The 1,080,926-nt window shown below is 34.2% G+C and overlaps 42 protein-coding genes, 3 long non-coding RNA genes, 1 other non-coding gene and 1 pseudogene across 94 annotated transcripts; 22 read left to right on the plus strand and 25 right to left on the minus strand.

Annotated features, from left to right (window-relative positions):
* Positions 1-14,653: 14,653 nt before the first annotated feature.
* Positions 14,654-128,968, plus strand: LOC106665690 (homeotic protein spalt-major). Of its 6 annotated transcripts, none has more exons than XM_014392316.2 (8): positions 14,654-14,867; positions 116,523-118,109; positions 119,049-119,402; positions 119,776-119,909; positions 120,452-120,932; positions 126,618-126,763; positions 126,900-127,064; positions 127,394-128,968. In XM_014392316.2, exons 1-8 carry the CDS (start codon positions 14,792-14,794, stop codon positions 127,625-127,627), a joined length of 3,177 nt encoding a protein of 1,058 aa, XP_014247802.1. In that variant the 5' UTR covers positions 14,654-14,791; the 3' UTR covers positions 127,628-128,968. The 6 variants fall into 6 exon arrangements, with proteins under 6 accessions (XP_014247802.1, XP_014247803.1, XP_014247798.1 ...); XM_014392317.2 differs by having other exon boundaries at positions 116,523-117,488; XM_014392312.2 differs by having other exon boundaries at positions 116,523-119,402.
* On the minus strand, positions 55,175-57,216 carry LOC106665692. Of its 2 annotated transcripts, none has more exons than XM_014392319.1 (5): positions 56,930-57,216; positions 56,728-56,803; positions 56,435-56,655; positions 56,140-56,378; positions 55,175-55,320 (listed from the first exon to the last, which is right to left on the minus strand). In XM_014392319.1, the coding sequence occupies exons 1-4, from the start codon at positions 57,088-57,090 to the stop codon at positions 56,147-56,149; spliced, it is 690 nt and encodes a 229-aa protein (XP_014247805.1). In that variant the 5' UTR covers positions 57,091-57,216; the 3' UTR covers positions 55,175-55,320; positions 56,140-56,146. The 2 variants fall into 2 exon arrangements, with proteins under 2 accessions (XP_014247805.1, XP_014247804.1); XM_014392318.1 differs by having other exon boundaries at positions 55,175-55,325.
* Positions 128,969-132,103: 3,135 nt separating the features above from the next.
* LOC106665743 (cell division cycle protein 23 homolog) lies at positions 132,104-141,262 on the minus strand. The gene is made up of 9 exons (XM_014392425.1): positions 140,942-141,262; positions 135,130-135,264; positions 134,716-135,061; positions 134,482-134,659; positions 134,219-134,398; positions 132,996-133,160; positions 132,688-132,934; positions 132,430-132,628; positions 132,104-132,367 (listed from the first exon to the last, which is right to left on the minus strand). Exons 1-9 carry the CDS (start codon positions 141,040-141,042, stop codon positions 132,284-132,286), a joined length of 1,635 nt encoding a protein of 544 aa, XP_014247911.1. The 5' UTR covers positions 141,043-141,262; the 3' UTR covers positions 132,104-132,283.
* LOC106665744 (cleavage and polyadenylation specificity factor subunit 4) lies at positions 141,251-145,943 on the plus strand. The gene is made up of 6 exons (XM_014392426.2): positions 141,251-141,580; positions 144,245-144,448; positions 145,041-145,230; positions 145,285-145,423; positions 145,482-145,577; positions 145,644-145,943. Exons 1-6 carry the CDS (start codon positions 141,478-141,480, stop codon positions 145,731-145,733), a joined length of 822 nt encoding a protein of 273 aa, XP_014247912.1. The 5' UTR covers positions 141,251-141,477; the 3' UTR covers positions 145,734-145,943.
* A 3,650-nt stretch (positions 145,944-149,593) lies between these two features.
* On the minus strand, positions 149,594-152,505 carry LOC106665782 (chromatin complexes subunit BAP18). The gene is made up of 4 exons (XM_014392487.2): positions 152,462-152,505; positions 152,308-152,399; positions 150,031-150,132; positions 149,594-149,914 (listed from the first exon to the last, which is right to left on the minus strand). Exons 1-4 carry the CDS (start codon positions 152,477-152,479, stop codon positions 149,695-149,697), a joined length of 432 nt encoding a protein of 143 aa, XP_014247973.1. The 5' UTR covers positions 152,480-152,505; the 3' UTR covers positions 149,594-149,694.
* Positions 152,506-154,519: 2,014 nt separating this feature from the next.
* LOC106665588 (putative phosphatidate phosphatase) lies at positions 154,520-155,612 on the plus strand. The gene has a single exon (XM_014392085.2). The coding sequence runs from the start codon at positions 154,609-154,611 to the stop codon at positions 155,488-155,490; it is 882 nt and encodes a 293-aa protein (XP_014247571.2). The 5' UTR covers positions 154,520-154,608; the 3' UTR covers positions 155,491-155,612.
* On the plus strand, positions 155,560-156,554 carry LOC106665737 (phospholipid phosphatase 1-like). The gene has a single exon (XM_014392408.1). The coding sequence runs from the start codon at positions 155,614-155,616 to the stop codon at positions 156,511-156,513; it is 900 nt and encodes a 299-aa protein (XP_014247894.1). The 5' UTR covers positions 155,560-155,613; the 3' UTR covers positions 156,514-156,554.
* Positions 156,555-159,345: 2,791 nt separating this feature from the next.
* LOC106665738 lies at positions 159,346-159,765 on the plus strand. The gene is made up of 2 exons (XR_001340340.1): positions 159,346-159,437; positions 159,668-159,765. It is a non-coding gene; the product is annotated as an uncharacterized LOC106665738 (long non-coding RNA).
* Positions 159,766-161,307: 1,542 nt separating this feature from the next.
* Positions 161,308-164,553, minus strand: LOC106665776. Of its 2 annotated transcripts, none has more exons than XM_014392480.2 (3): positions 164,464-164,553; positions 161,790-162,153; positions 161,308-161,723 (listed from the first exon to the last, which is right to left on the minus strand). In XM_014392480.2, the coding sequence occupies exons 1-3, from the start codon at positions 164,466-164,468 to the stop codon at positions 161,517-161,519; spliced, it is 576 nt and encodes a 191-aa protein (XP_014247966.1). In that variant the 5' UTR covers positions 164,469-164,553; the 3' UTR covers positions 161,308-161,516. The 2 variants fall into 2 exon arrangements, with proteins under 2 accessions (XP_014247966.1, XP_014247964.1); XM_014392478.2 differs by lacking the exon at positions 164,464-164,553 and adding an exon at positions 163,857-164,007.
* Positions 164,497-167,152, plus strand: LOC106665777 (enhancer of yellow 2 transcription factor). Its single transcript, XM_014392481.1, has 4 exons — positions 164,497-164,577; positions 166,562-166,637; positions 166,715-166,851; positions 166,911-167,152. The coding sequence occupies exons 2-4, from the start codon at positions 166,567-166,569 to the stop codon at positions 167,003-167,005; spliced, it is 303 nt and encodes a 100-aa protein (XP_014247967.1). The 5' UTR covers positions 164,497-164,577; positions 166,562-166,566; the 3' UTR covers positions 167,006-167,152.
* Positions 167,153-169,016: 1,864 nt separating this feature from the next.
* Positions 169,017-370,562, minus strand: LOC106665659 (venom dipeptidyl peptidase 4). Of its 4 annotated transcripts, none has more exons than XM_014392247.2 (16): positions 370,475-370,562; positions 177,140-177,359; positions 174,272-174,366; positions 174,112-174,186; positions 173,993-174,045; positions 173,713-173,918; positions 173,472-173,641; positions 173,298-173,404; positions 172,957-173,080; positions 172,670-172,896; positions 172,388-172,613; positions 170,376-170,563; positions 170,117-170,311; positions 169,896-170,056; positions 169,620-169,831; positions 169,017-169,556 (listed from the first exon to the last, which is right to left on the minus strand). In XM_014392247.2, the coding sequence occupies exons 1-16, from the start codon at positions 370,514-370,516 to the stop codon at positions 169,449-169,451; spliced, it is 2,409 nt and encodes an 802-aa protein (XP_014247733.1). In that variant the 5' UTR covers positions 370,517-370,562; the 3' UTR covers positions 169,017-169,448. The 4 variants fall into 4 exon arrangements, with proteins under 4 accessions (XP_014247733.1, XP_014247731.1, XP_014247732.1 ...); XM_014392245.2 differs by lacking the exon at positions 370,475-370,562 and adding an exon at positions 319,166-319,346 and having other exon boundaries at positions 174,278-174,366; XM_014392246.2 differs by lacking the exon at positions 370,475-370,562 and adding an exon at positions 319,232-319,345.
* Positions 370,563-375,370: 4,808 nt separating this feature from the next.
* On the minus strand, positions 375,371-459,102 carry LOC106665630 (piezo-type mechanosensitive ion channel component). 17 transcript variants are annotated; one of them, XM_024227190.1, is made up of 56 exons: positions 458,913-459,102; positions 458,745-458,814; positions 407,497-407,592; positions 407,297-407,419; positions 406,986-407,234; positions 406,666-406,912; positions 406,419-406,575; positions 405,458-405,574; positions 405,092-405,151; positions 404,199-404,240; positions 403,737-403,857; positions 403,484-403,561; positions 400,467-400,564; positions 400,139-400,405; positions 399,956-400,079; positions 399,093-399,289; positions 398,878-399,026; positions 398,666-398,809; positions 398,443-398,537; positions 398,273-398,379; positions 398,012-398,191; positions 397,757-397,847; positions 397,500-397,690; positions 397,222-397,423; positions 396,381-396,476; positions 396,144-396,309; positions 395,878-396,063; positions 395,632-395,810; positions 395,407-395,566; positions 395,188-395,351; positions 393,500-393,559; positions 390,336-390,472; positions 389,168-389,266; positions 388,928-388,972; positions 388,397-388,446; positions 388,262-388,330; positions 387,595-387,783; positions 384,878-384,897; positions 384,639-384,793; positions 384,499-384,575; positions 383,664-383,738; positions 380,799-381,072; positions 380,574-380,737; positions 380,315-380,515; positions 380,156-380,242; positions 379,924-380,080; positions 379,536-379,750; positions 379,324-379,482; positions 379,129-379,255; positions 378,823-379,070; positions 378,572-378,753; positions 378,247-378,495; positions 377,958-378,180; positions 375,937-376,057; positions 375,703-375,867; positions 375,371-375,463 (listed from the first exon to the last, which is right to left on the minus strand). In XM_024227190.1, the coding sequence occupies exons 2-55, from the start codon at positions 458,806-458,808 to the stop codon at positions 375,703-375,705; spliced, it is 7,698 nt and encodes a 2,565-aa protein (XP_024082958.1). In that variant the 5' UTR covers positions 458,809-458,814; positions 458,913-459,102; the 3' UTR covers positions 375,371-375,463. The 17 variants fall into 17 exon arrangements, with proteins under 17 accessions (XP_024082958.1, XP_024082957.1, XP_024082956.1 ...); XM_024227189.1 differs by lacking the exons at positions 375,371-375,463; positions 375,703-375,867; positions 375,937-376,057 and adding exons at positions 376,657-377,510; positions 377,588-377,708 and having other exon boundaries at positions 379,933-380,080; positions 458,913-459,100; XM_024227188.1 differs by lacking the exons at positions 375,371-375,463; positions 375,703-375,867; positions 375,937-376,057 and adding exons at positions 376,657-377,510; positions 377,588-377,708 and having other exon boundaries at positions 458,913-459,100.
* Positions 410,821-414,088, plus strand: LOC106665632 (proteasome subunit beta type-2-like). Its single transcript, XM_014392185.2, has 4 exons — positions 410,821-411,077; positions 411,137-411,330; positions 413,591-413,753; positions 413,822-414,088. The coding sequence occupies exons 1-4, from the start codon at positions 410,987-410,989 to the stop codon at positions 413,992-413,994; spliced, it is 621 nt and encodes a 206-aa protein (XP_014247671.1). The 5' UTR covers positions 410,821-410,986; the 3' UTR covers positions 413,995-414,088.
* Positions 459,103-459,138: 36 nt separating the features above from the next.
* On the plus strand, positions 459,139-465,437 carry LOC106665631. The gene is made up of 16 exons (XM_014392184.2): positions 459,139-459,266; positions 460,190-460,455; positions 460,509-460,850; positions 460,908-461,766; positions 461,823-461,998; positions 462,325-462,546; positions 462,624-462,877; positions 462,932-463,195; positions 463,265-463,407; positions 463,472-463,713; positions 463,777-464,010; positions 464,079-464,297; positions 464,360-464,590; positions 464,658-464,935; positions 464,996-465,107; positions 465,173-465,437. Exons 1-16 carry the CDS (start codon positions 459,236-459,238, stop codon positions 465,317-465,319), a joined length of 4,020 nt encoding a protein of 1,339 aa, XP_014247670.1. The 5' UTR covers positions 459,139-459,235; the 3' UTR covers positions 465,320-465,437.
* Positions 465,438-467,883: 2,446 nt separating this feature from the next.
* On the plus strand, positions 467,884-669,508 carry LOC106665741 (pleckstrin homology domain-containing family G member 3). 2 transcript variants are annotated; one of them, XM_014392418.2, is made up of 13 exons: positions 467,884-468,080; positions 640,772-640,960; positions 646,670-646,792; positions 652,282-652,451; positions 663,873-663,973; positions 664,040-664,156; positions 666,317-666,629; positions 666,698-666,853; positions 666,919-667,014; positions 667,088-667,217; positions 667,281-667,447; positions 667,516-667,590; positions 667,650-669,508. In XM_014392418.2, the coding sequence occupies exons 1-13, from the start codon at positions 468,014-468,016 to the stop codon at positions 669,243-669,245; spliced, it is 3,300 nt and encodes a 1,099-aa protein (XP_014247904.1). In that variant the 5' UTR covers positions 467,884-468,013; the 3' UTR covers positions 669,246-669,508. The 2 variants fall into 2 exon arrangements, with proteins under 2 accessions (XP_014247904.1, XP_014247905.1); XM_014392419.2 differs by lacking the exon at positions 467,884-468,080 and adding an exon at positions 583,711-583,863.
* Positions 669,509-673,130: 3,622 nt separating this feature from the next.
* On the minus strand, positions 673,131-673,636 carry LOC106665598 (small integral membrane protein 4). The gene has a single exon (XM_024227205.1). It carries the CDS (start codon positions 673,610-673,612, stop codon positions 673,376-673,378), a length of 237 nt encoding a protein of 78 aa, XP_024082973.1. The 5' UTR covers positions 673,613-673,636; the 3' UTR covers positions 673,131-673,375.
* On the minus strand, positions 673,131-673,684 carry LOC106665599 (uncharacterized protein C12orf73 homolog). The gene has a single exon (XM_014392097.2). The coding sequence runs from the start codon at positions 673,371-673,373 to the stop codon at positions 673,191-673,193; it is 183 nt and encodes a 60-aa protein (XP_014247583.1). The 5' UTR covers positions 673,374-673,684; the 3' UTR covers positions 673,131-673,190.
* A 655-nt stretch (positions 673,685-674,339) lies between these two features.
* Positions 674,340-678,244, plus strand: LOC106665759 (calcium and integrin-binding protein 1-like). 2 transcript variants are annotated; one of them, XM_014392453.2, is made up of 5 exons: positions 674,340-674,517; positions 674,580-674,614; positions 677,469-677,716; positions 677,778-677,976; positions 678,097-678,244. In XM_014392453.2, exons 1-5 carry the CDS (start codon positions 674,467-674,469, stop codon positions 678,116-678,118), a joined length of 555 nt encoding a protein of 184 aa, XP_014247939.1. In that variant the 5' UTR covers positions 674,340-674,466; the 3' UTR covers positions 678,119-678,244. The 2 variants fall into 2 exon arrangements, with proteins under 2 accessions (XP_014247939.1, XP_014247940.1); XM_014392454.2 differs by lacking the exon at positions 674,580-674,614.
* LOC106665760 (oligosaccharyltransferase complex subunit ostc-A) lies at positions 678,138-680,478 on the minus strand. The gene is made up of 4 exons (XM_024227186.1): positions 680,205-680,478; positions 680,071-680,144; positions 678,388-678,605; positions 678,138-678,310 (listed from the first exon to the last, which is right to left on the minus strand). The coding sequence occupies exons 1-4, from the start codon at positions 680,341-680,343 to the stop codon at positions 678,292-678,294; spliced, it is 450 nt and encodes a 149-aa protein (XP_024082954.1). The 5' UTR covers positions 680,344-680,478; the 3' UTR covers positions 678,138-678,291.
* A 3,176-nt stretch (positions 680,479-683,654) lies between these two features.
* LOC106665696 (protein Mo25) lies at positions 683,655-692,579 on the plus strand. Of its 3 annotated transcripts, none has more exons than XM_014392325.2 (10): positions 683,655-683,913; positions 683,988-684,181; positions 688,524-688,643; positions 688,702-688,869; positions 688,949-689,067; positions 689,138-689,306; positions 689,377-689,541; positions 689,605-689,709; positions 691,197-691,382; positions 691,460-692,579. In XM_014392325.2, exons 3-9 carry the CDS (start codon positions 688,542-688,544, stop codon positions 691,377-691,379), a joined length of 1,011 nt encoding a protein of 336 aa, XP_014247811.1. In that variant the 5' UTR covers positions 683,655-683,913; positions 683,988-684,181; positions 688,524-688,541; the 3' UTR covers positions 691,380-691,382; positions 691,460-692,579. The 3 variants fall into 3 exon arrangements, with proteins under 3 accessions (XP_014247811.1, XP_014247812.1, XP_024082953.1); XM_014392326.2 differs by having other exon boundaries at positions 683,675-683,917; XM_024227185.1 differs by having other exon boundaries at positions 683,681-684,181.
* A 2,952-nt stretch (positions 692,580-695,531) lies between these two features.
* Positions 695,532-699,367, minus strand: LOC106665697 (DNA-directed RNA polymerase II subunit RPB3). Its single transcript, XM_014392327.1, has 5 exons — positions 699,137-699,367; positions 696,343-696,514; positions 696,101-696,281; positions 695,821-696,027; positions 695,532-695,762 (listed from the first exon to the last, which is right to left on the minus strand). The coding sequence occupies exons 1-5, from the start codon at positions 699,220-699,222 to the stop codon at positions 695,578-695,580; spliced, it is 831 nt and encodes a 276-aa protein (XP_014247813.1). The 5' UTR covers positions 699,223-699,367; the 3' UTR covers positions 695,532-695,577.
* A 2,129-nt stretch (positions 699,368-701,496) lies between these two features.
* On the minus strand, positions 701,497-735,171 carry LOC106665675 (zinc finger protein Xfin-like). 5 transcript variants are annotated; one of them, XM_014392284.2, is made up of 10 exons: positions 734,972-735,171; positions 715,462-715,538; positions 710,739-711,744; positions 706,700-707,845; positions 706,184-706,632; positions 705,992-706,076; positions 705,868-705,928; positions 705,651-705,792; positions 704,410-704,458; positions 701,497-704,338 (listed from the first exon to the last, which is right to left on the minus strand). In XM_014392284.2, the coding sequence occupies exons 2-10, from the start codon at positions 715,467-715,469 to the stop codon at positions 701,849-701,851; spliced, it is 5,436 nt and encodes a 1,811-aa protein (XP_014247770.1). In that variant the 5' UTR covers positions 715,470-715,538; positions 734,972-735,171; the 3' UTR covers positions 701,497-701,848. The 5 variants fall into 5 exon arrangements, with proteins under 5 accessions (XP_014247770.1, XP_014247771.1, XP_014247774.1 ...); XM_014392285.2 differs by lacking the exon at positions 734,972-735,171 and adding an exon at positions 719,574-719,808; XM_014392288.2 differs by lacking the exon at positions 715,462-715,538.
* A 24,566-nt stretch (positions 735,172-759,737) lies between these two features.
* Positions 759,738-759,809, minus strand: Trnah-gug. Its single transcript has one exon. It is a non-coding gene; the product is annotated as a tRNA-His (tRNA).
* A 25,673-nt stretch (positions 759,810-785,482) lies between these two features.
* Positions 785,483-788,575, minus strand: LOC106665748 (protein catecholamines up). The gene is made up of 4 exons (XM_014392439.2): positions 787,635-788,575; positions 786,685-786,884; positions 785,918-785,993; positions 785,483-785,851 (listed from the first exon to the last, which is right to left on the minus strand). The coding sequence occupies exons 1-4, from the start codon at positions 788,365-788,367 to the stop codon at positions 785,676-785,678; spliced, it is 1,185 nt and encodes a 394-aa protein (XP_014247925.1). The 5' UTR covers positions 788,368-788,575; the 3' UTR covers positions 785,483-785,675.
* A 2,218-nt stretch (positions 788,576-790,793) lies between these two features.
* On the plus strand, positions 790,794-796,759 carry LOC106665733 (tetratricopeptide repeat protein 19 homolog, mitochondrial). The gene is made up of 5 exons (XM_014392399.2): positions 790,794-791,258; positions 794,480-794,638; positions 794,691-794,794; positions 794,851-795,036; positions 795,114-796,759. The coding sequence occupies exons 1-5, from the start codon at positions 790,959-790,961 to the stop codon at positions 795,427-795,429; spliced, it is 1,065 nt and encodes a 354-aa protein (XP_014247885.1). The 5' UTR covers positions 790,794-790,958; the 3' UTR covers positions 795,430-796,759.
* A 4,543-nt stretch (positions 796,760-801,302) lies between these two features.
* Positions 801,303-813,888, minus strand: LOC106665734 (myosin-VIIa-like). 4 transcript variants are annotated; one of them, XM_014392403.2, is made up of 38 exons: positions 813,640-813,885; positions 812,371-812,484; positions 812,002-812,148; positions 811,755-811,939; positions 811,564-811,682; positions 811,234-811,490; positions 810,987-811,152; positions 810,735-810,865; positions 810,490-810,674; positions 810,219-810,429; positions 810,030-810,165; positions 809,725-809,963; positions 809,491-809,646; positions 808,772-808,962; positions 808,544-808,718; positions 808,079-808,162; positions 807,908-808,006; positions 807,680-807,850; positions 807,440-807,610; positions 807,160-807,383; positions 806,861-807,101; positions 806,624-806,797; positions 806,205-806,432; positions 805,978-806,145; positions 805,805-805,922; positions 805,618-805,741; positions 805,356-805,525; positions 805,113-805,309; positions 804,917-805,017; positions 804,629-804,851; positions 804,334-804,471; positions 804,064-804,243; positions 803,827-803,995; positions 803,600-803,731; positions 801,985-802,084; positions 801,796-801,893; positions 801,571-801,737; positions 801,303-801,513 (listed from the first exon to the last, which is right to left on the minus strand). In XM_014392403.2, exons 1-38 carry the CDS (start codon positions 813,667-813,669, stop codon positions 801,331-801,333), a joined length of 6,102 nt encoding a protein of 2,033 aa, XP_014247889.1. In that variant the 5' UTR covers positions 813,670-813,885; the 3' UTR covers positions 801,303-801,330. The 4 variants fall into 4 exon arrangements, with proteins under 4 accessions (XP_014247889.1, XP_014247887.1, XP_014247886.1 ...); XM_014392401.2 differs by having other exon boundaries at positions 803,803-803,995; positions 805,113-805,288; positions 813,640-813,884; XM_014392400.2 differs by having other exon boundaries at positions 803,803-803,995; positions 813,640-813,884.
* Positions 813,889-816,055: 2,167 nt separating this feature from the next.
* Positions 816,056-818,635, minus strand: LOC106665708 (serine/arginine-rich splicing factor 11-like). Of its 2 annotated transcripts, XM_014392346.2 has the most exons (6): positions 818,079-818,635; positions 817,189-817,296; positions 816,850-816,926; positions 816,529-816,789; positions 816,288-816,472; positions 816,056-816,213 (listed from the first exon to the last, which is right to left on the minus strand). In XM_014392346.2, exons 1-6 carry the CDS (start codon positions 818,141-818,143, stop codon positions 816,112-816,114), a joined length of 798 nt encoding a protein of 265 aa, XP_014247832.1. In that variant the 5' UTR covers positions 818,144-818,635; the 3' UTR covers positions 816,056-816,111. The 2 variants fall into 2 exon arrangements, with proteins under 2 accessions (XP_014247832.1, XP_014247831.1); XM_014392345.2 differs by having other exon boundaries at positions 816,529-816,926.
* Positions 818,636-818,740: 105 nt separating this feature from the next.
* On the plus strand, positions 818,741-826,077 carry LOC106665707 (importin subunit alpha-3). Its single transcript, XM_014392344.2, has 10 exons — positions 818,741-819,064; positions 819,283-819,382; positions 823,165-823,363; positions 823,430-823,590; positions 823,823-824,049; positions 824,120-824,380; positions 824,449-824,553; positions 825,363-825,597; positions 825,659-825,747; positions 825,813-826,077. Exons 1-10 carry the CDS (start codon positions 818,999-819,001, stop codon positions 825,906-825,908), a joined length of 1,539 nt encoding a protein of 512 aa, XP_014247830.1. The 5' UTR covers positions 818,741-818,998; the 3' UTR covers positions 825,909-826,077.
* Positions 826,078-828,476: 2,399 nt separating this feature from the next.
* Positions 828,477-833,202, minus strand: LOC106665693 (cell division control protein 6 homolog). Its single transcript, XM_014392321.2, has 10 exons — positions 832,465-833,202; positions 832,306-832,398; positions 832,018-832,116; positions 829,949-830,148; positions 829,693-829,859; positions 829,369-829,615; positions 829,170-829,305; positions 828,917-829,101; positions 828,712-828,852; positions 828,477-828,652 (listed from the first exon to the last, which is right to left on the minus strand). The coding sequence occupies exons 1-10, from the start codon at positions 832,610-832,612 to the stop codon at positions 828,560-828,562; spliced, it is 1,509 nt and encodes a 502-aa protein (XP_014247807.1). The 5' UTR covers positions 832,613-833,202; the 3' UTR covers positions 828,477-828,559.
* Positions 833,203-837,163: 3,961 nt separating this feature from the next.
* On the plus strand, positions 837,164-840,928 carry LOC106665694 (protein msta-like). 4 transcript variants are annotated; one of them, XM_014392322.2, is made up of 7 exons: positions 837,164-837,416; positions 837,501-837,796; positions 837,996-838,364; positions 838,419-838,674; positions 839,521-839,616; positions 839,675-839,745; positions 839,826-840,928. In XM_014392322.2, the coding sequence occupies exons 1-7, from the start codon at positions 837,260-837,262 to the stop codon at positions 839,895-839,897; spliced, it is 1,317 nt and encodes a 438-aa protein (XP_014247808.1). In that variant the 5' UTR covers positions 837,164-837,259; the 3' UTR covers positions 839,898-840,928. The 4 variants fall into 4 exon arrangements, 2 of the variants coding, with proteins under 2 accessions (XP_014247808.1, XP_024082974.1); XR_002910347.1 differs by lacking the exons at positions 839,675-839,745; positions 839,826-840,928 and adding an exon at positions 839,259-839,337 and having other exon boundaries at positions 839,521-839,610; XR_002910346.1 differs by lacking the exons at positions 839,675-839,745; positions 839,826-840,928 and adding an exon at positions 839,259-839,455 and having other exon boundaries at positions 839,521-839,540.
* A 1,089-nt stretch (positions 840,929-842,017) lies between these two features.
* On the plus strand, positions 842,018-842,865 carry LOC112126124 (Sjoegren syndrome nuclear autoantigen 1 homolog). Its single transcript, XM_024227207.1, has 3 exons — positions 842,018-842,353; positions 842,441-842,640; positions 842,699-842,865. Exons 1-3 carry the CDS (start codon positions 842,302-842,304, stop codon positions 842,771-842,773), a joined length of 327 nt encoding a protein of 108 aa, XP_024082975.1. The 5' UTR covers positions 842,018-842,301; the 3' UTR covers positions 842,774-842,865.
* A 1,749-nt stretch (positions 842,866-844,614) lies between these two features.
* Positions 844,615-846,035, minus strand: LOC106665695 (beta-1,3-galactosyltransferase brn). The gene has a single exon (XM_014392324.2). The coding sequence runs from the start codon at positions 845,822-845,824 to the stop codon at positions 844,694-844,696; it is 1,131 nt and encodes a 376-aa protein (XP_014247810.1). The 5' UTR covers positions 845,825-846,035; the 3' UTR covers positions 844,615-844,693.
* A 3,133-nt stretch (positions 846,036-849,168) lies between these two features.
* Positions 849,169-904,473, plus strand: LOC106665686 (retinoic acid receptor RXR-like). Of its 2 annotated transcripts, none has more exons than XM_014392303.2 (8): positions 849,169-849,551; positions 899,919-900,048; positions 901,520-901,666; positions 901,871-902,036; positions 902,123-902,266; positions 902,772-902,895; positions 902,970-903,194; positions 903,256-904,473. In XM_014392303.2, exons 1-8 carry the CDS (start codon positions 849,533-849,535, stop codon positions 903,504-903,506), a joined length of 1,206 nt encoding a protein of 401 aa, XP_014247789.1. In that variant the 5' UTR covers positions 849,169-849,532; the 3' UTR covers positions 903,507-904,473. The 2 variants fall into 2 exon arrangements, with proteins under 2 accessions (XP_014247789.1, XP_014247787.1); XM_014392301.2 differs by lacking the exon at positions 849,169-849,551 and adding an exon at positions 855,039-855,151.
* LOC106665687 lies at positions 876,944-877,557 on the minus strand. The gene is made up of 2 exons (XR_001340333.1): positions 877,205-877,557; positions 876,944-877,116 (listed from the first exon to the last, which is right to left on the minus strand). It is a non-coding gene; the product is annotated as an uncharacterized LOC106665687 (long non-coding RNA).
* A 1,672-nt stretch (positions 904,474-906,145) lies between the features above and the next one.
* Positions 906,146-909,441, minus strand: LOC106665735 (pyridine nucleotide-disulfide oxidoreductase domain-containing protein 1). The gene is made up of 5 exons (XM_014392406.2): positions 909,244-909,441; positions 909,019-909,149; positions 908,862-908,959; positions 907,890-908,020; positions 906,146-907,805 (listed from the first exon to the last, which is right to left on the minus strand). The coding sequence occupies exon 5, from the start codon at positions 907,670-907,672 to the stop codon at positions 906,293-906,295; it is 1,380 nt and encodes a 459-aa protein (XP_014247892.1). The 5' UTR covers positions 907,673-907,805; positions 907,890-908,020; positions 908,862-908,959; positions 909,019-909,149; positions 909,244-909,441; the 3' UTR covers positions 906,146-906,292.
* On the minus strand, positions 907,682-909,330 carry LOC106665589 (28S ribosomal protein S18b, mitochondrial). Its single transcript, XM_014392086.1, has 5 exons — positions 909,244-909,330; positions 909,019-909,160; positions 908,862-908,959; positions 907,890-908,020; positions 907,682-907,805 (listed from the first exon to the last, which is right to left on the minus strand). Exons 1-5 carry the CDS (start codon positions 909,328-909,330, stop codon positions 907,682-907,684), a joined length of 582 nt encoding a protein of 193 aa, XP_014247572.1.
* Positions 909,442-910,249: 808 nt separating the features above from the next.
* Positions 910,250-911,772, minus strand: LOC106665603. Its single transcript, XM_014392106.2, has 4 exons — positions 911,632-911,772; positions 911,496-911,575; positions 910,569-910,688; positions 910,250-910,484 (listed from the first exon to the last, which is right to left on the minus strand). Exons 1-4 carry the CDS (start codon positions 911,726-911,728, stop codon positions 910,266-910,268), a joined length of 516 nt encoding a protein of 171 aa, XP_014247592.1. The 5' UTR covers positions 911,729-911,772; the 3' UTR covers positions 910,250-910,265.
* A 2,296-nt stretch (positions 911,773-914,068) lies between these two features.
* On the plus strand, positions 914,069-919,596 carry LOC106665753 (mRNA cap guanine-N7 methyltransferase). The gene is made up of 8 exons (XM_014392445.2): positions 914,069-914,300; positions 914,373-914,505; positions 917,297-917,535; positions 917,622-917,803; positions 917,872-918,042; positions 918,098-918,209; positions 918,267-918,399; positions 919,237-919,596. The coding sequence occupies exons 1-8, from the start codon at positions 914,211-914,213 to the stop codon at positions 919,305-919,307; spliced, it is 1,131 nt and encodes a 376-aa protein (XP_014247931.1). The 5' UTR covers positions 914,069-914,210; the 3' UTR covers positions 919,308-919,596.
* Positions 919,597-920,414: 818 nt separating this feature from the next.
* On the minus strand, positions 920,415-924,046 carry LOC106665752 (60 kDa heat shock protein, mitochondrial-like). Its single transcript, XM_014392444.2, has 13 exons — positions 923,882-924,046; positions 923,438-923,593; positions 923,207-923,383; positions 923,068-923,143; positions 922,864-923,012; positions 922,547-922,670; positions 922,317-922,485; positions 922,124-922,215; positions 921,548-921,660; positions 921,184-921,339; positions 920,903-921,059; positions 920,753-920,841; positions 920,415-920,686 (listed from the first exon to the last, which is right to left on the minus strand). Exons 1-13 carry the CDS (start codon positions 923,924-923,926, stop codon positions 920,468-920,470), a joined length of 1,722 nt encoding a protein of 573 aa, XP_014247930.1. The 5' UTR covers positions 923,927-924,046; the 3' UTR covers positions 920,415-920,467.
* Positions 924,047-926,501: 2,455 nt separating this feature from the next.
* LOC106665763 (inactive peptidyl-prolyl cis-trans isomerase FKBP6-like) lies at positions 926,502-931,759 on the minus strand. 3 transcript variants are annotated; one of them, XM_014392460.2, is made up of 8 exons: positions 931,350-931,759; positions 928,099-928,315; positions 927,773-928,037; positions 927,481-927,664; positions 927,212-927,427; positions 927,031-927,142; positions 926,827-926,952; positions 926,502-926,759 (listed from the first exon to the last, which is right to left on the minus strand). In XM_014392460.2, exons 1-8 carry the CDS (start codon positions 931,421-931,423, stop codon positions 926,556-926,558), a joined length of 1,398 nt encoding a protein of 465 aa, XP_014247946.1. In that variant the 5' UTR covers positions 931,424-931,759; the 3' UTR covers positions 926,502-926,555. The 3 variants fall into 3 exon arrangements, with proteins under 3 accessions (XP_014247946.1, XP_014247949.1, XP_014247948.1); XM_014392463.2 differs by lacking the exon at positions 931,350-931,759 and adding an exon at positions 930,917-931,040; XM_014392462.2 differs by lacking the exon at positions 931,350-931,759 and adding an exon at positions 928,386-928,852.
* A 1,820-nt stretch (positions 931,760-933,579) lies between these two features.
* LOC106665601 lies at positions 933,580-935,590 on the minus strand. Of its 2 annotated transcripts, none has more exons than XM_014392103.2 (2): positions 935,038-935,590; positions 933,580-933,798 (listed from the first exon to the last, which is right to left on the minus strand). In XM_014392103.2, exons 1-2 carry the CDS (start codon positions 935,440-935,442, stop codon positions 933,685-933,687), a joined length of 519 nt encoding a protein of 172 aa, XP_014247589.1. In that variant the 5' UTR covers positions 935,443-935,590; the 3' UTR covers positions 933,580-933,684. The 2 variants fall into 2 exon arrangements, with proteins under 2 accessions (XP_014247589.1, XP_014247587.1); XM_014392101.2 differs by having other exon boundaries at positions 933,585-933,798; positions 934,975-935,585.
* A 1,431-nt stretch (positions 935,591-937,021) lies between these two features.
* Positions 937,022-937,811, plus strand: LOC106665597 (39S ribosomal protein L40, mitochondrial). The gene has a single exon (XM_014392095.2). It carries the CDS (start codon positions 937,162-937,164, stop codon positions 937,753-937,755), a length of 594 nt encoding a protein of 197 aa, XP_014247581.1. The 5' UTR covers positions 937,022-937,161; the 3' UTR covers positions 937,756-937,811.
* A 5,443-nt stretch (positions 937,812-943,254) lies between these two features.
* On the minus strand, positions 943,255-1,029,727 carry LOC106665688 (junctophilin-1). 4 transcript variants are annotated; one of them, XM_014392305.2, is made up of 10 exons: positions 1,029,389-1,029,727; positions 983,445-983,656; positions 954,909-955,219; positions 951,125-951,295; positions 950,711-951,045; positions 950,531-950,649; positions 949,851-950,344; positions 948,859-949,257; positions 944,977-945,177; positions 943,255-943,977 (listed from the first exon to the last, which is right to left on the minus strand). In XM_014392305.2, exons 1-10 carry the CDS (start codon positions 1,029,601-1,029,603, stop codon positions 943,891-943,893), a joined length of 2,544 nt encoding a protein of 847 aa, XP_014247791.1. In that variant the 5' UTR covers positions 1,029,604-1,029,727; the 3' UTR covers positions 943,255-943,890. The 4 variants fall into 4 exon arrangements, with proteins under 4 accessions (XP_014247791.1, XP_014247793.1, XP_024082952.1 ...); XM_014392307.2 differs by lacking the exon at positions 1,029,389-1,029,727 and adding an exon at positions 1,013,489-1,013,676; XM_024227184.1 differs by lacking the exons at positions 983,445-983,656; positions 1,029,389-1,029,727 and adding an exon at positions 955,350-955,434.
* An 11,531-nt stretch (positions 1,029,728-1,041,258) lies between these two features.
* On the plus strand, positions 1,041,259-1,046,756 carry LOC106665775 (cytochrome b5-like). The gene is made up of 4 exons (XM_024227203.1): positions 1,041,259-1,041,342; positions 1,044,014-1,044,180; positions 1,045,949-1,046,023; positions 1,046,100-1,046,756. Exons 2-4 carry the CDS (start codon positions 1,044,016-1,044,018, stop codon positions 1,046,289-1,046,291), a joined length of 432 nt encoding a protein of 143 aa, XP_024082971.1. The 5' UTR covers positions 1,041,259-1,041,342; positions 1,044,014-1,044,015; the 3' UTR covers positions 1,046,292-1,046,756.
* Positions 1,046,757-1,056,476: 9,720 nt separating this feature from the next.
* On the plus strand, positions 1,056,477-1,058,019 carry LOC106665590 (annotated as a pseudogene).
* Positions 1,058,020-1,068,293: 10,274 nt separating this feature from the next.
* LOC106665606 lies at positions 1,068,294-1,070,408 on the plus strand. The gene is made up of 3 exons (XR_001340318.2): positions 1,068,294-1,068,466; positions 1,069,651-1,069,731; positions 1,070,313-1,070,408. It is a non-coding gene; the product is annotated as an uncharacterized LOC106665606 (long non-coding RNA).
* A 946-nt stretch (positions 1,070,409-1,071,354) lies between these two features.
* Positions 1,071,355-1,072,797, plus strand: LOC106665774 (26S proteasome regulatory subunit 6A-B-like). The gene has a single exon (XM_014392477.1). The coding sequence runs from the start codon at positions 1,071,475-1,071,477 to the stop codon at positions 1,072,759-1,072,761; it is 1,287 nt and encodes a 428-aa protein (XP_014247963.1). The 5' UTR covers positions 1,071,355-1,071,474; the 3' UTR covers positions 1,072,762-1,072,797.
* Positions 1,072,798-1,080,926: the final 8,129 nt, after the last annotated feature.

Raw genomic sequence — 1,080,926 nt, forward strand, 5'->3', positions numbered from 1 at the left:
TAACACCATATGTAACTCTTTTGTTTTGTAACAACCAATAAACTCGCAATTTTGAATAACTATGAGTTTTTTCATTGATATTGTAGAGAAGAACCTAACTAAACCTAACCCAAACCTTGACTAAAATAATGTACCTATATTGTGCAGAAAGCTAATATCTATATATGCTACGGTACACCCTACCTAGGTAGGTAGGGTGTATCGTGTATGTACGACAACCCTGCATCACACACACTTGCAGCCTCTCAGAGTCGATCGTAAGTAGTCTAAAAATATTGAGGTAGATCGCCAGCAGTTCAAGTTTGAGCACCCCTGCTTTAAAGTATTGTTCTAACACAATTAATGGAGGATTGTCTTAGAGATAATTAAAAATATTAAGAGTGGCCATTTTTTTTCTCTCTCAGTATAAGGCGCTTGAATTAAGAGTCTTATAAAAATAATACATTTTATATTAATTGAATTCGTCTGTTGGATAGTTTAAAATGGCTTTTCCGCTCAACTTTATTAAGCTGGCAGATAAATTAATGTATTCTGTAAATCAAAAAGGACAGATATTTCAAGCTGTTTAAATTGATAATTAGGCGGTTCGAATTAATCCAATAAACAAATCAACCCGGATGGTTAAATCCATTATAGAGTATGCTTTGCCGTTAAAACAGTCTAAAGCCCGCTTTCCTTCTCTCACTCTCTCTCTTTCGCCCGGTGATCCCTCTCTTGCACTCTCTCTCGATCTCTCGGGGTAATTAATAGCAAGTTGTCAACCGACATGACTTGTAGCCCGGGTCATATATTATATAGTCCAATGACAAAACATACCTCCGTCCCGGCCCATTAATAAAGGGTGTAATTTAGCTCAATTCACTTTGATGATGAACAATACAACAGCCGGGAGAATGAGTGAGCCCTGGGGAAAAGAAACCGCAGTTTAATATGCAGGCCCGAGAAGGAGAGATATATTGATGCACTAAGTAAATGGTAATTTACCCTTTCAGTATTTAACTCTTCAACTGACAAGATGAGCTTTATCACATTTATTTTCCCTCTTTGGGACGCCTCGGCCAAAAATGCTGTTTATTAAAAAGAACATGCTTTGTTACAAATAATTTATTACCCCGCATACAACACTCCATTCCTTATGAAACTTTACTTAACTAAACTTCAAATACCAACCGGGATTTAAACTTAAATATCTATAATAAAATCCTGAAACTTGGCAGGCTTGAATCTCCTTGTTACACATAACTATTTTACTTTATAAGTTAAAATAAACGTTGTTGTATAATAAAAAATATCAAATCTAATAATATTATTGTACTCAGCAGACTAATTCAAGGATTATCCAGCGTGAAATATTTCAACAGAAATATACACTAGAAAAAAAGTACTATATCAAAAGGGTGAGAAAAATACACAGATAAATTATGAAATATGAGTGTGAGACAAAAGAATAAAAAGAAAAAGGAAGATATGGACAGTGAGATAGAATGGGGTGTACCAAGAGAGAGTGAGAGAAAGACAAAGAGAGAAATATAATGAGAAAGATAGAAAGACAGGCATAACCAAAAGACGAAATAAAAAGACCAGCAGGCATAAAGAGATTTTGTATCAACTAATTAAAACTGGTTTTCTTTTTCAAAATAAGTCTCGATTATATGTGATATATCTGTGTGAAAGTAGAGTAGCCATAATTGAGTGAGTGATAATGAGAAAGAAAGGCAAGAGGGAGAGAGAGAGAAGGATAAAAAGAGACAATTGATGAGAGGCAGAGAAAAAATAAAAAAGTAGATAGTAGGGAGAGAGAAAGAAAGAGAATATTAAAGAGACAGAGAGAGAAAATTAATAAGAGAGAGACAGTCAGAATGTAAAAGAAGATTGGCATAAAAAGACAAGCATCGAATTGAGAGAAAGAGTGATGAAAAAGAGTGAGAGAAAAATTGAAAGTGACATACGCTCTAAATATCGAGAGAGAACACGGAAATATAGTGGGGTATGAAAATCAGCATGGGCATAAAGAGGTAAAGATGTAAGGAGTGTGTCTAGAAAAAATAGAACATACAAAAGTGAAAAATATATAAAGTGGGAGAAATTTATTGACAAGAGAGAGGCAAGGAAAGAGAAGAATAGGGAAAGACAGAAAAAATAGAAAAGTAGGCTGAGATGAAATTACAGAGAATCAGAAAGCCAGGAATGCGTACATAGTTGAGATAGAGAGAGATAGAGAGAGAGAGAGAGAGAGAGAGAGAGAGAGAGAGAGAGAGAGAGAGAGAGTGAAAGAGAAAGTGAGAAATGTGAGAGAAAGGGAAATAATGAGTAGGAAAGTGAGAAGAAGAGTAAAATAAAAAGGGAGAGCGAGCATTTAAAGAGAGACAAAGATAGAAAGAAAAAGTGAGACAGAGAGAGTGAGAAAAGGGAAGAGAAAGCTGGAGGGAGAAAAGGAAAACTTTAAAGAAACTGGCAAATTTAAGATAGGTGAGAGAAAAGGAAAGATGCAGAGAAACTGGCAAATTTAAGATAGGTGAGAGAAAAGAAAATAATGATTAGGAAAGTGAGAAGGGGAAAACAAAAAGGTATAGTGAGCATTTAAACAAAAAGAGAGATATATATATAACTCTCTCTCTCTCTCCCTGGAGATGACTTCCAATTTAATTAGGCCGACTTCATTTTCATCGCAATAAATAAGACGTCAGTTATGCCAATAGTATAAACTCCAGGACTATTTTCTTTTAATAGGTTTTTTGCTATTAGAAGACGGCTATGTTAAGGGTTTGTTATACAAAATCAGGAAACATGGTCCATCAGTCACCCATAGCACTTGATTTTTTGATACCACGCATCAAGCGCATATGTGGGCGAACAATGCCAAAGATCACCTGTTTTCCAATTTTTCTCTCCTTCTCCTTTTCTCTTTATCTCTCGCGATTATTCTACATTTGCCATCGGTTGTAAATTACGGCCGCAGAAAATTCCTCGTTGTATTTTACCGTTGATTTGTGAACTCATTTACAATTAATCTTAGAAAGCTATCGTGGGCGAGAGACGGCCCCGTTAAACACACTCATAACAAACTGTTAATCAATATCGTATCGATGGGATCATTATTGATATTGCAGTATGTTTAGCTGGTCACAATTCACTCGATCACGGTCTAAATTTAAACTAAAACAAATCTAAGATTATACTATCCAATAAATAGTTATGTTATACTACATTTTTAAAAGCAAGCTTGATGTAAAAATGAAAAATTAGTTTATTATTTGTGAATCATAGTTCAAAGTTATATTTATGTGTCTTCAAACATCTCCGAAAGTACATAACCTATCTACTTGAGGTGGGAACTTTTTTATATTAAAAGAATTTGGAGGGTTTCATTTTTAAAGTAAACAATCATTACTACTGTGACATTAAAAAATATATAGACGATTTATTTTAGCTCTTGGGGGCAACTATGGGTGTTATATGTAGATGTAGATGTTATATGCAGTGTCCGAAGAGTGTAATTTGGGGGCGTATCTCCCTTCTGAACCGACAGCACAGGTCGAGAAATTTGATTACTAGTCAGTTTCCATGATTGAATTTCTCATATGGTTGTACATCCCGAATCATGTTTTCAAGTATGGCGCCGCAGCTTTTTAGTGGATGCGTTTGTGTCTCTTCTGCTTCCTTGCAGAATCTGCAAGTACCATATTGAAAGAGTACCATTCTTCCTAAATGCCCGTTAAGCCCGCATTGTCCTGTTAGGATTCGAAGTTTTTCCTGCTTCCTTTGATGTATTCTGTTCATTCCGAAACTCGTGAGAAGGTGCTTGGATCGTCTGTACAATGAGTGAATTTCACTGTATTCTCATCCTGTCTTTTTGTCTAGGATACTCAATTATGGTGTCAATCCATGTATGTATCACAAAAGGGTGAGGACCTATCAACAGTGTACCAGCTCCTTTCCATGCAAGGCCTTCAACTTTTCCGTTTCCTCCACTCCTACAAGTCCTGGGACCTAAAATAACTTAATTTGCACACAATTTATTTAATTTCGTTTTGCAATTCAGCATCACCTTTGAAGTAATATTTGAGTTTAATAATGTGCTGTCTATCTGACTTGATAGCTATGTTCTTGTTTTTGTACCCGTGGTTTAGGTTGGAACTAGTGCATCTCTCTATTTGGTGGAATTCAGCCTGGTAAATAGAAGTGTACTTTCCCATCGTTTCTGAATGTTTGGTTCGCCCGTACTTTCTTGCCTCCTGGATTCAACAGAACGAGCAGATGGTGCCGTTCTCGACGGGGGTTACCATTTAAAATTGTTTCTGTAACCCTTTCTTTTTCGATAAAAGTGTGTGTTGCATTGAAATAAAGATACCCTGAATGTAAATTATTCGATTCACTAGTTTTCGTGGTCCGCTTGACCAATTAATATCTTTCAATTAATTAAGGTTTTTAGTTGAGATAAAAAAGTCAATGCCACGAGCGGGATTCGAATCGACCCCGGTGGTAGAGTAGCGGCGTTTCTAGCCGAAGGTCGTGGGTTCGAATCCCGCTCGTGACATTGACTTTTTTATCTCAACTAAAAACCTTAATTAATTGTAACATAATAATAATATTGAATAATTAATATAAATGAAGATTATCAAAAAAATCATATTTAATTATTTTTTGAGTTGTAAAATGTCCCGGGACACGTTCATGTTAACTCCCTGTATAATATATGTTTTTATAAACAATTCATGATTATATTGGTCATTTTGACCTTGATGTGATACATAATTGTATTTTATTCCCTCCGACCGTTTGTAGATTTGATTTATTAATACATCTACTAAACAAATCTATGTTTTGAGTAGAGTTAGTCAATTTGCACTACATGTTTTATTTGTTAAAAATGAAGTTTTTAACGAAATGACGACATTGTTTGCCCCAATTTTCAAATTGGGATTACGCTTGCTTTGATGTATGTAACAGCGCATTTGGGCCCATTACACACTAGCTGAAAACAATATTAAACAACCGAGGTCCCCTAAAGTTCTATTAAACCGTATTTGAATTTGTTAGTCAAATCGGTTCGCCCCGAAATACGTTTGGGGATTCATCTATTGATTTATTCCACGCATGGTTAATAATGATCTGCATAATGAATTGGTGTAAATTCTAAAGGGCTGTGAGTAGATCCCGTCGTAATAAACGCATTGAAAATCGTCAAAATGGGGGGTGGTTGAGATAGTTTCTGGGCATCTGTTTTGCCTCGTTGGCGGTGGGTCACCTGCTATCCGAAACGTTCCGTTCGAACATAAATATCCAAGCGTCACCCGCACACCGTTTCCTGCCTGTGTTTATAAACAAGAATCGGATTAAAGTAAGGAACCTTTTTTTTATTTATGGTAACCCAGACCCATAATTGGTCAATAAAGCATAGAATTAGTTGAAACTCGACTTGGACGATTCTTGTTAAACTATTAGGTTTATTTGACGCAGCATTGTATTAGGAAATAATAAATCGATCCTTATCTTGGATTAGTAGCAAAGCTATCAAATATAGATTTTTATAACGTAAAGAATCATCTCTATCTTTGATATTAGATTAAATTGACAAACAATATATATTATTGGTGTTTTAAACATGTCTAAAATAAATAAAAAATAGTATATATATCAAGAGGCTTATTTCCTTTTTTTGAGTAAGAGTTAAGATAGATTAACATTAATGTTTCTTTTATTGTAAATTTTGATACGATAGAAAAAACTTTTAACTAAGCAGTTCAAGCTTTAAAAACAATCCCAGGACTGCTAAATCTATCAACTTTTAAAAGTGAAGTTTCTGATAGAAAATATTCAAATCGTGAGGTAATAACTATATTATAAGTTTCCGGACAGAACCTTATAACCACTAAGATGTTGCACAACTTACCTAGAAAAGCACTGTCTACTTTAATTACCTTGAAATACCATCTACCTAACTGAACGAAAGAACTAACCTAATTTGGTGGGTCTGTGAGGTTACGCTGGATGTACTGTGAGGTACAGTTCATTAAAATTGTAGCTAATAAATACATACATTCCAGATGAGAAAATCCAGTGTTGAAAGCTATTAAATGCGAAGGAAATTATTTTAATTAAGTTAATACTGCAAATAATGATTATTTGGAGATCGTGAGATGCGGTCTGGTGTGACATAGGTTTAGAAAAACATTTTCTTTATCGTGCCAACGTTTCGATCTTTATTGAGAAGAAGATGATCTCAATAAAGATTGAAACGTTGGCACGATAAAGAAATTGTTTTTCTAAACCTTCGTCACACCAGACCGCATCTCACGATCTCCAAATAATCATTAACTAACGGTCACTAAACACCACACATTGCAAATAATTTTTACAATTTAATTTTTGATTGGTACAGATAATATAAATTTTATTTTACGCTTCACTCACGTTTTGAGTTAGCATGAAAACAAAATAAACCGGTGGACAATATTTACAAGTCGTTTTCGAGTCCGATAGCGTTTTATGCCAATCGGGTCTAACCGTTTACGTGTTGCGCGTTCTGTTCAAATTGGGAAAACAATAACTCAATTATAGGAAATAATTGCATTGGGCAATTAAACATTACAGGCTTGAATGGTACTGACCGTAACAATGGGTCTGGATAACAATGCCGGCTAACGGTTTAACCTTGGGCTACAACCAAATGGATCGCATTACGAACAATTAATAGAAAAACATCCTATATTTTGAACAATCCAGGGTGTTTTCTAATTGTGAAAATATAGCTGGAGTCCGTTCGGTGCAATTTTCCTTCTCGTTTACTATGGATGGATACGAGATGGATTAAAAATTTTTGCGCATAAAAATATTAAATAGCCTACATATCTACAAAACATTAACTAGCTTTTGAAATAAAATTTTGGCAGAAGAATTTAGAAAAAATTAGCAAGTGACAGTTTCTGTTTGTTCTTTGGATCCTTCGTACCGATTTTTGGAAGGAACAGGGCCATTTTATTATACTGGGTGGCCCCAAATTATGGGTCAAAAATCCAAGATATAGGAAAGGAAATTGAACGCTGAGTAAAAAAGGTCCTATAAACCTGGATCCGGAAAGCTTTCAGTACAGAGCTAGGGTTTAAAAAACACGTTTTCTGACCTTATTTGTGAAATAGTAAATAAACCCGAAACAACATTCACAGTGCATTTATTTTAGCGTCGAATGAGGCTAAAACAAGCTTGATTGGTTGGGAATTGTAATTTTCGTGATATTTCAAACTTTGGGGCACAAAAAATTCACCATTTCTAACATTTTTATCGATAAATTCAAAAGATGCACCCTTAATAAAAAATGTTCCTTTTCGGTGGTGGAATTTTCCGTCAAATTAGCGAAAGTGAGCGTAGATAGGACTTCACGTAAAAGGTGCAAAGACAGGTGGCTGGAGCTTTTAGCTGAGAGCTATTAGCTCCAAAGGCAGGAGGGTACATTGAACCATGATTAACAATTAATCTTATTATTAACAAACTTCGTAATGACTTTTTTAAAAGAATAAAATGGAATATTCATTACAGTTTCAAAAATTGGTAAGTAACCCATCAGATTTATCGTACATTAAATTCACTCAATTACGCAACCTCAAGAAAACGGTGATTGTCGATTTGTGTAAAAAGAAATAAATTTGCCAAAATTAGTGTTTCATCGATTGGGTTGGGGTTGGTCTAATTTGACGGAGAATTCCATCACCGACAAGTTTTGTTTCGGAACATTTTTTAGAAAATGTGCATCTTTTGAATTTATCGATAAAAATATCAGAAACAGTCAATTTTTTGCGCACCTCCAGTACATAGAATGATAGATGTATCGTCTTGGTTCCATTTTGTGTTTATTGAGAGTGAATGTATTTCTTAGCGTGAACGTATAGTAGGAAAGGGCCTGTGGTAGAATATTGACCCTTAATTAGGTTATGCAAATCATGATAAATCAGTAATTAAGTGCAGTATTAAAATGTGATAAAATTGTTGTTCATTTGTCCAAAGCAAGCCTAAACCGAATTTGAAAATTGGAGCTAGGAATTTCAGTCAATTTAAAAAAAAATTAATGCATTAAAGTAAACTTATCAAAGTAAATTTATCAAACTTATTAAGTTAGGTGGGTATAGTCTGGTTTGGAGGGTAACGAAAGGGCGGACGAGGCGGGTAAGCCGGGCATCCCCAACCTTCAGACTTAACAACTGCGATCCTGCCCTCTGACGCTAAGAAAGCAATAAAAAACATAATTAATAAAACGAAAGTGGAAAGAGACGTACAAAGGTGGACCCACAAAGTACCTAATGCGGTCGGTGGGCTGGATCAACAAAAGCACTGACCATAGGTGACCTTCGGAGGATCTGATCGTAGAACGGGGATCATCCTCGCCCGAATAATGATAGGGCATGCGAGGTTCACTTACATTTGGGTCAAACCCCCGCATGTGTCCGGCGTGCAGAGAAAGGTTGATCCATGCGTCCCCATTAATTGAAAAGTGCCATACCTCGACTCCATATAGACAGCGCGCAGGAAAGCCACCTGATATGAGAATTGTGCATGACTACGGCAGGGAGTCCTTTTATCCCCAGTACGGATATTTGAAGGAATCAGAGTTGTTTATTGTGTACAGTACTGAGCCACATTTCGTGTTTACTAAAAAGTGAATGTATGTATTAGCGTGAGTGCATAGTGTGAGAGGGGAAATGATGGAATATTGAGTGCCTTACAATTAGGCTATATAAATCAGTGATCAATTGCTATATTAACTTACGAAAAATTTCAGTCAATTTCTTAAAAATTAGGGCTAAACTTTGAAAATTTATCAAATCTGATCATTAATCTCAACTTACAGTTACTTATTTTTGCCACTATAACAAGCACTGTTTATTTTAAATCCCCAACTATTTTTAGTTGAAGAATAACCTCCAAAAATTTTTAATTTTCTGCATAAATTTAGATTTCAACTGAACCATTAAACATAGTGAAAGTTTTTGGCGCGATAAAATTGTTTTTACGTTTTGAGAAAGCAAAGAAATAATATTGAACCGCTACCGGTTTTAAATAAAACATACATTAGTATGAACACCCGATATTTATAAATTTCCTCTTAATCGGTTTTATTAATGATACTTTCACTGCAAATAATAACAGTGGTTACATATTCGTACTTTCACTAACAAATCATTTATAGAAAATTTCGGTGAAAGATCTAATTAAGTCTATTAAATTCCCTTGCCTCTACAACTCGACAAAAGATACAAATAGCACATAACTCATACGGAAGAGCCCTACAGTTTGAATATTTTCTTCTGAGAACATACGAACTAATTTAGAGACAGATATGGAATTCTGTGTTTTGAGCTGCAGCGACTCTAGACTGAACCTGCACCAATTGAGCTTGTCACGCTGAGAGGGGCTGTTTATCAATTATTTACCCTGGGTTCGGAAGGACTCGCTGTGCCTTCATCCCCGCGTTGGCCGAAATTCCCACGCTGGTTCAACAGTTATTAGAAATTTGACATTTTCACAGCTCTAAATACCGTTAAACAATTAGTTAATTAGTTAAGCACAAGGTACCGCTTATTAAAGTAATTTAACTATTAAATTTATAATCTGTCCTGCGGCTATAGATTAAAAATGATAATGATAAAAGATGCATTTATTTTAAGAAGTCTTAAGAAAACAGTACTTGTTGATGTACGAGAACGAGAATTTATGAATATTTCCTTCTGTAAGTGATTTATTTATTTCAATAAGTAATATATTACATGTCGGCTTCCTGCTGATTGTTGGCACGAAAGTAAGGCCATAAATTAATACTGTGAGATGAACACGCGTAAAATTTTTTAATAGCAAATAGCTCTTGTTTATGTGAAGAATAACCTACATTATTATTATGTTGGTTTTTAAATTAATTTTTATGATATGTACTTATTTATCCGTAATAAACGATAAGAAATAAACTTAAATTGCTGTTTATTCAATCACCGTAAATGTTCAGCGACACAAAGCCCGACGGACTGTGTTGAAACGATGTTTTGTATTAGTACAGTCATGGTCAATTATCTATGTTACTGAAGGTGATCTGTGTTATTAATCAAAATCCGTGATATACGATGTATTTTCCTTAAACAATCATAGATATAAAATAGTCCTCGTTGGGGTAAAAAAAAATCTTTTACTTGATTTTTCCTCCTTTAAATTAAATTATTTTACTTATTTTGTGAGGACCACTTTCTGGTGAACGAATGCCATTAAACAAAATATCTCATTTTAAAAGTAATTTCTTGTTAATGTGTAAATCAAATAAAGCAGAGTGCGGGATCAGCCCAAAACACGAAGTAATAGGGAAAGAAAAAACTTAATATACATTGCCAAGAGAGTTAAATTAATAATATTTTAAGGACTATTTCCATGTAGTATATCAAATCCCATACTATCACCACTCCATTACTAATAATCCCAATCACCGAATATACAGAAATAATAATACGTTGGGAACTATGTGAGCTCTAATTCTCGGGCTGGTCCGACCAATATGCTGTATCGCATACACCTGCTTGGTAAAACCTTTTTTCCCTACATCAACTACCACGAGCCCTAATGTGACAATTTATTATGTAATATTTTACATGTGGGCAAGTGGTATTGATTGAAAACGGTTGTTTGTATGTATGCGTTTTAATAATTATGCCTTGGTCAACCTCTCTGGCTCGATTTTGGTAGTTCCCTGAGTCATCCAAACCAAACCAGTACCAAGTCCGACCGACATAACTGACACGATGTTATTGCATCTTGTTTATTCAATCATATCAACATTTCATATCCTACATCACACGTCAACTACAATGTCTTATAAAAAAATGTAAGAAAATTCCTTATATATAATGTATTTTCCTTAAACATTCGTAAATATAAAATAGTCCTTTTTCCTTAGAATCTTCCTTAAACATTTGTGGATATTTATGTTCTATTAGTGGGTTATTTTCATCATGTGTAATATTCATTTATTTCAATAAGTTATCATTTATATATCGGCCGATATTCCTGGTAATGATTTTATCTTGACTGTCTCAGTCTTCTGTTTTGTAGGTAACTGAAGTCAAAAAGTAATATATAATTTAAAAAAAAAGGGAGCGGAGCACAGGAAAAGAAGGTAAAGAAAAGTCTACACTATTAATACATTTCCTTCCAGATTTAAATTAACTTTTACGATATTATTCCTTTATCGGAAAACAAAAAATATTGAAAGAAAATAACAATTTCTTTTTATTCATTCAATATCAATGTTCAGTGGCTCAAATCCCACTCAACATGGTTGAAACCATATTACTCTATCTTGTTTATACAATCATAAACAATAACGTGTGGTGATTGGTGACCGTTAGTCGATGATTATTCAGAAATCGTGAGATGCGGTGTGCCAAAGTGTTTGTTTTCTGTGTGAGTAGAAATACTTTGATTGAATATAAAAAATATATTTTGCATTGTATAAATTCACTTTTTTCCACATCCTACATGTTTTTGTTAAAATTAAACAATGTTTGTAAATCCCAGTCCCTGAAGATGATCTGAATAAGGATCGAAACGTTGGCACGACAAAGAAACTGTTTTTCTGAAACATACATCACACCAGACAGCATCTCACGATTTCCGAATAATCATAAACAATAACTGACAAACGTCATTCAAATTTATTATGAATTGTCTTATAAAAACATTAAATAAACGTTGTGCATGAATTTTTTTTTTTAAATTTAGATAGGAAATAATTGTAGTTGGTGTAAAAGAAAGATAATTCTATTGATGTGTTTTCTCGGAATGACACTACTTACTTTTTATATTTAAGTAGTTATAAAAACAGATCTCCTTACAAATATTTTCCTTTTTTAGTAATTTAAGTATTTAGCTCGTTAAACCAGCGATCTATATAAAACCAATATAATTTTTACTTAAAACTAATATTATCCTACTTTAATCTTACTTAAAAGTAATTTAAAAAAAATTCAATTAGGTAGGAAGTATTTATTTTCTTTAGTATGTAAACGTAAACAATATTCTACTGAAAAATCACTTGTTCTACTTATTTACTTAATACTAGGTTTATAACACCGCGTTGCCCAGGGGGATAATAAAAAGTGTTATTTAACACGTTATTTTGAGTATACATATTGCGATTGCTAGATAGGAGCATATATATAAAATAAATGACACAATGATTGATATCAATGATTGTGTTTAATCATTATATTAGATCTTTGCATATGTAATATTATTTTTGTTTTGGATTTCATTGTACTAAATTATAATTACTAAATTCATTACATTTAGTGGACTATTGACTTCTTACTTACTTCTTTTAATTAATTAATCTTTTTATGTAAGGTTTTGGTTGAAATGAAAGGTTAGTGCCACGAGCGGGATTCGAACCCACGATCTTCGGCTAGATACGCCTCTGCTCTACCACTTGAGCTATCGTGACAGCCCGAATCCGAATCCCGCTCGTGGCACTAACTTTTCATTTCAACCAAAACATTACATAAAAAGATTAATTAATTATAATTACTTAAATTCACTAATGTCGTAGTCCGATTGACCACTCGAACTCACGAAAATTGGACGAAATTGAAAAATGGCAAAAAGGAGTGAAAATTCAAAAGGTGCGGTTGAGATGGGAAGTTAGTGTCCGAGTGGATCGAGGCCACGATAGCTCAAGTGGTAGAGCAGCGGCGTATCTAGCCGAAGATCGTGGGTTCGATTCCCGCTCGTGTCATTGACTTTTTTATCTCAACTAAAAACCTTAATTAATTGTAATTATAATTACTGTTGTATTAAGCGTTAAATTCATTGCTATGCTCTTAGATATACACTGACAGGCAAAAAATTCCACTCACTTGTAATATAACTTGATCTGTATATATTTTTATAATTAATCGAAGTTTCACGTTTTTTAACGTTTAATAATTGAATCTTTGCCTGCAATCCCGCATTTCCTACTCTTGCCTTAATTACATCTCAAAGACGCCTCTACATACTATCTAACCATAGACGATGGAGTCTGCGAAGTCTGGAGGGCAGGATGGCCAGGTTAAGACCCTGATGTTACGCTGTTGAGTACGTTTGTACTATGCGAGCGACACGTGGACGGGCATTATCGTGCATTAGAATAGGATGTCGCAGATTTCATCGAGGATAGGCAACGTATGATGTTCCAAAATTTCATCCACATAGCGAATGCAGTCAAAGACGCTCCACGAGCAACAGCCAACTCTGTGCGACTCTCCATTCCAATTCCCGCCCAAATCATCACAGAGCTACGTTGAAAAGGTTGGCTCTGGGAAAAATTTCAGGCTTCGTACCTTCCATTTCGCCTTCTCCACACTCTTTCACGCCCATCTGGAGATCGCAGAGCAAATCTTCACTCATCTTTAAAACGTAAGCAGACCAATCGTCCAAAGACCAATGGCCGTGTTCTCGAGCAAATGCGAGCCGTGCAACTCTGTGTGTTCTGGTCAATTATGGTCCTCTTACGGGGCGAAAAGCCATCAGACCATACTGATTTAATCTTCTTCGAGCAGTGCGTTTAGAAATTTGGACACCTCGAACTTCCTGGAGCTGATGAATCGCTTGAACAAGTTAGGTGCCGGTTTCGCAAAATTCTCTACCAAAAAGCGGTCATCCTTGGTTCTGTAACCCTTGGTCGCCCAGAACCGGGCCTTCTATGGTAAGACTCAGTATAGTGAAAACGTCTACCGGCTCACAGAGTTTCGTATAGAACTCCGATGGCAATCGCCGCATACCTGTTGGAACATCCATCATCAATAAGTGCCACACCACGCGCAACATCCTCACCACCGTGGCATTTTTAAGTTTAAAAACTGAAAGTAAGAAAACAAAGATGAAAACTAAACTGTTTATTGCTTCAAAATTCAAATGAGACTGAATAAACATTTCAAATTCTCTAAACAGTATACATTGAAAAATCTTTTATCCTTACTTTGGATTAAGGATTAAGTGTGTTTACCTCCAATAGATATTCTCAATTTAAAACATAGCATAAATAAATATTTATTGACAAAAACAATGGGCCAAATTTTTCTTTTATCGAGAAAATGAAAAAAAAATCAATTGGGTGGAACTTTTTCCCTGTCAGTGTATATTGTTTTTGTTGATTCTATTTGGCATATGTAGAAACAACAAATCCCCCATCCTGAAGCATGGAACGTACAATTGTCCATGAGAAAACTATGGATTCTCCTAATTTAATCCACATTATAACAATGATTGATCTTGTGATTTGTTTGGCATTACTGCAAAAGCCAGTTTAATTGGATAGACACTTAAGGGTGTTTAGGATCAAATGTAGTTAAATGGTTAATATGTAATATTTTACATGTGGGCAATTTGTGTTGACAGCAAACTGTGTCGGCAGATTTGTGTTTTAATTATTGTTTGCAAATAGTGAAAAAGCGAGACGAGACGAGCCACGCAACCCCCAACCACCGGCTGTTCGTCATCCGAGGGGCGACCGTCGAGTGGCGACGAAGCGGTCCTGATCCCCGAAGGAAAAGTGGCGGGGCAGGCGCAGTGTGGCCTAGCGCCCGCCCAGCCGACGAGAGATGCCGTAGCGGGCCGAAGGAGGGCGAAGCGTCGGCCGGCCCCTCAGTCTAACGGCCGGCGAGTCATCACTCGTTCTTAGGACTCGGTCTGGTGTGCTTGGGCCAACGTCAGGACACTTTTTTGTGGGGGGAAACACTTGAGAGTGCGCGTGTGTACCCGATGTGCTTGACTCTCTAGAATTATGTCGCGGAGGAAGCAAGCTCGACCCATCAAGGTTCTGGAAGAAGGAGGCCTTCCGATACCCACCCTTCCTAATGGTGAGTCGGAAATTTGATTCAATTTAGTAGGGGACGACTTAAGTTTTTACGGACTTGATTTCGAAAAAACGCGTCAATCGGTATCAAAATGTAATCTTGCAAATAAAACCACCCTTAAATAACATTGAACAACCGGCATACAAAATGTCTCGGAGACTTAGTAAAGTTCAGCGAAAAAGTTTTAAAAAAACCTATCATTTATCGTTTAGTATATTGCATTAAAAAAATCGAAACGCGCAATATTAAAAAAAACTTCAAAGGAACTAACCGACAATTGCACTAAAATTTCAAGTATCTTCAACTTTTCAAACAAAACACTGGCCAATAACAAAAAACATGTTTCCACCTGTACGAAACGTGATAACTTTTTCAACAAACAGGTTTTTTTTCCGAAAAACAATATATTCGCGGTGGAAGTGTTTATCGGAGCCCGGTTTCAATACCCGATTCGTCCGTCCGGCCTCGCTTCGTTTTACGGCGTTCGCGCGGCCGTGTCAATAAGTAAATAAACCTATTAATTTTTTTGTTGGTCATTATCACGAATCGGAAAACCCTTAAATGTCGAATCCTAGGACAATCTTGCGTGAAATGGTTCTTACTTCGTATTTTTTTTTTATTTATTTATTTATTTATTTTTGTTCAATTTGACGATATTTTTGTCAACCCGGATTATAAATTAAATAAAGGAGATAGATTAAATAAAAAAATTCCAAATAGATTTAGTCGAGAGGCACTGAGAAATACTATTTTTAAATAAAAATTAAATATTTGAAAATAATAATACAAATATTTTTGTCAAAGCTCGGTCGATTGTATCTAAAAATCCCCAGTCAAATGTTAAAATATTTCTTTCACGTTTTTTTTCTGTTTAGTTAATCAAGGTTTGCATATATTTTAACAAGTACAGTTTTTTAAATCTTGGATGAAAAATTTCAAAGTTTAGCGGGATATTCGACACAAGAGACCAAAGTAATTTAAACCAAACGCGAATATGTAAATAAATAATAATAAATGGGACTTGATGACATCTTGACTATGTCAAATATTGAAAATACTTTTTTTTTACAACCGTAACTACTCAAACAACCTAATCACCTTTTCATTAATTCTATAATTTGAACTATTTTTATTAAAACCTATTCTAAATTTTAAACAGTGAAAGGGTAAATGAAACTTAAACGGTTTGATCAACATTTTTTTTTCTATCAGATCGAGAAGGATTTAGCCTGTTATTTCCCTTTATCAACAATATTCAAAAACAATTTCGATATTTTCAAAAGATATTAAATATCTTTTCATTGTTGCCGAAGATATGACAAGACGTCTTCCACGAATCGTAAAAATTCTCATTTCACAATAATAGTATAAAATTCAATCTAAAGTAAACCACGCTATTATTTATAGTAAATATACCCTTGGCCGCTTATCTGCAAGTAATCGGATGAAGTACGATATTATTAAACAATAACTTAATAGTCTTGGTAAACAAAGTCCAATTGCTGGTTGCTTATCGGAGATTTAAAGCCAACATAATTTATGCAGAATGTTTTTTTATTTGTCTCTTAATCCAGTGTTAATGTCGATCTTTGAAACGTTCGTTATGAAAAATGAACACGTTTGGGCAAACAGACAAATTTATGGGAATTTCGAGGTGTCGTTTTAGGTCAAATTGAAATCGAAACCGTTCAAATACCATTAGTAGGCATGTGTCGCGGAACAGTTAGGTAAACAGGACATTGAAAATGAATCGATATTCCATTTGATGGGGGCGTCCTGTTTCGCGTTGTCGTAGACACGACATCTGAAGAATAAAATTACATTAGAAAAATAATTTTAAAAAATAAAAAACGAGATATCTGCAAGAAAAGCCAAACATCGGTTCGGATTAGTATGTGCGATATTGTTGCCTTTTAAGTTTCAGCGGATAAAAACGCAGACACTCGGAAATTTATTCCAACGGACCAATTTATAACCAAATTTTGTACGGTTTCTCAGTGAGATGGCCGGGATGCGTCGATGGAAAAATTGCAAAACATGGAGGAAGAATTTTGATTTTAAAAAGGATTCTTAATTGGGATATTAATCAAATAAATAATAAAAACTTGGCACATCAAACGACTAGGCTATATGTACACATTACTAAACCGTTGCAATCATATTTCTATACATTACATTATAAAATTTATCCATTGGAAAATAATTCTTTTGCGAACAATATATATATTTCTTTCTACTTTTTTTTTTTAAATGGAAATAATACAGATTTCGAAAGAAAGAGTTGTGACTTACAATCATATTTATAATATACTTTCCATGCCATACGCTGAATAAGCTAGATTCCTTCTATAAAATAAAACCGGTCATTAAATAATTAATGCAATTTAGAGACGCTTTTCTTGAAGATATGCAGTACAGTTTTATTATCAGACTTTATTCGGAATCAAATCAAGTTTGATAATGCAGAACGAGCAGGAAGGATAAGAGCGCTTTTTGTGTATCTGATTGAGCAATTTTGACATGGACGCTTTCCGTTTCTTGTACAGTTTTATAAGAAAAATGTCTTCATTTTCATGTCAGAAAGCGGTACTACGCGGACGCGTGGGAATCAATTTTCTCAGGGTGTCTGGATCCAGTTCGACCAGAATGTTCACTAGGACCATTTCCATATACATGTCGTATCGTGAGCTTATCGTGATTTTCGTCCGGGCCTTTGGTTTTTCTGGCGAGAGCGAAGCTCAATACGGTTTTTGGTTAATTTGAACAACCGTTCGATTTGTTACATTTTCTGGAAAAAAATTATATATATCAGGTTATATCAGCCGACTTGAATTAACTCTCACTTTCAGATTTTTATGACTAAGATAAACATCAAAATTAATAATTTGTGTTCAAAGTGTGCGATCTTGAAAAATATATATTTTTTTTATTTATTGACAATATAAATGAGACATTTTCATTATTTATGGCTTTTTTACGAGTTATTTGAGATCGAACGGTCAAAATTAAAAGATCAAACTTATCTTTTGCGCCATATATGATAGTTAATAATATTTATACTTTTGACTAGTTTTAACATATTATTAGGAGACGGAAAGAAACAATTTTAATATATTAGTTTACTTTAAGAAGTAATTTGTCGTTTTTATTAGTCAAAACTCCAAACAGAGGTTTCCACAAATTTCCATTATTGCAATAATCTCGTTGTGATGATTAAAAAAATTAATTATTCTCAAAAGTAGAACGTTTTTTAAAACCCGCCGACCATCGTTGAACCGAGAAATTCTCATACAATTTCATTAAGTTCAAATTTTAATCAAAAATATAAATAAATTATAATAGAAATAAGTAATTAAAAGTTAGAGTTCAACTGTTAAACGACGCAGTCTTTTGTCTCATATTTTATTGTTGAGAGATAAAAAAAAATTAACCGAATCTATCTCAATTAATAAATCTATTATCTCATTTTTCTCCTTCTCAATTTATAATTCGATTGATTTTTTATCGCTTTATCGGCTGGCAGTTTCCCTATCTCATTGTTTCATAAGTAAGTTCGAGTAAATACTTAAAATTAGTTTTACATTTGTTTCTTTAACCGTGAACCGTACAAAAGCGTGAAATCCAATGGAGATAAATCTGAATTATTATTTCATCGCCTTGCCGTCTCAGAAAACGAGATTTTTCGCCCTTATCCTTACAAGGACGGAGAGTTTTTGGAAGATGCGGATTTACGGTCGCGAAGGCACGGACCACATCAGGTTTCCATCGGCCGAAAGGAAGGACATGTCGCCCAATCGAAACATCTCCGGAGATTTAGTAGTAGACGTGTACGATTGTAAAGTCGAAAAATCCTGAACCAACTCGCTTTTTTTTGTCTATTTTTAATCAGTTCGACTTAGTTTCACTTAATATTTATTGAAGAAAAATTAACGGAATGACCGAATGACTCATCGCTGCAATCAAATTATAAAATAATTATCGATAATATTTTCAAAGATTTGTAATCTTCGGCCGAGATAAAAAGAAATTTTTAAAATTATTTCCATTATACTTTGGAACTGATTCAATGCTAATTCACATTACTAAGATAGTGAGATATTTGAATTATTATTTAAAAAATGTTCACTTGACAAAACAGTCCTAACAGTAAATCATTTATTTCAATACTTAAAATAAACTTAAATGGAAAAATTTAAAAACAGCCACTAGGAATAGTTAACCTTTCTCGTTTCTAAGAATATTAGTTTCAATAATTTACTCCTTAACTTCGTATAAAATTATAACTATATATGTATAAAACATAACTTCAACATACTTTATAACTGTTTCGAGAGGGTTCTCTCATTTCTAAGACAGTTACATGTCTAAATTATTATACAATTTTTTTTTTCTTGCAAAATGGCTCTAACTGTTTTAATAATCATCAAGTAAATATTTTATTTCAAAACGTATGAAATAAATTTTGAGTTTCTTATTGCAACAAATTTTTACTTTCAATACTTAACTTAACTGAGATTATAATTAATACGTATAAAACTTAACTTTCTAATGAATCAGGCGCTTTGAATTGAACAGAGTTATGATTTAGAACAAACTCGTTGAATTTATCTCTTAAACAATTATGCGTGTTTTTTTTTTTTTTTTTTTTTTTTGTCAAATTAACATTTTATTGTTGCATTTTTGTGCACTTCATTCGGTTTTGTAAAGAAAATCACACGATTCTGATGTGAACGGTCATTTAACGCGTTTTTATTGTTTTTAGAAAGTGCCACGCGTCGTTTGAACCGTTTATCATTTCTTTTTAAACAAAACAATTTTAGAAATTTATCACACTCTTTATCAGGACAAAGCGGACAATTTTTTTTTCTTTTAATCTAGAAAAAAGGACAAATTTTCTTGAGGTATCGTCCGGATCTTGTCCAAGGGCGCAAACCAATTTTATTTCACGGCGGAAATTTCCGACCAAAATCGACGAAAGCTTTCATCCAAGTATTATTTTATTTGCCGTTTTTAAATTGACAATATTCAGTGTCCTTGCCTTTCGCAACGATAGCGTCCTTGGGTTGATTTAGTGCCAAAGACAATGTCGTGTTCATTACGACTCGGCGCAACATCTAACGCGTTTCTGCGCTAACTGGACTAAATTCACAATTAGTTCATTAGTAGATGTGGACAAACGGACGTGTTTTTCTCATATCGGACATCTCCGACTTACATTTTTTGGAAAAACGATTTTTTCTCGGATTTGCAAATATGAAACAGACAAAAGAATATTTACACTTCAACACAAACTTGATAAAAATTTCTGCTTCTTTCTGCTGGAAAAGCTCATTTTTGTTACAGTTTGTAAATGCTTCATTCAAATGTCAATAGTGTATTTCATTAGAAACTTTATTGAAGCGAATTGATCTTTCTGCTGGAAAAATTTGGTCCCATGCAAAGGGTTTTGTTAAATTTTGCAAGTGATTTGTTCATTATTTTCACCAGGGAACTAGAATTTGGTATTCTATTTATCAGATTACAATTTTTTTTAAACAATGCTCTTATTAGCTTTTACTTTAAGATAAACAATCCAGTATATTTTCTTAAGGGATTCTTGTTACTGAAATATTTAGATACTGTTGAACTTTCTGGTTGAAAATGTTGGTCGAATAGAAATATTTTTTTGAATTTTAAATGCTCATGTGTCACCAGTGATTTTTGTCAGAATTATTTTCCCATTCATTTTTCCAATAATCAACTTTCAAAATTAAAAAATTAATTATTAACGGTAAAATATATAGCAAAAGGCGCTGAAGATTTTGTGAAATTTTAGTTAGAAGTCCAACACAATAACCTATAATTTTTTTACCGAAAATCTAAGAAAATAACGGTATTTTAATAAAAATAAATAAATACCGGTTTGATTTTGTTCATTTAGCAAATGCTTATTTTTTATGTTTATATGTTTTTTTATGTTAATGGTTAATTGGAAAGCGGACCATAGACATCTTTCATCCTGGCGTCCTTGCAGGTCGATTATAATGTTATGGCATGCATAAATCCCACGTTCTCAGTCAAAAACTACGTTCGACAATAAATCACAGATATCTTCAAAATCATAAATATCCAAAGTGATCAATACAATTTGGTTTTTAAAACACAACTCCAGTATCTTCACTATCACGTACTCAATGGAGTCCATTAATCTTTTCGAGAAAGTTAGAATTTATGTTTTATCCAAGGGCAGATTTCTTTAAGAAAATGAACAATGTTATAGAGGATACTCAGAACAATTTACAACTTACGGAGATTTATGTGTGTAAAACGTCCATAAAGAGGTTACTTATGGGTTTTATATCGATGCATATTCATAGGAAGGCAATAATTCGAGATATGATATTTTATCTTACGGTGAAAAAACCTTTTAAAAAAATAATATCTGGTTTAGGCTCATCGAGCGTGGCTATTGCAGGTGGTTAATAGCGCATAAAATTATTCACGATTGGTCACGACGCGTACACCAACGGTTGTGGCTTCAAAATAGGAAAAATTTCCTTATTCTTTATTTCCTAATGATTTTCTTTGTTTTGTTGTAGAAAAAAAGGAGATGAGTCGTCAGATCGAATCCGACGAATCGAAACAAACCATTCCACTATGCTTCCTTTCTTTTTACCCCCTTCTTCAAGCTCTTTGTTTCTGTCAAGCGAATTTCTACTAAAACTGTTGAAAAAGCTGTCTAAATAAACTAAATGGTCGCTATGGTTTGAAAAGCAGCCCATGCGGATCGACCTCAGACCGAAGATAATTCTGATTTCTGTTACTTTTTGTCAATCGATACCACACAGGAAATTCGCATCGCTTTCGACTCCGTTCACAATTAAAAGCCTTGATTGCAATATTTGTTACCAAAGCCGGATCAGATTGTATTTATAACAAAAGAATAAAACAGTAGTTGATTCGAGAATTGTTTCAATCGTCATAATTACTGCAAATTAAAATCCCTTTAAAAATAACAAATGTATGTTTCTGGTGTTGTGGACTAATGACTGTTAGTTATAAGATAAACACGCATTTTTGGTTAAATAATAAAATCTGTCCTTACATTACAATCAGAAACGAACCAACAAACAATTGTCCAATGTCTCACTATATAACAAAATTTCTTCCAACAGCTCGAAGTATCGCAAATCGAAGACAATGGAGTACTGTTCGTTTTGACTATTTCATTGATGTAAGACATAGGATTGATCATAATTGACTATTGGTTGAGTTTACTACGTGATTGAAGTAATCGATGCCATCTGGATCTGAAACAGATCGGATGTTGCGTTACCCGTGAAAATCCATTATTGACCGGGCAGCTTTTTTAAATAAACGACTATTTTCTCCTTCTTTTATTGCGGTCGGGTCCAGGACAACCCGTTCAATGGCCGATTACGGTGTCCGTGCGATATCTGTTCCTCGGCTGAAACGATCTGTAACGACTCGGGGTGGTCCAGACCAGGACTAAACGACCAGGACAGAGCAGAGGAAGGGAATTTGCATGCCCCTTACCGCAAGAGGTGGAATGCTCCGTTGATTTACCGAGGCCCCGTGGGTTAACTAAATATCCCCGGATGACAACGGTTTTTCGAAAATTAAGGGAACGAGGGGTCTAAAAGTGAGCTCATAAACTCCGGCTAAGGCGTTGGGTGATGGATAGGGGTCCAAAATCCGTCCAAAAATAACACGGGCGGAATAAACGGACCTCGCTTTTGGGTAAAAGGTGTTCCACTAAACGCTTTACTATTCATGTGCGCCTGTTGTTAAGCACCAATCACCACCAACAAACAAAAACGACATATTTCTTAAAGTAACTATTACTAAAAAGGAGAAAAATTAAAAACGTTTAGAACTTCTCGACATGCAAACGCCTTATCATCATTTTGATAAACGCGTTACAAGTATGACTCTATCGAAACAAGCTCTAGTCTTTACAAAATTAAAAATTTTCAAAAAACTACACTTTTTTTCGACGTTTCTCTATATTTTTTCCAGTAAATCTCAGTTTATTCATTTCGCCGGGAAAACAACCGAAACCGCAATAAATAATCGAATCTGACATGAAGAGACTTTACTGAACGAAATATCGCTTTAAAAATATCAGCCCTCTAGAGCTGTATGTTATTTCTAAAAAAAATCTCCCTGCAGACCACATGAAGAAATCACAAGAAAATAAATATTAATGGATTAGTTCTCCTTATTTATTGTAATTATTAGAAAGGTAGCGGTCTTGCATGTGTTATTAAAAACATCGATTGTCCCTGGAACGTACAAATTAAATGCCTGCTGGCTGTTGATATAATTTTAATTCAAGGTTTCTTGACATTGGACGACATTCGAAAATAGAGGAATTGGCGTTCAATAAAAAAAAATTTAATTATTACAAATTAATTTTTCCCTGTTTTGAAACATCGAATTATTTCGACTGCTCCAAAATTGATTAAATATAATGAATACCTTTGTCATTAAATCTGCACATTTAAATACATTTTGATCTAGTTGTCCTTTTTTACAAAAAAAATACAAATACAAATGAATAAATATTAGATGATAATCATCTTTAAAATCGGTACTTCATTGATGCATATATCTAACTTTGCACTTAATCTGCCTTTAAACTGAATTGTATTAATTAAAGTAACCATTCTCTAAGACGGCATTATTTTATTTTTACGTGCATTTGTTGTTGATATGACTGAAGAACCATTACACTAGGTAGGAACTATTGCGCTTCTCCACATATGGTGGTAACACAGAGACTTTTTATTAGCCTCTTTAACCTTGATAATGCTACTCGGTTATGTTTACACGATTCGTCCTTGCCCGTAGCAACATTCTTCTTAAAATTGATGGTAGTTGGTCTGTGAGTCTGTGAAAACATTTTGAACGCGCAATGGGTCCGCCTGAATTCGTGGGTTTTTGATGTTACTCAATCGAGTCTCGTCTTTGGGCCATGATCATCAAAACCCCGAAAACGGACTTTACCTACCTCCTGGCAAAATGGTTATTTTTTGCCAATCTAATTTTCATATGCCTATAGAGTCCGAAGTTTGCAGTAGACGCGTTGCAATGGCACATCTGAAATCTGAACTTGGGTGTTGTTCCATTAGTATGAGTTTATGACACTTTAATGTGATCAATACGGCAATGGTTGTCGGAATAGCAATTTTGAAGAAGTGTCCCAGGCCAGAAAAAATTTATCCTCTGCTGTTATTTCCAGTGCACTCCTATACTGTACATCTTACCACGGGTAAGAACAGTTCTTTGAGCGATCTTCATATTTTCCATACCAAATATTTTAATCTCAGCAGGAAGCTGGCAAATTAACCTTCAATTTTGTCCCGTGAATACCCTCTCCAGTACTCTGGTTGGTTTTTGACCCCCCCCCCGTATACCAAGTTGAATCACCATATGCTGCTCTCTTTGGTGCTCTAATTGGTATTTCATTGTAAAGTTCAACGTACAGCTCATTGCTATGTTCAATAGTCCGTTCTTTTTAAGTTTTTAGTTGATTGGCGTTATTAGATTATGCCATGGTATATGATTGTGACGGTATGCGAGTTGTGGCCATGTCCAATAGTGGTCCGAGTCGGATTTGCCACGTTTTAATGTTGAATAAGGTTAGACACATCGTCCGCGAAACCCGACGGGTAGTTGGTCGTTAAGCACAATTATATGCTTGGAATTTTTTTACATTACTGATAGTGCGTCCTTTTGAAGTTCTCCTCTAAATTCTAGTTGCTTGGCGTCATCAAGTATGTAAGATGTATTGATATTTCCTTGTGAAGTTAGACCAAAGAGTTATGTCATGACCGATAGTGGAAACATTTTGAAGTCCCTCTTTAAGTTCTAGTCAGTTTACCTCAACTCTAGTTCTTTTTACGTACACATTGTAATTTATATCCGTTTAATTTAAAATTAGAGGAAAATACATTTTTGTTATGTTGTTGTATCTTGGGGATTAAAACTGAAAATGGCCCATTGGCTATACACGGCAGTAACAAGACCCAAAATGGGCGAGCACACAACCTATGGATCATTAATCTGGTGGACCAAAGCTCAACAAAAAGTAGCTACCCAATCGCTAGGCAGCATACAAAGATTAACAAACCTATATATCACAGAGGCAATGAGAACAACCCCTACAAGTGTACTAGAAATTCTGCTAAACCTACCTCCTCTGGGAACATTTCAAGGAGAGCCTAAGAAAAGCTTTTAGGCTTTTGTGTAGGAACTAAACAATTCGGGCACACAACTACAATTAATAAAATCAGACACCCATTCATAGAAATGCAGACTGACTATATGAACCCGGAAAATTTTTTACAACATCCCATAAAGTCTCAACAGACTATAAAAGAGAGAAAGAACTCAGGAGAGCATCAGATAAAATGATATGATGACTCAAAAATAAACGCTGGAACCGGATCCGGTATTTTTTGTACGAGCATTCAAACTCATTGAGGAAATACACTTCGGTCTATCAAGCAGAAATACATGCAATCAATGTTTGTGCCATAGAAAATCTTAAAAGAGGTTACATTGGCAAAAAATCCTCATAAGATTGGATAGCGAAGCAGCTATTAAAGCATTAGGGTGAAATAAAGTCACATCAGAAAAAGACAATGAATGCATCAAAATATCCCAAACCTGGGGACATCACAGCAATGTGATGATATGCTGGGGTGCAAAGGAATTTTGGGTAAGGAAAAAGCAGACACACTGGCCGAAGGAGGATCTAAAACACCATACATAGGCCCCGAACCTTGGGATAATAAAAACACATACAGAAACAATAGGAGAAGTGGATAAACTCTAGCAGCACTAGACGCAGTAAACATGTGTTAAAACAACCCTCTCAAGATTGACAGAATCACTGCTGCAGTTGGAGAGGCCTAGACTCAGTAGAGTGAGAGGACTACTAACCAGTCACTGGCATCTGAGAAAACGTCTATACAATATGGGCATATACGACGATGATCCCGTCTGCAAATTTGTAATGAGAAGAAGGAAACAGCCACTCATATCATCTTCGAATGCGAAGCAACTGCTCAATGGGGATTAAACCTAGCCACAGAAAAAACCTAGGGAATAGATTACAATTAATTAAGGTTTTTAGTTGAGATTGAAAAATGGCAAAAAGGAGGCAAAACTCATAAGGTGGGGTTGAGATAGGAAGTTGATGTCCCAGTGGATCGAGGTCACGATAGCTCAAGTGGTAGAGCAGCGGCGTATCCAGCCGAAGATCGTGGGTTCGAATCCCGCTCGTGCCATTAACTTTTTTTCATCTCAACTAAAAACCTTAATTAATTGTAATGTATTAATTGGTCAAGCGGACCACGAAATTAGTGAATGGAATAGAATTGTAACAGCAACAGTCAGTGACCTAACACTTCCGAGAAGAAGGATTCTAGGGAACTAGTAAGGTACAATAAGCCAGAAGGCTGCACAAATCCGTCTTCCTAATATCCTCTTCACCATCGCCATCACATTTTTTTTATTTTCTGGGAAAAAAGTTTTATCGTCTTATATGCCATCTTATCTTATGTAAACAATAATTGGTCTAGTAAAATATCAGATTCTTTAAATATTTCAAAGAGAATTGAGAAGCAGTATCACTCAAAATACTGAGATCATCAGACGACTGGTATGTAACTGTTTGCTCCTCTTTTGTCCGCTCCATTTGAGTTTTTCAACTGATCAACCGCAAGAAAATCGTATTAAAAAGAGAAAAAAAGGTGTTACTACATAAACGGTACGCATTAGGGTGGGTTAATTGCAAGGTGGGTTAAGCATTGCCCGGATTGTCATATTAAGGCCGGGGAGCGGAAACAGATTGTTCAGTTATGACAGCCCCATGTGGCCGGCCACTTAAGCTAGGGGAAATCGTTGAGCCACGTGCCTCATAATTCACTCCGATGACTCTTTGTTGCCCTGATAGGCCTCTGGAGTCGGCCGGGGTCGATTTTTCACCTTTATGTCTTCATTCTATGGACTTTGAGCTGGATTGAAATAGAGGGCACATATGCCTCGATGTTATTTAATTTCAAGTCGCTCCGGATTTCACCGGGTCGATAAGGGATTTACGGATAATCTTTAATACCAAGAACCCGGCGCCAAGAGAAACTTGGTTTAGTTTGATGTAAATCCTGTTTTCTCGAAAATGAATTAGTTCAGGCCTTGAATTAAAAACTACTTATCTTATTTTTTGAAACCTAGCAATATTTTGTTGTTTTATGTTTGCACAGAGTGAATTACAAATACAGTGAATCAAAATACAACTGCATTCAATTATACTAATATATTGAGTATTACAATTTCGATGCATCGCTGATCATTCTCAATTATGAAATTATTACATTTTACTATGTTCGGAAAATTTAAGGACGGATAATTTTCAGAACTTCGTACTGGCATGTGCGAATCAAAAATCAAAATTCATTCGTGCGAGAAGTCGAAATATAGAATCTTCCAAAGATAATAAAAATAAATGGGAATTAAAACATAAAAAGTTTAATTATTGAAAATTTTCAGGTTTGACCCTGTTTCAATGTCTTTTTACGTCAATTATTTTAAATCAATTTGTTAAATGTTAATTATTGTAGTAAATATTCGAGTTTTAAGCTGAAATTGAAGCTGTTCCATATTTTGTTGGTTGGAGTTTCAATTTGTTTATTGGCATTCATTTGTGACATAGATTCGAGATTCCTTTTTGGGTGTATTATGCTAAAATTATGATTGATAATAGCGTTGCAGGTGAAACAGGAATCGTTTTCTAGATTTAACACTACAGGTACCGGAAGGTCCCGTTTTTCATATTCATAACGGAAATGCCACCCGGAAGCGGGGTGGCATTATTAATGACTATAAATGAACATTACGTCCAAGGGTAATGAATAACCTAGGAGGATTTCTATACATATTCCACTATTGTCGGGCGTGGCGAATCCGCTATTTTTCTCTTACTCGTAAATCATTAGTTTCACTGTGGCCCGGTACGGTTTTTTTTGTTCTGCATTTCTGCCGAGGCCTTGGACTTAAAAAAGCCGCTGAGTGATTTGTGGTGCACAGTTGAAAAGTGTCCGTCCAAGAGGACACCCATGGAGGAACCGTTTACATAAAGCAAATAATCGAGGAGGCTAAACAAACCAGAAAAAGTGTCAATTATCCTTTAAAAATTTATGTTTTTAGAGGTTATTACACTTGTTAATATTGCAACAGTTTTAGTGTTAGAACATGGAAATTTTTTACTTGTCAAAAAGTTTCAAAACAAAGACAGCATGGAACATGAGCCTGCTTGTTTCCGATCGCATCCTGGTCTACCTAGTTCTTTTAAAGACATCACATAATAAGAGAAGCACTACTAAAAAATACTGTTTGGTCTTCTGCTCATACTAGTCAGCATGTCCTTGATGGTTTGGTCCGTCCCGCTTGTTTCGGCTTTTCACATTATTCAATGGTTCGTCTGTTATTTTCTTAAAAAATGGATAGACAAATAACGTAAATTTGTAAAACACTGTATTTTTTATTGTAAAACAGAGTAAAAGTTTTGTCCCTGGTTATCCTGGTCTCTCTAAAACATCCCTATATTTGGAAAATATTGTATTTCGGTAGAATCAGTAAAGCACTTTCTTTATTTTTAACCAGTACTCTGGTTTTGTTTGAAACACGATTGTCCCTGGTTATCCTGGTGGTTACCCTTGACCCTGGTTCTGTTAGACCAATTTCGTCATTTTCCCACCTATATTAATTTTGATTTTTACGTAAATGGACACTACATAAAAACAGAAGCACTACTAGAAATGTAGTTTGGTCTTCCGTCCAATTGTGTACAAATCATCGATGGTTTAGTCGGTTTGTTCCGTCATCTCGCTATTCTCAGGGATTGTTTGTATCTTATTTTGCCATTAAACACCTGTATAATAAAAACAGTAGTGTCCTTTGGTTGACTTATAACGTAAAAGCCTTTTTTTAATAGTTCGATTTTTTTTTAACTCGATCGTCCATGTTATCCTGGCATATCTAGTATAGCTGGTAAAATCAGACATTTGTTGGACGTTTCCGATAATCTTGATTCGACTATATAAAAATAAAATAGAAAGATAACTACTAGAAATTGTAGGTTTGTTTCTCTGATCATCCGGGTCTTCTTGGCCGAGATCGTTTGATTTGGGTATTTCGCCTTCTTCAGCGGTTGTTCTGAGTGCGGTTTCGACATTAAAAGCCTCTATACTTAGAAAACAATGTGCTTTGGTTGACAAATAACGTAAATCAGTAAAGCACCCTCTTTTTATATATTATGTTTATATCAGTGTCACTGTAGTATCGCTGGTACAGACAGACGAGTTTCGTTCGGCATTTCCTCATTTACATTATTTGGACTTACAATTAATTAAGGTTTTCAGTTGAGATAAAAAAAGTCAGTGGCACGAGCGGGATTCGAACCCACGATCTTCGGCTAGATACGCCGCTGCTCTACCACTTGAGCTATTGTGACCTCGATCCACTCGGGCACCAACTTTATCTGAACTAAAAACCTTAATTAATTGTAATGTATTAATTGCTCAAGCGGACCACGAAATTAGTAAATTTAATGATTAAAAATGAAGTATACTTCACTAAAAGCTCTCCGTGGCCATTTCATTTGTCGTAGGGAATCCAACCCGATTACACGACATTTGAAAAATGACAAAAAGGAGGGAAAATTCAAAAGGTGGGGTTGAGATGGGAAGTTGGTGTCCGAGTGGATCGAGGTCACGATAGCTCAAGTGGTAGAGCAGCGGCGTATCTAGCCGAAGATCGTGGTTCGAATCCCGCTCGTGCCACTGACTTTTCTATATCACGAAATTAGTGAATTTAATTATTTGGACTTTTCCATCTTGGTTTGTTTAATCCTTTAACGAGCACTATATAAACAGAGAAAGAGAATTACCAGAAAATAATATCCTTTTGTCGGTAAGTATAAATTAGCAAAGCATCAGAATATTGCTTGAAACTAGAACCCCAGGTGATATTGGTCTGCCATGCCTCGCAAGGAATTTTGGCTCACTTTTTGGTTAGTCTGCGTTGTTCTATCAATAAATTTGATTTATCACCTTGTACATCTCAATGAATTTGAAAAATTTGGCGAAATGTCAAGGGACAAAATGTCGTGCAGACCCGGATCGAAAACGACCAAATCTCCGCATTCTTTTAATGTTATACATTTCGAATTTTACAGTTCCAATCCATGGCTAATAGAAAAGATGGGCTGAGTAGATTGAATACGCTCCCTGGTTTTTTTTTTTGGTTGTTGTATCTTGTTATTGAAAAGTATGACATTGTAACTTGTGTGTCCAAATAGCTCGGGCTTGAATGAAACCAGTAAAGCATAAATCAAAGGGTTTCGCTCTATTGAGGCCGTCCCTTGAGAAAAAGCGCTCATCCCCCTTTTGAAGGAAGGTGGTTTTTGTCGGCGGGATGAAAAGGAGGGTGGTTAAGACGGCGGTTCACCCGTGAACGCCGAGGGTGGCGAAAGGAATTATAAATCTATTTAGGGCATAACTTCCATGCTCACACCTCCGTGAAGTTTTTTTATTAGCCGGAGTACCCTCGTTACCTTTAAGATCCCAGCGGCTCTTTTGGGAAAAAGTGGGCGATGAAGGGGAAAAATTATTAATCGTTTTTGGAAAAGTTTTTTTTTTGTAATGGATCCCCGGCGGCGTTTGGAGTTCGTCCAACATGGAAAATCTTTTCCGGGTCGAAAAGAGATTCTTAAAGCATCTCCGTTGTTTGTGTGCTTTTTGTTAGTGGGTTGAAAGTAGCTAATGTCCCGTGCCGTCAATCTCCCCTTCGATAAGCAGGTCAGCAGTGTGTTTTTTGGAGATTGACATATTTGCAAACACGTCATATTGAAGTGTGTTTACACCGACTCAAAAGAAAGTTCCACCTCGGGACCTTCTATGATGAAATGATCTAAAAGCTTCCCCCCCCCCTTTAGAATTCTAAAGTCTAAAAGTAAGAAATCATTTAATTGGACCGATTTCAAGATTTATGATCAGTATTTTTTACATTATCCGATCAAAAAAACTTTATGAATAAATTTGTATACTTTTTCGCCATATCATTTTGATCTAATTCAGATAAATGCTAATGGAGTTACGGCCTAAGAAAAAAAACGGGTCTCAGAATTCCAATTAAGTCCGACTTTTTTGGACGTTTTGGCTTACATTTTTCTCAATATTTAATATGTTTGAGTTCATTCCAGAACGCTTTGTAGAATAAATGATAGACTACAAATATAGACCTTAGAACCGGTTATGATGGACAAGAATGAAGTTATAAACAATTTTAACGCTCGGATACTAAAGAGAGTTTCGGTCTGTCCGACGCGTTTCGTTTTCTCGCCATCTTCAGTGGTCGTTACACTGAGGTTATAATTTTTATCTGAAATATTAAGCATCATTTTAGAACCATGTAAATCAGACTCACTGACAAAAATTTACAGGCGAACTGCAGAAGATAATAAAATATCCGACAATATCAATATCTAGCACATCGAATAACAGATAACGTTGGTGGGACCGCACAGTTTGCTGCATCTGATCTTCTCATCCACCAAATAATGTCACCGCATACTTTCTGCTCTGGGCAATGGAAAAAATTAAATTTTTGTGTTTTGGGATTGAGGTGTAAAAGGGATGACTTTTGGATGTCTCTGTTCATATAGGTCCGTTCGGACAAAGGGTCATCACCCCGCCAACTTCATCATAAACCTCACGCAATTTCTAAAACCGATGTAGCGTTACTAATTACCTATGAAAATAGTAAACACAATTACAGAACAAATGCTAAAGAAATTTTATATTAGGCTGTGTGATTTCATATTATCCTCGTTGCCTCTGAATTTTTCAGTAAGGCGAATTTCGGCGTTTCGCCATATTCAGTTGTTACGCCTGTCAGGGACGATCAACTTGCTGACAAACGTGCAACAACTCGCTGTCCGCGCACAAACGCAATGAAAACAAATTTTGGCCGATGGAATAACCCTAGGCTCGAGTTGCATGACTTTTTGATAAGCCGTTCGTCTTGCCGTCGTGTACCTTTGCATAAAAGAACATAAATTAAATAAACATAGACACATATTACTCGTTTTGTAAACTGAGTTCAAGTTTTAATTTTATTACGCGATTTCCCTAGATATAGTGTATTTACGTTTTGCAATATTTTTTCAAAACGTATTAGCTCAGTTTTTAATTTCTTCTTCTAAAGTTCATTTCACGGTTTTGCTATGCATCTGGTGTTAAATACAACATAAACCAAAAGTAAATTTTTCTAACAGTTTGAGAAAAAGCAAATTGCTAAGTAAACTCGTTCTTACAAAAATTTAAATAAATTCTTTTGCTATTTATAAAGACATATTTGTCTATGGAGGTCAGACCGTTGTTTTTCTATATTTACAGTACACACTGACGATAATGAAGAAAGTTTTATTATTGCCTGACTACCTCCTAATGAAAATACTGGTCAAGGAGTAATTGCGAAAAAGTTTTTTTTTAAGTTAATGACTTTTGAAAACTATGCTCAAAAACATGCGTGGAATTGAAAATTTTCCAGGCATCGATGTACACAAATTCTGTTAATAACTTGTTTGAAATTTTTGAAGAAATTTGTAGAAAAAAAATTTAAACAATAATTAGAGATTTTTTTTTTACCAACAGGCGTGAATCCTATGATGGTGGTAATAACTCTACTTACAGAAGGAAAAAATTTAGATCTGTATATAAAGAGTGGTCAAATAAATTTGGATCCTTTTGGTACGGCAGGGGCAGTGGATAACCTACATTTAGCCTTAATAGAGAATGAGACTGACCATTTATCGTTTTTGAAAATGTGTTGGTAAAAGTAAAAAAGGTCAAATCACGATCAACACAAATCTTGTACTTGTCGAGTTATTTTGAACTGAGGAATTAAAGAAGAGTTAGGCCGTACCTTTCCAATTTAAGTTAAAGATAGGACGTGAAAGCAAGACCAATTAATTAATCACGTAAATCCGAAGCTCGTTCACTTCGTATGACGCAAATACCATAAAAGCCGTTAATCTTTGTAGAATGTAATGACTGAATTGTCAATTAAACTTTCATGCTTTTCGGCCTACTGGAGAGTACCTGTAAATCCGGCTGTACGGTTCTGGATAAACGGCATAGTTGGCATCATTGCCTCGGAGAAAGTCGTTCTCTTCCCTCTAGTCGAACCTAGTTTTTCGTCAAAAGACAATACCAAAAAATTTTTGAGATTACCAATTTTTTTTTTTTCATTTTAGACTTACCCGTCAGTTTTTCCGACAACAGTCCGATAAGGCATATTCAATATCAAAATGAAACTGACATGTAATATTCAAATTAACACAAGTAAAGCAAAAAGAATTTAAGGAAAATTAAATATAATTTTTTTTCCTTAGCTAACCTTTTATTTTGTCTAAAACTCTTAAAATCATTTACAATTCAATTTATGAAAAGAACATAAATTTAACATTCATTGTTAGCAAAAAGTTGAAGGTTTAGTCTAACTCTTTTCCTGCTGATAATGGCTTCAACATTTATCCAACATTGAATTCTACTTGTTTTTATTCATTGGTCATAATTCAGTCGAAAGGATTGTAGGACTATTTTAAAGTAGCGAACGAGTAAAAACACTTAAAATTGTCAATTAAATGTTGGATTCTGCAATTTGTTCGTTTTACTTTATTTATGTACGAACAATTTGAAAAAATTTCCTTTCGGTTTGCTCTAGATTCGCATAGATACTTGTATCGTGATTTGTTCTGGAAACGACCTGTGTTTAACGTTTCACACGGATCAAAAAGCGATTTTTCTCCTCTTCAAGTGAATATAAAAATAGACTAATTACACAATAAACCGTTGACACGCAGGCAAGTCATCCTTGGCAGAGACAAGCGTTTCCGCTGCTTTTCAGTGATAACTCAGCATTAAGTCGTCAGAATTAAAATTGCACTTATATTAAAACCCTCACCAACTCAATCTCTCTCTTTTTCCCTCGAGGCTAGAGACTAGTTTTCTTTCTGACTAAGTTATTAATACAGACAGTTAAAGAATCGCTAGTCTTAAGTGAAAAATTTAGATTGTACTGATCCTAAAAAGACAAAAAAAGCATCCGGTAAACCACACAACTTTTGCCGTTTCGATCTTCATCTTATTTAACGACAATTGCATTATAAGGAAATGAAATAGAGATTATAGAAAAGAATGTAATAATACGTCCCATTAGTTGTCCGAGCCTGGAAGGTGCATTCTCGGCCGGTTTAGACGGCAACGGGCAGTATTCTTAATTGCTGAGGCTGCCTCACACGGCGGACTTGAAAAAAAGCTAGAATTCTCCCCATATCAAGCAGGAGTGTAAACATGTCCTAGAGTCAGGAGGACCTTCTTTGGAACATGTGTCGTTCAATTTCTTTTAAACGGATGAAATGTGTTTTTTTTTTCTTAACTATTAATATCACTCATATCTGCTAATATGCTTTATTTCAACTTTTCCACAATACAATTAATTAAGGTTTTTAGTTGAGATGAAAAAAAGTTAATGGCACGAGAGGGATTCGAACCCACGACCTTCGGGTAGATACGCCGCTGCTCTACCACCTGAGCTATAGTGACCTCGATCCACTCGGACATCAACTCCCCATCTCAACCCCACCTTATGAGTTTTCCCTCCTTTTGCCATTTTTCAAATGTCGTGTAATCGGTTTGGATTCTCGACGACAATTGAAATGGCGACGGAGAGCTTTAGTGAAGTGTAATTCATGGGGGTTGAGATGGGGAGTTGATGTCCGAGTGGATCGAGGTCACGATAGCTCAGGTGGTAGAGCAGCGGCGTATCTACCCGAAGGTCGTGGGTTCGAATCCCTCTCGTTCCATTAACTTTTTTTCATCTCAACTAAAAACCTTAATTAATTGTAATGATTTAATTGGTCAAGCGGACCACGAAATTAGTGAATTTCCACAATAATTCATTTTAACATTCGCACACTACAATTTATTCTCACTACTTTAGTGTAGTCGATATTCCTCGGGGTAATTGTGGATAAGCCCACCGTTCGCGGTAATAAATTATATTCACACACCACAATTTATTCACACTACCTTGAGTACTCTACATCCTTTGGAGTAATGTAGCCCTTCCATTCGCGCTAATAAATGACCTTCACAAACTACAATTCATCCTCTACCAGAGTACTTGATATTCCTCTGGGTAAATGGGGAAAAGCCACTCCATTCGCGCTAATAAATTACATTCACACACTACATTTCACTTTCAATATCTCAGAGTACTCGTAATATTGATAAATGACAATTGCATATATTACTGGATTAAATCTATAATATAATACAGAATAAATTCAAAATTTTTAGAATTTGGAAAAATCAGTATTTTTAGCAACGTGGTATTTTTAACCAACAACACATTACAATCATATTTACACGTAAAGACCCACTTATTTTTGCCACCTCGCGGTCCTGGGTTCAAATCCCGCTTGCCCTTGGAATTTTCTTCCCTGACTGGTAGTTGTACTAAAAGTCACCCTGAGGATGATACTCATAAATACTTGAATTACTTTTTCCTTAAACATTTTCATCCGTTGGTGTCCTCTCCTACTGCTATGAAGTGTTGTTATTCTTCAAAAATAAAATAACAAGAGACTTTAACTTAGATAAGTATCATATCGCTTATGATAATTAAAGCAATTTAATCTTCGGAAAGGAATAAAATCACATTTAAACTGGATCGTAAATGTAATCTATATAAATGCGTTGTGATGTGGGTGGGGGAGTTAACTAATCCTGTAGGGATAAGACTAACCGGGATTTCTAAATGTTATTTAGGGAGGGCGCCAACCTCTATATAGGGTTTGAATTGTATAAACGCAATAGGGTTTAGTAATTATCAAATATTCAATGGAAAAGGAGGGGGAGCTTTCCTGGTCTATAATGAATATTGTAAAGCCCAAGAGGGCCGAAAAGCCTCCGGCAATTAATTCAGTGCCATTTTAGTGCCTGTAGAGCGTACGCGGGACATTCATAATAAATGATTCCGCCATTTTGGTCCCCACCGGCTTAGAGTACCTGAAACCCCTTTATATGATAATCTGGTTAGAGAGGAGGGTGACGCGCCCTCCTCGTCACCCTCAAAGGGTTGAGAGCGGTTATGACACAATCGATCCTCCAACGCTCACAAGGGCTGTAATTAAGGATGTATCTGTATTTGCTCCGGCCGCGTCGGCGGCAATTTAGGAGGAAGGGCTTTTCCAAATAGACAATAGGCGATTATAAAGATGCGTCGGCTCATCCGCCTCTTGTTAGTGTGTCTTGAATGGGATCCCGTTTTTGTCCAGGGCCTCCTCAAGTGGTGTTTGTCCGGCAAGACTTACCGTGGCAGATCGATCAGTAACAAGAACTACCTTGTGCGTGAGAAAGAAAACTTCAGAAATTTTTGATATTAATTATTATGGTTTGAAAGAAAATATTGTACCAGAAAATTATTTAGTGATTGATTTTATATTTATTACTTAGTTTTGCTCTTAATAACGTTTATTACCTGCTTTGGGCGAGCGGAGGACACCGTTCCACCCCATACCATATCTGACTTTTTTTTAAAAGCATGGCACATGAATCAAAGTGTTCTCCACGTCCACATACGCACCTGGTAACCTGATTTTCACAAACCAAACCGGCACTCAACAGTGAACAGAACAGCCCCCATTGTTGAGGTGTCCAATCTGATTTGCGAATAGTCACAGTTGTACTCTATGCCTCTCTGGTAGTAGAGAACCCGATGCCATCTAGCCATCTAGAAGCTAGGATATTCTCGCGAAGCATTCTGATGACTGTAGAGCTCACTTTTACATTACGTACCGTTTGGATTTGACCATCAACCCGTCGTACATTGCGGTCGACCACTACCTTTTCCTTGATCGAGACTTCCGGTGGCCCTAAATCGCTGTAGACCCCTAAATCGTGGTTGATAGAGCGCTGCACAGCAGAACTTTGAGCTATGTCTGCTACGTCCATCGTTGGCCAAAGGCACCAGCCATGTTTTTAAAGAAAAACACAAATTTATTGTTTCATCAAAGAAAACAATTTAAAAAACCAATTAACTTACTCGACAAGTTGCCTCTGGTAAGGATGAAATTGAACTGATTTTCTTTATTTTTAATTTAAAGGGATTAAAACAAGTTATTAAGGTTTTGTTTATGTTTTAAGTCAATTATTATTTTTTTTTTTTTACGAGGGTTCGCAACAGCAGAGATCATATAAACCCTCAGGGTGCCGGTGTTTATGAAAAAAAGCCCTTTTGTATGTCGGGTTCGAATGCAGGGCCGCCGGATTCGAACACAGGACCTTTACCTTACAGTGATGAGCGCCGTGTCAACTCCTAAACCACTGCGGCCACCGATTATTTATCTTTATACTTAGTTATTATGAAAAATAAACAAATAAATAAAAGTGTCCGGTTTTTGTCTTTGGGTGTAGCGGCAATTTATGAGAAACGGCTTATTTATTTTCAAGAATATTATTTGCATTATGGATGTAATAAATAAAACATAATTTACCAGGAAGTGGTTGGTTTTGTAAACAACCGTGTTTTCAATGAATTTCCATTACTAGTGGTCACATCAGGGACGTTTAATCATAAAACATAAGAAATTTGTTCATATACTAAACGGGAATGAAAAACGTTAAAAAAAATAGGGCACGTCTTTGGAAATAACAGTTTGCACATTTTTGTTACTCTAATGTTGATATTTTGCCAAGAAAAATGGTTGATAAGATGGCTCACTTGTTCGGCGTAGTTTCTTTTAAAAAAGTCAATATTTTAAAAATTTCAGCATGTCCCGTTTACTTGTTAAAGTTGCAAACGATCGTCTTTGTAATTAAATCAGGTTCATTCAAAGGACGTATGATTAATTCAACAATCGGCGGTGGATTAGAGAATTTATGTTTATCGTCTTAGTTATGGTTTCCTGCCGGTGGACACCTTCAGCCGGGGCCTAGACGTGATGAGCATCGACAAGAAGAAACTGTAGGTTAACGGTAACTGATGAACGCAAAGAACTAGAAAACTAACGTCATATCAACAGTGCACGTTAATTAGACGTTGCTGAACATAAATCAATAGAACTTTTTTTTGTAATTAGCACCAATTTGTGCAAATATGTATTTTCTTTTTCTCAAGGGGGTAAAAAACCCGATGCGTGAGGTGTTTGTAGATGTTTTTTGTTCGTTTTACCCGTGTTTCTTCCAATGAGACTTAAATGTTTCACGAGGTGAAACCCATCATTATTTCATTTCGACTTTCCCTTATTTGAAATTACAAGTGCCGACGTTGGAGCGTAGTTCGGAATGGAGACCGAAATAAATAATTAAGCCCGTGGAAAAGAAATGTTAAGACCCCGGTCGGTGATCGCGTGGAAGCCGGTTTATTTAACCAGAATCGTTCCTCCTCAAGGACAAGAGGTTCAGAGGTTCACGATGCGAAATCGTCTTTTGGCCTTTTGCTCCATCTAATTTTATGGTATTGAACCGATCAATCTGTGCACTATCAGGTACATCCTTTTAACAGCCGTAAACGTCAAATCCCGACTTTATGTCGATACAGTTCGAATACGAATTTGATAACGTACTAAAATGCGCACTACCAAGCCATGAAAATAGTTTAAACATTGTATTCGGTCTCAGCCATTTGCATAAACCAGAAAAATTGTAACATTACGTTTCTTTGTTTTGTCTTGTTAAACTGTAACATTATTTATCTATTTCGTCATTATTTATATATGTCACGAAGGTGATTAGATTTCGAACTCCCAGGTCACAAATCTTCGATAAGGAATAACGAACAGATTTTTAATTTGACGTAGATGATTGAATAATCATATACGAACATTTCAGGTGATCCATAAGGAAAAGTGTACAAACTGATAGTGCCAATTTTTACCATCGTCTCAGTTTTATAGAATTCTAAGTTTAAGTATTTAAATTCAAATCTAATAGATCGGCAGAGAAGCTCTCACGTATCAAGAACACTGTCAATAATTACATTTGGGCCAAAGCCGTATATGTCAGGCATGTGTCCCACCTAGCTGAAGGGTGCAATTCCTCGGCTCCACATAGAGAGCGTGTAGGAATGCCAATCCGTACGAGAATCGTACTTGATCAGGACAGCGAGTATGAGGTGTGGCGATTTTTGGAAGCAACAGGATTGTTTTATACAAAATACTGATAGTTTTGTGTCTCTAACGTGTGATGAGAGTGAATGTACTTATTAGCGTGAATGTGAGAAGGTAGATGGCGATTATTGATTATCATCGACCTTTAATTAGGTTAGTTATGCAATAGTGGTAAAGGGTGATGAAGGAATATCAAGGACTGCCAACACCCGGGGTGGATGATTCTCAAGGCTTGTAGGTTATTTATTGTAAATTACAAAAGCCGGAATTGTCGGTGGACTGCGAGAAGTGATAGGCTCAACTCTGTACATGTATCTTGAATTATTATTTTGTTTAATGTGCATTTTTTCTAAAATGATCATAAAAAGAAAGGAAAGGAATGCGAACATGATAAACTACTTCCGCCCCCTTCCCACAACCGAGATCACGTTTTTTCACATTTGAAGCATGGTTTCTCCTCCCAAAGAAGTATCAATACATCATTAGAAAGCTTGTTAAAGGAAGAAATTTTTGTGTGATTCGACAGTCTCTAAGATTATTTGTTAAAGAGAGGACAATTTTTGAATTACTCTGAAAATTCCGGATTTTTGATCAATGTTACATTTCCTTTCTTATAAATGGCATTTAAGAGTGTCGCAAAGAAATGAAAATGGTGTTGTCTTATAGGAAATTTATCGCACTTTCCGAAAGAGGAGTCAAAACTGCAAATAAATTAGGGAAAAGTTAGGTTATTATAACTCCGTACTGAACAGGACATTCACTCTTGAGGCATTGTACTCCAAAAAATTTGTCGCACTGATCACCCTGTATACTTACAAGCGTGTGCAGATTTGACCTTATATAAATTAGTAATCAGAAATCAATACATTGAAGTAAGAAAAAAGTTAGAACAGATCGATTAATAAAAAAAAGAAAAATGTACAAAGAAAAACTTTTGGAATGTTTTTCATTTTACAATATTTGCCATTTTACAATCTCCTTGCTTTAAGTATTTCAATCCAAATCCAATGGAATGTTATGGACAGATCAAAGAACAACAGGAGCATAATGTAAGGTTTTTTAATTGGACGTAGTATTGAATAATGAAGTTGGAACAGATAAGGTAGAAAAAGAACTACTATTGGAACTAGAATTAATTTTCACAATTGTCTTCTTTTCTATAGAAATGCTGGTTTAATTATTTTAATAAATCAAACTAGACAAGGCATCAAGGATAAGACGTAATGTAAGGATTTTTAATTTCATGTAGGATTGAATCAATTATTTCGAACTGTTCGGATGCTAAAAAAGAAAAGTGTACAAAGAAAAACTGTTGGAAATATTGTTTCATTTTCACGATTTTCACGATATTATAGCCTTCTTGGATTAATTATTTTAATTGGTTTTTCCATGCCTCTTCTTTTATCGGATAATCTTTGCGTCCTACATGCAATCCTACATTAGGGTCCTCTTTTTTTTTAATCATAAGTACTTACACTTTTAGAAATTCATTTACAATACCTCAGAGTACTCGATATTACTCGGGGTAATATTAATAAATGACAATTGTGCATGTTGTAATTTTATTTGAAAAACCAGAATATTTAACAAAATTTTATATTTAATCAACAACACTACAATCATATTTACACGTAAAGACTCACTTATTTTGCCACGTGGCGGTCCACGGGTTCGAATCCCGCATGCCCTTGATGTTTTCTTTGTCAACGACACCAGACGGTTAGTTGCACTAAAGACCCCCCTGGGATGATTATTTATGAATACTTGTCCCTAAACATTTTCATCCTTTGGTGTCCTACGCTACTTTCGTGCGTTACCTCTGCGTCTTCGTGTCTTACAATCATCCTAGTCCAGGGTTTTCTTTTGTTTTGATCATAAGTAGTAACACTTTTATAGTTATTCAGCACAAAGTTCACAACAGTCAATGGCACTGTACATTTTCGGTTTTTTAAGTTTTCTTTTACCTCTGGAAATAATTGGAATTGTAAAAAGCACTTCCTTAAAAGTATAACAACTGTGCTCTAGTCCCATTTCGCAGTAATTAAGATAATATAAAATTATTTGGAGATTCTTTACAAAAAACGCCACTATTCTGAGGAGTTGGGGATGGATGTAAGTGGGGATTTAGATCAGGTATGAGGCCACGAAGGAAAAATAAAAAATAAAAACAATTGCTTTCTCCATCGAGCTTTCGGCCGACTACGCCGCCTTCCTCCAGGTTTTTTATGCAAAATTTACAAAATTGTTAACTCAGGCATGTATCCTCAAAGAATTCGTATTCGGTGGACTCATCTCCGGTCTAAACCCCCACAAATAAATTAGTGAAGGCTGATCATCCTCGCCATCGTTTATGGTTAATATCCTTTTTTTTTTTAAATTAAAAAGTTTGAAACGTACTGATTGGAAATTTATTTAAATCATGAAGCAGTCTAAATAAATGCTGTTAAATGTAAAATACCTTCGGTTTTTAACTCTTTCGATGTGGTTTTTCGGTACTGTTTTTAACTTTTCACTTCGGCATTAGAAGTAATGACCTGTTTCACTTTAGCCGATTTTTTATACCGTGTTAATAGGCGTAATAGAACCGAGCCGAACCTTTTTAAAATCTCTGATTGACGTGTCCCCAAAGACGTAATTATTACCGTCCCCGTGTTGACGTAACGTCCCCGTTGAGCAATACTTCACCGATTTTCAAATATTTTCTATTTTCTGTCGTCTATCGCAAGGGCACAAACTCCCACAGTTTCTCCCGTCTATTATTAAATGAATTGCCCCGTTAAGTTAGTTAATGGATAAAAGTCATTAGCACATCATAAGTTACCACTTTCCCACGGACCTCGTCGTCCGTTGCCGAACGGTTGCAAGTTTAATTATTACTTCCGTTATGAATCTATAATTAGGGATACGATAGTGTTTATTTGTACATTTGCCATATTTGGTTTTTATATTCGGCTCGATTAATGGCAAGTCGTTATAAGTCTATTCGGTCTTAATCGATTTCTTCGACTTAAAGCATTATTACCTAACCCAACTTGGAATCCTTGGGTCCACCTCCTTCAAACTTAATTGTGCAAAAAGTAATTTTAATAACCAGTAATTACTCTTATACACAATATGACTGAAAGCGTTGGTCTTTATAACAACCGGTCATCAGATATTATATACTTTGCAAATTTATTCAAAACCCAGTTTATAATTATGAATCAATTTTTTATGTAATAAATTATTAACCAATAAAAATAAAAATTGAATATTCATATAAAATGACCTATATTCTTGAAAAAGTGTAGATCTTTGACCATGTTCATTAAGTGCTGAAGAAGGGTTGAATCATCGAGACACAACTTGGGAAGATACATAGCTTTTATTCTGTCAAAACCACCCCTTTTCCGGTCAAATTTACTTTTTTTTTTATTCAAATTAATCTTATTAATTTCAAACTGCAAATTTACTCTTATTGATTTCAAATTAGCGTATTTTTTAAATTATAAAAAAATTTAAGAGAATTCCTGTATATTTAAGAATATTTTTAATTATTAGGTCTCTTAGGAGGACATATGGAAATTAATTATATTAAAATCAAAAAGTTTGAGAAATGTGAAAATTTTTGGTTTTTAAGAGTCCAATTATTATTATATTTAAAACTATCACAAAGTAAATTTGTTTTTAGTTAATTTTAAATAATTTTTAATACTTTTAATTGTAATTATTTTTCATATGGTCTTCCAAGAGCCCAATTATTTTATATTTAATTATTTTTTTCAAATTCAATTTTACTTGACGTGATTATATTTTATGCCGGTTTATTTCTACGGTTATTTCTAGGTTTATTTCTTGTCTTAAAGAAAGGGTTAATTTGACATTAGAAAATATTATTCGCAAATTAAAAAGGGTTATTATGAAGTTTAAAAGGGTTAATCTGAAATTATAAAAGGTTCATTTAAAGTTAAAAACAGTTAAATTGAAAATTAAAGGGTAATTTGCTACAAAAACGGCTAATTTGAAATAGAAATTTTGACGGAAAAATTAATTAATTTATCGGAAAAAAGGCATAAACCTAAGTAATTGTTTGTAAATGCCCAAAAAAAGTTAATTTGCCACAACAAAGGGGTGATTTGAAATTAAAGAGTTAGTTTGAAGTTAAAAAGGGCCAATTTGAAATTAAAAAATTAACTTGACGGGGAAAATGTTAATTCGAAAAAAAAAACAATAAACCTAAGTAATTTTATGTAAATGTTGATAAAAGAGCTATTGTTCTACTTATTTAAGCACAAAAAAAATATTTTGCTATTATAACATTTTTTTTTGTAACTTGGCAATGTCTTTGTTTTTGTGCATTAATAAATATATATGTAAATAGCACTGCTAGTGTTTATCTGTCAAAGCTTTACGTTTACTCAAAATATGTTTTACTATTTTCAGATTTGATCAAGTTATTTAAAAATTATAGCTAAAATTGGTAAAACTTTAACAAAATAATTTATGGTTCGCAGACGTTTTATTTTTCTAGTTTTGTCCAAGCAAAGTTGACCTTATTGACTTATACTCACAGGACGACGGTTTAAAATAAACATTCTCTTTTTCATCCGAAAGGACCCACAATTTCTGTTATCAGAAGCCTATAGGAGAGAATTTTTCACGCGTCGCTATTTTCACTTCGCAGACACAAACATTGGACTTATTTATGGCTTCACGCTTTCCAAATTGAAAATGTCATAAGTTCTGAACCGTACGTTGAACCAAAGGCGTACCTGAAATCCGTTTACCTGGTCATAAACGCATTTATTATTTTCCACACAAAATAAACGCACTATTCCAAATATTTTGACGTTTTTACGATTCTCCAACTCATCATCGCTTTTTATTTTTTTGCAGGTAAGACGACAAGTCGATTGTAAATCGCTCGGACCTTCTTGTGAGTAAGTAGAAGACCGTTTTCTCCCTTAATACTCCTCCAGACGGTAATTTGCCTTTTTGAAATGAGAAATCAGCTTTCCTATCCCGTCGGGCAACAGTCTCCGAGAGCGAAATATCCATCCGTGGGTCATTATGATTTCTTTATTCATAATGGCCATAGACGCCCCGAGGGTGGCAAAAGAACAAACAGGTCGTACATTAGACAAAGTGATATATAAGAGGACATCAGTCTCTAAAGGCGAACATTACTCCGTGATGACGGAGCCTCCGGGGTCTCCTCGGTTTGAAAGGGGTCACGATAGCCTTTAATTACACAGGGCATTAGGACGAGCGGGGAAGAAGGAGTGAGAGAACGTGGAAAAAACGAGAAAGATAAGGGGAGTGTGTTTATATATAACAATAGAACTGTTGAGTTGAAGCCAACGGCTGAGTTCTTAGTGTCGTATAGTCTCAGATCTCAATAGGGGATTAAATAGAGAATCGAACCACGGTTCTAAGATTAGACAAAATACCTTCTGCTAATAAATATCCCCCTCTGCTTAAACGACTCACCTTTATTATAGAATGACGGTCACTCTTTTCCTTTTTATATATAACCGTACAATATTCGGAAAAAATCAATTTTAATAAAAAGCTTTTTGAAACTATTTATCAAATGGTTAAATCAGACAAAAAAATAACCCTTTTAACATATTTTTCTTCTAGAACGTTCACTTTTTCTCTCGGAAAAAAAGTACCGCTGTACTCTAGTAACTAAATAATGCCATCAGTATTTTCAAATGCGTACCTTTATTTGCTTTCAGGGGTCCGCGGAGGCCCAGGGCGTTCACTGTATTTTCAAATCCCAAGGATCGATTCCAGGCACAGCCCATAGTATTTTAATTTAAAAAGGGGGGAAAATGGTTAGACGCCTCGTCTGAGACATCCAACGAGTAATTGACGTTAAGCCCCACTATATGACAGAAATTCCTTTACTTGTTTTACCCTTATTTGTTTTCATAGCAATTTCCAACACTATTTTACTGCAGTCTAGGTTTATTTGATACAACTCCTAGATTTGCAGACCTGTCTCGGAATAAATAGGGAAAGATAGGGAAATTTGAAATAACGTTAGTGTGAATGGTAACGCTAAATTGATTGAAGTTCGCCTGCGCAGATTTAACGGAACGCTAACTGAAATACTACTCTATATTTGGTATAGAATAACGTGCTTGATAACGGGTGACGGTTAATTCAACAAAGTAGAGATATTTTCCCATTTAATAAAATTACGTTAGTTTTTTTCCCAAGGGTTCGCAACAGCAAAGGTTATATAAAAACCGCCGGTGTTTTTGAAAAAAGTATGTCGGGTTCGAATGCAGTGCCGCTGGATTAACTACTTTACGGTGATGAGCGCCGTGTCAACGCCTAAACCGTTGCGCCCACCGACGCCCCTTTACGTACTTTATTCTTAACATTTTACATTTTTTACAAGTTTTCATGAATCCCGACTCCTAAAAAGTATGTATATTTGGTGTTCCAACATTAATATGTTTACATACAAGCAGGAATGACAGCCAGAAATACAGCAACCTCATACGCCTTTCTTTTCAACGAAGCAGATGTGTGTAAAAAACACTTTCGGCTGAACCGCCTAAATACAATTTAAAAGCTGAAATTTTAAGAGGCAGATATGGAATTTGGTTATAGTGAGTATATAAATGTTAAATGACTGCTTCGTAATGCATATTTCAGTTTTCTTAAATCAGGTCAGGAGAAAACTTTTTTCTTAAAGTTTTTCATCCTCAATTTTATTTAAACTGAAATTGTCCCGAATCGTCCGGTAATTAATTTTTACTTTGTACGTTATAGATTCTTCAACGGGTCCTCAGCATTTGTCAAACTATCGTCAGTAATTCAAGAGAAAATCCATAACAAACTTGAACGTTGCCTTCGTACGGTTATGCACTATGAACTGAACAACTACAAACTATCTAAGAAACTTAGCGTTAGTGGCCAAGTCCGTTATGCAAAAAGTCTTCAAATAGCGACAACATTATTTGAACTTCGTTAAATTTAACGGTGACCTTGAAATAGCGGAACGTTTTGCAAAATCTCTCTAATAAATATTTCCTTGCAGTTTCGTATATTTCAGGGGAGTTATTATTTTTATCTTACATGTAGTTGAGGATAGGTGTTTTATTGGAGTAAAGCAGTCTTGACAGTAGACGGCCTTAAGCCCTCCTGTTCAATCGTTCTCATCTGGCCACTTGGTCAATTTTTATGGAAATTCCAAAAGCCATAAATCTAGGAAGAATCAATGACGTCCACTGATTTCTGTAAATTATTACTCAATCCCAATATTTAATTATCTTTTTTTTGTTCGTTTTGTTTTGATACTTTGCCAAAATTAGTGAAAACTACTTATGCAATCGTTCCTGCGGGGATGTATTGATATTTTTCCCACTGAAACCAAACTTATAAGAAGGTACATGTAATTTTGGTTATTTTCAAATCTATTTGACGATTATTTTTTTCAAATTTGGTTTCTTGATTAAACGTTTTGTAGACCTGTTTTTCCCTTAATGAAGTTACCAAGAAGGCCGTTCCATATTTAAGAATGCGGATTTCAAGTTTCTTATGATTCTTAAATCAATAAGATTTTTATCAATGAGAAAAATTTTTGTAATTGGATTTTATCGAATATGTTTTAAATAGAAATTAAGTAGAAAGTCAGTTAGGAAATAAAATTAATTGACCATGAGGTGAATATGTTGATTTCATTTAATGAACTGAAAACTTGTTATGAATAAAAGTTCAACGCTTCCCACCGAAGAGGTTGAACGCCCACATTTTTCAATAATTTATTGCCTCGCAGTGTAGAAAACTTAAAATATCAACTTGGTGCAAGACAGAGAGAAAATTTGAAGGCCGTTAAAAAATTACCACTACGAAGGTCAGCTCTACGAGTCATTATCTTGTCATAACTGGAATGGATCGACAATTTCCTCATTTTGTTGCTTAGATGCAATAGCCAAAGGATTTACTTCCGCCCGGATTGCAGACGGCGAGTAGACCGGGGTTGAGGCGTTTTCAATGAAGATCCTGATTTGTATTTCACACGGACCGTTTGAGACAAACCGTATACATAATTAGATGTATATTTAGTTAAGATAAAGACAGCCGATGCCAACTTATTGTTTTCGGTTCTATTTCAGCCGGTTGTGGACTTTTGCCACTGAATCCCCGATTAATAAGACGAACAATATTTGGAAGGGGACCAAGGCATCTTGTCTACACGATGTCATCTCGAACGGAATAAGGGAGAATGCCCTTTTTAAATTCTTTAATGTATTTAGTCCTCCCGGATCCCCTTCAGAAGTCCCCTCTGTTCCGGCTGACAATGGGAATTTTTTTTAAAGGGAGGGGTTTCTTACGGTTGGAGCGAGTATAAGTAAACAGCTTTTGATGAAACCGCCCCCTCACCATGCCGGCATCCTCGTGACAATAAGACCGCAATAGTTTTTCGAAAGCAGTACGACAATGGACGTCTTTTCAAGTCGTCTCCGCTAGGCGAAACACTCTCGAGGAAATTGAAAATCAAGAACGAACGTTTTGTGCAAGTGGATTTGCCGCATTCGAAATCGACTACAAAGAAGAGGAAAAGAGCGCAGGATCGCAGCCGGCAAATCTGCTGAAGATGGAGGACGAACGTAAGATCGGGTAAACAACGCATACAGCCATTCTCAGCATTAATGATCAGCCAACAACATTCAATTTCCAACTAAAATCGATAATAAAATTTAAAATTAGGCACATACAAAATTTATAGGTTGACAGTCACCTGCCTATCCTCGATGATTGTTGGGGATCAGACACATTTCGGCATTGGCCATCTTCGGTGTGACGGTAATTTCTTTTTGATCTTTGGCAAAATCCAAACACTTAAGATGGCGAAATGCCGAAAAGCGTCTAACTGAGAAAAATCAGCTAGAATAGGCAGACCATGATGATAGGTAACATCACCTCCCGAACACAGGAACAAATCTCACAACATAAAAAATTCATTCAGGTACTACTTATAAAATGAAATATAGCCGTCAGCAAGTGGTCTACAACGTAGTGTCTTGGCACCTTGATTACTTATTTTCTTAATAATTCACTTTTAGTTTTTATTATTACGTTTGATAATAATAAAAAAGTGGCGACCGCGGTGGCCTAGTGGTTAAGGTATCCGACTAGGAATTAATCCACGCTAGTGGTTCGAAATTGCCAATGGCATAAAAATATGTTGTAAAGTAGATTGACCTCTCGTCCCCGGCACCCAATGTAGGTAAGCCCTCCTGTATGAAAAGAATAAAAAATGTGTAAAAATTCCTGATTATGGCCCAAAATCAGCCGAAATTTTGCCAAAATCAAGGATTGTTTTGTTCAAAACTCATCCACACCCTCAAACCAGGCCTAACAAATGACTTTTTTTTCAATAATAATGTTATTTAAAAAAAAACAGTAGGTTTTTTCCTCCTTTTCTCCTGGTCACTGATGACCATTGCCAAATAGAGAGCAGTATTTATTCGGCAGAACTGTACTCAATCTCAAACGCACTTGCTGTACGGAATCGTTAAAGAAAATCAAATCTTGATGATATCGGACACACTAAGGTTACTGATAAAGTTGCAAGCCCGCAAATATCATGCTTCGAATATCTATTTAATCTATGATATTAGATCCAAAATACATGAGTGATATAAAAAAAGATATGAAATTTGTATTGGTGCCGACACACGCTCGAATAAAAGAAAGTGAAAAAGTGGACACTGGCGAAAAAAGCAATAACTATGGGGTCCAACGCGCTGTTTAAGTCTCTGTGTGCTGCGGGCAAGAAATGCTGAAGCATGGAATCAACGATGTAAGGAATCCGAAAAAGTAGTATTTTACAAGCAACTGCAACCGCATCTGCAGACAATTGAGTGGTGTGAAATGGAATTAACAAGCAACAAGCTTTGACCCAACTATAAATCGACTCCGATCCAAACATGCCATCTGCAACAACTATTTAAATAAAATAAACGCTGTCAACCCTCCAGCCTGCCAATTTTGCGGCGAAGCGGAAACTATGTAACAGGCGATAATGGAATTTCCAAAAAAAAACAGAAGAAGGCTCTTTTCAAAGAGATAGAAAAAATTATACATATCCATTTTAATTAAAAAACAATTGTAGCATCCAAAACATAAGCATACAAGGCGTTCCAAAAATAAAAAAGGAGGTTTAAAGTAATTTTCAATAATAGAATATCATAGGTTAATGTTTAGAAACAAATGGCAAAAGAAATGGGTCAAATAAGATTCTTAGACGTTATTAAAAATTATTTTTATGTATTCAATATGCATTCAAAACTCATGTATAGTATCAGAAAAAAGGTGAGTTTTCCTGTTGGGGTCTGCTGGGTGATGACTACACGTGTGAAAAGTTCGAAGATTCATTCTTTGGAGCTCGTTCCATCAACGCTTCAGTCCGAAATACATCTTCCAGTTTGGTCTCCCATTCAACGGAAATAATGGATAACACGAGTTGTTATTCGACTCGAGAGCCCCGTTAACGGCTTAAGGGCACGTAAAAGTTGTAATTAACGAGAAAAGTAAACATAGGCGTGGGATATGGTAGAAGGCGGGTCGGCCAGGTGGAAAACTGGAGTTGGAAATAGAAAGCCCTCCCCTGTCAATCTTCCATTCTAGCTGACGTTCTTTCTCAGTACACGGAACATTTGGTAATTAACCGATCGTCCAAAATCACATCTGAAATAACGATTTAGGCCGGATCAAACGCCAATTAAGCAACTACTCGGGGTTCACCTGGGAATAAAACTCCCTCCTGTCCGTCAGATTCCCTTAATCGCCGAGAGAAGTATAGCCTTATTGTTCTGTTAAATGGCAACAAACTTGTTTATTTATAACTTTATACAAGTCAAAATAACAAAAGTGTTCTTTGTTTATGAACGTCAGAGAATATTGCTCACGGTGGACATGATCAGCCATTAGAAATCTGTTGTGCTGGAAGAAATACTAACAAATCTGTAACTATTTAATATTTAGAAAAACCAATTATTTAAAAAAAATATTTATACAGTTTTTTTTTAAATTTACATTAGAGCTAGAGTTAAAGTAGTACTCCAACCAACCTAGGACGAGTTTTGATATAATTATTCAAGGTTGCCCGTGTAATTAAATTATTAATTAAATTATCCGCCTTTTATTAAAATTGCCTGTTTTATGTTTTACAATTTACCAGTCTAATTTTGGTACTTAAACATCACATAGTCATCATGTTTATTGATTATTGTCTCAATTCTTGTTTGCCTTACCTCTGCTTCTCAGCATTGTCAGTTTAATTGTAACATAGCCTGGTTTTTATCAACAGAATTTGTGAATTATAATAACTTTATGATATGGACAGCTTATTTTAAAGAAATTTTAATATATTCGAAATGTGTTTTACCCAAAACAACCCTGTTTTTAACGATAATTTGAGTCAATTTATCCAATTGATTATTGAGCCACGCCTCGTGGGATGGAATAAAACTAAAGATATGATCAGTTTCTGTAATAATCAAATGTAAAATGAACTTAACGAAAATGTGAAGTGTGCAAGCTTGGCGTAGGTAAAAATTATTTATTATTCGGAATCGTGAGATGCGGTCTGGTGTGACGCAGGTTTTAGAAAAACAATTTCTTTATCGTGCCAACGTTTCGATCTTTATTGAGATCACCTTCAGGCGTCAAAGTGTTTGTTTTCTGCGTAATTGTACCATTCTTGTCTGTCGTGTTGAGAGTGACACTTAGGCCCCTGAAGATGATCTCAATAAAGATCGAAACGTTGGCACGATAAAGAAAATGTTTTTCTGAAACCTACGTCACACCAGACCGCATCTCACTTATTCCGAATAATCATCTACTAACGGTCACTAATCACCAGACATTATTTATTATAATTAATTAAGGTTTTTTGGGGTGAGATAAAAAAGTCAATGGCACGAGCGGGATTCGAACCCACGATCTTCGGCTAGATACGCCGCTGCTCTACCACTTGAGCTATGGTGACCTCGATCCACTCGGACATCAACTTCCATCTCAACCGCGGAGTTGGTCAAACTGACCACGAAATTAGTGAATTTAATTATTTATTATTATAAATTATTCGATGGTTAGTAAATGTAAGGGGAGAATTACTAATCCTGAGTTTTAAACCGTACAGAGTTTCAGAACGGATAGATTGTTCTTTCTGTAATGTGAACATTAGAAAGACTTTTATCTTCATTTTCCTGAATTACAGGCATACGAATACATTCAAGCAGAATTTACTATTTCAAACACCATTTATAGTTCATGTTTCTTCATAATCACCGGGTTTCATGGCCTAAATGTAATTATTGGATCTTCTTAATAGTATGTTTATTACGAAATATAAAAAATCATTTCTCCAAATCATATCACTTAGGGTTCGAAGCTGCCTCATGATACTGGCACTTTGTAGACGCAGTATGACTATATCATTATTTATTGAAGAGGAAGATAACTTATTCTTTTAGTACATTAGGATATCTGACTTCCAATCAGAAGGACTTTAAAAGAAAGAATAATTTTAATAATCACAGTTACAATAACAACTGCTTTTACTATTTCAATTTTAATAAGAACTATAAAGAATTATAAACCGAAATATCACCATTCGAATGTACGATTTGCTACATCCTTTCCGAATACATATGGTTATTCTTCCGAAGCAGTGTGCTGTCAAGACAGGGCTTTATAAAATTGCTGGATCCAATCGGGGTGCACTGGTGAAGTACACCAGAGCAGCTTGCATTTTTGGAAAACAGAGAGGCAAAATCTGGTTCATGAATTTAATTTTTAAGAAAAACAAAGAAGGGATATATTTTTACATTGTATCACCACTGTAGACCATATTTCATATAAAGTATATATAATGAATTCATGAATGAGCCAACTTGCGTCAAACGGAAGGTTCATGTCGTATCGTTTATTTATGTATTTATTTTAATTTATTCTAAAATGTAATGTAATATTCAATTAACTTTATCTTTATTATTATAATAATATCAAATTAATTTAATATTCGTCTTGATATAACAAAGCTCGGTAACAACTGAATTATTGGCAATATAGGTCATTGTTTATGTGATTATTACTGATGATCAATTCACTGTTTGCTTGTCCTAATGAGTAAACTATAGGCTGTAGGTCTGTTGTACAGCTAAATTGGTTAGTTCGATTAGATTTACTGTATGAAAATTAAAAATTTTCGTGAAAATTGGTTGTTTGGAATTTTCACAGCGATTCTATTAGGGACGTAAAAACTAGGATTGTGAGGTTTTTGTGATCATTGAACAAAATTAAGAGAAAAAGTGGCTTTTCCTTTAGCCCTTGTTCAATATTGTGTAATAATGAGTCATTAATATTATAAAAAACATTAATCGTATAATAATGAAATTATGTGGATGGATCGAAATCATTTATCACTTCGTTCAGTCTACCAACAATTCCAGCTTTTGTACTTTGTTATAAATTACAGACAGGCTGTTAATTACTCAGCCCGGATGTTGGCAGTCCTGGGTCAAACCTGGAACTTATCCCTCCCGCCACAGTGGTTGGGCTGCGGGGTTGCTACCATCAGATAGATTCAGCACTCAATTGGCGGTGGAGTACTCGATATTCTTCCACCACCCTTAACGCCAATTATAAAACGAACCTAATTTAGAGGCAATGGGGCATTCAATATTCCGCCATCGGCCCTCTCACACTACACATTCATCCTTATAAATACATTCTTTCAACACAATGGACACAAAACTATCGTATATGCGAATCTGCATTGGGGACCCAGATATCGACTGAAGCAATCGGGTAGCATTCCTGCGAGCTCTCTTTATAGAGCCAAGGAATTGTACCCCTCAATCATCGAGCAAACTTTCTCTACATGCCCGATACACACGCGGTATTTTGGACAAAAGGGTCTATGTGACAACCTCGCATGGTATATCCTTAATTGTGAGGATGACCATTCTTCTACGAGAAAAACAGGTCTTAATTCTAAATTTGCGTATTTATGACATATATAGCTTATCCTCTTATTCACTAATGACAAGAGAATGACAAGAAGTCGGCATTACGAACAATAACATCAAATTTCAAATTAATTTCGATAAAATTGCGTAAATTTTTTTTTCAGTACAAATCTCGAAAATAAATTATATAGAAAACTAACAAAATTAATCATTTTATTGATGATTCCTACATTTCTTAAGTCATGTCGGTTCTTTTAACCTATGTAAGTACGATGAATATGTTTCTAAACGATTAATAATATTAAATTTTTATTTGGATTATAACTGATATATTACTGGGATATTTGGATAAACGGAAGGCTGGTAGAAAAAAGCATTTAACTACTTTCGAAGCGTGGAAGTTGTCCAAGTAGTCTGCAGGGGCCGATGGACAAAACCGTTTGGAAATATCAAAAGGAACACACACACAAAAAAAAAAAAAAATCAAACGTTCTTCTCCCAATATTTATTTCTAGTCTACGATCGGACCAAAGTACCTTTGAGAGTTCCCAGAAGTATTTAGTATTTAATAATACCACCCTGTGAAGAAAGAGAGAGAGAGAGAAAAATATATCCGGACGGGATATCCAGACTGGCAAATATGCCAGGCGGAGGCTAGGTTTTAGTTTCATACAGTAAAAATAACAAACGTCTGAATTCCGTTCTGCGTTTCGACTCATTAGAAAGTCGGGAGTGGGTTGAACACGGTTGTCTTGTTTATTTATATTAGATTTGGGGTGGTCGGGGACGAGTTAGTGCGTATGGCGTTTGGCCAGAAATATGATGGATGCAAGACGACTAATTAGGGCTCATCAGTGAAATGATGGAACGGCACCGCCCTCACTTCATTTCAATGAGGTTATTTAGAAGCATTTGAAAATGATATATTTACTAAAGAGAAAAAAATGTATTGTCGGAACAAATAATTATTTCTTTGTTCAACGGGAAGAATAACGATCGATTCCATGTGCCAGGATATTAATTTTTTATGGATTACTCACAGTCGGGGAAGGTTTTTTTCTGTTAATGGGTAAACATAATTTTTTTTCCTCTGAAAAAAGGGAAAATAAATAGTAAATGAGACATGTTCCAAAGGGGGGAAGCATCTGGTTTGTTGACTCGGTGTCTCAGCATATGTCGTTTTTATGTGGATGAGGGTCAGATAGGGTATATCTGCGGATGGCAAGCTATCGGATGGGATGGGAGGACTCGAGCTATGAAAAATGTCGCAAGGGTCCTGGAGCTGATCTCAATTTGTCCTGATGGGCGATCGCGGATCTCCCAAGGGGACGTCCGAGAGGAAAGGATCGAAACGACCTCCCGGATTTACATCCATCGTCAAATCACTGTTTTACGATATGGTAGGGGCGTGGAGCTTTATTCAAAAAAGGTCCTTCGAGGATTTGAATAAGAAAGGGCTACGTAAGGTTTTACCGCCTCCTCTGCAATCCAACTTTTACACGTTCTAATTTGCTTTTTGCCGTCTTGACGCGGATCTGAAGGAATCTGAAAAAACTCGAAAGTTTTAATTGGCCGGAAAAGGCGATTAGTAATTCAGCAGTTCCGTCCTCGGGGCGGCATCCGTCAAGAATATTTACTGAGATTTCTTGAATTATGGAGCCATTTACCGATATACATCCAGCCGCCCAGTGAGGGTGTTAAAAATAAAGAAAAAACAGATGTTTTACTCACAGTTTTTCTAATTCGTAAACAAATTTGTCAATTTACTCCAGCGACTAAAAAAACACTGCTGGGCTAGCGTTGATGAATGGAAAAATCCAAATAGACGAGTGGGTGAAGCCACTGTGTATAAATCCTATAAATCAACCTCATCCATTCATATCCGTAGTTATTTCTGGTCGGAGGACAACAAACATTTGGAACCCACAATATCTTCATCATTTTTTATAATTCCAAAAAAAACACATTTTCATAACAACGGGCAAAAATTATAGAATGATATTAATATTGTGTCATGCAAAAAAAAACTTCGCATAAATATTGTTTAAACCTAAATAGATAAATTTATGTAAATAAAAACTGCATAGTTAAAATCACTTATTTATTGTGTTAATTGTACATGGATTGAAAAAGTGCACACGAACGTTCATCTCGGACTGACGGATGAATTAAGAGGTTCTAACGTTTTGTTCTATCAAATTTTCTCGAAACCGATTCTGCCACTGTCTTCAACCTGTCCTACAAAACATGTATAAATTAAAAACCAAAATAGATTTTATTTATATTCATCACAAAGCTGACAGAGAGAAAAATGATTATAAATACCAGCGTGGGAGGGTACATTAATATATATTTGAAAAGAAAACAATCTGAGGACGTCGTGCTAGTATTTAAATAAGAGAAACGGCCAAGGGGAAAAATGCACGAAGGCAATTTGTCTTCGGTTTATTGTGAACTGAAGGGTTAATAGAAAGCGTTCAGGTCGAAAAAGGCTTCAGTAGCAGACTTAGAGTGTAAAGTGTCAAAGTGGAGAAATAGAGCGTAAAAGATTTTTGTATATTTGTATGCCTGCTTCTACCTCTAGGCCAAATTAACCTCTAACTTTCAGTGTTTTCTGGAAATAAACTAAATGTTTAATTGCAATCATCTTTTGTGCGGGAGGCGGTCAAGTTTACGAACAGTGTGCCACACTAGGGTTGGAACCCCTGACCTGTTCGTATTAAGGGAATCACTTTTCTCGATTCCCCGAGGGCGAGGGCTGAAAATGCGAGGGAGGTCAATGGATCAAGAAAAGATTTACCGACGTATCTAAAAATGAAGATAATTCGGTGTCAGTCATAACCCTGCCCTCTAACAGTCCCAGCGGGGTCATTTCGGGCACTCCGAGGGCTTTACGATATAGGGTATTATCGTCCGGTTCCATCCCTATGACGGATCGCTGATGTAAGGAAAAAGAAGACATATTACTTTGAAAATATGTGCGAACGTCATGGAAACGGACTGCGGTGTTAAAAAATAAATCGTATGTTATTAAAACTATGTAATGACCGACCATTTTGCTAGCACGGCTCCATAGAGTAAGTTCCGGCCATCTGGGGGCAACACGGGTTTGATATCTGCTCCAATTTGTAGCAGCAGCCGTTGTTCCCGACGAAGAACGTCTCCGGTGCATAACAGACCATTCTTCCACCATCGGGTCCGCCTACGCCGGGGGATCCGTCAGGTTTGACAAGCGGACCATTCCATCCGGGACCGGCGGTAACCTTGCCTTCTCTTACATTCGGACACATCCTGAAACAAGCGTTGATTAGCACCGATGCTTTAGATCGGTACGTGATGAACTTTACTCTAATGGATTCGGTTCGACCCATTGTTTCTGCTCTTTGGTGAACGGAGGACATGAAGGCCACGGTTCGGTCAAGCACCAGTCCTTTCCTCGACATTCACTCATTTTGCAGTCATCTTGAAGGCCGTTCTTCTTCAGGCAAGCGCATGACATCGTCATCTGCCCACCGATAAGTTCTCTGCTCTTCTGTCTGTGCAAATCCCAAGGTTTGCCGTTCCTTTGCTGAAAGAGAGACCATGAGGATATAAACGTGGAAGTTTTTTGTTTTTTTTTAATAGATAGGTTAAATTATACCTGGAACACTCCGAATTTGTAAGGCCCATTTGTATCCTTTGTTGATGCTGACGTGTCCCATTCGTTGCATTTTGGCCTGAAAAAATTTAACAGATGAGCGAAGACAAAACCTTACATTTCTAAAGTGAAATTAACGTTAATGATTAACATGGAAAAATATTGCACCAAAGTGAAAAATGAAATTTTAGTTTTAATTCCTTACATGCACTCCAAGTTTTGGAGAAGGTTTTTCATCTCGCAGATGATCCTTCTCCTTTGTTGGCTGACATTGTGACATCCTACTTCGTTGTGATGGGACGGGAGGACACCGCTAAAGTAGTTAAGATCGCCGAAGCAGTCCTCGTTCAACTTTTTCTTTCCCATGTTAGTGTCTTGCTTGAGTTCTTGTGGGTTCTAGTGTTTTGTGAGTCTCTTGCAGCTTGTCTCGTGCTTGTGTCTTGTCTCGTGAAATGTTTAATGTCACATGATGCAATTATTTGTCAGGTGGTGCACAAACATATTTTTAATCTATAAATTCAGCGGTTAATTATTTTAAAAGGTTTCTCCGAAGGATTTGTAGTTTGTTTATTCTGACACTAATGACCTGTAAATCAAGTTAGCCCCCTGAAGAAGGGCAACCGTTTCTTCCTATCAATTTCATTTTGACACGTGAAAATTATTCATATTTTCTTTTTCCCATGGGATCGGACTAAATATAATTTCGGGAACTAATTGTTTAATTGGGCATCACACTTCAACGAGACAAGCCTCTATTATATTTTTGAGACGAAATTTCCCCCTCCCCGCCGTGGTATTTTCGAAGAAATAACAGCAATTAAAGGTCGCCTCAGATATACCCGTTTTTTCCTCTAAAGTATATATATTATAAAGGTTTAATAGTCGTTGTAGTCAAATTACAGGGTTTGTACCTTTGTGGGCGATTGTCGGTTTGTGACGTGGGTAAAGCACCCCTTCGTATACACACGGAATAATCGTTCTTGTGTTACCGTTAGCGGGAATAAAAGAGGTAACGAGGGAGAAGATCGCGGATTCCATGGGAACGTGCTCGAGCCTATTGCACATTACTCTCCTTCACGTTCACCCACGAATTTCAACGGCGACAACACCTCGCTTCCTAATTTAAGAAATAAAAAATCCTACAAACTTTATCCATTTTCAGTAATGGACAAACCGAACAGAACGTAACATCCAGTCACAAGTGGACGTTATATCGTCACGAGAACCAACGCTTTTTTTAAATTTTTCTATAGATATACGTCATCATTCTTGGACCAATTTCTGCAAGATAGTTTTTAACGTATCTAGTGCAGTGTTTGGTCATAAATTACATACTTATATTCAGTACTGACATCCTATATTATTATTTTAAATAGCTCTACCTTTTTAACAAAACTAATTAACTAAATAATCTCTTTACGGGAATAGCCAGGTACCCTTAAAATCCAAGATAATGCGGATCTCCCGTCATTAACTTCGCCCTCCCTTCAGGTCAATCGTGTGTCCATTTCCTCGCCGTTGGAGTTATGGTCCAATTCCAGGTCGTTACTCGGATGTTGTTGGTCGGGTCGCCTATGGCCTCTCTCAATCCATATGGCCGCAAGCTATCCCCAGCTATGAACGGAGAGTTATTATGAACAAGGTAGGGATAGGGATAAAAGAGTAGGCCTTGTGCTACAGCACCTCGACCTGAATAAATCTATTGTGCTCCCACGTTATTTATAACTCACTGGACAGCTTCAGGTTAGTAACCAGCCTCCACAACTTTCCCAGCGGCTCCTTGGTGTACGATCTTGCTTGTGGTTTTTCTAGTCCTAGTTGCAAAAACCTGCACCTACATATAACTTCACAGAAACATCAAATGTGTCCTGCCTTCTTCTACTCTTCCTGGCAGGGTCTGCACAGTGTTTCTTCTGTCTGTACTCCTACCCGGTGCATGTGCTTTTTTAAGTAGCAGTGCACTGGCAGGACTCCAACCAGAATCCTGGTTCGGTTGCGGTTGCCTTCCAGTATTCCTTTTGTAAGTTTTGCGGATGGTCTTGGGGTTCATCCCGAAACCCCAGCTCCCGTATCCTTGTCGGTTTTGTAGCCGTCAGATGAACAGGGTAAGGCGCATCTTTGGGAGGAGTTGTATAGCCCCCGCGGCGACAGCTTCCTACCTGAAATGAGCCTTCTGGTATGCCGCCATGAAGGTCTTTTACAATACTCTCTGCACTTCCACTTTCCCGTCCGCCACGCGACTCATAGGCCACTGTCTCCGCGGCCACAACATCTGGCCTGAGCCTGGTTCCGTCGGGTAGGGTTATAGGGGTTTCGGCCTTGTGTTACACCGACCCGCGGAATTCGATGAGGACTTGGAGGTATTCATCATGCCTCCTTATAATTTTATTTCGATTTTCCGGGCAAGTAGTGAGTACATAAGAGAACGATTCCATGCAATCACCACATTTCCTACACTCTGCTGGCACGCTATCGTCCGCTTTGCTCATGGCCTTCCTAGAGAATTCGTCAGCTCCAATTCGCAAGCTCGCTTCAGACAGTTGTTTGCTCACCATATCGCCGCTAAAGATCTTTACTCCAAGGCCGGTAAAGTAAGTAAAGTAAAGCCCCTCATAGAAGAAGGATTAACGTACAACTACCCGTTGGGTGTCACGGACAAGGGGTCGCACCACTTTACAATACTTTCTCCAAATTATTCACAATTAAAAAGCCATGGGCTCTGCAAGGGATTCGACCCCAGGACCCTAGCGAGGAAAATACGAGTCGGATGCTCTAATTACTCGACCACCGCAGTACCCATACCCTGCCTAATCCTTTGTAACGACAAAAGAGATAACTGGTGATCTGTCGATCAAACTTAGGGCAAATTTGTATAAAGGAATTATCATTTATAATGCGATTTTTTAAATATTCTATTGGTTTAGTTAAATATTTTCAACATATTTATGTTTCAATAAAGGATCGTGTCTATGTCTGAGGGATGCCAGTATAAATTGTTCAATACCTTCTCAAGTTGATTCGGTTTTTTTAATTTTAAAGATAATACGGGTATTTTTCTTTTCAATCTTATTCCCCCAAACATTAATATACTATAATTTATCAAGTTTGTAGGGCGATAAGCAAATTTTCCTAGGGTTATAAGACGGTAAGCCCGGTATCATGGGCACTTAACCCCCCCCTCAAAGGTCAGGAATGCACCGTGTGAACTTAATTGACCTTTTGCGTTCACTTCGATTTCTCGTCTTAACCGAAAGCCCCCCCCCTCATTCTTCCCCCTTTTGAATATATTCTCATCACCGCCAATAACGCCGAGAAGGATTAACAGGACCGGTCCTTAACAAAATGGTCGACGCCGCCTGATTCGCACGCCCTTGGCATGAATAATACGACATCGGGAGAATATAAAAAAAAATCTCAAATGAAATAAATTCCGTTCTGTTATCGGGGTGGCTTAATCTGAGAGATTGCTTTGAATATTCATGCAACATTTGAGAGGGTCAAATCGCTCGGAAAAGCCCGTCTATCAGGGTGCAAGGGGCGGATTCTTCTCTTCAGATTCAATAACTATACAACTGCCTAGTAAGTCGTTAAATGAAAACAAAAGTTTTCTGATTTTCGTTCTTCTTAAAAATACATCAATAACTATTGTTGGATTGAGAGGGAGAGGGAGAGAGAGAGAGAGAAAGAGAGAGAAAGAGAGAGAGAGAGGAGAGAGAGTGAGAGAGACCGAGACAGACAGACAGACAAATGGACAGAGATTTTGATAAGACTTGAAAACGAAAAATATGGTTGTTACTCGAATAGGGTAAAGTAGTATTTATTTTTGAAAGACGAACAAAACATAATCCGTCCTTCAAATTTTATCAAAATCACAATCTCTTCTCTCTCTCTCCCTCTCTCTCTCTCCCTCTCTCCCTCCCTCCCTCACTCCAACAAAATCACACACATATAATATCCTGGTTGAACAGAAGTCAATACTCCGGACTTAATTTTCAGATTAATTCAACCTTTCAGTTCTTTATTCCACAATGTCAGCCGTATATCGTAAAATTGTAATCATACTTTAAATTTAATTACACTGATGAAAAGATCGGTGAAAAACTCTGTTGTTCATTTGTTTTCTTTTTTATTGTAACCTTAAGCAAACACAAAATCACTTAGAAGATAAATTTATACAAGTTTCCAAAGATCTAAAGCTTACGTAAAATTTTCTTGGATCTGTAAATACCGACCTTTTCCGTCCTGAAAAGTTGCCCCTACTAATGAACTGTATACATATGTAATTATAAAACTAAATAATAAAAACAGTAAAAGTTTGATTTTTTTGTAACAAACGGTTTATAAAGTGAACAAATAGACTACTATAAAAATGAACAAGAGGAAACAAAAATCTTCAAAATAATAAAATAATAAAAACGATTTCAGTGCTTACATTCTTCAAGAAGGTGAATATTTCGAACATTTAATTAACTTTGTGAAACGTTTTGTTGTTTCTTATGTTAGGGTATTCTTTCTTTCCATTGGTGTTTTAAGATTTACAATAGGATTAACGTATTTGAGAGACTTCATTTGATAAAGTAGTGAAAGGTTGAATTAATCAAAAAAGTAAAATATCTCGAACATAATTGAGAATCAGACTAGAAATGGAGAGATAAAAAAGTCAGTGCCACGAGTGTCCTAGTGGATCGAAGTCACGATAGATCAAGTAGTAGAGCAGCGGTGTATCAAGCCGAAGATCGTGGGTTCGAATCCCGCTTGACACTGACTATTTTATCTCAACTAAAAACTTTAATTAATTGATATTTATCTATTAGTTGTAATATTTTGAATGCATTGAGATTTGTCCTGTACTCATTGGAAAACATCGATAAAAGCCATTTTCCATTTAACACACATAATTAAAATTTTATTCTCATTACTTTCTTGCTAAAAAACTGCAGTTCAGTTCGAACGAAAATGTACGCCGTGAAATGAAATGGCAGAGGCGTTCGAAAAGTTGTGTAACTCACGTTTAATTAACCCTGAGGAAATGTGTGTGGTCTAGGGGTTGACACGGCCCTTTTAAGCACGTTTACACACCAACCCCTTCCTCTACCGGTATGGATTTTAATAAGCAAAATTTCATCCGTCAGTTTCTAATTTAAATTCCGTCTCGTCTTCGAAATTTATTTTAATATTATTTAGGCTTATTTTTAATAAAAGTCCCCCGAGGGCGGAGTGACAGAGTGAGACAGAAAACGTCCAAAGGGGCGAAGGGGGTGATGCACTTATTAATAAGGGGGTTGGGAGAGCCGTTTGCCCCCGTCTGTTGATGCTCATAATTTGCCGGGCCATTAGCCTCCGCTCACCCTGCCGACACCCCTTTCCTGTTATTAGGATATGGATGTTATGTTTTCCGACCCCTCTTCAAGACCCTGGTTTCATGCACTGTTTTACGAAGTCGCTTAAGTGCCACTGAGGGGAAAAAGAGAGAATTTCTCAAGTTTCACAGTAATGCGATATCACTCTTCAAAGTCTTGCGCCTGTTAAAACAATAGAGAATTCGCGGATAACTTATTTTTACCTTGTTGACGAGAATCGCACGACGTTTCCTACGTTTAATGAAATTTATCGATCGATACAAATTTACAGTTTTACAATTTAACACAATATATTTTAATTATGGCGCTATTAAACTTCTAGCCATATTGGGAAATATTACCAATATTAAATTTAATAACTGCGGTCGAACTTTGGAAATCCTTTACAAATAAAACTTTGTAAAATTATGCCGTACTTCTGCTTATTGATTAATCTCATTGTGACGTTTATCATGAAATCCCTTTCACCATGGATTCTAAGGGATTTCCGCATCAGATCCAAATTATACGAATATATTCGCTCTTGGAAAATGATGAAACGATGGGGTTTTCTCGTGTTTAGATTTTCCCAAACAGATTGTACTAAACATGTTGTGATTTGAAATGGTGTTAAGATGTTATTTTGTAAACAAAATGCTTTTCGACATCATTAAGATCCCAGAAGAGATAAGATGGACAGTGGGTAGAATTTGGTGAGAATTTTCCAACTTAAGCGATTTGAGGTGGGGCTTATTGGATAGGCATCTCCGATTGTTGGGAGCAACTTCAAAGTCCCAAAGTGCGTACTTTGTTGTAGGTGTGTTGTGAAATGTTTGTTTTTGAACAGTTTCAAATCAATCCAATATTATTACACAACAAATCAACAAAATTAAACAAATAAATACTGATTGTGTTTTTTTATGTTACTTAATGTTGGAAAAAATATCACTAGAATAAAAAATCATTGTATATTTGTCGTCAGGTAAAATAAATTAGAAAAGTATCTGTACGATATTTAGACATTTTCTGAGAATGGTCTGTGTCAAAATATTGTAAAGAGACCCGATTGCCAAAATATCCCAGAATATGGAGATGCAATGCCTCTGATAGACAAATCCAGCGAGAATAGGCGGACCAAGTTGATTGAAGTCGATAAAGCTGCAGTTTCAACATCTGACCTCATCATAAAGTTCAACAAAAAATCTTGTAAGTCCCTCGCCAGCCCCAGCGGGTTAATTTATCCAAAATCCATTCACATTTCGCACGGAAAACCTTCGGTGGTCGGAGAAAGTAGGCGGATCTGGGAATTAGAGTGAGACAGAGGGTTAAACTAGGACAAACGGATTTTTCCATTTGAACTTGCTAGACGATAAACCCCAAAAACTAGAATAAAACGAATTTAATCTAAATTATAGAAAAAAAGAAGAGAAACTTCACAATTTAAAAAATTCCCGGCTCAAAATTTAACACCTCGTGTTGGTTTTTGAAGAACTCTATCAGTGCTTTCTAAGTAAGATGGTGTAGCATGTGGGATTTATGAAAATCTATAGTCCACTAATTGACTAATGACGCGATCGATCAATAAAACGCTAAAAGTTTACTGTTTTTTATTCGTTTTATATTTACCGTTGATCAGATCGTTACTGATCATGTCTGACCCGCATCTCTCAACCTTTGGTGATTAACATTATAAATAGGGGCAATATTTTGAATATTTTCACTCTTCTTTTGTACTTTCTTATCTATTGGTATTATGTTTGGTCGTTTCGGATCGTTTTGGCCGTCTCATGCATTTCTTGTAAAGTGTTTTTGCTTTAATTGTGAAATATAACCTCTCTCCACAGACTTATAGAATGAATTGGATTGTCAACAAATCGTTGTATCACCCCGCAGACATCAGAGTTTTTTCTTTCCAATAACAAATTACACGCTTTTTCCTTCGAGAGAAAAACCTACAATTTTTCAACTTATGAGGTCGATCTATGTTTATTACAGTAGCACGTATTACAAATTGTATTATAATTTCAATATTTCACAATCAAACAAAAATACAAAGAATAAAGGTAAAAACTGTTGACCAAATTGAAACTATCAGGACGGAAAAGTAAAATTTAATTATACTCATTTTTCGCCGTATGTTTTTTTATATTTTTTTAAAAATTTATGTAATATCTACATTTCAAGTTATGATGTATATGCAGGTTGCTAAAACATGAAATTGAAACAAGATGAGATAAAACAATAAAAGAAAAAGGACAAAGGCGAAAAAATAAATTAATGTCATGAATCCAGTTTAGATTAAGTATATTTGTTTTATTTTGCCAGGACATGATATTTAATAATATTTGCTCTATACTATGAAAGATGAGCGTCATTTTTCATAACTAATAAGTTAAGGGTGTGATTAATCAGTTTTGGCTCCGTTCCTTCAGAAAGGGTAGGTGAATGGAGCGAGACAAATCATATTTGTTTGATGGAACGTTTTTGGAAGGCTGCCCAGTCCTCCTAATAATGTATCAACACAACATTTATGTTTCTACTAATCACCCTCTTTTAACCCTCTTATGTTTTTTTGTCTGTTGCAGGTAAGTTTCAAAAGAGGGCGAGCGCAACAAAAGGGGAAGAGAGCAATTTTCTTCGCATATCGGTGCCTTCCGACAAAAGGTCTGCCCTAATCTTAATCCTCCCATTTGCCTTAAACGGTCAAAACACAAACACTCCGAAAAATGCATTCTCGGAAAAATCTCCGGGCTGGAATAAGCTCTGCTAAGCCGTCTGGAGGAGACGGAATTTCTCAGGGGCAAGGCGTTAAAAATTGCGATTAATTTTTATATTTTCTTTTTAAACCGGCAAATTTCACCCATGGCGGAAAGTCGTGTCGAAAGGAGATTTATGTTGACAGGAACGCCCATGACATGTCGACCGAGAAAAAAACCATGCTGTGTTGATTAGAGGACTGATTGAGGGCTGGAGGGTTGATCATAAGGGTGGGCCCGTCCTCTGAATTAAAACACGGGCAAAAATACAATTGAAAAAAATGTTATGCCGGTTTTAATTTAGCCTTATCCGTTCTCCATAAAACAGACATGAAGAGCAAAAGGGACATCATTTACGGCTGTATTTCACCTTACAGGGTCTTTCATACCCACACAGTCACCTATAACATCATGACACATCTCGCTTATCCTTAAACAACATAATCATTTTTTTAATGATATTTAAAATGGTAAAACATCCTTTACAACACCTCATATTGATTCACACTGCCCAGGCGACGAATTTGTAGTGTTAAAGTTTACAACCTTTTTTTACTATGACGTTTACAGAATAGGTCCGTTGAAATGTTTTTGGTTCGAAAATTCAATTGTTTAAAAAGCATAAAAGATTTTTCCTTTCCCTGTAAAATTTTTTTGCGTACCTGCTTTCGGCCAGGGCCTTTCAAAGCAATTCTCAAAGAACTTGTCCCACGGTGAAAATAATTTTAAGAAAATTTAAAATAACTATGCAATCTCTGTTTGTTACTTTTTAAAGACAACAGTGGCGTTAATGACCGTGATGTTCAGGAAAAATAGCCTGGGCAGCTTTAAGCAGCATGAAGTGCCGGTTATGAGAAGCAGTTTTAACTGTACTTACCGCGAGTTTCGCACTGACGTATAAAATTCTAAAAATGATGATTCATTAGCAAGTTACCAAGTTACATAATTATCCTTTTATTACAATAATTTATATTAAAATTTGTGATTTTTTATCGCCACCAAGAACTCGTTGAATATGGAGGGATTAATTTATTAATTAGTTAGGGCCTTTAATTAATCAAAAGACGGATGCCTAACATAAAAAACAGAATAGATGAACAGATTGAACGTGCTGTGGTTGATTATGCCATTGAATACCCTGCACACGGACAACACCGCAGCAGTAATGAACTGAGAAATTTTTTATTGTAATATCAAATTTGCAGAAATTCTATAAAACTAAAACTTTGAATCAATTTAAGCAGTCCTAATATACTAACATATAATTCGCATATACACCTGGTGTTCTTTTACTTGTAGCATATACTTTTTTCCATTTCATCCTTGACCTAGAACAAGCGAGACGCGGTGGACCAGAGATGAATTTCAGTATTTTTTTATCATCGATATTTTTTAATTAATGGCTTTATGTCTTGCATATTAGCCAGAGAGGATTTTTATACAGGCTTTTTTTTTTCTTTTTTTTTGGGGGGGGGAGAGCATCAGATAATTTCAGGGGCGACGAGGGAATCGAACCCACGACCTCTCTACGAGCCAAGAGTCTGACAAATTTCAGTATTTATTTCCTTCATAACGTTTTGATATTTTACTTGTCATGATATGTTGATTGATTATTGATTGAGTTCATATCAACGATGAAACTACGAAAGCTATATTTTTTCATAATTACGTTATTACGTATTGATTGATTATTGAGGTCAGTGCAATACATCGACCCAAAAACAGCTCTTTCTTATATTGTGTAACTTTACCTATTCGAGACCAAGCGAGAGTAGGCGGACCATTTTCATAATTTCTCCATTTTCAACTGGAAGTTTTCACCGCATTGAATTGTATATCGCTTCCGGATGAAAAAGGCCGGGTCTTGTAGCACCGAGTCACGGAATCACCGTGTACCATTGTTACCGTATGGGACAAGGAACAAATTGCCACCGTGGTTCACTCTCCAACCCCGTCCTCATCTCATTTCAAACACCGATCTATATCCCGGTTTCACACGTCCCCGTACTCCTAAATCCAATTAAACTCTGCCGGGAGGCCAATTAAAAACAAGAGAAATGCCCAACGCTCTGCTATTGTTCCATTATCCCCCTTTCCACCAAGGATTACCCACTATTTAATACATTAGTTATTTCCGTTGGAATCCATGGAATTCATTCCGTCCTTACTACAATCCTTAAAGTTTCCAGCTTTTTATCTATAAACGGAATTAAGACATTTCGTTTCTTTATAACCTCAATAGCCCTCCTGAAAGTTAAATTAATTTGCTTATTTATGCTGTTTTTTTTAATATAGATCCGCGTATTTAAGGGAAGACCCGCTTAGAGAAATGTAACTAATACCGAAGCCCTAAACAATCATTTGGCTTCACTCAATATCAGATGCAGCTCATTTCTCGCTTCCTCATCACCCGAATCATCAAAAAAATGAAATTAAAGTTAGAGCTAATTAAATTAGGTGGAATATTGTTTATATTTTGCCAGGAGGATTTTATTTACCGTCATAGATTGGAAAATATTAAATCGAATTTAATAACTAATTATTCATGGTTATTGTTGACAAACCTGTTTTATTTGCAATTGCATGTCATTGCAAAATCATCAAATTGTCCGTTTTCCTTTTTATCTCTTGATTTAAAAGCTTCTTTTGAGTTTGGATCAAGTCCTCTTAAAACTTGACGAAACAAGTCTACGTGTTCAGATTATCCCCAACAAATTTCACTAAACCTCTTTATGAATAGAGATGACATTGGGCTATTTTTTATACATAATCTCGTGAACATAGTCAAGATTATCCAAGGGATAAAAGGAGCAGCGTGAAAAGTTTGGCAGGAATTTTCCAACTTAGGTAAGCCATATTTGGGCGAGGCTTAATTAAAACTTTGGATTGAAGTTTCCAATATTTTACATGCTTCGATCACTTGAAACCACTTGAAAGTCTTTTAATCTGGGTTGAATATTGGTTTTTAATTGCGAGTTTAAAATCGATTTATGGTGGGACAAGCAACAAGATCGACAAAATGAGAATCATAGACCACTTATGTTTATATTACTCTACTTCTTCTGGACCTGATGAATATTGATGATCCAAATACCACTAGAATAAGAAAATAATTTACTTTCGTTCATAAATAACATAAATTTGAAACGCTACAATGCTGATTTGTGAGATAGCACCGTCACAAAAGAAGAAACAGAGACAACTGATCTTGTTTTTTATGTTTCTCTACTTCTCCATCAATAGCTGATTACCATCCAAATATAGGATAGAATAAACAAATTATGTCCTTTGGTCGACAAGTAGGTATAAAATGCTACGTTTCTGAATTTTGAGGAAACAAGATCGACAAAATGAGATCAGTGGCCACTGATCTCTTTTGTTATTTTTCTTTTCTGTTACTCTGCTTCTTCAGGCCTTTTCGGCTGATGGTCGTCCAAATATAAGCTAGTATAAGAAAATTACGTCCTTTAGTTGACAAGTTCTATATATTGAAAATGTTACGATTCTGAATGGTGGGATTACTAGATGAAGAAAATGAGAAAAATGAGAAAGAGACCACTGATCTTTTTTATGTCACTATACTTATTCAGGACCTGACAGCCGATGATGACCCAAATACAGTTAGAATAAGGAAAGAAAGTTCTTTTTTCGACAAATAACGTTTATTTCAAATGTTCCGACTTTAAATGTGTACCAACAAGATCGATAAATTGAGGAGCAGTGATTACTGATGTCGTGTTTTTTTTTGTTACTCTACTTCTTGAAGACCTGATGATCCAAATAGCGTTCAAATAAGAAAAGGATGTTTTTTTGTCAATAAATAACATGAAGTTAATAAAGCCTTTATTTTATTTGCTGCTTGATCGTTCCTAGGCATTCGATCTTTCAGTTTTCGTTGGTTTTGTCTATGAAATTTCGCCACAATCATTGGTTGGTCTGTATCGCTTTATCAATAAATTTCACTAGAATTAAAAAGTAATATTTGTCGATAACGAACGTAATAAACTTTCCTCGAGTTTGAAAGAGGTTTTACAGCACAGCAATGACAACAGCAAGAAAGTAATCGAATATCGGAAGAAAATAATGCTTCTCCACACGTGGTTTCGTTTTCCCTTCCTGAAGTGAGTGTATTTATTGGCGCGAAAGTGAGTGTGTATGGGTGGGTTGTGCAGGAATATCGAGTACTCCACAGACCCACCGATTTACGTTAGTGTTAGGCTCTAATATCTTTTAGAGTGAATGGGCGGAGGCACTGTTGTAATATTAAATGCGCCAGTGGTATTCACTATTTTGTACTTACAGAATTTTGTAAATACAGAATGATTGGTTACTGTTTGAGTGAATGTATTTATTAGTGCGATAGTAGTTTATGCATGGGTGGGTCTATTGGTGGAATATCAAGTACCCCATAAACCCACCAACCTAGGTTAATATTTTGGATTAATTGTATATAATGTATGGATGTATTTATTAGCGTGAACGAGGGCGGGTCTTCAGAGGAATATCGAGTACTCTGAAACCCGCATATAGGCTAGGCTAGGATTGAATGTTAGTGAATGAAATAGTTTCAGAGCCTTTTCACCACGTGTGGGAGGGCTAAAAATGTAGAAATAACGTCCCACAACACAACCAGAAAGATCGCCAGACTTCCTATAGAAAAGCTAACTTCAAAAAAAATAAATAAATAAATAAATTTTTAAAACGTGAGGTGGAAGAAACGTGAGGTGCCGGCAATAGCCCAGGCCGGTGGGGGGAAAAAACTAACTAACGTAAATTAATAGTTTTTTTTATAATTACCGCACCGCTCCTGGCCATCCTGGTTCTCGTTGGTTTTGTTTGTGGCGTTTCGTCAATTTCTAGATTTGCCCACTAATTAATAATAAATTTTTTTTGCTAGTAACAAAATTAACAGAAAATAGTGAAATCTCCCTCATTTAGAAAGAATATTGCACATTTGTTTATAGTCTGTGCGTTCCTGGTCGTCTTAGTCTGTCCATTCTGCTAATTTTACCTGTGCCATTTCGCCTCGTTCAATGATTGATCAATGTTGTTTTGCCTACGAATAAATTTCGTTGGTCATCTCTTATCCCTCAAGAAATTAACATATTTAATACAGTGATCATAGCGGTTCAAATTGAAATCTAAATATTGAACAATTTCTGTTCCTGTTGTGATCACTTTCATAGAACGTTTGTGTCAACCCCACCCCTCGTGGAATATCGTAATTAAACCCTTTGTGTATTAATTACATTGTTAATAACTTAGAGGTGGGTGAATGTTGAATTAGGCAATATGGCGGCGACGGCTCATTCTCCATTGAATGAACATGTTTCCTACTCAACGTTAAAACTTTATCTACCCACGAGCTTTCAAATTACGTCTTAATTACAAAGCGGAAGTAGATAAAAATCCTGGGCATTACAAGAAAATGGAAATACCCTTTTGAATAATTAATTCGTATAGTGAAGGATATATAAATTGTTCCTGTTTTCCTTCGAATTAAATTCCTTTTAGGTGTTAATAAGAAGGTATAATTAAAATACAATTATAAAATGCTTTGTCAACATATGTTATCGGGGAAGAATCTCGCATTTGAATTTTTTTCTCATGGCAATCTGCTGGCGCATCTCTCTGAAAGCCTGTTTTTTGTATGCAGTTCGATGATTTACATTTGAATGTATTTTCTTATTCAGATGTCTTTTTTAAATAATAAACCCTGGGATTAACTATAAACTCGATTAATTTCACTAATTTTTAGATAATAATCCGAGTTATTTGTCGTACGATCCGCCGGATAGTTGGGAATGGGAATATTTGCGGTCTTTCATCGCCGGTCCACCCGCTCAACAATTTATATCAGTCTTTCTCATTTCAGTTGACGTGATCCGTATTGGGCACGCCATAGTTTATTGCTGGAAGATTAACATTTCGTAGGCCCTGTGGAATAAACTGGTCCCATAGATTGTTAAGTAGACCGCCATGCCCGGGACAGGGGGACTACCCGCATAACCCAACTTGATTTATCAATATGACGACACCCTCGGAACTCGTGTCATCCATTGCGCTCCATCCCATGGTTCAATTCGACGTATCATAAAAGAAAAAACTGTTTTTGACATTCGATACTTTTAAAGCAATTAATCCCAAGCAAAAGACACACAATTTAAAAAAAATCGAACATATTTACAAGCACAGCATTTTAAATAAAATCATCAGGATGAAGTTTATTAGTTTATGATTAGCCGAACCAAGCTCAGGCGTTTATCCAGCTTGTTGAATGGACCCATGTTTGATATACTTCACGGTCTGAAGCCGAATATCCGCGATCAGATATAATCAGCGAGACTAAACGGACACGTTACCGTTACCGGACATCTGCCAGCGCAATTCCAGATAAGAAAACATAAGCCCCCGAGAATACTGATTTCGAGACAGTGCTCAGTCAATCCGTTTCTATTTTTATTTCAACCGATCGCGACCATGCTGTATTTGGCAGTCGTTTGGTCAATGAAACAGGTTTTTTGGGCCCACATTTAATGGGTCAGGCACACGTTTCCTCCTGAATTTTGTTTTATCAAAGATACTACTTTGCACATTGGAAGTTTTTATTCAAAATTTCTTGAACAGTTTCAAACTATATTGAATCTCGTTAACAAGAGAAGCGGGCAAAAAGAAAACTTAACATGGTGTTACATTTTTTTTAGTTAAGTTGTTGTACATACGATTATGTACAAAATAATTATTATACTCTGTACATATTAAGACATAAATTAAAACAATAAACCATTAATTCCAAATTGCAAACTGTAACAAGCATTTTAGCTATTGTTTGTGTATTGCGTTTGTGTACTAAGCTAATTAGTAAACTTTTAATTTGGCCGATTTTCTTGAAAGCTTGTAAGTGTGAGAAAAGGTTGATGAGATAGACGGCCACTGATTTTCTATGGCGAACCCCCAGCAAAAACGGCGTTTAGTGGTTTAACATGGGCGTTTCGTATAACAGGCTTGAACAGTCTGTGAGTTTTTGTGCCCGTCACGGGAACTTGGCTTCTTTATAGTGCCGCCGGCTCACACGCACAACACTGTAAACACTATAAAGAAAAATATATAAACAAGATGAATTTCAAGCGTGTTCAGTCCGGATCGGATTTCCGGCCTGGGCAATGTATATAATGGAAACGGGATTTCGATGAACACGATTCCAATGAGGTTTGGTCAAAAATTCAATTAACTGGGTTTAATTTCATTCTTCGTTGATAAAGCATACAAAAATGGGTCTGTCCATATGGATAAAACACATATACCATCGAGGATTACTTTTAACAAATTACTTCTTCTATGTGTGAATATATCTGAGACTAACAAAAAATTTCTAAAATGAATAAACCCATGTGTTAGGGGGGCGTAGGTGGCCGCAATGGTTTAGGCGTTGACTCGGCGCTCAACACTGTAAGGTAAAGGTCCCGGGTTCGAATCCAGCGCCCCTGCATTCTTACCCGACATACTTACAAATGGGCTTTTTTTTCAAAAACACCCGCACCCTGAGGGTTTATATGACCTCAGCTGTTGCGAACCCCCGTTAAAAAAAAATAAAATAAACCCATGTGGCTAAAATATTTGAAAAATTATAAAATTAGATTATTTCTGCCATTATTATATACAAATAATATAAGAAAATAACATGGCATTATTTTCTTTAAGTCTAATTATTGACATTGCTGTTCTGGTAAAATCTTCAGTTCACTTAATTCCAGTGATTAATAATGAGGTTTGTTTTGTTAAATGGTCGATAAATATTAAAAATCAATAAAAATTAAATCTTAGAAGAAACTCATCTATTTATTTTTGGCTTGATTTTATTGTACCATTGACGTAAAAAAACTGTCAGTACTGATCATCGCTACTTGCTGATTACTTCTAAACTGCTTCAGTTCATTGGATTCTTCATAAAAACATCATACCTGGGATTAATTATGCTTTCTAAAATGGCTAAGTCCATATGCTAAAAAAATGTAAAAACATATAAAACTAGATCATATCTGCCATGATTATGAACAAAAATGAATATGGTATTATTTTCTTTAAGTCAAATTTTCAATGTTGACCATCTATTCTTGTTGTTTACTGCTAAAATGTTAATTTAATTCTGCATAAACATACTCTACATGGGATTGTCTAGGCTATCTAAAATTGTTGGGTCTATGTGGCTAAAATGTTAAAAATCTATAAAACTAAATCATATCTGCCATGATTATGTCATCTTTTCTCGCTATTTACTGATAAAAAGCATTAGCTCATTTAAGTTCACACAAACGAACTGGAAATTAATTTTTTTCTTAAAGTATGATATCCAAAAAATAGAAAAAAATGTAGTATTAAAAATACTTTTTTTAATATATAATACCTTTTAATTTTTGTTGAATTATGATATCTTGTACTTTTTATTAAACGTTTTCCCTTTATAATCCCCTCGGGCACTAACTTCCCATCTCAACCCCACCTTTTTGAGTTTTCCCTCCTTTTTTGCCATTTTTCAAATGTCGTGTAATCGGATTGGATTCTCAACGACAAATGAAATGGCCACAGAGAGCATTAGTTGAAAAATGGCAAAAAGGAGGGAAAACTCAAAAAGGTGGGGTTGAGATAGGAAGTTGATGTCCGAGTGGATCGAGGTCACGATAGCTCAAGTGGTAGAGCAGCGGCGTATGAAGCCGAAGATCGTGGGTTCGAATCCCGCTCGTGCACTTGACTTTTTTATCTCAACTAAAAACCTTAATTAATTGTAATAATTTTAACATTTGACCAAGGGAGGTCGGTGGCCGCAACGTTTTAGGCGTTGACACGGCGGTCATCACTGTAAGGTAAAGGTCCCGGGTTCGAATGCAGGGCCGCTGGACATACTTGCAAATGGGCTTGTTTTCAAAAACACCGGCACCCCGAGGGTTGATATAACCTCTGCTGTTGCGAATCCTCGTAAAAAAAAATAAAATAAAATAATAAAAAAAACATTTGACCAATGTTTTAGTGAAAATTTTGAAATTTTGTAAACATGGTTGAGAAACATCCAATCTTTGAAATAGGTCTTCCAGCTTTTCATAGGTCCATGCACATGTTTTCCTCGGTTTCGACATAACTCCACTCGACGAATCGAACAACCGACAACCCTTATTGGGATGTTTCGGCCCCGAACCGCAAAAATCCACCTCTATAAACTTCTCATCCCCCGAAAAAGCCTTGCCCCCCGTAGGTTTATCAAATATTTACCAACCAGCGAGGAGAGACGGGGGGTAAAAATCAGACTATTCTGAAGGGAAAACTTCTATACCGGGTAAAAAAAACCTGCCGCTTCGGTGAAAAGCCTTTCAATTACCACCATCGGATGAATAAAAAAATCCGCGTATAGGTTCAACGATAGGAGATAAATTATGTCCTATATCAGATCCAATATCAGATTGAATGTATGAAAATGTTTCAACCCGCATTCACTTCACCAAAGCTGCAAGAGAGAGAAATTCAGGACAGTATTGAAACCGTATATTCAACGATAACTTTGTATTTCATCCTAAAACGTGTTGATGTTTTAGAAGGGCTCGATCTGATTATAAAGTGTTACCGATTTAAAACTTGAAAAAATGTCCCCAGTCATTCCCCCCGGGGATTTTAACGGGCACCAGGGTTAATGGATCCCTTGATTTAGTGGTCGTTGCCGTTCTTTTTATCCCTTTTCCACGTTCAACACTCCTTTCGACGGTTGAAGAGCCGGATACACAAAATAACTATAACAAAAAAACTTCCCTGTCAACGTCGCTAGACAATTAGAGTAAAAACACTTGTTTTGTTTTTTTTAAATCGAGCTTCTCCATTCTAAATACAGAACCAAGCAATGGTTTAGACAACCTTTCGCGCACAGTTTGAATTATATTAAAAGTTCACAATTTTGTTTGTTAAAAAAAAATTGAACTACAAAATAAATGTCTATGAATTATTAACTGATAATTGAAGTGTCCCCAAAAAAGGCGCCCAATTAAGGGACCATCTCGCCCTGTTATTTATTGAGGCGCCAATGTCAGTCAGGTATCCCAAGTCGACGTTTCAGGAAGCCCCCGTCCAGAGTTACGAGGAGGATTTGGGAAAACAGTGGGAAAATCGCTTATCTCTTTCGATTTTGTGCCAGCAGGTGGATATTTTTTACGGTTTCTGCCCACAAACAAACACTGGCTTAAATTAAAATAAATAAGCTCCCGACGACCTTTCTTACAAAAGCGTTACTATTGCTATTACTACATTCTTCTTTTCCTCTTTGAAAGTAGGTTGAAATTTTTCCAAATAATCGACGTTTCTTACATCCTGTCTCATTTCCAAGTACGTGGCTTATTTCTGGAATATACGTTCATTTTATATTATGCTTTTCCCTAAGTACTAAATGATAATAATTTAATTGAATGTAATTGTTATATGTAAAGAATGTTTGTAAATCCCAGGCCCTGAAGATGATCTCAATAAAGATCGAAACGTTGGCAAGATAAAGAAAATGTTTTTCTGAAACCTACATCACACCAGACCGCATCTCACGATTTCTAAATAAATATGATTAACGGTCACTAATCACCACACATAATAATTTTATTTTTTGGTTTATATTAGAAAACATATTCACATGATTTTTTAAATAAAAAAGTAAATACATTACTTACTTTCATTTATTTGGCGTTTCGGGAATTTACTCCCGTCATCACGTTCTATATGTTTTATAAAAATACATAAGTATAACATTCATTACCATATTTTATTTTAATAGATATTACCATCTCGCATCCGTAATTTACGTTTATTTATATAAATTTTTGTATTATTGTAGTAATATTTGAAAAAAAGGAAAAATTTACTTGCCACAAGCCGCATAGACAAAGATGGAAAATGGAATGGTAACTTATTGTTTTTAAATGCGCAGTTTTGTTAAATTTTTCTATTTTTTATCATGTATTTTTTCATAGTAATTTTAATTTACTGTAGATTTTTATTATTTTTATTTTACATTAAGGAAGTTTTATCAAAGTGTTAATATTATTTTAAGAATACTCCAAAATTCAAAATATTTTATTTTTTTATTCATGTGTTTGTTGATTTAATTTTTAAATAATTTTAGTTATTTTTATATATTCTTTATGGAATTTAGTTGCTGTTATTTTAAAATAGTACAATAGGACATCCAGTATCCAAAACATGTGGGTTTTTAAATTGTGTTGATGTTTTGAGCAATTTATATGTTGAGAAGGGGGTGTGTTATTTGTTTTATGTTTTATGTCAGCGCTATCGAGCCTGTTAACATTAGTTTTTGTTTGATCGATATACATTTTATCACACTCATCACAATTAATTGAGTAAATTAGTTTTTTCATTTATATTTCTATTATTTTTTATTGGGGGTATAATCTATTTATTAAATTTTAAGGTTTTAAACCAAATTTTATGTAATCAACACCATATGTTTTAAAAGTTTGACTATTTTTTCTGATACGCTGTTAACATAAGTAAGTGAAGAGATTTTTTTAAATATTATTTTCATTTTGAGTTATTAATATTTTTTGAGATTTTTTAATTTTATTTATATTTTGAATGTTTGTATACCATAATTCTTTTATAATATTATTAGAGTATTTTAAGAAAAATTATTTTTAAGGATTTCGAATAATCTGTGTGAGAAAGACTAAGAATTTATTTGTTTGAAACAAAATAGATTATTTGAGAGTGTTAAATTATTTTATTGAATAACAATAACAACACCGTTAGTCATACAATATGAAAGTAATTAAGAAAACGAATAATAAAAAATTGAAGTATTTCTAAACCACGTACTTGGAAAAATGCACAGAATACCGTAAAGTCAAATATTTAAATATTTCTTTAACGACCTTCAAAAAAGGTGTAAAAAAAATATTAAAATATATAATTATTCATATCAAATCTTATTATCAAGATACTTTCATGCGAAAAAGTTGGCAAAAAATGTTTTACTAATTCCTTAACTGTGCGCGGAAACTAAAAATAATAATTTTACAACTAGATAAACTGTCGGGGCGTGAGATTTTACAAATCCTATTAATAACCCTTGTCAGTTTGATGTAGGTCCAACGGTTTAGAAAAAATCAGCGAATCTGAATATATTAATAGATTTTAATTTTGCGTTGGACTAACTGCAAGTTGATGAACTTCTGTCAGCAATTCCCACCTGAACAACTAATTTTTTTTCAGTTGCGTAATGCAGGGTGATAAAGATGTTGTTTGATAATATTATGCCATCTTCAATGCTTAGGAATCACTGAGCAAAGATCAAAAACCATCCAAACGTTGAATATGGCGAAATGCGGAAACGCGTCTCAACCAACAAAAATCAGCGAGGATAGGCAGACCAAGATGATAGTTTATATATCAAATTATATTAACGAGGAGGTTTGAAAAAAATCTTTATTTAATATGGTTTGGCCATTTTTGGTGTAAAACTGTCGTAGTAGAAACATTAGGATTATTAGCATCTTTAGTACGATCTTGAAGATGAACGTCAGCTGCCATGCGCTCATGAGAACTTTCCAAACAAAGCGGAAACAGAATGATTTACACTATCTTAACAATATCTCCAGGGGTGCCTATTCTTCTTGTGAGCAATTCGGTCGAACTTGAATAAAAAGGGCATAAATATAAATCAAGATATTGTAATTTGTCTAAAAGCATAGCATTGTTCCTTTAGCATTTTAATGGAGGGCAAGGAGAAACTCAAGAGTCGGCCAATTAAAAATGTATACCGGAAAGAGTAGTTTATGACGGGGGTGTCGTCACGGTCAATTATAAAAACTAACTCCGGCCTATTAATAGAAACATCATCAGATAGACAGGCGTTACAAGGTGTTATGAAAAACAAATTATAACACCACGCGATGACTCCTCACGCGATGGATACATGTGTTCCGAGGCGTTAAGTAGACTCCGAAATGAATTAATACAAACAGAACATAAATTAGTGAAATCCCCTTCCAAGATCGCCGGTTGGTATCACTGGGCGTCTTCCGGTCAGCCACGGGTAACGCATGACTTCCTGTCTGTTCCTATTGTTAGCTTATCTTTTATAAATCCGTGGTTATTAATGTCCAATGAGTTCACGGAGGGTTGCGACTTGACTACCCCTTTGAATTAATACCATAAAATTAACATACGGCTATCTCTACGCTGACCTCACCCTCGGTTTTCACATGCGAGATACATTTATGTAGTATCCTAATTAATCACTCATCTGCAAGTATAATGTGAATACAAATTGCCCCGTTTTCTGTGAACTTTTAACTACGCTCTTTCTTCCGGACGAGGGCCCCTGAGGTGTTATAAAATCGCCTTGTTTGCAAACGCGTGTTATTGTTGGAAGAGGTCCTTTTCAAGAAAGCGTGTCCGATCCTTCGGGATGATTTGTGAGGCAGGTGCACCGGTACTAAATCTACCCGGTGCTTTTGGGACTTCAGGTGGTGCGTTTTGGGGCATCTTTTCGTACGACCGACCGTAGGAGGGTCATTTGCATGGGGCACGTGAAAGGGATTGATTAATGAAACGAAAGTACTTAACTAAAGTTGATCATTTTACACATCACTCCCCCCCCCAAAAAAAATACACATTTTTAGACATTCTAACAACAGTTTAAATCAAAATCCATCCTCTATTGTGAAATGATAATATATTGAAATCTACGAGGTAAAAAACACAGTATTCATCATTTCTGTCCATCCTGGTATGGCTAACGCTGTGCAGAACACAATAAAAAGAGAAGCACTACTTGGATATTGAATATTTTATCCATAACTTTCAAAAAATAACAGCAATAATAGTAAAGTTACATTATTTGTTATAAGCCAGTAATGTAAATTAAAATAACTACAGAATCAGTATCATACGGCACGGAAAATTCCCTCTGCCGGAGGTGAAGGAAAACATAAATAAAACAACAAAAGAACATGAAAATAAAAAGCATGAAAGAGGGAGAAAAAATTAAATAACATGTATGCAATATTTTAAAACGTGCCTTGGCTCCATACAGAGAACGTGTAGGCATGCAGCCTGATTGAAGAATGATTCTCGGACACGGTAGCGAGTTTCAGAGTCCCCTGTTCCGCTTTTTAAGGGAATTGGGAATTTTTTATTGTATATAGCCGTCAAAATATGTGTTTTGATGAGTGAATGTATTAATTAGAGTGAATGGGAAGGAGCTCATGGTGAAACAGCATCCCAATCGCTCCTCGACCTGTACATGAGTTTGGTCAATGGTGCAATATTTATAAAACTTAGTTTAGTTAACTTAGATTAGTGTTGATGGAGGAATATCGAGTACTCCATCTACTAAATAGAATGAATGAAATGTATATAGGTGTGAATGTATTTATTTGGGTGAATCCGTATTAAATGTGTGTTGTTATATTTCGAATTCGCTCGGGGCTCAAATGACCATGTCGGATGCCCCTTAAAAAATGTTTTTGAAAAAACCATAAAAATGGGTCCTTCAGAGCATAACTCTAATTAATTCATCTCCAAACAGGGAATAGCGGCCTGTTGTGTACGAATTTCTTTTAAAATTGAGCATTCTGCTCAAAAATGGAACATGATTTCTCTGACCTTAGAGCACAGGACAGAAGACCCCTCCACCCAGGGGGTGTAATTTACCCAAAATAGCTCACACTTCATATTACTACTCAAATAAAAAAGTAAAATTTACGGACATGGAAACTGTAATTTGAGCCAAAATCCATCATGTCGAGTCATTTCTAGTAGTTGAAAGTTATTATACGAAACCCGTGAGGTGAGAAAATTTGTAGATTATCGTTTCCCATTATCCTGGTCCGACTAATAATTTAATCACTAAAATAAAAGAGAAGCACTACTAAAAATAGTAGTTTGGTCTTTTGGTAGTATGCACTTCCACTAGTTTGGACTATCAGACTCGTTACAGCACTTCTCAATACTCAGTGATTGATCATTATCAAGTCACTCACCTTTTTCATACATTTGTGCTATTAGCAAATATGACACATGGTGAAATATCGAATAAGGATATCCAAGGATGATCGAATAAGGGCAAACTACATTTTTAAATACGTACATTTTAAATTTTCCACGTCGAGTCCAACAAGTTATGTACTTTGTCTGCCCGGTATTATTGGATTTAATTGGAATAATTTAAAGATAATTACCGCGGGGGGGGGGCATCCATGGCCGCAACGGTTTAAAATCTACCCTTAGGCGTTGATACGGCGCTCATCACTGTAAGGTAAAGGTCCCGGGTTCGAATCCAGCGGCCCTGCATTCGAACCCGACATAATTAGAAATGGGCTTTTTTTCAAAAACACCGGCACCCCGAGGGTTGATATAACCTCTGCTGTTGCGAACCTTCGTAAAAAAAAGTACAAAGTTTTCAAAATGACCATGCACAGCATATACGTCAACTTCTTTGCTGTTTCTGTGCGTCATGACTGTTTTTGTAATCACATTCTTCACTTTTACAAATATTATTGACAGAATTACATACAGAACAACCACTGAAGATGGCCAAATACAGAAACGCGATTAACAGATCAAACCTGCGAGGTTATGAAGACCAAGATGATTTGAAAAGACCAAACGGCAATTTCAATTACTGTTTATTTTATGTAATATTTTTTAAATTTAAATATCCTTCCTGTATATTTTTTCATCTTAAATACATCATCTCACAGCATCTTTAAGTGTAACCCACATCGCCTACTTGTGTATTTTAAGCTTTTAAGTTATCCACAATCGACCAATGAAATCAACTTTCTGCAAAATCAAAATGTAGACAATCATTTATCAGTTTGATTGCGTTGACATTTTATATTCGACTTCTGCTAAGTCAGGGTGTTTCTTGAGCCCATTGTTGTCGGAAAGATTGCGCGAAATTGCCACGGAAAGATGTAAAAATGACAGGGGCCGTTATTTCTTACCCCCGCCGGGTCTTTACAAATTTCCCCAGCCCCAGTTTTCCAATTCCAGACCTCGAGTTTATTAATAAAACAGCCGAGGAGATGCTTTCAGAGTAATGACAAGGAAAGGTGGAATGGAGGCCGGCCTGTGTGAATGGGTAGAGCCCTCATAATTCTCTAATAAACTGCCGACTCCACTCCGTTCGGATAGCCCTATCTACCTTTAGTGCCCTCTCCCTCGCCCTAATCAGCCTCCTATTATGAATTTATGAAATGATAAGGCAGCCTTTTGATTTCTTATCTATCCTCCTTCTTCTCACGGTAATGGTGAATCTTATCAAAGGACTGAAAAGCAGGCTTCAATCCAATCAGAAGTTTTGCATTATCGAAATTAATTCAACCCTTCATAAACGTGAACATTTTTCCTTGTATGTACTAAAAATTAATACTTAAAATGTTTTCTTAAGACAGTAGTTTAGTATAAAAAGCAATAAAGGGAACAACACGCAAATAGAAAAAATAATAACTAAAGAGGGTGTGAACTGACAGACTGGGCATGTGTTTTCTGTAAAACGAACATGGACACAAAAAATAATATTGAAAAATTTATAGTAGGATTTGTTGGGATGTCTGGTCTTTCTCATAAACTAATGATGCGACCCTATTGTATACATAAACAGTATGTTGTATAATGCAAGCCCTCGTCTCGTCGTATACAGAATGTCTTTTTTATAATCAGAGGAGAAATTAAGTTCCGAGGAAGACGCCAGTCAAATCGTATATACACAAAAACTACTCTCCCCCGCCAAATGAACCCTTTCACGGATTTGTTTTAAATTTTATTAAACGGCCAATTTACCCCAGCGGGTTATGAAATGCGGAGGGCGTTAATTAAAAACAGAGGCCGCCAATCAGCCGAATAATTACAGGGTATGATCTACCGGTTTTATAGAGGCCCCGGATGATTTTCCGCCCTGAAATCTGGGGCTTACTCTGGATCCATTATGCAGCCCGTCCTGTCGGGTAAAGTGCATTTCGGTCAATAATGCAGTCGAATGCACCAGAGAGCGTTTAGCCAGATAGCCCTCCATTAAATCTCCATCTGACCAGTCCGACCCTCCCATCGAAAATTATTGAAGTTGAAAATACAGGGATCACACAGGCCAGTCAAATTTTCGATCATAAAAAAAATAACTTTCATTTCCAAATCAGTGAAACTATGGCCAGAGAAATTTTCAAAAAATATACAATCTATAATTATAAAATATATAATTCGATATTCAGCACGTTGGGTATGATTTTAAACATTTTGTTTTATTTTATCTGAATAAAAGGTCAACGATCATCAAGATGGTGGTCAACTTTTATGTAGCCCTCGACCACCATCTTCATGAGCTTTGACCATTTATTAAGTTAAAATAAAACAAAATTATTGAAGTTGAAAATACAGAGTTCCCACAGGCTAGTCAAATTTTAATGATATTTTCGATCATAAAATAAAAATAACTTCCATTTCAAAATCAGTGAGACTATGGTCACAGAAAATTTTTAAAAAATTATACATTCTGTAATTATATATAATTTGATTTTCAGCACTTTGGGTATGATTTGAAACATTTTTTTAAATTTTATCTCAATAAAAGGTCAAAGATCGTCAAGATGATCGTCAAGGGCTACATGGAAACCTTAATATTTTATCTGTCTTTTTTTACACCTATGTTACAATTCAATATTTCGTTGGTTGTATTTATTTATCGTTTTCGTTATCACTAATAATTTATTTTATGCTTTATAATTTCATATGTATTCCATGTTTATGTCCTTATCGACACTGCTATTATTAATAATTGCTACCTAATAATCCAGTATACACAAAATAATACCCAAGTTGATGCTTGAAAAGAGCCGGTTCTGGATCAATTTTGACTTAACTGTTTTAAGCATATTTGAACTTCGTAAATGATTACTGAGATTACTTCGATTTATATCAAAATATCTACATTTAACCATATTTTTTGTATTGTTCATAATTTAGTTGTAATTTATGTATCCATTCGTCCCTTCAGAATACCTCAAAAGGTGAAATCTTGGAGATTTTTTGTTTTTATAACCGGTAAATTCGTTTATTTCTCCTCTTTTGCAAAATAGTTTTGGCACATAGATGTTATATCAATGACGTCTAATTATCAATTTTGAAGCAAAAATAAGTAAAGAAAGAACTAAATTTTTACTTTTTAGGAGCATCGCTGTATGTGTGAAATGGAACTACTCATTCTTTTCTTAGGGCCGTCGTCGGGTTTCAAGCAATAATTGCAAATAGTAATGATTCGAACACTAAAAATTTTACCTGGCTTTTCGGCCAACCAGATAGTTCGTGATTTGGACTTTCCTAAAACCTTCTGGCTCCGTTCGAGCCTCAACGTCGGTCTCTGGAACATGATAGGAGATTCCTACCGAAGATTTCCTTTCCTCCAGGACACGCTCAGAAAGATAAATAAATAAAAATTTTAAAAAAAGAAACGTGAGTTAAACGCTATAACCGAATCACAAATAGTTCAGAAACTTAATTAATCGAAAATAGAAATAAATTAATGATGAGTCTAGATAGCCGAGTGTTAGACTTTGGAAAAGGTAGAATAGGCCTCAGAACAGAAATTTTATTTGATAGACAATAACAAGCTTTAACATCATCATTTGTTCAGCTTCCATGTCCTAAGTCGATGCACGCTGGAGCGGACCATCATCGCTTACGTTTAACCTCTGACAAGCTTTTTTGAACCAATTTTTGGGCTGTGTGCTCACCTAGTTGAACACAGTGCAAATTTTACGTGCTGCCTCGGCCATCCTAGCACTTAAAAGCTAAAATTCATACAATAAGCACGCTCGACTTTTGGGTTTTGAAGCCGTGGAAAAGAAAATATCTTATAACTTACAGTGAACTGTTTAAGAAATTTTTTCTTTATCAACTGATACATTATCCTCCTAGTATTACGCATGTAAACTTCTAATCTTCCTATACAAATGCAATATAATGTTGATAATGTAATGAAAACCGGCATGAACTTTTTTCTTGTTGCCTGGTATTATATCAGAGAGTATGTAACTTGTAATCCTTCTATTTTCATGGTTAAAAAAAAAAACAGTCCACTAGTAATTAAAACTGAAATTCCTCCCCCCACTAAATTACATACGTAGCTTGTACGTTATAAAAACAATAGCTGAATTGTTGATAATTACAGCATTACATCAGCCTATGATTTTACAGGCCTTACATACCTGTGGAAACCACATAAAAACAATATTTACAAAGGGGTTTCTGTCTAGCAACACTTCCAGCTAGTGAATTTACATGTTTTTGTATGTTTACATCACATATTGGGAAAAGATTAATCCAAAATCCGAGCTTTCATGACCAAATTATTGGTTTTCTTTACTTTCCTGTGCACATTGCTCTCCAAAATATAATTACTTATTTGGCAGCAGATTGGGTAACAGCTTCGCATTGCTTAAAAAGTTTAATAGTTTGCATGAGCAGTGTGCAATTCCGAAATTCCGAAATGATTGTATGTAGTGTCACTAGCTTAAGAAACTTGTTCTGCAGAACATCCAACTTGGTCATATTAGTCATGTATTGTTAAGTTGTGTGTAATGAAAACAAAGCAGTTTATGTCTATAAACAACAGAGAGGTAGCAGATAAAGGACAGTTTGTTAACATTATGCAAACTCAAGTGGTGCAAACTTGTCGGAGAATCTGTGATTAGTTAATGTTTTAAGGTTTAAATTTTCAAGTTTTGGAAAGATAAAGTTAAAGGATTTTTTTAATCATTTAAACACTCTGTTCTTTGCTTTGACTACCTTAATACTATCTCGGATGGCACTAAAAAAACCACTAGGGCCGTCATTAACCGCCCTCTTTTAGTTCAACGACAATAGTCTTTTGTTATTTATGTGCTTATTGTCTCCGAGCGGTCTAATTACACACAAGGTTTAGAGTAAATGACGGTTTTTTGTTTTCTTTATTCCCGTATATGCTTCTCTCGAGACCGTTCTGAAGATGTATATTGATATAACATAAATACCACTACCCAAATATACTACGAGAGTCGAAATGGAGTAATCCAAACATTCACCAAAAGTTTATTTTCGATTCTTCCTCGACATGTACGCTGAACAGGAGCGTTTGAGGATAAATGAATAAATCATTTCGAGACGTTGACCACGTGCGTTTTGACGATGTATGATCTAATAATAGAGAGGATCGCCCTTATTATGGGTTTATTGGCCGACGGACGGTGTTTGCGGCCGAAGGGTGACCGGGTCTTTTCTAATTGGCGGCCCGGGTCGTGGAGGAGGAGCAGAAGGAGGCAAGGTCGACCGGTCCATTGCAGACACGTCTATCGGCAGTTTTACATAAACATCGCCATCATTTATGCCGGAGTACGGACGGAAAGACGTGGGCGCGTTTCGGATTCTTCGCCGGCCCGTGAACCTGAATGGCCGGCCACTCGATTCCGGTAGGAGACAAAAAATAATGGGAGCTCCGGCACATAGAACTAGATTTATAATAGTGCGTTATTAAAATGGGTTGTCTCCCTATGCAACCCTCGCCATTGGCCTCTTCGAGGGTCGGATGACAAAGGGACATTGTTGGCACAGGTGAGGCACGCCCTTTTTCATCCCAACCCTTACATACTCGACTATGCTGAACTCAGTTTAAAAAATACATAATCAAATTAATTCATACAAGCATTTATTGTGCCCCGTTAAATCTATTGTTTTGAATTAACAATAAATTTTACTCTGAAACTTTGTGCTGAGATCTGCAAGGTTATAAACCTGCAAATCGGTCGAGTTTCTAGTCACACTAACTTCTAAAGTCGAAATAAAGAAGTAAAATTATTATGTAATTAAACCGTTTAAAGTTCTAAAGAGTTATTCAATATCTAACACCCCACAATTTCAATCATGAGTATTAAGGAGAGACCAAGAGTAAATCAGTAGAAATAGTGGAGAACAGTGTATACAATTGGATAAAGCAAAGATTAATCACTGGATAATCCTTTTACTGCAAAATGAGAGAGGCGACCTGTTTAAAAAGTATTCAACGTACAAAAGAGAAGTAAAAGAGGCAAAACCAGCGAGAATAGGCGGACCTGGAAACTAGGACCAAACTAAAGATCTCTTATTTATCATTCTTCTAGCATTCCCGAAGAAGGGCTTGTGTCACAGGCCTAAATACTGATTTACAAAATCTCAAGGCTGGCATTGATGATTTTTTAGTTTTAATCTTCTCCGGATAAACCGTTCCGAAAGCTTTGGATATGTCCAGAAAATGAGCGATTATTATAAAAACCATCACCAAGATCACAGATAGTGGTAACAAGAGATAGAAATATAAAGCCAAAAAGATAAACATAGAAATCTTCTTTAATAGACGGACGCTTAAAAGTTGGAAATGGTCCGGGTATGGACAGGAAAACGGCCTAACCTCTAAGCTTTAAAGGCTTACGAGATCACCTCAAAACGTGTATGAAAATGTGAAAATACCTTAAAAATTAAAATTTTGAATAGCCTAAAACTAAACTGGGTCCATATCAGGAGGCAATTACAGGCTACAAAGTAGCAGATATACGTGCTAAAGAGCCTCGGAATAGCTCACAGACCAAAATCCATAATGTGGCATAAGCTGTGCCACGTTAAAAAAGAACTGGAAACTTGGATCACAAAAGCACAACAAATACTGGGGGCGTAAATCAGGCCAGGAAAAAGAATACTTGCAAAAATAACTCAGTGGGAAAAAATCGAAATCAATCCTGACAGAAAGGAAATAAAAATTCGAACTGGTTCAACTTGATTCGTACCCCACTCTCGATGTAAAAGGGTTGTAAAGCTAATTGAAACATTATTTACTTACAATTAATCAAGGTTTTTAGTTGAGATAAAAAAGTCAATGGCACGAGCGGGATTCGAACCCACGATCTTCGGCCTACGCCGCTGCTCTGCCACTTGAGCTATCGTGACCTCGATCCACTCGGACACCAACTTCCCATCTCAACCGCACCTTTTGAATTTTCCCTCCTTTTTGCCATTTTTCATTTTCGAATCCAGCTCGTGCCATTGACTTTTTTATCTCAACTAAAAACCTTAATTAATTGTAATATATTAATTGGTTAAGCGGACCACGAAATTAGTGAATTTAATTATTTACTTATATTGCCTTATTTACCGAACATTTATTATTTGTAGAATGGTTGAAATTATTGTATTCGTTTTTATTCAGTTGTTTTCTCTTTTCATATATTTTGAAGAATAATAAAAAGTACTTTTTCTTAATCATTTTAGGGCTTAAAAGATAAAGGACCCATCCATTCTTGCCTTATATATGTAGCCAAGTTTAGATTCTCGTTTGTAAGATAATCCTAGAGTAATTGATAATATTTTGTTTAAAACGCATTGGCTTTAAAAGTGGAAAATAAATTATAATCCAAGAACACTCTGAATCATGGTATGGTCTTGAAGAATAAACCAAATTCAGTTGTTACTGCCAAGCTTTCGACCTATTTTAAGGTCTTCATCATGGCTTATATTAATTTCACATTATGAAAAACATATTATTAACAACATATAACAACAACATAAAATCATAACAATCAATGTAACTATTGTCAACTTACAAAACTATTCACTACTTTCGTGGTCCGCTTGACCAATTAATACATTACAATTAATTAAGGTTTTTAGTTGAGATGAAAAAAAGCTAATGGCACGAGCGGGATTCGAACCCGAAAACTTTTCATCTCAACTAAAAACCTTAATTAATTACAAAACAATCTTAAATATGTCTACAGATTGAAATATTTATGTTTTTTATACGAAATCTCAAATTTCCTTGAGCTTGAAGACCGACTTCAGTCCTAACAGTTCCAAGGGCTTTAACAGTATCTCCACCTTATCATCAATCGTACAAATATGTTTTTCATAATGTGAAATAATATAGGCCAAATAATATAGGCCCTGATGATAGCATCAAAATTTGTAGAAGCCTGGCAGTAACAACTGAATTTGCTTTATTCTTCAAGGCCATACCTCGATCCGTAGCGCTAGTGAGTGAAAAAAGTGATCGATTCTTCTAATACTGAAAACATAAATTATGACAGGTAAAATTGTCAGCGATAGGGGGAAACTCGACGGACAAGCAAAACCAGCGTGAATAGGCGGACCTTGATGATCTGATACGAGGTTCATCACCCCATAGACATCTACAAAAACAAAATAACCAATGGTTGATGATGGTTACAAATTTATTAAACTTTTTTTTAAGTGTTGATGTTAAATATTTAAGTGCTGCCATAATTAAGCATGTAAATTATTTAAGCATAAATTGTCCAACTAAAGGAATAAAAATTATGTAATTACCTTACATCACAAACCTATAGAATCGACAATTCATAATTAAATTGTAATTTCGTGTGTCTCGAAGTTAACTGTAGCATGAAAAATACTTGTCAAGTGCGATCGTTATAACAAGTCGGTGAAAACTTTATGATGTTGGAACTGTTACAAGAGGGGAGACAAATCAGGGCAATAGGTTTGATAAGGAAACAATCGAATCGATATTCATTGATGGGATCAACAAACCAGCGAGGGGAGTCGCACTTTCACATTCTTCAAGAAATTCCCGAGTTACTGTTCAGCCATGTATGAAAACTGGGCTGGATTTAGACAAAAACAATTGTATTTAAATTAACACAGTTCGGAAAATCAATTAACGGTTTCGAAATGGAACCAGTGAAATAATGGAGTCTGTTAATCTTTCAGGACAACTTAATAAAATATAAATTGGGCGTCTGCCTGGATTTCAGATAATTATGTTATACGAGGTGCCGTGGGTGTAAATCTGCCAGTTATGAGGGCGTAAAATAAGGATGGTCCGGGACTCGAAAATAAATACAAACAAAGTGATAGTTGCCACTTGGAACCTCCTCTTATAAAGAGGTCTATTTATATTGTCAGTTAATAATAAAAAGTGAGCCAACTCTAAATGACGGCCACATTTCAGGCGGTCAGTTAGTGGAACTGGACAGCCCCCGTTGCTTAGACGTTCTCGACGAGGAAAATATATGTTATAAAAAAATTGTCGAATAACAAAATGAGCGTTGTTGATAAAGGGGCGGCGGGGTGATAGATCTGAGACCAGGTGCTTTCCAGATCGCAGATAGACAACAGAGACAATTTGTCAAGAACAGACAACACCGGTGTCTTTGTCACTTTTTAACCACAGAGCCACCTTCTTTTAAACGGCTCTTTTAAAAAAAATCCAAAGTTTTCTTATAACATTTCGAGATAAACATGAAAGGATGACAGGACGCCTTGGCCAAAATGGAATCAGGGGCGTTTACGTCTCGTGGGAACATTCTGCATCAATCACATCCTGAGGATTGACCGCGATAGATCCCGGACGTCTTGGCGTTTTTCCAAAATATTTCCATCAAAAACCGGGCTCGACGGATCCCCCTCAGAGACCATTAAGGAATGTTTCGACTTTGCATTTTAACTGCCCAAGTATTTTAATACTTATTAGTCGGAGAGAGACGAAAACGTTCTCTTAAACTTCCAAGAGGTTCATTTTCCATAAGAAAAAGCGTATCTCGATTGAATTCAACGGCAAATGGTCGACTTAACGGCAGTGAAACCTTTGATCTTGAAGAACTGAGAATGTTTTCTTTTTATCACTCGCAATAAAATTTAACTGTCGCACAATACTACAAAGTCCCACCTTTCTTCCAATACGTACTTTCCTGATATTTTAGCGAATATTAAAACCTTTAAAATGTTCCGCAAAATAGTAATATTTCAAGTTATGAAAAAATATTTCATAATCGACAAGGATGATTTGAAAACCGTCAACATCAACTACTCATTATTTATTAATACAACTAAATTAAACATTAATTTTTTTTTCGTAAGTTCTTTAAATATGCCTAAAACTACGGTATAAAAGTAATCCGCACAATCAATTACTGGCTTGTTATAGAAATGCTGTTTTTTTCTTTTTTTGTGGGATTCCAGATCTTATCGGGTGTCTGGAAGAAGTTGCTGAAAGCTGTTGGCATGACAACTAGTCATCATTTTCAACTTGCATCCAACTGTCAGAATTGATCGTAATTTCTATTATTTTCCTGGTTTTAATTTTTAGCAAACCCCTTTTCTGTGTTCGCCGGTATTCGCACCATTTGGTGCGGTCTACCCACCCATCAACCATCCTGCAACGCATTAAGGTTTAGATCTCAGCGCTGTTAGGGATAGCGTCAGGTCAAAAAAGTTAATTTGTCTTATGAAAGTGAACTTCATAAAACATAAGAAATTGAACATCAAAAAGCCTAAAACTCTCCTGTGCATAGATTGAAAAAGTTAATACTATAATGTATCATTCGCTGTACTAAATAAATTATTAAAAATCATAAAAATTTATGCTCACTTGGCTTGATGGGCGGTACTGTTGAACTAAAATCAAATTATTTCAAATACCACCATTTTTGTATGAGCGAAGAAAAAAATAAAATAAAATTTACTCACATTACAAATTGAAAAAGAATAATTGAACAGTTATTCAGATATCGTGAGATGCGGTCGGGTGTGATGTAGGTTTCAGAAAAACATTTTCTTTATCGTGCCAACGTTTCGATCTTTTATTGAGCCCTGAAGATGATCTCAATAAAAGATCGAAACGTTGGCACGATAAAGAAAATGTTTTTCTGAAACCTACATCACACCCGACCGCATCTCACGATATCTGAATAACTATCGATTAACGGTCACTAATCTCTACACAAAAATAATTGAACATTTAAGAGATGAAATTTAAACTTGATTTGGAATTCTTTTTTTTTTTTTTGGTAGTGTGAATAATAATTCAAACAAAAAGATAACAAAATGTTAACTTTTAACAGTTTTAAGAGAGAATTTTTTTTAAATACCACCTGGGAGCTGTCAATAAGGAGTAGAATGTAACTTTGATCTAAATTTAAATTTAACTTATATCCTGGGATAGTTTATTAGTTTTTTTTACCTGCCTGATATTTTAAAGTTTTAGTTATTTTTCCTCCTTTGTCCCAAATCAATTAAAATAATAAATTAAACAAGAAAAAATACACAATTTTATTCACGGGAATGATTATTTATTGTGAATGTTTTCCCGGCTAATTTATTTACACAAGTCTCCGAGCATAAATCTAAAAGGGGCACAAATCTTTCATCCTGGAGCGGGACAAATTTTGTAAAAAAAAAATTTTCCTCCCGCTCGCGTCGGCAATTTATTTTAGGAAATACAAATAGTGGTGGAGGTTGAAGTGTTCATTATAGATATCCCTTAAGTCGATATCGTTGGAAAGCTGGAAGGATTAGAAAAGCCGGGACCCGCCGGATTTAGCGGCGAAGCTAAGTCCGATCCGGGGGCGGGGGCCGGACTTAGATGTTAAAGCGAAGGTGTCGGCCCCAGGTCAGGTACGCCCCTCTACTACCCGACTCGGCCTGATATTTATATGGCTATGGGAATAATAAAACTGAGTTTTGTTTTTTCTTAGTCTTTTTTCCCCCTTGTCCTTCTATATTTATTGTGTCCAGTCCCAAAATGGCCGTTGAGACTGGTATTGGATTTACAAGCGTTCGGCAGGCCGAGGACCGCCATGCCAGTTGATCCGGGCTTTAAGGTTTGAACGTTCTAAACAAAATGTCCAAATTATTCACGGTTTCCACCCCTGAATGCTGTCCGAGTTGTAAAACACACAATCAGAAAAAGATTTAAAACGCAATAAACTTTCTATTTCACCTTAACCAACAACAAATCTTAAAAACACCACTCACAAGAAGTACATGACATAAAAATACAGCCAAGGTGGTGTTTCTTAGTTTGTTACAATGGAGATAACTTGAATCCAAAAGGGATTCAGAATCCCCCCCAAAAAATATATTTCAAATTGTCATTACTATTTACTCTTAATATAAATATTACCGATAATTGGAGTGTAAGATTGTACTGCGTTTTCAGTTCACAAACAAGGCCGTGAACACCCGAGATCGGAAAGAATGAAAGACGAAAACGAGAAATCATATCGTACACACCGAATCAATAATACATTACTTTAACCCCTTTTGTATCTACTAGAGTATAGTTTTATTGAAAAATTTGAATTTCACCAACGTTAGTACCTGTTATTTTGTCACTCTTTTTTTTAAGATAACCAAAAAAGGCCATAATTCGCATAATAACCCAAGGGTAAACACTGAAGCCACTGCATCGGAATATGCAAGGTGATAAACCAGTGGCTATCGGGTTTGGAGAGGTTGTGGTCTATGTATTATTTTAAACAAACCTTTTGTACGTTCTAAAGGTATATTTGTTACAGTTTAATTAAAGCAATATACCAGAATCCTTCACGTATGACGAAAAGGCGAAATGCGTCCTACAGATCAAAACAACGAAGATATACTACAACTATATAAGAGATGTACTACCAAACTACAATTTCCAGCATTGTTTCTCTGATATGACTTAGCGGCCTTGAAAGAGCTAGGCAGGAATGATCGGAAATGACTAAACGTCAAATTCTAATAGTGCTTGTTTTTTATTGTCGTAATGACCTTCAGAGGTATGGGCAGACCGAATTGATAGGAAATGAACAAACTACAATTTCTAGTAGTGTTTCTCATTGACGTAGTGACCTTGAAAGGGCTACGTTGAACGAAATGATTGAAAACGACCAAACTACTATGTCCAGTAATGCTTGGTTTTTTGAAGTAGTGGCCATCAAAGGCATAGGGCAGACCAAAATGATCGGAAACGTCCATCGACGATTTCTAATAATGCTTCTCTTTTTTTATATATTGGCCTTCAAAGGTATAGGCAGACCCAATCCATAGGAAATGACAAAATTACAATATCTAGGAATGCTTTTCTTTTTTACCTAGTGGCCATCAAAGGTATAGGCAGACCGGATTGATCGAAAAAACTAAACCACAATTTCTAGTAAGGCATCTCCTTTTTGACCTAGTGGCTTTCTAAGAGCTAAGGATTGGTAACGACCTAACTACAATTTCTAGTAGTGCTTCTCTTTTTGGAAGTAGTGGCCATCAACGGGCTAGGCACAAGGCAGGCCGAAATACTCGGACACGAACGTTTGAGGAAACAAAAGTGATACGAATTACAGTACCGTGGCTGAATCGTCCATTAAGGGCCATATTACAAGCGCATTTAAAGGTGGACATTAAGGCGATGTCCAGCGGGCCGAGCGTTGGAAAAGGTCTCAAATACAAGCCTCTCTATTAGGGCAGTGGCCCACACGGGTACAATGGGACCGGGGGTCGCGTGTCCGTGTAATGGTCTGTCACAAAGGGCAGATGTCCGCCCACGCATTGTGTCTTCCCGACCTGCCGAGCTCCATCTGCCCGTTTATTGTCTTATTCCGGTCGAGATCCTCTTAAATCTGCGGCCGTAGGGCGAATCGATCACCTGGGTGTCATACACCGTCCGGCCGACTGTTACAATCGAGGTCGATTACTCCGAACTGACCACTTTCCCCTTCCAGGCGGTGATAGTAGGACTAACTGGCTGCGATAAAATATCCCCACACCTCGTAACATCGCTGGTCACGTTCGGTTCCATTAACAATCTCACTCGGCCGAATAGTTACGGCTACAAGCAAGTACCGATCTGAAACAATTAACTGTACGTAAATCTCCTTAGTGATTAACGCATAGAGCAGAAACGGGTTTCAAGAAAAAAACAGTGATCAAACCTCAACGGTTTATTTATGTTAATGAAGTTTATAATTAAAGTTTTACCCTACAAGATTTTACATCCCGTCTGTTCGTATAATTTACACCAGCAGTTCAATTACAATTCATTTTTCAGTACAATCTTTCACAAAAAATAGAGTAAAATTATTTAGTATGACCAGCCATGTGTAACCATGAATTTTATTGTTTAGAAGCAAACTTTAATTTGATACTTGTTATATTAGTCATAAGCATTTTCTAATTCACAACTATGGTACATTTCAGACATGCCACAACACATATATAATTTCACAAGCTATTCTAGTCCAAAAATCTCATCTCATTTAAAACTCCATTTTCCTTTAGTTGCTGATTCCATTGTCTGCTGATGTCGCGAAAAGTATATGCCGTGGTTGTCTAAATTAAAAAGGACAAGCCCTTTAATAATCTAGTACTTGAGACGTTAGGTAATTCACGAGCACTTTGGATCAAGAAGAAAGCAAATGTAGTTGCTCATGCCAAGCTTTCTTCTTCAGGACCATACCTAGATCCAGAGTGTTCGTGACGGGTTTTTGAATTATTCAAACGCGTTTCATTGCGCAATCTTCTCTCCTTAGCGTGGATTTTTGTCCGTGAACTGTCCTGTGAGATATATACAATAGACCTGATCCTACTGTCTTTGAGGTAACCTGCTAATATCAGTACTGGTCTATTACGATTGTTCACCCATTTCGACACAAAACAACGGAAAGCCATGGATGGATTCTGTAGGCAACAATGAAAAATTATTGAGTCATGGAATTGCAATAATAATCACCAATGCCAGTGACTAAACCTAGAGCATGGAAAGGATATCAGACGAGCATCATGGGGAAAAAAGCACTGCAACAATTTAAAAGCCGTTCTCCGGATAAAACCAATCATTCTGAAAGCTTTGGATATGCTCAAAAATTAGCAAACATTATCCAAATGAACATAAATATCACAGATAGTGGTAACAAAAGATAGAAACATAAAGCCAAAAAGATAATCCTGGAATTCTTCTTTAATAGACGGACGGCTCAGAAGTTGAAAATGGTACGGGTATGGATAGAAAATTTAACCTCTAAGCTTTAAAGGCTTACGAGATCACCTCAAAATTTGACTGGAAATGTCAAAATACCCTTAAAAACTGAGATTTTTAAACACCCTAAAACTAAACTGGGTCGCATACCATGAGGCAATTACAGACTAAAAAGCAACAGATATACTTGCTGAAAAAGGAGCCTCGGAATAGCTCATAGGCTCAAATCCACAATGTGGCATAAGCTAGAGCCACGCTAAAAGAGAAGTGGAAACTTGGTTCACAAAAGCACAAAAAATACTGGGGGCGAAAACCAGGCCAGCAAAGAATACTTGCAACAATAACTCAGTGGGAAAAATTAGAAATCAATCCTGACTGAGGGGAAATAAAAATTCTAACTGGTTAACAGGCCTTGGTCCAGTCAAGTATCAGTTTAAAAAATAGGCTTATCGTCAGATGACCAATGACGATTATGCCTAGAAGAGGAATAGACAACAGAGCATAATCCTATGCAACTATCGTGCAATAGCTAGAAAAAATGTACCTGAGAAAACCGCTCTTGATCTATACATTCAGACGATTCCTTTACTTCATTAAAGAAATGAAAATTTTCGAGGAAATCCATTAAAAGAAATTGGCACAATTGACAGTTTAAGTGCTAAAGGGACACATCGAGTTTGATCGATAAAAGCTAATTTTATTGCACTTATCATCATTGATAAAACTTTGATAAAACAGTTGATCACCAATCGTAAAATTTACACAAATCATTCTGCAGAACAAGGCAATCATCAGTAGAGTAACAAGTAAAACTCAACAATGACATGTCAAGCTGACATTTTAACGCCGTCCACAAAAGTCAAAACCGAGGAAGACAAGAATCAAGGAGATCGTTAAAATACAGTAAAAACAGTTAATTATTCTTTTTATCTAAGGACTTGGTTGAGATAAAAAATTTAATGACACGATCGGGATTTGAACCCAAGACCTTCGGCTGACCAGTGGATCGATAGCTCAAGTGGTTCGAGCAGCGGCGTATTTTGCAGAAGGTCGTGGGTTCGAATCCCGATCGTGTTACTAAAATTTTTATCTCAACCAAGACCATAAAAAGAATAATTAATTTAAATAATTAATATGGCCGATTAGACCACTAAACATAAATGGGACCTTTAGGAACCCCTGAAAAAAATGAATAATAATCTCGTGTGGTCGGACAGAATCTAATGTTTTCATGGTCATTTATGTTTGTTGTTTATGTATTAAAATAAAGACCTACGTGGGGAAGAATGTTTTGCTAGGCCAATTTTTGACAAAACCGGTTTAGCGAAAATCAAGACGTTTAAACATAGTTTATGTTATTTGGTCAGTTTTAGAACGAATAACGCAAAAACTAAAATATATCAGGAAAATTATATCATATCGAGCCGGTTTAAGTCTGAATTATTTTTAACTGGTGTATTAGTGAACTCGGGCCGACAATCTTGGCGTTTCTGAGGTGCCTTTCGGTATTTTCTCTTCTAATTATACATTTCCAAAAAAGAAAAAGGGAGGAGGAAAAAAAACCACTCCAGTTTTACCGGTAAGTCCGGAGCGTGACTGTTTAAAGTGTTTCCGTAACTAATTGCCACCTGTCCTGCCCACTTATAACTTTCTGACAGAGACGTCGGACCGGTCGGGGGTCTTCCTCTTTGACTCGAGACGACGCGGATGTATCGGCACGGGTAGATATCCCGATACATTTTGATGCGGTGAAAAGGGGGATTAGCGAGAAGGGGGAGGCTGGATCCGAGAGAAGGGGCCTATGCTTGGTGGGGAGAGGAGTTATGGATTATGAGCCAGTGGGGAAACGGCGTTATGAAAGATGATGAAGAAGGCGTGGCGGTCCGCCCTCCAATCCGCGCTCGGCCTCAGTCACGCCTTCTTCATAAAGCATAACCGGCCGACCGCCTCTTCATCCCTTCTCCACTTCATATTTTCATAACGGGGAGTGGCTCCTCCTCCCTCGAATATCATAACTCGGTCGCCCCTCCTCTCAACCCCTCGTCAACTGCGCCCGTTCGTCATAGCATTCAACACAATCATCAATGAAACAAAAAACATGCACTCCTACTCACCAAACGGACGTGTATTAGATGAATATTTATTGCAATTAATAATACTAAAAATGACAATGCAAAAAAATAACAGACAAATATGCAAATAAATTGAGTTTTTACTAAATCAAAAAAAAAGTAATAAACAGCTGAATCCTACATAGATGATCATGACTAATAATAATTCCGTTTCACATAAAGGCACGAATATATTGAACCTATAAAAGTTTTTTTTTTTTTTTGACGAGGAAAGTAATGTTTTATACATTTATTTTTTATCTTCTTTTTTAAAATAAAAAAATTATTTATTTTAAAATTTTTAAATCATTATTTTTTGTTAAATTTTCCTTTTTTATAGTACATTTATTCAATTATTCCATTATTGCAATTAATTAAGGTTTTCAGTTGAGATGAAAATTGTCAAGCTGACCACGAAATTAGTGAATATTCCATTATTCTCACGTGTCACATTAGCTTTCCTCTCTCTCGCACTCTTTCTCTTCTCTAACTCTCCAACTCCCATTTCTCTCCCTTCTCTCGCTCTCTCTCACTCTCCTACTCTCTCTCTCATTTCTCTCTCACTCTCTTATCCCACCCTCTCTCACTCCCTCTTTCTCTCTCTCTCCCTCTCCCTCTCGCCCGCCATCACTCTTCGCTCTCTCTTCTTCTGCCATCTCTCTCTCCATCTCCCAACTCTGTCCTCTCTCTCTCGCTCTCTTCCTCTCTGTCTCTCCTTTTTCCTCTCTTCTCTTGCCCTCACGCATGCACACGAACGTTCACCGCTTGGATCATCACAACCCTTGATACTTAAATGTTAGCCTGAATTTTCGTAAAATTTGTACCATTTAGGTTTTTTGTTAAGAAAAATCAAACCAATCACAACTGAGAGTGATGTTGTCCTCATATCATCACTGCGCGCCCTTAGTCAGAATTTCTAGCTAAACTGTTTTATAGAAGAGGTACAATTTCAAAAAACAAAAATTAAGCATTAAAAAGCCTAAAGCTTTCCAGTGCATGGATGAAAAAATCGTCATGTATCACTTGTACTTACTCAGAATTGACTCGAATCTCTACCTACGCTTGGTATTCTTCATAAAATATTAATAATGAAAAATCATCAATATTAGATTAACCACAAAGTCCAGTTGGCGAGACGATCAGCAATTTCGAATTGAAGTAAAATTATGCTCCAAAACTACGCATTTAAAACACAATGCTTATGGAATGATTTTTTTTAAATACCACCTAGGAAATGTCAATAGTGAGTAAGATATCAATCAATTTTTTGAAAGAGAAATAAAATTTCAACAAATTGATTAAATCTGTACGTTTAGTTTCGATTTATTTAAAATACTAAAAAAATTAACTAATAAAACAAATAAACTGCTAAAATAAAACAAAAATGATTCTGGCATAAGTAAACAGAACGGAGGCAAACTGATTTACCATGTCATTCTGTTTGTTGATTGCATTTGTCGGGCAGAAATTTCCGTTGTTTTAATCTTTCTATAAATGAATTCAAAACCGTTACATTTTTTCCTCCATTATTAAAAAATAAATAAATCAAAAATATTGAAAAGGGACGTCATTCTTCAAATGGGAAATCGATAAAATTGCAATCCCGTCTGACTCCCACGTTTTTATTGAAAAATAAATAAATAAAACGGAAATAAAAATTTGTGTTTTAAATTTCAAGCCACTAAAAATTCCTGTGTCCGAACTGACTGGAAATAGAAACCATACGTGTATCGGGAAGAAGCATCTGTCCGAGTCCATTAAGCTAATACCTGGGACTCGATATCGCCACAGATGTTCGACTTCTGTAACATTATGCCTAGATAAAAACCTTTTTTCTATCTCTCTCGAGAATTCAACAAACAACGACTATAAAATTCACTGTGATCCTAAATTTGACTTCATTACCGATTGGCCGCAATTTTCAAGCCAAATGAAAACATCAGTGGTAGCTTACATGAAGTAACAACCGCTCTACAGAAGAAAGAAACAGAAGAAAAGAAACGCTGGCTACTCTTTAAGAAATAGGATATGACCCTATCACTGTAAAATATTAAATAAATTGCGGAAAAAGGGGTTAGTTATACTTATTTAATGCTGCAATCAGACTGAAATATGTTCCCAGCATTATGTCGTCATTATGTTAGAAAAACCGGGGAAACAGACGAACGGGGTCAAATCAGAACAACAGAGATTCTCTGAGCTATTCGAAAAGCTATTATTAAAAAGAATCAGCCCGTTGTAGAAAAAATAAAATCATCCCTGACTATCAATTTAGATTCCAAAGAAGATATTCAACAATAGACCAATTCAGAAAACAAGTTTATTCTGCTAACTTTTTTTATTCTCACAAGCTTTTGACAAGTTCTGGCATGAAGGACTCATCAGTAAGCGAAAGTGATGCTACGAAAGTAGTTTGTTGATATTATCAGTTCCTACCTGCTTGACAGACATTTTAGAGTCAAGCAAGAAGACCAACATTCAGAATTAAAATAAATAAATTTAGGAGTGTCACAAGGTAGTCTACTATGCACACTGCTTTACTTGTTAAACCAATGAATTTCCGGAAATAGTAGCAAAAATTGCAACGTTTGCAGATGACACAGCGGTGATGGACCGGCCGACAATCATTCATCCAAAATCCTTTAAAGCTTGTAACGAAATAAATAAACGGACAAAAAAGTTGCTCATGCTCAATCAGCATACATGTAAATTTTTACAAACAAAAAATTGGGCCATATTCCGCCCCTCGCCTTCGATGGAGCTATTATACCATACAGCGAGACAGCTAAATATCTGGGAATGGACTATAGATGCCGAGCTGAGTTGTACAACTGTACTCTTGTATTGATAGTACGCAGTTCCAAGCTTACTACACGAAATAAAATTTTATTATACAAACAAGTCCTAATGCCTGTTTGAACATATGGTATTCAACTATGGGGTTATACCACACAAATCAGTATCAAAATTATGCATGGTCAATACATCTTGGTACGTAAGGAATGAGGACTTACTAAAAACCTTAAAATTGAAGCGGAAATACGAAAAGTGCCAAACACCAGGACGAGAATGTTTAAGCGACCAAACTCCTACACAACCAAAACATCTTTCGAAGGTTGGAAAAGAACAAACCCATATGAACTAGTGTAGTTAATAATTTTTTGAACAGTGAAATGTAAATCTTATTGTTTTTTTAAAAAGATTTTCCAATATAAATTGTTAAAAATAAAAAGAAAACTCGTGTTCTATTGGGTGAACTGCATATAGAAACATGGGCATTGTATATCATTTTTTTAATTTTTTTATTGCAGCTAATGGTCTCTTAGGGTCCTCCAAAAATCGGAAATTGGGGACTTAAAAATTCGCTGTCGTACTCGAGAAGGGTGTTGTTATTGATTTTCCAAAAAGTACAGTAGTAATGTTGTGATAGTGTTGTTTTCTGGCTATTTTAGATGGTACAAAAAAAAGATTTTTTGTGTAATAATTGGTCATTAAACCGAAGTCTAACTCAGTACTAAAATTGCTCATAATAATTGAACTAAATAGGTGTTCAATAATTCGATTGTGGAACGGTGTTAACAATTTATCAGGGGTTTAATGATCACTTGGGTTTAACTCAAAGCTGAGCAAATCCCTTTCCATTATTAATTCACGACCTAGTTCCTGTGACAGGGCCCGTCCTTGTAGACGGGTGGTAACGAGTCTGGCATAACCATAGTTTATTCATTCCTGAGCCCGGTGTCCAGTCAGAAGCACGATAAATCTACGGTCATCCTCCTCGATTCTTAATTAACCACGCCGGAGGCAAAGGCGAAAAACAAAAGAGTGACAAAAACAACCTTTATCCCATCCCAGGGGCATGAGTATGGATAAAATCTCCTTTCGGGTCTGAGCAACAATTAACATTAATTAACGACCGTCATACACGGCGCTTGCATCGAAACCTTTCCTCGCAGGTTGTAAAGAATTTCCAGGAATTCTTCCTGTTAATGTTCACCTTTGTCCTATTTACTATTTTAAACCCGGCTGTAAATCAGAATCGGACACTGTTACAATTTCACCTGAAAGGGGTTCAGCCTCGGGGAAAAGACAGGCCTTGCAAGACATAAATCCACGTCACCGGTTTGACATCATCAGAAGGACCACCGTCACTAATGCGCCCCGTGCACCCTTTTTTCTTCTTTTCCGAGGGAATTTTTCCAGGGTTCCACCCTTTTGTCTCCTCGTGTGAGAGCGCCCAAGGGCGATAACGGTCCTAATAACTTGTGATTTTCTACAAATAGCCTGGAAGTGGGTAAAACTGGATAACATTTTTTAAAAAGTGTAAAAAAGTAAAGGCAGTATAATCTAAAAGTCGTTGAAATTTGAACTTCCTTGATTTTTGTACTCCCAGGTACGAGATAAGCTGAAAAGATTGCAAACTCCAAAAAATAAACTTTATAAATATTGATACGCAGGAATACACGTTGGGTAATAAACCGGAGCTAGGAAGAACATTGATATTTACAACGGGCGAGAAGGCGGTTCGTGAGTAACCTAAAGGGGTGGGAAAAGGGACAAAAGTAAATCTATGTTATTGTGAGATGTGAACATATTAAAAGTTGGCTCCCAATAACAGGAGACCTCTTTCTCTCTCTTGTTTATAGTCTTTGCCTTCTTCAGACACCCCTTTGTTTTTCTTATTAGATATCTCTGCCCTCTCCGACCCTAATATATTCCGCTAGTATTGCACCCTCAGGGGTTTATAAATAGGGGTGTCTTGAGGGTAAATTTCAACATTAGCTCGTATATAAAAGGTCGGGAAAATATTAAAACCTACTGGAACAAATTTAGGGGAGAAAATCGATCCATGTACGCCTGGCATAAAATAAGACTTGGGCATAAAAGTCATTAGTGTATAATCTTATTCTAAGCTTAATGAGAGCTTTTTCGACTTTAGGGGAGGTCATTTAGATTTCACGTTATTTTTAGTTTTCTGGCCCTTTCAAGCTGAAGATCATTGATGCAAAATGACTGCAAAACAGCCATTCAGGCTTATGCGTTATTACAGCAAACATAAATTAGTAGATCCAGAAGTAAAATATTAATACAAATAATGTTTAAAATAAAAAAAAGTTGTTGGGTGGTTTTAAACCTAAACCATAAAATATTTAAAACTGAGCTTACACTGAGGAATGGATCTTATTTTATATGTATATATGTCTTATGTGGGTGTATAGTTTATAAGATAATATTCTGTTCAAAACTTACAGAATTACAGAACAGTAAAGATAAATTAATACAAATGGAAATCGGATTTCAAGATTTTTTCATAATTATTTATTTAAGATGATTTTTTGTTTGGTTCCATTAATTTAATAACTGCAGTGGGCAAACCTGGAGACACTTGAAGTGATTTCAAGTAGAATCATGGTGTTTTTTTCTCTGTTATATTGGATTTTATTATCAAATTGCAAGGTAACAGGCAATGTCAGTGGTCGTTTCGCAAACGTTGAATAAAATCAAGATCTACTTACTCAGATAATTGAAAAGATCGTCACTAGCTGATGCTAACCGAACAGAAACAAAGTCTGGACAAGCACAATTTACAGTAGTCTTTGATAAAACTTACACAAAAAACTGTTAACTAAGTAAGCCACAATTCAGAAAGGCGCAAGCTTTAGGTATTGAAGGAGGTAACGGAAACAAACTGTTATCCAACGATATTGCAATTCTCTTTCCCGGAAGGGGAAGATCTTTAAGTACTCTTTAATCACAACGCGGCATCACTTCAACGCAATAAGTCCTTATGAAAAATATATTTTAAAAAGTTAACGCAGAGCGGTAGTTTAGAAAGTTTATGACGAGTAAAAGAAAGCTTTTTATGTAAAACGACAGATTTGTATTTCCTGAAAATATAGTGGATTAAACTGTATTTAAATCTCTTGAGATAAGTTACTAAAAGTTCAATGATCAACTGACTAGATAAAACAGACTTTTGATACAGTTTATTATTAATAAATGTTAAATTGTGAGCTTTTGAAAGTTAATTTTAAGCAATAGTTCTTTATAGCATTTTCTACCCAACTTTTTTTTAAATCAAATGAAACGTAAAATCTATTCATAATAATTATGTAGAGGTAAATCGAGAAAAATTAATTGAAGAGAATACGGGCTATATATTGTATTAAAAGAAATAAAGGAAAAGTTGAGAACACAAACTATGTTGGATTGGTGCAAAATTAATGCCAATGTAGGCGAGATGTAGGGTGAATATGGAGGTTGTGGTAAGGTTTCATATCCTAAGTCCTTAAGTTTCCGCAGGGTTGGCACTGCGACATTTGGCCTGATGTTATCGTGAAGAAGAATCGGCCCCTTTCGGTAGTAATGCAGTCATTTTCTTGACGATATTTCTCTGCTGTGATACCACCGTAATTCAGGAAATGATAGTGAACAACCCGAGCAGTACACCACCAGTCACCATAACCTTTTTTGGGTGCAGATTTGGTTTCGAGAAGTGCGGCGCTTCATCCTTGACCAACCATTGACCTGTAGGCCTCCTGTTATTGTACAGTCCATTCTCGTTTTACATCGATCAGTTTAGATGGTACTCACAACATTATTTCAATTTAAGAGTAGCATTTAAGTGTGTTATGTTTATATTGTTTAAAACTGATTTTTATAAATCCCGGCCCAAGAAAAATTATAAAAGAATGGACGGAACTGTCATGACGACTTGACATTAATTTACGTTGACTTCTTTGTCCGGAGACAATCCGGCGTCCTCGTCGCATAAACAGCTCAAGGGTCTTTTGTGCACTTCCACACCCGACACAATACTCGTTAAATCGATAATAATTAGTTTAATCGCCTGGCTCGGGGATAAATCGAATTTGAAAAAAAAGACTACCGTCCCCGGATAAAGCGGGGTCTATTAATTGCGGACTTGCCCGGTGGGGCAGGAGCATACTTTTATTTGCATTCTCCATTCCGGCCAAACCACGTCGTTGCCCGATTTACTGCATCCACCTTCACATATAATTAGTATTTACTCCTCACACCGACCCGGAGGATTCCAGCTCCGGTTGTGGGAACACGAAATATACCAGCCGTGCACAAAGTAATCTTGAATTCCTAACTTGAAATCTGCTTCGAGGGAAAAGCTATTTGTGCTATTTGAACAAATACTCTCAGTTTCCAGGCGATATTTTATGCGGCGACAGGCCGCATCTGGTTTTGCCATTGCATTCAATAACTCAAAATAAAAATAAAAAGCCAAAATAATAGACGACTCCCTGGGGTCAATTTTCCGGAGGTCATTTATGCAAAAACTTTGTGAAGGAGAAAACCAACCACCCTACATATGAGCAGAAACTGTACACAAATTCAGCCTAAATTCCGATCGAATTTCAAACTCTTGTTCTCCACAAATTCAAACACGTAGTTTAGTTGGTTGAACCAACAATTTCAACCTGTAATACCTACGACTACAGCCATGTACGATCCAAAAATCTTTATAATTAATTACTCCCAGTATTAAGTAGTTCAAATAATAACAATTTAAAAAGTAATCTTATTATTTCACAATAATTAGTTTTATTAAGTTTGGCTTATTCTTATAAGGTGTGACTAGTCCAATGTTGAACCCCAAGTAGCTAGTGTTCGAATCATTGAGACATGTTAACTGATATCAGACTACCATGGTGTTATCAATCTCAAAAAACTATTTTGGACTGTTTAGGTTTTTTTTTAGTTTGTTAGTTTCCGTACATTCTGATCGTTGCTGCATTGCAATCCTTTTTTAAAAAAAGATAGTTCCTACTCACAGTAAGTACTACACTCTTACTGTGAGTAGGACTTTTTTTTTTTTTAAGGATTGAACACCGCACTCACTCCATCATTCACCATTTCTATTGCTACATTGCTTCTCGCCAACTTCAGTGAGGGGATTCTATGACGCATTTTGACACTTTAGAATACCCATTTAATGGTTTTTATGTTTTCAATGATCTCTTTTTTTTTAATTGGGTCAATGTTTTAGGTACAAAGATAGGATTGACAAAATAAAACAGACCAACCACTAAACATCATATAGGTCGATCAAATCAATGTCAGTCAGAGTTGTGCGATCATTTATTATTTAAGTACATATTTAAGAACAGTAAAAAAATTATTACCCTGAGGTCAGACGGATAATAATAATTGGAAGTTTGCAAGATGATGAGTCATTTGTTCTTCTATCTTACTCTATTTTTCTATCTCTGTGTTTTCCTTTTTGTATGTTTGTTAAGACATTTGTAATATTTCATAAATAGAGCCTGCAACCTGTATGGCGAGAATGAGAAACGTTAAGACAAAACAGCGAGGATAGGCGGACCAGTGTGATCGAAAATAGCAAAATTACAGGTCCATAACCTCGAAGACCTCAAGGATAATTCTCACAATATAATATCTGCTGGTGATCACAGATCCTGTCGGTTGTAGAAGTAGCTGTTCAATATTCACCCTGCGCTCCCTCTACGTGTTTAAAAAAAATAATGAATAAAATTCCAAACGGTCACTAATTCAAAAGTTATTTACATTCACTTCTTAGAGTAGGCGTATAATTTTTCTTTTAGCGTTCGTCTTTGTCTCTTTTCGAACTTTCGCATCGAATTAATCACCGACAGTCAATCCGGGCATGATACATGAAGGGTATCAAAATAAAAAGATAGAAGGAATCACGACAGACTTCTCAGAGAAGATCGTGGATTAATTAGGTGGGAACGGATCATGTGATATGATAGCACGCTATGCTGACTAGAGTTTAGACGTACATTAACTAACTCAACGCTTCAGATAAGCACATCTGGATTAACAATTTTCGTCTGTCAATTTTAAAGGAGTTTTCTTGAGTTTTCATCTATTTTCCCCTCTGTTTATCGGCTTCGGTGACCGGTGAGTGAAATTGACAAAACCTTTTAGTGAGGTCGGATGATACATTATGAATCGATACCAATAGCAATACCGGATGGAATTGAACACGCGAGACTTTATTACAAGCACACGCCCAATATCTATAATTCTGATCGGTAGTCAGCTTATTTCCTTGAATACGGAAAAAAAAGTTCTAAGTAAAAGCGCATTCGGAAGCGGGGACAGGGAAAAAAGCCGTGTTCCCAGATGTGACAGAAAAAGGTAGAAGCTATTTGTCGAGGGGGACCCCGTCCCATCTGCCAGCTCATGTCCGATGGAGCGTAAGGTACACATGCACCCCCCAAACCAGTGCCATGTACACCAGGACGACACAATGGATGTACACAATTGCCAACCGTTGTTAAGCCTAGTACAATTTTCACCCTTTAGATCCACCAATGCACTGACAAAAAGATATACTCGAGGCTACTCCTTTATCTTCCCATTCTTTGATTTTTTTTAATTCCATGGATGAATTGTATGTTAGAAAGTGTCTCTATCTGTATTTAATGTATATTTAAATGAGTTGCTGAATATAAAACAGTATGCGTTGTACGTACGCGCAGTGTTGTGATGAAAATGTCCCTTCAGTAAAACACGATGAAAACAGTATAGTTCAATACCGTCAACCGGTCTTTCTACTGAATTACCCAGGGAGTTAACCTCTCCTTAATGGATCGAATTTGAACAGGAAATATATATCTATCCTTTATCTTTTCCAGATCAAAACGTGTCTTCCCCTGAAATGACAAAAGGATTTGGAACAAAACGCTAATTGGACGATATTTATAGTCTTAAACGGAGATGTACATAAATCGAGGGTGGGACATCCCCTAATGATGTATATTGGACCGGTTTGGGCGAAGTATTCAAATCTTACGGAGACAAAAAAAAAAGAATCAAATAAAATAAAAGAGACAGAGAGCGTGGAAAGAAAAAAAATATATATAGAAAATAAAAAGAGGCCCCGATGGATTGAAAAAGCAGCCAGATGTATTCCTTCTTTTTCGTCTGAGATCAATTAAATTTTATTGACTGTTGACGACTTGTAGATCCGAAGAGGAATTTAAAAACCATTTTTATTGGGACGTTAATCTCGACAAAAGTGGTTTTTCAACTCGTAAAAAAATAAATGGTCTTAATAATTCTTTATTCTTCATTTACAAACCGTTTCAGGGTAGACGCAAATGGAGCGGAAGTAGTTGACCAAGAAACAATGTATTTTACTATGTACCGAATATTTCTTTACTTTCTAGTCAAAAAACCTGTAATTAATAATATTAGTAAATACATACTTTTATAATTACACTGAGATTTTTAATATTAGGCAACATCACCACCCTTATACAAGTTTTCTTTCTTGCCTAAAAATCTGACAAATATTAATAATAATACAATAATCATAAAAGACAACATTATCACATATTTACACAAGCAAACCTTTTCTAGTTTCGAGCAAAGAAACTGTAAAGATTTATGGCATAATAACGTATAAAATACTCTTATAATCAGAGGCTATGACAAAATACAGCTCGGAAACAATCCATAAATCACAAAAAAACTCAAATCTCACCGACGTACCATCCCATTCATACCAGAATAAAAAGAAACTGTCAAAAGTTTCAAAATTTCATACAGGCTTTACAAATAAATAAATAATTGATTAGGTTTCGTGGTCCGATTGACCAAATAAATTCTTATTATCTCAACCAATACCTTACTTAAAGATTAATTAAATAAATAATGTTCAAGATTTTTTTGCCGTAATTTTTAATTATTTATTATACTGCTAGCTTCGTTTATCGTGCATGATAGACAAGAATGTACTCTAAATAAAACTAAATTTAAAAATAACGAAAATACGCTCAACAAAGTGGTTTTTCAACACTTCAAAAGTAATAAATGGCCTTAATAATGCTTTATCCTCCATTTCAAACCGTTCCAGGGTGGAGGTAAATGGAGCGGAATTAGTTTACCAAGTTCAAATAATAAGTGCTGAAAGATATGAAAGATATTTACACATCTAGGATCTATTTTAATTGTCAATTCACAAAAAAAAAAAAATAATAATAATAAATAAGGGCGCAAGGTGGCGACAATCCGAACGCCTTTTACAGTGTCCATTTTAGTTGGCCAGGCTGAATTTCTCTTGAACCAATGACGCTATTAAAAAACGTGTTTAATATTTTTGTAGTTTAGATTTTTTCTTTTACCTTTTTTTTGGAGAAAAGTTATACAAGGTAGCTCATTCTAGTTCAAATTCAAAATTTCAAATACGACCCTATACATCTTGACACAACATTTTAAAGGATTTTTTATGGGAAAAACAATGATGCAATTGGATTTTAAATTGGTCAAAAAATGACAAAGTTATACCAAAAAGATACCGGCAGCGTAATTTCGACGAGGAGATGAATATTTTTTGTATGTTCGCGAAAATCCGAATTCCTCTCCGAAATGTCGAAAGCGTTTCAGGTTTTTCAAAAATAAAATTTGAGATGTCCTCCAGACATACAATTTTAAGCCGTATCGCTCTCATCTTGTCCAGGGACTTTGGGACTCTGATTATGACAGGCACAAATGCCGATTTGGGAGTCTGAAGAAAACTTCTTCCATGCATCCTATGGGCTGATAAATCCAACTTCATCCAAGTTTGTTCTTTTTCAAGCTTTTTGCTATAACTTTGTCTTTTTTTATGTCAGGATTTTTATGATATGTCAGGATCGATAGGGTGACTTTTGCCATTTTGAAGTTGAACTGGGCCATTTTTCTCAAAAAAAAAACTAGACTAAAAAATATTAAACACGTATTTTTTTTATAGTGTCATTGGTTCAAGAAAGAGACTAATGGCATACTAAATTTTTCGTACTTAAAAATTTTCGAACGTGAGTAGAGGAAAATTCGAGAATTTCGTACTCTTGTCATCATCAGGTGGTTCACAGCATCAGCGTTTGGTGTGGACCACGGAATTAAATTAATTGGGCCTTATTTCTATGAAAATTATTTAAATGGTGCTCAGTTCCTTAATTTTTTGAGGGAGGTTTTATCTGCACTAGTAGATGATGGTCCTCTGGAACAACTACAAAAAATAATTCCCCAGCTTGATGGATACCCCGCGCACAATTCTTTGCAGGTGGTAGGACTTGCGGGATAGGTGGATAGTTTTCTTGGCCTGATCTGTTTTCCTCCTCGGTCGCCCGATTTAATTCCACTTGTCTTTTTTCTGTGATGCCATTTAAAAAAACAGTGCCTACGCAAATCATAACCCAGCAACCTCAGTTGAAGAACTGCGACAAAGGAAAATCCATCTCCCCTGACTCTATCAGAGTGGTTAAAAAGAGCAAATCTTTGCATCTCTATGCAAGGCAGGCAGTTCGAACATGAAATGTGATTAATAAATGGTAAATCAAATGACTGTTTTGTTCTTTTTCAAGCTTTTTGCCATAACTTTGTCATTCTTTGACCAATTTAAATGATTGCATCATTATTTCATCGTAAAAAATCCTTTCAAATAACATGTCAGGATGGATAGGGTGACTTTTGACATTTTGATGTTGAACTGGGCCATTTTTCTCAACAACAAAAATTAGACTAAAAAATATTAAACACGTCTTTTTTTATACTGTCATTGGGTCAAGAAAAATTCAGCCGGTTCATCTAAAAAGGACACCTTGTAGACCAAAACAGCGAGGATAGGCCATACCACATTACAGGTCATCACCCCGCAGACCACCGAGAGGAAATCTCATAAAAAAATAAATGGACTGAACAATTCTTTATCTTTTCATGCTAACCGACCTAGGGTGGAGGAAAACGGAGAGGAATTAGTTTGCCAAATTAAAAGAAGTACTGAGGTACTGAAAGGTACCTAATTACGCATCGGACAAAACAGCAAGGATCGGCTGGAATACAGGTTCGTCACATCGCGAACCCAAAAAGAAATCTCCCAACAATACAAAATAAATGGACTTAATTCTTTACCCTTCATTTCTGCCCGATCTAGTGAGTAAATAAAATGGAAATAGAATAGTTTACAGTTTTATTGTAATAGAATGTCATCATCACCCATGTACGCCTTTTTTATTTTCTAGCTTAGAATCTTTAGATATTAATAGTATAATATTTAAAAATATATGTAAATACGAGTATAATTAGAGTTGGATACCAACCCAGAAAACAGAGGGTAAGCCACTAAAACTGCGGTTTTCACCGAGATTATTTGAATAAAAAGAAAAGTTAAGAAAAAACAGTCATTATTTATGTACATAGGCAGAGGTTTTCTCATAAATATTATCGATGATTTTTCCTTGGTCATTCGTATGGTAAGTTATGGTATGGTAAAAAATGATACTAGGAAGCGGGGTTTCCTTGGTCATTCACTTCTATATTTCTTATTTTGAATTTAGGTCAACTGTATTTATCCGACTGGAAGCTTTATCGTGAAGGGACGAGTAATATTTTATTCTAGATTAAACCCCTGGTTAATGTTGGTGGGTTTGATGTACCTGTTTCCCGGGTTGGCCACACGCTAACTTCATATAACTGATAAAACTTAGATAGCCCTCTAGTCTCTCCGTCCTAGATCGCCGCGATAGATTACCTGGCATTTCCCTCTGTGTGTACACGGCCCGTATCCATAGTGACGGCCACAATTAATATACCGATAATTAAGCCTCGGTTAATTGTATTTGGCCGGCGGTCCTCACTTCCACAACATGGCGGAGATGGTATCTACGGCCAACAGAAAACGCTTTATGTGTATTGTGATGACGGCGGGAGGGTGGAAAACGATTAACCAGATAAAACCGCTCGGTTTTTTTTTTCGGTGATAAAGTTTATAATGACACAACACTGATCATGTTACATATAATTGATTACAAAGTCAAATTATGTCATGTATTGATCAACAAAGTCATGAAATTGTTCCTTAATCGAAAATATGGTTTAAATATGCCGGAAAAAATTAGAACTTAAATTTTCGAACAATTACTTTCTTGTACATTTGTTTGTTAACCACGTAAAGTTACTTCAGATCATTTTAACGTTTTAGACTCTTGGGTTTGTATATTATTAGAATTAGTCAAACACTGATGATCAGTTACATTTTAGTTTCGGAAACGGCTCGCTTCTTTTTAACGTTGATGCAGTTTATTTATGCTTGTTTGTTAAAAAGTCATAATGATACAAAGTCAAAACTTATATAGTTTATGACTTAAACTTTCTATTATTGGTCAAAAGTTGTCATCGTCTGAAACGAAATCGTGGAAAACTTGAAGTCGAGGATTCTTCTTAATCGATCCTTTCTTATGAACTTGCAAAGTGACTTTACGTATTTTATGATCTAAAGATGCTATTTATTATTGATCGAAATCAATAGAAACGACTTCGTGGAAAGTGAATTTAGAGAATTCTTCAACATCGAAACTTTTTTTATGTATTTTTTTTAACTTCGCTGATAAGATAAAACAGCAGAGAGAAATTGCAATTTGTCTTTGTATTGTACTTTCTCATGAACTTTTACTAAGGCTAGTTATTTTTTATGGCTTACAAGCTACTTCCAACTTTACGGTAAATTTGGTGTCGTAACCAGGAACAATGATTGAATTTATGAATTATCGATTGCCAGCTTAATTTAGAATATATTAACAAATAAATTGTTTTTAATGGCTCATAAAGCTTAGGAAGTTCTTGATGATGTTTGATCCTGTTACTGTGCAAAGTCATTTTATGTCCTGAAGTTGCTATTATTGGCCGAAAGTTAATGTCTTATCTTTCGAAATGACCCAACTGCGCCGAACGTTCTCATGAACTTGCAAAGTCACTTTATGTATTTTATGCTGCTCCTATTATTTGTCGAAATCCTTCGTAACGTGGAATGTTGATTTAGAAAATTCTTCATCAATGAACCCATTTCATGAATTTTTTTATTTATTTTTTGTATAAGCTGTAGAAAAGATAGCGTGGAAAGAATGCGATTTTTAGATTACGTACTTTCTCGTCAACTTCTTATTTGCCAAGGCTGGGTATTTTTGTTGGTGTTCAAACTACTTCCAATTTTAGGATGTGATATCATAACCAGGATCAATACTGACTTTTGGAACTTTAATTATCTATCACCAGCAAAATTTTGGATATAATATAACCTAATGGGCTATTTTAACATATATAAAGCGTATAAAGTTCTTCGATCCTGTTATATTATTATTATTTTTTTTTTTTTTTTACGAGGGTTCGCAACAGCAGAGGTCATATAAACCCTCGGGGTGCCGGTGTTTTTGAAAAAAGCCCATTTGTAAGTATGTCGGGTTCGAATGCAGGGCCGCAGGATTCGAACCCGGGACCTTTACCTTACAGTGATGAGCGCCGTGTCAAAGACTAAACCTTGCGGCCACCGACGCCCCCCTCGATCCTGTTATAATTGGTTGCCAAATCATTTTATGTGTTTTACGACCTAAATCTACTATCATCGATCGAAAGTTGATTTCACATCTTTTGAAAACGCTCAATGGAAATTGGATTTCGGAGATTCTTTATCATCTTTTGTGTATTTTTCTAATCTACAAATGGAATAAGTAAAAATAGCCGGGGAAACTGAAATTCTAATGAACTTTATTTACAAAGACTGAGGATTTTTGACAGTTTTCAAACTACTTCCAACTTCAGGATATATTTGGTGGGGAATCATGGTCAATAATGAATGTTGGAATTAATCAATTATCGATTTTGATATATAAAAAAATCGATTGTTTTTAAGGACATATAAAAGTTATAAAGGTCTTGGAACCTGTTATAATTGACTGAAAAGTCACTTTATGGCCTAAAGCTGCTATTAACGGGTTGAAAGTTAATTTCTCATCTTTCGAAACGCCACAATGAAAAGTGGGTTTCGAAAAATTTTCATTATCGAACCTTTGTTTATGTATTAAAAAAAATAGACAGTGAGAAAATGCAATTTTTTGTCTAGAATTTGCCCTCTAACTAAATTGTTTTTCTTCCAAAGCTCGTTAGTTATATTATTTGGCCATTTATTTATGTTTGATGTGGCGAGGTTGTGTTGGTTAAAAACCAAATTAATTTAACCTGCTGTTACGGTGGAAAATTAATTTTTCATCGTCCGAAATAATTTTCGTGTATTTCTACTATCCTTCATCATTTTTGTCCAGTATTTTTATAACTATTACCAAGTCTTTTATGACACCTTTTCAATTGGAGCCCGGGCCAATAATGAGCGATGTGATTCGTTAAAACAGTGACAAAATTTTTTAGAAGGATGATTGTTGTTTTATAAATTAATTAATGTAAATATCATTCAAGAGTGTTTTCCCTTTTTTAAATCTGCCAAATACGGCAAAAAGCTTCCAATTAATATAACGCTTGTTGGGTAGGTCTTTGATTTTGAGGTAGTCGTGTATTTTATAGTTGAAATTCTAAAAGCATCAGTGGTTTTTTTCGTGCACTGTAATTTCTCATTGGTAAATAAATCGTCGATTCAGTTAAATAATATGTAAATGACTATTTTTTAATGAGGGGTGTTTAGTGACCGTTAGTTAATGATTTAATCAATTCACTTATTATTAGGCTGTTAGTTGTTAATTTCAATTAAATGGACGTTAGTCGATCCCTCTGTTTATCCTGGAAGATACTGACAGAAAAAAAGGTGGTCTGTAGTGTAGATGTATTTAATTTGTAGTTGGTTCTGTTTTGTGGCTTCGCCCCGGAGGCAATCAGGGTTGGAAGCCCGCAACCCTTTTCCATTCGGCAAACAATGAAAGGCTTCAATTCCTTCCGAAAACGTCTGAAACAATCGGGTCAAATTGAAACAAACCGGCCCGGATATTATTTCTGTCGGTGCGGGGGGGACACGTTCCCGAGGTAACATAAGGAAAAATAATAACGGCCCTTTTTCACATCCGGCTGATTTACCCCGATAGGAATTTTTAAAAACAGCTGAAGACCCGGGGCACACGCCTCCACTAAATCCCCCTTTTTCTCCGGCTCCCAATACGTCAAGGTACTTCCTCAGCTTGTTCCGCATTTGGGGAAACCTCACCCCCGCCGGCCTCCGTCCCGGGGAGCGGCCACCCTTTTCTATTAGACTCCCTTATAAAAACAAGCCCTTGTCGGAAACGCTGGATTTATTGCTGACTCCTAGCAGATTCATATTTCTTCCCTTTTGAGATTATCTTCTCCCAACGGCTTGGAATTAAAACAAATCGCTACTTTTAATACTTCTAACATTGAGAAAGGAAAAAAAATGTTTACACGAAAGAAAAATGTTATAATTGATTCCTAGGGGCTTTCTAATTAACTAAAATTAGTGGCCATTTTTTTCGGTAGCTAAAATAAATTTTACAATCCAAAAGACTGTTTTCGCTGTTGTGTTTTTTTTACGAGGGTTCGCAACAGCAGAGGTCATATAAACCCTCAGGGTGCCGCTGGATTCGAACCCGGGACCTTTACCTTACAGTGATGAGCGCCGTGTCAACGCCTAAACCGGCGGCCACCGACGCCCCCTGTTTTCGCAGTTACTATACAGAATAACATTGGGCGAATTTCAGGAAATTCGAATTCAAAGGACACAACTTCAAATTTTATATGTAAACCCCTAGGGATTTTACATCAGGAAAGGAATTAGGAGGCTGATAGGTATTCTGACGGGCCGCTGCTCACTGAGAAGACACCTCTCCGTAATGGGCATTCTACCAGATCCTTTTCGTCGTTTTTGGTGAAATAAAAAAGGAGGAAACGGCAAGGCACTACCTCGCAGAGTGTGATAGGTATGCTAGGTCTAGATTTGAAATCTTTGAAGGAAAGGATCAATGATCACCAAATCAAATTGGTCGAAAATTACGAGATTAAATGGTCCCAAATCTTGGAGCCGACCAAGTCCCGGACCTTTTAGGGATGGGGTACGAGTCTACCCAGGCATTTAACTCCTCGGGTCTTGGTCGCCCACCCTGCATAATATATATGGATTTTACATCGCTATAACACGTTTTTCACCTCGACAAAAAAAAATTTAATCATCTATCATTTTCTTGTTTTTTGTATTGCAAACTTTAGCAATTGGGATAAACAATAATGCTATTTTTTTAAATACATACATACATTCATATTCAACCAATAACTTTGGCAAATTGGCCAAATCTGTTCAAAATATATTTAATTATTAATCAAATCTGTTGATGGCTTATCGTATTACAATAAAATTACAATTATACAATATTATACAGGGATTACAATAAATACATCAAATCAAATAGGCTACAAGTTCGAATCAGTTTAATAACGATACAGCCATTTTTGGACGAACTTAGGTAATGTAAACACTTTGAGGGGTACATGTTGAATTTTTATATGAAAACTATTTTAACCACTTCCACTGTGTATTATATATTTATGGACAAAAAAGCTGGTAACCCCAAACTAAAACCCGGCTTTTGAAAATTATAATCCATTAGAAAGAGGATGAAAGGGGATGAAAGCACTGTCCAATTGTATTAAAAATTTAAAAAAGTATTTCTTTGGTTTGTGTTTGTGTCTCTCCACTGTGTATTACATCTGCACAAACACAAACCAAAGAATTATTCCTTGACTCCACACTATCGTAAATCGGGGAAAAAATTTAAAAAATATTTTGCAGAATTTGAAAATTCCTCATAGTTGCAGAGAATGGCCGTTCTGGTTAACTCACCCTGTATATATTATTATTAGGTATACAAATTTTTAAAAATTAAAATTATTTATGTCAGTTTGAACCAACTTTGTCATATTACTAAGTTTGTTTCTTTTAAAACATTATAAGCACAAGGAAAATACAACATACATAAGGTATCACAGCAACCCACATCTTTTACCAATTAAGCCAAGATTTTTTCAATAAAAAACTATTTTAACCACTTCCCTTCCTTTATGGGCAAAAAAGCTAGTCACCCCAATCTAAAACTTTGTTTTTGGGGAAAAAATCGTACATTTTAAAAATGAATGAATTTTTTTTTGTGGTTCATTCCATGGGTGAAAAGGGTGTTCGCCACGCGTTCACCCCCCCCCCCCGAGCCTAACTAATAAGGAGGGTTGAAGATTTTCCACCAAACCGGGTGTTTTATTAAGGCCCATTTGTCTACCTCACCCTTATAAATATGTCAGGTCTCGTGAGGGGTTTTTGCCTCTTGTTCAACCCAGAAGTCGTGGCCCCCTGTCTTCGGCCATTAACTAATGCGACACATTTCATTCTATTCCTGGTCCTCCCATTTTATCCCTATTCCTACCGTCGCATTATAAATAGTTTCCGCAGATGTAATAGACTGTAAACAAAAACAAGGGTTGGTTTCAATATTTCAGGATTATGCTCTGCCTCCTTTGGGACCGGGTCAGAGGATGAAGAAACTAATTATAAATTTCAACGAGAAGTCAACCCTGAGAAATTGTGAAGCGATCGAGCGACCCTTTGTCCGCTGGTCACCCTTTCGTAATTTAAAATTTACACCCCGACTGTCACTGATTTAAGATTAAATCAAGCATAGAAATAAACGCGGCACCACGGACCAACGCTTTCTACGATCGTTAGATATCCTGATAAATCGACCTTTGTCCAAAACGGTCACGGACAAACGATTTAACCCAGGGAAAAAGTACATTTTCAAGGATATTCAACGGCCATTGTATCCGACTAAATATAACGATTCACTCTTTGTTCTCATCTGCCTGTTATTTCTCGCTTCAAATGAAGCTCTTTTGTTTTTACGAAAACAGCGCGGATAAAGCGGCATTATTAAAATGTAATTGTTTTTGTCTGTCATAGTTCACGAGTACGTTGTATGAGTAATGATGACTCTTTTGTATGTTTTAGGAGAGAGCTGCTCGGGGTCTGACGACGAAGCTGGTAGTGCACAAGTCGTATGTCCACATTGCCAGACGGAGTTTCAAAATTACGGGGAATTGGCCGAGCACGGTAAAGAATGTGCGGGGAAATCTTGTCCCACACCCACCTCGATAGCCTCCGAAGACGAATACGACGGGGAAAAACAACAAGAAGAAGCGAGACGTCAGCGACAGGACGCGGAAAATAATAACAGTGTCGAGGAAGACGAGGGTGAAGTCGGTTTCCCCCTCGGCCATGTCACACTGGAGGCCCTTCAAAATACCAAAGTGGCCGTGGCGCAATTTGCCGCTACGGCGATGGCGAATAACGCCGACAACCCGGCCGCTCTTCAGGAATTGGCCGTCTTGCAGTCCACACTGTATACGTTGCAACACCAACAAATGATGCAACTAAATCTCATACAACAACTTCAGCAACAATTGCAGATAACACGGCCGAAAGAGGGCAGTCCTTCCTCCCCTCCTCCTCAGAGTGGTCCAAGTAGAACTCCTACTCCCGTGCGTCAAGACGTTCCACCAACTCCGCCTACGTCCCAATCGCTTCCTCCCAGTCAATCGACGCCGGCTCCTCCCAAGGCGGAATCGTCGCCTCCGATGCCTCCAGTTTCCTTGCCTCCTTGCTCGATATCGTCCTCGTTCGCCTCTTCCATAATTACAAACCTCGACCCTCCACCATCTCCCAGTGAGCCGAATACTCTGGAAATGCTGCAAAAACGGGCTCAAGAGGTATTAGACAACGCTAGCCAAGGTCTATTGGCCAGTAACCTTGCTGACGAGCTAGCATTCAGGAAAAACGGTGGGAAAGGAAGCCTTTCACCGTACGACTCCAAGACGGGAGGCAGGAACGAGCCGTTCTTCAAACATAGATGCCGTTATTGCGGTAAAGTGTTTGGTAGCGACTCAGCCTTGCAGATCCACATCAGGTCTCACACAGGTGAGCGACCCTTCAAATGCAATGTTTGTGGCAGCCGATTCACTACCAAGGGCAACCTTAAAGTGCACTTTCAACGCCACTCGGCCAAATTTCCTCATATAAAAATGAATCCTAACCCAGTTCCCGAACATTTAGACAAATACCACCCTCCCCTCCTGGCTCAGATGGGGGCTCACCAGAGCCTCCCTCCGGGGCCGCATCCCCCCTACTCCGGAGGACCTCAATTCCCTGCAGGCCTTCCTCTCTATCGACCACCTCCACCTCACGATCTCGTCTTACCTCCCCAACCCAGACCGCCTCACGATACCTTGAACAAAACCATCCTCCCTCTTCCGGTCTTCGGCCCCCAAGAGATGCCGGAAAACCTCAGCAAAGCCTCCCCCGATCGTTATAAAGAGGAAGCCAGAACGGATGAGACGGAAGATGAGAGATTGAGCCCAAAGCAGGAACCCAAACAGGAAACGGCGGAAAGCGAAAGATATCCATCCCCTCCGCCGTACGATGACTGCAGCCTCGACAGCAAATATACCTCAGAAGACGTTCCTGGAGAAAGAGATAGTCCCGGATTGGAAAAGAACGAAGACAGTCAGCAGGACCAACCGGAAAACTTGTCTAATAAAAGTACGTCTGACATTGGTCACTTTTCTTTTACACCCGATCCTCGATTGCCTCCTCCTGTCCACTTCCCAGAAATAGTCTCCCCCACTAGTAGCACTTCTTCCGGTAGCATTCACAGGGGTTTTCTATCCCAAGAACCCGATCCTATTAAAGACCCGGCCATTTATTCCAGTCTTCTGCCCAGGCCTGGTAGTACGGATAACTCGTGGGAAAGCCTCATCGAAATAACAAAGACATCCGAAACCCACAAGTTGCAACAACTAGTCGACAATATAGAAAATAAAATGACTGATCCAAATCAATGTGTTATCTGTCACAGGGTACTCTCCTGTAAGAGTGCCCTACAAATGCACTATCGGACTCACACGGGTGAGAGACCTTTCAAGTGCAGAATCTGTGGACGTTCTTTCACTACCAAAGGTAACTTGAAGACCCACATGGGCGTGCACAGGGTTAAACCTCCGATGAGAATGCTACACCAATGTCCTGTATGTCACAAGAAGTTTACTAACAGCCTTGTACTTCAACAACACATAAGGCTTCACACGGGTGAGCCCACGGATTTGACACCCGAGCAAATCCAGGCGGCAGAAATCAGAGATTTCATCCCTCAGATACCTTCTTCCGAACAACATTTCAGACCTTTTCAATTCCCCCAACACCTAACTATCCCAAGGGACCCGCCCTCTCTTCCAGGCCTAGATGTCCCGCCGAGGTCACCATCACCACAGTATAACCCTCAGGAGGAGGACAAACCCGACTACCTTGAGGAGAGCCGTGCGAGTAGCGTCAGTCCTATTTCAGACGCGGCTTTCTCCACTTCCATTACCGCCCTCGAGAACCAAGTTCGAACTATCACTACCATTGCATCCCATTATACCCCATCCAAATTTGCAACTGATTCTGTTGAAGATTTATCTAGTAACAAAGACAATATTACAGTGAACGGAGAAAAGTCACCTGGATCAAGAGGACTAGACAGCCCTAGTGGATCTGAAGGACCACTAACCCCATCACCACTGCATCCCAGTAATTCCGCCTTACACTTACACAGACATCCGACAAGCCCTTCACCGGCGTCGGAATCGTCTTCTCTGGGAGCCTTGGATCTCACACCCAGATCGGGCGGACCGCCTCCAGGATTATTTACCGGATTCGGTATAATGCCTCCTGGATCGATGGCATCGTCCTCGCCACTAATTACATCTGCGTTGTCCTCTCTGACATCTTCTGTGCTGACGACGACGGCGTTCAACCCACTAGGATTGGCGGTTGGTCCACCAGGTAAACTACCAGGTAATAAACGCCCTTGTTCCGCAATCTTCTTATTCTCTCAGTCTAAGAAGTCTTTGCCGAATGCTCGCGTTTAACCTGCAAATAAGTATGATTCGAGTATCGGCGCCAGTTTTTATTTGAAATTACATTTTTGACGCGTGACTATTAAAGATTTAAAGCAAAATTCTCTTGTATTCGTTGATCTCATCTTTGACCGATTTTTTTCAAGTAAATTTTTCGATCTTTTTCACTCTTTGACGTACGTGGTTTTCTCTTAACTAGCATTCCTCCTCCACTTGGTCGATAATACGGCAGATTAAACAATATAGAATGTTTTACACATTTTTTTCAATTCAATTCGCGGTGCGTCTCACCTTTTTCTTCTTTCTCTTAGGTCGGGGCAATACGACATGCAACCTGTGCTTCAAGACGTTTGCGTGCAATTCCGCCCTCGAGATCCACTACAGGAGTCATACAAAGGAAAGACCTTTCAAGTGCAGCATTTGCGACAGAGGATTTTCAACAAAGGTGAGTCAACTTTTTTTCTATAAGCTTTGTCCGGAATTAGCCGTGTGGCGTTTTGGACGTGTCCCAAGCTATGACCGAGTCAGTACAACGGCCTACAATTATTTTTCACGGCTGTCTCTTGTGTTATTTTTAATCCGGGCCTTTTGTCTTACTCCTCGTCTTAATTGTCAGTCTTCTCATCTCCGATTAAAAACCTAGGAAATGACCCGTGATTATATGTGTCACTTCTTGGGGTATTTTTTAAATTTTAATTCCTTCTAACGGACGATGTCAGAAAACGATAATTTTTCGTAAGCAGAAAGTTTATCAACGTTCTTAAAATGCATTTCACTTTTAGTAAGCAATTTTTTCAATCGAAGGCCTTGTCCAATACGCCTAAAACGCGCTGAATCAGGCATGAATCGCTAATTGTATAATTTCCTGTAAGTTTGCTTTTATTTTGTGGGTTATCCAGTTGCACGTTACCTCTGATCACTTTTTCAAACTAAATTCTTTTATCATAAATATTCAAATTGCTAATTCAAAACGGTCATTTGAAATAGGGGAACATGAAACAGCACATGCTGACCCACAAAATACGAGACATGCCAGCGCACCTGTTTGAACAGAAAAACGGCGGAAGCGGCTCGTCTGGGCCTGTTACCAGCGTGAGCGGTATGTCTCAGCAGCCGAGAGAGCCGCTGCAGTCTCAGCAATCTCAGAATCAGTCGCAGCAAACCCAACCGCCACAACCGCCGCAGCAGCAGCAATTATCGGCTCAGCCGCAACAGCAACAAACACCTCCTCAGCAGCAGCCGCTTCAACCGTCTACACCCGTTATACCCCAGCCGCTCAATCACCAGCAGCCGCAGCAGTCTCAGCAACAGCAACACCAAATGGCCAATCCTCATCTTCACCACCACGACGAAAGGCCGAGCGGGGAACTCAGTCCAATCCCGCATCATCACAAACCGGAATTGGGTGTCAAAAGGTCTCCTCCACAAGGAGACACGCCTTCCATGCCACTACCGAAGAGACAGCCAAGTAAGTGCAGACATGTTTTATTTCAATTTTAGAATGCTCAGCTCTGCACTTTTTATTTTGGACTATTTTTAATTATAAATCATATCATCTGGCGAACTTTTGGATTCTGGATTACTAACACTGGAAACTAGAACTTTTTCATTCAAAGTTCTCTTCCAGCACATTGAATACCTAGAAGTTTTTTTGTTAAAATCCCTTCTTTTATTTACAACTTCAGAATGTCGACAATTTCATTGCTGTTTAGAAACTTTCATCATCATGAAATAGATTTAAACTAAAAAAATTTAAAAAAGTTGCGGTGAACAATTTTAAATAAGCTGTGTGCGGTGATTAGTGACCGTTAATCGATATTTATTTAGAAATCGTGAGATGCGGTCTGGTGTGATGTAGGTTTCTGTATAACCTATATAACATTTTCAAACAGCTTATTTAAATATTTATTTAGAAATCATGAGATGCGGTCTGGTGTGACTTAGGTTTTAATAAAACATTTTCTTTATCGTGCCAACGTTTCGATCTTTATTGAGATCATCTTCAGGGCCTGGGATTTACAAACATTCTTTACATATAACAATTACATTTTGGATGCGGAAAAGTGACTTTATACAATGTATACACTTTCCCGCATCCAAAATGTAATTGTTATATGTAAACAATGTTTGTAAATCCCAGGCCCTGAAGATGATCTCAATAAAGATCGAAACGTTGGCACGATAAAGAAAATGTTTTCTGAAACCTACATCACACCAGACTACATCACACCAAACCGCATCTCACGATTTCTAAATAAATATTTAAATAAGCTGTTTGAAAATATTACATAGGTTATACAGATTATTACAGAAAAATGTAATAACTTTATAAAAATTATAATAATAAAATATAAGTAAGACTATTAAACCTAAATTACAAAAATAATCTAACTAATTAAATTAATTTAAATTAATAGTACTGGCACTACAGAGAAAACAATTTCTAAAAGTGGCGGGTTGGACTATTACCAAAAATTAAATAATAGGTATTTTAAAAAATTATAATGGACTGTACAGATTTGTTGTCAGTTACAATACACAAATTAGAAAACCGTGTTGAATAATGAGATTTATTATTAAGTTTAAAAATAAAGCAGACTCTGCCAGGCGTTGCTTGTATAACTGTTAGAAGTTTATAACTTACAAAGGGAAAATATGGACGCGTAACATTACCGATTTTAATGAAACTTTTTTCATGGCACTAAGTGGAAAAATATTAGACACGGGTCCGAGAGTTCTTGCCAATAGGCCCTAATACCAAAGAAAAAATATTTTAAGTATGTCTGCCTGCCTTTGGTGCGCATGTATTTCAAGATTATTATATATTTCAATTAATTAATGTTTATGTAAAGTTGAGATAAAGATAAATTAATTGAATGTCAATTTGGTCAATTGGACCACGAAATCTAACGAATTATTATATATATCGTTCGTTTTTTTGGTTTTTTTAAATCTACATTGTTTCTTGCTAAAAAGTATTTTAACCGTCTTTGCGACGTCGCTCAGTTACTCGGACGTCAAAAATGTATTTGGCCGCTAGCCATACCTTTTTGGACCTTAGATATTGAAGTACATAATTTGTCACCGAACGAGGTTGCAAATTAGGTTAAAAGATTTTTTCTAGCAAGAAACACAGTTGATATTAGTGTTTTGCACTCTAAAAACCCCCTAAAAAACGAATTTTTGTTAATATCAAAAAAAAATTCTTCAAAATTTTTGCCTTCCAATTTTCTTTTCGAAAAACACAAAAATCGTGTTAAATCTTATTGAGACGATTCCACCGATCTACGGGAAACTTTCCAGCGGTTTGATGGTGATGATGAATGCTAGGAAGTGGGATTTTTGTTCCCTAAGCAATGCAGCCTTCTGGCTTGTACTTTCCTAGTTCCTTACTTCAGTGCAATCGACTCGATCATTCTCCTAAAAAGTACTAGGAAGTTGCTGCAATTTCATTCCCCGGGTTTTATTTGTATCCCGAGTTATGTTTCCATTGAGCATATTCAAAGTTGATATGGGTGGCTATTTCTTCCTCCTCGTTGCATAACATACAAATGGGTCATCATTGAACATACCCAATGTTGTGTAGGTATTTACTCAGATGCCACTGTCCAGTATACAGGGTGAATTGCTACTCGTGCTACAAACTTCACCAGTAGATTCTTGACCCTAAAATGAACAAAAAAGTTCATATTGACCATGGTCCGATTCTCAACCATTTCAGAGTAATTTCGCTTTTTATCGATTTTGAAAGATATCACGTCCTGGCGTCGGAAAATCGTGATATCTTTTAATCTAAACATTTCTCTTAAAATCTATAAGCACCGTTGAAATCCCCGTTAATTTTTCAATAAGAAGATGAAGGTGGCAAAACGTTTGGGTCTTTCTTCCTTGACCTTCTAGCTGTTTGTAAACTTCTTAAGCATTACATACTAAATGGGCATTAAATTAAATTAAAAAATTTCAATGGAATTATGATTTTGATTCTCTCTAAAAATTAACGGGGATTTCAACGGTGCTTATAGATTTTAAGAGAAATGTTTAGATTAAAAGATATCACGATTTTCCGACGCCAGGACGTGATATCTTTCAAAATCGATAAAAAGCGAAATTACTCTGAAATGGTTGAGAATCGGACCATGGTCAATATGAACTTTTTTGTTCATTTTAGGGTCAAGAATCTACTGGTGAAGTTTGTAGCACGAGTAGCAAGTCACTCTCAAACATTAGCAATCCTTGAACCACCATTTTTTCTCTTTTTGTCATCAACATCTTGGTCTCACAACCACTAAATAAGAAAATGACGAGTGCGTTGGAAGCGTTATTAAATCAGGTAGTTTTCCTCAAATTTGCTGCCTTCTGAGACTAAAATTAGAAACTCTGGATTACTTTATACACTTTCCGATTTACACAATTTTCCACTCTTTTTGTAGTTCTGGCTGAAATAAAACACAAAAAATTAGCCCAAACATTTTGCCACCGTCATCTTCTTATTGAAAAATTAACGGGAATTTCAACGGTGCTATTAGATTTTCAGAGAAATGTTTAGATTAAAAGATATCACGATTTTCCGACGCCAGGACGTGATATCTTTCAAAATCGATAAAAAGCGAAATTACTCTGAAATGGTTGAGAATCGGACCATGGACAATATGAACTTTTTTGTTCATTTTAGGGTGAAGAATCTACTGGAGAAGTTTGTAGCACGAGTAGCAATTCACCCTGTATAACCTTATTCCTCTGAGATTAGCCCTTTCTAACTGTAGTAGTGAGTTTGCCATTCTTTTACTGTGTCTAGCACCTTATCCACTTCTCCTTTTGTCTGTTTGGGATTCATTCTGTGATGGAGGATTCTGTATTTGTTTTTGTTATCCCAGGAATAGGTTCAGGGTCTATACTCTTGGAGATCCTCCTCTGGCCAGTGTGTCTACCTTTTCGTTACCCAAAATTCTCTATATATCATCTTGTTTCCCCAGGTTTTAGCAATTTTGGCATCATTCACTGTCAAATTTTGATGTGGTTTTTTTACAATGCTAATACTTTAATAGCTGAAACATTTTTTACTGGGGTTTAGAACCTCATACACGAAATGTCACAGACGTCGGAGAAATAAAATAAAACATTTAAGCAGGGTATTTTTTAATTTCACCTTTATTTTATCATTTATAATGACAAAATCTAAACATTGTTGGCATAGTCTGAAAGAAGAAAGAACCCGCTTTCAAACCGTTGTAAAAAGTTCGATTTGGATGAAATTCAGAGCTGTTATGGATTTTTAAACGAACATCAAACATCTTCAGGAAAAATAATTGCCCCGGAAAATCCAACCTAAAAATCACTATTTTTGGTTTGTGATAAAAATGGTGTTTAAGGGCTTTACACGGTGTTTAAAAACGTCGAATTGGTTTTCTCAAAACTTCCTTTATTTTACTAAAATTCTTTTCTTTACTGAAAGCTGATTTTAGTTTATGTAACTTTTCAAATATCTAATCTCATTCAATACGATCCTGTATATTATTTTCTAATCTTAGATTTTTTTAAATTGAATGATACATAATAATCATAAAATAAATGAACAACAAAGGCAAGAAAAATATTTTCATAAATTACTTAATTTTTTCTTTCTCTCTATCACTCTCTCTCTCTCTCTCTCTCTCTCTCTCTCTCTCTCTCTCTCTCTCTCTCTCTTTCTCTTTCTCTTTCTCTTTCTCTCTCTCCTCCTAGGCCTCTTACCAGAAAGTTATTATTGTATTTTCACTCTAATTCACTGAAACCACAGTTTATTTAAGCGTTTATAAGCTTCTAATGGCACAAATGGTTTTCCATTAAATAATTTTGTACCGGGAAGGACAGAATCTGGAGTAAATGATGGATTGGGTGGACAATTTTTGCCACATCAACAATAAACTATATTTATAATATTTACATTTCATATTTTTTATACAGAATTGGCTATTTGGTCCTTAGATCCTCTTTCTATCACACGAACATAATCTTTAGCCTAATCTTATATCAACCTTGTGAACAGTCGCAAATTTTAGTTTCCATGATAGTAAATTAAATGTGTTTTTTTTATGAAGAATCAATTTTCACTTGTTTTCTATGGTATTTACTGGTATTTGGGCTGTTGGGAAGACCAGACCAAAAATTATTTCACAAGTTTGTTAGCGCTAAATGTCAAAAAAGAAAAATCCTTCAATATTTTTTTATCCACTCAATAGTTCAATATTTGACTAATTAAGGAATATCTTTATTACAGTTATATTTTCTATTTGGCTTAAATAATCAACGATCATCATACAGGACATGGAGTCATACTTTAAATTTAAAGCTATGTATGTATGTAACGTCCCAAATATTTAAAAAAAAATTTAATCCCGAAATGATGTTTTAGTAAGAAGAAAAGTGTATTCAGTAGAAAATTAACAGATTTTAACTTTTTTTTAAACTCTCCTCTATAAAATAGAAAGGAGTGATTTTTAAGAAACAGTCCATATGAAAAAAGTGCAGAGAAAGCAGTAAACATTGAAGAAAAAGAGTAAAAATAAATGGTAATTTTTGTAGGATAATTGATTTTATTAAATATATATTTGTAATAGTATAACATTGGTCTTGTCACCCTTCATAATATTTTTTTTTTAATTTAATTAATATTGCAGTTATAATACCTCTATGCAAATAGAGTGACTGACCAAATGGAAATACATCTTACAATATATATGTGTATTATGTTAATTTTATACGTAACCGCTTTTTTTTTGTTGCTTATCCCGCTTGGCTTACTTACTTCAAAGTTGTCTGAGTTAATTAATTAATTACTAAAGTATTATATTTAATATACAAAGGGCTTTTGATTGCATATTAATAATAATTATGTTGTGCCTTTAATTATAGTCTGTTGAAGTTTGTTTGATTCTCATTAAAAAAGTTTTTAAAAATAATTAAATGGGACGAAATTTAATTTGTGGGGAAAAGATACAAAAGTTCAAATCAAGCCATATGACGATTGATGGAAATGGAATTTTAAATAGAATAAAAAATAAGTTGTTTTGAACGTTCCATTTTCACATTTATCAATGGCAATGCCCCATTGCCCGTTTGGAGAGAGAATGCTGCCTATCTAACAAGCACGACTTTGGGGTTGTGTGGTTTCCAGGCTTGCCCAAGCACTTGTGCCATGTTTGCAATAAGAACTTCTCCTCATCGTCTGCTCTCCAGATCCATATGCGGACCCATACTGGAGACAAGCCGTTCCGATGTTCCATCTGCCTCAAGGCTTTCACTACCAAGGGAAACCTCAAGGTAAGATCATCCTTTATTACTTAGTATTCACAAAACCATTGCTTATTTGCACAAGGGTGACAAGACTTTTAAATTTTCACTATTTTCAATGTTCAAGAAGGCTTATTTTATTGCATTTTTTTTTATTGTATTTCAGGTGCACATGGGTACACATATGTGGAGCAACGGAGCGTCACGGCGAGGGAGGAGAATGTCATTAGAAATCCCTCCTCTTCCAAAGGACTCGGAGTTCCTCCAGAGAAGGCCAGATTTCTTCTACCCATACCTCCCGGCGCCATTCCTTAATGGCATCCACCAAAAAGTTAGTATTTGCTTGAAATTGTAGTCGTCAGCTTTAAAAATGTTGCATTAAAAAATTAGCGATAAGGGTAATTTGAAAAAAAAAAAAGAAGAAAAACACGCAATTTCAACTTCACATCAGGAAGAATGCTTAAATTTTGGACTAATATTTCAATTATTTTTCTTTTCTTTCAAATGACTATTTTTATTAATATTAAAGGCTAATATCAATTTGTAGTCTATGTCAATTTCTTTTTAAATCCTGGTCTGATTGTCATTAATATGATACTTATTTTCACCTGGCAGGTTTGGAATTGAGTAGGACTAATTTCAAATTTTTACTGTTTTTAGCTTTCGGAAATGCCGATGGCTGGAAGTGGAGGTGGCCATAACGGGATGATGTCCTACTGCGGTTTCCCTGGGGAGCTTAAGGCTGAGCCGAGATCACCGGAGAAAACGTCGCACCAAGGTGCAACACCTCCTTCACTCTGGGATCTACATTTGAAGCAAGACAGCCACCACACTGAAGAAACCTCTCCACCTCCTAGTATGCCGCCTCCAAGAGGAGAAGGGCTCGCAGCATGATATCTGCCCTATGCCCCCAAGCCATAGGCCCCCTCCTGACATATCACATCCAAATTCTTATTTAGGGGTATCCTATAGTGACTTAGAAAGTGTAGTAGCTTCTACTATACGGATATTGGGCGTGCTTGTGTGTTGTGCCGTGCGAGTTCATAATACATATCTTGTCCAAACGTCATGTGATTACTTAATAGTTTTATCGATTGCACGAGAAGTTTGAGACTCAGAGAAACAGAAAAAAAAGACAGAGGTGTGAGTGTGCGGCTGCAATGTTCCTATTTTGAAACTAGTCTTAAAGTTGATCATGAAAGTTTGGAGATAAACAAGGAGCTGGACTGATGATAAAATTAAATAAAATAGGTATTTAAAAGAAGATGTATATTATTATAAAGTAAATGTCATTTATTATAATTATACAATTATTTAATATCAAGGTGACCTCTGTATTTTATCTCTTCTTGGACTGTTTTGACGGTTGACTGGGGCATTGCGTTTAATATTAGCGGTTATTTATATATAACGGTAATGTATTGTTGATTTTATTTATTGAAATTCTGCTGAGATATTGCAGATAATAAGGGCATGTTATGTTTAATTTACAATGGGGCTAGTAAAGTGATAACAAGTTCCATATTTATTCACCTGTGATAAAAGGCGTAAACAGAAAAACGATTATTTTGTATTGTTTAACGTACAGAAAAATCAGTTATCGAGACCAAGGAATTAATTTCTAAAAGTGAAATGACATGAAAGTTTTTAAAGTGTATTTGTTGTCAGTAGAGTTCATAAAAGTTCTTTGTTGTGTTTGCCCAAATGTTTCCAAATATTGTACATTTTGTAAATTAATGTGTATAATATGAAGACAAATGATTTTTGATTTAATATTAGTGATGTCCTCAACTATTATGTAGTAAAAACAATTTCTTTTGTAGAATACGATTATATCAATGATAAGATGATGTATATTACATGAAAAGCAAACATTGTATTATTAGTGTATAGTGAAAAACTGAAATAATTATGTTTACTATAATTATTACATGTAGTAATTACAAATGTAAGTCGCACATATATGCCTGCCTAAATTAGTAATGGTATCCTTTTTAATTTGGTATTCATTCATTCGTTTAATATTATTTTAAATAATGTAGGTACATACTATTTTATATGTGTGACAATTGTATGTCTAATACTCCATAATTATATCGATGTAATATTTATCCTACATGACAAACACCACATGTAAGAACTGTATCACCATCGTTACCTGATGTCTTTTTATTTCCACAAATTATATTAAATTTTCTAAATTATTTTGTATATAATGTATATGTACTAGGTAGTTAATTGTTGTGATTTTTTTATTCAATAGAGAGATATTATATACACAAATTTTAATTCATTTTTTTAATTATTATTTTTTTTAAGCATTTAGTCTAATGGAAGGTTAACAAGTTTCTCAGAAGTATAGACAATTCGATAATATCTTGATCTCGTCCACTTTTATTTTCCATTCGCAAAATACTCATCCAACAATGGTGGTTCTTTTTTTGATTTATAATCGATATAAAAAGAAAGTGAGTTTGTCAGTAAATTGTACAAAACCAACCCTATTTTAATTCTTTTCAGTATGAAGAAAATATCTACTTATTTCACCACTAATTGTTAGTGTTTTTCCAGGATCGAAGTCACTGAAGTGCTGTTGTTATGTAACTCTAGTTAAGTTATTGCTATGACATTTTTTTTTCTTAAATTTTATTGTTGCAAAAAATTCCATATTTAGCTTTCTTTAACATTTTGCAAACACTGCCTGAGTGCAATATCATCAACAAAAAAAGAATTAAAAAATCTAGTTCTGACTAAGAACTAATCTTAGAATATATTTCCATAAAAATAAACAATAAAAAAACAAAAAACATTGAAATGTCTATTTTTCAAGGAAAGCCCTCCCATTTATTACTGATGACAGTTGAAAAGTTTAAGAAATAAAAATAAACACTGATGAACAAAATTAAACATGCCACCCTTAAATTTTAATCTATTTAGTATGTAGGTTTATTCATATTTTGCATACCAAAAATAGGTTCAGTTGAAAAATAACATTTAAAAAGAAATTTTTTTTTTTTTTTTTTTTTTGCGTTATGAACTATGCATATTAGCCATGTGACAAATTCGTATATGTGTGTTCAAATTTGGGGGGTTATTGGGAAAAAAGGGCCAGGGGCAACGATGGGAATCGAACCCACGACCGCGGCGTGAGAGTCTCTCATGCTAACCACTCGGCTACCGCGGTCCCCAAGAAAATGTTATTACCTAATTTTAAAATAAATAAATAATAAAATATTGAGTTTTAAAAAAAATCAACAACAAATAAAAATGTAAAAAATCCTTTTTGTCCCCTTTAATACTGAGTATTTCCACCTCTGGAATTAATCACTTGCATTAAACGCATTTGCATTCCTTCGAAAAAGTTCCAAAAAAATCTTGAGGAATTCTTCCCCATTCGTCAAGAAGTCATTTCCAACACGTTGCTTAAGTTGGTCCCAAATATGTATGATTGAGTTCAAATCTGAACATTGAGCTGGCCACACTAAGCACTCAATTCCAACCTTATTCAGGTAGTCATCCACAATACATGTCCTATAGGTCCTGACATTATCCTGCATTAGCGAAAATCTCTCGCCGATGTGGGGGGCAAATGATATTATATGTTCTTTGACTACGCCTTGTTAGTACTCAGTAGTTAAGGATCTTCCTGGCAAAATAACTGATTCGGTGCAGAATTCCAAGGAAATGCCACCCTATTACATCCATGATCCACCATGGAATACCACCTGAGGAACCATACAGCATGGGGTGCACCTTCCTTCTGAGCTCCTACATATGAACCCACATCTGAAGATTTGAAGCCAACTTTCACCTCATCTATAAAGAGAACTTTTCCCATATCTGCCAACATCTAATTCACAAGTTCTTGTGTTAATTGAAGCCTGGATGTTTTCTGAACTGTGGTAAGAAGAGGTCTAGGAGCTGGGTGCGAGGCCCTGAGTTTATTTTCATTGTCTTCTTACAGACCTGGAGTAAATCTAAATATTTAGGACTTGTCTTATCAGATTCTTCATTGTTCTTCTGTCGTCTCTATCATATACCTAAAGTGCAAAAGAACCCTTCCTATTGTAGAGTGATTTACACTGTCACCTGGCGACTTCACCCTGACATTGTTATACTCAATATCAAATGCCTAACCGGAGCCATTAAAAAAAGGTTAAAATAATATATGAAATCAATAAAGGAAAAAGATTAACTGAAAGAGATCTTTAGGTGTAGAAGAATGGAAGAGCGTAATACCACATTTTGTGTAAATGAGATTAATCAGTTCCAAAGTAAATAAAGGAAGTAAACAAAGCATGTTTTTATTTTGACCAGGTTGACTTCTAATTACCTGTAACTAATGTAGAAAGACAAAGGATTTAATTTTAAACTAAATAAATTGAGTGGTGCTTTAATTTTGTCCATCAGTGATTAAAATGGCAGAAATAAATCATGAGAGATTGGACTCCTTCATTAAATAAAAACAAATTGCAATTAATTACAGTTTTTTTTAAAAGGTTATTTGAAACCTCGGGGTGCAAGTGTTTTTGAAAAAAAAAAAAAAAAATTGTAGATCAGGCTTGAATGTAGGACCACTGGACTGACCTTACAGTGATGAGCGCCCAAACCGTTGTGGCCACCTACGCCCTGATTCCCTTTGGGGTACGCAGTCGCTGAGTGGTCAGCAACATGGTTTTTTAAAAATGTAAGACAAAATACAAAACTTGTCAATATGACTAAAAGTGCATACCATTAAAAATATTATATAAATCAGCTATACATTAATCTATATAATAAGGATTTACTGATTACTGATTTATATAAGCTCAAATCTGCACATGCATGCACAAAAATGAATGAACTAATAAATAAATGACCTCACCCAAATGTCAGTGTTTTTCTAGCACTCCTGCATTATTTTTTGATGAAGGAAAAAGAAGAGTGGCAAGGTGTTCAGAATCGAGAACAAGAGTGTAAGCCCTAGTTCTCCAGGCATATTTGGAGGCTTAGCTCAGTCCTCTTCCATGCCTCTCACCATGTCCCTTTTTTTTTTTTTTTTTTTTTTTAAACCTGTTTAAAAAAAACATTACAGCATCTTGTTGTTATAGGATGATCGCTCTTCTTCAGATCCTCCGAGAGCCATCTATCAACTGTGCTGTTCATTCAAGCTTCTCTTCTGATGCTTACTATCTATATATACTGCAGTATCGTCAGCAGTTTTCTCAATTTAAATAATTCACAAGCAAACTTACCTTACTGAATTTGAATAAAAGATATTTTTTTCTTCAAGAAAATTTGTGTTGCTGGCGTAGATAGACTAGACCTAGATAAAGCTGAAATAATTTAAAAAAGGAAGAGGCAATATTATATTACATTAAAACAACTATCAATAATTTTAGTATATAATAAAAAAATATCACTTGTTTTTACATCCTGGCTTAACTCAAAATACTTTTGACAATACATGTTTTGAATATTTGAGTGTCAGTCATATCACTTTTGATCAAATTAAAACTATATTTAGTTCCTCATTAACTGAAAATTATTCCAGACAGGTTTCACTGAGTGTTACGTTATTTGCATTTCCTTTTCTTCGTCTTGTCCAGTCTTTTGGGATATCGTCTTAAGCAGGTTTTGTCCTTCTTCCTTTGTCTTAAAAAGAGTAACAAATTAAATAAGATATAAGTTTTAGTATATAATTTGAAAATGTTTACCTCTTCAAAGTTAAGACACTTCTGGGCAAAGCTGTAAGCGAGGTCGAGCTGGTTCTTGTTGAGATGATAATTCGCCAAGTATTTGTACGCCTGACTTAATTCGGTTTTGTTGTCAGCGGTTAAAACTTGATCGTTTTCATTAACAAACTCCGTAAACGCCGAGCAGGCCTGGTCAGAATCACCCAATTTATCGTAAAGTCTGTAAAAATATTACATTTTTATTTTATCCAAAAGGCTTAAAATTGAATTAAAACTGACTTGGCTAGTTTAAGTATAGCAGATCCGTCGATGTCACCGACATTCCGCGCTTTGTAAAAACACTTCAAAGCTTCTTGAATTTTTTCAAGCCTCTCGTAAGTTTCACCTAGGGCAATTAACATTCTGGCATCGTTTGGCCTTAACAGCTGTGCCTGCTTGTAATAATAGAGGCTGTAGTATGGCATTTTCAATATTTCGTATGTCTGTCCAAGACCATACCATGCCCTATAATCCCTCCTATTAACCTCTAAATACCATTTTAATAAAAATTTGGATTAATTGGGTTAACGATTATATTAATAGATTACCTATGGCCTGACGGTAACTTTGAATCGCTGCGTTGGTATTTTTCATTTCCATATACTCATGGCCCATTAACGTCCATGCAGATAAATACTGAGGATTTAATTTCAAGGCCCTTTGGAAGTATACCACAGCCTTCTGATGCTCCATTCTTAACGAATAATAATTTCCTGTAAAAAAATTCTTGTTGTTGATATTGAACAAAAAAATAAAAATAATAATTTAAAAACCCTTAAAGACACTATGAACAGTTTATATGAAAGTAAATTAGCAATTAGTCGCAGGCAATGAGATGAACAATAAAAACTTGTCAGGGTAACCTACAATTTCTGCATTGGATCATCAATGTCATTAAGTGGTTAAGCCACAGCTCTTGAGGTGTTGCAACTTTCAATGTGCACAATTTTAAAGCTGGATTTCCACTGCGTGAAAAAAATTATTCCCAAACTAAACGCGAGAATTACTTGTGAAACGCTGTCTCAAACAGCTCTATAAGACAAAAGAAAGTGAGCCATCAGCTGCATGAGACAAACATGCCATTTATAACTACACAAACTGGTGCATCAGCATTTACTACCATGGCGATACTTTATATTAAAAAGAAAATCAAACAAAGAAAATACTGTGGATCGATTATTTCATCGGAGAACTCCATTAGTTTTCATTTTCGCTTCAAGAGTACCAACAGTTTGTCCTATTTTGATGCTAATTTCCTTCTGCTCTTCCTAACTTTTATTCTTGTTCTGATGAGTGATGAGTGCTGAGATCTTTAGCATCCCACAAAAATCAGCAGCTGTGATACATTCAGATAAGCCCTGGTTCATTCTCATACTTGAGAAAAGTGCGTTTATACAGAGCGAAACAAACACTACAAAATAATTGGATGACACAAAAAAACCAACAGCCGGCACTCACTTGGGCTGACCCCGAAACATACTTGCGCCAAAAGTTTCGCAGTCCCGTCTAAGTCGACAAAATGCGAGACGAGTTTCCTCAGTGAGTTTCGTGCCGTGGAACTACCTTTACAGCCTTTAGAAAACAATATCACTGATCAGCTAAGTAACACTGCCCTTTCGTTGTTATTTTGGGTAGTTTATTTGTTTTTATTTTGTTGTATTGTTTTTATGTTAATGGACACCACCCTCCATGAAAAATATTGCTTTAAGCTGTGGTCGACACACCCTACTGAGAAACCCAGTTTATAAGAAATAATAATAACAGAACAAACCAATAACGCAGCATGTCTCCACTCGGTACTTATCAATCTCAGAAGCCTCTTGCGCCAAATATGCAAGTTCTACTTTCATTTCACGTACATATAACAGATTTGAAAGAACATCCATATTGTCCAACCTATACGGATCCAGCTTCCTGAGCCTTTTAAATGTGTCTATTGCCTCGGCTACATCTAAACAAAAAATTATAAAAATAAATTCGTTAATTAAAAACAAAAAGTATTAAAAGTATCTAATAAATACTGTTATTACCAACCTCTCTTATTGTGGTAAGCGATAGCGATCTGTGCTAGAAGATATGTGCTTTCAGAAAATCCCGATTTCTGCATTTCATAATAAATTTCAAGCGCTTCATCATTCATCTGCTGCTCGAGAAACGTATGAGCCAAGAAAAAATGTTTTATCCAATGCGTAGGTAAAACTAAAGATCTCAACTAAAAAAAAAAAAAAAATTTATCCTTTCATTCGTTTGGATGTTATTTAAACATACTTTGGTCCTGTCGGTAGTAAGCATGGCCAATTCCATCCAAGCACCCCAATGGAGAGGCTCCAAGTTGACAGCCTCGGCCAAAACGGTTCTTGCATCGTCGAGCAAGTCTAACCTCTTGAGAACAACGCCGTACAAGTACATACAGTAACTGTCGAGTTTATGCTTGACGTACAAAGCCCTAAGTTCTGTACAAAGATGTTGGAGCTCTGATGAAAGTTTCGGCTCGGGGCCGCAAAACAGCTCAGTCAGGTTGTCGATTTTTTTCCTTTCCAACGATAAATACTTGGAATTGATGTGTAAAAATTTAATACAAGGCGAGTTACAATTTGACGAATAGAATGCGCACCTAGAAAAATGATTTTCTGACTTTAAATTTAAATTTAATTTTTTTTCTGTAATAAATTCTCTAATTACCTATCGTACTCTTTTAAATCGAAATAACTCTTAGCAAGAATATAGTTGTCATATTCCTCAGGTATGACAACTGGCTCTTTTGGTATATAGATGTCACTTTTAACGTTTTTTAAACAGTGGCAAATCTCAGCCAACCTGGAAACATACTTTTTACATACATATTCTTTATGGATAATTAAAAAATAAATAAATAAAATAAAATTATAAAATTTTATTTGAGCCAGGTACATGAAGAATGTCACAGTTTGATCCAGGTATTGCCTGAGGAAATGGTTTTTCACAGGACATCTAAACTTTTAAACTGTTTTCAGTCACTTAGGATGAAAAAAAAGTCCAGAATATATTCACTGAATAAATGATGCCTAAATGTATGTTTGTTATTTATGACAACCAAAAGCCCACTTTAGCAATGAAAGCTCCACTGTGAACGTTTTCAAGATCAATATCAATTAAATTCTAAAAACTTATTCACTTGTTTAAATGAAAAAAAAACAAAAAAATCATAAGAGATAGACAATCACCACAAACAATATCCATTGTTAAATCTTGTCTAAAAGTTTCAGAAGAACGCCGAAATTATTGTTGTAACTATTTATTTATCAGATCTTCATTTAAGTCCTTTTTCGTGAAAGACAGTTTTATTTAAAATTTATTACACCAAATACAGGAGGTGTTCTGAACTTTATTCATTACTGATCATTTCGACACACTATCAGCATTTTGCCATCTTATGTGAGTCTAAATTCTGAACATGGTGAAATGCCGAAACATGTCTGACAGAGCAACCCAGTGGGATAGGCGGACTAAAATTATCTGTAACGATCAAATTTCAGATTCATCTTGCTGAAGACAACACAAAGAAATCTCACAATGAATTATTCTTCTCAAAACGTAAACCATTATTTTCCATTTCATTTAGTGGCCAGAAAGGACCACAATCAGATAGCATGAAGTCAGGGTTTTAAGCCTGGTGAATCAAGATTCCTTTTTTTGGCTGAACTATTAGGTACTAGGTTGATAGTAAACTAGCAAAGGCTCAAAGTGCATAACGCATTTTTTTCTTCTTTCTTGCCACTGGCATCTCTCCCAAATTGACCGTTTGGGGTATCTTACCAAAACCAGAGTAGATGGCCTAAGAAAGGTGTGCGTGTGTGCCATCCACTCCTTTACTGGATCTTATGATCATTTAAAATCCCCGAAAGCCAATATGGTCTAAAGCTTTCCCCTAAACCAAGATAGAGACCCACCCAAGTACCAAGGACCAATCGCTTGTACAATTCCTTACTATGGTATAATTTTTTTTTACTGGATATATGTATTTTATGATGCAAAAATGATTTATAATAAAAAATGAGAATTCAATGAGAAAGAAAGAAATTCACAACTAACTTGTGGACATTCCGTAATTTCCACCAACCCTAACCATCACAACATCCCACTTGGTTGAACATTCCAGACATCAAGCTTTCTAAGATTCTATACCAACATGGTATAATTTGAAACTAACTGAAACAGATAATTAGCTACACGTAGTGTATGAATCCTGGCTCACATTCTTGACTGATAATTATTAACCAAACCATTAGGTACTAGATCGATACCCTTGTGAGCTATTGTAGAAAAGTTTCAAAGTAAACTCTTTTTTTTTCTTTTCTTTTTTTTAACTACCCACAACAGACTATCTCCTAAACTGGCCCTCCAAGGCACCTGATTAAAACCATTAGGTCCCATGGGAAAGGTGTGCAATAGGTGTCTATTCTGGATTATGGGGTCATCCCAGAGGGGCCGACCCCCCCCCACACCAAATCCGAGGACCACCATTTTTTATTGCCTCTTACTAAGAAAACAGGTGTACATCTTGAAGCAAGAATTGGTTTATAATTAAAAGGGTGTTCCAAGAGAGATCCACAACTAAGTTTTGAATATTCATAATATTAATATATTCTCCATAGTTTCCAAATCACCAAAATACTGACAAGCGTGAAATACAAAAGGATAGTTCTCTACAAATAAGAACTACAGATTGTTTGAATGTAGTTGATTTATTGATAAACATAAAGATTTGCTGATTGACTATTCATATACTCTGGATTCATAGTGCCTTCACAGTGTCATCACTATTGCATCTCGGCATATCTCTTGACTCTCTAAGATGCCAAACCAGCATAACAGATAATTCACTACTCGTAGAATAATAATCTTAGCACTAATTTTTGAATGATACATCATTAATCACTGAAGTGCAATCAATTTAGACTGGGTCTCCCAACTTGAATGTCTGAACCAAGATGCTAATGGATTAGCTGTGTGCTTGCCCTTTAGAGGCACATTTTTCAGTTGCTGCCTTCTCACTTAATTTTTTTTTCTCCTAACAATGTCACATAGGTCCCGCAAATAATGATTTCTCTCTTTGGACCATTTTATATCCACTAAAGTAAGCAGAGTGAGGGAAGATTTTTCTCGCACCATCTTCCTATAATATTTACAGCGCTTTACTTTTGATTTGATGCAAATCTTCAAATTTCTTTTTTATGATTGTTACCATCTAAGAAACCTATGGTAAGGCATCCTAACTCAATGAGTTATTTAATTAGATCAACTACTATCTACCAAAGAAGCGGCAATAGTATCCCTCCTTGAGGGCATCCTTATGTAGGTGCTTTTGTTTAGTCCAATGACCAAGTTTTGCGCTTATTTATTGTACACCATGCATATAGGGAGAAGTTCGTGTGCCATCAAATGACCCTTGGTGATTCCACAATGTAAGAGTGGTCAAAATCACCTCACTTCAATTTACCCTACAAGACGTTGTCCAAGCACGCATGATGGCTTTTACTTCGCGGAGCTTTGTTTCCCTCGAACATCAGACCTGATGCATTCCCACTTATGCCATACTACTGATTTTAAATGGGAAATCATATCTATGGGTGTTTTCTGATTTGTAACCCTTAGATGCCTTTCAAATTCATTTCCTATTATGCTGCAGTGCCCAGAAACCAACAAAAAAAGAAATTTTATGCTCTGTTGAAGAAGAAGTTTTAACGCCAAACAGATATCCTGTTTGATGAAAAAAGGGTCTTCCAAGGCTCGGATGGTAGACAAGGAGTCAGAACATATGACCAAACTGTCACTTGTGGACATATGATGTTCAGAGCTTTGTCAATTGTGAGCAGCCAACTGCTAAAGTTGATGCAGATAGGGTTGAGGGATGCCCTTGAAAAAAAAGGGGCTTCTATACTGATGATAGGACCCGAGCCCTTTTGTGGCATAGGAATATACACAATAAGCACCTCAGACAAACAGAGAACAATGGAACTCATTCATGGGGTGTAAACAATTCAAGAACCTCCTAACAAACTTTGGAAGGAAAGATGTAACAGAATGTACTAAAGGAAGCAGAAAACAACTCTGAATCTTAACAAGACACTGCAAACTAAATCTGAATAACATTGGTATAACACAACCCAACACGAGCAGTCTGAAAAGAACCAGAAAAGACACTTACACACCTACTAACAAATGTGGAGCCACATTTGCCTGCACGAGGAGGTGGTTTGGGATGTACAACATTATTGTCAAAGAAATTCAACTGAAACCGAGCCTATTAATCAGATCCTTGATGAACTAGGAGTTATCTGTGCTTGAGCCCTTCTGTTGTATAGGGGTTCACACTATCAATGAATACCTGAGACAAAAAAAATAAATAAATAAAAAAAAACAATACAAAAATGAGGAAACAGTGGAATTCACTCATTGGACATAAAAGTCCAAGAACCCAGCATGGTCCATATAACCAGATTGGGAAGAACTACATGGCAAAAGGAATACAAAGCTACAACAAAGGTAAAAGTAAAGCATATGTGTCAATCCGACCATCAGTAGATGCCAAGCCGTGGTTCTCGACTTTTAATGTACCAAGAAGGCTACAAACAACAACAGACTACAATTATGCTACAATAAGTTACCCCTCACTTATACAAACAGGTATGTGACAAACCCCAGCATATGAATGCAAAGGAGAGACATGGGCAGTTGCTGATCATATTCTACTGTCTTGTCATTGCACTTCGGAGGGATGAGAGGAATTCATAAAAACCCTAGTGAATAATGGCATCCCCCTGTATTGCTGGGCAGGGTGTAACAAAAAAAATTGTCAAAGCCATTGGTATATTTATGAGAAGAAACAAAATAGAATTTTAATAAAACCAAAATAATAACAAGCAATGAATACTTAATAAAAGTGAAATAAAATACAAAAAAAAGATAAAGAAACTTTACCTAAATGGGCAAAACAAAAAAAAACTAACAAATTTTGGAAGGAAAGAAACAACAGAATGCAACAAAAGAAGCTGGCAAAAACTTTGAATCCTAACAGGATTCTAAAGCCTAGTACGCACTGAGCTTCTTTGAATCGATTCATGTTGCAGGGCAGAGTCGGGGCTGCGTAGATTCATTGTTGTGACGCAGCCCCGACTCTGCTGGATTCACTATGTACAAAGCAAAAAAGAGCAAGGGAAATTCCTGAAAGAGCTAGTTCCTCCGTCATTTTCGCAGGCATTGATGAATGCTAACTAAATCTTGGTCTGGTCAAGGTTCTTTTTCGTGGAGCAGAGTCAGGGCTGCGTAGATTCATTGTTGCAACTACTAGATCTTTCAGGAATTTCCCTTGCTCTTTTTTGCATTGTACCTAGTGAATCCAATCGGAAGTGCATTAAAAAATGCCCAAATAGATGGTGAGTTCGACAAATATTTCACGGTGGGAATCAGCACGGGAAAAATCTTTTGGACACATTGAGATTAAATGATGGCGCAGGGTTCAGAAATTTTTTGAGGATGTCCCCGACCGATTTCGAAACCATTTTAATGAAAGTTGGCGGTCAAATTTCCAAGAAAGATACCAACTTTCGGGAATCTATCTCTCCGGCCACAGATTAGCTGCCACTCGTGTGTGGGGAGACTCGTATACAAGCTTCATATACACCTTCAGGATTTCAAAACAATCAATATCAGATTTCGTTCCAGAAGTGTGCGAAACCATCATTCATCGTTTGAGAGAATATATCAAGGAAAGTAAAGAATTGCAAGCACTTGTTCCGATTCATGTCCACACTGGCAAATGTTGCGCAACATTGAGTCAAAGAATCCCACATAGGATGGGATTCAAAAGAGTCCGAAAATAGGCTAGCCGCAACACACCAGACTCATCGCAACAATGAGTCGGGGCAGCCCGGATTCAGGCTAGATGCAGCCAAGACTCTCTGGAGATTCAAAGAGTCCACAAAGAATCCCAGTGCGAACTAGGCTCTGCAGGCTGAAGAAGATTGGTATAACACAACCCAACATGTGCAGAGTCTGAAAAGAAGTAAAAAAGACACCAACACACCTACTAACATATTGTGGAGCCACATTTGCCTGCACGAGGAAGGTAGTTTGGGATGTACATTATTGTAGAAGAAATTCAACTGAAACCGGGCCTATTAATCAAGTTCCTTGATGAAGTACCTGTGTGTTTTAAGCACAGAACGGCTCATACAATAGCTCTTAAAGGGCGCAGTATAATACTGACCCCGACCAATACATCTATCTAGGGTTGAAGGAAAAGTTGAAACTTTCTGTAGCAAATTTATCAAATTTGTCACCCCGTGAGAAAATTTCAAAGAAATAAAAGTAAGGATCAGAACCACAACAATTTAATCTGTGACGTATCTGTCAGATTTGTATATAACTATGTATAATATTTGCTCAATGTATATTTGGTTTGTACAGATGGCAAAAAATTAAAATAAATTTTTAAAAAATTATTGAACACTACCATTTGGCGCTGTGGTGCAACCCCCTGACAGTGCAGTCGTACAGAGCACGTTGAACGTTGAATTTGACCTCTTTGAGGTCTATCTTCAGAGGTGTTTCCATCTGGTTTCAGTTGACTTCAAAAAGCAAAACCGGCGTCGTAAACTTCAAAACGAGCAACTGCAACCTACAAATAGGTAGCAGAAGAACGATGGATGGAATCGATACCGAAATACAATCAAATGTCACTTTATTAAGTTGAAACTCGTTTGAATCAATAGTGATTCATAAAGTTTATATTGCTTATTTTTTGTTTTTGTTTTATTTTAACAAAGAGGAAAATTTTACTCCGGCCTTCTTCAAGGAAAATCAACAGGGTCGGAATACGCCATGCCCTTCACAGTCATCCGACTACATTTGTTTATCGGAGGCACTACTTAGGTTTCTGAATCCATCGCAGTGCTGTTTGTTTTTTTTCCTCCCTCGGCGAAATGTTGACGAAGTGAAAATCATCGGGTGTTCGAGTGTTTTCGACGTACTTTTTATACAAAACCGGATATGGAGTTTATTGTCGCCAACGTCGAAAACATAAAATTCGACATAGAAATCGCTCTGGAAGAGCAGCATGGCGCTTTACCGCTTCCCTTCCCAGGGATGGACAGTAAGTTTACAAAAGTTATGTTATTAAATATCTTAATTTTCACTTTATACATAAAAGACGAGTGTTGTTTCGCTTTAAACCCAAATACTCTCTAATAATTAAGCCTCATTAATGCGATTGTCATTGGAAACATGAAAATGGCACCCTAAGAAGCTTTCAAATTATTACAATAATCAGCAAGAATAATTTAGAAAAGATAATGTATCAGGGGTAGCCACTCGTAACTCAAATGACGAACTGGTGATAGGAATTTTTCTATCTAAAAAAATCTGGAATTTGTCGGATATGGTGTTGAGCTGTCATTCGATAACATGTTTTACCAATGTTCTTTCACAAGCTATGCCTTTTTATGCAAAGTTAACAACCCTAAACCAGCTTGACAGGTCAACCGTTGAAGTTCATGAAATGATCAAAGATGATAAAAATCTGTTTCTTTGCCTTTAGTGAAAGTTCTGTCTGTTTGTCTGATAAATCATCTCTTGGTGATAGTGAAGTGTCTATTTGGCATTGAAACTTCTCCTTCAACAGAACATAAAAGTTTTTTTTGTGTGGGTTTCTAGGTACTCAGGCATTATAGGAAATGAATTAGCTGAAAGCCTTCAAAGGAAGGTGTTAAAAATGGGTTACAAATCAGAGAAACACCCAAAGAAATGACTTGTTTCACCATCTTTTACAGTTGATCTGCCACATTCTTTGTGAATGAACAAAAATTGCCAACAAGCCCGATTAAGTTAGAATTTAGATTGATCAGAGTTGACAAATTAAACATACTTAAATACTAGTAAGCCTAAACACGTTAGACAAACCTTCCTTTAAAATTGGTAAAATGATTGGAGGTGATGAAGTAACATGTTTCTCCATATAAAGGTCAGTGCTATTTCTATGCAGGGTCTTTTTTCTAATGATAAATTTTCTACTGGCGATTTTGAAATGTCAGAATTTGTCTGACAGACCACCTCTGAAGTGACATCCAACTTTGTGTTGAGCTGTATAGTTCAGTGACCATTTCGCCATGTTCAATGGTCTGTCTTTCATGAGCTATGCCTTTTTATACCAAGTTAACAACCCCAACCAAGTTCTTATGTTCAACTATAAATCAACTATGATCAAGCAATCCGTAGTTCTTAATTATACATATATAATTACAGAATTAACCTTTTGTCTTCCACAGCTTGTAAGCATTACATATAGAAACTATGGACAGTATAAAAATATTATGGAATGTCCAAAATGTTGTGTGGCCCTCTTGGGACTCCCTTTTAATTATAAACCAATTCTTGCACCAAGATGTACCCCTGTTTTCTTAGTAAGAGGTAGTAAAAAATGGTGGGCCTTGGATTTTGTGAGGGGGGTTGGTCAGCCCCTTTGGGATGACCCCACTATCCCGGCTATAAAGGCTGGCACCTATTGTACACCTTTCCCATGAGACCTAATGGTTTTAATCAGTTGCCTTGGAGGGCCAGTTTAGGAGATAGTCTGTTGAGTGCAGTTTTAAAAAAAGTGTTCACTTTGAGAATTTTCTGCAATAGCTCACAATGGTATCGACCTAGTACCATAGTTTGGTTAACGAAGTATCAGTCAAGAATGTGAGCCAGGATTCATATGCTACATGTAGCAAATTATCTGTTTCAATTAGTTTCAAATTATATGATGCTAGTATAGAACTTTAGAAAGCTTGATGTCTGGAATGTTCAGCCAAGTGGTATACAGTGATGGTTAGGGATGGTGGAAATTATGGAATATCCTCAAGTTAGTTGTGAATTTCTTTGATCTCATTTTTTATTATAAATAATTTTTACATGAAGGAATACACATATTACCTCCCAGGAAAGTATATATATATATATCATAGTAAGGAATTTGTACAAGCGATCGATCCATGGTGCTTGGTTGGTCTCTATCATTGGTTTAGGGGAAAAGCTTTAGACCATATTGGCTCTTGGGGATTTTAAATGACCCTAAGATCCAGTAAAGGTGTGGATGGCTGGCACTACACGCACACATTTCTTAGGCCACCTATTCTGGTTTTGGTAAGATACCCCAGATGGTCAATTTGGTTTACTATCAACCTAGTACCTAATGGTTCAACAAAAAATGTAAGTTATGAAAGTCTTGACACACCAAGCTTAAAACCCTGACATCATACTCTCTGATCGTGGTCCTTTCTGTCCATTAAATGAGATGAGAAATTACTTTTTTTTCTCCTCTCCCCTACTGAGTTGGTCTGCCAAGTATAGTTCGACATTTCGTTATGTTCAGTGTTGTTCATCTGAGTTTGAATTCATGTTGATGATTGCAAAATTCCAAAATTCGTTTTGATAATCTATCCCAGCTATAGGCAGGCCAAGATAATTGGTAAAGATCAAATTACTTTCCTTTTTTTTCAGTTTAAACAATTAACCCTTGGTACTTGAGTGGCAGTGGTCTTACAACTTCACAGTACTATTTTTTCAAATATAATAAAACAGTCCAAGGTCTATGCTGGGAATGAGCCAAGACCATACAGAACACTATTCATATGTCCTAACAACTCGGCCACCGCCAATGAATAACACTACCTCTGTACATCTTTTTAAAAATAAAATTTGAACTAAATATTTGATATAATCCGAATATCCATGATTTCATCTTTAATTTCACTGTGTTGTTTTGTTTTTATTTAAGAGTCAATTGTCGCTGTATGCGAATTTTATGCTAAAGGAAGCTGCGCCAAGGGTTCAGCCTGCCCCTTACGGCATGTCAGGGGCGATCGTACTATCGTGTGCAAGCATTGGCTCAGGGGTCTTTGCAAAAAAGGAGACCACTGTGAATTTCTTCATGAATACGACATGACAAAAATGCCTGAGTGCTATTTCTATTCCAGGTTTAGTAAGTATCAGTAGATTTGTAAGTATTACGTAGTACACACAAATATCAATTTGAAAGGAAACAATTAATGTATTATAACAGCAGTTCCAAACTTTTTCTTTTCCACGGCGCCCCAAGTTTAAAACAATGGTCCATCTAACTTAGTAATTAATTCATTTCCAATTCAGAAAAGCATTGATATATGTAACCTCTTAATTTGTCTGCAATTTTATTTAATAAAAAATCAAAACTCCTATTTTTTTTTTTTTTTTTTTTTTTTTTTTTTTGAGGGGGGAATAATCTAAAATATATAAATGCAGTCTTGTTAACATCCATATTGAGATTGGATGGTCCACGAGGTCTTTTAGGGGTTTGTAATGGGGGTATTGTTTTTAGGTTTTTAATAAATATAAAAATAAAATTAATATTTTTTATACAAAATTTTTGCGGTCTCCTTGTAGCACAGTTTGGGAAAAACTGTATTACAAGTTTAAAAAATATCAGAAGAGAAAATTTATCGTTGAACATACTTTCATCTTGTAAACTCAATTTGTGTTGGTTAAGTTCATTTTGTAAATATCCAAAATATTAAATATTTCTTCCCGGATTTAAGATGCTTGTCATAACAAAGAATGTCCATTCCTTCACATCGATCCCGAAAGTAAAATGAAAGACTGCCCCTGGTATGACCGAGGCTTTTGCAGGCATGGTCCCAACTGCAGACATCGACACGTCAGACGTGTGCTCTGCATGAACTACCTCGCCGGACTTTGCGTCCAAGGCCCAGAGTGCAAATTCATGCAGTAAGTTTTCATCAGTAATCTTTTAATAAGTTGATTTAATTAGTTTGTTTTTAGTCCTAGGTTTGAACTGCCGGCTGCAGACGCGACGGCCAGAGATCCCAAAAAGCTGGTGATAGTGTGCCACTTTTGTGGCGACACGGGTCACAAGGCTTTATTCTGTCACAAGATCCCTCAAGAAATAAGAGACAGCGAGGTAATTCTATTAAATTTCAATGATTAAAAAAAAATGATCTTGTGTGTTTATTATTCAGATGGGTGCAAATAATATAGGAGATGATAAAGATAACAGATCTAGCCCTCTTGTCAAAGGTGGACTTAAACCTCTGGAGGAAGTCACGTGTTATAAAGTAAGTATTTTCGTATATAAATATATTTTTTAATATACAATTTATTGATTAATTATTCTTTTTCAGTGTGGTTGCAAAGGTCATTATGCGAACAAATGTCCAAAGGGTCACTTAGCATTCCTGACGCTGAGTCAGGCTCAAAAGAAAGTTATGTAAGACAAACAGAAAACATTGTGATGTTTATGTTTAATGTATCACTCAACGCTGATACAAAAGAAAAAGCGTAAATACGGACATCCAACATGGATTTTTAAGCCAATTTGTCTATGTAAATAATTTAAAAACCAAGGATCGACATTTGTTCCTCAAGAGATACTTTTTCCTTTATTTAAGAAATTTTGTGCGAATGATATTTTTAATTATATTATTATTATTTAAAAAATAATGTATATAAAGAAAAGCGAAACACACAAAAGAAGAAAACGGAAGCCTTTTCAGAAGGCAAGAAAGTTTAAAATATTGAAAAATCCCTTTTTCCAAGCGAAATCCCTATTTGTCCCTTCTTTTATTTTGTATAAGTTTCAGTTTAAATTATTATTATTATTACTATTAATTTTTTTCTTTTTAAACGAAGGTATTTTAACTATGAGGTTATATGAACATGAACCCTCAGGGTGCCAATGGTTTGTAAAAAAGCCTATGTCTGGTTCGAATGGACGGAGACCACCGAAGCCCCCTTTTCACACTCAGTCCTTCTTTTGAGAAGTAGGTTAAACAAGGAGTTGGCCTCTTTACGACACTGCAACCGGTATTAGTCTATTGTGCATTTCCGTTGTGGTGCAGAGCTCTTTATTAAACTTTAGGGCTATTTACCAGATCCCAAATTTTGCTTAAGGGCTCATATATTTATCCTTCAGGCCCGTGCTATACCTTCCCCAGGAGAAGGAATGTCTGCGTAAGACTGCACCAACAGAAGACATATTCCACTGTTTCTTATTCATCCTGGCTATATCTACACAGGCTTGTTTGCACCACTACAAGTCTTTACATAAATTTTTGTAGTATTCAGTTAGTATTTCTAACAAATCTTAGATTTAGTAGTTCTGCCACTAGTTTATGCAATAGTCCTCTGATGAACATTTTTGCATTTCTCTGTCTTGAGCTATATTTCTATTAATTGGAGGACTTCTTTTTAATCTATTATGTATTGGATTAATGTTTTTGGCGGGTTGGTATACCACGAAAGGATTCAGGATCAATAGGTGTCAACTAACTTTCCTTGACCAATATCAGACTCTTCATTGCCCCTGTGCCCTGGTAGTTTTTGTTTTCTCCTCTACCTGCCCCCCTAATGTAATCCCAAATGACAAACTTTACTACCAATGTGGTAAGTGCCCTCAGTACCACCAGGCTGGCCGAGTAGATGGCTATTCTTCTGTTAACTATACCTAACCTTTTAATTTCCTTGGGATAACCTCAAAACACTGCTGATGTCAGGAGGCTGTGCTGTATATGGCAAAATTTACGAATATTTATGTACATTAACGTTTCGACATGATCCATCATCCTTCTGTCCCACTACTAGCCTGCGATAAATAAATAATCGCTGACAACCGCTATCAACTTTTGAATCTCTGACTAATAGGCATTGCCTAAGGAAAAAAAAAGAAAATCCTTGGCACAGTGTTCAATAGCCACAGTCTACGCTTGGAAACAGTGGCATATTGCCCAAGATTTTGTCCTTTGTTTGATGTTGGATAGGAAATAGGGATTTTGTGTTCTTCAAGCAATGCAGACTAGTCTTATTTTCCTAATTACTGAATTCAGTGCAATTGACTCAATCCTTCTTTTAAGTTTTAGGTCATAGTGCGTTGTTGCTGCCAATTCTTTTCTTGGATTGTCTTTGTATCCCAGGTTACGTATGGTTAGGGATCCAACCGTCCCTAATCAGGTTACCTCTGCATTGAGAGGTTGCTTTGCATTTGAAGTTAATGCCTGTGGCAGTTTCCTTCTCATTGCATAACCTACGAATGAGGTCATCATTGAACATACTCATATTGGGTAGGTGTTTAATCAGATGGCAGTGGACTGATATATAGGCCTATAACCCCTGAGTTTTACCCTGTCTGATTATAGCAATGTGTTAACAGTTTTGGTGATAGTTTATAAGATATAAAACTTTATTATTTTTCACAAATAATGATTTAGTGTGTAACTCAAAAGTGAAATGCGTATTGTGATGAAAACGGTTGATGGACCTACAGTTGGCTCCTGGTACACTCATCCTTGATGGTTTGGTATGTCAGACACATTTCAGAATTGTGAATTTCTCGATGAACCTGTGGTTTGGTGATGCTTGTTCAATTGGGTATAACTATATTAATTAAATGCTAGGAACCTTGGTGCCTCACGCTGATTATTTACCTGACCAACTGAGAAAATGCACCTAACAGGCTAAGTGGAGTTAGGTAGACCAAAATCACCATAAAACAGCCAACCTGTATATCTCAGAGGTTATACGATAAGCCGTCCTTTTCATAAAAACTGAAATTTTATTTATACATATACATTAAATGCAAAAGTTCATTGGAATTTCAGTCTACCAACTCTTTCCTCCAGCTGGTTAGATACAATTATATTTGAGGGCGTTCATACTCCTGTGCACATAACTTTCGTCCAAACTATAGTTACTCATTTGGCAGCATATTATCACTGGTACTAACCTTATGTTGCGTTAGGTTATGATTTATTCCAACATGTTTGTCACATTGTGCGGTTCTAATGTTTGAGGCAAGTCTGTCGTACATGAGCATCGGTCTGACTACCACCTACAGCAAAAAATTTATTGGCCGGTGGACTGGCAAACAGTGCAGTGTCAAAAAGTATGCGAATAGCATCTTTTCCCTTAATCACCTATATCCTTAACATGAGAAATAAAATATTATTTTTATATACAGTTTTATATTTACTTTTTATATAATATACAGTTTTTGATGTATTATCCCAAGATATTTGACCAAGGGGGACCGCGGTAGCCGAGTGGTTAGCATGAGAGACTCACGCCGCGGTCGTGGGTTCAATTCCCACCGTCGCCTCTGGTCCTTTTTTCCCGATAACCCCCAATTTGAACAACATATATAAGTATTCGTCATGGCTAATATGCAAAGATCATAAGGCCAAAAAAAAATATATATATATTTGACCAATTCAGACCATGGCACAGTTTCACCTTCAATTTAGATTTTATTGGAATGTTCCATGCTTGAACACTATTGCTTATGTTTTATTATGATTAATTTTAATTTTCCAAATTGCAGAAACTGCCTTTGCAGCAAAGTGTGTTGTCTAATTTGTTTAATATTGTATCTCCTCCAAGAGGAATAGCAGAGAGCTGTTTATTGTGTGAATTATTTAGAATACACAAGGAACAGGATGGGTCCAAGTATAGAGCCTTGAGGAACACCGGAAATGTCTCATTAGGGAAAGGATACTCAAAATTACCTGGATAAGAGATAGGAGTGATTTTTTAACATGTAGGCAGAAATGTTATATTCTTCACCCTGCTGACTATGCCAAACATGTCAAAGTTCTTTCAGACATCTTATCAAAACAATGTTAGTACATTTTCTTATATTAAAGGCGTCATTCTTAAATCTTTTTTTTTTTATAAGTTATATCAGTACATGTAGAGGAAATTGCTCCACGACATACAAAATGGGCATACTTGAAGCCTGACATCATTAAAGACAGTAAAGATAGATATACAGGACGATCATAAACAATCAAACTACATCATAATTCTAGGACAAAAAAAACAGTTTAAACAATTGTTATACTTTATTATATTTAAACCCCAATCAAAGTTAGGATATGCTAACTTATATAATTTATATGGGCTTAATATATTGTTTTATAAACCCAAAGAACACCTTTAAATAAATATTCTATAAAATTCTATAAGAAAGTTGCTCATTAAATTTCAGCTATTTATTTTATAATATACACTGAAAGAATAGAAACAATAATGGTAAAAAAAAAATAGTTTTTATAAGTTTAGATATGTTTATTATTACAAAAATTAAGTTAAAATACAATTAAAGTTTACACAAAAGTTCACGCACAAAAAAACGTTCGTATTTACATTTTTCACTCTTTGACAAAATTACAAGAAAATTTTTCATGTGTTGACCTCTTCGTGAGACGAAAACTCTAATTTTACGTGTTCGTGCATTCCCTCGACGTCCACTTCTGTCTCTTGGGCGTTGAGCATGTTGAGCGTAACTTCAGCCGACTTGCCTAGCATCCCCTGCTGCGGCTGCGAGGTGACCAACTGCCTGCTCACGGGTATACCAGCATCTTCGAAAGCCTTCTTTTTCAACGTCGACCTTATCTGGGACCTGAAACGGGCGACATCGGCAATTTAAAAAAAAAACAACTGATTTTCCTTCTCGTTGACATATTGACACACCTTCTAAATATTAAGACAACGGGTGAAAAAAAAGTATCAACTTACACTGTCCTCCTTTTGATGGTTTCGCTCACAAGATTTAGGTCTTCGTTAAATTTGATTATTGCCGATTGCAGCATATCAATATCTTCCTCAGTCCATTTACCCCTAATTTAAAAACAGACAAAATAATTATACGCCGTTTAGAGTAATGTAAATTTTGAAATTGTAAAGATGTTAGTCATCACAAATTTTTAGTTAAAAAAAGCTAATCGCACAATTTACAAGCCAGAAGTCCCCATGAACAACTGTCACCCTAAGCCTAGTTTTTGAATGTTTGTCCTTTGTATTTTATTAAACGGCTTGTCATCTAAATGAGAAAAGACGAGGGCAAAGTTAGAATAAAATGTATTTTTTTTTTTTTTTTTTTTTTTTTTTAATGGCTATCAACCCTAATGGTTAATTAAGCCTGTTACAACTTTGAGTGAAAAGTGGGAGGTTTACAAGCACAGGCATGAGGCTGGCGGCCCGACCGACGCCAACAGAGGGGACCCAGGGCTTTCCTAATTGTTTTGTGTACTTTTAATATATTTTAAGACGTTACAGAGCCCTTTGTCTGGGATGTGGATGAAAACCATTTACAGTGTTGCCTACAGAAAAGTCCACATCCCTTGGGGAACCGAGGCATTTTGCCTTGGATCTCCCATCTCCCTGCCAGGTGAGCGCCGCCGAACCCCTGGCAACAAGCCCTCGACCAGCGGACGACTCCCATCCCCTCAAGTTAATGGAATTTAATTGGTGAATTTAAAATGTTTTTTTTTTTTTGTTAGGAATTTAAATGAAAAAGACAGTGAAGCTATGTTATGTGTTTTTCAAGAACTGTATTACTTTTGAAGTGGAGTCAGCATTGTCTTCAAGGACAATTAAAATGTCTATAGATATACCAAGTTTGGTCCTTTTACTGAAAATAAGCTACATTCGCAGATAGTGTTTGATTGTTAATCTTACTTTGCATTTTTGGCACTCGGGGGGGCCTATTACAGATTAAATTCCACGGGTCAGTCTTGTGTGGCTAATACGAAGTCTAGTAAGGGCTGTTTCTTCTTTTCAGCTCGTATAGAGCTTTTCCAGGATTTCACATCTTTTTTTTTTATCTACGATAATTTATTGCTTATGCCTGTCCAGTAATTTTTCCAGAGACCAAATTTGTATTTTTATATGGTTTTTATAATCTTGTGGCATAGTTTCGTTAAATTGTACTATCTTTTATAGCTTTTTTGGCCAATTGTTTGTCGCAATGACCTGGGATCCACATGAAGGTGACTTGGATATTTTTTGGATGTATGCATCTTGGGGAGTGTAATACATTTTCAATGATGGGATTTAGGGAAAAGAGATTTTGAATTGAGGTTAAAGAGGATAATGAGTCGGAACAGATTATGATATGATTACTTTTAGGGTTATAGAGCTGTAGGGATTTTTCAATTTCTAGAAGTTCAGCTGTGAAGTTAAACTGAATTTGTGTTCACTATATTTGCTTGAAATGGCAGCACCTACTCCCTTGTTTTTTTGCACCAACAGTGTAAATGAAGTGGGCATTTGGAAAACCTTGCTGGAAAGGTTACTGCATAATTAGCAGTAATATCCTTTTTTTTTATACTAGAGCTTTCTAAATTTTAATTACGTGAATACAAAAAAAAAAAGACTCAGAACCTTAAGGTCCCCAGATTCTAAGTTTGTTAATATTACACCTAAAGTAATTGTTAATTCCAACCTCTCTTGGTTCGCACATTGGAAGGTAGAATTAGAAAAATATGGTATTCGATGCATTTTCAACTTAGAGAATATAAATAAGCGAATGGAACTCTTATTTCAAAACACTCTTTGCCCATATTTACCAAATACATTATAATGAGTCCCTACGCTGTGTTCTCTAAACTAAAGATATTCTTTACAGCTTTGTCAGAGGCATGGTTTGACTTTAGGAAATCAAACATAGACGGTCTAAATTTATCTGATCTTTGATGCCTGTTCAAGATAAGATATCAAGTGTTATGCTAAATGTGGTTGTCTAGCAGCAGGGCAATGAAAAGTGCTCTTTATGAAATTCGCCCAGTCGGGAAAATGTATTACATTTTATGATGGAATGCAATATCTTTTCGGCAAACAAACTAAAAACAACTCCGGCAGTTGGAATAAAATCCATGCAGTAGAACCCTTAGTAATATTTTGTCCTAACGTGTAACTTATTTGAAAAAAAATGAAGTATTCTAATCTACAAAACAGACTTCTAAACAAACATACAAGGTGTGTCAATATAACAGACCAAAAACGATTTCGTACCCTGACGGTGAGTCTGCGCTTGGATGTAGTTGCAGCGTCAGCTCTGCCAGCTTGTTGAAAGCCGCTCCTGCTGCTGTAAAAATTTCTCCGACCTGTCAAACAACTTTGATTATCGACGTTTACAGGGGTAAAAGTGATTTTGGGCGAAACTTACCTTGCTCGCTGAATTCATTCTAGCAAGTTGGAATGTTTCTGGTTTAGGTGTGTCGGTTTACAAACGTACAAATAAATCTGCGTCGAGGCACGCAAACAAAAGTACAACTAAAGGAATAAAATAATTAAGAAACATCAAGTCAATAAACCAAACGCGACAGAAGCCCGGCAACGGGGGGTCAATAAACAATAACAGTCCACTTGAATTGACCTTGGGTCCTTCAGCTTTCGGACAACCCTTGCTTTGTTAACCTTCCAACTGTAATTAATTATTTAAAAAATAATTAATTATAATAATAATTATTTTTTTTGTTTTAAAGAAAGCTTGTACTTGAATTAATGAGAGGTTCAAGGTTGTTTACGTCACGAACAGCTTTTGGTGAAGTGCTTTGTTGAACGATTCTACAAATTAATCCAGACTTAATCTATTCGAAAATAATCTTTATCAATAAAAAAACGCTTTTGAAAAGTTTTATTTACCTTCAGATTCGTGCAAATCTGTCCAATCATGGCATATAGCAACATTTAGCACCCTCCGTTATTCATTTATTTAACACACCATTTTTTTCATATGTACCAAATGTAGAAAAGTAACAGTTTACAAAGTAAATTGAAAATTGACAATAAAATAATATAAATAGAAAATGTACATCGAAAAGTACATTAATAAAATTTTGTCTTTTACAAATTTTTGCATTTCAATTTAAACTTGCAACATTTTAATATTTAACTTTTACATTTAATGTTAAATAAAAAATTTAAAAAAAAATTGAACAACAAACTTTTAAGTAAAATTGAAAGGTTTAAATTAAATTAATTAATTATTCATGTTATGTAAGGTCTTGGTTGGGATGAAAAATATAGCCTCTAGAGCGAGATAGTCGAAATTAAATTGAAAACAGAGATATAAAAACCAGAAAAAGTCGAATATAAATTTTCAAAGTTTAAATTAAAACCGTAAAAGTCGAATAATAAATGAAAAAGCCAAAATTAAAATGGAAAAAGTCGAATAGTAAATTTAAAATTTCGAAAATTTAAATTTAAAATAAAAAAATTAAATTTAAAATTTCGTAAATTTAAAAGTCGAAATGAAAATGATTGATGAATGAATAATAAGAGGAAAAAGTTGAATATTAAATTTAAAAGTTTAAATTACAATGGTAAAAGTTGAATAATTAATGGAGAAGTTGAAATTAAAATGAAAATGATTGATGATAAATGAATACTAAGTAAAAAAAAGTTGAATAATTAATGGAGAAGTTGAAATTAAAATGAAAATGATTGATGATAAATGAATACTAAGTAAAAAAAAGTTGAATAATTAATGGAGAAGTTGAAATTAAACTGGTAAAAGTTGAACATTCAACGGAAAAGTCAAAATGAAAATAATTGACGATGAATGAAGTCAAATAATTGACGAGTAAGTGAAAAAAGTCGACTATTATATTAAAAAGTTTAAATTAAACTGGTAAAAGCTGAATAATTAATGGAAAAGTAAAAATGAAAATTATTGATGATGAATGGAAAAGTCGAATAGTAAATTTAAAAGTTGAATAATTAATGGAAAATATAAATGAAAATGGTTNCACCTTATGAGTTTGAGATGGGGAGTTGAAGTCCGAGTGGATCGAGGTCACGATAGCTCAGGTGGTAGAGCAGCGGCGTATCTAGTCAAAGGTCGTGGGTTCGAATCCCTCTCGTGCCATTAACTTTTTTTCATCTCAACTAAAAACCTTAATTAATTGTCATGTATTAATTGGTCAAGCGGACCACGAAAGTAGTGGAATACCAGTAAATAATTGTAACCTCTGAAGGTGATATTTTAAATTCTCCTTTTCTTATAATTATATAATTATGCATATTCTTGGGATAGTAATCACTCCGAACTCTGGCTGACGGTTTTAATACCATGCCATAATAATACTGTTTTTTATTTTTAACTCTAAATTTTTTCATTTTGTAAATAAAGTGTATCTATCTATCTACAAATTTTACTCATTTCTACAAAAAAATTTAAAATTGGGTTAAAAAGAGAAAATAAGGTTTTGGTGATATATAATGTGTAATTAATTATTTTTAAAAACAGTGTTCAAACATGTATAATTACCATATGCTTATGTGTGTTTTTTGTTTTTATCACATACATAGATGTATCTTCTTAACATTTTAAGTATAATAGTGATGTTTCTAGCAAAAAGTGTGAAAAAACACATTAGTTTAATTGTTAAAGTGCTCCTCGACATTTTCTCCTTGAGCGCAGTAATGGGCACATGTTGGATGTTTTTCAAAGTATTCCCAATATTCGAAACGGTCGTTTTCTGTGCGGATTCTACTTTGACGTATTCATACAAAGAAGCAATTGTAAGTGAATACGTGCTGGTAAAAGGTTTCATTTTTGCTCCACTGCTGATTTTCCCCGTTATCGAGTCCCTGATACTCCTTACAAGACAAGTGACTTTCAAAGACGCGAAGCGTAGACTTTTTTTTAACATATACAACAACATTATTGTGTTCCTGTTCGGTGGTGTCAGCGTGTTGTCGATCTGCCTTCTTCTGAAACCGTGCGTCGGAAGTTTGAGGCCTCACTTCTTCGAGGTCTGCCAGCCGAAAAACGGGTGCGATGGCGACTCGTCCAAAAAAAGGGCCTACTTCGAACAGAGCGATTGCTCAGGTAAAGATCTCATAAAAATGAAAAACGCCATGACGTCTTTTCCCTCGGTGCATTCCACAATATCAACATACGTAGCGGTCTATTTATGTTATTATGTTGAGACAAAGATGAAAAATAAAGAAGCGGGCATTCTGAAACGGGTCTTACAATGCCTATTCGCCATAGCAGCTATAGTCATCATTTTCATGCCACTGCATACGAACAGGAACCACTGGAGTGACATTTTGGCCGGGAACATAATCGGGACGATCTTTGCTTTTGTCATGGATAAAACACGTCATAATTTGGAGAGACGATGGCCTATAAAGTTGTTGTTATTCCACGACCCGTTAGAGGAACTATCTGTTTTTAAAGATTAATATCTGAAACAAATGTTTCTTTTGTTTGCCCTCGAATAACAGATGTCAGCGACAATAGAAAATCACATTTGAATTTATCGTGTTTGTAATGAGACAAAATACGAACTCGAACTGAAAACAGTTATGGACGACGATACAGAACAGTTTCCATCCGCTTCTAGGCTTTGTGATTGTTTCAAAAATTGTATCATCGGTTTATTAAAAAAATGCGGGCTGGTTAACTATGATATAAAACGACTTGTTCTTCTGAAAGTTATACTTCAAATTTTTCTCGAAGCTGTCTCGGTGGTTCTAGCTTTTCTCTTGAGCACCTTTATTTACGGTATGTTCGACCCGGTAGAACGTGAAATCGTTTGTGACGATTTTTCGATTAAGTATCCTATCGTAGGGAAAAAAGGAAGATACGACTACCTCCAGATGTGCTTCCTCTTTATAATGCTGCCCGCAGTTATAATTTCGATTATAGATCTGATCCATTATGGCTCAAGCGGTTCTTTCTACGGCCCCCAAACGTGCCTGACCAAGATGTACAACACGGAAATTATTTTTCTTTTTGGTATGTTCGCGGCTCAAGCGCTGATCTGCATCGTGCAGATATGCAGCGGGAGGATGAGGCCGGATTTTTTGGAAGTCTGCAAACCTGATATGGGGAAACATTGCACCTCGGCAAATTCATCTTTTTTCTCTTTCCAACCTGTATGCCTGGGAAGAAAAGAAGACGTAAAACTGGCGAGGTTGTCCTTCCCTTCGGAACATTCCGTCATGTCCATACAATCCATGTGTTTTCTGTGTCTGTATATGGAACAAAAAATAACTTACAGGGAGACCATCTTATTTAAACGGCTTGTACAACTTCTGCTCATGGAATTAGCCGTTTGGGCGAGTTTCTCTGAAGTGCGCTTCTACAGAAACCACAAGAGCGATGTGTACGTCGGAATGACCATTGGAGGGATATTCGGATGGTTAATGGATTACTTTAATAGAAAAACTTCACCGGTAACAGTCTATATTGATGATTTATAAGAAAAATACAAACACAATAAAATTGATGCTTTGAAAAATCACATTTCTTTTTTATCACAGCTGTTAATAATTTTTTTTTTTTAATAAAAAGGCACAAACGCCGGGTTATTATCCGCCTAAAAATAATAATAAACTGAAGCTCAGAAGCAGCCTATACCTTGGGAAGCAGAAAAACGAAGGTTTTCACAATAGCCCAAGGATCCAAGAGCACACAACACAAACCGATGGGCGGAGTACCTACCACCAGCCGACGGGCACCAAGACCGCTTCCTACCAACACCTCACAACCTCCGGACTACTGATTCCAGTCCCTACCTTTCCTATTCTATTTTATGTTCTAGATATCAAATTTGTAGCTCTTAGAAACTCCAAAACTTATCTATCCCAGGATGGTTCGTCACCAACTCCGATCTGGTTCGAAATATTATAGTATCTTCTGGCATTCTCATATTGTCTGCAATTCGTCAATTGGTGTTTTACGCTCACCTCTACCACAACAAGTACCACAACTAGGAAGGTCCCCCTGGCATGAAGAACGAATGTGTGAGCCTAGCAATGATAGCCTCGTCATGTTTCGATCCCCTGATGGTTGAGAAGGTTGCACACTTTCTTTAACTTCCCTGAGTTTGATACTCGAGGTCCTGTCGTTCATCCTGCCACAGTTGCCAGGATTTTAGTTTAAAGCAGGCCATCACGTCTGAATTTAGTGTTTTTACTCCTCTACTATTAGATATTGACTGTATTGCTAGAAGATCAGCCATTTCATTTCCTGATATTCCGTAGTGTCCAGGAACCCCCATAAAAATGTCTTTAAATCCACGATTTTGGAATAGATGTCGTTCATTGGAAGGTGGGAGAAAAAGTGTTTAAATGCCACTTATACTGACAACGAATCAGTACGAATGGTGAGCATATTGTAAAGTGGGGTCATGATGATGGATAGATACTACGAAGTAGGGTTATTGTGTTCCTCAAGCACTGCATCCTTCTGGCTTATTGTACTTTTTCTAGTCCCGTAATAAGTATTAGTCATTGAGTGTTGTTGCTGAAAATTATTTTCTGTATCCAGGTTGTCTCCATTGAGCCGTTGCTTCGCATTCGAAGGTGATATGGGAGGCAGTTTCTTTCTCCTCATTGCAAAACTTACAAATGGGATCATCATTCATAATCAATATTATGTAGATGTTTTCCCGGATGCCAGTGACCGGTATATAGTCCTATCTGAGCTTTGCCCTCCCTAACTAACTCTCAGTGACTAAGCAATCAGCGAGTTTGTCAGTTTTGGTAAGGGTTCTCTTACCATAAGCTCACTGTGAGATGGCCCCTCGATATTTTATCCACTTCTCCTTTTGCCGTTTTGGATCCGTTCTGTGATGGAGGATTCTGTGTTTTGTAAAGCGGGACTAAAATATTTATGCAGTGTGTTATTGCTACTACGTCGGTAGTAAAGCTGCTACATAATAATGCTAGGGTAAACTTGTAATTTCGGTTATTGCACGGGAGTGCTTCACCTACATCATTTTTGGACTTATTCGTAAATATATGACTGTCCGGTTTGCGTTATTTGGTAAAGTCTAAACTCAAATCAGGGTTTGGAAGCAACCAGGGTGGTATAATCTACATTACACTGAGGTTTGTGTTGCATCAAGTAGGTACATTAATAATAATAACGATTTAGTTAGATTATATCATCAACAAATCGGTATGTTTTTCATATGCTTTTATTAATTACAAAAATCAAAAAGAACAATGAATACCTGCCAGTGAAAAGCTTACGTGAACTATTTGACAATAAGTCCATATAAAACGTGTAGCATGTGTCGAAGGGAGCGAAAAAATGATATTTCCCTAAACAAAATGAGCTGATACCCCAGACGATACCGTTGCAGACGAGTGGACTACCTGAAAACGCCAAGCAGTCGTTCTTCGTCTTGGAACACCTCAAGTGGCTTTTCGTCGGTTCGGTCAGGTACCTGCACAAGAGGTCGTTGTTGTTCGCATCATTGCAGATCCCGGCGGCGCAAGAGTACCTCGGCAAGAGCGAGGTCTTGATCGGATACACTTCGTTCCCGTTCGTTGTGAAGATACGGCAAGAAACACTTTCGTCGATCAAACCGATAAATGACTTTTCCCTTTTGCGGTAACGCATGGGAGGAGGTGTCATAGCCCATTTTTTACTTTTGAGCATGAGAGGCTTCATCAGTTTATAAGCTCCTAGGTCGTTCACGTACACCCCGTATTGAAGCATGGTGCACTTCTCGAATGGAAACATGTCTTCAACGATGCTCTTCTGGGATTCGTGTTCTTCCATGTTTACCGACACCACAAAGATGTACTGGTTGTACGTGATGAACTTTCGATTGTCAAAATATCCGACACAGTAGCACGATGTCAAGATATATTTCTCATTGACGATACTGCCTCCGCAGTGCAAGGAACCGTTCTTCTTAAAGGTGACGTGGGCCAAGTATGCATAATCCACACTACACAGATAAGCTCTAAATGTTATCAACCATAGAAATATTACAGATTTCATGCTTAACTAAGAAACGTTCAAGCCGATGATTGTATTTATTTTATTTCTTTCTAATCGAACTTTTGCTAAAACGTAGGAAATCTCCAATTGAAAGAACACAAGAAATACCATCTGTATTTATTAAACAATCAAACCAGCATTAAAAGGTACACAGATGTAAGGCTGGTTTCTTTGCTCGAGGATCCCTTAAAAAATATTTTTTTAGTATTTAGTATTTTTTAATCAAACTAAACCATCATTCATCAAACCCGCTAGAGTTTCAAATCCGATCATTTTTATATTTAAACGTGCAAAACCATTCATCCGGCAAATCCACTTCCTCCCAAAAATGACGATCACTTGCATTACGTGCTGTTTGCTTGTACGTAAAAAGAAAGAATCCAAAGAAGTAAGTGGAGCATACAGTGACACGTTACTAGAAGCGGTCTTGGTCCACTCCTGTCCCTTGTTTTTGCTTGAGATAAACTTTAAACACACATTTAGTTTAGAAGCTTTCAGTTATAAAAATATAATCTAAAACCATACCAACCTCCGGTTTATAATTCTTTCCAGAACCATAGAGAGACCGCTGTTAGTGACATTGGTGATAACTATGAGTTGACATTTCATTTTTTCCAGGTTTTAACATGGGAATGATTTCAGCTTCTCCAGGATTGTGGAATTCTTGTTCTAGAAATATTCTATTATATAAATGAAGTAAATGAATTTTGACAACTTTTGGTAATTTTTTTTATCATATATGAATCTAATCAAGCCCTGGAGAGGAGCCTTTAGCAGTAGATAGTGTATTCAAGTTCTTTAATTTTAATGGGTTATTTAAGTCGTTTTCGTCATCATCCTGACAATTTATTTCCCGATAGTTCCTACTCACAGTAAGTTGTTTTGCAACGTCCGGATTTCGAGCCTTTTAGCTCATCATCAGGTAAAAGGACTTCTACAACCACGTCTCTCGACATGAATTGCCAAAGTGAACCCGCTGATACCTCCGCCAACGCGACGTTCCAATTAGCAGCTGATTTTTTTAATGGCGCTCAATTTGATCGTGAATTTAGGCACTAAAGGCTAGATTTTTTTTAATAATTAAATGTTCTGATTCTTATAGTGCACTTCAAACAATTCAGAAACCGTACTCCCAAAATCCATTAGTTCAGAACATTTGGCATAACTTAAAACAAATATCTCTGAACGGCTCTTATGTTTCCTTCATTTGGAGTTCTGTTTCAAGTCATGTCGGGATTAAGGGAAATTAGCTAGCTGACAACGCAGCAAAAGCTGCACAGAATAATCCCATCATCTCAGTTTTAATAAATCCTGAAGATAGAAAGTCTGCTTTCAAACTTAAATTAATTGAAAATTGGGAAAATCAGTGGAAACAAACCACTTCTAGCAAATTACGAAACATAAAAGAGACAGTTAAACCTTGGGAAACATCCTTCCAAACTTTCAGGCATGATGAGGTACTATGTCGATTACGTATAGGGCACTCAAATATGACCCTCAGGCACCTCATGGAAAAATCTATACCACCAACATGCCTTTGTGGTGATCAATTAGACGTATTACACATAGTGATAGGGAGAGTGATAAGAGAGGCGGCTACAAGGCCTTCTGCACCTCGACCTGAATTGTGCTCCCTTGTCATTTATAGCTCACTGGCCAGCTTCAGATTATTAATCAGCCTCCAAAGCTTGCCCAGCGGCTCCTTAATGTAGAATCTTGCTTGTGGTTTTTCTTGTCCTAGTAGCAAGAACCTGCACCTACATAGACCTTCACAGAAACATAGATGTGTTTTGCAGTCTCCTCCTCTTCCTGGCAGTATCTGCACAGTGTTCTTCTGTCTGTACTCCCATCAGATGCATGTGCTTTCTTAAGTGGCAGTGCTCTGGCAGGACTCCAACCAGAATCCTGGTTCGGTTGCGGTTGCCTTCCAGTAATTCTTTTGTAAGTTTTGCGGATGGTCCTTCTATGAATCTCTTCGCGTGCGTCATACCTGTGGTATTGTTCCACCAGGTTTTGGACTCATTAAGGAGTCATTTTAAGATGTATCCTCTTTTGCGGCAGCATGCTAAGCCACAGAGGGTTTTTGGCCAACATGTCAACATTTTCGTTGCCTTACGCCCCGAGTGTCCAGGGACCCATGTCGTATTTCACATAATTGCGCGCCCTCCCTTTTCTGAGGTGGGTTCATTACCCCAAAATCCCTTGGACTACAAAAGAAATGTTAAGGGAATGTACAGGAAAAAATGATCAAGTCTTCGAAAGTCTAAAAATGAAAAATCTCTTTTTTCATAAATTTCCATAATTTCCAATAAACCACTGGTAGTGCAAAGGCGATGATAACCTTTGATATTTTTAGCCTTTAAAAAAGTTATAAAAATAGAATCTACTATTGAATTGTTAATAGTATTTTTAAAAAAGTTTTAATATTTGTAAAATTGAGACTACATCGGTTTGTATTGAAATAAAATCAAACAGCCTCGACTGTATCTATTTCTAGTGAGGATGCTCCTGACTGTTTAAGAGGTAGGTAAACCCCACCAAAAATTTGAAACTCAAAATTGGTGATATTGGCCGTGTCGAGGAAGCCGACTTTGGTCGGATCCTGTTTCTTCCCTCTGTAGAAAGGCAAGAAATTCGAGAATGGTAGAAAGGTGTAGCCAAATTCCTTGTTGGCCTAGACAGAAATTCGTCTTATTTTAGAAATTTCCTTATGTTTTAGATTTAACAAAATTTTTCATACCTCAAATATCTGCTCATAGGAGACGTGTGGCTCCCTGTTGAGACCGCGGTGCCTTAGGCACACTTTGTAGAAGAAGTTCTGCCCCTGGGCCCTGTGCTTGACGGCCAATGCTGTGAAGTTCGACAAGTCCAACTGGACGTCGGTCCTGAAGCCGGCAAAGCCCGCGCCGTTCGGCTGCGGGTTCAACAGTGTGAAAAATATCGCCCTTTGGAACTGAAGGGTCTTTTGGATCTGGAATGCCGCTTTGGACTTGCCTACTTCCCTCACCGTATCTGAAAGTTCGCTCCACCCAGACAGGGAAGGGATCGTCGTAAAGTCAAAAAGCACCTTTTTCTCTTGTCTTTCAGCTATACAGTTTTCCTCGCTGAAATAACAAACGATACATGTAAGTTCATGGCATACTTACCATATTACACATCAACAACATAGACGACATACTAACAGACCTGAACTTGCACAAAACTTAAGACAACAGTCCTTGATTTAAGTATTGCACGAAGAAGTATATCAACAGCAACGGACATTCGAAGCCCTAAAATATCAGCCAAATTCGGACATACTAAAAATAGTACCACAAGACAATGAGCACGAACTGCTGCACAATAGAAAGCATGGCACTCAAAAATGGCTACAGCATATAATTAAAAAACTAGTAAGCAACGGCTGATACAAAACCAAAACGACTGCTCAAAAATAGTGATTAGTGAGGGTTCTAAGTAGGTGTTCCCTAAACACTGCATACTTGTGACTTACTGTACTTTATCTAGTTTATTCAATTCAATTGACTCTAATCTTACTTTAAGAAGGAGGTCATTCACTGTATTACTACGGCTAGTTTTCCGTAACCTTTTGGTATTGTAAATTATCTACAGTTGCTTCACTGTCAAAGATATGTGTGTCAGTTCTTACTTCTCACTGCATAACCTACAAATGAGGTCATCCTTGAATATAGTGATGAAGTTTGGTTGTGTGGTGCCAGTCACTCCGCCTGCCAGTTTTGCCCTATCACACTGCAGCATTGTGCATGCCAGTTTTGGTGAGGATTTACGATGTTTATTGAGAGGTAGACGAATCTAAGTTTTTATCTTGATACCCAATTGTAGGTTCTGAGCCTATATATTGTCTTACTATTCATTCTCTGGCCAATTCGTCTGCTTGTTCATTACTCAGATTTCCTTTATACCCTGGCATCTAAGAAATTGTTATTGTGGTGACCACCTTTAGTTACCACGGTACCCGTTAGATTTCACTACCGGTTCTGGAATAGTCTTGCCCTCCACTTTGCAGCGAATCAGAGCAGAGCCAGTACGTATATAAGCATGGCCACTGCGGCACTGCCCCACTGGCTTCAGACTTGTCTACCCGAAGAGCTCTCACCAACAACCCTCAGACGAGTTCTCGCATATTACTAATAAAGCACCTACGACGATGGCAAGGGTACTCTCAGAGTTACCCTCGAACTCGCCTAACATAGCCGACTTGGCTATAGGCATACCAACTGCTGCACCAGAGTCAGCCTACTTCAACCGATGTAGAGTCAGCCGACTCACGGTCCCGGGCTCAGCCAATTTACGTTTGGCAGGAGAAATCTGTTTGGTAATGTCCTTGGGTTTTTTCGATATAAGAACAGTGAACGGCCTTTCATGACAGAAGGCGTAGGAATGATCATAACTGTCGTTCCGCTCGCATAATGAGAATAATTGTTGAGTTAACTTTGCGATTGAAGTTATCGATGCCACCTGGATCTGAAATAGATCGGACAGTCTTTGGCAATATGAGAACTGAGTCAGTCTTCAAGAAAATTTTAGATCCCTGTAAAAAAAGTTAAATATGTCAATCTGTAGACCTATTTAAGATTGTTTAAGATGATCAGGGCAAAGATACCTTAAAATAAGTCAAAAGCTTGGCGGTAACAACGGAATTTCATTTTTTCTTCAAGACCATACCTCGTTCCAGAGAGGAAGTAAGTTCCCAGTAACAATAATTTTATCTATCTTACCAGTTCACAAATGAACAAAAAGCAAATTTTAATTTTTTTTGTAGAAATAAATTGACGCTACAACTTACCAGAACACCCATGAGGTGCCGATTTGAAGTAAAAAGAATATAAATAACATGCTGAACCATCTGAAAGCCAAACTTGTTTTGAACATTGTCACTTATCACTAGTTCTTAATCTTGTGTATTTTGACTAGAACTATCAGACATGAGCTAACAAGACTTGATAATTCTAAGTCAATGGATAAATGCAAAAAAAGAAGAAAAATATGAGGATGATAGAAGACTATTCTGCACCATTTTATTCTTTAATATTTTTCAATAGAGGATTTTACAAAATAATTATTGTTAGAGATTTGTATTCAAGAATGAGATATAAAAATTCGGTCTATAATAGATATTTTGTTATTAATCATTATGATCATAGTTAATTGTCCATTTTCTATATTAAAACCTTGTCAATCATAATTTTTCCCATATCTTTTCTTTTTTTTTCTATTTGTTTCTAATATGTATGTTTACTCGACAATCTAAACAGATTCAGTTTGTAATTCTACAAAATATAATTGATATTATTTTTATTTTCATATATTTAAGAACAATTTGCTTAGGTTTTCACCTCGGTTCAACATTATTTTTTGACAGATTTTTCATTTATTTTGATTTTTGAACGTACCTCATTTCTTGAATTCTTATCAGTTTTGGATAACAGTCACTATAACCTCTCACATGAATTCTTCCTATTTGTCAACAAACAAGTGAACTGTCTGTTAATTGACTACACCAAAAGGTAATTTTAATAAACAAATAGTTAAATTAACAATGGACAATTTCTCTGCCCACCGTAAATTACAATAAATAGAAATAGGCTTAAATATATCAAATATAATTTTTTATTTTAAACAAGAAAACGATTTTTATGTAGAAACTGTATACTTTGAAAGTTGATGAATCATTCACATAAACTATATTTTACTATAAATCAACCCTGATTTTAAGACAAAAAACAAAATTTTCTCTTTAGATTAAATCAGTAAAAAATAGTGTTTTTTAGTATAAGGCATAAGCTCTCATTGTTGAAAATCTATGTACATTAATGGACAAAATAAACACACCACCCTTAGATTTTAATGTATTTTAGATTTATTCATATTTTGCATTTCAGAAATAAGTTTGGTTATAAAAATAAGATATTTAAATAGACAACGTTTGCCTAATTCTAAAATAAACAATTATTTGTATGGTGGTTAGTGACCGTTAATCGATAATTATTCAGAAATATGCGGTCTGGTGTGACGTAGGTTTCAGAAAAACATTTTCTTTATTGTTCCAACATTTCGATCTTTATTGAGATCATCTTCAGGACCTGGGATTTACAAACATTGTTTAAATTTAACAATTACATGTCGGATGTGTAAAAAAAAAATTTATACAATGCAAAAAATATATTTTTTATTTTCAATCAAAGTATTTCTACTCACTCAAAGTGATTGTCTTCTGTGTAATTGTGCCATTCTTGAGTGTGTTGTTCTTGAGTGGCCAGTGTTGAGAGTGCCAGTGAGATATTGCTGTTTTATGTTTATATATGTTGGATTTTGAAGGGGTGCGAAGGAAGTCGGTATAGAAACGTTGGCACGTTAAAGAAAATGCTTCTCTGAAACCTACATCACACCAGACTTCTGAATAATTAAACCCTTTAGTATCGAGTATTTCCATCTCTGAATGAACCATGCCCATTAAACGCCTTTGCATTTCTTGGATAAGATTTCTGATAAAATCCTGAGGAATTCTTTCACATTCATGAAGAAGCCATTTCCAACTCTTCTTAGGTGTTTAGGACCTGTCATACTTGTCGGTTGCTTAAGTTGGTCCCAAATGTGTTCGATTTGGTTCAAAACTGGACGTTGTGCTGGCATGAGACCAATATGTCTATAAAGCGTGACATTATCCTGCAAGAATCTTTGACTGTGCCTTGTTAGTACGTACCTATGTGAAATTAAGGATCTTCGTGGCAAAACAACTGATTCAGTGCAGGATCCAAGGAAATGCCACCCCAGAACATCATTCACCATGGAATGTCACCTGAGGAACCATACAGCATGGGGTGCACCTACCTTCTGAGCACCTACATATGAAATTACCCCATCTGAAAATTTCTTTAAAACTCTCACCTCATCTAAGAGAACTTGTCCCATATGTTCCAGCATCCAATTCACATGAATTGTAACTTGGACATTTTCTTAGCTGCAGTAAAAGAGGTCCATGAGCCGGGTACCGGGCCCTCAAGTTATTCTCATTGAGTTTCCTCTTACAGACTTTGAGGAAATTTAAACATTTAGGACTTGCCTTATCAGATTCTTTATCTCATTTCCCATAATGCTGCTGTTTCGTAGAACCTGATGAAGGATGAATCTATCATCTCTATCATCTGTAGACCTAAATTTACCCTGTTCTGGTCTTCCCGTGTGAAGCCCAGTTTCAAGCACTGAAGAACCTTTATTGTCAATCTACAAAGTCTCCTGGCAACATCATGCTGACTTTATCTGCCGTCTAATAATATTATGACCCTGACCCCCCTGGGCTTTTGATTAAACAATTATTTTTAGTTTGTAGACCAGATGATAAAGCTACAGGTCCATCAGCTCACAATCCTCTAAATATATTTCACAAATCATTTCTTGGTTAATAGAAAATTAACTTTGAAAATTGATTGAAAATTTCCTGCCTGAGTTCTTTTGATTGCAAATACGAAATTAACACAAAAAATTTTGCAGCCAACATGTCAGGATTGACGTTTGAACCAGGATCTGAGCAGCTCGTTGTACTTAAAGCTACAGGAGAGTATGACAGGTACTTACAAACTTACAATATTTGTCATTTCCACATTTAAGAACAAAAACAGTAGTCTAATTCTAATTTTATTAAAGGTTTAAGGACTTGCTACGGTCAAGGCTTTATGAATGCGGTTGGGTTGACGAAATCTACATGCTGTGTCGTCAGGCAACACGAAATTCACACAAGAATATTAATGAACTATATGAAGAAGTTGGAAAAGAAGGCAGAGGTATTTCAAGCCAGCACTTTTTTTTAAATAATTAATTTTACATGGGTTGATATTTTAAGGTCTAGTTCCTGCGTCTGTCAAATTGGAGCTTTTACACAGAGTAAAACAGACTATTTTGGAAAAATCTGGCTATTTCGACGAAGACCCAGAGTAATAATTTTTAACGCCTGATGAAATTATTGTAATTTATTTGTATTTTACTTTATAAAAAGGTCTGTTTATTTGATTTATGTATTACTTTCTTTAAATTTGAGATATCAGTTTAAATCAACTAATCAATAAAATGAGGTTTTATTTTTGATCACCTAAATAAAATAGAATAACCCTTTTAATGATTTATTATAGTATACACTTCATAGACTCTACGCCTGCATTTATTGCCTTACTGTTTGGTCCTTCCCTGAGGGAGTGGATCTTTTCCTTGTTTAGATAAATAAATGAATAATAAACAAAAGAATATTAAAAAAAGAAACAATTCATATATTGAGATATTAACAAAATTAGAAATTAAGGTCGTCAGTTTGGAATTAACAATTTGACAATTTTGTAAAGGAAATTGACTGATTATTATTATTATCTTCTTTTAAATTGAAAAACAGAAACAATTATTACATTGACTAAATATTACTATTATTATTTTTTTTAAATTGAAGAACGGAAACAATTCTTATGTTGAAATATTAACAAAACTTGAAATTAAGGTCGTCAGTTTGGAATTAACAATTTCAGAATTTTGTAAAGGAAACTGATTGATTATTATTATTACTTTTTTATATTAAAATACAGAAACATTCTTACTTGACTAAATATTATTACTATTTTTTTTTTAAATAACGGAAACAATTCTTATATTGATTTATTATTATTATTATTAATAATAATAAAATTAAATAAACAAACTACAAGACAGACTTTTTGTTGATTAAACAAATGAAAAATTTGACTCTTTGTTGTAAACTAAATGATAAAGAAATCCTTTTCTGTGAAAAACAAATTAAAATGAAAAAAACTTGCGTGATGATTCTCGCTCGATGAAAATGGTCTGCTTTTTCACAAAAAAAAAAAAATTCAAACATGTCTCCTCTAGTCCAGCGCAAACCCAACAGGCCTCTTCCAGTGGAAGTCTCCTTCCTCCTCCCTTTAGTGGCGTGTGGAAGGGCTTTGACTGGCCCTTATAAATTTCACTGTGATACATTGCAGTGCCAGCTAAGCTACAAGCAACCTGGCACATCCTTGGGAAAAATTCTTGGTGGTTCCTCTCGACTTTTGTTCGAAAGATATGTTTAATTGTAGAATCTCGGAAAAAACATCTGTCTGCATACCTGGACATGTTGGGCTGCAGGGCCATCCAACGAATCAGTCCTTCCAATCCAAAATTCTCAGAATCATAGTCAACGCTTTTACGTGTCCAATACCAAACCTCAAAATACCCTTTATAAATAAATTAATCACCACCAAATTTTCCAAGTGACACGATAAAATTTTCACTCACCCCAATCCATTAGCCCCATTAGTATCCATCCCATCCCTATAATCCTGTAAGACGATTAAAGCTAGCCTCGGGACCTCCCCGCCAAGATTAGCCCTTGAATAATGTTGTGAAAACGATAAAGGTTGTTAACTCCCCACAAGACATTTACTGTGTCAATGTATTGTAAATATGTATGATAAAAATTACACAGTATATTTTTTTATCCAGATGGAAATAAATATTTTGTTTTTAAAGAAAGTTACAGTTATTCTATTTATTTATTAAGCTATTTTTGTTGATATATAATCATGAGGTCTCATTTAAAAACTTGTGTAATTAATACTAATTTTTAAAAATTAGAGGAGAAAGCTTTTTATATTTTTTAAGCTGTAACTTTGGATCGGATCATATTAACTAATTCTTGAGTTGATCCCCAGCTGTATCATAATATATTACAGGGGTAAATCAGATTTAGAATTGGAGATATACCAAATATTGATTAATCTCATCAATAAATTAATTTAGCACTTTGTCAATTATTGATCAATTTGCATAACAATATGCATAATCTCATGTCGCTCGATGAATAGTTAATCTTCAGTTTAATAGTGGTAGTCCTAGTAATTAAATATAAAATATTGCCTGAAAATTTTAAGAATGTTTTGTTTGTTTCAAGGTAAAAAAGTGAAAAGGAAAAAACAATAATGTATTCTTTATTTCTGCCAAATTTACCAGTCTGGGGCACCCCTTGTTTTAAAAGGTGGCGCAAATAAAATTGTGGAGATTTTCTGTTATTTACAAAATATTTAATTACAATTAAAAACAAACAATACTTAAAAATTTAACAATTTTTATACAAAATTTATAAAATAATGTACAACGTTTTATCACACAAAAATAATTGAAAGTAACTATTTACAATGCTTGATATTTTGAAAGAAAACTCGACTCCACACGATTTATACAGAAGTGGTGTGCTTGAATGAACTAGATCATTTAAATTGTTTATAATACAAACGATAAGTCTCCCATTTTCTCAGATCACATCAAAAGCTAAATATACACGTAAACATTTTCTTTTCTTGTAATTATTTTGTCTTTGTAATTTTTCATACATCGTTGGTTTCTATAGAAAGTTGTTATTCAGTTTGAAGCACTGGTTCAAGAAATGTTCCATCGAGTGGTAAAGATGGGGCCTGACATCGCTAAGGCTGTGAGTTTCATCGGGATAACTCTGTGTAAAAAAATTAAATTAAGATCTAAGTTATTTTACTTTAAATCAAAGAATGTAATTTACCTGTTGTTCAAATAATATGTCCTTCAATTCCAACGTTTTGGCAAGCATCATTGAGTGCTGGTAGTGGACGTTATCATCCAAAGTTCCATGTATGAGCATGAATTTCTTCTTTCTGAAGTTGTCCACTTTGTTGAAGAGAGACGCCTTCTCATAACCTCTAAGATTGTCATCAGCAGAGGGCAGACCCATGAATCTTTCAGTGTACATAGTATCTAGAGGAAAAAAAACAGTTATAATTGTCAATTAAATAAATTAAAAGCAATTTAAATATAATACCGTAAAGGAACCAATCGGTAACTGGTGCAACTGATATGCCACATTTGAATACATCTCTACTATCTTGGACTAGAGCCATGGCAGCCACATAGCCACCGTAACTCCATCCCCAAATTGCTGTCCTTGCTGGATCGATATATGGAAGCTTCTCAGTCAAGTATCTAACAAAAATTTTCATTTTCAATTATGGTTAATTGATAATATTTTTGTAACTAACATACCTTGTAATGTTGATTTGGTCCTGAACTTCATATGTACCGAGCTGCCTGTAGTTGGCAAATGTGACTTTGTCTCCTTTTAACCCTGAACCTCGACCATCAATTCTTGCATAGATTATTGACTTATTGACTGTAATGTATGTGTCCCAGTCGACACTGAACCTTTTAAACACGGCATTTGAATCCGGCCCACCGTAACTAAGGAGAAATAAATATATTAAATAAACGGTAACTTGATGTATAATTATTACAATCTGCTTACACATGGACAAGTAACGGGTATTTAATGGCGCCAGACAGATCAGCGAATGGAGGAATGGACAACTGAATCTGCGCTTTCATCCCTGGCGCAACTTCGTATTCCATGTATTTCTTTTCAGGGGTGAGGACCTTGCTGAGCTTTTTCTTTAGCCTTTCATTTGAATTCCATGTCATTACATGCTCTCCAGTCTATAAAAACAAAAAACAATAATCATCCTAAAATAAACTCTTATTAATAGTTACAATTAATTAAGGTTTTTAGTTGGGATAAAAAAGTCAATGGCACGAGCGGGATTCGAACCCACGATCTTCGGTTAGATACGCCGCTGCTCTACCATTTGAGCTATTGTGACCTCGATCCACTCGGATACCAACTTCCCATCTCAACTGCACCTTTTGAATTTTCCCTCCTTTTTGCCATTTTTCAAATGTCGTGTAATCAGATTGGATTCTCGATGACAAATGAAATGGCCACGGAGAGCTTTAGTGAATTATACTTCATTTTAAATCATTAAATTCACTATTGTCGTGGTCCACTTGACCAATTAATATATAAATTAATAAGGTTTTTAGTTGAGATAAAAAGGTTCAAAAGGTGGAGTTGAGATGGGAAGTTGGTGTCCGAGGGGATCGAGGTCACGATAGCTCAAGTGGTAGAGCAGCGGCGTATCAAGCCGAAGAGCGTGGGTTCGAATCCCGCTCGTGCCATTGACTTTTTTATCTGAACTAAAAACCTTAATTAATTGTAATATATTAATTGGTCAAGCGGACCACGAAATTAGTGAATTTACTTATTAATAGTGTAGGTCAATCCCAAGCATAACTTAGGAATAGTTGTAAATTGGGTTACAGGTATATCCCTGGTTGGGGAACTGGTATAAAAAGGGATGATTTGAAATGCACCGTCAGTCAGTCAATGGTTCACAGGGTCAGTCAAAGGCAGTGGCTGAGATATGGCGTCGACTGTCCAGCACCAAGATGATTCAAATAGAGTCAATTGTCTTGGAAGCAGTTGATAGGAGGACAGACTCGATCATCCAGAGCCAGGAGGACTCAGCTGGAGTTAGGGACTCATTTAAATTACACTCAACTGCAGCCACAGTCGATCCAAGGACTCAGTCAATTCAAGGGACCAGTCAACACGAGAACTCTTTGAATAAGTTACAATTAATTACGGCTTTTAGTTGAGATGAAAAAAAGTCCATGGCACGAGCGGGATTCGAACCCACGATCTTCGGCTAGATACACCGCTGCTCTACCACTTGAGCTATCGTGATATCGATCCACTCGGACACTAACTTCCCATCTCAACCCCACCTATTGAATTTTCCCTCCTTTTTGCAATTTTTCAAATGTTGTGTAATTGGATTGGATTCTCAACGACAAATGAAATGGCCACGAAGAGCATTAGTTGAAAAATGGCAAAAAGGAGGGAAAACTCATAAGGTGGGGTTGAGATAGGAAGTTGATGTCCGAGTGGATCGAGGTCACGATAGCTCAATTGGTAGAGCAGCGGCGTATCTAGCCGAAGATCATGGGTTCGAATCCCGCTCGTGCCATTGACTTTTTTTTCATCTCAACTAAAAACCTTAATTAATTGTAATGTATTAATTGGTCAAGAGCACCATGAAATTAGTGAATTCTTTGAATAAGAAGGGTCAATAGAAGCCACGGCCAAGTGGAGGAGTCAGTCAAGCAGCCACACTCAGTCGAGGATAACCAGGAAGGATCTAGTCATTGCAACAGGTCAAATAGAGTTGACAATCCAGGAAGATGAAGGAAGAAGATCCTGGAAAATGAGGATAAGTCCTCTTGTAAATAATCTCATCCCCAGTCAGACTGGTGTTACTATATTAAGATGCTCCAATAAATTTTCTCTTTGGTTTTATTTTTTTAAATTTTTTCAACCTTACCTTCCTTCCATTCAAAAAAATGGTTAATGTTCTCCTATCACTTAGCGATAAGCACTTAGAGCATTGGCGCCTGTTTAAAATAGAAAAACTGATTTTTTACCTTTTTATATATGTTTATCTCTGGCACAACAGGTCCAGCACAAGAGAGGACGTAATAAGAAGCCCTTTTGCTAAATGTCGCTCCAGAGTACAGACATTGTCCCATGTCGGTTTGATCGTGGGCACAGGAAATGCATTCAAGTTTGTGCGGGGCATTTTCAGTTGTAGCTGGTACTCTGAAAACTCTTAACTCTCCAGGATGGCCGTTTGCATTGGACATGAAATAACTACATAAAAAAAATCATTATTTCTCGTAATAATTATTATGAAATAAACTTCTTACATGTGTGCCTTATCGAACGCAGCGATCTCGGTGACGACAAATTTGCCAGAAGTAAGAGCGATTGGAAGCGGATTCGGGTCATTGAGGTCTACAAGGGCAAGGTGCCTGTATTTACCCGAATCGTTGCCTTGATCGAAGGAAACTATCATTGCCATTTGAGTGAAATTAGGAGAAAATTTAGGCTCGTCTATGATCACCCAACCGTGCTTCTCTTGCAGCCCCATCAGCTAAAATACACATTTTAATTAACTTGTTGTTAAGATATTTATTACACTGACTTAAAATACCTGTCTTAATTGTGCAGTGGTTGTAGAATACTGAAAAATTTCAGCTTCATTCTGTATCCGGTTCATCCATATATAGATAAGGTTTGAAGGCCCTGCCCAATTAACTTTATAAAGCACTGCTTCTCTATATAAAAAAAATATAAAAACAAAGTTTTAATGTTTAAAAATGGCAATATAAAACTATTAAAAATGCTGCTTTTCATTTGAATATACATTTCTTTAATTAATGTAATTGATTATGAAGTATGCCTTATATACAACTCATAAAATTTAATTACACTTTTGTCTTAAGTAATAAAGTGACATTTCAATAAAAGTTTGTTTCACCCTTTACCACTTACTTTAAAGTTGCGCGTGCGGGCAAGTCATATTCTTTTATCGTTTTATGAACCTGTAAATGAGCTAGGTCAGTCAAACTAAGGGCTGTCGTGGGATTCGGTCTTCCAGTCTGAAAAAATAAAATAGTTCGAGCAAACATTTAAAAAATAAATTTGAAAAATTATCAAAAAGAGTACCTTTGGGTAGCGAATATTGATAGCTTGCATGTACTGGTAGCGTAAATCTCCAGGAAGGCCGTAGTAAGGGATATTCATAACGGGCGTACGGCTGTCGTTAAATGTAGCATAGGCTAGGTAATTTCCATCAGGAGAGAACCACAAGGCCTTATTTGAATTAAATATTTCCTCTGAAAACATTTTTTGATTTAATAGCAATAGCAAATATTTACATTATATTTGATTAAAGTTGAATAATTACCTTCATACACCCAATCTGGAACACCATTGTAAATACTTCCGGGGCGTCCTGTTCTGGTTATTCTGAATTCTTGCTGCTGTTTTGCAGATGGCTTGTAGTAAATATCATTCATGTAAACGTAGACAAAAGCGTTGCCAATCGGAGCCCAAGTCACAAGCTGAACTGGAATCTCATCTCCAGTCATGTCAGTCAAAGGCCATTTTTTCCTACAAAATATATAATTAAATAAATAAAAAATAAAAGAATACAAATAAATAAATAAAATATTGTGACAACTTACATTGTATCGAGTTCGACAAAGTTGTAAAATGCCAGATAGGTGTAGCGATACATCTGCAAGGAAAAAAAAGATAAGTTTACAAAAAGGTCAAATGTTATTTAAAAAGAAAAACTTCATACCTTTTGGTAGTTGTATCCGAGAAGAAGGTAATTACGATCAGCAGATAATTCATAGCTAAATGAAGTTGATACAACCTGCAAACAAATACAGAAAAATAAGTCTTAAAAAAAAGCAACTCTTTTTTTTAAAAAAAGAATAAAGTTTTAAAAGAGTCATTACACCAACATCTCTCCCGAGGAGCACTCTCGACTTGTTCGACATCGCATTGTAGATCATGATATCTCCGTTCATCGACTTATACAGCACTTCATAATCTGAAAATGAATATGAAGTTTTTAATATGTCATAATTTATGCCTGCTTAAAATTCAAAAAGAACAGGCACATTTCTGTTCGGATTGAATTTATTTTAGTAAATATACAGAATGGCCAATAATTTGGAATAGTACGCATAAAATCAATAGTTTCACCAACTTCTAAAAAAATTAAGCCAATTTGAAACTTTTACATTAAAAAAAATTATATATATTAGAATTAAATTCACTAATTTTGTGGTCCGCTTGACCAATTAATATATTACAATTAATTAAGGTTTTTTGGTGGAGATAAAATGGCAAAAAGGAGGGAAAATTCAAAAGGTGGGGTTGAGATGGGAAGTTAGTGTCAGAGTGGATCGAGGTCACGATAGCTCAAGTGGTAGAGCAGCGGCGTATCTAGCCGAAGATCGTGGGTTTGATTCCCGCTCGTGCCATTGACTTTTTTATCTTAACCAAAAAACCTTAATTAATTGTAATATATTTAGAATTGTAAAATGCATGAAAATATTATGATATAAACAGTCACTTATACTGTAGAATAGGGACAGTTGGGGAAAAAAAAGAAGAAAAAGAAAAAATAAATTAATTAAACAATGCAAAATTTTATATACTATTGGAAAAAAATAATTCTTAACATCACAGAAGAAAACTATATAATGAACAAAGAAAGAAAAACTCTATCAGCTAATGAATAGCATACTAACCAAATTCAAAGCAGATATGAGCACAGATATGGAAAGCCAGTTCGAAAAATTTGTAAATAGACTGGAGAATAACATTAAAAAAAAATATGGCAGTGCATAAGAAAAAGCAATGCATTAGAAAGTTTGAATAAAAGGAAAAATATTATAATTTTCAGTGTGGAAGAAATATGCAATGAAAGATATTTGGACACTAAACAATTTGTCATAAAACTGCTGCGAGAGAAGCTTAAAGTGAACTTGATAGAAGAAGAATTAGAGACGTCTCGGACAGGCTAAAGAGGGACAAATAAGGCCAATAATGATCGGATTAACGACATACAGGAAAAAGATAATCATACTAAAAAATAAAAAGAACCTAAAACGTAGCGAAATCACCATTGCAGAGGATATGGAATTGAGCAAGAGAGAGAGAGAGAGAGAGAGAGAATTAGGGAGCAAATGCCAGAAATGAAGAAGGCCAGAGAGGAGGGAAAAATGGATTTTTTCATCTCAGATCGGCTAGTAATAAAAGAAAACCCGAAAAGGAAAAGAGAAATAACGAACTCACCAACCCCAATGAAGCAAAATGTAACAAAGAAAAAATATATGAAATTAGTAGGCCAAAAAAGTGAGAATCAAAATTCAATTAAGGCCTGTCTAAGTGAACAAACAGTAGATAAACTCACTTAGCAACGAATGGACAACATAGCTAAGGAAAGACCCGGAATTGAAAATGGAACAACACGCAAATAATTAAAAATTGTAAGGATAGAATAGTTTCCCAGAACGACTGGCCACTGAGGGAAACTGAGACCACATTCTCCCACTCCCAAACTCAAATTCAAGAACAAAAACAATTTAAAAATTGGAACATGAAATGTAAGATCGTTAAGAAATGAAGATAAACTGATAGAGCTAGAAAATGCAATGAATGACATAGATATCCTGGGAATATACGAGGTACGACTAGGAGAAGTAAAAATTTTAAAACTCAAATCAGGTTACACATTTGCATATTCAGGTAAACAATTTGGTACCCGTGAAGTTGGATTTCTAATGGGAAAAGGGAGAGGCCTAAATAGGGTCGGTTTATAAATGACTATGACATGGAAGAAGAAGATGAAGAAGAAGAAGAGGTAGAAGAGGAAGAAAGAGAAGGCAAAAAGAAGAAGAAGAAAAAATAAAAGAAAATCAATAATTTTTTTCTCTTTCAATTATGTACATATTATAAACCAATAAAAAAGACTAATTTATTTATTTTTACTGTAGGAACAGAAACATAAGAACCAGTAGGAAAAAAATATAAAATGCACAAGTTTAGAATGGTAAAATGCATGAAAACAGCATAGAAACAGTCACTTGTACTGTAGTATAGGGACATTTGAAAAAGTTAAAAAAATTAAGCCAATACAAAACTTTATACACATTTAAAAAAAAATAATAATTTACTCTTTTTACTGTTTACTCTACAATTTCATCACTTGTGCTGTACACAGACATACACACACAAACATAGCACACAGTAGGAAAAAATGTTAATATGTACATAATTTAGAATTGTAAAATGCATGAAAACATCATAGAAAGAGTGACTTGTACTGCAGAATAGGGGCATTTGAAACGGATTACAGTAGCGTAAAATAGAACGAAAAATAAAATTTTTATTATCTACGATTGGCGTTAATTAAATTACTTTGTTAGCTTTGACCATTTGACCGAGCGTAATTTAGCTTTTTCTGAAACCTACATCACACCAGACCGCATCTCACGATTTCCGAATAATCATCGACTAACGGTCACATATTCAATTACATTTTAATAATCCAATAATAATAATAATAAAAATTAATTAATTAAAGACCTAAGCATTATATAAAACCTAAGCATTATATAAAATTAATTGTATAAGATTTACGATATTTACAAGAAATCGAGTACCGGTATTAAAATGATAATAATAATTTTATTTATTATTATTTTATGAGAGTTTTATTTGTTTATTTTTTCTTGAAAGATCTCAGTTGGTACTGTCTGTCTTTATTTATCCGTGTAAAAGGAGGAAAAGATTGGCGTAGACATGTCTATTACCTGAAACCCACGTTCCGTTGAATTTGCCCGGAACGTATTCCCCCTCGACGAAGGACTTAAAGGATATTCCCTTCTTTGTCATTTTAAGAGGTTCCTGAGCCCTTAGAGGCGTTGACGTAGGCTTGAGGAAATAAAGTACTGCGGCGATGACGGAGAATACGAGGACGACTATGAGGACGAGTAGGGTCGTCCTCTTTTTCGACCCTTTCGACAGCAACTCCTGAAACCAAACAAAAAAAGATTTTTAAAATACTGTTATATTTGAAATGCTTACATTACAGATACATTTGAATTTGATTGTGACACGGGAATTTTGTTGATATGCCGTTAGGAGGGTGTTATTTCAAAGTTAACCGCCTTTTGTTAAACTGTGCATTGTGCATGTTGATGTACCTGTTTACCAACGCGTAACTTTTGTTCTTTCGAAGTCCTTTTCATTCCACTTACAATTAGCCACCTTTTAAAATCGGTATTTCACAGCTTGACGTCTGCCTGTCTTTTGTTTCATATACCATATATAGAAATATGTATTCCTTTTGTGTAAAGGGTTTCGAACAAAGAACGCTCGCCGGGTAAGTCTAATGTAAATAATTGACTCCCATCTTGCGGCGAAACGAATAATAAACGCAATGTGTACATCGTAACGCTTTGTGTTAATACTTATGGAAGAGTGAAGTAGGTTGTTAAAAAGTTCGGTAGCCTTTTTTTTTACTGTGTCCTTTATCCGCTAAACCTACGTATACAAACATAAAAACCAGAAAGAATAAATTTCCGCTTCAATTATTTATCCTATCTCACACCATATCTTTTAATCAAATCTTGCCAAGCTCTTGAATTATTTAAATTAAACCAAAATTAGGATTTAGTAGTGTATGTGGTCGCTCGCTACCTTTCTTCACCTCTCACTCTATATTTCGTCTTTCTAAAGATCTCATTGTCATCCTTATGCTTATTTCGTCAAGTAGTTTCACTACCTCTCACTTTTTCTCTAATATGATTCTATTTCTGTCCTACTCCCATCGTCTCCCAATCGTGTCTCTCATTCGCTTTTTTTTGTTTGTGTGAGTTTTTCGCTCTCTTCCCCCTCTCTCTTTCTCTCTCTTTCACTTTTTCACTTTTCCCTCTCTATCTCTATCTTTTTCTTACAGTTTTTCTATCTCTCCTTTTCTCCTTCTCTTTTACGGTCTGTTGCTCTCTCTCTCTTTTTCTCTCTTCTCTCTCTCTCTCTCTTATTCTTACACTTTTTATCTCTCTCTTTTTCTTGCTCTATCCATCTGTCTATCTCATTATCTCTCTCTATTTTTCTTTATTCTCAATCCTACTTTTTCACTATCTCTCTATCTATATTTCCATCTATCTACCTATCTATGTATTTACCTATCTTTTTTATCATTCCTTATATTCATTTCTATTTCTCTCAGTTTGTTTGCATGTTGTTTTCTCCTTTTCACTCTTTGCCTTTGTATCCCCATCTTGTGTCTCCCACAGTCTCTTTTTTTCGCTTTTTTTGTTGTTTGTGTGAGTCTCTCTCTTTCTCTCTTCTCTCTCTCTCTCCCCTCATTGTATGTATGTCTGTCATTCTCTCTCTTATTCTTACACTTTTTTATCTCTCTTTTTCTCTTGCTCTTTGACGGTCTGTCGCGCTCTCTCTATCCATCTATCTATCTCATTACCTCTCTCTATTTTTCTTTTTTTCTCAATCCTACTTTTTCACTATCACTCTATTTATATTTCTATCTATTTACCTATCTGTGTATTTACCTATCTCTTTTATCATTCCTTATATTCATTTCTATTTCTCTCAGTTTGTTTGCATGTTGTTTTCTCCTTTTCACTCTTTGCCTTTGTATCCCCATCTTGTGTCTCACACAATCCCTTTCTTCTTTTTGTTTGTGTGAGTCTCTTTCTCACTCTATATATCTGACTGAACGTCTGGTTTGCTGTCTGTCTTTCTCTTTTTTCTATCTTTCCTTCTCTCTCTCTCTCTCTCTCTCTCTCTCTCTCTCTCTCTGTTTTTATACTATTTTTATCGTTTTATCTCTTTGTTTTTCTCCTTTTGTCTTTTTGTCTTTCTCCCTGGCTGTCTGTCCCTCTCTCTCGGGCCGTTTGTCATTCACTCACTCACTCTTTCTTTGTTTACCTATTTTTGTTTTTCTTTCAATCTTTTTTTCTATATCTATCTTTATTTTTACTTTTTCTCCCTCCCTCTTTCTCTCTCTCTCCCGTCAATCTCTTTCTTCCTCTCTCTCCTTCTGTCTCTGAGATGAAATTAAGAAAGCCTCCAATACGGAAGAAATGAAAAAACTAACTTTATGTAAAACTACTAACAAAGAATGATTAATAATTGAATTTATTATATCTGTCAAGTATTCAAACTATTATAGTGCAATGTATGTTATTTTGCACAAATTTGTAAGTCCTTTTTAGAATTTGTTCCTTAATAGATTTATTACAGTTTTAATAAAGTGGTGAAAATTTCATTTTATACGTACGTAATCTAGTAAATTTTGTAATTATATAATTTTCTTTATTTATTGATTTGTTACAGTTAAATTAATGTAAATTTTTCTTTGGTTATTATTATTGTTTCACATTCAGATTAAATTTTCTATTTTTATTGTTTTGTTTTTTATTATTGTATATACATATGATCACCTTGAAGCGCATGTTTGTAAGTTCAAATTGTAAAATGTTTGTTAGTCAAATTGACCTAACTCTGCGAGATTTGTAAAAATAAATCATTTATCAAATCAAATCTCACACAGACATTTCATCCTTCCACTTCTTTTTCACTCCCTCGTTTTCATTTTTTTAAATATCCATACTTTTATTTTATTTTTTATCAGAACCGGATTAAACCCAAACCCAACGAAACATGATTCTAATTTGCGTTTTTAATGTCTTTTTCGTTGGCGACCAATAGAATTTCTGCAAAAAGAGAAAACTCACTTATCGAGGACGAAGCTTGGGTCACGTCTGACCAAGAACAACACTCTGACGGGAGATGATCAGTTTTGTCCAATCGCTGTCCAACGCTTCCAAATTGTTTTATAGCACCGTCTTTCTTTGCGGATTCTTCTGCCATTTCTTGGGCAGAAGAGGCTGAACTGTTTTGCAATTTGATTTTCAACGTGTACGTTGTATTGAATCGTCGGTCATTTTTCGACAGCCTTTCATCTTTGTAAACAAGAAAATGACCAAGGTTGCGCAACTCTTATTTGCTCCATTGGGTCGAAATAAATATTGTGCGTGAGGTAAAAAACTTAGAACCATTTGCGGTCTACCATAGGGATTCAAATTAATCTTGTCACACTAAATTAACCCGGTTTTTTTAACCCCTACTCGGCGAATTGGATGGAAGCTTAAAGCTTTAAATTAGGACTTAAGCCGGGCTTTTCGTACCAGAAAGGGCCTTCAGGGCTGGGAAGTGGCACTGAAAGTCGAACTCATTCTAGCCTTAAAAACAATTTTATTTTCTTAAGATTAAATATAACAATAAAATAGGAATTTTATACAAAGTTATTGTTTTCGACGCTTCCAGTAATGATTATTTGGAGATCGTGAGGTGCGATCTGGAGTGACGTAGGTTTTAGAAAAAATTTTCTTTATCGTGCCAACGTTCCGATCTTTATTGAGATCATCTTCAGAGCCTGGGTTATAAACATTGTTTAAATTTTACAGTTTAAATTTTTTCTAAAACCAGACCGCATCTCACGATCTCCAAATCATCATGACTGGAAGCGTCGAAAACAATAACTTTAATAAGCTAATGGCCACTAAACACCACACACGCTTCTAGTAATGTTGCTCGACTGAAGAACATAAGAAAAGACGAATAATCGTTAATTCGATTATCCTTTAGGTATGTCGGATGATGTGACAGGCATCTACCTAAGATGGCGTCAGTGATACCTGTCTGTCATAAAACGAGAAATACCAGCTCCGGAAATGTACACGGCTCAAAATTCTCCAGATGAAAGAAGCGATTCGAAATTATTAACTCCCGTACTTCGGGCTTTAATAAATCACATGGTGTCTTTCAGTCGCCTTGAATTGATTGAATAGACGATTGTTGAAGACGTTAGGGGCTGGCTGTAATCAGAAAGGCATTGTCTCTCTCATGACAGACAGCCCCTGTAATCAAACCTATCACCTCTCATCCGTCCTCAAAGGGTCTTTATTGCCGCGAAACACTCTAATGCGTCTCTTAATAATTACTCCCGCATTCCAGCCGAAAAAGGCCGGCAATTATTGACCATTATGGGATTTCTCTTCCGTCTCCATTTATCAACATTGTCGAAATTTTATTACGATTTTAGGCGATTTCTGAGATTTAAGGTTTGGAAGGCTTTGACCGCTTGAACCGTTAAGTGTCGAACATTTTAGAGCATCTCTCCAACCGGAATATGCGACAATTCACCTCTGGGTTAAAAAAGTATTATTACTATATAACATTCAATAAAAATCATGAATACATAGAGAAATTTTAACGATCAGTTTCAGTTCTTCACGGCGATAATGGTTTTTCAACACTCCGTCATTAATAAATCGCAACAAAACGATAATTTCTTACGCCGGATTCGGACTTAAAACACGTATCGACTGATAAGTACGTGATATTCACCATCTCGCCAATCATGCAGCGAAAATTGGCTCACATTACACAAACCAACGGGAAAGAGTAAAAAATTATATGTTTTACAAGTTTCCGACTATTTCGGAAATGCTAAGTTCCTGCACTCATTATCCTGGAGCTTATCGCTCTCTCTGGCTGTCAATCTCTCTCTCTCTCTCTCTCTCTCTCTCTCTCTCTCTCTCTTTAACTTTATCTATTTTTATCTCAATACTACTATTTCACACACACTCTATATCTATCTATCTACCTTTTTTAAATCAATTTTTATATTGTTTTTCTATCTTTCTCAGTTTGTTTTCGTGGTTCTATCTCTTTCTTTCTCTTCGCTTTGTATCCCCATCTTGTCTCTCCCACAATCTCTTTTTTCGCTTTTTTTTGTTTGCGTGAGTCTTTCTCTCTCTCTCTCTCTCTCTCTCTCTCTCTCTCTCTCTCTTTATCTATCTGTCTATCTATCTATCTATCTTTATAACTATCTATCTACCTGAGTGTCTATTTTTCTGTCTGTCTTTCCCTTTTCTCTAATACGTTTTTCTATCTCTCGTTTCTATCTTACTTTCTTCCCCTCCTTTTCTCTTTCCCCCTGGTTCTCCCTCTTTCTCTCCCCTTCTCTCTATCTCTCTCTCTCTCGCTCTCTCTCTCTATCTATCTATCTTCATAAATATCTATCTACCTGAGTGTCTATTTTTCTGTCTGACTTTCCCTTTTCTCTAATACCTTTTCCTATATTTCTGTTTCTCTCTTTCCTTCTTTCTCTCCCTTTCACTTTCTCCTTGGCTCTCTCTCTTTCTCTCCCCTTCTCTCTCTCTCTCTCTCTCTCTCTCTCTCTCTCTCTCTCTCTCTCTCTCTATCTATCTATCTTTATAACTATATATCTATCTGACTGAGTGTCTATTTTCTGTCTGTCTTTCCCTTTTCTCTAATACCTTTTCCTATCTTTCTGTTTCTCTCTTTCCTTCTTTCTCTCCTTTTCTCTTTCTCCCTGGCTTACTCTCTCTCTCTCTCTCTTTTATACGTTTTCTATTTTTCTTTATCTCTCTTTCTGCTGTATATCATCTCTCTCGCTGTTTGTCACTCTCTCTTTTTTCTTACTTAATTTTCTCTTTCTCTCTTCTATGTATCTTATTCATTTCACTCACTCAATTTTTTTTCTCTCTCTCTCTCTATCTATCTATCTGCCTATCTATCTATCTATCTTTATAACTATCTATCTACCTGAGTGTCTATTTTTCTGTCTGTCTTTCCATTTTCTTTAATACGTTTTTCTTTCTCTCTGTTCCTCTCTTTCCTTCTTTCCCTCCTTTTCTCTTTCTCCCTGGTTCTCCCTCTATCTCTCCCCTTCTCTCTACCTCTCTCTCTCTATCTATTTATCTATCTATCTATCTTTATAACTATCTATCTACCTGACTGGCTATTTTTCTGTCTGTCTTTACCTTATCTCTAATACCTTTTCCTATATTTCTGTTTCTCTCTTTCCTTCTTTCTCTTCATTTCACTTTCTCCCTGGCTCTCTCTCTCTCTCTCTCTCTTTTATATGTTTTCTATTTTTCTTTATCTCTCTTTCTGCTGAATATCATCTCTCTCGCTGTTTGTCACTCTCTCTCTTTTCTTACTTAATTTTCTCTTTCTCTCTTCTATGTATCTTATTCATATCACTCACTCAATATTTCTCTCTCTCTCTCTCTCAACTTTCATCTTTCCATTGCTTATTTATTTCACTCTTTCACTCCCATGATTTTAGAGTGTCAATATTATCGTCAAAAAACTTAAAACTTGAGTTCTTACACCATCTGCAGAAGATGCAAACTGACAATACGGCCAAAAATTAAAGCTATTAAACTCATAAAACGCCGAATCAACCTCGCGTTATGAAACGTATCAGGGGGCATTGCATTGCCCTAAAAGTTGCTTGGATTGACCCTCTATAACATTAAGATTAACAGAGCTAAAAGTCAATACTGTCTGACTTATAGCCGAGCTTATTCAACTGTATACCAGTCAAACATGGAGTTACAAACTTTCCTGGCAGAACATTGACCCGTTGAACATGATCGGCACTTGATCACTCACCGAGTCCGTCTACTTTCTCGTCGGATTAGATGCCACTCAAATGCATTTCGGATTACTCCAACCTCAGTGAGGAACTCACAGCCAACTTTAATATTTATTATGCTTGAATTTCACCTAATGTTCATTAGTTTTGTTTGTTATATACCCATAGTTATATATTAAAATAATGATTAGGGGTGAGGAAAATTGGAAAGAAAACACAGTTCCAGCTTTCAAAGAAGGCTTCCCCTTCATCACGACTTCAATTAATCATTTAAATAAATATGAATATATGCTGAGTGTTTTTAAAAATTTTTTGATTGGCTTCATATTTGTTCTTTTTGAAGGCTGATCAATAATTGTATCCGCAGTTTAACTGTTACGCCTTTTTTTGACCCAATTCTATTTTTTTTTGTTATTATTGTATAAGAAAGAAAAAACAAACAAATATTATGCCTTTTTTGTTTTTAATCAAATTGCCGGTGGGTAGTCAACCCGATAGAGCAGCCAAATTGAAGTCTTGTCCATTTATTTGAAAAAACGAGGTCGGGCGTTGTCATGGAGAAAAGCATTTTCTTCTTCATCATTAATGAAGTCCCTTTCTGTTTTTGACCGTATGGAAAAACAAATGCGATTGAAAACATGAATTCCAATGTTTATTGCTACGGGTTGTCAAATCTGCGTGTATCACTCCAGGGACGCAAAGTGGATCGTATCAGAATTCAAAAATAGAAATATCATGGTTTTCTGACGAGAAGAAATAACAAAAGGCAGTATATATTTGGAATTCGCGTGTCCGATATGGGCAGATGGGATTTCGCGTTGTAAATATTCAATATTGGGACAACAGCTGTCATCCGTGGAAATATTATTGCCGACTGGCGGAAAACTGTGCCCCCGTCAAAAAATCCGATTCCGGCAGGGAATATCAATTGAGCCGGGGATCATGAATCCGAAATGAGCCGGGGGCTGGACCGACAATGAAGGAGGTGATGTCCTCTAACGGTGTCGGTCCTCGTGAGTGACAAGAGTCGCAGTGGGACTCCTTTAACCCGGGGTTTAACAATCGAGTCGACATCCTTCTTCCATTGTTGCGTGTGCGATGTACGGCTTAGATTGCCATTCGTCTCGCGGTTCGGACATCGCCGATTTGCCGAGGGGACGGTTATTTTTCTCTTTCCAGGTCCGTACAGCTACAACGATTTTCCCCTTCATTTATTACGACTCCGTTGGGAGATAGCAGGAGGCAGGAGGAACTTTTGACAGGTATGTCTGTACTTTATCTAAAGTAAATGTTTGATGTTGAAATGAGGGAGGTCTGTGGATATGATGTTTACCTTCTCGGCAAGCTGCAACCGTTCCTAACTAATGATTCCAGGAGAAACCGAACTAGTTCAAACAGCGATGGAAACAATATTAATCTAAATTAACAAGTTAATTCCTCGGATTTTGTTTTGACAGGGTTTTAATGTTTGTAATTATCCTCTCGTGCAGAGAATTATCCCTTATCCAATAAATTATCATTTATTATATTAAATGGACTGATGAATAAATATAATTTATAGGCACAACCCAGTATATATGTAATATATTTATATTATACGATATGAAATGTCTGAAATGGTAAATTATTCCCTTTAAATTATAATACAATGTTCGTTCAGTACACATGCGTCATCATCATTTTGCCACGGACGGGCTGTTATCTATTACAATTACGGTCAGACATTTAAACACACGTTTTGGTAAAATTTATTATTTATTTCACTTCTTTTGCTATAAAATTTATAAAAATAAATACAATAAATAACAAGTGTACCTAAGTGAGACAAGAAAAATCTTACACCCAGACTTCAGTAAGAACGCTTAACGGCAGGATTCCCTTAGCAAAATAATTTATTTAAAAATGAACTTATATTTATACTTGTTAATACTTTTCTAGAACAGCATAAGCCAGACCTCCAAATCGCAGAAGAAGGATCAACCTAACCCGGCTTAGAATTGGCCGTATGCGGATGACACACTTACTTTTGAGCAAAGCCCGCATAGGCGTCCGGCATGCATCGAAAGTTGCTAAATGTGACCGAATTGAAGGGTGTCATTGGCTCTATATATGGAGAGAGTAGGAATGCCGCCCAATATAAGAATTGTACTAGAGCACGGCAGGGAATCTTTTGGTCCCCTGTTCCGATTTTTGGAGGAAATAGGGTTGTTTTATTATATGTAGTATTAACAGTATTGAGTAACTAATGTGTGCTGAAAGTGAATATATTTATTGGCTTGAATATCTAGTGCAAGAGGGCTGATGGCGGAATCAGGTTAGTTACGTAAAACGTGTAAAGGATGATGGAGGAATATCTAGCACTCCATCACCCTAATTGAGCGAAATATGTAAATATGAATGTAGAATCGAGGAACTGCAGTCATTGGGTGCTGAATTGATCTAGCTGTTGACGGCACCCGGAGCCCAACCTCGGTGGCTGGTCGAATAAGATCCAGGTCTTACCCTGGACTGCCAACACCCAGAGAGACCTGCGAGGTAACTTACAAAAGCAGGAATTGCCGTTGGGCTTCCAGAAGTGGTATGTTCCACTCTATACATGAACAGATTTGGGCTTATATTAATCCACATTCAAATCCACAAGCGTGAATATGCTCCAAGTGAACCTATTGTTTGAGGAGTTTAACCAACAGTCTTTCGTAGTCAAACAGATTTTTTTAAAAGCTAAATGTATTTATAGCCAAGGTTCGAATCCCGCTCGTGACACTAGTTTGTCTTCTCAACCGTCTTTGCACAAAATTAGAAATAGTAATTAATAATAAACAGATAACCAATTCAATAATAAATGTATTTACTCCGATTTTATTGAAATGCACAAATCCTAAAGCAAAATTATAAGAATGGTGGTAAAATTTGGTAGAAAACCCTAGGTCAATGGTTAAGGATGGTTATGGATGATTCGATGAACATTTTAAATATAAGACAATTAATTAAGGTTTTTAGTTGAGATGAAAAAATAGCTAATGGCACGAGAGGGATTCGAACCCATTTGAATTGAATGAAATTGAAAAATGGCAAAAGGAGGGAAAACTCAAAAGGTGGGGTTGAGATGGGGAGTTGATGTCCGAGTGGATCGAGGTCACGATAGCTCAGGTGGTAGAGCAGCGGCGTATCTAGCAGAAGGTCGTGGGTTCGAATCCCTCTCGTGCCATTAGCTTTTTTTCATCTCAACTAAAAACCTTAATTAATTGTCTTGTATTAATTGGTCAAACGGACCACGAAAATAGTGAATTAATTTTAAATATATCCGACAAATTTTTAATTGGCCTAATTTATTTGGTTTCTAATAAAACGTGAAAACATTAAAAACATTCAGGAGTTGAAAATCTAGGCAATATATAAAGTATATTAAAAAGAAAACTCAATTATTTAAAACAGAATTTAAAAATACACAAAGTAGTGTTTTGTTAGTACAAAATAAAAGTTTAACAAAACTTCCAGTAGTTGAAAATTTAGGCAACGTTAATGAAGGCGAGTTAATGAAAAATTCACTAATTTCGAGGTCCGCTTGACCAATTAATATATTACAATTAATTAAGGTTTTTAGTTGGGATAAAAACTCAAAAGGTGGGGTTGAGATAGGAAGTGGATGTCCGAGTGGATCGAGGTCACGATAGTTCAATTGGTAGAGCAGCGGCGTATCTAGCCGAAGATCATGGGTTCGAATCCCGCTCGTGCCATTGACTTTTTTATCCCAACTGAAAACCTTAATTAATGAAAAATGTTGACGAATTTACACCCATCATCAGCATCTGTTGTAACATGTCCTTTTCTAATTTTTGATTCATGATTATCCAGGTTATTCCCTTTATCAAAAAATTATAAAGGACATCTTACAACAGATGCTGATGATGAGTGTAAATTCCCGAACATCCAACAAATTAAATATAAAAATAAAACCAAAAATTTATAAAAAAAACCCACATAGAATAGATGAAAAAAAACAACATAGGTTTAAAGAAAGACAAGTCTGGATGCTATACGGTTAAGGCGTTAAATTACTCCTCGGCACTACATGAAAATAACCCACATTACACAAGATAAATCCTAGTTTCTCACAGTTTTCGCTGATTTTCTATCTTCCCAAGAAAATCAATATAAATGATCATTCTCAATCTCCAATTCGCTTTCAGATTCTTCAAGTTCCACAGCATTGATAACCCAGAAGACAAATGAACGTTATTTAATGTAAGAAGTATGATAAATATTGACTGACGTATTAATAAAATATGCAGATTCGATTGGAAAAATATGTCCCATTTTGCGTTACAGTCAGTAAATCGGATATCCGCCATATCGAAGGACGAGGTTGATAAAACGGCGTAATTTGCTGAAATCGGTCATTGGCTGAAACATAACAAGCTGGTACTGGCATAAATTGATTATTTTCTTTCTGTTTTCGCTGATTTTCTATTTTCCCAAGAAAATCAATATAAATATAATAGACCGCTCACAATCTCAGATTCGTTTTCGGATTCTTCAAGTCCAACAGCAGAGATAGCCCAGAAGTCAAATGAAAGACATTTAATGCAAGAATTATGATAAATATTGACCGATCTATAAATAAAATATGCAGATTCGAAGGGAAAAAAATGTTCGCTTTTATGTACGGTTAGTAAATCGGATAACCGACTTATTAAAAAAAAGGTTGATGAAACGGCATAATTTGCTGAATTTCGTCATTAGCCGAAACATAATAAGTATTGGCATAAATTTATTTTCTTTAAAATTTTCAGAAGTGGTTTAGGTTCAAATGGAAAGATTTTCGTTGTATAAATGAAGTTGCAGCGGCGAACGCGTCTTGCTCTGTCATTTCGTCCTAGTCGTTTCGACAAATATTAGCCATTCATTGTTTACCCAATGCCGTCCTTCGTCAAATCCTGGATATTTACCTCGCCGTGTACACAGACCAACCGGAGTCACAATTAAAAGAAAATAACAGGCCGGGGGAAATAAGCGAATCCCTTGCCGGCCGTGGTTTACTTGACAGCGGCGACCGGTGTCCGTTCGATTAATTGCGTCCGCATTCAAGTTTAGGTTTCCTCACAATGTGCCGATTACAATGGAGACAGGATTGATTCTGCCCAGGCAATTATCTTGTGTAATTGTCCTCCTCACAGTCCTACGAACTGCGCTAATCGGATCCGTTTCATGCCGTGTTGCCTTTGAATAGGCCAATCTAGTCATGCACAGTTTGGCTTTAAAAACATAAGAAGGGGTTTGGCTTAATTAACAGACTGACGAGCTTAAGAACTGTTTTACACTATCATAATCTTCGATTTTACGTTTAAAAACAGAATATATGTTTTTTTCTTCATTTATTTGTATCGACAACTGTACATACATAGTATACAACCAGCAGATTGGATAATTTATGTTTGTGACATTACGGGCGTAATAGAGAAAGCTACCCATTGGCAGCCGCTCTGGATTAATAAAATGATATCATTTAAGAGGTCTCTCATCCATATTCTTTTCAGACGTTTACGTGGTAATTGTGGGTTGCGGAGTAATCGTATTGTGTGTTAGTGAGATTTTGTAATTTACTATGAAAACGTCTGTAATATGTTCTGATGGGTGAAAAAACTGTTGGCATGTGAAGTGTGCCATTGTTCACATAAAAACGGGCAGAAACAATAATTAGTCTTAAAATTTTGGATTGAAAGCTTTGTAATCTTTGAATATTGGAATATTTGGCCGATCCATAAGCTTGGCACCCGTTCATCAAAATAGGTTTGAGTACGTGTATGTCGAAAGTTTTGGTTTCAATGGTGATTTTGATTGTCGGTTGAGTAGGTAATAAAGCATTTAATATCGTTTGTTGAGTACCTTTTTTTAAATCATGGATTCTAAGTTAGTCTTCTATCAAATGTAAGTCCTAAATAGTTAATTTTGTCGGATTGAGGAACAGGTTCATTGTATAAGTATATGCTAGGACAAGTCTCACGATGTAAAGGTGATATATTGTGACTTTGAGGGGTTTAACTTTATTTTTCAAAGATTACTCCATTTTTCAATTAATGATATGTGGTTTTGTAACATAAGTGAAGCTTGTGTAGAAGAGATGACTTGTTAATATGAGGATGTCATGTACGTATGTGGGGCGGTGAGTGTATTCCCATTTGTGGGCATATCAGAAGTAAAAATTGTGTACAACAGCGGAGCGAGTATTGACCCTTGTCGCACACCTGCAAGAACTTCTTCCATCTCAGAAGTCTTCGTACCACGGTTTACCGCGAAAAATCTCTCCTTAAGGTATAATCAGATAATAGGTCTGGGTTAAAAACAATTTTAATTTGTATATTAATCCCTCATGCCATGTTCTGTCGAAGGCCTGAGAAACATCTAGAAACACTCCAGTCAGAACATGTAAATAAAAATCCAATCATGAAAAACAAAAGGGAGTCAGTGGCCATAACGACACGGCGCTCATTGTTGCAAGGTAAAGGTCCCGGGTTCGAATCCGGCAACCCTGCATTCGAACCCGACATTCATAAAAATAAACTCGACACGACACGCAAGAATGGCACAATTACACAGAAGACAAACACTTTGAGCCCTGAAGATGATCTCAATAAAGATCGAAACGTTGGCACGATAAAGAAAATGTTTTTCTGAAACCTACATCACACCAGACCGCATCTCACGATTTCTAAATAAACATAAAAATAAATTTTTAAACATCGGCACCCCGAGGGTTGCTATAACCTCGTAGGAGAAAACCCTCGTGAAAATATTTTTATAAAATTGATGACATTCCAAACATAATCGAGACAAAAAGATAGCCTTTACTACCATTGGGTAAGCACTGGTTATATGTTACATTTTATTTTTTCCATTGATTAAAAAAAAAAAATTACTTTTTCTGTTACATTTTAAATGTGTCATTATCTGCCAGTAAAGTTCTACTCCTTGGAAATAATAGTAATTATTACTCACTATAGCTCAAGTGGTAGAGCAGCGGCGTATTTAGCAGAAGGTTGTCGGTTCGAATCCCGCTCGTGACACTGACTTTTTTATCTCAACCTTACATAAAAATTAATTAATGGAAAAATGTTATTTGGTCAATCGGACCACGAAAGCTAATGGATGTAACTATTGATTTTAAGGTGGGACGAAAAATAACACATCCTCAGAATGCTTTTATTTAAATTTAGATGTAATAAAAGGAATGACGAAGTAGTTCTAATACCTAGTATGCTCCAGCCTAGTTGGCTTTCGATTCGGAAGGTTTTGAGAAAATTTCTTTCTACCCATTCTTCTTAGATCGTGCGTTTCATCTTTTCTCTGCTCAGGAACTGGCTGGAACCCTTATAAACAACCCTGACAAGAAGTCCCTTTACACTTTGAATTATATTAGGATCTGGAAAGTTAGGTGGCGATTTCAAAACTTGATTTTTTCTTTTTGAAAAAACAAAACAAAAACGGATTTTTACAATTTCCAGGACAGAAACATTTTCCTGTTGGAAAATAAGTGATTTACTTGATATTTACTCTACTCTGAGATCCTTGTTAATTGATTTTCCATTAATTCCAGATATTGCGTACTGTTAATTCTATCAGAAACAAAAACAATTTCTGGTCTCTTATTATAACCGATTCCACCCATACCATCAGCCTTGTTCCACCCACTTGTCTTTTCGAAAATATCATTCCTTCTTTCAATTGTTCGTGAAAATAATACATCCAACCATCAGGGTAATTAATTTTTTACATCTGAAAATAAGATTTTACTCAATTCCTCCTTCCAGTAGAATCACAGGCGAACTGTTTATAGCGTTCCTTATGAACTTTATTTAGCGGCGGTATACGTTTTATTTTCCTCCTCGATATGCGTGGCACAATTTATAACCCCTCTATAAGTTTTTATACGTTGGTTGACACTTCAGCTCTTGATGCGATTTGCCATGCTGTCAAACAGGAATTTGAAGCGATCCTCAAAATTGCTCGTTTTCCCCTGCTGGTTAAGGCAGATGGCCGACGTAGTATTTTCTTCTTTCTTGATTATTTAAAAAAGAAGAATGTCTTTCCTACTCTTAAGTTTCTTGATATTTCAGAAATCGATATGGAACGATTATTCTTTTTTTTTTCTACGATGGTTCGCAACAGCAGAGGTCATATAAACCCTCAGTACTAAACCCTTTACTAGTATAATATTTATTTGTGTTATAATTTCCGCGTTTGGCACGTTCAAATTGAGCGCCATTAAAAAAATGAGCTGCTAATTGGAACGTCGCGTTGGCGGAGGTATCAGCGGGTTCACTTTGGCAATTCATGTCGAGAGACGTGGTTGTAGAAGTCCTTCAACCTGATGATGAGTTAAAAGGCTCGAAATCCGGATCATTTCAAAACAACTTACTGTGAGTAGGAACTATCTTTTTAAAAAGGATTAAACCCTCAGGGTGTCGGTATTTTTGGGAAAAAGCCCCTTTGTAAGCGGGTCGGGTTCGATTGCAGGGCCGCTGGATTCGAACCCCGGACCTTTACCTTACAGTGATGAGCACCGTGCCAACGCCAAAATCGTGGCGGCCACCGATCCCCCCCCATTTTTATTATTATATTATTCAGCTTATTATTCAGAGAGCGTCAAACAACTGGCTCAGACCATTACAAACGTTTACATCGATAGTAGCAACATGTTGAGTTTTATAACTTGTTACATAAATGAATTTAGGTATTATTTTTGTTTACAAACAACAGATATGCTATCTTTTGTCCACCCTGAAAGTCAATAGATACCATTATTTCTAGGAATAAAATTTTATCTCTTCATGTCGAGAGACGTGGTTGTGGAAGTCCTTCAACCTGATGATGAGCTAAAGGGCTCGAAATCCGGATCGTGCAAAACAACTTAATGTGAGTAGGAACTATCTTTTTAAAAAGGTTTGAACACCACACCCACTCCATCATTTATCATTTCTAAAATTTTACTGGCAATTAAGTAACAAGATTCAATTAAAATTTTGCTGAAAAAGTCATTTATGCTTTTTAAAAAAAACTTAACGAAAACACACAATTGTAATGTATCGACAAAATACAAGGGTAGGCTATTTTTTTGTTCCACACCTTAGATCATGTGATTAAACACCACATATCTCTTCAACCAATTAATATATTTAAACAAACGGTCATATAAACTGAATAAAAGTGACAAGATGCCGAGGAAAACGTTGACTCGTCAGACACTTTATAAAAGCGACGATGGAGAGGACCATTAAAGAAAAGAAAAGTGTGCCTTCTTATTAATTCACCAAAAATGAAGGTAGATTTGCATTTGAAAACATGTATCTTCAATTTCAAGTTAAGATTCACGTTCAAATGACAAAACATTAGCTTTAAAAAATTATGCGAGATATTTTAAGCAACGCATTCATCATAGTCATTCAGTTGTTCAATCTTCTCTTGTACAATTACCAAGTATTAAATACAGAAACTAGACTAATTTTGTTTTAAATGCTATGTAGCATTTTATACAAAATAACAAACTATTTACAAAAAATGAGAGCATTAATAAAAAGAAAATGTCCAAAAAATACATTAGCGCAATAAAATTCTGCTCGATCATATCTCTTCACCTACCGACAAAATTGACGTGTGTTCCACCCAGAACTTCAACTAATTTTGTTTTAAATGTTATGTAGCATTTTATCCGAAGCAAAAAGGAAAAAAATATTTACACAATTGAGAGCAATAATGAAAAGAAAATTTCGAAAAAACAAAACAGCTCAAAACATTTTCTGCTCGAGCATATCTTTTCATCTTCCGACAGATTTGACAAGTGTTCAACCCAGAAACTGAACTAATTTTGTTTTAAATACTATGGAGCATTTTTATACGAAATAATAAATCGTTTACAAAAATTGAGACTATCAACAAAAAGAAAATGTAAAAAAAAAATATTAGCGCAAAAAATTTTGCTCGATCATATCTTTTCATCTACCGACAGATTTGACAAGTGTTCAACCCAGAAATTCAACTAATTTTGTTTTAAGTGCTATGTAACATTTTGTAAAAAAAATCACAATTCAAAGCAGTAATGAAAAATGAAATGTCCATAAAAGATTAGGGCAAAAATTTTTTTACCGAACACATCTTTTCATCTTCCGACACAATCGACACCTGTTCAATCCAGAATATCAATAATTTTGCTTTAAATACTATTCACTATTTTTCGTGGTCCGCTTGACCAATTTTATCTCAACTTAAAACTTAATTAATTTAAGTACTATTACTACTAAGTACTATAGTATTAAAAATCGACCAATTTTCAGACTGTTGTATTTATGTATTAGTATTTATGTAAAGAATTGATAAATACAATTAAGTAAAAATAATTATTCCGAAATCGTGAGATGCGGTCTGGAGTGATGTTGGTTTCAAAAAAACATTTTCTTTATCGTGCCAACGTTTCGATCTTTATTGCATTGGGCACTCTCAACACGACACGCAAAAATGGCACAATTACACAGAAGACAAACACTTTGAGCCCTGAAGATGATCTCAATAAAGATCGAAACGTTGGCACGATAAAGAAAATTTTTTCTGAAACCTACATCACACCAGACCGCATCTCACGATTTCTGAATAATTATCGATTAACGGTCACTAATCACCTCACAAAGTAAAAATATTTTATTTTGGTTGTCGGATGCCTTGTCATATCACCAATATTTGCAATTTTTTTTATAAGAGGAAATTTCGTTGGCTTTTTCATGACGACCATGTATGTCGTGGACATTTTAAAACGTCCTTAGAAATGCTGGTATGCCCGATTAGGGGTAGGTACGCTACCTCGATTTACTTTCTCTTTAGAACGTATTTTTCAATTAAACTTTAAATTACAGACAAAATTTCGACTCATAACATTGGTCTGTAAGGTTGTATTCTGCGTTTTTTTTGCACCTAGTGGTTATTAATGTTAGGTTTAGAATAGATTTTTTTGAAGAAAATTAATGTACTTAGTGTTAATATTTTTGCTCGTAGTTTACAGGAAAACCTTTAATTAAATTACTGCAATTCATCATATTCACCTCGATTTCTAGTTAGAGCATTCTGTACGAGTGAATAATTGCTTTTCTAATTGGTGGACGTGATTGAAGAGAAGATGTTATTTTTCATCCGTACGCGGGGTCCGGCCGTTCCGACCGACGAGGATGGTGCTATTAGGGCCGGGTGATTAATGTTGGCTCACCTCAAGAAAACTTACCTTCTCACCTCCGTCCCATATCTCATGCTTACATTCCAACAGGTCCTTGAGGCACTTTTGAACCCGGGCCATGCCCGTCCGATGATTGCTTTTATTACCTCGAGTAAAGGGGCTGCTCGACTCGACTCGAGTCGTGAACGAGCGAGACGAGACGATCGTACCCTAAAGCGTTATCCTGATTGTTTCGGACTAATAAAAACTGTGGGATAAACGCCGTCTGAACCAGAAAGAGGTCAGTATTTTATGGGATTTCAAAGGTCAGCTTTTTTATTTATTTTTCTCAACACCTTTGAGAATTTCACACTTTCAGATTGTTTAAATGACGGAAGGATCTAACACCGTCTAAAGGATTTAATTGCATAATAAACCAAGGAATATAGTCAAATAAAGGTGCATTTAGTCCTTGCTGGGATATTTTTCTATGTTGTACTTATTTTATTCTTATTGTTCTGTATTATTATATTGTTTAGCAAAAGTTATCATGTATTTTGGTAAAAGTGAAAAAATATTGCTTTTGTAAGAAAATGTCGGCGGCCGTAAGGGTTAACGAGTTGATACGGCGATTCTTTATTATAAGCATCCCGGGTTCGAATCTTAGCGGCCCCGAACTCGAACCCAACGTACAAATGGGCTTCTTTCAAAAACGCTGGCACTCCGGGAGTTCAAAGTAGTAGAATCGAATTTGGAAACAAGTCTTCCCTTACCAAGGATTCATAAGCGAGTTTCATGGAGTAAATATTTTAGACCGGTAATGCGGGTTTTCGCGTCTATTTCGCGTATGGAGGATGGAATATTTTACGCACAAAATTTTTTGATTGTACAAATCCTATTTTTTTCAGTATACCACGACGCTAGAACAAGGAATTCTAAAAAAGATTAATAAAAAATTACAGATTTTTTTTATTTATTTAAAATTCTAAAATCAATTAACGTTAATTGTATGATGTTAGGGATAGTAAATCCGTTTATAGAACATAAAAAATTGGAGTAGCATAAAAAGGAGACGTAAAATAAATTTAAAACATAAACGTACTACAGAGAGTAGATTTAGTCTTAAAGCAGAATACCAACCAGCTGGATGGCGGTATGTCAAAATAGACAGACAAAACCAGCGGTCCGGGATTGATGACTGATGATGATTTTGCTTATAATCGCTCATTCTGACATAATTGTTTTAAATATTTGAAATTCGTATGATTTGGATACGATCGAAGGCCATGAAAAATACAACAATATATTTGCAGGGCAGGATGATTCAGATATCAAGAAATCTTACAATATATATCAATCCGAAATTCCTTGGAATCAATAATTTAAGTCGGAAACAAAAACGTAGCTTGAAGATAAATTCACTAATTTCGTGGTCCGCTTGAGCAATTAATATATTACAATTAATTAAGGTTGTTAGTTGAGATAAAAAAGTCAGTGTCCCAAGCGGGATTCGAACTCACGACCTTCGGCTAAATACGCCGCTGCTCTACCAATTGAGCTATCGTGATCTCGATCCACTCGGACATCAACTTCCCATCTCAACCCCACCTTTTGAGTTTTCCCTCCTTTTTGCCATTTTTCAAATGTCGTGTAATCTGATTGTATTCTCGGCGACAAATGAAGTGGCCACGGAGAGCCTTAGTGATGTATACTTCATTTAAATTCACTAATTTCGTGGTCCGCTTGACCAATTAATATATTACAATTAATTAAGGTTTTTAGTTGAGATAAAAAGGAGTCCGAGGGATCGAGGTCACGATAGCTCAAGTGGTAGAGCAGCGGCGTATCTAGCCGAAGATCGTGGGTTCGAATCCCGCTCATGCCAGTGACTTTTTTATCTCAACTAAAAACCTTAATTATTTGTAGATAAAGTTTACGCGAAACGAACGGACCCATCGAAGCACGAGGAATAAAGAGTGGTCGAGAAAAACTCGGCCTCTCGAAAGTGAGTCGTTAATGAGGTTCATGAGATATATATTACCAAACAATTTACCTTGCCAGTTTAAATATTGCGACTTAAGTTCATCTGGATAGAGAATTCTATATTAAAGGCACTGATTCCACAAATATTAAGATTGGAGGAACATAACTTGGAAGATCAATAGTTATGATTATGCGATGATGATGGAACTCCCCAGGCATTGCAGCTTTCTGGCTGAAGTACCTTTCTACTTCCCTAGATCAGTGCAATCGACTAAATCCTTAGTGTTAGGTCATTGACTATTACTTTTCATTCCGTAGGTTTTTCCGGTATGGTAGGTTAAACCTCCATGAGCTGTTGCTTCGCATTCGAAGATGATATGGGATTGCTTACTCTACACGTGGGATCATCGTTATATATGTCCATGTTTTGTAGATGTTTTCTCAGATGCCAGTGATCGGTTAATAGCCCTATCACTCCACTGAATCTACCCCTCCCCAACTGCAACATTGCCAGTTTTGGTGAAGGTCGTTTTAACATAAGTTTACTGTATGTAGCGCCGCTATTGTTTATCCAATTCTATTGTTTTTCTTGGATCCATTTTGCGATGGAGTAGTCTGTATTTGTTTTTGTTATCCCAAGTATAGGTTCGGGGCATATGTCTTGCAGATCCTCCTCTGTCCAGTGTGTCTGCTTTTTCGTTAACCAAAATTCCTATATATCCTGGAACCTATATCGTCAGGTTGTTGGGTTTCCCTAGGTCGATGTGATTTTTTTTACATGCTAATACTTTAATAGCTACTTGGCATCAGATCTTATGAGGATTTATTGCCAGTGTAACCTCTTTTAAGATTTTTAGGGCACAAAGTTGATGACATGTATTTCTGCTTTAAAGACCGAAGTGTTCTTCTTTAATGAGTTTGAAAGCTTTTATGTAAGACTTGAATGAAAAACACACGATCAGATTCCTTCGTTTGTTTTGGTGCTATCTTGTATACCATATCATACTGAATAGGTAGACCAAACACGTTGGGAAAGCAAAGCTCGACTTTTCCATGATAAGAAGAAACTTCTTTCTTTTTCTAGGGCAAGATCTGCCACACGCTGAGACGACCTAGACCATTCTGCAGGAAGACGCACAGCACACCAAAACAGAATACAAGGTGAGAAGATATAATAGAAGACTGTGTGAGGAAGGAATTCCTTACATATTAAACGAAGGTATTAAAGGCTGAATAAGAGGAAGCAAGGAATTCTAGAATCCAAACAGGTTTTTGTTTGAAGAGACACTGCAGATTCATTGCACGTAAGTGGATGTGTAGATCATAGACAAAGAAGCAGAAGAGGCTCAAGTACAGTGTACAGGTACAGCACTATGCCCAAGAGAAAGTTGTCGGATCAAAACAAATTATGCATATTAAGTAACGACTTACGAAATACTGAAAGCACAAAATATAGGGCTTTATAAGTTCTTAAAGGGATGAGAATAGCTTTTTTCTTCTTTGTTCATTCTATTATTGTAGTCACTTAGTTTAAAAGTGAAGACTTTAGTATAATTATAAAAAGAAACGTGATGTACGTTTCAAATTAAGCCGAGAAGTCAGCGCTAAAACGTTTGGCTAATTTATACTATTACACGTCGACTTATGGCTTTTATATTGAATTCGATAGTGCTTCAAATGGACAAAAGAATGGGCATGTTCAAAAGTCTAAAGGTGGAGAAATCACACGTCATAATTCGTAAGCAGCTTACCAATTGAGGTGTCTATTCGCAACAGGGATTGACATGAGAGGTGTTGAAATAGGAGTGATACCATACCGAAGTCAATTATACCACAGGTTTTGATGCCCGTTTCGCGAGCTTCCCACAAAACTTCCCATCCCTGAACCGTGGGACTTCAATGAGGAAGTGGAAGCGGAAAGGAGACATCGGTACAGTTCACGATTGGAACCGTTATAAAATATTCAAATGAATTCAAAAGAGAAAGAGAAGATGGCAAGTGAGAGTGCCGGCTCAAGGTTGTACTAGGACACCCCCTACTTCACCGGTCCGGCCGTACAAAACCTGATCACGGCTTATTCACTATTTATCTTCTTTCCCTCTCGCTCCTATCCTTCTCTCGCTTAGTAATGGCACACGATCAAGGGAATCGTGGCTTCTCTAACGGTCGAATGCCTTTACGTTCCGGGTAAAATGGTGGGAGCCATGTTGGAATCCTCATAGATCGGCTGACCTTTGACCGAGATCGAACTCGGATATGAGGTAAAAGCCTTAATTCCTTTTTTTATGGATTTTTTCATTCTTCCTTAATCCTCTCATAGAAAACATATTTTATGAATACAATCATGCACAAGTGGATTTGTCTCGATGATAAAAAAAACAATGTCTCCAACATCGAATGAGATCTTAAGACTAAACCTGTAGCGAAAATCTCTACGTAATGTCATTATGTTGCATGAAGACCGATAATGCTGCAAATTTTGTCGTGCCGTCAGCTTTGCCCTTTGACATAGTGAATAAAATACATTTGATCTATCACCATCTCTGCTAAACCTGTGTGTTATTTTTTGTCAACCGAGTCTTCTTTTTACGCTCATAAAACAATATATATTTGATAACAAAAAGCTACATATGAACGTAATACTAAATTATTGGACATCGAGAAATGTTTAAAAGGCCCGACTGACCAAAACAGCGAGGATGGGCGTACGAGGATGATACGAGACGTCCAAGCTACAGGTTCATCACGTTGTAGAACTTAACTAAACCTCACGATTTAGAAATTTTCATGATCACTTTTCTTGAAGGCTGGATCTATTCTGTACGATACCCCACAATAGAGCCAATTTGGGATGGCCGCCAAACTTGACCTTTGATATCGTGAATATCCAACATTTTATCACCTCAATTACCACCAGTATTTTTGAAATTGAAGTCCTATTTATATTGGTACATAAAACGATTTATAATATTTGATAATAAGAGATAAATATCAGCTAAAGTCAAATACTGGAGATAGCAAAATGTCTAAGCGTGTCCGACATATCAAAACGGCGAGGATAGGCTTTTTTCCCATCCACCGCCCCGCCGTACCTGAGGGAGACCCCATACCGGCGGACCTCGGCCACTAGACTGACTTATTTTCTTGTATGGGAGAAAATGGAAGCATAACGCCTTCCTTATGCCTAAGGGGCACGAGGAAGGTTAGGGGTATATATATTTTTCCTCTCTGTATTACTTAAATTGACCTAATCTAATAGGTCTTCCCCTTGCTGGTTACTCCTTTTCGCACAGTAATATCATACAATCATTACATAAAATTACAAAATTAAAATTATAAAAACTATATAAAATTACAAAACAATATAAATATACTAATTTAAGCAATAAAGAACAATCACAGTTTTAGGTACCATATAACAATGTTATTTTTAAAGAAGTAACTAGCCCGGAATTATCTGTACTAAGGTTATACACTTGTTATACACTTAAATATATCACAGTTTAATCACAGGTGGTTTAGAAAGTTTTTTTTCAGGTACTTGGTTTACTACCCGCTAGGATGCTCTGTGTAAGCTGTTTGAACACATGATACGTTTGCTCGTTTTTCACAACTTCCTTCAATTCTGGAGACCATATATTCTGGAAACTGTTTCGCAGGTCCTGACGAAGTTGTACAAAGCTTGGGCAGAAGAATAGCTTGTGTCGTACGTCTTCACGAACATTGCTTAACTGACAGTTTGGGGTATTAGTTCTCTTGAATTTGTGCAGATAAAGTGTAAAGTTTCCATGCCCTGTAAGCATTTGTGTGGACCAATGCGAGGATAGGCTTACCAGGATGATCCGAGACGTCTTAGCTACATGTTCATCACGTCACAAACTTTGACTGTGTTTAGTCTTAATGCTCTGTACGATACCCCACAATGGAGCCAATTTGGCATTGGTGCCATACTTGTTTTTAGATTTCGTGAATATCCAATATTTTAACAACTTCCATTGTCGAAAAGTAGATTATTTTTGAAAGTGATTTATATTCGTAAATAAAACGATTTATAATATTTTATAATAGGCGGAAGGTCGAGGGTTCGAATCCCGCTCGTGACCCTAACTTTTTCATTTCAACCAATACCTTTCAAAAATAAATTAATTAATTGAAAGAATTTATTTGGTCAATCGGACCAGCAAATATAATGGATTTATAATAAGATCTAAAAATCCCTAAAACAGATTTACTGGAGATGGCAAAATATCTAATCTTGTCGGACATACCAAAACGGCGATAGCCTTACCAGAATGATCCGATACCTCCATGCTACAGGGTCATCACGTCACAAATCTCAACTTTGTGGCTTAATTTTTCATGATCACTTTACAGGATGGTTGTATCTAGTCTCAATATTTCGTACGATGCTCTGCAATGTAGCAAGTCTGCCCGTGTCGTCAACCTTGTCATTGTGTATGTCGTACATCTAATTGATTCCTAAGATTTCCAGCAAACGTGTAACACAATGAAAACAGCTTTTCAAACCCACAGAGATGATAAGTGCATCATCAATCATTGATTCTGACCCATTACCTTACGTTTTTGTTTTATCTTGACGGTCAGTTCGGAATTGACGGTGTTGTTTTTACAAATAAGTTGTTACTTGCTTGTGAATTGCCCAATTTCGTGGGCGTAACAATTGCATGCGTTGATGTGTAATAAAAGCCTTAATTCCTTTCTTTTTCTGAATATATCCTTTACCTTACTTACTCCTCTTATAGAAAATAGATTTTAGGAAAACAATCCTCGAAGAGGATTTGTCTGGATGAATTGAAAATTCGGTCCGACTTTTGAAAGACAGCTTCCAACTTCGAATCAGATCGAAAGTCCTTTAGCTGAAATCTCTTGAGCCACAGTAATGAAGTTGAGAAAGTTTTTCTTAGGACTGATCTAACAATTTTGATTGAGTGTCGATATCAAAAACAACCCTAGTTTTATAAACCGTCAAAAATTGATTTCACAAACTTTTTTGTCAAAAGAATGAACGTTTAATTATAAAACTTATATTTTACACTCGATCAGTTGTTAACAGTAACAGCTTTAATTAACTAACAAAATAAACTTTTGCAGTGGTGTTTATTGCTAGGATGAGTTTGACTTTATGCTATTTTTCACTGTTTTATTTTGTTTCATGGTCAACCAAGACGCTCTTCCGTATATAGTATTGATGATATTAGTCTTGAATGCTTGTAATAGCTTGTTTGCGTTTTGGCCAAAACTCTTCTTCCGATCCTTTTGCGACCACGTTGGCTATATGATTGTCTCTTGAGGCCTGATGGGTTCATATCTGTAGATCATTTGGTCTGTCAGACGGTGCAGCTTTTCGCCATGTTCAGTGGTGTGTTTATAGCAACAGACATGGCCAGACTTGACGATCAGAAACGAATAAATAGGCACAACACCCCTCTGACCGCAAGAGATTGAGAGGTTCAGTGCTGGGTCTTAAACAAAACAGCTAAAAATGATAGGAAACGGTCAAACAGATTGATGATGATGATGATGATGATGATGATGATTGATGAGATTTTGATTATTTAAAGCAATAGGAATAGCTGTACTGAACATTGACCGAGTCATTTGTTTGATAACCGAATGCCAAGGTCTAACCTTTTCCTTTATTTAGTTCATGTAAATTATTCTTAGGGGACACCAGTCATAGATTAAATTTATTTTTCTTCTTCTAACTAGGTGCAATTTTTCCTGTCAATTTTTCTCTTCATTGTATGAGTAGATATTTCACATTTCTCCAAATGGAGCATCAATGACCAAAATAATTAATATTGCTGTATTATGAGTGTTTACTAGTTCTGTACTTTTCCCATCTTCACAGTACCTCAGAAATATTCCTTCAAGATACTGAACAGCCGTCTTCATACAATTAAAATTCCTGAATTCGTTTACTTGATTCACACAGGAAAAATATATTTTAAAACACATGGAAAAACATAGGCTATTCTTATTCAAAGATTCAGAGTTATGTTATGACTGGGGAAGAAGTTTTCAAGTGGAGGAAGGCAGCACGTGCTCATTCAACGCGTACTTTCTTATCGATTCTTTCAAGTTGTACATTGACTTGAATACCATTGCAAGTATCTTTACTTAATATCATACGGTTGGTTTTTTGATAAAATCATCATAAGCCTGAATCACAAACTTCCGTATCTAGCTTCATAAATAATGGCCGATCTTCGTTGGTTTATGCAAGGATTAAGGTATTACCAGTATATAACTTTTCCACTTCTGTGTCATGACTTGATTCTTTAAATAATTCTCCAAATTAAACGTGTAATACGAAAGATTTTGGTATGTTAGTTGGGTTGAACAAGATTTTCTGTTTTTGATTTGCCTTCAAGCGTCAAGAAAATGATCTATTTTTAAAAGGATCATCGGAACGGGATGAAAAATTGATTCTGTTTAACTATATAGCACTCCATAGACGAATGAACTCCCATTAACTTTTAAGGGCGTACTTCAAAAGATCACGTTACACTTTTAGTGCGATTTGACTACGAAACATCATGCGAGGGAAACGGCCTATTTGGTATGTTAAGTATGTTCTTTAATTGTGTGTATTTACATAGAGGTTTTGCTTTTTAATAGTCTATTTTTACACGGTGTGACTCCTGGTATGTAAACCAAATAAAAAATCTTTTTGATAAACAGGTAGCTCGGTTATCTCCGATCTCCTGGTCCGCCTAATATCGCTTCTTTTGTCTGTCAGGCGCGTTTCTTCATTTCATAACGTCATTGATCAATCGGTGTGTTCTGTACCTATTTTTCTAAAGTCTACCCTGGCAAACAAACTCTAAATACAAATGTAAAATCCAACGCTGTTCAGGTATAATTCGTGTACATTGTACGACGTGTATTCAACAATTGAAGGAATTTTCAGTCGTGATTTGTCTTCCTTTACATCTAATCTTTTGAGATCCTGTGATACAACAAAGAACATTCTAATAGCGCACACTGACACTGGATGGGAGGGGATATGCAAACAACGATATTGCACGGCTTTCTGCAGAAATTTATTAGGCTTGAGCTTTACAGGCAAACAAGTCTGCTTTGTACTGGATCGAAATAGCGTTTAGGGAATTTTACTATTGTTTCAAGTAGTATATAATTCAGATCAACTTTTTTTATAATTTAAAGTACATTATAACTTCTTTTTTTTTAATTTATTTATTACCTATACATGATAGTATTCTATGCAAAAATGTACACATGATTAATATATGGCACAGCACAACACTAGCACTAATGCCAGCACACCGTAAATCAGCACATTAGAAACCCTCTCCGCCGACTGAAGAGGCAATGGCCGCAAGGTCCCCTAGAAAGTGATGTTGATGCTAGCGAAAGTGATAATGACACAAGTATCAATTAAACAGACAATATTTTAGTAACATTGGACTAATGCCAATCCTATCATCTAACTCGAATCCTGTCCAGGCTACCTTCAACATCCAGGAACACCTTGCGCAGCACCGGTAGAACACATGCTTTGAGGAACCAGCCATTGCTGGCACTCAGTGTGTATCATTAGGGTTCAAGCAGGTTGAGGCGACGTGGTAGGTTGTCAGGATAGGAATGAGCGGATAGTGCTCGAGCAGTATGGTTAGGATGGTTCGAAAGATTGGTGTGGAAGGTTCGGAATCTGGACCGGATTAGTTCGTTGTCAGAAGGAATGTTGAGGTCTTTGTGAGGTTAGTGACATAATAAGGTGCTTTGACAATTTGTCTAAGGACTTTCGATTGGAAGGACTGGATGCGCTGGATATTGAAAGGCGTTGCAGTGTCCCACAGTTCCACTCCGTATGTCCATATTGGTCTTAGTAAAGTTTTGTGCAGTGTTAGTTTTTTCTTAATTGTCAAAGTCGATTTCGGTCTTAAAAGTCTTCGTAGTGGTCCAAGTTTCGTATTAAATTGCTGTTTTTTATGTCTTGTGTCGGGATTCCACGTCGAGATATAGTCCCAGGTATTGACTTGAGTGGAAACTGGTATCTCTTTGTTGTTGATTTACAATAAAGAGCATGACTGCTTTTTCAGCGTAAAAGTACACTGAGTGCATTTTTGTTCGTTCAGTTTTGTCCTCCATTTTGTACACCAGTCTTCGATAAGCTCAAGGTGTTCCTGGATGTTGGAGGTAGCTTGGACAGGATTCGAGTTAGAGGATAGGATTGGTATTACTCCAATGTTACTAAAATATTGTCTGTTTAATTGATATTTGTGTCATTATCACTTTCGCTATCATCACCATCACTTCCTAGGGGATCTCGCGGCCATTGTCTCTTCAGTCGGCGGGGAGGGTTTCTTATGTGCTGATTTACTATAGTTGTGAGGTTTTTATGAAATTTATGGTAACAAGAACGTATTTCATCTTGAATGAAAGGGATATGTAAGTCTGTATGGGTAGTTAGGTTGGATACATAAAATGGAGCATCTAGCATTAAGGACTGGACAGCTGGAATGCGGTGGATGTTGGAATGTTTGGCTGAACCCCACACTTCCAGTCCGTAAGTCCATACCGGGTTAACTATGGTGTTGTAAAGCAGCCTTTTATTTTTGAGAGGTAAATTAGAACGTTCGTCAAGAAGTCGTGCAAGAGCTCAATATCGTGCCATAACCTTCTGACGTTTCAGTCGTGTCTGAGTATTCCACGTCAGGCGTTTGCCCATGTACAGTCCGAGGTACCGCACCTTGTCCGCAGATCAATCCGGATTATATTTGCGAATATGACTATTGTAGGTAGTTGGTTAAATCATGGTGCAAAAAAAGAAGACTTTTAACAAATCACTGAAGGGCCAATGCTCAAGGCTAATAAAAAGTTTAAAAAAAGTTATTGGACCTCCAATTAAGGAGGCAGGGGATAAACCCCAGATATTACTGGAATATTGGACTGGAAAATTTTAGCAACAAACATTAATTCTAATTATGGCCTAGCTGAATTCCCACCATCGTCTGACAAATTCACCAAGTTTTGATTTCATTTGCTAACCCCCTAAAAAGAAATCTAAATTGGGTAGTAAAAAAGGTAGTCTAAGAATTAGCAATTGTGGTTAAAATATGTTGAAAGTAAGTTGTAAGGCACAGATTTTATATAAAAGTTTAAAAAAGTTTACAATTATTTTTCACTAAGTTAGCAACACCTTTAAATATATACAAATATTATCAGCCGGCTTTATGGAATCTTACAAATATATGCTGTCATAGGAAGGAAAAGGGCGACATTTCACCAGAAAGGAAATTGAACGACCCCTTACATATTTATTTTTTGTCGGTTTGGATTAAACCCTTAACTCCTACTTTGTAATGGATCGCACGATTTAATATTTCTACTCTATTAAATGTTCGGTAAGATTAGAATCTATTAATGGAGTGTAAATGTTAATTATGAATTGGAAGGAAGAAGGTCGCCAAGTGTAAAAGCCAATGAAACTCTAATTAAATTGATGTCCGGTACCGTTTCACAAAGAAAATACAATTTGCCACGGACGGAACCTAATCCATTAAGCTGTCTTTCCGGAAACCCTTTTTAAAAAAAATAAAAATAAAATAAAAAATAAAGTTTCCAAGGAGAAAACTAATTTTATCCCATCCCGTTAAAACAACTTCGCGACGAGTTTTCGGCTTAAACGCGAATGCTTTTGAAGTTTTGCGAATGAGTGATGGCGATGGCGAAGGGATGCCGGGTTCGAACCGACCTTTTTGAGATGACAATAAGAGATTACGTCGAGACTTGTTCTACCAAGTCTGCAACTCTCGTTTTAATCACTGCTAGTATTTTACGGTTGGAAAACTTTTCTAATATCTAAGCAAGCTTTTATCGTTATAGTACAGCCCTATTGACAGAGCTGATGATACGTTGAGCAGTTAAAAATGTAATCGGGCAAATTGTTAACAGAAAAACATTAAAAACCAAAAATCCCTTTACATTCAAAAAGTTCGTTAATTGACAACGTAAGAACTGCTAAAACATAATGGAATAATTCGTTTTCTATTATAAAACAACAATGCGAGGCAAAAAATGGCCAATCTTAATATTTTTAATTATCTCTGAGATAATCCTTCATTGAGCCTAAATGACCCTTAGTGGTTGAAGGCAAAAAATCCTCCCTTGCTTATCTTACAACAATATTTGGCCCGTTTTAAATAAAGGATTAGAGGTAAATTAAACAGATAAAATCTCCCACTTGTGTGTATTTATAATTGGATTTTGTAAATAAATCTTTGAATAGTCAATCTTCAATTCTTTGTTGGTTTTTCTGTGTAGCTTCTTTCTATCGTTCCGGTGGTTTGATTTTTTAAGTTGTACAATTTTTAAGTTTCTTATTTGTTTGACGTTGGTTTTAAGTGATAGAGAACCGGTTGAATCATAGCATTGCTGGTAGATGGAAGAAGTCAAGCGAATGTGGCCAGAGTGCTTAACAGTCCCAGAACAACTGTCCGGCGGGTCTTCCATCGCTACCAAGATACTAGAGGTTATTCAAGTGAGAATGGATCAGGTCGCCATCTCAGAGAGACGATATTGTTTCGAATGTACTCCCTAATCGACATTCTACCCTGCTGAGATCAAGCGACGTCTTGAAAAAGGTAGAAATATTAATGTCAGTTTACGCACTGTAAGGCGAAGACTCTCAGAAGCTGGATTACGTGCGAGAAGGCCGGCCAGAACTGTCCAGAAAGGCGCAGAACAGCTGAGTTAAGTTTCGTCAATTGGTCTTGTTTTGGGACGAGTCAACGTTTTGTTTGAGGTCGTACTCCACGGCCTGTCGAAATTTGGGTGAATCTGGAAGGCCTCAAGTAAAACCTATTCTTTGCAATTAATTAAGGTTTTTAGTTGAGATGAAAAAAAGTTAATGGCACGAGCGGGATTCGAACCCACGATCTTCGGCCCGATACGCCTCTGCTCTACCACTTGAGCTATCGTAACCTCGATCCACACGGACATCATCTTTCTATCTCAACCCCACCTTATGAGTTTTCCCTCCTTTTTGCCATTTTTCAAATGGTTTGGATTCTCGACGACAATCGAATCCCGCTCGTGCCATTAACTTTTTTCATCTCAACTAAAAACTTTAATTAATTGTAATGATTTAATTTTAGGGGGCCGCGGTAGCCGAGTGGTTAAGGCGCCAGACTCTCGGCTATTAGATCCCGCGGTCGTGGGTTCGATCCCCACCGTCGCCTCTGGACTTTTTCTGACGCCTAAGGGGACCGGTGGCCGCAATTGAAAGAAATTGACACGGCACTCATCAATGGAAGGGGCGGGATCGGATCTCAGCGACCCTGAATTTGGTCCCAACCCCCTTCAAAAATGAGTTTCTTCGATGGAAGAACACCGGTACAACGGGGGCTCAAGTTCACATTTGTGTTGCGAGCCCTCCCCCAAAATATGGAGCCGGGGATAAAGTACAATAAGTACAATAATATACAATAAAATATTCATAGTTTCATCTACCTTTTGAACTATTTTGCCATCTAACTTGCCAATCGCACAACATTTTCGATTTAGGGAAAACATTGGCTTCTATAAGTGTCCCGTTTCTGAGCCATTCGTTATTTTGTACTGCTAAATTATCAAGTCATCTCTAACTTGACTGACGCTGCTCCGACTGCTACCTGGAGAGCCGGAGTTGACATTGTTTTATATCCTTTAGCTGTCCGGAGCAATGCTATTCTTTACCGTTGTTCTATTTAGGCTAGAAAACCATGAAGCAGCTCCAACACAACGCTATAGGGAGATAGACACTTTTGTAAATTACTGACATTGCATTAGGTCCTATACCTCATTTGGCTTTACTGATTCTACTTAACCTTGCATACGTACACCTAGTTGATTCTCTCACCTTAATTGCATGATGTGTTGTGCTCAGTTTTTCACCCAACTCCGGGTATTTTACCTTTTCGCATTCTTTCGATTCGAAATATTAGGGTTGTGTTTAATTGGCGTTTCACGATCAATGGCATTTGTCACCGGCTATTTTTAAGTTGATGACACCACTCGGGGGATAAGTTAGAAACCTCTTTCGCCGTTTCTATCAATCTTTTCCTTGGATCCTGAATAATTATGATGTCATCGACAAAACTCGCCATCTATCTTTTCTTTTCTTATAATAGATACAAGAAGACATTCCATCATCTTCCATGATTGGATTGTGTGTAATTTTTGTTAATCGATTCCTTTCTAATCGTTTATAAAACGATGCCTATTGTAATATTTCCCAATTGAACAAAACATTTCTCACTAAACGACATTCAAACCAGCTAGGCTAGTAAGGGATCCACCATATGATGGATGCAAGACGTTTTATCACTTCTGTTGTTAACCTGTCCATTATTTTTGTTCATCGAGTTACATTTACTCATTTATAAAATGCTGCATGTAATGTTTAACGATTGAACCAATATAATACAAAACCACACGTAAACCAGCAAGGATAGGCCAATCAGGATGGTCGGAGGTATAGGAATGCTATAAGCCCATCACTTCGCAGACATCAACGAAAATATACACAACTTAATTTCCATAGATCAGATCAGACATGATGGTACCAATATAGATGATAAGTCAAATTTTGTCATCAAGCTTGTCCTTCGGTATGGTAGGTAGAAGACTTTTCACCTTATGTTGTTTGCCAGTATGTTTTTGTCAATTGGGAACTATTTTTACGTTCTTAAAAACATACTTGTAATCTCCTCGTTTCACTTGTTTGTTCTATTGGATAGAATTAGGCGATTTATTGAATTTCTCTAACCAATCGATTTGTCTGTTTCTGGCTGTATATTTCGAGGCTCGGCTGCTTATTTCTTACGTTTTTTACCTTCGACTTGCATGTTATTTTAATCAATCGAGTCCTAATTTTACGTTTATAAAATGATATTTGTAACAGTTTATAATAAAAGCTAAATACCACATTAAAACGCATTACTGGACATGGCGAACGGTCGAAACTCCTCCGACAGACCAAAACCGCTAGGGTAGGCTGACCACAATCATCAGAAACGACCAAACTACAGATGAAAAGTATATATATGATTTTATTTCCTTATATAGCTTATACGTCAATATGGATAAGTTTTGCCATGATATCAACCGTGTTGTTTGTTGGAGGATATCGGATGGTTTATCGACCTTTCTTTTTTAAGTAAATTAGCATTCAACCCAGAATTTGTCGAAATGCTGATTCGTATGAAATAGAACAAAACCTGCAAAGATGATCGGAAACGGTCAAACGGTGTGGGTTGATCACAACCCCTCAAGGATAAACTCGCAAATTAAACTGAAACTAGTTTATCAACTTGAAGTTAGCAAACAACTAGAGACCTAATTAATGCCTAGATTGTCTATTTCCAGGTAGAAAATGACGTATACCACATTGAAAACAGGATATTTACGTCTAATTCCCAGACAGGATAAGAATAGCTCCTCGATTTTGACCAGACCTTACGAATTTTTGTTTGGTCTCGATGGACAGTTGGGAATTGACGGGGTGTTTTTACAAATAAGTAGATATTTGCCCGTGAATTGCTAAGAATTTAATATTAAAAAACAAAACAATCACGCTCTTTTCGTGGGCGTGTCGATTGCATCCGATGAGGGACCAAAAACTCCTGGAACCTGTAATCCACGGTGCACGAAGGTCTCCGGGCGGTGTCACGTTCGCAGCCGGCCGTTCCGCGCCCCGACGGTCCAAGGGGGCTCTTTACCGGAGGACGGGGTCCTGGAGAACACGTTTCAAAAAACAAGTACGAAACCCCGAGCCCAGGGAAGGTCCCACGCCTTTATCTGGCAACGGCCACGTTGCACGCTCTCACGCAATCGCGGCATAAACGTTTTTCATTATTTCAGGCAATTCGAAATGAAGCTTTCGGCCTTGCAATTTGAAAAAAGTCTGACAAACTTTTTGGTAAAATGGCGTGGGTACGTTCTAGAATGTTAAAAATAGCATTTGGGAAAGCAGGTTCAGCACACAAAATAATTTGTACAAATCTTTAAAGAGAGAGAAAGAGAGAGATGTGAAGGAGAGAGATAGTGAAAGAGAGAGTGAAAGAAAGAGTTAAAGAGAGTGAGAGAGAGAGAGAAAAGAAAAATTGAGAAAGAGGGGGACAGAGCGAGGTAGAGAGAGAAGAGTCAGTCAGACAAACATAGATAGATAGAGTAAAAGAGAGCGAGAAAGAAAGAGAGAGGGAGTTAGAGAGAGTGATAGAGAGAGGGAGGGAGAGAGTGAAAGAGATATAGAGAAAGAGAGCCAGCAGAGTCAGACAGAAAAATCATAGATATAGATAATAGAGAGCGAGAAAGATGGAGAGAAGAGAGAGAGAGAGAGAGAGAGAGAGAGAGAGAGAGAGAGAGAGAGAGAGAGAGAAAATTGAATTGAATTTTTGAACGCTTTATTTATAATACTCGCAGATTTAGGTCACATTGACCTTTCTTGCAATCAACGAGTTCGGTTTTACAAAAATAAATAAATAAATACAAAATAAACCAACCATATGCTTATATCAAATTTACTAAATTTAACATGTAGTGTGTAATACACATTATATCTGACCTAACTTAATTGTGTTGTAAACAATGTAAAATTTCGACTTCAATAACTACAATTAAGAAACAAAATAAAATTGTGAATGGACATAAAATGTTGAAGTAGATACACAAAAGAAAAAATTTAAACAAGTGAAAAATACATAATAATAAAAAATAACACATAATAAACTAAGATTTTTGTAAATATAATATAAAATTGGTATGTAGATATAATAGAAAACTTGTATGAATGGAGACATTGAGAAAGAAATAAAGAAAGAAGAAAGAAAGAGAGAGATAGAGAGTGAGAGAGAGAGAGACAGAGGAGAGAGATTGAGTGAGAGAGAGAGAGAGACGGCTTGTCCAGATTTATAAAAGTGGGGCTTACAATTTGTACAAATAAATAAATACTCGGCTAATAGATAAGTTTAAAAAATTCAATAATTGAAACGAGTACCAAATTTATATATTCATATCAGAATTAGCCAATTTTGTACTAATTTTAATGCAAAATTGATAATATTGATTAAATTTAATTTATTAAGTTGTATGAAGAGAAAATTTATAGTGTCGTCTGCATAACTAAAAATCTGACACTTTATATTAAAATTTATTGTACGAAAATATAAGTCAAATCTGTATAGATATTTAATTAAAAAATTACTGTTAGCCATCTTGTTGTAATAGTTTTGACCTTCTTTTATTTATGTAATTAATATATAGCGCACTTCACAAAATATTATCTTTACCATAATTACGCATTTGCACATGAGCACACATTTAATCATTTTGGTCAAAAAACTTGTGTTTTTATAGTGGATGGCAATTGACAAAGTCACAAAACCGACACTGTACAAGTGTTCGGAGGACACAGACCTATTTGTTCATAACAAGAACCGGTCGTTTGTTAGGATCTTGAAGATGACTTCTTTTTTTAAGTCCGACAGACAAAGTATAAGTGGAAAAGCTAATTTGTCAAACGCCATCGGCAAAAGGTGGAATGGGGTAGATTTGGGGATTTTTATTTGTGATTCGTTCAGGACGAGAGAAAAAAAAAACCTGGCTGAACATATTTGTTCGGAATCTTCTTAAAAAAGGCGAATCCGTGGGGCTTAGGGAAAGGGATTAAATGGGGACTCGACGGGCCGGTTTCCGTAAATCCCCTCGTAGAAACGGATCCGTGTGCCTTCGCACTGGAAATGCACATATTCCCACCCCTGGCATTGTATAATCGGCTTTTGGTAGCCCGGGACTGCCTAATTGCTCCAAGTAGAGGGCCTCCGGGATGCGTGGGGAATGCGGGATAAGAAGGTCACGCGAGGTCACGTAGAGTGTAGAGTTCCCCCTTTTCTGAACTCAGCAGACTTAACACGTACGAGGCGCGGAGATGTCTCACTTGTAAACAAACTACTTTCACCAACTAACGAATCTGCCCTCCTGGGAATTGCTTTTCACTTCACAGAGAAAAAAAAGGAAAAAGGAACTACAACTAGACCTAACGATCTACAAAAGAGTAAAACAGCCGCTACTAATAAATACAGATTTCATTTTTCAATCTGACTTATTACTTAATACTAAAATCAGCTTATCATCCTGAAATGCAAAAATGTTAAAATTTGTTTAATAACTATTCACGCAGTGTCCTACTTATAAATTCACTACTATTGGGCTGGTACAAAAATAATGCTTGTTTTGAAAAGGCTGTAAAAACTATTTTTAATTTTTATAAAATAAAGAAAATTTATTCAAAATATTTTCCATCACAATCTATACTCTTTGGCAACGTGTAATAACAGCTTTTGGGGGCGTCGGTGGCCGTAACGGTTCAGGCGTTGACACGGCGCTCATCACTGTAAGGTAAAGGTCCCGGGTTCGAATCCAGCGGTATACGTACAAATGGGCTCTTTTTCAAAAACACCGGCACCCTCTGCTGTTGCGAACCCTCGTAAAAAAATAATAACAACAGCAACAGCTTTTATTCCGCCGACATAAAAATCTTTATTTCGTCTCGCAATAAAGTCTTGGAAGAAGTTTTCGGCTTCACCGCTTTCTCTAAAAATGTTATCTCTCAAGAAGTGATGAAAATGTTTAAAAAAGTGGAAGTATGTAGACGAGAGGGACGAGAGTTTCTGCAGGGTTGGCATTGCAACGTGCGGGTAGGCGTGAAGAAAAATCTCTTACGGTGTACCAATGATGGACAAAGACGTTGCAGTTTACCGTGCATTTAGTCAATTTCTTGACAATATTCCTCTGCTGTGATAGTTTCACCATAATTCAGAAATTTATAATGAAAAACCCCAACAGTACACCACCTAACCTTTTTTGGGTGAAGATTTGGTTACGGTAAGTGTTTCGGTACCTTGTCCAACCACACCTCCTGTTATCGTACTAAGTCCATTTCTCGTCGAATGTGATAATTAGATCGAGAAAAGAATCAGTTTGGGGCGCAACAGCAGAGAAGTGCAAATTTCAAAGCGTCGATTTCTTTGGGCTTCGGTTAGTTCGTGCGGTACCCACTTGTCGACCTTTACCAATTTGTTCCAGATGGCAAACAACGGTTGAGTGGTGAACACTAAGCTCTTCCGCAATTTCCCGTGTTGTCTTACGTGAATTTTCTTCTGTAAACTTTTGATTTGCTCGTCGTCCACAACGGAAGGCCTACCGCGACCTTCCATGTCTTCGAGATCGAAATCTCCAAGACGAAATCTCTGAAACCATCGCTGTACCATGCTAATGATTGTCTCCCCCCCAGCTATATTGATGTTAGTGCGGTTTGCCCGTACTTCGCCCAATCCGTACAAATAAATTTGACGAAAATCTAGTCTGGTCGTATTTAATTGCGCTTATAAAATTCAATATAAACTAAACTCTATTAGGTTTCGTGGTCCGATTCATCAAATAAATTATTTTCAATTAATTAAGCTTTTGGTTGAGATAAAATAAAATGTTTTGTATAAAAGATAACAGTTAAAAGTAATTATTATACTCCATAAATTAGATTTGAAGATTTAGAGTTGTTTACATGACAAGCACCTGCGAAATTAAAACAAATTTTCAAAACCTGCATTAATTTTGCACCAACCCAATAGAATTACAACTTGGGTTAAAACCGAGCATAGCGGAAGACATTTATGAATAATTTATGATACCTTTTCTCCCTAAGTTTAAAATTTAAGCCTCATGGATTATTGTAAATCTTATGGATAAATTGTTTGGTAAACTAGTCTTAATAACGTTTTAAAGTAATTATTTACCTTAACTGCTCCAAATTTAACTTTACGTTATAAATGAAATAACTAGGAAGAAATAGATTAGTAGGCTCACCGAACGTGATAAAAGTATATTTCGTGGGCAAATCTAACGTGGACTGACGTGTTTATCTATTTATAAGTAATTTTCAATTAATTAAGGTTTTTGAGATAAAAAAGTCAGTGTCTCAAGCGGGATTCGAACCCACGACCTTCGGCTAAATACGCCGCTGCTCTACCACTTGAGATATCGTGACCTCCATCCACTCGGACACTGACTTCCCATCTCAACCCCACCTTTTGAATTTTCCCCCCATTTTGCTATTTTTCAAATGTCGTGTAATTTATTTGATTCTCGGCGACAAATGAACTCATCTATCTCAACCAAAAAAATTAATTAATTGAAAAGAATTTATTTGGTCAAGCGGACCACGAAACCTAATAAAATTTATAAGTAATGGTAAAGTTTTCCGAGCTTAAGTTTAACTTCCTCGCTTGTACCGGCGAGATAAGCCGTTGAGGGAGGCTGCTCGCCCTGATCCTCATACCGTCAGCTTTAAATTAATCCAGAAGACAAAAGGGCAACAATTAGATCAAAAGCTCAATATAAGTCGTGATCTGGCGGCGGGTTGTGAACGCCACCGAGTCGTGAGGCACGAACCGGCGGGACAAAAAGCTCGCAGGCGAAGCAGGCCCAGGAATTTATGTCCTTTCCTCCTCTCAGGCGGAAGAAAACGTCGACTCGAGGAAAGCACTCGAAATAGGCTGAAGTTTTCCCCCCTCCGGGTCATTAAGCCAATTTAGTGACGGATCGAAGCCTTTTTGAAGCGGTCCTCATCACGTTCGAGCCATAAACGCGTTCACCGTCCCCTCCAGGACTATCCTACGGCTTGATTCCCTTGGCAGACAACGAAGCCTTTTTTTAAATATTTAATTAGTACGCAACCAAAGAGCATAAATTTAACCTTGGGAGATTATAAATAACTGCAGTCACATGAAAGGGCGTCTTCATTGAGAACGGTTTGACCCAGTTTGTCGAGTCAGCCGACGTCACTTGTTGCCTGATTTAATCGTTCAATTTGGAACGCTTGTGAATTAAAATCGAACACAAGGCAAACCGGTTTCTACACGTTTGTTTTATTTTGTTATAAAACCTCGGCTAAAATTTATTTAGAAGTTTTATTAAAAAATATCAAGATTACTTGATAAGGATTCTAGCAAAAAAAGAGAGAGCTCAAGAGCTTAGAAGAAAACAACCTCTTCTACATTTCAAATGAGAGATTTAGCTTAAAATTTAATTAGAAAAAGTTCAATTAAATTAAACGAATCTCTGCAGTAGACTTTTCATAAACTTTCAATTATTTTTCTTCTGGTTTGGATTTAGATTTATACGAGATCAAATCAGCCCATGCAGTACGTATACACATTGATCCTATCAATGACTAGGTCATTGATCCTACAAATAACTCTCTCATTTCAGCTTTCGTAAGTTACCTCGCAGTCATCAAGAATCACCCACCTCGGAGGCGCAGTCCGGGATCAGACCCCGGTCTTATCCGTCCAGCCAACGATGTTGCGCTCGGCGTGCTGTCGACAGCTAGGTCAATTGAGCACTCAATAGTAGTTCCTAGTCTTACTCATTCTTAAATAGATTCTCTTCTATTTACATACCATTCACTCAATTAAGGTGGTGGAATATTCGATATTCCTCTCTCACCCCCTACACCAATTGTACAACTAAACTAATTGAGAGAAATGATAAAAGGTGGAGTGAGTGCGTTCAATTTTTCTTAAAAAGATTGAAGATATTTACAGTTAAAACTTTTACAATGAGTGGCGACAGACGTAGTTCTAAATCCTTCAACCTGATGATGAACTTGAAATCCGGATCTTTGAAAACAACTAACTGTGAGTAGGAACCTAATTGAAGGTGATGAGTATTCGAAGTCCGCCATGACCCTCTCACACTAAACATTCTCGCTAATAAATACGTTGTCTCAACACATGCTAGGGACGCGAAAACTATCATTCATTACTATGTACAATAAAACATTGTTTCCTCCAAGAATCGGAATAGGAGACCCAGATAATCGCTGCCATGCTCAAGCACAATTTTACGCGCTCTCAATATGTTGCCAAGTAATTGCTTGCTTGCCTTCAATTATGTGGGCCATATCGAGCAACTTATGGTAATTTGTGGTGATTCTGATCGGGGTTGAGGCCATGAAGAAAAAAGTAGAAAGAAAAAAGAACTACTTCTATTATCGAGCTTTCGGCCGTTTATGACATTTTCCTCAGGCTACAGTACACAAAAAGCTGTACAATTCCGTTGAAAAATTATTTATAACCGTAAAATCTTACTTTGATTTTAACTCGGCCATGTGACCTCGAGGAATTCGGAACGTGCCCTACCAGTCACTGTGAGAGGTAACAAAAATGGTACTCATATTACAGTGATACCCAGCAGCCGGCTTCCTTACGACCTACGCCGCGTGGTCTATTGTGCATCTTCATTTTTTTATCTAGAGCATCTCTTTAAGCCTAAGGCTTTTTAACAACTTCAATGCTTTTTTAAAGGGCTCCCGCGTGTATCCTTCATGCACTGGCATTTCTTCTCCCAGGATTAGGAATCTCAGTCTACATAAGCCTTCGCAAAGAGAACATGTCCCACTGTTTCTTCTTCTTATTGGCAATTTCTGCTCAGGCTTGTCTCTGCCTCTCCGAGTCTACACATACGCCTCCGGGGTCTGCAGGGTCCAGACAGCAGCGCAACTATTATTCTAGTCCTAGCACGTATTTAGTAGTTCTACCGTTAATGCTCAACAGTAATTATTCAATATTAACCGCATCAAACAATAGCCAATGAGCTACAATCAAACGAGATGAATAAAATACTAAAAACAAAAGAACAAAATATTTCTTGTGGTATGGTATATTACTAAAGGACTTTTATTCAGACGCCATTTTAAAAAGAAAGCATATAAGAAGAGTAGGAGAAAATTATACTAAGCTTTAATAAGTGTCAATTTCTTTTAAATAGCACACTCTGTTTTTAAATACATTTACATATTTAACATATATACATTTTATTTGCAAATTGTGCTAAATACTTTCATACTAGTGTATCGTGTATAAGAGGCTGATCTATGAGCTTTTTCTCCATTTTAGATTGACAATTCTAACGTAATTGATTCTTTCTTTTTATAAATTTTTATCATCAACCAAGTTAGAAACTAAATGTTAATAGTTTAAAGGTTCATTTAAAAATATAGAACATTATATACACGAGTTCAAACTCTTTTTTTGAGTGGTCAGCTCGTTCTCAAGACCTAATTCGATTTCAATGTTTGCGGTCGAATCAAATCGATAGTTAATAGAAACGGTTTCAGGAATGATGATGGGGTGAAAGCGAGTTGAGGTGAAGTGAAAACGTTTAATAAAGTACTGGAGTCGGCTGTTTGTTCATCGTTCACACGAGTAAAGCATATAAAGAAAAAAAACCCGTATCCGATTGATCATAAGACCAATATTGACATTTTTCCTACAAAACCTTTTGTTCATGTCTCAGTCAACATTCAGTGTGTGAATCTAAGGGTGCGATGAAAACCAGACACAAAAGAGATATAAATTATTTTTGGACTGATAGAGTTCAGTCTCTTGTAAAAATGTGAAAGCCTTTTAAAAGATCTGAACGGGCAAAAAAAAAGTTAAAATGAGATATAGATAATTACAGGAGATAGCAACGTGGAAACGGAATCCACGCGCTCTCCCGATTCCCTTTTCTCACACATTTTTCAATGCCCCAACCCTTTTGATCTCGCAGCCGAACACTTAACAATAAATTCCTCGGTCCAACACTACAACAAAAGAAGTAAAAAAGGAGGTTTAAACAAGACGAGAAAAACGCCGTTAAAAGCCTTTTGTCCCTCGGCGACATTAATTAACTTTGGAACACATTTCGAAAGTTATAAACCGGCCGTGATGAGATTTCCACCTTCAAACTACAAAAAGAGAATTATTAAGCTAAAAATAATTACCTGAGTAATAAACTTTAGCGCTTCAATTTTAAACCTTAGAAATCCGTCTAAACAAATTTAACCGGGATTGCTTTAATAACAACGGTAACTGTCTTGCACTTAATGATACTTTTGTTGCCAAGATTAAAACAACCATACAACAACAATACATAATAAAATGCCGCTTTACTGCGCACATCAATTCGCTTCTTGAGTTACACAGACATATGTTTATGATTTTTTGACCCATTCGAAAGCTTTAGCAAGATAGAACTACACATTAACTAAGCTAATTATAAGCTTTTTACAATTTTTAAATCTTAGGCTTTTTCCATTCGAACATAATTGTAAAAGAAGTAATCGTAATTTGTTATAACAATTTTTATGGTGAGAGTTTTTCCCTTGTCTGTGGGTTGAAGAACCTTTGGCCGTTTCAGATTACTTTCGTTTGCATGTCCTCGCTGTTATGGTTGGTTTCGGTTTCTCGTCATCATTAGTGTTGGCCCTATAAGACCAAGCAGAGAGAGGCAGAGTACAGAAAACGACCGAACTGTAAGGTCGTGCTGCACTTAGATTAGGCGTTAGTATCATTATATGGCTGATTGCAAATAATTTTAATTTTATTAACAATATTTTAATATAGTTTATTTCCACAGTTTCTTACTTTATATTTTTATTTATTAATTTTATCTAGAGTTTTAACGCAATGGAGTAATGCCTGAATTTGACTGGTAATTTAAGACGGCATAAACCGGAAAGAAGTCTAAACTTTTGAAAATTAGTTCTTCAATCGATTTCTGATTTTTTTAAACAAATCGGTAGAATTCGGACGATACACACCAACCAAAAAATAAAATAACATAATACAAGAATTGTTGTGAAATTTTCAGAGTTCTTCTTGTTGCCTGTGGAGTGTTGGACCCTCAGTTTGGTAGTTTCAACTCATATTGGTTAGTCTATCCTCACTGCCATGGCCGCGTTTTGGCTTCTCGCAATTTTCACTGACGAGTACAGTGAGTAGTAAGACCAAAATGATCAGAAACGATCCTACTTGGAAGGTTCTACTAAATTTATGTTAGGTGTCAGTACCATCTCATTATATGACTCAGCGTAAAGCGTAGTAGCCTATGGTTTAGTTACCATCATTTCTTTCTTTATATGTATTTTTATTTCTTAATAAATCAAGAGTATTAAAGTAAGGAGCATTGCCTTGAATCCTAGATGATGATTTGTAGAATAGGGATGGTAAACAGCAACCAAAGCCGTGTATCGCTGCGTCATAATTATTATAGATAAAGCACTAAAGGTCATCTCGTCTCACACTTCTTGGTATAGCAGCAATTTATGCTGCAGAACACCTGACTGTTTGTGTAGTTCGGTCGTTTTAAATCATTTTGCTAAGACTCTCTGGCTCGTCTGTCAGGCCCGTTTCGGAATCTCTTCATCTTCAGTGTCGAGTCTGTGAGAATAAACGTGTCACAGCAATGACCGCAAGAATAATCAGGTGCTGATTTCTAAAGGATTTAGTGATCAATTGGTAGAATAAGGATAGCAACGAAAGCCTTGTATCGCTGCGGTGTTATTGTCGATAAATTTCTAAAAGTCGTCTCTAACAGAACGCCTGTAGTCCATCATCCTCGCTAGTTTGGTTTTTCTACTGAGAATTAACTTTTTGTAAATTTAGTACCTACCAATTAGGATCTTCGGTACGTTGAACCATTAGTTCGTTCGATTTCGACCATTTGGACCGAACATGATCATCCGAAACAAAGCATGTGAAGCTGATGAAATCCCGAAACGCGTCTGACAGACCAAACCAACGATGGCAGACCGACAAAAATGTTCGTACGACCAAACGGATGGAGATGTAGCTGATCGTTCATAGTTTGCATGAAAGTTAATATTTCCAGTTCTAACCGACATAGCGATGTATCGTTTTGTAAAATAAACCAGTTTCGAGACGTGTTTAGAACGTGCGCTCTTGAGAATTTTCGCGATTATCGCTTATTCCCAACGAGACCGGACTGTAAAAAGGTTAAACGGGTTAGAGCGGCTAAACGGGCCATTAATCCGTCCGGATTAATTGGTTTACCTTGTACAGAATAACGTTCGCTTGTACCACTCGCACAAACGCGCTGCGTGAAAATGGCTGGGGAAATTAATTAAGAACGAGGATTTCACCCCGCTGAGGAAAAAGGAGGATCTGACACATCAGTAATGATCCATTAAGCTATAACTGAGAGTGTAAAGATCACGCTGCAATCTCACATCGCAGTTTACAAAGGTTTGCATTAAAATAAACTAATGGTTTAGTGTCAGATACAACACAATTTAACACTTAGTAACAAACCAAATACTGTTATATTAAACATTTAAATTTAGTAAATAAAGAATTCAAGGCTAAAGGAAAATAGATGAAACTATTTCCCGTTTAGAGGTATCTTTCTTAATTTAGAACAGGCCTTCGATCGAGTCTGGCACTTGGGCTTGCTTTGGAAACTGAAGAACTCTCTCCCTCATACGTACTCATACTGAGATCTTATCTGACGGACCGATTTTGCCGAGTCCGTCAGGGAACTAAATTCTCACCTTATATCCGCATTTGGGCGGGTGTGCCTCAGAGAACCATTCTTGGCCCATTTCTATTTTCAATATACACTGCAGATATTCCTTCACATGTTAACATTTCAACACATATATTCGCTGATGATGCAGCGATTTTGACACGTAATTCGGACACCTCAATTAACACTCAACAATTACAACAACACCTGAATGAATTAACAGGATGGTTCACAAAGTGGAGAATGAAGATAAACCTAACGAAAAGAGTACAGATAAATTTTACCTTACGTAAAAATATCTGTCCTGCAGTGAGTAAAAATGGAATCCCATTGCTTACCAAAGACCTTGTTCGTTATCTTGGACTTTTCATGGATAAACGACTGACTTGGACCTCACACAAAACTGAATAGACAGCAAACAAACCAACGTTATAAATTATTAAAAAGACTACTTGATGCACGATCAAAATTAGACATTTGAAACAAACTTTTAATTTACAAGACAATTATTAGGGCGTACGGTTGTGAAGTGTGGGGCTCAACCAAGGATTCCAATTCCCAGCGTCTCCAATCAATCCAATCTAAAATTCTCCATCAAATTATCTTTTTACGTTTCAAATTACACTATCCATAAAGACCTACACATCCCGTTTGTACATAAACTCATCAAAACCCTTTTTAAAAAATTTCACCAATCACTGAACACACAGAATAATCTATTAGTACGACATTTATCACTTCCAACCCTACCTGAAAATCTTTCAAGACGATTGTAGATGTAGATGTAATTTTCAGGGTACAGGGTATACTGCCCCCTTTAAGAGCTATGGTATCCCCCGTCTCTGCCTAAGCACATCGGTGAGTCCTATTTCATCAAGAAACTTGATTAATAGGCCCGGTTTCAGAGGATGAAGCTCTTCTATGGTCACATTATACATCCCAAAACACTTCCTCCTGAAGGGCAGGTGTACTCCTCAGTTTGTTAGTAGAAGTGTTTATGTCTCTTCTGCCTCTTTGCAGAATCTGCATGTCTTGGATTATTCCAATCTTCTTTAAGTGGCCATTTAACGTGCAGTGTCCTGTTAGGAATCCTATTAGGATTCGCAGTTTGTTCCTGCTTCCCTTGACACATTGTGTAATTTCTTTTCTTCCAAAATTGATTAGGAGATTCTTAGATTGTCTGTGCCTAATAAGTGAATTCCGTTGTTCCTTCATTTTCTTATTGTCCTTCTGTCTGAGATAGTTAATAGTATGGGTTCCTATGGCACAGAAGGGTTCAGGTCCTGCCAGCGGTGTTGCAGCTCCTTGCCTTGCAAGGGTGTCCACTTTCTCGTTCCTTTCCACTCCCATGTGTCCTGGGACCCAGCAGAGGCTGACTTTGTTCTAATACGTTTAATTTGGTTTTGCAGTTCAGCACCATCGTTGAACTAATGATATTTGAGCTTAGTGCTTTGCTGGCTGCTTGGCTATCTGACAAGATAGATATATTCTTGTTTTTGTACCCTTTACTTGAGTTGGGTACATCTTTCGATTGCGTGAATCAGCTTGGAAGATACTGGTGTATTTTTCCATGGGTGTGCGTATTTGGTTCCAGGATCGAATATGCCCCTGTACCTTCTTGTGTTCTAGATCCATCTGTGTAGGAAAGGATGGTGCCATTCTTAAAAGAGGTGTCGTTCCCATTTTTTTTTGTTTTTTTGGACCTAGATTTATTTGGAAGTTTTGACTAAATTCAAACATCCTGTTCATGTCGTCTCTCGGAGCCATGAGTATCGGATGGTCTTTCCATAGTTTGTTGCTGTCTCTCCATTTTAGTTTTATTCCTGTTGGAGGTTTCTCTTTGATAATATTAATGATAGTTTTCCAAGACGATTAAAGCGAAAGTGGTCCCGAGACCTTCTCATTGAGTGAAGACTGAAAAAAAATTCACAACAAGAGACAACAAGAACAAGGCACAAGAGCCTCAAATGAGAATTGAGAAGAAGAAGAGAATCAAATGAAATTCAACATATGTGAACACATTTACTTAATACAATATTTTTAGTTGTAAATATTAAATAAATATAATAAAAAAAACTGTTTAGAAAAGTTATGTGATTTGATGAATATATTATACAATATTCCTAGTAGATAAATTATAAAATGAATATTGATGAAAGATAAAAATAAAATATTTTTGTTATTTTTTAATTTTATTCTTTAAATGTCCACATTTTTAAAGCCGTTCAAAGATGACGTGATAAGACTTCAATATTTTCTCCTTGATCCGTTTCTGATACGCTGTTTTCTGGTATATATATTTTGACCAAAAGGTTCATAAAGGATGGGCCTCATCTGAATCACAAGTGGACGGCTCACAAAGTCAATTTATATAATTATGACTGATTCTATTTGCATAGACATGGGTCGAATTATGCTGGCTTTAGGTGTTTGTAGAGTGTGAATAGAAATCCGACCGCGTTGTCCAATGTTGATATCCACTTGAAATCTCGACCCTTTCAAGAGTTAAAGTTCGTTGCGAAATTCAATCCACTCGGTTATTTTGATTACGCTTTCTAAGACGATGCTCAAATGTAAATTTAATTAGAAAATGGCTTTATTGAAAGTACACGTACATACAAACATAACCGAGCCAAAACAAAAAATAATGGTAATATTTTTTTTTGTAGTTGTAAGTACCCTAGTCACACTTAGTAGGCCATTCGAGGTTTCTATCTAGATCTTAAATTCTCGCCCTAATCTTGCAAATCCCACCGCCGGTGGAAAATAAACCCTCCTGATGACTTTTCCTTGTAATTGTAAGAGGATCAAGCCCCTCGGGACAATCGAGGAGGTGAATTACAATTTAATTTCATCAGTCTCTTAACTCCAGTACGTGATGCCCGCCGCTCCTACAGACCCGAATATTATTTACATTCTACACGCGAACCAAAAGCTGTGCCTGTTCAACCTGATGAAAAAGTAAAACTATATGTAATTAATCATGTAAGGATGTCTGTAAAAAAATAACGTTAAAAGCATCAAAAGTACCTTTTTCCTCAATTTTTGATGGTACACAACATATTTTTATCCGGTTTATGATAATTTTACTGTGGTTATGATTGTTGTAACAAGTGATTTCCTCAGAAACGATAAAGTTATTTATGAAGATGAGCGGTTGAAGGTTAATTAATTACATTTATTAATTATTACTCTAACCATCTCAACATTTTAAACAAAAATGTTTCTGATCTTTAATTCAATATGTGCTTTTATTTATTTATTTTGATTTTTGTGTGGTGATTAGTGACCGTTAGTCCATAATTATTCAGAAATCGTGAGATGCGGTCTGGTGTGATGTAGGTTTCAGAAAAAAATTTTCTTTATCGTGCCAACGTTTCGATCTTTATTGAGATCATCTTCAGGGCCTGGGATTTACAAACATTGTTTAAATTTAACAAACACATGTAGGATTTGGAAAAGATTGAATTTATACAATGCAAAAAAAATATATTTTATATTCAATCAAAGTATTTCTACTCACTCAAAGAGTACGCAGAAAACAAACACTTTGAGTGAGTAGAAATTCTTTGATTGAATATAAAAAATATATTTTTTTGCATTGTATAAATTCACTTTTTTCCAAATCCAACATGTATTTGTTAAAATTAAACAATGTTTGTAAATCCCAGGCCCTGAAGATGATCTCAATAAAGATCGAAACGTTGGCACGATAAAGAAAATGTTTTTCTGAAACCTACGACACACCAGACCGCATCTCACGATTTCAGAATAATCATTTTCGTTTTTATTGACTATTTTTTCTTTAAATATTATCCACAATATATTAGGAATCTANATGTTTGTAAATCCCAGGCCCTGAAGATGATCTCAATAAAGATCGAAACGTTGGCACGATAAAGAAAATGTTTTTCTGAAACCTACATCACACCAGACCGTATATCACGATTTCTGAATAATTTATTTTTATTGTTCCTCAGCCATCTTAGTCTAATATTAAAATAACGTTTTTATTTCTTCATCAAAATTATGGAATGCTAACATGTTATAAATAATTTACTGTATGTTGTTCTTATTATACAACTCTATGAAGTACATTTTTTTGAGCTTCATCTGCTAAAAAGGTCAGATGTTTTTAAAAATTAAATTTATTTTATTACAATTTATTTATTTACATTTATTAAATGGTAGGGATGGTTTTGTTGATTATTATTTTATTTATTTATTTTCATAATGGCTAATTCCGGCCTCTTTCACTAGATGGTGGCCGTTCAAATCTATCACTCTAGACATATAAATGTGCATACAATATTTTGTATGTGCAAGTTTATATGTATGTAATTGTAAATACCATAATTTTTGTTTGTTGCATTTGGTATGCAGTTTTAAAATAAATAAATGAAAATAATTTTCGTAACATTAATTAAAATAAATTTCAGTTATTCTTCCATTTCCATTTCTCGAATTGTTTAATGTTACTATTACCTTACACTTTATGATCAAATAAAACGTTTTGTTTCTCATGTTATGGTCGTATTCCGGTTTCTCGCTAAATTCAGAGTCAGTTTTGAGTAGGCAAATACGTCGGACAAAAACTTCGAGGAAAGTCAGACCAAACTGATTAAAAACGATCCTAATTGTAACGTTGTACTGCATTAAGTCTACATTTACATGAGGCGTCAATACCATTATTTGACTTCTGTAAGTAGCTTTGATTTTTGTAAAAAAGAAAAAACTACATTTGGTACCATTTCAATTTAGTTTTTTTATTACATTTATTTAATATTTACAACTGCAAATATAGTATTAAGTAAATATGTTCATACATATTGAATTTGTAATTTGAGTCTCTTGTAGAAGTTACCCAGTTGGCTATACTATACAGGCAAACAACTTCTACAGTCCACCAATTTATTTCGAAAACGATTAACTTTAGCAAAAAATGGTCTTGTACAAACCCCAAGTTATGTTTGGCTAGAAATCGCCTGGTGGTAACAGATTTAACATAACTTTCTCATCTATCTGGGAAATGACATTAACCTTGTTATTTTTAATTTTTTCATATAAGCTAAGAGTCAACCGACGGGAACACGGGGTTACTTTGACGCTTAGCTTATATGAAAAAATAACAAAGTTAGTGTCATTTTCCAGCTAGATGAGAAAGTTATGTTAAGTCTGTTACCACCAAGCGATTCCTAGCCAAAATTAACTTGAATTTTGCATAAGATTTTTTCTAAAGTTAAGCGTTTCCCAATTAAATGGGTGGACTATAGAAGTTGATACACCCTTTATAGTATAGTTATATAGTTTAGTTACAATAGTTTCTTTTTTATATTTTTATTTCTTAGGTTTAGATAGAGTCTTAAGGAAATGGAGCATTGCCTCAATTTGATTGGTAGAATATAGACGTTAAAAGCAACCAAAGCCGCGTATCGCTGCGTTACTTTTATCTATTGTATAAAGCTCTATAGGTCATCTCACACTTCCTATTAATACCAGCAGAATGTGGCAGAACAGTTGATTGGCAGTATGTTCAATTAAATGCTCAATCATGAGAAATACTTCGAAAACACCATGAAAATGAACAGATCACATAAACATAATAATTCCATTGACTTAAAATAATAAATTTTCATAGAACTTAAAACATGTTTATAGTATTATTATTATAACAAGTAATTCAGAGTACTTTAAAAATGAAAATGAAATTCCTTATGAAATTATGATCTGTGAGATTACAGCATCACGATAAAAAGAATAATCAGGTGCAGAAAGAAGTCGTTTTAAACTTTTGTGGATTGGATCTTCAGTTGGTGTATGAAAGTTTTCTTGAGCAAATTAGTAGAGTTCGGACGGTAAACTGGGACCAAACAGTGTATCGCTCCATTATTTTTATCTGTAAAATTCTACAGATCATCTCACACTTTGTGTTAATACCAGCAGAATGTGGCACAAAATCTGGTTGTTTATATAGTTTAGTCGTTATAGATCATTTGGTAGGACTTTCTTCGCAGGTTGGTCTGCCATCCCCGTTTCGGTCCTGTTAATTTTCAGAGTTGGTCTGTAAGAACAAATGCGTCACCGCAAAGCTGCTTTATTATTATCGATAAAGCTCTGATGGCCATCTCATCTTCCTAGTCAGGGAAGCAATTTATGTACAATAAAGCAGACCACCTGGATGTTTTTGTCGTTTCAGTACATTTTAGTATGCGTATAGATCGCTATCTTAAGACCCATTAGTTGGGTTCTGATCGGGAGATCAACCTATAATTCGTTCGTTTCCGATCGTCCGGTCGGACCATGACCATGAACACAAAAAACTTCCTGTTGTTCTATAAAATAACAAATTATAAACAAGTTGTTGTTTTTTATTGTTTAAAGTTAAATGGGGCTGGATTAAAACGTAGGAGCGTTCGAAAATTCTTGTAGAATAAAGAATTGAGGTGGAAATCGGTGGAACCCGGCTGTAAAGGTTTGAAATTAGTGGCCGAATGTGGAGCGAAAACGGGATCAAACCAAGAGGTGATTCACCTAGCATAAAGGGCCGAATTGGACGTTCAGGAAATTAGGGACGCCTTTCTCGAATTACAACGTGGACACGCTTGGAAAACGCTTCGGTTTATTTGCCCTATTGAACATTTTTGATATGCTGATATTTTTACTTCAAAAAACAATACGAACGAGCGAAGGGGAGAGAATTAATTTTCTTCGTGATCCGAGATTGAAAGGATGCCGCTGCCTCTTTCTCCCCGTTGTTTACAATGCTGAAAGGCGTATAAATCCGTCGGCAATTAAAACCGGCCCGATTCAAATTACGAAGAAAACAAGAGACGAGATGGACACGAGATTAGTCCCGTCCGTATAAATTAGACTAGGCCCAGAGCCTCGAAGGCTCCGTTTAATTGTGTGAGGAGATGATATCTGTCCCTTTTCAAAAGATGAGGGAAACAGGTAGAGGCAACGCATACAAAATCGTAGCGGTGGAGTGTGTATGTGTGTGCGTGTGTGTGTGTGTGAGAGAGAGAGAGAGAGAGAGAGAGAGAGAGAGAGAGAGAGAGAGAATTAGAGAGAGAACCCAACCTGGAAGAAGAACAAGGACAAAAAATAAAGGGGAACCGAGAGAAATAAAGGACAAAAGAATTTGTAGTAGTCGCTCAAAACAAGATCTACAACAGAGATATTGGCTGTTTATTGGACGATTTATTTTTTAAGACTTCAAGGTGTAGACCCACCAGAAGAAGAGAACAGAATTGATGTTCAACTTGGTCATTTCGACTAGCTTATGTTCCCCACACGTTCTCCATGCCGTTAACGGCCGTCAAAACAGTTATGAACTCCTATAAAAAATATTCTTATGACTAAGAAAACAGCAATTCAACGAAGTTAATATTATATTTCATACATTATCTAAGATTAAAAATAGTAAAAGAAACTAGTTTATTGTAAGACAGGCTTTTGAAATTTGGCCCTAAAATGTCCCTAATTGAAAAATCAATAATAATATTTTTTATCACAACCCAATAAAATGATTTAGCAGTAACTAAATAACAAGCAGAAGTGGACCAGTGATCTACAGAAATTAATCTGACCAAAATTATCTAAAATGATTAAACTATAGAAAAAGCCATATTCCGGTATATTCTTCATAAATAGCAACAATTTTCCAATCTTAAAAAGTTTAAAGAGCCTTCTTTCTGCACCTGGTTCTTCTTCGGGGTCTTTACCGCGACACGTTTGCTCTCACAGAGCCGACACTGAAGATGACGAAAACCCGAAACTCGACTGATATGCCAAACCAGCGAAGATACTACCAAATGATCTAAAACGACCAAATTACACAAAAAACCAGGTGTTCTGCTGGTTTGGTTCCTGTTTACCGTCCAAACTCTACTGATTTGCTCAATAAATCTTTCATACATATATTGAAGATCCAATATTCAAAAGTTTAAACAGACTTATTTCTGCACCTGGTTATTCTTCGGGGTCTTTACCGAGACGCGTTTGATCACACAGACCTGTTACTGAGAATGACGAAAAGGCGCGTCTAAGCGATCAAAATGGTCTAAAACGGCTAGACTATATAAAAAGACAGGGGTACTGTTAGAGATGATCTTTATCGATAAAAAATAACGCATCGATACACGGTTTTGTTTGCTGTCCGTGTTCTCCCGTTTTGATCAATAAATCCTTCCTTCAGAAATCAATTGAAGATCAAATCCTCGAAATTTAAAATAGACAATATTCCATCTAATTATTCTTGCGTTCGTTGCTGTGACGTCACAGACCCTACACTGAAGATGACGAGAGGCCGAAACGCGGCTGATAGGTCAAGCCAGCGAGGATAGTCCTACCAAATGATCTAAAACGACCAAATTGCACAAACAGCAGGTGATCTGTTACAAAAATTTCTCTATGAGGAGGAAGTGTGAGACGAACTTTAAAGCTTTATAGATAATAATAAAGGAGCGATACACCGGTTACTGTTTGCCGTCCGTTCAACTTTCATACATCAATTGAACATACAATCCTCAAAACTTTAAAAAAACTTCTTTGTGCACCTGATTATTCTTTGGGTCATTGCTGTGACGCGTTTGTTCTAACAACCCGACACTGAAGATGGCGCGATCCCGAAACTCGACAGATAGACCAAATGATCTAAAACGACCAAATTACATACAACAATTGAAGATCCAATCCTCAAAAGTTTAAAAAAACTTCTTTCTGCACCGGATTATTCTTCTTATCGTGACGCGTTTAATCTCACAGATTATAATTTCATAAGGAATTTCATTTTCATTTTTAATGTACTACTGAATTACTTGTTGTAATAATAATGTTATAAACATGTTTTATGGAAATCCTTTTTAAAAAGATAGTTCCTACTCACAGTAAGTTGTTTTGCAACGATCCGGATTTCGAGCTTTTTAGCTCATCATCAGATTGAAGGACTTCTACAACCACGTCTCTCGACATGAACTGCCAAAGTGAACCCGCTGATACCTCCGCCAACGCGACGTTCCAATTATTTATGTTTTATGGAATTATTATGTTTATGTGATCTGGGCATTTTTATTGTATTTATAAAATATTTCTCATGATTCAGCTTTTAGTTGAACTTATTGTTAATCAAGTTAATCTGAAATAAATCTTTAAAAAAGACGAAACATCGCTAATATTAATTTTGTTTTAACATAGTTTTATGTGCAGGTTGATTTTTTTTACAATTATAACAGGAATTCCTCAGTTATTTTCCATTGGGCTTTGGCAATTTGAGATAACCTTTTTCGCCTTTCTGTTTGAAACAACCAATCATCTCTTGTGCCAAACGTCTAGATTTAATAAGAGTGTACAGGGCAAGAATGGATTATGGCCCATTCAACTTTGAATCCTAAATGACGTGAGGCGAGTATGGAAACGATTGCTAAGGATTTACATCAATTATCAGCATTGCATGTACTACGTCTTCTTATTACAATACGTGACTGCGCATATTTAAGCCGTCCCTGATCGGCGGATGATGGGGAAACTAGTTTGAGCCGAGAATTTCCGTCAACAATATCACCTAATGAAGGCTGATTTCATCTTGGCCCCGAGGCAGACTTAAGTCCCGCCCCTCCTTCCCAGTAACTTGACAATTAACTAAATTCGAGGCAAACTCGGATGAGTATCGCACTAAAATGCAAATAGGGTCAATCGAAACTGGGATAACTGAATTTATTAATCCGAGAGCGCACAACGCAATCAGAAACCTGGAAAGTTACGCGCTTACTTGTTAATATGAGATGCTATACTTTTTTTCTTAACTTTCTACTACACTTTTTCTCATAATTATCAAACAATTTTGTTTTATAATTGAACAAAAACAAAAGGGGGAAAGGGTTACAAGCTTCAATTAAACTAAGTAGGTTTTCGGACAATCTATCCAGGTGGTAATCTATTTTATATTCATTTCTCGAAAATCACGTTGAAAATATTTTTCAAAGCGGACTTAGAAGTCACACGAATGGATAAACAAACCAGGTTTCCTCTATCCATTATGATGAAAACTGTTCAAGAAGAAGGACTTAATAGATGCTTCATAACTCCATATTTCTCGAGATAACAAATCAAACGCTTGCAAATTTTAGTGATAAAATTTTGAAAATCTAGCCACTCATGTTTCGATGTGAAAACTATCTGATCGTTTTATGATAATAATTTTTTTTTTAGCTAACAAAGCTACTTTTTAACTTTTCCTGCGACACAAGTTTTCCAGAATTAACATTGCAAAAACTAATCAGAAAAAATTATATAATTAATTCGCCTATACGAAAAATACTTCTAGATTTTTTTAAACATGTGGACAGTTGATCGTGTCGTAATTCCGTCATCGTAATTCGTGAAATTACGCTGCCTCGTCTGCAGGTCGATGAACCGCATACAATAGTTTGCACCGTCTCTGTTCCTACTTTTTCTCGATGTTAACATGAACCGTGGACGTGCGAGAATAGGCGGACATGATTCAATTTTTATCATATTCTGTCAACGCACGTGTATGAACTGTTTTACGAGACGGATAGTGAGTAAAAACAAGCAATAAACATTGTTGATGTTAACAGAAAAAAATAATCATAAAATTACCGAGAGACGTTACGACTGGCAGATGCACATTGAAGTAAAAATATATTATTACAGGATTATGCATTATAAACAACAACACAGCATGTAGAAAAAACTACTATGAACTATTAGTTAACTGTCATTATACACAAAATTGTGAGAATTCTCATTAAGATCTGCACGGTGATGTACCTTCTCGCTCACGTTCACACACTCTCTCTCACTCATTATTTTTACGTATTTTTTCCTCTCTGTCTATCTTCTTTTTTCACCTGTCTCTGTCTTCTTCTCTGTCTGTCACTCTCTCTCTCTCTCTCTCTCTCTCTCTCTCTCTCTCTTTCTCTTTCGCTCTCTCTTTTTGTTATTTTAATATTTTTAAGTTTGATGCGACTCTATTAACAAAAACGTTAATTGTAATTACATGGTAAGTTACACCAAACCTTAGCATCTATTTTTGTAAATAAATTGTTTCTTAACCAAGGAATCCTCTCTCTATTATTTTTACCTATTTTTTTTCTATCTGACTATCTATCTCCTTTTTTCCTGTCTCTGTTTTCATGTCTGTCTGTCACTCTATCTCACTATTTCTCTCTCTCACTCTCTCTCTTTCTTATTTTAATATTTTTAAGATTGATCCAACTCTGCAAACAAAAACGCTAATTGTAATTACACAGTAAGTTAAACCAACCTTTATTTTTGCAAATAAATTGTTATCAATCAATGAATTATCTCTCTCTCATTATTTCTACCTATTTTTTCTCTCTGACTGTCTGTCTCTCTCCCTCTCTCTCTCTCTCTCTCTCTCTCTCTCTCTCTCTCTCTCTCTCATTATTTTTACCTATTTTTCTCTCTGACTGTCTGTCTCTCTCTTTTTTGCTCCGTCTCTGTGTGCATGTGTCTCTCTCCTTTTCTCTCTCTCTCTCACTCTTTCCCTTTCACTCTCTCTCTCTCTCTCTCTCTCTCTCTTTCTCTCATTATTTTTACCCATTTTTCTCTCTGACTGGCTATCTCCTTTTTTCCCTGTCTCTGCCTTCTTGTCTGTCTGTCACTCTCTCTTTCTCCCTCTCTCTCTCTCTCTCTCTCTCTCTCTCTCTCTCTCTCTCTCTCTCTCTCTCACTCTCTCTTTTTGTTATTTTAATATTTTCAAGTTTGATACGCCTCTACAAACAAAAACGTTAGTTGTAATTACACGGTAAGTTACACCAAACTTTATTTTTGCAAATAAATTGTTTATCAATCAATGAATCATCATCTCTCATTATTTTTACCTATTTTTTCTCACTGACTGATTGTCTCTCTCCTTTTTTTCTCTGTCTATGTCTGTTTGTTTCTCTCCCTTACTCCCTCTCTTTCTCTCTCTTCCTTACTCACTGGCACACTCACTCACTGCCTACTTAATTTCCAGATAAAATATTGTTTGATCGCACAATTTTTTCTCTCTCTCTTTCTCTTTCCATCTATCTATCTACCTGTCTCTTTAATCTTGTATATTTTCTCTCTTTCTCTTTCATAGTATACTCAGCCCTTATTAAATGATATTAATAATAAATAACATTAGGAAATCTAAAGTTAGCAATGAGCTATGTTATTATATGCGTAGTGATTGTGGGGATTTCCGCCTAGATCCGGGTTTCCGTCCAACCTCTCTGAACTAACATTCACTTTCAATTTTTGCATGGACTCGAGGACTTCTAGTTCTGGCTCGGTGAAAATCGTCGACAGGAGGAAAGAGGAATTTTCGCCATCGTGCCAATGAAAATTATAAATAAATTATTAAAAAAATCATCAGGCATTTCAAGGCACAGCAAGTAAATCTGGTTTTAAATCCAGTGGGGATAAGCTGCGTCAAGAGCAATTACTTTTGTTTACAATTAAAATTCATCAGCTTGTTTTCCCACGCGTAATTTGCTAATGTTGACGTAGATGTATTTATTTTTAAAAACCTCATCCGAGAGAGGGACAGGAGATGTGATATGTGGGTCACGATTCGACTCAAGGACGTGGGAAATCGTCAAGGAGCCGCTCCTTCCTACCTCTTGTGAAACAACTGGGAAAATGGACTTTTCTCACAATCGGTCCCCGATGGGTACTGTGTCACTCCCGGTGAAATGCGTTCTCTTCAAGAAGGCGATTGCCGATTGCGTTTCAACAAAATTACTACTTTTTCTCCTTGAAATAAAGAATTTTCCAAACAAGAACTTTATCGGACTGTTTTCATTAAAAGCGAAAACGTTAACAATAATGTAACCACGTGGGGGAGATGATTGAACTTATGCTGAACCGGCAAAGGGTCCGCCTTCACTCCCGGGTTTGTCGCATTTTCAAACGTGTTTCGGCGTTGCGCAATCTTCAGTGAATGATTTTGAAGTTTGAAGTGTTGGTCCTTCATTTTTCCTGTTTGCTCTTGGGCAAATACCTTTTTCTTACATAACACCGATCTGAGGCATTTATTTATACAAATTTAATATATCTTTGTCGTAAACATTTCAGTACATAGGAGGCTAAATTGGCTGTGTAAATACAAAAACAAAAATATTTTGTAATAAATTTTTTCTTTTTTTTTAAAGGGGCATCTGACAACTTGGTCATTTCAGCCTCGAGCGCATGCGAAATATTGCAACACACATTCACACAAATAAATACATTCACACCTACATACATTGCATTCATTCTATTTGGTGGATGGGGTACTCAATATTCCTCCATCAACCTGCAGACAATAACAAACCAATCCAATTGGGGTCGAAGGGGTACTTTCATAAATATTCCGCCATTGACCCAAGTTACGTATACAGCTCGAGGGGCGGTGGGGATGCTATTTCACCATCAGCCCTTCCCCATTCACTCTAATAAATACACTCACTTATACAAAACACAGAAACACAAAACACATATCTTGACAGATAGATACAATAAAAAATTCCCAATTTCACTTTACTCGTCATTACGAAACATAGAATGATTGTTGTCATCATCGTTTTTTCTATAGTAAACGCTAAAAAGTATCTAAACGATAATAAATGACAAAAATGATATAAAACGTAAACATTTATTTATTTTTTAAATTAATAAAAGGACGATATATACAAATAATACAGTCTGCCAGATTTTAGAGATCAGTAGGGTAAACAGCGAGATACGGTGGATCAGAAAACTGATAAATATTACAGCTTTTAAAACACAGTTTCAATCAGCTTTTTACACACATCAACCCTTTGAAAATTTAAAATTTACATAAGTATTTTCTAGGAATGAGTAAGTACTAAAACCGGCCATATGACAACTAAATGAAAAAAGTTACTGATTCCAAGTCACATGTTCAACCAACTGTTTAAATTTTTTTAATCATCTTCTATATTTTTATCAACAACGATTATTTAGAGACAGTGAGATGCGGTCTGGTGTGATGTCGGTTTATAAAAACACTTTTTATCGAGCCAACGTTTCGATGTTTATTGAGATCATCTTCAGGGCGCAAAGTGTGTGTTTTCATTGTAGATGTTATATGTCTTGTTGAGAGTGAGCTTAGTAGTAGTCACTAACACTCTCAACACGACACTTCTTTTGTTAAGTGTTTTTTTAATCGTATGTATAGATTTCAAGTTAGTCTTCTGAAAAATGTAAGTCCTAAATAGTTAACTTTGTCGGATTGAGGAACAGGTTCATTGTATAAGGTTATGCTAGGACAAGTATCATAGCGGAAATTGTAAATTAAATATTAAAATTTGCTGTTTATATAAGGAATTCTTAAGAATAGGCAAATACCAAAACCGGCCTTATTCTAGTAATCAGTCGACCAATTTAGCGAGATTTGGCGACTAGAAAACAGATCATATTTACAGTTTCCCAATCACACTTTCCTTCAACTGTGTAAATTTGATTTCCATATTTGTTTTTTATTAGGTCCATAAAACTGACCAATAGCACATTGTATCAACTTTACAAATTTGGCGGATCTCAAAAAATATTAAATTTTGGTGTTACTACCACTAGGATTTTCAAGAAAGGGGCAAATACTAAAGCCAGCTCGATTGGTTGACTAAAGTGAACCTGAAAACTGACAAAAATTTGCATCTCTTCAATCATTCCTTCAATCAACTGTTTAAAATAGTGAAATTAAAAAAAAAAATTTTTGTTTTTAGGTGAGAAATTAATAACAATTTGAAAACACCCAAACCAATCTTATTTCAGTGATCTGTAGGGCAGACAGCGAAATTAGGCGGACCAGAAAACTGACAACTGTTGCAGCTTCCCAATTACAATTCCAATCAATTATTTAAATTTTATTAAAAATAGTGAATACTAAAAATTGTTATTTATATGAGGTTTGCTTCGAAATGGGAAAACACCTGGCCATATTTCAGTAATCAATACGGTAGACAACGAGACAAGGCGGACCACAAAACCGTCGATAATGTTACAGCTTGTCAAAACTTGACTAAATTGTAAAACAACTTTTATGAAATTCGGCTTCCATACAATATCAACTTACAATCAACTGACATCAATCATCAAAGCAATATTTAAAGTTGTGAATACACAGAGACATAGAGACACTATTTTTTACAGTGAATTATTTACTGCGAATATTAATTAGCTAGAGGTACGGTTGGATATAGTTTTTATATTTATACTGAATTACTGGAAATGTGTTCATTTCAATTTGATCTATTTGATTTTCCAGTTATGACATTTGTTCATGGATGTCAGCTTCAATAACCAAGTGATGTTTTTGTAACTTTTATTTATGATTCTAAGACTCAAAATGGAAAAGTGATTTATTTGAAAACGAGATAAGATGTACTAAACTTGATTTTTTTTGTTACGAGTGTAATATTTTCAGTGCTATGTTGTCCTGGAGGTATGTCTTGGGATTTAATTTAACAATATAATTGTGTGACGAATGAAAAATACAGGCAGCACAGAGATATATTACTCTTTTCAAAAAATCTGCCTCTTTAGTGATACACACGGAAATTATATTTAAAAAATATATCTATACGGTAATTGAATTAAGCCTAGCTTGATTTGTGAAACAATTAATGACTAATATAAATTTATTCGTCGGCTTCAAACCCCACAGAAAATTTATGATGAAAAATGAAAAAAAAAAACTTTTTAACAGAACCTTTAACTTGTAATTAGTTACTCAGCAGGAGTCTAATACTTTTTAAAGAAAAAAGGCGGTTCTAGGGACACAGGTACTATTCGGACACGGGTCGTTAGAGGAATTTTGACCCTTCATTTGTTTTTACAAGGATGAGATCTGACATCGGATTTTAACAAAAGTTAGCAGGTATGAGGGGTTGACATAGGTTCACGAATGAAGGATAGTTCCAGACGTTATCATTTGGGTAGAGACTTTATTTAAAAATACCATCATAAATGTGGATGAGTTGTTATAAATTGCGGAAAGCCACTTTACCGTTTTATATTTGAAGGATAAACAGCCAGCTTTGGACCCGTGGCATATTCTGACTACGAAAAACATCATATGATTCTTACCTGTAAAAAAAAAAAAAGTGTTTGAAATATATATCGGCAAATCGGCTAAAACAAGAAAAAAGGTTTCTTAAGAGCTCATTGTCGAGCTTTAAAAGAGCCAAGGGCACTTTTCCGCAAGAGAGGATCTGCCTCCAGTAGAATGGTTCTTCGCATTCCTCGTCTGTAACCTTTGGAAGGCGGGATTCCAACCATTCCTGGAACTAATGGCCCCGATGCCACGAGAAATGCAAACGGATCTAGAGGATTCTTTTAATGAAGGCTGTTCACATTGCCTCAAACAAAGTTATATAGAAGAAACTATTTTAAAAAATATGTATATCTATGTTAATGGTGTAGGTTGCCCTTATCATAATCTTGTAAGACACCTTTCCTATGCTATAATAAATTATGAATAAAATCAACAATTTTATTTTAACTTTCTTCTAGGTCAAGACGTGATAAGATTTTGGAAGGAAAATAGGGCGGAAATTCAAAAATTAAAAGAATCTGTAGTAAAATCATTCAAATGTTGAGTGATTGTGGACTACCGGATATCAAACAAGAGTAAACGGCTAAAATAACACAAACACGCACATACACTTTATACACGTGAAGATGACAATACTTGATAACAACATAAACTACTTGCTCTCAAACGCATAAAATCAAAGATATATAAAAAATAGACACTCACTCCCTCACTCAGTTAGTGACATTCATATACTCTCTCTCTCTCTCTCTCTCTCTCTCTCTCTCTTTCTTTCTATTTCTATCTCTATCTCTCTATCTATCTACACATCTATCTGTATGAATTTCTCTTTCGCACTATTTATTTATATATTTCTCAATCAATCTATCTTACTCTACCTCCTTTCTATTTAATTATATTTCTTTCTCTCTCTCTCACTATCTAGCTATCTTTCTCTCTATATTCCTCTCTTTCTCAATCTCTTCTACTTCTCCATGTTTATCAAGCTTTACTTCTCTCTTTATCACTCTCTGTATCTTTCTTTTTCTCTCTATTTTTCTCTCTGTCTCTTTCTACCCCTCTCTTTCTGTTTGTCTATCTAGCTCTTTTCTCTCACTATCTCCCTCTCTTTCTGTATCTTTCTCTCTGCCTCTCTCTATCCCCTCTTTTGATGTTTCTCTGTCTCTCCCTCTCTGTCTGTCTGTCTGTCTCTCTCTCTCTCTCTCTCTCTCTCTCTGTCCATTTCCCACGCTCGCATGTCCCCCCCTCACTCTCTCTCTCTTTCTTTATCTATCTATCTATATGTTTTTCCCTTTGCCACTATTTATTTCTATATTTTTTCAATCAAACTATCTTACTATACTCTCCTTTCTGTTAATTTATATTTTGTTGTTCCTCTCTCACCATCTAGCTATCTCTTCATATTTATCTTTCTCTCTATTTTTCTCTATATCTCTTTCTACCTCTCTCTTTCTGTTTGTCTACCTATCTTTTTCTCTCACTCACTCTCTCTCTCTCTTTCTGTATCTTTCTCTCTGCCTCTCTCTATCCCCTCTTTTTCTGTTTATCTCTCTCTCTTTTTCTCTCCCTATCCCTCGCTCGCTTTCTTCCTCGCTCTCTCTCACTCTCTCTCTCTCTCTCTTTCTTTATCTATCTATCTCTCTAAGTATATACATTTCTATGCTCTAAAAACTTTGTTTTATAATATCTTAAATTATTTATCTGCTTTTTCTGTTTTTGTAAATTCAAGGTTTAATAACCGAAATTCTTAGTTCAAGGGAATATGTTCATAAAATATAGTCTTCTTTAACAACTACCCTTTGCAGTGTAGCCTTTTGATGACAACTTCATAGATTACATGTTAGATTCGGAGGTAAGCAAAATATGCGTTTGTATTTCCGGTAACCCTAAAATATGTATTTGTATGGAAAATTGCATTGGTGTTTTTTGAACACCAGAGATGTGAATCTATTTCTCCCTTGAAATTTCCTCGGAACTAGCATATTCAATTACACACAAATATATTTTGTTATCTGCTACCGATATTTATTAAAGCGCAGCTGTAGAAATGTTGTAAGATTTATAATATAATAGATGTAGATGTAAGCAGCGGAACGTTGCAGAATACATTTAGGTTCAAAGTTCAGCCTTATCAAAATACTTTTCTCCAAAATAATAATTTATCCGACATACAGCGGCGTCATGTTAAAATTATATTTTCCCTTTGCCGTTTATCTTTCTCCCCCGGCCCGTTTTAGAACTTTTGTGCTAACAATTTCATCCCTCGTTGTAGTATTGGTGGGTCCTTTTTGTCCCCCTTTCTCCCAGGCCCATTTACTTTTCATTATTCCCGCCCCATAACCTACCGAAGACCATTTCACTTATGAGGCTGTATTTTTCTAAGGGTCGGATTATATATCCGCACTTTATGTGCCATACACCCGAAGATACGTCTCATTTCTTATTAAAACAAAGACGTTTATTATTCCTGTGGATCTTAATGTGATTTTATATTAATGTAATTTATACTAGTCAAGATTCAATCGTTCAACTTGGGATCTTAATAGATATTAGAATATATACTCTTGAAGCCGATGCAAAGGAAACATTAATTAAAAAATGTGTAGTTCATTTTTTGCACGGTGTTCTTTGTGGTGAAGGTAACTCCATACTGAGAACAAAGAAGAAAACACTCGCCACAAGGAAACCCAACGTACTTTTAAAATTTGAGCACTGCCTCGAGGCAGCTTCAAAGGAATGTTTGAAAACACTTTTTTTCCTATGCCTCGCCCCCGATTATGATCCATTAATAAAAGAAATTTTCACGAAAGGGGCTAGAAAGAAAATATCAAAGAAGCCTTTTAATTTTTATTAAGACCTTTCTTTTCGAAAAATTTTTCATGTTCTTGGTTGACCCGTTTCATTTCGCTCCGACGATTTTCATGCTCTTTTCAACCAGCATTGTTGCATGAATTTAGATTTACTTGTCAAGTAAACATAATGGCCGCCTTTACGAGGGGGAGAGGATTAATTATTTTTTTCACCCACTATACAAACACTCCTTCCTTTCTATTCACACATTCCCCCTGGCTTGTTCTTTTCAATTGAGGTCCGGGCAAGACCAGAGCTGGTTGAAACCTAGTTGCAACATGGTCAAAATATGAGGAAAGTTTGCGACTTTACTGAACAGTCTAAAACTTGATCTTAATCTGCGGGGAAAGCGTTTTCATCTCAACTTTTTTCTTCTAGCTGGGCATAATTAAATTTAAAACTATAAAACAACTGCCAATAATCGGTATCGACGTAAATCAAAAACACAAAGATTAACATCTGATCCTTAAGCGGGTTAGGTCACCTGTTCACACTCATCTACTCAAGAAAAATAAAAAATTATGACCAAATAAATTAAGGGAGAATGATGGGACCATGCCCAGCAAGTTATAATCAAATATTATATAAATGGAAGTTAATTAGTTAATCACTCACAAAATTTATAAGCAATGTTAAATAATTAATGCGTTGTTTTATTAACTCATTAAGTTTTCAACTATATAAACGTTTTATTACTGTGTCATTTCGCATTATGAACATTAAAATGATAAATTAATATAAGTATTAAATTCTTGGTAATTTACATGGAAAAGACTAAAATGAGTCTTGCTAATTTACATAACACAACATACACACACACACACACACACACACATTCTCACTCTATTTCTGCGATTTTTATAAGCAAAGTGTTTCAATTAAATTAAATTTTCTCTCCGTTTTTTCTTTCTTTTCTTTTCTCCTAACTCTGTCTTTGTTTGTGTCCTTTCATCTCCACGTTTGTTTCTCTTTCCTTCCAACTCTCCCATTTTCTTTTCAACTCAGTCTCTATCTTTTTCACTCCTTTTCACTTCGTTCTTTTTCTTTCCTTCCCACTCTTGTCGCTCTCTTTCTTTCCTATCTTTCTTTCCCACTAACTATCTCCCTTTCTTTTATTTACTTCTCGCTCTTCCTTTTTCCTTCTCACTTTCTATTTTTTTCTTTCTAAACTCGGCCTTTTTCTGTCCCTCTCTTTCTCATTTGCTTATCTTCTTCCTCTCCCGCTATATTTTTTTCCTTCCCTTTTAAATCTCCCATTTTCAATCCATCTATGTTTCTCTGCCCTCTTCACTATCTTTTTTTTCTCTTCCCACTACTCTCTGTGTCTTTTCCTTTCCTGCTCTACCTTATTTTTCAGCTCCATTTCTCAAAATATTTCCTTTTCTTCCCTTGTAAACTTTATCTTTTTCTTTCCATCTAGTTCCCTTTTTTTCCTTCTCCCTTTCTTCTCGTTGAACCTTTCATTTTCTCTCCACCTTTTTCTCTTTTCTTCACTATTGTTCTTTTTCTTTCCTTTCCTCTCTCTATCTCTCTCTCTATCTCTCTCTCTCTTTCTCTCTCTCTCTCTCTCTTTCTCTCTCTCTCTCCCTCTCTCTCTCTCTCTCTTTCTCTCTCTCTCTATTTTCTTCCCTCTCCCTTTGCATTATTTTTCAGTTTCCCTTCTCACAATATTTCTGTTCTGTTAACTCTGTATCATTCCTTTCATTCTAAACTCTCTTATTCTCTCCTTCACACACTGTATATTTCTTTCAGTATCTACTAGCTTGTCTCCTTCCTCTCCCTCACTCTCTCTCCCCCCTCTCTCTCACTCTCCCTCCCTCCCTCACTCCCTCCACCCTTTCTCTCTCTCTCCAATATCCATCTCTTATACACTTACTAATTTTTCCTCAGTTACGTTTATTAGTAGCTAACACACTTACTTTTCCGCAGATTTGTTATTATTTTTTATTTCAATATTAACTGTATCCGTTATTTTTTTACTGAAATGTCTTAAAATTGTTATTTTTGTGTTGTGAGTATAACTTATAAACAAATACTAAATTATCACGTGCATGTACGTTTGGGTGTAACCACGGTGTGGAATGCATCCGTGCGCGGGGCGCGTGTGTATATTAGCAAGTGAAAACTTTTTAAAAGCTTAAGTGTCCAGAGAAAACTTTCTTTTGGCAATCATCAAGGACAGTAGATTGTTTTTCTATGAGTGGCAAAGAACCCGTCTTCTGCCAGATTTGGGTCTATTTAAAAAACTAAAAGCTGGAAAAGGGAGAAGAGTTCTCGTTGCGTCGGCGTATCAATCTGAAAGTGAATTGAAATTGTATCTAAAAGTCCCTCTACTATCGCAACCCCCTGGAAAAAAATGAAGATTCAAAACAGATACCCGGGGAAAGTGTCTTGACGAGGAGATTTACTGCGTCCTAAAATAAGGAAGACCAGTAAAAGTTTAAATAAGGTAATCCGGCTCTACGACCTTTCTTAATCGCTAAGATGGCATTAATGACTTTAAAAAGCACTTTAAAACTTCCCGGGGGACTTTGTTTAATTATTCATAGAAACTGTCCATAAAGGTGTTTCTTCTCGTGGTTTGAAAGAATTGGTTGTTAGATGAAGCATAAGACAATGGATTTATTTATTATTATAATATTATTTACCCAATAATTAAATTATAAGTAATACATTATTATTTAATGAATTTTTAAAGATCGTGAGATCTCTCGTGTTGAGTGTTAGTCAACACGACACACAATAATGACACATCTACATAGAAAACAAACACTTTGAGCCTGAAGATGATCTCAATGATGATCGAAACGTTGGTTATGATAAAGTATCTGAAGATGATCTCAATGATGATCGAAACGTTGGTTATGATAAAGTATATGTTTTTCTTAAACCTACATCACACCAGACCGCATCTCACGATTTTCAAATAATCATTAACTAACGTCATTAAATAGTACACATTATTATTTAAATTAATAAAGAATTATACAACTTTGAATTTTGTAAGTGAAAGGCATGTCGTGGTTGACATAAGCAAAGCTCTCAAAAGCCGCCCGGCTTAAATATTAATTAATTATTTTGGAAGTGATACTTGTATCTTCCCCCGATTCTGTCGGAGGTAAAATGAATGGAGTTGTTGAAATCCAGGATATGAGAACTTCGGCTCTCACTTTGGAAAACTGAGTTGCGTCGAGCTTTTCACTCACTTGGTAACTTGTAACAATAAACAATTGTCGGAATTTTGCCGAAAATAGTATTTCAAACAGCTCAACGTCTCTGATCGGCCTTGTCCGACGAAGGGAAATCGGACGAAGGACGATAAGTGAAAGCAGGGAAGGCGACTTTTGATTTCGTTCGCATTTAAAAACCGGGTCGCCTAACGATCGTCCTCACTTGTCGAAGACTAGGCTTAGCTCATGGGATTAATTGATTTCCCTTTGACTCTGATCAAAATTCGGCTAAAAGCCGTCCCCGTTCCACCTCTCATAAGAGGCCGCTTCTCGATAAGCGGCGAAGAAGCTTTTAATCTTCGCATCAACAAACTTCTCAAGAGTTAAACGTAGGTGATGCTTGAAAGCGACGGGCGTGACGTGAAACTTGGGATGAATGCTTTTCACATCGGCTAACGGCCGCTAAAAGCCCCGCATAATAAGTCACGAGGGCAAAATTGTTAGAAAAAACAATCAAGGCTGTTTCTATGCTTTTCCTTTGAAACTTAATTTAAAAAAAATGACTTTCCATTAAAATAGGGTTCATAATTTTTGAACCATATCTGTTCAACGGCATAACAAAATTCAATTATTACTACCTACTAATCATTAAAATCTTAAACAACTTAACAAACATTAAACTTGGCATAATTAAAAAAATTAAATAATACTTAAAGCCCTTGCTTGATGGGAGGGGGTAAAAAATCATCTTTAAAATAAATTTATCAATGATTCTGTAGATTCCGACCAAAAATGTAAACTTTATTTATAAATTTTATATTATTTTATAGATGTAGGATAGGGATAGATACAAAAGAAACAGCCACAAGGCCTTTTGCACCTCGACCTGAGTAGATCTATTGTCCTCTTCTGGTTTTTATAATTCACGGGCCAGCTTCAGGTTGTTAATCAACCTCCCTAACCTTGCCTGCGGCTTGTTAGTGAAGAAACTTGCTTGCAGCTTTTATTCTCATATTTTCAAAAATCTGGACCAGCGCAGACCTTCACAAAAACACAAAATGTGTTCTGCGGCGGTATCTGCACAGTTTTTTATGTCTCTACTCCTTTCGGTTGCATGTGCCTTCTTAGGCGGTAGTGCCCTGTCGTGGGTTCAACGCTTACAGATTAACAAGTCTTATAGATGACCCTTCTATGTATCTTTTCTCGTGCCTGGGTACTGGGTCCACCAGGTTTTGGACTCGTTAAGGATCCATTTTTGAATGTGTCCTTTTTTGAAGATACTAGACCACAGTAGGGTTCGGAGCCTAGAGAATCCTCCTTGGTTAACATGTCCATTTTCTCATTCCCTCTGTGACCCGAATGACCAGGGACCCAGCCAGGGTGAGGTCATTGGTGTCACTGACTTCTCCATACAATTCCACACGCTTTTTGCCTTTAACTCGCATGGCTAAGACCTTAAGCGCCGCCTGTCTGTGAGAAGATCACCTTCTTCCTAGAATGTGTACCTAGCCTCTTTATTCTCAGGCGCATTGTTTAACTGCCTATGATTTCAGAATGGAAAACTGTAGCTTGGCTAAGTTTAAAATCAGATTGGTTTCGGATTATTGTTTTGATAGAAATACAACTGCAATTTAGTACGGATTAACTTGGTCCGCGTATTCTCGGGGTTGTTGTATGCCAGACACGTTTCGGCATTTCCCAATCATCTGGTGACACGGATTAAAATTTGATTTGTTCAACATCAGTATTAGGTTTTGAACTGTAACGTTGCCCAGGGTTCCAATAGTAGTTAAGAAATCAAGATTGATTATTAATTATAGCAATATATTTGTCATTCAAATAATTTAAAATGCAATAGTTTACAACCTCAACATAATATCTTACTATTTAAATGAGAATAGATCGACTCCGATGAACCTTATCGCCTATTCTTACAGATTTTTGGATTATAGCGATGCCCAGAAAAAACAGATATCGTCAAAATGACGATCATCAGAAGCTGCTATAAATTTATGATAAGCAAATTATTATTAATAATTCGACTTCCGTCGCAACTCAACTAAAATCCAAATATTTTTTTTTAACTTTATTAAAATTAAAACGATTCGGATCGATCAGGGTTTTCTTTTATCATACACGTTCAGGACGTTACCATTTTCAATGATTTGTCTGCGTATTATTTCGTCAAAGAGTCCCTATTGTAACGTTGAACAAAATGGGGCAAACATGTTGATCAAAGTTTGAACCATTAAATTTTTTAAGAAATGCGCAGCTAGTACATGTACGATGTGCTGTTGTATGGACGACAGGTTCATGTACAGGGAAAATAAGCTCTCCTATAAATTAGTTGGGGTTTTAAATTTAATATTTTTCCCCTATGCAAAAATAATTTCATGTAATTAATAATAATTCCTTCCATAAGTTATTCCTTAACCAGCTAGAGGTACGTGTCGCTAGACAGAAACTCCCCTTTAATGTATACATTTATTAATAAAACTACCTTCTTTCGTTTTAAAAGAATTGCATTTATGATATTTTTAAAAACCTGTTACATTTTGTGAAAAACTAAAACGTCGGTTAGACCCTGAGAATGAAATATATGACGAAAGCTTGGCGGTGACTTTAATTTGCTGTCTGTTGACTCTTTGACTTTATTATCATTATATGTAAACTGTGCATATATATATNTTTTATTTTGTTCATAAATTTATTTTTAAAAATATATATTATATATTTTAAGTACATAAATTTATATCTCTTATCTTAATATAAAATTGATTTCAAGTTAAGATAATTTTTTTTAGGTTCTTCGCATTTATTTTATTTTCAACCTATATTCAACGTTTTTTTCTCTAAATTCACTAATTTCGTGGTCCGCTTGACCAATTAATACATTACAATTAATTGAGGTTTTTAGTTGGGATAAAAAAAGTGTGGTTGAGATGGGAAGTTAATGTCCGAGTGGATCAAGGTCATGATAGCTCAGGTGGTAGAGCAGCGGCGTATCTAGCCGAAGGTCGTGGGTTCGAATCCCGCTCGTGCCATTGGCTTTTTTATCTCAACTAAAAACCACAATTAATTGTAATATATTAATTGGTCAAGCGGACCACGATATTAGTGAATTTAATGAATTTATATGATGTATACTTCACTAAAGCTCTCCGTGGCCATTTCATTTGTCGTCCAGAATCCAATCCGATAACACGACATTTGAAAACTGGCAAAAAGGAGGGAAAACTCAAAAGGTGTGGTTGAGATGGGAAGTTGGTGTCCGAGTGGATCGAGGTCACGATTATCCAAAGTGGTAGAGCAGCGGCGTATCTAGCCGAAGATCGTGGGTTCGAATTTTTTCTGTTTATATTGTAAAAATCCAATTTGCGACGCTTTTGGAATGGTCGAAAGTTGGTACAGGATTGCTAGAATATATTATATATAGATAATATAATTTTCTTTAGAAAAAGTTTATTTACAGGGTATCTCCTGATTGCTTGATAAGAAAAATCTCTGTTTCCCTGGCAAGAATACAGTTCAAAACCTAAAATAATTTAAAATGTTTTTACATTTTTTTTAAAACGTTAACCTATAGTTTGTATTATTATTTATTGTTAGAATTTCATCGAGTATTAATTCATTCTAATGTGTATAACATATAATCAATAGAAGTTTGGAACTTTTTACAAATATCACTTTGATCACACTATCAAATATCAGAAAAACCATTAAAAACTTGTAAATGCCTGATCGTGTCTGAACAAAAATAAGCAGACCTGGATTGTCAGAGACGTTTTAATTTAACAACGATTTCTGGCTTTCCTAAGCAGTACAAGAGCTCAAAACCGTTGGTTGTTCAATAAATCAAATATTCGCCTTTGCTCAGTATCGCCTGAAGTGCGATGCATTCTGAAACTTGTTCTGTACAACCTACAGCCTGGCGACAATAGATTCACGTGAAGCTCCAAGAGTGGTACGCATACAGGTGGATCGGCATGACCACCATTTGTACAGAAGTTTATTGGCTATTTATGTAAAGAGAACTTACAGAGATAAAACTGAGGACATTCTCTTCCCTCTTGTTGTAAATTAAAAGATGTTTTACTTAATTTTTAAGTGCGTATTTTTTATATGCAGAAAAGCAGACAACTAAGACTGTTATTTTTCTATTGTGTACGTATTGCTACCTAGAAAAATTTGCTGATTTTCCACTATACTATAAAATACTTTTTATTATACAATAACAAAATTATAACAATAAATACTGCTTTTATGTTTCAAGAGTATTGAAACGTATTAATATAAATTTAATCAATAAATTAAGTAGCAAAATTGAACGAAAACTGTATTTAAATTGTTGTTTGTTTTTGTTTTGTACGGTTGATAACGGCTGGATAGCTTTTTATTAAAATGCAAGAGCTGTTTTAACTTTCTCTTAAGGAAAAGTTACGGGTTTGGAGGTTGAGCCGGTACAATAATAAAGCCTGTTTCCGCTGAAGATTGTGTAACGTGAAAGGCCCAATGGTTTATAGATAGTTTGTAATAAAATCTATTATTATTATTGCAACTTATTACAGCTTTTGGGTAGTTATAACAAAATATTTCATACTTTATCTCAAACCAAAATCTTAATTAAAGATTAATTAATTGAAAAAATTTATTTGGTCAATTGGACCACGAAACCTAACAGAATTTATCGTTATGTTTAGATAATATTATATGCGGGCTTGTTGGGCAAACAAAATAAAGCTTTTTATGGCGTGGTATTTTTAAAATTAATCAATACAGTATTTGTTTGTACACGGATATAAAACTTAGGCCCGGGAATTGTCAAGGGGGTCTGTTTGCCAACTCTGCCCTCCGCAGATACGACGGAAAATTATCTGTTTTGCTTTTCCCGGCCGGGTTCGGGCCTTCCCTCCTCGGATTAAGATTTTGGAGAATTGATCGGCTTGTAACAGCCTGATTTTCACCGAGGTGCATCATTACGTCCTAGAGATCAATCTCGGATATGGATCCAGTTATCCAAAAGGGCCTTATTCTAGTTTCCGACTTTTTTAAGTGTTCGGATCCATGGGAAGATGGAATTTTATTAATGCGAACCGTCTTATTGCGAAGCAAAAAAAAATATGGTGAAAAGGAAATTAAAACGAATCCTATCGCGCCGAGAGAAGTCAACATATTGCTTTTTATAAGTTTAAATCAAGGTGTATAATCTCAGGAGAGACAATAACCTGTAAAATATTCTGATTTTGGTGTGAATTTTCCATTTACTACAGTTTAAGTAGGAAATATGTTTACAATAAACCGAATATTATAGTTGTTGTTCTGGACCAAACTTGCGTGGATAGCGGACCAAACTTCATCACTCCGCAGATCCCATGAAAAAATTTCAACATTTAAATCGAAAAAAGGATGTTGAAAAGGAAAAAAGGAAAATCATCGAGTAACTACAACTTAAACATATTATTTCAGGTCTAGTTAGTGAATTTTCCAATCAATAATCATCCTTTTTTCCCCTATTTAATCATTTTCACATCCTATTGGTCACAATTCTTCTTAATTTGAAAAAAAGACCTTCTATCAAATAATACTTAAAGCAGCTAATAGGTTCGTAAAACTCATGTCCTCCTGGACTTTAACAAGTTGGAAATAACCTTTACTTATTACCCTTGTTACAGCCGGTAAAGCCCGTTAAGGAGGGCTTCAAAAAATTGTGTCCAACAGACGCAAAACCCTACCCACCGTCTTCATTTTAAGATTGTCTCACGTTTCTTTGAAATATTTAACGATTCTTATAAATTTCTACCTGAATGTTTATACTCCAGACTTTAGTTTGTGCTTATATCAAGTTTTCACAGCGTTGAGAAGAATAATTTATAAAAGAAATTTTACGCTTCCAACCCACTCCTTATTACTTTATCCTTAAATCCTATCTAACGGCCGCTGCTTTAGAGTGAGGTGCGGCAACGAGATCTCGGAATTCAGGTATAAGCCGGCGTCCCACATGGGAGCATTCTTGGTCCCGTCCTTTATATTATTTCAACTGCTGACATACATCCCATACGTGAACGCTACCGCAATTTTGTCATATAACACGAATTCTATCCAAGCTACCTCATCGAAGACTGGTGCAAAGCGTGGAGGACAAGACTGAATGAAGAAACATGCACTCAGTGTTCACATTGAAACAAACCGTCTTGCTCTGGACTGTAGACTGATAACAAAGGAATCCGATTTCCATGTAAGTCAAATATTTAGGACTATAGACTAGAGAGCAGACTGAAGTGAAATCCCCTTACACTTAAGAGAAATAACTTAACAGAAGCCTTGGACAACACGAAGACTTCTAGGACCAAAATCTGGCTTAACTGTCATAACTAAACTAACCGTATAAAAGATTTTAATGCGACAACTTTGGAGATAGGAAGTGGAATTGTGCCGTTCTGGCAAGATATCTAACATCCAGCGCATTCTATCTTTCCAATCAAAAGTCCTGAGACAAATCGTCAAAGCTAGTTGGTACTTCACTAACTTCACAATCTACAACGACCTCAACATTGCTTTTGTCAATAAACTGATCCGTTCCCGATTACAAAAGTTCACACGAACCTCTCCATCCATCGACATTCCCATCGCGGGAATTCGCCAAGTCGCCTAAACTACCTCCTTGCCACTTACTCCCTGGTGCAGCGCTGGCATTAGTGTTAATGCTATGACTGTGTATAAAAGTTTTGTGATGACATTTGTAATATGTACTACACACAGGGTGTCCTTTTTAGATGGTCAGGCTTAATTTCCCTTGAACCAATGACGCTATAAAAATATATATATTTACGTGTAATATTTTTTTACTCTACTATCAATGATTATTCTGAGATCATGAGATGCGGTCTGGTGTGACGTAGGTTTAGAGAAACATTTTCTTTATCGCGCCAACGTTTCGATCTTTACTGAGATCATCTTCAGGGCTCAAAGTGTTTGTTTCCGTGTAGATGGCACACGACAGACAAGAATGACACCGAAAACAAACACTTTGAGCCCTGAAGATGATCTAAGTAAAGATCGAAACGTTGGCACGATAAAGAAAATGTTTTTCTAAAACCTACGTCACACCAGACCGCATCTCACGATCTCTAAGCATTGACGGTCACTAAACACTAGTGTGTTCTAGTTTCAATATTAAACATTTTTTTGGAGAAAAATTATACAGAATATCTCAGGCCCAGTTGAACTTCAAAATTTCAAGTACTACCATATACATCCTGGCATATCATTTTAAAAGATTTGTTACGCTGAAAACAATGGTGCAATCGGATTTTAAATTGGTCAAAAAATGACAAATTTATGCGAAAAAGATACCGGCAGCGTAATCACGACCAGGAACTGTCTATTTTACTGTATATCCGCGAAAATCCGAATACTTCTAGCCGAAATGTTGGAAGGTTTTTAGATATTTCAAAAAATAAAATTAGAGATGTACTCCGCTCTTACAATTTTAAGCCGTATCGCTCTCATGTTGAACAGGGATTTCGGGACTCTATGACAGGCGTCTAACTTTCCCTGCACAAATGTCGATTTGGGTGACTGAAGAGAACGTTCTTCCATACTATGGACTGATGAATCCAAGTTCACTTCTAATGTCAAACTAAAACGTTGGAGTTTTCAAACGTGCGCAGAAGAAAATCCGAGAATTTCACTCTTGTCATCATCAGGTGGTTCACAGTGTCAAATTGATGTGGACTTGGCGAAAATGAATTGAGCTTTATTTCTACGAAAATAATTCAAATGGTGCTCAGTTTCTCTATTTTTTTTAACCAACACTATTAGATGATGTTCCTCTACAACAATGACAAAAAAATGGCTGCCCCACTCGCAATTCTTTGCAGGTGAGACGTTATTTGTATCCTCACTTCCGAGATAGGTAGATAGGACCTCATGGCCGATCTGTAGGTTTCCTGTGTAACCCGATTTAACTCCACTTGACTATTTACTATACGGTAATTTAAAAAAGCAGTGTCTTCGCCAATCTCAACCCAGCAATCTCAGCTGAAGAACTGCGGCAAGGATAGAAAATCCTTGTCACTCCATCTCCTCTGACTCTATCGCTCTGTGCAACGGTGAAGAGTGGTTAAAAAGAGCAAATCTTTGCATCTCTACGCAAGGCAGGAAGTTCTAACTTGAAATGTGATTAATTAATAAATAGCAAACCAAATAACTGTTTTTTGGCTCAAACTTTTGCCATAACTTTGTCATTTTTTTACCCATTTAAAAGCTGATTGCACCATTGTTTTCAGCGTAAAAAGTCCTTTAAAATTATATGTATAGGGATGTGTAGGGTCTTATTTCAAATTTTTAAGTTGAACTGGGCCTGAGATACTCTGTATAACTTTTCTCCACAAAAAGGTTTAACATTAAAACTAAAGTAGAAAATATTAAACACGTAATTTTTTGTTTTTTCGATAGCGTCATTGATTGAAGAGAAGCCGGGTCATCTAAAAAAAGACACCCTGTATATAGGGAACAAATAAAATTATGTTTATTTTGATTGTAGATAATTCATTATTTATGCTATTACGAAATAAAAACTAATTTTTTATCATGAAATGATAAAAACTAGGGGTTTCCTAATGAAAATTATAAAGCAATCTAGACTTTGGTACTTAACATTTTATACTGTTATTACTTCATTTTATGCTAATTATATTTGTATTAAATGTGAAAATAAATAATAATTTTCCGGTTTAGTTCTTAATTATGAATAAATATTTCAAGCTGTTAACTGAAATTTCTTTGAATCAATAAATTTAAATTATGTTTGTGTATCGACTGTTTTTTTTTTCTGCGCGCCTATGTTTTTAAATACCTTTTGGCCTTTCGGCAGTTCTGCATAATTATGACTGTCAATATTAACATTTTTAAATATTATCAACTATAAAACAAACGAGCCTCAATTTATTAAACATTATTGTCAAATTCAAACTTCTAGTTTTGTGTTTCATTGTTTAAGAAAACAACGTTGTTGATTTTGCCTCGTTTTAATTATAATATCGTTAACAGAATCTGAATTATTCCATTTATAAAGCCAGTACTACAAGCCGCTGATGTTAAATAACCTGTGGAAAATATACAATACAGAGTTTCCTTTATTTTCCCCTGCACGCTTTTGTAAAGTTGAAGGAATGGGAATTGTTAGTTTAAAAAGGAAGAGGCCTTACATGTTTCCAATTTTATCCCAATTGACCCGGCTTCTATACAAGCTCTCCGGGAAACAGAATGTCATTCCTTTTTCACAGATTCTCCACGGTTTGGCTAACACACAGGGGATAAGAACGTGTGAAGGATCTTGTCGTTATAATAGCACACATTCTTACACATCCTCTTCATATGTTCAAGGCGGATTTGGCTTTTTTTGTTTGTCAATATTTTATCCAATGCCCTTAAGTGCTTAAACGGCCTCAATTTGGCTTTTATCGCGTTTGAAATGTGATTCAAGTGAGTTTTAAAAGAATTATTACCATATTCATGCCAACCGTTCTTCGCCTTTCTTCCTTCTTTCGTTTTAAAACATGAAGAAAATAAAAAAAAATATTGCAAAAATTAATAAAACATTTAAACAGAACAAACGGAGAAAGCGTTTTCAACATTTAACAACAGTTTTCTTATCATAGAACCGTCAGAAAGGCTTGTAATTTGCTGAGCGTAAAAAATCTTTATCTCTAAAACTGTGATTGTCATGTTTTACTATTTTAACATCATGCAGTTTAATTTAATCATTGAAATGGCCAAGCACAATTTCTACAGTACATGAATGTTATGACAATTCAACTATGGACAATTCAGTTTTAAACAGCGAATAAATTATTGCCGTGCAAGTCGAAAAAGTTAACTTTAGTAAACTCTTGATATAACAGAAGTTACACATAACATGTAACTTTATTTAGAAATCGTGAGATGCGGTCTGGTGTGATGTAGGTTTCAGAAAAACATTTTCTTTATCGTGCCAACGTTTCGATCTTTATTGAGATCATCTNCTGAAGATGATCTCAATAAAGATCGAAACGTTGGCACGATAAAGAAAATGTTTTTCTGAAACCTACATCACACCAGACCACATCTCACGATTTCTAAATAAATATCGATTAACGATCATTAATCACCACACATAACATGTAACTATCAACCAAAAAAATTGACAAGAATATTTTTTATTCCGATATATATTTTTATTTATAATTAATTGTCTAAAAAATACCAGAAGGATGTCTTATACGCTAGATTAAATTAACTGGTTACAACACAAAGTCCTAGTAAGGTTAACGAGCGATACTTTAAGTTCAGAATGAATCAGAAGCTTCATTCCACTAAGTGTGGATAGTCTTATTAAATTTCGAAACCATTTAAAGTCATGTGAAGAGATCAAAATTAAGAAGCGTATGATGGAAGCATGTTTATATTACCACAAAATGAGTGGATTTTTAACATTTTTTGAACGTTTACGATTTTTCAGTTTATATTGGTATTTTAAAATTAAATGGTATTAAAAAAGATAAAAAAGGAGGGAAATATCTGACTAGAGATGGAAGTTAAGTAGGTTTTAAAGCAAAGGTTTCAGTTCTGGTAAGACAAGTAAGGAATCGCATTTTACTTGATACTTATAATATGATATATATGTGTGTAAATTTTATTTTATTACAATATCACATCAAGGGACCAAATTTTTTGAATTATAACACAAAGTTCCCTTGCGTGTAACTGTAAAACACTTGTTGGTTGAGTGTGAACAATTGGGGCTTTACAGAACATGGTGTGGCCTGTCCATGAATGTCAGACATTTTAAGCTACAGCATAGATTGCAGCGAAAATTTATTTTGAAGCGGAAAATGCACTTGGTCGTATTCGATGGCTTACCACAGATGACTTTACACATCTAGAATGAATGCATTTATTAGAGAGAGTGTAGCGAGAGAAACAAAATACAGTAGCCTTTACAGCTAGCCAGCCAGAAAAAAAAACATGGTCGTGATCGACTTTAAGTCAAAAAAGTGTCATAGTGTCAAATAGGATGGCTTAACGTCCGTTTAACCGTCGGTTTTAGTGGACGAGGGGTCAGAACCATTTTACAATACTTTTTACAATTGAATTTCACTAAAAATCTAACAGCTTGCCAGGATTCGAACCCAGAACCGCTAGAGTGATAAATGCGATTCGGAACCCCTAATCACTGAGGGGATGTTATTATGCTCTGGCAAACAAATTTTTAAAAAGATATTCAATTTTATGTCCTCAGATTGATTTACCTTAAAAATTAGATATGAATATTTCCGTCTCTTGTTATTATTTATATTTAAATTAAATTATACTAGGCAGACAGTGTTAGCTAAAAGCTCAGAATTGAAACTCGATCCATGCTGCCACAAAGTTTGAGCCTGTGAGGGCAAGTATTGAGTTCGTTGAGCGTTGTTCTACGTTAAAGCAGGAGGAATATTTCAATAGAATTAAATTTTACTATCTTTATCTAGTTTAAATTTACATTTAAGTTAAATTATATTAAAGAGATAAAAATGAGGATGTTCATGATTCAACTTTGTCGTGGCACAAAGTTCTACATTGGGATGTTAAAATTGTGTTGTAAGAACAATATATTAAGTTCTGGTATAACAACTTTTGAACGTAATTTAAATTTCACGATCTAATTTGACTGAAGTAGTATGTGCTTATATTTCGTTTAAATTCTATTAGAAATATAAAAAGTATTAACCATACCCAAGGGTACTTTTTGTTGGATTTAATCACGTAGTGTAAAGGTTGGGCGGGTAAAATGATCGAGTTCTAAGTACAACATGTTATGTTCTGGTATAAGATAGTTTTAACGGAATTTAAATTTTACGATCAAAATGACAGAAAGTAGCTTGTGTATAAATTTAAAAAAATCTATTACAAATATAAAAAGGATTAATCATACTCAGGGGGAAGTATTTTTCTGTATTTTCTCCGAGTGCGTGTATTTATTAGCGTGAGTGGTGAGGGGCTGACGGTAAATATGAAGTCGCATCGCCCTTCCAGCATCGTATCTGTTTAGGATCAATGGCGCGATATTTATGGAAGTACTCCATATAAGAAACATAAAAAGTATTAATCATACTCAGGGGGAAGTATTTTTCTGTATTTTCTCCAAGTGCGTGTATTTATTAGCGTGAGTGGTGAGGGGCTGATGGTAAATATGAAGTCACACCGCCCTTCCAGCAGCGTATCTGTTTAGGATCAATGGCGCGATATTTATGGAAGTACTCCATATAAGAAACATAAAAAGTATTAATCATACTCAGGGAGAACTATTGATAAAAAATAGCTTTAAACATAAATAAATTTTGACCGTCTGAATATGAATAAATTTAAAATGTCCCTTACGCAGAGAAAGGTTTCCCGATTTGTTCCACTTAATAGAGGTGTGTTATACCATGGCTATTACCAGAGAGCGTGTAGGTATGCTGCCAGATTTAAGAATAGTTCTCGGGTACAGTAGCGAGTTTTTGAGTTCCCCGCTCTTTTGTTTAGAGAACGTGAGTTTTTTAAATTGTGTATAGATCTGTTTTAAGTGTTTTGTCTGAGTGCATGTATTTATTAGTGTGAATGGTGAGGGGCTGATGGTGAAATATGAAGTCACATCGCCCTTCCAGCAGCGTTTATATTTAGGCTCGATGGCGGATATTTATGAAAGTACTCCATCAACCCTAATTTAGATTTGATTGTTATTAATGTGTGTAGGAGGAATATCGAGTATTCCATCGAACCAAAATTAGTGCAATGTACATAGATGTGAATGTATTTATTTGTGCGATTGCATTATACATGTTAGCTTTAGGCTAGATTATATAAACCTAGCTTTCGAAAGCCCCTAGAGCATAACCTATTGCTTAGGAAACGAAGATCCTTTGGGCATCTGGCTCGTGGGAGGTACCAGCCGCATAATGGCTTAGGTGAACTGTAGACCCTATGGTCAGAAGAATGGGGAGGGAAAACCTTTCGCGATGAAAATCCGAATAACTGCAAAAATTGACAGTTTCTCTATCCGGACTGTATTTACAAAGAATTGAATTAAAAAGAAGAAGCTCCGTTTCCAAAGTTGTGGATCCATATTAACAACAATATTCAAAGTGTTATGTGTTAATTCGATATGCTATTGGACAAGGTCATTCAGCCTTCAATTTTTTGATAGCTTTAGTTTATTGTAAGAACTTTTCATTAATTGATTTACACGAATGTAAAAACAACGGAAAAAGTGAACAATCGTTCCATTATCAGTGGAAAAGAGTAAACTTTCAAAGCCGAAAGTGTGAGAAACTTGGAAACCGTGGGATCAGGGTCCGGGATCAATTAGCGTTGTGGTCGGAGTAGGTTTTTGAAACCAAGAATTCTTATTAATTTTGCTAACTCGAGGCCTTGGCAAGGCTCACGCCCACGGTCATCAGAGCTTTCCCTTTGAAAAATAACGTTAAATAACAATGTTTAGGGAATATGGGGATTTTAGGAGGCACGGAGAGAGAGAGAAAAAGCCACCAGACACCACTTAGCTCTTAATCCTCGCACCCTGCTAAGTGGCCCTTTCCACTCCGAAGGGTACATGTTTTTACTGAGGAATTACGCTGGAGATTAGCCGTGCCAAACTTACTGAGTCACAAAAGCCAGCCCTTTGATAATTTATCGTACCTGAAAAAAAAGAAAAGGAAAACACCATTAATTACATTTCATAGTGATTATCTGTAATATTTGAAGTTAATTTAGTCTCATCCCACGTCCTTTGTGAATAAGTAAAATGTTTCCAGGCAGACTCACAAGGAATATTTTAATATTTTAAAAATGTTAACTTTATTAACGGTATTTCCACAAAGTGAAAAATTTAAACCCCTTCCTTTGGGATACTCGCCATTCCCGGAACGTGGTTTTACTTTGACAAATTTTTGCCAAATTCAATAAATATTGATGATATTTTGACAAAATCCAATTCACCTATCTCAAAAATTAAGTTTTTTAAATGGTTAAGTTCTGATATGTTACGAGTAAACTAAACAGAAAGAAAATTCAGCAAGTATGGAAAACAAAGAAATTAACAGAAGTGTTGTTTTTTAAAACGAAAATAAAAAGTGATAAGATTTGAATAGAAATGTATTTAACTGAATTCAAATATTGAATAACATGTTAATTAATTATACAAGAATGTTTTCTCATAAATTAAATTTTTTATCGAAATATGACTAACCCAAACAATGTCAGGACAGGTTTCTCTATTTCTTTAAAATTATGCTCATCTCTACTAAAATATAAATGGATTTATAATTATAATTATATTAATCAAAAAGTAAAATGCTTAAGATAGTAAACTTTGTCACAAAAACACTTTTTGACAAAAGTGTTTTGATTATCAAATTTATATACTTAATTATATTGCATTACATTAAAAAGTTTTTTTTCTAGATACATGGAATTTATGTGTATAATTAAATCATCATCATCAAATTTGTCATAAAATTTCGAGACTGGAGAAACAAGAATTGAGTTTCAAGAGCCAAATTTTCCATTCTAGGCAGAAAAATATTTAAAAATTTAACGTCTAAAAAAATTGAAAAATAAATTTTACGATTTTGATCCAGTTGATAGTCGTATTTACATTAAATTGCAAAGGAGAAAGTATGCTGAAGGATCAAACGTTCATCTAAGGAACGATAATAACGTTAATTTTTTTGATAAGAGGATTGTTATGGAGTAATTAAATTTTACGATATATATATATATATATATATATATATANAGAATCGGACCATGGACAATATGAACTTTTTTGTTCATTTTAGGGTGAAGAATCTACTGGAGAAGTTTGTAGCACGAGTAGCAATTCACCCTGTATATAGAATATCAGAAAATGGAATTGTGCCAAGATTTTTAAATTATCTTAAGTGTTATTTAGGATATAAAAAAGGACTAACATTGGTCGAGTTTCCAAGCTGAAGATAAAATTAATGGATAATTAAAAAACAAATAAATAGTTTAAAAATTTAAGCGCGTTTAAAAAAAAATGTTAGTAGCTCTTATATTTTTTCTCTCCAAAAATTGAACATTTTGTCGCACGTTTCAATTTATGGTTGGATTTGAAGTATTATTAGGTTTGCTTGATAAATTATCGATTAAATAGACAGAGAGGCGGCTTAATAAGTCACTGAATAACCATCATAGCATTAGGAACATAAAGTTCACCCAGGCTGGGCAATAAAAACAATAATCGAACATCTGAGGCCGGTGACCGTCCGGGACTTCCAGAGGCCTCGTTTTTGTTTTTAGGTTTTTTTTTGCTCCCCTAAATCGCTTTTTATCGGGTCCTCAGGAGTAAATGGGCGTCCCGGACATTCAAAATTCCAATTGAATTGAAAATCGGTAGTAGGAAAACCGGCGAGTGCCACTTAGGGCTTATCTTCTCTTCTGTTAATCCCGGCTGGAATCGTGACTCTCACGAGATGTGAAATTCAAACTGGTTTCTTCCAACTTCTCGACCTTTACAAGTAGCCGTTTTACTGTGCGACTAACAACCGAGTGCTCGACGATGATGGTACCGAAAGTATGTGCGCTAGCCGAGACTGTATTATTTGTGGCAGCCTTATAACATTGATTTTACACAAATATTAATAATATAGGAATAGATGAACATTGAAAAGAAGAAAAAACACGATTTCCATATTTATGGATGTGAAGCTATTCTAAAGATGTTTATTGACCCTTGTGGTGTGATATATCGCTTTGCTCTTAAGGGAATATTGACTGCACAGAATACCAACTAAACCTACTGACGTATCGTTTGCTATAATAAACCCCAGATTTTATCGTTTATATGGTTTTTTCTCATTTTTTAAATAATAATAATGATTTTGCAAATAAATAGCTATTTAACTAAAGTTTAATTGTTATAATAAACGAATTAATGAATTATTTGTTGTATAGCCGAAAGCAAAATTAGTAAAAAAAAAAACTCTAAGCTATTCAAATACCACCCTAGGAAGGAATATTTTATTGAAAATTAAATTTTTTCAATAAATAATTTATGGGAATAAAAACAGTGGTCAGTATCCAATCTTTATTTTCTTGAATATTAACATTAAAGTTAAAAAAAAAACGCGAATGAAAATTCTAAGTATTCCAGTGCATGATAAGTTACAAAAGCTGCTAACGTCACAGGACCGGAGGCAGCGAAGTTCGACTGGGGCGTACAATTTGGCGAACTGTTGTCATCAGTGCTATCATCGCTGATAATCTCTGGTCGCGTCTATTCGCACTTTAGTTTACAACGGTATACTTAGTTTAAGCTACATAGTTCTTAGTGCAAAATCCACTGTATAATACATTCAGGTCACGTCTACTCGAGAAACATGCTATTGTATTTAATTAGCAGGAATTAAAGTACCATGCTTAATATTGCATAATTTGATTAAAAAATATTGTTTTCTTCCAATATCGTCGGACCAAGAACGCTTCAGTTATTTAGCAAATATAAATTAATAAACAAGAACGAGAGATGCGTGTTCAGGCTGGGGATTAATCAAGTTAAAACGAACTCCGGTGATGTTTAAAGATTAAACATTATGTCATACGGGCATACAGCATACATCCTCTTTTCGTGTTTTTTTTTCAAGCTACTCAAACGGGTCACGTTCATGAAATGTTGATTTTCTTTGTTTGCAATTCTTCTCTCATAAAAGATTTTTGGAAATTGTTTAAGAAAAATTCCACTTTGATAATATTCCTTGTTCCTATGACAAGACTTTGTTGGCAATATATATTTATGTAGAGATTAGTGACCGTTAATCGATAGTTATTCAGATATCGTGAGATGCGGTCTGGTGTGATGTAGGTTTCAGAAAAACATTTTCTTTATCGTGCCAACGTTTCGATCATTATTGAGATCATCTTCAGGGCTCAAAGTGTTTGTCTTCTGTGTAATTGTGCCATCCTTGTGTGTCGTGTTGAGAGTGCCTCACTTGAATAAATATATATTTCTGTTCTTTGACTTAGCCATTATGACCTACAAAACATATGCAGACATACAGCAAAAAATAAAAATAATTGTTTTGTCTAAAGTTATTACTTGATCGTAAAATTGTATACTACTACTCTTCAACATCCTTTCATAATTTAGAGAGAGAAAGAGAGAGGGCGAGAGAGGGAGTGGGGGAGAGAGAGAGAGAGAGAGAGAGAGAGATTCAAAGTTCTAAGTGAAAAGAGACAGCTCGAGTTGCAAGGAAAGCAAACGACATATTGTGAAATAGGGAGAAAAAAGGTAAAGTGAGGAAAGAGAAAGAGAGAAAAACAGAGAGTGGGTGGGAAGGAAAAAAGAACGATACTAAGAAAGAAAGGAAGTCAGAGAGAAAAACAGAAGAAAGTACAAAATGGAGATTGAGAAGGAAAGTGAAAATCGAGAACGGAAGAAATATTTTAATTTTATAAATTATATATATAATCTGTACATATATATAATACAGCCTTTACAGATAGAGTGTGTTCTATTATTATAGATAGAGAAGTATAAATATATACTAATTCAGATATAGTGAGATGCGGTCGGGTGTGATGTAGGTTTCAGAAAAACATTTTCTTTATCGTGCCAAAATGTTTTTCTGAAACCTACATCACACCCGACCGCATCTCACGATATCTGAATTACTATCGATTAACGGTCACTAATCTCTACACATAAATATATACATAAAAAGTATTAAGAAAAGATAATTATAATGCAAGTAAAACATAATATTAATAATAACAATAATAATAATTCTGCCCAGGAAGAAAATAAATATATATAGCGGAAAAGAGTGAAGGAAGGAGTGTCAGAGTGAAAGGGAAGGATAGAGGTCGTGTACAGAGGAAAACAAAAGAAATATTATGAGTTCTAGTGAAGCAAAAACATAAAGTAAGAAAGAAAGAAAAGAAAGAGAGAGTGAGAAGCAAAGATGAAAAGAAAGAGTATGAAGGAAAGAAAAATATAGAGTGTCATGGCAGGAAAATAGAAGATTTTGAAGGTAAGAGAAAAAATATGTGGGGGAGAGAGAAGGAAAAAAGGTAGCGTGAGAAGTAAAAAGAGGGAGAAAAAGAAAGAAAGAGGGACTGAGTGTGAAAGAAAAAAGAACGATAGCAAGATGGAAAGACAGAGACAATTAGAAAGAAATAAAAAGATAGAGCGTGAGAAGGAAGAAAAGAAATATAGTAGTAGAAGGAAAAAGGAAAATCGAGGAGAGCAGGGAAAGGAAAAAGCAAGAGAAAGAAAGAGAGAGAGAGAGAGGGAAAGAGGGAGAGAGGGGTGTGAGAGAGAGAGAGAGAGAGAGAGAGAGACAAACAGACAGACAGACAGACAGAGGTAGTGAAAGAATGAAAAATAAATACAATAGTGAGGAGGAAAAAGGTGAATTGAGATGAGAAGAAAAAATCGAGTTGAAACATAAAGGAAAATAAATCTTGTGAGAAATGAAGACGTGAAAACGGTAGAGTGTTAAGGAAATAAAAGACGAAAAAGTGAGTGGGAAAGAAAAATAAGAATAGTGAGATGGAGGAAGAGGAAAAATGAATGAAAGAGAGAGAGTGAGATAGGAGAGAGGAGAGAGAAGAGAGAAGAAAGAGAATGAAAAGGAGGGTGACAGGAGAGAGAGAGAGAGAGAGAGAGAGAGAGAGAGAGAGCGAGAGGGAGGGGGGAGAGAGTGTGTGTGTGAAAGTAGCTACCATAAATAAAAGATGATTTAACAAAATATTTTTTATTGCTTTTATTGATATATAAATACGTTTCATTTTTATTATATTGATTAAAATCATTGTATAAAATAAAAATAATTAGTTTAATAACCATGAATGACGAATACAAGAATGATGTTTTGTAATGACAAATCAGGTTTGACAATTGGCCGAATCTCATTCTAGGCAATGGTTATTTTCAATGTTGAAAGACAATTTATATTAGGAAGAACGTAAACCTATTTTTATGCATATGGGAGCCGAGATAAAGCAGAATTTTCAGCTCTCATTTAACACGCGTCAAGAGATTGACAGTCAATTTACCCCGGGGGAGGTAATAACAAGTTGGAAGGTGCTCCCAGTCGTGTTGTTAGTTAACCAGGCGAACAACATAGTTATTTATGTTGATGCGCCCGGAACATCCATACATCTCTCGCGCCGGCTAATACCATTGTCCGTCCTGCCGTCCGGCATGCCGTGGGTGTAGCAGGCAGGCCATTGTTAATTGACCATGGGCTTGGGAAAGGTTCGGGATACATTACCTGTCCCTTGGCTCCACACTGTAAATGGTACCGAATCAAGTTTTCTACCTAAAATTCGCACGTGTTTATATGAATAGACAACTAATGCCAAACATAGGAAATTTTTGGAAAATGAGACAATTTATTAATAGATATAAAAATTTCGTTATATTGGCCTAAACGTTCAGCAATTACAATCTGTTGATTATTTTTTATGCCTTATATTTACCACATTAACGGATTATGAAGTTCGCTTTGTAATATTATTGGACATTATGTTACAACTTTTATCGGGTAAATTTTCTCTAGCAACAATTTTCATTGTCTTTCAATCATAATTATATGATCCGGTTTTCTGGGTCCTCGCAATCTTCAGTGTTCGTCAGTACTCTGAGAATGAAACCACGTCCTTGATCAGATTCGAGTTTGCTAATAATGGACATATCACGGTTTTGCATCTTTTCCATGCTTTGTAACCATTTAAGCGAGGATTTATCGATAAATAGACCTCCCCAGTTTGTAAAAGATAGTTAATCAGTTGATTACAACTACAAAGATAAGTTGCAACAAGTTCAAATTTAAGAATAAACCTTTTTAAAATGTAAACACCATAACGAGCCATCCGAATCAATACGATTATTGTATGTGAATTTAAAACATAATCGACTGGCCATTTTCACGGAGAAATTTAACGATTTATTTAAAACATTGGAAAATTCATGAAACTACCCCACACCCTCTCTTCTCTCTCTCTCTCTCTCTCTCTCTCTCTCTCTCTCTCTCTCTCTCTCTCTCTTTCTCTCTATAAATCCTGGGGTCCCGTTATATTTATTGAAATTTACCCTCAAAATTGTACTCTTGTGGTAAAATTGAAATGTAATGAACATAAATTAAATATTATTAATAAATATATATTACATATTAACTACCCTTAATTAGTTAAATATAGAGAAATCGTAAATTAGGAAATCTTACTTGAACGAGATCAAAGACGATTCTATACAACTATTCAATATTACTTCCACCCTGTCATCCTATACAGTGCAGCCACTACTAAACATTTATTCCAAATACACCATAATTACGTCAGCAATGATATTCATAAATTCACTAATTTCGTGGTCCGCTTGACCAATTAATATATTACAATTAATTAAGGCTGTTAGTTGAGATAAAAAAAGTCAATGGCACGAGCGGGATTCGAACCCACGATCTTCGGCTAGATACGCCGCTGCTCTACCAATTGAGCTATCGTGACCTCGATCCACTCGGACATCAACTTCCTATCTCAACCCCACCTTTTGAGTTTTTATCCCAACTAAAAACCTTAATTAATTGTAATATATTAATTGGTCAAGCGGACCTCGAAATTAGTGAATTTTTCATAAACTCGCCTTCATTAACGTTGCCTAAATTTTCAACTACTGGAAGTTTTGTTTAACTTTTATTTTGTACTAACAAAACACTACTTTGTGTATTTTTCAATTCTGTTTTAAATAATTGAGTTTTCTTTTTAATATACTTTATATAATCTTGACCTCGATCGCACCTTTTGAATTTTCCCTCCTTTTTGCCATTTTTCAAAAGGTGCGGTTGAGATGGGAAGTTAGTGTCCGAGTGGATCGATATCACGATAGCTCAAGTGGTAGAGCAGCGGCGTATTTAGCCGAAGATCGTGGGTTCGAATCCCGCTCGTGCCATTGACTTTTTTATCTCAACTAACAACCTTAATTAATTGCAAGATATTCATAAATATTAATCCATTTATGTTTAGTGGTCTAATTGAAAATTTCTTATTTCAATTAATTATTCTTCTTTTATTTAAGGTCTTGGTTTAGATGAAAAAGTTAGTGTCACGAGCGCGATTCGAACCCACGACCTTCGGCTGAATACGCCTCTTGGTTGAGATGAAAAAGTTAGAGGCGTATATAGCCGAAGTTCCTGCGTTCGAACCAAAACTTTACATTAAAAAAGAATAATTAATTGAAATATTCATAAAATTCAATGTTTTCACTAACTATCAGTTGTCAATAATTAACAATTATAATTAAAATACATAATAATATAGTAACGAGTAACAAACTAATTTTTTTTCGCAATTTTTAGTTAGCAATGAATGCTTTATGAAATATTGACATTAAAAGAAAACTGCAACAGAGCTTGGAAATATAGAATGATTTTGAAAGTGAAGTTATTTTTAAAAAATTGATATTTGATATTGCTTTCAAGGCAAATCATGTTTAATTTCAGTTATTAGTGAGTCATTTTTAGACCCTAATAGGTCTGACTTTATAGGCACTTAGTTTGTGGTGGAGAGCAGATTTTCAATTTGTAGTCTAAATGGAATATTTTTTGGAAAGCGCATTGGGTGCGCGCAATTCCGCTAGGAGATCGGTCGAAATGAGGAATAAGCCAAGTCGATTAGGGCCTGGGATAATTCGCCGGTTCATTTTCCCGGCCACACAAGTAGCGACTTCCTCCACGGTAAGGCTTGGATTTCATCAAATGCCGAGTAGAAATTGCGGTGGAACCGCTGCGACGCGAGTGAGCCGGGATCCTTCTGCCACCGGATCGGATTATTCACGGCCGGAATGTTTTTACTCTCGGATCCATTGTGGAATATGTGGAAAACGCTCGGTACCGGCCTCAAGGGAGGATTATCCAGATGATCTACGAGCCGGGATCAAGAACGGACATGTTAACTACCTGACATGGATACTACAGTGGATCCCTGTTTTTTTCAAGAACCAAATGGAAAGCAAAATTTGTAAAATTACTGCAACAGCTATATCTAACTATTTTAACTTAGACTTAACAACGAAGGATTTATCTAATTTTGGCGTTTCATCATCGGTGGCTAGGCTGTGCGTTTTCTGTCTATCGTGCCTCTTTTGTACTTTTGCTGTCACGTTTATAAAGCTTAATATGTGTAATATTGCACAATTGAATACAAATACCACTCGGAAAGGACTGGGAGACCAAACAGAAAGTATTGGCAGACGAAAATGTGTCGTTTCACTTCATCCCGGTAAGTCCTATTCTCTCGTTTTTGGTCTGTCAGACACGTTTTATCTTGTCACCACTTCAGTAGTGGATTGCGTGATATCTTGCTTTAATTTCGAACTATCCCAAGTTTCATATAAATACTATAAATGATATAAAAGGAACTCGACCAACAAAAATTTCAGCCCAACCAGAGAAGATGAGAAAAATAGGATTTCACCATATAGAATCACACGACAAAATTTGCAGCATTTAGGCTCCCCATTTATTTAATAAAGCTTTCACTTACTTTGATCAATGAAATATTAAATAGTTTAATTTCTGTTGAGGTCCGAATTGTTATGAACCTGTAGTTTGGTTATTTTTTAGTTCTGGTACGCCCATGCTCTTTTTATCTTTCAGACAATTTTTGAAATTTCGCTAGCTTGAGTGGTTGGTCGTAGCGTAGTATACGCTTTTAATAGTGAAATATCGTTTTATGAATGTGTAATAAAGATTCGATTGACAAAAATAATACATAGGAAAACCTTAAAAGATGATAGAAACCCTGGTATGACTATTCTCGCCTTTTTGGTCTGGCAGACTCGTTTTAGCATTTCACCATTTTGACAAGTAGGTTGTGTAATACTATTTTTTTAATTTCGATTTATGACGTCTCATTGTATAACCGAATAACAGAATCACGACGAAAAATAATGCACAAGGTAACAGCAGAAGATGGGAAATAGTACTACTTACACCGAATCGAATGGCAAAGGTTGACGACATAGAAAAATTTGAAACATTTGGGCTCCTCATTCACCGTTTACTGTTCTGATCAAGGAAATATTAAATCGGTTAACTTTCGTTGAGGTCCGAATTGTAACGAAACTGCATTTTACTCAGAGGGTTGAAAATGTAGGATTTCGCAATGTGTGGTGATTAGTGATCGTCAATCGATATTTATTTAGAAATCGTGAGATGCGGTCTGGTGTGATATAGGTTTCAGAAAAACATTTTCTTTATCGTGCCAACGTTTCGATCTTTATTGAGATCATCTTCAGGGCCTGGGATTTACAAACATTGTTTACATATAACAATTACATTTTGGATGTGAAAAAGTGAATTTATACAATGCAAAATATAGTTTTTATACATTCAAGAATACTTTAGAAATAACTTAAGAATAGAAATACTTTGATTGAATATATAAAAAATATATTTTGCATTGTATAAATTCACTTTTTCACATCCAAAATGTAATTGCTATATGTAAACAATGTTTGTAAATCCCAGGCCCTGAAGATGATCTCAATAAAGATCGAAACGTTGGCACGATAAAGAAAATGTTTTTCTGAAACCTACATCACACCAGACAGCATCTCACGATTTCTAAATAAAGATTTTCGCAATATCGAAGGACATAGGTTGTCGACACGTCAAATCTGCGACATTTAAAACCTTCTTAGCTTATCAAATCTGACAAATGAAATATTAAATCATTTAATTTTTGATAATGCCTGATGGTGATGAATCTGCAACTAGAACCTTTCCTATCATCCTAGGTACGCCTAACTTAGAATCTTGTAAAGTGCTAAATTGCCTCAAATGTGAAATATGTAAAATGTAAAAAAGCGCACGATGAAGACGATAAAATGAAGTATTTCAACCATATGAAATGTCCATGTTGGTGGAAATAATTCAGGGTAACATTTGGGCGAAATTTGGGTTACTCATCCACTAATATTCCCATCACATAATTTATTCTTACCTGATCGATGAAATATTAAATATATTCAATTAATTACAAAATTTGTGTCACAGGCGGGATTCGAACCCACGACCTTTGGCTAAATACGCCACTGCTCTGACCTCTTGAACTATCGTGACGGCGATCGCCATGGCACAAACGTCTCATTTCGACTCCCCGCTTTTTCGAATTGTGAATTCATTTCGAAAAACCTGTGTATAATTAATTGAGTATATGTATAATTAAGAATAACTCGATACAAAATAATAAAATTTGAAATATTAAATAGTTTGATTTTCATTGTGTCTAAATGGTGATCAATGTGTTGCTGGGGGATTTATGATCACCCTGGTTCTATCCTCGCTGTTTTGGTCTGTTGGGCGCGTTTCGGCATTTTACCGTGTTACAGATCTAATTAGACATTTTGTTAAACCGGCAAGGTTTAAAAATTTTGCCTTGTCACCAACCTTGTCCTTCAATATGGCGGAATTCCTGCTTTTTAACAGCTTCTGCGGTTGACCTGTCCGTTATTTGTGTCATTCCCATTTACAAAGCGATGGTTGTTTAATATTTTTTTTTAAATTAAAGTGAATTATTTTGTTGTTAGATCGTACCAGAATACATACGTTGTTCAGGATAATTGGTGACGATCTGTCTACAGGTTCATCAACCTTCATCTTAAGGAAAAATTTCGACATTAGTTTAATAAAAGTGCAAGTTGTACGGGAGTTATTTTAACCTATTTATGATTCATTCGTTGAATATGTTTCAAATGTTTGAGAAATGTGTCAATTTATATGAGCGTCATATTGAATCAAGTCCATTTCCAATTCCACCCATTCGATGCCTTATTCCAGTACGGCCCAGGTGGAATGAAAATAAATAAGAGATTTTTCCCTCATTCTGATTGTTATGGGAGAGATGAAGCGTTCCTTATTGTAAGAACAACTCCCCCTGAGGCTGTTTTCTGGAATGAGTGCTCTGAAGATGGGAAAAGAAGGGCCGTCGGCCGGGGGGGCAATTTGTGAGCCTGCTTGTATATCACTCCGGACAGATCCCTACCTTTCTTTCTCTCTGAGGCCGGAATGTACGATAGACACGTTCTGGATGTACGCCGTTTCGTTGTTTTCAAAATCCAAGACGCAACTCTCGCAAATCCGTTTTTCTCGAAGATTAACGACCGTCCAATTTTTCCGCATAAAACTACTCGTATCACGTTAGAATTCTGTTAAAATGTATTCTCTATGTAAAATGTATTTATAATAATAATAACTGGTATGTTGATATAATAAGTGCATGATAATGGTGTGTTGTGGAAGCTAGGACGTCCCTTCGTCAGTCTAGTGTTTTTTGGTGAGGTAAGTTCAGTTGGATAAATTTTTTTACGATTAGACAAGTCTGCTGGGTGCTAGTTTATAGCTCGTATTCCCTATTGGGAAGTGTGGGGCCTAAGTCTCTCTAGAAACCTGGTTTCACGGTTGGGTAAGATATATTTATTTCGTTTTCTCTTTTTCTTTAAACGTCATCTGTTTTTTCAATTTTTTCAAAATTTTCCAAAATCATTAGAAAGGCCCTTTTCGACCCAGTGGGCCCAGTTTTCGAAATCGATTACCCCTTCTAAATAGGACTCCCTCTCCTGTTGTTTCTACTTCTGGGGCAAGACATTTTATTATTTGTATATCGGATGGGAAAGATAATGGCGGCCTTCACTCACTATCGCCAATAAGAATATGTAGAGTAATAAATAGAGAAATAGGGAAAGTAGTAAATATAAAAAAAGGTCGTGACAGTTTAATTTATATGAAGCGTTCAATGAGAAACAAGGTAGTAAAATAATGAAAATTAAAAATTTACAAAATATACCGGTAAAGGTTAAAAAGAAATGTAAAATTGAACACCTCAAAAAGTGTAATTTCTTGCAGGGACTTGAAAGAGTGTACTGATGAAGAACTCCTTTGCAAGAATGTAAATTACATATAAATTTACAACAAAAAATAATATTTTGGTACATCCCTACCTGCTGTCAAAAAGCAAAGCTTGTACGAGGCAGCACGAGTTTTTCGAGATCCTCAAAGAAATAAACCGAATATATCTTTACAACAGCGTAATGAAAAACAAATATAATACACAATAAATGTGTAGTATGAAAAACCAACCAAATTAAATCTTGGATTTAAAATATGTTAACTTCGACTCAAAATTTTTGAAATTTTGAATAAATCTCTTTATAAAAAACCGAAGTACCATATTTAATGAACAATTATATTTTGTAAAAATTGTAAATTCGAAAAATGTGACTTAGCCAATGAATTGTGTCTTCTGCTGTATTATTCACTGAAGTAGCTAGTTGTTACAAGAATATACAGGCTGTTCAGCTGCTCATGTTACAAACTTTACCAATAGATTCTACATTTAAATTGGAACGAAAAATTAACAATGGTCTGACCCTCAGCAGTTTCGAAGTTATTATTTTTCTGATTTTTTAAGATTTCACGACCTTGCTTCAAATAAACAATGATAACTGCAAAACTAAAAGGTTTTGGTCAAATCCGTTAATACTATTGGAAACTACGTTAAATTTCGAGTAAGAGTTGTAAAGTTCGTGAAATAGCGTTTTAGCTGCGAGAACTTAGAAATTTTTTTTTTCAAATTTGAAAAACTTACTGTGGTGATTCTAAACTAATAATTTCCAATCCTAGAGACCAGCAAATTTTCAAAAACGTAGTCCATTTAATATCCTGTTAAGTGGTGTAATTTTTTTAAATAATTTTTTTCAAAGATGATGAAATGGATGGAAGAAAGGAAAAAACCGTGGCTGTCGGATTGGAAATGCACAAAATTAAAAAAAAAAAAATTAAGAAAATTTTGAATGAATTTATTACTTTTTTAAAATTTAGGTTCGAAACCGAAATAGTGCAAGTGTTATGTTGCTTATTTACCAACACGACTGCAACTTTGATTAAAGGATTATTGTATTCTCGGGAATAAAAGAGTTTTATGATTCAAAATGTTTTTAGTTATCTATGTGATATCTTGTTAACACTATGGCTACTTTTTCTGATGAAGAATACGCTGATATACATCTTACGTACAGGGTTTGCGGGTTTAATGCGACGGCAGCGAAAATACATGCGGAGGGTGGCGAGCATTTCGAATCAAAATTAAAAAAACGTTTAATAAATCCATTCAAAATTTTTATTTTTTATTATTATTCATCTTTTCACCTTACCAATCCTTCAACAACGGTTTTGTCCTTACCTTCATCAATTTCTTCATATTTGAAAAAAGTAAGTAAAAAAGCAATTGCACCACTACAGAGGATATTAACTGGAGAACGATTTCTGAAATTTGCTGGCCTATATGTTTGAAAATAGTAGTTTAAAATCACCATAGTAAGTTTTTCTACTTTGAACAAAAAAATTCAAAGTTCTGGCTTTTAAACTCTTATTTCTCGAACTTTACAAGCCTAGCATTGATCACATCTTATTGGAAATTTAACGTATTTTTCAACGGATTTGTCTAAAACCTTTCGGTTTTGGAGTTATCATTGTTTATTTGAATTGAAATGTTAAAAAATCAGAAAAAGTGGAATAACTCCGAAACTGTTGAGGTGCGGACCAAAGTCAATTAGGACGTTTTGGTTCCTTTTTCAATGTAGAATCTACTGGCACAGTTTGTATTGTATTATATACCACCATATGTATTGTACATATACAAACACCCACATTTAAGAAGGATTTGGTATAGATTCATTACTTCCTTCAATGTATAACTTTTTGTATTATATCAATACGGTTTATGAAAAATAATTTTAATAAGTGATTTTACAGATACATCCATAGTCTTAGTGTAGCATTTGTTAATATGGAAACAACACCATAGGCTATTATGGATTGTGCAAGAGAAAAATATATTGCCCTTAAGAGTTCAGTTTTCATGAACTTGCGAAAAATTCTAAATTTATGAAAGAGCTTTCTCAGACGGGAAACCAGACCATCAATAAAACAATATTCAACATAATTATCATTGTTTATTTATTCAATCCTAGTCAGGCTTGTTCAAATCCGTACTTCTCAAATATTATCAACCATCAATTTATTATCAATCTCAGCATAAAACCACTTTACATAAAAAATAAGGATAATAATAAAAGCAAAGAAAGAAATATACATGTTTTCTTATATGTTGATGATATACATGAATTATTGTTAAAATACAATACAATTTCCTTGACAATTTCCCACTATTTATTTAATCCGAGACGAAATAGCAAATTGTCTACTTCGAAGATTATCAACGGCAAAATTATTCAATAATTACAGTACAATACTAACTTTCAAGTAAAGAACCTAGCAAAAAAGTTAATATTTGCACATAATTATGTTGAAACGCATTAGACTTGATCTAGAAATGTAATTAACCAGTATCAAATATACTTTATATTTGCGTGTTTAATCCGAGACAAAATTGTAGCAACTAATAAATGCCCCCAGTTTAACTGGTCAATAATTATGCACATTACTAGCTTGCGTTAATACCAATGACAAAAATATAAAAAATAATAATGAGGCTCCCTTTCAAAAAAAGAGGATAAAGAACAAGAAATGTTATTGTGGTTTTTGTTTTACTCATGTTGAGACTTTTTGATAGTCTAAAAAGAAAAAAATTGGAACCAAGTCTATCAAAACATTTAATCTCATGTAGTGGAGTTGAATAATATAAAAATTTTAGATCAACAAAATAATAGTAAAAACTTAGAATGGTTAGAAAACAACGTATATCAACATATTTGACAACAAAGTAAATCAGCAAAAAGACAAAGAAAAGATATACAACCTATCAGACTTGAATTAGCATATTTAGAGATAATAATTTTTAAAAAAGAGTGCAATTAATGACGTAAATATGAGAGAAATAGACCTAAAGTCTTTTTTGTTTTATTACTGTTGTTAAGTAGCATTAGAGTATTTATGGTATTTGAATGGAAGAATAAAAGGAGAACGATGAGCCTATAATCATGATGAGACTTTTTGCTAGTCTGACTCCATTATTCTTAATATTATTTTCGGTCATACAGGCCTTTGGGAAATGTTTAAATTATGGAACAAAAATTCGAAATTCTAATTAAAGAACAGGAATAAATTTTGTAATTTAAAATGTTTTTTGCATACATTTCCTCTTCCAAATTATGTATTTTAAAATTATAAATTTAAGCTTTGGATGGCAATAGGATAGATTATGCTTGGAATCAGAGTTTTATAGCAATCAGAAGGGACATATATAACTTAATATATAAGTTTTAATGTATCAGTTAGGACGTGAAAGGACCTTAGACTTTAAAAAGCTCTAAAAATTAATAAATAATAATAATAAGAAGAAAGGTAGAGAGCAAAAAGGAAGAGATAGACAGAGATGGTAAGTAAATGGGGGAGTTAAAAGGAAAAGGAAAGAAATATAGTGAGAAAGGAAAACGGGAAAAAGAGAGTGAAAAATAAAGAGAAAAAGATAGAAAGAAAAATAGAGAGAGAGAGAAAAAGAGAGAGTAAAAAGGAAAAATGTAGTGAGAAGAAAAAAAAGGAAATTGATAGGGAAAGAAAAAGATCGAGGTTAGAAAGAACAACAAATAAAAGCACGAAAAAAATGTAAAACAAAGTCGGAAAAAACAGGTCTATCCAAACATTTAATTGCAACAAATCATGTAATGGATTTTAATGATATAAAAATCTTAGATCAAGAAAATAATAGGAAAAACTTAGATTGGTAGGAAACACATCAATATATTTGACAACGATGTAAATCTGGAAAAAGACAAAGAAAAGATATTCAACCAGTACCAGAATTTAATTAATATATCTAGAGATAATAATTTTAAAAAGTACTCCATATAAGAGCAAAAATCCAGAAAATAAAAAAGTTGTAAAAGCTTACAAAGTTTTTATAATCCAAATAAATAAAAATTGTGAGAAATGGAAAAGAAAAAAAGAGAGAGTGGGAATGAAAGAAAAATATAGGGAGAGAGATGAATAGAAAAAGGTTGAGTTAGATTGATAAAAGGTAGAGTCCGTCTACCTGGACGAACTTCAACTGGCAAATTATTCCCTAATTAAATGATAATACTACGTCTCAAATAAACAACCAAGTAAAAAAAGATGGATATATATTTTCATGTAATTAAGAAGAAATTTACGAGACTTGATTAAAAATATACTATAACAAATCAAGAATTCGTCCCAATTAAATTGATCAATGGTAATAAATTCTACTGACGAAATTATCAGCTAAGCAAAAAATGTATAGAAAAGTGAAAAGAATGATTATTAAATTACATTTCTCTATCAATTAATTGTTCTTTTTATGCAAGGTCTTGGTTGAGATAAAAAAGTCAGTGTCACGAGCGGGATTCGAACCCACGACCTTCGGCTAAATGCGCCGCTGCTCTACCACTTAGTGTCCGAGAGCTGAAGTAGTAGAACAGGGGCGCATTTAGCCGAAGGTCGTGGGTTCGAATCCCTCTCGTGACACTGACTTTTTTATCTCAACCAAGACCTTAAATAAAAAGAATAATTAATTGAAAGAAGTAATTTGGTCAATTGATCACTAAAACGTAAATGGATTAATATTTCTCTATATTCTATTTGTTTGTTCAATACGCTGTAGCTAATCCGTTTACTTTGAAGATTATCTGTTGAATTATTCAATAATATCGTATTAAATTTTCACATAAATAAATAAACCAGTAAAAAATGTAAAACATTTTGGTATAATGTTGATGATATATGAAATCAGTGATTTTTAAAGAAAAACGAGTATCCAACGTGTTTGTTGACAGCCTTCAAAATATTGTTTTCCCTTCAAGTTAATTCACAACTACCGTCAGTTCAGTAACAAGTAACAATGAGAAAGGAAAAATAATTAAAACAAAAAGGGGAAAAATACCCATTGGTTGTCCTTCGACAAAAAAGTATGCATGAATAGGAACCAAAAGTACTCAAATAAAAATAAAATAATGCATTTGAATTTCACCAGTGAATATAAATAACACTTAGTAAATAAAAAACTAATTATAACATTGTCAATTTTTGTTAAGCCTGTTTTCCCAATTTCAATGTAAATTGCCATTGAACCGTGTACTTTCCATTAAAGAAACGCTGCTCCTGGCAATCTTTTAACAAACAATTTATTTAAAAAATGCGCAAAAAACCCGACCCTTGCTAAATAACCAGGGAAGGGTACAATAGATTTGGTAATCGCCTAATTCCGCTAACAAAATAAAACCGGCGGGGCCAAAGGCTATTAAGAAAGCCAGAAAAATCTAGGGGCGGAAAATAATCTAGAAAAAACATTTCATTAATATTATGGGCTTTAATTTGTAATCCCGGTGGTTAATTTTATCTCCGTCGCCCCTTGAGAACAATCCTTTTTTCCCTCCTCACAGTGATAGAATATTAAAAGAAAAAGCACCGTTTACTCACAAAGATTGTTAAGTCCGTTAGTCGTTCGAACTATACCTCACAAGATCGTGCCATTCCGGATTCTGTCTGGCAGGATTTAGATAAATGGGCTGTTTATTGGATGTAAGGGTCGTGACTCGGCTTCTTTCCATTGTCCCTTAGCCTTATCAGCATGCTCGACACCCCCTAATGACTAAAGATATCCCATCTGTCTCCAAACGCAAATAAGTGTCCCAGATGTAGGATTTCTTTTCGCAATCCGACCGCACTTTCCAGAAGTGATTGATCGCAACGTTGCGCATTTTCAAGGCTATAATTTATTCTTCGGCTAAATGAACTAAAGAGCAAATATATGGACGGTTTGTGCTGGAACCACAACATAAATTTTACTAATTACACACAGGACCGTAAGTCAATGATGAATGAATACATTTATTGTTTTACCTAGCTCTTACGTATAAATGATGAAGATATGTTTACAAAAAATTAAAACAAAACAGAACACTATCAGTGTCGGATGTTAGAAACTAAAATCCAAACATAAAGATATGTATTCAATTTAATCAATATTTTCAAATGCCACATGACTGACTAGATCTGACCTTTTCTTACAGAAAAATTAGAACATAGTCAAACAATAAAAGCAGTCTTTCTACAGAAGTTAAAAAATTGTGAGATTTCCTTCTTGAGGTCGGCAGAGTGGTGGTTTTGGTATGACAGACGTGCTCAACATCTTTCGGGTGCGTCACTGAATCCGGCGAATTGCTGATACGCGTCTAAAATAAGAAAATAACGTAAGATAAGTTAATAAAAAAACTCCATCACTAGCAAACCAGAATGCCCAGGCGAACTACAAATCGAAAAAAAGATCCTGCATAAATCATTCAAAGGAGTAGGAGTAGCCAATGATAACTTGAGTGCAGGATATTAAAATATATTCCCAAAAATAAATCGTTAGAAAAGAAGTCCAAGAAAATTTTCAGTCTACAAACAAGAAACAGCACAAGAAGAAGCAACAGGTCTTATCCATAAAATTCAGAATAGTTTGAAGAATTTGATTTATTTCTGCAGAATAATAGAATATATCGTACAAGCAGTATTCAGAACGAATGTGTGATTATCTTCCTGAAAATTATTGATGGATGGGGCGTCGGTGGCCGCAACGTTTTAGACGTTGGCACGGCGCTCATCACTGTAAGGTAAAGGTCCGGGGTTCGAATCCAGCGGCATTCGTACCCGAAATACTTACAAATGGACTTTTTTCAAAAACACCGGCGCCCTGAGGGTTTATATGACCTGAGCTATTGCAAACCCTCGTTAAAAAAAAATGCCCTGTGATGTAGTTTATTTATTAATGTTAATGATGAATCAAAATTATTGATGAATGCTCTGGTTGTTTCCAAAGACAGATGGGTCAACTATTTTGAGGGGTGTCCTTCAATGATGACGGGAAAAGACTTAAATATTTGCGACAGATGAAAACAGCGAATATAGACAGACATAATGATGGGAAAAGACCAAACTAAAGAAGATAAAACATTTAACCTCAAAATTATGCCACTAGCAAACAAGCGAACCTCAGGCAAACTTTCAATTGGAAAAAAAAGAATTATAACTAGAGTGTCAAAAAATTAATTCTTTCAAAGTATAAATAAATCATTAGACTAGAGGTACAAGGAAACTTTCAAAGCCTACTATTACAATTCAAGGTGTAGCGGGAAAAACCACGAACTATAAATTTCAAAATAGCCGCACGATTAACAGGATTTGATCCTTTTGCAAGAATAATAAAATACATCATACAAACTATCTTTAGAACAAATGATAAAAGTTGTGGGATTTAGGTTGTCCGACTCGTATTTGCCTTGCAAGCGGTTCTTGGTTCGAATCCTGGCAGAGCCCATGACGTTTTAATTCATAATGGTATGAGGCAATTCAGAACATCTAGGAAAGCTTCCACGTAAAATGGGCAACATGAAAAACACGAGATCCAAAACTGGCCAGTCATAACAGGATTCAAAACAAATCAGATCTGTTCCCTTCCCTAGATAGCATATGTATGTAGAAATAAAACCAATCGAACAGAATTTAATATTTTACTACTTTATAATAAAACTACAGACTTACGTACAAGCAATCCAAAAGCCTCCAGAAAACTTCGAAATAAGAAAAATACAATAAAGAAAATCAATAGGTCGCAGGAATAATCTTCCAGCTTCGGATCTTAGCACTGGATGTGAAGCAGGAATAACCTCTGAATCTAACAGGTTCTGATCTTTTCCGAAGGATGATATAATGTACCATATAATAAAAAACAGGCTTTATATAAGATAGTATAAAGAAGAATTCGAGCACCAGAATCTCAGAAAATCCAGAAAACTACAAGGAAAGGTTCAAGGTATAAAATCTAGATAGTACAGGATGAAGCAGGAATAACCTCTGAATCAGACAGATCCTGAACTTTTCAGCAGAATGATAGAATGTACGATATAATAAAAAAAGGCATAAATAAATAGCAGAAGGTATAAAGTAGAATTCCAGCACCATAATCCCAGAAAAAATTATAAAACAATAAGAAAATGTTCAAAGTATACTTTTTGAATACTATATTTCTTCTTGTACCACGATAGCACAAGATGAAGCAGAAATACCTTCTGAATTTGACAGCTTCTGATATTTTCCGTAGGTTGAATGTATGAAAGAATAAAAAAAGCTTTATAGCAGAAAGTACGAAGAAAAATTCAAGTACCAGAAACTTTTAAAAGTACAAGCAATATTCAGGTATAAAATCTAGATAGCACAAGATGAAGCAGGAATACCTTCTGAATCTGACAGTTCTGATCTTTTCCGAAGGATGATGTAGAATAATGTCAAAAACAACTCTATAGAGTAGAAGATAAGAATCTAAGCAGTCCCCCCCCAAACTATCAAGAAGTCGCTAAGAAAAGATATAAGGTAAAAAGACCACAAAGAAAGCACATGAAGACGTAGGATTAACTTCTGAATCATAACAGGATTCATGAAAGGACACTGAAATTCAATACTAAAAAAGATCAGTGTATCAAAGCAAATGGACATGTAGATTATTCAAAGGATGAGGGAAAAAAGTTGGCCAACTTCAGGAAAACGCTCTCAACAGAAAACATTTTGTGAATTTCTGATCGGTTCGTTTGATAACCGACTTTATTTTCGACTACTAAGAAAAACATTTATTAATTAAACGTTTCGAAAGATAGGGACAATGAGCTTTTAACGCAAATATATTCAACTCCGACGACTACAATCGCTTTCATCCAAATTTTTATAAGCGCAATTCAAATTAGTCGTGGCAAAATTAACAAGAGACTGATGATTGCCAATTAGGCTGGAATTCAACTTATTAAACTACAATCGAAATGTTTCAATGGCTTTTCCCGCTCTCAAAAGCTTATTTGAAGTTATTAGGCAGGGTCGGAATTTAATAAAAATTACGTTTAATTAAAATTCTATACAATGTTCCGTTTACAAATGTAAAGATGGTATTGCTATAATATTAGCTTTTTTTTTCTTTTATAGAGAGAATAAATTAGTATTTAGGAAGAATTGAACAAAAACGTTAATTTGTACATATAAAAATATCAAACTTGAAATTTTTCTTTTAGAAATATGGTCTTTTCTTTATTTTATCTGTTAGTTAATACTATTTCCATGTGTGTTTTTAATGATAAAGTAAAAGCATTATGTATTAACGTTTCTTTGGTCGCTTCGGAATTTATACCAATCATCAGCAATCTATATTAATTAGAAAAATATATAAGCATAACATTAATATTCATATTTTACATCAATTTATTAAAAGTGTACCTTGTATAGTATCAGATTAATAATTTATAATACACATTAGTTTTTTAAAAGATAAGAAATCTTGAATCTGTAATTTAAGTTTATTTAAAATAATGTATTTTTTATCTATGTATTTTTAATTATTTTTTAAATATATTTAAATTAATACCAGCTTTTATTATTTTTTATTAAATTATTCATAATTATACATATACTTAATTAATTATATACAATTTTTCATTTCGAAAAAATAGTGTATAATTAATTAAGTAAATTTAAATGAAATGTTAAAAGTTGCATATATTTTTATATATGTTTTATGAATTTTTTTAATATCGGAATATAATAGGGATATTTTGTTGTAATCAGTTTTTTATTTAAAGTTTTTTCACTATTTTTTGTAATATTTACGCGTTCTAGGATTTGTCTTTTAAAAGGATTTGTTCACAATACAAATGTGTGGTTTTTTTTAAATTGGGTGTGTGTTTTGAGCAATTTAAATGTTGAGAAAGGACTGTGTTATTTTTTTAAATATTTTATATTATTACGATGGTTTTTTTAACCGGTTAACCTTAGTTTTTGTTTGACCGATATATATTTTATCACATTCGTCACAATTAATTGAAAGAATTACATATTTTGATGTTTAAAGCGAAATTTTATGTAATCAAGACCATATGTTTTGGAAGTTCTATTTGTCCGATATAATTTTCATTTTTTTCCTATTTGTAGTCCTTCAGCTCTGGACTGGGTCATTAATATTTTTGAATATTTTTGGTTTTTATATTATTTTTAATTTTATTTATATTTCGAACATTTTCATACCATAATTCTTTTATAATAAAATTAGATTATCTATTTAACTTGAGTATTTAAGAAATTATATTTTTATGATTATTCAGAAATCGTGAGATGCGGTCTGGTGTGGTGTAGGTTTCAGAAAAACATTTTCTTTATCGTGCCAACGTTTCAATCTTTATTGAGATCATCTTCAGGGCCTGGGATTTACAGACATTGTTTACATTTAACAAATACATGTAGGGTGTGGAAAAAAAAGTGAATTCATACAATGCAAAAAAATATTTTTTCGTGTTCAATCACAGTATTTCTACTCACTTTGATTGAATATAAAAATATATTTTTTTGCATTGTATAAAATCACTTTTTCCCACATCCTACATGTTTTTGTTAAATTTAAACAATGTTTGTAAATCCCAGGCCCTGAAGATGATTTCAATAAAGATCGAAACGTGGGAACGATAAAGAAAGTGTTTTTCAGAAACCTACATCCACCAGACCGCATCTCACTATTTCTGAATAATCATCCACTAACGGTCACTAATCACCACATATATTTTTAAGTATTAATAATCTGTTTGAGTAAGTATCTTTAATGTGCCAACAAGTGATTTGTTTTTTATTTTTAAATATTTATATCAAGATAGTTTATTCCATTGTTTTTCTGTTTCTAACGTAAATTTTATATTTTTATGATGTTACTTAAGTGTATCTAAAAATGTAAACATTATTTTATTGTTGTTTTTCATGGTTCGATACCTTGATTTGCTTTTGTATCTACAAGTCGTCATGCAGAATTGAAGTAAGTCCCAATGTTAAGATAAGGAAAGCCATTTCACGCCTTTGAAAAGTAAATAACACCGTGGAGACCCCCGGGGCAAATGTGATTTATCGATTGCGAGCAGGGAAAAATTCAAACGTTTTCCTACTGCCCGGAACTTCTGGGACACGCGTGAGGAAGGGCATTCCATCCACGGCTTTTACGTATCTGGAATTTCACTGCTTAAAAATGAATTAATCAAAAGCGAGAGAAAGAGAGATAGAGGAGTTTGTTTTCGGTCCGAACAGTCCGGGTTCCGATGTTGTTTTAAAAAGGGGTATGATTTACGCGATTCTTTTGGCCACGAGCCATTTTAAAAAAAATCACGGTTTTCAGAGGTGATTTTAAATTTTTACACCAAACAAAGAGACTGTAAATACATCGCCAGTTAGAAATTCCACCTGTTTTTTGACATGTATACAATACATGAAATACTGTTCTGTTATACAAAAAAAAAAAGAATGAGAAAGCTTTGTTAAAACAAAAATATAAAAGTGTTAACAGAGCAACCTATAAATTGTCGCTATCTATGTTTATATTATTATATTTATCGAGACATTTAGAGGTTGCTTTATCCTTTGATTTAACTGTGAAATATTACAAATCTCATTCTGCAATCGTGTAGAAATACTAACAAAAAGAACATGCAGACAAATGAATTGAATATAGAGAAATTATGAAACGCAACTGAGAAAAACAGTGAGGAAAGACGGACCTTAATGCCCGGAGACGATCTATTGGTTTTGGCTGCGAACTATTCTGGGTTTAAGAAGTCTTTTCAGAGGATCTTCGGAAGAGGTCAAAACAGAGAAAACTTCCTTACGGTTTTCGCCGAGCTTTCGACAGTTTTATACTGACATCTTCAGGGCTTTAAAACGAGTTTCCCCTCGTCGTAGAGAGTTTGTTTTTATCGGTTTTTATTGATTTGATCTGTTATCCTACTTTATTGTTGTTTAAATTTTAAAATAAGTTAATTGTATATGTATATATATATTTAAGAAACGTACTGTGATCACATGTACCTGAAAAATTAAAAAAAGGTGGATTTTATTGTTTTTTAGACTTATATGAGATGCTGAGCCCGAAAAAACATAATGTACTTCTGTGCCCAAAACACCATGTTGTTTAATTTCCTATTTAGGTTTTAAAGCCCTGAAGATGACAGTATAAAACTGTGGAAAGCTCGGCGAAAACCGTAAGGAAGTTTTCTCTGTTTTGACCTCTTCCGAAGATCCTCTGGAAAGACTTCTTGTATCCAGCAGGTCGATAATCAAGTCTCATCGTTATATTCTGGGTTTGACGATTAAGACAAAATTGATCTTTGGAAACGATTATAATGTTTGTTTATTATGACCATTTAAGTATCAGGTAATTGTCATTACAGAGATTAACTGAACAATATTACATTTCAAAAGTCAACAGCTCGGTAGGGAAGAAGCCCCTCTATTCGAATGAATATGGATGACACAAGGTGCCGTGCTTATTCCTACTCCCTATGCACTGTTTCTAAATGATTTGACGAACTTACTTGATGGTGGAAGTATCCAGATGGAAATTGACGTGTTAAGATTGTCATATGCTGATTACCTAGCCGTTCTTGTCTTCTGTCCCCAACTTTACGAAGGATAATTAGAATAGACGAATATACCATCTTGTTGAATTTAAAACTTATCTGGACAAATCAAATGTTATGATTTTCAGAAATGGTAGAACGGGGGAAAGTTGGAAAAATGGTATTGGAGATCTGTGCACCAGGGGATGTCAAGGCTTTCATTTAAAAAACATTTTGAGGCCAGAATTAACAAATCTAAACAGGGCATTAACATATTATGGTCCGTGATCTTTGAAAATAGTAAAATTTCGTTCTACTCAAAGCCTAAGGTCTTCAGTACGGTGTTTCAGGGAATGACGGGGGTACGAAGCAAGTATGAGGTGGCATTTATTGTGATAAAATCTAGAAATTGTACCGCTTTTTCATTTAAAAAAAACAACTAATACCTCCACCCCCATGGTCATTTTCGTTTTTCATATACCTTGAAACGAACACGGTATCTATAGTCTGGACAATGCAACTTCGTACAAACTATCTGATAAGAGTTTTGTCATTCTCAGAGGGAAGATTTCCGAGAATTTCGAGGCTGGATTGTTGTATTCGAATTCTATCTCCGTTAACAATTCTGGAACCAGAAACTGTACTCTATGCCATTTTAGATGAGGAAGAGGACGTATAAACTTTTTGTCTAATTGCCCTAGGCTAGCTCATTTACGACAAAAACGGTTTGGAGTAAATGAGTTTCCAACCACACGGACAATAAATGCACTGAATGGGGAATGTTGGGGATCGTTAGTGGGTTTCTCCAGAGAAGCCTGCAAGTACAGCTTATCGGAACTATAAGCTTTTATATTAATTATATGAATAATTTTAACAATGAACTCTGAATTGAACTAGTCTAATTTATTACTATTTTATTGCCTATAATGATGAATTTATATGTTACTTTGAGATGAATATTTTTGGTTTAAGCAAGATTTGTGTTGTAAATTATAAAACCTACGTAACTCCACATTAAGTCTTGTGCAACCATACGTATATAAGTCTTTTCTGGGAATATAATCACATATGTATATTTTTTGTAAATGCTTTGGATAACATTTATTTAAAAAAAAAAAATCAACAGGGATTCCCACCGTTGTCCCTGGAATTTCTGACTCCTCATGTTGCCCTCTGTTCATCGTACTCGGGTTAATATGTAAAACCAGACAGCTACAAAAAAGTGTGATACAGTTGCCAAAAATATTATTTTGCAAAGGTACAAAAGTAACTCGGCAGACAAAAATCTTGAAAGAGGTTGAAAAGTACAAAAATTATCATAGACAGTCAAACGGTCCTAAAAGCATTAGTACGTAAACAGGTACATCCAAAATAATTAATGAATTCAACCAAAATCTCCACAAACTGGGAAAATAACTTGTCATTATTGTGCCAGGGAACGAAGGAATTCTGGTAATGAAAAGGCAACCTACCAGAAAAGACTCCTCTATCTCAAAACGTGTCCACACACACAAAAAAGGAGGATTGTACGAACTCCAAAGGTGCCAGACACGGTAAACAGCAACCAAAGCCGAGTATCGCTGCTTTACTATTATGATTAAGGCTCAAAAGGTCAAATTTATGTAGAATTAAGCAAAACGCCTGTTTTTTGATGGAGTATCCTTGCTGATTCACAGTAAACTCATGATTGAAGAACCCTAAGAACTTACAAACAAATTGCTACAGTTAAACGAGTAAAACTCAGGGGTGATAGAGCTACCGATCATCGGCATCTAAGAAAACACCTACACAATTGGCATATTCAATGATCTACCAATTTGTAGGTTATACAATGATGAGAAAAAAAATTTTCTTCGAATGTGTAGCTATCGCTTAATGGCGACAACCTATGGTACCAGGACCTACTACTTCTTATGGTCAAGATCGAGTCAATTGAACTTAAACTAAACAACTAATTGTAAGAAAAGTACAATAAGTCAAAGTACTGCGGTACTTTCGTACAAATGTAGTACAAAATGTACCAATGTACAAAATCAATGGAAACATAATCTACAGTACCAACAAGATCCTTGGAATACAGTCAATAACCTGATACTTCTTAAAGGAAGGATCGAGACCTAAGTGGTATAAGCCATAGGCTGGAGTGATTGGGAAATACCAAATCTCCTTCCTAGTATCGTTCTGATCGTGATCATTAACTCGGCAGACGGAAATAACACGCAGACAAGCCAATGGCAAAACCAATCAGAATAGACGTACCCGGATGATCGTAGAGGATTTATTTGATTGAAATAGTTCGCTGTACGTTTGCAAACTAATTGAAATTAGCTGAGTTGCAATAAGATTGATCGAATTAAAAAAAAGTAAAATAGGTCTGATTTGTTTGTTCAAAATTAAATTCAAAACCTTAGGATATTTATTATGTCAAAATTTTACAGGTTTACAGAGGTCACATGTCGTAAATAGAGTATAAATATTGCAATATAATGTAATTAACTGTAATCATGGATAATAATTTGTCTGGACAAGTAAATATAGGTTCATTTGAATAATGGTTCAATTTGTTTTGTACAAGCCGAACCAGTGGTTAACTGAATATTTTATGATAGAATACAAACAATAATAATATACTAATAGAAATGTACTTAAATTTGATTGTTTTTGATATTAAAAAAGGACAAGACTTGAGCGGCGATAGATGTTTAGAAAAGTCAAACCTTTGCCTGACATTTTACCAAAATGACCTACGTACATTACAATACAATCAGCAGTTTGTAGTTAATTAACGAAAAAACACTAGAAAATTGAAGAATGGTGGAAATTAAAAAAAATACCACGGTTTGTTTCTGCCTGACTTCTCCAAGGCTTATTTTAACATACGAGTTTAAGGCATTTTAAGGTAAAATTAAACTTCATGGTGAAATAGGCCCAGTTGAAGCAGAGAACCGGACAAGCGTAAATATGGGCTAATTTTCCGTTTCCATCGGCACAGAAGGGTCGACTCCGTGTCGGATAGGGCCCAACTTTCCACCCCTTAAGCCCTACTACCCGCATTCTGATAACGTTTAATTAATATTCAAATTATATGTACCAAGGATCCAATTCTGTAAATAGGTTTCCATAACTATATCTTGATAATAAAAATTCGGGTTTTGTTTGGAAAGAAAAAAACTCGTAAAAGCTCCAAGATTTACCTGTTTTTATTTTCCTCTCCGTCTATCAAGAAAAAGGCTAAACCGGCTGTCCTCGTCTGAGGAACTAAGACGATGGCGGAAGTAAAATCTTGATGGCCCTCGGGAACGTGATGTAGACGGTTGAGCATAAGCCGCACTCGTGAAACGCATTTGCTACCCGCGAAGTTCTTAGAAAGACTAAACCACGAGAACCCTCCTCGCTCTAGTTTTATATAGGACATTTCCTTCAAGTTTTCCTTCGTTGTAAAACTCTAACAAACCCTAATGTACATGAACTTTTTTTAGTCTGTCTTTTGGCAAATCACGTGAAGATGCCGATAACGGCATCTAGCTGTCTAAGTAAATTGCGTGCCAGCGGAACAACTGAACTGAGTTAAATTGGACTTGCTACTCGGGTTTATATGTTTTCTTGTGAAAATCCATTAGCGTTTACGGTCTAGACTTGAACCCGACATGGGCAATCAGTGGAGTAAATATAACTTTGAGATTTACTTTAATAGTCACAAATCAGTGTGTAATAAAGCAAACCTAATTTTGGAAAGTTTGGTTATTTACAATTAATATTTTTCACTCTTTAGAATAAAAATAAGCTATTAAAAAATACAAAAACGTAACTCGTCCTGCAGAGAATTAAATTAATACACAAGCAGAAAGTAGATTTCTTTAAAACCAAATGTTCGTTTAATTTAGATACACTTCGAATAAGATGCACTGTTTTATTGTTTTTTGGTATTTTTTAGGCTAAATTTTAATAGACATGCAGATACAACCCTTGATCATGGTTTTAAAAAATAATTAATATCGCTCGATTGAATAAACAATAATTAGCTTTCTTTACACTTTTCTTTGAGGATTTATTCCCAAAAGAGAGTTTACATCAAAGAATTGCAAAAATAAGATAAGCCATTGTTAATAAAACTTTCTTTCTCTTAACTTTTATTTGTAAAGATATTCGAAATATATAAAAAACAAACACAAGAGGTTACACGGTAAATGGCTTGACATATCACAATCGGTAGGATGGTCATGTCATCATGCCGTTATCTACTCTACTGATCTCGGTGGTACCGTCACTTCTGTTGGGCATCAGAATAAAGCGGCCCATAGCCGATCAATATTATTGCACAATATTTTGGGTTGTGCAATTTAATTGATCGTGTGTAGACGATATTGAAAGCTTGTGCAATACATTGCGATTGACGAAAAGTTGAAAATGTATTGTACACCCTGGAAAATATTGCACCGTCTGTTGGCATTATTGCACAATATCAGTCAGTTTGTGAAGTATCAACAAGTGCACAAAATATTGCACAAACTTCAATATCGCCTTCAAACATTCAAGTTCATTGCACAAACAAAATTTTGTACAATATTATTGAACGTTAAGGGGCAACCGTCAAATTATTGTGCAATCTATATTGTACAATAATATTGACCGTCTATGGGCCGCTTAAGGCGTAATTGATTAGGGTTAATTAATTCTCATTTAATGTGTCAGAATTTATAGGATGTTTAGGTTTGGTGTTAATGCTGAGATTCTATACATAGAACTAAGAAGTCCTATGGAATATAGGCGCAAGTAATTCTGTATGAAATCTTGTTTTATTGCAAATCGTTAGTTTATAACGCCTGAATAGGAGACGTTTGATCATTTGTATTTTTGCTTGGTTCTATTTTAATCTGGGAATGTAATGGGATGCTAATAAAGTAAACTGAAGGATTTTTCTGCTAAAGCTAGACTTACATGGCAGGATATTTTTCATCGATTCTCCAAGAGCAAAGCCATGGTGATAGAGTGTGGAGGTGTTTGATTAGCTAGTGGTTTGACAGGATAGGAGTTGGGAGAGAGTGAACGTGGGGTGTAGAGGTGAAGGCGATGATCAAAACTATAGAGGGTAAAGAGGAGCGGTGCCCGTACGCTTCCTTCAAGAACACCGGCGTTGGAGGCTTGTGCTACATGAAAGTGACTATCATCAGGAAGAACCTAAAATTTTCCATTGATTCATACCTTTGTTTAAAACAATACGGAAATGTTGTACATAGTCAACTTGTAAAACGTAAAATTGAATTGGTTTTACTTTTCGAAAGGTAAAATATCGAACGTATAGAATTTTCCCCAAATGTTGGAAATACCAGTCCTTTTTTTTTTTTTTTNTTTTTTTTTTTGGCGTTATGAACTATGCATATTAGCCATGTGACAAATTCGTATATGTGTGTTCAAAAACATTGGGAATCGAACCCACGACCGCGGCGTGAGAGTCTCTCATGCTAACCACTCGGTTACCGCGGTCCCCAAATACCAGTCCTTAAAACTATTTTAAATCCGTTGGTATCGGGGTGAAGGGGATGGTCAGATGTGTAGAGGGCAAATAGGAGAGATACCAGTATATATCCTTGACGAACGCCAGCGTTAATTTGGTGGCAGATGTATAAGACTGGATTATATGAAAGTGACGATCACCTGGAGAAAAATGGAAGAAATTAAATATTCAATTGATTAATCCATTTCGTAAAGCAATACGGAAATGCTATTAGATAGACAACTTGTAAAACGTAAAGTTGAACTGTTTTTTTGCTTTTTCGAATCTAAAAAATCGCAAATTTGCCCCAAATTGTTAGAAATACCTACAAGTAAAACTATTTTAAATTCATTGTATTTCTCTCATAAAGTTCTTAGTCATGCGACCCCCCCCCCCATCGCTTTTATTCACTCTGCCCTTTTGTAACCCCCATCTCAAGCAGTCGGCTTCCGCCACCCCATCCTTTTAAGAAGGACCAACAAACCCTTGAATAAATAATAACCAGGGACGAATTCATAAACCAACTGGAAATGTGGAACAAGTTCACCCTCGTATTTATATTTCATGGAGAAAATGAACGTGTCACTCGTCCCCGATCTAAACCGGCCGTTTATAATTTATATTTTTATCTCGCGAAATGAGACTTTAATGTAAATAAAACAAGCCTTCAAAAAGATGGATTTTTTCATAAAGCGATGAATTATCCTAGTACAATCGCTAATACACGCTGAACCGGTTGGGTCAGATCTTCACTCGTGGGTATGTACAACTCAAACATTGCGCCATCTTCAGTGATGAACTAGTTTCAGTAAATATGTATATACACACAAAAGTAATCATATAATCATTTAGACTTTATTACTGTACATATTTATAATTTTCTACAGTAAAGTAGGAAATCTTATACGATTTTTATATTAGAAATTCTATTATCTAAGAAATGTTTTTTTTTTACAAAAAGAACGAAATTAGACAACAAGAAGTTTATTTGATCTCATTTAAACTTCCATTATGAGAATTCAATCTGGAGTAATCGCCGTTCAATTTCCTCCTCAGTCAGAATTAAGGGAGATGTAATTTTGGGCGAATCAAGTTTTCGAATGAAGATATCGACAAAGGTGTAATTACTCGTCTTACTGAATAACGATCCGTTCAAATTTTATAATATATACTCAAGTGCGAGGAGGTTTCGTAGCATAACTGGCATAAAAACTGAGAAAAACCTACGCTCGTTGCCAGCCACAATTTTTGAGTGTTTTACAATTTTACACCACGTTAACATTGAATAATTCATAGATGGCAAACTAATTTAGGGCAGCAGAAGCGCCTTACAGTAAATAAGGACTTACGTGATCCAAATGTTAAAAAAAAAAAATAGGGAGAAAAGCATGTTCCAATGACTCCTGGACATATGTGCGCTACGTGACTTCTATGTAAATCCAAAAACACTGATCGAAAACGAGTTCCCACTCGCATGACACTCAAAGGAATTCGATCGAATTAAATCGATTATATGATTTCAATTAAAACTTAAATTACTCATTTTTATATTTAATAATATACACATCTAATCATTTTATCTCGTAATCCAAGATTTAACATTTGCGGCTTTTTTTCTTTTTTTAACGAGGGTTTTAACGAACAGAGGTTTCGATGTTTTAAAAAAGCTGTAAGTATGTCGGGTTCAAATGCAGGGCCGCTGGATTCGAACCCGGTACCTTTACCTTACAGTGATAAGTGCTGTGGTAACGCCTTAACCATTGCGACCACCGATGCCACTCAGGCTTCTCGTTATTAGTACAAGATAAGGATTATAGTTTGTTATAAGTTAATAATTTACTACGTTTAAGACTGTTCGTGAATTTTTAAATCTAATTTCATGTAAATTTAGCCAAACAAACTTAACAGGTGAAATTGTAGCAATGTTGTTATTGTATTTCATTCCAAAAAGTAAATTTACATTAATTTATTGGTTTAAAACAAATCTAATGAGCTTTCCTTAAAAAAATTCTTAAAACTATCTCTATTTTAGGGCCGGGCGACAGAGAAGTACTCACGTATCAAGATCACTGTCGAAAGGTGGCCCTCGGAGGATTAAGGTTAGGCCATGCGAGGATGACACGGACGCTTACTTTTGTCCGCGTATGTGTCCGGCATTTAGAGAAAGGTCGACGTGTCCCACCTGATTGACGGGTGCAATTCCTTAGCTCCACATAGAGAGCGTGTAGCAAAGCTAATATGAGAATTGTCCTTGATCTCGGCAGCTAGTATCTGGGTTCTATGTTACGATTCTTGGTGGAAACACGTATTTTTATGGTATATATTAGTGATATTATATTAGTTCCCTAATTGTGTTGAGAGTGCATATATTTATTAGCGTAAATGTGTAGTGTGAGAGTGCCGACGTTGGAATATTGCGTACCCCATCGAACCTTAATTATATTATATAAAAGTTAAATTCACTAATTTCGTGGTCCGCTTGACCAATTAATATATTACAATTAATTAGGGTTTTTAATCGAGATAAAAAAGTCAATGGCACGAGCGGGATTCGAACCCACGATCTTCGGCTAGATACGCCGCTGCTCTACCACTTGAGCTATCGTGACCTCGATCCACTCGGACATCAACTTCCCATCTCTACCCCACCTTTTTGAGTTCGAGTGGATCGAGGTCACGATAGCTCAAGTGGTAGAGCAGCGGCGTATCTAGCCGAAGACGTGGGTTCGAATCCCCCTCGTGCCATTGACTTTTTTTCATCTCAACTAAAAACCTTAATTAATTATATTATATAAAAGGTGTAAGGGGTGATAGAAGAACATCGAGCACTATACCCTAATTGAGTGAATGGTATGTAAATAAGAATGAATGTGTTTAAGAATGCGAGTGAATGCGTTTGGATCTAGGAACTGAATGTGTTGGGTGCTGAATTGACCTAGTAGATGACAGCACCCGAGCCCATCCTCGGTGGCTCGAGGGATAGGATCGAAGTCTGACCTTGGGCCGCCAACACCTGGAGTGGGTGATTCTTGATGCCTGCTTAAAAAGTAAACCACAAAAGCTTGAGTTACGGGTGGGCTGCGAAAAGTGATAGGTTCAACTTTGTACATGTGTGTATATGTATAAGTACATGTGCAGATTTGCTCGTTTATCCTAAATCCCAAACAAATCATGAATTAATTAAAAATTAAAGAAAAGAAAAGAAATACCACACGTTCATTTTGAAGTAATTTTCTTTTATTTCAAGATGTGACGAGAAAAATATTCGTGCTTTATAAGTATCTTTTAATTGTTTTTTAACCAAAGACTAACTTTCGATAACCCATTTCTCCCTCAAACGGCTCTGCTAAAAAACTAAAAATATCACTTTCGGATATTCCACAATAAGCATCTGTAGAAGCAGAAAAGTACGAAAAGTCGTACATTTACACGTATAAATTCAACGATCAAATTACACGGATAAACGGGAAAATTAATCTAACCCTTTATTCTTAAATAGGGTTAAATTTCCTTTTACGAAGGAAGTTGGATATACAACAGGCAATATAATCACGTTTGATTGCGCACGTCTTGTTTAATTCCATTTCCCATTCCGCCTCTGGGAAAACGGGTCTGATTTTTTGTTTTAATTTAATTAATTTTCTTTTCCAGAAGGGTTTCTGTTTGTTTAATCACCATTTCCGTATGTATTTATTTGGCTTTCGGTTATTCCCGTATTTTCGTATGGTGGAAAACTCTAAATAACAAGTATAAGTTGGCCCAGAAACAGATTTCAAAGATAAAACAAATTATATAATTATTTACGCCGCCCTTCTAATACAATATAAATCAATATTTTTTATGATTTCAAGCATCATGTACATACATAAATCTGGCCGTGCGTAGAACAACAGAACTTCGAACAACACAAAAAATACGTCCTGAAAGGGAAGATGAATCACAAATTATCATAAAATTTGTTAAAGATGCTCAGTGAATGTTGTTTTACGTAATACGTTATGAATTAATATTTTTAATATCTATTAATTGCTTTCTGAGCTCCAGTATGAGGATTAATATAAATAAAGATCTGGCAGGAACCAAGGGAGATGGTGGAGAGGAGCCGACCATTGCTAACTTTCTACATTTAGGAGGGCCACCAGGCCACTGCCTTCTTGGAAGTTGAGGTATCGTGTTGAGATCTGGTCCGGCATGAAATGTGACGTGTCTTTCTGAATAGTGATGCAGAAAGGAGGACGATACGACGGAGTGTTTGGATGTTGGAAGGTTTGTCTAGCTGAGCCTGACAGCTCGTCTCCGTAAGTCCAAAGCTTTTAGGGTGTTAGTTATGAATTTACTGAAGATTTTGGTGCAAGGGTTGGAGTTGTTCTTATTTTCGGTTGTTATTCTTGCCCTTTTAGTTTAGTGTGTAGCTATATAAGTCCTCTGTCCAAGTGAAACTCAAAGTGCGGTTTTGATTGGTTGGTGGGATTACCTTATTGCTTATGGACTCTGGTTTGTCTTTTCAATTTGAACCTCACTTGTGCGCCATCGAGTGCACCAGTCTGTAATGGGGTTTACGAATTCTTTGATTGCTGCTAGGATATGGTCAGAGTATCGGAGAAAGTATTGTGGTATTGTCCGAGAAAATTGATTTGTGTAAAGTGTTAAGAGGATTGGTCTTAAAACGTTCCCGTGCGGAACGCCGGCCTTGATGGGCTTGATATGTAAAAAATCTGAGCTAATTCTCATTTCAAACCATCTCTCTGAGAGGAAGGATTTCAAAATGAAGTATTCCGTGTGAAGAGGGATATTTTTTAAAAAGGAGATCGGGGTGCAAAACTATGTATAGCAATGTATATTACACAAAATAATAGAGGTTTTGGGGTCCAACAAATGATGATAATATTATTTAATGCTGCTCAGTAAATTGAGAATCATCGATTTATGTGTACTGTATCCTACTTTCTGTTAATTTGCAGGAAGAATGACATTGTAAGAAAAAAGAATAAGCAATGAGAGAAAATTGAGTGCAATTGAGAAAATAAGAAAGAAAACTGAGAATAAAATTCGGTTTGTGAAACAATTTGAAGAATAGAAACTGTACTGTTCTGGTGCCTTTCTTGACGTAAGCTAAGCTTTTGATCGAGTTTCGCACCCGGGCCTGCTCTTCATGCTCAAGGGCATCCTTCCATCCACCTACTATCTCATACTGCACAGTTACCTCACTGACCGATTCTTCCAAGTCATCGAAGCCATTCCCTCTCTGCATATTTCCCTATCCATGCTGGTGATCCTCAGGGTAGCGTTCTGGCCCCTGCACTATACCAGGTGTTCACAGCTGAAATGCCATCACATCCCGAAACCACCACATTCACATTTGCAGACGACATAGCAATTTTCTATAGCAACGCCGACCTTGTTATTTCCACTCGAAACCTCCAACAACACCTCGTCCTACTAGTCTTGGTGTAAAAAGAAAAAAAGGATAAAATTTAAAACAGACAAATCCACCCATATTACTTTCACTCTCCGTAAAAAGATCCCCCCCGTATCTTAAATAATATTTCCCTCCCAACTGCGGTACCTTGGACTGTACCTTAGGTACGTACCTGCGGTACCTTCGACAAACGCCTGACGTGGAATCCTCAGACACGACAAAACGTCAGGAGGTTATGGCACGATATTGAGCTCTTGCACGACTTTTTGTCAAACGTTCTACCTCTCAAAAATAAAAGGCTGCTTTACAACACTATAGTTAAGCCGGTATGGACTTAAGGACTGGAAGTGTGGGGTTCAGCCAAATATTCCAACATCCACCGCATTCAAACTGCCCAGCCCTTAATACTACTAAAATACTAGATGCTCCATTTTATGTATCCAACCTAACTACACATACAGACTTACATATCCCTTTCGTTCAAGACGAAACACGTTCTCGTTACCGTAAATTTCATAAAAACCTCCCAACCGTAAACCAGCACATCAAAAACCTTGTTCCCGACGAATCCCCTCAAACCCTCCACAAAAGACAATGGCAAGTGATGATGGTCAAAGTGATAATGACACAAGTATCAATTGAACAGATAATATTTGAGTAACATTGGAGTAATCCAATGCGTGTTTTCTCCACTCTTGGTTTTAATTTTGCATATATTACCTTGCTCACAGTTACATGTCACCTACTTGAAGGTAGATGTAATGTACTTCAAATTATTTTTTTAAAAATTATCGAATAAACTGTGGATAATTAATTCACATATAATACGGTGTGGTGATTTTGAAGAAGTTTCTTCTTTTAAAGAAATCGATCCGCCTAACAGTAAAGATGTTTGAAGGCACAAGATTTAAACGTTTGCGGCGAACGGAGCGAGATGATGAACTCAGATAGCCCCACGATTCACCGACAGGAGGAGCACGATCCTGTTCAAGATCCAAAAGTGGAAATACCTAAGGGAATGACAAGAGGTGAAACATGTTCAGATAATGAGATGAAAGCAGTTAGCTGAACGCAAGACGGTCGTCGACGATGATTTCACAGATGATAATTTTTGAAGCCGCCGCGTAAATATTCCTTATTGGAAAAGGATAAAAACGGCTTAACGGCAACGGCCCCGGCCCCGGCGTCAAAAGGTCGCTCGGCCCTATTAACTCCGCCGGCCTAGCCGATCATTACGGAAGGGACTTTCAAACCTTTATTTCCCAGTACTTCCAATCTTTAACAACACAAACGGTCCGATCAGATAAACCCTATGTTTTGGAGGAGGGGAAGGATTTAAACAGCCTTCGTCGGAATGTAGATTCCTCTCAGGTAAAAGCGAGCGATTCCAACAGGGAAATTTCTGGAATTTCGTTTTTATTAAATTTAATATCAGAACGAGACATTGTTTGTTATTCAAGCCAGGCTGGAAATGCCGTAAAACTGGAGTTTAACAACAAACGAATCCTTCGTTTGAAAGCCCCAAGAGAGAAAATGTCTCCATTTTGTGTTACGGGTTTTTCCTTATCTTTAAAACCTAAAATAGCTTTTTCCCGCGTCACGACTGCGGCCGTTTACTCGTTTTAATTAATTTGCAAATATCTTCAAAAGCTTAAAACATAATTATAGTATAAACGGTTATCTAAGGAGGAATGCTCGGCACTACACAATGGACGTGCGGATAAGACCAGCTATAAATTATGAAGGACGTTATAGTGTCAGGTTCCTAGACCTTTCCGAACAATTTCCCATTCCACCTAATTCTTTAAACAAAAACCCTCCAGGAAATATAACTATTACTTTAACAATGAAATAAGCATTTAATGGAATTACTGACGTAGAGGGATATTTTCACCTAAATTCACATAAAGTCTGTTAATAAATAATGCTTTTAACAAAGGAAACATTGTACCAGAATTACATATAAATATATTACACTCATGATTATTCGGAAATCGAGAGATGCGGTCTGGTGTGACGTAGGTTTTAGAAAAACATTTTCTTTATCCGTGCCAACGTTTCGATCTTTATTGAGATCATCTTCAGGGCTCAGTGTTTGTTTTCGGCGTAATTGTGCCATTCTTGTGTGTCGTGTTGAGAGTGACACTTTGAGCTCTGAAGATGATCTCAATAAAGATCGAAACGTGTCATGATAAAGGAAATGTTTTTTCTAAAACCAACGTCACATCAGACCGCATCTCACGATTTCCGAATAATCATCGACTAACGGCCACTGATTATTATATTACACAGTTATTCATTCATTTCCTCGTCATTTTCAATTGTGAATAAGAGTCGAAATTGTAAATAGATTAATAATCGGCCTGATATACAAGGTGTCCCATCGACGGCGTCATTTCTTCAGGTGGTTATCCTACATGTCAAATTTGACTGAAACGTTCCAAAGTCTACTTGTCAATTAATTATATTTGAGTATCTCATAAAATATTTAAATTCTATTGTAATTGTGCTTACATAAATGAAAAGTACATTACAAACTCATAAAAACGATACCTAATTTCTTGTCTAAAATTTAAGTAAAATTTATTGGTTCTGTAAATAGTGACAGATATGGCGCTTAAAGAAAAGTTTCCCCTACTTATGACAGCTGTTTTGGTCCCATATAAAAAATCACTATCAAAGCTAATAAAAAAACTGAAATAGGAAGGAGAGTGATCCAGCTTATAGGTGGAGGAGCGCAATAGTCTTATTTTGACGGGTTCACTACGACAGGCTTTGTAACCACCTAATAAAAAGCTAACCTAACCTAGGTCCCAAACGGCCTAACCAAAAATTAAATACTTTTTTAAAATAAAAATATGGTCCTGGTTTAGCAAGGTAGATAGGGCCATGGAGAAGAAAGGTTTTTCGAAATAGCACACTTCACCGTAGCAAAATGAAGAAAAGTGAGATTTAAAAAAATAAAAATAAAGTATCCTTGATATTATGCCGAACAACGTAACGAGATTAAGGTTAGAAAGGTGTCTTCAAGATTGTGGATCATTATGGAAATGAAACTTACGTTTACTTTTTCCCTGTAAAAAATTACTCTTATTGTGCGAATAATAAGCAACCTTAGACCTTTGCTACTTCTTTCTAAAGATGTTTTTTATCAGAAATAAATAAATGAGAGTTACATGAAATACTTGTGGTAGCAGTGGGTCGTACAAAACTAAGCTAAATAGCAGTAACAGTCATGAAAAAACTAATAAAAACGGTGTACTTTTTTAAATTTTTCGATTATATTTTCGGACCAATAAACCAAAAAGAAACTAATTTAGGGATGTAAACATTTTAACTTGAATCAGTTTTCAGTATTAGATGTATCGAACTCTTTTTACTCACAACACTCTGGATCAAGGTATGGTCTTGAAGAAGAATGCAAATTCAGTTGTTACTGCCAAGCTTTCGACCTATTTTAAAATCATCATCATTAGGGTAAAACAAACTTAAATATATCTAAAAATCGATATATGAACTATGTTGGGGTTAAGTCTGCCTTCAAGAAAATTTAAGATCGCCTGTAAAAAATTTAAATTTATCAATCTTTAGACATACATACATTAAGATGGTTTTGCCCTGATTTTAAATTAGGTCGAAAGCTTGGCTGTAACATCTGAATTTGCTTTCTTCTTCAAGAACATACCTTGATCCAGTGTTCTTGATCTTGAATCAGTTGAAATTTATCAAAATGGGTATTAGAGAAGAACAGAAAGCTCACCGAGCCCAAGTTAAAATTATAATCAAAATTAATCTTAAAATGAAGATATAACTTCCGAGAGATAACGTTGATGCTGACTGCAGACAATCGTCGTTCGCCATTTACTGGAACACTCGTTAAAAGGCTGAAATTTAAGAGGCGGCGTTTCTCATTGCGATTTGTTTTCAATGGCCCAAGATAACGGCAAATATCTCAGAAAACTAGAATGTTACGGACAAAAGGTGGTCGTTGTTAGAATTTAGATTTAGATTTTAGATCATGAAAAAACACGGTACGAGACAACGGATATTTTAATAAGAACTTTTACTTGTTTTATTATAAATGCATATTGCTAAAAAACTTACTGTTAATATATCGTAAAGAGTTCCAATTAACTAAGTTGAAACAATTTTGTCTATACTGAAAAAGTTCACTTACTTCGTTAGCGTTTTATGGTGTACATCGGTTTTGAACTTAAAGTGAAGTGCGACGGTTCTTACCTGGAACAAAAACATTAACATATTTATCACTGGAAATTCAAATTTGCTACAATCGAAAGCCATAAATTTTGCTGTTCAAGTTTGTGGATAAAGGGTTTTTATCATCAGAGAGGCAGAAGACGTCCTTCACATATCATCTAATAACAGACTGCTCCCCTATTACGGGTAGAAGGGCGTGAAATTATATATGGCCCCTCTCCGTGTCAGATTTTCCGTGCACCTTTTGTCCGACCCCTCTGAGTGGTCTAGAATCCGTAATTGTCAGGCCGTGCACACTTTTTGGCAAAATGTTGAGAAAGGGAGACAACTTGGGTAAGGAAATAACGAATAAACGGATCGAAAATAATAATAAAAATATTGCCACATGACAGACACCCTGTGAAAGGCTAGAACAACAAACTGAACGCTATAACCTTCGAAATATACAAATGCAGTTGAAAATCTTTTTACAATAAGCAGCTTTCAGAGTGCTATAATCAAAAAGGCTTATGCTTTCATAATGTGCAGTTCAACTAAAACCATGTCATGATTCTAGCAAATGACCAAGCAAATCGACGAATTCGACTTCACCATCATACATCACATGACAGCATATCATATAGCTACATGGGAATTACTGGAATTCATGTCTATTAAATGATTACGAGGACAGCCAAGGCCACCATAAACAGAGAAAACAATCTTTGAACGGGACATAAGTATATACGAGAAGGCGAAACCACTAAATGGGATAACATCCAATATTATAGTTCCTAGTACGGACGGTACAAATAGTTATTATAGTCACGTAAATAGTAGCAAAGATTGAGCGATAAACCGAATGGTGCACTGATACTATGAGTACTATGGGATCTTGGGTCGTAAATGCTCAGAACTCATAGGTATAAACGCGATAAATTAAGCAAACCATGTTTCAAGTTTAAACCATTAAAAAGAAGAGCTCAAGACCATCAGGAGAGACTACACAAATGTAAAGTCAGTGGCTGGTTATTAGAGAACAGAATTCGAACACCCACCAACACATTGAAACCAGAAAACAATAATTTTGAAACTTGATTTCAGGACACGCAGGAATGAAGGAAATGAACAATTAATCTGACGTCTTGTTTGAGATGAAAAAGGAAGTGCCACGAGCGGGATTCGAACCTCCGACGTTTGGCTTAATAAGACGCTCCTCTAACCACTTGAGCTATCGTGTCATCCGACCGCAATCACGAACGGATCAGGTTGTTACTATAGAAGATAAGTTGCATTTAGAACCCCTAGATGTCCGAGTTGATGTCTCTTCATTTGTGGATAGATATAAGTAGACAGTCCCAAAACCGAAAATAAAGTAAAAAGTCTACCGTTTTCAATCTACCATCTATTATTTTCAATCCAACCCCGAAAAAATACCCAAAACTCATAAGGAGAGACAGGAAAGATGTCAGAATTAACTGGTGGGGCCTGCAGGAATACAAGTTTTGAGTCAATTTTGAAGAAACAATCCTGCTACTCTATACCGCAAGAAAAAATGTTTTAGGATTTGTATAAAAAACGAGAGAGAAACACAACTGTTACAACAGAGGGAAGTAATAAAATTCATAAATGAATTAGTACCAAACCGTTGTACTGTACGTACAGAAATAAGGATAAAATGATCCTCGTAGGGCGCAGTATAGCGCAGACGCTCCCGAGTCCTATATTCTGCATAAGCCATTATCCTATTAACAGGGACGGCTGATTTTACTTTTATTTCAGAACGCAGTTCATCATTTTGTGATGAACGGTTACAATAATGCAAAGGTAAATCTTATGTAATAAAGTAAATATAGACTTATCAGCTAAAAAATTCTGATTACCTTTTGTATAGTTTGTATGCAATGAGACCTTATTAATTTATTATATTGTGAATTTGCTTTTTGTATTTACTGTTTTCGTCTTTCGGTGAGTTTCTACGTTTGAAAACTTATTCTTAAAGCTAAAATATGTAGTTCTCATTTCTTCCAGAAAAGGAGCGAATCAGCGAACAACGAGCAAGAATAAGCATTATTTACTCTGTTTATTTTTTTAAGCGAATGCTGTACATTAACGTCGTTGTTTTATTGGGACAGGAAATCACGATGAAATATTTTACGAAGTGGTTTAAGACAACTAACAAAAAATCAGGGGTTTATTGGAAATCCCTACTATAAATTTAAAAACAACAAAGTTTATATTTTAGCAATAAAAATCTTTAAGAAGACCAAATATACAACGTGAAAAAAGAACTGAAATTGTCAGAAAGATTCGGCAAAGTGTGCATTTTTGTGTCTGTGTTCATTCGCTTTCGATCTTAGACGGCCAATATTTATTACGAAAACTGAGAATATTAGAGGAGAAGAAGAGAGGTATTCATTCAGAGCAAGAGGGATAGAAGGGAAGGAGATACATAGAGAGTGAGTGAGTGAATGAGAGAGCGAGAGAGAGAGAGAGAGAGTGAGAGAGAGAGAGAGAGAGAGAGAACAAAGATAAAACGAAAATGAAGGAGAAAGGTTGTGAGAGGGGGTGAGAGAGATTAAGATAGGTAGATAAAGTGTCTTCCCTCAATCCACGAAGAGAAATATAGAAAAAAGAGAGGAGAGAGAGAACAGAGATTAAGCGAAAATGAAGGAGAAAGGTAAGGAGGACAAGAGAGTGAGAGAAAGGTTAAGATAAACAGATATTATTGATATATCAATAGGGATAAGTAGATATAGATTCATAGCTAGATAGAGAGAGAAAGAGAGAGGGAGAGAAACTAAGTTGAGAGGGAATGAAAAATAGGCAAAAACGGCTCTTATCTAAGCAGATCTGCTGATGGAGAAGATCTTAGCAAGATATTCTTAAATATGAGAATAACCTATTCTACATCTAATTCTAGGAATAGATAATAAGATGTAATATTTATTATAATTAATATTATAGATAATTCCCTAATTTCGTGGTCCGCTTGACCAATTAATACTTTACAATTAATTAAGGTTTTTAGTTGAGATGAAAAAAAGTGAATGGCACGAGAGGGATTCGAACCCACGACCTTTGGCTAGATACGCCGCTGCTCTACCACCTGAGCTATCGTGACCTCGATCCACTCGGACATCAACTCCCTTTATAGATAATATTATCTACGCCAATATTTTTTATTTGTATTATACTATTTCCTTTTTCCATTGTTAAGAATTCTTATTTGTCCTTTTACGTTTTTGTTATGTTGTTTTGCCTTTTATTGGGTGATGAAGGTGCCGAATTTTTCCCGTTTTGCAGCAGATTTTCCATTTTATTTTGGAATTTTTTTCAGTGAGTTTCACATTTTTCTCTCACGTTCAAAAGTAAGAAAACTAATAAAAAAATTAGGTTGGATTTTATGCAAAATAATGCGCTAAATAATATGACAAGTCTTCCGATTCTTTTCTTTATCTGTCACCACGATAGGCAAAAAGGTCACGTTGACCTCTACCGAAAAAGCCCATTGTCTTCCTTTCATTTCTGGCTGGGGAGAGGACAAATTTTCCTAAACAATCGTCAGCATTTTTAACACGGCAGCGCACAAATTGAAATATCGAACCGAAGAGCTATAATCATAAACGGACAGAATCATCTTTAAGGACCGCACATCGTGACAAGTGGAAACAAGGGTGAAAATCCGAACGTGATTACCAAAGTTGGGAAACGAGAGAAAGGAAAACTAAAGACCCTCCCCAAAGCCGAAAGAAGGCCGTTAATTGCTAATTCAATCCAATTTTCCCACGCATTCGGGGAAATTCGTCGGCTCATCAAAGGTTGGAGGTACAAATTAAAGTTAGCAGACCTTACAACAAACACGATAAAATACTGATGCTGAAGAAACGTTAAAGAAATTATTTAATTAATTATTAATTAACGCCAATATTTATCGATTCAATGTGTACGCTCTGTTTTCAAATTAGGGGAAAAAAATCAAAACTTGGTATTGTAGACAAAAAGAAATGTTATTAAAGAACAATTATTAAAAATAAGAGTTTACAAAACTAAGGCGTCATGTTGGATGTTACAAGATAATCACATTAAAATTTTTTAATAAAGATTGAAAACTGCAAATCTAACCTTGATGATAAGAAATAAAACTGTATACGACCTCGTCGAGTCTGAGATTGTAAACGATGCAACATTTTTGTACGTATATATTTTTGTCCATGACATTTCACAACGTTTGGACTGTCAATGATGTCATATCCAGTGTATTTATATTGGTGGCCCTCTGTAAATCTGACCGCACAAACTTCATACGAAGACTCGTCATAGATCATCATTTTTTTTTTTTTTTGATAAATGAGCAGACAGTCATATTCTTCCTTTTAACAGTTTGTGCCATTTTGAATACCCAAACTTAAAATCCGCGTTAATTTGATTTATTTTCTTCTTTTTGTTCATTATCGAAAAACAGGCATTTGGTTACAGAAGACGCCTTTAAAATAAGTCCAATGAAAAATTCCAAAGAAGAAAGGGTTTTTTCTAGACATTTTCATGTTAATGATCAAGTAATATTTTACACAATTGTAGGAAAACAGTTTTTAGTAATATGCCCCGTACTTAGTGAATTTAGGGCAAATTACCTTGGAAAAGTAAAATTTTCAGAGTCCGAGTTCATTCTTAATAGTCAAAATTTGCAAGATTTGTGTGTAATACATAAAACACAAAAAATTTTTAGTATCAGAATTTAGTTATTAGTTTATTGATTAATATAACATTATTTATAATATAACACGATTTATTTTATTTTATTTGAAATGATCATAACTCATGCAGACGGTTGAAAAACCATGTCTTTGAAGCTCTTTTTATAAAATTGATTGGCCTTTTCCATTGATTATGACCTTCCTACCCACGATAGTTCGATCTGCCAGGTCAATGTGATCGGAAAAGGTTCATCTCAATGATGTGTTATGTAGGTAACTATCGTACATTTAAAATATTTTCCCGAACGGTCAAACTCGAAGCAGTACTTAAACGGGATTATATTATGCACATATAATTATGCACATATAAAAAAGTTTCTTACTTCGAAGTTATTGTATACAAATTTGACCAGATGGGATTTTCTCAGGAAAGAATAATTTTTTCTCTCTAAAAGTCTACTTTTACTTATGAGAGTCTTGCTTAAAATGTTTACGCCGAGGGCCCATAAAGTCGGTTTATAGAGCCAGCCCGGTCAGATTATGTTTATTTTGAGGGAAACTGACTGAAGTAAATATTAACTAAGGAAAGCGAGGATACGGTCAACCGACCATAATAACAGTTTAATTAAATGAAGGTTGCGTTGGCTTCAAAACGGACGTAACATATAAACATTTCCGGTTATGATACATTAATTTAACTGCACGCAATAAAAAAAAATTATCTTGTTTAACGACAGACTAAAATTTAATTAAATTATATAATGTTTTTCATGAATTCAAACACAATTAATTGCATTGTCATACAATGGAAGTCTACGGACGTGGGATCACCGATTTTAACTAAACTTTTTTTTGGAGATACTAGGTCAAAAAATATTAGACGCGTGTCTGAGCGTTCTTGCCAACAGGCCCCAATGGCAATGTATTTCTAAGTTATTATATTTCATTTGATTTGTTTTTAATCCTAGGATAAGAAAATAATAAGCGAAATCGGATTAAATGAGATTATATATAGAAAGCTACAAAAATCACGAAATTTAGTAAGTAGGTCAAAAAATTTTGATTTTTTAAAAAGAAAAACTCGGCGTACCCGCCCGTGAACACCCTTAAATAAAAAAGGTGGTGTCATTTCAAATTTATCACCATTTTTATGATTTTCGAACAAAAAGTCAGTGGTTAATACTATTTGGCAAACAATATTTTAACCAACCAACCGATATTCATTTCGGTGACTTACTTCGGTGCGATATTGAGGGTGTTGACGGTTGCTAACTAACAGGCATAATGACCAAAATTGATATAGGTACAAGAGGAAGTAACGAAATGGAAAATGAGAAGGAAAAAATGAGCATAAAACAAAAAGCGTAAAATATCAAATCCGGTCCGGAGGACCAAAAATGCTGAGGAAAGAGGTCACTTTTGTCCAACAAAACTCCGATCTACTTTCAACGTTTTGACGGTCCCAATGCCTACAAAGTTGCTAGTTCTCTCTGGCGACTCCTAAGTCGTAAACCTAGTACTTACAATTAGTCACTACGTCAAAATTGTATTTGGGCTAACCATGGGTCTCGTAAATTCCGAAATACATAAATTGTGAGCAAGCGACATAGCAAAGTGGGCTAAAATGATAATAATAACTTTGAAATACATGTACAACAAAGGCAACAAAACTTTTTTTTTAAATAACAACAAATAAAAACACCGGGGTTGATAAGGCTTCTGTAGTTGCGAACATTCTGAAAAAGAAAAACTTTAGGTAAATTTTCTATATTAAATTTTTTCTATATTTCAAGTATATTTTCCGTTCTCGTCTACTTGGCCCCATTGGCATGAACATTTTTCGAAGGAAGTATCACAAAAATGCTTTCTTAAAATTGATCATCTCACATCCGTATGCTCTCCTTGTTAGTATTTAAAACAGTAGCTGTCTTAAATATTAATTTACAACCTGACTGATAAAAATTGTTTCTGAAAGATATATTTTAATTATTATTCAGAAATCGTGAGATGCGGTCTGGTGTGATGTAGGTTTCAGAAAAACATTTTCTTTATCGTGCCAACGTTTCGATCTTTATTGAGATCATCTTCAGGGCTCAAAGTGTTTGTTTTCTGTGTAATTGTGCCATTCTTGCGTGTTGAGGCCGTGAAGATGATCTCAATAAAGATCGAAACGTTGGCACGACAAAGAAAATGTTTTTCTGAAACCTACATCACACCAGACCGCATGTCACGATTTCTGAATAATCATCGATTAACGGTCACTAATCACCACACATATTTTAATTATATTGATATTTAGAAGAAAGTTTGTATTGGGATGAAGGGCATGAAGGTATGCTAGCCTAAAGGGGCAAGGGTCGGACCTTTTTTTTCTTCTACTTCATCCCCAGGCTTAGAGGTTTTATTATTTGATTTTACACGTTCCTTTCTTGTTCGTTTGATTTGACGGCATCTTTCAATTATGGTTGTAAATCCACTTTTGGACACTGTTTTTCTACCACGTTTGCACTAAGCTGACCGGCAGGCCAATTCGCTTTCTGACACAATAGAGAATGAGGATTTGAACGAATGCCATAAAAGTAAGAATAACATTGTGAAATAATGGCCCATATATTCATTACACAAGATTCTTCAAAGACAATTATATTTGCAATTTGTATGTTTTCTAAATTGTCAAGCGTGTTTGTATTTTTAACTACGAAATCGTTCGCTTTTGGAAATTTTCTCAACTCCTACTATGAAACACGAGGTCGACTACAAACTGAATCCCACCGACGGTTAGTCAGTCCCGATCAGACCGATTATTTCTCCATTTGAAAATTATGGTAGGTCGAGCCTGATACAGGTAGAGAAGGGGATATGGAAGACCGCAAGTCACGAGTAGGTTCTACGCCCCTCTGCTCTCAGTCCTTTCAAGTTCAAACAGAATCGAGAGAAAAAATGAAAACAAGATTAATAGCTGTGAGGCGTTCGACCGTAGAGATCTTGTGAACATTGTGCGCCTTGTTAGACCCTCTAATTTTCAAATAGTTTATCTTTACGGATCGCATAACGGATATCTAGTTTAACGCTTCGGAAGACACGTTTTCGTGATTTTGTTGCCGCTTTGTTTCGGCCGTAGATCCGTGATAATATAAGATCGGGCCGAGCTTCCCAACAAATCTAGAGCACTTGTCAAAAAAGAGCAACTATGGGTTTTATGTACGAGACAGTATGTGGTGTCTATTTCAAATTATAACGTCAGCACTGATAAAAAGCTACATTAAATTAACTACATTTAATTAACTTGAGATAGAAAAGGAACGCTGGAATCGCAATTCCAGGCTGACTGATAGTTTTAAACCTTATTGATTCAAGCGATAGTGACTAATAACAAACATACCAATGTAATGAAAGCTAAAAGATCAAATTTTTTTTTAAACTCGTCATTAAACAAACTAGTTTCAAGCTTAAAATTTTGACTTTTTTGGTCTTGATTAATAAATAAAAAATCATTTTGTTAATGTCACTGTGCTATCCTTGTTAAATTGACATTTGGAAAATTTCTCCGAGGGAAGTTGGTTCGAACGTTCAGTCTATGTCGATCTACCTGGAGCATTATAATCAGTATGATGGATCTACCTAACTCGAGTCTAGCACTGAAATATGATAAATTTTACTAACAGTAAATTATGAAATTTCTTTATGAGGGCTGCGAGTTGACGAACCTGAGATGATGGAAATCGAAGAAGTACGGGTTTTATGCCCGAGCAGTGCAGCCTTCCTTAGTTCAGTTTAATCGATCCTTCTCTTTATAAATACATATAAAGTCATTGACTGTTGTTGCCATGATCTTTTTTTTTTTGGGGGGGGGGGGTTTCTTTATACTCAATGATAGCTCAAGATCCCTTAACAGTTCCTTTACATTCAAAAATGACATGGGGGCTGTTTCACCTCTTCATTGCATAACCTACAAATATGGTCATCTCCATTGAATATACTCATGTTATGTAGATGTTTCTTAGATTAACAACCAGTGACCGATATCTTTATGTAGTCCTATCACTCTCAAATTCTCAAACTCTATTAATAAGTTTGCCAGTTATGGTGAGGGTTCTTTTATCATACGCACTTCGCATTTTGTGTTTTTTTGGATCTATTCTGATGGAGGTTTTTTTTTGTTTTTGTCATCCCAAGTTCAGGCCTATGTATGGTCTTCCAAATCCTCTTCTTGTCAATTTCTCTGCCTTTTTTTACCCAAAATTCCTTTGTGTTATGGTACCCAAGATGTCAACAGGTTATTTCGTTTTCCCAGGTGTTAAAGATTTTGGATGCATTCTTCTGCCTAATTTTGTTGTGATTTTTTTACATGTTAATACTTGAATGGCTGCTTTTCTATCTGATCTTATAAGGATTTGGTTTTGTCAGGGTAACCTATTTTAAGATTTTATAAGACACAAGCGTTGTTGGCGTGGATTTCAACTTGAAAGATCGAGGTCTATTTTCCTAATCAGTTTGCATGTTTATATTTTGGATTTGTATAGAAAATGCATGATTCGGTTTCTTCATTTGTCTTTTATTGGGTTGTCCGGAAAATAATGCAGGATTTTGGTATTAAACAAAAAAAAAGAAACTAGTTACTTTAAAGCAATGTTCTTTAATCAAAATAATTTCCCATACTCTCAATACATTTCTCCCAACGTGTTGGTAACTTATTAATTCCGTCTGAGTAGAATTCAGAATTTTTAGAATTGATAAAGTCAATAAATGCATTTTCCAGTTCCGTTTGATTTTTGAATATTATGTGTTGTAAGTAGTGGTCCAGGTGTCTAAAAAAATGGTAGTCAGTAGGCGAGAGGTCCGGAGAGTAGGGTGGGTGAGGCAAAGTTTCATAGCCAAGCTCCAATAATTTTTGTGACGTTACACGTGACACATGTGGTCGAGCGTTGTCATGCAACAAAATGGGCCCTTTCCGATTGACCAAAGAGGGCTTCATTACTGCCAATTTCTGATGCATGGTATTAATTTGGTTACAGTATGATTCAGCATTGATGGTTTCGCCAGGATTTAAGAAGCTGTAGTGTATTAAACCAAATGAAGCCCACCATACCGTAACCATTACCTTTTTTTGATGAGTTGGGGGCTTTGGAAAATGTGGTCAGCGACGGTCGTTTTACTGACTTTGAGTTGCTCTGCAAGTTCTCGAACAGTTGTTTTGGGGTTTTCTTCCACCACTGATCGCAGAACATCATCATTAAGAGAGGAAGGCCTTCCACGACCTTCTTCATCTTCAAGGCTGAAATCTCCCTCCCGAAATTTTTTAAACCACCTTTGCACAGTGCACTCATTAACACAACCCTCGCCCCAGACTTGGTTAATGTTTCTAGCCGTTTGGGCTCCGCTTCGGCCGAGTTTAAACTCGTAAAAGAAAATCGTACGAAATTCTCGCTTTGACATTATAAGGATGACTGAATTATTTCCAAGTAGCGGAATGCTACAGAGGTAAACAAACAATATCATTTGGAAGAGGATTAATAAGTGTTGACATTCATACAAATGAGTAATCCTGTAAACGTAAACAGAATATTTTATATAGATTTTTTTTAATGAAAACTTAAAATCCTGCATTATTTTCCGGACAACCCAATATTTGTTGTGCAAAGCTGGAAAACCGAGGGGAAAATGCTCTAGAATTGCAAAAGGACATGGTTAGTAGCGCCTGAGGGAGCAATACGCCTAAATATACAAAAGCTAACATACCTCGTTATATTTCTTCATTTACATTAAACACGAAAAACTTATGAAAATCAAAAGTTCAACTTCTGGCTAAAAATTTTAGACTAGGATCATGTTTGCTGACATCTTACTTAACATTTAGCTATATTTTTAAACAAATTTTTACATTAAAATATGTATAATATCCTTGCCAAATGTTTGTGAAGAGCTCCCACATCATGATGTCGAAATCGTTGTGTTAGTAAAGAAAATTTCCGTCCTGCAATATACTGTCCAACAACCTACAGTACAAGTTCTTACCATTTTTATGTTTTGAAATCAGTATTACTAAACATTTTGTTAGTTCCAACACACAATACTAAACCCACTCAGCAGAACTTCTTTTACGGCAAGATAAAACAAAATATGCCTGATATGGAAAATATGATAAGGCTAAAAGTTGCAACACTCCAGAAAACAAATCTTCGAGGGGGATGTTGAAAATCTTGGTACGCCGAGTATAAAAAAAAAAGAAAAGTCGTTTTTCCTCTTAAGATACTATTGCGGAACCGGCCATCCAATGGCGGCAATCAAATAAATGCGGGCTACGTTAGTTAATATAAATGTCGTCCCCCGGGGTTAATATTTCGTATTTGACGGGAAGAAATTTGTTGAACTAGGTGTCGAGTTCTAAACTGCTCATGAAATATAAATATAAAAATAAATATTACCAATTTTGTAATATTTACTTTCTCTAGCAATTTTGTTTTATTTTTATTATAAATTGCATTAAAATTTATTATGATTTTAAGGAAAATGTAATTAAGGGACTTTGAAGAGAAAAAAAGGGTTTTATTCTATAATTATGTTTATTGGATACAATGTGTGGTGTTCAGTGACCGTTAGTCAATGATTCTTCGGATATCGTGAGATGCGGTCTGGTGTGACGAAGGTTTTTAGAAAAACATTTTTTTTATCATGCCAACGTTTCGATCTTTATTGAGATCATCTTCAGGGCTCGAAGTGTTTGTTTTCCGTGTAGATGACACACGTCAGACAAGAATGACACATCTACACGGAAAACAAACACTTTGAGCCCTGAAGATGATCTCAATAAAGATCGAAACTTATTTATTTAGAAATCGTGAGATGCGGCCTGGTGCTGTGTTGTCTGCATTTCAGCAAAAAAGTTCCCTGATTGAGAGCCGATGCGAGTTTCTTCTCATTGTTGGCGATGTCCTTCAGTATACTTTTAGCTTCTTGTCCATATGTAGTTGCAATTTGTTCATAGAATCCCATGTTCTTCGTTCTTCTCGTGTAGAAATGTGTGGTGATTAGTGACCGTTAATCGATATTTATTTAGAAATCGTGAGACCAGGCCGCATCTCACGATTTCTAAATAAATATCGATTAACGGTCACTAATCACCACACAAAGATCGAAACGTTGGCACGGATAAAGAAAATGTTTTTCTAAAAACCTACGTCACACCAGACCGCATCTCACAGTCACCGAATAATCATTGGATACAATAATTTTTTTTAAGCAATTAATTTTCCACTAAATTAAATTTTCTTAGATAAAGAGAATACAACGGGATTAAAATGGAGAAAAGACAAAAAAAGTTGTTTGTTTATAAAATGAGCAATCTTCATGTTTACTATTTTTAAGTAAATCTGTTATTAAAAATTGAGGATTAACATGTGTTTGTTATTGATTTGTATATTCTATTTTGTTTTAACCAAGCAACAAGAATATATTGGTTCATTTATGTAAAACTAATAGAATGAGAATAAATTACAAACATCCTTATTCACTTTTGAGCCGTTTATCTGGCAATATTCGCCTCACGTAAAAAATTTGTACCGTCATTTCTGGATATTACTGAAAAGTGGTCAAAAGGTCAAAAATTTTCCCATTCATTAAGTCATTCCAAGTTATAATTCCATTTATTTAGAAATCGTGAGATGCGGTCTGGAGTGATGTAGGTTTCAGAAAAGCATTTTCTTTATCGTGCCAACGTTTCGATCTTTATTGAGATCATCTTCAGGGCCTGGGATTTACAAACATTGTTTATATATTACAATTANTGTGATGTAGGTTTCAGAAAAACATTTACTTTATCGTGCCAACGTTTCGATCTTTATTGAGATCATCTTCAGGGCCTGGGATTTACAAACATTGTTTATATATTACAATTACATTTTGGATGTATTTGATTGAATATATAAAACATATATTAAAAAATATATATTTTGCATTGTATAAATTCACTTTTCCAAAACAATGATTGTAAATCCCAGGCCCTGAAGATGATCTCAATAAAGATCGAAACGTTGGCACGATAAAGAAAATGTTTTTCTGAAACCTACATCACACCAGACCGCATCCCACGATTTCTAAATAAATATCGATTAACGGTCACTAATCACCACACACGTTATAATTACAAAACACTTTTTAAAAAACAACGTCATAATATAAAATTGTTTAATAAACATGAAAATAATCTGTTCAGCAACTGCCGCAGCATTTTTTTCTATAATCAAATTTAATTACAATTGAAAACGTTAGCTTTTTTATTGGGATTATATTACTTATTAAAATAAAAGTGTGTGACTTAAACGTACATAAACGACAATTTTATAAGTTCAAAATATAAAATTATAAGATTATCGCTAGTTTAGTAAAGTTGACAATGATCACAATTTCTTTGTCTAAAAGAATAAGACCGTCGATTAATTAAACGGCCTTCAATCAAAGCAGGAATTTTCTAAGCATATTTTAATGCGCATGTTTGATAAACGTTTTTAAACAGATGGAATGCACGAATAAATACGGTGGCCAAATACAACGAAATAAATGGGCGAAATACGGCATGAGGAAATGTTTGGTCAATCCAGATACGTGGCTGTTCTATCAATTTGCATCGGCCCCGTTCCAAATTCGTATATACCAATTTATTGTACGTTACGAGCGCTCATTATTTGCCGGAACATTAAATCCTGAAATTGAAAAGGCCAGGCAAATAAATAAAGGGGCTAATTTTTTTTTTTTTTTTTTTTTAATGTGTTTGTGTGAAAAATATACAGTGTTCCACGCGCGTGAAAGTCAGGGAGGAAAACGTGTTGAAGACAACACATTAGAGAATCTGTTCACACAATAACGTCGGGGCCAAACATTATAAATAGGTTCGATAGATCAACGCCTTAGGGCTTATCCTTCTCAAGTATAGGGTTCCTACGTAGAAAGCTTGATCGAAAAGCTATGAAATTTTATAGGAAAAAACAGTTATATTTTTTCTTAGGAATAATTAGATTGAAAAGAAAAATCGCTAACATCCACAGACAATTGATTATAAAAACAAAATAGAGGAGCAGTTCCAGAAGTGACATCAGATTATGTTGTTGTTTATTAAATATTTCATATTTTAACCGTTTCTTTTTCTTTTTTTTTTCTTTTTGAAAAACGTACCGATTGAAAGAGTTTTGACCAACATGATCACCTTTGTGTTGGTGCGTATCTCCAAAATCTACCAAGCTGATTTGTCGTCTTGTTTCAAAATACTTCATAATAGGTACATGTTTATTACTCATTTAATCTTTTAACTCTTTTACTTGACTGCTCCGATTTTTGTTTGAAAGTCGTAGGAAATGAGAGATTTTTGACCAAATTTACATCTTTGTTAAGACATTCAAAATCCACATTCCAGATTTGTCTTGTATGAAATGAATTGTAGATGGGGAGAGGGAGGAGGAAGGGAGGGTGGGAAGAGAGAGAGAGAAAGAGAGAGAGAGAGAGAGAGAGAGAGAGAGAGAGAGAGACGGTCAAACAGACAGGGCTGCTAAAGAAAGAAAAAATAGAGAGAGAATAACGAAAACTAAAGTTGTAGAATGAGCAGAAAAGAAAAAGATCAATTAATTAAGGAGGAAGAAAAAAGAACAGTGAAAAGGACAAAAAAGAAAGAAAAAGAAGCGAGAGTGCGAAGAAAAGAAAAAATGAAATATATAGAGAATGAGATGAAAAAAAAGAATTTGCAGGAAAAGAAAAAGAAATATATTGAGAAAGGGAGAATAACAGAAAAGGTACAGAAAGAAGGTAAGAAGATAGAATAGAAGAAAGCAGACAGACAAGTAGATAGATGGAAATATACAGATAGAAAGATAGAGAAAAATAGAGAGAGTAAGAGAGAACATAGCGAGAAGGTGCTAAAGAAAGGAAAAGGGAGAGTGAGTAAAAATAAATAAATATTAGAAATGGGAGAGGAAAAAAGGATAGTAATAATAAATGAGAATTATTACTGATTGATAGTGAGTGATAGTGATAAAGAAGTGAGACTGCAAAGGAAAGATAAAGGGCGATAATGAGAAGGCAAGAAAATTATAAAGTGTGAGATGCAAAGAAAAAAAAGACTTAATAGGCAAGAGAAAAAAATAGTGAAAAAAAGGAAAGAAAGCGTACATGGAGAAGAAAAGAAAAGAAATAAAAAAGTAATCTTCTCTAATATAGGATAAAGTTAGCAATACAGGGTGACTGGTGATAAGTGAAGAAAATTTCAGGAGTTTCTACTCACCAAAACCAACAAAAAACTTCCTCTCCAAATCTCAACGGTAAATAAGTAATTTCAGGTTTTAGGTGTTTTTTAATTTTTCGACTTAGGTCCACTAAATTACTTATAAACTTCAGAATTACTGACTGTAGAAAAATCTGGTTTGGGCCACCTGAAAGAACGTTAAATTTTGAAGTAAATGAAACCTAGTTACATTGTAGAATTGATGAAAAAATTCTGCACGAAAAATTCAGAAGAAAAATTGAAATTTGGAATTTTTTTAAATGTTGGATTGGTAACTGTTAATAACTTCAAACTCCTGGAGCTTTGCACATTCCCTCAAAAGTTCCCATAAAGCTTCCAGCGTTATACCCAACATTTTGGATAGCGCTTCTGGAATGCCCAAAAAGTTTGCATTTTATTGAAAAAACTTGTGTGGATGAAGGGGGGGCACGTTCAATTTTTTCAGGAAATCTGGCTCTTGAGTTTCGCGTCAGTTCTTTAATGTTCAATTCAATCAGTTTGCTTTATGTCATCAGTTGACAACTTCTTCAGTTTAGTGATTTAAATTATGTCCTTCCTTTTCCTAATGCACATCTTACTGATATGTAATTCATTTACGATTATTACAACGGTAATACTACTGCTGCAAGGAAAGAATACCAAGCTCGTTTTCCACATTGAGACGTTCCAGCAGATCGCACCTTCCAATGACTTCATCAGGACTGAGGGAAACTGGTTCTTTCACTCGAAGAAAGAGGGATGGCAATCAGCGAATTGATGTAGATAAGAAAATTTTGCATTCTATTAATCGTGATCCCAAAACCAGTACACGTGCGTTATGGTGTTTCACAATGGAGAGGTTGGGATACCTTCCGTCGGGAAGGATTGTACTCTTACCATTTTACGAGGGTAATTGATGTAGATAAGGAAAAAATCAACTCACAGCTGGTGGTCATTTCGTTCCAAACTTTGCACCCTCTTTCTTCGAGTAAAAGTAAAAATTAAAAAACATACAAAACCAGAACTTACTTCTTTACCGTTCAGATTTGGGCAGGGGTTTATAGGAAGTTTTTTGTTGCGTATGGTGAGTAGAAACAACCCTGTACAATCTGCGATAACAATCAATCCTGTTGTTCTCGGGGTTTTTTTCAAATCAATCTGATTTTTTTTTTAAACAGATTTACAACAAAAACAGGATAATTCTGCGTATTGTAAGACAACAAAGGATTGATAACAGGCGATATCGAACAGTGCGGTTTTACATTCCGCCTTCATCTTCTCGGCCTTCCGTTTCGAAGGTATTTTCAATCCTGGGAAATTTTATTTTCTTTTATATTCCATAGATCAATAAAAACACATTGAATAGTTCCACAGCGCGACCCGGAGACCGGAGCTTTCAGCCGAATAGGTCGGCCCATTAAAACTGTCGAAACTGTTGGATAAAAACAGTTTTATGACGTCCCGAATGATCGGGTCCGCCTTTTATGATTTTCATTTTCCTGTATCGGGTTCATTTAAGTGAATTATGAAAAGATAGTACTTTTACTACAGCAATTCCCTCCACTGCAAGTTCGTCTATAACCAAAACCAATGATTTTTCATTTTTAAATTAAATTATTTGTTAGATAAAAAAAATAATGATTGTAAGATAGTTTGTCTAAAGGTAAATTATTTTGTTTATTAGCAACAAATATAATTTATTATAAAACAAAAAAGTTGTTTTTAACCAAAATACCGACAAGCCTATTTTTTAAGCACTTCTGTATTTGTTTTATTTATTTTATTTTTTTAAATTGAGACATTTATATTTTCGGTAATTCAGTATTTGTCAAATGTAGTTTTCTCTTCTGCATCGAAAAGCTGAAACTTATCATAACGAACTACGACAAAATGTCCAAACTCGTTCATACCTCGCGCATGTCAAATAGTTGAGCTGTAGAACAATTTTACCTATAAAAGGTGGATATTTTGTTATTTCCCCCGTAGGTAATGCGTAAGTCCATGGGTCTACCAATCTGCTGAAAAGTCCATCGTTGTTGCTCTTTCGTTCCGCCTGAACGACAAAAGGGATCCGGAGCAATACCCATAACATGAATATTCATGGATTCACTCCTGTTATCTCCTATCATAATAAATGTGAAGGGGAGCAACAATGTTTATACATATGTAGAAAATATTCTCACGACTACAAAACAAAAATAAATAATAGACTAAAAATGTAATTATTTAAGGAATAATTGATTTTATGAGACTTTTTTAATGCACGCCTATAGCACTGGCGGATATGAAATTTAAACAATTACTAAGAAAATTGGATAAAGACGAGAATTAATCAAGGTATAAAAAGATGAAATAAATACGAAACCACTGCCATTAAACCATCTTTATTGACCCAAGAATGTCCAGTCACCTTCCCTGGGGAAATCAATGTATTTTTAAAATTAAATTTTAGCTAGTGCTCATCAACTCAACGCTAGCTGGATATTTCCTTTTCCCTTGACGGCAACCCGCGTGGTTAAAGATAAATAAATATTTTTAACAAAAGAAAAGACAAAAACATCAATACTAACAGTCAACAAAACTTGTTATTTCTCATTTGACAACAACCCCACCCAAATGTAATTCGAAGTCAGACGTAATTATTGACAGTGTTAATCCGCCAATTAAATTATTTTTATAATGTCATGGAAAATTGAATCCACCATGTGGAACTGACGAGTCCCAGCTGGCAAAACCGCGTCATTGATTAAATCATTCTGGAAACGTTTCGGTTTTTGCCGTCTTACAATGTCATCCCTGGTTTATAATTTAATTGAACGTTGGTCAAATACATCGGCTAATAAACGGAATATTGAAATGTGATATCCGTACAAAATTGCACCAGGAAAGACAACATGAAACTGGTATTTTTTGTGGGTGTGTTGTGATCGAAACACTGTCACAGAAATTATAAACAATCCATCAACGAACTAGACATACAATTTTTTTTTAAATTTATATCTAGTTTAAAAAGAGGATATATATATCATCATAATTATAAAAGGATATGTCTGTACAAAGTCAAATATATTTTCAAATTTAACAACACTTCAAACATTCCAACACTTTTGTGTAGTTTTATTTTTAAAATATCTAATAAAATTATTAATCAACGATTTGATTTCTATGGTTATTTCAAATATATATTATCACGCAATTAACTTAAAAATGTACAATAATAACAGTTAACTATCGTTAAATATAGTTCAACAATTTATGTTTAATAATTTAAGAAAAATAAACTTTATCCTTAGAAAGAAAACTTGTCGGGCTTAGGTAGTAGTACTTTATGAATTTGAATTATCCAATTTTCCCAAAAATCTACCCTGAAAAGTTTACCTTATAAGATTACAAAAAAAAGAGAAAAAATATGGCATAATTTATCATACGACACAATTTGGCCAAAGTAAAAAAAAAGTTTGAAGTCAAGTTTCTTAAATAGATTAAATTTATAATATTACTTTTGAGAGACATTTTGTTAAAATAATAAACACGAAATAAAACTTTTGTCATAAAAATTTGCATTTTTGTTAGATGGTTTACTATACCTAATAACAAGATAAATAAAATTCAACAAAATTTCAAAATAAAAACAATAGAATATAAATATAGAGTTAAACCATCAGGTTTATTGATTAGGTGAGAATAATGCCATGCTTTTTAAACGAGAGAGAGAGAGAGAGAGTGAGAGAGAGAGTGAGTGAGAGTGAGAGTGAGAGTGAGAGAGAGAGAGAGAGTGAGAGAGAGAGAGAGAGAAAAGGAAAGAAAAAGAACAATAGTGAAGAAACGAGAAAAAGATAGAGAGAAAATGAAAAGGTTCAACGGGAAGAAAAGGAGAAGGAAAAAAAGGGAACTAGAGGGAAAGAAAAAGATAAAGTTTACAAGGGAAGAAAACGAAATATTTTGAGAAATGGAGCTGAAAAATAAAGTAGAGTAGGAAAGGAAAAGACACAGAGAGTAGAGGGAAGAGAAAAAAAGATACTGAAGAGGGCAGAGAAACATAGATGGACTGAAAATGGGAGATTTAAAAGAGAAGGAAAAAATCTAGCGGGAGAGGAAGAACAAAAGCAAAGGAAAAAGAGAGGGAAAGAAAAAGGCCAAGTTTAGAAAGAAAAATTATTAGAAAGTGAGAAGGAAAAAAGAAGAGCGAGAAGTAAATAAAAGAAAGGGAGATAGATAGTGGGAAAGAAAGATAAGAAAGAGAGCGAGAAGAGTGGGAAGGAAAGAAAAAGAACGAAGTGAAAAGGAGTGAAAAAGATAGAGACTGAGTTGAAAAGAAAATGGGAGAGTTGCTAGCAGAGACTGAAAGAAATATACAGTGTGTGAAGGAAAGAATAAGAGAGTTTAAAATGAAAGGAATGATACAGAGTTAACAGAAAAGTAAAGGAAATATTGTGAGAAGGGGAGCTGGAAAATAATGCAGAGGGAGAGGGAACAAAATATATATATNTATATATATATATATATATAGAGAGAGAGAGAGAGAGTGTGTGAGAGAGAGGGAGAGAGAAAGAGAGAGTGAGAGAGAGAGAGAAAGAGAGAGAGAGAAAGAAAGAGAGAGAGACAGACATAAAGACAGACAGAGACAGAGAGAGAAATAAACTTTCGCACATTCTGAATTCAAAATAAATAAAACGAGTAATTGTTCATAGATATTAGTTTTTTATGGCTTTAAAATATTATTAATCCAACAAAAACACGATGTATGAACCATAACAAATATTATCAAACTGGCCTTTTTTCCACACCGTCAAACAAATTAAGTCATAGGCACATCTACCTTTTTACATAAGATCTTAACAAATACAAATAGGATAATATTAAATTTTATGTATACAATCGGAAAACGCAATATCAAGATTAGCCTGTAAAAACGCTATTGCTTAAAAAAACCCATATATCGAAAGAAAAATGTAAAACTAAAGATAACAGGAAGGAAAATGGTTTGAACTATGCAGTAGGTCTATGAATATTCACATATTTATTCAAATGTCAAGGAAAAAATTTGATGTCAAATTGTTTTCTAGAGCACCAACTGGATAGTTCCAATTTAAAAGTATATCATTTGTTAATTAATTACTTTCTGTGACTAGAAATGAATAATCAAAATACGTCTTGGTGCCAATGTAAGGCAAAAGTAATTTATGATTGAAATTTACGTTCGGTAATCTACTAGGGGACATAAATCGAAGTTAAACGTCAAAAGACAAAGCGAAAAAACTTTATTTATATTCAATATTTATGTATTATATTAATTGCTCAAGCGGACCACGAAAAATAGAGAATTTATTTATATTTTTATTATTAATTAGGTGGGGTTTAATGTTTAAATTTAGAATTTAACAAATATAAATATCAACATTTAGTATTCATATATTAAAGGAAGAAAATGATACGTATAAATTAAGAATAACAACGTAAAAAAAAATTCCTTCCAAAAATTATGCCGGATAATAATACACTAATGCGCGAAAACTCTGGAACATGGTATAGTCTTGATGAAAAAGGTAATTAAGTTTTTTACTCTCAAGCTTTCGACCTATTTTCAAGGTCATCATCAGGGCAAAACAACCTTAAATACGTATACAAATTGTCATAACAATGTTTTTCTCGGACGATTTCTTTGAAGACCGACTTAGTTCAAACATTGCCATGGACTGCAACAGTATTGATTCTATTGAATATTGATACACTAAAGAAACATGAGTATCATACATAAAATAAATTGCAATAAGATAAAAACTTATGTTTAAAAGGTGCTATTTTTTAACAAACTTGAAAGTAAAAATGAATATGTAAGGAAAATATAAATAAAATTGTTTAAATATAGTAATAAAAATCGTACGACTTATTAGACAATTGAACCAATAAACCCGTTCACTACAGAATTAAGTAAATAAGGTCTAAGCTTCCCTGCCTAAAACAATATTTTTAAGTTTTTACAACAAAAAAAAAATGAAAATTTAATGTAGTGTATGGCACATACTATAATTTTTCACCTGCATAAAAATATTCACAAAATAAACATGATTGCATTATGTTTAATTAATTAGGTCATATAACGAAGGAAGAAAACGGTATGGATAACTAAACAACAGAAAAAAAATTTTGCAGTAGTTTATTAGAAAAACTAAATTTAATCAAGAAAAATCAAAACTATGTTAAATTGAACAATTTAAAAAAATTGTTTATATTTTAAATTTTTTATTAGACAGTTAAACAAATAAGCCCGTTCATTACAGAAATTAAGTAAACGTAATGTCTAAGGAAGACAGAAAGGTTCCCCGCCGAAAATAATATTTGAAACTTTTTAGATTTAAAAAAAATTCAAATTTAAAGTAATGTATGATAATCTTGGCACATATTATAACTTTTCACCTGCATAAAAATATTCAAAAAATAAACATGATTACATTTTGTTTAATTAATTAGATCATATAACGAAGGAAAAAAACGGTATGGATAACTAAACTTAACAGAAAAAAAAATATTTGCAGTAGTTTGTTAGAAAAACTAAATTTAATCAAGAAAAATCATAACTATGTCAAATTGAACAATTTAAAAAAATTGTTTATATTTTAATTTTTTTATTAGACAATTAAAAAAATAAGCCCGTTCATTACAGAAATTAAGTAAACGTAATGTCTAAGGATGACCGAAAGGTTCCCCGCCGAAAATAATATTTTGAAAACTTTTTAGATATAAAAAGCAAATTTAAAGTAATGTATAATAATCTTGGCACATATAATTTTTCACCTGCATTAAAATATTCAAAAAATATACGTTTACATTATGAAAAATTAATTGGTTCATATATCGAAGAAAGAAAGCGATATGTGTAAACTTAACAGAAAAAAATATTTGCATTAGTGTATTAGAAAAAATAAATTTAATCAAGAAAAAGCAAAAATGAACAATTTAAAAAAAAATTTGTTTACATTTTGATTTTTTTAAATTGATCATTTTTCAATGGCAAAGCTTGAATATTTGTGATATGTTGTTGCTTTTGTGTAAGATAGTCGTGAAAATTTTAGTGAAGAAAAGAAATATTTGTTGTGTTATTATATCATGCCTGTTTTTATTGAAGTCGATAGTCATTTGAAGAATTAAAAAAAAAAAATTCTAAACCTCATTTTTAATGACAACCGATGTCGAGGGATTGCCGTTGGTCGTAGGCTGGTTTAGTCTTCGTACCTGGTTGCTGTTGCCGACTTCCATCGTATGCTGTGGCTGAATGTGTAGTTGTCCGGACGTCATACTTAGCACATCCTACCTCGTCGGGCGCCCGAAGTTTACTGAAGCCGTGTGAAGTGGGAGCCTCCCGACTCTCGAGGGACGCAACAGCCCGCCTCGGGGATTTACTCACCCCACCCGAGGCTCACGTGGCTTCCTTCTTCTTTTTCCTTCTTTTTAATACTTCGCCTCCATTTTTTCCAGCATCCTTTACGGGGAGGCGTTTTAAACTATGTTCTTATGCTAAGATCTAATTTACGGTCTTCAGGTACGCGTTTTGGCGGCTGGTCAAATTTTGGGAAGGCTATGAAAACGACAATGATGAAAAATACAAACATAACTTTCTATGAAAACAATAATTTATAATTAATTAATGTTTAATTTTTCATATAAAAACAGCAGAATAGAAACTCACATTTCAACAAGAAGAGCACCTCACTTTATGCGAGTATGAAATTTGGTTCAAAATTTATATTATTTACATCTGTACTAGGTAATTAAAAATGACAATGATGAAAAATATAAGCAAAGCTTTATATGAAAAAACAACAATTTATAATTTATTAATGTTTAATTTTTGATATAAAAAAAACAGCAGAATAGAAACTCACAGTTCACAACAATTTCACACAAAACCACATGACACAACAAAAACAGTACCACAATTTATGTTAGTTTGAAATATTTGGTTCAAAATTCATATTATTTGCATCTGTATTAGATAATTAAAAATGATAATGATGAAAAATATAAGCAAAGCTTTATATGAAAAAACAACAATTTGTATTAATTAATGTTTAATTTTTTATATAAAAAAAACAGCAGAATAGAAACTCACATTTCACAACGATTTCTCACAAAAAACATGATACAACAAGAACAGACCACCATACTTTATGTGAGTATGAAAAATTTGGTTCAAAATTTATATTATTTATATCTGTATTAGATAATTAAAAATGACAATGATGAAAAATATAAACAAAGCTTTATATGAAAAAACAACAATTTATAATTAATTAATGTTTAATTTTTGATATAAAAAAACAGCAGAATAGAAACTCACAGTTCAGAACAATTTCACACAAAACCACATGACACAACAAGAACAGTACCACAATTTATGTTAGTTTGAAATATTTGGTTCAAAATTTATATTATTTACATCGGTAATAGATAATTAAAAATGGCAATGATGAAAAATATAAACAAAACTATATGAAAAAAAATTATAATTAATTTATGTATAATTTTTCATATAAAAACAGCAGAATAGAAACTCACATTTCAACAAGTAAAGCACCACACTTTATGTGAGTATGGAATATTTGTTTCAAAATTTATATTATCTAGTTCTGTGTTAGATAATTATTTTTCCAATCAACGTATGCTTTTTAATTCACCCAGGCCCTGAAGTTGACCGGAATAAATATCGAAACGTTGGCCAAAAAATGGAAAAGGTGTTTTTCTAAAATACTTCATTTCTAACCGCTCCTCACTATTTTAACAAATTATTGAAAAATCTGTCGATAAATAACACACATAGTTTTTAAAATTGCGTCGATGCTATAAGAGTACTAAAACAATATGCCAGGTGATTATTTATAAATTATAAACTATCCCCCTTTTATTTCTTTTGTTTGGAAATAATTAAAAAGTAGGAGTCAGCAACTTTTTTTTTGAAATGGGAAGGTATCATTTTGAATACGGAATTAAATTCAACGACTATTTTAAAGAAGATTTTACTTCGGGCACTTTTCTTGCCCACTTTGTCGTTTAAAAATGATTAAGGTTTGAAAAAAAGAGTTCACATTTTATTTATCTCAATAATACCTTTTGTTTACCTACTAGTAACATTAAGTTAATTAAATTCTTTGGTTTGTGAGCAAACACTGAATCAACTCAAAGAAATTATTCAATGTTTACTCACAAACCAAAGAATTGAATCGTCGCAATTCCGATGATGGGATAATGCTAATTCGCCTAACGCCAGATATTTTCGGTGATGTGCGAAATGAATTTCATAATAGGAATTTGCTCTGTATTGAGCGGAGGTGCCCATTTTGAAAATTTAATTTACTAGGATTAACTGAATAAAGTTACTAGGAAGTAATTGAATTAGTAATTAGTAATTAACTTAAAATCCTCTTATGGAACAACATGACACCACAAGAATACCACACTTTATGTGAGTATGAAATATTTGGTTCAATATTTACATTATTTACATTATTTACATCTGCATTAGATAATTATTTTTTCCAATCAACGTATGCTTTCTAATTCACCCAGGCCCTGAAGATGACCGGAATAAATATCGAAACATTGGCAAATAAATGAAAAAGGTGTTTTTCTAAAATACTTCATTTCTAACCGCTCCTCACTATTTTAACAAATTATTGAAAAATCTGTCGCTAAATAACACACATAGTTTTTAAATTTGCGTTGAACTTTTTTTTTCAAATGGGAAGGTATCATTTTGAATACGGAATTAAATTCAAAGACTATTTTAAAGAAGAATTTACTTCGGGCACTTTTCTTGCACAGTTTGTCGTTTAAGAGTTATTAAGGTATGAAAAAAAGTTCAAATTTTATTTATCTCAATAGTACCTTTTTTTTACCTCCTAGTATCTTCCCATTTCAAAAAAAAAGTTGCTGAGCCCTGGAGGCTTACCGTACGTTGAAAAAAAATTTGTCTTCAGATTCTAGTAAAAAATTATGCAAAGACAAGTACTATTTTTTAAAATATTTCCAAACAAAATAAATAAAATGGGGTAGTTTATAAATAATCACCTGGTATAACTAACGAAATTTGTACTTTGTACATGGTAGCCAAAGGTGAACATAAAATACATACAAAAGCGAATACTATGTTTTGCAGTACATAAATATTATAAGAACGATTGTATTTAGGTTTTCTATGATTCAATCAGATTTATATATTATTTGTATAATATATTTATATATATTTATATACATGTTTCCAGTTTATTACACGCTGTACAAAAGACTTCATTTTATTTTCATCTGCTGCCGACAATATTTTTATCTCGACATTATTAGTTTGTATTATCAGTAGTAAATATCTAATTCAAATGTTAATACTCAAAAATAAAATAAAAATCATATAAATTAGAAATATTACTCCAGATACTTGCCAAACTATAAGATTATGTGTGGTGATTAGTGACCGTTAATCGATATTTATTCAGAAATCGTGAGATGCGGTCTGGTGTGATGTAGGTTTCAGAAAAACATTTTCTTTATCGTCCCAACGTTTCGATCTTTATTGAGATCATCTTCAGGGCTCAAAGTGTTTGTCTTCTGTGTAATTGTGCCATTTTTGCGTGTCGTGTCGAGAGTGCCGAAAACGATAAAGAAAATGTTTTTCTGAAACCTACATCACACCAGATCGCATCTCACGATATCTAAATAAATATACGATTATACTTTAAAATAAACACAAAGTTCTAAATTTCAGGTTAACGAATCTAAATTAATACTACGTGACATCACTAATTATGTTTAAACATAAGTTAAGGTGGGAACTATCACTATTCAATTTTCAGTTTCAAATTTGAGATTTTTAACAGGGTGTCTTTCGTATAGACGTCAATACTTCAGGCGGTTATTCAACCCATCAAATGGGACTATAAAGTCCCTATTGTGAATAGCCTGTGTCTCAGTTTTATTCGAGATATTTAACTTTTCGTGTTAAGTTCGTCTACCTTTCACAACTTTTCACCATAAAGCCCCTGCAACTCATAAACAATAAATAATATACGGCTGTAAATTTGATTACACCAATGGAAAGAGCATTAAACATCCTAGATAATCTTAATTTTTTATTCTAATCTTAAGCAAACAAAGTACAAAATCAGGTGGAACATGAACTTTTACGATTTTCCGAAGTTTTTGTCTAATTTATAATTAAGATTTTTCTTGGTCCTGTAAATAATAACAGATTTGGTGCCTAGAGAAAAGTTGGCCATACTAATAGGCTTTAATCATGTGTACCTAATTTCTCAAAGGTCAGTTATCACCAGTATAAAATTAATGTTAATTGCTAAAAATTTGATTTTTCGGTTACAATTGGTTTAGATGTTAATGATTAAAATGTTGTAAATTATATTCAAAATTAACGAAACGAATACATAGACTTTCGTAAAAAGTTGAACATCAGAGAAAGAACAAAATCTTAAAAATTAAATTATAAGTTCAAAATATCCACCTTCTTAAAGAATACAAGCCTTGTATTGTTGCCTGGCAAGTTTTCTCTTCTTTCATAAAAGCACAAGATTGCCGAGGTCGTGCTTAGTTGTGACAGTTACGGAATATACTTCATTTTTAAAAATTCCCCTTGTTCCCCTTGGGTAAAAGCCCATCGGGGATAAATCTTAACTTGTTGTTTTTTCTTCTCTCTTTTGAAAAAGACAGTTCCTACTCACTGTTAGTTGTTTTCAACGACCGGATTTCAAGCTTATAGCTCATCATCAGGTTGAAGGAGTTTACAACCGCGTCTGTCGACATGAATTGCAAGACTCGTTGGTTCTTTGTTAGGTTCAGTTTTGTACCAAAAAGTCTTTTTGTTTTTATTTCCATTTAATTTTATTTTTTATTGGGGTTAATAATTTCTAAACGAAAAATCAAATTTTTAACGTTTAGTAAATGTTAACTAAACAATTCAGAAATAGACTATGGACAATGAGAATATTTAGCCCTGAAGTATTGACATCTTTTCACGGGACAGCTTGTATAAATAATTATTTATGTAATGATATAGTAATATGTCACGTAATATGTCAGCAATATGTCAAGTAACCTACCGATATAGTATATATGCCTGTATTTCGACAGGAAAATAAACTAATCCGCAAATTGATGGAGAAAGTGAAATAATTGGGTAAGAAAACTTAGAGAAACCGTATAATTACATTTATTAAATTTATATTTTAAACCCCAGCTAAAATCGGCCTTGGTCAGCACACCCCTCACACAAATTTTACGTAATTATCTAGGGAAAAAATTCCACCAATTTCCTGACCTAAATTTCAGATTGAGAAGTCTTCTTAGAAATTAAAAAAATTATTAATTAAAAATAGTACATTAATGACTCTTGGTTTCAAAGGCAGGAAGTTTTAATAAGAAGTCAAGACAAAAAGAAATGTGTGGTGATTAGTGCCTGTTAATCGATAATTATTCAGAAATCGTGAGATGCGGTCTGGTGTGATGTAGGTTTCAGAAAAACATTTTCTTTATCGTGCCAACGTTTCGATCATTATTGAGATCATCTTCAGGGCTCAAAGTGTTTGTCTTCTGTGTAATTGTGTCATTTTTGCGTGTCGTGTTGAGTCCCTGAAGATGATCTCAATAAAGATCGAAACGTTGGCAAGACAAAGAAAATGTTTTTCTGAAACCTACATCACACCAGACCGCATCTCACGATTGCTGAATAATTACAAAAAGAAATGTTACCAATTTCAAAATATGTAATTTTCCTAGGACGCCGATGTCAAATTGGTCAATTAATTAATAATTATAAATTCCATAAGTAATACCTCTATCAAATTAACTTTAATTATAACCCATCCTCATGATTATTTATGTGATGACAATACATTATGAATGTTGAGATGAAAAGTTATGAATGAAGATTAAAGAAAATTGCAAAGGCTGAAAATTTTACAGGTCAAACCATCAAAAAATACATTTTCAAGTAATCATTTACTGTATTTACTATAATTTATATCATAACACTATTAAAAAGTCAGGAAGGTTTTATGTAATATGTGAGAAGTAAAGACAAAAAAATAATCAATTTCAAAATTTGTAATTATCCAGGACGAAGATTTTTAATAATGTTAATTAATTATGTTTTTCTCATGATTATTTAGGTCAATAAATCACATAACAATAAAAATAACACAATAACAATAAATTAAGAAATTTGAACTTCCGTCCAGAAAATGTATAAATGCGCATGTCGATGGAGGAATAAAGAAAAATGCAAAGGCTGCCATCTTCATAACTGTAACTATTCATTAAAAATTATATTATCATCTAAAACGTTTTTACTACATTTAGGATATTTATAATAATTTCTATGGGTACTGCTGTTGGGTATTTACCTTTACAAAAAAAAAATAATAATAATTTTTTTTATTAATTAAAATTAGTTATTTGAATGTTTATAATATACCCCAGTAATACGATTATGCGTTATTTTACTTTTTTTATAAACATGTATGTTTGTACAGCTTTACAAAATACAAAAATTAATGTGAACCTATTTCAAAACCTGTAATTTTTCTCCAGAGCTGGGAAACCTCGCAATCAAATTTTTAATCGAATCTTCGATTGTGATGGGACATCACCCCCGCCCCCCCCCCGGTGGAGCGAATTAAAACTGTCATTTGAAAAGAAAAATTTATGATTGGCATTATTCACCTTGTGACTTATTAGGATTTTACATTTTTCACAAACAAAAAATGGTCGTTCTGCTGTATTATCTTGATAATTGTTTCCGACAACTCGTCGGTTGGGACAGTGCAATATATTCATTTTGCAATTTACAATCAAAATTTAATTTTGGGGATGAATATTTTATGGGCAATTTCCTATTCGGCTATTTTTCATCTAAATTTAACCATACACCTTGCAGTTAAACGTTGAACCCACAAGGAGCTTTTGCTGGGTAAGCAGAAAGGTTATCTAAAAATGGACTTGATATTATACCTATTTTGGCATATTTACCATTATACAAGCAATAAATCCAACAAGAAAAATTAATTATATTAATTAATAATTATTGTCTTAAATTATGAGTTTTTTTGTTGTGATCAGGGTGACAGCTTGTTATCATACCTATTTTTGCACAACCTCGTCCACCTATATTCGCTAGTTTTGATTGGTCTTTATGAATTTAGCCCTGATTTCTCTTTGTTCATTCCCATCTTTTGTGTCGTACTGATTTTTTTCTTTTTATGTTGTGTACTAATGTTAATGTTTATAAATTATTATTCATTTGTGTTCAAAAACAACGAAAACAGCCGATCCTGCATAGTTTGATATTACGTTATAATTTTTTTTTACAATAATGAAAATAAAATTTGATTTGATGCCTAAAGCAGATGGACATATATGAGCATATATAGGGTCTTTTAATTGGCTTTCTATAATATTAAAAAAGTTATGGCTGAAGTGTGAGAGAGAAAAGGATCTACGATTTTAATGGTGTAGAAAGAGAAAAACATAGGGGACGCAACGTTTTAATAGATTTTTACCCAAACCAAAATAATAATAATAATAATAATTCCAATCAATTATTCTTTTTATCCAAGGTTTTTGGCTGAGATGAAAAATTAGTGTCACGAGCGGGATTCGAACCCACGACCTTCGGCTCAATACGCCGCTGCTCTACCCATTAACTACTACACACTAATTTTCCATCTCAGCGAAAAACGTTAGATAAATAGAATAATTAATTGGAATAATTAATATAGTCAATTCTGACCACTAAGCAAATATGGATTAAAATAATAATAATAAACAAAAAAAAAAAATAGGGGGCGTCGATGGCCGCAACGGTTTAGGCGTTGACACGGCGCTCATCACTGTAAGGTAAAGGTCCCGGGTTCTAATCCAGCGGCCCTGAATTCGCACCCGACATACTTACAAATGGGCTTTTTTCAAAAAACCGGCCCCTGAGGGTTTATATGACCTTATATGACCTGTGCTGTTGCAAACCCTCGTTCAAAAAAAAATAATAATAATAAGTAATAATAATAATAGAAGTGTGAGAGAGAAAAAAGGATCTGTACGATTTTAATGGTGTAGAAAGAGAAAAACACAGGGGGAACGCAACGTTTTAATAAAATTTTACCAACCAAAATAATAATAATTCCAATTAATTATTCTTTTTGTCTAAGGTTTTTGGCTGAGATGAAAAATTAGTGTCACGAGCGGGATACGAACCAACGACCTTCGGCCCAATACGCCGCTGCTCTACAGGAATAAGAAATAATTAAGTGCAATAAGTAATTTGGTCAATTAGACCACTAAACATAAATTATTTATTACAATTGTTGAAAAGCTTCTTTTCTGTTCTTTGAACGTATACCAACAACCTCTCGTCTTTATGATATTATAAATGATAAAAATAAAAATGTAATCAACAAAAACTGTAGTAGTTAATGGGTAGTAACTACTACACGCTATTTTTCATCTCAGCCAAAAACGTTAGATAAAAAGAATAATTAATTGGAATAATTAATGTGGCCAATTCCGACCACTAATCAAATGTGGATTAAAATAATAATAATAAACAAAAATAATATAATTGTTCACTTCTCACACTATTTTCTCAGTTTAATATGTCATATTATACATCGTTGGAAATAAGGGACGTTTTTTCTAAAAAAAAAAAATTATTTGTAAATAATTGCTGGCAGTACTTATTTTATTACGGAAGTTAGCTACTTTGTATTTTTGTTCGGATTAAATTGTGAAAGATTTTCCAGGAGGAATGAATTTTTTTTCAATTATGTTCAATTGCTATTTAAGATTAATCGAATAAAAAAAAAAATTTGCTAAAACAGATTACAATTCGCGAAGTTACGGAAGTATTTTATCATAAGATCTCTTCCATCTCTCTCTATTTTTTCGAGAAAACAGATATTCAGTATTTCGTTATGCATTCGACTAACAACATGTCCAAATGGAATTCCAATCAGCCCTTTTCAGGGCTAAACTTAAGCTGTTTTGATCAGTCTTTTAATCAGCCCATCTCAGGGCTAAGCCCGACTAAAATTGAAGTAACTGCCGAAGGCAACTGTCCATTTAGGGCATTGGGCATTTACGGGTGGAAGATTTTATGGAAAGCGTTAGGCTCCAAATCATTGAGTGGAAACACTATTGCAATTTCATTGTAGGTTTTTATTTTGATGAATTGCTCACGATAACAGGAGTACAATATTCTACTTATCAGGAGACAGCGAGAGCAAGGGTCGTTCGAATCGGAAAATTATGTTACACATTATGGGCGAAGATGCTTCAGTTATGATGCCAAACAGATTGAGGCATGTCTTTAATTAATAATAAGAGGAGAATTAGATGCACAAATGCTTTGGGTAAAATTTAAAAATCTAATAATGAAGCTACTGCACTGACCATCATTCGAGATATAATTGAATGATTGAAACAATATGGTTCCTCCTTCCTTAAAAGACTGATGACTCGAAAATATTAAGAGAAATTGCAGACGACAAAGATCTACAGTTATGACAATAAAGTCATTTATAAACCAATGTATGCAAACATGAATAACAGATAAGTCAAACGTTTTCAATACTATTAAATTGGCCGTTACTGGAGATATGAGTAGCTCTCAAAATATTTTCTTGGTTGACGGACGGTAGCGGTATACGAATACCTAATACATTTCTGCTCACATTTGGTCAAAAAAGTTGCTACCATTCCTTGGACAGGAATAGCGGCAATTCTTCACTCCCATATGAACGCCAAGACATAAAACATTGGGTTACCGTTAAATTTAGTTGAAGACCGCATCACACTCAACTGGTCACGAAAAATGAAACATCACTCCAAGAAATAGACATTTTCATCTGGGATGAATTGTCGATGATACCCAAACTGTAGTCGCCCCTATCGATAGGACATTTGGAGGTTTTAATGACGATCGTGCATTTGCTTGGAAAATTTTCATACTGGGTGGTGACTTCGACATGTTTTACCAGCTGTAGAAAAAGGAGGCAGGAGACAAATTGATGAAGCATGCTTAAAAAATATTTTGTTATGGATCAGCTTTCAGGAGGTCATACTGTCCAAGAATATGCATGTGGATGGAGATTGCATAGAATTATGAGTTTGCTTCCTATATAAATAATATCATAAAACCCAAGAAATGTTATGCGATAATTGAATATATTAGCTATTCCCCATATACTATATTAACAGATAGAAATAATGAAGTGAAAATAATCAATCGTCTTATTGTGAAACAAACCAGGGGAAATAGTTTAGTATGTCTCCATAGATCATTCTGAGTTACTAGCTGGTGACAAAGCCGACAATGAAAACGTAAGTTTACAGTATACCATTGAATATTTACAATCAATGACACCTTCGGATTGCCTCCTGCAGAATTGCACATAAAATCGGGACGTATAGTTATGCGATTGAGAAATTTATGCGTGCGAGATGGTTTGTGTAACGGGACCCGTTTGATAGTGAGAAAAATTGTTAGGACGACACTACACTGCGAAATATTAACTGGGAATAAAAATTGAGATATTGTGCACATCCCTCGAATACATTTAAACGGTTGCAATTCCTCGTCCGTTTAGCACTTGCTGTGACATAAATAAGCCACAAGGGCAAAGTTTAACAAAAAATTGGTTTGATTTTTAAATTCAAAAAACACAATATTTACACATGGACAATTATTGCAGCCCTGTACGACAAAGATGGGCATTAAAATAGAAGCAAATCAAAAGCAAAATGCATAGAAAATATTGTTTTCGACGAAGCGTGGAAGTAGTGTACAATTTATTTTTTGCCAAAAATCGAGGAGCGCTTATTTATTTGGAGTTGCTCTTTTGTACTTATTAAAAAAATATGGTAATATAAAAACTAACGGAGGCTTAGCTCACCAAACCCCAAACCCCCCCCCAAAAAAAAAAAAAAAACTACGAAGCGTTACTATTAGAGCATGTTTGTGTGTGTTTATAATGGAATATAAAATACTCACAGGCACATCAAAGCAGTCTAGGTTATTTAGTTTTATGTATATTTCCAGCGTAATAGGGGATAGTCACAGGCGTAATAACGCAAAATCTTGTGATTACATGAATGTATTAATTGAACACAGCATAAAACCACCGGGGGTTATGCAGTTGAATACCCTCGTAAAAAAATTACCTAAATTAAATTAAAAAATTGTATTGGCTCCTAGGGCCCATTGGCATGTACGCACATGTCTAATGGACGTTTCTAATAGTTTTCGGCCAAAAGATAGATATTTTATCTAGAAAAAGAAAATAATATTCAGGTTAGTATAAAATTATTTTATATGTATAATACATATAATAAGTTGTTAAAACCATTAGTAGCTTTCAATAAAATAAGTAAAAATCGAATGCCTTTATTTCAAAGACCGTAAAAGCGAATTTTTATAATAATAAAAAGTAGATATTTTTGGGGGTGATTAGCGGGCTAGAGCAAATGTTTTCTTCGAATGTCCAGTGTTCCACCCAAAACTTTATAACTCATCTGGATTTGATCCAATTTGAACGTTATTACATCTTTCTTCCAATAATTATTCTGTTATGTAAGGTCTTGGTTGAAATGGAAAAGTTAGCGTAACGAGCTTGATTCGAACCCACGACCTTCGGTTCAATACGCCGCTGCTCTACAGGAATAAGGAATAATTAAGTGAAATAAGTAATTTGGTCAATTAGACCACTAAACATAAATTATTTATTACAATTGTTGAAAAGCTTCTTTTCTGTTCTTTGAATGTACAGCAACAACCTCTCGTCTTTATGATATTATAAATGATAAAAATAAAGATATAATCAACAAAAACTGCTCAAACCTTTTATTTTATATCTCCTGTTTTATTTTGTTTATAGGTTTGTGTCTAGTTAGTTTTCCAAATCCCTGTTAATTTTTCTGTCCATCGAATTCAAAGTTATCACAGCTTTTGTGATTTTGGAAAAAAATCGGAGACTTTGCAATTACAAGCCCTGTCGATCAGTAACAAAGTTATCACCATTTTTGTGATTATGGAAAAAATCGGACGTATTTCAATTACGGGGTTAGCCCTTGGGATGTCGGTGCTTTTGATAAAATACAATTTGTAACTACAACCAGCGGCCCTGCACTCGAACCTGGGACCTTTACCTTAATGTGATGAGCGCCAACGCAACAGTAGCGCCCACTGACGCCCGCTCTCTGCTTTTGCATATACATTTATTTCAAAGTTATTATATAACTTTGTTTTTAATGTAGGATAGAGAGCTTCCTACGAGGTCGACTCACTTGAAAAGTAAGATTCAAAAGTCTCTCTCTTAATTTCATTATTACTGCCATAAAATGTAAGTAATTATTATCAACAAGGCTTGTTATCTAAATTAAGGTTCAAAGATGTGCACCAGTTCCGAAACTGAGATTTCCCCTCTTTTACCAATTTCGAACGCGTGACATTTCAACCTTGAAAAATGTAGATTTTGAAGTTGGTTTCTTTTTGTTTTGACTTCTTATCAAACTTCCATACCTGTCAAATGTTTCAATGGTCATGTTTACACCCGCCCGAAAATCCTCCAGGTGATAAAACCCTGTATACTTTTATCTAAATCTAAAATTATTTATGACCCTGGGCCTAGGCGGAAGATAACAGAAAGTATGGCAATTATTATAAATATCCGGAAAAAATTAAAGACATTTAACGTACCTTTAAAAAAATATCTCTGTTATAACTAGAGCCGGAATTTATACGAAACTGCGTGGAATTGTTTTTGATAGATATTTATCTGAATCATACCTCCGTGTTTCAACGGTTAAAATTTTATTCTGCATGTTTAAAGACTATTGCATAAATTTGCATATTTGAATATATTGTAAATTTGAAACATTTTGATTGCTGAAAACAATTCGGCAACTAAGAATACGAGAGGGAAAAAACAAGAGCATAAAATATGATTCGGATCAGTTAACTTACCAGGAACAAAAGAAATGCAAGCAATCTGACACATTTGAATGTTCATGAATTAATCGGCATCATTTTTGAGGCTCCGATTTCCAAAGCGGATTGTGAAAACATACCCTCATTCGAAGCTTAAAAATAGTCAGTCTCAGTCATCTTTCATATTTTCAATAAACCTAAGAAAATGCTGAAAGTTGGAACTTAACTTCCAAAATAGCAAGTTGGAGTTTTCCTTTTCAACAGAAATTACTACAAATCCTCAAATATGAAGGAATTATATTGGGTTGTCCGGAAAATAATGCAGGATTTTGGTATTAAACAAAAAAAAAAGAAACTAGTTACTTTAAAGCAATGTTCTTTAATCAAAATAATTTCCCATACTCTCAATACATTTCTCCCAACGTGTTGGTAACTTATTAATTCCGTCTGAGTAGAATTCAGAATTTTTAGAATTGATAAAGTCAATAAATGCATTTTCCAGTTCCGTTTGATTTTTGAATATTATGTGTTGTAAGTAGTGGTCCAGGTGTCTAAAAAAATGGTAGTCAGTAGGCGAGAGGTCCGGAGAGTAGGGTGGGTGAGGCAAAGTTTCATAGCCAAGCTCCAATAATTTTTGTGACGTTACACGTGACACATGTGGTCGAGCGTTGTCATGCAACAAAATGGGCCCTTTCCGATTGACCAAAGAGGGCTTCATTACTGCCAATTTCTGATGCATGGTATTAATTTGGTTACAGTATGATTCAGCATTGATGGTTTCGCCAGGATTTAAGAAAGAAGCTGTAGTGTATTAAACCAAATGAAGCCCACCATACCGTAACCATTACCTTTTTTTGATGAGTTGGGGGCTTTGGAAAATGTATTGGAGCTTCTCCTTTGTCGAGCCACTGTCCAGAACGTCTAGTGTTATCGTAGAGAATCCACTTTTCGTCACATGTAACAATTCTGGCCAGAAATGGGTCATTTTTGTTTCGACAAAGAAGTGATGCACAAACATCAAAGCGCTGATTTTTTTGGCGATCGTTTAATGAGTGTGGAACCCAATTTTCGAGTTTTTTCACTTTTCCAATCGCCTTGAGGTGGTCAGCGACGGTCGTTTTACTGACTTTGAGTTGCTCTGCAAGTTCTCGAACAGTTGTTTTGGGGTTTTCTTCCACCACTGATCGCAGAACATCATCATTAAGAGAGGAAGGCCTTCCACGACCTTCTTCATCTTCAAGGCTGAAATCTCCCTCCCGAAATTTTTTAAACCACCTTTGCACAGTGCACTCATTAACACAACCCTCGCCCCAGACTTGGTTAATGTTTCTAGCCGTTTGGGCTCCGCTTCGGCCGAGTTTAAACTCGTAAAAGAAAATCGTACGAAATTCTCGCTTTGACATTATAAGGATGACTGAATTATTTCCAAGTAGCGGAATGCTACAGAGGTAAACAAACAATATCATTTGGAAGAGGATTAATAAGTGTTGACATTCATACAAATGAGTAATCCTGTAAACGTAAACAGAATATTTTATATAGATTTTTTTTAATGAAAACTTAAAATCCTGCATTATTTTCCGGACAACCCGATATTACAACACAAATCCCAGACAAAAACACGCGAATGACTGAATTGGGGAAAATTAATGAAATTTTAAATGGAAACAATAAAGTTGTAACACAGGGAATCCATTTATGTATTTTAAGTTCCTAGATGAGGGAGTATGCTCCCATCAACTCTGTCGACGTTGAAATCTTTTTCAAGGGACAAATACAGGGTGGCCCCAATCGATTCAGCCATACTTCCAGATCTTATAGGAAATTGAACGCTGAGTAAAAAAGGTCCTATGGACCTGTGTCCGCAAACCCTTCAGTCCCGAGTCTACAGGCAAAAAACCATGAAAGACCACGTTTTTTGACCTTATTCGTGAAATTGTTAGTAACCGTTAGTCTGACCGTAAAACAGCTCGAAACAACATCTTTAGAGGATTAATTTCTGCATCGAATGAGATTAAAACCAGCCTGATCGGCCGAAAATTTCATTTTCGGCGATTTTTCGAAATTAGGAGGTGAAGGGGTACACGAAATTCACCATTTCTGACATTTTTATCGAAAATTCACAACTTGAACCCCTATCAAAAAATTCTCCGTTCCGATTTTTTGCCTGTAGCTCGGAACTGAAGGGTTTGCGGACACAGGTTCACAGGACCTTTTTTACTCAGCGTTCAATTTCCTATAAGATCTTGAAGTGTGGCTGAATCGATTGGGGCCACCCTGTATTTGGTGAGCGATAAACACTGGTTTTACAGAAAATAACTTTAAAATGTACCTACAGATCATGAACATAATTAGGCTTAATTATTTATTTATTCTAAAATATACTTCTTTTTGTGACAGATTTTTCTGCCCTATTTGCTTTCAAAATGACAGCAAGTACAAATCTACTTACGGCTACAAACTCTATACAAACAGACGAATCGAAAAATTAGGTTGGCCTTGATGGCCTTTTAGGGTGAACTATCAGAAAAAGTAGGTAAAATTTTTAAACGAGAAGGTTTTAGAGTCGCTGTCATGCTTCACCCACAGACACTTATCGAGAAGGGTGCAGTTCCTCGGCTCCATATGGAGAGCGCGCAGGAATGCCGACGTGAGATCGTGCTTGAGCACGGCAGCGACTCCAGGTAACCTATTCCGATTCTTAGAGTATGTAGTACTGATATTTTTGTGCTCCCTAGTGTGTGATGAGAGTTAATGTATTTATTAGCTTTCAATTAATTAAGGTTTTTAGTTGAGATAAAAAAGTCAGTGTCACGAGCGGGATTCGAATCCACTATCTTCAGCTAGATACGCTGCATTAAAACTTAATGTCCGATATGTCAAGTGGTTCACTAGTTTTCGTGGTCCGCTTGACCAATTAATATCTTTTAATTAATTAAGGTCTTTAGTTGAGATAAAAAGTCAGTTAGGTCCGAGTGGATAGACCACTTGACCTATCGGACATTAAGTTGTAGAGCAGCGGCGTATCTAGCCGAAGGTCGTGGGTTCGAATTCTGCTCGTGACACTGACTTTTTTATCTCAACCAAAAACCTTAATTAATTGAAAGATATTAATTGGTCAAGCGGACCACGAAAACTAGTGAACGTATTTATTAGTGATTATTCAGAAATCGTGAGATGCGGTCTGGTGTAACGTAGGTTTCAGAAAAACATGTTCTTTGTCCTGCCAACGTTTCGATCTTTATTGAGATCATCTTCAGGGCTCAAAGTGTTTGTCTTCTGTGTAATTGTGCCATTCTTGCGTGTCGTGTTGAGAGGGCCAGTGAGATATTGCTGTTTTATGTTTATATACGTTGGATTTTGAAAGGTGGGGAAGGAAGTGTATTTATTAGCTTGAATGTGTTACAGGGTGGATGGTGGAATAGTGGCTATCCCATCGACACTGACAGTGATGGAGGAATATCGAGTATTCCACTATCTTAACTAAGTGTGTAAATAAGAAAGGATGGATTTAAGAGTGAGTGAGAGTGTGAAATGGGAGACTGATTGCTTTGGGGCTGAAATGATCTAGCTGTTGGTAGCCCCCTCTGGAGCTCGACTTCTCCTGCTGGATAAGTCCGGGGTCTGTCCTCGGAATTCCAACATTTAACAATTTGATGTAAATTACCCAAAAGCTAGAATTGCCGGTAGACTTAGAAACGTGATAGGCTTAATTTTGTACTTGCAAGAATACCTATGTACATTCGTGTGCAGATTTGAGCTTGTATAAATCAATAATCGGTATTAATAATGACGTGGTTTATTTGACGATTGTGCAAGGAAGAAATACATCCATCCCATAAAATAGAGAACCAATCCATCATTTTACGTTCATTGCGAAAAGGGACCTCATTTTTGGAGTTGAGTCTCTGATCACCATGAAAACTAGATCATTTTTTTCTCAAAATGTCATTTGGGGGGCGGAGGCCCCTTCTTAAATTATAAGGAATGTATTTTATATTTGCTGCTCTTAATCTAAATATTCTTACTAATCACTATTCTGTGATACTGAATCTTGATTGGGAGAAATTTTCAATGTCAGCAGCCACAAAAACCAAAAAAACATTAAACATGTTAACAAACATCGTCGTGCGATAATGCGCCGATCCCGCGGCACCACATGACGAATGAACGAGCGTTCTTCAAGCAAAAAGAGAATGAAGATGTAGGAAAAAACAACCCAGAACTTTAAGAGATTATATTAGTCAGAGGCAACCGTCCGTAACCGACTGTGGAAATCATGTGGTCATAAAGAACGCAATCTCACTCTTTTAATATCCCATCTCGATGTCGTGCCCGGCTGAGAATCAAAACGCCCGATTGTTCAAAGAGATTTAGACAAGAATGTAACACAGATCACGTTTAAATTAACTTGTTTTTTCTTTATATCTTACATTGGTGGAAAGAATATATCTAAAAGTTTTTTTTTTCGGAATTTATGAAATGATTCGCTTTTGGTCGTTCCACGCGATCTTCAAATATAAACCACTTTTGTCGGTAATCATTGTCAGACTTTTGTTTCATCATCTACCCTATTATTTGTTCAATCGTGGTACTGTTTCAAAGAGAAAAACTCTTTTGTGTTTCGGATTTTACGCTAATTATGCCACGATTGTGCTTGTGTACTGCTGAAATTAGCAGATCGAATCCAGTCTTACAGTCTAATTCGGGAGGAAGTACCAAATCTGTTTTGCTGATAATCAGACGATATTTTTAAAATAAAAATATGAAATTGTTTTAAATTTATCCCTGGCAGTAAAGAAGAAAAGAAATAAAAAAGTTCAAATCACAACTGCTTGATTCAACGTAAACGGAATGTTTAATCAATCGACTACATCGCATATGCTCAATAATATTTTTTTACCGAATTTATTTGTACCTACAACTGTACAAGTATTATATACAACCAGCAGATTGAATAATTTATGTTTGTGGCATTAAGGGCGTTACAGAAAAAGCTACCCATTGCCAGCCGCTCTGGATTTATATAAAATGATATCATTTAAGAGGTCTCTTATCCATATTCTTTTCAGACGTTTATGTGGTAATTGTGGGGTGTGTTAGTGTGATTTTGTAATTCACTATGAAAACATCTCTAAAATGTTTTGATGGAACAAAAAACTGTTGGCTTGTGAAGTTTTTTTTTTTTTTTGACTGGGGCTTTCGAATCTGTCATTTCAGCCCCCAGCTATGTCTGTATTCTATTTACCCTTTCAAACATTACATTCATACAAATAAATACATTCATACACATAAATACATCCATACAGTACACTCATTCCGTTTGGTCGGTGGAGTACTTGATATTCTCCACCGACCCTATATTCAAACTAATCTAGATTGGGGTCGATGGAGTAGTTTTATAAATATTCCGCCATCGACCCCGAATACACACTCTTACGCTCTCATCGTTCGAGGGGTGATGATGACGTTATATTTCACCCTCACCCCCTGCCATTCACGCTAATAAATACATGCACTCAGACAAAACATAGAGACACACAACACATAAGACATACTATATACAATAAAAAAAAAACCAATTTCCCCTAAAAAGCGGAACAGGGGACTCTGAAACTCGCTACCGTGTCCGAGAACTCTTCTTAAGTCCGGCGGCATGCCTACACGCTCTCTGCATGGAGCCAAGGCATGACACGCCTCTATTATGTGGGACACATCGAGCAACCTTTCTTTGCATAAGGGGCCAAAGCCCGCGCAGGTGCCCATGTGAAGTGTGTTATTGTTTACTTAAAAAGGGGCAGAAACAATTAGTCTTAAAATTTTGGATTGAAAACTTTGTAATCTTTGAGTAGGTAATAAAGCAATTAAAATCATTTGTTGAGTGTCGGTGTTAGGTTTGGCCCTTGGAAAACAATTAACTATTATTTACTATACTAACATTTTATTATCTTTAAAGAAATTACATAAATGAATTTTGTTTCTTCTCGATTATACAATAATGGCTTCCTATCAACTGCAGGTTCAAAAATTACATATGACTTGCAGTAAGGGCTTGGGTTCCTATCTACAGGTGTTTCAGTTCCCCAAAACTATTCTACGAACATAGGATTGCAAAAACTACTCAGCCTGAGAGGGACAAAACACAAGACACTCACCCAGTATCAGCAAGACGGCCGCGATCATCTTCTTTCCAGAGTTAGAACAAGATTGAATCAACGTCCGTCGTGCGAAATGGGATCCGTCTGTCTCACATTTCTTCCCTCCCAGTCTATACACTTTTTCTACAACTTTAAATTAAACTAAAACTAATTGTCTCACATACACTACACTATCCCCCCAACAATTAAAGTTGACCGACTAGGCGAACTTTACACTACCTTAATCTACACCATACTACTTGACTCCTACCGACGTTGGCTGGGTTGTCACCTCCACCTTCTGCGACCCCTTCTTTCATGCAGAACCCTCCTCCCAGGACTGCCAGAATCGCCAATGTTAACCCAGCTGCTATGGTCTGTGTTGTTTTAATTCGATGCAGGAGCCGCTTCGTTTGTAAGATACCTCGGCGTCCTCCTCCAGAGTCACAACCAGGTGCTCTTCGGTGATTTCCTCTGTTTTCCCTGGTAGGTTCATTCGTGCATTTTGGATACTTTCAGGACTTATACCAGGGAGAGATGCCCCGGCATCTGCCCCTCTACTTGGCTGAGCAGCTTGTAGTCTAACTAACCCGACAATATCAAAAAATTCTATCATTTTTAGATGGGCTACCCCTACTTCTAATTCTAAGTATACTACTAATTTTTCCCATTAATTCTAACCTACTTCGATTCTCTTTAATCAAGGCCTTCAGCCTTACTACTTCGCTACTCCTACAACAGATAACGAGATAGGTTAATGGCGACGACGAAGCTGGTATGGAGAACGGTGCATTTCGGAGGCACCTCCTCTTCTAGGCCCTGGGGTCCATGTCGGGTCTCGGGAGTCCTCTCTCTCTCTGGCGACGAGAATTCCTCCTCTTCCGAATGGGCCAAGGGCGGATCTTCCTCTTCGAAATCCGAATCTGTAGGAGGTTGATATTCGTAACTCTCTCTTTCTTCGTTCGATGAAATATCCTCGTACCATCTGGGTTCCTCAGGGTTGGGTGCTGTATTTGATGGGTGCCTGCTCGATTGGCTTTTCTCTTCAGAGGCATTGCTATCCGTTCTTACTCCCGGAAGACTAACGTTCTTTAAACGGTTCGCATGCACGATTTGAAATTTGTCATTGCCGACTTCTATCTCGTAGGTCAGCGGGCCGATGCATCGAGATACCCGGTAGGGACCCTCCCACGGTTGGAAAAACTTCTCAGCGTATCCCTGGGGTCGTACAGGTTGGTGCAGCAAAACCCATTGGCCCTCACTGAAGTGGAGATCTGTTGTACGTCGGTCATACTGATCTTTGCTCCTCCGGTATGACTTCCCAGAGGCCTCTCGTACCAATCTATAGGAGTCCTTGATTTTTCTTCTTAATTGGTCTAAATAGTTAAAAGGGGAAGAGGTTTTCCCTGTTTTCGGTCGGACCTCGAAATCAAACGGTGTCCTCACCTCTCTACCAAACACGATGGAGTTCGGAGTCAAACCAGTGGCTGAATGTGGTGTGCTATTGTATGCCATCACTACGAATGGAAGCCACCTATTCCAGTTCCGGCCATCACGGCGCACATAGTGCGATAGTGATTCTATCAGTGTTCTGTGAAATCTCTCTACTCGACCGTTCCCTTGAGGGTGGTAAGGTGTGGTCTGTAATTTCTGGATTTTTAACAACTTGCAGACTTCTTTAAGCAGTAAGGAGGTAAAATTCGCACCTTGGTCAGTCAGGAGGTACTCTGGGGCTCCATGACGATTGATTACTTGTGTAACTAACGCGCCTGCCACAGCCTCCGCAGTTTGCTCCCTCAAAGGTATGACTTCTGCGTACCGAGAAAAATGATCCACACAAGTAAGCATATACCGGTATGCCCCCAGTTCGGTAGCAGGTAAAGGGCCCACAATGTCTATTGACATGAGTTCGAAGGGTCGGTTCGGTACCTTAGGCTCTCCGAGGGGTGCTCTATGCTTTACTGGTGTTTTCCGTTTAGCGCATGACAGGCATTCGGCTATATATTTTTCGACGTCTCTCTGCCAGCCCGGCCAGAAGTACTCAAGCTCCACTCGCGCCTTGGTTCTTCGCGCCCCTGGGTGACCTGCAAATGTAGCGCTATTGCACTGTCTTAAAATTTCCGGCACTAAAGTTCTTGGAACCAGCAGCTTCAATCCTGTTTTCGTACTTACGTATATCACTCCTTCTTCATCTAGTTTACATCTTTTTCCCATAGCTTCCTTGTATTTATTACATACCGTGTCCCTTTCCTGTTCGGTTTTCAAGTTCTGACGAGTCCACCCGAAAGTCGTTTCTACTCCCGCAACACTCCGGCTCAGTGAGTCGGCGTTGGTATGTAGCTTCCCCGGCTTATGGATAGGTTCGTACGAGTACTCTTCCAATTTTATTCTCCACCGATTTATTCTGGAGGTCGGGTCGGGGTTTTTAATCGTGTGTATGGATTCCAAGTTAGTCTTCTATCAAATGTAAATCCTAAATAGTTAATTTTGTCGGATTGAGGAACAGGTTCATTATATATGCTAGGACAAGTCTCACGATGGGGTGTCCAGGTGATATATTGTGGCTTTGAGGGGTTAAACTTTATTTTCCAAAGATTGTTCCATTTTTCAATTGTTGATATGTGGTTTTGTAACATAAGTGAAGCTTGTGCAGAAGAGATGAGTAGTCAATATGGCGGTGTCACTTGCGTATGTCGGGCGGCGAGTGTGTTCTCATTTGTGGGCATATCAGAAGTAAAAATTGTGTACAACAGCGGAGCGAGTATTGACCCTTGTGAGACACCTGCAAGAACTTCTATCCCAGAAGTCTCCGAACCCTGGTTTACGGCAAAAAATCTCTTCTTATGGAATGATTGTATAATCAAGTAATAGGCCTGGGGTAAAAATAATTTTAATTTGTATAATAATCCCTCATGCCATATTGTCGAAGGCCTGAGAAACATCTAGAAACACTCCAGTCGCGTACATTTTCTGCTCGAAATATGAAGTAATGAAATCTGTAACTCTATGAAGTTGAAAAGTGGTGGAATGATGGGTTCGAAAGCCAAATTGATGGTCTTGTAAGATGTTTGTTTTTCAATGACATGAAAATTAATTTGTGAACAATATTTTATGTAACTATAATATTGCAATATAATGAAGATAATTAAGCATAAGTTAATGGTTTTTGTAAAAACAAGTGGAACTTTTGGAAAAAGTGGAAATCTAACTGTGAGTAGCAACTCTTTTTAAAAAAGATTAAGGTAAAATTTTTGCAGAAAGATTTTCCGTTTAGTAAAATACAATCAAAGACAAAAAAAACTGGCCACTCTTAGTTTGTTGTTTATTTCAAACTATGTGTAATTTAATCGTTTTATTAATTACAACTTACTTATTTTAATGTAAGCCAAATGAAAAGAATTCAAACAATTCAAAATTTCGGAAAATCATTCAGTGATGGAATAAAATTTAACTAACTATTTACTACCTAATTTTACTCTTAATAACCTCCTCTGACCTTAAGCGTACTTAGAATCGAATAAATAAGCGATCGGATTTTCTTGTGATCATCATGACAGCATCCTATTCTTCAACAAGAGCGCTTTGAAGCTGTTAAAAGTTTGTTGGAGGCGATGAACGATGTCTTCATCATGTCCTATGATGGATTCTAGTGGATTCTAGTGGATTCATGTTAAGAGGACGTGCTGGCCAATTCATTGTGGTGATCCCTACATCCTCCAAGAATTGGGTGACACCACCATGCGATCGAGCGTTATCATGCATTAACCCGAAGTTGTCGCCAACAAGTGGACTGAGTGAGACCACAGCTTCCGGAAGTACTTCCTCAATGCATCTTAGTGCAGTCAAAGATCCATTCTATATGATGATCTGTTCGGTACAGGATGGACGTTGATTCCACTTCATACCATAACTGACTGTCTGAAAAAGCAGTAACTCATGCATGGCATATGAAGCAAAGCGTTCTCCAAGTCTTCTCTGCACACGATCCCGGTCATCTGATTGCCAAAAATACAAAACCAATACTCAACTGGAAAAAGAACAGTCCCATTGTTCAACTGCCCAAGCGATATGCTTGATTTGAGAATAGTCGCCTTTCTGCTCGATCCCTCTCCAGTAGTTAAGATGGTCTAGAGACTAGGCTACTCTCACAAAGCTTTCTGATGATTGTTTTAGAGCTCACCCTTATTACTGGCCGCTTGGAGTTTACTTATCAAGGAAGCCGTTGAAGGACGGTTCCGAAGTGCGGTAAGAGCAACGAAAAGATCGCCTCTAGCCTACGTACATCACTACTTTCTCTTCGTTCGAAGAATCTGGTGGCCATAAACCGCTTTAGACCATATAGTATCAGCAGCACACCCACGACTTGTGCTATGTAAAGGACTGCCCGGGCGAGATCTTTTTACTTACGATTTCTTTTTACTAAAATTTATTGTTCCAGCAAAGAAAACTAAGTTAAAAAGTCAATTAACTCACTCAACAAGTGGACTCTGGAAAGGATGAAATTGAATTGATTCTCTTTATTTGTAATGTAATAATTGTAAAAGGGCTAGTAAACACTGTATAAATTTAAACAAGTTATTTATGCTGTGTTTTAAGTCTACCATCAATCTTTATACCTAGTTAATATGGAAAATAAATACCGGCTTTTGTCTGGGTATTATTGTGCAGCATTTTGCATATTGTGTCAATACAATTAACAGATAATGTTAATTGATTACGTGATTGAAATGAAATTCGGAACTTGTATCGAGTTGTTTTCTGCAATATTTTTTTTTTCGTTCAATTTCATTAACCATGGTACACTTCAAACATGACCCGCCCACTCGGATCCAGCTCCTATAACTTTTACGTAAATGGTTATTCAGAAAGTTTAAATTCCTCGTTTGGCGTCACGTTTCCAGGAGAACTTTCCACGTCGGGGAAGCTTTTCAAAACTCGATAATCATTTATGACCTCATGTCATGTCACTGTCACTACCTTACAGCCTAAATCCAAAACATCAACATTCTGAAAATAGTTCGGTATCACGTGTCCTCTTTCAGTACGTGCATATTCTATTCAAAGCCTTTGTACATAACTTCTCAAACGCGTTTCGGCATTGCGTCAGTCATCTTCAGTGAGGATAGCAGTTTGAGTAACTCAACCGCGAGTAAAGACGGACCCAACAAGTGGCCCAATGCCGATTTGTACGATACGTAGGTAAAGTTAACATACTTTTGTGTTTAAATGGTTCTCATGCATAATAAAATTTATAATGCTGGGTAAGTTATAATAAATTTACCATACTGATGTTGTATAATTATTACTTTGTGATTAATTTATGAACCTCTTAATCTCTTTACTTTCATATCGGTTTCAGTAAACCTTTTTTAGTTACAGTATGAGATCTAAATAATATAATATTTTAAAAAAATCAACATTAAAGAATTACGGTGGATTAATGTGGTTTGTGTGAGGGGGGGAACTAATGTTCTAACTACTTAAAAAAAGGAACAAGTAAAGAAGCCGACCAAATACTCAACGCCTGTAAGAAAATATACAAGAGGACGTAGAAAAATGGGACTGATTTTCGCAAATGCGGGGCGACCACTACGCTAGTGAGAACTGGCTGATTTAGTGATATATGCACTAGAACGTGTTATGCTGTTGAGAATGGGCCAAGTTAAGTTCGCAACCAACTTTGTAGCCATTTGTTCTAAGTAAGGGTGTGTTTGGGCAAATGGAAACAGTGGTGAAATAGGCGCTGTTGGTATTTTAATCTAAGCTCTTGATCAGTGTCATTGTAACAAGTCAAATCGTAAAAAACTTCAATAATGTTGAAAGCTTAAAGAAAGGTCAAAGACGAAATTAATTACAAACCAGTAATAAAATCTTATTGCGTACGGATTCAACAATCACGTTTCAATTGATAAAAAAACAGAACCAAACCTACAAGTCATCAATCATCTAATCGCAAGTCAGAGGACGATTCGACCGCGGGTTATTCAGTCTTTCCGGATTGTGTCCAGCATGGACGAAACTAATGTGAAGGAGTTAATTTGATAAATTCGGCCAGGGATTTACCTAGATTTGTCAACCCGATAATCCCTGCCTCGGTGTGTTTTATAAGACCTACAGCGACATCCCAGCCCGGCGATGGAGACGCAGATTAATTTTTCCCGTCCTAAAGATTAATTCACATTGATAACGTTTTTATTAGCCATGTTCGAATTTGTGATAAATATAAAGTCGAATGGTTGGAGGCTCGGGATTTTGGGATAATTTGTTTGGTTAATTTTTCTTAAATCAAGGAACAAGTTATTAAATCAATCTGAAAATCTCAAATTATTTATACCTCTATATTTTTTATCTACGCCTATTTTTATCTATATTTAGATCCGCCAAGCACCCGAAATTGATTAGAACTTAATAAAAAATCTCTCCATCTCCCTCTCTCCAACTAACTCTTACTCACTCTCTCTCACTATCTCTCTCTCCCTCTCTCTCTCTCCCACCCTCCCTCTCTCTCCCTCTCTCTCTCTCTCTCTCTCTCTCTCTCTCTCTCACTATCTCTCTCTCCCTCCCACCCTCCCTATCTCTCTCCTTCCCTCTCTCTCTCTCGCTCTCTCTCTCTCTCACTATCTCTGTCTCCCTCTCTCCCCCTCTCTCTCTCGCTCTCTATCTCCTCTATCTCTATCATCTCCGTATATCTGCATCTATCACCCCCGCTCTCTAACCCTATCTACCTATATATCTATCCATCCATCTCTATTGATCTAGCATCTCTTCCTATCTATCTTTGTTTATGTTTTTGTTTTTATTTGTTTTGTGTAAGTATTCTGAAAACCTAGTGATCTAAGGAGTGGAGGAACGAAATGAGGTCGGATCTTTCCAACAAAATGCGATCTGGAAGGGTTAGTAAGATTAAGTCTAAGTTAATCTCTGATCCTTGCATCAATGTCTGAAAATGACTCGATAACTATCATCGAAACTTTATTTGAAAACCGGCCATAGCTTTCAAATCGATGTGTAAACTTAGATTACTTGGAAAGGAAGAATGGTTTTATGTCAACATAAACATTTAGTATATACTCTCATGTTCTTAATTATGACAGCATGACAAGTAACTTGTATAATAGAACGTCACGGTAGACACGATCTCCTAGCATATGGCACGGAATTTACAATTTGATGAACAGCTTCTCGCCTAGTTTAATAGCTTCGGCTGAAGACGTGGACGTATTTAACATCCGCTCACGAAGAATATACGCCATGAAATTTATTGACCTTCCAAGAAATATCTTCACCCGCTCCACGGCTAACGCCGAATCTGGTACGGCTACGTGAGAAAAAGGGAATTTTACAGGTTTTGCTCATAACCGAGGGAATTTATGCTTTTCTGTTGAAAGCTGCTCTAAGAATTAATTTACGGTCCAAAGTGCACTCTGAGGGACAGCGGTTTATTTAATTTACGCCTAGGTTCACTACGTCGCTTCTTTTTCTAGGGTATAACTGCATTTTATGGTCTCCAAATTACGGGGAATATAATTGTATTGATCCTAACGCAAAGTTTGAAAGAAGAAACAAATTGTATGTGATCGTATTAAAAAATAAGAAAAACTTTTTCCATCAAGCAAAATGTATGAACGCATTGCAGATTTATCCATTTTTACTTAAAGATTTTCTTCTTGTAATCAGGGGTCAGATTAAAAACATGGAACAATAACAACCGGCTCTCTTCCATATATGGAATATATTTCGATAACTTTCGAAGGAAAGTTTTTCCTTCCCAAAGCTATCGCTGAAGAGGGGACGTGTGACCAATCCCGAAATATAATGCAAGAGAGCTGGTTGTTACTGTTCCATGTTTTTAACAATCTGCCCAACGATTGAACGAGCACATTTTTGCTTTCTTGTAAGAGTTCATTTCTTTCAAAATTGAAAATTGAATTTTGTATCACAAAAACGAATGTTCGTCAAGGTGTTTGCATATATCTATGCAAAAGGGAAATATGTCTCTTTAAAATTTTTCGCAAGAAATTCAAACAGGTTTCCACTGGATTAAATTCACCGAACAAGAAAAATAAAAGGTGAAAGTTTTTTTATTAATAACAAAATGCTTTAGTTCCTGTAAGAATTTATAACATACATGTTACAATAAATTACTACAATTAATTAAGGTTTTTAGTTGAGATGAAAAAAAGTTAATGGCACGAGCGGGATTCGAACCCACGATCTTCGGCTAGATACGCTGCTGCTCTACTACTTGAAAAATGGCAAAAAGGAGGGAAAACTCATAAGGTGGGGTTGAGATAGGAAGTTGATGTCCGAGTGGATCGAGGTCACGATAGCTCAAGTGGTAGAGCAGCGGCGTATCAAGCCGAAGGTCGTGGGTTCGAATCCCGCTCGTGCCATTAACTTTTTTTCATCTCAACTAAAAGCCTTGATTTATTGTAATGATTTAATTGGTCAAGCGGACCACGAAATTAGTGAATTTAAAGGACTATAAACTACAGACAAAGTAGCGAACTAATGACCATCGGTCAATTGAGGAATAAGATGTGAATAGTTATCTTTAGTTTTATGTTTATGTGTTTTCAGTAAGCGTGTGTATGCTGGAAATATATAACACCCAGGAATAAATAATTTATCATTGCAATGCAGATAATAATGTGTTTGTGACAAATGAAAGGCCTAGAAATGACCTTAGAAAATTCATAGCTTTTAAACTAGTATTGAAAAATATTTGGGAAACCAAGCTCATTCTTCTTGAAAATTACTCATTTCTATATATTAAATGAAAATGTAGGTGGTCTAATTTAAAATTTTAAAGTTGTGCACTCGTAACGTGTCCAAAGTGAATAGTAAACTGGGGTTTTCTGTAAATTTCAGTAAAATTTACGTTTTTTCCCCAACGATAAAAGTTTTTTTAACGAAGGTATTTCAACTAAGAGGTTATATTAACCCTCTTGGTGCCGGTGTTTTTGAAAAAAAGCTCATTGAAAAAAAAAAAAAGTTGGAACGGAAGAAAACCGCTGTTCCTCCTTAGCCCGGGCACCTTGTAATATTTAATTAACTTTTTTAACATCAAATTAATGTTTTTTAAATTTTAAATTAAAGCTTTTTAAACATCAAATTAACTCTTTTTAATTTCAAATTAACATTTTCTGAAAAGTACTGAAAAAAATCCTGCATATTTGAGAATTATTTTTTTAATATTAAACAAATGGTCTCTTACAAGATCATATTAAAATTAATTACAATAAAATTCAGTTATATCAAATTAAATATAAAAACACTCTTCTTTTAATTTTTAAAAGATTTTTTAAATATGAAATACTTGGGCTCTTAAAAACCACATTTGTTTCAATTTATAGCTTTTTCCCGTCAAATTAACATTTTTCCCCGTCGAATTAACCCTTTCTAATTTAAAATTAACCATTTTTCAGATCAAACTAACCAATTTTTACTTCAAATAAACTTTTTGTTAATTTCTAATTCTACTTTTTTTTATTATTGAAATGAGGGAATTTTACTTTACATACCTACATTTTCTACCATCTTCTAATTTTTTTTAATTTTTTAAAGAATGGTTTAATTTGAAATTGAAAATAGTTAATTCAAAGTTAAAACGGGTTAATTTGACGCGAAAAATCTTTAATTTCAAAGTTGAAAAACTTCTTTTTTTAATGCGGAAATTTTACTTCACGCGCTTGCTTACATTTCATACCAACTAAATGTTTTAATTTTTTAAAGAAAAGGTTAAATGAATCTAAAAAGGGGCAATTTGAAAATTTAAACAATTAATATGAAGTTAACAAGAGTTAATTTGAGGCAAAAAATGGTTAATTTGATGGAGAAAAGCTATAAATGTGAGAAATTGTCATTTTTAAAAGCCTTATTAATTTATATGTATTATTTGTAAGAAATTCTCAAATTAAAAGTAGAATCATTGGTTTTTATATTTATTTTTGTATAATTTTAAATTATAATTGCAATCAACTTTCATATGGTCTTCTAAGAGTCCTTTATATTTTTTATTTTTTTCATACAGGTATTTTACATCTCATGCAATCTTCTAGATTTTTTAAAGAAAGGGTTAATTTGAAATTAAAAAGGGCTAATTTGAAAATAAATAGGGTTAATTTGTAGTAGAAAAATTTTTTTAATTAGAAAGGATTAATTTGAAATTAAAAATGATTACTTCCATGCTAAAAATAATTTATTTAAAACAAAGGTGTAATTTCAAATTCAAATGGTAATTAGAGGGGAAAATGGGTTATTTGAAATAAAAAGCTATGACATAATTAATTCTCTTCAGTCAACATACCCTGGGCAACGATTTTTCATCTGCAGCTATCTGCAATGTGGATTTTGTCAAATTGTATGTTTATTTAGGGACTTTAAAGACATGCATGATTATTTCATGAATTCAAAGTTAAAAATCCTCTCCAAGTGGCCATTTCTCTGTGGGGCTTCTTATTGAGAATAGTGATTTGTTGTCATCTGAGATAATTAGTGTTTTGGATGCTTTAATATGACGACAATCACCCGTCTAGATATAAATTCTTTTGCGTCATAAGTGACACGACTGTGTGTGAATGTGTGTGTGTGTGTGTTTGATGAGTTCTGCCACGTGTTCTTCCTCACCACCCACGCCTTTCTTCCGGCCCACACGAGCGAAAACCCCCATCCGCCGTTTATCCAGGTCGATACCAACCCGCTGGGACCACCGCGCTTTTACTTCGCTCTAAGTGGTCCTCGATAAAATGAAAAAAAGCCCTCTTTTCCGATCTGAACCCGACCACCCCCGGGGGTAGGGTTGTTACTTCCTCTCAGCCCTACATTTTAATAAATCAGACAAGACCCATTTACCCGGGCCGTTCAGCAAATGACCGGGGGTGGGCCGCTGTGTATTTTCAAAATCAATCGCCTTAAATAACGTAGATTCTTTTAAAAAACCTCTGTGGGTCTGGTTATCCATGATGAAAGCGAATCTACACGATTCAGGCCAGTAAAACAATAATGTCAAACAAATACAGCACTTAATCATCCACGACTTCGATGACATTTTCAAAATCACTCTATTCACCTTGTCAATAATGGAATATACAAAAAAAAATACAAATTTATACTTTCCTAAAAATACAAGAAATACATAAGAATATTAAAGCAAATATTTGATTTTAAATCACCGACTCCGGCAAGTCCTGCATTTCAGCCGTGCTGTTGTGTAAGTATGACATAATATGAACTTTTATGTGAAAGCGTGATGTGCATAAATTGATGAGCTGCCTTCATCTTCATGTGATAAGATTCAGTTTTGATCAATTCAAGCCTTGAACGTAAGATGTCTTCTTTGTAAAGCTCACTGTTGAGGATTTAAGAAAATACTTATCCGGACATCCTACCAGATCTGGTTTGAATTGACCTTGTTTTATGCTCATAACTTTAAATTTACACTTTTGTTTACGAACTTAATTTCTTTTTTTACCCATAATTTAGTTAATTTCTTTATATTTTTATGATTAGTGCCTTCCAAAAATGTCGGTGTTGGACCAAGGAACCGAACTCCAATAAATTATTTTATCTTTTAGCAGAATCAACAAGATCTGCCTCAACTGTGACCATGTTACATTTCAATAGGCAAAGGTACTAAAGAGGCTTCTGAGACCTAATCGCTATATGAGAGATTCCTAGACTTTCGTCCAGTTTAAATAATTATTCTTAACGTTTGTTTTAGTCCGATGTGGGATTATATTTGTTTCTTTTGTATCCAGTTCCAGTGTATAGGTTTTTACTAGTTGTTCCCTCCACACGATGGCCATCCATGGTTTCTTGAGTAACCTCTAGGATCTTGGTAGCGATGGAAGATTAAGCAGATGTTAAGCACTCTGGTCACATTCTCAAGGCTTCTTCCATCTTCCAAAAATGCTATGATTCTAGCCGAATCTGTATCACTCAAAACCATCACTCAAACAAATTGTATACTTAAAAATGGTACAACTTATAAAATCAAACCACCGGAGCGTCAGAAGCATTGGGCGATTTTATTTGTGCTTTATTACCTCTAATCCTTTAAAATTGCTCAAATATTGCTGTAAGACAATCAATGGAGGATTGTGTAAAAGATAATTATAAATATTAAGGGTGTCCACTTTTTTTCTTCACAGTATATTTCCTTCCCAGGTTGTGGTACAAAATATTTGAGACGTACAAGTCAATTTCTTCGTCAATTTTTGGCCTATTTTATTTTTATTTATTTTTTTGCTTTTAGAGCTGAGCTTTTGATCCATTCTAACACAGTCTATTTGGAAAAAGAATGGTTTAGTTTCATTCCTTTTTTAAAATGAAACGGTATGCTTTTAATCCGGTTTATCTTACCTAGTACAATGTTTTCTGCATCTTCCATCTACAATGTGCAAAGTCATCAAACTTAGCCGTATTTTTAAATTTAAATGCTTTACTATCATAATCCATAGTCAAAAAATCGAACTTTGGAACAAAAGTTTCCACGACAACCTATACGAGCGCTCTCCTTGACGGCAACCTTGGTTTAGTTCTACCTTAAATGAATAACATACTAATATATTTTTTTTATTCCTTTCAATTCCTTGTTGAGACGTCTATTCACATTTTTTGCAGCTTCTTCTATGCATACATTCCTGGTGCTCGAAATCTCCCTCTACATCCATTAAGCAGTAAAGCGCAATATACTTTATTAATTCGTGGTTATATATAAATTCACTAATTTCGTGGTCCGCTTGACCGATTAAAATATTACAATTAATTAAGGTTTGTAGTTGAGATAAAAAAGTCAATGGCACGAGCGGGATTCGAACCCACGATCCTCGGCTTGATACGCCGCTGCTCTACCACTTGAGCTATCGTGATCTCGACCACTCGAACATCAACTTCCCATCTCAACCCCACCTTTTTGAGTTCGAGTGGATCGAGGTCAGGATAGATCAAGTGGTAGAGCAGCGGCGTATGTAGCCGAAGATCGTGGGTTCGAATCCCGCTCGTGCCATTGACTTTTCTATCTCAACTACATACCTTAATTAAATGTAATATTTTAATTGGTCAAGCGGACCACGAAATTAGTGAATTTAATTAATTAAAATGAAGTATACTTCACTAAAGATCTCCGTCGCCATTTCAATTGTCGTCGAGAATCCAAACCGATTACACGACATTGGAAAAATGGCAAAAAGGAGGGAAAACTCATTAGGTGGGGTTGAGATGGGGAATTGATGTCCGAGTGGATCGAGGTCACGATAGATCAAGTGGTAGAGCAGCGGCGTATCTAGCCGAAGATCGTGGGTTCGAATCCCGCTCGTGCCATTGACTTTTTTTTATCTCAACTACAAACCTTAATTAATTGTTCTATATAAACTCAATCATCTATATTTTGCACTATCTGGAGACTATGGACTGCCTATGGACTGGGAAAGTTTTAAATAAATATGAAGGATAAATAACCAATGATATTTATTATTACAATGGACTGCGATGTGGTTTAGGTAGTTAACTGTTTTTAATTTATTACATCGGCCATACCGGTACCTCCTGCATTGCATTTCCTTAAATATTGAAATTTCCTTTTAGGGTGTTGGAGAAGGTCAACGATCTCGATTATGTCGAGAAGCTCTGGTGGAGCATTCTGGTTAATCTGATTCGAAAATATTTGAGGGCCTGTGTTGTACGTAGAGCCCGAGGATACTATTTATCTTGTAACGGTGGGTTACCATCCCTGGGCTATTCTCTCCTGCAAGGGGGGAAAATGCACGGCCCACGTTTTAGGCAGGGAAATGTATCGAGCAAACAGGGTAAAAGGAGTTTAAATAATTTTCCAACTAATAAAACGAATTCCTTACAGTTAAACCGAGTATAAAGGTCAGAGAGTCGGCGCTTGTCGGTAGACTTCCCACATTGTTGGAATCCTCGTGCTCTTCCCTTTACAATTGCAAGAATGTACCCACGGGAAAATGAAATAACGGCTTCGTTAAAGCACAACTGAAAATATTTGCCCTTTAATTTTTATTTCTGTTTGGTCTCCCACCGGCGTTTAATTGGTCGACGATGTGTTTTGATGTTTATGCTGGCCTCGATATGAATCTCAGGCGATGGAATGTCCTTGGGACAATCTAATACATAATTAATAAAAAGGCCAAGAAAGTTTCCATATTCATTCAAACTACCAGGTTTTATTAAATTTTAATGGTGGTAAAATTTAAATAAAATTAACGTCAATTTTTTTATAATGAATTTACTCAATCCAATAAAACGTTTGTTCAAGTTCTCATTTTTTCATTATAATTTTCGATCATTTTTCTGCTCAACAACAGAGTTAAGCCCAATAAAGCTAATTCACTAACATAAAACAGTAAAACAGCAATAAAATTAAACAAATTAAACAAAGGTCAAAAATAACAGAAAAACTATTAATTTATCTATATTTAACTACTAATTTATGGGCTTCTTGTATTTTGATGGATTTGTGACGCAAATTCAATGATTAAACACAGATTCTCCAAGTTGTGTGGCGAATCTATAGTGATGTGAATAATATAGGAAATTATAACGGTGGCAAATAACTAACTAACCAAATTAAATTAACAATTTTAAGGCGAGTTAACGAGTCAAACACATTTGCCTGAAAATCAATAAATTAATTGACTCGTTATTTTTTTAATTACAGGGGCGACTACTAGATCATTTCAGCCCCGAGCGCATACGAAACATAACTAAACGCATTCACACAAATAAATACATTCACACCTATGTACATTGCGCTCATTCTGTTTATGGGGTAGTCAATATTCCTCCATCAACCTGCACACAACAACAAACCAATCCAATTGGGTTCGAAGAGTACTTTTACAAATAGAAAATGATAAATGATGGAGTGAGCGTGGTGTTCAATCCTTTTTAAAAAGATAGTTCCTACTCACAGTAAGTTGTTTTGTAACGATCCGGATTTCGAGCCTTTTAGCTCATAACAGGTTGTAGAAGTCCTTCAACCTGATGATGAGCTAAAAGGCTCGAAATCCGGATCGTACAAAACAACTTACTGTGAGTAGGAACTATCTTTTTAAAAAGGACTTTTATAAATATTCCGCCATTGACCCAAGTCACGTACACAGCTGGAGAGGCGATAGAGGTGCGATGTCACCATCTGCCCCTCCCCATTCACACTAATAAATACACTCACTTATACAAAACGTAGCACCACAAAACACATATTTTGACGGCTATAAACAATAAAAACAAATTCCCAGGTACCCTAAAAAGAGGAACAGGTGAATACTTTTTAAAAGGATAGTTCCTACTCATAGTAAGTTGTTTTGCAACATCCGGATTTCGAGCCTTTTAGCTCATCATCAGGTTGAAGGACTTCTACAACCACGTCTCTCGACATGAATTGCCAAAGTGAACCGCTGATACCTCCGCCAACGCGACGTTCCAATTATCAGCTGATTTTTTTAATGACGCTCAATTTGAACGTGCGAAACGCGGAAATTATAACACAAATAAATATTAGAATAATAAATACTTAATATTACTATAAATTACTATAAAAATAATAACAATTAAAATAATTAGATTAATTATTTGGATGTTTGATATTATTTATGTACATATTTAAAATGGGAGGTAGATCAAAATCTGTTATATTATTAATGCATTTATCACCATGTTCAATTTTACATTTTTTAATTTCAAATTTCTCAAACCAATCTAGTTCTTTCCCTTTGTTGAAACTATGTAACACTCTTGTATTTAAATTTGAATTGAAATTATGTTTTGTTTCTTTTAGATGGTCCTTAAATTCCGAAAATTTGCTCGATTTAGGCAAGTGTTCTTTTACTCTTGTTTTTATTTCTCTACCGCTTTGTCCTATATATTTAATATCACAATCATTACAATTGAGTTGGTAAACCCCACTTTTTGCCAAGTTGTCTACTTTGTCTTTAGGTTTTGAGAGGATGTTTTTAAGTGAACCCGTACTTCTAAAAGCTATTCTAAAACCTTCTTGTTTAAAAATTTTACTAACTTTTTGCGATAATTCACCAATGTATGGCAAACAACGGAAACCTACTGATTCATTTGTGGTGGGGTGACTGAGTCCTATTGTTGATTCGTTTAAAGTTAATTTTTTTATTCTTTTAACTAGCAACCTATCAATAAATATTTCTTGATACCCGTTGTTTTTTGCTAAGGTTTTAATAGTTTTTAATTCTTTTTTATAGTGATCAGGTGTTAGCGGAAGTTTTAACATCCGGTCTATGAGCCAAATGAAACCAGCAGCCTTTTGGGACCATGGGTGGGAAGAATCCGCTGGTATCATAGTGTCTGTAGTTGTCGGTTTTCTACATACGTCTATTTCTATTAGGTTGTTTATTATGGACAGTTTTAGATCTAAAACAAGAGGAACAGGTGACCCTGAAACTCGCCTCTGTGTCCAATAAAGAGATAAGAAAAGTCCAAAAAATTTGCGAAACATCTCTCCGAGGTATTCAAACCTCATAATTTAATCAATAGTGAACATGATGGATTTATATCTGATTCACTTATGACACCTATACCTCTAGATCTGCCACCTAAACCAATAATTCCAATACAGGTATCACAAGAAATACGCCAGCTTAACAAAAAATCCTGGTCATGACTTGATAACAGCTGAAGTTCTTCAAGAACTTACCAAAAAAGCTGTCGTCTTTCTGCCTTCTTTATTTAACGAAATTTTGAGAACTATACACTTTCCCTTACAATGGAAACTTTCTTACATTAAAATAAACCCAAAGCTCCATAAAAATGTAAGCTCCTCATTATCTTATCATCCTATTAGTTCTTTCTAAATTATTCGAAAAATTAATTTACATAAGAATTATCTCTATTGCTACTTCAAACAACATCTTCCCAGACCATCAATTTGGCTTTCGAACCCATCCATTTCACCACTCATCAACTTCACAGTGACAGATTTCATTACTTCGTGTCTCGAGCAGAGTACGCAACTGGAGTGTTTCTAGATGTTTCTCAGGCCTTAGACAATATGGCATGAGGGATTATTATACAAAATAAAATTGTTTTTACCCCAGGCCTATTACTTGATTATACAATCATTCCTTAAGAAGAGATTTTTCGCAGTAAACCAGGGTTCGTAGATTTCTGGGATAGAAGTTCTTGCAGGTGTGTCACAAGGGTCAATACTCGTTCCGCTGTTGTACACAATTTTTACTTCTGATATCCCCACAAATAGAATACACTCACCGCCCGACATACGCAAATGACACCGCCATATTGACTACTCATCTCTTCTGCACAAGCTTCACTTATGTTACAAAACCACATATCAACAATTGAAAAATGGAACCATCTTTGAAAAATAAAGTTTAACCCCTCAAAGTCACAACATATCACCTGTACGCTCTATACGATTAACAAAACAGACACTCAGCAAATGATTTAAAATTCTTTATTACCTACTCAACCGACATTAAAATCAAAACTTTCGACATACACACTACTCAAACCTATTCCAATATTCAAAAATTAGAAAGTTTTCAGTCCAAAATTTTAAAATTAATTGTTCCTGCCCCTTTTACGTAAACAATAACACACTTCACAGAAATATTGACATGCCCACAGTTTTTTCATCCATCAAAACATTTTAGAGATGTTTTCATAGTGAATTACAAAATCACACTAACATACCCCACAATTACCACGTAAACGTCTGAAAAGAATATGGATGAGAGACCTCTTAAATGATATCATTTTATTAATCCAGAGTGGCTGGCAATGGGTAGCTTTCTCTATAACGCCCGTAATGCCACAAACATAAATTATCCAAACTGCTGGTTATATTATGTATGTACAGTTGTAGATACAAATAAATGAAGAAAAAAATGGTTAATAATTGAACGATATGAAGTTAACTGATGTTAGCTGATGAATTATCTCTTAACGGAGTTGCGGCAACTTGGTGGCGAGAAGCGATTGATATGAAAGTTATTTTTTAATTTTAATTTGATATCAGCCGACATCGGCTTTCCTCTTGTATTAAACTCGATATTCTCTGGCGTTAAACTTCCGGAAGGAAGAAGCCTGCTAATTAAATGCGTGCCAGCTTTCGGCGGAAAAAAGTTACTTGCGGAATTCCCACTGAAAGAATTTTTCCTGACAAAAAAAGCCACGTTTAATTTCGACCGAAGCTGCTCCTTTTGATGGAAATTAGATTGAAAATCCGAAGGACGATGCTGTCCTTTTTCATTCCACCTAACGTCTACTGCTCCATAATAAGAAATTAGTTCCGACGGATGAGAAGAAACGATTTTTTTTTTATTATCTTATTCATTCCATTCTCTCAAAGGGATATCTTGTATAGCTGGTGTCCTCGGTCCGTGACAAATTATGCGAGTTTACACAAAACGCAAACGTTTGAACAAGGGTAAACAGTTTCTTTACTATTTAATTACAACGTTCAAAATTCTGCGTTGAGAACTTACATCCACATCAACCGAATTGTCTTTTTTTATTAAAATAGTTTTTAATTTATATTATATATCAGTCATTATTTATTGTAAAATTAATTGTTGGATCCTAATTTCAATTTTAATGCAAGGTATCACATTTTAAATTGAATTAAGCATCGATCGTGCTTAATATCATGATTTTAAACATACTTGTTATTAAATTCATTACATTTCGTGGTCCGATTGACCAAGTAACATCTTTCAATTAATTAATTTTTATGTAAGGCTTTGATTCAAATAAAAATGTCAGTGTCACTAGCGGGATTCGAACCCACGACCTTCGGCTAAATACGCCGCTGCTCAACCACTTGAGCTATCGTGACTTCTTTCCACTCGGACTCCAACTCAACCCAACCTTTCGAACTTGCCCTCTTTTTTGGCATTTTTCAATTTCAAAAATGCCAAAAAAGAGGGAAAATTCGAAAGGTTGGGTAGAGGTGGGAGGTTGGTGTCCGAGTGGATCGAAGTCACGATAGCTCAAGTGGTTGAGCAGCGGCGTATCTAGCCGAAGATCGTGGGTTCGAATCCCGCTCGTGACACTGACTTTTTTATCTCAACTAAAAACCTTACATAAAAATTAATTACTTGTAATGCTATTATAAGAACTATATGAGATTACGTGGCAAGGCTACCTTCTAAATTTTGCTTCGTTATTGTTTGGAAATTTCTTGTGTGCAAGAGGTTTATTATATTTTTTCGCAATTTAGGAAGTAAATTGTCAAACTAGGTTAAAATTTTATAAATAAAAGCATGATGATGTCAAGGCCTTTCTCAGATTGTAAAAAGCAGTGTTGAAACAATTTTAAAAATTAGCCGTTAAGGTAAACAAAAGGACGAGAATAAAAGTGAAGTAATATTCTTGTTAAAATATATAAATATATAAAATAAATATAAAGTTTGCAACTTGTAAAAGAGAAGATTGCCAGAAAACAACACAAACCAATCAATGTGTGTAAAGAAACGAGTATGGCAAGCAAAACCAGCGAGTATAAGCGGACCAGGATTGAATTTGAAGTGTGGTGTAGGAACTACCTTATATACGAGAATATCACTTAATGAATCTCTCTGAAAGCCCGTGTCCGCCATACATATCATGGATAAGACTTCATTTAGAATTACCAATAGACACTGACAGGACATCATATTTTATTAACCCTAAAGTCGCAGAACGATATTTTGAACCGAAACATTCCTACGGAACCATTTCCAATTTCTACCGCGCGCGCAACTTCCATCGAAAATTACAGTACATTGAAATAAAATAGAGAAGATATGTATCCAGATGAGGTCAAAAGAGAAGAACGAAAGAATTCTTCTGGATTGAAGATTAATTGCGCTTTAAATTTGATTACAAGAGTTTTAATAGTCAGACTCACATTCACAAAATGATAAGAAGATAATATACTTTGACAAAATCGCTACCTGTCAACCCTCATAACGAAATTGATCAATCAATTCAAATTTGGAAATTATAATAATAACTATTTAGATTAGGTTAGATTTGATTAAATAGGAACCGGCCTCTTTACGACCTGCGCACCTCGACCGGTATTGGTCTATTGTGCATCTCCATTTTTTTAAACTTAGAACTCCTCGATAAGCTTAAGGCTTTTTACCAGACTCCAAAGCTTTTTCAATGGCTCCCATGTGTATCTTTCAGGCCCTGACTTTTCTCCTCTCAGGATTAAGAATCTCAGCCTACATAGGCCTTCGTACCAACAGAGGACATGTTCCGCTGTTTCTTCTTCTTGGCGTTATCTGCACAGGCTTGTTTCTGTCACTCCGAGTCTATAGATAATATGAGTCTATCGATAAGATATGCCTCCGGAGTCTGCAGTGTCTAGTCAACAGTCCAACTATTATTCTAGTCCGAGCACGTCCTAGATTTAGAGGTTATGTCGTTAGTTTCTGTGTTGGTCCTTTGATGAACTTTTTTGCATGCGTCTGTCTCGGGCTACATTCCCATTAAACGGAGGACTTACTGTTAATCCTTTGTCTAATGGATCCGCATTTTTGGCAGATTGGAAGCCACACAATGGTTCAGGGGCCAATATGTGTCCTCATCGAACTTTCCTTGGCCTATTTGTCGGCCTGTTCGTTGCTCCTCTGCCCTGGTACCCTGGTAAGCGTTAATAGAACAACTAATACCTCTCAAGATGGATTTTCTTCCAACAAAGTTTTTACCACACTATACCATTACATATAATTCAAACATTTCTCAAAAACTGAAAGTACAGTTTAAATCGTATGATCCTTCTAGGAAATTTACTTCCGTTTAAGCAAATGCAATAAGGGATATACATTCAAGGCAAAAGATCTTCCTTCGTCCAGTTCGAATATTGTTAATTCAGTATCCTTTGCGAATTGTGACCCACATTAAGTGATCCAAACAGGGCAAAATTTGTCAAAAAGGATTGAACAGCATAGACTGCACGAAACCTAATCGTATCTGCACGGGTTTGTCAAACCGTCCAAAAGTAGAGGGTCATTGGTTTAAGTTTGACAGTCCACGGATTTTGGACATGGAGCGTAACATAAAGAAACGACTTATAAAAGAGAAACTCCATATTCATCTAATGCCTCGGACATGCAATGTGCAGATGGACAAGCTTGAATCCACTTCTGTTTACTTGGGGTTTTGGATAATATTAAAAATTTTCAAAATTGTAGAATGTAGTGACAATAATTACAGAGCGCCCATTTGTATCATTTTTATTGCAATTCTGTATATTACTTTTGTATTGTTTATTTGTAATCGTAAAAATATTTATTGCATTTCTTTAAAGGTTTTTTAATTTAAAAAAGAGATTATTGATGTAGTTTTTTTAAATTGTTTTTCTCTATTAATATTCACCAATTATTTCATATGTACTACTAATTGTTACTTTTTAATATTTAATATTTGTTAATAAATAAGGCCCTGATGATGATGAAAGAATATCTTTTGAAAGCTTGGCAAGAAAGAAAAAACTAAAACGTTGTTCTTCTCTTTTGACCTCATCTAGATCCATTTTTTTCTTGATTTAAATTGTAGTGGGTTTATATTATTATTTAATATTATTACAGTACATTGGTACCTTGTGCAGAACTTTTATAATTACAAATTTGAATTTAAAATTTAGAATATTCAAATTTCATGAAAAATTCGACATGTTACTAGGACTCGACGCCGAGAAATCGACCCAAGTCGATCATGGAAATTATTATTTAATTTTGACCCATGCTAGAAAAAATATAATGTACCGAGACACCCCCTAATGTAAATCTCGAAACTATTGCACAAACGGAAACTCTGAACCAGTCGTTTGAGTTTGAGTTTATTTATTAGATACTTTTACTTTTACATACATTTTGTACAAAGTGACTACAAGGGGAAATGTCTAAGACATTATACATCCTTGTGGCTGAGGGCTTAAGTATATTTACAATATTTGTTGATTTGGCCTAGAGAAATAAGAACAGTGGTGAAAATTATACTAAAAACCACTTGCAGAAAGAATACATTAATAAATAGGGAAGTTACAAATAATTACATATATTATAAATTATAAATCATTGACTACATATGTACAATAGATAAGTTTGATAAACAACACATTTCTTTAATATTAGCTAATTTCATAAATAAGTTAATAAATAAACAAGTTAATAAATAATTACTAATTATTATGAGTTAAAATCATTGAAGATTTATAAAATACGTAGTCTGACATTTACTAATTTGGTAAATAAATAAATACATATATAAACAGTAAAATTAACAATTTAATGTCATATTTGTACTCTCAGCGCTACGTTCATAAAACGAACTAGTTATCCTTTTGATATCATCCTTAATGTATGGGATGTTTAAAATTTCGTGCATATAATTTATACGAACATCTTTTTCTTTTTCTTTTAGAGGATGTAATTAACCTTAAAAATTTATTTTGAATTGTTTGTAGGCACTTTATATTGGTGTTACTTGTGTAGCTCCATACCTGACAGGCGTATAACAGCATTGGTCTGACTATGGTTTTATATATAATGAGTTTATTTTGGGGGCTCATCCCAGATTCTGTACACATTAAAGGGAACAGAGTCTTGATAGCACACTTCCCTTTTTCAACCTTTTTACAAGTGTTGGTACCAAAGTTAAGCTTGCTATCGAGGTGTAAACCAAGGTATTGGACACTATTGCGCCAAAGAACATTTGAGTCACCGATTCTTATAAATTCCCTATGTATAGGATGACGTTTTGTGAATAGAATTGCCTCAGTTTTTGTTGTGTTTAACCTGAGTTTCCATCTGTGGCAAAACCTAACGATCCTATGGAGGTTTCAGTTCAATTTGTTAGTAATAGCACTTATCCTCCACGATGAACAGTATATTGATATGTCATCAGCATACATAGCTATATCACAGTCTAGCCTAGGGAGTGCATTCATATTATATTGAATAAGGTTAGCCCTAGAACCGAACCTTGTGGGACTCCAGCGGGAATTTTACATGGTGGCGAGACAATTTCATTGGAGGTTACCCTGAATGTCCTTTTTTGTAGGTAGCTATACTTGAACCAGTCGTAAAAATACTGGTGAAGAACATTAAGTCTAGTGAAGCAATTATGCGCTATATTCTAACAAAAAATTGATAAAAAGAATGTATTGTATGTGTAAGTAATCGTTAAGCCTTCTGTATTGTTAAAAATTGTAACGAAAACAAATCAAAATTTTCTGTAAACCACAATAATTCAATTAAGATTAAGTCGAATAAAAATACAAATTTAACGAAGCTACCCAAGATTTGGACCGACCATATGAATGCCGATGAAAAGTCAACTGTATAAAATTTTGTCAGAGAATTTGCCCATATTTTCCGATGGTAACCAACTAACCAAGTCAGATCCACCATACGAACTAAAGACGAAATCCCCATTTACACAAAATCTTATAAATTTCCCCATGTATATAAAGAGGAAGTAAACAGATAAACAGCATTTCAGAACAAAAATTAATTCAACCTTGAAATTCACCATGTAACTGTCCAATCTGGATTGTTCCCATGGAAAAAGACGCTTCCGGATTGCATCAGACTAGTAGTTGACTTCAGAAAATTAAATGACAAAATAATAGATGACACCCTTTACCAAACATTTCTTGTTACACCGAAAACCTCAAAAGGCCTCTTTGTGAACTAAAAAATGGCAAAAAGGAGGGAAAACTCATAAGGTGGGGTTGAGATAGGAAGTTGATGTCCGAGTGGATCGAGGTCACGATAGCTCAAGTGGTAGAGTAGCGGCGTATCTAGCCGAAGATCGTGGGTTCGAATCCCGCTCGTGGCGTTAACTTTTTTTCATCTCAACTAAAAACCTTAATTAATTGTAATGTATTAATCGGTCAACGGACCACGAAATTAGTGAATTTTGTGAACTAAGTTCGTCGGCTTGGCTAGTGGAGATGTGGTGGGTTTTCGTGAGGCTCGGGGGTGGCAAGGGAGATTTGACTAAACATCATACAAATCTGATATGACTAAAATAATTGGGCGCCATGTTGTTAATACGGTAATAGCGAACCGTAGAAGTTAAACTAAACTGCACACCAAAAAAACCGACCACCTGGATTTTGCACAAAAAAATGGCCTACTTTGGAAATGCATACTTTCTCAGCCTTTTAAGTCACAGACCTGCACTAGGTCTCATTTTTTAGAAAATTTTACGCTGAACAATTTTTTAAGCATTTTCCTAGCTTCAATCATGCATCGGTATATTCAAACATTCTGGAACGCGTCAATTTTTCCACTTTTTACAAAAACTTCAAATTTTGCTGTGGAGCCAGGAAGTCGTCCTGGAACGACGCCCTTTAGCATCCGATAGGAAATTTTAATAAGCTTTCAATTGATCACCTTCCATTCTTCCCGATTTCTAGACCGTTGTCGAGTTATTTGCGATTTTTGGACAAAAACGTTTTTTTTTACGTGCTTGTGGAAAAACCGATCGCTCCCTCTCCCGATGTTACCATACATAAACCTATTGTTTTCGAAACCACCAAGAATGAGGGTGGTAGTAGGCTGCATACCAGATTTGGGAACCATATCATTCATCGTTGTCTGAAATCCCTTACTCTTCAACTGGGTCCCAGTTGGGGGGACAACAAACCGGGGGGGGGGGTTTAGCAGTCTATTACTTGAGGTCCTCCGAACTTCAGTAAAACATTTTCTTCCACCAGCTTGGCGTCACCCTTTGCAATAGCCTGACGCATTGGCAAAAGAACACTGTATTTACTGAAATAATCTACTACCAGTAATTAACGGGCCATCAAATCCACAGAAATTAATTGCCAAGGCTGAGTGACCACCTTTTGCTTACCCATCATTCCTTCCAGCAGCAGATTTCTGGAGTGGCTTAATTTCTAGGAAGATTGTAAGCAAACACATATTTCACTACGTCCGCAGCCATGGTCAGTTCAAGTACATTTCCTTAATGCGCTTTAAGGTTTTATAACCTAAATGACCTGACATTGGATTATCATGAAATTCAGTGAGTAGATCAACCCTTTGTTTCTGTGGGACAAACCCTCCCCAAGCTTGTTGGTTGAAGTCTATTAAGCGCTTGTACAATTTGTTGCCATTTTCAACCATCCAATTGGGGGTCTTTTGCCGCTTCTTCTTGTATCTAACTAATCATCCGTGATACCAATTATCCATCTCCTCAAACGAAATATTGACTGCGGTGACAGTATTTTCATGTGCTCTGGAAAGGACGTCCAGAGCAGCATGGTTAATGTGAAAGGTGCATTGCTGCATATTCAGCGCCCAACGCACAGGATTTCCTTGAGGATACTTTAAATTTCTCAACCATATTAACGAATGATGATCCGTGGGAACTGTAAATCCAGTGCTCTCTAGGTAAGGCCTAAATTTATCTATCGCCCAGGGGACAGCTAAGCACTTTTGCTCTCTCATTGAAAAATTCTTTTAATTCCGCGTTAAGCTTCTGCTGGCATATGCTACAGGCTTCTCGCTATCATTGAAAACATGGCATAATATTGCACCTAGACCAGTGGAAAACGCGTCCGTTTGGAGTATAAAAGGAAGAGGGAAAGTCAGAGTCAAAAAAACTAATGGCGCCGATCTTCCGGTAGCTTATGCTAGTCCTGAACGACATCGAGACAAACTTATTTGTAATTGAAAAGCAACTTCTAGCCTAGTATTTTAGAACCTATCTATTGGGAGAAAAAAAAGTTTAATAAGTATTGTGATCATAAACCCCTGGAATAGTTGATGCCCTTAAACGAACCAAATCCAAAATTATTACCTTGGCGGCTGAAACTCGGAGAGTACGATTTCCAATTAATTTGTAAGAAAGGTTCAGAGAATGCTGTTGCCGACGGATTATCGCGTGTGAGACGAAACACTGGACGAAAAGAATTGCAGCGATAAAGATCTCCAGGAAATCCTACAGCAATTTAATTCGCTATATCCTGACTTCGCGAATGACAATCTGCAGGAACTCGGAAGCGACCTACCCGGCCGCAAAAGTGATCAGGATAATGTAAATAACATTGATAACGAATCGTTAATAGCGAACTTCGACAGAAATGACGGCAATTCGAAACATTGGAATTTTGATAGCTATGAATGACAATCACTGCACCGCGTAGTAGACAACCCAGTGAATTATAATATCCCAAGTACAACCATAAAACCAATTATATTAAAATTATTTCAAAATAGCAAGCAGCAAATTCTAAGCAAAGCTAAAATTTCAAAGCAAATCTTCTAAAAAGATGTAATTAATTTAATAAAGTCATACGTCATTCCTAAAATCTACTACTTACCATCTATTACTTATATATCGAAGATTATGTGTACGAACACTTTTGCCGTGTCCTTTATTAATTCTGCAAACATTCAGAATTGGGCTTAACAAAATGTACGAAAAACTAACCAAGACGAAGTTATTGAAAGTAATCTCGCAAGCCAAAGAATTCATAGAGGCCTCGATGAAACTTTTAGTCGGATAAAAGAACTATACTATTGGTCATATTTAAAAAATTCAAAACAAACTTTCATTAACACTTGCGAAATTTGCCTGCTAGCTTCGATAAAACTCCATTAAAAATAGCCTTCAATAAAACCCCTACGCCTAGCAAACCGCTTGAAATCGTACACATGGATAGTCACACTAGATTATGTAACATTTTTAACCATAATTGATTCGTTTTCAAAATATGCCCAAGCATATACTCTAAAGTCGAGACAAGGAATAGAAATAGTTGACAAAATAGTAGATTTTATATCACATCACCAATTTCTACTCGAATTATAGTAGACAATGTACTTCAACAATGTCTTATTTACAAAAAAAAATTAGAATTACATAATATACACCTACATTTCATTTCAACACAGCATACAGAATTAAATGGAATGTTAGAAAGATTCCACAGTACATTTTTAGTATACGTTTTTTCAATAGTCAAGATAAATTTAAAACAGACCCTATAAACACAAAAGTAAAATAAACCATTTTAACATACGACACGAGACATTCGGTGCAATATGCACCCCATTCAAGATTATTTTTATGGACACCTTGAAACAGAGCACACGCATTTTAATGAATTAATAACTACGTTGAAAACCATAAAGAATGAATCAAACTACTCTACAATAAAATTAATCTTTTGGTCCAAAGCCCGCGCAGGTGCCCCTTATGCAGAGAAAGGTTACTCGATGTGTCCCACATAATAGAGGCGTGTCATGCCTTGGCTCCAAACAGAGAGCGTGTAGGTATGCCGCCGGAAGAATGGTTCTCGGACAGAGTAGTGAGTTTCAGGGGCACCTGTTTTTAGGGTTCCTGGGAATTTATTTTTATTGTATATAGCCGTCAGAATATGTGTTCTGTGGTTCGGTGTTTTGTATAAGTGAGTCTATTTATTAGAGTGAATGGGGAAGGGCTGATGGTGAAATAGCACCTCCATCGCCTTTCGAGCAGTGTACGGGGCTTGGGTCGAAGCCAGAAGAATATTTATAAAAGTTCCCCATTGATCCCAATTAGATTAGTTTCTTATATTGTGCAGGTCGATGGAGGAATATTGAGTACTCCATCTCCTAATAGAATGAATGCAATGTACATGGATGTGAATGTATTTATTTTTGTGAATGCGTACTGAATGTGTGTTGTATTTCGCATGCGCTCGGGGCTGAAATGGCCAAGCTGTCGGATGCCCCTTAACAAATAAAAATCCATAAATATAAAAAAAAGTGCTATCACGAATTCATTCGAACAAAGAGAAATTACCTGACATACCGAAAAAGGTCTATGTGCAAACCAAAGAAGAAACAAACAAAATACAAACCCGAAAAAAATGACAAAATAAACAAATCATTAAAAACGGCTAAAATAATACCTATACATAGTTATTCAGATATCGTGAGATGCGGTCGGGTGTGATGTACGTTTCAGAAAAACATTTTCTTTATCGTACCAACGTTTCGATCTTTTATTGAGATCATCTTCAGGGCTCAAAGTGTTTGTCTTCTGTGTAATTGTGCCATCCTTGCGTGTCGTCGTGGCACTCTCAACACTTTGAGCTCTGAAGATGATCTCAATAAAAGATCGAAACGTTGACACGATAAAGAAAATGTTTTTCTGAAACCTACATCACACCCGACCGCATCTCAAGATATCTGAATAACTATCAATTAACGGTCATTAATCTCTACACAAAATACCTATACATTTCAAACATCGGACGCCCGCGAAAAAGTAATTATAACTTGGACACAAATGTTCCAGGACGGTCGCGATCTCCAACAGGGTTGTCGCATCCTTCGACACAAACACCAAAAAGGACATAACCCCAACAATCCAGGAATATTACCAATTAACTTAGGGATAGCAAAAGGTTTTGTTATTGGATATGTTACAGCTTGTAAAACAGACGCTATTGACTAAAAATCACACAGGCCAACCATTGGACATACCCCACCAATTTTGATGGGTGGATAAAAACAATGATAAATAAATAAATCTATTCATCCTAATAGAACTGAGTAAACGGACATCTGAGGAAGATTGGTATAACCCAAAAGGAAATGCGCAGATTATGCAAAGAAGCAGAGGAGACACCTACTGACAAACTGTGGTGCTCCATTGCCCGGTGGAGGAAGTGTTTTGGGACGTACAACGTAACCGTAGAAGAGATCCAACCACTGAAACCGGGCCCACTATCAAGTTCCTTGATTAACTAAAACTTACCGGTGTGCTTTAAGCACAGAACGGGGGATACAATAGCTCTTAAAGGGCGCAGTACAATATGCACCAGGACTAATACATTTATCTATCTGCCAAAAGCCTTCAGGAGAAACAAAGGAACCAGTATAAAAGTTATCATTTGCTTGTTAAAATTTAACCAAACGTAGAGTATAAGCTGATCAGATGATTCGAATCATATTTTTAAGTGTGGTGTAAGAACTACATATATTAAAAGCCTTTAAGAGAACCAAAGGTACCTGAATAAAACGTTCAGTACGACACTTGTTGAAATTTAATTAAAAATTTATCATTTGATCATCTTCGATATTGTTGATAATTGTATGCACACTGTTACAACCGAGAAAGAAAAAAACTAGCGCGGGTAGGCGGATCAGTATGATTGTGCCCATATTTTGAAGGGTGGTGTAGAAACTGTACTAAAAGTCTTTAAAAGAAGCAAAGGGATCCGGATAAAAATTCAGCAATATGCTTGTTAAAATTAATTTACAATTAGTTAAAGCAAATTTACTGTTTGTCTTCGATAATGTCGGTTATTGCATTCACATTTAGAAATATCAAAAGGATAGGAAGGTGCAACAGGTCATTAAAGATGCCGAAACGCGTTTGACAGATTTAAAAGCCTAAGAGAAACAAAGGAAATTTACTGTTTGATCGTCTTTGATATGTTTGATTATTATACACGGTTGAGAGAAAACGCACGGGACAACCAATGGAAGTAACGTAACGCTGACAAAACAAGCGAGTATAAGCGGACCAGGATGATTGATGGCGACCCAGTAGGTTCATCCTTTCTCATAACTATGCACAATATATTTTCTTTCATTTCATTTAGTAATTTAATAAATCACTATTTTTATAACATCAACGACGAAACTAGAGCTGATCAAACTGAAGGTCCATTACCATGCACATCGGGACTCAATGTCTCTCAAATATTGGTGAACAAAGTATTACGTTTTGAATCAATACTTGTTATACAAGAATGGCACAATTACACAGAACACTTTGAGTGCGTAGAAATACTTTGATTGAATATATAAAAAAATATATTTTGCATTGTATAAATTCACTTTTCCACATCCAAAATGTAATTGTAATATATAAACAATGTTTGTAAATCCTAGGCCCTGAAGATGATCTCAATAAAGATCGAAACGTTTGCACGATAAAGAAAATGTTTTTCTGAAACCTACATCACGATTTCTAAATATAAAAAAAAAACTTGTTATACAGGTGTGTTCGGCTACTCGTGTTACAAACTTTGCCAGTAAATTCTACATTCGAAATGGAACCAAAAGGTCCTTATTAACTATGGTCCTAATCTCAGCAGTTTCGGAGTTATTTCACTTTTTCTGATTTTTTAAGATTTCTAGACCTTGCTTCAAATAAACAATGATAACTCCAAAACTAAAAGGTTTTGGCAAATCCGTTGATACCATTGAAAACTACTTTAAATTTCCAATAAGATGTGATCAATACCAGACTTGTAAACGTTAGTGAACACTTTTTTTTTTAATTGAAAAACTATGGTGATTCTAAACTACTATTTCCAAACCTAGAAACCAGCAAATTTCAGAAAACGTACTCCATTTAATATTCTTTTTAGTGGTCCAATTGCTTTTTCAATTACTTTTTTCAAAGATGAGGAAATTGATGAAGGAAAAGAAAAAACCGTGGTTGAAGGATTGCTAAGGTGAAAAGATGAATAATAATAATAAAAAATTTAAGGAAATTTTGAATGAATTTATTAGACTTTTTTTAAATTTTGATTCGAAATGCTCTCCACCCCACGCAATGTATTTTCGACGCGCTGCCGTCGCATTAAACCCGCAAAACCTGTACATAAGATGTAAGTATATCAGCGTATTCTTCATCAGAAAAAGTAGCCATAGTGTTAAGAAGATATCACATAGATACCTAAAAACGTTTTGAATCATAAAACCGTTTTATTCCCGAGAATAATAATAATACAATAATACTCTAATCAAAGTTGCAGTTGTGATGGTAAATAAGTAAACACTTGCACTATTTCGGTTTCGAACCCAAATAACGTTAAAAAAAAGTTTTTTTTATAATTTCCCACCTTATCAATCCGTCAGCCACGATTTTTTCCTTTCCTCCATCAATTTCATCATCTTTGAAAAAAGTAATTTAAAAATAAATTACACCACTAAAAAGGATATTAAATGGATTACGTTTTCTGAAATTTGCTGGTCTCTAGGTTTGGAAATAGTAGTTTAGAATTACTATAGTAACTTTTTCAACTTGAAAAAAAAAATTATTTTTCAATGTTCTCACTGCTAAAAGACGAAGATGCCAAGTCTAGTATTGATCACATCTCATTGGAAATTTAACGTAGTTTTCAATGGTATCAACGGATTTGCCCAAAACCTTTTAGTTTTGGAGTTATCATTGTTTATTTGAAGCAATGTCTTGAAATCTTAAAAAATCAGAAAAAGTGAAATAACTCCGAAACTGCTGAGATTTGGTTCCATTTTGAATGTGGAATCTACGAGCAAAGTTTGTCATAATTATCGAATACAAAAGAAATTAAGTTAGTTTTTAAAAATAGTGATCGTTTATGGCTCATTGTTTTGTAATTTGGTCGTTTCCGATCATTTCGGTCTGCCTACCCTCGCCGTTTTCGTCTGTACTAGTGTTGTCAATATTGTCACAGGTATTGCAGTGTTTATATTTCAAAAGTGCTTCAATTGTTGTTTAATAACAAGCGTAATCGCTTATGTCATGAAAAATTATCAAATGTAAAAATATATTATCATAGCGCTTATTTAAAAAAAAAAATCCGGGCATAAAACGTCACATTATTTATGATCGAATGGTCCAATTTCTTCTTTGGTCAAGAACACTTATGCAACAAGGATGTCCCGGTCACAAATTTAAAAAAAATTCTCCATGAGACAAATCAGGTCAAATGATTTATGTTCAATAATCTGAACTAATCTTCTTAAACTGTCTGAAGATTATATTACGATCCTCCATTTAAAAAAATGTAAAACAAGTTGTTTTAATTTTTTTACACACGTAGGATTAGATATGCTAGTTTGAACTTTTGAAGTAATCCGAAAAAAAACTTTATTGGGATTTGCAAGCAAGGACGACTTTTAAACCTGGAAATGGAATTGCTTGGTTTTAATTTATGTCCAATTTACTTAATAAACTGTTAAATTTAATTATTTTGACGAATCTACACTAAAATGCAGTTTCTATTGTCCTTTGACGTCTAGATGTTAACCGTGATGTAGCGAAACGTATGTCATTGATGATGTGCCAATTATTAGCATACAACCTTCATAATTGAATGAGAATTTTCTTTTCCGCAAAATCTTCTACGAATAAATGTTTATCCCTTTGAGATAAATCAATTTAAATCAATAAACAGAAAAGTATTTTGAAAACCAGATTGAGGAAGTAATCTCAGGAAGCTTGCTTTCTAGAAAGACTTTCACTTTCAAGCATTATTTTGCATTTTGCACCGATTATTTTTTACTTTGCTTTTATTTTTGTAAGTAACTGAAGGAAAAATGTAAAATATTCAACGACAAAAAGTAATTCAGATGTACAAACCAGCGTTTCCATTCGTTCGAAATTGACTCTGGTGTCTCCCATCTCGGTTGCCCCCTGGGATCCAGCTTCGGTAAACACTTTCACTCGACTGGAAGATCCAAGCCTTTTACGATTCGCCAACGTTTTGCAACTTTAGTCCCACTTTTCTTGGCTATTTGTTTTTGCCACCTCGGCGATAAAATTCCCCTTTTCGTCAACTGTCAATAAAAGACCGCGTGGAACGGTTTAAGGCAGTGATGATGATACTTTTGTTGATTGTTTCACGGCAAACGGAGTAGTTCGGCGGTCCTCAACTAATCATACTTAACAGTTTAACAGTTTTGTCATTGTCGTATTAATTATTAACGTTTATTACGTTGATGTTTTTTACAACCTTTAACGCTATTCGTACTTAAACTGAAGATAAACGCATTCATGAGGAAATGAATTTTTAAAAAAAATTTTTTCTTTACCCTTGTCACAATACAAGCAATAAATAAATCACTTAAATATTAAATTATGCATACATCGCAGTAATAGGAAAAATTAATTTTGTGAAATCAGAGCTATTAATAATTAACGAGAGACGTTTCAGTGCCAGAGAGAAAAAAAAAATATAGAAGTTTTAGTAAATTGAAGTGCATATAGTACGACAAAGTGAGAGAAATGTGGTGTGCAATACATTATTATCATAAGAGGATCAAGGAAGATATTTAACAGATTGCAGATCAGGGAATTTTAACAGATCAAAGTCCTTATAATCACCAAAAAGTTGACAATTTTATATTAGTAGTAATCACAGAAAATATGGACATTATTACTAAACAATAAGCATCTGCAAGATCAAATTTTTTTATTGAAGTTAACTTTGAAAATTAATTTTGTGAAATCTGAGTTATTAATAATTAACGAGAGCCGTTTCAATGCCAGAGAGAAAAAAGAAATATTAGTTTTACTAAATTGAAGTGCATATAGTAACGTAGTAAGTAGTAGAAGTGCACAAAGTGAGAGAAATGTGGTTTGCAAAACATTATTATCATAAGAGAATCAAAGATGACATCTACAGATTGCAGATCAGGGAATTTTAACAGGTCAAAGTCCTTATAATCACCAAAAAGTTGACAATTTTATATTAGTAGTAATCACAGAAAATATGGACATTATTGCTAAACAATAAGCATCTGCAAAATCAATTCTTTTTATTGAAGTTAACTTTGAAAATTAATTTTGTGAAATCTGAGTTATTAATTAATCAACAAGAGGCGTTTCAGAGTGTGCCTGAGATAAAAAAGAAATAGGAGTAATAAACAATAAAAAGTGTGTATAGTAAGATAAAGTAAGAGAAATATGGTGTGCAATACTTGATTATCATAAGAGGATCAAGGAAGATATTTAACAGATCGCAGATCAGGTAATTTTAACAGTTCAAAGTACTTAAAATATGGACAAACTTATATTATATATATTATATTTTTTTAATGAGGTAAAAATTACAGTTTGGCAAATAATGAAAAATATATACGGTTGTGTTAACACTAATTGGCATGGAACATGAGCCGGTAGGTGATGGGTTCAGTCTCATGACACTTATTTTTCTTCTCAACCACACTACATAAAATGATAAAGGGCATCTTATTTGACAAACACCTAGTGTTTGAAAACTACATTTTCAGTTTAGCTGCTAAAACGCTAAAACTTCTAGGATTTATAATTTGTTTTTATAAAGATTTTCAGCATATTCACACAGTAAAATTGATATACATGTCATATACGTCTTTTACTTATTCAGAAATGTAACATAAAATATCTTCTGGAAAGTAATCACTTTCGAATTTAAAACCAAAAACTACTCAGGCCTGACGAAACACACACGATAAAAAACCTAATTAAAATTATGTTATAATTTTACTCATTATTAACAGTTTATTTTAGTTACATTAAATATTCTAGTAATTTCTACATTTTTAATTGCACCCCAGATGAAATTAAAAATCTAACATTTAAAATTAGAACAGTAAATACTAATGGATTTAAAGCCCGACTTTGAAATTTGGGTTGGTAGATTTTATGTCAGCATATCGACCGAGGTTGCTAGTCTCACTCACACTTCTTCGTTTTTATCTAGCCAAATTCTTATCGTTGCAGAGATGGCGAGATTAGGCGGACCCAAAAAAATGACCCATCCTTGAATTCTCTTCTATAGTTTGGACATTTTATGAATGTGTTCAGACTAGGTTTGTCAGGTAAGTACATTGGGTTTAATTCCTGAATTTTGCAGTAAATTATTGCAAAATTCTAATTATGTTAAATATAGATACTCGTACCAGGCATTAAAAAATGATATTACATTTCTCTATAAATCATAAATAATCAGATAAACTCCCTAGAACTCCTCCAATTAACTAACTTCAACATAACACCAGAAATCCTCAAACTTTCAGTGTTGCCTTTTGTAGGATCAGTACACTATATCTAATCAATAGAGTTCAAAGTCAAGCTAGTCTATAGAAATAGACTTTTTCAATGATAAAATTACAAAAAAAAAAAAATGTTCCACTTAGAATTTATACGCTGCTTCACAAAAAAGTGGTACACTTTTAAATTTTGATTTATTTTTTATTTGACAATGTTTTGGCCATATTTTTTTACTACTTTAAAAATGATTTAATGGTTAGAATGAGTGGAAAGTATTGTTTTTGTTGCTGATGTGAGCCAAAACCGTTTAATTTATAATTTGACTTAAAATTTCTATCAACAAGGGCATTTAATCCTTTAAAAATGCCTTTATTCACTATTGTGTTGGTGGCCCAGAACAAAACAATTTCAAAAACACTCAAATTCAGTGAGCGTTCAATGCGCTCGTTGAGGATGGAAGACATCAGCATCACACTCCAAGAATTTTAGATTTGCCTAAAACAAGGTTATTGGACATTCAGCAGTAACAGGAGATTGCAAGATGTACTCAGAGACCAAGATCGGGATGCCCAAAAGCCAGGGGATGAGCTGACGATCAATTTATCAGATTTCACACTGTTTCAGACATCGTTTTTCCACTGTTTCTGAAACATCTCAGATACTTTGAACTGTGCAGGATGTATCCATTAGCACTGAAACAGTAAGAAAGAGACTTGCAGAAGTGAGTCTACATCCCAGAAGGCATGGGTTCAGCACTAACCAGAGACCATCAACGGGCCCGCTAAGAGTTTGCAAGAGGCACTGACATTGGACAAATGCTGTAATGAAGGAATGTTATATTTTTACATGGTCCCAGATTTCTTTCCAATCACCAGATGGACATCTTGGGGTTTATCGACCAGCTGTAGGTCTATAGCTAATGCGACATTGCCGGAAGAGGAAGTTTCAGACTTCAGAAGTGGTTCAGTTATAGTGTGGAACTTTCGAGGCAAAAATGTTGTTATATATTTTTAATAGACCGTCACTTAATGCAGAAATCTACATGACAGAAATTCTTGAGGAATATATGCTGCCATTTGCTCCTTTTATTGGCAAGCAATTTTTGTTTATGCAAAATAATGCAAGACCAACTGTTGCCACCAGTGTTACGCAATTCCGTTGAGATGACAATATTTTCACTCTAAGAAGGCCAGCCCGTATCCCTCATTTGAACTATATTGAGTACTTTTGAGATGAGCTCGAACTTTAAAAAATAGCCCGCCTACAATCTGAACTACGCTGAAAGTTACATTAGTTACGATTTGGGATGAAATTTCTCGAGAAGTGGTTGACCCATTAATGCCCACAAGCAACTTTCATTGCTCTGGGTTGTGCATTTTTTCTCATTTATTATTAAAAAAAATTCTGAACACAAATTAACATGAATTTACATTATTTTGTAAGTGTAGATCAGTTTTTACCTGCCGGAGATAAGCTCTCAGCACTTCAACTTCAGAATTAATCCTCCTACAACCTTAACTGAGTTGAAAGTTACATTAGATGAGATTTGAGATGAAATTTTTCAACAAGTGGTTAAAGGCTTAATTACACGAGCTGAGATTTTTGAGGAATATGTTCTGCCCTAGAGGAGGTAATACATCCTACTAAATCTTTTTAAGTTGGTTTTATAATGTTTTATGTTCTTATACAAAAGTGATTTTTAATTTTTTAATTTTTAATTTGATTTTGAGAGATATTTTGATTTACACACTAACAAAATAAATACCTAAATTAAAAAATATTGGTGTTAATAGTTTTTTTTCTTTACCCTTTCCACCACCCCACCGTACCTGAGGAAGACCCCATACCGGCGGACAAACGCTTTAGCTTAATCGAAATTGTATATCTAAGGGATTTCAAATAAATGGGATAAAAATACCTCCCAACTATCTTCNTTCACTCGTTTTCCCTCTATCTGGATGTATGGGGGGGTACCCATTTTCCCTTTGAGCATTAGGGTTTAGCACTTTTCGAGGGCTACCTTTAGCTTCACAAGCTCACACCATTTGACAATTAACTCGACATCTGCCTGCGTCTTGTTGATTATTGCTTTTCTCGTTTGCCCTTCGATTACAACAACCAGGTCGTCTACAAAACCTATGAACTTGTTACCTCTTTCTGTTAATAGTTGTAGGAGGCTGTCGAAAAGGACATTGGTGTTAATACTATTGAAAAGGCAAGTACTTTTAAAAAAATGTCAAAATTTCAAAGTGCACCATTTTTTTTTATGGAGCAGTGTACATATTTAGCCATAACGTTTTCATACTTCACATATTCTATCTTTGGTCTTTATTTACCCTATTGTGATATAATTCTAAGTGTTTATACGTACCTTTTTGCTTTCTTTCTTTCTTTATTTTTTAATTAATTTATTATTTTTATTTAACAAATAGCAATGGAATGAAACAGGTATGAATATAAATAAAATATATTTTTATATTTTCTTATATATCATTAAAAGGATAATTATATTTAGTTTGTTTTAGAGGGTTTTGTAATTACTTGTTTTTTCTTGATAGTGGTTTAATTTCCAATCTTCAGTAGAGCAGCAATGTCCTATAATATTTTTTCAATTAATCGCTTTATGTTGTGTCTTTATTATTCATTTTAGAACAAATAATAATAATGCCTTTTATTTTTGTTCTAAACATAGCAATATTATATATTTATTTAAAACAGCTCAAATATTTTGGTATTATTTTAAATTTTTGATTTTTTTTCAAATCTTTGAAGGGTATAAAAAAATTTGATCGATAAATCAAAGTTTATAGTTGATAACAGGATTTTCACAATACCTAAAGTATAGTTCTTGTATGTGCCCTAGCAACAGCGTCAGGAAGAAATCTAGTGACTTTAACCATTGTCTCGGGAGATCTGTATAGAAATATTATCCTAGTAAATACGTCTTCTTCCGTCTCATAATCTTTGAAAGCTCTTGCAATATATACGAACTTCACTAACTACAACAATTTAAAATCGATAAATAAAAAGTATTGAAATGTATATCGGATATTTATTCTATAGCTTACCTTATCGACGTACCAGACCGTAGGCCAATCATTATAAATTATCCTTTGGGAATATTTTCCTGTTATTACTCTGAGTACTCGATGGATGGCGACTATCACGGCGAACAAAAGACCTAAAAGTCTGAAAATAAGGCATGGTTTGAATTTTTTCATCGGGCTATTTAATGTTCAACTAAATTTCAACATAAATAAATTTAAAATAAAATTAAAATGTTTAATTAGAGCTTGCAGTTGAACTGAGACCTGAGGGATCAAAATGATAAAAAGAGTCCACCCTTCGACATGCACTAAACATTATTACATGTAGAAAATTTATTCGAATAGAGAATTCATTATTCATTGGTTATGAAGGAACGTAAAAGAACATAATAGACAATAGTGATAAAACATTATTAATTTTTACTGAAAATAAAAATTGGATAGAATTAACCTTCTGAAAGTAGTGTAGTAAATTTTAATCCAAAATATAAACATCATTGATAAAATAAATCTTTTTATGTAAGGTTTTGGTTGAAATGAAAAAGTTAGTGTCTCGAGCGGGATTCGAATCCACGACCTTCGGCTTCATTCCAACCAATACATTACATAAAAAGATTGATTAATTGAAAGAAGTTATTTGGTCAATCGGACCACGAAATATAATGGATTTAATAAAATAAATTGTATAGGATATATATTCTATCAAAAAAAGTGAGGATTAACACTAAAAATAATAAACCGTTATTAAAACCAAACAACATATATTAATTATGAGGTACATTTTACCCTTTAGAGCATTTTTAGCTCACATTTATACAAAATAACAGAAAGTGATGTAAATAAGAAACAAGTAGCATACACAATTTGAATCGAACTGAATTTTAAAATTCTTAAATTTCAAATCATGTTTCAACAAGGAAAATATTACTTAATTTACGTTATATTAATAATATTATTATTTAAAAACTTTACAAGATTGATAATTGATACAAAAGTTTTTTTTATTTACATTGTTTATTTCTTAAGACATTGTGCAAAGTACAACCCAAAAAATGACCATCAGTTTTCTTAGTGACTATGTCGATAACATTTTAACTATTACATTTTTACAAATGTGGCTAAAATTACACTTGGCATGAATTTCTGTTTGCTTTTTTTTTTTTAGCCGAAATAATGAATAAAAATAATAAAAAGAAAATTTTCATAAAACATTTCACTTAATGTGTAATTTGATTATAAAAATCAATGCATATATATTTAATTTTTCATCGTTTCATCATGAAACATTAATAAATGATATGTTGATGAATTAAGAAAGAAGTATACATCATGGCTTCCAATAGAAAGACTTATTAGAGTAGTAATAGCAGATTTGGATTTTTATTTTTTCACAAAGCACTAAGAAAATATCAAATAGCTTATTCATTTAATTCAGCTGGCGGAATATCTCCGTCATCATCGCCAGCTTCTTCAATCGGCCTGGTCCACTTTATTAACGTTTCTGGTGATCGGTACAAAAATACAAGTTTGGCAAACAGGTCCTCCTCCAGGTCAAGCTCCCTGCTTTCACGGACCAAGTAGATGTCAAGGCATGTCTGTTTTTATAAATAATTGAACATCAATATCAAGGTAAAACATGCATAATTAATAATAAATAATATTAGGAAATAACCTGTAAAATGCGGTCTACATTAGGCATGTCATCGAACATAATCTTGAATGATATGCCAGTAAAGAAACCTCTTATGATGGAATGTACGACAATTACAAATGTTGTGTACAAACCAATAATGCTGAAACATTATCAACAAATAGCATGAACAATATTCATATTAAAATAATTTAAAAAAGCAAAAAGATGATAAAAAGAAAGGAATTGGTAATTACCTTGCAAAAATATAGGAATGGATGCGTCATGCAGATCAAAACTAAGGAATTCTAGGAAGGGTTCATGCAGGGAAGAAGTATTTTGTTAAAAATACTAAGCGAACTTGAATTTCAACCTTTTTAAAAACTAAAGCTTAAACTATTTTTTTACAAACCCTTTGCCAGAGACAATAGTTAATGTAGCGGGGAAAGCCTTATCGTTGAAAGTATAAAGAACCAATTTGTCCCTTTCAAAACGTGGCAGCTTCTTCAAAAATGGAGCGAGCGGATCTGTAAAATTCTCCTCGACTTCCCACCAAACTGAATTGTTCATGTCTTTCATCGTGACTTCTATCGTTCTAAAAGGGCTTGCATTATCAAACTTGGCCAACTCATCGTCTAAAACGTTTAAAAAATTTACAATAAAAATAAAATCGGTTTTGTTTCATCTGGCCACATACTCACCGAATCTTACTAGGGGTCTTACTGCATTTGTTAACCCCCTGTTTGTTACTTTTAAAAATTTTGGGAAAATATATGGCAATCCTGCAGCATCTGTGTTTTTTTCCCTTTTCAAAAATTTGGCTAGAGCTGATCTAGCAGGATCGTCTTTCACTAGTCCAGACTCTTTTGAACCGTGAAGAGTTCCAGGTTGATCCTGCTGGCTTATTGATCTAGTTATTGTCCAATCCAAACGAATGTTTATTGTTTTATCTATAAAAATTAGTGTTTTTATTACAATTACAGTGTATGTGACAAGTGTGTAAAATAATATAAATTTAGTATTTACTTGATTCCAAATCAGACAGCATAGTAGCATTATCGGGTGGTGATATTGACCACACAACAGTTGAGTGCGGACTAAATATCACCACCCCCACATCGTCGAAAATGTAATTAGACAAAAATGTCTCAGCAGATCTTGATTTCCAATAAATATTACTGAAGGAAGTCCACTGATCTTCAGTGAAACTATAAATAAAAGAGATTTTTTTTAAATATAAAATCACAGAAAAAGGTCAAATTTGACAAGTTATTTACGAAAATATAGAATCATTTCGAGCTGTGATTTGATATATGGGTGAGAATGCTCCAATTTTTATTGATATTGTAACTTCAGATGGTAAATTTGGCTTCCCGACAGTGTTTCCGAGAGCAAACAAAACTAGAGGAAACCAAATGACTGCAATTATAGCTACCAAGCATCCTCCTCCGATTAGGTATTTGGTCGAATTGATCTTTTTTTCTCCCCTTGGTTGTGGATAATCTGATTCAGCTCTCCTTTGGCACTGGAAATTAAAACGCAAAATTTATAGAACTTATTTAATGTAAGTTTAATTAACATACCTTAATCTGGAATACATGAGCAAATATATCTTCCATTTTCAACCAATCTGACAAAGTCATGGAAGTGTCTGTCCAAATCCAATCCATCAATGTTCTCAATTCAAACACGAAAGGAATTGTCATAAATCTTGAGGGAAAAAAGAAATCCGACATCAAGATAAAATTTCAACTTTCCTACGTTCTTCTACTACTTACATTTTAAATAAAATATAATTTATATAATTATACGATTTGCACAAAAAGTTTCCGAAAATTCTTGTTGGGTAACCGCAACGGATTTGATATGCTGACAGTAACAGGTAAAAACATTTACACATATACCACAACATCGGGGGAGTTGTTGAGTTGAACGGTCTACAAATATGTTTTCATTAAAGACAAGTTTCTCTTTATAATAATTGTCGTACCTTTGAGTGACGTAGGGCAAAATAGCAAACATCCAAACATGTATCCCAAATATAATAATGTATTGGTACACTATTTTACCAAGAATGTATTTTCTTAGATAAAGCGTTCGATCAATTATAATAAGACTGAACTGCAATATAAGCATTATAAGAAATGCTACTGGGACTTTGTTTTCAGCAAAGTATTGGGAGACACCACCATCTCCTTGACTAGACTGAAATTTAAAAGAAACAAAAAATCAATACAAACCAGAGTCAGACCAGTGTTTAGTCTGCCAGTTGTGTTATACACTTTTCATTTAGATAGAAATATATATATATATTTTTTTTTAAATTTTCAAATGAAAAATGCAACAGCAAATTCAAAAATAAAATGTTACATCAGTACTTGACTCACTCCGAATGAAGAAAAACCAAATATAACAATAAGAAAATTTATAAAATCAAAAAAGAACATATAGGCATAAACGTCTGTTGTGACTCGTCCTTTGCTGTCTAAAAGTTTCTTGAAGAATTCATAACAAGGTCCTTTCCTTGTACTTTTCCTAAATATAAAAAATATTTACATCAGTGATCTATTTTTTTTTTTTTTTTTTTTTAAATTTAATTGAATTACATACTTTTTATCATCCTCTTCACTCATGTGACTAACTGTGTCAAAATCAGTTTTCAATTTAACTGATTTCTTTTTCCTGAATCTAATAGGACTACAAAAATGAATTAGTTTATATTTCTTTGTCATGGTAGCATTAAGAATTAATGCATTTAAGAAAATTTACCTTCCACCACTTGATGAAGTTGATGTGGACGAAGATGAGGATGAAGACGATGGTTCTCTCTTTTTAATAATTTTTTCGATAGCCAACATATGTTTGTCATTCTCCTCTTTTTCCTCAATGTTCAATGTGGCAGAGACGTTCGGCTCAGACTTTCTTGTCGGATCCGTGAACCTCCAGAGACCAAGCTGTTTAAGCATTGTCCTACAAAATGTGCCGATTAAGTCGTCAATTCAAAACAAAAAGTTAAATTAATAGAGACCTGTGGAAGAATACGACAAGTAGGACCATCAGATCGAAATTGGCGTAAGTGCCAGGTTTTTTTTCGATTCCAATTATTTTTGAAACATCAAAAGCCGCATGGCTCGCCTTTTTGTTCCAATAAAGAAATTCAAATTGGAATATGCACTTTATCACAACAACCACCTAAATACATCGATTAAAAAATGCAAAAATAATTATTGTTAAAGAATATACTAAATACAACCTCTGTGTATGCGATAATTGTGACCCAAAAGGTCTTGGACGGTCGTGGCACTGTCAGAGTCCCCCAGCAAAACACCATCAAAGGCAAAGGTATCGTAAGAACAGTAGGTGTGTAAATTTGATGTAGAAATATAATAATGTAACAGCTCAACTCTGAATGTGACAAAAGAGCGAACCACATGGCCAGAATTAATCTTATAAACGGCGACTGATCTTTTGCCTTCAATTCCCCTTCTTCTTCAAACTGCGCCACTGACATGTTAAGTTGACTGTAACTGATAAAATCCATTATTTTCATTTAAGAATTGTTTTGATAAAAATAATAAACATTGTATTAGTAAAAATAAAAAAATGATGGTTAAGCAAATTGTTTTATTACTAAGCTGCATCAAACTAGTTTTTAAATCACCATCATCAAGGCTACACAAAATGTAATTAATACATTAAATTTATTATTAGGTTATAAGGAAAATAATTCATAAAATAATTCACTAATTTTGTGGTCCGCTTGACCAATTAATATATTACAATTAATTAAGGTTTTTTAGTTGAGATAAAAAAGTCAATGGCACGAGCGGAATTCGAACCCACAACCTTCGGCTAAATACGCCGCTGCTCTACCACTTGAGCTATTGTGACTTCGACTGGTGTCTGAGCGGATCGAAGTCACATAGCTCAAGTGGTACAGCAGCGGCGTATTTAGCCAAAGATCGTGGGTTCAATCCCGGTCGTGTCATTGACTTTTTTATCTCAACTAAAAAACCTTAATTAATTGTATCATAAAATAATGTTTATTAGTATTTAGATTAACAATATTTCCACTTTTTTTTAAGGTAAATGGTTTATTATGTATATTATGAACAATTAAAAATTGAGATGAAAAGATGTGTCAGAGCCTTCATCTCCCGGTGCTATTGACTCAAACAAACGATATTCTTTTTCAACCATGAATTTATAAATTCATGAAAAATTCAAAATACAATCCAGATAAATTTAATGTATTATTCAATTTGACAATCTATAAATGGTATAAACAGTCGACACCTTTTTTTATAAATTCCAAACTTCCACAGTACTATTATGAGAAAAAGTCTACATATGCTGAAATTGAATTCCAAAACATTCCAGACTGAATAGATTTATATGTCAAATATAATTGAAATTTGGTTATAAAATTTACATGCAATAAATATTTAATGTATTATTAAGTTTGTACTTGTTGGTACAGACCATGCAGAGAGAATCAAGGGTATTCCATTCTTTCAAATTGCATACTGAATCCAAGCTTTGCTTAAAAAGTTATCAGAGTAAACATCCAGTAAAAGCGGAAAGAGAAATATCAAGTAGGTTTTTATGACTAAAATAGGTGAAATGAATTTAAAATACATTGGTTAATGTAATATACTTTCCAATGATTTGCACACTGTAGTAAGTTGAGTACAAGTTCGTTTATCCTATTATGACAAGTTTAAAGATTGACCCTCGCACTGCTGTTTATTTTATTAGACAAACATAATTTATTTTATCTACCCTCCAATGTATTCCTCAATTAGGACTTTTCTGAATGTAAAGTAATTTTCTTCATACATTTTGAACTAAAATATAATTGTTCTCACCTTATAGAAAAAAAAGATGCCAGGGTCTATTCAGACCCACCAATTGTATTTTTTTCCAGTCCAATTTTTTTTTTTTTTGTACAGTTGTTAATATCAGTCACTTTACTCACTCAGGTAGAAAATTGGTTGATTGTGGTAAAATTGATTTTTATGTGGTAAACATTCAGTGGAGACCAAAAAATGACAATGCATAAGGTGTGTAGGAGATTCGTAACATTATAGTTAGGTTCACTTATTTCGTGGTCCGCTTGACCAATTAATATATTACAATTAATTAAGGTTTTTAGTTGAGATAAAAAAGTCAATGGCACGAGCGGGATTCGAACCCATGATCTTCGGGTAGATACACCGCTGCTCTACCACTTGAAAAATGGCAAAAAGGAGGGAAAATTCAAAAGGTGGGGTTGAGATGGGAAGTTAGTGTCCGAGTGGATCGAGGTCACGATAGCTCAAGTGGTAGAACAGTGGCGTATCTAGCCGAAGATCGTGGGTACGACTCCTGCTCGTGCCATTGACATTTTTATCTCAACTAAAAACCTTAATTAATTGTATTATAGTTAGGAGTAATGTACAAAATTTTATGACACCTATATATGTAAAAATTCATAAAACAAAAATATATAATGTAAATAACATTTTAGCACACTTGAAAAAGTTTATTTAAAAATGTGGGGGGGGGGGTAAAAACACAACAGACAGTTGGTCCATTTTCTTTTTTTACCGACAGCAGTGCGAGTGTTAAAGGACAAAAGCAGCACAGAAAGAGAAAAGTGATTGAAACTGCTGTGAAATACACAGAGACGACAAAATGTCAATGATGACCACTCACATTGTTAGTAAAGTATGTTTTCCTCCTATGTCTGAATCTTCCCTGCAATTAGGTAGATCATTGAAGTCAATGGGACTACTAATAAGCTCCATCCTAAATACAATTAAACTTAAATCTAGTTCAATGAGATTTTTTTCTTAAATAATTAAAAAAGCTGTGCAAAATTTGTAAGTTTGTGATTTTAAAGATGAAACCCAAGACTCGATTCGATGAAATCCAACAATACATGAATGCGCGATAAAAGATTGTTTACCAACCAAATGTTTAAAAATGAGCAAACTTCAAATCTAAAAGTTATTTCGACTTTGATAAATACTAACACCACTTCTCTTGATGCAATAACATGCAAGTTATTTTTTGATGAGAAATGTATAACGAAGAAATGTCAAAGATGTTCTTTGATAGAAACCATGCGACAAACCTGTCTGTTTCATCGACATATGTAATATCTTCTAGGTCAGTTTGGACCTCAAGGTCTGCTTTTTTATCCTTAACACTGTAATATTTACAAAAACTGCATAGATATTTACAATTGTAACAAATTATAAATCTAAAGACTTTAGATACAGAAATTCCAAATTAAAAACTACATAAAAATAAATTAATTAAAAACCTGTAGCAAATATGAAATTATCTAACTCTAATACAATTATTGTTATATTTATCTTTTGTCAAAATAATATTTAATATTGTAATGAATTTAACCTAATTGTTCAAAAGGTTTTTTTGCAACAAAAAAAAAAAATTTGTAAATAAACTCAGAATATAGTAATAATTAATCAACTTATGTTTAGTGGTCTAATTGACCATATTATTTCAATTAATTATTCTTTTTATGTAAGGTCTTGGTTGAGATGAAAAAGTTAGTGTCACAAGCGGGATTCGAACCCATGACCCTTGGCTAGACAGATAATCTACCTACTGACACCTGATCCAGGGGAAAAGGACTAATTTCAATTTAATACTTTTTTTAAATTCTATCAAAAACCTATGTTAATTGTACTACTATTCTAATAAACATAATTGACTGAACAAATAATGATTTTTACATAATTTTTCCTTGAAATTAAAATTGTAACGAGTTGGTACACATTGAATTTGATTTTTTTGAAATTCGGTTTGACTCGACAGGACATTCTTCCCCAGTGCCCTGCAGCTAGACAAAGGTTGTGGGTTCGAATCCCGCTCGTGGCACTAACTTTTTCATCTCAACCAAGACCTTACGTAGTAATAATTATTAAATTATTACAACTTACGTTGCAGGTATGTAAGGGCCAGGCTTCCAAACTTGTCCAGGACCTGTTCTCATCCCAGTCCCAAAATTGTGTGTCATCTAAGACATTAATAATAAATTTAAAAAATATATGCATAACTTTTTTGTATATATTTAACTCACCAAGAGAATTTTTTTTTCAACCGAAAGCGTTTTCATTATATAACGATAATCCCTTGATGTCCGGTTTAAGAATCTTGTAAACGTTACCATTATAGAGCTGAGTATGGTCTCGATATACCGTAAAATATTTGAACATATTTTCCTTGATGGTCTAGCTAGAATATGACAAAAATAGATTTTTTTTTTTTTTTAGATAAAATAAAATAGTAAAGAATGTAGTAAAGAAAAAAATAAGTTACCTTCTACAGAGTGACGACTCCTGTAAAAGAAAAAAATAATTAAAAAGTGTGATTAATTCAATGTTTAGTACTTGTACAAAAATAATTAACTCTCGAAACACTATTTCATGCAATATAATACATAAAAATACACCAAAGCAAAATCATAGATGTCATGCAACAACTAAATTTTATTTTATTTATTCGTATTAATTTTTCCAAATAAAATTAACGTTAACACAGCCAGTTAAAGTACAAAAATTTTTCACCAAGTTTTTTAAGATGACAATGCATGCAAACAGGAATCAATTTATCCAAAAGTGTTATCTATTTTTTTATATTTCAATAGTAAATTAAGGAATTTTGTGATTACACAGTTACAAAACAAATGGTTGTACTTAATAATTAATATAATAATAAATTGTATCATTTCATAAATATTTGATGTTGTAGCTGAAATTTGTCGGCAAACCTGCCTTTTTTTCGATGCAGGATGATTTTTTTTTTTTTTAAATCTAATTCCGAAACCATTGGAAGTTGGATTGCAGTGTTATTTACCCGGAGGAGTTAAAAAAGTGCCAACTCTCAATTTTTTACTTATGTATTAGATGGCTTTTGATGCAGTTTTAAAAAAGTGGAGACAAACTGAACAGAAATAAACAAACTTGCTGGTCAAACCTGAAGATGATTTTTTTCTGGCCTTCGGCACAAGTCAAATTTATATAATTGGCTTGGGAACAGGCGGTTCACGAACAGGTGAAATGTCGAAGCACACCAACACACCAGCCCAGTGCAAGTAGACCAAATAATTGATAACCAAATCAGAGGTTCATAAAGAAATATCACAAGTCAACACTTAAATTTGAAGGGCACTGGAAGGATGGCCTGTCTACACAAATTGAAGTTCAAAAAAATCAAATTCAAAGTGTACCAATTCGTTATGATTTTAATTTCATGGAAAAATTAGGTAAAAATCAAATATTTGTTCAATCAATTTTGTTATTAGAACGTAGTACAATTAACATAGGCTTTTGATAGAATTAAAAAAAAAAATTCAAATTTTTTACAATATTAAATTGAAAATTAATTAAGGTTTTTAGTTGAGATGAAAAAAACCTTAATTAATTGTCATGTATTAATTGGTCAAGCAGACCACGAAAGTAGTGAATTAAATTGAAACTTAGAAACTTTTCCCCGGGATCAGGCGTCAATCGGTGGATTATCTCTCATAGAAATCTTTAGCCTCAGATTTTTCAAGAAAATTTGTAGGTTCTTGCAAATCGACCCATTTGGGTCTCAGGTACAATTTTTAACACCGGTATGCCTTTCTGTATTTATTTCTTGATTTTAATATATTTTTTTCATAAAAAAATTGAGATCGTTGTTACATGCCCCACAAATTAATATATACAGAAAACCTTATGAGGGTTCACATTTTAAAATGCCATTATTTTATTGGCTTGGTATGAAAGGGAGACCAAAATCAAGCCCTTCTTTTAAAGGTGCCTAGGAATGTTTAGTATTGATGAGTTTTTGATACTTTACAAAAACTCTAGTTACTTTGCCATTTTGTAAATTCGACTACTGTGTAGTACTCCCTGACTGCTACCTGACACCTCAAGCTCTTTATGTACAAAAAGTGGACAGATGTTTTCCCCAGCACTCTTCAACTGTCAAAACTTTTTTTTTGGACAAATAATAAATAAAATATCTATTACTTAATTTTGTCAGGTTGGGCCATTATGGTTAAAAATTCCACATATTAAGTTACGATTATACTTTTATTGAAGAGCACAGGTGGCCAAAAGGCTCAACATCCTAAAAAAAGTATGATTTGTAGCACCATCATGTTTCATCCTGTTTTATTATATTAGAATAACAACCACGGTTCTTAAGACAGTCTGATGTTGGCTTATGATCAAGAAAATCTAAGAAAAACTTCGGACAAATAGAAAATTTTGGTTATATTCGGCCAGAAAACAGCAATTAGATGAAGGCAGCAATTTGAGGTCAAATATTGTCCCCAGCTATTTTGTTTGGGCATTTTGGATTGCTATAAAGGGTCTGAAGAAGAACTTAATGATATTGTCCTGGAACACTGGAATAGACTATTAATTAGAAGAGGGTTTTTTTACCAAAATCTGGCATGTTGCAGCATGGGTTGGTGGAAAACTTGAATCTTTTGTACGATTTATTGAAGAAAATTTGTTATCAATGGATTTTCTCCCAATATTTTGGGATATCTGGAATATCCAGAGAAAATGAGAAAGCTGAAGGAATATTTTGCCATTATTGCAAGGGGAGGAAATGCAATGAATTGTTTGAAATTGTTGTTTCTGTAGTAATCACTTTTTTTTTTTAAATACAATTTGTCTTGCTTCAAGTTCTATATTTTTCATTAAAAAATCAATCTGGATCATTCTAAGTATTTGTTTTTAAAAAGGAAGGCAACTTTTTTTGCCCATCACCATACATTCCATCCAAATTTTAGACATGCACAACGTGAGAAATCATTCGACAAAATAAAGCTAAATAACAGTGACTTTTAAAACATTACTATAACAAAGTTAAATTTTAAACATATACCTACATCTTAAGAATGATTTTCAACTATCCCCAGAATTAAGCGTTTTATACACTTTTAAGACTTTCAATTATGAAGTACGAACATGCAACAAATTTTCAAAAATGCATGCAACTCAATCAGTTCCAAGTCATGATCTTTTGATCGTTCATACCCAAAAAGCCCTCCTTTGTCAGTGTCCTCATCATGATCCTTATCACTATGGGCTTTATCAATACGATCCTCATCGTCACCCTTATCGCTATGCATTTTATCTACATGATCCTGCTCGTCACCCTCATCACCTGCTGACGTTATCTCAGTACGGTCAGAAACAACCTGGGTGTCCGATTCATTCTCATCGCTAAAATATTTGCATTATAGTACAATTTGTATACATATTTATTTATTTTTTGCCCGCTTTGACAATCTGACAAGATATAAGATAAAAATCTGTCATACGAAAAATGAACTTAACAATTGAGAATATGTACAAGCAAATGTTTAAATTAAGTCAATGCCATTGTGCTATCTTGAAAAAATACTTATCTAAGTTGTTCAAAATCATGTATTTTAAATGATCATACTATGGCAGAACTGCAAGAAATTCTTATAATAAATACAAAACGATAGTAATAAAATAATAATCTGTCTCTTTTTATGTTTCAAATATTTTTCTTTAAAATTATCCAAGTGGTATTATTTAATAAACAATATATATGATAATTTCACAGATTTGAGAAATATTGTTTTGTAGTAAAATGCTTATTTTTATAAACAACGTTCTTAAAACCTTTTAACTTAAAAATTATTAACTATTTTAAATTATCGTATATTCTTACCATAGTCTGCGTCTTGACATATTTTCATCTAGTAGGCCGTCTGATCCAAAGCTAGACGATTTTACTATGCTAAAAACAAAATATATGACATGAAAACAGAATAAATCAACAACAAAATCTGTCAAAATTAATCACCTCATTTTTTTCTTCCTTTTGAACATTCCACTCGGCCCTGGTTTGCCTTCCTAGATAAATTAGAAAATATATATTTAATATTTTATACATTCTATGTTTTGGTTTGTAAAAAATTAAAACAGACGTCAAGCAAAAAGTTTAACAATTTCACAAGGATATTTGACAAATATCAACTACTTCACCATGAAAAAACAAATCACTTTTCTTAGGAGCGAAAAGGATATAGTTGATTGGGACTAAGTTCATGCAGATAGATGAATGAAGATAAACGAAAGAAGACATATTGGAAAAAATAATAATATAAGATTTATGATTGAGCTATAATTTTTTTTTTCAAATTTTATAAGCATTATCTAGAAATGATCAATAATATTGATGTAAAGCTGCTAGAGATATTCTGTAAAATTAACAAGGACAAACTATTTGTGCTTTAAAGCTGCTATACATTAGTTTGAAGAAGCAATTTTTTGCAGCAAGCAAACAAAATTTTACTAAAAAGCAAGTGTATCAAGCACAAATAAATTGACCTACTTCACCACATGGTGGATCTACTTGTCCTGAAGTGTCAACATTTTCCTTTAAAAGAAAAAAAAAGCAATGTAATATGTTAATAGTAAGAAACCAATAGTTATTAACATTAAACATTTGGTCGGAAATATATTGAATTTAGTCAAGTTAAAAGTTTTTTGTTATTAAATAATAATCTAATAAATTTTTATTAGTCTTCTACAATAATTCCTAGAATAGTTTGCCTTTTTACATGCAACTTACATCGTCTACATCAACATATTCTTCTCTTGGCTTCAAATTTGTCGCAGCAGCTTCATTAATTGCTGTCTTCACGTCAGTCTTCAAGGCTGTCGTAATTAGCTGCCACACACAAACAACACCCAAACATGCAATATTCCATGCGAAAAAATATTATTTACTTATATATTAAAATGTTTTCAAACGCTATCGATCCAATGAAAACGCATTGAATTTTCAATGCAACAATCGAAATGAACAGATTCACTGACTTGCGGTACAGTAAAAGTACAGTTCGATTGTGTATTCGTTTAAGTTCAAATTTTTTTAGAGCTGTATGATGAAAATCCCGTTAAATATAAACTACGGGTGTTAGTAATTTCTGTATGTTTCTGTAGGTTTCTTTTTTTTCTTTTTTTACTCTGAACAACATTAAAAGCATGTATGATTCATAATGAAATATTAAACAAACGGTGTAGCCATTATAGAAGTATTAAGTCTGATGAAAACATTTCTTTTAACTAAAAATGTTTAAATTTACAATTAAATAAACAAATAATTGAATTTTAATGGTTAATTTATGCATTAACTTGTATAAACATATTTTTTCTGAGTTAAGAGAAAATCAATTACAGCACGTTTATTTAAATATCAATAAGACAATTCTGAGCCAAAATTACAAATTAAAGGTTATCAAGTTTATTTCATCATTACTGAGTTTGATAAAGAATTATGGAAAAGACAAAAAATAAAATATCTTACATCTTTTTATATTTTTAAGAAATAGTGCTGGGCTGTACTGCATTCATATTAGACTTTAGCATTGGATTTTAAGTCTGATTATTTATTTATAAAATTACTGAAGATGAGTTTTAGTTTACAAGTTTGCCCAGGTTGAAGGCCCAAAATTAAAATACAACAAATATTTTAAAGTTTTTAAAAGCGTTATTTTTACAGGCAGTACAGATTATAGCCATCTTCCCATCTGACAAGCTTTCATAGCTTTGCTCCCAAAAAAAGTGTCATAATTCGTCCCCCAACATGCACGGAATAGTCGACTCAGAATTACCTTTAAATTTTTATATTACAAACAATGAGCTGGCCAAATTTCAATTATTAGTTTTAAATCAATTTCAAATGATCTGTAAACACAAATCGGTACAAAATCGTTAAACAAAAGCGTCAAAATCACCTGAGTTACACTCGTTCGTTTTAAATCAACGTTTTCATCGCTCAACGTCGTTGTGAACGATGCGACGCTCAACTCAGAAATGAGATCTAGATCCTCATCATAGTCATCAAACATGAAATAGTCTCCGGATCTTATTGCTGAAATAAAATAGCATCTATTTAATTTTAATTGTTCAACGCATATCTATAAAAGCATTCAAAACATTTAAAGCTTCTTTATACATGAGCCACTGTACAAAAATAAATTATTAACAACTGTACAAAATATATATATTAGTTTTGTTTTAAATAAAAGGTATTAATAATAAATATTATGATGCAATACTTTGAACATACTTTTCAAATACATTTTAAGACCACACTAACTTTTGTGAAATTTATTTAAAACAATTATACAATCTTGGTACAAAACTGATCAATTAACTTTTATATTTGTAATATTTTGGGGAACATTAGCAAGACCTGCAATGTGAACTGTGTTTTGATCATCCCCGATCAGCCTGGACTATTCTCTCAGATTACGCCTGTACCTTTGGGTGTTTCACCTTCTTCGGTGGTTTGTCTGTGTTATTTGGTCAGTTGTGTCCTTTTTCAGACACTGATAAATAAAACAAACAATAATAGACAGACAAAAAAAATTGCTCCTTTAAAATGGTTGGCTTCTGCATCCGAAGTACCTATCAGTTCAAAAATCCTTCTCGCTATGCCCCTCTATATAATTCACTTGTTCGACATATTCTTGAATATGCCTCAATCATATGGAATCTGCACTAATACACTGATATAAAACTTCTTCAAATTGTTCAAAATAAATTCCTTCATACATTATATTTCAAATTAAACTGTCACAAGGATAAATCATCTCATGCTCCCATTAAATCTTACTTCAATATTTCTGATCTTTGCTGCAGAAGAAAGTATTTTGACATTATTTTTATTATCAAATTAATTAATGATTGTTTAGATTCCAAAGAAAACCCTTGGTAAACTCCAATTTTATATACCTCCTTCCCACCTCGAAAATCAGAAGATATTTTTATTGAATATAAAGGACCGAATTTTTCACTATACTCCCCGAAGCATCGTATGATGATAGAATGTAACAACATATGCAATACTGTTGATTTATTTAATACTTCTGTTTCCTTATTGAAATGTCAGTTATTAAAGCATAATAACTTTATTTAGTAAAATAAAACTAAAAATGTACTATATATGTAGTTATAATGCTTTATTACATTATTTTTATATATTTTTTAATATAATTTCTAGTTGTTATAATTATAGACAGGGTGTTTTATTAAATCTTTAAGTTGTTTTATTTATATGGATTTTATTGCCTTTTTCATTGATGTATAGCATAGTGGTTTTTTTTTGTTTTTTTACGAGGGTTTGCAACAGCAGAGGTTATATCAACCCTCAGGGTGCCAGTGTTTTTGAAAAAAAAACCATTTGTAAGTATGTCGAGTTTGAATGCAGGGCCGCTGGATTAGAACCCGGGACCTTTACCTTACAGTGATGAGTGCCGTGTCAACGCCTAAACCGTTGCGGCCCCTTTTTATTCTTTATTAATGTTAAATTAGTTATAAGCACTATATTGTACATATTTTTCTCCTTACTTTTGTACAAGTTTTTTTAAGAAATGGGTTTTTGACCCATAAAAAATTAAAATATAAGATGATCCAAGTTAATTTTTTTAATCCAACAAATTTTAAAAATAAATCACTCTAAATATACATAGAGCTAATAACTTAATTACACTCATAAAAAATATATTTTAAAATATAATAAACACCTAACTCAAAATCTGTTTTTAATATTGCATATATGTACAAAAATTGATTATGAAAAGAGATATATTATAAATTCAGTCTGTAGACAGCTTTTTATTCCCCAATTTTGTTACTTAACAAATTAGCATTGTTTATCTAGTTTTAAACAAAGAAAACATAATTATCTGTTATAATTAATGAACCTGAAGCTGGCCAGTGAGTTACAAAATAACAGGGGAGCACAAAAGATTTATTCAGGTCGAGGTGCAGTAGGCCTTGTGGCCGCCTCTCTTTTCCCTATCCCTTTCTCCTACAATTTATGAAGTATGAATGCTATGAAGTTTAAAAACTCAGTGCTTGATAATCGCCTGTTGTTAACTAGCTATTAATGATTTTTTTTAAGTAAAAAATATCATGGAACATCCCAAAAATCATGCTCTAATGTGTAAGCATTTTCTGAATTGAGACATCTTTACATGTATGTATGTACATGGTGCTTTGTTTTTTTATACATTATACATACAGAAACAAAACAAAATGTCATACACAGAAGTATTAGCAAAAAAACCAGACATACAATCCAGACTGTCGAAAGAAACTGCCTAGATGCAATTTAAAAAATAAATAAATACAAATAAGAATAAAAAAGCATAACTAAAATTGTTTGAACCATCATGTGTTGCCCTTCTTCAAAATAAATTTAAAAAATTCATAGAGTTATTACTACTTCATTTTTATTAATTAATCTTTTTACATAAGGTCTTGTTGAAATGAAAAAGTTAGTGTCACGAGCGTGATTCAAACCCACGACCTTTGGCTTTCTTCATTTCAACCAAAACTTTATGTAAAAAGATTAATTAATTGAAAGAAGTAATTTGGTCAATATACCTCTAAATATAATGGATTTATTTTATTTTTTTTATTAGTTGGGCAATAAAAGACAACTGAGACCATAAAATATTGGATGGACTCAGTTATTTACAATTCCTAAAATTGTTACATCTATCAGAGAAAGGCCAGATCAAGGCGCTCAAATAGTTTAAAAAAAAAAATGCAGAGGGTCGGCAATGACATCAGTTGTTTGCTGGCCCATAAATCTCCCATATTATTATTACATACAAAGTGAAAGCCACACTGCATGCATTGAATTATAACAATTCAATTGACATTTTTATATTACAATTGTTTTAACTATTTATATAAATAGAGCTTATTTCAATATTTCAAAGATCATGTTGAGCATTTGTCTCTTTTGTATATTGAAATTGTTTCTATTTGATTATTTTCTAGTTCTAATTGTGCCTGACACACATTGTGCAATTATGGCTATTTACATCGTTATTAGCTTAATTATTTCCCCCTTTGTATGATCTGAATTTTGACTTTACTTTACCATTACAGTTGTCGTGATGATAATAATTTTTAAACCAATCCTCGTCCTTGTCATCAAACACTATACAATACAAAGAATTTACTTTATAATTTGAGTTTTAATTATAAGTAAATATATTTATTTAGAAAAATGTAGGCTATTCCTTTGAGAAGTAAAAAAAAAAATAATAATAATGTAATTTAATAAAACAATTGAAAAAATAAGCATATAATTAATTCTAATATGCATTGTTTATGCAATAAACTAAACTTATATTAAATGCTTAGATGTTATTTACAGAATTTTTTTTGGCTGTAATGTATTATACAGAAAATAATGTGATAATTAGATCCTAGAATTAATAATCTTATTGTTAGATAATTTATTTAACTGTCAAACAAGGAAAAATCAGTGTCATTTTGCTGAAATAATTTTTGCTAATTATCACATTAATAGTTTGAAATCAATAGGCAGACAATAAATGTGTGCCGAAGCGAAGCAAGTGGGTTTATTGATTTTTTTCTGGTTTGTTACAGTACACGTGTGGTGTGATTTTGGTGAGACATTTGAGTTGATCGACTGTCTGGGAGTGTGGAGCCAGGGCGTCCCGATGAAACTGGAGCCCCGCTTCGGCCTGAAACTGCCCCCGTGGCCGACCACCATACCATAAGGAGGGGGAGAAAACACAGGAAACGAATCATCTAACGAAGGGGCTCGGTGAAGCTCGGACGCAGGAGGAGAGCCAAACGACATCCTTTGGGGCTCTAAATAACATTCTAGGCTCCGGCTAAGGATGGCAGAGGTCGGTGACGGAGCCTGGAGAAGCCCGGGCATCCGTGGTACTTCTTCCTCGACAGGAGTGTGAAAACCCTGGGGTGATGTCGGGGATGAAATGCTAGGAGTTGAATCCCTCGCCAACGGTGCAGTTTCCTCTATTTACACAATATTTGGCAAATAATACTTCCGAGAAAGCATCAAGGGAAAATATTTTCTTTCCTTTACTATGTAAAATGGATAATATATTTTCTTTTTGTCCCCATACAGTAAGCAATAAAGATTAGTTAACTTCTCTCCAATATCAAATTTTTTGGTTGTCCAATTTCAAGACCAAAAAGGTCCAATTTCATCCTTCATGCTTTCAATTTGTTAAAAATAAATAGCTTCAATAAAACAAAATAGCAAAATTTGGGGGCATCTGATTTAATTGAAGCTTTTGTTACCAAAAAACTTGGCAGAAATTATATTCGTATAAAACATCTTACCCCCCCCCCAAGCATAAATAATCTGTATATGTATTAGAATTTATTAAGATACACCACCACAAAAAATGATGCTGGCCTAATTTTTAAAAGAAACTTTTGTAGAATCTGGAATTAAATTTTTTAAAGATATTTTGTCTTCATTTTTTAGAACTGTCATTTCTATGTTTATTTTGATTGTTTTCTAAATTTAATACATATATTTCTTTTGTAACCGTGTTAATTTATGCTATCAATATTTATTATCGTTCAAATCTTTTTTACTTATGACTAATCTATAGTAATTAATTAAATGTAAAATTCAAATAAAATTTCATTTACACAAGTAAAAATTATTTGAAAAAATGAACTTCTTCTATTCTGAAAGACAAATTTAGTTAGAATCTACTTTATTTCAGAGAAAACAATCTTATCACGTGTGAAAAATAGTGCAAAAAATATAAGACATACCTTTGTGATGATTTTCCGGTTCTTGATAATTAGGGCCATGGAGTTTCTTTTGCGACGCTTTAATTCGGTCCATTTTACCCTTGATCTTCTCCAACAATTGTTTCTCCGATTCCCTCTGGAACTCGACTTGCTTGTTGCTTAGATCTTCTATTAGTTCCGCACCTCTATGAAAATTTAAATTCAAAATTGCTTCGCCTTGAACAAGACCAAAGACATTACCGAGATGCGAGTATCGCCATAGCTTTAGCCTCGTCTATCATCCTCATAAAATAATGACTCGAGAAAAGGCGACGCTGAAGCAGCAACATGGCAAAACAACACCCGTCCCATGCCAGACCGACCTCCGTCCGCGGTACCACACATTCAGTCGGTTCAAAGGCTAAACATTTCAATTTTAAATTATCGCTATTTGTAATATTGTCTAAGCAAATGTTTAAATTTTACTTGTAGATGGCAATATCCCTCCTCCTCCTGACTCAAATTTCTGAATGCAAGCTATACCAAACAGTTGTATCATCCAGCAAGCTTGTGTCTTCATGGTCGTTATAAAAATACAACCTATAATTTGGAAAAGAGCCTTGGCAAATATTATCCCTACATTGTAGGCTAATAAAGAGTTCCACCTAAAAAGAAACACAATTAGGTATTTATTTTATTTTATTATTATTTTTTTTAAATTAAACAACTTACCACACCAAAATTGTCTTAATTGGTCTTAAATACAGGTCATTTCCTTGCCATAAGAATATGAAAGCCCCTATGAGATAGCCTAGAGAAAATATGTTGACTCGGTTTGTTCCTGCCAGAAAAACAAGGGCCAAACAAATCCAGAAAGAAGCAGCAAACAGAATCCGTTTTAAAACGTCTAATACTGATCTGGAAATTGTTTTTACAAATTATTTAATCATTGAAAGCATGTAGGATATATTTGTTTTTAAACACAAAATCTTATTTACTTTGTGACAGAGAAGAAATCAGGTACAGGGTTTACAAAATCCTTCTCGTCGAATGCATGAAGAACAGGCTTGTTACTTCCTCCAATATAAGTATCATGTCTATGACGTTTTTCAATATTGAAAACTAACGCTTGCCTGCTCACAAACATCAAAACCAAGAAATCACCTATTAAAAAAAATAAAAAATAAAAACACAAATTGTAGACATAATTGAGTTATTTTCGTAGAAATACATACAGATAAGTTTATAGGCTTCTGGAGGGTCATCGTGGTCAGGAAAAAACATCCATTCTTTCATCCTTTGTAATGTATCAGATTGGTTCCATGGATATTCTAAGAAAAACATAATAGTTAATAATATGTATACAACAATAAAATGTAATAAAGTAATGAATGTATAAATATATCGATATAGAAGAATAGGCCGTGTGGGGTTAGACACACAATTTTTACACTTAATTTTTGGCCAAAACCTGCATTTGTGCCCAGCAGATAGAGAAAGGTTGCTCAATCACCTTAATGAAGGGTGCAATTCCTTGGCTTCATATAGAGAGAGTGTAGAAATGCCACCCGATATGAAAATTAAGCACGACAATGAGTATCTGGGTCCATGTTTTGATTCTTGGAAGAAACAGGATCGTTTTATTGAATACAGTATTAATCTTGTGACCCCTAATGAATGTTAATAGTGAATGTATTTATTGGTGGGGAATGTGTAGTGTGAGAGGGCAAATGGTGGAATATTGAGTACCCCATGGACCGTCAATTAGGTTAGTTATCGTAATATGTGTAAAGGAGGAATAACGAGTACTCCACCACCGTAATTGAGTGAATGGTATGTAAATGCAAAATAATGTATTTAAGAAATGTGTGAAAGGGTTTGATCTGTAGAGTGATTGTGTTGGGGCTGAAATGAACTAGCTGTTGAGAGCCCAACCTCGGTGGCTGGACAGATAATATTTACTGTAAATTACAAAACCCGTAATTAGTGGTGGACGGCGACAAGTGTGCTCAACTTGTCTGTGTGTATGCAAATTTGAGTTTATATAAATAAGTAATCAGTATAAAAAGATCTTACCTATACAGAATACAGGAGGCACCCCTACTGCTAAAGAATATTGCAACGGTATTGTTACAACAATAAACAATGTCAAAAAAGGCCAAAGTTTTGAAAGTTTCTTTCTATTTGGTGTGATGAGGAAACATAAAATAAGACTGTAAAGTACAGCGTAGAAATCCATTCTTACACCAATTAAAGTTACGATCGAAATGAGTGAAAGCTAAAACAAAATAAATAAATAATAAGAAGAAAATCATATAGTTAAAATTGATTAAATTCTGTTTATATGCATCTACCTCAACACCAAACCGGTAGAAACCATAATTCATCATATATTTAATAAAGTGTGGCACGTCTTTGTCAACGTCCGAATGGGTAATTTTCGGGAACATGACCAACGGTCGGAAAAGCTGTCTCCCTTGTAAATGCCTGTGGAATTTTTGCCTTCGCAGAACGACAGCATGGACTGTTATTATTATAAGCACACCTGGAATAGAAACAAAACAAATAGACATTTCGATTCGCACTATGTTAAAGCCAGTTGACATTTTACCGATATATCCTTTAAGAAGAAAGGGTAAAGTTTCACCCTTTGCAGCTTTTCTAAATCCTACCCACTCTGCCGAATTTCTTGTTGTATTCACCTTAAAAAATTGCATAGATAGATTATTAACTATATCTTTATAATCTCCATGAAATTAATACTTTTATTTATTTTTACTTGTTAAAAGTTTACTATTTATTGTTTAATTATACAAAATTTCAAATTATTATCAGTAATTGACATAGTGAATAATAAATAAAATACCTCGTCACAATGAACATCCCATTCTGAATGACTTATATAGTTTATCTGATAAACCATTTTCAAAATAATAAGTGCAGAGACAATCGATGAACAAATATGAGTGATCATAATCTGCATCGACGTGTTGAGGAGTACTCCTATTACTATTAATATTACTAATGACAAATGCACTGCACATACCTAAATATATGTAGAAAAAAAGACCAGATTTGTATTGGCGAAGAGAAAAATCTTTGAAGTTTAAAATATTAAAAAACTCACGTCATTAGCAGCAAGAAGCATGATTGAAATCAAGACCAGCTTTAAAAGATGCAATTCCAAAAATAACCATATAAAGTTGACAATTTTGCTGCATCTTCTTAAGAAACCTGAAATCATGTTAGATATTTCAAAAATGTTCTTGAAAAAACAAAAAAACTATGATAGTTTACTAGGTTTGAGCATGGTTTTCCTTTTATCGCCATCTTGACGCAGAGGCACTATGTCAAAAGGACCACCAGAAGGTTTGCGGCCTATGCTAGTCCCTCTAATAAAGATATAAATATTTAATTATACACAAATGTTTATGACAAAATTTTAAATTTTAATTGATTCAAATAATTACATATTAATAATCACTTAAATAACATCAGAAGTTAGTCAAAATAACTTCACCTGCTTTTTATATCTGATATTTCTAAAAAATCATTATGAAAATAATGAACTTGGAGCACAGTTATAATGACGAATAAAGTTGGAGTGAGAAGTTTCACAAACAGTTCTTTTGTATCGAATCTTTCCAATCCTATATCCTTTTGGCTGAAATTCGATACAATTTAAATAGAACCGAGGTAATTAGAAAAATAATAGAAATAAAAAAAACTTACAGCCGAACAGGCACCTTAAGATATTCTTCCCAATATTTGTCGAAGTTGTCAAATTGATATGTGTAAGTTACGACTAAGATGATCATCGAGTAGATGATAAGCACGAGCCAGAAGCTGTACATCATATTTCTCCACATGCTCCAGTTGAGCTAAAAAAATTAATAAAATAAAATAAAAATTGGGTAAAAAACTTTTAAAAGATTTTGAAATCATACCTGGAATGTAAGGATGAACAGCAATGCCATTGACATATAAACGATTCGTATTATTGTTATTCTTTCTCCAGCGATGCCGATGGCAAAAAGTATACAAGCGACGACCCAAATCCAAAACTTTGTTAAGATCCCTCGACAAATTGATCCAAATTTATCAACAAAGGCACTCGTTTTGGAAGTTGCTCCAGACGGCATTGCTAAACAATTGTAACTGGATGAAATATAAAGACTGAAGAATTCAAAACTTGGGCATGACACAACTATAAAATTTGACAGCCAAAGAGTAAATGATTTATATAAGAGAATACAAAAAAAATATTAAAAGCAAATTATTTAATTAAAATGTTTAAATAAAGTTTGGGATGGAATAAGCTTTGGGATTTGATTCTTACTATTTTGGTCTACCTATCCTCACTGGATTTCTGTAGAAGCATTTTGCATCTGACAGACCAACCCAGTGAGGTTAGGCAGATCAAGACGATCAGTAAGGATCAAATCCAAAGTTCAGCCCAAAAGACCATAGAAGGAAATTTCATTGAGTAAGTTTTATTATATTGTGCCTTCTGAAACTGGGTACAGCGTGCATTCAACTCAATTATGTATCACCATGCCAGCTCACTTATATTTTTATTGTAGTTTCAGATAAACATTAACTAAATATTAGAAAAACAAATTTGTTATTAATTTAAGCAAATAAATATCTTATACATAAGTAAGTAACATATTAAATGTTATTTTCAAACACAATGAATTCAGTAAAAATATTAATGTCTATTTATAATAATTAGATGTAAGTACATAATACAAGAAAAAAAATTGTTTTTTAATATGAAAACAATGGAAAAGTGAAAGTTAAAAAGCACCTGCTGGTCCGAGACCAAGATGAAATGGAGATGCAATATCAGCCATAGCTGTTTTGTTTCTTGCTTCCCATTTTTGTTGGTTGTGTTGTCTTAAAGTGATCCAGAACAAAAGAGTGTACAGTATCTAAATTTAAAAAAATTATAACTGTTAATCTGATTGTTTAAAAAACCTAAAAGTCATACCTTAATTGTTAACGGTTTGATTGGATAATGAGCAACTTTTTCAAAGCCAATCTGTTTTAGATTAAGTCCACTGACGGTTTGAGGTAGTTCACTTTCAGTCAAATTCATACCGTAAATATATTGAGCTATTAGCAAGCCTAAAGCGTACAGGACTAAAAATGGAGACGACTTGTACATTGCTTTACGCTGGTTTGGCACAAGCCACAGTATGCTTGCCCATAATAGGAGGATAAAAGTGAGCCAACTGTGGTAAGTAATACTCCATGCCTGGAAAAGTTTGTTTTTAAGCATTGCAATTATAATCTAGATACATGATCGTGTCTCGTACCATCATGCTAATGTTTGCAGCGAGGTAGGAAGACTTGGCGATGAGTTGAAGAGCAGACAAAATCACATTTAAAATAGCCTCGCATATGCTCACAGTATCTAAACATGGAATTAAATGTTATTAAAATTATTTAAAAACTGATGAAAAAATGATATGATAAAATGTTTATATAATTGATAATTAAAGTATAAAAAAATCATTCTGCATACTGGCAAAAAAAGTATTTTGCTTTATAAAAACTAACAGCATGTTTGGAAACTACCATAAACTATTGAAACAAAAGAATATATAAAAAATATAAACGAGACTTTTTTAGCATTTCCACTAGATATAAAGCTAGTGTCATTCAAAATTTAAAAAAAAATTCATGATCATTTTTATTATTGCACTTCCAAATATTCAAGCTACTTGTTGTGGGCATTATAATTATGAAATATTGGGTTTAGAAATGTGTCATGATCATCGATTTTGAGCCCTGACTGACTGTTCTTGCTTGTTTTGTTTGTCACAATTGTATGGTTGGAACATAGTGAAATGCTGAACCCATCGGACTGATAAAACCAGCTCAAATAGACAGATCAGAATGATCAAACTACAATTTTAATAATTAATTATTTAATAAACATTACTGTAAATTTTTCTGCCAATTAATTTTGTTAGAACTAATATTATGAATATACAATTTAGTCAATAATTATTTCTACAAGGATAAAACTATAATACAGTAGTAATAAAGGTTGGTTATAATAATAAAAATACTATGAAGTTTATAAAATAAAAATAGAAATGTATTTATGATAGTGCTACTGTACAAGGTAGAAGAAAATGTGTTAGTAGGGTTTTAGTATTTTTTGTTAGTAAAGGTCCTGAAGTGTGAAAGTTGTAATTTCAACTTTTTTTTTTATATTAATTCTATAATACAGTAGTAATAAAGGTCGGTTATAATAATAATAATATAAGACCATAAAATAATAGATTTTTATCAAAATGAATGTAGAAATTTATTTATGATAGTGATACTGTTCGATGTAGGAGAAAATTTGTTAGCAGATTTTTAATATTTTTCTAAACTAAAATTTACTTTATCATGTAATTTGTATTGTTACTATACTCATAGTCACAAATGAGCATCAGTGGTGCAATGAGACTTCAGGCAGACATGGTTCAAAAGGGGATGTCTTTTGATGCTGTGACCCCTAAATTCAAATTTGGCAAAAAATTTCAAATAAAAATACCTGGAAGAGCAGTCTGGGAGTAAGGGATCCCAGTTAATGCTGGGTTCTGGTATATAGATGACTCCCAACACTGAGTATGGGTCAAGAGCTACTATTTACAGAACTAATCCAAGGACATCATAGCAACATTATGCTGTCTTTCGCGTGGAGATTGAGGCTAGTGAACACTGTGCCAAGGAGTATAAAAGGCTAGGTATCGTTAACGGAAGAATAGCCATCTATTTGGAGAGCCCTGAGGACAATTACCGTATTGATAGTTAAGTCCAAAGTTGTTAAGGATTGCGTTCGGGCATTGTCAGACATTGGTGAAAACAACAAAATTACCCCTGGGTGCCTGGGCAAACAGGGCAGAGGGACAAAGAAGAGGCCAAGGAAAGTTTGATGAGAACACCTATGGCCCTGAACCCTTTTGTGGCATAACAACTTGCCAAAAACATGGATCCATCAGGCAATCAGACGATGGATTAAAAATAAGCCCTCCATTCAACGGGAATGTAGCACAGGACGTAGGCATGCAAAAAAAGTTAATCAAAGGACCATCGCAGAAAATAACAGCAAAACATGGTTAAAATGTTATGATTTAGATCTCATGATTAGTCATAGAGTGAAAATAAAAGAGGAACTCCACGATTAGGGCAGAAACAGTCAGTCTAGAAGTGAAGTCCATTCCGTGTAGATAAGAGACAGGAAGAAGTGTGAGATTCTGAAAAGTTTAAAAAGTGTTGGAATCACTAAAAAAAAGAGTGCTTCAGCTCACAGCGGATTGACTGTAAATAGTTAGTCCACCCTTGTTCTAAATGGTCTGGCAAACAGTTTGCATGAAATTACTGTTTATCTAAATTCAAAAGTTTTAATTGTTTGTTTTAAAATTTAAAAAGGAAATTTATTTTAATTGTTAATTTTCTTGTGTAATTAATAAAGTTTTAAAACTTGAATTAAATTTTATTATAAAAAGGCACCTGATCGATTTGTGTTCAGGTTCGAACAAGATCTCTGGGGCTCTGTTCCTAATAAAGAGGGTTCAGAGTAGGGCCCATCTTGTTGAATCAAGAAGAGACCGTAACTAAATGGTAGAATCTAGGACATGTTAAGACTAAAAATAATAGTTCTACTACTAACTGGACACTACAGACTCGGGAGGTGGCATATGTAAAGACTTGGAGTGGCAGAAACAAGCCCGTGCAGATAACTAAGAAGAAAAAGAGACAGGGGAACATATCCTCTGTATGTGTGGAGGCTTATATAGGCTGGCATTTCTATTCCTGGGAGAGGAAAAGCCCAAGCCTGAAGGAAGCTTTGGGGATCTGGTAAAAAGTCTTAAGCTGGGGAGCTCTAGACGACAATGGCGATGTACAAAAGATCAATACTGGTTACAGTCCGTAGATCGTAAAGAGGCCAACCCTACTCTAATCTTAATCTTAATTGTATTTGTGTAGTAGTAAGGTAATAAAAAGAATTTAAAATAAATTTACCAGGAAGTATTTAGTTAACCAGGAAAGTATTTTAATAGAACAAGTAAAAAGAGTGAAATGTACATTGTTAATAATACCCCTGTTAGTGGATAGATTTTATCATTACATTTTAAAAATAAATATTCATCTTTCACTTATGGCACACCAAAGCTAAATTGAGCTAGAGAATGGGCAATTAATTATTATGCAATAAGAATTCTTTAAGCTAGGCTCAGTTTCAATATTTAAAACAACAAAGCTATGATTAAAAGTATTCTTATAAAAAACATCTTGTACTATAATATTCGCAATTTTTTCTAACAAGAGGCACCTTTTTTTCTTTTCTTAAGACGAGCTTTCCGAAACTGTTTCAGTTCGATGATTTCTCCGGCTCCTTTGTGTAACTTTTCTGTAATGATTATGTAAATGGTTTTGTTAAAATGGGGTCTAGAAAATAAAATAAAATTGAAAGGAAAAATGAGGCAAAATTAAGTAGAAAACAGTAATATAAATTAAAAAAATAAAAAATAAATAAAAAAATTAAAAAAATGAAAATAAAATTGGTATACATTTAATCTTGTTACCTTCATCCTGCATTTTTTCTTCAGAAGGCTCAGGGACTTCGGTTATTGTAACATTTCCCAACGTGTCGATCACTCCTTTTCTACCGTGTTTTCTTAATACTGACTCCCTCCCTCTGATCAACTATGTAAAATAACAAAAACAATGTTATATCAAATAAAATAAAGGGATAGCTGATATACTTTTTATCTATGTACATTTATGTTTACATATAAAGAAAAGCTAGAATAAGCTAAAAGAAAAGCTAACATCAAAAGCAAATTTGTGTTCGATTAGAAAAGAAAAGCAATTACAAGATAAAGCAACAGTGTCAACAGAGAAACCATGCATAAATTGAAAGAAATTAACAAACTATCAAGATAATCAACATCAAAAGCGTTGTATTTATAAACAAACAAAAACAAATAAATAAATAAATAAAAATATGCTGTGCCATAAATTTTTTTATGAATGATATTCTTAACTGGGTTCAAACAGGGTATCCAATATACTTCTTTTGAAGTCAACTAAATTGAATAAAACAGCATTACTTTCTTAACAGTACTTCAATTAAATCAATATAATAAAGTAATATAATTGAAAATGTATTGCATTTAAAAGAAATTATTCATCAACAGTACATTGCATTTCATGACAATTATACATATGTACGTTTTAATTAAGTAAAATTATTTAATAATATTAAATTTAATGTTCTATATGAAGTGAATAGCTGGGTTAATAAATCCAATCACCTAAAATAGATTAAATAATGTTTTAGCAAATTGAACATCCTTGATTTACAATTGCATTCATTTAAAAGAAATGATCTAAAGTACTACAATAATAATTTTACATTATATACTATTATTATAACATAGAAAGACCCACCGCAATAAAAGCATATAATAAAAATTCAACAGTCAACATTTGATTATCATATGAATATTGAATATTAATCAGTAATTATTTTTAAAAAATTATAAAAATGTATTAAAATTTGACTAAAATCTAGTAATTTTTGAGAACTATCTCCCCTACTATTATTTGAAAATATTAGATTTTCTTTTTATTTATTTATTAATCATATTCTTGTATTGTATTTCCTACAAATTTATATTTTTATAATGAATATTAATTTATTTTTAATTTGACAATATTATAATTACAAAAAATGAACAGTTCTCAAGAAGAAACAGTCGTAAGAATAAATCTGTAGCTTTTAAAACAAATTCATAATTTAATAAGTGAACGAATAAAATTTCAAATAAATTTCCAGATTAATTATAACTGGAAAGTAAATACATGTATTTATATTCTTATATATCAATTGAACTGAAAATGACCAGAAAGTTAATTTGGCAAAAAAGTCACCTACAGGCGTTGTTTCAGTTAACGCCATTGGTGCAGATGCTTCGTCCAAAGATGTAGAAGGGTCCTAGAACAGAACATAAGAAGAAAACAAAACGCTTAGCATCCAGCCAACAAATTTTTTTGAAAGTCAATGTTTTTCAATTTTGGTAAACCACACTATGATTTTTAATGCACATGCAAGTTTACCACATGCATAAATATCGTAGCCTGTATATTACAGCAGAGTAATTTATTTATCTTTTCTTTGGCTTTTCAGCGTCTCGTTATTTAACAATTATTTACATCAACTGTACATAACTGTTACAAAAAATGGGTGTTTTTTTAACATAATGTATTTCCTAACTGTGCAAGAATTTTTTGGGTTGGTTACCCTGACTTTACGAGTGGCTGAACGCCAACGGTTTGTTTGGTTACGAAGGAGTTTTCCTTTTTGAGAGAGTCGGGTACTGAGCTGTCGTGTCATGCCCGCCTCTTTCAAATTGTCATCCTGGAAGCCCAATGGAAAATCTAAGTTTTACTTTTATCATCTGATAAATATTAATTAATTAATAAATTTTAATGAAAATAAATTTATGTTGACTAATATTAATTAACAATACATCTCTTTACTTTATGACCCTCATAAAACGTACATGCAAAAGCTTAAAATTGATGTTAATCTCCTGCCAAAAGTTTGTTATATGTATTTTAATTAGTAAAGTAGAAGTTACAAACACGTAAGTTGTTTTATTAGGTAGAAAATGACGAAAATTATGATCTGTGCTTTAATCCATCCCCACTATGCAATAACAATAAATTAAAAATAATACAATTAAAAAAAGTAATGTGCTAATAAAATTATTAAAACTGTGAATTAAATTAGTGATATGGCTATGCATAGTTGTTATTATGATTAAGTTTCAAACAAGCCACCAAAAGTGCTTAATTTTAATTAATTTATAATAATTAATAATAAATAATTAATTTAATTCATTAATCAATTATCTTATCATCCTTATATTAACTAGCCTCATTGTCAATTGTACAAGTAATTTTCAATAAGTAAAATGTTTTACATTAGAACGTTTTACATTAACGAATAGTGGTTACAAAAAAAAATAAACTGTCAATTTGTATTATTCATCTAAAATCTATTTTTAATATCGTCAGTTGTTAAAATATAAATATAAATTTAAAAAGTGTAACATTCCATCATGACCATCAGCAGCATAGTTATTAGAGCCATTTTAATACTTTAGAAATTGATAAAATTTAGTAAAACTGTTATAAAATATTGAATCAATTGTACAATCAACTTTTTTTAATTAAACAATTCCCTTTACAATACTTACTGGATTGTTGATTATTAAGTTAGCTTCATAATATAAAATGTAGTAAAGAATGACCAAAATAAAAGGATTAGCAAAGAAATCCCAATCTTGCCAGACGAGATTATACACTCTTGGGTCGGAGCAATATTTTTTTACAAGAGAAATTAGACCTAGATATCTAAAAAAATAAAATTATATGTTATATAAACATGTAATATTTCTCAATATAACTATTTTTTTAATGATTTAATAACAGCTTCTTGTGTACCTTGGTATACTGGAGTCACTCGGAAGAAGTTCTTGAGCCCATTGCATTTGATATAGAAACAGTAGACATAAGTGACCAGCTATAAATATAACAAGACATCTGCAAAAATAAGCGAACGTTTTTCCCAAATGTTTGTTGTATCCCCATAATGTCATTATAACAAGGAATGATATGAAATAAACCGCATTGAAGACGCATGGACGTATAATTCCAGCAAAACATAGGACCATAAGGCACATGTATTTTCCTAGAAAAAATCTATTACTATTAATACCTTTATCAAATGTTTTAAAAAAATATATATATATTAAAAAACTTACCTATTGATACAACACGATGGATTGTTCTTAATTTAGCAGCTTGGTCTGGTTCAGAACTGTGAGGTTCTGATATTGGTAAAAGTTGTTCTTCAAACAACCAAGGATTTAAGGATTTACAGGAAGCGTGAACTATTAGGGTCGTTGCTAATATTATAATGTCTGGTGATAGGATACATGTTAAAGTCAGAAAGTCTAATTTGTCTAAACGGACTAAACCTGCATATCTTAAATATCGTTCTATTGAACTACCTGAAAAATTCAAAGTTTTGTTTTAAAACAGTCAAATCTAGCCATATAGTCACAGCACTTACATGGTGGTTCAACAAGGTGACCATAAGGTGGATTACTAATTAACACTAACTGAAATGCAAATGAACTCAACATATTTATAATTGTTACACACAAAACAAATTTTTGATAGAATCCAGTCCAGCCTGTAGCAAAACAAAATAAAAAAAGAAAATGAGATTACTTAATATGTATTGAAAAATAAAATTAAACTTGTAATTACCAAACATAGACTTGACTGTTGGCACAGGAACTGTTGGATTGATGAAAAGAAGTATTAAATATAAAAACGATTGACCATTTTGACGAAGAATGATTCCTGAAAGCAAAACCATAAACTTATTCATCTATATAATAAATTAACAAGTTTTAATAATATGAATTAATCCATATATGTTTAATGGTCATAATTGACCATATTAATTATTTAAATTAATTATTCTTTTTATCTAAGGTCTTGGTTGAGAAAGCCAAAGGTCTTGGGTTCAAATCCCACTCGTGACACCAACTTTTTCGTATCAATCAGACCTTAGATAAAAAGAATTAATTGAAATAATCTGAATGTTTGTGGTATTTTGTATACATAATTTGGTCAGAAATTTACCAATAATACTATAGTTTTCTGAGTTTGGTATATAGAAAAAAGCTGCTTCACGCACTACACATAAACAGAGTAGCTAATTGTGTTATTACTTAGCTACAGGTGTTCTGCAGTGCTTGTACACATTGTATAATATGTGCCATCCATATTTTTATGTATTTTTTATAATTATGGTTTTTAGAATTGCGATGGTTAGTAGCAAAAAACAAATGGCATCAGAGGCGTCGGTATGAACGGGCCAGAAAGTGTCTGGGGATGGTTGCACCAAAAGCACCTCCTGAGCCAGGGTTTCTTTTAGTTTTTGAAATGCTAAAATCAGGTATCCATTCGATAGTTTTGTCACTATTTGCAAAGCGTCCCGAAATAGCATCTAGCAAAGGGAGCTGGATGGAGGCGGCATTCTGTATGAATCTGTGGTTAAAGTTTACCATGCCCAAGAATCTTTGTAATTTCCGTACTGTAGTAGGCTGTGGAAAGTCTCTAATGACTGCTACCTTTGCTGGTAATGGCTGATACCTGAAATCCTAGAAATTCGACTGAATGTGTATTTGGGCAATCGGTGGAGGCGCCGGGTACTCAAATCTGCACTCACATGCCATCTTCTCAATGATAAATCGTGGATTGAAGCTCTCCCTTTTGGTAATGTTGGGACTACGCTCCGCCGTGTGAGAAGACTTGCAATCATCAGCCGCAGAGATAGTTTATGGAACTCCACTACGTCTACCTGGAGAATTTTTCAACCAATCTGCCCCACAAGACCGTTGTCGGTTTGTCAAAGATCTCCAAGAAAAGATTCGACAATACAAACCCACCAACCCGGTATACCATGGTGCGATAAAATGAATTAATTGCGTGTATGTTCTCACGTATTTATCAGGTCTGACCTTGTACGACCACCTCTACAACTTCCGTATGAAGGACCCTTCCTGGTGGAAAGAAGAGCGAGAAATATTTTGACATACTTGTTAAAGGCACTACGAAGAGAGTAACAGTCGACAGGCTTAAACCCGCCTACCTACAGACCAACTTGACTAGTGCTGAAGACAAAATGGCACCCACCATACCAGCAGCAACACCGGATGACACCACTCGACGGACTCGCAGCGGATGCAGAACTTGCATGCCAGTTCGTTTTGAGGACTGACCTCTTCACTGGAGGTGGGGTGTGTAGGCGATCAGGACAACACTCGTGACCAGGAAAAACCTGAGGAAGGTTTTCCCTGGCTACGACCACTATTCTTTTACTTCGCCTAGCGATAGGACTCTCGACAACCATTCCGGACATTTTTCCGCATATAGTACCCTATAGAACTTTGTAAGTGTGCACACTATCTTTTCCATGGTTATGTTTAATAAATTAGTAACTGTAAGATAAATGTATTGTTAATATCACCTAAAAACCGCTACAAGATAAATGACACAATGAAACTAGTGAGTTACACATGACAAGAGAAATCACCCCAAAGGTCCCTCACATCAACCGCTCAAGAGAACTCTCAGCCATAGCCAATTTCAAACAAGGTGTGATATTTCCAGAAATGTCAGGACAAGAAAGCTGTTGCAAAAGTGAATGGGATGAAACTGTTAGATTTGAAACGTAGAATGGAGAGTTAAATATTTTTCGCTTCATTGGATTTTTTCATCAATCCGCAAACCTCAATTATGTATGTTTACATTGGTCTCAGAAGCGACTTGTTAACGATGAGTATGTTAGTGAGATAGAAGTTCCATGATTTTCTGCAGATCAACTTCAATCTTTTGCAACATACAATTCATTTTGCTAATCAAATTGGCACTTTTGAAAATGAAATTCATTCTTTTTCTAAATCAAATTCACACTGTTGGAAATAAAATTCCATTTTTGAAAATCGAATTTATCTTTTTGCAAATGAAACTAACTTGTTTGCAAATTAAAGTCACCCTTTGACAAATCAAATTCACTCTTCTGTAAATTAATTTATTTGCTAATCAAATTCACCCTTTGACAAATTAAATTCACCCTATTACGGATGAAATGCACGTTTTTCAAATCAAATTCACTTTTTCATAAATTAAATTCACACTTTTGCAAATAAAATTCTTTTTTTGTAAATTAAATTCACTCTTTTGCAAATAAAAGTAATTCATTTGCAAAAAAATTTCCTTTTTCAAATTAAATTCACTCTTTTTCAAATCAAATGCATTTTTGCAAGTTAAATTCACACATTTGCAAATTAAATTCACTCTTTTTAAAATCAAATGCATTTTTGCAAATCAACTTCACACTTTTGCAAATAAAATTCTTTTTGTGTAAAAATTAAAGTAATTCATTTGCAAATAAAATTTCCTTTTTCAAATTAAATTCACCCTTTTTCAAATCAAATACATTTTTTGCAAGTTAAATTCACTCTTTTTCAAATCGAATGCATTTTTGCAAATCAACTTCACACTTTTGCAAATAAAATTATTTTTTTGTAAAAATTAAAGTAATTCATTTGCAAATAAAAATTCCTTTTTCAAATTAAATTCACTCTTTTTCAAATCAAATGCATTTTTTGCAAATCAACTTTACACTTGCAAACAAAATTCACTTTTTTGTAAATTAAATTCACTATTTTGTAAATTAAAGTAATTCATTTGTACATCAAATTCACTCTTTGGCATTTCATTCTTCAATTCATTCAATTTTATGAAAAAAATAAAAATTTAAAAACAAAATAAATCAACCTTAAAAAGAAAAAAAATGTATGTGGTATGAATGATTTTATCACTGTTACAGTTATTTTAATTAAATATTAGTACATTTTCTTTGATTATACTATTGATAAATATAAACCTGAAAGTAGTATTAAATATAAAATTGTTTAAAATCTAAATAGGAAAAGCTATACAAAAGTGGAAAATTCTACGGGAAAAAAATTGTCTTTTATCCCTTTCGTCATTTGGAAGGAAAATTTGGGACGAGTTGGAGTCAGTTGGCTAACCTGTCGATCGAAGAGGCAGTGATCAGCCATTTTCCCGAGTCACTGCATGATACGGTCATTGTAGGTAACACTTTACGGAGTCATCGTCAATACGCTCGTAGACTCGGCCGGATAAAATTTTGTTTCGAACTGTGTGAAATCGCTCAAGGATGGAGACCATACTCGGAATCAGGTGCAGGGATTTCGTCATGCTCGCGACCGACATGTCCAACACCACAAGCATAATGGTCATGAAGACCGGTGAGTTGAAAATATCTCCATATATCTTTGTTTACGTCCTTACACGGATTTCCGTCTAGACGAAAAGAAGATCTATCCCGTCTCGGATAGGATAATCATGGCCGTGACGGGCGGCGAAGGGGACGCACACCAGTTCGCCGAGTACATCGTCAAGAACATGCAGCTTTACAAAATGAGGAACGGATACGAACTCAAGCCGAAACCCACCTCGCATTTCGTCAGGCAAAATTTAGCAGACTACCTAAGAAGTCAGGTAAAAAAAATCATACCGAACCACCTTAAACTTAACTCTAGATTACAACACCTTCGTAAGCTTTTTTTATATTTTTTATGTAGATTTATTTCGAGGCTCTTTCTGCCTCCTCAGTACATTTTTATTTTGAGTGTCAACAGTCGACTACGTAAAAAAATAAAAAAGTTGAACTTACGAAGTTTTTACAATCCAGATTCAACAAAAAGAGAAGCAAGAATTAACTCAAGATTTTTCCATTCCACCGCCATAGATTATCCCAAGAAGAAAAAATTATATTTTGCAGTTTTTATTAGATTTAGTCCCAAAACCAAAATTTAACTACCGGATCCAATTGTTTCCCTTATTGAACTGACTGTAATCAAAGCAAATCTTGACAAACGGTCCACCATGTTTTCCAGTTCAGAGGGTTGTAAACAAAAAAAAAATTGTATATCCTTATTTATTTGTATCCTATACAGATTTGTATATATTACAAATGTGATCACTGTATGTTATCACATCAGCATTCAGGTCACAGCAGCATTACTAATGCCAGCACCTGGGAGACACATGAGAAGCCAGCCAACTCTGTAAATGTGATTAAGGGGCAAGGAGGTCTCAAGGACATTGTCAATTCGGGTAACGTGGCGGGTTCTTGGGATACGAATGAGTGGAGAGGGCTCGAGTAGTAGAATTAGGTCAGATCAAGAGGCTGGTGAGAAACTTAGGGAATTGGGAATGGATCATTTCGTTTAAGGGATTTTGAGGTCATTGTGGATAGGTTACAGGCGTAGTGAGGAGCTTTTACAATTTGTCTGAAGGCTTTTGATTAGAAGGATTGGACGCACTGGATATTAGATGGGTTGGTAGAACCCCACAGTTCCACTTCGTATGTCCAAAGGGTCACAGTAAATACTTGCATAATGTTGAGTCTTGAAGGTCAAGATGGATTTTGGTCCTAGGAGTCTTCGTAGTTGTCCAAGTCTTATGTTAAGTTGTTGTCAAATAAATCTTGTGTGGGGAAACAAAAATTTCAAAATTAAAGTTGAATTTTAATTTTTTGTCATTTGGCTGTCATTTTCGTTTAGAAAAACACAAATTTCAATTGAGTTGAATTTATTGAGTCAACTATATTTTGAACTGTTTGTACTATATCTACCATTTTCTGGTGTTGTATAATGATTATCAATCTGTAGAAAAAAAGTATACAGGTTTGATTGTAAAGTATTGCAAGGGTTTTGTTATGATTAATCTGTAGATATGATTATCATGATTTGCAAAAATATAAGCTTTTAATATATTATGGCCTACTACACTCTTCAGGGGTGGGAATTAAAACATTTTAAAATATTTCTACCGTACATCTTTAAAAATAGTATAATGATAATCAATCTGGAAAAAAAATGGTTTGGTTGTAAAGTATGGTGAGGGTATTGAGATCATTAATCTGTAATATGATCATCTCTGATTATCATGATTTGCATAATCTCACTGATTTTGATTGTTTCAGTGGTTGGACTGTGTTAATTTTTATAAATTAAGCCCTTTTTATAAGTTTTAACAGTAAAATAAAATGTATTATTACTACACCCGTACAATCAGGGGGATAAATGAAAACATAAACTGTTGATACCATACAACCTTTAAAAATAAATAAAATAACTTCTAACTTCCTGGGTTGTATGACTACCAATCTGAAAAAGATGTACACATGTTTGATTGTAAAGTTTCAATATGATTAATCTCCAGTTTGATCATATCCGATCATCATAATGTGCATATTCTCACTGATTTTGCTATTTCCAGTTGTTGGTCTGTGTGTTATTTTTTAATCTGTTAAGCCCTACATGACCGGCAGAAAAATATAACAAAGAGTATATAAAATCATTCACAATTATTGACAATTGAAGTATGCAACATACCTTCATGTTTTATACAAGATAATGTTACTCCGTGATGAATAGCATAGAAAATTTAGGCATCTACAGAAACATATTTAACATAGGAAAATCTACGGAAAACCAATAATTTACATATATTATTTACTCCATTACTGACACACTCAATCGACTGTAGAAAAAACCCCAATGCACCCCTCTACATTTTATTTTGGACATGACTGACAAAACAGCATGCAGAAAATATCAACAAAATGACAAACAAAGTGACAAAATCAATGAGTTAGGTAGATTAGGATTATGAACGGTAATCAAAACACTGTTTTTTTATTTATAAATATGTATCAGTGTTTAATGTTTGATGCGATTTCTTTTCCCTGCAGACTCCTTATCAAGTCAATCTAATGCTAGGGGGCTATGACCCTGACGAAGGGGGCCAACTTTTCTTCATGGATTACTTGGCGGCATACCAAGAAGTCCCTTACGGAGTGCACGGCTATGGCGGTCTAATGGCCGTCAGCATTTTGGATCGATATTGCAGACCTGGTGAGTTTTATTTTTATTTATTTATTTATTTTATAAAATCAGTGGTAATTTTTTTTCTTCTTTTTTAGATATGTCAATAGAAGAAGCTTATGGAGTATTAGAAAAGTGTATAGCTGAAGTGCAAAAAAGGCTTATAATCAACCTTCCCAACTTTCATGTCAAAGTTGTCGGCAAAGACGGCGTTCAAGAATTGAAGAATATTACCAGCAAAGATCTGGCTAGCAAGGGTGCAGATCTTTAAATCTGTCGCTGTTCGAATAACTGCTATTTAATTTGCATTGCACTATATTTTACATACTTTTTGTAAATAAATAAAAATTAAGTTACTATGTTGATTTGATTTTTTTTCTTTAGTTTACCACCTCGTAATATTCTTATTCAGAATAAATTATGAGAAAAGATGAATCATTTGGTTTAGTCATGAAAGTTACCTCAGAAGGGCAAAGGTTTCAGAATGCAACTAACCTTTACCTTCTACTACAAAGGTTACTGGGTCCCTCCCCATTTCTTTTTTCCGTCATTTACTTTTTTAATGATCAACACAATTAACGATCCATCATATTTAATACGACAAACAACTGTCGATGGAAAGTTTAGAAAATTAAATTTTGGCGAATTAATTAAAACACATAGTTAACAGATAAATTTGTTTTTACTGTAGCTATATAATCAGTTAAGCCATCTTTGTGTTCATGTCATCATTTTATAACTGCCTTCCATGGTTGGTCTGTGTGTTATTGGTTATTGTTACCGCACAAAAATGTCTTGTGTGCTTTAAGTATTTGTTCAAATAGTGTTCCAAACACGATATGCATGGGTTTTTCACAAATTGAAAATGTTCATGGGAAAATGACCAAGTGGATCAGCTCGCTGAGTACTGACTAACCAAATTTGGAGAGAATGGGAGCTTCCACATCTACAAGAAAAATGTTCGTGTTGATCACTTATGCTTTAAATAGTCACCTTACATGACGATTGGTTCTAGGCAAGAAGGGAATTCATAGCTCGTTTTATATTTTATTTTTTATTGATTTATTTTTTGTCAACAAGTCATGTTCATTTTTTACAAACTTATAAAAGGACATGATTGAAATAACAAACAGACCAACCAATGAATGTGGTGGAAAGTCAAAACCCTTGTGACCAGCAAAATATGGTAAATCAGGTACGATTGGAGGCGATCACTCGATAAAAATACCACAACAAAATTAAAATGACGTTTTTAATGTTTGGACCTTTTTTTTATTTCTTTCAGACTATACTTGTGAAATTCTTAGTTTGTGCAGTTTTTGATCATTTTGGTTTGCACATACTCGCCGTTTTGGTCTTTCAGAGACATTTTGGCTTCTCGCCTTCTTCAGTGGTGGGTATGTTTTTTATTTTGTCTACACTTCCTTTGGTTAAAATAAATAAGAATGAGCGAGCGTCAGTTGTCGCAACAATTAGGCATCGACACGGCGCTCATCGCTGTACTCGGTTCAAATCCAGCGGCCCCCCTGCATTCGAACCCGAAAAATGGGCTTTTTTCAAATATGGTGAGGGTTAATATGACCTATGCTGTCGTTAAAAAAAATAATAATAATAAGAGTGACAAAACATCAATACCCGATGGAAAATATAAGTTAATAATAATTTTAATAAAGTTCAAATACAATTTTAAACTGCAGATATAGCTATAATTTTTGGTTAATTTATTTCTAAAGTTTATCAGTTGCATCTTTATCCATTGGGTCTAACAATAAAACTAACTGCCTTTAAATATGCGGAAGAACAGTGTACTGACCTAATGAGGCATCATATAGAATTATTTATTCCAAATAACAATTTTTTGATTTTCTTGTTATATTTTAAATTTTCATCATATCGAGTATTGGCTTTTTAGTAAATTTGATCTGTGTACGGAATGACGTGTGTTTCCCATCTTGACGAAAATTGCGAAACCAGTTACGAAAATTTTAACTGCCTTCTCCGTGTAAAAATAAACCTAGGAAATTATAAAAATAAAACTAAAAGCGGCCGACACAAAGTAGAATTTGCGGGATAAAAGATTAAAAAAAATTGGGAGGATTTGCTAGATATCCGTTGATGGATTCCGCTAAATAAGGCTAACTTTTTGGTTTAGCCTTGCTTCCCTGAAAAGATCCTGCTGGCGAAATGTGACAAAATGAGTTCTATTTTCGTACTTCATACTCGACTATTTTCGGAATTGGTAAAATCATAGACATGAAGAAAATACTGTAAAAGACGAAGTCATAGATAATGGCAATTTCTTAGAAGTTTGGTTGATTCTGTACTATACATCTCAAAATGGACCAAATGTATACATATGAATCACATATTGGACTTCGATCAGTATTCTATACAATTTGAAGTATTGAAAGGCTTCACTACGTTCTAATAAAAGATAATTGGAAGGTCAATATCATTCAATGCCAGTACGGTTAATGGTTTTCCAACTATGTGAAAAATTGCTGTACTTGGACCAGGGCAATTTTAGAATACTCAACTTAGCTTTAGATTATTTTTAGGGAGAAAAAAATACAGTTTCAAGAGTTAAAATTAAAGTTTGTTTAACGGTTAAAATAAACTACTTTAAAACATGGAAATCTAGCCAAGGTACTCGAAAGTTATTAGAGAATTGTCTCGATTCGTGATGGCACTAATCCTCAATTTTTTACCTTTTCCAATGTATGAAAGATTAATTATTCTTTTTATGTAAAGTTTTGGTTGAGATGAAAAAGCTAGTGTCACGAGCGGGATTCGAACCCACGACCTTCGGCTGAATATGCCACTGCTCTATTCACTTGAGCCAGCGTGACTTCGATCCACTCGGAGCCGAAGGTCGTGGGGTCGAATCCCGCTCGTGACACTAACTTTTTCATCTCAATCAACCCTTGCATAAAAAGAATAATTAACTGAAAGAAATAATTTGGTCAATTAGACCACAAAACATAATGGATATGAAAGATTTTTCATTCAAGAAGTAGAAGTTTCCGACGAGGTGGTTGTCTGAAGTTAGTACGGTAAACGCCCGATTGCATAATACGAGACGGGGTTGCTGATCACAGGGTAATGCCGGTAAAACTATTTGTTTTACATTTTACAAATTTTATAAATTTGTTTACAGTTAAAAAAAAATTGATTGTAATGTTAACAAGTTATCCACTTAGGTGTTAGCACTGCTTCAACAATGGTCTCGCCTTCCACGGTGCAACCAATGAGTTTGCAACAGCTCTGTATGTAGGCAACGGGCTCAATCTACTTATTTCAGACTCGTCGACGAAGTCTGGACCCGTCTAATGGAGCAAGCCATCAGCATTAGCTACACAAACTAAAGTACTCGCAGCATCATCTCTGGCACTCTCAAAGCCGAAGTCGGCTTTGTGTTGCACGAGTCCCTTTGCTCGTTACAGTCTTACCGATTCCCGCTGCATCAGCATCCGGCTCATCGACATCAGTCAGCGGACTTCGATCATCGGCCCTTCTCAAGGCGACCAAAAACCCCGGTACTAAATTAGCAACTAAAACTAGAATCATTTTCTTATAGAAAAATTATTGCTTTCTACCTCAACCCCTACACATTTTTCTTTTACCGAAATGGGGCGGCGTTTCATTATTGAATATGAACTTTCTTTCTTTACAAAATCTCGTACGAGGTTTTTGGCTCTTTACAAATACGTTGTGGTAGTTCTAAATAGAGCTCAAAATTGACAGAATATCCTTTTGAAATAGGCTACAATTTGATAACTCCTTTAAGTTGTCTCCGAGTAGAGGAAGGTCGCTAGATATTTCCCATTTAATTGGAGTGTACCATTCCTCGGCTCCATATAGAGAGCGTGCAGGAACAACACCAGATATGAGAACTGTGCTTAGCATGGCAGCGAGTAGTTGGGTCCCCTGTGTTCAGTTCGGCAACAAGCCCTAAGAAAAGTTAAGGAAATTCTCGTTCAGGGTGGATCTGTCTCCATGAAATGCTAAATAAAGCATTTTGAATGTCGTCGCAGCTACATCATTGTTCTACTCAGAAATCTGAGCTATTAGACATCACGAGGAAACCTTCAAAGTTGAACTGAAATTTTTCTAAACATTTTCTATCTACCTGTAACTATCCCCAACCACTAGATCGGGATTGAAATTAATTTCAAATCTATTATAGCACTAGAACGGATCATTGTATGGTAGAAGAAGATTCTATTACTGCCCCAGGATAGCTTGATCAAAGAAAACGACGATTTTATTGTGCAGCACTTCAAAAAAACTAAGAAGGCTAACACCCAAGATATTTTGTCAAATAGATTATGCTCTCAGGATGGTGGTTATAATTTTCTCGATTCAAATGACCCTTCACGATTAAAGAATGAAAGTATAAAAAAAATATGTCGATGGGCAAATAATTTTATATCAATTGACATACAAAGAATAATGAATTCCACTTATAATTCCCGCTATCGACTATTTGTTTATTCTGAGGGATAGACTTTTATATGACAAATTTTATTAGAGAACGAAAACAAAGAATAATCGTGCAATTGAAATTTTCCACGAGATATCGACATGAGATGTTTTATAAATGGAAATACTTATGCAATAAATAATAACATTGTATGTAGCATGTGCAATTTGTATGAAAACGGAAATTTATTGCATATTTATCTAAAGTGTCCACGGTAAGATCGTTACCTAAATCAGCAAGTCTAATTTAGTATCCTTAGAAGATCAGCTAGGCCTCTTACTAACTTCCTCGTGCTAAAAACATATCAGTAACGTATGTAATTTTTTTAAGGAAGCATTAAATTTAAGATCATTCGTAGTCAATGAATAAACTCAAATGAACCGTCACATGTAAGTAGTACGAATGTAATAGCATAGATAGTACAAATGTTGCATCTACAATAGCATGAGGATGTTAAGCAATAGCATTATTTCTTTCCTATTCTTTTGTTGGTAGCAAATGTTTTGTTGATTTAATTTTTTAGTTACAGAGATTTTTGATATTTACATTAGTGCAGCTATAAATTCCACGCTTAGTTTATTGTTGTTTCAATTATTTGTAAGTGTTTTCCGTTATTTAAGAAGTTCGTTTTAGTTAAACCAACTATCAGTGCAGTTAATGTGTTTTTAATTTTGATGCTTGCTATATATTATCTAGACATCTTGGTATGTAAAGACAAAAAACTATTTAAAGCCAAATCTCCTGTAAATTGTACAACATTGCGAGAAATTACTAATGATAATAACCTCAACCATGGAACAGGGTGCAATGTCTAGAAGTTAAAGGACCGGCAATAACCAGGTTTTTAAAGTAAAAAATTGTTTTACTGATTGGATACGGATTGTTTTACTCTAAATAGTACTTTATAGATATGCTGAACTGGCACAGTTACTTAGTGGGAGTTTTTGAGTTGAAGAACTTCCTCGAAATCCAGGACTTCCTCACTGAAGATGGCGCAATGTCGAAACGCGTTTGAGTATCCCAAAAACCCGCGAGTGGAGACAGACCCAGTAAGTGATCCCTGTGCCGGTTCAACATGAGTTCACCGACTCGAAGACCAAAACCCATCATCAACTCTAACACAACAAGTCAGGCTACTTTACTTAAAAGGTATGTACAGTTCCTCTCTGAAGATGCCGAAATGCGTTTAATAATCCAAAAACCTGCGCGTGGAGACGTGATACCAGTGTTCAACATGAGTTCACCTACTCGCAGACCAAAAACCATCAACTTTATAGATATCTCGTCTTGTGTTTCTTTATGTAAATTGAGACTGGATGTATTTATTAGGGTGAATGTGTGGTGTGAGAGGGCCCCATCGATCCTCAATTAGCCTAATTTAATAAGTGTAAAGGGTGATGGAGCAATATCGAGTACTCCACCCATAACTGAGTGAATGGTAAATAATTAAGAATTTATTTAAGAGTGAGTGTGAACTTTGGATTTAAGAGCTGATTGCGCTAGGAGTTGAACTGGCCCAGCTGCTGATAGCCCCTGGAGCACAACCTTGGTCGCTGAATGGACCAAGGTGCAGTTTATTGTAGATTACATTACCAACGAGCTGAGAGAAGTGATCAACAGATGTACATGTACGTGGAGATTTGAACTTATATAAAATAGGTAATCAATAATAACTCCTTTATAATCTCCAAAAATTGTCTTTTTTCTTACAGCAGGCTACCCACTGAATGTTAGGATTGAGCCAGAAAATCCATTATTAGTCTGAATAAACCGCTTGGACTTTGAAGGGACAACTGGCATGAATCCAGGCGACTTTCAACTTGCTGCCAACTTCTCCGCGTACCCTTCTTATTTTCCTGGTTCAAACTCGGCCGTGGCAAACTTAGTTTGTTTCAACAGTTGCGGCTTTTGCAGCCTTGAAGCGCCAGTATCCAATTTCAAACTAGCTCCACACAGAACCCATTTTTGAACTTTCCTCTTTCAATTCACAGGCAAAACACGTGAAAATTTTATTCTTCAATAATGTCACAACATTAACAGAATCTAATATCTCAACACCTTTGCATTAAATGAATATAAAACATACTGACGTAATAATTAGAATCATGGCTGAAAGAATTGAACTAACAACAAATTGGAATATAAATTTAACGTTTTTTCGATCAAAGACAACTAAATTCAACGGAAGAACTGTAGGAATAAGAAATATCAAGGTTCATAAGTTCAACTAAATTTTGGAAAATTAAATGTATTATGGTATCGGTTTACAGACCAGCACGTCATTTGCTATCTCGTCCGACGCCCACCGTTTGGACAAACAGAGATACGTTATATGATTATTGAACAACAGTTATGGCCATCAAATATTTGGTTGTAGAGAGGGCGGGAACTTTTAATCAATTGAAAAAAATTCAAGAAATGTTCGCACCTACATAACTTAATAACGTAAGTAGTTTTTGCTTTTGACGGTCGTGCTGTTCCATTTTTGTTAATTTGTCATCGAGGTAGGGAAGAAGATTATTTGGTTTTTCGTTTCGGCTCTCTTGAAGCCATCTTTAGGAGAGGCACAAATTTTACTGTTTCCGCAAATGGATGACGCACAACTTTGATAAAAAGGAAAAATCAGGAAATTCTCGCCAGATGCTAAATATGCCTGCTTTTTAAATTGGAAAGAAGCCGGGAAACTTTCCCAATTTAGGAATGTCAAGGGACAAAAACCGAAAATATTTGGGAGGATGGCATAACGAGAAGAACAATTTCCAGGGTAGCCAATAAATGCAGGCATTATCTATTCAAAAATAACGACTTTGGCATACAGAGAATCTTTTAAATTATATTTATTATTAATTATTGTTGTTATATCTACAGTTCGCTTTGTTCGTGAAACAAAGAGTAAAGTCTTCTTAATACATATATTGAACTAAATCCAACATTTTAAGTATGTGATGAGTCGACGGATGTTTCAAATTATTGATATTTATTGAGTATTGTTCTATATTTACATTTTTTTTGGGTCAAATCAAGAAATAAGAAATACTAATATTGGCCTTATCTAATCACTCTTCTTTACCATCATACGATTATGAAAGAAATTGTAACCTAAATACTCCATCTATTTCATTTTCACATAGCATACTTCCTATGGAAACTTGTAGCAGCTTTAATTCCAATTTTATCTAAACTTTTTACAAATCTCTAATTTGTAGGACACACCCCGAGTGACTTAAATTCCACCTTATTATACCAGATTTAAAAACCGGAGACAAGCATTGCATATCTAACTAAAAGCCCAATCATTATTCAAAATTCAACCCATATATTAAACAAATAATTATTCCAAAATAACATGGCTTTATGGTCGATCTACAACTGTTAATCTAGTTAATTTATAGTCTTGCTTACTTGATATCTTCAATTTGGGCCGTCAGGTAGATGTTTACACTGATTTCAATAAGGCATTCAGTAGAGTAAGTTTTCGGCTAGTCTTAGGTCATTACAAAAAGATTTGTCAACATCTAGACTGGTGGAGGAAACTGTAGATTTTATCAATAGGATCTCTTCCAGGTTTGAGAACAAGGTAACCCTTACTTGAATACCAGCACATAAAGGACACCATGGCAATGAAGAGGCGGATAGCCTGGCCAAAGAAAGCTCTAATACTGCGTTTGTCGGGCCACAATCGGTATTACCATAACTCTATGAGCACAGCGAAAGAGAGTATAAAAAACTGGGGTGTGAAACAATTCCTTAAGGAGTGGAATCGGACACAGGCAATCGAAAGCGCTTGTTAAGGTGATTAAACCAGCAGAATCGAAATGGCTATTCTCTAACTCAAGGAAGGGAATTATGAGGCTGATAGATATTCTGACGGGCCACTGCCCACTGAGAAGACAACCTCTCCGTAATGGGTATTCTACCAGATCCCTTTTGTAAAAAGGGTAAAAAGAAGAAACTTCAAGGCAATACCTCGCAGAGTGTGATAGATATGCTAGATTTGAAATCTTTGAAGGAAAGGACATCACCAAATCACTCCCCGAGATTAAATGGTCCAAAATGTTGGGGTTTGTGAACAGGTCCAAGAGATTTATGCAGGACACGTGAGCCGACCAAGTCCCGGACCTTTTAGGGTGGGGTACGAGTCTACCCAGGCATTTAACCCCTCGGGTCTTGATCGTCCACCCTGCATAATACATAGAGAAGTTTTCCCAAGTTTTCATTGCATAATTACAAGCCCTTGTGTTAATGAATTATTGCTAAGATGGGTTTTATATATCTACGTACGTTAAATTAAAGTCACTAAAATCACGTCCGTTTTCGTTCACGTAAGAAGTGCCTCAGGGCCCTCATTTAGGCCGATTTTCCTCATCCTTCACGCGATTGACATGAATCTATGCTGATGATCTGAAAATATTCAAAGCTAAATATCTTTCTGCCTGCTTTCCCACAACATAAGTCGACACAAATGGTGAGGTAGCAACTTAACTTAAATAAGTGTCATGCGGTGAGCTATTAAAAAGGCAAAATTTTTCTCGACCATCTTTACTTACTGAAATGTTCCTGAAAAGAAGAACCACCCTTAAGGACTTAGGAATCTCTTTACCTACGATCTATCTTTCCAATTATATATTCTGGTTTGAGATGTTATTAAACATAACATCTCAAAACAGAGTAAAATCAAATTTGGTCGATAATGGAACCTCATAGTTACGTATTGATCACATTTCCAATAGGGCTTAACAATTTCTTGGATTTATAAGAAGGACAAGCATTGATTTTCGTGGCCATTACATAGTGAAACAATTTCTGTTCAACGATCAGACCCTTTTTGTCACCAGAACACCAAACGCACTGGTTTTTAACGTTACTGAAACGCGTTTGGGCTTTGCACCATCTTCAGACATCCAAACCCGCGATTGTATACGGACTCGATAAGTTCTTCACGTGTTCACCGATTAGCAGATCAACTTGCTATCAACAAAAGATTTTTTGGCATTTGCAGATTGTCGCTCTATGATCAATTTTTTTCCGAGCTGCCAATTTTCGCGTTTGATATAGGCCAAGATAATTAAAACTGCTGAAAAATGTTTCACACAAAAATATTTCTTCAGCCTATCATACAATTCAAACAACTAGATATTTATCTCTATTGTGTTTTAATTGACAACATGTGTAAATACAAATCTTCAAAAATCTAATATTCAATTTATTTGCCACTAAGGAAATATGTAAACAGGCATATTATGAAAACATGTTGCAATATTGATTTATGCCTGTTCGACTTTGCGTTGAATATAATAATTAATTACTGATTAAATATTAATAGTTTTTCTCTCTCGCCGAGGATGAGATTGTACCAAGGGTTGATAACTGAGACGGAGGGTAGTGATATAGCTGGGGTAAACAACTCACGGCCATAGGTGTGTTGACTCAACGTAATCTACTAAAAACCAGATAGGCATCGCTCATTATAACGATATGTGCTCCTCTAAAAGCTGCGCAACCCTTTATTTAGCGCGCCCTTTAATCAGCTATTTTAATCATTACTCACACACCGGCTGTTCTCTTATTATAACACTATTCTTGTATTTGCGTTTTTCTTTACTCGAAGCCGGTGTGTTGATTTCAATTCGGCTTCCCTTATCAGTAGTATTTTTAAACATGTAAAGAAGAATGATAATCTTTATCAGTTGTGTATCGTACCTCCTGAGTCACCCTATTGCTTTTAACGCAATATCTCCCAACAATTAGGGACAATCCTATTTAAAATATTTAATTGAACTGAACACATGTTGGTACGCAGGAACAGTCAAACAAATACGCGAGATTCAGGGAAAGAGAGATATAGATACAGAGGGACCGAGAGAGAAGAGAGAGCAGAGAGAGAGCGAGACAGGGAGGGAGAAGGAGAGAGTGAGAAATAGGTAGAGGGAAAGAAAGAGAAAGAGAGAGAGTGATAAATAGGTAGAGGGAGAGAGTGAGGGTGATAGAGAGAGAGAGAGAGAGAGAGAGAGAGAGAGAGAGAGAGAGAAAGAAAGAAAGAAAGAAAGAAAGAAAGAAATAACTCACTCATATATAACGGCAAGAATATGAGGGAATTGTTGAAAAAAAATCAAATAAAATAGAATGGTCAATCGTACATATTTTATTATTAAATTAGTAAACACTTGTCAAGTTTTGTTTGTTTGTCTTGTTTACATAATCGCTTACGTGTGTCAGTGCGCATTTTATTTGTGTGGGTGGATCTACACACAAAAACACACGTACTCACTCATAAAATTAATTTTCATTATTGATAATTTTGCCCTTTCAGTCATGTTTGGTTGTTTCATCGTAACGTACATCAGCGAGGCAAATTTATTATAATATCGTGATTTGTGCTGATCGATCGAGTTATTTATTCATGATTGCTTCTTTGCAATAAAATTTACAAAATAAAAAGAACAAATTGAACAACTAAGAACTATGAAAAAAATTCTGAAACTAGGCCCAGTGTTAAGGACGATCAATCTTCTGAGTTCATTTTTCCCCTTTTTGACTGATGGATCTAGGACGGTGCCACCTGGATATCGATTTCCTTTCCCGTGCCACCAACCCCCTTCCGTAAGCACTTTGTCTTGATTTCCCGTACTGGGTCGGCTTAATTTTTCGACAAGAATGAAAGACAAGAAATTGTATTTAAAAAAAAACAAGATGCTAATCACTTTTGTATTTTGGAGAAAGAATCGACAGCCTCGGCTAATGCACCTTTACTATTACCATGAGCATTAGATCTCAATAATAGACTATTATACAGGGTGTCCTTTTTATATGGCCCGGCTGAAGTTCCCTTGTGTCAATGACTCTGTAAAAATTTTTTTTAGGCTTGTTTCAAATTTTTCCTGTTTTTGAAGAAAAATTATACAGGGTACCTAAGGCCATGTTTAACTTCAAAATTTCAAATACGACCCTATATATCCTGACACATCAGTTTAAAGGATTTTTTTACACTGAAAACAATGGTGCAATCGGATTTTAATTGGTCAAAAAATGAAGTTTTGGCAAAAATTTTGAAAAAACCAGTCATTTTGCTTGTTATTTATTAATCACATTTTATTCGAACTACCTGCCTTGCGTCAAGACGCAAATATTTGCTCTTTTCAACGACTCTTCACCGGTGCACAGTGTGATGCGAGTCAGGTGAGATCGATTAACAAGCATTTTCTATCCTGTGTAGCAATTCTTCAACTGAGGTTGCTGGATTATCATTGGGATAGGTACTGTTTTTTAAATGCCCATAGAAAATAGTCAAGTGGAATTAAATCGGGCGACTGAGGAGGCCGACAGATCAGGCGTTCACTTCCCTCAAAAAATTGATGAACTGAGCACAATTTGAATTATTTTCGTTGAAATAAAGCACAATTTATTTTCGACAAGTTCACACCAATTTGATACTGTAAACCACCTGATGATGACAAGAGTACGAAATTTTCGGATTTTCCTCTGCCCACGTTCGAAAATTCCAACGGTTTAATATGCCATTAGAGGTGAACTTGGATTCATTCTATAGGATGGAATAACGTTTTCAGCCTCCCAAACCTACATTTGTGGCAAGGATGTTAGACGCATGTCATAATCAGTCCCGAAGTCGCTGGACAAGATGAGAGCGATATCTCTTAAAATTGGAAATCCGGAGTATATCTCTCATTTTATTTGTTGAAAAACCTAACACCCTTCGAACATTTCGGACAGAGGAATCGGATTTTCGCGAATATATATTAAAATATTCAGCTCCTCGTCGAAATTACACTGCCGTTTTCTGGGCGATGGAACAACTGATCAGTATCTCCTCATATTGCGAGCAACACTAATAAACGTTTTGTGGTTTACTCTACAGCGATCAGGAAATTTCTGGGAGTACAACTGGACTGCACAACGCGCAATACCACCACTATCAATAAGCAGTCGGACATTTCAACTCGCTGTTGATCGGAAAAATGTGCTCTTCGGTTCATTTTGAATGCAATACTGAATGTAACGAATAGGTATTATTGTAAAATGTATTTACTTCCAAGAATTACGATTTGCTCTCAAATGCGAGTTTGATAAACAATGACAAAATGTAAACAAGAAAGGCAATGAATGTTTACTTTTGTGAAGAACCAAATTACTGGAATTAACAACGAAACAATCGAAATACGTTTTTTTTTTCAAATTTTTGCCATAACTTTGTCATTTTTGACCAATTTATAATCGGATAGCATTATTGTTTTCAAGACAAAAATTCCTTTCAAATTATATGTCAGGATGTATTTGAAATTTTGAAGGTGAACTCGGCCTGAGATACCCTGCTTATTTTTTCTACAAAAAAGGTAAAAATTTGAAACTAGATTTTTTTTATAGCGTCATTGGTTCAAGATAAATACAGCCAGACCATCTGAAAAGGTCGCCCGGTATAAAAAGCTCTATATTTAAGCTGTCGGTTTATCATAAATTCGTAATATTGACCATCTATTCGAAATTTTCAGCCCATTCTCCCGCATACTTCTTAATCAATGCTGCAATTCTTTTGATGCTGCAATTGATGCAACATCAGGATTTGTATTTGTGAAAACGAATTTTCCACCCTCTCATACTTTTTTCATTGAAGCAACATTAAGTTAAATCGAGTTGTTTAAAGTATTTGATAGAATTGACCCTTTCGGTTTTAAGAAACGGTTCGTAATGATGGATTCATGGATTCCATCGAATTGCATTGGACCACTATTGCTTTGTGATATGTATCGTCAATCTTCTGGACGACACATAAAACAAATCTATGGAGGTCTCATAAATTACGACGGGTTAATGAATTTATTTAAATGAGTCTTTAAAGTGGTATTTTATTTATTTGATAGAGTTTGATCAAGAGTGGGTTGGCTCTCCTATAATCAGAATGCCTTTCCTAAGTCATCCTTTTTATAAAATCTAGAGCGGGACTAATTGGTAGTTTTCAGGAGTTTCGATTTAAGGTATAGTCTGTAAACTGTCTCCATTTAGTTGTATATTTATAGTTGGTATTCACGCAAACATTATACATAAAGTATACGTCACCGCCCATTGAAGATTTTCATCTGCTAATTGTGCTAACGTGCTCAAGAAGGCTATTCAGAGGTTTCGAATAAGTTTTGCGGGTTCTTGTTCGTTGAAGGTTAACGAGTGATTGATCTGTCATGCAAAATTTGCAAATTGATTGTTAGATAATATGTTTAAAAGTGCCTTGATCAAAATTGTTTGATGAATACCGGCCTGGCCCTTTTTGATCCTTCCTTTTAAAATCTAGATGGTTTTTCCTTTACGATTATTTTGTGAATACTTCCGTTATGAGCAACTAACACGTGGTAGGTAAGCCAAAGCCTATCTATAAAAGAGTTTATGAATTTTGTACATAAGTTAACAGAACGCAGAACGTGGTAGTGTCGAGTCTGTTATTAGTTACGAAATAGCAAACTTGTATCACAAAACTTCCCGCATAACGCAGTTTGCGTGAATACCCATAGATGAGACCATGCTAGGGTCTAGTGTGCAATAGTTACTAGTTCCCAAATAGTACACATACGTCACAAAACATACAGGATTAACACATCTTGCGTGAATGTTTCTAAATATGTGAGGCACATGTTCAGTACCATGTCTGGATATGGCAATCTGCCAAAATCCTATTGTTTGTATATATTTCCTTTTGTGAGCACTGACATTATAAACAACTAACACATAGTAAATACAAAACCTAACTATAAAATAGTTAACGAAATAGACATGAAACCTCTCGCATGAAACAGCTTGCGTGAATGCATTCAAATGTGTAAGTCAGATGTTTCTCCATCATAGTATATGCACGTTCTGCATGATTCCTATTGTATGTGTACGATTACTTTTCTGAACACTTCCATTGTAGCAACGAACATATAAAAAAACTATAGCCCATATAAAAAAGAGTTGGCGCAAACTCCTCGTGCATAGCAGTTAACAGACCGTGCTAGGGTCGTTTGTGCTATTAGTTCCGAAGTAGAGGACATGCATCACAACACTTTTTATATAACACAGTTTGCCTGAATACTCCTAAATATGTGAAGTAGACGCTTATCCATCACGGAATTTTAAAATCCATAATGTATGAGTATGTTTATTTAAACGACGATTGTCAACAACTTAATCAGTTAATAGAAATCATGATACTTTCACAATTCATGTCGAGAGATGTGGTTGTAGAACTCCTTCAACCTGATGATGAGTTATAAGCTCGAAATCCATATCGTTGAAAACAACTAACTGTGAGTAGGAACTATCGTTTTACAAAGATTGTCCCATTCAGTTATCTAAAATTGTTTCTACTGTCTGCAGACGGTTTCCATTTATGATTAAGATTAAGGATTGCGTTATCATCCATTTAAAATGATCCACATTTATGGGCGCAGCTTATGATATTTTGTTGTATGTTTTATAATATTTTGTTTAAAAGGGAAATTTGTTAGTTCCTATTACAAGTTCTGGTCAAATACCTAGTAGATGCACCCTGTTTAACTAGTTTGTCCGCTTTTAGAAAACCATTTATTTCTTTATGCCATAGTATTTCAACATTCTTCTTCTTTAAATTTACCAAACCAACCTTAACTATACACCCAGCAGATTTTTTCCTATTTTGCTAGTATTTTTTTTCCTTTATGAAAAGACAACAATACTGAAAGTATATTAGTTGCCGAGTCAAACCTGCAAAAACATAATAACGAACAAAAACATCAGTTCTATTTTCAGTGTTAAAAATTGTCAATAACAACAATAAACTAACAGGCTCTTAAATTTACTTATCGATCTGGAATCGGAAAAATCCATAGTTCGACAATTTACAAGTCCAAACAAATATTTAAAACAAAAATTAATTTCAACTGAAAATTTAAAAATCAATACGATATTCATAGTGTTATGCAAACAATATTTCCTAATATTATTTATTTACAATTGACTCATTATTATAAAAATATGAAAACGTGTTTTTAACCTGATAAAAGAAAACTAATTTTGACTATGAGATCACTCACCATAAAAATCATAAAAATTTATATCAAACAAAACCAATTCGTTAATTAAAATATTGTTCATAAAACACTTTATTATTTATTTAATATGAAAACCCCAGTTCCAATTCTTATTAGCAAATTGAAATGAGCGAAAGAAAAATACGTACAAAAAATTGAATTCAATTTAAAAATAGTAATTCAGATATCGTGAGATGCGGTCGGGTGTGATGTAGGTTTCAGAAAAACATTTTCTTTATCGTGCCAACGTTTCGATCTTTTATTGAGATCATCTTCAGGGCTCAAAGTGTTTGTCTTCTGTGTAATTGTGCCATCCTTGTGTGTCGTGTTGAGAGTGGCACTCTATAATTGTATATTAAAAATCAGGGATAAGGCCAATTTGAATGAAAAGAAAGACAGTTCCTTCATCAAGCTTTGAACACATTAAGAGTTTTATAAACCGGTGCCATCCTGCCCATCCTCAAATATGCAGCTTCAGTATGGAGCGATGCCCTTAAAAAGAAATGTAATCCAATAAAAATTAAAAGTATCCAACGGAGAATAGCACTGTGAACTATTTCCTTATGAAGCATCTACTGCCTGCTATGATCCACCACATAAATGTTAAAATTCAAGATGCCGTTAAAAAGAAGCTCCAATCGTGCTTTCCCACCTACCAGTAGTATCACCGTAACTACTAAATCAATTGCCTCAACCATCAATTGATACAGTCAAGATAGAAGAAGGCGACGAAAAGGTACGATCTAAATATTCGGATGGGAGTAAGATGATAAATGAAGTAGGAGGCTACCGATTTACTCTCACTATTAGTTTTACGTTAACAGATTCGTACTCAAATAAACAAGCCGAGCTGTAGTATACTGAAAGCGCTGAAGTGCCTAAATCAGTGAAAAGGTGAAGGTGGTAGCCATCAATAAAATGAGAAACCTAAAAAATAAAAATCCAACAGTACATCAGATTCGTATAAACTTATTTTCCTTAGAGAATATAATGTCGGTTAAAATAAATAAGGTTCAAGCACAAATAAGCAGCAGCTACAGACACCTGTTTAGATGCCGTATTTACAGCAGCACTACTCTTCATGTCTTATATAAAAAAGTTTTTCCAACTGTACAAAATAGATTTGAAACTATCTTTAAGGTAACCCACAAAGGGGCGATGATTTTTAGTGGATACAGATGAAATAATGACATGGGATATTTCATAGCCCTCACCATAAGATCGCGGAGTCTACCACACTGAACTAGGGAACTAGGAGGGTTCAATAAGGCTGCAGTCTGGGGAGCACCAAACCCGCTTCCTAGCATACTCATTACCATACCAAACCATACCATACAAGGTCGGGGGGAGTTTTGGTCAAAGAGGTACTACAGAATACTGAGGGGAGAAGCGTGGCCGTTAGAGCCTCAAAGTCTGGTACTACTGGACCAGTTTGAGTCTTCTGCATCGATTTGTTAAATCAGCATACTAAAGTGCATTTATCGTTTATCTTAGAATGATTCAGTTACAAATTATGCTTACTAATTATCATGATATTATTGTATCTCTATCTACCATGAACATTTTAAAAGTTTAAATTTATATTTAAAAAAACAATGTATAAAATAATGAATAATGTACTGTAAGCCGGCCCCCGTCTTAGCGATAAGTTAAACTGTAAAATAAGAACAAAATAGGTAAACGAGGAAAAGGGACAGGGGTTGTGCTTTGAAGGGGCAACCGCCCAGACGGGAACGACGTGACACATCTGGCAAATGTAGCTTGGAAATGGCTACGCAGGTAGACAGTTAGGTAAGAACGGGGGACATCGTAAATTGGGAATACGTCAACCCTGTGCTAGACCGACGTCTTTTTCCGGCCCCGCCGCGGCTCCCCCGGCTTTTGAGTTTCCTTTCATCCCCTACTCCGGGAGAGACCCGGTATAAAAGGGATGACTGGAAAATCAAAAGTCAATCAAGATCCGAGACTCACCCCCCAGCCAGTCAAGATGCAAGACTCACCCCCAGCTAGTCGAAATCAGAGACTCACCCCAGCCAGTCGAAATCAGAGACTCATCCCAGGCAGTCAAGACCAAGGACCGGGAGAGAATCAGCCACACTCCGTCTGGGGTTCAACAAGGGGACTCAGCCAGCCAGAGCCAGCGAGGACCAGCCGTTGCGACCCATCGAGCCAAGTCAGAGGTCGAGAGAAGAGATGCTGTGGACACTGATCGTGGCGAGCATCGTTTGGGGTAAGTCCCTTTGTTGATAGACTCATCCCAGATTTAGAGTTGTGGCTGACTTGTAGATTAATTAATTAGCAATTAGGGTACTGTTAAGAGAAGGACTTGTGTACAATAAATGTTACTGAATACTGTCTCTGGTTTATTGAATTCTGGAACCTTACCTTCCCCTACACAAGAATAAGTAGCGACGCGCTTACGCCGACTAATCTCTTGTCGCTTATAGAAAAGCAAGCGAATATTGAGAGATAATTCGGCCGCCGCCCCGTCGTCCGCTTACAGTACTACTGGGTAAAAAAAAAGTTTTATTTAAGGTTATCAAATAAATGTTCGTAAACTGTAGATTGTTAAGACATACTAGTTTTAAAATCCTGATGATGACTTGAAATGAATTGGACTTATCTCTATTCTTTAATATAGAATTAAAAACAAAGTAAACTAAAATATTTTTCGCTGTTATAAACAGACATGAAATGTGTATCTCACAAGTATCTTGTGTAATATGTAATTTATTGAGCATGGTATTAAAGGCCTTGACAGGTTAGCCTCTTTTGCATCAATATTCCCTTATTATTATTCAATTTTATTACAAAATAAATATGTCGTAACGGTTTGTGATTTCACTTTCAAGCTTCCGTCGGGAATTTGCAATTAGTGTGAGAATTGTATTCAGATAAGAGATCACGTCGAAAACGTAAGCAGATGGTATCAAGATGGTCCAAACCGTCAAATTTAATTAAATTGTAGCTACACAAATCGACGTAATAGAATTATTTATATGATAGTTGCCCTGTTTATTATGTTTATTAGTTTTAGTTTGTTACTTTTACCAATTAAAATTGTTGTTCAAATGAATGCCTATAAAACGCACAGACTTTCGTCACCTCCACATAGTTTGACATTTCCCTTTTTTTCTTATGTTCTAAGTTGCCTATTTGTTTTAACGATTTTTCCATTACGTACAAATCGAATCGGGAAGCTAATAATAGGATAAACAACATGTGAAGCCATAGGTTGGGGGTTCACTGACATGGAACGATAGCTACGACGCATTAAAAAAAATTGTAACTTACAAGTGTAAAAACCTAAACAAATTAGTACACCGAATTGTTTTAAATTTTTAAACAAAAGAAATAAACGATGAGCTATATCAATGCCGTTGTTCTCTAATATAATAAGCATGAATGAGCTAGATTTTTGATAATTTGAGCAATATATTGTGGTCATTAATACCTAAAAATTATAACATTGAAAGTGAAGGTATTAATTATTTATATGGAAGTTTAAATGTTCAAAAATGTAGGATTTCAATTCTGAAGTTTCAAAATTCAACGTTCAGGCATCCCTTGGGTCTCCAACCGCTGTAGATTATCATCGTTGATCAACATGACCCACCCATTCCAGTATCATTCAAGACGATCATGGCAATTATGTCGAAACACGGGATTCCTCGTCCACATGACTGACGACCTGGTTGCCAAAGTTGAAAACAACTAGACCATTGATGGACTAATTAAGGAGACCCCAATTCGCCAAATATCACTTGAAAACGTACATATTGGAGCTAAGAAAACTCAAATTTCTTTCGCGTTCAGCATAAAAATGTTTAGAAAATTCTATTCACAATGATTAGCAATTAAAATTCTAAGATAAATTAAGAAAAATCAATAAATAAGAACATCTATCAAAACAATAGCTGTAAAAATCAGTTCAATTATTAACAAAAAATTCAATAATTGAAAGGAAAAAATTAAAAACAATCAATTTATATAATCCATGTCTAAAAACTGTTGTCCTACTAAAATGTTTAAAAACAAACATCTCAAATTATTTACATTGAAAAGCAAGCTAAAAACTTAGTACAAAGAATACCAAGCTGTTTTTTTGTGTTTTTTTAAGTTTTGTCTTTTCTTGTCATTTTGCTCGGCCTATTGCATCTGCATGTTATTTTGTCAGACGTTTCTTTGGTTGTAAAAAAGACCAAATATAACATAGATGCAAAAGTGTTTATCATAAATAATATATGATTATCATAAAAGTACAAAAGAGTCACATTTATTGATTTATTGTTTAAGGGGGGTTTGCAAACAGAAGTCCCCGTGGATTCCGGAATTTTGGGCCGCTGAGATTCGAACCCGGGAACCTTCCAATGCTTCCAATGATTGCCGTGTCAACGTTCTAACTGTTGCGGCGACCGGCGCCTTTTTTATTTATCAATTTATTTTTATATCAGTATTGGTAGTTTTGGTATGAGGTATACAACGTCAGATGAAACACTGAACTCGTGTGACTGACTAAAACAGTGGAGATAGGTAGACCAAAACGATCATAAATGGCTAAACTAAAGTTCATCGCCCCATAAACCTCAAGGAAAAACTCACAAAATTTTCATACAATATCAAGCTTTAAGACCAGATAAACTTATGATTTAAAAATTTACGTGGTTCGATTTCCTTTCGACGGACGAATACATTGGGTTTGCAGTGCCTAGCTAAAAATATGTTCAGCACACATTAGGTTTTAAACAATATTAGAAACCGGCATTATCTGACTATTAGTTCATTTCGTAATAAATTGTTCCCCTGATAACGTTAAAAAATCAGTATGAATGCGGAGATTAATGACAGCCCGAGAGCTATCTCTCATGGGGCTACCTGACCCATTTCCACCGGGGAATATTAGCGTGCTTGTGCACAATTAAAACGAGGGCACAAATTAGAAAAACGTAATCGTCAAAACAAAATATTCAAGATGGAAGGGTCCTTTTTAACTTTCTACTCTCTTGTGTTAAGCAATTTTTACCCTCGGGCTTTCAATTGATTCGCTTCGCGAAAAGAAGCCTGAAAACCTCATTTTCGCCCTGACTCTTTCAGCTGTAGAATAAAATAAGTTGAGGCGAACCGTTTTTAATGTTAACGGTTCAATGAAGGCTAATCTATTCAAACGTGGGCAACGTAGCATGACGAGAGGACAAATTTATGTCGTTTGTACTCTTTGACGCCATTGGAAGATCTCACAGAAAAATAATCAACACTACAAAGAGTAAAATATAAATTTTTCTTTGTGCTTTATATGGCAGTTTCTGATAAATCTAATTTATGTAATTTCTCCACCTTCAATGCTTGTTCTATATGTTATTTTGACCGTCGTGTCCTATGTTTTTGAACAGAGATAATGCCGAGCGATTTCACGGTTTAGGAACTTATATAAGGACAGTAGAAAATGGGTTGCTTTATTATATATAGTACTTATGTCTTTGAGTGTTGATAGTGAATATATTTATTGGCGTTAATGTGTAGAGTGAGAGGGCCGATGGCAGAATATTGAGTACCCCGTTGACCCTCTATTAGGTCTGTTATATAATAGGTGTAAAGGGCGATGGAGAAATATTAGGTATATAAATGTGTGGTGTTTAGTGACCGTTAGTCAATTCAATTCGTAGATCGTGAGATGCGGTCTGGTATGACATAGGTTTTAGAAAAACATTTTCTTTATCGTGCCAACGTTTCGATCTTTATTGAGATCATCTTCAGGGGCCAAAGTGTTTGTTTTCGGTGTAATTCATTCTTGTGTGTCGTGGGCACTATCAACACGACACACAAGAATGACACAATTACGCAGGAAACAAACACTTTGAGCCCTGAAGATGGTCTCAATAAAGATCGAAATGTTGGCACGATAAAGAAAATGTTTTTCTAAAACCTACGTCACACCAGACCGCATCTCACGATCTCCGAATAATCATCAGGTATCTATTAGGTACATAAAACCACTCGAACAGAGTGATTGGGATGTAAATAGGAAAGAAGGTGAGAGTGAGTCTGAGAATGGGAGACTGATTATGTTGGGGGATGAAACGGTTGGTAGCCTCTTCCGACCTCGGTGGCTGGACGAATAAGACCTAGGTCTGATCCAGGACTGCCAACCACGGGGTGGGAGATTCCTGCCGGTGTACTGCGATAAGTGATACGCTCATTCTGTATACGTGTGTATGTGTGCAGATTGGAGCTTATACAGGGTGTCCTTTTGAGATCTGTATTTCTCTTGAACCAATGACGCTATCCAAAAAAAAAACACAAAAACAAACCTGTTTAATATTTTTTAGTCTAGTTTCAAATTTTTACATTTTTTTGTAGAAAAATTATACAGGGTACCTCAGGCCCATTTCAACTTCTAAATTTCAAATACGACCCTATGCATCCTGACACATCATGTTAAAGGGTAGTTTACGCTGACAACAATGGTGCAATCGGATTTTAAATTGGTCAAAAAATGACAAAATTTTTTACACTTGTCATCACCAGGTGATTCACAGTATCAACGTTTGGTGTCGACTCGGAAATAAATTAATAGGGCCTTATTTCTACCAATACAATTTAAATGGCGCTCAGTTCCTCAATTTTTTGACGGCGGTTTTACCAACATTATAGATGATCTCCGTCTGCAACAACGACAAAGAATGACTCTCCAGCTTGATGGATGTCCCGCACACAATTCTTTGCAGGTGGATAGGCCTCAACGCCTGATCTGTTGGCCTCCTCGGTCGCCCGATTTAATTCAACTCGACTATTTTCTGTGGGGCAATTTAAAAAACAGTGTCTATGCCAATCATAATCCAGCAACCTCAGTTGAATAACTGCGGCAAATGATGGAAAATGATTGTCAATCCATCTCCCCAGACTAAAAAGACACCCTCTATAGTTCAGTAATCAGAAAATAAAATGTTTTTCATTAATAGCTGGTTGGAAAAAATGGTTTTACGATTTTGTGTAAAAGTCGAAACCGAAAGGGATTTAATTTCTACACCCTCTCCAAATAAAAGGTCACTTTAAAGTTGGAAAAATTACAATTAAATTAAAGTTAGATATAAATAATAAATAATGAAATAAAGATTATCACAGTTCATATTAGCATGTAGACTATATTTTTATTGTTTATTTGAACTGCCCAATTATTATTCATAAAAAATATTAATGTTCATTTGTTTTTGTTAAGTTTCTCTTTCTCTTTAACCAATACTTAGAATATATTTTAAACCAATTACGGTATTAAATACTAATTTAAGCATTTTGAAAATTGTTTTGGGCATTAAGCCACTACCTACATGTTCAATCCAATTCAAGCTTTCAAGACCATAAATGTACATTTAGTTATTTAAAAATTTCATACTGAAATATACTGCGTACCTACTATTTTATTACGTGGGATCACAATGTGATTATCACTTCTTTTTTTTAAATTTTTTATCCAGGAAAGGGCGAAAATTGAAAACACGGCAGCGAGGTCGTTGAAATTGATAAATAATACCAAAGAGATAATAACGGGCTTTCTTTTATGAAGAAATAACGCCTAAAGGTTACAAATTCGCCATGAACTACTTGTTGGATAAGGTGGATACATCTCTGTACTTGTTACCTGCGCGATTGGCAACACGCAACTCAGCACAAAGAGAGGTGAACGTACTTCCAATAACGTAGGTCCAAACCTCCTGGGAGCCCAGCGAAGGTAGGCAGACGAAAAGGATGGATAACTACCAAATGACAAATTCTCACCTCACAAATTGACAACCAAATATTGTTGAGATTTTATTTTTAATAATTTCCATTAATTATAATTTTGATCGAAGGTCTTGGTTCTTAATGGTTAATTTTTTTAAATAATTTTTATTTGGAAATTATAACTTTTGAATATAGAACTACAACAAGCAAATACAATGGTGATAATGAAATGTAATACACTTGACTATGTTGAGCGGTGAAGTCACTCAGAAGTGTCACCACGATATAAATAAGTATACCTAAGGATTCACTTGTCACTCGCTATAATTCAAAGTGATATCACGAGGCGATCGGCGTTGAGGATTATTAAGAAGTGTGGCTAAGTGGTACACGTAAGAAATATTGAGGTCATGGTGAAGGGTACGATTGAACTTGTAGACAGGTGCATTTGCGATGTAACAGAAGATTCTGGACTGGAAGGATTGGATTTGATAGGAGGTGGATTCTTTTACTGAGCCCAATCTTTCCGTACAAAGTTTGTAGTGGGAAGAAGAACCCGTTTGAGGTATACGGTAGCTCGTCGTAATGTGAAGTTCAAGCACTGACATTTATTTTCATTTGCTTTCATCCTCCACCTATTTAACCAGGCTCAAGGATGATAAGGCGAGACTAGGGCCGGGAAGGACAGGATCATTGTGAGTGCAACATCATCGACCAATGGAATATTGTGCTGGTTAGGGATATCAGCTGCATATATTAAGGAAAGGTTGTTATTTGTTCCAAGAATGACTTTGGTAGACCCCTTCCCCTAGACGATGAATGAGTGAATAGGAAGAACCATAAATTACCAGAAATAACGGACGGCAAGGTAAGACTTTAGGATAAGACAGTAGGTAGTAGTGTGGATGATACCTTTGAGCTTGCACAGCATCCCAGCAGGCCAGGCCCGATGGAATGCTTGCGAAATGAATTGTTCCCGCTACAATGCTACTTCTCCATTGCACCTATTATCGCAACTTGCATTATGTCATACTCACAAGTTCATTAATTAGACGTGTTGTCAGATCCGTGCCATTGTAACATAGCATCAAAAAAAGTTCACTGTAGGTCCGTTACCTGAGATATTTCATCCTAGGAGAGGAGTATCAATTTTCTATGTAAAAATAGTAATTACAAAGTAGTTTCAAGAAAAACAGCCTAGAAGAAATGCTTTTTCTCAAAAAAGTAGCATTGTTGAACTTGGGTATTGGTAGTTAAGATGATGTTAGTTAAGATCTAAATAAAATCAATAAAAAAATATATTTATACAATAAAAGAGTTCTGTCGTACAATATAGCCGCAGTCATTTAAAAGGAGTCATTCATATTTATGCTGATTCCTGATATTCAGGTTATTAATTTATTACAATTAATTAAGGTTTTTAGTTGAGATGAAAAAAAGTTAATGGCACGAGAGGGATTAACTTTTTTTCATCTCAACTAAAAACCTTAATTAATTGTAATGATTTAATTGGTCAAGCGGACCACGAAATTAGTGAAGTTATTAATTTAGTTGCTCGGTTGTTTCCGATCATTCTGTCCATCCTCTTTTGTCCTGTTCAGATGAGCTACGAAGTTATGTCCCCATCTTCAATGGTTTGTCAGTATTAGATCAATTGTTCCCTTTTATAAGTTTGATATGTTCGAAAGAGGGGGTTCTAAGAAAAAGGACTCACAAAATTACACAAGGCCAACCGTTGAAGATGACGAATTGCGTACGATTGACTAAATCAGGGGTGCTCAAACGGTCGATCGCGATCGACCAGTCGATCGCTAGTGGTTTTTGAGTGGATCTCGAGAAGAAAAAAATTTTTAATAAGTAGGTAGGTAACTAAACTACAAAAATGTATTACGTAATAAAATAACACTGCTTGCGGCAAAAGGTGGCTTTATCAAAGGAACGCGCGGCACTNGTAGTCTAAAAATATTGAGGTAGATCGCCAGCAGTTCAAGTTTGAGCACCCCTGGACTAAATCATTCGCCGAGCACAATTCCAATAGTTAATCATTTTTATTCAGTTATTTTAGAAATAAGGAAACATACAATATAGAGTGATTTTTTTAAAGTATACTCTAGTTTATATAATACATTTGGAAAGTTAAACATTCTTCCATTAACTTTTAATGCGTCTACAACATGTAACCACATTGTAGAAGAGTAGAAGATGGCGTCTGGCAATCTAAAGCAGCGATAACTGGCATGATCCAAGCCTGAGTAAGAAATCACAAAAATCGCTCTATATTTGAAGCCAAAATTATAACTAAAAATTGAAGTGATGAGCTTTTTGCAGAAAATGAAAACGAATTTCAGAGATTCAATAGCGCTTCTAATTCTAGCATGCTGTTTGTGCAACATCAAAAAAACACAATTTAAATTTGATGCTTAGTTCAAGTCTATTTGAGAAGAAAGTGTTTACCCGTAAAAAGCTTTGTAAAAGTTTTAAAGTCTTAAAGAATGGCAAAGCAAGGTCACACAGGACATACCAGAAACCGAAAATGGATGCAATGGAGCCCGGAATTCACCCTCATCCTATATACATCTCTTAATGTCTCACGTGTCAAAACAGCCAAGGGAGAATAAAGAAGAAAATTGTCTCAAGTCCTAAAGGCCGGCTATTCTTGGCGCCGTATGCTATTATTAAGCGCCGCTAAGTCTTGTTAACGCTGGTTTCATTATATAGCATTACCAAGATTTAAGTATTCAGAATTCTTCCTTTTGATTTCTGGATATCATGTAAAATAAGTAAGAAGAAGAATTCGAAATAAAAGTTTGACAAATATATATTATCGGGCTAATAGACAGAGGTTTATTTTCGAAGGTTTAACCTAAGGTTGTATTTTTTATGATTAGTCAAGGAAGTATTATTAAAATAATAATTGTACTTATATGTTATTGAAATTTCTGGTTTTATATATTCTAAACAACGTGATAATAAAAATAGTTTCCATCCTCCTCATCTTTGTTTGATTGAAAGGCCTATCTAAAAAACACAACTTTCATGTTTAGACAAATTGAAGGGCCGACGCAAGGGTCAGGATATTTCAAAATTAAGTGTTTCTGGATCAAACAACCGGAACGAATTCAATCTGCAAAGAGTGATTTTTGATTCTCGTGCTGTTAAAGGGTTTCCGTTTTCATTTTATTAGACGAACGCCGCCCTCGATGACGATAAAGGTTCGAGATTGACGTTGAATCGAACACGACCTACTAGGGAAATTGGTAACGTTGATTGATAGTTTTGCCCAGGCTGTTTTACCAAGGCAGGCCGTGAATCGATTCGAAGCTTAATGGTCTGTATTAACAGTCACTCAGAACCAGGAAGCTTTCTTTCAAAAGATGTTCGTCCATTAGCCTGAAAGTTTCAACACGCCAACTTTTCACCTTGATCCAAGAAATTTATTGTATGATTGTTCCGTTTAATTTGATTATTCTTTAATACTGAAGAAACTTTTATAAACGGTAGTAAAACTGAAAATTTTGGCCGTATTGCAATTTTGTTCAATTGTGGACAGTCTTCATCGCAGATTGGTACGTTCGGCCTGGTCAGCCATCTTGTCTTGTCTGGTGTTTATCTGTTGTTTCTTGTACTTCACTTGATAATTGTAGATCTTAGTACGTCCTTTGTTGTGGAAAGAAAGCCAGGAAATGACTTCTTGTTAAATTGGTTATAAAAGATACTTACACGTTCCTGGTCAGAATTGAAATACCTAGTTTGTGTTATTTGTGTACGTACGTTTTATAAGGGTAATAAATAAATGACATAATTTAATATTATTAGCAGTTGAAAATCGGTTGAAAAAATTAAGTCAGCGTAATCGCTCTTAAGTTTACGTCTGACAAATTTAACAAGTTTCAATTTTACGTTTGGTTCTGGAGTACGCCATAATTTAAATGATTTTAAAAGTAGTTTGGTCTATTCCGATCAATTTAGTCTGCCTATTCTCGTTGTACAGGTCTGTCAGACGCGACATATTCGACTTTGGTCTGTGTGTTTTTTTGTCAATCGTGTCCTTGGTAAGTTTATAAACAAAACATTTTGCGCATTAAAGGTATTAGATCTTATGAAATGCTTCTATGTAATCTGCTGGATGAATCTCTAATTTGGTTGTTTCCGATCATTTTGAAGGGCCTATCTTCGCTGGTTTGGTTTGTCGGATGCGCTTCGGTTTTGCGCCATCATCAGCGGTTTCCCTGTGAGGTATTTTTGTTAATCGTATCTGCTTCAAAAAAACCAAAGACCCGATTGTCATAGCATACAAGCAAACATTGCAGATGACGCGATGCGTATGGTTGACAAAACCAAAAATCCAACGTCTCCCAGATTACAATTTATCCTAGTTTTTTAAATTAATACAGGTATTTTTGCAATACGGAAATATGTGATATCGGATGAAAGGCTAAAACGCGCCTGACAGACTAAAACGGCGAGAATAAGCAGACCAAAAATGACCGATGTGCATGTTCATGAACCCAAAGAACTCAAGAAGAATTCTCATTCTCATACAATGGCAAACGTTAAGGCCAGAAAAATTTATGAAGTTCGATTTCTGGGAATGACATTTTTTCCTTTGGTCTTTGAACTGTGAACGATCGGAAACGACCTTAAGTACAGGTTCATTACCCCCAGACTTTAGAAGGAAATATCACAATAAAAATATGTGAATATATACGAGTTAGTAGGAACCAAGAAAATGATGTCCGTATTGTAATTTTGTGTACATAATGGAAATGCCTGCCAAGTTTTTGTTCAGCAAAAACAGATACTTATATGACCGAGCTGTTTATAAGCCTATTGAATTATCATTGTAATTCTCCTTCTTTTCATGTTAATAAATAACACAGTAATAAATAATAATCGCTAACTTCCCAAGGTCAGTAAATTACGTAGAGCAAAAGCTGACAATTCTGTGGTCTGTCTGTATGTTAACATTATTTCGATTAATTTTTTCCCCCCGAACAGCGGTAGTTATGACCTAAGCCAGATGGTTCAAATTGAAAACTCAACATTTCTGCATTGGCTTTTCTATGGAAATCGGTTTGAATCAGTGCCAGTCCGATGTTTGCACGGGGAGATACCAACACGAAGCACGACCTGCAATCCTCCAGCAGATTTGCGAGATATTGCAATCGCGAAATCGAAAGTCGGATAACAGACTGGGAAGTGGGTCGGCCCACTCGGCGGGTTCAAGGGCGGACTTCGACACCTTTTCAACAGAAGACAGCCGAAAATGGCATTTCAGGCTAATTATCCTTAAGTACTGTCTTCAGTACGATACCCAATAGGATGGTCGTACATTAAACAAAACCTGACAGTACTCGCTGAACGACAGATTATAATTTCGGCAATATAGTAATATGAATTTTTATCATTTTTGCTGTTATCATTTTAGCCTGCCCTCTAAAGCACAAACATGTCTAGAGGACAAGAGATGTTATACTGGTGGTCCACCTGAAAAAAATGGGTTATAGTACATTCTAGAAGAAAATGCAACCAACCGAAACTGTTTATCTCATCTGGTTTGAAGTTATGATTTTTTTTAAATCCTGACTTTAAGCCATAAATTGGCATTTTTTCAACAACTAGAGCATCTGTTCCAATTTTGAACCACATTTTTGAATTCTGCATTAAATTTCCTGTAAGAAGGAACTATTTGTAATCTTATCAAACACCGATTTATGTTTAATTATCATTAAAACCAATATGAAAAATACTGATGATGAAATTGAAATGAAATGTTAAATTTCCAAAAATAACTGTTTTTCAACAAACATATTTGGTGGAGGTGCCAAACCATAAAAACTTAATTTAATCAACTTTCTTACGGTATACTCGAAGTTCCAAAAATGTTTACCCTTTGGTAAAATCAATCTGTGACGTTTAAAAAAACCTGGTTCAAATGTATAAATTTAGAATTAAAGAGAGAAGTTTTTATATTTTTTAAATTATTTTTTTATCGTTCATCGGTTCAGTAGTTTGATACGATTAAAAATAGCTCCTTCTTATAGGAAATTTAATGCAGAAATCAAAAATGTGGTTCAAAAATGGAACAGATGCTCTAGATCTGCAAAAACTGCCAATTTTTGGCTTAATGTCTGGATTTTTCGAAAAAACACGTAAAAATGCATAACTTCCGACCGGATTGAGGTAAGTTCGGAAGTTATGATTGCAATTCGGTTGATTGCATTTTACCCTATTTAGGATGTACTATAACCCAATTTTTTTCGAGTTAAACTGAACCACCATAAATAAAGACAAACATTATAATTAAAGACCCATTATTAACCCAATGAGGTACTTTTACACATGACAACTTATATTTTTCAGGATGCCTTGATTATAAATCATGTTATATTGAGGTATTTTAATATTAGTTTCCATACATATTTTTGTATTGTAATCGACAAAAGTGATTTTCAGATTTATCAACTTTAAAGAGATGAATCATTGCTGATGATTCGAATAATTGCTTAACATCGTACATATGCTTCATTGAACAACACATCACTATTATAACTTGAGGGCTTAAGTGTTCTATGAGCTACATTTAATAGATGTTATATGTTATTACTACCCTATACTAAGACACCATAAGAAACCAAAGATTGACACAGAGCGAAATAAACAAACCTTAGTGTTTTCAAATCAAGCAAATGCAGCTTTTGCTGATCCAATTAAATGAATAACTTCCTTATCTTTTAGTGAGATATTCAACATGTGTTGCAAGTTTCAATTTGGAGTCTATTAACATTCCTAGATATCTACATTCCTTTACGAACTTAAGTGTGTGGCGGTTTATATGGTTGGCATTATCGCAGATTGGAGAATGAATTTCCATTTGAGGATGATTTTCAAAAGCTTTTTTTTCCAAGTTAAAATAACACCATTGACGTTTTATTTATATTAATTAAAAGGAAACTCATTACACCAGTGCATTATGATGGTAAAATCATTTTCAAATTGTTGAATTGATCGTTTATACATAGTTACTATCAGAGAAAAGGAGGCATTTATTTTAGCTGTGATATTTATAGAAATTACGTTATTAATATAAATCAGAAACAACAATGGGCCTAAAACAGTTCCTTGAGGTACCCCACAATTCATTATGCTTTTGGTGCAATTCGCTTTATCCACACACTATGATTCAATTTAACTCTCTGTTCTCTACATGGTTAAGTATGATTTGAGAAATATTAATGGTAATCCTCGTATTCCATAGTGTTCAAGTTAACTAAAGAGAAGACCATGCCAAACCGAATCAAAAACTTTTTGTATGCCAATAAATAATCCTATTACAAACTTGGATTTATCGATATTTTTACATATGTATCTTCTTATCCCTTATAGAGTATGGTTGGTGGACAGTCCTTTGCGAAAGCCATGTCTGAAATCACTTTATACTTCAAAAAAGCAAACAATTCTTTTTCTTAATTAATTTCTCAAAAATTTTGATATTGTAAACGTCGAGGTAATCGGTCTGTAATTAGTTGAGAGATTTGTCACCTCCGTTGAAGAATGGAATTATCAATGAAGTTTTAAGTGATGTTGGGAAGATAGCTTCCGATATACTGAGATCAACAAAGGGTGTTAAAGGAGAAACCAGGATATATTTGCATTTCAACAATATTTCATAATTTTCCGTTTTGTAATATTTTTATTTCGTCGTTCTCAAATCAACTATATGTATGTATCAATTTACAGCACTTTTTATACAGTTTACAATTAAAAAAATAGTAAAAACTATGGAAGTTTATCGACAACCCAAAAATTTCTAAAAACCAAATATTTTCAAGTATTGGGTTGTCCGGAAAATAATGCAGGATTTTGGTATTAAACAAAAAAAAAGAAACTAGTTACTTTAAAGCAATGTTCTTTAATCAAAATAATTTCCCANCATACAAATGAGTAATCCTGTAAACGTAAACAGAATATTTTATATAGATTTTTTTTAATGAAAACTTAAAATCCTGCATTATTTTCCGGACAACCCGATACTCTAGAAGATAAAAATTTTTCGTGAAACTAATATGAAATTTCGTTATAGCACCTCTAGAGATCCCTAAATATAAATTTTTGTTTGAATTTATATGTATCCAAAACATCGGACTTCTTGTGAATAAGCCGTGGTTTCGAAAGAAAAATTGGAAGTTGAAATTTTCCGTTGTGTAATATTTTTATTTCGCCATTGCAGCATTTTTTATATAGTTTATAATAAAAAAATAGTAAAACACTTTCGAGTATCAATAACAATAGTAATCTAGGTCATACATTTTTTTTTTCATGAAACTAATATGAAAAGAAGTGAGTGTATTTATTGGTGAGAATGTGTGAGTGTATGGGTGGGTAGTGGTCGGAATATCGAGTACTCCACAGACCCACCGATTTAGGTTAGTATTAGGCTATAATATCTTTTAGAGTGAATGGGCGGATGTACAGTTGTAATATTAAATGCGCCAGTAGCTCCGCATTTTTTTAATTTGTAAATACAGAATGATTGGTTACTGTTTGAGTGAATGTATTTATTAGAGCGATAGTAGTGTATGCATGGGTGGGTCAAGTACCCCATAAACCCGCCAACCTAGGTTAATATTTTAGATTAATTGTAATTTTAATTGTACATAATGTATGGATATATTTATTAGCGTGAACGAGGGCGGGTCTTCAGAGGAATATCGAGTACTCTGAAACCCGCAAATAGGCTAGGCTAGGATTGAATGTTAGTGAATGAGATAGTTCCAGAGCCTTTTCACCACGTGTGGGAGGGCTAAAAATGTACAAATAACGTCCCACAACACAACCAGCAAAATTGCCAGATTTCCTACAGAAAAGCTAACTTCAAAAAAAATTAAAATTAAACAAATAAATAAAATATATAAATTAATAAAAATAAAAATGAATAAATTTTTAAAACGTGAGGTGGAAGAAATGAGAGGTGCCGGCAATAGCCCAGGCAGCTAGCCGGCCGGGGGGGGATGAAATTTCGTTTTAGCACCTCCAGAGACTTGAGAATTTTTGTTTGAATTTAGATAAATCGATTTTTTAACCCATAGAATATTTCCGATTTTTGAGTAGTCGTTATCGGAATATCTGATTGAAACATCTATAAATCAAAAACGGCTAAAAAGACAAGACACCATCGTGGTCCTCCCCTTGTAACAACTTCAGATTGGATTGTTATGAAATAGATATATAGAAATTTTAAAACGGCCGATAAAGGTGTGTCATTTGTCAATTTCAAGGATTATTACTTTTTCCAAATTGTCTAAAAACAAGTAGAGGATTTTGAGTTTTTATTAAACTAGATTTACATCCCAAGACTTGGTTTTAAAAGAAAGTCTAAAAATGTAGTTTACCGATTAGAAGTAGGGTTACATGATCGTAGTATCGCATGTCCCCCCTACATATGATATAATTGTACATACTTTAAACAGGATAATGACCAAATTATTCCATTACTTATTAATCAAAATTAACGTAGGTCAGTCAATTAATTAGAATAAGTGTGCCGAGGAAAAAATTACCTATTCCCCTCAGGGTGATTTAGAGAAAAAGCTATCTTCCCAATGCGAAAGGAATAGAGCAATTACACATGAAGAGTACTCTCCTTTTTGGTTTAAGTAAAAATATCACATTTTCCCATTAAGTCTCACCACTGTTTTATGTAACAGTTGTATATTTTTTCTGAACTTGTGCCAAAACATTCTGGAAGAACTTACTTGTTTCTCTCTACATTTTACGTATATTTCAACATGTTTATTTCTCTTGAAAAATAAGTTTTAACGAAATTTTGAGCAGAAATTCTATTGCTACTCTATTGCAGTGTGGATTTTAGTATTTAGGCAATTTAATAGCATCTTTCCACCAACGGTATTTCGGCTATCGATCGAAAAATAATTGCCATGTAGTTATACGTTTCTTCCTTAATGTATTTAACAAAATGTTTAAAGAAAAAACTATTTTAAAACTGATGAGCTGTTATTTTTTGTAAAATCTTCATTTTATCGGTTCTAGGTCATGGTTAAACAAAATAACTCAAGTTTTCAAAAGGATTTCATTTAAGAACACTGTCAAATAATCAGCCCTTGAACTCGCATTTAATTTGTTAATAACAATTATGCTAATGATAACATCATGCTTATATTGAAAAAAATCACGAACTGAAAGATTAATAATTGATTTTTTAAAAATATTTTGGGCCCTTTAACATGAGATATGTTGACTAAAAATGTCTCTTTCCATCACAAATCTCAAATTTTTGTATTAAAATAAGCGATAAGATGTTTTTTTAATTTTGAACACTTTTCTTAGCTAGAGGAAAACAGTTTATATACCACATACTTTACAATGAGCATTTAAGGGAAAAATAAGACATTGCATGGGCAAATATTATCGGATAAAGGATTAAATATCACAAAGTGCCATTAAATAATTAACTTAACTTTTCTCTGTTGGCGCGATTTAGATTTTGGAAAAACGATTTTTTTACATGGTAAAAATCTCTTTCCATTTATCAATAATTCGTAAGTTCGTGAACACAAATTTCCTGCAATTTGTCACAATGCGTAATGTTGTCAGAAATTCCAGTTAGTCTGGGGTCTATATAACTATCTATCTATATGTTTATATACATAAATATATGTATATATTTTTAGGACAATATCATGTACCATTTAGCACCCTTATTTTTCTTTCAACATTCTTTATTAGTTACTTAATTTGTCCACTATAATATAGTAGATGGGGTTGTTATAGGAGAAGAGTAAGTTTGATCTGCATAATCAAAGTACACGCTTGGAAATCGCGGATATAGTGAAGTTGAAATGGTATTTTTGTTCAGTTATGAACGAATCTTTTCATTATGGTCCTGTGTCTTGACATTTTTCCAATATCGTGTCCAACCCTTCACACTCCGCCACCGGGCCAGTACTAATTTCCTAGAAACCTTTACGAGAGATCGATGGGTCATTTCGTATTTACGCGTGAGCGAGATGTCTCTCAGATGTAACTAAAGCTTTTTGGGGGCGCGCGTTCGCCTTCCGCTGACATTTTCAAACGGCTAATGCCACCATAGCCTTTTAGCCTCGAAATTAAGTTCGACCGATAAATTTACAATATAGTCTCCTGCCCTTTTGTACAAACGTCCGAGTTTTTTTTTTTTTTGTTTGTTTGTTTCTTTTCTCTACATTCGCAATTACGGTTTTGCACCCGGCCTCATCTTCACTCATCTTTTATTTGCAAAGGAGAACGATGACATTTCGAAATCACGCGTGGCTCTTTTTACATTAAACAATCCAACAATGATTCCGTTCGACAACAGTATTCAAAACTATTATTACATTTTAGTTGCAACGGCAGTTAATTTCTTTTTCCTTTAGAAAATACGGCTTTTCCCCCTGAGTCACATGAGTCACACACAGTTCGTTCTTTACGCTATCTTCAATCGATTGGCAGCGATCCGGTGTTCACAACATTACTATCAGTTGAAAACAGTTTTTTCTTGATTCCCTGTTGTAAAAGTCGTGTGAATTAACTAAAACTTTCTACGTGTGGAAATTTAAACATGAAAGGCATTCCAAATATATTCCAATTTTAGACCATATATAACTATAGTTAGTAATTAGTAGTATTACTTTAAAACGAATCTTCCAAAATAGACCTGGCTTGGGTAAATGTGCAAAAAACAACGCGTTATATCGGCATTGTCAGTAAATAATGGATTAATTCTTTCTATTAATAAAAGCGTACCAGATAAATTGTAAATAATGTGATAGAAAAATTCGTTTTCTTTTTGCATCTGGATTTGAACCCGAGACCTTTACAGTAATAAATATCGTGTCAACGTCTTAACCATCGATGCCCCTAAGTGAAGTCCGTTAATAATTTATTAACCAAATCGTTGGACTTGTCAGCGGGCCAGAAGATTTTTCCTTCATTATTTATTTATTTTATTTTTTAAATTATTTAATTAATTTTCTTGGAACGTAGAAAATGTAAATAGGCATTCTGATAGATGCCGAAGAGTCACTAGGGGTGAAATATATATAATATTTATATAAATAAAAAGAAACAACTCGAAAAAACTCAAGCATCGGCAAAAAGAGAAGATAAAAAGTAACTATTATTTTCACTGACGAGCCGTACTTTATTTTATGTACACAACTTTATGTACATTATGTACACAGAACATAAGTTAAATAATTTAATTACGGTCAACTCTTAATAATTCGAAACCCAAGGGACCACAAAAATAATTCGAACTGTCAAGAGGAAAAAAATTGTTAAGAGTTGATTTGCATTTTTCCAAGTTATTACTTAAATTATACAAGTTACGTGTGTTGACTAAACGAGAGTCTTTTTAAAAAGAACTTTATTAGTTAAACACAAGTTATAATTTGAGAAGAACCTTTCCTGTTCACGGATATGATTAATCTGAATCTGTCTTTTCAAGTGTAAAAGGAATAGTGAACAGGGAAGGGTTTATTGCTTACAAACATTCTTCGAATCTGTACAGACGCAACATCATATGTCGCTGAACTAAGGGTTTTGTGCAGGCGTAACTNTTTCCTGTTCACGGATATGATTAATCTGAATCTGTCTTTACAAGTGTAAAAGGAATAGTGAACAGGGAAGGGTTTATTGCTTACAAACATTCTTCGAATCTGTACAGACGCAACATCATATGTCGCTGAACTAAGGGTTTTGTGCAGGCGTAACTTACATATATAAAACATAGTAAAAATAATGAAATAGATCAACTGTAAAACTGACAATTGTTAAGCATTATTAAAAAATAGAGAAGTGGTTTTTGTTTCCATGAGGCCTGGAGTCCTTTGTTTAAATGATTTTCCGAAAGACCAGTGCTGAGAACAAATTGGCAAAACACTGACCTCAGAACATAACAAACTAGAGAAAATTCTATTAAACAATACTTAGAAATTTAGAGGAATACATTGTAACAAAGAAAAAGCGGAAATTATAAAGATGGGAAGTGGCTCCTTCTGTTAGGAAAAATATTTCGTATTACTGAGTGTATCTAAATGCACAGGTTTTTTCGATTTATTTAAGTAACCTGCTGAGAGTTTGTATTATCAAGAAATTCGAATTATCCAGTTTATTAACAGGAATCGACTGTAATTATACACCTTTTTTTATGAAGGTACAAGTAAGTACCCCTAAATTCTATTGGCCTACTGACAGTTGAACCACCTATCATGAATAAACTTTGGATATCGTGATAGGGTAATATCTGTAGAGTTTGAACGTTTCCTAGTCAGCCTATCCTCGCTGGTTTCGTCTGTCAGGTGAGTTTAATTATTTCCAATAATTATTTAATTCTGTCAAATTACGAAAAAAAATAAAACTACAAAAAAAGTCCAAAACCGCGGCTAAAGTTAATCGTAGAATATTTTTATTTGAGGTGTATCGGTAATGAAACAAGGGAAGAAGCGGGATCGCGTGAAAAGAATGCTTTTAAAAAATGTTCAGTCACGCGATATCCTTGTTCGTGTTTGCAGTTTTTCATTCAAATCCAAATTTTTATTATGACGTTTATTTCAAAAACAATAAATCGTACAACCGGATTTCTCATCTTTGGCGGTACAAGACTGCTAGACAGTAAGTCGAAATGTTTTGAGTGGATTGATTGGCTCAGAAGAGAAGCATGTACGAGAAATAAGCTCCATGATAAATTCAGAGGTAAAAAGTGTAAAAAGTTAGGTTCGTGAAAAATATGCAACGTACAACTGTGTACCACACCACTCTTTCCCTTGTAATTTTAGTATTTTTGGCAAGATTCAAACCAACATATAATTCAAAGTTAAAAAAAAATCCGCCCCTGACTTAAATCTTTCATCACGAGATTGCTTGAAGTCTTAACTCACTGTATTATGCTTAAATTAAAAGAACTGTTTTACAATGACGATTATAATAAAAATCAAATTTCTGAACTTTGTTGTTTCTGTTCTAAGGTTATTTTTCACGCATTTTCTAAGTTTCGACTAAAATGGTCATAATAAATGAAAAGTATTGCAGTTTACTACTGTTTTATCAGTAGTATCTTTCAGTATTCTAAACGAAATATGAACCACATAAAAGGTCGTTTTTTAAGTTTCTGTACACATTCTAGGTAAGTTCTTTCCTGTTCACGAGAGCAGATTTTTGGCCAGGGCAAAAAATACTCTTTGCAGTTAGCTTGAGATTTCTGCGGTGATGGTCTAGCCGCGTGGTAGAAGTTCGTAGTGCATAATGCCTGCCTACTTCACCAAACACAAAACATCACCTTTAAAATCGGTAAATGAATCGTGTCGACGGAAAAGGATCGTTTGGTGACAGCCAATGGTACGACCTTCTGGTGTTACAGTACAGGATCCATTTTTCGTCCCATGTGACAATTCGGTCAAAAAAGTCTCTACTTCGTGTGAAAGCAATGAAAGACAGAAGGGGTTAGACACAGAAAACCGTCGATCGATTTATGATGGACCCATTTGCTCAGCTTCCGCGTCTTCCAAGTCTGTGTAAGCTTGAGCGAATGATTCGCTTAAGTCGAACTCTCTGATAAGCTCCGGCGGCCATGTTTTACTCTAATCAAGTTCAATCGAGCATCGTTTAATTTGTCTTCGTTCAAGTCAGGTCTACCAGACCTGGTGGTTCATCTTCAATCTCCTCTTTCCCAGAAAGAAACTGTTTGAACTATTTTTAGGCAGTGATTTCATCTACGAACGCAGAGCGAATTTTACGAGCTGCCAAGTATAAATTAATACAATAAGCACGCACGAATTATGGGTTTTGAAGACATGAGAAGGAAAATACGTTTACAGTGAACTGTTCAAGATAATTTTGTCTTTTTGAACGGACGCACTATCCTTTTGGTATTAGGTGAAATGAATATCTAATCCTCCTATCTAAATAGAAATGTTGATTAACGGTAATAAAAAACTGTACGAATTTTTCTATTTACCAGGCAACAGGTACATGCAGACCAAACTGAGAAATCTCAGGATTAATTATTTCTATTATATTTAATAAAACGTAATAGTTAAGTTTATACTTTTTATAACGTATAAATTTGTAACAAATAGCTAATATACGTACTAAACAGACTAATAATAAGACTACAGACTAATAATAATAATAATATAAGTCTATATACATACTACCACTAGATTTGTTGTAATTTTTTGACATCATAACCAACCTACGCTATTCGATACTTTTATTAAAAGTTTCTGTTTGTGTCTATTTTGACTATTTTACAATTATGACAAGTGTTAACCATAAGGAGACAATATTCGCTAATTAAATTTTAATTAGCCTCCATTGACTTTTAAGTCTAATAATATCTAATTAATATAATGCCATTATTTCATAATTTTATGATGATAAACTATTAAGGCAATGACTTCCCTAGTTGGCACGTTTCCCGTCCGCCGGTAATGATACGACCACAAAACGACCTTTCCAATAACCAAGGTTTGACAACAGAATCACGAATGAAAAGGCTTTGTTTACATACAATTTCCTATCGGGCAAATAAGGAGTTTGGACAGTAAATTGTTATAAAGCCTTCAATATTTGTAAACTTACTGATAAAAACCCAAAAGTTTCCTAAATCAAATTCAAAACAATGAAGAAGAGAAAAGGCAAAGGCAGATTAATGAAAAATAACTTAAGTAATTTTGCTAGATTAACATAGCAAGTAAGTCTATGTAAAAGTTATTATAGTACACTCAAAGACAAAAACCTGATACTTTAATTAATTTGTTTATTTTTCATAATAACTCGGTATAAAAATTGATAGATGACTTAAAACGTAAACACAGCATTAATAGCCTTTATAGTCTGTACTAATCCTTTTACACCCTCTTCAGATTAAAAAAAAAAGAAAATCATTTCAATTTCATCCTTTCCAGAGCCATTTGTCGAGTGATAGGATAGGATAGGGATAGTGATAAAAGAGGCGGCCACAAGACCTTCTGCACCCCGACCAGAGTAGACCTATTGTGCTCCCCAGTTACTCAACCTCCATAGCTTTGCCAGCGGTTCCTTCGTGCTTTTCCAGTCCTAATCACAAGAATCTGCACCTGCCAATCGAGTGACTTAATTGGTATTTTAAATTGTTTTCTTTCATGAAACAATAAATTTGAGTAATTTTTTTTTTCTTAAAAGCATATTTTTAAGTCGAGAACATCTCGTCCGGGCGATGCTTTGGCCAAACACGGACCCCTTGTGAAACAGAATCCCACTCGTCAACAAGAGCAATTTGAAGGTGTTCAGAGCTTGTTGGAAGAAGCGAATGAGGCATAACCCGTCTCTTTATCATTTCCCGTAAGTGTTATATGGGATTCGTGTCAGGAGAACCTGCTGGCAAATTCATAGTCGTAAAGGATCACCAAGCTGGAGCTCACGCGGTCGAACACGAAGTTGTGCCCGATGAATGGAGTGAATGAGACAACAGCTTCCAGGACATCTTTACTGTACCTTAGTGCAATCAAAGTGCACGTGATCCGTATGATAATCATGGACGTTGATTCCACCTCATTGTCTAACTGACACTCTTTGAAAAGGCTGTGACTCACACATGGCACATGAAGCAAGAACGCTTTGCTTCAAGTCTTTCCTCACACGGTGATTTGGTTGCCATATACAAAGCCTGCGCTGATCTGAAAAAAGAACAGCCCCCATTGATTGGCAGTTGAACGGCCCAAGCGAGGTGCTTATTTGCGAATAGTCGCCTTCCTACTCGATGCCTCTCCAGTAGTAAAGACCTGATGCGGTACGTCTAGAGAATAGGCTATTCTCATGAAGCCTTCTGATGACTGTTTCAGAATTCACCCTTACATTAAGGGCGTTTCGATTTTACTACTTATCAAGTAGTTGTCAAATGTCGTTTCAGTAGTGCGGTAAAAGCAATAAAACGATCGTTTCTAGTCGTCTGGGGATCGACGACCTTCTTTTCGATCGAAACCTGGCCCCCAACCGTTGTAGACCCTCGTGGATGGTATTGGGTTGTCCGGAAAATAATGCAGGATTTTGGTATTAAACAAAAAAAAAGAAACTAGTTACTTTAAAGCAATGTTCTTTAATCAAAATAATTTCCCATACTCTCNACATTCATACAAATGAGTAATCCTGTAAACGTAAACAGAATATTTTATATAGATTTTTTTTAATGAAAACTTAAAATCCTGCATTATTTTCCGGACAACCCGATAGAAGATCTAGGACTTGAGCTCTGTAACAGATACTTCGCTTGCCGTTGGCCAAAGCATCTTCAGGCGAGATCTATACTCAAAATCGCCCTTTTAAGAAAAAAATTAATAATCTTTTTTACTCAAATTTATTGTTTTATCAAAGAAAACAATTAAAAAACCAATTAACTCACTCACAAGTTGGATCAGGAAAGGATAAAATTGAACTGATTTTCATTTTTTCTAAAGAGTGTAAAAGGATTAGTAGCTTTATAAAGGTAAACAACATGTTATTAATGTAGTGGTTACGTTTTAAGTCAACTATTGATATTTGTACCTAGTTATTATAGAAAATAAACAAATAAATACAAGTGCCCGGGGTTTTATGTCTTTGAGTGTGTATTAATTATTACCAGGTTTTGATCGTTACAACTCTGGGCGTTGCGTTTTGTAAAACGTATACACACTAGTGTTTTAATTAACAATTATAAAATATTAATATATGTAAAGAGTGCCCACCATATCTCCGTAGTGGAATATTCAAAGGTTAAAAATGAATATGTATGTGTCAGGTATATCATGTCGACAACAAACATTAAAACATGGTGCGTATCTAATACAGAAGAGTGTAAAAGTGAAAATCATTATAGCGATAGTTCAACAAATTTTGAGCTTGTTTTGATACCATCTTCTACATATTGATGTCAAAAATATTAGATTATGTTGAAATCATACATTATGACTGCAATATTTTACAAAAAAAGTGTTTATGAATAATTTAAACTAGTTACTAATGAGTAATTACTACTTATTACCAGCGGATATCGCAGGTGTGAACAAAATCAGTTCAAATTAATTAATGGGAAAAAAACGTCAGGTATTTTTGTGACTAATAATTTGAATATGTATGGCTTTTTTCATCCTGAAAGAAAAATTTATTAAAACAGCAAAATAATCGGAAGAAATATGCGGAGTTGAAACAGGGGTTTAGATAAGTTAAACAGGGGAAAGAATATATTATTGTTATTAATTCCAGTTTGGATATCATCTCCATTTATCCCAACAATTAACAAATTATGAGTCAAAAAATCATCCGAGTAGTTCAAACGAGTAAAAATATTTCGTTCGTACTTGCACATTGTCCTTGCATAAAGAACATAATTTATAAAATTAAATTTGAATGTGTATGCCTTTTGTGCACATGACATTGGACATTTTCTAATAGGAAATTTGGTGGTGCATGATTACAAATAACGAAAAAGATATATATTTAAAAGAACGGTGTACAGTAATTTAAAAACTTGGCAATAAAGTGGAAAGGAGATATGGGAGTGTCTTGTCCACTGAGTAAGTGTATTAACTATTTTCAAGTGCGTACGTAAAAAATTACGTTGGTGAGATCGTGTTTTAACCAATTCCATCTCAATCTGAGGACCAGGTTGGGCTGTCCCGGATTTGGACCAAACTTTTTTTGGTGATTCTACACTCCACACACGTCTACGCCACTTCTGGCCCTTTTGAAAAATTTGATAGCTTTTATTATTTTTTTTTGCAAGCTACATTGCTCTTCTTTGAAATGATATGTTTGGCGTTAAAATCCTTTTAGACGTTTTTGAATTATAACCGTTTCATAACATTTAGGGGTTAAAAAAATCGATAAATTTAATTTAAAAAAATATATATATATATATTTGGAATAAAAATATAGCAAAAGCTATCAAAATTTATCAATAGCCTAAATATTTCTAAAAACCAAATATTTTTAAAGTAAACTAGGTCATAAATTTATATATATAAATTAATATATATATATTTAGAGGTCTCTAAAGCTCTAAAACGAAATTTAATATTAGTTTCACGAAAAAATTTATGACCTAGTTTACTTTAAAAATATTTGGTTTTGAGAAATATTTAGGCTATTGATAAATTTTGATAGCTTTTGCTATATTTTTATTCCAATCTATATAAAAAATGCTGTAAAATTATATATTCAAATAGTTGATTTGAGTAAGTAGAATGGCGAAATAAAAATATTAAAAAACGGCAAATTTCAACTTTCAAAATTTTTTGGGCAAAACCAGGTCCTATTCACAAGAAATGGGGATACGTGTGAGATATTTTGGAGTGTAGAATCACCAAAACAAGGTGGGTCCAAATCCGTGACCCACCAACCTGATCGTCCTCTTGTAAGTTTTCCTCCAAGAGTTATTTGAATATTTGTTTTTAGAAATTTTTTGGTTATTAACAAAATGTGATAGCTTTACTATTTTTTATTGCAAGCTACATTGCTCTTCTTTAAAATCCTTTTAGCCGTTTTTGCGTTTAGTCGTTTCAAAAAAATCGGATAAACTTTAGGGATTAAAAAATCGATAATTTAATTTTTTTTTAAATTATATTTAGGAGTAAGGAAATTTCATATTAGTTTCACGAAAAAATGAATGACCTAGTTTACTTGAAAAATATTTGGTTTTTAGAAATATTTGGGTTATTGATAAATTTTGATAGTTTTTACTATATTTTATTGCAATCTATATAAAAAATGGTGTAAAATGATATATTTACATATTTGATTTGAGCAAGTAGAACGGCGAAATAAATATTTAAAAAACGGAAAATTTCAACTTCCAAAATTTTTTGGGTGAAAACGCGGCCCATTTACAAGAAATGGCGAATACGTGTCCGATATTTTGGTGTGTAAAATCATCAAAAATGGTTTGATCCAAATCCATAACACAAAAACGTGGTCGTTCCCTTGAAAAATGAAATACAACATATTAAGGAGTACACTTATTGGACGATATCACAAATGAAATATTGTTGAAATGCACAAATAACCTGGTTTCTCCTTTAACTCACTTTTTTGATCTCAGTATATCAGAAGTTTTCTTCCCAAGAGCACTTAAAACCTCATCTATAATTCCATTCTTCAACGGAGGTGACAAATCTCTCAACTAATTACAGACCGATTACCTTTACAATATCAAACTTTTTGAGAAACAAGTTTTAAAAAAAGAAATGTGCTTTTTAGAAAAATAAACAACATTAACCGATCAACAACATGGCTTTCGCAAAGGACTGTCCACCTAACCATAGTCTATAAGGGATAAGAAGATACATACGTAAAAATGTCGATAAATTCGTAATAGGTTTATTTATTGACATACAAAAAGCTTTTGTTTCGGTTTGGCATGATCTTCTATTTAGTAAACTTGAACACTATGGAATAAGAGGATTACCATTAAAATTTCTCAAATCAAACATAACAAATAGAGAACAAAAAGTTAAAGTGAATCATAGGTCAAAAAGATAAAGTGAATAGCAAAAAACGGAATATTTCAACTTTCAATTTTTTTCTGAAACCAGGTCCTAGTCACAAGAAATGGCGGATACGTGTAAGATATTTTGGAGTGTAGAATCACCAAAAAAAAAGATTAGTCCAAATCTCTGACCAAGCAACCTGATCTTCCTCTTGTAACTCTCACTCCAAGGTAGAGAAGAAAAAGAAGAAATTATACTACGAAAGAAAATAATACGTGATTCATATTAGTTTCACGAAACAATTAGAAATTTTTGATTTATTAATACATTTTGGTAGCTTTTAGTATATTTTTATTGCAAACTACATAAAAAATGCTGCAAAATGATATATTGACGAAGTCGATTTGAGCAAGTTTTTCAAATCAAAATTATTTATTTACTGTCCTTACACATGTATATATATTTACAAGTTAGAAAGAAGAGAACCAGTAATGACACTTTACCTCTACTAACAACTTAAATGTTGGGAAAACTGGACTACAAAAACCCAACCTTGAATTGCAGCAAGAAGAACGGTGAAATAAAAATATTAAAAAAACTTAAAATTTCAACTTTCAAACTTTTTTTGGGCAAAACCAGATCCTAGTCACAAGAAGTGGCGGTTTGGAGTACGATATTTTGGAGTGTAGAATCACCAAAAAAAGTTGAGTCCAAATCCGTGACCCACCAACCTATCGTTCTCTTGTAAGTCTTACTCCAACAGTTATTTGAATTGTTTTTAGAAATTACAAGATGAAAAATTGCAACAAATTATCATTATAACCGTATAATACCGATAGAATTGTTCATCAGCAATAACAATAACAAACCAATTGTGAATCTTTTCCTAAATCGTGTTTATCAGTTAAAAAATGTGTATCAAAGCCGTCAACAAGAAATATCACGGCATGCGGGTGTAATACCAAAACAAACACACCAGCCTTCAGAACGCCCATTCCTGACACTTAAGTTTGTCGTGTGTGTACATACATAAAATATATATTCATATATTTGAATATTATATTAAATATTAATTGAATAGTGTCAAAGGATTAAAACTGTTTCAAATTCGTATCTTAGCGGCCCTTTTAAAGAGTAGAATAACGTTTTTGTGATAAAATGTTATGAAATAGAATTTTATCGTATGTCTACTGCAATATTACGAATACAGTTGTTTTTTATTCTATTAAAATTTGCAAAAAAAATTAACTAATTTAATAATTTGTACTGCGTATAATGTACTGACCGGAAAGAAATGCAAGGGGAAGAACAAACCCTTGCAGGAGAAAGGACACCACCCAGCGTGTCATTCTGCCCTGGAACAAAGACAGTGAATAGAAGTTAAATAATTTAAAAAAAATGGGGGAAATTGAGTTTAGAAATGAAAATATTCAGGAGAAAAAGTCAAACTTACGCGCTTCTTCCGAACAGACGGGAACTTTCCTTCCTTCTAATCTTCACATATCCAAATATGAAAAATCCGCCCCCGGCGACTTGTCGTGCGACATTCTCACAAACCACTTTCGACCGATTGTCATCCAGAATTAGTTTGATTTACGATGAGAGCGCACTTACAGAGTACGCCTTGGTGGACGGGAGGATCGCGGACTGACGGATGAATGAGAGCTCACAGCTGAGGCGAGTGATTGTGGAGGGGGGGGTCTCGTGGAATCGAGTTTCTTCCCATCGATTCTCGATACGCTAACCTTACTTGTTAGTTGTTACTACTCCGTCGGGATGGCGTTTACCTTTAACGGCTTGACGACACGTGAGTTTTGTTTTTTCAATAAACATTTATTCACGAAAGGGATTCGGGTGGATTTTAGACCGAAAAGGGATTTTTCACACGAATTAAACATTGGTATAACAATTTCAATAAAGAGTCCCGCTAGCATAATGCGACAGACCCTAAATTGAATTTTCATAATCATTTCTCAATAAATCCAAGTTGTTTGTTTAAAAACTACACCAATATTATTAGATGTCAAGCCTTCAGGCAATAATCATCAAAGAGGCCAGAAGAATAAAAAACATTAACGGCGTTGTAAGTACTTACAGTATTAGTACAGCACAATGCCCGGTTTTATTTTAATTACTCCTAAAAACTATCAAATAAAATGAATCTATAAGAATTTAACATTCCTCTGATGTGGTTGTCAAAAAGATTTGTCTGACGTTGGCCCTGTATTTGTCACAAGTACAAACTTGATTCCCTCTACTTTGGCAAGTTTGGAAAACTAAACCAACATGAATAGTTGATAAGTGGAAACCAATCTTAAAGAGTTTTTATTATTTCCAATTAGCAAACTATTTGATTGTTATGTGTATCTTAAAAACCAATCATATTTTAGTATAAAGTGACAGGTATAAGCATAAACTCTAATGACTATGATTTTTCGGAAATTGTGAGATGCTTTATTGAGATCATCTTCAGGGCCTGGGATTTACAAACATTGTCACAAAACGTTGGCATGATAAAGAAAATGTTTTTCTGAAACCTACATCACACTAGTCCGCATCTCACAATCTCCAAATAGTCATTAACTAACAGTCACTAAACACCGCACATAAACTCTAAGGTCGCAAATAGAAACTCAATTCCCTTTACTTTGGCAAGTTAACCAACATGATTAGTTCCCTAAGATTGTCTTTAAAATATAATAATAAAATAAATTCTCATAATGTTTTTAGAACTGTTGGAAAAACTGAGCGATGGGAACTTGCCAACAGATAAGAAGTTGGAGTTGTGTAAAATTGTTTTTACCTCTCCATCAATACCAATATTGCAGAAGGAGGATTGCATCCTGGATTATCTGTCAGTCGTACTTAAAAGTGAGAATGTCAATGGCGATGAGAGGATTTGTTATTTTGAATGTCTCAAAGATTGCCTCTCTAGTGGGAGGATGAAAGATTTCAGAGGTAGTTTGAGACCTGGTGTGGTCGATGGTGTCCTTCAGGTGAGTTTGATTTCACAAATTAGTGGTCATTTAGTATATTAAATTTATTTTAGGTTATTGGGAATTTTCGAGAACATGAGGAATTCAAAATCGCTAGCGAGTGTATCATTAATTTATTAAGCACACCATATTTTCAAAGGTGGCTGCGCTGTGATGTTTCCGGCCTTTGTAAATTGTTGGGTTCCTTCTTTAATAAAGTTACCGCTACTTCCTACTTAGAGTGTATAAAAGTACTATCTCTATGCCTTAATATCCATCGTATAACATTACTGAGAGATGACTTCAGAGAACACTTCATAAATGAAACATATTTCTCCCTTGCTTACGCATATTCTATTGTCAAAGATGATGAGTACAATTCATTCAGATCAAAAGCTGTCAGCTGTATTATTAAGGTAATTTGAACTTTAAACATTTAAAAGCTAGAAATTAAATTTCAATTACATTTTCAGATCCTTTTGTGCGATAAGAGTTTCATTGGCGACTTTATAACAATTATGCAATTGCATAAATCAGATGAACTGAACCAAGATGAGGCTAAAGATATCAAAGCTTTTTGTAATAAAATGAAGAAACTTCCTAGTAATTGTAATGTAGATGTCGTGTCAGCTTCTTTAACATTATTTCTTTATGCAGTAGCGCAGAATGATGTAAAACAAGAAAATTCAAAGCAAGTATTTAAGGTTTTTATGGCTCTGTGTAAAGTGCTTGGAATCCGCGTTGATAGAATAGTTTCAATTTCGATCAGTCCTATCAAAAAGTGGACACACGAAGAATCTTTCGAAGTCATTGGAAACATGATAGATGTGTTATCTGAATCCAACCTTCCTCTGTGTATTGATTTTCAACTATTCACATCACAGACATGGATGGTCAGCTTGGTCATTGGCATGACCAATATCAATTTGTCCAATTTAACGCCACAGTTATTAAAAATGGTTAAGAAAGCTTTTCATTTTAATAACCTAATCATTGAACCTTGTCTTAGAGTCATAAGCAATATTGTGTTGCGTAATAAAACTGACTTAGTGAAGCCTCATTACGTAGACTTAATGAAAACTGTATTTGAAGGAGCATCAAAAGCACAAAGGTTCCAAAAAATCATTACTCTCTTTTTGGCTCAAATCAGAGACGTTTTAATCGCATTTTCTCAAACACTTGACATAGAAGATATTTTCCCAAAAGAAGTCGCAAAAGCATTTTCGAACACGATTCTTACTCTTGCCCACTCGCAAGTCTTGGTTATTATGAAATCCTTCCTTTTTCATCTGGAGCATGATTGTTTAAACTTTATTCAGAGTGGATGCATAGGTAAGAAGTAAATTTTTTTAACTTGACAAATTATTGTATTTTTTTTTTTCCTTCAGATTCTACAGTTGTAACTAATACTGAAATAATTTGTACAATGATTAATCAGCTATTTAAAGTGGTGAAAATAGCAGATCACAATACACCTGATGTCGTAAAAGCTAAGTTTAACAATTTGTTGGATGACCTTAAAACTCAACTGCAAAAATTTGGTGAAATTTTCACATGTTGCCATGTAAGTGAAATGAAAAATTGAAAATTTATACTTAAACAATAAACAATAGTGTTTAAATTCAAATAGTTGGATCATCTTTGATATGCTGTTTTTCCTACCGTTCAGTGGTTGAACCATTGTACGAACAACAGCTGATTCCCAAGTAAATCAAGGATGGCAAACCTCCTTCAGTTATTTAAATTTAAAAAATAAAAAATTCACGTTTCAGAGCAAAACCGGAAATAATAGGCAGTCAAGTATGATTAGAGATGATTGATCACAAGTTCAACCCCTTGCTGATTGCATCACAAGTCTTTTCTATCTTTAACAAGTTGTTTTTTTTCTAGCATGATAATTTGATTAAAGCTTACTTAAGTATATGCCATTCTTACGGTGCAATGAAACTCATGATTGAAGAGTATGAGGGCTGCCCATTAAAAAAATTAACAAGCAACGATTTAAATCCAACAAACCTGTGTTTTGTACATCCGTATTTAGATCCCAGTGCTTGGAACATAATTGTTACAAAGATAGTAGAACATGATGGCTGTTTAGCTACACCAGAATTGGTAAATATTTATTTTAAAAAGCATATAATTTTAATCAACACGTTTAAAATTAAAACAGAAATGTAAATAATTTTTAGTACAAACTGTTAATCCAAAAAATAGAAGCTGTGTCACAAATTGAAGAAGGGTGTGAAGGACCTGGAACCCAGGCTTCCAGGTTGGTCCTTGAAATAGCTGAAAATTCTTGGCTGTGGGATGAACTGATCGGACTTTCAGGGCTTTTTGAAGCGAAAGAGCTTTTACGGTTAATTCGTAGGTTGGTGCATGAATGTGGAAACGATCAGTCAAAATGGAAAACAATTGTTTCTAACGAGTTGTTCAAAGAAGACAGGTAGAGAAAATGTATAAAAGAAACTAAATTCATCATACTAATTTTCAATATTAGGAGATTAGTTCTAGCTACAGCGATTAGGCTTTTGTACAAAGCCTCAAAAATTATGAATCATTCAGATGGTACAGTTTCCTTTGATGTAACAGCTTATGTACCAGATGAAACACTTTTAGAATATGAACTAGCGCTTCTAATAACTGATGATGTCGAACTAGAAGAAGAGATTGTTAACAGTATTACTGCAATGGTTTCAACATTGGAGCAAGCGCTTCTTACAGAACAGCCAAAAGTTCTTCCTAGCAATATCCCTCATATAAGGTGATTTCTCATTAATAATTATTGTAGTACTGTAATTTAAAAAAAATTAAATAATAGTTAAAAAACTAGTTTTTTTGAGGTTCTTGAGCAACTTCCATTGCATTGTATGTCAGTACTTAGTCAAAGCTGTATTTTCCACTCCGTTCTCGCATTGCTCTATGATTTACCACCAAATCAAGATGTGGATAATATCCTATTTGATATTCTTTTAAGTAAGTTCATTTATTTTTTCTAACATTTTCCTCGCTCAGTTCATCCTCAGTATTTTTTTTCCAGGACTTATTGTCGCTTCCAAAAAGTGTGGGTCTAAACTTTTAGGAGGCCTCGATGTTGGTGTTTTGTTTATTTTTGTAGTCGACAGATCAAAGGAGTATCCTATGAAAACAGAACTACTGCAGAAGATCTGCAGCCTTTCTCTTATGGAAAAACCAACTGCTAAACAATTGCTCAATCGTGTTTGTGAACCTTCAAAAGACGATCTTTGGTTGACAACAATGGTCATTCAGTCGCTTATGCAGGTGCTTTATATTTAACACAATTTTATTTATAAGCATGGGGAAAAATGTTCGTCGTATTTCTAGAAACAAAAGAAACAAATAAGTAGTGATGATGAAAACAACAGATCAAAACCTCTCAATAGGGAGAAATGTATTTCTAGACTGGTTTCCCTCTGTATTCCAATTTTGGAGAATGAAGAACCACATACTAATTTACTGAATGGTTATACAACAGTTTTAAAATGGATCCTTTCAAAAGAAGAAACTCAACAGTTAAAACCATTAGTGCCTAAACTTGATAAATACGTAGAAATTGCTGTAAGTTTTTGATTTGTTTATGTAAGTTTTTTCTTCTTATTTTTTTTTTTATAAATCTTCATTTTTAGATGGCAAATTACAAATTGGGAGTTCAATTGATAAGCACATTAATTACATATAGAAGTGATGTTGGTAATTTTTTGCCAAGCAATATTCTAACTGAGACATGGAACCATTTTCTGTTTATATCCGAAGAACAGCCGGATGAAAATTTAATACATCTCCTTTTGACAAAATCCACAATTGATGAATATGAGAAACTAATGTCTCTCCTATCTCAAGGAATTGTATGTAATTAAAAATTTTATTATATTGCCATCAGTTAAAATTAATTTGCTCCTTTACACAGGAAATGCAGGTTGGAGATAAGTGCAACGAGAAAATATTGAACAAAACCATTACTATCATGAACCACGTAGTCACTTGTGGATTAGAAAAATCTGAAAAATCGCGCCAACGGGAAAATATCATTTTACAATTGGTTAAACCATTTATTGAAATCATTGCATTATGGCCATCTAAAGGCCTTGGAGTTGAAGCCATTTTAGAATTTTTCACCAATTTGGCTCCATCCACATACGTAAATGAGTTTACAAACTTATACTAAAATAAATAAACTTTTTATTTATTTATTTATTTTTTTACAGATTGTTTTAAGACCGGCCATTTTAGATTTGGATTTATTAGCACTCAGTTCAGTACCGTTACCGAGTGAAGATAAAAGTACTCTTCTTAAAAATTTAATACTGGCTGTTAAAGCCCTTTTTGCGTTGTACCTGTTCAGAACGAGCCTTATGTTGGATCGAATTCCCATCCTGCTACAAAGATACAGACAATATTTGGAAGCCCTGGCTCCTTGTGGACATCCAAATAATAGCACCAACATTATTCTTGAAGCAACTGATTGTGCTGACAAACTAGAAAGGTTTGTTTACTATCTTGTTAATTTTTAGTAGCTAGAAATTATAATAACAATTTGTTTTAGGTTTGCTAAAACAATGGCCAAAAGGCAAAGGGATTTTACAAGAATAGCTCCTTATATGGTTGCAGATTTGATCAATATATTTGAAAGGCATCAGTTGCATGTTGATGTTAAGGTATTCCATTTAAATTTTATTTTTTATCTAGAATTTTTATTTTTATTTTAACTCTTATCTTGTAGCTGGTGTACACCAATATCGCCAATGTCTTTTTAAATCTGTGTGATAGTCATGGAATAACTTACCTTAAAGCTGTTTCATCGCCTGCATTGTTTAATACAATATATGATAACTACAAGAAATATTATAGATATGTTGGAAAAATTTAATTGTATATTTTTTAAATTAGTTTAACATTCTGTTTAATTTGTTTATTGGTTTCTGTATATAATTTTTTCTTTTTATAAAGATACATGATTGAAAATACACCATGTTGACAAAGCTTAATTAGGTGTTTGTCCTAATTTTTATCCCTTGTATTTTTTTCCTTGCAGCTTTTGAGTTTGTCAATTCAGCCATTCAAGCATTGTATTTTCTTTTGTAAGCGAAGAAAATTTTTTTGTGCATATCAATGACTATCAGGAAAACTTATTTCGATGTTTACATGCGATAAGTAGGTGTCATTTAATATAATTTACCCCTTAGCAGAGTATGTTCTCTTACTTTAGGAGATGAATGTATTTATTAGCGAGAATGTTGGATGAATGAGTATTAATGAAAACAGAACTTTCGACAGAACATTCAGTATATACACCGATAGGAGAATGTATTACATTTGCTTATTTTATTAACAAACAATGAAAAGGAACGAAGTAGAAAAATATAGTATTAGAAAAAAAAGAACCAAAATGAATGTAATGTAAGGAAAGAACAACATTGAATTCTTGCCAAATTTTACAAAAAATACTCAAACATGTATTTAAAAGAATATAATATAGAAAATTAGAAAATAATTGTGATGAACAAAGTGTAAAGGCTCACTGAAGATGGTGCTTTCGTTGGTGCCAGTGGAGAATCTTTACAGAGTAATATTTGAAATTATCTTTGTGAACATCTAAGGTAGGGTTCACACTAGAGTGATAAGATACACGTCTTTAGATCATAAGCAATATATGATAATTGTCTTGAAATATACACAACCCTCAGGCCTATAAAAAGCATGATGGAACTACGGAATTAGTACACACCTGTATGATTGTGGCATTTGTCGTAAGATACTGTATCAAGAGTCATGGCCTGCTCTTCCTTCAATGTCATACAATATTGCAAAGGGTGAAGATGACAAATTCAAAGAGTGAGAACATTGGCTGCCTAGCTCGTGTCTTATTGCTTTGGTATGAACCTTACTTATCTTAAGATAAAAACTGTGTAGTATCTAATGTTCTGCGATAAATATCTTACTGCTCAGCTGTGAACCCGGCTTAATAGACAACTGAGTTATTTACACAAACTTTAGTGAGTTCATGAATGCATTTTAAGAAGACGATTGCCTTCTTGCTGTTGGTTATTTATTTATTTTTTTAATTATTATTGTTGTTGAAGAATAGAAAAATTACATTGTCATTGCCATTCCCATATATTTTCTAAAGAAGAGGGAAATGTACAATCATATTTAAGAAAAAGTATGCTATTGAGGAAACCAGGCTAGTTTTTTTTCTTGATAATTGACATCTGCCATTAACCTGGAGGGATTTCTAGCGAAGGTGTAGGTGATTTTATATACAAATGAAAGGGTAACTCCAAAGAGTAAATAAAAGTTCACATAATCTTATCAAAGGTTACAAAGAAGGGAATATAATATTTTCTTATCATTGAAAAGTAGTTTCAACAATTAAGTATAAAGTTATTCCTTGATATCCTTCTCAATAGACAAGATGTGAAGTTAACACATAACGTACCTTGTTGAACTGAGCTCCAGCCGACAAGAATTCTACACAAGCAGTTTTTTTTTAGTCTTTGAGAATGTCACACTTTTTGTACTTTCTTTTTTTACCGCTGCAAGCGAGCAACCGTAACTCCAATCTGTGTGGCCTCCCCACCACCCTGCCTTTCTGCCTCTTCAATCATAGGAACTCTCTGCCTTATTGATATAACACAAGACACAATTCATTGGCTAACTCACATTTTTAAGGGGAACATTATTCAAAATTTCAACAACTACAAAGAAGGTAAAAAAATTAAAATTTTAAATTGTAGTTAAGATATTCTAAAGCCAAGACTTAATTTTTTCATGCTACATGTTTATTCTGTATTATGTTTATTTATTTGTTTGTTTTTCATTATGATTTTGTAAAGATATATTCTGTTTATTTCACTGATGATCTCCAAAAACCGCTGCTTTCTAGTACAAGCTTTGCTTTTTGACAGCAGACGGGGATATACATTAAAACAGAAGTCCAAGATAAAAGCTAGTTTATTATAAATTACATTACTTAGGAGTCCTGGCTATAAGAATTGAAGCAACAGCTGTTAATGACTGCCTACAGAAAATAAGGATCGAGTCAATTGAACTAAACTATGGAACTAGACAAAGTGCAGTAATACATGCATCATAGCATTACCTTATCGTCATCATCAGAGGTGTTCTACAAGTTGAAATTAAATTCGTACAAATAAATATAATAAAAAATTAGTTTGTACAGTGCAATAGGTTTTCATGCTCTCTCCATTCTCATGTCTTTATTGATTCTTACAATTTTTTAAAATGTTTTACAGCTAATTTGTAAAGACAATGACATCTTAACTATTATTAAGTATATTGAAATTGCATAAATGATAAAACGAAAAAGTGATGCAAAATTGAGCACTTCTGCAGGAGTGTAGGGTGCAGGTGACAGGACGTTGGTTAGCGGCATTATATACAGAGTGCACCACAATCACTAGACCCCTGCTTCTCGAATCTCGCGGATCAGTCTTGGCCGGGAGTTTCCTCGTGCCACAGCTCCGTCAAACTTTCTGTGGCACATTTTTGTGATTTGTTTTTCGAGATAACTGCCGTGAATTTCTAGTGTCAAGTGGTCACGATGCCCGGCTCCCAGGAACAGGACGGCGCCGATTCCGACGGTTCGATAACATGGGAAGATTTTTTCGGTAATGACTTTTTTTGCAAAAAATTTACTAATAATTAATACTCATATAATTATCAGTTTAAATTTGGTATTTTTCATAATTAAACATGCTCGGAAAAAATTGCAGTGCTAAAGGTCTTCCGAATTGGTTTTTGAACACCATAAAACTTAATGCCGGTCAGGACCATCAGATGCATCAATTGCTGCATTAAAATTTTAATTTCAAATTTATTGGCAGTCGTTTCTTTAAATTTTCTTGAGACAGATCCTTAAGAAAAATTCCATTTTACCATTATTTTTCACATCGAAATCGCGACTCCTCTTTGTTTCCAATAGAAGAGTTAGTCACTGGTCCATTATTGCAAAAAAAAAAAAAATGGCGTTGAATCACGACAAAAAAGTTCCAGGTGGAAGATTTAATTAAGAACATAGGCACATTAAGGCATAACCTAAAATTTTGGAAATCCTTGCATTTTAAGGTTGTTGAACATAAATATTGACTCAAATGACAATTTTAACAAGTATAATGCCATAACGTGACAAAAATTCTTTATTTAGACCAGTTTAAAATTTGTTAAAAATATATATGAAAAATTTGGAACTGGTGACGAGAAAGGAATCACGTATCAATATAAAGTCAACATCATATAAGACATGTCAGCACATAGAACCAAATCTTACTAACCATTCACCATAAAGACAGTGTCTAATGTAGGATTTTGATTTTTTTTAATTATATTGGACAAGGTTCAAGAGGAAGTACATATTAAGTAATATATTTTTTCCCTACATAAAGCAAATATTTTTATACATTAATGTACAACGTAATCAACGACAAAGCCTAGACTAAAATTTTATAAATCGAGGTATTTTAAGGTTGCTGGGCAAAAACATTATATTTTAATTAATTAGATACTTAGATCACAAATTTAACAAGACTCATGTCGTAAAATAACAAAAATTCTTTATTTACACCAATTCGATACTTGTTTTAAAAATTAAAGACTACTTTGTGTGAAAGTGTTTTTTTTCGTAGTCTCCATCTTTGGAATAGAGTATAAAAAATAAATTTTCATAGAATAAGAACAACAATATTACCAAGATAGGATAGTAGTTTTTATGATTTTAAGTAATTTTTAAATATATGAAAAATGTAATTAGTGACAAGAGCATTTTAAATATTTTATTCGGAATAACATCCAAGCTGGGTAATTACAAAGATATCAGTTGCACTGATGTTCGTGATAATGTTGTCTCTGATAATGTTGGTTTTTGATTACGCTCAATTGGGTTTGCATTATGACCATGCACCCACTTAATTATATTTAGCTGTATATTTAACCACAACTGATTTTATATTTGAATTTAATTGGGAATTCTTGTTTCGTGAATTTTTGGAGGACTGGATGTGTTGTCTGATGTGGTTGATGGAAATAAACCTGGTTTTCCTTTTCGAAAGGTGATTAATTTTTTTTGACATGGTGAAATTTATCAGAATTGCAAGAATTACGAGAAATTGTAAAGGAATGAGATCATATTTCAATTATTTATAAAAATGTAATTTTACAAGTAAACATTTTCTGTAATTTGGTCGTATCTGATCATTTTTGTCTCCATTTCTTCATGAAAAGCATGTGACGATTAACCATTTTCTTCTAGACACCTAATATTATTATAAAAAATATTAATTATTATACTTCAGAACAACAAACACAAATCCTAACTCCAATCTAAAAAGGATATAATGAAAATAAAATTATACATTATTCTTCCTAGTCAAATTTGTGATAGATGAAAAAGGACCACACCTTCGAAAATGTAAAATTAAATTTTACAAGTAAAAATTTTTTGTATTTTGGAGGTTTCTAATTCATTTGGTCTCCGTACCTTCAAACAAGCATTTGGCAGTTAACCTATTAGTTACTTTTCTTTTATAAACCTAATGGGGCCAACTTTTTTCTCTTTTAATTAGAAATGCGAGAACTCCCAGAAATTGTCAAGGAATGAGGTCGTAGATTAATAATTTACAAAAAAAAGTCGTAAACATTTTCTGTATTTTGGTCGTTTCTGATCAATTTGGTCTCTCTTTTTTCATGAAAAGCATCTGACAGGTAACCATTTTCTTTGGTAAACCTAATAAGACCAACTTTTTTATTTATTTTTTATTTTATTTTATTTATTTTTTATTGCAAGAACGCCCAGAAATTGTCAAGGAATGAGGTCGTAGGCCAATAATTTATAAAAAAAAGTTAATTTTCATTTTACATGTAAACATTTTCTGTATTTTGGACATTTCTGATTAATTTGGCCCCCTATCTTCATGAAAAGCATGTGGCCCAACTTTTTATCATAGTCTACCGAAAAAATATATTAAGGTTTACAAAAAACCAGGTATTTTGTGGTAGTTTAAACTCCAATCATAAAAGGGTTTAATCAAAATAAAATCATTCATTTATTCTTCCTGGTCAAATTTGTCGAGCAAAGATGAAATAGTCCACCCCCTCGAAAATTCGTTTGCATGATCAGCTAATGGTTCAGGACTTTCCGTTTCCAGTTTTTTTCTTTGTTTATCGATTAGCCATCATCTCGGGCCCCCAAATTCTCCTGGCTCCCCCAACATTTCCCGGACAACCAAGGCAGGCAGACTCATGCATATTTAGCACCAGGTACATACATAATTTACATACATTACCTTCCATTGGTAATTTATCTTTTAATACATTGAGAATATAATTTAAATAGGCGCACTCTCGACAATTTATATGGAGTTAAGGAAGGTTAATTAGTTAAATTAATCCCGTAGATTTGTTTTAAGTATTAATGTTTAATAAAAAGTTCATATTTGATTCAAGACAAAAAATTTTGGGTTTGTCGAGGAAAATACAGTTTATATAAATATATTGTAAGTCGAACAAAACCTTTTTTACGAAACAGAACCGTTAGATAATCGATCTATTGGGAAATACATAACTACTGATTGAGAGGTGACAGACAGGATGTCTCTAAATTTAAAACAGTGAAAATTGTTAGGCAACATTCATTGTATCGTGTCAATCGAATAAAATTGAAAAATGGGCACCTCAGACAGGTTTAAAAGAATTACCCTAGCCTTGATTTTGTTCTGACGTTCCTATCAATTAATATGAGTTTTCCTCTTGACTAATATTAATAAAAGTTTATTTTCAAATTGTAAAAGCATATGTATAACGCAATATTTGTACAATTCCTTTTTTCCTCCTAAAAACCTTATGAACAATTGATATAACTGTTTATTTTCACCACTATATTATAATAACTTTAAAAAATCCATTTATAAACAAACGTACAGTTAAATTTTCTTTACATTAGCCCCTAAGGGCTTTGAGCCTCTCAACGACGTCCCAAAGAGTTTTATGTTTGGCCCTGGTTATTGTGCTTGTTATTCCTCTTGAGGTCTATATATATAGTGATGAACTTTTTTTTTTGTCAGTCATTTTTGTGCCTATACTCACTCTTTTGGTTCTATCAGACATCGCCTCACTATTTTTATTTGGATGTAAGGTGGATTTCGCTATAAATGTGAAATTCATGTTTATTTTATGCTCAAATGCTACAATAACCCAAAAGAAAACCACGGTAGATGATTAAAAAAAGTAGGCTACCACCCAATACCGTCAAAATTACTGCTTTTGGGCTCACATCATTGTGCCACCTAGAGCCTTGAAGCGTGATCAGATCTGATCAATGAAAAATTAAACTGTTTTATTACATGTTGATTTTGTGTTGTTTGGTCTTGTATGATAATATTGCCTATTTACACAAAAACACGTTACAAAGGACGTAATCTAAAGTAACGCATAATCCGACGGCTGACGATGGCGACTGCTAATACGCAGACACACCAAACTAATAAAAACAACCACATTACAATATACATATTTAAGTTAGTTATATTTTAAATTGCCATAGGTTCTTCAGATTTTCGTCATTGTTTTATGTCTGTTTTATTATGTGAAACATTGCCTAGGTTCATGGTTCGTTCTTACGCCTAATTCGCTTTCTTTTGATTTTGTCACTGTATCGTCTCAGAAATCATCAATTTCTAACATATTTCAATCAATTTGATAACTCACAAGTTGTAGCTTGGGAGACTTAATCTGCACCCCATCCCTGTAGAAGAGTATAATTCTTTTAGAGGTTCAGAGATTGTGTGCACCTAGGTTGACAATTTAGTAAATTAGTAGTAAGTTAAGAGTTTTGTCAAGGTTCACCTATGAAAGACAAAGATCGGTTTGTTTCCTATCCTTCTAGAATCTTACCTCGAGTTTATTGTCGCTTTCTACAGTTAACAGCTAATCTATCGTACTGACACTTTGACTAACTTGTGCGTTAACGAAAACCAACGCACAGACCAACTACCAAGTTGACAAATGCGGTCAGGTAGACCAAAATAATCGTAAAAGACTAAACTACGTTGTATTTATCAAAGTGTGACATTTTATATAGGTGTACAATATGTTTTATATAGTCATAGATTGCTTGAATTTTCTTCTTAATTGTATTTTGTGTTTTATTGTGACAAGATTTATGGAAAAATCAGTGTTTTTATATTTCGCTGTTGTATTTTCTCCAAAACCCACGGATCGATTCGTGCTTCGGTAGTCTTGATTTAACCGGCGATGAATGGGCCAAAAGAGGGCGACGAGTGAGAAGGGCTGACTGCCCAATGAAACTCAACAAAAAAACGGAGTCGCTGCATGGAATATACTGGGCTTGGTCATAGGGTGGCAAGAACGAGGGACCATATATGAAACAGGCCCGGATCTACGTTTGTTGTGTACTTGAACAAGCAGTGATTATTTTATAAGGTCTTCTCTTTCCTCTCCAGACGAAACATCAACCAGAAGGGGAGCACGAGTGTTATCGATTGGTTTCAGAAGGGAACGCAGCCCCGAAATAATTATGAACTTACTTTATAAGCTGTATTCTCTTCTGTGCAATCGCGTTATTTAAATTGGACATTGTTAAATTTCGACAATTTCGGTGCAACGTTCTTAAACTTGTATGAGTAAGAACTGAGATCCGGGTCTTCTTAAGACTGATTAACGCCGGGATAAATAAACGCTAACCTTTATATGAATCTTCTAACCCTTGTTTAATCCTAGAATACGCACATTTCAAAAAAACAGTAAATAATCACTTCACACATAATAGCTGTAGGTTCTTTAAAAACTTTGATGTATCGTTATACATTTAACTTCTGTTTGTGGATTAAAAACAGAAAAATCGTTCTACGTGATTAATAGGCATTTTTCTTATTTTTCTCACCATTCTTCCAGATATAAACCGTCTGACGATTAATTTCGACGGATTTTAACCGGTAGTTTGCCCCAAAATGAGTAGTTTTATTTACAGGTGTCGCCGGTGTTTACCGGCCTGAGGCAACGGATGGCCTTGCATCACTTCCTACTCTCATCCCCCACACGTTGGAATCAGCTAGAAGTCCAGTTCAGTCTCGTCTCTTGTACAAGATAAATCCTTTGGCCAAATATATTTATTCTTAATATATATGATGCCAAACTAATTCAAGCGAGCCTAAGCGCAGTTCTACAGACAATATGTGATTCATGGCGAGATGGCATTTGTTACTGTCCTACAAATTACAAATTGCTGTAGAGTCTTATTGTTTTTGTTTGTTGTTAAGTTATGATAACATATTTGTAAAAAAGACAGTCGAAAGCAGCGTGGATGGAGAACCGATGAAACTAAATTCAAGAGTTTCTTCTTACATACACTGAGAGGAAAAAAAGTGGCCACCCTTAATATTTTTTATTATCTCATAGACTTATATAAGGACAATCCCGCATTGATTACCTTACAACAATATTTGGACCGTTTTACAGGAGTGAAGGTAAATAAAAAATCTCTCACTTCTGTTTACGATTGGATTTTGTACATAAATCTTTGACTTCTCTTATTTGTTGGTTTTTCTGTAAGGCTTCTTTCGAATGTTTCTCCGGTGGATTGATTTTTTAGGTTGTACCATTTTAAGTTTCAAATTTGTTTGAGTGATGCAGATTCTGCTACAATCATAGCATTTTTGGATGATGGAAGAAGTTAAGAGGCCAGGGGGCTTAAAATTTTCAGAATAACTGTCCAAAATACAATACAACAACTGTATGTTCCAAGATGCTAAAGGCTACTCAATAAAGGTTGGGTCAGTTCGCCATCCTGTCACATATAGAGATGATCGTTTGACTGTTTCGAATGTACTCCGTAATCGACATTCTACCGCTGTTGAAATTAAGCGACGATAAATGTCTTCTAATTCAACAATTAGAAATGTTTATGTCGGTTTACGCACTGTACGGCGAATACTTTCAGAAGCTGGATTACGTGCGAGAAGGCCTGCCACTGGTCCAGAACCTCTGACAAAGCACAGAACAGATCGTTTAAGTTTCGCAAGAAATCACATCAATTGGTCTGAGCAAGAGTGGACTAAAATCTTGTTTTCGGATGAATCAAGGTTTTGTTTAAGATCTTCTAAAGGCCTAGAGAAGATTTATAGAACAGGGGAGGGATATATCCTCGCAACATTTTCACTATGGAGAATGAATGTGGAGGTATTATTGTTTGGGCTAGTATAAATGAAACCTATAAAAGGCCACACAAACTTGAACTTCATCAAGGGTTGTTTAACAGCTGCGCGGTACATTGTAGATGTGTTATCGGAAGTTCCTTATATGCTATTAGTTGACAACGGTTTTATTTTTATACACGAAATGCAAAGCCTCACACAGCTAAGATCATTGGGGACCACTTGGAACGGGCTTAAATTCAATGTTTGGAATGATCAGCATGTAGTCCCGACTTAAACCCTCTCGAACTCCGTTGGGACGTGTTGTCAAAGAGGGTAAAAAGTCGCCCAGTGGTGCCAGAGAATTTCCAGTAATTAAGACTAGCGCTATTAGAGAAGTGTGAAAATATTCCACAGCATTACATTCAAAACCTTATGACCTAGATGACACGTCGAATGCAAGAATGTGATCAACGCAAGAGGTGGAATTATTCCGTACTGAATTGAATATTCACTTCATTGTTTCCATAGCAACATTTTTGGTACAATTGTTTTACTAAGTTTAATTTTTATCTAACTTTAAATTATATATTAAAAATATTCAGTAAATAAATAAAAAATTGTAACGAATGTAAGTACTTACTTTAAAAAAACGAGGGTGGTCATGTTTTTGCCTCTCACTGTAGATTAGATAGCCCGTTTCAACTAAGCTCCTTTTCTGAAATTTGCAATTCATGATTAAATAAAGGAAGTCTATCTCTAACAAATTTAAATTGTCCAGATTTTATAAGAAAGTTTCCTAAGCCATGTTAAAAACAAATTGACTTTTACATTTTACTCAATTTGTATTTCCTACGGTTTTGGTCGATCGTTGCTGCATTAAATAAATTGTTTACCAAATGCACATAGCTACAATTTTTGAAAAATTTTAACAATCCAAGCCTTTGCCCGAATTTTTCTTTAAAACTTTATTTACATTAGTGTTTAATTTATAGAACTAAGGTATTTTATTAACAGTTGAATGACCTAAACGGTTCTTGATACGCCTCCTGGTCACAGCCTTGTATACTGTTCTGCGTTGAATACGACATTGTAGTTTACAACTCGCCAAATAAATAATGGTAGCATGAACTCAATAGTTTATGAACTCAACAACCAAGAAAACGGTTATTAACATTTTCAACTAGATTTGTTATAAATTATAATTATAAAGTCTTCCACCCCAGGTAGCTCAAGAGAAATGGATTTTCAAAACATACATCATGGAACATAATAATTCGTTTTCTGCTAAGGTCCTTCTCTTGTTGTGTAATTTGTTATTGGGTTGGTTCAAAACTAATGCAGATTTTGAAAATTTGTTTTATATCCGCAGGTGCTTGTTATGTAAACAAAGCTGAATCCTCAAATCTATTTTGTGGATTATATTAAATAATTTTAACTGTTATATTTTATACAAAACATTTTAGTTTATATTGAATTTTATAAGAGTGAGGACCTACGAAATTAAATATGTCCAAACTAGATTTCGTAATATTGATTTGTACCAATTTAAATTTGGGCGAAGTGCGACCCAAATGGCATAACATCAATACAGTTTGTGTGGAGGGAAGCAATAGCGAATGCACGGTGCAGCAGATTTCGTCTTGGAGATTTCGATCTCGAAGACAGGGAAGGGGGAAGAGCTTGGTATTGACCACTCAACTGTTGTTCGCCATCTGGAGCAAATTGGTATTGGTAAAGTAAAGAAACTCGACAAGTGGGTATCAAATGAACTAACCGAAGCCCAAAGAAATCGACGCTTTGAAAATTGCACGTATCTTCTGTTGTGGCATCAAAACTATTCATTTCTGGATCGTATCATCACATGCGACGAGAAATGGAATCTGTAAGATAACTGGAGGCGTACAGTTCACTGGTTGGACAAGGAAGAAGCGCCAAAACACTTCCCGAAACCAAATTTACACCCGGAAAAAGCTTATGGTGACTGTTCAGCGATGTACTGCTGGGTTTGTTTACTATAATTTCCTGAATTATGGTGAAACTACCACAGCAGAGAAATGTTGCCAAGAAAAAGAAACGGGTAACTGCAATGTCTTTTTCCAGCATTGGTAACCCATAAGGGGCCGATTCGTTGTCAACATAACGCCCCTTGTCGCAATGCCAACTCTGCGGAAACTTAAGGACTTTGGATATAAAACCTTACCACACCCTCCATATTACCCGACCTCTTGTCTACAGAATTCCACCTTTTTTTAGGCATTTTGGTAACTTCTTGTGGGATTTGTAGGAAAAGCGATGAAGCCTGTTTTTGTTTTATTTGTCGAAGAACTCATCGTTCGTCTAATTACAACGTAGTATCATGTGTGAAACATCCATAGAGAAAAGGTTGGATCTTTGACAGCCGGTTATTATTCACATTAACAGACCCGTCCTCTGGGCATTTTCGAATACACAAATCAAACCCAATGAAGATGTTACATCTTACGTCCTGCGGTAATGTGTAGATGAAGATGATGCTTAATTATAAGGGAATGAAGATTATCTTAAGCTGGAGAAGTCGTCTCAAAAGTCAACCTTTAAATGGTAGGTTAATTTCCTAAAATAGGAAAGCGGTTGACGTAATAATTAATGCTAATTATCAATATTTACAATAGGCGACCTATTAAAATTTCACGATAGTATATCTATAATAAGAAATAATGGGAAAGGTCAAGATTAATCTTTTTTCAATATAAACAATATTACACAACCGCAGACCAACGCCAAGCCGATACTGGAGAAGTTTTACAGTTGTGAGATTATTTTTTGAAGTCTGCGGGGTGATGAAGCTGCAGATGTGTTTTCGCTTTCGATCATCCTGGTCCGTCTATCCTCAGACTACTTTCGACACCTTCAGCGGTTGTTACTTTAGTTCCTTTTACAAGCTATAACGAAAGTACGAGAGTAACCTAGGTAGTCTAGGATGCTCGGAAACGACTAAACTATATGGCCATAATATTATCTTGACTTTTAAAAATTAAAGTAACCGTAAATGTTAGAGTAAAATTGTTAACCCTAACCATCCCTAGAGTAAAATTGTTCAAAAATACAACCAAGTGAAAATAGAAAATAGGAAATTGCGTATCAATTGTTAATTGACACAAATATTAATAGCCGTACTTAATTTTAATATGAAAAACAAACAAACAAGGTTTACAAGTTTACAAACGGAACCGGTTTTTCAAAAATTGAAAACAAAGCAGGTGATTTATCACGACCTTGGAGGCCGCATCCTTTACTTTCTAAATTGGCTTTGGTCCCTTCTTTTTTCTTCCTTTTATCATTTACCTGAACTATGTATGTGTAACATCAAAGTGTTGGGAGTTCTTCATGAGTACAGATTCGATAATTATAATTTATGATTATTTGGAGATTGTGAGATGCGGTCTGGTGGGATGTAGGTTTAGAAAAACATTTTCTTTATCTAAACACCACACATTATAATTTGTCAGGCATAAGTAAAACTTATTACGTTGTAATCCGCGATGTGGTAAACTGTAGTTTGATATTTTCTAATCTTCACGTCTCTCTCACTCTCTCTCTCTCTCTCTCTCTCGCTCTCTCTCGTCTCTCAGGAACGTTTCCTTATTTTTACCTTTACCATCTTCATAATTTTATTTTTGTTTACTCCTTCGTAAAAAGTGAAGGGTTGAAAGGGGTGTGTCAGCGATGCCTTTGTTCCGTCGGAGCCTTTGATGTATTAGGTCTGGGGGATTTTCGTTCCGGTCGTCTATTATGTTCTCCAATTTGCTTTCTTTTTATGTTAAATAGTGTCTTTAATAGTGTAAATTACGTGGGTTTCATTTGTGTCGACTGGCTGGTGTCTTTTTATGTCTGAAGTTATATGACATTGACTTATCAATTTAACTGGTCGATTGAGACGTAAAAACAATTCAATATTTGGTAAAGATAAAAAGTACTATTTTCTCGCCACTATTTTATTCGCCTTCTCAATAGTAAAATCTGGTAAATGATGCTCGGCTGAGAAACCATTATTTGTCTCAGGTTCAATAGGATGATCAGCAGTCATCTACACTATTAACTATAACTTCAATAGTTTCGTGGTCCGCTTGACCAATTAATATATTACAATTAATTGAGGTTTTTAGTTGAGATAAAAAAGTGAAAAATGGCAGAAAGGAGGGAAAATTCAAAAGGTGGGGTTGGGATGGGAAGTTGGTGTCCGAGTGGAGCGAGGTCACGATAGCTCAAGTGGTAGAGCAGCGGCGTATCTAGCCGAAGATCGTGGGTTCGAATCCCGCTCGTGCCATTGACTTTTTTATCTCAACTAAAAACCTTAATTAATTGTAATTAACTATAACCATTGGTTGGCATATTTTTTTTCGGTTAGTTGAGTCACATGCATACTTCCTTAACCTATAATTGTAATATTTTATAAGTAAATTAAAATAGGTTCTACTCTGACGACTCACCCAGACGAGGTAAGGAGACCAAGATGTTTGGAGATAACCAAACTACAGGTTCATCATGCCTCAGGCCTTAAAAGATCTCACAATTCAATTTTTCATTGAACAGATCATATCACATAAATATTCTATGCTATGCCAAACTGGTAGATGAATAACTTAAACGAAGGGTTTATCGCCCACTAGACCTCAACAAAAAGCTCATGATTGATCAGATCGAACAGTTACATGTAGACCCAATATGGGAAATTAGAGTCAAAACGAAACATATTTTGGCGTCACCACCTTCTTTTTCAATATTTATTTACCCGTACAGGCTGATAGCCTAATTTATTAAAATATATAGCACATAGATAAACTATATTACAAATAAAATAATTAAATATTGTTGATGACCCATAAACATGGTGCATGTATGAATTTTTTCATCTTTTGAGATTTTGCCAAAGTTACCCTGTGCGCTTTTTTGTCATTCGGTCCTCTTTTACAAGTTAATAAAATGACGCTTGTTTTGTTTCACACTTAAAGTTAAATACAACTAAAGATGGCGAAAAACCGAAATGCTTCGGACAGACCAAAACTGATCGTCCTGACTTCGTGAGGATAGGTAGGTATAGGGCGTATTAATATAAATTGTACATTACGTAATAACATAAGGATAACATAATAAATAAGGGAATTTAATATTTGGGAGAGAGAAGGAGGGAGGGAGAGAGGAACCGGGATAACTTAAGAGCATAAGTGAATTTAATATTTGGAAGAGAGATGAGAGAAAAAGATACAGAGGGAGAGAGAGAGAATGAGAGAGGATCAGTCTTTAGATGTACAGGATGGAATTTAATATTTCCTGCTTACGTACAAGAATCCGACGAATAATAAAATCTCAGTGTACTCATCGTTTTTTAAATTATTTTTTATTATTATATTTGTTTCATAGTTCATATATGTGACATGTACAGTACAGCTTTCGATTCTGATGTGAAGGTTTTTTGAAAACTGTCGACTCCCCTTGATGTATCAGCTAGTTAGACATCAGGCGAACAGCTGCAGTTTGTTTTGTCTCTCGTGTTCCAGACAACTTAGGGACGGTGTGAAAAGTCGTGCGAAACAAACAAATAAAGTGGTCATTCCTCCGAAGGAGTGACGAAGGGGCACGAACTACGCGATCTTTCTTTCCGTTTGGCAAATTCACAGTCGGGGGACGGCAATTGGCTTCTAGCCAGTTATTCGGTCGGAAAACACAAACAACACGTATGACGGGGTATGCATTCCACTTCGGGTGATGACTGGTACAACATGATAACTGGTCTCGATGATGATTTATAATTGGAAAATCAGTCTAGCGCGGCAAAAAAAACAAATTGACAGTTTTTCAATTGAATGGACATTACCAATCAATTTTAAATAGATTTCTCATTCAAAAGAAAGTTTTTAAAGGTTTATGTTATATTGTCGAAAGTTAATTTGGTAAACAACATTGACTTTTTATTTTGGTTATGAACTTAGTGCAAATATACTTTCGTTGCCATGTTAGAGCTTTCACAAAAATACTCTCCCAAGAATATTTATTAAAAAATTGATTCACTTTCTTGTTTGGACGCCCTCTGCCTTTATATACTTGGAAACAAAGAGTAATTTGATGTACTTACACACCTTAAAGAAGAACTAAAATTAAAACATTTAGATTTGGTTATAAAAGTTAAGAACATGTCAAATAACAGATGGCAAAAGATAATCGCATAACCGGTCATAAAAAAGAGGTATGTATCCTGGTGATTTTGGCATGAATATAAATATAGATATTAACTTTGATAACATGATGATTGGCCAATAATGTTTAACAAATTATATAAAGGTGTACTTGGAAGTTATAAACAAGAACTGATACGTGATATTCAGACCATATTAATTGATATAAAATATATATAAAATATCTATTTTGTAAGGAATTGAATTTCGATTTTGATTCAGATAAAAACTGCATAAGTAATCATTTCATTCTAAATTCCGAGGTGGATCTTAAAAATAACGGATGAAGTGTTGAAATTTGCCCTTAGATCTTACATAAATGAAAATGAAGTGTGTCCAATGTGTACCTTGTTTAAGGAAGACCATTTTATCGCAATATGCCCAGATAAAGGTAAAGTCGTTCAGATCAATTTACTGGAGAAGAAGTGTTTTGTTGTGGGGGAAAAATCTGATCAGCATTGATAGGTAATTGTCAACAGCATATATGTTGAGATCGCTACTTGTCTCTAATCCAAGACGTAAAAAACAATAATTTTGTAATTATGAGATCAATAATTGTATGATTTATTTAAATAGTTTGATTACTTATGTAAGTTAAAATATAAATGCCAAATGTTAGCTTGTGTATGTTCAAATTGAAGGAAATTGTAAATAAGATACCCCCTAACGGTGTAAAACCATGGTGATGACTTAAGCTGTTAGATAATATTATGTTATTTTTTATTATGTGTCGTCCATGAAAATAAGGATTTTAAAATAAAATAAAAACTCCGCTCTTCTTCTTTTTTTAAACCATACCAATCCTCTCTTAGTTGAAGGGTAAGCACACGTCGAAATCTTCAAGATCATATCCCATTGATAGCATAAAATAAACATGTATAGAAACAGTATCAAAAATGTGTATCTTCATCCTCAGTGGTCTTCTGTTTTGCCTTCGTTGATATATTTGTAAAAAGTGAAGGTGTTTTATCTTTGTTCTGCTCTTTGTGGATCCATGTCTAGATTATTTCACTGTTTACTCCTGTTTGACATTGTACTCGTCAGCTTTTTTATGTGGAATTCAGGATATGTGTGGCCTGTATCAATTCCTTTATTTTCCCCGATGATATTTAAATGCTAAGACGTCTAGCAGATAGCCGGCAAGATAGGTGTACCAGGAGGATCCGAACTCAGGTTCATCACCCCACTGACCTTAAGAAAAAATCTTATACTATATTTATCACCTAATCCATTTTGCCAAGTGCATCCAACAATGTACTATGTCAGTCGAATGATTCACAGATATAATATGCTGGCATTTTTGATTTACGAGAAAATGTGCAACTCCTTGAAAATGAATTTCTTCTGGGCCTGTTATGCAAATAATGCTTAGGTATAGTATTAATATTTACTATTTTTTGATCCGTTCTTTCTTCTACCTAGATATTTTTTATTATCAAGTGTGATTCACAGCTATTCTCGCTTAACGGCGTTTAAAATGTAAAATGTTTACATGAATCTCGTGTGCCTTTTATCGTTCATTGGAGAAGATGCTATAGATTATTTCAACATTTTCTTCGGCTTGAAAATTCACAATATACTTCCTTCGAATCCTGTAAGCATCGTAAATATCGGCAAGTTAGTTACAAATATACTTCTACTGAGGAGCACGAAGGCTATCGTAAGGCCTGAATCTAGAGTTAATCGCGTCTATATTTAACATTATTTTGATAAAATTAACTATAACTAATTTAAAAAAATAAATAACTTCCGAAGTATGCCAATTATGACACAATCTTTCACAGGTTAAAGTGAGGAGCTGTTTAGCTGGACGTTATGTGTAACGTAGGCGCCATAAAATTCCCAACTGAACGATGGACAGACAGATAATAATAGTTAGTTGGCTTGTTTTGAAAATTAAATTCTTTAAAAAAATCATAAAATTCGCAATATTCGTACTTATTATACATTATCATACATTCTATACTCTCACTCACACACATCCACGGACATACCACGAAGAGAGAGAGAGAGAGAGAGAGAGAGAGAGAGAGAGAGAGAGAGAGAGTGAGAGAGGGAGGAAGTGTGTGTGAGAAAGTGAGAGGGATGTGGAGATGGAAAGAGCGGGAAAGCTAGAGAGAGAAAGAGAGAGTGTGTGTGTATGTGTGTGTGTGTGAGAAAGTGATAGGGATGTGGGGATGGAAAGAGCGGGAAAGCTAGAGAGAGAGAGAGAGAGAGAGAGAGAGAGAGAGAGAGTGAGAGAGAGAGAGAGAGAGAGAGTGAGGGAGCTGAGGGATGGAAAAAGAGTACGCGGGAGAGAAAGGAAGATAGGGAGTGAGAAAGCGAGAGAGAGTGGAGGAAGGAGAGATAGATAGATAGAGAGAGAGAGAGAAGAAACGGAGAAGTATCAGTTGTTCGATACACAACATGTAGATAACACAACATTGGCTGCATGTGATCGAATGCTGATTAGAATAATTGGTCTTGTAACAACGCTAACCAACTTGCATTCAAAAGTGCATGAACAATGCGGGCCATTGAGTTTTTCAAATTAATTTTCGCACAACAGCCTGAAGGCTAGCATCTGCGTTCCGGCACATTTTAGGCGGGGTTATAGCTGTAAATGACCTCTGCCCTCTAAACAATGGGATCAGACCAGATGGCCGCTAATAAAGTTAAAGCACGCCTCCAGATAACTCAACGGGGTGCTGAAGCCGGCCGGCGCGACATTACGTTTCTTCTTTTATATTTTACATGGGCCATGCATTCTGAAAAGCGCGGGCCATCTTCCCATGCCATACAGTATATTATAGAATGAATATTGGGAAGTAATACTATACCTCCAGAGATGATAACCTGGCTCGAGGGTTCAAAGCACTCCTATCGCATCTCCAAGAGCCCACGTCCATTCTAAATATGTATGAAACTTTTGATTCATGATGGCGACGTCTGCCATAAAATATTCTCCGTAGCAACGAAAACGTTATTCATGTTTATCTTCCGAAGTGACCGGGGTTGTCTCATGAGTTTTGGGAGAGAAACGTATAACTTTGTATGAAGGGTTCGGATTTCAAACCAAATGTGCAGGCATAAATCAATGAATCATATTATCTCGTACCAAGGCAGATATTATATCAAATACTTTCAACTAGGCAACTCCCTTTTTGGTGATGCTGAAGATAAATATATGACAAAATCAAATCGAGCATAGGCTAAAATAAAACCAGGGGTAATGATCAACCAGATTTATACGTTTGCACAATATTAACATAAATGGATAAATTTAATGACATTTTAAACTTCTCAGCAAATTATGTTATATATTCGCTACGGCAGAAGGTATAACATATTTTGAGCCCTATCAGAGGCCTAGTTGAAGAAGGGTTGTCCGTTAAAGACCTCAATGGTTAGTAAGATTTTATAATGCCCAAATTTTTTTAATGACTGAGCCATCCTTGTCTCCATCTGTGTGGAGTTGAAAGTTTTATCTAGCTGTCTTCGCTGGTTTGGTTTGTCAGACGCATTTCGCCATTAAATGTTAGCATAAGTTAATCACCCCACAGACAAGAAATCTATAATTCCTGTGGAGTTTCGGACAACCAACATACCAAGAAGCACCTGGTATGCACTTTAACATTGCTGTTTTGGGTGGTTTGCACCTTTTTAATTTTTGGTGCACCATTATGTACTGCATCACCCTAACGCCATATGTCTGAATCAGTGATAAATGCCTTATCTTTTTAAATGTAGAGGGATGTAATTTTTATTGTTATAATATATAATATGCACTAATCAGCAATAATTCCTTTTTCGAAAAAAAAAATTTCCAACAAAGTCGGTAATTGCCACCGATTCTTTTAAAAATTATCAATCCTTTCTCCCTATTGTGTATTCTTATATGTGTCATAGTCCAACATATCGAATATAAATTGTTTAAAAATGCAAGAAAATATATATTCTGAACACGAGAGAAAATTGTGTAGTTCACTAGTCCATAGGCGCATCAAGGCCCCATTCTGTTTACCAGGAAGGAGCCCTCTTGTTTGTCTTGTGACTAAACATGGGTCCCCAGTAGTCTGATTGATTACAGAGAGATGGTGGAGGCACAAAGGATGAATTTATGATGAAATTATCTTGTCTAAAGTCGTTATCATGTGTCAGAAATGGACAGACCTTTTTCAAGAAAAACAAACGAACACTTGTACTTCAAATAACCATCGATAATTTTCACCTTGGTCTAGTTTTTATCGTATTGCATATCTTAGAACGAAAAGACCAGATGAACATATCAAAAAAGGCAAACAATTGAAATAAAAACAACAAACATTATTTTTATATAAACAAAATTAGTATTTGAATGGATCATTATTAAATTCTTAAATCGTGTATTATAAATGGACAGAATACTTGATCTCTTAAATCTCAGGGTTAGAGATTTATGATTAATTTTTCCTGTTCATGCAGTTTGTTATTGACCATTGGTGGCTTACTTAATCCTATTCTTGCTGTGTGTTATTGACTTTTCGCTCGATCAATGAATGGTGTTCACCTAACTCCTATTCTCGTTATTTATTATTGACGTTTGATTGATCAATTCCCCAAGCCTGTTCTTACAGTTTGTTGTCGACTTTGTGACTTGATCAATGAAAGATTTTTGCTTCCTACCTATTACGCGGGTTACCGTCGAATTTTTGACGGATCGACCAATGGCGTTCACGTAAAGCCTATCCTAGCTAATTATTGACTTTTCGATTTGATGAATCAATGGTATTACTCCAAAACCTATTCTCGCAGTATGTTATCGACTTTTTGACTTGATCAATGAAAGGTGTTCCTAAGTCATATTTTCTTAGATTCTTGTTGACTTTTAGACCGGTTCCTGGATACGTTTTCGATCTCGCAACGTGTAATTAACATTTTTTGACTTGTTAACTGAACTGTATACTGCTACTACCTATTATCGAGTATTATCATTGACGTTTTGACTTGAACAGTGATTGCTGTTCACCTCATGCCTATTTTCGCAGTTTGCTATTGACTTTTTGACTGAACTATGTTCATCTACTGTCTAATCGTAGTTGTTACTTTACGGCATTTTTGAACGTAACGAGCGAGCAATATTCTTTGTTGGCGGAATCCCTAAAAAATGGTCAGTAATTAAGATTGTTGGATTCACCTTTGTAGACAGGATGTAGCAATTATTTTCTATAAAACACAAATGTACCATGTTCCCAACGTACGATTGTCACTAGCCGGAATGGGTGAAATTTGAAAGGACTCGTGTTAACCCAGTTCTAAACTTCAACGATTATCACCGAAGCGCGATTTCTAATTCGCCTACTCTATCATCGCAAAACGTGATTATAAATGTAAATTTAACGAAACTATTTAGCATAATCACCAACTTTGATTGCAAAACCTGTCCAGTTTTCGGTTCACGGATTTTCCCTTTCCTTCGTACCCGTATCCACCGGGATGAACGAAGTCGTGAAATATTTCATCCCTACCGTTCAGATATTTTGTGAAAAAAAGTCAGCGACCTAATTTTTAAACATATACTTTTTAATATAACTAAAATTTTGTCGTAAATAAACAATAATATTTATCTCACTTATGATTTGACCGACTAATAATAAAAGTGATGTCAACCAGTGATTATGATTCTTCATCACAGGAAATAAATCTAACCGCACTACTTTTTCTGATTAATTTGAATTTACTTTATACTACCTACTTATTTTTACAATTTGTTTAAAACGTATAGTTGTTTCTACAACGAACTAATTTTCTTTTTAGTCGATAGGAAAATCGCTTAGAACTGTCATTGTTAAGTTTTTAAGCCAAATTAAGTCGATATGTAAATCTACCATCGTCACACTAAAAACACTTTTCTTAAAACCAACGAAGGTTCAAAAAATAAGTATTTTCTATAATAAATACATAAATTACCGAAACAATGCAACTAAAGGTATTTTTTATCCTTTCTTTCTAAGAAAATTGAAACCATGAAAACCTCTCGAGGGTTACAATTTTATGTACATCTCATAAACCTGTAATTGGTAGAAAACTAACGTGTCATCCATTTTTCGTTTGTATATTTTAATTTTAGCTAACTGTAAGACTTTGAAAATATGCCTGAGCATAGTTGGAGTTTCTTTTTATGTTTTTATTTTTATGCAGGTTACAAGTCAGCCTCTCGTATACTAAACAGTCCCATGTTTGGTTTTCACTTTTATTTTTGAACTTGTCAACGATTCTAAAATATATTAGTATTAGCTAGTAACAGAAATATATATATTTTTTAATATTAGCTTGTCGGTAAACTTATAGACTTTTAAAAACAATATTTTGTTTTATATTGTCTAAAGTGAAAAAGTAAGGTGAAAACTTTGGCATTTTTAGTTGCTCTCAGAGATGTGTTCTTTTCCCTTCTGCTGATTGGTAATTTGTGTTGGGTTGATTTTAATTTATTTAAACAGATCTAGTACAATCTTTGCTTTTTATAGTTTATTGCCGGTTTTTAGGAAAATCAAGATCTATAGAAATTATACAAATGATTCTTAGCACTGCAAAGAAACCGCAATTTTAATCCAATTGTTTTTTTTTATGTCTGATCCGAATGCAGGGCCGCTGGATTCCAACCCGGGGGACCTTTACATTACAGCGATGTGCGCCGGGACAACGCTTAAACTGTTGCAGCACTGGCATCCCGAATTTTAATTAATTTTGATATTTTTTAATAAAGGAAACCTCACTTGCTCTACTTCCTATTGAATTGCATGAACTTTATGCAATAAAATAGGGAAGCAAGAAAAGTAATGGTTCATAGTAAATGTTTCATGTCTGGCAAAACATTCAAAAATTTATTTAAACTTTAGTGTATATATAAGCTTCTTAAAAACTTGACTTTTTGTTTTCTGCCTATTTACGAGAGGCTGGTAAACGAGCAAAATTTTTCCATTGTATCGCCTTTTTATCATTTCTGATTTTTGAAGAAAAATTCTAACAACTTTGGTTGTGATAATTGTGATTTTTTTGCAGAAATATCGGGTTATTTTTCCTCGGATATAATCAGCAGAAATTTCGTTTTTTTGATTGTCACAGCACAATTACTCTGACAATTCTATCACTTCTCGACTGATTTACAAATTTTGACCAATCTCAGGTCAAATCAATCACGGTTCGCCTAATCGTTGTAATTCGTGTCTTTCTGGAGAAAAACAGTGAAAGCAGACGGCCGGTTTATTAGAAATTCCACTGCATTCGACATTGAGAAATTTTGTTTTGGCAACAAAAGCAGAAAGTTCGCTGGATCATTTCCAGTTTTGTTTTATTGCCGAGCAGACGTTGCCGTCCCATTTTATTTTTATTTTATTTCGTGTTTTTTCGTCAAGTCAAGAAGAGCTTTGATTCCCATTAACAAACATGAATTATGAATAGGATTTCCTCTTGTATGTACCAACAACTAGGTGTTTTTAGGTAATTTTTTAGTCCACTTACATCACATCCGCCCCGGATATAATGGTTTTAAGACCTATGTCATGAAACTAAAAATAGTATAGGATTATTAAAAATATTAAAGGCCAGTGAGAGAAAAATAATATTCATTCCATCACAATTTCAATCTTTGTACAAAAGATTTTACAAATAAAAGTAATAATTGCGATGTGAACCTGTCATATTAAATATCTACATTAATTGTTCATATAACTTTAGGTATATATTTTTTATTTGTTTTTATATATAATTAAAATAATTATAAAATATATTTCAGGTAAGTGATAAAATGTGGAACTTGAGTATTTCTACTGAATCCAACGAGTAAGTTAATTTTGTTTTTAAATTAAGTATTTAAAATTGTACGACTTGTTAAGTCGCTACTGATATATGAGATAACTGATAACAAACATAATGTAGCATGTACTTTCCACCCTTTTGGGTCTGACTACCTTTGCCGATTGTCGTCTATCAAGTGCGACCAAAACAGACAGCATTGATCGGGAACGATCAAACTACTATTTCTTCACCTGAAGACCGCTAAAGGAAATGTCGCAATATGTAGCATGTTATATGTGATAAATAGTAGTCATATGGGTTAATTTAAGGGTCTAAGGAGATCCCTTGGCCATAACGTATCACCCAAACGGACGTGTGACGTTTGCTAAAATCGTAGTTCTGTAAAGGTGTTGATTGACTGATTGGGATTTATTCAGTTACGAAAATTACATCTGGATTTAATAAGATAAAGGACAATTGATATGATGTGGTGATCATTGTGGATCGTTTAGTTCTACTATATACTCCAGCTATGCGTGTTAATTGGTCTATTAAGATGAATTGTAAGTTTGATCCTTTGTGGAATAATCAGTAATCAGTAAGCAAATAAGGAGTAGTTTGTAGTTTTGAATTTCTTGTTTTTAGACCAGTATGGGGATTCTATGCAATCCATTTATACTACTGGTAGAGTACCAGGTACTGGATAGGATGTGTATATCGGATGTCGGAATTGGATCAATGATTAGGAGTAGGACAAGTAGCTTTACGGAGGATAAAAGTGACTGGTGGATTTGGTTTGACTTTTTTTAGTCCATTAGCGAACCAAGATTGGAGAAGTTTCTGATGCAGTTGGATGTTGCTAATCAGGGATAAGGATCAGATAACAGACCTGGGTCACAGAGATGCATATCGTATTATTAGGGAAAACTAAAAGTTCAACGGTGTATATTGTGAATAGGAATAGTCAATGTTTTCATACTTTGAAACCCGCAAAAATGTTGAAACCTTCATTTTTACAAATTCGCCTCTCTTATCTTTTTCAGTTTTTAACTAATTTGACTTTCTTCTGCCAACAAAGGTGAAAGTCTTTGGGAAAAAAATGACCCGGTAGCCGGCATATACACATTTGTCTTCTTGCCATGTCGTCGACTTCTTTTCTCCACACTGTATTTTGATTTATGAAATTAATGTCCATAGCGGATTTCCACCTGGGTATCATTTCGATATTCTCGTGCCTTTTTAAAACTGGGCAATAAAGTTTTTTTTTTTTTAATTGAAAGCAGCATGTCGAGGGAGGATCGAATCGAGCCCATATTTCATGTTTCCCTCGCCGAGGCGGGTTCCGGTCGTCCATCAAGTCCCCATCTCCATGTAAAGCTTTTCTTGCTCCTGGATAATTCATTTTTAAGCCTTCTCAGACGGATAAAAATCCATTTGTGGAAGCCTTCAGATTGAACTTTAATACCGCAGCGTGTATTTTGAAGGTCGCCAGCTTTTTTTGACTCCATTTAGCTTTTTCCCTTTTGAAGGTTTAGGGCATGACATATTTTGATTCAATCACAGGCCACCCTGTTATGAACCTTTTTTTTAACATTTACCGACATTTACTCCTAATTACGTGGCGACATTTTTATTTAAGGGTTAGTGTCTTTAACAATGGATCATTTTTGATAAATGAACTTATAATAACAAGATATGGGTTGTAAAAAAATTCCGTTTATATGATATGAATGAACTGAAATCTGGCTACTTATGCCATATGAATAGAACGTGATAGCCACATAGTTTATTCTTATCCTTCAATGACTTGTCAGAACTTTACAGTTCATAACATTAAGTGGTCAGAAATTAAAATCTAAAAGCTTACTTCATTGAGATTTTAAGCGCGATTCTCTTTGGTAATATTAAACACATAGTTTCTCTAATAGATTATTTTTATATTTACAACGCTATTTATTAACATGTTTAGGTATCAATCATTCTGGTTCTCTTTTTATTCTGATTCGTACAAAACTTAATTTAGTTTAAATGTAATAAACTTTTAAATAAAAACTGTTATTACACTGAGAGGCAACAAAAGTGTCCGCCCTCGTTTGTTTAGTAAGTACTTGTAATCGTTATAATTTTTAGTTTTTGTTGTTTACTGGAAATTTTTAAATGAAAATATAAGATAGCTAAACAAAAAAAATTAAAGTGAATAAAACAATTTCACCAAAAATTTTCCTATGGAAACAATGAAGAAAATATCCAATTCAGTGGTGCTGTGGAATATTTCCATACTCCTCCAACAGCGCCAATCTTAATTCAGCGCCTGCAAATTCTCTAGCATCACTGGGCGAATTCTACCCTCTTTGACAACTCGTCCCAAAAGTGGTCGATAGGGTTTTAAGTCGGTACATGTTGACTACGACAAACATTGATGATGACAGTTCCCAGTAGATCCTACCTGTGTGGCAACTTTGTCATGCATGCATTCCAACGGTGTTATAATTCTAGCCGAATCTGTATCACTTAAAACCATCACTCAAGCAATTTTGAAACTTAAAATTGGTACAATTTAAAAAATCAAACCACCGGAACGATAGAAAAAAGCTTTACATAATTCAAACTTTTATTTACAAAATGCAATTGTAAATACAAGTGGGAAATTTTATATGTGTTTTATTTACCTCTAATCCTTTAAAATGGACCAAATATTGTTGTAAGATAATCAACGGGGAGGATTGTCTAAGAGATAATTAAAAAATTAAGGGTGGCCACTTTTTTTGCGCCTCAGTGTATATTATACCTACATGAACTTAAATTATAACTGACAGAATATAGATTATATCTATATATGAACATAAAGGTTCTTCACGTATGAAATAGATAGGAGAAAACCCACAAACCAATACATTTGCGTTTAAATAAAAACATACATAAAAGTACGAAAAGGAGTTATCAGCTGGTCCAATGTAATTATACAAATCCTAAATCTCGGTATAATCCGATTTGACTCGTGAAAGCTCTTTGGGCCTAACCTTTTGACATTCCGCTCTTCGTGATTTTCTTGATGTCGTGCTACCGGTCCGTACAGCTCAAGCATGTCTTCCATTTGTTAAATTCACTTATAAACTGGTTTTCACCAATCGTTGAAAGAGAGAAGAATTAGTCCGACTATTCATAAATTAAACGTCTTCTTTATAATTTTTTAAATCGTTCTGACGATACCGTGAAATCAAATGTCCGCCTATAATCCGTAATAACACGAAGCTGCTCCCTAATTCCACATTTGTTCCCGTACTGTTATTAAATTACTATGTGTTCCGTCATAGCATCGCTTTGCATCACCTTTTTGCCAAATTTGGACAGGCGTAATTTGAAGTATACACCTTAAAATATTGAACACAGTATGGTTTCGAAACCTACGCTATATTTTAAATACTTGCTTTATTGTCTAAGCGTTCCTATTTAGCTATCCAAGGTTGTTGGAAATTGGAGGATGAATAACGCTTAGGGTTTTCAATAAAAAATTTAGTTCTTATCACGGGCTTCATATTCCAAAAATTTTAGCATTTCTTATCAATTAATTCTCAGAAATTATATCACCTTTTTTCCAAGTTGGCTAAATGACGCATGGAATTTTTATTTCATCGTACGTAATAATATAAATAAAAAATAATATAATAAATATTAACATGTCATCCTACCGAAAAGTTCTATTAAAAAGATAAATAAATGAAATATTTAAAAAAGAAAGTGTAACTTGGAATAATTTAAATTTGCTTTTGTATACTGAGTAATATGTCATTTTTGTTTTAAGAGGTCTTCCTGGTTTATTAAACTTTATTTTGAAAAGCTTTTCGGTATTATATTGACCGTGTAGTTTTTGGAATAGAAAAGTAAATACATTACTTATCTACATCTATTTGGAATTTGGGGAATTTACACCCATCATCAGCATCTATATTTATTAAAAGACATAAGTATAACTTTAATGTTCATATTTTACAACATTTTATTATAAAATGTTAAAAGCCTACCTCATATTGTAATAAATTTAATTAAAATGTATCAGATTTAATTAAATTTCTCACACAGAATATTGTAAATACTTTAAAAAATTTAAAATACATTAAATGGATATTCTAATACAATAATATTATAAAAATTGTGGTATAAAAATATCCGGAATATAAATAAAATTAAAAATAATAAAAAACACAAAAACTTTTCAAAAAATATTCAAACACTACGAATATTCAGGTCACACTTCAAACACGAAAAACAAAATGAATTTAATATTAAAAAATTTCTCTTCACTTACTTATGTTAACAAAATATCACAAAAATAGCACTTGTAAAACATATAGTGATGATTACATAAAATTTGGTTTTAAATCTAAAAATAAAATAAATAGTTTGTACCCCCCCCCCCAATAAAAGATACTAGAAAAATAAATTTATAAAATGTAATTTACTTAATTAATAGTGACAAATGTGATAAAATATATATTAATATTTTCAAACCAAAAAAATGGGTAACAGGTTTCAGAACCATAACAATTATATAAAATATATTATAAAATATCAACCCTTTCTCAACATTGCTCTCAACATAAATTGATACAGCCAAAATTGCTATTTTTTAATTGAAAATTCGAACTTAAAGGTTTTAAAGGGGCTTAAAACAAATCCGAATCGCTTCTTTTTATCAAAAATGTTTTTTGATCTACTTTACTAGAACAGTTTTTGTGACTTTTTACAAATCTAATATCATTTAATTCGTACCGGCACATTATTACTTATTATAGGTTAAAAAAATCGACTGTAATAATAACCTTGAAATATATACGCAACAAAAGTATAAAATAATAGTTTAAAAAAAGTTTAAAGAATATTCTCGTTGGTTTAAAACGTACGTTCATTGGTAAGGTCGGTCGGACACTTGTGAAAATTTTTCCCCCTCGTACGAAAAAAGGTTCATTCGAATCGATGTTCCTTTGTCCGTAGCTTCCTCTATAAATATTATTTTTACTGCCAGGGTCACTTTTATTTATTAATAACATTGTTAACCATTGAGTATTGAAATACTATTGAACATTTACCTGTCTTACTTATTATATTGCTTCTTCACAGTTTAAAAGTATCTAACGTTTTTCGTCATTTATTAAAAATTTCGCGCTTCAGTAGACAAAGTGACTAATAGAATCAATTACGCAAGTCTATTTAAAATCGACTTTAGAAAGAGTAATTGTTCTTCCATTCCCCTTTTTCTTTATTATACTTCCATTGGCCAATATCTGATTGTGAAAATAAATTGGAAGCTCTTATTTTCGCTTTTGAACCCTTGAATTCAGGTGGTAGGTGGTCTGAAGGCTTGATTTAATCCACGTCGGATGTCACGATCCGTGGCAATGTGGACACGGGGTTGAAGGGTTTCTTCTCTCTGTGGAATGCAGAAAGAAGGACATTTCGCCGGCGACAGGAGTGATTGTCCCGCATACACGACCGCCCATTAATGCAGCCCCATTATATTATATCATCTCTAATTTTTCTAACTAATTGGGTAAAAAAGTAGAAAATGCTATTTGGATGGAAGTGTCAGCTCATTTTTCCTTCTATGAACCTAGAGGCGAAATAACAAGACAGTAAACTAAAATACGTAAACTTCTGTCATAAATTTATGAAAAGTCTTTAAATGTTTTCTAACGTAATAAAAGTTTTAAATCTATAAATCGATAGCTTAACTTTTTACATGATATCATAAACGGATTCTTCACGATTTATAATCTTAATAATGCAGATAATTTCGTTTACAAATATGATTTATTGTAAAGGTTACGGTTTAGTAAACGAAAAATAAACATAATCGAAGCATCAATTCCAATCACGGATTTGTTATTTGTTCCCTCAGAACATTCGATTAAGATTGTTAATATTAAAACAAAACATGCAGATAAGGTTGGTATTAAATATAAATAAACATGATCGTAAATGAATGTGGCAGAAAAAAAGAACAAAAAAGCAGATGAGAACCCCTTTTTGAGTCATACTGTACAAGCAATGCAAAATTAATCGGAAAGGAGTGGCATAAAAATTAATAAAAAAACAAAAATTTCGTCATTTCTCCTTCTGCATCCTGTGTTATTTAATGCGCTGATAATTCTCACAATAAGTGTTACAGTTAGAGAACTCGAACTAGCTGAAAAGCTGATTAATCACTAATGACTCATGCTAGTACTTTTACAAACCTATATATTACATAGTTATATGAATGATAAAATCGCATAATAGAGCAATACACAGAATTGAGGCTAAATAAACTGCGATCCGAAAAAAAATGATTGAAGATATTAGATTTAAAAGACGAAAGATTTAAAAACAATCGGGACAGAGGTAGCTGGTTGGTTGGGGCGTCCATCATTTGCCATACCAAAGGTTCTAGTTACGAATCCTAGCACAGCCCATGACTTCGTAATTGAGAATAATATAAAAAACTATTGAAAAGTTGTTCTGACGCCTCGCGAGCAAACCCCAACGGATAGATGACACTTGACATTGTCTGGACAATGGGTGTAACAAGAATTCGATCCTACGATCTAATTTTCCGTCTTGCTGCTACAAATATCCTTTCCAGTAGACAGAAACTGGGTAACCCTTCGATAATTTCGCATTACATTATATCTATTTGCCAACGCACGTAAAAATCTGTTGGTAAAAACGGGCATCAAATGGTTACTTAAAAAATGTTACCGTTTATCAAACGACTTAATCTATTTCTGAAATTTATGGACAAATGTCATTGTTGAATTAATATTCAACTTGTGAAAAAGTCGGCTCGAAATCACTGTATTTGCTCAATTATTGATGCAAATTATAAAAGTTAAAAATAAGTGGATCCTAAATAAACGTTGGCACAAGGTGGTCCCTTGGTAGCCACGGGGGTGTTTCCATGGCGACTTGGCTTCACCTAAAACAAAACGACCCTACACCCCAGTTTTAGGAGAGCAGTTTACCTATTCTTTGTTGGTCCATGAAAGTGTCATTTTTAAATCCTGTAAAATGTCTTACAGCTCATATCAAAAATCATTATTGAATATTAGACATTGCGTAGTAAAATGAAGTTTAAGCACTCCTCATACTCCATCGGTTCCAGATGGCTTGTTTATTTTACATTTCTGTTTCTCACCACGTTCTCGCCGTAAGTGATAGTTGATCGAAAAGATTTTCATCAATTCCACTTCAAGTCGAAAAGACGTGAAAATAGCCGGCATCGTTTGAAGTCGCATTACATATTGTCGGTTTGAGGAAACAGTGTTTCTTTTCTATTCTTTACCCGGCCTACCACCGGACATACTGTTTCGTTCAACTCCCGAAACACAAGGGGTCCGAAAAGGATGCGACGTGAGATGAATTAAACGACACTGCTGACAGGAATGAGATATCAGGTTGGGGTTCTTATAAAAATTCATTGAGGTATATTATTGTTAAGTATGTTTAAAAGTCCCACCATTAATGAAAATCGATTTCCTAAGAAAAACGAACAATGTCGTCATATTCTTTGTACGGATTTGTTGAACAATTTCGATGTTACATTTTTCACAAATCTTCCTTATTTTTACCTACCTTCAAAGCGACCAACCCTCCCTTAATTGAGGGGTGTGTCATTTTTATCCTATCTCAAAATCCCCTCAAGATCCCCTTTTTAGCATACAATGATATATATAGTAAACAGGGACAAACAATTTGTATATCAATTATGTTTCAATTAAACAGCCATGAGTTAATGTTTATTAAAAATCCATAAAACTTTGTACATTATGGAACTCTAATTTATACTATATAATTCATAGTATAAATTCAGTTATTAGAGAAGTCATAAAAATTATGTATGAAAGAAAAAGCGAATCTTCAAAGCATCAGGTTGAATTAATCGATGCAGAACACTTTTCTGGGTCCGCTTAGTCTCGCTTGCCTGCCTTTCGGCTTCATGCCAATTCAGTGAGAAACTGCGAGTTTCGTGGTTCGCGGCAATGCCCCGACTAAACATTCATCCACCGCAGACACCAACAACAGCAGTTGATTCAAAATTAACTAACACAGTTTCTTCTTCCTATTTGTGTCTCAATGCCATTTCAGTTTTAACTGCGAGTTTCGCGGTCTGTAGGTCCTTATTATCCCCACGGTATAAAAAGCGTGCAACGTAAAAACAAGGGAAATAGACGACCACTCGCCTACCGACCAATACCACCAACAACTTCAGGATTGAATAGACTAGAATAAAATCTGTATCATCCTGCTTATTCACTACCGTTTAGTGTTTTTTCATCTTTAGTTGGTCGGCGTGCTATTTTGTTCTTTGCTGCCCTTTAAAATATTTACTTAGGGTCTAATAGGCAAAATGATAATAAAATAGCCAAAGTACTATTAGTCTTCTGATCTCATAAGGGGAACAAAATTACTGATGTTAGTTAAAGCAGATACGTGTCGAACATAAATTAAGCTAGAATAGGCGGACCAGGTTTATCGGAAATGACCGATTATGGATTAAACGTTCATCACAGCGTAGACACCGACAAAATACTTCAGCCTAAAAAGTGTTCCAAATTAACTAAAACTATTTCTTATTACTTATTTGTGTCTGGTCTACACGTCGGCAGAGATAGGACGAGACGGCTTTCCGTGCGACAGCTGGTACTCCAACCAATTCTGGAAATCGTACGAGCCCTTTTAAGCCGTAGACAATCCAATGGATTAACCCGTCAGCATCACCTGTTCACTCTAGATCCACCAAAGAAAAAAATCACTGCATGGTTGAGCGAGTAATGAGTAAAGATCTAAAAATTTAGTCATTTTTAGAACTGTAAACTTACATTTTCTAGTTCTCATTAGGAGCGTTTTTGCATGTAGCATATTACTATATTAATGGCCTAATATAAAACAGGTAATTTATACAAGGTGTAACGTAATTTTAATTATACTCATTTTTTAATATAAAGAAATTGAATAACTAATTTAACAGATTTATGCAAATGAGCAAGACAAATCTTTGAAGTGTTGGGAAGGGGGAAGTCGATTTTTTTTTCAAATCCTCATTACGCCGCAATTGCCAAGATGTATATGTTCAATACAATTGATCGTATGGTAATAATCAATAGAAAACAATTCTTGCTTGGAAAAACATTGATCAGTCGTTTATTCACCCCTCTGCCTTCGAACAATGGCATAAAGGGTTGGGGAGAAAGATCGTTAATTAATTTGTTAGGGGTACGTTTCCGATTGCCGTCCTTTGAACGGGCTTTAGCAGATAAGGCCCCTCAAGGCATTGTTGCTCCAATAAACGAAACTTAAGTAAAAGGAGAAACGCTTTGTTTATACATTTAGGGCGATTTATTTTCATGGAATTGTCTCTTCTGTTCAAATAATCTGCAATACGTAGTTAAATTTTTAAAAATTATTCAAACAATTGCATGGTTTGCGAAATATCCTGAGTTTAGGGATAAAATAGAACATAGAGAAGCAAACAACTTTATCCGTTATATCACTCGACAATTTTTTAAAAATTTATAGTTGGTTAACTTTTGGAAATTTTACATGTAAATGTTAAATATAACAAAACAACGAAAACAAGTTTTTTCTAATATAGAAATAGAAATTCATGTTTATAGGGTTGGACTTTTTTAAACATGAAATTGCAAATCGTTCTTAAGAAGGATATTCATTTTTAATATATTTTTTTAAATAGTAAAAGACTGAATTATTTAATCTTTAAATAATTTAAAGATTCAAGGTAAAACAATGTATCGTTAAAATTACAAATTTCGCATGTAAAACTAATGTTTTTTCAAACAATTTATAGCTGCAGCATTATCATTTTGTATTTATTTATTGGTTTTAGACGTTAATCTTTACTCACAGTTGTTCAAACATAGTCAATTAATTACATAGTCTAAACGAAATATGGATTATTTTTAGTGGGCAATATTTGCCTTTATTCAGACGGTTTATTTATGACAAGGTTTTTGGCAAAACTATCCCTGCAGTGAGATGATCATTTCTTCTTTGTTCCAAAACGTATTTTTCTAAATAATAGTCTTTCCACCGAGACGTTACTCTTTATTGTCCGATCAATACAGTAGATGAGATAGCATATCCCGGCCCATTTGCAACAGTTTATGCCACGTCATCATCGGAATATGGAGACCCTGCGTCACGGAGAAAAGCCATTCATTGTCTGTTGACTAATGCATGCTGAATTTTCTTGATAACCGCATTGGGAAGGAATAATTAATGGCGTTTAATCCAGTTTGTAACAAAAGGCATCTCGTGTAATTCGCAGATATGAACTTATTAACTTCTCCTTTTAGATGTAGTTAATGAAGTTTTCGCCTTCCCCGATAGCTTTGCTGTATTGAAGAATACTGCAGCGTCTATCTTGGTAAATCCCTAGTATGGATGAACACTATCTTCCAAGAATCTAAGCTACAATTTCCGTGTTCCCTCGAATCGTTTACGTTTCAGTTGTTTGGTGATTGAAACTTTAAAGATTAAAATTGATCGATGTCGTCCTTTCCTTTATCATCCCGTGAGAAACTGTTTTCTAAACATGGCAATGTGCATCTGGCACACTCGCTGATAACGGAGACTGCGCCGTAACACTCAGAATTGTCTTTCATGCATGATCAACATTAGTATGCTTACGAAAATAAAGTACAGTATAAATAGCAAAAACAGAATATTCAGTAAGAATGAACTGAAAGACACTATCGTTTGATGTAATAGTTTAAAATATACAACTAAAACATTAATTTAAAAAACTCGTCTAGTTGTCTTGCTCCAGCCGGCTGATATTTTCTTATGAAACTCAATATTTTATTCTGACACAACGGATTAAATCCACAGAGGCACCATTCTACTACCGTTGGCAAGAAATTAATTAACCAAAAAAAAAAAAATAGAAAATATTAAAAGTATGCAGTGATTATCTCAGTAACCGTGAGCTGATAATTTCACCGTTTTTCTGCTTATATTCGATGTTCGTTTAATTTTCAAAGAACAAAAATTTGCCATTTTTGGCCTTATGTTTATAAATCATTCAAAAAGTTAGCAAAAATAATTACATATATTATTAAAATATCATAACTTAAATTGTCGTTGGCCTCGAAAACTCTTTGACTATTATTAATCACTCCTCAAACTGCGTTTCCTGGGATCTCATGTCATTGTGTTCTTAGTGTTAGTGACGTGTGAAAAAAAACACGTTCACATTTGTAATATGTACTAATAGGTAGGTTACAAATGAAAATATAAAATGTATAAAAGGTTTTTGGTATTTTGGCAATATTTAGTGCTTGTAGGGTGGTATTTGACTTTAATCGTGAAATACAAAAAGTAGCTACATTTCCTAAATGTGTAAAAGGGACTCAACTTGAGAAATAACGCACAGGGCAACTAAAACAAATGATAAAAAGAAGTCCATCCATTATATCGATGGACCAACTTTTCTGCTTTTGTTTCCTCAACAAACAAATAGTGGCAGCACACAGCATTAACGTTAATATCTGATTAGGCCAATAAAAAATTCAGTATTTATAATATATTAATTCTTAGCTTGGAATGATGAGCGTATAATTTTTGTCGTCTTCTGTCATCTTGTATTTGACTATAAACCCAAAAACGTGTTTAGAGGGGACTTTACCGACAAAATAACGCACAGACCCAACCATGGAAGATGATGAGTATTCCTAAAGGAGGCTAACAGACGGGATCGGCTGGCCAAAATGGTGGAAACAACGCAACTTAATTTAAAATTCACCTGTTTTTAAAAAATATGAAGATACAATATAGAATATTTGGAATGCATTTAATTTATAAATAAATTCAGATATTTGTCCTAATCACTGATCGACTTTAAAATAAATTACCCTGGCAGGACTTAATTATATATAATATTATTAGTATATCATCAGATGTCCTCGATCTCATTTGTGAAAAATGCCCTGCAACGTTAAGAATGGTCTTAAGAAAAATCCCATTACAAGGTGTTTTTTTGCCTATGGGTTTAATAATTATCGTACGTGTTTAGCAGTACAAACCCGTTCTTTTAGAGCCGCCCAATTACATTAATCATCCCGATAATAATTTGTAAATGCAAATATGGGGCATTATACAGTATTAAACTTGTGGTTGATAAAATCTTATATCATCTAATTATTTGGCGTAATTGTCATGTTGACTCGAACCGGCCTTTGCAATAACGGTTATATCGGAAATGTGATCTTGATAAGGACTGGCTAGGCATTTTGGGCCGCGTTTCACGGATACCGTTTAATTCAACTCATACTTAAAAGCCTCGGAAAGATGTGTAACCGAGACTTATTCAGTTAGCAGATAAATTTCAATACAGCCCAGAAAGGATAGAATCAATGGACGTTAGGCATATAAACTGTTTTAAAGTTTATACAATCTATCAATGTGATTGAACGAATTGGAGCGTTTTTTTTGTTTATGGGTGCACCCTATAGCGTTTTTAATTTGGAGTTTCTTAAACCAACTAGGTCAAACAGGATATAATTTATGAGAACCAGATTATTCTTTATTATCTCCAGTGGTGGTGTTGCCTCAGAATAATTTAAAAGTTTTTAATATTCAATCCCTTTGGGATTAAGTGAGAGTCAATGAAAGTATAGACGAATGGATAAGTTAATCTTTTACCCCGGACACGATTAGGCCTGAACAATAACTCCTTTAATTGAAAATAGCCTATAAAACATTCCCCTTTTGAAAATTTATTTACCTGCTTACCGTCTCATGGAAACTTAAATTTTCTACCAAGGAATGTTATACAATGTATTTTGTAATAAATAACCTTTTTTATTAATTCACGAGAAACATCCGCCTGAAAAACGAATTAGAAAGGAATAGAAATTGACCTAGAATTATAGAATTTATTGTAAAGCATTTAAAATTTTACGGAAAATGTCTGATTTTATTCGTTAAAATATACAAGTGTGCAACTCCTTTTGGTTTTATGAGCGTGCTGCATTTGGAAATTGGACGTCTAACTGCCCTTACAAACTTAGACTTATTTCTTCCTACGTTTTTCTCCTCAGTTTATTTTATATCCTGAGGGAATCCTTTAATATAAAAGAAATCAATCTATAAAAATAATCTATCATTTTCATTTCATTTACAAGTATGTGTAAGGAGCGAGGGCTCGTACTATATTTCGTATAGTGCACCATTCTGTTTATGATTTATACGAGTACAAACACCCGACGGGTGGTAGTGGTTGAAAATGTAGATCCTGGAGGACGAACTTCGTTAACCGGAAACCTTTGCAATACGATTAATATCTAATCAGGAAGGATGCCAGATAATATTACATTCTCTGATGAACAATACTTCCCCGTAGGGCTGCTGTTTGACATTCCATATTGAATTTCGTTGTGACATCGACTGTACCTTCCATGGACAGGGTTTTCCCCTTTATCCGCTGTTTTCCCTATTTAGATAGATAGATTTGGAAGTTTTGCTTAAGCTCGAACATGTTGATTCGCATGTTAGGCATAATAGGCAAAAAACGTAAGAAAAAATTAATAAAAGTCACCCAAACCACATGAAAGGGCAATTGAACATATTCGAAAAGTACTGAAATTGTTGGTCATGTCGTAAGTGACTTTACTGACGTAGATATGGGAATGAAGAAGCTAATTTTCACTTAGTGTTTTTATGGTTTAACATATTGGCTTCCATATTATTTTCGTCCTATTTCTTTTCACGTTTAAGACATTGAAGAAAAATAAAAAAGGTAACTTTATTACGGTTAATCTTGACCTAAAATATGCCACATTATAATACTAAATGGTTGTTAGTGCCCTTATTGGAATTCTAAAGCCTAATTAGGGCCTCCTTTTCATATCCCTATGTAACTAGTCGGATTTCCTATCTGGAAAAAAAGCGTGACGCAACTGGCCCAGATGAGACAAAAGAGGCGGCCAAGGAATTAACATGATAATCCCGTAGCCGTTCCCCCACGCAATTCATTCGGTAATGAAGTCTATCTCCTTGGAAGCAAACGCACACCGACATTGGACGTTTAACGCTCCATTTCACATGGTAAATGGTCAGGGTTTAATAAGACACGCCTTATTGCATAGCAATGAGCCCATTTGATACAAATTAACTGTGGGCAAAGGTTTGCAGAAAATATCGCTAAGGTTCAGGAAGTTGTAGAAATATTATGGTTTCAACTGGCCTCATATTGAAACAGATCCTTACACATAATTATATTTTGCTGTCTTATTGGAGAACAAAAATAATGATGCAATACAAATCGGACTCAACTAGTCAATTAAATAGCGTGTTGCTCTGTGCGATTTCTTTATTTTCCTTAGCTAGAGGAAAATAATGCTTTGTCAGGATTAAGCCCCTTCCCGGTCTTTACAGTCCGGAGTACTTCCTGATCACTCCCTTTCTATCGTTACACCCGGCTGGCCACCTTCCGACACATGCCAACCGAAACGCCCAATCGATAGCTACATCCACCAAATGCCCAGATCTCGGATGAGTCACGCATCTGTCATGAAGATTAGCACCGTGTCGGGGCGATCAGTCTTATCTACACTTAGCCCGAATTCAACTGATAACATTTATATCAGTCGTAGAACGGCGCCAGGGTTGATTTTAGAACGTAGGGCTGAAATACTGATATGGATTAATTTATTAACATTGTAGTTTTGTGTTAGGATAGTTTTAAAATAGATCATTGAAAAAAAGGCTATTTTCGGTCAGTATGAATAATATTGCAGTTCTTTGATGTCAAATTCCTCCTAGATCGTTACACTGTCATTTGTCGTAATAAATAAGAAAAACAATGACCAAAACAAACTATGTGAAGACCAAAGGTCAAGGATCAGTATTGATCTAATTGCTGGCAACCGTTCAACTCTTAGACCACCCACATTAATTTAAGAAATGTTTTAGTGTTCAGACCGTCATGCTGTTTTGGGTCGTGCTTGTATCAATAATTCTTCGGAATAGGTTACAAAACTACACCTTCCTTTTCGTTAACCTCCCTTTTTAAGTAAAGTAAAAGTTGGACAAACGAATCCCCTGTTTTCGTTTTTCTGTCAACAAAAGAGAAAAGTAGTACGCGCCAAGGAAATAGTCTGTGGGAAGATCCTTTAGAATGGGACAAATGGGCCTTTAAGGATGTTGGTAACTGTCATTATACAGTCGGTAATGAACCATAGATCACTACTAAGTACTACATTTAGATCTAATGACTACGCTTTACCGAAACACGCTTGACAATCTAGATATACCTAAATACATCTTATTTACATAGAACTAAATGAGTTTTACCATCATTGCCTATACAATCAAAGCACGTGAAAGTATTCGGATTTAAATATTTATAATTGTCATTTAATAGGTATTAGTGGAAAATTCATATGGCTTATCAGGAAGGTTATGATTTATTTAGTGTCGTGGTGTTTTTTGTAATAGCATGGAAAATCTGTTTCCATAAGGAGTTTTGAGCCAGACATGTGCTGGTTTACCCAAGGCTCTCATACGTCATACCAGACATATGAAATCAATCTAGCTTTTTCTCCCTTTCGTATGAAACCCTTTATACACATGTATCTCTCGAGGATTACGTTCAAGATTAAAACATTAACAAAAGAAACTGATTATTAAAGTGTATACTGTTTAATAGATTTGCATAAATATTTGGCAGATAAAATTATTTTTACCTTCTTGCCTTCTGGATTGTTCTGCCTCCGATTAGCATACCGAGTCTGTTCATAATTAGATCGGCTTTATTTTGAAGTGAATCCAAATTCCGGTTTTTGCGCTTGCTTTCTCTGTGAACAGGCTCATATTTTGTAGGGAATCGGTTCATCAACAGATAAAAAAAATTCATCCGCCATCCGAACGTGTTCCAGCCGGCTTCTTAACACAGTTATAGATCTAAAATTCCGTTCCACTGCGAATCTATTAAAATCTGTTCCAAGACTAACGTTAAGTAGTAGAATTTCATAAAGTGGTCCTAGCAGAATTTGCACATCTATTTTGACTACCATAAAAGCAAATCAAAAGATCCTTTTCTTATTTTAACAACCGATATTTTTATTTAGATATTATTTGTCATAGTTTAATTAAACATTTTACAAGTAGAAGCCCTAACGAATAAATGGTTTAAAAATAAACTCATACTTACATTTATAATTTGTTCACACAATATTACAAACTTCGACCAAAAATGGTAAAGGTGTCAGTAACTTGCAGAAAAACTAATATACATCATTCAAATTTTTTTGTCTGAAACATTACTTGTTTCATACATACGTATTTTAATGTTTTTAACAAACTACCAGCATTTGCCTGATAAGAGTACTTCATCTAGATATCTACTAAATATGAGTTTCTATCGAGAATATTAATTAATATAAAATAATGTGTATGTTCCTAGTAATTAGTACGTTAATTTCATATTAGTATATGTATAGTAATTTTTATGTCAAACGTTAACTAATTTTAAGCTTTCTTCGTTCAAAAATGAATCACGCCAGTTCGAAAATACGCCTGATGATAAAATTGTTAGGATATGATAGTCTGCAATTGAATCGCCAATAAACAAATCTTTTGTTGCCCTTTGTTAATTACATAATTGTTTAAACTTTCATAAATCATATAACTGGATCCGAACAGATTTAAATATCGACAGTATTGTTTGAGTTGTCGATGCAGTCGAGTAACGTCACGCTCGTTTTTGTGATCGTGAGGACACCGAAAGGCCACTAATCCAATTGCTCTGTTTTTCCGATAGCATGAATTATCCATTAGTCAAAGGCGTAATAATAAGTTTTCCTCATAATTGACTAAACATATTATAATACAAAAGTGAATTAAAATCGCCGAAACTTTTCTGAGTGGACTAATTAAACTAGTCGATGTGGAATTGAGCCCCAAACATCATTTGTATGTTTATATAGCATTGTCTAAAGTGACTGTGTAATAGCAATATCCATGTGCATAGAGAGAAAGATAGCGACAGACAAACCATCCAGGTAGAAAGACAGAGACATAGAATAGTAGACCAACAGGCAGACGAACAGGAACAGGCTGAGATTATGAAGAGGAGAGAGGTAGAGTAAAAGAGATGGAGAAATTGATAGGTACATAGATAGACCTTGAGTAAAAGGGGTGTAGATAGGTAGATTGATTGATAGGTAGAAAGATAAATGGAGATAGAGAGAGAGAGAGAGAGAGAGAGAGAGAGAGAGAGAGAGAGAGAGAGAGAGAGAGAGAGAGAGAATAAAGGAGTAAATCAGGGACAACTGACTAAACTGACTAAACCAACAGGTATATTTACAGATTTATAAGAATTTATAGAATTGAAGAAGGATTGATATATAAAAAATAATGAATAGCCTGTTATAATGAATAGGGAAATAAAAAATGATTATAGCGTTAGTATAGAAAGAGATGCAGATGAGAAAGAATAAGATAAAAATGAAAGAGGTAATTAATTGACATATGGAAAAAAGATGGTTATATAAAGGGAGCAGAAAGGAGAGAGAGAGAGAGAGAGAGAGAGAGAGAGAGAGTGTGAGAGAGAGAGGAAATATTTATTAAATATAACTGCAATAATTGGTAAAACCATATCCCAATTTATTAATTTACAAATATAAGTAATCTGTGTTAAGAAAAAAATATGTTGAATTAATATTATCAAAAAAATTTGAACATTCTGTAAGACAATTAAAAGAGGAACATACATATGCCCATACAATAAGACATATCGTTTCTTGTTAAATATGTACCGCTCAAAGATCGCAGCGACAAATAGCTAAGTTCTTGCCCTTTCTACATACCCAGTCTGATTAAAATGAAATTTAACTGAACCGGATTGCCGAATTTAATTAGCAAAATTGATAAGCAATATATTATTAAGAAAAGTGGCGAATTAAGATAGAGGATTAAAGTCAATTTAAATAATCGAAACAAGATAGATCGATTAAAGTTCAAAGTTCACTGCAGTTTCCTTGGCTTAGCCAATTTAACGGACTGTCTAGGTTGATAGATTAAATTTACACACTTAGCCGTTTTCTTTTTTCGTCTCCGTTTGTTGACAATACTAACTTGGATCTTTAATCAAAAGTTCCTTTAGGTTACAATTTAATAAACGGGGTAAAAATTGTTAAAAGCCTCCATCCACCGAAAAGCTTTTAACGCCTCGTAATTACGTTCTTGATGCTCGGGCTTTCTGAGCGGTCACATCGTAGAAGTAATTCTCTTCTGAGGAACTACTAACGGGGAAACCTAACCCCGGTGATAAGAGCGAGAGGCATTAGCACTAACTAACCACCAGAGCAGTCCCTTATCCGTGTAATCTTAAGGGGAACGAGCTCGAGGGTTATAACTTAGGTGTAAACTGAACAGCCGCCACAAGTAATGTCACCGTTAAATAAATAAGTTTAAACATTTATTTAAAACAATTCAATAAATTCTTTGCTGAGTTGGTGAATTTGTTGTTCGGAGAAGTTTTGTCAGAATCTCTGGATTGGTTGTTCTTGTTATTGCTCTCAGTTACTTACGATTAGGTTAAGGGTGATTATATGTATATTGGATTATTGAAATCTTAACAAGCATACCAACAATATAAATAAGCAGCTCGATATCCCATTGAAATCAAGCAGAAGAGCGTGAACGCAAAAAGATTACAAAACATTTTTTGGGAGAAAATGTCATTCGATCTTCGTTGATTTGAAGCTGATGAAGGCCATTTCCAAAGGTCATAATCTATTTTTAATTAAAAAAAAAAATTATACAATATTTTTTTAGCTTTACATATAGTTACTATATTGATAACCGAAAATCTAATTTTGTACTGATATTCATGAATCGTTAACGTTTTCTTAGTTTCCTATCTTCTCTCATGAGTTTTCTTAGTTTCCTATCTTCTCTCATGAGTCTCTTTCTTTTCCTGACTTTTGTTCCTTAAACACACTCCCCTTCTTTTCTCTTTTTCTCACTCTTTCTCTTTCTCCATCTCTCTCTCTCTCTCTCTCTCTCTCTCTCACTCTCTCTCTCTCTCTCTCTCACTCTCNCTCTCTCTCTCTCTCTCTCTCTCTCTCTCTCTCTCTCTCTCTCTCTCTCCCTCCCTCCCCCTCCTCTGTCAATTTTCTTCATTTCGGCATTAAAATTAGAAACTGTTTCAATGCTCCTATTGTTCATGAAGTTGGCCGGTGCATGGCTTGAGTTTACTAAAGAGGAGGTGGTGTTCGAGCAGTGCAACAAAAAAAAGCGGTCGTTGCCGACGGAAATATCGTACTTTATGGGGTGTAATTCTTTCAAGAGGAAGACGAGAACTGTGGTGGGTCCTCGGCTCTTGCTCAAAAATAGGATAATCCTGAAAACGATTCTGGAGGGTGTTAAACCTGTGATTGATGCCACCGGTCTAACCTACTTCGCTATGTATACGTAGAATGATATATTACTTAATTCTTTACCTTTTTGATTAATTAACACTTTGAAAGGATAACCGGAACGGACCTTACGGCCCCTGTTTATCCAAGGCGTGCTTTTATCAACGAATTATATGAATTATACTCTTTATAACCCAATAAATACTATAATAACAAGGCAGTTATTGAACCTGAGGTTCGTAGGATAGGTTTTTCATATTTAATATAGTATATGCTAAGTAAATATGCCTATGAAGAAGGTTTAATCTTGTAAACAGACCATTTTAAACAGCTTTTGTAAATTCAATCAATCAATGGAATAATAAATTTACTTTTTTTTTATCAATTATCGTTATTGCCTTCAAAATACGAAATTTGCATAAAACACGAAGTACTTTTTAAAACACGCACAGCTGAATGAAATGAAGATTCACTCTTGAGCGGCGTAGATGAACAAAACTGAAAATTATCTATTATCACATCAATTATGTAATTATCATGTAGGTAGATAGGCAGAGAAAAGGAGAGAGAAATGGAGAGAATGAATAAATGAGATTTTATTTAGCACTACAGAGAAAGAGAAGATAGATAGGCAGACAGACAGACACATACAGATAGATAGGACAAAATCAGGACCAGAAAGAACTAGATACATGACTAGACAAACAGGCAAATGTACAGGTGTATAAACAGAGATCGATAGATTAAAATTCTATTTTTCAACTAATCAACAAATAAAAGATTATTTATGTGTGGAAAGAGAAATGCGGATCAGAAGAACATAAATGGGAAATAGAGTCAGACAAACCTACGATTATAAAAAAGGGTTATTGATAGATGAATAACTACTTAAATAAATAGACAGATGGGAAAGAGATTAATTGAATATAAAGAGTGATTAAATGGGAGAGAGTGAAAAAGAGTGAGAGAAAATGAGAAAGAGGATCAGTATGGAAAAGTTAAGCTTTCTGTTGGTAAGATCTTAGGATTTACTTACTCACTTACATAAATGGCATATTTAACAGGTTTAAATTAAAAATACATATTACAATAGATGTAGTCAGGTGGCCGCAACGGTTTAGGCGTTGATACGGCGCTCATCAATGTAAGGTAAAGGTCCTGGGTTCGAATCCAGCGGCCCTGCATTTAAACCAGACATACTTACAAATGGGCTTTTTTCCAAAACACCGGCACCCCCCAAAGGTTGGTATAACCTCTGCTGTTGCAAACCCTCGTAAAAAATGCAGTTTTCTGTTGATGCTTGATTATTTACTATCGATGTTTACTTATTTTATCCATATTACAACTACGGAAGCTTATGCACGCAATTGAGACTAACATTGACTTACACAACATAACATATTGAGAACTGGTTCTTTCTATTAAATCCATTTTTAAAGAGTAGACTTTTATATAAAGATTATAAAGAAAGACTTTCAAGGCTCAGTATTTTTGAAAAATAGTTTTGTATTTAGTTTTTTTATGTTTTTACATTTAAAGCGAGACGTTTGCCTTTTTTTGTCTATAGGTCCGATCCCTTCATTTTCAAGTCGTTTCATGATGACAGCCTCTCCTATCTTTGATCGATACTTCTGCTGAAGACGGATGTCTAATGGAGTTTTAAGTTAAATCGTCCGGTAATGACCGCGCTTGATGGACAGCTAATTTTCTCTTAGTGGGAAAAGTATTGAAATCTTGTCTTGAGCAAAACTGGGAGGATTTTTATGCATGAGTTAATTCAGGAAATGAGAATTTAAATATGGTTTGGGAAATAAAACGGTTTTGTTTTGAAATATAAGTGTTTGTTTGAATTCGACATTTCATAACTAATTTTAATCGGTTTGACGGATTTAGAAATTGTAAAGATGGATTAATTTCAAGCACGGTTTTGGTAGCGCTATTTATATACTTATTTTAAGTTTTTGTTTCATTGATAAAAAAGTTAGTTATTTTTTTATTGTAGTGTTTATTCTTTGTACAGTTATAATGAAGCAAATAAAATTATCAATTAAACGTGATGTATGGGATTAATTAATTAACAGATATGTAGTGTTACGTTAAAAATGATTAGGCAAATAGTTTTAGCAGAACTATCATAATACTACATTATTATTTTTTTAATTATGTTCAACTGTCTCCCTTATTTATACAAACGCTTGTAAAACAAATGTAAATAAACCATTTCCTGTTAATTACCTTTAAAAAAAAAGATCATCCCACACACATGCCACCACCTCTGAAACAGTGAAATGGGTCGTTTTTGAAGAATGATTTCCTGCCGCGTTCTGTATTAAAGGGAGTGGAGTTAGAGAATTAATTTCGTTCGCTTGATTACATGATTTATCCCAATTAAAATAATTAACCCTTTCATTAAGTCAATTAACTATTTTAAAAATCCGAATATTTTGTTTTTGTTTCTCGGAATGGAGTTTACATACTTCGGTTAAATCATTGAAATCTTTTACTTGACTGTATGTTTGTACGAGTACTTGAACTTGAACTTTTGTAACAGTTGCTCGATTAACAATAAATTGACTTTTTACTGACTTTAATTAATGTGTAATGAGCCACCATGGCGAGGAGATTCTCAGCAACCGCTTCAATTAACCCGCATTAGATTGCTTATCGGCTTTATTACCATTTAAATCTACCTTCTGGTCATACGATTAATGTATTAAAGCATTGCATTAATTTATTAAAAATAAAAATTAACACACATTCTTCAGTAAAACTGTTCTTAAAGTAGTGCAAAAATCCTTAAACAAAACCTAGTTTATATTTTTAGAATGGAAATTTCTCTAAAAAAGATAGAAAAAATGATTGAGTCTATCCTACAAATATGTACTTTATTTGACTTAGACTGTTCTCCATCCAAATGACACGAAAACGTAATAAATTAGCTGTCTTTGGTCGTTCCTCAAAAGGATAAATTTTTGAGCGTACCAGCCCATTGGGTACTGCTTCCTTCAATTCCACAGTACTTTCCCACTTTCTTGAGTAGAAGCAGTTCGGGTGTCTTTCTGATATGACTCAGGACATATCAGGCTTAGCATTTGCTGTGGGCCTTAAGAACATCCAAATCATCACATGGCAATATTCCGATGTTGTTTGTTCTTACAACGTGTATCCTTATGGATCAGTGCCATTTTCCCCATCAATAGTCGATATATTCAAGAAATCTCACAAATTAAGAAAATGAACAGTCTTTTAATCTTGACGCTAGGAAAACGTACTGGAACCTTATGTACAATCTTGAAACATTCACTAATTGACAAATGATAATAAAATAAAGAAACACATGCTAAAAAATCTATGCACCATGAACAAATATGGATATTGAGTATAAATGATAATAATGAGACTTCTCCTGACATAGGATTAGGAAGTTAAATATTCCAACACCAGCTCCAATCCCTTCAATCTCTCCGCAATGCTTTTTTTCATGTCGAATCGTACAATACAGAACGACTTTCACGTCCGTTTGTCCCATGTCCTAATCAAATTTTGTTGCAGAAAATCCTGTCAATCATCATATTTTAATCAAGGTGTTTTCCTCTTAGACCCTACGTGATAATCCCGCAAGATTCTTTCAGCGAGAGTACCAGTCCTTCCATTGAGTGGGTTAGGTTCATTGAGATTTTACGCTGGGAAAATGGTCCACAACCGATTAGATTTCCATACATCGTGGAAAAATATGCAGTAAAACACCTAGGTAAATTTAGAACTTTCAGTACCAAGAAACTCTAGTTGCAAAGAACAAATCCAAGTTAGAGAAAAAAATTGATTATCTTATATTATATTTTATATCGTATTACGAAACACATACCCTATAGACTGTTTCCTTCGGAATAGAAATGTCACTATTAAAGTTATTTATATTTTGTGGTTGATTTTGTGGTACAAGCAAAAAGTTATAGGTTGGTTTATTCCAGGCAATATTCAGCAATAACTTACTTCATGTTAGCAGGAGTTATTGAGCTTGTTTGGAAAACCCGAGACTCACCCGGCTGAGAAAATTCCACGCGAAAACCCATAATTATTCAGTTGCGTGTCTAAAAATGTAAAAAAAATATACAAGATAAAGTTTGACTCGCTGTGTAACAGGCACGAAGAAAAATAATTGAAACAAGAAAACACAATTTCTTTAAATATAATTTACGCGTTGTTTCCCCAGAGGAATAAGAGTTGAAAGCGAGTCAATTATTTAAGAGATTGGTTCTTATTATATTTATTGATATTTTATGTATTTTGGGAAACTTTGTGGTGATGTATGTTAGTTGATCTTTATCCTCTATCGTCCTAGTCTTCCTAGCCTCGTTGATTTTGACTGAAAGTCGCTTTTCTCCATTCCCTATTCAGTCTGCGCCATTAAATAACCATTGACAAAAACGGATAGACCTCTGAAAATGGTAAAATTCTGAAACGCCCAAGTAAAACAGCAAGGGTCAAACCAGGATGATCAGAGACAATCCGGTTATTTTTATCGACTTTCTTTCTGCGTTTGCACATGTAATCAAGCATCTTATTTTTTAATTTAATAAAGAGATAAGCATCGCCAATTGCTTTTCTATTTTTTCTATTTATTTTCATCTTGGCTAAGATACTGAGCAAAAGAACTTGAAAGATTAAATGCGTAAATAATACGGGAAATATCATCCTTAACTCTAAGTTGACCACTCGCCCTACATGGTCATAATTTTCGAACTTGAATAATAAATCCATTCCTTTTGCAAGTTTTACCAAGGCTTTTTTTTATTCAAGTTAATTTTAAACTTGAATTCTTAGTCGGAGCAAATGGAAGGTTCGGTATTAGAATAATTTTCCTTCTAGAAAATAAATAAAAAGAAAATAACAACAATGTGATAAATGTTTTACATAATACATACGACAGAGGTTTCGTAGTTATCGATAAAAAATATACATTAGAATTGAACAATAATTTCATTTCATTTAATCCGGCCTAGAGTTGTTGAACTCATTCATAGCTCTACAAATACAAGGAAGTGTACAATCAAACGGACGATTTGGCTATAAATCTATCCGCTAATAAAATAAAATAAAAAAAGTCGGCGATCGTAAATTAATAGGCATGACCGAAACTTCCATAGTTCTTTTAATTGCTTTATGAACAGAATCCTCAATCGATTTATATATCATCCGGTGTGGATTTCTCCCGGTTCTTCGCCTTGGCCAAGTGTCGGAGATTTATTTTGGAAGGTGACCCACAGCCGTTTATCTTTGGAGCTTCTCCAGGATTTCACCCAGTACCGGCTCGAACGACTCACTTTCTTCTTTTCAATTAGTACAATTCAAATATATACAAATAGATACCTTTTTTTAACAACTACTCTTTCAACATAATTTAATCACTTGATTGGTTGGATAGAAATTTGTAATCTGGAAGTTAAAAATAATTGATAACGTATTATTATTATAAGAGCTTGTATTAACAATGGCATTATATTGTTAATACAACGTAGTTACTATTTTATTTTTGCTAGATTTTGTACCGTAAAGATACAATAATTTTATTGTTATTATTAATCCATACTTGCTAAGTGGTCATAATTGGCCATATTAATTACTCCAATTAATTATTATTTTTAGCTAAGGTTTTTGGCTGAGATGAAAAATTAGTATCTCGAGCGGGATTCGAACGATTTTCAGCTCAATACGCCGCTACTCTAACCACTTGAGCTATTGTGACATATTGAACCGAAGATCGGGGGTTCAAATCCCGCTCTTCCCAATAATTTTTCATCTCAGCCAAAACCTTAGCTAAAAAGAATAATTAATTGGAATTATTACTATTATTATTATTTATACCATTTGTAAAAATTAGCTACATTATGTAATGAGATACAATACGATCATTTGGCATTGTTACATATATCCCGATGGGAGCTAGCAATCAATCCTTGTTTTCTCCCAGTTTTCTGAATAGTTATATGCTATTCGTAAGGAGAAACGTTGGATACGAATCAAGCTAACTGTTGGTATGTGAAAATAGTTTTTCGTGGAAAGTGGAAAATTTATTGGGTATTGGTTTTTAATGAAGGATATTTATATATTCTTCATTAATAATAATTTAATTTTATGTAATTATAATGGACAGTGTTGGGAACATAGTAAAGAACCCATTACAGTTCGTGGTCCGATTGACCAATTAACTTTTTTCAATTAATTAATCTTTAATTAAGGCTTTGGTTGAGGTAAAGTCGGTATCGAGCGGGATTCGAAAAAAATTCGGGATTGAAAAATGGCAAAAAGGAGAGAAAATTCGAGAGGTGAGGTTGAGATGGGAAGTTAGTGTCCGAGCGGGTCGAAGTCACGATAGCTCAAGTGGTGGAGCAGCGGCGTATTTAGCCGAAGGTCGTGGGTTCGAATTCTGCTCGTGACACTGACTTTTTTTATCTCAACCAAAACCTTAATTAATAATTAATTAATTGAAAATAGAAAAGAAAGTTGACAATGGTTCTGAGGTGTGGAGTGGAAGTACCGTATTCTTTGGATGTTGGGAGGTTTAGCAGGGCCCTAAGTTCCAATCGTATGCCCAAATCGGTTTCAGTCTTATTAGTTTGTATTTTGTTGATACGTGTGAAGTTCATTGTTGTTGTCTATTTAATTCCTGTCATTTAGTTCGTGTATGTCGGTTCCAGGTTAAACACAAGGTAGCGTACACAGTCAGTTCTTTGTGATAGGAGTATTATTAGGGAATATTATTTGATGGGTTGTGCTTCGGAGGGTAAAAGTAATTTAGATCCATTTGCTTGCATGCATTTTGATACGCCAGAATTTGCCCCATTCGGCTATTCGCAACACGTGTGCCTGGCTCTTCCGAAGCAATTGCGGGATTAGTATTCAGAGGATATCACAGCTGATTCGTAGGCTAAAGAAGCAAGGATGGTGTAGTAGTAGAGATATCTGAGGTGTAGACGAGGTACAGAATTGGTCTGAGCACACTGCCCTGCGGCACTCCCGCTCCCTGTTGCCCTCTGTTATCGAAGTAGTCCGATCCTTGACGAAGTCAGAAGATTCGTTCTGTTAGGTAGTAGCGAAGGATTAGATACAACGTACATATTTGGAAGTTTTTCTTTTTCATAAAAGACCCTCATGCCATACTTGCAATAACAGCCATGTTTTGATGTAGAAAAGTCATAGAATTTTTTTAACAATAAATAATCTATTTAATCCTCGTCCTGTATGATATTTATACCTTATTTTTCTTTAAAGAATTATTAGCTTAGTTTCTGTGAGGTATACTTCCCTGTGAATCTTCATACAAAAGGGAAACGAAATACCCAATCTATTTTATTTCCTGCAGCCATCACAAGGCTCCCTATCTCTTCCGATTGGTTGATTTCAGCAAATGGCCGTCCATTCGAGCATAATAGCATTTACAATAATGACGTAGTTCCCCTATTCATAATATTATCATATAATGAAAGATATATGTCGTTTAGGGCGTCATTAGAAAATTTTTTTCCGCCGTTTCTGTCGGAACTCGAGCAAGTTTGCAAGCAACACGGAAATAATTGTAGAACGCAAGTTAACAACAGCTTCAAACACAAACAGCCTTCCTAACTAATAATAAGTAATCTATTTAGTTTTAAAAAATGTTTATAGTGGGTAAAAACAAGGCTCCAGAAGTGGTTTAATGCTCCGTAGAGAACTATAACGTTCCCCACATCCGCTGCATTAAATAGAAGTGACACATTCATTTGGATGAAGAAGGGAATGGGCGCTGCTCCTAGATTTATTGCAGGCAATCGAATGTTCCTAGCATACTAATCGCTGACGTTGAAGACTATCCGTTTCAAGATTTAGTTGTACATTATTTGTTAGTTTTCTTTTTACTCTATTTCGCAAGTCATTATGATTTTAGTGATTATTCTCAGTTCTTAGGCATTTAAATCCTGTTTTAATTGTCTTCGTTGATCAAATGATAAAAATTTCTATGGATAAGGCTGAATTAGTTTTCACCTAAATCGCATTTCAGTCATTTTGAATGCTTTTAATTTAATTTTGCAAAGCATAATGATTTTGATTACTTTGCGATGGTAATGAAAACACTGAGAAACTTCCTTTGTTGAAATAGTAACCTAATTCTGGCTGAGAGGATGTGCAATTATTGACCAAGAATTTAAAAAAACCAATGTTTTATTGTAGCCTGTTTGTGGCGTTGGTTGCATTTTTTTAATTAACTGTTGCGAACCATGGTTATGTTGATGACTATTCCAGGTTTATGAATAACTGTTTAATTTCCATTGTGAGATAAATGACCATAAATTTGGTTGGAGGGGGCACATTATTATGACCAGGAATGCAAAAATACCTACACAAGATTATTTTGATGTTCTAAAACATTTTTCAGGGTGTTAATTTCACAAGCTATTCAACGGAAAATGGATAGATGTTTTTTCTATAGATAATTGGCTAAATAACGGAATTATTTCTAAGAATCCAAAAATTCCGACCTATCACTTGTAACCCATTTGTCAGGCTGTTGTCTTTTAATGTTGTTGTTATGTTAAAAATGTTAAACTTGGTAGTATTATGCCCCAAAATTTGGAGAGGTATGATTGAAACAGGAATGCAAAAATACCAAATCAGATCTTATTTTTCAAGAGGTTTTTTCTGTTTTCTATAAATATATTGTACTTTTGTTAAAAAAAATAAAGTTCAATGTTTTAACAGTATATAAACATAAATTCATAATGTGATTTTAAGAGCTTTTTTTTCTATGCTTTATGTTAGGTTTTTAGTGTATATATTCAGGTTTATATGTCTGAGTATTGAACACCCAGGAATCTTGCTCATAAATAATTAAATTGTATATCCGAAATAATTTCAGTGACAATAGAAAATCGCAAAATATGAGATCAATTCACTGAAAATCCGAGTGAAATGTGAGATAAATAGTTCTAACCGTAGCCTAGTCTGCCGTGAACGTGTCGTCATTTGACCTGGGGGTTGCACCACTGTACACCTGTTATCCAGGATCGCTTTTAACGCCGTTTCGCCCCCGCAAACATTTTCGTCTCTAAACAAACTAAAAACGTGTCAGACAATGCTATTACATTTCATAAATATAGCCCCTGGAGTATGCACATCTATCGTGAATTAAACATATGGCCCCAAGACCGGTCCCCTAACCTTTCCAACTTATGTAACGACATGTCTGTAACACTTATAAGCCACGATCACGTCCTTAATAAGCCGAAACTAATTTTATTTAGGATGTAAAAACGGTTCCTTGAGCCATTGTGCACCTTTCGCCTAGTCTTTTTTATTTTAAGGGAGGAATCCTTGTAACTAGTTAACATTTAATTAGTTTCAAGGCTATACCTGTTTAGATTGACGTTCAAACCAATATTTTACTTTAAAACGTTAAAAGGTTTGTTGAATTTTGCGCATATTCCTACTGCCGGCACTTCCGTAACACAACACCTAACAAATCAACTATCGTTATCGGCTGGAAAGACTAGCAGCAAAGACGTATGGCAATTCGAACAAAAAGGGCTTTCGAATGATATTGAAGCTGTATGTGTTACGGCAAATTATCTTCCAATTGACTTTGAAGTAACAATGAATAGCGAGCTAGCGCTAATTAAGCGGTCTGGATGTGTCTCGCACCTCCCAGGGTATAGGCAAATCGATTCACCTGCCTTTGTTTCTTCTTGGGTTCATCCAGAAGAAATACCACCATCGGCGGAATTTACATACCATCCGAAGAATCTGTCTGAAAAATCTTTACTGATGGCAGCAAAACAGGAAGTGATGTCGGATTAGAGTTCGTAGTTTACGAAAATGTTTATCTGGAAACCATTCAAAAATTTAGTTCCTGTTCCAATAATTAAGCCGAGGAATTAGCTGTAGTTAAATGCCCTGGAATGGATAAGAGATAGACTCCTAATCGCTGACAATCACACATTAAGACAATCCCACAGCAAGGTGATCTTGCCCTAAAGAATCCAAAAAATCACGACCACTTAATCGAATCGATGAAAAGAATGATTATGGAGATTGTAAGACTTTGAGGTCGTGTGCGTTCGGCTGGGTAAAAACACACATAGGAATCTCCGGAAATGAGATAGCTGATCAAGAAGAAAAAGATGCATCAATGGACGAAAAATTATATTTTTCAAACAGCGGTCCCCCAAATCATTTTATAAGGGGGTGCTAAAAAAAAGGAAGGAATGGAATGAAGCATGGCAACGAATTACAAAAAGAACTGAAAGTTGTTCTTTCCATCGGTTGAACATAGACGTAAATTAACTCTACCTGGCAACTTCAAACTAACGCAAATCTGGACATGGAGGGTGCTTGGCTTACTCCAACGGTTTAGACTATCAGAATTGCCGTCATGTACATGCGACGGAATATGCCACCGACCAGACCATATTCCACTGCGACTTACTGGAACAAGCACGAGCCCCGGTCCAGACGTAAGTTCCGTCTGCATGGGGAAAAATTTGCCGATTCTACATGGAGCACTGCTTGACGAAGGACTACCTGAAATATTACTCAATTCCATAAAAAATTAATACGTGTGTTAACAAAAAGACAAAAAAACAACAACACGCGAGTGGAGACCTACCCGGTAAGCAACACTGTGCCGGTTCACTGACTCACAGACCAAAACCCATCATCAACTCGTTGTTAATTCAGTTAAAATTATTCCATCTTGCCACTAGCATTTACTTAAAAATGTTTAAATTAATATCTAATTAATTAATTGAATAATTTAATAAATTGCAACTAACACATGTAATATATACAATATGAAACATGTAGAAAATAAAGAATAAATAAAAAATCAATAAAATAACAACAAATAAACAAAGCTAACCTTCAACTCCATGAAGACAGTTAGCGGTTTCTGGCATTGTTTTATTATATTTCAGTAGGTTTATCGCTTGCCCGATAAAACAAAGGTTTGTTGGATGAGGCGACCGTCTGGGCATGTTGGCAAAGCATGACGTTGCAAGGACAACCACTGTTTTAAAACTTAAGAGCAGTCTGAATCGTTAGGAAATTAAAAAAATCAAATTACGCGGGCTGGTTCACTATTTACCAATAAAAAACCACATGTCTCCTTTAATAACTGTAGTGTAATAAAAAAAAAAGTCTATTCATGTTCGTTTTTCAAAAGACGGTAGGATTCTTTTTCTCTGTATTTTTACTTCCTCTAATGTCTGTTTTGGAATTTAAATCTCTGTCTGGCTCCGCTTTTCCTCCTAGAAGAAACTATTGTAAAAGTTGTATCGACCTATGCAGGCACACTGTTTTTGTTTTTGTATTCGTATTCTGACATTTTATTAGAGTATAACTGAAGCAAATCGTTTTTGTGCTCATTCTCTGATGAAAATCGACCAGCTTCATGGTTATCACCTGAACTTTACAAACTTTGTTTAATACATTAAATGTATTACTGAGGTCTAAGTAGAAAGCCAATTTATAAGAACCTATTTTTCGAAATTATATTGTACAACTATATTTTGAATTGTTTACTTTTTCAAAGATTTCAACAAATATGTGCTTCTGTTATAACTTATTGTATATAATTTACAATAGCCCATTTTGATATAAATTAGACAGAACAGAGATAGACAGATAGTTAGAGAGATAGATAGAGAGAGAGAGAGAGAGAGAGAGAGAAAGAAAGAAAGAAAGAAGAAAGAAAATTTTTAATATGATCTGGGAACAGGTTCCCTTAAGGACAATAAAACAAAAAATATGTATAAAACAGCTCTGTGAGCGATAGAACAATGATTAAGATAAAGATAGAGAGAATTAGGATAGGGAGAGATGGAGAGAGAGTGAGAGAAAGAGAGCAGAGAGAGAGAGAGAGAGAGAGAGAGAAGAAATCTTTATTATATCCTGGGAACAGGTTCTCTTAAGGATAATAAAACAGAAAAATATATAAAACAGCTCTCTAAGCGATAGAACAATACGATAGAGAGAGAGAATTAGGAAAGGGAGAGATGGAGAGAGTGAAAGAAAGAGAGGAGAGAGAGAAAGGATGAGAGAGAGAAGAACTTTATTATATCCTGGGAACAGGTTCCTTTAAGGACAATAAAACAGAAAAAAATATGTAAAACAGCTGTCTGAGCGATAGAACAATAATTAAGATAGAGAGAGAGAATTAGGATAGGGAGATATGGAGAGAGAGTTAGAGTAAGAGAGGAGAGAGAGGGAGGAAAACTTTATTATATCCTGGGAACAGGTTCCCTTAAGGACAATAAAACAAAAAATACAACTACTCAATTAATTATCCACAATTTTTCGAAATGAAAAATTTATGTCACAGGCGGTATTGGAACCCACGACTTTCGGCTAAATACGCCGCTTCTCTACCACTTGAGCCATTTCGAAAAAATTGTGTATAATGAATTGAGTAATTATATAATTACAACAACATATTAATAACAAATATATAAAACAGCTCTCTGAGCGATAGACCAATAATTAAGCTAGAGAGAGATGGAGAAAGAGAGAGAGAGAGGAAGGAGTTTCAATTCCAACAGCATATGTTTTATATAACTTCATACAAGAGACAAATTTTATATCTTATTGGTATTTTGTTAAGCATTAACAAGAAACAATATTTCTTGCTTCAGAAAGTTTGTAAAAAATTGCAATTGTGATAAATGTTTTCATTTCGCTTATGCATCATCATCGTAGACGAGGTTCAGTTATAGAATAGAAATTTTACACTTAACTAGGAACTTCACAAAGCCTTTTCTTGTAAAAAGATATGTTAATACGAAACCTTTTACAGAGCGCATTGGTTCTGTATGTTAGCACTTTTTTACATTATAAGCAGACGTATTTATAATTTGTTGAATTCGTGAGGATCGCTGAAGAATGAGGTAGTTTAGAAAAACACCTTTTTCATTTTTTTTTTTTTTTGCCGAATTTCTACCTTTATTCGGCTCATCTTCAGGGCATAAAGTGTGGTGCAGTGTTATTCTTGTGGTGTTATATTGGTTTTGTGTGAAAGTATTGTGTCACACGACTTCAACAAATTATGAAACAACAGGTCACTAAGAAACACACATGGGTATTTGTTTATAATTTTCTTAATTACAAATATCGGAGGTAATACGTCTGAAAAAACATGAATTTGGTATAAATTTTTGATCGATTTATAAATGTGTCTCTTCAAAGGACATATGTTTGTCTTATACTGTAACGTAGTCAAGACCTAGTTACGTCGGCGTTGAGAATTACGTAAAAAATGAAAAATCGAACAGACAAACGAGCATCATGTCACTCGGCCCATGAGAAAGAGAAATTTTAATTTTGGATTTTTCGGCGGGGGCTTTACATGGCTTTTTGAGAGAGAAAAAACAGTCTCTGAGACATAAACAACGTTTGACTCGTCGAGTCAATGCCCTTTTCAAAACCATCTCTGCCCTGCCTATCCCAATTGGTTTTCTTTCGGCTTTTTCGGCGGCTTGAGACAAATTGATGGTAATGATCTTCAACACATGTTTTCCATACCTTAATCCCAAACCTTAATTAGGTGTAGACAAATGACTCTTGAAACTTTTGTTTTACTTTGGGTTAAATCTTATTAATACATTTACTGAAAACATTTTCTCTATGGTGGGAATCGAAAGTGTTATGTCATTTTATCAAGTTATCATAAGAGTTTAAGATAGCCAAAATGATAAATTTACGGATTTTTATATTTATGAGTTATTAGCAACTAGTTTCATTACTTAAATCTGCATAGTTAACCCATAAGGAGGATACTATTGAAATGAAGTTTTCAATTAGATATATTATGTAAAGTAGTTTTACTCTTAATTGTACGTGGTCAGCGCAGTCCCTACAACAATCATTAACAGTAAAAAAAATCAAAACGATTATAAAAATTTGTACATTATCGTCTATTAAATTGATAAATAAAGTCTGTTAAGAGTAATAAGTTTTTAATTTAAAAAAACTTACATATTTTCTTCCCCTTATAAAAGAACGTTCAGTGGCATTCTTAATAATTAAACAGTAATACTTTTTTTTAACTCAAATTCAGAAAAAATAGTGCATTTTCCTCATTTAATGGTTTCTTATGGCCGCAAAGGAAAAACCGCAGCTCAGATTACTAGGAAAATTTGCGATGTGTGTAGTGATGGCTGATGACGCTTTAGGAGAAAGCATTGTCCGTACGTGGTTTACTCTGTTCATAAGCGGAAAATTTGATTTGGAAGACGCAAAGCTTCAAACTGTAGTGTGACCAAATTCAAGCTTACAAATAATCCACACTCGACATCGAAGAACATTTGATATATTTCGTACAAGCGTTTCATCTGGGCACTTGTTAACCAAAACCACTTTGCTGGACTTATTTCCATCTGCGATTATCTATCTCTTAAAACGCAATGTAAACGGCACATATTTAAAAGTAGGTCCTTTACAATAATGTGCAAAAAGGTAATCCTGGGGAAAGCAGCGACACACCGTTAACAACTTCAAAAGCCGGATTGCAACCCAACAATTGCGTATTTGGTGCGAAGGGATGCTTTGTTTAAGCTTGTTCCACCCAATCAAACAGTTAATTGTAGTGTATAATGCTCATGATTGGAGTGATTAAAGTCAGCGATTGACCAAAAACGACCGATATTGGTTTATTACAATGCGATTGTTTGAATTTGGCTGGGATATGTTACCTCAACAACATACTGACGTTTCGTCTGACATTTCCCCTTCTGTTTTTCACTTCCGGGGTCTAAAAAACCGTGTTAATAGATAAAACTTTACTTCTCTTTATGACTGCAGACAACACATCGTTCAAAAACCCGAGAAGTTCTAAGAGGACGGAATTACAAAATTATATGGAAGATACCAATAGATAGTGAAACAAAATGGTTCATGTTGATAAACACACATATGGGGCACTCTCAACACGACACACAATAATGACACATCTACACAGAAAACAAACACGAGCCTTGAAGATGATCTCAATAAAAATCGAAACGTTGGCACAATAAAGAAAATGTTTTTCTAAACTTACGTTACACCTGACTTCATCTCACGGTCTCCAAATAATCATTGTTGATCAAAATTTATTTACAAGTGCCTTACATCTCATTGAATGTGTAATGAATAGGTCAATAAATTACATTATTGAATTGCCTTTTGATAATAGCATAATTAATTATGTTTATGAATTCCATAAATAAACAAAAATGTTGTCACTTAATTCTCAGTCGAATTGCTCAATGTGACCCTTCTAGTAGAACTAATCTGATGGGCTGTTTCGTGGAGGTCACGCTCAAATGTTGATCATGCGGAATCGGCAGCAATATGATTTCGTCTTTCCATGCCCACTCACAATTTGTGTTGTCTTGAAATAGTGCACGTAGTCAGCAGCCGTTAATCTGCCAGTTATGGTACGGAACGAATTTTTAGTTTTGTGGCACTTGTTCTGTCTGGATCCTTGTATTCCAACGATCCAGTATGTCCATTCGGGTTTGATTCTCCGCATAGCTAGGAGGTTGCCCGAAAAAATTCAGGACGATATCTGTGTTCATTGCACCTTTTTTCTCTTCTCGATCTGTTACGAATGCTTTTCACTTTACATATATCAGGTTTCTTGTAAGTGATTGGCAGATCTTGGTTTGCTCGTTTCGTGGTACGTTTAGGGCTACCTGGTTTTTGGCTTTAACTTTCGCTATTTTTTCACTTTTCCGCTGTTCATCTTGAAATAAAATCCACGTCAAAAATTTTAAGATTGCAAGAAGTTCAGCTTGGTTATGGTTGATTGTTATACTTTAGTAAAACAAACGAGTGAAATTTGATAAGTTATGGCCATATTTTCATAAAAAGTAATTAATTTGAAAGTAGTTTTGAAAGGTCTGGTAGAGTGTTAATTGTGGGAATAACGGTTTAAGATAATCGGTGATCCTGGATTCGTGATTAAATACGTATCGGAATCAAATCTCAATTTGTATTTTTTTTTTTAATAAACATAAGTGTCATGGTTCTCCTGCGTCACTAATCGATTGTGTTAAACACGCCTTATCTAGATTTGATTTTGCATAATTTTATACATTCAGGTTTTTTGGCAGTCCATTTTATCTTTTCATCTATCGCTAAATTTATGAATAAAGCATAAAACACTCTTTTGATCAAGACTGAACAGAGAATTCGCTTGACAAACAGATTTTTTCCTCTTGTCATTGACTCTGAAAAGGATGGAAGAGAAATATCTTTAAGATTTATGAATAAGGGCCATAAGGTCAGGGAGAAGATAGCAGGCGGAAGCGGCCCGCGGAGGAAGTCTTATCTCGAAGCTATTTCGAGAAGATCTGGACAGTGTCGAGCCGTTCATTAGAATGGATTTCTTTTTAACCAAATTCCAACCTTCCAAGGCAATAAACTTCACTTTCGAGCCAATTTCCATTATGAAAATCTGGCATCTGTAAGTGTTTTCCACAATGAGACTGTCTCATCTTATTTTTTAAAATTGAACAACGCGTAATTTGTTAAGTTAAATCAAGGTTTAAAAAACAGTTTGAACGATTTGAAATTATTGATATTCAAGATGTTTTGTCGGCCCATATACTTTATCTGAATAATAATTGAAGGCACCTTGATTATTTCCGATTGTTTTGGTCTACCTGTTTTGGTATGCCAAGTTTGTTTCGATAGATCGTTTGTGTATTCTTTTCTAAAATTTGTTGATTCAGTCAATTTAGCGCAATAAACTCGAATCCTTTAATACAAACTCAACTAAGGCTAATTCGTATAATATTTCTGTGATAGGATGATAAATATAAATACAAGACACAAACCCACCAAACGAAGACGGTGAAAGACCGAAGCGCATCTTTAAGAAGTTTTTTGAAGAATATAATTGAACGATAGTGCATTCAAGGAAGCAGTATATATAAGAAGAGCGCCATAGTACTCGTATGACAAGTTTTCAAACTTGATGGTTTTATAAATTTGAAAGTCGGAATAACGGCATAGAATAATATGCTATAATTTGGTCGTTTTCCATCATTTTGGTCTGATTACCCTATTTTGATATGCTAGATGCGTTTTAGGTTTAATTGGGTTAAATTTCCTTTTGACAAAGTGACATATTAATACTACTAGGACAGACAGGACAGTTTTAATGCGCAGACTAATGTGCAAATCTCAAAAACGTCTGGTCTGCTTTGTTCTCGCTATTTTGGTCTGGCAGACGTTTTTCATAGTGGCTCATCAATCGCGGAAGATGGTAAACTGCCGAAATGCATCAGGCAGACCAAAACAGCGAGGATCGATGGCGTAGAACGGAAACAACGAATCTACAGGTTCAGCACACCGTTTTGAAGAATAAAAATCACAGCACAACCAAAAATGTTATTCCAAATATTATGATCCTTGCAACTTTCAGATTTAACTTATAAAGTCTCATAAAGGCATAAATACATCGGTTTCTTAAAAATTTATTCCCATTATCCATTCATGAAGGACGCCTCAGAAAAATAATAATTAGTATAATAACATATCTTCATATAATCTTGGTCGACGAAGAGAAACGAATGCCCTTCGAATTAAAAATTTAAAAAATAAATTAATTAATTTAAAAAAACTGTATCCGGTTCAACGTGTTTGATTTTTCATAGATACTTTTTTAGTTTGTCATATTGCTGATACTGTTGACGTTGTAATGGCAATTTTCTACAGGAAATATACCCCCTCCCTCTCTCACCCTCATCACTGGCTTGTCTGTCTCTCTTGTTCTCTATATTTTCTCTCCCTTTGTCTCTCTTTCACTTTCCCACTCACTCTCTCTCTCTCTCTCTTATTATCTCTCTCCTTGTCTCTCTCTCACAATCTCTTTTTCAATTTCTCTCTCTCTCTCTTATTATTCTCTTTCCTTGTCTCTCTCTCTCACACAATCACTCTTTCACTTTCTCTATCTATCTATCTCTCTCTCTCTCTCTCTCTCTCTCTCTCTCACACACACACACACACACACACACACACACACACACACACACACACACACACACACACACAATCACTTTCTTTCTCTTTGTGCATGTATTTATCTATCTATCTAATTTTCATTTTTCTAAGCAATTCTCGTTGCTTCTTTAAATGTGTAAAAAAAAATTTTAAAAATTATTGCAATATGATGTGTTTTCCTTTGCGTCAGCCGATGGTAGTTGTGCGTAAAGCCTTTTTATTCGAGGGGAAATTAATGTAATACGTTTAAATACTAAATTTGTTAGTCCATTGACCGTCTGTCCAATTTAAAAAAAGGTTTTCTGTTTTGAAATTAATTCTACTTATTTATTTTACACAATGAAATTATTTCCGGGTTTAACATGAAAACATAACAAACGCATTTAGAGTCATTCGCCACGCTTAGAAGACAATTAGACTTTCTTTTTGGACGCCTCTGCTGCTGGGAGAAGGTAAGGGCAGGCGGATTAATGCCAGAAATTTCTCGTTGTGCCGGCAAATCTTTTATTTCCGGTAGTCCTGATGAGTAAAGATATCGGATACAGTATGAACTGTATTTTAAAATATTTTATACCTTTTGTTGTTTTTGACTAGAAAGAGATTTGACAAGATCAGTGTCACGAGAGAATGTTACGCAGATTATTGGATTATTGACTTTAACAGACTTTTTGATTTATGAATGCCAGGATAGATTCTCGTTAACATTTTGGTGACGAGTGATACGTCTTAAGTCATCAACGCAGGTTTCTATTGGGCGTTCCTTTGTCACTTTTGATTTATTTGCCTTCTTCTGCTCATAATTTTCGTTTTCTACAACGGTTCCGAACGTGTGCAACCTTAGGTAAGTTGATAGAAAAAAAAGTAGACGTGTGGCTCGAGCTCTTCCTGTGAATGAAAGCCCCATTCGCGTGGGTCGCATTATCATACTAAATGACCGTCAGTCGGGTCCCAAGATCGGAAATTCAAATGGCCAACTGTTGTTTATTTTTATTCAAGTGGGCGTCGGAGAAAAGTTCCAAGGGATGTTGTTTTTGTTGACAACTGTTCCTTGAACATCGATACCACCTTAAAAATATTGAACAAAGGTGGGTTTTGCAAATAAAAGACTTAATTAGACTGTTGGAGCCGTTTTCATATGAGGTTCCAAGTAAAATACAATTTAATCGTATATGTTCGTTTGTCACATTTAATTATATAATTCAACAGTTATATTATTTATTTATAAAAAGTATGTTTAGAAAAGAAAACAAACTATTACATTCACTAATTTCGTTGTCCGCTTGACCAATTAATATATTACAATTAATTAAGATTTTTATCTCAACTAAAAACCTTAAATTATTGTAATATACAAAATATTACATTTTTTTGCAAAATAACAAAATAATACTTGTAATGGCATGAACTAGTCGTCTGCCAATTATTTTATTCAATTTACATTTTTATTCATTATTACATTTACACATTCATTTTACGATTCACAACATTTATTTTATAATTCATCATAAAATATTGTTGATCAATATTAAAACTGATGAAATCATGACTAATAAAAAAAATGTTCAAATGGTAAACCTATTTATTGTAATTGTATTGTAATCTCCGGTAGCATGTTTATTTCCTCTCTATATTCTCATTGCCCACCATCATCATTCCTTGATTTATTATGAAATAAATTTTTGTATATCCACTGTTGCAACACGGAAAATTGATTTGATTGACAAAATACCACATGGACCAAATAAATACTACTGTGTACAGGCACCGGGCTGGCCAAGTAATCAGGGAGTCCGACTTATATGCCACACTAGCGTTTCTGGTTTCGACTCCCCGCCGAGCCATTAAGTTTATTGACATACCAAAACATCGAAAATAGGCGGAACAGAATAAATGAAATCGAAAAAGGCTAAACTAATCAAAATTATTACTAACCAATTATATTCGTAATTTGGACAATTGTGTTTTTTTTTGTTTTTTTTTTTGTTTTACCTCTTTGCAGTATTTACTTCCAAAATTAACTATTTCTTTAATAATTATCTTAGTAAATTATTGTTCTTTTTTGTTTGCAGGTGAGTACAAACCCTGAGTGAATTGTCATGTCAACTATCCTCTGTAAGTACAATACCTGTTTTTAGTTTGATATATCTGTTGTATTCGACCTGTTTTCTATGCCTTCTTTTGCATTTTGGCACCTTCAGTGATTGGTCTGTTTGTCGTTTTCGTCAAACCGTGTCCTTTTTACAAGTTGTAACTGTGTACGAAAACGAAAGGAGGGAAAACTCATAAGGTGGGGTTGAGATGGGGAGTTGATGTCCGAGTGGATCGAGGTCAAGATAGCTCAGGTGGTAGAGCAGCGGCATATCTAGCCGAAGGTCATGGGTTCGAATCCCTCTCGTGCCATTAACTTTTTTTCATCTCAACTAAAAACCTTAATTAATTGTAATGATTTAATTGGTCAAGCGGACCACGAAATTAGTGAATTTAATGAATTAAAATGAAGTACACTTCACTAAAGCCCTCCGCGCCATTTCAATTGTCGTCGGGAATCCAAACCGATTACACGACATTTGAAAAATGGCAAAAGGAGGGAAAACTCATAAGGTGGGGTTGAGATGGGGAGTTAATGTCCGAGTGGATCGAGGCCACGATAGCTCAGGTGGTATAGCAGCGGCGTATCTAGCCGAAGGTCGTGGGTTCGAATCCTTCTCGTGCCATTAATTTTTTTCCATCTCAACTAAAAACCTTAATTAATTGTAATGATTTAATTGGTCAAGCGGACCACGAAATTAGTGAATTTTGTTCGATGTTTTGTTCTTTGGCTAATCGTCCCACTAATGACTTGTCCAATATTTCGGCTTCCTCGTTAGGATGCAGTTCTGCTATGTGCACTGTTGCGTAAATGTGTAACATACAAAGATATTTGCCTCGATATCGGTTTTGAGTTCGAATCCCGGCATAGCCCGTGTTGATCGAAATATGAAAAAGTTGTGACACCCAATGGGTAATTAAGCCAGCCCTCCTGTATGGCACGAGTCTTTACATAGATATTCCGAAAATTTGTAACCTGCCACGGCGGCAGTAAATTATTTTGAAAGGAATTCAATCTTTTTTTACTGCACATACCTTAATACGCTTTTCATAACGATACATGTGAGCTACTAGCGGTCTACTGCTTCTGTTTTCTAGGTTTATGCCAAAATCTGTTCTTTTGATCTTGACGTTTTTCTGCTATGATTTGATTTCACCCCTAGATATTTAGGTACTGGTGCAATACGTATTTGTTACCTTCTATGTAAGGTAAAAAGGTCCGTCAGGTTTAATTACCCTCGTCTTTGCCCATAGCAGACTTGCTGCGACATCTTGTATAGTTTTTTCTTTAACAAATACTGCAAGATCGTCTAAAAATGCGGCTGTTGTTACGTCTACGGATTGTAGGACGCTCTTTTGGAAAAGATTGCAGTTTAGGTCCCATGACACTACCTTCTGAATAATTTCGTAATATTTCTTAAATGATACAGTAATAATATTTAATCGCTATATTTCTTTCAGTTCAACTGGTCGTGATATTAATACTGAAGGCTTAAATAAGACCGATCCAATTAGATACTTGAGCCGGTCTAATTTACTTCCTGGAGATAATTAGTTCAAAAATAGGTGACAGAAACTATAGCACTGAATATGGGTTTGATAGATTAATTAGAGTTAATTTATCATTTTAAATTTTCGTGATTGTTTCCTACAGATTGAACACTTCAACCATTTATTAACGAGATAGCAATCAAGAATGTTGTTCAAAAAAATAAAACTGTCGTGTCAGCAAATAATTTCCCTAAAATCTAACGCAGAAGGAACAAGGAAAACTTAAAATTACATTCTGTGTTATAAGTATGCAAAATCTCAAAACATTTTACGAGTTGTATCGTTTCTTAGCAGAATTATAAATGATATAATTTAGTAAATTAAGATCATTAATATGACGCTCATCTAGCTTTTGAAACAGTCCAAGCTACTGAAATTTACTGACTACAAATCTCTTTAATGACACATCCTACTTCTTAATTGAACAACTTTTCAGGCCAAACATTCAACTTTCAAGCTTGGTCAAGGGGATTAAAAGAGATTATTATTTTTGTTTTACACCTTGGAAAGCTTTTCAGTTCATTTAAATACAAATTATAAATGGTTCAGTGTGAAACGATATCGCCGGGCGACATCTGGTTTTCTTTCAAAAACAAATACACTTTTACAACTCGTTCGAAATTCACCCCTAATGATGTAAAGGACGATAAATACGATGGCGTAATAAAGCCGGACGGCGTCAAATAAAATATTCATTTATCCCTGGGACGTGTGTCGGCGAAATGTTTCCTCTTTGTAATCTAGTTTATCTATTTAGTGGGGGCTATTGTGTAGGCCGTGGGTCGAACAACCTGAGAAGTTTAATTAATGACATCCAAATATGAGCGGAATATTAATTGGCCATTAATTCGAACTGGAACACAAGACAAAATTTACATGTCCTCTTTAAAATTGCTCGCAACTATGACATATTTTATTGTTAAAACTATTCTTTTGTTGACGGGTAAATTACTTTATATATTTTATCATTTTCACTTAAAACTGACAAATTGATATGGTAAATAAGCGAACGGTAATAATCATCAATAATATAATAATTTTATATATCCATCCGTGTACATCCAAGCATCGGTATTTTCATGGATTTTATGGGGATAGGGAGAAGGGTCAAAACGTTCAAGAGCAACGGTGGTATCGAACCCACTACTGGAGTCTGCCTCTCAACTTCTCGACTACCGCTGTCCCCCGAATGAATATTGATATAAATAAAAATTACGCATTGTCGTTGTTTGATAAATGCTTTTACTTACAATTAGTTATTTACTTATACAAAATTATAGTCAATATTTTCCCACTGACCAGGAGAATGTGGAGAGAAATAGATAAATTGGAGGGAGAGATAGAGAGAAAGAAGAGAGTAAATGAGACAGGGGGTAAGAAAGAGTGAGTGCAAGGGAGTAAGACCTGGGTTAAACGGAAAAATAAGAGTGTAGAGGAAGAGACAAAGCAAAAACAGAGCGAGATAGAAAACCTGAATTAGCGAATCGGTAGGGATACGTGAGAGAGAGAGAGAGAGAGAGAGAGAGAGAGAGAGAGAGAGTGTGTGTGTGAATGAGAAAGGGAGTAAGAAAGAGAGTGAGAGAAAGAGAGATAGATATAGATACATACATAGATAAATAGATAGATAGAGAGAGAGAGAGAGAGAGAGAGAGAGAGAGAGAGAGAGAGAGAGAGAGAGAGAGAGGGTGTGTGTGTGTGTGTGTAAGAGTAAAGTAAGGGTTCTTTTATAGAAGATNATATATATATATATAGAGAGAGAGAGAGAGAGAGAGAGAGAGAGATAAATAGATAGATAGATAGATAGATAAATGAAAACAACGTGTCCAATTTAATATTTACTATATGTAATATAAGACAAAACCTCATAAACATAAGTATAACCAGTATATATATGGAAGAGAAAGAGGGGAGTGAGAAGTGAGAAGCAGACACAGATTTTTTTTCTAGCTGACTTGTCAGAAGACTGGAGTGGAAATGTGAGTTGCAGATGGAAATAAGCACCACAGTAAGAAAATGTTGAATTCCAGAGTACTAGTTTCTTTTAAATTTAAATCAAGACTCTCTAATCAAGACCCTTCTGTATACTTTTATCGTTACTAATAGTTTCCAGGCCATTCTTCCAGCACTTGTAATTAGATCAAGATCCCATCAAGATCTATTTATGAAGACGTATGTGGTCAGCTGTCAAATCTGATGGACCAGTTAGAAATAAAAACTTGTTCGATCTTACTTGGTCCGTTTTACAATTTTGTTTACAAACTGCGAATTTACTAACGGCACCATTTCACACAGAGATTGCTGCCGTTTAATTAGACTTAATTCAAGGATTTGAAAGTGATTACATCTTCACAAACTGGTGGATAAAAAGATAACTTGGGTTAATTACAAGCTGAAGCCATATGCTCGTTTTCGGTTCGGTGGTTTTTCGTCGGCGTCGTTCCCATCCAGTATGTTTAAAGTTTTAAATTGACTTTTACAGCCGTCAATAAATGTTTCGTTTAACTAACGGAGTTGTAAATCGACTAAAGTCAGTTACACCAATCAAGGATTTACTAATAAATTACTTTTTACAATACTGATGATTACGTTGATACACAAATTGAGTTATAAACGGGTATTTTGAACTATTTGTTATGCTTTTTTTATCTAGTTTGATAATTAGATTAGATTAGCCTCGTTTATGAGGTTGACAAAAAGGGACTATAGCAGGAAGTTCACAAAAATCGTCTTTAGTCCGTCGACAACTTATGGTAAGAGAAAATAAAGAAGGAAGCACTGCTTGACTGCAGTCCGTAGTTTTACTATCGTTTACTTCAGTGACTTTAAACACTATTTTTTCAATAATAGCGTATAGATTTACAAAAAATCAACTATAAATTATTAAAACAATTTAATAAGAGACTTGCTTTGTCGTTTTGTTTGCTTACTATATAATAAAAAGTTCGATAATTTTTCCTAATTTACTGTTACATATTTGCATTGTGGAAGGGTTTTGTTTATCAGACCCTGCTTTCCTTTACCTGGGAGTGGTAAGGGGACATAGTTTAGTAGTTGAGGAAAAGCTAATCTGAGCCATTTACTTTTTCAACCCCATCTCCATTAGTGAATGGTCGTCGCCTAATCTGAATAAACGTCTAATGTTATTTCCCCATGGATAGTTCCTTTTAAAATCGTTACTAGGGCCAATATGCCTACGACACTATTTTCGTGTTGAGGAAGGGAACCCTCTCGACGTTATAAAAAAACTCCGGAGGGAAGACATTTTTTGTCATAGCTAGAGATAAATTCTAGCTTGTCGCTTTGTTTTAGAAGGAAAAGGGGCATTAATCAGACCTGGGTTCAACGCACTTAGAAACACCTACGTGGTCTTTCATGTCACCTGGGCAATCGCGATTAAATATTCTTACTTACGAAAAAAGACAATTTTCAAAGATCCCTGGATGGTTTTTTTTTAATTGAGTTAATCCTTGTAAGGCAGATATGCTTTGTCTGGATGAGAAAGAGGACGTGAAGTCCAGTTGACTAACGAAGTCTGAATGAGGAGTAATAAAACTCCTATAGACATGAGGGCTTGTAGCTAATGAGGATATTTCATTCTCAATCAACCAGCAGGGATTAAACTTGTTCTGACACTTGTTGAATTGATTTGCAGTGGTTTGTACAAATTTAGGTTAAATCTATTAATCTCTTTTCTTTTCTGTTCATCAAACAACGGTAGCTTGGAGGCCATTACACCCTACAGTTCTGAAAATTTAACCCCAAGTTTAACATAAACTATATTTAAATCACACTAATTCTATCGTAAAATTGCATAATCGCATTGAGCTAATTATAAAACTAGCTTTATAATTGTCGGCAATTTCATCTAGGTCAATTCCGGTATAACACTCAATCGAGAAATGGGAATCGCCGGTGGTGATTGTCAGGGGGACATTGTGTGTTCTTAACACTAAACAGTTCACCACACGCCCTCCCTCAGCCCGTATTGTTCTATTAATAATTGATCAAAGGGAGCAGGGAAGAGAGAAGATTACTCGTTAGAAAAGGGGAAGTTTATTACCGGACGAAGAATAGGGAAGCTGAGTCATTACTGAGAGTACTGGGCAAAAATGGGTACCTAATAGTAAATAAATTGTTGTTTGCTCTTGCATACAATATTTTTTACTGGTATCAGTAAACGTTTCTTTGTTTTCTGGTCTCTCTACTACAGAAGTAGTGTAAAAGTGAAATTTACTTTCAAAAGGTTTACTGAGTACTCTAAACTCGAGTACACTTAACGAAAAACATGTATGCCGACCCTCAAATGCCCAAGTCAATTTGAGGAGAGGGTTGGAGGTGAGTATTTATAGTTAAATAACTAACGTTACAATTGATTATTTAAAGGTTAATAAGTAACAATAGTTAAAGTATTAAGTTTATTATTAATACATAGGTTAATAATACATAATTACAAAGTTAAACGACGCCTTAAACAAAATGTTTGTAGAAAATAATTACATTGAACATAATTTTAAACAAACATTTGTTTTTAAAGTAATTTCCTCTTTTGATATGTGAACATTTCCTACCATTGTATAAATAAAATGTAAATTAGGAAAATATATAAAATACATTTTGTCCCAAATTTAGGGCCCATCATAAGGGTCCTGCGCATTTATGAATATATATTTATGGTAATTACGTTTTTTGTAATAAATCGAGTAAATATACTTCCCGTCTAAGAATTATGGTAGATCAAGTGTATTTTGGGTCCCTTTATGATTTTTTCTTCCTGTTCCTGATAGAAATTTCCAATTCCGTCAAATATTGTTCCCAATCGAGTAACACATCGAGCAGGCTGCGTTGTAGAAAAGAAATGGCGTCGCATATTTTCCATGGTAATGTAACGCCTCATGTTTCGATGTTGACTCTGCAAAAAACGTTGAGCTGGAACGTGCTACCTCACCCACATAAAGGCCTTCGGGTCACCATCTGCTGTGATCGGTACGAAATTATTTTACCGAAAATACTTTGGGAGTAATGAAAACAGTGAAAATTGTACTGAGACTTCATCATTTGTAATCAAAAATCCAAAGGCATTAGGGATTTTTAGAAAGATGGCATGAAATTGCAGGGTTGAGCGTGAAATCAATGAAAACTGTAAACTCGAATGACCGAATGTTTATGGTCAACCTTATAAAGCTACATATATTGTCGGGAAACAATTTGTTCTTTGATCTTTTAGATCGGCGTTTCAGTAACTACGTCTCTCCGACACATTTTGGCATGTATAGAAAATGTATAGAAATTCAAATTGTATCGATGTAACCTCGAATATATGGTAGAATATACGTAATAAAAATTAAACTAGATGTAAGGATTATTTTCTCTGACTTACCTTTTGATAAGCTCGTACTCCAGAAAACGATTTTGAAAAGTTTTAAATTGCCACATGACGAAATATCAAGAAAGACAATGGTTAAATGTACTTGGAGGCAAAAATATTAAGACTCAGCCAACCTGAAAAATAAATATTTATATATATACAGGGTGAATTGCTACTCGTGCTACAAACTTCTCCAGTAGATTCTTCACCCTAAAATGAACAAAAAAGTTCATATTGTCCATGGTCCGATTCTCAACCATTTCAGAGTAATTTCGCTTTTTATCGATTTTGAAAGATATCACGTCCTGGCGTCGGAAAATCGTGATATCTTTTAATCTAAACATTTCTCTGAAAATCTAATAGCACCGTTGAAATTCCCGTTAATTTTTCAATAAGAAGATGACGGTGGCAAAATGTTTGGGCTAATTTTTTGTGTTTTATTTCAGCCAGAACTACAAAAAGAGTGGAAAATTGTGTAAATCGGAAAGTGTATAAAGTAATCCAGAGTTTCTAATTTTAGTCTCAGAAGGCAGCAAATTTGAGGAAAACTACCTGATTTAATAACGCTTCCAACGCACTCGTCATTTTCTTATTTAGTGGTTGTGAGACCAAGATGTTGATGACAAAAAGAGAAAAAATGGTGGTTCAAGGATTGCTAATGTTTGAGAGTGACTTGCTACTCGTGCTACAAACTTCACCAGTAGATTCTTGACCCTAAAATGAACAAAAAAGTTCATATTGACCATGGTCCGATTCTCAACCATTTCAGAGTAATTTCGCTTTTTATCGATTTTGAAAGATATCACGTCCTGGCGTCGGAAAATCGTGATATCTTTTAATCTAAACATTTCTCTTAAAATCTATAAGCACCGTTGAAATCCCCGTTAATTTTTCAATAAGAAGATGAAGGTGGCAAAACGTTTGGGTCTTTCTTCCTTGACCTTCTAGCTGTTTGTAAACTTCTTAAGCATTACATACTAAATGGGCATTAAATTAAATTAAAAAATTTCAATGGAATTATGATTTTGATTCTCTCTAAAAATTAACGGGGATTTCAACGGTGCTTATAGATTTTAAGAGAAATGTTTAGATTAAAAGATATCACGATTTTCCGACGCCAGGACGTGATATCTTTCAAAATCGATAAAAAGCGAAATTACTCTGAAATGGTTGAGAATCGGACCATGGTCAATATGAACTTTTTTGTTCATTTTAGGGTCAAGAATCTACTGGTGAAGTTTGTAGCACGAGTAGCAAGTCACCCTGTATATATGTTTTAGCATATTTATATAACATGTATTTATGCGTAGTTTGCCCGTTTGTTGTTTTGGCTATCTTGTCCTTTTTACTACTCGTAACGGTGTATAATAACCTGGAATACATTGACTATAATAGTATGACAGTAATTGATTAAGAAATAGAAAATCGAAAACCGCAATAGGTATCACACAGAACCAGGAATCTTCAACCGAGCAGATAACTTTAAAGGGGCCCCATGACGTAGGACAAACGGAAAATGGATGTATGAACTCGGAAACTACATTATACCGACTCAGCCAACAGAAAAAACAGTTTGAACACACACAAGTAATAAAAAATGGTTTGTCTGTAGTTTTGGCTAATGTCTCCCTTGTAATTTGTCCTGCGTACAAGTTAATAAGAAAACCTACAAGGAACAGATAAGACCATTTAGGGCTAATAATAGAAAATTGAATCCCAATACACAAATCAAACAAACCACAAAATCCTCAATAGTTCAGAGGTGTTTAAAAGGACCCGATGACATATATCACCCTAATTGAATGAATGTTATGTAAATAGGAATGAATGTATTTAAGAATGAACATGAGTACAAATGGGTTTGGACTGCATGCGTTGGGTGGTGAATTGACCTAGCTATTGTCAGCATCCCCCCATCGGTCCATCGGTGGGTGGACGGATAAGAATTAGGTCTGGCCCCGGACTACCAACACCTGGAGTGGGTGATTCTCGAGGCGTACCACTAATTTATTGTAAATTGCAAATGTTGGAATTGACTGAGGATTTTGAGAAGTGAAAGGCTCAGCTGTGTACATGCGTGTACAGATTGGAGTTTATATAAATCGGTAATCAGAACTATCCCGGGATGGGTGATTCTCGAGGTCTTCCGGGAATTTACTGTAAATAGCAAAACCTGAATTCCGGTGGACTACGAAAAACTCAGCACGTGTTTGTACATATGGAAGTGCATGTGCGGATTTGAGCCTATACAAATCCAAAATCTTTTTCTAAGTTCAGGAACCATCAACAATTCTGTGAGCTCAAGCTGTACCATAAAAGGTGCAGAAAAACGGATATACCATTTAGCTTAGGGATTCAGTACATTTTACACACCCCATTTCATTTTATAAAATTATAACAATAACACAATTGACAAAATAATACATAGATCAACCAATGGAAATGCCGAAAATATATCAACTGACAAGATTAACGATAATAACTTTTTACAATAAAGGAGGTCATTTTAACCGCAATGTTTCGCACTTTATAAAACACAATTACTAACGATTGTAATAACAAATTCGTTACATTTTTTCTTAGGCATTCCACGAAGATTTTCCATTAAATTTTCAAGAAAGTTTCTTTGAGGAATTTTTAAGAAGAATCCCGGATTCAACTTCCTAAGCTTAAATATTAATCCTATCGATCCTTTAATCCTATTGTTATAAATTGAAAAACTGGAGAGAGGAACAAAGATGTAAAAATTACTTTTTTTTAAATATTTCAATGTACTCTGGGAATTTGAACACTTTTTAATGGGACACTAGTTTAAGTACAACCTCTATATTTGGTTTCATCTCATTTATAGCCCAATAACTTTTTCTACATATTTCTTATATATATATATATATATTTCCATACTTATTACAAAAAAAAATATATATATATAATCAGAAATTACAGTAATCATAGTTTACTCGTTTCCAAGGAATTTTTCGAAAATGGTGCAAATGACGAACCATATCGAACGAATAGCACCCACCTTGGAGGATCAAGTGTGGAATAAAAGGAGATAATTGCTTTTACATCCTACTTTCCACCTACGTGCATTCATTCTTTCTAATTATACGTTATGTAACGTTTTATCAAAGGGACAGCTTCGTTCGTCGTATTGTAGAGACGATTGAATCGCTTGTGATTAATGTCTTCTTATTGGTTAAATTAAAGTTATTAGGAAATTCAATTTAAACCTCTTGAATACTTTTTGTATTAATGACTGAGAGTATTGTGTTTTTAGCTTGCCAGTATTAGAATGCATATGTGGAATAAGTGTGACAGTAACAATAGAATTGGAAATGTAGGCAGTTTGAACATCTAACTTTAAACAAAATAAAAACTTCAACAAAAAGGTCCTATAGTACATTGCATGTTGTATTTTTGTGAATATTTTTACTGATTATACAAGTTGGTCAAAAATTATCCATAATCAATCTTTTGTAAATGTGGCCATGATATTTTTTATGGATTGAAGCCTTCTAAAATCTAGGAAGTTTTTATTTCTTATAATCCTAAATATTTTTATATTCTTCTCATCATATCTAACAATATGTACATTTGACAGTAACAATAGAATTGAACTTTTAGGAAATTGAAAAAACCTGAATGATCTCATATTTAGCAAAATTACTCAATAAGTTTCAAATTTCATTCCGTTTTTTGAATATTAAATTATTGTTTTAATATTAGTTTTAAATATTAGATTAAATTGGGACAATTACCTTTCCTATAAAAAAATATTTTCCTCGTGCATATTTACACTGCTTAGACAAGTTGGTATGCATAGTCAAATGAGTACATATCCAATATTTTAACTACATTTCTTACAAATTGCCCGATATTCGTGGCCAAAAAATGAAAAGTTTATTATATCTGCCGAAAACGTGCATGGTTTCCAAAATTCCTGGATTTGTTTTCTTCCTGAAACCTTTATTTTTTCAAATTGGCAAACCACCTCAGACACCAAAGTCTCCGACAATCGCCAAGCATCTTAACCATATATCGCTCAGACGCCTTGTGCGTGACTAGCATTTATTTATTTATTTTTAACGAAAACAGCCCACCATTAAGCAAAAAGCGTTATTTTATCTATTTTCAACATGAAAAAGCAGCTTAAACTAACATTTCTAAAAAAAATTAAGCCAAGGTCTTAAATTTATACAGGGCATCAAAAAAGAAATACGACATGAATTTTATAAATTAATTGCAAAAATCATACATGTTAACAGTGTAATTACATTAAATGTAACGTCCTATCTTGTACTTATTTAAAACATCTGTTGTCCACATTCATTCCGTGTTAGTGTTTCTTGTCGGCTTGTTTTAAAATGTTGGGCTTTCTCAACTTCCATATTTATGATACAAGGAGCTTGATGTAAAAAATAACCTCATTAACGGAATTTTCCACGGAGCAGAAATCAATTCGAACGTTTTAAAAACCAAATTATCCCTTGAATGCTATAAGGAACTGTTCCAATTTTTGTATTTTATTGATTTCGCAAAGAAAACCAATATTAGGCATAAACAAACACATTGACTAAGTCCAGATGGCCAAACATAAAATAAAATCGATATTGTAATGTTGATATGTCAATGATTAATGGGATTCGAACCCGGGACCTTACCTTCGAATCCAGCGGCCCTGTATTCAAACCCGACATATTTACAAATGGTACAAATGGGCTTTTTTCAAAAACACCGGTACCCTGAGGATTTATATGACCTCTGCTGTTGCGAACACTCGTTAAAAAAATATAAAAAACCAAAAAAACTTGCCTAGAGATAGATTGGTGTAAAACATTACATTTGCGAAGAAATATGAACGTACATATTAACGGGTGTTTGTTTTTCAGTCTTGCCTTTTAATAAGTTCAGAAATCTCAACAGTCTATGATCTATGATTGATTAAGGTTGATTGATAATTGATTTTATATGGTACATAATACCATGAACCATCAATAAAGACGGAAAATAGACTTGAAATCTATAAGAGGGGACAGACAGACCGGGATTATCGGAAACGGCCAAACCATATAATTAATGTTGCTTTGAATGATAGCTTTGAAAGGCTAAAATCATTCTACTCGCGTGAAGATCATTAGAGAGCTAATAACTGTCCATTTTGTCTTATTGTCTCCCTATATTTTGTTTAAATTGATGTTATTATGCAGTAATCAGATTGCCAAGCTTTTTGTATGTTGACGTGAATGGTAGGGGAGGAATTATTTACATGGTTCATAAACATAAACCAATATTGTATTTTTGTAAAAAGAGCATGAAAAAAAGGTTTTAAATAAAAGTGTGTCGGTATAATGTAATGTTTTCGAAAGCTAATACGACATAAATCCCGGGTTTATCCGATGAGAACTTTGAATTATCATAACTGCTAATATAAATTTCATCTTATCCTGTTTCTAGCCCTTGAGCTATGCCCACTGGGATATATTGTACCAGAGACCCAATTCTCTAGGTTTTTGTTCATTTTAAAAATAGGCTGGGTCAAGAACTAAATTTAAGAGTGCACCTACGCTTCCCATACACATTCATGGGCTAACGAGCCATAAATGTGTTATATTAGACGAAATACCCCAGGCCCCACTAGACGACCATTCGCTTTGACTGTGTAAATACAATTCGAGTACCAAGGTTTGACAGTTATTTGTAACAGTAAAATATGATTCGATCCGGCTTCCGTCAATGCATTACCTCAAAAGCAATAAAGTGAAATATTCAGCCAATTCGCGTCGACTGTTTCTAACAAAGCTCTAAAGGTAAATCATTTGTAAAGTTTCGTAAACTTTATTACTTTACCTTTAAAAATAAACTGTGAACACTGTGTTAATATTCTTAATAAGACAAAATTATGAAACATTTTAGTGATATATGCTTGACGCTAGATAATTCAGGCAAGTTTACAGTTGCTTCATGACTAGAGATATAGAGGATTAGTGCAGGGAACGAGAAAACATGAGAGCATACATAGCAACACATAATTGTCCGTGTGTCGTTTTGTCAGTTCTGTCCATCTATAGCTCGCAGTGCTTCCTCTACAATTCAGAAAAGTACAATGTCGCTCTATCTAGTATAAAAGGACAGAAAATAGTCTATAAAATTTATATAACTTGTCCTGGTCTTTCACACGTATTTTTCAACCTGCAACCATTTGAGCGTCCCGATCTGTTACTGATTCTGCTTTTATATTAAGACTAAGTCGATATTTTAAAATGCTAGCCTCTGATTTGTAACTCAGGTTGTCAACTAAAGAATAGAAGTAAACATAAAATAGATAAATATATATACCACCACCCTACACACACATAGAAGTCTGGTCACACCCTCAACCAAAAGTACTCGATCTTCCTCAGAGCGAGGTTTAACTACTCCTTCCGTTCACGCTAATAAGTTTAATTCACTTCGCTAAATTATCGTAAACACAACACGGACACAACACAAACATTACATTTAAAAATCCTTATAGCTCTGAGGTACCGGCCCCAGGACTACGCACAGGTCCACACATTTATAACAAGGACGGGGATGAGAAAATGACACACAAACACATCACTAATAGTAGTAATAGTGACAGATAAAATTAGTCAAAATGGGCCAAGATGATCTAGGACGATCAACTTCACTCGCGCTCAAAAAACTTTTAAAAAAATTAAAAACCCAAACCCTACTTGCCTTATCCCAAAATGCGACTTAACTACCAACCATGAAATAAGGCGAAGTTCAGAAAACAAAACCGACGATGATAGCCAAATCGGGGACGACCAAGCTTCTTCTAATAAAAATGTTTAAACAAAAGATGTTAATATGAATACTTAATTTATTACGACTTTCCTTTCCGTTGATGCCGAAAATATTCTGACCCAAAAACATTCACGACACGGATAAACGACCCTGGATTATCGTGGTCAAAGGGAATATTCAAATTAAGATCTAGATTTCTTGGAGATAAATGCAGTAACTTGCAGATTTTAGCGTTTAACTTATGGTTGATGACAGAAACTATAAACCTGCTTTGGAAAGGTCGAATTTATTTTTTACACTCTTTAATTTCACTAATTTCGTGGTCCGCTTGACCAATTAATATATTACAATTAATTAAGGTTTTTAGTTGAGATAAAAAAGTCAATGGCACGAGCGGGATTCGAGGGAAAACTCAAAAGGTGGGGTTGAGATAGGAAGTTGGTGTCCGAGTGGATCGAGGTCACGATAGATAGCTCAAGTGGTAGAGCAGCGGCGTATCTAGCCAAAGATCGTGGGTTCGAATCCCGCTCGTGCCATTGACTTTTTTATCTCAACTAAAAACCTTAATTAATTGTAATACACTCTTTAATGTTTGAACGAAGTACAGAACGTAGTAAGTACAGAGATTTGATTGTTTTATTCAAAAAGAACTTATGCTATTGTAATCTTTTAAATGGTTTTCGTCGGCTTATCAATCGGGCTCTCTTAGAAAATATCCTTGGCATTTCCTCTCCTCTTTAACACAATAAGACGACGATAGGTTATGACATTTCTTTCGGAACGTTCGTCCAAAGATAAAAATATACTGTGGGAGGACTTTGAATTCCACCGACCCGCCTTTGAATTTTCACGTTTTTTCGTTTGTTTTTTTATCTGCCCAATTAAACGAAACCTGATTGCACCGATTGAGGAAGAGGTGACGCCAAGGTTGTCGTGGCGGCGGCCTTTCTCCAACTTCGTCGGGGCTTGACTTCGCCACGGCAAATGTTGCGGAGGAAGCTCCAGCACGAGAAGGGGATAGGTCACCGACCTGGATGCCGACACCTACGCCGACGGCAGCATACGTTTCTCAATTAGGCGACAGACATACATATCCGTACATCATTTTTTTTTAAGTTACTCTGGTGGTACTGCTACTGTGAGTTTAACTGGAATTACAGTGTAAAACATTTAAGTATCACATATTTAAACAATATACAATTTTCTTTTCTCTTTTTTTTTCTCTAATTTTTTCTTTGTCAAAAAATTCCTGCTGGAAGATTTCACGAATGTTTTATATGCAAATTTCCACCGATGATAATGCCTAGAAGTAATTGTGCTTCTTTGATAATTTATATTGTAGGAAACCCTTAATTAATTAGAATATATATGTTATTAATAATAACTAATTCCCTAAAAGTTTTAGGTTGTCTGAATCGAAGTATGACCATGTGACCCGTTGAAATTTGTGATTTTTGCCATTGTGAAAACGCTGATTAAGAAAGAATAATAATGCAATAATTGTCATGAAGCACAAAGACTTATGTTAGTCTTTCTACCAAACAACGATCAAATCTTCAGAAGGGTCTTGCGGGTCGTTATTGTCATAATGAGTGGTGTTAGAAAGACTGTCGCCTTGACAACTAATTCGTTTGAAAGCAATCCAGATCAATGTGGCAGGGTTTTAACGTGAGATTTGTTGAAAAAAAATTACATTTTTCTTCATTTTGCCCTACCAAACAACGATTAGATCTTCAGAATCGTCTTATCGCTTTTTGTCCTAAAAGAAAGCTTGATGGCAGATGATTAGATTTTGTGTTAGTTAACCTTTTTTGTTTGCTTCCTGAGCTTTTGTCACAACAATTTTACCAGAAAGAAAGACACAAAGAGAAACAGACATCGTATGACATTTTCTTTATTTTCACAATTGTTTTTGTATTATTATTATATTTTTGAATCATTAGGTTGCTTTGAAGGCTAATTCGTATCAAATCTATCCAATCAGTCATATCTCCCAAAAAAAGGACAATTTTCTTTGGTCATTCTACCGAATAACGACCAGATCTTCAGAATGAAAGACTGGAAGAACAGCAGATTTTTCATATTTCGACCTTTGGATTTTCTAGTTTATTTAACTATTAAATTACATCGAATTATTAATTATCGAATTACATTGAAAACAATCAAAATCGATGTGGCAGTGTAAACGTGAGATTTGTAGAAAAAAGATTATTTATTTGCGGGATATCCCATCCTTTTTCTTCGGTTGTCCTACAAAACAACGATTAGACCATCACAATCGTTTTATAGACTTTACTACCAAAAGAAAGTGCGCTATATATGATTATAGATTTGGTTCACCTTTTATGGTGTTTGTTTTATCGACTTTTGTTACAAGAAATTTTATGTCCCTTGGGGTTTGCCAGAAAGAAAGACACAAAGAAGAGCAGATTATATATGACCTTTTCTTTATTTTTGAGATTTTTTGTTGTTATTAATTCATTTTTGAAGTGTTGTTATCTTGAAAACTAATTAGTACGAAAACCATCCAAATCAACGTTTCAAAATTTTACATTAGTCATATCTACTAATTAGATACAATTTTCGTTGGCCATTTTCGTTGTTCTACCAAACAACTATCAGCAGCTCTTCAAAAAGGTCTTGAGGGCCATTGCTGGCAATGAGTGGTGTCGGAAAGATTGAAAGAACAACGGGTTTCACATATTTCGACCATTTATGCACGAATTTTTTATTTCTTTTTGATCGTTTTATGTTGTCTGGGACGTAAGTACCTCTACTTATCAAGTTCTCATTTGCACTACTTTGTACAGGAACCACCTCCTTTACTTGGCCGTTATTCTGATTCCCTTATGGTCACCATGTCTCTTTTAAGGTCCAAAACCGTTAACCGGAATTCAAAAGCGCCTTGTTAACCTTTGCCAATTTCCTAAACGGAAAAAATTCACGAAAACGTTTAAGTTTCGGTGAAGAAAATTGGAAATATTCTTATATTTAAAATTGTCGTAATGAAATAATAAAAAAATATTGTTATTTTATTTGATTATCTTACTGAATCTTCTACATTGGTTATTCTGGAAGTAAAAAATATGGTAATAGTACAAATGTTCTGGGTAAAAAGCAATATCCATCAAAAAGTGGTCAAACGTGACCGTTTTTGAGTTATATCTGTGACGGACTTGGCGGAGATGTATGCTCGTTGAGAACAGGCGTCCTTTGTTCAAGCCACAGAGAAATGCTTTCATGCTTGCGCGCCTCCGTATTGCGCCTGTCTCGTAAACTTGGCCCGGGCTTCATTTGCAAAGGGGGTTAAATCTGGTGGAACAATGTGGACCCCCTTCTTCCTGCTACCTTTTGTGAAATTCATACAACGAGATTTTGTATTCACAGGAAGTGGAGAAATAGAGAAAATAGAAGATTTCAGTCCAAGTTCTAAACTTGCTGTTGTATGCAACCCTGTCAAGCATACCCTCGTGTCCCTCAGACTCGAAAGTGTCAAAACAGAAGATTTTTGTTTATCAAAATTGATTAAAACGTCTGTTCAGAACTTCCCTTGTAGAAGAAGTTTTATAAGTCCAGCAGAGTGGAAAGCAGCGTTGATCCATATTGATCTTTTTTCTTTCTTAGGCACTTAAACAAAGGTTCACACTATTGGGTATATAATGTATATGTCAACCAAACTTTGACCTATAAAGTTTAAAGTTTTGCGCTTCGAATTATTAAATATGAGCCTGGTTAAGATCAGCAATAGATATTTAGCTTTCCGGGGATTATATTGTGCACGAGCTAAGTTCAAATGATTAGTAATGGTGCATATGGTCTTTTAAAACAAGCCCCGAACAAAGAGATAGTCATTCCTTAACGGGTAGAAAATCTTTTAAAGGTGATTCAAGGCAAACCTCCTTATTAAAATACGCCTCTCAACCAGAATTTTTTTCAATTTAATAAAGCCTTTTTAGTCAGAAGTAAATAACAAACCTGGAAATATATCGAACCTGTTTGGACGGCAGCGGTGCAAAGATTGTTACAGAACAATTTTAAAAAAATTCTGTACAAATTTTGATACTTTAATTTCAAGTTCAATGGATATTTTAATGTAAGGAGGGCATAAAACTTTATTCAGTACGGGACGTAATTTGGCCCAATTTATAGGACTATGAGTTGGACGTTCGACTTTAATGAAGGCCTCTAGTAGTTCTTATTAAAATTTTAACTGGCGTTAATATATGAAGATGTAGTTTGGTCGTTTCCAATCATCTAGGTCAACCTAGCCTCTCTTGTTTTCATATCATTTCGTAAGTTCTTTGGAGAAAAAACCTGAGTTTTTAAATTGTACAATTTTAAGTAAGTGGCTTAAATTCATTTCTCTAACAAGGAAAAAGTGAGGTTTGATGTAGTTTTTGGCCAAACTAGTTCATCACCTCTCGAATGCCAACAAATCAAATGAAAAAATTTGGATGCTAGAATCAGCAATAAAACGTTATTTTTTTTATTAAATTTCAGTTACTTTTGTGTGTATAATCATTAAAAGTAAGCCTGCATGAATTCGTATTTTTATAACGGCTGGGTCACTGTAGGTTTACGACTAAAGGTACATCATACTTTCACGTATGTGTTGAGAAAGTAGTTGAATTAATTATGAAATAAAATTGACCATTATAGAAGATAAGAATTGAAATCCTGGAACGTTCTTAGATTTGTGGCAATGACAATGTAGGCTGGTCAGTGAAACCGGCTTGTTCTAATTTACCATCTAAGGACACCCTCTTGCCCAATTCTAAAAGGCAGGCCGATATCATAACAATTTGCATGTAGCAATGCTTCTGGTGGGAGAGAACCAGTCGGATTTACTTCCTTATTCGGCATGTCGTACATCCCACAAGTGTTCCCGCGGGGCCGGACAGGAAGAAAAATTTCCTTCGCGGCCGAGACAGAGGGAATTTATTTTTGAGTCGTATTTTTAGAAATCCGGGTCGGATGCAGAATAATGTTTATTGACACGGGAAGGAGTTTAAGAGCTAGGTGAACACGTGTGAAACGTAATATTATTGGAGGGCCACGTGTGGGATTGAGCCGTGTGGGCCATGCTAATTCTCTCAAAATAGTTTCTCCTCCTTCCTCCGATCAATGCATTAAAAAGAACAAAATCGAACATCAATTACTATAATTATGTACATTTCATCATTTCTTTTTAATCTTGTAGAGTACCTTAATTTACCACTTTCTGTTTTTTAAAGCACACAATACTCATGAATATTTTTACCCAAATTTTATTCCTCTCTTTATTATATTAAGTTGACGTGATCGTCCTGGAATTTTTACAGGTATCGGTGATTTTTAAAGCAAGAATATCGTTTGGGTTCGGGAAGTTGAAAGAAAGAAGGGGGAAGGGCTGCTTTGTAGATTCTCCTAATGCCCCGTAAAGAAGCAGGAAGCACGTACTTACCTCCTCGGGGGAAAGGCACGAGGACTATTCAACCAAAAGCATGGGAAATTTATTTAAAACAATCCAATAACCTGATACGGCGCTTTCTTAGGAACAAAAATTGCACTCTTTTACAGACGTGTTTCTATTGACGCTCCAGTTCACACAAAACCTTCCATGTTGGGAATAACTCAGTCAAATTCATATCCAACTTGTTCAACTACATTAATTTTATCAGTAATGTTAAACATGCATTGTCTAGATTAGATGACTGATTCATATACAGTTTCTGCTAACTGTTCACAATCTATGATATGGTGGAGAAACATTACAGTGTGCAAAACTCCATGAAAATCGTTCATTCATTACTTGAATGTCAATCCTTTAATAATTTGCTTCATACAATGCATTGCAAATATCTAAAAATTAGAGGATGTAGTGTTAAAAAAATGTTTTTGAATGGCAAAACTTTTACACGGACAAGGATTAGAATAAACTAGCTTTACTTGAGTAAACATTATAAGGGCATATAGTCATTTAGTCCGGATTCTGTCAAGAACCATTACATCCGTGCTAAAACAGCCCTTAATGAAAATAGGATTCGTGTGTCCGTCGACTAGGTCTAGGATGTTTGAGAACTCTTGAGACTAAGAGGAAAGTGAGAGCAGTTTTCGACGTTCATAAAAGAAGGTTCTTAAGGAATTCACTAAAGCTGCAGGAAAGAAAGAGCTAAAGTACTCCTTACACTGCTGTTGTAAACTCTTATAGATGCCGATAGATCTTTATCTTACCAGCTATGTGCTTTTATTTTATCTAGGGGATATATAGCTTAAACATGGAATTATAAATTCATAAGTTATTTATACTATTACTTGGTGTTGAGGTAAATGTCAAAGTACGTTTTTTTTTTACTTTCGGTTGTTGTGTACAAAATCTGTGTTGAAAAAAGGATTTTACAATTTTTAAAACTTATTAAAATATACTCGCAATTAAGTTAATTGAATAATGATTCCATCAGATTTCTACGTGTTTTTGGCCTGATAAATTTGTAATTTGGTCGTTACCACTCATTTTGATCCGCCTATCCACGCTAGTCTGTCATACACCTTGCGGCATTTCGCAATTTTTAGCCATTAGAAGCAGGGGGCAAGACAATAAACCCAACACGGAAGGGGTTAAATGCCAAAACCCGTCTGACTGCCCATAATGACCAGTAACTATCAAATTAAAAATTCTATTATAGTTTCATAGGCAGGTATAATTTTTTGCCTAGTTAAGACAGCATTTCCAATAAAATCATAGTTGAAAAAATTTAAATTTTCAATGGATAAAATAGACACATAACAAGAGTAACCAACACTTTTGCAATGTGATACGTTTCCTGTTGCATCATTAAAAATTTATTTAAACTTTGTTTACTATGGATTATAAATTAAAGAACTTTCCAGTGTCTTCTTATTTCAGAAGAGTTTAGAATTGTTTAACTAACTTTTGTAGAAAAAATTTTCGTCCTTTTTTTATAAATATTTCAACATCATTTTGTAACATTTTTCCTTAGTTTTATGTTATACCAAAAGATTTACTATTTATTAGTAATACCACTTGTTTTACAATTAATATTTTGTTTGTGTTTAAGTGGCCATTCATGGCCAGACGTGTTGCTGGTTTAATCAACCCATTCCGCCGTAAAATACACGATTCGTCTCGTTCCCCTTAACTTTATTTATAAATAATTCGACAGAAAGATATTGCCAAGCTTTATTCAATTAAAATTTGTTCCGTTTAAGTTGGCATTTTATTACACTAGCGATAGCGATTAATAGACGAACAATCGCCTTATCACCTGTGATGAGTCACCAGTGTAATGAACAGGTACACAATTTTATGGAAACAGTGCCCATGTGGAAATAAAGAAAACGACGATCTTGAAAAATATCTGTGCTATTTCCTTTCATTGTATCCTACGTGACGACATTCTCGTCTCATGAGATTAGCGATTTTATGGCCCAACCGAGTGCAGGTCACCCTATGGAATGTTTGTATTTAGCTCACCACGAGACCTGGCCGATAGTAGATAAAAACGCATTTTTCCTTTTTTGAAAAAGCTTCACCTCTACTTTCCCTGCCTTGCAAGTCTAATTAATTAGATTATTTTCTCGTTTTTAAAAATAAGATATAATTAGCTTTTTTATGTTTCAACTACAATTGCTATTTTCATGTTATGTACAAGCTGTATGCTTGTAAATAAATGGGGACAATTAAAAATGTTTACTTAGTGTGGTTTAGGCTTTAATATTCTTCGTTCTTAAAATAAAATATCAAATTAATAGTATATAGAAAGTATTCCTGATTTTGTTGTGGCTTAATTTAAATATTCACTTATTGGGCCTCGCCTATCTTTTTTATATATCCTGTATATTATATATTCATAATATAAATCAAAACTTTTTCTTTTACAAAGCTAGTATTTTTTCTTTTTGGACAAGGTTCACTCTACTTTCCCTACTTTCCAAGCATAGAATAATTATGTTCTCCTTTTAAAATTGCAAGATGACAAACTGTTTATGATTGAAAGATAATGCTTATTATAGCTGAGGTCAATTATCTAAATATAAGTCACACTACATATTTGTACATAAGAAAAGAGAAATAAAATTGACAACAGTTACAAATTCTAGTTTTTCAATATTTAATCGTTGATACTCCTCAGTACGTACTCATGGGGCATCTTATTTTCCTAGAACGATTCTTAATCGTATAAATAATATTAAGCGGTTATTATAATTACACAATTTATTTTGGGGTACGTTTATTATTGAACAATTTCGATAGTATGTTTAGTAAACTTAAATGCATAGTAGACATTATTTCCTCCAACCTTGAGATGGGACAGTATTGCTCTGAAACCTGTGTTGACTAAGTCCTACTTTCGATCGAGTTTGGCACCCGGGCTTGCTGTTCATGCTCAAATGCATACTTTCCTCCACCTAATATCTCATACCGCACAGTTTTCACGGTTTTTCCAAGTCATCGAAGGCAATTCCCTCTCTTTTTCCCAATGCATGCTGGTGTTCGTCAGGGTAGCGTTCTGGCCCCCACACTATACCAGGTGTACTCAGCTTACATTCCACAAACCACCACATTCACATTTGCAGACGATACAGCAATTCTCTGTAGTAACTCCAAAACTCCACTCGAAGCCTCCAACACCTTACACTGCTAGAGTCTTGCGTAAATAGAAAAGAATAAAATTTAACACAGACAAATCCACCCACATTACCTTCACTATCCGTAACCTGCAGGCTACTTAAATAATATTCCCCTCTCAACTGCGAACAAGGTGCGGTCCTCGGACTTTAAATCGACAAACGCCTGACGTGGAGTCCTCATACACGACTGAAACGTCAGCACGCTACAGGGCTCTTGCACGACTTCTTGGCAAAAATAAAAGGCTACTTTACAACACCATAGTTAAGCCTATATGGACTTACGGACTGGAAGTGTGAGTTCAGCCAAACATTCCAACGCATTCAAACTGCTCAATCCTTAATTCTATGAAAATTTCTAGATGTTCTATATTATGTATCGGACCTAATTACACAAATAGACAAATATTCTGTTCGTTCAAGCTGAAATCCGTTCCCGTTACCTCGAATTTCACAAAATCCTCCCAACCACCGTAAATAAACACATTAGAATATTCGCTCTCTGAATGAAGACAGACGATGGCCGCGATATTTCCTAGTAAGTGATGGTATTAATCGTAAAAGTGATAATGAAACAATTATTAATTAAACAGACAAAATTTTAATATCATCGGAGTACTACCAATGGGTATTTTCTCCACTCCCGTTTTTAATTTTGTATATATTTCCTTTCGCGATGTTACCGGTTACCTATCTGAAGGCAGTGGTAATGTTATACAAATTTTTTAAAAAATGCAATTAAATTATTGCTTATAGACCTTATTATCTTCAGCTATGCATGCACTGATTTCATACGAAAAAATACATTTATATGTCTAAAACTTGAAAATAAAAAAAAGTGTAACTTGACCAACATTCAACTAGAAATAGACCTAAAGTGAGTGCAAGACCTGTTCTTATCGGAGAGAGAGAGAGAGAGAGAGAGAGAGAGAGAGAGAGAGAGAGAGAGAGAGAACAAGATAGACGTACAAAGTCAGAGAGAAAGAGAGGGTGTAAGAACGAGTAGGAAAGAGGAGATTGTGAAAGGTGACGAGAGAGAGTCTTTGAGAGATAGAGAATTAGAGTGACAGAAATTGGGACGGAAAAAGTTAAAGGTCATTTTCATCATGATAAGAGAAGAGAGATAGTTGAACGGCGATGTATATAAAGAACATGAGATGATAAGAGACAGGCATAGATAGATAAAACGTGAGAGGTATAAAGTATATAATGGCATAGGTTTGGTAGGTAGACAAATAGAAAGGGTCTCAGAGTACGAGAGAGAGAAAGAGAGAAAAAGGGAGGGAGCAACACAGAAATACAAACAGACAATTGGAAAGATGAGAGAGAGCAACACAGATATACAAAAAGACAAATAAAAATAAGAGGGAGAGAGAGAGAGAGAGAGAGAGAGAGAGACTGACAGAGAGACAGAATTTCTAAAGCGTCTATAACAAATAGAACAGGGGGCGTCGGTGGCCACAACGGTTTAGGCGTTGAGACGCCGCTCATCACTGTAAGGTAAAGGATCCAGCGTCCCTGCATTCGAACCCGACATACTTCAAATGGGCTTTTTTTTTTCAAAAACACCGGCACCCCGAGGGTTGATATAACCTCTACTGTTGCGAACCCTCGTTTAAAAATAAAAAAAAAAATTAAAAAAAACACTTGAAGATTCGTGGTTGTCTTCAGAGACAGATAGTCCACGGGTCCAAGAATCAGTAGGTGTGCGTATTTATGATGTTTTGAAATATAAGTGTGTGTACATGCGTGCATAATGTATTCACATTAGTATATATTATGAAATGATTACTCCCTCCTCTCCCGCTGGTACGTGTGGTGCAGAATGGACCTGCCCTAACTATCGATCTGCTGCAGACAAAAGTCCTTGCCCTTCACCCTCAGACAATTTACGCACACCCTCGTTTCGCCACCCTCCCCGCTCGACCGCCCACTCGGCGGCACTTTTTACAAAAGTCGCTTTCGCTCATTCAGAACGTTACGACGGCTGACATAAGTATAAACTATTTTTAAACCGGACGGTTATTTTTAATGTCTTTTGTCGGGGGAACTTTCATCCTTTTTCAACAGAGATTAAAAAACCGAGAAGGGACCTATTAGTTACATAATAAGTGTACCAACAATTATTATTTAAATTTCAAAACTGCTACAATTAGAACAAATCGATTTTACACTTCTTTGAATACATGCTTACAAATATATAAATCTTCTATCTAATTAAAAATTTGGAACCCTGATCAATAACTAGATATCCTACTCAATAAGATACGACTAATACGACCAGAAAATCTTTTATAATGAATAATCTTCACCTTCACGGCACTCAGGATAAGTCAAATTTTGACAGAATGGAATAAGCGCATTCAATAAGTTTTTAGGCTCAGAAAACTGTGTATAATTGATTAATGGTTTAATTTTAAAAAACATTGCATGATATATAGATACATAGATAGTGGAAGAGAAAAGGAGAGAGGTAGACAGAGATACAGAGAGGAGAGGGAGAAAAAGAGCATGAAGGCGAGAAATAGAGAGGGTAAGATAGATAGATAGATAGAGAGAGAGAAAAAAAAAGCATGAAGGCGAGAAATAGAGAGGGTAAGAGAGATAGATAGATAGATAGAGAGANAGAGAGAGAGAGAGAGAGAGAGAGAGAGAGAGAGAGAGAGAGAGAGAGCATGAAGGCGAGAAAGAGAGAGAGAGAAACAGCACAGATAGGCAAACAGTAACATAGGAAGAGAGATAGAATATGTTTGAGAGGTGGTGAGAGAAAGCGAGGTACAACATGTTTGTAAAATACCGACGTCTATAAACACCCATATTACTTGACGTGGTTAAATACAAAATTAAAAATGTAAAACCGGGCTCCTAGGAATAACACGGGCTGTGACATAAATTACAAACAAGGTTATTTTAAATAGCACCCTCCTATACTAAATTCATGACACGTTCACGTCAAAGGGCGTTGGAATTAAGGAGAATCGCCTTTGAAGGGCCGAGCGTATTTTCATTAGAGCCCTTTTTTGTGAAATAACGAGCCGTTCACATTCAAAACTCGGGCCATGCGATTAACATTACAGCCGATTCATGACGTGTGCCATAATTACAGCTTCCTTTACAATCATATCCCCCATAGATAATTTTCGTTTCATATAAACCAATAATCGATAAATCTTTTGATCTTAACATTGAAAAGCCACGTATAATAAACACAAAATAATCCACTGATCAAAATTCCTACAGAAATTATGGATGTTTTCTATTCATTAATTCCTAGAGACGAACCGTAATTCACGGGTACGGATCATAACATCCCATGAAGTGATAGGTTGAAAATTTAGTGTTCCGTGAGAATCCGACATCTAGGAAATGGCTCGTTGGCATACACACGCATACTCTCGTCCTACGATAATTATATTCGGTTTCTTCACGCACTTTAGCACTTCTTCACCTTCTCTGATATCGAAAAGTCTTTTCTCCTGGACATGCCACTCTACAAATAGTCCGTTCACACCACGACTCCCTTTCGTTAGTCTAGCATATTTACATTTTAACCAGGCCCGTCACAATTGTCTATTAATCAAAATCTCTTGAAGAGGATCTAATGAACACAGCATGGCCTAAGTTTTGCCATACTTTTAAAATATTCAATTCTTTTTCTGTCCTACGAAGATTTGTATCTTTCGGCAATCAGATGATCATAATGCACATAGGTTTCGATTGGAAATTTTTTTCAATAAATCAATATAGTTCTAATAGGAAAACGTTCTGTCTGTAACAAGCTATCGAGAGGTTTTACATAGTAACACTTTAAAACCCAAATTCCTTATATTCTTTATAAAACAAACATCTTTTTTCATTAAAAATTTAAATATAAATATTACTTGTGATCCCGTTCATATTCAAATTAGAAAAATTAAACTTTTTACAATGAGTATTTACTATTTTATTACTGAGTACAAGGGACGGTTGGTTCTCATGGAAAATTAAAACTTAAATAAATACTCCTTCTAGATACAACGGAAACTTTTCTTTGGTTTAATTATTTATATTTACCTGTATTATAGGCTGAACACAATTTTACGAAATGTATCTTGATATATTATTCTAGATCTTTTAGCGCGCGTGCAACTGACTCAAATGCGGATCCCTGCGATAATAATCAATTGAAGATTCAGTCAAACTGATAATTAGTTCGATAGGATCTTAAAAGAGCCATCGCCTTTCACCAGCACGAGTCGGATAATGAAAACGAATCGAATATAGAGTGTTCTTTGAGAAAATGATGTAAATCGTTAATCAATTATCCTGCCAGGGAGAACGAGGCCACAAGCAATAAGTCCGACTTTAAGTGCCGTTCAAGTTATAAAGTTTAATACCTGTTAAAGAACATCCCGTATAGGTGAACGTTATCTGCCGTTTTGAATGCAAAGTCAAGAAATTTTCTAAAAAAAGAGTGCATCCAAAAGTCGTTTTGTCACCAATTGTGTGTCCCTTACTAAAATCCTACCCCATGGAGCCTCCAGTAAAAACCTAAGGTTTTACTGCAGTCGAAATGGTAAATGTTAAGAGACAAGACGACCGTTCTGGACAGATGGGGCTGGAATTCAAAGATAGGGACGGAAAAAAATACTATTGTTCTTCTATTTATGAGCCTGGACACCTACTCACTCGATTGCGTCCTGAGCTTAGAATATTAATCGCTACGATTCTAAAAACAAAGTGATTTTATTTTTATAAAGATCAAGGGTAAATAATGCATGAACTGTCTTTGTGATATTTATACTTGGATTGAGAAATATTTGTGGTGTAAGGAATGGCGAAATTGGGATATAAGGTGTGATGAACATGAACAGAACATATATTTGTTTGGTCGTTACCTATCACCCCAGTCTGTCTATGTTCCTTGGTTTATTGTGAAATAACGTATTGCTGTTACTTGTCAATAGAGCACGATTGACAGAATAACACACAGATCAACCACAGAAGATGGCGAAATGCCAATCTGACAGATTAAACAGCAATCAAAGGTTATCAGGGTGATCGGTAACGACCAAAAGTCATGCTTTCTGTTAATAAAATTACATTAGGGTTTCCCTTTTTAAATCGTATATTAGGGGCACTCAAGTTCCAGCTTTTGAACCAGTAGCTCGAGTGTCTTAGATAGTCCTAGTCTCGCTTGTTTTGTTTGTTATAAACCTTTCGGCATTTCGTCCTCTTCAGAGGTAGGCCTGTTTGTTATGTTGTTAGACGTGTCCTTTTTATAAGTTTGTATAACGCTGATATGCCATAGAGGTGCATAATCATAGATTTATTGTCAAAAATACTATTGTATGTACACTTGTTCAACTTGTAAAAAGGGCACGATTGACCAAATAATAAACAGATGGCGGAACGCTGTAACACAACTGTCAAACCAAAACAGCGAAGTTAGACGGACCAGGATAATCAGTGAAAATCAAACTAAATGTTATAACTTATTATTAGGGGTTTCTTTTATTATATCGTATTTAGAATCGCTAAAGTTTCAATTTTGAACCTACAGCAGTCTCGGCTCAACCAAAGGGATGCCTAGTCTCGCTTGATTTGCCTGTTAGAAACTTTTCGGCACTTCGTCAACTTCAGACGTTTGACTGTGTATTATGTCGTTAAACGTGCCCTTTTTATCAGTATGTATAATGTGGATGGTACAACATGTTGCATCTTCCTTGATTTATTGACAAAAATATTATTGTATACACACTTGTTCAACTTGCAAAAAGGACATGATTGACCAAATAACGCCAGATTGCGAACCGCTGTAACGCATCTGTCAGACCAAAACATTGAAGTTAGATGGACCAAGATGATCGGAAAAGGACCAAACTATAAATATATCTGTTATTTAGATTATTGTCTGTGATTATTGCTTTTACCTCTTGTTAGCATTTCCAAAATTAATTACTTTTTCTAATTATTTTTACATTTTTTTTACAGGTGAGTACAAATCTGCACTGTCATTTCAGCTATCATTTGTAAGTAAGATACATTTAAAGTAAATTTAGCTGAGGATTAGTTAGCTGATTGTAAGTTTTCGAAACTTATAATTTTGGTTGTATTTGTATATTCCATAACGAAAAAAAATTATAAGAACGAAATGAGCACTTAGGAGCAAACGACCGGATTTTCTTTTCACTGTCAGATGTGTCGTCAAATCCAGTTACAATTGTATTGGGTTGTCCGGAAAATAATGCAGGATTTTGGTATTAAACAAAAAAAAAGAAACTAGTTACTTTAAAGCAATGTTCTTTAATCAAAATAATTTNTTAAAATCCTGCATTATTTTCCGGACAACCCAATAAACTAACAATATTTGTTTATTTATTACTTTAACTTTACAACATCCTTGTACACATGCATTTTCTACTTGTTTGATTATACGACAAACTAAGCCGAAATTATCCGGCATACACCGCCATTCTAATTCCGAACAAGCACTTTACTCCAATTGTTTCGAACCTCCTTAGAACAGTTGAGTTTGCTTAAAATATGTGTTTGAACATCAAAAGTTAACGGCAGTTCGAAGAAGGCAATAAATTTTACTGCCTTTTTATTTCCCTCCTTGGCCACACTCCGTTGGCAAGGGTCCACAATTCACTTAGTTTTCAAGCATTCAGAATAGAAAATTAACCGATATTTTCAAAGCTTTTGGGATCGATGGCAAATTGTTTGCAATAACGAGTAAATGTATCTTTTGTTAATTACCACCCGACTGAGTATAAAACCAACAAATGAATCTACAAAAGAAGCCCGATTTCACGCTCTTCTAAATTTCCTACCTGAACTTAACCGAAAAACTAACCTTCCCAGGTACTTGAAAGTTAATGCGGATAAATTAGGATGACTTCTATAAAGATATATTGACTTTAGAAACCCTAATGCCAATCTAATAGTTCAGAAAATACACGTTTACTCAAGAAGGTGGAAAGGTACAGATATGAAATTCGAAATATAGTCCTCAATTTAAAAAAAATCATCGAATTTTCTCATACAGCGTTAATTAAAGTTAACCCCAATTTTGTATAATATTGTGGCTTTGGTGTTAGTTTTACTTTTGGAAAAATTAAACATACAATACTTTTAGTTATTTCTATAATATTTCTGTTCATCATTGATCGATCTATACTATTCCACAAAAAAGTTGTGCATTTTGAAAGTTTGATTTATTTTTCATTTGACAATTATTTGGGTATAATTTTTGGTTTAAAAACTTTAAAAATAATTTAATAATTATAATTGGACGGAAAGTATATGTGTTTCTCGCAGATTGTGAGGCAACACCAGTTAATTCCTAATTTGATTAAAAACCCAAAAAATTATCAACAAGGGCATTTAATCCTTTAAAAATCCATTTATTCACCGTCGTGTGAGTGGCACGAAACAAAACGATTACGAAAATGCCCATAATCAGAGAGCAAGATTTGAAAATCCCACATGAAATGCCATGGCACTCGTGAGGATGGAATAAATCAGCGAGTTTAAGGTTTGTCTGAAACCTGGATCCATCGGACAGCAGTACCGAAAGACTCCGAGGTCTAACCAGGATCTGAACGCCCAAGATCTGGGGACCAACTGAAGATCGATTTATCAGTTTGCACACACTGAGAAATCGCTTTGCTGCTGCTTCTTAAACCTCAAAAACTATGAAGAGGATGTGTCCGTTAGCCCTGAAACAATAAGAATGATACTTGTAGAAATGAATGTACATTCCAGAAGAAAGACAGCAACAACGGGTCCAGCGATTACCATAAACCATCGCCGGGACCACTTGGAGTTTGCAAGGGAACATTGGTCACACACTGAATGGAGGAATGTAATGTTTTCAGACGAGTGCCAGTTTTCATTCATCAGGCGAACATCTTCGAGTTTACCGAACAGCTGTAGAGCTCTACAGCCAATGTAACGGAAGAAGTCGTTCTAAGGTGGTTCAGTTATGGTGTGGAGTGGAATTTCGAGGCAAACACGGAGACGTTTTTAATAGGACTTAATTGCAATCTAAGTGACATGCATTCTTGAGGAACGTGTGGTGCTATTTGCTCCTATTATTGGTAACGAATTCTTGTTTATGCAAGCTAATGGAAGGCCAATTGTCCACCAGGATTATGCACCACCTTGTTGATTCAAAATTCCCATTAAAATGGGCCTGATTGAACCACAAAGCGAACAGTATTCCAGAAAAAATGCTATAAAAGAAATGTGTTTAGCAAAATACCACTTGCTTTTGTAAGCCTTTCATGCCCTTAGCTGAGCTGAAAGTTACGTTAGTTAAAATTTAGGATAAAATTCCTCAAGTCGTGATTAAAGGCTTATTTATGAGCATGCCGAGAAGATGGGAGTGTGCAGAGGAGGTAACACACCCTATTAAAGATTTTTAAATTTCTTTTACAATGTTTTATGTTCATACACATAAGTGATTTTTTTTGGGAGGTATTTTTATTTTCATAATAACCAAAACTTTGACTAATTACCTTAGTTATAAAAAATATAGATCTACAACAAATATCAAAATTTCCAAGTGCTTGTTGTCAAAGTTGCTATAAGTTCTTCATGTCACTTTTTTGTGGAGCAGAAATAACTAATGCTAAGTAGTTAGGTCTAAGAGCAAATAAGTGAAACATAAAATCTAATCCCTGTCATTTTCATCCACCAGGATCAACATGACAAAGATACTCTGAAAAATTGTGCCCAAATGAAAATTTCAAACGATATGAAGGAGTGTAAAAAGTTTGTTTTGACAACAATTTGGCAGGCATAAAAAGTAAACGGGGCAATCTTTTCGATTTTCTTAAAACAAGTTTTTAAAAGAAGCAAGAATATTATTCGTTCAAGAGCCAACATTTATAGGGAAAATATTAATTTTAAATCTTTTAATATTGGTAGTTTATTCTGTTCAGTGCACATTGTTTTTAATATAGGTACATGGTTTTTTGCAAAATTATGTTTCATTATTATTAATTATGGTATACTTTTGCATTCAATCGTCTGGAAATAGAATGAATTATTTACCAATGTATTACTGTTTCTTTCGTCTTCGTTTACATAACCGTTTTCTTGGTTTCCTCCGTTTCTTTCACATAAGGTTTTTTAATTCGAAAACCATCTGTTAAATTGTGAATTGCCTCTGGGTGGTCTGCGAGTCGATGAACTCTTAATAACAGCTCGATCAAAATTCGCAGTCCGCTATCCTTGCTATTAAAAAAAAAAAAAAAACAGTAAATATTGTACCAGACAGTACCCGATTTAAATGTCATCGGCTCTTTGAAAGTCGAGTCTCACGGTCCTCTTCTGCTTGGTCCTAACTTAACCACTTCATGTCAGATCGAGAGGTGCCCATTTAAAGCTTAAAGAAGTTTGAAACAGACGACATTCTTGTTTAAACGACAAACTTTCTAAATATAGCTCTTACATCAATAAAGTTGTGGTTGTTCACATATAATGTATATTAAAGCTTAATACCGTCTACTTTTTATTATGTTTGGCGACCTATTCATGGTAATTTCGAATTTCTTTCTGTCCAGAGAACTTAAATTTTATTTCCAGTCTACCAATCGTTTGAATATTTACAGTAACATAAACATACTTTTCGAAATGCAGTGTCGATTCTTTTGAACCAAGCCTTTTTTCCTCAATATAAAAATATAAACGTAATATGGTAAGATGATTATAAGAAATGAACAATTGTTATCTTAACATCCTGGCACTTAATTACAGCACCATTTACCGTATGGTTACATTTAATAACAATTTACACAAATGCAATATCGATTCGTGTGACCTAAAACGGGTATGGTAATTATTGGGTTGTCCGGAAAATAATGCAGGATTTTAAGTTTTCATTAAAAAAAATCTATATAAAATATTCTGTTTACGTTTACAGGATTACTCATTTGTATGAATGTCANTTGATTAAAGAACATTGCTTTAAAGTAACTAGTTTCTTTTTTTTTGTTTAATACCAAAATCCTGCATTATTTTCCGGACAACCCAATATATGAAAATAGATAATTATTATCTCGAAACTATTACATTTAATTACAGCAAGAAAAATGTACCATGTAGGAAAATATGAATATTAAAGCCGATATGTAATACTAATTTAAACAAATTCACTATCATCATATAAAAATATATACGCAATGGAGTATGGTGAATATAGGAATCAATATAATTATTATTAGATACTTTAAAATCATTTAATGACAGAAGAATTTATTTATATTAATCATTCAACCATAGGAAAAGAAAAATGTAAACCGTAATTTTGATGTACAAAATTCAACTACATTTCCTTGGAATTTTAATTTTAATTGAATATAAATTAAATATGTTTTTATGCACATAATATTTGAAACATTATTTTAAAATTGATCCAAAAACTTGACTTATTACAGTTATCTTATCATTTATTGATTTATTTTGTATAATTGTCTGCGCTCTAACCAGCTTTATTGATTTTCTATCGTGTCTATTGTAACCCTAATCAAAATGTAAACGGTTTATTTTTAAAAAGCAGTACCTATGCCATGGCTGATTGTTGATTAATATAAGCTCAATTTTGCATATATACAGGGTGAATTGCTACTCGTGCTACAAACTTCTCCAGTAGATTCTTCACCCTAAAATGAACAAAAAAGTTCATATTGTCCATGGTCCGATTCTCAACCATTTCAGAGTAATTTCGCTTTTTATCGATTTTGAAAGATATCACGTCCTGGCGTCGGAAAATCGTGATATCTTTTAATCTAAACATTTCTCTGAAAATCTAATAGCACCGTTGAAATTCCCGTTAATTTTTCAATAAGAAGATGACGGTGGCAAAATGTTTGGGCTAATTTTTTGTGTTTTATTTCAGCCAGAACTACAAAAAGAGTGGAAAATTGTGTAAATCGGAAAGTGTATAAAGTAATCCAGAGTTTCTAATTTTAGTCTCAGAAGGCAGCAAATTTGAGGAAAACTACCTGATTTAATAACGCTTCCAACGCACTCGTCATTTTCTTATTTAGTGGTTGTGAGACCAAGATGTTGATGACAAAAAGAGAAAAAATGGTGGTTCAAGGATTGCTAATGTTTGAGAGTGACTTGCTACTCGTGCTACAAACTTCACCAGTAGATTCTTGACCCTAAAATGAACAAAAAAGTTCATATTGACCATGGTCCGATTCTCAACCATTTCAGAGTAATTTCGCTTTTTATCGATTTTGAAAGATATCACGTCCTGGCGTCGGAAAATCGTGATATCTTTTAATCTAAACATTTCTCTTAAAATCTATAAGCACCGTTGAAATCCCCGTTAATTTTTCAATAAGAAGATGAAGGTGGCAAAACGTTTGGGTCTTTCTTCCTTGACCTTCTAGCTGTTTGTAAACTTCTTAAGCATTACATACTAAATGGGCATTAAATTAAATTAAAAAATTTCAATGGAATTATGATTTTGATTCTCTCTAAAAATTAACGGGGATTTCAACGGTGCTTATAGATTTTAAGAGAAATGTTTAGATTAAAAGATATCACGATTTTCCGACGCCAGGACGTGATATCTTTCAAAATCGATAAAAAGCGAAATTACTCTGAAATGGTTGAGAATCGGGCCATGGACAATATGAACTTTTTTGTTCATTTTAGGGTGAAGAATCTACTGGAGAAGTTTGTAGCACGAGTAGCAATTCACCCTGTATGTACATGTGCATAGAATACATCTGCAAGCCGTGTGAATTATCTACGTCGGCTTTTGGCAGCCGGAGGACAGACATTGATGTTATAGGTACGGCCTCGGAAGTTCTCCATGGGAGGCTCCAGGAGCTGTCGGGAGGTCATTTCAACCCCCAATGCATACTTTTAAACCCTTCAACCTTTTAACTTCCTGGATGATTTTAATTGAGGGTCAACGGAGTCTAGTCCGCCATCGGCCCTCTCACGTTCAAATTATCACTAATTGTTACATAAAATCTCAATATACTCAATATAAACAAAAAAAGGATTGTATCAAGTACTATTTACTAATAAAACAGCACTGGCTCTCTACATGGAGCCCAGAAATGACACCAATTAAGTAGGACACTATCACGCTATATGCCGGACACATATGTGTGCTTTGGCCCAAAAGCCCGTGTGTCAGCCTCGCATGGCCCATTCTTAATTTGGTGAGGGGCCCTCTTCTATGATTCAGATCCTCCGAGGGCCATTTATCGACCGTGCTCTTAATAAGTAGAAGCTTCTCTGCCGATCCGGCTCACCAACGCTTCCATTTCCTTTTAATCATATTTTTTATTCCATTTGCGTCAGAGGGCCGGTTCGTGGGGATCGGGTCCGGAGGTTGGGAAGACCTGACCCTTAGTCCTTACCCTACAGGCAACCATCACCGCCCCCTATGCGATGGATTATTTATCTAAATTTCATTTCTAATCAAATGCACTATAAATGTGCAATATATTATTGCTGTGATTATTATATCAATTGTCTTTTTGTTAACGTTGAACTATTCTTAAAATAGCCTTTCCCCTCACAGAGATTATGGTGCATTTCGAGAGAGAAAAATCCCCTCTCAACTGCCTTCTATTTTCGTATCAATACACAATGTCAGGTTAAATAATTATAAACACCGAGGAAAGCACCTGACCTGATAAATCAAACAGCATGTGCTTAATATGATTAAAGGGGCATGGAAAAAATCAGTATTATGATAGGGGATCCTAGGTACAGATACTTTTTTAAATAGAATATTCGTCCTTTAATAATAACTGATCAAATTGATAAAAATATACAATAATGTTTGTTTTCTCAATCTGAATTATGAAAATTATCATCTATTTGTTTACATAAAGAGCGCTTTTCAATAATCTTCATGTTTGAAATTGTTTTTCACTTAAAAACTCAACGTGGATGGATACCGGTCGATTATGTCGTACTATTCTATCAGGTTTTGCTTTTTTTCAGGAGTGAATTATTAACACTGTATTGTTTTTTCAATATCAGAATTGTAAGTAATATATTTTACCGTATATCTTAGCTTTAAAGATAGTTATTCATAATTGTTAATAGCTGTGTTGTAGTAAAAACTAAGCATATTTTCCACCTAATGACTGGGAAAATTTGCTACGGTCTGATGGAACTAAAAAAGATTCGGTTCTGCTGAGGAATTAATTGACAACAGGTGGCAAATAAAAACACTCCATGTCCATAGAGTATTCGAAATTACTTTCCTAAATTTGAATTATTTAATATAATAATTACAAAAGGCGATTAGGAAAAAGACTAGTTAATCAGGAGCCGTTTGAAATCGCCAAATCCAAATTCTACGGAACTCAAGGCTCCTTCTTAATCTTGAACACTGTGGTTTGTTTTTCTAGTATTCCAAATCGAATAAAACCGTTTACCTACCTTTGCAGTTAGTTTGGCCCGCAGTTTGATCGAAATTGTCTTCTAGTTGTCAAGCAGGTTTCTTCACTTGTGTTCATTCTTTTCAAAATCACACCCTGGTTAAATTGGAAAGATTTTCTATTTGCCTGTCTTTTCTTTGTAGGTTTTATCGCATTCTGTGTTATTTTACACTGACTTTCCTGTATTATAGCTTTTGACAATAATCGGTGTTGTTATTCTGTTAAGGGATTGTAATTGATAGTTCTGTGGGACAGTTTATGCGAGTGGTTAAGGCAAAATCATATACTTACTAAGAATAAAAATATTTGGTATTATCGTAGTGAAATATATACTCACCATTTTATTTAATATTTTGCTTGTGACAACAATTATTTTAAAAATAACAATAGTAAATATAATCCATATATAAAATACTTATTGGGTTGTCCGGAAAATAATGCAGGATTTTGGTATTAAACAAAAAAAAAGAAACTAGTTACTTTAAAGCAATGTTCTTTAATCAAAATAATTTCCCATACTCTCAATACATTTCTCCCAACGTGTTGGTAACTTATTAATTCCGTCTGAGTAGAATTCAGAATTTTAGAATTGATAAAGTCAATAAATGCATTTTCCAGTTCCGTTTGATTTTTGAATATTATGTGTTGTAAGTAGTGGTCCAGGTGTCTAAAAAAATGGTAGTCAGTAGGCGAGAGGTCCGGAGAGTAGGGTGGGTGAGGCAAAGTTTCATAGCCAAGCTCCAATAATTTTTGTGACGTTACACGTGACACATGTGGTCGAGCGTTGTCATGCAACAAAATGGGCCCTTTCCGATTGACCAAAGAGGGCTTCATTACTGCCAATTTCTGATGCATGGTATTAATTTGGTTACAGTATGATTCAGCATTGATGGTTTCGCCAGGATTTAAGAAGCTGTAGTGTATTAAACCAAATGAAGCCCACCATACCGTAACCATTACCTTTTTTTGATGAGTTGGGGGCTTTGGAGCTTCTCCTTTGTCGAGCCACTGTCCAGAACGTCTAGTGTTATCGTAGAGAATCCACTTTTCGTCACATGTAACAATTCTGGCCAGAAATGGGTCATTTTTGTTTCGACAAAGAAGTGATGCACAAACATCAAAGCGCTGATTTTTTGGCGATCGTTTAATGAGTGTGGAACCCAATTTTCGAGTTTTTTCACTTTTCCAATCGCCTTGAGGTGGTCAGCGACGGTCGTTTTACTGACTTTGAGTTGCTCTGCAAGTTCTCGAACAGTTGTTTTGGGGTTTTCTTCCACCACTGATCGCAGAACATCATCATTAAGAGAGGAAGGCCTTCCACGACCTTCTTCATCTTCAAGGCTGAAATCTCCCTCCCGAAATTTTTTAAACCACCTATGCACAGTGCACTCATTAACACAACCCTCGCCCCAGACTTGGTTAATGTTTCTAGCCGTTTGGGCTCCGCTTCGGCCGAGTTTAAACTCGTAAAAGAAAATCGTACGAAATTCTCGCTTTGACATTATAAGGATGACTGAATTATTTCCAAGTAGCGGAATGCTACAGAGGTAAACAAACAATATCATTTGGAAGAGGATTAATAAGTGTTGACATTCATACAAATGAGTAATCCTGTAAACGTAAACAGAATATTTTATATAGATTTTTTTTAATGAAAACTTAAAATCCTGCATTATTTTCCGGACAACCCAATAGTAAAATTGCCATATATATGAATAATCTTTACTATTTTTAAGCAATAATAAAACAATTATTTTAAAAATAACAACAGTAAATATAATCCATATATAAAATACTTAGTAAAATGGCCATATATATGAATAATCTTTACTATTTTTTAAGCAATAATAAAATGACGAACTAATTATAATAACAATAATCAAAAATAACATAATCAGGAGTATTACACTTTAAAGTCGTAAATGAACTCTCTTAAAATCATTATTTATTAATTCTTATGATACTTTAGAAAACAACGATTTTTTCGTTGTTGTTACATTTTTGTAGATTATAGCTTTAAGGAATAGCCCGTTATTATTTATGATTTAGTCAAAATTATTTTATTTTTATTAATGAATAATAAACTATTTATGATCATTTTTCTAAGGAAATGTTAGGCAACAATATCATTTATATTTTTATTATATAAAAATAACAATAATAGATATAAATTACATAAAATATGAAACTTATAATGTAATATTAAGACGTGTACTTTTTAAGTACGTAATAACAAAGTAAAGAAAAAATCGTTCGTAACCCTAGTTTATTACACTTCAAAATTATGGGAATATATGAACCATCTTTCTAGACTACATTTGTTATGACACTTCAAAAATCACAGAATATTATCGTATGAAATTTACAAGTTATAGCTAATTTAATTGCGTATGTGTGTTTCTTGGTGGTCTGTTGTTTCATAATTTGTTGAAGTCTTGAGGAGGGGTCAAGAATGAGGTAGTTTAGAAAAACACATTTTTCATTTCTTTGGCCAACGTTTTGACCATTATTCGGGTCATATTCAGTGGTGCTTTTCTTGTGGTGTCGTCAGATTAGTTCGACAAAGTATGGTAGCACAACACTTTCACACAAAACCAATATGACATCACAAGAATAGTACCACACTTTATGCCCTGAAGATGACCCGAATAAAGGAAGAACGTTGGCAAAAAAAGTTTGTAGTTGTTTTTTTCTAAACTACCTCATCCTTTACCGTCTTCAACAAATTAATTGAGTAGTTTAGTCAAAATGATTTTTTAAAATAAATTATATGCATGTAATGAGCTTTGTATGGTTTCTTAAATAATCAATAATAATGAAAAATATTAAGTGTAATATTTATTAGTTTTTATATAAGAATGAAATAATTATAACCATGGAGCATCACACTTTGAAATCGCAATGGGAAAATGTAAATGTCCTTTATAAAATTAATTGTTTATTTTATTACAATTTTAAAACAACAAGATTTACAAATTCAAATTTCTTCACTTTAAAAAGAAAGTTGCTTATGTTGAAGACGAGATAGTGCTGGGCTGAGACCGCTTTGAAGGTCGGTTCGGCCGGCTTTTCATAGAGCGCGTGACTATTAATCTTCAGATCCTTCCCTTCTTGGTGCAACCGGCAAATCGAATTACTCTCCAGTTGCATCAACTGTATTTTGCATAATTGCCACATTAGTATGCAGGACAATAGTATCTGCGTTATTTGTCGGGAAAAAATAGCTTTTTTAATCCGTGGATATAGCGTTCTAAAGGTCTCATCCTTGACAGAGTTCTGTAATTTTTATTACGTTAACCTGGGCATAAAATAAACTCCGATTACAAAAACAAGAGTCAAAAATAATTTGGCCAAAAATGGTATATTTGGTAGCCAGATAGTAATAATAAAACGTCCGTAATAAGGGTGCCAGGACATTGGGGAATTGATGTAGATGAACTAGCTGATAACTCGCAAAGGTGCAGCACGCACAAGCATAGGCCAATCAAGTACACCACAGATTGATGATGATAGTGGAACTGAAGGAATCGGTGAAGAAATTTGAATTTAATGTATTCCCAGTGACGCGCGGCTAAAATGGTCGATATTAGATAAAGTTTAAAGCTAAACGAAACATCAGACCTTAATTCCGGACGACCGTAAACAGTTGAAATACAACTCAAATTAAACTTTTAAAAAATTTTCTAAATGAGAAGAGTGGACATACTAGTGAATCTTGCCAACTCAGCAAAAATGAAGTAGGGACACAGGTACACTATGACAGTGAAACATTTGTTGCACTATTATGGGATTATTATTATTATCTTTTTAAAAGGAAAAAATATAAATAAAGGCAGCTTATGTTATATACAATTTATTCACGATAATATTTTTTAAAAATTTGATTTACACATTTTATTTATTACAAACTTTGAATGTAATATTTACAGAAAAAGAAAGCCTATTATCTTTGAACTATTACTAAAAACTTAAAATCTAATTAATAGAAAATTAAAACTGTTATAAAAAAATAAGTGAATTCAAATTTAACTTTGCGCAACCCCAAAAGAATAAAAATAAGGAATGGAAATAGGAAACTCAATCGACGATTGCTTTCTTCTTGACGTTTTCTGGACCAGATTGATGTTACCAAAAAAAAAGGATGATGTAGCCAACATGGAGGTGGTGTGCCTGAAATCTAGAGATGGAATGTCCCCAAGTTATTCTCCATTTCGGCCTCCCGGATTCTTGTCTACCATAAGTTCCAAAGTTCATTGCCTCACTTGAGTTTATTTTGATTTGTTTGTTACACCTTAACCCGAATATAGGTTATTTTGACAGGTGCTAAAAATCCTAAAGAAAACTGGGAAAATAAATACAATACGGTTAATCCACAATGGGATGTGGTTTGGTCTCAGTTGGCATGGATTTCCTTAAATCGGCAGGACCCCAAAATTAGAATTAAAAAATATCGATAAAACTGACGAAATATTGAAATACTATAAAATATTATAAATTGAATACGACGATTTATTGAAGCACTATTGTAATCTAAGAAACAAATCATGTTATGAGATTATGAAGTTACTCCAGCTTCGACTGTTAGCTTAATGCGCTAGTAGATGGTTGCAACAATAGTGCTCAGAAAATCTAGTAAGTAATAAATAATTAGTTGAACATTTTTTAGTAAAGAAATGTTATAATATATGTGAACAGTGTGTTAGAAATTCGTGTATAAACAACTCTGTACTTTATTAAATATTGTCAGGAACCACTACAAACTTTTATGTGCCCTTCGTTTATTGTTTAGCTATTTTTGTTCCTTAGTTGATCCAAGATAGTTACAGCTTAGAAATTCTGTTTTTTAGGAGAAAAGATCTTGTGCAACAGTTGCTCTTTAAAATCATGGCTTTTGACTTCACCTAGACTAGTCCCAGAAATAGTTCAAACTATAGAGGCAACTCCTAATAACAAAAGTTACTCATAAACGAATGAATGTAACGTATGTTCTGTTTGTAAAGTAGAACAGAATTTATAGACTATAAGCGAACATTATACGCAAAAATATCGATGTTGTATTCATTTCTTTTTTTCTATCTCGATAAACCTAGATTTATTGTATTTTTATTTTTTTTAATATAAAGAAACAATAGGATAACAAAAACAATAAAGAATAATAATAACAGGAAACAATAAGGAATAATGTGTGGTGATTAGTAATCGTTAATCGATATTTATTTAGAAATCGTGAGTTGCGGTCTGGTGTGATGTAGGTTTCAGAAAAACATTTTCTTTATCGTGCCAACGTTTCGATCTTTATTGAGGATAAATTGGATTTACAAACATAGTTTACATATTTCAATTACATTTTGGATGTGGAAAAGTGAATTTATACAATGCAAAATATATTTTTTTGATATTCAATCAAAGTATTTCTACTCACTCAAAGTGTTTGTCTTCTGGTAATTGTGCCATTCTTGCGTGTCGTGTCGAGAGTGCCAGTGAGATTTTCTGTTTATATACGTTAGATTTTGAAGGGGTGGGGAAGGATGTCGGTATAGAAAAGACATTTTGTATAAGGCGTCGGCTGCTTTGAGGTGAAATGAGCCGACGAAGGGAAAAAATAAGGTAATGGTTCGGTCAGATTATCCTTTCAGGATTATATAGAAAGGGGATAAATAGGAAAAGGAAAGCTAAATTGTTGGAAAATTAGACTATGTGAAAAGTATTTGATGTGTGGAATGTAATGTGATGATATAGGTATGTTATCTGTATTGAATTTGATTAATGATATTGGCGTAGCTGCGACTGAGTTTACATGTATCTGTTCTGTAATTGATGCTGTGTTTATCTCTGTTGATATAAACCATTTCTAAGAAATTACGTTTATGTTTGTTTTGTTCTGTGTGTAATACTTTTGGATTTTTGAAGTCGAAATTGTGTTGGTGTTCAAGATGGTGGGTAGCGAGTGCTGTAGGATTTTGCTTAGGTTTTTTGCAATCATAGATATGTTGCTTTACTCTCTTGTCCAGATATTGGGATGTAAGACCGATGTAAGTTGCCGGACAGTTTAAACAGTTGATCTTGTAGATTACGTCAGATTTATTTGTTATTGGTATGGGATCTTTAATTTTGGAAAAAAGTGTATGAATTGTAAAGAATAATAATATAAGGAAACAATGATTTATTGGTTCATTTCTAGATTCTTTAAAAGCATTTCTTCAAGAAGAAGAACTAGTGCCTTGCCTTTTGTTATAAAAAAGTTCGGATTCCTGCTGTTTTCGTACTGACAGTGGTATCGATTTGTATTAAGTTACTATAATCTTGTGAATTGGTAACAATATGGTTTTCACAATAACTAAAGTTAAAAATTTATTTTGAACATTATTTCAAAAATAATTATGACAACAAAATCAGCAAGAAATAATTTATGAAAGATCTATATTTTCCTAGCGTTTATACAAAAAAATTGGAAATTTTCGGACATTTCTTATTTTTATCCTTTAACAGAGCAAACAAAAATTATTGGTCGTTGTTTGCGTATAATTTATATTGACGGTGCTGACGTAAGCCAAAAACACTAATAATTTAAGAAAATACCTTTGAAAAAATGTAAATAACTTTAAGATAAATGGGAGGAGTCTGTAGACGATTTTATTTAAGCTATTAAGAGTGTGGCTGTACTGAATGATTTGGGCAAACGTTTTCAATTAAAAAAAGAGAAAAAATCTGAAACAGATTATGTGTCTATTAATTTTGAAGGACGCTGCCTTATTTCACTTTATATTTTTGCTATCGAAAAACAGTTTATAGTAGTAAGACCTTGTAGTATCATAAGGGCCGATAATCAATTTGTTTCTCAGCACAGACCACTCTTTATTTTCAACGTTTAATCTGTACAGTCGTTTCTACGTTTCAAGACTTGTCGAAAGATCTTAGATCGTATCTTGAAAAATGCACTGGACAAATTAACCCGGAAAACACTTGATTAATCCGTTTTCCGGTTCGATTCCCTTTTGGTCGAGCAAAGCTTAGAAAGGCACGCTAAATTGCTGGATATTTACTGATTTCTGGCTTTATTAAATCAACTCCATTGCATCATAATTATGGACATTAGGGCACGTCCTGGCAATGAATGGATAGATCGTAGGCAGAATGATGAACGATGATAAACAAGCAATTTAGAAATTATCGAACTATGTTTTTTAATGAGAACATTCAAGCAAATCGACATCTATTATTCGCCAGATTTGTATGTTAAATTGGATATTTTCGTATCTAAGGTTTTCATGTAATTGTGTACTTTAAAGAAATTGAATAAAGGAAATAACACAAAAGGGTTATTTATGCAAATTGAACTAATCGCGTTAAAGCCACGTCAAGTTACAAAAAATTCTGACGCAAGTTTGTTAATTCAGAGCTTTGAGTAATAAGCACACTGTGAAACTACCTCGATCTGGTGTGCAAGTCTGCTACTTCGTAAACTATAGCCAGGCTTTGGGCTACTTACTACTTGTTCGTTACTTGGACGTGCTCACAAAATAATTAAAAAGGAAGGATAAATAAGTAAAAAATTTAATTTCACCAAGTGAATTCAATCAAAGCACTTTGAAACAAATGATCTTCCAACTATGCCGTTTTACATATGTTTGGCATTTTAAAAAATCAGTGCATCGTAATTGATCACGAACAGTAACTCCAAAACAATACCTGAACACGTAGTATATTTAGTAGACGAAAATCTCGAAAGGTCCTTCACTTTTATCCTTAACTGATAGCACAACGACATTTCATGAGGTTCCATAGTTGCTTGAAAACCTTAAGAAACAATCAATTCTAATTATATTTTAATAAAATTCTTCTTTTCATGGTAATTTTTAATTATTTACATTTTCACGAATATATTGTAAAAAACATGAAAAGTATTGACGCCTACTTTGGTATTTCAAGAGGTTTTAATTCATTGTTTGGCTGTGGTATGAATATACATTTCGACAAGGAAAGCTTGGATATGTACTTTCGAAATACTTTTTCTTCATATAACATTTGAATTTAATAAGTTTTTTAATACAAAAAATAAGACAAATCGCTGTTTTGGCTCGTTTTGAGCACGCATAAAGATTTCGCCTATCGATCTTCTGATGGCATTGCTAGGTAAGCGTGGTGGTGAACCTATAGGTCGATCGCACCGGATCGTTCCTATCAGCTTTCTAGCTCGTTGCTTTTCTCTGTGTTTCGGCATTCCACCATATTCAGTGGTTTGTCTTTATTATGTAAATTATTGTGATAAGGTGTCAACATTGTTGGTTTACTGTAGATTATACTATTGTGCTTTACAACTTGTTTATCGTTTTTGTAAATTGTCAGTTTATCGAGATTCCTTACGTATCTTAAGTTTAGTAGGTATGGAAGAATTTGTATGTAGTATAGAACAAAGGTCCATAGGTTTCAGTTAATAAAAGCAGCTATTTGGTGTTCTTAAAATTACAGTAATAAAATAATCGTGAAACCTGTTGTGGGTCTGCCCAGTCCCTCTTATTTTGTCTGTCGTCATAATCGTAGTTTTTCTTTGCCATACTCAATCTTGTTGTCCTTTATACTGTAACGCCGCATTCAATAGCCACGCGGACAGACTGAATATTTTTGAATTGCATTTACTCTGTTAAAACGTAAAAAGTACACGATTGACAAAATAACAGACAGACCAATGAGGTCATAATAAACGACAAAAGGTTTCTGGCATGCGAAGCATACGACAATGAGCAGACCATGGTGAGAAAGACCTTCAAGTTACATTATTTAAATGCCATAAAAATGTTACGCAGAAAAATAGGAAAACCGCGAAAATTCTTTTTATGTTTTCCCCCTTAAATTCTTGTTTTCTGAATATCCTATTCACATATCTGATAGTCAACATATTTTAAATTTATTAAATAATTCCAATAATAGTAGATGTATATTATAATCAAGTTTGTTGATATGGTTGTGATATGTTTTAATAATTATTAAGCCCTGCACAATATGAAAAACTGCATAAACTTAGTTAAAGTCCGGGGCTTTAACCACAACCAGGTAGGTCTGTGGTACTCATCTTAAACCGCAAACTGAGTTCCCTATGTCTTTATTTTAAAATACGGTGGAGAATTGCTAATCATGGCCCTTTCGCCCAAAATTGACGTTATCAAAGGAAGCCCTGGCGAATTCGTGATGACTTTTATATTCTAAAAAGTAGTTAGTTTCTCTTTGTCGCCGATGTCTTGGAAAATTTATCAAAGACGCGAAAATTCCCGGTTGAGATTTCTCTGTGAGGACTTCAGTAGGAACAACCGGGAGTCTAAGAATAACCTGTAGTCTGTTTCCATCTAGGGAAGGGAAGGCGCCTACCTCCTCCTTCTTAAGCCCCGCTATATGTTAGTACCTTCCCTCTTTGGTTGTTTGTCTGCCATGTCCATACATACTTCCAACGACTATCATTCAGTCCTGGGACGAGTTTGTTGGATAAAATACACTTACGTAGCCCAAACAAAAAAATCTTGATAATTTGACAAATACCTTTTATAAATTGACGAATCGTAAAATATTATGATGTAAAAACATAATGGGACAAATGTTAAAATAAAGTCGGCTTATGGAATTCCTTTGAAATAACAGTAAATTCATCGTCCTGTTCTTATTCGTACACGAAAGGATTGCTTCCTGCCTCTCCTCTCAACTCTATAAAAGGTTCGCAACGCCAATTACAAAATGGAACTTACATTACCATATTTCCTATCAGAGGGCAAACAGACCAAGGGGGAAATTGCCACCTTTAAATCAAACTTACCTTCGACAACTAGGAAATTTATTACAGGGCTGAAGTGTATTGCCTAACTTCTCCCCCAACTAAGAACATCTATTTCATTGGCCGGTAAAGTAACACCTCCCGAGGGGATAAAATCAAAATTGCTTCGAAGTCAACAATAAACAATGTCCTTGCTACTTGTTCAATCAGGTGTGAAATTGGTATCGTGTAAGCCTGTGCTTTTGTTAAAGGCTATCCTTTTTTTTTTAAAAAATGTCTTTCATTTTGGATACTATTAGCTCTTGAAACAGTATTTGAGATTAATTTGAAAAAAGTATGGTAAGTGGTTCTGACCCCTCGTCCCAGATCGTTGGATATTAAGCCCTCCATTATGGCAGGAATCACTTAAAAAGAAGCCTAATGTATTTTAATAAATCAAATTTAGGGTTTGGTCAGTTTATTAACTATCTACTCCGAATAAAGTACAAATGTTCAATTAAATATTCAAAGCGACCTAGGTCTGTCGATTTGAACTAATTTCATTAATAATTTAATAGATGTAAACAGGAAGGTGTTTGTTTGTTTCTTGAAAAATGTACGTATGATGTACGTATAAATTTAAATCAAACAACCACTAAAGGTAAATGGTTTTAAACATTCCCCGTTACAAAAAACATATATACTGATTAAATTGTATAATTTAATTCTTTTTAATTCCTACGAGTCATGAGGAAGAGTGAATACGTAAAAAATGTTGTTTTTTTATTTACCTTGCTAAGTTTGAGGTTTACGAGTTTTATTATTGCAAATATAAAAATACTTACATAAAAAAGTTTAGTTTTTATATTGATCTCGCTCATTTTTAGGCTTATGATCTTAAGTATTGCAAATATAAATGCTTAAATTTAAAAAAAAAAAAAACCTTTTATGGTTATTTCACTTATTTTGGCTTTTAAGACTTTAATTCATGCACTAACCTAGGGTCGCTTTTATAGGAAACAATAAAAATACTTACGAAGAAAAAAAAACTTTTTATCTCACTTTTTCTTCGAGGTTTACGAGATTTATTATTGTAAATGTAAATACATTAAAAAAGTTCAGTTTTTACGTTTATCTTGCTTATATGTATTTTAAGACAATTCATGCACCAACCTAGGGTCACTTCTGAGAGGAACAATAAAAATACATATGTAGAAAAAACTGTTTTTTATCTCAATTTTTCTTCGAGGTTTACGAACATCATTATTGCAAATATAAATACTTATATTAAAAAGTTTGGTTTTGTAAATATAATGATTATAGTCCAATTTAGGTTGAAAATTCACCTGTATACATACATTTTTATATATTTATAAGTTTTATTTATTAAATTTTACAATTGCGATTTTTAGAGGCCGCAAGTAAATGATAACAGACATAGTGTCAATCTAGCATGCTACATTTGATAGGAGAAGTCACCCAGCCGTGACACTCCCTCACATTGAATCAATCAATTTCTAAATAGATTTCCAGGAATGTTAGTACAAAAAAGGTGTTGGAAAAGTGTATTAGGATGAAGGTTTTTGTGGAAGTTGTATAGGTGTGATAATGCCAGTTAAAAGTGGGATTTGGAAGCCAATGTAGATTGTTAGGTTTGAAACATAGAAGGGACAGTTTAATATTTTTATTAGTCTTTTTGATTGGATTTTGTAGGAATTAGATTTTTTGTTGAACCACAAACTTCTGTTAACTTCCAAAATTCTGTATGTCCATATCGGACTCAGGAGGGTCTCTTGTAAATGGTGAGTTTGTTAGTAAGGTGCAAGTTAGATTGATGATCAATTAGTAATCTAATGAGTAATTTCTAACGTCGGTTAAATGCCTGTCTTTTCAGTCGAATATGGGGATTCCACGTTAGTCTTTCGATGAAATAGTCTCGGGTAGGGCTCAGTATCTGAGGTTGGAATGGGTTTTCCATTAACCGCAGGACAAATGGATTTTCGGGCTGTAAAGGTGATGTGGGTGGATTTAGATTCGTTAATTTTTATTCTCCATTTGCTAGACCAAGACTTGTTTAAGTTGGGTGTTATGATAAGCAAGGACAGGATCAGGATTAGATGGCAGGACGGCCGTGTCATCGGCAAAACAGCATATTGTTTCTTCGGAAAAACAGGAATGTACTGTGCATATTGTGAAAAGGAGGTCCTTGGACACCCGCTTTAATGGGAATATAAGAAGAAAATGCAGCCCCTTGAGGGATGCGGCCGTACCGGTCTGTCAGATAGGATTTTAATATTAAAAGGTACGTAAAGGGAAAGTAAAAGGAAGAATATTTATAACTGCACGAATAAATTCAACGTTTAATTTTTTCCCTTTTTATTAATAAAGTTGTGAATGATGGAACGTTTACAAAGGACAAAATTACAACAACAAAAATTCGATGGATCCAGTTGGGAGTTACGAAACAAAAACGACTTCTTCAGAAGGGGATTTGCATAGTGTATTAGAAAGTGAAACTAGTCGTCTACCTGTTTAACAACACGCGTTTCCGATTTGTTCGATAAGAATCCAATTAGGGAGTCGATTTTGGGAAAAAAGACGATGCCGATTGACAAATGTCCTAGCTGAAGAAGCGACGTCGGTACAATTAGGGTCAGATGGATATTGTCTGGCTAGTCCACTGGCCTCCGTTCCTCCGAATGGTGGGGCGATGATTCATCCAGAGGACACCCGCTTGATGTCCCACTCTGCCAGTTTCGGCCGTGTCAGGAATGTGTTCAAAAATGTATCTTCCTCTTAAAAAAAAGCTACTGTATTCAACTCACCTGATGTTGCTCAATTTATATCCAAAATAAAATGTTTTATTTGAAAGGGCCCCACATGATTAACCAGAAAGTACGGGATGAATTTTACATTTCAATGTAATTTTTTATATTTATCTAATCATTGAACCATTATTACCAAAAAAGCAGGATGCTTCCTATTACTCATCTCATTACTGTCATTGTATGTATCATTTTCGTTTTTTCAATTTTAACGAAAAGTTAAATATAACTCTTAAGGATGTACTGAAAATTGAAACTGGTCCTGTGTGACCACAATTGGTTGTTAAAAAAATAGAATCCACGACCATTCTCATAATTTGAAATGAATCTATTTATACATCCCTTGAAATAGGAGGACAATACAAACAGTAACAATGAACCATATCGCATTTCAGTAGACGGTGGCCATTAATAAATGATTTAATCTTTTTTTAATTATTTAACAATGCTGTTTATAAACAAAAGGTGTACTGCCACGAAGCATTTTATCCTTCAGCGACGTAGGCAGTAATGGAAACAATACAACCCACAAATAATTGTGAATATTTTCGTTTTGGCCCCCCCCCCATGTCCTCGACTATGCACAATTTTTCTACGACCCTAATGTATTTTTTAAAAAGATATTTACGTACCAAGAAAACGTAAGATTGCGAACAAAAAATTGAATCCACTTATTCATACAAATTAATTCAATTCAAATGCAATTCTAAAATTAAGGATAAAAATTGTAAATTCAGCATGTTGTTCTGAAAAATAAACTTTTCTCTCCATTTTCTTCACTCTCTCTCACACACACACACACACACACACACACACACACACACACACACCCTGTCTTCCTTTCTCTCCCTCTCACTCTTTTTCCATCTACACATCTTTCTCTTTCTCCTCACTCTCTTTCCAACCCTTCAACTCTCTCTCCATCTTTTTTCTTTTCTTTGGTTTCGCTTACTCTCCTCTGTCTATATTTATCATTCCCTCATTTTCTTTCTTTTTCTATCTACCTATTTAGTTATCTTTCTATCAATTTCGTTCTTATTATCTTTATTTATATTTCTATCTCCTCGCTATCTCTGTTTTCTCTTTTTATTTCAAGTTGGCCCCCTGTTTACTACGAATAATTCATTAACTGTAGTACTCGTATTTTCTCTCTCTCTCTCTCTCTCTCTCTCTCTCTCTCTCTCTCTCTCTCATTCACTCTCTCTCTCATTCACTCTCTCTCTCATTCACTCTCTCTCTCATTCACTCTCTCTCTCATTCACTCTCTCTCTCATTCGCTCTCTCTCTCTCTCATTCTCTCTCTCTCCTCTCTCTCTCTCTCTCTCCTCTCTCTCTCTCTCTCTCTCTCACTCTCTCTCTCTCTCTCTCTCTCTTTCCTTTCTTTTTATTTTACGTCTATCTGTATTTACTTACAATAAAAACGATAGTTTACTAAATGGGGACCCCTTAAAAATGGTTTAGGAGTGGTTAGCCTTAAATTGACAGCAATCAATCACCATTTGATAAAATAACTAGCAAATGTTTGTAGGTTTAAAAGTGGAAATATTTGACGATATCCCGTAGTCAAGGAAAGAAATTTATCAATTGCCCTAAGAGACTCGAGTGCTTTTCTCATTTAGGTTTGTTTAATTTTGAATGTGAGTTTGATTTCAGTTTACCAATCATTAAGTTGTTAAATAAACACCTTAAATATAAACTACATGTTGAGTTAAGAAAAACAGTACATATACCATTTGTAATGTCAGGATTAAAGGGTTTTTTATATACAGCGATTTGTTTACGTTAACAACATAGCAATAAATAAAGTAAGGTGGAAATAAATTCCCCAATTGTACTGTAACCGAACAACAGTAGACTAAAACAAAAGTTAACGGAAAGATCCCGAAGTTTCTTAAGTCTTTTTGTATTGATGGATAGTCCTCGGATCAATATTTATCTACACGCATCAAGAATTTTCCAGTTACGTAAAGGATCCTCCCTGGATCAATGGATAACATTGGATGTCTTTTATGTCTTATGATGAAAAATCTTATGTTTCATACATAATGGTGTTTCCTTTGAACTTTGGTTCAAGCATTCGCGGCATGTTGGTTTACTATAACGGCGTGGGTGGTCTCTGTGAAGCACTATCTAATTCCAAGCCGAAAGTCCTTTGAGGTTCAAATATTTGTTATGCAGTCGTATTTACTTATTGTAAATTTATTCTCAGATATTATCTGCGATAAGAAATTAAACAAATTGTAACGTATACCTGATGAGCTTTTACCGTACTAGTTCTAGAACTAATTCGAACGATAATCACCGTACAGTTGCGTTACTGTAAAGAAAAACATCTTTAGCTACCTAAAATCACAAGGAAATATAAAAGAAAGGAAGAGCAGATGTTGGCCCGAAAAGGGTCATACAGAGGAAATAAAAGGTCCATCGGGTCAGGTTTTATTTTACCTGTTCTTGTGAATACAGTACCTGAAGTCTTCCTACGGCCCTGATGAGCTGAGTTGTATATTTCAGTCCTGTCCCCAGGAAAACAAATACTTCGTGGGAACTTTAACACCTTAGTTTCCAGGCCGGAGAGCCATTCGCCAAGTCAATAAATCAAAAATACCTTCGCTCATATCTACTATATATAATAATATATACCAATAAAATAATAAATGATTATAGATGATAAATAATAATGTAATATATAATCCATTTTATTAGTGGATTCAGTGGTTATAATATATAATGTATTGCAAGTGTAACTGATTTACAACTATTGATCTGAAATACCGAACGATCTAAACAAAGGTCCACAAGGTGAAATTATTATTATTAATATCTCACTGGTACTCTCAACACGACACACAAGAATGGCACATCTACACAGAAAACAAACTTTGAGCCCTGAAGATGATATCAATAAAGATCGAAACGAAAAGAAAATGTTTTCTAAAACTTTTCTGAAACTTAAGACTTTGGTTACAGGCTTCAAGGTGTTAGGCAAACCTTAGGTCTTCTCGCGAGATATTTGTCGGTCTTCCTTGAAACCCAAAACTACAAGTTATCTGATGCAGCTTTTACTCCTTATGGAACAATATTATATCCTTTGATAATATAATCTAAACGTTTAGTATAAATTTTTTATAGCTTTTTGTTTTGTTTTTATAATCTTGATTGCACGAATTGACTGACAATCAGGCAACTGTCATTTACGTTGATTATGATTTTCCTATCAAACTACTGGAGGTAGGGAAAACTTGTATTCTTGCGGGAAATCGGAACAATTTTTCTCTTACAAAATTAAAATTTTCACTCCCATTTTGCGTTTTGGAACTTTCTGAACAATTTGATTATGTACCTCCATTGACCTTCTTTAATGAGTACTCCTGCAAAATCCTAATTTCCGCTCGCATTTCGCTTTTCAGACCTTTCTCAACAAATTTCCTTCCGCGTCTGTCTGCCTGTGACCAATTCCTTATAACTGGCAAAACCCCGAAACCATGCGACCAATTTTTATGAAATTTTCAGATGTGGGTGGGTTGTCATTTTATATCTATTACATACAAAATTTTAGAGTTACGAAGAATATGCTGTTGCAGAAGACAGATTTGCGATGATATAAACTTGCAGACAATTCTACTGAAGGTTTAGCACCGTGTCGATTATCGGTTAATTATCAACAAAAGGAAAAACAGATTCTTTGAACAATTTAGGAGTGAAAGTTAAAGTTTAATAGATTTTGCCGTTTAAAAGAAAAATGCTACTTTGTCAAGATTTTATATTTGAGGATGGTTGATCTCAAAAAACCTTTTGGAAAATTAACGTATTGTTTTGTGCTATTATTAATGCAATTGTTACATTCAAATAATCTAATCAATTTTTTATTAAATGGTTAATAAGGACCCCTGACAGTCACTAACACATCGTGATGCCGAAACGCATTTGACAATCATCAAAACATAAACAGACACATCAGTATGATTTTAAATTTTAAATCAATGTATTATTTTTATTTTAATACTGCCTTTTGTTTATGGTTATTTTTCTTTTTAATATATGCACCTGGTGAATTTTCAAAGCAATTATTTAATCTGTTTTTTCTCGAAGGCATGTTTTGTAATTGTGTAACCAAACACGTTTTCACGAATTTTTCTGCCTTTTTCTGATTCCCAATGGTGATATCGAATTATCAGATATAAATCTGTTAAACGTGTTCAGTGTTTATACTCCAATCGGCAACATTTTTAATTGAGTTGAGCGAAGAAAAAAGTTGCAAAATTGAACTACTCATGGAATAATTGCCATTGTCAGATTTAAGCAACGCCGGTTTACAATTCATTCCAGGAAAATAATTAAGCGAAAATCCCACGATCACAATCATTTCTCAGTATCACAGGTGAACGATTGGATACGCAGATTATTCTTGTGCACCTCTTCGCCTAGTGTAATCAATTGTGTTCGGTGTTATATAACCCACGATACATCATCAGCAAAATTATGCTTTTTTCATCGTAGTAATAGCTGCTTCCTTATATGCTGAAAAACACCAACGGTCATCTCTTTAGTAAATTTCTTTCACTCATGTTGTATCATCACTTATTGCATCCATCCGAGCGTTGTGCTTTTTTCTGGTTTAGGTCACTGATTCCGTGCTCTACTACTCTGTTTCCCCAACTTGCCGAATTCTTCTCGGTGGCTCCTTGCGCCGACAAATTAGTTGTAAAAATAAGCAAGCCTTGTGATGTCTGTTTGAGTTCTGCAGAGAATATACTTGTACTTTGGTGTTTCTATAATCCTTGTCTGCCTATCCTTGCTGCTTCGGTCTGTCAAGAGCGTCAGGCCGTCGCCAAATTCAGTAGTTGATCTGATCGTTATTTATCTGATGTGCCCCTTTTGTACGTATCATAGAACCATCGTTGACCCGCATACAGGTTTGTCATTTCCCCGCCGATCAGCGTAGCATATTCTTGCAAAATTAATATTGTTTAAATATGTTCAAGGGAGATTTGTCAAATGGTTATAATTAGACATCATTGGTCGATTATTGTAGATATGCTTAGATATATATAATATGAAAAGTAATAATGAAAATTTAATTTAAAATGAACAGTAAAAAAATTGTTGGGTTGTACTATAGGTCCTTAGCGTTTTTCATTAATTTGATTTTATTCTTCTTGCGTTAAAGGTCTGCAATTAGAATCAGTTATGTAATCATTATTGTTTACACACTCTGAAAAGGGAGTATTTAAGGTGTTTTTATTCGTCAGTTTTGTTCGAAGTCTCGTGTTTTGCTCATTTAAAATGGAGCAAAAGATAGCTGTTTTTCGATTTTTTTTGTGGGGGGGATTTATTAACACATCGGAAAACCCATTGCTCAGATTGCAATGAAAATTTGTGATGAGTATGGTATAGAAACTTTAGGAGAAAGCAACGGTTCAGCAGTTTAAATATTTTAATTTGGAAGGCGCAAGAGCTCGGTGATTCTTCAACTGCTGATGATAAAATTGAAATTTTGGTCACAAATAGTGCACATTCAATAACACGAGACATCGTAGAGACATGCAATCCAACGCATCTGAAAACAGCTGGTTTAAAAAAGATTGACAATTGGCTATGAAAAGTGAGACATTTACAACAGAGCTCTGAGAGAAAAATCCTGGAGAAAACCTTAAGTTAACAAAGTTTATTTGCTTATATTATATGCTTCTATCGCCCAACCAAACCGTTAATACTAGTATATACTGCACACAACTGGAACGATAAAATCAACTGGAATCAATCGGTTGGAAAAAAACCAGCATTGGTTAATAGAAAGAGATTTGTTTTCTATCAGGATAAAGCTTGCACCCAACGTATCTTTGCAGACGCGCCAAATTGAATAATTTTTATGTTACATTTCAACAATTTCGAACTCTAATTAAAAAAATGGACACAAGAAAAATATGCTAAATTTTTCTAACTATCTCCTAGAGATCATGTTGATTATTTGTCCTTTGGTCTGCCTTATTCTAGCTGTTTTTGTCTGGGCGTTATTTGAACCTGTTCAAATTCTTTTTATAGCGTTTTCCGTTTTTTCCCGACAAATTTTAATTTGGAAAACTTCAAATTAATTTTTCTACATTTCAAATTAACACTTAATTTTAAATTAACCCGTTCTTTAAAGTAATAAAAAACTAAGAAGATATAAATTAAGATATAAAAGAGCATATAAATAAAGTAAAATTTCTGTATATTTGAGAATTTTTTAAAATATAAAATAACTAAGCTCTTAGAAATCCATATGAAATTGTAATTAATTTTCATATGGTCTTATGATTTTTTTTAAATCTTAAGTGTTCAGTTGTACTTTACATATTTATATTTCACAATTTAAAAAATAACTTCTTTTACTTCAAAAATTCTCAAATTAAAAAGAATAATCGTTTTTGTATTTAATTTTATAAATTTTTCATTTTAAATGCAATTAATTTTCGTATGGCCTTGATAAGAGCCTAATTCTTTTATATTTTAAAAACATTCTCAACTATACAGGAAATTGACTTAACAAGCTTATATTTCATACCATCTATGTTTTTGATGTTTTAAAGAACGGATTATTTTGAAATAAAAAAGGCTTGTTTGGAATTGATTTGAAGTTAAAAATAGTTAATTTTTAATTAAACATTGCTAATTTAATGAAGAAAAGTATCGATTTGAGAAAAATGTGTTTACAAATAAATTAGGAGGGTTAACAGGACCTGGTGACCATCAGGTGTCATTATTTACTTTATTAGTGTAACATAACATCTTACAAATTAGTATTTTTTTATACTACAAGTTTCAAATTACTCACTGTTAGATTAAACACTGCGAATATATTTGAAATTAGCCCAAGACTGGAAAATACCACATACACTCAAAAAAGGACACAGATATCTCCGAAAATTGGTCCAACATTCGGCCGTTTTTGAATTCTATATATTCGTCCTAATATAACAGAATTTGCAAAATTCGTGCTAGTCATGTCTACCGTGTTATTCTGGTATATATACCGGCACATTTAGACGTTCCTTACTTTCTAATAACCGGCATTCCCCACCTTTTAAGACTCCCTTGGCAGTGTAAAGCCATTCTTGTGCTGGTTTCAAGAAAGAAAAAAGAAGACAAAACTGTAAAATTAATAAAGCCGCCTTTTGACCTCACGTCGAGGCACGCTTCCAGATTGATTCACGGGGTGAATCGAGTCGGCGTTGTATGCCTTTGACCGTCTGCTGAGCAAGGAGATTGTCCCTTTGTTTTCCACTCTTGGCCGCTGGCTCCGAGTGGTGGGAGTCGAAAGGATCGGCTATCCTTCCAGCCGTCCACGACCAGGACCGCCAGTGTTGAAGGCACCCATGTACAGGGTACACCGTCTTGCTGAGTGTCAAGTGTGTTTCACACCCAACCGGGTTGTCAGACGTTAAATGTTGGATACCTCTGGAACAAGTGAGTCTATGATTACCCTATGAAAAAAATAAATTGAAAAAGAAAAACAGTCTTTTCCGCATTCGTAATGAATGAATCAGACGGGGTTTCACATTGAACTATCCTTTTTATACTATTGCTTTGAAACCCTGAGGACAGACGGGTGCACTATTTCTGATTATAGAAACGATGGACAATTTTCATCGCGTGGTTTTATAATTAAATGTATCTCCAAATTTACTGGATATACATTAGCTTACAGTTGTTAGTTAGTATATCAAACGTCATCTTTTACAATACACATATTTTAAAAATGCGATTTACATTCATTTAAGTAAAAATTTGATTGGATCAAAAAGGTTATTTAGCAGGTTCATATTCGCCATTGTGTATTTCTCTTCTAAAAATGAGAAAGAGAGGCTAGAAATTCCTCTATAATCCAGTTTTAAAGACCTATTAAATCGACAGTATAAATTATATAGTATAAACTCGAGTGCGTATTTCCATCATAAAACTCGTAAAGATTCTAGGTCGTAGATTTTTCCGTTGCACCCCGTACACCCACGAGGGGAAAAAACTCATCAATAATAAATATAAATTTCTAAGGAACACCTATTGAATTTTATAACCCGTATATAATCGATAAAAATGATGTTAATGGTATTTTCTGAGTTAAACTCGCTTAGGAATCCCATCATAAAAATCTCAATAGAAGGCGGTCTCCACTCCTAGATGTACATAATATACGATGTTTACTTTTTTTTCTTTCTTAAGGCTTCCCAAACTCCAATGAATTTAAATTTACTGTAAATAGATTAGGCTGTATTAACCCGTGAAAACATGTCTTCCTTTCGACATTCTCTAATATATTAAAGAAAAGTGTAAAGATGTTCATTGATTGTTTGTAGCATTGAGGTTTCAAAAGGTCCAACTTCAAAGCTCCACATAATGAAGAAACTTCGCATTTAAAAAAAAAAAAAAAAAAATCTAAAGTTCAGAAAACATATATTTTTTGAATAGTAAATTTAAATTGTTAAATGTGTGGTGATTAATGGCCGTTAATCGATTTCTAAATAAATAAATTGTTAAATTTAACAAAAAATTATTCATATTAATTGCGCTGTTCAATGCTGATTAACAACGTATGATTCAATTATTACTGTCAGCGATCGGACTTTCCATAAACGATTAACGATAAAAGCTGCCGAAGAATTTTTTTTAAATTTATTACTTTGAAGAGGTAATAAACTATTAATCTTATTTCTTATTCAGTGAAATTCACACTTCATGGAAATCAAGTAACCAAGTCATGTGACACATGTTATTAGTATGTAATGTTGTCATTCACATTTATGCACCGATATTGAATTCTGACGTCTTATGTAATTCCTGCACGATTATCGTAGAGTAAATATTTGTAAAGTATTGTTACACCTGTATGTCTTTACTAATCCAAATTTAAACTCGATTCTCGAAAATATTGTCTCTACAGTTAATTTAAATACGTAAACCTTTGGTTCATGGGTATGTATTTTTTTCCTTCACGCGTTAAAAAGTATTTTATCATATTGTCCCCCTTAATCGGGTGAAGACCGCTTTCTTCGCAGGATTAGCATAAAAAGCCATACGGGGCCGTAAACATTGAGACGATGTGATCCGGGTCTTCCCTTTCGCCTCGGCAAAAACATTATGGATTGAAATATGCTAATGCGATATTTCGTTAAGCGGGAGTTTAAAAGGAAGAGAAGAAAACCATGGAGCGGCTTTACAAAATTTGCTTTTTTAAGATCTTTTCAGTATTCTGTACTTTACGATGCATTGTCATTAAAAATTGGCCCTTTTTGATCAATTCCTGAAAAAACGACGAGGGTGTGTTGAGTTGAGGAGATGTTTGGCCGAGGATAATGCCAGTTGATGAATTTCACTGGTTAACCATTACCTGATGGTATCTTTCTCAGTCGACTCCCATGATTAAGCAGATCTTAATATTCAATTCATTGAAGTCACTAGGAGAATTCTACATTGAGAGCAAAAAAACTGGCCACCCTAAAAAAAAATTAAATAAAAAATTTAACCGAGCAGAATAGTTTTTACCAAAAATGCTATGGAAACAATGAAAATATTTAATTCAGTACGGAGAATTTCCTCCTCTTGCGTTGATCACCTCTTGCATTCGACGTGGCATCGATTTTATGAGGGTTTGAATGTAGTACCCTGGAATATTTTCATACTCCTCCAACGGCGCCATTCTTAATTTCTGCAAATTCTCTGCTATCACTGGGCGACTCTTTGACAACTCGTCCCAAAGGTGTTTAGAATTTGGACAACATGCTGGCTACTCCAAACATTGGAAACAGCTGTTCTGTGCCATGTCAGAGGTTCAGGACTAGTTGCGGGCATTTTCGCATGTAATCCAGCTTCTGAAAGTCTTCGCCTTACGGTGCATAGACTGACATTGAAATTTCTAACTTTCCGAAGTCGTTGCTTGATCTCAATAGCAGAAGAATGTCGATCACGGAGCACATTCCAAACAATAAAACTATCATGCGAAATGTGGCACGTTACCTCTAATCCTTTAAAACGGACCAAAAATTGTTGGTACACAATCAATGGAGGTAGGGCCTAAGACATAATTAAAAATGTGTGTTGATTAGTGACCGTTAGTCGATGACTCTCAACACGACACTCAAGAATGGCACACTTACGCACAAAACAAACACTTTGAGCCCTGAAGATGATCGCAATAAAGGTCGAAACGATGGCACGATAAGGAAATTTTTTTTTTTGAAACCTACATCACACCAGACCGCATCTCACGATTTCTGAATAATCATAATTAAAAATATTAATGGTGGCCACTTTTTTGCCATGTATAACACAAGGAGCTATTTATTTTTAAAAAAAATAAGTGCTTTAAAAACAAGAATTTTGTAATGAAACAAGTTCAAACTGTAAATAAGGTGGATTACAATATTGCAGAACCCAGTTCATTCACTCACAGGTCGTTCCACTAAACAATTAATTGTAAGAGTTTTTATTTTTCAAAACGATCCGCGAATCCATTAACTGCATAATTTCACTAATCACAGCAAAAAATAACAAAAAAGGTGAGCGGACCCAAAAACCTTGATGCACCTTTAAAGACCTTGATTCGTTACGCTCCAAGAGGTCTTGACATATAAAATTCCAAATGAATGTTTTAATAAACGTTCTTGTTGATATAATTACTACATTGAATGCTATTTATCTAAATCAGTCTTTAAAGAGTTTTTTCCATCAAGACAAAAGAATAATAGAAGTTATTTATATCTTAACTTTTTCGTTTTCTCCTTATTCTTTGTGTAATATTTACTAAGTACATTAAAAAATTCCGACCGATATAATTAGCATTTTAATCATGCCGATGATTAAAGCCGGATATCTTGGATAAGAGTGTTTGTAATGCCGGCCGCAAAATTCGAGCTGATGGTGGTTTCCAGTCGAAAAGTGTCAAGTTACAATGACCCGATATTTTAATTCTCCCGTTCTTCGTATCTCCAATTTCCCCTAAAACTTTATCTTTAAGCACACTTGATAAAACGAAGCGATTAAGAAGATAAGGTGTTATTTAGCTGTTTAACTACATGCATTTCCTAGATACGATACATGTGTAATGTGAATAACCCTTCGAAGGTTTTTTCTTCTAAATAACGGATTTTCATCCTTCCAGGATCAAATATCTTCAAATTTAATTAACGCGACTTGCATTTTTTTTTTATAAAGGATTCACACAACCTACTCTCCTATGTATTACGAATACGTAAATACACTGACAGGCAAAAAATTCCACCAACTTGTAATATAATTGATGTGTATATATTTTTATATATTAATCAATGTTTCACATTTTCTAACATTTAGTAATTGAGTCTTTGTCTAAAACAGTTTAAAAAAATGTAAATTGCTAAGGAAAATGAAGAATTAAAAAAAGACGGACAGTTTAATTTTGTTTAAGATTTTTAATTAAAATTCCAATATTGCCTAATTCCTCCTTTTGCCTCTCGAAGATGCCTGGGCATACTTTCTACCAGTCTGGAAATGTCTTTGCTGGAGGTTAGCCCATTCTTTATGAAGAGTCCCTTCAAGATCGTGGAGTGTATCAGGAAATGATGAACGTGCTCTTATTTGACTTTTATGTTATCCTATAAATGTTCGATGGGGTTCAAGTCTGGAGAACGGGCTGACCAGGTTAAGACTCTGGTTTTATGCTGGTGAAGGTGAATATGAGCGACATGTGGACGGCATTGTCGTGCATTAGAATAGGATTGTCGCAGATTTCATCGAGGCTTGGCAACGCATGATGTTCCAAAATTTCATCCAAAAAGCGAGTGGCCGTCAAAGACCCTCCACGAACAACAACCAACTCTGGGCGACTCTCCATGAAATTCCTGCCCACACCATCACTGAGCTACGTTGAAAAGGTTGGCCCTGGGAAAAATTACAAGCTTCGTATCTCTCATTTTGCCTTCTCCATATTTTTTCACGTTCATCTTGAGATCGTAGAGCAAATCTACACTCATCTGTAAAAAGTATAGCAGACCAATCGTCTAAAGACCAATGGCTGTGTTTTCGAGGATTTGGGAGCAACTGTGTTTCTGGTAAATTCTGGTTCTCTTAACGTGGCTAAAAGCCATCAGTCCATACTGATGTAATCTTCTTCGAGAAGGGCGTTCAGAATGTTGGACACCTCAAACTTCCTGGAGTTGATGAATCGCTTGAACATCAGTAAGGTGCCGGTTTTGCAAAACTCTCAAATTCAAAAAACGGTCGCATGTGGCCTTGATTACATATAACTTTATTGTCTGAGAGAACCGTTTGTTAAATCACCGAAGCACTGCAATTGAACATGCTTCAGAACCGTTGTTAATTAATGAGTTCTTTCTCATAATTTACGCAAATCGACATGTTTTCATTTTCAGCCATAAAATTGAAATTTCTAATTTTATCGTTACAATCCATTTGAAATTTGGAATTTTTTAAATTTTTATTGATTATTATTTTCTTCTGCGTACACAAAAACAACATCTCACTCCAAGAAGCCCTGACTACTAGTTCAATATTAAACGGCGACCGACAGCCCTGATAAACTTTAACTTTGTAAAATTTGTCTTGTAGCTTAATTTATTTAAATTATTCTGTAATAACAGTTGATTGAACATGGGAAATTGAGGACCACTGCTGCCGAGTGGCCAGCAATTTATTGATATATTTTAATCTGGTAAGAAACCAGCTTGATCTTACAAGCAAGTCAATGGCTTTGAATATGATAAAAAATTCAACAAGTTTAAACTTTTGAGATTCAACGTTGGTCAGTATTGTCGTTCTTATCTCTTTTCGATTATTCTTATAGGGCAAAGAATGAATTTGTTATTAATAATATATAATAATGCCGAAGCATTTACATAATTGATGTTGAACCCTTGGTCTGAACCGGTCGAGGCCGACCCAGTGGTCCAAAGACCTCCAGAACCCATTTATCGTTCACGCAACTCCCGCTGAGGACGGTTCAAGAAAATTTACCGTACATTTCGCAAGGTGCAATTATTCTCGAAAACCCGGCCCGGGATTAATTATAAGCCTGGTTGTTTTATCGCGTGCGACCCTAAATTTTGAATAGGACCCCTCCCCCTTTTTGAGGAGAAAAACATACGATCGTTCGTCCGAATCATTCCGCGAAATGTAGGACCGGTCTTATTTAATGTGGAATTGAGGCCTTCCTGTCTATTATTTAGTGGAGCATTGTATGATTGAGTGGGACAAGTCTTTCTACTAATCTTTCCTGCCTTTAACCGTCTGACACAGGGGGCTACCAGAAGTGTTTCGAAGAATTGATGTGCAATAGTGCTTGACTACAGAAAAGTCCCATTTGAACAGAGTATCCCTACCAAACGTAAAAAGATTCAGAAATTTCAGTTTCCACTTTCATACTATTATTACTACTACTTAAAATTTAAAACATCTTAAAGAAGACGAATGTATGACTAATGTACTAACCCAAATCTCATTTTTGGAGATTTTACCGTTTACTTGGATCTTTAAAAAATAAGCAAATAATGATTGGCTAACTTCCACTTAAAAAGGCAAATCCCTTCTAGCTATAGACTAACGGCGAAAAGGCGGACGAACCAGTTTAGATCAAAACCGATGTCAGATATTTTACCTGCCAAAGAATATCCTTTATCGTTAATTATTATTGATTAAACAGGTTAATTGAGTAACGGTTTGATTTTCATCGATTTATTTATATAGTATATATGTGAGAAGTATTTTATAATTTATCCATGGGGCAGTATTGTGAAAGAACCTTTATTGTTTCTAGTCTATCTTTACACATAAAAAATAATAAAAATAATTATGATATTTATATTATAACTTGCACACCTACTTAGTAACTAACAATAGTGTTAATTTTAATAATAATAATTTTATATTATCAATTTGGAAAAGAATAGATCAATGAATTGTTAGGATGACAGTCCATGGTTAAAAAAAAATGTGGCTGAAAAGAGGAAGAAATTAACTCGATCTACAAGGTGGAGAACATCACAAAGTTCAAGATACTCCAACGACCCGCATTGGTTTTTCAGTTTACTTTTACTTCAAAGAATGGAATGACCTCATTAGGGCCGATAATGTTCAGGTGTCTCATCAATCATCGTAGAACTTTTAAAATCTCGTTTTTTTATCTGCCCTCTACTTAACCACCGAATACCACAAAATATCGCTTAAGTGATACTAAAAGGTGTAAAATTGATTAGGCACTAAAATTTTTCCTTTTGACAAAAATCACTCGGAACTCAACCGATTCGGTTTAGTTTTGAAACTTGCTTTTAACGGCATGATTTCAAATGTGATGTCATCGATATTTTATGTTTTATTCCGAAACAGTTAATTTACGAATGTCCGTAAAACAAACCTCAGAATTGGTTTATGGTATACTTAATTCGTTATCTTTCGTCTCTTGTTATCTCGGATCTTTCGTAGTTATATTTTTTTTACATAAACTTTAAGACTATAGTGAAAGCAAAAGAGGCTCGCATTGATGTGTATGTGACCAAGAGGTTTATTACTCATTAAATCGTACTAAAACCAATGAACCAGATCGAAAAATCTCAACTTTCATCCTAAAAATTCTCAAACACGCGCCATATTTACTTGCATTTATTTATTTATTTAAATCTTAGGAAGGAGGGAACCAGACTTGAATTATGGAAAAACCGTCATAAGATTAGTAAATTACATAAATACTGAAATTGTACTAGGCTCATTATTATTTAATTGTTTGTTCGTTAAAATTTGATTGCTTTATTGATCTGTATTTCAGCAACTTCAATGGTCAGCCTATTTCAATTTTGCAATTCGACTCCTTTTTTTTTAAAAGTTGTGTCAGTATTTACACAATATATTATTAACACAATAAACCAAACCCGACACCTTCTTTCATCCGTTATACAAACCAAAAAAATGTAGGACATGTCTTACAGCATAACGCACAGACCAGCCACTGAAGATCTATGTGCAGAAAATAACTGGCACAATGACGAAACGTAGAAATGAGAGGCAAAACCAACAAGACTATGAAGACCAGTTTGACTTAGGCCGATCGAGCTATCTACACGCTCATCATCACGTATCATAAAGTAGTTATGAAATTTAACTTTAGTGAATATTTGTTAAAACAAAACAAAGTTTTACTACGGTGTCGGTGGCCGCAAAGGTTAAGGCGTTGGCTCGGCATTCATCACTGTAAGGTAAAGGTCCTGGGTTCGGTACCCGACGTATTTAAAAATGGGCTTTTTTTTCAATTTTTTTCAATAACACCGGCACCCCAGTGGCTCATATGACCTCTGCTGTTGCTTACCTGTAAAAAAAGATAAATAAAATTAAAATAATAAACCAAGGGATTATAGATAAAAGATAATGAATTTGTAGCAAGCATATGCCTATGATTTTGTTACTTAGTTGAAACATTATTTTATAAAATAACCTATAACACAATGAACCAGGAACGACACTCCTTCATGTTAAACAAACCAACAAAAACGACAAGTACAGCAACATGACCAATCACATCGACCAATTGCTGAAGATGGCGAAATGCTGAAATTCATGTGACACCAACGGCACTATGCAACACAGGATGGCCTTGGGCGATCGTGAGATACGTTCACCACACAGACTAAAGGAAGAAATCTCACAATTTAACTTTCATAAAGTTAGTCTTATAAATACATAATAATGAGGGGACCGCGATGGCAGAGCCGATTCGTATTTGCCACTCTAGCGCTGTTCGAATCCCGGCAAAGCCCTGATTTTTTATTGATTATACACTGAGGGGCAAAAAAGTGGCCAAGTAAATACTTGCAATCGTTATATTTTTTGTTTTTATTGTTTATTGGATATTTAAGAAAATATAAGATATTTAAACATCTTATATGTACATATACTTCTTGAGTAACCTCCAGTATCTTGGTAGCGATGGAAGACCCTTCGGACCGTTGTTCTGGGATTGTTAAGGACCCTGGCCACATGCGCTCGACTTCGTCCATCTTCCAACAATGCTATGCTGAATCTGTAACACTTAACCAACATCCAATCAAATTTGATACTTAAAAATTTTACAAGTTAAAAATCAAACCACCGGAATGTTAAAAAGAAGCTTTACAGGAAAACCGACAAAGAAGAGTTTGACTATTCAAAGATTTATTTATAAAATTCAATTGTAAACACAAATGGAAAATTTTATCTGTGTTTCATTTGCCTCTTATCCTTTAAACGGATCAAATATTGTTTTAAGATAATCAATGGAGGATCGTCTAAAAGATTATTAAAAATATTAAGGGTGGACACTTTTTTTGCCTCTCAGTGTAAAATGAAAAATGTATTGTAATGTAGTGTGACCCCTCGTCCGCGACACCCAACAGGTAGTTGAACGTTAAGCCCTCCTGTATGACAGAAATTACTTTTTTTACATACTAATGAAAATAGATGAACATACAAGAGATCCTCAAGAAGTAGTAAGATATAAGCTAATTGATTTACATTTTAGGCCTTTTACTAGTAACTATTTAACTTAGTACTTGTATAAACTTAAAAATTGTAATAATTTTATTAGTTGTATTAAACACAGATTTACAGGAAATGTTCCCGTCATGTTTGCATCACTGTAGCGATAAAACTTAGCTGACGTGTTACTTTCCATTTCAATAATATGTTTCTTTCTTGACCAATTAGCCATTTTTTCTTCGTTTTTTCATTTTGTCTTTTTTTTTCAACAAACCTTGCCTGCCCTAAATAAGCAAGAACGCAAAAGTAATACGATATAATCATTGTTCTTCTTGAATGGAGATGATAGCTCAGGTAAATTTCGAGATCCTTGCTGTTCAGCTCTTTGTTTGTTGCTTTCTTTCCACGGTCAAACAGTGCGACCCAGTTGCCGTCCGAATCACGTTTGTATATTTGCACGTTGTACCCCGTCCTCGGGCCCGTTTAATATCATTCTGACAATTACAATTCATGGGTGAAACTTGCAAAAATTCAGAATATAAAACTGAAGCAGTGCGTGAAAATTATGACGATTCGTGCTCTGAAAAATGTTTCCATGATGAACAATGATCGAGTCAATTCTAGGTTAAGGATGGTTAGGGGTTCATTTGTATATATTCGGTATATTTCAATGTATGTTGCTGATAACGGCATTCTTTCATGTCGACCTATAATTTTAAACCGTAATGTAAACAACTTTCCTAGATACCGCAAAACTCGACGTGCTTTCGTTTTTCAGCCGTTCATTTGGTTTTCACCTTTACTCTTTGACCCTAGTAGCGATCCACTGGATAGTTCAAGTTGTAATAGGCAAAACGTTATCGCCCTTGTCTATAAATTTTATTTTCTCAACGAGAAGGGAAGTATCGACGGAGGTATTAATAGGTAAGAGGTGTGGAAACCGTTGTAAAGAAGAAGGTGTAAAACGCATTTAATGTAAAAAAGAGAAAATTTTCTGAATTATTACAGATTACAGTACGATTGATGTATATATATTATGTAATTACTATGCCCACATCTAAACATAGCTTAGAATAATCACAGGCAATCAAGAAAGTATACAAAGACATTTGTTTTAAGAGAAGTATAGTTTTTTAACCAACGTCTTCCGATGCGACCTACTTTCTCGAAAACAAAAAGTTAGGACACGTTAAGTAAATTACATATTACACAATATATTTATCTTAGGTGGGTGGTGAACTCATTTTTGATGAAAAATTCAGATTCACCTCTGAACTCTCTAACCACAGTTTTAGAAAATCGGCTTAATTTTATTGCTAATTAGGGAATCATGCTTGCAATCAATAGTAACCTGGACCGAACGTTCAACACAATTTTTTTGTACCAATGAGGCAAGAAATAATTAGCAGAAATCAGAAAGATCACCAACTATTGGGTTGTCCGGAAAATAATGCAGGATTTTAAGTTTTCATTAAAAAAAATCTATATAAAATATTCTGTTTACGTTTACAGGATTACTCATTTGTATNGGAAATTATTTTGATTAAAGAACATTGCTTTAAAGTAACTAGTTTCTTTTTTTTTGTTTAATACCAAAATCCTGCATTATTTTCCGGACAACCCAATACAATGATTATGCTTCAGATGTTGAGGGAGAACACTTATGATATTTTTGAAGTTACTACAAAAATTTGGTGAATGGCCGAAAGGGAAAGTGAGCGATGAAGAAGAATGAACGCTCGTCTTCCTTCAAGAATTTCCTTGAATGGAAATTTATGAGACAGCAAAGCCTAATTTGCATTTATATACTAAAATTGGGCGTTGAGGATCGTCTATAATAGATTTAATGTATTTTTTGTGCTCTTTTTATTTATTGTACATCCTTTTTTTCGAAGTATCTATGCCAGTATAAAGTACAGAACAGATACTTTTCTTTCCATTCCCTGTTGTACACTGATGTCGGTCGGCCGCTGATTTGCCCAAACGCTTTTTAACCTGTTAAAGACGTAGAGGTGGCATACTAAACAGCTCCGTATTTCTCAACTTTCTGAAAGCTTTTGTCGCTTTCTGTCGAGCCTTGTTAGGGAAAGAAAGTGGTTTTTTTTTTCAATTTTCATGGAACGCGGTTCCTCGGACAAAGGATTTCTAGGGCACAATAGGCCACTAGTGGCAAACGAATGCCGGTTGAGGCAAAGTCAGGCCGAAACGCGGAAGTCTCTATCGTCACGGAACTCTATTATTACTGACATTTTTTTTACTAGGAGTTTTATAATAATTTTTAATCTCCAAAAGATTAATATTATAAACGGCGTGCTAGCAGGATCATGACGAGCTGTAAGGCTTACCGGATGAAATTTAATTATAGCAACGTCTCTTTATCTGCAAGCGAAAATGGGAACAGATTAATAAATAATAAAATAAAAACGTCTCTTCAAATGCAGATTAGTGGCTCCGGGTGAGATTTACATTAAAAATAGGAGGAACGAGCCGATTGTCTTTTTAAAGCACAATGAAGAACCATGTCACACCTGTGTTTGCCCCGGTTGAAAGGCTGTGCACCGGTGGCGCTGGCCTTACTCCAGAAATGGGGCTTCAGAACCGAGTCCATTATCCGAGAAGGACTTAAAACAACAAAGCGGAAAGATGTCTTCTATTTCTAAACTGAAAATATTTGGCCTTTTAATCACGTCTCCTGAACTAAGCCCCGCACTCCACTGAAATCGTGAAGTTATTACTTTTAAGTTGAAAAACGTTGAAAAAAAGACGAAATGTGTTTGTAAACATTTTTTTTTTACATCGGTGCGATAGTATTGAATGATAGATGTTATCTGTAGGTCTGAATATTTCCCACATGACAACCGTGATTTACGTGAGAAAATTCAAATTTGGATTCCTGTTGGATTTTCATTACACGATAAACGCACGCCACTATGTTAGTCAGACTCGTTAACTTCGATATTAAGTTTAGCGGAAACTAAGACTTTCAATAATTTTGTTTTAAAGTATGAAATATATATTTAAACTGCTCAAACATGAATAGAGATATTGCCATTTTGTAGTATTTAATTTTGTCTGCATTTTGATCTTAGTTTTATTATAAATAGCTTTTTTTTTTTTTACGAGGGTTCGCAACAGCAGAGGTTATATCAACCCTTGGGGTGCCGGGGTTTTTGAAAAAAATCCCATTTATAAATATGTCGGTTTCGAATGCAGGGCCGCTGGATTCGAAACCTTCGCCTTACAGTGATTAGCGGCCTCCGATGCGTTGTATACATCACCTGTTCTCGGTATAATCTTAGGCGCCTACTATATAGTATACAGATAGAAACGCGACACATCAGTAAACATAACGACAATCCAATTGGTGTTCTCTTCTTGCACCATATTCTTTTGAGTTGCTTTTGGCGGGCTGTTGCTGCAGGTCGTCTCAAAGGGGAATACAATATGAGGCCAACGATTGTGAATCGTTTGTGTTGATAAAGGCCTTGCCAAAACATCTGGTATTTCATTTAAGATCTGGCGGGCACTGTGGAAAAGGGTTCTTGCAGCAATGATTACATTGCAGTCCCCCCTTAGCGTCGTAATGCGCTGAGACCCACCACCAGGCCTCCTATTTTGTATTATCCATTTAACAAGAATATATCGGTTAATTTAATTAAAATTAATAAAGTTAGAATAAATTACTAACATCCTTATTCATTTTGAGCAGTTTATATTATGGTATTGATTTTACTTGTTATAAAATCATCTGTCTTTAAGTATTTGGAATTACTGCAGTTTTATGTATTGTGTACTATAAAATTATTACTGTATACTCTTGTCTAAATTAAAAAATTTGACATTAAAGTGTTCCATGAACATATTCAGGGGCTGAAAGAGTTATTGAGAGCTACAGTATTCCTTGTTATGAACCTGGATTTGGAGTTGTATTTCATCAAAGATGTGCTGTAGGTCTCATATCACCTTCTCCCGCGGACAAGTGCAGCAACACGGGTCGTTGAAAGGTGTATAGTGGTATCTTCTGCTTCTGTGCATAATCTTCACACACAATGTTGTTTGACGCCAATCTTTCTCAGATGCCTAGTTGATCTGCAGTACCCCGTCAAAAAAACCCGCTGTTTTGGAATCTCATCTTGCTTTGATGCACTCAGCAATTTGTTTCTTTTCAAATCTCGCAAGGAGGTTCTTCAGTTGCTTGTGTTTTTTGAGTGATTTTCATCTGGACTTAGTTTCAAAGGTTGGTAGTGTGGTCGACTATTCTACATTTCTACATTTAAGAGTTCGGGTCTGTTATCGTATGCTGCTTTTCTTGTTTTTGAAATTGCATCCGCTTTTTTATTTTCCTCTACTGTATTTTTTATAAGAGAGTGACACTGTTTTGCCTACTTAACGATTTAATTTCGTTTCAATTCACCACCATTCTTGAGCTGGTGATATTCGAATTGATTGAACTGACATGATAGCTTGGGCTCTAGTTTTGTATTTTCCGTACAGATTGAGTATTATGGTTAATACTGTTGAGTACAATTTAATTGCATGGTGTGCAGTTTGAGTGAAACCATGCAAATGCCCATGGGCTTAGCACTTAATTTTGGGAACTTAATATTCTGTCTTGTTCGTTCTTGTGTCTTAGATACAAGATATACCAACAGATTGTGCCTTCCTTGACCTGGTGGTTTTTCCCCATTCCCAGTCCATTTTGGTATAGTCTGGAAGTTTTTGATTTAAATATTTTTTACATGTCATCTCGTAGGGTATCGATCTAACGGATAATCTAATTATTACATAGTGTCGGATAATCTTAATTATTTTTTCGCAGGTAATTAAAAACAGTTTAACGATCATTTTAATACAAGTAAAAGTAAAAAAATGCTAGAAAATTAGAGATAAAGTAAAAGTTAAGGCAACGGCGGACTTAGTGAAATTTATTTCTTAGAAACTGCTATCAATCAAAAGAAAACCCCTTATTTAACCTGTGTTTAACTCGAGGCTCTTGGCACACAGTGACCTGGGCTGGTATCTTGTCCGAATCGGCCACCCTGCGGGATTTCCCATTCACCAATCACGTAATACGATCGATTTCGATTAACTTTAAAAGAAGACGTTTTCTTCTAAGCGAGGAAGCCTTTTGAAACATTCGGAAGACATTTACAGCCAGACGTGGCAACCTAATTGCACGCGAAAGCAAAACCTGAATGGCTGGCTCGGCTCACCGGTTAAACCCTGATCCATTGCTTTGCAGTTTGCCGTTTACCGTCATTTTCCTGCCGGGGTTAACGAAAATCGTGATTTGAGAGTAACGGTGGTTGGCCAGTTGGTCCTGTGATTTTTATATCGAAACAAATTGCCGTGCTGATTTTTTTTTATAACTGTTTTACCAAAAGGCTATTCAAATTAAACCTGTCTAACAGGGTTGATTTAATTTTTATACATTGCGTCTCTTGTGAATCATTATTGCCAATAAATCGAATCACATTGATGAAACTTTATGCCATTATTAGGCAACTGGTTCGCCTTGAAATGTTGAATCGAGAACAACCGCCGATATCTCAAGTCGTGTGCTAGAACGTCGCACGAGATGTGTTTCTCATGAGAAAGTCCGTTGTGTTCGTTCGTTCTATCTTCCGGGTTTTAAATCTCAAGAGACCAAGTTCATCAAAAATTGCCTTTGACGTCTCTTCATAGGCCCACAGTCGAGGTTTCTCTGACTTATACCAATATCACAACTGATATGCTGTTCTGCCTTTTTTCCTACCTCTTTATTCTAAAGACATTATGCAAAAGACGGTTACGCAATGCTTTATTTCTTCCGGGCTTTCAGCACGTTAACAACGATCTTACGGTTATGCTTGTAAATTGGCTAAATATATTGGATTTTAACTCCTTTGACTTGAATATACATTAAAAGATTTACGACTTATGTAAATATACACACTGATGTCATCTTTCTACAAAACAAAAAATTCCAAACCTTTCTTTCAAGATCCTTGGTAAATAATGTATAAAAAAATTAAAATGTTAAGAAAACACGTATAAACGCACATAAAATTCAAGAATTGAACGTTTTAACGTTACACCAGTCGAGCAACTAACAAAGAATATTCTTTATAAATTCCCTCTGCTTGTTTTCCTGCATAAATTAAAATAATATGTAATATTTATTTAAGAGTATTCTTGTAGTTGCGTGAGAGTGTAATAGAAATTTGATATTGTTTGAGAGCGTTTGAGCAGATTGTCTCAGCAGTGAGGTAATGAGTGAGTGGGTGAACGAGAGAAAAGAGTGATAGAGAAAGTAGGAGGAGAGACAGAAGCAATCTGAGTGACAAAGAGTGAGATCCAAGCGAGTAGTTCCCGATGTGAGGTAATAAAATCAGTGTGTGTGTGTGTGTGTATGTCTTCTCTCTGATTTTCGCAAGAGCGAAGTAACAAAACCAGACTGGAGTGTGTATGGGTGTGAGAGAAAGTAGTTCCAGCTGATTGTCACAAGAGTGAAGTAAAATAGTGTTAGTGTCTACGAAACGGAAAGAAAAGAGAGAGGTGAGGAACAAAGAGAGAGCGAGTGAGGAAGAGTGATGCTTGATTATTTCCAGCACGGATATTAAAGATTGTGAGTGAGTAGCTCCAGCTACTGACTTCAGAAGAATGAACTTGGGTGATGTGTGCTGGAGTGTACGTTACAAGGGAAAATCCAATGCGCGTGTGCATGTGTGTGTGTGTGTCTACATAGTGGGACTGTAAGTGAGCAGTTTCAGCTGACCGGTGATGTAACAAAACCAATGATACAGGGTTTTTATGTAAAACAGTTAGATTTTCCCTTGAAAAATTCGCGTTCATGATGATTTATGTAATATTTATAGGTCTAGTTTAGACGTGTTCTGTTGGCCCTTGGGCAATCTCTAGAAATATGTCAAATAAAATCACGTCTGGTCCGCTTTTGTGTAAATAGAATCGCAAATTTACCACGGGTCCTACGATTTTAAGGTAGTTGAGCCTTTAGCCGAATCAGCTGTTACAGCATCAGTCGGTGACGGTTACGTATGCGAGATAACAAATCGTTCTCGCAACAAGGAAATGTGAAGAACCTTTTTCTTTTTTAACTCTGTTAATATATCGCACTCCTTATATATAAATCGATACATTTAAAAGTTTTATAGCGGATTTTTGGTTGAGTTCATCTTTTCGATACGGGTTTAAGAGTAAGCGAGGCGAACAACGATCTTGGTCAAATTACACGTTTCCCTGTCATAACCTTGCCATTATTTAACTATCTTTGTGTCGATTTTAAAATGAAGGCCGTTCAGAAAGGACCGAACTCGGTAATTGCACGCCTCTCCTACAAATTTCGGATCCGATATCCTGCAAATTCGATTATCGAATTAAAGCAATAGACGCCCGGAGGGTATAACGTGACATGGGCGCCGATCTACTTGCGACCCGTTAGCAGCGGCGGCCGGCTATCAGGCCTGGCGATAAACAGAAGGAAAATAGAAGGGCGGATAATAGCAGGGTCTGGCTGATCGCAATTAGCCAGCGGAGAAGATAGAGGTTTATAAGCAGGGACAAACACAGGACCGAACGACCGATTATTCTTAAACCGTAGGATTACCAGTCGGTGGTGATTGCTTTCCGAAAAAATATCATTTGGAAACATGGAATGATCTTCATTTTACCTCATGACAATCCTTTACAATAAAAAGTGGTACAATTTCATAAATCATTTCATAAATTAGCTTATTTGATTTTTCTAACTCTCCGTTTTATTCTTTATAAATTTATATTCTTTTACTATCTCAATTATTCGAAATTCTTATCCTATCCTAGACTTGTTTCAAAGATTAGCTTTGGTTATTCATTCAATGTTATATTTATTCAGTCCTTTTCTAGCCCCATAATAGTTAGAAAGTTTCAATTAAATTTTCTGTGAGATTTTATCCAATGCTATGCGTGGTGACGAACCAGTAGTTTGCTCGTTTTGGTTCTTTTGTATGACTTTACTTGATGCTTAGTTCTTTCAGACATGATTCGGCTACTTGTCATCTTCAGCGGTTGGTCTGTTTGTCATGTTACTCAATATTTTAAATTAGGTGTAACTGTACGTAATATGACAGCTTAAACCGTTATTTTGGATCATTTTAGTTGCCCTATCTTCATGCTTCGCCCCGCGGGTCACCCTGGCCAATTACTAAATGCAACATGCACTAACCACAGACCCACTGAAGATATCGAACGCGTCTGGTGAAGTCCGTGAGATCTAGTGAAAAAAGACGTCATGAGAGACAACAGACCTACTGCAAAACCGCAAAAACGTAGGATTACTGCAGGTCTGTTGACTTGACATTGCCTACTCAATGGTAGAAGATCGCCTAAGTAGGTTCTGCCATGAAGAGGAGGAAACCTCAATACATAATATTATATGTTAATGTAAAGGCCTAATAAGGAGAAGGTTCAGTCATTCATTTAACGATGTTCATTTGACATTAACGGACAAAGAAAAGCTTAAGCCAGCAAACGTGAGTTGTCAAACCTGAAGCGAGAGCTATTACCCATTTGCGGAGGAGCACTATAGCACTACCTGTTGGGAGCGGTGCAAAAAAACCTAGGCGTTGTCTGTAGGGTGATGAACACGTAATTTGGTTATCATTATAGTCTGCTTCTTTTTCTACTTCAAAATACCTACCCGCTCATACCTTAGCCAACCACAGACCCAGTGAAGATGGCAAATATCTGACAGACAAAACCAACATGCGTAGGGTGAGCAAATGATCGACTACAGGTTCATCACCCCGTTGATCTCTCGATGGAAACTCACACCTACAATTGTATAAGAAAGTACCAGTAATCTTCTATATATAGAACAGTTCCGTGATTGACTGGCAGACAACGCACAAATCAAACCACTGGATCTAAAGGGCTGAAATTTCGGCAGTCCATTCTTATGATGATATGGATAGCCGCTAAGAAGGGATTTTTGAAACTCCATCCCTAAGGGGATCGTATGGACAATTTTTTACCATGTATAGACCGAAGTAAACTGAAGATGAGAAAAATTTGATAAACGAGGCATTACATTAAAAAGCCATACTGGCACTGCATCGCGTTGGAAAGGTATATTACACAGCCCCGCGTGGACGTGGTATTCAAAAGCTAGTATTGAATATAATGGAAAAAGCCCATCTTTTTTGTTGTTTGTAAAATATTGGAAAACTCGTCCAAGTCGTAAAATTTCCTAGATGAAAGATAATATGGAATTTGTGGTGATTTAAGTGATGAAGACTTAAAAATGGTTAAGTGAAATTTGTAGTTACGTCGTTTATGATTATCTTGGCCTACCATCCTGATCATAATAACGATTACGAATTGTTCATACAAAGTTTTTAAAGAATATGTTTTCTGTGTTGTTTTGTTAAAAAAAAATTTCATCGATATTATCCTTGTCTGCCATTTCTCACTGGTTTTGCTTGAAAAATGGAGTTTACTTATTTTCAATGATTGGTCTACGTTTATTTTGTAACTTGTGTCCCTTTAAATTTGTAAAATGTAAAACGATGTCTCGGCTCATTGTTGATTAAAATTGAGAATTAATTTAGAATCGGAAACAGCTAATCGTAATAACGAATGCATTTATTCATACAAAGTGTTTCCAGAATATGTTGTGCCGATGACATTTTCATCAAGTTTGGTACTTATTTCAATTATTTTTGTATTTAATTATACAAAATACAAGAATTTCAATAGTTTTCACTATGAAAATTTGGAATATAGATTTATTGTTATTAAAAGTAACCTTGTTCTAGAAATTATTGTTATTTTTCTACGATTTTCGTAATTTGTTTCGTTTTGATATATAAGAAGTTACAAATCTTTTGTTGTTGATTAGATATGAGATGGAAGAAAAAAGAATTGTGGAACGAAAGGTCCTCGCCCTGGTAACCGTTTCGTTTCAACGCTATCGAACCGTTTCGGCCGATTGACTCAAAGGGGGACTAAGATGTAATCCCTTCGAACTGTCAGTGGGGCTTTACAGTCGGAAAGTTCCAGAGTTCCCTCGTCCGAATATCCATATTAACATCTGTCCGCCTTGGTACGTCTCGGGGATAATCGACGCCGGACTATTAAAACCTACCGTCCGAACTGACTTGGAACTCGATTAAAACAACCGCCTGGACCGTTGTTTCCTGGAATCAATATTAACGGCTTTTTATTAATGATTGTTTGTCTGCTCTGAGAACTTTCATAGATATTCTCTATTCGAGGAACCGACGTGGGAATGACCGACTTCGACAATGTTGGGAGTAGATACGAAATTCAATATTGACACTTCCGAGATAAGAGATTTCCTCGTCAGACATTATGGTGTGAAGTATGGAAAATTCATATAATTGTTTATTATCTTCAGTACCAATAATAGGCAGAAACATAGTCTCATCGACTCAACCAATTGCGTTCAAATGACTGGCTTCACCTGAAGTAAGATCTCAGCCTGTTTGAGATTTGATGAGTACACCTCTAGGAGAGTTAAAAACAAAAAAAATTGTCTCTGGACTAGGCCCGAGAGCACACAGAACTCCATTGACCGGAACCCCCTCGGTCAAATTGACAATGGATTACGTTAAAGACCAAATGAAACAACTCGCCATGAAAGACAACAGACCTACTATTGCAAAACCGGAAAAAACTTAGGATTATTGTAGGTTTGTTGACTGGGCAATGCCCAGTAAGTGGTAGAAGATTAAGTAAGTTCTGCGCTTAAGAAAACGAAACTGCAATACATATTTTATGCTATTGTTAAGTCCTAGTGAGAAGAAAATTTCTACTCACGGACAAAGAAGAGCATAATGGAGCTTATAACTTAATCACACCTAAAGCTAGATAGTAAGGTATAACCCATATGTGGAGAGCACTGAATTCTACTTGCTGGCTACTGTGGAAAAAAGCCTTTGTGTTGTCTGTGGAGTGATGAACTCGTAAGTTAGTCGTCATGGATCATTTTGATCTGTCTACCCTTGCTTGTTTGACAGACGTGATTCCGGGTTAGCCGTCTGCAGTGTTGGGCCTAGGTGATTTTTGTGAAGTCAAATTTTTGTCGTCAGAGGTGGGTTGTGGGTCGGCGTTTTATTATGCAGTTAACACAATAAGTATTGTTCAGTTTTAGTTCCATGTGGAAACACATGATGAGAGGCTTTACCAGAAACTAATTATAATACACAGTTTTTATAATAACGTCCTGGACCGTTATTATATTACTAAATTGTTCGTACTGTTTACGAATTATACAATTTTTGGTTGTGTTGATGTTTATCTGGTCGCTGGTCGTCGTCATTTGATGCAGCTCCACAGTGGAATAGGATTGTGCTTGGAACGAACGGACCTTGTACGTGGTACAACGTGCATGAGCATGACAACGAAACCATTATTATAGTAGAGTTTCATGAAACTTTCACTTTCTGCTCGTCCTTTGAGAATAAATAAACGCAGTTTTGTGAATAAAGCAGTCTCTTGTCGTTTAGAACATCGTTTAACGTCAAGCCCTTATAATTTATTTACGAAGCAGCTATTACTTATTAAAATGCCTTTTCAATAAACGGATTCACGGTAAAACTTTCACATCATTAAATTTTTTTTGGTGAAATTCGAAAATCATAATCCCAAGATAATCACATTCTCACTTCTTGGCTTTCAATTGAATTATCTATTTGATTTTGACATGTTGACATTTTTTCAAATAATGAGAATCAAAAATCGACCCTTGGATTAATTTTTACAATCGTAGAACTGACGACGATTATATTAAATATTGTCAAATTTGGTTATTCGCGATTTTTCTGGTCTGTACATCCTCGCTGGATTGGTCAGACACGTACGTTTTGACATTTCACCAATGAACATCCTAAATATTCCTCAATACAATGATCATTGTGGCCATAAATGTGCTTGACATTGCTGAACATTTCTACTTCATAAATCACAAAGTTTTTGCTTTCTATATTTATTTCATAGAATAAACAAACGCTATTTAAAAAAGAAAATCTTTAACCTAAATACTCAACAAAATGAATTTTTTATCAGGATCACCACCATTATAGTCCAAATATTTTCTAATAGATAACTCCAATTCCGATAGGATACATGAAGAAATATACGTCAATAATTGTAAACATTGAGGAATGTACTTGAATAGCATGACATATAAGGTACTATTTACATCTAGACTTGATTAATTGCTAAAAATGCTACTACTATCCTTACTTTCTCAGACTTGTATATCAAGTAATTATCAAGTTTAGGTTTAGGTTACGAGGAGTTGGCCTCTTTACGACCTTGCACACCGCGACTAATATTGGACTGTTGTGCAAGTCCATCATACTCTACAGCTCATCGTTAAGCTGAAGTCCATTAGAGTTCGTGGTTTGATTGACCGAATAACTCCTTTCCGTTAATTAATCTTTACGTTTTTATCTCAACCAATACCTTACGTAAATATTAATTAATTGGAAAGAGGTTAAGCTTAAGCTTTTCACCAGATCCCAAAGCTTTGTTAAGAGCTCCGGTGTGTATCCTACAGGCCTTGCCTTTTCCTCTTCAAGGTGAAAAAGAAGAAGGGTCTCAGCCTGCATAGGCATTCACACAACATGTCCCGCTGTTTTTTCTTCTTCCTTGTATTATGATAAATGTGCAGGTTTGTTTCTACTGCTCCGAGTCTGTAAACGCCTCCGGAATCTACAGTGTTCAGTCAGCGATCCTACTGTTATTCTAGCCTTAATAATTTTGCCGTTTGTTTCTGCGATGATCCTTTTAAGAAATTTGACAGCAAGCCAATGTCCTGGAATACATTTCCATTAAATCGAAAACAACTTTATTTTCAAGAAAGGTCTTTTGACATTATTTGTCCATACATTTTTTCTATACAGTCGTAACGAATATTGACCCATACATCTAAACAAATCACTATGCCCAATATTAAAATTTGGTGATATTACAACTGAGGATAATTTAAATTGATGTCCGAGACTCCAGACTCATAGTGTATTGTTCCCCACACATACAAAAAAAATTCACATACGCGCGCTTTCTTCAATGTTAATGTCATTGCTGTCAACAAGGGGGCTAAATAATAATTAAACCAATAAATTTTGGACCCTTTTAAATGGGGTAGTATGCTGCTTGGGGATACGCCCGAGATGAATCATGAGGCTTAGGGTGAAAATGACGTCATAAGTTGTTAGGGTGGGTCAGTGATGCCCTTTTTGATTAAGTATTGATTATTTCGTTAGAAAGCTGAGAATTAGAAATTCTCCTATTTTTCCTTGTGTTTTAACACTAGTACGTGGGTTTAATAACAATTTTATTCAATAATGAAGAGGTTGTCTAAAACATCACACAACGAACAACAATTTCGTTATTGACCTACTAGCGAATTCTAGTCTAAAGTGTGTTTGAGTTTGAGATAACGTGACAAAATTCACTACTGGGTGGTAGGAATTTATAAGTATAAACGAGCCAATCTACGTTCTATATAATTACATTTGCCTTCGAGCCATTCTTGTTCTCGTTTAATTCTCTGATAAACTTCAAACTTCTTTCGACAAAAATTTTATTTTAGTTTCAAAAAATGCACATCTCATTTGTTCTGAAGTGTTTTTTTAAATATATTTCTAGTTAATTATTAATTCCACTTGAAACAAATTTCTTTACCTAATTTTACGCTAGTTGTAGTGTAATTAATGAACTTTTTTGTAAAGTGTTAGCAATAATTAATATAAAATGTATGTTTTGTTTCAGGTATGTTTTCATTCGATATTCCAAGGGATGAGGTTAAACGTAAGTCATTTTATTAATGAATGTTATTAATAGATGGCAAAATTTGACTTGCTCCTATCACCCTGTTCGGCCTATCGCTGGTTGTCTTTCAGGCACTCCGTTTTCACTGTTTGGATGTGTGTTATTTTCTCATTTTAAAATAAACTGCTCAAAAATTAATAGAGATATTTTTAATTTATTCTTGTTCTATTAATTTTAATTAAATTAACCGATATATTCTTCTTAGTTGGATAAAACAAAATAGAAATTACAAACCAAAAACAAACAAATTTTAACTCATTTAAACAAATTAACTCATTTTTAAGAATAGTAAACATGAAGATTTACTCATTTTGTAAACAAACACCTTTTCTTGTCTGTTCTCCATTTTAATCCAGTTGTACTCTCGTAAGCCATGGAAAGACATCATCGTAAACCAGAAGTTCGCAATATTATTGTGAGAATGAGTCATCGAGGTCAACGATAAGTGGATATCGCAGAGGCAGTTGGCGTTTCTCAGAGCGTGGTCTCCTAGGCTTTAGCCCGATTCCGAGAGACTGGAAGTGCCAATAAGAGGCCTGGTCGTGGATCTCAGCCCATAGAGGCTAAGGGGGGACAGAAATGTAGTCATTGCTGCAAGAACCCTTTCCATAGTGCGCGCCAGATACTAAATGAAGTAAAAGATGTTTTGGCAAGGCCTTTATCAACAAAAACGATTCATAATCGTTGGCCTTATATCGTATTCCCCTTTGAGACGACCTGCAGCAACAGTCCGCCACAAGCAACTTAGGAGAATGTGGTGCAAGAAGAGAACACAAATTGTATTGTTCTTTTGTTTACTGATGTGTCGCGTATCATGATAGCAAGCGCCGAAGAGCCTTCCGAGAACGGGGGATATGTACAATTCCCCAGATCCTGTTCTATTCGGTGCAGTTTGGAGGTGGCGGTGTAATGGTCTGGGCTGGAATTTACACTGGAGGACGAACTAGACTATTGTTGAAGGTAACCTCACCGTAGTACGTTATCTCCAAGAAATTATCGAATGCTACATCTTTCAAATCTGGAATATTAAAGGCAGGGATTTCCGGATGACAATACCAGACCTCATAGAGGCAGAGTGGTTCATCAATGTTTAGAAAACTTGGAAGAATCATCTGCCCATTCGCCCATTGTTTCCAGACCTCAATTCCTTTGAGTTCATGTGGGATGTGTTGCAGAGAAGACTTTTCGATCACCATCCCAAGCCATTTGACCTGCATCAACTGAGTGCAGCGTTGTGAAATCTATGGGGTGAAATTCCTTATGAAATTAGTGACAACCTTATTAACAGTATGCCTAACAGGTGCACAGAGGTTTTAGATAACAGAGGACATTATACACGGCATTAATTGTTTAAAGAACTTATTGTGTCCAATAAACAAAATTATGGAATTAAAACTTTTTATTTTATTATTTTTCAAAATCAATTAATTATTCGTTTTATGGAAGATCTGGGTCGAGATGAAAATGTTAGCGTCACGAGCAGGATTCGAACCCGAAGTCACAATAGCTCAAGTGGTAAGAGCACTGGCGTATTGAGACGAAATTCTTAGGTTCGAATCCCGCTCGTGACGCTAACTTTTTCATCTCAACCAAATCCTTACATAAAAAGAATAAATAATAATTTCTATTAATTTTATTGCAATTTATAATAAAAATAAAATAAAAATGCTAGCGAAAGTAAATATTACAAAATCATCAATATCCCGATTCATTTTTGAGCAGTTTATGTACGATATAAGAGACAAACCACACGCTGGTGAGGATCTTTATAAATTAATAAAGACTTAAATTTTTAAGATAAGTATTGATTAAAATGGATCGTTTAAAAATTTGAAAAGGTCGTTTTTTTACTGCAGTGGTCAATTGAGAATAATAGGTTAAAGACTTAAATGGTATTTTTCATCATTTCCCACCGCCAATTATTCAATCGCATTAAGCAATTTAAATCAATTACGAATTTCCTATTTCATTAAAAGTTTTAATTTATTAATACGTTTAAAATATAAAAGGAGAAATTTAACCTTCTCCCCCTCATTTTCTAATTCTGATGAGTGAATGGAAGTTCGCAACTCGTGTTCTGACAAGTTTTCAATCATTTTTCCCACTTTGCTGTAGTAAACGATTTAATTGGAAGTCAGTTTAGAAACCAGAATACCAACATTTGCATAACGCGATTAATATGATTGCGAAGATTTAATATTGGTTGATAAAATATAAAATATTGACGTTTTTTCCAACATGTTTTTACAATTTGCAATTTCTGATTATAACATGTAATTTGCGGATACATAGGAATATTTGCTTTGAGCGGATAATAATCCTCAAATAATCATTCTATTCTCCCAATTCACTTCACTACCTACTCCTCAGAAAGGGGCCATTTCCTCTTGAGACGTCTTATGAGAGATGGCTTCTGTTGGATAAGGCTCGGGCAAGACTATTTGGGTGATGGTAAAGTTTATTGTAAATTTTGGAAGGTTGTGCGGAATATAATAGCTTTGAGGGAGATGTTGGTGAATTTGGGATGTGGACTATTAAATATTGTTTTAGCATGATTCATTCATAACTAATTTACTTATTAGTAAGCAAGAGCTCATTTTACAATTGCACAATAGAAAATCACTTGAAAATGGACATAGTACAAAAATATATAATATATAAAGGAGAATACATGCGAATAATAAAAAAATGTACTACGTAACAAAGATATACAACTTACACTAATAATAAAAATATAAACTATTAAGTCATCGAAAACTATGGAAAAACACCTTAATTAAGTGGTAAGGACCAAATTTCCTGTTTAAATAACCCCCAGTAATAACGATAGGACTCATTTTTAATTTTTTAAATTATTTTCAATGACAATATTACGTTCTATACCGACGGGTTGCCTATTGACCAGATCCATCGTTCTATACTTATATTTATGGGAGAGTGATAAGTTTGGACGGGTGAACTGCTGGTAAAATAACTGTTTAGTTTGATAGGATGTGGGCAGATGGGATGTGGAAATTAAGATATGAGCACAGTTCTGAACGATCGATATTATTGTTGAGAAGACCGTGGACAAAGAGTAAATCATCACTATTTCTTTCTTCTTTTAAGGAGAGAATCTAAGTTTACTGAATTAGCTTTGTTACGAAAATAGATTAACGTTAAGAATTTTGTTTGTATGACTTAGACAGAATTAGCACATTCGAGTACCAGTCGGAATATACAGACAGACTAGTAAAGTTACATATGTAAAATTAACGATAGGATCTATTCAGAAATGTTAATAATCTAAAAGCAGCAGATAGTTTCTATATGAATGTTAATTTGTTATCGAGCCAGACACCCTTACCTTTTTAGTCAGATTGCCTTCCTAATTAAATTTTATTAATCATCTATTCAAAAGAAATGTTTGTAACTTTTGGGATTAACCTTGGTAATAAGTAATAAACCTAAAAAAAGTCTATGTTTAAATAGGTCTCATAGCAGCATGGATATGAATTGTAATAAAATAATTAAATAATTTAACACTAATATGACGGAAAAATACCTATGTAGTTATAATAAAAAAGTCTTAGCGTCTCAATAAAAGAAATACAACTTTACATAAATAAATTCACCGGCTATCTATTGCTAAAAATGCATTAAAAACATCATTAAATGAAATCACAGCGTTGGTGGGACGGGTCACCAGAGAAGCCCTCAAGAATCAAGAGCACTTCGATACATAGACCTCAGGGGATATGACTCGTAAAAGAAGGATCACCCGATTAAGGATAGGCCATGCGAGATTGACACACTTACTTTTGGGCCAAAGGCCGCGTATGTGTCCAGCATATAGAAAAAGATTGTACCATTTAATTGAAGGGTGTCAATACTTGGCTTCATATAGGGAGCGCATAGGAATGCCACCCGACATGAGAATTGTACTTGAGCGCTGAGGCGTGATTTGGGACCTCTGTTCCGATTTTTGAAGGAAACAGGGCTTTTGTATAAAAATGGTAAAGGTGGATAAGTATGTGGGTTTAATCTATTTAAAAAAGATAGTTACTCACAGTTTGTTGCCTTCAACTATCCGGATTTCAGGTCTAAAGCTAATCCTTCACTCTGATGAGCTTTAAGCTTGAAATCCAGATACTTGAAAACAACAAACTGAGTAAGAGCTGTTTTATTGTATATAGTACTGACAATTTTGCGTCACTAGCGTGTGTTGTGAGTAACTTAATAAGAATATAAATGGCTTTGGATTTAGGAACTGAGTGCGTTGGGGCTGAAATGACCTAGCTGTTCATCTCCCCTGGAGAACAACCTGGGCGGATGGATGGATAAGACTGACGTTCGACCACAGACTGCCAACACCGGGAATGGGTGATTCTCGAATCCTGCCGGTAATTTATTGTAAATTACAAATGTTGAAATTGCTGGAGGGTTGTGACGCGTTGGAGGGATACTCTGAACTAGAGCGTCTTGTCTCCCAACCTCTAGTTTCAGTCCGGAAGTTGGGACGTCCCGGCCATACCCTCGTCCCCCTTTTCGCTACCATCAAGATGTACGTGTCCGAGTAGCCGGACAACAACCACGATTTGCGAGATGCTCTAGTTGTGGTTGAGACCCAACAGAGAGTTGACTAAGAGCAATTTTATATTTTAAATTTATCTTTATTTGGAATTAATTTAATAATATCCTCTATATTTTATATTTATCTTTCTAGTCAGTGAATTTTTCATTTCTATTTTTTTCTCCTATCTTTATATTTTCTTTATCTGAATTTCTTCAAAATTTATGTTATGTCCTGTTGTTATTAGTGCTGAGTTAGTCTAGTTTTGCAATTGCATTTTTTACATCTATTTTAAGTGATAAAATCTTTCGTTCTTTTGTTCCCTTGTATGGTTGTTACGTGAGCATCGTAATTTATTTGCTTCTTAACAAATTCCTGAAGAAAATTAAATAAAATTAGAATAAATCTGAAACAACCCGGAATAGGGAAGGAATGACAGTATATATTATAAAAGCAAAAAACAATTTTATATATTATAAAGCATATGCTTATAAAGTATAACTGATTATCAATCGGTGTAAACAGTGTTAAATGGAATAGTAACAAAGAAAAAGATCTATACACATTTTCCCGTATAGTTATACCGGTTGTATTTTTTTTTTTTTTTTTTTTTTTTTTTTTTTTAACAAATCGCTTAATTAACATTTAGTAGCAAGGATCGCATCTAATCCTATTTATTAATGGGCTTCTTTTCAAACGGATAATAGTACTGAGAACAAAAAAATTAAATTTCATGTCCTTGGGCGTATACCTACCTACATTCTCTTTTCCCTCTTGGACGATTGCTAATCCGTATTATCTGAAATTTCTAGGAGGTTATCTCATCGTTTGAATAAAATTTTCGTCATAAATTTGATTTAAATTGACTTTTATGACACGACGAACTTGATAATTTCGTTCTCATAGGCGAACTAAGTCAGAACGTTGTCTGCATGTTAAAACAAGATTTCTGACCAAAGGGAAGATCAACGGTGAACGCCGTGCTCATAGGAATTGCCTGCGGGGGGCTTAGGGACTTAGGGCCTACGTGATCTTCTTATATACGAGGATTAACTTTCCAATGTGTTAATCATTTGGAATTCGTACGAGTTTCATATTAAATTTAACGAACTTGGATCTATAATCGGATGTAGGGTATTTTGAAACGTGATTTATCATATTTGTTACAATCTCCACACAGGACTTTAAAATTAAATAAAATGTGAAATAATCGATAAGACAAATCGGTTTTCTATGTTAAAAAGGGCTTGTCGTTCAAAAGAAAAAACGTTGTAGTAAAGCGTCTAGGGTAAATAATCGACTCAAATTGATTTTACAGGTAATTTCCCTCGTCGTAAATAATAACCAAGCCACATAATATAATACTCCGTGCTACTGAATAAATCAAATTATGTAAATACATTCGTACATAATGTATCAACAAGTTCACGCCTAGAATGACCCATTAAATTGTTCCTATCCAATTTAGATAATAACTCCAGGAAAAAAATCAAGTATAAACTACCTGTTCAGAAACTTGTTACAAGAAAAGACCGTTTTGGATGGAGTCAACATTATAGTCTGGGTCCTTATGCAATCTTTTTATTTCTGTGATATAACGAAAATAACAACTGTGGGCAGAATCCAGTTTAACCCTATGAGTCTGACGTATCCATCGCTGTTCTATTCGCCTACGCATTTTTTTAAATCTTACGCAAGCATTTTCTAGTCACAACCATAAATTAATCGACTATTTAAAAAATATTCCTTTAACTATTTAAACAATATTATATACAGTGCACGTATAATTTTCATCTGGCAATAAAACAGAATTTACATTATGTAGAACTTATAGAACATATATGTATAAAAGAACGATTTATTGTCTGACAGAATTCTGGGGGCTTTTCTTCTGTTTTGTTCGATTCATTTATCGTACTAGCTTTTTTATCTTTCGGTTTTTTGGACGTTTTTCCTCGATGAAAGTGGGTCATTGAATGGTAGAAGCGGTATGGACCGCAGCTGACTACTGAAGCTCGGCTACTCTTGTTTCCGAACTTTTTGTTGTTGTTTTATAAATTCGAAAGTGTGAACTCAACCATTGAGGTTTGCTATATCATTAGCTGAGTTAAAAGTTCATATTCATGCTTTACCTGATTAAAATTAAATACCAGAAAATCTCTTTTTTTAAAGCTTGGCTTTGGTTTTACCTTAAGCCATATTAGTTTTTCTCAACTTTGGTTGCATTAAATCAAGATTAACGGTGATGATCAACTCTTTACTCCACCACATTTTCTCTTTTTTTCGTAGAGATTATTAATTGGTACAAAATCAACATGCACTGCGAATTTATGATCTTATTTCTTATCAAAGCAAAACAAACAAGAGAGAGTTATTGTTAGAAAGGAGCGTAGAAAGAACCGACATAAATCAGATTGCCAATACAGGTTTTGCCCAATCGCCCTTTTAAAACGATGTCACAAGGCAGCAAATTCTCTTAACATTCAAACGTCTCAATACATGAAAACATAAAAGCAGTTAACACACGAGAAACATGTTTAATGTCCGAACACCGAACAACGGTGAGATTTCGATTCGAGGAAATTTAAGGGTGGTCCAAGCGGTCGATAAACTTTCTCGAAATTAATTGGCAGTAAGTTTCAAATTTCGTAATCCTTAATCCTCTTATCTCTTCCGTTATTACGTTTTATAAGTGTAGGAAGTGAATCTTTAAAGTTTAACGGGTTTATTGTGCTTTGAATTAGAAAAACTTATATTAATTACTCTTTTGTGGATATTTTGATAGATATATTTATGTTGTTTGATTGTTTCTGATCAATATTGTTTTTATACTTAACCATTTTTTTCACACCATTGGCCAAACGAGAAGGGTAGCTTAGAGGAAATTGAGATTTATTTAAGATTTTATTTTCAGTATTATAATTTTTTTAATGTGAGTATAGCTTAAGCCAACAACTAAAACTGTATTCAATTTCAAGTTGCCATAGCAACAATGTTCCTGCAGAAAGATTAAAAGGGGTTTTAAAAAATTCCATTTTTTCGACTCTTTCTTAGTTGACCAATTGACAACTAAAATTGACCACATTTTCAGTTGTTTTTATTACTTTACGACTGCCTGTTATTGCGAACTCTATGAATATGTGAATAATAAATTTACTATTATAATTTACATTTTACAACGCAACGTTATTAATATTCCAATTAATTATTCTTTTTATCTAAGGTTTTTGGTTGAGATGAAATGTTAGTGACACGAGCAGGATTCGAGCTTTCGTGACCACGATTCCCTCGGACACCAGCTCCCCAACTCAACCTACAACCGTTCGAATTTGCCCTCTTTTTGACCCTATTTTACTAATTTTTCATCTCGTATATAAAAAGAATAATTAATTGGAATAATTAATATACCCAATTATGACCACTAAGCAAATATGGATTATTAATATTCACTTGTTATGGCGGTTTTAAATTAAAGTCAGTTTTAAATTGTTATATTAAGCTCTATCCAACAAAAAATCGTATAGATTTTAAATTTAAATTAAAATAAATCTCAATCTCGAAGCTCTTCCACGTGACCTGAGTAGCACCGTTTTAGACAGGTTGTTGTTTTAGACTGGACGGTGTTCTACCACAACGGAGGTATATAATTAAAGACCTCAGAAACAGTAGGTGGCCAGGTTTCTAGGCTAACGCCACTAACCTTATTACCTATGGTGGACCGAGAATTTTTTCTGGGGGTATTTTCTTCGTTTATAGGATGGGAATTCGTTCAGGTATCAGAGGCTTTTAGCGGTTCGACGAAAGATCTGGCATCCTACTATTAATTCAAGGCGACGACAGAAACAATATGGCTTCGGATGTTGTCCCAGGATTTGTTCCTTTCAGAGATCGAGACGATCTTTCGAGATTTGAAAAAAAAGAAAAACAAGCCGGTGAGTTTGGGATTGCACAAGATTTAAGCTCCGTCTACAAAAGCTACTTAAAAACCACCGCCTGTCCGCAGACGTATAATCTAAATATAAATCCCTGGACTGTGACTAACGTAGATCTCCCTTTAGGACGCTCGGGGCGTTAGTTTTATATTATTAGAAACACGCGATGGACGAAATTAAACCAATATAATCAACCCCGTGCGCTAGAAAAAAAGGCAAAAGTAGAAACTATGTTATTATAAATCAGATCTAAGAATTTTTTAAGCAAAAATGAGGCTAGATTAGAATGATCCATCTAACCATAGTGATTACATTTTGATTTTAGAAATATACGTAATAAATCCGGTCAATTGGACAAGAAAGTGTCAACATTTCCAGACTTTTTTTGTGAAAAAAGCAATTAGCATTCTAATGAATTTGAAACATATCCCCAATTAATTGAAACATGTCGTCGAATCGTTAATTTACCCGTTTACACAAAACGTAACAATTACCTAATGGATGCCAGGTATAATGGGGCGATTAATCACAACCTTTCGACAGAGAGCACGTGACTGTCAGGATAGTCTGTTGATCTTTATAAAGTCTCGTCAATTATGACAACGGCACCCCGGGCGCTTGTTTTTGAATTGCAAATCCTCCGAATGGTAACTGTTCCTCAAGACTGTGATCTATGCATTATTCATAGGTGGAGCCTGTTTGGAACTGATCCTCTTTTTAACGGTCCTGTGAATTTGTCTTTTGGGACGGGCGTAGACAATGGTGACTGTCAAGAACGAAAAACAGTTCTAGCGATTCGGTCTAATATTTCATTGACGTATTCAAATGCCTCAGCCGCACAAAAATATCGGATTACACGGTGTAGATGTAGCAATTAATAACGTCATCGTTGACACATGTTTCCGTTCATGGTTAATTAAATAATAATAACACCATAATAAACATAATTAGTATTATAGCGAAAGAAACGCTTAGTCCCATCTTCGAGCTTTCAAACTTAAAAAAAATTAACAAATATAGACATTTATTTTGAACAATGTTAAAATATACAGTTATAAGTACATTAAATTCCCTAATTGCGTGGTCCGCTTGACCAATTAATATATTACAATTAATTAAGGTTTTTTAGTTGAGATAAAAAGTCAATGGCACGAGCGGGATACGAACCCACGATCTTCGGCTAGATACGCCGCTGCTCTACCACTTGAGCTATAGTGACCTCGATCCACTCCGACACTAAAACGAAAAATGGCAAAAAGGAGGGAACATTCAAAAGGTGGGGTTGATATCAGATGTTAGTGTCCGAGGTCACGATAGCCCAAGTGGTAGAGCAGCGGCGTATCTAGCCGAAGATGGTGGGTTCGAATCCCGCTCGTGCCATTGACTTTTTTGTCTCAACTAAAAAACCTTAATTAATTGTTATAAGTACAGTTAAATTAAATATTAACATAATAAAGCCATAGAAAAACCATTTTTTCTTGGATAGGAATTGAAGGTCAAGGTAATCTTTACTATAATAATTAGGATTTATCACTAGAAACATCTTACATTATATATTATCAGATGGATGCCATTTTCATGAGCCAAAAGCAAAGTGTGAAAGATACAATCTTTTGCGTGGGGGGAAAGTTTGTTTTTATTTAATTAAATTATGCTAATTTTGTATTGAAATTTACAATAGGACACATAGTAGTTGGAACAACGAAAAACGAAAATCAGTTGTCATGAATCCGTTATGTTAAAATATAAAACTCCAATTTCCTGTCCTGTGTTTTGACAAAAAAAAATAGTTTGTAGTAGCTAGTTTGAAAATAATGACCATTAAAATTAAAAAATCTATTTCCAACAATCGTTATTAAATTAAAAAGTTTTTAGTGTTCTGTTGAACGTTTCACCCTGTTTTGTTTAATTTATATTCGTATTTCGTTTCTGTTATATTGTACTTTATGAAATTGAGGTTACTATTTACGACCGTATTTCAGCAGCTATATTCTAGGCATGGTACTTACTACAATAGGTTGAGTTAATTTAAAGTCGGTTTTAGTTGCATACCTCTTTTTATGTGGTCTTCCGCAAGGCAACATCCTTTGTTCCATTCTCTATTAAGGTATAGAATTATCAGACTTTCCTATCTATTCCAATACACTATTCCTCATATATGCGCCATCTTCAGTGAGAAAATCAAGTTTACTGCACGGAGTACAGCATGCATTATGCACTAATCTTAGTTAACCTTATTGGTCCGAAAGTCTGTGGAAATTCGATAAAACAGACAACATCCATACACACACACACAAATAAATATAGTACATTCACACAATCTGGTAGACAGCCTTTGATATTAAGCCAGAGACTATACGTCACACTGCAAATATAAATAAAATTAAGTAACCAAGACCACTTTGTTGTGTCTTTGGTTGGTACTCTATGTTCCATCAGAATTCCCAAACATACTCCAAGGTTTACACTAATAAATACATTTATTAAAATTATGGATATTATTTCAACCAGCATATAAAAGGGCTCCCTATATACGACAGTATACGTTTATCTGCTTCAGGTATCGAATCATCTGCTTATTATTATCCCTACTGTACTTTAATATGTTAAAGTCGGTGGGCAGTCCACAACTTATTCTATGCGGCGCTGATACTTCGCACTCTGTTAATATATTTTGTACAGATACTTGTTCAACGCATAAAGGACATCTTGTTCTCTCTTTGGCGAGGAGATGCCTGGTGTGGCCTATTATTATCCTTTCTTTTTTTTTCTTTTTTTCATTTTCTTCCATTTCCTCCATGGCCCACGATTTGACCAACAGTTTTAGTAGTGACCTGCAGAAACTCCACGACCATTTCCTCTGTTGAAATATTGGTTCAAGAAACGGATCAGACTAAACGAAATCAAACCGTTATTTAATTTATATTATATATATTATTATTTATTTTATACTTGAAACCCCCAGACTCGGCTCGAAATATTTGAGTAATATATAAATATAGCGTTTGAATGAGGAAACTTAATTTTATTACATAGTAACAATGAGGGTCAGGTGGTTAAGAAATTCCTTTAAATTAAAATTTCAACATTCTTCTGTGTGAGTTAAGCCGTTTTGAGGTATTGTAACAGAAATAAGGAAACAGTGATGTAGAAAGTCCAAAAAATATATAAAAACTAGTTTAAAGAAATAAAAAGGACAAAAAATCATCGTAATCTACATGTTTGCATAATTCTCTTCTTTAGATGATTTTATTGTCGAAAACAATGTGTAGAGATTAGAAAACAATTTTTCTACAGCTGAAACATTTACGGGAAGGGTTAAAAATTAAAGGCTTGCTAGGAACGATTCTGAAAAACCGCTGGCCACATTAAAAAATTTAGCCAAATCTTTTACTGTTAAATATTACTTATTTTAATTTATATTCAAAATTTAAATTAGATGAATGATTGGAAAATTTGTTGATGGCAACTTTGTGGAGTATTTGATATCAAGATTTAATTTCTCTTTAAAAAGTTATTTTGTGACATGAAACTCGTTGTTAAACAATAGGCATGATTCTCTAGTTTTATTTGAAAAATGATTAAATCTAGGATTTTAAAAATTACCGAGTTTACAATCTGTTAATCGAATAAAGCATTATAATGTAAAAATTTCACATTAAAAATAGAGGGTAAATGGAATTTTAATTAAAAAGAAGGAATTTTAGTTAATCAATAAGCAGACAAACTGGAGGATCCGGAACTATAGGCCCCGAATCTATAATTGGATTTACAAGATCACTCTTCCATTTCTCAATGGAAACTCATGGCTAAAGAAATCAAAACATTGCTGCAGTTAAAAAAGGTAAAACGTAGATGATAGGTCTCAATGCCGGTCATCTGAGAACCCCTACACATCGATGACCCCATTTGTCATGGAATGAAGCGGAAGAAATTGCCACCCATATTATGTTCGCAACCACTCAATGGAGACTACTTCGTAACAGAAGAGTCAAGTCAATTGAACTGAACTAATATTCTAGGAGTATTACAATAAGCCAAAATGCTGCACTGCTTGAGAGACGCCAAGTCTCCGTTTCATAGTATCGTCATCATCGTAAAGTAGAAAAATTAGAAATATTCTTCATTGACTGTAATCTTTGATTTCATTGAAAAATAATTATATCTAAGGCTTACAATTGTTACAGTACTATCGTTGATCTTCACTTAATAGATCAGGAATTCTTTTAATTTTGGGTACGAAAAAAGCAAAATAACATATGTTGCCTCATTTATTTTTGAAACTTAAAATTGTCTGCAGACATAGTTCTAACACTGAAGAAGCCCCCTTCATAGAAGAATACCTTTCTTAACCTGCATTTTTTCATCTTATAACAGTTTTGGCATGGCATCTTATAATATGGCAAAATGTCATCTTAATAAAAATTACATTATTGTCTCAAATCGAACTTAACATTGATAATATTATAGTTTTTTTTTTTTTTAAATATTATTGCTTATTGCGCCCGACCAGAGCCCACCTCGGAGTCGCTCAGGCACCAAAGTAGATGACTCTCCGTGATCCATCCAGAGGCCTCCTAGGAGGTCTCGAAATTCTAATTCTTTAATATTATTGCTATTTTCCTTGGTATCTGATTTTAAACATAATACTACTTACTTCATTGCAAGGACAAATCTCAAATAACCAATAATTTTTGAAATCATGTTCTATTCCTAGTTAGACCTTTTTAACACGTTTACATTTAACATTCCCTCGTACTTTTCAGTGTTCGAGTCCCTTCTATATAAAAAATGAACCTATCGTTGGGGGGCCGGGTGCATTGCACCTACTGGCACCCTGGTAGCTACGCTATTGCCAGGAAAAAGTGATGAAAATAAACTAATTAATATAATAATACTGGGAAACACAAGGTGAACACAAATGTGTCTATTACATAACTAAACTTAGAATTTTTATTCAATCTGACATTGAAAAAAAATAAAATGGATTGGTTTTTATTACATCCTTTTTAAGAAGAAATCTTTCAGTTTTTAGTTCGGTGTTTAAGTGTTAGTTCTGCTTTAAAACTAAATATTCAACCAATAAACCAACACCATAGGCTTTTATGATTTAAAATTACCATAAAAAACTGCTGTGTATTGGATTTTTCAAAACAATTTGCTTAGAGCCACAAAAAGTAAAGTTACATTTGTTGCTTGATAGTCTACGATCATCGAGGTCTGTTTATTCTCTGTGCTTTGGTATGTCAAGCTGCATTTCGCCATCCCCAATGTTTGGCCAGTGTGTTATTGTGGCACTTTACTTTTTTAAGCTTTCATAAATGTTAAGGGGTGAATGCTCAGATTATCCAGTTTCTTCACTTCGTCTAAACATAGTATCTCACAAAATTGTATGTATTTAAACATTTAAATAGTTAAACTGTTTAATATTTAATTAAAACAGATTAACTATTCAGAGTGCACTAATGGTAGTGCCGTAAAGAGAATGCTTAAGCGAATATATTGCGTAAAAAACTCAAGCAATAGTCCGATAGGCCAAGGACTTGATTTAATCAGGTAGAACAATGGAATGTGACCAGATTCACACACGGCAAAGAAAATACATTCTGCGCTTCCAGATTTTTGTTTAACTATCTTCAAAAAATAAGCAATCACCTCTGCAGATAAATACCTAACAAATATTACATTCAGAATGAAAAAATACCTACGAATGAATTGATCATGATTTTAAACACGTCCTTCATGAATGCGCAAAAGGATTAAAAGTATACAAACTAGAAACGATTAAAAGTATACATTTTGATGATCATTTTTTTCTCTACGTAATTTTCTTGCCAGTAAAACCTCCCCTGGGAGCAAGAACTTCATGAGCATTGCTTCCTAAAGACAGCGAGGAAGAAATTGTAAATTAACGACGAGCATTGTCACCACATGAACATTCACTTAAGTAAAACAGCGCTTCCCACTTGCCGTGTAACGAAGTACTAAGTGTACTTCAATGTTTTGTCAAACTTCAAAAAATAGTCTGTGGGGTATGTATAGTACGATCATCCGAGTCTTTTGTCCCTCGCTGGTTTCGTCAAACACGTTTTAGTATTTTGCCATTTTCAGTGGTTATTTGTTATTTTAAGTAATCGATGCCACCTTTGATACTCTCCACCTATGTCGGATTGATTTTGGGTTTTTCGTCGTTCTATTCAGTTATTTGTGAACTCCGGTTTGTTTTCTTTTTGCGTTGAACGGAGGTGATTTATGAGTGTGAGATGTTTTGTGTGTTCATAAGTTTTCATGTGTTGAATATGTTTTGTCAGTGTATTTCTAGGTTTCAATTTTCTATTTTAAACTTGTGGGAAGAGTCGAATGGTTTAATTTTACGTTATGGTCCCTAAAACGACCCCTGTTCAGCGTATTTTAACCAGTTTAGTAGAGGGTTAGTTTCGTCTTGTTTAGTCTCATAAGTTTGCTAAAGGTAATAAAAGAGACCCGACTGACAAAATGAGAGACCAACCACGGAAGTTGACGATGAAACGACATCCGACAGGCCAAACTAGTGAAGATTTGACCCGACTGACAAAATGAGAGACCAACCATGGAAGTTGACGATGAAATACATCCGACAGACTAAACTAGTGAAGATTTGACCCAAACGATCGAAAACGACTGAACTTATTTATTTTAAGTTATAATTTCAACTTATAGGCGTTTAATAAATAAAATATATAACGTAAAAGAGAATATAGAATTTGATTCTCATGATATAGGCATGATTTGTCGACGACCAGGTAAATTGTAGAAAACCAAAAGTTCTTTTATAATTATTTTCATAAGCTCTAAGGCTTAAGAACGTGAAATTCTTGTAAACACGTCGAAAAATATTAATTTTTTTCTATATAAACAAATTTCAATTCCATAACATTGATATCAACAATATGATATTACATAAGTCGAACAGGATATTCTCCGATATTTCTCTTTGACGTAAATTTCATTCAAAATGTGTGGCATTTATCCTTGCTTTTTCTCGTAACATGACACAGCGAAAGAATAAAAGCCACTGACTTGTTAGCAATATAAAAGGGAGAAGTATCAACAAGACAACCTTCGTATGACCATATGGCGTAAAGGTAGTGAAGCCCGAGACTATCGCCTGAACAGTAATTGCAACAATAAATTACAAGGCTGAATCGTTTGTACTAGATAATAAAATTGTATGTCTTAATCGGAAAAATGCAAATATGCGGGATTTCAAACCGAAACTATCGTTTTTGCCCGTTTTTGCTTTGGGATTTTGTAACTTTTTCTCCCCGGAAAGTCTGTTATTGGCGTATTTCGACATAATATAACGACAATAGATCGGGCCGGGTAGCATTCCCGATATCCTGGTGGTGGAATCATTAGCTATCGCGCGGAATATTGACGTGATTGGCAAATGTGTCCTTTTGATTCCTACAGTGGCATTCGCAAGGTAAGAAATCTAGACTGCATAGAAACAGAAAAAAATAATTTAACCTTTATGGTTTGTCGCCGCTCTATTTTGACAATTATTAGTAGACAGGGTGTTCGGCTACTCGTGCTACCAACTGTGCTAGTAGATTCTACATTCAAAAAGCAACCAAAACGACCTAATTAACTAAGGTCCAATTCTCAACAATTTCGGAGTTATTTCACTTTTTCTAATTTTTTAAGATTTCACGACCTTACTTTAAATAAACAATGATAACTCCCAAACTAAAAGGCTTTGGGCAAATCCGTTGATACCATTGAAAACTAAACTACGTTAAATTTCATTTTAAATATAAAACTTACTGTGGTGATTCTAAACTACTATTTCCAAACCTGGAGACCAGCAAATTTCAAAAATCGTACTCCATTTAATATTCTTTTTAGTGGTGAACTTTTTTAATTACTTTTTCAGAGATGAAAAATTAACCCAAATTAAAATACGTTTAATTTCCTTAAGTTTTTTATTTTTTATTATTGATCTTTCCACCTTACCAATCCTTCAACTACGGTTTTTTCTTTTTCTTCATATTTGAAGAAAAGTAATTAAAAAAGCAATTGCACCACTAAAAATGATATTAAACGGAGTACGTTTTCTGGTCTCTAGATTTGGAAATAGTAGTTTATAATCACCACAGTAAGTTTTTCAACTTTAAAAAAAATAAAATTCAAACTTCCCGCTACTAAAACGGTTATTTCACGAAGGTTTACAATTTTAGTATTGGTCACATCTTATTGCATATTTAACGTACTTTTCAATGGTCTAACTAAAACCTTTTAGATTTGGAGTTATCATTGTTTCAAGGTCGTGAAATCTTAAAAAATCAGAAAAAGTGAAATAACTCCGAAACTGTTGAGAATCGGCCTATAATTAAATAGGACTTTTTGGTTACTTTTTGAATGTAGAATCTACTTGCAAAGTTTGTAACACGAGTAACCGAACACCCTTTATAATTATAATATATGCATGCAAAAGTTAAGGATGAATAGGCAAACCATGGCCATCGGTGACCATCACACAGCAGATCTTAGCACTATTTGAGAAAATAAAAGTCTTTAAATTTTGAACGACATTAACTACATAACTATGTATTAGATGATTAGCATTTGTAGCAACTAATCCACCAATGAATTGAATAGTAGAAACAAGTCAACCTAAGTGTTTCAGCTTAATAGTCTTATTTGTCGGTGACCCATGTGTGAGTGTGCGGAGATACCGAGTGAGAAAGAGTGATGTTTTTGGAAAAGTTCTAGCTGATTGTCGCATGAGTAAAGTAAGAAAACCAATGTGTGACATAGAAAAAAAAACAACTCAGAGAATACACAGCAGCGGATTGAGTGAGAAAAAGTAACATTTACGCGAGTAGTTTGATCTGAGTATTACGGAAGTAAGATACCATCACCATGTAGTTCCAGTTGACTTATCATAAGAGTGAGTAAACAAAAGTGTTGTGTGTGTACAAGTGTACGTGAGTGTGTATTGAGGGAGAGAGACAAATCTCTAATACTTTCCGTGATATTTATTTAAGTTCCATAACGAAGATTTGAAGACTTTTTTGACCATTAAAACTTGTGATATAAATAATCAATAATAAATAGGCGATACCAAATAATTAGTATTGAGAAATGTTCGCTTATTAATGAGGATTTTTCAATGAGCGAAAATTAGGTTGGAAGTATTTTACGTCATGCAATGCATGACTTTCAAAAATCATTTCTTGTTCTACACCCGCCAACATTTGTAGGAAGAGATTTGAACAAAAATAAGGACCAGTGTACTATTTGTGAACACGGTTTCTCCACTCGAAATTAAAGCCGCCTGTCCGACAAGGACGACAGATAAGAAGGTTTATTTCTCTTCCTTCGTTTCCGCGCTATCAAAATTTTGTCAGTTTCTTTTCCACTTTCTACCACGTAGCCTTAGACCTGAATGGGACGATGTGATAAATGAAACTTGGTAACACTTTCAAAAAACTATTTTTACATGTGTGCCATTTGCGTCACTTCCGCGTCGACGGTTACAAAACAAGCCATTTAAGAATCAGTTTGAAATCAAATTTCTTTCGAAGTAATAGATACAATCAAGGAATGAACCTTTGTATAAAAAAGTCAAACAAACTGGAGCAATTTCAAGCTGACAAATCGACTATCAAGCTAAATTATTTTAAAAAATCAACTCATCCTGAGTTAAAACTGATTTTTTGGAATATTTATTTCTTTACCCCTTCAAATTGGAACTTGTATAATTTTATTTATAAAATTTTTAATGTTGGACGTCAAATGTTTATTGTAATCTAATAAAAACCAATTATATTCAATCTTGGAAATACGGTCTATCGTTCCCGATGCTTAATTGCCATTATGCAGGCCAGCTGCTCAATTCCCTCGTTTTAAAAAATCCATGGATTTTGATTAATCTTAATAAATATTAATCGTCTTCTACTCTATTTCATAAATCGTCCAATGTATAAAACTTTTATCTCACAAGTGAGTAAACATTTCCTCGGATGAATCCGAGATGGAGCAAGGTCAGGACTATAAGGTGAGTGCGGTAGATGCAGGATTAGATCGATTTAGTAAAGTTTTTGCCTTGTAAGGAAATGGACTTTTTTCTCAATCACCAAAACTGGATATCGTCTCTTTATTGGTCGCTGCAGGCCTTCCTCCGATGAAACGTTCACCACTTGGATTTTTCTGATCAAATCCGCGGATCCCTGTGTACACCAAAGTAAAATCTGGCGATTGATGCTAAGTTATCAAGAAAATTAAATTTTGACTTAAGTAATATTTAATCCATAATTGACATAATAAAAATCATTAAAGTTGAGAACCTGAAAAACTAAAATGACAAAAAAAGAACGGTCGAACAGCTTAATGGTTCTTATTTTACTTTTTTGCCACGTCCCTCTTTCTTGCATTCAACCTCTTTCAGCCCCGGATGAGCCCTCCGTCCTCTGAAAATTAACTGAAATGGCGTCAATTAAAATGGTCGACAAAGAGGATTCTCGGTGGAGACTTGTATGATGTCTATAGCGATCAGGCGACTTCACAAACCACGAATCCACGTGGATTTCCTTGAAAGGCGGGGATTCAATCAATAACCGGCGTGAATCGTTGATTATTGTCGCATCCCAGGATGATGTGTCGTTATAATTTAGCGGAGCAACTGCCATTTTTCCGGGCCAAGTTCTGCTTCTCGCTATCCGATCTAGCGTGTTACTTCCCTACATGCCTTTTTGACTTGCCTTTACTTGCGTAATTGGCAGGTGAAACTTGTCGGTGGCAAACAAAGTCTGACAGTTGGGTGCTTTATGTAGAACCGGCCTCGACAGCGGCTCGTAGAGCCACGCTGTGTATTTGGCTTGAGGCATTTAAAATTTTTCAAAACCTATGCACACTGTTCTCATTAAGTGAAGTTAGAAGACCAAATTTATTTTTTCCTAGAATTTCATGTTGCAATTTCAATTTTATTAAATACAGCTTGATGTCAGTAAAGAGAATTTTCGACCAAGCCCTTTGTTTGGTCTACTATTGAAAGTTATCAGATAATCCGATTAGTTTTGCCATTTGGCATTTGAAATACAGTCGTGAAAAAAACCGGCTTTGACTGTAATAATCGTTCCGAACCCCTGAATTAAGTGTTTAAGCAAAACCAGGGTCTCCCTCTCTTCTTGGGACTGCAAAACATAAGCAGACTCGAACGCAATTTCGACCAGGCCCAGCACTTGAGGGATTCAGGAAACTATAATCGACGGCTAACTTAATCTAATCTTATAATCGGAGGGGATTACCAACCGTACCGTGCTCTCGAATCTTGTCAAAGGTCCGTCATGTCCTGGCGGCGAGATTATTGTGCAAGAGGTGTCTGCCAAATCCGGAAATTTGTCCTTAATCTGCTAGCCGGTTTGCTCCATTAAAAATAAGAGATTTTTAATTTAATTTAATTCTTGGCGATTTTTTTTCTTATTACTTCGTGCCCAATATAATAAAAGTCCTAGTAAACAGCGTAGAAGCTTTAACTTATCTAACTTAATTAGTTTGCGTATCTTAATAAGTTGATAAAGTAGACGAATTGGGGGGGGGTGTTGATTGAAACATTCTATGGGCGCTTTAATTTTTCTTATTTATAGGCCTTTTCTGAATGAGGTAATTTTAATTATTTATGACTTTTTACTTGGTACATTTTTAAAATTATTAAAATTATTTTTAGAAATAAACTACTTGAAAATGGCACAGGATGCCGAAACGCATAGATTAATAATTTCCATGGAAAAAGAACTGTAAATAAGAGAAATTAAACCATTTACAATAAAAAAGAAAAAAGAAGGACAATAAATACGAAGAAAAGAGCAGCATTTTATATCGAAATACCAAACTATTTCCGAATTTCGAATATTAATTTTCAATGAGACTTTCTATCACGGGCTCATCAAGAGTTAAGGGCAACAATCTTACACAACAACAATCATACATGTGTAATGTTTAACAATGTTCAAACCATGCTGTTTTTCTACATTAATTGATTTATATTGACCAGAGGAAAATTTAAACAAATTTTATTTTATGTTTGTAAGTTCAAGCTCATAAACTAAAATATAATGGTATTGGGTCAGTTTTGATCATTTGGATCTGGATTGTTTTTGTTCTATCAGAAGTGATTCGTCATTTCGCTATCTTCAGTGGTGCTAAGTTTTAGATCTGGATAGGCAGACCAGGATAATGCTGATATCTTGAGCTTTGTCTTCAGATCTGCATGATGATCAACTTACAGTCTACAATTTTCCTGGTTCGCCTATCCTCGCTGTTTCGGTCTGTCATCGCACGCGTTTCGGCTCTTCAGGAGCAGGATTGGCAAAATGTCCAGAGATGGTCGACTTATCATTGTGGGATAATCGAAAGATGATGAACTTGTAGATTAATCGTTTAAAATCATCCTGGTCCGCCTATTCCAGACTTCTCCCTCAGATCGCATAGAGGAATTTCACACTAGTAAAAAAAAGGCTATTAAATTTACTGACAGTGTGTGTTATAAAATATTGGTTGGTTTCGACCGGGCCAACCCATATAAATATTTTATAAAAAATATTACTTTTTCATATAAGCATAGTCCAAACAGCTTTACGTAATGAGAAAATCTGCCGAATTAAATCAAGATTTCATTCCTGTCTGTTGTAAAAGTATAAATTTAATGTAAAAAGGCAAACGAAAGCTTGATCGTACATGGCAAGATCCGGGGATACTATTATTTAATGAGGGAACACAAGTTAATCTTAATTTCACTTTAATTGATGCACGGCGTCGTCGAAGATCGGAAGATGTGGCGCCTGGAGGAGAAATCCATAATTTTACCATGGATGCAGAAGATAAAGGACAGTTTATCGGAGACAGATGAAAAAGTGGCACTTTCCCTCCGATCTAGACGTCTGGAATAGCAGACTTTTTGTCAGACGACATATGCGTTACAGCATTGAAATTTCCTTCACCACTCCTCCAGCCAACCATTCGATAAATCGTTTGATTACAGTGTGCAAGTAATAGTTCAAAAAAAAATTTTTTTCGATTTTTTAAGATCGTAAGGATTGGTCTTGAAGAAGAGATGTGACCGACGGAACACACAATTTGACGCCCTCCATAATTCTCGATCGTGACTCCATGTCCCGACCTGTCCCATTTAACACGGCAGACTGGTCTAGTGATGACTGCTCGAAACCAACACGTGACACCTTCAAACATAACTTTGTATCATGAAAAATATGATACAATTTAAATTAAACCTCACAGAAAGAAAAACTTATCATTTCACTATTTAGTATATTAAATTGTACTATCAATACCTCTGAATCATTGTTCTAACAGTGTACGGTATCTTCTGACCATTAAGTAAGTCCAACATACCGACGAGATAAATTTATGCGTTTTTAAGATCAATGGCCTCTATTTAAAGTAACTTCCGAAATAAACCGAATCGTAGTCCCCAGTTCTGTTTACGGTTGTTTCACAGAGCTCTTTTATAAACAAAACTGCCTTATTGGTTTTAGAGAGTGTTTTTGAGCGAGCTTCTTTTTAAAAAGCGTTGGATCATCACTTATAGTTGTAACTAACAATTACAGTTAAATTGTTAAACGGTGTGCTTTGGCCTGCTTGGTAATGAACATAAGTTCGATAGTCTGAGGCGAAAGATATTTTAATGTTTCCAAGGTTATAAACAAATATTTCGCCTATTAATTCTTTAAAGTTTAATCTATTGCAAACTGTCGAAATAACTTACAGACCCCATTGAATATGGTAAAATCCCGAAACGCGCTAGACAGACAAAGCCGGCACGAATGTGACTAGTACAAATCGGAAATTGGAGGATAAAAATTTACCCTCCGAAGCAAAACCCTCACACAATATTCCTCAACAACACCATGGGTTCTATCTAGACTCACGCTTAATCTGGAACCGACACAAACAAATAAAAATACAGTAACTGGGCAGACGCTTCGGAATATTCTATAAACTAATTGGACGCAAACCTAACATGTCGACAAAAACCTAACATGTCGACAAAAACAGACACTTTACAAAAAACTACACTTCGATTTGGACATAATTTGGAGGGGATATAGGACACCGCTAAACCTACCAATATCCAGTGAATTTCCGACCTTCCTCCGAAAGTCCACAGAATCACAGTGAACGCTCCCTACTGTCTCCAATGACCTCAAAATATCCTTTGTAAATTAATCATTCTTCACCAAATATCACGATAAATTCCCCACACTCAAACCCACTAACCCAATTCACGTATTATTATATTAATTATACGGTTAATACTATTATAGGGATAACCAGTCTTCATAATCCCGTCAGACAAAGCGGAGATGCATCGGGACCTAATTACCAAGGCCCTTGTGTAAAGTTGGGAGAGCAATGGTTGCTAACTCCCCTCAAGACATAGTTATTTTAAATATGTATTTTAAAATCCATAAATAATATTAAAAAAAGTATAACTCAACCGAATTGAAACAAAACCTGCCTGATGATTAACACGTACTTGTCTGCCTAGCCCATAATTTTCTACCAACGTAAAACGGGACACAGCGTCCAAAAAACACACTGAAGATTAGAGAAATGTCGAAACGCGTTTCAAAGACAATATCAGCGTGGATGGAAGAATGGTCAGGCTAGGATGATCAGTGATCCCAAAGTGTATTAACAATAGTCAAACTTTGAAATAATTTGATATGGTTTGCGAGGTGATTAACCTGTACTTTAACCTTTGATCATCTCCAAACATCCTTTTCATCCCTTGTTCATCCCTTAACAATATACAAACGTACAACTGGCAATTAAGAAATGCCGAAAATCCTTTGATAGACAAAAACAGCGAGAATTTATGCTTTTCTATTTATGTCATGAACTTCACCTTGCTTATGCTGTTAAGTTTATTGGTAACTTTGCCGAATTATTGTTCGTTGTTGGTACGTCACTTCGATTTAAAATGACCCTACTCTGGTAGAATTTATTTTTGTTCATAATAAAATGTTTACTGAACAATATGTATCATGTCGCGGGATGCTCGTCTTGCTCGTGTAAGCAGATGGACATGCTCTTGACCTTAAGCCTATTAGTGCTTAATCAGTTAAGGCGGTACAAAAACAGAGCCGATGTTTCTTAGCCACAGATATCTCGTTCGGGTCACGAACTCTTCCGCTTAAAAATAAAACGCAAAACGGGTATAAAACTTGACAAAAATACACAGCATCAATTAAAAAGAGCTGTTATGGGCGAGGGGAGGCTAAACAGCTTATCTAAAGTTTGTGGTGCGGCATAAAGTGCTCTTTTTGATAAATTCTAAATCCGGGTTTGAAATTTACGACTCTTTGAAGAGCCTTATCAGGTCGATTACCTTTATCAGGGCCATCTAGGGTAGATTGAGCTATTAGGGGAAGAAAAGATGTTCTGTGATGGAGAATAATAAAAAGACGATGAAGGTGAAACCGCCTCAGGGCCTTCTATTAGTCAGGTCGAAAAGGGTTTAACCGGTGGTCGGCAACTATTAAAGAATAATTTGTCTCGAGTTGATTAAGTTTAATAAATGATCTCGAGGCATTACGGAGATTTACCTGGATTGGGTTTTGACAGGATGTTGAAGAGATATGCCGCTGGTTATGGGCGTTTTAGGAATTGGTGTTTCATATGTTGAGGTCGGCGAGGTGATGTACCTTCAGTTTGGCCGTCTTCAACATTAATTTTTACCCATTTTCGTTGATTTGTGTGATTATTGTTACTGCGGCGAAATGCCAAAACGGGTCTGACATATCAAACCAGAAAGTTAAGGATGATCGGAGACGATCAAACATCAATTATCTGTTAGATAGATAGCAGAAAGCATTGAGACGTTAATTTATTATTAATTAAATACTATCGGTTTAAGCCGGCAAAGGATAAAGTAAATATGGACAGACAGTTTTTAACATAATCTCGTTAATGGATTCAAAAGCTTCATTAAAGAACACTCCACATGTAAAACAATGCTCATAAAAAAGAGCATCAGAAGATCCAGAGTATATAATTAGAAGGTATTCCCCTAGGTAGTTGATAGATCAGAATAGTGTGGGCGCTATTTTATTGTGAGTTGGGTTTCACTTTAAATATTTCTAGGCTCTTGAAAGGCCGCGACTCCTTTAAAAAATGAAATAAAACAAAATGAAATATGCCTTATTTATGGGTTTCCTGGATTCCGGAATTTCTCCCTGTCGAAAAATTTAAAAACGCTTAGTGTTTAGGACGGTATAATCCAAGGAAGTATCGTGAAATCTATTATTCGACCGTCGCGTGTTCGCGTTCGAGATCCGGCCCCTGGGGGTTTAGGTCGGGTAAAATTTATTAAACCATACTTTAAATATCAGGGGTGTTAAATATTGGGCTTTTATGCCTACAACGCCATTTTAAATATAGAGCTGTGTGTATAACTCTTTATTTATCTTCTACTGGAGAAAACAGACGATATTAACTGACATAGAAAAATTTAGTATGTAATAAGAAATTGTGTCGTATTAAGGCCATAATGTGTGGCATGCCACGTAATTTTTAAACTTATTCGAATCGAGTAATCTGTTTTAGCCATATGATCGGGCATTTTTGGGGGCACCAAGGGTCATTTAACAGCACATCAACTGCCTCCGAAAGTAACTTGTAAAATGAAATTGATCCATAACTTAGAAAATTGAATTTCTAGATTAACACAATTTCCCCTTTTTCACACCGTCACCACTTTTTCCTATTGAGCATAAAATTTCTGTATTTTGCTTCGAGTAATTAAAGAAGTGGGTCTACCGCTAGATAGCTTATTAAACGAAGTTTTTATGAAATTTGCCAGGCTCTACCGTGAATGATGTTGAATATCTGCGAAAGGGTTGAGAATCGGAACATGGGTCATCCGGATCTTTTTGTCACTCTTGAGGTGTGAAATTCGTTTGTGTCGCGAGAAACCTGCCACCCTTTATAATCAAGCAATAGTTGCGAGGTAATCATAACATTTGTTAGTCGCCAACCCCTTAAGCGAGTTTTATATATAAAAAAATAATAATAATAAAAGTGGAACAAAATCTGTGGGGTCTGGCGCGGCACTGGGTTCGAGATCCCATCTGAGGTGATTTTGTTCACTCTTTTGGGGGAGTGGTTCTATTTTCGTCTATGGGTATAGATCTAAAGGTTAATGAAATGAGTTATTAAAGTGAGCACATTTTTACAAGAATTCCGCTACAACCTTTTATTTTATAAGAATTTTTTTTGGGGTGTTTTTGATTTACAAAATAAACCTTCATGGATTTCGCGTATACCGATCTCTTACACCTTACGAAATGCCAGCTCCAATTAGGCCCGCCTGAGTCATCGTTTGATTGGGTTAAATGCCTCGAATGGGAGCCGGTAGTCTCTGACGAACTAGTTGCGGACCAAGAAGCGAAAATGAACGGAGTCAACGACGCCGAGGAGTATTCCTTGGTCGAATTCGAGGAGTTTTTGAAACTTTTGGAACGATTCCTTGATCGTGAGTATCAAAGAGGTTGTTCCTTACCTTTCAGGTTTAATTTTATGAGATGAGCGAAAAGCCGAAACAGGCCAAAACGATCAAACTGGTTCGATTTTTTTATCGAGTACTGACCCGATTTGTGTCCCTTTGAGCTTTAAAAATCAAGAAAACGCTTTTTTTTCTTTGCCATTGCTATGCCAGTAAGATATCTAAATTTTCCAACAAGTCTTTAATTTAACCTATTTTATGTATCGATATTATTTTAAGGAAGAACAAGCTGTAAAATAAAATGATTAACAGATCATAATGACCAATTGCTTTCAACATAATAATTGTGGCCTTTAAGTCCTATTTATTCGCCCTTTCTTCATTCATATGTATTCGTTAGTCGCTTATTCATTTTAAATTTCACCATGTTTGGAATCATACCGGGCCGATATCTCAAAAGAACATTTATTCATGGTGAAAACTAAGTAAGTGAAACCAGCTTTTCGTTTTCATATTGTTATTTGGGCAGTTTTCTAATTGAGCTCTTTATTATATTTGTGTATAGTAAAAGACCAAGTTTGGTGTTAAGTTTGTTTGCCACTGTTCTTTATGTGTTCCTTAGTGACGTGTTGTTTCATAATTTGTTGATGTCGTGAGGAGCGTTCAGGAATGAGGTTAGTTTAGAAAACATCTCATTTTTTTGCCGTCGTTTCGACCTTTATTCGGGTCATCTTCAGGACATAAAATGGCTATTCTTGTGGTCATATTTGTATGATACAAGACTTTCACACAAAACCAATATGACACCAGAATAGCACCATACTTTACGCCCTGAAGATGGCCCGAATAAAGGTCGAAACGTCGGCAAAAAATGAAAACAGGTGTTTCTTAACTACCTCATTCTTGACCACTCTTCACGACTTCAAAAATAATTCTTTATTATGTTTACAACTTACAACATAAACTTTACTTCAAAATTATCAAGTCTGTAGTAATTTTTGATCGGAAAGGTAGATTTGATCGTAACAAGGTTGCCTGTCGGAATTGTATTTGATAAAGCTAATTTTTGGGACCGGCTACTGTCATCCTTTGTGCATTCAATAGGAGAGTAATGAAGTAGCAGCCGTAGGATATTAGTTTCTCTCACTCACAAAGAAGAATTAATTTCCGTGCCTGAGGTCGTTCACCTTTCGCCCTGGTGCATCCGAATACCTTTATATTTTAACGTTTAGCAAATTCCTATTTAAGATCTATTGTTGCATCCATAAAAAAGTCGTCCTCCGCCTAGATGAAAGGCCTTTTACCCCGCGACGAATAATGAAACACTCCTTGGCAGGAATGCAAGGTTGGAATACATAACACATCGCGAAGAAAAGTGGCGACGTGGAAAAGGGGAGGGAGACAATCGTGGAATAAATCTCACAGTGTGTTGAAAGAAGTTGGAAGTAGGCGCCAGGACTTCACGGCAAGTTGTGCCCAACGGGGTTAACAGTTTGAACTTCTATTTTGCAGTCAATAGAAGTTTATTTTCTCAGTTCTCACGAACTTTGTTGCAATTGCACTTTCAAACCGTCTGGTCAAAGACCTCTTTCTCCTAAAGATTCCAATTCGTATTTACTATTTCAAAATTTGACAGTTGCTTTTGTGAAACAGTAGGAAAAACGATTTAAAAGGTTTTTCTTTGTGTTGTTTATGTATACATTCAAATTAACAAAACAAAAACGTTCTACTAGGTATTATTTATCATCGTTAAAAGCTAAATCTATGTTTAAATGTCTTGTAAGTGTTTACAATTCACAAATGAATAATTAAAATGTGTTTAACTCTTCTTGCACCGTTTGCATACGCCCTAATGCAACTGCAGAATTCAAAATATTTTAAACGTTAGCAATAGATAACAAATAAATATATAGTTTTGAATTTGCATAAATCTATGAAATAGAAGGAAGAAAAAATCAAGCAGCTCAAGAAAAAACTCAAATTCAGATACTAATACAGCTTTGCACTCTTTGCTCCAAACGATGACTTACAGAAAGGCTGAATGATAATCTTGAATACAGGAAAAGCATACAGGCTCAATCTGTTCGGCAATAGACAGCCCATTGACACACTTGTAAAATCGCAAATCACGCACGCATCGTTTATCATGGGAAAAACGTTGCATAACAGGCGAACGAAAACAGACCTACGGATAAAATGATCGATCAGTAAAAAACAAACAAACCATCCCTAGACAAATACAAAGGAAAAATCTTATTCCCAACTTTTTTCACAGCCTTTTTTTAAATTTAGTACATATTAAAAAGCGCTGCACCCGGAGGACACATGCCATTGCTGGTACACAGTGAGAGCGATTAAGGGACATAGAAAGCTCGTGACCATCGTCGATGAAGACGACGTGCAGAGTCCTCGGGATGGGACTGTATGGATTGGGCTGGAGCAGGAGGGTTAGGATTGATCGAGAGGTTGGTGTAAAACTTTTAGAATCGAGAACAGTTCAGTTCGTTGACAAATGGAATGTTGAGGTCGTTATGGATAGTGAGGTTAATGTTGTTTTTTCTCTAAAGTCTTCTGTGGGGATTCCTCGTCTCTCTGCTGGATAGGTAGATCCTAAATATTAGATTTGAATGGAAGTCGGTATCTGCTTGTTCTTGATGTAAAAATTATGATTGGGAGGTGGTCCATTTGTTAATGCTGATATTTAGTGATATTGTTTAGGTTTAGCTTCGTTACGTTATGCATCATGGCTCAAAAGTTACCATTTCTTTAAGATAAGTAGTCTTAGATTTAAGGGATCATCGGGAGGAGTCTGTAAAGCTTGCTCTGACATCAAATCGTTGTTTGGTTTATAGAGATCTCAGTTTCCTATTGTCATTTATTGTCTGACTCCAATCAGCATCTGAATGATTTGCGGTGGGGTTTTAAAATGAGGTGTGAGCTACTTGCTAGCTACTTACTAATTACTCGCCCTGGATGGAGGGGCCTTCTGCCCTGTGCTCTCTATGCAATCCTAAGATCAGGGAGAACACGTTATATTTCTTAGCAGAATGCACAATTTTAAAAGAAATATGCTCCTCCTAGGCAGCAGTTCCCTACCTAGAAATGAACTAATTACTGAGCTAAACTCTCAACCGACCCCATTTGTTTGCAGACATGCATGGCAATGTAAGGTATGTTGAAGAGCATAGTAAATTAGGTCTGTTTGTTTCCATTTTCAATGTAGAATCTGCTGGCAAAATTTGTAATACGAGTAGCCTGACACCTGTGTATACCAAGAAATCTCATGACATCTCTTTATGTTAAATAATTAAAGGGACAATATTTATTTTATTTTTATCTTAGTAGTTGCTCGCTACTATGATCTCAAGTAGGTTATTCTTTGAGAAAACACTATGATAAGGAAAATTGTATAGTATTTTTAATTTAATTAATGAACTATTGGTTATTCATCGAGAATGATGAGAAGCTTTTAATAGTTAGATGATTTGTATGGAAATGTCTGAATTGATTGATTAATTCGATCGATAAAGAGTTAATTAACTCTCTTCGCGTATAATAGACAATTCAGAAGTTACTTTAGGGGTTTGTTTATTTATTTAGCTGAGAAATAAAAATTCAATTAAACATACTGTTTTATCAATATTTACTTTTGAGAATCCGCTCAAAACAATTTGAATTATTCATGATCAGAACACTTGGTTTCAACTGATGTAACTCGATAAACCACTCTCATTCTTCCGGGGATAAAGTTTTGATCTCTCTAAGACTGGTTTTAAGAGTCCCCGAATGTCCCTGTTCAAACATTTCAATTGTTAGTGAAAACAAAATTGTAAATATTTAACCGCCTCCGCAAAGAGAAAGTCACGAAAGGAAGAGAATGAGTTGTTGTTCTTGATGAAGAGGTGATTCTGCGTTTCCAGGGTAGGCCCTCCTCTTGTTTCGTACGGCACAGGAAAAAAGATTACCCAACCGGGCTGTTCACCAATAGTGAAAGTTCAAGATCTTCTTTTCCAATGTCAATGTCACGACATAATGGGCAATGTCCGATTCCACCGTGAAACGTAATAATGGAGCGCGGTGCCCGTTTCTTACAGGGAGAAATAGATGTTTCGGTAGCCCATTGTTTGCCAATGCTTAATAAGCATCTCGATGCTGTCATTACTCGGCGCATTCTGGAACACAACACGCACTTTGAGGTGTTGTAATCCGACACTTTTATTATCCTCCCCGTTGTTTATACAAATCTAACAAATTGCTGTTTTTATTGCTTTTTTCTTTTTTACTCTCTGGACCAGTTCAGGGGCAGAACAAGCCAATGAGTTTATCACATCAAAACGATACTTTTTATTTTGCTTCTTGCTATTTTTTTTATCTTTAATTTTTTAACATATTAAATATAAGCGTTAATTTAGGCGATCTAATCTAATAAGCCCTTAATAAAACTGATTCAGAATGATTCAACTTCTTCTAAATTCTATTACAACGTATTTGTAATGATTTATGAACGCGATAAACAGCAGGATGAAGAATTTATGTAGTCGTTTCGGACAAAGATAAATGGAAAAAAGTGAAAGATGCCAGGAGGGACAGACAGATCTGTTAAGATGTATAATTATGGGATTCCATGGGTCAAAAGAGGTGATGGTGTTTCGTCTACTCTAACATGTAATATCATCCGTTTAGCATCCTGCTAACGCCCATTAAATAGCATTTAATTGTGATCTCCATTAAAAACTGACCTCGTCTATATTTAGCACAGAGTTACTGTTAAATTTAACGAACGATATATGAGTCTGTTATATGAATTTGTTTGAATTGTTAATTATCTTTGTGTTGAGATGTCACTAATCGTTTTGCTTTAAGCGCCCATTGAGAAAGTATTTAACATGTTATCACTATTGATGGCGAATTAGTCCTATAGAGTCTATTATCAATTGAGACATAATATACATTACCCATTCGATGCGGATTGTTCTAATTAATCACATATCTAAATGAAGTACCTTTACATTTATGTAAATAAGTTTATTACCCCTTATAATCTTTCATTGTTGATAACATAATACCAAATATGTATAAATTAATGGATAGTCTATTTGTTTTTGTATTTCTCTGGGTAAACAGTACAGGTAAAAGGCGAATATTATTGTTCAGTCGTAGGAACCCTGAATATAAACATTCGTCAGAGTTGTGTAGAGATTAGTGACCGTTAATCGATTCAGTTATCGTGAGATGCGGTCGTGTGTGATGTAGGTTTCAGAAAAACATTTTCTTTATCGTGCCAACGTTTCGATCTTTTATTGGAGATCATCTTCAGGGTCAAAGTGTTTGTCTTCTGTGTAATTGTGCCATCCTTGCGTGTCGTGTTGAGAGTGCCAGAGTGTTTTTGAAATCTACATCACACCCGACCGCATCTCACGATATCTGAATAACTATTCGTCAGAGTCATTCATAAGAAACTAGGCTTTTGGTTTTCCAGCCTGGTAGAAAGAAGTTGAGTACGTGTCCTGGCCCCCTCAGTCTCCCGAGCCCAATTATTGAAGAAAGCGTCATAAATTATAAACATGAGATTTGGCCTGGGCAATAAATATCTCTGAACACTTTCACTGAATTAAATCGCATTTTAACGTCGATGAAACGTCGGGCCAAATTTTGCCGGTCTGGGCCAAATTTCTATAATCGACGGCAGTTTGGTCTTGTGTTACCGGCAAAGAGACAGGTCAGTTTCTGTAAGCCGTTTCAAGGATAATTTTTGCGAGTTCACGGCCGGTTTTTCACAATGACCTCGCGTTTCTAGCCGCAAATGCCAAATATTTGTGGATTTCTACTTGAATAAATAATAAAAAACTTTGTCAACATTTCAAAACGTAGTTGTACGGTAAAGTTAAGGTGTATATTATTTATACATTCATCAAATGACCACGGCCCCTGCCTTCGCGAAGAAATCAGCTTGTTCGTTTAATTTACATTTAATTCACCGTTAGATAATCCTCATGCTCGCCTAATGTCTCAGGGGGGTTTCGCAATTTACATCATCTCCGAATACGTAACGGAAAAAACGGCCGAAAGAATTTATCCGTAATTAATTCAGAAATTAAGAGTCAAAATCTGCTCTGGTATGGTATGGTTCTATACTCGTTTCCTTTTTAAGCCTTCGTATGATAACTTTTTACATAAATTTATAGTGAGAAAATATTTGTACATATTTGGTATTGTAAGATTTTTCCATGTTGTCTGCGAGGTTATGAACCGATAGTTTAGTCGTCTATGATCATTGCTGATTTGTTCTTTTCGGCTATTCTAACCATTTCAGCATCTTCAGTTGCTGTCCAAGTTAAAATTTTACGATGATTAAAGACCAACGACACATTCAATATTGTGAAATATTTTGCACAGCTTTGCAAGATTATGACTCCATAGTTTTCTAATCATCCAAATCTGCCTATCCATTGCTTATTTCGTGAGTCAAACATGGGTAATCATTTCAGCATTTTCAGTGGTTGGTCGGTCGAAGTTGAAATTTCACTGTGATCAGAGGCAAACTGCTGTTTGATTTCAATATTGTGAAATATTTTGTACGCTTTGAAAAATTAGGATTCTACAGTATGATTTTCTCTAATCATCCTGGTCTGCTTATATCTTGCGTATTTGGTTGTCATACTTGTTTCATAATTTCAGCTTCTTCAGTGTTGATCTGTTCAAGTTTAAATTTCAGGATGATCAGAGACAAAATACAATTTCAATATTGCAAAATATTTTGAACCGTTCTGCATGATAATGAGCCTGTAGTATTATGGTCTCCAATCATTCTGGTATGCTGAGTTTGTCAGATTTTCGGCAATTCCTCTTCTTTAATTGTTGTATTGTTAAATTAAAATTTAAAAAATAAAATCATCACTATGATCCTAGCTGATTTGTCCTTTTCGACTATTTTAATTATTTCAGCATCTTCAGTTAGTGTCGTTTATTTTCAGGATGATTAAGGACCAAAGAACCAATATTGTAAAATGTGTTTTTATAGTTCTGCAAGACTTTGCTCCTCCGCAGTCTCCTGTCATCCGGTCTGCATACCTCTCCTGACCAAATTAAAAATTCGGCATATTCGTATACAATCATGCTACAATTCCCACGAGTATTTTTGTCTGCAAAATGATGAATCGGTATGGATATTGCTTATCACCGGTCCGCCAAACTTCATTTATTCGGTCTGTCATAATAATTGTTTGGTTTTTTCTTCAGGCGTCTGTGTATTGTTTTGTTAGTTTGCTCCTTTTACTGTTTCATATTATTTTTACATATGAACGGGTTACATATACGGATTAATCTGACCGATTTGAATTACAAGTATTATCGAATGCCTAAAAAAATATTTCAAATAATGTAATAGCAATTTTCATATAGTTGGTTGTATTTTGATCATCCGGTCCATTAATAAAATAACGTTTTTGTAGTGGTTTTGTACTATAAACTGGAAAAAATACATTAACATTCATTAATTAACAAACGTGTTTGTAACCAATGACCTATGAACGGTTTGTTAGATATTCCCAATTAATTTATTTTATTAATTGTTACTCCATTTATTTTCTTTTTATCAGACCAGAAATGCCTCATACTTTTCTTGCGAAATATTTTTTTGTAATAAGTTGTGGGCGTATTTACACGTCTGAATTGCATAACAGCTGCTACGGGCATATTTACGAAACTTACCCCTGGCCGTGTCCGACGTTAATTTACCTCCGAACCCTCAGGTCTTTATGTCAATTATGCAAAATATTTAAACAAAATTTATCTGTAAAGTCGGAGCAATAAATCAATTACTTATTAACTTAAAAGGATATTCCGATAGATTATGAGGTCCTTTAAAGGCAGCCAGCGTTCGTTCATTCGGAGCCAAACATGTTTCAACGTTGACCGAATTTGAGGCCCACCCGTCAAAAACCTTTCGCCATCTGCAAGAAAATCGCAAGCTTTCTAAAATTCGCTGTTAATATTGATTTGGGCGAAAGCTGTCTGCTAAATAAAACACTAACGGATCGTTTTCTTTTTCAGGAACAACGACAGCAGAAGACCTGGTACCCACCCTGCTGAGCATGTACGACACGCTGGTCGGCAGGCCGGGGGTGGTAGTGGAAAAGGAAGCCAAAAGACCGACGGAACCGCCTCCATTGCCACCCCCGGTAACAAGACCTCTGTCAGTTACATCAATCGCATCATCTTCATCGTCATCTTCTTCTTCAGGTGAATCCATTGTTTATTAAAAAAAACATTAAACCAAAAGAGGTGAAAAAAAGACCAAAGTCAGTGGGTCATACTTTCCACGTAATGGAATTGCGGTTGTTAGGTCACAGGAAACGTCTTGACCAAGACCTATGGAATTCCTTAGGAAACCACTGAGGCATCGTTCAATAATTTCTTTAAAATTGTGACATCTCGGTGATTTCCGATTGTTAGAGATGTCACTCGTTAGGAACATCGTAATTAGATTCATCCAGGCAGTTTTTGAACATGAATATAAAACAGCGCAGTCACTCGATCTATCAGAAAACAATTATTTAATATTTAATATTCAATATCCACTATAGAACTAAAATGGTATTGTATAGTGAAATAGTTGTGACAATTTTCTTTTGACTATTTGCTATTTTTAATGGCTTAACAACCTTACATTGTTTTAAATCAATATATCTTGAGGTGTTTGATATTAGATTTAATACGATAATTTAATATAAAAGATTAGGAATAAGGCGGATAATAAAGAGGAACACTTTTTTTTCAAACTTTCGATGAATACATCCCCCTCAACATGATTTTGAAATTATTAGAAATAGTTAAGGGGCACTATCGTTTCAACCTTATAAGCTATTTCTAAGGATTTTCCAGTTTAAAAAATATAAACAACTACTTACAATATTTCAATGTATGGTTTCAAACATAATAAATTCTTGAGCTTAGGTTAATAGGGTGGACGAGATCTACTACCCATTCATTCTACATTCTTTTTTGAGCGTTCGTTTTACAATGAAATTCTATAATTAAATAATAAATTTGAGCAGTTAAAAGTTTCAATTGAGTAATTACAATCTAAGTACAAACAATAGGAATTTTATGTTTAACATAATATATAAGATAAAATTTATCTTGAATGGATTGATACCAGCCTTAATATTATAATTTTTATTTTATACTATAATTTTAGACTATAGTTTGAACTTTATCGGGACTTAGAAACTATTTCTAATGATTACACGGTACTACTTCTAATCTACTTATAATATTTGAAATATGAATACAACCTTTCAAATTTGCCTTATCTCTGATCTTTTATATACAATTATTTTGTATATTAAACATAATCCTTTCCGAACTTTGTGGTATTACAATTTATATAATACGAATGGAGGAATTACTATAAATATGTTGTTTTGGTTTTTTTTCTATAAAATTAAGGTATGGCGTTTGGAGAATTGTTCAAATCTGCCTCCTTTTTGATTAGTCTAAATTTGGTCGCAAAGTATAGTAATATTTTTCAGTGCAATAGTTTATAATTAAAAAATCATAAAAATCAATTAGCATATTTTCTTTGTCTGGTGCCTCTTTCCACAGAAACGAATTCATCGAACTGTTTCATCAAGAATTGTTTATTTAGTGTTTTTCCTTTTTGGAACACTTTGAAGTCTTGGACATGTAATAATAATAAATATTTTATACAAAATACTACACATTTTATACACATATAAAATTCTCACATAAAAATTACAAAACAGTTCGGGTAAAACAGTTTTTGCTTCAAACCTTTAACAAACAAAAGAAAGAAAACAAAATTTTAAACAAAAGTCAGTTTTAAGTTTAAAAAAATACATCGATAAAATCAATTTTACAAACAGAAGCAATATTGGCGAGATAGATGTTGATTACAATCGAGGGGAAAAAGTGATTTTTTTCAGTTTTTGGTACTCGCAGAAAGTACGATTTTATAAATTAATGTACACTACTTAGGCTGTGATTAACAAAATAATGTTTTTCGGCATTATAGTTAACTTTAAATAGAAGAATTTACAAAATTCACATACTTAAAAAAATAGTTTACATTTTTTCCAAATTCAATTATTCAAAATCACCATCGAAAAGACAAAATCTCATTATTTGGTCAAGGTTTAACTTAACGTACGTGGCAATACCAGAAGAGATAAAAATTATCTTGATGTGATTGATATCATCCTTAATATTATAATTTTTATTTTATATTACATAAATTTAGGTCAATATGAATTTCACCGTGACTTTGAAACTAGTTCTAATGATTAACCAATATAAAAATCTACTTACAATATTTGAAATCAGGCTTCATTATTTCAAATTTGCGTTAGTCGTACATTGTGGTATGAATGTTCGAACACGACACAAAATTTTATTAAATACGGGTACCGAAATTAGTACTAACCAACCTATTAGATAAGGTAGAGGGAGTGACGCCCTTATAAGTTGGTCAGATTAATACAGTTTGTAATGATCAAAAAATCATGTTTATTCTTGTAACGTCATACAAGTTTGCTGTTTAAACACAATTTGTGTTATATCATGTACTTTCCTCGTTTAACACGGTTTCAAGTGGGTGAAATTTACATTTCATGCCTACGTAACACAGTTTGAACAATTTCTCAAGTTGACGTGACAAGAAAATTGGGTTTTCAACATGTTTGCCAAAGGTTTAGTTAGGACATATGAAAGCCCCTATTGGTCGAGCTTTCGGGGGTATCGTCGTGTGTCGACAACTTTGAAGAGCGTCGGTTACTCTCATTCAGGAGGATTGGGCAAGTTTATCCCGAAGTCACGATCCTCACAGTTCCTTAACTCTGACCAGGGCTTCAAAGGAGGAAGATTGCAACTATGGCCGATAAAGTCAGACGGTTCTTTTATTGCAGTGCTTATTTCGGTCTTTCATATCTTGTAATAATGGCACCATTCTTTAGTTCTTTGAACTTAAGAGCGGGCAGTCATAATTTTCCAACCAGACCGGTAATTTGATTATGGAAGAAAAAACGGACGTAGTGTTCAAAACGATTAAAAATTCATTGAATGGATTTTCAAAAGTTACTCGGTTTTTGTTCAATATGTTACGACGATTCAGTCATTTCTGTCAAGAAAGATAAGCAAGGAATAATAAGCTTTATCTTTATTTCATTGCTTAATCTTTATTTTTATTATATTAACCATTCGTATAACAACTAAATTTAGACAGGTTCCAAATAGTTATCACATTTTTGAGTTCTTTAGAGCGGTAAAAAACACATAAACACGGTGGGAGAAAAACAATAGCGGTCAACCGGCTCCTTGAAAGATTTCGGAAGATATGCAGCAATAGTCACGAGCGCTCATTAACATAACAGGTCTCTTCAGGTCAGGAGGAGTACATGGACAATTTGGCATCTATCCGTCTATAACTGTTGTAAATCTTTTTAACGGTTCGAAAACAATCTGGTTGCTTTGTCTATAATGAGCGAAAGGTGGAGTTATGTGTGTCAACAATTTAAGCCGGTGTTTCAACACCGCTCCTTTCCCGTCTTTTGTACGGTGTAGTCGGATTTCATTGCAAGGGATTCAAAATATTTATTTACAAGAAAAAAGTGATAATCTTTACAAGAAATTTTCTCTGCGAAATTTAGGTGTTAAAAGAAGAAAATTACTCGCAGGTACCTGAGTACAACGACATACCGATAAGATAAGAGGCGGTCAATATTAGAATATCTATTAACTATTTGTTTTCCGTTATGTCATTTCCTCATGTTAATTCTAAAGTTGGCAAGTTAACAGCAATTTTACTAAAATTCCTGAAATAAAAAAGAGAAACTTACTTCTCTTGTCTTTGGGTCTTTTTTCACACCACACATTTTTTACTGTAAAGGATGTGCAATATATTACAAATATTACAAGATAACCATTTATTACAACAATGTTTTATATGGGAAATTAAAAATTACACAATTTTTAGACAAGTTGGACAAATTTGTATACATTAAAAGAATTCGTCTTGCCAGTTGTATTGACAGTTGTGACGTTGGAGTGACAGTTTTGCATACCCAACGTGTTTAGTATGGAATTGAGATTTATGAATTCAGTGATCTCATGGGTGTAATTTAATTTAAGGCAAATTCAACATAAAATTATAATTCTTTGTATGTAAGGTCTTAATTGATATGAAAAACTTGGTGTCACGAGCCGGTTTCGAACCCACGACCTTCGGCTCAATACGCCGCTGTTCTAACCACTTGAGCTATCGTGTCGTGGTTAGAGCAGCGGCGTATTGAGCCGAAGTCGTCGGTTCGAATCCCGCTGTAACAGTAACTTTTTCATTTCAACCAAGGCCTTGCATACAAAGAATGATTAAATGAAAGAGGAATTTGGTCAATCAGACCATTAAATATAATGGATTTAATAAAATTATAAATTCTGCAAAAGATAAGAAATAAATATCTTAAAGAATCCACAGAAGAAAATGTTTTGCGAATTAGATAATACCTTGGGAGAAATACAACCTTTTGTATTATCTCGCTTCCTTTCTAATTCGCTTGTTTTTTCCATCAGTTCTTGTCTTTCTTCCGATACTGCGTTACTGTTTTGCATACCCAACGTGTCGAGTTTGACCTTGCGGTTCAGAACCATCTTCAAGCTAGAAGTGCTCTCTTGGCCGCTCGTTTACCTGATTCAAATCTGTTAAAATCAAATTTATATTCAACATGCAATATGCGTTTCTGCAAAAAAAAAAGCTAAAGAGTCTCTAAAGGATCTGCAACAGAGAATGCAATGCGAATAGCTTTCTTCTTAACAAAATTCTCATGATACGTAGTTACAATGGGTGACAGTTTTCTGTATCAAATGTGTTGAATTATCTTCAAGATAATGTCCAAATTCAATGCTCCCATGACTACTTGGCCATCTGATTTGATGTATCCTATGTGTTATGTCCTTATTTTTTTATCTGTTCTAAGTTATTTGAAAGCAGTGAGTAAATTATTTGAAAACCTCGTATGTCCTTGTACCTTCTTACTTTAATGATCTATGTTTCTACATAGTGCCCCTTCCTTCATTGAAGAAGTTTTCCCAATTCCGACAACTATTTTGTTATTTAGTTTGGTCCGGAGGTTTTTTTTTAAAGTCCAATATCTTGATATTGTCGTTTTGGAGCTATTAGTGCTCTCTGCACAGGGTGGTTTTGCCCTTCATTGAAGTTTTAATCCTTCCAGGCAAGCCTAATCTAAGATGAGAGTGGTTTTCTTTTCAGTCCTTATTGTCATTATGTGAAGTATTGTTAATGTAAATATTTGCCAAATAAACTATATAAAAACAGCGAAATGCGTTAACGCCTGTTGCAAGAAGTACTAGTAACAAAATCGTTGGAGGTCCAGATTTTGATGTTGCACGCAAGAGTTTAATTCAAAACCAATTTTTCCTTATAAATTCCATTATGTAAGTTTAAAGAAGATCGTTGTTGAATCTTATTTAAGTCATTAAGTTTCGTCTGGAAGCGGTTGTCAGGCAAGAATTTTTAAACCGCCTGAACCTCCTCTCAATTATAGCAGCAGGTGTCTTAACGTGTACAGCCTTGACGATTTTGCTTTGTTCTACAAGAAAAATCATCGATGAAGTGAAATAAAATAAAACTATAATAATGTATGTTTAGTTGAAGAACCAATTAACGGATGTGCCTTTTGTAGTGAAAATATTTATTAATTAAGTACAAATGAACTTTAGTGAAATTGCACTAAAAATGAAAGCTTACCTTACAATCGATTTAATTTAATTTCCATTTTCTAAAGGTAACGCGTAATCAGATAGTTTAAATTTTCATAACAATAACGCAAGGGTTATTCTGATTACATAATACGCTTAATCATAATTACACTTAAAATTTATTTCGTTGAACTAAATCTATCAATTTGTTAATTCCAGTGACAAGCAGTTGTTCAGGAAGAAGGAGGTTGGCATCGAAAGCCTATCTTGCGTCAATCGAATCTCTCGACGACAGCGAGGATGAAGCTCCAAGTTGTAGGGCTTCAAAAGCCGGCTCCCACGGTAATCAAATTTCCTTTTCTCTCTTACGTTACGATATATGAATTAAATAATTCTAAGCTATGCAGCAAGTCGAATCGATTTGTTATCTTACAAGCCCAAACTACTCCAGTGCAGATTTTTTAAATTCAAAATAAAACAATAAAACATATTTCCGTTAGATTATGACAAAATAGTCACTTATATTCAGGATACGTTCTGACCGTGGCATCCTATAATAAGCAAAATTGGCATTCTACTATACATAAAAACATCACATTCACTGTGGAAAGTTAATTGAACAGTGACACATGAAACATTATTTAATCTAATTATTAACATAACCAACAACTAAAATTCAATATACTGAAAGGAAAAAACAGCAGAGAACCACAGAAACTGATTAAATTAGTAACTAAAATTGTATCACTGTAGTGTATAAGACACTAATAATATTGTAACACGTTTTTTTAAGGGGTATCCGCCAGCTCTATCATTTCAGCCCCGAGCGCATGAGAAATATAAAAATACCATTCACACAAATAAATACATTCACACCTACATACATTACATTCACTCTATTTAGTAAATGGAGTACTCAATATTACTCCAACGGCAGGCATACAACCTAATCTAATTGGGGTCGATGGGGTACTTTTATAAATATACCGCCATCGACCCAAATCACGTACACAGCTGGGGGGGGATGCTATTTCACCATCAGCCCCTCCCTATTCACTCTAACAAATACACTCACTCATACAAAACACTGAAACACAAAACACATATTTAGACGGCTATGTACAATAAAAAAAAATTCCCAATACCCCTAAAAAGCGGACAGAGGATCCTCGCTTGGATCCTAAACTCGCTACCGCCCGAGAACCATTCTTAAATCCGGCGGCACGCCTACACGCTCTCTGTATGGAGCCACGGCATGATACGTCTCTTTTATGTGGGACATATCGAGCAATCTTTCTCTGCATAAGGAGCACCTGCGCGGGCTTTGGCCCGAAAGCAGGTGTCCGTGTGTCAACTGCGTATGGCCAATCCTCGGTCGGGTGAGGACGATCCCTCGTCTTCTGCTCAGGTCTCGCAAGAGCCTCTCCGATGACCCCTATTCCAAACTAATTACAAACAATGACTATAGACATCATTATATCAAACAATACAAACAACAACATGTAACATTTCAAAACAATTATCTAACTGAGTAACAGATTACTAAAAATAAGTACTTACTAAAAAAAACTACTCCTGACAAGCAGAAATACACTACATTTTCAATGTGCAGAAGGAATAATAGAATAGAATAGAAATGAATTTTTAATTGTTAAAGAGCATAACTCATACAATGAGTTGATACTGAAACATTTTTATCAAAAATATATGCATAATAAATTAAAATTATACATATCATTTGTAGTAGTAGCTTTAAGTAACTAAATAGAATACAATAGAAAATATACATGTAATAAGTTTCATACTTCATATATCAATAATCAAATGCCGCACTCTGATAATGCTTTGTCACTATTGATAGAAAAATATTTAATTTTTCTTTAGACCCTGTGGAATATTCAATAAATAAATAATATTTAATGTAGTTGTTTAAGTCATATTAAGTTGTTTGATATAATGTTTACGTAATGATGTGTAAGTATATTAACATGTGAGCAGATCTGTATCCGAATTCAAACTACAAACGGTACATTTCTGATTATAATATGTATTATAACAACAACCATTGATGCTTAACTTAATGTACTGGCTATTACACGATCTCATTTGCGCTGTAAGTTTATTATTGCAAATGGCATTTTAATTATCAAGTAATCTATGGGGATTTTACCTCTCAATAGCAAAATATTATAAGCTGGTCTGTAGCGCGATTGAGACAATGTCTGTAGATCCTTATTATTTAGGAGCTGCTCAAATGACATTAAAATATTTTTAGACTCGCTTCTAAAAGAAGATCGGCATTGCCGTAACCGTAAGTTTCGATGGCCCAACTCATAAATAATTTTTTAACTTGCGACGCCCAGTTAAGATTCGTTATATTACTTGGTTGAGAGTCTAAATAAGAGGGTATCTGGTTGCTTCCGTTCCTAGCCTTTACATAGCTAACCAATTGTCAAATTTAATTTTGACCTGAACCGACATACGGTTACCATATACCACCCTCCACATAATTATTTGAAGGGATAATAATCTTTATTATACAGCTATTAATTAACATTTCAAAATTATTGTTTTGATATTTTATATTACTCAATTTTAATTTTTTAAACTAATTGTAAGTGTAATTACATCCATTTTTTTGTTGTATTGGGTGTGAAGAAAAATATTTTAATGTTATATTTGATGTTTTTTTTTTTATAATTTATATCGTATGAAACATTTTCATATTTTTAGAATCATTATTATTCCATTTTGTTCTTTTTTCTATAGTGAGTTGTACAATGAATCATTGAATGTTGATCAATGAATGTTTGATTCATCTAGTAGTTTTGTTACATTTTCCCTAACACACACCCTTAATAAATTCACTAACTTATCATACATCAAAATTATTAATAAACTTATGTATTATTTGGTGAGTTTGTAAAATGGTTATTTTAATGTTAAGAATAGAAGCTGTGAAGGGTCAAGTGCTGGCCACAAAGCTACCGAGGAATAAAAACTTGTACAACAGTTCAGAAAAATAAACGTGTAACAACTTTGTTGGGTCAATGTTTGGGCCTTAGTGAAAAAGGGCCATCAAACCTATAAAAAGGACAATTGGCTCAATAGCATACAGATACCAACGATGATGATGAGGTGATGTACATGTATTTTTCTGGTCTGCATACTCATCTCTTAACATTAAACGTATACAAAAGGACACAGTTGGGGAAATAACTCCCAGACAACCACTGAAGATGAAGCGTTCAATAACTCAATCAAAGCTAGCGACAATAGGCAAACAGGAAGAACTGGGATAATAACACTACATTAAAGTTAAATTTTCTAAAAAATGTGGTTGCGGCCTGCGATGTCATGCAGTTTGACCCTTAACAACAAACATACAAAGAGGGGCACAAGTGACAGAATATCACACACATGAACCTCGAGGGCAGACAAAATATGTATTTACTAGGATGATCATAGTCGATCAAGCTTCGTTCAAGACAGATTAATTTTATATCTATTTTTCATTTCTATTGTGCAGAATAAGTATGACATCGATTTATTCAATTCTTTTCATGACAGCTTATTACATACAGTAAATTTATACATTTGCCAAACGCTTTTATGAATGTGCCGATGCGTTGAAATAACAGTACATTACAATTTAAAACGCACATGAAAAATTTTCTGAGATGAGACAGGCATAGTCTATAACTTTTCGAAAAAAAAAATGGTTGATTGATTAATCAATTCTTCCTTCCACAAGTTGAATATAAAATACACATCCACAAACAAGGACACAACTATTAATAAAAATTATATGTCAGTACAACATATGTTGACATTCGATTTTTATCCTCTTTTTAAGAAGTACTTACTATGCGAACTGATTAAATCATTGATGAGGCTAAGTATTAAGGCCACAGTCTTGTCAACTGGCTTTAGACGATAAAGAATCGAACTTTAATTTAGTCGCACTTATTAAAAATCGACTTTTATCTTAATCTATTTTTAACTCCAGGAGTTTATTTTTAGAAACGAAGTACGGAAAAGGAGTTTCAGACATTCGAAATAGCGGGAATGTATTTATCTTTTTGAAAAAAGCTTTTATAGAACGGCTTGCCGCCCGCTATTGGCCTATCTGATACATGTTTCATTGACCACAGAGGAGCCTGTCTTATTCCATTAGTTCCATACATAAAAGGCCTCCAACTTCCATTTCAGGAGAGGAATGTTAATTACAAAGTTCTGCGCATATTTCGACGATGTCTTCCCTTCGAGAAGTTGCCGTTCTTCCGTTACACACGGCTCATATGCAACAGGAAGGCGAGTACTATTTCGTGATTAAACAATGCCTAGGGCGGTCGGGAGCACTCCAGTATAACACAAATTACAACTTGCCAACACGCCTGGGCAAATAATGGGTTGCCTTTCGAGTTTTAAAATCTTTTTACCCTATAAGGGAAATGCATTAGACTGGTAAGTCCGTTATTCATTTGATGTAAACCGGCCGCTCGAAGTGATACTGAAAGTAAACACTGGCCATCTGTGGATGTGAGGATTGTCCCTTAGCTGCATTCCAAAAGGTAATTTCATCTCCGCTTCAAAGGTTCATGACCTTAGACAAAACTGTTGCTATTTATGTCTGTTCCACGTTTCGAGACGTCACCCTTTTTACATAGCATACAAGTTATTTTCCAAAAACCTTAAAATTCAACTATACACGAAGCTGTGTGGTTTCTTCTTGAGGTCTGTGAAGAGATAAGTTTTTTAAACGTTTCCTGTCATTTTAATCCGCCTAACGTCGCTGTTTTGATCTATAAGACGCGTCTTAGCATTATTTTGCCATCTTCCAATTTTAGGTTTTCTGATATTAACAAGCGTATTCCTTTATAAGCGTGAACAAATGAAGAGGTATGCTGACATAGACTTTGATTTGTTGTGAAACAACTTACCAACAACAAACTTGCAAAAAGGACAAGATTGGCGAAATAACTGAAATAACCACCAATAATAAAAGTTGTATTTATAGGGAGACAACGATTTTCGGAATTGATCGAGCTACATTTATATTTTAACTACTTGCCATCGTGTGGTAGACACCATCTCCTCCTCTCTTGTGTTGGGGCAGAGGCTCCTCCTCTCTATTCTGGGGCCTTTCTATTTGTAAGCCCTTCTCTCCATCTACTATCTCATACTGCACAGCTATCTGACTGACCGGTTTTTCCGAGTCATCGAAGACAATACAATCTTAGAATATTTCCCCATCCAAGGGTTCCTCAGGGTAGCGTTCTGGCCCCACACTATATCAGGTTTATACAGCTAACATTCCATCACATCCTCAAATCATCACACTCACATTTGCAGACACAAGATCTTCTCAAGTAACTATGATCCTGTCATTTCAACTCGAAACCTTCAACACCTCACCTCTTGTATTCATGTGAAAAGAAAATAATCAAATATAAATCAAACAAATCCACCCATATTACCTTCACTCTCCGAAAAAGGACCACCAGTATACTTAAATAATGGTTAGGGTCATATGGGTCATAGGGGTTATATGGTGGGGGGTTAGTCCTACTCGCACTGAAGAGACGATGGCGGCGAAATATTTTACAAAATGAGAGTGAGTGTTACTGAATTAATTAAACGAACATTTTAGCATCATTGGATGGACCTGGGTGAGGTGGGGTATTTTCTCAATTCGTATTTTCTGCACTTTAATTTTGTATATATTTCTTATCTCATTGCTACGTGCTATCGATTTGGTAGTTGTAATGTACTGAAAAAAAACTTGAAAAAATAAAAAGAATATTAATTTATGCTTGAACTTTTCTCAGGATCTGGAGACAGTGGAGTTTGTTCGCCCTGCAGCTACATTAGTTCGCCCTCGCCTCCTCATAACAAGCCGAGATACTGTGATCCACATTTGAGCTACATGGATCGCGTAGTAATGGAGATCATTGAAACCGAAGGGGTCTACGTGACGGATCTGCGTCAAGTTATAGTCGTAAGTAACATACTTTACATTTTGCCCGTGTGATGTACTCACCAAATTCAGACAAAAGACGAATGCGCAAGTATCAATAACTTCATGCAAGGTCTGTTAACATATCAGTCTAAGATTAATATTCCCGATAGTTCTTATTGTCGTATTCTAATGAAGTGATTCAAAGAGTTTTCGAATGCAAGGCCTATACATTAATTATGTGAAATGAGAGGTTTGTTATATGTAATAGCAGGAAGCTCTGACTTTTTTCCGTGTTTCGCATTCTTCAAAAGATGAGAAATGATTTAATACCCCTTCGCCATCCAGTATCAACCCTTTCACTCAGCAACCCCACAATTGTAGTTTGATTGAGTCCAATCATATGTCAACCCTTTCTCGCTTTGGCCCTGACTTGTTTCTTTTGCAATCTTCAGTGGTTCGACTGCCTTAGTTCAGGATACACATACCAAGAGATCACACATGATTAAACCAGAATTCCAATAGTATGACATGTCCATTCAATTCACTAGTTTGAAAAGTGGCAAAAAGGAGGGAAAATTCGAAAGGTTGGGATGAGATGGGAAGTTAGTGTCCGAGTGGATCGAAGTCACGATAGCTCAAGTGGTAGAGCAGCGGCTTATTTAGCCGAAGGTCGTGGGTTCGAATCCCTCGTGACACTGACTTTTTTATCTCAACCAATACCTTTCACAAAGATTAATTATGACATGTTTTGTTCAGGCAAGAAATGTATTTGTATTTTTGTCGTCGTGAAAAAATACAACCGCGTGTAAGTAAAATGGTTTTAACTAGGATAGATCATTTTAGGTGTTTAGTTAATTAAGTTTGGTCGTTTCCTATCATTTTGGTGTATCTATCGGTGGGTCCATCAGTGCTAGGTCTATTCCATCCCTAACTATTCTCTTGCTTCGCCCTTCTTATATCCCTGACCAACCACTGAATGCGAAATGCACAAACACAGACGACCAAGCGAAAAGTCAACACGCATCAGACAGAACAAAACAGCGAGGCAGGCTGACAAAAATGGCCGGAAATGACCGAACTACCGGTTCATCACTCCACAGGCCTTATAAAGAAATCTAACTATCTAGTAAATGTGCGCTTAATCGATTTCAATAGGAATTTTAAAAAATATAGCTGCATAGTTAATGGGATAGAATCTGATAGCTTTCTAGTAAATGTAAGAATCGGTTTCAATTAGGATAAACAGGTACATAGTTAATGTGAGCAGAACCCACATGAACTGGGAAGAAAAGCAATTACTTCCATTGTTAATGTGCAATCAACTGGTATAAAAAATAATACTTCCTAGATAATGTGGTCTGAATGTACTTCAAATGGGATACAAACATATCGATAACTTCATAGTAAATGTGAGAACAATCGATTTCCACAGGGTCAAAACATTGCAGTACTTTTTCAAATATGCCATAACGATGGTAATTAATTTTTAATCCAAAATAACTATATCACGTGCTATAAAAATAACTATAACAAACTGCAGAGGCCAAATCAAAAACATTTAATAAATTCAGAATAACTAGTTTTTTATTTCATAATTAACATACCAGTGACTTTATTTCAAGGTCTTGTATAAATCTCAAACTAATTAAACAATATATAAGGAATTATTTATAACAAACATTCACTTACAGTACATGCCTATATGATTGTTGTCGTGTGCGTTTTTCTTCTTTACCTCGTCATGCTTGGAAGTGAAATTTACTCTCTTTTAATTTAGCTTTCCAAACTCCAAGATTACCTTTGACAATCCAGGGCTTATAACAGCCTATTAAATTATTAATGATGCCATGCGATTCCACTGTCCAAGGGTTGACTTTCGGGTAATTGGCGTCTGAATATTCAATAGGTTTCTCCCGTAGAGCGTCGTGGCTCCTTGAGGAAATTGTTCCTCGTCCAAACAGCTTTACAGTCCCATCAAGTTTTGGCACGATTGGCGATATTAATATTAGATAAATTTATGACAAGGTAAATTTAAATTAAAATAGAAAAATTTCAACTGTACTTCCACACCTTTTGTAAATTTGTACGATAGTCTTGTTTACTCCTTTTCTCATTGAGTTCTATTTTCTTTTTAACATGAAAATTTGAATATGAACAACATAAACAGTAAGTATTCATATGAAATAACGCTAAGGTATCCAAATACGTATTATTAAAAACTTATGATTGCTTATGACAGTAAACTAAATCCTTTGAGGTTCTTTTGCTTTACTGCTCTCAGGTATCTTCACCCTTTCTCTTTCCTTTTTAATAATAACGAGGCCAATTAAACACACAATCAACATCCTCGTTTGGGAGCAAGACAAAGCGTGAGAAGTAATAGTTTTTTTTTTTAATCTAGAACTGATCCCGAAATAATTTTTAAATTTATATATAATAATTTTGATCCTTGTAAATGTAGATTGGTCGCGCCGATCATCCTGGCCCGCCTAGCCTCGCTGGTTTTGTTTGTCAGATGCGTTTAGCTATTTATGTTATTGGTCTGAATGTTTTGACAGTTTGACTGATATATTTGATCCAAGATTGTATGGCGTTTAATGTTTGTAACCCCGTCCCGTCGCGACCCAAATTTTGGGTATTGTTTGATTATTTGTTGAAGACTGCGGTTTGTGTAGCTTGATTATATCTTATCATCCTATCAGTATCGCTGTTTTGTCAGTCAAACGCCAAATTCAACAAAGATTCCGATCCACTAAATGCGTAAAACTTAAGTCTACAGACAAAAACGCACTGAAAATGCTAATGGCGGTCTGAAGACGAAACGAGCGAAAATCGACCTGGTCGTCCCTGAAACAGTAATAAATACATTTCAGAAAAGATTATTGTTATCAGTTGTATGAGAAATTATGATAAAGTAGGCGTTTTACAATCGACCTTTTCTTGACCAATTGGTCATGGGTTTTTTTCCATTGGATAAACTATGTTTGACAGCCATGTGTGCTTGATTGTGCTACAATCTGACCTCGACTAGTTTTCGTTTATTTTTTAATCTTGTCCCATTTTCTCTTTGGATGGACTAGACGCCTTGTTTATTGGCCAGATCGATTGTTTCCTACAATGGAAATCAAGGCGTGCTATGCGGACCTGTCCATTGTTATGGCCAAAACCATGTCCTTGGTCTTCGGATTACAAAGGGCCCAACACATCGTGCGTCTTGTTTTCGCCTCTGGTCAACCCTCAACGCCTACGTTCAATTCCTCCTTGAATTAAAAGGGAGAAAGTACTGATATACTTTTCAAGAAAGTTTAACGTCCCGACTATGCAAATTTGTGGATCGGGTAGCTCTGGGATACCGGTGAAACCACCCCCGCTTCGATTTCACACATATTTTGAATTATTTGATGCAAATTTAATGGTTTACAGGAAGAGAACTTCTAAACGGTTTTACTAAATCCACGAGAATTAGTATAATTATTATAATTATTATAATTATTTGACAAATGACTGATTTTTGAATGTTTTTAAAGTGAATTCCATTAATCTTTTCTAAATTTTATGTTTTAGAGATCCCATAAATTGCGAGAGAACTTTTAGCATTACGTCATGTGTAACATCAGCTTTCGCTTTTGATTTCATCTAAATGGTTGACAATCATAGCATCTATTTTGATTTTGTCACTATTTTTCCCCGTAAACACTTAAATTATTATAAAAACTTAAAAATAAAAAAAAACAGTATATATGTAGTTTAAACCACAAAAAGAATGACGAATCAAATTTTCTTCGTCCATTTTATGATAAATACGTTCAATTAAAACCAAATACGAAAATTATTAGTAACTTGATCATCATCAACATTCAAAATCAACCTGAATCAACCGAAATCTGGTCTGTGGCACACTCCCACCGAAGAGTTCCGCTAAAGTCATACTCCATTCTACAAAGGGTCAGAAAATGTAAATGATTTACTAGTTTAAACAACGCTTTCTCCCAATTACCACCACAAGAAAAACTTTTATTATTAACTTATGGTAAGATAAGATCACGAACCTCTCCTGTGGTACCAGAGCAGAAAAAGAGTCCCATATACGTGAAATTATAGAAACAACGGTGCAGAATTAGTTCATTTGGACGGTCGGAACTTTCGAATGTTAAAATCAAAATATAACCAGGATGAGGATATTTTTCAAATAAGCTTTGATGAATCCTGAGATCTGTTGATCTGACTATTGTTTGTTCACTATTAATGACCGACAATGGCACAAATAAATGGTTAGTTTTTACTGCACCGCCCTGGTCCTGACCTCGCCCCATCAGCCTACCTTCCCTTCGTTTTAGGGAAAAACGCTTCATACATTGAAAGTCTTTAAAACTGAATTCAAATACCTTTCGTAATCTCAATTCAAAGATTGGTACCTCGGAAAAAATATTCTGTTAATAATATGAACAAAATTATAACTTTTAAAATAGTCATTTTATTTATTTTTGAACTCGGCCGTATACTTTTGTATTCTTTGCATATTTCGTGTACTCAAAAAATAAAATTTTATATTTTAGTTAAAAACACAAGATAGAAGCTCAGTAATGTACAACCTTCGACAATATTATTTATATATGCAGAAAATACAATTGAAATTTTATTTTCTGTGAAATACGCATTGCCATAAGTTCCTCAAATTCCTATGAGATCCCCTCTAAAGGTATCGTACCGGAGATCCTCGACATGTTTAAGGCAATGAGGAGAAAACGAAGTCCCGTCAAGTAGGTCTCTTTAATTGACAATAAGTATAGGTCGAGGGAACTCACCACTAATTAGAAAGATGGCCAATTAAAATTTGCCTACTTGTACCCGACGCCGTAATTTCGCAATTTGATTTTACCCTTGATCAATCGTAATTTTTAATTTTTGAAATAAACGTATGACTGATTGTAACGGATATTGACAAAAAATTGAATATTTGATTGCAAATGAGGTGTTTAGTGATATTTATTTAGAGTAGACGGAATAAAACTTGCCAAATAACCGTTTTAAGATTTTTCTGGGGATTTCTAGGTTGTGCGTTCTCCGTGACTTGGGGAATTTATAAAATTTAATTTGAATTTAAACATTACTTCCTTCCCAGTGGAACATAGCCTTTCAACGTAAGAGGATTTACTGCTGCGATATTTCGGCCTAGACGGATTTACTAAGGAAGAACAATAGAGGGATAATCTTGTCCACTTTCTGTTAACTTTCCCTGCCCGCTAGTGTTCCAGACGAAAGCTTTCTAAAATTGTCAAAAAAATAAAAATTGTCAAGGAAAAAATCCTGAATTTCATTGGACAAAACTAAAAATTGACTTTATACTTCTTTTTTTTAATAATTTTATAAATTTGCCGGTAGCAACAATATATAAGTTTGTTAAAATCTGTTAATGTGGTTTTGCAGGTTAAAAAGAAATCCGATATTCACTAAGTTATATTGAAACTGCATTGATTAGAAATCATAAAACCGAAACCAGTAGGTCGCCAGCACAGTTAGAAAGAATCGTCGGACATGGATTGACATGAATAGTTCCTAGATTTGAAATAAAACGGTATCGGCGTTAAGGTCAAGGAAAGGGGGGATGGTAACTTAACGTACTTGCTAATCATAGTACCACTATCCTACCTCAGGACTGACGATACCGTTCTCCAGTCGTGAAGACCACCGGCTCCAGCCGTGACTCAAATATGTATTTCATTTCAAAGTTCACAGACCGACAATCGATTAGACTCCGTAGAATAGAGTCGTTGGGGATTTAATCGTGCCAAATTTTGCTTTATCATGACTTAATTTGGAGAGAGGAAAGTTATTGGGGAAGGGAATGGCGGCGAGGGGAAAATATCTCTGGGAATTTATGCGTGGCAATTTGTTTTTACTTTCGGCTTGGGTTAATTATCTCAATGATCAAGTTACTGCTGATAACATGGTTAGAATCATTGATGAGCATCCTTTTTTTGTCCTTTCTCTAAATCTTCTGCCTCTTTTAGATAGCTCAATTAAAAAATTTCTTTCCCACGTTCTGTACAACTTCAAACGAACCGTTGTTCAAAGTGGGAAAACGTCACTTTTTTGACACAATTCCCATTTTCCCGTAATAAAAGTGCAATTATTTAAACAATTATAACGTTTATGAAAAATTTTAAAACTTGTAATATAAGCGGTCCTTGGAAGTAATTTCCTATATAAAACATATTTCCCCCTTATATTAAACTAATATTAACAGTTTTAACATTGATACAAAAAGACTTTGATATTTATTTTTTATGTGGACAAATTGTAGTACGTTATTTTTTTCTTTACTATGTTGGTCATTGAAAGCACTGTATAAATAGAAAGTTATTTATTCTAATAATCGTAATTTTTTCTTTTAAACTTTTCTTTTGTTCTGGGTGAACCCTAAACATTTGTGGTGCGAACGCAAGTGTACAATCTAAATTGTAAATCAAAGAGCAGTGCTTTAATAGTGAAAGCTAAGGATAAAAAATTGTAAACCAAATAATTGATTTATTTATTAAAAAAACATACAGGCAAAAGCACAAGTTAGGAGGGATTAGTTTTTCTATGAAATCTATAAAATGACAAGTCAAAACACTTTTTCAGATTAAGTTTATGATCATTATTTGAAATTACTCTATCAGATTATTATTATTATCAAATTTAAAATTTATTTATTATCAAATTTAAATTATTAATTATTATCAAATTATTAAAGGTGGTTTGAAGTATTAGTGACTACACGGTACGATTTGCCATCATCAGGGAACAACAAGAAATTAACATTACACGGTAGAACTTCATCATAAATGAGAAGAGAAAATAATAAGGAACCTAAATGAGGGCCCTGTTTTACTTCATATTTTACGTTCATATAGCATTCCAAGCCTATTTGAAGTTTTCCTCAAACTCAAGTGTAATCTTTTACAAATCAATTGTAGCCCTTTCCAAGTCAAATGTAACCCTTTCCATATGAGTTGAAACCCTTTCCAAAGCATGTGTAATTCTTTACAGCTCAATTGTTACCTTTGAAGAAAATTTACCGTACTGTGGAATGGGTGAAGTTGGGGCTTAAGAATTCACCTAGAAAAATGATAGCAATATTTTTTTTATTATTTTATTACAATTTTTTTACAAATTGTCAGCAGTAAAACGTTCATTTTATTTAAATATATTTGAATAAATAGTTGACAAATAAGGGGGGGGGGTTTATGTTCAACTATACTCGTAACATTGACTTAGACTTTACTGACAGACCACTTTACAAAACTTGTTTGTTTTGTTTTTTTCAATTTTTTATGGATTATAGCCATTTTAATACAATGGGTACATTACAAATTATCAGCAGTTAAGCTGCTACTTTGACGAGGTCTCAGATAACTAACAACAATATATTTTCAATTTTTGATGAATCCTTATCCTTTTATAAACAATGTTATTTTACAAATAATTAGCAGTTAATCTTACATTTTATTTATACATATTTAGTAAAGTAGTTTTATAAGGAGGGTTTTTGTTAAGGAGGGCTTTGCGTTCGTCTCATACCTTTGACGACAGAGAATTACTATTACTTTACAAAAATGTTCATTTAAAAATAATTAATTATATTGGGTTGTCGAAATTGCTCGGGTATCCTCATAATTGAGACGTAGCCTTTCTTGGTTGCCATGCCCTTGAAGTTCTTCGATAATTTGAGGTGTTTCACGTAAAACCCTCCTTTATTACTGTATCAGTTTTCTGTACTGGGACTTCTATAGTTTTATTAATATTTTTCTAGTTTACATTTTGCTTTTTCTCAGCTTGGTTAGTAAAAATTTAAATTACGGCTTTCTATGTCCGGTTTTCATTTCAATGCTGACAACAGTTCCTCGGCACTCGGACACCTTAGCACAATTCATTGCCATTGTTGACCGTTTCTCGTTTTAACAAGGCGTCAAAAATCGACCAGATCCGCAGTTTCCCCAAATAGGAAATAGTACAAGCAGTTTCCGATCAGACAGAAATAACGCATTATGCAACGTTCATTTGATGATGAGAGGTGACGTTGAAGAAATGTTAATTCCGTGTAATTCAATACGTCGGTGTTTACGTGAAGCTATGAAAAGGGGGGAGATGTCTCGAGTTTAGTGTTACAACTGGATTTCCGCATCGTATCCCAAGGTTTTCAGGTTTTCTCTCTCTCTCATCGCTTGAATATATCCTTACTTCAACGTTGAACCCGATCCGATCTGTCTGGAACAAAGGACTTAACGAGGAAATGGCCAAATAGCGAAGGGCATGTCCGGACAAACCTCGTCGAAAAATTACATTGTCGGTTCGATCTGTTGTTGTGCGCACAATAACTGCCTTATTAAAATCAGAGGCCCAGGGCCTGAGCTAAGAACAATGGAAGACTACTGGGCTTCCGCTGTAAGCCTTCTAATTCAAATAACGGGATTAAACAAATAAATGACTTAATTGTTGATCGATTCTTGTCCGACCGCTAGTAATATCTATAATAAAATTTTCAAATTAATTACATTGTGTAAAATAATCCTAACTACCTTTCATTCATTTTTGGTATAAAGAAACCTACAAAGAGAACAAACTCAAGAGACAATGCGCAAGGCTCAAACACAGTCTTCGATGGACAAAACAACCGAATACACACACACACACACACACACACACACACACACACACACACACACACACACAACACACAACACACACAACACAGAGACCTATACTTTTTAAATCTTATTGACTAGTTGAATTTGATCCACTTTGATCAACTTATATTCAGTGTTCTATACTGTAGTTCTGAAGACAGGACCAATGTCTCCAAGGAAAATCGCTGATGATAGGATATTTTATTTATTGTGAGATGTAGAGATCTGCTATGTGATGAACCTGTGGCTAGAGTTAGAGCTATTATAGTTAGTCTATCGTTGATCTGTCAATCGCGTTGCTTCATTTACACCATCTTCAGAGATTAGTCTGTGCTCACCTTTTACTAGTTATGCCCTATTTTATAGATCAAGACAGTGCCTAGACTATTTTTTTTTTAGTTTTAGTTTTAGGGTCAATCGCCAGCCCTCAAGGTGTTAATCTCGCAGGAATCATTTTTATATTTAATGAGAATATGAAGATATTTATATTTGCATCTGTTTTGTAGTTTGACCTTCATCATCATAATCGCTGGGATTTTTATGCCATCTCCAATGATTGTCTGTGAGTTATTTTGTTCATCGTGCCCTTTTATAAGTCTATGGTTGTATTTGTTCTTGTTGTTTGAAAAACAAGAGTAGGCAGGCAGGATAGTTTGAGACGATGAACCTAAATAATCTAAAGTTCGATCGTTTCCGATTAACCGATATGTCTGTCCTCTCTCCTTCTGTCTGCCATATGCTTTCCGCTATCTCGCTTTCTTCAGTGGTTGGTCTGTGTGTTATTTTGTTCGTCCAGTCATTTTATAAGTTTATGGTGTCTGTTCTGTCGACGCATGGCGGATAAAAGCAGCGACAATAAGCAGGCAGGATGGTTTGAGAAGACGGACCTAACTAATATATAATTCAATCGTTTCCGACCTCATGGTCCGTCTATCCTAGATCTTTTCGTCTGTCATATGCTTTCCGGCATTACGCCTACTTCAGAAGTTGGTCTGTTTGCTATTTTATCCAGCGAGGGTTAGATCAGGTATAAAGACCAAACAAATTGTTTTGTAAACACATTAAAGTTACGATATCGCACTCGTCATAATCTTAAACAATCAAATTATTTCTAGTGTTTCAATACTAAAGTATGATTTTATATGAAGAGCGTTAAGATTATACTGATGTTTAACGATTATTTTCGGCCCTTTTTATATTTTTATCTTATTATCATGCGGTGTTTTTGTTCTAGTTTTGTAGTGACATACTTCAAGAACCGGTACTGCGTCCAGTCGGTTAGGCGGAACTTTTTCAAAGTAAACAGTTCGATGGCCATCGTAGTAAATCTCCTAAGGAACATTTATCTTCAAATCTTCACGATGGATAACTTCAAACGGGTGCTTGTACCTATTAAGAAGGCGATAAATTTATGTTAAACAGTCAAGAGAACGGTTTTTTATTTTTTACTTTTTTTTAATACCAATATTGTAACGATATACGGTTTTATTATTAATGAATTTCAATTTAAAACCATTGTTAATAAAATAATGATAATAAATCTGTCTGGTTTACGAAGTCCATGGTGATTTAAAAGCTTCCCTGCCCGCTGCGGCTTAAGTAGAACTATTGTAAATTGAGTTCATTCCTTACGTCCATAACTTGGAAAGTTCACTTTCATTTTAGAATTTGCGAGTTTACTAGGTGCAACTTCGCTAATTTCTTTAAGCAAATTGCCTTTCCAAAATGGCGGTATTTATCCTGGCTAAATATAAATCATATTCTTATGAAATTTATTTTTTTTAGGCAGAGTTGAAAAGTTTTTGTCTTAGTTTTTTTGTGTGCTTGGTGCGTGTGTATGATAGAGGTTTTGAACCTGTAAGTTCGGAATTAATCTTCTTTTGCAATTTATTGCTAATGGCTAATGGGATGATCATTCGTTAATTAAATTCGAAGTACGAAATAGTATATTAAAGAGTGTAAAGTGGATGTTAGTCTGCCAGTTCAACGTATTGAAGAGCATAACAAAAGACTCGATCCCATCTTTATAAAAAATTGTTGAAATAATAACAAATTATCTTTCAGTACTTCCATTACAAATAATAAAACAATTTGTAAAAATATAATATACACCAATAATATTTGATACTAATTTAAAATATAGACACACGTATTAGTTAATTTTTCATTTCGTCCTTCCTTGATCGTCATCCTGATTAGCTTATTATCACTAGTTTTGTCAGACGAGTGGATTTAAACAGTCAAAGACACCGGCACACCCTTTCATTTTATATAAACGTATAAAAAAACTTGACTGTCAAGAACACATACGAAACAATGAAAATGGCGAAATGCTGAAACGCATCTGACAGACAGAAGCAACGAGAACAAGCGGACCATGGTGATCGTGGACTACCAAACTGCAGGTTCACAAACATATATATTTGAACTGTAGTTTCATCATCGTGGTCGTCTTGGTCTGTCTAACCCGAACTTGTAGCATGGGCAGGCCGACTACTAAAAATAAAGATATGTCAAATAGCGAGACTAGGCGGACCAGGACGATAAAGCTGCACGTTTTATCGCTTCGCAAACATCATCACGTTTTACAATTCAATCAAAGAACCCCTGACAGATCATTATCGGAAGTTCGTGTCATATCCAACTTACAAATCCTATATCGCCTCAATTTAAAAAAAAATGGATAAAACGATAGAGGCAAATCTCAACACAAGTTTGAACATTTAATATATAATTCACTTATCAGTTGAAAAAAACTTTATAAATTGACTAATTTTTAAATTACTTTCAGGGCTACATCGAACGGTGGGAGAACAGCCCTGATTGTGGTCTCAGCGAAAAACAAATGTCAGATTTATTCGGCAACCTTAGGCAGATATATTCGTTTAACAGGTAAATTAATATTTTTGATTTTCTTTTTAATAATTACATAGATTTAACTATATTTCCATTTTACAGTACATTCTTCAAAGAGTTGGAACACTGCGGACTCGACCCGGTAAAAGTGGCCAAAGTTTTTGTCAAAAACAACTCAGGTTTTTCGATCTATACGGACTATTGCACCAATTATCCAAGGTAAAGTAGTAAAATACAATTAAAATTTTATTTTATTAGGGTAATAAAGTTCAATAATACAGCTTGTCAGATTCGAAAGTTAAATTTTTCAATTTATAGCATACCATCAATTTATACTTACAAACCTGGCCCGAATTAAAAGAAAAATTTAAGATTTTGATTAGTAGAGCTATAAATATTTATTTTTATTTAGAAATATGAAAAAATATATATAATAAACGGTAACGAAATTATAATGAACTCATATCAAGATTTTTCGAAGAAATTGGGAAGGACAAGTAAAAAAAAATGCCTGAGAGAGACATTTCGTCTTATTTTAACAAACACCTATATACATCATATAATATAACGTAATATTTATATTACTATTTAACGAACAAACGGATGTATTCCTTATTATTTGGAGGGGCTAAGTACAAATCGATTATATACGTTTCGCAGTTGGAAAAGAAAATATAAGACAGAACTTAAACAGAAAAAAAAAACACAGAATGAAATAAAAACAGAGGGATATTCTTTCAGAGCTCTTCTCCAGTTCTGAGCTCCTAGTAGAAAAAACAACGTGGCTACCTCAAATTCTTCAGTGGATGACCATATATAGAATGCGGGGTGTTGGTCTCCATGCCTCAACTTCTTAGATTGCCCGATTTACCCGAGTACAGGAAGAATTAGTTTTCTTCATTACCTCCAACCGTATTTATGAAATAATTATCCTGGAACCTTTGCATTCCATGCCATCTAGCGGGGTTCGTGTATACAAGTTGATATAGCTAGCTCCATACAAATTCCAGAATCCTGGTAGAAATTTTCATTTGAACGAAACAGATCTTTTTTTTCTCTCTTACAGGGGGTTTTAAATTATTTTAGAAATTGCCTTCCTTTTTTTTTCATGACATTTTTTACACTGACAGGCAAAAAATTCCACCCAATTAATTTTTTTCATTTTCTCAATAAGAAAATTCTGACCTCTCATTGTTTTTATCAATAAATTTTATTTATGCTATGTTTTATATTGGGAATATTAGACACATTAATCCAAAACAAGAATAAACTATGTAACGACAGCTGAAGTGGTTAGAGCAGCAGCATATTGAGCCAAAGGTCTTGGGTTCGAATCTCTCTTGTGTCACTAACTTTTTCATTTCAACCAAGACCTACAAAAAATAAATAATTAATTATTTTTCAATGTTTAATTTTTACGGATTTTAAAATGTTCACTCAGTCTCATTTGAATTCTGAAGCAATAAACTGTTAGTGTGTGGTGTTTAGTGACCGTTAGTTAATAGTTAGTAAATTCGGAGATCGTGAGATGCGGTCTGGTGTGATGTAGGTTTAGAAAAACATTTCCTTTATCGTGCCAACGTTTCGATCTTTATTGAGATCATCTTCAAACCCTGAAGATGATCTTGATTCTCAAGGCCTGCCAGTAATTTATTGTAACACAAAAGCTGGAATTGCCGGCAAGCTGTGAGAACTGTTATGTTCAGCTCCGCACACTTGTGCATGTCTATACATGTGCATAGCTGAGCTTCTATAAATCAGTTCAGAACTATGTACTTACTGCTTATAATTAATTAATTATATTCTAAATATTGTATTTAAATTTTCAGATACTATCATACAGTTTTTATTTTATATTATTTACATTATTGTGCAGAATTAAGATTGTATAGATCAACCACTTAATCAAATACATTGGAGCTCCAATAATCTCAGCTCCACTAAGCTGAATATCTGCCTACTCAGGATACAATTCGTTCAGCAGAGAGAAAATTTTTAGGACCCAAAATACAGGGTTTTTTAAATTTTCCAGTTGAATTAACGATTAGTTGAGGCATGGTCAATAACGCAAACCTAAGATCTAAAAACAAGTTAATCTTTGTGGCTTTGCCCACTCCAAATCCTACTGTCGATAGGACTTCGTTTAACTTTCACCATTAAATTATGATATTTCCTATTGAGGTCTCAGATAAGATGTAGTTTGGTCATCTCTGATAAGTTTTTCAAAACTTCAGCTTATCTTTCAATTGTTTGATCCAGTGCAACTATGCATTCATTCCTATGTCAGACCTGTTTTACGTGTACTTCTACATTATCTCATTTATTTAAAATATACTTTTGCTTCTTTTAGTTTTATTTAATATTAAATGTCTTTTCCAGGACTGTCAGTGTTTTGACAGAACTTATGCGCCAGGAAAACACTGTTAGGCTGTTTCGGGAGAGACAATCTTCTCTTCAGCACACTCTTCCCCTTGGTTCATATCTGTTGAAGCCTGTACAGAGGATTCTCAAATATCACCTCCTCCTGCAGAATATTGTCAAAAACCTCGCTCCAGAAGCTGAAGGCTATGGAGATGTTGTTGACGCTCTCTCCACCATGACGGCCATCGCACATCATATCAACGATATGAAAAGGAAACACGAACATGCCGTTCGAGTTCAGGAGATACAAAGTTTGTTGCTCGGTTGGCAGGTAAGTCTCCAATATCTCTTTTTTATGCTAGATATCAGTTTTATTCTTATGCCTGTTTTATCCTTCAGGGAGAAGATCTCACCACTTATGGAGAATTGTGTGCTGAAGGGACATTTAGGATGTCTGGTGCTAAAGCACTTAGGCATGCGTTTCTCTTTGACCAAATTCTTCTTATTACAAAAAAGAAAGAAGAAGGAATTCTTGGATATAAAGCTCACATTATGGTAGCATTTTAAGCTTATTTGTTAATATATTATTTCAAATTTATAATTTAATTTTAACTTTGCAGTGTTCAAATTTAATGCTTATTGAGAGCGTAACGGGGGAGCCTCTTAGTTTCCATGTCATACCGTTTGACAACCCTAGATATCAGTATACTCTTCAGGTATTATTTTCTTTTTATGTCAGTTGTTTATATGATTTTTAGAAAGTAATTGCTAATTTAAATTTTAATTCAGGCACGCAGTTTGGAACAAAAACGTGAATGGACACTACAGTTAAAGAGAGTAATACTTGAAAATTACAACGCTGTAATTCCTTCACATGCCAGGCAGCTAGTGATGCAACTCGGTCAAAATAGAACTGATGGTAAAATTGTTGTTGGATTATGGTTTTACTCTTAAATCATTACTATTTATTTTTATTCTTCAGATGAAATAATGGCCGAAAAGACTGCACCAAAAAGACAGCATTCAGCACCAGAATATCTTGAGAGGCGGAAGCAAGAAAGAGAGAGAAGGAAGTCTGAGACCGGTTTAAGAGCAAGACTGAGAACTAGGAATCGAAAATCGGATACATCACCATGCATAACAGCAAAAGTAAGTGATTTTACAATAAATCATTTGATTTTTTATGATTGTTATTAATTAACACTATTCTTTTAAAGACTCAACAGAGGCTAAGAAGAATAAGCCAAATAAGAGGAGATGAGCTCAGTAACAGTCCCACTGAAAACCAGAAGGTATATTATTCATTCATTATATCAGTTATAAAAATAATTATCATTTCTTTGTTTTTTAGGATAAGTGTGGAAATGATAATGCAGAAGAAGAGTGTTATCCACCGGAAAGCCAGACTGAACAGAGTTCTGAAGGTGGATCAGTTGATCTCCATATTTCTGAACAAGATCTCGAAGAACAACCATCTCCTCAAGTTGAAAAGAAAAAGACAATTGAGGAGATAGTCAGTCAGCTCTTAATGCAAAATAAAGAATTCCAAAGGGTATTGAAAAAACAGAGACATATTACATCGAGGAGGCACAGGATCGAAACAAGCGATGAAGAAGATGAAGGTTGCGGTCAGGGGTCCAGTATACCGACATCTCGGTCGACAAGAAGCTTGTCAGCCCAAAGGGAAGGAGACTATGATAATTTGCAAAATGTATGGGATGAAGTAAGAGAATTGGATTGTAACAGTTTGAAAAGAACGCAATCTTTCACTAGTCAAGGAGGTTATGATCAAAGTTCCCCAGAAGTATCTCTTTCTGGAAGTACAATATCTTTTGATGGTCCGACATCGCCAGCTGTATGGCTAAAGCAACAGAGGCAACATTTAGCTATACCTACTAGTAACAAAGCAGGGTCCCTACCACGAGGATTTCAACTGGGGACACCAGACTGGCACAGGGCGAGAATTTCCCCTGATCGTCCGTTTACAATCGCCTCTGACAAAGCCCAGGAACTTAATCTTGAAGATATGCAGAGATATTGTGATTCTCAGCATGACCAGTTGACAAGGCACAGATTCCCTCTTCCCGATGATACTACTGAAGAAGATTCAACACCAGATGCAAGCACACAACATCTAAACGTTCATCCTGAGTACAAAATATATAGGCCGAGTTTAACTAAAGCTACGTTGAAACAAGTGATCTCTTCTGTCAGCAACAAACTTGCCAATTTACGATTATCATCAGAAGCTTTAGATGAAATCGATGACAGTAGAACGAATAAACTAATGAACGCCTTTGCAAAAACATTCGTTAAGAAAAAGTCTGATGAAAGACGTCTTCCAGTTTATAAGCAAGGTAGCTCAGCCCTCGGTGCGAGAATTGCACATGGAAATGAAACTTCGGACTATGCTGACCCCAGGACACTTTTTCCTAACATTACACAATCTAAAAAAGCAGCTGCTCTGTTAGGCATTCGTCCCTACTCAGTACTCTCCCTAGTTTCTAACTTAACTTCTTCATCTTCCTCTGGTTACGCTCCAAGCAATTCCTCAAAGGAACAACAAAAAGAAGAAGTTGAAACAGTAGAAAGCGATGGTTCAGCAGATAGTTTCTATGAAAAATCATTTGAAGCTATAGAATCTACTATGATTAACGACGTATGTCGAGATAGTGCAATATTCAGTGAACACGAAGACATTTTAGATCATTATATACCAAAAATTAAAAAAAAAGTGCCACCACCTGTACCTGACAAACCACCAAGTTTAAAATCATGGAAAATGACTGAAAGTAAATCATCTATCTTTAGCACTGAATCCCTACATGATAAAAAGGATGATGATTACGATTCTAGTTCAGTTGCATCGACTGTAATCGAAACAACAGCTACTAAAGGATGGGTGAAACATGTTATTGGTAAAATACAGGGAGATCAAACAACTTGAACAAATTATAGTGGCAATAAACAATACGTAGCTATGTAAATTAAAAGCCAATAATAAAATGTAGTTAATTATCAGGGGATAAGACAATATTATGCCATATCTAGCTTCTTAGGTAATATTTATATCATTTAACTCATAATTATTCTTCCTTTTTTGTTAATTTTGTATATAAAATTTTGTTTACCTGTTTTTGTATAAAGTATTACTAAGGACAAATGCTACTATTCTTTAGTACAAATTTTTTTTATTTACACTTAATATATCATTTCATTTTATATATTAGTTCCTTATTAGTGTGGTCAAAAACATTTTTTTATAATACAAAACTTTTAAATAGAAATTGTAAACAGAACTAATGCTCAAATTGATCAATTTTCCTATTACTGTTTTTCTAATCTCATTTTTTAACAATTGTGTAAATTAAAACTGTTTGTTTAATATAACATCATAGCTGTATAGATAATTTTATAAGTTTTTACTCAACAAACCTTTGAGTTTGTCTATGTACCTTATGTGTATAAAATAATTATTATTAAGTATGTGCAATTTTGTAACTGTTAATTTCATTAAATAAATAAGTTTGTTTTATTTATATATACATATATCGAATCTATAAACTTTATTAATATAATCCACTGGCCAATTTCCTGCCAAACAAATCCATGAAATTCCATGATATTCCTCAATTACCTAATGAGAATAGGTAGATCTAGGATTGAAGAAGGTGGTAAATCTTGTCTACTTTATTAAACTCATAAATTCATTAACGCTGAAGCCATTAATTTTAATACTGTAAAGGATGTTTTTACTTGTTAACCACACAAAATATTACAAATAATTTCAAATTACTGATGAAGGGCAAAATATTCATCGAAAGCTTATGAAAGAAAGTGAGATTTTCTTTCTTTCAAATTCATCCTGAACTGAACAGTTAAATTGTATACCACATTGTATACTAAAAATGTTCCCTAAATGTATTTAACCATCAAATGAGGCAGAAAGCCAGATATGAACAATGAATATCATTGTTAGAAACTGTTGCTGAAGACTGAAAAAAAAAATCTCTTTTAAGCACAAATAGATAAATCCACAGTATAAATTCATGAATTATCACGCTTACGTGGTGTACAGCTACATTCAATGATTTTTGCTACTTTATTTATATATAATATGTAGCATAAATAACCAGCTTGTACCAATACTTCTTGCTGAAAAGATGAAATCGGTATAAATTTACATATCTTAATAAGGGAGAACTCTACTTTCTTGATAATACTAGTAAGTAGTATAACTAACCATTTCGTACAAACACATCTTTTGGAAAGAGGAAAAAGTTGAAATTTGAAAATGTTCATATAGGAGAAGTAATAATTAAAACTTTTTTCATTCATTATTGTTTTCTAGTATTTCTCCTACTTTATTTTTATTATATTCAGCACAAATAAATTAGTTGAAACCATTACGTCATGTTGAAAAGATGAAAACAGTAAATTTGGAATTATTATTTATGTTATTTATGGTCTAGACCGCATCTCACGATTTCCAAATAATCATTGACTAACAGTCACTAAACACCACACTTTTCAATTATTATTAATAATATAAATTTGGAAATCTGGCACATTGCATTCTACTTGTTTAATTATATTTATTATTATTGTTTTCTACTATTTTTGCAAATTTTACTATTTTATTTATAATAAATCGATCATAAATAACCAGACTGTACCATAATAATTTGTTGAAACGATACAAAATGTAGAAATTTCATAGATTATATAGGCGAAGTGCACTCTATTTACTTTATTTAAATTATTATTGTTTTCAACTATGTTTGCTACTTTTTTTATGGAATAATTAACTTTATTATTTCATCATATTTTTTGAAAACAGTAAATACTTAGATTTGAAATATTGATATAGAAGTGACAATTTGCTCCACTTTCTGCGACTATGCTTATATTAAATCTAGCATAAATAAATAACCAGTTAGCACCGAAAATTCTTTTTGAAAAAAAAAAAATTGAAGAATATGACAGGGGATAGGAGTCAAGTTGCACAATACTTGATTAATTTAGTTTAGTATTGTTTTCAACTATTTTTACTACTCTATTTATAATAAATGTAGCACAAATAGCCTGAGTTCCTGAAAATTGGGAAAAGTCACAATTTGCACTTTACATTTTATTATTTTTTTTATAATAAGTAATATTATATATAATATTAATTATAATATTAACATATGTAATATTAATTATAATAATAAGTTCCTAAAAAAGGGGGCGTCGGTGGCTGCAACAGTTAGGTGTTGACACAGCGCCCATCACTGTAAGGTAAAAGTCCCGGGTTCGAATCTAGCGGCCCTGCATTTGAACCCGACATACTTACAAATGGTTTTTTTTTTCAAAAACACCGGCACCCTGAGTGTTTATATGACTTCTGCTGTTGCAAACCCTCGTTAAAAAAAAAAAAATAATAATAATAATTTCTTTTTCTTATTGCTTCTTCTAGTTTCCTACTTTATTTATGATAAATGTACTAAAGTACTATTGACATTTTGGAGATCATGATGAACATGTTGCAATCTATTTTGTCATTTTTTTTATAATTGTTCTATTCTTATTGTTTTCTGCTAGTTTGCTCCTTTATTTATGATAAATGTAGTTTAAATTACCAACTTTTTCCAGAAAATCTATTTTAAAAGAAGACAAATATTGAAATTTTGGAAACCACATGATAACACTTTGCTCTCTATTTTTTATTATTGTACTTTTTCTTATTGTTTTCTACTATTTTGCTACTTTATTTAAGATATATGTAGTATAAATTACCAATTTGTTTCATAAAATCTTGTTTAAAAGAAGACAAATATTGAAATTTTGCAGATCATGATGGAAAAGTAACAGGTTGCAATCTGTCATTTTTTTTAAATTATTGTTCTTTTTCTTATTGTTTTCTGCTAGTTTATTTATGACAAATGTTGAAATTTTGAAGATCGTGATATGGGGAAGTAACACATCGCACTCTATTTTTTTTTTTTTTAAATCCTTTTTCTTATTGTATTCTACTATTTTGGTACTTTATTTATAAATACATTATAAATAAAGATTATATAATATCTTGTTAAATAGAAGAAAAAGTTGACATTTTTGAGTTACAGAGAATTGGGAAAAGTAGCAGTTATCATTTTAATTGTTTAATATTTTTTTAAAAATATTGTTATTGGTTTGCATTTGATATCTATGTTGGATGTATTATAAATGGCCAAAATAAAATAAAAATAGTACAAAATAAATGAAATTTTGAAAAATAGAGAACATGTCACCTCCTACCAAGATATCCAAAATTTTGTTTTCTCTAAGATTACCATTAGTTCTTATTGAAAAGAGATTTGGTAAAAATTGCTACTTGTAATATATTTGTTTAATTTCATTTTTTTATTTTTTATTACATATTATTGCTTTGATATTTACGCGAAATGAGCATAATTAACCGTGTATACCATTAAATCTTGTTGAGAAGAGTTTAAATTTGAAGATGTTTATATTGTAGAAGCAACCATTCGCTCTTTTCAGTTTTTTGTCAGTTTTGTTTTTGAATTAATCATTTTCAGTACTGGGTTAAAAAATAATCCTGAAATCTGTTGATTTGTTCAATAATAAGCCCACACTAATTTACAAATTTATAAAAAGGACAAGATTGACTAAATAACACCCAGAACAACCAATGGGGATTGTTAAAATATGTTCTGATACGCAGAATAGGCATAACAGGATGATCGGAAATGGCCAAATTAGAGAAACTGTACACTTAACATTGCTTTGGAAGAATTATTCTTCAGTAATTTTCAAAACCCTTCTTCTGGAGTAGAGGTAAGAATAAAAATTTGGCAAAAAGACAACATTTTAATTAGTACTACATCATAAACTTTCATTTTAACAAAATCTAATCATTTTTATCTTTCGACACATTCAAGTTCTTCCTCCACTCCAATTCAGCCTGGACATATTCCTCAAAGTCATCGAGTGGCCTGTAGTAGTAGTGGACAACTTGAGCTCCAGCGAACATGGACAAGAAGGAGGCGCATAGTGCAGAAAGGTACTTGCTCCAAGAGACACCGGCCGGCATTGTCAAGCCTTCATTTCTTCTTTTTCTTCTTCCTTTAACAATATCCTGTCTGCCACTGCCTGGGCTTGGCGCCGCTTATAAGTCCTGTAAAAGTTCACTTTTCCCTGGAAGTCCCAATTTATCATGGAAAATTCGAGGGCAGCTCCCATCAAAAAGAAAATCGGCATGAAACGGTAGATGCCGAATATTTTCTTACCAGGCCATTTGTCGAGGAACCTGGCCAACCAACTAGACCTCATACTATTCACTCATGGTATCAACTAAAAATATACCATCGTCAATAAAGATAAAAAACCTCTTCTGTACTATAACCTACCCTAAAGTACTAACATAAGTTTCAACTTATAATTAATTATTCTCACTTATACTTCTGCCTTCCCTAAAATAAAATATATAAAGAAAAACATTTATAATTTAATAAAATTATTATTTTTTAAATCAAGTATATTGAGACAATCTAAAAGTTGGTTCATTCAAAACCCTACCAATTGTCCTAGATTATATACAAAAACTGCCCAAAAAATTCATTACTTTCATTAGTTACATTATTTGCTAAAAAAATACATGAAAAATGGGTTACACAACTTAAGTGTATTTACAAAGTGTACAAAAGGTTTATTTTTTATTTTAAAAAACGCACCCTTAAGTTCAAAAAATAAAAAGTTACTACAGGTCAATATACAATCAATTCGACTGTAAAACTTAGTGTTTGTAATTTTGCAATCTGACTTCAGTACAATTGCATTAAAAAATTTCTCATATAAGTTCATAACTAATATCTATAAATTATTTCCTTTTGTTAATTTTTTTAAAATTAAATTTATAATATTTTTAGCATGAAGCTTTTATTTCTATAATCTTTAAGCCAAATCTTTCCCATTTTATAGATTTTATAGCTATTTTAAGAACCAATCCATAATAGTTTAATGATTTATATTGTAAAGACCCCAAAAATATCGATTTGTGCGAGCAGAGCTCCCTGTTTGTTTCTGCTGAAATAAAGATAAGCTTCCGCAAGCTTTTGAAGTTATAAACAAAACGAAAATACCCGGAAAATTTTTATGCTGGAACGATATCATCAGCGGGTATACTGATGGGTCAGTCTAACAGCCAGTTCACTGATGAAGAACTTCAAGATTATCAGGTTTTATATTTTAATTTTTTTACAGTGATATCTTTAATACTAATTTATTTATTTTTCACCAGGACTTGACTTATTTTACAAAGAAAGAAGTTTTACAGTAAGTTATTTATTTAGCTGTCAGCTTTGCGATGCATGTAGTCTATATCGGTTTGTTTCCTAGTACAGATATGCAGTATTTTCATTAATTATTCAAAAGATGACATTTTTATAATACAGGTAACAAAAATTACAGTGTGTACATTAATAATTTGTAGTACGGTTGTCTTCTGGCAATCCAGTCTGTTAATCCTGGCCTGTTCGGTGTGTCAGATCGTTTTCTGCATTTCGCCATCTTCAATAGTGATTGATCAGACCAAGTTGTGAGTTCATCAATAATGAAATATCTCAAACTTTAATATTTACTTAGTTGCAGAAATTGAATTTTACATCTCCCAGTTTCATTGCAAAATAATAAAAAAATATTGGAAAAAAATTATTAACCAAAAATGCAAACAGAGAGACTTTAAAACAGTAAGTTATTTATTTACAGCCAGGGGTACTTTTTTCTCACAAATCTCCTCTATCCTCTTAGCTACAATTTTTTGTTGTTTCTCTTCTTCTTTTCCAGGTTCACTAGTTATTTCTTACACTGCGGCCTAAAAGATCTATTGTGAAATTGACCCTTCTTTATTTCCAAACCCTGGAATGCTCTACTTTTAAGGTTTTTGGAGATCCCTCTTTGCTAATTTCCACAGGTGTTAGTATCACCTTTCTGAATTGGCTGTACCATTTCCAGGCTAATGCTTTGCAGCCGGTAAAACATGTTATGATGTCTCCGATTTTTCATGACAGAGTCAGCCGGTTTCCAAATGATTTTTTGAAGTGGTAAATAAATAAGTATAAAGGCCTATTATTTTTTTTTTTTTAATTCTTGCTGCTGAGATAGATTTTTGTTCCCTTGGTTAAGGTGTTGCAGAACTTCTTTGATTGTTTTATTGCTGGTAAATTCATCCTGTGTGTGTGTGTGTGTGTGTGTGTGTGTGTGTGTGTGTCTGGTTATTTCTTTTTCCACCCATTTGCTTAGTTGCACTTTTAGCACGCTTTGGTGGCAATTTGCAGTCCTAGTTCAAACAATGTGAAAGGTGCTCCAGTTTATGCAAGTTTGTCAGCCTGTGCATTGCCATCGATCCTCTCATGTCCTCATACTTGCATAAGAGGTTTCATTTTCCCAGGAGCTGGAGATAGGCATTTCCAGACCAGCTTAGAGTTGAAGGTGAAGGAGTCTAAACCTTCAATGCTGCTTGGCTGAAAATATGTTTTAAGTATTTCTTGTACATAAAATTCCATTGCATGGATCTCAGCCTGGAAAATAAATTGTGTGAGGCCTAGAGGTTTTATTAGTTCGAAATTTTGGCCTTTGACACCGCCTGTAATAGTTCTAGGGTTTTTATTATTCCAAACATCTTCGACTATTATTTTTATTTGGAATAGTACGTCATTTTCTTTCAGTTTCATTTTATCATATTATTTTTATACTTTTTAGAATATGATAGCTTTCTCTTAGGTCAGGTTTTATTTCATTTTGTCTTAAGAGGCTGTTTGTACCTTGCAGGCAAAGGAAATATGTACTTAGGAAATTCCCTTGTATTTCACTGTTTGGCAGGGTTCAAATTTAAGTGAAATTTTGAGTCATTTGTTTCACTTTGGTTGGTTTACTTTCCCAAGAACTCACTGTTACGGTGAATGTTCACATTTTTGTACTTTTTTTTAGTATGTACTCAGGTGTGGAAGTACAGATACGAATTATTGTAATTTTAAGTTATTTTAATAATTAAAAAGCAGTCAGTAATTAATTTAATATTTCAAAATTTTGGGTCGTTACCTAAATTATTCAAAATTTGAGCCTTTGACTCTAGCGACCACTCCATGTTGCATTTTATATCCATCTAAATACCATAATAAGGCCGCTCTATTAGTTTTAATTTTACTCTTTATTTTTATTTTTGACAAAGCAAGTTTTTAATTCAGCAGCCTCTGGCTGACCTACCATCTGATCCATGCCTTTAGGCTGTTACAAAAACTTGTAATTAAGTTCAATAAAGCCATTATTATTACTTTTGCTCAGAAAGGTACTGAAATGTACCAAGATAGCCAGGCAGTACCTTTAGCTTCAAGCTGATCTGGAAGTGCTAAACATAATCTGCAGTTTGTTAATTTTAGAATTATGTGCTGGGGTTAAAAAGCTGAAATACTTCTGACAGGCCGAACCAGCAAAGATAGGCAGATGCAAAAAACGTAGACGACCAAACTACATAATCCCAACACCTGGGGAAAAAAAATAAAGTGACTAATTCTGGTGCCAGAATGTACACTACTATAATACACATGTAAAAATTGAGCTTAACACAAAGTATGCTTTAAATTAAATTGATCAAATGAATCACATTGATCTAAACAGAATTTAAAAAATTCATACAGGAAAACAAGTTTATATCGCACTCAATAGAAAAACTTGAGTTATCATAAGGCAGTAAAAAGAAGACATGTCAGAAAATGATGTTCGATATGCAGTATCAGAACAACACTATTTGTTTGCTAATAACAATGCCTAAAGAATTTAGCAAAAACACCGTAGATATATAATTTTCTAAGGGAATCTGCACTTCCTATGGAATGTATGTAAAGAACCATTCCATAATAGATTTTGTTTGGTTGCTGAGGACAATTGACTCTAGTCAATGAAGAAAAAAATTGAAAGTGAAGGATTTTTCAAGGCAAGATTTGCTGATTAATAAAATGCGAAGTCAACCTAAGTGTGTCCTGAATGCTGGTGCTTTATAATTATATAATATTATATGGTGTATATGTTGCATTTTTATTTTTCATTTATTGCAGTTCAATCTTACCTAGACCCTGTTTTAAACACCCACCAGATTTATTTGTGCATTTTCCAATTTGGTTTTGGTTTTCAGTGTACACCAGAAATTCAAAGCCCTCGCACCGGAAAAGGTCGGCCACAACCGAAATGCTAAGCTGCCGATGAATAAGGTTCTTCAGTACCCTGAGCTCAGGGTCAACCCATTTGGGGAACGGATCTGCAAGGTGTTCAGCTCAAGCCAAGATGGAGATTGTACATTTGAGGATTTCCTCGACATGATGTCTGTCTTCAGTGATTCGACGCCTAAAGCCGTTAAAGCCGAGCATGCTTTCCGCATATTCGGTTGATACATAAATTATTAAATTTAGCATGTGTACATATTACTTTATTTTGTAATGTTTAGATTTTGACGGTGATGACATGCTCGGTGTAAACGATTTGAGAGAAGTGATCGATAGGCTGACCAGCCCTCAAAGGTTAACAGATGCTGAAATGGCCCACCTTGTTCAGAACATTTTATCCGAGGCCGATCTTGACGATGATGGAGCTCTCTCTTTTGCCGAATTTGAACACGTTATAGACAAGTCTCCTGATTTTGCCGAGTAAGTATAATTACATAAATAAAAAATATATATATGTATATGCAGAATAAATCTAAAAATTTATTATTTATTATATTTTGATACAAAATGTTAATTATTATTTTATAAAAATTGTTTCAGTGTATTCAAAATGCAGATTTAACGAATGGAATCAACAAAGCTAAAGCAAGAATCTAGTCTAATTTAGAATTAAGTCACAATTTTTTATTACTACCAAAAATCAAAAACAGTTTTTTTATATATATTTAAAAAAAGTTTATTTTCCACATTTCACACTTTTATATTGAACACATCATTTCCATCACTCCTTTACTTCTATGTTCTCAAGTATCCACTGAAAAATAAAATGGTAAAATAAATATAAATTTTATTAAAGTTTATATTATAAAAACAATAAACTGAAATACATACGGAAGCTTCATCTTCATAAATACCCAGCAGGCGATGAAAGACACGCATATGCAAATGAAGCCGACGGCTATTAGCAAAATTCTGTTGAGTTTAGGAGTCATAGGGTTGTGCGTGTGGTCGAGTATTACAAACCCGAGCCCACCAAGTGTAAAGAGGAAAGAAGAGGCAAGTCCTTCAACAATATATTGCCCATTGACTCGATACGGCATGAATGCCACCTAAAGAATGCAGTAATAACATTATTATATAAATCACATGTGCCAAAGAGTACAAAAGTATGAAGTATTTTTTCACTATAATATATACTCTTGGATAAAATTAATGCACCACTCTTAAATTTTAATGTATTTAGGGTTTTTATATTTTACATACCTAAAATAGGTTTTGTTGTAAAAATAAGACATTTAAAAGAACATGTTTAATACCTAATTCTTTAAAAAAAAAAGGTTAAGAATAACAAAAAAAAACAATAAATAAATAAGGTTTTGTCTTCTTTAATACCGAGTATTTCCACCTCTGGCAAGAATCACATCGGTTAAATGCCTTTGCATTCCTTGGAAAATATTTCTGATAAAATCCTGAGGAATTCTTTTCCTTTCATCAAGAACTGCCGTTTCCAACTCTTCTACGGTTTTGTGACCTGGTTATTACTTGTAGTCTTACTCATAGCTTAATTGGTCCCAAATACGTTCAATGGGGTTCAAATCTAGACTTTGAGCTGGGACACCAAGCACTCAATTTCAACCTCATTCAGGTAGTCATCCACAATACGTGGTCTATGGGACCTGAGATTATCCTGCATTAGCAAGAATCTCTCGCTGATGTTGGGGCAAATGGCACTACTTGTTCTTTTATTATTCCTTGCAAGTACCACTGTGAAGTTAGAGACCTTCGTAACCAATTCGGCGTGGGCGTCCAAGGAAATGCCACATCGATGACATGTAATGCACAGCAGAAGCATACCCCTACTCTCACCTCGTCCATAAAGAGACTTGTCCCCAATCTTCCAATGTCCAATTCACACGTTTCCGTACGAATTGAACCATTTTCTGAGCTGTGGTAGGAAGAGGTCCAGGGCCAGGTCTGAGGTTATTTTCATTGAGCCTTCTTCTTATAGCCCTGGAGGAATTCAAAACATCTCGGACTTATCAGATTTATCTCATTTCCTATAATGCTGAGGTTTCGTAGAGCCTGATGATAGATGAATCAATAATCTCTCCTGTAGACCTAGATCGACCCTATCATTGCCTTCTACTGTGAAGCCTTGTTTCTCTGAAGCGCCAAAGAACCCTTCCTACTGTAGTGATTTACACTCCATCTCCTGGCGGCTTCACGCTGCTCTATCTGTCCTTCAATAATAATCCCTGACACTGATTACTCAAATGCCTGACTGGAGCCATTGAAAAAGGTTTAAGAATAAGAATAATATGAAATAAAATCAACAAAGGAAAAGATCAACAGAAAGCTATCTTTAGACATAGCAGAATGGAAAGGTACAATGCTAATTTCTGTACAAATAGTATCAGCTCTAAAGGAAGTAAACAAAGCATTATTTATAGTTTATTTTGACTAAGATAGCTCCAGATTATCTGTAATGTGGAAAGGTAATGGATTTAATTTTAAACTAAATAAATTGAGTGGTGCGTTAAATTTTCCCATCAGTGTAGAATAATTGAATCTTACCGGTCTGGAATGACCATGCTCATCCGTCGTTGAACCTACACTTGGCGGTTCAATTATAACATCATAAATAATACCTGTAACGGGTTATTGAATTATTAAATAAACTCATCTCGACGCAAATAAAAAATACAAACCCCCGGTGACGAGAAAATAAGATAGAAGAACGAAAGAATACATAACCATGGCCGAAGGCTGGTGAAACCATGACGGCCTCTTTATCTTCAAATTCGGCGGCTCGAGAAATAGAAAAGGAGCAGTAAAAAGATATTCCATTTTGTCTTTTTAAAAAAAACTAATTTAAAAAAGCAGCAATTGTCGGAAAATGTTTGTTGTCTCAGGCACGTCACCCCTCCATGTGCCAACTCTTTATCAAAAAGGCGATACCTGTGGTTGGTATCGAGTGGTATTTTCGTCTCGATACCAGTACTTCGATAGTTACGCTAGAATCAACCGAAAGTGCTTGTTAGCTGAAAACCAGCGAGAAGAGACGGACCCAAATGTACTGAGGCAGCTGTCAAGATATTTTTTCAATATAACACAAATTAAGTAATGAAAACTTAATAATTGCAAAAAAAATTTATATGTTCAAAATAGAAATGTAAAATTTACAATAAAATAATATAATAGAAAATATATAATGAATAGAAAAGTACATTTATAAAATTGATAATAAAATACTTGCATATAACTAGGAATATGTTATATATAATATGTAATGACTGGAATATAAGGAAAGGTAGTGAATGACTAGAGGATATGTTTTAAATAATTTTGGAATGGTCGAGAAAGTTGTTAAAAAATTTGATATTATTATTGATTATACTTTTTATCTAAAGTATCGGTTGAGGTGAAAATGCTAGTGTCACGAGCAGTATTCGAACCCACAAACTTCGGCTTAATACATCACTGCTCCAACCACTTGAGCTTTCATGACTTCAATCCACTTGGAAAGCGACTCTTCATCTCAATGTACAACCTTTCTAATTTTCCCTCTTTTTGCCTATTTTCATTTTATTTGGGTTCAAATCCCGCACTTAACACTAGCTTTTTCATCTCAAGCAAGACTTTATTTAAAAAGTATATTTAATTGAAATAATAAAATAAAATAAACATATATTATTAATTGAACACATAAATAACAAAATACATAAATTAAATAACAATAAACATATATTATTATGATTAATATAATTATTATTAATTTTGTTTTCAAGTCTGCGTAGTATTGGTAGGTGAATAGTATAGGTTGTTAGTTGAAGGAGTGGAGAAAAGTGAAAAGAATTGGGTTCAGATAATGGGGATTATTAGTAGGGGTATATCTTGTTAAAAAGTTTATACAAAAATAAAGCCTCAAGCGTAGTATGTCAAGATTCAAAGAATATTAAACTTAGTTGCTGCTATAAACGTCATTGGGAAAATTGTAATGGATAAACCCATTCTCCTGCAGCTTCTCTGCCTAAGGAATTTGTGCTGAATTTGGTCTAATAATTTAATATAGATACTGTTATTGTGGGGGACCAGCATTCTAATAGGGAAGAGGCAAGGGAAGTATACAGGAGGGTAGAAGTCTCTGCGAATAGGAGAAATCATTAAGAACAGATATTTTGAATGAATATGTTAAATAGAAAGGGGCCTAAGTGTGATCCCTGAGAACTACCAACCTTTTGAGTTGCTGGCCAATGGCACGACAGAGGCAAAACAGTTTAAAAATATTGAGATATAAAATAAAGTTTTGTTAATTTAATTTTCAAATTACAGCTACAAAGATCTAACAGAATTTATTCATGTTTACATCGATATAATTGATAAGTTGATTTTAAAAAAATTACAATTTGTCTCCTTCAATTTCTGTTAATATGTGCCGTTCTAAAAAATCAACACCATGAAAATTACAACTTTCATATGAAAAATGGATAAAATGCCATCATATATCTCATGCGAGCCACAAGTGTTTGAATGGACTTTTAAAAAGTGCAATCAAACAGCCTGTACAAACCTATTTCTTAACAATAAAAAATTTAACTTTCATATAACAATTAATAAACAATAATAATTGCTCATAGAATGCAATTATGTACACCATGAGTAATGTACCATTTGATCTAATTGACAACATTGAGTTCCACAAATTAACAAATTACAAATGTAAACAAATGGCTTTTATAAATTATTTCTTGATAATAAGAATAATAATGTAATGTTTAATAAACAGTAGATATTAGAATTATACATCACAAGTATCGACATACCACATGAGGTACTGATGAACTTTAAAAAAATCAGTGCCTGTTTGTTATGGTTTGAAAATATGGAGTCTTGCCAAATTTTACAACGGCAAATAGACTGTTCATAAATTATTTTAATTGTAAAATTAATATTTTAAGTGAATTTAAAAAAAGTAAAATAATGCCTGTCATACAGATGGGCTTGATGTCCAACTACCCATTTGGTGACTTGGACAAAGGGTATAACCACATTCATAACACTTTTCCCCATGTTATTTACAATTAAAATTCCATGGGCTGTGCCAGGATTCGAATCCAGGACCACTACCACAAAAAAAAAGGCAAAAGTGAGTCCCCAATCACTTGTCCACCTTGATCATGAATCACCCAGCTTGAAAGTATGAAGCTCAAGCAAAATACAAAGGAAAAAATTGTCTCATCCAAATTATTTTCCAATAACACAAATCATAATGTTTGAAAACATAAAGAAACCAAAATTTTTAGACCAAACCAATGTCCCAACCAAATTATTTACCATTAATACTTTAATTATGGTTAGACCAATAATGAAATTTAAAATGAAGTACTTACGAAAACCAGTGTCAATTTGGTATGGCTTGAAAACATGGTGTGGAATCTTTTTTTAAAAAGTTGAATCTTACTCACAGTTTGTTGTTTTCAACGATCCAGGATGTAGAGACGTGGTTGTAAATCCTTCAACCTGATGATGTGCTTTAAGATGAAATCAGTATCATTGAAAACAACAAACTCTGATTAAGATCCAACTTTTCAAAAAATATTAAACACACTCACCAACCTTTATTATTTGTGTTGTAACAAAATTTTGGTAGCGCAAATGGTCAACTGATATAAATTAGAATATTTTAATAATAAAAAAAAAATTTCACATAACTATTTTTGAATAATGAAGCTGTTAAGTCATCTAGATTGAAAGTATAAAGTTCAACAAAATACAAAGGAAAATTTTTTCTTGTCCAAATTATTTTCCAATAACACAATTTCATAATACACATAATGATTTATGATTCAATAAGTGTGAAAATTTGAAAAATAAAGGAAATTGTGACAAATAATAATATTTCAATGGTAGGACTAAAAAATATCAATGACATAATGAAAACATGAAAACATAATGAAATTTCAAGGGCTACAAACAAACCGTATAAGATTATTTTATCAGTAATAAAAACGTCTATTTCATATAACGATTTGTGTAAATAAATGTATAAAGTGTATAACAAAATACAGTTTTAAACGATTATGACGACAAAAAAAAGAAAAAAAAAGATTCGAATTGAAAGACTAAAAAAATCAGTGCCTGTTTGGTACGAGAATTGGTTTTGAATCATCCCGCTTGAAAACATGGAGTCCGGCCAAAATCGCTAGCAACAACAAACCCCTTTCCAAATTATTTCCAAGTAATAAAAATTTCATTTTTCACCCAAAGATTTACAGTTTAATAAAGGGCTCCGAAGACTAAAGTGAGATTCAATAAAAACGTTATCTGTTTACAATACAGAACGGTGTAGATAATCATGGGACCAATGGACGATTTCTCCAGTTGACTCAGTCGACTGCTGATAACTTCAAGATGGTCGTGGGTATCAGCTTTTTTCTAGTTTAGTCCGTTTATTTAGCATTCGACATTTCATTTAATCGGTGAAAATCAAGTTTCCAGTCGTCTACCGTCTGAGAGAAAAGTACATCACGGCCCGAATCCAGCTATAAAACACTATTTTCCATCTCCTCGCTATTAGATAACAGTTTAATACCCTACTTTCTACTTAGATGGTGGAGTGATTATTAAATATAAATTACAACATTAACAAAACAAAAAGAAAAATAAGAGAGATCCAAACTCACAGGTATTTATAAACAATTTTATTTGATTTTAATCGCGTGTATTGTATGTTGTATAAGCGATACTTGTAAAAATTGGCCACATACCCTTTTATGTACTACGTCTGAATTATTATTAAATGTGAATTCAACCTTGAATTTTATTTGGATTATATTATAGACGGGATTTATTTGTTCGGCGTTTTCGCACTGTTCTTCGCCCGTGTGGAGGGATCGCTGGACGAATTAAATTTGCCACCTAATTTAAATTGACGTCAATGAAAATGTCTGCATTTGCTGTAGTAATTCACTTCGCTGCGTTTTGTCGCACTACCGACAGACCAATCTTGTCATACCATTGTAAATCCCTCAATCTCAAGTATTAACATTATTAAAAATACCACATTAAAAAAAAGTAAAAAAAAGTAATTAAATAAGTTAGTTCTGTATTGTTTTAAGCATATCACCATCAATATCAGCAAATTTAATTCAATATCGTCAGTTTTGAAATGTCATGTGGGAAAAAAAATATTACTCACTGTAAATCATCTCAATAAAACCCTATTCTATTTTAGTGGCCAAGGCAAATATTTGATTAAAATGATAAGCTGGGTGTTTAAACATTAAACAAGAACTACTAACATTGCAGTTCTCAATACACTCGATAGCACTTTAACTTTCCCGATCATATCATCATGCCTAGTTTAGCTTAATATGCAAAAATTTTGGATTGATCTTTTTTTTTTTAGATTGTGAATTGATATTTTATTTATGTGTCTGTTATTCAGAACACACACACTCTATTTTTGACTCGTTTTTTTTTTTTTTTTTTTTAAATAATTTATTTGTAGCGTTTACATATTACAAATAAGTGCATGTTTTTCCCTCCCGGTCACACCACTGGCCAGCACTGCAATCAGAGGATACAGGTTAAGAGAAACCAACCAACCAACACCGGTACTCAATATGATAGTTTAAGTGGCGAGGAAGTCTTGAGGCTGAGGTCCTTTGAGGCGATGTAGCAGATTCTCAGGATGGAATAGTGTAGAGAGGGCACAGACAGTATGGTTGGGATGGATCAAGAGCTTAATGTGAAGTTTTACAAGTGGGGTTGGGTCATTTCATTGACAAAAGGAATGTTGAGGTCATTGTGGATATTGATATTACGAGCTTGACATTTGAAGAGTTGATAGCTAGAGGGGACCAACCTCAGCACCTGTGATTTTGATAAAAACATTTTACAAAAATGTAGTAATTTTTAATTATCCCATTTGTTTTGTGTGTTATATTTTTAATTCGAAGTACATAGGTTTAATTAGAGAAAACTATTATATTAAAAATATTTAATTTTAACATTATAGAATATTTTATGAGTGAAATGTGGAATGGTCCAATCTAGCTTTCAGCTCGTTAATATAATTCCTCTCATACAGGACAGCTTGATGTTGAGTGTCGCGGACAAGAGGTCAAACCTCTTTACAATATAATTTTTATACTATTATCAATTAAAATTTTATGGATTCTGCTAGGATTCAAACCCAGAACCACTAATGTGGCAAATATGAGTCGGATGTCCTAACCATTTGCCAATCGCAGTCCCTTGTGTTTTGACAAATTGTCTGAGGACTCCTAATTGGAATGATTGGATGCACTGGATGTCGAATGGCTTGGTTGAACCCAACAGTTTCTCTACACATGTCCAAAGTGGTTGTGGTAATATCTTTTACAGGGCAAATTGTGTTTTCACAGTAAAAAAATAAGTCAATCCTAAAAGTCTTTGCAGTTGTCCATGTCTTTTATAAAGTTGTTGTCTCTTAGGTCTTGTCATTTCATTCCTCACCAGTCTTCTGTATAGGAGCTGTCTTGAGTAAAAGGTGGTAGCTCCTTGTTATTAATGTATAGTGGATGGCAAGCCTTTTTTTTCCCACTGTAAATATACATTGTGTACATTTTACCTCATACAGTCTTTCCTTAAATTTTTGCTCCTATCTGAGATAAGCTCAAGGTGTTCTTTGATGCTGTAGGTTTTCCGATAAGATTCAAATTAGAAAGTGGAAATGATGATATAGGTATGTAAGGAAAGTCAGCAATATAATCGGTATAAAAAGTCCCATCCAAGATTGCTTCTTTGTAGGATGTATCGGTCTTATGTTAGAGTATTTGTTGCTGCACCTTATTTTGAATTTTAAACTTCTATTGATAAACTTTTTTAATATTGTTTTAATTTTTCATGTAGTTTTATTTTTCCCAATCATTATGGTTTACCTGTTTTCAGCCATGTTTTGTGTCTCTGTTACCATCTGCCTAAGTTTCAGCCCTGGTAGTACAGAACAATTGGAAATAACTCATCACACTGCAGACACCTAGACGAAATTTCTCAATTTCATTTTATCATGTCAATGTTTTTGTTTTAAAAATGTTAATTTTATCTTTTTTTTTTTAATTCCTCGTATCCATGTGGATGGCCTAGTTTGTCTGTTTTCTTTGAGTGTTTTGCATTGCATGACATGCTAATCACCTATTGAAACATAATACTTAAATATTCATAGGTTATTTCATAAACCATCAGGCATTTTGAGTTAAACACGATTCATTACTGTCTGGAACATTTCTCATTAAATAGAACTAACAAATACTACTCTATACGATTGGAAGCTTTTATCTGATTTAAATAAAACTTACGAGTGAAAATGAGGTTTTCATTTGTTAAATTAAAAATCAGCGGAATTTTTTAGAAAATTTTAGGAACTTTTAATTATGGACGCACCTTATCAGGTTTTTGGAGTTGGATCTTTCATCATTATTAAGTTAATTTTTAACTCTATAGACAGGTAGAAAATAAAGTAACAAGTTAATTTAGGGACAATGACAGAAAATCCAACTATGTTCTTACAGAAGTGAGATATCTTCACATTTTTTCACAAACCTCATCTGAAGATGGCAAAAAGACATTTGTCATACAAAAGCCAAGGCACATTGAAATGAACCTAAACTGCTAATCTACAAATTCTGTTTAAAATCATCAATATAAAAATTACACATTGGTCAAATAACAGACAAAGATCAGTAAAAAATAATATGCTGAATGATAGAATGAGTATATCGGCATATTAGTTAAAAATGGTTCTACTCTCATACAGTTTGTGAGTAGAATCATATTTAGTTGGCCAAGATCAGGGACAATGAAGATAAAAAAATTGTGGTTCACCACCACACAAACCTCACCACAGTGTTTTAAAATTAAGTCACATAAATGATCAGAAGGATTCAGGTCATGGCAATTCTTCCAAAAATAAATAACTTAAATTCAAACATTATTTTTATCACTATTTTTGTAATAACATGCCAAAGCAATGAAAGTTTGCTGATCTATGTATTAATTATAACTTGGCAAATATTTAATTAAAATGTCGAAACATGGTTTAAAGAAATCGCAGCTTCATTGGGCTCGGTAGAGAAGCACTTGCATATCAAGAGCACTATCAAAATAGGTGGCCAAGCGAGGTTGATACACGGACAATTACTTTTGGGCCAAAGCCTGTTTATCTCTCCAGCGTGTAGTGAAAGGTCAGTGTGTCTCACTTAATTGAAGGGTGCAATTCTTTGGCTCCATATAGAGAGCGTGTAAGAATGCCACCTCATATGAGAATTGTGCTTGAGCACGTCAGCGAGTATCTGGGTCCCCTGTTTCGATACTTGGCATGCTGCTTCTTCTTCAATACCAGAATGTTGAGTACCCCGCTGACCCCCCCCCCCAATTAAGTTAGTTTTATAATAGGTGTAAAGGGCGATGGAGGAATATCAAACACTACATACCCTAACTGAGTGAATGGAAGAAGAATGTATTTAAGCGTGAGTGAGAATGTGAATGGATTTAGGAACTGTATGGAGGGATGAAATGATCTAGCTGTTGATAGACCCTGAAGCTCAACCTCGGTGACGACAAGACGAGGTCTGACCCCAGACTGTCAACACTTAAGTTGGTGATTTTCGAGGCCTCCAGTAATTTATTGTAAATGAGAAAAGTTGGGATTGCCAATTGATCGCAGGAACTCTGTACATGCATCAGCAAATATGAGCTTATATAAATTAGTAAGCAGTAAACTGTCAATTGGTTCTTAAGTTACTTGTTACTTTTTCATGTTTATTAACATCTTTAAAGAATTACACAGTTTATTAAGGAAGCAAACAAGAATTAAGTTTGTCATCCCTCTTACCTCAAAATTAAATTAAAATTGATTTTACCTGTTTTTCATTACTAGTGGAATAGTCTGGATAGTAGTAGTCAAATTAATTATCTATTAATGTATGCATTTACATGAATAAGGTATTTTTAGTTTATCATTATATGACAGGCAATTTTTTTAGTTTCCAGACAGCTGAGAAATGCCTTTATTTGGAAAATCACAGAAGAGCCCTGCAGAGGTAGTAAAGGCATTAAAAGAAGCAGTCAATGCCTTGGAAAGGGGTGATAAAAAAGTTGAAAAGGTATTGGTATATAGGTAAAAGCGTTGTATAAAAATATTAATGTATTGATGAATTTCAGGCTCAGGAAGATGTGAGTAAAAATCTTGTGCTAATTAAAAATATGCTGTATGGGACGTCGGACACAGAGCCTCAAACTGACATAATTGTTGCGCAGTTGGCACAAGAGCTATACAATAGCAATTTGTTATTGATGCTAATACAAAACCTTAATAGGATAGATTTTGAGGTGGTGTATTGATTATAATAGTCAAGTTTATTGAGTATATTTGTTGTAGTGGGTTTTTTAAAAGAAGTTTGTTTATCAGGGGAAAAAAGATGTAGCACAAGTGTTCAACAATATCCTAAGGCGTCAAATAGGAACAAGATCACCTACAGTGGAATACATATGTACAAAGCCTGAAATCTTATTCACACTTATGAATGGGTTTGATTTTTTATTTTTGTTACTAACTTTCCATAATGCAAATATTTATTATGTGATTTTTTTTTTTAAGTTATGAACATCAAGAAATTGCTTTAAACTGTGGGACCATGTTAAGGGAGTGTGCTAGATATGAAGCATTAGCAAAAATCATGCTTCATTCTGAAGACTTTTTCAATTTTTTCCGTTATGTAGAAGTCTCAACATTTGACATCGCATCTGATGCATTCTCAACATTTAAAGTACGACTTGGATAAGCTAGTCAGCTCGAAAAAACTCCATTTTATTAATATAATCTATTTTTGATTGCAGGAATTATTGACTAGGCATAAAATGTTATGCGCAGAGTTTCTAGAACAAAACTACGACAAAGTATTTTCGCATTACCAGCGCCTGCTGAATTCAGAAAATTATGTTACACGCCGCCAAAGTCTTAAACTTCTTGGAGAACTCCTCCTAGACAGACACAATTTCACTGTAAGACTATAAATTAAATTTTGACTGGTTAAAAGGGACTTTTTATACATTGATTTATTCCAGGTGATGACTAGGTACATATCAAACCCAGACAACCTGAAACTAATGATGAACATGCTTAAAGAGAAATCACGAAATATTCAATTTGAAGCTTTCCACGTTTTTAAGGTAAGCTTTATTATGTTATAAATTTCAGTATTGTTCTCAAATTTAAAAAAGTTAACAGTTGTATGGGGTGTGTACATAAATTTTTTCTCTTTTCAAAAAAAAAAAAATCAAAATATAAATGTATTTTATTTTTAATCTGAACATAATTTCCTTAGTTTTCTGTAACATTCTGCCAACATTCTAGTAGCAGAAATATCCATTTTTGTAAAAGTCTGACACTTAGGTGGGAAGAAATCTTTAAGTCCAATTTTCAGAGAGTTTTCATTCAAAAATTCCTTACCTTGTAAGAGGTTGTATAGGGAGCAGAACAAGAAAAGGTCAGATGGGGTAAGGTTTGGAGGCATTTGTTGCCAGCCTAACTCAATTTTTCTCTGAGTGTGTGCAACCGTGTGAGACTTGGCTTTGTCATAGTGAAACATGACATTGCATCTATTCACCAGGGCTGGATTTTGTTTTTCTTCCAACACTGACCCAAGACCCTCTAGCTGCACACAGTGTACCTCTGGCATAACGGTGTATGGTCTCAGTTCCTAATAAATTATTATTTCATTATCACACCCAACAAACAATAGGACCTTAAGAGGGGGCAATCCTGCTCTTGATGTCGACGGTGTGTTTCACTCTTTATGCAAACAGACCTTCGGCATTTAATAGTTTTCAAAAGGACCCTTCATCCCGAGTGACCAAATAGCAAGTAAACCCTTTGGATTTATTTCTATTCAGATGTAAAACACGAGCCATGCAGTCTTCCTTGTTCCTGAGGATGATTCATAAGTTCTCCAAGTTTCACAACATAACCTTGATTCTTTTTCTTATTGTAGTGTGATGTACCTGAAATCTCTTATAGCTCTACTACAGTTAACTTGCCCTCATCTTCCAATACCACTAAGTCACTGCTTTTATTATTAGATGTTCCTCAATGAGGTTGGTCTTTGATGAAAACATCGGGACTACAGTTACTGCTCAGTTATAACAATAAATTCCATATAAATCATGTAGTGTGCATCGCAGTTTATGCTAGACTGACTTTTGGGATCAACTATCCTTTTTTTAACAATCTTTTCTCGCTCTAGAGCTAACAGGGCTAGCAGGCAATAATGGATCGCCTTTTAAAAGGATGAAAGTCGAAATTTGAAAAAAAAAAAATATATATATATATATACACAGTACACACGCAACTCAACAATCTGATTGTTTGCCTTTGGTTGGAGCTTTCTTAGTTTGAAGGATGCTTAATAAATAAAATAAACAAATTAAAGATAAGGAGTCATGCTGAAAGTTGAGTGGCCAGGGGTAAAAACCATGTCATCCACTTTTAAACCATTTTCCCAAACTTTACACACAAAAAATAGTTAATATTGATATAAGCTGTTGTTTTAGTGTTAGCAATGTTTGTTTCCATAAGATAAAAAGATAACATTAATCCGTTAACTCTAAGGTAAATAAATACTCAATAAATAAATAAAAAATGTCAACTTCTTTTCCAGGTTTTTGTGGCCAATCCTAACAAGCCGAAACCCATTCTTGATATCCTGTTGCGGAATCAAGACAAGTTAGTGGAATTCCTCACGAGGTTCCATACAGATAGATCCGAGGATGAACAGTTCAACGATGAAAAGGCCTACCTCATAAAACAAATAAAGGAGTTGAAGCCCATACCTGATCACTAGCACGTATGTGTTAGCAAAATCTGTTATTTTTTAAAAAAGTTGTTCATTTAATTGATAATCTATAACTGATTATGTTTCAGAACTTTCTTTGTGCAAAAGTAGGAATTGTTCAATGGCCTGTCAGGTTGTACAGTAACTAATGTGTATAGTCTTAAAATCACTTGAATGGCACTTTGGCATTCGTTGTAGCCAAAAGTATTACTGCTGTTGAAGTGTTGCAGTGCTTTGCAGTAATCAAGCTGTAGTCTTCAGATTTTTAACGAGTCTACTTCCTTAAACAAAAAATATACATTTAAAACAATCAAGAGGCAGAAAAAGTAAACGCTAAAAAATCCATTTTTTCAGATAGGATGATTTGTATATTATGTGAGACTGGATTAACTTGAACTAAAAACTATTAAATAAAAACCATATAGTAAAATATAAATTTATAAATATAATTTAATAACCGACTGTCCACAAGGAGGCTGGAGAGATGAAACAGTCCCTTTCATTAACATTATATTTTTAATACATAATTAAAATTTAATTTTTTTTGAAACCATTATAATTTAGAGAAAATAACTTCAGCAATAAAAATTATCCGTACCGCATTGAAATTAAATAAAACAAGCAATAAATTTCTTCTAAGATTGCTTTTCAAAAAGTGTTTTTCCAACCCCTACATTTTTCCTTTTTTTAAATTTTATTATTTGGCTTTTGGTTGTGAGCTAAACCCATTTGTACCTATAAATAACTATATTTGGTTATATTATTAATATGCTTTTACCATTATAATAATTTATTTAGTTTATGATTTCTGCTAAAATTTTAATCGAATAAGTATTAATAATATATTTCTGTTTTGTGTAGTACAGTATTCTTTTGATTTTTTATTGTGTTTAAATCAGACTCATAAACTATACCAGAGAGAAGTAAACCTATAGCAGATAGAAAAATTAAAACTAGATTTTATTCTTCTTCAACTGTTCCTGATTATAGGTTGGTCACTTATAGAAGTGACAACAAATGTTACTGCAACACTAGTAAAAGGGTATGAACTTGTAACAAATGAAACGTAAATTAGCAAACTGTAAGTAGAAAAAAAAGAAATAATTTAGAAAATTTATGCGTGCGCGCTTAAATGTACTATAAAGAGGAAATAATATATTATTTTTGCTTATATCTATTAATAGGGAATCTTGCACTTGTATATACAAATTAAAAAGAACTACATTTATAAGTCTAATTTTAACCACTATAAATGACTTCTCTCTTTCCCCACAATATCATTATTTTTTAACTAATTATTATTAAAACAAGAGTAATTGAGAATTAATTTTTAAAATATGTACATAATTTATATTATTTTTTGAAGCAAAAAACCTCATATTATATAAATTGGTTCCGTGTTAAAATAATTGATAGTTTGAATGATTTGTTGATTATTGAAATTTTGTTACATCAAATAAATTCCTTATATCAGTAGTTGTTTTGTTATCCTTATTTTATCCTTTTTTAAGTGAATTTTTTTTTAAAACTAATTACAGTTTAAGACTATCTTTATTCTTTAATAACTTTAGATAGTTTCTAATAGAAACTTCTCAACCAATCATTTGTTAGAATATTAATTAATCTCTATGTAAGGTATTGGTTGAGATAAAAATGTCAATGGCATGTGCAGGACTCAAACCCACGACCCCTCAGCTAAATTTGCCGCTGCCCTACCACATGAGCTCAACCCCACCTTTCGAACTCTAATGAATTTGTCAGAATGTTTTTTTTTTTTTTTTTTTTTTAATGCTCAGATCTGCTGTGTTAATATTTTAAAACAATTATTTTACTACTAAAATATATTTAATTGTATCTCTGAAATGGATTTTCTTTATGGTCTGCTGTGCTTGTAAAATGTCCTGACGATTTTTAAAATCTTACTAACCCTGCGACCTGTGAGACCCTCAGGGTAATCCTAGCTGGAATCCTTATAGTAACAATTTTACACAAACCACTGATGATGGCAAGCAGCTGAAACACATCTTACAGTCCAAAACAGCAAAGATAGGCAGATTAAAATGAACACAGTGAACATGTAAAGGTACTCGAAGAGTGAGATTTCTTGTTGAAATCTGGAGGGTGGTTCTAGCTTGGTTGTTTCTGAACATCTTCATCTGTCCTTGCTGCTATGGTCTGTCAGTAAGGATAAAGAGTACAGTACTATCTGATATGGCCAAACATTTTAAACAAAAGTTAAACCTCTTTCCTAAGTGTTGCTTTGAACAATTTCTTTAGAAAAATTGCCTTTTCAAATGCACATTCACAGTCACAAGGTCAGATGTCTGTTTATTCTTGGCAACATTGATCTTTCTGTTTGTGTCTCTTGAGCGAAAAATTACTTCTTTTTTTTAAACAGGAGCTCTAATCTGAATTTCGGTGTTCTGCTTACTTAGTGAAAAGAAATTTTTTGTTTATTAAGTATACTTTTTTCAGTTTAATTTAAATGGCTTAAATCCAGAAAGAATGGTCAAACTCAATTTTTCAACATCAATTTTTACTGCATTTTAACCTTAAATTGTGAAGCAAGCGTAAAGTGACCACACGTCCCGATTTTGGCTGGACAGTCCCGCTTTTTGGTGGACTGTCCCGCGTCCCGCCGATTTTTAAAAATGTCCCGCTTTTTAGAAAATATCTGCATTTCTTATTTTAAATGTACTGTAAAAATATATTACCTATTATTTATTAAGTATTATGGTGAATATAAAGAAATAAAAAATTCATTAAAAAACCACATAAAATGCATGGAGAGTAAACTAAATTAGGCATGTACCGAGTTAGATTTACTTGGTGGTGTTCGATCATTGTCATTACGTCTCGGCTAAATTCAGATAAGTGCGGACTGCCGTTAGACAGTGCTGTGAAAATTATTGAAGGGGACAAAATTTCAATTACGGAAGTGACAAATGAAATCAATAATTTAAAAACAAAATTACAAGAAAGAATTGGTAACGATTACATTCCTTTAATTATTTGAAAAGACATCACTAGGTTGGAAGAACAAGGTGCCATTAAATGACCTGATTTTCTGAAACGTCAAAAATTTTTATAATAACTGCTTGGAATATCTTGAAGAATGGACAGTTCAATTCAAACATATTAAAAATTTTCATTGGGTGACAAAAAAGGAGATTTTATGGGAATATGTGGAAAAATCTTTTGAATATATTAGTAACCATTTTCCGAAAAATAATATTTGCGAAAATGATCTTTTTGATGAGGTGTCATTGGTAAAAAGATATGTTACAGATGAAAAAATTAAATGTTGGTTGTCTGCAAATGTGGAAACAGACAAAAATGGACGTAGTTATTCCTTCAATTTAAACAGCATAATATTCCTTATCAAAATATTTTGAAAATTATAGAATTTGCGCTCTCCCTTCCAGGAACAAATGCAGCAACAGAACGTGTTTTTTCTAGTATCAATAAAATATGGACAACTGAAAAAACGCAGTTGAACATTAAAACTTTAAAATCTGTATTAAGTGTAAAATATAATTTGACCAATTCATGTGAAATATTTCACGACATTTTAATAAATGATCCGAATCTATTGCAAAGTATTCACTCGGATCAAAAATATGACCGTGAAAGGAAATCATAATTTTTTTAAATAAAATTTTTTATTTTGATTAAAAATCATGATGTTCAAATTATTATTTTTTACAAATATTTTTATAGTTACCAATAATTAATAATAAATACATTTTTGTACAAGTATATGAATGTATACAATAAAATATATAAAACTAAATTTTAATTCTTATTTCATCTCATTTGTCCCGCTTTGTCTCAATGAAAATGTGGTCACTTTAAGCAAGCGTAGTTATGAACCTGTAATTTGATGCTTTCTGAACACTAATCTGTCAGTTGCATTTTGCCTAGTTGCCATCTTCAGTACTTTTTTAAACAAATTTTTTATTAAAACTGAATAGACTAAAAAACTGAAGTTAGGTAGTCCAAAATGACCATAATTGACTGTATAAAATAATTTTATGAAGTGATGTAGAAATAAAATAAGTTTATTAAAAGCTTGTGTTGTAATTGGCACATAATGCCAAGAATTAAATAATTTTTTAAATTGATAGGAATGTATAATTGGTACTGGCCATTAAAGAAAAATATTGCTTAAAAGTAATTTAATAAGTAAAAAAAATACAAATAAAATTTAAAATTCTGCTGGATTTGTTGGTTCCGGGTCCGGTTGGGTCAATTGTGTAAGCAAATCTGATAATTTCCCTTTTAAAATTTCAACTCCTTTCGTGACAATTGTCTCTGGCCTGAGAGATCCACAGCTTTCGACATTGAAGAAAAATTTATTTGGTTTAGCCTCCCAATTGAAAGGGGCCTCAACTAAAAATACACAAATTAAATTATTTAAAAAAAAGTCATCTTACATGAAATAAATTACATTGTTCATCATCCAGCTCTGTATATTCGCTCTTTGGCCATTCGTCCGGTTTGGGGAACAGCGTATGCCTCATCGAGTTATCTGGATCATATTCAAAACAAACTCCAGCCGTTGGGTTCCATTTTGCATGCTCTTTGCCAAACCCCTTTTTCGCGTATGCTCTAAATTTCAATTCCTGTCCTTTTCTAAGTTTCACAATAAGAATATCTAAATAAAAAATATTTTAAACAAAAAAAATTAGAGAATGGAACAATTGTTCAGCAGCCGATCTTTCAATTACCATCAGATTCTCCATACTCGTTGGCGTCTGCATCTTTGTTTTTGCTCGTCGCTGGAACGACCATTGAGTTTGTCGTTTTGAGATCTGCCGTCGTGACATGCCTGGTTTGATCATCGACACATTTGACGTCGAGATTGAATTCAACGCTGCAATCTGTGCAAAAGTCTGGACATGAACAGTCCTACAAACAATCAAACAATTAACACAAGAATATAAAACAAGTTCAATTTATAAAAACGCACTCTTGAATATATTAATTTGTCTACGACATCATCTGATGTCAAAGGGATCAGGCCAACCCTGGAGGCGATAAACTCATCGCTCAACACAGTTGAATTAGCCTCGAGCTGAACCCAATCAATTGCCAAGGTGGGAGTTTCAGCGATAAACACCCTTCTAAGACTATTCGCAACACTAAAAACACAATGCATTAACAAAAAATTGATACAATCTTTTAAAGTAAATCTTTTGATGTGTTAAATTCTTATACATGCTTTTCAAATACACACTCAGGGGGTGTCGGTGTCTGCAACGATTTACGCATTGACATAGAGCTCATCACTGTAAGGTAATGGTCTTGGGATCGAATCTAATGACCCTGCATTTTAACCTGACATTTTTTTTTTCACAAACCAACACCCCGAGGGTTGATATACATTCAAAGAGTATTGCACAAGAGACATCAACCGACTTACAACTTACAACAGACTTACTGCAAACCTCATAAATAAAACTATATGTATTTTTATCATTATATTAATTACAACATACTTATTTTAATTTAAACCAAATTAAACAGGATCAGAAATTCATGAGTTGAAAAAATGATTTTATTAAGGTGGTGGTCCCTACATCTTCCAATACATCCTCAAACTACATGTGGATGAGCACTATCGTATGTGTTATAACAAAATTGTCACCAAAAAATGAATGGACCAAATGGGAAGCTCCCAGAAGAACTATAAATAACTAAGAAATATACTTTAGTGCAGTCAAAGATCCAATCTGTATGATAATCAGTTCTGTGTGGGCATGGTTGTTGATTCCACCTCATACCATAACTGGCCATTTTTGAAAAGGCTGCGACTCAAAGCAAGGCATTCTCCACACACAGCCCCAGGCATCTGATTGTTACCTACTAAACCAGCACTCATTTAGGAAAAGAACAGCCCTCCATCGTTCAAGTGTTCAAACGAGATGCTGATTTGCGAATAGCCACCGTTCCACTCAATGCCTCTCCAGTTGTAGAGAACCTGATGCAGGATGTCAAGAGACTAAGCGGTTCTCATGAAGCCTGTTTTAGAGCTAACCCTTACATTATAGACTGTTTGGAGTCTTCTCGAGGAAGCAGTTAAATGACGGTTCTGTAGTGTGGTAAGAGCAATAAAACCATCATCTCTAGCCACAGTTGACCACTATCTTCTCTCCATCAAGACTTCCAGTGGCCTAAAACCACTGCTGACTGCTGACCATCGTGGATGGTAAAGTGCTGCACCCCCCCCACTTGGGCTATATATGTCCATCATTAAGCAAAGCAATATCTTATCTACATAAAACTATGTTTTTAAGAAAAGAATTTAAAAAACCGATTAATTCCCCCAAGATGGCTCTGGAAAGTTTGGGGTGTCCTATAGTACTGCCCCCCCCCCCCATTTTGGAGAAGAGATTACTAAAAAACACGTTTTTTGATATTTGAGGTGGCTTTTGGAAACAACTAAAGATGCTTTCTAACAGGGTTTCATTAGAGTTAAATGGGATATTTTTGATTTTAAATAAAATAGGAGCAGTATTATAGAATTTCCCTAGTCGAAAACTACAGTACTGCCTCCTAATTTTTATCAGTCTTTTATCACGTCTTGACCCCTTAATTGTGGATGGATCAATGTGTATATTTAGTTAATCACTGTGTATATACCAAAGTAGCTGACAATGCTATTCTACTTTGATCGAAAGTTACGAGGTTGAGACAAAAGATAAGGCTCTACAGTTTGGTGTAATTAGGAAAAAACAAGAAACGTTATAGACAACAAATGGTGGGGAAGCCTGTGTAATATTTCAACATTCACGATGAAGCTCCAACAGCTATACAATAGTAGTTTAGTGCATTGCAGTGGTTTCAAGAATAATGACTTACCTTGCATATGCCTTTATGTCCCACCCCATTAGCTGCAGCGTAGGTCATTTGAATTCAGATACCACAAAAGAGGTTTACAATCCCATGATAAATCGTTTTTTGCCAAACATCAATGGCATTACAAATAAATAATGTAAGTAAATTATTACTCAGCCCATAATATCACAAATTAATAATATCCTCATACAAGAAACCTCTGATGAATTAACTGCTACATCTCCATCTACGATCTCCGATTGGATATCTTATTGTCGGGAGATTTGTAAGTTCTGGGCCGAAAATCAAAATTCTGAACAATTGGTGGGCCAGGCTCAATTGTTGAAATTGATGAATCGAAGGTGGTCAGGAGAAAATACAACCGAGGCAGATTGATCAAAGGACGGTGTATTTTCGGTTTAATTGAACGGAGCACCAGAGAATTTTGTTTTGAACTTGGTACTAATAATAAAAGGGATGCTGTGAGCCTCTTACCACTTATAATGAAATATGTGAGACTTGTGACCACAATAATCTCCAACCAGTGGAAAGCATACAGCAGATTCATCAAAATGAAATATTATCATCAGAACACCCAAAGTTTGAAAATGAACTGATTTTCTTTATTTTTAATCTAAATAGCGTAAAAAGATTAATAGCACTATAAATATAAACAAGTTATATATATAAACAAGATATATAAAAAGTATCGAGTTGTTTTTTTTTGTCTGAGTATATATGAATATAGTAAATATACAATATAAACGCATGCAACCTTAGTTGTAACATAGGGGATTTATTATTACACCTTTGTTCATGTTTCATTTAATAGCATGTAATTAAAATTTGCATTGTATTCATTAAGAAAACAGGCCCTGAGTTTTTGTTTATGTAAAGTTGGAGAGTATGTACACCGAATATCAAACCTTAGTTCTGTATCTTCTATGTAGAATTTGACATTCTCGTCCGTCAAATCTGAAACGTGGACGGAAGGCTGGTTGGCGTACGGCATTTTACGCTAGACGTCAGACGACAACGGATAAAATTTCGCACGCTGTTTGTCGCCGATAAAAAGTTGGAAATTCGAATCCAAACAAGCCAACCACAGACTGCGAAAGTATCAAAAACCGGAGATAACCAATAACCATAGAGGCACAGCACTCTGTTCATACTTTCCAACTGTGGATTGTAGAGAGCGTAGTATGCAAACCGTAGTGATTCAAAGTATCGGTTGTGCCTTGGGAAGTACAATAATGGTATGTAATTACAGTATTTGTATTTAGACACTCTTACTAATAGAAAATCAATATACCATGAAAAATTAGCAGTTTTTCCAATTAAAATTTGAACAAGTCCAGAACAGTATTAATGTCAAATCAAAAAACTCTTTTTAGAGGCAAAATAAAATTTTACATTTTACCTAAAAACATATTACATAATTAGGTAAAGTATATATGCTATATATAATTATAATATTGTTTATTTTATATGTAAAATTAGCAGAGTATTGTAGTCACCACTCTCCAGATTATTAAATTGTCTTTATTTTAAAAACAAAATATTCTTAGTCTAGTTAACATCAGTGTAGGCTAAGTTTCAATGTAACTCTTGAAGTTTTTAAAACTTAATAACAATAAGAAGTTATATAATTTATATATACAAGGTGACCAACATTATGTGCGTTTCATGATTTTTGATGTACTTCATTTTGGTTAATCCAGACAGATTTTTTTCTAAATATTGTAGTATACACAAACTTTTTTTTTCCAACTTGGACTGAGTTTTTCCCACATTTTTGATAGTGGTTAGTCTTCAGAAAATGTCAAAAAAGAATTTTTTAAATCAGACATGCATATCAAAATTTATTCTCAATTTTGTGTGAAAAATAAGTTGCCCACACCATAAAATTTCCTCCATTTTATGTGAAAAACAAAAACTTTTTAAAAAGTTGTATTTCTAAATTACCAACAAAATGAATTAATAAATAAAATAAGAAAATTAATATTAAAAAATTAGTCAACAAATGTATTGTCAGTATGTGGTTCTTTAATGAAAGGTAGACAAAATGAAAAAAGGATCCCTCGGCTTAAAAACGACAGGCATTGTCAACAAGATTGTAATAAAATAGTATACAAATATTTAAAATGTTTTTGTTTTTTATATAAAAGTGAACCTTTTTAAGAACATTTTGAGACATTTTTAAGGTGTTTTGTTAAGGGATTAATTTAATTTTTGTACAAAATTGAGAATAAATTTTGAAAAGCATATCCGATTTAAAAAATTATTTTTTGAAGTTTTCAGGAGACTAAGCTTGATAGTGCTTAGTCTCCTGAAAACGTGGGAAAAAAGCGGGTGGAGCACATAAAGTCGGTCACCCTGTATACATACATAAAACTAAAAAATAGTCACATTTATAAATTATTTATTTACTTTTAAGGTACAAATAGTGTTTAAAGCCCCCTTACAAGTACACATCTTAGAAATAAATTTTAGAAACAGCAAAATAATAATAATAAAGTTTAGTTAATTTGATGACTTTCACACTCATGCTTTTTTTCTATTGCTCAGAACTATTCATTTGAATAGGAAAACTGGTTTTGTTAAAAGATAAAAGAGTGCTGCAGAGTTTTAAAGTTTCTGCTGCAACTTGGTCTTTTGAAATGCTGCAGCTTAAAAATGGTCACAATCTAACAATTACAATTTTATTAAATTCAGTTTGATACTCTAACTGAAAATAAATAATCATAAAAATTAATGTTGGAAGTCATGAGATGTGGCCTGGAACACCACGGACCAGACGCATCTCACGACCTCCTAATATTCATCAAGTAACGGACCACACAATTCCTATGGCTGCCTCATTATTTATTCTGTGAAAACCATGTGCTTTTCTGTGTATTGTTTTATTTTAATTAATTATTTACCCATTTTGAGGTTCAATTCAATTTCATTCAGTTAAATTGAAATATTTTAAATGTAGAAATGACTTGTTCAAACTACACACCCCCATTCAACCAACACTGCAGGTTTGCCTATTTTTTTTTATTTAGCACTTTAGGGATCACAACTCTTGCGCCATATAATTTTTATTACTTTGGTAAATGTCAAAAAAATAACATTTACATTAGTATTCTGGTGCCAGAGAGCTATTTTACGTGATAATCCCCCCCCCCTACCATGGGCAACCTAGTGGCCAATCATAGGATGCAGTCAATCTGTTAAAAGTATTAAACAAAATATATGTATATGTAAACTTATGTTACTAATATAAAAAGGTAAATGGTAATTAATAGTGCAAACTTTAACACTTTTATTTACATTCTCATTAAAATTTGTAAGTTATGAACATTGAGATACATACAATTTATACATCAATAACTCCATTTAGAGATTTTTGAAACATTACTTTTAGGAATGGTTGAACATTTAAAAATAAAACTAATACTGTAGTTAATGACTAAAAAAATATGTATACCTAACTACGTTACTATAAACGCTTTTGTAAACCAATATGGTAACTAAATATTTATTTAGATCAACAAGACTTAATAATAAATATAATCCAGTATACACATAGATAAAATAAGAAAACATTGATAATAGAACTGAGATGAAATTATGTCTCAGGGTAACAGTTTTCAGTCTTGATTATTGGTTCCATTTGTTAACTGCGAGCAAGAAGAATAGCTAGCAGAGGAATCACAGCTGTCTTCACTATCTGAATTGCATAAATTGTGATTCGCTTTTCTCTTTTCCATATCTAAATTATTAGAACCAACATTGACAGTAATTTCTACATTATGTGCATCACCATCTTGGTTGTTTTCTTCTTCATCTTTTCCACTTTTAATCCCATTTTCAAATGGCAACTCACTACTTTCGTGTTCACAGTCGTCCTCTTCCTCTTCTTCATTGCTGCTGTTTAAAATGTTTTCATGTTTTGATATATCAGACTGATCGTCTTTCTCCTCATCATCCAACTCGACTTCTTCTTCACCAGTTTTTAAATTTATGTACACGCGTCCTTTAATGCCCTCGAAATCGATCTCTCTTTTGGGAAGAAATCTGTCTTTTCTATTAAAATTTTCCCCTTGATCTTTAAAAACCATAAATTTGTTGAAATTGTGATTTGGGTCTAGAGGTTCAGCCCAAATCTCAAGTTTATCCACTTTCATGTACGCTTCAGGCTTAAGGTATTTTAATGGGTTAAAATGGACTTTTAAGTGCTCTCTAAGGAAGTGAGGCTGAGGAACATTATAATTACAATATTTACAAGTGTACTGACCACCTTTTGCATCTGAATGACATCGTATATGACTATTAACACCGTCCTTTCTGTTATTAGCATACGGGCACTCAGGGCAGCGGCTGATGATTTCTTTTTCATTTACAGGTTTGGCTATATTCCTCTGTTGCATCAACATCATTGCTTGCTGATCAGCAACCGACAACTTTAATGACTTACTGCTTCTTTCAAAAATAATGGGTGTAGTCAACGGTTGTTCATTTTCGCTGACTTCCATCTCTTCACCTGCATCTTCACTCCGATCACTGCTGCAGTTCTTTTTCTCCTTTTGACTGGCATCATTCTGATCATGTTTTTTCATATGTTGACTGTAATTGGCATAATATTTAACAGAATAATCACATCTTTCACAGTTGTACCTCTGCTTAGAACCGTGCAGGGATAAATGTATTTTGTACTGTTCTCTTTTCTCAAATGCTGAAGGGCATTTGTGACATTTGTACCTCTTTTCTTTAAGTTTGCCATTTTTATAATAGGTAGGATAAATAAATTCTGGACTTCCGTGTATTAAAACGCCAAATTCGGGATCAGTGATCAAAGGAGTAGGTTGCAGTTGTTTAGGTGGTGATTTTTGGGCTGCAGCTAATGCCTCGTTCTTTTGTTTAAACAATTCAGTTCCTGATGCAGGGACATCACTGTATCTTCCTTTATGGGGCTTATTACCCCTTTCAATTTGGTGGACTGCTTCGTGTCTTATTAGATTTCCATATGTTTTAACAGCATAATCACAGCTCTTACATTTATGTGGACCTTGTCCTCCATGAAGAGTCATATGATAATTTAAAGCAACACTTTTAAAAAATTCTGCGGGACATTTGGTACAGGCATAATTTTTGGGTTTGGGTTCTGAGATCTTCTCCTCTTCCTCAGGCCTAACTACAACCCATATCGATTCAGATTTATCACTTTCATTTAAAATGATCGCTGCTTTTGGTCTAGGATGGTCTTCTGCAACTTCATACTTTTCTACCAAAACATTTGTTCTCCCTTGGTATTCATCTGTATGTACCTTAAGATGAGCTAAAAGGTGTTGCTTCTGCCTTGCTGTGTAAGAACAAGACTGACATTTAAATGGTAACTTCAGTTCATGGAATCCCATGTGGATTGTCATTTCTTTGGCATAAAGGAATCTTGCTGGACATATAGGGCAAAAATGAAGAATCCTGTCATCTTTTTCTTTTTCCACATTCTCAACTTCATCTTGATGTTGATTGTGTAGCTTACGTGACTCTTTTGTGTTATTTTGTGCTAGTTTTGCCTTCATTTCAGCTATTTGCTCGCTATCTGTCCTACTAGGGTCTACGACACCTACAACTTGACCAAAATGCGCCATATGTACTTTAATGTGAGAAGATAAGACACCGGCATTATTACACACATAACTGCATTTAGAACATGGGTGTATTTGAGACATTGTTTGAGAATTCGCTCTCACATTGTGCATTTTCTCGTGATCTTGGATGTTGTTCTTTCTCATATTTATATGAGGGCAATACCTACACTTGAACAATTTCGAAATTCCCATCGGCCGTGATACCCAAACCATTGGTATATCTTGGAATTTAGACGTATCGACTCCACTGATATCGGCTTCGGTCTCATCAGGTTGTTTTGACTGTTCATTATTTTCTCCGGAATATTTACAATGGAGACGGACATGGAGTGCGAGAATCGTGTTGTTTGGAGCGCTGTAAGAACATTTATGACATTTATGCTGGTAATTACAATCTTTTGAATGTCCTTTTGTGTGGTAGGAAAGTTGTGCTCGACTAGTTGCAACATATGGACATTGGGTACAAGAAAATATGATGTTCTTTGCATCCTGAAAATTAAAACAAAATCATTATGTCATTCTATTATTTAGAAATCAATGCTGATGTATTGTATACTCACTGAACTATTTTCATTCTCTCCATGGAAATCCAGATGTTCCATCAACTCCCTAAAATAACAAATAACTGTACTATACGGAAGAAAGAAAGAAAAGAAAAAAAAGATTACATACTAAAAAAAAACTTGTACTACATAAAAACAATTTTGAAAGAACATAGGACTTCTTGATCTCACAATTAAACAATAAAAGGAAAAAGAAAGAGCTAAGTTCATTTTCAATAGTAGGTCTAATGAGCTTAAAAACGACGACTTAGTGGCATCTACTTTAAAAGATAGTCTCTCAGTTTTTTGTTTTCAATGATCCAGATTTGAAGCATATTAAACACTCATCCATGTTGAAGATTATGACATTGATGATAATACATGATCAAAAGTTAATTTATCATTGTTAAAAAAAAATTCCGTGGATAAAAAAAAATTAAAAACATGAAGTATGGTACACTTAAAAATACTCATAAAGACCAAACAACTCCGATTAAAATTTACCCAAGGGTTATGAACTTTACAAACACGCTCCTAAATTCAGAAGAAAACAATTTATAAAATAAAATAACGGATTAAAATTTGCCCTAAAAACAAAATTAGATACAACAAAACTACTAACCCTTGGTTCATCGTTGATTGATTGTTGTAAAATAAATACAAATATAATATATAAATGTGCTGAAATAATTAAACCCAACTTGATAGATATAAACATAAAAAATTAAATACACAATTACAATTAGGCCTATTGAGTAAAATTGCAACAAATGACCCACCCTTCATACTCTCCACACCTTGTTGCCTCTTCTGATTTTTACTCATTCCGCTCCCTAGAAGACTACTTAAAAATATAGGGAATTTTTGAACAAAAATGCTCTGAAAATTGAACTACACTTTTCTTTTCATCTAAGCCATCAGACTTTTTTACACAAATGGAATATTTCTGATACCACAATGTTGGCCGTATGTTATAGAAAATGAAGGAAATTAAAAAGATTAAAAATAAAATAAATGTATATTTTGAAAGTTTGACTTTTTTCCGTGAAAACCGAAAAAAGTTATAGTATATGGCTTGGACAAATCAAAATAAGTTTTAAAATCTAATAATTTAATAAATTATTTAAAATTATAATTATTCCATTGTTAGTTAAAAATCAATGTGTGTTACTGCATACCCTGATGGGCTGAAGGTTTCAAAGTCTTATTCTAAATGCACACTATTTTTTTTTTTTTTTTTTTGTGAGAAATTGACTTACTCCTTGTCCTGAGCAAAAAACTTGCAGAATTGGCATTTGAATTTGCTTCCTTCCTGGTTGACGAAATGTTTCTCTGCGTGTGCCTCTAATTCCATCCAAGAATCGCATACAAATGGGCAAGTTTCACACATATAATCAGAACCTGCAATTTTTTGTTTGTTGGCTAAAGAATACTTTTTAAACTAGCATGTCAATTTTATTATATAAATATACTTACAAGGAATGTTGTTTTGCTCGTCATCCGATTGTGGCCCCATAGAGTTTGTTGTATCATCATTCTAGAGAATATATTTTATGTAAATATTAACTTTCTTTGTAAAAATAAATAAATAAAAATTAACCTGATGATGATCCTTTGTGTAACCATCTGCCTGAGTCCTATAATGTTCCCTCACATGAGCAAGGACAACAGTTCTATCACTATCCCTAGAAGAGAAATAAGAATATTGATTTAAATATAAGGAATACATCAACTTGAAAATTATTCCTTTGAAATTTTATGTATTAATATTCCTATAAATAAAAATAATTACCTGAAATAACATTTTTTACATTTCCACATAGTCTTTTTGTTTTCAAGGTGGGGTTTCTTCTTTGGCTGTTCGTGCTCTAAATCCCTGTGTTCTGTCGATGACCTCTTCAAGCCGTATTGTACCTGTTCTTGGTTATGATGGTCTTTTGGTAAAATTTTCCTCAAAGGTTTGACACTACTAGTTGAAGCCATATGCATCGTTGTAAGGTATTTGTTGTATTTTGAATAATTTCTCCTTCCTGTTTCATCTGTCAGCAAGACCTTGGCCTTTTCGTGTGTCGGATCTCTCAGAGTTTTGAGGCGGATGTGTTTCGTTATATCCCAGCGCCAATTGGAACTGTAATAGCAAAGCGAACACTGGAATGGTCTTTTGTTTAAGTGGCCAACAATATGCACATGGAATCGAGATGCTGTTGAAGCCCAGAATGTACAGTGAGGACACTTGAACACCTATAACAACGTTCATCTAACAATGAATATCATATTTTGCTAACATTATTTAGTTAAATTTTATTACCTTTTTCATGACTGTTACATTGAAGTCCTTTGGGTCTCCAGCTTCATCACCCGATGTCATAGTGCCATATCCTGGTTTCAACTCAACACCAACGTAAGATTTATCGGGCAGTTTTTTCTTTTCGACTTCTGGTTGTGGCATATAACAATCTTGTTCATGTTTAAAGTCATTAATTTTGCGTTCATTGCCAATCGAATCTGGCATAGCGTTCCAAACAAAAACTTTATTTTCCATCGGATGTGCCTGCGGTTCTTGTAGTTTCTTGTCCTCTGTACCCTGATTGTCTTCTTGTTCGTTTTCGTCATGTTCATTTTCTTCCTCTTCCTCTTCCTCCTCCTCGTCTTCCTGTTCTATTTTTATTTTGACTGCTTGATTGTTAGCTTCAGGGCACGCTTGTAAGTGTGTGACCAAATCTGCACTCAATTTAAATCTATGTCGGCAGTGTGGACACCTTGTAGATGAAAGTTCAGGCGAGTGATGTCGTGACTCTCTACTATTCTCGCTCTGTTCATCGACATCACCCTGCATGTGTGTTCTTTGATGTTTCATATGTTCAGAAAGACATTTGGCTTCGTGACCACAATAGGAACAAGTTAGATTGCTTTCATTTGCACTGGTCATCAGTTTTTCTTTTAGTTTATCAAAAAACGAGGCATTTTTTCTTTTAAACACCTCAGGTAACTTTTTATCTGACTCACTGAGATTTGTCGAATTTTCTAAGGAACTATCTGCCGTACTGAACTCGTCTCCAATCAAGGACGCAAAATCTTTCAATGAACTGTTGTGAGAAATATTATTCAGGTTTTCTTCGTTCAACTGCTTCTTTTCCGAAGGGGATTTCAACTGGCCTTGGATTGGTATCAGATTAGGTATCGGCCGAGCTGATTTCTTCTTGGGGCTGTCGAGTATCGATTTAATCCTGTGCACTCCCGTTTCATGCCTTTGAACCTCGCCTAAATTACCTTTGAAATCGCATAGCCTGCAGTTGTACTTTTTAATTTGAATTAACTTGTTACTTCCTAAATCCTCATTGCTACTCATGTGGTCGGGTTCTTTCAAAAATACAGTTTTTGCATTCTCCGGACCAGGGTAGTTGTAGAATTCACATGGGAAGTCAAGTTGAGTCTGAACAAAATCAGCAGGGTTCTAAAAGCAAATCAAATACAAATTCTACCATCAATGATTTTTTTCCTCACAAATAATAAATAAAGAAATTCAATTAAACATTTAAATGTTTGTTATTGTATTTTATTACATGACTGAAGGACCCTCTGTACACTCTTAATTTATCTAACAAAAATTTCATAAGTTGGTCCAATCAACTGACAGTTTGGTCAGGTAATTGTCCAGTCTTTCGGATGGAAAATTTCACTATTCCACATTAGTGGAAGGCCCCTACTCCTGTTTTGACTTTGGTTTTTATTTTTTCATCCTCCTCCAAATTTATGTAGATACAAAAAGGGAAAGTGTTGGTTTTCTTTTGCTACCCATTTTTCATCAGAGCAACATACCTAGGAAAAATGGAGAAACTGGACAAAAATAATAGTTAAGTTTATTCTTCTATCAGATTAACTTAGCATGTATGGTCTCCTTTAACGTTTTCAATGTTCCACAAGGCACCAAATTTAAAAAAAAAATTAATTTTCTTATGCATTCTGCCTGGTGGTTGGAAAATTTAGGCTCCCCTGAAGGTCAGTTCCATAGAATGTGTTAATCCGTCTCACCCTCCCAATTGGACCATCGCGATCAGGTCCTCTGACGCTAAGTGAGTGGTAAGGTACATGATAAAAGAAAGACGGCATCATCAGTGGGCAGGGTCGCCCAAGAGGATCTTGCGTGTCTACGACCTGTACATGAGAACCTGAGTTGGAAACGAGGAATTGTCCTTACCCAATTAGGTCACATGCAGTTGACACAGGTTGCTCGATGTGCCCCACACAATAGAAGTGTCATGCCATGGCTCCTTACAGAGAGCATGTAGGCATGCTGATAAATTTAACACCGACACAATAGGTAATTTCTGGGTGCCCTGTTCCACTTTTTGGAGGATGTTGGTTTATTTTTATTGTATATAAATTTGTCTCATGTTTTGTTTGTGTGTATGTATTTATTAGTGTGACTGTAAATATAGCATCACCATTGCTCCTCCAGCAATGTATGGTCTGGGGTCGATGGCAGAATTTTTATAAAAATACCCCATCGACTAGGAGCCTCTGGCAAAGCTATGGAGGTTGATTAACAACCTGAAGCTGGCCAGTGAGTTATAAAAACAGCGAAGCACAATAGATCTATTCAGGTCGAGGTGCAGTAAGCCTTGTGGCAGCCTCTTTTATCTCCTAATCCTACCCCACTTTGATTAAATTATCGACATTGTTTGAAGGTCCATGGAAGATATTCAGTACTCCACCAACTAATCAGTATGAGTACAATGTAGGAATGCATTTATTGGTGCGACTGTATTATTAAATATAGTTAGTATTAGGTTAGATTATAATTTGCCCCTTTGGTTATCCTGGGCACCTGGCCTAAGGGGGATAGTAGAGATCCAGCCACTAGGGGTCTACTAGGGTCAGTACATCGGGAGTGACAACCCTTTGAGGTGAAAGTTCAAATAAAGCGAATCCTAATATGAAGAATAAACTGAAAAATGTTAGAATGAGCGGGCTGTAGGAGTTCTACTTGTATACAGTTTCTCCAGTTGTGTCAGTTCTTGCCGCGCTGTGGTTGAAATTGTGTGGCATGAATGAAAAAAAAAATTGTGGGTGTATGAGATACTCAACCGACGGGAAATGCATTTAATTACATTTATGCTCAAAACCTCCTTGTTTCGGTAGCCTCCTCAACTTTGGAGAAGAAAAATTAAAAGCATATGGTGCACAGCTTACAATTCTGCAGGTTTTGTTAAATAAAAGGAATCTGATGCTAATGGGACTAAACAATACTTTAACTTAAGAACACTCCAGCATAAAAATGATGATGTTGGATTGTATAAGTAGTACAGACTACATATTAAAGTTGTCGCCAAGCTATTGAGTTATATATAAACCTCAGATTCTGTTACTGACAATTTTGTTGTTGCTGTAAATGCATAATCTGTGACCCTTTAACATCATCATTCTATGGTTTTCATTTCTTTTTCCAGATAAATGACATTCACGTTAAATGAACTTTTTTTGCAAGTTCAAATTGTCGAAAAACACGCAACAGTATGTAGTTGAAACACCTCCCCCATAAAAAAATAATTAAGTATTTTGAAAAATAAATATAATTTATTTGTATTTTCAAAAGTTTAGTGTTAAATAAACATTTATTGTATAATGTATTACGAGTCACGTGTAGCTCCTATTTATACAGACAAGAGTTAAAAAATTACAATATTATGAAGTCATCTTAGTTTATAAAATATTTAAAAAGCCTTCCCCCCAAAAAAATGCCAATAATGGAGTGTCAATGAGTTGGAAATATTAATGAATTTTGCCAATTTCTGAACGGGAAGATCAACAAAGGCACTAGCGGACTTAATTGGTGTAAACATCGATGTAGAAACGTGCGATTTCAAATAAAACATTTTGTCATAAAATAAATTAATGATTTCATACCAGTTCGATCTCGTTCAACACGAATTTTTGGTATTTCACATCTAAATTTATCGATGGACGGAACCACTCGACTCAATCAACGAACAGGAATAAGCTTAATTGCATTTACGCTTATAACCTCCTCACTCCTAGTCCAACCACCTTTTTTTATCATAAAATGGCCGCTGATAAGGATGAAGTTAATGTAGTGACATTTTATTTACTTTTTTAAATCAGAAAAGTGTTGTTTCGTCGAGAAAAACTAAAGACAAGACTGTAAATAGGAAAAGTGAAAATACTGTTAATCATATAAATGTCTTGTGGAAATTCTGTAAGATGTCTTAAGGACGTTCTTTATCTCTGAAAACTTGGCAGTGTAGACATGTGACGTTTAAAAGATTATGGATTAATTAATTTTCTTGAAATGAATGAATATGTTGGGTTTTAAGAGTGAAAATTACCTGTTCGAATGCACCTTCCCGTTCCATCTTGAGAAGTTCGAGTTCCCCCTGTTCGATCTGGTCTTCTTCTGTGACGAGGCCCATCGTGTCGGATGCGCCGACTTTCAATCGTCTTCTTTGGGCGGCGACAATATGGCCGACGGGTGGGATGTGGTGGTTCATCTCGTGTACGGTGAGGCTCTGCTTGATGTCCGCGGCGAAGTTGCAGATGGAACACTTGAACAGGCCGTCGCCCAAGTGGTTTTTATTGTGTCTGTCCAAGTTCCACTTGTAGGGTGTCTTGAAATCGCAGAGGTCGCATTTTATCATGGGCATCGAATGGTACTTGACGTGTTTCGTGTATCGGGCCTTTAAATGGGTGACGTAATTGCATTTGCCGCAGTGGTAGAATTTCCTTTTGAGATGGACGACTCTCTCGTGCCTCGCGATGAGGCCTTGACTCTTGGACGTCATGTCGCAGACGGAACATTTGTACACCGGTGTGCCGTCGTCTGCGTAAATCGGCTCCTGGTCGTCTTCTTGATCGTTGCCGAAAACGGCGTGACTAGTCGGCGGAGTCGGCTCCTGCTGTGACTGCGCCGGTGCCGCCGTTTGTTTAGTTTGTGACTTAGGTTTCGCTTTCGCTTTTAAAATTTTCCTTTTGCCAGCCCCCATCACATGCACCATATGCATGTGACGTTGTAGCTTCTGACTGTGTTTCGAAGCGTATAGGCAGTTGGGGCACTCGTATATCCTTATCTTCTCTTTGTGGACGTGCTTCTGGTGATAAAGGTAAAACCTGGGGTTCTGCGTGTAATAGTCGCAGAGCCCGCAGGTGTAGTTGCGTTTGATTTTACACTGGGGAAGCTCCCCTCCGTGGTCTTCTTCACCGCTGTTGGAGGTGTCGAACAGTTGGAACTCCTCTTCTTGTTTGTCTTCCGTGCCGAACAGGGCGTCCCCACTCACGACACTCCGCACCACTAAGTTATCCCCACTTCGACTGACCATGGAAGGCGCCGCCATAATGCTGGAACAGAAAAACAGACCCTTTGAAACACATCCCCCGAGGCGACGACTAGATTGACACGAGACGGACACTGACACACATCGGGGGGTCGAGGGCGGTTTCCCGGCCGCGGCGATCAGATGGACACGCAGGAAGTCGACGAGACGCGGGCTCTGACCAAATGCTGAAGAATTTCTCAAGCGTACGGCCCTGGGAGGGAAGAGAGAGGGGCCGGCCCCCACTCCGGCTACACAGGCGCACTGTGCCGCGATACGACTCGCAACGGATCATCCGGCCCTCCGGATAACACCCGGATTGGCAGAGGTCTACGACGGAAAAAGACTACAAACGTAAAAGACGACCTCGAGCCGAGACGCTTCTCTAAAAAGAGAGATCCCGCCGAGGCGTACGAGCGGAGCCAGGAGGAGGCTTCTGCCGGCTGACGTCATCTACTCCAGAACGGCGGCGTCTATCGATTGGACCTCCGGCCTCCGACTCTGGGCCACAAAGAAACCTTTCATCAACCGCCCGCACAGCACCCTGCTGTAACGCGCCTTTACGATCGATAAAAATCAACTGTTCACTAATGTCAGAAGAGACCGTCGCCATCGTCCACGCATCGCCTCGTGCCAAAGACAAGAACAAACTAAAATACAATTTTCCTTCGACTTTTTTTGAAAAACTCACCCTCCTTCTTGCGTAAGAACCGAGTGGCAAAAGAGCTTCCTTACATCTGGGTAGAGCGGCCGTCCTTAAGCCATGGGCGCCGAGTAGACGGCGAAGACTGCGGAGCTGAAGCACAGATGTCGGAACGGCCGGGGACACGCCTAATAAGACTCGAGGACCCCCACCTACACGACTACGCTGTTCTATTGTAAACACTCGAGTATTTATACCTTCTTCTTAAGCCTTTTGAGAAGAATGGTAAAAGAGGAAAAACGTATTCCCAGTTTGGACGTGACCCAGCACAAAAACCGACAGCCCGTTCACAATTATATTAAAAAAATAGCAAACACCAATGCATTTTATATTACAGAAGCAAAGGCTCAGGATTACAATTTGAATCAATAGCGTAATTTAAACGCCTCTTACAAGAACACAACATTCTAAACTAATACTAATGACTAAATTGTATTGTATTTACCCTTCTGATTAGTTAAAAGTTTCCAATCTTTATTCCTTCCTCGATGTACCGACAAAATATAATCTTATCTCCCTCGAGTTGGAAGAAAACCTAATTCATCAACCTCTTGTCTATATTACTCAATCCGACCCGCATTCCTTCATAATTTAAGAACGGCTCGTTTTATTTTAACTTAATCAACTCTTTCTGTTGGGTCGTACGACTGCGACAACGGAAACTTAGTTGCACGACTTGGGCTATCACATTGGAACATACTTTGGACCGTTTGTCCTTCTTTACGTGGTTGTCATGAATTCTGATTTTTTTTTGCCTTATGGTTTAGCATATTGGCCAAATCTCTAATTCTGAATCTTTATTTAGTATTTGTGGGTTTTTACAATTTTAAATTGAAGTGGTCAAGCGGGCCACGAAATTAGTGAATTTAAATTGAAAGTGGTAGTTTGTTGACGCGAAGACAAAGATGGTTCTGAAGAACCAAATTTTTTGGTTGAAGGAGTTCATTGTCCGATCAATCAATCAATTGAAGGTTAGAAAATCAACCTACAAGAAGCAAGAAGAGTAACAATTAAAAAAATACAAACAATTCTAACTTTTTATTTTGCATTATGATCATCTATAATTTCTTATGAGATCTTTTTTTGTGAAAGACAAAAAATTAAATACTGAACCAGTTAAAACGTTGCTCATATAAAGGTGTAAACAACTGACTACTGGACAAAATGAACAACTTCCATGTTTTTACAATTGAGGAATTATTTAATTTTTCAGTTGGCACCGATAATATGACAAAATTGGTAATGACTTATTTTCCAACTTAATTAACAACATAATTAATTAGTAGAATTTTTTCAGAAAAAAACATTCGTATGCCATTACTCTCAATTACCTTATACTTGTTCATACAAACTTTTTTAATTAATTGTAGGTCTACTAAGTTCTAGGATCTAAACTCATACAAGAAGTATTTTAATTGCTTTAATATAATATTTTAATTATTATTTAAAATTGTTTAAATACAATTACTTGTAATTCTTTTATGTTACTTTAAACCCAAACATTCTTTATTTGTTAAGCCCTCTCTTCGCAAGTATTTGCTTTGGTGAGCTGGTGAATTGCGAGACCTTTGGCCGTCTACTGAACGCAAAAAATCCCAGCTTACTGATCGAGTCGCAGATCTGAACAAAAAAAGGATGTATTTCCAAGATAAGTCGGTTCCAGTGTGAGAGGACCCATAAGTTAGTAAACCCTGTAAGAAGTTGGACGAAAAAAGGATGATCGAAAATCGGACTTAAACGTCCCAGTTTGCGAGGTCCATAGGTTGGTAAAGCCTGTGAGAAGTGCGAAAATAAGGACGACCGAACATCGCAAATAGTCAATTCCAGTGTGAGAGCAGCTTAAGTATTTAAATCGTCAATAGTTCAATAAATTGTCGTATAAATTTCGAAAATTCATCGAAGAACTGAAGATTTTTGACCAATATTAGGGTTTTGATATTAAACAACAATTGGGGGTGGATTTTTATCAGTAAAATACAAAAATCTGCATATTGAATACAAAGTATCATCAATACGTAAACAGAAACTTTTACGGCACGCCTTGCTATTGCTCGATAACCATGCTTTTTTTACCCATGGCTATGGCTATAAAGATACGTTATTGTAATGTTTTGAGTAAAAAATTCAATATTGATTAGCCATGATGTAATAAAACTTTTTGTTTTCCTATTGGATTATTTCGTTCCAGGAATGTAATATTACAAAGTATACGCGGGAAAACGGATTTCAAATAATTTTACAACAACCCGTGATAACACGGAGCAGATCGATGGAGATTAATTCATAGTTATAAATTTTAATGCTTTTTTTTCACAAAACTTTTAAAATAAATTTGTACGTTATAAAATCCCTTCGAATATATTAATTGATCTGGAGAACATCATTAATTTTTTTGGTGTTTATAATTTTGTCATTTTGGTGCAGTGATTTCTGCAGTTTTAAAACCATGTTTTATGTTTTTTTAAAAATGTATTATAATCTTTTTAAAGAAGGATCTATTTTTAAATTTAGAACACAATTACAACCATGATTTTGCACATTCTATCAGAAGAGGAAAATGAGTAAAACTATAAACTATAAATAGCTAAACCTTAAGAAATACAAATTCGACCATGCAAGTTTTGTTTCATTTTTTTGTAAAAAATCAGCAATACAAAAAAATATAAAAAACAGCTACTATATGCATTATTATCTTAAGGCAAATATTAATTATCCAATTGGCTTTAAAACACATTCATTAGTCTTCTTTTTAAATCCATCTCTTATCAAGGGAAAAATTCGATTTATTATTATATTTATTATCTTTATTTTAAAATAGTCCACGGTGTTCAGCAAGAAATATAATCTAAGGCTTTGTCAATAAATTTTCGACGCGTAATAGTTAATCGATTAATATTGCGACAGAGCCAAGGAGACGAGCTACTGCGATGCAGCAATACAGTAGTCGTGGCCTAACAAATGTCTGAATTTGAAATATTGACTATTTAATTTAAGCAATTCCATGTAAAAAACCTTGATAATTAAACAAAAAAGTCTTACCCAAACATGAAACCTCGGCCAAGGCACTACACTATTAATATAAGAAGTTGAGTAACTAGGTCCACCCAGTTTTCGTCCTGGAACAAGAAATCAATTTTTTTAAAATAAAAATTCTATATGCTACAATGCAAGTTTGAAACCGGAAAGACAATTTTTCGGTTGTTTGTTTTCAACAAGTGTCGCCTTTCGGGATAAAAGATTGCTTTGGCTTTTTAATACACCTTATAACTCTATAAGCACCGATGAAGAATAGAGAATTGCAATTAAGTTAATTGAAGCCATGTAGGTTCATTGTCGAGACCTATTCTGCCCGTCGTAGCAACCAAGGGCGTTATCTACGACAAAAAATTTCAAACTTATACGAGTATCAATTTAAATGGGAGGCTTCCATTAAATTATTAACAATTCTTTCCGGTTAAGGGTGTGGGTGGCAATCGCCTTCAACAGTGTTATACGTGTTTGTGTTGTTTTCGTGGTGTATCGACACATACTCCGCTCTCACAATTTCTCATAATTGGAGGTTGAAGGTGGAAATAGGAAGTTTTCCGGGACAATCATTAATTGCCATTAACTAATGGGACCGATTGAACAGTTAAACAAGCACTTCGGGATAATGAAGGATTTCATTACTTCTCATTTCATTGAACATAACACAAAACGAGAAATTAAGAAATATCTTTTATACGAACCTAAAATCACCAGTGGCTGAAAAAGAAACAACATTCACTTAAAAATTCCAATATTTAGTCTAGGATTTATTTTTAAATTTTTTTTATCATTGTGTAACATTTTAAAGAGGAAGAAAATGCATTAATTTCAGATTCAATTATTTCATGGTAAATTTACATTTTCTCTCCATCTCTTTCTCTCCTATTCAATCTCGCATCATCCTCCCATTACGTTTCTCAATTTTGCACTTCCTCTGTTCTCTCTTAATTTCTCACTCAATATCTCTCGTTCACCACCTCACCACTACCATTCACTCACCCTTTCTCACCGTTTCCTAATCTCTTACTTAATTTCCATAATATTTCTTTCACCGCTCTCTTCGACTCTTTTCTTTCCCCATAACTTTCACTATTTCTTTCCGAATTGCAAACTTTATCAAACCAATCCTATTCATTATTTCTCCCTATACCACGTCCTCGCATTCGCTTACCCTTCTTTACCCATCCTCCAATTTTTCCACAAAGTCTTACTTTCTTTCAGAGAAAGAGTGTGAGAGAGGGACACACTCTCTCTCTCCCAATTTCTCTTTTACCTTTTCCTTCATTCCACTCGTTAACATATCTTTCTTTTCCCTCCCCAATATGTCTTTCATCCATCTATCTCTATTTTCTCGCTATCTTTCTTCCTCACCACATCACTCATTCATTTAATCAGTCAATAACACTCTTTCTCTTTGCAAATCTCACCAATTCCGGCCTTTCTCTCCTTTTTCTTCTCTTCAAATCTCACATTTCCCCAATTGCTGACTCTCACCAAATCTCACAACTCTAATTTCTTCCCTCCCCGAAATCTCACATTTACCCCCAATTCCTGACTTTCACCAATCACACTACCTCTCAAATTTTTGTTTTCCTCTATTCCTCCAATTCTTACATCTCACCAATTTCTCTCTCTTTGCTTCCGAATCTCACACCTCTCCATTTTTTGTTGTTCTCTCCCTCTATAACTCCTTCTCTATCACTCTCTCTCCAAATCTCACAACTCCCAAATTCCCCCCTCTCTCTCTCTGAGAGGTCTCTCTAAATCTCACATCCCCCCACTTTCTGTCTTTCTCACCCTCCCTCAATCTCTCATCTACCCGATTTCTGTCTTTCTCCTCCCTCCAAATCGCATATCTCCCCAGTTACCAGCTCCCCCCCTCATTCTCTCTCTCTCTCAAAAAGTAAACTTCTTTCTGATGGCCTTTGTAGATTTGCTACATTGTAACATATATAAAGCATTAATTTAACATATATAAAATTTAAATTTAATTTAATTAAATTCTATTTAAATTAACATATATAAAACATTAATAAATTATTTTTATTAATGTTTATTTCGCGAGTACATTGAATTACGTGTAAATATTAAACTAACCATTCAATTTTTTTATTGATTTACGTCAATAAGCTTTGAATACGATAAAAACGTCTGATTTTAGGGACTTACAGGAAGAATGCCTGTGTTTGCAGACAATTTGTACATAAATCGTTACCTTTTTGTCCTCTTTCGATGGATGCTATATTGTTGTTATTTGTTTCTTTTTACATCATACGCCTGCGATTATCCGTTAAGAATTCGCCGTGCAAAAAACGTTTTCTCGAGTCTCGAGCCGGGGAATTCGGGCCTCAGAGATGTGGTTAAAGAATCAACACTCCGAGTTAAATTTAACTTGGAAGGATCCACACGCGTCTTTCACAGGCCTCGAACCTATTCTAGATTTCTAGTTGGGGCAAAACGCGGACCCGGCTCTTTCCACCATGGTCTACTTGAGGTATCAGGGTCGCGTTACAGCTTTAATCTTTATCTTTATCGATCCACAAATGCTTCACCCGAACATATAAGACTCGGTTGTTGATAACGACACCCGAGAAATTAAACGCTAGGGGAGAACAGAACAAAGTAGAGAGGAAAACTTAGTTATAAAAATAATTCATCTAAGACGTATCTTGTTCCCTGGTATGATTCGTCATACAGTCAATATTGGTATAATCCTATACCAAAAACCTGCCAGGTTCTTAACCTTACCACAGTAATATAAGCATGTACAATCGGGCCCCGGATCATCCTAGTTGCAGGTCAATACACAGGCCACTTTTTGTGAAAAAATATTTTAAATTATAATTTACAAATTTGTAAATCTGCTCGTATGGTATATTTAAAAAATCTAAATAAGTAATTGTTATATTAAGCTTGTTCGTTTTAGCCTTTTTTTACGGGTTACCCGAGGTCTAGTCCAGACTTATTCATATAATAATATCTTCGAACAAAGGAAACTAAATATAAATTCAAAAAGAAAGATCTAAGCATACAGAAACTGACCACAAATTTATAAATTCATATTAATTATTATGGTCTACAACGAAGCTGATTAAATCTGGTCTACAATAAGATGTTTACTCTTTGACCGGTACGATCCAGAGGGAAAACGGCACAAAGTTGGAATTTTGGAAAGCCAAACCTGCTTTCAATTTGGAGAATTAAATTTGGTCAAAGGGCAAGCTCACAAGAAGTGAGGCGGATTTTCTAACAACTCTGAACCCTTCGAACAAATGCGAACTCCTGGAAGTAGTGGGAAAACTTCCTTAAGGAAACAGAGGAATATTCACGGCTAAGCATGTTTTTCAAATGACGACGAAATATCGAGGGAGAACACTTGTCTGTGTAGGTCAATAAAAGATTAAATTGTTTTCTAATGAATCACTGAGAAGAAACGGTATGACGAAGAATACAAGGACTCTTCCACTATTTTGTTTAGCTTCGGTACTCTTCAAAATTAACACGTATTTATTTCATTTTTGCACACAAAAAATTGATCATTGAAATAGTTCCACATTTTTTGAATATACTAACAATATTTGTTTATGCATTTCTAACGTTGAAAGACATTGTTAAACTATTGTCTTAAGTCTATTTCTTTGAAATCTCTTCCACAGCAATTTATTGATTTATTCTGTTATGGATTGCTCCTTTAGAGAGATATGAGAAGTGTGACCTCGTGTTATCACACCAAGGGGTTAAACGAAACCTTTTCCTTATAGAAACTACAGATATTGACTTGAATCGGTGAATTCTTTCTATGCTACCAAAACCCCAAGCGTTTCCCATATCCAGTGATGAGAAAAACATTTGTTTAAATATGATTAATTTAAGTACTTTCAAGTTTCAGAAACCTTGAAATAAATCGTATACTTAAAGATACAAAGTAAAATATATACGCAATTAGTAATAAGTAACTGACAATTGACAAGGTTGATGAGACAATATTGAATCAACTGTTTCTCCACTTTCATTGAATTGCCCATGTATCATGTATGATTTTCTCGGTTCGATCACAGCATATCGTTAAACGTCTCGGAAGTAATAAAATAAACACGGCAATGAAACAATAAAAATAATCTCACCTACTTTTATCCGGGCGCTTGCTTCTTCTTTCCGCTTTTTGAGTTCTTTTATACCCCTTTTAAAGTGCCTTACGACAATCAGACATTAAGTTTCCATTCCAACGTTTATAAGAAATGACGCCCGGCTTATAGACTTTATAAAGACTGTTAGATGACGATCCGCTTCCTGTTAACTTACATCGTAACATCCCAATCAAAAGATTTTCAACTAAAAAGAAAGTTTGTACCATTGAGAGTGTTCCTCAACAACAGCTGAGATTTCTTTCCTCTATTTCTTCGACCATATGGGGGTTCATTTAGGAACAAGATGACCTAGAGGTTCCTCCACAAATGGTGTACTTACAACGGTTCCACGGTCAAGTATACTTTTACTATTTTCCGTCTTAAAAATTACAATACCAATATTATTTAATTAATCTTGACACGAGTTTCTTGTTTTTTCCTTTTAGGGTTTAGATAAAGAATAAAACTATTAACATCCATCGAAAGTTTTGGAACTTTTGATATTAGATAAGGGCAAATACTGCAATTTAGTAATTTTAATTTTATACTTTGTTTAAATTGGAAAATAGAGGAGTTACACATTTAAAAAGACATTTTGTGATTTTTTTGTTGATGTCTGCTGAGTGATTCGATCCCAGACCATCCTGGGTTTTGTCTATCACAAGGCATATCGCCATCTTTAGTGGTGGCTCCCTCCTCGCCCAGCTTATCACCTTGACCAACCAATGGTTGAAACGCGCGCTGTCAGGTAAACCAGGATAATCGAAAATGATCAAACTACGGGTTCATCAGCCCTTGTAAAAAGGAGTGATAAAACAATACCACCAACAAAAAATAATTAAAACATTAACAGAAGAGGGTCTTGTTAAATTGTTTACTTCTTTAAACACGAATAGCCAAATCAAATAAACAAACATAGCTGGTGTTGATTACATTGTGCATTTAGTTGACCTGTGGCAACCTGGTTACCAATGTTCTTTCAACGTGTATCCTTTCTTTTTATTTCAGACTCGATTATGCGATCAGTCTATATAAATTTTCTAGTTTGGTCTTTTCGGATCATCGCTGGTCCTGTCAGATGCGTTTCGTTATGTCGAAATCTTTATTGTTGAAATCTGAGAGGTGACGAACCTGCATCTTAATCATCCTGATTTTGTAGTCATACGCATTTCACTTTCGCCACTTTACATTTTATAAAAACTGCGAGGACAGGTAGGTCAGTATGTTTGAAAACGAAGTTAATGGTGGATGTTGATATTCGAGAGTTCCTCACTGAAGATGGCACACATCCAAAACGTGTTTTAGTAACATTAAAACCGCATGTGTACACGGTCCCAGTGGCAGCGCAAGTACAAGTTGTATACTTATTTTTGAAATATCTAACAGTAAAAATTTTTTTTTGTAAATATTGATTTGTATCCTGTACATGAAGTATGGCAAAACACTAACACTACGGTCAGTACTGCACTCGGAGGACACGTGTTATGAAAAGCCAGCCAATATTCAGGTCCTTAAGGGCGAGTTCGAGGGAGGAAGTGGTGAGGGCTTGATCAAAAGGGTTAGGATGGGTTAAAAGATTGAAGTGAAACTTGAGGAAGCGGGAACATATCAATTCCTAGGAAATGTTAAGGTCATTAACATAAAGGATAAAGAGGCTGGAGACATAGAAAGGAGTTTGGAGAATTCTTCTGAGGAATATGGTCGGAGTGCTTGGATTCATTGAAAGTTAGATACAGCTCCGCTCCGTATGAAAAGGTTTTTGTGAGTTATTTTGTTCTTTACCGTCATGTCTGATTTCGGTCTTAAGTTTTTGTAGTTATTCAAATTGTGTATTTAGTTCTTGTCGCTTGAGTTTTGTGTTCAGATCCCAACGCCAGTCTACTGGCCAAGTATTTTGGTTAGATGTCCTAGTTCTTACTGTTAACTTGGCGACTGCTGTTGATTGCCGTGAGCTAGGCTGTTTCTTTAACTGTTGATTTTTTAACTGTAATTTGGGTGCATTTGTCCTCGTTAAGCTACCTCTTCCACGTTTTGCACCTTTCTTCAGCTCAAGATGCTCCTGGATACTGGAATTGGCTTGGTAAAATAAAGATAAAATAATCAAGTTTTGAAGTAGTTTTGTAGTTTTAAAACTAGCTTTAGTGAGTTCTAATCTACCATAAATCGTTTGTCATTGATCGTTTTGTCTTCCCGCCATGTATCTACACAAAATGTATATATTTTTGTTTAAGGATGTCTTTTATATGTTATATATTTAAAAATAAGTATATAAATTGCTGTTTTGGTCTGTCGGACACTTTTCACCATTTTGCGACCTGTGGTGGTGGGCTTGGGTTGTTGCCTCACCCTGCTTAGAACCCTGCCCCAAAGATCGGAAATAGCCAACTGTTCTGGCCGAGTTCATCACCCCGCACAAGACCGCAACAAGAAATCATAAAAATGTTTGTTGTAGGAAAATAACAGGCTTATAATTCACATGTATAGTTAAAATAAAATAAAAACTGGCATACAACTAACGTATAATCAAAAGAAAAGTTTGCAGACATTTAAATTTATAACAAGAAAAGCAATCGTATCCTGCAGAACGATTTGTAGGAGGTCCTTTAATAATTAGGTAACCTGAAAGATCGTTTAAAAGCCTTAACGGCTATATATTATTTTTAATCTTTCTTTATTTACCCAAGGAGGGAAGAGTTTTGATAAAATCTACCAACACAAAATGGAACATGTATCATTAAATAGCCATGCTACTAAAGCCAGTAAAGGACCAGCTGTTTAAGAATAATTTAATTTAGTAAAGAATAGTAATATAGGGAAGGAATTTGTGACTTCTAAAATTCTTAAAACCAGTTTTGTCCTTATTTTTTCCCTAGAGGGTTGGATTTTGAATCAATTAGAGCGATTTATAAAGAAGAGATATTCTTGTTAACATAACATCTATTTGTTACGAAAAAATAATAAAAAATGAATTATTTGCTTTATAATACTACTTGACTGCTTGAATAAATAAATGACGTTTCGAGGATAAATGGACGGCTCTTGTAGCGTTTAATTGTTGTAAGAGTAGGCGAATGACGTTTTGTCCCATGAGAATATGTTATAGTTTGTTATTTTCAAAGCGGAGTTATCAGTCGAAGACTGAAGAGGCAGTGTGGACGAGTCGAGCAGATTGGAGATAGTGTCCTTGCCCTGGTTTAGCCTGAGATAAGATATATGTCTTGGTCGCTCCGAAGACCTCACAAACCAACCCACGGAAATAGACCAAGTGGCAATCGTCCAGTATTCCTAGGGCGGCCTATCCTCTTTGGCCAATCTTCTCCCCGCCTCATCGTGAGCTTACGACGTACCCGTGCCAGAGGCGAGTTCTCCGAAGGGGTCGACCACCTTGTTGGCGTAAGCGTCTTATTTAAAGGGATTGCTCGACCCGTCTTGAGACATTTTCAAGAATTTCCACTTGGGAAATCGTTCTAGAATGACATGGTCGAAAGTGGCAAACTAGGATCCAACTAGGAGAATTCGTCCTTTACTGCCAAAAGAAACATAAGACGCAAAAGAATCTATCATGTAGATTAAGAATAACGCTCAACACATTACAAAACTGACATTGTATATTATAAATTAAAAAGGACTAGAATATTGAGTTTGAACTTTCCAAGAACGTTTTTAATGATTATTCAATTGTGAGAGATATTGGCTTAATTTAGTTAATTATACATTAAATTTAACATGAAATGAAGTTGATGTATCACGGTTGAATTTGAAAGTTAAGATGCTAGATTTTATTACTAGATTATTTTATTGTACATTCAATCATAAATTATCTATTTGATTTCCAAATTGCCTATTTTCGACTAATTGAAAATGTATTAATTTTTTTGTATTCACGCGCGTAGGGTAAAAATTTTTTAAAGAAAATTTTTACATTAAACAATAAAAATACAATTAGTGATGGTAGATGACAAAAACAAACAAATATACTAGAGTTTTGATTTCTCGACAGTTAATGATTGTAGTATTATGTGGTAGATAATGGTTCAAGCTCGAATCTGAAATTTAACACGCCAGATTTAATTACTAAATTATTTTAAGCATTATTTTATTACTGTTTATTTATTTAATTTATCAATATCTGGTTTACTTTCCCTCTCTTTCTTCTTCCTAAGCCTCTCGATTACTTTCTTACAGTCTCTNCTCTCTCTCTCTCTCTCCCTCCCTCCCTCCCTCCCTCTCTCCCCCACTCTCTCTCTCTCCCTCCCCCCCTTTCTTTCTGTAAGACCATTGATAAATGGTCAGTATCTGACCAAATTCTACAACGTTAAATAAAGCTTCATTCATTCATTCTCCCCGTAACTCTCTCTTTTCTTCCTGTACCTCTCGCTTACTTACAATATATCCCTCTCTCACTCTCTAACGCACTCCCTCTCTCTCTCCCCATCCTTCTTACTCAATCATTCACTCCCCCTCTCTCTCTCTTTCTCTTCCCATTTATGTCTTTATATCTCTCTTTCCTCATTTCTCTCAATCACTCCACTTCTATTTCTCTATCTGTTTCACTCTCTTTTCCACTTTTTTTTTTAATTTTGGCCAATATGCAATCATAATAATTATTATTACCTTCGTTTGGTTATAATTGTGAATAGGGTGGTTTAGATAATATTTATCCAATAAGGGAATATACAAAATATAGTCATCCGCTGCTATCTAGGGTGAAGAAGGAAAAAAGACTAACTTCGAAGATTTACGTTTCCCCACCGTCTATTCAGACCATTTCAAAGCATTTGCATAAAACGTTACCTAAGAACCAAAACAAATCGGCTTTATTGAGAACCAGCTCAAAATGAATTTTCCTTTATTAACAAGAGCTGGGATAAAGTAAAACGGAAAAAACTGTTCCACAGAGATTAAGTGCTCTTCAGTACAATACAAGAATACTAAATGGTTAATAATTTGAAGAAGGTTGAACGTATAAGAAAAGATAGGAAGTCGTAAAAGGGCACATTGATGATTGTTTGGAAATAATTTGAAGGATATAAAAACTAAAATTCTTTCCATGAAAGAGAGCGTAGAAAATTGTTCTTTACTTGTAAAAACAAAAGTTGAGCTTCTTTTAAAGCAATTCATTTAGAATTTATGGGTATTTTAAAAAATAAAATGGTTATTTATTTTCAAAATGTAAAAATTATGCTTTTTAAGGTTTCAAAATTAATTTATAATTAAAAAACGACAAAAGAAAGTACATATGTAAATTAGTTGTCTGTGCAATATATGCAATTTGGATTTATGTATAACTCGATTGTGTCTGATCACATTTTCCTGTAATTAAACCAAAATTTAAACAATGCGTTTTAGTTTAGGAAATATAACAACCGATCAATCCTCTTTAACCCAGAATGACGCGATTGATTCTAAATATTTTATTCTCACAATCCCAAAAATAGCAACAAGAAAATCACCAAAGTTATGGCTAATCGGTAATAAAAAGGCCAACAAAAAATTACAAAAAACACCAATCTCGAGGTTTTCTTTTCCTTCCGAGTTGTTTTTACAAGCCAACAAATTCTAATAGGCCGTTTAACCGAAGCCCATCAGCATAATATTATGAACTCGAATGTACAAAACTACACCATGGTTCATTATGTCGGAATGAAAACATAAATAATTCCCTTGGCAAAAATAAGGATGCGACGATCGTCAGGAAATGCCGTTGAGGCTCATCATGCAATTCTGATAAGAGTGCCCTCGCCAGTCATGGAGACAGTTGAGAAGATAAAGAAAAACAAACATATTACATGGAGATTCTTTGCCCACCTGGCGTGTTCAAATTCAATTTCACATTTCCCACATTATTTTTCCTATAATTTTACTATTCCTGTTTGAATATTCATAGCACAGAGTCGACGGATTTCCACATCCATCTAATCCTCCTACACAAGATGTAGTGAAAGATCAATAAGCATGGGTTAACTGCCCTTGGAACAGCTGGTTTCGAACTAAAATTGAAATTCCAATATAAACTGACAAGCAAAGGATTCCTCCTAATTGATTTTTTTTTCATTTTCCTGATAAAAGAAAATTCTGCCCTTAATTTGTCTCGTTGTTTTTACCAATAAATATTTGCTTATGCTATGTTTTAAATTGGGAATATCAATTAGAGGTAAACAAACTTAATCCTTAATCCTAAACAAGGATAAAGGATTTTTCAATGTTTACTTTTTACGGAATTTAAAATGTTTATTCAGTCTCATTTGAATACTGAAGCAATAAACCGTTTAGTTTTAAACTTAAAAATGCCACTTGGTACGGGATGTTGCGCATGGTGTGGCAGTTAATGATGAGAGACGTTCCATCAGGTATGCGGCTATTTCTATCGGAGTTCCCTGCGAAACTGCGAGACGCGGTTAGACGTTTTCGAGAAACTGGGTCCTACCATAGAAGGCCCTGGTAACAGAACCCCAGGATGACAGTTTTATGACTTTGAGAATTTTCCGAAACCAGCATCTTATTGTTGTACAAGCGATTCATCAGCTCCAGGAAGTTCGAGATCACAATTTCTGAACGCACTGCTCGAGGAAGTTTGAATCAGTATGGACCGATCGCCCCGTAAGAGGACCAGAATTTGCTCGAGAATATAGCCATTGGTCTTCAAACGATTGTTCTGCTGTACTTTTTACAGATGAGTGTAGATTGTTCTACGGTCTCCAGATGGGCGTGAAAGAGTGTGGAGAAAGCGAAATAAAAGGTGCGAAGCTTGTAATTTTTGCCAGAACCAACCTTTTCAACGTAGCTCAGTGATGGTGTGGGCGGGAATTGGAATGGAGAGTTTCCCAGAGTTGGTTGCTGTTCGTGGACGGTTTTGACGGCCTCTCGCTGCTATGTGGATGAAATTTTGGAACATCATGCGTTGCCTATCCTCTATGAAATAAAACGAAAATCCTACTCTAATGCACGATAATTCTCATCCACATGTCGCTCGCATAGTACAAACGTACCTTCACAAGGATAAAATCAGGGTCTTAGTCTGGTCATCCCGCCCTCCAGACTTGAACCCCATCGAACATTTATGGGATGACCTCAAAATATCAGCATGTCCATCACTTCCTGATGGACTCCACGATCTTGAAAGGTCTGTTCGTGAAGAATGGGCTAACCTCCAGTAGAGACATTTTCAGACTGGTAGAAAGTATGCCGAGGCGTCTTCGAGATGTAATTAAGGCAAGAGAAGGAAATACGCGATATTGAAATGTTAATTAAAAATCTAATTAAAACAAATTTTATCCGACTTTTTTATTTTTCTTTTTCCTTAGCAATTTACATTTTTTTTTCTTTTTTAGACAAAGGCTCAATTATTAAACGTTAAAAAACGTGAAACTTTGATTAATATATAAAAATATATACAAATCTAGTTATATTACAAATGGGTTTTGCCTGTCAGTGGAGTTTAAATGTCTATCTTTAATTAAAATAACATTGATCACAATAAAAAAAAGTTGCAAAATAATTAAATATATCCTATTAAACTATAACTAAGATGGGAAGCAGATTATAAAAAAAAAACAATATAACATCTTAAAACGAGTACTTGTTCTTGACCTACATGCCATACCATCGAGTGGCACAAATAAAATACGGGCAGATATGATTTTAGCAGTTTTATACATTATCATTTCTTTCCAAAATGCATTTCTTATTCTCTAAAATCAAATAAACAAATTTTACTTAATACATTAAAAAAATTGGTCCGCCATTCCAAAGTAATACAAGAAAACCGATGTTGTAACATTTCTAGATTTAAAAATGACAAAAAGTAACATTTTGACACACTATTTTATCAAAGAAAACCAATAGAAAATTTAAACGTAAATAATCTATTGGAATTAGAGCAGTAATTGAAATCCTCCTGCATTTATTGCTTAGAAGTAAACCACTAATCTAATCTTGTTGGAACCTAAAATGTCTTCTGGAAGTAAATGTCATACTATTCAAAACCTTATCCTTTCCGATATTAAACTTCATTTAATGACTTAATGAACCATGATGATTTCATGTCTACTATATTTTTAGGTTAGGAAAAAACTTAAACGCATTTTTCTTGAACTACAAGTAAGAAAACTTAAACCTACCATATTGTAAATATGTATACAAGTAGAAAATAAAATGTTATGTTCATGCTAAATACGATAAAAATATAAATCACCAGTAGAAAATTCGAACATAAACGATCTAAGCAATGAGAGTAGCACTTAAAAGTTCTTTCGTTCTTAGAAATAACCTACTAATCAAATCTTGTTGTAAACAAAAATCTCTTTTAGAATAGACCTTACTCTTTCTGACAATAACTTGAAATGATGGCCGATTGTCATAACATGGGTTCAATTTGCACAATTAGTACAATTTCTAGCATTTTTTTAATACAAGCAAGAAACTCACTCAGTATTAACTTCCTATAGTATAATTAATGACAAAGCAGGGAAAACAAGCCAGAGATTATTGTCGTACAAATTAACCTATTCATACTATGTAATACATTGGAAATTACCCCAGAGAAAATTGAAATAGAAATAATCTATAGTATTGACAGCAGCACTTGAAATTTTTTTCCTGTCATAGAAATAAACCACACCAATCTAATATTGTTCTAGTCAATCATGTCTTCTGGAAGGTAAAATGCAAACATACAAATCTTACTCTCACAACTACATGAATTGATGCTTTATGGAACTTATGGCCAATTATCTTGATGTCTTAATGAATGATGATTGTTAAATTTGTACTATTATTTTTGGTTACTACGAGCACGAAGCTTAAATCCTAATGTATCGTAAATATTTATTACGTATAGGAAACATGTATGATAATCATAATATAAATAATTAAGTGTGTGGTGTTTAGTGGCACTCTCAACACGACACAAAAGAATGACTCATCAACACGGAAAACCAACACTGAGCCCTGAAGAAGATCTCAATAAAGATCGAAACGTTGGCACGATAAAGAAAATGTTTTTCTAAACCTACGTCCCACCAGACCGCGTCTCACGATCTCCAAACAATCAAAAATAATTAATGCAAAATATCAGTAGAAAATTCAAATATAAATAATTTATAGCAAGTAGAGCTGAATTTGAAATTTCTTCGGCCTTATCATAGGTTAAGGTTATACTTTTAAAACCCAATTTTATGTGGCAATAATGTGCATTTATGTTCAGGGGAAATTATGGCCCGTTACAATAAATGTAATATCTTAATGAACGATAAATGTTGCCGTGCAGTCGTTTTGGGTTGAAATACGTTTTAAAAGCAGTTTGTTTTTCCTAAAATACAAATAATATAATTAAGTTTATGCCAAGCATTATCATGAATATACGAAGTGACTGGAGATAAGATGTTAAAGTCAAAAATTGTATGCTTTTGAAATTTAGCTACAATGAAACTAATTCATAACAGGAATTTTGAATAGAGAATTTTTTATGGGATTATTCATGAAGCCTTGAATAATAAAAGCAATAAAGTGAGAATCAAAGAAAACTGTTTGCGTTCAAATTAATGCCCCGGATGAACCAAAGTAAATAATGTTTTATTCCCAGTGTAATTAAATTAAATGTTTGTCCTTTGTGGATTTCTTTTACAATCAGTCTTAAAGTCAAATATCATTAAACGTAGCAGGAAGCCGATTTTTTCAATTCAAGGACGGGTTTAGTGCAAGCCGAGTAGTGCTCTACTCCTGTATCTCACGACCTTGGGAAAATTCTGCTTTTTTGACAAATATTGAACGAGATAAATCGTATTTGAACGTTCCAATATTATTGAATTATACATGCAAACTAACAACGGCTGATCTTTTATTTATTTATTTAAAATTTCTAGAATTGCAATACTTCGGAGAGTGTTAAAATGTGTAACTAACCAATTTTAGAGTGGTCTCTAATCAACCTTGGCAACGTACCTTATCTCGATGCACTTTGGTTGATTCCCAACTGGGGAAGTGAGTACGGCTATATTTGTCATTGATCATCCTTTTAATCCCATTAATTTTGCATGTAAGCAATATGAGGAGGTAAATGTTAACTGAACCGGTTTCAGCCCAAATTCCTTCATAAAATAATAACTCAAAGTCTACTACTGTCAAAATCTAAGTCTTCACTTACAGGATTTCAAAACAAAATATTTTTAACGAGTACAACATTACTAATTTTTTCTGTATCTATTGCCGTTTATTACAAACATACTGTTGCAAAATTGAAAAAAAAAATGCTACACAATTTATATCAACTCTAAAATCTACCATTTGACGAAAACAAATCCTCAATCACTTCTTAAAACATATTTCAAGCAATTTATTCATTATTTGTACAAATAATTTTGTTATGGAAGTCGTTAAACACCGTTTTTCACCAGCAGGACCGCCCATCCTTCCAATTAAGGCGTTCCCAATTAAAGAGATAAACGCCTGGACACAATAACTAGAATTGTCTGGCCAACTAATAGTCAATACTTGGAATCCACAACCAAATAAATTTACTCAAAAATAAATATGTTTGCCAGTCTTAATTTAGTATTTTTTACATTCTGTTGAAAAAAATGCTTCCCAAGTTATAGGAAAACAAATTTTTCCCGAGGGTTGATTTTCCCGTGGAACACGATACACACGGATTACTTCATTGATTGGATATTTTATACTGTTGGATACTGTATCAGCCTAGAGGATACATTCACAAATTAATTGAATTTTAGAGATATTGTAATTATTTCTATATACATATATACAAGAAAGCAACAATGTAAATGCGAATGCTTGATATTCCATGATGCATTTATTGTTTATTCTTGTCATAGGTAAATAGATAGATAGTTAGATAAATGGAGAGATAGATAGAGGGAGAGATAGCGAGAGAAAGAAAGAAAGAATGGATGGATAGATAGATAGATATAGGTAGATAGATAGATAGATAGATAGATAGATAGATAGATAGATAGATAGATAGATAGATAGATAGATAGATAGATAGATAGATAGAGAGAGAGANAGAGTGAGAGAGAGAGAGAGAGAAAGAGAGAGAAAGAAATAGAGAGAAAAAGAGCGATAGAGAGAGAGAAAGAGGGAGAGACGTAGGGATAGATAGATATATAGGTAGAGGGAGGGATGGATGGAAAGAGGGAGGGAGGGAGTGAGAGAGAGGTAGGTAGGTAGGTAGGTAGGTAGGTAGGTAGGTAGGTAGGGAGGAAGGGAGGGAGGGAGGGAGGGAGGGCGAGAGAGATATAGTGAGAGAGAAAGAGAAATAGTGAGAGTGAGAGGGAGAAAGAGAGCGCTTTAAATTTGAAGAAACGTCGAAAAGTTAAAATCAGAATGAACAGTCAGGTTGCAGAGCATTGCATAAAAAATTATTCCAGTTACATGTCGTTGTGGAGATGGTGAGACAACTTTGGGCTGTCTTACATACACTTCACCAACTCAAGAGTGGAACTGCTTTGGTTAGAGCACATGCAGGGCTTTTGGGTTACGAAATAACGGGTATGTTAGCCAAACAAGCATCTCCGGATGAGAATCTTCCAGAATCCAGAAAGTAAATTTGCCGCCAAATGGGAATATCTATGGTCTTCTCAGAAAGGAGGTCATACAAAAGACTTCTTCTCAACTAGTAAAACGAAATGCATGTAATGTTTGAATGGGGAGTATTGTTTTAAATGTATAAATAAATAAAATAAATAGAGAGATATTATGGATTGTATATTATTTGCCTATTTTCCAACTAATTAATATATTCAACAGATACTAACTCAAAATACAAGGTTTGAGCTTATCTGCTGTAAACATGCGATATTAAAACAAAAATTAGTATGAGAAAGCATTATCATTGTTTTTGTCTAAGTTGGAGGGATTTATTTTCCGACCCCCTCGGCTGGAACTGAATAATTGAATCATGAACATTTTGAGCGGAAATTGAAACTGAATGTTGGAAGTTAAATTCTCATATCCGATTCTTACCAATGGAATGTTAATTTCATATCCACCGCAGTTCATAATTCAATTACCTTGTACAGTTTTCAAGCCGTAACAAATCCCCACGTTTATTTTATCTAACCGCAGAACCGCTAAAAAAATGTTTAAGAAATTTTTGAACTAACAGAATCTCTAAATCGGCTTGTCAAAAAGTCATTTGTGCCAGTACCGCTTCTGACGGCGCGTCGTATCATAGTTGAACATGAATCACCAACATCGTTTTAAATAAGCCGTAGGTTCTAAGTCCCATTTGAAGATTTTCAATTTGTGTTGAATACAAAAACTTTTCAATTAATTCTTCACAACTCCAGGGGATTTTTATTTATTAGCTTCAAGGGTGGTCTTGGGTATGTTCAATATAAGTGGGCACAACTAACTGAACAACGCACAGACCAACCACTCAAGTTGAAGGCAAAAGCCAGTGGGACTTATTTTTTCAGTTACGGATAATTCTGTATTATAAGCAAAACCTTTTAACATTTGGTGAAAATTATTTACTTAGCAATTTCAGACACGTGGACCAATTGATAGCTCGACCTCCTGTAGGACATTTTTCCATCTTTTCAAGAACAAAAACATCATTACTTGACTAACAAAAGAGAGGCAAACCTTTAATATTGTAAATTATATGTTAGACAATACTCCAATGATTATCTTACAATATTTGGTCCGTCAAGGAGGAAAGGATTAGCGGGAAATAAAACCCACATAAAATGAATCTAAGCTTGTGTTTACAATTGGATTTTGTAAATAAATCTTTGAATAGACAACTTCTCTTTGTTGGTTTTCTGTAAAGCTTCTTTCTAACGTTCTGGTGGCTTGATTTTTTTTTTTTTTTGTAAGTTGTACCATTTTTAAGTTTCGAATTTGAGTAATGGTTTTAAGTGATACAGACTTGGCTAGAAAGCTTTGGAAGTTGGAAGAAGTCAAGCGTATGAGGCCAGGGTGCTCAACCTTCCCAAAACAACTGTCCGATGGATCTTCCATCGCTACCAACATACTGGAGGTTACTCAAGGAGGAATATATGTAATGTCGGGTCTCAGAGAGATGTTTTATTGTTTCAAATGTACTCAGTCATCGACATTCTACCGATCAAGCAACGACTTCAGCAAGTTAGAATGTAAATGTCAGTTTACGCCAATGCAAGGCGAAGACTTTCAGAAGCTGGTTTACGTGCGAGAAGGCATGCCACTGGTCGAGAACTTCTGACAAGGTGCAGAACAGCTCGGTTAAGTTTCGCAAGAAATCATATCAATTGGTTGGAATAAGCTTGGGCTATAATCTTGTTTTCGGATGAGTCAAGGTTTTAAGGTCTTCAGAAGAGGGTTTGGAGAAGAACTGGAAAGCGATATATCCCCGCGATATTTTTACTCTGTAGAAGCTATAGAGGTGGTGGTATTATTGTTTGGGCAAGTTTTTCTATAAAAGGTTACACAAACTTGAACTTCATCAAGGGTTGCTTAACAGCATACATTGTAGATGTGTTATCAGAAGTTGTTCCTTATATGCTACTAGGTGACGACGGTTTTATTTTTATGGGGCATGTAGTTCCGACTTAAACCCTATCGAACACCGTGGAGGGTAAAAAGTCGCCCAGTGATGCCAGAGAATTTGCAGTAATTAGGAATAGCGCTGTTCAAGGAGTGTGAAAATATTCCACAGCACTACATTCAAAATCTCATAAACTCGATGTCACGTCAAATGCAAGAGGTGATCAACGCAAGAGGTGGAAATACTCCGTACTAAATGGAATATTCTCTTCATTGTTGCCATAGCAACATGTTTGGTACAATTGTTTTACTCAGTTTAATTTTTTTATTTAGCTATATATCATGTATTTTTCTTTAAAAATTTTCAGTGCAAAAAAATAAAAATGATATTACTAATTGGCGATGGTTTTATTTTTATGTATGACAAGGCCCCACACTCTAGGTGACTACTTGGAATAGGCCTCAATCTAATGTTTGGAGCGGCCAGCTTGTAGTCGACTTTAAACCCTATCTTTGGGACGAGTTGTCAAAGAGGGTAAAATTGTGTGCAACATAGCCAAATTAGTCCCAATGAAGCCAGAGAATTTGTAACAATTAAGAATGGCATGTTGGAGGAGTATGAAATATTCCACAGCACTACGCTCAAAACCTCGTGAAATGGATGCCACGTCGAATGCAACCAGGGATTAACCAAGAGGAGGAACTGTCCTGAATTGAAAATTTTCTTCATTAAATTAATCTATATTTCTTTAGTTTGACCTTATTAATTATTCCAATTAAGTATTCTTTTTATTTTAGTTGAGATGAAAAATTAGTGCCACGAGTGGGATTCGAACCCACGACCTTCGGACAAATACGCCGCTGCTCTAACACCTTGAAAATATGGCAAAAAGAGCGAAAATTCAATAGGTCGAAGGTAGAGGAGCCGGTGTCCGAGGGGAACGAAGTATCCCTAGCTGAAGTGGTTAGAACAGCGTATTGAGCCGAAGGTCGTGGGTTCGAATCCCACTCGTTGCACTAATTTTTCATCTCAACCATTAACCTTTAAAAAAAAGAATAATTAATCTTCTTAATGTTTCCACAGCAATATTTTTGGTAAAATTGTTTTACTCAGTTTAAGTTTTTACTTATCTATCATATTTTTCTTTAAAAATATCCAGTAAACAAAAAAAAATATAACTATTGCAAAATTTAGTTAAAAAAAGAGGGTCCACTCAAAAAAAAAAAAAAAAAAAAAAAAAAAGTAATTGCGTATAAAAAAATTGTTTTTAATTTTTTAAAATAGAGAATTTAAATTACATTTAACACGCCAGAACACAGACTCACTTTTTATTTATTTTTTTCGATTGTGCATTCATTCTTCATTATACACCCTACGACGAATAAGCTGCTGGACGGGTGGATTGTTGAATAAACGTGCTTCACCTCCAAAAAATAACCTTTTGGTCTAAATCGTTGAAACGTCAAGAGGCGAACAGTCCAAAAGGGCCGTCCAAATAGGGAATAAAAGTCGACGGTCGAACTGTCGAAGAGCCAGGCTGCTATCTGCGGGCCACATTTCAATCCCCACTCGTTCTTCACTTCTTGGATCACGTGCTCTCCGAGTTACATTTATTTACGCTTTGCGCCTGTGATAAGACTAACAGTCCTCGAGTGTTGTAACATAGAAACACGTTCAAGGAGAAAAAGAGATCCTTATAGAACTAGGATTAATTTTATAGTTGTTGTAATAGCGTTGTCATTATTGTTAAGAATGCTGTTAGTCATCGCCGCAAGTGGGTGGTGGTTTTGGCATGATGCAAAAGGCGTTTTTGTCGATTGAAATGTCTCGGTGAATTTTTTTACATTTTTTTGTTAATGTTGTACGTTTTAATAAATAAAGATATATAGTTAAACATAACACACACCTGGTAAACAGATAATCCAAAGAGGGTTGAAGTTTTGATGCTCTTGGCCTTGGCAGCCACTACGCTGACGAAGTGTACTCGACGAACTGAACAACTCGACTGAAGTGTTTCAAGAAGGGATGGCATGGGACCCAAGCCAGCGAGCTACGAAGAGCTCTGTGGGGGACCGGGGGGTGTCTTCTGGAGTTGGAGTTGGAGCGAGGACCTATTCCCCAATGGTCTACCCCCTCCAGAGTTGTTCTTCCCCCTACTTGCGCGGTGCAAGAGCTTCCCCCGCTCTTTCAGGGCCTCTGGGAGTCGACGGAGGCACCCTGTTTCCGGCCGGTTCGGGTCAACCCTTTTCACCCCTAGAGACGTTTTTTTTCGGAGTTGCACATCGAACCATCCAAGGAAAAAATACCGTTTTGGGTATGAACCGATTTCCAAGGCGATCCGAATATCGCCCAAAGATCATGTTCTGGATAGAGCAAACAGGTTCAATGTGAAAGAGCTAACAGACGATTTTTAACCTTTGAAAATCATCAACTTTTATTGTTATTTTTTCGGCCTATTTTAGGATGCTTTCTCAAATTAATTTTTACTTGGCACAGTGGGTCCAAAACACAGGGTATCACGCTACTTGCGATATGACTTTGCCAGCTGAATTTCACACTTCCAGAGGAAAAGAAAATCATATTAACAATGGCCGATTCTCACCCCTTTCGAAGATTCAACTTTTTTTTTAAACTATCTACGGTTTTCGTCATAAATTTACTCGTAACTCTTGAACTATTCATTTTTGGGGAAATCAAAGAAAGCAATTGAAAGTGCGTTAAATATCCTTTAGAAATGCACACTGCTATAACTTAATTTAATTTATGGTAAAAGAAATAAACACTAAATCATTCAAAAACTGTTAAATTTAAAATTTGTAAAAACAATCTGCAACCATTGCATTAGAAAAATTCACGATAGAACTTCGCAAATTTCAAAAAACTTCGTTTAGTAAGGCTTCTAGCGGTATACTTATTTCTTTAGTTACATCGAACCAAAATGCAGAAATGTTACGCTAAATGGGAAAAAAGTGGTGAAGATGTGAAAAACAGAAAATGGGGTTTATCTAATAATTCAACTTTTTGTCCTGGGGATAATTTATTTCCCAACTTTTAACTTAATAAACAAGCACAAAAAAAAAAGAAATAAAATTAAGCAAAACACTTAAAAAAGAGACAATAAGCATAGCTAACAACCAAAGCGGAAAAATTGGATAAAATATCTACACCAAAATAGGCAAAAACAGAAAAAGAACAATAATATAGAGGTTGTAAACACCAACTTAACCTAGTCAAAAAGCACAAAAAAGAACAAAAAAAATTCTGTTTTGGTAGTTCGGTATGTTTATTCTCTTTTTATGTTTCGTTTAATTTTTTTTTTGAAAATTTAGTGTTTTGTGGAAATTTAAAATTTATCAGTTTTTGTAAAATTTAGTGTTTTTTTAAAATTAAATTGAAAGTTCTAAAAGGGTGCCTTCTTAAAGGAAATTTAACTGTTTTTAATTTATTTTATTTTCCCCCCAAAAAAATCACCTACTTATCCTTGCTAGTTGAATATCTGCGAAAGGGTTGAGAATAAGAACATAGTTAGTGAACTTGAGAATCTTTTAAATGAAGATAAAAATGGTTTACAAATTTAATATTTTTAATTTTTTATAAAAATGTTATTTTTTTACATTCTGGGGGTTGTTTTAAAAAACATTTATTAACTTGATCGTTATTTTTACTCTAGGATAAGGACACATACTGAACCGGCATTAGGTCACATATTGTATTGGGTCCATCTTCACTCGCTGGTTTATTGAACTACTCAAAAGGGTACCGGTATTCCACCATCTTCAGAGAGTTGAGTTTGAGTAGTTCAACAAACCCGCGAGTGAAGATGGAACCAATAAGTGACCCCATGCCGGTTCAGCATGAGTTCAACACGCAGACACCCTGCATCAACAATAAAGACCAGCACGACATTTTATAAATAGTGTTTGATTTTATCTACAATTTTAAGAATCGATTACGGGCTGGCGCTTCTGTCTTCTGTTGATAGGGAATTTATTATTCGTGTTCAAAATTAATAGAATAAAATTATAAATAAACTAAAATAATATTTAGTTGTATATGTTGTACAGGTTTGTATAGAATACAATATCGGATACCCCTTGGGGAACGCCGACCTTGATGGGCTTGATGTCTGCAAACTCAGATCCAATTCTCACCTTGAACTTGTGATCCGACAGGAAGGACTTCAGGATGAGATAGTAGGTGCGGGGAAGAATATTATTTAAATTGAAAAGCAGGCCGGGGTGCCAAACTACTTTTGACTTATTGTTACTAATTAATATACAAGAGAAAGCTGGGTATTTAATATACTCAACAAACTTGATAATAACTAACATCTGAGTGACTAACAACATGTAAGATAACGTTTTTTAACAATTGAAAATGGTTCAAACTTTGATTGAACGATTTAGATGCAGTTTATTGTTTTGCAGAACCCCAACATCGATGCAGTAATTATCACAGCGAAAATATAAAATAAATAACAGATATATGTGGAAATAGTGTACTGGAAATGTAAATGAAGCACAGAGGAGAATTCAACTCTAAAGTCCCTTCCTAAATAAAAAGGGAAAAAATCATAACTAAAAGATATTTGTTAATAATTATTGTCATATCTGTAAGGGCGTGTCCAAATGACAGTATGTTGTGGGCAGGGTGGTCAGACAACTTTACAATACTTTATTCAAATTAGTATGAATTCAGATTACCAAAGGAAATTCGAAGGGCAACGCTGGAATTCGAACACAGGACTTCTTTGTGACAATTTCGATCATCAAATTCTTCAACTAATTGGTATTTTATTAATACATTCATTAATAACAAAACAAGCAAAATGTCCAGAAGTTTGCTTAAATTTTTTTCATTTATTGGAACAAATGAAATACTATGGACCTGTTAGTGTTTTGTTTTAACTCGAATTTACAAAAAAATAAGTTAGCATTTTGTTATCCTGAATAATGACGGACAATGTTTCAGCATAAATATTGCCTAATCCAATAATGATTGTATCAATACGCTTTCTGTGATTTGGAAATTCGACAGATTAATCGTTTTGTTGACTTGCTTCACTGTTTGTGTTTTAATGTAATTTTAGCATTAAAGGTAAAGTCAAATAATTCAAGTAACAAGCAATATACAACGTTTCTCTCCATTTCTCTAAGTCGCATAAATGAAAACGCAACAGTAATAAATTTCACTGCAGTTTGATATCAAGAGGCAATTGACAAAAAACAATTGTAAATCACTGTTAACAGTCAAAAGAAGGGGTGATTAATTTATTGTCGGCCTATATAGGAATTTATTTTACGTACTGTACTTGCACTAAATTCTGTATTGTTCTTTAATCATATTTTTTTATAATATAGTCAAATGATTGGTGCTTCAAGTAATTTGCATACTAAATTCCTTATGATTTTTATATATGTATGGGATTTTCGAATATGCTAATACTTATCAATTCAACTTTAAGGTTGTTTTAAATTATTTTTTTATCGTGTACACACGATAAAAAGGGTAAACGTAAATTCGAAAAGACGTCTAAGGCAATTTATCGTATTTGAATGTCAAAATTTCAATTCAAGTGTCGATGCCAACTGATGGATGACCTCCTCCGTGCGACCGGATGTTGCCGGCAACACGTTATTAACACGTGTATGGTAAAGTAGCGCGTCCAGAGTATTTTCAATTGTTGCCTGGAATTGAAAGCATATTATATTAACATAATAGAAATAAATTAAATTTCACTATAGTTTTACATTACAAGGGAAAAGAATATTTGTGAGAAAATTGGATTATTCCTACTGCAAGGAAGTTGTCTACGGCCCTCCATACACGTCTTCTTTAAATAATAAATTGTAAAAACAAAAAATTATAATAAAAGGTTCTAAGTTTCTGTAAACTGATGTATTCTATACAATCATTTACGTTTCCCGTCTGAACCACTGTTTGTATGTGCTTCTCATCTAGTTGTATGGTGAATGCTTAATTGTTTTATCTTTCTTGTATTGTATATGAGATTATTTTTGTGATATTTTTGAGTTTGTTTGCAGGTTTTTGTATCTTTTATTGTTTGTCTGGGTGTGCTTTTATTTGTATGTACTGGGTGTATGGTTGTTTGTTTGTTGGCGTGAATGGTTTGTGCGTGTAATAGATTTGATAATTTGTCCCGAATTATTATTATAACTTAACATTTAATAAATCAATTTTTTTTTGTATGGCAGTACAATGGAAAACCAAGTTGATTCTGTCTTAACGTAACCAGGTGAAGGTGCTGCCCCAGTCAAATCACTTGAATTTGTAAGAAATTTAGAAGATCAGCCGGGAATTGGTGTGGAAGTACTTGAATCATGATCTGAGTCGATAGTCGAGTGCCTCTCTACGGTGTTTGTAATTCTAGCAACCATACGCCCTTGTGGAAAGATCAAGATAGGCTACAACTAACACAGTTCACGTGTTTTCCTACAAAGTTATGCCCCATTTGGGACTAGAGGCTAACGACAGAACTAGCAAAACAGGCCGCCCATAATACCATCAGATGTCTTTTGATGACCCACCATAAGTTGGGTGATGAAATTTTAGAACCGTGGGGCGACCAGGGTGCCATTACTACCGAGTTTTCCGTATCGTTAAGCAATGAAGGCTTGAGTTTAAGATTAACCTTAAGTTACACAGATGAGTATGTTAGAAATTGATGATTCCATTAAAAAAATCGATCTTTTCTGCAGATGTGACTCATTCACATTCACATTCTCTTCCATTAAAGTCAATTCAACAGTGTTAAGAAGGGGTTTCGAAGTGCCACCTAAAAGTGCTTTGGTGAAATATGTAAATAAATACAGAAATTACACTTAACCGTTATATTTTGTAAATGTGTTCTGCTTTTGCTAAATAATATACATTGAAAATTAACAGTATGTAACATCTAAAATTGGGCATGCAGTAACAAACATGATAAACACAAAGCTCTTTCTAAAGAGAATAGGATTTATTAATAGCAATAGTACACAACGTATATTTCAAATATCGAAAATGCATTTACAAATGAAAAAGTTCCACTATTTATTATAAGTAACAGGAAACAGTAGTCGTTGCCGTTGCCAAAAAGTCTGTTCTAAATCCATTGTTGATTCCAAAGCGGAATCTCCTTTAAAGTTTTTTCTTTCTTCCATTAACTAATCAATTTAAATTTGCCAAAATATTTCTTATAATGTAGTGTATTCAAAAAATGTTCATCCCCGAGTGTTTTGTTGATATCTGAGATACTTCATTGAACGTAGCTAGCTTGGTCACAGTGTTTCTATACTTTTAAAACCCCATATTGGAAAACTAGGAAAAATAAATTTCCATGTAAGTCAGACAAAATATATTTTTTATAATTAAATTTGATTATGTGATAATCAATTCGAATAAGGATCTTACAATTTTTACACGATAGGTGGATGATACAAGAGGGCTTACAGTTGAAATAGACGGCTCATTTATTTAAACTGACAAAGTATGGTTCAAAATTTTTAAACTTGGACTATATCTGCAGCCCGAGTCGGTTTGAGACTAATAGTGAGTCGGCATACTCAGGATGTAAACTAGGCCCATTACCTCATTGCGTCACGAATACTGATAATGGCCAATGCAAAAATGGTTGTGTAGAACTAAGAAACAATAGCGCTGAGTTCACGTATCGTTCGTTATGGCTTCAATTTTCCTTTTAACCCAGGCGTAATTATGTTTGATTGGAACATGGCCCACGAGTATAAATAAATAGGAGTTTGTCTGCGTGCGTGTTCTTTTCATCCGCGCACATGTGTTTAAAATTTTGAAACACACGAAGGAAAACGTGGAATAGGGTACAAAGATGAAAAATTAAAATCAACACTGTCATAAAACCAGGGGGTTTGATCAAAACTATTGATATTTTGTGAGACTGAACACAACAGGATAAACATTCTTTGTTTAATTATTCCAAAAAATGACAAAAACCGTCAATTCCTCATATAAGAATACAGCAAGAGACATGTGTATATTGTATGTAGGACGTATATTAGTTTACATCGATCAAATTAGTCAGAGACAAAATGGATGAAATGAAATACAAGACATATAACCACACTAAAATCACTAGCACTAATCACTGAAATATACAAACATTTATTAACAACAATAAACTAAAAAAAGACAAAACAAGACTTACGAAACAGGCTTAAATGATAACTCAATCACATTTTGATAGAAGAAGTCAGTGCTGATGTAAAATATTTCGTAACCTAACGATTCATTATAACAGAAAAGTTCTAATTTTCAGTACACTGAAAGCTAACAGAAACAGGCAACACCAAATGAGTAACTTGAAGTCTAAAAAGAGTACTTAAAAAAATCATCCAACAACGACTACAATTAAAAAATGTAAAAGAAAATAAATGCACAAAAAGAAACCTAAACTTCAAAAATAGATGTTAAATGGGGTGTTTAATAAATCAAATCAATTACATAATCAAAAAGGAGAAGTTAAACCATTCTATGACAATGTAAAACCATACTAAAAACAACAATGTAGTTGGAAAATCTCTGAGAAACATGGACAATGTTAACCCACTAAAACAAATTATGTGTACAATAATTTTGAATGCTACGAGTAAAAAAGAAAAAAAAAGGAGGAGGAAAACACGACGAAATTTATGAAAAACAAATACGGTACACACGTATAATTTATTCCATACAAAATCTACCCAGCATAGATATAAAAAACGAAAACTACCAAACTTGTTCCATCATAGACGCAAAACTAAGGCAATACCGTTATCCTACTCAACATTTAACCTTAGAAGGACTCTACTGACGATATGACACACAGACCAACCACTGGATCAAGGGAAACAGTGAGCTGAAGCCTGGGAATTAACAGACCCTCAGCATGACAGGTTGGGACCATCCCGGTCTCAATATTGCTGATTTGTCTATCAGATGGATTATCAGAGGTGATCATTCTGTTCTTGTTTGCTACACATAACAACACAAAACATCGATCATTCTGGTTGTCTTCTTGCTGAAGAGTGCAGTTTTAATCAAAATAGAAAATCTTTTGTGGAGGATTTCTCTGTTTAATGCCACAAAATTTCTGCTATTGTGTCATTGTTTTTATTATTTATTTTATTTCTAAATTGAAACAGTATTTTTGGCTTTTATCATTTTAAAAATATATCAACTAATAACTACTTAGGTTACACCTTCCTTCCTAAGCCACACATGCACAAAACTACGCGATTTATAACTTTTTTCCAAGTTTCTGTCAAAATTTGCACAGTTGATTTTTCATTTATATGATATGGGGAAATTAAGATAAAAAAACATCATCTGTAGACATACTTACAAACAGTATGTAATCTGAATTATCTTCAGTCGTTAACAATATAATGAGAGCTTTCATGCTTTCTGACTTAAAAAAATGAATTCATGTGTAATCAATGAAGATTCGTTAACATATCTACTGAGGGATAATGCAAACAATCGTAATTTTATCCCATTTGTTTCTGCCATTGAATAGAAAATGTTCTAAGGTAGAATACGCCGAAATCGTTCGGCTCTTGTTTTTGTTACATCGCGGTCTTGGGTTCGAATCCCGGAATTTTCTTCAACAATCTGAATTTATACAAATTGTAATAAATTATTTTAATGTCGTCCCCTGAAACCGACTGGTTATTAGATGTCAAGTTTGACAAAATTATTCGACAAAATAATTTTTAGTTGGGATTTTTCTTATTAATTAGATGAGTGGCTTTAGTATCGTAAAGTTTTATGATTACCCTGTCCACAACAAACTGGTACTTGGACACGAAGCCCCTCCAGGTATGACAATGATTATTTAACAAAATATCTTTTAGTTATGATTGTTTCCATTTTAATTTAGGAGAGGGACTTTAGAGTCGAATGCCCATCAGTGTTCATTTACTTTAGTGCTCCTAATAAGTAATCTATTCCGACCCAATCCAACTTGTAACTTACATTAAAGCTCTGATGAATTCGTTGAAAAAACTGAAACCAGAGTTCTTTTCCATGGATGCCTCATAAGATACTAAACAGTATAAAATTACCTGTACCATTGAGAGAAGTAAGCTATCAAAATCATGTTCCGTACCTTCTGAAATCGTAGTGATGGGTTCAAAGTAATTTGCTGATTTTTTGCCAAAAAAGACTTTTTTTAAATGTAAACTATCATGCATACTTTTTAAAATTTATTTTATGTTTATATTCTGTTCATTATTGTTATCGATGTTGGGTTTTTCAAACTTTGATTCATTTTATAATTTTATAAATGATTTTAAGCTTCAGATTCTTACAGTCTTTCAGATGTTTATCTCTAAAATTGATATTTATTGTAAATTTTTTCAGTATTTTACATAAATAAGTGTCCAAATTATTGGTAATAAGTAAAAGAAGCATAGAAAAAAACTGTAATGTTTATTTTTTCAGAAATTTACCACATGGCTGTGACATGTTTGACATGCGTGTTATCACAATATCCAGAATATTTTTATTAGTTTATTCTCTGTTAAAAGAATGTTTTTTGTTTGGTTAAAATACAATCCAAAGGACATTTTTCGATTTTGGAGGGAAAAATTGTGTATAAATGTACATATTTGGTGGTCCGCTCTCTCTCCAGGAAACTAGGTCGTCCGTCTTTTGTATTCATTTACACTGTTATTACACCAACAGTCTTACCTTCTGGGGTTGACACTCTTATACTAAATGGCACGGCCGTTTCTCTCGACGGAATACGTTATCTGAAGAATACATTTCAACTTGGTTAAAGGGCATAAAAGAAGAAACATTCTGTTGTACCTTTTATAACAGACGGAGAAGACAAAACGAGTCTTTATTTTGCAAACGTCGCGTTTAAAGGGGGACCGGTTAAGTTGTACGCTTTGATTTTATCTCTACAATTAACAACGCTTCAATCCTTTATGCTCCATTTTAATAAGGCGGAGTATAAATGATCAATGATGCAGAATGAGGTAAAAAATCATCATCGGTGTAAGTTGGGAATAACCTTGGGAAAAAAATATTCGTTTTTGTTTAATTTATGTTGTTGCTCGCATGAATATCCTTCTTAGGTCTGCACCATCATCACTTTACCCAAAGTGACATACAATTACATAATCATAGACATACATAAACTACTGGTGGCGGATTAAAACCTCAATCGTAAATAATCTTTCAATTACTTCTTTGTAAAATTACTTTATTCTCTAATTTTGTGGCATGTATTAAGATTAATGAATATTTGAAAATTTAAGACACAATTTGATTTTGTATGTAAAATTGACATTATAATATTATAATATTGAATATTATAATTCTTGAATTAATGGCGTATTTCTTATGATCTTATCACATTTCACTAATTAATTTAAAACTTCACAATTGTGGGAGAAAAAATTAAGAAAGCTAAAAACACTAAATTTAAATATTTTAATTGTCGGCAATTGGTTAGAATTCATCCGTGACTCCTTGGGGACTGTAGGAGTTTGGAGATGGAAAAAGAGAGGCATGGATCTGGAGATGAAGGACAACGCATAGGAAGGTCTTCGATCTCTTTGTACCTTATGAACATCTGCTGTTGACCCACTCTTCGGAAGGCCACCTGCTCAATTTAAGCACAGGTTTCTTTCGACGATCGTACTACAGAGAGACCTATTTCATTGTACTCTTCCCTTCTTCTGGAGAACGTGTTTCACCCGGCGACATTTACCGATGATTTGTGGTGGGGTTTTTTTTGATATTATGATTTTTTTAAGGAAAGATTATCTGAAAAATATAAATCGTCCTTTATCGTTGGGAAGCAAGTTGATGACTAAACTCGGCGGAAAAGCTGAGGCTGGCTAAATGGGCGAGCGTCATCGGAAACTCAGGTCGATGCAGCTGAATCAGAATTAACTTGATTCTTATAATCTAAGATATTTTTTACAATATATTTTACTAATTAAAAGGAAGCTGTTAATATCATTTTAACAGATAGTCTTCTGCGTCATTTTAAAATTAGAGTAATTTTCATAAATTAGAAGTATCTCACGCTCATTCCAACTTAATCAATTCAATGATTTTTTCCATCGCTATCACTCTTTCTCTCTTAATCTCTCTCATCTTCCCCATATTTCTTTTATTTTTACCATCATCTATACCCGTGTTCCCGCTCTCTATCTTTAGCTTTTCAAATCTCTCATTTTTTCCTTACCTCTCTTTAAGACTCTAAGATGATGTCTGCCCTCGGACTGCCAACACCCTGGGTGATCTCGAGCCTACCGGCAGTTTTGTTTACGATTCACGTTTTGTCAGTCCGAAAAGGGTCATGAGTTTTCAGACACTTTCCTATAAATAATTCATACAACAAATAATCGCGTAATTAACGAAGGGGATCAATACAAAAATACGTATATTCCTTCGTAGTATCATTGGTATCAAGATTCTGCCTTTGGATCACTTTCTGTGTCTTGAATAAACTTGTAAAAACACAAACTTTTAATTATGCCAGCTTTTAAATTTTAAAAGGTTTCCTATGTGCGATGGTCTTAATGAAAATAAATGCTGAACTTAAGTTATCAACCGTTTAAGGAATCAGGCTCAAAACCCAAGAAAAGAAACAAATAACATTTCTCAGGGGATTGGTCCAATTCTTAAGGAATTTGTAGGACAAAAGGTCTTGGACGCTGTTAGCTGTCAAATAAATAATAACTTGGCTAAATGGCTAAAATTGGACATTATTTCTGCAAAAATGTTCACTTTATATTATGTTTATAAATGTATGTTGTTAGAACAAACAAGTTCACAGTGAAGAGATAAATTTTAATTGAATTGAAAGCCAGGAATCCCAAACCAGTAAAATAGGCCAAAAGATCTAATAGTTTACACATTACAGTACGTTTATTGTTACGTTTACAACGACTGTTAAATTTACAAGTAATATTTGCATTATTGTTATTATTATATTACATAATTATACAATTATAATTTGTATAATTGGACCATAGCAGTTTTAACAGAGTCATCTTAAATTTCGATTTTATTTTTACTTCCTTTCTGTTTTATATGTCAACTTTTACAGGAGATCGTCTTGTTATCATGTGTAGCTAGTTAGTTACCCTTTTTGGGTGGGGTAGGATACGACCTCGATACTACCCCTTCGACATCTCCGCAATCGATTCAACCTCGCCCCTTTCCAACCCTCTGGGTCACAGGGAACGACCATTTTATCGCAGACACCAAGGTGCAATATGTCTTAAGACAGCTAAGTCCGGAGTGGACGACAGGAAAACGTCGTATAGTCGAAATGTGGTCGAATCGAGAAAATTTGGAAGAGTTTTTCCTCGTTCTATTTTTAAAATGCCCTAATCAAAAAGTTTATTTCGTTACGTTATGATCCTTTCAAAATCTAAGTAAAGTGTATTTGTTTATTTTGAAACAAGGCTAATTAAAGAAAATTTCAGCATATTGGAGTTTGCCAGATTTTCCAGAGACGTACTTCCCCCCGTATGCACAGTAAAACAAACCTGTAACCCTAGTGCACAACTATAGTAATAAATGTTTCAAGTGAATTAAAACTGATTTACTAGAACACTTCCAATACGACATGTTAAATATAAACAAGTATTATTTTTTTATTTCGCTTTTGGATTGTTCCAACAAAATCGCTCTTTTGATTTCTACGTTATTCTCAAGTTTTGCTAAGTTACTAATCCTTTAACATTTCAATTAAAAAGTTTTGAATTTTAATTTTAATATTTTTATTCAGAAATCGTGAGATGCTGTCTGGTGTGATGTAGGTCTCAGAAAAACATTTTCTTTATCGTGCCAACGTTTCGATCTTTATTGAGATCATCTTCAGGGCCTGAGATTTACAAACATTGTTTACATTTAACAAATACATGTAGGATATGGGAAAAGTGTCTCAACACGACACGCAAGAATGGCACAATTACACAGAAGACAAACACTTTGAGTGAGTAGAAATACTTTGATTGAATATTAAAAAAAAAATTCTATAAATCTCTAAAATATTCTAGTATAAATTCACTTTTTCCCACATCCTACATGTATTTGTTAAATGTAAACAATGTTTGTAAATCCCAGGCCCTGAAGATGATCTCAATAAAGATCGAAACGTTGGCACAATAAAGAAAATGTTTTTCTAAAACTTATGTCACGCCAGACCGCATCTCACGATCTTTGAATAATACTTATAGAAAAAGTTTTATTTATTTATTTATTTTTCATTATTAAGCAGAAAAAATCAGAGAATAGGATGAATTTAATCTGGGGGGAAAGGTNTGGCACGATAAAGAAAATGTTTTTCTGAAACCTACATCACACCAGACCGCATCTCACGATTTCTGAATAGTTATCGATTAACGGTCACTAATCACTACACTTTAATATTTTTATTGGTAATACAAAGGTGCTTCTCTATGAACCTAAAAACCAGTCAATATCACTTCATGAACCTTTCTTCACTGTGAAACGTGCACGATTCAACGTCGGATCACGCACGCGCAATATACATATTATGTCCACTGACTAAAACTATAAGCTCTTCCAAATTCTATGATTTGTTTTAGGGCGTAATTCTTAAAAACTATTAGGTAAAATTCAATTATTTAAGCTATACCGTATTATGTAAACTGGATGAAAGGGAATTTAATGGATGTTTACGAAAAGACTAAACAAATATATTTATTTTACCCCTCGAGGATTTTTAAACGTTAATATGTTTTTAAACTAACGCCCATAAATCGAATGATTTCATGTAGCTAACAGTATGACTCCCACAAATTATATGCTCATACAATTTGATGAAGGTATCCGTTCATCAATCGAGCCTGACGAAAATTCCTCTGAGATCGAGGATTCGGCTGTTAGCGCGATGAAGATTCCCTAGGGTGGCGTGCGACATATGTCCTGGGATAAGTGACAGTTCTGGCATGCCTTCGAGCTGCATTCATGAATGATGCATGATTTATGCAATTAACGTAGAGCATTAATGTCTTTTGGTTTACTTCGGACACCGGTTCAGCGGTATGTTATTAAAATGGAAACAAAATTTGCTTCACAACTTTAAAGATTCTATAAAGTACAATTAACGTTCCTTTCGTCGGCGATCAGTTTTCCCCTGGGTATCATATAAGCCACCGTTGTTTATTATCAATATATAAAATTACAAAATATATTAGAGAATAAAAAATTAATTAATGGTTAATTTATATTGGACACATGAAATGGGCAGATACAGTAAAAAAAGTGAAAGTCTGAAGAACGAGGTCGGAAAATTCGGAAGTCCAGCCCAGAAAGCTAGTGATTCCACCATTTCTCAAAGAATGAAATCCCCAATCTTCCAATGTCAGTGCCAATTGAAGCCTGGCCATTTTCTGAGCGTGGTAAGAAGAGGTGCCGGTTCCTGAGGTTATTTTCATTGAACCTACTTCTTACAGACCTGGAGGAAATCGAAACATTTCGGACTTGTCTTATAAGATTTTTTACCTAATTTCCCGTGGAACCTGATGACGAATGAATTTATCGTCTCTCTCGTTTGTAGAGCTGTCCGCTAATAATGTTATGACGCTCACACTGTCATACTCATTCAAATGCCTCACCGTAGCCATGGATAAAGGTTCAAGAATAATAGTACCAAATGCAATCAATGAAGGAAAAATATTAACAGAAGCGATATCTTGTAGAATGGAAGGGCATAACGATACTTTTTATGCAATTGGGATTAATCAGTATAAAAATTAACAAGAAGTAAACTGTATAAAGCATTATTTACTACTTATTTAGGCTACAATATTTCCTAATTACTAGTAACTAATTCAGAAAGATAATGGATATATTTTTAAATTAAATAAATTTATTGTTAAATTTGTCTGTTAGTGTATTTTCCTGCTCCGTGCCTCCGTTTAATTCAATTTTTTTCCTTTGCCTAATTTTTAAATATGAGTGGACATTTATAAAGGTAACAATTTTTTCTTTTAATTGGGAAAGCTTTTTACCGAGTTCTCTTCGCTCTGCAAATGTTCAGATGTTGAAAAGCTGATTAAACCTACTTACACCCACTTTGTCCCGTAATGTTTGCGAAAGAATATCAATTTTCATCGTAACCCTCTTGGTAAAACCCGTCAATTAGGATTTTGAAGGAGGAACTTTAATATTTCCACGCCGTTACAACGCTGTCCGCTGTGAAATTTCCTCAGGGACAGGCGTGCTTCAGAGTGATAAGTTTTTTTTAAGTCGCCCTTCAAGAATTCCCGTCGAATTCAAGTCGCGGGCAGCTTGCAAATACAAACTCGTCTCCAATCTGTTACACAATTCTTGCACTTCTTGGTATGTACGCTAATATGTTATTTATATTTACAGTTAATTGAGTTTCCGCGTCGATCTTACACGTCCATAACACCCGACTGTGCCTCCCTTCTTCTTGTATCTTTTGAAACGTGCATAACAGGATGGAACCTTGAATAGCTATTCGTTTATTCAGCTCCTCTCCCGTATGGTTGAGAGGTTCCCCTTGAAAGCAGGCCGTAGAGACAGATATGGGTACGAAGCTTATTGCAGTCCGGTTTCCATTCCCTCGCCTCGTATTTGACGTGGATGTGATATTTTGTGAATATAAGTTCTTGTAAAAGTTCACAGTCTAATATTATAAGAAAGATTAAAGGGATTTCCTTGTTCAAAAGTTGCCTTCAGTGCTGACTTACTTTCGATAATGTCATTATTTGTCCCATAAAGAAATTATACATGACCATCATCACTAAAATTTATGAATCAGAATAAAATGGATATCCATTCTTTGTTTCTATCGTTTGGATAAAACCAAATGAATAATACTTGTAAAACAAAAACTTTTCTTACTTTCATCATCTCCACAAGCATGAGCATAAACGTATGATATTGTTTTTTACAAAACCTCTGAATTTAGTAGTTACCTTCTTGGTTAAATTACGTCAATTAACTTAAAAATCTTTTATCCAGCTATTGATAAGTAATAAAATTTGCAGTAATTAACAAAATAATTTCATTAATTTGAAAATATACAGAGTTGAACTTACAATACTGATATTTAAGAATCATAGATTTGAGTTAGGGTAATCATTGGCTGCCCCTGACCGGAATTACACACACACACACACACAAATATATATACATATATATTTAAACTAGCAGTTCATACAGCAACTGAATGTTTCTCACTTTGAGATTAGTTATCCAGTGTGATATATCTTGTGGGCGTTTTTTAAGCCTTCTGGCGTTGCTGGTGTAAGTTTAATCTCAGCTTCTTGCCTCATGAGGGTATTGTGCTGGGTTATCATTGTAATATTGTGGTCTCATACACTCGTAATATAGTTATTTCGAAAAGATAAGATGCTGCTTTTGGGTGTTTCCACCCCTTGCAGGTGAGATTAAGCTGCTCAGCTCCATAAACCACTGGAGTATTGCCAGATGGAACTAATGAGTGACGGAAACAGCAGTCTTTTAATCGCTAATGTTAGAGGTCTCGTGCCATCCAGGTGATGTTTGATGGGATTTGTTCTGACCCTATTTTGGTTATTGCGTGGCCCACGTTAGCTTTTCATTCGAGTATAATCATAAGTAACGGACATTTGACCTGCGAAAAATAGTTGTTCAGCAAGTGTAATAATGGAGTTGGATTTTATTTGTTGATACATGAATTCATCAAAAGTGCACATGGGTGGGTGACAGGCGCCACATTTACACCACTCTCAGCTAACGTCTGAAAATTTTTGAAGGTCCATTGAGCTTATTCTAAAGTTCTAACCAAACCTAGGGCTGCTTCGTCGTCTGCAACTTGGACTACTAAGACGTTTTGAAGTGTAGGGAAATCCTTTACGTAGGAAAGGTAAAGAAATGGGCCTAGCAGACTGCCTTGTCAGACTCCAAAGTAAATAGGCTAAGAGTTGGAGAACGCGTTTCGGTATTTTACTGGAAACGTTCGACCTCGATTTTGTACCGAAACTCGTATTTTTTTAATATTTTAACGTAATAAGAAAAACAACAAAGCAGTAAACTAAAGAACCTCACCTCCCTGAATCGGTACTGCCTACTTTGTTACCCAACCAACGGAAGAAGGAATAAATATTGTCAAAATCATACAATATATTGAAAAATACTTAACTCGATTCCGGTTTTGACGCGTAAATCATTTAGCTAGTCTACTTCATTATTAGATTTTATGATTTTTGAACTATCCGAAATTGCTGGAACCTGTGTCTTTGATGGCGAATCTTCAATTTTTTTAACAGGCACGATCTCTGGGCAAATAAGATTCAACTTGGAAATTTGTCACAGAGCTAAGGATGTCGATGGCCCCAACACTTTGACACGGCGCTCATCACTGTAAGGCAAAGGTCTCGGGTTTGCATCCAGCGATCCTGAATACCCGGATACTTACATACAATGGGCTTTTTTCGAAAACACCGGCACCCTGAGGGTTGACACGACCTCAGTTGTAGCGAACCCTCGTAAAAGAAATGAATTAACCCCAAAGCCCAAATGAACAAAACAAGTTTTTTTTCACTTTCATAATCTCACAAGCATGAAACATAAATGTATAAGATTTCTTTTTACAAAACCTACATTTGTGCAAATTTTAACGAAATTTTTGTTTTAACTGGTAATCATCTCACATACTCAACTTAATTTTTCGATAAATGAACACACGGAACTTACTGTACCCTGTGCAAATGGATCCAAGTGCAATGTTGTGAAATTCTGCTGTTTTTCTAACAGCAGAGACAAAACCTAATTTCAAAACAATCTATTTCAATTTTATTTGTTTATTAATTATTGCAAAGAGAATAACTGAATTTCGCAAGGGCTGGGCCATTTTTGTGCCCCGCCTTTACCTACTCTTTCCAAATATTAATTTACGTACTTCATTATTCATCTTTTCCTTTGAAGAGTTAGAAAATTATTGAAAATTACCAACTAAGTTAATAAAAACGCTGATCTTTGTTTTCCTCGTTAGAAAAGTTTGTGTGGATGAAATCGTTCAAAATCCAAGCCCGGTTTAGCAAGAGGACAGAAAAGTAGATATTGATGTCATTTAAATTAAATTCCCTTTTTTAACAATAAAGATCAGTAAAAAGATGCACAATATTATGATAATAGATAAAGGATGCATCAAATTAAATCGTATGTATTTTATGTACAGTAAATAAACTATTAACTTTTAATAGTTCTTCTTATTTAGTATTAAATACAAAAGGAGTAAAAAGGGCAAATTTTATTCTAGATGGAAAAGAAATGTGGGTGCGGAAAAGGGGTGATTAGAGGGAGAAGTTGTGTTGTCATCGTCTTAAGATTTTCGACCATGCGTAGTAAACAGGCCAGAACAAATCTTCTGTGTATGCCAGTCGGATTTGACCTCGGTGGCTTTTTGATGTCAAAGAAGACCTCTAGTTCGTGAGAAGAGAGGGTTGACCTCCCGGGGCCGTGGTGTGCCGGAGGGCGGGGGACTCCGGAGGATCAATACGACGTACAACGGCCCTCTTTCGCCCTCTCTCTCCTACGTGGTCTCTGTTCGACGCTCCCTCTCGCTCCTCGTGCCCGGCCACCCTCAGAATGTCACAGTCATCATCAACAATCGTTGAGGTGGTTCGCAAAAATAGACCATTTGATTAAACAGCCGTCGGACTCGCACTCGGTCGGGTGTTTAATATTCTCTTGCGTTTCGGCCTTGTTTGGTGTTCTCACCTTCTAAGTTAGACAAGGATAGGGGCTTAGTACCTTCTTACGGCCGTTTCTTCTTTTTTTTCAATCGTTTATCAAAGGAAGTCTCATGATTATATCTAACGCAATGGCAAGATTTATTATTTTAGCCTTGTGACAAACAATGATCCACAACTAGAGCTTATTTTTTATAAACTCAACATTTACAATTTAATTACCACATTCATTTGGATAGCACATAAATTGGTTTAGTTAACATGCTTTCTTATCCTGGTCTGCGGTGACACGAAAAATGGGACACCGTTGGCAATTACGCACAGACCAATCGCCATCCGTGGAGAAACTCAAGTACGACCATTTTACTGACAAAACCCCAGTGAAAAAGCAAACAAGGATCAAAATTGCAAGCAACGATAAAAAATGATTTTTTTGAATCGCTCATATCTCCTCCATACAAACAAAGCTCTCATGTACAACTTCTATCGAGACTGACGAAAGATTCTATGTAGTTCTATGCTACTTTAACAATCACATATACAAATGCATTCCACTTTTGAGAAACGACATAAATTAATTTTAAAGTAATTACTAAAAGAAAATCATAATTTTTGTATAAAATAGGACGAATGTTATGCTGTAATTGGCTAAAGGTGATTATGGTCATAAAGATAGCAAAATTATATAATTTTCGATTGTGAAAGTTGAAAACTATTTAGTTTTGCTAAACTTTCAAAAGTTCGTACAAAGTTCAGCGAGCTGATGTGCCAGGAGTTCGCTATTGTCTGGTGTTTTGCTCTGACATGCGTTTCACCATCTCGCAATATTTGGTGATGCATTTTGGACTTGGTGGTTGGTCGGAGTTATAAGCCGAGGGAAGACAAACACAGACTCTAAAACTGAGGATGGCGGGAATACGAAATAGACAAATCAAACCAACAAGGAGAACCAATTATATCTAATCGATTACAAACAGACAAATTATAATTACATTTATGAAATTTTCTCATGGAGCTGCGTAGTGATGGACTGCAGTTTGGTAATAATTTTAGTTTGGCTTCCTTACAATTTTTGCCTAAAAAACAGATACTGTTATTTTGACTAATGGTAAATAATATTTTGTTTGTAACTGTTGAAGGAATTGAAGGAATTTAACTAAATTAGACTAAAAAATGGGTATTACCCATCAAGGTTTTTTATACAGTTTTTATCTTAAGTTATGATTTATGATTTTAGATTTTATTTGTATCACAGAAATTATTTAACTAAATAGATTTCTTTTAATTTAAAATAATAGTATGAATAGATTTTATTCAAAAGTATGGTAATCATAAAGTGTCCTTCATAGATAAAAGAAGTTTTTTAATAAATCAAAAACTTTAGCACATAATCAAAAGTAGAAACGTCATGTGTTGTAATATAAATATTACATTTTGCAAAGGAAGGAATCTTTTGATGATAATAATCGGAAGACAGAATATTTATAAAACACCCAAGTATGTCCTTTTTGAAATATTGAATTAAATTGATAATCTTGTTTTAAGTTCGAATTTTAAGTTTCGAGGTTGTTCGTTCATAAAGCCATTTTGTTTTATTACAAGGGATAGAAAATAAATGTAACGTAAAGTTATAAAGTATATAAGTCTTTGTAAAGTATGCAAAAAAGTTTATTTTTTCCCGGCCATTTCAAGGTCGTAGTGAAAAACAAATGAAACATCATACAGGCATGATCAAAAACGACAAAGCGTTCATTTCGACATTTAGTGATCAAATGGGTGACTAGTGTAGCAAATTGAAAACGGCCCCCTCGTAATGTTAAGAACGGATCTAATAGGAACTCTGGGCTCTCTCAGTTATTGAAGTACAGGGCCGCGGAGCCAAGGCGTTTGCAACATCTTTTCTATGGACCTTGACCGAAATGACAACTGGAGTGCTGAGTTCTAGAGCCATGTTCCTCCGGGCCTCTGTCCCAGTTAGGAGCGAAATGACGCTCGGAAAACTGGTTCTGTCAAATAAAAACAATGTTTACCCGATGAAAAGAATATCAAATCGGACGATGAAAACTCAATTGCGAAAAGGTCATTGTTAAGCAGAAAAAAAGCCGGTTAGGATTTAAAACTAAAATCGTGGAAAATCATTGGAAGCATCTTATCTCATCTTGACAAATAGGTTAATCACACAGCCGCTATGACTTTTAAAGATTAAGTCTGACGTGTTTGTATAACTTTCAGATTTCGAAGGGTGATCGGAAAATATGCCTTACCAGACTGAAATTAAAACATCGACAAGTCTCTTAATACAAAAACATTGAAACAATCAAAATAAATATTCATACTGTAGGGATTTAAAAAGGCTTTCCCCACAAAAAGTTTCCTTTAAAAAACATTAAATGAAGAATAACTTATGCAACAATAAATAATAAATGACAAACAAAATTAATTGCAACATAATATTATTATCATTTGTATAGAAAGTAAATGAAATTGGTCCGCCTATCTTGATGTTTTGATCTAACAGAGGAGTTTTTTCTTCTCGACATCTTCAGTGGTAGGTGACGGTCCATTTAGGATTCAGTGGTTGGTCTGGGGGATAGGCAAGTTGACGAACCAACACAGGCCCACCACCGATGATGGCGACAAGCTGAAACGCATCTGACTGAATGCATTTACGATTTTTTTTAAATATGATAAATAAAAATGTCACTTGTAAATGCCATCTAACAACCTTTCTTTTGAATTTATCTTTTTAAAAAAAATTAACCAGAAAAAATTAATTTAGTTATACAAATAATGTATTATTAACTCTAAATTTAAAAACAACTCAATTCACGAAAATAGAGAAAAATTTGATATCGTAAAACCTATAAAAAATGCAAATAGATGATTAATGTCCAGTTTTTGTCAAATTCATTGAAGATTTGCTGTAAATATAAACGCGTATTGCAAAAAACGTACTATCCACTTTTAGTCCAAATAAAGCCACAGCGAACATAGGTAAGAAGAATCAAGTCACCCCCACTGTATCCTGGACATTGCTTCTTTGGTTTATGTCTGTAGCCGTTTGCTTACTAATCCGAAACAATAAAAAAAATTAAAAAAAGCAACCCTTCAAAAAATACTGGAGTAACAATTGTCCGAGTAGGGATAATCCTATAAAGTGTTAGAAAAAAGTTTTAATAAAATAAGCTATTTTCTTATCATTCTATAATACATTTATATTTGTACATATTGTAAATTATAATTTAATTTTTTTTTCACCAGATTACTTTTGACTTCTTGTATGTATTCATTATATGTATCTATTTATTATAATAATTTTATTTTTAATATTTTATTACCAATTTACTATTTATTTAAACTTTTGAATAGCTAATGTGCCCAGGTGTGAATGAATTCCATGTACGTCAATTTATTGACACCAACTGACACGCTTGCTCCCTTCCAAGTAAATGTACTAAAATCTTTGCTTCTCCATAATTTCAATTCCAGTTGTCTTTTTTCTTTCCTATTTTTAAATGAACAATTTTGATCTTATATAGATATAGATATAAGATAAGATCTTATAAGATAGATTTAATACCAATCGACTATATGACATTTTTCAGATTCTAAAATTTAAACAATTGTTTTTAAAATGTTCTTCTATGTCTTTAAAAATAACCTTTTTGCTAAATCAAACAATGAGTATCAAACAAGACAAAAAGTAGTGACTAATATTTTTATATCCAAAGTAAACGCTAATTTTTAATTTATTTTTTCATTAAATGTTGTTTTTAGGTTTCTTTACAATCATAAAATTAATTTTAACAAATTTAATTCTTATTTTGATTTCAAAAAAATTATTAGTGTAAAAATGTTCAATTTATAATTTGAACTTCCATTGTGGTATATTTGGTATCATATGGCAATTATGGCATTCTTTAATTTCTATTTTATCTTTATTTGAATTTATTGCATTTTATTTTAGTTTTGTTTTCTCTCTTCGTTATTTTTGTTTTTTCTTTCATTTATTTGGTCTTATACACCTTAGTCCTTTTGATTTAATTTTTAGCAATTTTTTTCACTGACGTAACTCCTGCCACCTAAACCTGCCACACAAACACTACCTTTAGGTGACAGCCGAAAATGTGCAGATTAGTTAAATGACTTACTTTTACTTATGGTTTTATTACTTTATCCTTTCATTTTTTTCTCTATTTATGTTTTATCTTACTGTAGTACTGTACTTTTCGCAAATAAATTTACTATTGTAGTTTGTTTTTACATTAATAAATTGTGAATTTAAAGCCGAAACCACGCAACAAATAGTCATCTGTGTCTAATAAATGCTATTACTTATTAGCGTGAATGTTATTGTCGTTGACCAGAATCACCAGATATCTCACTTTCTTAGCAACGTACGTTTTTTATTTTCATTGCTTTATTTATTTTTCAATGGAGTCATATCATCCTCGAATCCTCTGTGAAGGCCGGTGTTACCCCATCGACCCTTCACTTAATCCATTCCACTCATTCCTACAAACCCACAACCGCATTCGTATAACTGTACTGCAAAAATATATTCGATAAATAATTAACACATAAAATATTTATAGATTAAATATGAGCAAACACGCCTGTTTTCCTTAAAAATCGGAACAGGAGACATAACATCTCATGACGAAGAGCTGTTTTTATATTGGGTGCCATGCCTACTCGCTCCCTATAAGGGGAACAGCTGGCACTTTTCGACAAGTGTACACACTGAGTGGCTTTTTTTCTACAATCGGGACACCTGCGCGGGTTTGCCTCAAAAGTAGTCCGTGTGTCAGTCGGGTATGGCCTATTTTCAACTTGGGTGAGCACGATCCTTTGCTTTCGATTCAGATTCTCGAGGGGGGGGCCAACATTCATCTAATTAGTATTACCATGGTCTATGTGTATGTTGTAGTTTACAACCTGTTGTACCGTGTGACCTAGTTATCCGCAGTTATATTTGAACAGTTTGGACTCTTCTCAATTTTGCATTAGAATCTCTAGCCATGTACCAATACATACAAACTAGTTAGTGATATTTTAGTTTGTGTGCGTTTTTTTCTTCCTGACTATAGTATCTTGGTTATTTTAACTTTTTGGAACCATATAGCCAAATGGTCCTGATGTGTGAGTAGGTGAAGGGAATAACAGAGCTTATCAACAGGTACTTTAATGCAATAATCTTTCGAATTCATCCATCTGAACCACTGAGGATATGTCTTTATTTCGTATTGGAGTCCGGAACTTAGTTATTTCGTACTGAATAACAGACACCATACAGACATGGCATCGCTGTATCATTAGTAACTTCCTTGGCATCTCTATTATCGTTTTCGAACTGTCTCCAAGTCTCTTTGAGGAAGCAAATACTAAGAGCCAGTTGTACATTCTGTATTAATTTAATGACAAGGAAAGAATGAAGTAAATTGATCTTTCTTTTCTGGTGGCTTTTTTACGACTCAGAATAACAGCGACCAACAAAGTGATATCTCGGAAATCAAACTCTTGAGTGAACTGCAATTCTCATTTTCGAAGTTTCAATGTAGGCCGATGTACCCAATGCTTATCTTCATTTTGTTTTTCTGGGTATTAACAATCACACATTAGATAAAACTTCATACTATCGCACATTGAATTAAATAATGGATGATCGTATAAATCACTGACGACAAACTCTGGGGGCACTCAGAGCCGAATTTTGGCCATTAAGCCGCCGATAAAACACTGCCATACCCAACAACATAAAAGTTTTTTTTCCAGTTTACATCCATTACATGTGCGCCCTGATAAACACCGATAAAACCAAGAAAATAGCTGATTAAAATGTTTTTATTTTTTTAACTTTTTTATAAACCATGGTCAAATTACCAACACGCTGAACGCATCAGTGCAATAGCACATGGAAGTGGTTCTGGTGGGAAGGCAAAATACGCCCCCTCTTTCCGACATATCTTTTTCAACTGTAAAGTCATATTAATAATTCAATAAAGTCGCTGAAACCCGCCCAAAACATAAAGCTTTGTTTGGTAAACGGTTTTCATCTGCAATTGAAAAATAAAATACAATTGAAAATGTCTGTTTCATCCAACAAGTGTCTCTTCTTACAGAGTTACCAATTTACAACGATACTATATATCTGTTATTTTTGACCTTTGTCTAGCGTTCGCTCTGAGTGGGATTTCCGTCATTATCACTAATGATCATTGTCAACCTTTATCTTTCTGCCACTAGGTTCTTCCAAAGACACAGTTATAACTAATACAAAGGACATAGTTAACCACATAATACACGGACTGAAGTTGACGAATGGCGAAACGTGTCTTAAAGCCAAAATATGCGATAAAAGGCAAGTATGTTCGGGGACGATCAAGTTCAACTTCTCAAACAGTTATCATCGAAGTTAATATTATGACAAAAAGACTTTCAAGTAATCGATCAAGAATGTACCAAAGACACCTGTCTTCATGAATGAGTTCATAGTTTCTCTTCTAACACAATGTTACGATAAATCATAATATGAACAATACAAATATCTCTTATTTTTATACGATGTTATGTCCAGGAACGCATTTGGGGTTATCTTGGATGAACCGAATAGACCTGTCTACATGAATGAGTCATCGAACCCTCGAAGTGCTGTCATTTCCCAGAGTCCACATATTTTTTGGAGCGGCCGACTTCGTCTCCAACTTTAAATTAGAGATACAACTGATGCCAGGGGACAGAATACTTATTCTAAAAATATAACAGTGCCAAAAGTCAAATTACATTTTAAAAAGGAATGTCTTTTAAATGTTAAAAAAAAAAACCAGTCTAGCATTAAATTAAAACCTATTTTTCCTTTGATATCCTAGTAGCAATAGAGCCTTAAATACATAGTTAAGTGTTTCATTAGGTCTTTCGAGCAAAAATCTTTTTTTTGGCGAAAAAAAATTTAAGTGCCGTGACCAGGATTCGAACCTGGGTTATTGCGGCCACAACGCAATGTCCTAACCACTAGACGATCACGGCCACAAGTGAACGGTCTCCAACGGCTTTCTTTTAGCCCTTAGGGCACGAGCCTCGACAGTTTTAAAGGAATATTGTTTTATTTTATTTTAAACAATTATTATTGAATTAAAATAAACAAAAATAAAGGCTGTATGGTAGAGGATTTAAAAAAATTATTTTTTATTTCACTCCGTTTGTAATACATATTATTTTTGTACTGATAGCTACACAATTTATGTTTCTCGACAGAAAAATGTTAATACAAGACCGTCTTTTATACCACCTGCATTGGATTTGACAATTTTTCCCAAATTCCAAGCGGATAGTCATAATTGAGCTTTGTTCACAGAATATAACAGAAACAAATTAAATACGCACAGATGACTTTGAGGGTAGCCAAACAGCAATAAAGGGACTAAATTCTTTAAAATAAGCCAATCGTTTATCTGTGAGTGCTCAAGAACTGCCTAATCTCTAGGACAAGACTAAGTCTTGATTTGAGTACCGGCTCAGAAATGGTTTGAGTGAAATAGCTGGCAAACAAGAAAATAAGATACTTTTGCAACCATAAGCGTATGTCAATTATGCTGAAACGGGCTGAACGGGTTAATGAAGAATGGAAAGGAAAATATCTTGTTGGAGAGAAAATCTAAAAAATCTATAACTATTTTAAACTGAAAGCCTATTGTCTGCTTCCCCTCATCTGGCAGTATTTATGACCATGGAGGAAAGTCCAATGATGATTTTCCAAATAACTACCTGAAGAAAAGTTTAAAACTTTCTCAAGAAGAAGTAGAGACTTTGGCACCGTGGTACCACTTTAGAAATGCAATGATCACAAGGTGACCCTGGGGAAACCAGGTCATGAGAAGGTTGACAAAAATGAAATAGATAACAAACTATCAAAAGAAGGTTCTCTTACACCTATTGAGCCAGGATCAATAACATACCTCAAAATATGTTGGAAAATGAATGAACAAATAAATGGACAAAAAACTCTTATCACTTAGGAAATAAAATATTTACCTCAAATTACCACCTGAAGCAAATTAAGTGAGACAGAAACTTGCGGCGTCGTCAAGAAGAAGCAGAGACTTCTGAACCATGCCCTTGGTGACTGTAAGGTTTAGAAAAACTAGTTTCGGTACTGCCACTTTAGAAATGCAATGACAGCAAGGTGAACCTAAAGGGGACACCACGACATGAGGATTTTGACAGAAATGTAATAGATGATACACTAGTAAATGAAGGTTCTCTTGCATCTATTAGGCCAGGACCCTAAACACACCTCATAATACGTTGGAAAATGAACCAAACAAGTAAGCGGAGAGATAAAAAACCTCTTGCACTTAGGAAATCAAATGCCTACATCTTGCCAGCAGAAATAATTTAAAATAGTAACGGGCCATTGATGGTGAAGAGGACACTAGTCATTATCCAAGTAACCACCTCCAGCAAATGAAGTGAAACTTGCCGATGTCTAGCTTGACTGTGATGTTTTAGCCAGGTTTTTGCGTAATGCCAGTTGGAATTGAATTACAACGAGGTGATAGAAGAAATGAAATAGTTAACATACTGTCAAAGAAGGTACTCTTGCATCGATTGGACCTGAACCACAAACAAAACGAACGAACCTAATTGTTTCGTAGGAAAAAATCTTTGTCTTTTAGGAAATCAAACGTTTACAATTCGCACTCCGGTAGAACTTAGAATGAACATGGGCCATTACGAAAGAAAAGACCTATGAAAGTTGCTGACTCCGAATATGTATATAACAGAACGTATGAGAGCGATATCCTTCTTGAAGATTTAAATCAATCCAAAGTGAGATTTCTTCCTGAGGTCTGCGTGTTGAACCTGTTTTGATCATTTCCTGTCATTACAGTTTGTATATCATCATAGTGAAGTTTTAGCCAGGTTATTGCCACTAAAACGTAATAACATAACTCACAGAAATCAATTGTTATGGCCTGCTCCGGCCTGGAAGAAATCTTCGATCAGCGTACAAAGGTCTATACTTTTCAGGTCGGCCTAGTCTACCTTACCTGCTGACGAGTACTTTTCACTGTTCCTGCAACGTCGACGTTGCCGCAACACAGTAACCTATCAGAACCAACCTCTAAATTCATTAAAGACGTCCACATAACAAAGAAAGCAACGACACATCCTCAACGTTCAAAAGGAATATAATAAGGAAAATAAAGCATAGAACAACGGCTGAAAATGTCAAACGAGACGAGTAGAACAAGTGAAAATAGGCGTTGATTAAAGAAGACCAAAAAACAGACGCAGCATCTCTCAACAAAACATCTCCGAAAATAAAGAGAGCATACATATCCTATTTACGTAATAATGAATCATTACGCTTAATATGAAATACTTTTTTATGCTTATGGTTATCAGGGAATATTTGATAAGTAGTGACAGAGGAGAGGGAAAAGGTGGGAGTGAGAAAGAGATAGAGAGAGAGAACAAAAGAGAAAGTTACAGTTAGAAAAACAATAGAAAGATAAATGTATAAAATAAATATTAAAAAAGAATGGATATATGGAATAGAATGAGAAAAATTAAAAAGATACACATATTTAACAAAGACCGAGTCCCGGGTGCCTTTCATTTCCGCCCGACTCTATAAAATCATAGAAAAGGACAAACGCGCAAGAGAACGTACAGACTGAAACATTGTAGAAAGAAAATGAGAGCGAGAGGGATTAATCCAGTTTAACATGAGAGATGATATACACATACTTGTCCTGGAAAGTGAGGTAAATATTTACGGAAAATTATAGGCAACAGAAAATTAAAGACGGAAGTTGAATAATAGTTAAATAGAAAAGGAGTATAAATATAATGTACCCATCTAGACCTAAACCTTATAAAGAGGCAAGAAACAGCTAACATACCCAACCAGTCAAACATACTCAGTCCCTTGTAAGGCTATCAAGCCAACATTAAAAGGATGATCCGTAATATTAGCAATTCTGTTTATTTTTCCCCTGACTTTTAAGTGATGTTGAAATGTAACTATTTGCTATGTCGTTCTCATCTTGTATTTGAACAACTTGGTAGATGAAAGTAGAGACGGAAGGACGTAATTAGAGGTCCATATAGACTGGGGTTCAGGATGCTAAACTCAATTCATACGGTCTTCAGAGATTATCCGACTATTCTTGCTTACATCGCGCGTTTGGAGGTTTAAAAAATCTTAACTAATAAAAAAAAGTTGTAAAAAGGAAAATGTATGGCTAAATTAGATCTTTTTCCATTCTTTGATGTCTTTCTATCCATTTGTAAAGAAAAGTATGTATTTTTCTTTAATAGGCATTTTTTTATAAACTTAGATTTTTGATTGCAATGAGGAAATCACTACAATTGTTTTTTTGCCAAAATAATTTTTCATTTATTTCTGTGGCTGAGAGAAATAGGACGTCCACAAAACAACGACGGGAAAGGGGGACGAGTCTCAACATTGGATTGTTATTCAAATTTTGTTTAAAAGAATAATTTAACATGACAAAACTCCTGCTTTTCGAATTGGTGAAAAAACCAAAAGAGCTATGCGAAAAAATATAAGTCAGCTCGATTTCAGAAAGTGAAGGAAGTCAGGGACTTGAGAGATTAATGTGGAATTGTAAAGTGTTTATCTACTGACTCTGGGACACTATCAACATGAGTTTGTTGTCCTTGAGTTACGGAATCTTCCCTTACTTGAACTCAATGCGGAGCAGCTCTCCTTTGAGCTTATCAACTCAGAAATAGGACGCAACTTACGTCAGGAGCCTTCTTGTAAAAGAAAGACCACACCCACATTATTAAATACATAGTACTGACAAGATTAGTAGAAGATTTGAGCCATTTTCTTTTTCTTTTCAAATTAAAATTTAGAGGTGAACATCGCTGTTCTTCAAAATGTATATGTTAATATATCCATTAAAGAAAAGGTATATATGTATATAAGTAAATAGACAACTTTAAGTTTATTTCACTGGATGTTAATATGTATATTATTATAATCTCTCTATCCTGTCTCTCACTCTCTCTCTCTCTCTCTCTCTCTCTCTCTCTCTCTCTCTCTCTCTCTCTATCTATCTATCTATCTATCTATCTATCTCTCACTCTGATATGTCTTTTTCTTCTGTGCTTGTCTCTGTTTCTATTTCTCTCTGTTCGTTTGTGTACCTCCTGCACAGAAGGAGAGAAAGAGAGAGAGAGGGGGGGGAGAGAAAGAAAGACTTCTCTACTTACTTACAGATCGCTACTTACGTCTTTTTCCATTTCTTAGAGTCTTTCTCCTTCTCACACACTCTCTCTCTTCCTCTTTCTCTCACTCTGATCTGTCTTTTTCATATGTGCTTGTCTCTGTNGAGAGAGAGAGAGAGAGAGAGAGAGAGAGAGAGAGAGAGAGAGAGAGAGAGAGAGAGAGAGATAAAGATAGACTTATCTATTTACTTACAGATCGCTGCTTACATCTTTTTCCCTTTCTTAGAGTCTTTCTCTCTCTCACTCTCTCTCTTTCTCTCTCCCTCTCTCTCTCTCTCACACACACACTTTCCCAATGGCTCTCTTTCTACTTGTGACCAATATGTCTACATATAATTTCCTTCAGTTTAAATAATCTAAAACATAAACTGTTCTTTAATATTTTACGTCCAGGTAATATTGTCTTTTTTTATGCTCTTTTAAACAATTGGTGTAATAACGTTTCGTTTTAAAGTTGAATGATACAAAAGAATTAAACCACTTTTGATTCTTTATCTCGTGTTGTAGAGCAAATGGAGACAAGAATGCCAATTATATTCTGATATCAGGCACCCGACCGTAGCAAGCCGTAATAAAAAGTCTTTGTGAGTAATGTCTTCATGGTAGGCTATTCAGGTATAACCGGCCTATATTTGTGCAAAGACTTAAATTTGAAACAGTATCGCTGAGCGGAATACTGTTTGTCAATTTAGGCTTATTGATAATAGAGATGTAGAATGAGGAATGACGTTCATTAAAAAAATATTTGACTCAAATAAAAATGAACCCGTCGTTCAGTTTTACTTAATTATGTATTGATATTGTAATTATTACGAAGAGTCACTCATGCACATTTACTTGCAAAGTTTAACTTATAAACAACTTTACACTGTTTTATTATTAATTTAAATCATCATGCATAGATCGAAGAATATATGAATTAAATAAAAAATATTTTCAACCTGAAACATTGAAATTTTTAAAGTTAATAAAGTTTAGCCTAGTTTAAATTTGTTCACCATCTATGTGCATAAATAATGGACATCAATTCGTCCTGCAGTCGTGGTTTTCGGTCAGTCGACAAAGCGACCATTTCAGGGGGCGATGGAAGCTTCCCGCTTTGTACGAAATGATAGAGACTGGAGACAGGAAGTTTCTGTAAAACGAAGAGGACATCCTGTGCCGTCTGCATTGTCGCCTAGATTGGGTCCCTCTATGCCGCTTTTACCAAACCAAACACACATTTGCATATCCAGAATTCTTTTACCGTGAAAGTTTTTGGCTTTTATTTCGTCACTGAAATTGTCATTTTATAAAGAACGTTCGCTGGCTCGACAATATAAAAATAGACCACCAACAACCATTAATATAACATAAGTTTGATAATTAATTTTATTTAATGTATAGACTTTGGAGGTTAGCAATGTAAAAATATCCTGCAAGCTTTCCGACGGCATGATGGGGATTTTCTTGCACGGCTTCTTTAAGAACTTGGCCATCGATTGGTTCACAGTTCCTCTTCCTTCTCTTCTTGTCTGTCAGGCTGTCTGTCTCTCTCTCTCTTCTCTCTCTCTCTCTCTCTCTCTCTCTCTCTCTCTCTCTCTCTCTCTCTCTCTTTCGATCCCTATCTCGATCTCTCTTTCATCTAGACAACGACTTAACGTCCCAGGTTTTTGTTTTATCTGTGTCAAGCTTAATTTTATATCAATAGAATTTTTTTTAAATTATCACCTCTATTTAAGAGATGTCATAAATATAATGAGGCGATATCAGTTCTCTCTCATCTCAAGGTTCCAAGATAACGCTTGTTCTTAAGGTTTCTTAGAACCTATTCTTCCTTGTTTTATTATTTGAAAACTAGCCACAACTTGTGAGTTATAAATAGCTTTAAGCAATTAATTTACACCTTTTTCTCGCTGTCTAACAGCCTTTGCTACGAGCCTTTATAGAACTGATATTCATTGTTTCCTAGTTTTTTTTTTTGGGTGGGGGAGGGGGCTTTAGCAATTTTTCTTCGTTTGTTGTATCACAGTTGAACAAATATTTCGTCTCTTTTGACTTGACGGATGTAAACAAACTAGATGAAAATATGTACAGTTGCAATTGTGTACAAGATTCATTAATAAGCAGATTTGTCATTATTTCTCCTCTCGCAAATAAAAACCAAGACAACACAAATATTGCGGTCTTTACCAACTGAAAAAGAAGCAGAAGCATATTCCATATTTTTTTACAATTTCTGGCTTCCTAAACAAACAAAAAAATCAACATTTTATAATTTTACATCATTTTCCAATAATAATAATGTGTTTTATTTAGCGTCATGTTGTTCAGTAAGTTGTTGAAGTAGTGAGGAGCGGACAGGAACGAAGTATTTTAGATAAACACCTTTTTCATTTTTTGCCGATTTTCAGGGTCTGGGTGAATTACAAACATATGTTCATTAGAAAAAGTAATTATACAATACAGATGTAAATAATATAAATTTTGGACCGAGTATTTCATGCTCATGTGGGATGCTATTTTTGTGGTGTGATATTTGTTTCGTGTGACATTGTTGTGTAACGTGAATTTGTCTTTTGCTGTAAATGTGTGAATCAATATAAAGCTTTTTTTGTAAACAGTAACATCTTACCTTTAAAATGCTAAATTATTTGTTAGGGCTCTTTAAGATTTACAGATCAGTAAATAACGTAAACAGCTTGTTAAAATGGAGATGGTCCTCCTGTATAATTAACTGGGATCGTTATCCATTTATCTAGGTAATTATTTTTCTAGTAGAACTATGTAAAAGTATCAACGGAAGCGTATGTAGAGTATTATACCAGGCCTTACACAGGGAATGATTGTCGTATGGCCGATCCTCTCAACCCTGACCCTCCCAAATCGGTAGAAATCATTGCGTAACAACATGACTAAATTTGTCGGTCCATGAAGCTCCAAACCGACCGTCTTTCCTTTACATTACAAGGGAAAAAACTACGAAACCATAGACATACTCATCAGGCCAGTAAAGGTTCGCAGCAAAAGCGGTTAGACAGCGAGCAATACGTGTTAATGAATTGCATAAACTAGAGATTTTAATCAGTATTATATTATGTATTTATAAATTAATTGCGTAAAGCTATTTATAGTTCAGAAGTTATAGTTAATTTTAAAATAATAAAACAAGGAAGAGTAGGTTCTAAGAAACCTTTAAGAATTGGTGTTATCGTGTAACCTTGAAACGAGAGAACTGATATCGGCTCATTATATTTATGACATATCTTAAATAGAGGTGATAATTAAAAAAAAAGTTCTATGGATATAAAAATAAGCTTGACACAGATAAAACAAAAACCTGGGACGTTGTTAAGTCCTTGTCTAGATAAAAGAGAGAACGAGAAAGGGATCGAAACAGAGAGAGAGAAAGAGAGAGTGATAGAGGCGGCCAGAGTGACAGACAGACAGAGAAGGATAAGGAATTGTGTGGTTGGGTTGTATACTAGATATCTTTTTTTTCCTATACCATACAAAATATATTTGTTTTCTTTTCTATTTGTCACAGTTTAATTCCATTTTAAACAAGACAATGAAAACACGCGATTTTCGACTAGAGTGTTCTTTCAACCATTCTGCTGCCCAGGTTGAACGAATATTAATCAGACTTTAGGTAAAGGACGTTCCAATGAAAGAACTGACCGTCTTTGATATGGAAAGTTTTCATCGGGAGATACGACCAGTGAAAGCCAACCCCGCGGAAGAACTTTTGCACCAATCGATGGCCAAGCTCTTAAAGAAGCCGTGCAAGAATATCCTCATCATGCCGTTGGAAAGCTTGCAGCATATTTTTACACTGCTAGAACGATAGTTAAAACTGAAACTGGGTTGTTAAAAAGGTCGATACGTGGCCAACTAAAACGTCTAGAGAGTGAGTAAGGGAAAGGGAAAGAGGGAAGAGAGAGAGAGAGAGAGAACTCTCCGATTAAGAAAGAGAGAGAAAGAATGTTAGTAAGGAAAAAATGATACTGACTGTAAGTAAGTAGGTAAGAAAGAGAGAGAGAGAGAGAGAAAGAGAGAGAGGGAGAGAGAGAGAGAGAGAGAGAGAGAGACTTTAAGTGATTAATCTAAGTTAGGAAGAGATTGATTTGTCTCTCTGGCACACAATGACAAATACAGCGAGAATATGCGGACCTGCCTGATAATCGAGATATATAATGACGATATTTTTTGTATTTGTGACCTATTTACATCTAAGTTACGTGGTTTGGCTAAGCAGATCTTATGTCAAGGCGTGGGAGATCTGAGTAATGAGGATTATTACTTGTAGACGATAGTTTTGGGCCCATTATTATTATTATTATTATTATTATTATTTTATTAGGTAGCAGAATGATCTCATCGTTTAGGGATGGTCTTATTGTTCAAATGTTATTCAAATTTAAATTAGTCTGTTCCTTAAGATTCTTTAAGTTGTAGAAATACCAAGCAGTGTGGAAAAGGACTCCAGGGCGGGGTTGGTCTATACTCGGCTCTAACAATGACTGGCAGCTGTGCAGCCGTCGAGGGCACCTCCTCATCGACCGACAACCCCCCAGGCCGCCCTAACTTGAAGGGGCGACCTTCAACTTCTCCAGTAGCAACCATCGGCTAAGTCTAAAATCACATTCGAGAAGTTTCCTAGTTTATTTATTCAGGGATGAAAAAAGATCCTGACGGATAAAAATGTCAATGTTTAACATTTCACTCGGTATATTATTGTCTGTCAAAATGATTGTTTTCCAGTCACAATGCATGGGGTGTTGAAAAGTCAATATTAGTTCTTCTAATTAAAAGGTTCTCAAAAGACAAGTTATTCATCATAAGATTTTTATATTAAACTTTGTTTACATCCTTTTGCTCGATTTTTTTGAAAATTGAACAACTAATGCGACAACAATTATGGAACAAATAACTTATGAGACGTAACATAATAGTGCTTTTATTACTTTTTCTGAAGGATTTGCCTACATTAATTGGACGGTTTGTAGCAGTTGGAGACAGGGTTAAAACACTAGGCACAAGCTACAAATAATTTATAAAGTCAGATTACGAAAAATGTCATAATAAAAAAATAGAGATTTGTTCCTGTTCTCTTGCTACCATATTGTTCGTTGTACCGCGAAATGGCTAAATAAAGAGCGTAAACGCGTTTTTTACACGCATGTCTTAGCTCACTGTGGGTCAAAGAGTTGATGTAGATTTCGAAACTTCGCGTTAGCCTCAGAGGTCTGGTTGCTATGGACGCCTTGAAACCATCAAGGCTTGTATCGCCACTTTCAAATTATTGGATAAAAAGACTTCCACAATGTTCAACGATTGAAATTCCTCTTCTACTTCACGTTTGACGCTTTCTAAAACACAAAATGAACAGAATTTCGAAGTTCATCGTTCTTATAAACAAATCAATGTCACAGCCAAACGGTGACGCTAGAAATCAATGTACCAGAGTTGTATCAGCTTTTAGACTGGTGACCGATTCTTTCGATGAATCCCCTTCGGCGTTGCAGCACAACCAGCACATTCTACATTCAATCTCTATACAAAATACCCAACCGAAAGCATTAAGCTTGCTTAAAACTTTAAAAATGATTCGATAACATTGAATGAAAAAATTAGCCTGGAAATGTCGCAAGAAAATAGAAAAGCATTTAGATTCAACTATATTTGAACCGAAGACGTCGTGGTACAACCTCCATCACTATCACGAAAGAGTTCGTGAGCTCCTAGATTCGTGTTCATATCAATTACATTATTGAAAAATATACGTTAAATTATTTGCTAAATATAAACACACTCTTGGCTTTTAAGTTTATAACATTTTTGTACAAAAGATTCAAAGAGCCTTTAAAGTTAATTAAACATCTATTTATCAAAGAAAACTTACGTATTACATCTAATTAGTTGAACTGAAGAGCGCAACGAACCGGAAGATCGCCCTTAAATGAAAATAAAAAGATTCCCAGTTTACAAAATTATACATGCTGCCTTATTAGGTTAATACTAATTATCTTGCCTTTTGGTCACACCAATTTTTCATATATTTAATTTTTTTATTTATTTAAATATTGATAGTGTTAAACATCTTCCTAGTGGGACCAAATAAACAGGTTCGATTGTGAAACCTGCAATTTGCCATCCTTTATAATTTTAAAATATTGTAAGAAACTTTAATTTTAATCTTAAGAATTAAGTTAGTATCACTACTATTTGTATTTGGTTGGTTTGTTAATATTAATTCATTAGGGGATTTTATTTTAAGGGACTAAAATTCATACCTAATTCCGATTTTTTCGGGATTCAGTATATTTTTTGGTGGAACTTCATCATAACAGGTTGAATATCAATGAAGCCTTTAATTCCAACTGATTTTATCTTTATTTTATTTGGGAAGCTTTTAACTTACATTGTATATCTATCTACTTTGTGTACCAACACACATATTCACTACACTGTATATCTTCAGCCTTATCACATACAGAAGTAATTTTGGTGTGACAAATCTAACGAAATAATTACATCAAAACAAAAAAAATATATAAACCCATTTATGTTTAGTCATAATTATTTATATTTAGTCATAATTGACCATATTAATTATTTCAATTTATGATATAAGGTCTTGGTTGAGATGAAAAAGTAAACGTCACGAGCGGGATTCGAACTCGCCAAGGACATGGGTTCGAATCCGGCTCGTGACGATAACTTTTTCATCTCAAGCAAGACCTTAGATAAAATGATTAATTAATTGAAAAAAAAAATATATATAAACCAGCTAACCAGCTTAATTCTTTTCATTAGTATGTATGTGGTGTAATTAAATTATTCAATTTTTTTTTTTTAATTTATAGATTTTTCACTTTAAAATTACTTCTGTAAAGGAAATGGCTGAAGATGCTTACAATCTAAGTGAAACGCTTCTCAAATAAAATAAAGTTAAAATCAGTTGGAACTAAAGGCTTCATTGATATTCAACCTAATTCCCACACTATTTGGCTCTAAATTCAGATCGTCGATTTTATAGCTTATGGAAAAATTTAAACATCCTGTGGTTCCAGCGTAGAAGCCTATACGTACCCTAGTTTTTCTAATTTTTTCTACATTTCCAAATTCTACGAGCCTTTTATTCTAATCCTACACTTAAATTAAGCTAGTATGTCTGAACGTATTATTAGTATTTGATTTGTGTTTCTATATTATATTTATATATAATATAAATAATTAATATATAATTTTATCTTAAAAACTAAATTAATACATCTGTATCTTTTAATTCTATGTATTTGATTTGTGTTCCGATATTAAGTGATGTATTGTGATTTTTTTAAATAATAAATTTGATGATTTTATCTTTCTTTTGGTTGAAAAATATAGCTTGGAATAAATGTTAATAATGCAAATAATCTGCCTGTGGTGGCCAAAAGTACGGGCTTCAGCCTACTTGTATTAATTTTAAATACAATGATACTTAATTTTAATCATAATCATGAATTTTAAGCTAGTATATCCGAATTTTTTATTTGTATAAAATATCGTATCAATTTCATAGTTTTTGAACGTTTGTATTCGCACTACATTTGTTTCCAAGTTGAATTTTTCCATTGTTTTATGTCCTGTTCACTCTTTTTATTAATAATAAATCAATTAACTTAATACGAATAAATATATAAAGGAAGAAAGTAGGGAAAACGGTGGGAGAAAACCAGAAGCGTAGTTTCCGCGATATTCAGCGGGAACAAGAATTCTGTGGAGATGGGAAAGAGTTTCATTGTCAGCTCTTATAATTTTGATTTTATCACTGGTTAATACTGGTTACCTTTTATTTTTGAATATTTTTTTTACAAATTTGATTTATTTTTTGTTGTTTTTTAAATGGTTCGAATAATACATCTAGACTAAAGTGTTAACAAACTACCCGTCCCGACAAAATAACTGCCGATACTGGTACTCGCGAGAAAACTTGTATTTGGTCTGGCCTTTATAACATTTATTATTAATAATTAAATAAATTATTAGAAATTATTATTATAAATATTAAATATGAATAATTATTATTAATAATTGCAGAAGGGGACAGCGGGGGCCGAGTGGTTAAGGCGTCCGACTCATATTTGCCACACTAACAACAGCCCTGGGTACTAATTCCGGCGTAGCCCACGGATTTTTCATTGTGAAAAATATGGAGAAGTATTTTAAAGAGATATGAGAAAAATTTACTAAAATGTTGTTTTCGGATGGGTCAAGGTTTTGTTTGAGGTCTTCTTGAAGCTCGAGAGAGGGCTTGGAGAAGAACAGGAGAGCGATATATCCCGCAATAGTTTCACTCCGGAGAAGCTATGGAGGTGGTGGTGGCATGGTTTGGGCAAATTTCTATATAAGGTCGAACTAACTTGATCTTTATCGAGGGTTGCTTAATAGCTGAGCGATACGTTGTAGATGTGTTATCAGTAGTGGTTCCTTATATGCTACTAATTAGCGACGGTTTTATTTTTATGAATGACAATGCAAGGCCACACACAGCAGGATCGTCGGTCACTACTCGGAACAGGCTTCCGTGGCCAACTTAACCCTATCAAACTTGTCCTCTTTGGGTCGAGTTGTCAAAGAGGGTAAACAGTCACCCAGTGAGCCAGAGAATTTGCAGGAATTAAGAATGGCGCTGTTGGAGGAGTATGGAGTATTTCACAGCTCTACCTTCAAAAACCTCATTAATCGATCCCACGTCGAATACATGCAGTGGTCAACGCAAGTGGAGAAAATACTCGTATTGAATTGAATATTTCTTCATTGTTTCCATAGCCACATTTTGGGTAAAATTGTTTTACTTAATTTAGTTTTTTATTTAATGTTTTTATTTACCTATCTCTTATTTTTCTTTAATAATATCCACTAAACAAAAATAAAAATTACAACGGTTGCAAGTATTTACTTAAAAAAATACCAGAGTGACCACTTTCTTTGCCTTTCAGTGTTCATCGGGGCTTACCTGTCAAAAGGGTAACAAAGAAATTACGTTTGTGGATTATTTTATGCTTATGCTCTCCGTTTTATAATAGCAAATAAATTAACCCTTCTTGTATTCGAATGAAGAGCCAAATGAAGAAAGAAAGAGAAAGTACTTTTCCTTTGTTATAAAACGCATATCCCCTGAGATAAGCAGAAGTGCAGTTTTTCAGATTTTCATTGGGTGCAAGGATTAGGTGGAGTCGGGATGAAGCATTTACTTCGCCTGATTATGTCTCTGTCAAAGATTAATATGTGGTATTCTTGGCTTTTTTTAAATTTGATTTATATTTTGGTCGGTATTTCATTTGGTTGAAAAATATTAATAGAGTTAAGGAAAGAAAGCGTTTAGGACCTTCCCGGAGGAGGATTCTAGCTTGAAAGCCGCGAGATACTATTTTAATCCTAGTTTTATTCATATAAAATTATTGGGAATTTTCCTAGCTTTTAAAAAGGCTAACATTTGCCGATATATATTATAACTTTTACACTATTAATGTTAAATCAATTAACTCCCAGTCTAAACCGATAAAGGGATAAAGGAGGAAAGAAAGGAGAAAATGGCTTTTTTCCTCGTTTGACCGAAGCTTGGTAATGAAACATAGTTTCCCAGATTTTCAGCGGGCTTGACAAGGATCCGGTGGAGGACGGGAAAACTGCAGCTTTGCCAGCTCTACTGAACAATGTTGAGGTCGGCGGGCGGGACCAGCAGACAGCAGCCCGGGCAAGAGAACAGCCAGCTGCGTTAACATGGCGGTCCGAAGGATCGATAAGACTCCGAAGTACCTGGAATGCCTCACCTTCTGGCTGATGAACCTTGGAGGTTCGCATAAACCCGACCACTCTCGGTCGATACCGACTGACGTTTTCGTCTGGTAACGTCATTACTAATTTTGACTTTTTTCTATAAAGTGCACAAATAATTTTTTTTAAACACATTTACGTGCACAATTCAATAGAACAACGTGCAACGTTTACCTTAAAGGGTTTAGGTTCAATGGAGATGTTCTCTCCATCTTAGGAACTTGTCTATAGACGCAAACGCTTTGTAAATAAATAGGTCGTCAGATTTTCAAGCAATGGGCCTGTCTATGGGCTATCAAACATCGATGCTAATTCACTATTTTTCGTGGTCCGCTTGACCAATTAATATCATTCAGTTAATTTAGGTTTTAAGTTGAGATAAAAAAGTCAGTGTCACGAGCGGGATTCGAACCCACGACCTTCGGCTTGATACGCCGCTACTCTACTCTACCACTTGAGCTATCGTGACTTTATTTTCTTTCACCGACCTAATCTATTAATCGATGCTAATATTACATTTAAGTTTTGTTCATCGTACAGAACAAAATCTTGTTTTCATGAATCAATATTCCGATTTATCAGGAGAAGATCGAAGAGCAGGCATTTCAAAGCAACTTTATTAATCAACCAGTTATTTATTAATTATTATTTAAACTCGCTTATTTGCTCTTGTAATTTTTATCAAATACTCTGAATTAAATATGAAGAAGCCAGTTCGTTTTTAATGGAGTGTCTTTGTTTAAACAGAAACTAAAGGACTGCAAAATAAATTGACGTAAGAAAGAGTGCTTCGGCCTGCATACGATTCTGACCAATCATTATTATAGAAATAAAGAAAGAAATGAAACATGCTCTTCCTCATTATTATAAATTCTTTTAGATAAATCAAAGCGTAGTTTCTAGGATTTTCAGCGAAAACAAGGTTCTACGGTGGCGATGGAACCGCTCGTGCTTCACCTGCTTATAACCCAGACCACTATTGTTATATAAATAAAGGAAGAAAAAAAGGGAAACTGCTTTTCCTCGTTACGATCGATTCCCTGAGATAAATCCAAGCGTGGTATATCCAGATTTTCAACAACAACAATTACAACAAAACAAGATTCCACGGTGTTGACGAAACCGCTGGTGCTTCTCTCTGCTTATATCCATGACCAACATAACAAGCAAGAAAAAGAAGAGCAAAATGATCGGAAACGACCAAACTACTGGTTCATCACCTCGCAGACCTCATTAGGTAAGTTGGTGCTTCGCCCTGCTTATAACCCTAATCAACACTTGATATGGAAATAAAGAAAGAAAGGGAAAAGGCTTTCCTTCGTTATCGCCGATTCTCTGAGATCGAATCGTAGTTTTCCAGATTTTAGCAAGAAAAGGGATTCTTTGGGGACAATACAACCACTGGTGCTCCGCCCTGCTTATACCCTGACCTAGACTAAAACAACGAGAATTCCTATTCAGAATGATTGCAAACAACCTAGGTTGTACAGGTTCACAACCCCATTGTTATAAAAACAAAGTAAAAAAGAAAAGGAAACTGCTTTTCCTTGTTACTACCGATTCCTTCAGATAAACCGAAACGTCACTTTTCCAGATTTTGAGCGGGAACAAGAGTTCTACGGTGATGACGAGACCTCTGGTGCTTCGCCCAGCTTATAATCTTGATCAATCATTGTTGAAAAAATGAAAGAAGAAAGGAAGGGAAAAGGCTTTTTTCGTTTATACCTATTACCTGATATGGAAGCGTAGATATGTGTTGTTACTTCACTCTGCTTATGACCCATACAAACCACAATTAAATATTAGAGTCAAATATGGCCAGATCATATTGTCTGTAACAGCTAAACATGAATGTTTATGCTACAATATTTTATTTTTGATCAATGTTTGCAACGAAAACAAGTTTAATGGTCAGGGTTTAGGGTGAAGCACCATCACAAACTCACCACTGAAGCTAGGAAGAAGCCCAAACCCGATTGACAGACCAAACCAGCGAGGATAGGTTGAAGAAAATGATCGAAAATAACCGTCCATCACAACCCAGATCCAAAGAGTAAATTTCACAATCCGTTTTCCAGAAGAAAAAGAAAAACTAGCAAGCTAGAATTTTCTACAATATTTTTCGAACCACTATTGGATTTGGATTTATATAGGCTCAAATCTGCACATGTACGCAATACGTACAATTTACAAACATGTGCCGAGTTGAGCCTATTCACTTCTCGTAGTCCAACGGCAACTCCATCTTTTTATATTTACGGTAAACTGCCGGCAGACTAGAGAATCGCCTACCTCGGGTGTTGGCAATCCGGCAATCCCTCAGTCTTATCCGTCCATGCACCGAGGTTGGGCTCCAGGTGCTATCAACAGCTAGGTCAATTCAGCTCTCAGCGCATGCAGTTCCAAACTCATTCGTACTCACGTTCATGTATTTAAGACATTCACTACTATTTACATACCATTCATTCAATTAGGGTGATGGAGTAATCGTTATTCCTCCATTATCCTTTACACATACTATACAACTAACCTAATTGAGGAACGATGGGGTACTCGATATTCCGTCATCGACCCTCTCACATCACACATTCACGCTGATTTCGTTAATAATTCGAACCACTCTAAAATAAGTTATTTTTAATTAATAAAACGCGTTGATTTTCCCTTGTAAATTTATTTAATACCTTAAATTGTACTAATAATATTAGATTTATGAATAAAATTGGATGCTAATTGTTCGTTAAAAAGAAAGACCAACAAACAACTGTCAGAGGAAATAGACAGAAGAAACATCTTATACGAACCAAATAGAGCTTAAAAGCTACGACCAAGGATAAACAGCGAGAATATGCGGGCCAGAGAGGGTCAGGTCAAACTGCCTACAACAGTTCGCCGACTCGACTCGCAACCCACCCGATTTGTATTTCTTTTCTACCATATTAAGGACGGTTTATGAAATTAAGTGCTAATCTTTTGTGTTAAACGTTTTAAAGATATTTCACACTTCAATTGTTGTCCAGTCGTTCTAGCTTTGTTCCACCTTGTTTTTCGAGCTGGTTACGTATCATCGTACGAGTGGGTGGCGAATCTGCGTAATTAGGAAGTTTGTCGATATTATACATACGACATACACCTAATACAGACCGGCTCCTGCCCGCCGCCCGACCACAATTCCATACGCATCTTTGAAATAATTCTATAATAAATCAATATAAAGATATTATTAGGTCAACATCCTTTTTTAATAAAATAATAGACAAAATTGTAGTAGTAATATACAAAAATCAAATACACCTCGCAAGGGAATATATTACTTATCTGACCCAAAAAGAACTTTATTGATTTTATAGATAAAAAGATAACATGTAATTCAAGTTTTAAATGTATACAAGGTATTAATTAATAATTTATGAATAACAACAACCAATAATTTTACTTGTTTATATTATTAATTTCGTTTTTAATAAATTGCTTATAATTAAACATACATTATAATTAGTAACAAGTTGAACACCGGGCAATTAGCAGTAGACAGCTGAATACAATCTATTCGCTTGTTTTCCTCAGGTTTACTGGCGATAAAGGACAAGGAAGTGGATGAAAAATGAAGAATCCCAGCTAGGGGTGATTTTGCACTTCTCTTAGTCCCAACTATATTGATTCGTTCCCTCCAACATCCAATCTCCACAAGGAAAGAATGCCAAGGTACACTCACGGCCCACTCTCGGCTCTCTCTCTCTCCTCCTTTTATATATTTATCGCATTTGAGCTTTTCCTAGAAATTTTACCACATTTCGGCTTTTACGACATATCCTATAAAAGTTGTTTACGCATTTCACACCTCCCCAATCCAGGAGAAAAAGAAAAGAAATTGGTATGTCCGAGTCAGAAAGGTAATAAATAACAACAATAATTACAGTAGTAACTCGAATGAATAAATGGACAATCGCATTTTGTCGTTTGTTTCAAACTGTATACTTTTATCTTTATATTAATTGCACCTTACTTATTTTAATGTAAGCCAAATGAATCGAGAACAATTCACCAGTTTTAATAAAAATTATTTAATTATGATGGTTTGAAAGAAAAGATTTAAATGAATTATTACAAAACACCGGAAAATCATTGAATGGATATATTTTGCTCTTAATAATGCGTATTACCTCATCTCGCCTTACGTCTCCTAAGCATGGAGTAAATCAGCTTTCGGATTTCGTCTTGTGAAACAGAATCAATCCCTTTCTTCAACAGGAGCGGTTCGAAGCTGTTCGTCGCTTGTTGGAGACTGCGAACTATGTCTAACCAGTCTCTTTATCATGTCTCATACGTGTTCTATGGGATTCATGTAAGGAGAACGTGCTGGCCAAATCATTGTGGTAATCCCTAAATCCTCCAAGTAATGGGTAGCAACTCGAACTATATGCGTTCGAGCGTTATGCATTAACACGAAGTTGCCGCCAATGAAGAGAACAGCCATCCATTGTTCGAATGTGTATGTCTTAAGCACTAAACAAACCACTTTGTTTGAGCTAACAACATTCATTTGATGAAAATTGGTGTTGTTTTAAGACAATTGTTGCTAGTGTACTTTGAAAAGTCTACCTTGATTCGTCTAAATTGTTTTAAGTCAAGGTACATAAAAACAATATAAAAATCTCTGTTTGAACTAACAATAAAAAAGGCATGAAGTGTGGTGCAGTCTTAAGACAACTGTTGCTGAGCTACTGCACTTTGAAAAGCGTAGCTTGTTTGTCTAAATTGTTACTAACTACATAAATCTAGTCCCAAACATTAAATTTAATTGAGCTAACAAAAAAACAAAAGACTGGGACAAACTTAAGACAAGCAATACCGCACTTAGAAAAGCTTATTGAATTATGTCTTACACATTATAACATCCTCTGCTTGAGCTAACAAGAGAACAAAAAAGTCATGAAGGTTGGTGCAGACTTAATACAACTTAAGCCGAACTGGGGGAAGTTGAAAATCGACCTAGTTTACCTAAATAGCTACAAATTTATGGGTGAACCGTGTCTACAACATTAAAGTATCCTTTTTTAGCTATCAAAAAGACAAAAAGTCACGAAAGCTGGTGCATAATTAAGTCAACTATTGCTGAACAGCTGAAACAAAACAACAAAATCGTGCCTAGTTGGCCTAAAATGCTATAAATTTATTATAAGTGATGCTTCCTAGGAGAATCGTGTCTTAAATATTGAAAATCCTTTGTTATAACTAACAAGAGAAAAAACACTATTCATGAAGATTAGAACAGCCTCAAGACAAGCATCCACTACTATTTAAATTCCATTCATTCAATTAGGGTGATGGAGAACTCGATATTCCTCCATCAACTTTTACACATATTATACAAATAGCCTAATTGAGGGACGAGGGGTACTTGATATTCCGCCATGACCCTCTCACAACACCCATTCACGGTAATAAATACATTCACTCTCAACACAACTTTACACATTACATTTTACAACTAACCTAATTAAGGGTCGATGTGGTACTCGATTTCCGCCATATCACATATTCACTCTAATAAATACATTCGCTCTCAACACAAGCAAGATATACGCAACTATTATTACTATATACAGTATAGAGCAACCCCGTTTCCTCCAAGAATGTTTGTCTAAATTGTTGGTACTGTTGGTGTTCCCTAGGTGAATTATGTCTTGAAAGTTAAAAAAGCTTTGTTGGATATTATGGGGGAAAGCTTGTAGGGAAAAAAGTTGATTCAAAAGAGAATTATTATTAAGACACCTTGTGCACTTATCTGATCGTATATTATGATTATAATATGATATGACTAATCTTTTGTACTTTCATGCTATTAAAAGGCTAAAGGTCGTACGAATTTGATAAGCCTCTCCCTCCCTGGTCGGTAATGTTTTTTTCTCCCTTTTTCTACGTGCGGTTTTGACGCCTGGAGATTGGCACAGTTCTGGAAAGAAGGCGAAGGCCACATCGGTCGTCCGAAGCGAAAGTCAAGGACTACGACGGTCGGTTATATCACAAGAACCGCAGCGAGAGAGAGAGACGCCGAAGGAAACATCAAACTGGTAAAGACGTCATTACATACTTGGAAGAATCTCCCACGAACTTACATAACTGAAGAGACCTTCGGGGAAATCAGCCACAATTACTGTCCCCCAACGAGGCCAGTTGAAGTGCATTGACGGTCTGCACTATTTTAAATAGACATTTTTTTAAATTTTGTATCCGACAAAATATACTTAAAATGTTATTTTATGGTTTAAATTAATCGAAGATTTTATGGATCAGTTTAACGATTAATTATACGTGTTCTGGGATAAAACACCGCAACTTGTACAATTCTGCTAATATATTTATTTATTTAATTAATTACAATCGTAAATCTTGAAAGTACTTACGTAACTACTAGATATTAACAAAATTAATTTTTTAATCAATTATTGAATTAATATTGGTTATTTTGAAATAATGAAAATGTAATATTTTGTCAAATTCCTTTGTGATTATAAATACATCCTTACCTATGAATTGTATGAATACATAATGTTAATGTCATGTAAATACTAGAAAAACAATCAGCACTAAAATTATGACATTCTCAGAGATGATAGTACTAAATGTGTAGAAATAGAATACATAAACAAAAATAAATTTTAAAATTAGTTGTTTTTTTATTGGTTAGCAATGATCAGTAATAAGATATATATTTTTTATTTATTTATATATTCTAGCTACCTCCAGGTGAGGTCATTATGCCATCCTCCCGAAAGATAATTTCAGTTTTTTTATGGAGTAAATTCTGTAACGCAGCATAAAATTTGTTTTTAATTAAAAAAGCGTTCTTCATGTTAATGTTGCTCGAAGTAGCACGTCTCGGCCCAACAGCATCAGATTTATCATCAGCGAGTTATGTCATCTGGAAAATCCGCTCCGAGTCACCATCTTTGGCTGTTTACCTTGATTGCTTATTTTAGCCGGTCGAGTTGGTCATAGGGCTTAATTTAACGAAGTGGTCATCGTTCTTCGGATGGTCCGCTCTAACTGGATGAAAAATGCTATCTCAAGTATTGTCTCATTACCTTGGCATTATGAACCAATTCACTAATGCCTGTTCCTTGGCTGCTTATTTACCATACATTTCTCGGTGATACGAGTCTTGACATTTTGCCATCTTCAGCGTTTGAACCTGAACTTTGTCTCTTTTGTGATGTTTGTACAATGGTGGATTTTGGTAGAGAAAAATTAGTCGGAGGTGACCACATCTCTCTTTTGTCGCTGTACTCGCTAGTAAACGACTCGATTGCACCATAAACCAACTTATAATTAGTAGTTTTAGTAATTTATACACTTTCGTGAAGTGATTTTGCTTAAACAAATCTTCATCTTCAAAGATGGGTCAGTCACTAATTATCCTGATCTGCCTACCTCGCTATATTCAGTGGTTATTTGGTTGGTCTCTGTGTTATTTAGTCAACCTTTTATCAATTCGTTTTATACTAATTGATAAAGGAAACACAATATGTCACAATACATTAACTTTTCACTGCAATTATCCACTCGTTTGCACAAAGGTGGTTTTTCTAAAAAAAATGTTCTTCTCCAAACTTCCTCTTTCCAGGTTTCGCTGATTTTGTTTGTCACACGTTCATTTCGCCAACTTTACTGATTGGTGTGTGAGTTATTCGGTCAATCGTGCCCTTTTTTAAGTTCCTACTTTATCCAGAAGGAAACACGATATCCCATAGTATATTAACTTTATGTTTCAATAATCCATCTTTGTAAAGAGGTGATTGTTCTAAACAATCCATAAACTTCAAAGATGGGGGACATATTGTGACATAACGTATTGTCGTCTCCGATCTTCCTGGTTTATTCTCGTTGGTTTCGCTGTTAAATGCATTTCGCCACCTTCACAGATTAATATGTGTGTTACTTGGCCAATCGTGTCTTTTATAGGTTCCTTTTGTACCAACCGATGAAGGAAACAGGAAATCCCATAATATATTAACTTTACGTTGTAATGCAACAACGTTTGTAAAGAGGTAATTTTTCTAAATATCCATAAACTTCAAAGATGAGTGCACAGGTTCTAACTTTATGTGGTTAACGTCTGCGAACATTCTTGGCTGCCTATCCTCACTGGTTTGTCTGTCAATCGTGCACTACGCCATCTTCACTGGTTGGTCTGTGTGACATTTAGTGAACCGTGTCCTTTTACGTTCCTGTTGTACCCGGGCGCTGAATGAAAGACGATATCCCACAATATATTAACTTTACGTTGTAATACTGCATCTTTTGTAAAGATGTGGTTTTCCTAAAGAAATACATAAACTTCGAAGATGAGTGGAGATTGTGACATTACGTAATACTCGTCTCCGATCTTCTTGGTATATTCTTGTTCCTGTCTTGCATTTCACCATCTTCTCTTAATGGCCTGTGTGCTATTTGGTCAATTGTGTCCTTTTATAAGTTGCTTTTGTAGCACACGCTGAAGGAAACACGATATGCCTCATTGTATGAACTTTACTAAACTCAAAAGTAAGTTCATGTTGTAACATGCAAATTTTCTTCTCCAAACATCTAGATGCATTGTCATGCGTTCATTTTTAAGATTGTGACAGCGTAGTTGTCTGATCTTTCCGGTCTCTTTTCGTTGGTTTTGCTGTCACACGTGTATTTATAATCTTCACTAATTGGCCTGTATGTTATTTGGTCAACCGTGTCCTTTTCTTTAAATTATTTGTTAGAACCGCTAATGAAGGAAACACATCTCACAATGTATTAACTTTTCGCTGTAATATCTCGAGTTGGTTTTGCTTAATAATTCATAATTAAAGATGAGTAGGTTCGTTTAAGTCTCGCAACTAAGAAAAAGCATAAATAGGCAGAGCCTACACTTATAACTTGAATCACCTTTCATGTTTAATAATTCGTCGATAAATACAAAAAGTTTAAAGTTATAGACGTATTCTTCAAAATCAAATTTGAATATCGATTCTACAATAAACCTTATAGTTACTAATAAATTGTTGCTGCTATCTAATAATATTGAACTTTTTATTAGACTTTGTTTGCGTTTTTGGCAGTGGTGTTTAAAGATTTTTGAACAGCCAAAACTCGCTCGACTTTCATGGACGACAGAGATCCTTTTTGTACCTGTCAAACCTGAAAATAGCTCTCCATATTCGAACAACGTGACATGAGAGTGAACTTGTGCTTTTCTAAATCCTTCGTCCATCGAACAAACTTTACTGAACACTTGATCTGAAATATAGATGTCCTTGAATGAAATAAACTCACTTATGACGCCTCTGTTAAAAAAAGCTCATTTGCAAGTCCATTCTCGAATCGTCTTTTCCCTTCAACCATATTTCAAGCTGTCGTTTATTGTCTGTGCTATTCTCTTTTAATGAGTACCACATTACGATCTATTTGAAAATATAACAATGAACAAAGGGCTCGTGAGATTGTGAGATTTTTTGACAACTTACTGTCATCTTCCTGAAACGCTATCTAATCCGGTTTTCATATTAACAGACAGTCACGTTTTATAGACAAAGGACTTAAGTACTTAACATTACTTATCACTCGGTGCTATTCTGCATATTACAAAATGGTCTAACTGTACCTAAAACATAGATTGCCTCTAATCACTAAAAATAATATCATCCATAGCAATGAACCAATTACACACATCAACTGATTTTCCTGTTGTTTAAAAAACTCCTTTTTCGTTTTCTCTCATTAAACCCAAGGTCAATATGTCAACGAAAAGAAGATGCTTTAAAAAAGAGAATACTTGAAAATTTTAAAAAAAATTTAAATCCATAAAATATAAAACTTTTGTCTAATTAAAACTGGTAAAATGCGACCATCTATTAATTTTAAACTGACTAATAAATATAGTAATAGTAAATGCACGTGTGTATTCATTAGTGTCATAATTTAACTAAATGAGTCAACCTCCTGACTTTTTAAAAACTTTAACCTTAAAAAACTAACTCAAACCACTGGGCCACTCTTCAATCGCCTTATGATGTGCTAACTATTAGCGAGCTATTCGGGTTGCTTTGAAGGCGTAGAATACACATGAACTTTGTCGAGATGCAGGATGTTCAGGCCTCAGAAGTTAACATATTGAGATTTTTGATTGCATATTTTGATCTTCTAAATCTGTCCAGTCATTGCGATTTGCAGCCAATTTGTGGATTAATGATACATTTTTCCACTTGGGAGGGTAGCTGGCATTGGCAAATGTTGGTTTTGTTTTCCATTTGTTGGTCATTTGTATACTACAAGTACAGTAAGGGGGTGGCATGTGTGTCAATCTTGCATCTCCTATCCTTAATCAGGTGAGAATGACCGTTCTTCTACTAGTCAGGCCCTCCTTGTATCGACAGTGCTCTTGATAAGCGAGTATTCTGCCAATCTGGCCTACCGATGCTGCCACTTTCTTCTAATCATGTTTTTATTGCATTTTTAATATCAGTTTAAAGAATATTTTTGCAAAGTGGACATTGCACTGAAAAATGTTTTATTCAATTTCAAGAACTTCTATTTACTAAAAAATATTTATTTAAAAATAAACAGACAATAGAAATATAATAAAATGTATATCAAAAATATTGGTTTTAACAGTTATAAACCATGATATTTTTCAAAGAACTATTACTGCTAAAAATAGTCACAGAATAATAGGTTGTTAACAAAGGAGAAACACTTGCGTCTACACGTTTAAAGTACATACCTGAATTTCGCCTATTTCCCATTCCGTTTCGTGTTATTTTTCTCTCAGCTTAAATACAAATGACAAGAAACCACTTCTCACCACTTTCAGTGATTGATCTGTGTTATTTGACCACTAACCCACACTGATGATGGCAAAAGGAAGAAATGCATCTGACAGACCAAATCAGCAAAATAGGCAGATCAAACTACAATTCATAAGTTTGTTAGATGTTAGTATTTCAAAATATGAATAACTTTTTTAAATACAAATTTGCACATAGTTGCAGAGACAACAATTCCAAGTAATTGTAATATGCATGACTACTAACATTATTCTTCCTGTTTCTTCTTTCTCCTATATCGTTATAATTTTCCTTCTTTGATATTTTTTTAATATAAACAGGTTACTTGTATTATTAGACTTCCATATCAGAGGAAAGGTTTTGAAAATGTATAGTTATTTAATAAATAGTGAGAAAAAATTAAGGAACCATTAAAAAATAATTTTTATTTTTTGAAAAAGTTGTAGATATACTTAACAAAGTTAAATGGAATAAAACATTTCTGGTAACGCTTCTTTTCCTGTAGCATTCAAATGTCTAATTTTATGGATTGCATGTTGAAATTGTTTTTGATTATCATTAAAATTATAATAAAAAATATTTTTTAAAAATAGTAAACCTATTCATAGTTACACAATTTGATTTATGTAAGATGTTCATATTTTTATATTTTCAATCCCATGAGATCAAACGTTTTAATTAAAATTTAATGATGTGTATTTATTATAATAAATGAATTATTATAAATAAACAATATAATAATTCACTGAAAAGTAGATAATGATATTCTGGAATGTCAGGAGTTGGAATGAGTTCTGCGCAACACTGCTCTGTTGTGTACCTTTGGAATGTAGTGTACAATAAACAACTAACTTTATTTAAAAATACATGAAACAATGTAGAAAAATATAATGTTTATGTACGTATCAATAAAAAGTCCACAGTGTAATATTTTCATGAACAAGGGGACTTTTTTTCTATATAAATGAATAAGACATAATTTCTTTGTTTTCTTAAACAATCACTATTCAAATTCCGCTATGATTATCATCATAAACACACCGACAAGTAGAGCAAATATTTCTTTGACCGACTGCCAGAATTTGGTGTCAGACAGGAGTTCCGGAAGCACAGATACAGTTGCAATATAAATAAACCCTCCAGCAGTTAACGGTAAAATCCATGCAGATGCAGCCTCGTCTTAAAACAGAGAAATCATTACACATTGATGGAAAAAATAAATAAACAAGTAAAGTCCTAACTTACCATATCCGTCTGCAAGAAGAGACACAACAGTCCCTGAAAATGCGCCCAATGCAGTGAGCAGTTGTAAATACATAGCCTAAAACCAGATATTATAATTATTATTAATTACAATAAGGGCTAAATGATCTAGGCAGATGCATAGTTTAATAATCCTATCCTTATGACTCTTAAATTTCATCATCTTCAGTGGCCAACTACTGTGAATAAGCAGACTATGATTAATCGGAGACAAGCAAATTTCACGATGCACACATATGTTTGTGTATTTTTTTTCTGTTCATACAGTTTATGTCATTCACACATAAAGAGTCTTGTTTAGGAATATTATTTATTAATTATTATTTTCAATCTTTATCAAACTGCAATAGATTGTAATTGTATATAATCAAATCATCGTAGCTGTAAAATTTCCTATTAAAACATATAAAATTATTAAACAGACCATGACTTCATGGCAGAGATTAGAGATTCGTGATAGTCTTTTGACTTTAACTCAAAAACTTAATTCTTCAGCTTTTCATAAAAACTGCCATCAAAATACCAAATCAATGGCTCATACTGTTTTTGTTTTTAAGAATAAATCCAGGGCTTGGAAATGAAGAAGGGCCAATTCCACAATAAAATTTTAGTTCACAGTGCAATACATTTTTTTTAAAAATATTTATCACTATAGAATTTCACTCTGTTTATAACAGTCGAGGAGAAATTGACCCATATATACCATCAGATTTGATACCATTCCATTTCCAATTATATGGCCTGTTTACCTTCTTTCTGCTACATCCAGATTTGATTAAAATGGCAAAATCTCCAATTTCGTGGGGTACTTCGTGGAATAAAATTGTGAGAGTTGTGACATAGCCGACATTTTTTCCAGCGAGGAAAGAAGCACCAATGGCCAAGCCATCCGTAAAGTTGTGCGTCATGTCAGCAACCAAATTAAGATATCCAGCGATTTGGAATTCTCCTACAAACAATTTAAAAATAATTATATCTTACAATGATGGTACACTTAGTATTATAATACAATATCTGCACCCTAGGAGCAAAACAGGATACGTCAAATGTTGAAGAAACGAGAAAAGCACATATTGCAGTGTCTTTAGGCCTTAACAGACTATGTATAATCAATAAAGTCTAGAAAAAAAAATTCACATAAAACAGAAGGATTACAAATTCACATAAAAAGTGATTACAGAAATTGAATTTGGAATTTGAAAAGTCTAAACATTAAAATCCCAATCATGAAAAATTGTGTTTTTGAATTTATCCATTTTTACACCAACGGTACAGATATAGCATATATTTTTACATTTTTTATCCGAGTATTTCAAAAATTGATTTATTTGTTTTCTAGTTTGTTTTTGATAAACCAGTCCTTCTTGGTCAGCCACATTTTCAGCATTTAAAATTTTATGAAAAATGGTCAAATGTGCTCCATGGAAAATAACACAGACAAACCAATGAAACTAGAAAAAGACCAAAACTTGTCTGACACAACACCAGCTGGAATAGTCAGACCAGGAAGATCAGTGTTGACCACAAATGTAAAATATAAACTTGTATTTACATAAGTTTAAAGTAGTGTACAAAATCAAGTTTTTAAAAAACATAGAATCTTACAAAAAGTCACAGGTTCATTACATAAGGTCAACCCAATATTTAATTGTCAATCAGGTAATTAATATATAAATACACTTTTGAAATAAAGACTAACCCTTTTTACTATCGCTGCTTGAATGCTCATTGACCTCATTATCTTTGCTGTGTTTCTTTTCTTCTTTCTTTTCATCACCGGAAGGAACTGAGTGAGAATGTGAATGTGAATGACCACCGCTGTTAAGAAGGCGGACAGCTTTCTCAACAAAAAGAAATAAAAGAATGCCAACTAGAACCCACATTCCAACTTTATTATCATGTCCACCACCCTCGCCTCCATGGGAATGTCCATGCCCATGCCCGTGACTGTGCCCATGCCCGTGGTCGTGACCATGAACCGCACCATGGCTATCATGGCCCTGGCCCATAAGCGCATGTGGTATAAGGTGAAGAAAAGCATCACCGAGCAGGCCTCCAGACGCAAAGCTGAGCACAATCTTAAGTAACGGTTCCCTCTCTCGGCTGTCATCTAACGGGACGAAGAACAAAATGAAGAACGGAGCCACGCTGATAAGCAACGTAGCACCGAGGGCCTGCGTCCACAGATCCGTCCTGTCCGATTCTTTCATCTGCTCTTTCACACTTTCATGCCTCTTTGGTTCATTCGCATGTGCCGAATACTTATAATGCGGCGCTTCTTCCGTATGCGAATGACTATGCTCATGCCCTCCGCACAATAACGGTAGATTGAAAAATACTATAAACACTATAGATAATATTGAAAAATAATAAATAACGGTTGATAGCTGTCTACTCAAGTTTGTCCTAGTGATGATCTTCTTATCAGACATTTTTAATATTTATCACTATAGAATTTCACTCCGTTTTTAACAGTCGAGGAGAACTTGACTCATTTATACCATCAGATTTGTGATAAACTGGCGTCAACTTTCAAAACAAATAGCAAATCTGTAATTAATGTAGTATGACGTGGATAAAATAACTTCTTAACTATAGGGGTAAACAAGTTAATGGACCAGTATCATCAATAAGGTTACCGGCCGGGTATACGTACTGACGACCTTGCTCAAGTGAGAGTGACTCCAACTGAAAGTTACATCACGGAAGGATAAAAAGTGATAGAAATATATCATTCTGTATAAAACTAGTCCCCTATTCACATTTGGCAGGAGGTACTGGTACTCTAATGTTAAAGCAAAAATATTTTGGTTTTCTTTGGTAATTTTTTTTATATACACTGCTCCTCCTAGTTCCCCCTTTAAAAAAAACCCAACGGTTTGTGGACTTTACACTACTCTCTCTTCTGAAAATTATGATTTTTGGACTTTTTCAGGTTAACTGTCAGGTTCCATTGGATGCAATACGATTCCAATATTTTAATATTATTTAGTAGCCCATGTGGAACTGACTTTAGCATTAGGTAAAAATGCTTTAAATATAGCCATTTTCTCTGACATTCTTGTAAATGAGGTAAAGGCAAAAAGTGAATGGAATTGTATGGAATCCCTGGCAGAAATAATAAAACTAATGACCTGACACTTGCATTGCCTAGGCATTTGAAACAGAGACAATGAAAAATCAGACATGTCGACCAAAAAAGGAGCCAATATGAATTCTCTAAGCTCTGAGCCCTACTGTGGCCTATCCCTTGCCACAAGAAAAGGAGAGATTTAAAAATAGATCCTTAATGAATACAAAACTTGGTGGAGCAACACCCAGACATGACGCATGCAAAGAGATTCATAGAAAGGCCTTACTGGAAGGAAACTGCAACTGATGATTAATGTAAACTGTAAATTAATGCGATCTAATATGAAATAAATTTTTGTATAAATTATTTTGTATATAGGTCGTCAGCGAATAGAAGAAACTCAGTACCAGATAAAGCAAGGTGAATATCATTAATGAAGAGGAGAGAGAAAAGGACCAAAATGGGAGCCCTATGGCACACCAGATACATAAAACAAAAAAGGGAAGGGATCTAAAAGTCCTGTTTTTAATTATTTGGGTGCATTCAGATAACTAACTGTGAAATAAGCTGTGTGATAAATAAGCTGTAGATTTCCAAATATTTCATTTCCTTCTAGCTTCTTAATATGTTATAATCAAGTTTGTCAAAGGCCTTGGAAAAATCTACATGTACAGAATCCACCTGACAACATACATCAGTTATAGCGTTCAAAATATAATTTTAATATATTAGCAAATTAGAAACTGTTGATCTGCCAGTACAGAAGATATGCTGTTGGGAATAATAACTTTTTTAAGATCATTTTTTAACTTTTTACAAACTCAAGATTCAAACATTTTGAAAAAACAGATTGATGGAAATAGGTCTATAATCACATATATTGGATTTATTGCCAAATTTGAAAAGCAGAATTACAAAGAACGATTTCCAAAACTGAGTAGAACTTGTTGAGAGAGTTATTGAAGATTTAGTACAATGGCGTAATGAGGTAAGATACACAATTTGTGACAAGAATAGGAGGAATAATGTCGGGACTTGCTGATTTTCTAGTACCTAAAGTTAAAATCTTCTATTTCCTGCATGGGAGTGGCATATTAAAACAACATCATTGGTTTAAAATGGTATTAAGAACCTTGGTATAATTTCTGACTTTAGTCTCTCTTTTGTTTTACTTATTGAAATGACTGTAAATAAATTGTTAAAATTGCATAGTGCACTCTCGACACGACACGCAAGAATGACACAATTACACAGAAGACAGTGACACACAAACACTTTGAGACCTGAAGATGATCTCAATAAAGATCAAACATTGGCACGATAAACAAAATGTTTTTCTGAAACCTACATCACACCAGACCGCATCTCACGATTTCTAAATAAACAGTCTTCCCTGTTTACATTATCCATGATTTCTGTCTAAAAAATATCATGAAATAACTGTCAGATGTACATGTACCTTAACATCCAAAATAGTCTTTGAGTACACCCAAAATCTGCAAACCTAGAGAAAAAAAGAGCTAGAAGAGACACATTATTAAAGATTTTAAAGTTTGTTTTATAATGTTTTTGTTTAAACACAATATTGATTTTTTTAGAAGCATTTGAATTTTCAATTATATAAGTATTTTAATAAATATCTGAGATTATAAAAAATATCGGTGTTAATATTTCTGAAAAGGCAAGTACATTAAAAAAATATCAAAATTTCGCACTTTTTGTGAGCAGTTTATTTTATTTTATTTGTTTTGTATTTATTTTTTTTATAAAACGGCAAATAAGCAAAGGGAATAAAAGGGCCATTTTAAAAATAGAAGGCTCAAAAAAGTGGTTCAATCAATGACGAAAGTACGCTATCACCGGAATGGTTACATCAATCAGCTGAGCCACACAGTACAATAGTTTTGACATTTTCAACAGGGAGGTTAGACGTCGGGTAGGGCAAATGTCATGTTTAGGCTTGCAGCTAAATTTTTCGTGAGATCGTCAGGAAACGTTTTCAGTCATGAAAGGAACCGACTCCGATTGCGGAACCGGACCGTCAGAAACCACGGCTCGAGGCGGTTGGAGGCGTTCCTGCCGAGCGGCTACTTCGAGTCCGAACCGAATAACGAGTCCGACTGCAGGCGGAGGAGGTTCGCAGATGTGATGCTCGTCTCGGGGATCTTCTCCTTCTTGAACAAGAGAGAAGAACCGGATGGAGAATCCGAGCTCATAACGACAATCAAACGCGCCGTACTTCTTATACAGGTAGCTATCTGTGAAATTTGGATTAAATCGGTTTTAACTATATGTTCCAACTTGGGTTTCACACATCTATTTAAGAAACGTACAACAAAAGGTAATATTTTTTCACTGTTATCCCGTGTACCCTGCCGGTCAAACCTTGACCACCTCATTTCTTTGCAGTAAAAGAACGAAAATAAAAATTTCAAACAAAATTTTATTGAAACAATGATAAGATATCTGTGAAATAAATGTACATAAAATGATGTACAACAATGGATTAATAGTAATAATGTTGAAAAAATTGATCTATACGTTTTTTCCTTCAAAAAATCCCCCCTTGTTTTTCAAGACGGCTTGGACTACTCGTGGCATTCTTTCTAGAAATTTTTTAATTTTTCAAAAGGCATGTTCCAACAATTTTGGAAGAGCTCCCAAATATTTTTTGTGAAGTTGGAGCATGAGTTCGGACGTTCATATCCAGTTCTTCCCAAAGCAATTCAATTGGATTGAGATCTGGAGATTGAGCTGGACAAGTCATTTTCTTCAAAAAGCCTTCATTTTCTTTTTCTTGTAAATAGCCTCTTACAAAGCTTGGAAGCATGTTTAGGATCATTATCTTGTTGCATAATAAAACCAGATCCAATTAAACAAAAACCAGAAGGGATTGTATGTTCTTTCAAAATGTCTCTGTAGAATATTCCTTGAATTTGTATGAGATCTCCTTGTCCAAAGGCCGAGAAATACCCCTACACAAAAACTGAACCTCTGCCATGGTTGTGATTATGCACTGAGGAATAAACTTTTCTGATGACGTACGATGAACCATCCTGCGACGACCCAAATACCTGAAACTTTGATTCATCGGTATTTGTAGTAGGTTTCTCCAATCCTCCACTGTAAAATACTTATGAGCAAGTGCCCATTGATACCTTTTCTTCTTATTAGCAGGATGTAAAAGTGGTTTCAGTGTAACAACACGCCACAACAAGTTGGCCTCCCTAAATCTCCTTGTTACAGTTGAAACAAATTGATTTTTTGGTGATAGTATTAACCTCAGCTCTAATCTGGGGCCAATGAGTTTTCTGTCCCTCTTGCTTTTCAAAATAATAAGTTTATCTTCCTGGGTAGATGTTATTCTGGGTCGTCCTGATCGAATTTGTCATGATGAGAGTGTGTCTCTTCGAAGCGAGCAATGGTGTTATAGAACCCTGTTTTTGAAATTTTTAGTTGAGCGGCCATTTGGCACTCAGATTTGTTTACTTTGTGTAGTGTGTAAATCGCACTGTGCAGTTCAACAGAAAATTCCTTCTTTTTACCAAGTTTTGTAAGTAAAAATAGGAAAAAACGAAACAGACAATTAAAATCTTCAAACTTTGTGGTCTGAAACACACTGAAAAGAAACTAACAATAGAAACGTATTGTGAGATAGACCAGAATGTAAACAAAACTCCAGACATAACAGACACATTGTTAATTCTTAAGGATTATTAGGGTGTTGTCATTGACAGTATTAGTGAAATTCTTGTTAATTACAATCTTTATTTTTCTCATAGTTTTTCTTACATCTGATTAACAGAATTAACCTTAAATGCAAGTCTATACAGGGTATGCTGTAGTATTTAATGTATTTAAAATTAGACATAAACGCTGTTTTAAGTGATTTTGATTTAAATATACAGGTGATACTAAATTTTTGACCTCCAGTGTATACCACACCTTTCCCCCTTATAACCCTCACCAAGGCTTCAGCTGCAATTGGAGAGGGCTAGACTCAGAGGAGTGATAGGACTATAAACTGGTCAGAAAACATCTACACAACATAGACATGTAGAACATTTAGATTATGCAAAGAGGAAAGGAAACAGCCAATGAGTTTGTGGTGGGGAAAAAGCCCCTGAGCCATTCAACAAATTTAACTCTCCATAGAGAGAGTAAAAGATTCCAGGTGCAACAGCCTAATCTCACACAGTATTGTGCACTTATCCATAAAATGCAATGTTGATTCAACGGAATGAGAATTGCAAAGATCAGTCCCCCCACTACCATCAATTTACGGGCCTCGGAACATATTTTTAGTAGCCATTGTAGGTAAAGTAAGGAAGTCTAGATTATCACTTTGTAGATTAAACAAGGTATGGTGGTGAGACAAGTCTTTGAATAAGGAAAAGTTATGTGAGGACTGACCCTGCAGTAAGCTATCGTCATGATGCTGTTCGTAGGTTCTAGATAGCAGAACTGAAAAAAATCTAACCAATCAGCAAGGTTTTCATGGGTGGGGCAAGTTACTCCAAATTTTTGAAAGAGCATAAGCCACAGGGTATACCGGAGGTCTTGATAAGTTCAACCCCAATTATTTTAGACAATTTTGTATCCAGATAATTTAAAAAATTAAAATAAATGAGAAGTTGATTTTAATGTGTATATGTCAGTAAATGAGGTCATTGGACGTTTCTAAATAAATCATGTAGTTTGGGATAAGGGTAGAGATAGCAAATAACTTACAGATAAAAAAATTCCTGGAATTTCTTAACTTCTTATTGTTGGTAGCCCCAAATCTGGCAACTACAACACAAAATTGAACAACATACTGCGTTGAATACATTGTACTTATATAATTCTGCCCCTCTGAGTCTACACCATACCCCCAAATCTGCAATGCCTAGCATTCCAGTCCAAACCCCACAATTGCTGCAGTTCAGTACTGACCTTGACAGTATTATTACAATATTATTATGTATATTATTAGGGCTTTTTCCATGGAAAAGTTTATAAATAAATATATACTATAGCAAATATACATACAGCTGGTGTCTGTTAGGTGATGAACTTGTAGTTTTGTCATTTCTGATCTTTTGGTCTGCCTATTCCCTTGTCTTGGTTCTCTGCTGGGTTTCACTTTTGTCTTTTTCCATTTGTCACAGATAATTTCAGATAGTTTTCAGAGATTTCTGAGTATGTTTGAGTAGATTCATTTAAATATCTCCGTTACTGTTCACAATAATCTTTGGTTCTGAGCAGGACCTATCCTTGAATCTTCCAAACCATGCCATTATCACTGAATACCTTGAATATTTTGTGAGCGCTCACAGCACCTTCACATAAAGCAAGATAAAGTGGATTTGGGATAGTGAGACCAGGAGGATCATACTTCTACAAATATTATCACATATTTGAGGGATTGTCATTTAATTACATAAATATATTAACTTAACTATTGACTGACCTATTTCAATTGCTTGGAGAGGGACGAGTTTAAACCCGCAGAACAGATGCTCCATGTTGCACTGAAGTTGGCCCAAGAACAGCAGAATGCTGATGGAATCACGTACATTTACGATCTTCTAGCCAATCTTGCTTTTGCTCAGGGACAGTTTTCTAAAGCAGAAAAATTATTTATCCAGGTAATTAATTGTATTATCAATGCAAACCCCTCCTTTATAAGAAACTGTTTAGGTAATGCAAAGAATAATAGCTGCAGGATCCAAAGAGGACGATTTGAAGCTGTTACATATGAGCCTCAAACTTGCAAAAATTTTTGAAGAAAAGAAACAATTTGTGTAAGTATTTAAATGTAATTAGTTTGAGTTTAATAGTTTATTGAAAACAATTTTAGAGAGGCAGAAGAAGGATATAAATATTGCTTAAAAAACCTCGGTGAAAAAGTTGACCAAGGTACAGATGAAGATACTCTTCTTCTTTGGGCAATGACATTAGATTGGTATGCCAGATTTCTTCTTGATAGGGAAAGATTTAGCGAAGCTTTAAATTATTTTAATCAAGCTTATCAAATGTCATTAAAGTAAGTACCATCATTAATTTTTTATCAATATAATATCACTCTTGGAAAATTAACATGACAAATGATTTTTTTTCCAGAGTAAATGGCGAAGTGCATGAACAAACAGTTGTTCTTTTGAACGACTTGGGAACCATCAGCTATCTCATTGGCGATGCCGACTCGGCCATGACGTTTCTAACGAAAGCAGTTGAAATTGGAAAACATTTACCTAACATGTGGGACCTGTCAAGTGTATACATAAACTTGGGAAACATATACATGCAGAAAAAAATGTTTGAAGAAGCGAAGAAACATTGTAAAGAAGGTTGGCAAAATGCGACGAGACATAACAACCAGGAAGGTGTAAACGAGGCAAACGTCTGCCTCCAACAGCTGTCTCATATGATCAAGTAGTAGCATTTTACGCGTCCACAATAAATACATACTATCTTTAATCGTTGGTTTAATTGATCTTAATGAACAAACTGGTGCTACTTTTTATTGTTAAGTTAGACTAAAAGTCACGGTTGTATCCTTCTTACTAGTAAAGTTACTAATAATAATATTTTAGTCATGGATATTTTACAAATCCATTAAGTCATAAACAATTAGTAGTTTGTTGTCAAATTTAGTTATTGATTTTTCTAGTATCCAATGTGGATAAATGGGATAACTTGTCACTTTTGAATACTGTGATTCTTCATATTCATGACCAGCTTGTTTCTATTTTAAAATCTCGATTTTTCCTTAACCCTGCAGTAGGTGTGTATATAAAAACTACAGAAGTTTTTTTTTAAAATATTATATCATCATAGGAACAAATAGAATGAAAAATATGAGCATAAACATTTATAATATGAAACACTAGTAATTACGACTAATTAAATACTCATTTAAATAAACGACAAATTTATTTTTTAAAGATATTTTAAAAATGGAACAAAAAAAAGACTATTTGTAACTTTTCGATCTTCTTCAATATTTTATTCAGTCTTCCTGATTAGCATAGTCTTTATCGCAAAGTTATTGGCGTTTGCATACAAATGTCATACGTTCTGAGCTTGTTATGTCGTTTTGTCATTTTTACAATTTTCACATTTATGACATGGCCCAACAGTATGATTTTGAGTTGGTCTTCCAATTTGGAGATCACTATAAAGAAAAGATAGGCAGATCTTTTGGAAGATTTTTTTATACTGGCTCTCTCCTGTATCTGATTTTCAGCAAACTGTAATAAATAATAATAAATTATTTAAAATTATCTTCTTAGGGCTGAATCTGAAAGGTTATTGCTTTGAAAAATTGCATGAGCATTGATTTCAATGTTAAGCATTCTAAAAAAAAATTAAAGCGGCAAATTAATTTTTGTTTTTGTTTTAAATGAGGGTATTTCAACTATGAGAACTGTGAAGTTAACTGCTAAATTTGAATCCAGGACCTTTACCTGATGGTGACCTTTACAGTGATGAGCGCTATAGTAATGCCTAAACCGTTATGGCCACTGACACTCCCACTTGTATTGTTGTGTCGTGTTTTACTGTGTGTCCAAGTACCCATTTAAAAAGATGTGTACAATTTATGAATTTTATAAGAATCTAGAATTGTAGAAACAAATCACATTATACATACAATCAACATTCAGTTCTGACCTAGGTGAATTTCTTAAACATGGGATTGAACTTTGAAACAATAATTATTGTATACTGGAACGTATTGTATTGATGTGATTGATATTAGCCTTAAAGTAATAACTTTATATAAAAAATCAGGGATGAAGTGAATTTGAAAGAAAGAAAAACACTCAGAACCTTCATCAAGCTTACGGAAAAAAAGGGCACGTGTTGCTCCATGTCCTGAAAATCATATAGAATGAATATTAATGACTTTTGACAAAATCAAAACAAAATTCCAACTAAAAATACAATAAAAAAGAAATTGCAGTAAAAAGTACCACCATGAGCCCACTGCAGGGTTAAATGATGTCCTTATTTTTAAATTATTTAAATTTTTAATATATTAAAGAGATTTTTGGATTTCAATAAAAAAAACTGTATTACAGGTTTTAAAATAAAATAACTCGGGTCTTTTCTGTTTCACTGCCTCTGTAGTGAGATAACCTTACTAGTCAATAATTTGTGATTATAAATAAATAATAAATTGTTTTGTATATTAAATTATATGTTATTGTTTTTCTATTAACATATATATTATGAAATATTTTAATGTATAACACTTTTAAAATGAATAAACTGCAAAAATATATATTTATAATGTTTAGTCCTTGGTGAGATAAAAAATACTTTTGTATGATGAATATTTAGGATTAAAAAAACCAGGAATTCCATGGTAGCTCACCTATATGGTTTCTTTTATTCTAGATATAATGTTAGTGTGTACACTTAAAAAATTACAGTTTGACGACATTCTACATGATAATTATGAATATATTAGTGTTTTTTTATTAAACACATGCCATTATTATATAATGTTATAAACTATTGTTATATAATGCATAATATGGAACGCAATGAGAAGATGTCATTTCACGACATCATGACATTGAGTTTGTTTCCTAGGGTTTATTCTATCCATTTCAACCGTTATGAAAAATCTGACTTCAAATTAATTTGCCTTATTCTATTGCCATCCAAAGATGGAATTGTATTATTATTTAATCAGGTTTATTTAGAAGTGCATAAAATTTGTCTGGTAACACAAATTTTGGGGTAGATTAAGTATTGTGGTGACATTTCTAGTGGTTAATATTGTAATTAGGGAGTGGATTTTGCCATATTAACAAAGTAAAAATATGTGCATAAATATGTCCTTATTTTTGATTAGATGGGTATTTATTTTTAGTAAAATATGTAATATAAAATGAGAAAATATTTAAAAATACAAAAAATTTATATTTTTAAAAGAGCAATGTTAAAATAACAAACAAAACATAACGTGAAACTATTTCATTCTTTAAAATTATTGAGAATGACATCATAATTTAAATTTTCAAAATTGAAGAAGCGATAGTCAGCATTTGCATCTGCTAATGGAGCACACACGTACATCTTCGATTTTATTGGACTATTTAAAAATTGAAATTTCATTTAAATTTGTTTAAAAATTCTCTTCCAGTCATAAAGTGCCTCCATGATTTCCTTTCAAGATGTTCTTTAGCTCTTTGAACTCAGGGGTTTTAAGCAGCTCGTCTTTTGCTTTTATATATTTTTTTTCTTAACTACACCCATACTCTCAAATAGTGACAGTGACATATTTTGAATTTCCATTTTATTATTGCATGTGCATTAGCTGAAATTAATGCCAAATTATGGATGAGTGTATTTTTTCCAATAGATTTTTGGCCTTTTTGATTGATGTAGTTTTGTGCTATCAATTTTTGATATGACATCCTTTATTTTGGCGAAATTTTATCGTATCCCAAATATAACGATAGGCCCAAATCTGGACAAGTTTATTTAAGGATTTTTGAGCAGCTTAGTGTTTGTATAATTATTTTTCTGACTGATTTTTACTTTTAACAGTGTGAGCTAGTTTTCTGGAATCACCTTTTAATGCCATACTTTGATTCAAATCACGACTTAAAATTGTTAAATCAATGTAAAATATGTGATAAAAATATCTAAAATGAAGAAAATTGTAATAAAATTTAATTTACCCTCAAAATATGTGAAAATGTGTTACATTAACATGTTTTAAATTGCTTCAAAATGTCAATACAAATAGTAAGTTTTATTATCTAAGCATTTGGCTTTTAAAATATGTAAACAATCTGTTCCCTAGTATATTGAATATTTTAACATATCACTTTATTTGCATAATTAATCTTATACAAATGTCAAAACATATAAAACAAATGTCGATACTAAGTCTTCCCTTAATTTTGACCATAAGAATATTTTTTAAATTTCTTTTCCTCTGTTTATTGATGTTTTCCTCTTTGTTGACAAAAACAAACATAATTGTTGAAATGTGTTGTAAATTTTGTTAAATTCTCTTATGCCTTTGTTTAGGCCATGAGACATATTTCCATTTTTACTTATTGTCATTTTGACCTATTATTTGTAATTGTTAGAATATTTTGTTATACAATTGTTAACTAATAGTCTACCAGCTGGATTCTCTAAGTTAATTGTTGTGTTTAGACTGAAGAAAATTAAAATTATATTAATCACTTATTACCATTGATAATTAAACATTAATGAGTAAAAATGTAAGAAAAATAATATCTTAATTAATAATCGAATCTTAGTACAACGATATACAATAATTTTTATTTAACTTTAAAATTCAAGCATAGTAGTAACTATGCAAACTAAGCACAGCACTATTTTTAATGATGTATTATTATATTTTACACTATTACACTACGCAAGCACATTCATATTAGGATGATAATTATAGGAATAACTAATAGTGATTTTTCTATTAGTTTACTAGTTTATCTTTTTTTTAGTTTACACGGAACCTTCAATTAATACAGCAAAAAGAGGTATATTTTATAACTTCTTTATTTACTAGCTAATATTGTGTGTGAACATAAATATATGCAAAAATATTTTTGGAATACTACATTTAATGTGAGACAATACGTTTACGTGTTGTCTAAAATATTATTTACACTGTTTTTCTGGATTACATAATACCATCTCTCTCTTGTTTCTGTAAAATATAAATCTTTTGGATCAATTTTTTGGTAATCAATATCATATTACATTTTTTATTTGGTCCTATTGCTGAACCAGAGCAATTTTTCAGTCATTTATAATTTTATGAAAAGTGTGGTAAAGATGAAAACTGGTCGTGGGTTCAAGTCCTACTTGTGACACTAACCTTTTCATCTCAGCCTCTTTACTCAAAATATAAATCATTGTAATCAATATCTTTTAAGAAATACAATTGACAATAAAACTAAATAAATTGGTTAAAAGTTATTTTGAACCAATTTACAAGCAATACATAATTTTTAAGCTATAATTCTCATTATGACGTCTACAATTATCTATGCCTTAAAAATTTAAAGTGTCTTCAAATTTATAATGTATGCTTCTAGTCTCTTTGTAGGAATTAAAGACAATGAAAAACAAGCAATATTTTACTAGGTTAGATAAAAATACATGTACATTTTTGATACTAATAATTTATATGTAATATATTGATAGTTTTTGGGACAATATACAACATATTTGTGATATTTATACTCATAATATTAATAACAATGTCATATAAAATATGCAATAAATAATTTCAAACGTTTAGATGTTATACTTTACATCATATTCAATATTTTAACAAATTGAAAGGCAATATTAATTAAATTCATAGATGGACTTTTTTCTGTACAAGTCCTTTCTCATGTAAAAAATTATTCTCCAGTTAACCTATTAAAATTAACAAAACAAACAAAAACATTTACATTTATTTTGTATTGTCTTTACATACAGTTGGTTTTTTCACAATTTTCCTAAAAATGTAGTTATATCATTCAAACTTGTACATTTACATAATCAATGTAATGAAAATTTTAACATTACAAGCACCTTTTCAACTCACTTTTAGTTTTATTAATAACTACCAAATGTAAAAAAAAATATTTTCATTAGGTACGGTATCAAATATACTTACTTTTATAAAGTATGTTGTGGTAATTACACCCTCAATGAACATCCAATTTTTTTTTATTACTATTTTAGTTTCAAACCTTTTATTATTAAACTCTACCTTTTGTTTATGATATACATTTTTTTCTTCGTTTAGATGATTTTTTTCAGGCCTTTTTATTTGAAGGTGTTTTTGTTTTTATTTATTAAAATAAAATCACGATTTTGCTACATTTAGACCCTGTGCCATTTTCATAAAATATAAAACTTGAAAATGATACAGGATCTTCAAAACATCGCAATATCGTAACTTTTACAATAATAATAATAAAATAAAATAAAAACTATAAATTTGGTAATCATATATATAAATGTATTAAAAAGTATTTAATAATAATAATTTGGTTACTTAACTGTTAAGGATGATCAGAAATTACTAAATTACAAAAAAGTGTATTATGAAACCTTTACCAAGGAGAAGCTTGTAGCTTGATTATCCCTGATCATCCTGTTGCCTATTAACATGCCAAAGAGAGAACTGGCAAAATGCCACCAATCTCTAAACATTTGGTTTTATCTAATAAGCAGGATAATCAAAGAAAATCAACCTACAAAATAAAAAATAAAAATATATTGTAATAAAATATAATTGTTTTAATAAAAAATACATTATTACAAATAAACGTTTTAAGTAATATACTTAGTTAGAACTCATGATTCGGTTGTTGTCATAAGCATCTAAATAAGAATTAACAAGATCAGCAATTTTATGAGCATTTTTTGTCCATAATAACAAATTCCCATTTGTTAATGTCAAAGTTAATGAAAACTTTGAACAGAATGACATAATTATTTGTGAATAGCTGTATGTTGCAAGCACTTCCTAAAATTGTTTTTATATTTACATTTTGATATCAAATCTGAAAATTTGTCGACTTACCTGTGAGTAAGGATCTATGATGAAAACTCCATTTTTGTTGACAGCCAGCAGTAAATGGTCATCCTGCATTGAACTCAATTTGTGCACATTGAAGAAAGCTGAGCCGAAGCTCCACCATGTTTGAACCACTTTAAGAAATGTAATCTTTGCTTCATCATTTGACATATCTGAAATTACATTGATCAATAAAATCTTAACTTACATTTTTAAATTTAAGAACATTACTTTTTAGCTTGTTAAACACTAAGTGAATGTGTTCAATCCATTCTCTACCACTGAGCTCATCTTGTAAATTTTGTGGGATGAGATGCACAAATACTTTCCTTTAACAAAAATAAATAATAATAATTATTATTGCCTCTCTCTTTGGAAAATATGTGGAAAATATAAAAAAAAGTGCATAAGGCTACTTACAATATATCATCTTTAGGATTTGTCATTTCAGAAGAGTATTCAGCTATAAAAATTACAGCTGCAAGGTATATTGCATCGTTTAAAGTACAATTGTGGAGACCTAATAAAATCACATTAAATAAAAGATATTTATAATAGGTTAATAACTCTAATGAATTGTAAAATTAAAGTTTTTAGGTAAATTAGGTTTTTTAGATACATAATACATGTATTATAAATTCAAGGCTCTTAGAGATACCATAAACTGTAGGTTCTCAGAAAAACATGGTTTTTATTTTGGTACCTATCCCAACCTCCAGACACCACCGGGATCCAGCCCCCTCATGCTACAAATGCAATACAAAACATGATTAAAAGAAAGTGACAGTGTCATCAGGCCGGATCGGCAGAGAAGCTTTGCTATCGATAGAGAAAGGTTACTTGATGCCTTGAAGCTTGCCCACTTAATTGAAGGGTGCAATTCCTTGACTCCATATGGAGAGTGTGTAGGAATGCTACGGGATTTGTGCTTGAACATGGCAGCAAATATTTGGGTCCCCTGATTTGATTTTTGGAAGAAACGATCGTTTTATTGCATGTAGTACTGATACTTTTATATCCCTGAGAGATAATGTATTTATTGGCATGAATGTGTAGCGTGAGAAGGCTGATGGAAGAATATTGAGTATCCCATTGATTCTCAATTAGGTTAGTTATATAATAGATGTAAAAGGTGATGTCAGAATATCAAGTACTCCACACCATAACTAAGTGAATAATATGAAAATAGGAAAGAATGAAAGAGTGTGAATGGGTTTGAATTTATGAACTGATTGTGTAATGGGCTGAAATGACCTAGTTGTTGATAATCCAACCTCAGTGGTTGGACGGATAAGGCCAAGGTATGACCCTGTGGCCTGTACTGCCAACACTCTGGGTAGGTGGTTCTGCTGCCTATCATTAATTTATTGTAAATTACAAAAACTGGAAGTGGGAAGTGATCAGTCTAATTCTGTACACATGTGCATGCATGTACATGCATGTGTAGATTTGAGCGTATATAAATCATTAAATCAGTATAAGTCATGATTAAAACAATAAATTTATTACAATAAAGTACAAAGAAGGGAATAAAAATATTAATATGCTGAAAATGTAATATTTGCTCATTAATTTTTTGTTTTTAATATATAATAAAAACAAAATTTCAATACTCTCTCAACTTAATTTAGAGAGTTGGAGAAGCGATCCTATTCCCTCAATCTATCTTATTAATCTGTGAATAGGCCATACATGGTTGACATTGGATCAAGCCTGCATACTTCTACTAATAAAGGAATTATGTTTGAACCAAGCAGCATTATGTTTTTTGGCAAATGTGCATGCCTTCTTTTGTAGTTCCTTGACTCTCAAAGTATTTTGGAGTGAATGCATTTATTAGCATGAACATTTAGTGTAAGAGGGTTGATGGTAGAATATTGATTTCTGCACTAACACTCTTAAATATTTTAGTTACTGTATACGGTGATGGATTTGAGTACTACTGAGGGAATTTATGTATTTAAGAATTAATGTTTACGTTGACGTTGCAAGCGTTTGGGTGTGCAATTTTGAGGAAAAAATTAATTATACAAACCAGCCATATATTTAGACAATTCCTGATTATAATGGCAGACTAAATCTGCTATTTTATCTACACCAGGATATGTGTTAATCCAAATTTTTTTCACAAATACTAGCTCGTAATTATATTTAGGAGTCTCTTGGCCTGTAACAATAAAATAATAATGAAATAAAAGTAGTAGTAATAAATTCTAATTTTATGATGAATTTTTATACTAGATGCAGTCTGTGGAAAATTACATGCATCCAGGATAGCATCAAATAAGTAATCTTTTGGCGGAAGTGAAATTGTTGAATTGTCATCACAAGATAATATTAAAGAAAACCCTTCTATTGACTTTAGGCCGAGATATGCTCCAATAAATTTGACAAGATCATCAACAATATTGAAGGAGTTCACTTTAAAAATCTAAAAGTATAATTAATTCTGCAATTAAACCACAATATTCTTTTCAATATTTTTGTGTTTTGTTAAACCTGCTCCATTCCATTGGGAAATGATACTTTATGCAGGATTGAAGTCTCTTTCTCAATTGCTTCTACTTCGATCCAGTGATGTACATTGCGCCTTTCTCCTTTTTCTCGTACAATTTTTAACCGTTTTAAAGATTCTTGTGCGATAGAGACAGGTCTTGTTTCAAGAAACAAACATAGTTCCTGTTTTCATAATATATGTAAACACATTAGACATTAGTAGGTAAAATCTGTTTAAAAGCAATACTCAAACTATATGTAATAGTTATATACAGGCAAAAGAAATTCTGAACAGCTGAAAAGGCAGGTTGCAAGCCACATAAGATGCCACATTCGATTTTCATTTTCAGGATTCGGATTTTCAGTCAGCTGCTTCATAATTTGGCAATATAATTCATCTCTGAGAGAAACCTACAACAAACCACATTTGCAAAATATGTATTCATACATTATAATATTATTTTAGCTTTTTGCTTTTACAATTAATATTAAAAATAGTCAATATTCTGTGTCATAGAACTAATATTTAGGCGTATGACAGGTATTTTTTCCTTCTCGTAATACTCACATGATCTAAAGCAGGCTCAAATATTGGCCTGGTGTGAAGCAATTTATTCCCAGTATCCTTATCTGTTGAGTATTTCAAAATATATGAAAACATGTTAATTGCAAGATGAGCCAATTGATCAAGTCCTTTATTAAGTGGTCCCCATATCACGGATTTTGAATATTTCCATGGTTCAGACTGCGAATCATTCTTTTTTGACATAAGTCTTGAAGTTCGATAAGAGCTAACAACAATTAATTATTAAAGTAGTTAATTATTTAAAATTGAAATTCTATGGTTTTAATCAACCTGAAATGTCTTGCTGCATATTCTTCTAAGGTATGCTTTTTAAGTAGTATTGATTTACTGGTCAAATATCTTTCTGAATTATGCTTATTTGTACAATATGCCTGAAAAATATTTTTTCCCCTTATGAACTGTATTATAAATAAAATAATACAAATTATGATATCTATAATTTAAGACTAAGTTGTTAAGAACAAACCAAAACATAATTTGGCGGTTTAGATAATGTTGGCAAGATCCGAACTACAGATGACGGGAACTCTCCTATTTTGTCCGTCCCCATTTTAAACCCTTTAAGCCAACCACCAAAATTATCTAGCACGGCTTCTTCCAAGATTACAAGGTCTCCTTCACTCAGTGACAAAAAACTTGAATCTGAAGTTATAAAATTATAAACTTGTTTAAATATTTTGTCAGACTTCCAGATAAATTGAAGCAATACCAGGAGCAGAATAATTTTGTAAAGCCACGGCATAAATGGATCGAGAAATGAGTTCTGCTTGGATCCATTTGATTAGATGAGAAATAATTTCAGCATATATTGTTTTGAATACAAATTTCTGATCATTAAAAGTTAACAGATGTACTTGGCCCTCACCATCAGGGTCTGTTCTGTAAACACAACAAATTATTTAGATAGAATTAATAAAATTATTTTTCATAAAACAATTAATTCTAACTGTTGAAAATGCTAAAAACCTTACTTGTATTCAATTGACGCTATTTCTACATATGTAAACTTAAGAATTATCTTTGTAGTGTTTCTTGTAAAAAAAATTCCTTCTGAGTTGATTGCTAAAAGTAGATTTGGGACTCCAAGAGAAATTCCTATAGTAAAAATAATAAAATAGAATGTATACTCATATGCAAAAACATCAAACTTTTATTCACCTGCAATTTGCATAACTTCATAATACTTTGACAGCAAAATGGGCCATTTATCTTTTGCAAAAGTAACAACATCTAACTTAACATCCACTTCAGGAATTTTTAATTTTATGAAGTAGCTCTAAAAAAACAGTGCAATTAAATATTTTGAATTTTGTTATGGTATGACACAAAACCTTTTTGAATGTTTCAGTGACGAGCTTTATCCAATAGACAGTCCCTTTCTGTCTAAGTAATGGCTCAGGGATAACTTCACTGATTAAATTACTTAATATCTCTGGTAACAGGACTTTTCCACAAGAGACGTAGTAATGCTGGGCAACAAGTTGTGCAAGTTCACCTTCCTTTAAATTAATTCAAAATGTAGCTAAATGAAGAGGCACGTTAATAATAGTTTTTTAACCTGTGTACACCGGTATTCTCCAAGAAATGAGTTTTTTATAACTTGACTGTATACTAAGTCAGCAGCGACTAAGTCATCAAGATGTGTTTGCCAGGGGCTAAACATTTCTTTTGCAAATCGTATATACCACGGTGCTTCAGATTCAGGGATTCCTCTTTCTTTCGCTACTGTTTCACAGAGGAAGACTGCATCCAAAATGTGGCATCCACCGCTTTCCAATGATAAACTCTGGAATGTTTGTTCAATTAAGACTGATTTTTAAATAAAATATTTTTTCTCTTTGGCTACTTTAAAAAACATGTAAAATAAAAACTTAACCAACAAACAAAATCATTTCTAAATAACAGGTAACTACTATTTTTGACATGCTTGATGTAAAAGAAAATAGATTGAAATAATTTTATTAAAATTTTGCATGCCTTTCCAAACATTGTGATGAAAAGTGAAAAACCAAATTGATCTTTGATTCCAAGATGAGATGTCACTTTCCTACATACTTCACTTGATGTTGTAGCAGCATCAATTTTTATTACAAGACTCGAACCATTTGGAAACAAAACTTTAATTTCCATTGGTTGCTTGGTTTTTAATGCCTAAAAGTAATTTTTAATTAGGAAAAACTCATAAAAACTTTTTTTGTCAATAGCAAAAGCTACATTTAATTCAAAAGAGGTTGGTGGCTCATTTCTTGGTCCATTGTGAATTGTCCTTTGCAGAGTCATTATGCAGCCAAGTTTGTTTCCATTGGAAGCCATAAAATGAAGTAATGTTGGTGCAAACTTGCTCGATGGAGCAAAGCAAGAAGCGCACAAATTCATTAAAATCCAGCCATACTGGGAAGAATTTGGATTTGGATTGTCACTCAGCTGCTTGCAGAGTTGGCAGTAAATTTCATCCCTTCAAGACAATAAAATAAATCTTTTCATTTTCCCTGGTTTTGTATTGTAAGAAATACCTAAGAGTTTGTCTAAGAATTCCATGACCTATTATGAATTGAAGTTTGTCCAAAAGTGTACTTTTAGAATTAAGCCATTTATCATAATTTTCTCTAAGAATTGACACTTCTTGATCTCCCTTCTCAATTTCCTTTTGTAACTTATTTCTGTGAGCTAAAGTTAAGTTTATTAGATTAATTGGGCCATTTATGAGAACATGTTTAACCAATTTTTCTTCCTCCTCCTATAACAAAAAATTGACTCAGTTTTTGTATCATTGTACTGTTACAGAAAACATACTTTGAATGCATTATAAGCATCAATATATTTCTTTGAGTGTAGATACGATTTGGAGATAGTTGCATGGAGCTGACTCATTACTGATTTATTATTGAAATTGTAATGAGAATGGTCACCATTGGCAATATCGCCCATAAACCTTAGTATTGTTTCCCAAATAGCTACAGCAGCCTTGATAAATTGTAATTTATTAATTTAATTAAAATACAAAATATAAATTGCATCATTTTAATAATTCACCAATTGGTCAGCAAAGGATGTAAGTTCTAGAAGTGGTTGTTTTATCTTTTTTATGAAATATCGACTGTGAACATTTCCAGTGAAATTAATGGCAGCATATTTATGAAAAGTCATTGTACAAGGGTTTTCAAGTATTTCTTTGACATTTATAGCTTCAACACCTTCTTCCGACTGAAAATAAATTAAATAATAAATCATTAATTCAAAATACTCAAAAAAACCACTCACAATTTGAAAATATTCAGATTTTTCTTCTACTGCACTATCAAAAACATTTTCAATCCAATTATCAATGTCATTTACACTATTTGGTCCACTTCTAGGTGACTGGAATAACATAAATCAGAAACATAAGTGAATTATACTTGATTACATATTTTATAAATACATCCAACATACAGAAATAGGTGGAGTAAGAGATTGTCTCTTTTTAAATTTGATATTATTCATTTTTTTTCGTAGCAAATATCCTCTACATCTAGCCTGAAAACAGTGGAACAATATTGTATTACAGTATTATGTAATATATTAATCCATGCATGCTTAGCGTCATAATTGAATAATTAATTGAAATCATTAATATGTATTAATGATTTCAATTAATTATCTTTTTATTTAAGGTATTGGTTGAGATGGAAAAGATAGTGTCATGAGCAGGATTCGAAGTCACGATCTTCGGCCCAATACACCGCTGCTCTTACCACTGTCATGACAGCTCAAGTGGTTAGAGCACCAGCGTTTGAGCCGAAGATCATGGGTTCGAATCCTGCTTGTGACTAACTTTTTCATCTCAACCAAGGCCTTGGATAAAAAGAATAATTAAATGAAATAATTATATATTACTGTTGAAATACAGAATTTTACCTGAAGTTTAATTATTGCTATTCTCATTTGAACAAAATCATTTCTAAGTTGACGAGACCTGAGGCATGCTTGAAGGCGAAGATACCCAATTCTTATGTCAAGGAACGCTTTTCGGGGATTTCTGCCCCGCCAGTGCCTCTGCAGCGTTATGGCTGCATTTCTCATTTGAATGAATCTGTTAATTAGAGTGTATAAGTCAAAGTTTCAATCAATAAAGGCAAAACATACTTCTTTCTGTATAAATGAGATTTATAATTCTTTTGAAGTATGACCGCATTTTTAGAGAGAACTTTCTCTCTTAAAGATTCCAGCAATTCATCTGTTATTTTTAAAAACACTTTCGTCTTTCCCAAGTGATACTCTTCTTTTGATAAATTTTTTGAACAAATATGTAATGCCAGGGCATTCCAGTTTTGAATCTAAAAATATGGATAACATTTGAAATAGACACAAAGACAAAAAAACAGTCACTCATGTTTTGATGCTTATTTCAAACCATATGTATGTTATGTTATCATTATATTCATTACAACATAATTATTTTATTGTAAACCAAATTAAACGAGATCAGAAATTCATGAGCTTCAATAAACATTTAATTGTGATGGTTTGAAAGAAAATTCACTGAAAAATCTTGTAATGGTAGACTTAACTCACATTCTTTTTTAACTAGTTTTGTTTTTAATGCATTATTAAGAGCAAAACCAGATAATAAATTGTTAGTTAAATTTGTTTTACCACTAAATGATTTTTCGGTGTTTTGTTGGATTTTCTTTCAAACCATCATAACTAAATAATTTTTTCTAAAACTCATCAATTTTTTATCACATTTAATTTGCTTTACATAAAATAAATATGTTGTAATCGACATAACAATAAAAATACATATAGTTTCAAATAAACTACAAAATGAGTGTCTTTTTTTTAGTACATTTTTGTAAACATACCTTAGAGATAGGGGCACAACCAGGTAGCAATAATCGGTATCTTTCAACAAACTGACGATAAGTGTACCGAATGGGATAGCCTGATTGCCTGATTTTGGCCGTCTCCATCATACCGGAATAATGCAATTGCTTAGATACTAGTGGACGATCAAGACACTAATCAATTAAAGAAAAAAAGTTCAAATAAATCTGATACAAGTGAATATTCAGGTAGCACAATTAAAATGTACATACTGATGTTTTTTTATGATTATTTGGTTTGATGCAGCGTATAAAAAATGGATAACATTGGTTTAACATTTTCATAAGTGCTTCAAGTGAAGTTCTGTACTGCGATGCTAAGGTATGACCAACTGGCTTGACTGATGTAGACAATTCATTTCCGAATAAGGTTTTGAGGAATGAATTGGACGATTTTCTTATGATTTCCAGCCAGTCCACCCCTAAAGTGCTAACGTTTTTCTCTATGAACCCTAAATATCCAAATTATATGTGCATTTTTTATAAATTAAACAAGATATTATTTTTATATAAACTACCTTCTACATTATATTTAACTGTCCCAGCATAATGTCTTATCCCAAATTCCATACTAACTTCTGATTTGTCTTTTATGTAATAATTAATATCAGAAAAGGTTTGGTTCATTTTTACAAGATATCCTATATCACTTCCCTACAAAAGTCAAAATTTAGAGTCTATATTTATTTTTTTAAACATTTTCTAACTTTTGGGACTCGTGTCTGTTCATCGACAAGCCCTAGAACACTTATGTTTTTTCCTCCGAGGAATTCTACCACTGCTTGATTGTCTTGAAACTCTAAATTAGTCCAATCGATCCCTTCAGACTGATATTCTTCTTGTTCTAACATAAAAACATGCTGGACGAAGAATTGCTGTAATTGTTCATTAGCGTAATTGATACAAAGTTGTTCAAAACTAAAAAAATCAATAATTTTTGTTATTTTTGAAAAATGATTGATTATAAACACAATTTACCTATTATGCTTAAAATTTTCAAACCCAAACACATCCAATATGCCTATTGTTGAATTTTTTGTAGATTGATGGTTTGATATTGCTTTATTAATTGTTGTAAGAACATAAGAAAATAATCTCATATAAAGGCCCATTGCAAAAGCATCTCTTTTTGATAGTGCCTGGCCTATAAGAATTGCTGATACCTAAATTTTTCAAAGCTGTAAGAAATTACAAATTTAATTTTTGTATTATATAAAACATACAACTTTATTCCCCTCAACAATGATCGTCTTATGTGTTAATACATGAATCAAATCATTCTCTTCAAGTCCTAACAATGTGATAGCTGCTTTCAAAGAATTTGTCGGTTGTACTTCAGTAATATCATCATTGCCTGAAACACAAAAATACATTAAACTTCTAATAATTATTTTGAAAAATATCAAAAATTTTTTTTGTCATTAATATTATACATTCTGCTAGCAACACAGTTAATTACCCTTAATGATTCTCACCAACGACTTTTGATTTATAGATGAAATTCCCTATGTGCAAAATGGCTGCTAACATTTCAAAAATGTGTTCTATTTCTTCATTTTTAAAATTTAAAATGGACATGGCTTCTTTTAAATGCAGAAATTCTACTTTTTCATCATGCCCTTGACATACTATTTTACCACCCTGGATAAAAAAATCTTTAAAACAAAGATATAAAACAAAACAAGAGACATCCACAGTATTTTGTAATATGACACATTTAACCTGCTTCAGATAAAAATAGTCATTTGGCCTTCCGAGCTGGAGTTTCTTTTTTTCCAATTCTGGAAGTCCTCCTAACATGTCATAGAAAATGTGATAATTTCTATCTCCAATATTTTGAGATTTAATTCTAGACTTTTCAAGAAGATAATGCTGAATACAAGCACCAGTAATCACTCCTTCTTGGTTATAGGAAACTTCTATATATTTTCCAAATCTTGAAGAATTGTCGTTTTTTGTTGTTTTTGCATTACCAAAACCTGCAATAAACTATAATACATGAATTTTCATTCAGTAACAGACTTTTCATATAGAGCTTAGAGTCATAGTGACCTTCCAAGATTGGATTAGACTGAACTATTTGATTGCCAATTATAGTTTTACTCGATACGGCTGCCAAAAAGTTTAAAAGAAACTTAGTACTTTCTGTTTTCCCTGCTCCAGTTTCACCACTGAACAAAAATAGCAATATATATAATATATAAATCAAAACGGTCTGTAATGAAATAATGTTTTAATTTTACCTTATAATTACACATTGATTGCACTGCTGACGCTTCATGTTAGTCAACGCTTGTGCACCGACAGCAAAAATATGAGGTGGTAGCTCTCCTGATCTTTTATTATAATAACGCTTTATATATAAATCGGAATAGATTGGTAATGACTTGTAAGGGTTTACAGCTACTAAAATCCCTCCAATGTATGTCTATAAATTTATTTATTAGTATTTTTCTTACGGATTGATTTAGTCTAACCATCATGCCTTACATAAATTTGATCTTTATAATATCTAAGTAAAATATTCCTCAGGATAGAATATTCTTGAAGATCTGATAAGTGGATCATGTCTTCTAGTGCCAAAATATCTGTTGTATTCACCAATTTCATTATTTCCTCAGGCTTCACAGTGATGTTCTAAAACAAATATATTATTGTTAAACATTGTCATGAGGTCTGCGAGGTGATAAACCTATAGCTTGATCAACCTGGTCTGCCTATACTGATTTTGCCTGTCATGTGCGTTCTTTCACCATGGTAAAAAGCTGGAACACTTCTGACAGACAAAGTCAGTACAAGATAAAAGGATAATCAAACTACAATACATTTTACAATATATATGTATAATATAATAGTAACCTTTGTTTCATCTCCACAAATTGTAAATGAATCTTTTTTCTTTGATACAATTTTCCCTGACCACGGTAGTTCATATCTGTCTGTTGAAGATGGCTTTATCCAAACGTGGTCCCCCTAAATGAATTCCAATTTATATTAGTTTAAAAAAACTCAAAAATTCAAATATCATTATTGGCATTCCTCAGACTACTCAAAAAATTGAACTACTGAACTACTTTTATAATTTTTATCTCCCTTAAGAGTTTCTTTCCTCCTTTACAGAACATTTTGGTTCCTTTCTTCTTATTATAATCTGTGAATTTCAGGGGTATTGTCGGCCAGCAATTCCCACGAGACATTGTTTGGGGTATTCCCGACATTCTGGGTTTCAGGCCTGGTGGCAGGGGGCAGGGCTTCGAGGTAGAAGCAAGGAGTGTGAAAAACTTATATGTTTGTGTGTTCTTGTTCTATTAATAGACAGTTAAGAAAACCGGAGAAAAACTATGAAAAGGCCAGTGAGAAATATGTGTGAAAAAAAACAGAATTTTCCGTTTCATGCATAGAGGGCTGGCAATGACTACCAGATATATGTCAGCTCATAAATAAAATATATACTATACTATATAATAATCTGTGGATTTTGATTAATTTCAAGTATGTTATTATAATTAAATCTTTTATCAAAAGTTATTTATGAGGTGGTGTCTAATGAATGGTTATTTGTTTGCATACTTTATATATTGTATTGATTGCATTGTTATCACATTTAGCACATTTAGTATAATGACAGTGTGAAACTATTAAATATTTAAATGGTCAAATGCCTTTAAATTATATTTCCGTTTATATAAAGTTATACATATCTATTCTTTTAATGAGGTATTACAACAATTTTCAGATAACGTTTTCTTTCTTTTATCTATACATATTTTAATATTGAATTGTTTAAATTTAGTAAACATAAAACAAATAAAACAACAATAAAAAAATTCACAACTTGAGAAATGTCAAATAAATTGAAATTAAAGATAAATTAAATCTTGAACTGGCTTAATTGATTCAATTTGTTGAATTTCTTATCAAAGCAGATTAACAATTGATAACAACATAAATAAATTACCCTAAAAAAGCATAATGAGACATTATAAAATTATTTTAGTCAATTTAATTTAAATGAAACATTACAATCAATATGCTAAGAATAATTGTTTGCTAAAAAAATTCAATTTCCAAAAAAAGAAGACTTTTCAATAAAAATTGACAAACAAACTAAATAAGACTATTATTTACCACATTTGCCACAACAGTTGATGCCTCCATCAATCAGAAAGTATAACACACACAAGAAGTATGTATAAATTCACAATTTGAGTCATAAAACGTAATAAAGAAGGTGTCAAAAGCACTCTGATTTACGATGAAAATGAAACAAACATATTGTTTGTTTAATCGTTTCGATTTGATAAAAAATATTTTGTAGGTAGGGTAAGATAAAGATGTGAGGATAAATTGGGTGGAAACGAAATCACATACTTAAATAATCTTATCTATCTATGTAGCGTTATATGATTCATTCATTATTTGTTCATTCAACAATATCGATATCTTATTAATTGTCATTTAAAAGGTTTTCTGGTAAAAAATTAAAATTGTATATTTTTCTATATATATAATAGCTTACACACACTACATCAATTGTTAGGTATAGTAAGGGTGACAGACTATAACTTATTGTGTAAAATGAGTATTTATTGACTACAAAACAATCTCTATGTATTATCTCGATGTATGTCATTGAAATCAGTCTTCAATTTTATAATTTTGTATTAAACAATCAGGGATAAGGCCAATTTGAAAGAAAAGAAAAACTCAGTTCCTTTATCTAGCTTTCATGAAATATATCTCTTTCATCAAGACTTTGAAACTGTTATAAATTATTTCTATTTTTAATCCATGTATGTACACATGGTAGATCTCGTTCCATGGTAGATCTCAGTCCATTGGCAACTCATACGTTTCTTATGTATGAAACGATAAGTTTTGATATTGAAAGTAGATGCTTATATTTGTTAACAGTATAAATTATTATATATCTTTTGTATAATGTATTATTATATATCCCTTGAAAGGTTGAAAAGGAACTGAGTGTTTTTCTTTTCTTTCAGATGGTTTTCCCAGGATTTGGTCTCATAGCATAGAAATCTTGAAAAAAAATTACCCTGAAAAATTCATTTATTTAATATGGCAATAAGGTTAAAACACTTTCCTGGAATATGGAAGATGACTGAAATCACAATGATAGCGAAGTCTGGTAAACCACCAAATGAAGTTTTTTATATAGACAAATATCACTCATCATTCAATCAGGCAAATCATTCCAGTGATTTCAAAAAACTACTATTAGTTGATATATGTTTAGCGATCATATTTGACCATATTAATTATTCTTTTTATCTAAAGTATTGGTTGAGAAGAAAAAGTTTGTGTCATGAGCAGGATTCGAACCCATGGCCTTTGGCTAAAGCTACTAGCTGAAGGTCGTAAGTTCGAATCCCTTTCGTGTCACTAACTTTTTTATCTCAACCATGTCCTTAGATAAAAAGAATAATTAATTTCATTAATATTAGTCATAATACATAAACTTATAAATAACCTTATAAATAATAAGTTTCTTTGGCTTTCTATTGAGTTTACCTAGTTTATAATGTTTATTGTATTTTTATAAAAGTTTTATTATATAAATTATATTACATAACTTGTATGTATATGTTATTTATGTTTATAATTAGCTTGTTTATTAATGAAATAAATAATTTTTGGTGTAAGTCCCAAGAAAGCTTCCTAGGACAAATCTTATACCAGTTGTCACTAACAGAAAACAAAACTAGCAAAATTTATATAGGATTAAAATATAGACAAGAAAACTGCAAAATATGAGTACCTAGAGTGACAGAAATCAATCTAAAACTTTGGCATAATTGTGGGGCTTTCAAAAAAGAATAGCATAAGAATTAAATTAAAATCATGGGGACTTAAGGATACCTTACATCTTTATTGATGTCATGACTCACATGATATGTCCAGAAACATAAATCTCTTCTCCCAGAACATCACAATATCGAAGAGAGCCAGCTATAAGAACAATGTCCCCTGTGAAATGACTGACAAAAGCCTAGCCCTTCAAACTTGATTCCTATAGAACTTCTTTCAGCTGCTATTTTAATAAACTAATAAGGACACCAGTGGGGAAATATAAATTGAAATAATTTTGTGCATGTAATAGTCAATGTAAAATGAATGGTTGGATAAGTTAATTAATCAAGTTTTAATAAATAAAGAAATAATTTTTTTAAGGACCTAATCCTTTAAATATGATAGACTAAAATTTACAAAGACTAAAAACAAAAACCTGACAATTAAAAAACAAACTTGACGAAATCTCTCCGTGCTTAATTCATCAATATCCACAAGTGTGATGGGGATGCCTCTAAGCATGATCCATAAATACTTTCATCTACTCCTCATTTGACATGACAACATTTCTTACGGTTAGGAAAATGAATGAAAGACATAGAAAAAAATATAATTGTTTGTTGTATAAAGTATAATTGTTTTTATATTCCACTTTCCACAATTTTTAGTCAGCATGTCAAAATATTATTATAATCTAAAGTATTAAATTAGGACACATTTTATACAAATCAGATTAAAAATGTAATGACATTTTATTCACACTATGTATAGTATATTTTTCATATCTTTTCAGCTGAAATTTAACGGCTCCCCGTATATTGATCGCTGTCTTATTTGGTATATTTTCTTCACCCATCGGTTCAGCTTTTCTTCGTAGTCATCTATGAGAAGCTATCAACAACAACAACAACAACAACAATTAGAATACAACCTTTTAATTAAAAGTAAATAAAATAAAAATTTACATTCGGGTTTAAAAGGCATCCAGGTTCTTCTGTAGTAACCACTTCTTTTTTATAAACAGGATCATTTTTTTCATAAATTGTTGGTAAATCCTCTTTTTGCTTTTGAACATTTGATGAAAAACCTTGAGGCGCAAAGCTATTGGAGTTGATATATTTTAAAATTGCATCCCTGTCAGGTGGCGGTTCTAAAAACAAATAAATAAACATTCACATTTCTACACGGAAAAAACAAAAACAATACCATTGAAAGCCCCTAGCTCTCTAGATCTAGCATTTTCTGCCATAGCTTTCATTGCAGCTTTATTTAACTTTTCTAGCAAGTTATCGTCATCTTTCTGTGATCGCAAGCTTTCTGGAGATTTAGGATTTTTTGGTTTCTGTGACTGGGAACGAGATCTACTTTCTGAATAGTTGGTCCTGTTTTTAGAGAGTGATCTACTCCTACGAGATGACGAGTGAGAATCACCAGAATGCGATCTCCGGTATCTCCCAGGGCTTCGTCCTTTTGAGTAAGAATTGTATGTGTTCGAACGATTTCTAGAACTTGACCTTCTGCTCTTACTTGATTTAAATTTTGATGACGGGGAAGATGAACGTTTGGAATGTCTATCTCGATCCCTTGAAAGCCTTCTTGAGCACCTTAAAAATTAAGCACAATGAGTGTGGATTGAAAGTTCACTATCAATTCTCATAAAGTCTATAATTTGTGGTCAAGAGAATTGTTAAAAAGTCTTAAATCAAAATTTCGTTTTAGACTTGCTGTTATACAATGTTATGACTTTGTTCGCATAAAGTTAATGCAATGCAATTATATGTAATTATTATAATTATTAATTATTTTAACAATCCTGATAAATGACCACAAATTACTTTAAATTTCTAAATATTCAAACTACCTTACTTTAATCTCTTTTCTTTACTTCTTGACCGCCTTTGTTTCTTGTATTTTTTACTCTTTTTTCTTGAAGAATACTTACTACTAGAAGAGGAACAACTAGACGACCGAGACCTAAAACAATAACAACTTGTTGTTAAAAAAAAAAATCCCTGGAATTATCATCTTAATAATTAAGATAGTGAATGTTGCTTGTGTTTTGCTGTCTTCCTTTTTCTTCCCCCGTGAGGGTATTTCAACTACGAGATTATATGAATCTTTGTTGGTTTTTGAAAAAAGCGCATTTGCAGGTATGTCGGGTTCGAATGCAGGGCTGCTGGATTCAAACCCGTGACCTTTACCTTACCATGATGAGCACCGTGTCAACGCCTATATCATTGTGGTCACCAATGCCCCTAGTCTTCCTTTTTAATAAGTATGTACAGACCAAGTGTAAATAACAAAAGTACTCAGAAAAGAATGCAAGATATGAAATACATAATTACACAATCACAGATATAAAACATTTTTTGGATTATGTGTCCATAGCTTGATCATAGTTCTGTAAATGGTGAAGGAAATATTGGCATTGCCTCACTTAAAGCGACCCAACTCCAAACTAGGATGATGACTATGATCAAGCTGTAACATTAATCTTAAATAATAAGCTCCATCACTGGCATATCATAACATAATTTAACTTTTTTCTGCTTTTGATGACAGATCTTCTTCAATCTGTTATCTGGCAGCCAAAATTTCATATCTATTTTCAATGTGACTTTAAATTCGACTCTAATTTCACAAAATTTGGAGTACATTACTTAATAATATTTAAGGTAGATTGTAGTTACGAATTTTTCTCATTAGAGTCCCTGTACTCAAAATGGTTACAATATAACGTAAATTATATTAAATACCTGTATCTGGATTTCTTTTTCCTGTGGGAGCCTGAAGAGTCGGAAGAAGATGAGTATTTGCTCATTTTTTACAAAACACTGTTCCAAGCAGTTTAACTTTTGCAAAGTTGATTATAATTTTATAAATATCCAAGTTATTATACAGTACTATAACGGTTGTTGAAACAGCGTCAGTCTTGAATTTTTAAGTTCAACCAGTTAGAGTACTTAAAGTCAATATAAAGATAAATATCCATAGGATTCCAAACTTCTAAACGCTTATAACCATAAATTAACCTCTAGAAACGGTATTGCTAAAATAAAATTCGATTTCAAAGTTAAGTGGAAACTAAGCACATAACAGTTTTTAATTTTGTCTTCCGGCTCGTTTATGGTAAAAGAAATGGAGGGAGAAAGAGAGAAGAAGAAAAAATACTGCAATAAGTTTTTGAGTGTGAGAAAATAGATGACCTTCAGAGAAAGTGATGCCGTGCTGACACAATATAGAAGGGGAAAACGATTAGAAAATAATAATAATAAAATCTTTAAAAAATGATTCGCCCGACAAATTATTTCAAGGGTCTTTTCCAAACGTAAAAATTGAACAAAACAAAACAAAAACAAAATCAAAAGCATGTTGGCGGAGTGTCTATCATGACGTCATTGACTTGTTTCTATTTAACATTCAATTTCCACCACAAAACGTGTTTCGATGAGTTTTTACGTGACCTATACCACAAAAGAACAGTGTTTGTTATGATCATTTTTAAAGTTAAATGCGTTATTTTCGGTCCAAATATTAATCTGTTGAAATTCTTTTGTACACGTGGGCCCGCCGTTTAAAAGGGTCGCAGCTTTTTTTTTGCCGACTGGTTGAATTGGGTCGGAAATCGTTCTAGGCCGATTCTTTTATAAAGACCCTAAGACGAGATCATATTAGAATGGCGTCTGATCAGCAAGTTAAAAACCGAATGCAGGTTTTTAAAAACAAAGGAAAGGACTTCGATGTGAGTATTTTTGTCGCGAATCCTCCTTTGTTGTTTAAAATATTGATTTTTTTCCCATTATTTAACCTGTCCGTCTCGACTTTCATTTCCTCCGGACGGCTGTATTCCTAGTAATATCTTGAGTTATGCCTCTCTCACGAATTTACTTCCTTTTTCTCCACTATTTTGTTTTGTTTTTTTAATCCGGACGATCATAACAATGGAAATTTCAACTTCAGGAAATGAGGCGGAGGAGGAACGAAGTCACAGTTGAACTGAGGAAAAATAAACGAGAGGAAACTCTACAAAAACGAAGAAATGCCCCGACGAACTCGACAGGTAATTCAATTTTTTCTCCATCAAACGTATACCCGAAACCGATTGCCAACCGCATTTAATTCCCGAAGTAAAAAGGTTCCCGTTGCCAAGCTCTCAATACATATAAATAATGACAAGCAGTTTGTTTTATATTAAAAATAAATATGTAGCACTAAATAATATCGATTTACATATTTAAAATCCACAATTGTATCAACTTTTGACTTCAGTACGCCCAAGTAAATGATTATAAACATTATCTGAAAAAATGTCTAATTAATCTTAATTAAAGTAAATCAAGTAGCTTTCTGTGTTTTCAATGAATGTCCTCAATTTGTTGACTTGATACTGCAATACTGTCAGATGTTAATCAAGCTTTCGGCCTATATTTGGCCTTCCTTCATATTAAGACAATGCTGATATAATAGATAACAAATACAACTTTAGACAATGAGCCTCTAAGGCCGGGAATTTCAAACTTCTGGTCTTAACCACTGCATTTCAGCCCTCTGATACTAAAATACAATAAAAAAACATGATAAAAAGAAAGTGGCCGTGCCTGACGGCTGGATCTTATGATGCTTATGTATGAAGTGCACTGTCGATGGGGGCCCTCAGAGGATCTGACTAGTAAAAGAAGAGTCTTCTTCACCCGATGAGGTTGATACACGGACACTTACTTTTGGGCAAAAAGCCTGCGTACATGTTCAGCATGCAGAGAATGGTTGTTCAATGTGTCTCAACTAATTGAAGGGTGCATTTCCTTGTCTCTGTATAGAGAGCATGTAGGAATGCCCCCCATATGAGAATTGTGCTTTGGCATGGCAGCGAATATCTGGATCCCCTGTTCTGATGTTTGAAGAAAATAGGGTTGTTTTATGAATCATTATTAAAAGAACGTGGTGGAAGGAGAATCAACCTCACCCAGTTAAGAATAGGCCATTTAGGGTTGACACTTGGACACTTACTTTCGGGCCAAAACTTGCTTTCGGAATGCAGAGAAAGGTTATTCAATGTGTCCCATCTAATTAAAGGGTGCGATTCCTTGGCTCTCTTGGCTCCACTCGATAGAATTGTGGATGAGCATGGCAGCCAATATTTATTTGGGTTCCCTGTTCCTAAATGGTTGTTTTATCGTATACAGTACCTTGTTTTGTGTCCCTAGCATGTATTTATTGGCGTGAATGTGCCGTGTGAGAGATGATGGGATATTGACTACCCATCTACCCTCAATATCAAGTGCTCCACCAACCTAACTTAAGAGAAAGAAGTAACATTTATTAATCACAACATTACAATATGCGTTCTGACTCTTAAATTTAAGTGCTGCACTTTTATAATCTTTAACTAAATGTCTATGACTATGTAACATTGGCTTTTTTACTTCATTTTCTTTGCTGACAGTACAATTGGCAGGGAAAACCCCCTGACACTTGTAATTCAGAGTTAAAATTAATAAGTTATAAGAAGAAAATTAAGAATTATTTAAGTGGAATCCATGCATAAATAATATAAATAAATAATATTAAAAATAATATAAATATATCTAATATAAATAGGTAAATACATACATAAATTATAAATAAATAGGGAATAAGACTATGTACATGTGAAGGAAAGTAACCATAACTAAATAAGTAGATAAATAGATGAATAAATAATTCATAAATAATAAATTCATCTGTGAAGAAATAAATATATTTGTAAATAAACATTATGTATATTCAAATTATTTATCACAGAATCGTTTTTATCCGTTTATGCTTCCATTGAATCAGGGTGCCGTACTTTTTTATAGATCTGAAGAGATTTTTGCTTGAGGCAAACTTACAATACAATTTTATGGTGTGAGTTTTCACCTTGTTGTAGATCCAAGAAATTTTGGACTCTTCAAGGAGTACATCTGCGAGATGTCACCAGCCTTAAAAATTTGTTCTGCATTTATTGAATTTTTAGCATATTTGATTTGGAGGTGAGGCTCCATACAGGACATGCATATAATAGCATGGGTTTGACAACAATATTAATAAGGCATTTGTTGCATACCGGTATCTCGATTCTTTGGACATTAGTAGGAACAAAACTCTTAAAGCAAGTTTAGCTTTGGCGATCCTGTTCGTTATGTGAGGGCCCAAATGTAATCTTCATTCCAAGGTAGGTTACCTTTTTGGACCATGGGATGAACATTTATGTTGAACGTTTCTGTCATAACAGGATGTCACCAACCTAACTGAGTGAGTGGAATATGATAAGAAAGAATGTATTTTAGTGATAGTGTGTGTGGGGGTCCTTGGTAGCCAAGTGGTTAGTGTGATATACTCTCGGCTCATAGATTCTAGTGTTGTGGGTTCGATTCCCACTGTTGCCCTTAGTCTATTTTTATGCAAACCTTCCCCCCCCCATGAAAAAATACACATTGCATACATATCTCATTATGTACCTTGGCTAATATGCAACGTTCATAAGGCCATTCGATTTCATTGGGTGCTGAAATACCCTGAAACCTAGCTGTTGGCAGCCCATGGAGTCCAACCTTGGCAGCTGGACAGATAGGACCAAGGTATGCCTCTGGACTGCCAACATCTGGGATAGGTGATTCTCAAGGCCTGCTGGTAATTTACAATAAATTACTACAAAAGCTGGAATTTCCAGTGGGCTGCTAGAAGTGATAGGCTAAATTCTGTACACACCTGTATATATTTATATGCGTGTGCAGATTTGAGCTTATTATCATTAATCAACGGTTAGGAGTATTTGTTATATCTACTACCTATAAAAATAACAATAATACACCATGTTAATTCTGTAATTTTATTATCTTTTTACCTTGTTATTGTTGTTGTTTAATCAAATGAGTCAGTTAGTTCCTACTAAGTTCCTTGGCCTACTGACTTGTAAATGCAGTTAGTTTGTCCACTTCTACATTACCATTCCTTTATGGCCTAGTGCTCAATAGTTGTAGGATAAGGTTTTAATTTGAAAAAATGCACAAGGTTTTGTGTAAAATCGTATTGGTGAAGTCCGCATGGTGTTGAATGTGTAGTAGTCATCCTGGATTTTTTCTAGTTTCATTGTTATGTCTGCCAGACTCACGTTCACTCTGGATCAAGGTATGGTCTTGCAGAAGAAAGCAAATTCAGTTGTTACTGTCAAGCTTTTGACCTATCGTAAGGTCATCATCAGGGCAAAACATTCGTACATATGTCTACAGATTGACATATTTAAGTTTTTTACAGGTGATCTCAAATTTCCTTGAAGACCGACTCAGTCCTAACAATTCAAATTTGACATAGCCTCTAGACATATTTACGATTGTTTTGCCCAGATGATGACTTAAAATAGGCCAAAAGCTTGGCAGTAACAACAGAATTTGCTTTCTTCGTCAAGACCATACCTTGATCCAGAGTGTTTGTGAGTGAAAAAGTGGTCGACATTTTTTACTGAAAACAGGATTCAAATCTGTCAGAATTCACTGTGAAATGTCAAACTACAATATCAAGTAGAACTTTGTCAAACTTCCTAGAGACCACTTCACAATAGAGCAGATTTTATATGTATTCATAACGAAAATCCAAAAGGTCGATGAACTCTGAACTTTTTGTGATAAATTCAACACGCTATTTATCTTGTATAAGATTAATGTCAGCAATTTGTAATCCCATCGAAAAATGTGTTCCCCCCTGTAAGTTAATTAAATGTGTGTTGGCAGTCACCTTAAAATAACAAATGCAATTTTTTTTTTAATCATTAAATTAATTTTAATGAAAGTTTATTAAGAAGACCATTTCATATTGTTATTTCAGACGATGAAGAGAGAAGACTAGACGCAGTAGATTTTGAACGTTTAGTAGAGGATGCTAAAAATGGTTCCCCTCAAGTACAATTCGATTCGGTTCAAATATGTAGGAAATTACTTTCATCAGAGAGACATCCTCCTATAAATGAACTTATATCACATGGGATTCTACCTGTATTGATTAATTGCTTACAAAACAATGATTTGTATGTATTTTTATTTATTTAAGAAAAATGTCATTTTATAACATTTTTAAATTTTATTCTCCTCAGTCCGAAACTCCAGTTTGAAGCTGCATGGGCATTGACTAATATTGCGTCAGGTACTTCGCAACAAACGCATGCTGTTGTAGGTGCCGGTGCAGTGCCTATTTTCATTCAACTTTTACTCTCAGAACATCAAAATGTGTGTGAACAAGCAGTTTGGGCACTAGGTAAGTCAGTTGCCTTTGAGCAGATAAATTATAGACTGTGTATAAAAATTGTAATTATTAATGAATATTTAATTGTTTCTAAATGAAAATGTGATTTTTTTTTATATAATAGTATTTTATAAAAAAAAAAAAATTCAAACTGAATTATTCAATTGATTATAATATTTATTTCCTTATTGTTGTACTTATTCAGTGTTGATTATGCCTTTTTTTAATGAATTTATATATACAGGCAACATAATAGGCGATGGAGCTCTACTGCGGGATTATGTAATAAGTTTAGGAGTCATCCCTCTTCTGTTGGCTTTTGTAAAATCTGAAACACCAATTTCATTTCTCCGAAATGTCACATGGGTTATAGTGAATCTATGCCGTAACAAGGAGCCTCCTCCAACCAACCAAACAATAGCAGAATTGCTTCCAGCTTTAAACCTGCTTATTCACCACAGTGACTTGAATGTAAGACTCAAAAAATAAAATTAAAATGACATCAATTTATCGTTTATATTATTGGATTGTCGTTTTATAGATCCTTGTTGACTCTACTTGGGCTATCAGCTATTTGACGGATGGTGGCAATGAGCAAATTCAAATGGTCTTAGAAAGTGGAATTCTGCCTAACCTCGTACCTTTGCTGGCTTACAAAGAAGTCAAAGTGCAGACTGCTGCTTTGAGGGCAATCGGAAATATTGTCACCGGAACTGATGAACAGACTCAAGCCGTTATTGACTGTGAAGTCCTCTCTTATTTCCCTGCTCTGCTGACGCATACTAAAGAAAAGATATGCAAGGTCAATTCTTTACATTAGTTCTTAATGTTTTAATATTTGTTTTCTACTTTAAAATTTGGTTTTTGCAGGAGGCTGTTTGGTTTCTGTCTAACATTACAGCAGGAAGCCAGCCCCAAGTTCAAGCTGTTATTAACGCTGGTTTACTTCCCAATATAATTCTTAATCTGTGTAAAGTAAGTTTATTTTGTTCGATAAAACATCTCACTACCTAAGCAGTTTGTATACATTGGGTGCATACATGTTTTTTCCGGTTTGTTCAAATTTTGACTTTTACCCTTATAAAGTCGATCCTTTATTACCTGCTAGCCCTGTTAGCTTTAGGGTGGGAAAAGATCTGAAAGCGATTCCAAAAAGTCAGTCTAGAATAAAATGCCATGCATACGACATGGAAGCAGATAAAAATTCATTTAAGGCATTGGCACGTTTGATCTCAGACATAGAGCGACAGATGCCTGTGAAAATTTATGTGGATCAGGACGCTTTCGTAATGGAAAAAGATGAAGCAGCCCTGGTGAATAGGTACGTCACGTTTCACCATGACAATGCTAATCGCTGAATTAGGCTGGCAACAGATACCCTACTCTCCAGACCCCACTCCTTCAATTTTTCTTGTTTAGAAACACATTGTTCCACTCCCTCAGATAGGGCATATTTCTGCTACCAGAATGTTGGCAGTATGGAAAACATGTTCGGCATTAAATATAAAATTCATTTATATTTTGAAAATTTGATTTTTTTTTGCTGAAAACCAAAAAACTTATGCACACTCCCAGTAAGTTATGTACAGTAAAATCAAGCACATTGGGATGAAAAAGGGTCTAAAAAGGTACTCGATCATTAATTTATTACTGTCATTTAATATGTCAATAATTAATATTTATATATTATATTAATATTTACTTTTCATGTGCGCACTTGTTAGTATTGTTTATTTTTTTATTATTTTTTGACATTTTTATTTAATTAATTTATTTTTTTAAAGGGAGAATTTCAAACAAAGAGGGAAGCTGCATGGGCTATTAGTAATCTAACAATAAGTGGAAATAGAGAACAGATATTGCAGCTCATCGATGAAGGCGTAATACCTCCATTCTGTGCCCTTTTGGACTGCAAAGACAATCAAGTTATACAAGTAGTCCTGGATGGCTTGAACAACATTCTTAGAGCAGCGTCACCTCAGATTGAGGCAATAGCAAATGCAATTGAAGAATGTGGAGGTATTTGAGCCGTTTAATACTCTTTGGAGTAGAAATGTACTAATCGTTCAATCGTTTGCAGGTTTGGATAAAATTGAAAGCTTACAAAGCCATGAGAACGTTGATATTTACAAGTTAGCGTACGAAATTATCGAACAGTACTTTTCTGAGGTATTATTTTAAAAATTTATTTTGTATCATTTCTCTGTGATTTTATTTTTATATTGACATTTTAGGATGAAGAAGATGTAAATGTTGCACCACAAACAACACCCGGAGGTTTTCAGTTTAACCCAAATAAGAGTATTCAACACAAGGATTACCAATTTTGAAAACACACATTAGATAACAATTTGGTTGTTAAAGAAAAAATTAATAATAAAAAAAGAGTAAAGCAAAAAAAACTAAAACAGTGGTACAGTGGCAACCTACCGTTTGTATATTTTTGAAGCTGCACTCAAATGTTTTGGGTATATATAATTGAATGTAAGATAAACCTTCCATTGGATTTTTTCCTTTTAACTTCTTTGTCTCGACAAAGTTATAACATTGTAAATTATATAAAATGAACACAAATTTAATATTTTATAGTTTTAGTTTCTCTAGTGGCTGTACAAAGTCCAATAATATATTTTTAGGACTTGTTAAGTAATTTATTGCTTATTGATTCATTTTTAAACAATTTAAATCTGTATTGTATATAAAAGTTCTTTTTTTGTTACTAAACATGACTTGTTTATACAAAGTTCGCCTGATGCAAAACAAAATTATCACCAGTGTGGCATAATAGACTCTGCCAGATTAATAATTGCTACCAAACTAAAAGTGGTCATTATATAGCTCAAATCATATCGTTTAAGAAATTTATGTAATTGTTGATTACGTATTTGAAATTTATAAGTCAAGTCTGTTAATGCATCTATTAATCAAATTTTGTAAAGAAATAAAAGGCATTTCAGTTCTTATTTTATATTGATGTTTCTTTTTCCCATCCATTTTTATATCACAAAGGTGATGGACTGAAAATTAAATGAAAATGAGTCTAAACCTAGTGGCGAATGAAGCCCCAATAATAAATTTTAAAACAGAAAATGCTTAATCGAATTGCAACAGGTGAAAATACTCCAATGGTTGACAGTTGTTAAGTGTATAAGATCTATGAAACATTTATTTCAAAGATAATTGAACTATTATAAATGTTTGACACTACAGCAAGGCCAATTACTTCCACAGCGGTTCAATGAAACATTTTATTGCATCGGTTGAGAATAAGTGCCATTTGTAAGAAATTTCGGCATACGGTTACCAAAGAATTTTTTTTCAAGAAATAAATTTGCTAATTTTTTAAACACTGATTAATTCATGTTCTTTCTATTAGTTACCTTTTCTAGTATTCCTCAACTGTCTTATTAAGAGATAAATAAATACACATATTGTGATTTTCATCGAATCAATGTATTCTGGAGTTCTCATGTCCCAAAATCAGTATTATTTTCAATTGCGTTTTGGACAACTATTTTTGCATTTTGGAACTCAATAAAACAGGAAGAAGCCAGCAAGCAGTGGCATGCAGTATGAATCTCTAAAAAAACGTCATGTGTCCAGGCTGACTGAATACAAGGCGTTTTCCAAAGCGACTTGTAGGGTAAATCTTAACCACCTTACAGCTTGGTTTCAAAACTAATACAACCACTACTTGTGTCAGCTCAATGCTACTACTATGAATGACCCACTCGATTTTTCTTTTGATAAACCCTTCAGTCTGCCGCGTGTCTACTGTAAATCGTAGCTCTTGTGGCCGGTAAGGGTATGGCAAATATATTTTTGCAGCTTGATCATCTTGTTTGATTATTCTCGCTTGACAAACAAAAACCAAACCTCTGATCAACTACAAAAGCTTCAAACTCAAATCACTGAAAACTGTGAAATGCTGAAATATCTGACAGACCTTGAGAGTCTGTCAAGGATTGACCTACTGACTATTGTCCTCTGAGAGCAGGAGTACTTAGACCAATCCACCTCCTCTACACTGCCTTCACTCTTACCTTTCTTGCATACTTTGGCAACAACATGGCGGCTATGCTATCCTCTGTTCCTGATCCCACAATGGAAAAAGCTCCAGGCAGCTGAATGGAGCAAACACTCACGAATAAAAATGAAAGCAAAACCCCCATGTATCATTCACTCTTTGAAGTAAAATCTGCATGCGCTACCTTGGGTTCCATCTAGACTAAAAACTAACCAACACATGACTAAAACGACAGTTGTTAAACACACGTTTCAGATTACTTTACAGACTATTGGAATCCAAACCTAATGTTTCAAGAAAAAAAAATTGACAATTTACAAGACAACAGCCAAACCAATATGGATGTATGTACTTGACCAATGGGGCACCGCTAAATCTTCTAAGATCCAAAGAATAGTCCTTCCAATCCCAAGTCCTCAATTTTAGTCAACACTATTACTATCATTATCAATTAAAAAGCCATGGGTTCTGCCAGGATTTGAAATTTTCAACCCAGAACCGCTACCATGGCAAATACAAGTCGGACACCAAAATCACTCAGTCACCACGGTCCCCTATTCAATACACTGCAATAGTAGCCAGATTGTAAGAAAATCTAGTGTAGAAATGATCCTGTAGAAGTATGATCCAAATACATTATTATAAATAAAAATAATTTTGTTAGCTTATATAATTTTTTTTTTGGGGGGGGGGGGGTTTGTAAAATGGTCATATATCTTTTAAAAGGATATATATAATGATAATTTTAATAATTTTTAAAAAGATTTTGGTGGATGTAAAATTTAAAAACAAACCCGCCTGTTATGTACGTTTTTATACAAAAATGTAAGAGAATCAGATAAATTTAACACATTTCTTTAGTAATGCATGTATATATTTTAGAAGTGTAAAAAAAATTATAAATAAAAGAACATAAATAGATTCAGTCCCCAAAAAATAAAGGCTAAATAATTTTTAAAGACAAGATGTATCTGCCACAACTGTAGAAAGCAACTGCTTGTCCTTAAGAGCGCTTGACACTTCTGTTTCGTCCCATTGTAGTATAACCTAAAATTAAATGAAAATTTTGGTTTATCATTTTATAAAAATTAAATCTCCATCTTTACCTTAGATAGTCTGTTCTTCACTTTCCCTTGGATTTTAATACACCCTCTAGCTTCGATTAGTTGTGCGAGGTTTAAAAATTCCGAAAGATCGAGGAAGCTTATATTACGTTTTTCACATATTTTTTTGTAAACATCATGTAACTATAATTAAAAATGATTTCCCATTAGTTGTATAGTAAGAATAGTGAATTTTGTTAAAACTTACTTTTGTTATTGTAAGTTCTTTCGATTTTGAATTTTGCCTAATTAAAACTGCAGTACAAATAAATAATTTCTGTTGTAAAGGAAACGCTTCAGCATCGTCTTCTTCATTTTTATTTAAACTAGAAGCTGTATTATATACATTGTGCACAACAGATAGTACATCTTGCAAAGCAACCGTTTTTCCACCTTAAAAAACCCCTTAGTAATAAAATAATTTTAATAATAAACTAATAAAAAAATAAATAAAAAATTACATTCATCTTTCATTTGTGCTAGTTCAATAACTTGTCTAGCTATATCTAGCGCTTTCCGTATGTCTCCTGAAACTGAAGCAACTTTGCTAGCTAATAGTTGAAGCGCACCACCGGCCAAAATATTTCCAACTCCTGCCTTTAAAATAGTAGAAACATTGTATTAAATATAAATAAATAAAATGCATGTTATTTTACTTACTTCTGTTAATCTGCTGGTCACTATGCTCACTATTTCTTCCTTCGTGTATGGTGTGAAGTGAATCAACGTCGGTGCCAATTCTACGCGGGCCTGTAATCTCGGAAGCACCCTGTCGGTAAGATCTAAAGCGTTGGCGATCCCTATTAAAACTATTCGTGAATTTGTAACTGAAGGCCATTCGAATATAGAGTATAAAATAGATTGGTGTTTGCTTTCTAACTGATCCATTTCATCCAGGACCAATAATCTAAAATAAATGTTAAAAAATTATCCATTTGTAAAACATAAGTTGCAAAATGTACCATAGTTTGAAATTTAACGTACATCATTTTGTGAGGACTTTTTAAATAATTTAAAATTGTATTGTGTGACAGTGTTTCACTTGTGGATTTTACTTTTATGTTCAGTTCTTCTGCTATCCTCTTATACACTGCTTTAGAAGATTTCATACCAGTGCAGTTCACATAAATATTCTTGTACCCCGATTTTATCTAAAATAAAATCCAATTGTTTAAAATAATTTTAAAAAATTATTGTTGTTATTGAAGAAAAAAGTGCAATTCAAGTTGAATGTTAATACCTCTGGCTGTGCCATTATGTAATTTAAACAAGCGGTTTTTCCAGTTCCAGGTTGTCCAGAGATGTATAAACTAGTTGATGATTTGGTTTCCAGACTTTTGGTCAGAATCTCTGAAATTTCTTTGATTTTTCCTTCTCTACCAGGCAGTCCACAGGGCTGTGCTGTATGCAGAGCTCTGATAGCAACAGAAAGGCTTTTATCTGAAAATGAAATAATCAATTCAACCTTCGAAATGTAATACTTTATTGACAGACATTACAGAATTTATAAGGACTACTTCAATATACATATCACACACTCACAAGAAAAGCGACACAAGTCGAAAAATTCTAAAAACCCATATTATTTAGTGTTTATTCAGGTCTGTGATACTACAGGATAAATGACATCGCTGTAAGTGAACTCTTTAGCTGCAAGACAACGCCATGAGTCACTTTTGAATTGGTGGGAACATACTGTCACCATTAACGACAATAGTTCTATGTCTAACTTTATAGCATTGGTGTAAGTATTTATCAGGAAAAATGGCACATTTCTAGTTAGGTCAGTTTTTTCTTGCTTAGTGAAGGAATTTATGCTGCTCGGAAATAACTTATTGGTGTTATAAAATATAAATCTACGTTTTTTTTTTTTTTTTTTTTTAAATTATTATTGGCCTTATGATCTTGCATATTAGCCATGGTACGAATTCTTGTGTGTTCAAATTGGGGGTTATCGAGAAAAAAGGGCCAGAGGCGACGGTGGGAATCGAACCCACGACCGCGGCGTGAGAGTCTCTCATGCTAACCACTCGGCTACCGCGGTCCCCCCCTACAATGTTATATGCTATAAATCTTTTTAATGTAATACTCTTGTGTGTCAAGGGAGCATTGATAAATTCATGATTTAGAATTTATTTGTATATATATTTTTTTTTAAATAGTAAAAATGACTTTTACATCACGTGGACAAACCGATTCTAAATTTGTTGACAACCATTAATCGTAATGAAGTCTCTCGGTTTTCAAATTCCACCTTTATGCAAAGTGTTATGGATATACATATCTTTTTGTTGCACTTTGATGACGGAAAATGAGAGGAAAAGTTTGACCTATAGTGCTGATAGTTCTGGCTCTTTAGGTTTCACTAACAAATCTGAGAATGCTCAACTTCAAAGTTACAGGTCAAAAATGTTACAACAAATTGAAATATTGTAAATACTGAATTACCACAATTATATTTTAAGTGAAAAAATAAGATTGCATGTCCTTAACTGAATCTGACAGCATTCATCGTTATTATGCTGCGTTTTTCTTTTCATTATAAGAGCAAAGTAGTACTACTATTAGAACTATTTTGGTTTTCATTGCTAGAAGCATCGCATTTTTCACTCATGAACACTCTGGATCGAGGTCTTGAAGAAAAAAGCAAAGTCAGTTGTTACTGAATATTATATTACAACAAATGTGTTTTTCATAACGAATATTTATGATTATTTGTTAGGTTTGTATGTTGTCTATCACTATCACAAAGAAATTAATACCTTTACAGTCATTCATTGACCACCATTACCGTTAGAGCAAACAAACTAACTTAAATTACTGAGAGCCATATATGCAACAAAAGTGTCGCAACTCAAAAAGTGGTAGTTTTTTAAGTGTAGTACAACTGGATTTTTAAAGTTTTGTGTTTTCGCTTTGGACAAACGAAAGACTATTGATATTACATTTTTTATTTACAACAACCGTAATGGTGTGTACTTAATACATAAATCAAAAAAATTAAACTTCCATCTGTCTCTCCTGTAATAATTTTCTTTTTTTGAGTTGAGTAACTTTTCTTGCGGGTGTGCAATAGATATATGCATATGTGTTTTATGAGTATGAAAATCCAGACTAATTGTATTGTATTTATCATTATTTAAAAAAAAAATCAAAGTTATTGAACTCCAAAGACCTCCCTGTGCAGATGGAATCAATCTATTTTATAAGGTTACCCCAAACTTTCTACTTCATAACAAAATCCTAGTTTCTGCTTTCTTTGTAAATAGTAGTTTATTAAATCAAAATCATGAATATATATATAAATACTTGTTTTACAACTGTCTTCAATATTTTCCAAATTCATCCTCTCTAGTAATACAACAGGACCATTTGGTGGTTTAGGAGGGCTGCTTTCATCGTTGCAGTCTGAAAAACAAAATTATATAATATATGCAAGATTATAAAACATGTTTTACATTATAGATTGACTTTTATGTTGTTTTTAAGCAATATTTAAAACAAAAAGAAAAGAAAGAACAAACATATCATGTACAATTTTAGATATTGGTTTTAAAATGCTCCTGCATTTGAGTATAGTATTTCAAGCAGACATACCTGATTTTTTTTTGTTGTTTTCCAAATTCAGTCTTTCTATTAAAGCAGATGGGCTCTTGGCCTGCTTAGGAGGACTGCATTCATTATCACTGTCTGTAAAGCATAAGACTCAATACAAATCATGATCAATGATGCGAAATATGAATATTAAAAAAATACCTGTTGGAGTGACTCTTTTCTTGGCACCTGTTGAATTTCGTTTCTGTTCATCTTTTACAGGAGAATGGTACTTATTCTCCTTTCCTTTCATGTTCTTAACAAGGCTTTTCTTTTTATGAAAATTAATTTGTCCCTGTGCACTAGACATTACCACGATGTGTATGTATTTGTTTATTAAATAAGCACAATTTATTAGGTCAGACTAGGAAACGATCAACGTCAACACATAAACATTTCACAACACGACTGCATAACCGATGTACAATAAACTTGAAAAATGGAATCGTTTGAACTTTAGAAAGTATTTTACAAGGGCTACTGAACTCTATTGTGTTTTGTGATTGTTTATTAGGGTAGCCCTTTATCTATCCCAGGTACTGTAACCGTACTCTTTACAAAGTTAACAGGTATTTGCGCGGGTACTGGGTATTCCCGCGTTAACGGTGCATCTTACATTTGACTTTTTTGACGTCATAGCATGTTCCGTTTTCAAAATATTTCCACTTAATCTGTGACCATAATTATCCAGATTAACTTTCTATCAAATCATCATATTAAAAAAATATTAAGTTTATCAACATCATTAATCAGCTTCCAGGACAAGCTTCACGTTTCTTTTAAATCCATTTATGAGACTGCATTCCATTTTGTGGGATTGGAAAATAATTTAAATCTATCCTGGCCATTTAAAAAATCGAAAAAGCAGCTTGGAGCAATTATATTGTAACAATTTAATTTAAAAAATAGTTTTTAATGATTTTTGCACAAAAACTACTCTTTGCTGAAATTTGCATATCCAGTGCATGTGCCTTCACAACATTAAAAAAGATTTAAACAAAAATCTTTCTAGTACTTGTATCTAAAACAGAAAACAGTTGCAGCACTAAAGCACCCCAAACTATTAATATCTAAGTTTTATCTAAGTTTAATATCTATCACTTCTGGAAAAGTCAATGGATTCACCTTGTATGAAAATTTACTAACAAATCCGCTATGGTATAAAAATTAAATTTGAAAAAAGAAATAAACTTTTCATTTTGTGTCTCCATCAATAATGGCACCATCTGGTACACTGATGGATCCAAGTACACCAGCATCTTCCATGCAATTCCATGCACACAGTTTGGTACAGATATTACACCTGAACACACAAAAGATTGAATATGTAATATTTAGTGACCGTTAGTATTGATTATTTAGAGATTGTGAGATGTGGTCTGGTGTAATGTAGGTTTAGAAAAATATTTTCTTTATCGTGCCAATATTTTGATCTTTATCGAGGTCATCTTCTGGGCTCAAAGTGTGTGTTTTCTATATAGAGGTGACACTGTTGTGTGTCGTGTTGAAAGTGTTCTGAAGATGATCTCAATAAACATGGAAACATTGGCACTAAAAAGAAAATGTTTTTCTAAACCTATATCACACCAGACCACATATCACGATCTCTAATTCTAATAATTAAAGTAATAATGATTGAAGTACAATAATTGTACATTATCAATTAAAATCGTTGCTATAGGTAACCATGAGGAAACATCCTATTTTAGTGCTACTTGCTTTAATTTTGATACATTATGAACAGAAAACAGCATTCATAAGGAACTAATAGATTAATTGTAGAGCTATGCTTAATGTATTGCCACATGCATTTTCGGCTCTGGAATAAAATATTAAAAAACCATGTGAAAATACAACAGTATCTTCCAGGCTGAATCCACACAATTGAGAGGTGTGCTTACAGAACAAAGGATACAAAAATAATATCATAGTTATGATGTCAGATGCCAGGCAACTATCAGAGCACTACGCTCAAACATCATTAGCTCAATATGATGCTGAAATGCTAAATTAAATAAATTAGGACTGCAAAGTAAAGTAACTCTCTACTGGGTCTCAGCACAAAGGAGTATAGAGAACGAAGAAGTGGATGCTCTTGCAAGGAAAGGAGCTGCTACACTGTTGATAGGTCCCGAACCCTTTTGTGGTACAAATACCCTTAGATAGTGACTTTCAGGAAATTCAAATATCATTTTTCTCAAAACCTAGTGGACTGATTTTCATGATTTGTTTTAAAAAAATTGTCAAGTTCATTTTATAACTGTATTAAACATTAAAATTGGATTATTATTTTCATAAAAAAATCAATCAATTAATTTTTGACAAATAATTTAGCGAGTTTGTGTATTTTCTTATAGAAATATTTGATATATTTTAATAATACATATGAGTTTAAAAATCAACATTCTTTTTCTTTCAAATGGTCTGTTTGACATCAATATCCTTTTAGCCATTTTTGAATTATAGCTGTTTCAATCAGATATTCTGACAACTTCTCAAAAATTGGACAAATTTGAAGGGCCAAAAAAATTGATAAGTTTAAATTCAAACACAAGTTTATAGTTAGGGTTCTTTAGAAGTGCTAAAACGAAATTTCATATTCCCAATTTTACAACGGATAAACCCACACTTTTCTTTACTGGGTGTCCTTCTTTTTTGCTTCTCTTTTTGCAGAAGAGCAAGAAATGCTCCTGCTTCCTTGGGTTCTAACATGTACTGACCTCCCATTGGGAAGAGAGGTTGATTCCACAAGTTACGTAGTGTGAGTCTTCACACAGTAATAAACTAGTTGAGAGTCAACTGGGCAACTTAGTTGAATCAACCAAACCGCCTCGTCTGAAAAAGGCCTTAATCATTTCTTTTATTATAAACTGTCTATTAAGCTATGTTAAAGAAAATATAGAAATTGCCAAAAATAATAATAATGGAAATTAGCAAAAATGAGTAAATTCGCTATGTCTAACTTATATTTTGAAACATGTTTAATTTCTTTTGTTACAAACTATTTATGCTATGTTAAACAAAAATGTTATATAAATTACCAAGAATATCAATAATAATGGGCAGTAGCAAAAAGGTAAATGTAAATATGTTAATCTGACCTTTCAATATCACCACAAATTTTAATGTGTGGTGTTTAGTGACCGTTAGTTAATGATTATTTGAAGATCGTGAGATGCAGTCTGGTCCACCAATGAACAAATTTTAATATTTATTCTATTTGTTAATAATTTATTTTGTTATAGACTCTTTTATTAATGGTGTATTTAACCAAAATACTATAGAAATTACAAAAAATATCCAAAATAATCGAAAGTAGAAAAAGGCGCCAATCTGCCTTATCTGACTTGTATTTTGTTATTATCTTTGTCTTCTATTTGAGTTATCTGCCAATTTAATAGATCAGTCCATTTGAATAAGTAATTTTTGTTTGTTACAAACTGTTTATTTATACTAAATTAAACAAAATTATCATAGAAATAAGAAAAATAACTACAAGGATAAAAAGTTGCAAAAATGAGAAAATCAGCCATTTTTTGTTTACCTGCAAATTTTGATTTCCACTTGCTAATTATTTCATTAGTTGTAAACTCTTTATTAATGGCAAAAAAAAAAAATTATAAAAATTACAAAAAATTATTCACATACAGAAAATATTTGGAATCTGCCTAATAATCCTTTTCCTATTAATGAATATTAATTAATACTGTATGCCATTTGAATATAGCTAGTCATTTTAGAGCTTTTTTTTTACTCCTTTAAAGTTCTGTAGGTACAAATGAAAATTGAAATTCATGTTTATGTAAGTGCCAACTGAAGAAACTGACTCGCTAATCATCTTGAACATTGCAGTGGTGCATTGACTATAAATACTATAAGGTGTCTATATTTGTAATAGAATCCAGAACAGTGAGAAAAACGCTAGAATAATGAATTTTTACTTCTAAAATGTACAAATGTTAATCATAAATAATGGTTTACATAGTATTACATTAATACACCAAAACTTTATTAAAGGGGCTTCAATGATATTTAAGCTTCAATTATGAAAAATATAAAATTTATTAAATTATTAATATATATATTGAATATCGATAAGTAAACTGCCTAAAAAGAGATTGAAATTAATTGAAAGATTATAATTTTATAAAAAAAATAAATAAATAAATAACAAAAAAGTTAACTCAAAGAACAAAGCTGGACATTGTATTTTGTTTTTATTTCAAAGTATGTGTATTTTTATTATTGCATTAATTACAACATATTTATTTTAACATAATTCAAATTAAACAAAATCAAAAATTTATGAGTTTTAATAAAAAATTATTTAATTATAATGGTTTGAAAGAAAATTCAACAACCAAAAAAATTATTTAGTGATTGAATAAATTCTATAACAATTTATTACCTTTGTAACGCATAAGAGCAAAACTATGTAAAAAAGTTGTTAGTTAAATTTTAATCTATCACTAAATGATTTTCTGGTGTTTTGGCAGATTTTCTTTCAAACCATTATAACTAAATAATTTTTATTAAAATATGAATTTTTGATCTTGTTTAATTTGGTTTACATCAAAATAAGTATGGTGCACTTGTCACTTTGCCAAGTAGTTTCAAACTAAATGAGCTGTTTAATTTTTAACCAACACATATCAATTATACAATATCAATTGTACAATTTGAGTTACCAACCTCTTGGAAATGTACTAATTAAGTCCTTAAAATATTTATAATAAAAGTATAAAGTTAAGACATAAGTAGACACAATACAAACAATGATCTATTTTTACTAGAAATACTGCGTAAAAAAACTGTCTGAGCCCTCATTTATATTTTTATATTTAGCACGTGTGAGATTTACGACGCCAGATTTTTTACATGCCCTACGTCTTAACTTAACATTTAAAAATTGACTATGAATCTTTAAAACATTAATTAATACAGTGATTTTAAAAACATGTCTGATATAAATGAGCTGTTGATGAAAAAAAATCCCTTATTGAAAGATGTAATATGGGAAGTAAGAAACACAAAATATGCAGGTCAAGGGTTGTTTGCAAAAAGAAATGTTGAAAATGGTGAAATAATATTCAAAGAAGTTCCTATCGTTGTGGGTAAGTACATAATATTTACTAGGTATCAACAGAATTTTGGATTTCATTATAATCACTTATTCTAATTGTTTAAATTGAATTCAGGGCCCAGAATGACAGGACTGCAGCTTACAGCTTGTATCGTTTGTTGTAGCGTCAAAAAGCCACTGAGAAAATGTTTTAAAAACTGTCATTTACCTGTATGCAGTTCAGAATGTGAAAACTCCCCTGAGCATGACAAAGAATGCAAAGTTTTAAGACAAATATTAATAAATGATGATTTGTGGTCATTAAAACTTTATCATATTTTGACTCAATTGCGTTGTTTATTGGTAGAAGAAGAAGACCGTGAAATAATCAAAAAATTGCATGCCAACTCTAAAGAATCTGTTCGCAAAGAGGTGGTTACAAAAGTGCAATCACAAAAATCACATATGAGTAGTTCTTGTGGTCTGCAAGGTGATGAACCTGTAGTTCTGCCATACCTTGCTGGCAAGGTTTATCAGAGATAACAAAACAACAAAAATCATATTGTGCTTTAAAATTAGTACTTAAAGTTAATAAAATTGAGAAAAAACTATATTGATATATAATTTTCAGATCTATAAAATAAAGGAAATTGTTGGCGATTTTCTCAGTGAGAGTGATGAAGAGTGGATTGAACATTGCTGTGGGGTCTTAAATAGCACAGCTTATGAAATAACGTTTGGTGCAGATACCCCTTTGAGCTTAAGAGGGCTTTATCCTTTGGCAGCAATCATGAACCATGATTGTTCCCCAAACACAAGGCATTTTTACTCAAAAGAAGATCCATTTATGATGATAGTGGTTGCAACAAAACGAATAGCACAAGGTGAAGAGATAACGAATACATACTGTCCTCTTTTATGGGCTACAAACAGCAGGCGAGTTTTCCTGCATATGACAAAAGAATTTCTTTGCAGATGTTTAAGATGTCAAGATCCAACAGTAAGTTCTTGCAACATTATTTAGTAAATAACATAAAAACAGGGTTTTTTCCAGGAATTTGGAAGTTATTTGTCTGCTTTTTGGTGTAAATGTGGTGGTACATATTTGCCTATATTACCACTTAACTTTCACTCAAAATGGAAATGTGATAAATGCAATAGCCTGCTAAATCCATTAGAAGTTTCACAAATACAGTCAAATATTAAAAAACTTTCTGTTGAACAAATGGAATCTATTTTACACCCAAACAATACCATTGTTGCTCAGTTTAAAATGGAGGCAATACGATCACTAGGTGAAAGGATTGAGGGTATGTTTTTAAATAATTATTTATAGATTTGTGGCCAAAATTAAACCTAAAAAATTTTTTTACCATTGGCAAGGTGTTAAACCTGTAGCTTGATTACATCCATTCTTCTGAGCCTCTTCTAGCTGGTTTTGTTTATTTGTGCATTTTACCTTCTTCAATGATTTGATCTAGGTGTTATCCTGTTAACTGATCCTTTGACAATTTTCTAACTTAACTTATTAAAAATTATGTACTTAATAGAACTTAAAACTTTGATTACACTTATTCAAAGGTGATGCAATGAATAGAGCAAAAGCAAACTTCTCTCCAAGATTTACACATATGAACATTTAAAAAGACCACAACTCTAATTTAAACAAATATAATAATAATACAAATAGAATAAAAAAAAATAAAATTACAAGTTAATGTTGAAAAATAAATAAACCTACTTTGAATAGTGATCTAAAGATCATTCCTGATCTTTGGTCTAAAAATTGTGATAAATATGTTACTCATAACTGTGTCTTTATGTGATTATAAACTTTAATCTAATAAGTAGGAAATCTATATATTGAGAGCTTATATTGTTTCATTATGACCAGGAACCTTGGAACAACCTTAAGACTGCATCTCGTCAAGACAGCATGCAGTTAAGCATTATGATTTAATTCAACATTCCTGGTAAATAATAAATATAACACAACTAATAACAAAAAATAATACCTATGATAGCTTACTAACGTTTATTAGTATCATTAATATTAATTATACTGTTGCTGTTCATCAAGAAGAAATATGTGTAAGATACTAATTTCAGTGTAGCCAAATTAATTTTATACACATTAAGCAAAATTACTTATTTAGAATTAGCAACTGAAGAGTTGATTAAAAAAGAAAAATACGAGAGGGAATTGATGATCATAAATGATAAATTGATGCTAGGAGACACAAGAACCAAAGGTAACATGGTGGTCAGTATAGTCAGGAATTAAAAGAATGACTTATTCTGATTTTTCAGGCATCTTATCCTTGGCACTGTACAAATCTTTGAGAGAAAAACGACGCCGAAATGTTCATTTTGATGATGAGGTAATGTAAAGTCAAATTAACTTTTCAATTAGTACAGTTAATTTTTTTTATTTTATTGTTCTGGTTCAAATTTGTTACAGGAGTTAAAAGCAAACTTACAAATAGCAAAAGCTATTTTGGGAGAAGATAATACAGCTCCCAGTTTTGAATAAATTGTTGAATTTATGACCATTTTAATTCCTTAATAATTAAAATTATATATTTCCTTTATATAATGAAATCACAAAACATTTAAACTTTGTGTGTTTGTTTAGACTATCTTAAGCCTCTAATAAATTGGAATTAAAATTTACTCTATATATTATACTGTATATTATTAATCATGGTTAATTCTCTTCTTCCGTCAGTAAATTCATCTTCCAAAATGCTATTTACTGCTATTAACAAAACCCATCTTTATTTAAATAATTTATACTCTACAGGATTTAGTGAAAGTCAGACAATTTTAATAATTTTACATACACAATAAAAATAAGAGGGGGAGTCAGTGACTGCAATGATTAAGGCGTTAACACGGCAACTCGTCACTGTAAAGTAAAGTTCTCAGGTTCAGACCAGACTTTTTTTTTTTTTTTGACACTGAATATAATTGCAAAAATTAGAAAAAAGACTTGGCAGCAAAGGCATCAAACAAGATGCCGAGGTCCTTAATAATGTTAGCTGAATTGAGGGGGTGCCATTGATTGTATAAATGTAGTTGCTAGAATTATTGCACCTTGAGAAGCGGATATGGAAACATTTTGAGGTATTGAGATTTAGATTATTATTTAACACTTAGAATGAAGAGAATTAAATTGCTTTGGAGGATGAATTGGTCAGAAAAAGAAGAAACAGGTTTAAAGATTTTTAAATCATAAGCAAAGAGAAGAAAATGTATATAATTAAGCACAGAATAAATGTCATTTATAAAAAAAAGGTCCTAATTGAGATCCCTGAGGAACTCCTGAAATAGCATTAAATTTAAAAGATTCAGAAAAATTACTTTGACTATTTGGAATCTATTTAAAAGATAAGAGTGAAACCAACAGAGAAGAACGCCATAAAAGCCATATGTCTCCAACTTCACAATCAAAATGTCATGATGGGCTGTGTCATGTGCTTTTCCAAAGTCTATGTGAATTGAAGTGACATAACAGCTAATTAATCTTTTTATGTAAGGTCTTGGTTGAAATGAAAAAGTTAGTGTCACGAGCGGTGTCTGAGTGGATCGAAGTCACGATAGCTCATGGTTAGAGCAGTGGTGTATTGAGCCAAAGGTCGTGGATTCGTATCCTGCTCGTGTCACTAACTTTTCCATTTCAACCAAGACCTTACATAAAAAGATTAATTAATTGAAAGAAGTAATTTGGTCAATCAGACCACTAAATTTAATGGATTTGACATAACAATGTTTATTAAATGCATCTACAATGTGTTATGATAGGTAACCATGTTGTTGCGGGATTATAATTTGTGGCATAAGTGGATATATCTTATAAATAATAGATTCAAATATGTTCACTATCAGACAAGTGATATTGATGGGACGTAGTTTTTAACATTTGACTTATCACCGCTTTTATAAATAGGCATTACATAGCTAACATCCCAAATATCTAGCATAAATCCTACTCTCAATGACAAGTTATCCAACAAAGTTAGCAGCTGACTAACACTAGTTTTTTAGAAAATGAGCAGATATACATATACATTATCATATCTCAGCATAGTTTTCGGTAAGTTTATTATAAACATCACAATAATTTATGACTATAACATTTAAATTCAAATCATTGCTATCAAAGGAAGGTTTATCAAATATAATACTATTATTTCTATACATACTGCTAAAATAAGTGGTAAATAGCATAAGTAATAAACAACATAATGCCCTCTGGACATAGACAATAAAAGTTTCTTGTTGTAGAAAATCAAAAACCAGGAAAAACCTAGAATTAAGAAAAGTTTTTGAGATGCCATTACAGAATCAAGGATGTGCAGATATTGGAGAGCAGAGACCCAGACACATTACTACAATTCTTTACAGAGAATATCTTTTTGAATTTAAAAAATAACATAAAGAAAAGATACAACCGTTTTTATTAATAATATTCATTGATACATAAAGAGTGTATTACTAATAACTGCATAAGTATATTATAGCTGTAAGTGCCGGGAATAGGCAGTGTAACTCCTGAATTATACATTCTAGGATATTCCCTTAGTAATTTAAAATGTAGTACAAAATTTAACGTTAACAACTGTCCAACTGTGGAAAATAAAATAACATTATTTTAAAAGTTAATTTTATTGTTTTACGCTGATGACAGCCATAGACTTTTGGACATTGGAGGTTCACCAATGGTTTTGTTTACAAACTTTGTTTGTTAGGTAAAACTTTACTGTTTACAACCTAAAGCGTGTCATATGGTTTTAACTGAAAGGTAAACAGTCAAGACATGGGGACTATGGAAGAAACTACGAAGGCCCGGTGACTTGGATACAGATAAATAACAAGGAAATTTGTAGAGGCTTCATAAAATGTTTGAACTCATTTGACCCTAGAAAGCATACAAAATGGGCGAGCAGGGAGCAGCTCTTCAAAAGTACAACCAAGAACTGGTAAAATGTATGATAGTTGTACTATAATTTATAAATGTTCACAGTTAATATAACGTCCTAATTTTTTGGTGATTTGTACCTATATTTTTATTAGGTATTGAGACGTTAAAAATAAAAAGGAATGAAGTCCTCAGTGAAATTGAAAAAGAAGAAAACATCAAATCAGAACTTGAATCGAAACTATCTGCCTTAAAATCACAATTGGACGATGTCAATGCAAGTCTTAGAAAAAAATATGACATAAGGCAAAGTTATGATTCGGCAATCAAAGAGTCCGAAGTTGCTTACATGAAGGTAAATAATATTAACAGCTATAGGAAAAAATAAATTGATAGATAACTCTGATCCGTAGATTTTGGAAAGTTCGGAGGTCTTGCTGAACAAGGTCCGAAGGGATAGTGAAATTATAGAAGACAACTACATCTAAGCCACTTTTTTAAAATAATGAATTCATTTTATTATTACTATCACTAATTACTTAAAACAAAAAATTAAATACCCAATTTCATTGTTACTATTTTTTTATCAAATATAATTTTTTTATCACATTTTTTTAATATATAAAAGTATTTTATTTTGTGAGATTTCCCCATGGAGTAAGCAGGGTAATAAACCTCTATTTATGACATTTTTGGGGCTGTCAGGCAGATTTTGCCATTTTCAGTTTTTTTTTTTAATTTATTTATTTATTTATAGAATACAACATATTGTGCTGAGTACTGTCACTTGGAGCCATAGCATATGCATGATTCACATGTAGGTACATTTCTCCGTTAGAATTGCAATAATATTAACAGACTGGTAGCCTCTTCATGAAGAACAAAATATAAATTTTTATACTTACATACATTTGTTTAAGTACCAGAGTAATTTAAATAATTATCATGATGCCCTAAATTTCAAGAACTGATGTTATATAATTATTTCACAATTGAAAGTCACAATAAGGTAGGTACTGTATGTTAATAACAGGATAATTCTTTGGTTATAAACGAATCCTTCAGTCAGGTACATGTGGTGTTTACGTTTCAGTCATCTGAGGTGAGGAATTAGTAGCGTATGGTCTGGTATGAATGAAATCAGAGGATTCGGATGAGTCGCTTTTTTGTAGGAGGCGATAAGTGATAATCCGTATCCTGAACCGTCTTTAATTCATGTTCACAGTGCAGAGCTGAGTTTCTCACATACCATGGCGATGCAGTTAATAATCATGTGACTATATTTTGTGTAACTTGGACAGTGATGTGAGTTGGATATGGGCCAGATTATCATTCAAAAAGTAAAGTAAAGTAATTCCTGTCACATATGTGGGCTTAACGTCCCACACAGACATCACTTTACAATACTTTCTCCATAGTATGCACAAATAAAAATTAATAGAACAGATAACGTTACAAGTACGAATTGGATGCCCTTGCCACTTGATCACTGTGGCCTCTCTCTTTCTTTTTTTTTTTTTCAAATCATTGACAAATAAAATTCCAGAACCATATACCGTAAAGAACCATCTTGATGATTTTTTGTTTAATGGGGGTTCTCAACAGTAGAGGTCATATCAACTCCCGGGGTGCTGGTGTTTTTGAAAAAAAGTTGCCCCTGAACTTGAACCCAGGACGGACCTTTACCTTACAGTGACATGTCAATGCAGCTTTTACTATTTGATCACTGACACCCCCTTAATAATGTGAGATATTATTTTTACCATTGTGGTGAGGTTGATGAAGCGAATGAACCTACATCTTGAATCTTGTTCATTCTCATCTGCTTTTCTTGTTGGTTTTTGTCAGCATTTCATTTCGAGCAGTTGGATGATATTTTGTCAATTATTTCCTACAAACAGACAAAACTAGTTGTCATTAACTGAATCATCCTATGCCATTTAATTGGTTGAATGCTTTACTTGATCTCACAAAGTTAGAACTTTTGCACCTTTCTACCACTTAATGTGAAGATGATCCCGTGATTAGAGAAACATCTCCGTTTCTCGTCTGTACTATCACCTCCTGAACATTTTGTTATATCATGTACATTAAAAGTATATTAACAAATATATAAAATAAAAGTAGTAATAACTAGAATGATGACATGTTAACAAGTGTAAAAAGTAAACTGATTAGTCCGTATACACTGAAGAGATTAAAATGTTGAAAAACGCATGACAGATAGAACAGGATGATCAGAGAGAGATTAGACCAAATGTTAATAATGAGGGCTAACTCTCATTGAAAGGTAGAAAACAGCTGGTCAGAATAAAAAAGAAATAAATCATAAATTTAAAAGTGACATGTATTTGTGATCACAGGTGAAGATTTTGTACAATTTACAAATATATTTTACATAATTTCAGTCAAGCATTTCCTATTGTTTTTTGATGGTGCCAAAAATCCTTAAGTTCGTGTGGATTATCAAAGCCGTGAGAAGCGATAACATATTTATAATTATTACCACTGAAATGCTTCTTGTGGAAATAAAATTCATCATTGTGAATTGGCGTAATGTTGAGTTTGTATGCCAATATGGAAATGTAAATGTCATCGAACCTAAAGTGTTGAGTAACTTGACTAGCATAATAAAATTCGTGAAGTACAACGTTCGACAAAATATAAGCCCCACCAGTGACATAAGGTGGCCACCTGTCATAAGGGTATTCTTCCAACGATATGTACCATTTGCTCCAGAAATGTCTGTGTGGACGAGATGACTGAAATACATAGCCTGCATACAATTCAGCTTTGTCGTTAAGCTCAAAATCCAACATTTGAGGCACATTTTTATTGTATCTGAGTTCTCGTCTTATTTCGTAATGGTGGGAATCTTTTAAAGACACTACAGGCACTTCTAGGTAGTCAGGATAATCCAAAGGATTCTTCACAAACCTCAAAACGTTTTTTATAGATACGTACATATCGTCATCACTGAAGACATAGAACTTGGCATCGCTGCAGTACTTGACGGCCCATTTATAAGCCATTAAAGTTTTTATTGTATTGTTATAATAATCATCTCTGAAGGCTGCTTGTACAATGTCATTGTACTCGCTGTTCTCCTTGTCGACTCTTTTTTGAAGTTCTTTATCATCACCCATGCCCAATATAAACACAGTTCTCATCTCTACATCGGAATATCTATTTCCGAAGCCCCAACTCCGCCTGATGCCTTGTCTCCGGTCAAAATTCCCAATAGCCGACTTGACTATAATCGCAAGTTTTATTTTCGATTCTGATAAGCATTTAAGAGAGGCGAAATACTTGAAATAGTATTTGTACGTGTTAAAAGGTTCGATGTCGGGTTTTATACCTCTCAAACAAGAACTTCTTATCTCATTATATGATTCCTCTCCAAGTGGAAATTCACCATTGAAACGTTTTTCTATTAAATGTGTAAACACACCGCAGCAGTATAAGAAGTACACCAGTATTACAACACAGATTTTACGAAATAAACCAGACTTACGAACGATCCTCACGAAACCTTTCATTTTGAATCATTGATTGATTGTTAATTGTAAAAACTATAACTTTAAAACACTTTAAACATTATTCTAGTTTATTATTTCTATTATCTGTGTAGGAAAACTAAAAGATACATTATGTACAATTACGCCGCCTTCAATTTTAACTTAACCATTGGGAAAAAAACTTAAGCACCTAACAAAAACTGTTTACTTGTTAGAATCTACCTGACATATAACCTCTTATCAATATCAGCCTTTACAATCAAAAGAAATCTCATAAGTAATTATTTATAATTGACAATAATGGGCAGAGTATAATAATTTTTTAAATTATAATTTATAAATTAACAGTATGAGTTGATTTGTTAAAAATACTGCTAACAGGAACTTGGATGTACTTCCTTGAAAAGAATAGAAAATATACATGTAAGTACATTTATAAAATTGATAAAAAATGATAATTGAAGTAATGACATAACAATATAAAAATAAAGTATAATTAAAATATAATAATATATAAAATAAACAAATTGTTTTGATAAAAATAATCTTAACAATTAATAAAAATAAATTAATATCACATTAATATGATAAAATACTTGAGTATAACTGGAAATAAGTGGAATGTATGTGACTGAAATGTAAGAAAAGGTAGTGTAGTGACTAGATAATGTTTTAAAGAATTTCGAAACTGATCGAGAAAGTTATTAAAGAAGTTAATATTGTTATTAATTTTATTCACAAGTGTGTGCAGTCCATTGAGAAGAGAATGGAATAGGTAGTTGACAGTAGTTTAAGGAGTAGAAGAGCGAGCAGGATAGGGTTCGGTTAGTGGGGATGTGGAAATTTATTAGTTGAACTAATTCAGGGAAGTTTATCTTCTTGACAAGAAATTTATACAAAAATAGAGCCTCAAGTGTATTATGTCGAGATTCAAGCAAAATTAAACTTAGTTGTTGATATAGGATGTCAGTGGGAAGATCATAATATGGTACTCCCATTTTGCTGCAACCTATCCACCAAAGGAGTTTGTGCTGAATTTGTTCTAATGACTTAATGTTGGTATTGTAATGTGGAGACAAGATTAAGGAGCAGTTTCTAATAGGGAATGGACAAGAAGTGTATAGGAGGGTAGGAATGTAGGGATTAAAATTCTTGGAGTTGCAACATATGAATAATAATAATTTGTTTGCTACTATTGGCTTATAGGTTGATATGGTGATTAAAGGATTAAAGGTGATTGTGGAAGTGAATACCGAGATCTTTGATTCACTCTACTTAATAAGATATTATATATGGAATAAAGGAATGAGAGGGTAGATTTAAGTCTATTAAAAGAGAAGATGTTGCATTCCTTAACATTGAGTGTAGTTAAACAATTTAGATTGTAAATAAATGCAGTCAGGTTCAGAATTGATTCTATGGAATATTTTGAGGTAATCTGGAGGAGAGTGTGTGTCATTAAGAGCAGATGCACTATTAATGAAGATGTTAAATAGAAAGGGGCCTAAGTGAGAACCCTGGGGGTCTCCAGAGAATGCAAGAAATTGAAAAGAATGATATGATTTTAATTTAACGTATTGTTTTCTATTACTGAGGTAGAAAGGAAACCAACTTAAAAGTGTGCCATGGAATATACAAGCTACTAATTCGGCTATAATAAGTGGGTAATAAAATTTGTCAAATGCTTTGGAAAAAAGTGAGTGTATATGGCATCAACTTGAACTTTTCAGCATAAAGTTCTGGAAAAGAAAGTTGGTAGTTATGGATTTGTCTTTGGTGAAACCATGTTGTTGTTCTATAGTAGTGTTAAGATAATAATTTTCTAATTTATCTAATGTATGAAATTCAAATAATTTGGAGATGGAAGATTATATGGCGATTGGTTATCAATATTACATTGAGAGGCAAAAAAAGTGGCCATCTTGTTTTTTCCTTCTTCTGATGACATCTTCAATGTATCATTCAGCTGTTAGGGAACCCTCGATGAAAATCAAGTTTGTGTGACCTTCCATAGAAATACCTAACCAAACCATAGCACCACCACCTCCAAGCTTCTCTGGAGTGCAAATATTGCAGGGGTGAATCACTTTCCTGTTCTTTTCCGCCCTCTCTCAGCTGTCCGAAGACTTCAACCAAAACATTGACTCATCCAAAAACAATATTATACTCCAATCTGGCTCAGACCAATGTGATTTCTTGTGAAACTTAACTGAGCTGTTCTGCACCTTGTCAGAAGTTCTGAACCAGTAGTACACCTTTCTAGGGAAGGTCTAAGTAAAGTAAATAAGTGTTAGGATCGTAATAAATTTTGAATGGAAAAAAAAATGCAGCAATGTTTAGTATACACTGCTCCACAAAAAAAGTGGCACAAATTTTGATTTGTTTTGTTAATTTGACGTTTTGGCCATATTTTTTGTTTTACAACTTTAAAAATGATTTAATAATTATAATTAGATGGAAAGTATTTACAGCAGAGACGAACTGGACTGAACCTGCCATCCGTTATGTCCAAGAAATTAATGAGGAATCCTTCAAACCAGGGATCTCATTGGCAGGGATTTTCAATTTCTGGATGACAATCCCAGACTGATAGAGACAGAGTTATTCATCTATGTTTAGAAAACCTGGGAATTTCCCATTTGCCATTTCCCAAATTGTCTCCAGACCTCAATCCCGTTGAGCTCACATGGGATACATTCAAAGAAGGCTTTTCGATCACCATCTGCAGCCAGTTGACCTGCAACAACTGAGTGCAGCGTTGCAACATGTATAGAGTGAAATTCCTTATGAACACTATGCCACTTAGTGACAATCTTATTAACACTATGCCTAAGAGGTGAATAGAGTTTTTAGCGAACAGAGGACATTATACACGGTATTAATTGTTTAATAAAATTATTGTGGCCAATAAACAAAATTATGAAATTAAAAACCTTTGGTTATTTTTTCAAAATTCCCTAATTAAATTTTCTTTCAGTAAAAATATAATAAGTTTTAATAAAGTAAATAGTACACAATTGGCACTATCCCTATTCATTTTTGTACAGTTTATTTCAATCTCAATGGGCCATATTGTTATCTATAATTTTTTTCAAATTTTTTTCATATGTTATTCTTCACAGTATTTAATTATATTGTTGTAATGTAAACATTTTCTGACGTTTTGAATGAAAATAATGCAACAATGTTTACTTAGGCCAGGATGAAGAACATATTTGACTTTTTTTAGTCGCGGCGGTGGCGCCCCGAAGTCCTCACAAAAAGTAGCCGAAACTAAAACCCTTAAAGGTATGCCGCTGGGCCGCTCGCAGGCTCGGTAAACAAAACTTCCCACCGCCACCTGGATTGACAACGGGTTTCTCACAAACCAGAATTAATATCAGAAACCGTCCGAAGCCCCCGTTGAAAGTCGTAAATCGCGTTCGTCCCGTCAAATCTGTGGATCCGCGTCGAAATCCGCCTTTGAAAGTCCGTTGGAGGCGAGTCGTCGCGAGTTCATCGACCTTGGTTTTTTATTGTTGTCCCTTGATTCTGTTGCCGGCCATGTTCCCCTCAGTAAAGAAATGTAAAGTAAAAGGAAAGTCAAAAGTGGGACAAACTGACTGATCGAATATTATTCCGTTCCCGGTGGAAATGTTTGAATAAACTCGGCCAGTCGTACGACCGGATCGGAACGCGACGACTGGAAATTGTTCGGACTTTTTGGGGAAAAAAATCTGTCATATAAAGATGGAAACAAACGAAAGAGGTCAGTTTTGTTTTATATTTCAACGATTTGGTTCAGGTTATAATTTCTCAAAAAATCCTCCTTTACTTACTTTATTTTATTTATTTTATTTTTTTAATTTGTCAAAAACTCAAGGGTTGAACAGGTGTTTCTCAACCCCGTGGAATACATTCGTGAAACAAAAACAAAATCATTGTTCACAAATTTTACTGCTTCTTTCCTTTTTATAGGTAGCAATATCAGCCTATTTTGCAACAATTGGGTCAATTGATCAATATTTTCCACCGAACGCGGCTTATTGCCTACTTTTGGGGGATGGCCTGGAGGATTAGACAAAATTGTATCTCTCATTGTGTCAGATCCATTTTTACTCACAGATTCAGAAATTTTCAACTCTAATAATACAGTGGATATCGATTACTTTAAATTTTGGAACAGTATACCTTTCAATGAATGCCATTTCTTCACACTAACATAGTATGAGGTCCTGAATATGGTGGTGAATTGCATTACATAGTATTTTGCTTTTACATTCTACTATTCTCACTGTATTTCATCTTTTCCAGCATACGAACTGAAAATTCGAAAGCTTTGTTGTCTGTAAGTTTTCTCTATCCGATCAAAATGCTAAAATTTGTTTTAATCACTTGTGCGGCTTAGAAACTTTATTGTGAGATACTTTGTTGTCTGCGAGTTATTGTTGATCATCTTTGGTTATCGTGATCTGCCTATCCTCTAATGTTTGGTCTGAGATGGAGGCTGATCATGATTCTGAAATGGACATTTTTTTCTTAAAAGCTTGAAAGTTTATTATGAGATTTTTTGTGATGTTTTTTTATCATGACATCTAAATTGTTTTAACATCAAATTTGACTTAATTGTTTGTACAGTTTAAAAACTTCATGTAGTTTGCTGTCTGTATGTTATAGTTGGTCATCTTCAGTTATCGTGATCTGCCCATCCTCTAAGGTTTGGTCTGACATGAAGGCTGATCATGGCATCTGAAACAGCCAATTTACCTTAATCATTTGTACAGCTTGAAATTTTAATAGGATATTTTTTATGACACTTAGATATATGATACTTGCTGTCTGCACATTATGTTGGTCTTCTTTGATTATCTGTATCAATCGTGTTGGTCTGCCTACCCTTGCTAGGTTTTTCAGCATTTTGCCATTTTTGGTTATTGCCAGATCTACCACACACTGAATTGGTCATCTCTGATGTATACTTATCAAGGATTCTACTATGCCAGTTTGTTTTAAACATTTGTTCAGCTTGAAAACTATATTAGGAGATTTTTATTTGTTAGCTGGTTTATGAGTGCCCATCTATGATTTCCTGATGATCTGTTTGTCCTCTATGGTTTACTGTTTAGTCAGAAATGATGGTTGGTCATGGCACCTTGTTAAATTACCTAAGTTGTCATACTTATTTTTACAACTTGAAAACTATTATGCAATTTTTTTCCCTGCAAGTGATGGTTGGTTAGTAGTAGGTTAGTATTTATTTTCCTGAAATGTCTTATCCTCTATGGTTTAGCCAGAAATGAAGGCTAATCATAGCATTTGAAATGCCTAATTATAAAACTTGTCTTAATCATTTGTACAGTTTGAAAACTTTATCAGATTTTTTCCATGAGGTATAGCTAGATAGTTTTGATTATCCTGACCAATCATTCTGGCCTGCCTTCTCTTGCAGCATTGGTCTGACAGAAGTGTTTCGGCATTTCATCATCTGTGTGTTGTGTGTTTGCCGACAGTCATCTGAGTATAGACAGAGAAAGATGGTCTGTAAGGATCCATTTACATTATTATTTATGCTTAAGTCTTCCAGAGTTGCCCATAAAAAAAAAAAAAAAAAAAAAAAAATGTCAATAGTGAATTGTGACGTCTGCTCTGTTAGGTGATTACCTGATCACCCTGATCTTTCAATTCTTGCTCTTTGTCCTCTTTGGCAAAATAACACACAGACCGACCACTGAACATAGCAAAATTGAAATGTACGATAAGCCAAACCAGGAAGATTAGGCTGAAGTCCTTGAAGATAATCAGGCAATTTTTACTTTACTCCATTTTAAATGTTCAAAATAGCTAAAACACATCAAAAATTTATCTTTTGACCTTCTAGTATTCTCACAGTATTTTAATTTTTCCAGTCTTATATAAACTTATTTGATCAATAAGAGGTGATGACTATCGACAATTTGTTATGGATGGTTATGATGATTTAAGAGATGCCTTCTGGCAAAAATAATTAGTAAAATTTGAAATATTACTGCATTATCAGAGTATTTCATGTCAGGTTTACTATCATTTTGCACATTTGAACCATTTGAACATTTAAAAAGTTAAATCTTGAATTTTGATAAGAAATAATTTTTCCTCCATTTATTTACTCCATTGGGGATAATTTTTATTATTTACCAACTGTAACATAGTAAAAAATATGTACATTATTGTGTCAAGCATTTACATTTATATATCTGAGCATGAAATATAAACAATATTATTAATGGTTTATTAATCAGACACATGAATATCAATAAGAAGACTTTCAACAATAATTTTGAAATTTACTCATTTGAATTAAAATCAGAAGCTTTTGAATAAAGTTGGTGGTGGTGGTGGTGTCGGTTAACTTTCTTTTGAATAGTGCAATAAAATTTCTTAGATATTGTGTTGAGGTCTACAAAGTGATGAACTCAGACTTCGATTGTCTATGATCAAGTACAAGACAATCAGATTTCTTTTATTGTTCCAATAGTTGAATCACTTTAGTTAAAATGAGTCTGTTTTGATATTCTGTTTGCCATCTTATCCCCTATCATTTTATTTTGATATAGCGTTTTCAGAATTCCAATCAGGAGGAGATTTTTCAGACATGTGGAACAGAGAGAAGTTCTTAAACATTTTCCTAAATCTCTTGACACTGTTAATCCTCAATCAACAAAGAAAACCAAAACTTGTTAAGTGATTATCTATAAAAACATATGTGATTACATTCAATTTATTGCATATTCACTAATATCGTGTATGATAGTAGTATAACATACAGCCATGTTTAGCCATAAAGTTTTTACTGTAAATTTTTCTGAATTGTTAAAAATACTTATCCTAACTGAGGCACTGATATTTTCATTTGTCCATTCAATTATACACAATAGTAATAGACTTTCTGATAAAGTTTCACCTTTGAGGATTCCTTACAGATTTTTTCAACGGTTTACATTATCAGGCCAAGAATTAAGAAGTGTTTTCACATACACCATTATTTATATCTTCTTTGATATTCGTGACATATTTGATACGTTGTGTCATATGGGCTTGTAGCTTTGCATTAACAACCCCTCAGCTTCAATCATATTACCTGTCATGACATTGTTAGCCCACAGCACATATAATTGTAATATTGTCTGTTACAATGATTGTAATTCAATTATTCAAAGTTAACATTTATTCACTCACTAAGACACTCACACTAACTCACCCACTCATCACTCCCACTAACTCACTCACTTACACTAACTTCCTCACAATCACTCACAAGTTTCACAAACACACTCACTCAAACGAAGGTACTCACACTCACATACATTTACTCACTACTCTGTCAAATTTGTTAATATTTCTCTGTCTATTATCATTGTGTAAATATCTTTATTTAATATTGAATTATGTATATACAAACATCTGTAATCCGTATCTAACAGGTAGACAATATAAGGCCCAATGGCAGGGGTACTGCATAAATTTTTTATTGGGGGGAAACACTCACTCACTATTTCACTCTTTCACAGTAACTAACATAAAATCACTTTTCATCCCGTAATAATGATTAATTGTAATATTGCTAATAATTAATAGATTATTTATTTTATTAACCTATTAAAATAATTATATTTAGCGGCTTGTTTATAATATTATATTTTTATTGACAACTTCGCAACATATATCGAATAAATGAATAAAGATATATATGCTACTTCGTCATATTTTACTTTTATGGGTCCGCCTATTTTCGCCATTTAACCGTTGCTGGACGTGTTTTTGTCACCGGTTTGCTCTCTTTTTTACAGATCGCCAATTGCCCAGACCCATCTATAGAAACTATGACAATGAAGGGAAAAGAACAGAAAAAATACTTAAATCTATATAAGAATTTTTTTAAACATACTCAAAGACAAAAACCGGACACTCGTAATTTGTTCTTTCAAACTGTATTTTAATCGTTATATTAATTACAACATACTTATTTTAATGTAAACCAAATTAAACGAGATCGGAAATTCATGAAAAAAATATTTAATTATGATGGTTCGAAAGAAAATTCATCGAAATCGGAAAGTCTTTTAGCGATAGATTCAAATTTAACGAACAATTTATTCTATCACTAAATGATTTTCCGGTGCTTTGGTGAATTTTGTTTCAAACCATAATAATTAAATAATTGATATTAAAACGGAATTTCTGATCTCGTTCAATTTGGTTTACATTAAAATAAGTGTATTGTAATTAATATAACGATAAAAATATAAACATGTAGTTTGAAATAAAGAACAAAATACAAGTGTCTGGTTTTTTGTATTTGAGTATATTTAGATGGGTGGTGATCGTGATACAGGGTGGTCCATACACCCGAAAAAAATTGTGTTATAGTACATCCCAAATAGAGTAAAATGCTACCAGCCGGAGCTATCTCAATCCGGCCGAAGAATTTTAACAAAGGAGAAACTTTGATAAATTTCCAAAAATAACTGTTTTTCAACAAACATATTTGTAGGGGTGCCAAACATTATAAAAACTTCCTTAAATATATATATTTCTACAATTTATTTATTAGGATTTCTTATGGTGTACTCGAAATTCCAAAAACATCAATCCTTTCAAAAATCAACCTGGAACGTTAAAAAAGTGGTTCAAATGTGTAAATTTAACGCATCATTTTCGTTTGAATTAATAAATATACATCGACGTTTGATAAGATTAAAAATAACTTCTTCATGTAGGAAAATTAATGCAAAATTCAAAATTGTGGTTAAAATTAGATCAGATACTCTAGATGTTGAAAAAGCCAATTTATGGCTTAAGATAGGGATTTTTTTTGGGGGGGGGAACAAGTAAAATTTCATAACTTCCGCCCGGATTGAGTTTTTAAGGTACTGTGCGCACAATGCTCTTTTGAAAAACACAATGTTTATTGTTCAATTTTTTTAAATGATTAGTTTTAAATATTATAGCGTGCTTGAGTATTCAAACTGTTGTAAAAAGACTAGTTTGGTCTTTTTTAACGGGATGCTTGCCCACCCATGGTTAGAACCTGTCAGTTAATCAACGTAGATAATAATTTCTAAAGGTTTCTTTCTCTTTCCTTCAAACCTGTTCGTTCTGAACAATTCGTAAATATTTTTTTTCCTGTGGATAAATCGCCTTTTGTCAAATTGGACGTGGTGGGGCGGCGAAGCGTGGGACTCGGGAGGAGGAGAGGTTGGCGTCGAATCCGCGAATTGTGTCAGTAGTGTGTGTATGGCCCTCGTCAGGGCTGGGTCGCTTTCGGCATGATCAAGAAAGAGAAACCGATGATGTCCGTCTCGGCCATAATTCAGAGCCACTGGGATCGAGGTAATTGAAGGGAAAATATATTATTTAAATTTAAAAAAAGTCATATGGGCGCACGTGTAACTCCTTGGGACTTAGCTTTCTTGCAGTTGATCTCCCTGCTTCCGAGTTTAATTGAAGTGTAATTCCTATTAACCATCTATTATTAGGAGTAATTGATAAATAGTAGCTAAAGTTTTTTCAGAGGTTTTCGCGTTGAAATTTTCTCATTTTTTCTATATTATGAAGTCATCAATTTTTTATTTAAAAAAAGGTTCAACAGTTCTAAAACTTTGGACAATTTAAAGGTTTAGGTACTAAATGGCCCACAGTGGTTGAAGGCCATTAAAAAAAAGTTTAGGTAAATTCACAAAAATAGTACGAAATTCGGCTTTTGTGCCGTTTTCGAATTTAAAAACGGGACAAAATATTATACCCAAGTGGTGTTTTTTTTAAACTCAGATCCATCCGATCGTAGCATAATGGCTGGATTGCATTGTTTGGCTTGAAATTATTTTGATAACGTAAAAATCGTGCAAAAATGTAACGGACGGGGGTCCCAGGGCAGAGGATGGACTTATCGAACATTTCCACGCAAAATAAATCATGTATGCGTTTATTATTAGAACATCATACACCATAGATTTCCATTTGGAACGGATATACTGAATATCGAATAGGTACGTACGGAAGTATAATAATAAAATTTTGTTTGCCCTGGACATAGAAATCGTCATATTATATCAAAATTATTCGCAATTTTGTACATTTGTCCCCCTCGAAAGGTTGTTTGGATTTTTTATAAAGGTCAGATTTGCTATAAATGTTGTTACAGTTTTATACAATCTGTGAAAGAATTTTTTTAATCATGAACAAAACCTTTTAAAATACGTTTTTGTCTGTGATATTACTTTAACGTATAATATGAATTAAAATTTTAGTTAATTTCGTTTTTTTTAATGTTATTAACATTATTATTACTTTGTTTAAAGCAACCTTTAGTGCTTAATTCTTCATTATGGTCTCATGAAGGCCGATTAGACGTGAAACAATTGGCGGTAACCTTACATTTTATATTTCTGGAATTCTGAAAAACAAGTCTTAAATAAATAATTAATAAATCAATTCAGGATGGAATTGACATTGGAGTTTGGGTGTTTGCGAATTTATCCTTGGATTTTACCCAATGGGTTTCTGATTCAAATTAAATTTTGTTTAGATCTGAAAAAAATGTATAGATAATACTATTTTTTAAATATATTTTATATTTCTGAAATTTTGGATCTAATGTAGTTTAGGCCGGGTCTTAAATTTAATTTTTTTGGCTTACGCACAAATGTAATTTTGAAAATTGTACTACTTTATAAACTTCGTTTTAGGTCGGAACGGAAAGTTCACAATTGTCCAATGTAGATCGGAATTGGAATTGTGTTTCGAAGTACGTTTGTGCACTTATTCGTGAATTCATTATGTGCATTCATTTTATAGCTAGATTAGATTATTACAAGTATTAAAAAATAATTGTCTATAATATGATGTATGTACACAATAATCATCTCATGATTCAGACCTTGAGGATCGAATAAGTAAATTCAGAAATTTTACAATTCTGATCACTTTCGTCTAACACAGAACCGAATGGTTTGGAATATTTTACTTGGATTTCCAGGAACGTCTGCGAGTTTATATTGTATCTATATATAATTCTACTTTATATTATTGAATTTGTATAATTCTGAACAGTTCCTTTTAAAGCCAGGACTGAACATACATCACGTATGGTTTATGAATTTATTTTAGGCATTTATTGAACTTTAACTAAATAGTTGGATTAGATCTGACAAGTAGTCAATTAAGGGGGGGGGGTTGTTGTTGACCGTAACAGCCTAGGCGTTGTCACTCCGCTAATCACTAGAAGGTAAAGGTCCTGGGTTCGAATGGAAGGCAGCTGTATAGACATACTTACAAATGGGCTTTTTAACAAAAACACTGGGTCTCCGAGGGTTGATGTTACAAACCCTCGTAGGAAAAAAAGTAACCAATAATTATGAACAATTTGTCCAATTCACTAATTTCGTGGTCTGCTAGACCAATTAATATATTACAATTAATTAAGGTTTTTTGTTGAGATAAAAAAGTCAATGGCACGAGCGGGATTCGAACCCACCATCTTCGGCTAGATACGCCGCTGCTCTACCACTTGAGCTATCGTGACCTCGATCCACTCGGACACCAACTTCCCATCTCAACCCCACATTTTGAATTTTCCCTCCTTTTTGCCATTTTCAAAATTCAAAAGGTGGGGTTGAGATGAGAAGTTGGTGTCCGAGTGGATCGAGGTCACGATAGCTCAAGTGGTAGAGCAGCGTTGTATCTAGCCGAAGATCGTGGGCTAGAATCCCGCTCGTGCCATTGACTTTTTTATCTCAACAAAAAACCTTAATTAATTGTAATATGTCCAATAATCGTCCCACGTTTCAGTCATTGTGGATCGAATGTAAATACAAAAATTGTACAATTCTGATCAATTTTGCTTAGATAAGAACCGAATGTTGCGACTGGTTTATTTTAGGACGGATAGTAAATTTGTATTCGAGGATTGTTTGCAGTTTTATCCCAGAGATCTACTTTATTTAATAGTATTTTTTTCACAAATTCAACTTTACTTAGATCAAATATTAATTGGGAATTTGTATAATTCTGTACACTTCTTTTAAGGCTGGGAGTGAACTTTTCAGATTGGGTTGGTTTCGGAATTAAATTCGGAATTAAAAATTGTACAATTCTGATCACTTTCATTTAGGCCAGAACTGTTCGAATTGTTCACTTTAGGCCGGATATTAAAACAGTAAACGAGAATAGTTTGCGGTATTATCCTCAGAAATCTACTTTATTTGTTGGTTCTTTTTTCATCAATTTAACTTAGATTGAATATTATTTTGGAAACTTTATAATTCTGGACACTTCCGTTTACGACCAAGACTAAAACGTTTCAGACCTGTTCGGTTTAGGCCGGAATTTCTGAAATTTACGTCAAGGAGGGTTTGTGAATTCTTAATTTCTGGTTCATTTATCTTAACTTAAGTTCAGCTCGATTACATTTGACGGGTGCTAGATATCGCCCACCAACCACGCTTTTATTTTCTAACTAGATATTTTTATTTGGTAACCGTGTAAATTATTAGAAATAGCTTGCTGAAGAGGTATATTCATCGCAAGCTTTAAGAAAGTTCTGAGTGTTTTTCTTCCTTTCAAATTCGCCTTATCCATGGTTTTTATATAGCTATTTCTATAAGGCTGATATCAATCACATCAATATAATACGTACAACTATGCAATAATTACAACTTGTTCAATCCAGTTCAATTTCAGAAATTCGACTAGGTCAGAACCGAATGTTGATTGTACGTATAATTTCCTTTATGTTTCTACAATTCTAGATACTTACAAAATTCATAAATCTTACAGTTCTTTTTAGATGGATACTTGGAATACAGTAACACACAATACAATAAATACATGTGTACATAATTATTTAATTTTACTTCACTACAGGATATAAATTTGGCAATTATTGTACAATTATGAACATACCATTTTGGGTAGAAATTTGACTTTTCGGAGTAACTCAGTTTAGGCCGGCATTAAAATCGTATATCACTGTACTGTTTGCGAATTCTGCAATATAGGTATTTTTTACAAATTAAAGATCGATTATGTACCATTCAATTATATGATTAGGTCATTTACATTTTTACGGTTCTGGATTTTTATCAAATTCATTAGTTGTACAACCCTTTGTGGTTTGAAACTTGATATTAGAGTAGATAATGTTCAGTGTGCGTGAATATTGCATGCATTATCACATTGCAACTTTCTTCTAATGCTGTAATCGTATTCTCTTTGTTGTTGCTTACGTGTAATTTGTCGTGTATCTTCTTCACGGACTTCCAAGGAGTCGTTCCTATACAATTAATTTTAATGTTTAAAATAACGTTAAAAAAATAGTTCCCCCTCTTTTCAGTTGAAGTCCTTAGACTTAGTCGGTTTAATGAAGACGCCATTGTTTTCCGTGATGCTGAGAAATGAAGTTCCTACCAATGGTCAAGCGCCCTTGAAGAGTTAAAAGTTTACCGTGTTATCTACATTCTCCTCGTTCCTTCTTTGTAGGAATCTTGTCCGGCATTTTTAATTTTATACATCAAATTCTATTTTAACTCGAATTACACTTCTCGATTCGTATGTAAATTAAAGAAAAATATATATAACATCTAAATTGTTTAAACATGCGGAGACCCGTCAGGCCTGTTACCTTGTTGAATTTCATTTATACATGATTTCAGTAGATCGGTCTGCAAGTTTAAATATCATTATCAAACCAATACATCTTTTTATTCTGGTGAGTGCTTTATTCCTCATCTGTTATTTGAACTAATGAGGCAATTTGTTCTTATGATGATTGTCTTTATTCATCTCCGTTTCGAAGTTTATAAACGATGGGCCACCGAATTGTATTTCAAGGCTGTTTGCAATTCAGATTTATCAGTAGGTAGATAAAAGCGGGAGCCTTATATTCTTTTCATTGATGTATCATCATTATTATTGTAGCCGTGCTATTTTTAAGTCTTGACCTCTTCTATGATGATCACTGGCATGATGTAAACCTTTTTTCTATATGTCGCAAAAACAAAAAGCCAAAAACACCAAGGATCAACTTGGAGCGTGGATTATGAAATGTTTTTTTGGAGAAAAACAAGGACTAGGCTATTCGAGATGTTATTTTCGGCTTTTGAATTGCCCGGGAAACCTTTTATGCGGTTAATACTGTCGCAATTATCTATAATTACCCAACTCTCAGTAGAAAAACTGTAATTATATTTATAATGATTGTGAAATCATTTATTTTTGAGGCGTGTGAAAGAGATTTTATTAACGGCCAAAAGGCAATTTTATGCCCTTTCACCTCCTCCAACTAACAAACATATTCCTTATAATCCTGATAGTTTATATTCGAACAAATCAACTAATAAACTAATCTAAATTTTAAAAATACACTGGGAGTGGAAAAGATTATGTTAATTAAGTAACGTCGGGGCAATTATAAAATACTATTTATTAAACTACTCTTTGGGTAAAACAAATCTTTGTAGACTTACTCTTTAAGTAAAATTAATTTATTATAAAGTAAAGTAGTTTTGACTAATGAATTATATATATTTAACTTTCAAATTATTGATTTATAAACGTTTAAACTATATATGTAAGTTAATTTAAAGGTATTTAAAACATGAAGATTGGTCGCATCAGAATTCAATAAGATCAAACCCAGCGAAGATAACCGGGCCAAAATGGTCGGTAAGAACCAAATTTCACATTTATCACCCCGCAGACAACGCGGAGAAATTTCACCAATTTAAAAAACAGTCCTAGAAATTTATTGATCTTGGATTTTCTGATTTCGGTTTGATTTTATGAAAGATACTTTAATCAGTAAATAACCAAAAATTTTTTGTAAGTTCTTTTGATCTGTGGTTTAGACTTAAGTCGATCTTTCGCGTATGTACTATTGAGAATAACGATGCTGATAATACGACTACATCGATTGGTTTTGGATGATTGTAACAAAGATGCTAAGGATTAAAGCCAAAACTGGGATACTGTTTTCTCAACAACCGTTTAATTAAAAATATTTCTTTAATAAAAAAAAATAGACCACACTAGATGGTAATTCTTGGCTTCTGGTGTTTTAATTACAAGTACAGGCTTTAATTCTTTCTTCACAGTCTTCGAATGATCATTTGTTTTAAATAAACAGGAGGTGATTGTTTAAAAATCAAGGTCCGAAAGGAGAAACCAAACGGTTATCTAACCTTAGGATTATAGTGTATTTAAACATTCGCCTGAAGTCAACTGATGAATCAATCAGTTCATTGAAATAAAAATAATATCTATATCTCAACCAGCGAAATTAGACGGACCAGGACGACCGGAGACGTTCAAACTACTGAATTTTTGTTGAAAATTTGATTTAATTAAACGCTTTGCCACTGTCGATAGATTGACGACGTTTATTATTGCCTGTTTGTACATCAGCAGTATTGAATATCAAATCACATTAGTTTGGTGAAGAAACCAAATAATTGTTTATGGATTATTGATGCACGAAAAACAGGGTTGATTTTCGAGATATTTTCACAGGGTCCGTAGGGTGATGGTCCAAAACACCCGAGGACAGAACAAAATGATCAGAAAGATCAGAAGATTTAGTCGAAAAGATGAACATTTAAATGAAACGCTAATGGCTTAATTTCAGATTTCTCTAAAAGGTCTGCGGGATGATGCTTGTAATTTGGTTGATATCAGTCATTTTGGTTTGAATATGCTGGGTCTATCAGACGCGTTTTGAAATTTCACCATCTTTGAGGATCGGTAGATCAAAATCATCGGTTACGAAAAATTAATGATTTAGTGAAAAGTTGAAACACCAGCAGAATTGCACATCGAACAACTCTCGGTAGCCAAAGGATGCGATAAGAATCTTCGATGAAACTTGCCAACTTGTCTGACTGACAAGTTTTTTCTGCCTGATGTCCAAGGTTCTTCCTTTTGCTCATTGTTCGAGGGAAACTCATTGAAATGAAAATCAATGTATGCATTTAACAAGTATCCATTAAAATTTACAGTATAATCAGTTCAGCGTAGGAGCTTTTATTATTTCCGCCTTTTGTTTTTTCCACGGTTTTACGTTCGAAATACCTTCATCAGGAGAATGCAGGTCAGCAGTCGCGTTGTACTTCTCTGCAGAATGCGCAGATGTTAATCGCACCAACCTTCATCCGACTTCCATTGATTCTGCAGTGCCTTTCTTCCTGTTCTTATACATTCTGAAATTGCTATTTTATCAAATTCGTCAAGCAGATTCTTGGATTGGGTGTGTCCAGTGAGAGACGTTCTTTGGTTATTACTTATTATCTTAACTTCTGTTCTAAGAATATCTCTGATAATTGCTATCCTGCAGAAGTATTTTTGGCACTTTACTTGCACTCCTTTACTTGCAGACATCCGCTTGTCATGTCCTGAAATCCTGTACGGATGGCATCGCTTTATATTGTAACGGGTTTAACGATTTTCTAAATCAGAAGTTCAAATTCAGTGATGGCTGCCTGGTTATCGGTCGTGATAACATATCTTTATTTTTGCATCCTCTGCTCTAATTCAAAAAGCATCTCTCAGAAAATTTTTGCAACTTTCTCACGTTCTAGATCCTTCAATGAACCAAGACACCTTTTGTGACTATAATTTTGGAATATTCCATAAGAGGATCAGAAGTTCTAACTCGAAGGCTCTTGTCCCTTGGAACAACGATGTATCATGTACATGTCCTCTCATCTAGGTGGTTCTGACCCCAGAAATTCTTCTTTACTTATGTTAATCTTGTTTAACTTCGCAATCGTTGTGATGGTTTGATGAACCGGGGTATCATTATTTTCTCCGTAATAGCTATAGAACATATTCGTTCACATCATATACGCAAGTTATCCGATGATCTTCCAAAGATGAAATATTGAATATTCTCTCATTCCGGTTAGACAAAATGTCAAGTTTATTTGCCGCTAATAGAAACAAAGAAACTTTAGCGATACGTCTGAGATAGCTGGATTCCCAAAATGCTTTTAGTAAATGTTTGTACTAGTGTAAAGGAAAAAAATGAAAATGTTGCCATTTGTTTTTCTTTATGTTCGAATATATAAACCTAATTGAAAAAATCGTGTTTATATAATGTGGAGAATACAGGACGAGTTATGATTTTTTTGCGACGTAGAGTATCAAGTTCTGACATACCGATCTGCTTTGCGTGTCACTCTGATCAAGGCTTACCTTTATTGCCTTTTCATTTTTTGAGACTTGACTACATTGAAAAAGCCCCGAAAGTTCGGTGTAGCAAGTATGAAAGTTCATCTCAGCTGAAGAAATCGGTTTTTCAATGACAATCTATGATATACAACGTGTTATTCTAGTCAAAAAGTACTTCCATTGTTTGCCCAAGTTTTTCCACAGTTGGAAGCGATTTTCGACGGCCTGACGGTAGCTAACTTGCCGTGTTCCGGCCACATAAAAGCGAAGAGTTGCGGGCGTCGCAATGTCATGGCAATGCTATACCAAGGTCGTGCCCCTTCTCTTTCCCCACACCCTCGCCCGATTCCTCCCGGGCCCCCGCAATAGTTTTCTGACATCATCCTCATTAAACTCTGCATATAACACTCCTTGACATCCAATAGAAAGTTTTAATTAGTAGCGCAATTTCCTTCAGCACCAGTTCATTAACGACATGCAAATTTGGCGCATACAAAACGGAAATCACGAGATTCTCTAATTGTTCTAGGCTGTCTTTCGGTATGGTACTTTCAGATGGGATATTTTCACAATGAGACGAAACAATGGAAAAGTGTAATTAATCATTTCGACGGGACGATGATGACAGCAGTTGGTTTGAATTGATCATCATCTTTCTCTTACCAAGTGTTAAAACGCAAAGAAACGAAGCGAGGAAGATCTTTGTTATAATAAAATAAAATCTTTTGTTGAAATTCACTTCTGATTAATTAAACAATAAATTCATTTTGAATGCTTGGCTTATTGTCCTGTGATTAGGATTTTCCGGATATTGCTCATCAAAACCTGGCCTTGTATTTTTTCCATAATTGAATGCGATTTCCACGACCATTTAAGTCTTTGTTTATGTTATTTCTCCATTGTGTTCAAAAAACAACTAAAATTGGTCATAGCCCAGCAAGCTTGACCATTTTTCCTAAAAGAAATTGCGATTTGTAATCCGTTGAATAATCATTACAACTGAAACTGATTTTGAAAATTAAATGGTATATTTTACACCTTTTTACTTCATGTTTTATAGATAATAAATTTTAGATTTATACATAAACTCAAATCTGCACATGTATGTACATACATAAACACGTGTACAGATTTAAGCATATCAATTCTCACATTCCAACGGCAATTCCAGCTTTTGCGATTTAAATAAATTTAGGCGGCCTCAGGCAGGCCTCGAGAAGCGACCACCTCGGGTGTTGGCAGTCTGGGTGCTTTCTACCGCTAGGTATCAATTCAGCATCCAAAGCATGCAGGTTCTCCATTCAAACCCTCACTTATTCTTAAATACATGCTTTCCTATTTATATGCCATTCATTCAATTAGGGTGGTGGAGTATTCCTCTTATTTTTTTATTGCATTTTTAGCGTCGGAGAGCAGGATCGCAGTGGTTGTCTGTAGATTGGGATGTCCTTTTTTCCCGAAATTGAAATGCTATTTTTGATCAATCATCAAATCTGTTCGAACAGACAGTCTGATTTTAAGAATTAAAAGAAAGAAATACTTATTTTAAAAAAATATATTAGCACAACGTCATAAATAAAATTTCCCCTCTATAATGAATTGCCGCGATATTTTATCCCATGGTTTAAGCCATTTTAAAATGTTTTACAAAATATGCCCTAACTTGACAAACCTGGTATTATTTCACTGAAATAAATTGCGATTTGCGATCAATCAATTTATTCGGCCTGAACAATCTGATTTTAATATTTAAAGGTTTGACTCTGAACTTTTATAATGCTAATTACGTATTAGAATAAAACGGTTTTCTTTTTTGTATAAAATTTGGAATACGTAGAACTAACTTAACGTAGTAACTTAACACGTAGAAAATGCATTAATCATCATTAAAAAATATATATTGTATTGTCATGTACATTATATTTCTTTCAACTGTCTTTATGCCGTCGTTAGCCATTATTCTAGTATATAGTCTTTGAATGTGTCGCACCAGCGGGCTTTCATCATTGGAGGAATCTCAATAATGGTATAATTGGAAATACTCAACAATTAATTGTTTATATTACATGAAAAATTTGATAGAGACCATCGAAGCATTTTTTTATAGTTACATAAATGGATATAGTTATTTTTGCGCAATGGTTGTGATTCAAGATTTAGATTTATGATTTATGATTCAAATATCATTTATATTTGAAGATAGATAATTAAAAGTGTCATTTCGTTAAAAGAAACCAACTTATTCCTTTAATCTTTATGGCAATTTTTAATGAATACGATGATAATAAATTCTCTTAATTCGGATCATACATCTTTCCGAATGAATGAACATGGTAATGCCCATCGGCAATTTATGCTCTAGAAGATCAACAAGCTAAGTCTGTATTTCCACTTTCTAAAAAAAAACCTATAATTTTTTCTCTCACGGAAATCTTCATTTGTTGAGGGTGGTACGTGGTAAAGGTATATGGTACAAGTAGATAATAATAATAAAATATTCAAGTGATTTTGTTTGATTGCGTATAATTGAATGACGTTTGTGAAATTCTGTTCTGATTCTTATTGGGCTTTACGATTTAACTTTTCCTCGTTAGACCTAGTCATCGGTTTATGTTCTTAATATTAAATTTAACAGCATTTATAACCATAAATTTTCAATACTAATACAAAATTATTGATTTTGTTTAAACGAAAATAATTTTTGTTTTATGACATTATTTGAGAATTTAGTACATTATTTACTGTACTGTTTTGTTATGGTGTTAAAAATTTTACAGTAACTCAAATTTGACACAAAAACGTTAAATTCAAAAAACTGAGTCGTCATAATTTTAGATTGTAATAATTTTCCAATTCGCTTCGCATTGAAAATAAAATATTTAAGACGATATTATGTATATGTAACTGTAATATATGCCTTTAGCCAGTGTGTAGGGATAAAAATATTGTTAGTTTGAAAAACTATGTTTTCTTACATATAAATATATAAATAAAATAAGTAATAATATTTAATAATCTCTTAGAGATCTCGGCTTCCTTATTAGAAATTGTAATTCCTTCAACATCTCAACTATAAAAAATATTTACTGCACTGTGGTTAGATCTGGTTAGGAGAATATTTTTCTTCCATCTGGTCACCATTACAGCAGCATTGAAAATATTCAAAATAATATTCTTAGGTATACCCATTTATAAAGTTGGCAACAGCCGACAATATTTTCAGTCGTGAATCAGTGATAAAAGACTTTAATTTAGCGTCCTTTGAATTCAGAAAATAACACGAATTTACCTTTATAAGTTAATTAAAGTTTTATAGACTTTTTACTTAACTCTCTAATATAAATTTTTATGTTCCACCGGTTACGACCAAAAATGTTAATCTATTTCATGTAAAATTTATCCGTACTATCTATATACTCTCGTTTCTCAAGATCCCACAGATCCCGCCATTACATTGAACAATCACAATATTGATTTATACAACTTTTACCTAATTTACTAGTAACATAGTAACCGTATTTTTAGTAACATGGCAAATATGTTACAATAAAAATAATATTATTGTGGGGAGTTTAGGGACGACAAAGAGCTGAATGTTTATTTGTTTCTTTATCAATGTTCTTCATTTCTTTCATAAGACAATTGTCTGCAAATATTTCTTTCAGATATATAGAGAGAGATAACCAATTTAAAGGAGATGGATTTATAAATTATTAATCCTTAGCATTTCCACAGAAGGGTTCAGGTCCTGCCAGCGGTGTAGCAGCTCCTTGCCTTGCAAGGGTGTCCGCTTTTTGTTGCCTTCCACTCCCATGTGTCCTGGGTCCCAGCAGAGGCTGACTTTGTTGTGTGTATCTAATATGTTTAATTTGGTTTTGCAGTTCAGCACCATCCTTGAACTAATGACATTTGTGCTTAGTGCTTTGTTGGCTGCTTGGCTGACATGATAGCTATGTTCTTGTTTTTGTACCCTTTATTATGGTTGAGATGAATACATCTCTCGATTGCGTGAATCTCAGCTTGGAAGATACTGATGTATTTTCTCATGGGTTCTGAGTGTTTGGTTCCAGGGCCTTCTTGTTTTGTAGATCCATCTGTGTACCAAAGGATGGCGCCATTCTTAAAGGTGTTTCCCTCTCGCTCCCATTCTTTTTTGGTACCTAGATTTATTTGGAAGTTTTGATTAAATTCAAACATCCTGTTCATGTCGTCTCTTGGAGCCATGAGCATCGGATGGTCTTTCATTATTTTGTTGCTGTCTCTCCATTTTAGTTTTATTCCTGTTGGAGGTTTCTCTTTGATAATGATAATGATGGTTTTCTCCGCTGTCCTCGTTATCATGTGATGTAAGGGGATCAATCTCAATATTTTTTCCTTGCTAATTGTGGGGCATGTTCAAAATTGGAAGGATGTTCAAATCTTCCTGTCCAAGGTGATTTTTTTTTTAAGCAGGAGTTTTAAACTATTTTTTAGCATTTCAGTTGAAATTAAAACAAATCATCCACTTCTACACAATTACAAGGTTTACAAAACAGTTTTCTTGGCCACGCGCTTCCATGTTTACAGGTCGACGCAGTGTTCCATTGGATTTCAAAAGGATAGTTTAAAACAATGCTAACGCTGTAACATTTGGAAATGTTTTGCTGTGTAAGAGTGTTATAGAAATCGTTTGGTAACAGACCCCATAATTGGCCGATTTATCCAGTAAGTTTAAATTGTGAGTTAAAGTTTGTTGGAAATATCCTTGAAACGATTTAATTCATTTTAGTTATTTCATTCAGGAACAAAAAAGACGAAAAATGGAGGCACTTTCTAAATTGAAAACGCCCTTAACTTAATTTAATTTCCTTTGAAAACAAACACTTTAGATTCGAGTGTTTGCAATGAGTTATTTGTTACATGAAACTCGCAATTAATTAACGTTTTAACGATTTTTTCTTGACAATGCTCATAATTAAAAAAATCTAACATCTAACTTTGTAGCAATGGAATCTATTTAAAATTCTGGCCGTCCAAATGTGAACTAATGTTCATTTAGGTCTGTTACACCATCCTCGTTTAAACTCAGTTTAGTAGTGAATCGAGTTCTATTTCCATTTTTCATTTTAACTTGAACCGAGTTCAAAAATGAACCTGTTTCACCCCTGAGCAGCCGTCAAGCGTAGGTTAAACCTAGTTCAGAGATAGACGACGTTCATTTACCTGTATTGTTAAAAATTGAACTTTTGATCAACAAAAGTTAAAAATATTGCAATCAGTCTTGTTCCCACGTTTCCATAAAAATTGATCAACTTTTTTCATGCAAATTATTGAATGTTCTTTTTTATTCATACCTTTTCAACAAGTCCGGCAAGAACTATTTATTTTACGTTATAACACAATGCTTTTTCTCTCGCGTATTTATTTATACTCATCAAGTCGAGTCACCATTAGGTCGCGAGTTCAGTAGAACGGCCCCTTCTTTGAACTTGGTTCAAATTATGAACACAGTTTAAACCGCGATTGGTGAAGCAAGCCTTTAGTGATAGATAACTAGGGAGGTGATTTATGTATATGTCTGCTGTTTTTAATATTTATTATTCTTTTATATTTTTTTAACCTCTACACCGTTTTTGAAACTTATTTCATGTTTCATGGTACTTAGAAGCAAACTGACGATTTTTATTTGACATATTTGTAAATATCAATGTATATTTATCAAGGATAATAAAAAGCTTTCCTTAAACCCCGAGTAGAGTAAAGGTTTTAACGGATAACTATCTAGATTTATCTCTTCCACCGCAACGAGAAGTGGGACTTGGATAGAATCCGTCCTTATCCTACAGTGAATGTTTTTCAAAAATTAAGTACGTCATTGTAAAACTCGAATTAAGATATTTAGCGTTAGAGAAAATGCAAAATAAATTATGGAAAATTCATACACTCGTGCACAATTCAAATTCATATTCATTATTCAACTAATTTGTGTAAATATGAAATTCTTTTAAAAAAATGCATATCTAAATGTTTTTCATTTTGTATATTTTTCTTTTTTACTTGCATATTTGTTTAAAAAAAATTTATATGTTTACAAACTTCATATTTTATTTCTCATAGAAATCCGGTCCCCAGTGATAACGTAGATCTTACTATCACATCGAGGAATCTTTATCAACACCTAAAGATTTCAAAAATTTACAAATTAATTTAATAATTATACGTCAACAAAGGAGATAGTATTAACACATGCATAACTAGCTATAGATATTTTCGTTTTGGGTTACTAATCAACTCATTATTTAAATAAAACATAGAGTGTTAATATACAATAAAAAAAGGCATCTCAATAAAGCATCTAATATTAGAAACGTGGGTCATGATCCAACTATTCCTTTTTTTAATGGCAACATTTTATATCTTTTGAGAGAAAAAATCAAAGTAATCACTTCATAAAAAACATTTTAACGAGCGAAATAGCCCCGGTTTGTGAAATGGTTTTGTTTTTCATGTTATTTAGCTTGTAATAAATAATATTGACTGCACTGACTGGCTTATTTTGTTCCAGGTAAGACAACTTTTCGAAAGATTGATGAATATGCGAAAAGGAATTTCTACAATGTAAGTCCTCACCCTTTCTTCAATCCCCCCTTTTGGTGCATTGCATATGGCTTAAAGATAACAATCTGCATAAGCCGTCTGTTATACAACACCTCATGAAGATGGGTTGTTTTTCTTGATTTTTTTTTCTTTTTTAATCATTTCTAAGAAGAGAACGGTATGAATCTTTGCAAGATCCACAGCAACAAGAGAACCCATGAAGAAGCACTTTTTTAATATGTAAACAGCTCCCCTCTTCATGATTTTCAACGGTTGGTCTTAAGAAAATAAAAAGAAGCATGGGATTTTGTGATGTATATAAATGTTAACTCGTTTAGATGATCTAGAGAATATACTTCCCATGATAGGAACGGCATGTCACGACCGTCCAATTATTTTTAGCTTGTTTTCTCGGCTTAAATAATGTTAACATGGACAAATACTGGTTCAGTTTCAAATAAAATCTAACCGTTTCCTTCTAAATCTTTAGCACTAATCTCGAGCCATTTTTCTAATGGTTGTGTTGTTTGGAACACTTCCAAATTGTAAACAAATTATAGTCTAGTTTTATTTTATAAAATGTGTCATGTTTTTTTTACAAAATGCTAAAATCAATAGGAACTTGATATCGACCGTTGTCATCTAGTTTCCGAAAGCTTCCATTGAATAAATCGGAGTGCACTTAACTTTTACAACAGGTATATGCTTTTTCCTCAAAGTACCTAAGCTCGATTCATTTTGTCTTAGAGAAAAATTTCCCAAAGGAAGATTTAAAAAATTGAGGGAAAACTTAAATATATTTATTTGTATATTTTTATTTTATTTTTTATTGGTAATTTAATATTCAAACCATAAAGTAAATAGTTTTATGAAGTCGAATATAATTAGACACTTTCACATACACGCGACCATAAACTTGTACTCATTCTCTCAGAATTACAGGCTAATGCTTTCACGAACACAAGATCACTCACTATCAAACAACTTCAATCCATCATGTGAACACACTCATTCAATACACTCAAAAAAACCACACACTCACTCAATTACAAATACACAGCACACAAACGCCATTCACACATACATTATTATTACCACTCACTCGCGTAAATACAAAATATCCTTAAATAAAGAAACACACAAATAAACCAAGAATACTATATAGATAGGCATAATTTTATTGGTAAACGTGTACATAATTACCGAAGAATTAATTTACATAACATTATAGCACGGATAGAAAATCCGACTGCCGGAAGGTTGTTGCCAAAATAAATGATTCTTCTTTGTAACGGTAACTTTTTTTTAAAATTTATAAACCAAGAATTATGCTCGCTCATTTTCTTACAACCACACGATAAACAAAGAACTGCACACACAAACGCATGGTCACAAACTAGCTCACTCACTCCCACCATGTACAGCCAAACACACACCCGCTCCCTCACATAAGCACGCAGATACACACAGCCCAGATATGTATCTGTAATATCTGGCCAATGATAGTTATCATTTTAACAATCATGCAGACAAATTAGGCAAATAAATATAAATCTTTTTTGTTTAATCATTAGGATGTGATAATATTGTAAAAATACTGTAAAATTAAATAATAGTATTGTAAATGATATTAAATAAATAATAATAACTAAATAATACTAAAGTAATAAAAAAATATGATGGACTTGTCGAAAGAAAAATAGTCGTGTATAAAGTAGGAATATAATCTAGACCAAACAAAACAAATATGCAGATTCTGAGAACAAAATTGCGTTTCTAATTAATGCGATATTCAATTCAGAATTGACCTTTGATTGATACAAATTTGATAGGTCGTGTAAAACAAGCCGCAATCAATCGACTGTATTTTCTCCATTCTACACTTCGCTTACCAAAGCGGTATTTGTAAAAGTTGAAACCGAATATTTACGATTTCAATTTTCAAAGGATTGATTCATCGACCAAGTTTTCAAACCGGAAAATCTACCGAATAAATGAAAATGTATACACAAAAATATATATTTCTTTCGGAATTATAAAAATTATTCAACGGATTAATTATACAATCAGTTTTTACGTATATATTTCAAGTAATTCTGTAAAGGTTTTTTTAAAATTTGTTTATTCGTTTGGATGTATTAGGTGGAAGGCAATTTCCAATCCTTAGTAATTATGTTACGATATGCTAATTCACCATGTTGTCCATAGACAAAAATGGCAGCCATATTCGTATTTCCTGTTTTATGTATTTATTTTTCAAATTCACGTAGAGATTAGTATGTTGTGGTGAATAAGTTGTTTCAATTTTTAAATACTTGTTTACTTAATAGATTATATATTAGCACAAGTAAAATTCTCGCTCATCCTTGGAGGCGTAATCTTATTTGTTGTCGCCCGATCAAGGTCAAGAGCCGGCAGAGATTCATGTGCTGTTTTTATCCGACGGTTTTTTTCGATTTATCGTATCAGAACTTTCTCACCTTATCAGAGTAAATTGACACACAGAGAAAGAATCTTTTTTAAGCAAGATGAACAGGCATATAGTTTTGTGAGAGACAAACAAGATACAACATTCAGACATGCTTTTCAAGCATTTCATACACCTGTAAAACGTGTTTACTCTAGGAAACTATTTTGTTCGGAAACCATTGATTGCAGTTTTGCTTTGGATTTCCACGTATAACCCGCTTTATCCCGAGAATTATCTCTATTAGTTTGGAAGGAGGTGGAAAACGTGTTAGTGGTGGGGAAAGGCAAGGTCAGATAGTGTTGGGGATACGCTAGAATGAATTCCGTGACTTAGGCTTTTACAAGGACTTTTCCAAAGCCGGCCTAACGAATCGTACTCAACAATAACTTTAGCTCGAAAACGAGTCGAGGAGGATGTGAAGATCACATCAGGCCCGTTGTGGGGATAGAAATTCTCCAACCATATACCAAATCTTCCGTACCTAGACCACCTTCAAAACCCTTTCACATCCTTGGGGGTTTTTACATCTGCAATATTTCAGACGTAAAGAAGTATATTTTCGACATCAACAACATGGTTTCTAGTCGATCTTTTGATGAGTAGATGCCAGTTAGTCTGCACTGACATACCGTTGCGTAACATTTTAGGGTCCGAGTTCAATCACAGCCTACTCATTTATATATGACATTGAACATATCAGATTAGAAGTAGATTTGTCCATTCCATTCCTACTTAAGAATTTTTGAATTAGTGCAATTAAAAAGGTTATTAAAATCTTATTTTTAAAATAAAAATACCTGGCTCAAAATCTCCAAATATAAAGATATGTATTTAAAAAAATAAATATCAATTAGCAGATAAAATTTTTTGAGATTCCCCATTATTTCATTTTTCTCCCCAAATTACAAAAAGACATTAATTACACTTCTTCACTAGAAACAATTTGAACCTACATAATAGACTGTATTTCACAATTCCCTTTAACTATAGTCGAAAATGTTTAACCAAAATGCATTCAATTGTAAGATTTTTTATGAGGTCTGCAGAGTCAATGATCCGTAGTGGGTCGTTTCTGAACATTTTGATCGGTCAGAAGTGTTTCGGGTTTTCGCTATCATCAGTGGTTGGCCAGGGATTAAGCAATACAAAACCGCCACTGAAAATGGGGCGAAGCCGAAACGCGTCTGAAAGACCAAAACACTCGGATTAGGCAGATCAAACTTATCGGAAACTACCGTACCAAAGGATACAAATATATGTAGTTAGATAGTTTCCGATAACCTTGCTATTTTGGACGCGTTTTAGAAATTTCGACCTCTTCAGCGTTTTGTCAGGGTTATAAACTGGGCAAAGCAATACAAACACTCTATCCTGAAGATGGTGAAAAGCCGAAAGAAAACCAGGAACAGCAAGAGTAGGCAGTTCAAAATAATCGCACTGCTAGATTAAAGACGAAACTATTATTTATTAAGTCAAAAGAAGAAAAAATAAATGAAACAAGATATTTATAAATGAAAAAATAAAACATATGAAACTAGATTGTTTTCAATAATAATCAATGGAATGAAAAAGTCTTAAAAAGACCGTGATGTAAGTGAGGCGTGTGGGATCCACTCCTACAACTGCTAGGACCCAATCTAATTACCCTCTAATCGTGGTAAAGCCGTATAATTTCTGGCATTATTTACCTCTGATGAAAATATTAAACGGATGTAATTTATAAACATTAAACATCAATTTGACTAAAAGTGAAAAAAATAAAAAGGATTACATGAATTGTTTAAAAGTTTCAAACGTTTATGTTATTTAATCATTTCATGTCTTCATAACGAATGTTCCCTCTCGTCTATTTAAATTTTAAACTAATATTTATCTTCACATCAACATTTACACAGAACTATTGTTGAATAATAATAATGTTGGTAACAAAAATACTCCACTAAGAAGTACTCTCGCCGGAAATAAATAGAAAATACGTCAAAAAGTATACATTAATTACGCACTTTATTAGGTAAGAAATGAATGATATTTTGTTGTAAATACAGGGTATCCTTTTTAGATGGCCCGGCTGAATTTCTCTTGAACCAATGACGCTATAAAAAATAAAATAAAATAAATACATGTTTAATATTTTTTAGTCTAAAATTTCTACCTTTTTTTGTAGAAAAATTGTATAGGGTTGTTCAGACCCAGTACAACTTCAAAATTTCAAATACGATCCTAGACTTTTAATACGACACATCATTTTAAAGAATTTTTTTACGCTGAAAACAAATTTAAAAATTGGTCAAAAAATTACGAAGCTATGGCAAAAAGTTTGAAAAACTTTGGTTTGCTATTTATTAATTACATTTCATTTTTTAACTGCCTGCCTTGCGTAAAGAAGCAAAGATTTGCTCTTTTTAACTACACTTCGCCATATAATGTATCAGGATGTATAGGTTCGTATTTGAACTTTAAACCAGTCTAAAAAAAAAAAATTTTATAGCATCATTGGTTCAAGAGGGAGACATAGCTGGGCCATCTAAAAAGCATTGTACACCAAGCCGACAGAGTACGATTATTTTTTTAAATTACAAGGGTATTCGACAGCTAGGCCATTTCATGCGAAATATAACAATACACATATTCAGTACGCATTAACACGAATAAATACATTGACATCTATGTTCATTGCGCTCATTACGTTTAGTAGTGTAGATGGAGTACTCAATATTCCTCCATCGACCTGCACACAATAACAAACTAACAAATCTAATTGGGGTCGATGGGGTATTTTTTGATAAATATTCCGCCTTCGACCTAAGTCACGCATGCAGCTCGAGGAGCGATGGAGATACTATTTCACCATAACCCCGTCCCCATTCACACTAATACATACACTCACTTATACAAAACACATATTTTGAAGGCTATATACAATAAAAAATTCCTAATTCCCCTAAAAACCGGAACATGAGACCCTCTAGATTTATGCCGTACAACAGGAATTTCTCAATATTCATTATTATCATTTGGACCTTTTTAATACCATGAACGAGAGGATTTTGAAATGTAAATAATTATAAAGAGTGTCCGCCACGAGAAACCGGTTTTCTCCTTTATTTTCCTTTAAATTGTATTGGAAATATTAGAAAAAATTCCCGTGAAAACATTTTCTTGATTAAAATTTATAAAACGATAATTCAGTCCATGTTTCGTGCATAATCATATTATTCACTTTTTAATTCAACGTCTTATTTGATGGATTTGGTTTTAAAAGTGTGATAGAAGGTTCCTGATCATCGTGTTCTGGGTAGTTGCTGTTATTGTAAGTTTGTAAAATGGTAAACAAAGTTAGTCACAAAAAAGGGAAAAACGCTGAAGTGAGTTTCAATAGGCAGATATTCGCTAGTGTAGCCTGGCAATTGGGTTTTCACAATCTTCAATCATTGGCCTTAGTATTATTTGATCAATCGTGCCCTTTTATACGTTCGGTAAGCCAGAAGGGACGTACAAAACATAGGCATAGTGTTGAGATGGGTCTAATTAACAGGCCATCCTCGCTAGTATAGTCCGACGGTTTTCACAATGTTCGGTATTGGCCTGGGTGTTATTTGGTCAATTTTGTTCTTTCAAGTGAAGGGTATAAAAAACGAAATACCGAAAACGGACAAACTGCTGAAATGAGATCTAACTGGTGATTTTCGCCGATATTGCATTTCGGCGTTTACAATCTTCAGTGATTGGTCTATGTATTATTTGGGCAAACGTGTCCTTTTAGGTTTGTAAAGTAGGAAAGGGTATAGAAAATCATAGTTACAAATAAGGGAAATATGCTAAAAAGTGATAAAACAATTAGATTTTCGCAGATATTGCATTTCCGCTTTTACAGTATTCAGTGATTTGTCTGTGTTATTTGGGCAAATGTCCTTTTTTTTATACGTCGTAAAGTCGGAGGGGCTAGGCACATTGTTGAAACAGGTCTGATTAACAGGCAATGGTATAGCCAGATGCGTTTCGGTTTTCATAAATTTCTCTGGTGGGTCTGTTTTATGTTATCAATCAAACATTTAAATCCGGGGTGGCGTGTTCTAATCTCTCAAATTAAAATTCCACCGTCTCCACCTTGTCATTTTTAGTTATTGACAAAACAAGTATGGTAATTAAGAATTACGGTGTGGGAGTGGCTAATGAGTTTATAATGAATGTGGTAGACCCATTAGAGGATCTGCCCACCGCTGCCAAAAGGAACAGTCATAAACAGAAGACTTGTAACGATATCCTCTTCTGTGCATAAATTATAAAGCGATGATGTGATCTTGACAACGTCATATTTAATGAAACGTCAGAAATGGGTTCGCGTCAAATCCCATCAGTAAATCCTTAATTTAGATGTATGCCATTTTTGGTTTTGGTTAAATGATCCTGACCGTCCTGGCCACGAGAGATGAAAGACCTTGAGGCTATTTGTTAAGATTTATTCAAAAGACCGGTTATCGATTTAAAAATTAAACATTTAACGTTTATTCTTAAATTTTAGTATTGAAAAATTGTAGGTAATGTTTTATCTCGGATTTCACCTAGGCATAATTAGATCCCTGTAACTTTTAAACTTCAATATAAACTGTGTTTAAAAAAGGGTTTTGATATACTTACAAAGTAAAAAGCCTGGAGGACCCAACAAAAGATGAAAATTCTCTAAAAACCGCTCACAATTATTTTATTTGTATTACAAAGGGGAAATTAGTTAATAATACTGTTATATAATATAAACAGCAATTCAATGCTAGCATTATAATGTCCTTTGTTCTCTCAATTTGGCATTTTCTTCGTTCCACTTACCTCCAAAATTTTCCTTAAATTTACTTTGAAAATCTCCTCGATTTATGAACGATTGACTCATTGAATTGAATAGAATGAGTACAATAAAACACTAAGCATAAAATTTTTAATCAGTCTTTGAATAATGAAAATTAGATTAAAATAAGAAGAATAGACAAAACCCGTAAAATTTCTATCGCCTTGTAAACGTTTAAATAAAATTTCGTCAACAATATCCAGCCGGCTGATAGTGTGCGCTAAAACAGTCGGTGAAGGGTTCTCATTTCTAGAATGTCAAGGAGAAAACTTGTATCGTACAGAAAAATGTCCCATTAATTTAATGTTACATTATTATTAATAAGATGCCGTTTCACCTGTTTTTCTATATTTTGAAGCTATTTTGATCGGGCGCCGAACGTTTGTCCGCTTGTTCTCGCTATTTTGCCCGTCAGAAGGTTATCTACAAGATACCAACTTGATTGGCCGGATCTGTGCATCTTTCTCGCGTGCTTGTCCTTGCTTGGGCTTACGAAGTCCTTTCAGAACGTCATGTTGAAGATTTATGTCTGATTTGCTACGAGTTCTTGGTTTTTCTTTTTGAGGTTTGCTATGTAGTTTCCATTTCCCTAAAATAATTTGATGGGTGTTATTTAGTCTGTCTTTTAAGTTTTTTAGCTCTACGCGATAACTAAAATGAACTTTCGCTATGCAAAATGTTTCAGTTCGTTTTTCATCTGTTAATTTTAACCTTAAAGCATTTTTCATCAATCGTCAAACGTTAGTCCGCATGTTCTCGCTGTTTCTGTCGTCGTGAACTTTATTGGTTGGATCAGTGCGTTTTTCCGTGTACACTTAGCCGAATTTCTATCTAGGCGAGTAAAATACAACCACAACTTGTTCTTTGGTGCCTACATGATGTTTCTTAAAATAACAATTCGGATTTTGGATTAACTTCACTGATGAAAGAACTCAAGTGCACACTAGGCAATAGGCCATTAATATGAGCTAAAAACTATAGTTTTGGGTTGATCCTGACGAGGACTAGTGGTGCTAAGGGGGAAGTTTGCAAATTTTAACTCATTTTTATTTTGATAATATGAATTCGATAATGAACATTTAAAAGCGATCAAAGGTAAAAAAGAATCAATATCGGTTATATATCAAAGTATCGTACTTCGATGGTATCGAGTTATCTTAGTATCCCGAACCGGAGGATGGTCCTATGTGTACGTTGCGATATGAAATAGCTTGTTTTTATCCCTCACGTTTAATAATAGAAAGAATGCACGACTCGCCTCGATTAATAATTGAGTAAATATAACTCGAGTCGTTTCCTTCCCCCGTTTACTCTTTGGTTGTAAAGAGATGACCTATCCGCCGGAAGGAACTGTACAGCGCGCTGGAAACAAATACCTTTTTTCCCCTCTGCCCTTGACTCTCTTTAGAACCAATTGTTTTTGCGATATTTCATATCTTAGAAAGATAACAAGTAAAACAACGCGGTGTTTATTGAAAGAAAATCTTTCAAACACACTCTATGCTTAAGACTAAGGGTTGAAAGTATTTACATGAGGGGTTTTGCTGATTCAGTAGGTGATAAATGAGAGACCCGCTTGACCTAGCCGACTCTCAGGTTTGATATATGCCAGACCCCGACTTTAACTTGGATCACACTCGGACACAGGCTCAAGTAATTTAACTTATTTTCCTGTGCAAACCACAGTTTAAAAATCACCCAACCATCTTAATATGAAAACGATTCACTATTTTAAATTTAAAAAAAGTTTAATTAAACAACGAGTGAAATTTCTAAACTTTGTGGCTGTGAACTTTCAACTGTTTTCTCTGATGATCGGTGTTTAGCTAAAATAAAAACCTAACTAATTTTTTTCTTTAAATTTCGAATTTTCATCTATATATAGAGGAATTTGAGTTCATTTAAATATTTGTATAATATTTTATTTATAGCACAAGCGGAAAAAATCCGTTATGCATCTTGCTTCTAATCGAAAAATGTAGGGGCACAAAAATTGTGCTTTTCTTCTAAAAACCTACCTAGGCAGTAAGAGTAAACAATCAACCTGGGGAGTTATTTTCATTATTTTTCATTTGATTTGTCATTTGGTTCAAATTAAATTTATTATTCATGTACAAGATTGAATAGAGGACCGCGGTATCCGCGTGACTAGGTCGTCAGAATCGTATTTGACATACTAGTGGTTCTTGGTTCGAATCCTGGCATAGCCCATGAAATTTAATAATATTATATATTAATGGTTCCGATCCTTCGTCCTCGACACCAATTGGATAGTAGGACGTTAAGCCCTTAAGGAATTATTTACAAGATGAGTAAATTGAATAAACTCGTTGACTTACACAAAATAATTTAGTTCAATTTTAAACAGTACATCAAGTTTGAATTATAATACAGTAATTTAGAACGTGAAAATTGGGCTGAAAATACGGATGACAAACTTAACTTAATTTATTCATATTGTGTTAATTATATTTGTAATTAAATTCAACCGTAGTTTTGATCTTATTTTTATTGGTAAGAGGCTAGATTATAATTTTTTTTTTTTTAATTGTACATTTTAAAACGACTTTAATTGTTTGTGTATTTTTGTGTGTAAGTGAGTAAATAAGGAAGTTAGTGAGTGAGTTTGTGAGAATGAGTGGAGTGATTGTGTGAAGGAGTGAGTGATTGTGAGAGTAAGTTTGTTAGAGTGAGTGAGCGATTGTGTGCATGAGAGTGAGTGATTGTAAAAGTGAGTGAGCAAGTTTGTGATCGTGAGAGTGAGTGATTGTAAAAGTGAGTAAGTTTGTGATAGTGAGAGTGAGTGATTATGTGAATTAGTGAGTGGTTGCGTTGAATGAGAGAGAGTCTCAAATGTAATTGAACGTGGGGGATGTAAAAACCATCCATTTGAGGGATCTTTTTCTAGGTATTCCGTACTTTATTGTAAATTTTTTTAAATTTATTTATCTGTGCTTATGACTGTAATGTAAGTTTATTTATATAGTCAAACTACATCGAATTCAATTGATACAAAGGGATAGTGGGGGTTTAAAATCTATAAAGTATTTTTAAGTAGAATTAAAAGTGTTTTTGTGTTTTTTTAATGTTGCTAATTGTTGAATTTTGTATTGTAATTTTTTGCTTTTTTATAGTAAATATTTTATAATTTTTATGATAAGTTATAATCATTATAAACTTTAAACAAACTTAACTGATATTTCTTGCTTGCAGTAATATACAATGGGATAAAAAAGAGCTATTACGGCTCTTATTTAATTAAAGGAGATGTGCAAAAGTGGGATTATTCTTAAAGGATCAATAGGTTAAATGACTTGAGAGAAGGTCGCGCGACCGTATGAAATAATCAACGTATTGATTAGAAATAAGGAACGGGTAAACGTAAGGTCATTGCCATCCGTCAACCCTTTCGCAGCAATACAAACAGACCTGGGGCACGATATTCGAAAGCCCCCCCCGACCAAAAAACATGGTCGTTCAAGTCGCGAGAACTTCCCACTCGGCTCCTGAAATAACCGAAGAACTAGTGTTTTTCCCTTCTTCCGTTTAATCAAAAGATGCGCAGAGGAGGTGGGTTCACTTTCGCTTCTTTTAAGAGTTGGCAGATCGTCATGTAACCTTCAGACGTCTTCACTGTCACTTTGCCACTTTAAATATATCAGGCTTGGATCTTGTGTTTATACGTTTGCGACTGCAATTTCGGCCAAAAGTTATCTTAATCTATAGATACATATGTACATACCAGAACTATATTTGTTCGACTTTGAAATTCCTAATTATTTACAGAGATAATTGAATTACAAACCTAAAAGTGTAACTTACATAAATATCAAAAATTAGAAGGCTAATCAAATCCATTTTTAGTACTGTCTTTAGGATATTACAGTATAAAAATATTTTATATTTGCTTTAGAATATTGCTGTAGTAATATAAAAAAAGTAGAACTATATTTATTCAACTTGGAAATTCCTAATTATTTACACAGATAATTGAACTAAAAACCTAAAAATGTTACTTATATAAATATCAAAAATTAGAAAGTTAATAAAATCTATTTTGTAATGCTGTATTTAGAAAATTATAGTACAAATAACTTTTATATTTGTTTTAGAATATTGCTATAGTAATATAAAAAAGTTTTAATAGATTTTTCCATTATTTTAATTGATTTATGAGCTCTATTGATTTTTCTTTAATTTCAGTGTCAATTTTCTCCCGTTTTCACGTGATAGTTAACTTTGCGAAATTAATGATGTTCGTTAATTATTATATCTTTCGAAATTTCTAGTTGTTACAGTATAACAACTGTACAACATTTATAATACAATGAAAAACGAGAAGTAAGCTTTCATTGATTATTATGTACCTCTGTATTTCGGTAAAAAAAAAATTTCATGATTCCTTATGATAGTTTCTTTTAGGGAGTTTTAATTAACATTTTTCGTGCACCTATCTATTTTTTCATTTTCCAAATTTTAAAGTTTTACAGTATAATAGCAAATATTATAGATGGAAAAACTTAAAGGACATAGTAAGTTATACATAAAAATGTCAATTTTAAGGTACATAACAGCTAGATTTGTCTAAAAAAACAATCTATTTTACTTTCTGTTAGACAATTTTGAAAGCCAGAAAAAAAACTTTATTTATGGTGTGGGATACACTTTTGTTTAAGAGCAACATAATAAATTACAAGAAATTAACAACTTTTCTAGCGTTTATAGAGTCTGCTATAAAGAGGGTGCATAATCATGGTTATTGAAATAAAACAAAATAGTGAAAATAGATTAAAAGGCTTAAAAAGAAAACTTAGAAAAAAATTTCAGAAAAGTTAAGGACAAACTTTGTGCGTCTGATTTTGATCCTAATCATAACAATAGACGCTTAGATAGTAATAGTTTTTTCTTCTTTTTTAAATATTTGAGGCAATTTGTTGAAAACTTTGCACTTTGTAATGAGAAAGGAGTTATGAAAAAACGACGTTTCGAATTTTGGGGTCTAAAGGTTGGATTGGAACAATAGGAACAAGATAAACGTGGTATGCTTTGGTTATGTAAGGAAAAGAATATGGTGAAAATGAAAATTTAATATGATGAAGATAGTTAATACCTTAATTTATTGTCGTAGAGTTTTGGTCGTTGAAGTTTGGATGGAACATATTTATTTCTACTTGAACGGGGTTTATGTAAACAATTTCCTCCATTTTAAAATGTTTTATAAGTGTTTCAAAATTTTAAAAACAGTCGATTATTTGCTTTTATAAAATTATTAAATGTACTTGATCTGTCCATTTATTTATTTGCTCTTTTTCGAAATTTTAAATATTTACAGTATAATAGCAAATGTGGTAAGAAGATAAACTAAAAGTACATTCATCGTAAGCCACATATAAAAATAAGAATTTTATGGGATACCCTCATAACAACGAGATTAACGTAGAAACATTATATTTTATTTTTCCATTTGTAAAATTGTTTTATGTGAGTTTTCATGATGATGTCGTGAATTCATCCTCTTCTTTTTTCTCGGTCTATATTTTTTCCATTTTTCTTATGATAATTTCTTTTATTGAATCATTTAACAAATGTGATCTATCCATCTATTTACTTATTCTTGTTCGCAATTTAAATGCTCAGTACGCAATCGGCAAATATATTAGAATGCAAAACTAAAAGTTCGCAGTAAGATATACACAAAAATATTAAAATAATATATATTATTTTTTCTTTATTTATTTTTCATTGTGATACCAGCAACAATCTCCGGCAGACGGTCTTAATCCATGCTTGTATATACTTATAAATTTATTTCTGTGTTGTAGTCCTTTTTCTTTTGTTGTAAGTAAAAGTATCTATCTTATAAACATACATAAAAATTTTAAGGTATGCATTCATAACAACGGGATTAATGTAGAAACAGTAGACTTAAATTCCAGTCCGAATATTGCTCCGCAAATATAAAGGCTGTTAGACAATTTCCTCCATTTTTTAATTGTTTTGTGAGTATTTCTACAATGCTTAGTGAAATCGTGAATTATCCTCTTTTTTATGTAGTTGTGATAGTTCCTTTCATTGAATTATTAACGTATTATAAACGTGATCTGTGCATCTATTTAGTTGCCCTTTTTCGAAATTTTAAATGTTTACAGAATAATAGCATATATCTATTCTTTTTTTGCATAAAACGTAAATAATATATAAATACAATTAAATGAAAACGTGTGTATAAAATGTGAATGTTTCGTGTCGTGCTTTTATTGAATCGGTAATGTTTCAACGTGAAACGTATTTCGCGGTAGAATTATTAAGTAAATTAGTCACAAAACTTACTAACAAAACAATATTAAAACCGTTGAAGATGTACTCCGAAGTGAATATATTTTGTATATTTCTATTAACAATGACTATTGACAAAATATAAAACGTGTATTGTGGTTGGAGGCAGATGCTATGTCAGTGTGTGAAGGTTAATGTTGCTGCGCTATTCCCGGATGTCCACCTGCTTCCCGTGTGCTCTTATCTGAATTTAAATCCCCCTTCTACTAATATCCTCGATCCAAACTGATATACGTGGGGGATTTGGTATGATAATCGTTATATTTGAATCGCTGTTTGGATTCAACGGTCGTCGAGGTATTTTTTGCCCATTTCGTAAGGTCTGGCATTGGCAAGTTTCAAAATTTGGACGAATGTAATGTAAAAAACAGTTTTTTAAACAAAAACCATCTGGATATTTAAGTTAATATTTCTTGTTTTGTACGTGATTTTTGGCCATTTGCAAATTCTTGTATTGATGTCTTGTGCGTGACAAGAAATGCTATAAACTACTAATGAGCTTATTGTTGTCAATAGTCACTTCTTATAGTCAAAGTCAGGACTGTTTTTTGAAAATTCGTTCTACTGTAAATTTTGTTATTTCGTACTTCTTTGATCCTCTATTAAAAATAAACTTAATGTCATGTCCTTACGATAAATTCGTGTTAAAAAGGCATATTGTTATTGTGTACTTCAGTGTGATAACATATCTACTTTTGTTGAAATTGCGATGTTTTCAAAGAACCCCACCCCCTTAAAATATATAAACAGCAATAATATACAAATGTTATTGTATTTCATAATTATGACCCCCAAAAAACTCATTAATTTCGGGCAGATGGCTGTTCAAAAATAAACTTCAAGGACGAAAATTCTCACTTACAAAACCACGCAATCAAAAACACTCCAGATAAACAAAGGAAAATAATGAAACTATCATAAAGAGATCTTTTAAGGTATAAATTAAAAGAATAAATGTAAAATTCGTTTAATCTCATTTTTAAGGAAGCATCATTGTAAAGATCCTGTCTTGCACGAACTGTATTATTAAAAAAACAAAAAGATTTAAACACTCTCTCGGTCGTCAGAAGATTTCAAACAAAGCCTTGACTCATCCGAAAACAAGTTTTTAGTCCAATCTTGTTCAGACTAATTGATGTGATCTCTTGCGAAACAGCCGAGCTGTTCTGTGCCTGTCAGAGGTTCTGGGCCAGTGGTAGCCTTCTCTCACGTAATCCAGCTTCTGAAAGTCTTCGCCTTAACAGTGTGTAAACTGACATTAACATTTGTAACTCGTTGAAGCTATTGATCTCAACAGCGGTAGAATATCGATTACGGAGAAAATTAGAAACAATAAAACTATCATCTCTCTGAGTTGTGACACGATGGCTACCTGGCATCCTTTGTTGGAAGATTGAAGAAGCCTAGCGTATGTGCCATTCCCAGAACAACTATCCGAAGGGTCTTCTCTCATAAGATACTGGAGGTTACTCAACAAAAGATTGACTATTCAAAGATTTATTTACAAAATCCAACTGTAAACACATGTGGGAGATTTTATCGGTATTTTATTTGCCTGTAATCCTTTAAAATGGACAAAATATTGTTGTAAGATAATCACTGGAGGATTGACTAAGAGATAATTAAAAATAGTTAGGATGGCCGCTTTTTTGCCTCTCAGTGTATATTAGATTGCAATGTTACAAACAGATTTAGATTCTATTATCCAATAGTATAATTTAGACAAAATGTATCTAAAACACTCCAAAGTGTAAAGTGATTACTTACTCAAAAAAACAATATGTAATGAATTATACTTCTGTAATTAATTGTGTAAAAATTGAGAAATTAAATGGTACAAGGGATTTAGCGGTATTTTTGGATGGTGGATTCTCATCTAATAAACATATAGCTAATACAAAACGAATGTTTAAAAACATTAGGGTACATTATGAGAAAATATGCGGATTTGCAATACAGACGTTTTCAGCGCACTGTACTGTAGCATTGTACGTTCAAAACATGAAGTAAATAGCCTAGTCTGATCACCAAATTACAATAAATACATGCATAAATTAGAAATAGTTCAAAATATGATCAAGTTAGATGGCATTTAAAACGAAGTTTGTTAGAGGGCCACATGACTACGCCCTAATTCTTAAAGAAATGCATTTATTAACATTAGTTAATAGGAAAACCATGTTATTTTATCTATAAAAATAAAATTTCTAACTTTAATACATTTATCCAAAAGTATAGTCCTATTTTTTGCAATTATAAAGACAACGCCTTAAATTATCCTTATTTCCTTGTTACTACTAGTGTCGTTCTGAAGCATGCTGATTTGGCATTTTGCCATCGTCAGTGGTTGGTCTGTGTGTTATTTTGCCAATATCAGTTGGTAAAAAGAGAATCCTTGGTGATATGTGACAATATGTTATGAAATGCAGGCACTCATCTGACAGACCAAACCAGCGTAGATAGGGGTTGGAGAATATGTATGATTATACTCTAAGAATAAATCTAAATATATTTTCTCCTCTCTGTCTACAGCTTCTCTAATATTTTATCAATGTAATACCAAAGGTACAATCGATATTTGAAAGCCTGCTACCAAACACACAATTTTGTGGAAGGTGACAGAAAAGCTGGGGCGTCTACACGCTGAAGAGCATTTTTTAAAAATATTTTTACTGATTGGCAGTACATTACTGTTTGAATTAATTTTCTTGCAAGATTTTTAGGCCTATGCTAGGGTTTTTACAGAGGGATTTAGCAAAGATAAACGTACAAATCACATAAAATCTTCATGGGATGGATTGTTCGGTTAGACATTCTGGGTATTTTTCCAATTTTTTTTTTATACGTCTCAATTATGTCGAATTGTCTTTCTATGCCAAACCCGTCCAAGTTCGTACTTCAGATTTCACAAAAAGCCCTATTGTTCGTCTGTCGAGCATGGGCAAAGTTAATGGGAGATAATTTGAGCTTTTTAACATCCGCAGACCTTGTGTGCCTGGGGTCCGTAACGCTCGACAATAGGACGCTTGGTAGTTGCTCGTTGAAACAAAATTATATCACGTCCAGGCCATAAAGCATAAATGCAAAATGTTGACGGGAATAACAAAGTAGGGCAGTGGCGTCCGTGAAAAAGTTGGAAAAGGTTAGCCACCTCTTTGCCCACCAGGGTCAAACTCTTATCGAATCTGTTCCGTGAGGAATAGAGTACCTCCGTGTCGGATTCGTCACGATTCAGAAATCGTAATTGTCGGATTAAAAGCCAATTCGCCCAACCTCGGGTGAGATCATTTACTTTTTCCGTAATTCGTCTGTTGGTGATATTTTTTAAAAGGTCGTAATGGGTTGAACGCACCAAATCGCCAGCCTTTCGTGTCACCGATTATCATAAAACAGTCGATGGAGATCAATAAGAGTAATTTTAGCCTTTATTTTTCCTAAAAGAGTATGGAATTTCAAGGATATTGAATATTTAAGAACTCAAATCACACGTTTTGACCGGTTGAGAGCAATATGATGAGCGTGTATTAAACAGATATATCATCAGTACCAGTAGGAGAACGTTTTATCCCAAATGATTGCGTTAAAGGAAAAAGCAAGCTGTGTATTCGCCAAACTAAAACATTATCTGGAGCAAGTTTGAGTATGGATGGAACAACACTGCGCTATATACAAAAGCGTTTTCCTCCCCTTGGCTACATACGGTGCGACAGGCTGGTTAGATCTGTCAAGGAGACCAAAGCGTACCGTAAAATATCAAATGACACCCTCCAAGTTATCGCCAAAGCTCCACCAATCGATCTGCACCTCATTTGGATAACTACACTGAAGGAAAAAAAAGGGGCCAGCTATCGGAAATACAGGTCTGTGATCAAGAGACGCTCAACTCCATCATGGAAGCTGACCAGTCGACGGCGAAAGCAAAGATGGAAAATGGATCCTCGACAAATGGCAGAATCGATGAACCCATAGCCCAAAGGGCAGAACCACTTTTGAGTACTTTCCAACAATACAAGTGCGAATGGCATCCTTGTGGATTAAGCCCAACCTTTGGCTCTCCCAGTTCCTCAGTGGCCATGGAAACTTCAGGCCATACACAATTTCCGCCTGTCAATCTCTGCAATCTACGGAAGGTGCGACGCGAACCAGGATATGGAACATGTCCTATTCCACTGTGCAAAGTACGAAACCCACAGAGAGCCGCTGAAAAAAAAATGTTCCAAAGTTGGCCAGCAGAAAAACAGAGGCTTATGGTAGACAAAGAAACCTACAAAGTATTCCATAGGGTAGTGAATTGTTTTAAAAATTGGCAATAAGGAAATCGAGTTGTTGTTTTCATTTAGTTAACATTTACATAAAATTTGGCGGAAAACTATACCTATATATGTTAAACAGTACAACTATTTATATTGTTTATTTAATTGTTGACAAAACCTGTCATATGTGTGTGTAACGTATATACACACACATATGAGAGAGAGAAGCAACAGGGGCGTATACCCAATTAGGTTATTTAAATTCAAAGCTCGTTTTTAAGTCCCTTTCCCCTCCTAATTCCTCAGCAACCAGCTAGGAAATAGGAGGGAAATTTAGGCTCACAAGAACAAATCCCATGCGCCCTTAGGAATTTAGTTTAGAATATCACCATATTCCGGTAAGGGTATCCCTTAGGTCGGGCGGGGAAGGAGGAGGGTAAAAAAATCATCAGTACCAAGTTGATTTTTGGTAATCATAACCGCAACTGCTTAAAGTTTTCTAAACGATTTTTGCGAAAATAACTTCAGTAGCGGTCCAAACTATATTTTAACCATCTTGTTTCATATCGGCAAGAACAGCCACAAGGGTGAAATAACGTTGATGAGAGTGTGACGATAAAACGCTGACAGCGGTGCATCAACTAGCATACGGCTCAGCATAATCTCACATTTTTATCTAATAGCTTTCCCCGTAGTTACCCTTCCTTTAAAGAATTAAAGATAATGAGTTTCCCCAGCATGAAATGAAATGCCCGCACGTTTTGACCACATACATTTTGCAGTAATAATTTTACTGACACTAAGCGTAACTAGATGACGGCGAGATCTAAGATAAAAATAAACATATTAATAAAACGTGAAAGTCACAAAATCCAGTTTTAAGTTTATTTATAATATCTCTACGAGTGACTACCGTTTGCATAATTAATTGTAATTAAATAGTAGCAGTTGCTTAAAATATAAAACTTATAAAATTTGCATAAGCAAAATGTGCTATTTTCATTTAAAAGAACAAAATGATATAAACTAATCGATAATAAATTGAGCTGGCTAATCTTCATATCAGAAAATAGATGTAAATTCTAAAATAATAACGTTTTGTATTAATTTAATTAAAACAATTTGTAGTTTGTATTATAATTAAGAGTTTATAGAAATTCCTTTGCTAGTACGATTTTTGAAGTGGAGAGAGATTATTTTTAAATAAATGGAGTGTTTTGGCCATTTTCGCAGCGTATGCATAGTCAATTCATAAAGACCCAAATTTTCATATTTTGCCATTTGACATTGTTGAAATATTCACATAAGAAGCTATTTATGAGATAATTTAGGCACGTTTCAAGTTTCTAACTTACAAGGGGCGCTACGTTGGATCACCGATTGTAATGAAAAATTTTCTGGTAATACTTGGTCAAAAAATATTAAACTCATCTGTCAATGGGTTAAATTTGGTATTTTAGTTTAATGCCATTGTAGTAACTATAAATACGGTCAAATTAAAAAGTTGAGCTAGATCTCCTATGGTTCGTCTGTACTCGCTCTTTACTTGGTTTGCTTATTCATAATCCTGAGTGATGGTCTGAAACGCAAGGATTATGAACGATTGACCATGGAAACCTGATTTTGGGGCAAACCCAGCGCTGACAACCCTCTTGTAGAGAAAGGTTGCTCACAGTGTCACACTTGGTCAAGGAATGCCACGTTGACTCCTTATATGGAGCGAGTAGGCATGATACCCGATATAAAGACAATGTCCTTGGATACGACAGTGGGTTGTTGGGTACCCTGTCCGATTAAAACGGGGGTGTTTCCCCATCTTTAACCATTGTCTATTGCATATAATTATTGTGTAGCCGGGTGTATGTATGTATATTTTTGTTTCATTGTGTGAATGAGTAAGTGACTCTCACAGTGTCGGTAGCTCGCCTTTGGAAAAAAAAGTACATATTAGGAGAAAAAATCAATTGTCAGTACGTTTTTGGGCACACATTACGTTTTCAGTTCATAACTTACCACAACAGTAGGAAAACATTGATTATCCCTAAATTTAATATATATTGTATAAAATATATTAATTTTCATCCTTAAACTATAAATCATCTCTTTTCCTCCATTGTCGCCACAATTTAAACTTGGTATTTTTTTAAAACATCCGTACGTAATTGTAAATGCCGATGGGTTAAAACCGATGTCATAGACCCGAAGAAGTCTTAATCAGACAACGTAACGTTGTATTAATAACAACTCTTGTAACATTTTATACGTTGCGCTCTCTGGATCACAAAGATCGCGTAGAATTCCGAAAACTTTATCTCCAACCACCATCAAAAATACAGGAACTTGCCTATTTGTTTGCTTAGAATAGACATTTTCACGTTTCTTTGTTGTATTCCAGTCTTCTTCATGTAGATCGAACTATGGTAGCGAGCCAATTCGGCCAACAACTAGTTGAGATGGTCCCCTCGGCGTCACTCTTATTCTTAGGCATAGTTTGCAACAGGCTGTAAAACATAAAATACGCACGGATAATTTAACCTCGTCGCCACTTTGTAGGTAGGTATTGCTCAAGGTATTCAAAGAAAAGCACAGTTCAAATACACAGTTTATTAAAAAATAAACAAACGTCTTTACAAGTCGAACCTTCGGAAACGACTTACTTGGTAGGTAAGGACCACTCCGTAGTAAACAATAATCCCAAATCCTATATCTGAAGCTGTAGCTTCACTTAGCTCACTTTATATTTATACTCATTTATACCGAAATATTGCAATAAACAGGAGCGTCCATTGTGATCTGATGTACAAACTTAGACATTTATTTGTGACATTATCAACGACGATCTATCAACCAAGCAACTGAAGTGTATAATGTAGCCAAGAGTCCACACAGGGCGTCAGGGGCTTACTCTTGTTTAAAAGTAAACCCAATTTATCATTCGAAACGACGGGAGGTCGGGTGAATTGATTACCTACCTTGTCGGGTGAGGCCGGCTCGGAAAGACCGTTTCCTTAAGAGATCAACCGTCCCCTAGAAAGTCTAAATTTACTGACGTTTTCGCAATTCCCATGTAACGAAATTTATTTTCGGCAAGTGTTATTTTATATTAGGGCATGTTTCCTGTATGCTAGCTACTGAAGAATTCCGATTTTTACACAGTTTTAATCATTTTATAATATCTTCATCTGTGGCTTATTCAATCAGAAATTAGCCAGAAGATCTAACACTAGGCGAAGCCATTGACTACTCGCTGTGGAAGGCCATAAAAAAATTAAAAGACCAACCGCCTAAATTCCTCCATTAAAAAAAAGAGGATAGTACATGGGCGAGAGACAGCAGAGAAAAAGCCGAATTGTTTGCTAGTTACCTTGCTGAAATCTTCAAACCAAATGCAAATATCAGTGGCTTGTTACTTGAAGTAACAATCACTCCACAAGTAGAAAATATAAAGCTAGTTACACCTAAACAAGTAACACAAAACAAGATAAACGAATGGACAAAAAAATGGAAAATCAAGCTAAATCAGCATAAATCAGTTCATCTAATCTTTACAAACAAAAACTGGACCATGTTCCGCTCACAATCGATGGAACTACAATACCGTACAGCGATACAGCTAAATATCTGGGAACGACCTTAGATTTTTAAACAACAAATTTGAAATAAAAAGATTAATGTTATGAACTGGATTCGAACCGGCTTAGGTGGTTAGAGCGTTGCGGTACAGTTCCGAAGACAGTGGGTTCGAATCCCATCCGTGACAATGGCCTTCAAATTTCGTGTTTAAATTGACGTATATATTTATTATATTAATCCATGTATGTATTTAGTAGTTATAATTAATCGTATTAATTGTTTAAATTAATTATAATTTTTATCTAAAGTCTTGGTTGAGATGAAAAGCTAGTGACACGAGCGGGGTTCGAACCCACGACCTTCTCTTTGCTTTTTCATTTCAACCAGGACCTTAGATTAAATAGCTGAGGTGAGGAGTTGGTGACCGAGTGGATCGAAGTCACGTTAGCTCGAAGTGGTTAGAGCAATGGCGTATTAAGCCGAAGGTCATGGGTTCGAATACCTCTCTTGACACTAGCTTTTTTATCTCAACCAAGAGCTTTGAAAAAACGTATAGTATATATTTATGTTACAAGTGATGATTTATAAGGATATCAAAAGGGCAGATGTTTTCTAAATCGGTTCAGGATAAAATTGAGCGAATAATCAATTTTTTAAAAATTACCTTTGTCAGAGTGAAAAGAGTGAATCTCCCATGTTGTTTTCTCATGGAAGATATTTTTGTAAACTTAGATATTATCACTTTTTTTGGTTACCTTAAATTTTCAATATACTTTGAATGTTAGCTATATTTCTGCTTCAGAGGTGTTAAATTTGCAGTTCTCGTGAGACAATGGATTCTCTTAAGGTCTAATTTTAGTAGTTCTCATCCCCCGTGTTTACGATTAGGGTAGGTCGTGCCCCCCGAAGGCCGTTTTAAATGGGATCCACCTATTTACAGACCAGATGAGCCATAACAGAAATATGTGTGAATTCAAGATTGATTTTGAGTAAAAATTGCCCTTAGATATGTAAAGAGACCATATTAAACTTAACCAGCTCGTCCACGGTAAAGAAGTACCTTTTCAGTGTTCCCATGGATACGGCAATAATCTTCAGTCAATTGTCGCCCATTGTGCTCTCCCAAGGCTGACTTACTCGAATCACCGACCCTCCCTTTATTATTATTATTTTTTTTATTTACGATTTTTCCCCTCCTATGCTCTTTTTTTAACCTATTCTCGATTATAATCTGAAAGAATGCCTTTATACTTCAGCGAAGTTAAGCCGATCTAAACAGAAAACTCGCAGCCTTTTACAGTTGTTTAATTCTTGGCCAGGGAGAAACCTTGGCCAAAACCTAAATCTATTGGTTTTTGTAATTTTAATGTATAATTCGTACAGTTTCTGCCTTCAAAAATGAAACTGCTATGGTACAATATACATAATAGAAAACTACATTATTCAGCCATATTACATCGTCTCAACAAGAGGAAATTTATTATGTTATCAAATAAATATAATTTCTCTTTTCCTTAATCATATAACTTGTATCCAAAATCTGAGCATCTTCAAGTTTTTAAGAGCCTAATGAATCTCCGAAATTCTTAATTGGCAGTTTTTCATCGGTTATTTAAACAATTTCGTTAAGGGGATTAATAAAAATTCTTCTCTTCTTGTCATTAGTCAAACAAAAATTCGAGTAGTTTTTGATTCGTTAATAAAATAGGATGAAAGGTAATATAATTTTTTTTTAATTCTTCTTTTTTTGAAGAACTGTAATCGTTCGTCGCAACATAGTTATACATATAAATAATAGCATGGAAACATGTACATCCAGTGAATTATAAAAATCTTTAATACTGTTCTTAACATAGGAGATAATGAAGTTTTGTAGAATACTTGGAAATAATGATGTTAAGATAAGATCTTAGGATGATTATATAAATATTATGTATTGTGTTATAAATTAACGTTCTTAATTTTTACTACTTATTTTCTTCTGGAAGTTCGTTATTTAAACCAGAAGAAATGTTTTTTTTTCTTCTCCCATATCTTGTTAATTTCCGATCGTAAAAGTTATGTTTGATAGGGAATCTTTAATGAATGACCGTTTAATATAAGGACGCACCTCAATGGTCTCGTGTTTAATCTTATTATTGTAGATTACATGCTTAGCTTTTTCCTACAGAATATTTTTAGTTTTAGTCTATATATATAAGAAATATTTGATACTAATTATAGTTCTGTTTAAATTTTGTTATTCTTTTGAGATTTATGATTAACTTTCTCCATTTCCTGACATATGGCGGACCTTGGGAGTCAATAGATTTAAGCCAACACTATGGGGATTAGTCAATTTATTGAGAAATTGTGACATTACATCGTGTCGATGAACTGGTTGATCAATATTGATTGAACATTCGCTGTTTATATATAGTCAGGTGTGTTTATCGTCGTCTTTTTTTTTTTTTTTTTTTTTAATAAATTAAAAGCGCTCCTAGACGAACCGCGAGTTCAATTTCCATCAAGTTGACTTTAAATACGTTTGCTATTGACGTGGGCGGTTTTAAATTTAATTTTTATTCGAAATGATCGAACAAATTGTACCCCGGTGCATTTTTACCAGTCATTTTGAACGGTGACTTGCACGAAATGTAGAAATTAAAATGCCTACGCTTAAGGTCAGGGGATTATTAAAAAACATTTTTAACATAAAACCGGCTTTAAAATCCTAGGTTATTTATTTTAGCACCGATAGTAATAATATAAATAACTAGTTTTACACGTGTAATATTTACTTGGCGCATTTTCTTATAAGTTTATAAAAAGAAACCGTATATAGAAAATCACGAAATGCACGTAACAATAAAAATAAATATATTTTTTTTATGCTTTGAACACACTTCCTCGCTTATAAAAAATCTTAAATACTGTTCTTAAAACCTTTTCGCATAATTTATTACCATTGTGCGTGATTAAATCAGAATTTTAAAAAACCGGTTTAAGATAAGTTAAATGGATTTTAGAAATGTAATTCCTTTCCTGCGATGATTTTAGCATCAGCATGCTTAAAAATCAAGGTCCTCAATGTTCCCCTCTCGCGATTTGCTTTAATATTGCATTTAGAAAGAAAAAAAGAACATGTAACACTTATGACAATCGATTCATTGTATCATATCTTTTTTTTTTTTTTTTCAAAAAGACTAGCTGTGAATCAAAAGATACAAGGCGTTTGCAAAAAAAGAAAAGAGCGATGAAAGGGGAAGATTGATGAAGAAGCCGTTAATTAGAGAATGAGATAATTAGAAATGGTTCGTTAAAAGAGTCGGATACCTTTATATTAAACAATGATTGAGATCTGCAACTATTGTTAAAGCTGACCTCGAGTACGAGTTATTACTGCGAAGATTGCTGGGTCGTGGTATAAAATTCTACAAAATATAACTACTCTTTGATTCATATTTCTTCTTATTACTTACAATATCATTTTTATCTTGTTAAGCTGTATTGCAAACCAGATAAAAACCAAAAGACGTTATTAATCAATATTATAAATAATTGCAACCAGAATGGCCAAAAAATGTGGTTCTAAGAGCTGAAAAGTTGATATTTTTCTTAATACCATTTCCAACTGTAAGCATTATCTTCCCAAGTAAATCAACTCAAGATATTCCTTTGGTAGAACTAAGAATGTTCTTTTGATCTTGTTCAGATCGATTCTGAGCTTTACACACCTCGATACAACATATAAATTTTTAAATCAAAATTTCCACCTTTGATGTACGATCATTCGCAGAATTATCTCACCCTGCTGCCCCAATCTTCGCGCCGTCGGTCTATGTCTACTTTGCGTTTTGACTCACACATCCAGACAGGTAACGAGCTTCGAAAAACTCGAGTATCAAATTGAATTAATAAAAATGAAGTTAGTTAATTAAACTATCAAAAATTAAGCTCGTAAAGTTAGACCTTTTATAGAATTTTTCATACGCATTTGTTGTTTTATTTAGCGTTTCTTGGGACAAATCTTTAATTGTCAGAATTAGTCAGAAAGAGAAAGGCGTACAAATTCAACCAATCTGATTTCAAAATATCACAATAATCGTGAAATTTTAAAAGCAAAGAATTTTAACGGATCTACCAGTCGTTTGCGTTTAATACATATGGAAAATCAGCGCCTCGCTGCTCCCTGCTTATAACCCTACTATTGCGCCATTTTATTAAGGTCGGTAATAATTTTTTTGAAACATACTGGGAAAGTTTTTGCTCATATTTCATTATATTAAAATTATTTTTATGCTTAAGTACATCAGCAATGACGTACTTCTTTTATCAAAGATTTAAATTTATACCAAATACATTTTTTTATAGGGTGATATGATGTAAATGGATTTAACGGGACCATCCTTTTCAATTTTCTCATCTTTCTTTCACACGTTTATAAAATATCAACTCCCAAATAAATTGATTGTTGAGAGCAACACCAAGTCCTGCTCTGCAATTAAAAAAATCTTTAAGCCTGAAGTTTAGCTTTTCATATGGCAGATGTGATCAGCAGAAAGCAAAATAAAAAAAAAGTTTAGGTTTTCCAAATAGTTTTCACTCGATTTCCGTTTCGCTCAGGCCAGCGAACTTGATATATTTTTTTATTTTTTTTAAACTGAACTACTCTAGTTTTTCGTGGCATCCTATTATTTCGCTCCTCAATAATTACATCCCAAATTCATTAAAAGCAAATATTAATTAAAAATCTGGCGTAGTATAATGCCGGATACATAGATGGAAGATTAGAAGATTAGAAGGGAGATATATCTCACGTGCACATTTATTGTAATGATGGCCTTTCAAGCTTACTCAAAAACAAGGAAACATTTTATTTTGTAAATAATTGTACATTTAAGAATTAACTTATAAAACACATTTTCTCTTTACAAATGCATGTTTTATTTTGATAGTATTGCTTTTACCTTCTTGTTCGGTAGATTCACTTCAGTCTTGATGACTTAATTTTTTTGTACAAGGTAACTAGAAAAGGTTTTTTGATTGTTTTTGTATCCTTAATCAACATTTCTATTTACATAGGAGATTAGATGTTAGGACATTCCGTCAGTTCGTAAAGAAAAAATGTCTTGAACAGTTCACAGCAAATGATAAAATATTTTCTTTTTCATGGATTCAAAGCGATTCGTGACTGCTTATTGTATAGATTTTAGCACGGTACTAGTGAGAAAGAGGCAGCTAATAAAATTTGCGCTGCATTTGGTGATATAGCCCAAAAGTGGTTCCCAAAGTTTTCTTCTGGGAATGAGGGGATTGAAGATGAATTGAGTGATGCTATCGAACTAGATTCGCTTCATATTGACAAGAGCTTGCCAGAATATTCATCGTAAGGGGTAAAACCAATTGATCTTAGATTCACTTGGGAAGACGTATAAGCCCAGCAAACGGGTTCCTCCAAAATTGACCGACGGTAACAAGCTCAGCGTCTAAACATTAGACTTTCATTGTTTTCACAAAGTAGAGACTTTTTTGACCATTGGAATGAAAAATGTAATCCTACCATGAGGTTGTACCATTGTCGTTCACCAAATGTCCCAGTCCCGATGGCGCAAAAACCTAATATTCGCCAAAAGATGATGCTTTGTGTTTAGTGGATAGGGTAGGCATTGTGAACTACGAACTCCTACCACATGCAAAGACGATTGAGAAGAAAAATTGGAAATAATAATTGCCTGACCATAACCGCACGAATCTACTCAAACCAACTGATACGAGTATCCATTGTCCTGGCTCAGAAACAACCTGCTATCGTGAACAGAAAAGGTGTAATTTTTTACCATGGCAACGAAAGGACTTATATAGCCAGAATGGCAGAGTTGATAACGAAGCTTCGTTGCAGTTGCAAGTCCTACTACACCCTCGGTACTCTCCGGACCTGGCCCCATCTGACTTTCACCTTTTCTTAGCAATGCGCATGGCAGTCAAATACGCAATCAGGGGTTCGATAATCGCCTACATCTGGAAATCGAGCCGAGTTTATTTTTTATGTCCCGGTACACACATGAGAAGGTCATAACTGAGAACTTTTGTAAGAAGGGCATTAAGAACTGAGCTAGTAGCACATTAGGAGAAGGTTAAGATAAATACAGTAGTTTTTAGGAATACATTTATTTGTGTGGTACTTCACGTTTTTCGCATGTTCAAAATTGGGCGGCATCAAAAACCAGCTTCTCATTGGAACGTCTCGTTGACGGTGGATCGACTACAATCATGTCGAAAAACGTGTTTGTAACTCCTTCAATCTGATGATGAGCGTTTAATGCTTGAAATCCGGACGTTATAAACAACTAATTGTGAGTGAAAACTATCTTTTAAAGTAGTTAAGCAAATTTTATGTCTTCAAGTGTATGATACCTCGCCCCAATGATGCCTATTTGTATGAATAGGTCCTGCAGGAGCAAGGTCAGAATTAAGGCAGATAGAAGCCAACTTCCATATTATTTTGTTGCTTGTTATTGTTATTGCTTAAATGTTTACATTGAATTTCCAACAAATCACGCAATTTTGAACATGTGAGTTTCAACCTAGATTAGTCAAGTTCTTTAAATTGCTGAAATTGTGTATCCTCGTTGGAATTATCTTATTATTATTATTATTTTATTTTTGATTATTATTATTGACCTATGTTCCTCAGAATATTGACCTCAGAGTAAATAGAAACAGAACACGCGAAAATCCCCTCCCATATTGATCTGTACGATTTATAAGGTGAAAATGTAACCGATGTCGATTGTAATGAATGAAAATGTGTTCTAAAAAAAAGTCTGTGAAAACAACTCTATTACTCCGAGAATCATCGTGGCAAGTTTTAAAATTAAATAAACAAGTTAGTCATTTTTTTCCTTATTTTCCTCTTTTGAAATGTCACTCTTCGTATTGTTGGAAACTTTGAGACAAAAGTGTACGGACAACTGCTCTTGATAATTTGCCGAAGTTAATCACACTGGTTGTTATTAAACTCGTGTAACTTTCAAATAAGTGCTGTGACGTTATAAACTTCATTTACAAGGTCGGTCTTGGAAGTTTGTTAATCTTTAATCTCGAAGGGAAATTATTAACAATTTATTATAATTTGATCAGTTATGGACGTTACGTGTTGTACTAATGTTAACTTTTTATTAATGAGAAATTATAAATTGAAATCCAATTCTGAATTATTAATAAATGTAATTAATACGTAAATATCTAAAAATATTTATTTTTTCCCTGTAAAAATCTGGAATAAGTATTATTTTATTACTATATTTTCTCACCCTTGCTTGCTTTTTAGTAGTACATAATACACAAAAATTAACAAGAAATTGAACAGAAAGATTAACAATTTAAAATAATACAATTTCAAATTTAAAATTATACATTTTGAAATTGTGTGCTCTAACAGTTTCCGAACTTATTTTGCCCAGGGTTACTGAGAACTCAATTATAAATAAGATGCATTGACAATAAAACCTGTTGGAAATTTTCTTTTACAGTTAATCTTCCCCTGGAAACATATTTTTTTATTATTACAGTAAAGCAAATGATATAATTTTTTAAATAACTGCAATTTATGAGTATTTCCTGGTGGTTCAACCCCTTTGTCCATGGTGACCATTTATGATTTATGTCTATACCTTGCAAAGTGTACTATGGAATTTGCACTTTCGTACAAGCCACTTTACTAATTTCTTCAGGATTATTGCCTTTACAAAATAGTATCAGATCTAAGCTTTACAATAAAGCTCTGCTTCTTCTTGGTACATAATCTATTTCAGTTTTACCTGTTTTTAGTTTTTTTTCTTCTTGTAAAATCAGTAGTCGGTGAGAAGTCTTATGATTTTCCTCAATTTTTGGCTGGTGACACAAACTTTTTTCATTCTATTTAATCAAGTTACAAACACTTTTAGTCATTTTATTATAGTGTGAGATCTTTTTAAATCTGTCCAGTTCCACTACTAGTATACTCTAGAGTGTGCTTTGGTGATTCTGGTCTGATAGGTTGAATGAAGCTTTATCTTATGCTAGGTTTGTCATCTACTAGTTCATTTCGTTCAATTTTCTCATGCTCTGCCAACCACATCATTACTTTTTCTCATACATAGGACGCGATTTTCAGACTAGCTTGGAACTGAAGTTAATAAACTTAATACTATTAATGTTTCCTGGTTTATGAGAGTATTTATGCCTAAAGTTTAATTGTATGGGCTTTAGCTTAGAATATAGAAACGATGCAATTTGAGCCGCTAATATTTCTCTTTTAAAATTTTTTTAATTCTCTCGTTTAATGAATCCAAAACTTTGTGAAGCGACACCCAAATATTTATACCTATCCCTATCCCTCTGGTTTCACTGATGGTTTAGGAGTTTGTTATTTCTGGTTTCTGTAATTTTATTTTATACATCGATAGCCATAGTTTTAATTTCATTTTGTCCCGTTTAGTAATGACTTTACTTTAAAATACAGTTTTATTTCAATAAAAGTTCATATACCATCCTTTGAATGTATGGAGGTGAAAATCAATTGAGAAAGACATTGAATAACATTTTGAAAAGTACTTGAACACCATGATGCTAATGGTGACCATGAGTCTAATAAATAATATCTATATATATTATCTTATAGCAACAACTTCCGAATAGCAAGAAAAACATCTATTTGATCTTTGTAACCAAACAGTCAAAATAAAAAGTTCAGACATCACTGCCAAGATTTGTCTTGCAGAAACAATGTCAGTTAGAATGCCAAACTGATAATTAAAGAGTAGAATATTTTTAGACTGCCCGGCGTTTACAGTGTCTGGCTTATTTACTCTTTTTTGTTATATTTAGGAAAACATTGCAGAGGAATTTAAAAAGTGCTTTTTTCAGGTCTGAGCTTGGAAAACAACTTGGCTCTGGTCGGGCCGCAATCTCCCCTTGACATGAAACCCGATACGGCAAGTTTACTGGTCGGAGGTTTCAGCCCAACTGGAGGTACATCAGGATCAACGAGCCCTACGTAAGTTCTTTTAAATTTTTCAAAACCTAAGCATAACAGTCATTTTAGCTATGCATGGAGCGTACAATTTGTATTTAATTTATAATATTAATTTAATAAATCCTATGCTGAAATATAAGCACAATCAACACAAATACAGCATTTTTTATATTTGGTTTCAATTTATTTGGTTCTCTGTTTTTATATTTGGTAGCAAATATCATTGTTTTTCTTTGTTAAATTAATTTAGAAGAACTTTTTTTATGTTATATGTCAAAAGCAAAATCCCTTTTAAAATATTGTTAAAACTGTAAAAAAATAAAATATAATTTTAAAATTTTTGGACACTATCATATTGTGAAATTGTTACTTCCAAGTGATCATTTTAAATACTTTTAACATTTAAATATATACAAAAAAACTAGATTGCATTGTATTTGTTTATAAATTATAGTGGAAAAATGTGTAATTAACTTATGGGAAAAATTGTGATGTTGAATTTTAATATCCTGGGAATCGTGAATTAAAATAAAAAGTGAACTGCCTTGACTGGACTACATAGTTACCAACAGAATTAAAATGAGTTTCGCTCTCGGCTCACCTTGACAGTGGGATTTGTATTTTAATATCAGTATGTATAGTTCCCATGTCAAAGTACTTGTTTTTTGTATGGAACTTGAGCAATGAAAATAAATTAGTTATAAAATAAAAGGCGTAAATTTTAATGAAGTTCATATTTGTTTCAATTTAAAAAAAATTTGTTAACTTTGTTTAATGATAAATATATTTCCTATGTTCTATTGTTCGAGCAAAATAGAAGTATGTAAAAAATTCTAGCCATACAGTGGATGATTTTAAACATCCATTGCATATGCAGTTTCAATTCATTTTTCCACAAATTCATTTTTCATTTTGAACTTTCTTTCATTGAAAATATATTGGTTGTAAAGAACTTTCTTCTTTCTTTACTTTTCTTTCATCAATAAATGACAATTATCTCTTCTGTAAGTATATTTTTATCTCAAATTATTTTTGAATTTGTTAGCATGTTTAACAGTTTGGTATTTTTTCCACTTCTAGTGAGAAGAAAAGAACTAAAACAAAGTGAAAGTATTTTTTACAATGATATTTTTGTTGGAAAACTTTTGAAATAATGTTTTTTTATTTATTTAATTTATTTATATTTTATAAATTTATTAAACCTTAGTTTAATACTAATTATAAATGTGTAGTATTAAGTGATTTAATTAATAATTATTTAGAGGTCGTGAGATGATGTCTGGTGTAATAAAGGTACTAATTATAAAGAAAGGTGAACAGAGGAGAAACTAAAAGACCACAACAACTATAAATAATTTTTCAAAACACAGAGATAAAGTTGATCGATTAAGCAATTATTTGTAAATCGTTTTATAAAAACTTTTTTAAAGCATATAATAAAGAAAATAGTTTAAAATTGTAGTTCAAGTTCTTTTTTGTTTTTATTTTTCAGAACATTCAATATTGGTCACAGTAGCGTTTTAGGAAATGGAAACAAAAGCACTGTCGTATACCCTCCTAATCACCCTCTCAGTGGTTCAAAACATCTCTGTAGTATCTGTGGCGACAGAGCATCGGGGAAACACTACGGTGTCTACAGGTAACAAACAGGCATTGGATAATTTTAGTCTATTTTTTAAATGCTCCATTTCTCTTTAAACTTGCCCTTGAAGGATGCCAAAAATCTCTTTTTGGCTCATAGATAATTTTTCATTACACGGAGAGTCGGTCAACTTGTCACGGATATATTTCTGACTGACCTCTGCCAGGTCTGATGTTTTTTCTTTAAATTTAAATTTTTCAGTTGTGAAGGATGTAAAGGATTTTTCAAGAGGACAGTCAGAAAAGACTTGAGCTACGCATGCCGAGAGGACAAACAATGTCTTGTTGACAAAAAGCAAAGGAACAGATGCCAATATTGTAGGTATCAAAAATGCCTTTCTATGGGCATGAAACGTGAGGCTGTCCAGGTGAAATATCACAAAATTAGCTTTATAGCACAAGCTTTATTTTGTATATGCGAAACAAATAAAATAGCTAGGTCATAAAATTTTAGGAAGAAAGGCAAAGGACAAAGGACAGAGACCAAAATGAAGTTGAAAGTACAAGTAGCTTCCATACTGACATGCCTGTCGAAAGGATTCTTGAAGCGGAGAGAAGAGTCGATTGTAAAATAGAAACACCTCCAATCGACTTTGAGGTAATTATTTTTATCGATTATAATACCAACCCTAGTTTTATTCAAAAAAAAAATTGTAGAAAGGTGTGCTGAGATGATCATCTCTGATTTACTTACCTGGTTTTGTCTGTCACCTTGCATTTACCCATTTTTCAGTGGTTGTTCTAAATCAAAAGATTGTTATAAAAGGCACAAACGACAAAATAACACACAGCTTCTTCAGGCTAACCACTGAAGATGACAAAATACCGAAACACATTTATGTTCAAGAGATGATAAAATTATTTTTTTTTTAATTTTGTGTCAGGAGATCAATAAATATATATGAACAATTTGATGTATGTAAGATACTAGAACCTTAAGCTATTATTAATTCTTAATAAATTCATAATTCCTTTAAATTTTGATCCTGTGATGAATTGTATTTTAAAATGTATTAAGGATACCAGAATTCAAATTATTCATGTTCTTTTTTCCCCGCATGTAAGCAACCGAGCGAAAGAAGTACACATTTTTTTATTTTTAGAATCAAACAAATGAGATCTGTCAAGCGACTGACAAACAACTTTTTCAACTTGTCGACTGGGCAAAACATATACCCCATTTTACTTCATTACCCCTAGAAGACCAAATCTTACTTCTTAATGCGGGTAACATTATTATATAATTATTAAAAAATATTGTTTGAAAAAGCACGGATAAGTCATTATTGATTATGAATCAGGTTGGAATGAACTCCTCATAGCAGGATTTTCCCATCGTTCTGTGACAATCAGGGACGGTTTGGTACTCGGATCCGGAGTGACCATCAATAGGAATAACGCACATCAAGCTGGAATGGGAACGATTTACGATCGAGTATTAACAGAGCTCATTGCTAAGATGAGAGAGATGAAAATGGACAAGACGGAATTGGGTTGTCTCAGAACAATAATTCTTTACAATCCAGGTAATTTTTCATTGCATTTATATATCTTTTTGAAAAAAAATTCTTCTATTTTTTTGTACAGAAGTCAGAGGCCTAAAGTCAGTTCAAGATGTAGAAATGCTCAGGGAAAAGGTTTACGCTGCGCTTGAAGAATATTCTAGGATGAGCCACCCTGATGAACCCGGGAGGTTCGCCAAACTACTGTTAAGGTTGCCCTCGCTTAGGTCGATTGGCCTCAAATGTCAAGAACACCTGTTCTTTTACCGAGCCATCGGTGACGTTTCTGTCGACACATTTCTACTACAAATGCTTGAATCACCTGAAAGGCTTTAAATTGTTATAACACATTGTTTCTTTTTTTAAAAATTATATATTTTTTTTAGAATTTTACGATCCCTGTATATTTTAAGGCTTTATAAATTCTAAACGGTTATGGAAGCTTCGAATCCAATAAACCATAGATTACCATGTAATGCAAATAATATACAACACTTATTTTGTAGGACTAAAGAATTGTGACATGAATTTCTCTGCACAAGAGAGTTTGGCTCATATTAGATGTTTTTTCGTGAAGACTTTGTATTATAGAAAGTAAGAATTAGAAACTTCTCATTAATTAAATTCCTTTTTGGCTCCCAATGATATTAAACGTTGGGAAAGAAAAGTTTCTTATACATTGAACAACTATAATCATACAATTCCAGTATGTACCTATATATTATATATAATTGTTGTTATAAATCTCTAAAAATATACGTTTTATTTTATTTTTACATAAAAATCGTTGAATCTTAATTAAATGCTATCAATGTTAAAAGAAAATTGTAAAATTTTATTGTAATTGTTGACTGTTGTGATTTTTAAAACTTGGCAAATTGTACAATTTGATAGATGAATATTTTATTTCTTCTACATGTTCATCAATGTGATAAGCAGAAACCGATATGGTTTTTATTTTGTTTTCTTTTTTTAGGTGCAGCGTAATAAAACATTCATTATTTAATAAGTGTTTCATAATTAAAAAAATAAATATATAAAATATTATATTTCAATTATATCTAATTCGACCTTAATCCTAGAATAGTAGTCTACATTCTCAATCCCTTTCACAAACCAGGTATTCAAAACATGATGCCCATAAAATTGTTCTTATCACATTGACTATTATTACATTATGTAATATAACTAATCTTTGAAAAAATATTGTAAAAGTAGTCATAATTGTTAGTTTAACTCTTTTCGTAGTGCTGAGATCTCAATCTGTAATGATTAAATATTTAAATAAAAATTTAAAAAAACACATACATACAAATATCTTGGAAACATTATTTATACAGTGGTACCTTGAAATTGGAGTGCCCCAACATACAATTTTAAGAACCGAGCCTACTATGATATCACAACCATCACAGAATTTCTGTCATGTTTAATTTTAACTTAATTACGTGCCTAGTTATTTAGATCTTTTGCGTATAGTATAATTTGTTTAATTAAGTTACGCAAAAGTAAAGTGAATGAAGCAATTAAATTTGAACTATGAAAATATATGTGTAGAGATTAGTGATCGTTAATCGATAGTTTTTCAGATATCGTGAGATGCGGTCGGGTGTGATGTAGGTTTCAGAAAAACATTTTCTTTATCGTGCCAACGTTTCGATCTTTTATTGAGATCATCTTCAGGGCTCAATAAAAGATCGAAACGTTGGCATGATAAAGAAAATGTTTTTCTGAAACCTACATCACACCTGACCGCATCTCACAATATCTGAATAACTATGAAAATGTAAGCCGAAGCTAATTGTCTAATCTTTGGATAATCGCTTTCCATGTAAATAAGTTTATTTGGTTTTATTTTGTATACAACAGCTATTCATTATAAATTCATTATTATAAAAACATTGAGTTAATCTCATTTCTATGGCAAAAATTGATTTGAGATATTTTGACTTATGAGCAGTCGCAAATTAAACTCATATCTCACCGTACCACTGTAAAAACTATGGAAATTATTAGGTCTTGTCAAAATATTAAGAATCATGCTTTAGAAAAAAACAATCACTTTTTTTAAAATAAACATACCACCTCTCAATATGATACCTCTTTTGTGTAAATTTTACACTTTGTTGTGAATATCGTATTGAGGTGATGAACCTTTATGTAGCTGGATCATTTCCGATCATCATGGTCTGCCTATTCTCACCGGTTTTATCTGTCAAACAAGCTGCTGTATCGGCATAAGATAAAATGCTTTATTTACAACAGAAATATGTAGTACAATTTTAACATTGAGAGAAAAAAGGCTTCAGCCATAAACAGTTTCTGCACTTTGCAATTGTCGATGTTGGTCTGTTATTTTAACTATTGTATCCTTTTATAAATTTAACTTCACTTATAAAACTGATGTACTTCATAAACATTTTAAGAATGGTCAACTTGGTATCACACTTTAGGGTCTACTTTTAGACTGAAGAATAAAGAAGTATTGTGTTGCTTAAAACAGTAAACAGCGGTGTTGTTTTCTAAATTTCCCACTCCCGCTAGCACTAAAAATACTAAGTTAAACAACACACTGCTTCTATGAACTTGAATATAGAAGTTAAGAGAATAGAGCACGATATCACCCTCAAAGTTCTTCACTTGTGGAACGAATAGCCCCTCCCTCAATGGGCTAAACTTGTTAGATCACATACATCACAATAACAAAGATACATAATATGCAGCATCACAGTTCAATGCTTAAAAGGACACAGCAGACAAAATAACGCAAAGACCAACCAATGATGATGCAAAATGCCGAAACACATCTGATGCCATCCAGCGAGAATAGGCACTTAGTCGGCCTATCTGAGACGATAAAGAGTTAAAATTACTCTGTTCATTTTAACAGAACATTAATTCAGTAGCCCAGAATGTGTAAAGAATATTTTTATGTTATAGATATGATTGTGAGGGTTTTAAATGTTTCATTAAAATTGTCTTTAATTATTAGTATTTATTTGGATTAATTTTATACCTTGATGGATTCTACCACCCCAAAGAGTGAGACGCCTTTTGATATTCATGTTTATTTTTTGCACAAACATTAAAAATAATGAAGTTTAAAAATGTTACATAATATATTAATCAAAGTAATCATCAATGTCTATATCTGGATTGAGTAGTTCAGAGCCGAAAACGGTCAAATCGAGTTGATTTAAAATTAAATTTTCACACATTTCTTCTATGTCGGTGTCTCCGATGAGTACTGCTCCTTGCATTCTACCGTCTTTCAATATTAACTTTATGTACTCTTTGTTTTTTGTTACTCTGAGCAGTATCTCGTATTTGCCATCTAGGGTCTGACCGTTGAAAAGGCCTAAAAGTGTCACTTTCATTCCGAAAAATGTAGTCACATGAGTGAACAGTTCGAAGCAAAAATCCTGGAGAAGCTCTTCGTTTCTAATCGAGCAGCACATTGATTTTGCGACGTACATTCCCATCTGCCTGGCTTGGGTCCAGAGGCGCATTTGAAACCATTGAGGCGCCAAATCCCAGCCGGTTGAACAGACATCACCAGCTGCGTATACATCAGGCTGGCTTGTCTCCATTTTCCAGTTTACCTTCAGACCGCCGTCTTCAGCAATATCAAATTCGCTGTTTGATAGAAAATTCACATTCGGATGAACACCGATCGCAGAGACGACAAAGTCACAACCCACTGTTTTATTGTTTGATAACTCCACATAAACTGGCCAGGTGTCATCTCCATCTTTTATTTGAACTACATGACAGGAATATTCGACTGTTACTTGTCTACTGTCGAGAAGACCCTGTAAATTGACGTTTGTATGCCAGTCAGGGCCTAAGGCAGCACCTTTTGACCCTTCCTGCCCTTCAACAGTGTATTTCATTCGTTTTACCACGGTGTCTTTTTGTTCCTCAACTGTTCCTTTCAGCCTGTCTTGAAAAAACTCAGCTGCACCAGGGTCTATAAATGTGGCAGAAATATGTTTGTCCTTGATAGCCCAAACGATTTCCATCCCTGTTATTTCATGAACAAGTTCTGTGGCTATGCCGCCATTTCCGACGACAACCATTTTTTTACTGTTTGAAGCATACTTTTGGAATTTGCGCACAGAATCTGTATCTCTAATTGTCAATATGCGTGGGTTTGTGCTTAAAACTTTAGGAGATGCTCCAGTACAAATGCAAAGTTTTTCATAATTGACTTCAATTCCTGATTTTGTGTAAACAGATTTTATACCATGATCTATTCTCACTACTTCATCAATGATAACAGAAACAGACTCATACTCGTCGGATAGACATTGTGCGTCTCTTTCTTTAACATCAAAATGTGCTAACATTTTAGTCAAATGCTTTAGATTTGTGACCGTTTTGACCACTGGTGAAGCACTGATTAAAATTACTTTTACATCGGGAGCTAAAATTGCTAAACTTTCTAAACACGAAACACCGGCTATGCCACCTCCAATTATAACAATTGTCGCTTCTCTCATTTTGGAATTTTACTTATAATCAGAATAATCGTATTCTCGAAAAGGAACGTCGTAAGTAATCAGGCCCCTGTCTTTAGCAATAGAAATCGCGATTTTGAGTTGCTGGAATTTCTTCTGGCATACACCAGTGACCCTGAAAAATGAAAAGGTGTGTTAAATAGTAGATCGTTTTAACTTACAAACTAAAAATCATTCAAGATTAAAAATTTTAACTTACGAATAGCTGAGAATTTCTCCAGTGTGAGGTGATATGAACTGCTTCAAAAGATCAACATTTTTTGGGCTCAAAACCAGGTATTCATCCCGACAAAGAGGACATGGATTACCAGTTGCTATCACTCCACTTCTCTACAAATTATAAAAAAAACCACACATGAATATTTGAAGAAATGTTTAATCTAAGTTTGTACGAACAGGGTAGTGCAATTTTCGGATACCATAGGGGAAACAATGCGCTACACCATCTGCTTATTAAATGAACTCTTGTGCAATTTTATAATTTAAACTAATTTCTTTACTTTACATTGCCAAATTGGAATTAAATTCGTTCAATATTTACCAAGAAATTAGTTTTATTTAGAAAATTGCACCATTTATGCAAGTAAATATTTATACAGTTTATTCAGTGTATAACTTAAATTATTGGACTTTAACGTTAAGTGAAATCTAGCAATAGATTCCCTGGCAGTCACTACTTTGATTGGGGGGAAAAATATACTGCTTTTACATTTGTCAATGTATGAAATATTTTAAAACTTTGATAACTTTTAGTATATTTTTATTGCAATCTACATTTAAAAAAATGGTGTAAAATGATATATTCATATAGTTGATTTGAGCAAATAGAAGGACAAAATAAAAATATTAAAAGACAGAAAATTTCAACTTTCAAATTTTTATTGGCAGAACAAGGGCCTATTCACAATAAGTGGCGGATAGGAGTCCGATATTTCAGTGTAGAATCACCAAAAAAGTTTGGCCCAAATTCATCCCCTTGTTAGATCTATAATGCATAATGATCCAGCCATTTATCTTTAAGCTCAGCACAAAATTGCTTATTATTTGATACTTTCCAGTCAATGCTATGAAACTCTGAGAACAGCTAGATTTTTATTTCCTTAAAAAGCACTGTGTGTAAGGGATACAATTTGTCTACACATATTTGTAATGAAAACAACAAAATACTTACGATACAGGTTTTCCTGGTTTTCGATGGCGGTATCCCACCTTTATGGTTCCTTCGGTAATTCTTCCATACAGGATTGTTCCCGTAAGTTATATTATAAGCTGAAAAAATGGCATAGAATGTAGTAAACATCTCGGTTTCTCAAAGACCATTTCATTACCTTTGCTTTGTAAGTACTGAATACTCGTTTCAACCGGTATCTGTACGATTGCCTTCTTTTTACTTCCAGCGACTTCTTCAACAGGCTCTTCCTCCGGTTGGTTCTTTAGGGTAGAAGTGGTGCAAATTTGTCTGCAAATACCCTGTGTAAATACCCATTATGTTACTTTGCATTAATTGTATGGTCCAAGCAGAAAAACTACTAGGATTTAGATATTTTACTTACAATTCTGGTTCCCGTTTGACTAGAATGAACTTGTCTCGGTATAAATGTAGCTGAGAGAGTTCTTCTGATTAAAGAACTTAAAGACATTTCTCACAATAAAAAGCGTTATCAGAAATGTAACACACGCGTACGACTAAATTTCGTCCTTCATTACAAAGTAACAAACTACAAAGTACAAAGGTTCTGCAATCTGCGGTGCCAGAAAAAGTTACTAATGTTATCACGGAAGATCGATAGTAAAGCATAGAGAAAAATAATTTTTTCTTCAATTAAAAAAAAAAATCTGCTTTACTCAAGAAAAATTGTTTTAAGAATGCTTCGATACATTAAGAAAAATAACACGAACAGAGAAAAAGCCGAACCTCTGGGAGACTTTTATGTAATTTAGCAAATTAACATATAATACTTATATGCTAGTGATACGGATAAAAGAGGTGGCCCCAAGCCCTACACCTCGACCTGAGTAGATCTATCGTGCTCCTCTATTTTTTATAACTCCCTGGCCAGATTCAGGTTGTTAATCAACCTCCATATCCTTCCAGCGGCTTCTTAGTGAACAATCTTGCTTGAGGCTTTTCCTCTCCTAGTTGCAAGGATCCAAACGTACAAATACCTTCACAAAAATATAAAATGTGTTCTGCAGTCTCTCCTTTCCTGGCAGTAACTGCACAGTGGTTCTTCTGCCTGTACTATCCATTGCATGTGCCTTCTTAGGTGGCAGTGTGCTGTCACAATGAATCTCTTCGCCCTCATGCCTGGGGTGTTATTCCATTAAATGTGGAATCATTAGGGATAAAATGTATTCTCTTTAGTGGCAAGATTCTAGGCGGGTTCAGGATCTAGAGAGTCCCTGTTGTTCAACCTTTCCATTGCTCTATGCCCCGAATACCCAGGGACCATGATGTCTGAACTTGTCTGAATGATTCCAATAAATAATTACCATTGTACAAAATCATTTAATTAATTCATGAATATACACAATATCTACATATAAGAAAGAAAAAGATTCTCATTAAAACGCTTTATTTTGATGGAATAATTACTTCCGAATGCTTATCGAGTGGGCTAGTTTTATTACCCAATGGTATATCTCCTTTGTAATAGTTAAACAGAAATAAATAGTTTTCCAAACTTTCCATAATTTTCCCGTTATTGTATATACATGATTTGTACCAATGAAGCACAGACGGTATGAAAAAAGGGTTGGATATAAGGAATATTGGTGTGAGATAATTCATATTCTGTAAATATATACAAGATAAGATTGTTAAAAACTGTAAGCACCGCTAAATGCTAAGAGTAAATTTGGTATTAGAGTGACTTACTAATGTATTGTTCGACTGAAAGTTTGAGTCGTATTCATTAAATGGAGGAACTGGTGGAAACAGGACCATCATTTTTGTGTCTTGCGCTCTGTATTCCAAAGAGTGGGTAAAATAAAAAGCCTAAAAAATAAATAATTTATAAGAAAGAATTAGATTTAATCTGTATATACTGTGGATTAAAAATAAAGGCAATATTCCTTAGAACATAGCTTAATGCCTGTATAAAAAGTTTAATTTGTACCACTTTCATTATAATTTGTACTCTACTAGGTTATAAAATTTTATATTTACTGAAATAATAAATGAAATGAAAACTCACACAAATCGGAAACAAAATAGATCTGAAATTTGGTTATTGCTGATCATTGTGACCTGTATATCCTTACGGCATTGAAAGAAATATGCACTGCAGCAAGAAGTTGAAAGGCATTTAATAAACCAAATCAGCAAGGATAGTACTACCAAAATAACCGGAAGCTATAGGTTCATACCTGAGATATTCAAGCATATACCATGCGTATAATTAATTTTTTAAATTTTTTTTTATTGTATTTATGTTTTGAAGTCTGTATTTTGTATTAATTATAATCCATTAGATTTTGTGATCCAATTGACCAAATAACATCTTTCAATTGATTAATCTTTATACAAGGTATTGGTTGAGATAAAAAAAGTCAGTGACACTTGTGGGATTTGAACCCACAACCTTCGGCATGGCCCAGCCGAAGGTCGTGGGTTTGAATCCCGCTCGTGACACTGGCTTTTTTATCTCAACCAATACCTTACATAAAGATTAATTAATTATAATATTATTTACTTGGCTATGTTTTTGTGTTAGGTGGAATTTTTCTATTTATTAAATGTTACTGTTCACAACAGAGATTGATTTAAGTTCTTTAAATTGTTTTCAATGCGATTAAACCTTACGTTGTTCTTTGAGAATGAGTTCGAACTTGAAAAGAATAATTGGCTTGTCAGTTTTAAAAGTTTATCCCTTTTTGATTTAACTGTAAAGAAAGAACGGTTAATCTCTATGATGAGTGGGATTGCTATGTCAGCGTACTTTGCAATTTGCATTCTCCTATGATTATGTTTGACAGAAATTTCATTACTACTCCATAACAACTATTCTCCAATGATTCATACCTCCTTAAAAACATTTTCTATAAACACTACTAAAAAAGTTTATTAATAAAAAAAATTATTTCCATCTGTGAGAGAAAAGGGACTTCAGCTGAGCGTTTTATTCTGACTCAATACAATTATTTTCACCAGAACTGTAGTAGAGTGAAAATATTTTCCTTTTATTGATGTATAAATGGTGATATTTATCATAATAAGTATGGTTTTCCTTACTGCCTAACTTGTCTTTGTCTGACACGTTATTCCTCAAGTCTAAATTTAATAAAATCACTTGTACCTCTTTTCTTTAGTATTTTTACTTAATTTTCTTAATTTCACAGTTTCAAAGTTTTCACAGTCTTCAAATAGCTATTAATGCTTGAACTTGTTATACACTAAGCAGTATATCACAAGCTCTTCTATCTGATGAAGATGAAAAATTAATTTTCAATTGCGAACTTTTATGGATTGTTTCGGTAAATTCAAAAAGGTTTTAGTGCCAGTAGATTTTAGAATTAGGACCATAAAATCTGCTGGAAATAAAAGATTCTTGAAATTACATAAACAATCCGTAAGTTCATAATTGAAAATTATTTTTTCTTCTTCAGCAGAAACATGAGCTGAAGTAAGAAGTAAATTCAAAGAGCTTTTCATTCCAGCAGATTTTAGAATTTAAACCAGAAAATAACTGCTTTTTGATTTTACCTAAACAATCATCAACAGTGGAGTTGTAGTTCATTTATTTAGACATATTTACAAAACCAACCAAAATTTAATTGTCTCTGTAATTTAATTTGGAAAATACGTTTATAAAAAGCCCATTAAACAGGATGATCATTCTTTTACAAATTGACTACAATCCAAGACAATTTTTCCATTCTAAATTTCAAACAGGAAAGGATTATTATCTTTTCCCCATCAATAGTTTCTGCTTTTTGTGTGATTTTCAGTCTATTGTTAGATCCACACAATGGACTGTCCAATTAAGTTTGGGGAACAACGACAATGCAAAACCTTCAACTGCTCCATATTTTAATCCAAGAAGAAGTCAGAGCAGCAGCTCACAGGCTAAATGGACAACATATGCAAGGATAGGACAACAAATCACAGAAACAGAAGGAAGCGATATTGACAGATACCATACGAGGTATGCCAATTAATGCCACAACTCCCAAATACAATTTAACCAACAAGCACAATGTACTTACACCAGAAAAGAAGAGTGGGCCAAAGGAATACCTCTGAAGGCCAATTCATTCCTATTGATGGCTCCAAAAAGATAAAGGCTCAGGAGCTGTAGGCCTTTTGGTGAACTAGCTTTAAACTTAGATAGTTCTTAAACTTAGTTAGGTAGATAGGTTACAATTTTCCAGTCTGAAAATATAGCAATTAAACACTGTGCAAGAGAAATAAAAAGGTCTAGGAACTGGCCCTGGCTTGGGTCCTGGGGATTCGGGACATAGAGGGAATGTAAAAGTGGGCATATTGGCGGAAAAAAAAAAAACCAATATGAATTCTACAGGTCCCAAGGATAGGCAATTTAGTGGAAATTAATAAGGACTGGAATTTGTCAGGGTTTAAAAGAATGCTGTTATTTTTTGACCATTGGTTGAGAGAATGAAGATCAAGAGAGATAACTTCAGAGATGTTGCTTGTAGGGCATCATTAAAGAGGTGGGAATGTAAAATGTAACATCAGCATAAAGATGAATTAGGGAGAAATTAAGAACTAATAAAAGAAACAGTAAAGGTACAAGAATAGACCTTGGTGTACACCGGCTGAAATTGAGAGAGAATTTGAAGTTTTAACTCTCTGAGTTCTGTCAAACAGATAGGATGAGATGAGATTAATAGCAGTAGAAGAAAAAACAGAAAAGATGCATCAGTTTTTAAATAAGCAAATTACAATTTACAGAGCCGAAAGCACTGGAAAAATCAAGTAGAATAATAATAGTACACTTGTTATCATCAATGCCTAGGCGAATATCATATGAGATTTTAAGAAGGGCTGACTCATTAAATTTTTGGAAGAAAGATTGAAAAGGGGATATAATAATAAAAGGGCATGGGAGTGAAAAAAATAAGGATATTTGCTTAAAATAAAATCTCCTCAAATGCTTTACATAGGGTAGTCATCCAAGGGTGGGTTTAAGTTTCTTGGGTAAAGCTAAAAATAGGCCTTTTGGCTATTTCTGTAAGGGCTTTTTAATTTCTTTTAAGAAATTATTTAAATTTTGCATTTTCAATTGTTTAAAACATTTATTGCTTAAGAATTGAAAATTTAAGGTTTGAGATCTCTTTTAATCTGAGCCATCCCAAGTTGTAAGCTTTCCAATTTGCAGACATTGGAGCAGCACGTGACACAGCGGACCCCCGTCCAGTTTGTAACAGATTGGGAGGTTGAGCGTCGACCACAGTAGGGCAATCTTTATAATTTTTTTTTGTTGACAAAAGTTTATTTACTCGTTTGTATAACAAATAAAATCACATTTTAAAACATTTCAAACGGTTTTTTCCTATAATGTCAGCAATGTCTTCGACGCTCGGGCAAAACTCAGGCGAATCTCAGAAAAACGAGAACGATTTCAAAGAGTACAAAAATCGGGATGAAGTAAGCTTTGAGGATGGCGAGTATTTAATTGAGGTCATTTCATTCTACATATTTTTTCTTCTCCTTCTGCAGAAGCCGAACAACACTCAATCACAAGTGGTAAATCACTACAATTCAATCGAGGAGAAAGGCCTCTCATACAGGAATCAAAGCAGAATCGTCTACTTGAGGAATTTCAATAACTGGATTAAGTCCATGCTTTTGGGTAAGCGATGTTATAACATTCTAAGCTCAGTGCAATGCAAACGAAAGACCTTATACAATGTAAGATGCGGAATTAGAGAGTATAAGGGTTTACATTCAATCTGTACGTGCAGAATGCTTGGTGGCTTAATTTATCTAAGGATTTTATTCCTCGTCCTAGTTGCAACAGTTGAACAGTGTAGCTTTTAGTATTGCAAGTTTTCATCATGAGGTCTGTGGGGGTGATGAACCTGTAGTCGGTTGGTCAGGATAGGTCTGCATATTCTCCCTCTTGGTCAAAGAAGAATCTTCAAAAGGATTAAAACGTCAATGGATGTAAAAGTACATACTAATGTGAGACTGTCTAATGCTCGTGGCCCCAAAGGACGGCATAAACATAACTTCCAGTCAAACCTAATTAACAAAAAAAGTGGAAAAAACCTCAGTCAAGAAAGACGCTGTTGGCTGGTACGCTGATGGATGCAAGAAGATGCAGGGGCAGAGGTATTTAGCCCCAAAACCAAATATTCAGATCCAATGGCAAGTGCCTTTCAAGCTGAAATCTACAAAATTGAAAGATGTATTCAGTTCAATCTGAATAAACGGTTAAAAAACAAGAACATGCCGTCATATCAGAAAGGAAGGCAGTTATTGGAGTATTAAATACTCTCAAAAAATAAATAAAAAGATTGATCACTTGTATTTATTTGTTTATTTTCCGTAATAACTAGGTTTAATAATTAATAGTTGACTTAAAATGTAAACACAACATTAATAGTCCTTTTACACTTATGATTAAAAATAAAAAAAATCAGTTCAAATTCATATTTTCCAGAGAAAACTTGTCGAATGAGTTAATTGGTTTTTAAATTGATTTTTTCAATAAAACAATAAATTTAAGTGAAAAATTAATTATTCATTTCTTAAAAGCACAGCCTTAAGTTGAGATCTCACCTGGGCATATGCTTTGGCTGACAGATGTAGGGTCCATAACATAGCCCATTTACAACGTACCATTGTTTTATTGCTCTTACCATACTAAGGAACTGTCATTTAATGGCTTCCTTGATGGGTAGTCAACTCCAAACGTAATGTAAGAGTGATCTGTAAAACTGTTATCAGAAGGCTTGGTGAGAATAGCCTAATCTCTAGACATCCCGCATCAGGTTCTCAACTGTTGGAGAGGCATCGAGTAGAAAGTGACTATTGACAAATCAACATCTTACTTGGACACTTAAAAAAATGGGTGGCTGTTACATAGCCCAAGTCCTGGCTGTGCTGTGCTCTACAATCTACCATGGTCTACAGCAGTTTAGGGCCAGTGGAAGTCTCGATTGAAGAGAAGGGAGTTGTTGACCACAATGTAGCTAGAGGATGATAATTTATTCTTACCACACTAAGGAACCGCCATTTAACGGTGATGAAAATGAATATACAGTGGAATTCACTCAGTGGACACAAACTGGCAAGATTTTGAAAGAAACAAAATGCATCAAAGGAGAATGAAGAGACTGAATTCTAAGGGCAGCTACGCACTTGCAATTTTCAAATGCTGTAACTGAAAAATCTCAATCACTACGGCAAATAGAGTAGTGTGAAAATGGATCTCATCAAGCAGGTTGAGCTTTGTGCATGAGTTTTCTGAAATAGAAAAGAAAACAGGGAAGAAAATATTGGGTGCATCCCCTCATTAGTCTGAGAACAACCAAAGGGCAATTATAAAATTCATCTTAATTTGAGGATATACTCTCAGAAATTTTTGCAGTGAGTATGTGATCAGTGATTTTATCTTCTATTTGTGTTTTAATGCACATATAGCTTCTTTTCTGCATACAGGAGGGCTTAACGTCCAACTACTTGTGGAATATCATGGATGAGGGAGGGTCGTTTTACAATATCTTCTACATATTATTCTCAATTAAAAAGTCATGGGCTATGCTGGGATTCAAACCCAGGACTGCTAGTGTGGCAAATACAACTTGGATGCCCTAACCACTCAGCCACTGCAGTCTCCTTTTCCTTCTAGTTTAGCATGATTATCTATGCAGACCTTTTTCTTGGTCTGGTGCAGAAGGTTTGGGTATGATGTCAGGGTTTTGTTGGTATGTTTGAAGTAAAATTATTTTGTAACTTGGTCTGTCAGACGTATTTTGGCGTTTCACCATCTTCAGCGTCTCATCATTTTCTGCTGTTGTTCTCAAAACTTTTTCTTTGGTATTAAGAATTTAATTGTTTATGTATCTGCTTTTATTTGTACTACATATTCTTTTATTGTTATTATTTTTTTGCTCGTCCACATCCTCACCATTTCTAAGGGAGACCCCACACCAGCGGATCACATCCTAATTTATTATAATTTAAATCTACAAAGGGGGTCAGTGTTAGTTTAAACACCTGTGTGGGCTTATTCTTTTAATTATTAACTACAATTAGCAATTAGTTTGACTTGAGTTATTAATAGAAATGACTGAAAGTCCTTAATATAATTTTAAAGGAATATGTGCTATTATTATTTTGTGTTTTAATATTATTAATAATTATTTCTTTGTGAGAATTCTCCATGCTGTCTGTGGGGTGACGAACCTGAAATTTGGTCATTGTCAATTATTTTGGTTTGCTTATCCTTGCTGGCTTGATATGTCAGTCGCATTTTAGCATTTTGCCATCTTTCCCAGAGACCCAAGATGGCGAAAGAATAGGCAGGCTAGGATCAATAATGCCTAAATTAAAAAATGATTTCTTTTCTTAGTAGAAATACATTTCCAAGTATGTTTTTGGCTTTGTTTTGCTTAAATGGTTGCCACTCTTTTCAGCTGAATACTTGGACCACATCAAGTCAAAGAAAAGCCAACACGAACCGATAAAAGTACTCGATTTGTGTTGTGGAAAAGGAGGTGATTTGAATAAATGGCACAAAGGCAATGTGTCTCATTTAGTATGCGTGGATATAGCTGAAAATTCAGTCATCTCAGCTCAGAAAAGGTACAATGATATGAAATCTAGGAACTACAGGATTTTTACTGCTGAATTCATTGTCGCCGATCTCACAAAGGTGACATTGCTATCATTAAGTATATTTAAGATATTAAACTGTTATTTTGTTAAAACTTGTATAACTTAAATTGAACCATTTGTTAGGAACGTGTCTGTACAATGTACAAGGACCCGAAAATAAAATTTGACATCGTGAGTTGCCAGTTTGCATTTCACTACTGCTTTGAATCACTGCAGCAGGCAGAAATGATGCTGAAGAATATCACTGATAACCTTTTGCCCGGCGGTTATTTTATCGGAACAATTCCGAACGCTTTTGACATTATGTAAAATAACGATACATTCTGTTGCTTCGAGTCGGCAAATATGTTTATCCGTTTGTTTTTTAATTCAGTGCAAGGAAGCAAAAGTCCAAACAAAACTGGTTTGGAAACACAGTTTTCACAGTGACTTTTGAAGATGATCTTCCCCAGCCTTATCCACTATTTGGCGCTAAATACAATTTTCACCTCCACGAATCTGTCGACTGCCCTGAATTCTTGGTACATTTTCCAACATTTGAAAGGTAAAATGATTTATTTATTTTTGTTGACATTCTCTTACCTTATTATTTTTTTTAGACTGGCAGCACGATTTGGTCTCAAGCTTGTAAAAAAGAAAAGATTTCAAAATTACTATGATGAAATGAAACGAAGAGGGCAGATGTTATTGAATCAATTAAACGGTTTAGAGGTTAATTCAATTCTTATCCAAATTAAAAAAAAACAACTAATTTTAATTAATTTGTAGACATATCCTCCACTATCAGGAGTACCACTTTTGGGGCCAAGAGCTGACTATTCCCACGCAAAGGAATATTTTAAAGAATTTCCTGGCAAAAAGCTGATTGGGACATTATCTCAATCTGAGTGGGAAGTCTGTTGTAAGTTATATTTTATTAAATATTTTTTATTTTGTTTTACTGGAATAACTTACAGTCTTTTGATGTGTTAAAAACATTTTTGATTTTATGATTTTTTCCTTCTTTGTGACCCACCACACACTACAAAATTTTAGTCACCTAAAATTTAGTTTCTTGCTCAGTAATAATTAACATGTTGACTGTCCTATGCTTAGCCATTTTAGTTGCTCATAGTGGAACCAAATTTATCATGCATAATAGCTCTCTGGAACTTAAAAATAAAGTAAAAGATTTATTTTTATTATGTTTATCTATTTGTTTGTGTGAATTGGTGATGACGGAATACCGAGTACCTCATTGGCCCTCACCGAGTATTGAGGGCTGAAATGACTCTATGGTATCCCTCAATAAGGAAAAAAAATAAAGTACTGGAGTTTCTTCAATAAATCTACACATACAAGTACTATTAAAATTGGACAGTTTTTGCACTACTTTCGTTTACTAGTGCGCATGGTTGTAACTTGTAACCCATGTAGGATTTCGGCTGATAGCTTAATCTGTAGTGTGTGGTGGGGCCCTTGTGGTGTAGGTTTGGTGATTTAAACCTTTAAATTAGATTAAGGTTCAGCCTTTTTTATTTTGAGCAGCATTTCATCAATTTTTTTTTACTTCTGTTTAACAATGATTACATTTTTAAATGAACAAAGATACGAGAAAAGAGAGAATAACCGAATTGGCTTAACTCACACAAACCTACAATATTATTATTAATTTATTTAAATTCTTTATGTTGCCCTGAAACAAACGTATTTTTCATATGGACATAAAAAAGTTTTAATCTGTTTTTATTTTTTCCAGCATTATATATGATTTTCGCTTTTCAAAAAGTTGACCCGAAAGAGTTGGTCGAAGAAAAACAAAACACATAAAAACTGGTATTGCACAGTTATAGTTAATTTGAATAATTAAGGTAAACAATATAAGAAAAGCATAACTTTTGAAGACACTTTTATAAAACTAAAAATCAAACATTCCTCTTGACTTCAAAAAAAAAATTATTTGTTGAATACTTTCGAGGGTTTACATTATAAATTGCGTGAAGTTTCTTTTTTCTCACCCATCCCACTCACATGAGTTATTTTACCATTGACAACATATAAGAAAAAAATTGTACAATCTCTGAGATCTGTATATTTTTAATATAACGTTTGTTTTTAATTGTTATTTTATAATGACCCGTGACCATTATTTTGAATCGATTTTCCTCGTTTTAACTGTGGCTAGTGTGGCAGTCAGTTCTGTTCAACCACTGTGTGTAGATTTAATTTATGTTAACAACTATAATTTTTGTTTGTATTTTTTTAATTAGAAATGTTTTTGAAAATTTAAACATTGTTTGGATTATGTTTACTTTTCGTTTATTTATTTTTATTATTGTCATAATGATCTGGCATTGATTACAATCAAAATTGACAATATTGTTAAACTGTGTTTCAATAAATTAATAATGAAGTATAAAAATTATGTTTGAATTTTTTTTTTTGGATTAACAGAATATTAAATGTTATTTTGTTTGAGTTATTTTTTAAAATATTTTGTCATTTATTTGATCCAGCAAAATACGGGCAAATAATTAAATACTAAATTTTGTGTACTATATTGTATTTGAAAAAGACAATGCACAATTGTAATTCAAATATATTTTAAAATGTATTTTAAACTGAGAGGATTTAGGATGTATTAACTAACTGAAGAAACAGAAGAACATCTGTTGATGTGAAGACCTATGTGAGCTGAGATTCCTACTCCTGCAGGAGAGGAAAAGCCAAAGCCTGAAGTATACATACAGGAGCCTTTTGTATCTGATAAAAAGCCTTATGCTTAATGAAAGGCTCTAGACAATGTTGGAGAGCAAAATAAACCAATTTTGTCAGAGTGCGCAAGGCCATCTTTCTTTTAACCTTAACCATAGACTGAATTATTAACCCAATTTTTATATCTACCAAGATTGGAATTGACTTAAATAAAATGCCTGCTTCAAATTTTGACCAAAAATACATTATATTTTTCGTAATTTTTATGATTTGAACTATTCCTCCTCTGTATCGCTGTCGTCTTGTTTCTTAACCTTTTTTTCTGGTAAGAAAGCAATGACTGCTTCTGCGGCGGTTAGAAGAGAAGCAACCCCTGCTGCGTCTGTAGTTGCTGTCCTTACGACCTTTGTAGGATCAATTATTCCTTCTCTGATCATATCTACGTATTGTCCAGTGACAGCGTTGTAACCCATATTTCCTTGAAGTTCAGATACCTGGTTTTTAATTAAAAAAAAAAAAAAAATCAATACGTAATTAAGTTTAGTAAAGTTAAAACTCACTTTGTTAACTACAACTGAAGGCTCCACTCCGGCGTTTTTTGCTATTGTGTAACAAGGCATTTGCAAAGCTTTCATGATAATTTCTATCCCTAATAACACATTAATGTAGTTTTGTTTTTTTGAAGTTGAGTTTATTTATCAAAATTTTACCCTCCTTCAATTCATCATTGGCTGGCGTCAGCTGTTGTAGCTGTTCGATGCATCTGATCAAAGCCGTTCCACCTCCAGCTACGATTCCTTCTTCGACGGCGGCTTTTGTGGCGTTGAGAGCATCGGTAACTCTATCCTTTCTTTCGTTTATGTCCAACTGTAAACTCACTTTTTATTAATCTTCTGAAGATTCCAGTTTTGAAAAGTAGCGTGATTACATCAAAATGAAGTTAGATTTATGTATATATAAAAAAAGGAGTTATTGTTGAAAAATGCGTTACCTCACTATGCCCTCCAATTTTTATAACAGCCACTCCTGAAATTAGTCGTGCTTTTCTTTCTTGGAGGCCGTCCCTTATAAAGTTATTTTTTGCCTTTTCAATGAGATAGTTGATAATTTCCACTCGCATGTCAATATCCTTCTGTTTTCCATGTCCCTGTTAACAAACACTAGTATTGTTAGAAAGAAATTGCATGGAAAAGTATGAATATTTATAGAAAAACAATGTTTTTAAATCATTCTAGTACACTTCTGGCAAAGAAAATTTGTATATTTAAAGTTTTAAGGAGAGTATATGTCTCATTAATGTAATATGCTTGCCCTGAAGGCAGGTATGACAATAATTAATTATATATTTTACTTGCTTTTAAAATTAATGTTTCTTCGTTTGTACAAATAATTTCATCTGCTTGGCCAAAGTGTTCTAATTTTACGTCTGCCAAATCCAAATGAGAATCCTCAGAAAAAACATACCCACCTGTAATATCAATGTTTCAAATCATGAGGAATATAAGATTTGGTATCAATGTTCATTTGTTAATGAGCTTAATTATTGAGAATATGTTGGGGTCTGCAGTGTTGAACTTGTAGCCTAATTGTTCTAATGGACCAGGAGGGCACAGAGAGGTAACACAATTATTATTGCTTGTTTGGTTTTCAGACATGTTTAAGCATTTTGTAGCCAAGTTCTGTATGTCTCACTTTTACATTTTATCAATATTTTTACAGAACGCCATAAAATAAATAAAATAGGCAGAAGGTGCGCTAGTTGGCACAATTACTCTGAATTCAAACCCAGCGTATTTAAAAAAATTTTTTCTTTAAACACCGGCAGAACACAAAAATTAACAAACTAAACAGGCAGGCCAGTATGATCAAAAATGATCAAACTATAGGTTTAGCAAGTTACAGAATTCAACAGAACATTTTCTATTCTTTACCTGTAGCAGCTGCCATATCTTTTAAAGATTCAGTGCGACCTTCCCCAAAACTTGGTGCTTTAACACCACAAACCTCAAGGTTCGCTCGTAATCTGCAATTTTTATGGTGTTGATAAAATAGAGTTGGCCATGGTTTATAGAGCATTGTTACAATCAGATAAAAAATTGGATTTAATAAATTTTCTTTTCTCACTTATTAATTACTAATGTCGTGAGGGCATCTCCTTCAATATCTTCGGCTACTACAAGAAGCGGTTTCTTGTGTTTGACAGCAAGCTCTAGCGCTGGCACTATTTGCCTCATCTGTGACAATTTATAATCACAGAAGAGAATGTAAGAATGTTGGAATTCAACTTTGGAACCTATAAGAACACAATATTAATAAATAAATAATAGCGATATTATTAATAAATATATACAAACTTTTTTTTGTATTAACAAAATATGGGGATAAGTAACCATGTTCAATATCTAAACCTTTTATGACTTCAACTTCATCATAAAGGGTCGTTCCTTCTTTAACAGTAATGACACCATTCTTTCCTACCTGTTTCAAAATACAGACAAATATTTTTAAATGCAAACAGAAAATATTGTGAATAAGCTAATAAGAAAGATCTTCAATTCTATAATATGAAAAATGTTAATTTTACTTTTTAAACAAATAATTTTGCTTGTATATAAAGAATATTTCCATATCTAATTAGGCAAAAATAAATTTTAAACATTTACAAACCCACCTTTTCCATCGCTGTTGAAATGAGTTCACCTATTTCTTGATCTCCATTTGATGATATTATTGCAACTTGTCGGATTTCCTCGGGTGTATTTATTTCTTTGGAAATATTTCTCAAATGTTTTACAACAGTGTCAACAGCCATCATAACTCCTATAAAATAAAATAAAAATAATTAAATAAAAAATTATATGTAAATGCAGGTCACCTTTTCTAATTTCACTTGGATTTCCTCCTTTCTTTATTGAATTCATGCTTTCTTTTGCAATGGAACACGCAAGCACCTTAATTAATCATTAATTACTTTAATTTTATTGTAGAAAAAAATTAGGAGTAAAATAATTTACAGTTGCCGTTGTAGTGCCATCACCGGCTTTTTTGTTTGTATTGTCTGCCACCTCTTTAACAAGGCTGACACCGATATTTTTGAACCGATCCTTTAGATCTAGACTTTTGGCTACTGTCACGCCATCTTTGGTTATTTTCGGCTCTGATTTATATTGTTCCAGCACCACATTTCTTCCCTGAATTTACAATAAATTTAATTTAAAAAAATTACCATTTTACGATAAATGTACCTTTGGTCCCATTGTCATGCCAACGACATCGGCAAGAATCTCGACTCCTTCCAACATCATAGAGCGTACTTCTGGCCCAAATTTAATTTCCTTTGCGTAATACCTTATCGTGTTTCCATGTTTAAAATATGTTTGATTCTTACCAACATTTGTTATCTACGGCCCAAAAGTGTCTAAATATACATGTTTCTTGAAAAGTTTTTATTATTTATTTATTTACAAATAAATTTAAATAGAAGTCGGAATTGGAGTAAATGTTTAATGGCAGTTTTTTTGCTAGCCTCAGTGTACAACTTTCTAACATTTTAAGATTGACATTGAGAAAACCTTTTTTTATTTTAATTTCCTTAATGTTTTAATGGTCTTACCAGAACTTTTTCAAAATTGTTTCACTACTCAAAAAAAGTATCAACATGTTAGACCTATTAATACAAATAAACTTACATTTAGCAGAAAGAAACGTTTTGGAAAAGTAATTGTCCTTAACATTATTGGTTTGGATATTATTGGCTTCTCAAGTTGTAATTCACAAAATAGTCAATAAATGTAAAGTTGATTCCTATTTAATTCAAAAAACTTAAAATGTGTTATAAAAATCTTTCATCAGCTGAATTTCAGTTATTTGGAAATTTATTCATTAAAAACAATTAAATGTTTATATTTTGCAGTTTTCCTAAAAGATTCGTGATATTTTAAGACTCAGGAATTTTGTAGTTGCCTTTGTAAGAAAGACATCTCTCAAATACCAAATATTTTTAATAGTTGCTTTCTTCAGAATCTGCCAATCGAAATTCTAAAAATCCTGCATAATTGTTTTAAAAATAAATTGCTTAACTTCTTGGCTTATAACATTAATTTTGTTAATTAGAAGCTGTATTAATGTAGCTGTTATGAAGTATGATGTGCAAATATGTGGTAATACCTAATTACTAACTATGAGCTAAAGTCTCTATATTTTTATTAAATTTTGAAAATTATTCAGCATATTTTGCATGGTAGGATTATATATAAAATGGTTCTTGTATATGATAGATCTTGATGTGGAAAATATGTATGCTGTTACATTTGCTCATAAAGTAAATCCTGCAGACTCTTCAATTTCAATACAATATAAATTTCCCATATAAATATAAATTTTCCCATTTTGCTGCGTATGTATCGCTCATTCTGCCCAATTTAATTTTAACGTTTTTACTTCCTGTGCTTCTGTTTTACTTCTTATTATCGCATTCTTTCTCCAGTCCTTTTTTTCTCACTCCTAGCACACTGAGTTGATCTACATCTATTCTGTCAGCGGCCATGTTTGTGATCCGTATGTCAAGCATATCAGGGCTAGTGGATCTCCATGTTTAGAATGTTGCAACATTCAAAAATATTCACCTGTTGTATCCATGTACACTCTTGATTAGGCATTTTACCATCTTCCCCAGAGACCCAACATAGTGAAATGCTTAAACATATCAGACAGACTAATTCAGCAACATATCAAAACGATCTGTAGTGACCAAATTACCAATAATAGCATAAATGATGTATGACATGCCTACTCACTTTCAATAAAGAACTAAGGTAATGTGGGTAATGTTCTCATTAAAAAAAGTCAACAAAACAGGCCAACTTTTAGAAACAATTACTTGTTCTTTCATGTCTAACGAACACGACTAAGGTTTAATAATGATAAAATATAAAAATAAAAAAATAGCAACACGAGTGGACATGGGGGGGGGGCAAGATTCCCCATTAAAAAAATTAAATGAAGTTGAACCCCGGGCATGTTTCCAGACTACAAAACAATAGATGGTCAAAAATAACAACTGATTGGAAGACATTGGTCCAAAAGAGAGAAAAAGGACACCAAAAAGTAAGGAGTTGCATATTAAAAACTGCTGGTCAGTCTAGGTAACTGGATCAAAATTCAAAAATTAAGAAAAAACTGTGGTGTATAAATTTATGTATTATAGATCTAAATAAAAGAGGTTATTATATTGAGTTTGAGTCACCTTTAAATACCTAATGGATCAATATTTTGGCCCAAAGAAAGCATCAAGTTTCAGCTGTATCTCATTCTGAATCAGGCCTGATTTATTCTTCTCTGATCCATATCCTCTCAAGGGCATGAAATTTACCAAAGCTTCTCTGCCAATCTTGTCCGAAGACTGCTTACTTTCATCATATTTTTTAATTTTCAGATTGATTTGTTGTTTACAGTAAAGGTCAGGTTGTTATAGTCACAGTTAGGGCAGTTTTTGCCTTTTGAATAGTTTGTGAACTGAAACAAACTGAAAATAAAGAAATATTGCAGAGAGAAAACAACCGAGAACAAGAAGACAAGGGTTATCAGGGAGCACAGATGGGACATCTTGCACACTCAAGGCAATAATTCACGATAGTTTCATGTGTTAAATCATTATTTTTTTAAATTTTATGAGAAACTTAGTATAAACTTATTAATAACCTGCTATGTTGAAAAAAAATTAAAATATAATTTTTATTATCACACAAAAACACAAGAAAAAGGGTGCGAATCCCACCTGTAACATAAATTTTTCATTTAGAAACAATTGTATAAAATTAATTGAGTATGTGTGTAATTAAGAATAACTTGATAAAAAATAATAAAAATAGATAAAAACTGTATATTTAAAAAAACAAAAACAGTTTACCAATTTTATTTCCAATAAAATTATATATATTCTACTTATTTAAAAGTTGTAGTAACTTGAAATGTTTTACAAATTTTTATTATTATTATTTGAAAATACACTATGTTATAAAAATACATAACAACAGTTTTTTTTAATATGGTATAAAACAAGATAAAACAGTCTTATATAAAATGGTCTCATTATAAAAGGAAATAATATCATTTAATTATATCACTTTTAATATCACAATCACGTATAACACAGAAATAGTAATAAAATGACAAACATGTAACTATTTAGTGGTTTTTCAGTGACTTTTAAGACATAGTTAAGACAGGTAACTAAAATTCAATTAACTGAAAACTTTGTTGACAAGAAAAAACAGTTGAGTATAAAAATATTAAAATTCAGAATATTATAAAAATAGTAAACGTTCCAAAACATGTTAAATGAAATTGGGTTGTTTTAAAGAACTATTTCAGTAAGTGGAGTGCCTGGATTCCACCTACGATTTCATCTTGAACTGACAAACCATGTTCGGCAGCAACTGATTCACAAACTGCTCTTTCGGCATACGTCAGACCAGAGGGCAAAGTCATTTTGGAATGAGGCCCTCTGACAAAATCCTTTACCACTTCTCGTGTCAAATTTTCAAATTCTGGCTCAACAGACTCGTCCTAAATGAGACAAAAGTAGACGGAATTAACAAATGACATTTTTATTGGTAGCCATTGATGAGCTCACTTTGACTTCACACATTTCTTTTTTATCAGGTTCTTTCTCAGTATTTTCAACGCTTTTTTCAAGTCCGAGGGCTTTTTTATAAGATATTTTTTCAAATTGGTAATATTTCTTTTGTTTTTCTTCTAACTATAATAATAAAAATAATAAATAGAAATAAAATGAATCACAATAAAATATGGAATTTTTATTCATGCCGATACTTACAATTAACAACGAATCATTTATTTCTTTACAGTTTGGCGCAAGGCCTAACGCTTTTTTAAAACTCTTTGTGGCTTTGTTGAATTCTTGCAGGGACATTTGAGCCTTGCCCAAGCTAAAAATTTCAATTTATCAGAATAACCAATTTGAACATGACCACAGATATTTTTTGTAAATTATTTACTTAAAAAAGAGTTTGGCATTTTTTGAAGCCTCCTTGGGTGCAGATTGAAATGCTTCTCTTGCACAGATGCACACTTTTTCAGGTATGTTTATTTTTGGTGTATTATAACATACCATAAGATTGACATAGAGCTTCAGTAACAAATGGCTCTGACGATTTTCTTCATCATCAGAGCTCATTTTGCAGTTAATAAGTAATCTTTCGGCTTTTTTATAACTAAAGAAATGAAGTTATTATTTTTAAAAAATACATTTAACAGAGAAACATACTTTTCAACTGCAGCGTTGAAATTTTTATTAGAGAAATAATCATTTCCAAGAGCATGGTAAGATTTTGCTTTTGAATACGCATGTTCAAACTTGCTCTTTTCATTGATCGACAAATTTTCATCGACATAGACATTGCCGCAGTCTACAAAATTAATCAGCTCAATTTCAACCAGTATAGTTGCACCTGAATAACAAAATTAAACGTTTCTTACAATGTTGCCAAAAAATAAAAAATAAACAAATAAAATAAAAATAAATCATGGCTTAAGAGGTTTTCACGATTTCGACTAACATGGTGGAATCCTAGGTGGAGCTCCCATTTTTCCAAATGCGTAAGTATGATCAATTAAAAACTGAGATTTTTCACCCTTTTTCATCGTACAAATACTCAGTTCAAAGCCTTCATAAACCACCTGTAAGCCTAATTGAAGCCTGAAAGGATGCTTCGAGCGCAAATAACTCGAATCAAAAGGAACCTCTTCTAATTCAAGGTAAGAATTATACTGAATATAAACAGCGGCATTAGGTGGCAGCTGGACAGTACCCTGCCTTAGAATCTGAAAATAATTAATAAATATTAATAGAATATATAGAGAAACAATAAAAAAAATAAAATACCTTCTTTTTAACTTTCCCATCATCGGTCACGTTTGTCATTTGTTGGCTTAAAATTTCAAAAGGTGATTTGTTCCCTCCTTGCGAATCTACTTGGATGCAATCTAAATTGATGTATGGAGCGAATTCATTATATTCAAAGCATTTTTCCATGCGACATTCCTCACTGTCTTCCTCTTCGTTAGCGTTTAAAGTGAATTCAGTTCCAGCCATCAAATCACTAAAAAGAACATTTTTTCATCAGGATTTCTAAATGATTTGACAATATAATACACGGTGATGAGGTTTACAATGTGATTAACAGTATTGATCCCTGATTGTCTATTCTGGCTGGTTTGTCATGGTTTCAATTAAAACACTTCAATACAGAAAAAAATTAATTTAATCTATCTGTGGAAAACGGAAGATGGAAAAATACCAAAACACGTGTTTAGACGGTCTGAGGTCTGTCCTACTGCTGAAGTTAGGCTCCAGGGGCTGTTAACAGGGTCATTTCAGCCTCCAACGTATCTGCTATTAAATCTAAACTCACTCACACTAATTGATGGTTTATGGAGTACTCAATATACCCATAATATTCATACTAATAAATATTCACTGAAAATTCACCTTCAATACACACAAAAAGAGAATTGACAATATGACGACTGACTATCTATTGCTTTGGCTACACCTATCGAAAGTGTTCCAACTTCTCACTATCTTCAGTGGAGGGTCTGTTGATGATGGAAAACTGAAATGGGTCTGACAGGACAATTGTATCTTAAAAAAGTACTATTTACAATAAAACAGCCCTGTTTCTTTTAAAAATTGGAACAGGGGATACTTGCTGCCTTGCTCAAGCACAATTCTCACATTGGGTGACATTCCTTCTTTCTATCTAAATCTATCTATATGTAGTCGAATGACTATCTTAAATTTTCCCACACTTTGAACTAACTTTCTCTACATGCTGAACACATTCGCCCAGAAGTAAGTGTCTATGTGACAACCTCGCATGGCCTACCCTTAATTGGATGAGGATAATCCCTCTTTTATGATTCAAAACCTCCGAGAGCCACCTATCACTGTGCTCTTGATACATAGAAACTTTTCATATAAGTTTAAATAGCGGTTTCAGAAACATTTTGATCAACTTATCCTCACTGTTTTAGTCAGCCAGACTTATTTCATCTTCTTTAGTGGAGGGTTTATGCGATGGTGAGAAGCGAAAATTCATCCTGACAGGCCAAAACAGCAAAGATAAATAACCAAAATGTAATGTCAAGCTGTGCTGCTTGACCATCTCTGGTCATCCTGGACCATCTAGTCTTGTATTATACTTAAACCATATTCAATAGATTCAATAACAACTCAACCAACTAGAATGCTACTGAAAAATGTCAAAACAATGAAAGTAAGCACACACACACTAAGATGATTGGACACGATCAAACCACAATATTGTGAAATTTGGCGACCTATGAAAGGCAATGGACTTCTCACTATCTTAAGTAGAGGGTCTTTGTGATGGTTGAAAACTGAAATGGGTCTGACAGGACAAACAACAAAGATAGGCAGAACAAAATGATTGTAAACGACCAAACTACATAATTACTAATGACACTATGTAGCTTGAAAATATCCGATCATTCTGGTCACCCAGTCTCACTGCATTGTAATTTGGCCATATTCAGTAAATTCATTCATTCACAATTGCTAGGGGGACTGCGGTAGCTGAATAGTTAAGGTGTAAAACTCTCGGCTAGTAGATCCTGTGGTCGCAGGTTCGATTCCCACCATCGCCTTTGGACTTTTTTCTGATGCCTACAGGTACTGGTGGCTGCAATGAAAATAGACATGGCACTCGTCAAAGTAAGGTCTGGGACGGGATCGGACCTCAGTGAGCCTGAATTTGGTCTCAACCCCCTTTGAAAATGAGTTTCTTTGATGGCAGAACACCGGCACACCGGGGGCTCAACACACGTATTATGAGCTCCCAAAAATGAAGCCAAGAAGGAGTACAATAATCTCTATAGAGCTGCAGTGCTCAGAAAGAACTCCAGTTCCTGGGTATCTATCACAATAAAATAATAATAATAATAATAATAATAATAAAAATACTTTTCTGAAATAAAAAAGATGGAACTGAAAAATGTGAAAACAATGAAAGTAAGCACACTAAGATGATTGGAGACGATCAAACCGCAATTTAGGAAAATGTGAAATTTGGTGTCCTAAGAAAGGCAATGAACATTGTACTTTATCATTTTGGTCTTTGCCAATGAACGTTGGCTATGCCGGTTGGAAGTTTTTTGGAAGCTTCTCACTATCTTCAGTAGTGGGTCTGTGGGGTAGTCAGAAACTGAAATGTGTCCGACAGGAGAAAGCAAAGACAGGCAAACCAAAATGATCGGAACTACCAAACTAAATAATAGAAATAATAAAGGTGGGGTGAGTATGTAGATTCCCTTTTTGTAAATTATGGTTCTACTCACAGAATTTGTTGTTCACCCTTTCAATTCACATCGAGAGACATGTTTGTACACCTAAAACCTGATGATGAGTGTTTAATGCTTGAAATCCAGGTAGTTGTACACAACAAATTCTGTGTGTAGAGCTATCATTTACAAAAAATAAAGTAAACTACATAACTAACAATCATTATGGCCCACATATTCTTGCGGTCTTTTCATTTGGCCATATTCAGTACTTTCAATAGCTCAACCAACTAGAATAAAATTGCAATATGACAAATCATGTCTGGCAAACCAATGAAAGTATGCGTAGTAACATGGTCAGACACAATCAAACCATGATATTGTGAAATTTGGTGACTTACAACCTTTATTCCAGTCAATTGTTTTGACTATGCCTGCCAGACCTGAAGAAACAAGAAATCAACCATTTTAGATGGTGAATGGATAAAAATCCAGATAGTGTATCTGTCCGGAATGATCAACCTTCCGAGTTATTTAAGTACATTTGATAATAATTATTAAAACGTTTCTTTAAGAGATTCCATTAATGGATTTCCCATATGAACAATTTGTCATTGAAGAACATTGGAAAAATAAAATAAATCATTCCTTCAAATTAAAAATATAGCTTAAGCACAAATAATTTTCTGATTAATTTTAAGATACTTTATACGTCTTAAATCCCTCAACAATTATCTCTTTTTTTGGTTACAAATTTCGAAAAAGGTGTCATAATTGTAAATGGTTTATTAAAAATAAATAAATAACCGGTTGGTGCAATGGTGTTTTTTTTACCTCAAGCTGAAACCATCGTCCAATTTACTATTCACCCCGAGATTTTCCATGTCATCCAATAAATCTTTATCCATTTTGGAAGATAATTCGTTGTCGGGTTTAGGGCTGACAAGACGATTAATTGTAAATTCGAAATGTGAAACTCCACTGAAATTCCCAGTTGAACAGGGCGGGTGAAGTTCACGAAGTCACAGGTTCATCATTTCTAAATCACAGGTTGTTAAAAATAAGATAGACGTCATTTTTCGGTAATGACTTTAGCTGTTATATTTTGGTGCAATCCAAGAACCGTGGTCTATGGAACGGAAAAGTATTGGCTTAGCCAATAACAAAATGGTCATACAATGTGAACTAAAGCCCAAAGAAGAATGAATTGTCTTCAACAACGACCTAGATGGGTTCTCTCTGAGAAGTGTATCAACACCCCAAACTGTGCACGAATTATTAGCAGAAGTCTCATTTTCTTTCTAATAAATGCCCATTTCCAGTGCTGACACAAAATAGAAGAATACCTTCACTGCTATATCAAGTCAGTTGAACTTTCACCGCTCTGTACTCTAAATCTAGAAAATGCCAGAACAGCGGATAACATGCTCATAAATAGATGTTGATGTGCAAGGATAGGCCATGCTACAACAGAAACTAAAGGCTAGTACACAATCATGGAGAAAATCATGCAAGTTATGTCTGTAGACGAAGTTCTGCGAATATCTAACAAATTACTTGTTCTGCAACTACCTGTGGACAAAAATCGCAAGTCTATGGTCTCCCAGCTTGGATAGAAAACTTGAACATCAACAACAGAGAAGATGGAATGTTTGGTCAGAATTTTTTTGCCTTATTTCTCATATTGGCCATGCATACAGAATCTGGTTACTTGCTTGCATAGTTTATTTCCAACCATAAATAGCGAATTTTCAAAATCCATGGTGGCTAACGGGGTGAAATTTTTGAAACCTGAACCAACTTCTAATTTTAATTTTTCAAGAACAGTCAATCCAAATGTAGAATCTGCTAAAACATTCCTTGTCCACCAGCATTTACAATTAATTTTCTTTTTTCTTCATAAAAAATTAAAACTGCACAAGCAGCAAAGCCCCAGGCCACTATCTCACTCGTCGTATTTTATTACGGAAACTAGTTTAACTTAGCTGTGCAGGTGTGGATATGTGACAAAGGTACTAGATCATCTTGGATTTGTTCCGCAGACAAAATTGGCAATTTGCCTACAGAAAGTCGCACGATTTTGTCTATAAGTGTGTACTAGCCTTAAGGAAGGATGTGATGTAGAGGTAGATTCCATACTAGGTACACCAGTCGATGCCTTTAAAATACAACTTCAACAACAAGTCGCTGAAGAGATTAAGTCTTGCAGATGACTCTTCCATGAATCTCTTCACATGCCTCATGCCTGGGTATTGCTCCACCAGATGTTGAACTCATTAAGCAACCATTTTTGGAAGTATACTTTTTTGTGACAAGGTGCTAGGCCGCAGTAGAGTTTGGGGCCTAGAGTATATTGGTTCATTTTTTGGCAAACATGCCAACTTTCTCATTGTCTTTATGTCCAAATCCAACCTATCCTTGAAACCGCAAAAACTCGATACAGAATTATAAAACCGTGAATCTCATCTCAACCATCTAGTTCAACACCATTCATCCCAAACCGTTCCAGTCAATCCTTGTAGGCGCCTAAAATACCAGTGGCATCTTGATTTCTTCCCCAGTGAGGAACGTGAATAACTGTGATAAGAGTGTAATTAATATATTTCTTCTTCACTCTTATATTGTTATAATACATAATTTATACAGCCAAAAGGTTGCTTGTAGTACTCTAGTAAAATATGGGTATCATTTAACAAACATACAGGAAAGTGAGAACACTCAAACTTGCAAAGTAAATAAAAAAGTATGCTGATAATACTTAGGAGGCAGGAATCAAAGAAAAGCATGTTCACTGGCCATTGTTCAGTAAATACCATATCCACTAATAAAATGGGTGAAAATCATAGAGATACTTGCTGACACTGGCCAGAGGAAACATAGACAACGAAATAAGTCCAATGAGGTAAAATGCACTTTACAAGGTAAACATGGAAGTATATAAAGATTTGGTTAGGGGGCTGTGGACATGAAGTTTCACAGTCATCAAATCAAAGTGTTAAAAATTTTTAAACAAGATTATTTTCCCAATATGTTATCCAAATCATAGAAATTCAAATACTTTTTTGTAAATAGAAAACCGTTTTTAATAATAAAAAATATTATATTGTGGTAGTCTTCATATTTCTTTCTTTGCAACATCTTGCTTTTGTTCATCCTTGCTTTCAAAAGTTCATATCAAAATCAACTTGGTCAGACTATATCCTATTACAAGAAGTACACAACATACACTTCCTATCACCACAATAATTATTGTGTCAATTGGCATCCAGTGATCTTCATGAGCCTGTGGAAAGAACTTTACTTAAGTAGCATTACTCATGATTTCTAATTTTAATTGATTAATTGAAATGATTCAATAGGTTGGGTTTGAATTTTTATTTACATGTATTAATTTACAATTACAGGGTTAATAGCCTATTTTACAAATGAAATACAAAATATAACCCATGAAAACATACTAAAATAAAGCAAAACATTTGTAAGCTACAAATATATAAAGAATAAATTAATTCCCAACAAATAATAAATTGTCTTTAAAATTTCTGATGTAGGATGTTTTCCAACAAGGTTATACATTGTAGAATAATAAGTAGAAACACACATGCTACTCTGTATAACCTATTATTCACAAGTTTCATACAGTATATTTTTTCATGTTCTAACAAGCTTCACAGAGTTCTGTGCATCTGCTCACCAACTAAACTACTTATTAAGTGTTTAGGGCTGTTCTTGGACAGAGAAAGGGGCCAAGGCATAACAAAATTCCTGATCTATTGTATAAATTTAAAACATGCATTTTGGGAACCCCACTCGTGACACTAACTTTTTCATTTCAACCAATACCTTACATAAAAAGAATAATTAATTGAAATAAGTAATTTGGTCAATTAGACCACTAAACATAAATGGATTAATATTTAATAAGTACATACATTTTGGAATTTTCATTAACAATCTCAATAATCACAAGTTTACTCTACAATATCGGACCGGTCTTATTCTCCCACAAACTCTAGAATCGCTCTTTCCAGAATTCCTTGTACAGTCTGAATAATATTTCTTTCTTTTTTGTGATTTATAGGATATTATGTCACCGCAATTCGTAGATGTAGCAGTCCTAAGTTTAGCTAACATTAACACCCCCAAGAAAAAAACAAAAGAGAAGACACCAAAACATCACCCTGACTGTATAACATCTTAGTAGAATAACAAGTCTGTATATAATAGGTAAACACTTAATAGTGGTAAGGCTATAACTTGCAACTTAATGTACAAGTTACATAACACTACTTATCAATTCTATTTCAATCTCTTAATACTACAATCTTAGAATCTTAATTCTCTACTTGTGAGTTCTGTTCAATTATCATCACCCAATATCATCGCTTGTACCTATTTAGCCACCACACTCCCTCTATCTAGCGCAAGCAAAAAAAAAAAAAAAAGTAGAAAAGCTTACGGTAAAATCCATATCTACAAAATTTGATTTCTTTCTGGATTCGTTTGAGGGTGAAGGCATTACCATTTCTTTAAAAGGATCTTTTACGATGGATTCATTTATGTGATAGCCCAGTTCGTCGAATACCGTTCTCGTGAGCCAGTTTCCAAGATCTTTTCTTCCAATTTGCAACAGCCGTCTTGAAAGATCGGCCTGTGTCTCGTCGGCAGCTTTAGAATTCCACTGGATCAAATTCGCGAGGCAAGACTGTAACATGCTTTCCATTGAAATGCATTCAGGCTCACAATCCTCAAGATTTTTGCCTTTGTCCATTTGAAGAGCGATGATGAGCTTGCTGCATTCGACTGAAGACAGATGGTCGGCGACATACTCGAGTTCAGCTAGTGTTATATCGCTTGTAGCAATAACATGGCGAAAAACAGCCAAAGAAACAAAAACCAAGATTGAAGCTAGAAATTTATTTGACATTTTAATTCTAGAGCAGCTGGAGAAAAAATGTGACAATTATTTAAAATTGAACTAGAATTGTTTGTGAACTCAATTGGTCTTATTTATGAGAGGTCTAGTATTGGACAATAGAGATTTTTATAATTTTTTTACATTAATCATGACCAATCGGAGATTAAAGAAGAAGTTTAAATTCATATAAAAAATTGTAATAGCGATAGTTTAATAGCACATATGAGTCCACTTCAGATTATGTAGTTCATATAACTATTTCTGATCATAAATTTATGCCAGAAATATACATAGTTTAATTGAAAATGCGAGTCTTTTCTACCAATTCTACCAGTACAAATTTTGCACCGAAAATTGCAGTAGAGGTAGTTTAAAAGCAAATGTGACTCCTTAAATTATTTACATTTTTACATATATATATTTATAACAATTTTTGTCCATAAATTTATACTGGAAATTGTAATAGACATAGTGTAATTGCAAATATGAATCATTTATACCAAACATCGTAATATAGTTTAAAAGCAAATATGTGTTCTCCCTTCTCAAATTATTTAGTTTTTATGATTATTTTTGTACATAAATGTATACCCAAAAATTGAAATAGAGATAGTTTAAAAACAAATGTGAGTCCTCCTTAAATTATTTAGCTTTATGAAACTATTTTGGTCCATAAATTTATATCAAAAATTGAATTAGAGATAAAAGCAAACATGAGTCCTCCTCAAATTTTTTAGCCTTATATAACCATTTTGTGCTTATATGAAGTTATACTTAAAATTGTAATAGTGATAATTTAAAAGCAAATATGAGTCCAATATTTAGCTTTATGTTATTGTTTCTGTGCATAAATTCACACCAAAAATTGTAGTAGAGAAACTTTAGAAGCACATATGAGTTTTTGTCTGCTCAGGTTTATATAACTATTTATGTGAATAAATTCATATATAAGATTCTAATAGAGATAGTTTGAAAGGAAATGTGAATTCCCATTCAGAATTTTTAGCTTTATGTTATTGTTTCTATGCATAAATTCATAAAAAAATTGTACTAGAGATTCATTAAAGCACATATGAATCTGTCAAATTTCTAAGGTTTGTGAACTATTTATGTGCATAAAGTTGTATCAAAAATTCTAATAGAGATAGTTTAAAAGCAAATATGAGTCCCACTCAGAATATTGCTATAAACAATATACTTTATGTTATTGTTTCTGTGCATAAATTCATACCAAAAATTGTACCAGAGATACTTTAAAAGCACATATGAGTCTGTCAGATTGTTAAGGTTTGTGTAATTATTTATTTGCATAAATTCATATCAAAAATTCTAATAGAGATAGTTTAAAAGCAAATATGACTCCGCAAATTATGTACAATCTTTTCAAATTATATACTACACACTAGAAATATTTTTGATTATTTTATTAATATAGCGATAAATGTGATCCAGTAGGTTTATAAGACCACTCTGTTTATTCATTTACTAATATATTTCTAATATTGTGTATCAATCATGTATGGACACTTTTTGGGTGGTTTTGAAAAACTTGGAAAAAAGCACGTCTTGCTGTAAGTTTCATGACGTCATTAACGTATTAACTAGAAATATCTTCTTCAGTCTCTTTTAGTGTTATAGTTATAACAGTAAAGGAAGTCAGAGGTGGTTCATCTTCACTCATGTTTATTTAGTTCTTTTCTTTCCTGTCAAGATAAAATTTCATAGCTCATGATCATGTTTTGGTTGAAAAAGGTCGTGGGTCTCGCCGTTCAGACACCCCACAGTGTTAGAAACGTGTCGAGCACGTCGCCGGTTTTCGTCCGGCTCACGCCTGCTCTCTTGGCCGAGCCGTTGAAGAAGAAGAAGAAACTCGACCCGGCGATTGTAAGGCAAAGGGAAGAAAGGAAAAGGAAGAAGATCGAGAAGCAGATCAGGCGGCTGGAAAAGAACTCTAAGCAGCTCAAGCCGATAGACGAGTGCGAGGTACCCACGGAGATCTTAAAGGACCCGACTCGACAAAGGGTCGTCTCTTTGTCCCAAGAGACCAAGTACCAAAGGTTGGAAGTGTTCAAACAATGGAGCGCCTACAGGCGGCGTCAGATGCTTAGAGATGTCCAGATGTTCGACAGGATATTGTACTCTCAGCAAAAGGCCCTGGACGAACTTAAACTAGAGTCGAAAGAACTCTATGATGAGGCGATTAAGTTCGATGAGAACTTAATACCGTTCAAGTGCCAAGGACCTGTCGAAACGCCACCTATCAACAATTACGATAGTCCCGATGGTGAATACATCGATATTTCCAAAAAGTGGACCACTTAAAATGCTACTGTATATACTATTAGTAATAAGTAATAAATTGTTAATAATTAAATAAATACTATTGTTTTATTCCAACAATATTGTATTCTCGCCAGGGCCTGTTTTCCCATAAATTATGAAAATTTTCGCACAAAAACAAAACGTAAAATCATTCAATCTTGTGGCAATTATATCACTATGATGAGGGCAATAAAAATGAAGATTAATATAGTAAATTAATATTTAGTTAAAATTTGAAAATAATGGATAAAAATGACTAAAGGATCAGTATTTCGTGATCAGTAAGGATCATTTCAGTTGTAGCTTTTTTTCCACTCATTTCCATACAAATATGTATTCTCAGTCATCAATGTTTTGGTGATTATATCACCATTGTGAGATCTTAAAAACTTGGATAAACTAATGCATAAAAATGTCTAAAAGATCGGTATTTTGTTGTCAGCATGAGCATTTGACCACTCTTCCAGTCAACTTTTTTCATATCATTCAACAAAATATTTCATGTGAGTTATACAAATGAAAATAAATCGGGATGATAGAATAAAAATAAACTTATTGACTAGATAATAGTCATAATGGCTCAAGTGGTTAGGCTGAAGGTCGTTGGTTCAAATCCAGCTTGTGACCCTAACTTTTTTATCTCAACCAGGACCTTACATAAAAAGAATAATTGATTGAATTAAAAACTTAGGTTGATAAAGTAAATATGTAAAATTGTGTAAAAGACCAGTATTTGACCATTTGACCATTCTTTCCTTCAGCATTTTTTCATATCATTCAACAAAATATTTCATACATTCAGTTATAAAAACAAAAATAAATCAGGATAATAAAATAAAAATAAACTTTTGGTAAAATTAGAGAATCATGCATAAAAATGTCTAGAGGACCAAGATCATAAAAATATTCCAGATTCTCATAGTTATGGTGATTATATCAACATTTTGAAAGGTTATAAAAACCAAAGAACAATAGATGAAAGTTATTTAGTGAAAGTTGGAAAATGATACATACAAATTTTCAAAATACCAGTATTTTGTCGTCAGCATGACCATTTGATCACTCTTTCATCCACTCTTTTTCATATCATTCAATAATTAGTTCAAATTTTCATACTGTCGACAATTATATTACTGTCATGATAGCTACAAAAACAAGATCAATAAACTAAATATAAACTGTTGTTAAAATTTGAAAATGATGCAGTACAATTAATATTCAATTAAAATCAGAAAATAACAAATAAAAATGTCTAAAGGACAGAATAATTTGTTCACTGCAGGATTTTCTTTCATACTTTTTTCATCCAACAAAACTATACAAATATTTCAGATCCTCAGAGTTACGACATGAACACAATAATATTAATACATATTAATAATATATTATGCATAATAAAAGTTTAATTAGAAAAGAATTGATGATTTTTCTTGATAGTATAAACAATGCTGATTATATATCCCTCCATTGAATACTGTATCCCTGGAAAGTGGTTTTGTCATTCATATCGGAAATAAATTAATTTTCATGTAGCTAAGGAAAAAATGACAATTTTAAGAGTTAAAATAAATTGACGTGGCAACACATCACGTTCAATCTTGAAAATAATATTTTATCATTTTACTTATGGTTAATTGGAATCTACACTCCTTAATTTTCTGGCAGGACCACTCCTTGAGTTTAAGTTGAAAAAAGCTTGCACAAATCTGTATGTCTTCTGAAGTATGATAGTTTTTCCTTTAAGAAAGTAGTCCAACTTAAAAAAAGTCTTAAGTCTGAAGGTGCATGGGAAGGACTAAGTAGGTGTAGAAAGAATATCAATTTTGAAAAATTTTGCTTTGTTTGTCAAGTGTTGTGAGTTATTGTCTTGAACAAAACTTTCTACATATTCAGCATAGACCATACTCAAGAAAATATTGTTCTGCATTGACAAGAACTCTCTTCTGGAATAAATTATAAATTCACATTTCAAAAAACCAAGAGAGTGCAAACTTGTTTGCCAATGTTACATTTTTCAAACTTGCTTGCTCATTCATTGAATACTTCTTTTCAAAAAACATCTTTGTAATATATTAATGAAAAAAAATTGAAAACTAATGCTGTTACAAATAAATTCATCTATTTACTGTCAGTTTCTGTCATCCCACGCTCTGACCCATTTCTCCTCTTAATTCTAACCTACAAAGTCTCTAACCTACAAGATTTGTATTAATTTTCTATTTTACACAAGTTGGTTTAATAACTATAAAGTTCTTATATTTGGTAAGATAAAAAGGTAAAACTCAGATCTTTGGGTGCTACTACTAGTATAGTTAGAATATGTTTTTGCTTTGCATACCTCAGATGTTGAAGTTCATATGTGTAAATATTGCCGACTTTTCACATTAATTGAAACATTTATCTTGCATTCTCTTATCAAACTGTTCTTGTTCTTTTAATTTTAATGTTGTAATAAAGACAAATTTTTTTTAGAATTTTCATAGTAATTCATAGTGAACTTGAAACATTTGGTGGATGTAAACAACCACAGGAAAGTGAGAAATAAATATACTTTATTTCATGTCAATGTTTCAATGATTTATTTTCTATTTTATGGCTGGAATCATCTATAAATGGCTCAATGTAACAAACAATTAAATAATGCTAATAATAATAAATTAAATAAACAATTAAAATATAAAATAAATATATTAACCATCCTCCAACTGTTAGAAACCGTTAAAAGAAACCATCTAATTTATAGTAGACTGGAAGTTTCTCTGATTCTAATTTCTGTCATTTCAAGCCTTGACTTCTCATCCTGGTGTCTCACCATACATTTTCGCTGAACTTAACTTTGATGATCGAGCTTGCTGCTTATTTAAACAATTAAGAACTATACAAAAATCAGAGTATTACACATACAGCAGTCACAGATAGAGAGTTAGCCACATAAACATACACACATTTTTTAAACGTAGGTCACATGGCATCTCCAAGGATTCTGATTCTTCTTCACAGTAACAAAACAGTAAGATATAAGGATTATATTGGGAAAGAGACAAAAACAAATTCATAAGTGAATTACAGTTTTATTGGCATCTTTTAAACAAAGATTTTTCACTTCAAAACTAAGTTAGGAATGAATTCCAATTTAAATATTTGATCTCCCCCCTCCTAATATCCCTGAAAAACCCATTCATCCCATCCCCGTAACAACGCCACAACTGATCGGTGGCTTTTAATGTTCATACCTACTACATAAAAGGCACACTTAGCTTTGAACAGCAAAGAATTAACAATGAAAGTGGAGAAAATGGAAATTAAAAATATAGATGTTCATTTCAATTTAACAATTGATACAAGCGAGACAATTTTCTTTAGACGCTTTTCATTTTCATTTTTTTTTTTTAGTTGAAAGAAGTGAAAAAATGTGAATGCTCTCAAATATATGATTAAGATATATAATGATATATAATTTTACTATTTATATATTTATATTATATACAGAATTATGATATAAACGATTGAAAAAATCCTAAAACTCATTTCTTTCTTCAATCAGAAACTGTAAAAACTGTATACTATGTACATTCTGAAAACTTACATTATATCCTCAATAATTTATAATTGATGGTGACTAAAATGCACCCGTGTTCCCAATATGCACCAGACTTCAAAGTTGGAAGGTTTATGAAAGAACGACAATTCCTATATTTATAAGCTTTTAAGCTTTTTTTTCATGTCCTTATCTTGAACTTACTATGCAACAATAAACCTTAACAAAAAGCAAATCAAACTACAAAGTACAATATTTCTTTAAATAATGTTTTTTGGTAACATTTTTTTGCAGTGTTTGAATCTTGATTGAACAATTAACTTTTTGTTACGATAATTTAATTTTTTGGCACTTAATCATACAAATAAATAATTAGACATGTTGGAATAAATCTCAGTAAGTAGAAATAAGCATAAGAGCATTATAATTATATAAATGCAGATGAACAAGTTTTATAAAACTTTTCATCAATAAATTTATGAATTTTTGGAGTACAGCAAGAGCCGAATCGGTTTCGATGATTTTTTAACATTTCTCAGTGCTTTAAACTTTGAGCATATGACCAAATAACTTTTATTTAAACAATTTTGATTGACAATAATTTTGATTATTTTTAATAAAATGTTATAATTTTATTAAGGACGGACTTAATTACACATTACTAATCCTTTCTCCCTCTCCGTTGAATGAGTAGCTTTTTATTTCAAATCGACAAATAATAAATTATACCTTAACTAATTTTGCAGCAAAAATATATATTAAGTATTTCATCTAACATTTAAATGATAATATTAAAAAAATCTAACTGAAGAAATAAGGGCATACACATTTCAGCTGTAAGCATTAATTAGTCATTTCCAGCAATAAAATGCAACATTTTGCCTTCTATAATTTTTTATGGGTCTAAGTATAACAATATTAATCAATGTCTGGAAAAAGATTTAATTTTATAAAGCAATTGTCCAATCAATTACAAGAAACACTGCCTCTTACACCACTAAAAAATCAATTATACCAATTTAGATAAAAAATCTATTATTTTTTTAAGCAAAGTGGAAATGCAAATACATTTGCAACTCCAAAAATTTGTACCACTTGTCTTTATAAACATTTTACACACATTTTATTCAAACAATCAATGGTTTTTTAATTAATTCTTCGTTTAGAAAAACCAACAAATTTATGTGTAAAAGTGGTTTAAAGTAGTACACTTTTTAAATCCTACTTACTTCAATATATATATAATCTATATATTATATATATACTTATATAAATTTTTAAGTGCATGAGCATATAATTTATGTAAAACAAAATATGAATGAGCGCAAATGAAGGGAAAGCGTTTTTTGTTTTTATTTTGAAAGTTTTAAATGCCACTCCCCCCCTATGTTTATTGCTCTCTGCTCCCTTTCTTCTAATTTTTAACTATTCTAACCAATGAACTAAAGATCACAAATGTTCTTAAGTAGAAAGGCTCCCTAATCGAATACGTCCTTGTTTGTTTCGTTATAATTTAATTTCTGATGTCTACTGTTAAAACTATAAAAATAATTATGAAAGGGAGCTAAAATTTAATGGAATATCAATTTTTTTCTTTTTCATTACTGTATTATCCTATTTGTTATACCAGAATCTATATAATAATTCCTCTCTGTCTAATCTTCCCCCAAATTATTATAGTTATAAAATAGGCACATTTATAAAAATGTCTTCTAATATATTATGAAATCTCTCCATTTTAGTAAATATTATTTAAGTAAAAAGTGTGAAAATATTTGTTACAAAGGTTTTAAAATTTTTTCCTTTTTGACTTTTTTGTATTTTATTATTTAAAAATTCTCAATATATAAATGTATTAGAGTAAGTAAAATAATTTGTGCTTTTTTTTTACACAGTACAATAGTTATAGTACAATGGCCTGTTTAGGCAATATTATATTGTATTGATATTTAAAAAACAGACACAATTCTTTAAATTTTATTTTTCAGAAACACAAATATTAGGGTTCAACAATCCTCTTGCACGAAAGGTGGCCCAATTTTTTTTTTCTTCAAAAGCAATGTTTCTTATTTTTGACAGGTTTATTATATGTCTATGTACAGTTAAGATAAATTAATAACTAACAAATCTTTGAGGTTGTAGAGGTAAAAAATTGTCATATTTCTCAAGTGCAGCTGATGGTGAATAAGAAATTGAACAATTTTTTTTTCAAATAATCAATTTATAATTTCCCTAAATACTTAAAACTAAAAACGAAATACACCTTTTAATCAATTCTTTGCATGGCAACGACCAATTGGTCACAAGTCTCTTGGTTTATTTTTAAATAATATTTCTACAAACCACAATAATTAAATTAAATTAACTTATGCAATTAAACAATGAATTTTGATGAGTCAATTATGTACTGAGGGCCAAAAGAAATGAAAAATAAATTTGGAAATTAAGACAATTGGTGGCCCTCTTTATGAAATTGAGAGACTCCCGAGGTTGAAGATGTCATCTAACCCGGATACATATCAAGTCCTCACATTTCGCTAATTGACACATTCAGAAGAGGCTAGCAACCGTGGACAAAGGCCACGCAGGGCCTGCTACTACGTTAGCAGCTTGAAGAACATTATAGCGAGGGATATGTTGACGAATAAAACTAGCATCACAAGCTGCTGCCTTGAAAACCATTCCTGAAAAAAAAAAGTTTATTATTTATCAATTTCTTTATAAATAAAAAAACATTAAGCTTAGGGTGGTTCATAAATGATGGTTCATTAAGGAATTGCTTTTTTTCAAGATAATTGTATTTTAAATTGTAATTCAATGTTTGAAAAATCTTTCAATTTTCAAGAAGAATTTGAAAAAGCCTTGTTACAAAATTTATTACAAATAATATAAGAAATTTGATGACGTCTTCAAAGCAATCGTGTATTATCCTTATCTTCCTATCTTGATGGTTTGCAGACAGAAATGTTTCTGTATTTTGTCATTGTGGTTGGTCTGTTATTTAATCAAAATGTGAAAGCACCACTGACCATCCAGTGAGGATGATAGAATGACAGCTGACAGATTAAAATCCAGGATGCTTGAGGACGTTCAGTACAATGCAACTGTTAAAGCAATATTTACACAATTTTTAAAACATTTTTCAGGCCGTTTAAAGTATACAATTTTTTAGACAAATGCAGTTTAAAGGGATATTTTAATTTTTATCCAAAAATCAAAGGGAACAGATTGAAATTTAAGTATAAAGAATTGACTGAGAACTATTTGAGAATTTGTCTTGTCTCTATCTTGAAATAGAGGAAAATATCTCACATTTAAATGACTAATAATTAAATAAAGTTTTATCATGTATTTTAAAAATTGGTTCTAGTCCTGTTTTATTTTCATAGTTAATTTTTGAAAGTAATAACGTTGCGAATAACAAGATAAATTGTGAAATATTGTTGTGTGCATGGTGATGTCTGATATTTGTCAATAGCTTTATCATCTTGGGTTGCCTATTCTTGCATATTTGCCTGTCAGGCGTGTTTCACCGAAGATGGCAACTTGTTGAAACACGTTTGACAGACCATTACAACAATATGCAGATCAGGATGATCAGAGCAAGCTATGAACAAACAATACACTTATGTTTATTATAAATGTAAGTTTTTGTTTGTTCTGGCAAGAAAGATGTATACTACCTTAACATGAGGGCTGACAAGGTATAGCAGGGGATTTGCGCGCAGTTTCTCTGCCTCATCTTGCATTCGACGGACTTCTTCCCTTCTGGCTGAGCTGAGAACAGACACTTCTTCCCTCGACATTGCCTCCATTGCTGATGGCAGACCTTGGACGTCTGGTAAACTCTTTTTCCTTTGAAGTGACACGTTCACTGGAGGAGCCTAAAATGGTTGGTGATTTCATTAAAATGATTATTAAAAAATAAGAAAATATACTTTTTATTTTATTTTAATAGGACTTGAGGGGTTGTAATGAACCTTGCTTTGACAAAATGAAGTAATTTATTATTTTAATTAATTCTTCTTTTTATCTAAGGTCTTGGTCGAGATGAAAAAGTTAGTGTTACAAGTGGGATTCAAACCCAGACCTCCGGTTCAATACGCCACTGCTCTAACAACTTGAGCTATCGTGACTTCGATCCCCTCGATATCGCAAGTGGTTAGAGCAGCGCCATGTTGAGATGAAGGTCGTGGGTTCGAATCCCGCTCTTGACACTAACTTTTTTTTATCTCAACCAAGACTTTAGATAAAAAGAATAATTAATTGAAATAATTAATATGGTCAATTATAACCACTAAACATATAGGGATAAATGATTATTTTTACTTAAGCAACACTTTAATATAGAAGAAATAAATGTTGTAGAATTTTTTTTTGGTTTGAGAATACAACAAACTTCCAGTGAAGAGGGTGAAATGAAACTAAACAGCAAGGATGTCCAGGGAAGATTAAACTGTTGAAAAATAAAATAATGATTTTTGATTTTAAACTACTCCTGTCTAAAAAAGAAAGTATATATATACATATATTTTTAATTTTTTTTTTAAAGATAAGATTTAGTACCATTTAGGGGGAAAAAAATTAAGTTATGTTTTTACCAAGCAAGCACGATATATTGAAAGCCCGGTTTTTTTTAAAAATGAGAATGGCGAGAATAGCTAAGGAAGAAACTCAGTGGTAAAAGGAAGGCAAGGGACGAAAGCCCGCTCCTTTTAAAATTTTTGTTTATTGATTTTCAAACAAAACCGAAAAAAATGCTAACTATAGATAATTTTTATCTTTTGCTAACAGCATTTCTGATTTGGCATGTTGCAAAAGGTTGGCTAAATAAGATCAACGTTTGAAGGTAGTTGTTGTTTGTATAGTTTTATTTACGTTAGCTGCTGTATTCCTATACAGTTTGCCAAAAGTTCCTTAATGAACATTAGCTCATTCTAGATACTGAGCATTGTTTAAATTTAGAATATGGATAACATCCGTGACGCCAAGACGTACCTCGACGGGTGGGGTGTTAATCCAGCTCTCGCTAGCCCTTCGTGCCATAAGGGCTGGCGAGAACATGAGATCTTCTTCTTCTTCATCCTGACCGGACCAGAACATGATGGCTACTGGCAACCTCCTTATCCCCACCAACGCTTTCATCCCCATTCCGTGTGACAATCTTTGCCAAAAAACGATTTCGTTGTCTAAATTCTTTTGCCCCCAGGCTTGGTTTAATTGCCTCTTACTGTAAATTGCCAAAATTCGATTCTGAAGGAGTAACAATTCAATCGTTTGTCCTCCGTTGAAAACCGCCTGAACAACGAACGTCCTAGGTGCCCGAACAGTCGGAAATCTCTGAAAGAAAATGTTTACAATCCGAGTAAAAATTGTTATGGAAACAATAATCGTTCGCTGTTTAAATAAAACGATAGGGCGACGGGAGATGAGCTGGGGAAGAGGAAACTCTGCCAAGAGTAAAAACTATTTCCGTCTCGGAGCCGACTAACGCTCGGCCAACCAAATAAGAAAACCTAAGGTCGGCTTAATTTAGGACGGCCGCAAGCTCCTACTAATGATGTCCGCTATTGTTTGACAATATCTGACGCATAAAGACGTGCTATATTTCAATGGAGTAATTAAACTACTAACAGTAAACTGTAACAAATAATTTCCGTAAACAATGATGATCATTGAAACCGAATGCCACGATAAAATATACATTTGAACAGGCTAGGTAAAAAGCAAAATATCATGAACAATTCGTTGATCAAACGTGCAATGGGGAAAGATTTCTCCTCAAAAACAACAAAACTAAAAACAAACAAAAAAAAATGATTGTTATTTATAAATTTTACAGCATCTCTTGCCCTGGTTTACCTTAAAATAGTTCCACAATGATCAAAACATGACCAATTATAATTTTATGCCATATTATCGTTTAGCTTTCTTGTTTACATTTCGTGGTGCAACAGTCTTGGATGGTAGTTCATTCTACTTCGACTGTAAGCCTCGTATAAAATTTGTAACTACAATTTGTAACGCAACACATCTGTGAAACTTTTGCCTTAAAAAGACTTTCAAACAGTCTGGTCCTTAAGTCTGAGGCAAAACTGGGACTTTTTATTTTCCAGTTTTGACTAAATTTATACGCCAAGTCTTTATATAGAGCAAAATATTCACTAGATTTAAGTTAAATGCTGAAAGGATTTTTCTGAGGTTATTAATTTTACGAAATAATAAAATAATATTATTTGACACTCCTCTCCCTCCCTCTCTCTCTCTCTCTTCACAACGCACGCACGCACGCGAAGACACACACACACACACACACACACACACACACACACACACACACACACACACACACACACACACACGCGCGCGCACAGCCTTAGAAATCAAGAACAACCGGATAAAAATTAAAAGAGTACAGATACTGTTCCTTCTCAGGCTAATAAGAGGATGCAGAACTATTTCGTTCGAAGCTGATGATGCGTGATAGCAGGAGTGAGAATCTTTTATCTCCAGGTGCAAGATTTGATGCCACTCGAAAATGGGAAAGAAGGAAAGGAAGGAAATGGATGACTCCGAATTAGATAGCCCCATTCCGTGGAGCGTGGAAACGGGCATGGAGTGTGACTATGTTATATACATGGACGGTAGCAAGGATGGGGAGAATGTTGGTTGCGCGTACACAGTGCTTCAAGGGAAGACTACAATAGCAGGACAAAAATTTATGCTAAAAGGCCATTGCTCAAATAACCGGGCAGAAAAATTGGCAGTATCCAAAGCATTAGAATGGGTGGAGCAGAACTGCCAGGAAGATACCAAAATTAAAATTGCGACAGTTAACAAAGTCACCCTAAAATTACAACATACACATTCAGAGAGTATCATTCGTGGGGGTAAAAGCGCATGTCGGAATCGCAGATCAGACGGCTAAGGAAGCAACCCGGAGTGAAGATCTGCCTCTTTCCTATACCAGGATTCCAATAACAGCTATTCAAAGGAATATAAGAGAACGTATAGCTTGGATACATGGGAAGAATCGTGGAGAACCTCCGACAAAGGGAAAATTACAAAAGAGTTTTTACCAAACATCACCTCACGTCTTCGTATCGGGAATCTAAAAATCGACCAAAGAACAACGCAAACTGACCGGAATACATCACCGACTTCAGATCATCAACAGCCCTACCTGTCCATGTGGATAAACACTATAGCAGACATTGAACCATTTGCTGACGGAGTGCGACGGTGTCCAACAGGGCAGGTTACTATTGGTGAAACGCATGGTATGCATGGATGCGATGGCCTCCGGCAAAAAGCGAGTTTTGAAGAAGAAATATGCATCAAATTTTCACAGACCCTTAAAAGAAATATTTATTTTTCTAGAGCAGAGGGATTAACTGTCCATTCAATTACTCATGAAGTTTTATTATGTTTCATGTAAATGTAAATTTAAAATGATCCATGTAATTTCATGTAATGCTGTAAAGTGCGCGGAGCAAGATGTACTAAACGTACCAAAACGAAAAAATACTTACGCTTAAATAATAACTAAACGGTCATCTTCATACCTTAACAGCAGGTTCCTTTTTGTTGGGAGCGATGTAAAGGCTTTCTGTCCTTTTGGGTTGAGTAATCGAAGGTACCACCTCTTGCCCTCCGCGTCTCCTCGTCCCTGCAACTTCTTCGACGAAAGGCGAAGTCTGCCTCGGGAGAGGGAGTGCGCCGACCACCGAGCCATTCCCAGTACTCGGCGTTGGTGCTCTTGCGACGCTGGGCGCCCTGGACATAGCGGCTTGCACGGCGGCGACATTCTGGGGCGATAGAACAGTATCTCCTGCTGGAGTCTTGTCTATCGACGGTTGCCGAGAAGGGCCTCCGGAGAGTCTCGAACTGCCCCGGGCGTACCGGTCGACTGACCCGTCTCGACTTGGTGCCCGTTTATAGTGGTCAAAGTGGTCACTCATCGCCTGGAAATCAATTAAATTTATTTCAATGGTTATTGAATTTATTCCTTGCCTTAAGAGCTATCTGTACAGTCTAATCTTAAAGACTCTTACTTGGTAAACAAACGAGGAATAGCAGGAAAAGACATAGTTCAAAAAGTAAACACTGTACTTGCAAAGGCATAGCGTTGTTGATCGGTTTGTGAACTGTTTATTTACTGAAGACGATCAAATGAAAATACAGCCAAAATGACCGGAGGCGATCAAGCTATATCTCTTGTAAACATTAGATGCCAATACCAGGGTGGTATTTAGTTCAAATGTTGGTTTCATAGATATTTTCTTAATCTTCGAGTCATTGGTGAGCTTAACCCTCCAGGAAAGTACAAAACATTGATTTCGGAATGAAAGTAGTTAAGCTAAGTTCAAGTAGTATTAGATATAAAAAAGAGCCTAGTGTACTTTGATTTCCAATAGTCATGGTTTGATGAAGAAGTTCTTAAAATTCTGACAACACAGATATTTTAAAATGGCAAGATCAAATATGTATTGATTTATGACAATCTTGTTGCTGAGGTCCATCAATATAAGATAACAATTAAATATTTGTAACTTACTTGCTGGAAGTTATACGATGGTGACTCTCCGGTCACTTGCCTCGAATTTCTTCGTATCGTCTGTCGGCTGTGCAAATCGTCTCGTTCCACTTTATTACTAGGAAGCGGAGTCGGCGGCGTTACTACGTGTTGGTATGTAGCTGCGTCTTGATTCTGATACTGCTGCTGATACTGCTGTTGCAACTGTAGCTGTTCTTGATGGTATTGTTGCTGTTGCTGCGTGTACTGCGGTTGAGGCTGCGGCGGCTGGTGGTTCGGATAGTAGTTGTCCTGCTGGTGGACTATCGCGTTCGTCTGCATGGTCTCGTAGCCGGTGGTGGCCGATGTGGGTTTAGACGCTGGGCTGCTTGTTACACTACCTTCTCTACTCCTGGCGTGTTGCTGTTTGTTTGGAATAGAGTTCACAGCCACTTTGGGAGGGGACGTCACTGCTGTTGGTAGAACATCCTCAGGACGATACCTTGGCATTTCACGGTTTCGCAGTTTTTCAAGACCTAAAAAAACAGTGTAAATAACACATAAAAAATGTTTTGTTGTAGAAACAAAGTCAAGATTTTTTTTTATAAAATCCAAAATTGTCAGTGTTAGTGTTATTTCGTATTGCTTCCTGCTATGGATTTTAATATAAAATGAATTTAACAAACACTTCAGGTTTTGTTTTTAAAATAATTGCCTAGTACCTGGCTGAATGAAGTCTGGTGCAAACTGCTTCGCCGTGTTTTGTGCCACTTCGAAATCTTCTCTAGCGTGCTCAGCCGACAAATCAGCAAGTTCGGCCTTTCCTCTCGCAGTCGCCGTCCTAAAAAAACGATAAATAAGATTTATGGATCAAAATAAGTACGAACAGACCAGCTTTTTACCTTGAAATAGCAATATCAGCTTTTTGAAGGGCAATTTTTGAGGCACGTTGTGCAGCGTTCACAGCCGCGTCTATCCTTTCCCTGAACTTGGCGGATCTTATAAGGAAAAGGTGTTTTTTCTTCTGGGAGGTGATGAGGACGTTGTTCTTGTACTTTCCTTCTTCTTTAGAGCCGTCTCTGAATGTCGTGACACCGTAACCGTATTTCTTGTTATTAAACCATTCTCCTTCGTACTTGAGACCATCGGACCTCTCGCTGATGCCAAAACCCGACCTTTTGTCGTTCTTCCATTCGCCGAGATACGTTTCTGTTACAGAAGCGTCCATATGTTCATCCTGTAAACATTTCAAGCATTGTTATTTGCATTAATGCAATTTTTGTTCATATTTAACTGACGAAAGTCAGACAATTTACCTCGACGACGAAGCTGGCGTTGGAATCGGTATGAAGCGAACCGGTGACTCCGCTCTGTGAAGATTCTGTACTAACCCAACTCGCACTGCTTCCTGTACTTCTAATACTTCCACCGGAAGTACCACGTTTTTCAAGATCACCGGTGCTCCTCTGTTTTCGGATTTTCAACCCCTGGAAAAATAAATAAATTATAATAAATTGTGGAAACATCTCAGTAAGAGTGTATTTTTTTGTAAATATTTTTTTAAACAATAGCTCAAATAAGATTATGGGTTTGTTGTTTCCATCGGTTTTATTCGACATCCCAAGGGTGCTCTTTTATTATCGGCGCACCTGTTGAATCCATTACTTTTATAAGCTAAACCGGAGGTTTCAGATAGGATTTTTCTCCTACAGAAGAAACTCAAGAAAAAACAACTCTTTTTCAAAACTCCCACCTTAATAAAAATAAAGAAAAATTAGGTTAATAAATAAATTTGCGTAAATTATCGATACTTCTATTTCGGACTCCGAGGTAACTTATGGATAAAATTAAAGAGAAGTAGCTTTCAAAACCAAATTGATTAAGTCTTGAAAGGCTAAAAGTAATTTCTTTAAGACAAATATGTCCAAGGAGAAACAAATACACACATACATACATATAAATCTTAATTTTCTTTAAAAATAAAATGTAACGACTATGTCGACAGTCACTTCATCTGAGAAAAAAAAAGTATAATATTTTAGACAAAACACTGGACAAAATAATTCTTCACACTCTCTCTCACCCTTTGTTTCTCTCTCTCTCTCTCTCTCTCTCTCTCTCCCTCTCTCTCTCTCTCTCTCACACACACACACACACACACACACACACACAAATCAAGAAGTACAAAAAATGTATAAACCGAATAAACCGAGACAAAAAGGATTTGTAGTAAAATAATGTTCAGAGTTCAACCCTGAATTTTGATCGTTGACCAAACGAGAAGATTAATATCAATTGTTCACAATAAAAGCTAATAGCATAGTTATAAATTTTGGAAATACATTTTGCAAATTTATTTACTTAACGAATAAACAGGAACATTATGTTCAAGACATTAAAAAAATCCAATATGAATAAAACATAGGCCGTATTAACAAAAGCAAATGGATTGTTTAAAATTAGATTTTGTTCATTGTTATGATTTAAAATTTCATTTGAAAATTCAATAGCTGAGAAACAATTCAATGATTAAAAAGTAGATTGTATGGCGTTGTTGACTGTGGGAGTAGGATGCGTTACTGTTGACCTAAACAATGTGAAAATGTACACGCCCAGGTATGGCTTATTCTTAGCCAATAATGTACTCCTAATACTATGCTATTTATATGCTGTTATTTTTGGAGCAATAATATGTTATGCTTCCAGAATCAGAGTTATTAGAGGTCTTAGGACCTAAGATAATTAATCTAGTTTTGACTATGTAAAATTAGTACATTTTGTGAATTTTATACTACCTTATTTTGGAAAACTTTGGACAGTTAATGAATACTTATGATTAAAATAAGTTTAGTTCAATGTGAAGAATTGTTCATATTTGTTTAATTAATTTTTAATAAAGGTTAATCTTCAATCTTTTCAATATATGAATGATCTGAAGTTACATTACGTTATTAGATTAATAATGTACATGTTCGGTTCATTATATTTTCGAAGTCAGCGAAGTTAGAGAAATGATGGACTTTGTCCTTTGTCATACATTCCCAGGCCGATTCTAACCACACAGCAATACTTCAGATTTATAAAGTTTGTCTTGAAGCCTTGTCGGTCGGTTTGCGAGTTGTTGAACCTTTTCCGGGGCTTGATCATCTTCAATCATTTTTAATTTTAATTTTATCCTGTGATCCATGGAATTTGCTATGTAGCATTTATTTCTTTGTTTTGGAGTTATTTTTGTGTTTTGTAGAATGCGGTGTCATGGTGATCGTTTTTCGTAAACGTGCATTTACTCACCGCTAGATGATTTCACATCTTGTGTAATGAATTTGTAAGTTTTTTTAAAGTTTATACAGTTGTGTGCATGTGAAAACACTCATTCTTGAAAAAAATCCTTTGCAAAAAAAACTACAAGGTTTAACAGAATTCAAAGGGGTGAAGAAATCAGAAGAATAACAAAGACAATCATACGGTCTGAGCAAACCAAAAATATGAGCAATCAAACTCATTAGGGAAGTACACGTTGATATTTCAAGCTAATAGGCCCTAAAAGCACTAACACGCCAATAAAATAGTCGGCGAATGTATCCAAAATGTTTAAAACCTGGCAAAACAAAACAAACTAATAATTTCATGGCGCCACAAGCTGGTCAGAGGAAAATCTACAAGATCAACTATAAGCCGAGAACCTATAATCACGATAAGCTCAAACAGAATTTTCTATCTGGGTAGTAGGTTCATACATGGAAAAAGCATAAATGACGAACTCTAGATATACCAGAAACAATAAACCTTTGGTCAAAACTAGCATTGATTCAGCTAAAGAGGATAAGTCAGAGTAGTCACTGCGATCTGAGAAAATCCTAACATGGATATATTCCACCCAGTTTCCTGTCTTCCTCCTTTTCTTCATCATCATCATTTGGTAATACCTAGATAAACATATGTTGTGGTAACATTAAGAGATAGATTAGCGGACAATTTTGGCCGATTGAACGCAGGCCATTTCTGCTCATATTTGAAGTGAATATAGTAAAATAAGGATGTTGGAATGTAATGCATTTAACATCGTCATAGGTTTTCGATCGTTTGGACTTTTCAAATTTGTTTATAGGAACCTGAATAGTATATTTCGCATATACCATACTTAGTGCATAGTTATCAAGTAGACAAACTGCTTACATGAAACCATTAGAAATGAGAGTTGTTTTAGATTTTAGAGGTTAAAGTCTGGTGCCCACATAAGGTTTTGGCAGACTGCTTGTCAGTTTGGGCTATTTTGTCTGTTTATGTCTTTTCTGAGAAATTTGCTTTTAATGAGGTTTTAAGTTAATAAAACATAAAAACTTTCTCATTCTTAGTCATGATTGACTAGCTGGCTAATTTCCTGCTGAAGATGTTTACGTTTGTTTTCTGCGTTGAGTATTATCGAATTTAATCCGTCTCTCTTGTCTCTCAATGCTGGGATTTTGTGCCCGCCAGAGGGTGGAGTCTGCGCGAATGTGTCCAACAAGTCATTCATTAATTTTCATCGCCCATTCCGAGGCCTTCTCTGGTCAAAATCCACGAACATCAATTCGTCCGATGTTTGATCGACAATTTTCGCTGTTTCCCTCAGACGGTTTATGTCTAATCTCAACAGGGACACGGAAAAATACAGAGAATAAAGGGACCAGGTCGAAGGTGTTCAAGGACGAAGTTTATATTGCTTGGATAAACTTGACGCTAAATACATCTTACTTTGAAATAAATGTATGAAAAGTAAAAATATAAATGATCTTGTAAACTAATTTTGATTGAATGAAATGATTTTCAGTATAGAACATGATTTGCATAATCTAAGCGTCAAATTTATGTGTATTTCAGACTAAAATGTTTCCGGAGTACTTGAGTTATGTTTGTTAAAGTGAATAATTAATTCTCCTGTATGCAGTTTTCTTGGATTATGAACGTTTTCGTGTAACTGAATGTATTTATTAGGTTGAATGTATAATGTGAGAAGGTCGAAAGCTTTGATAGTCTATCGATTGACCTTCACGTGAACGGTATTAACGAAGAAAATAATGTATTTAAAAAAATATACAAACATGATGGTAAGTTAGTTACCGAGAGTATGGACTTTTTGATATTGCTGCTTTTTTCTACGAGGGATCTTCGACGGACTGGTGCTTCGTCGCTCTTCGCCTTGAGAACGAAGCCACCCCGAGAATCGTCGACTCTTCTGTCCCTCTCAGCAGCTGCTGCGTTTTCCGGGCCTGCACCACCTGCGCCTGCAGCACCGTCCACGCTTCGCAGCGACGTGAGTGACGCCCTGAGCGATTTGTTAGGCCGATAATGGGACGCCTGGCCGAAAGGTGCGGACGCCCTGACTCCGTATCCGTGCCGCATACCTCGCAGCCACTGTCCTTGGTAAGTGCCTGAAAATAAAAAAATAAAACTTGATAAACTAAGTCACACTTTCATTAATTAAAAAAATTAATAAAACGAAATGAATCACGCAAGTGTTTTCATCTGATTAAAAAAAAAATCACTTGTCATTATATTTACACATTATCCACTTTTAAAATAACAAGTTCAATGTCTGTAAGTTGTCAAATACAAGTCAGAAAGAGGTCTGAATGAATCTAAAAAAATTGGCTGTCGTCAACATTCTTGATGCTGAAATTCCAGGACAAGATGGCTGATATCTCTTTGATGATTTTTCATATCAAAACAGACTTTGATTAGCTATTTATAACTTTACTCAATCAAAATTGGTTTAGAAAATACAGAACAAACTTCACGTGCGAACAAAATTATTATAAACATTTCAAAATATTCAAAATAAGTACGGGTTTTAATTGAAAATAAATGACCAAGAAAAGAAACCTAAACTGATATTATAAATATGTATATGCGTATGTGTGTATTACATATATGTATATGATTTTTTTACTGTTAATTTTGTTAAATAATATATTTGTTTGCTGCAACTCTATATGCAGGTACAAATTTTGCAAAAATTAAAAAAAAATTCATGGCAGAATAATTTATGAATTTTTTTTTGGTCAAAAGGTAGAGTTAAGTAGCATGGAAAAAGTACTTATGATTGATAGAAATGGTGAATGATGGAGTGAGTGCAGTGTTCAATAATTTTTTTTTAAAAGTTGTTCCTACTCACAGTAAGTTGTTTTCCAATGATCCGGATTTCGAGCCCTTTAGCTCATCATCAGGTTGAAGGATTTCTACTAAAGAAATCCTAGAAAAATAGTAGAAATCCTTCAACCTGAAGATGAGCTAAGGGGCTCGAAATCCGTATCGTTGGAAAACAACTTACTGTGAGTAGGAACTATCTTTTTTAAAAAAAAGGATACTTATGATTTTCTATTTTATTGTTAAATAAATTTAGTCAAAATGCTATGAAATTTACTTATGACACTTCTAACTCCCATTAGAAACATACTTATGTATGATTCTCTACTTTCTTGTTTACGAAATACAGTTAAATCGCTTCGAAACTTCCTTGTAATTTTTCATTTTTTGGTGAAACTTAAAATGAAGTTGCAATAATTATTAACAATGACTTAACTTAATAAATTGTCATTTTCTGTTTTCTTCGCATTGGAAACTTACTTATTGTTTTCTATTTTCTTGTTCAACAAAATATAGTTAAGCTGATCAGAAACGAAGTTATGATATCCGCATTTGGATAAATCATAACGGTAAGTCGCATAGAAATTTACCTAGGATTTTTCTATTTTTTGATAAAAAAGAAAGATAAGTCCCATTGGTACCTTACTTATGATTTTATATTTTCTTTGTAAAAAAGGTAGAATTACGTTCTATTGAAAATACTTACGATTGCCTATGTTCTTGTTCACGAGATACAGTAAGTCTTAGAAACTTACTTATGATTTTCTATTTTGGTGGTCCAAAACTAAATTTTAAATAGTACAAAAACTAACTAACGATTTTTCAGTTTTTCATGACAAAGTCGGGTTAAATCACATTGGGAACTTTCTTGTAGTTTTCCTTTTTTTCTTCAAAAAGCAAAGTTAAGCTCATTGCAAAACACACGTATGATTTTTCAATGTATTGTTCACAAAGTAAGCCTAAGTCGCATAAGAAACATACTTATGATTTTTCATTTTCTCGATTTAAAAGTGCAGTTCACTCGCATAGACTTACTTGTGATTTTCCACTTTTGTGCTCAAAAAATTAAGCATTTTCTACTTTCTTGATCAAACAGTAGTTTTGCTTCATTGGGAGCTTACTTATTGTTCAGGTAGTAAATTTAAACCCTTGGAAAATTTGAGTATAGTTTACAATTTCGTTTTTAATGAAATGCTTTTAGTTAATATGAGTTAAAGAAAAACGTAGAAAAAATTCGGTTATTTTTATGAAATAATGTTTATGTACACACTTTTCATGTGTTTACCTACTTAACATGACATTAGCAAAGCAATCTAAATTGCAAATCAGTTTTTAATGAACAATAAAAATTTAACGTAAGAAAAACATCAACACATTAGTCAATAAATGCTTACGATCCTGAAAAATATTGAACAACAATTATGCCTTTTAAAACGAGTTGTTAAAAACACCTTAAATTTTTTGGGTTAAATGTATCAGCATTTATGACGTAGATGACAATATTGCCATAAATATCTCATACTACTCAGTATGAGGTCTTTAAAGTTGTACATTAAATGTAGTTATACATTATAGTACACATTAGACACTAAAATGTGATGTATGTTTGTAAAAAAAAACCATATAAAACTTCATATTTAACAAAAATCGTCATTATATAAAGCTGTTATTAGACATGAATAGTTATATGGGAGTTATTAGGAGTTCCTGGAGGTTCAGAAGCTTAATAAATACTTCATTAAAAGGGTGTTTTCCTAAGTTCTCAACATCCTGGGCTGTGTAATACGCTTTGATAAAATTTTTCTTGGTATAATTAATATTAAATCGAGGTAATACGTAATAATATGTTTAAGGTAGTCTTAAATATTAGTTGAAATGATTTGTACATTAAAAGGAATGATGGTGAGACGAGATGGATATCAAGAAGATACGTGGATTGAAATTTTGGATTTGAGAGAGATACAAGAATGCCTCAAGTATTTGAATATAACCTATCCTAGAAGCTAAAAATATCTCCAGCATCAAAAAGGCAACCGACATAAAACGGAATCTGCTAGATTTTATGAAACAGTTTGATTTATTGTACGAGCAGAGCGTGTAATTGTGATAAATACATCCACTTTCATGGAAAATTCATAAAGTGAAGGATAATAAATTTGAATAATGCAATTTCCTCGATCTGTACTAGGAACACGCTTGTTCATTGTGTAGTTTAGGACAAAGGGGAAAACTCTTATAATATCATTGGCTTGTGTCCAATCTTAACAAATGGTAAAATATCTCAATGGTAAAATTGGCGAGCTACTTTATATTAATTCAATTATCCTGTTGTTACCTAAAGTTATGTTTTTAACCAATCTTTTAAATTATTATTGCATTTGCAAGTGCAGTGCTCTCTCAGTAATCCGAATTAATTCCTGCTGGGGAGTATTCGGATTACTGAACAATTCGGATTATGGAAGATGTTGAAAAAAATAAATACATATGTACAAAATTAACACAGCACTCTATTTTTATTACATAAACAAAATGTTAAACTTATAATACATATAAGAGGTAGTCAGCTCGTCGTGTTAAAAAATTTTTTTGGTCACATAACATCTAGTGTGGAGTAGAATCCCGTAAACTTCATGGGTTTATCTCAATCTGTTCAAAAGTTACAATTTTTTAGTGTTTATTAAAAAAAACACGTTTCTTTACATAAAAGCATAATTTACTCCACTCTAACGTAACGTTTCCCAACTTTTAACTCTATTTTTAGATTTAGCACCGAATTTTTTTTTCATTAGTCTACTTTTGTCCTAAAAATTGCCAAAATAATTGGACAAAAACCATGAAATTTGCGAAATTGTAATATTGGATCAATTTCTCTAAACCGTAGCCCCCTTAATATAAATTTTTAAAAATGTCAAACCAGCTAAAAACTTCAACATTTTTCGAGCTTTCAACAGTCTTTTCAAAACCTGGATTATTTTGATTTCAGGCAGTTTCAGTTGGAAGTTGGGAAAACGTGGTTCGGGACGTATCCCGGGAATTAAATGCATAGCTCAAGAGTTGACCGAGTTTTTATTCTGAAGAACATTTGTTTCTTTACTAATAAATTAAAGTAAACCATAAATTAATATTGAAAAAAAATTGCAAATTGGTTTTGATGACATTTAGAAGAATGTAATAATGCACGTGCATTATTGTTTGTTGGGTATATTTTGTGATAAGATATGTCAAAAATTATTGTTTATGGATATTCAAGAAATAATTTAATAATTTGTTGAAGTCGTGAGGAGCAGTCAAGAATGAGGTAGTTTAGAAAAACACTTTTTTAATTTTTTTCCCGACGTTTCGACCTTTATTCTTTATTCTTATTCTTAAAATGTCTTACATTTTGCATTAAGTAAAAGATTAGTTTTAAAGAATTTTAAATTTTGTTTCCTTACATGTATTAATTTATTTAACTATAACAGTTCCCCCATGTAATTACAAATAATACTAAATACTACAAATTACAATTTGTAAATACAGAATGATTGGTTACAGTTTGAGTGAATGTATTTATTAGTGCGATAGTAGTGTATGCATGGGTGGGTCTATGGTAGAATATCAAGTACCCCATAAACCCACCACCTAGGTTAATGTTTTAGATTAATTGAAATTTTAATTGTACATAATGTATGGATGTATTTATTAGCGTGAACGAAGGCGGGTCTTCAGAGGAATATCGAGTACTCTGAAACTCGCCTATAGGCTAGGCTAGGATTGAATGTTAGTGAATGAGATAGTTTCAGAGCCTTTTCACCACGTGTGGGAGGGGTAAAAATGTAGAAATAACGACCCAGAACACAACCAGAAAGATCGCCAGACTTCCTACAGAAAAGCTAATTAAAAAAAAATAAATAAATAAAAATAAATAGCAGCTAGCCGGCCGGGGAAGAAGAAAAAAAAAAACTAGCGAGTTATATTAGACTCTAGGTTAAATTTTATGTTACACATTGATTCTTCGGTTGTGCGACTGAGAAAACTCCTTTATAAAATCAGTGTATTCAGAAAGATCCTAGATTTAAAATTGTTAAAATCAGTTTATTATGCCTTAGTTCAGTATATAATTTGCTAAGGTATTGTTTCAACCAATAATTGTTATTTAAATCAATTAATTATAACTCAAAATTCTCTTTTGAGAATTATCTTTTCTAACCTTTTAGATTCAACACCAATCAACTATATGTTATTTTTCATGTTCTAAAATTTAAACAATTGTTTTTAAAATATTCTTGTTTCTGTGTTTTTAAAAATAACCTATTTTCTGAATGAAACAATGAGTATCAAACAAGACAAAAAATAGTGACTAATATTTTTATGTCCAAATTAAGCACTAATTTTTACTTTATATATAAAGTGGAAGGTTTATGGGCCGACAAACAGCTGAGGTCATCGCCGGCCCTCCGTGTGTATTCCTTCTCTTTCCTGTCTTTCTCGCGTATTTTGTATTGAACTGCAGCCATTTGAGCATCTCGATCTGGTTACTGACTCTCTGCTTTTACTTGTATATTACGTCGTTATTTTAAAAAGCTAGCCTCTTGTTAGTACCTCAGGTTGTCAATTTAAGAATAGATACACAACATACAATACATAACATATATATCGCCACAAACATAGAAGTCTGGTCACATTCACTCCCCCAGAGTACTCGATATTCCTCGGGGCGGGGTTGAACCCACTCCATTCGCGCTAATAACTTACTTTTACTCTCCAGACGTCACACACTCACCCCAGAGTACTCGATATTCCTCGGGGCGGGGTAAATAACCCCTTCCTTTCATGCTTAAATTACATTCATTCCAACAGAGTAAAATATAAACAACATACAATACTAACATAAAAGTCTGGTCACATTCACTCCCCCAGAGTACTCGATATTCCTCGGGGCGGGGCCGAACCCACTCCATTCGCGCTAATAACTTACTTTTGCTCCCCAGACATCACACACTCACCCCAGAGTACTCGATATTCCTCGGGGCGGGGTAAATAACCCCTTCCTTTCACGCAAATAAATTACGTTCATCCTAATGTAATAACATAAACACCACACAAACACGACACAAACACTTCAGACACAACACAAGCACAGAACAAACACACATAAACTATATACATTTGAAGATCCCTATAGCCCTGAGGTACCGGTACAGCGATTTGTGCCCGCTGCCGTGCCCCAAGACTACGCACAGGTCCGACGATATTCCAAAATATTGCCTATAAACGTCGAGCCTTCTACAATTGAAAAGGTGCTCGACTGTTACTCTATCTTTGCATAATGGGCACCTTTGCGGTCGCTTTCCTGCTAGAAGGTGCCCGTGTGTAATCCTTGTATGACCTATGCGTAGTCTTGTCAGTATGACCTTTTCCCTTTTTGACCCATTTTCCGTGAACCAGGGACCGACGTCTTTCTTAACCTGCCACAGTTTGGAAGGGTTATTCCTATTTTGCCGAGCCCAGCGATTTTTCCATTCTTCTTTTAATGTATTTGAAATTTATAACTTGAGATCCGCTGGGCGTATTTGTTGGGAAGCGTCGTGGGGTCCTCTGGCTGCTTCTTTGGCCGCCCTGTCTGCTGCTTCGTTCCCGGCTATCCATATGTGGCCGGGAACCCACACCATACGACCTTCTTCCCAACTGTGCCGATCCCTTTTAATTGTTGTTTTATTTTGTTTACTAATGGGTCCACGGAGCTTCTTCTCCTGAGCTTCTGGACCGCACTGGGCGAGTCGGTATATACTACATATGATTCGTGAGGCTGACTTTTTATTATGCTCAGTGCGAGGGATATGGCATTTAGTTCCGCCGTTTTTTTTTACTTTAATATTTAATAATTGTTGTTTTTAAGTTTATTTACAATCATAAAATTAATTTTAAAAATTCTCATTATGATTTCAAAACATTTATTACTGTAATGATTTTGAATTTATAATTTGACCTATCTTTGTGGTATATTTGGCATCATATGGCAATTATTGTATTCTTATTTTTTATTTTATCTTTATTTGAATTTATTGAATTTAGTTATTTTTGTTTTTCTCTCTTAATTAGTTTTATTTTTTCTTTCATTTATTTGGTCTTATTTACCTTCAAAGTTCTTATGATTTAACGTTTAGCATTTTTATTCACTGACATAACTTCCTGCCACCTGTTACAAGCACTGCTTCTATGTGACCGGCGAAAATGTGCAGATTAGTTAAATGACTTACTTTTTAATTATTGTTTTATTATTTTATCCTTAATTTTTTTCCTCTATTCATGTTTTATCTTACTGTATTACTGTACTTTTCGCAAATAAAAATTATTATTATTGTGTGGTGATTAGCGACCGTTAGTCGATGATTATTCGGAAATCGTGAGATGCGGTCTGGTTACGTTTCGATCTTTATTGAGATCATCTTCAGGGCCTGGGATTTATAAACATTATTTAAATTTAACGAATACAAGTAGGATGTGGGAAAAAATGAATTTATACAATGCAAAAAATATATATTTTTTTATATTTTTTATATTCAATTACTACTCACTCAAAGTGTTTGTTTTCTGCGTAATTGCCATTCTGCAAAGTGCCATGCAATTCCATAAAGTGCCATTCTTGTGTGTCGTGTTGAGAGTGCCAGTGCGATATTGCTGTTTTATGTTTATATACGTTGGATTTTGAAGGGGTGGGGAAGGAAGTCGGTATAGAAAGACATTTTTGTATAAGGCATCGACTTCTTTGCGGTGAGGAAAAAAAAAAACGTTGGTAATGGTTCGGTCAAATTATCCTTTCAGGATTATATAGACGGGGATATTTAGGGAAAGGAAAGCCAAATTGTATTAGACTATGTAGAAATGTTTGATGTGTGGAATGTAATGATTTTATATGTTATATTATGTTTTGTGGGATGTTATCGATATTGAATTTGATCAATGATATTGGCGTAGCTGCGACTGAGTTTACATGTATCTGTTCTGTAATTGATGCTGTCTTTATCCCTGTTGATGTGAGCCATTTCTAAAAAGCTACGTTTATGTTTGTTTTGTTCTGTGTATAATATTTTCCGATTGCTGAAGTCGAAATTATGTTGTGTTCAAAATGGTGGGTAGCGAGTGCTGTAGGATTTTGCTTGGGTTTTTTGCAATCATAGATATGTTGCTTTACTCTCTTATCCATATTGGGATGTAAGATCGATGTAAGTTGCCGGACAATTTAAACCATTGATTTTGTAGATTACGTCGGATCTATTTGTTATTGGTGTGTTGTATCGATAACATACATCATCATCACATCACACAAAACATATACTATAACATATAAAACATTCATCGCATTCCACACATCAAACATTTCTACATAGTCTAATTTTTCAACAATTTAGCTTCACTTTCCCTAATTATCCCCGTCTATATAATCCTGAAAGGATAATCTGGCCGAACCATTAACAACATTTTTTTCCCATCGTCGGCTCTTTTCACCTCAAAGAAGCCGACGCCTTACACAAAAATGTCTTTCTAAATCGACTATATAAAGATAAAACAGCAATATCTCACTGGCACTCTCAACACGACACACAAGAATGGCACAATTACGCAGGAAAAAACACTTCGAGTGAGTAGAAATACTTTGATTGAATATAAAAAATATTTTTTTTTTGCATTGTATAAATTCTCTTTTTTACACATCCTACATGTAATTGTTAAATTTAAACAATGTTTATAAATCCCAGGCCCCGAAGATGATCTCAATAATGATCGAAACGTTGGCACGATAAAGAAAATGTTTTTCTGAAACCTACGTCACACCAGACCGCATCTCACGATTTCCGAATAATAATATTTATTAAATTATCATTTTTATTATTCGGTCATATTCAGGGCATAAAGTGTGTGTATTCTTATGGTGTCACATTGGTTTTGGGTGAAGATTTTGATAATAATTTAATCCAAATTTTGACATAACTAAAAATACATTACTGTCTCAATATATGTAGCTCAAAATTTACATATTGTGACCTAGTAAAAATACCAACCAGTTTTTTGTACATATATTTTATTTATTTATTTTGTTAAACAGAACTTTTTCCGATTTCTTTCAACATTCAATAAATAATTAATGTTTGCGCACTTTGGGCGAAAACAGATTTGATCGAGTTGATATTGGACGAAAGAGAGATAGTATACCTCCTGGTGGCATTTCCCAAAACCAACTCTTCTACTCAATGGATTCATTTCATTCACCGAGTCATTCAGCTTTCTCCCTCCAAAACAAAGCTTTCCCTACATAAAATACATTTTAGTGAATTTTACTCGAGTAGTTAACATAAAAAACCTGGTCGATTGCTTAAAATAGTTCTGATAAACGAATGTATTTTTTTCATTGTATCAGTATTTCTATATTATCAATCCAGAACATGCGCATTCAATTGTCGAAACGGTTCTTCCTTAAAATAAACAAAAAATAAAATAAAATTGACCCGATGTTGCCCGATTCATCAAAAAGGGGGCGAAACCAGCAGCTATTTGTATGCTGGGAGAGTTTGTCTCGTAAATAAATATGAAGTTCAGGAACGACCTTATCGATAGACCAGAACGTGGAAAAGTTAAGAGTAAACTTTGTTTTAGGACGGCACAAATAGCACGGAGTTTAAGAATAGGTTTTTGAAATTGTTACAACTGCTGATTATTTTTGATAAAGTCACAATCATGTTATTGGGTTGTCCGGAAAATAATGCAGGATTTTGGTATTAAACAAAAAAAAAGAAACTAGTTACTTTAAAGCAATGTTCTTTAATCAAAATAATTTCCCATACNCAAATGAGTAATCCTGTAAACGTAAACAGAATATTTTATATAGATTTTTTTTAATGAAAACTTAAAATCCTGCATTATTTTCCGGACAACCCAATATATCAGGAACAATTTTTTAAATATGCAGTATTAACTTTTATATGAATGATTAAATATAAACTGTTTTTAATCTCCCTATATGTTTATTGAATTCGTAGGTTACATAATCAATAAAAAGACAGGACGAAGTTCATTTTAAAAATGGGATGCTGACAAATATAAGCTTCCTTTAGCAAGGGTTTGGACGACCGTCTATAGTGAACCTTTCATCAACTGTCAAACGATTTTGGCTGAACACAGTAAAGTCTGTTAGCCAATTAGAAAAGTGAGTGTAGTGAAAAAGGGCGTACATAGAGGTACCACATAATCCTCGTCTGCTGCAAACAGATGTCGCCTTTGTTACATACCGGTTCCTTTAAGATTTCGTTTCATCTGTATAATTTATTTAAAACTTATGGTTGACCGAGTCCGGTCTGCCGTACTAGCGAAAAAAGAAGTTAAAAGTTTTTTGTCTATGTGAAGTGATCAGGTGTTGTCCTCTGTTAGGAACAAATGCACTTTCTACGAGATTTTATAAAAGCGATACGCGCAAAAAGTTTTGTTCCAACAAAGCTCGGCTCATACTTGTCAGCATACATTAAAAATTTTCAAATTGGCGGAATCTAGCTTCTCGCCCGCACATCCTAAAGCCCTAACCAGCACCACCTTAAGATTACCTTTTCCAAGTTATGGACCTTTTTTTAACGATTCTTAAATTCTTTATATTCACCCAATTAGTTTTTTCTTGAAATTAGAGAATTTTTTCCTATTTTCTTTACAATTATATTGGGAGAAAATTGAAAGTATGATAAATCAAACAAACTAAAGGATAACTTCTTGAAAATGTAGTTCTTACTCACAATTGTTGTTTTCAGCGATCCTGATTTCAAGCAATAAACGTTCATCATCAGGCTGAAGGAGTTGAAAACACGAGTTTTTAATTTCTTCAACTTAATGATGATCATTTAATGCTTGAAATCCGGATCGTTGAAAACAAAAACTGTAAGTAAGAACTATCTTTTAAAGTAGTTGAACAACATACTCACCCCCATCATTATCATTTCAATTAAAGGATATGTGGTGTTGGTACGTCTGTAAGAGGATGAACTCATCTCAAACTGATCGACACTAATCAGTACTGATCACTTTATTGAGTCCGTTCATTCTCGCTGGTTTCTAACGCGTGTGATTGCAACGTTGATACCAGCGAAAATAACCGGACCCAGTAACATGATTAGTGTCGATCAGCTCAACATAAAAACTAAAAGTGTTATTTCCAACAATTTCAATTTCGTCTTTTTCTTTTAAAAATCATAGAATCTTATGGCCGAAAGACTAACTTTCGAAGGAAGCACTAATCAATAAATATTATAATTTTTTTAAAGGATAGGGAGGTTGATATTGAATTATGACAATCCTATGCTCTACTGAGATCTAAGTAGATATATTGGTGAACCCCAATAAATTATAGCCAACCTTCAAGAAGTGCGCTTTTTCTTATAAGACTAAGCATTTTCCCTGGTGCCTCTTCGCGGACCTCCTTTGGTGTGAGAATTGTCCTATCGAAGTGGACATACCGTAACTGGGCTAATGGTTCACATTCACATATGCCAATGTCTCTGGTTCCTCCTGATAGAACCGGCATGGTTTTGTCTCTGCTTTGCCAATCTTCTTCAAATGATAGTTGAGAGGCCTATAATTTTCGTCAAATTCTGCCTGCTGAGAGAGAGAGGAGGTCCTTCGCCTTCCTTTTTTGAGAGGTTTTATAAATCTCTTAGCTTGCCTCATACCTGAGGTTGGTGCGTTTGCCCAGTGTTTGGGTTTTTCTCTCTCAAGCCATTTTACCAGTTCCAACTTAAGCATACACACCGGTGCACCAAATTTTGGTTCTGGTCCCATGGGGCCCCCTGTTTGGCTAGTAGGTCAGCCTGTTCATTTTATTCTATACCTTCATGTCCAGGAACCCACTTTAAGGTAAACTTATTTTTCTCAAACTCATTAGGTAATTTAGGCACTCCCGGACAAGTTTAGAGTTGAAAGCACCAGCATTTAGTGCTTAATTAACTTCTGTACCCAGTACTGTATGGACTTCAGCTTGGAAATTGTTGTGGTTAGTCCTACAGGCTTTGCTAGGATGTAGGTCGGCTCTTTTATCCCTACACCTACTCCCTGTTCCATCTTTGATCCATCAGTACCATATTAGAGCCCTTTTTTGAAACCTGGTGCCACCTTTCTTCCATAGTATCTATTATCTATGTCCACTTGGAAGGGTGAAAAGTAGATCTGGCTTTATTTTTTTTAATCATAGATGTCTGTTGTCACTCTCAAAAGCTACCTTTTGTACATACATATGTAAAGATGGAAGGTTAAGTGCTGTTTCCAATGCTGTAGTGGGGTTGGTACACATTGACCTGTTATGTGCTAGTCTTTGTAGTATGGTTTGCGCCTCCTTGAGCAGTGTTTTTGGCCACCATAAGCTCCATAAGTGACCAAGGGTCTAACCGTTATATACGCCACTTGTTCATTCCCCAGGTTTTACTCCATTATCTTTAGCCCAACTATTATAATAATAATTGTTAAGAGCGATATAAGATAGATAAGTTTAACATAAGTTTAGTTTCATGTTAAATTATTTAAATATGTACATAAAGTTTACTATAGTAAGAGCAATTTTTTGTGTTAAATGTTATAATTTTCTTTGTTCTTCTCCTCGAGAATTCGTGAAGAGACTTGCAATCCGATCCAAGTTTTAACCTTCGCTAAGAGGGGCGAAAAGCTTTTTGGCTCGCTATCAATTATACCCGCCTCCGGCACAATGAATTAAAGCGCGCACACACACACATACACTCACAAAGGTCGAATTTTAATAAAGATCGAATCAAGGAGTTGCTAATGGATAAATGAATCATGATGAGTGAATAATTCTTTTTCTTCGAAACGTTCACAAAGAATATTATGAGTATCTTTCTTCCTTTTCCAATATTAATTTTGCCGACCTTGCCAATATTCTTTAGCGCGGTCACGCGTCTTGCCAAAGAAATCAACGATCCATTTTCCAAGGCGTACTCAATAATGACGAGCCATGTACAATTTTTTAATATATAAAATTTCGCCCCTGTTTTCTTAATTTCTAATTTAACTTATATAATGCGTGTTACGCGATGTATATTAAATAATAAAATAAACAATTAATTTATGAAATTTTAAAAAATATTGAAGAGTAGTTTCAAGTCGTATCCTTTATGTTTGGTATATATTGTTTGCGTTCCTAATTAATTGGGCAGGAATTCCAATTATCCTTAGAACTGGGTTTTTTGTATAAATGTTACACTTCAAATCAAACTTGCCACGTTAATTGATTAATTAATTTTCTTAGAATACGATTTGTACGGTTTCAATTTTAAAGTTTTTTAATAATAGTTAATAATAATATCTTTGTATAAAGTTTGTTTATAACAATACTGATTTAAGGCAAATAGATAAAAGTTTTTACTGTCACGTGCTAAAGTAATTTCTACAGTTTTCTCAGTTTGAACGAATTTCATGCCTAATAAAACAAGGTTAATATACAGCAGTATCACATCTGATTCTTCGTAATGTGTATTGAAAACAAATTTGACAAAACCGGACTTTTATCAGTCACAATCGAACTAAAGACATTTTTTTATCTTTCGAAAAATATATTCATTATTCCGCTAGACTCGCACGCAATTCACATAAATGATCCACTTAAACTAATGGCGAATAAAACATAGTATATTAGCAAAGCATTTAAACCTAATTGATCCTACGAATTAATTTCCTTACGGGAATTTTGCTTTTTAAATTTACAAAATTATAAACATGGGCTTTAATTATTTACATTCAATTTACAATCAAGATAGCCTACGTGATCACTTGGAAAGCAATTTTTTAAATTGTAAATTGATAACAATTACCATATTACACAGCATTTTACAGAAATATCCTACTATTTAGAAATGAATTCTATAGCAGGTTTGTTCAAATTTGTGATAATAAAATATTAAAAAAAGAAAAAAAATCACATTTTGTATATGCACTGATGGCCAAAATGATAGAACCACTCACTTTTATTAATTTAAAATAAATGAAGTAAATATTCCTTTTTGTTATTTAATTTGAGGTAAATAGTACAGTATAAGCACGTAATGTAAATAACGCTTAGTTTATTTGTTTTACCGATGACGACGAGACGAGACGACAGGTACTTCAGCACCTACCCTTGAATAATCATGAGGTTCCTTCCTTCGGACTGCGGTGACCATTGTCAAATGTGATGTCAAAAATCACCCAAACCCGGCAGTAAAGATGGCGATATGCAGAAACACATCCGACAGAACAACCCAGCGAGGATAGGCAAACCTGGCAGACGGCAGAAGATAATAAGTAAGGATTAAAATGGATGTTACCTATGGGCCCGACACACTGTTGTGAACTTCTCCATAATTACTCACAACCTACGAACCTCCACATAAACATGTGAATTGGATTTTGGAAAATTAGGAGAGTGTTTTCACTACAGGTCTAAATTTCAATTGCAGACGCTCAGAGGATATGTACGCTCCAAGCTATTTGGTTCTTCAGGTGGCATTTTTTTAAGCTAGTGCCAAGTAGATCGTTGTACGGGAAAGGTAAACCTCAGATAGGGTTCTCTCTCAGAGATTAAATCTTAACGAAAGGACAAAATCATCCAAATGAGAGAATATTCCCGTCATGCCTGCTAGGGACGACATGAACTGGATATTTGAATTTAAATAAAACTTCTAAAGAAACCTAAGTACTAAAATGGGAAAAAGGGAAAAATTCAGTCAAGGAAGACACTATTTGTACAGGGTGATCTAAAACGCAAGAAGGAACAGGGGCAGGAGTATTTGGCCACAAAACCCATACAGATCCCATGGCCAAGTACAACAGTATTTTTCCAGCTGAAATGCAAGTAAATGGAAATATAATCAACTCGCAGTATCAATTTGAACAAAAGATATAAATTAAAGATATAGCTATCATGTCGCGGATAGCAAGGCAACAGCCATTAGAGCATTACACTGAAACATCAATTGATCGAGAATGGTGCTGAATTGCAATACCTAAACAGGTTATGTGCTACTGGTCCCAGGATATGCTGAGTAGAGGGGAACTAAGAAGCTAGTGCTCTTGAAAGGAAGGGCTGCGACACGGATGACTGGTATACTATCAACGAAGGAAACGACGGACTCACTGTACACTAACAATTCAAAAACCTGGCGAGATTTGGAAAGAAAGAAACAACAAAAAGCATCAAAAGAAGCAGGAAATTCCGAATCCTAACAGGTTGCAAACTGAATGGGCACTTGAGGAAGAATGGTATCAACCAACAAGTGCAGATGCACGAAAAGCATAAGAGACCCAACGGATCTATCAATGCTGGTAGTGCTACAATTATACGAGAAAAAGCTTTGGGAGTTACAACGTAATCGTGGAAGAAAGAAAACCAGAAGAAAGAAAAAAAAATTTCTTGACTAATTTGTTATTGCTTGTGTGCTATAGCTACAAAATGGTTTGTTTAACCTATTCCAAAATGAATGAAATGGAAATTTCATCTTCAATTCAGATCTGGTCAGGGGAATAAAACAATAACATAAATTACCAACCAAATGCAAATTAACTCTGAAAAAATATAAAATCATAGTATTGACGAAGGTAGAGAGAAGGATATAATTTTTGAAATTTAAAATGATGCATGATAAAATTACAATGCTAACTATGACAATTACATTTTACAATTAAGGTAAAAAAATTAAAGTCGCCATAGTAGCAGGCCCAAAGATCATTTTTAATTTTTGTTATTATTTGACAAATCATGTATGTTTTAAAAATTGATAACAGTAGTCACATAAAGTTATAAAAATTGAATAACGATTTCGTAATTTAACGGCGCATGTGGAAACAGTGGGTGTTATCGTTGACAATCTTTGATTTATTCAACATTCCAATGAAACAGGGGGTGATCGATTTTCATTTTTTTTCTGATATCAAACGTAAGGTTTAATTTTTACACAATTCGCTCTAGCCTCTTCGAAAATAGACCAGGGCGACTAGGGGTCTTATAGAAAGAGTTTTCTGTCATACGATCTGACCAACGTTTGAAAAAATTAAAATATTCACGAAGAAAAAATTCTTTTATGGACAGAAGGATTACTTCCTAAATTCAAGGAGAAGTGACTATTAATTCTGGGCAGGTGCCAAACAGAAAAAGACCCACTGACATTTTTACATACATACCCTATGACCCAAATACATCTTTTTTTCTCCACTAAAACAGAAACTAAGGCCATTAAAATATTAAATAAATAGTGTTTCTTCACTACACCAAAGGAAAAATTCCCTTTCCACTAAAAGGGAAGATTTTTAAAAATTCTTGTACTTTATTGACGATTTCTTAACCCCCTTTTTTATTCTATTATCTTTTTCCTTTCTTCAGATGTTTGTATATATGAATTGTATTTAAAAAATAATCTACGTCTTCTAAACTTTTTGACAACAACTAAACAACAATGATAAACTAATTAACTAGCTAAATTAAAAAGTATGATTTTTGAAATTTTAAAATAAAGAAATCTCTACAATCGTAAGTATCATTAAAATCATATGTAATCATCATATGTACAATTAAATTTGCATATTTTTCAAGAAATTCGTTTAACTGTGCGCACCAAAGCAACTAAAAACACGATTAATCCTATGAAGTTAAAAAAAAATAACAAACATATCTAATAATGGGTAACTAATGCAAATTAGCCATACATACATATGTCAGACTAACTACAGTATGTACATTACTGACGAATTCTCATGCAAATGTGACAGAAAAAAGGAAATACTTGAATGAAGAAAAGGCCGAGACGAGAAAACAAGGAAAATGCTTGTACCTAACGTTCACAGATCATCATCAAGTGTATAACAGAATGAAAAGGAAGTCAGATTCCAAAGGCAAAATATTCTTTACAAAATAATGATTATAAGAAATCCAAGATACAGCCTAGAAATATCAGAGACCAAAGCTTATGACGAAACGTAATTATAACAACTTATCTTGACGAAATGTGCAAAAAAGAAAAAATCTCAAAAGGCAAGAAACCTGATTGAAAAAGGCTACAGATAAGGACTGGCAAGGACAATAAACGAATAGGAACAAGTAAAAAAACTCCTATAAATGTTTGTCGCCGAGGGAGAATAAGACCCCATTTTCCTAAACTCGGAAGAGGTCTCTGCTCCAAGGCCTAATTTAAAACAATAAAATAACTTTAAAAAATATCAATGTTGCCAGAAATGAGTAAATAAGATTAGGATTTAAGAATTGTGGTACGAATTATCCGGATTTTTAGATGGATTATAATTAACAATTATTCATTTCTTGTAACTAGAATTTTTATTTTACCTTCAAGGGATTTATTGCACTACTGGAAATTCACACACACACACACACACACACACACACACACACACACACACACACACACACACACACACACACACNCACTCACTCACTCACTCACTCACTCACTCACTCACTCACTCACTCACTCACTCATTTACAAGCTTCAGTTTTAATAATATATATATTGTATAATTTTATTTAGAAAAAAAACTTTGGAATTTAATATCTCGGCTTACACAATGGCTAATCAAATGTTGTTTGCAGGCTTCACTTTTATACATATGCAAACAACATTTGATTAGCCATTGTGTATTAAAAGTTTAAAAATAATAAATAGATTGTCTTATATGATACGAGTTTTTTGACAAACGATCTGTTATTGTTAATGAATCTGATAGTGAACATGAAATACAAAAAGCAAAAAGCAGTGTGAATTGTTCTAGCCAAGAATGAACGAATGCTAAACCCGCAACACCGTGGTGCTGAACATTTTAGTGTACTACTCTTTCACTCATTTATACATAAAAATATTGAACTGTGGTAAATAATTATTAGAAATTAATTATTTGACATTAATAAAAGTTTTGTCAACGATTTTTTTTTACTTAATTTATTTGTAACTACAACTGTACATGTATTGAATACTACCAGCAACTTGGATAATTTATTTTTGTGGCATTACGGACGATATAGAGAAAGCTACCCATTGACAGCCGCTCTGGATTAATAAGAATTACTTTACATATTTAATTTTACATATTAAACTTTACATATTAGTCATGTAAAAAAAACATAAAACAATATACATTTTTTATTACTGTCAATTATAATCTAAGGCGTAATATTTAGAATAAGGAAAATTTATTTAAATACTAAAACTGACTTTAGTTGGTTAATAGTTAAAAGATAAAATTAAATTCAGCCATCAGCGAAGAATGTGAAAACTATGGGTTCATATCAGTTTTTGTTCATTTGATTTTATCACCTGCAGATATTTTTCTGTTTGTAGAGTCACTTGATTGTTAGTTGATTAATTTATTTCCCAATAAAAGTTTATTTGTTTTACCTAAAACAACTATAAAAGTTTAATAACGCGTAATTGTTTTGTCCCTTTTTTAATTGTAAATATACGACTGTTCATATAAGATTTATCAGCTTACTGGCCAATAAGAACATTTTTAATCCAATATTGTTTCTCGAACGTTTTGGATTATTTTAGTCCAAATGATTATTGGGAACGAGCCAATTGTTTTGCGATGGACAAAGCTATAGATTTATTCGAGGTCGATCTTGATTATAAATTGATTAATTTAGCTTCGAGGCAGCCTCGTTTCGCAGATGATAGAGCGATCAACCGACGGATGGATTTCTGAAGGGATTTTTCTTGTAAACTTGTTTTCCTCTATTTAAGCTTCGATGATCAAGTTTATTTTCCAATAAAGAAGACGCAAAAAAATTTTTTTGAAGGATGAAAGTTTTTCTTAATTTAAATGCCACTTTGCAGCACGGTTTACCTTTTTCAACGAATATATCCGTACCATTCAAACTATGTAAAACACAATTCCTAACATTTAATTAAGTCGGAGTTTGCTTTTTGTTATTTTTTTTACTGTACTTTTTAAACAATAAATATAACGATTTTATAAATAGCGTCGTACATGTATTGTGCATACTTGCAATTAAAAACTCCAGAGAAACATAAAACAAACAAAAATATTATATCAGCATTGTAATAAATTTGAAGCTATGCTCTTTAATTGTAATATTGTAATTTTCTAGTTTTAAGTTTAGTTCAAACCATTAAGTAATATTGTTTTTCACCGATAGATATTTCCATTTCTGCTTTGTCTAGCAATAATGTCGCATCGTGCTTTGCGTGATCCTCTATTATGGGCCAGAATAAACCGTGGTACATTTGTTGAATAAATTTTATAAAATTCATTCAATTTTTTCTCCCTATCACTACAAGTTGGCAAGAGTTCTTTTGGCAGAAATCTTAATCGGGGTTAACGACCAAGCCCCATCTCACGATTGGCTTAAAATTTGGATGACTAGATTTGATGAAGGCGACATGGATTCTTTCCTTAAATTATACTGTGCAAGCATTTGAACACACGGAGAAGCTTTCAGTTGGCTTCGACTTTGGCATGTAAATACAGATAAAACTATTAACTGTATTACTTTACTATAGCCTGTACTGTAAGTGTTCTTCTTTTCGGGTAATAGGTTTAAAACGACCCTATATTGTTTAGTAATGATTATTGATATTTTTTCCAATTAAAGTAATCAAATATGAATTAAAAAATTCTTCTTCTTTTTTCATCCCATATCAAAATATATGGCGAAAAAGTTATAAAGGGGAGGGTAAATTATTGTCGCACACTCAGTCACAGTGCTCTGGCCTTTGCAAAGTTAATTTGTAGGTAATTTTTAATTATTAAGTTATTGTGTTAATTCATAATTCACGTCATTTTTGACTACAATACTGTCAAGGATATTTGGCAAATTTAATAAAAACAGGGAGAGAATGAGAGAGAGAGAGAGAGAGAGAGAGAGAGATAAAGAGAGAATGAGAAAGAGTGAGAGAGAGAGGCTGAGTGAGTGAGTGTGTGTGAGAGAGAGAGAGAGAGTGAGTGAGAGAGAGAGAGAGCGAGAGAGAGGGAGAGAGAGACTTTTTCTCTCCTCTTAACATTTTTTCAATGTTTCTTTGTTTTTTAAATATATAAACCATCTAAAATCCATTAATACAGTTTATTATTATACTTTTGTTTGTAGGATACTAAATTTCTTCTCGTCTCCTTATCAGGTTTTTGTGGTAGTTTAGTTTAGTAACTCAACGAACAAACCAATAAACAAAAAGAAAATAGAAACTAATCAAAGAAGAGGGGCAAAGAAGAACGAAAGGGATGTACTTCCCAGTTTTCTTGTTTTAAAATCTTATTACAATAATTAAGTTGCATTAAAAATCTTTCTTGGCCATTGCTGTGTCTTGTGCACAAATGTAAACTTTAATTAGTTGGATTGCATTTAAAGCTGAAGGTGGTGTTCTTCACTGATTATGGTGCAACGTCGAAACGTGTTTGAGTAACATCAAAAATCTGCGAGCTTAGTAGAACCCAATTGGGCAATTGTTTATCCTGGTAGTTTTATATTAAAAATAAAAAGGAGTTGAGAAACAAAAAACAATATTCTTGTCCAAATCTAGCGCTTTTAAGTTTAATAACATTGCGTAGACTATGTCACTTCGAAATATTATCGCGAGGAGGCAATATTGAGGCAATTCAGTCCTTGAGAGCTATAAATATTTGTTGTCGATTTATCTTTTTATGTTTAATCTATTAGAAATACATAAACATAATCAAGTTTTTATTTAAAAGAAAATATTCTTTTCTGACAGTTTTTTTAAATAATGTCTTTAAAACATACCTAAATGGTGATAGTAAGTTATTGAAAAGAAATGGATTTAATTTTTTTTCTTGTTGCACAATTTTGTTACTTCCTGAAACGAAGTGTTCGTTATTGCGACGGATTGCTACATTTGTTTTCAGTGCCGTTTTTTGCATGGGATGGGTCGGAAAGTAGGAGATAGGCAAGTTTGCCGGATGTTGACATTGGTGCTTTCCGTTATTAAAAATTCATCTTCGCGGGTGAGTCTTAGGAAGTCGGGAGGACCGCCGTCGGCGGCTAGGAAGGGGTGTTAGTCTCCCCTACTTTTATTGATCAACCCCCTTCCCAGAGGGGCAGACAACCCCCTTTAACAACACACGCGTTACACTGACCTCCAAACATCACGTCACATCGCTCCCTCCGACGATCCCATTTCGGACTTGACCCATTAAACACTTCTCATTAAGCCGTTGGTTTAAATAGCGTAAACGAGCTAGAAAAACCTTCTTAATCTTTGAAACATTATGTCCAAAAATGGTTGGTCTCACTGATTTCTCGTTCCTTTTTTTAGACATAAAGGTTTAAGAAATAATTAAAATATAAATGGGATTTCAACCCTTAAACTTTTTCACCGCCGAACACGGACAGTAGCTGTACATCTGGACCTACAACTTTCACGGTTATCACATCATAAACTTTTATCAAAAAGCGGAATCTATAAGTTTTATTTATAACCACGGACACACATAGCCACGAACACACACTACACGTACAACATAATGCTGGAACTAAAATTGTTTGAATTTACCTGCTATCTGTACAAAAGTTATATATTTAACAATGTGATAGAACAAACAAATATCTGGTAGAAGACTGTCAGTTCACGGGGATAGGGAGAGGAGCCTCAGTATTTAGGATAGTTGGATTATTGGTTCGTTTAAATCCAGGACGTTTATACTACTTATTAGCCGAAGATCGTGAGTTCGAATCCCGCTCGTGCCATTGACTTTTTTATCTCAACTAAAAACCTTAATTAATTGTAGTTTTGTATTACTATTTTTTCTAGAATTTTTATGTGAATTACGTGTTTTTGTGTAAGGAGTTCAGGTCTGCCAGTATATGGTTTATGTTCTGCATTTTACGATGAAAGGAAATTATCTTTTGTATTGTTATACGGTGGTGTTCAAATGTTACTCGTACCATAATGGGTATGGTTTAAATTCCTAAAAGGTCTGATGAGATGGTTGGCAGCTGAGCCCCAAACTGCATAACCAGAAATAAAAAAAATAATGGATTGGAATAGTTCAATAAATCACCTACATAAACTATTTGCAAAAAACCAACCAAGTGAAACGTGGAGCTGAGATTAATATTTTCTAGTGTTGGAATAAATGGTATCGCTGGAGTAAATTTTCTTTTAGCTTTTTTAGTAGATTTTTATTTTTTGGTCTCGTGGCGTACCTCTTAAAGTTTGTTTCATTCCGATCCTCATGACCTGCCCTTTTAGATATTTTGATCTGTCAGACGAGACTGCATTTATTTATTTTCCAGGGTGTGCTTTTTATTTAGAGACTTTTTACGATTTGTTTTTTAGGAATTTGTTCAACAAAATATGATAAAATATCAAAAATTGATTTTATCTAAAACCGATTATTTCCATAACCTAAGAACGAATGCACTTTATATATATACCTAATTTATATATTTATTTTTTGTTTAAAGGCGTTTTCTATTATTCTTGAGGGCCATGTACAATCCGTCAATGTATAAATCAATCTGGTTGATTTATTTTTGCAAACCATAATTTTTAACGTGTAGTCTACCTTACATGTAAATAAATATTCAGGGTGAGTTTAATTTCGGTTCCTCCCCTATTTGTTATTTATTGGAGCATTTTTGAAAACAAAAGCCAGAGACACGTAGAGTTCACTTTAAAACGTTACATACGTACACACATTTAAAAGGCTATGCAGTTTTTCTTCAACAAAGCGAATCTGACAAAATGCCAATCAAGATTTTCATTTTCATTTTGAAAACGGTTGTTTTCGTAATTAATTGTTACTCAATTACAGTCTGGAAATTGCTTCAGTGATAAAACATCACTAGGGTGACCCTGTTGGAAAAATTAATGAAACAAACTTCGCAAAAGCATGCTTTAGAAATTGATTTCAATTACTGCATTATGCCTGTATAAATAAATTCACTCTCCATCGATAATTGAATTTTAATGTTTTCGTTTTAATTTTTTTTGTTTAATTAGACATATTTATGTCTTTTAAAGTCGTTTTATTTACAACATGGAATTATTAAAACTACTTCGTCTTATTCAAATTTGTTGGTTAATGTCAGAAAACATTTCCGTGTGTTTTTTAAAATAATAAAGTAAAACGTTATTTATGAAAATTTGTTTGGAAATATCGGGAATTTACACCCATCATCAGAAATCTGGTATAGTATTAGATTAATAATTTACCATATCCATATTGCATTTTAAATTTATGACAATCTTGCATCGACAGGCCGCACGGCCAAGATGGAAGAAGGTTACCAGATAGTAGGTAAAAAATAGTAAAAATACATCAAACAATTAGATTTCCAAATAATTAAAAAAAAAACGGCGTATTAAAAAAAAACAATAGGTCACCTACTTCCATCTTAGCTGTGCGGTCTATTCACAATTATTTTTTTAAATATTACTTAGTTCTAATACATAATTGTATAAAAATAAACTTTAATTAGAGATGCAAGATTTGTCAAATGTATTAATTTTTGTTTTACAGGCAGCACGTCCAAGATAGAAGTAGGTTACCTTATGTGAAGCTGCCTGTCGATACAAGATATATCTTTTAAAATATAATTTGATAAAATATAATTTAATATAATATAATAAAATATAATTAGTACATTATTAATAATTAAAAAACAATTAAAACAACAAGATTGCTGATGATGGGTCTAAATTCCTAAAACCCAAATAAATTTTAATAAATAATGTTTTTATTTTATTTTTGTAAAAACTCATGGAAATGTTGTATGGCATTAACAAAGGCTTATTTGTTATAAACGTATAGCTTACTTTTTTCTAATTTACCAGAATTTCTCAGAAATAATCATAAAAATGTTGAATTTTTATAAATAAGGTTTTCATATTATTAATAAACCTTCCAAATATAGAAATTATCGTTTTTTTGGAGCAATTGTTATACTTTACACTTTTATAAAAATTAAAAGAGCAAGTTTTTTATGTAAAGATAACCAATAGGTTTAGAATTAATATGGAAATTTCCATTGAAACTTTTGCAGCAATAACTGTGCTGTATCGATCGGTATCAATTCAGGAACTGTGTGGAATCCGTTGTGTCGGAGAAGTGGCGGCGGTGTTGCGATCCGAACTAGACTTGGCATCATGTCAGAACCAAATTAGCACAGAACTCCGGTTAATAGCCGTAGCGAACCGAGGAATCCAAAGAATCTCAAAGCCCGAATAACCTCTTTTCAAATATGTCGACGGCGTGGGAGCAATTAAACGTATCCGACGGCTTTTGACGACTGGTATTTAGCATTAGTCAACGTTTTATTTCAATTCAGCTCTGGACATGTATTATAGGATTTAATCCTGTCCAACGTCCTTGTTATTTTTATAAAAGCTTAAAATCCGTTTATGAGATTGCTTGGACTGAAAGAATGTTGCAGTGAAAATATGGCTTGAAATAAAATAAATAAGGGGTGAGATGTGAGTATTTATTCGATGAGAAAAAAATCTGTTCATTTATGCAACATCCCGGATCTCAGAGCCACATGGGACCTTCAGGTTGATATTTTTTCCGATATCACAATCTCCGTTCAGATTAAAACGAATCACCAATGATAATAGAATTATAGAATAGACAAATCATCTATCAGAGTAAATTGACAATTCGATCAATGTTTTTCTTGTTCGAATATTCCGTCCTTTCAGCCTGGTTAATTTACACTAAATATGGCATTTCATCATCTCCCAAAACACCCGGATAATTTTCCCACTTTGGAGAGTTCTCGGTTAGATCTACATTTGATCATCCTTTCTTAGCTAGTCTGCTCTGTCAAGTGCGACATTTAGTTATCTTAAATTGGTGGAGTTAACTATAATCAGTGTTAGAGGTAACGGGCACTTTTTCATTCACGAACAGTCTGAATGATTTATTTACCTTGACCCACTATATTCCACAGACGGAGACAACCAAAAACACATTTTTCATAAAAAGTAGTCTTTATTTTTTAAAACAATATCGATTTCGGGGTGCTGCCCTCTCCCCATCTTCAGCTGTTATGAATGCCCAGTTTCATGAAAATTCAGACTTATTTCGTGATAAATCATATTTTGAACACATTTTATTACACTAAAAGAAAAACAACACATAAACCTTCCACTGAACACACGGCTCACAGACCGACCAGTGAGAGTAGGTAGACCAGGTTGACCGAAGACCAAACTACATAATTTGAAAAGCATGCATAATTTTGTTGATTTTTATAAATCGATTTTATTTAAAAAGCTTGTTGTTCCTGATTAATTTTGTCCGGATTTTTCAATATTTTATCCGCTATTTTCCCTCGTTCCAGATGATCTAGCCTTTTGTTTCGGCCTGACACGTTCCCTCCCCCCCAAGCCATCCTCACACGGAAACTTCAGTAATATGTTATAGTTTGTTACTTTCCTCCCAAGACCCACTTTTGTGATAATTTATTTTATGGACTTCAACGTGCGACTTGTAAATTCATACATGCCCAATGGCTGACTTTTGGACGTGACTTTAAGATGCGCCGAGGCGGTCAGACGACAGTATTTTTAACGAAATGGAAATCCACTCGACTTATACGCCATTTAACAGTAACCATTACGTTGACAATAAACTAACGATTAGTGCTAGCACGGTAACATGAAAAAATGATGAAAAAGGCAACTACGGGGGTATCTATGGTTGATGGCATTTAAATATCACGACCTTGACTCCTCTGAATGCTGGCTTTTAATAAAGTGGTAATTGCAGAAGACTTAAAAGCACTATTGTTATTAAAGATAAATTGTTTTTTCAAGCCAGAAATTTGTATTATTTTAATTACTGGTAATAATAACAAAACTAGCATCAAGTTGTTTTCAATTGTTTAATCAAATCATTTGTAACAAAAAATATGTCGGAAGAAATTAATATTTTCTGGTGTTTGGAATATAGTAATATCTTAAGAAGTAATATACCTTTCCTTTCCCTAATTATCCTCGTCTATATAATCTGGCCGAACTATTACCCATCGTCGGCTCCTTTCACCTCAAAGAAGCCTACGCCTTATACAAAAATGTCTTTCTATACCGACTTCTTCCCCACCCCATCAAAATCCAACGTATATAAACATAAAACAACAATATCTCACTGGCACTCTCAACACGACACGCAAGAATGGCACAATCACAAACACTTAGAGTGAGTAGAAATACTTTGATTGAATATAAAAAATACGTTTTGCACTGAATAAATTCACTTTTTTCCACATCCTACATATATTTGTTAAATTTAAACATTTAACATGTTAAATTACCATTAAAATCAAAACTTTCGACATACACATATCTACTCAAACTAATTGGATGTACGGGTGCCAAGTATATGGATCGGCGAAGTATTCCAATATTCAAAGATTACAAAGTATTCAATCCAAAATTTTAAGACTAATTGTTTCTGCCCCTTTTTATGTAAACAATAATACACTTCACAGAGATCTTCAAATCCCAACAGTTTTTTCATCCATCAAAACATATTACAGACGTTTTCATAGTAAATTACAAAATCACACCAACACACAAATACGATTACTCCATTCTCCACAATTACCACGTAAACGTCTGAAAAGAGTATGGATAAGAGACCTCTTAAATGATTAATATCATTTCATTAATCCTGAGCGGCTGCCAATGGGTAGCTTTCTCTATAACGCCCATAATGCCAAACACATAATCTGCTGGTTGTATATAATACATGTACAATTGTAGATACAAATAAATGAAGTAAAAAAAAATTTAAACAATGTTTGTAAATCCCAGGCCCTGAAGATGATCTCAATAAAGATCGAAACGTTGGCACGATAAAGAAAATTTTTTTCTAAAACCTACGTCACACCAGACCGCATCTCACGATCTCAGAATAATTACGATTATAATGTTGATCATTTAAGGTTTAACAGAGAGGTTTCTTTTTCAGTGGGATGATTAACCCGAAGTTTGGCCGTTTCTGACCATCCTGGCCCGCCTATCTTTGCTTAGTTTAGCCTAGAATTCACGTTTTAACATTTAGTCATATTCAGTAGTTAATATTTAGCCAGGGTTATAAGCAGGACGAAGCGCCAACCCTAACCACTAGTAACCACGAATGGCTAGAATAAAGTTCATCACCAATCATCAGCAACATGTCTTTTTAAGGTCTGTGAAATGATGAAATTGTAGTTTGTTCATTTCGCTGCTTTCGTTTAACAGAAGGCGTTTTACCTTTCGCTACCTTCAGAGGTGGGTAATTCAGTATGGTTGAATAAAACAGTTTGTGTCGCCATGACAACTACGTCGATGAGGTTTCTTGAGCGAATTTATAATTGGTGGTTTTTGTTGTCTAGCCTTTCCTACTTATATACCTAACCAACCAATGAAAATAGGTGAACGTCAAAACACATTTACCTGACGAAACCAAGCGAGGATAGACAAACCACGATTAGCAGAAACGACCACACTACAAATTAGTTTATAGTTTGACAAAATCTAATTGTTACTAACATATGAATTGAAAATTGGTGGGTTTAGACTAGTAAAACGCGTTTACCAAATTAAACCAAGCGAAGGCAACCTACGATGATCGGAAACGGCCAATCTATAAATTATTTTAAAGTTTAATAAGAATCTAGTAGTTGCTAATCTATGAATGTTCGAAGTGTTGGTGTATTCACCCTATTAAAAAAATAAATTCTACGAGTTTCCAAACTTTCTTTATAAAAATGTTGTTAGACTGTTTGTTAAAGAAATTATTCCTATTCCACTACAAGTATAGGTAATTCTTTTTGTTTAATTTTCCTTTTCTTATTTGGTGTCTAAGTCTACCCTGGTTGGAATAAGATTTATTTTGCAGCGTTAGAACAGGAGCTTTCGTATTAGTTCTTTTCTTATGGATTTACCGTGTTGCCAATAGGAAAAAAAGACGATGGAAGATTTGTGGTGTTATTCCGACCACTCCATTTTACACAATCTACCCTAAGGTTGCATTCTATCTCAAAGAAAAAGAAGGAAAAAATAGAAGATGAAAAACGTTTCACCTGATGGACATCGCAATCCTACATATTCCGCAAACTAAAATTTTGTTTCTCTGTGGTGATGTTTGACTTCCCAGGTAATGAGGATAAAATCTTCGAATTTCAAGTTCACTTAGTTGTACAATATCACTGTATGCTGAACGAAATTATGGTGCTGATTTTTAAATCAGCTGGTCTTTAGAAGGTTTTATAGAACAACTATGTGAAGTCAGGTGAAAATTTAATATTATGAGGGTTTGAAAATGTATACTATGGTTTTTTGTAAAGTACACGGGGTATAAAAGAAATATATTCTAATTCCGTTAATCTCGGATAAGACATTTTAGCGTTTATCACTTAGTTAAATAGGGTACCGTTTGAAATGTATCTTTCCTTGGAAAAATATCTTTTCTCAAATCCACACTGTTTTCTTATATTTAACGACAGAATAATTTGTTGAGGCGTAATTAGAAGAAACTCACCTCCATCGGCGTAGGTTTCGGAGCCGTAGCCGTCCTGAAGACCGTTCGCCCATGTCCCTTCGTACTTGGCATTACTTGTCGAAGATTGTCTGACGCCGTAACGGCCTTTAAAACCCTGGGTCCATTCTCCTCTGTACATCCATCGACCCCTCGACTCAACGCCCAAACCGTGCCTTTTACCGTTTTGCCACTGGCCCTCGTACGCACTCCCACTGAAACAAAAAACAACATTGGTTACAACGAAGTAAAACTGTCCTATGCTTTCTTCTTTCCTGTTTATTTAGTGGTTTTTCCTTTTTATTTTCTGGAAGTGGCGTGAACCTGTTTTCCTTTCTATTCTTTTTATTTGTCCGCAAAGGTTCCAAAATGCATTGCGGACAAATAAAAAGAATAGAAAGGAAAAGAGGTTGTTGAGTTCATCATTATCCTCTTCACTCCCAGAAAATAAAAATATCTTTCTAAGCAGTGAACACTGTTTGCTTTTTAAAGGTTGTTACAGCTTAGAGTAATGTTATAATGGAATAAAATCATAATTTTTAATAGTCAAAACAGATTTTATAGCAGATTATCGTCAACTTTCGCCTACTTTCGCCCTTGCGATTTGTTAACAGTAGCGATGGCCATTTAAGGATAAAACATAAAATATCATAAACGTGTGGTGAGAGAAGGAGGGAAAATATAGATTTATAGATGGATAGACAGTTAGTGAGGGAAGGATAGATATTTAGATAGATAGAGAGATAGAAGATATATAAAAAATGAGAAAGGGAGGGGGAGAGAGAGAGAGAACGAGAAAGAGAGACAGAAATAGGGAGAGANTATATATAGTGTGATGTGTGTGTGTGTGAGTTATTGTCCACGAAATACATTTTTAAAAGTTATTACTCAATATTATTGTTCAACATAATAACATTGACGTAATACAAAATCTGAAGTATATTAGAGTAGTTGAGTGCAAACTAACTCTGAGAAAGCCAAATTAACTCAATAAGATATTCAACGTTCAAATTTCTACAAACTTGACAAACTGTCTAACTAAATCACTGCCCAAAGATGTTGCCTTAACCAGACTTTCTTCGTGATTGGACCACACCATCAGAGACCCGTTTGGATCAAAGGACAAGGCAAAATACTTAAAAACTGGAAAACGCTCAAAGAAGAATGTGAGATGAAAAAAAGATTCAGCAAACAGGAAGAAACTTAGAAATGATAACTGGTTTGATGACAAATCCGTATAAGCTCGAGGGTTGTTTATCTTAAACGAACAAGGCACCCGCTAATTCTGCAAAGATGCGGGAGAAACTCTGACAGATTTACTGCTGCAGTTAAAACATTTTAGAACCAACCACACAGCCATGGAAATATTTAAAAGATGTCTGTGGAGGTGCTCAGATACAAGAGATCTTGATAGGCACGTACGACTTTTTCCTGGGTCGAACCACAACCATCTTTCAAGCCGAACAAACGTGTGCACATAAAATAAACAACTCAAAGGTGCAAAGATAATAGTTTGTTTAAAAGCCTAACGATCACCTCAAAACTTGTCTAGAACGGCAATACCTTACAAATAGCTTAATACTGAAGTGGGCCCCCAGGTCATGAAGGAAATACAGGCAAGGAGGCAGCAGACACACTAATTAAAAAAAAGCCTTGGAACGACTCATAAGGCGAAATCCATTTTGTGGCATTAACTATGTCCATATTAAAACAGAACTGGAATCTTAGGGAAACAAATATTGGAAGTAGAAACCAGGCGTGAGACTACATACATGGTACTACTAAGCAACAAGACTACTCCAAAAACAACTCAACGGGAGAAAAAGGAAATCCTATCTAACAGGAAGGAATTAAATAGTTAACTGGTATATTTACAGGACATGCTCAAGTAAACTACCACCTTAAAAAATGGACTGACAACAGATGATATCGATTATGTCTAGAAGAGACGACCGAACATATCCTATCTGTCCACAATTGTTAGGTAAAGGCTATGTTATCTGAGAAAACAGGTCTTGAGGCCTGCAGATCTTTTGATACCATACCCTGAGAAGAATTGTCCACTTCATAAAAGAAATAAAAATCTTTCAGAAATTCTATTAGAAGAGATCGACACAATAGACGAAACTTTATGTGCTAAGGGGAGAAATCCCTACGACTCCAAATAGGGAGAAAAAAGACCGTTTGTATACCATATGGATAACGATGTTCAAAGTTCAGACTTTTTGATAATCAAAGTTCACACAATGGTATGTCTCTTTTTTATTTATTATTATTTTTATTGCTCAGACGTTTTTATTTCAATCGTAACTGTCCCTGCGATGATAAAGCCATTTGAAAATTTTATGAAACATGGAAATTTAGCAACTCAGGATAAATTGGTTAGTTAGGTTTAATAATGAAAGCAATTACTTTTGCGTTATTTAATCAAGGACGGTTTCGAGTTTGTAATTTTTGAAGAATTAATTTCAATTGGGGTTTTTAATATCACGGTCTGACGAGCCTCGGAAAAACGCACGTTTGGACCAAACATTCATTCTGTAAAATTTAAAATGTAAAGTACAGTATTGATAGTTGAAATCCTGTTTTGACAGACGGAGACTTACTTTTAGGCCACAGCATACGTATGTGCCCTGTATGCAGATTAATGTTGCTCCAAATAGGGCGCGAATAAATATGCCATTTGATTTCTGGTGAAACTGGTGAAATTCTTTATATATAGATCTTTTATTTACTGCAGGTAATCTTGTTGTACACACACTAAATTTGGTGGTAGATGTTTTAATTGTTTTGTGAGAATGTATTTATAAGCGTGAATGTGTTTAGTACAACAGCGTTGATAGCGAAACGTGCAATTGTTTATGAGTATAAAGGATAATTGAGGAATATCGAATCGAAATAAATAATATAATGAAATATGCGTGAATGTGTGTGTGTGTGTATTTGCTACAAGAGTTTCGAAGGCATAATATCAACTACCCCCTTGTCCCTCAATCAGTCTAGGTGTTGTAAGTATAGGTGTCTATATGCTTGATAAAGGGTAATGGAGGAATATCTAGTACATCATCAGGTACTTGAGTGAAATGTATGTAAATAAGAGGGACATTATTTTTAGAATGAATGATCGAGTGAGTGCGTTTAGGTTATAATTGCACGCATTAGGAGCTAAATGACCGCGCTGTAGATACGGTACGAATTATCCACCCCTAAGGGCGATTTCGGTCACCAAAAACCGAAGAGGGTGATTCTCGTGGTATGCCACGAGAAGTTATAGGCTAGGTTCTGCACATGTACATACATACACAAGTGCATGTGCAGGCAGAATTGAGCCGATAAAAATAGAAAAAAAATCGCTTCCTGTTTTTTCATAATAATTAGTCGACCCCGTTGAAAAAAATGCGGCAAAAACATGCATTTTTGTCCTCTTGCTTGTTGGAACAAACGTTCCTTCTGAAAGCTACTTAAACTTATAACTGTATAAATTATGCTCTACAATGTAACGACTGAGAATTCGTTTTTTTTACATTTTTACTGATTCTAGAAGCCATTAGAAACGATAAACGCAATAAATCGCTGACAACGCCGAACTTTCATTAGGTTTTCAGTTTGTGTTTTCTTTTCTGTAAATTTTTTATTCTATATATATTTTTGTACATTTATTTCAATAATACGCAACTTCATTATTAATTTTAAAACTTTACTTGTATATATTCTAGTTCACGCTTTTATTTATGTTATGTATTCACTTATGTTTGAAAAATTTACTGACCATAACTCGAAATTTACCCTATAAAAAAGTTTTACCTTATCAAGATACTACAACGTACTTTTTTGAAATTCTAGGAAATTATCAGGAATGAAATCTTAGAAATTAGTCGGCATCAGTTTCTAGATTCAAAATTATGAGCAGAAAATTCAATCAAGTATGACTTACCGCTAGGATACTTCATTGACGGTAGTCAATTGAAACCAACCGTTTAATAGAATTTTTTTTCATTTTTATTGATTTTTACACCTTTAAAATAATTATAAAGTAAAACTGCAAGAACAAAAAAATTAACATGAGAAACACATGAGGAGATCCTGTAGAAGAAATAAATAATGACTTCACTTTTTCAATTTTTTTTTGTCACAACGTAGGATATCTAGTTTTCATCGGCATTTCAATCGACTGTAAGGATTATCGGGGATGTTATAGGAACTGAACTGATGGACCAAGCATTGGGATGTGTGGAAAGGGTTTGATGGAATTTTATAATAGGCTTTTGCTCCTTCTGGAACAAAGGCATACTAAGGTCTCGGTGAAGGATGAGGTTTGATAAATAAAAAGAAGAGTTAACAATTTTTCTTAGGAATTTTGATTGGAATCTTTGACGCACTGAGATTGGATTGCTTGTTTGACCCCCAGAGTTCGGTGCGGTAAGCTCACAAAAGTTTGAGAACAATGAAGTATATCAATGTTTTGTAGTTAAGTGGAAGCGTGGATCGTCTGGTGATTAGTGGTGTGATAACAGTTTTTAACGTCTGTTTAGTTCGGTCGTATTAGTCTTGTATGCAGATTCCAAAAAGTAGTTTGTTCAGGTGAAGTCCCAAGTACGGAAGGTGTTCGACAGGGGGTAGCGAAATCCGGTTAAAGTTAACAAGTGCTAGTGTTATTATTGTACTATAATTGTATTTTAGACAAGGTAAGAAGAAAATGTTGGGATAAAAATTAATAAGGAGAATAATTATTTTACGTGTTCCACTTTCATAACATTTTGTCAAATATTTACATATTATTTTGATACGGAAAGGAATTGAAATCAACATTCCTACTGTAAATTCTGTGATCAAGAGGCGACTTGATTAAACGCTTTGTTAAATTAAAAGCGATAACGATTTTTACTGAACGTCTGATGGAGAGCGATTTCTTCAAAGTGACTTTTCTAATTAAAATTAATTGTGTTATTAATTAATAACGTTAGGGTTTAGGGTGGACCACGATCCTTCGATACAGTTGGCATCAGACGGCAGGATGGGGTCATGTAGCCTAGTTGGCTGGTGGACATTCCTTCATTATTCCTAGAGCTCGGTTCTATTTCGGTCAAGTCGACAACAACAGCCATTGTAAGCCGAGGCCTATTTTATATCGATATAACAATTTAGAAAGGTATCGACTGAAATCGGCCTGTAGACGAGCGAATTCCGTTGGAAATTGTACGGAAGGATATATTGGATAATCTTATAACGAACGGGTCAGGACCTTTTCAATCGACATGGAGCCAAATTGGGGAAAAATTGCGAAAGTAGAACTGAGGAGTTAATGGAACGGTGGAGATCAACAATGTTATGACAAGTAAAATCCCAAAACTCCAAGATGTCTTCTGAGGTACATAGAAAATTGTTGGATCGAGATTTCTGTTTAACCCAGATAATTAAAATAAAACTGTAAAAACTTGTAATATACTACAAGGAAAATATACGCTAAATGCAGAAAAGAGAGAAAACACTATAAATTTGAAGACAGAATATATAACTATCCTATATGAAAATAAATACGATACTTGGTATAAATGTATATAACTAATTGATTCAAACGTTAAAAACAATAATTTATCCAGTTAAAGGTATTTGAACCACTGCTTCTGAGTGATGAGAGACAACTAAAATTCAGAAGACCAATGCATGCCTGCATCTCACAAGGGAGCATACTTGGCCCCATCCTGTGGACCTTCATTACCACCTTGACAAATATGACGGGATAAGTTCAAACAAACCAATAAAAATCCTCTCTGACCACAAAAATAAAAGAGAAATAGGTATGAAATTCCAAATTTACATAAAAAACTATGAAAACACGCTTCCAACGGAAAACGGTGATGCTCTTCGGTAATTAATTTACCTAGAATTCAAAATTACAATTAACTCAACACACTTGGTCAACCCCGTTTTTTCAAAATAGAGGCTCGAAGGGAGGTAAAACTGTATGCCGTTGGATCCGACAAATTCACTGACTACACCTCACACCACCACCCCTTTTTGCACCTCCTGGTATGTCACGCGTATAAGGTTTGAGGTCGTCCTAATATCTCCAAAGAAGGCGGGAGTGTGTAGGGTGCAAGTACGGAGGCGGAGGTGCAAAAGTCTATATGTTCTCTCTCAGACCCATGAAGGGGAGCGGGAAAAGTGTGAGGCGGTCCCAATATCTCCAAAGAAGGTGATGAGATGGATGTGAGGGCGAGGCCGTGGTTCAGAACAGGCCGTTCTTATCTACTTATATTAATTAATGTTAGAAAGTGTTAGACCTTTGAATTAAAAAAAAAATATATTAAACCGCTGCTTCTGAGAAAGGTAAGGCAATGAGTAATCGGATATTAAACCAATACAAATCGAATGAGGCGCCTCACGAGGGAGCATTTTTAGCCTCATTCTGTTTGCCATTTAAGCGGGGAACACACTTATCCAATGCAACGCAACGCGACGCTACCCGATGCTACCCGAGGCCTTGTCTCGTTTTGGTAGGGTGTACACATCAAGGGCATGTACGGACAGCCGTACAGCGTGTATTACAATCGCAATTTTGAGCAAAACTGTGTAATAAATGGTTAGTTAAATATTATAAGCAAGTCCATGAAATAAATTGTTAGTTAAATTTTATGAACAAAACCATGTAATAAATTGTTAGTTAAATTTTATGAGCAAATCCATGAAATAAATTGTTAGTTAAATTTTATGAGCAAAACCGTCTAATAATTGTTAGTTAAATTTTATGAGCAAATCCATGAAATAAATTGTTAGTTAAATTTTATGAACAAAATCGTGTAATAAATTTTAGTTAAATTTTATGAGAAAATCCATGTAATAAATTGTTAGATTTCATTCTATCAATAAATGGTATTCCGGTGTTTTAATCAATTTTCTGCTAAATCAGTAAAATTAATTTAAAAAAAATAAAAACAAATTTTTAATCTCGCTTAATTTGGTTTATTTGAAATAAGTATGATGTTGCGTGGCATCGGCCAGATGTGCACGGGGTAATACAATCTTATGGAAAATTGAACTTTGGATTTGCGTTGGGCAGCATAGGGTAGCGTCGCGTAGCGTTGTATCGGGTAAGTGGGATCTCCGCTTTAAATTGCTGAGGTTCCTACAGATCCAAACACCATTTCCACTTATGCGTATAACACCGCAATTTTGCCTTCTAATCTGAATGCTATCTAAGCAACCTCCAAAATACAAGATCATCTTGAGCTTATCAAATATTGGCGTAAAAGTAAAAGATAAGATTGAGAAAAACTGTGTACTTTTACATTGATAAAATACTTACCCTTCACTGTACATCAACAAAAAGGACTACTGACTTCCACTCAAGTCAAAGATACTTACTTCGATTCAAAAATATTAACATATTTTTAAATGGTTAGGTATTGTATAAATTGAAACATAAGATTTAAACATAATTATAACCAAAAACTGACTTGAGTGATTGTAAATATAATAAATTTACGTTCATTGTGATTGGTAAAGGTAGTTTGTTATCTGGAGATAAACTCTAATAAAAATTTTGATGATCAGTACATAAGAGATAATCCAGTCAAATACTTTTCTCTTTATTAAAATATTACTTTGGAATTAATATTTTATTTGTAATATTTCGACAATAATAAACTATAAAACAAAGATATTTCATGCTGGAATACTAAACGATATTTATCGTATGACTAAACAGATAATCTTAGCGCAAATTTGTTGTTAATGGCGTTGGGGATAATGGGCGTTAGGATCACGTTGTAAATTCTCCGTGTCAACAAGTCCCTGAAGTGAGAGATTGATTAAGAAAATCACGAAGCAATTTTCGCCATCACTAAATATTCGTAAGTCCTCGGTTATATTATAAGTGATATTGTAATAAATTGAATGAGGCGTTCCTTCGTTTAGCTTCGAATCCGTTGGCAAGATGACAGAATAAATAGGCTAATCATACCTTCACTTTTAATTTACGTTTTGTTCTCGCATTTTAAAATAGATTTCTCAAATTTCGTTTTACAACGGCAAAACTTTAAACCTAGATTACCTTTTCCTATACATATTTAATTACTTATACCGTGTTGGCAAGTGTTAATTAGGTAAACCTTTTCGGTTTTTTTTTAGAAAATTTGGAAAAAGTTTTGGAAAGAAAAAAATCTGTATTATTATTATTATCATAGAGGGGACTTACGGATTCGAATCCCAGCACAGTTCATGGGTTTGAGAAAGTATAAGAATAATATAGAAAATAAATTAAAAGTAAAATGACCCTGCGACCCTCAACGGGTAGTTGATCTTGAAATCAGGACATAAATTATTTTAACTTGCTGTTAATAGGATTATAGTTTAGAAAGGAAAGCGTTAACAAACAGCAAATCACCGAATATTTTATTTAATAATCACAATTGAATCCCAACACAAGACGCAACATAACTGAAGACTTGGACAACTACGATGCCTTATAAGACCGAAATATATCTTCACCGTCAAAACCTAACTAACCCAACGGACTTTCCAAAGTGGTGCTTCCAAAAGTTCCACATCATCCTCTCGATCCATCCAAACCCTACTGGCCAAGATCTCTCTACACTTGCCCATCCGAGAACCTACCACATGACCTCTAGACCTCCTAGCTATTTAATGCAATAAATTTATTTATAACTAACAGGCTACAAATAAATTATAGAAAATCCTTTCGTAAATGAATGGACACCTTCAAAAAGTTTCAAAATTCAAAGACTTCTCTACTAATCCCTACATTAATAGGGGTGCACATCCGATGTTCTTTCAAAACTCTTATTAGAAACGTGGTCATATGGTATCTCTTCTCAAAGATATGCTCAGGTAAGAGTGCCCACTCTCACCTCGACACCCAATAATGACGCATCTACACAGAAAACAAACACTCTGAGCCCTGAAGATGATCTCAATAAAGATCGAAACGTTGGCATGATAAAGAAAATGTTTTTCTAAAACCTACGTCACACCAGGCCGCATCTCACGATGTCCAANATTGGAACATGCAATAGAGACGAGACTCAATAGTGCGTTGGCCAAATATAAATGAGTATTAAAAAAAAGTTTGTTGTTCATTCCTGAAGATGATCTCAATAAAGATCGAAACGTTGGCATGATAAAGAAAATGTTTTTCTAAAACCTACGTCACACCAGGCCGCATCTCACGATGTCCAAATAATGAATAAACAATATACAATCTACAAAATGTAATATCATCGGCAACAATGCATTTATGCTAATAAAGTTATTAAAAAAAAGTAGGGTTTGCAAATAGGGTTTTGTGAACCTTAAATCGTAACCTTTCACCGGACAAGTTAAAAAAAAATCGCATCTGGTCAATTTTATTAATTTGACCGATCAATTCCCTTTGGGATCGACTCTGTTCCACGGCTAAATTGCAGGTTTGTGTATTTCGCCCCCTTTTGTCCATAACAGTCCGTCCACATTTTTTATTACTTTAGGAAGCGGCCGGGATTTAGAATGCCTTTTACATCTCTGAAAATGTGTCGTCCGTAAATCTCGCAGGACAACCAGGACCAACCACGTACATAATGCTAAAATGTTGCTAATCAGTACCATGGAGGTATTCATAATTGTTTTGTTGGCTAAAGTGTGCAAACATACTTGCCCCTTAGTAAAATCAAGCTGTCAAGTTTTTAGAACTGTTTTGCACTACAATTACATGTGATCATATTATATAATTTGAATATATACGTACACNAGACTCAATAGTGCGTTGGCCAAATATAAATGAGTATTAAAAAAAAGTTTGTTGTTCATTCCTGAAGATGATCTCAATAAAGATCGAAACGTTGGCACGATAAAGAAAATGTTTTTCTGAAACCTATATCACACCAGACCGCATCTCACGATTTTTAATAAAGATCGAAACGTTGACACGATAAAGAAAATTTTTTTCTAAAACCTACGTCCCACAAGACCGCATCTCACGACGTCCAAATAATCCTTAAAAAAGTTTATGATAAAGACAAGGAACAATTCATTCAATTTATCCCAATTATAAAAATGAATAAGTAAAACTTTCCTAGTTTTGGAACCTTCAGAACGTTCAAAGATTTGTTGGTCCAAGTTCGCGACAAAAAATACCTTTCAACTACTACAGTGAATCTATTTTTATTTTCCAATTTTGGGACTAATCAAATTAGGTATTTGGTCTTATACTTATTATCACAACTTTTCTCTACATTTTTGACGAGAATAGCTGTTGATTGATTTTAAACAGTTAGTTTGTTGTCAAAAAGTTTTGTTATTTATTTTTTTAAAATCATTTCTTTTGTTAAGTTATCATAATAAATAGTTTGAATTTTGCATGAACTCATTTTTCAATAAAGTGCAGTTAAAAGGTGAAAAAAAAAATGGTGGTTAGGAATATGTAAAAGCGTTCGCGTTTAAATGGAAATAAACACATTCGTGTAATTACTTTTTTACAATATTTATGTTGCGTGTATTTTACTCAATTTTTTGGTGTGTTTTCGTTAATTGATTAATACATTTAAAAAAACTAATAAGCGATATGCTGGTAGCTATTGACAGTTTGTCAAATTTTGGCATGGGGTGTCTAAAATTTATAAGGAGGTTAGAAAGAGGAGAGAGGAGGTTTGGGGTTGAACGAATTATCTGAACGTTGTGGCCAACTTCATTATTAAGTGGTGGCCAAGTTTCTTGCTTAGTGTCGAGAAGAACAGGGGCAAGTTTTTTATATTGATTTCCATCACAGACCAGAAGATAAGCTAATAATTGTTCAATTATTATCGTAGTTGTATATTTGTCGTGTTATATAGAAGAAAAGAAGTTCATTCCTTTCCTATTTGTTGGACTATTTAGCGATTAAGCATATGATTCGATTATGGTCCGTTTTTATATCCATTATTACGTAACAGGCGGTTATGTAACTTAATGTAACAAGTTTAACAAGTGAAAGGAAGCGTTTACGATTTTGTTCGAAGAGTTTACTGTATTCGCATTGGAAAAGCGTGGCCTGTGAAATGAAATATTGAACCCGTAGATGTTTACTTGTTGATCGATCGTGTCCCAGGCCAGCGACGGGCTTAGCAGTCATGAAACCGTGACTAAGTTAAAAGTGAAACTATGCGGAGGGCCGACGAAGATGCATTTCTAAAGTTCTTTGATGATCTATATATAAAAAGAGATCAAACAGTTAAAGGTTAATGCAACAATACAAAAGTTGCAGTGTGGTCTTTCCAGGCATCTCGTTTTATATTCAATTAGAAAATACGCATGCATAGTATTTGATACTTCGAAAGATTTTTTATTGAGGTCTGCGAGGTGATAAAGTTGTTTTTTGTCTACCTATTTACTGTCTTTAGGAAAAAGAAAGACTTGATGGTGAATCCTTAGTTCGTTCTTTTTTAACTCTACATTAGCCTACTAAACCTTAATTTTTGCATTATTTTGTCCAGGTCTGCAAAGTGATCGGTATTGTTGATTATTGGTCTGCCAATCCTAGCTGGTATATTCTGCCCTGATAAAAGATGATCAAACCAGGAAGGATGGGCAGGCCCATCAGGCCTGGGTGATCGGAGACGACCCAACCGTCAGTAAAAATCTTATTACATCAGTTTTTAAATTACAACGTACATAGTCGCCAAAATATGAATTTCAGGAAAAGTAAAAAGTAAGGTAATTCCTGTCATATAGGAGGGTTTAACGCTCAACTACTTGATTTAACTTAACGCCCACTTTACAATTCGTTTTCCATATTATTCACAATTAAAAATCCATGGGGTATGCTGGAATTCGAACCTAGGTCACATAGGGTGGCCAAAACGAGTCGAATGCCCTAACTACTCGGCCACTCTCTTGCTCAGGATAATCTAGTGAGTGAAAAACCGCTAAACAAGTGCGACAGTAGTCTTAGTACTAGCCACAGAGACGCTGAGCAAGATTACTACGACCGACCGAACACTAAATCTTAATTAAAGAGATTTTGTTGACGTGTTCAGGCTGATGATTATTTACAATCTTAAAAAGGTTTCTATATCGACGTGTTTCAACTTTTCATGATGCTCAGTATCACTGATAAAACAAAAACCTAGGCGACCTAGATGATATAGGATACGAGCAAACTGCTATCAAATCTGAAGAAGAATGTAAGTATTCTTATTTTTTTAAGGTCAGTAAAACTCTTAAATTGTAAGATATTTGGTGGAGATTGCTTGGTGATGGTCTTGTTCTTTGGTATCTCCTATTATCCGCCCTTCTGTGGTCGTCTTTTTTTCAGTGAACCTCTAATGAAGATGACGGAAAGGCGAAACGATCTGACCAAAAAACACCGTTATGCTGGTCAGAATGATCTAAGATGACAAATTGATACATTCTTTGTTGTTTCAATCATAGTACTGTTTTTTTTAAGTCGTTTTATCTGGACTTTTCTAGCTGTTTGACATTGTTTAGACGATGAATTATGCCGGGCAAGAGGGTGAATCCATTTGGAATTTTTATGGTAGGTCACGATCCCATTAAAAAAATTGCACAATAAGATTTTTTTTAAAGAATTAATTTAAAAGCATTGTACTACTGCAAGTTTTTATTGTATAATCAGTTTTTCTTTTGTAATTTTAGCATATTGTATAGATTTTGGGAAGGTCAAACGGGTTTGTCAAATCTGTAAATAAATTTATTTCTTGATTGGCTGTTGGAAAAACATAATTTTCAATTAAAAAACAAATATATTTCTAGCTTGTCAATGTAAAACGCCATTATTGAGATTATTTGAGAAAATTAATTTATAATAATTAAGTAGTGCAGGGGGTTTATGACTTGTTCGCGCAATGTACAATATCGTGTTATTTAATTGTAATAGTAAAAATAACACCTAAGGTTTATGTTTGCGTTCACGTGAATGACCCCCAACGATATCGATCAACTCCGCCTCCCTCAACTCCCGATTTTCCTTCCCATTCTCTGTTTCTCGGCTACAACGCGCGCCCCATACACTCTCCACCCATCCATGTCATCCCTTCTTTCACCCAGTTCAAAGAATGGGCCACTACATCAATGAAGCTCGGTATCCCGGATCCGTTCACAACGGCCGCATCATCGCGTCATGGATGTCTTACAACATGATGACAGTGATAGCTTGCTGTCAGATTGATCGTCCACACTTCACTTCATGTTTTCAAAACAGATAATTAAAACATTATTATGTTATGTGAATCCCAAATTTAATAACACAACACATCCACCCTTGTACACCAGTTAAGCCTAATTATCTCCTCAGATTTGTTTGTAAAAAAGTTGTGTGATTAAATGATTTGTTTAGAAAAGTTTAAAAGATTGTTCAAACAGCCATATATATTTTAAAGCCATCTAACTACCTGAACTAACACGGGGTTTCTTCAATGGATGTCTTAAATAAATAAGTTTTGTAATATTCATTTTTGTAATTTCATAAACTGTTACCTAAAAATTGTGAAAACCATGCGATTTTGCTGTTACAACAGCCTAAAAATTGCAATGAATCTTAGTAATCAAATTAAAAAGATACTAATAAACTGCAAAAGTTAATGGTTTCATTATTTTTAATAAGGGGGAAATTAAATGACAAACAGACATTTAGTCAATAATTATCTGCTTTACAACATAACGGATTATCAAGTTGTTTGGACGAATCTAATAAGTACAAATGCCCAAAATAATAATACATTATGAGGCGTAAAGGAATCTTTGATTAATAGAGAAAGCAACAAATACTTACTATTTTACTATTACTTACTATTTACTGGTACTTACTATTTTTTCTATTATTATCTCATTATGGAATCCTGTTTGTTCAATAGTTACTTTTCAAGTACAAATCGGAATATTCTTCTACAAAAAATAAAAAATAATACAATTCAATACGAGAAAGTGAAAATCCTACTCAACAGAAAGGAATAAAAAACCCTAACATATATATTTCCGAGGCATGCTCCAATAAAATACCATTTAAAAATGGGGGCAATTAACAGATGACCAATGTTAATTATGCCAAGAGGAAAGCCATTTCTTAACAAACAATTCGATACCACACCCCTGCATAGCATTCTATATCTCATTACAGAATCAGAAATTTACTAGGAAAATCACTAATAACAGAACACAATTGTCGAAAGTTCAAAAGCAATAGGGCATAATCACATCGACCCCTACAACCTAATATATTTATATAAAAAGTAACATTTTATTGTCATTTCAGTAAATTAGCTTTAAAAGGTTACTTGTTAATTAACTATTTATTTGAATGACAGGTATAGGGGAGTTGGTTGTGAAAGTTCATTTTGACTATTTCATCAACTGACAAAAGAAAATTATGAAAAAACTGAAACAATGTTGAATGAGAACAAACATGAAACAAAAAAATAAGTTGTTTAATAAGTTTAAAATTTTATAGCCATCTAACCTACCCAAAGCAACACACTTTTTTCAAGAGGTGTTTTACATAAATAAGATTTGTAATATTTTCTGTTTTTAAGTTGCTTTAAACTTGTTTTAAGTTCCTGTAACGAATGATTTTTTTATTATTTAAAACACTGTCCGGCGGAAGGAGTGGTGCTGGGGTGCTTTTTTAGACGTCAGGCAAGCTTTCGAACAAGCTTGTTACCCAGGCGTGCTCTGGAACTCAAGGTCATCTTTCGATACACTTATTACATCAAGGTAAGTACTTTCACACAATAATGAAGCAGGCGTACCGAACGGCAGCATCCTTGGTCCTATTCTATATTCAATATGCACAGTAGAAATTCCTATCAATCCCGATATATTACCCCTCACAATGCAGACGTCACCGCATCTTTTCAGCTTGGCTAGACCCAGAACAAATGGAAGATGATACTCAACAAAACCAAATCTCACCAAATAATCTTTATTATTTCCCGAAGTTACTACTTTGTTCTTCCCGCAGCACCCAATATCATCCGATATTTTGGACATTTCATCGACGATAGACTTACTTGGAACACTCGACTCAAAACAATAAAACTGAACAGACGATATAAACTACTCAAAAGGCTAATAGGAAAGAAATCAAAACTCTCACTACATAACAATGCCTCATCTACTCGTCATTACGGCAAACAATCTGGTGTTTGGAACCACCAAAAATTCGAGTCTCTTCAGTCAAAATCCTTTGAACCATTGTTTTAAATACCTACTTTGTGTCCAACCACACTGACACCCAAATCCCATTAGTTCTCAAGCCATAAGAAGTAAATACAGAACCCTAGTCCAGTATGATTGATCTTCCTTAAATCTTCTAATTCTTTTCTTGCTTAATGAGCCCTTCTTAGCTTTGTTTACAAAAAACAGTATTTTTAAAATTATTTTACTGTCATAAATTCACCCATGATTTTTACAATATTCGATCATTTACAAGAACGTTTTAAATAAATAAGCTTTATACTGTTTACTTTAACAATTTGTTCAACGGTTGAGTTGCTTTAGAAGAGGACTAGTAAGAATTTTTCCTCAATTAAAATTAAATTGAGATTTTGGGGTTGAAAGAAGTTTTCAAAACTTTTAAACTGAGACTTAAAACGACAAGGATTGTTAATGCAAACATTGTAAAATATTTAAATGTTACACGTTCTTTAAAACTTCTTTTAAAAATTTTGACTAAAGTTGAACGTCGACAGTTAAAAGCACACATCAATGTTTATACTTTCTCGAATTCTTTTCCCAATATTTACAAAAGGTCGACGTTTTGCCTGTCACAGCTTGAAGTCACGCCATATCTTTCAATACTGTTTTTCGGTCAATGTCACATTTCCATCACGCTTCAAAATTGCGAGGTTGAGATGGAAAATATACGATATGCCTGGTGTGGTATTTTGGAAAGTCTTTTATTATTAATTTTTCTATTTGAATAGAGTCTTCTAAATTGTATTACAAAATAGGATTCTTTTATCGCATCATCAGCTACAAGTTTTTTTATTATTTTACCTCCAAAATACATATTAAAAATCGAATAACTTAATATATTGTAGTATCAGTGTAATCTATTATTACAACAAAATACATAAACATTCGAGAAATGATTTTTAAAAATGATAATACATTATCTGCTGTAAAGTTTTATTAATATTTGGCTTGACTTAGTCAACAAATTTATCGTTAGCCTTGACTTATCGACCTTTTTGCAATACGTGAGAGTAAATACAGTACGACTGATAAAGCCGGACTATCGGTGAGATATAAAAAATGATATTGTCCCGTATTTAACTGATATTTTTCATGATAAAATAACTAATGACCGTGTTTTATTTTTGGGATGTCAATTTTTGACGACAGGTAAACAGAGGAAAAGTTGTTTGTTGAGCGAAAGCGGGCAGAAATGGACCCTGTGATCTATGAAGCGTGTGATGGGGTTATATAGGTGTGTACATAAGCTTTAACGAAAGAAGACATTATCGGCCCTCCTAGAAGAGTCTGAAAGGCCTTGAGGGGCATCTCTTTATAAAGAACGAGGACAAAGGTCTAGCTGTTATGAATAAATGTCATTATTGTTATCAGGAAATTCTATTAAGGAGGATCTCTCGTAATGGAATCATTTATGTGTAACACCGTAACGCCTTTAGTGGCGGATATGGATTTTTGGCATGTTTTTTGCACAGGGTATAAATTGTTGCACCGTAAAAGACTTACCCCTCTTACTCGGCAAGTGTTATTTTGACGATTGAACGACTACTCCAGAGTGGATTGCGTGTCTAACGTCACGTTATGGATTTACTCCCAATTCAATGTCAATCGACCCTACGATCGATCTTAGCCGTATTCGAACCTTCCCCAACAACTTTCCCACCACAACAGTGCCCCCTTTGCACCTAATCTCTTTTAGACAAGTCCTATCAAGGTTGTCAGCAATTTGACGGCAAGAGGGCAATACAATAACGGCCGGACCCAGATTATAAAAATACAACAAAAAACATGATTAAAAGAAAATGGCAACGTCGGTGAGCCGATCGCTCTTGCATGTCTAGAACACTATTTAGGAGGACCAGATTCGTAGAAGACTCATTCTCACCCGATTAAGAATAGGTTATGCGAGCTTGACACTCGAACGTGTATGGGACCGGAATGCGGAGAAAGGTTGCTCGATGTGAAGGGCCATTCCTTGGCTCCATACAGAGAGCGCGTAAGAATACCACCCGATATGAGAATCCGAATGAGAGAGTATCTGGGGTGTTAAGGGTGTATGGTATGCAAATAATTAATAATGTATTTAAGTATGTGTGAGAGTGTAAATGGAGTTAGGAACCGATTCCGTAGGGACCACATATGACCTAGGTGTTGTTAGCCTCTGAAGCCCAACCTCGGTTGCTGGCCGGACAAAACCGAGGTTCGACCTCGGACTGCCAACAGCCCGGGTGGACGGTGAGAAGTGATAGGCTCAACTAGGCATACACGTGTTTGTGAGTACTTGCGTGTGGAGATTTGAGATTATAAAATCAATAATCAGTAATAAGGCCGGATCTTAGTTATTTGACTGTAAAGTAAGTAAGTAAAAAAAGTAAAGTAATTCCTGTCATACAGGAGTCCACCTACTGTAGATCTTAGCTGTTTATTAAGTTCAAGTACTCACTCACAACAAATAAGTAAATTTGTGCTGACAGTGCTACTACAAAATTTTGGTCTATTCAAATTAAATTGGTACTGTGAGATTAATCTGTATTATTTATAAAACGTTTTGTTGCCAGTTGAAAAACTGGCCTTAGAAGTTCTATCGTACAAGACAGATTTATAACCAAATTAAAAAACGGACTGATAAACGGCAATTAATTATAGAATAATGAACCAGGAAAGGTCTAAGAAGTTTAACAAGTTTCTTGACGCATTGCAGACTCAATAGTCATCTGAGAAGGATTGGCTCTTTCAGCAAGGTGTGCCTCGTTTCTCCACAGGCAGAAGAAATCCCAACTGATTTGCTGATAGACTGAAGAACTTCACTTCCTCTTGGTCGGCAGACGATTTATTACCATCCCGTATAGTAGACAGTAGCATTTTATTTTTCGTTTTAATTGTAAACATAATTATATATATTTTATTGATTTACTGTTAATAAAAAAAGTTTTTCACTAAAAAAATCCTTTTTCTTGTAGGAAAATGTGTTTTGAAGAGAGTTGAACAGAATAAAAGTATATGCTGTTTCATATCGCAGTATCAAATAGCCCAAAAAACAATCAATCATTATAATGTCAAATACAATTATCAAATATCGTATTTCAGCAGATAATCGTACAATTACTTTTCCGTTCATCCTGGTCTGTTTATTCTCGCTTCTTATTCATTTAGGCAGTACAGCATTTATCATTTACCTGTTTTCAGTGGTTGATCTGTATGACATTAGGTCAGTCATGTTTCTTCTCCAAAACTGAACCGCACAAAGGTTTAATAGTGCATTTCGTATCAGCTAAATTATTTATAATTGTTAATGCGATATATAAATGTGTGTATATTTATTGTATTATTATCACTATAGATTTAATATGTTCTCGGAGCCTCACCCCTGACAGCACTGGTAGTAGTATTTATATATTGATAAATACATACTGATCAGGTATTTTTCCCATCCACATCCACGCGACCCCAATGAAAAGATCCATAAGATAAATTCATAAGTTACGATATAAATATAATGAATTTATTTTTTATGTGCAGTAGAAGCAATGTCTAAATGTGCACAGATGATAATGATAATAAATAATAAATCAAAACATATTGGCAACACAACGTAAAAAGCGTTGGTTATTATTTTTATACGTAGATTCCGAATTATACAACCGTAGATATATGTAAAGTATGGTAGCATCTATCAATATGGCGTTCATTATTTGACTTTATGAAAAAGTTAATTAAAAACATGGAAATAATAGTAGTTTTAATTTTTCAAAACTACAGTCAAACCTGCAACAAAAGCTGTAATTTTGCTAACTTGTTTTAAGGATTTTCTTGTTTCTTTTTCAACTATATGTAAGTATACATTTTTGCTATATAGATATTGTACAGTCTATGTAGTACAAAGTTAATATAACAATCTGTTTACAGTTAAGCAACGTTTTTAACCAGGTACTCACATGTATTGTATATTTATCACAAAAGAATAGAATTTTGTTGGGGGAAATTTGCTTAGATTAAAAAAATTGCCTTCTACCATAATAATAGATACATAATTTCATATTTTATGTTTAGTTATGTTTTATCAAAGACTTGGATAGTTTGAACGGAAAAACTTCTTTTTTTCAATCTTTAAAAAGGAACAATGTACACACGCACTCACTTGCAATAACCCGAACACTAGCTTCTGACTGTTATTATGAATTTTGACTTTTATTAACTATTATAAACAGAAATAAAGCTTTTTTCTTGTTTAACTAAACCTGCTGCTCTAACAGAACGGGAAAAACGTCCAGCAGGACAATTTACAATCTGCAATCAGTCGGCCGTAGCCAGTCTTAGTCAGCGTCTAGCCCACTGTTATTGATTTAAAAATTTTAAATCTATAAATCTTCCTGACGTCAATATTTCGGTTATTATATTATAATTTAACTAGCGGAATAATAAGTGTTTTTAATAAAAGTTAGATACAGTTTGGTCGTCTCCGAACGACTTCTAGATCCGAGTATCCTCGCTGGTTCGATCTGTCATTTTTTTCAGTAAAATTGCTCATTGAACAACAACAATTTCGAAACGAGTCTGTCAGAACGAACAAGGGAGACCAGGTGACTACGGTTCATAAAGACCAAGATCCAATGGAATAACTCACAAGTTTTAAGTACTATTTTGTTGAAGGACCAATGCACAATAAACACCTAAAATGATTCTCCATCATTGTAGTAATAAAACCGCCTTTTCTGTCTTTTTTCCTGTTTCTAAAGATTGTAAATTATAATCTTTAATAGATATTCCAGGACGACTGAACATTGCTACACTAAAGGTTCATCCACCACACAGACTTGAACAAAGTATATTACAAGTCAAGGATAATTATTTGTGGGTTGGTGCACATTATATGACCATAATCACTGATATATTATGGAACATTACGAAATTTACAATAAACAATTCAGATAACCAAGCAACTAAAATATTAAGTCTCGCGCCATGTTATAAGTCTGGGAATAAAACTAACGCTCTTTGCCCCGCTATTTAGGGTAGCACAAAAATAATCTGGATCACGGTATGTTCTTGGTGAAAAGCAAATTCATTCGTTACTACCAAGCACTCCACCATTGATCAAAAAGTACTAAATGTTTACTTACAACTAGGCTCAATTATTTTTCTTATTGTAGTAGTTAATTAATTACTAACATGATTGACTAGCTTGAAAGGTGACTGTGATATTAAACACTTTAGCTATAAGGTTAGCTAGTTATACTATTGACAAATCTAGGTATCACAGGAGCAATGAAACCAAACCCATCAACTACCTTAGAAATACCGCTAAACCTACTTCCCCTGAAAACATTTATACAAGTAGAAGCAAGGAAAAGCTCATTCAGATTCTAAAAACATTCAAATTGGATGACATTTCGTGTGTAAACAATAATCGGTAGAATCAGACCAGTACTCCTAGAAATGAGGACTGACTACATTATGATCTCGGAAACATACTATTAAGTCTCAACAGAAGGAGAAGAAGAAATCAGAAGAAAATCAAATACAATGATATGGCATACAGATGGCTTCAAATCAAATAAAGGAACAGGATCAAGTATATTTGTGCAAGGTCAAAATATGGGCAATCAAAGTCATACCTCGGTATTTCAAAGTGCAATACATCTTATTTATCAGTGCTTTAGACTCACATCCAAAATAGTCAGTGAATGCATCTAAAAATCTCCAAACATGTGGAAAGCACAACAACCTGACGATACTTGGGTGCCTGGCCACAAAGAAATTGTGAGTGATGACAAAGAAGACAAACTGGCCAGAGGAGGATCTGCAATGGATCATACATCTCACAATGGGACCATTAAAAACAAAAAAAGAATGGATGAAGTCCAGTGGTGCCAGACACAGTAAACTTATGATGAAAGAACTTAACTAAAACTGGCAAACTCATTGCTACAGCTGGAGAGTGATAGGGTGATACGACTGGTCACTAGCATCTGACCGGGTAAACACGTAGACAACATGGGTACATGGGTGTATATTCAAGGAAGACCCTATTTGTTGATTTTGCAATGAGAAGGAAGAAACTTCCCCTTCCAAAGAACTGGTACTTTATAAAAAACTAATATCAACTTCCAATGTAAAGCAACCGCTCAATAGAGACATAACCCAGGAAAAATAATTGCAGCAATCACATTGAATGACCTACTACTCTTTACGAGAAAGATTGAGTCAATTGAACTGAACTAAGGAGCTAGAAAAGTACAATAACCCAAAGTGCTTGGGGTCACCCCTTGCATCTTAACTTTCCTTCATCATCATACAGTAGACATGAATCTTAACGAGGAAAATGGGTCGGCTGTACTTTTTCGATATTTAAATTTTACTTTGCCGTGGTTCTTTTACCAAATCATTGAGGTAAACTATTAAAAAGTTTTACAATAATCTAAACCTAGAGATATTTCGCCAAGTAGTCTTTTTCATTGATGGAGATTTGATTTCATTGGATCGTGATAGTTGCATACCATATTCATAAAGGAAAATAAAAGCTTGTTTGTCATAAAAATACTTTTATTTAAAGCTTAGTGGCAATAATGTTGCGATCATGGTAATCTAAACCCAACAGATAATATACCCAAAAGTAGATCTTACGAGAATATAACCACATTTATTGGAACATTTTTCAGTTGTGAACTATAACTTCCAATAACTCCTCGAACCTATCGAGGAAATTGTATATCATTAGTCAATAGATTTCCTCTTCTAATCCAGGAAGGATATTTCGTGGGCGGAGCGGCAAAAATTGTTGCGCTTGAGTTGTGACGTGCTATCTCACCCACTATCCGCTGAAAATAGAACCTGCATGTTGGCCAGCGAGGATGGGCGGACCAGGCTGATCGAAAAGGGCCAACTAGTTGAAGCAACAATTGCCTTCGCAGGTAAATGTTGTATAAATATGATGTGCTATGAAATCATCATGGACTTTAGAATCTGCGCACTATAGCATTTCTCGCTGAAGATGAGAAGGCGCTTTGTCGTCTAATATAATAGATTAATTGTGCGACCTTCTGATTTTTCGAATGCTTTTATGAGTCACGATTTCAGGTCCTTATAATGCCAACAGAAATAATTTCTATATCAGTCATTATTCAGGCATTCGTGAATTGATCCATCCCCTTTACTAGGAAGATTTTAACATTTGTTAGAAAAAGTTGGTATTTTTGGAACTAAGTGGGCAATTTGAGCTCTTGATTGAATGCTGTTACCCTCTAAGTCATTTTTACTTAAATTTAGATAACTTTTTTTACTTTTCATTCGCCAAAAATGGAAACTGCATGTTAGCCAGGAAGAACAAGAAGACCAGGATGATTTGAAATGATCAATCGTAACCACATAGTTCTCAGGAAAAATCGATGTTTCATTGTCAAGTTAGTAATGAAATCGATGATACACTCCCTTTATTTATTTTTTTTTCTAAACGATGGTTAACACTTCCATACAGGACGATATTAAACGACTTGATATATTGCAAGCATGGACGAGGGGCTTCTCGATGGTTAACAAGAATGACACGCAAACAGAGTGGCATTAAAAGTACAGTATGACCCCCGGCTACAGCATAAACTTGCAACATCATAAAGGGCTCGGTAAATTATAGAACACTCCCCCCCACCTGGCTTTACTCACTTCCGGCAACCAGGTCTTCAACGCGTACTAAATCGATGTGTACATTTTTACACACATTTCCTGCAAACCTATAATAAATCCGTTGTAGTTGAGATATAATTTCTATGATACCATGACCATACCACACGGCAATATTATTTTTTTGCGTTTTTCTTCAAAGGAACGGTGGATTATTTTCTGTTCAAAGCCGAATATTCTAAAAAAGCACAATTAGTATACCGACAATCCTTAGTCTAAAATCACTATCCATATGAAGATTCCAGTCGCCCCACAGTTCTATTGGAATTCAGCAATTAGTGGAGTGTGCCAACTGTTGATATGGAGGTACGTATATTTATAAACGTTTTCCGAATACAAACGACTATATTGCTATTTCATTTTATTTGTTTAAAATCAATAATGGAAATAAATAAAAAATGAATAATCATTACTGATCATTAATAGTGGTTCCAACGATATCTGGCCGTTCGTTAATGATCAATTAAGTAATAAAACGCAAATGCTTTATTTTTAATATTTCTTTTGATCTAGCGATTAGATTAAATTGCAGTATTATAAACTGTTTATTTTCTATCGTCCAAATTTATATTTTATAGCTTTGTACGATTAAATGACCATTATAAATACATAGCTCACCATTTTTTTCACCGTACGGTTTTTACAATTCTCACAAAAATGTACATTATTGATTAATTCCAATGCACCTGTACTACAAATATAAAAAAGATGATTCTTGGAGGCTTTAATTACAACTAAAAAATACAAAAAACTTTGCCAAATTATAAACTATTATAGTAAGAAAGGTGTAATCTAATTACATTCTTTCGTGATAAATGCACCGGTGGACAGATCTTTGAAATTATTTCAAAAATTATAACACTTAAAATCAGTAGCACAGAGTTTATTTTAATAACTAAACAAATGGAGTCGATATATAAAATGTTTATGTACACTTAAGTAAATGTATGCATTTATATTAAATTAATAATCAGTATGTAAAGGTGGGAAACTTCTAGTTACTCTTTGTTTTCTCAAAAAATACTCAACTTAAAAAAAATAAAAATAAAAAACCAAGCCTTGTTTTAGCCACAGCTCTACTTTCGAATATTGCTATAATTATAGTGTTTTCAGTTTCCTAAAAAAGTTAAAAAATGATAATTTCATCATTTTCGTTTGCAGACTTCTCAAGTCCATTACTGGAGTAAATAATAACGTGGAACGCAGTCAGATAGTTCTTCCTTCTTTCATTTGTTAACTGGAAACATAAATAAAAGATAGACGAAATAGTTCATCAAGTTAATTCATTTTTTTTATAAATGGTGAAAACTAATTAATAATCGGTTCAGAAAAACGTTACATACTGGAAACAATGAATTTTTGTTAACTGTTGGTATTTATTGCTATTAAAAAAGCTCAGTGAGTTAAAAAAAAAGTTAAAGTAAATAGTACGCCTACATAAAACGTGGAGGAAATAACGTTGGACAGAGGATCTCATATAGATCTTCTGACTATTCTGCGATCAACAAAGGATAAATTTCCTAAAAGATCAGGTTATTACAAAGTACACGAAGGCAAGAATATCGAACGGATTTAAAAATAAAGCTAATTCATTTTTTGATTGTTTTTTAATTATTTTTAAAGTTCAAATAAACGTTTGTCAACGTGTTGCGCCAAACAACAAAAACTAAGCCAACATTCATTTTTAAATTAAAAATAATGGCGAACTTTCGTTTGTAGTTTTCTTGACGTGACATTTGGTTTTTGCAATATTCAACTCCTTTTTAAACCAACGTTGAAATGGTGTTCACTCATTGTCATAAAGCCCAACGGACTGGAAATAAAAATATAGGTTAACATTTCAAGAATCGAAAACGCTCATGTTTTGATAACAGATCATTTTTTACTTTTTAAATTAATTGAACTATTAAATTCCTGGAATTATTTGAATGTTCGAAAGTACAGCTTACCCTTTAGGGTAAAAATAAATAACAAAATAGATTTAATTTTATTTTTTAGGTCGAGAAGTCATTGATACCCTAATAAGTTGACACTTTTTGGTGTGTAGGTACTGTGAAGACAATTCTCTTGTACAAGGCCGTAAAGGGTTGGGGTGCGTGTTTCGGCGCTACCTTTGTGCTATTTGTGGATTAAGTCTTGTTTTTTATTGTTCTGGTCGGTCTTTGTGATAGTCGGCCCATTTTATTTTTAATTGGTATAGTGTTTTGAATGGTGTAAACGATGTAATTGAACTGTTGTTAATTTGCGTGTTTATGATTTTTTAACTGCTTGGTTTTTTATTTCCAAGTTTTCAAATATGTTCATTTCTGGCCCTCTTTTCGTTTAGTTATGCTTATCTGTGTTGTTGAGAGTTCGTGGTGTTTTTCTGTGAGGTGATTCGCGTAGTTTCATGCTCCGTTATTGTTCCTAAATTATTTTATGTATTCTTTGCAGCTATCTTTATTTTTATCCTATCTATCAGATGCTGGTATCAGCATGGCCAGTTTGTTTTGTCTTAGTAATTTTCCGATTGTGTTCGTGAACTTCACTGTTATTTTAATTCCTAATTTGTTTAATCGATTTATTAGTCTGTACGTCGTACTTCGTAATGGGTTCCTACCAGATCCCTTTTGCCGTTTTTGCGAAATAAAAGAAGAAACGGCAAGGCACTACATCGCAGTGTGATAGGCATGCTAGGTCTAGATTTGAAATCTTTGAAAGAAAGGACATCACCCAATCACTCCCCGAGATTAAATGGTCCAAAATCTTGGCGTTTGTGAACAGGTCCAAGAGGTTTATGCAGGACACGTGAGCCGACTAAGTCCAGGACCTTTTAGGGATGGGGTACGAGTCTACCCAGGCATTTAACCCCTCGGGTCTTGGTCGCCCAGCCTGCATAATATATATATGTATATAGTCTGTACGTCTCTTTCCCGTTTAGTGTCTGCATTTGTGTTGTCGTGTTGTTTATGTGTGTGTGTATTTTGTTTATTATTTTGTTGATCGTGTTTATATGGCTGCAGTTATTGTGTGCAGTGGTTTTTCTGGTCGTAGTTCGTTTGTGTATCTGCCAAATATTTTAGTGCTGATATTTTTGGTTGGTGAGGGTGGCTTGTTCAGGCTTATATGATGTCAGTCATTATTTTGTAGTTTGTTGTCGGTTTTAGTCATTGTTAAGATTATAATTAACAAAAAAATACTGTTATTGTATATTTTTGTATAAGGAGTTAAGGTGTGTGTATATGGTTTAAGTTGTTATAGACTTCTACTATAGCGAGTAGGCATCAGGTTAAAGAAGTTTTTTTTTACGTTGTCTACAAGATTTGGACTGATTTGCAGAAGCAATAAACTATCAGTTGTTTCCCCTACTTTAGTAATATTTTGTTTGTTCAGTAATAACAGAATTTGCATTCTAAGATAATCAACGCCTTAGTATTTTCTTTCTGCAAAACGTAAATGCATAATTTTGATTTTACAACCAGTCTGTTATTACAATTGTTCATGAAGGTGAAGCTGTACTTAATGAATTGTTGTAATAATGTGTAGTATTTAATTGTAATAATTTTATTTATTATTAATAATTTTTTCAATTAATTAAGGTTTTTAGTTAAAAAAGACAGCGTCGCGAGCGGGATTCGAACCCACGATCTTTGGCTAGATACGCCGCTGCTCTACCACTTGAGCTATCGTGACCTCGATCCACTCGGACACAAACTTCTCATCTCAACCCCACCTTTTGAATTTTCCCTCCTTTTTGCCATTTTTCAAATCCCTTTTTATCACAACTAAAAAGAAAAAGTTGAAAGTTCTATATTTTTTATTACGTAAAAAAGATATTTGAAATAAAGTTAAAACTTTTTAATTTAATATTCAGGTAATTGTTTGTAAGTGTACCAGACCAGCCACCCCCAAAGATCCTCACAAGAAAAAGCCACAATCGAAATTGTCTAAAAGTGGTATTTTTAAAAAATATTGTTAGTAGCATTTTGGCCTCGGGAACGTTACAGAAATAAACCCAATAATGTTTCGTTGTTAATAAGATGGATGTTATTCGTCTAAACACACTGGCAATAGTTCAGAAGGGCTTTTTTTTAGATTAAGAGATACAATTTGTGCTTATTTCCTTGTTTTCATTCCCTTGAAAAAAGATTAAGTATATTTCACTCTTGATTTGTTGATTTAAATTATCCGCTTTGTTTCTTTTCTTTTTATGAGTCAAGTTATTCTATCTTTATCAAACTATGCCAAAACACAAAAAAAATTAGAAATATCCCACATGAACTTGGTTGCACGCTAGTAAGTGCACATTCTTCAAAAAATTGTCTGACATCAGATATGCATTGTTAAAAATAATGAAATGAATTTTTTTTGCCTCGTTGTTATACATTAGCCAACGAACCGACCTTCATGGCCGTGCATCCTCCAGTAGCCAGATACCACCAACCCGGCCGCAGCGAACGAACAGGGAATGACAGAGCTCTCCTCTCATATTCTCAATCTTAAAGGTCTAATTTTAAATCCATTACGAGGGTCCGTTTTGGAGATGTGGATAAAAACCTTACTTTGAGATATGTGGAAAAGCCCACATCTCCCAAACCCCCGGAGCCAAACTTGCTCAGGGAGCCCTACCAACCCCACCCGCCCACCGTAGACATCCTTGACTTGTTGAATTAAACTAATAACCATCCCTAAACAATCTTAATTTTATGAGTAAAGTTTTCTCTTTTTTTAAACTATGCTAAAATTTTGTGCGAATAAAGTTAAAAAAATTTAGTAACGCGCTGTTAAATCTACAGTTTTCAAATAATAGAAATTTTGAGCCATCTGACTGTATTAATGATAATTAACATTAAAGATTACGCGTTTGTGACCTTTAAACAACAATTTTAAAGCAATTCAAGTTGAAATCAAGGGATAAAAAATTATATTTATATTTTTATCCGTACTTTTGTTGATAGAGTGGTAAAGTATATAAAATCCGAAATCTAACTAAAAACGCTATAATTTTTCTTATCATTATTTAATGATCAGTCCTTAAATCTAAATTACTTCTCAAGACGACGGAAATTATCCATCATAAAACCCATTGCTAAATCTCAAAAACCAGACCATCTCCCTAGGCCATATTTTGCAATAAGTTTGCTGCCATTACTTGGCAAAATTCATGAAAAACACTTGCAGAAATACGTTAGAAAACTCCCATGCCATTCCATCCCATAATTCGTGTTCAGGCGATATCATTCCACCATTCAACAGTGGCACATCGTGATAGACATTATTATATTCTTCCTCAAGCGGAAGGGAAGCTAACTTTCCTACTGGATCGAGTGTGTCACTCTGGCATGCTCTGGAAATTCACTTATTACCTCATCATAAACCCTTTCGATAAGCGTTTTAATGTACGAATCGAAACATGCTTCTTCCATTATGCTGAAGTGGATGTTCCGCAAGGAAGCAGCCTTGGTCCCATTCCTTAATAAGTATACACTCCAGACATTCCTAATAATTCAGATTTAGTAGATGTTGACGACATCGCCATCCTTTCAAGACTCAATAGTGGCCTTCAGAAACCTCCAGGACCTTTTCTTCTCTTTGTAAGAATGGTTCAAGAAATGGAGGAACAGACTCAACGACTCAACCTAAGCCATATTCTTCACCGATGTACTAGAACTCTCTTCCATTCCTGCAGACAAACCGAAACTCTCACTACAAAACAACTGCCTCAACTACACATAATTACGACAACCATTGTTCTTTGGAACCTCTAGAGAATCCAATCACGCCAATCCAAAATCTTTCGAATCATTGCCTAAGGTAATTTTTACTATCCAAAAAGACCTCCAAATCCTATTTGCTCTCAAGCAGCAAGAAATCGTTAGACGCCTCTATAAAACCCTAGACCCTCATCACAACTCTTGTCTTGCACGTTTTCTGAAATATAATTCTTCTACTACTAATATTTGAAGGTCGTACAGAGTTTAACTTTGGTGTTCAACGACCAAGCCTTCAGAAGAACAATGTTTGTAAATCCCAGGCCCTGAAGATGATCTCAATAAAGATCGAAACGTTGGCACGATAAAGAAAATGTTTTTCTGAAACGTACATCACACCAGACCGCATCTCACGATTTCTGAATAATTATCGATTAACGGTCACTAATCACCACACACTTCAGAAGAACCTCGTCCCTCCAGTACCTCCAGTACTTCATACCCAACCTTACTATCCACACTAAACTTGAAATTCCATTTGTCCTCGAAAACACAAGAAGACACAGTTCACAATTAATCTAATGATCCAGTAGTTCCTGAAATATGATGTATTTTGTTCATGTTTAAAAAAATCGAGGCAGGTAGCCTTAAAATAAGTCATTTCCTATAGGTTAGCCATAAGGCCTACTTTAATCGTTAATTTGCAATAAGTTTTGTTTAATGTGTATTTATGTCATCATGTAATTTAATAGTGCATATTCGCTATTATAATGTAGTACATTTCGTGAGATAAAATGTTAAGTTTTTAAAAGATATACTAAAGAAATTCAAGTTGATGTGAAAAGTAGAAAAATGCAATGAATATCTAGCACTTATATATTTCTCATTTAATAGGCATTTATATTTCTCTTGACCTACCAATTTAAAGTATTTTCTTCGTTTCTTTTTATAGGTCAAGTCAATTTCAACAAAGACAAAACGGGTTGAATTAACGTTTTTAATATCAGACAAGTACGTAAATTTTGAGGTAACGAGTCGATTTATTGTGCGCTGACATTATATATTATAAAATAATAAACAGTATTGAATTTTTATGTGTTTAAAAGCAATGCCAGAGTACTTCTAATTTATATCAAGACTGAAAAATCCAATGTATATTTAGTCTTTACATTTATATCTGTTTAAGATTTTTTGTAAGTATGTATTTATAGCAGGTGAGTGGAAATTTAGGTTTTTTAAGCCCAACGATTCGATTTCAACGACAATGGTATATTAGAGGATGCTATGAAGAATGATTCAGGGGTGAAACATTGCCGAGGAAATTTTGAAAGTGGGGTGATGGTGGGAAAATTGTTTGTAGAAGGGGACTCTATAAGTGGGCCATAGCTGTGTCTATTCCTGAACTCCGGCTCCCTTGCCAGTGGCCCTGGTCGCTGCCTCACATCTCTCCCCACTCGTATATCAATTTTTTATCAGGAAAAATCATTTAACTCACATTACCGTTATGGTATCGTATGCTTATGGAACGTGGTGGTGTCCTCTCGGGTTTCCCCTCGCCTGCAGCCTCTTTCGCTCGTTCTTCACTCACTGTCACTATCACTTATCACACAAATCACTTTCCACAATATTCGACGCCTTTTTTTTTTATCCATTTGCCATAATCTGCTTGGAAAATGCGAATCCTTTCAGGGTCTCCTTATTTGACAAATTCCAAATAATCATAGCATGCTTAACAGACGAGATTAAATTCAACTAACCTGAAACAAAAAATATTTATAATTAACATTGATCAATATGTAATATAATATATTATATGTAACTATACATTAATTATACATTTTAGTAAATAATTTTTTTTTAATAACAGTTCATTTGAGATTTGTCGAATGTAGCAGGTTCACAACTAAAAAGAAATTTCTTGACAAAATTATCCCTTTTTCGTCCAAATTATTTTTGTTATGTCGTTATTCAGGAACAAACTAAACTCAATCGATTATTACTTAAATTTTGGATCAAATTACATAAGTCTACTAAAGAAAAGCGAGAAAACGACACAAATCGATTTTACTATTTTGGTAATAAGATTTATACAAGCTTAGAAAGATCCCTTATATTTCAATGAAGAATGTCTTTGTAGCTGTTTTAGCTACACTTGCACTTCGAATCTTTGTAGAGGATAATATAGTAAGAGGAAATGTTAGTTAGTTTAGTGGAGATTTTGGATAAGACATTTTATATCATCATAAAATTATGGTACATCGATAAACTTTCAAATGTCAACAATTAAAATAAACTAGGATACTCTTAGACATACCTATTAATACCAGCAACTAATTAAAAGAATCAGACATCTAAAATTTAAAATGTAAAATGTTGCAGATCAATGACAGCATTTTAGTCCAAAAGATCCCTACTAAACTCTATCCTAGGTCATGTTGAACCTTCAAGGACGGTAAAAAAATAACAAAATCATTGCCTGTGCATTTTCTTTCATAGAACAGTCTAAAATGACCCAAAAGCTTTACATTTGAGATTTGTCGAACTTGAAATTCCCTGTTTTATTCCATAAATAAGTCTGAGACATTTTCTGGCAATGGCCGTTGCCTTCTTATTATAGCGAGCACTTTAAAAATTATTTGCTCTAAACTATTTAATGAGTTTCATAGTGAAATATGAAACAGAAACTGTGTTCGGCTCCCGGAGGAAGTTTCAAAGACTAAACGCTGTTAGTACAATTAACAACAAATAAACCAATATTTTTTGCACGAACGTATACGAATAACCTATTAATTATATAAGAAGACATAGACAACATTTTCCTCAAGGGAAATAACATTTATTGACAAATAAATTTTTTTTATGTCCACTTTTGAATTGTACGTTTATAATTTATTATCAAGTGAAAATAATAGCAATATTTTTATTTAATGTATCAATGTTAAAAACGAACTATGTAGATATTTATTATTTTTATATTAATATATATGTATATGTATATAATTAATCATCTATAATTATACGTTTTATGTTGTAGAGAATTTACAAATATTTATCCCCTTTCAGTTCTAAGTCATGTTCTTTACTTTCATCTTTAATTAAGGCAGTAAAATTTAAATTTTTATTTTACATGCTTTGATTTATAAATATTAATTGATTATACACTTCCACTCCTGCCAATCTACCAACCAAGGGTCCTCGGTTTATTTTTACAGCTAGGTCTCTTTGAATCATTCTTTTTATTTTCGCGCACAGGGGTCAGTAAAACAATGGCCTGAAACCTATCCAGGTTCGGATTTCAATCTTTCGATGAACCACAAGGCCAGGGAGAAACCGCGGAACCGGGTTTCTTTTTTGCACACTTTCCGATCCTTCATCCAGTTTTATCTTTTTCCGTTTTAATCGACGCCCCCATCGTCTATTTTACGACAAAGGGCCCCCCTTCCCCCCTGGGCCGGCCGATTCTCAAAACTCCGACACAGTCTAGCATCTAGCGTAATAAATAGAATTAAAATAGAGAGATGGTGGAAGTAACTTTGGCTTTCGGCCACAGAACCAGGTGAGCCCAGCCCAGATACGGATCTGGTACGCTGTTTCAGGCAGCAATAGAATATTGTTAGAAATCGTTTTTAATAATATATTTATACGATATAATAACATTGTCCTAAACTCATCGAATTAAGGTTGATTTCGTTAATAACAGCTTATAAAATTACGTAAAAATGTTGGTTTAATTTAAAAAAATTAAATATAACATACAATACGTTTATAAATAATGTCTTAAGTATCTAGAGCAAACAAGATGAACAAAAAAAAGTTTAACTTTTTCCGCGAGTATTAATAAAGTATTGTATTTATTTCAATAAAAAACAAAGGCCGAACTTTATACCTTCAGTCCCATTAAACATTTTTTTACAAAAGTTAGATACATAATTAAGTGTAAACAACAAATGTGTGGGTAGTACAATCATTTAGTAAAAGTGAATCTACATACTACCCCACCTTCATCATTTCCATCAAAAGCTACATGTCATGTAAAAAAAGTAAATTCTTGGAGTTTGATTAAATTTTTTTGTATTTATCGTAAAATGTTTAAAGGAAAAATGAAATTGAACGAAAAAACGATTTTTTTAGTTCAAATTACATCAAAGGTTGGGTGTTTTCCGGGACAGATAGACAATTGTCCTTAATGCTTTTATGGCTAAGTTAGACAGTTCCTAGTTATTGATACCCTCGGTAATTAGCAAGGGCAGACAAACCCAAGCCATAGGTAGTTTATAGGTTTGATTAATAATCGTAAATTATTTATGCTGAAGACAGCTGTTATAACTGCTCATTCTGATGAAAGAATGTCTGTAAATGTTTTAATTATGTGTTTTCAGGGGTTGTTCATGAGTTTTTACCTTTAGAATCCTTATGGTTAGGGCATGAGCGTTAGATAAATTGATAGTAAGTACCAATCTTAGCCATCTAAACCTAAAACGAAAGAACAGAAACTTCATAGGTTTTTAAATTTACATTGTAACACAAGTTGTCATTGCTAATTTTCAGCAAAAATAATTGTGTTTATTATCTTCGGTCCTGTTATAAATATTTTTACAAAATTCATTTAAAAAAAATTCATGGTTTGATTTTGTCTAGGAAAATCTGACATTTCCTTTTGGTTACAATATGAATACTTTAGTATATGGCTCAATTTTGAAGTTTTCAGGTTTTTTTTTACCTCACATCGTATTAAAAATAATTTCATACAAAAGTCAAATTTTGTTAGCATATGATAAGTAAAAACTTCAGAGTACATGTCCACAATGATATTTTGACAAAGTTTCGTGATTGGTAGATAAACTAATAGTAATTAGCAAAGATAGGCCATCTAAACCCAAACCAAATGAATAGAAAGTCTTATTAAAACTTATTATCATTTCAATTTATTTAAGTTGTAAAACAAACTGTTGTCATTGCTCATTTTGATTATCAAATATGTAAAATAATGGTTTAATTTTGATGTTTTCAGGTATCTTATATTCGGTTTTGTTTAAATGTCAGAATGTTAAATTAGCAAAAAATGTTCGTGGAACAAACTGTTATATTAAACCAAAGGCATAAAACGTTTATTTAAAAATTATTAATAATTTTTGATTATTCTTGTTAAAGATACGCTCTTAATAGTTGCTCATTTTGACAAGTAAAATTGTAAAGAAATATTATAATTTTTATTTATTACCTTCGTTCCTATTAAATTTTTTAATTTACGGAAATGTAATTTGAAAAAGATATTTATGATGTCTTAATATTTTGGTTAGGAAAAACTGATATCTTCTTGTTTTTCAGAATACGCTAAGTGAAAATTTCAATTTACATTCATACTCTTTATGTCCTTATGGCTAGGCTTGAAGTGCGATAGAAAAATTTATCGTACTTAGGAAAGATGGCATTCTAAACCCAACTCGATAACATAGAAAGTTCATTTTTATATATGTATTTTGTATTCTATATATGTATATATTTTTAAATATGCATTATATATAATTTTATTTGAAATGATCAGTGAAAACGTCAAAGTACATTCATATCCTCAATATTATTATGGCTAGGTTCCTTGAGTGATAGATAAACTGAAAGTAGCAACGAAAGGTAGTGATATAAACACAAACCAATACAATAGAAAGTACATTTGTTTTATTAATCATCTTAGATTATTTACGTTAAAGACAAGCTTTTATAATTGTTAATTTTAATCAGCAAAAATGTCAGTAAATGTTTAAATTTTGTATTTTTCAGGTTTTTGTATTCTTTATTTGTTTGTATTCTTACGTCCTATTAAATATATTTGTACATAAATGTCAGAATGTCGTGTTAAAAAAAACTTATTCGTGTTTGCTCACATTTTTATTAGGAAAAACTGATATTACCTTTGTAGAGAATAGGATTAGTGAAAACATCAAATTATGTGATTAAAATTCTTATGGGAAAGTTTCATAGTGATAAATAAAAATATAGCAATTAGCAAATGCAGCGATCTAATCCTAAACGATAACTTAGAAAGTTAATTTTTTATTAATCATAAATCATTTTAGATTATTTATGTTATAAATAAATAAGCTGTTATAAATCATAATTGATAAGAATGGTATATAGAACGGTGGCGTCGGTGGCCGCAACGGTTTAGGCGTTGACACGGCGTTCATCACTGTTAGGTAAAGGTCCCGGGTTCGAATCCAGCGGCCCTGAATTCGAACCCGACATACTTACAAATGGGCTTTTTTTTCAAAAACTCCGGCACTCTGATTGCAAACCCTCGTTTAAAAAAATGAAAAAAGTATAGAAAAAATATCACGATGACGATGCAAAATTTTGTTTAAGCATAATACTCCTCGAACATCTATTACACATCCGCGCATAACGAGCTTTCTTTGAATTTACGTTAAATTTTTTTAAAATCAATATTCCTGTTAATGTTTTATTTATGAGATTTTGATAGTTAGATCGCAACTTCTCCTGATAAGACGATAATTTGTTACTAAAGAACGAATTAATGTTTACATTTTTTCAATTAGTTTATTATTATATTATTATTAGCTTATTATATTATTAATTAGCTTATTATCATATTTATTAGTATAAAAGTTTTGGATTTGGAGTCTAAAACTTAAGCATGGCTTAAGTTGACAAGTCCTTTTTTTGTACACTTTAAACGGTAAGTCCTGTTGATGACCTGACTCTGATCCTCACAATTTTTGTTTCTAATGCAGGTCAATCTCGTATATATATTTTTATTTAGGGTTAGTCAAATATGATGAACAATGAATCTTGAGAAAAATGTGTGTCACCGATTGAACTGGAATCCTATAAGCCTTTTGTAAATTGAACACTGAATTTGTCTAGAATAATTTCTTGCGTTATGAGGTAATGGTTTGTTTTTGAATTATTTTTTCAATTGTATCGGATCATGCGGTCACGCAGAAGATAAACAACAAATAATTAAAAAAAAAGAGTCGCTTAGCCGAATTGTAAAACCGGCGCTACACGACACCACCAACACGCACGGAGTTTAATAAGTTAATTGCCCATTTTCGGAAGTCTCGAAACAATCGCAACGGAATCCACGTGGCTAAATAAAATACGTTCGAGTTCATGAATGGGTTTGGTTTTGAAAAACCGTTTTCCGGACGGTAAAAAGCGGCACAGTCTTGGAGTGTAGCAGCAGCTCAAACAACTGTCACGATCTATTTCGGTCTATTGACGCAATGGGTTGAAACTGCAAGTTTATTCAAAGGAGAGAGTACTTTCTTCCAAGACCTTATTAAGGCCGTGACATTCCGACTTGATGGTAAAGTTTATTATTAGAGGGCGGTTGGATTTCTGTAAAAATTACTGGCCAACTTTTCACAAACAGTACTATTGGATAAACTATGATTAATCGCAAAATAATGCTTTTCTAAAGTCACGAGAATAATATTATTTTGATATTAAATAAAAACATTAATTAGAATTAGTGGATGGAATATTTTGTTTGCCTTTGTCGTTTTAGTCTTAATGTTCTCCCTTGTCTTATCATGGTTTCAGGCTAATTTCTTTGTTCGCTGAGTCAAAAGGTGGAAAATAACAACCCTTGTTTGTACAAGAGATTCCAGGTGGAAAAGAAACGTGTGAATTAGAGTTTATACATGAGTAAGTTTGTGCAGAGACCTTGAAGCAGAGATGGGATTCATTTTGGTCGCGCGAAGATGAACTTCATCTGGCCCAGACCAAATAGAAAGGAAAGGCGAAACCTATGATAATATAACTCATAGTTTTTTTTAATATTTGATCTTTAATTGTGTTTAACTTAACTTTATTTTTTTTACAAATAAAGTGTAATATTTAAATTTTTAAATTGGACTCGTTAGCCTTTCTACATCAAACGTTGAGTATTTGTCACGCTTAACATGGTTTTTATTACACATTTATGTCTATAATAATTTATTACTTTAGTAAAGGAAATTGAAAAAGATCCTCTTTCTTATTGAACCATTAAATCATTTTTCCTTTAATAAAAAAGAACCGTTTTGACATATTTTACACAAAGGGGTGGCTAATACAAAAAACATCCTTTAATACTTCAAGCTCAGTTCATTAAATGTTTTTGTTTTCGCCTTGTTTCCTGTACATAAACGCCTTGCCTTTCACGTTGAACTGAAAATTCACATTTTGAAACATTTCGTACAGATATCCGGCCACTATTTTCAGCTTTTAAAGCCTAAAGTTTGTCCGTGCTTTTCTGAAATCTCGACACGATTTGTAACCATTATAATACATCGAGCTAGTATATATCATGCGATACCTCTCTCCGGAGGGTTTTAATCGCGGGGTATTAGAGTAAGGGTAAAATACTATATCTTTAGATAATTTTATAATGCTCCTGTCCACGAGGGCAAATTCATTATAATTAATGTAAATCGACCATATTATCCTCTTTTTCTAATAAAACCGTCTAATTGAACATTGATCGGCAATTTTTAACTATCGGCTCATTCAACTCTCCGTTCTTCGTTAGTTGATAAACTACCAGACAACCAGAAAAGTTTGAGCGGGTTTAAAAATTCTCACAATTAAAATTAGTTTATAGATATTTTATTCGAGGATAAACCTAGGTATTTTTATTCTTATAAAGGTTTGGGTCCCGGAGTCTCAAAAGATAAATTCAGCTCATTTTCCAGCAGGCGGCGATTATCGAACTTCCGATTAAGCATGTGATTGTCATTTTCACCTCGTTTGTCGTTCTATCCGTATGAGGTCTCGCGTTTTCCTAATGAAAAATTATAGCTTTTGTGCTCAAGAGAGCAGTTGTTTTTGGGCCATGATACTCGTTGTAATTGGCTTAAGTAGATTTCTGAGGTAATGCTCCACGTTGACGAATTCGTCAGGAGTTCGTAGAAGACAATGGCTGCCGTACTCCACCTTTTGTTGGTGAATATTTGATTTGTGCGTCAATAGGACACGGTGGCAGTTAATGATACCAGATCCTGATGTTTCTGTACAGGATCCATTTTCATCGCATGAGACAGTTCGGTCAAAAAACGTCTCTACTTTGTGCCTTGGAAGCAATGAAAAGCAAATGTTTAAACACAAACATGTTAGCGCCGGTCAATTTATGAAGAACCCACTTCCTCAGCTTCCACGTTTTCCCAAGTCGATGTAAGCTAGAGCGAACGGTTTCATAGCTTCCGCTGAACACTCTGGCAAGCTCCTCTCGTGTTTGACTCAAATGAAATTTGATAGATTCCCTAAATTCGTCGGCATTAAAGGCAGGAGGCTTACCAGACCGGTCTTCATCAATCCCCTCATTCCCAGAAGCAAACTTTGGGCTCTACACTCACTTATTGTTTCATCAACGAATTCAGTGCAAATTTAACGAGCTGATTCTGCCTCCCGAGTACCGAGCTAAAATTCATACAATAAGCACTCATAAATTATGGGTTTTGAACCATGAGAAAGCAATTATTTTATAATTTGCTGTAAACCGTTCAAGACACTTTTTCTTTATGAACTTTTTGAGCATTTTCCGCTTGGTATTACGTGATGTAAACATCTAATCTTCCTATGTAAATAGAAATGCTGATTAACGGTATTAAAACGATAACAAATGAAAACCCGCACGAACTTTTCTAGTTACCTGGTATATATCAACGGGTAGGTTTCTTGTAATCCTTCTATTTTGATGGCGAAGAAAAAACAACGACGGCACTAGCAATTAAAGCTGAAATCGATATTTTGTCAAGTAAATTACATACGTGGCTTATCCAAACGTTGAATTGTGTATAAATACAGCAGCCGTTGGTTTTACAGACCTTACATACCTATCGACTAATCCTTGTCGGTTGACAAAAATTTTCTTTAGAGGAATATGTATGTACCTTTGATCTTTCTATGTTGAAGGGCAAATTTGAAAAGGATTGACGAAATCCAACGCTTAAACGGCTTTTACTATTTAAAGTGAAAAATCAAAAGAAAGAATAGAAAAACACGTACGGCAGAATGATGAAATTACTAAGAAATTAATGATAGCGAAAAATGAATGTGTACGAAGGAGGATTTCTTAAGTATAGATGAAAAAAACTTAAAATCAATTAAAAATATTGCTAATTAATGTACATATTAATGTTAAAATTTATAGAAACTATGTTGTTGTTATAGAAACTATGATCATGGCATCAAAAATAATCACGTCTTTGAAGAAATGCTTATGAAAATTTTAAAATTGATGGACTTTCTGCTGGCTCATTAGTATAACAGTGTGATTTTAGATATACATTTTTTAAAAATTACTGTAATTAATTATAACGATTGGAAGTATAGCTTATTGAAGATTATTTTCAGAAGTGGGTGTTTTTAAGGAATTGAAGTTAAGATGGTATCATTAGATTTCCAATACGATCCAACTTTTTCAAAAATATAGTCAATCCTCATTTCCCTTATTCTCTGTTTTTTCACGTTCGGCCGGGGTAATAAATCCGAATTAGGTTCATTTAATGTTTGTAAGGATTAATAGCTCACTAATTGTAGAAATGAGTGTTACTCTGGGGAAAACTTCCTTCTAAAAAATATTTACTCTTGTCAACACACTCATTCCAAAAGAAGAAAACGTGTACAAAATATTTATAAATATTATTTTAATTTTTAATAATTTTAAAATAAATTTAGTTTTTAATAAATATTATTTATATATCAAGAATATTATTATATAATAAATATTATAAAATATTATTTTTTCTGTGATTGTCTATTGTAGTTTCCTATTTCTTTTTCTCTATTTATCTGTTTCTTTCCCCCTCTCTCCTCTTTTCTTTCATTCGCTGTCCTTCTTCTCTCACACATGTCCCTCTCTCACTTTGTCTCACTTTTTTCTTTATCTCTCTATTTGTCCTTCTGTTCCCCTCTCTCACTAACTCGTTAATTACAAGAGAAGTCGTTCGCGACCGAAATTTACAAGATTTTTCAAATAAAAGGATATTCATATTCTTTTTTACTATGTTCCCGCTCTCTCTTTATATATCTTCCCTACTCCTTCATCTTCTCCCTTCTCTCTCTTTCTCTCTGTGTTTAATTTTTGGGTAGCGCATATGGTATCTTACAGTAAATTCCGAGAAAAAGCCTCACTAATGAAGGTATTTTAGAATGGCTAACTGAAAGGAATTAGAAATTGGAATTGTCGTTTAGTTGCAGAAAGGAACTGGTGAATGAATTTAATTTCTCCTAAGGTCCTAAGGTTATATTTTCATCACTTATGCTTCAACGTATTGCCCGGCAGATGAAATAAAATTTCATACTTTGTTTAATTTTATAAATTATTCATTCTATAAAACTCTCTCTCTCTCTCTCTCTCTCTCTCTTTCTCTTTTTTCTGTTGTCCGCCTCTTCATTTATTTCTCATTTGTGTATATTATGTGTAACAGTAGTTGTCTTTGTCTTGTATAACATCCAAATAAAGCACACTTTTTATATTTTATTACTAATGTTTACACAATGTAGTGCAGTTAAAAAAGTGAAAATTTAAAACCACGGATAGGTTGGTTTTAAGAGTTCAACAATTTCAATTTAAACTTGTATTCTCAACGTTTATTAACACGAAATAAGAAGAACGGTCTACAGCAAACATGCGGCAGGTGCAAGAACGTTGACTTAGCCGAATAAGCACATTCACATTCCCGTAAATGTTATCTATATCATTTAAACTATAATGATAATAAAAATAAATATATTTTATTAATATTTGCAAAACAAAATGACTTTTTTGGTGTTAAAATATTAAAAATACAAACTGTATTGATTGTAAATTGAATTTGAAGTTGATGAATAATTAGTACGAAACAACACCGAATGATTCAAACATAAAAATAAACAGTAGCTAAGCGTTGAATTTTTCATTTATAATTCTTTTCTCTTTATATGACTGTAGCATATAACTTACTAGATATTCAGAGTTGCAACGATTTAAATAATTTCAAAATTCTTCGCTCTTAAATTTTTCTACCTTTTATGATTGTACTTTAAGTATCTAAATAAATAAGTTTAGGTTAAAAGAAAACTTTCTTAATCACAATTAGGGAGTTTAGGAAAAAAAACTTCTCTGGATCTTACTAATAATTATTGAGCATAATCGAAAGTCACATTTTATTCTTATGCATTTTGCTTCATAGTCGTCCACGTCAGCAATGATAAAAATGCCTTATTCGACTGTTTTTCATAATTAAACTTCTCAACCAGTGTACGTTATTGTTTACATGATTTGTACTTATTAATATTCCCTATCAAACAAAGAATATTTCGAAATAATCGCGGCTCATAGAACAAAATTTGAATGTGAAATTGAATCAAAACTTTTATCCTGTTTATTTACTCTCATGTGACTCATATGATATTTTTTAACTATGACACATTGACTGTTCGGATCGTGGGAATGAAAAGGAGTCATGGGATTGAGAAAGGGATGAATCAAATCCTGTTGGGCTGTGTTTTTCTTATGACGGTTACTTACGGAAAGACACAACGTAAGATATTTATGTCATTATGTTTTTGTAGAGTTCGTTCAACTCTTATCGTTTCGGTTCTGTGAATTGTTTTGATTAAATAGAACTTTTTCCTCCTTACTCATTAACTATTTGTATGTTTATTGGCAAACCAGACAAATGTAGGCCATTTTTAACTTAAATTGATCTCAGCACATCGCGATTCTGTAAAAATCATGATGATCGTAAATGTGATAGACACGTCCACAATATTTACTTCCGGCCTTTTCCTTTGCTTCATTAAATTGAAGATTTGGCTTTTTAAAGATGCATGTAACTATAAACAGGTTTATTTTATTTTGTATTTTTATATATAGAATCAACATTTGAAGTTGGTCTCATTTTGTAAACATGTCAACCACCTTTGTTACACGACCATCCCTTAATTACAAGAAAATAATCTATGTATATTTTAGTCTGTTGGTAAACCACACGTATTGAGGCCAGTGTTAACCTTAATTGATCTCAGCTTATCGAATCTAATATATTCTATAAAAATTACCATAATCAAAGATGAGATAAAATTTCCACGATATTTTGCAGTTTTCCCCTTTCAGTTTTATTTGAGTTTCCTTAGCCACATTAATTTGAAGATGTGCTTCTTCAAAACAATGTGTATAAATATGTAACTACATGAACTACATGTCCGTTTTTATTGTTTTGCATGTTATATAGTTATATTATGTTTATATAAATATGTAAGAATCACGACTTCAAAAATTTTTGTAGTTTATTTCATTTTGTAAACATGTTAACCCGTTTGTTACTCGATCATGCCTTAAAAACAAATGAATGATGTCCGCATCTCTTTGTTGAAAAAAAAACCAGACATGCGGAGGCCAGTATGCACTTAAATTAATCTCAGCTCATCTTAATTCTATAAAAATCATTATGGTCATCAACGAGATAAACACGTCTGTGCTATTTTATTTTACCCTTTAGTTGTTGAGTTTCCTTTGTCATAGTAATTTAAAGATTAGATTTTGTCAAAAAATGATGTGTGAAAGTACGTAACTATAAATAAGCTTGTATTATTTTGTATAAAGTTCTAAATTAAAATGGACTCTAAACGTATAACATGGTCATGTTTGATGATTAGAATTTTGGTATTTTGAAATCCATATAATCAGATTTGTTTGGTTCAATGTATAATTATATAAATGTCTGCCTAAACCAGAATAAATATAAATACAGTGTGGAAAATTTTTGTCAGAAACAAATTTGCTATAAAACTTATTATATAACGTAATATAATTTAAAGTTTTAGTGTTAGATTAAGTCTGAAGATCGTCAGTCTGTTAGAACTGGTTCATATGTTGGGCCGCCATGTTTCTCCAGCCCTGTCCTGGGATCCACATAACTTTTATTAAAGCTTGTGCCACATCATGAAACGTATAAACACCCTGGTATAAAAGAAAATATGTGAATCGGAGTCAAAATTGCAAATATTTAGGCCAATTTTTTACTTATTTACTATTGAAAACGAATTGCAACAGCCAATTAAAAAGTAATTTTCATCAAGCTGATTGTTTTCATTTCTGTTAGATTAGGGTTTATATTTAATCGGCGAGGGGTAAGCAGGGTATAATTGATAAATTTATCGACCCCTATGCACAGTGATGCTATTCAGCTCTGGCAGAAATTACCCTCAGATGGTATACAATAGCGCATAGAATTTCTCTATGAACACAATTAACAACATTCACGTTATAAACCGCCAATTCTTAAAAACAACAAGAAAGTTATTGTCTATTAGATCCACCTACATCTTTCAGATTTTTGAAAATGCTTGTAAATAATGCAACCGTGAAACGATTCAATTAATTTCAATAAAAACAATAATCTATCCACATTCAAGTATTCACTCACACGCTAAAACACACAAAAACACTCTCAGACAACACAAATATATTTACATAATGTATAAATGAAAATAACAAGCCTCGTACAAACGAGCTTCTACAATATTGTCATAAAAAATTATGTATAAATAAAAAATGAGATTGAAATGAATCTTGTTTTAAGTTAGGTAGTTCGTGATTATTTTCAATTTACGTATGTGAGTAAGCTCAAGGGCACAAAAATGATTAAAGATAAGCTTTATAAATTTCCATAATCCTCTTGACGAAACATATACGTTTGGGTAATAATACTTTTTTTACGAGACTGTTATGAAAGGGAAAACAAATATTATTTGTTGTGTTGTTTTAGGTTGAATTATTCTTCTAAATGGTGAATGTTTCGGAAAATCTTTTACCTAGAAACTCGAAAATATAAACGAGTATGTATATGAATATGTTTACATAAGAAAGCAGAGATTGAGTTGAAGTTACTTTTTTTGTCCATATCTTATTAAATTAAAATCAAGAATCTTTCCATAAAATATCATGTCTTGTTAATATTATTAAGAAAATAAAGTTTAAACGTATTTTTTATGCACTTGATTTGAATTTTAAATTACGCTAACGTGCTGGTAAAATATTAAAATATCAGACGTCCTATTTCGCATTGTTGATAAACCAGACGTATGGAGGACAGTGTTAATTTAACTCATCATGATCATCACGAAGAATAATAGACCCACGATATTTAGTTTTGTTTTACGTTTTAGTTTTATTTCTGTTTCCTTTGTAATATTTATTTGAAGATATGAATTAAAAAAAAAATATTAAAGAAGTGGTTGTAAGTGCATAACTTTATATAAGTTAAGTTAGTTGATAAACCAGAAGTATGGAGGCCAGTTTTAATCTGAATTGATCTACGTTTATCATAATTTTATAAAATTGATCCTAAACATAGTTCAAAACTGAGGATTGAGGGTCAATAAATGAAGGTTATAATCGTTTATAATTTTGTCAGAGTTTTTCAAATATATCATAATATGTGTAGTAATTGTATGGTTGTGAGAAGAGTGTAAACTTCTTTATTAGACGACCAAGCCTTAAAAACAAGTAAATTATCGAGTTGTATTAAGGTTTGTTGACACACCATTAAATTACCAGTGGTTGGTAACTTCAATTAATCTCAGCTCATAATAATTTTCAACAATTTACCACGCTCATAATTCAATGAGATCAAACATGTACAATATTTTGTTTTGTTTTTCCCTTTAGTTTCATATGGGTTTAATGTAATTTAAATATAGTTCAACACTGTTGATTGGCTGGTAGAGAAAAACGTTATAATCGTTTATAATTTTGCCATATTTCTCATATATATGATGATATGTTTGATAATTGTATGGGTTGGTGAGAAGAGGGTAAACATGTCAGGCTCTTGTTACACGATGAAGCCTTTAAAACGTAAATAATCGAGCTGTTTTTCGGTTTGTTGATACAGGAGATATATGGAGGCGAGTAATGACTTAAATGGATTTCAAATCATCACAATTTAATAAAAATCATAATGATTTTTGATTAATGAGATAAACACGTCTACGGTATTTTGTTATGTTTTCCCTTTAGTTTTATGTGATTTTCTTTGCCACAGTACTTTGAATATTGGTATATACATACAGGTTCGACTTTTGCAAAAAAGAAAAAAAAGTGAAGTCAGAATCAGCATTTTAGTGTATTCCGATTTGTAAACATGTCTTAAAACAAGCAAAAGATCCACTTATATATGCTTTGTTGACACACCAGATATATGTAGGCCAGCAGTAGGTACATAACGTCATCACGATAATCAATCAATGAGATCAAACAAGTACAATATTTTGTTTTGCCCTTTAGTTTCATTGGAGCTTAATGTAGTGTAAATGCTGTTGATACACTGTTGATTGACTGGTATAGAAAAACTTTTTAATCGTTCATAATTTCGCCATATTTCTCAAATATATCTTTGATAATTGTAAAGATTGGTGAGAATAAGGTATGTCAGGCTCTTGTTGCAAGACTAAGGCCATAAAAACGTAAATAATTGAGCCTGTTTTTCGGTTTGTTGATACAGAAAATATAAGAAGTTCAATAATGATTTCCGACCAATAAGATAAACACGTCCACGATGTATTTTCTTCCCTTTAGTTTTATGTGATATCCTTTGCCATTTTAATTTGAAGATTTGTATATGAATATATGTATATGTATATTAATTTGATTTCATTTGGTAACATGTCACTCTCTTAGTTACACGGCCACGTCTTAAAAACAAGTAAACTATCTATCTATAATTTGGTTTATTATTACACGAGATATATGAAGGCCGATGATAACTTCAAATGATCTCAGCTCATCGAAATTCTATAATAATCATCGTAAGTCCAACAGATAAATGACTGGCACAGCAAAAAATTACAATATTTTATAATTTTGTCAGATTTTATCAAATATATGATAATATTTTTGATAATTGTTGGAAGAGGGTGTAACTATTTATGCGAGGTGAATAATATATCGTGTTGATGATTAGATGATATACACAAAAGTCCGACCGAAATCAAATAAAATTTGAATGTTTAAGTACATTTTAATAACGATATAGAAAAGGTGTAAAAAAAAAAAATGTTTGTAGGCTGTTTATAAAATATTTGCTGCTGTCAACATACGAGGTTGACACTGTAACCTTTCACCTTGTCCAAGCAGTTGAGTGCCACGCGCTTTTCTAATTCAATTTCTTCTCAGTCGTAAGTTTTCCATTTGACGAACGTCTGTTAACAGGAACAATGAGAAGTTATTATTTAAAGAGTCCGGTCTCAAAGGAAGTGTCGAAGTGTGTATAAAAAGGAGGACACGGGCAGTAAAAATTCATTGTGGCAGTAGGCTAAGTCTAGGTTAGAAAAATAGGTCAGTGGTTGTGTAGAAGCGTGTCATCGATGATAAATGTGAAGTAGGTGCCGACGTTGAAGGTGTTGGATTACCTTGGCCAAATGTAGACTCCCGAAACTTCGAAGCCGTAATGCCAACTGCCGGAATAAGCGCCTTGTCCCTTGGGGCCGGTGCAGACCCCATGGCCGTGTGCTTTGCCGTCCTCCCAGCCGCCGAGGAAAGTCCCGCCGTCGTCGAAATCGAACCGTCCTCCGTTGAGCTTGGACGAAGTCGCCGTCCCCGTAGCCCCGGTCGCGGGCTCGTCCATCTGATCTTCTGACCTCCCCCCCCTTGAGAGAGACGATTCTCACTTGGGCTTCCTCTGATCTCCCCCCCCGCTGAGGGAGCCGATTTTGATTTGGGCTGCCTCTCACCGCCCGGACTCCAAGATGGCAACTGTGACTCGGCCGCCAGCCCCCCTTTCGACTCCGGGGGTGAGGGGGGCGGCCGGGGGCGGCAGGGCGCATGACTCGGACAGATATCGCCACCTCGTAGGGACTCGATTCAAACGTTTCAATTTTCACATTTTTCCTGGAAAAGAAAGCTCTTCCTGGGCAGTTGCTCCAAACAATAAACAAATTATATAGTGTAATAAAGAATTTTCCTTCAATGACAATTGTCTGTAAGGAGATATTGTACTTCTATTCTCTACATACTTCAAATTTGATTCCATTCAACGATTCTCACAATTTTACCAGGTTAAATGTAAGTTTATTGTACCTTAAAGTGCCAATGTAGCGTAAAGTTCAAGAAATTAGTTCTTCTAATATATTTTTTCATTTTTTTTAATTGTTGCTAGGAATGTAATTTTTCCCAAATAGACTAAGGTTGAGTCAACAAGCCTAATGGTAATGAGGATACTAGAAAGCTGGGGTTGCCTGAAGAGCACCTGCAGCCTTCTGGCTTATTGTAATTCCTATTTCCCTAGTTCAGTGCAATAGACACAATCCTTCTTCTAAGAAGTATTAGGTCATTGACTGTTACAATTTTATTCCCTAGGTTTTTCCTGTATGCCAGGTTATGTCTCCTTTGATCTGTCGCTTCGTATTCGAAAATGATATGGGTGGCCATCTTATCAATATGTTTACTCAGATGACAGTGACCGGTTAATAATTGTGTCACTCCTCTGAGTCTGCCCCTCTCCAATTGCAGCAGTGAGTTTGCCAGTTTAGTGAGGATTGTTTCGTTATGAGTTTACTGTGTCTACCGCTAGAGTTTATCCTCTTCTCCTTTTGTTTTGTTTGAATCCATTCTGCGATATAGGATTCTATATTTCTTTTTGTTATCCCTAGTATGAGTTCGGGGCCTATGTATGGTCTTGCAGATCCTCCTCTGGCTAGTGTATCTGCTTTTCGTTACCAGAAATTCCTCTGTGCCCTTTATACTTTAATCAATACCGATTTCGTAATAGTACTAACAAGATCTGAAGGATGATGATGATGGGGATACTAGGAAACAGGGTTTATGCTCCCTAGGCAGTGCAGCCTTCTGGCTTATTGTACCTTCCTAGTTCCCTAGTTCAGTGCAATAGACGCCATCCTTCTTCTCAGAAGTGTTAGGTCGTTGACTGTTGCTGTTACAATTTCATTCCCTAGGTTTTTTTCTGTATGCCAGGTTATGTCTCCATTGAGCCTTCGCTTCGCATTTGAAGATGATATGGGTGCCTGTTTCTTCCTCCTCATTACATGATCTGCAAATGGGATCATCTTTATATATGCCCAGGTTATCAATATGTTTACTCAGATGACAGTGACCGGTTAATAGTCGTGTCCTCTGAATCTGGCCCTCTCCAACTGTAGCAGTGAGTTTGCCAGTCTTGGTGAAGGTTGTTTTAGGGTAAGTTTATTGTGTCGGGCGCCGCTAGAGTTTTCCACTTCTCCTTTTGTTTTATTTAGATCCGTTCCGTGATGGAGAAGACTGTTTTCGTTTTTGTTATTCCAAATGTAGGTTCGGGGCCTAAATATGGTCTTGCAGATCCTCCTTTGGCCAGTGTGTCTGCTTTTCATTACCCAAAATTCCTCCTTGCCCTGGCCCCCAAGATATCATCAGGGTGTTGTGTTTCCCCAGGTTTTGGAGATTTTGGATGCATTCACTATTAATTTTGATGTGATTTTTTACATGCTAATGCTTTGGTAGCTGCTTAACTATCAGGCCCTGGTATATGAGGATTTGTTTTGCCAGTGTAACCTCTTTTAAGATTTTCTACGGCACAAGCGATGATGGCATGTATTTCTGCTTGAAAGACCGAAGTGCATTGAGAAATGAGTTTGATTGCTTATATCTCGGGGAACAGACCTAAATCTGCTTCTTTTTATTTTTCGTGTTCTTGTTTCTCGATTGTTGAGTGCACATTTGTATAGAGTAAGCGGGCTTAATGATTTGTTTTTCGCTAATTAATATTAAAAATATTTGATCAAATAAAATGACAATACAAACAGCACCCTAGGAATTTTATAAAGCCATAAAAGACTGTTTTCTGTTGCACTTTTGCATATAAAATATCTTATTTTCAAAGAGCCTGTTTGTAAACTAAGAAAATAATCAAATTTACACTGTTTTTCACTTCTATTAGTCTATTTTGTTTATTCATTTATTTTCTACAAGAACCACTATTGTATTACATGTAATATAGATACATTTACATTATTAACTTTTACTTCATATTACATATCTTATTTATAAAATTAAATTTAGAATTAATTGATTATATATTGTTCATTTCCCCCGAAAAAGTTACAATTTTTAAAGAATTGTTCGAAAACAATATAGCAGTTTTCACCGAGGAAATTTATACATGCACACGGCCAGTACGATCCATTTAGCAGGAGGTGTGGAACCAGATTTACTCTCTTTGCATCCAGCACAGGCCAGTGGAACAAGAGATGATCTACATCCTGAACCTGATTGCCGGAAACTCAAACCGGTGTTGTTACTCCAATTCTTTGCAAATATTTCATGTTGGGCACATGTCCAGTGAGAGTTCTGTCAGCTAGAGACTCCGATCTTGCCTTCTGTCGTTTGAAAATTTTTTTCAATCTCCTCTGTTTGTTGACTTTCTCCATACAAGATCCCATTTTGTAAGGGTATTTTCGAAAAGGCTTTTTATAAATAGTGATGAGGTATTGATTATACTATATTGGTAGTCAAATGTCATCCGCAGCTTCTTTGCCGGTCCGCCTCTTCATTACTTTGGATTCCGATATGTGCTTTCACCCAAAGCAAAGCCGATTGTTTTCCAGCTTCCGTCAGTTGCTTGGCCTGAACCCTGATATCTTCGCATAACTATCCGTGGCTCTTCAGATACCTTATGGATCTGATTGCAACCATGTTGCTGGCAGAATAATTTTCTTAGGATCCCCGCTTATATACAAATAACCAGCGTTTAATCTACATTCACGTCCTAGAAATCGGCTTGGTTATTTGGGCAAAATTTTTCAAGTCTGTACTTTCCCGAGGGAATTTTTTCGTTTCTGTGGAAGAACACAAATGAACATCCCACGTTTCCATTATCTTGTTTGCTTCCGTCGGTATATACATTAATTTCATTTTCATCTTCTATCCATGAATCAATGAATGAAAGATTTCTAAATTTTAAAAACTTCAATTTCAATTTTGTGTATATTTCTTCTTACTCCTCCTACCATTTTCTCAATATTACAAAAAAAAAAATCAAAGAAAAAATCATTGGATATTTTTTAACTTTAACGTCTTTGACGTATTTTAACATCATTTACAGAAGTTACTGTAATCTCCTAAGGTCTGCCTAATAGTTATGTATGATGATGATACAAATGTTTTGAGTATCTAAGTATGAACATGTACGTATGGCTTCAAAACATTTTTTAAGGATGGACCTGCCCTTAGAATCTCAAAACATTAATTATTTCTAAAAACTATATTATCTTATCGTGATAATATCATTGTTATTATTCTATTCTGTAGGTTGTTATTACAATTTATTTTTTATCTTGACCCACTCTATTCCACAGTCGGAGAAAACCAAAAACACACTTTTCTTAAAAAGTAGTCTTTATTTTTTTAATGTTGTTCTGTTTTTCATTTTAGATTTTGTTTTAAAAAATAAAGACTACTTGTTATGAAAAGTGTGTTTTTGGTTGTCTCCGTCTGTGGAATAGAGTGGGTCAAGATAAAATATTGCTACTTTTTTGGTGGTTTAAATTTTGTTTGTTTTTCTTTTAAATTCGCCAATTACATGTTTTCAAAGCTTGCTTTAATTACTCAGATATGTATTAACATTTCACCCCTGCACGGCTTTTGTTGTATTGTAAAAAAAGATATCATTTATATTAAAAACACATAATGCAAATAATTTGCAACTAATAATTGGCTACTATTTTTATGTTTAGCTTTCTCGAAATATGCAACATCTGAATGAAGTTATTTTGATAGAGATATAAGGTCACTGTAACTCAGGCATACCAATTGTATCGATAATATTTGTGGTATGAGTGTGGCATTTTGAATTTGTATTAAACACCCAAAGAGCGAAGTTAGTCAAGTTAAGTTTAATTAACGAATTGTATTGCCCCCTAATTTATCATTAATGGTAGTTTATTCCACGATTCAATTAGCTGGAACGAAAAACACAAAATGTATTTAGAAAACCCTGTTCATTTAGACAAAACTAACGTAAACCCAATTTAGATTTATTATCATGAAAAGAATTGCAGTTTGAATTCGAAAATTTAAGAAAACAATTTATTTTGACAGCGATGACCTGTCCAATACGCAAAAATTTGTTATTATAATTTTGTTCAATGTTTCCTGTAAACGTAATTTTATTTCAAATAAGTGGTCCTTGTGTCTTTTGGCTGTAAGTATGAATCTGTTACGTTTTCTTAATGTTTTCAGTATTTATACTCTTTTGGATTCTGGAAATCATGTTGTGGAGATTGTGTAGTAGTGTCAGAAGGTTTTATAATTTTCTTTTTTCTCTAATGAATATTAAACAATATTGTAAATTATCAAATGGTTAACAAAAACGACCATTTTTGAAGGTTGCATGTCATAGTAACATTTAAAGATATCTTTGCTATATTTATATTTCGTAAATTAAAATATTTTTTCATTATTTTTCTTTGACACTAAATTATTTTCGAATTGACTGTAAATTTGCTGATTATTAGTTTAAACTAAAATGACCGGCAACAAATAAATATTTAGAGTAATTATAATATATTTTAAGTTAGAATATGTATTTCATTTATATCAAATTAAATGGAGAGACCCTAAAATATACACATATCAAGAAAAATCCGCCCTTTATAAAATTGAGCGCTTTTCTAAATGCTAATTTGCTATTTTTTTCGTTGTTATTACGAGAATTGGCGTTAAGAAATATTAAACAGGGCAATCTGCCCAGTGTAATTTGTAAACGATTTACATAATTTTTTTTATTGTTGTACATAATAATATTTGATTTTTTATTATGTATCTACATTTTTATTATTAAATTACGGTTGAGGTCTGAGAGGTAGAATCTGTAATTTGACCGTTTTTAATCATTCATCTTCTATTCTTCTTATATTCATGGCTCTTGGAATTTGAAAAATTGTGAGACGTTCTGATATCTTCCGAGGTAGTGGATATGTATCTTGATCGTACCACAGACATTTAAATATTTAGAAGTAACTATTCATGTTTAATCAATGGATATTGTGAAATGTTCAAGTGATAAAAAATGCAATGTCATTTTCTCCCAGGGTCCTTTTCAGGGAAAATTAAGCTATAATTTCCTCTTGCTCAAGCTTTTCACACACTGTGGTCTTCTTCGGAAACTTTTACACCTAAATAGAGAGAAGAGCCAGATTAGAAAATTGTAAAGAGTAGTATTGTTAATTACCTTTCAATGTTTTATTTTTATAGTTTTATCGTTTCTATTATAAAAGCTTCATCTCTTGAAAATTTGAATATTACTGATTACTGATTTATATAAGCTAAAATGTGAAAATGCACGTACACACATACACACGCGTACAGATTTGAGCTTTTCGTAATCCACCGGCAAAATTTTCAATAAATTACCGGCAGGCTTCGAGAATCACACACCGGGTTGGCAATCCGGGGTCATATCTTAGTCTTATCCGTCCAGCCGTCTAGGTTGGGCTCCAGTGGCTATCAACAGCTAAATCATTTTAAGCCCCAATTCAATCAGTTCCTAAAGCCAAACACATATACACCTTCATTCACTCCTAAATACATTCTTTCTTATTTATATACTATTCACTCACTTAAGGTGGTGGAGTTCTCGGTATTCCTCCATCAACCTTTACACCTATATAACTAACCTAATTGAGGGTCGATGGGGTAGTAATATTCTGCCATAGGCCCTCTCGAGCTATACATTCACGCAAATAAATACATTCACTCTCAAAACTCACAATGGTATGCAGGTTGTTCTTTTTATAAGGCACGGCTGAATTTCACTTGAACCAATGACGCTATGAAAGAAACGAAAATACGTGTTTAATATTTTTCGTCTAGTGTCAAATTGTTACCTTTTTGGAAAAAAATACATCCTGATACAATAGTTGAAGGATTTTTTACGCTGAAAACAATGGTACAATCGGATTTTAAATTGGTCAGAAAATAACAAAGTTATGGCAAAAAGTCATTTGGTTAGTTATTAATTAATCACACTTCATGTTCGAATTGCCTGCCATGCGTAAAGTTGCAAAGATTTGCTCTTTCTGACCACTCTTCACAGTGCTCAGAGCGATAGAGTCAGGGGAGATGGATTGGCAAGTTTGATTTTGTATTTTGCCGCAGTTCTTCAACTGCGGTTGCTGTGTTATGATTGGCGTAGACACTGCTTTTTAAAAGGCCCCACAGAAAATAGAAAAGTGGAGTTAAACCGGGTGACCGAGGAGGCCAACAGATCGGGCCATGATATCCTATCCAGGGAAGTAACGATTCAAATAACGTCGCACCTACAATGGAGAATCTTTCTCGTTGTTGCGGAGGAACATCATTTAATAATGTTGGTAAAACCTCCCTCAAAGAATTAAGGAACTGAGCAACATTTAAATTATTTTCGTAGAAATAAGGTCCAATGAATTTATTTCCGAGACGTACACACCAAACGTTGATACTGTGTACTAGCTGATGATGACAAGAGTACGAAATCTCGGATTTTCCTCTGCCCATGCTCGAAAATTCCAACGGTTTAATATGCCATTAGAGGTGAACTTGGATGTATGGAAACATGATGTAAGGTATAACGTTTTCTTCAACCACCCAAATCGACATTTGTGCAAGGAACGCTAGACTGTCATAATCAGAGACCGAAGTCCCTGGACAAGATGAGAGTGATACAGCTTAAAATTCTAAGTCCGGAGTCCAGCTCTAATTTTATTTTTTGAAAAACCTACGACCCTCCCAACATTTTGGAGAAAGGATACAGTAAAATATTCAGCTCCTAATCGAAATTACGCTGCCGAATCTCCTCCGCCAGCAACACGAATAAAATAAATGTTGTGGGTTTATTCTGGGGCGATCAGGAAATTTCTGGGAGTACATCTCGACTTCACGACGTGCACTAACTATCAATAAAGCATTTCCACATATCAACTCGCTGTTGAACGGCAAAATATACTCTTCGGTTCATTTTAAATTGAATACTGAATGTAACGAATAGGAACTATTGTAAAATTTATTTACTTCCAGGAAATAAGAGGTACTTTCATAATGCGAGTTTGACAAACAATGACAGAATGTGAACAATAAAGGCAATAAATGTTTACTTTTGTGAAGAACCAAATTATTATATAGAATTAACAACGAAATAACGTAATGCGTTTTTTCATGCTTTTAGCCATAACTGTCTTTTTTGACTAATTTAAAATCCGATTGCACCAATGTTTTCAGCGTAAAACATCCTTTAAAATGATATGTCAGGATGTATAGGGTCGTATTTGAAATTTTGAAGTTGAATTGGGCCTGAAATACCCTGTATACTTTTTCCAAAAAAAAGATAAAAATTTGAAACTAGACTAAAACATATTAAACATGTATTTTTGTTTTTGTGATAGCGTTATTGGTTCATGAATCGGAACAGGGACCCAAATACTTGCTGCGTTGCTCAAAGCATAATTCACTTGTCTAGTGGCAAGACCTGTGTACTAGCCACAGCCAACGAGACGACCCAGTTCATTAATTTAAGTTTATTTATTTTAATTACATAGGTTTTATTATGAATCGTTAGAACTATAGACACTGAAATAACAACAAAAATTAAAGAAGTCTTATTTGATTAAAAAAATAATTAAAATAAATAATAAAAACTCCTAATAAATGGTATATTACAAGTTTATGTAACCGCGTTAAGCTCAAACAATCGTATATAAACTCTGAAAATAAAATTTGATCTCAAAACAAATTGCCATCAATTAGTGAAATGTTAGTGCTTAGCAAATCCCCTTTCAAAATTAAGCCCAATTACGTGCCAAATTTAAAAGTAATTAAGGAACAAATTGGAACTGTTCTTCCCTTGTGACGACTTCTGTATACAACACGCGTCATGAATTAAAACGATTAAACAATTGACTTTAATAGATAAGAGTTTTGCCCTGTTTACAAGTAGAAAACACGAAGAACATTCTTATTGTAAATATTTGCACACTTTCCCTGGCCTACTACCTCGTTGAGATTGGCATTTTGATCTCAAGCGTCCTGGACCAGATTGGCTCTCGCGGCCATCGAATTATGATTTTAATCTGTCATACATAACAGATCATGTTCCACTTTCAACTGAAATAAACAATTTTTTTTGCGTGTGAAAACGATATCAGGTGATAATGATAAATATTTACGATTTTTATGCATTCACGAAAAAATACGAAAACATGGAGTTTTTACGCCTCATTTGAATTTTTCAAATAGGTAATAAGATAATACTGGTTTAATTGGTTTATTTCTAAGATGAGATTTGTTCCCGAAAGCCGCCTATAGAACCGGAATAAACTAGAGAAAATCAGCACAATGTGTTCAACGTTTTTTTAATTGTTTACAATTCAACTAGGCCATTTACTTTGTGAAATGTAGAACTTGTATATTAATGAAACCAACTGATTAGGATAATAAAAGGAAGAAGTAGCCTTTATCGGTTGATGCATGTCATCGTGAATACCGGCAATAAAAACGCCTGAAGTAAATAGTGAACTCCTAGGACAGTGCACTTTCCAAGATATGATCATAAAGTAGGGTCAATCTGATTATATCATTGTAGATAGAAGGATTTTCTATTCCACCGCTCATCTATAAAAATATCAGGCGAATAAGTCTATTATGTAACTGATAGCTTAACGTTAAAAATGCTTAATAATATAAACTTTTACAAATAATTGTTATTATTTCGTCTCTATCTTCGATCACTCAATTTTTTTGATTTATTAAAATTAATGTTGAGGTCCTTTTTATGGAAAATCACACTTTTTTTCACTTGCTGGAGCTTTCGACTTTCTATGCAGTCTTCAGCAGAAACCTTAATTTATTAAACAGATTGCTCCAAAGTGTACGGCAATGTTTGTATCAAATAAAGTAATCGAATAGGATTAAATTAAATTTAAAATTAAAATTGATGTGTACATTTAATTTAATCTTTTGTAACGTCAACATTTAAACAAAGGCGGACGAATTAGCTAAGGCCGGACGCTCCAATCTCCGGACTTAACACCGGGATTCGGCCCTCTGACGGTGAAAATACCGTAAAAACATGATTAAAAGAAAGTATCATTGTCTGTAGACCAGATCGGTAGAGAAGCTGTCAGGTATCAAGATCACTATCAATGGATGGCCCTCGGAGGATCTAACTCGTAGAAAAAGGGACACACTCGATTAAGAGTAGGCCATGCCAGGAAGACCCAAAGGAATTTATGAACTTTTGTACCAAAGCCTGCGTATGAGTCCGGCGTGTAGAGAACAGTTGCTCGATGTGTACATAAAATTGAAGGATGCCACTCTTTGGCATGTAGGAATCTCATCCGACATGAGAATTGTGTTTGAGCAAGGCCCCCTGTTCCGAACTTGGAAGAAAGAGGGTTGTTTCATTGTATATAATACTGATAGTGATATATGCCGTAGTGAGTGTTGAGAGTGAATGTATTTATTGGGGTGAGAGCCGATGAAAGAATACTTTCCCCATCGACCCTCAATTAAGTTAGTTATATAATAGGTGTAAAAGTTGATGGAGGAATATCGAGTACTCCACAACCCTAACCTAGTGAATATGACTACGGCTTTTCTCGAGCCAATTATACATTTTTAAGAGAAAACTTTGAAAACTACTGAGAAGCTAACACTGAAACTTCTGAGGAGGTAAAATGAACGACGAGAGAGTGCTTTTACATTCAGGCTAAGTTTTCAGATGCAAGGCGTCAGAGTGTTGCCACTCCGTGTTTATATCCCTAATACGTCGTACCTCACCTGAATTATTTCTCTTACATCTAGACATCTAGCTAAGGTCTTTCCGCAACAATTTTACATCTTTGAAAAGATTTTTAAAACTAAGACGATCAAATTTACTGATGAGAGTGTGTATTTGGCACGCAGACTAATCTTCAGAGTTGTTTTTAAGGTTATTTTAAAGAAATCACAACCAATGGATTTGGATGAAATGGTTGTGAGTTAAAAAAACAACTTAAATAAATTAACAACCAAAAATGAAGAAGAGGAGAATAATTTTCATAGTGTTACTTTACCTTGCTTATTTCTCTAACGTCGCATCATTTAACTACGATTTTTTGGTTCAACAACGACTCGACAAAAATAGCAAGAAAGCTTTAATAACAATTCAAAGCTACTGCTCTTCTTTTTAGTTAGGCACAGAATTAAAATTCGCAAGAATGTAAGACGGTAACTGATTGCCTCCGTCTACTAATTCCTTGTCTAGAAATCTGCCTACCTGTTTTTTCCGGTAAATTGTTCATTTTTTAAAGGTCTTAAGAGGTAGAAGAGGTCTCAAGAAGAGGTAAATTACGATGTGGAACTTTATTAACTATTCAATGCTGATTAAAAAAATTTGCAGTATTATAAAACACCAACACCTACGATCTAAATAAGTGCGTTTTGAAAAGCATCAGGACCAGAAGGTGAAATTAAAAGTTGATAGTTTATTAACAAAAGTACACTTCTGCACTTGGTTTGCACTATAGCACGGATAAAATAGTAGAAAATAAAATAGATAAAAAGTCAGCTGTTTTCTCACCCTGAAATTTGAGTAGTCTTTTCGGGTAAATTGTTCATCTTTGAAAGGGAGTTTAGAAACTACGAGTCCGTAAAATTATAACTGTGGAGCTATATTAACAATTCAACGATTCTTTAGAAATTAACAACAACAACAAAACAAATGCAGCATTGTAAAACACCAGCGTGTTGCGTGTGTTCACCCTGCTTAATCCGTAACGTGTGACATCTGCCTAAGTTTTGAAAGTGTTGAAAAGTACCAAGAGCAGGAGGTCAAATTAAAAAGTTGAAGAGTTTATTAACAACAGAACACTTCTCCACATGGTTTGCATCTATTGCACGGATAAAATAGATAGAAACGCCAGCATTTTGCCTCATCCTACTTAATTCCCTGACGTTGCGAAATCTAACTACGATAACTAAATATTCAATAATCAATTTTATATAGAAAAGTGCAAAATTATAGATACATCGCAAGTTAAATTTTTTTAAATGGAAAAGAAGAAATGAAAACATATTTTGCGCAGTCACCCTTTAAAAAAGTAAATAAACAGACAACTGAGCAAAATTGAAATTTCCATTGGACAGAACAAAAAGACAAAAAGAGATGAAAGAAAGAAAACAGCTATTACTTTACAAGCATTAAATAACCCCGTTTCCTATGGAAAGAGTGGGGAAAAAGAAATAACATCAGTCAATGCTTTTAATGTTGTCTCAGTACTCTGCCGACGTCCACCCCGACTGCAGGACAGCCGACTGCTCTCTAAAATCAGACCATTTTCCTTTGTTTACAATAAAAATAATAGTAAGTTAATTTTAAAGCTTTTTCTTTACATTGAGCTAATTTTACGTATTAACACAATTCACCTTCATTTTTTGAACGCAACAATGGTTTGAGTAATAATTTTCAACAACTATATTATAAATGTTTACTTTGGAGAAAATTTTGTGTGAAATGCAGTTTCCTAGTCCTTCCTTTTAATTGCTTTTTCATTTAATTTTAAAGTTTAAATTTGGTTAAACTTAAATTTTTGGAAAGACTAATTAACATATAATGGTTTAATGTTTCCGATCTTTTTCATCGTTCTGATGTTGTCAGCGAGTCTGCTAAATCTAATTAATAAAAAATGGTTAAATGTCAAATTACAACGCATTCTCTCTCTCTCTCTCTCTCTCTCTCTCTCTCTCTCTCTCTCTCTCTCTCTCTTTCTCTTTCTCTTTCTCTTTCTCTCTCTCTCTCCCTTTTTTTCTTTTTTCTCTCTCTCTCTCTCTCTCTCTCTCCCTTTCTCTCTCTCTCTCTCTCTCTCTCTCTCTCTCTCTCTCTCTCTCTCTCCCTCCCTCTCTCCGTATATATACATAGTACGTAATATATTTCAAAAGAGTATTAAAAACAAGCGTACTTCTAGACATGAAATAGGATTAGAACACCTTAAAGTTTCCACAGGATTTTTATCCCATGTAATTACGCGGATTTTAAAAATCCTATTTGTTATGGTGTTCCATTTGAAAAGAAAATTTTCCTAAGTGATTAATTTAAATATTTATATGTTTTGGATTATGTTAAATATATAGACTAATTAATTTTTCAAAGTTGATGAATTAATACTTTTGCTGTGGTGTTTAGTTGAAAAAACACGTAGTATAAAGTGCTTTGTCAAAAATAGTCAAATTTTTTACGAAAACCTTTACAAGATTCAATTCAATAAAAATTTAATATTTATTTAATAAATTTGGATATATTATTTTTCTACTTAAGACAGTGTATAAATATTCATTTTTTAATTTTTATTTTTTTTATTTCATGTGTTCCATATTTCCATAGCTTGGCCAATATATAATATACAATTCAACATGATTTGGTTTGTGTAAAATTTTATGAAACCTTATTTTTCTTTATGATTTATTCATGCGACCAATAAATGATATAATAAATATTTTAGTGAATTTGCACTCTTATCACATAAATTTTTATCATTGTTATCACAGTATCACTTCTTAACTTTCTCTCAAATTTAAGTTGTTTTTACAAAGTCATTATTCACCTAAGTACTTTTGAATAAGGGTTGGGAATTCAATTGGACTTCCATTAAATCCCTATTAAAGTCAAAGGTTTCTGTTTGGTTTTTAATTGTCTTATGTTTCCCACATTAACTAAATTTTTGTCTTTCTCTCTCTCTCCATCCCTCCCTCTCTCCCTCCCCAAGTAACTCAGTAAAAATATACATTTCAGTGAATAAAATAGCAATTTAACTTTCTGATATCAATTATTGTTTAATACAGGAACATTAAATATATTTTCAGTAATCTTATTTATATTATTTTAAAACATTTACGACATAAATTAAACAGGGGGAAAAATCAAATGAAACACCTACGTCATTTACACTGAGATTTAGGACACATTTAAATTGGGAATAATATTGCATAATTCATCTGTTTCATGGTACATCTGTGCTCATCATGGTTGCAAAGAACATCTGTGACATGGTTAAAAACATGAATGAGAAAAAAAACTCTTTTCAGACTTCATAGTATGTACAATGACAATTGACACATTTACAAAAAAAAAAAAAAAAAAAAATGTTTACTTTATTTCTTGCCCAGTAGGTCTTGTGGCATGACTGGATGAGCAAATTGGGTGGTCATAACAACAACTTGTTGACACACAATGCCCATAAACGTAATCTGACCACGCTGCGATAACAAGAAAATATTCTTATTTAAACAACAGGATAATGAAAGATAACGTCGGATACGGAGGGGCCTTGAACTTGAAAAGTCTTTGCCCCTGAAACTGGAGAAAATTTGTAAACGAGAAAGAATTTAAATGTGTAAAATTATTGAAAATTTATTTATTTGATTTCATCTCTTTATACTCAGATATTGTGGCCAAGCTGGTGGTGAAAAAAAAAATGTAAATAGCATCTCTTTTATTATCACTTGATTCATCTCTAAGATTGTTTTAGGGAGAAAAATAGGAATTCAGAACTAATCCTCCTACTGTAGCTAAAAATATTACTAGATTATGATTTATAGAATTCATGAACATCCATCTAGGCTCAAAAGTATTATTACATAGTTAAGTTAAAAGTTACTTCAAAATAAATGTAACTTTAAGATTTCTTTATAAAAGCCTAGGCCTTGTATTTCTATATTACCTGTCATTTCATTTATCGAGTGCAACACAAAAAACAAAAATGAAAATAAATTATTTATTTGTAAATTAATTGTCTCAATCTCACTTTCCTCTTGTAATTGCCCTTTTTGAGGTTAGATGATTGGAGGCTCCTTTACATGATAAAAAAACACAATGTGATAGTAGGTGAGACTGCAAGTTTCCTGATGATGGGCTTAACAAATGCCTGAAACAAGAGGAAAAATAAAACTGTGAAATAAACTAGCATTTTACTTATTTAAAAAAAAACTTTAAAATTTTTTTTAAAAATCAATACAATACGATTTTAAATTATTTTCAGAAATGTGGTCACTAAGAAATTTATTTGCCCCCAAATGGACAAATTTGGAACAACGCCACAACAATAGAATAATAACCATGAGTGAAGTGTCTCTCCATGATTCTATGAATGACTGTTGGATCGTCTTGTTCAATGTTGTATACGACATAACTAACTTCTTGACACTGGTACGTATTTGTTATACTTTACTTGTTCACTAGAGGATAATCATTCAAACGACCAGACCTTTTTACAATATTGTTCAATTACCCTGTATAAATAATTATAGAATTTATTGATTTTTTCCCAATCTTTTTTTTCGTAATCATTTTGGTCAGCTTTTCTTGCCTTTTTTGATCTGTCAGGTTTGGCTTTTCACCACCTTCTGCTGCATTTTTATCATACACATATATACTTAGGTTATTATTATTAATTTTTAAGGGCATTTTAACGGCTAAGGTCATTTCACGCCCTAACATCCAAACCTTCTATCTTAGGTTAGCTATATCCCTTCTGAGTGTTATAAAGCTCTGACTCCAAAGATTCACTCATAAACTAATTTATCCTATTGCCATCCAAAGCTTTAATTTATCCTTTTAAAATTCTTAATTTGGAACGCCAAATGTATGTAAAAGTCCCATTTTAAATTTCATATAAAATTTATTTCTGTTTTTGTTTAGAATTTTGAATTTTTGTTCCATAATTTAAACATTTCCCGTAGGCTTGTATGGCTAATAATAATAATGGAGTCAGAACAGCAGCAGTCTCAGCATGAGTATAGGCTCATCCTTATCCTTTTATTCTTCCATGTAAATTTGATAGATAAAAATGCTACATAACAATAATAAGAAACATAAACACAATAACACTTTTTTTTTAAGCTAACTTTCTTATTTAAATTGCAATTTTTGGGAATTGCAGTTTATTACCCCGCAATTTGTATTTTCTTCCATTTCATTTTTCTGCTCCGGCAGCCTCAAAAATTTCTGAAAATAGAAAGAAATCTTTCACGCACAACTCTCATTCAAACATTAGCAGGCAAATATTTAATGGTATAACAATTTGGGAAAGGCCTAAATCTCATTATAAATTCCAATAAATTTGAGAAAGCTGAAAAGTGCTCGAAAGGAACAATAGGGACCCACTAACTCCTGTAAATCACTCGAAAGGATGAGCCTTTGCGACAGTCGACCAAAATATTTTTTACTGTCACAATGATACGTTCTCCACTTCGCATACATCGAGGACAAGTTTGAAAGTTGTTGCCGATTAAAAGCCTATTATGGATTAACCTGATATGACCTATTCGCAATCTAGAGAGAATCACAAGTTCTTTTCTCTCAAATTCCTCAGTTGGCCATTTATGGACAACTGGCTTAATTTCTTTCAAACTATCTCTACAGACATTCCATCTTGCCGCCCACTTTCGTTGGATAATACGTTCGTTTTAACATAAACGACTATATCATCTGGGCGGAGAGGAAATTGATCTGTTCTTTGTGGATGGTTTGCAGCGTTCCTTGCCTGTTGATCAGCTTTTTCATTTTCAGAACTTTAGTTAGTAACCCAAAAGATATGTTATTATTATTATTATTTTATAAGAATAAGGAAAAAGCCACAATTAAATTAATATTTAATTATAGCAAATATATCTGACAGACCATACCTTTAAGGCTAGTCACATCCCCTAGATGCCCATAAATAACCAAACAACTAATTTATTTATTATTGTAAATTGTTTAAATAAAACTATTTTAAAGCTGGTCTAAATTATTTAAAAAAAGAAGTATAATCTGGAATTTCTCTCTCTGTCTTTGATTTTTCTTTTTTACAACAGCCTAGAATTTTTACAACCTGTCCAGTTTTATTTTTTCTTCAAATTCATTTAGCCTATAACATAAAATTTAAATTTTGGGTAAGGAATTTAAATATTTCTAATAAATAAAATGCTTTCAGATTGTTTATCAAGTCCATCTATTTAATGTTAAAAACATCATCAAATCATGGAATCATGTACTCAAGCTTATCCAAGTTTGACTTAGTTATATAACATATATAGAGCAGTAATATAGAGTTTAGTTACTAAAAACTAAAATAACTTTTTTAGCATCCAGGTGGGTTGGAAGTGTTGGTGGAGAATGGAGGGAGAGACGCGACCATTGCATTCCAAGAAGCTGGCCACGCTGATGTATCATTATCACTGATGGAAAGTTACAGAATTGGAAGACTTCCAGAGAACGAAGAGCTTAATTTGGATCTTGTACTCGGTAACAATTGGAAAACTGGCCTCACTGCTTAATCAAATCATCAAAAAGGAAGGAATACAGACTGTCATCATATATTTGGCCTATATATTTGAACCAGATTCTGGGATTATTTATTGTGTAATATAGCAAATGTAAAATATTTATAAAGAGCCCCGGAATGTAGGATAATTATAAATGTTAGTAGCTCTGCGTATATCCACGATTTTAAATACTTGAAGAAGTGATTACAAGAAAATCATTGAAAAGAGAATTTCCAAGATGCTTGTGATTGTGCTTAAGTTCATTCATGGAAAAGTTCCATAAATTTGATTATATCTAGGTGTTTTAATTCGTCAGCAAAAATATCTCCCATAAATAAGAAATAAAATCTTCAATCAGTTCCTATTATTAAAATTGAACACTGTTCTTTAACACTAGGTTTGTTAGAACTTAAACAATTTTTTCAACTTAAAAAATAAATTTTAGTATTTGATCATTAAAAAGATGTAAAATGAAAATAGCATTTTGAATAAAATAACTAGAAAATTTCCTAATGACACCAACTACTGTTAAAAATGATTTGATTTTTGTTGTTGCATTTTTCATTGATATAGTTTTACAAAGAAAATATCAATAAAATATCAAATAACAAATAAGTTCATTAAAATTAATACATTCTGATATGTACACGATTACACGCTTCATATTGTTTAATATTACTAGTATGAAACGTTAAGAAATTTGGGCCCTACTATATTATTAAATGACTATTGTTATTTGTTATAAATTAGTATTTTTAATTAAAGATTGAATTAGTAACCAAGAGAATTAAACCAAAGATTATTTCTCAAATATTTAGTGTAATTAATAGAAAAGTTTTATTTTTTTATCAGTGACATTTTTTCACCATTTTTTTAAAGATATTTTTCTTTTATATTAAAATATTTATTATGATTACAAGGCTTTTGTGTACTTAAATCATTGTAACATAGAGTATACTTTTCGCAATTGGTCGCGGTGCGTAAAGTCAAAAAGAGGCCGACCTTTAATAATATACTTCAAATTCTTATAATGTTGATAAAACAAAAAGATTAATGTGCAGTTAAAAATTTGAATAATAAAATAGTTTCTTGCAAATTTATTGCTGGAAGGGTAGTCCTTTGAATTAAAAAATATTTGTAAAAATCAATAACTTGATCACTCATATTTATGGCTAATGTTATAATTATCATAGGAATTTGAATATTGGATTTGAATGTGTTAAACCAATTGTGAATTCTAATAAGCTTTTCTCTATGAGTTGGTGAGTGATTAGGTTTATTGTGTGCATAATGTAATGTATGTCACATTATCCAACTGCCATTATCAAACTGCATTTATTGTTTAACTCTATCCCATTATAATTTCCTTCACATTTGAATACTACTAATAGTCCATCAGTCACGAACAGATTAGTCAATTATCTCGTTTACTCAAACATTATGTTATTGATCATATACTGATATATTGCACAATTGGGCCATTCGATGACGTAATTTTGAACAAATTAATATAAACAGACAATTATTTATTGAAACTGTAACATTTTTTTTTAAAATAGTGTCTCCGGGTGGTTTTACAATCTTCCTGTACACTGTGATCTAATGCAATATTGGCTGATTTTGTATTATACGTTAGGTCTTTTAGATAAACTTAGCGGAACAAAACAAGCACTTTTTAGAATTTTTTAAATTTTCCTGTGCAAAGTTTGATTGCATGTTCGTCAATTTGGATGATTGGTCTCTAAAAGTCTCGGTATAGAGAAATTTGATCCTTTTAACTCTCATTCATTGTTCCAACCTGATCGGTGTACCATTAGAACAACGTTTTGATATTCTTGACTTTTATTGTTCGAATAATTTTTCATTGAGGGAATAGCTGAATTGAAATTTTGGTTTTATTTTATCAGATAGACTGTATTTATCCTGCAAAGGATTTATGATTCTTTTAGGAGCTTTAATCTGTTTCTTCTTTCATGAATTTGCATATTTATTAATATAACCTGAGTGTTGACGATGCGTCAACTGATATGGACTAATCATAGTTAAGTTCATTTTTCCCCTATTGCCTTGATTTTTAATTTTTTTATAAGGTTTCTGGTGACCTTTCTTATATGCTGGGCGACCACTAATCTATGTTGTATTAACAATTGGGATAACAAATTGAAATAATCTTTTCTTGATCTTATTTATTTATTTGTTTGTTTCATGCTACTTTCAGTGTAAGTATACCACGAATAACCTACTTTAATGTGATAGTTTGGTTTCTTGCTCTCATTCTTTCTATCATTCTTTCTCGTTCTCTCCCTCTTTCTCTCTCTCTCACCCTCTCTTTCTCTTTCCTTCTCTATTTATTTTAGGTGTATCTTTAACCATTACCGTCTATCCCTTTAAAATCTAAAAAAAACCAATAAACTTTTGGTAATGAACACATAAAAACTAACAAGCAATGATAATTATAGATTTTGGTGATTTTGATGTAGTTTATTTAGGATGAGCAGCTTTTGTCAAAGTTGGAATTATTAAAACGGCCCTTCACCATTCACAAAGGCTGCAATGGTTAAGGCGCTGGCCCAGTTTCATCACGGTAGGTCCCCGGGTTCAAATCCAGTGGCCCTGTATTCCAATCCAACATACCTAAAAATGGGCTTTTCAAGAGTTTCACAAAACACTTTAAATTTTTTAAATCACGTAACAAATTGGGCCATCCATTTTCGGTTATATAATAAGTTCACTCGCACTTGAGATACCAAAATTGTGTCAATGTTCTGTACTCAAATTTGTCGTATTTTTCGGCAGTTATATTACAAAAAAAAGACAATGGAAGGAAATGTTTCAATATTAGATCCAAGAGGGGGAGAAATTATCTTAATCAGCATTTAAAAGAAATAGAATAATGTTCTAATCTATGAGTGGACAAACCTGACTGTATGCTTGGTGGCGTTTTATGATCAGTTTTAACTGGTTCTTGTAATATTGTAATACTAGGGCAAATAGGATTAAATAAAATAAAAAAGAAAATAATTTTTAAATTTTTTGTAGAGATGAATCGACCACTTTTTCTACTCACGAATAATCTGAACGAAAAAAACAATTTCAGTTGTTACTGCCAAGCTTTCGATTTGTTTTAAAGTCATTATCAGGGCGAAACAACCAACAAATATGTCTGCAAATGGACATAATTAAGTTTATATTGATGATTTCAAATTTCTTTGAAGACCGTCCCAACTTTGCCAAGGACCGTATACTCTTTCATCAGGTCTCATGTAATTTAATTTCTTCGATTAAATTTATTTGTTTTCTCTGTTTTTAATCACTGGGTAAATAATAAAATACAGTAATCCCTTAACATTCGCGGGTGTTTGGTTTCAGAAAACTGCCGTGAATGTTGAGTTTATTTTCCTACGGAGGGTTACGTTCCGTGACGCTGAAAATTGAGATACAGTTCAGAACTAAAAATAAAGTGTATTCAAAATAAACGTAATAGAAGACATAACAATGTTTGAACATGTTAATTGTTTTCATTGTTCGTATATTTTTACTGTGCAAGGATAGAAATAACTAGTAATTGTTCGCTGTTTCGTTGAATAATTAATTTCTTTAAAAAACTTTCAACATAAAGATTTGAAGCGGCATAGACATCCCTTTCAAACTTAAAACTTTGATTTAAAGATGGGTCGAAATCCACTGCTGTTCAACCTTAAATAGGTGCCTCAAGGTTAAAATTTCCCTGAACTGTTTTGAAGAAAAGCTTTGGCGTGCATAAAAAATGTAAAAAATTTAACATGTCCAAAATTTTTATTCTTTCACGAAGGGTCAGGACGGGTTTTTCTATTTTGGAAGAGGAGGCATTTTGCGACACAACTTTCACGAGAGAATAAAACAAACTGAGAGGAAAGATGAAAGTTGAAAACAAAAGTTTTCTGAGAGTAAATTAGAGCCTTTTTAAAAAAAAGATAGTTCCTATTCAATGTAAGTAACAACAACGTTATTTTAAAAGTTATTTAAAAGTTATTCAGATATCGTGAGATGAGGTCGGGTGTAATGTAGGTTTCAGAAAAACATTTTCTTTATCCTGCCAACGTTTCGATCTTTATTGAGATCATCTTCAGGGCCTGGGATTTACAAACATTGTTTACATTTAACAAATCCATGTTGGATGTGGAAAAGTGAATTTACACAATGCAAAATATATTTTTTATACTCAAAGTATTTCTACTCACTCAAAGTGTTTGTCTTCTGTGTAATTGTGCCATCCTTGCGTGTCGTGTTGAGAGTGCCAGTGAGATTTTGCTGTTTATATTTATATATGTTTGGTTTTGAAGGGGTGGGGAAGGAAGTCGGTATAGAAAAGACAATTTTGTGTAAGGCGTCGGCTTCTTTGAAGTGAAAAAGATGAAGATGATCTCAATAAAAGATCGAAACGTCGGCACAATAAAGAAAATGTTTTTCTGAAACCAACATCACACCCGACCGCATCTCACGATATCTGAATAACTATCGATTAACGGTCACTAATCTCCACACACGTTATTTTAAAAGACGATAAAGGAAATAGTATAGTTATCATTGAATATCAAAATTACGTTTCTGAAGTGGAGGATTTCCTAAATTATAACGAGTGTAAAGAAATACAAAAAGATCCCACCTTAAAATTAAAAACTAGAGTTCAAACAGCCATAAAAAATAGTGATGTTTTATTCTCAGATGACCAATATGCAGTTAAAAAACTAATACCAATGAACCCAAAACCCCCAATATAATACGGCACAGTCAAAATTCACAAGGAAAACAAACTTATAAGACCAGTAGTGTCCTTTTATAATTCCCCATGCCATAAACTTGCAAGTACAATTGACAAAATAATTAAAAAACCTACATTCGGTATTAACAATTCTTTTGAATTGATAAAAGAATTAAATAACATCAATATACCCAACAACTGTGTTTTAGTGTCATTTGACGTTACTAATTTATTTATAAATATCCCCGTTGAAGAACGTACTAAACTCATAAAACGAAAACTTACCGAGAATTCTATTAACGAATTTGTAAAAAATGATATAATAGAACTCTTAAATATATGCCTACTGTCTAATTATTGTAAATTCAATAATAATAAAAGGGCTACCAATGGGGTCTCCATTATCCCCACTTGATGCCGAAATATTGATGGATAATTTCGGAAAAAAATCTTTTCAAATCAAAGAATAAATTAATTAAATCTGTTCATTTTTGGAAACGCTATGTAGACGATATTTTATGCATATGGTCTGGAACATTAGAGGATCTCAAAGAATTCCTACAACTAATTAATTCTCTAAAAAACTTACTGTGAGTAGGAACTATCTTTAAAAAAAAGATTGAACACCGCACTCACTCCATCTTTCATCATTTCTGTAAATTAGAGCCTCCAATCCATTTTTTAAAGAATGATTTTCGATACGAAAATAAAATTGTTTACGCAACTGTTTTTTCCCGAGAATAAAGAATCGGAATTCCGGAAATGTCAAAACTTTGCTCATTTTTTCATATGTGAATAGCGAAAATCGCAAATGTCAAAACCGCTAGTGTTAAGGGATTACTGTATAACTAATATTTATAATTAAGGTGAAATGAGGAGATAAATTATTATTTTATCGATGCTTAAATTGATTCTGTCTGTAATTTATTTTTGACTGTTTTTTAAGAGTTTTGTTTTATTATTTCCCTCCTGTTTAACGAAATATCGACCATTTGCCGGCGTCTGAAAGACGGCGGTGACAATTGGTCAAAACACTTTTCCCATAAGTTTAAACTTTAAAAATAGTATTTTTGATTGTTATTGCTGCCTGCCAAATTTCGATTCGATCGTTGGCGCCAAACTGTTTACAGAGTATGGATGTTATTCATCTAGGTACTTAATACAAAAGTTAATGTTCATTTGCAAAAATTGGAATGGCGATATAAGAAGTCCTGTTAGAAATGTGACAATCAGATGGAATGTTTTCATTCATGTATACAGTAAAAAAATATTTACGTCTTTGTATAAACTAAACAAAACCAAAGAGACAGATGCAGTAAATGACATGTTGTTTCTTCCATGGAGACAATTTTATTATGATGATAATTTTACTAAAGAAAACTGATAACCTAGAAAATTATCTCCTACAGTTATTTTTGTTAATATAAATAACATGTCAATATATGTTCGTGGCTTTATACGGCCAAGCGCGTCAATACAGCGTGTCATTACATTCCATACAAAAGATTTACCATTTCGGCCTCCCCGGTTTTCAATTTTCCCGTCTGTATAGAGCGATATCGTGGTTATTGATGTATCATATGCCTCTTCCAACCGACTAATACGAATTTAACGACAAAAGAAAATACGAAAAACATGTGCATCTGTACACGTTTAAATAAAAATAAAGCTACTTTAAAAAATATTCGAGAATAAAAGAACTTTCTAATTAGTACTATACACTATATTTACTGTACTATATCTTTAAGGAACATTTTTGTCTGTTTATCCTCGCCTTTTGTTTTCAAATTTGAGAAATGTCACAGCTATATTTCTTGTATAATCAAATCAATTAAAAAATAAATAAAATAAAAATAAAAACGGCAAAATTGTTAATGGGATGTTTAAGTATCGAGATTTTCTTATATTAAATTATCTACTTAATTAATCAAACATCAATTACATAGTCAAAGATTCTTACATGCCTCTGTAGGAAATCTTTTCTGGGTACACAATAAAATGACGCCTAAACCGAAACAGAATTTGAAATGTCGATAAATGGTCTATTATGGTATGACCATTTTTTCAATATTGAAGCGTTTTCTAAGCACATCTGAAGTAATGGTCAAATGGATGTTTTAACTGCAATCCTTGGTGTCCGACTGCTTTTTATTCTGAGACAAATGGCTCGTGAAAACGGCGACACTAAAAGGCTTCTCAAATGATAATGATCCCGAGGATAAACGTTGGCCTCCTTTTATAACAAAACTCGTTTCTTCATTGCTCAAGTCGCAAACAACATGAAGCCACATTAGTCATATTCTTTCTATTTGTTTGACCTGTCTGGAAATAGCACCCTTTTCGCCGGGTAAACGTGAAACAAAGCTAACTAAATTACGACCATTTTCACTCCTTTTTCTTTCCTAATGCTGTCCTCCTTCCAAGAGCGAAAAAAGGAAGAAAAATGCCTCAATGGTATTTTCTAATTTTATACAACAATATAAATTCATAATTTTAGTTATGAATGAGGCGGAATTTATTTTGGGATAATCCTGGTTTTATTTTAATTAAATGATAAATTTTACGGCGTGTAGTTAGTCATAATTTGTAAGTACAATATGTATAAAATAAACGACGGACATTTCATTCGTCTGCGAAGTTTTCAAAAGTTAAACTAATAAAAATAAATGGGTGGGCGTAGGTGGCAGCAACGGTTTAGGCGTTGACACGGCGCACATCACTGTAACTTAAAGGTCCCGGGTTTGAATCCAGCGGCCCTGCATTCGAACCCGACATACTTACAAATGTTTTTTTTTTCAAAAACACCGGCACTCTGAGGGTTTATAAGACCTCTGCTGTTGCGAACACGTCCCTCTCTCAATCCAGGTTCCTTCATTCTTCCCTGTGACCCCTCCCACCTTTGGCTACAAGGGGGGTGTCCGAGTGCAAAATAATGGTGCAGCCCTGAGGGCGAGGCAACCTCTCTAAAGACCAAGCTGTACTCATGTCGGCATGGGGCGGCGGGTGCCTTATCAGAGGCACACGAGGGTTAGGGTACCAGATCCTGTTTGCATAGAGGGAAGGGTGCATAACCATCTGTACTACGGGGTAACATAAATGTTCCAAGGTTCAGCCCCTGTTACAGTGGGAATGGACTCGTAGTGGTTCGTGGTGACGCCCAGAGAAGAGGCTGTTTTCTATCTGTGGCCTTCGCACGAAACTTGCGATCTTTATACACCCGGCCTCACGTGATACAGCGGATCGGACGGCAGCGTATAAGCGTTGAGGACGCTATGATTACGCTGAAAAGTCCCTCGAATGCATGAGTAGTGGCGGATGGGAATGGGTAGAGAATCGGTTGCTCCTATTCGAGTATGCTTTGCATGCAGGTGTAGGCTGAGCTCGATTGGAGGCTTTTACCTAAGCGGTCTCCTCTATGGGGTGGTTAGCAATTCTACTTTAAACGAAACCGCGGCCGGGGCGGATCCGGTAGTTTCTACGCTAAAGAAGCCCCAATGCTCTGGGAGATAGAGTGGCCTTCTCTATCTGGGGAGCGCGCGGGAGACCAGGCTGATGTATTTCGGCTTAGGTAGCCCTTTACGAGCGGCATTCGGTTCGATGCTTAATGCGGACCCAATCACTCGGAATGGGCAAGCGGGGAGCGAGGTTGGCTTGGCCCCTCGGGTCTGAGCTGCCTCTACACCAACGCTGCGGCAGTAACACACTTCTGTCGTATGCGGAGGTGCGTCAGCTCTCATCTTGAGAATCAAAACGTCCGATAAGGCCGAATAGGCTAGGTGCATACGTTAAAGATCTTCATTGCCCTTTTAAGGACGACCGAGTATACGGGAAAGCAATGCTGCGAACCATCGTAAAAACTGCGGTCGAAAATTCGAAAAAATAAATTATTTTAGGGCAGGCTGAACTTAATATAAAGAGGACGTTCTTGTGTATTATTGCGTTTGTAATAAAATTGTTTTTCGAGATTAACTGAACACCTTTCAGCTAAAATTTAAAATTTGTGTACCAAATTAAATATTATAATATACTCCCCGTCAAAAATATCGGAGCATTTAGATTTTTGTATTTCACAAGATCATTTGGTTTTAAATAAATAAAAAAATGCTCAGAGGTACAAAATAAACATTTTAATTGTTATTTAAAAAAATATTAATTGTTGGTAATTATTTTTAAACACAAAAAATGTAATGTATTATACAGCGTTCCTTTATTTAATTAAAATTTAATATTTAATTTCCTTTTAATTAAAAAAGTTAATAAATACTAAGAACTGAAAATTTGCTTTTCATCCTAGGTGATGATAATGATGAGGGTTCTTGCGTGCCTAATCCTTTTGCTTACAGCGTAAAAATTTTGGTGTGACATTGGACGCAAATTTGAGATTTAATTTACATATTGATTCTTTGGTTTCCCGTCTGAGAAAGCTCTTTTAAAAATTTAGAATTTTACGCAACTTTATGAAAATTGAACTTATATTTTTTTCTTGCACAATTCATAATAGCCTATGGTAAAGTTTCGTGGTAAGGAACTAATAAATGCTACACTTAGACTGGATGTAACTATAAACTCACTTCTTACAATTATTTTACGTAAAAAACTATATAGATATATTATGAAAAAATTATACAGTGACTTAAAGTAATGAATCTGTACCAAATCTTTCTTACATATCCATGCTTGTGTATATATATATATATATATATGTGTGTATAAATAATCTTGTAACTAGTTACAGCAGTGAATATAACACAAAATACAATTCATTGGGTAACTCACATTTTTACAGTGTAAAGATTACACAATATTATAATTTTTCATTAAATACGGCATTGCTCTTTTTTATAAACAGAGGATCATTATTAAAAATTTCATACATTACAAAAAAGGGAAAAAATTTATAATTTCAAAAATTTTAAATTGTAGTTAAGATATTTAAAGCCCAGATTTAATTTGGTTCGTTTTTTCATACTACGTTTATTCTGTATTATGTTTTTATTTGTTTGTTTTTCATTATGATTTTGTAAAGATATATTCTGTTCTGTACTGTAAAGTTGTTGTATCCAGTATCGATTATTTCTAATTCCTCCAAGTATGCTTTATCACCTCTGTCAAAACGTTGAAAAGCCTTTTTCGAGGTACGAAAATAACTGATTACTTACATAAATACATAAGTGTACAGAGTTGAGCCTAGCAGTCCACCGACAATCCCAACATTTGTCATTTACAATAAATTACCAGCTGGCCTCATTTCAGCCGCCAAGGGAATCTGTCCCAAAAACCACCATACTCCTTAAATAATCTTTGCTTATTTATGTACCATTTACTCAGGGTGGTGAAGTTCTCGATATTCCTCCATCAACCATTACACTATTATATATCTAAACCTAATTGAGGGTCGATGAGGTATCAATATTCATCGGCCCTCTGACGCAATACATTCACTTTCAACACTCACTATGGCATCTATGAATACTATATACAATAAAACAATCCTGTTTCCTCCAAGATTCGGAACAGAGGACTCAAATACTCGCTACCTTAATCAAACACAATTAGAGGATCATATCGAAAACCTCCTCTATATGCTAGACGCATATGCGGGCTTTGGCCCAAAAGTAAAAGTCGTTTGGATTTTTTTTCGGGCTCGAATACAGGACAGCTGGATTCGAACCCGGGATCTTTATCTGAAAGTGATGAGCGCCGTGTCAACGCCTACCGTTGCGGCCACCTTCGCTCCCTAATCTTTCTTTAAAAATACCTTCAAACCAAAGCCCTACAGAAAAGAAAAATTAAACATCCATAAAAAGAAAACCGAAGGACTACAAAAGCAAAGAAAAATCCGTACATAACAAAAATCCGAGTAAAAAGATTTAGCTATCAATCCGTATTATTAAAGATTTTTAGCCCAGTGGAGAAACAGCAACCCAGTTGCGATTGTGACGTGTTCTTTTGGACTGTTGGACATTTTTAAAAATATTTTTTGACGAGGGCATTGATTTCTACACTAAAATCACTCGGGCCAGATTTGAAGTACTGTGCTCCAACCTTTTCAGATCTACACTCCAACCTGTAGAAAAAGCCCTTTGCGATGCCAAATTGGATAGGGTATGCAGCCATGACGTAGTCCTTGTCGGAGGTTCGAAAAGGATTCCCAAGGTACAGACTTTTTTTCAATAGTTCTTCAATGGAAAGCCTATGGCACCGACTTCCTCAGCGGAGACCAGAGTTCTCAAATACAAGACGTACTCCTTGCGGATGTGACCTCGCTCTCTCTGGGGATAGAAACCGCCGACGGAGTCATGACCAAGATAATCGAAAGGAACGCCAGAATCCCGTGCAAACAATCTCAGACGTTCTCCACGTATTCGGATAACCAGCCGGCCGTTGCGATTCAGGTGTTTTAAGGAGAGAGGGCGATGACCAAAGACAACAACCTCTTGGGCACTTTCGACCTGACGGGAATACCACCCGCCCCCAGGGGAATTCCAAAAATCGAAGTCACATTCGACTTGGACGCCAACGGTATATTGAACGTGTCGTCCAAGGAGAATAGCTCGGGAAAGTCTAAAAACATCGTCATCAAAAACGACAAAGGGAGACTCTCTAAGGAGGAAATCGACAGCATGGTCAACGAGGCCGAGAAATACAAGAAGGAAGACGACGCCCAGAGAGATAGGATCGCCGCCAGGAATCAACTCGAATCGTACGTCTTCAACGTCAAACAGGCCGTCTATGAATCCGGCGACAAGCTCAGCCAATCGGACAAAGACGCCATCAGGTCGAAATGCGAAGAGGCCATACTCTGGCTGGATAACAACACCCTCGCCGACAAAGAGGAGGAATACCAGCACAGATTAAGAGTTGCAAAACGAATGCACGCCCTACATGACCAAGATGCACGGTGGATGCCAACAATAGTTCTATCCAAACTTTACGAACTGCGGACAACAAGCTGGTCAGAGGTTCAACGCTGGACCGACAATAGAAGAAGTCGATTAATTAATAAAATTAATTAATTCAAGTTGCTCCTTCTAGTTGGTTTTTTATACTAAGTTTGCAAAAGACTGGTTTCAATTATTTTTTATTTTTTGTACGTATTAAATTTATTTTATTTCCATGGTATAAAATTGTACATAGCATTCTTGTAAATTAATTAATTTAATACATTTTTATTTTACATTTTAAAATATGAAGTTTTTTTCATTTATTCCGATACCATTCAACAGCCGTCAGGAACAGAAGTTCAAACAGCGAGTCGACCCTTTTCATTTAAAGCCGCTGCTGGTTTGATGTTCTTACGCCTCTGCGTTTGATACCCGTTATTTTAGATTATGGCTGTATGGGACGGTCACATAAAATATGAGATAATGTGGTCTGACCTGCACGGCCCGATTGGTGTTAGTAGACTGATTTAAGCACCGAGTATTGAAGTCCTCAAAGGATTTTTATTTTATAAATTCAAAGATAAAATAAACCATACGCACGGATTTTGACGTTTATTTCGAACTACATGTATTTTTATAGTTATGTAATTACAACATATTTATTTTAATGTAAACAAAACTGAACGAGATTAGAAAAAAAATTAATTATGATAGTTTGTAAGAAAATTCCTCAATCCACGGGATGGGGGAACAAAACTATGGCAACAACACTCTGTGTTCCCAGGCGACCCACCCACCCATGGACTAACCACACCCGATGGTGATTATCTTCGGTATTCGGACGAGAATCGGTGTGGCACGTATGGACGCTGGCAACCAACGTCATTCCTCCTAGTTGTAGATGTTGTTATCTCAATCAGAAAACAATATTTATTGATATAGAGATTTTATTATTTTTTTATAAAACTACTGGTTGTTTGAAAAATAACGAATTATTTAAGCCTTTTTCCCAAAATCAAGCACAGCAAAAACACTTTTCAGGTAGGGGGTAACCTCCTTACTTTTTGTTGTAGAAAATACGTTATCAAATCTGTAGTTTTTTATACTCTTTAATTTCAAATGGGACCCCTATTGTCTTGTGAGTTTATGAAACTAGATTTGTTACTAATAAATAATTAAATAAATAAATAAAGAAGAACGGTGAAACTTTACGATGTTCTGCTTGTTTAACGCATGGAGTGTTAAGATTAATCTTCTATTTCAGGAACATGTTTAAATAATGATCTTATTCTATACTTTCAATTTTATTATTAACTTAATTTTATTTTTATGAACATATTTTGTTAATGATCAACAAACAGAGTTGAAAATTCAATATTCTTCCAATAAGTAGAATAAAATTTGTACCTCAAGTCTTAAACTTGAACTGTTCGAAATTCACTTGTTTTCTTCACTTGTTGTCCGAATGGATCGAAGTCACGATAGCTCAAGTGGTAGAGCAGCGGCGTATTTAGTCGGTCGTGGGTTCGAATCCCGCTCGTGACACTGACTTTTTTATCTCAACCAAGACCTTACTTTAAAAGAATAATTAATTGAAAGAAGTAACTTGGTCAATTGAGCACTAAAACATAAATGAATTAATATTAAATTTATAATTCATTGGCATTGGAACTGGTGAACACATATTTAAATTTTGTTTCCTACTGTACTAACGAGTTTAAAGGGCCGCGATAGTTCGACAGAACAAGATTAGGGGCTGAAGCGAAATGTACCTTCATTATCAAATTCTAAGTGCTGTCTTCCCACAGCGATCATCAATGCGTTGATGGGACTTAAATGGGAATCCTTTGCTATGTCTTGTTTCCTGAGGACGAAACGTCAATTCTATCTAATTCCCAACTCGGCCGACTAAATGCAGCGGCCATCAGGGAAAAGCGATCTGCCTTAGTGAATATAAATGGGGTCAGTTCCATAGGTCACAACGCACGGTCTAGAATGTCAAGGGAACCTCAACCATCATGTCCAACGGACAGTAACATTTAGAATGTCATTGGTCAGTTGAAAATCATGAAAAAAAGAATTCATTGGATCAGTTCAAACCTACGTATTAGAAAGAAAGAAATTTTTTTTCGCATTGGTGTGAAATTGGGAAGCTTGTGTGAAAGATGAAAATGTTATCAATAAAAATAAGAATTAGTGAGCTACTAGATAGATCTTTCAGTATTAGTTTTTGTTGAATTCATAACCTGCGGACGGTCTTTTTAACTGATTCATGATTATTGAAATATTTATGCTGCATGGAGTTATCTGGAGTGTTTTAATGGTAGATATCTGTCGGTGACAGGTCTGGATAACCCGGATGAGTCAGAGTTTCGTATTTCAGATGGCGAAACAGCGTTTTCAGTCATTTGTGACAGGATCGGTCGTGCGCGGACGTGTAAAAGTGGGTTTTCCGACCCGCCAACCCTGATTTCAATTTTCTGTGCACTTCATCGATTTCGGCTTGTCAATTGTAACGGAAAAGTTTGATTTGTGCGAAGATTAATTCCCATGTCGACCAAATATACGATTAAAGGAAATTATTTACATATTCACGAGGGGGTGAGCTTAAAAAACCGATTCCTTGCATGCTGAAACAATGATTGACAGTATTGACTGTCTGTGTTATTCAGGAATGCTTTCCCAGGTTTATGAGATTTCCGTTCAATTTTTGGGAAAACCAGCTTTAGTTCTCAAAATTATGATATTTAATAATACTTTATTATTACTAATATTAATTATTATTACTATATTAATCCATATATGTTTAGCGGTAATAATTATAACTTTTTCATCTCAGCTAGAACTTTAGATAAAAATAATAATAATTATTATATGACAATAAATTTAGGTTTTTAGTTGAGATGAAAAAAAGGTTATGACACGAGAGGGATTCGAACCATTTTTCATCTCAACTAAAAACTTAATTAATTGTCATGTATTAATTGGTCAAGCGGACCACGAAAGTAGTGAATTAATGATTTAAAAATGAAGTACATTTCACTATAGCTCTCCGCCGCCATTTCAATTGTCGTCGAGAATCCAAACCGATTACACGACATTTGAAAAATGGTAAAAGGAGGGAAAACTCATAAGGTGGGGTTGAGATGGGGAGTTGATGTCCTAGTGGATCGAGGTCACGATAGCTCAGGTGGTAGAGCAGCGGCTTATCTAGCCGAAGGTCGTGGGTTCGAATCCCTCTCATGCCATAAACTTTTTTTCATCTCAACTAAAAACCTAAATTTATTGTCATGTATTAATTGGTCAAGCGGACCACGAAAGTAGTGAATTAATAATTATTATTATTACCTTACAGCCTGCGATCATTACCCTGAGTTCGTTTACTATTATGAAAGCGTGAATAATGATACCAGTTTAATTTATTTCTCCAAAATATTGTATTAAATTAACATTTTTCACAAATTAACTAGTTTTCGAGGTCCGCTTGACCATATAATATCTTTCAATTAATTAATCGGTATTTAAGGTATTGGTTGAGATAAAAAGTGAGTGTCACAAGCGGGATTCGAACCCACGACTTTCGGCTAAATACGCTGCTGCTCCACCACTTGAGCTATCGTGACTTCGATCCACTCGGACACCAACTTCCCATCTCAACCCCACCTTTCGAATTTTCCCTCCTTTTTGCCATTTTTCAAATGTCGTGCAATCAATTTGATTCTCGGCGACAAATGAAATGGCCACGGAGAGCTTTATTGAAGATGTACTTCATTTAACTTATTAAATTCACTGGCATTCGTGGTCCGCTTGACAAAATAATATCTTGGTAAAAACGTCAAAAAGGAGGGAAAATTCAAAAGCTAAATAGCTCATGTGGTGGAGCAGCAGCGTATTTAGCCGAAGATCGTGGGTTCGAATCACGCTTGTGAAACTCACTTTTTTATCTCAACCAATACCTTAAATACAGATTTTTCACCAACTTTGTGAAAATAAACTGGCCATAAACAGATTCCGAATTGTTAATGGAAATTATTATATTGGAGTGTTCTCTCTGGACTAAATCAAATACAGCACAGTGCTCCACATAAACACAACCCACAAAACCCGAAAAAATTTTTTTACAATTTTATTTCATGGACTAACATTGACTATGAACCACGAAGTGTTCTAATTTTCTTATATTTGAAATTTATTTCCATTTTCTTCCCTTGGTAATTTGGCTGTTATTTTTTATTTCAAATAAGTGTTTCATATCTTACCACGCCATCTCGTATAATAAGGCAAATGTTGTGAGAAAAGGGAAAATAACCCAAACCGTGTTAAACAAATATGTTGGCCAGAAAATGAAAGGAAAATATGAGTAAAATCGAAAAAATGAAAAACGGAAGACGGGCAATTTCCCTAATGCAATTTGAAATGTCTTTTTTTTGCATAACTTAATTAGGTTCAGTGTAAGACTAGAAATTTTTTAAAAGAAAGGGCTTAGAAGAAAATCTTTCTGTCAGGTTGATGTAGATTACGGATAATTGGACAAATCATCACACTAATTTTGAAATCCGGTTTTAAAAATTTAAATCCTTCGAAAGTAAAAAAAAGTGATAGATGTATGTGAACTGTTTTTAATTATTATACTTATGAGATTTTAGAAAAATTTTTACTAAACTTTAAAGAGAAATACTTTCCTCGAATTATGGTAAAATACAGTATCACACATATTCTGGTGTGCTGACGATTAATATATGTCAAAAATAACAACAATAACATATAAAAGAACTGTACAACTTATAGAAACATACAATTCACTGCAGAATTTTAAAAAATACCACCATAGAATTAACAATGGCAAAACTGGCAACTAAATACAATTCTACATTTACATAAAACCAAAAACGATCGACAACTTCAAAAGATGCCAATTTAGAAGAAGTAGAATAATGCTTTTTTATTGTTGTGTATTTATTTTAGAACATATTTATTACATAATTACAAATTAATACGGAGGGGATAGCGGAGAGAAGTTGTTCAAAAGACTTCTGACTTAAATAAAATTATCTACACTGGCGGGGGTGTCACACAAATGACCTAGTTGTTATTCTGCCAAAGCTCAATTACAAATTATGTGGTGGGAATAGATGTTCAGCTGATGTTACAGTCTTTTTAAACTGTAACTTTCTGACTATCGTAAGAGTTTTTCTTGACATACTTATGCTGAATAAACATATACACTTTTCATTTTCTTCCTGGGTTCTTTCTCCCGCTAAGGCAGGACCCCAGAAACTTCCATCTCCCTGGAACCCAAAATATCTGGCGATAGGCGAGAAAGTCAATAGGAAGAGAACGTACCTGCCAGAAGCATCTATTATTTTGAATAATTCCTTAATTTTCGTGGTCCGCTTGATTAATTAATATCTTTCAATTAATTAAGGTTTTTAGTTGAGACAAAAAAGTCAGAGGCACGAGCAGGATTCGAACCCACGATCTTCGTCTAGGTACGCCGTTGCTCTATCACTTGAGCTATCGTGACTTCGATCCACTCGGACACTAACTTCCCATCTCAACCCCACCTTTTGAATTTTCCCTCGTTTTTTGCCCGGGACCCCAAAAACCAAAGATTATACTGACACGCCACCCAATAAGAGAGACTCGGTTCAATAAAAATCACACAGACACAAAGGAGATGGCGAAATGCCGAAACGGTTCTGACGGGCCAGACAATATAGACAAACCAAAATGATGGAGGGGAGACCTATTAGATTAGGTCAGTTTAATTAATACAGAGAGAAAAAATATATGTATCCGTAACCTTCTTCGTGCCCCTCGTTTAGAGCGAGGCATAAGGAAGGCGAAGCTTCCATTTTCCCCCATACAAGAAAATAGGTCAGTTTAGAGGCCGAGGTCCGCCGGTAAGGGGTCTCCCTCTGGTACGGTGGGGTGGAGGATGGGGGAAAAAAGATCTGTAACTATCAAATTACAAGTTATCACTCTTTAATGCTACAGAGAGAAATTTCACAATTTATTAAACTTGTACAGAATTTTAATTTTTTAAAAAAGTTTGACTCGTATATTGAAATAATTGAGATGAAAACCCGATTTTATATGCAATAAAAATTCTCAAATATGTCATATAATACAATCCTCCTCAAATATGCCATATAATTTGAATTAAAAATATTAAAATATGTAGGAGGGAAAAATAGAACCGACCAATTACGTCACACAAAAATCACATAATTAAAACTTTTGCAAAATAAATAATTAGGTTTAATTAAGTTCTTGATGTGAATTAAAAGTGACCATGATGTACAATCCAAAGAAATGTCTGTAAAATTACAGCATTCATCGTTCAAAAAACATTTGTACCTCCAAGAGAATTTTTTTTTCAACATCCAGGTAGTTATTTAAAAAGTTGGATCGTCGTGTCCCTCTATAAAAACTTAATTGCTTTCATTTCAGATTTCATTAATTTAACCGATTCAGTCAAGCCGGCATTTTGGCTAAGGTTGTTTTTTAATTTATTTTGTAATATAATTAATTACTAAATCGCCCGGGATTTCTGTTTCTTGTTGAAAAATTCAGCCTGCTATTTTAGAAGTTGAAGTTCCCACTTTTGGTATTTTTAGGCTTACTAGGTTGGAAATATGAATGACAGACTTGACTATTTTAGTAGGTATTTCAAATTAGGCCCCTATTTCTTTCCACAACCCGACTAATTCAGAATAATTGATTTTTCAGGAAAGACAAAAAACTGCACCTAAAAGTTTTTGAAATAGGGGGCTTCAAATACAGATACCGATTATTTCTATACAATTCTATTGGGTCGGTTTATTTGTTTGTGTTCATGGAACATCAATTGATATCTAAATAAAATTTTACGTTCTCGTCCTTTTCTTCTCATTGTTCTTAGTTGCCTAGTTTATTTTTATTTTTGTAAGTATGTCATCAAAACTTTTTTAAATTTACCGTATTCTTGAAATATGCAAAAATGTACCGAATAAAATTTCAACTACTGCGTCACGGTCGTAAGTGTAAGCAAAAAGAATATGCAATTGCATACAAATCCGGGCTCTAGTTATGACTATATTAATTTATAGGGTTAATTAAATTCTGCCAAGCCCTGATGATAATAATGTAATTAAGATTAAAAAGATCGACCAGAAAATAATTTCCTTAAACAATCTAATTATTTTTAATTTTTACTGTACGATTTATACATTCAATGCTATATTTAAAATTGATTAAGCTTGTAATGTACAATAAACTTTAATAATAAAAAAATAAATATACGGTGTGTATTATTTATCAAAACAAAATTGCATCAAACCTCTGGAATGAAGAGTTCTTTATTTTAAGCCTGGGAAGACCCTCTAAAGCAAATTAAGTGCAAACTCAAGTAAAATCCATTAAATAATTATTATTCAACATTCACCTACCCACAATGTTTGAAATGATAATTGCTATTTCAAGATAACCAACAATTCCTCTTACATTTCTAATAACAATTTTATCGCTAAATTATTGCTATAAATCATTCCATATTGCTATCCAATCAATATGTGGTATATGGTCACGGGAAAGGAATGCATTTACGTCTAGACTAGCCGTTTGGTGATTGTGACCACGTACATCTTGGCTAACATATCTTTCTTAAACATGAGGTATTTTATTATTGAGTGTGTTCTTCCCCCTTTCTCACCGTGCTTTATGTACGGTTTCGGTTCGAAGAGTTGGAAGGGACGCTTATTTTATTTTCAACGGCAGGTAGGAGGAATCAGTTTTACCCTTCTCGTTATTAATATTTAAACATTTCTCTACTTCATCAACTAAAAAGATAAAAATTGTATAAAATGCATATCTAAAGAAAGAGCTAAATATAAGTTTAATCATTAATAAATTTACTCATTAATAGTTTTTTAAAAAGTGTTATATATTTGTTTGTTTATAAAATAGCAGAACTTTTAAAAAACATTTGTCTTAAAAATATAGTAGCGTTTTTCATAAGTTTAGTTTTAATTCTTTTCAATTCATTAATCTTTAAGTAAGATATTGGTTGAGATAAAAAAGTCAGCGTCACTAGCGGGGTTCGAACCCACTACCTTCGGATAAATACACCGCTGCTGTACCACTTAAGCTATTGTGACTTCGATCCACTCGGACACCAACTTTCCATCTCAACCACACCTTTTGAATTTTCCCTCCTTTTTGCCATTTTTCAAATGTCGTGTAATGTATTTCATTCTCGGCGAAAAATGAAATGGCCACAGAGAGCTTTAGTGAAGATTTACTTCATTTTACTTATTAAATCCATTAGAGTTCGTGGTCCGATTGACCAATTTACTTTTTTCAATTAATTAATCTTTATGAATGGTATTGTTTGAGATAAAAAAGTCAGTGTCACGAGCGGGATTCGAACCCAAGACCTTCAGCTAAATACACCGCTGCTCTAACAATTGAGCTACCGTGACTTCGATCCACTCCGACACTAACTTTCCATCTCAACCCACCTTTTGAATTTTCCCTCCTTTTTGCCATTTTTCAAATGTTGTGTAATCTATTAATCTCGGAAACTCAAACGTTTATTTTTAAATGTGTCTGATGATGTATATTCTTATTTATTTTATCTTACTTCTCATAATATATTCCTTGGTAATTGTTTTGTTAAAATAGTTTATCAAGAGGCTCCGCCGCGATGCCCAGCACGATAACCATCCAGTCGCCTCCTGGCAGGACTAGGTGACACATTATACATATGGTGGCAAGACCTCTTCGTTGACTATTCCGAGGTTCGGGTTCCAGGAGTGCCATAACCCAGTTTTCTTCCGGTACCCTCACAGGAGTAAGATTCACGGACACCCAAGAAGACCCAGAAATCTCTCCTCCAGGAGAATTGTATGTACTATGTACACCTAATTGCAAGCCCTGAATAACTGCTTATTATTAATTGTAAACATGCTGGTATAGGCTACAGGAAATTGCTTATTTGTCTATGGATTTTTATTATTATAATGACAGACATTTCATGTGAAATAACCTCATATAACTTGTAGAAGAATTGTTCGGTTGAAAATAATAATCGAATTGTTAATAATAAAAGCTGGAATGTTTAGGTTATAAGACATTATCAAATTGCTACCCAATCACTTAGAAACTGACTCAGTGGAAGATAATTTAATTTAACTTTAACAACCTACAGCAACTTTTTACGCTTTTGTGAACCGGTATAATTTTGAAAATGATTCAATAATAAAATTACGACAACAATTTAACTTATTTCAAACTCAAAATTTAATAAAAAATCGGGTATGGTAACAATTTATTTAAGGGGAAGTGGTATGATATTAAAATGGACGCATTCCTCTCTTATCTTATATCAGATTTATTTTCGTTTCAACGGAAAAGCATAATTTGTATGATAAAAATTAGTTAAGCACATAAAAACATATATGTTTGTTATCAAAATAATAAATTATTACTTCAATTAAAAAATCAACAAAACAAGGATTCTATTAAGTTTTTATTTTTTAACACTTAAACCTGTTTTAGAGAGAAAACACTGTTAAATTTACTAAAGCGGAGTAACATCTGAATAACAAATATATGATTAGATGAGCTATAAGCCATAGATGATTTTTTCAAACTTTAAGATTAACATGGATTTATGGATAAAAACTTTCGGTTTTGTCATGTTTATTTGCTGATATTATCACCAACGGTTTAGTTACTAGTGTTTTATGAAGTCGATTTCCTCCTTCATGGTTTATCCCTAATTCGATTAGCTGCCGAAAAGTCTATTTGTTCTAACAGGATGCCGCTGGAGTAGATAAAAGGAAGTTCTGTAACTTCATCCGAATCCCGGTAGTTGTATCAAACTGAATCCATCTAAATCAAGTCTTTTCATCACAAACAAAAGGAAATTTACGACTTCCCTGACAACTCCAAACGGCCACTTTTGACCAAAAACCACGAAAACAAAGTTTACGATTTACTCCCAACGCAGCATAATATGATCAAAATTAGGAGCAAGCCTCCCGAATCGTATAATTTTTTGTCTTGCACGAAGCCCTATTTGTATTGTATGAGCCCTTAAATTCAATCCGAAGGCCGGCTTATGTGGTTCGTATAAAACCTTATAAATAAATAATTCAACAGTATTCAGATTGTGTTTTTCTAAGGTAAACCGTAACATTAAGAAAGAAACCAGGCAAGCCATAATCTAAATTCTATCAAATATAAAACAGAGAACTTAATCTAGAACGATTATTGTTCACAACAGTCAGTGGTTGTCGATTTCTATTGAGCTTCTTTTCTTTTTTGTATCGAACAGCTGGACCATGAAATGCTGCTACTATCAGAAAATAATGAGTTTTTGGCTTCATTCTTACAGAAAGATGAGTCGTATCTTTGTTTCATTTTTACATTCACTATTTTTTATTTGTTTCTTCTATAAAAATTGCTCAATCAAAGAAACAAATCGTGAAAAATTACAATGATAAACTATTGGCTTGCGGAGGTCAATCCATTAATTTAGTTATTTCCTTTCATTATTTTCGGCCTAATCACTCTTTGTAAGTATTGTATTGTTTTCAATTAATGTTTATGATAGGCTATCAGTCGTTAATCGTTGGTTTAGGTTTTAATTAACTTATATCATCGGAATAAAAACTATACTTGTTATCAAAACAACGCTAAAAGTGAATTTTCTCAAAACTTTCAAACAGGGATTTGTCGCTGAGGATATCTATTTATTTTTTTAAATTTTTTTTACGGGGTTCGCAACAACAGAGGTTATATCAACCCTCGGGGTGCCGGTGTTTTTGAAAAAAAAGTCCGTTTATAAGTATGTCGGGTTTGAATGCAGGGCCGCTGGATTCGAACCCGGGACCATTACCTTACAGTGATGAGCGACGTGTCAACGCCTAAACCGTTGCGCCCACCGACGCCCCCAGTAGGATATCTATCTAGATCGGCTAGATAATATATTTTCTTAGTTCTGCAGTGTCTGTAAAGTTTATTGCTAGTTACAACTTCCATGACCCTTATTACTTATTGATAATGCTCCCACTACAAGTACATCTTCTAGTGCAACTAATGCTCCATCGACACTACTATTATAACTGCTTCTATGTTTGTACTGTCAGCATTATTTGTAATAATAGTAATAATTTACTATGGCTACTAGCTTATTAAAGTTACTATATCTTCTACTGCTAATATTCCTTCTACTTCAACTGGTACCCCCATTATCTACTCTTATAACTACTTGTACGCCTAAACCTGCGACTAGTCGTACTTCGGCTACAACTTCTATTAGGAATACTAATCCTTCTACCGCTACTACTTCTTCCACTGATATTAGTGATGCTGCATATCACTCGCATTTTTCACCTCCACTGTAGCTTATACTGCTAGTACGCTTTGTACCTAAAACTTTAAAATCTCAATTGGCACCTACTGCTACTATACCTTCTACTGCCACAACGTCCATAAAAACGTCTCCACCTTCTACTACCAATACTCCTTCTACCGCAACTATCACAGTTTAGAACTGCTAGAACTCCTTGAAGTGCAATTATTCCTTTTTATAACTTTGACTCAACTTCTATCTAATCTTCTCTACGTCTAGTTTTCTTCGTACTTCTATTACTGCAAATTATGCTGCTATAACCACTGCTAGTATATTTGCTCTACCAACTATTTTTCAATATTAAAAATATGAACAAGTTCAATTAATCTTTTCCTTCATAATAAGCGGCTGCAAATGAAAAATGGACCTCCAAAGCATGTTTGTCTCTCCTGCTAGGGATCGCAGTTTGACCAGTTTGTCAAAAAGGTAATAAAATAAATAGAATATTAAAATAATGTTTAGCCGAATTATCAGTTGAATTTCACCAAATTGACAAAAGTACACAATATTTTCTAAATTTGTCTTTAACTTTTGATCAACAACTAAATTTAAATATTTCTGTTTGCTGTTCTTACTGTCGTTCTCAGAAGTAAAATTACTTTTGCAATGTGCTATATATTTAGTTGTGTTGAAAAATCATGTATATCCTGTGAAAGTATGTATTTTAACAAAACGCTGGAAGCTTTAAAATGATTTGGGTGAAAAAATGCGGTCAATGAAGAATCTATTTTATGATGATGAATGGATAACAATGATTAGTTTTCTTCAAAATAAAAATTCAAAACAGTCTTAGAGCATTATTCAAATCGTCGTTATAAACAATATTTAAGACAGACGGTTGAAACGAATGCCAATCTTGCTTACAAGTTAAACTTCAAACTTAATTCATTTTATTGCTTTTATCACCGTCTTACTGTTGTCTTAATCTTAAAAAAGCAAGGCCTATCTACCAACGTTGTTTTACCGTCAGATATTGTACGCTTTCAGCAGATTGCAATTTGTTTCAGTGCTTCCCAACAGAATAGACAGTTGGTCCCATGATCCAGTCCATCCATTTATTCATCCTTGTTCTATTGGTGTAAGAGGAAGAAGAAAAAAAATATTTATACGAAACAAGGGAATTTTAACTTTTCTGAATTATTAAACAAATAAAAAAAAGTTTAAAATTTTAATATATCGGTTTAATAAATTAAATGTAAGTTTATATAATTATAATCTCATTTCTATGGTATGTTTAGAATGATGTTTCATGAATAATGACAATAATCGATTGTTAAAACATTTCTGATAAAAATATTTTAACAATCGATTATTGTCATTACTCATTAAACCTCAATCCTTCTGAAACTGTCCTGGTTTATTATAAGAAAGTAAAAATTAAATTATTTAAACATAAAATAGATGATCATCAAACCTTCAAAAAAAGTGTTAATATTTTATTTTCATTAAACATGTCCATAATTATCTTTCTAATGTGGCCATAGATTTTTTCATGCCAGTGAACTTGCAAGTAAAAAGTTGTATTAGTTACAATAAAGATTTTTTTGACATCGCACCACTGTCTTTTAAGTCGAAAGTCGTCTGCTTTGTAATTGAAAGCTAGGTTTCCTTATTAAACTTTAAAGCGCAGTCCCACTGGTTATCGGTGGAGTATCTATGATTAAAAATAAAAAGAAAACCGAAGCGCAAAAGTAGGATTTGAAACTTTTCAACAAAGCCCTTAACAACCGAAACCTAACATCTTATTTATCTATGGATACATTTATGGAAACTCGCATTTATATCACACTGGCCGAAGAAAATCCAAACATTCACCGACGACGGTTACTTCTCTTCTGGTACCAACAGGTGGTAATCGTTGGCTAAAAAAGGACATGGCTCTAAGACAGCTTTAAATCTTTAAAACAAATCGTTGCTAATAATACCGATTATCTTACTTGTATAAGATAATAAAACTGATAGTATATTTGGAAAAAATATTTCCATCCCCTTATGGCAATACAACACACCTACAGATGTTTTATTATAAAAACGTTATCACATGGTATTATGCTTTTGATAGTTTATTTCGGAAATTATTAGAATTGTGTCATATGTTGCAAAAGAACTGTCCGTTTTCGGTGTTTTACATCACGTGATAACTGCTAATTTCAATAGTTTCATATAAAGATGTGGGATCCAGCATCACCAGAAATTCTCTCGGTGGTCGATGTTGAAGGAGAAAACGTCGATATCGAAAAGTTGTCGGTAAACGATTTAAATCGAAGGATGCGCTTGTTAGATACAGAAATAAGGATAATGAAGAGCGAAGTAATGAGCGTTTCACACGAGCTCCAGTCGCAAAAAGACAAGATTAAAGAAAACACAGAGAAAATTAAAGTGAACAAGACGTTGCCCTATTTAGTCGCGAACGTGGTTGAATTGCTGGAGCTGAAGCCGGAAGACACGGAGGAAGAAGGTGCAGCCGTAGACGTAGATGCGAAAAGACAAGGGAGATGTGTAGTAGTTAAAACTTCGACTAGACAGACGTACTTTTTACCGGTTATAGGCCTGGTCGATCCCGACAAACTGAAACCAGGCGATCTCGTAGGCGTCAATAAAGATTCTTATTTGATTTTAGAGAGTTTGCCTGCGGAGTACGACGCGAGGGTGAAAGCGATGGAAGTAGACGAAAGGCCGACGGAACAGTATTCGGATATCGGCGGGTTGGATAAGCAAATACAGGAACTGATCGAGGCGGTAGTTCTTCCTATGACCCACAAGGAGAAGTTCGAAGCCCTCGGGATCCAACCGCCGAAGGGTGTTTTGCTTTATGGCCCTCCAGGAACGGGAAAAACCCTCCTGGCACGTGCTTGCGCTGCCCAAACGAAATCGACGTTTTTAAAACTGGCCGGCCCCCAGTTGGTGCAGATGTTCATAGGCGACGGTGCCAAGTTGGTGAGGGACGCGTTCGCCCTCGCGAAGGAAAAAGCGCCAACCGTGATATTCATAGACGAACTCGACGCAATCGGCACGAAACGGTTCGATTCCGAAAAGGCCGGAGATCGCGAGGTCCAAAGGACCATGTTAGAACTGCTCAATCAGTTGGACGGGTTCAGTTCCACTTCGAACATAAAAGTGATCGCTGCGACGAACCGAGTCGATATCCTCGACCAGGCTTTGCTCCGGTCAGGCCGGTTGGACAGGAAAATAGAATTTCCCCATCCGAACGAGACGGCTCGGGCCAGAATCATGCAAATACACTCGAGGAAAATGCACGTCAGTCCTGATGTCAATATCGAGGAGCTCGCCAGGTCCACGGACGATTTCAACGGTGCTCAATGTAAAGCCGTCTGTGTCGAAGCGGGGATGATAGCACTTCGAAGGAACGGAAATATAGTCACCCACGAAGACTTTATGGATGCCATTTTGGAAGTGCAAGCCAAAAAAAAGTCAAACTTAAATTATTATGCATAATTATTTATGTTTAAATAAAAAAAATTAAATTCGTGATTATTCATTTTTAAAAACACATGTTTTCTCTTAATATAAAAATAAGTGAAATTTTCTCTTAAGGTCTACGAGGAGGTGGCTTTGTTTTTTATCGTTTTCAATCATTTTGGCCAAACAATCCTTGTTGTTTTGGTCTGTTGCGACGAACGTGCCGCTATAAGAGTGGCGAGGCAGAAGAGTCCTTGTAAAATACGTAAGGGGTAATGTGAGGACAACGATCAAAACAACTTTCGTCTTATTCTCTTTGACTAACACTTAACCTATAGCAATTTTATAAGACAATCATTACAATAGTAAATAGCAAATAATACATGGAACAAAGTAAAATTAGTCATACTAGAACAAAGTGGAAAGGTTTCAATACATAGGTTTAAAACAAAAATGTTTTGACTCGGACCAATCAGTCAATTTTCACCGTTGGATTCTTTTTCATCTCCCATTTACCAATTTGGAACGCATCCCAGAAGAGAAAAACGTGTCCAGGAGAATCGGAAATTTTTTAAGTCTGCAAAATAATGAGTCAGAATTGTATAATTTTTGACGGTTTACCTTGTTATTTTGCTTTTCGACAGACCAAAACAGAACGCGTGGACCAACAAGGATAATCACAGACAGCTAAAAGATAAATAGAGTAGTTAGAAAATGTTTTTGAGGTGAGCTAAGTGATGGCCCCATAGTTTGGTCGTTTTGGATTAACCTGGACGGCATATCCACGCACTTTTGTTTGTCAGACCATAACGACAGACCATAATAGCAAAGATTACAAAGGCAAAAAAAACTTTTAAGTAGTTGGGAGATTTTCTCTTATGGTCAACCAGGTGATGGATCAGCTTTAGTTTGTTCGTCTAGAAGAAATTTGGTCTTAACTACTTTATTGTTTATCGTCAATATGTTGGCCAGAAAGAAGAAATCGACAAGAAATAGATTTTTTTTACTATGGTGGATACCAGGAACCGGTGTTCCTCCTGAGTACTGCAGCTCAATACAGCGTATAGTACACCTTCCTAGCTCGTATTTTTGGGGGCTCGCAACGCGTCTGTTCAGTCAAAGAAACAAATTTTCGAAGGGGGTTAAGATCCGATCCCGCCCAAAACCTTCAATTGATTAGTGGCGTGTCAATTTTCATTGCGGCCACTGGTCCCTTAGGCGACACAAAGACAACTCCATTGGCGACGGTGGAATTGAACCCAGGTCCGCGAGATCAAGAGCCGAGCGTCGGACGTTTTAACCACCTGGCTACCGCGGCTGTCAAGAAATAGATTAAAGGGACCACAGGACAAAAATAGTAATTAGAAGATTTTCTCGTGAGGACTGCGAGATTAAGGCTCTTAGTTTGGTCGTGTGTATCAAATTATTTGTATTATTGTTTTGATTTGAAAATCGTTTTTGTTTTGGTTTGTCGAAACAAGTCTGACCAAGATGATCCGGAAAACGAAATGGTTAAAATAGAGTTCGGAGAATTGTTTATATCTGCGGGATGATGGAGCGAAATTTGATCTTTCACTTTATATGTTTGTCCTATTGTTGTTAGACGCCTGCCGACAGACAAAAATATCGAAGAATGGATGAAAAGTATAATCTGAGAAGTCCACAGATTAAAAATAGTAGTATGGAGATTTTCGGACTTTTGCGAAGTGCTGACTAAACTTCGGTCGTTTCCCATAACAATTGACGTCATATTGTCGCTAATTAAGCTGTAAAGCACTTCTTGGCAGTGCAAAACAACAAGAAGAGAAAGGTACTAAAAAAATAGTTACGAGATTTTTTGAGGTCTGCTAGATGAAAACTCATTACTTTGATCGTTTTCAATCATTTTGATCTGACTACGTTTGCTGCTTTGGTTGTCAGACGCTTTTCGACAGAACAAAATACGAGATTAGCCAGACCAGAATTAATAAAGTATTCAGATGTAGCAAAAGGTTTTCCCACAAACAGTAAACCTCTCCGATCATGATTACTTCAACTGAATTCTAATTGATTTTAAGGTTTTACCATTTGATTACATAATTGTGATGATTTTTGTTGTTGTTAAAATACTTTAAGAGTTGCGCTTGACTGTTTGGGTGGTAATGAACGTAAAAATTTGAAAGATTTTATGGGTGGCAGTGTAAGTGTCGCTGACATTTGTCTTTTTATAATGTCCAGCCTCAATCTGGTTACAACTTATTACCCTTGTTAATCGGCGATAACCATTCTATAACTCAAGAATTTTTTCATGGAGATTATCTTCCACATCAAGCTCAATTATGGATCCTATTGGGAACTTTTGCGGGGATTATTCACTGGTTGTTTGTTTTGAGACTAATCGGTTTACTGAAGCTTTTTCAACATATCTGCCGTCCATTACTAGTTATGACAGTTTGTCTAAAAATCCCATATCCACATGCGCTTCATATTTTTTAGTATAGAACTATATAACTCAGGGATATGAGGAAATCGTTCAGGTAACTATCACGGCATTACAGAAGATTCTCGTCTCGCAAAGCTTGTGTATACAACGAGATTTAATAATTGAACCTTGGCACTTCAATTACTCGAGAGAACCAAAGGAGAATAGGTACTACGTAGAAACCGAGAGTTTGAAACCATTAGTTTAGACATACAGGTAACTTGATTAATTTCTAATTAATCTTGTTTGTTTAAGAGACCACATAACCGGCTGTATTGGCTTTGAAATATTTGTCTATGGAAAGGAGGATTGCTGGTTTAGCGAGAGTTAAAAATACATTTGTACTACATAAAGAAATGTTGAATGGTTATTTTTGCCACTGGATAATTTTTGATGTTGATTCTTTACTATTATGCAAATTGTTGTAAGGACAGGTGAAAAACGAAACAAGTGTGGGCCGAGCTCTCAAAATCGATATACATAATTAGTTAAGTCACGTCCCTTGCATACTCTCGCGGGTTCATTATTCAGGGGCAAAGGACTTGAAATATCTGCCCGTCGTAGGTCTCCGTTCATTTATTAAAAACCATCGGTCACAAAAGGTAATTACACGTTCTCATTAGAATGGTGATTAATATTGTGTCGACGGCTGTTCAGTTATTGCTTTCTCAATCATTTAAGCTACGTGTGTAATGTCATTCGGATTCTGATCTAAAGGACAAAACTGGATGAAGCTAAACAAAAATGAAGTTTTATTTTATGCTACTTTAAATAGGACTTCTATAAATAAATATCTCGATTAAATTAAATTTGTAACATGTTGCTTTGACCAAATTTAAATTAACAAAGTTTCTTGGCTGAGTCATGTAATTTTGGTGCGCTATTTCTCAACATGGGAAATTGTTTATTACATTTACATACACAATTTTAATGAGTATATCACATTAATTTACAAAAGTTTTACGCCTGAATCACTAACTCACGAAAAATGCAAAGCTTCTTAACTTGTTATACAAGTCATCGCAGAAATAAACTGCAGAACAACTAAATCCAGAGGATCAACATTATTATGATAATTAGGATTTTTGGTTGAGATAAACAAGTCAATGGCACGAGCGGGATTCGAACTAATAAATAATTTTTATCTCAACCAAAAAACCTTAATTAATTGTAATATATTAATTGGTCAAGCGGACCACGAAATTAGTGATTTATAATGATATTTTATTAAGTTTCGTGGTCCGCTTGACCAAATAAATTCTTTTCAATTAATTAAGGAAATGGTAATGAAAAATGGCAAAAAGGAGGGAAAATTCAAAAGGTGGAGTTGAGATGGGAAGTTAGTGTCCGAGTGGATCGAAGTCACGATAGCTCAAGTGGTAGAGTAGCGGAGTACCTAGCCGAAGGCCGTGGGTTCGAATCCCGCTTGTGACACTGACTTTTTTATCCCAACCAAAACCTTAATTCATCGATTATAATGATAGTGCTGAGTGGTCACTGCAGTGACTACGGAAGCATATCTCTAGCAGAGATAAGCCTGTCAAGATATTGCTAATAGAAGAAACAGCGGAATATGTCCTTGATGGTGCCAATTCCTGTACAGGCTGAGGTTCCTACCCCTGTGAGAGGCCCATCAGTTAGAGATTGCACAATAGACCAATATTGGTCGCAAGGAAGCCGAATCTAAGACCAAAAACAAAATAAGCTCAGTATGTGCTTTGTTTGATAAAAAATAGTACATACTTATAACTTTTTATCAAGTAATTTTGATTATGATAAAAAAACATTTTGTTACACGTTTATATCTACCCACATTATGTTTTCCGTTAAAAATAAATGTTTAAACCCCATATTTTTGAAAGGATAAGCGGTGAAGTTGCTCGAGGGATAGGAGGAAAAATTCGGCTTGATAGATATGAGAGGGATGAGTGAGTGGGCACTCGACATTTTGAATTCTACGCCGGGCAAAAGGGCAGGGCCGTTGTTGGAAAGACGGTTTCTCAATAGGCCCTCGAAGGTATTGTGGCCCTTCCTGGCAAGGACAAAGGCCAAGTCCCTCCCTTCATTGCTCTTGGATATTCCCATCTTCACTATTATTTGAAGCCATTGTACTTAAAGTGGACACATGTTGTCTAGTTGGTAAAATATTTGAAATACTAGGATATATTTAAAAAAAGTATGTTATTTAGCGACTGGTTGTTCAATAATTTGTTAAAGTAGTGAGGATCGGTCAGGAATGAAGTATTTTAAAAAAACACCTTTTTCATCTTTTTCCGACGTGCCGACAGGAATTCGGTCAAAGAAAATTTTCAAGATTTACCGCTTTCCCCATCCTGTCGCTATCATATAAAAACAGCAGAATAAATTCACGTTTCACAACAATTTCACACGAAACAGACATGAGTATCTCCACATTTTATGTGAGTGTGAAATACTTGGTTCAAAATTTATATTATTTACATTTGTGTTGAATACATTTTTTCAATCAACATTTGTTTTGTAATCCACCCAGGTCCTACGATGACTCGAATAAATGTTGCAACGTTATGAAACCTCCTCACTACGTCAACAAATTATTAAAAAGATATTTCACAGCTTTTATTTATTTTTTGGGAAATTCGAACCACCCATTTTATGAATTCACGAATATGTAATTGTTATGTGTATATACAAGGTGTTACAGAGGTAAATCTGGTGGATTCACTAAATGAAACATAAATCATTGCCATGAACACGAGGTTTCTATCATGAATCTTTCCTGAGATATTAGGACATACTCACTTTTACATTTTTCTGAATTTTTCTTAGTGAAATTTCCTTTACAAAGTTGAGAACTGTGATATCAAACCCAAGGAGAGGCGCAACCCAAGAACGATGTACATTTATTTTTATTAAAAACATGTATTAGTTGGTAACAAAAATCAGTTCCATTTCCCTTTTCTCTGCATTATTTGGTGTAAACGATTTGCAACCTTGATCACTGGAAATAATTTTAATTTTTAATTTTTTTCAAAATAATTTTGTGCAAAATTTGACCAAAAATTTTAAATTAACAAAAAATTAAACTAAATTTTTGTGTGTATAGTTTGGGGTAAAGGATTTGCAATTTTTGCAAATGCGCTCTATTTAAAAATTAAAAAAGCTTACACAGAACAGAATAGCATTTATGTTTGGCGTCGCAAAACGGACGTTCAAAACATAGAAAATCGAACGGAAATTAAAAAAAAATATATATCTCTTGGGAAAAGTTTTTTTACTTTCATTACCTTTTTTTTATCGGTTTCTGTTAAATATTTTCTGTTGCTTATTTTTTAATTAAATAATGAAAAAATACTTGTATATACTTTTACGATGTTGAGCATGAGAAAGTGAGAAGTGAGAAATTGCGTACAGTATCAGTTGCGTACTGATGTGACAATAGATCTCGAAGGGGGCGTCGGTGGGCGCAATGGCGGACACGGCGCTCATCACTGTAAGGTAAAGGTCCCGGGTTCAAATCTAGCGGCCCTGCATTCCAACCCGACATACTTACAAATGGGCTTTTTGTAAAAACACCGGCACCCCGAGGGTTGATATAACTTTGCTGTTGTGAACCCTCGTAAGAAAAAGGAAAAAAATAAATCTCGAATTTGTTGAAAAATCCTATGCATAAGGAAAAAGGAAGCGCATTATACAAATCACCTTAGACCCAATTCGATTATTCAATTCTTATTAAAAGTGTGTGTTTACACATAAAAAATTCAAATATTAAAAAATGGAAAAATGCAATTTTGTCCGGTAAAATGTAAAAACCGGCATAATAGATGTAGTGCCAAAAACAGTACTTTCCTTGTTTCGAATTTCTGATTTGGTTTCATTACATTTCAAAGCAGGTAATCCGGCTATTGATTACTAATTATATCAGAGTACAATCTAATCCATCGTAAAAGATTGATTTGGCCATTTTGCAAATTGTTTACTAGAAACATGACTCGGAAGCAAGTGGGTAATTTGTTGACAAAATTGAACGTTGACATACCGAAACCCCGGTCGAGATTAATTTAGCCCTAGAGCTCACATCGGACATTTATACTGGAGGGAGCCGTTAGTTGAAATGCGACCGGGCTATCACTCCAGCCAGAGACCAAAATGTACGCATTCCACACGAAATTAACAGGCGTTCACTCTTATCCAATTATTATCCGATATTCCGTTTGCACGGAATGGATTAATTGCCCTTCTCGGCGAATATGTTTGCGGCATCGCAACTGTACTTTGGTAGGGGGCTTACTGCCATTGGACAATGGAGCCTGGGGTAGGCCACTTGTCTCTAATGTTCCTAAAGGGATTACCCCGCTTCCACGCATCCACTCAGGCCATCTCTGTAGATCAAAGTTCTGGTTTGAAGCCGTCCTCGAAGGCATAAATAACTCTGATTAAAGCGCATGCAATTTCCATATGAATTAACGAACCGCATCAATATTTATTTTGTTTTTATTTCATTTTTAATAATTATTGTCCATACACCTTTTTATATCTAATCAGTAAACAATATGTACATGTATCTTTTTCTTGGCTGACGGCATTAGCCATGCCATTATACTTTGTGTACTATACACAATGTAATTTATATGTTTTCTCTTTTTAAAATAAAAATTTTGTAACTTCCTCGAACGTAATATTTAGTTTCATTTATCCCTTTTGGTTTTACTATCGAAAGTTACATTTCATCTTTGTTTTATCAAACGAACTCTAAGACCTAAATAGATTCTTGGTTAAAATATAAGTAAAAATATTTTGATGTTTACTTGATAAATAGTCTCACAAAAATAACTGCTATAGTTAAAACTGCAATAGTTACATACATAAAAGATAGTTTTAACGAATTTTATGTCACGGCGCTGCGCATAGACTAAACCAGCGACGTTGAACGGTCAAGCTGGAACTGTAGTTCAAGTACGCCGTTTAATACGATAATTCGAGCCGTATTGAATACTTGTTCAATTACTTAATAATTTATAGTTGCATTACGGAAAGCTGTCTGTTAAAAAAATCACAAATTCGTGCAGACTGTTGATTTTCATAAGAATTTACACTTTTAAGAAAACCCTGGTTTAAAATTGCTCCAGAAGTGTCAAATTTTAATGAAAAGAATTTCCCGTCATTTCTCTTATTATTGTTACTGATATGCAATCATAAATTAATGACGTGTCGAATCGTCCTTCATGAGGTTTTACAGCGCGAAACGAACATTTGATCACTAATAGCAATAAAGCGAGCATTAAACCGAAATATAAGTTAACTTTAACATAAAGAGTTGAGAATTTAGCTTTGGTTACATGACAAGCGTCTGCGAAAATAAAGGAATTTTCAAAACCTGCATTAATTTTGTACCAACCCAATATATGTATTTTTATCTGTGTATTAATTATACATACTTATTTTAATGTACATCTAATTAAAAGAGATCAGAAATCCAAGATTACACATATCATACACATATTTAATTTGTGTTTTATCAAAAGTGAGTGAAAAATAAAAGTAAAACGAAGCATTACATTATACTAATGATTTCATTTGATTGAGAGAAATTTTTTATATTTGTACAAATTATCAACTCTCATTGGTTGAAATATATATATATATATATATATATATATATATATATATATATATATATTTATTTACACAACTTTTTAACTTAAAATTATAATTTAACTAGCTACAACCATGTACAAGGATTCGAAGAAATTGAGACACA

The sequence above is a fragment of the Cimex lectularius genome, unplaced genomic scaffold (assembly GCF_000648675.2).
Source record: "Cimex lectularius strain Harlan isolate CLEC.00 unplaced genomic scaffold, Clec_2.1 scaffold83, whole genome shotgun sequence".
NCBI lineage: Eukaryota > Metazoa > Arthropoda > Insecta > Hemiptera > Cimicidae > Cimex > Cimex lectularius.

Bases quoted from the DNA above. Each gene is read 5' to 3' on its own strand.
- LOC106665588 (XM_014392085.2), top strand. From the start codon at position 154,609: ATGTATCTTCTTAACATTTTAAGTATAATAGTGATGTTTCTAGCAAAA.
- LOC106665774 (XM_014392477.1), top strand. From the start codon at position 1,071,475: ATGTGGGATCCAGCATCACCAGAAATTCTCTCGGTGGTCGATGTTGAA.
- LOC106665697 (XM_014392327.1), bottom strand. From the start codon at position 699,222: ATGCCGTACGCCAACCAGCCTTCCGTCCACGTTTCAGATTTGACGGAC. The intron at 696,282-696,342 runs GTGCGTTTTTAT...GATTGTTTGTAG, and splicing joins ACAAATTAATATATTCAAGA to GACTGTTCATGTCCAGACTT. The intron at 696,028-696,100 runs GTAATTGAAAGA...TTTTTTATTTAG, and splicing joins CGAGTATGGAGAATCTGATG to ATATTCTTATTGTGAAACTT.
- LOC106665775 (XM_024227203.1), top strand. From the start codon at position 1,044,016: ATGTGGTCACTAAGAAATTTATTTGCCCCCAAATGGACAAATTTGGAA. The intron at 1,044,181-1,045,948 runs GTACGTATTTGT...AAATGCTTTCAG, and splicing joins TAACTAACTTCTTGACACTG to ATTGTTTATCAAGTCCATCT. The intron at 1,046,024-1,046,099 runs GTTTGACTTAGT...TAACTTTTTTAG, and splicing joins ATGTACTCAAGCTTATCCAA to CATCCAGGTGGGTTGGAAGT.
- LOC106665632 (XM_014392185.2), top strand. From the start codon at position 410,987: ATGGAGACCATACTCGGAATCAGGTGCAGGGATTTCGTCATGCTCGCG. The intron at 411,078-411,136 runs GTGAGTTGAAAA...ATTTCCGTCTAG, and splicing joins CATAATGGTCATGAAGACCG to ACGAAAAGAAGATCTATCCC. The intron at 413,754-413,821 runs GTGAGTTTTATT...CTTCTTTTTTAG, and splicing joins GGATCGATATTGCAGACCTG to ATATGTCAATAGAAGAAGCT.
- LOC106665777 (XM_014392481.1), top strand. From the start codon at position 166,567: ATGTCAGGATTGACGTTTGAACCAGGATCTGAGCAGCTCGTTGTACTT. The intron at 166,638-166,714 runs GTACTTACAAAC...ATTTTATTAAAG, and splicing joins GCTACAGGAGAGTATGACAG to GTTTAAGGACTTGCTACGGT. The intron at 166,852-166,910 runs GTATTTCAAGCC...TGATATTTTAAG, and splicing joins AGTTGGAAAAGAAGGCAGAG to GTCTAGTTCCTGCGTCTGTC.
- LOC106665741 (XM_014392418.2), top strand. From the start codon at position 468,014: ATGCCCGGCTCCCAGGAACAGGACGGCGCCGATTCCGACGGTTCGATA. The intron at 640,961-646,669 runs GTGAATCCATTG...TGTTAATTCCAG, and splicing joins ATCGTCATCTTCTTCTTCAG to TGACAAGCAGTTGTTCAGGA. The intron at 667,448-667,515 runs GTAAGTGATTTT...ATTCTTTTAAAG, and splicing joins CACCATGCATAACAGCAAAA to ACTCAACAGAGGCTAAGAAG.
- LOC106665753 (XM_014392445.2), top strand. From the start codon at position 914,211: ATGTCAGCAATGTCTTCGACGCTCGGGCAAAACTCAGGCGAATCTCAG. The intron at 917,804-917,871 runs GTAAAATAACGA...TTTTTAATTCAG, and splicing joins CCGAACGCTTTTGACATTAT to TGCAAGGAAGCAAAAGTCCA. The intron at 918,400-919,236 runs GTAAGTTATATT...TATTTTTTCCAG, and splicing joins ATCTGAGTGGGAAGTCTGTT to CATTATATATGATTTTCGCT.
- LOC106665696 (XM_014392325.2), top strand. From the start codon at position 688,542: ATGCCTTTATTTGGAAAATCACAGAAGAGCCCTGCAGAGGTAGTAAAG. The intron at 689,068-689,137 runs GTTTGATTTTTT...TTTTTTTTTAAG, and splicing joins TTATTCACACTTATGAATGG to TTATGAACATCAAGAAATTG. The intron at 689,307-689,376 runs GTACGACTTGGA...TTTTGATTGCAG, and splicing joins ATGCATTCTCAACATTTAAA to GAATTATTGACTAGGCATAA.
- LOC106665743 (XM_014392425.1), bottom strand. From the start codon at position 141,042: ATGGAAACACCTCTGAAGATAGACCTCAAAGAGGTCAAATTCAACGTT. The intron at 135,062-135,129 runs GTAATTAGAGAA...TCATTTTTCTAG, and splicing joins GATTTAAAAGAGTACGATAG to GTGCGCATTCTATTCGTCAA. The intron at 132,368-132,429 runs GTAAACATTTTC...ACTCTTTTTAAG, and splicing joins AGTGTCTTAACTTTGAAGAG to ACAAAGGAAGAAGGACAAAA.
- LOC106665597 (XM_014392095.2), top strand. From the start codon at position 937,162: ATGATCATGTTTTGGTTGAAAAAGGTCGTGGGTCTCGCCGTTCAGACA.
- LOC106665707 (XM_014392344.2), top strand. From the start codon at position 818,999: ATGGCGTCTGATCAGCAAGTTAAAAACCGAATGCAGGTTTTTAAAAAC. The intron at 823,364-823,429 runs GTATGTATTTTT...TATTCTCCTCAG, and splicing joins TGCTTACAAAACAATGATTT to TCCGAAACTCCAGTTTGAAG. The intron at 824,554-825,362 runs GTAAGTTTATTT...ATTTTTTTAAAG, and splicing joins TAATTCTTAATCTGTGTAAA to GGAGAATTTCAAACAAAGAG.
- LOC106665782 (XM_014392487.2), bottom strand. The intron at 150,133-152,307 runs GTACGAAATCGT...TTTTTAAATTAG, and splicing joins AGCGCAGACTCACCGTCAGG to GGGTAAATGGACTGAGGAAG. The intron at 149,915-150,030 runs GTAAGTTGATAC...CGCCCGTTTCAG, and splicing joins ACCATCAAAAGGAGGACAGT to GTCCCAGATAAGGTCGACGT.
- LOC106665675 (XM_014392284.2), bottom strand. The intron at 705,929-705,991 runs GTTAATTTTTAT...TATATTCTCTAG, and splicing joins ACACAAAGGATCATCATCAG to AATGATGATACAACAAACTC. The intron at 704,459-705,650 runs GTAAGTCAATTT...TTGTTATTTTAG, and splicing joins TTTTTTGCTCAGGACAAGGA to GGAGTTGATGGAACATCTGG.
- LOC106665603 (XM_014392106.2), bottom strand. From the start codon at position 911,728: ATGTTTTTAAGGAGGTATGAATCATTGGAGAATAGTTGTTATGGAGTA. The intron at 910,689-911,495 runs GTAAGGTTTAAT...TTTATTTTTTAG, and splicing joins ACTCATTCTCAAAGAACAAC to GCTTTTTATTTTACCCACTC. The intron at 910,485-910,568 runs GTAAGTCACTCT...ATATATTTACAG, and splicing joins TTCAGTCGAACAATACATTA to AATATGAATTATCTCACACC.
- LOC106665752 (XM_014392444.2), bottom strand. From the start codon at position 923,926: ATGTTAAGGACAATTACTTTTCCAAAACGTTTCTTTCTGCTAAAT. The intron at 923,013-923,067 runs GTGACCTGCATT...TTTATTTTATAG, and splicing joins TCCAAGTGAAATTAGAAAAG to GAGTTATGATGGCTGTTGAC. The intron at 920,687-920,752 runs GTGAGTTTTAAC...ATTAAAAACCAG, and splicing joins CTTCAGTTGTAGTTAACAAA to GTATCTGAACTTCAAGGAAA.
- LOC106665693 (XM_014392321.2), bottom strand. From the start codon at position 832,612: ATGTCTAGTGCACAGGGACAAATTAATTTTCATAAAAAGAAAAGCCTT. The intron at 829,616-829,692 runs GTACGTTAAATT...CATTTATTTTAG, and splicing joins AAAAGTCCTCACAAAATGAT to ATTATTGGTCCTGGATGAAA. The intron at 829,102-829,169 runs GTAATTTTTTAT...GGGTTTTTTAAG, and splicing joins AGCACAAATGAAAGATGAAT to GTGGAAAAACGGTTGCTTTG.
- LOC106665631 (XM_014392184.2), top strand. From the start codon at position 459,236: ATGGCGTTTACCTTTAACGGCTTGACGACAC. The intron at 460,456-460,508 runs GTGAGTTTGATT...AATTTATTTTAG, and splicing joins TGGTCGATGGTGTCCTTCAG to GTTATTGGGAATTTTCGAGA. The intron at 463,408-463,471 runs GTAAGTTCATTT...TTTTTTTTCCAG, and splicing joins CCTATTTGATATTCTTTTAA to GACTTATTGTCGCTTCCAAA.
- LOC106665735 (XM_014392406.2), bottom strand. From the start codon at position 907,672: ATGAGAGAAGCGACAATTGTTATAATTGGAGGTGGCATAGCCGGTGTT.
- LOC106665599 (XM_014392097.2), bottom strand. From the start codon at position 673,373: ATGCCGGCCGGTGTCTCTTGGAGCAAGTACCTTTCTGCACTATGCGCC.
- LOC106665686 (XM_014392301.2), top strand. From the start codon at position 855,088: ATGATCAAGAAAGAGAAACCGATGATGTCCGTCTCGGCCATAATTCAG. The intron at 855,152-899,918 runs GTAATTGAAGGG...TGCTTTTTTCAG, and splicing joins TCAGAGCCACTGGGATCGAG to GTCTGAGCTTGGAAAACAAC. The intron at 900,049-901,519 runs GTAAGTTCTTTT...TTTATTTTTCAG, and splicing joins TCAGGATCAACGAGCCCTAC to AACATTCAATATTGGTCACA.
- LOC106665763 (XM_014392460.2), bottom strand. From the start codon at position 931,423: ATGGATAAAGATTTATTGGATGACATGGAAAATCTCGGGGTGAATAGT. The intron at 927,143-927,211 runs GTAAATAATTTA...TGAAATTTTTAG, and splicing joins AATGCCAAACTCTTTTTTAA to CTTGGGCAAGGCTCAAATGT. The intron at 926,760-926,826 runs GTGAGCTCATCA...TGTCTCATTTAG, and splicing joins AAGAAATGTGTGAAGTCAAA to GACGAGTCTGTTGAGCCAGA.
- LOC106665690 (XM_014392312.2), top strand. From the start codon at position 14,792: ATGTCGCGGAGGAAGCAAGCTCGACCCATCAAGGTTCTGGAAGAAGGA. The intron at 119,403-119,775 runs GTAATAAACGCC...TCTTTCTCTTAG, and splicing joins TCCACCAGGTAAACTACCAG to GTCGGGGCAATACGACATGC. The intron at 126,764-126,899 runs GTAAGATCATCC...ATTGTATTTCAG, and splicing joins CTACCAAGGGAAACCTCAAG to GTGCACATGGGTACACATAT.
- LOC106665630 (XM_024227188.1), bottom strand. From the start codon at position 458,808: ATGACACGCTGGGTGGTGTCCTTTCTCCTGCAAGGGTTTGTTCTTCCC. The intron at 396,477-397,221 runs GTAAGATCTTTT...TGTTTTTCTTAG, and splicing joins GCCTCCTGTATTCTGTATAG to AATATCCATGGAACCAATCT. The intron at 389,267-390,335 runs GTGATTTTGACG...TGTGTGTGGCAG, and splicing joins AACGAACGAGTGTAACTCAG to CTAATTACGACAGCCTTGAA.
- LOC106665659 (XM_014392244.2), bottom strand. From the start codon at position 319,294: ATGACGTCCGGACAACTACACATTCAGCCACAGCATACGATGGAAGTC. The intron at 174,367-177,139 runs GTAATAGACATG...ATTCATTTTCAG, and splicing joins CAACGGAACGTGGGTTTCAG to ATTATGAAGTGCTGTATAAG. The intron at 170,057-170,116 runs GTATGTTAGTTA...AATTTTTGTTAG, and splicing joins GACCAAATCAACATTACAAG to ATACTTGACTGAGAAGCTTC.
- LOC106665695 (XM_014392324.2), bottom strand. From the start codon at position 845,824: ATGAAAGGTTTCGTGAGGATCGTTCGTAAGTCTGGTTTATTTCGTAAA.
- LOC106665692 (XM_014392319.1), bottom strand. From the start codon at position 57,090: ATGGGAAAGAAAAAGTTGAACGAGGACTGCTTCGGCGATCTTAACTAC. The intron at 56,656-56,727 runs GTATAATTTAAC...TCTCTCTTTCAG, and splicing joins ACAAATTCGGAGTGTTCCAG to CAAAGGAACGGCAAACCTTG. The intron at 56,379-56,434 runs GTAAAGTTCATC...CGCTTGTTTCAG, and splicing joins GTCGAACCGAATCCATTAGA to GATGTGTCCGAATGTAAGAG.
- LOC106665776 (XM_014392478.2), bottom strand. From the start codon at position 163,942: ATGTTCAAAACAAGTTTGGCTTTCAGATGGTTCAGCATGTTATTTATA. The intron at 162,154-163,856 runs GTAAGTTGTAGC...TTGTTATTTCAG, and splicing joins GGCACCTCATGGGTGTTCTG to CGAGGAAAACTGTATAGCTG. The intron at 161,724-161,789 runs GTATGAAAAATT...ATTTCTGTCTAG, and splicing joins CCTATGAGCAGATATTTGAG to GCCAACAAGGAATTTGGCTA.
- LOC106665759 (XM_014392453.2), top strand. From the start codon at position 674,467: ATGGGTCAGTCTAACAGCCAGTTCACTGATGAAGAACTTCAAGATTAT. The intron at 674,615-677,468 runs GTAAGTTATTTA...TTTGGTTTTCAG, and splicing joins ACAAAGAAAGAAGTTTTACA to TGTACACCAGAAATTCAAAG. The intron at 677,717-677,777 runs GTTGATACATAA...TGTAATGTTTAG, and splicing joins GCATGCTTTCCGCATATTCG to ATTTTGACGGTGATGACATG.
- LOC106665748 (XM_014392439.2), bottom strand. From the start codon at position 788,367: ATGTCTGATAAGAAGATCATCACTAGGACAAACTTGAGTAGACAGCTA. The intron at 786,885-787,634 runs GTTAGTCTTTAT...AATTGTTTGTAG, and splicing joins AAGCAGCGATAGTAAAAAGG to GAGAATTCCAAATCGCTGGA. The intron at 785,852-785,917 runs GTAAGTTAGGAC...CTCTGTTTTAAG, and splicing joins TCTTCTTGCAGACGGATATG to ACGAGGCTGCATCTGCATGG.
- LOC106665688 (XM_014392305.2), bottom strand. From the start codon at position 1,029,603: ATGGACGAGCCCGCGACCGGGGCTACGGGGACGGCGACTTCGTCCAAG. The intron at 983,657-1,029,388 runs GTAATCCAACAC...TTTTTGTTTCAG, and splicing joins GGAGTCTACATTTGGCCAAG to TGGGAGTGCGTACGAGGGCC. The intron at 945,178-948,858 runs GTATGAAGATGA...CAACCATTTTAG, and splicing joins AAAAGGAACCTGCTGTTAAG to GCTCCTCCAGTGAACGTGTC.
- LOC106665598 (XM_024227205.1), bottom strand. From the start codon at position 673,612: ATGAGGTCTAGTTGGTTGGCCAGGTTCCTCGACAAATGGCCTGGTAAG.
- LOC106665601 (XM_014392101.2), bottom strand. From the start codon at position 935,442: ATGTCAAATAAATTTCTAGCTTCAATCTTGGTTTTTGTTTCTTTGGCT. The intron at 933,799-934,974 runs GTAAGCTTTTCT...TTCTTTCCACAG, and splicing joins TTGTAGATATGGATTTTACC to GCTCATGAAGATCACTGGAT.
- LOC106665733 (XM_014392399.2), top strand. From the start codon at position 790,959: ATGTTTAGGCTTGCAGCTAAATTTTTCGTGAGATCGTCAGGAAACGTT. The intron at 794,639-794,690 runs GTAATTAATTGT...GAAACTGTTTAG, and splicing joins CAGAAAAATTATTTATCCAG to GTAATGCAAAGAATAATAGC. The intron at 794,795-794,850 runs GTAAGTATTTAA...AAACAATTTTAG, and splicing joins GAAGAAAAGAAACAATTTGT to AGAGGCAGAAGAAGGATATA.
- LOC106665734 (XM_014392400.2), bottom strand. From the start codon at position 813,669: ATGGAGGCATCAACTGTTGTGGCAAATGTG. The intron at 809,647-809,724 runs GTATGTACATTT...TTAATTGATTAG, and splicing joins ATAATCATAAAAAAACATCA to TGTCTTGATCGTCCACTAGT. The intron at 802,085-803,599 runs GTTTGTATAATT...TGATTTTATTAG, and splicing joins ATTGTCTAAATATATGGCTG to GTCTCCACAATTGTACTTTA.
- LOC106665737 (XM_014392408.1), top strand. From the start codon at position 155,614: ATGGACGACGATACAGAACAGTTTCCATCCGCTTCTAGGCTTTGTGAT.
- LOC106665694 (XM_014392322.2), top strand. From the start codon at position 837,260: ATGTCTGATATAAATGAGCTGTTGATGAAAAAAAATCCCTTATTGAAA. The intron at 839,617-839,674 runs GTAACATGGTGG...CTGATTTTTCAG, and splicing joins AGGAGACACAAGAACCAAAG to GCATCTTATCCTTGGCACTG. The intron at 839,746-839,825 runs GTAATGTAAAGT...AATTTGTTACAG, and splicing joins ATGTTCATTTTGATGATGAG to GAGTTAAAAGCAAACTTACA.
- LOC106665589 (XM_014392086.1), bottom strand. From the start codon at position 909,330: ATGTCTTTAAGTTCTTTAATCAGAAGAACTCTCTCAGCTACATTTATA. The intron at 909,161-909,243 runs GTAAGTAAAATA...GTATTTACACAG, and splicing joins GTCAAACGGGAACCAGAATT to GGTATTTGCAGACAAATTTG. The intron at 908,021-908,861 runs GTAAGTATTTTG...TATAATTTGTAG, and splicing joins AAACCAGGAAAACCTGTATC to AGAAGTGGAGTGATAGCAAC.
- LOC112126124 (XM_024227207.1), top strand. From the start codon at position 842,302: ATGGGCGAGCAGGGAGCAGCTCTTCAAAAGTACAACCAAGAACTGGTA. The intron at 842,354-842,440 runs GTATGATAGTTG...TATTTTTATTAG, and splicing joins CAACCAAGAACTGGTAAAAT to GTATTGAGACGTTAAAAATA. The intron at 842,641-842,698 runs GTAAATAATATT...TCTGATCCGTAG, and splicing joins CCGAAGTTGCTTACATGAAG to ATTTTGGAAAGTTCGGAGGT.
- LOC106665744 (XM_014392426.2), top strand. From the start codon at position 141,478: ATGGAGTTTATTGTCGCCAACGTCGAAAACATAAAATTCGACATAGAA. The intron at 141,581-144,244 runs GTAAGTTTACAA...TTTTTATTTAAG, and splicing joins TCCCTTCCCAGGGATGGACA to AGTCAATTGTCGCTGTATGC. The intron at 145,578-145,643 runs GTAAGTATTTTC...ATTCTTTTTCAG, and splicing joins AGGAAGTCACGTGTTATAAA to TGTGGTTGCAAAGGTCATTA.
- LOC106665760 (XM_024227186.1), bottom strand. From the start codon at position 680,343: ATGGAATATCTTTTTACTGCTCCTTTTCTATTTCTCGAGCCGCCGAAT. The intron at 680,145-680,204 runs GTTTGTATTTTT...AACCCGTTACAG, and splicing joins TTATTTTCTCGTCACCGGGG to GTATTATTTATGATGTTATA. The intron at 678,606-680,070 runs GTAAGATTCAAT...TGCATTCTTTAG, and splicing joins AGCATGGTCATTCCAGACCG to GTGGCATTCATGCCGTATCG.
- LOC106665708 (XM_014392345.2), bottom strand. From the start codon at position 818,143: ATGAGCAAATACTCATCTTCTTCCGACTCTTCAGGCTCCCACAGGAAA. The intron at 816,927-817,188 runs GTAAGGTAGTTT...TTAATTTTTAAG, and splicing joins AGTAAAGAAAAGAGATTAAA to GTGCTCAAGAAGGCTTTCAA. The intron at 816,214-816,287 runs GTAAATTTTTAT...TGTTGTTGATAG, and splicing joins GATGCCTTTTAAACCCGAAT to CTTCTCATAGATGACTACGA.